General features: G+C 33.1%; 7 protein-coding genes, 3 long non-coding RNA genes, 3 other non-coding genes and 1 pseudogene across 18 annotated transcripts; 8 read left to right on the forward strand and 6 right to left on the reverse strand.

Annotated features, from left to right (window-relative positions):
* Positions 1-3,490: 3,490 nt before the first annotated feature.
* Positions 3,491-194,656, reverse strand: LOC114324315 (protein LLP homolog). Of its 2 annotated transcripts, none has more exons than XM_050661079.1 (2): positions 194,640-194,656; positions 3,491-4,032 (listed from the first exon to the last, which is right to left on the reverse strand). In XM_050661079.1, the coding sequence occupies exon 2, from the start codon at positions 4,021-4,023 to the stop codon at positions 3,610-3,612; it is 414 nt and encodes a 137-aa protein (XP_050517036.1). In that variant the 5' UTR covers positions 4,024-4,032; positions 194,640-194,656; the 3' UTR covers positions 3,491-3,609. The 2 variants fall into 2 exon arrangements, with proteins under 2 accessions (XP_050517036.1, XP_028127920.2); XM_028272119.2 differs by lacking the exon at positions 194,640-194,656 and adding an exon at positions 8,918-9,109.
* Positions 13,613-649,362, reverse strand: LOC114324312 (epidermal growth factor-like protein 7). 3 transcript variants are annotated; one of them, XM_050661077.1, is made up of 9 exons: positions 648,934-649,362; positions 168,712-168,831; positions 151,047-151,165; positions 39,629-39,736; positions 36,250-36,366; positions 34,655-34,876; positions 25,537-25,613; positions 21,147-21,263; positions 13,613-17,533 (listed from the first exon to the last, which is right to left on the reverse strand). In XM_050661077.1, the coding sequence occupies exons 1-9, from the start codon at positions 649,254-649,256 to the stop codon at positions 17,396-17,398; spliced, it is 1,341 nt and encodes a 446-aa protein (XP_050517034.1). In that variant the 5' UTR covers positions 649,257-649,362; the 3' UTR covers positions 13,613-17,395. The 3 variants fall into 3 exon arrangements, with proteins under 3 accessions (XP_050517034.1, XP_050517035.1, XP_028127918.2); XM_050661078.1 differs by lacking the exon at positions 648,934-649,362 and adding an exon at positions 286,966-286,988; XM_028272117.2 differs by lacking the exon at positions 648,934-649,362 and adding an exon at positions 214,041-214,203.
* LOC126891795 (cytochrome b-like) lies at positions 67,870-69,573 on the reverse strand (annotated as a pseudogene).
* On the forward strand, positions 102,883-104,713 carry LOC126891796 (uncharacterized). 2 transcript variants are annotated; one of them, XR_007700571.1, is made up of 2 exons: positions 102,883-102,957; positions 104,604-104,713. It is a non-coding gene; the product is annotated as an uncharacterized LOC126891796 (long non-coding RNA). The 2 variants fall into 2 exon arrangements; XR_007700570.1 differs by lacking the exon at positions 102,883-102,957 and adding an exon at positions 104,045-104,103.
* Positions 151,944-153,409, forward strand: LOC114324313 (uncharacterized). The gene is made up of 2 exons (XR_003651527.2): positions 151,944-152,159; positions 153,049-153,409. It is a non-coding gene; the product is annotated as an uncharacterized LOC114324313 (long non-coding RNA).
* Trnai-gau (transfer RNA isoleucine (anticodon GAU)) lies at positions 156,368-156,447 on the forward strand. The gene is given in 2 exon segments: positions 156,368-156,405; positions 156,412-156,447. It is a non-coding gene; the product is annotated as a tRNA-Ile (tRNA).
* On the forward strand, positions 175,426-177,025 carry LOC126891797 (uncharacterized). The gene is made up of 2 exons (XR_007700572.1): positions 175,426-175,691; positions 175,800-177,025. It is a non-coding gene; the product is annotated as an uncharacterized LOC126891797 (long non-coding RNA).
* Positions 179,312-179,391, forward strand: Trnai-gau (transfer RNA isoleucine (anticodon GAU)). The gene is given in 2 exon segments: positions 179,312-179,349; positions 179,355-179,391. It is a non-coding gene; the product is annotated as a tRNA-Ile (tRNA).
* LOC126891794 (uncharacterized) lies at positions 398,663-405,204 on the reverse strand. The gene is made up of 2 exons (XM_050661075.1): positions 405,088-405,204; positions 398,663-400,994 (listed from the first exon to the last, which is right to left on the reverse strand). Exon 2 carries the CDS (start codon positions 400,934-400,936, stop codon positions 398,678-398,680), a length of 2,259 nt encoding a protein of 752 aa, XP_050517032.1. The 5' UTR covers positions 400,937-400,994; positions 405,088-405,204; the 3' UTR covers positions 398,663-398,677.
* Positions 581,025-581,105, reverse strand: Trnan-guu (transfer RNA asparagine (anticodon GUU)). Its single transcript is given in 2 exon segments — positions 581,025-581,061; positions 581,068-581,105. It is a non-coding gene; the product is annotated as a tRNA-Asn (tRNA).
* A 54,399-nt stretch (positions 649,363-703,761) lies between the features above and the next one.
* Positions 703,762-768,288, reverse strand: LOC114334256 (toll-like receptor 6). 2 transcript variants are annotated; one of them, XM_050660932.1, is made up of 2 exons: positions 768,070-768,288; positions 703,762-705,320 (listed from the first exon to the last, which is right to left on the reverse strand). In XM_050660932.1, the coding sequence occupies exons 1-2, from the start codon at positions 768,079-768,081 to the stop codon at positions 703,851-703,853; spliced, it is 1,482 nt and encodes a 493-aa protein (XP_050516889.1). In that variant the 5' UTR covers positions 768,082-768,288; the 3' UTR covers positions 703,762-703,850. The 2 variants fall into 2 exon arrangements, with proteins under 2 accessions (XP_050516889.1, XP_050516888.1); XM_050660931.1 differs by lacking the exon at positions 703,762-705,320 and adding an exon at positions 718,856-720,474 and having other exon boundaries at positions 768,070-768,281.
* Positions 768,289-804,123: 35,835 nt separating this feature from the next.
* LOC126891688 (uncharacterized) lies at positions 804,124-827,569 on the forward strand. Its single transcript, XM_050660937.1, has 3 exons — positions 804,124-804,361; positions 819,509-819,631; positions 825,324-827,569. Exons 2-3 carry the CDS (start codon positions 819,586-819,588, stop codon positions 826,013-826,015), a joined length of 738 nt encoding a protein of 245 aa, XP_050516894.1. The 5' UTR covers positions 804,124-804,361; positions 819,509-819,585; the 3' UTR covers positions 826,016-827,569.
* Positions 804,477-808,975, forward strand: LOC114334260 (uncharacterized). The gene is made up of 2 exons (XM_028284298.2): positions 804,477-804,600; positions 806,569-808,975. Exon 2 carries the CDS (start codon positions 806,631-806,633, stop codon positions 807,309-807,311), a length of 681 nt encoding a protein of 226 aa, XP_028140099.1. The 5' UTR covers positions 804,477-804,600; positions 806,569-806,630; the 3' UTR covers positions 807,312-808,975.
* Positions 827,570-838,193: 10,624 nt separating the features above from the next.
* On the forward strand, positions 838,194-881,522 carry LOC114334259 (uncharacterized). Its single transcript, XM_028284296.2, has 2 exons — positions 838,194-838,277; positions 879,790-881,522. The coding sequence occupies exon 2, from the start codon at positions 879,860-879,862 to the stop codon at positions 881,390-881,392; it is 1,533 nt and encodes a 510-aa protein (XP_028140097.1). The 5' UTR covers positions 838,194-838,277; positions 879,790-879,859; the 3' UTR covers positions 881,393-881,522.
* The last annotated feature ends 73,518 nt before the right edge of the window (positions 881,523-955,040 follow it).

The raw sequence follows: 955,040 nt of genomic DNA on the forward strand, positions 1-955,040 counted from the left end.
TGGTCTTGTTATGATCAGGATGTTACAAAATGGCGCCCAACGTGGGGCTCCATCCACCAGAATGGTGCCCTGCCCGACTGCTCAGCCCTGGGTTCGTTCCCTGTTCATTCTTCCTTCACACCCATCCCAGAAAAGGTACAGGAAATAAAAAGTCTACCTAATCATTTTTAAATACGCTATTTATTGAAATATAAAAAAAACTTAACAAAAATCATTTTTATTGTATACTGATAACAAGTTAATTTTCTAAGCCCGTGACCGAGACCCCGCTGGTAATCGGTACAAAAGTTATAAAGGTAAAAATTTACTCAGCTTTAAGTCCTTCCGTTACAGTTCCTAAAGGAGGTCCCCAATCCCTGTAGAATTTGTCATCGCCGGTAGTTAAGGGAAGTCTAGGGCTACGTTGTTGAGCTGTCTTGTCTCTGTAGGGCTGTCTTGTTTAATTTATTCTACTGCATCAGGATACGGTTGTAAGCTAATTCGCTCTCCAAGGTAGCGGTAGAAGGTTTTCTTTTCCAGGTGCTTGATTAAAATCTTCTTCCCGAGGTAGGAGCTAGAAAAATTCAAACAGGGATCAGTTTTCTCCCAAAAGAAAAGCCCGATCAGAAATAAAGCTGAGTATTGTGAGAAACACGATCTCAGCAAAATCTCTGACCACGGCGTGGTATTATTAAAAATAAAAAGAAACGGAAAGAATTCTATCAATAAAATATTATAACTATGTACAGGAAATAAAGTAATATACTATAATATACCAGAGAAAAATAAATAAAATTATACAAGTTTTTAAGCTTTATTTCAAGGAGAAAGTAGGTATCTGCTGTGCAAAAGAAATCGGTGAAAAACTTAGGCTAAAACTAGATAATCAAACTTACCCATTGTTTAACGGCCTACACACAAACACGATAATGTATGCCAATATTGTGCGTGATTTACGTGACAATGACAAAAGGGAGCTAGTACAAATTTTTATCGCATTAAATAGCTTCGAAGAGATGTACTAATTGACTTGACGGTAGTAGGGTCGCTTCTAGAAATATATAGTCCGAGGGACAAATACCAAGCGGAGCTTGGTGTAGCGTTCAATCGGCTGATTGAAACGTTACAGTTGTATTCTTTGAAAAATAAGCATAGTGACCAGTTCGTTTATATTTTAAGTACTTGCGACTTGTTTCTTCCATACTAACTGTACTTCCACTTTTACAACACACTACACCACTGTTTCGCTCTAAAACAAATGGCCAACCATTTTGGACATGAAAGAAGAGGGGATCAGTTTAGTTTTATCGTTTCTAACAAGAAGCATAGTCAAGAAGAAGTCTTTACAATAACCAAATTGATTCAGTTAAGAACGGTTGGTTTTAATATAGCCTAAAATTAGCTTTTAAGAAAGCAACGTTAAAGAAAACTGAAAAAATAGTTTTAAATCATATGATTTACTGACATAAGTCTTGAGAACAAATAGTTTTAATAATGGGTTTTATTAGTCATATTAGGAGAATCTTTAAAACTGCAATAAAACTAAAAGGTAACAAACTAGAATATAATAAAACCAAACAGTCCGGAAGTTCTTCATAAAACTGATTAGTTTTAAAGTGAACCGAGAATAAACCATTTTAAAACTACAATAAGACAAATTATCTGTTAAGATTAATTAGTCTTATTTGATACTCTTATTAGATACTTTAAAACTAGTGACAAATGATTAACAGTTTTAAAGTACTGGCAGTATATCTACATGGTAACTTTAAAATTATTATCTGCTTATTTACCACAATAAAACTTTTATAAACCTTAAATAAGACTAAAATGTTTTTATTGTGCTACTTGGGAAGAAGAGATAAAATAAATAACATAGAGATTAAGAAAAGAAGGGCAATGAACTCAAGATATAAGACGAAATAGAAGTGATTAACCTGGTACAGACATGTCAGAAGAGTAGACAAAAATATTGGATAAACAGAATAACAGAGAGGAGCCTGATAGGAAGAACTAAGAGAGAAAGACCCCGAAGATCTTTCAGAGATGAAGTGGATGAAGCAATGGAAAGAAGAAATCTGCAAGAGGACTGCCAAACAGAAAGAACTGGAGAGAACGGCTGAGCAGTGGCGGATCCAGCAAGTTCCAGCATCGTCAAGAGGGGGCCGATTGGCTAAATTTCTATGAAAAATCATTGAATAAGTGAATTTTTTGATAATCTTTTTATATAACTTGGTTTGAGATGGGGGGCGATCGCCCTCCCCTGAATCCGCCACTGCGGCTGAGTGAAGTAATACAGTGAAAATTGTGGAAATCCTTAGTATATCGAAGGTTAAAACGTAAAAGGTTGTAATCAACTATTTTTAATGGGAATAAGCCACAATTTTACCAAAAAAATGATTTTATTAACGTTTCGAAGCCCAAATCGGGTTTCGTTGTCAAAATACTACTAAAATAAACAAAAATGTTGTTGCTAAGTAAAAAAAAATTCTTTTAATAATTTATTTAATCTGACTCAATAAGACTTTAAAATGATATCGCCAATATTTGTGAGTTGCGTTCCTGGGACGACTTTACTAAAAGATAGTTCATTCGATTACATGAAATCAATCCCAACTCAAGAATATCCGTCACAAAAAAATCATAGCATGTGATCTGTCTTTAAAAAGACAACCAAATGCAACGATGACAGTAAAATTCTCGCGTTAGAGATTCCATAGTAAATCACGAGGGAAAACCAGGAAAAAACCTCGTGATACTATCCCGACATCGTAAGTATTTGGTCTTACATTTAATTTACTTTCAAAAAAACTAATACCAAATTCTGACTTTAATATGTTTAAATTATAAATAATATTAATAATACATAGATATACAATAAGTAATACTAAAATATAAAATTTGTACTAACTCGATATGTTATTGGCTTACTAATCTTGGTATTTTCTTTCTATTGACTTCCTCTTTCAGTATGGGTAACCACATCCTACTGCATTCTACCGAGGAATTTGCGACACAATTGGTTTCATTTAGCATAATATTAATTAGAGCTTTAAAATTAAATTAAATTACTTTAAAATGTATAATATACGTCTGAATTGCCAATATAAATGAGTCAGATTAAATAAATTATTAGAAGAATTTTTTTACTTAGCAACAACATTTTTGCTTATTTTAGTAGTATTTTGTATTTTCACAACGAAACCCGATTTGGGCTTCGAAACGTTAATAAAATCATTTTTTTGGTAAAATTGTGGCTTATTCCCATTAAAAATAGTTGATTATAAAAATGCCACAAGGAAATAGCTTCAGAACAACATTAACATGATGTAACCCACAAATTAACTCATTTCAGGAAGTAGATCAATCTATAAATTAATGAAAAAAATTATTAGGTTAATTCCTCATAAAATTATTTAAATGAAGCGTTTTTTCAACTTTAATTTGGATTAATTTGTAGTAATCGGATTTGTATTTAATAATACACAAACTAATAACAAAAAAAGAAAGCTTCTTTTATTATGTTCTGCATTACAGCAACATAAATGTTTATTATTAAAAATAAACAATACAATTCATATAGCCTAAAAAATCATAACATTTACCTATTTAACAATGAATCATTACACATTATTTTTTCTTAGAGTTTTTTGAAACTTTACCCTTAGACTTCTTCCCCTTTTTATCTTTGGATTTTTTAGATTTCTTAATTTTTCGTGGATGAACCCAAACGGGGTAGGCACCATTTGCATCCATCAATGTTTTAGCGTTAAATTTCTTTAAATCTTCTAATGTGCTCTGGTCCATTATATCTTTATCCTGTTCCTTTTCTTTCCGTTTTTTCTTGATTTCGTCTGCTGTGGTAAAGGTTATCACGTCTGATAGATCAGTCCTGGTAGCATCTGTGGTGCTCGTTGAGGCTTCACCAGGTTTATCTTCTATACCCAAAGTCTTTTTTAACCTGTCTAGTTCTTTCTTACCATATCTCTCTCGTTTTACTTGGCGCATTTTACGCTTCCATTTACTTCTTAAACTCTTTGCCATCTTGAGAAACTAAAAAAATAAAGGATTATTATTTAGAAAATTGGGTCAAAAAATGGAAAATTGGAATAAATGAGGCTAAATTCATTCATGTTGACTTTACTACAAGAAAAGATCAGTGTCCATCACTATACATAAATAACAAAGTTGTTCACAAAAACAACTCCTCCAATTACCCCCGCATACATCTAGACTCTACACTTACTTGAAAAGTGCACATAATAAAGAAGAGAAAACAAATCTACATAGAAGTAAAAGAACTCTTCTACTGCCTAATAGGAAGAAAATCCAAACTAAGCTTGGAAAACAAACTATTGATATACAACACCATAATTATCAGGTTGATTGCCAACTAATACTCTGATCCGAGTGTGGCATAGGGTTGGGAAAAACCTACCTTTAAACGGTTTAAACCTAAAACCGGTTTTTTACTTCGGAATAACCGGTTTTACCGGTTGTTTTTTTTTTGTCCCGGTTATAACCGGTTTTTTCTTTTTAAAGTAAAACCCGGTTATTAGGTTTTTACGGTGATTAGGATTAGGTTAGGTATTATTTTGGATCCCAATCATAATTATTATTCTCAAGTAAATATTCCAAACAAAACCATAATGCAAATTTTATTTTATTTTATAAAATACAGAAGCAAACTCAAAGTGCAATCTCACATCAGCCAGAAACAATTATTAAGTTTTACTATATTTCCTTGAAAAGGTATTTGTAATCATAATATTTACATAAGAAGTGATCTGGTTGAATTAGACGCAAACATCATCTATTTTTCACACTTGATTTTGAAAGTGGGTGAATGACTTTTTCTGATTACCAAAAATAATGCTCTGACTATGAATATCGAATTACTGATTACGAATACGAATCTCCAAGAATTTCGCTAGGTTTTCAAAACGATACACTCATACAGGAAGTATTAAATGAGTTAAAATGTACCTATTCTACAAATATACAAATGTGTTAAAAGTAATACATGTTCTTTCGATAGTACTAATTTTGATCATATTGATATCGAGTCGAATGGAGTATCGCAAACTAAAGTGTATTGTAAATGTAACTTTGTAACCTATTAGATTAAAAAAACCGAAAACCGGTTTTTCCAAAAACCGGTTTTTTTGGCCGGTTATAACCGCCAGGTTAAACCGTAAGCAAAAAAACTGGTATAACCGAAAACCGGTGTTTTGTCAAAAACCGCCATCCCTAGTGGCAGCCTCCTTCAATGATGCCAGCTACTACGGAGTATAGATCACATAATCGAAGTAGAACTCACAGAGTAGCTGGAGTTACCAAAGGAGGCTGTTTTGTCCGTCAGCAATCAACCTGTTAAACCAATATGGATATATTTTTTTTACTTATTTAATTGCAAATTTACAATCTACTCCACACTAACATTTAGAGGAATAAGTAAACAGTTTATATTTTGTAGTAGCATGTGCCAAGTACCATTCAGCAATGGCTCTCCGTACAGTTACTCAAGTAGGTCTTCTGGCCAGTTTTGTTTTAATCTTCTATCTTCATAGTCATAGTCACAGTCATAGTTTATTGATCCTTTAAGACATTAAAAAATGTGTTGGATACGTCACTACAGAATTCAGTATAAAAACATTAATGTGTAGAATACAATATTCACAGTGTAACAAAATTGACAAAACATAAAATAACATTTTTACAAGTAAAATATGAAGCTACTGCAGTTTGTCCTCAAGATACTCATTTATCTTTCATTCATCATCAATCTTTAACATTTCTTTTTTAATTTCGTGCAAAGTGGTATTTCTTTCACAGTTTTTGGCAAATGATTGTATAAGGTCAGTCCCATATATGTAAAACAATTTTGAAATTTCGATGTTGTGTTTAAGAACTTGTAAAGATTCAGCACTTCTTGTATTGTAATAGCAATTGTCTGAATTCAAAAATTCAAAAAAAATTCAAAAATTTATTGACTACGTTTACAAAAAAAAATTTTTGAATTGTAGGAAGTCAATTTGATATATATAAAATACATGAGATAATGTGTACATATATACAATATAACATTAGAAATATAAATACATTCACGCACATTTACAAAATAAGACATCGGAAAACATAGTGAGTAATATTCATGTCCATGATACTGCTTTAAAGTGATCGAAATATTCCCTAACAGAGTAAAAAGCAAATCTCAGTAGATATTTTTTCAGAATGACTTTAAATTTATTTTTTTAAGGTTTAAGGTTTTTAAAATCTATAGGTAGGACATTATATATGTTAAAATCAATTGAGTTTTTTTGTGATTTACTCAAACGATATTTGACTGTTCTGATATTATTTGCACCTCTTGTGCTGTAATTATGCAAGTCAGACTGTTTAACTAAAGTATCTGCAGTTTTGTGTGTTTCCACGAGAACATTGTATAGCCATAGTGTTGGCAAGGGCATTATTTTATATTTAACAAATAATGGTTTGCAAGATTCCAAGTAATCAACGTTTGCAATTATTCTAATTGCTTTTTATTGAATTTACTGGATATGTATGGATTTCTTCTTTTACATAAAGTAAACATTTATAGATATATAGGCAGTAGAAAGTTAAAATTTGATGTTTAATAAAAATTGGTTTACACGGTTTTTGGGTAATGAACACTTTGTTACTATCTACTGAGTTCCCCACAAGATTACATTATAGCACATGTGGCTGTAAGCAAGGCTATAATAAACGTTCATTAGTGCCGAGATGGGTAGTGTGTTTTTATTTATTTATTTATTGTTAATAAACGGGGCAAGCCCTTTGACAAAAAATATACAATTAAGTAACATTTATAAACATTACAAACAAATACTAAATAAAATACAAAATCATAAAATAAATATGTATATAGAATTACAATTAAATTTAACGCTTCAGAGAATGTTTAAAGGCACTTAAGGACAAGTTAAAAAAATCTGTCTCATGAGGCAACCGATTAGCATGAACAAGAAGTCTGACCAGACCTCTATTCACAGAATAATTAGTTCGACGAAAAGGAATATGGAATAGTGTATTCTCACGAAGGACACGATAATGTCACATAGTTTCACACAGGTTTTCTTAAACTGTGATGGAAAATGGCCCTCTGCCAGGGATCTGTTAAAAATAAGCCATAATGGTCTACACAAAGAAAATGAACAATTCTTTAAAAACAAGTTTGATATCATATCAGGGCCAAGGCCTTTACTAGTGTCAAGATTATCCAAACAGTCCAAAACTTTAGTTATTCTAATAGTAAAAGATTGTATAAGGCAGCGATTGCTATCAGATAAATCAACCCAGTCATCAGGGTAAGATGTGAAAGTATTATAAACAGTGCTGAAGAACGTGGTGAAAGCATTAACAATTGACTGAGGCTCACCATAGACAGAATCATTCAACTTCACACAACCAGGAATATCAAAATTACTCCGCATAGAATTAACCAACTTCCAAAAGGGTTTTATATTTTCATTAAGTAATTCCTCAGTACTTTCAACAAACTCTGCATAACAATCTCTACTTCTACTTCTACTTCTCTACTTCTTCTACTTCTACAATCTCTACTTTTTAATTCTAGATATAGCATAAAAAGCTTTATTCAATTTCTTGTTCACTGAATTCACTTGCTCTGACCATTTGAGATTACAATCAATGAACACACCCAAAAACTTTGTAGAGTGAGTGCAAGATAATATATTGTTGCTATCATGGATAGTTAAAATATAGTCATTGGTAGATGAGTTGTATGAGTGAAAATAAATGATTTCCGTTTTGTCAATGTTTAATATTAATCTGTTAGTATTACACCAGCGGATAAAGGAGTCAACAACAGTCTTCATTGCCATTTTTAATTCCTTGAGTGTATGTGCAGAGACTATTAATGAGGTATAATCAGCAAATATTGATATTATAAGTGGCCTTTTGTGATCCGGTAGGTCGTTAATAAAAATAAGGAATAATAATGGTCCCATCACGGATCCCTGTGGTACTCCTTTATTTGTCATGTATAGATCTGAGCTTGACTCTTTAATTTTAACAACACTCTTCCTGTCACTTAAAAAATTTATTACCCATTCCTGAAATATCCCTCTAAAACCAATGTTATATAATTTATTGCGAATAAATGTTATGTCTAAGCAGCCAAAAGCTCGTGATAGATCAAAAAATAGTTCTGCTACATGGTTTCTACTATCTAATTCATCATAAATACACTCAAACAAGCTGCATGCGAGTGCAGCTGTGAATGTCGAATTTTTTGGTCTAAATCCGTGTTGGTTTGGAGTTAATAAATTGTATTCTTCTATAAAATTTAACATTCTGTTGTATACAACCTCTAAGTGCATATCGGATATATGGTATCCAAGTCTGGGGACATGCAAATTTAATATTGCTAACCTAATATAATCCACCTTGTTGGTTTTGAATCTAACAAGACATGAAGATCTGAATGTTCCATTTATCACAGATGTCATTAACACATTGTCTGCGTTATGAGACAAATAGACCTTGTATTGCGCAAATGTGTTGTAACGCACTGTGGCAAAGGTTCACTACGGGACATATATGCCTCGAAAGGCACTCAATATAAGTTTATAAATTTCTCTAAACTCAGTCAAGGTGTTAAAAATGGATACAACAAACACCAGGAGAAACTGGAAACACACCCCAAGCCGCTAGTACAACCACTAATTTCCAGAAGGTTAAAGAAATGACACAATGATGATGATGAAGAAAACCTAGGACTCCTTCAATGGCAGGAATCCCTTCAAGCCAATGAGGAGCCCAGCTGCCAAGTCCAAGTCAACATTTCAACTTATAGAATGTATATTTTGATTGTAAAATAAATTAGGATTAAATAAAATGATTATTAAGTGTAGAAGATCTGAATTATATTTACCTTTTATTTCCAAAAATTATTTAATGCTGCTGACGACTAAAAATGTTTCGTCCCTAAAATTTTCTTTTTATTTACAAATATAAAAGCATGATCGTTCTTAACCTCAATTTCAGAAGAGTTTGACATTGACGTTGACTTGTTAATTGAAGTTTTGTGGCCTTTTTTCTTCTGCGCTATGAAGGCACTCTATGAACTCTAAAATTTATAATTTTTTAATTTTTAGATTCAATTAATTACAAAGCAGATCGATAAAAGAAACATAATAAAAACATTTTTGACATTTACTTTCTCTATTATAATTTTATTAGTAAGTTTTTAATCTGCTGCCATCTAACGGACATCTATCTAAATGGACAAAGTTGGGCGGTCGCTTTATAGAATTCTATATAATTTAATAGATATCTATGTATCAAAATTCCATTAGACCACACACATTTTTTATTCGGTCAATAGGTGGTGCAACAAGTATGTTTATGCTGCAAAATTTGGTATTATAGTGCAGTCACTGAAGGTTTTCAACTCCGATTTGTTGAACCTCCATTGATTTTTATGAAAATTGTTGAGTAATTAGAGGATACGTCAAGGAACAAAGGTGACATAATGCCAACTTGCGCTTTTACCCTGGGGGTGCATGTCACCCCTTCTCGGTGGTGAAAATTATTTTATTAAAAATAATACCATAAGTCGATAGAGGGACAAATTATAAGCAAAATTTGTTTTATAAAGTTATTAAAATAAATCGACACTTTTTGAGTTATTAAAGACCAACAATTTTATTTTTTCGTAAAAAAATGCATGTTTTAAATCGGTTTTTCACGTATAAATCAAAAACTATACGCTTTTACATTTTTACAAAAAAGTTATTATTACTGAAATTAAAGATAATAAAAAACTGAATACATTCCTCAAATAAAGACCTAAACTAATCTTAGTTCAAAGTGAGTTATTGGCAATTGAATTTGTATTTTTTTCGATGAGTACTCAAATCTAAGTATTCAAGCTTAAACACCGGAAAAACGATGCAATGTATAAAATATGCCTGCTAAACATTTGTCAAAGTACTTCGGAATACCTATCAAATGAGCTTCAGAACAAGGTACCTAATAGCGTCAAAATTAGGCAAGTTATAATGAAAATAAAAGAACCGTTGCGAATTTTTTAGGAAAAAGTGAAAAATAAAACATACGCCATTTCCACAAAAATTAAAATTTATGATAATCCTTACAAAAACTTCTTTATATTAGCATAATTAATGTTTTAGACAATTTTGACCGGTTTAGAATGCATATTTAAAAAAAAAGATATACTTAATTTAAAAAATCATAATTTTTAAAATTATTGTAATTTTCGTATTCTTTTGATAATAACTCCAAAAATACTCAATATACGTAAAAAATTATATATAACCAAATTTTAGTATTTTCTGTGCCAAATATTTTACCTGTTTTACTATTTCTATAGGGTAAAAAATAACCGAGATAGAGACGTTTAAATCCTAAATTTTGCTGTGGGAACCATGCAACCGGGGTCATTTAACACTAGAAAGTCTGGCTTAGCATACCTATCTAGAAAGCCTGAAGGGATCATTTTGGCCCCACATCCTTTAATCAAATAAAACTCAGTTTAAAGAAATTAAATCTAATCTGGACGATAGAATATGATTTTATTTTTTACTTTCATTATTTAACACATTCGCTGCCTATCAAAAACGTTCGGAACACCATACAGTTTGCAGTTTTTGATATTTGCCACACATTGCCTTGTTACAGCCGTGGCAATGATTGGAAGTAAGATTTGCTTTACAAAATATTTTCAACTGAAATTTTTTTCGTTTTTGGATAATAACAGTAATAGTTGTTGGTTGACCTGGTGTTGCTAGGAGTAGTTCCAGATTTCGGGAGGCAAGGTATGGGGCCCATAATTCTTCACACAGCCGAAGAATAAACTTACGAAGACTGAGTCTATTTGCAGTTATTTCTTTATAAATAATCCATGCATTTATTGCTTCCAAGTCAAGGGTATTATAAAACACGTACATAGGCCATCGCCTTGAAGTTTCTTTTGTTTTATAGTATAAAGACGCGTCATTTGGTCCTCTACACCAACAATTGTATCTTTGTGTTCACTTGTGTTCACCAACAATTGTATCTTTATTACGTAGATGATCAGTATCAGTATAAGGGTAACCATTTACAATAAACATACATAAATATAATTTTACCCATCCGACAGGAATTTAAAAGAAAGGCTCGTCGAATTTCCCAGAAAACCATAATAACTTACAGGGCCAATTTGGCCCCTTCAGACTTCTATGGTAGATTTGTTAGAATAACCATTTAATAAATTTAGTAAACAATATTTTTTGTGTTAAATAAGGCTTTGTAACAAAATATTAAAAGTCATAAAATATGAAATTATTATTGCCTCAAATAAAAAAAAATACAATAACTTCAAATCGCAACAGGGGCCAAATTAGCCCCTCCGACCTTCTAGTGTCAACCTTTTATTTTAAAAATATTAAGGGGTTTAAAAGATTAGCTTTAACGTGCTTAAATAGCACTTGGAATTAACTTTCAAACAGTTTTTAGATGAACCTGATATCGTAAACACGAACGGAGTTATTAAAACAAACCATAACATTTTTTGCAAAAATTTTTAAAAGATAAATTTTGAAAAAATTTTGGTGCATAAATTTTAACGCTATCAACATGTTCGGGGGCTCATTTGATATATATTTTTAAGTACTTTGAGAAATGTTTAATAAGTTTATGTTATAAAATGCATCAATTTCCCGTTATTTCAGCTTGAATACTTAAAGTTTTTTTACCCGCCCAAACAAATATACATTCAATTACCTATAACTTACTTTTATTTAACAATAAAAGGTTTTTCTAGTAAGGGGTTTATTTCATTTTTTATTAACTTTAATTTTGATAATAATAACTTTTTTGTAAAAACTTACAGTTTTTGAGTTATTGATGAAAAATTGGTTAAAAACATGAATTTTTCTTAAGAAAAATTTAAATCTGATCTTTAATAACTCAAAAAGTTTTGATATATTTTAATAACTTTATATAACAAATTTTGCTTGAAATTTGTCCCTCTATGGAATTATGGGGTTAATTTTAATAATATAATTTTCACTCCCGAGAAGGGGTAGCATCCACCCCCAGCGTAAAAGCACAAGTTGGCACCATGTCACCCTTGTTCCTTAAGATATCCTTTAACCACTCACCAATTTTCATGCAAATCGATGGAGGTTCAACGAAATCGGAGGTAATAGCTCATATCCACCTTCAGTGACTCCACTATTAGTCCAGGCTGTATACTCGCCCCCGTTAGGTAAATTATTCCGATACGTTTTTTGCACAACTTACTCAAAAAGAGTCCTTACAAGAAATCCACGGGGTGCCAGGCGGAACCGCGGTCGGAAAATTGTTTAAAAAATGTTTTTGAAACAAATTCAAAAAATCATTTTTTTTTTCAGATAAGTTGGGTCATTGTGTTTGAGCAAAAAAGGTGTCTTGTGATTTTTCTCTAACATTAATTGTCAAGTCATAAGCGATTTAAATTTGAAAAATTCGAAAATGGCAATTTTCAAGGCTTAATAACTTAAAATTATTATTATTTTAAAAGTCAGAAAGTAACCAAATCAAAGTTTTAAGTCCCCCTACATGATTGTGGAGACATTTTTGTCATTATTTTATTACAAAGTTATTATTTTTAATTATTAACAATGAGCGCTAAGCACGTATTGAGGCGGACGTTCAATAGAGTGCGAGAGAGATGCATCATATTGAACGGCCGCGGCCGAGTCTCTGAGACTTTCTCAGAAATAGCAAAACAATGTTAGTGAGCATAGATGTCAAAGACCAAGGCTACAAACTCGGAACGCTTAGAAATCCTTGGCAAACCTGACCAGGCAAATCTTTTTCGGTCTTGACCTTTTCCAGAATTCTTCCCCATTCTGATCTGTATCGCTCCTTTTACCCCAATTTTTAATTTTTGAGGTTTTTATATTATCATTTTCTATTTGTTCTATGATATAGAAAAGATGTAGAAAAGCAATATGAAATGCTGACATGGAAAAGTAAGTCCTGGCGAAATCCCTACAGAACTACAACAGTATTACACATATTTAACACACACAACATTTAATTGGTATTATATCTATCTCAAGAGTGGTATTTAGTCAATGACATATTTTAGCCCTATTATCTAGGCGTAAGCTATATTGCAAGCAATATCATATCACTTCTTGGCAATGTTCACTTTATCTGGAGCAATGCGAAAAAGCTCCACAGATGTTGTGTTGAACCAGGTTCTGAGGTTCTTTAACCAGGATATTCTTCTTTTTCCTGGACCTCGCTTTCCAAATGTTTTTCCTTGCAGGATGGCTTGTAGGAGAGCATATCTGGATTCATTTTGCATAATGTGTCCAAAGTATTCCAACTTTAGAGATTTGATGGTGGTTAATATGTACCTCTGGGTTCTTCCCCATTCTTCTAAGGACCTCCTCATTTGTGACCCGATCAGTTCACAGGATTTTAAGAATCCTCCGATATACCCAGATCTCAAATGTTTCCAATTTTCGCCACATATCTTCGTTCAAGGTCCATGATTCAACACCATAAAAAAGGATAGATAAGACGTAGCATGCTATCAATTATAGATCGATGTAATAAAAAACCTAAGTTGGAAAATTATCTTGTCATATTTTATTTAATAAAAGTTTACAAGAAGTTGGCAGTACTACATTCTATACAGAATACAGTTAAGGGAGTAGGCTCAAAATTTACGAGCCAATGCGTTTTAAATGCATTCTTTTTTTTAGAATCCTGGGAAAACTAATAGGTAGGTATTTTTGAAAAATTTAAACGCAGAATGAGAAACCTTTTGAATAAGGTTTTTGAAATTAAAGATCACACTAAATTTTCTTTTATTCTTAAAATAAACCTTATAGAAGTTTTCAGGGACTTTCGGCCCTCGGTAATAATGTAATCTTCCATTCTGGGTATGAATTTTTCCAAAACACTGATTAATTTTCTCAGGATTAAAAAAAAAGAATAGATTTAAAACACATTGGCGCAAAATTTTACGCCTACGCCCTTAAGTAAATCCTACTTAAATATTATACTTACTCAAAAATATCACTTGACAAGGACCATATAACAAGAAAGTATTACAAATTTACAAAGCAAACACAAAATACATATTATATCGAATGGACCAATCAGCGATTCGTTTGTGGGCAATACATATAACAATGATAACAACTAAGAGAATACAATATAAATTCGAACAAGTTGATAGATCTGAGTACAGTAGAACCCCGATTATCCGTGTGCGAATTATCCGGCTGCGGATTATCCGTGCTATAATTTATAATTTACTATTAATTAAATTGCATTTTTGAGTTTTTATCAAAATAGCGTCACTGTAAATCACTCGACGGAAACCCTATACGCTCTATACGCTGTCATCAGGGACGTAGCCAAGGGGGAGTCCATGGGGTCCGGACCCCTCCCAAAGCTGTCTCGGCTTTGGTATAAAAGCAGCAATTTTATCCCTTTGGTACCAATAAGTTATTATTATTATTTTTGAAAAAGTAAACGAAATTATTATTATTTTTTAGTAGGATTATTTGTTTTTATTCAGTGTACGTTTCAACATATATCCAGTTTGAAAATCAGATTTACCACAAGGAAAAGTATTCTATCAACATTTTAAATTTTTTTACCTGTATTTGCCTCTACATAAAAAGCAAAATTGCTAGAAAATTTGTCTGCCTATTACTCCCACGACCCTTCTCTTAACTGTAAATACAATACCACCTTTGGAACCAAATACCGAAATTCTCCACGTAATGAACATTGTAATAAAGATTTTTTTCCAAAAATTTACAAATTCCTTACAATTTTGGCAACTATCCCTGTCACAACGGCCAGTGTAAAACGTTCGTTCTTAACAATGAATCGAGTAAAAACTTCACCCGGAAACAAGATGGGAAACGACGAAAGACTCATTTTATTGGCTCTTTGGTCCGTTCATTGAAATGTTGAGTTAAAGCCAAGTAAGTTTTTATCAAATAACCAAAAATTACTGGGTCGACAACTGAATAGAAGAGCAGATTCTGACATCTCTAACATCATCATCTTCTTCTTCTTTAGCCCATTTCTATCCAGCTCTGGACATAGGTCTTCCCCAAATCTCTCCATATAATCTGTCCTTGGCGTCGCTTTTCCAGTGAGTTATTGTAGCTTACACAATATCGCCCTTTCATCGCATTTGAGGTCTTCCTCTTCCTCTTCTTTCTAACACGGCCTCCAGTTTTATATTGTAGCATTCCAGCTTTTATCTTCCTGTCTCGAATTAACCTTGTTATATGTGATGACTAATATCATCAGAGACGCTAAAATGATATTAAAAATACAATGGTGAAATTGCTGGTGGTGGCATCTGCTAAAGACGAACGAAAGTTTTAATTTTAATATTAACAATATTAAAAATAAAATTTTATCAGAACTAATCCCTTGATTACACCATTCGTGGCTTCTAAAATTTGCAAGCCAACGAATCGCCGAAGTAAAGAATTGCATCTATCTAAAGGATTATATCAAGTTGCATCTCACTACCCGCCTGTCCAGCACGGCAAACTTCCAACAAAGATTTGTTCCCAATACTTAGAATAGGAGTAGAACTAATAAAAATTATAAATAATCATTTCGTTGTTAATCGAAATAGGAGCAGTCTTATTTTAGTTAGTTCAGAGAGCGCCAAAATTTGAGTTGTGTTTGGACCCCCCTCAAGCACATTTCCTGGCTACGTGCCTAGCTGTCATACTGAAAGATCTATATTTTCTGTTATCTTTTTATGCTAGTTACATAATATGCATATGTGTACATATTATGTATTATACATATAAGAAATACATGTTCGGATTATCCGTGCTTTTCAATTATCCATGCCACGTCTGGTCCAGAGGAGCACGGATAGTCGGGGTTCTACTGTATTTAGAAACTGTTTTCATAAATCATAAGTGGACCTAACTATGAAGATGAAATGCAGAGAAGAGTTATGTCGGACAACCGTGCCACATATACAATGAATTTATTAACGCTTTCGCTGTGCTTGTCACGAATCCATGCCACGCTGAGTCTTCAGATAGTGCGCGTGGCACGGATCCTTGACACATACACATTCTCACTGTCATTTCCAGTAAGAACTGTCGCTTCTGGGCATGTCTTATTTCAAAAGGTAGCAGTGACATGGTTAAGGCCCATTTATCTTAGGACGGGACGTGGACGTCACGTACCGTAGAACAAACAGACAACGCACGGCCTCGGTGTCGCCCCATTCCATTGTGCGATAAACTAGCCAATGCGTTTTATATCAGACAATTCTTGCCCCATGTCCCGCAAGTCCACGGACGTATCGTCCACGTCTCCGTAGTAAGATAAATTGTGATTAAGTTGTTAAGAAGCAAAAATACATATATCTGTAAGAGCAAATATAACGACCTATGAGACCGTAATAAGACCAATCGTGACGTATGCTTCCGAAACATGGGTCACAACAAAGGAATACGAAGAGGTTATTGGTTTGGGGGCTGGGGGCGAAAAATACTGCTTAAAATCTTTGATGAGAAAAACTTAAAGAGACACTACTTAAACCTTTTCCTCAAGTTCTTAAGCCTTTAAGCCAGGATATTCTTCGTCTTCCTACATTTGACTTTCCTCGAATTTTGTCTTACATAATAAGCTGCAATAGTGGGTATTTTTGTTCTCTCATCATATGTCCTAAGTACTCAAGTTTTCGTCTATTGATATTGTTTGCTCTTCATTTCCTATCCTTTTAGTTACTTCCACGTTTGACATTCTTTGAATCCATGAGCTAACGAGCTAACTGAGCTCTATCAAAAACCTAACATATTAGCAGTAGGTAATTAAGGCGCAAAGGCTTAGATGGTTAGGACATGTTCAGAGAATGGTTTTATCTAGAATTCTCAGAATAATACTATCTGGCGCATTGCAAGGCAAAAGGCGAAGAGGGAGACAGAATTGAAGATGGAGCAACGAAGTTGAATCCGATATGAGAAGACTCAACGTTAAGAACGGGGAAGAAAAGCAACTGATTAAAGGGACCAACTAAGCAAGCCATGGGCCTACTAACCGACAATGCTTTGCGATTCAATAAATTTGAAATACTTCCTTACACCTAAAGTAGAAGCCACAGTTAGAATGCAGTGTTGGTCTTACGACGCGCAGCGATGCCGCTTATGTGCGGACTGAGAAATCACTGGTCGACTGGTCCTGATGTGCCGCTCGGGGCAAACCGGCAACGTGGTCGGCCGTTCTTCCGTAAGAAATACATTGCTTTATGCTACCTGCACTGCATTCTAACTGTGGCTTTTAATATAGCTAAAAGATTTACATATACACAGATAGTTTTTAACTTAAAATTATCAGTCACAACTTCTCAAATACAAATCTTGTTATAGAAGGCACATTTCTTTATTCTATCATATTTAAGTACTAATTCGTCCACCTTTTCCGCTTTTTTCTCGATGGAGTTTAATTTGGTCTTGAAGACGTACATGTCGTTCCTGTAGTTCTCCTAAAAAATATAAAGTGGTAGTTATTAATAATTGACTAATTAGTTATTGGATAATGATAGAGTAACAAATCAAGATGTTTTCCTAAAGATGGGGAAGGAATGCGAAGTCATAAAAACAATACAAACGAGAAAACTAGAATATCTAGGCCACATAATGAGAGGCGAAAAGTACTCCCTACTAAGGCTCACAATCCAAGGAAAAATCTTGGGAAAGAGAAATGTGGGACGTAGAAGGATTTCCTGATTGCGAAATTTAAGGGAGTGGTACGGGTGCAGTTCAATACAATTGTTCAGAGCTGCAGCCAACAAAGTTAAAATTGCTGTGATGGTAGCCAACCTCCGATAGAAGACGGTACTGCAAGAAGAAGAAGGATAATGAGTTACAAAGATACAATATCGCACCTCTGATCAAAGAGTGTCATAAGTCAAAAAAGTAAAGTTTCGAGAAAACGACGTTTAAAGTTTGTCAGTTACAATGGTTTTTGAAGCTCTATAAAATAGCGTATTAAGTATATTAAAAATATTTAAAAAAAATTATTTTTGAGTTGTGACACTATACAGATAAAATAACGAAAAATTTACGAAATATTATTTATTAAAAGTGACACTTGCAGTACAGAATATAATATCATTATTATTATCTGGTTAACAGCCTTATACTTTTTGAATGATGTAACTTTAAATAGAAGTAACAACATTAAACTCAAAATAAAATACTGCAAAAAGAAAGATAAATAAGTGATAAATGTGTCACTTTTCTTGAGCACATACGCAGATTGTTTTGATTAAAGTAATCACATAAAGTGTCTTAACTCGACAAACGACGCTTTATACACATCTTAGATGGAGAATGGTTTGCACAAGTCGATATGTGACACTGTTTGAGTTCGGTGCGTCGTTGATTTTGGATAATCGTATAATGACACTAGTGTCATCTAACGATAAATACTTGACCCATAGACGTGACACTTTGTGAGATACGAGTTTATAGTTTTATTAAACTGTTGGTGCAATAAAACCGATTTTAAAATTTTTTGAGTTATGACACTCTTTGAGCCGAGGTGCGATATGATGTAGGCACCTATTTATTGTTAAGATTTAGTATTAAAACAAATAATGAAAAATGTAATAATAAAATGTAATAAAAATAGCAAAAAAATCTTACAACGACGAGTGAAAAGCTTAGAACACGAAATAATATCGTGCACAATTTATGCGAATATTATGCAAAAGATATCGAGAGAAAAATCCTCAGAAGAACCTTTGGACCTTATGATGGCCGGAAAAGTAACTAATACCGAATAAGAACAAATGCCCAGATCAAAGAGAATGTCTAAGATGGGATGGCATGTCTATAGACTCCCTAATAACCGCCCTGGTTAATCTGGGAGGAAGATCTGACAGGAAGAAGATTCTTAGGACATCCACGAATACGACGGAGAGATATCATATGGTCATATTTAAGAATAATGGAGCTATACCCAACTACCATGGACAACCGTTCGAGATGTAAGCGAATTGTGTATCCAGCCAAGACCCATATCGGATTGTAGTAATACGAGGATAAGAAGAAAAGTTATGCGGTACCACATGGGGTTCCCAGCGATTACACTTACATCGAAAGCACTGGTACTCCTATATACCGTTGCGGAGTACTGTGCGCCGGTGTGGCTCAACAGTCCGCACACCAAACGTGTTGACCCCCAATTAAACCAGCCTTTTCGTACTATATCAGGCACAATTAAGGTCACGCAAACGTTCTGGCTACCAGCACTGAGCCACATATCCCCCTCACACGACCGCCGAGCACATGCCCTTGTCAGGAAGTATAGAAAAAATAATGCCAAGCGTGTGCTCCCCACAGTCCAATATAGCGACAGTACTAGTAGATCATTAGTTCTCAAACCAATTCAAGACCGAGAGAGGTGTTAGACAAGGATGCGTGTTGTCACCTGACTTATTTAACATTTATGGTGAACATGTCATGAGGAAGGTTTTAGAAGGATGGGCCGGTGGAGTAACAGTAACTGGTAGGAAAATCTCCAATTTAAGATTTGCTGATGACACTACACCTATAGCAGCAAATAAGCAAGAAATGTTTGATCTCCTGCAAAGAGTTGAATGCGAAAGCAATAAAGTTGGTCTAAAAATCAATAAAGCTAAGACAAATATAATGGTGGTCGACAGATTTGACACTATTCAACTGACTAACATGTTACAAGAATACCAGATAGTAAACACCTTTGTCTATCTCGGGTCTAGTTAGCACAACTAAAGATGATAACTGTGAAGCAGAAGTTCGGAGACGTATTGGTATGGCAAAAATACGATGAGTCACCTAACTAAAATTTGGAAAGACAGATCTATCTCTCAAAATATCAAGATGAGACTGGTGAATGCCCTTGTATTCTCAATATTTCTATACGGAGCAGAGACGCATGCAAGCGCCAAAAAATTGATGCCTTTGAGATGTGGTGCTGGAGAAGAATGCTGCGCATACCTTGGACAGCTCATAGGACAAAAGCTTCCATTCTAAACCAACTCAAGATTAAAAAAAAGGCTGTACACAATATGTCTGCAACGAATACCTACTGCAATTCTTTGGTCACGTGGTTTGCAGAGGTGACGACAGTTTGGAGATTAATTGTTTCTGGAAACGTTCCGGGGAGAAGATCAAGAGGACGATCACCAACTAGATGGTCCGACCAAATAAAGAATTCAGCTGGAAACTCATTTTGCGAAGCTCTTAGAGCACCTGAAGATAGAGACCAATGGAGAAACATTGTTAGGAATACAAGAGAGAGAGAGAGAGAGAGAGAGAGTGTGCTCCGCTCCCACGTTGGTAAATCCGACAGAGGCATAAGTAGGCTACCTTCAAGAAACAAACCTCTTCTCAATAATCCTAATTGAAAGAAACTTCAAAATAACCAAACCGTTGCGTTGACGAGAAAATTGGGAGAAAAATGCGCCGCCTGACACCCGGAACATGCCATGTATTACAAGAAAGCCAGAGGGTTTCGAACAACCAAAACAATATGAGCCACAATGAACAGAATAAAAACAAACTGTGGCAGATGCTCAGACTCCTTTTTTAGGTGGTGAAAAATATCCTCTTTACATTGCGATTGCTGTACTGTAAGACTTAAGACAAATGGTTAAACATCTAGTGGAGGAATGCCCGATTAGTTGCTACAATGGCAATCCGTCCTATTTCTTTGTTGTGACCAAAGAGTCAATTGAACATATTTTTCAACTAAATATTTGTTTGTAAAAATTAATTATTGGTATATACTGTTTGTAATGTAATCATTGTAATCCTCTTTACTTATACATAAAACTCAACTGTGATGTAGCCATCAACTAGAAAAACTCTTCTTGGTAGATCCATTGCCCAGAAAAGAAGAGCAGAACAAGGTTCCTTGAAAATATCGATGAACATATGAGAATATGGCATAATATGGGAATATGTGTTTGGCAGAGGAAAGCGATGGTGGATGAAAATTCTTGAGGAAGCTAGGACTCAAACAAGGTTGTACCTACAGCCAGAATAATGATGATACTCCAAAAATAATATAAATATAAATTTAATGAATAACATGTTATATAACATTACCACATCATTTATTTTATTTTTAAGGGCACTGATATCTTCAGAAATCGAATCCATGTCCTTGTACACATTCTGGAGATCATCTTTGGAAACATCATTCTTGTGGCTTTCGCCCATCATCTGAAAATTAAGGAAAATTAAATAAATAAATTTGATAATACACTCAGGTGCAAAAAAATCGATCCACTGAAAATTTGGTCATTTTTGATGTCTCGAATTTCCTAAACCTGTTGTCCGATTTAATTGATTTTTGAAGTTATACTTCTTTACCGGCGATAGAGGGTAAATTTTTATATGGGAAAACCTAGCGACCGGGCGCATGCGCACTATAACTTTGTTCTGATTGGATGTTCAAATGACATGTCAAAAATTATTCAATATGGTGGCTGTGGCACAGCTGTAGTTAGATTATTTATGGTTGTTGCGTTTTAAAATTTGTGTGAAAAGAAACAACAAACAAAAGTTAGTTAATAGTTATACTGCCTTTTTAAATAGTTTTCATATACCTATATTTTTGGACTTTTGGACTATTTTGGACAAGGAAAACTCATTCTAATTTGGTAAGTACCTAGTTTTTATTATAATCATATTGTAATTATACATTTGGATTAGGTTGAAATACATACATTTATTTTCTCAAGAATGCGGATTTTAGAGAGAAATCCCAAATTAGGTTCGATTTTTATTTTTAAATTATGATTTTTTGGCGTAGATTTATTTATCTAGTAGGTATGTAATGCTTTGATTTACATACTTAATTTGGTTACCAACAAAAGTTCTACCAATCTTCATCTAATATATTGTTTTCTTACTGTTTTGTTATATTTTTATATTTTCTTCCACAAAATTTAAACTACATAATTTTCAAAACAATTGTCAAACAGTAAAACGTTCAGTTACCGTATTTTTCCACATGATAAATAATGTGCGATTGGACGAGTGAGTCTACGCTTCAATTACGAGTCAAAGCGGCACGAAATTCAAGGGTTCAATTCCCGATGCAAGTTTTATTTTTTTATTTTTTTATGCATATTATGATTGTAAGTATATTTGTTATATAATTTTTTTTTCAGCAAATGCGTATTTAAAATTTTTGCCAACAATTATTATCGTCCAGAAATCATTTTTTCTTTGTGGCATTTTTCAATGTGTTTGTGTGCGTTTTATTCTTTTATTTTTTTAAATTTTTGGTATAGTCTTAAAAATCACATAATATGTAGTAGAAGTATAACTTCTTACGTGCGTACAAAGTACACACACATTCTTGTTTTACCATGTTAAAACCTTATTCATTATCAATATCGCTGTAATAATATTGTTGCTAGACAGGTAAACTGTCATTGTATACCGGGTGTACGAATTAAACTCTGTTTTTTTTTCTCAAAGTTCGCATCACCCTGTGGACTATTCTAGAGTTTATAAAATACTGAAATTAAAAACCAACTATAGCCTCAGGTTTTCTTAACATTCTGTTTTTAGATTCATTCGCTTATGTTGGATAATAAAAAAGTTAGGTACTTTAACAACTGGCCATGTTCGTCATCAGTACAGGGTGTTTCGAAATAAGTGCGGCAAACTTTAAGGGGTAATTTTACATGAGAAAATAATGACAGTTTGTTTTATAATCATATGTCCGCAAATGCTTCGTTTCCGAGAAACGGGATGTTCAATTTTTTTTACAAAGTGACGATTTATTTATTGCTTTAAAACCAGTTGAGATATGCAAATCAAATTTGGTGGGTTTTAAGACGTAGTTATTGCACATTGTTTGACATACAATTTTTTTTTTTTATTAACATCCAAGTTTTTTTACAATCTGTTTTACAATGAAAACAATAAGTAAAATTGTTTGTCTTTACAATGGCAGAGAGATGTAAGGTCCAGTGACCAAAGCATCACGACACACACACATTACCTTGTTTACCGGTGAGATGCGCACATACACTGATACGCGAGCACGAAAACTAAAACTAAAACTGGCACAGAACACAATGGCTGGACGCTGTTGAAGGCGTAGCTTCCTCTGCTGTAGGCTCTGTCAGGATCGGTTAGGTAGGTCCAAGGGATCATATCGCTTCAATCTCTTCGCTTGTTGCTTGTTGAGAAGATTGTGTGCCAGGGTGTTTGGATGTACCCGCAACCTATTTTGATATTGTTCAGAAGATTTTTTGCACCCTTCGGAGACTGATAGTACCTGAAGATCTCTATGTATTGCGTCATTATGGATGTACCAAGGGGCATTAGCGATTGTTCTTAGAGTTTTGGATTGAAATCTTTGTATTTTCATAATATTAGATTTGCTAGCTGATCCCCAGAGCTGCGAACCATATGTCCAAATGGGTTTTATTATTGTTTTGTATATAAGCAGCTTGTTATCGATCGATAGGTGAGAGTTTTTTCCCAACATCCAGTAAAGTTTTCTGTATACAATTCCCAGTTGAAGTCTTTTCGTCCATATATGTTTGGTCCAAGTTAGTCGTTTGTCAAGGTGAATACCTAGATATTTTACGTCATCCTTTTGAGGTAAAGGATGTCCATCGAGATTAAGTTCTGAACATGTACCTCTTCTTAGAGTGAATGTAATGTGTGTGGATTTTGAGGGGTTTACTCTAATTCTCCAGAGTTTAAGCCATTCATTTGTTTTGTTCAGATGTAGTTGCAGTCTCTCTGATGCTATTATTGGATTACCATGAGAGGCCAGGAAAGCAGTATCATCTGCAAATGTTGCAAGTGTTAGGTCGTTGCTTGTTGGCAAGTCAGCCGTATATATTAGGTATAGAATCGGTCCGAGCACACTGCCCTGAGGTACACCAGATAGGATGGGGTAGAGTTTTGTATAGGCTTCACTATATTTTACCAGATATCTCCTTTCTGTAAGGTATGATTGAAGCAGTTTGAAGTAAGTGTAAGGTAGGTTTTTCTTTAATTTGTACAGAAGTCCTGTGTGCCACACCTTGTCAAAAGCTTGAGAGGCGTCTAAAAAGGCTGCAGTGCAGTATTGCTTGTTTTCGAGACTAGTTCTTATTGTTGTGTACAGTCTGTGAACTTGTTCTATTGTACTATGTTGATTACGAAATCCGAATTGATGGTCAGGTATGAGACTCTTCTCTTTTAATATTGGTTTTATTTTTCTTAACAGAAGTTTTTCAAACACCTTAGAGATGACTGGGAGCAGACTTATCGGTCGGTATGAGTTGACATCTTTTGGATCTTTTCCAGGTTTTTGAATTAGTATAATCTGTGCCACTTTCCATTGCAACGGGAAGTAGTGCAGACTTAACATAGCATTAAAGATCATAGTTATTATTCTGTAACAATCATCGGTTAGTTCCTGAAGGACCTTACCCGTTATGAGGTCGAATCCTGGTGCCTTATTAGGTTGTATCTCATTATTTATTATCTGTTTTACTTCTTTAATATTAAACTTGGAGATTGGCAGTTCCATTTGATATGGACCCTCAAGAAAAGAATGAAATGGTTCTTCTTGTTCTAATGGTACTACTCTAGTAAAGGGACTAAATACTGTCGAAATATGTTCTGCGAATGTCTCGGATTTCTCTGTGTCTGTTCTTGCCCATTTACCTTTGGCATTTTTTAAAGGAGGTATGGCGTCTTTTGGTCCTTTTACTTTTCTCGTCGCCTTCCATAGCGAATAGTTAGTAATATTCACCATTAGCGCGCAAACGGGTATTATGACCGATCATATTACCCGTATGCACGCCAATCGTGAATATAAAATTCTTAATTGTATGTCAAAAAATGTGCAATAACTACGTCTTAAAACCCACCAAATCTGATTTGCATATCTTAGCTGGTTTTAAAGCAATAAATAAATCGTCAGTTTGTAAAAAAAAGTTGAAAGTATCTCGAAAACGAAGCGTCTGCGGACATATGATTATAAAGCAAACTGTCATTATTCTCTCATGTAAAATTACCCCTTAAAGTTTGTCGCACTTATATAGAAACACCCCATACTGATGACGAGTCACTGATGGCCAGTTGTTAAAGTACCTAACTGTTTTGTTATCCAACATAAGCGAATGAATCTAAAAACAGAATGTTAATAAAACCTAAGGCTATAGGTGGTTTTTAATTTCAGTATTTTATAAATGCTGGAATAGTCCACAGGGTGATGCGAACTTTGAGAAAAAAACACATTTTGATTCGTACACCTGGTATACAATGACAATTTACCTGTCTAGCAACAATATTATTACAGCAATACTGTTAATGAATAAGGCCATAACATGGTAAAAAAATCACTTAAATCGGACAACTGGTTTAGGAAATTCAAGACATCAAAAATGACCAAATTTTCAGTAGATCGATTTTTTTGCGCCCAAGTGTAGTTTATATAAAATATTAGAATTGAATCTAACAAAAATGCTATTACCGTTTCCAGCTTCAATAATCGCTTATCCAACATTTCGAATTCTAGATCTTTTGCTTCTATGCCTCCATCGTTATCATCTAAAAGAAACGCAAGAAAGAATATAATTAATAAAAAATGTATAAACATTTTCAATTTCTTTGCAACACGAAAATACAGCAGCTACATAATACTCTGGTTAAATCGGAGAGTGCAGGAAGAGTCTATACCGGTTTCGGAGGTTTTTCCTCCTCATCAGTAGTCTCACATCCACTTCTCTCCGATTTCCCCAGGTATCACACTTTGGGACTTTCCGAATTGCAAAGAACGAAATGTCACGGATGTACTAGAGCCATCTACCAAAAAACAAATCAATCGAAGTAGCACAGAAAACGACAATAAATATCGTTCCCATTCCACCAGATTGACAACAGGTGGAATACTTTCTTTGGTTACAACCTCCCGAGATTTTCAAAAATTATAAATCATACAGGATGCCGAGGAAATTAAGATGAGGGAATTTTAAATAATTCACGTCCCATCTGCTCAGCGTGGTAAAAGTTCCAACAAGAAAGATTCCTTAGTACTCAACAAAAGAGTAAATGAATTAAAATGTATAAACATTTTCAATTTCTTTGCAACACGAAAATGCAGCAGCTGCATAATACTCTGGTTAAATCGGAGAGTGCAGGAAAAGTCTATACTGGTTTCAGAAGTTTTTTCTTCCTCAGAAGAGGATATGGGACTACTGATGAGGAGAAAAAACCTCCGAAACCGGTATAGCCTCTTCCTGCACTCGCCGATTTAACCAGAGTATTATGCAGCTGCTGCATTTTCGTGTTGCAAAGAAATTGAAAATGTTTATATGTTACAGTTCAAGTTGATTCTCAGTTAGAGTTGACTCCAACTAGTTGGAGTCAACTCCAACTGAAACGAGCAGTAAAAGTTGATTTTAAAAATTTAAATCAACTTTTACTAGTTGGAGTTGACTCTTCCTGGATCGATTCAGTAAATGTTGATTATACGAGAATCTCAAGTGCATTTTTGATGAGTGTGCGTTTCTTTGTTTTGACCGTTTCAACTACTTATTAGTATAGTCTGTAACGTCGCCCCCGTTAGGTAAATTATTCTGATTCGATTTTTTGCACAAACTTACTCAAAGAAATACATCCGTATAACAATCCTTATAACAAATACACAGGGTGTCACGCGGTACCGCGGTTGAAAAATTGTTTAACCAATTTTTGTTAACCAAATTCACAAAAATAATTTTTATCTACTCTATCTCATATTATGTAAAAATGTAAAGGTTTTGCGCTAAACGCTAAACATTGCGCTAACGCAGATAGGATTTTTCTTTTTGTTATTGGTGGGCAGAAATTATTTTCGGGGACGGAAATTGTTATTTGGTCTTCCGCAGGGTCCCATTTTAGGCCTAGAACCTTACTGGAAGTGGAATCGAAATTTAGGTCATATTCCTGAGTAGTATTTTTTGAATGTTCTGGGTTGATTTGTTGTAGGAATATGGATGAATTTGAATGGAATTTATGTAAAGTAAACCCATGGCGGTTTAGAACAGAATTTAATTGCTGAAGTATTTCGAGCAATTCTATTTGACCCACATAAACCATCATCTACGTAGAATTGGTTTTCGAGAAAATGCGAGGCCAATGGGAATTGAACTTTATTTTTATTTGAAATTTCTTGCAAGACTCTCGTCGCAAGAAACGGGGCGCTATTCGTCCCGTATGTGATAGTATTTAATTGAATACATTTTATAGAATCGTGGGTATCATCCCTCCATAGAATATTTTGTAGAAAGCGTTGATCTTTGTTGATCCACGTCTGTCGAAACATTTTTTGAATGTCACAGGAAAATATGAATTTGTATTGCCTGAAACGAACCAGAATGTCGAATAAATCGGGTTGAACCTGATACCCTTTTAATGAAATGTCGTTCAGACTTTTTCCTGTAGAGCTTTTACAACTAGCGTCCATGACGACACGCAAAGTTGTACTTTTATTTTGTTCGTTGATGACACATAAATGTGGAATAAAATATTTTTTGTCCGAATTTTCATTTACGAACGAAAGAGGTACATATTCAGCATGCCCTAAAGAAATATATGTGTCAATGAAATTTTTGTACTCGAAAAATAATTTTTTATCTTTTTGGAATTTATTTTCGAGTGACAGAAAACGCCGTTTGGCTATAGAAAATGAATCACCCAGTAATTGGTGTTCTTGTGCACTTTTTAATGGAATATCTACTTCAAAGCGTATATTTTCAAGGATCTTTGTTGTAGTTTGAAATATTTGTTCCGCCAGCTCGTCAGCTTCCGACAGAATAGGTTTTTAAGAAAGTTCTTCCATGTTCCAGAATTTCGTGAGCAGCTCGTCCGTGCTACACGTAGAAAGTAGAGCAACATATCCAGAAACATTGTTTGCTACTGTAGGTGCCGTCAAGTGAGGAGCAATCACGCCGGCTATTAGGTACCCCAGATGAGAAGCCTGCAAAATTGGAAGCCTAGGGCCAGAGGAATTATGTCAGGAAGAATTAAGTCGTAGTACAAATCAGCCCCAACCAAGATGTCTACCTGACTAGGTTTGTAATAGGAATCGTCGGCGAGAAAAACGTCCCTTTGAATTGGTAATTTTTTTGTAAGAATGCGGAACTGTGGAAGATTGCAAGTAATATTTTCTAAGATGGCACATGAAATTTTGAAAGACTTTTTATTATAGTTAGAATGCATTTTTATGTTGACCATCTTTTTTGAAGAATTACTTTGGCCTATGCCAGAAATGTTTAGAGATATGTCATATGGCTTGTAGCCCAGCCTATCAGCGAGACACTGGGTACAAAAGCTATTTTGACTTCCCGTATCGAGTAACAATCGGGCCGTTAAAGGTTTCCCGTTTTTGTCGAAAATGGTTACTTTGGCCGTAGCTAGAAGTATGTTTAATTTTTTTACGGACAAAGCAGAAAAGGAATTTGTAAACGGTTCTTGCCCTTGAAACGAAGGACCTTGAAAGTTTGAATTTGACGAATGTTCGCGTTCGTAATTGTTTGAATTTGTAGAAGTGGACGGACTTTCATTTTTATGGGTCGTAGAAAAAGTATTATGTTTACCCGAATTATTATTTGGTGCCACAATGTGCCAATTTGTATTATGGCGCCTTTTACAAACGGTACATACATGTTTTGATGAACAATCTTTAGAATTATGCCTACCTAGGCAGTTTACGCAGAGACCTTTTGAATTCACGAATTTTATTTTGTCATCATGCTGAATGTTTTTGAAAAAGTGACATTTGTAAATTTTATGACCTTGCTTTTTGCAGAAAATGCAATAAAAGTCAGAAACTAAATTATTTGACGTATTATTTTTATCTGAGTCCTCTGATGTGTTATTACTGGATGCATGATGTGAAACTTTTACGTTTTTGGCTTGCCTAGGATTTGTATTTTCCAGGCTTTCCAGAACAATGCACCTTTTTTCAAGAAATTTAAGAAACACATCTAATTTTGGTACATCTGAATGATTTCGCTCAGTTTCAAAAAGTCTCCTTGTTGAAAAATCTAATTTGCTTTCTAGCAGGAAAACTAAAATTATATCAATGAGCTCTGCACTTGAAAATTGCAAATTTTTTAGCAATTGCATATTTTTTGTTACGGTAGTTAGAAAATTTCTGAGGGCTTGCGGTGAGCTGTTTCTCAGTGTAGGAATGTCTATAATCTCTGTTAAGTAAGAATTTATGATTGTGACCTTATTCTGATAGCGGTTCTTTAGAATATCTAAAGCAATCGAAAAATTTTCATTTGTGACTTTCAAAGAATCCACCAACTTAAGAGAATCACCCTGTAGGTAACTTTTCAAATAAAGAAACCTTTGGATGTCAGAAAGGGACTGATTTTGTATTATCAGTGTGTCAAAGAGCTCAAAAAAACTTTCGAAGTCCCCTATTTGCCCGGAATATTTGCATATGCTTATTTCCGGGAGCTTTACGGCCACTTGCTTAGCGGCAGCGACGCTCCCTGTATTGGTAATATCCAATGCTCTAATCGAACTTTGTATTTTTGACAGAACCGCAAAATAATTTTCTTCAAATATGGCACGATCACATTTTTGAGAATCGTCCAGGAATTCAATTTCATCCTGTACGTTATTGTAATCAGAGAACAGGTCTTGTAATCGACCTTCTCTTGTTTTGAATGAGAAAACATCTTTTTCCGAGTCATGTTTTGCTTCTAGCCACGTTTGAATTCTATTAACAGAATCTAGAATTGAATGCTTTTTGTTTAATAATTTACTTAAACCTTTTTTGCTCATTGTAATAACTTTAATTTGTTTATTTTTGAATAAAATTATTATTTATTTTTGAATTTTAACAAGCATGCAATATTAAACCAAAAATTCAACCCTGAATAGTTCTTTAAACAGTGTTTAACTTTATTAGAGTATCATTTCGCAAGAGATCTTTGAAAATTAACTTTTTGAATTTACATATATAGAAAAGTTTATTTTGTACGTCACCCCTGGGCTCTTGGTACTTGAATGTGGGCTGCTTTTCCTGGAATCAGCTAGTCCTTGAACACCACTTCTTGAAGTAAACTATTATCACTGTTTTTGTTCACAGAATGTTTATTTGTCCGTAGAATAAATAACGCAATCACTTTGTCTCTTGGAATTATTGTCTATTCGACGAGAATATCCGAAAAACGCGACACTTATAATGTCTTTTAGAAAGAGTTGGCATTAGCCAGAAATGTTTTTTAACAAAATAATAGAATTAGATAGAAACTTGAATTGAGTGTTTTTAGGCCAGAAAAGTTCGGTCGATGGATCAAATGTGGCTCTAAGGGCCAAATTCGGCTCTTAGAAACAAAATCCGGTCTCGGAGGAACAAAATGGAGGGACGCCGGTGTTCAACATTCCTCCATGGAGAGTTTGGAGTAGTTCCAATGTCTCTTTCCAGCGTTTTGCACTTGCAGTAAGTTCAATGTGTCGCTAAGCCTTCGATAGCTAAGAGGAGAACTTTTAATGAACCGTAAGATGCTGTAATTCTGGCCTGTTGAATTGTTAATGTAAATAAAACACTTTCTATTTTGCTATGACTGTAATGAAGTTGAAAAGGGCAAGAAATAGAATTTTACATGTGAACAATTGAGTTAACAACTTATCCGTGAAAGACGCCACTACACATATATTTACATTTTTGTACCGGCTTTTTACTAATTGCGGCGTGAAGAATTCTCTTCGAAAAAGCGTAAATGAAAAGAGGTTTTTGCGTACGTTCTTAATGAGTGTTGATAGTTGACTGACTGTTGCACCCCGCTCTTTCATCCCGTTAACAAATATTTCCGTTGGGTGCTTTGGGTAAAAGAGAGGGCGGAGATTAACATTCTTGGAAGTTTTCTTCAGGCACTGTGTAATGAAATTATTTATGGTTGTTACAGAGGCGGCGCGGAAATTTGTTGTTGGTGAAATAGAATTTATTTTGGGTGGAGAATACAGTTCTCCAACAACAGCGACCACGGAAGCAAAGATGGATGACAGAGGAAATATTGGATTTAATGGATGAAAGAAGAAAATGCAAACAGCACAAAGCAATGTACAAAGCATTAAATAGAACCATTAAACAAAAAATAAAAATTGCAAAAGAAAAATGGATAACAGAACAATGTGAAGAAATCGAAAACTTATATAAAAAACATGATGACTTCCATCTGTATAAGAAACTCAAGGAATTCACAGGCACGAGATACTCACAAGGACAAAATAATCTAATCAACGCAGAAGGCAAACTGATTTCAAGCCCTGAAGAACAAATAAACATGTGGGAAGACTATATAAAGGAACTCTTCTATGGCATCAGAGAACCTCCTACATTAAATACCGAAAACGACGAAGGTCTTCCAATACTAAAGTCCGAACTGGAATATGCTGTACGTCAACTAAAAAACAACAAATCTGTAGGAAAAGATGAAATACCAGCTGAGCTATTGAAGTTAATCAACGAGGAAAACTTAGACCTTCTTCTTGGACTATTTAATAATGTTTACAATATAGGGACTATCCCTAAAATATGGCTTGAATCAGTCTTCATACCACTGCCTAAAAAGAAGAACGCCAAATTATGCCAGGACTTCCGCCTTATAAGTCTATTAAATAACATTCTGAAGCTTTTCTTGCGTATCATACAGAACAGAATATATTATAAAAAATGTGATGAGGTCACCGGTCAAGAACAATTTGGCTTCAGGAAAGGTATGGGGACACGAGAAGCAATATTTTGTCTTCAAACTCTGGCACAAAGATACAAAGATCAGCAAGCAGACCTTTTTATCTGTTTCATAGATTTTGAGAAAGCGTTCGATAGGGTGAAGCACAAGACCTTGATATAAAGATTGAATGACATCGGAGTCGACAGAAGAGATTCTAAAATTATAGAGGCTATTTATTAGAATCAGACAGCAATCATAAAGACCAATGGTAATACGTCAAGGCCAATTGAAATACAACGAGGTGTTAGACAGGGTTGTGTGCTATCACCCATACTTTTAACGTCTATTCTGAGGTAATATTTGCGAACTGTTTATCGCACCCTTCAGAAGGAATCAGGATAAACGGTCAGAGAGTAAATAACATCCGCTATGCAGATGACACAGTATTAATGACTGATCCGGACCATAGTCTGCAGATACTGTTGGATAGGGTTACTGAGAGTTGTGAAAAATGGGGATGAAGATCAATACTGCGAAAACCAAAGTTATAAGAATATCAAAGAACAAAAATTTACCTCTTCCAATAAATATGTGAAACACCAAGGCAAGCCGCACACCAAAGAAACATGAAACGAAAAACATGAAACATGAAACGAAAAACATGTTTCATGAAAAGAAAACACTGCTAAACAAATCTCAAAGTCCGCCTATCAATCAAACGAGTGTGATTCATGGTCATAACACATTTTTATTTTCGGAGAGTTTCATAAATAGCCGGGCGTATATTTGTTTAGCAGTGGTTTATTTCCATGAAACGTAATTTACGTTTCATGTTTCTTTGATGTGCGGCCTGGCCAACAGCTTGAATACGTAAGCCAGTACAAATATCTTGGTTGCTGGTTTAACAATCAACTTGATTAAAAACAAGAAGTCAAGAGCGAGAATAGAGGTAGCCCGACAGGGGTTTATCAAAATGAAAAGCTTATTTTGTAACAGTCGCATTAATATCAGCCTTAGATGTCATTGTCTGCATTGCTATGTGTGGTCAATACTTTTGTATGGAACGGAGGCCTGGACACAACACAACACTGATGAACAAGTTGGACGCCTTTGAACTCTGGATTTATAGAAGAGACTTTAAAATACCTTGGACAACCCACACCACCAACGAATATGTTCTGAGGAGAATAGGTACAGGTAGGGAACTGCTAAATATCATTAAAGTCAGAAAAGTTAGCTACCTGGGACACATAATGAGAAAAAAAGTACCGCCTCACGCAACTGATCATCCAGGGTAAGATTGAAGGAAAACGGGGTCCCGGTAGGCGCCAGATTTCATGGTTTAGAAATATCAGAAACTGGACCGGCCTTGATTCAACATCTTTGTTTAGAGCCGCATTGGACAGAGACAGATTTGCCAGTGTAGTCGCTAACCTCCACTAAAGGAGAAAGTACCACAAGAAGAAGAACTTTCGACTTGTCATGGTGATGACATGTGAGCTATAAATTACAAAAAAAGTTTTGACAGTTTTGTGGTTTGACAGAAGTTTGAATTTTTAAATGTCAAAATGGTGCAATGGTGCATCTCACTCGCACTCACATTGATAGCTGCGTCAATACGCTCCTAGCGCTCATTGTTAATAATTAAAAATAACCGCTTAGTAATAAAATAATAACAAAAATTTCTTCACTATCTTGTAGGGGGGTCGTTAAAATTTTATTTGGTGACTTTCGGACTTTCATAATAATAATTTTTAACTGAGTTATTAAGCCTTGAAAATGGTCATTTTCGTATTTTGCCAATTTTAAATCGCGTATAACTCAAGAACAACAAAATTTTACAGAAAAATCACAAAAGACCTCTTTTGCTCCGAATGACCCAAATGATGTAAAGAAAATTGTCCTAAATAAATTTTGTTTGTGAGTTTGTTTAAAAAAATTGTTTAAACAATTTTTCGACCACAGTACCATCTGACACCCTGTGGATTCGTTATTTGGTCGAAGAGGACCTCTTTTTTAGTAAGTTTGTGCAAACAAAATCGAACTGGAATAATTTACCTAACGGGGGCGACGATACAGGCTAGACTAATTTGAACATATTCAGTAACATTAAATTTCTAGAATCGGCTGTTTGTGTGAATCAGAATCAACTTTTACTAAATGGCATTGGGAAGAGTATACTTTTCCTAGTTGGAGTCTACTTTTACTAGTAAATGTTGAATATAAATCTTCATTTTATATTTATAATCAACTTTTACTGAAACCAGCCGTTAGAGTCGACTCCAACTAGTTGGAGTCAACTCCAACTGGATAATCAACTTGAACTGTAACATATACATTTTAATTCATTTACTCTTTTGTTGAGTACTAAGGAATCTTTCTTGTTAGAACTTTTACCACGCTGAGCAGATGGGTTGTGAATTATTTAAAATTCTCTTATCTTAATTTCCTCGGCATCCTGTATGATTTATAATTTTTGAAAATTTCGGGAGGTTGTAACCAAAGAAAGTATTCCACCTGTTGTTAATCTGGTGGTATGGGAACGATATTTATTGACGTTGTATGTGCTATTTCGATTGATAACTTACTTTATAATTAATACATTTGGTTTTAGTTTAGTCACGTTAGACGTAGAAATGAACACTATGTATGACGAAGGACAGGGCTGTTAGAAGTTGAAAGAAAGAGAGGTAGAGGACCACAAAGGAGAAGTTGGAAACTGTGTGATAGAGGACTTAAGAGAGGAAGGTTAGGTTTAGGTGAAGAAGATACGATGAACAGAAATGAGTGTCAAAGAAGAGTAAGGAACATTGACCCCTGAAAAGGGAAAAGCTTAGAAATATGAAGATCAAAAAGCTAAATGAAATCAGCCACTTAGAATTTAAGAGTCAATAATAAATGTTTCAACATGCATACCTTCTTTCCTACAAGTTTGTCCGTCCTTTTGTAACACAAAGTCTTCTTTGCACTGGCAAGTAAAACTTCCTATAGTGTTGTAGCAGATTTGGTCACAGGGTTTCTGTTCTTTGCATTCATCTATATCTATTTCGCAGCGTCTGCCTTCGAACCCCTTGGGACAAGTGCATAATTCGTGTTTTGTACAGATTCCACCATTTTCACAGCCTTTGGAACAATAAGCTACAAAATTTAAACTATAAATAAATCAAATCAAAATACGAACGAAATCCAAAGATTTCTTATGTTTGAAATCAATTTAGGTAACAGCCGAAATCTGTGATTTCTATAATTTGCAAAGCAATGATAAATGAACTGACATGACGAATCTAAAAATTGCATTCCATAACACATCAATTGATTACAACTACACTACGTCAACTACAGTTCATTCTGCAAGGCAAGATTGAGGGCAAAGGAGGCCCTGGACATAGACGTATATCCTGGCTGGCTAATCTTAGGAACTGGACTGGTCTAACCTTAACTGATCTATTTCGAGCTGCTGTGAATAGAATAAGATGGGTCGATGTGGTCGTCAACGTCTCCAGAAAATAGGCACCTTTAGAAGAAAAAGAACACGCCAATCTATCTAGGTAAAAATTCCAACCAATTTATTTGTAGTACTCAATCGAGTACTACAGTTGTAGTAGTAGTTGTAGTACTCAGAGCCATTCACTTTATGCTCATTTTATCCTTATGGAATCATCAGAGCGAACTACGGTAAGCTCTCCGTAAGACAACGAACTGTAAGTTCGCTCTATTCTTCTTTTTCTTCTTCTTTTTGTCATGACTTAGACATGACTCTGTCTGTTTTTCAATGTGCCTCCATTAAGTTGTTATTTCATCTTTTTCCTGGTCTTCCCACTGATCGCCTTTCCTATTGGGGAACCGTCTCTCGCCGTCCTTACTACTCTATTTGTCGTAATTTGTATTTGTCTCTATTCGGCTTATGTGGTCGTTCCATTCTACTCTTCTGTGTTTCACCCAGTTGTTAATGTTGTCCACCTTGCATCTCCGTCGTACATATCTTGCATAGCGTCTTACCATCGATTTTTCGAAGTGTTTTCATCTCTGTTACTTGTAGCATTCTTTTTGTCCTTTCTGTATCAGGTCGTGTTTCTGCCGCGTATGTTAGTATTGGTCTGATGACTGTTTTGTAAATTCTGCCTTTCACTTCTTTTCGATATTTTTATTTCTTCATATTGTCTCATTCAGGCAAGCTGTAGCTCTGTTTGCTTTATTCGCCTGATCTTCCACTTCTGTTTCGAGCCTTCCGTAGCTAGATAGTGTGATGCCTAGATATTTAAACTCCATCACTTGTTCTATTATCTGACCCTCCAGCTGTAATTTACACCTTATTAGATTTGCGGTTATAACCATGCATTTAATATTTTTTGTGTGATCTGCATTTCATCCTGATGATTCCATAAGGATGAAATACGGATAAGCGAATAGTGGTGATCGATATTGAAATTGAATCTTAACTGTTTTTCACATAAATTATAATAATTTATATTGATTAATTATCAGTATATTTATAATAATACACAACTTACGTTTAGTGATGTCGAATTCACATTGTTGTCCTTCAAAACCCTTGGGACAACTGCATGTGTCTTTAGTCTCCCGTTTTAAACACTTTCCTCCATTTAAGCAATGTTTTCGGCAGTCAGCTAAAAATAGAATTTACAATAATAAATTATGGTTTTGCTTGTTTTAGAATTTACAATTTTAATACATAGTTACATTACGTAAACGGTAAACGAGACAGTCGGCATAAAAGTGAATGGTTTAATTAATAACATTATCTATGCCGACGATACAGTCATAATAGCCGACAACTTGGAAGACTTAGAAAGAGCAATGAACAAAATACTAAGATATAGTGGAGAATACAGACTCTCTCTTCACATAAAAAAACCAAATTTATGAAAATTAGCAAGAGCAACAATACAAATGAAATAATAACGGTAGGCGGTCATCAGATTGAGAGAGTAAAAAAATATACTTACTTGGGAACGGTAATCACAGAAAATAACGACTATTTACTGTATAAATAAGAGCGAGAATTGAAAAAGTACGTGCCAACTTCGTGAAAATGAAAAAATTTTATGCAGCAAAGATTTGACATTGGCCCTCAGACTAAGACTAATTAAATGTTATGTACCCAGTGTTCTTTACTACGGAGCAGAATCATGGACATTAAATCTATTAGAAATATTAGATAATAAAAGGTACAAATAAAAAATATAAACTATTTTTATTTTAACCGAACCGAATTATTACAATAATACATACATTAAGGGATGTTTCTTCTGCAAAATATTTTTACAGACTGAATACTAAACAAAAATATTATAACACAGTTCTCACATTCATATGTAACATGACACCCACACTTTTACGCAAGCAATCTGTGTAACGAATTAACTTTTATGATTCTGAGAAGTCGGCGGCCCTTGAAGACTGCGTATATTCATTTAAGCAACGGTAACAAAAATAATAATTATAGTTGAATATTAGATTCCAACAAAATCAAAATGCAATAAATCGACTTAACGGGTTTAAAATGTGGACATTTAGAAGAGTGGGATTTCATGGGTAGATAGAAGTGTTAAGGAGAAATGGCAGAGAAACGGAAATTGAAAACACAATAAAAGAAAGGAAATTGCAATATCTCGGACATTTGATGAGAGGCGAAAAATATAATATCTTGAGACTCATAATTTAAGGAAAAATAGAGGGTAGGAGAAGCGTAGGAAGGAGACGCATTTACTGGTTGAGGAACCTGAGAGGATGGTTTGGTTGCAGCTCAAGATAACTGTTCAGAGCAGCTCCCTCGAAGGTCAAAATAGCCATGATGATTGCTAGCCTTCGTCGCGGAGATTGCATTTAAAGAAGAAGAAGAAGTTACATTACAGACTAATATTTAATGCAATTATTTATCATGGGAAAATGATCGAAGAGCTCAATAACATACAATAAGGTGGAACGCGTCAATCTTCTCCAGATTCCCACATATAGCAAATCTTTGCGTCTGCTGTCACTGGATCCTCCCACTTTTTCCGTAGCCTTTCTTTTTATCTTGCGCCCTGCATTTTACTATCTAGGGCTCTTTTCGGCAATTCACCGAAGTCTCAAAAGTTCGAATTCTGAGATTGGTGTCTCTTTGAACAGTTGGTAGAGTTCATAGTTGTACCTAAATCTCCAAACTCCGTTTCGTTAATAGGTCCAAATATCTTTCCTACGACTTTTCTTTCAAAGACTTTCAGCTTCCTTTTTTGTTTCCTGGCATGTTTTGACCACCATAAACGCATCTACCAGAAGGTGGAACTTCGAAAAGAATTGAAGGAAATGAGTTTAATATTATTACTCGGGAGATTTTGGGATTGCTAAACAAGAACAAACATCAAGACGGCGATGATGTGCTCATAAACGACCCATAATGGGCCTCTTCTTAAGTTTTATGGATATTCGATACAAAATCAGTGAAAACTGATTACTCGGGGGGTTTTTGGGGACGCTGATCACGAGTACCATGACGACGTTGGTCTCCACCTCACCTGACGCCAAACGCAATTTGATACAAAATAAGTGCAAACTCGTCACTCTTAGGTTTTTGGGATCGATGTATACAAATATTATGTCGACATTGGTCTCTGAGACATCTAGTGCCGATGAGGGGACTCGTCTATAGTAGTCTTATGGAAATTCGATACAAAATCAATTGGTCCTGCTTTTGGAGTGCCTCGGAGAGTATCGTCAACATGATATTCGTGATCAGCGTTCCAAAAAAACCCTGAGTAAAGAGTTAAGAGTTTTCATTGATTTTGTATGAATTTTCATATAACTCCATGAGATATGGCCCGTCCTGAGCACCAGGTGCCTTGGAGACCGTCGCCGTCATGATTTTCGTAATCAGCGCAGCGTCTGTAAAAACAGCCGAGTAATGAGTTTGCACTGATTTTGTGTCAAATTTCCATAAAACTCCATAAGATACCCATTATGGGCACCATGTGTTTCGGAGAATATCTTCTTCTTTAGGTGCCGTGTCTGTATTCAGACGTTGGGCGTCATCATGTTTACAATTTCTTGAAATCTCTCTCTATTGGCTGCTGCGCGAAATAATTCTTCTACTGTGCAGCCACACCATTGTCTAATATTACGCAGCCATGAAAGTTTCTTTCGACCAATCCATCTCTTTCCCTCCACTTTTCCTTGTATTATAAGGCGAAGCAGATGGTATTTAGGTCCTCTAATTATATGGCCGAAGTATTCTGTTTTTCTCCTCTTTATGATGCTTATGAGCAGACGTTCTGAATTCAGCATTTGAAGAACATCTTCATTGGAAGTGTGCGAAACCCACGATATCTTTAGAATTCGTCGATAGCACCACAATTCGAATACTTCTATTTTGTTTAGCATTGTGGTTTTTAACGTCCATGTCTCACAACCATACAATAGGATAGACCACACATAACATTTCGGAGAATATAGCCAACATGATATTAGTGTTCAGCGACCCTGAGAATCTGCGAGTAACAAAGTTGCATCGATTTTGTATCCAATTTCCAGAAAATTCCAGGAGACGGGCGCATCCTCGTTACCAGGTGCCTTATGGAGACCATCGCCGATGTGATATTAGTGTTTAGCGACCTCAAAAACCCTGGTTCTTATTTCGTCATCATCGTTTTTGTTCACAAAGTTTCCTAAGGCTCTTATGAATTGAGTGCAAAAAGTTTCATTGAGATTCTTTCAACTGCAAAAATTTGGTAGGTTTTGGACTTTTTTTTGCTTCACTGCCTCGTCTAACAAACCGTATCTATTTATAAAACGAAATGTATGTATGTGTTGTTTAATCAACTTAGTCTTTGTGGTTTGTACCACAATGAACTTAGGGATAATTTTACATATTAGAAATTCACAGATACTTACGGGTATTAACTGGTATTTCGCACTGTAGACCCGCATATCCTTTAAGACAAGCACACATTTCGGGTTTCACACATCTACCGCCATTTAAGCAGGGTTTGCTACAATGTGCTGAAAGAAAACAACAATTAAAAAACAGTAAATGGTTAAGTATCAGTAAATATTTATTATACAAAAAAAGAACAAGAACAAAATTAATGTTCACACAAAAATTGACATCACTGTTTTCAAATATTTAAATAAAAAAAAAGGAATGGAAGGTTTATGATACCTTGGATGACCACAACACGCATGTTAAGGTCATCTGTGATAATACCAAAGAAAAACTAAATGAAGGGCCATATAAATGCCAAAAATAAGTGAAAATATTGGCAGTATAGGTATAGGCGGATAAGAATACAAAAAAATATTGTTATTTCATTTTATTCACCTTTAATCATGATTAAATTTAATTGTAGCTGCACAAAGTATCAAATAAAGTAATAAACGTACGTAAAAATAATGTAAAAGTGTCACCATTCATGTTGGACACATTAATGATAAGATTGAAAAAGAAACCTAATAAATAAGAACAATAGTTTAGCACAGCGGTTCTCAATCTGTGGTACATGTACCACTGGTGGTACATATCATTATTTGCGGTGGTACACTAAACACAACAAATAATAAAATAGTATTACTCATAGTCCATTGAAATGTTACATTTAGGGTTGCATTTCTTAGAGGAATCAATTTTATTTTTTTAATGTGTAGGGGGGTTCAGTAGAAGCTTAAGTTCAAGTTTTTGGGGTCGCCGTCCTTGTCCCCGGCCGCCATCTTGAAAAAAGGGGTACAAAGGACTTTCGCGCTGTATCTCAAAAACTAGCAACCATACAGAAAATTTAATTACACATAAAATGTAGCAAATTAAATTTTCTACAATTTTATGTGTATCACTTTTTATCGTCAAGTGACCAACAAAAAAGTTATAAACAAAAATAAGAGAAAATTTTGTAAGAAGTTTCTTTTGGAGGTTATAACTTTTTTTTCTGTTCATTTTACTATAAAATAATATCATAGCGATTTTATAGAGGATTTTTCAACGAATAACTTCCACTATAAAGTTGTTTAATTTTCAGAGGCGGCTTTACCTATTGTGCAGGGTGTGCGGTGCACACGGGCGCCGGGATGTTGGGGGCGCCGATCGCCAAAGAGCGAGTCCTTTACTTTGTTTCAACATAAAATATGCTTTAAAACGATTAATGAAAAATTACATTGGCACTTAAGCGCGATTTATAGATTGCCGTCCGCCGGGCTGTCCGTCCAACGAACGGACGGCGATCTTTTGATTCGTTTTAAGACATACCGACAATGGTTCCGAAATCTGTTGTGGAACCTATAAAGGTCGTATTGCTTGGGACTTTTCAAAGGCGTTTGTACAGGTGTCGCGGGATAACTTTGCGAAATAAGCTTTGACGGAATGGATTAAGTATTTTATTTAAGTTAACATGTAAATATAATAAAGCAAAGCGGCTTTTCATTTGATTAAAATTATTTACAAGGAAGATTTTCTTTTATTACTACCACAATTTGCCGAAGATGCGAAGAACAAATTGCGCACAATCAGTTTGGATTTGTGAACGCTGTTGGTACGAGGGAGGCTTTATTTAGCGTGCAGTTGTTATTTAAGAAATGTAGAGACGTCAGCTGATGTTTTTGCATGCGTGATTGACTACAAGAAGGCTTTCGATAGATTCAGGCATGAACAAATGATGGAAGTGCTGAAGAGGACAGGGATTGACGGAAGAGACCTGAAAATAATAGCTAACCTGTATTGGAATCAATCAGCAGTGTTTCGAATAGATGGAGAATATACAGATCAGGTCAAAATCTTAAGGGGAGTGAGACAGGGATGCATAATTTCACCGCTGATGTTCAATCTGTACTCAAAGCACATTTTTGAAGAGGCTCTAAACTCTAAAAGATACTGATGAAGGCATCTCAATAAAAATGGAATCAAGCTGAGTAACCTGCGGTATGCAGATGATACAAGAGTGTTTTCCAATACCATAGAACTGCAAAACTTAATGAACAAAATAACGGAAACAAGTAGAACATAATAATATGGACTAGATATAAAAACCAGCAAATCCAAGCTAATGATCATCAGCAAGCAAAACATAACTGGAGCAAATCTGTATGAAACAAATGAGAATTGAACGTGTCTCACAATACAACTACTTTAGAACTATAATCAATGAGTCATGGGACAATACTCAAGAGATTAGATGTCGCACCGGAAAGGAAAAAAGTGCATTCTTGACTATGAGCTCTGTGTTCAAGAGCCATGACCTCACCCAAAAACAAAAATAATGCTCCTTAAATGTTATGCGTACTCAGTGCGTCTATACGGAGTTGAAACGTGGACATTGAAGGCAGAAACTCTATCGAAACTTCAGGCTTGCGAGCTATGGTTGTACAAAAGGATCCTGAAGATACCATGGACACAGACAAATTCACCAATGAAGAAGTAGTACGGAGGATGAACACAACCGCAGATTTAGTCAATATCGTGAAGGCCCGTAAGCTGCAGTACTTGGGACATATAATGAGAAATCGAGGCAGATACGAGATACTCCAATGCATTTTAAAAGGTAAAATTGAAGGAAAAAGGGCCCCAGGACGAAGAAGAATATCCTGGATTGCTAACCTGAGAGCATGGTATAGAAAGACCTCAACACAACTATTCCGTATAGCAACCAACAAAGTCATCATAGCCAGAATGATCACCAACGTTCGGAACGGACAGGCACCCTAAGAAGAAGACTACTACAATTATTGCGACTTTCAGCGGAGTCACAGCTCCTCAAAAATTATCCTTTTTAGCAATTTGTTGTTGGTGTTTTAAGTCATACTGAAAATGCGTAGTATGTAGTTCATCATTTTAACAACCTCAACCAATTTTCAACCTTACGTCATAGATAAAAAATTCATTTTTAATTAAATATTAAATAAAATCAAATAAAGATAAATATATATCCCAAATCTGATTTAATTAAATCAGATTTGGGATTTTAACAGATTTTGTTCTGACGCTGTGAATATCTATTGGCTCCCGACATCATTTAATATTGCACTATTTGCATCTGGATTTTTGTTTACATTATAAGAGTACCTAATACCCTATGTACAAGTACTAGGTAGGTACCTATTCAACTATTCCATTTTGACTGCGCGTCTACCAAAGGGCGCCAGGGCATCGACTGCACACGGGCGCTACATGGGCTAGAGCCGCCTCTGTTAATTTTATTTATGTATCTAGGTTTTACAGCGCTCCAAACTTGACCAGAGTCTCGAATTCTCCTTGGAATACAATAAAAACAAAACCTTGGGCTTACTTTTCTATCTATATATTTATTTATTATGATTTTAACATTCCTATGCTATTATTAAGCTATTTTTGACCCTTTTCCCGGCCACCTATGAGGTAGAGTCTGGAGGCGCGTTTTTTGTGTGGTATCCCCAATTATGTATTATTATATGTTGAAAAAGATCTATCATAGTTATTATTCTTTCATTTTTTTTCGATGATCCAGACTGCGAGTCAAGATCTGAATCAGTATCCGAGGTGAATTGTTGTGGTATAACGAGAGTTAGAGTTGGCGTCATTGTCGGTAATTCATCTACCAATTCATTTTCTTCAATAATTAATGTTGATATGTCCACGATGTTGCTGCAACTTTCACCACCACAATGGAGGCACACTGCTGAACATTTGAGGTCTGATTTTCGGCAACCACATGCACTTCTAGTTTCCATTGCATCTGCTAAAGATGAATTTCATAAGCTCGGGGGTACTGGAGGCTTGGAAGTTTGGATTGTTATCCAAAATTTTCCATGCTTTTTCCGGCCCCAATTTTCTGGATCACAATGTTTACCAAGCCACGACTGAATCTGGTGGTACACTCGGAGTCTGTGGAAACGGGCTGCATCTTGTGTTGGAGGAAGTGAGAAGAGATTAAATGCATTTTTTGTCACTGTTTTAGTGAATCGTTTGTATCTTAGGGTTTCCAGACAACAATGAGTAAAGATGTCTCGACTTTCCCACTGACAAATAATTTTCCCCAGAGATTTCTTACAAATAAAATAACCACCACTCATGCAGCGCTCTTGCAAAAACACAAAATACTTATCTAATCACAAAAATATAAATTTTACCCACAAGACTCTCAATAGTATTATCTATAAAACTCAAAATACTTTTCACAATTTTTAATACTACTGCACGTGGCCAAATAGGTAGCACAACTGTAAGAATAAGTTAAGTAGAGAATCTCCGAGAGGATCAATCGGATTTAGTTCCTACCGTAGTGAAGAAAAAAAAATTAGCATAGTTGTATTTATTAACATAGTAAGTAGACATTGTTATTTGTAAGCTTTATTTTTTATTATTCTTTATTTTTAAGTGTATACTGGACAATTTTGTGCTTATGAACGAATAATAATTTTATATGTAATTACGTGGCTAAAGGTTCTAAACTAAGGCCAGAATCTAAACAAAAAAAAAGTTAAGTAGAGGGGGACCGACTGCTGTGCCACCTAGGATAAATTATAATAATAAAAGTAATAGCAAGCACATATTCAGTCCGGTACGGAAGAAAAACGACGTAACTGCAAATTTTGCCAATTCCTATTTATTGCGCAATTAACTTCTAATATACTATGTAAAGCTGATACAAAAAGACAGGGCCGGCGATAACGGCCCTGCAAGGGATGCATTGCAGGCGGGCGCCGCTGTTTGGGGGGCGCCAGAATGAGTTTTTTTGCTGGTATTATGTAAACTACTAAAATAAAAAATTCATTGTTTTTAATGTGGTTTAAATTCGTCATAATACTCTAATATGTGTGTACTTCCCATAAAAACATAATATTTAAAATAAACATTTTACTTAAAAATTTAGTTTAGAGTTCTTTAGATTTAGTATTATTTCATGTGATTATAATACAGAATATGTAGTTTGTAAGTTGTACTCTGCAGTTAAAGAATCTAATAGCATTCAATTAATATAAAATTATATTTGTTAAGTACTCAGTACTATTATTAATATACAGTTAAGTTAATATTTTTAGTTAGTTAAATAAAAATGGATTCAAAAAAAAATTATTTGGGGCACAAATCGAAAAAGAAAAAGCCGAAAAAGAAAAAATTACACAAAAAAACAATCTTAGTTCTCTTAGCCAATTTCTTAAAAAAGTTAAAGTGAAGTTGTTTTGTCAGATGATGGGTCCAATAAAACTGTCACCGAACTTTATTTACCGGGGACATTTGCGGATAGCGGGACACCGACTTAAGTCGTTGCCTCCCTGCTTGGAACACACATTTTTAGGACACAAGTCCAAAATCAAGTCATCAATAGGGAGAAAATCTCTTCTAGCTACCCCTAAAATCAGGTGGTTTAACCACATAAAGTAATACAGAGGATGTTCTATTACTCTGGGCATCTAAGGTAACGTTCAGTACAAAGCCTCCTTATTCGTTATGTACTGCGATGGGGAGGGGTGGGGGGTGGTGGTACAGCTTGGGGGTCAGATAGATACGGGGTCAGGTTACGCAGTGTAACCTGTTTGATCTTCGGACATGTGGGCCTCACTGTTCCATTTAACACATATAATGTTCCCGAGGCTCGGGTTGTACGAGTATCTGTGTGTTGGGGGGCGCCTGTGCTAGTTTTGAAGGCGGGCACCTTATACCCTAGCGCCGGCACTGCAAAAAGACCGAACTGCAAAAATGTGCTGAGCCACTATAGGGTAGTTGCGTCGTTACTGAAATACGCGCTATGTTAAACCTTGTTTCAGATGCATAATGAAGCAACTGTAGATAGGGTTGAAAATGGGGTGATTAAATTAAGATAATGAAATTCGAACCAATATCGATGAAAATAAAAGACATCGTTTTCAAAAAACAAACGCCATACCGATGCTCCTGGACGATTACTCTTCATTTAATTCCTATTTTAAATATTTAAAAATCGTTTTTTGCTCTTCTGAAGATTTTGCATTTTGCGTCATTCTTCTTCTGGGACGGCGAATTTGCCCTCAAACAACTTTTTGGGGCTTTTCTATATATGCTTAGGGTTCTGTTCTAAGTTTTATAGTGGGGAGAAAGGTCAAAAATAGATTAATAATAGCATAGGAATGTTAAAATCCTAATAAATTGTATGAATAAAATAATACTAAGATAGAAAAGTAAGCCTAACGTTTTGTTTTTATTGTATCCCTATGAGCATTCGAGAATCTGGTCAAATTTGGAGCGCTGTAAAACCTAGATAAACAAATACAATTAAACACCTTTATAGTGGAAATTGTTCGCTGAAAGACCCTCTACAAAATTGCTATGTTATTTTATTGTAAAATGAACTGAAAAAATGTTAGAACATCCAAAAGGAAACTTGTTAAAAAAATTTTACTTATTTTTGTTTATATCTTTTTTGTTGGTCACTTGACGATAAAAAGTAATAGAAATAAAATTATAGAAAATTTAATTTGCCACATTTTATGTTTACTAGATTTTCCGTAGGTTTAGTAGTTTACGAGATATAGCGCGAAATCTCTTTGTACCCCTTTTCCAAGATGGCGGCCGGGGGCAAGGGTGGCGACCCCAAAAACTTGAACTTAAGCTTCTACTGATCCCCCTAGACATTAAAAAAAATAAAATTGACTCCTCTAACAAATGCAAGGTGTGGCCTAAAAAATGTAACATTTCAATGGACTATTAGTAAGTCTTGATAATACAATCTAAAAATTAATATAGGTGGTACCAAAAATAATAAAAATATCTGTGGGTGGTACATGACTCAAAAGGTTGAGAACCGCTGGTTTAGCATATTCTCCATTATACAACAAATTAACATAGAATCTCAGTCATGTACTTCTTTGCAGGTTTTAAGTAGGGGAATGATCATAAACTCAACCTCGTTCCCTAAACGAGACATCTACAAGGCTACATGGCTCTCAGTAGACGACCAAGTAGCTAACCAGATAGACTACATGTTAATAAACAGCGGCACAAACGTAATGCTTCTTATTACACATAAAAGTAAAACAAACAAACACATCCCATACAGTACGGCTGCCATATTATGGTAAAACACAGTAACTCCAATTGCACAAGTTTTGAGATAAATCACATTTTACAAAAAAATGCAGCCTTTCCGTATTAGTGCAGTTGAAGTCCTAATTTTAAGCAATGGCATTATAGAATCTGTACTGCATGATTGACTACTCGGTTTTATTTAATATAATGAATATTTGTCGAAAGGCAACTTCTACTTTGTTTTTATACTTGGTTTGTGATAATAAATAACATACAAATTATTTTAATAAAACACAGTAAATGAAATTACTGTGTTTTTTCAAATACCATGCGGACAATAGTAAAAAGATTTTAATAATGTAAGTGCAATAACTGTGTTTTTAATGTTAAATAATAATTTTTTTAAATTTCTTTAATAACGACGGAAAAAAAAGTAAGCGGAATCTCAGTTGTCATTTTGTTTAACTGCAAATATTGAGCGTTCAGCACATTTCATTCTATGGCAGGGAAAATGTTAAATAAAATTTTTTCACAAAATTCAAACATTAATTTATTAATCACAAAATATTGTGAATAGTACAGAATGAAAAATAATAAGAAATAATAAACAAAATAAATTTAGTTTTCACTAAATATGGGTGGGATTAAAATTCTCCAACCAATTCCCCACTATTACTTAAATCGGATGGTACATCTGATTCGGGAAGAGTTTTCCAAAAGATTTGCCTATTTGCTGGCATCAATGGTACTAAATTCTTAAGTATTTTATTTTTTTTAGCTGTTGCTATATTACGAACTGGTAACGGCTGTGGGACGTGATCAAGACGATACTTTTTTTGCAAGAAATCCAATTTCGTAAATTTGTCATCAAAATCTAATTTGAATTCCAGGTTTCGACTTCCTTTCGTAAAGCAAACTTCAACGACGTCTTTTAACTGGAAGTCTTTCATTGTCTTGTTGCCAGAAACTTTGGTGAATTTTTTTTTCTTATTTTCCCAGCCGTGAAATTCCGTTAACTGAATCACATTCAAGTTTGCCCTGCTAGACTGTATTAAGACACATAGTTCCTGGAAGTCACAGACATTGCTATGTTTTAGAATTTTTTTCTCTATGTTTCCATGTACTCAATCGGAATTCATGTGAGTGTGGCCTTTTGTCAGGTATCTGATTATTACTTTAGAAGGACCTTCGTTTCGATTGACGATGTTAATTAATGTTGTGTAGAGAACCCAGTTCTTATTTTGTGCTATGCAGTTGTCTGCCCAAAATATAAATTCAGAAACATTACGTTCCTGGGAAATTATTTTCAATATCAAATCAGTTATTGCTTCTGCCTTTCTACTTCCAATTGCCTCTTGCCAGAGAACGCAGTAACTTTTATAATGACTAGCATTACCCAAAGAAACAAACGTTTCATTAAATACCACAAGCCTGCTTATAAAAAAACTGGATTTTATTTGCGACATGATAGGAAGCAATATCATTTTTTGGAGATCCATAGAATAAATACGTTTGGCAGAATTACTCGATAGTGTTTTTGCTTCCTCAGAATTTGCGTTGTACTTACTATTAGCCTTCTCTGCTTTGCATCGATGTATAATTAATTTCTCTAGAGTCCTGTCATCTTTGCTACCAGTACTATGGTTGTCATTAGAGTTATTTTTATATACCGTACATTCTTCACAAGCGTCAGACTTTGGTGGGCGCAATGAAATATTCATAGCCTTCATAACTTCTCGGTAGATATCTTTTTTGCAAATTCCTGGGTATTTTGAATTAAAATCCTGGAAAATTTGTTTTATCGTTAATTTCCTAGACATATATCTTACATTGGGAGCATTATGTCTTCGGTAATGACTTACGCGTGGATGATAGGATTCAATATGTTATACGAATATATCTCGATTGACTTTCGGTTTAGAATGAATTCCTCTACGTTCCTTTACCATAGCGCCGCATGGTGCACTTTTCATAGCACTTTACGACGTAGCGTGATCGAGAACTAACACTATTTTTTCCTGACGCGTGACGAGACATGTTCAACTCTTAGCAACCTCAAGTTAACTGCTGGATTAGCTGAATATGAGATGAGGCAAGGCAATCTCCAAATTAAAATGTCGTGCAACCTCGTGGTGCCGAAAAAGAAGTGGTAGTAGATCGTGTCCGATGATTTTAAAACACAGTAATTGTTTAAAATATGGAAAAACACAGTAAGCCTGAGTCAGTTACTGTGTTTTTTTTCAATGTTTCGTACTTACTGTGTTTTAATCCACTGAAATTGTTCGGATAAGGTCACTTACTGTGTTTACACACTTTCAAATCATAGTTAATATACGAATTTTTATTAATTTCTTAGAATTATCTAATGCGCAAAAACACAGTAAATAAGATTCTGTATGTAATTCATTTTTTAAAAATTTAGCAGTTACTGTGTTTTTCTATCAGGCAGCCGAGTAGCGTATCTAGAGATAACATAAAACAGAACCAGGACTATGAATTAACATACCCACTAACAATACTTATAAAAAATAGTCGCCCTTAAAATACCAAATTATAATCAAGCCCCACTTAATGATAACATAACGCTCTAAATTGATATACTTCATAAACTAATAACAGACGTATGGAATACAGAACAAGTTACAAGAGACCAGAGGAAAGCAATTACATATTCCATCCAAAAGAAGAAAAACAAGCTGAATATCGTAAAAATCAGAGAGGCATATCCTTGCTTAGTATGGAATATAAGGTATTTACTTTTGTCAGAAACAGGAGAGGTTGGTCTTCTATTGACCACTTGTTTAGAGTAAAACAAATAAAGCCTGGAACACGATATACATATCCATGCACCAGATCTTAGTAGACTTTAGAAGCCAATGACAATATAAACAGAAATACGCTTAGTGGAGGGGGCGGTGGTCAGTGAAAAGACCAAGAAAGAACTGGTTAGATGAGGTGAAGACCGATGCTAGGGATATGTTAAGGGTGAATAAGTGGAGGCGAGTGACCAAAGAACGGAATGTTGAATGGGCAAAATTTTTGTTGCATTGTGATTTCAGGGAGAGAGGGATAATTACATACCATAAGTCTTCACATTAAATGTACAAATTTTCAACTAAAACTTTAATACTAGAGCAAGCAGGTTTCTCGAAAAATTAGAGCAGACTAACATAATATTTAAACACTCAGGGGCATCGTTAGGAAGTACCTACAATAGATCACACTTAACATTCAGGATCATACCATACTCAGATGAGATAAAGCGAAGAAAAACAAAATGAAAATTTGATGACAAGATCGTGGTACGCAGAGAACACTGGATGAGAGAAAAATATGCATGTGTCCAAAACTACCTAGATTGAAGGCTTTATGAAAGCATGGATAAATCAGTTCTAGGTTATGGAAGTACAGCAATTACCACTATTACCAGAACTTAAAAAGATAAAGTTCAAGCAAATTTAATCGAACGCTAAGCTTGTACTGAGAAAAGATGTTCATCGAACCAAGGTGTAATATCAGGTGTCAAAAATTATGATAATCTTCAGGTCTCTAACTCTAGGGATGATATGCATAATTATATACTTCAAAATTTTATTTCAAAGCATACAATTATATTTTTAACTACAAAACTATTTGAACAACTATGTACAATACGTGTTTTGCTAGTATTGACCATCTACAATTTTAGATTTGATACTCGGACAACCGGTATACACGTTGGCCTTTAACCTTAGACATCATTTACACATTTTTCACATCTTGTCACATATACCGCCAACTAAGAAAATTCGTTCCATTCATAAATCAACGGTGAATTTATTCAGTTGGTATACATGCTTCCTACATTCACGTACGTAAGGTACATTTATCAGTCAAATTGCCACAAGAGAACGGTTCTAATGAAAATTCACTGCAAATTATTTGATAAATCATGAAGTGAATCCCATATTTCATCATATGGAGTTGCTGTTCAGATTCTTAAAGCTAATGAGCATCTTGTAAGATCTATTATCTGTAAGATCTTGTGGCAAATCTATTAAATCTAATGTAGAAGATAATTACCTACCGTTTTCAAATTTGGTATTATTATTTTGATATTAGTATCACTTACCACTGATTTTACAATTGAATTACAACGTTAGTCGTTATATTATACGACAATCAGATCACTGGTTGCAATATGATGAAGAACGTTACTAAAAACTAACTAAGTACTATCACAGTATAATGCTAACGAATCAGTAGGGTCACTCTCGATTTTGACGGTTACAATTTTGCTATCCACTCCTGAGACACGCGTTTGAATGCACGACGATAACGACCAATCACAGCAAACGTAGGATGCCATTAACCGTCATTCATTTGCGCAAAAGACTTTAATGAATAATAAATAAAATAAAAGAACTTGATACTGGCAGCTATTTAAGTCAAAATAAAGTAGTAAATTCAATAAAATGATACATTTACGAGTAAAATTGATTGCCAGCAAGTTTCGTTCTATCGGTGATAATCTTATGTCTTCTACTCTATCAACGATATCACTTTTGATGTTTATTTGAGTGTTCTTTAGATGATAAGAAATCCGTTGAATGGTTTTTTCTTGTTTATAATACTAAGTGTTATTTAGTCTACTTAAACAAAAATTTATGAAGGAACAATAAAATAGGTATAGGTCTGGATCCCACGTATGAAAAAAAAGTTGATTAATAGCAAGCTGAAAATTTGTTAATAGCTTAAGGGTGTCTAGTAGGACAAACTTTGATATATGGCAACACTGGAACAGGGGCAGTTTTAATTGTGGAACAGGTTAAAAATTTGGAACGGCCAGACCACGAAAACGGCACATGTATTTTGTCCGACAGAACAGACTTAAACTCTTCGAACAGAGATTAAACTCTCGGGCAAAAATCAAACGGCTATTTATCACCAAATGGGCGTTTTAGTGAGTGGAACATGTAGAATATGTCAAATGACAGGAATTATGACAGGTGATAAATAGCAGTTTGATTTTTGCATGAGAGTGTAATCTCTGTTCAGAGAGTTTAAGTCTGTTCTGTCGGACAAAATAAATGTGCCGTTTTCGTGGTGTGACCGTTCCAAATTTTTAACCTGTTCCACAATTAAAACTCCCTGTTCCAGTGTTCCCATATATCAAAGTTTATCCGACTAGACACCCTTAAGCTATTAACAAATTTTCAGCTTGCTATTAATCAACTTTTTTTTCATACGCGGGATCCAGACCTAGTAGGTATAATACATTTTTGACAGATTAGGTTGCACGTGGCAGGAGTAAACATTTACATAAGCACTTTGCAATTCTCATTGTTTTGGAATCGCTTATCGCAACATTAAATAATTCGGTATATGTATTTTTTTTTTCTTGTTAATTAATTCTGCCTCGTCTACAAATTTTTTTTCTTGCAGTGAGATATCTTCAAAAACAGACTTACTTTGTTCTGGTATATGTATTCTGAGCCGAAAAAGTTCAGGCTCAGATATTCAGACAAAGCGCACACTTTAAAACCAACGTAACAAACAAGCCAAGCGTATATGTACTTTTAAATATGAACTATAACTAATTTGCGGAGTAAAAAAGTACAGAAGGGTAGTAGAGTACATACCTGTCCAAATAAGTCAAAACAAAGGATGGTTGCGCAGTATGATAGTCAAACTTCAATCTGTTTGAAGAAGTTTGATTTCAAATCAAATCTAACGATATCGAAATCAAGTCAAGTCAAACTTAAAAAAAAGTTTGGTTTTCAAGTCAAGTTTGTTGAGTAAAATCTAACTAGTTTGACTTGATGACTAAATACAATATTTAGATGTCCTAAATATGACAAGGAATGAGCCATTTTACGATAAAAAGTAACAGGAATAAAGTTGTAGATAATTCAATTCCATCATCATCATCATCATCATCATTTGGCTCTACAACTGTATGTGAGTCTTGGCCGCGTTTACTATTTCCCTCCATTGTTGTCGGTCCTGAGCAGCTATTTCCCATTGCTGTACTCCCATTTTGAGTAGATCACTGGCTACTGCGTCCTTCCATCTCTTTCTTGGGCGACCAACTGACATTTTTCCATTGGGCCTTTCCCAGAATGTGGCGTTCAGAAATCTTTCGTCACTTGATTTTAGCACGTGACCCTCCCATCGTATTCTGTTTGGTTTAATGTAGCGTACTATGTTTTTATCTCCATATATTGTCTGGAGTTTATCATTGTGTCTTTTTCTCCATTCTCCTGTTGTCTCTTCTCTGCAAGGCCCATAGATAGTCCGCAGTATCTTTCTTTCAAGTACCAGTAATTTTGTCGTTTCCCGCTGATTCAGAGTCCATGTTTCGCTTCCATACGTTATTGTGGGACGAATTATTGTCTTATATACTTTAATTTTTGCTGGTCTTGAGAGTATTTTTGATTTAAGTAGGGTCCTTAATGAGTAATATGCCCTGTTTTCTGCAATGATCCTGGCTGCCACGTCCTTTCCATATTTATTTTCAGATGTTAGGATCGCTCCAGGTATTTAAATTCTTTGACGACTTCAAAATTGTATTCATTAATTGTTACGTTGTGTCTAACCCTTGGTCTTGGGTTCTTCGTAACCACCATGTACTTAGTCTTGTCCTCGTTGACTTTAAGAACATCTTCCTTGGCTCCGTTCTCGAATGGGGTGAAAACTTCTTTTTTGCATCTCTGGTGGATTGTGCAATTGTGTCCACGCCATCCGTAAAGGCCAATAGTATTTTTGGTCCTTGGGCAACAAATCCGTTTGTTAGTTGTGGCTGAGCTTTCCCTACTGCATGTTCCAGTGCGAAGTTAAACAGCAGGGGGGTGATCCAAGGAGGATCTCCTTGTCTAAGCCCGGTGTCAATGAGGAATTCCTCCGACGTTGTGCTGCCAATTCTGATCCGCGCGGAAGCGTTCTCCGTGCTCACCTGTGCTAATCGTACTAGCTTTCCAGGTATGGTATGTTAAAGTAAATGGTTAAATTCAATTAGTTACCACTATAAACAGCCCGGATTAACCGATAATAGTATAAAAGGCCCGGTTTCAGATAAAATTTATTTTAGGATTTATTATGGGAGTACCGTCTAGTCAGTGTTAATTGCAAAAGACCAACTCTGTCTACCTCGTGGCTTATCGCTCCGGGTGGGTCTTAACAATGGGCCAGGTCAGATAAAATTTAATAATATTTACGACCGCACTAATTGAACTCAAATCATTTACTGTCGAACAAACCATACTTCCATTTCTACCATAGTCTCCCACAATGCTTCTCTGCTAACAGAATCGTAAGGTTGTGTGAAATCCACGAAGATTTGGTGAACATCGCGGTTGAATTCCCAGTTTTTCCATCCAAGATAATTGAATTTATTACAAATAATACCTAATATAATTTTCTGTAGGGTTACCAATTTACGAGATACAACTCGAAAACCCATTGATCCAAGGTAGCAGGTATTCAAGAACCAGGTCAACTTCGGAGCGCTGTCAAACCCGCAGAAATTAATGAAATTAAACATTGTAGTGAAAATCATCTGTTAAAAGCCTCCATATAATATTACTCTTATGTCATTTTATTGTAACATGACCAGAAAAAAAAGCTTTAAGGCCCAAAATAAAATTTTCTCAAAAATTTTTAGTTATTTTTATTTATAACTTTTGTATTTTCCATTTTAGGATAAAACGAAATAAGAATGGGGTTGTAGACAACTTAATTTGCTTCAAATAATGTCTTTTAAAATTTTTTGTAGTGTTGCTAGTTTACGAGATAGCACATTTGCACCCCATTTTCCAAGACGGTGTCTGGGAAACAAGAGAATGACCCCACAAACTTAAGCTTATACTTACCCCCCTACACATAAAAAATTAAAATTGCGTCCTCTAAAAATGCACACTCAGGACTAAGAAATATAACATTTCTTTTAGGAAAAGTAATAAAAGTGTCATGAAGAAGATGTCCTGCATAAATATCAGTAAATACGGTTACGCTTTTAGGCTTTAAAATTGAATCTTTAAAATATTTAAAAATGCACATTTCTTGCCGTTCTCCCAGCCTCCATCAATTACTTTTACAAAACAATATAATTTATCCTCTTACCAATAAACTACAATTACCTTGGGACAACAATAATGAACATAATAGATTTAAATGTCGTGTTACCACGCCAATTAGGACGATTTAATAAACAAACTGAAGTTTGCATAACTCTACGACACCAAACAACACGCTTTCCTAGATACACACCCACCACATTCTTCATTAACATTTTAAACGGTGCCCAAATGTCTTGGATAATATCGATACCAAACGGATTAATCACCACCATAAAATGTGTAGTACAAAATGTAATGTGAAAAGAAAGTCCATGAATATATTTCGTTACTTGTTAGATTGGAATGACTTGGGATTTTACGATATTACCATATAAAGCATGTTTATGCATATGTTTATATGGCACATACCTTATTAGATCCTTATTATGACAAAAAGAACAGGATATAAAACATTTTATGAATATATAGCATTTTTCCCACCCTGTATATTATGAAAATGTCCTAAAAAGTTTAAACACTTTAATATTTAGAGCGGCCGGCGCAGTGCCGGATTTGGTTCATGGACCGCCGGGGGCTAGGTGATACTATACCGCCACCCTCCAGTAGGTATAGATGCGTCTTGGTTAACAAATCATTAAAACTATTTTAATATTATTAGGTAATTTATTACAAATATACAGGGTGTAACAAAAATACAGGTCATAAATTTAATCACATATTCTGGGAGCAAAAATAATTCAATTGAACCTAACTTACCTTAGTACAAATATGCACTTAAAAAAAGTTACAGCCCTTTGAAGTTACAAAATGAAAATCAATTTTTTCCAATATATCGAAAACTATTAGAGATTTTTTAATGAAAATGGACATGTGGTATTCTTATGGCAGTAGTATCTTAAGGCAGGAACATCTTAAAGAAAAATTATAGTTAAATTTGGACACCTCATAAAAATTTTATGGGGGTTTTGTTCCTTTAAACCCCCCAAACTTTTGTGTACGTTCCAATTTAATTAATATTGTAGTACCATTAGTTAAACACAATGTTTTAAAAAAATTTTTGCCTCTCAGTACTTTTTCGAAAAATCAGTTTATATCGAGATATTTTGAATATTTTTCAAATCCACCACATATTTGTATATGGTTAAGTACGATTATGGAAACTTGGTAATAATATGAACATTTATTTTTGATTTACATTTTTAGGTATATTTTGAACCATATTAAAAAAGGATCCACATCTCGATAAAAGATGCCTTATCAAAAAAATACAAACAAGCAAAAAAGTTTTAAAAACACTGTGTTTAACTAATGGTATCGCAGCAATAGTTTAATTGGAACGTACACAAACATTTGGGGGGTTTAAAGGAACAAAACCCCAATAAAATTTGTATGTAAACATATTAAAAAAGAAGTTGCAACTCGATAAAAACCGCCTTATCGAAAAAATACTAGGAGACAAAAAAGTTTTAAAAATATTTAGTTCAACTAATGGTACCACAAAAATAATTTAATTGGAACGTACACAAAAGTTTGGGGGGGTTTAAGGGAACAAAACCCCCATAAAATTTTTATGGGGTGTCCAAATTTCACTATAATTTTTTATTAATATACTACTGCCATAAGAATACCACATGCCCATTTTAAATAAAAAATCTCTAATAGTTTTCGATATATTGGAAAAAATCGATTTTCATTTTGTAACTTCAAAGGGCTGTAACTTTTTTTATGTGCATATTTGTACTAAGGTAAGTTAGGTTCAATCGAATTATTTTTGGTCCCAAAATATGTGATTAAATTTATGGCCTGTATTTTTGTTACACCCTGTATAAAAAAGCCACAAAGACACAAACTCACAACTTGTAGGTAAAGTAAATTGACATAATTATTTACAAACAAATTTTCCTGGACTTCCTACTTACAAATAGGTCGATGATTTTATTAAAATCTAATTTTGTAAGCAGATCATTATTAATATTTAAAACAGCGAACGAATTTAATGTTTCTTCCGTCATCGTATTTCTCAAATAATTTTTGACCCGTTTTAAAGTGGAAAATGATCTTTCACCAGTTGCGTTAGTAACCATCAACGATAAGAAGATTCTTAGTGCTATTTCTACGTTTGGGGAGGTTGCAATTATATTATTTTTGTGCAAAAGCTCCATCACAAAAGTAGCACTGTGAGTTGTTGGATTTTTATACTCAACTTGGCCTAGTAGTGATATTATAAAATGTTTTAAATAAATACACTTACTTGCTAGAGATGTATCCAAGTCGTTCGAATAAATATTCACTAATACCGACACTTTGTCAAAATCACGTTATCCTCTGAAAGAGGTAGAGAAAATAAAAATGAGAAAGTGATGGCAATATCTTCATAAGCTTTTCCTCTAGATTTCAGATTATTTGCCAAATAATCAATTGTTTTATACAGCACTTAGATTCTAATCTTATTTTGCGGTGTAAGAATCTCTTCTGTATCTGCTTCGTCAAACTGTAATAATTTTCTTTTGCGACTTCTAATTTATTTGCTGTATTCCGTTTGTTGTGATACGAGCTGCCCCTTTTGTTCAAATAAATTACATTTATCACGAAGGAGACTCGTAAAAATGTTGTAATGAGCTATGTTGTATGAGCAAAGACGAACATGTAGGTATGTAAGTCCATATTTGCGCTTTGTAAAGATTTACTCGCTAGGTCAGTTCTTTCCAGTACCTCGAACCAAAAGGCAATATAAATACCAAATTCTAACGTAGCCATATTTTCGTGTAAATTGTTTGCTTGAGGATAGACTAATCGTTAGAGGATAACTCTAAAAGTGCTTGCTTTATATCTGATAGCATAAATTAAGAGCTTTTAATGCATTAAATCGTCCTCACCATCGAGTCAAATTAACTGTTTTTGGAACAAATGTATGGCCACAATTTTTCAATAGATCAGTGAGTCGTTTCCATCTGTAAGTTGAAGCTGAGAAAAAAACATAAATTTCTTCAGCAACTAAAAAAGAGAAGTACTTTCCATAGTACATTCTGTTGCAACCCCATAAATTTGAAATATCCACATATAGAATTAAAACGTGATGGGAGCGACGCGACGTACCGCCTCTCAAAATTTACCGCCGGGGGCTAATAGTCCCATAGCCCCCCTCTTAATCCGGCACTGGGCCGGCGTCTAAAAATCTTCGAAGATAAGCACTTTAAGAATTGCGTCACGGAATCTGCGAAGAAAATCAACATGACTCAATTGTTTATTTACATTGGCAAATGCTGCTAGCATAATTTAAGTGTTTCATTGGGATATACCCCTGCGATATGCATCTGACAGATGTCTCTAGAAAGTGAGTTCTGAGTATCGGAAAAAAGGTCCGAAGGTTAACCCTTTAACAGGCAAGGTTCTAAAAATTATTCTATTTAGCTGGGTATTTTTTTCAAGTTTATTAATATATTAAGAAACCTAGAAATGCTATTAAAATTTAATTATCAATTTTTGTTTGGCTTCCAGGTAAAATCAGGTAAAGGGGTCCTCAGGTGCCCCTTGCCGGTTTAAGTTAAAAATAGCGTTTTATTGATTAAATTGATTTGAACGGTTTTTATTAAAATAAAAAACAAACAGAACTGAATCGGTGTAAACTATTTTCATGGTGACAATAATTATAAAAACAGTCTTTAGCATTAGATAGACATAAATGGATATCACATTTGCTACACATACATTGAGTTTTCGACACTTTGCAAAATTTACATTTTTTTTACCACCATCTTTGCTGAGCCAAAGAGAAGAGTGATCAATACTGTCGATGCGAATGTCATCAATGCGATGTTTTACTTTTTTTCCAATCCGTTTCAACAGAATCCATAAGTTTTTGAATTTCATCTTCGGTCATTATCGACAAATCAAACTTTTTCTTTGTCCAGTTGATATTACCTGCTATATCCAGAAGCAAAATATACAAATAAGTGATCAAATGTTGGAAAACAATAGCACAACAACACACAACAATCACAACAAATTGAGACGAAACTTCACCTAAACCGGCAAGGGTTCCTCAGGAAGCCTTTCTATTTTCGTTTCTAAAGCACACTCCGAAGTTCAATTGTGCCACAACTGCAAAAAATTCGAATTTTGTGTTAAGGCTGTAAAATATTGTCTATATAATGCCCCATCTTATGCAATACAGCCTGATCTAAAATATTGTTTTGGATAAGTATAAAGTAAGTTACTTCGGTATTTCACTGTAGGGTTTTTGGAGGTTTTGAAAATGCAATATGGCCATAACAGGGAGATGTGGCGATAATAAACACTGTCACCATTACAGATGGGAAAAACCTACCGGTTTTAACCGAAAACCGGTTTTTTTACTTCGCAATAACCGGTGTTACCGGTTGTTTTTTTGTCCCGGTTATAACTGGTTTTTTCTTTTTAAAGTAAAAACCGGTTATTAGGTTTTTACGGCAATTAGGATTAGGTTCGGTATTATTTTGGATCCCAATCATAATTATTATTCTCAAGTAATTATTCCAAACAAAACCATAATTCAAATTTTATTTTATAAATACAGAAGCAAACTGAAATTGCAAACTCACATCAGCCAGAAACAATTAAGTTTTATTACAATATTTCGTTGAAAAGGTATTTGTAATCATAATATTTACATAAGAAGTGATCTGGTTATAGTAGAAGCAAACATCATCTATTTTTCACACTTGACTCTTGACATTGAAAGTGGGTGAATGACTTTTTCTGATTACCAAAAATAATGTTCTGACCATGAATATCGAATTACCGATTACGAATACGAATCTCCAAGGATTTCCCTAAGTTTTCAAAACGATACACTCATACAGGAAGTATTAAATGAGTTAAAATGTAGGTACCTATTATACAAAAATATACAAACGTGTTAAAAGAAATACATGATAATTTTTTTTTGATGGTAGTAAAAATAAAAGATAAATTGCATTATCCAATTTATTTTTAAGTAAAATATTTATGTTGACATTATTTTTTTTTAAATCTCATTTGAAAGGGTCTGGGAAATTTTTTATTAGTTGAAATGGTTGGGTTAAATTGTATATTATTGCAATATGTATATATTAATCTTACGCTATATTATATTTAATAATAATCAATAAATATATAATAATAATAAAATAATAAATAAATATAATAATTAATAGAATAAAATGGTTTTATTAAAAATTGTGTTTTATTTATATTGATATTGATGTTCTTTCGATAGTACTAATTTTGATCATATTAATATCGAGTATGGAGTCGAGTGGAGTATCGCAAACTAAAGTGCATTGTAAATGTAACATCGTAACCTATTGGATTAAAAAAACCGAAAACCGGTTTTTAGAAAAACCGGTTTTTTTTGGCCGGTTATAACCGCCAGGTTAAACCGTAAGCAAAAAAAAAACGGTATAACCGAAAACCGGTGTTTTGTCAAAAACCGCCATCCCTAGTCACCATACAACCGATGTAATTATTCAATACGTTTAATACGGCCACAACTGCAAAAATCAATTGATTTTTTCATTATATTGCTGCCGTATCTCCTAGGTATCGTTTTATAAATGACTTTCTTCACAATTTTAATAAATTGTAATAAGATCCAGCGAATAACTGTATAATGTGCTACCTAAATTGTAATTTCGAAGCCAGTCATTCTCAAAATAAATTATTTACAAGGCATAACGCGTTTGCTACAGAACGTTTTGCTCATTTCTCGAGAATACTGTGTTTTGCACTTGTGGCGCTATTGAACTAGGTGTGCGATTTGTTTTATAATAATTCCAATACATATATAGTTAAACTCGAAGCTGTAAACCACTCATAAAAAAATGTTTTACTAAATTCAGAGTACTTGTAGTATCAAAAATTTACTTCGAAAAAAAATTAATGAGAAGTATTTGTTCTGCGTTCACCTCAACCTGTCGCACAAAACTGAAGCAGAAATGTAATTATACGGCGCAATGAATGTAAAATGCATTTTTAACGTCTCTAGAAAAATTGAGAAGAAGATTCAAAACAGTTTGCGGCTACATTAATTTTACCTGTGGCTTAAATCAAAGAATACTAACACACCCACGTGTTAGTATTCTTTGCTTAAATAAATAATAAGCGAAGAGGCCCCTCAGGGACCTCTTGCCAGTTAGAGGGTTAAGACAGCTATCATCGTCATTCGAACATTCGTTCGCTCGCCAGAAATAGAAATGGAATTAGAAGTTTTTGTGCTTTTATTTTTGAGGAATCTATTACGGTTTCCTTAATTTATGTTTTATCTCTTGTTATAAATATGATAAAACATATCCAACTGCCTGCTTACAAGATCCAAACTGAAATAGTATCTGCCATTTTGTCCAGATATTTGCTAGGAAGTAGTTTATCCAGTTATTAACCGTATCCGTGGAATATCCAAAACAATCCGCATATACATACTTCAATCAGAGTCAAATAAGCGGAATAACAAAAAACAAAAATATAAAGAAATACGAAAAAAATATCTTGCCCTTGACAGAGGTCTCTCAACAAACTGGAATACAACTTCCAACAAAAAATGAATTAAGATCAAAAGATATATTTATATTTCTAAAGGAAAAATATTCAAAAAGGGATACCGTTAAATTGTGGGCGGTTAAAGGTAGAAGAGGTAGGCTCTATTTAGCGTGCAGGTGTTGTTTCAGAAATGTAGAGATGTCAACTGTGATGTTTTTTCATGCTTGATTGGCTACAAAAAGGCTTTCGATAGAGTCCGACATAAACAAATGATGGAAGTGCTGAAGAGGACAGGGATTAACGGAAGAGACCTGAAAATAATAGCTAACCTATATTGGAATCAATCAGCAGTGCTCCGAATAGATGGAGAATATACAGATCAGGTCAAAATCTTAAGGGGAGTGAAACAGGGATGCATAATTTCACCGCTGATATTCAATATTTACTCAGAGCACATTTTTGAAGAGGCTCTAAAAGATATTGATGAAGGCATCTATATGTAACCTGCGGTATGCAGATGATACAATAGTGTTTTCCAATACCATAGAAGGGCTGCAAAACTTAATGAATAAAATAATTGAAACAAGTAGAACATATGGACTACATATAAACACCAGCAAAACCAAGCTAATGATCATCAGGAAGCAAAACATAACTAGAGCAAATGTGTATGTGAACCAAATGAGAATTGGACGTGTCTCACAATACAACTATTTGGGAACTATCATCAATGAGTCGTGGGACAATACTCAAGAGATTAAATGTCGCATCGGAAAGGCAAAGAGTGAATTCTTGGCTATGAGCTTTGTGTTCAAGAGCCATGACATCACTCTAAAGACAAAAATAAGGCTCCTTAAATGATACGTGTACTCAGTACTTATATACGGAGTAGAAACGTGGAGATTGAAGGTAGAAACTCTATCGAAACTTCAAGCTTTTGAGCTATGGTTGTACAGAAGGATCCTAAAGATACCATGGACAGACAAAGTCACCAATGAAGAAGTACTACGGAGGATGAACACAACCGCAGATTTAGTCAACATCGTGAAGGGCCGTAAGCTGCAGTACTTGGGACAATAATGAGGAATCAAGGCAGATCCAAGCTACTCCAGTGCATTTTACAAGGTAAAATTGAAGGAAAAAGGGCCACAGGACGAAGAAGAATATCCTGGCTTCCTAACCTGAGAGCATGGTATAGAAAGACCTCAACACAACTATTCCGTATAGCAACCAACAAAGTCATCACAACCAGATTGATCGCCAACGTTCGGAACGAACACACACCCTAAGAAGAAGAAAGGTAGACGGAGCTGTCAAGGTAGTTGAAAATGAACTTTATCTACCGGCACATCTTTCGGTAAGTACTTTTTAGGTAGATTACCTTCTATGTTTGCAAACAAAATATCGGAACTGACAGGATGATCCATAATGGGATTTAATAATGTATCATATCTTAACAGCTGTCTTCTACAGAGGATTCATAAAACAATCATAAACCAAATAGTCTTTGGGCCCACTATTTAAAAAAAAATTATTATCTACCTCCCTCACGCGACTTTTTTTATTCAGTTATTCATGTCCACTCGGACAACTTTCCTTTTTCAGAAAATTTTCGAGGGGGAGGCGTTTCGTAAATGTAGAGGTTTCTAAATTTTGGTGCATGACAACTCGAGTACCCTTCAAAATTTGTCGGACAATTTTACCAGTTAATTTTAAATATTTTTATCAAACAATCCTGCAAAAATCAGCTGAGAGGGTATAAACGTGCTGTCTATGATACGTGCGCCCCCTGCCCCTATGGGGAACGCACTAAGGAGTCATAGATGATGATTGTTTTTTTTTCACGATTGTATGATAAAAATACTTACAATTTACTGGACAAATAATAAAAATGTTCCGACAAATTTTTAAGGGTACCTACTCCAGTTGTTATGAAAGGTTCGTCGGAATAGTTATTAGGGAGTATTATCAGCTTAACATAATGTCTTGTGAAATTTAGAGAAATTAAAATGATGTAAGGAGAGATTTTATATAATTAAAAAAAAACAGTGAAATTTGCATAAGATGTAACGTAACGAAATTACTCTAACTATAACTGCAACTCACTACACATTAGGTACATAGTTATAATAAGGCAAACCCAGTATGCTTTTCTTTTACACCTGATATCTTTTTTAGTACTTTCTATACCTATCTGTGAAGCCACATATTTACATACATCCACGCAATATTGCGTTCTTAAATTAGCGATAATATTAGTAATTTGCCAATTCTTGACCATATTACTTGACTAATGAGGCCATTTAAGTTTATTTATAATTAAAACTCCACTTTTACGATTATTGCTTCTGTAATGCCCTTTTTATATTCTATGAGCGTATAGCCATTAGCAGCTAAAGCTACTTCTAATAATTCTCAGTTTTTTTCTTTTTGTGTATTTTTGCTAAAGGTGGTAAAAGTAATGTAAAAGTAACGGAAATCATTAAAGGGTGTTTTTAAAATACATAGACTTAGACAACAAGGAGAATAACTAAAAACTATAAAAATTTCGTATTTATACACGTATACCCTACTCCACGAATATACGACTGTTTTGGATTATCTCGACAACGAATATTTTACTGTGCAAAATATGAAGAACGAAAGTAAATTGCAAATTACATTTTTGTTTATTGGAATAATTATTAGAGTCATTGACTTTCGCACTTCTTATGTTGCGTACTAAGATATTCGTTGTCGCGATAATCAGGGCCCCCGTAAGGGTTATTGGCGCCTATGTGCAAAAATGATTTTGGCGCCCCTTAAAACATTTTGGATCGTTTTTCTATTTAATTTTTTTGGTGGTAGGTATGTAGGTAGGTAGGTCCAATAACTCACGGTAAAATATTAAAAAATTTCAAAACCGCCAAATTTTAAAGGCGCGCTTGGATTGGCATGAAACTTGGAATACACGGCAAAAGTCAATACTTTTTGAGTTATTTGCGAGTAAATAATAAAAAATAGCTTATAAAAAAGTAAAAGTGTTTAAAAGAAGCATTATTTTTTTTTGTTTAAGTTTCTAACATTATAAGTAAGTAAGTTGCGCTTAAAATAATGATCCCTTTTTTTAATAAAAAAAAATCGTGAAAATCACCCCCTAATTAGCATCGCGAATAAAATTATTCGTTACCGCTTCAGCAAAAGTTACTTTTACCTACTTTCAGTATACCATAAGTTTCATCGGTTCAAATTGCTTAATTTTGAAAAGGCTGTAGCTAAAAGGCTTGAACGAGTCACTAATCACGAGTGTATGCAAATTTTGAACAGCAATATCTAAAATAATTTTTGTCTTACAGGAAAATAAAAAATCCAAAATATTCAGAAAAGATTATCCAATTTTTTCAAGATAAAAAAATTTTAGTTTAGAACCAAACCTTTTTAAAAATGAGCACTTTGAACCGATGAAACTTACAAAATCAAATTACAGATCAACAATACATATATATATATATATATATATATATATATATATATATATATATATATATATAAAAACATGAGATGTAGATCCTTGAAACACACTCAGTGATCAAAGGATCCAAGGTTAATGGTTTGACGACCACTCGTACGAAATCAAACAGATGAAATAGAGAATGTGGAAAAATCCCCTTACGAACAATTCACACATCCACCATTTCGGGTTGGGAAAAATTTTTCGAATAGAATCAAAGATCCAAACACCAGTTCTTAGAAATGTGTTTCGCCCTCTTCAACCTCTCTGGGCTTATCAATAAAGATGAGAGGTTGAATATCTTTAGACACATTCCAATCAAAAAACAACATTCGAGACCTAGACATAGAAGGTGCGTAAATCTACGGCAAGTCCGACAATGACAGTCTCAAGTTTTAATTCCCTAATTACTTAAAGTAAGTAAAATCTATGTTTAAAAACATGAGATGTAGATCTATAAATTTTTAAACATAGATTTTACTTACTTTAAGTAATTAGGGAATTAAAACTTGAGACTGTCATTGTCGGACTTGCCGTAGATTTACGCACCTTCTATGTCTAGGTCTCGAATGTTGTTTTTTGATTGGAATGTGTCTAAAGATATTCAACCTCTCATCTTTATTGATAAGCCCAGAGAGGTTGAAGAGGGCGAAACACATTTCTAAGAACTGGTGTTTGGATCTTTGATTCTATTCGAAAAATTTTTCCCAACCCGAAATGGTGGATGTGTGAATTGTTCGTAAGGGGATTTTTCCACATTCTCTATTTCATCTGTTTGATATATATATATATATATATATATATATATATATATATATATATATATATATATATATATATATATATATATATATATATATATATATATATATATATATATATATATATATATATATATATATATTGTTATATTTCTATTTGATATGAAAATTAAATTTTGATAATTATAAACAGAATTCAATTTAATATAAAATATTTTCAATTTTCTCAACCACGGGCATATAAATTTAGAACAACCTGTATACAACAAATTGTTATATTTAATTTTAAGAAGTGATTAAACGAAACTCGGGACAATGCGCTTAGAATAAACAAAGTGAATGGCGCGTACCATTATCGTTGTTCGCGGAAGGTTCGATCATTAGCCTATGCTAAACAAAACTCAAGTGAAATCGATAATAGGTCATTATCGTTGTTCGCGGAAGGTTCGATCATTAGCCTATGCTAAAAATGACTCAGTTGAAGTAGATAACAGGTCATTAAATTTTGTAAATAGTAGAAAGTAATTTTAGAATGGGAATTAACTATTTCTTTTTTGGAAATCCATTAAGCATATTTAGAAAGATTAAAAATTGGTTTTGAGGAATACTGCGAATGAGAGTTGGTGGTGGAAGTTTGATTTGTGAGTCTGGAAGGGATATTTAGAAAGTAGGGGAATGAATGACAAATAGAGATCAGAATGTTTTGAGCTGTCGAGAAGTGAAGTCGAGTAGTAGACGGTAGTGTACGGAGAGTGAGAAAGCCGGTGTAGTTCCGTGAGTGTGGAGATCTATCGTGGAACGAGAGGTAGGCCAGGTTGAGAGTAAAGAACCTCCTTGAGCCAAGAGTGTCCCGGTAGCTGATTGCAGTTTCGAAAAAGGTAGAACACAGCATCACGACATAAGCAGGAGCGAGAGCTATACGAGCTAATCTTCAAAGGAGAACATTACTGAAAGCCAGGACGAGGTTTTGATCGCAGCCAAGGATAGCAGGAAACGGGTCTTGTGTGAAGACATTCTCAGTTCACCAGAAAAAGGTCAGTCTCATTTGTTTGGACATGAATGTATGGGTTTTTCGTATTAAATACCACATTATAAATTGAAGAACATAATCAATAATATCAGAAAAGCTTCATCAAACTTAAATAGAATTGTTGCTAATAAATCCTAATAGTTAAATGTTAATAAAAACTTTCAATTGGAAACAAAAAGGAAATAAGATTCCCATTTGTAAATGTTATGTTTAAGAATAATAAGATCTAGCACATATTAAGCAGTGATTGCCATTTAAATAAAATAAACAATATTTTGATAATAATTGTAACCCATATGTGTGTATTATTTTACTTTTTTCTTTCCTATCCCGATTAGGAACCATTGAGAAATACTGAGAAGCCACGTAAGTAAGTAATTAATTTTATAATTCGCCCTGAGATTGAAAACATATTGATATGTGATCTGGTTAATTAATTAAATTATTATTAATGCATTGATTAAATTAAATGACAAATTAGAATATTATCTCATATCAATAATCAAGATCACAACAACTGTCGTCCAACGTGGAAAGCATGGAAAAGTATTTCTAGTGGCAAATTTGAAGGATAGAAAGAGTAAAGCCGGTATTTGAAAATTTAAATGCCTGTGGTAAAAAGTGAGATACTTACATTTGATAACATAAAATTTTAGATCTCTTTAGGTACAAATTTTACATAACTGATTTAATATTTTGTTTTTTACGATATTTACATTTGATATATTTATTGACATTAGAGGAAACGGGTCTTGTGTGAAGACATTCTCAGTTCACCAGAAAAAGGTCAGTCTCATTTGTTTGGACATGAATGTATGGGTTTTTCGTATTAAATACCACATTATAAATTGAAGAACATAATCAATAATATCAGAAAAGCTCAAAAAAAGGTCAAACCGGCAATCACAGTCTGTTTCAATTTAAATAGAATTGTTGCTAATAAATCCTAATAGTTAAATGTTAATAAAAACTTTCAATTGGAAACCAAAAGGAAATAAGATTCCCATTTGTAAATGTTATGTCATTGTCCCTATCTAATCAGACTACATATTTTTGGGGGCTAATTTAATAAGCTTAATATTTTTTTTTAAGTTAGGATTAATTAGATTTTTGTGGTTATGAGTTCGTGGGACATTACCTCGTTATCGTTATGATAAATTAATATATTTAGCATGAAAAGGTTATTTACCTATTTCATTAAATTATTTAATATTTTTTTTAGATTAAGTTTATTTTTTTTTATCTCAATAATTTAGTTAATTAATTTTAGTATAAGTTAATAGAAAATTTTATTTCTTTTTTATATTTTCAAAATATATACTTATACAAGTTCATTAACTAATTAAAAATAATTGAATCTCATCATTTTCTTATTAATGGGTTTATTAAATAATATAAAAAATATACAATAGTTAAAATTTGTCCAGTTAAAATATATGGGTCTTCGACTGGTCGTGCTCCGATTCATGTTAATAAAATTACAATGGATAGTAATCTTCAAAATAATATTTTATTGATTGGATAAAATTGAGTTCTTAAATATTTTTTTTTATTAATAAAAGGTAAAATATATAAAATAGCAATTGATATTACTAATGCAATTACTCCTCCTAATTTATTAGGGATTGAGCGTAAAATTGCATATGCAAATAAAAAATATCATTCTGGTTGAATATGAACAGGTGTAACAAGAGGATTTGCAGGGGTGAAATTATCAGGGTCTCCTAATAAATATGGGTCTTTTAAAGTTAATGTTGTTAATAATAATAATAAAATTAAAAATCCAAGGATATCTTTAAAAGTAAAATAAGGATGAAATGGAATTTTATCAATATTTCTTTTTGTTCCCAAAGGATTTCTTGATCCTGTTTGATGTAAAAATAAAAGATGAATAATTATAAATGCAAAAATAATAAAAGGTAAAATAAAATGAAATGTAAAGAATCGAGTTAAAGTTGCATTATCTACTGCAAAGCCTCCTCAAATTCATTGGACTAATATATTTCCTAAATATGGAATAGCTGATATTAAGTTAGTAATTACTGTTGCTCCTCAAAATGATATTTGACCTCATGGTAATACATATCCCAGAAATGCTGTTGCTATTGTAAGAAAAAAAATTGTTACTCCAATTATTCAAGTTTCAATTATATTATAAGATCTATAATATATTCCTCGACCAATATGGATGTATAAACAAATAAAAAAAAATGATGCTCCATTTGCATGTAATGTTCGCAGTAATCAACCATAATTTACATCTCGGCAAATATGAGCAACTCTGTTAAATGCTAATTCTACATTTGGGCAGTAATGTATAGCTAAAAATAGGCCTGTAATAATTTGAATTCCTAAGCACAGTCCTAATAATGATCCAAAATTTCATATTGAAGAAATATTAGAGGGGGTTGGTAAAATAATTAATGAATTATTAATAATTTTTAATAGAGGATTAATTTTTCGTAAAGGTATTTTCATTAAAATTTTTGTCGTAATGGGCCATATAAAAATTTTGTAATTTTTACTACTGCAATTAAAGTGATAAATAAATAAATAATTATTATTATCAGGATTAAATTATCTGGAAAGTTAAAATATTTAATTAAAGATAATTTATTATTAATAATATAAAATTGGTTATTCATTTCTATAATTTTTATAAAAGAATTAAAATAAAAATAATCTAAAATAAATCTTAATATAGAAATAATAATAAAAATTCTAATTATTATTAAAGTTATATTAAAATTAAATTTAAATTTTTCATTTGAAGCAATTCTGGTTATATAAATAAAAAGAATTAATATTCCCCCTACTATAATTAAAAATAAAATATAAGAAAATCAGTAATTATAATTTATTAATCCTGTAATAACTGATGTGAAAATTGTTTGTATTAATAATATTAAACCATAAGTTAAAGGATGATTTAATAATATAAATATAATTGAACATATAATTATTATAATAATTAAAGTTAGAATATCAGATATTAGTTTATATAAAATATTAATTTTGGAGATTAATGAAATAAGTTTTATATATCTGAAGTTTTAAAAGATTTATCTTATTTTTGATTTACAAGACCAATATTTTATTTAAATTATTAAAACTTTAATGATAATATATTTTTTATTATTAGTAATATTTTTATCTGGAATTATTAGTTTTATTTTAAATCGTAAGCATTTATTATTAATATTATTAAGTTTAGAATTTATTGTAATTGCTTTATTTATTCAATTTTTTTTTTATTTAAGAAATATACATTATGAGTATTTTTTTTCTATAATTTTTTTAACAATAAGAGTTTGTGAAGGTTCCTTAGGTTTAGCAATTTTAATTATAATAGTTCGTGTTTATGGTAATGATTATATTATAACTTTTTCTTCTTTATGATAAGATTTTTATTTAGATTAATTTTTTTGATTCCTTTATGTTTTAAAAAAAAATTTTGATTAATTCAATGATTAATATTTTTTTTTACATTTTTATTTTTTTTTAATTATGGCAGAGGTTTAAATTATTTCTCTATTTCAAATATTTTAGGTATTGATTTTTGATCTTATAGTTTAATTTTACTAAGATTTTGAGTTTGTACTTTAATAATTTTAGCTAGGGGAAAATTATATAAATATGGAATTTATTCAAATTTATTTTTATTAGTATTAATTTTTTTAATATTAAGTTTATATTTAGTATTTTCTTCATTAAATATTTTTATTTTTTATTTATTTTTTGAAATTAGATTAGTACCAGTTTTATTATTAATTATTGGTTGAGGTTATCAACCAGAACGTTTAGAGGCTGGAATTTATTTATTATTTTATACTTTATTAATATCATTGCCTATAATAATTATTATTTTTTATTTAAATGAAAAATTTTATTGTATTTCTTTTTTATTAATAGATTTAAGTTTAAATAGAATATTTATATATTTATGTATAAATATAGTTTTTTTTGTTAAAATTCCTATATTTTTTTTACATTTATGATTACCTAAGGCTCATGTTGAAGCCCCAGTCTCTGGTTCTATAATTTTAGCTGGTATTATATTAAAATTAGGGGGTTATGGTTTATTACGTTTTATAGTATTTTTTAAATATTTTTTATCATTAAATATATTTTTTATATCATTATCTTTATTAGGGGGATTTATTGTTTCAATGATTTGTATTCGTCAAAGAGATATAAAATCATTAATTGCTTATTCTTCAGTTTCTCATATAAGGTTAGTATTAAGGGGTATTTTAACTATAAATATATGAGGATTTTATGGTGCTTTATTTATAATATTAGCTCATGGTTTATGTTCTTCGGGTTTATTTTGTTTAGCAAATATTTTTTATGAACGTATTCATAGTCGAAGAATTTATTTAAATAAGGGTTTATTAAATATCATACCTAATTTAAGATTGTGAATATTTTTATTATTATCTTCTAATATAGCTGCTCCCCCATCTTTAAATTTAATGAGAGAAATTATTTTAATTAATTCAATAGTTGGTTTTAATTTTTTAACAATATTATTCTTATCATTAATATCATTTTTCAGAGCTGTCTATTCTTTATTTTTATATAGATATTCTCAACATGGTATATTTTTTTCTGGTGCTTATTCTTTTTATAATGGATTAATTCGTGAGTATATATTATTATTATTACATTGATTACCTTTAAATATTATATTTTTAAAAATAGAAATTTTTATATATCTAAATAGTTTAATTAAAATATTGATTTGTGGTATCAAAGATATAATAATTTATTTTAGATTATTTGTTTTATTTTTTATATTTTTTTCTTATTTTTAAGTATTATTATATTAATATTATCATTTTATTTTTTAATTTTTGATTTAGTTTATGTAATTGAATATTTATTATTAATATTAAATTCAAGAAATTTTATATTTGTTATTTTACTAGATTGAATATCTTTAATATTTATAAGATTTGTTTTATTTATTTCTTCAATAGTAATTTATTATAGTGAAGAGTATATAAGAGGTGATTTATTTAAAAATCGATTTATTTTACTAGTTGCAATATTTGTTTTTTCAATAATAATATTAATTATTAGTCCTAATTTAATTTCAATTTTATTAGGTTGAGATGGGTTAGGTCTAGTTTCTTATTGTTTAGTAATTTATTATCAAAATATTAAAAGATTTAATGCTGGTATATTAACTGCTTTATCAAATCGAATTGGTGATGTAGCATTATTGATAGCTATTGCTTGAATATTAAATTTTGGTAGTTGAAATTTTATTTTTTATTTAGATGTAATAAAAAATGATTTTATTATACAATTAATTACTTGATTAGTTATTTTAGCTGCTATAACTAAAAGTGCTCAAATTCCTTTTTCTTCTTGGTTACCTGCAGCAATAGCTGCTCCTACTCCTGTTTCTTCTTTAGTACATTCTTCTACTTTAGTAACAGCAGGTGTTTATTTATTAATTCGTTTTAATTTTTCATTTAGGGATGAGATAATAATAATATTATTATTTATTTCTTCTATAACAATATTTATGTCTGGTTTAGGAGCTAATTTTGAATTTGATTTAAAAAAAATTATTGCTTTATCTACTTTAAGTCAATTAGGTTTAATAATAAGAATTTTATCTTTAGGAGAATATAAATTAGCTTTTTTTCATCTTTTAATTCATGCTTTATTTAAAGCATTATTATTTATATGTGCTGGTAATATTATTCATAATTTAAATAATTGTCAGGATATTCGTTATATAGGAGGTTTAATTAAACATTTACCATTAACTTGTACTTATTTAAATATTTGTAATCTTTCTTTATGTGGTTTTCCCTTTATGTCTGGATTTTATTCAAAAGATTTAATTGTTGAAATTTTATCTTTTAGTTATTTAAATATTTATATTTATATAATTTTTTATATTTCTATTGGTTTAACAGTTGCTTATAGATTTCGTTTAACTTATTATTCTTTAACAGGTAGATTTAATTATTTAGCTTTAAATATATTATCTGAAACTGGTTATTTAATACTTAAGGGTATAAGAGGATTAATTTTATTTGTAGTTTTTAGTGGAAGATTATTTTCTTGATTAGTATTTTCTACTCCTATTTTTATTTGTCTTCCTTTTTTAATAAAAATTATAACTTTAATTTTTATTATAGTTGGAGTTTGATTAGGCTATGAGTTAGCTAAATTTAAAATTTCTTATAATTTATTAAGGTTAAATAATATTTCTAGAGTATTATTTTTTAGAATAATATGAAATATGCCTTTTTTATCTACCTTAGGAATTAATTATTATCCAATTTATTTTGGTATATTTTATAAAAAATTTTTTGATATAGGATGATTTGAATATTATGGAAATTTAGGTGTAATAAAACAATTAAATAGTAGAATATTTTTACAGTTATTTTCTCTTAACCATTTAAAAATTTATTTATTATTATTAATTTTTTGATTAATTTTTTTACTATTAAATATTTATTACTTAAATAGCTTATAGTTAGAGTATAATATTGAAGATGTTAGGGAAGTTTTAAACTTTTAAGTATTTATAAGAAAAATTCTAATTTTATAATGAAAATATAATGTTTTATTTAAACTATATAAATAGAAGTAAAAACAAAGTTTCATTGCTTAAGAATTAAGTTAGAAGCTTATTCTTGAATAACTTACTTCTTTAATTGGAATATATTTCATTGATATCATTAACAGTGATATACCTCTAAATTTTGGTTTCAATTAAATTAAGTAAGGATTATATAATCAAATTTTTAGGTCGAAACTAACTGCAATATTTTGCTTCTTACTTAAGATAAATTGTTTTACAATACTTTTTAAATGCAAATTAAATGTTATAATTAACTATTATCCTAATCTCTTCAATTTAAAGCTCCTTGATTCCATTCATGATAAACTCCTAATAATAAAATTATAATAAAAAAAATAATAATAATTCTATAGTTTATGATATTTCTAATTTTTAAAATTATAATAAATGGTAAAAGTAATGTAATTTCTACATCAAAAATTAAAAAAATAATAGCAATTAAAAAAAATGTAATGAAAATGGTAAACGAGCAAATGTTTTTGGATCAAATCCACATTCAAATGGTCTATTTTTTTCTCGATCATAAAATGTTTTTTTTGAAATTAAGTTTAATATAATTATTAAAATTATATTAATTAAATAAATTATACATATAATAATTAATAGAATTTTTATTATTTATACTAATTTTTTTAGATTTTTTGATTGGAAGTCAAATATAATTTTTATATTATATAAATATTTACCTCATCAGTAAATTGAAATATATAAGAATAATCATACTACATCTACGAAATGTCAATATCAAGCTGCTGCTTCAAAACCAAAGTGATGTGTCGATGAAAAATGATTTAAATAATGGCGAATTAAACAAATTAATAAGAAGGTTGTTCCAATAATTACATGTAACCCATGAAAACCTGTTGCTATAAAAAATGAAGATCCATAAATTGAATCAGAAATTGCAAAAGGTGATTCAATATATTCATATCCTTGTAAAATAGTAAAATAAATCCCTAATGTTACTGTAAAAATTAATCCTTGGAGTCCTTGAGAAAAATTATTTTCTATTAGGCTATGATGGGCTCAAGTTACAGTTAATCCTGAAGTTAAAAGAATTAAAGTATTTAATAAAGGGATTTCTAATGGGTTAAAGGCTTGAATTCCTTTAGGGGGTCAAAGTATCCCTAATTCAATAGTTGGTGCTAATGATCTATGAAAAAATCCTCAAAAAAATGATATAAAAAATAATACTTCTGAAGTAATAAATAAAATTATTCCTCAACGTAAACCTTTAGTAACTACTAAAGTATGAAGTCCTTGATAAGTCCCTTCTCGTACAATATCTCGTCATCATTGATATATAATTAATCTTGTAATTAATAATCCAATTATTAGTAAATTATTATTATATAAATGAAATCATTTAATTATTCCTAATATTGTTAATATTGCTCTAAAAGCTCCTAATAAAGGTCATGGTCTAATATCTACTAAATGATAAGGATGATTTTTATGATTTGACATTAATTTACTTCTCTAGAATATAGTGTTCTTAAAACAGCAAATACATAAGATTGAATTATAGATACTGCTGTTTCTAAAATTAGTAGTAAAAGTTGGACAACAATTAAAATATTTAATATATAAATTGATATTATTGGTCCAGTATTTCCTAAAAGAGTTATTAATAAGTGTCCTGCGATTATATTAGCAGTTAAACGTACTGCTAATGTCCCAGGTCGAATTATATTTCTAATTGTTTCAATACAAACTATAAATGGTATTAAAATCGGAGGAGTTCCTTGAGGAACTAAGTGAGCTAACATATGAATAGTATTATTTATTCATCCATAAATTATAAATCTTAATCATAATGGTAAAGCTAATCTTAATGTTAAAGTTATATGCCTAGATCTAGTAAAAATATATGGGAATAATCCAAGAAAATTATTAAATAAAATTAATCTAAATAGTGAGATAAAAATTAATGTTCTTCCTTGGGATTTATAATTTCCAATTAAAATTTTAAATTCTTTATGTAATGTTATAATAATCTTTATTCATAAATAATTATAACGAGAGGGGATTAATCAAAATCTAGATGGAATAATTAATAGACCTAGAACTGTTCTTAATCAGTTTATTGGTAAATTAAAATTAGATATAGGGTCGAAAGAAGAAAATAAATTTATTATCATTTTCAATTGAATTTTAAATTTGTTTTTTTAGTTTTAAAATATTTTGGTTTATAATTAAAGTTAAAATAGTTTAAATTATTAAATAAATAAAAAATAAAAATAAAAAAAAATATTAGAGTAACTCAATTTAATGGTATTATTTGTGGGATTAAAAATTATTTTTTTAATAATTTTAGCTTGACAAGCTAATGTTATATTTTTAACTAAATTTTTCATTAGAGATAGGTGCTTAGCTATCATCCTATGGTTTAAAATTCCATCGCTTACTTTCAGCTATCTAATGAAAGTTCAATTATTTTAAGAATTCATTTAGAAAAATATTTAGGTGAAATTCTTTCTAATACAATAGGTATAAATCTATGGTTTGCACCACAAATCTCTGAACATTGTCCAAAAAAAATTCCTGATCGTCTAAGTGAAAAACTAATTTGGTTAAGACGTCCGGGTGTTGCATCAATTTTTACTCCTAATGAAGGAATAGTTCATGAATGAATAACATCTGCTGCAGTAACTAATATTCGAATATTAGTTTCAAATGGGACAGCAATTCGATTATCAACATCTAATAATCGAAAATTAAAATTATTTAATTCATTAGTTGGAATTATATATGAGTCAAATTCTACATTTTTAAAATCTGAATATTCATAGGATCAGTATCATTGATGACCAATAGTTTTAATTGTAATAGCCGGGTTATTAACTTCGTCTAGAATATAAATTAATCGTAATGATGGGATAGCAATAAAAATTAATGTAATTGTAGGTAAAATAGTTCAAATAATTTCAATTAATTGACCTTCAAGAAGATTTCGATGTAAAAATTTATTAAAAAATAAAAAAAATATTAGTTGACCTACTAAAACTGTAATAATTACTAAAATTATTAATGCATGATCATGAAAATAAGATAATTGTTCTATTAATGGTGATGATCTGTCTTGTAATATGAAATTTTTTCAAGTTGAAATTTCTAAAAAAAGTTTAAACTTTATATTTGAGGTTTAAATCCAGTGCACTAATCTGCCATATTAGAAATTTGATGATAATATTGGCAATTCAGAATATCTGTGTTCAGCTGGGGGATTAAATTGTAGTCATTCAATTGAAGAAGTTATTCTTAAAGGTCTTAATCTTTTTCGTTGAAAAGAAAAAGCTTCTCAAACAATAAAAATTAAGAATAATACTCCAATTAAAGAAATTAGTGATCCAATAGAAGATATAATATTTCATAATATAAATACATCAGGATAATCTGAATATCGTCGAGGTATACCCATCAATCCTAAAAAATGTTGGGGGAAGAAGGTTAAATTTACACCAATAAATATAATAAAAAATTGAATTTTTAAATAAAAATTATTTAAAGTTATACCTGTAAATAAAGGAAATCATTGAATAAATCCTGCTATAATAGCAAATACAGCTCCTATAGATAATACATAATGAAAATGTGCAACAACATAATAGGTGTCATGAAGTACAATATCAATTGAGGAATTTGCTAAAACTACTCCTGTTAATCCTCCAACTGTAAATAAGAAAATAAAACCTAAAGCTCAGAGTGTTACTGGACTATATGTAATAGCAGTTCCATGATAAGTAGCTAGTCATCTAAATACTTTAATTCCAGTTGGTACAGCAATAATTATAGTTGCTGAGGTAAAATAAGCTCGGGTATCAACATCCATTCCAACTGTAAATATATGATGAGCTCAAACAATAAAGCCTAATAAACCGATTGCTATTATAGCATAAATTATTCCTAAAGTACCAAAAGCTTCTTTTTTTCTTCTTTCTTGCCTAACAATATGAGAAATTAATCCAAATCCTGGTAAAATTAAAATATATACTTCAGGATGACCAAAAAATCAAAATAAATGTTGATAGAGAATTGGATCTCCCCCACCAGCTGGATCAAAAAATGATGTATTTAAATTTCGATCTGTTAATAATATTGTAATAGCTCCAGCTAAAACTGGTAAAGATAATAGAAGAAGGATTGCTGTAATTACAACAGCTCAAACAAACAGAGGTATTCGATCAAAGGTTATTCCTATTGGTCGTATATTAATTACTGTTGTAATAAAATTAATTGCACCTAAAATTGAAGAAATACCAGCTAAATGTAATCTAAAAATAGCTAAATCTACTGATGAACCCCCATGGGCAATATTTGATGACAGAGGCGGGTAAACTGTTCATCCGGTACCAACACCCCTTTCTACTATCCTTCTTAATAATAATAATAAAAGAGACGGGGGAAGCAATCAAAATCTTATATTATTTATTCGAGGGAATGCTATATCGGGAGCACCAATTATTAAGGGTACAAGTCAATTTCCAAAACCACCAATTATAATAGGTATAACTATAAAAAAAATTATAATAAATGCATGGGCTGTAACAATAACATTATAAATTTGGTCATTTCCAATTAAAGATCCAGGCCTTCCTAATTCTGCTCGTACTAAAATTCTTAAGGAAGTTCCTACTATTCCTGCTCAAATTCCAAAAATAAAATATAAAGTCCCAATATCTTTCTGATTAGTTGAAAATAATCATTTATTCGGTAAAATGGCTGAGATTAAGCGATAAACTGTAAATTTATTTACGAATTTATATTCTTTTACCAAGTCTTATATTCAATTATGATTTTAAATTGCAAATTTAAAGGTAAATTTAATTTTAAGGCTTAGATAATTATCTATATTTAACTTTGAAGGTTAAAAGTTTAATTTAACTTAAATCCTTAAAGTTTTCTGAAAATTTCTGTACATAAAATTAATCTCATTAAAGTAAATGCATTAAAAAAAATTAGTCAATTATTATTAATTTTAATAGATTTTCTATAAATTTCATTTATTATAATAGTTATAGTAGAAAAAGTAATTCGTAAATAAAAAAATAATGTAATTAAAGTTAAAATAATTAAAATTAATCTTACGGCATAAAAATTATTTTCAACTAAATTATTAATTACTAATCATTTAGGAAGGAATCCTAAGAACGGAGGTAATCCACCTAAGGATAAAAAATTAAAAATAAAAAATAATTTTAATATCTTATTAGAATTTAAATTTATAAATAATTGTTTTATATAAAAAATTTTTAAATAATTAAATAATAAGATGATAGAAATTAGAATAATTGAATAGATTATAAAATAAATAAATCAAATTATTTTATAAGTTAGTATACTAGCCAATATTCAGGCAATATGATTAATAGAAGAATAGGCTATTAATTTTCGAAGTCTAATTTGGTTTAATCCTAGAATTCCTCTAATTAATGAGCAAATTACAATAATAATTCTAAAAAATAAAGAATTATAATTATATATAATTATAATTATAGGAGCAATCTTTTGTCATGTCATTAATATTAAATTATTTATTCAATTTAATCCTTCTGCAACTTCTGGAAATCAAGCATGAAAGGGGGCTGCTCCAATTTTTGTTATTAAAGCTGAATTTAGGATTAAATTATACGTTAAATTTCAATTTCTTAAAATAAAATCTGAAGAATTTAAAGTTAAAAGAATTGAAAACAATACAATAGCAGAAGCTAGAGCTTGAGTAATAAAATATTTAAGAGTGGCTTCAGCGGGAAAAATATTATTATGAGATTTCATTAGGGGGATAAATCTCAATAAATTAATTTCTAAACCGATTCACATTCTTAATCAAGAATAAGCGGAAACTGTAATTAAAGTACCACTTCCCCGTGTGGGTCACGGGCCACTAAAGTAGAATATGCCCACAGTTTCCTCCTGCTTGTCGTAAAAGGCGACTAAACGGAGAGGCGGTCGCTCTCTTGTCCGATCGCGGCCGCTAAGTTTTGTGAGGCGATCGCGACGGATCAGGAGAGTGGCCGTTCACCGGGGGTGGTGGGCGAGATTGGCACTCGGAGTTGGTCGCCGGATGCCACTGCCGCACATCAACCTCGTGATGGATCTGCAAATCCCAGCTTGTCCATCTTTACCTTCTCTGTTACCTATCCTAAATCCAATGACCTTACCTACCCACAGGAGACAACCTGCCACGCAAAAAAAAAAACCGAAGGAGTAAACCTGCGATAAAAACCCCGGAAGTCAAGGTGTGAGAGACCGTGCCGACGACTGAATGGCCACACGACACGTGGTCGAGAACGGAATCCCTCAGGGTACCAGGCGACACCCTGTTGTAAACTAGCCTTAGCAGGGTAAGGGCGCACTGCCCTGCCGGACTGTCTTTCGGCCCTACTCGTGGGATATAGATGACGAAAAAAAATAAAAAAGAAAAAATCAGAAAGGTAGAGGAAGAGGGGAGAGAGAGGGAACCCTTGAGTGAGCCCTCTTCGTCCACAGCGGCGGAGAGAGCTCTCCCGGAGGGATCGATGGATGAGGTCAGAGCAGGTGTGACACAGACATCTGTTCACGTTAACAATGAGGAGAGTGGATCGGAAAACGGCTTTGTCGATCTATCGACGACCGAGTCCAATCAATCCGGCTCTGAAAGTAGCTCCAGCGGCCGGTCTACCGAGTGGACAGTGGCCGATAGAAAACGCAAGAGGAAATCCCATGCGCGGAGTAAGGAAGTCCCCGGAGAGGATCGCCCCCGTGCGAATCTACAAAAGGTAGATAAAGATATGGCTAAACTAAAGGCGGCCGTACTAGAGGTGTTGGTTCTAACAAAGGTCCACGTAACAACTAAAGTTGAGATAAAGTCTGGTATCAGAGGTTTAAGGAATCTGATGTATAGATTAGAAAGGGACATGTCCCAGTTTAAAGCGGCAATGTCGAAGGAGTCCCGTGCGTCGGCGTCGGCCATAAAAACGGCCAACGTGTGCAAGACAACTATCGGTACACAGACCGATGTCACAATGGTTCGGACACAACAGAAAAACATGGGTGTGCAGGTGTCCCCCTCAGAGGACCCTGCGGAAACCGAACGTCGGGTCCAGAACATTAAGACCCGAATGGCAGAGAGCAGAACCCCTGAGGAGATCACGGATCTCCTCAGCGAGGATTGGCCAGAGGCCTTGTTTACCAAGGTTTCTGTAATGGAGGGAAGCCCGCTGGACTGTAATGACGACGCGGCTGTGTATATTTCCGCCGACCAGGCCGACGAGAAAGTTCTTGGACGATTTAAAGAGAGGTATCCAGATCTCATGGATACTCCGGTAGCTGAGGACGAAGAGGGTGGAGTTGGTACAATGTTCAACTCTGTGAGCATTGTTGATGATGATGGGCGAAGGGCTTGCACTGAGAGGTGCATCCACAAGTTCATACCCAGCAACACGGATCTACCTGAGGCGGTCAAGTTCTTGGCGGCAAGCCGTAAACTTCTAAATAGGATGGGCCACCTTGACAGGAAGAGCGTAGGGCTCTTCGCTCCGACGTGCTTGGGGACAGACCTTACTCGAAAGCTTCTAGAGTGGGCAGCCGAGGGTAAGGAAGTTAAAGCCGCGGTATATGGACCGAGGAAGAGCTGGGCGAGCATGGTAAAGCCCAGAGAGAGTAAAGGAGTGGTAGTGCTCACCAAGGCGAAGGACAAGTCCTTCGACGAACTACTGGGTGAGTTACGCACAGACCTGTGCGGCAGGAGCGACGTTGTTGTCAAACGTCTTAGGCAGACCAGAGATCAGGGTATTGTATTGGAACTAGGAGGAGGCAGAGAGATGGCGGAAACGGTGAAGGGCATCGTCTCAGCTAGACAGGGCACGGTCACAAGAGCAGTGGCGAAAGGTGGCACAGTCAGGCGGGAGCTCTTTGTAAATGGAGCAGATGGTCTAACCAAAGAAACTGACATTGTCAGCGCGATTGAGACCTTTGCGGGACGGAACGGAACGTGTCAAGTCAGGGGACCCCTTCGTAAGACATATGGCGGAGACCTCAACGCCACAGTTGAGGTCGATGAAGACATTGCAGCGCGCCTTATACGGATAGGATTTATTAGGGTGGGATATATATTCTGCACAATTAAGGAGAAAATCCGTATCGCCCGGTGCTACAAGTGCATGGAGTACGGACACCGCAGGTCTGAGTGTAAAAATGAGGTCTTGAAGGGATGCATCCGGTGTGGAGCAGAGGGACACACCGTGAACGATTGCCCAGAAGAAGGGCACAAATGTATTAATTGCAAAGTCACAGGACATCGGGGCAACTCAATGGAATGTCCGAAATTCCGACATCTGGTTAACACGGCCAGGAAGGAAACGGAAAGGAGAATGCAGTCTTAGGAATGGAGCGGTCGAATGGACGCGAGAGTCAATTTGACAGAGCGTGTGGATGTGAGAATGAATATCCTGTATATATAATGGATACCAGAAAACAGAGACCGGATCTGAAGATACTCCAGACTAATGTGGGCACGGCGAGATTAGCTCATAGTCTCGCAGTGGCTTCCGCCGCGGAGGGAAACTTTGACGTCTTAATCGCGGCGGAACCGAACCCCACATTGGTCGGGAACCGAGGATGGATTGCGGATGCTTCGGGTAGGGTTGGGATATATTTCTGCAACAGACACCTACGTGTGTATGATGTTGTCAAACACGATGGATATCTGGTCGCTAAGATGGAGAGAATGAATCTGGTCTGTTGCTATATTTCACCGAATATAGCAATCGACGCATATGAAAGTAAGCTGGATGAGATTATGAATGAAGTGAGACGATTGAATCGGGAGTGCGTGGTGCTTGGGGACTTCAACGCGAAATCGGCGGAATGGGGTTCTCCTATCACCAACACTAGAGGTCAAATGCTGAGCGAATGGATAGGAACCCTGGACCTTGTTGTACTTAACAGGGGTTCAGAACCCACGTTTGTGAGAGGCAATTCTGTGACGGGTTCGTACATAGACGTTACCTTTGCGTCCCAACGTATATCTAGCTGTGTGAAGGAGTGGGCGGTGCTGCAAACCTATACGGGTACGGATCACCGCTACATTGGGTTTTCGATAACTGGAATGGGCATCGCTACTGGAAACAGAACCTCTCAGGGCCCGGGAGCCCGATGCGGAATACAATCGACTAACTGGAGAGTGTTTGATGAGAGTGTTAGATGGGAAGTGGAATTGGTTCGAAACCTTCCGCCCTCGCCGGAGGGACTAGAACAAATCGTGAAAAGTGCAATGAGGACCAGTAAGGTAGCTCCACAAAGGGTAAGGAAAATGCCTTACTGGTGGAATGCTGAGATTGCGAATGCTAGGTCGGAATGTGTGGCATTGCGTCGAAGGGTACAGCGTGCAAGGAAACGTAGAGCAAACGCTGATGAAGTGCTACAAATGGAAAATGAATATCGTGCACAGAAGAGGGAGCTGAATAGGTTGATACGCTCTAGAAAAAAAGAATGTTGGAGGGGTCTATGTGACGAGCTGGACGAGGACGTATGGGGACAAGGCTACAAAATTGTAATGAAGCGTTTCGGCGCATACCCTCTGTACGAAATGCCGCTGGATAAGAAGCTATCGGTAACACGAGTGCTCTTCCCGTCTGGCGAATGGCATGGAGCGCGGGGGGACGGGTCTGTTGAGCGGGCTGCGCCCTTCTCCCTAGACGAACTTATTGAAGCGTTGGGGGCCCTTAAGTTCCGCAAGGCCCCGGGCCTAGATGGGATACCGCCTGAGGCGGTTAAACGTCTGGGTCTACTGGAGCCGGCGTGGCTTCTGGGCCATATGAACGCTGTACTCGCTGAACATACCTTTCCCAAGGACTGGAAAACATCAAAATTAATACTCCTCCCTAAAGGAGAGGAAAAGTATCGGCCGATTTGCCTCCTCTCGTGTATTTGTAAACTGTTTGAGAGAATGTTGCGTGAGAGGATTAATGAAGCGATTGAGAGGTCTGGAGGCTTATCCCCCAGACAGTATGGATTCCGGAAGAATGTTAGCACGACTGATGCAGTGTTGGGGTTGCACCGAACGTTGAATACGGAGGCCCGCGACCAGAAATGGGCCGCCTTGCTCCTGCTCGACGTTAGAAACGCCTTCAATTCACTTCAATGGAGTACAGTGATGAGAGCGATTGAGGATAGGAACTTCCCTGGCTACTTGAGGAACCTGGTCTCGGACTATCTATCCGACAGGAGAATTGTTGTTGAGAGAGGAGTAATTGTGGATGTCACGGCTGGGGTGCCGCAGGGGTCCGTTCTTGGCCCGACGCTGTGGAACCTGGCATATGACGGGGTATTGCGTCTCGAATACGGTGAGGGGGTTACTCCTTTCGCGTTCGCGGATGATCTTGCGTTATTGGTGGTAGCGCGGGATACTGATGAACTTCTGTACAAAGCACAGCGTGCATGTGATCTCGCGGAAGATTGGATGAGTCAGCGCGGTCTGAAACTCGCTGGGGAGAAGACCGAGGCCGTGATCCTCAAGGGACCACGGAAACGCGAGAACGTGATATTTGAGTGCGGCGGAGCAGAGATCATCCCGAAAAAGTGTGTTAAGTATCTGGGAGTGACTCTCCACACGAATGGGAGCTGGGGCGAGCACCTGCGAGTGGTGACGCGCAAGGCCACGCAGAGAGCGGCCGCGTTGGGGTGGATAATGCCCAACATTGGCGGGCCCAAATCTGAAAGGAGGAGGGCTTTGCACGGTGTGGTACAGTCTGTTCTTCTTTACGCGGCCCCAGTCTGGAGTGAGGCGGTAGAAATATCGTCCTACCGGAGGCTCTTGACGCGCACAGACAGAGCAAGTCTCTTACGAGTGGCAAGCGCCTACAGAACTGTGTCTGCGGCAGCATTGTGGGCCATCACCGGCTGCATACCCTCTCACATCTTGGCTTCCGAGAGGGCCCGTTTATTTTATCGTACTAGGGACAACGGTCCGACCGAGAGTGTAAGACGCGAGGAGAGAGCCATATCCATACGGATGTGGCAAAGTGAATGGGAGGCAATTGTGGATGTGGCGCAGTGGACCAAATCACTTATACCGGACCTGAAGACGTGGCTCGAATGTGGGCACCGGCGCTTGGACTATTTCCTGTCGCAGGTGCTCACCGGTCACGGTTGTTTCCGTTCGTATCTCTTCAGGTTCAAGAAAGCGGCTACAGAAAACTGCCCTTACTGTGGTTTGGTCGACACAGTGTCACATACGTTGTTGGAGTGTGCAAGATGGAGTGTGGATAGAATACAATTGGAGAGAAGGAATGGTGTTCGTTTTGACTCTGTGAGTGATATGATTGCGAGGATGTGTGAGGATGAAGGTACGTGGGCAAGGACCCATGCGTTCGTGAGACAAACGCTCCAATCTAAGGAGACTGAAGGAAGACAACTACGTCCATAAAAAGGATATGCGTGTGTATATATGTGTATATGTGTGTATATGTATATATGTGTGTATATATGTGGCAATTAAGTCGAACTGTGTATGTATATAAATGTAACATTGTAGATATTTAATGAGACGTGAGGTGAATGCAGTGTCGCAGATATGCCCCCACCAGAGCGGATCCCGGCCTGCATTCCCAGATCACAAGTATGTTTGGTTGAGAGGACGGAGGGTTTTTAGTGGGTAGGTTCTTGCCCCGGCGGGGATTGCGGCTCAGCGTACCACACGTGGTGAGCTGTGCAGCCATCTCAGCGGCGGCGAGGGAATCCCACATAACCAGGCATAAGACCGGTATCTTAAGAAGATTTCCCACCCACCTCCAAAAATATGAAAAAAAAAAAAAAAAAAAAAAAAAAAAAAAAAAAAAAAAAATTAAAGTACCACTGATTAAAAAATTAATAAAAAAAATTTTATATAATTTATAAATTAAAAAGAAAAGGATTAAACCTTTATGAGTGGGGTATGAACCCAATAGCTTAATTAGCTTACCTTTTTACACTTTAATATAAGATGTATATTAATTTTTGATATTAGAAGAAATAGTTTAATTCTATTAAGTGTAATTATAAGCCTAAATTATGAAGGTGTAAACACATGATTAACTCTATCAAAATTACCCTTTCAAATCAGGCACTTCACAGTAAAATAATAAAATTTTTAATAAAATGTTTTTTTATTAAACTTAATTTTAAAAAAATATTTAAATATCAATCATTTTTTTTTTTTTTTAAATGTAAAAATTTTGTCATTTTTGTGAAAATTTTGAAAAATTTTTTGAAAAAAAAAATTTTCATTTTTTTGGTTAATTGGAAATATAAATCAAGTAAAAAAAAAATATAGAAAAGTGAAATATATTTTTACTTATTAAATAAATATTTAATGAATTTAAATATTAATTAAAATATATTATTAAATACAATTTTAACGATAAATATTTAATTAAGAACAAAAATATATATATATATATATATATATTAAAGTTAAATATACATATATATATATATATTTACTCCCAGTAGTTTTTCGTAGACATGTACTGATAGCAAACACTGTTTTTTTACAAAAAAAAGTGGGACCTCACTTTGTATGGTCCACATAAATTTTTAGTTCAGAGATTTTCCGCATAGAGGCGCTGACTTTGGCGTATATTTTCTAACCATGTATATTATATGCCCTGTTGAATAACTTACGATACACATAGTGAGGACCATACAACTGGCAACATCTGTTCAACCAATCTTTAAAACAGTGGATCGTAAATCGTCGCATAAATTCAAACAGTACAAAAATGTTTAATACTTTAATCCTTTTTGAGAGCGTAGGCGCAAAATTTCGGTCGAGTTCTTTTTAAACGCATTTATTTTTTTCGAATCCTGAGATAACTAATAGGTATTTTTAAAATATTTAAACGCAAAATAGAAGACTACATTATTCCCGAGGGCAGAAAGTCCCTTATAATGAACAAAAAGTTTCTTTTGTAATATATATTTAAAATTAAAAATCAGACTATTTTTTTTCACCCCTGTGACTTATTAAAATAAATATTATAGAAGTTCTCAAGGACTTTCGACCATGGATAATACATTAATATTTCTTTCTGCGTTTAAATTTTTTAAAAATACTTAAGGTTTTCTCAGTATTCGAAAAAAATGAACGCATTTAAAAATAATTCGAGCGAAATTTTTGCGCATATGCTCTCAGAAAGGCTTAAAATACTATAAATTTTTGTAATCAGTATTTCAATAGTTATTTATGATATAAGTGTTAAAAGTACACGTTTAAGGCACGCATCTGAAAGTTTGCAGAATGAGCGACAGCGAGTTCTGCAATTCACATGAGTGCCTTAAAAATGCACTTTTTAACACGCATATCATGCAATATTTTTTCTACAAACGTAATTACAGGACAATATCTACAAAAACTTTTACTTGAACTTGACTGACATTCCATTTTTATATTTTTTTGACATTACATCAAAATTGCCTATACGATCAATACGAATTGCAGTGCCATAAAAATTTTAAAGCACTAGTGCCTTAAAGCAGCGCCGGATAAAGGGGCGGGCGAGCCGGGCGACCGCCCGGGGCGCCAGAATTTGGGGGCGCCAAATTTTGAGAGACGCTGATATATAAATATAATATTTACCCCCCTCCGTGGCTCAGTGGTAAGAGCGCCTGCCTTTGGATCGAAAAAATCCGAAAGGTTGTGGGTTCGAATCTCACCAGGGTCGGAAATTTTTCATTTATTATAAATTAATAAATGAATATACAGTGGAACCTCGATTATACGTCAGGGCACCGGACCAAGGGTATGACGGATAATCGAAAAGACGGTTAACGGAGCATTAAAAAAAATTCATAGTACATATTTTATAACTCTCAAATTGTAATTGTATGTTTTATTTGACACTATAAGAGGGATTTATGTTAGTACAGTCGAATCAATTTGATTTAAAATATTCCGAAATCTTTGTCTGTTTTATTGTTACTTCACATTTTGCAACGGCTGAATTTCTTAATCGACGTAAATTAATCATCAAATCTAATAATTATTGTACCGTGCGTTTTTATTTTCGGCTTGCGATTCTAAAAATAGAACTCTAAAAGCACGATATTATTTTTTATCATTACCTATTTAAATTGAAATTTAATCCACAGCCCTGAATAAGAACAAAAATTATTTAGGTACATAAAAAATGCGGTGGTGGCATAACTGCATGTGTATGTACATTTCAACGAATTTCGTTTGGCTTAGCGCAATGCTCAAACAAAATAATTTGAATGACTAAATTTTTACTTATGTAGTCAATATAACTTACGTATGGACCCTGACGGTTAACAGAGGTGACGGTTAATAGAGAGACGGATAATCGAGGTTTCACTGTAGTTTCTGTCCTCGTGGGATCGGTTCTCACCGGAGGGACCGCAGACGTTCGGATACAATTAGCGTCTCTTTGCAAAGACAATGACGTCGACATTGCAAAGTAACAAGCCACTTACTGAACACCCACACTACTTACACATGACACTAGGTACCTAACTGTTCAAAATTACCGTACCTACCATGCCAATGGCCATTAGTTGTCGAGGCATTAGCTAAACAAAAAAAAATATAATATTTTTTACATTCACTATTTTTTTGGACTTTATAGATTATCTTTGGGCTAAGATTACTCCTAAGACAATTAATATTAAATAATTGTAACAATAAGAAAACTATTTCTAGCTCACAAAAATTCTCTAATAAAAATAATGCAACCTAAAAACTGTTATGGCTTTTAAAGGTCATTTTTGTCAGGTAATACCTATCACTTTTATGGTATTACAATGTTATACATACATACTTAAAATACACGAAGATCAGATTTACGAAGTATCAACAAATTTATGAATAGTCAGTGATATTATTATACTGCTACTTGTCATTATAGCCTCAATGGTTAGATAGTTTTGTCTTCCTGTTCTGTAAACTTTGCTTTATCAACATTGTCGTGTGTCCGTGGGTGTGTAATTTGAAATAAAAAAAAACAAACCAGGTATATCTATATGAATTAGAATTGACAAGTTCTTTTTCATAATATGAATATATAGAAATTTATTTCGAATACTTTGTACGCGTTAAGATGTTTCACTTTTTGCATAAAAACGGCACGAACGACGTATGAAAAAAAGGAATAATAGATTTTTGTATATATCATAAATTGAACGAGTAATTCCAAAATGATTTGTTATTTGAAATATCTCAGTGGCGTACTATGTTTTTCTTTAAAAAAATTCACACCATTTCAACAGTAGATATAAAATTATTAATTTTATGTCAAAAAATGCGCAATAATTACCTCTTAAAACACATCAAATTTCATTTGCATATCTGAACCGGTTTTAGAACAATAAAGAAATCGTCAGTTTGTAAGAAAAATGTCAACACCCCATATCTCGGAAACGAAGTATTTGCTGACATACGCTTATAGAGCAAACTATCATTATTTTTTCATATAGAATTACCCTTTAAAGTTTGTTGCATTTATTTAGAAACATCCTGTTTTTTCTTGACCACCCTGGATTTCCATAGTTTTTCCTGTATTATTTCACTTGACCGTTATTTTCAGTTCTTTCTGTTTTTCCAGTCCTGCAGGTTTCTTTTCTAATATTGCTTCGTCCATTTTATCTCTAAAAGATTTTCGGGGTCTGTCTCTCTTCCTTCTTCCTATCGGGCTCCAATCTGTTATTCTGTTTATCAACGATTTTGGTCTGCTCTTCTGCCATGTCCGTACCAGGTTAATCTCTTTTGTTCTATGTTGTCTATTATCCCTTGAATTCATTACCATTATTTTCTTAATCTCTATGTTATTTATTCTATCCCTTCTACAGCTTCTACTTAGGTATTCGATCTCTGTTGCTCTTATTTTGCATTTGGTTTTCGTATTTTTTATTCAATTTTCACACCCATTATTCAGAATACTTTTTGTCATGGTGTTATATTATATTCTTCTTTTTGTTTTTATACTGATGTTCTTATCCCACAGTACCGGGTTTAATTTTAGTATGCAGCATATTGTTTGTCCTAGTAACTCGATACCTAAAACCATAGCTTGGTTCTATAGGTATCGAGTCATAGAGATAATAAAAAGCTCATGAGATAATAAAAAAAATAATGAATGATTTTATTTGAATTTGCATAGATGATTGTAAGGCCAAGGATATCACAACGGCTCTAAAAGGAAGAGAAAAAATAAAGATGTACAAGCTCGCGTTTGCAAAGAATATCCGCATGTTCTTTTATGCTAAGTGGATGCCACTCCCTCAATTTAGTTATTGGGGATGCAGCTATATCTTGCGCACAATCAACATGTTTTTTGGTCTTGTAGAAGATTTATACACACTAAATGATATAAATGAGTCAGATTAAATAAATTATTAGACGAATTTTTTACTAAGCAACAACATTTTTGTTTAATTTAGTAGTATTTTGACAACGACACCCGATTTGGGCGTCGAAACGATAATAAAATTATTTTTTTCAATTTAATTGTGGCTTATTTTCCATCTAAATAGTTATTTATACACATTTTTTACTGGTTGTTGATAATGTGCATTTATCTTTTACCTCGCTTCTTCGTCGCTTGAACTTAAAATGTGCTCGCTATGCTATGCCCTATGTTGGATAAGTTGTAAGTAATAACTATCCTACTATTTTTTAAATAAATATATTTTTACATAGTTCTTTATGGTAAAATTTTGATTTTTTCCTATTTTTTTTATATTTGCAGTAAATTTGTATATTCTTATATGAAGGGGCGCCAAATTTTATTTTGCCAGGGGCGCTCAGAACCCTAAAACCGGCCCTGCCTTAAAGTAGCATTTTTAACGCACGTATGGAGTTCTAAAAATTGCATTTTTAACACGGTTGTAGAAAAAAGCCTTTAAATGAGGTGTCACATGATGTACTTACTTTCCTATTTAAAAAAATCAAAGTTGTGCCTGTCACCTGAAGAAGAGGGATCGCGTAAAGTTCGAAACATTTACGCTATAATATACTATGATTATTTTAAAAATCGACCTATCCGAGCGTTTTTCTTATATGCTAAAAATAAATAAGTTAATAAGGGGGGTAAAACTTATTCCAGCGAACTGTATTTGTAACAACCAAGGTAGGGATGGCGGTTGTTGAACAAAAAACCGGTTTTCGGTTATACCGGTTTTTTACTTACGGTTTAACCTGGCGGTTATAACTGGTCAAAAAAAGCGGTTGTTCCAAAAACCATTTTTCGGTTTTTTTAATCAGAAGCAAATACTCGATAGGTTATAATGTTAATATAATGTTATGTGTTACATAATATTGTGTTTTCAATTTTATCAATCAAAGGCAAAATAAAAATTAAATTAATTTTTTTTTAATAACGCGGGCACATAAATTTGATACACCCTGTATATTGATCTGTAAATATTTATTAGAATTTAGTTTGGATGTAAGTGGATTTCTTTTTTTAATGAGCTTTCCGATGAACCATTAAAGACTTTTGTGAATAATTAAAGTGAAAATAACGATGTATTTTGATTTAAAATGGAAAAAGATTGTTTAGGGTAGAGGTAATTATCAATTTCTAGAAAAGTGGTTTTAGGAGAAAGTTTGGAATTTTAGTATCTTTGTTTCAACACGAGTAAATGTTGTATAGTTCTCAGAAGGTAATTAGGATGGTCGGAATGGTTTTGAGGGTGACTGTTTTGTTTGTCGAATGGAAAAGTCGATGTTTCAGATTCTTGGCAACGTGGAAGGGGAAAAGTAGTTTGAATGATTAAGAGAGTTTGAAGGGGAAGTCATTACGTTTTTGGCATCGCTGAGGACCGGTTCGACGTTTTAGTGGATAGATAGTTAGCAGATACCAGTGGCTGTTTGATAGTGGAGAATAGTGTTGAAAAGTGGAACGAGAGACAGATCAAATTGAGACGAAATACCTCTTTGATTCTGTATTATTGTGAGAAGGAGAGCAGAGAATTTTTGGAGTTTTGTTTGAATCGAGTACGTGTCAAAAGAGGCCCGGCTTGTTGGAGAATTGGTGCTGGTATGCTGATAGTTTTGAAGCTGGAGAACGGAGAGGGCTTTGATGAGTAGCCTTTAACATAGTCAACGAGGGAGAGCTGTTTTGGGTCACGAGAAGACATCAGAGTGAGTGAAGCAAAAGGTCAGTCAACTTATGTGAAAGATATTTTTATGTTCGGAAACTAAAATTTTGAGTAAAAGGCATATGAATTAAAATTCCAATATTTCTAAAAGTAAATAGGAAGTATAGCTAATCTTGCGAATACATAAATTTGTTTTGTTTAGTTTGTTTTACCAAAGTCATCGGGAACAAACCGATAAATTGTTTTTTTTTAACTATAATAAATTTAAGTGGTAAAGATTTCATTCAGACATCTGTGTCCACAGGTTTTAGATTTGATAGAGTTTAGAGTATTGATTTTGACAAATAAAAGACAATTCTGTATGTTTATTTTAATATTTTGCTTTATTTCTTTTCCCTATTTTATCCCGATTAGGATCAACTAAGAGATACTGAACCCACGAGAGAAGATAAGTATAACGTGAGATAATTTAAATTTTTTTTATAGTATAAAAAGGCACCCTGAGATTTTTTATTCATTTTTATGTATGATTTGCGAGAATTAAATAATTAATCAGATAAATAATAATTAATATATAATTAATAAAAAGCAGATCATAACAATACATTTATATTGCAATTCAGTTTGCTCAATTTTCCTCCCGAAAAATTCCCCAACCAATTCAACCTATAAAAATTTTCCCATGTGCTTTCAAATTACCCTAAAAATGGGCGAAAGTACCCCAATCTGGCATCTCTGATTCGTCGCTCGTTGTAGACGGCGGCGTCGGTGTATATTGCGTTGTCAATTGGGATATTCCCAAAACTCCCAAAAGTGATGATACTACCGATCTACCGACATGTCCCTAGGATCTATCGAGTTTAAAAAATATCCAAATGACATATTTTACTTAAGAGGAAACAGTAGCGATCAACAGGTAGCGAAAACGCGTTCCAAGATTGCGGCTGTAATTTTGAATATTTTTTCGAGATATGTGGCACACGTATTCGTAATATAATAAAGAATGGCGGTACAGAGCCCAATTTAAAAAATATATTAATATGTGGAAATTACTCTGTAATTAAATACAATATTAAAAAAACGAGCCTGTACCGCCACTAAGAAGAACAAAAAAATACATTTTCTTCAAATAAATTTTTTATCCGATGCCTAGATTTTGTGTCATTTTGGAACTACTAAAATTTTTTATTTCATTAGTAGTTCCAAAATGACACAAAATCTAGGCATCTGATAAAAAAGTTTATTTGAAAAAAGTGTATTTTTTTGTTCTTCTTAATGGCGGTACAGACTCGTTTTTTTAATATTGTATTTATTTACAGAGTAATTTCCACATATTAATATATTTTTCAAATTGGGCTCTGTACCGCCATTCTTTATTATATTACAAATACGTGTGCCAAATATCTCGAAAAAATATTCAAAATTACAGCCTCAATCTTGGAACGCGTTTTGGCTACCTGTTGATCGCTACTGTATCACCTTAAAAATAAATTCGATAAACCAATTCATCATTTATTGCCATCAAAAAATTTCAGTAGGTAGTATTTTTTAACACATTTGTATAATACCTTTCATTTCCTAAGAATTATGTATTATTTAAAAATTACATAATGGAGATTCCTAATCGTATTTCGGTATTCACATTTCATACAAGAGTCTCAAAGTACTCAAGTATAAACAATTTTTAGATGATTTTGGGAATATCGATTTCAAGCAGATCACTTACCTTTTTATGTAAATATTCATGTGTTTCATAAAAGCTGATGTGACACTTTCGTCCAGTTCTTTATTAGTAAATAAAAGTTGAATTATGGTTGTTTGGGTTAATAATTACTTCGCATATTATTTATAATACATATATAGTAGGGGAGCAAAGTATGCTAAATGTGCAGTCACTCGAGCGCTTTGGGGACCTATTGGGTTGTGATTATTAGGTTCTAAAACCAAAAAAGTTAAGTAAAATTTTCCATTTTAGTGGGGACTTTCCATATTTTAATTTAATTTTCCATTTCCAACACCCGTTTTCTCCGATTATAGCGACACCTATCCGTAATTAGAAAAAACGTTTCGAATAAAAGTTGCTTATTTTTACGCAAAGAATCCAAATCTGAAATAAAAAAAAAGGAGTTCCTATTTAAGATTTTAAAGTAACCCCCCCAACCCCCCCCACCTTCGTGGGGTCGTGTCTGGTACCATTCGATAGATTTCAGAAAAAATATTCAGAAATTGTAGTGTATTACCTATAAGAAGTTACCGTTAAGCCGGGTCCAGACTATGTAACAAAACATGTTAAATAACAAAGTTTTGTAACTTGTTACAAAATTTTAAATAAACAAGTTTTAAAACACAGTGTTGTATAACATTTTTCTGGTTATATAGCATGTTTTATGTTATCCAACAGATGTCGGTAAACATCAAAGAAAGTTATAAAACCGCACCGCGACTGATCTACACCTAAAAACATGTTATTGAAACATTTCTCTGGCATAGTACCTACGCGAGCAGCAACCGTTGGAGTCATATCGCCTTGTTCATTCTGGAGTGATTGTGCTAGATTTTTCTTTGCTCTGTTCACGTAGGGTTATTTACGCGATGAAATTGTCGAAAGAACTGACTACTCATTTAATTGAGCTATTTCGTAAGTAACGAGTATTATGGGATTGCTATGGGATGAGCTACATTTATTGATTTAAAAAACAAATAAAAAACACGATGAATAGACTGAAATAGAAGTGAAAATAGATACAGAAACTGTAGTTAAAACTAATGCAATGCACGTACGCCTACAACTCAAGCCAACAAAAGAAAAGCAGTACGCGGAACCTTAACAGCAAATCGGTGCAAATCAACTCTAAATTTGACATAAATACTATTCTCTACAGAGCAGAGTGTTCAGACATAAAACCTGTAACATTCACTTCATTCGCTACACAGATGCAGACTGCTTCATCAGCTACTCAAACAGGCACTCAATCATACAATATATCTGAGCCTTTCTATTCCGTCCACTACACCTACATCCGCTACTTCTCCAGCTACACCAATTCAAACAGACAGTGACACTCAATCATGAACAGGTGAAGACGATAATACTGAGGAATTAAATTCTACAGAAATGTTATACTTCCTCTCTGAAACAATGAGTAAAATGTTTAAAAAATATGAGGCGTTCTTTGCAAAAACCCCATATGTCACTTTTTACAACATCGGAGATATTTAAAAAAAAGTTATTTAATTGAACCCTATTAAGTTTACGGAAATTCTCAAATTAGTGATTTATTATTTTGATGATTACACACAGTTTACAATATAAATAACATTATTTTTTCCTTTTGTTTATTTATGAAGGACATTTATTCATTTGACATATGGGGTTTTTGCAGGAATTTTTCATTAATTTATAGGAAAAACGATATTTATAGTAATAAACCAAAATAAAAAATGAACGAAAAATGGTGTTTACTTATAATATCACGCAACACAACTATTCGAAGGATATTTAACCTATAAAAACCTACTGACAGCCCACGGTTCTGACAGCCAAGCGATAAAGTTTCCCGCAAAAACACGAATAACAACTATGGTTTTGAAGGGAATTGCGCTTGACATATGGGGTTTAGGCGGAATCGTCTATATTTTTGTCGCTTATATTTTGAACTACTGTAATTTTAATGCAAGTTTCTTACGCAAGGAACGTAGGTAATTAGTCCTTCAATCCATAGAAGCCATAAGTCCATTTCCGAAAAAAAAGGACAACTGGGGTTTTTGCAAAGAACGCCTCATATACTTTGCTAATAATATAACTGTTAATCTTTCTCTTACTGGAATTGCATCTCGAAATGTCTTTCCTGCCTATTTTATGGCCGATTTCATTTATAAGAAATTCAAAATCAGAACTTTCTATTCTTAAGAAGTTTTTAAAACTGCCATCACATTTAATGTCTCCTGTCGATGGGTCTATGTTATCTCTTTCCAGATCAGCTAAAAGAGCTGTACCACTACCTATATTTTGCTCGAGCTGCTAATGAAGGACACGTCCAAAATATTAATTTAACACGCCGGTGTCGCCTCCACAATATTACACAAGCTGCTGTTGCTATGAAGAGATCCTCCATACTTATATGACGCAATTTTATATACTACCTAACCCACCAGCTATCCATCTAAAATGCTGCAAACTTTATGCTCATGTTGTTGTTTTGTTTTTTGTTATATAGTCTGGATACTCATGCTATTAACAAGTTACATAACAAAGTTGTACAACAAATTTGTTGTACAACTTTGTTATTAGCATGTTTTGTTACATAGTCTAGACCCGGCTTTAAAAGTTCCCCGTTTCAGGAAAAAATATTGTCTAAGAGCGATAGCCTAGTGACCTAGTGGGTAGACCTCGGATCTCGGATTCGTAAAGCAGAGGTTTCGATTTCAAATCCGGGGTGTGGATCTCCGATTTTTTTATTTATTGTTACTGCATTCATGTCTGTAGACAATGTTGCAATCTATTATGAGCACAATAAAAAAATATAGTAATAAAATAATAAACAAATATTTCAAAAAAAAAACAAGAAAAAAAATACAATCACTGGAAGCGAAACTAAACAATACGGAAGAAATATAACCACTGGATTCGGAACTGGATATGGAACTGGATAATATTAGAAAACTGATATTATAATATGTAAGCACTACGAGCCTAGTAGGCCCATGGCTTGATGTACTATTCTTTTCCACTCCCTTTTGTCAGTCGCTTTTGTTTCCCAGTTCCTTAAGTTAATTCTTCTCATATCTTCTCTAACTGCATTACTCCATCGTGACCTCGGTCTTCCTCTTCGTCTTTTCCCTGCCAATGCACTAGATAGTACCATTCTGTGAATTCTAGATGGAATCATCCTCTGCACATGGCCCAACCATCTAAGTCTTTGCGCCTTAATTACTGCTAGTATGTTAGGATCTTGATAGAGCTCAGTTAGTTCCTTATTTGTTCTTCTTACCCATTGTCCATTTAAGTTTTTCCCACCGAAGATTTTGCGCAGCATTTTCCTCTCCCAAACTAATAACAACTCTTGATGTTTTTTGTTGTGACCCATGTTTCAGAAGCATACGTTACTATCGGCCTTATTACGGTCTTGTAAGTTCTTAGTTTTGCTCTTCGTGATATATGTTTACTTCTTAACAACCCATTAAAAGCAAATATAGCGCGGTTGTCCGACATAATTCTCTTTTGTATTTTTTCTTCACAGTTAGGATCTCTTGTGAAGACAGTTCTTAAGTACTCAAATCTCTCAACTTCTTCGAATTTATACTGTGTTCCCTTCGCTGTTGTCATTGTTATGTATTGCCCCCGAACGAATTGCTTATTTGTCCATTCCATATACTTTGTTTTTGCTTCATTTATATACAATCCTTTGGTTGCTGCCCTCTCCTCGAGTTTCATGAGTGTTTCTATAAGTTCTATTTTGCTCCTAGCCAAGATTACCAAATCGTCTGCGAATGCCAAGCACTGATGTTTTTTGTGGTAGATCAGACCTGTTCTATTAATGTTTGATTCCTGTATAACCTTTTCTAGTAATATGCTAAACATTATAGGCGATAATGGATCACCCTGTCGCAGTCCTTGTTTGACCTCAAAGCTTTCTGTTATAGTATTGTTTATCTTGACTTTATCATACTGATATATCATACTGATATTGTTTAAAAACACTAATAATATTGATATAAAATGTTAATCAATTTTATTTATTGTTATAAGAATCAAAGGTAAATATGATTAGGCGAATGAAGCCTTAGGTTTCGCAGTCAATATCCCAACCACGCACACATGTTGCAATCTATTTCAATACGGTTTATAGTACAAAATATACATTTAATATCAAAATAGTGGGATATATTTTTTTAGTTGAGGACACTTGGTCACATTGCATTGTTTCAGGATAAGGTGAAATATCTTCAATAAATGGAAAAATGCATGTATGTCATATATTATAATACTTTCTATACTCTTAATATGTAGTCTCGTATAAATTTGTAGTGACATGATTTTAAGTATAAGAACAAGAAGCTTGCAACAATTTTCAGAGAAAATAGAAAACTAAAACTATTTTAAAATGATTATTCGAAATAAAACATATGCAAATATTCACTGTATTTGCCATCTAGTGGAATAACTGTAAAATTAAGTCAGTAAAAAAGGTACATTAAGTTTAATTAAATTAAGTAAATCATCTTGTGTACTAAAATTAAGGTTCTAAAATTTTCATTTCAAAATGAAAATCGACAGGGGCAACAGTACCTATACTAAAATACACTCTGTATAGATAATTATGTCAATGTTAATAATACTGGATAGAGAATTGAATATCCTTTCAAATGAGCTAGCACACGCCCCTCTTCCCTATTTAAAAATAAGGGGTGGGGGAAATGGAAGGGAGGGGGTTGACAAATGACAGATATGTATGTACCGTAAAAACTGTGTTCCCCTTAGATCAAAAGTCGGGCTTTTATATTTATATGTTAAGTTCAATATAAATTTCACATAACTGAACTATCACTGTGTCCTCCATTTTGATTATTATTGTTCTCAACTAACGCTATTTTCAAAATTCTTGCTTTCCCATCCATCTTTAACGTAAATTATTAAAAAATATAAAACTATTTCTTTATTAACGCTAGTCTCCGATAAGGCTACCGTGATTTAATGCTGAGGTACTAAAATGTTATAAAATTAACAAACAGTACGAGCAAGAACAAAGAGTCCACATCTTCTTATAACTACAAGTGACTGAAACATCGAAACAATAATAATTCTTACTGTGTTATACAGAAAAAGGCAGTAGAAACGATTAATCTCATATTTATCGACAACACTGTATGGTCCTCACTTGATGAGCTGTAAGGAAATATACACGTAAAGTTGTCCTCACTTTGTGCGCATAACGAAAAAGTATATACAGTCTCACTTTAATAGCTGCGTATAATGGCCTCACTTGGGTGGCAATATACTTGAACAATACGGGGCACATATACGTAATTTTTTTTGTGTATACTCGTCATTTTTTAATTGCTATTTACTTGTCAAGGTCACTATGAAGAGTTGAAACGATTATGTCTACGTTTTCTACCGGTCCTCACTAAGTGCGCGTAATGTCAGGACCTCACTTTGATATCTGTGCATAAATATATATATATATATATATATATATATATATATATATATATATATTATTAATAAGGTATTTAATTAGATACTCCGAATTGATTAATATATAGAAACCTAAGACGCTTATAGAACTTCTCAGAAAGAAAGAGAAAAATATTAATTATATTTATTAAGTTAGTAGGATAAAGTTATTATATTCTATGTTAAAATATTTAATTATATATAATTCTATTATTAACAATAAAATAAATAATTAAAATTAAAAACAAATATAAATAAATAAATAATAATAAATAAATAATTTAAATTTATTTATTATTAATAAAATTAATTCTTATATAATATAGAAAATTAATAAAAAAAAAAAAAAACTAATTTTCTATTATATAAAATAATCTTTTTTTATTTTATATTTTATTTTTTTATTATTATTTTAAAAATTAATTGTTTATTGAATCAGTAAAAATAATTTCATTCTAAATTCTAATTTATGTTATTATTAAGTTTATATATTTTTTATTCATTAAAAGTTTTATTTTTAATGAAATATCAAATTTTTTTTATATTATAGTTTGTATATGGGATATTATTACATTTAAATATAGATGTATATATTTATTTATTTATTAATTTTAATTTAATTGATATATAAATTAATGAAAATTGAAGTATAATTTAAATTAATAATAAAAAAAAATATTTTAATAGTAATATTTAAATAAAAATAATTATTTTAAAATTTTAAATTGTAAAACTTAAAATAAAAAGAAAAATATAAATAGAAATACCAAAGAATAATAAAAATTATTTAAATTTATATTATAAAAAATTAACATATAAATATTTTATAGTAAATTATTTTAAGCTAATTTGTTATAAATATAAATTATATTGAGCAGCTGTGCCAGAAAATCTCAACAAAATCTCAATAGGTGATTATTAGTTATTTTTATAGTAAATAATAAATATTGAGATTTTGTTGAGATTTAAGCTAGATTATGGTAATTTATTAGTGTATATTATAGCAGGGGTAGTATACATTGAGATTTTGCTGAGACTTAAGCTAGACTATAGTAATCTATTAGTGTACATTATAGAGGGAGTAATGTATATTGAGATTTTGCTGAGATTTAAGCTAGATTATGGTAATTTATTAGTGTACATTATAGTGGGACAATGTATATTGAGATTTTGTTGAGATTTAAGCTAGATTATGGTAATTTATTAGTGTATATTATAGCAGGGGTAGTATACATTGAGATTTTGCTGAGACTTAAGCTAGACTATAGTAATCTATTAGTGTACATTATAGAGGGAGTAATGTATATTGAGATTTTGCTGAGATTTAAGCTAGATTATGGTAATTTATTAGTGTACATTATAGTGGGACAATGTATATTGAGATTTTGCTGAGATTTAAGCTAGATTATGGTAATTTATTAGTGTACATTATAGCGGGGATAATGTATATTAAGATTTTGTTGAGATTTAAGCTAGATTATGGTAATCTATTAGTATACATTATAGCGGGATAATGTATATTGAGATTTTGCTGAGACTTAAGCTAGACTATAGTAATTTATTAGTGTACATTATAGAGGGGGTAATGTATATTGAGATTTTGTTGAGATTTAAGCTAGATTATGGTAATTTATTAGTGTACATTATAGTGTAAATATTGTATTGAGATTTTGCTGAGATTTAAGCTAGATTATGGTAATTTATTAGTGTACATTATAGTGGGACAATGTATATTGAGATTTTGTTGAGATTTAAGCTAGATTATGGTAATTTATTAGTGTATATTATAGCAGGGGTAGTATACATTGAGATTTTGCTGAGACTTAAGCTAGACTATAGTAATCTATTAGCGTACATTATAGAGGGAGTAATGTATATTGAGATTTTGCTGAGATTTAAGCTAGATTATGGTAATTTATTAGTGTACATTATAGTGGGACAATGTATATTGAGATTTTGCTGAGATTTAAGCTAGATTATGGTAATTTATTAGTGTACATTATAGCGGGGATAATGTATATTAAGATTTTGTTGAGATTTAAGCTAGATTATGGTAATCTATTAGTGTACATTATAGCGGGATAATGTATATTGAGATTTTGCTGAAATTTAAGCTAGATTATGGTAATTTATTAGTGTACATTATAGAGGGGGTAATGTATATTGAGATTTTGTTGAGATTTAAGCTAGATTATGGTAATTTATTAGTGTACATTATAGTGTAAATATTGTATTGAGATTTTGCTGAGATTTAAGCTAGATTATGGTAATTTATTAGTGTACATTATAGCGGGATAATGTATATTGAGATTTTGCTGAAATTTAAGCTAGATTATGGTAATTTATTAGTGTACATTATAGAGGGGGTAATGTATATTGAGATTTTGTTGAGATTTAAGCTAGATTATGGTAATTTATTAGTGTACATTATAGTGTAAATATTGTATTGAGATTTTGCTGAGATTTAAGCTAGATTATGGTAATCTATTAGTGTACATTATAGCGGGATAATGTATATTGAGATTTTGCTGAGACTTAAGCTAGACTATAGTAATTTATTAGTGTACATTATAGAGGGGGTAATGTATATTGAGATTTTGTTGAGATTTAAGCTAGATTATGGTAATTTATTAGTGTACATTATAGTGGGACAATGTATATTGAGATTTTGCTGAAATTTAAGCTAGATTATGGTAATCTATTAGTTTACATTATAGTAGAAATATTGTATTGAGATTTTGTTGAGATTTAAGCTAGATTATGGTAATTTATTAGTGTATATTATAGCAGGGGTAGTATACATTGAGATTTTGCTGAGACTTAAGCTAGACTATAGTAATCTATTAGCGTACATTATAGAGGGAGTAATGTATATTGAGATTTTGTTGAGATTTAAGCTAGATTATGGTAATTTATTAGTGTACATTATAGCGGGGATAATGTATATTGAGATTTTGCTGAGATTTAAGCTAGATTAAGGTAATCTATTAGTGTACATTATAGCGGGGATAATGTATATTAAGATTTTGTTGAGATTTAAGCTAGATTATGGTAATCTATTAGTGTACATTATAGCGGGATAATGTATATTGAGATTTTGCTGAAATTTAAGCTAGATTATGGTAATTTATTAGTGTACATTATAGAGGGGGTAATGTATATTGAGATTTTGTTGAGATTTAAGCTAGATTATGGTAATTTATTAGTGTACATTATAGTGTAAATATTGTATTGAGATTTTGCTGAGATTTAAGCTAGATTAAGGTAATCTATTAGTGTACATTATAGAGGGAGTAATGTATATTGAGATTTTGTTGAGATTTAAGCTAGATTATGGTAATTTATTAGTGTATATTATAGAGGGAGTAATGTATATTGAGATTTTGTTGAGATTTAAGCTAGATTATGGTAATTTATTAGTGTACATTATAGTGGGACAATGTATATTGAGATTTTGCTGAAATTTAAGCTAGATTATGGTAATCTATTAGTGTACATTATAGTAGAAATATTGTATTGAGATTTTGTTGAGATTTAAGCTAGATTATGGTAATTTATTAGTGTACATTATAGCGGGGATAATGTATATTGAGATTTTGCTGAGATTTAAGCTAGATTAAGGTAATCTATTAGTGTACATTATAGAGGGAGTAATGTATATTGAGATTTTGCTGAGATTTAAGCTAGATTATGGTAATTTATTAGTGTACATTATAGAGGGAGTAATGTATATTGAGATTTTGCTGAGATTTAAGCTAGATTAAGGTAATTTATTAGTGTACATTATAGGGGGAGTAATGTATATTGAGATTTTGTTGAGATTTAAGCTAGATTAAGGTAATTTATTAGTGTACATTATAGAGGGAGTAATGTATATGGAGATTTTGTTGAGATTTAAGCTAGATTATGGTAATTTATTAGTGTACATTATAGGGGGAGTAATGTATATTGAGATTTTGTTGAGATTTAAGCTAGATTAAGGTAATTTATTAGTGTACATTATAGAGGGAGTAATGTATATGGAGATTTTGTTGAGATTTAAGCTAGATTATGGTAATTTATTAGTGTATATTATAGAGGGAGTAATGTATATTGAGATTTTGTTGAGATTTAAGCTAGATTATGGTAATTTATTAGTGTACATTATAGTGTAAATATTGTATTGAGATTTTGCTGAGATTTAAGCTAGATTATGGTAATTTATTAATGTATATTGAGATTTTGCTGAGATTTAAGCTAGATTAAGGTAATCTATTAGTGTACATTATAGTGGGGGTAATGTATATTGAGATTTTGCTGAGATTTAAGCTAGATTATGGTAATCTATTAGTGTACATTATAGTGGGATAATGTATATTAAGATTTTGTTGAGATTTAAGCTAGATTAAGGTAATCTATTAGTGTACATTATAGCGGGAGTAATGTATATTGAGATTTTGTTGAGATTTAAGCTAGATTAAGGTAATCTATTAGTGTACATTATAGTGGGGGTAATGTATATTGAGATTTTGCTGAGATTTAAGCTAGATTATGGTAATTTATTAGTGTACATTATAGTGGGGGTATGTATATTGAGATTTTGCTGAGATTTAAGCTAGATTAAGGTAATCTATTAGTGTACATTATAGCGGGAGTAATGTATATTGAGATTTTGTTGAGATTTAAGCTAGATTATGGTAATTTATTAGTGTACATTATAGCGGGGATAATGTATATTGAGATTTTGCTGAGATTTAAGCTAGATTATGGTAATCTATTAGTGTACATTATAGTGGGATAATGTATATTAAGATTTTGTTGAGATTTAAGCTAGATTATGGTAATTTATTAGTGTACATTATAGTGGGGGTAATGTATATTGAGATTTTGCTGAGATTTAAGCTAGATTATGGTAATTTATTAGTGTACATTATAGTGGGGTAATGTATATTGAGATTTTGTTGAGATTTAAGCTAGATTATGGTAATTTATTAGTGTACATTATAGCGGGAGTAATGTATATTGAGATTTTGTTGAGATTTAAGCTAGATTATGGTAATTTATTAGTGTACATTATAGCGGGGATAATGTATATTGAGATTTTGCTGAGATTTAAGCTAGATTAAGGTAATCTATTAGTGTACATTATAGAGGGAGTAATGTATATTGAGATTTTGTTGAGATTAAGTTAGATTATGGTAATTTATTAGTGTACATTATAGCGGGGATAATGTATATTGAGATTTTGCTAAGATTTAAGTTAGACTATAGTAATCTATTAGTGTACATTATAGTGGGAGTAATGTATATTGAGATTTTGCTAATATTTAAGCTAGATTATGGTAATTTATTAATGTATATTAAAGCGGGGATAATGTATATTGAGATTTTGCTGAGATTTAAGCTAGATTATGGTAATTTATTAGTGTACATTATAGCGGGGATAATGTATATTAAGATTTTGTTGAGATTTAAGCTAGATTATGGTAATCTATTAGTGTACATTATAGCGGGACAATGTATATTGAGATTTTGCTGAGATTTAAGCTAGATTATGGTAATTTATTAGTGTACATTATAGCTGGACAATGTATATTGAGATTTTGCTGAAATTTAAGCTAGATTATGGTAATTTATTAGTGTACATTATAGTGGGGGTAATGTATATTGAGATTTTGCTGAGATTTAAGCTAGATTATGGTAATTTATTAGTGTACATTATAGTGGGGGTAATGTATATTGAGATTTTGTTGAGATTTAAGCTAGATTATGGTAATTTATTAGTGTACATTATAGTGGGGGTAATGTATATTGAGATTTTGCTGAGATTTAAGCTAGATTAAGGTAATTTATTAGTATACATTATAGAGGGAGTAATGTATATTGAGATTTTGCTGAGATTTAAGCTAGATTATGGTAATTTATTAGTGTACATTATAGCAGGGATAATGTATATTGAGATTTTGCTGAGATTTAAGCTAGATTATGGTAATTTATTAGTGTACATTATAGCGGGACAATGTATATTGAGATTTTGCTGAAATTTAAGCTAGATTATGGTAATTTATTAGTGTACATTATAGCGGGACAATGTATATTGAGATTTTGCTGAAATTTAAGCTAGATTATGGTAATTTATTAGTGTACATTATAGTGGAAATATTGTATTGAGATTTTATTGACATTTAAGCTAGATTATGGTAATCTATTAGTGTACATTATAGTGGAGATATTGTATTGAGATTTTGCTGAGATTTAAGCTAGATTATGGTAATTTATTAGTGTACATTATAGCGGGGATAATGTATATTGAGATTTTGCTGAGATTTAAGCTAGATTAAGGTAATCTATTAGTGTACATTATAGTAAGAATAATGTATTGAGATTATGTTTTGATTTAAGTTAGGTAGGGTGGTTATTATTATATAATGTTTGTTTTTTATTTTATATATGAAAGTTTTATTTTAGCTTAAAAATTAAATTTTATTATTTATTATATGTAAATTTTATTTGAGAATAGATTGCAGTAGATAAATTTAATTATTAAAGAAATTTAGAATTAGAAATTTTAAATAATATTGACTTAATTTGTGCCAGCAGTTGCGGTTATACAAATAATATAATTTAATTTTATTTATATTAATTAAATATTTATTTATAATTATATAATAAAATTTATTAGGTGAAATTTTAAATTTTTATAAAATTATATTTTTAAATTGAAGTTAAGAAATTTAAATTTTAAACTAGGATTAGATACCCTATTATTTTAAATGTAAAATTTTTATTTAATTATTATTAGTTATAGTCTTTAAAATTAAAAATTTTGGCGGTATTTTAATCTTTTTAGAGGAACCTGTTTTTTAAATGATAATCCACGATTTTATTAACTTTTATTATTAATTTGTATATCGTCGTAATTAAATATTTTTTTAGAATTAAAATATTTAAAATTTTTATAAAAAAATTAATCAGATCAAGGTGCAGTTTATATAGAAGTAGAAATGGGTTACAATAAATTTATTTTTGAATTTTAAATATTAGTATTTAAATGAAATTGGATTTAAATGTAATATTAATTAATTAGTTAATATGATTTTGGCTCTAAGATATGTACATATTGCCCGTCGCTTTCATTTAATATGAAATAAGTCGTAACAAAGTAGATTTACTGGAAAGTGAATCTAGATTATCAAATTAGAGCTTGATAGAAGTATTTTAGTTACATTAAAAAGTTAATTGTGAAATTCAATTTAATTTGAAATAAAAAATTTATTTTATTTATATTTTTATTTATTTTAAAATAATAAAATATTTTTTAGTAAAAGTAAAAAAAAAATTTTATTTAATGATAGTTAATTAGTATTGTGAGAGAATATTTTATTTTTATAAAAGAAAAATTTATTTTTTGTACCTTGTGTATCAGGGGTTATTAATTAATAATTATATATTTATTATTTTCGAATTTAAAAGAGCTAAAAAATTAAAATTTTTATTGTAAAATAAATATTTTAAATAATTCTTTTGTAATGAAATGTTATTCGTTTTTAAATATATCTAATTTTTTAAGAAATAAATTAAATTTATTTATTAACAATATATTTATAATTAAATATTTTTATATTATTAATATTAAATATTTTTAGGGATGAGCTTAAAAATAAAATTTTATTAAAATTTAATTTTTAAATAAAAATTAGGATTAAAAATTTTCATATTTTAAAGTGTGTTATTATTTATTTTTATATATTATTATTTTTATTTTTTATAAATTTTATATTAAAATATAAATTTAAATTATTTAAATTTAGTAATGATGATAATATTAGTATTAAAAAATTGTATATTTAGTAAAAATATATAGGTTTAATAAAGGAATTCGGCAATATTTTTTTCACCTGTTTATTAAAAACATGTCTTTTTGTATTAAATATAAAGTCTCGCCTGCCCACTGATTAATGTCATTCTACCTGGTATAATGACGGATAAGTTATATTCGCGGTCGGAGGGACCGAGTCACAGACCGCCTAAGTCAAATATCTCACCTTTAGTACCATCCTTGTATTATAAGCTTTCTTTTGACACCTCATTTGTCATTCTACCTGGTATAATGACGGAGGAGTTATATTTGCGGTCGGAGGGACCGACGGAAAGACAGCCTAGGTCAAATATCTCACCGTTAGTACCATCCTTGGATTATATGCTTTCATTTGACACCTCATTTGTCATTCTACCTGGTATAATGATGGAGGAGTTATATTCGCGGTCGTAAAGACCGACGGACAGACCGCCAAGGTCAAATATCTCACCTTTAGTACCATCCTTGGATTATCAGCTTTCATTTGATACCTCATTTGTCATTCTAGCTGGTATATTGACGGAGGAGTTGTGGTTACAGACAGACGGACAGACGGACGTGGATAATACAAAGTTTTCACATTTTTTCAAAATTGGGTGAAAACAATAAAACATGATGCCAGACTGATTTCTTTATGAAAATAATATATACATTCTCAAATTGTCTATTTTTCGTTGTGAATAATATTGTATTCAACAGTGATGCCAAATTTCTGATGCCAAAATGACTGATAATGAAAGTGGGATATACGTTTTCATGTATATAACGGCAGCGACAAAACGGTAAAACACTGAACTAAATGTATATAATATTTTCACTGTACGATCATTTTGGACTCAAACATTTTATGGAATAAACTTATATAACTTAGTAAGAGGTAAACAAGGAAAGCTGATATATTAAAGTAACATCAAGGAATCAAATCTCTAACTACCGAGCTGATTAGACTTCTGGTAGCAAGTACAGGAATAAAGTTATTAAGGTAGTGTAAAGTGGCATCGATATACAGATGCCACTTTGCAAGACGATGCCAAATCGATGGTAAATGCATAATGTATCGATGCCAAATTGATAGTAGGATGTATATATATATATATATATATATATATATATATATATATATATATATATATATATATTGTTAAATTTCTTTTTGATATGAAAATTAAATTTTGATAATTATAAACAAAATTCAATTTAATATAAAATATTTTCAATTTTCTCAACCACGGGCATATAAATTTAAAACAACCTGTATACAACAAATTGTTATATGTAATTTTAAGAAGTGATTAGAATAAGCGTACGAAACTCGGAACAATGTGCTTAGATAAACAAAGTGAATGACGCGTACCATTATCGTTCTTCTCGGAAGGTCGATCATTAGCCTATGCTCAATAAAACTCAGTGAAATAGATGATAGTTCATTATCGTTTTTCGCGGAAGGTTTCGATCATTAGCCTATGCTAAATAAGACTCATTTGAAAGAGAGAATAGGTCATTAAAATTTGTAAATAGTTAGAAAGTATTTTAGAATGGGAATTAAATATTTTCTTTTGAAATCCATTAAGCATATTTAGAAAGATTAAAAATTGGTTTTGAGGAATATTACGAATGAGAGTTGGTGGTGGAAGATTGATTTGTGAATCTGGAAGGGATATTTAGAAAGTAGGGGAATGGATGACAAAGTGAGAGCAGAATGTTTTGAGCTGTCGAGAAGTGAAGTCGAGTAGTAGACGGTAGTGTACGGAGAGTGAGAAAGCCGGTAGTTCCGTGAGTGTGGAGTATCTATCGTGGAACGAGAAGTAGGCCAGGTCGAGAGTAAAAGAACCTCCTTGAGCCAAGAGTGTCCCGGTAGCTGATAGCAGTTTCGAAAAAGGTAGAACACAGCATCACGACCGAAGCAGGAACGAGAGCTATTCGAGCTAGTTTTTCAAAGGAGTACATTACTGGAAGCCAGGACGAGGTTTGATCGCAGCCAAGGATAGCAGGAACGGGTTTTGTGTGAGGACATTTTCAGTTCACCAGGAAAAGGTCAGTCTCATTTGTTTGGACATGAATGTATGGGTTTTTCGTATTAAATTCCACATAAAAATTGAATAACATAATCAATAATATCAGAAAAGCTTCATCAAACTTAAATAGAGTTGTTGCTAATAACTCCTAAGAGTTAAATGTTAATAAAAACTTTCAATTGAAAACCAAAAGGAAATAAGATTCCCATTTGTAAATGTTATGTTTTAAGAATAATAAGAAATAGCAAATATTAAGCAGTGATTGCTTTTTAAATAAAATAAAAAATATTTTGATTATAATTGTAACCCATATGTGTATTTTTTTTTACTCTTTTCTTTTCTATCCCGATTAGGAACCATTAAGAAATATTTAGAATCCACGAAAGTAAGTAATTAATTTATAATTCGCCCTGAGATTGAAAACATATTGATATGTGATCTGGTTAATTAATTAGATTAGTATTAATACATTGATTAAATTAAGTGACATATAAGAATATCATCTCATATCAATAATCAAGATCACATCAACTGTCGTCCAACGTGGAAAGCATTGTAAAGTATTTCTGGTGGCAAATTTGAAGGATAGAAAGAGTAAAGCCGGTATTTGAAAATTTATATGCCTGTGGTAAAAAGTGAGATACTTACATTTGATAACATAAAATTTTAGATCTCTTTAGGTACAAATTTTACATAACTGATTTAATATTTTATTTTTACGATATTTACATTTCATATATTTATTGACAATTTATAATATTTGGGTGAGAAAAAGTCGTCTTGGTAACATACTAGTAAAATTTCATATTTGGCGGGGACAGTACTTCTTGAAAACAAATGTCTGTGACAAGAAGCCAAAGCAAAGACAACAAAAAACAAAAAGAACATTCAGACCAAGAAGAGATTTTAGACACGACAATCATGGCATCAGAACAGCAAGAATTATCAGGAATAGATAAACTATTACAACTGATGCAACTCCAGTCACAAAGAATAGAACAAAAACTGGATGACAATCAACGAAAAGTGGATCGAAAAATGGATGAAACACAACAAGTAATGAAAGAAAATCAGGAGGAAACAAAACAAGCCATAGAAGAAAACAACAGAAATATAGAGAGTATTCAGAAGGAAATGGTTAAAAAAATAGAAGAGATTGCAGAAAAGAGCGAGACACAGGAGTTAGAGATTAAAGAAATCAAAATCAAAATAAAGGAGATAACGAATTGCCAGCAAAAGGAACTAGAAAATTTGGAAAATAAGTTGGAAAATGCTATCCAAGTAGACAGAGAAGAAGTGGAAAAAAGAATCACAGAAATAGAAAAACAAGTCACCGAAAATAGGACGCAACAGAATGTCGGAGAAAGAAGAGAAATGGTTATACATAGCACAGATGACGTGAAGATAAGGTTTGGCGGGGATGTAAGAAGATTACACCCAGTGCCGTTCATAAAGAGCCTGAAAAAGAAAACACAGCACATCGGAAATTTCGAAACAGCAAAAGAAACTATCAGAAACCATCTCAAATATGAAGCAAGCCTATGGTTCGATAGTAAAGAAGAAGAATTCGGCAATTGGCAACAATTTGAACAAAAATTTTTGAATTATTTCTGGGGAAAAGTCCAACAATTGGAAATTAACAAGGAATTGCAAAATGGGAAATACAATGATAGGATGGGTGTATCAGAAAGGACATATGCTTTGCAAATTTACAATAATGCAAAACATTTACAATATAATTACTCATCGGAACAATTAGTCGAACTGATTGCAAGACATTTCGAGGAAACGCTGGAAGACCATATCACATTGCAAAATTACAAAGACATAGATAGTTTATGCCAATTCCTACAAATAAGAGAATCACGTCTAAGAGAAAGAAAATCAAGAAGGTCGCGAGAAGATTACAGGCCCCGAGAAACACAGGAGTACAGAGATAGAAATGAAAATAGGAGGGACTATACAAGACGAGATTTTAATCCCAGAAGGGAAAACGAAAATAGAGACAACGGAAGAGGAAATTATGAACAAAGAAATAGGCAATGGAATGAGGACAGAAATCGAGAATACCAGAATAGAAACACCACACGCTCAAATCAAGAAAACAGAAATAATGGTAGACAAAATGAACAGGGATATCGAGAAAACCGAAACAGATCCGACAGACCAAGAGAAAATAGAAGAGAAGTAAATAATACCCAGACAGATGAATATGACGGAGAGAGACATTATGACGAAAATATAAACAACGATGAGCAACCGGCGTCTTTTCACGACGGCGCTCACTAAAAACCAAAAATCAAACAGGAATCTTTTGTCACCCCAAGGAGTTTATTAAATTGGCAGGAAACAACGAAAAGAAAAATGGAATTAATTTAAAATTTGTGGATGGATTTATCAACGAGAAACCAATTAAAATTATGATAGACACTGGATCTGAAATAACATTGGTCAACAGAAAACTAATAGAAGAAGTTAACTTAACAAATTTAATTTATAAAATACCTAGGGTAAATTTAGTGGGCGCAAACAAACGGACATTGGCAACTATAAATGAAGGCATACGAGTAATGGTACGACTGGGCAAGAATATGTATGCACTACAATGTGTAATAATGCCAAACATGTCACATGACATGATAGTAGGAGTGGACGAATTGGCAGAAAAACATGTAGTGATAGATTTTAAAAATAATACGATGAAACTAACAGAAGAAAAAGAAAAAAAACAGGACAAGGAACATGAGAAACAAAATACGGACGAATCAGGTAAAGAACAAACAGTGGAAATGAATTTGGCAGCGAAGCAAGGACAAAGAAGAAAAAGGAGAAAAGGTCAGAAAAAGATAAAAGAAAATGAAACCTGTGGCTCCTCAAAAGAAGAGTTGAGCCCAGAAGAAGAAAATTTGAGAGTATCAGAAACAAAGGAAACCTGGGATTCCTCAAAAGAAGAGACGGGCTCAGGAGAAGAAGAAATAAAGCTAAAAAATGAAAGTGAAAAGAATATGATTGAAACAGTGGTATTTGAAGAGGAGGTATATGCAAACGAGGATGCAGAATGCACGGTAAACATGTGTGAAGAATCTGAGAAAAAAGACAGAAAATTGATATGTGGAGAAGGGAAAGAAAAAGAATTGCGGTTGATGTTAAGAAACTACGAAAATTTGATCAATGAGGAAAACAGAGTGGCTAAAAAGTACGAACATTCATTTGAGGTGAAAAACTTGGGAAATTTTCGATCAAAGACTTACCCGATTCCATACAAGTATCGACAAGAGGTGAAAGAAGAAATAAATAAAATGTTGGAAGATCAAATCATCGAAAGATGTGATTCACCGTATGTTAACCCGATTGTGATAGTAAAGAAAAGCAGTGGAGAATTGAGATTATGTTTAGATGCCAGGAATATCAACCAGCACACTGTATCACAATATGAATCACCTCTAAACATCGAGGCCATTTTTGGAAGAATCACCGGGTCACACATATTTTCGAAAATTGACTTAAAACACAGTTTTTGGTTGATACCGTTAGCTGAAAAGTGTAGAAACTACACCGCTTTTTCTATTGATGGTATTGTCTACCGGTTTAAGGTAGTGCCGTTTGGATTGCAGAGTGCTTGTGCTGCACTCGTCCGAGCTCTACATACCATTTTGAATCGCCACGAAGATTTCATAGTTCATTATATCGATGATTTATTAATTTTTTCACAAGATACTCAGAGTCATCTGAGACACATAGAAATAATTCTGCAAGAATTGGACACAGCGGGATTGAAATTAAACATTGAAAAATGTCAATTTTTTCAAAAAGAAGTCATTTATTTGGGTTTTCAATTGGAGACCAAAACAGTAAGATTATCCGAAGACAGAGTCAAGCTCATAGATGAATACCCAAGACCAACGAATTTGAAAACATTGAGAGGTTTTCTTGGCACGATTAATTATTTTAAAAAACTGATTCCCGATTTGAGCCAAAAGGAAATCCCTCTGATAAAGTTGCTTAAAAAAGGAATAAAATGGAATTGGAAAGAAGAACAGGAGGAAGCTTTCGAAACATTAAAACGAGAATTCGCAAAAGGAACGAAAATATACCACCCCATTTACAATTTACCTTTTATACTCCGAACTGATGCGTCCATACAAAAATTTGCAGGAGTTCTGTCTCAAATACAAAACGACCAAGAAGTGCCGATATGTTTTATATCGCGAGTGACTAAAACACATGAGAGAAAATATAGTGTTACAGAATTGGAGTTTGCCAGTGTACTATATTGCGTAAACAAATTGAGGTTTTACTTATTGGGAGCAAAATTCACAATCGAAACAGACCATGCAGCTTTAGTACATATCATGAAGAATAGATTAGTAAATAATAGAATACATAGAGGCATTCTATTATTACAGGAGTATGATTTTGAGTTCCGATATATAAAAGGAAAAGACAACATAATAGCCGACGCTCTAACACGGGATGAGGACACGGGAAAAAAGGAAACAATTACTCTACAGGTGGGACTAAATAGATTAATACAAGAAGAAGGGATATATTCGTTAAATGAGATAAGGACAAACCAAGAAGACCTAGAGGAAAGAGAGAAAAGAAGAGCGGAAGTAGAAAATGACATATATTTTAAGAGAATAGACGGAAAGGAACTATATTTAGTGACACAGACATTGGCCGAAAAGATAATAAAGAAATTACATGAGGACAATGGGCATATCGGTAGCAGAAAAGTTTGGCTCGTTTTTAGGGAAAATTACATCAGCCGACAGGATTACCGCATTGCAAAGGAAATTACCCAGAAGTGCGATGTATGTCAAAAATATAAGAGTCGGAATTTCAAAAACGAAAATGTTGCCAAAAATATTGAAGCCCGAAACAAACTAGACATTGTAGCAATAGATATGTTAAGCGATCTAATTATGACCACTAAAAGGAACAAACATATTCTGGTAATGGTGGATGTGTTTTCAAAATACGTAAAATTATATAGTTGCCGCACCACAAAGGGGGAGGAAATATTAAGAAAAATCGACAATTTTATAGCCATAGTAGGAACACCAAAAAAGATTCTACTGGACAATGCAACGTATTTCCGAAATGATCGTTTCAAGGGACAACTTCGAGAACGAGGAATAGAGACAAATTTTGTCAGCATCAGGCATCCACAGAGTAATCCTTCGGAACGATTCATACAGGAAGTGACGAAATTTCTTCGCATTGCAACAGATGGTCAACATCGCCACTGGGACAGGAAAATGGCGGATATAGAAAGGCATCTAAATACAATTCCGAGCACAGTAACAAAAGAGACCCCAGAATACATCATGAAGGGTGTATTGCCGATAAGGCCATGGGAAGACCAAGAGCCAAAAGAATATCAACAGGTGATTGAAACCGTACAGAGAAGATTACGGCGAAGCAACGAAAAATATATCCAAAGACAGGAACAAAATAGAAAAAGAAGACCAGTGACTTTCCAAAAGGGTGAAAAAGTACTCGTGAGGGCATTACGAGTATCAAATCTTCCTGGGGGCATTTGCGCAAAGTTGATGCCTGTTTTCGAAGGCCCGTACATCGTGAATAATGAAAATGGGATAAATAGTTATGAGTTGAGGCATAGGAACTCGGAAAAGATCCGAGGAATTTATAATATTCACGATGTATACAAATATCACGAATAAAAGACAGAATTACATGAAGTAGATAGTAAGTTAGGATATAAGACGTAGATTAAAGTAAGGAAATATACAGGGAGTTGGTTTTGCCTCGAGAAAATTTATTTAAAAATGCAGATAAATTTTATCGAATACAAGGCGGGGATTTGTTATATTTCTTTTTGATATGAAAATTAAATTTTGATAATTATAAACAAAATTCAATTTAATATAAAATATTTTCAATTTTCTCAACCACGGGCATATAAATTTAAAACAACCTGTATACAACAAATTGTTATATGTAATTTTAAGAAGTGATTAGAATAAGCGTACGAAACTCGGAACAATGTGCTTAGATAAACAAAGTGAATGACGCGTACCATTATCGTTCTTCTCGGAAGGTCGATCATTAGGCTATGCTCAATAAAACTCAGTGAAATAGATGATAGTTCATTATCGTTTTTCGCGGAAGGTTTCGATCATTGGCCTATGCTAAATAAGACTCATTTGAAAGAGAGAATAGGTCATTAAAATTTGTAAATAGTTAGAAAGTATTTTAGAATGGGAATTAAATATTTTCTTTTGAAATCCATTAAGCATATTTAGAAAGATTAAAAATTGGTTTTGAGGAATATTACGAATGAGAGTTGGTGGTGGAAGATTGATTTGTGAATCTGGAAGGGATATTTAGAAAGTAGGGGAATGGATGACAAAGTGAGAGCAGAATGTTTTGAGCTGTCGAGAAGTGAAGTCGAGTAGTAGACGGTAGTGTACGGAGAGTGAGAAAGCCGGTAGTTCCGTGAGTGTGGAGTATCTATCGTGGAACGAGAAGTAGGCCAGGTCGAGAGTAAAAGAACCTCCTTGAGCCAAGAGTGTCCCGGTAGCTGATAGCAGTTTCGAAAAAGGTAGAACACAGCATCACGACCGAAGCAGGAACGAGAGCTATTCGAGCTAGTTTTTCAAAGGAGTACATTACTGGAAGCCAGGACGAGGTTTGATCGCAGCCAAGGATAGCAGGAACGGGTTTTGTGTGAGGACATTTTCAGTTCACCAGGAAAAGGTCAGTCTCATTTGTTTGGACATGAATGTATGGGTTTTTCGTATTAAATTCCACATAAAAATTGAATAACATAATCAATAATATCAGAAAAGCTTCATCAAACTTAAATAGAGTTGTTGCTAATAACTCCTAAGAGTTAAATGTTAATAAAAACTTTCAATTGAAAACCAAAAGGAAATAAGATTCCCATTTGTAAATGTTATGTTTTAAGAATAATAAGAAATAGCAAATATTAAGCAGTGATTGCTTTTTAAATAAAATAAAAAATATTTTGATTATAATTGTAACCCATATGTGTATTTTTTTTTTACTCTTTTCTTTTCTATCCCGATTAGGAACCATTAAGAAATATTTAGAATCCACGAAAGTAAGTAATTAATTTATAATTCGCCCTGAGATTGAAAACATATTGATATGTGATCTGGTTAATTAATTAGATTAGTATTAATACATTGATTAAATTAAGTGACATATAAGAATATCATCTCATATCAATAATCAAGATCACATCAATATATATATATATATATATATATATTGTTGTGATCTTGATTATTGATATGAGATAATATTTTTATATGTCATTTAATTTAATCAATGCATTAATAATAATCTAATTAATTTACCAGATCACATATCAATATGTTTTCAATCTCAGGGCTTTTTATAAAATTAATTACTTACATACGTGGCTTCTAAGTATTTCTTAATGGTTCCTAATCGGGATAGGAAAGAAAAGAGTAAAATAATAACACATATGGGTTACAATTGTAATCAAAATATTGTTTATTTTATTTAAATGGCAATCACTGCTTAATATTTGCTATATCTTATTATTCTTAAACATAACATTTATACATGGGAATCTTATTTCCTTTTGATTTCCAAATTGAAAGTTTTTATTAACATTTAACTATTATGATTTATCAGCAACAATTCTATTTAAGTTTGATGAAGCTTTTCTGATATTATTGATTATGTTTTTTCAATTTTAAATGTGGTATTTACTACGAAAAACCCATACATTCATGTCCAAACAAATGAGACTGACCTTTTTCTGGTGCACTGAGAATGTCTTCACACAAGACCCGTTTCCTGCTATCCTTGGCTGCAATCAAAACCTCGTCCTGGCGTCCAGTAATGTTCTCCTCTGAAACTAGCTCGTATAGCTCTCGTTTCCTGCTTCTGTCGTGATGCTGTGTTCTACCTTTTTCGAAACTGCAATCAGCTACCGGGAACTCTTGGCTCAAGGAGGTTCTTTTACTCTCAACCTGGCCTACCTCTCGTTCTACGATAGATACTCCACACTCACGGAACTACACCGGCTTTCTCACTCTCCGTACACTACCGTCTACTACTCGACTTCACTTCTCGACAGCTCAAAACATTCTGATCTCTATTTGTCATTCATTCCCCTACTTTCTAAATATCCCTTCCAGATTCACAAATCAAACTTCCACCACCAACTCTCATTCGCAGTATTCCTCAAAACCAATTTTTAAACTTTCTAAATATGCTTAATGGATTTCAAAGAAAATAGTTAATTCCCATTCTAAAATTACTTTCTACTATATACAAATTTTAATGACCTATTCTCTATTTCCACTTAGTCTTAATTAGCATCGGCTAATGACCGATCCTTCCGCGAACAACGATAATGACCTATTAACGATTTCACTTGAGTCTTATTTAATCACTTCTTAAAATTAAATATAACAATTTGTTGTATACAGGTTGTTCTAAATTTATATGCCCGTGGTTGAGACAATTGAAAATATTTTATATTAAATTGAATTTTGTTTATAATTATCAAATTTTAATTTTCATATCAAATAGAAATATAACAAATCCCCGCCTTGTATTCGATAAAATTTATCTGCATTTTTAAATAAATTTTCTCGAGGCAAAACCAACTCCCTGTATATTTCCTTACTTTAATCTACGTCTTATATCCTAACTTACTATCTACTTCATGTAATTCTGTCTTTTATTCGTGATATTTGTATACATCGTGAATATTATAAATTCCTCGGATCTTTTCCGAGTTCCTGTGCCTCAACTCATAACTATTTATCCCATTTTCATTATTCACGATGTACGGGCCTTCGAAAACAGGCATCAACTTTGCGCAAATGCCGCCAGGAAGATTTGATACTCGTAATGCCCTCACGAGTACTTTTTCACCCTTTTGGAAAGTCACTGGTCTTCTTTTTCTATTTTGTTCCTGTCTTTGGATATATTTTTCGTTGCTTCGCCGTAATCTTCTCTGTACGGTTTCAATCACCTGTTGATATTCTTTTGGCTCTTGGTCTTCCCATGGCCTTATCGGCATTACACCCTTCATGATGTATTCTGGGGTCTCCTGTGTTACTGTGCTCGGAATTGTATTTAGATACCTTTCTATTTCCGCCATTTTCCTGTCCCAGTGGCGATGTTGACCATCTGTTGCAATGCGAAGAAATTTCGTCACTTCCTGTATGAATCGTTCCGAAGGATTACTCTGTGGATGCCTGATGCTGACAAAATTTGTCTCTATTCCTCGTTCTCGAAGTTGTCCCTTGAAACGATCATTTCGGAAATACGTTGCATTGTCCAGTAGAATCTTTTTTGGTGTTCCTACTATGGCTATAAAATTGTCTATTTTTCTTAATATTTCTTCCCCCTTTGTGGTGCGGCAACTATATAATTTTACGTATTTTGAAAACACATCCACCATTACCAGAATATGTTTGTTCCTTTTAGTGGTCATAATTAGATCGCTTAACATATCTATTGCTACAATGTCTAGTTTGTTTCGGGCTTCAATATTTTTGGCAACATTTTCGTTTTTGAAATTCCGACTCTTATATTTTTGACATACATCGCACTTCTGGGTAATTTCCTTTGCAATGCGGTAATCCTGTCGGCTTATGTAATTTTCCCTAAAAACGAGCCAAACTTTTCTGCTACCGATATGCCCATTGTCCTCATGTAATTTCTTTATTATCTTTTCGGCCAATGTCTGTGTCACTAAATATAGTTCCTTTCCGTCTATTCTCTTAAAATATATGTTATTTTCTACTTCCGCTCTTCTTTTTTCTCTTTCCTCTAGGTCTTCCTGGTTTGTCCTTATCTCATTTAACGAATATATCCCTTCTTCTTGTATTAATCTATTTAGTCCCACCTGTAGAGTAATTGTTTCCTTTTTTCCGGTGTCCTCATCCCGTGTTAGAGCGTCGGCTATTATGTTGTCTTTCCCTTTTATATATCGGAACTCAAAATCATACTCCTGTAATAATAGAATGCCTCTATGTATTCTATTATTTACTAATCTATTCTTCATGATATGTACTAAAGCTGCATGGTCTGTTTCGATTGTGAATTTTGCTCCCAATAAGTAAAACCTCAATTTGTTTACGCAATATAGTACACTGGCAAACTCCAATTCTGTAACACTATATTTTCTCTCATGTGTTTTAGTCACTCGAGATATAAAACATATCGGCACTTCTTGGTCGTTTTGTATTTGAGACAGAACTCCTGCAAATTTTTGTATGGACGCATCAGTTCGGAGTATAAAAGGTAAATTGTAAATGGGGTGGTATATTTTCGTTCCTTTTGCGAATTCTCGTTTTAATGTTTCGAAAGCTTCCTCCTGTTCTTCTTTCCAATTCCATTTTATTCCTTTTTTAAGCAATTTTATCAGAGGGATTTCCTTTTGGCTCAAATCGGGAATCAGCTTTTTAAAATAATTTATCGTGCCAAGAAAACCTCTCAATGTTTTCAAATTCGTTGGTCTTGGGTATTCATCTATGAGCTTGACTCTGTCTTCGGCTAATCTTACTGTTTTGGTGTCCAATTGAAAACCCAAATAAATGACTTCTTTTTGAAAAAATTGACATTTTTCAATGTTTAATTTCAAACCCGCTGTGTCCAATTCTTTCAGAATTATTTCTATGTGTTCCAGATGACTCTGAGTATCTTGTGAAAAAATTAATAAATCATCGATATAATGAACTATGAAATCTTCATGGGGATTCAAAATGGTATGTAGAGCTCGGACGAGTGCAGCACAAGCACTCTGCAATCCAAATGGCACTACCTTAAACCGGTAGACAATACCATCAATAGAAAAAGCGGTGTAGTTTCTACACTTTTCAGCTAACGGTATCAACCAAAAACTGTGTTTTAAGTCAATTTTCGAAAATATGTGTGACCCGGTGATTCTTCCAAAAATGGCCTCGATGTTTAGAGGTGATTCATATTGTGATACAGTGTGCTGGTTGATATTCCTGGCATCTAAACATAATCTCAATTCTCCATTGCTTTTCTTTACTATCACAATCGGGTTAACATACGGTGAATCACATCTTTCGATGATTTGATCTTCCAACATTTTATTTATTTCTTCTTTCACCTCTTGTCGATACTTGTATGGAATCGGGTAAGTCTTTGATCGAAAATTTCCCAAGTTTTTCACCTCAAATGAATGTTCGTACTTTTTCGCCACTCTGTTTTCCTCATTGATCAAATTTTCGTAGTTTCTTAACATCAACCGCAATTCTTTTTCTTTCCCTTCTCCACATATCAATTTTCTGTCTTTTTTTTCAGATTCTTCACACATGTTTACCGTGCATTCTGCATCCTCGTTTGCATATACCTCCTCTTCAAATACTACTGTTTCAATCATATTCTTTTCACTTTCATTTTTTAGCTTTATTTCTTCTTCTCCTGAGCTCGTCTCTTCTTTTGAGGAATCCCAGGTTTCCTTTGTTTCTGATACTCTCAAACTTTCTTCTTCTGGGCTCAACTCTTCTTTTGAGGAGCCACAGGTTTCATTTTCTTTTATCCTTTTCCGACCTTTTCTCCTTTTTTTTCTTTGTCCTTGCTTCGCTGCCAAATTCATTTCCACTGTTTGTTCTTTACCTGATTCGTCCGTATTTTGTTTCTCATGTTCCTTGTCCTGTTCTTTTTCTTTTTCTTCTGTTAGTTTCATCGTATTATTTTTAAAATCTATCACTACATGTTTTTCTGCCAATTCGTCAACTCCTACTATCATGTCATGTGACATATTTGGCATTATTACACATTGTAGTGCATACATATTCTTACCCAGTCGTACCATTACTCGTATGCCTTCATTTATAGTTGCCAATGTCCGTTTGTTTGCGCCCACTAAATTTACCCTAGGTATTTTGTAAATTAAATTTGTTAAGTTAACTTCTTCTATTAGTTTTCTGTTGACCAATGTTATTTCAGATCCAGTGTCTATCATAATTTTAATTGGTTTCTCGTTGATAAATCCATCCACAAATTTTAAATTAACTCCATTTTTCTTTTCGTTGTTTCCTGCCAATTTAATAAACTCCTTGGGGTGACAAAAGATTCCTGTTTGATTTTTGGTTTTTAGTGAGCGCCGTCGTGAAAAGACGCCGGTTGCTCATCGTTGTTTATATTTTCGTCATACTGTCTCTCTCCGTCATATTCATCTGTCTGGGTATTATTTACTTCTCTTCTATTTTCTCTTGGTCTGTCGGATCTGTTTCGGTTTTCTCGATATCCCTGTTCATTTTGTCTACCATTATTTCTGTTTTCTTGATTTGAGCGTGTGGTGTTTCTATTCTGGTATTCTCGATTTCTATCCTCATTCCATTGCCTATTTCTTTGTTCATAATTTCCTCTTCCGTTGTCTCTATTTTCGTTTTCCCTTCTGCGATTAAAATCTCGTCTTGTATAGTCCCTCCTATTTTGATTTCTATCTCTGTAATCTTGTGTTTCTCGGGGCCTGTAATCTTCTCGCGACCTTCTTGATTTTCTTTCTCTTAGACGTGATTCTCTTATTTGTAGGAATTGGCATAAACTATCTATGTCTTTGTAATTTTGCAATGTGATATGGTCTTCCAGCGTTTCCTCGAAATGTCTTGCAATCAGTTCGACTAATTGTTCCGATGAGTAATTATATTGTAAATGTTTTGCATTATTGTAAATTTGCAAAGCATATGTCCTTTCTGATACACCCATCCTATCATTGTATTTCCCATTTTGCAATTCCTTGTTAATTTCCAATTGTTGGACCTTTCCCCAGAAATAATTCAAAAATTTTTGTTCAAATTGTTGCCAATTGCCGAATTCTTCTTCTTTACTATCGAACCATAGGCTTGCTTCATATTTGAGATGGTTTCTAATAGTTTCTTTTGCTGTTTCGAAATTTCCGATGTGTTGTATTTTCTTTTTCAGGCTATTTATGAACGGCACTGGGTGTAATCTTCTTACATCCCCGCCAAACCTTATCTTCACGTCATCTGTGCTATGTATAACCATTTCTCTTCTTTCTCCGACATTTTGTTGAGTATTGATTTCCGCAATCTTTCTTTCCACTTCTTCTATGTCTGCTTGAATAGCGTTTTGCAACTTGTTTTCCAAACTTTCCATTTCTTTTTTCTGGCAATTCGTTATCTCCTTTATTTTATTTTGAATTTTCATTTCTTGTTCTTTCATCTCGTTTTTCATTGTTGTCAAACATCCTTTTACTTCCTTTTCATACTTTCCTATGCGTTCCTCCATTTTCTTGTTGTTCTCTTCTATTGCTTGTTTCATTTTTTGTTGTGTTTCATCCATTTTTTGATCCAATTTTTGTTGTGTTTCATCCATTTTTTGTTGTGTTTCATCCATTTTCTGATCCATTTTTTGTTGTGATTCATCCATTTTCTTTGATGTTTCTTCCTGATTTTTATCCATTGTCCTTTTCGCTTCATCCATTGCTAGTTTTGTTTCTCTTTGATTGTCATCCAGTTTTTGTGACTGGAGTTGCATCAGTTGTAATAGTTTATCTATTCCTGATAATTCTTGCTGTTCTGATGCCATGATTGTCGTGTCTAAAATATCTTCTTGGTCTGAATGTTCTTTTTGTTTTTTGTTGTCCTTGCTTTGACTTCTTGTCACAGACATTTGTTTTCAAGAAGTACTGTCCCCGCCAAATATGAAATTTTACTAGTATGTTACCAAGACGACTTTTTCTCACCCAAATATTATAAATTGTCAATAAATATATCAAATGTAATATCGTAAAAATAAAATATTAAATCAGTTATGTAAAATTTGTACCTAAAGAGATCTAAAATTTTATGTTATCAAATGTAAGTATCTCACTTTTTACCACAGGCATATAAATTTTCAAATACCGGCTTTACTCTTTCTATCCTTCAAATTTGCCACTAGAAATACTTTACAATGCCCTCCACGTTGGACGACAGTTGTTGTGATCTTGATTATTGATATGAGATAATATTTTTATATGTCATTTAATTTAATCAATGCATTAATAATAATCTAATTAATTTACCAGATCACATATCAATATGTTTTCAATCTCAGGGCTTTTTATAAAATTAATTACTTACATACGTGGCTTCTAAGTATTTCTTAATGGTTCCTAATCGGGATAGGAAAGAAAAGAGTAAAATAATAACACATATGGGTTACAATTGTAATCAAAATATTGTTTATTTTATTTAAATGGCAATCACTGCTTAATATTTGCTATATCTTATTATTCTTAAACATAACATTTATACATGGGAATCTTATTTCCTTTTGATTTCCAAATTGAAAGTTTTTATTAACATTTAACTATTATGATTTATCAGCAACAATTCTATTTAAGTTTGATGAAGCTTTTCTGATATTATTGATTATGTTTTTTCAATTTTAAATGTGGTATTTACTACGAAAAACCCATACATTCATGTCCAAACAAATGAGACTGACCTTTTTCTGGTGCACTGAGAATGTCTTCACACAAGACCCGTTTCCTGCTATCCTTGGCTGCAATCAAAACCTCGTCCTGGCGTCCAGTAATGTTCTCCTCTGAAACTAGCTCGTATAGCTCTCGTTTCCTGCTTCTGTCGTGATGCTGTGTTCTACCTTTTTCGAAACTGCAATCAGCTACCGGGAACTCTTGGCTCAAGGAGGTTCTTTTACTCTCAACCTGGCCTACCTCTCGTTCTACGATAGATACTCCACACTCACGGAACTACACCGGCTTTCTCACTCTCCGTACACTACCGTCTACTACTCGACTTCACTTCTCGACAGCTCAAAACATTCTGATCTCTATTTGTCATTCATTCCCCTACTTTCTAAATATCCCTTCCAGATTCACAAATCAAACTTCCACCACCAACTCTCATTCGCAGTATTCCTCAAAACCAATTTTTAAACTTTCTAAATATGCTTAATGGATTTCAAAGAAAATAGTTAATTCCCATTCTAAAATTACTTTCTACTATATACAAATTTTAATGACCTATTCTCTATTTCCACTTAGTCTTAATTAGCATCGGCTAATGACCGATCCTTCCGCGAACAACGATAATGACCTATTAACGATTTCACTTGAGTCTTATTTAATCACTTCTTAAAATTAAATATAACAATTTGTTGTATACAGGTTGTTCTAAATTTATATGCCCGTGGTTGAGACAATTGAAAATATTTTATATTAAATTGAATTTTGTTTATAATTATCAAATTTTAATTTTCATATCAAATAGAAATATAACAATATATATATATATATATATATATATATATATATATATATATATATATATATATATATATATATATATATATAACTAAATTATAAAGCGGTAACGATAGATTTAATTTGGAATGCTAATTAGGGGGTGATTTTTACGATATATCTTTCAAAAAAAAAGAACCAACTTTATTTTGAGTGTAAATTACTTACTTTTGATGGCAGAAACTTTTTGAAAAATAAAAAAGTTTTTTTTAAACACTTTTACCTAATGAGTTTTTGCCGAAAAGTGTTTCATTTTTTGGTTATTTCACGTTAAAATATTCGATTTGAAATTTGACGAATAAGAACCCACTTTTCATTAGCTACAAATCTGTTTCTACTGGGTTTACAGACTTCATATATCAACTTACTTTTTGAGTTATTTACCAAGAGCCAAGAACCGTCTAAAAACGGGATTTTTTGTTCCTGAACATTCAAGTTCCTGAAACCTTCCTCTATTATCGGCTGCGCGAAATAATTTTTCTACCGTGGAACTACACCGTTGCCTAATATTAGGCAACCATGAAAGTTTCTTTCGACCAATCCATCTCTTTCGCTCCACTTTTCCTTGTATTGTAAGGCGAAGTAGATCGTATTTAGGTCCTCGAATTATATGGCCGAAGTATTCTGCTTTTCTCCTATTTATACCTAATCCTATTTAATTTCTCAACTCTTATTTTAAAATTCATTTTTATTCTTTTTTGTTCTTTTTTTTGCAATTTTTGACTCTGAGTTTTGGCGCCCCTAAAGGATGGCGCCCGTGTGCGTTGTACACTTTGCACATATGGTAGCGGGGGCCCTGGCGATAATCCAAAACAGTCGTATATTCGTGGAATGACCCATACATTGTAAATACAAGATGAGTAAATTATATTCGCATATATGCTTTTTTGTATGCGTAAAAGTGATATGGACTTGTAACGGTCAAATGTAAAATTCAGAATACATAGAATTTTGACATATTATGCTTATCTCGCGTAGGTCAAGTATGCAAAACAACAAAAAAGAAGATCCAAGCGGCACACAACAGCAGCCTAAGGGAAGCAGTGAACGTCCCAAGATACGTGGCGGAAAAACACCTATTCAGAGAACTCCAACAAATCAGAGTGACCGACATAATGACGGAAAGAGCCAGGACAAAATTCCCAGAACTGGAAAATCACCCAAGCCCTATACTGCAAGAGATAATGCGATACGACGCCTTCCACCGATGGGAGCACAAATGTCCAAAACAACAAATAGTGGATTAAAGAAAATAAACGCCAGAGATAAATAAAGAAATAAATAAAATGACGGTAAATAAGACATAAAATAAGAAATAAAATAAAAGTGGACAATTCGTGGCTTTATCAACGACGACAAGGCAATTAGTGTGGGCCCCATACTTGCTTAATTTGACTAATTAAGATTTTATTTTCAGGGGATCCTACAAAAAAATATATATAAAAAAACCCAAAAAATCGGCCTTGGCAACCAAAAATAGCAAAAAAAATTACTAACACCGGCGCAAGCCTACAAAAAAATTTCTAACAAAACAAAAACACAATAACCCGGGCAAGTAAGTAAGGCCCAACCCTTGAGCACCAGGTCTCTGAACCGAGCCTAACTCGGTTCAGAGGCCTGGGGCGCAAGCAAGCAATTTTAGTACCGCGGACAAGTCACAAGAAGATAAAAGGCATATAGCGCTTCACGCTCTCCTGATTTGCAAATCGATTAGGGCACCACGTTGGAATTCCATTACCCATGATTCCCACGTGAAGAGCATTTGGCTGATAGTTGTGCCCCTATCGCACGTCAGCGTGCTATAGGGGCGAAAGGGATGGCCTGGAGCATTGGAGCGTGGTGGAGTGACTCCTGTCTTAGACTTGGGTTAATACACCTCGCTCCAATGAATTGTTACATCCGAACGTAATTTCTTAGGGGTGAACAAGTCTTACGGGTCGGGTTGAATCAAATTGCTTGCTTGCTTGCTCCGCTGGTGTGCCATCGATCCATGGAGTTTTTTGTTGATTAGATGGTTGTGAGCCTTCTCTAGTTCTGCTCGCAAAATGATTGGTTCTGCCTCTTTGATTGCATATTGTGTTTATCCTGAAACTGATGCATCTGTTAAAGTGTTTTACGTAATTCTGGACAGTTTTTTCAAGTCTCCGCAATTCTTATACAGGGTGTTTCATTGGGAAACGGAAATACTTTAATGGCGAATAGAGGTCACCAAGGCGGTTCTAGGTCTACTAAATTTTTTGCCCTACCGACTTTTATATCCGAGTTACAGGGTGTTTTATCGATTTTGCCCATTTCTTTCCTAAGCCATAACTTTAGAACCACCCTGTATATTTTTTTTAATATTTGGTACACATATCTCTCACTCAAAACCCAAACGACCGACATACTAATCACAAGAAAAATCCAGGTCCGTATTAACAAAAAATTATAAAATAATTGTGACCTTAAAACAACACCCTGTATATTGAAATTTTGAAAATATGTTTGCATATTTGAAAAGAGCACAAAAAACTAAATCTAATAGTTCGCTTCGATTTTTCGGCCAGACAATTTTTTGACTTTAATTTTGAAATTATATTGAATTTTTTTAAGAACTCCACATTAAAAAGCAGGTTTTATTAACTTTTAATTATAAATTATTAAATTTATTGATTAAATACTAATTTTAAAATGAATCAATATTTATTTAACACATTGGAAAGACCCAATTATTACTTACAAGAAAAATCCAGGTCCGGATTAACAAAAAAAACATAAAGTAATTGTGACCTTGAAACAACACCCTGTATATTGACATTTTCAAAAATTGTTTGCACATTTGAAAAGACCACAAAAATTTGAGTATATAGGTTCACTTTGATTTTTTGTGCAAAAAGTTATTAACTTTAATTTTCAAACTAAATATATTCAAATTTTTAAGAACCCTGAAATTAATAAGCACTTTTATTAATAAATCATTCAAGTTAATGAATAAATACTAATTTTAAAAATAATCAGTCATTATTTACAGCATTAGAAGGACTTATTTACTAATCATAAGAAAAATCCAGGTCCGTATTAACAACAAAATACAAAGTAATTCTGACCTTGAAAACAAACCCTGTATATTGAAATTTCTAAAATACGTTTGCACACCTGAAGAGAGCACGAAAAACTAAGTTTAATGTCCCGCTTTAATTTTTTGTGCAGACAATTTAATAACATTACTTTTGAAATTATATCGAAATTTTTATTATGAGTTCCCAGAGTTCTTAAAAATTTCGACATAATATCAAAATTAAATTCATGAAATTGTCTGGCCAAAAAATTGAAGCTAACGATTAAACTTAGTTTTCTGTGCTCTTTTCATACCTATGTGCAAACAAATTTTAAAAATTTCAATATACAGGGTGTTGTTTCAAGGTTACAATTACTTTATATTGTTTTGTTAATCCGGACCTGAATTTTTGTTGTGATTTGTAAGTGGGTCATTCGAATGTCGTCAATAATTATTATTTTTAAAATGGGTATTTATTTAATAACTTTAATAATTTATTGTTAAAAGTGCTTTAAAAATCTGCTTTTTAATTTTAGTGTTCTTAAAAGTATCAATATATTTAATTTCAAAATTAAAGTCATTAAATTTCCTTCACGAAAAATTAAAGCAAACCGATAAACTCAGATGTTTGTGGTCTTTTCAAATGTGCAAACAAATTTTGAAAATTTCAGTATACAGAGTGTTGTTTCAAGATCACAATTACTTTATTTTTTTTTTGTTAATCCGGACCTGGATTTTTCTTGTGATTAATAATTGGGTCGTTCCAATGTAGTAAATAAGTATTGATTAATTTTAAAATAAGTATTTATTCAATAGCTTTAATAATTTACAATTAAAAGTTAATATTATCTTATTTTTAATGTCCGAGTTCTTAAAAAATTCAATATAATTTTAAAATCAAAGTCATAAAATTATCTGGCCGAAAAATTGAAGCGAACGATTAGACTTAGTTTTTTGTGCTCTTTTCAAATATGCACACAGATTTTCAGAATTTTAATATACAGGGTGTTGTTTTAAGGTCACAATTACTTTATAATTTTTTCTTGTGATTAGTATGTCGGTCGTTTGGGTTTTGGATGAGGCACATGTGTAGCAAATATCAAAAAAATAGACAGGGTGGTTCTAAAGTTATGGCTTAGGAAAGAAATGGGCAAAATCGATAAAACACCCTGTAACTCGGTTATAAAAGTCGGTAGGGCAAAAAATGTAGTATACCTAGAACCACGTCGGTGACCTCTATTCACAATTAAAGTATTTCCTTTTCCCAATGAAACACCCTGTATATCGGTTTTTACTTCTCTATGGGCTCGAATGGCTTGAACTTTCGGGCCAAATATTTAACTTTTTTAAGTACATATACAGAATTCATGACTTTCATGGCGGTTGGCATGTTGCTCCAGTTCTGGACAGGCGAAAATATGGAACGGAGAAAGCAAAGATTTTCGACTTTTTTCACATTTTGTTAAATAAAAAATTAAAAACAAGGATTGCGACGGGCTCGTATCATAATTATTATCGATAAATTCCGCATGCACTATTTACATGCACCATTTACTATATAAATTTGTGTTTGTAATTTCATAGCAATGCTAATCTATTAGTTGTTTAACAAATATTTCAGTTATGAACAGTTTAACATAGGAAATCCGGTTTGTTTAAAATTAAGATAACTTTAAAAAACAAATGCATGAAACGCTAATGTAGCAAATTAGTAATTTTTCACGTTCATGCCTAATAAAATAGCAGTCGCCACCTCTACAATGTATCTCCACCAAATTTGGAATCGTAATTACCACTTAACTTTTACTGGAATATAAAATTTTAATTGCTGGTGTAAAATAAAATAACGGAAGAATATCCAAGCCATTTACTTTATATCCAAGTGCTTATAAATATTCTTTGTTATTAAGGCCCGTACTAAAATTCACATAAAACGTATATTTGTCTGTACTCATTACGGGGTATCTAAGAGCAATCAATGTACAGACACTGTTTATTGGAATATTTTATACATGAAAGTTGAAGTATATGGGTGCATGGGTGGTCCTCTGACTGAAAGTGTTTATCTTCTCCTTCTAATATAACGAGTTATCATTGTTGTAAAAATAACTATTTAAATTAATTTTAATCAGAACTGAAAGACAGTTAATATTTCATTCTGTTTCAGAGGCCAACACCAACCGTTTATGTACTGTTATATAATTTTTATGGGGAAAATTTAGAGAATTCATTTTATATCCAAGACCACAAGATCGTAACTTTTCATCACCCTGTATATAGCCAAAATTTGTAAATAATATAATTAGTTGTAAGCAGTGTTTCGTGGTAAAGAGGAAAAGTGTAGTGATAAATATTCTACGAACGGACTTAACAATTCCAAACGTCTTAACTAAATTACGATCGGTTTTAGAAAGTGGATGTATGTATTACCGGTTGGAGTGAACAATAGAACGTTTCTAAATGGTTTCCTCGAAAGCACCGACGGTAAACAGTTTTGTTTAGTTTTAGAATAGAGGGTTTTATCTAGGATAAAAGAATAAAGTTAATTTTAATATCTCCTGGAAATTTGACAAGACAGAAAATTTTTATACAACACTATTTTTTCTTAAGAAATGAAAGTAGGGAGGTAATGTTGAGAGAATGCTTGTGATTGGAGAAGAAGAGCGATGGAGGGAGAATAGAATGGTGAAGTTTGATGAGGGAAAAATATTTACTGTGTAATTAAGATCTGAAGAGACCAGTCGAGTTTGGAAAGTAGTGATTTTGTGTAAAGTGGTTAATTTGGTGGCCGTGTAAGCAGATTTCTGTTGAGACGAAATCGTAATCGAGTCGAGAAGTAAAATCTCCTCGTGTCTGAATAGATTCCAGTTTACTGTCTGGAACGAGTAGCCGGTTTGTATCAATTTTGCACAAGATATCGAGCTGAGAGAAAAAATCTTGGAATTATAAAGATTGATATTGTTTGTATCGAGTCAGAGACTAAACTGAGGAGATATTTCAAGCGAGTGCTGTTTTGTTTGGGAAACAGTTTGGACAAGAAGAACAGTTGCAGCATCCGAGGAGCACGTGTCGGAGAAACGAGGACAACACAATCCATGAGAAGAAGTTAAGAAGATAGATAAGGTTAGTCAGATTATTTGTGAAAAGAGAGAGTTGTTTGATATTACATACCATATCTCTATTCTCTAGACTCTAGCTAGACTCTAGACTAGACTATTCCAAACGGAAAAAGCTGGTATGTTCGAGAAAGAGCCCCCGCCGAAATATGTTGAACAACGGAAAAGTATTTAAATAGAGGATATTGTCAGTGGCGGCTCGTGATTTTTACAATAAGGGAGGCTATACCTAACTGTAACATATCTAGACAAATTTGCACTAGCAAAAAAATGCGCCAAAAAATGTAATTTAAGGCCCCATTTTTGACCATTTTTTATTTACATTTCATAATATCATCCTAATTTATAATTTCATGATATCATATCATTTTAAAAGTCTAATTGTAAAAGTTTAATACCAAAGTTTGTGTCGTTTATTTGTTAACAATTCCATCTATTTGTAAATAGATACCTCGCATATCAAAATAAATACAGATTTGAAGTTTTGCAGTCCATACATAATGAAGCTTCAAATTTTTTAAGATACTCAACTGAATTTTTTAATTCTAAACGCGGCCTACTGCGAATTCAAAAACACCATAAATTATCGATATTTTGCTTTGAGTTAGAGATATCGGAAAAAGTTATTTGAGCAAGTTGTTCCAAATATTATTATAACCCCACATACCAAATTTCATAACAAAATTCGCACTTTTAAAATTTTCATTATTTTTAGTCAGGACCCTAAAATTCGTTGTCCCGAGACGCACGTACCCACGCAACGGAGCCGAGAAGCTATTCTGCCTCCCTTGGTATATCTCCGGGCAGCGTGTGATGGCACCGTAGATGCCACTGTTAGGAGACCGGGTCTCCTTAAACGCCTGCTACGCTGCACGGAGCATTAGCAACGGAGACTGCTGGGCTTCTCGGCTCCGTGCTCCGTTCATGCATCTCGGGATAACCCAGGGTCTTGCCTACAATAATATATGAAAAAACTGAGACGCGATCATGCGTTCTAATGCTAATGCTCCGTACGTATGGATAATTAGTGATAATATGGAATTTACACGTTGTATAATAGTGAGAGTGCTTGTTGTTTTCGCGATTCATGATAAACAAAACAGTGTAGAGTGTGTAAAAACTTTATGGGGAGGCTGAGCCTCCCTTGCCTCCTCTGACGACCGCCACTGGATATTGTAATGTATGTATTTATTCATTTTGAATGTAAACAGTCTATGATATAAATTGATTATGTAATATCGTTAATCACGAAATAGAAAATGCGTTATAGTGCGGCCGATATGTGAAACAATTGCACATTTAATGTTACAAGCATATAATTTGGACCACATATACTACACATACAAAGGTGCAAATTTAGATATGAGGCCATCTCAGATTTTGCCTTTTACAAAAATGGCGGGCATTCAAAATGGCGACTATAAATATGCGTTTAATAGTACCATAACTTTTGAACGAAAGGTCCGATTTCAACCAAATTTGGTATATAGGTTCTTTTTTTGATTTAAAAAATGGATGTAGTGAACCAGAAGAATCGGTTTACCAGAAATTGTGTTCTTACTAGTTGTTTCTGTAAAAATATGTTTTTTTTTCTTCAATTTTTTCTCTCTATATATATTAATTTTTCAAAAAGGTAATACCGCAATTGAAAAAAACGTAAAAATATTTTGTAGAAAATATTTTGAACTTTTTAGTTAGGTTAATTACCATTTAATAAACGCATAACGTATCTTCACATTTACCCTATGTGTGGCCGAATCGTGGAAACATTATAAGAATTATTGTGCATTTAATGGTAGAAGCATATAATTTGGACCACATATACTACACAAATCAAGGTTCAAATTTAGATATAAGGCCATCTCAGATTTTACCTTTTACAAAAATGACGGGCATTCAAAATGGCGACTATACATATGTGACTAATAACACTATAACTTTTGAACAAAAAGTCCGATTTCAACCAAATTTTTATATATAGGTTCTTTTTTTGATGTGTAAGACCAATGTCTTGAACAGAAAGAATCGAGTTACCAAAAGTTGTGTTTTTCCTGATTTTTATGTAAAAACATGTTGCTTTTTTACCGATTCTTTCACCCTGTATATATTATTTTTTTAAAAAGTTAATAAAGGCGTTGAAAAGAGAGTAAAAGGATTTACTAGGAAATATTTTGAACTCTTTAGTTATGTTAATTACCAATTAATAGATGCATAACGTATCTTCACATGTACCTATGAACCTATGTGCGGCAGATTCGTGCAAATAATATAAGAATTATTGTGCATTTAATGGTAAAAGCGTATAATTCGGACTACACACACTACATATACAAAGATTCAAATTTAGATATGAGGCCATCTCAGATTTTGTCTTTTACAAAAATAGCGGGCATTCAAAATGAATATGCCGCACATAGGTACATGTGAGTGAAGATACGTTATGCATTTATTAAATGGTAATTAACATAACTAAAAAGTTCAAAATCTTTCCTAAAAAATATTTTTACACTCTTTTCAATGTAATACTTTTTTTTGAAAAATATATACAAGTTGAAAGAGTTGAAAAAAAAAACAACATATTTTTACATAAAAAACAGTAAAACCACAACTTCTGGTAAACCGACCCTTCTGGTTTAAGACCTCGATCTTATTCATAAAAAAAAGCCTTAGTGCCAAATTTGGCTGAAATCGAACCTTTCGTGCAAAAGTTATCGTGCTATTAGTCACATATGTATAGTCGCCATTTTGAATGCTCGCCATTTTCGTAAAAGGCAAAATCTGAGATGGCCTTATATCTGAATTTGAACTTTTGTATGTGTAGAGTATGTGGTCCAAATTATATGCTTCTACCATTAAATGCACAATAATTCTTATAATATTTGCAAGAATCTGCCACACATAGGTACATGTGAAGATAGGTTATGCATTTATTAAATGGTAATTAACATAACTAAAAAGTTCAAAATATTTCCTAAAACATATTCGTATGCCTTTTTCAATGGTGGTATTACCATTTTGAAAAATTAATATATACAGGGTGAAAAAATTGAAAATAAATTAGGTATTTACATAATATAAAATAGTTTTACATAAAAAACCAGGAAAAACACAAATTCTGGTAAACCGATTCTTCCAGTTCACGACATCGATCTTGTAAATCACAAAAAGAACCTATGTACCAAATTTGGTTAAAATCGGACTTTTCATTCAAAAGATATCGTGCTATTAGTCACATATGTATAGTCGCCCATTTTGAATGACCACCATTTTTGTAAAAGGCAAAATCTGATATGGCCTCATATCTAAATTTGAACCTTTATATGTGCGGTATATGTGGACCAAATTATATGCACATCATTTAATGTGCAATTCTTATAATATTTGCACGAATCTGCCGCACTATTACATAAATTAAGTTTTATTGTAAATAGTAAATCTAAATAAATTAAAATAAAAACTAAACGAATTAAGTGTTAAAATCCATTATAAATTAGAAGAATTAAAATGATAACAGTACAAATCAATGACTCTGTCTATAAAATATCTTGCACTCTACATTATACAGTATCAAGTTTTTATTTGATCGTAAATCTTGTTTCGTATCCTGAAGCAGCAGCATAATTTTCCTGAACTAATTCATCCCGACATTAAAAGTAACAAGTGGTACTCGCCTACAGCGACAAAAAGAATGAATAGTTAGTATATTATGGAAGAATTTCAGGGAGTTTTTTGCTGAACATTTTTTGTGGAACCGGAGGCTGAGTAAATCATCTTGTAGCATCGTGTGTCTGTCTTCGGGCTGTCAGATGTGATTTGTGGACTATTAACGCCAGTGGCGCTCTGTGACGTCATTATCTCGTAACGCGTTGAATTTTAAGTTTGTCTAAATCTTTTAGGGGTAGTGTCTTTTCGGATTTTAGTATACTGCTTACGTTTTGTTTCTTTTTTATTATTTTGGTTCAAGAATTTTATTGTTTTCATGTTTGTAGTCCACCAGTTTCAAATCATCATCTTCTTCTTATACTTGTAGATGTGTCGATCTCTTAATTCTGACGTTGAAGTATTTCTTTAGAGGTAGACTGCCAGTTATCTTTCCATCTTTTTGGTGTTCTTACCAGTGGACGCTTGCCAGCTGGTTTTCCTTCTAGCGCAATTCTTGGTAGTATGTGCTCCTCCATTCTTTTTACATGACTGAACCATTCTTTTCGTCTGTGCCTGCCCTATCTTACTATATCTTGCACGCCACATTGTTTCCTGATTATGTTATTTCGTATTATATCCCTTTTTGTCTTTCCTGCTATCGTCCTTAGGGTCTTCATTTCAGTTGTTTGTAGCATGCTTTTTCAAATCAAAAGATTTTTAACAAGGTTCTTAAATTGCTTTCTTGTAGCATGTCTAGTTTAAGTAATTATGCTTATATGGGATTGACCCACAATTATTGGTGTAATGAAAATTACATTTTTAATTAACAAGTGTTTGACGTTTGTCTTTTCAAAAATTTACATACTTAGCTTAGATCGTATATGTCACAGCAAGTATGTTGTTGCTGACAATACACTTGCAGTGGCCACAACACACACTGGCTGTGGAAAAATTGTTTGAGGGTGACATTGTTACCGTAGGCGTAGGCTAGGGATATCAAATTATGACTTTATATGTTGTTTTGTGTTAATTTGTTTGTGTATTTATAAGCCTGGATCGCCCGTACCAAAAAAGTTGATTAATAGCAAGCTGAAAATTTGTTAATAGCTTAACGGTGTCTAGTCGGACAAACTTTGATATATGGGAACACTGGAACAGGGGAAGTTTTAATTGTGGAACGTAATTTTAATTGTGAAACGTGTCATCCTGACAAGCTTATAATTTCGAAAACTAGCAGGCTGTTTTTAAGTTTATTTAATAGCAAACTTATAAATAACATAAATATATGTTTGTCCGAAAAATATATTGGGCATTTTAATAAGTCCGACACGTAGAACTTGTCAAATGCCAGGGATTATATTGGTGGTAAATAGCAGACTGATTTTTGCAGGAGAGTTAAATGAAAGGCTAACAAATCTATTGGAAGTTCTGTCCGACAAAATACATGGGACATTTTCGTAGTCGGAGGTTCGAAACCTGTAACCTGTTCCACAATTAAACCTTCCCCTGCTACAGTGTTTCCGTACGTCAAAGTTTGTCCGACTATATAACGTTAAGCTATTAACAAATTTTTTGCTTGCTATTAATAAACTTTTTTTTTGGTAAGCGGGATCCAGGCCTATTAATCTGTATCGTAGATGTATTTGTGTAAATTAAGTTTTTTTTAATTTTTTTATATAGATATAGGTATTGTGTGTCGCATACGTATTGGGTATGAAATTGTCGATGTTTGGTCTTCGACTTCCTTTACTCGGCTACTGTTGGTATATTCCTATCTTAGTATGTACTAGCAACAAAACGAGCAGATCAGATAAACGAGCATGAAACATACATCAAGAACAAAGACTTCAGATCTCAGATATGCAAATATGGCTGAGATGAGCACAGAGTACAATGGAAATAGGGAAATATATGCTTGTTGTAAGAAAATGGTTTGAAATTTTGGAAACACGGGATTAAAAATGCGATGCGAATACAAGAAATGCAAGAAAAAAGTGGCAAACGACTTACAATTTTTATTTTCCTCACCCTAGTAATAAATATCTATATTTTTATTTTAACATGACCAAAAATGAATTATACCACTAAGTTTCGTTTTATAATGTCAAATATATTACTTTTTTCGGCTTGATATCTTTTGAAACAGGTACTAAAAATCACATCCACATCTATCCACCCACTGATGAGTTTTATGATTATTCACAGTTTTTGTCTCTTCTTCTCGACGCAATATTTACGAGTAATTTTATAGGTTCGTTAAGCGAACCATCATAAAAACCTTCCTAGGAAACGCAAGACAAGAGACAAGCACTGGCATTATTTATTATTAGATATGGTTTAGTCACTGTAGTTTTTTATTCCCTTAACTCCAACGCAGATGTGAAAAACGTTGCTCCACGGGGAAAGAAAATAATAGAGCGGTTTGAGAACTGACAAGGTGTTATAACTGCAGATGGATGGCATTTTAATTTCTTCTAATGGTAGAACCGCAAAACGAAAACGTCTTGCTAAATATTGAGGAATAAATCAAATGGATTTCAAAGGAATGGGCCGTATCTGATTTGTAGGTATGTAAATTATGTAGGTACTTATAGACCAGTCTATCTGTGAAAAATCATTGATTTCACGTAAAAATATTATACATACAGATATTTTCAAGGTTAGAGAAAAGAGAAAAGTCCCAGATACAAAGTTCATTAGGTACAATAATAATAAATAATTATTTAAATCTTAGAATCAGAATCTTAGAATCAGAAACTTTTCTGATTGAAACTCCTTTATAAAGCAATAACGACGAATAAAGAAAGCGAAAAGGACTCTACAATATGCAGTCACATTTCGCTTTCATTCATCTAGGAAAAAGGTCCAAAAGAAAGTTCCTAGTACTCAAAATTTGAGTAAAGATAAAAGTGAAAAGACAGTTTATATTTCCTTTCAACACCTGGAGAGAGAAAAGCAACAGAATCACTTGGAGAGAGAAAAGTAACGAATACTCATATACTAAAGAAGAAAACCCCGTGGTTTAGAGAGGAAGTTAAGATAAAATGTGAAGAAAAAAAGAAAGCCTTTTTACAATACACATCGAAACAAACACAACAGACATACAACCACTACAAACGAATCAGAAATGAAACGAATACTTTAGTGAGGCAAATAAAAAGGGAGCACTGGCAGAGTTTCTCAAAACAGATGGAACACGACTTCTACGGAACACAAAAAGAAGTATGGAGAATGATCAGAGGGCAAAGAAAGGAGATGAATGAATTAATAAAAGCGAAACACATTCAGAAGGAAACATGGGCAGACTACTTCCGATTTCTATTTGCTAAAGGCGACGATAATGAACCACCAACACCTGAAGTTACAACAAACGAAGAAATAAACATCGAGGAGGGAGAGGTAAAGGAAGCATTAAGGAAATTAAAAAATAGAAAATCTCCAGGAGGGGAAAGAATATCGAACGAACTCCTAAAGTATGGAGGACAATATCTAACTAAACAACTAATAAAACTAATACAAAAAATAATAGAACAAAACAGAATACCACAAGAATAAAGATCAAGCATTTTTCTCTTCAAAAAAAAAGACAAATCGGACCCGGAGAATTACAGAGGAATTAACTTATTAAACACAACATTAAAATTAACAACCAAAGTGATAACAAACAAATTGAATGAAATTATAACATTAGCAGAAGAACAACAAGATTTTAGGTCGGGAAGGTCATGCATTGACGCTATATTTATAATGAGGCAAGTTCAAGCGAAATCGTTGGAATAAAACAAACCGGCATATTTATGTTTCGTGGACCTTAAGAAAGCAATTGACAGGGACACATTAAAGGACGCTATCCATTTGTTATATTCGAGAGAGGTACCTCTGAATAATCCAAACGATCTAAAACATCTACCAGAACAACACAATAAAAGTAAAAGTGTACGATGAATTTAAGTGATCCAATTGAAGCCAGCAATGGGATAAGACAGGGGGATTCCTTGAGTCCTTTATTGTTCAACCTGATCATGGACGAAATAATAAAAAAGTAAGAACTAAGAAAGGATACCAAATGGGAGAAAAACAACTTAAGATAATCTGCTATGCGGACGATGCAATACTAATCTCTCAAAGTGAAGATGATTTACAACGTATGCTGCACCAATTCAACATAATCGCCAGAAAATTTCCTCACAAGAGACAAAATGCATGGTTATAACAGCAGATCCAATAATATGTAAATTAGAGCTGGAAGGTCAGATAATAGAACAAGTGATGGAGTTTAAATACCTTCTTCTTCTTAACGTGCCCTATCAAGTCCCCTTGACGTTGGCGATTAACATGGCGAAACTGTCTCTGTCTCGAGCTATTCTAAATAGTTGTTCTGCTTTCTTTATTCCTGTCCACTCCCGGATATTCTTCAACCAAGAGGCTTGCTTTCTACCAATTCCCCTGCGTCCTTCGATTTTACCCATTATAATAAGTTGAAGAATATTATACCGGTCTCCCCTTACTACGTGTCCAAAATAGGCCATCTTTCTATATTTGATGTTATTAAGCAGCTCGCGGGCAGCATTTGCTCTCTTAAGGACTGCCACATTTGTTAGCATAGCCGTCCATGTTATTTTCAGTGTACGTCTGTGCAGCCACATTTCAAAGGCCTCCAAACGATTAATGGTGGATATTTTTAATATCCATGTTTCGACACTGAAGAAATTCGCTTTGGTATTAATTCCCAAACCGTTTTCTCCGTCTCTTGGTTGTAGAATAAATTACTTCTTTTTCCTAATTGGTTTATTTAAAAAGACTACACTTACTAAAGCTAAGTTTTGCTTTTACGCCAGACACATCGAGAATTAATATTGTACAAAAAAGTCCCAAATATTAATTTGGACTTAATTATGAACTATTATAATTGAAAAAGCTATCGTTGTTTTTTAATATATGTAACATTGACAAATATTTTATTTAGGAATTGTCACTCATTTTTTGAGATAGATTTTTTAAGAAGGCCAAAATCGTGTATTAAATGTGACATAATTTTAGGGGCGTAATAAAGCAAAGATTAGAATTTGGATTATATAATAAAGTTCCAACATTCTCCCCCGCGTTGAAGCATCCCTGCTTCAACTAAATTACACAGTAACAGAAACAGAAAAAACAAAGTGTAAGGAAGAATGTAACAAAACTAGAAATAAGCATGTTGGTCGTTTTAAGGTTGAGTTTGATTTGGTAATAAAGAAAGCTTTGAAATGGATCGGATAAACTCTCCGGAAGCCGTACGGAGCTTAACCACACGGACTTTGCCATCCTTACCAGGATATACTTCAATGATGCGCGCCAACGGCCACATCATTGGAGGTACGTTATCTTCCTTGAGTAAAACTAGTTTATTTACTTGCAGGTTAGAATATTCTTCAGCCCATTTAGGCCGGTTCTGAAGGCGATTTAAGTAATCAACCGACCAACGTTTCCAAAAAACTTGTTGAATTTTAGAAATCTGCTGGAAGGTGGAAAGTCTGTGTTCGTTTAAATGTGAAAGATCCTTTTCAGGATAAGCGGTGAGAGGAGACCCTATCAGAAAGTGTCCCGGTGTAAGGCAGGTTAAATCTGTAGGGTCATTAGAAACTGGACCTAAGGGCCGAGAATTTAGTATTGCCTCGATTTGACAAAGAATAGTGTTAAACTCTTCTGAAGTGAACAAAGCATTACCCACCAATCTCTTGATATGAAATTTTGCGCTTTTGATGGCGGATTCCCAGATTCCACCCCAATGCGGAGATCGAGGTGGAATGAATTTCCACTTGGTCTCATTTTGTGAAAGAAAGTCACAGATAATATTTACATTATTATTAGTTTTGAAAAATTGATACAACTCGTATAGGACATTTTTTGCACCTAAAAAATTGGTGGCGTTGTCACTATAGATCACTGACGGATTTCCTCTTCTCGAGACAAAACATTTTAAAGCGTTCAGAAAGGAGTCAGTAGACAGTCCAAGGACTAGCTCTATGTGAACTGCCTTGGTGACCATGCAAACAAAAACCGCAATGTATGATTTTATGAGTGGAGATTTACGAAGCCTTGAGGATTTTATTTGAAAGAATCCTCCGAAATCAATTCCAACTTTCTGAAATGGTCTAGAAACATTTACACGATCAGAGGGCAAACTTGCCATAATCTGTTGGCAGACTTGATTATTGAATCGAAAACACATATTGCAATTTCGAATGATTTTTTTGATCTCTCTGAGCCCATTAAGGGGCCAAAAACGTAAACGAATATTGCTCAGAACGGTTTGAGCACCAGCATGCCCGAGCCGCCTATGTTCGTACTCTAGTATAAGGGAGGTCGTATGATTATGGGGTGGCAAAAGCAAGGGATGTTTCTGTTGGTAGGGAATGGAGGCGTTACAAAGCCGTCCGCCGATCCTCAGCATTGATAATTCATCGAGAAATGGATTTAAAGATAATAATTGTTTATTTGATAGTTGCTGGTTTGCAGAAAGTTCGGAAATTTCTTTAGAAAAATTGGTTAGCTGAACTTGCCGAACTATAAAATATAGAGCTTGGTCCAATTCTTCAACAGTGAGGGGATCAGATTGTTTGTTTCCTTTTAAACAACTGACAAATCTGAGTACATATGCGATAGTACGACGTAATCGAGAAAAAGAAGAAAATTTTTGAAATAATTGTTCCAAAGGAGGTTTTGAGTTGACGTTTGTGAGTATATTGGAACGAGTTTTTCTGTGCTCTGTAATTAGCTGATCAGCTATTGGGGGTTCATCAGAGAATTCTAAAGAATGATTAAGAAGAAAAGCAGGACCGGACCACCACAACTTGTTGTCCAGAATTTCTTGGGCTGATAAACCGCGTGATAGAATGTCAGCACTGTTTTCAGCTGATTTAACGTATCGCCACTGACAATTTTGCGTCAGTTCTTGAATTTGAGCAACTCTATGCGATACGAACACTGACCATTTACTAGGGTGTGCCCTGCACCAACATAAAGCGACCTGAGAATCGGTCCACAAATTTATTGAGTCATACTCTAATTTATTTTTGAAGACTTGTAGAATTTTGTTTACAAGTTTCGCCAGCAAGAGCATAGCGCAAAGTTCTAACCTTGGAATGGTAATTGATTTAAGTGGGGCGACTCTAGATTTTGAAGATACTAAAGTAGAAGAAATATCATTGTCAGAATAAAGAACTCGAAAATAAATGCAAGCACCATAAGCCTCTATGCTTGCATCAGAAAAGCCATGAATTTCTATTTTGCTAATAGTTTTCGGGCGAAAATATTGTCTAGTTATTTTTTGCTGTGAAAGCAAGGGGATATGTTCAATAAAATTGTGCCAATCTTTAAGAATGCAAGCGTCGTTTATTACGGTGTCCCAATGAAACTTTTTGAACCATAATTTTTGCATCAGTATCTTACCTTTTACTATAACAGGATTTATCAAGCCTAACGGATCATAACATTGAGCTAAGATAGAAAGTATTTTTCTTTTGGTAACTGGACCGTGCACGATTTCTTGAGGCACGGAAATACAAAGAGTATCTTCTGCTGTACTCCACTTTAGCCCAAGAACTTTACTTGGGACTTCATCTATGTTTATGTCATAATCAGCTTTTTGATTTTCCGAAATGTCTTTGGAAATATTTTTAAGAAAATAATCACTATTTGAACAATATTTATGCAACTCAAACCCATGCTTATTTAAGATGGTATTTAATTGAGAGTATAAATTGAAAAGTTCGTTGTGATTATATGAACCACAAAGGCCATCGTCCATATAGAATTGATTCAGAATTGCATCAGACGCAAGAGGAAATTCTAAAAAGTTTAGACAAGCAATTTCTTTAAGAACCCTTGTTGCCAAGAACGGGGCTGAATTGGTTCCAAAAACTACAACATCGAGTTGGATACATTTAAAGTCTTCATCAGGGTTTTCTCGCCATAAAATGTTTTGAAGAAAAGTTTGTTCCGGGTTCACGAGGACCTGTCGGAACATTTTTTTAATATCTACCGTGAATACAAAAGGAAAAAGTCTAAATCTACATAGAATGTCATACAATTCTGGCTGGACCTGATATCCCTTTAAACACACGTCGTTTAAGGAATACCCTGAGGAACTTTTGGCGCTGGCGTCCATGACAACGCGCAAACGCGTTGTTAAACTGGATTCTCTAACTACACCTAAGTGCGGAATAAAATATTTATTTTCAGATTTGGCATTTAGCAGAGTTAGGGGTACATAATGAGCATGTTTAAGTTCAATTAATTCATCAATAACTTTTTTATAGTCTTGATAAAAGTTGCAATTAATTTTAAATTTATTTTCTAAAGAAATGAAACGCTTTCTGGCCATGTAATAAGAATTTCCTAACTTTAGATTTTCTGAAGGTGATTTCAGCGGCAAACTTACTTGAAATCTACCATTTTGTAAAATTTTGGTTGTAGAACGGAATAGGTTTTCAGATGCCTCATCAGCTTCTGAAAGATAGAATTTATTGGGAATTTCCTCGATTTCCCAGAATTTTTTCAAACGGCTGTCTAATTGTAATGTGGAAAGAAGTGAATTAGATTCAGTTAAAACTTCTGAACTACTGTCTGTAACAGATATATTGGATACAGTAAAATGATCAGGAACTGTACCAGCTACCACGAAACCTAAGTGAGACTCTTGTAAGACTGGAAGATTTTTGCCAAGTCTTACGAAGTTAGGTAAAACAATATCGTAATAAAGATCTAAACCAATTAGAATGTCAATTTCAGAAGGCTTAAAAAATTCGTCGTCTGCTAGAAAGAATTGTTCCGGAATATTTAATTTTTTCACTAGTATTTTTGATTGAGGGAGAGCACAAGTAATCTCGGGTAATACAACTACTGAAAAATGAAAACTTCTTCGACGATCATAATTGGAAAATATGGTTATATCTGACATTTTAGTACAAGTCGAGCCACTCCCTCCTATTCCTGATATATGTACTGACTTGTTATACGTATCTAATTGTAACTTGTTCACAAGCTTCTCTACGATAAATGAATTTTGGGATCCTGTGTCCAAAAGAATTTTCGCTATGCAGAAATTAGCGTTTTTACCAAGTAAAGTTACTTTTGCAGTACCCAGAAGAATATGACTATTTTTTACTGACTGAACAGAGTGATTCGCTGAATGATTATTTGCGGTAGGGTTATTTTCCGTAAAATTTCTCGAAGGATCTTGAAAATTTGTTATTCCTGAATTTTCCTGTACTGGTTGGATATCCAGAGAACGGGTTTGAAGATTTGAATTACTATCGAGATGAGAAGATGAATTATTACCATTTTGAACATGAGCAGTATTATCTAAATAAGAACTATTAGATGAGATTAGAGAGCTATGGTTACCTGCGTAGCTATTAGGTTGAGAATTTGAACCATTATTATATAGAGAATGTGAATGACGCTTACTACTAGTCATTGGCGGAGAATGTTGATTTTCGCCGATTTTTATGTGCATTAACGAATTGTGTGACTTGGAGCAAAAAGAACATTTTTTAGAGGATTTACACTCTTTCAAATTGTGTTTACCAAAACAATTTATACATAAATTCTTTGCCCTAATAAATTGCAATTTGGCGGAATGAGATATATCTTTAAACTCAGAGCAAGTGTAAATTTTATGGCCCTCCTTGTTACAGTAGATACAAATTAATTGAAATTGGCGATTTGAAGTTGCCTCATGCATTGTCGAATGAGATGAGAAGTTTTTTCGGGTAGTTTTAGGACTAGAAATTTCAACATTTTCCAGAATTACTGCACGTGTTTCTAAGAATTTTAAGAAATGATTTAAAGTAGGTATTTCATCGTGATTCCTCTCAGATTCATATGCCTTAGCCGATTGAAAATCTAACTTCTTTTTTAGAATGAATATAAGTGTTAAGTCAAATAAATTTTCGGAAGTTAAATTCAAATTTTTTAGTGACAAAATATTCTTTTGAATTGTAGTGATTAATTCTCTTAATGTGTCTGACTTACATTTAGAAATATTATTACAATCAAAAATTGCTTGCAAATAAGAATTTATTATGGCGAATTTGTTTTCGTATCTCTTCTTTAAAATATTTAACGCGATTACAAAATTTTCATTAATTATCGGTAATGAATCTATAAGTTGAAGGCTTTCACCTTTTAAATAACTCTTCAAGTACACAAGTTTTTGGACATCTGTTAATGTCTCATTTTTCACTATGAGCGCATCGAAGAGCTCGATGAACGATTGAAAGTCTCTAATATGACCTGAGAATTGTGAAATTTTTATATCCGGAAGACGAACTGCTATTGGAGCACTACAAGAACCCTCACTGGATGAACTAGATGTTATCTGAGAAGGTGCAGCTTTTAATTTATTAACACAAGCGGTCAAATCGCTTTCAAGTTTGAAATATTGATTTTCTGTAAACTCTCTATCTTTTTCTTCTTTGCCTGTATTTGATGCAAGGAATTCGATTTCATTTTGTGCTTTTTCATAATCATGAAATATTAAATGAAGTCTACTTAATCGCGTCTCGAACTGGGTAACATCTAATTCTACGTCTTTTTTGGCTATAAACCAGTTATACATACGAGTAAGAGAAGACTTAGCAATTTTTCTGTATTTTTTGAACTCATCCATTTTTATTAAAGATATTGGAACACGAAAATGTCTTTGAATCACAGAATTTAATGATTTTAATGTCTTTGAATAACTGATAGCCAAATAGAATAATGAAACAAAGGGTATATAAATGGACTTATCTCACCCAGTATATCCTTTTGCTGTTGTGTCGGCAAATAATCTTGAAGAACTTTCCATAAGTTTTATGCTGGTCAAAAATCCGGCTCGATGTAGGCCAAATGAAGAAGTATCGCTTTGGTATTAATTCCCAAACCGTTTTCTCCGTCTCTTGGTTGTAGAATAAATTACTTCTTTTTCCTAATTGGTTTATTTAAAAAGACTACACTTACTAAAGCTAAGTTTAGCTTTTACGCCAGACACATCGAGATTTAATATTGTACAAAAAAGTCCCAAATATTAATTTGGACTTAATTATGAACTATTATAATTGAAAAAGCTATCGTTGTTTTTTAATATATGTAACATTGACAAATATTTTATTTAGGAATTGTCACTCATTTTTTGAGATAGATTTTTTAAGAAGGCCAAAATCGTGTATTAAATGTGACATAATTTTAGGGGCGTAATAAAGCAAAGATTAGAATTTGGATTATATAATAAAGTTTCAACAGACACCATACAAGAGGACTGACCAAATTTAACATTTAATCATGCGCTTTCGAAGTTGAAGTTGCAAGTTATCATTACAGAAGAATGACAGTTGTTCAGTAATATGGCCACCAAGATATTTAAAACTGGGTACTCTTTGAATTATATGACCATCAACATATAACCGTGAATCTTGATGGGCAAAACGGCTAAATACCATGTATTTTGTTTTTGAACAGTTTATGTTTAGGCCAAACTCTATTCCCACTGTGTCAATAGCATTTAAAAGGTGTTTTATTCCATTCATATCCTCACTTAAAATAACTGTATCGTCTGCATATCTGATTATATTTATCAGAATTCCATTAACTTTCACACCCCATTCCAAATTATGCAGCGCTTCTTTAAATATTATATCTGAATATAAATTGAATAACAGTGGGGACAGTATACAGCCCTGTCTGACACCTCTTTGTATTTTGCATATTTCTGTTGATTTTCCATTTATGCAAGCTGTCGCTGTTTGACGCCAGTATAATTTTTCTATGATTCGTACATCTTGACTATCAACTCCTTTATCCTTTAATATTTTAATTAATTTGTGATGTACTCGATCAAAAGCCTTCTCATAGTCAATAAATACAGCAAAGACGTCTTTCCTTTAATCTTGGCATTTCTACAATAATACATTTAGTGCAAAGAGTGCGTCCCGGGTTCCCAGTCCATTTCTGAAGCCAAATTGTGTTTCATCCTGATCTTCTTCACATTTATCTCTGATTCTACTGTGGATGATACGTAGAAAGATTTTCAAAGTGTGGCTCATAAGGCTTATCATTCTATAATCGCTACAGTTTTTCGGACGTTGTTTTTTGGTAGGGTTATGAATTCGGACTTAAACCAATCTTCAGGGATATCACCAGTCCAATAAACATCATTGAAAAGTTTTACTAGTATTCCAATGTTTTCCTCATTTATGAGCTTTAACATTTCTGTAGGTATGTTGTCAGGACCAACGGCTTTCTTGTTTTTTGCAAATTTTATAGCATGCAATATTTCTGATTTTAGTATTTCTGGTCCTTCACCTTCATCTAAAGTCTCCAGTTCTTCGGGTCTATCATCATTATAAAGTTCATTTATATAATTATACCAGGTAGTTCGAATTTCGTGTTCGTCTCATGTTATCATTTTTCCTGACAAATCCGTTATAGTATGTGGAGTTTGCTTATGATAAAGACTAGCTACTTCTCGAATTTTCTTAAACATATTAAACGTATCATGTTTTTCATTCAACTTTTCTAATTCCTTTCATTTATCCTCCATCCATTTTTCTTTAGCTACCTTTATTTTTTGTTTAGTTAGTTTCTGTTTTTCTTTATATTCTGTCTTGTTATCTTTCAGTTTTCTTCTCTGCTCCATCAATTCCAGGATTTCATCAGTCATCCATTGTTGTTTTTTGTGCCTCTGCATCGTTGTTGTATATTTTTCCATTACTTTCCAGGTAAGATCTTTAAACGTGTTCCATATTTCTGTATTGTTTTCATTTGTTGAATTCTTTAGCTGATTATTCAGGTCATTTTCTATTAGCGTTTTGTTGGATGCTGAGATATGTAATTTTGGTGTTTTGGAGCTTTCTTCGACTTTTTTGAGCTTTACTTGGATGTCAGCTATTAGAGAGTTATGGTCTGAACCGATATCTGTACCAGGATATGACGTTGATCTTTTGACACCATTCTTAAATCTCTTGTTTACTAGAATATAATCTATCTGATTTCTAATTATATGAAGTGAGTTATCTCCTGGTCCCTTCCATGTGTATAATCTTCTTTTGTGTAATTTGAACCATGTATTTGCGATTATCATGTCATGTTCTTGACAGAACTGGTATAATCTATCGCCTCTTTCATTGATCTCCCCTAGTTCATATTCACCTACCAGGTCAGATATTCGTCCTTGACCAATTTTCGCGTTAAAATCTCCAATAATATATGTGATTTCGTTCCTCTTTAGATTGTTAAGTGTCTGTTTTAATTGACTATAGAATGATTCCACATCATTGTCATATTTCTTTTCGGAAGTAGGGGCATATATCTGGATAACATTGACATTAAATGGTTTACTATTTAATTGGAGTATCGCTAGTCTGTCATTCACATAGGTACAAATTTTTCATATATTTCTTGAATTTAGATGTTATAAATATGCCAACTCCATTCCTATGATGTACGTCATCTTCTACACTTCCAGAATAGTATAGTGTGCCTTCATATTGTTCACATGTTCCCGCTCCAGGCCAGCGGAGCTCACTGATGCCCATTATATCAATTTTTAAGCGTTTAACCTCTTGAACTAAGTTATTGAGCTTGCCTGTTGCATAGAGGCTTTTAACATTCCGTATGCCTAATCTGATTGTACTGCTAGACATTTTTAAAGTTGTCGTACTTTTTAAATTGTAGGGGTTTCGTGTGGTGACGACCGGGAAGGCCCTACAGTCTGATGCGAATCCTTCCTTGCCGGATCTTGGTTTCCGAGATCCATGATCAGTAATACTCTGATTATGTTTGGATTGCGCCATGTTAACTTTACTCGGGAGAAATAATTGGAGTGGTTTCCCGTTGCCTTCCCCAATGATTATTCTGGTGCATTAGGTTTACTCCTGTGGGTTGGATAATCGGAAAGAATTTTTGGATATTTGCTAGGAAACTTGGATCGGGACATGACCTCCCCTATTTGGATTTGGGGGATAGTCATGGCTTGCGAGAGCAGGGTCGCGTCCCTGAAATAGATCTGACTTATACCGGGATCGTATAAGTGTATCTATCCGCTACTACCTTTTAAATACCTAGGCATCACATTATCTAGTTACATAAGGTTCGAAACAGAAGTGGATGATCAAGTGAATAGAACAAACAGAGTCGCAGGTTGCCTGAATGACACAATATGGAGAAATAAAAATATCGGAAAAGAAATGAAAGGCAGAATTTACAAAATAGTCATCAGACCAATAATGACATACGCGGCAGAAACACAACCCGACACAGAGACGACAAAAAGATTGCTCGAAACAGCGGAGATGAAAACCCTTCGAAAAATCGATGGTAAGATTCTATGCGACAGAGCTAGAAGTACAGATATATGGCGGAGATGCAAGGTATATAACATTAATAACTGGGTAAGAAACAGAAGAATAGAATGGAAGGACCACATAAGCCGAATGACAACAAATATAGTATTCAGGACAGCGAAAGACGGTTCCCCAATAGCAAGACGATCAGTGGGAATACCACGAAAACGATGGAACGACAACTTACTAGAGGTACATTGAAAAAACAGACAGAGTCATGTCTATACAAAAAGAAGAAGATGTTTCCTTTCGATTCAGAGGTGATGCACTATCTCCAGACAGCTGGTTCTGTCTGGATATTTTGTATCTGAAACATAGGGTTCTTTTCGCTTTCTTTATTCGTCGTCTCTTGTCTTATAAATTGTAAAAGTCAGAGATTAAGGATGTTACCAGAAAGGGGTTCCAATAAGAAAAGTTTCAGATTTAAATAATTATTTATTATTTTAATACTGAATTTTGTATCTGGGACTTTTCTCTTTTCTTTAAGAGATGTCGCTGCTCTACGTCCTAAAAGTGGATTTTAAACTATTTTTGAAATTCTGCTTAAATATACAGTTTGGTTTCGTTTTGATTCAGAGATGCACGCAGCTCCACTGAGGAAGTCGTAAGACATAAACAGCGTCTGAAGATTGTGTATCGCCTCTGAATCGAAATAAAACATAATCTGTCTTTTCACTTTCAATTTTGAAGGTTGTAAATGGTATGTGAGGCATAGCTGATGAAAAATCTGTGTGAAGACGTACCGGGTGTCCCAATAAGAATGGCTCTCGGCCATATCTCAGGAACCGTTTATAGTACAGCTTTGAGAAAACAATACTTTTATAACAAAAGGTATCTCGGGATAAGCCTGGAAATTATTTTCATAATCGTAGGTCCACCGCTAGAGGGCGTAATTGAATATCAAAAATTAAAAAATCAAAATTTTACAAAATTTACCTAATGAAGTTGCACTGGAAATCCAATCATCGTATTCTTCATAAAATTCTGCACACATTTGATTTCACAAGTTTAAGTATACCACAGTATACCTTTGCAAATAAGAGCTGGGGATGAGCGGGAACCTTCTTATGAAAAGATGGTTTTAAGTCCGGTTCTGCTAAATCGAATTTTACATACTTGGTCTTGTTGAAAACAGCTCTTTTTCGTCAATGTAAGTGTCTTATTTTCGAAAAAGCTTATTAAGTAATATGCAAGCTCATCATCATCATCATAGTCATTAACATCTTAGTATATGTGTTGTGGTTCATAATTGGGCTTCAGCAGCTCGGACAGTTTGATTGATAATATTTCTCCACTGGTCGCGGTCATCAGTTACATGTATTGCCTCAGTATACTGTTTGTTGAGAAGCTTTTTAGTAATGTCCGCCCATCGCTGTGGAGATCTTCCGCGTTGGCGTTGAGTCTGAGGCCTTCCTTGGACCACCAACCGCTCCATTTTGTGATCACTTCGATGGATATGACAAAAGAACTTTAAAATTCTAGAGTAAACGGTACTGGAGAGACGCTGATCCGGTTTAATTTCATCCAGAACCGAGATATTTGTACGGCGAGCCGTCCATGGAATTCGAAGCAGGCGTTTCCATGTCCACATTTCAAAGACGTCTATACGTCGTCTATCTGATTCTTTGACTGTCCATGTCTCGCATGCATAGTAAAATATGGAAAACACCAGAGTTGAAACGAGTCTCTTTTTGTTTGTCATAGCAATGTGACGATCACGCCAGACCCCGTTTAGTTCACTCATTGCTGCTCTTGCTAGTTGAATGCGTCTTCTAATTTCGGGTTCACAACTGGCTGTGTTGTTAACTAGAGCTCCAAGATATGCAAGCTAGGGGGCGTTATTTAATTATTTTCAGAAATCTAGTTTTCTTTGGAAAATATTAAATATAAGTCTGCATTTTTAATCCTGTATTACGAAATTAGACCAAATTAGCAACATAATACCGAAAACCGCATGTCGATACCTTTTTTCGATCTCGAGATATCTTAAGAAATGTGTAAATTTTAAACATTACTGTTACTGTCACCGGTAAACGAGGTTAAGGAAAAGTAGTGTGCTATGGAAACAACAAATAAACATATTGCCAGATTTAAAGGTATATAATTAATTAAAACAACAATAAGACAAACAACACTATAAAAGATAACAAAGAAATAAAAGCAACTATTTACTTAGTCTTAGTGACTGCCTAAACGTTCAAATTGTTGCCATCATTTTCGATGAAATTGCTCTTTTAAGATTAGATTGAATAGCAACAGATTTAACTGTTTTATATTTTTATTTATGGGGACGGATTAAAGACTTTGCTTTTGCCGCTAGGCCCACTACTCGAGAAAACATGATCTAGAATCTAGAGAATACGAAACGCCATTCAAAGCATTGCGAAAGCAGAAATTGAGACTGCTGTTCAATCTACTCTTGAAAGAGTAAATGCTTGCATCGAAAATGATGGGCAACAATTTGAACATTTAAGTCGTCACTAAGTAAGTAGTTGCTTTTATTTCTTTATTATATTTTATAGTGCTGTTTGTCTTATTGTTGTTTTAATTAATTATATACGTTTACATCTGGAAAATGTTTCTTTGTTTTTTCCGTAGCACACTACTTTTCCTTAACTTCGTTTACTGATGACATTAACATTTGTTTAAAATTTACACATTTCTTAAGATATCTCGAGATAGAAAATAGGTATCGACATGCAGTTTTCGGTATTATGTTGCTAATTTGGTCTTATTTTGTAATACAGGATTAAAAATGCATACTTGTATTTAATATTCTCCAAAGAAAACTGGTTTCCGAAAATACTTAAATAACGCCTACTAGCTGGCATATTACCTATTAGGCTATCTCGAAAATAGAACTCTTACATTGACGAAAAAGAGCTGTTTTCAACAAGACTAAGTATGCAAAATTCGATTTAGCAGAACCGGACTTACAGCCATTTCTTCATAAGAAGGTTCCCACTCACCCCCACCTCTTATTTGCAAAGATAAACTTAAACTTGTGAAATCAAATATGCGCAGAATTTTATGAAGAATACGATGATTGGATTTCCAGTGCCCTTTCATTAGGTAAATTTTGTAAAATTTTGATTTTTGAATTTTTGATATTCAATTACGGCCTCTAGCGGTGGACCTACAATTATGAAAATAATTTCCAGGCTTTTCCCGAGGCAACTTTAGTTAAAAATATCCTTTTCTCAAAGCTGTACTATAAACGGTTCCTGAGATATGGTCGAGAGCCATTCTTATTGAGACACCCGGTACAGCTGATTTTTCTACTTTTAAATCTTTTATGCGATCTAATTGAACTAAATAATTAGTATTTTATCGAAAATATAAAAACGCTTACCTCTGTTACAGCCATTACTTCTGTTAGTGGCTTGCGTCCAGCCTGGACAACAGGCGTAAATTACTTCATTGGAAGTTTTAGTAGACACCACATCTTTGTAATGAGTTTCGTATACGAGTCTGCAAAAAAAGGAAACCCTAAATACAGTTACATAATAACGAATAATAGTTTTGCATACATTTTGTTTGACTAGAAGAAATGTTATGTATTGACTGAATGATTCTTTCAACTTCCATGAAAAACCCAAAGAGTTAAAAAACACGTTCAGAAAATGTTAGTCTTTAAAAATATCACAACGCAAAACATCACAATAGATCACACAACGACCTATGCAAACTCTGCAAACATGCATATCTAGAGCTTTTCTCTGGCGATCGTAACTTAGATACTATAAATGAAAATACAGACCCAACTCACCCACTATATATATAATATTAGAATCAGAAAAGGAACATGTAATGGAAGATTTAACAAATAATAAAACTGCAGCTTAGGACCCGACAACGTAAATGCGGAAATAGTAAAACCCTTCAATATAAGCACCTGAAGTCCAAACCAGTGGAAAAATACCATCAGGCGCTGTAACGTTACAATGTTCCATCTCCTTTCTATAATTTATCCTATTGTCTTCCTTTGTGTTTTATTTCTCATATATAGATTTTCTCTTTATTTTGTTTCTTTGACATTTGAGTTAATTTTCGTTCCAAGCCTTTTCGTTTTAGTTAACATTTCATTCTGTAGTCTTTCCATTCAAATTATATTATTCTTCTGTATATTATATAATTACATATAATTATTTAATTATAATTATTGAATTATATAATTCTGTAGTCTTTCCATTCGCTATTCAAAAATTAAGTTCAGCACTTCAATTGTTCTAGCTCCTGTCCTATTCTCTTAACGTACTTCAAATAATAATTTTCTGAAACCCGAACTATTTATTGTAATTAGCGAGCATCAAATATTCGTCAGTACTAGTTTTTCTCCAATATGTTAACCACTTAAAAATGAGTGCCTTGATATAATTTGTACTCTTCCGAATAAAACTTGAAAGAAGCAAAACCCATGAAATAATATTATCTACAACAAGAAGTTTTTCCCAACTTATTTGGGGTGAGTATTAGGTCTGGACCCCGCGTATGAAAAAAAGTTGATTAATAGCAAGCTGAAAATTTGTTAATAGCTCAAGGGTGTCTAGTCGGACAAAGTTTGATATTTAGGAACACTGGAACAGGGGCAGTTTTAATTGTGGAACAGGTAAAAAATTTGGAGGTCAGTCCACGAAAACGTCACATGTATTTTGTCCGACAGAACTTCCAATTGATTAGTTACCCTTTCATTAAACTCTCATGCAAAATTCAGGCTACTATTTATCACCAAATTGGAATTATAATGAGTGGAACACGTAGAATATGTCAAATGACAGGAATTATGACAGGTGATAAATAGCAGTCTGATTTTTGCATGAGAGTTTAATGAAAGGGTAACAAATCAATTGGAAGTTCTGTCGGACAAAATACATGTGACGTTTTCGTGGTCTGACCGTTCCAAATTTTTAACCTGTTCCACAATTAAAACTTTCCCTGTTCCAGTGTTCCCATATATCAAAGTCTGTCCGACTAGACACCGTTAAGCTATTAACAAATTTTCAGCTTGTTATTAACCAACTTTTTTTTCATACGCAGGATCCAGACCTATATTTTCTTAATTATAATTTACCTTATGCATTTCGGTAAATATTTTAGTGAGCGATCCTTAGCAATGCTTGAGATTTTTTATTTATTATTATCTTTATTTTTTTACGCTTATTGCTATCGTTAATTTTATAATTTTTACTTTTGTGTATCTTCGTTGGGCAAGGAGATTATGTTCAGTGGTATTAGTTGCGACCGTTTGACTTTAGTAGGACGGTCTATTTATACGCGAACTGGGTCTCCTTGCCAAACGTGGATCTCATGTGCTATTATACCCCTAGTAATACGCACTGTTTTTTTTTTCTTAGTCGCTGGGGAGAACCTATTCCCATGCTGTATGAATCAAGTACCATCTAGCCGCCGTTCTGCACCGGTGCCCATTCAACTGCAATAAGGGCCTGCATCCGAACACCTCCACCTCCAGTCAACAGAGGCTACGTGGAGCCGAAGTCCCTCCAAAACCTGAGGACGGCAATGGAGATCCCTCGACGGACGCAAAAGATAAGTAGTCCTCTTGCAGTCAGGTGTTAGCAAAGTGCTACTGAACAAATTAGTTTCCTTGACAATTTTCTTTTTGTTAATAATCTTCAATTTCCTTTCTTCAGTATTTTAAATAGCAATAATGTGTATCTAATTGATTTATTAGGGTCAATAAATGAATATGTAAAACTTTTGAATTTTATTGATTAACCTCCCTTAGATCCTTGGAAAAGGGATTTATTGTTGCACAGCACAGGACCTACGCCAGGATGAGCTAGCCAATAACCTTTGTAAGGGTTACAGCACATCTAAAATCCTCAAACAAATGTTTTTCCAAAGCTTGTCTTTGAAGGAATATTTGATAGATAGTTGATTTTTTTTGCGAAACCCATACTGGTTTTGTATCGACTAGTAAACTAGCAAACTAACGACTAGTAAACCCATATTGGTTTACTAGTGGTTTGTAAATAATTTAGGGCAATATTTTGTAGGTCACATTTAGGAGGGTAATGTCTCTGTAGTTATTACAAATCATTTGATCTCCTTTTTTATGAACATGGTACTATTACATCTACGTTCCAGTCTTCTAGTAGTTTTACCTGCTTCCAAATCAGTTCTACTAGCCTACTTATACAACTTTGTATGGTCAGGAGGTTTGTTTTCTTTCGATTTTTACATTGATTTGATGACTTTTTCCTCTGCTAGGATGTTATCTTTCTCTTTTTCGTCTTCCATGTCTTCAAGCTGAATTTCTGCTTCTTGCAACCACATCTAGCTTCTTATATTTAGCCTCTCCTCAAAATTTTCTGCTCATCTTTCTAGTATCTGGTCCTGATCACCAATGATCTCTCCTGTCCTATTTCTAACTATTGAATTCCTTTCTCTTCTGGTTAACGTTCTTATAGAATTTTTGCGTTTACATTTCTGTGTTATACATATCTTGCTATTATTATCCTTTTTTCGACGCACTTCTGTAGTTCTTTCAGTTGGTTTTCTATATCCCTTCTCTTTCTTTTTAGTACCGTACTCCTTTCTTTTTGGTACTCGTTTTTCGTCTCGTCTCAACTGCATATAGGTACCTACTCTTTATTCTACTGCATTCAACTTCTATTGCGTTAAATTTATAACAAGAATAAAAAACCGCTAAACGCCTTAAAAATGAGTGGCGCATACAATAATCCAGCTACAAAAGATCTGATATGAATATTACGTGGCGCGAAAATGTATTTTCATTTTGATGTAAAACAAAATTCTAGTTTTATTTTAAAATATTTTTCCATAATATTTGCTAAATTTGAAGTAAACGCGCCACAAAAGAGGAACTTTGATACAGTTTGAATTTTGAAACTCTTTTGTGGCGCGTTTATTTCAAATTTAGCAAATATTATTGAAAAATCTTTTAAAATAAAACTAGAATTTTGTTTTACATCAAAATGAAAATACATTTTCGCGCCACGTAATATTCATATCAGATCTTTTGTAGCTGGAATATTGTATGCGTCACTCATTTTTAAGGCGTTTAGCGGTTTTTTATTCTTGTATCAGGAGTTTTTCAAAGTTATTTATAAATTAAATGTATGAAGTTGAATGAAATGTTCCTCTATTACTCGTTAAGCTTTATAAATTTCACCTTTGTTGCATTATCTCACAAATGATCTAGTGTCCAAAATCCGAAATAGATTGAAAAAAAAATATTGAGATGACCGGTAAATGAAGTCGGATTGCCCGTTGCCAGATCAAATTTAGCGTCGTAATCACTACAACTACATAAACCATTTCGGGAATAATCGTTAATTGGATTATACTCTTGTAGCTTAATAACCTCTAAAAGGCTTAACCGATTTTGATCAGTAAACATGAGTTTGAAACGTATTTACCAGTAGTATCTGATGGATCTAAGGTCAAGTATGATAACTGAAGCTATTAGGAATTATTGAGGTTGGGAAACCGTTTTTCCCGTAGGAAATGGATTTGATCATAATTATGAAGCCTATAACTTAAAAATTCGAATTTTCCTGGATATGACGTATACACCGTTAGATTCGTCTAGAGTCCTTCTACAAACGCTCAGTTATTGGCGCAATTCGTAGGTTGAAATTTTGAGTAATTGTCGAAAAACCAAAATTTTCAAAGTATAGTTTTTCAGTTTTTCGGCTATACTGAGCCGTGTGTATGTCTGATCCTGAAGGCGTAAACACCATTTGAAAGCTTAACTCAACACTATTGATTTGGTGTATTTGCGGTTCTCCTCTTGGTCCGAAGATATATACTACCAAAAAATATGCCGTTTTGTACCTACCAAGTCCTCTAGCTGGCTTATGGGTGGTCAAAAGTCACAAACTACACCGGTTCTGAATCGGCCCTGACCCTCTCTTCAAACAAAGAAAAAAAAATTCAAATCGGTTTAACTTTCAAACACACATACATATCCACAAACATTTTCCGGTTTTTTAATAAAAATTGAGTCATATTTCTGAGCTCGGTAACTTTTGAATGGTATAACCGATTTTTAAAATTAGACATGCGTTGGAAAGGTAATGATCAGCACTATTAGAAGCCGGAAAGGTCGGACATATATTTTCGAAATTTTTGGGACTTATAGGGACGAGAACGAAAAACAGACCCTAAATGGAAAGGGCCGTAAAATCCACACCCTTAGACCAAAATGGATGGTTGACATATGAATGGGTGAGTCTTTTCCTGAACTTTAAGATGGGACTTGGCCCATCTTTCAAATAAGTCAGATTTAGAAAATCGAAAATTTCGTGTACATATAGTGTCGAGTGTAGGGGGACGTTGGTGTGCGCCACTGGCGAGAACTGCCGTTCTCTGGTAATGGACGCTTAATAAACATTGCTTAGCCACATAGTTTATAAAACAATACAATTTGTGATTTTACTCTCTAGTTCTATTACAGTGTCTATGCTTTTCCGGTGTTTTCACAAATAATGTTAAGGCCGGCTCTGTTCAAATGAAATGGTAAATTTAACATTCCAAGGTTGGTTTATTTATTTCACACTTCCACACAAATAAATTAACTGTATTCTCTAACGTAAATATCCTTGAACCTTGAAGTATTTGTTGGTGTAAAATATTGTAGCTAAAAATAAAATAAGACTAGATTTTCTCTAAAGAACAACAAATGTTGGCTTGTTAGCTCAGTTGGTTAGAGCACCACACTGATTATTTCGAAGTGGAGGTCGTGGGTTCGAATCCCACACGAGCCCTTTCACTTTTTTATCAGCTCACTCTTCGTTTTCCCGGCGTTATCTAAATGCCTCCCATCTCCCACTTTTTCAGGTAAATATTTTCATACATGAAATGCCTCCCAGGTAAAATCGAAAAGCCTCCGTTTCGGTAATCATTTAGGCTGATATTTTGTCTATTTATTTAAGCTCTGTATAACGACACAATGTTGTCAAATCGTAATTTAAATAAGTACTAAATAGGTAAACTAAATAGGTATATTTTGTTTGTTTATCTCTTTTGTATATTGTACAAGAATAAAAAACCGCTAAACGCCGTAAAAATGAGTGGCGCATAAAATATTCCAGCTACAAAAGATCTGATATGAATATTACGTGGCGCGAAAATGGATTTTCATTTGATGCAAAACAAAATTCTAGTTTTATTTTAAAAGATTTTTCCATAATATTTGCTAAATTTGAAGTAAACGCGCCACAAAAGAGTAACTTTGATACAGTTTGCATTTTAAAACTCTTTTGTGGCGCGTTTACTTCAAATTTAGCAAATATTATGGAAAAATCTTTTAAAATAAAACTAGAATTTTGTTTTGCATCAAATGAAAATCCATTTTCGCGCCACGTAATATTCATATCAGATCTTTTGTAGCTGGAATATTTTATGCGCCACTCATTTTTACTAGTCCTGTCGCCAGGGGGGTACAACGGCCTCGTTAATTCAGATGGACTTACTCAAGTTTTTTTTATGTATTTTGACCCGTAGAACACGAATTTTTTGGGTAACAGTTGATCCGGATGTCGATAAGATTGTTATAGACCAAGAACTTGAGGAATCAAATAACAGCGATTTTTGGCAAAACAAAACAATATTTTGTATTTTTTGGGCCATTTTAAGTAAAAAATATTTCTACAAGTTTTTTCGTAGGATGCACAGTTTTCGAGATAAACGCGGTTGAACTTTAAAAAAATCGAAAAATTGCAATTTTTGAACCCGAATAACTTTTGATTAAAAAATAAAATAGCAAGTCTGCTTACCGCATTTGAAAGTTTAAGTCAAATTATATCGGTTTTGATTATTTGCATTGGTAAAAATTTATTTTTTTATTGTTTAACAAAGCTATAAACACGTAGGGTTTCCCGTGCTTTTACATGCGTTTTAACGCATGTAACGTAGAAATAGTCTTGATTGCACTAGTACCTATTCTACCTACTCGTTCGATTTTAAATGAGAAATCATAGAAACATCACTCACGCACTAGTTGTTTGTAGCTTTGTTTAGCAATAACACAATAAATTTTTAGCAATGCAAATAATCAAAACCGACATAATTTGACTTGAACTTTCAAAGGCGCTAAGCAGAATTGCTATTTTATTTTTTAATCAAAAGTTATTCGGGTTTAAAAATTGCAGTTTTTCGATTTTTTGAAAGTTCAACCGCGTTTATCTCGAAAACTGTGCATCCTACTAAAAAACTTGTAGAAATATTTTTTGCTTAAAATGACCCAAAAAATACAAAATATTGTTTTGTTTTGCCAAAAATCGCTGTTATTTGATTCCTCAAGTTCTTGGTCTATAACAATCTTATCGACATCCGGATCAACTGTTACCCAAAAAATTCGTGTTCTACGGGTCAAAATACATAAAAAAAATTTGGGTAAGTCCATCTGAATTAACGAGGCCGTTGTACCCCCCCTGGCGACAGGACTATACGGCGTTTAGCGGTTTTTTATTCTTGTATCAGGAGTTTTTCAAAGTTATTTATAAATTAAATGTATGAAGTTGAATGCAATGTTCCCCTATTACTAGTGTTGAATTACGAAGTCGTGTCCCGCTGTCCCGGACAAGGCTTCTGGGACATCCGAATTTTCAACGTTTTGGTAAAATTTTATTTTGAAATTTTGAATACGTTATTCTTTTAAGAATTCACATTAAATTGAATTGGTGGGACGCAAAAAAGTCGACAATGTCTGGAATGTAATATGTACTAATTTTTTTTCTTCTACGACGCTACAGCCCAAATTGAGCCTTGGCCTCCTTTATTTTTTGCCTCCACCCTTGTTGTTTGTATGTGGCTGCTCTTCTCCATACACGGACTCCTAAAAGTGCTTGTGCGTCGCTGTTTACTGTGTCTTCCCAGCCCTTTCTTGGCTTTCCAACCGGTCTTTTTTCCAGCATTCTAGCGTTCAGTGCTCTTTGTAATACTAGTACAACATAAAAAATTTCCTTTTTTAAGAACGATTTCCGGATTGGGAGTCGAAACGTCAAAAACTAAGAAAAATGTAGTTATAATTACAATCAATTGTTGCTTAATCCCAACAAAAATATCATTGTCAACATAAAAATGTTAAATTATCAATAAAATGATGATATTAAAGTTCTATATTTGAAAAACATGGCCCGATTTTCATTGAAAAGTCCCGGATTTTAAGTATTTTTTTCAGCTTTGTCCCGAGTTCGACTGAATTGGAGTTGGTCACACTACCTATTACACGTCAAGCTTTATAAATGGTCACCTTTGTTGCATTATATCCCAAATAATCTAGTATCTATCGAATGTACACTAGATTTTTTTCTATTCGAAATAGATTGAAACAAAAATATTGAGATGGCCGGTAAATGAAATCGGATTGCCCGTTGCCAGATCAAATTTAGCGTCGTAACCACTACAACTACATAAACCATTTCGGGAATAATCGTTAATTGGATTATACTTTTATAGCTTACTTTTATATATATGGTTTTATAATTTAACTTCTAAACGGCTTAACCGATTTTGATCAGTAAACATGAGTTTGAAACGTATTGACCAGTAGTATCTGATGGATCTAAGGTCAAGTATGATAACTGAAGCTATTACAGGAATTATTGATCTTAAGAAACCGTTTTTCCCACAGGAAATAGATTTTATCATACTTATGAAGCCTATAACCTAAAAATTCGAACTTTCCCGGATATAAGGTATACACCGTTAGATTCGTCTTGAGTCCTTCTACAAACGCTAAGTTATTGGCGCAATTCGTAGGTTGAAATGTTGAGTAATTGTCGAAAAACCAAAATTTTCAAAGTTTAGTTTTTCAGTTTTTCGGCGATACTGAGCCGTGCGTATGTCTGATCCTGACAGCTTAGACACCATTTAAAAGCTTAACTCAACTCTATGGATTTGGTGTATTTGCGGTTTTCCTGTCTCTTCTTGAACCGAAGATATATACCCCAAAAAAATATGCTGTTTTGTACCTACCAAGTCCTATAGCTGGCTTATGGGTGGTCAAAAGTCACAAACTACACCGGTTCTAAATCGGCCCTGACCCCCTCTTCAAACACAGAGAAAAAATATCAAATGGGTTTAACTTTTAAACACACATACATACATATCCACAAACATTTTCTCTTTTTTAAATAAAAATTGAGTCACATTTCTAAGCTCTATAACTTTTGAATGGTATAACCGATTTTCAAAATTAGACATGCGTTGGAAAGGTAATGATCAGTTCTATTAGAAGCCGCAAAGGTTGGACTTAATTTTTAAAATTTTTGGGAATTTTGGGGACGAGAACGAAAAACAGACCCTAAATAGGAAGGGCCGTAAAATCTACACCCTTGGACCAAAATCGATGATTGACATATAAATCGGTGAGTCTTTTTCTGAACTTTAAGATGGGAGTTGGCCCAATTTTCAATTCAGTCAGATTTAGAAAATCGAAAATTTCGTGTATAATATAGTGTCGCGTGTAGGGGGGTGTGGGTGTGCGCCACTGGCGAGAACTGCCGTTCTCTGGTAATGTTCAAAATTAGACATAAGTTGGAAAGGTAATGATCAGTATTGTTAGAAGCCGCAAAGGTCGGACTTAAATTTTCGAAGTTTTTGGGAGTTTTGGGGACCAGAACGAAAAACAGACCCTAAATAGGAAGGGCCGTAAAATCGACACCCTTGGAATAAAATGGATGGTTGACATATGAATGGGTGAGTCTTTTTCTTAACTTGAAGATGGGAGTTGGCACAATTTTCAATTCAGTCAGATTTAGAAAATTGAAAATTTCGTGCAAATAATAGTGTCGCGTGTAGGGGGGTGCATTTCTGAGCCACTGGCGGGAACTGCCGGTCTCTGGTAATTTATTCGATATAAAACTAACAGCTTCGATAACCACTAAATCGAAAACTATTAATTTTATGAAAAAAATGTATAATGAACATTTTTTGCTTATAATTAATATTTTTACCAGCATTTGCGGTCAAAATATAATAAAAAATTTCCACCCTCGAGATGAGGTTGGTTGTCACACCCCATGGTAAAAGCGTATTTCTGCATCATATAGATTTTGATCCTTGGACTATCCACTACTTATTGTCAAATTTTCAAACAAATCTATCCATTCTGTAAAAATTGCAAAAGTGAAAAATTACAGTTCCTGGACTAATTATATATTTGGAGCTCTATAACTTCTGAACGGCTTACCTGATGTTGATCACCAAACATAAATTTGAAACGTATTGACAAGTAGTATCTGATGCATCCAAGATCGAGTGTGATAACTGAACGTATTACAGGAATTATTGAGCTTGAAAACCCGTTTTTCCCATAAGAAATAGATTTGATCATACTTATGAAGCCTATAACTTAAAAATTCGAATTTTCCCAGATATGAGGTATACACCGTTAGACGCGTCCTGAGTCCTTCTACAAACGCTCAGTTATTGGCGCAATTCGTAGGTTGAAATTTTGAGTAATTGTCGAAAAACCAAAATTTTCAAAGTTTAATTTTTCAGTTTTTTGGCTATGGTGAGCAGTGTGTATATCTCAGCTTGATCGCTTATGCGCCATTTAAAAGCTTAACTCAACCCTATTGATTTGGTGTATTTGCGGTGTTCCTGTCTTTTGTTAAACCTAAGATATATACGCCCAAAAAATATGCTATTTTGTATCTACCTAGCCCTCTAGCTGGCTTAAGGGTAGTCAGAAGTCAAAAATTAGACCGGTTCTGAATCGGCCCTCACACATTCTTGAAACACAGAAAAAATTATTCAGATCGGTGTAACTTTTCCACACACATACATACATACATACATACATACATACATACATACATACATACATATCCACAAACATTTTCCATTTTTTAAATAAAAATTGAGTCATATTTCTGAGCTCGATAACTTTTGAATGGTATAACCGATTTTCAAAATTTAACATGCGTTGGAAAGGTAATTATCTGTGCTATCAGAAGCCGCAAAGGTCGGGCTTAAATTTTTGAAATTTTTGGTAGTTTTGGGGACGAGAACGAAAAACAGGCATTAAATGGGAAGGGCCGTAAAATCCACACCCTTGGACCAAAATTGATGGTTGACATATGAATGGACGAGTTTTTTCCTAAACTTTAAGATGGGGTTTGGCCCAAGTTTAAATTCAGTCAGGTTTAGAAAATCGAAAATTTCGTGTATATATAGTGTCGCATGTAGGGGTGTTGTGCGCCACTGGTGAGAACTGCCGTTCTCTGTGGATTAGACTTGAAAGTTTATTAGTCCTTGCATCAGTCAGTTTGTCTATTTCCAGCTTGTCAGTTCGTCGATTTCAAGATCAAATTGTGTTTAAGTCATAACATCCGAAGTAATGGAATCAACGATAAGTGTCAGTCAAAAGGGCAAACCTTCACTATCAATTGATGGTTATACATTCGGTTTTCAAAAAATGTTGGCCAAAGATACAGTAAAACGGTGGACATGTACTAAAAAAACCTGCAAAGCATTTGTGAAAACACAGGGATGTGAAAATACGATAATTGAATCAATATTAGATCATAACCACGAGAAGTTGTCTGCCGAAGTTTACAATAGAAAAGCCGTAAGCAACTCAATAAAAAGAGCAGCCATGGAAGATCTCAGCGAAAAACTAATGAAGCTCATCTGTAAAGAAATTAGAAGGCAAATATAGAGACATTTACTATCAATTATATTAATAGGGTTAGACAAAATTTATATTATGCTAGAACCACTAATTCTTTAATTAAACTTCTCAAAAATATATCTGAATTTCATAAACCTCTTGATTCATCTTCTATTATTACAAATAGAAACGAAAATTTTATGATTAAATATGACAAAGATTATTGTTATATTAACATGTTTTTCAAAATTTCGTTTTCTTTTGACTGTTTCCAATTGGTATGTTGACGGAACTTTTGAATACTGTCCTCGTTTCTTCACTCAATTATTTAGTACACATGGCTTGAAAAATGGACATTATATTCCTCTTGTATTTTGTTTACTTCAAGATAAAAAGTCATCTTCATTATCTCGCTTTTAAATATATCATAGAAGAATGTTTTAAAATGAATTATCCTGTATTAAAATGTATTGTCTAAAATAATAACTGCAGACTTTGAAATTTCCATTCATGATAGTATCCGTATGTCATTTCCTGAAGCAGATAAAAAGTCATCTTCATATTATCTCGCTTTTAAATATGTCATAGAAGAATGTTTTAAAATGAATTATCCTGTATTCAAATGTATTGTTTAAAATAATAACTTCAGACTTTGAAATTTCCATTCATGATAGTATCCGTATGGCATTTCCTGAAGCAGATAAAAAGTCATCTTCATATTATCTCGTTTTTAAATATATCATAGAAGAATGTTTTAAAATGAATTATCCTGTATTCAAATGTATTGTCTAAAATAATAACTTCAGACTTTGAAATTTCCATTCATGATAGTATCCTTATGGCATTTCCTGAAGCAGATAAAAAGTCATCTTCATATTATCTCGTTTTTAAATATATCATAGAAGAATGTTTTAAAATGAATTATCCTGTATTCAAATGTATTGTCTAAAATAATAACTGCAGACTTTGAAATTTCCATTCATGATAGTATCCGTATGGCATTTCCTGAAGCAGATAAAAAGTCATCTTCATATTATCTCGCTTTTAAATACATCATAGAAGAATGTTTTAAAATGAATTATCCTGTATTCAAATGTATTGTCTAAAATAATAACTTCAGACTTTGAAATTTCCATTCATGATAGTATCCGCATGGCATTTCCTGAAGCAGATAAAAAGACATCTTCATATTATCTCGCTTTTAAATATATCATAGAAGAATGTTTTAAAATGAATTATCCTGTATTCAAATGTATTGTCTAAAATAATAACTTCAGACTTTGAAATTTCCATTCATGATAGTATCCGTATGGCATTTCCTGAAGCAGATAAAAAGACATCTTCATATTATCTCGCTTTTAAATATATCATAGAAGAATGTTTTAAAATGAATTATCCTGTATCCAAATGTATTGTCTAAAATAATAACTTCAGACTTTGAAATTTCCATTCATGATAGTATCCGTATGGCATTTCCTGAAGCATGGATGTCGTTTTCATTTGGGTCAGGCATGGTACAGAAAGGTTCAAGCACTGGGCTTAGCTCCAAAATACCAGAAAAAAGGTGTTGCCTCAACTGAAATTACGCATTTTCTTATTTATATTTTGGTCTTTCATTATTACATCTTAAAGACGTTAGCGATTTTTGTGCTATAGATTTGGCAGAAATTTAACAGTCGATGAAAGAGTCACCCAGTTTTGTGATTATCTTGTTGATAATTACATATCTGAAAATTCGACATTTCCTCCACATCTTTGGGCTGAGCACTTTTTATTCTTACAAAGAACCACAAACTCATGCGAAAGTTTTCACTCCAAGCATAATTCTTCTTTATACTGCCCTCATCCTTCTTCTTCTTAAGGTGCCTATCCGTTCCGGATGTTGGCGACCAGCATGGCTATCCTAACTTTGCTTGCTGCTATTCTGAATAGTCCGGTTGTCGATGTATTAAACCACTTTCTCAGGTTTTGAAGCCAAGATATTCTTCTTCTCCCTGGTCCTCTCTTTCCAAATACCTTGCCTTGAAGAATGAGTTGCAACAAGCCATATCTCTGTTCATTCCTCATAACATGGCCAAGATATTCTAGTTTGCGCTCTTTGATTATGTTAATAATCTCGCATTCCTTGCCTATTCTACGTAGAACCTCAATATTAGTCACACGATCCACCCACGAAATTCTCAAAATGCGCCTGTAACACCACATCTCAAATGCCTCGAGTTTTCTCAAAGAAGCCTCGGAAAGTGTCCAGGCCTCTACTCCGTATAATAACGTAGAAAATACATAGCATCTGATGATAGAGATTTTGGTAGCAAGAGGTAAATCGTGGCTTCTGAAAAGAGACTTCATCATTATGAACGCTGATCTCGCTTTTCCTATGCGTTGTTTTATTTCACTTGAGTGGTCCCACTGGCTGTTTATGTTGGTACCAAGGTATGCGTAGCTGTCGACCCTGTCAATTAGTTGTTGGTTAACCAAAAGCTGTGTATTTAATATTTCGCGCTTACTGACTACCATATACTTTGTTTTTTTCGTATTGAGATCAAGTCCGTATTCTCTACTTATATCTGATATGCGCGACATTATTCTTTGCAAACCATCTAGACTGTCTGCAAAAACTACAGCGTCGTCGGCATATCTAATGTTGTTCAGACGCACTCCGTTGACTAATACGCCTTCCTGTAGTTCTCCCAGCGCTTGCTCGAAGATACATTCAGAGTATATATTAAACAGCACCGGGGACAGGATGCATCCTTGCCTCACTCCTCTATCTATGGAGACTGCCTCTGTTAATTGGTCTTCCACTTTAATATTGGCAGTTTGGTTGTAATACAAATTATATATGATTCTCAAGTCTCTATCATCTACTCCCGCTTCTTTCAAGATGTTTATGAGTTTATCATGTTTTACTCTATCAAACGCCTTTTTGTAGTCGATAAAACAAATATACACTTCACAGTCAACATCCCTGCATCTTTGCATAAGCACTTGGACAGCGAATAGAGCCTCTCGGGTGCCTAAGGCATCGCGGAATCCAAACTGCGTCCATGATATCTGTTGTTCGCATTTTTTATATATTCTGCCATGTATCACCTTCAGAAACGTTTTGAGTAAGTGGCTCATTAGGCTAATTGTTCTGTAGTCTTCAAATGTTTTGGCATTTACTTTTTTGGGTAAAGTTACGAAGGTCGACTTTAACCAGCTTTGGGGTATTTTTCCAGTTACGTATATTTTGTTGAATACGGTTGTTATCCATTTTATTCCTTGTTCATCCATAAGTTTTAGGAATTCTACATAAAACTGGTCAGGCCCTACAGCTTTACCATCTTTAGTTGTTTTAATAGCTGACGTGACTTCTTCAATGGTAATCGGGGGTCCTGTTTGGCATTCAATGTCTTCAATGGTATTCTGCCTTTCATCTGCAAAAGTTACTTCCACATATTTCTTCCACGTGTCTAGTTTTTCTTCCACACTTAACAGTGGTTTGCCTTGGTTATCTGCCAAACACCCAACTCTTCTAGGTTTGTATAAGCCTGCAGCTTCTTTAACTTTTTTGTGCATATTGAATGAATCGTGTTTATGTTGCAATTGCTGGATTTCCGCACACTGTTCTCTTAGTCGTGTATCCTTAGCTATTCTAATTGCTTTTTTGATATCTTTATCTATTCTTTTGTATAATGACATGTCCTGATCTTTGGACTTTCGCCTCTCTTCCATCATATCTAAAATCTCGTTTGTCATCCACGATTTCTTCTTTATTTTTGGTGGTTTGAGGAATTTCTCACGTATGTCTTGTGAAACTGTATGCAACTTTTCTATCTCCTGGTCCATTACATCCGATTGAATAACGGTATTCAAGTTGTTCTGTATATACCGTTTTACACTCTGTTCTGTGTTTTGGTCTTTTAATAGCCTTATGTCGAATTTTGGATTGACACTACGTCTAACCTTCTTTAGCCTGAGCTTAATTTTGCCAATCAGTGGGTTATGGTCTGACTTGATATCAGCTCCTGGGTATGTCTTGACTGATGTTATGCTGTTACGGAATCTTTTATTAATCATGATGTAATCTATTTGATTTCTCACTATGCGGCCTGGAGTGTCTTGAGGTGATTTCCATGTATATAATCTTCTGTAAGGGAGTTTGAAGTAAGTGTTAGTAATCACAAACTCTTCTTCTGCCACAAATTCACCCAGTCGGTCTCCTCGCTCATTTCTTTCTCCAAGTCCAAATTGCCCTATGAATTCTCCCGATTGTCCCCTACCAATCTTAGCATTTAGATCACCCATAATCAAAGTTAAATCCTTTTTGGGGAGGCATTTTAAGGTGTTGGATAGTTCATTATAAAATGCTTCAATTATCTCGTCCGGTTTGTCAGCTGTAGGGGCATATACCTGGATAATGTTAGTTGTAATTGGGTAGGTATTAAGTTGAAGGAGGAGTATTCTTTCCGATATAGGTACAAAATTTTTAACATGTCTGGCAGTTTCTTGATTTAAGATTATACCTACCCCATTTTCGTGTCTTCCATTAGGGTTACCTGAATAATATATGTGATGATCATTAATTTTACATTGCCCAGAGTTCGTCCATCTCATTTCACTTATTCCCATTATGTCTACTGATAGTCTATCCATCTCCTTGATTGCATTATGAGTCTTACCTGCCTCGTATAATGTTTTAACGTTCCATGTGCAGATCGTGAGGTTTATCTTTACACTATATTGGCAAGGATTTCTTCTGCTGGCGACCGAGAAGGCCTTGCCGTCTTGTGATTGTCCTTCTCTGCCGGATCTTGGTATCCGAGTTCCATGATCAGTAATATCGTTTCTATGATTTGTCGTAGTCATGCTAATTGTACTAGGGGTACTCTCCGAGTCTTTAATGCAGTGGTTCCCCGTTGCCTTCTGCATCTTTATGCCGTTGACCGTTACGTTGTTATTAGGTTCATCCGCCTTCGAGACCGATTTATCAATCTCAGGACAAAAAGGTGCCCTTCCACTTATCAGCTCATCCGCCCGAAGCCGTTGGCCAGTAAGTGGGGGGATTGCTTATACCGGCAATCGCTCGGACGTCAGAGCCTCGTTTGTTATCTGGCAGGATGCACCGAAAGGTCAGTATCAAGACCATTACACGGGCAGGTGAGGTTGACATTTGGATAGGAGAGGCTATACGTTGCGCATCACTATCCCTTACATCCCGCCCTCATCCTAACATTAATAAATAATTTTATTGATATAATTTTACAATTTCCAATAAATACCTACATTAAAATGAATTCTGTTTCGACACCAAAAAAAAATTGTTGCGGAAAGTACAGCAAAAATAAATTTTCTAAATGAAAAAATTTTAGAATTAAGAGAATGTAAAATAAATAGATTAGAATTTGTCAAAGTAGTATCATATAAATTTAGGAAAAATATTTTGTAATTTTATATTTCTATACACATTTTGTAATATTTTCCAAATAAGTTTTTTGTGATGTTATTTTTAATAAATCTATAAAATACTTATTATGTTCTTGTATTTTTTGTCAAATTATTAATAACATAAAATAAAGGTTATTATATATATTACCAATTTTGCCAAAAATTTACAAAGGGATGAAGATGTGGCAACGTCTCACCTTCACATAAAGATTAGAAGCAAGTAATGTATTTAGGGCTTGGGAGGCAATTCGTATGTGACCATTTTAGCGACAGGTAAGAAACCCTTCTTCGGGAGGCATTTCATATGCGCCCCGTTTTCCGATCATCCGATCTATTCCCAAATAAGCAAAGTTTAAGAGATAGTGACATTAACTATTACGTTTTCACTATTTGGCTGATCGCTGATGCACTCCGGATGATAAAATTCATTCCTCTTTTCATTATCGTCGGCCGTTTTGAGTACACTGCTGAACCTTGAATGCTGCATCAATGAAAAAACTAGAATCATTCGAGCTGTGGGTGTAGAGGTGTACAGAAGAATTCTGAAAATATCGTGGACAGAACACGTCACAAACAAAGAGGTTCTGAGAAGGATGAATAAAGAAATGTAAATCCTAAGTACCATCAAAACAAGAAAATTGGAATATCTCGGACATATTACACGTGGAGAGAGATACAGTTTGCTCCAATTGATTATGCAAGGAAAAATTCAAGGAAAAAGGAGCATAGGAAGACGCAGACTATCGTGGCTGCGCAACCTGAGAGAGTGGTACGGATGTACATCAAATGAATTTTCAGAGCAGCCGTCTCTAAAATACGAATAGCTATGATGTTTGCCGACCTCCGCCGCGGAGATGGCACTTAAAGAAGATATTATTGATAAGTTGATAATTTCTGGATAATTTTAGAAAAAATTGGTAAAGGTATTTTAAAAACAGAAACTAGGAGTGCATAATTGTAATCTTACTGCTAGACTTACCTTACTCCTTTACAAATTTGGTTTCCCTGACACCTTATAACATAATTCTTAAAAGTAGGCTTACAGTAAGCCTGCTTGGTCTTCATTGGTTTATCTACATTTCTTGTACAAACATGCCTCCTGCAACAAAAAATTTGTGTAAATAAAATTTAGATAAATATAATATTAAATAGAATAAGAAGGCAATCGCACATACGAATATGACAATGATAAAGTGGCTATTTTCATCACTTTTTTTACACATTGTTTATTTTTATATACTAATCAGAAAGTTGCCAAAGTCTTAAGGGAGTGGGCGTCAAATTTCGGCTCCAATGCTTTTTAAATGTACATATTCATTTTTTTCGAATCCTGAAAAAACTAATAATTATTTTTGAAAAATTTTAACACAGAATGAAAGATTACGTTATTATCGAGGATTGAAAGTCCCTGAAAACTTCTATAATGTTTATTTTAATAAGTTAGATACAGTGGCGCGCCTAGAATTTTGCTCTGGGGAGGGGGGTATGGGTTGGGCACAGAAATTTTTTTGTATTATTTGTGAAAGAGAAGTTCTACTAGTCTTTATGTATTTTTTATATGCCTTGGGAAGGGTTACAAAACCCCTCTGCGTGCGCCACTGGTTACATATCTGAAAAAAGAGAAAAATTAGTGTGGTTTTTAATTTCAATAAGTACCTATCTCATTCTTAAGAAACTTTTTTTTGTTTTAAGGGGTTTCCTGCCCTCGGTAATAATGCACCTAATCTTTCATTCGGCGTTTAAATTTTTCAAAAATGTTTATTAGTTTTGTGAGGATTCGAAAAAATGAATGCATTTAAAATATGCATTTCAGCCTTGAAGCCGAAATTTGCGACTACGCCCTTAAAATAAGAAGAATAAAAATAAAGACGTCATGTCCTAAAAATCATGTCAAATTCCTGGATCTTTCAAAATCACAAAAATTTACTTATTTCCCTGAATTAGGTATTTTTTTATTATAACTCATATACGTCTGAAAAAATTTAATACCTATACCTATCTGTTTCATTTTAGTAAGAACTTTTTCTGAAGAACATGCTTTTTTTCTAAATAGTTAATCTTTTTTGTTCTATTCTGTCTATAATATCCTTTTCTACTTCCATTCTTTCTTTTATTTCTTCGTTTGGGATATGCTGCAGTTTAGATATTCTGCAGCTTCTTCTAAGCGCGTCCATTTCTAAAGCTTGAGGTCTTTTATTTTGTCGGTCTTTTACTTCCCACACTTCCGAGTTGTACAGGACAATTCCTTCCACGATAGTTTGGTAGATTTTTTTCTTTGTCTGATTTTGCAGTCCTGTACTCCACCAAATGCCATTTAGCTGTTTTATAGCTTTTCTTCCTTGACTTATTCGATATTCTATATCTTGATCGCACGTGGAGTTTTTGTCAAAAATTGAACCTAGATATTTAAATTCATCACATCCTTTTATGTATTCCCCTTCTAATTCTAAGTCTTCAGTATCACCTCCGACTACAAGGTATTCAGTTTGAATGAAAAATATGATCGGCTAAAAAAGTGCTTACATGAAGCTGCATTCGAAGCGTTAGGGGAAAAATTCTCAAATAACACTAATCACCCTTGGTTTACAGATTATTTAAAAGAAAAGACGAGGGAAAAAAAGAAGCATATCAAAAATGGCTCAGTACCAATTGCTCAGAAGACCGAAAAACCTACGCAAGAATAAGAATGGAAACAAAAAAAAAGTGATTAAAACCAAAGAAAATATGTGGCTGAAGAAATGTGAAGAAATAGACACTCTTATGGGAGGAACAAAAAGCAGAGAAGCTTGGAGAACAATATCAAATACAAGACAAAACGTACAAGAAAGATGCCAGATATCCCTTATAAGTATAAACGAGTGGGAAACATACTTTAGAAACCTATTGCAAGAGAATAGACAGGAGTATGTAAGGCAAACCATCATCGCCCCAAACAACCTGGAACAACTAGAAGATATAACTATTCAAGATCTAGAACTAACGTTAAGAGAAATGAAAAACAATAAAGCTCCTGGTCCCGGAGGTATTCCAATTGAACTCATTAAGCACAGTACGACACAGGCAAAAGAAATTTTAGTTGAAATATTCAACGGATGCCTTTCAGGCAATAGTGGCGTGCCCGCTGAGTGGAAAAACTCCATAACTACCCCTATATACAAAAAGGGTGGTAGAAAAAATTGTAATAATTACAGAGGCATTAGTGTGACCAGCTCAGTTGGAAGACTGTACGGACGAATAATAAAGAAACGGATAGAAAAGGAGTGGTAAGATTCCGAAGAACAAAGTGGATGTAGGGCAGGTAGATCATGCACAGATAACATTTTCTGCATAAGGCAATTACTAGAAAAACGTTCTGCTAGAAATCTAGAAACTCACATGGTATTTTTAGACTTAAAAAAAGCATACGATACCGTTCCCAGAGAAAAAATGTTTGAGGTATTACAACAAACCACTTTAAATAGAAAATACATCCAAACAATAAAAGATCTCTATGCTAATGCAACAACAGCAATTAAAATTGGAACGAAACTTTCAAATACCTTTGAAACTTCGAAAGGCCTTTTGCAGGGATGCTGTCTGTCGCCCACTTTATTTAAAATTTACCTTACACATGTGTTAAAATATTGGACTAGGAAATGCCAAACAATGGGGATACCAGTAGGAGATTCTTATTTGTATACGTTGCTATTTGCTGACGACCAAGTTGTGATTACTGCTGATAAAGATGACGCCAGTTACATGATTAGAAAATTGAAAGAGGAGTACCAAAAATGGGGTTTGGAAATGAGCATGGAGAAAACTGGGATAGGTTATATTTCTTAAAATACAGTCAAAAATTTATTAGGTTTAGTCAATTTTACCAGTTCCGATAATAAAAACCAGTCACCTTCAGTATTTTTTTCCAGTCGAGAGTAAAAATATACAGGGTGTCCAGAAACTCTACAGACAAACGAAGACAGGAGATTCCTCAAATAATTTTATGACAATTTAACCCAATTCACCTAGTCCGAAAATGCTTCCTAAGGGAGCTAGAGCTCTTTGAAGATGGCGCCATGTAATTAGTTTTTCTTAAATACCTCCAGAACGCTTCTATTTAGGAAACGAAAATTGGTATATTTATTTACTTTCCTGAAATGAATCTATTCCATACATTGCGAATTTCTAGTACCGGTCATAGGCGTACGTTTTGGGTAGGGCAACGGTTATTTTATTGCATAACTTTTTTCTCTTCAACTTTTAAGCATTTTTGATACTGGATTATTAAATTGTGAGGTATTCTAGTACTAAAAGGTACTCTTACTTTAAGTCGATAGGATACACCGTTTTCTAGAAAAATCTATTTGAATGTTTTTAGTTTTGGGAATTTGAAAAAAAAAAGTTAAAAAAAAATTAAAAAAAACCGATGTATTTTACCAACTTAAAGCAAGAGTAACTTTTAGTACTCGAATATCTCATAATTGAATAATCTCGTGTCAAAAATACTTAAAAATTAAAGACAATAAAGGTATGCTATAAAATAACTGTTGACCTACCCAAAACAGACGCCTATGACCGGTACTAGAAATTCGCCATTAATGAAATCGATTAATCTCTGGAATATAAATAAATGTACCAGTTTTCATCTTTCTAAATAGTTTTTTTTAATCTTTTTTTTTTTAAATTCAACGAACGAAAAATTTTCAAATCGATTTTTCTAGAAAACGGTGTGTCCTATCGACTTAAACTAAGAGTAGCTTTTAGTACTAGAATAACTCACAATTAAATAATTCAGAGTCAAAAATGCTTAAAAATTAAACACAAAAAAGTTAGGCGATAAAATAACCGTTGCCCTACCCAAAACGGACGCCTATGACCTGTACTAGAAATGATGGATGGAATCGATTCATTTCTGGAAAGTAAATGTGTATACCAATTTTCGTTTTTCTAAATAGAAGCCTTCTGGAGGTATTTAAGAAAAACTAATTACATGACGCCATCTTCAAAGAGCTCTAGCTCCCTTAGGAAGCATTTTCGGACTAGGTGAATTGGGTTAAATTATCTTAAAATTATCTGAGGAATCTCCTGTCTTCGTTTGTCGGTAGAGTTTCTGGACACCCTGTATAGTCGGTTGGTAAGTTTTTCCTGGTTGCGATTTAGCAGAAAATATTACTAACCGACACTATTTCATAAACTATTATTAAAAAAATACATAGTCTACAAGGGGTAGTTTATAAAGTATCTAAGGTGCATTTAGAGTTCGTTGGAATTATGACAATAAAACCACTAAATCATGTTTTATGAATTTTTTTTCAAAATTTCAAACTTTAAACCGCTCTAGTGTAAAGTTAGCCAAATGTCGCTTGGTCATTTTTGCCTTTCAGCCACCGATGTGCTTTCTTGATGTACGATAAGCGATAAGATCGTTGATCGATAAATACATATTATAGGTAAGTTTTATATAATATACAAGTTTGATAAACATCAGGGGCGTGCAGTCCATGGAAGCAAGGGAAGCATTGCTTCCCTTGGTTTCCGTAGTAATGCCGTACCATCTGAGTAACTGAGATAATTTTAAAAAAATTGAACAAACACATAATAAGCAGGATTTTAAGTTGCGTACGAGAATATTTAATTATGTAGTACAAGCAGCAAGTACCTACCTAATAAGAAAAGACAAACGTATTTTACTCTATTTTTGTCATACAGTAAATAACTACACTCAAAAAAATTTAGTTCGTAATATTGATTAACAGTGATTATTGAATAGTATTTCGTTCTCACAACAATTTAATTTGTTGTTTCAACGAACTTTTAGACATTGACGAATGTACTTGGTTATTGTCACAATGATTGAATAATAATTGTGAGAATAACTACAGTACATTAATCAATAACACTCAATTTATTCAGCCAATAACTTAGTTTCGTATATTTAATAAATACTGTTAATTGTGGCAGCAACTCACGTTCTTGATTTCGTAGATGACAAGCAATTACCTTGGTTTATCGTGACAACGTACAGATTTCATTAAAACAATGTACAAATGTTGTTAATATAGAGAAATATATGATTATTGAATAGATGTACACTGATTGTTGTGCCAACGAATGCATTAATTAATCTACTACTGCCTTTAATTCCCACAATCAATGCGTTAATTGTGACAATAATCGTGGTTGTTAAGACAATAAATGTTTTGCTTGACCATTTGAAATGTAACGGCTTTTCCTTGAAAGTGCCGAATAATAATTGCATTTTGTTTCCAAGTATAGTCCGTAGTAGAAGGAAGATAAGGATAAGATATTACTTATTTTTTATATTTGAATAAAAGTAAGTTTTTTCTGATAAGGTAAATACGGGAGAATATTCTAATTAAAAATAAACTTGTCAGTGTCTTATGTTTGTGTTTACTTTTAATATTGTCTTGTGATGTTATTTATAAGATGAACAGAAAATGAATTTTCGAATCCTGAATGAAAAAAAAATAATTAGTATTTTTGAAAATTTAAACGCAGAATAAAATATTAGAGTATTATCGAGGGTCTGACGTCCCTGAGAACTTCTATAATGATTATTTTAATAAGTCACAGGGGTGAAAAATAGAAAATTTAGTATGATTTTTTTATTTCAAATATACTATTCAAAAGAAACTTTTTGTTTATTCTAAGGGACTTTCAGCCATCAGTAATAATGTAGTCTTTTATTCTGCGGTTAAATTTTTCAAAAATACTTACTTATTAGTTTTCTCAGGATTCCAAAAAAATTAATGCGTTTAAAAATGATTCGATCGAAATTTTGCCCCTGCGCTCTCAAAAATGATTAAAGTGTTATACATTTTTGAAATCACCATTTCAAACACTTTTAAATGAGCTGTCACATGATGTACTTTCCCATTAAAAAAAATCAAAGTTACGCCTGTCACCTGAAGAGGGATCGTGTAAAGTTCGAAACATTGATGTTATAATATACTTTGATAATTTTAAAAATTGACATGTCTGAGCGTTTTGCTTATGTACTAAAAATAAATAAGTTAATAAGGGGGGGGGGGAGTGTAACACTTATTCCAGTGCACTGTATAAGCGATATAATAATCATGAGAAATCACACAGTGTAAAGTCCTAAAGGTTAAGTACAAAAAAGGGGATTTAAAAAATTATTATTAATCAATTAATATGATACATTGGGCTAATGCATTCAGCAATTATTAATATAAAATACGTTCATAACAGGAATGAACGAAACTGATTGTAAGAATGAATAGAATTGCTTGTAAGAATAACCGTATTTATTGTGCCAATGAACGGAATTAATTGTAACAATAAACGGAAATAATTGTAGAAATAAACGAAATACGTTAGGAGAAATAACACTGTTACTGGCACAACGAATGGGCTTCGTCGGTCAATTAACGACGTTGTTGTTTCAATAAAAAGTGTTCGTTGACTCAATGAACTGAGTTCGTAATATCAATAAAATGATATTATGGTATACATAATGAATGTTCGTTCATTCAATAAACGTAATACATTGGCTCAACTAACGAAAATAATGAATTGATGAACATCGTTTTGTTGTTCCAATAAAACCAAGAATTGGACAAATTTTAAGAATTGCGTTTGTTGTCTGAATTAACATTTTTATTGATATTACGTACCTTTTTCGTTGAGTGTAAGCAATGAAATAGGTACCCATACTAGTATAAGCAGCGCAGTGTTACCAATGGCTGAGCATGGAAAGATGCACCTCCATGTCAAAAATTATGCGATTTTATCCAAAATTATGCGCTCTGTCGTAAAACGTAAAAACTATTTTAACCTTTACTGCGCATGCGCAGAAATTCAAAAGTCTTGACGTGTCAAAGCATTTTTTTGACAAATGACATTAAATATTTTTGTAAATAAATATTTACGAACAACCTATCAAATTTTTACATGTAATAAGATCTTAGACCCAAATAAAAATTAAAATCATTAAAAAGGGTAAAAAGTTGAATTTAATTATTTTGTCATTTAAAAAATACCATAATCCATAATAATCGCATCTTATAATTATGAAAATGCAATTATTAGAAATACTACTTATTTTAGGAGTTGTTAAAATACTTTTGCATATTATGGATATAAAATGGGGAATTTATGGACAATGTATTATTAGGGAATAGTGGACAAGTCCTCAACTACCTAAAATGACACCATTAGAAGATTCACCAAGAATTGTGATTGAAAGAACATTTGGTATTTTGAAGAGATTTCCCATTTTAACGTGTGTAATAAGAAGCAAGTTACCATTTTTTCAAAGAATAATATGAGCTTGTTGAGTTCTACATAATATTGCATTAGTTAATAGAGGAAACATTGAAATACTGACAAATAAGTGTGCTGTTGATATTGGTATAGAACATTTTCAACCAGAAGCAAATCTACACTAAAATCATAATAAAGATGCACAGAAATAAACAAACCAAGACACGTTGAATGTTACGAGGAGCACTCCCGAATCATGATTTACAATGTATAAATTTTGTAAATCATTATTTGGGATTTACAATGTATTCACATTGTAAATTATGATTTGGGAGTGCTCCTCGTAACATTCAACGTGTCTTGGTTTGTATTAGTGATGTAACAAATGTCATTTTTTTAACATTCGTGAATACGATTGTGAATATCTGCTAACAACATTCGTGAATGCGGATGCGAATGCAAATGTTGAGTTTTTTAAATTTGTTTCTATTTTTGCAGTGGTTTATTTTATAATGAAAAATTAATTGATATTTAGTGAAAATCAATGTGAATCTTAAAGCTTTATTGCATAATAGCAAATAATAAAATAAAGTGAAGACTGATAATGTACCTAGAAGTAAGTACCTTCTCTGAATAAATAAAGATGAAAAGTGAATAGATTTTGAAAAATATGAGAATATTCGCGAATGCGAATACGAATATTTGTTACATCATTAGTTTGTTTATATCTGGTGCATCTTTATTGTGATTCTAGTATAGTGCAACTAAATTTTGTGTGTTTGTTTTAAAATATTATTCATAAATTCAAGACAAGCTTACTGTTGTAATTTTATTTTTACTGGACTGCAGTTTGTTAATAATTTTATAAATAAATATATTATGTAGTAGCTGATTTTAAGTATTTTATTATTATTAGCAGTTTATAAATACATAATTGATATTGGTGTTTGATTTTACGTATCATTTAAAATATATTACATCTCTTTTGAAAAAGTAATATTTTGATTAAAAACTTTACAGATTCTACTTTATAAAGGATTAAAATTTCAAAAATAAATACTTAAACATTATTTATTTTATTGTGTTACCTGTTTATATTATTAATACCACTTCATATAACTGTTGAATTGAACTCTGTAATTCTGTTGTAATACCTGTTGAAGTAATTTTAAATCCATAATTTTAACAAATCCTAAACTTTTCCACAATGCCTGAAGCATATTTGTGTAAAAATATTTATTTCTATACAAAAATGTCAAATATATTGAGTTTAATAAATAAGTTATAAAGATATTATGTCTGATCATTGTAATTATTAAGCACTTTAAAATAATTTAAAAATTCCTTTTTGCAAACTTTTTAATAACTCCAGTTTCAATAAAATGTTCTTTTTATATTTGTTTGAGTCAAAACATTAATAATATATATATCAGCAGAGAATCAACTTTAATTTACGAGTTATTTTTAATAAACAAAATTAAAACAGAACATGATAAAACTATGATCAAAGATAATCATAATCCCATCCATAATTAAAAATGTGATAAATAATATAAGTGAAGTTAGACATATTCATATTTAGACACATTTGACAAATTTGTCACATACGTTACGTCAAAATATTATCCTGTATTTTCTTTTACGTTTTACAAGAAAAAAGAAGACGAGGATTCTTCTTATAAACTGACGCTTGTCATTGGTTTTTTCGTTTTTTCTTTTGCTTTGCTGGATTGTGCGAAATTATGCGATTTTATGCAGGATGCGAGAATTATGCGCCGGCCCTTAAATTATGCGCAAATCGCATAATTATGCGCCGATTGGCAACACTGAAGCAGCGCTGTATGCTGCATCCTTCCGTACTCGGACCATGATCGTATTTCTACGGTGGTATTCGGAGTTATATCGGCATAATAATCTGATTTTTAAGTTGCTTCTCTCCAGCGACTCAAGCCTATGTAAAAATCATCGGGGTTAGATGGTGAGCGGTGAGTTCAAATTTGGGGCATATCTTTAGCTTATAAGCAGTTTTGTCAATTGCATATGAAGATGTTTTTGGTGAATTTAAATGGGATTTACCAGCATTTGACAATGACGGGCTTCGTTGACTGATTTTTTGAAAGTATGAAGATGGATTTTATTGAAGTATTTATATAAATAAGTACATAGAATTATTTATATTATAAATACTAAATATAAATATTATTTATATAAATATATTATAAAATATGTATTAGTGTTTTGGAAAATGGTGAAAATGTGAAATGTGGGATACAGAAACCATAAATAGCTCGAGAGGATTTTTGGATAGCTTAAAAGATTATTTGAATTTTACTTTATAACTTAGCTTTTTTCAGAAATATTTCCATTCTCAGATAATTTATTTAATGTATTGCAATGCAAGATAAACGAGATTGGTTTCTGTGTAAAAAAATTAGCGTATTTAAAGATATTATTAACAAAAAGAGAGAGATGACTTTGAAAAATGCTCGAATAATATGATGGCAAGAAGTTAAGTTAAGCCTAAAAGGAAACGAATAGGTACGCACTGATAATGTTGGAGATGTCGAATCGTGTTACCGCCAACTATACAATTTACCAGATTTTCGATCAAATATGTCAACGAATGGAAAATAGGTTTTAAGAATTTTGATGACCGAGACTTTCTTTAGCTGTGCAATTTTAATACATTAAAAAAACACATTTTCCTGAAAAACAAACAAAATCTTTGATGCGTCTTTATGGACAATATTTTGACTTGATTTCATTAAGTTCAAAACTAACAGCTTTATATGAGACTGAGGATATTGAGTATTGACACAAAAAATATTGCCAGTGAGTTACTAATATTTTTTCCACCTACCTCTACCGAAACTATACATTTCCTGACCTGATTGTAGGGAGGAAAGGCGTACCTACTTTTCGTCCCTAGGGAGACAAGGTACTTTTACTCCCTAGGGAGTATGCCTAGTAGTATGTATACGTTATATAAAGGATTTTACTTGTTTTCTTTTCCAATTGAATATAATCTGATTAAAGAAATGTCACAATATCCATGTTTGTACAAGGAAGTTATAGACAAGTTTTCGAAAAATGGTAGAAGAACTGAATTAAATTATAAATAGGTGTTTTTACAATTTTTTTTATAAATTGCTTCCCCTGTTTCAAATTTCACCGCACGCCCCTGATAAACATACAAGAAATATACAAGATTGATAAATATACAAGATTGATAAATATACTAGAATGATAAATATTCAAGATAAGATTGAGTTATCATTCAACGATAAGATAAAAATTTTGTAACTAAAAATAGATCCAAACTCAGTATAGTCAAGAATAGTAAAAATTCTAACATTGCCTCGTTAGCTCAGTTGGTTAGAGCACCACACTGATTATATCATAGTGGAGGTCGTGGGTTCGAATCCCACATGGGGCCATTTTTTGTTTTTTTTTTAATTAAGATAGATGATAATTGTTATCATATTTATCTTTAATATTTTATAAATAGTTATATTTAATTGTCATATCTTTAATATTTATTTTATTTCTTTATAACTATTTATATTTACGTAATTGTCATATTTGTCTATCTTATACGCCAGTCAATGGGTAGGTAGACCAGGGTAGAAAAATAAATATGAGCGATTTCAGGGTAAAAATCAATACAGGTATTGGATGGTGCTAAATGGTAGGATGGATATAGTTAATTAAAAATACATTACAGAGGTACTCGTAAATCGACCTCATTTTTTTTTATAAAAAAAGACCAAAGTCAAAAAATATGGTTTTTTGCCTATAGCATTTCTAGTATCATATTTACAGCAAAATTTGTTTTACAAAAGTTGTGTATCATGAAAAAACGATTAACTTGAATTTTTATAAGTTAAAATCCATAAAAAATTAACCGAGATAATTGCAAAAAACCACGTTTTTTGCACTATTTTGTAACTGTTAATAACTTTTACCAAAAAGGCCGTAAGGAACTTATTGTACCTTGATCACGAGGCAATTAAGTGCCTTTATTAGTGTACAAAATTTTAAGAAGGTCTGGTTGTTAGTTTACGAGTTATGTTAAATGTTTATCCCAGACATGGAATGTTTAAACAATCATTGTTGCCCTAGGAGTACTTTCAGAGCTTTTTGGCAAAGTGCAATGGGTTCTTAAAGACTCAAAGTACTAAGAAAGTTAAAAAAAAGGATATATTTGTTTTTTAAATGTTGTTAAACAAGTCGCTAAAAAATGGTGAGTTTTTTCCTTCTAAACAATTAGAATATCTTTTTTATTTTTTCTGATAAATAATTATAATTGACTGTATCAAAAAGCTGGTAAAAAACACACATTAAAAAAGAAAAATTAACTTTCTAGGACCAATGATAGTCAAGTTATACTTTTTTTTTTTGAAAAATCACATCTCTATTGTTTATATACAGTGAGTACGTAAAGGTTGGAATAAATTCATTTTCTCGAGAATGGACGATTTTGGAAAAAAATCCCGAAAGAGGTCAACATTTATTTTTAAATTACGACTTTTTGGCATATATAGGTATCGTACTAGTGACGTCACCCATTTGGGCGTGATGACGTCATCGTTATTTTTTTTAATGAGAATAGGGGTCGTGTGATAGCTCATTTGAAAGGTAATTCAATTCTCTATTCAGTAATATAAACATTAACATAATTGTTTATACAGAGTGTCGAAAAAGAATTTTTTTGAATTAAATTTATTGACATAAAAAGAAGAATATGCGTAATTTATTTAATTCAAAATACATTTTGCTGCTCTCAGAAAACAGAAAAAAAATGTTTATTTGAAAAAAAAATCATTGCTTTTCGTTTAAATTAAATGCTCAAATTATCAAGAGGCAGATGGGTGGCTGCTTTAATATTGAATTTGCAAAAAACAATATTTATTTGTCAAATAAACATTTTTTCCTGTTTTATGATAGCAGTAAAATGTATTTTAAATTAAATAAATTACACAGATTCTTCTTTTTATGACAATAAATTTAATTTAAAAAATTATTTTTGGACACTGTATAAATACTTGTGGTATTGTTTATATTACTGAATAGAGAATATAATTACCTTTCAAATGAGCTATGACACGACCCCTATTCTCATTTAAAAAAATCATCGATGACGTCATCACGCCCAAATGGGTGACGTCACTAGTATGATATATATGCCAAAAAATCGTAATTTAAAAATAAAAATCGATCTGTTTCGGGATTTTTTTCCAAAATTGTCCATTCTCGAGAAAATGAATTTATTCCAACCTTTACGTGCTCACTGTATATTAAGAGTTGAAATTTTTACAGAATGATAATAAATATCTATATTTTATATTTCAATTGATAAGTACGGAATATCTTTTATTTAAAACGAGTAATAACCGTTTAAAGTGAAGTTACACACGTTGACTGAGCTGGGACCGTGTGATGGGTGAAATTTTTAAATTGCCCTTAAAAAAGAAGCTAGACTATACCGTGTGATGGGGAATTATCGGGATGTACCTGAGTACAGGGTGTTTTGATTTATTTTAATTTTTAGAAAAATGTAAAGATTTAGAAAAAAATAAATATTTACAAATCTAAGAATCAGTGACAATTTTTTTCTTGGATCTAAACAAAAACGTTTTCAAATTAAAAAACATTATGTATAGATTATAATTATTCATCTTCATTAATTATACACAGTTTTTGTACAGGTTCATTAATTTCTTCCACATTATCCATAATTTCTTGAAATAAATCAATTATACCGAGCTTTGCATAAATTGCAAAGATGACACTGGCGAAAAAAGATGCTACAACCTTTTGACAGTTGTTATAGATGACGAAAGTGGAAGTTGAAGAAGATTTGTTTCAAAAAATTAGAGATAATGTTGAAGAAATAATAAATTAATGAACCTGTATATAAACCATGTAGAATTAACGAAGATCAATAATTATAATCTATACAAAATTTTTTATTTCAATTTGTGAAGGTTTTTGTTTTCAATTAGTTTTTAAATCTAAAAATGTACTATTAAGTAATTATAAATTTTGTTACAGTAAACATCTCTTTAAAAATGCTGAATAGTCTATTATGAAGATCTAAGAAAAAATTTGTCACCGACTCTTAGATTTGTAAATACATATTTATTTTTTCCAAAATTTTATAGTTTTGTAAAAATTAAAATGAATCAAAATACCCTGTACTTAGGTATAGTCTAGCTTATTTTTTAAGGGCAATTTAAAAATTTCATCAGTTGTAGGATGTTCCATAAAAAAATATATCTTTGATACACCACTCTTTTTTGTAGTATCCTGTATAATTCACATTATTTTTAGATTGTAGTAATAATTGCCCTGTATATGTCTATGAAGAAATTTTTTTAAATCAAGTCGTTTTCCGTACAGGCACCGAGGTGAATAAAATGAACCACCCTGTATATAAATAGATATATACTATAATTATATTTTAATACTTATTTACAAATTTATAATATTTTATGAAAATATTTGTCAAAACATATTAGTGTTAACATTGTAAATGGATGTTGAATAAAAAAGTCCATTTTCCAGAATTTTCCGATTTTTCCGGTAAATGAAAATTAGCTAGTTGTTATTCTTTCGTGGAGTTACTCAAATTAAAAAAAAATGAAGGCTCTACGTTCTCTGGAAGCTGAGATATTATAAAATTTTTCAAGCGCTCCAAATTGAACTTTCTATAGCAAAATCTCGACGCTCGGAACTGGACTCCGACAATCTTCCTTATCACATGGTCCCACCTCAGTCAGCGTGAGTAACTTCATTTTAAAGGGTTATTACTCGTTTTAAATAGAAGATATTCCGTACTTATCAATTGAAATATAAAATATAGATATTTATTATCATTCTGTAAAAATTTCAACTCTTAATATTTATAAACAATCGAGATGTGATTTTTCAAAAAAAAGTATAACTTGGCTATTATTGGTCCTAGAAAGTTGTTTTTTTGTTCTTTTTTAATGTGTGTTTTTTACCAGCTTTTTGATACAACCAATTATAATTGTTTATCAGAAAAAATAACAAAGATATTCTAATTGTTTATAAGGAAAAAACTCACCATTTTTTATCGACCTGTTCAACAACAATTAAGAAACAAATATATTCCTTTTTTTAACTTTCTTAGTACTTTTAGTCTTTATGAACTCATTGCACTTTTCCAAAAAGCTCTGAAAATACTCCTAGGGCAACAATGATTGTTTAAACATTCGATGTCTGGGAAAAACATTTAACATAACTCGTAAACTGACAAACAGATCTTCTTGAAATTTTGTACACTAATAAAGGCACTTAATTGCCTCATGATCAAGTTATAATAAGTTCCTTACGACCTATTTGGTAAAAGTTATTAACACATACAAAATAGTGCAAAAACGTGGTTTTTTGCAGTTATCTCGGTTAAATCTTTATGGATTTTAACTTGTAAAAATTCAAAATAATCGTTTTTTTATGATACATAACTTTCATAAAACAACTTTTGCTGTTAATATGATACTAAAAATGCTATAGGCAAAAAACAATATTTTCTGATTTTGGCCTTTGTTTATAAAAAAATGAGGTCGATTTACGAGTACCTCTGTATGTTTTTTTAATTAACTATGTGCCCCCTACGATTTAGCACCTTCAAATACCAAATACCTGTATTGATTTTTTCCCGTTTTTATTTTTCGGCCCTGGACTAGGGAGCAAGAATAGGATATTACCTCCGAATTCTATCCTACTGCATGGATTTTAATGAAATTTTGGGAATAGCCTCTACTTATTTCCTAATTCAAAGTCTACCCTCTGCTGATGTGCGCTTTTTTCTTGGGGTTGGTTCCCACCCCTTCTCGGGGGTGGAAAATTTCTTGGTTAAGATATCCACGACGGTGGCTATAGAACCTCATTCTAAGCAAAAACTGTTCTATAATTTTTTTTAAACTCCATACTTTTTGAGTTATTCGTGGTTGAAAATTGGCCATTTTCATTGAAACGTAACACCTTTTCGAACGGTTTTTTGAGAATACCTCAAAAACTATGCATCTAACTAAAAAAACTATGTAAAACATTTTTGTAGCTTATAAAAAAAAATAAAGAGATTACTTCCTTCATAAATCTTCTAGTTATAATACAAAAAGAGATATGGTAGGTGAAAGGAGTTTTTTTCTTAGTGCATGCTCAAATCGGTGTATGTGTATTCATCTTGAAATAAAAGAGAAACGCTCGATTTTAGGTGTAAAATGCTACCAATACCTTTTGTAGTTCTTGAAAAGACCTTTAAAATGAGGAATATTATAGGTCGATTACATTCAAATTAAGCGAGATATTTTGCATAAAAATTGATGACTAATGGATTTTAAGAAAAAAATAGAAGTATAGTTAACCCCTCATCGACCAAAATTTTAATGCATCATTTTATTTCTATACCCTATTTCACGAACATACGCCTGTTTTGGATTACTTCGACAACGAATATTTTACTGTGCAAAATAAGAAGAACGAAAGTAAATTGCAAATTACATTGTTGTTTATTGGAATAATTATTAGCGCCATTTACTTTCGTACTTCTTACGTTGCACAGTAAAATATTCGTTGTCGAAGTAATCCGAAACAGGCGTATGTTCGTGGAATGGCCCATATAATACCTTTTATCATAGTGTTATTTCTATGTTCAAATAGTTGGACGGGTTTAAAATGAATGGTTTTTGAAAAAAAAATAAGATCAATTTATATAGCGCATTTTTAAATGTTCTTAAAATCTTCTTCTTTTACATTTAACTTGAAAATGATAAAGATAAAAAATAAAAATCTAGAACAAAATGTTTATCTAACAAAGCTGATCATTTTTGTGGGGTATTTTTTTCGTATCTCTTATCATTTTCGAGTTACATGGTGAAAAGGAAGATTTTTAAGAAAATTTAAAAATGTCCTCTATAATTTGATCTTATTTTTTTCAAAAACCATTCATTCTAAACCCGTACAAGTTTTAGAACATAGAAATAACACTGTAATAAAAAGTATTGTAGAAGAAAAACGATGCATTTAAATTCTGATGGACGAGGGGTTAAATGTACTTCTGATTTTTTCTTAAAAAACATTAGTGATCAATTTTTTGCAGCATATTTCGCTTAGTTTGAATGTAATCGACATTTCATATTGCTCATTTTAAAGGTCTTTTCAAGCACTATAAAAGGTATTAGTAGCATTATACGGCGATTTGAGCATGCACCAAAAAAACAAACTCTTCTCACCTACCATATCTCTTTTTGTATTATAACTAGAAGGTTTATGAAGGGACCAATCTCTTTGTTTTTTTTATAGGCTACAAAAATATTTTATACAGTTTATTTCGTTAGATGCATCGTTTTTAAGGTATTCGCAAAAAACCGTCCGAAAAAAAATTTTTCAATGAAAACGGCCAATTTTCAACCACAAATATCTCAAAAAGGATTGAGTTTAAAAAAAATATAAAACAGTTTTTGCTTAGAATTAGGTTTTCTAGCTACTTTCGTGGTCATTTTAACCAAAAAATTGTCCACCCCCGAGAAGGGGTGGGAACCACCCCCAAGATAAAAGCGCACATCAGCATAAGGTAGACTTTGTTTCCCGAGCTATTCTCTACTTACTGTGAAAACACTCACACTCACAGGTTGTGACTTAACTCACAACCCACAATTTTACCAAAACGATTTTATTACATTAAATCTATCCCTTATTTAACTACATATTTTCAAATGCACAGTGGCTCAAGCGACCAATGCTTGAGGCTGTAACAAGGACAGACACCTTTGGTATTTTTGAACACTTATTTACTGCTAAACTATTCAATTTTAAACACACAGTGGCGACGCGTCATTTTTTTTAAAGTGTTACCAAAACCAGATGTAAAAAAATCTTATTTAAAAAAAAATATTTTGAACCTCCCAAATATAAGTTTTTGTTTTCAATCCTGTGGGATAAAATTGAACAAATCACTATTCCCAAATTATATATATGTAATTATGTATATGTAACAGGTATAACAGTAAATAATAAACAAACTAAACATATTATTCTACCATAAAATTAACAGAAAAAAATGAACAAGTAGGGAAAAAGAACAGATTTTGAAAACTATTGTTTATATTTTAATTCTTCCATTTTCAATAATATCATTTTTTTCTTTAAAAAAGAATGTGTGTACTTTGTATGCACGTAAGAAGTTATATTTCTATTATATGATTTCAACGAAATCAATATACTTTACACAGTTTCTCTACTACTTTCCAAAAAATTTTATTAAAACAATACCAAAAATTAAAAAAATAAAAGAATAAAACACACACAAACACATTGAAAAATGCCACAAATGATTTCTGAACAATAATTGTTGCCAAAAATTTTAATTAAATACGTATTTTCTGAAAAAAATTATATAATAATATACCTACAATCATAAAATCTATAAAAAAAATAATAAAAATAACAACTTGCTTGGGGCTTGAACCCACTTCACGTCTATCGCGCCGTACCAAAGTCGAAGCTATTTCCCACTGCACCACATTCGCATATACGTCATGTGGGAATATACACAAACTAAACGTTTACACCATAAACTTTTTGACATTTTGTTTATTTATATGAATTTAATCAAATTATTAGTTTGATTTTTGTCGAATTAAAATACAACAAAATATAGAGTAAGAAAACGATATATTAGATGAAGATTTGTAGAAAGTTTGTTCGTAATCAGATTATGTAAATTAAAGCATTGCCTACTAATAGGTAACTACATTATGTTTTTTTTACATTTTCCAAATAGATAGGTATGAAGATAATTTTTTATTGGAATACAACTGAAACATTTAGAATTACGTACCTGCGGCTTTTCAAAACTATTTAAAAAGTCACTATAATTATAAATTTTATTTTATTTCTGTCCTCACAACAATAAAAACTAATATATACAATATTTTTGTTTACCGATAACCTCCATATTGAACAATTATTGACAGATCATTTCAACACCCAATCAGAGCCCGTATAACGACTAATATCATACTGTCGGTGTGCGCATGCGCGCAGATTAATAAAATTTCACCCTCAATGAAATCGCGCCTAAAGAAGTATAACTTCAATAATATATAAAAAAAATATACAAGTAGAATGGCTTTTCAAGTAGTTGATCAATTACGCAATACGTAGCAACACTCTTCCATGTTTAAATGCACGCACACTGTAATCTGTAACAGGTACTAAACTAATGTTACCAATCTTCAAAATGGTTACAATACTGATATGCACAGCGTGCCCGCGCGCCGTCTCTAGACCCGTCGCACAGTGTTCAAAATTTAAGGAAACGTGATCGAAAGTCAAAAAAATAAATAAATCTGAGAATGCCGAAATTAAGGGGTTTGTTTGTACTACTCATGATGCAACTTTTCAGCAAAAATTGATTTTTTAAGTTTGTTAGGGCCAGATGTATTAATGATCAAAAGTACAAAATTCAATATAATTTTATACATCAAATTTAAATCCTCAGAATATGCCTTTTACTTTGATTACTACTTCATTTATGTGGATAGCTAATGTAAAAGTAATTATTGGAGATAAAAATACATACTTTAAAGATTAAAATGATATAGTTAGCTTCACGGAAAGGTGATTATAATTTTGATATAATCGGCTGTCTAAAAACCTATACAATTTTTGATAAAATTAATGTTTGACAGCGTATTACGTTTATTGTGCCATCTTGTGCCACGTTAAATCCTTCACTAGATGAAAGATTACAATGTAAGGAATAAAAAAATATATAACACAAACTGCGGCAAACTGCGCAACTGAGTACATGGCGCATTGCATCGAGCGCTGCGCGCATTTAGTCTGAATTAATTGCATTCGTACGTATTGTTTACATGTATGTCAAACACATGATATTTGTTGGGGTTGCGAAAAGAGATTTTAGTTTTAATGAAGTAGTGTTTTTGCTTAATAGAGAATATATTGTATACATTAGTTTTATAAATAGCTATATTAACAATTTATTGAAGTTATATTTCTTTAGGCGCGATGGGAAAAATGTTGGGATTTGGAGTAAATGTAAATGTGCGCGAATTCATCAAAAATTGTTAGCCCTACGCGCAGATACGTTATAGGGTTTTTCAACGCTTCTCATTTGTTTCGAGCTTCCGTCATAATATGTCGCATAATCCGTGTATATTAATACACTAAGCAGCAAAATTAACGCACCACCTGTAAAATGGGATATTTTTGATGTCTCGAATTTCCTAAACCTCTTGTCCGATTTAAGTTATTTAATATGTTATAGCCTTATTCTTTAACAATATCTCCGTAATAATATTGTTGCTAGACGGGTAAGATGTCATTGTATACCGGGTGTACCAATAATACTGTGTTTTTTCTAAAAGTATTGAGTATTTCTTACCGCTCATAACACTGTTAAAAATATATATACAGGGTGTTTCATTAAGAATGTCCAACGTCTGAGTTGTAGATTCTAGACCTCGAAATATTAATATTTAACCAAAATCACTTAAATAAAATATGGCTCCTTACAGAGTTACAGAGTGTGTTATTTAAAAATTTAAAAACTATGCTCAGTATTTTAAAACTATTCTACGTATCCTTCTCATACTTGACAGACAGTGTAGGTACTATACACCCTATGAAATTATGTTAAATATACGTTTCTAGTTAGTCCCAGAGGCGTACGAGATAGGGGACAGTGAGGGGTTGACCCTTTCCAATTCCTACTCCACTGGCGGAATTTCCATTTTAGCGCAATTTTTCGATTCTCCAATACTGGCTATGTAAATAACATACTCCTCACACCTAACGATAAAATTATTCGTTTTCGAGAAATTTGAACTTAAACAAGTAACGACACAGATATTTTGAATAATGTATTGTGTCGCTTAATTTTAAAATATCTCGAGAAAACTTATGATTTTATCATTAATAATGATAATATAATGATAATATACTCTTCAGTCTTAAGGATAAAATCATTGGTAATACAGATACTTGAAGTTTAAAATTAAGCGGCACAATACATTAATTAAATATCCGTGCCGTTACATGTTTAACTTCAAATATCTCGAAAACTGATGACTTTATCGTTGCGAATGAAGTGAATGTTATTTACATAGATAGTATTGTAGAATCGAAAAATTGTGCTAAAATGGCATTTCCGCCAGTAGCGTAGAATTTGGGAAGGCTCAACCATTCACTGTCCCCTGTCGTACGCCTCTGGTAATAGGCAGAAACGATTGTTTAACATAATTTTATAGGGTGTACAGTACCCACACTTTTTGCCAAGTATGAAAAGGATACGTCAAATAGTTTTAAACCAATGAGCAAAAATATTTTTTAAATTTTTAAATAAAACACCCTGTAACTCTGTAACGAGCCACATTTTATTTCAGTGATTTGGGTTAAATCTTAATATTTTGAGGTCTAGAATCTACAAATCAAATTGGACATTCCTAATGAAACACCCTGTATTACGATATTTTTTAAGTAATTCATCCCCTAATGAAGTGATGGAAACTAAAAAAAAACGACCCCTGTTATAATATACTCGTTATACGGTATAATACCTCAAATATTCCAAGTTTTCAGCCGGATCACTTTTACAGTTTAAACAAATTTAGTTTCGATCACGTTTTGACCAATTTTGAACACTGTGCGTCGCTCCTTCAAAATTTTCAGAGCTAGTCCCGAGCGATAGCGAGGTTTCTCCTGCGTACCGTTACCAGTGCCAGTATTGGTAACAGCATAATAATATATGATAACGTGCCATGGATTCACATATCTCGCCAATATTTTCGTGCGTCTAGTTGGCTATGCTTGAGGCTGTGACACCTTTAGTATTTTTGAACACTTATTTACTGCTAAACTATTTAATTTTAAACACACGGTTTTTCAATTTCTCAGCGTAAAAACTAATGAAAAAATAACAGTTTTCTTCTTCTTCTTATTACGCCGCCTTCTTTCGAAGGTTGGCGATCGAAATGGCCATTGTAGTTTTGGAAACAGCCGCCTGCCGCACGAAAAATTTCTGCAGACGAGCGGTCAAACCATCTTCTCAGGTCTCTCAGCGACGAGTTCTGACGTCGTCCTACTGATATTTCATACCTTACCTTCCAATATGATTTGAAGTAGCTCATATCTTTACCCTCTCAACAGAAATGGCGTAATTATTGTATTTTTATCTCGTTGATTATTCTTAGTAATTCCCTTTGTTTGTGCATGAGCCGAAATAGCTCATTGTTAGAAACTTTTTGTACCCGTGGAATTCTCAGCATCCGTCTGTATACAGGGTGAGGCAGATAAAGGGCCTACTAGAAATATCTCGAGAACTAAAGGCAAAAGACTCATGAAAATTGGCATAAAGGGGTTTTGAAGAGTGATCTGTTTAATGAAAATATTTTCATCTATTCTGGTTATACCGGAAGTGGCTTATAACTTCGTTTTTTTAATGGGACACCCTGTATATTTTTACATTTTTAGATTCTACTCGAAGTCTTATTTCTTAAAATATGAGGTTTTGTATTGTTCTACAGGGTAGTTTAAAAGATAATTACGTTTTTTTATTAATTTCGTAGCAAGTTTCACACCCTGTAGAATTGGAGTAGTTTGACATCAAAAACTTTATTTATGTTCAAATGATTTTTGATATAGTCTACTATTGTCATAAATTATTAGTATAGCTAATTGTTGAATTTTAGTATACAGGCTTGGTCGAAACTCGGAATGAGTATTTTCTGAGTTTTCTTAAATAGAACACCCTGTATTTTAGTATTGTAATGAAATGATATTTATGTTACTTTTTTATTTCTCAAGCATTCCCTATACCTAACTGCTTTAATTTGTGCTTAATTGATAATCGCACCAACAATCTTAACTACGTAAGTATTTTGATAGCTCAACCATTATTGGAAATTTTAACGATCAGCCTAGATTAATATGTATTTATTTTCGAAAAATTATTTGTGACTGAATATTTTCAAGGCCAACCTAATAAACTTTCACGTATTTTTTGTTGCAATTAATGTTTGGCTTGAATCACCAATAACTCACAAATTAATGCAGTTAGGTATAGGGAATGCTTATAAAATAAAAAAGTACCATAAAATATCATTTCATTACAAGACTAAAATACAGTGTGTTCCATTTAAGAAAACTCAGAAAATATTCATTTCGTGTTTTGACCAACCCTCTAAACTAAAATTCAATATATAGCTATACTAATAATGTTTAACAATAGTAGACTATATTAAAAATTATCTGAACGTAAATAGAGTTTTTGATGTCAAAGTACTATAATTCTACAGGGTGTGAAAATTGCTACGAAATTAATAAAAACATGTAATTATCTTTTAAACTACCCTGTATAATAATACAAAAATGTAAAAATATACAGGGTGTTCCGTTTAAAAAACGAAGTTATAAGCAACTTCCGGTATAATCGGAAGTAGAAAATAGATGAAAATATTTTCATTAAATAGATCACTCTTCAAGACCTCTTCATTCCAATTTTCATGATTCTGTTACCTTTAGTTCTCGAGATATTTCTAATAGGCCCTTTATCCACCTTAAAACACCTTAAAAATGTGACATGTTTGATGTCATGAATCTCCTAAACCAGTTGCCCGATTTAAGTGATTTTTTTGCTATGTTGTAGCCTTATTATTTAGGAATATCAGTGTAATAATATTGTTGCTAGACAGGTAAATGTCATTTTATACCGGGTGTAACAATCATACTGTGTTTTTTCAGGAACATTTGGTGGAACATTCTAGCCTATATAAAATATTGAAATTAAAACTTCATTCTAGCCTCAAGCTTTCTTAACATTCTCTTTTTTGATTCATTTGTTTATGTTGGATAATAAAAAAGTTGGGTACTTTAACAACTAGCCATGTTCTTCATCAATATAGAGTGTTTCTAAATAAGTCCGACAAACTTTAAGGGGTAATTCTGCATGAAAAAAATGACAGTTTACTTTATAAACATATAAGTCCGCAAATGTTTCGTTTCCGAGATACGGGACGTTGAATTTTTTCTTGCAAACTGACGATTTATTTATTGCTCTAAAACTGATTGAGATATGCAGATGAAATTTGGTAGGTTTTAAGAGGTAGTTGTTGCGCATTTTTTTACATGATGAATATAAAATCCTTAATTGTAGATTGCTAGAATTCTTAATTGTCTTATGTGTATGCCATTGACGTGCATAAGGGATATATCTAAAATGTTTATACCCATATGCACGTCAATGGTAAATATAAGATTCTTAATTGTATGCCAAAAAATGCGCAATAACTACCTCTAAAAACCTACTAAATTTCAATTGCATATCTGAACCGGTTTTAGAGCAATAAAGAAATCGTCTGTTGCAAGAAAAAATTCAACATCCCGTATTTTGGAAACAAAGCATTTGCGGAAAATGTTTATAAAGTAAACGTTCATTATTTTTTCATGCAGAATTACCTTTTAAAGTTTGTCGCACTTATTTAGAAACACCCTGTATTGATGAAGAACATGGCGAGTTGTTAAAGTACCTAACTCTTTTATTACCAATAAATTATTACATAAACAAATGAATCAAAAAAGAAAATGTTAATAAAGCCTAAGGATACAATTAAGTTTTAATTTCAATATTTTATATGGGCTAGAATATTCCACAGGGTGTTCCGAATTTTAGGGAAAAAACACAATATGATTGTTACACCCGGTATAAAATGACATTTACTTGTCCAGCAACAATATTATTACACCGATATTCTTAAATAATAAGGCTACAACATACTAAAAATATTACTCAAATCGGACAACTGGTGTAGGAGATTCGAGACATCAAACATACCTCATTTTTAAGGTGTTCCTTTAATTTTGCGTATGTATTAGTGCAGTCACTGAAGATTTTCACCTCCGATTTCGTTGAGCCTATATTGATTTTTATGAAAATTGGTGAGTAGTTAGAGGATACCTCAAGGAACAAAGGTGACATGATGCCAACTTTCGCTTTTACCTTGGGGGTGGATGCCACCCCTTCTCGGGGGTAAAAATTATTTCATTAAAAATCGATAGAGGGACAAATTCTAAGCAAAATTTGTTATACAGTGCTAGTCAAAAGTCCGTACCCCCCCTCTTATCTTTTGAACGGTTATACGTACAAAAGTGAAATTTGGAGGGAGGAAATAAACGGACATAAGCTCCTTAACTAGTCATGACAGGTGACGTAATAGTGACAGATGACGTTACAGAGCCACTGTGACCGATAATTTTAAATGGGACCTTATGGCAAGTGATACCTCGTTTGAAAGGTATTTAAAATACCTATTCAGCCATACTAATTTTTTTGGGTGTAGATGGATTTTTATTTTGGTGAATAAATTAAATAAATATAATATTGTAGTTTCTCATTTCATTAACAAAAATTCAAATGTCCGCCTATGGTTTCTTTGTCAAAAAATTTGACGTTTTTCAATTTTCTAGTAGTTTTTACGTAAACTTCAACCCTTTTGACAAGTGATCATAGGCAGAATTTTGAATTTTTATTAATTAAATGCGAAACTACAATTTTATATTTATTTCATTTTTTCATCAAAATTAGCTTAAACTCAAACAAAATTAGTATAAATGAATATGTTTTTTCAATACCTTTCAAACGAGGTATCACTTGCCATAAGGTCCCATTTAAAATTATCTGTCACAGTGGCGCTGTAAAGTCATCTGTCACTATTACGTCATCTGTCATGACTAGTTAAGAAGCTTACGTCCGTTTATTTCCTCCCTCCAAATTTCACTATTATAGGTATAACCGTTCAAAAGATACGAGGGGGGGTACGGACTTTTGACTAGCACTGTATAAAGTTATTAATATAAATCAATACTTTTTGAGTTATTAAAGATCAAAGATTTCATTTTTTCGTAAAAAAATGCATATTTTAAAACTGTTTTTACGTATAACTCAAAAACTATAAGCTTTTACAAAAAAGTTATCATTAAGAAAATTAAAGATAATAAAAAATTTAATACATTTCTCATTTAAAGAACTACACTAATGTTAATTCAAAGTGAGTTATGGGTAATTGAATGTATATTTTTTTCTACGAGTACGCAAATCTAAGTATTCAAGCTTAAATAACGGGAAAACGATGCGTTTTATAAAATATATATCTACTAAGCACTTGTCAAAGTACTTCGGAATACCTATCAAATGAGCTCCATAAAAAGTTAATAGCATCAAAATTAAGCAAGTATCATGAAAATAAGAGAACACTTTGGAATTTTTTTGGAAAAAATTACACAAAAAAAACACAAAAATTAAAATTTATAGAAATTCTTACAAGAGTTTCTTTATATGTATTAGCATAAGTAGTGATTTCAACAATTTTGACCGGTTTAGAATGCATATTTTTGAAAAAAAGATATAATTTAAAAAAATCCGAATTTTTCAGATTATCGTAATTTTCATTTTCTGTTAATAATAACTCCAAAAATACTTAAGATACGGAAAAAATGGTATTTAACCAAATTTTAGTTTTTTTCTGTATCAAATATTTTACCTTTTTTACTATTTCTGTAGGGTACAAAATAACCGAGATAGAAACGTTTTAAGCTTAAATTTTGCCTGCGGGAACCATGTAACCGGGGCAATTTAACCTTTTATTTCCAAAAAAGTAAGGGGTTTAAAAGGTTAAGTTCAACGTGGTTTAAAATCCCATAGTTTTAGTTTTCAAATGGTTTTTTAGGCGAATCTGATATCTCAAAATTAACGGAGTTATTTAAAAAAAAAAACAATAACATTTTTTGAAAAAATTTTTTAAAGATAACTTTTGAAAAATTTTTGTAACATAAATTTTAATGCTATCAACTTGTTCGTGGGCTCATCTGATAGATATTTTTAAATACTTTGACAAATGTTTAATAAGTTAATGTTATAAAATGCACCATTTTCCCGTTATTTAAGCTTGAATACTTAGATTTGGGTAGTCGCCGAAAGAAATATACATTCAATTACCTATAACTCACTTTTAGTTAACACTAAAAGGTTTTTCTAGTAAGGAATTTATTTCATTTTTTATTATCTTCAATGTTGGTAATCTTCAACTTTTTTGTAAAAACTTATAGGTTTTGAATTATTTATAAAAAGTCGGTTAAAAACATGCATTTTTTTTAGCAAAAATTAAAATCTTTAATCTTTAATAACTCAAAATGTTATGATTGATTTCAATATCCTTACATAACAATTTTGCTTAGATTTAGTCCTTCTAATTATGGGGTTATTTTTAATAAAATAATTTTCACCCCCGAGAAGGGGTGGCATCCACCCCCCACCTCAGGGTAAAAGCGCAAGTTGCCACCATGTCACCTTTGTTCCTTGAGATATCCTCTAGCCACTCACAAATTTTCATCCAAATCGATGGAGGTTCAACGAAATCGGAGGTAATAGCTCATATCCACCTTCAGTGACTGCACTATATATCTACATCTCAAAGGCATCTGTATTCTGTTTCAGAGTCCATTGTCCAGCTTTCATAGTCATACAGCAAGACAGAAAACACCACATAACATCTGATAATTCGGATTCTGAGCTCCAGACTAAGGTCTGGTCTTGTAAAAAATGTTTTTATGTTCATGAGTATTTCCCTCGATTGTTTGATTCTTGATACGATTTCTTTTTTGGGTTACCCTGGCTATTGATGTTTGCTCCCAAATATTTTATGGCCGTTACCTTCTTTATCCCTTAAATGCCCAATCGGGGTCACTATGGGACCCCAGACATACATTTTTGGCTATAATATCTTTATTTGAAACATTTGGCAACCGCGCAATCAGGTATTTGTGTGGACGTGTCTCCTACGTTTTCTGTTAGTATACCACGAACATTCGTGAGGTGCAGTGGTCTGTAAGAGAGATTTAGATAAGTGGGGTCTCGCTGTGACCCCGATTGGGCATTTAGAGGCACCAGAATATTTTTATTATTTTTAACATTTTTCGTCAGTTTACATTGAAAAATGGACCGTAAGAGAATGAAAATGACAATAAGCGACCAAGAACATGAAAAAATTATCCGAAATATAGAAGAAGGGATATCAGACTCCGATTTCGACTATGAGATTACCGACGAATCAGATAGCGAAGAGCAAGATGTTTTTGAGGAAAATGTTTCGGAAACTGAGGACAATTTAGAAGTCAACAGTGACGAGGAATCAGATGCAGAACCTACCGAAGTGGACGATAGTATTAGTGAGGTTAGTGGTCCAACATATACATCCAAATCTGGAATGCAGTGGAATAGCCTACCTTTCGTGAGATCCAAGAGGCAACAAAAAAATATTATAAATGTACATCCAGGCTTAACAAACTATAGTAAAAATTCCAACACGTTTTTAGACTATTTCAATTTATTTTTGACCGAAGAGATGAAGAATGTCATATGCCTTCATACTAATGAAGAAGCTGTTAGGCGTTATCAAGAGTGGAACGAAAAACATCCGAATAACAAAAAAGAGTGGACGGTACTTACCAACAATGAACTGGATAGCTTTTTAGGAGCACTTATCAAAGCTGGTGCTTTAAGGTGTGGGAAAGAATCGACACGAGAGATATGGTCTACAGACACCTCAATACGCCGGTCATTTTTTACAGCCGCATTAGCTAGGAACCGATTTGAAGAATTATCGAGTTTCTTGAGGTTTGATGACAAAGTGACCAGGGTGGAGCGGAAGGAACAGGATAAGTTAGCGGCGATACGAGTAATTTGGGACATGTTCGTCTCTAACTGTGACAAAGCCTTTGAACCATACGAACATATAACCGTTGACGAACAGTTAGTGAGTTTTAGAGGAAAGTGTCCTTTTAGACAATATATAAAATCAAAATCTTGCCGCTATGGGATAAAAATTTGGGCTGCCGCGGATGTTAAAACATCTTATTTATCAAAACTTCAGGTGTACCTTGGAAAACTACCAGGTGGTACAATAGAGAAAAATCAGGGATTTCGTGTTGTGAAAGATCTGGTGGAACCATATCATGGCAGTTGGAGAGGAATTACAACTGACAACTTTTTTACCAGTGTTCCTCTTGCTCAATATCTTTTATCTAAAAACCTTACTTTACTTGGGACCGTCCGCAAAAATAAACCTGATACACCACCACAACTAAGTTTGACAAAAAGACCTGCAGAGTCGTCAATATTTGCTTTTACTAAAGAATTAGCTATGGTTTATGGTTTCGTACATACCTAAAATACACAGGATGGTACATCTTCTTTCAAGTCAACACGATAGTGATATAATTTGTCAAGACTCTCAAAACAAACCCTTGATGATTTTAGACTATAATAATACCAAGGGTGGTGTTGATAATGCCGACAAACTGATTAGGGAATATTCCTGTAAAAGAAGAACTGCTCGTTGGCCATTCAGGCTCTTTATGAATATTATAGACATATGTGCACTAAATGCCTATATTTTATACATTGAAAAAAATCCTGATTGGAAGAAAAATAATTTTTCACGAAGACGTATTTTCCTGTTACAATTAGGGGCTGAGCTTGCTCGAAACAACATGGAAAAAAGAGCGAAATATATAAAACATAAAGCCTATGTAAAATCTGCTCTAAAAGATTGTGGCATACCAATGGTAAACCCAACTACCGAAGTTGCAACTCAATCCGTCCATTCAGCTAAGAAACGTGCTCGTTGTTACCAGTGTCCGCGAAACTGTGACAGAAAAGTGAATACCGTTTGCTCTTTTTGCAAAAAATTTATATGCCAGGTGCACAGAAAAGAAGAAAAAACTATTGTATGTAAAAATTGCAACTAAAAGTTATATGCTTATATTATTATTTAATTTTAATTTTGTTCGAATTGAAAATAATTTGTTTCTAGAAAAGCCGTTAATTTTGTATGAAAAATAAATAAAAATTATTCAAATATGCTTAAAATTATTTTTAACCGTGTTTTCCTTTTAGTCAGTGCTAAATGACGTTACTAAATTGAAAATTTTAGTGGGGTCCCTAGGAGACCCCACATGGGCATTTATGGTTATTTTCATATCACGGGCATTTAAGGGTTATTATTATTTGTCCCGTGGCAAAATCTTGGCATCTTGGCATCTTGGTGTCTTTGAGAATACCACAATTTTAGTTTTATAAATGTTTAAGTGTAAACCAAACATTTCACAATGACAAACTACCGCATTTATTAAATTTTGTAGTGTTTGTTTATTAAATTCTTTTGTATTGGCCTAATTTTATTTTTACCTACTGCTGGAAAGTTTATAGACGTTTTCTTTGTTTTTATTTTTATTATATACAAACAAGCGTGTCACACAAATCTTAAATATTATTTTTGCCTGCCTACCCAAGTGCCCTATATTTCACCCGTTTTTAACTCCATTATGAAATAAACGTTCCTCTATCTGACGCATAATGGATGCGCTCTTGAAACGCATAATTTGTTACTGCATTCCGAGCAAACTTCCTGGTTAATTTTCCACAAAAATATTCTCGGCGACTTCAAATTAACTCGCCAAGTGGTAATAGCGTTCGTACTAAAGTTTTTTGTGTTTGTACAGGATGGGACTTATTATTCGCATCCACCCAATGATTATTAGTGACGGACATGTACAATTTTACAAGTAGATATATAGATATGTTACATTGTTACAAAAGAGATTTATATAAAATAAGTACTTGAAAATATCTCTAAATCTTCTGGTTAGCACTTTAACATTAGTTCCGAGTCCTTACTAGACACTGCACTACGCGCACTTGAATCTGCCTCTTACATTCCCTCAAAACTACAGACCAATCAACATATTGCCATCAATAAGCAAGTTTGCAGAAAAAGTAATCAAATCAAATCAAATCAAATCAAATCAAATTTATTCAAAAATATGTGTGTACAACATTTTACATTTGGATCCTATACTATTAGTGTCGACTGACTCAGCACCATGCCTAGGCAAGAGTTGCCTGTTTTGCACTGTACTATGTCAATCGAAACTGTATCAATTGTACATAAAAGTAGTATTAAGGTTGGAACTAAGAAGTAACATACCTAACTATCGAAGAGATAATGCAACAGAACAAGACGGACGGTAAACCTCTCTAGCTGCTGAATACTTTGTTAATTATAATACCAATATATATGTACACCCAAATTTTACTCTGATTATGCTGTCGTCCATACATTAAGACATTGCGTCCAAAAATAATTGTAAGTGGGTTTTTAGATAGGTTTTTATGTATTTTTTAAATTTAAATAATTTAGGTTCTTGTTTGATATGTATAGGAATTATGTTATAAAATTTAGGTCCAAAGAACATTAGGGATCTTTGTGTTACTGATTTTTTGAACTGCTGAATACTAATATCCATATTTTTTACTGATCGAGTTAATCGGTTGTTTTGAAATTTAAATTTGTTTGAGTTTATATAAACATTTAAAACACAGTTGTAGATGTAGAGGGATCTAACACTAAATACAGTCAAACATTTTGGGACCTCAAATTTCTATTCCTTAAAGCAGGATATTCCTATAACCGGTATTCTAATAAACGGGTTCCACTGTATCTTGGATTCATCATATAATTTTTTTTTTGGATAAAATTTTATTTTTTTTTTAATTATTTTTAATAGAGTATTTTGAACTGTTTCTAAAATGTTAAACGTTTGCCACCCCATGCTACAATACAATATCTTAAGACTGATTCTGCAAGCGAGTTATAAATAGAGACTGGAAAATATGCACTAAAAAATGTCTAAAATATGCATGCAATATGCATTTTAAAACAAGCTGAATATGCACAATTAACATGCAAATATGCATTTATATATGCACTTATTTTTATATGAATAATTTTATGGTTTACGTTAAATACATAAATAAATAAAAAATAATAAAAATAAATAAATAGGTTTGAATTTAAACCAAATTGTATTATTATTTCTTAATATATTTTTTTAACTTCAGGTTTTGTGACAAATAAAACGGCAAAATATTTTATTTTGACCACAAGATAAATAAGAGTACAATAAAATAAATGTACATATTTTTATTGTTACAATATTGATTCATATTTTCTAAACTAATATTATAAAAAGAGTACAATAAAACAAATTTACATATTTTTATTGTTACAATAAATAATCATATATTGATTCATATTTTCTAAACTAATATTATGTCTTCTATCTGTTAATATTTGTTTATAGGCAGAAAAAGATCTCTCAACGTCACAAGATGTAATTGGGGCATATTTAAACTTTGCTATTAGAGACGGATCCATATTAATATTTTCATCGAAGTTTCCAAAATTGATTATATTATTTATTGAACGCAATAAAGTGAAACCCTCATTTTTGTTTAAAACGTCATCAAGTTTATCTTTAATTTTTACTCCAATTTCCCCATTCAGATTTGTTATTTTCTGTTTAACCGAATCAACAATAGACATACTATTGTGAAGACATAAATTTTGAGCCTCTAATTTTGTAATTGAACTTTCAATGATATCGAAATTCGATTTTATATACAACAATTGATTTTTAATAGACTTTTCTTTAAAAATATTTTGACAGTTATCAATAGCGGTACAAGTCGGATCAAAACTTGAAATAACGCTTTTGATGTCGTCGTAGTGTTCAGATAAAAATATAGCACTTTTAAGCCAAGTTCCCCATCTGGTTAATACTGGTGCTGGTGGTAAAGGAATATCGGGAAGCATCTCCCTATATACCTGTACACGTAGTGGTGCTTTCAGAAATACTTTTTTTACATTATTTATTAAGGTGTTTACATTGGGAAATTCAATTCTAACTTTCTCTGCAACTCTGTTTAGGCCGTGCGCCAAACATGTACAGTGAATTAAATTAGGGAAAAAGATTTTAAGATTGGATGCAGCTTTCATCATATATGAGGCGGCATCACTAAGCATTAATAATATTTTTTCAAATGGTACTTGATCAGGTAAAAAAAAATTTGTTAGGGATTTGTTAACAAATCTAGCTATTGTAGCATAGTTTGTTTTTTCCAAACATTTTACACTAATTAAGTATGAGTTTTTAAAATCGCCAGAGTCGTTAAGAACTCCAACAATTAGATTCGCAATTTGTCGACCCTTTGTATCCGTTGTTTCGTCGACGGAAATCCAAAGATATTCGGCTTTTAACTGATTTTTAATACTCGTCATCACATCTTTGTAACATGCACTGACATATTTTTTCCGAAGAGTTGAAGAACTTGGTATTTGAGCTGGTTTATCTTTAATCTTGCAATAAGTTTTTAAAAAGTTTTGACACGATTTATGTTCTAACTTGTGCAGAGGGATATTGCAGTTCAAAAAAAAATGGCATAAATCCTTTGCAAAGGTTTCTTGCCCAACTGACGTATTCTGAATCTGCAAACTGTTCTGTAGAATCTGCTGGCGAGGTTTATTATCATTTTTTGATAGCTTAGTTTGGTGAAGTGAAGTTTTTATGTGTTGAACTACTTGGAATTTCTTTTGACATGGAATCTGGAATATAATGATAATGATGTTTTAGATGTTTTCGTAAATAGATACCTACATTAAAATGATCAAACTTTTTAAACCTCCCCCAATTTTTTTTTATTTCTCAAAGTGAAATTGAAATCGTCAAACAATAAAGTACAGTCAGTGTACCGTAGTATACAGGGTGGGCCACTCTCAACACCTCGCTCTGTATAAGCCAAACCGTTGCGAACTTTAAAAAACAGTTTTTGAAGAAATGGGACGGTTTGTCATTTTAGAATAGACAGACACATAGATGTGCAAAGAAGTTTGATAAGTTTAAAAATCTATTGAAGTGGAGAACTTACCTTTTTATCACAAATGGTGCAAAACATACTTTCACTGTCGATAACTTTTAGATGATTGTTACTTCCAATCCAACTTCTGAGAAGACTTGATTTTTCCCTTGCTACTTTAGGCATTTTCACAATAATAATAAAATGATTTTTTTACACAGTATAGTCAATAACTTGCAATCACAAAAGTTGAATAATCGGCGATTGATTTAAGACTAACCATTCATAAAATAAAATAATCTATCCTACCCTTAAAATGCTTAAAATTTCGTTTTGGTTGGTTTTCCCAGAATAATTCATAGTTGGCCGACACCAGCAGAAAGTACAGGTAATATTTGTAATGTTATTCAAAATATAATCGGTATTTACTTAGGTAATTTGTAAATTCTGAGAAGTCTATAAATCTTAAATATCCGGATAATGATACCTGCAGCTATAAATAACGCCCATTATGTTTATGGGTACAACAACAAAGGAGCTTAACAGCAAAATATTTACTTTCACATTTTATTTTAATGGATGTTGATGTTACTAATATATACCTTATTTTTAAATGGGGTAGAGTAAATTCCCATCAAAATATGCATTTATATGCTCTTAAATCTCCAAATATGCAAGGCATATGCATTTATGAAAAACATGAGAAATATGCAGCATATATATGCATATGCATTTTGCATATAATCCAGTCTTTAGTTATAAACCATGATTAATTTTTTCCTGGGTAGAATATCTCTCAAGATATAAAATGTATGCATTAGAGCCCTTATTCGTTTACTGACATGAGTGATATGGTCCGACCAACGTAAATGTTGATCTATGAAGACACCTAAATACTTTATAGAGAAAACTTTTTCTATTGTAGAACAGTCACAATTTTGTCGTTGACATTTTGCGTTATGCAATTTTATATGAAAATTTGTAGGTTGGTCAACAATTGTTGGGCTAAAGGCGATATATTTTGTTTTATTAATATTTAATGTCAGTTTGTTAAATTTTAGCCATAAGTTTAGCTGTTTTAGGTTCATTTCAGAGCTGGTTTTAACCTCCTCCCATGTTTTCCCCATAAATAATATTACCGTGTCATCGGCATAACAAACAATGTGGCCGTTGAAACTATTAATTCTTGTGATATTGTTCAGATAAATATTAAATAAAAGTGGTCCTAATACTGTTCCTTGTGTTACTCCGAATTTTGTTATAGATTCAGAACTCAATTTTGGGCCAATTTTTACTCGTTGAGCTCTTTCCGACAAATAATCTGCTATTAGATTTAGTGCAATTCCCCTAACCTCATAATTACTTAGTTTATCTAAGAGAATTTTATGAGAGACCGTGTCAAACGCCTTAGCTAAATCAAGGAAAACCACTAAGCATTTCAATGATTCATCCACAGCTCCTATCACTTTCTCCAGTAGGTCAACTACAGCCCTTTCTGTACTTGATTTTTTTACGAAACCAAATTGCTTATCTGAAATAACCTTATTTATATGAAAAAATTCAAGCAACCTTTCTTTTAGGGCCATTTCAAATATTTTAGCAAAATTATTTATTAAAGAAATGGGCATATAGTTGTTCAGTTTACTCGAATTTTCGGATTTAAAAATGGGGGTGACTGTAGATTCTTTCCATTGTAGTGGTATTTTACCACTTTGAAAACACAAATTTATAATATGAGTTAAAGGCTGTGATATTAGATCATGGATATTTTTTATTGTTTTAGCATACAATTTATCTGGTCCAGAAGCACAGTTATTTTTTAACTTTGTTATTAGTATTGTTAGTTCATTTTTAGTTACTGGTTTTAAGAATAAGCTAGATTCAACCTTATCATTAGTAATAAAATTATCAGGTATACTTGTCACCGGTATTCTATTTGCCATATCAGCACCAATATTAGAAAAGAAATTATTAAAAATATCTGCTTTTTCTTTGTTATTACTTACAGTTATATTGTCATTAACAATTGATATGTGTTCAATGTTTTTAGATTTTTGATTCCGACCAGAGATATCATTTATAAGATTCCACATTTTTCTTGTGTGTCCACCAGCTTCATGAATTTTATTTTGATAAAAGTCATTCTTGGTTTTTTTAGTAGACTATTAAGTTTGTTTCTATAATTTTTATATTCAGCATTAAGTGCTGATGAAAATTGTTTTAATAATTTCTTTTTAAGAAAATCTCGTTGTTTGATTGACGATATCAGCCCCACCGTTATCCAGGGTTTTATTTTTGATATTTTTTTATTCATACTTTTTACCTCCGTAGAGGTTTGTATGTAATTATTTAAGTTATTTATAAATGTATCATATGCAACTTGAGAATCTATTTTGTTTATATAAATACATTCCAATGTTCATTTTTTAAAAGCTGTTTAAGGTTTTTAATTATGACTGGAGATTCAGGTGTAGGGTTTTTTTTAGTTTCAATATTTACCAAAACGGCTGGAGTGAAGTGATCAGTCATGTCAGTGTGAAAAACGAACGGATCAATACTAATTTGCTGTTTTAGATTAGCTTGTGTTTTTATAAATAAATATATGATCAATGATTGATTTTGTATTTATTTTCACTCTCGTTGGCTTGTTTATATAGGAAACAAAACCATTAGAATTTAATATATTCAAATAACTGTTTGTATAAACTTCATCTTTTTTTTAAATCAATATTAATATCACCTGCAAATATTTCAATATTTTGTTTTTGTATTGTTCCAAAATATTCACCCAAATCCCCTAAAAATTGTTTAATATCTGTTGATGGAAGCCTATAAAAAGCCGTTATACCTATTTTGCAAATTGTATTAGATAATTTTTACTAGAAAACGTTACCGTTAAAAATTTACTTTTATTGATGGGTAATATATTTACCGAGGCACCTAAATTATTCCTAATATAAACAACAACACCATCACATTTATTAGCTAATGATTCATTATAATGAATAGTAAAACCTGGTAATATATAGTTACTAAGATCAGTTATTTCTCTAGTTTCTGACAAAATTATAACATCGAACATGTTTTTGGACATTTCAATGTACACTAGAAGTTCCTGAAAATTTTTTTGTATACTTCTTATATTAAAGTGAACGATGCCCAAAGAGTATCTATCGCCGTCAGTCCTATTCTGCATGCTATCCTCAAAATTGTTAAACACCATTGTGTTTATCTCATCATTATCTAAATTATCCAAAACGAGCTAAATTAAAAGAAAAGTCAGAAACAATAGGCACGATATCGGAAGCACAATTTGGTTTCATAACTTAACACTCCAACAAGCTAAAAGTGTTAAACTTGACACCAAAGACTTCACTAAGGGATTCAACTAGAAGAAATACACTGCTACTGCATTCCTAGATGTCAGTAAGGTATTTGACAAAGTATGTCACGAACGGCACATCCTCTTTAAGGGCACATTAGCTTACAAAATCTTCTCCAGCAAGTTGAATACAGCAATGCAATAAGATCCCTTCTTTCGTTCTGCTAACTAGGGTTCAGATAGGACACGTTCTGTCTAAAGTCGGAATGATAGAGGCTGGGGTGCCACAGAGAGGAGTACGGTCACCCTTTCAGTATACCATATATATCACGGACATACCAACCACACTGAAAACTATAAATATGCCGATGACACAGCAACAGCAGTCTGGCTCTAAGCCTTGCAAGATGTCTACAAGATCCTCTAAATTAGTTGGATGCTGGTGTATTCAATGAAAGATCGCAGTAAAGCCAAAAAACTGACAGGTATTCAAGTTCCAAAAAAGATTCGAAAGTCGCCAAGCGAGGATGTTCAACTAACACACAGATCAAATGGATTAACCAAGCAAAATATTTATGAGTAATAATGGACAAAAGAATGACATAAAATATACGCTATATGTCAACAGCGCTACCGCTAAGAGCAAGACATTAAAAAGCACTTGATATCTTATTGAAATAAACAGCAAGTTAAGTCTGAAAAGGGAGCCAAAAAGAGCAAACAGTATCATCATGCCAGCTATAACATATGGATCGGTAGCACGGGACCAAACCTGTAAAACTAAACGGAGGAAGATTAAAATATTCAAGAAAGACCATTCTCACATACGTATTCGAAAGATTTCTATACAGAGAAACCTAAGAGGCAAGGGTCCTATATAAAATATTCAACGAACTAAGAAATCATCCAAATGAAACTGTAAAGAACTTGACGAAATACGACAAAAACAAACGGGGGATGCACAAAAGTTCCAGACACCAACTAGTACGGTATTAACGCTATACACCTAGGAATGCATGCCTCATCCCCTAGGTTAAACACCACTACTTCACACCATTTAATCAATTTCTTTCTGAGTTTTAGGTCATCCAAAAGAGGACAGAAATTTTTTTCCTCCCTGATGACGCAACCGCGATTCCACACCCTACGAGTGGTCGGATAGCAAGGTAGGTAAACATCGTTTTCCAAATTGGCAACCGATCTTCAGGCACACACAAATCCCTAGTGCAGAGAGCCACTGACCAAGGTCAAAAACCAAGGTCAATGGCTAGCTGAATGGGCACACAGTAGACAAAGAGCAATTTCTAGAGGATTCACAAAAAGAAAGGCAAATAAGGGAGAACGGCGCATAACGTTGCTCTTACGAAAGCCGTATCATCGCAGAAAGGCCTCTCGGATGTCCCATTTCCCACGGCATTGAAGATTACAAACAAGTAAAGTCTACCCAACGTTATGTCTGCGGTTGGGAAGAGGTGCAGAGGTAGCTTTGTGGTCAGGGAGGTACCGTCTCCTCTAGGCGTGACCTCTTTGATCTCTGGACTTGAGAACACCCTACTCCTGGAATCTCATGTCGCCTGGATAGGATATCATTTGTTGTGTGGGTATTACGTACTTTTCTATTAGTCCAGGGAAATAAGGTTTTTCTCGTGACACATCCCCCTCTAGGCCGAAACCAAATTTTTTGAGAAGTATGGACATATATATTAATAAGCTATATGTTTCCTGCAACCGATTATGATGATATACATAGTTTTAAACAAATGATGATCAAAAAACGGTAAATTTTCACATTTTTTGTATATGTATTACTAAAAAGTGAAGCATTCTAAACAAAAAATAAAATAAAAATTCCATTTTTATTCAGTTGCAATGGAGTTGTTACCAAGAAAATGGACCAATAAGTTTTCATTTTAAAAATCTTTTAGTAATATTTTAATATTTTTAAATATTATTAATATTGCTACTAGGATTGAAAACTACTATATGAAATTCAATATGGCATTCGCTGAATATGTCTATCCTTATTTGTTGCTTAGAAAATTGCAAAATAAGTCATAAATTTTGAGATTTTATAAATGTTCATAACGTATGTAAAAGTTAAGTTAAACCTTCTTGTTACACGGAATGCTGAGACTTCTTGTGCTTAAATTATATTTTAAATTTCAAAACAATTGGTCAAATAGTTTAAAAGTTATTCAATTTGTCTATCCCAAATTCATTTTTTTGCAATACTATAAGTCAGAAAATTATGAGGTTACAGTAATACTTCGGGCAGTTTATGAAAGAACATTCATTCACTATTAACCTAATTAAAAAAAAAATGACAAAAAGTAATTTTAAACAGTCTAAAATTATTTTGCAAATACATGTCGAGTTTTTGCGTACTTATAAACAATTAGAATAACTTCTTAACCGTTACCTGTAGAAAAATTATTTTTTCATATTTAGAAAGACTGAATTTTAATACACATTTAAAAGAAAAACAATTGTCCTAGGACAATTAGGGACGAAGTTAGCCCCCCTTTTTTTTTAATTCACATGTTCTTGCAAAATAATCTTGCAATATTTAGAATTATTTTTTGTCATTTTTGTTTAATTAAATTAATAGTGTAAACCTTCTTCTTTCATAAACTATCGTCGGTTCGCTAAACTCAGACACAACTGGCTAGAGATTTTAGTCCGTATGTTTTTTCTTTTTTGCCAATTTTGCAAAACTTAGCAAAATTACTAACAATTTAGTAATTATTAACTATTTAGAAAATATTTTTTGCCAATTTTAAAAAAATTGGCAAAATTACTCACTAAAATCATTAGCCAGTTGTGTTTGAGTTTAGCGAACGGACTAATCCAAAGTATTACTGTGACTTCATCATTTTCTGACTTATAGTGTTGCAGAAAAAATTAATTTGGAAAAAACAAATTAAATAACTTTTAAAGTATTTGACCAATAGCTTTGAAATTTAGGGTATCATTTAAGCACCAGAAGTCTCAGCATTCAGTGTAATAAGAAGGTTCTAAGTGAATTTTTACATACGTTACGAATATTAATAAAATCTCAAAATTTATGATTTATTTTGCAATTTTTTAAGCAACCAATAAGGATAGATATATTCAGCGAACGCCATATTGAAGTTTTTTTTATAAGATTTATGAGATTCTTACTCTCAAATTTGTTTTAAATGCTTAACTTTTTGGTAATAGACGAAAAAAGCGAAAATTTACCGTTTTTTATCTTAATTTGTTTATAACTATGTATATCATCAAAGGCTGCAGGAAACATATAGGTTATTATTATAGATGCCCATACTACTCAAAAAATTTGGTTTCGGCCTGAAGGGGGTTGTGTCACCAAGTTGGTCCGTGCGCAGAATTCGTTTATGGGGGGGGGGGGGGGGTTTGACATATGTGTATCATGTTAGGTTATGAAGTTAATAAAAAATAATAAGAAACTTTTCTTATAAATGAAGACATTTTATTGTGTCTTGGTCTTGACTTGATATTTTTATTAACTAAATTTAAACATCAGTTAGCCCACAAACGATGCTTTGCGTTTCCACTCCTTCTTACAGGTCTCCATAATCGATACTATCGATGGTTGCATTCACAATGACACTGATAATAGGAGGTAAAAAAGGCGGGAAAATTAAAAAAAAACGTGCACAAGATCGAGAAAGTTGAGAATGTCGAAACAAAAATTGACAAAAAAATATTTGGGGTTTGGTTTGGTTGGATCGGGGAGAGCAGCATATGTGCCTCCTGATGAGAGACTAATAAGTTTCGAAACCGGTAGAGGTGCTTGCAGCACTCTCTGATTGGACTGGAATATGGTTCGGCTGTATTTTCGTTTTGCAACGAAATTGAAAATGGTTATTCATTTTTAAAAAAATATTTATTATCAAGTCGGTTTGACTTTTGTAGAATAAGGACTATTGCTAGTGGAAAATTATGTGGAAAAATTCTCGATGGGGGGGGGGGTTAGAACCCCCAAAACCCCCCCCCCTGCGCACGGGCCTGTCACCAACAGGATATTTTTTTGCTTATTTCTCTGAACTATAACGATTTAAAAAAAAAAGGTTAAAAGAAAATGGTAAAAAAGTTAAAATAAATACATATAATGCAAATGCAAAATATGGAATCCTCGTGTCTGAGAATGTTTCTTTCAATATTTCTCACTTTTTTTGCTTTCGTTTTTTCTTTAACTTTCGTTTATCCGATCTGTTGTTAATTTTTTCCGCGGAACACCGAAAATATAAGATTAACCTTCATAAAAGTTAAGAGCGCAAGAACATACCGAAGAAGATTTAGTCTCGTCTAGTGAGAATTTCTTCGCGGAAGAAAACCTATTTCCAGCTTTTATATTTGCCATTCGCTGAAACACCCTGTACGTAGTTATTCGTGCAATTATTCGTTGGCAATAATAGAATGGCTGACAGCAAAAATTGGCGCAACGCCAACACTCCAACTAAGTTGTGTTCAACAACGGTCACGCAAAACACAACTAACAAAAAAAGTACGAAATCACAAGCTGCTGCAATACAAAATCCTGAAACTCTCACGTTGATGTTTCACACGAAGTGAATTGAATTTATAATGAGATAAACATCATAGATCAGAACGAGACAAAATGTCATGACAAAGTCGAGATTGTAACCGTATATTAAAGGCAGGTGGTTGTATATACTGCTAAAACGTTGGTTGTAGATACTATATTTTGAATTTTGTTTCTAATAAAGGACGTCTTATGGGTTCAGCATGTACAACTTTTAATAAAGTAATTAAAAATAATACATAAGTATATAAAAATAATAACACCGCCCAACAAAAAAAATTTGTCTTGCTGATTTGGATTAGTTTAACTGTGTTGGGGATGGGGGAGAGGATTCACGCTGGATGCTTTACTCATTACTAGCTAAATGATTGTATGAGAGATTTTAACCTTCCAAAGGAATCTTCTAAGTTCTTTGCCTCCAGACTGAAGGCAAAGAAAAAAAATTTCATACCACGGTAACAGAGAAAAAGATATTTGGCCGTTTTTTTCTCAGCAAGATTAAAAACTATATGGTTTTTTTGTAACAAGATTAAAAGACTGTTATATAGAAAAACCGCAATGCAAACGATGTCAAGCGTATGGTCACACATGGAAGTTCTGTGCTAGAGGACAAAGGTGTGTTAAATGCACAAAAAAACATCTTACTAAAGATTGCGACAAACCTGAAAATGGTAAACCAAAATGTGTTCATTATGGCGAAAACCATCCTGCCAACTATCGAGGATGTATCGTCGCAAAGGAAATGCAGAAAGTAAAAAACAGAGGTCTGAAAAAGACGAATTTGCCACACCAAGTCAAATTTGCCACATTTGAAACCAAGTCAAATGCTGGTGAAAGAAAGCAAACACAGAAAGTTACTAGTAATAAGACATACATTGCGGTAACAAAAGGTCGCAATATAAATTATTATAATGATAAATACCAAAAAACAACAGAAAATGAAAAACAAACAGAACAAACCCTACAAATGATATTACAGGAGTTGAAAAAATTAAATGAAAAGGTCACTTCCCTGGAATATAGAGCTCAAGGTGCTATTCCAAAGGTAAGAAATGGCTAATGGTCTTAGAATTGTCGGATGGAATGCCAAGTGGTTGCTTAATCATCAAAAAGAACTACAAGCAATCCTTGACATCGAAATAATTGATTTATTTCTTGTCTCTGAAACGCATTTCACAAATCAATCCTACATCAAATTTAAAGGATATAAGGTATATCATACAATACATCCTGACAATGCGGCCAAAGGAGGCAGTGCAATCATTATAAAGGATAATATAATATATGGAACTTCCATTTATTTCAAAAGTTTAGGTTTTTTGGTGTACTGTAGTGGCTTGAATATGTTCAGTTTTATATTCCAACTCTTCATGATGACATCTTTTGAAATAAATGTAAGTTCCATATACTGCCCACCTAAACATTCCATTAAAAAAGAGCAGTATAATGAATTCCTGTAAAGCTTAGGGGAAAGGTTCATTATTGGAGGTGGCTTCAATGCAAAGAACACACACTGGCGCTCTAGAACCACTACTACTAAGGGAAAGGAGCTTTTGTTAGGCATTAAAGAACAGAGGTGTGAAGCATTATCAACTGGTAGACCAACTTACTGGCCTACGGATAGCAACAAGACCCCTGATTTAATAGACTTCTTTATTATTAAGAATATTTCAGCTAATTTCATAGACATTGATGACTGTTGGAACTTAAATTCTGATCATTCGCCCATAGTACTAACCATGAGTGACCGAATTATTAACAAACAAAGTAACCCCACATTAACAAATAAATAGACGGATTGGGCAAGTTTTAAGCTGAGCCTTGAAGAGAGAATAAATCTAAGTGTACCAATACAAAACGCAGAGCAACTAGATAAAGAAGCAGAATTGTTGGTGAACAATATCCAGCAAGCATCATGGGAAAACACTCCTACACTGAAACCTAGGCTAAAAGGAAACAATTACCCAAAAGAAATAAGGAACATGATAATTGAAAAAAGAAAACTGAGAAGAATTTGGCAACAGACAAGGTCTCCTCAAGATAAGACTAAACTAAATCGTGCAAGTCAACAACTTAAAAGGACTATCCTACAATTAAAGAATGACTCAATTAATTCTTACTTAAAGGAGCTAACAGATGACGGTAGTACAGATTATTCCTGATGGAAAGCTACTAGAAGACTGAAAAGACCTATTATGCACTCTCCTCCTATTAAACTAGAAAATGGTAACTGGACCAGAAGTAGTGCACAAAAAACAGAGCTATTTGCCATACATCTTGAAAATACATTCAAATCAAATAAACCTCAAGGGGATGAAGAAAGATGGGAGAAACCTGTTCAATTAGAGAAAGAAATGCGGCTAACTACACCAAAAGAAGTGCTTGAAGAAATAAGGGAAAATATTAATCCGAAGAAAGCTCCGGGCTATGATTTAATTACCGGTGAGCTGTTGAAAAATCTTCCCCGAAGAGCTATCGTAAAATTAACAAACTTCTTTAACGGTGCATTCAGATTAAAATATGTACCAATGATATGGAAGATGGCGGAAATCATTATGATTCCTAAACCAGGAAAACCAGCACACGAGGTTTCGTCATACAGACCGATATCTCTGCTTCCTGTAATATCGAAGCTGTTTGAGAAACTGCTCCTCAAGAGAATAAAAACCAATTATCGAAGCAAGAAATTTGATACCGACACATCAATTCGGATTTAGAAATAAGCATTCAACAATTGACCAGGTGCACACAATCACAAATATTATCGAAAGATCACTAGAAGAAAAGAAAGTCTGTTCAACTGTATTCCTTGATGCTGCACAGGCTTTTGATAAAGTCTGGCATGAAGGTTTAACATACGAACTAAAATGTTTTTTACCTATACAGTACTCAAAACTTTTACAATCGTGCATAAAAGAACGGCATTTTAGAATTAAGCAAGAAGACTGTTTTTCAGACTTAAAAGAAATTAGAGCAGGTGTTCCACAAGGCAGTGTGTTGGGTCCGGTCCTATACCTACTATACAAGTGTGATATACCTGTACTGGAAGACAACACAGTTGCCACCTTTGCTGATGATACAGCTATTCAAGCAGTAGGGACGACAAGTGAAGAGGCGACCAACAAGGTCCAAATAGCAGTTAACCAAATCCACAAATGGACACAAAAATGGAGAATCAGGCTGAATGAAGCTAAATCTGTCCATGTTAATTTCACCAACAAAAAAATACAATATATACCTATTCTAATCAACAATATCCAAGTACCATATGCAAATACTGCTAAGTATTAATTTGGGTATAACATTAGATACAAAACTACGCTGGAAGGTACACGTTAAGAAAAAAAGGGAAGAACTAAATATAAGATATAAAAAAATGTATTGGCTAATTTGAAGAAACTCCACATTGTCTATGCATAATAAGTTACTAGTTACAAACAAATATTGAGACCTGTTTGGTCTTGCGAACCCGCAAGATGGTTTCTCTCAAAGAGGAAGTCATTTAAATCTTAAAATGAATTTTTATACCCTTAATGTCTAATACACTACTTATAACTTAGAATGAAACCTAAAGAACCCAATACAATGTAAGCTATTAGATTCTTCCTCCTTCCTGGTCTGGACAGTTTTAGACTTTGCTCCTGTATTTCAAGCTGATGATGGCTCGGTAAGAGCCGAAACGCGTCCTTGTATGACATTTTTATAATATACATTTTTGTGGTACCTCTTTGAGTTTTCTACTTTCGTAATTTAGGTTAAATTAAAATTGCTCATTGGTCAATTATGACCAGATTGTAATTGTAATAATCATCATCGTAGTGATAATTATGGGAAAAAAATATAGAAAAAATTGGTATATTAGAGTATACACTATTTAGCACTAGATCATTATCTTGTTTATCATTATTTGTCTATCGGCCGTTCCAAACGAAATTTAAAATGTGTCTTTCTACATAATAGCAACAAATATGGAAGTCCACCAATTGGGCAATAAGTATACAAACATAAAGGAAGAATGTAAAACAATATTGATGATGCTAAAAATATCAACTATGACCAATATCAAGGTGGCTATACAAAATATCCTTATTTCTTGTCTCTTTGGGATAGAGCAGGGTTAAATACCAACAATAAAATAGGGCAGAATGGCCCTCTAGAGATGCTTTAGTTTAAGGACAAGCTAACGTAATTAACGAAGCATTGGTCAAACGACAGAAAATAATATTACATCCGTTGCATATTAAACTAGGGCTCATGAAACAAATTGTAAAGGCCTTAGACCAGAATGGTCTGCTCTTCTGACATGTCCGTACCAGGTTAATCTCTTCTGTTCGATGTAGTCTATTATGTCTGAGTTCACTCCCATTCTTCTGGCATGGCAAACTGTGGCAAATCCCTTATATGCATAATACTTACCGGATAACCCGATAACCCGGCCGAATTATCGGGGTTCCTCTGTAAATCAAATATAGAGACAGAGAAAATTCTCTATAGGTCAGAAAATCAAATATCTTGATCACTTATATACCATACCCACTGTACTAATTAATAATTGCTAGTTCCTTGTACGTACAATAAAACTGAGCTCTCTCGTTACAACATCGGAATGACAGCTTGAACTTAACGTAGATATTATCCTATCAAAAGAATGCCGCGGCCGTAAATACACCCGGATAAAAATAAGATACCTTAGTTGCCAAGTTGAGTTATTGTTGTGTCTATGATTGTTCCCTGTTTCATTGTTTAGGTAACATTGCAGCTGGTAGTACCTACTCGATATTATGTCTAGTCATTCTGCAAAAACGCAAAAATATGCACTCTACGGCCTGCAAACACTTCGAAAGCAAATAAATTAAAACGTACACAAACAATAAGGGCTCGGCAGAGAATTGAATTTTTGTTTTTATGTACCTACGTTGTTTGGTTAACCGAAAGATTTTTATACCACGTTTATTAATGTAATGACTGACACCACAGTAGCCTGCATATACATTTCACAAGGGTATTATACAGAGTTGAACAGCGAACTTGAACAAATTCTATAATAAATATATTATGTGGGTGTGTTCAAAAACACTCTCGAACATCTTGATTGGTACTGTTCCTTGTGCGTTTTTTGCAATAAAACTTTTCACACAGATCGTGCCATAACACCAATTTTCTTATTTCAAAAACAACACCCTGCATTAGACTCTCTCTCCATTCGTGAACATCCTTTCTTCCTCATATATCCTACTCATGCTGCAAAAAAACAACCCATTCCTCTCCTAGACCCTTCCAAATCTCCACAGGTATTCCATCAGGACCAACTGCCTTACCATTCCTAATCACATCACTCAAAAAAAATTGGTTCGTAATATTGATTAACAGTGATTATTGAATAGTATTTGGTTGTAACAACAATTCAATTTTTTGTTTCAACGAACTTTTAGACATTGATGAATGTATTTGGTTATTGTCACAATAAATGAATAATAATTGTGAAAATAACTAGAGTACATTAATGAATAACATTCAATTTATTCAGCCAATAAGTTAGTTTCGTATATTTAATAAATATTCTTAATTCTGGCAGCAACTTACTTTATTGATTTCATAGATGATAAGCAATTACCTTGGTTTATCGTGACAATGTACAGATTTTATTAAAACAATGTACAAATGTTCTTAATATAGAGTAATATTTGATTATTCCATAGATGTAAACTGATTGTTGTGACAATGAATACAATAATCAATCTACTACTGCGTTTAATAACCACAATCAATGCGTTTATGGTAACAATATACGCAGTTGTTGAAACAATAAATGTTTTGCTTGACCAATTGAAATGTAACGGCTTTTCCTTATCGTGATACCCCGAGCTTCTCTGTTACCTCTGCCGAAGTGCCGAATAATTTCATTTCGTTTCCAAGTGTAGTCCGTACTGGAAGGAAGTTTTCGTGTGTTTATTATCGTATTCATTTTTTTCGAATCCTGAGAAAATTAATTGGTATTTTTGAAAAATTTAAACAGAGAATAAAATATTATAGTATTATCGAGGGTCTGAAGTCCCTGAGAACTTCTATAATGATTGTTTTAATAAGTCACAGGGGTGAAAAAGAGAAAATTTAGTATGATTTTCTATTTCAAATACAGTGGAACCCGATAAGTCGGCCCCCGATAACCCGGAAGTCCGGCTAACTCGGACCGATTTTCATCAGACAAAACAAAAAAATTTTCACTTCGACTGAGTTTTTTACCAAGAAATAAACAATACTCTATACAACTGTATATAATTTAGATGTACTGTGCATATGAATTTCATGTTTTGGCATTTACATTGGAGTATATCTCTAGGTATACCGTATTTTATTAATTTTTACCATATTCTCCGGGTAACCCGGATTTTCGATAACCCAGATCGGCCGCGGTCCCGATTAATCCGACTTATCCAGGTTCCACTGTATTCCATTCAAAAGAAACTTTTTGTTTATTCTAACGGACTTTCAGCCCTCGGTAATAATGTAATCTTTTATTATGCTTCTAAATTTTTAAAAAATACTTATTAGTTTTCTCAGGATTTCAAAAAAAATGAACGCGTTTAAAAGGAATTCGATTGAAATTTTGCACCTGCACTCTCAAAAAGTATTAAAGTGTTATACATTTTTGGAATCACTATTTCAAACACTTTTAAATGAGATGTCACATGATGTACTTTCCCATTTAAAAAAATCAAAGTTGTGCCTGTAACCTGAAGAGGGATCGCGTTCGAAACATTGATGTTATAATGTACTGTGATTATTTTAAAAATCGACCTGTCCGAGAATTTTGCTTATGTGCTAAAAATAAATAAGTTTATAAGGGGGGTAACACTTATTCCAGCGCACTGTATAAGAGAAATCATATGGGAAATCACACAGTGTAAAGTTCATTAGGTTTAGGATGAAAAAGGGGGGTTTGCAAAATTATTATTAGTCAATTAATATCATACATTGAGCTAATGCACTCAGTAATTATTAATATAAAATACGTTTATAGTAGGATTGAACGAAACTGATTGTAGGATTAAATAGAATTGCTTGTCAGAATAACAGTATTTATTGTGGGAATGCGAATGGAAACGAAATTTATTGGATGCATGAATCAGTATACGTTAGGAGAAATAACACTGTTATTGACACAACGAATAGTCTTCGTCGGTCAATTAACGACGTTGTTGTTTCAATGAATAGTATTCGTTGACTCAGTGAACAGTGTTCGTAATATCAATAAACGTAATACATTGAATCAACTAACAAAAATAATGAATTGATGAACATCGCTTTGTTGTTCGAATAAAACGAAGAATTGGACAAATTTTAAGTATTGCTTTTGTTTTCTGAATTAACATTTTTAAGATAATGTACGTTTTTTGTTGAGTAATTTAACGCATCGACAACCTCATCCCTCGCTACATCGTTCGTCTCGATCTTACGCTTCTCCTACCCTCTATTTTTCCTTGAATTATGAGTCTCAAGATGTTGTATCTTTCGCCTCTCATAAAATGTCCGAGATATTGCAATTTCCTTTCTTTTATTGTGTTTTCAATTTCCCTCTCTCTGCATATTCTCCTTAATAGGCAGATATTTCCTTAGCAACAGCTAAAGCGCTCTTTGCTTCATTCTTTGCTACCTTAGATCCTTAAGATCCTAGATTCATCTTATTTAGATCTGGCATATCTCTTTCTAGCCCCTTTCTTCTTTCTAGCTTTCTGTTGCACTTCATCGTTTTACCACCAAGTTTCTTTGTCCCTTGGAGGCCCTTTACCGGATGTTTTTCCCAGCACTTCTTCTTTCACTCGAACTACAACTTTGATACTGGCTTCCCATTACTCGTTTACCATATTTCTTTCCTCAAACTCTTCCAGAACTCTACTCTCAAAGACTCTTACCAAATCCTTATCATTTAACTTTCACCATTTTACTTTCTGGTGTCCAACTTTCTTTCCTTTTCACCTAATCTTTATCTCTGTATCAACTATCAACTGTCGGTATTAACCAGCTACACGGTCACCCTTTATCACTTGACAGTTGGTGACTTCTTTTAGCTGACTTCTTCTACAAAGCCCAAAAAGTAGATATTGTCAAATACTCCTATATTGAGAAGTGCAAGTGGTTTTTCGGAATCTATTCCACCCACTGTACGAGATGGTGTAAAGCAATAGGGATGTTCACTAATTTTTAAATATAGTTAAATTCAATAGATTACAAGGTATATAAAAACGTAACAATCATAAAACTGTTTAAAAATGTACATTTTTTAAGATAAATGAGTTCATAATGTTGATTTTCTTGGAGGCTAGAAAAACGGTACCTTGCAGCGAGGCTACGGTCTGTGACGTCAGCAGTCGTAACGTCTTTGATCGACGACCAGTTTTGTATACTTATTTACTCAGTGTATTTGAATGTGCGCAGTTTTTTACGTATTTAGTTATTAAAAATAAAGCCAAATAAGTTCTGACAAGATTTTTATTACCGTTCCAGCCAATTTAAAACAGAAAAAGAAATGGTTTGTTGCAGCTAGAACTTAAAATAACTAACTTAAAGAACTAACTTAATAAAATAAACATTATAGAAGTTTTCCAGAGACTTTCGGCCCTTGGTAATAATGTAATTGTTCTTTCTGCATTTACATTTTTCAAAAATACTTATTAGTTTTCTCAGGATTCGAAAAAAATGAATGAATTTAAATAGCATTGGACCAAGATTTTGCACCTACCCCATTAAAGAGTAAATGAAAAAGTTTCGGGACCTCAAATTTGTATTCCTTAAACTGGGATATTCCTAAAAACGGGATTCTAATAATACATACAGTAAAAGTAAACCTTGAAATAACTACATGTGGATGTAGGTATGACTTTATATTATATTAAAATCATTAATAATTTAGTGAAAAGATTGGTTGAAATGAAAATGTATAATACCCAAGTTCAAAAATATTTTTTACCTTGGAACAGTTGTCAACTCGAAATACGAAACAACCGAAATAAGATCTAGAGTTAAAAAGAACATAGCAACATAATTTAACAACATGCATGAGAAATATTTTCACCCATTGCGACATAATATCTCTCCCATTAAAAATGCGGCTGCTAAAATGTTATTATTTCCGGTCTTGCTATATGGCGCAGAGGCCTGGACAATAATGGAAACATTAATGAAAAAGCTAGAGACATTCGAGATGTGGGTGTACCCACGTATCCTCAAAATATCATGGGCGATCCATACCAACGTACAGGTATTGCGTCGAATTGGAAAACAAAAAGAAATCTCTTTTACAATTAAGAAACGAAATCTTAAATATTTCGGTCATATCATGAGGCATGATAAATATCGTATACTAAAACTGATAACGCAAGGTAAAATAGAGAGCAAACGCGGACCCGGAAGAAAAGACACTCATGACTTAAAAACTTACGCCAATGATTTGGACAAAAATCGATCGAGTTATTCAGAAACGCCTCAAATGAAATTAAAATTGCCATGATGATAGCCAACGTCCACAACGGACAAGGCACATGAAGAAGAATAAAAATATTTTTAATACACCTAACCAAGGTAAAGTCATAACCAGCCAATGTATGTATACAATATGCATGCGTACAATGCATGCATACAACTTTCTCTATTTTTTTTGTGGAGTATTAAGCATTTATTTTTTTAGCTTAAAGAAGACATGGAAAATTATATGGAATATACACTCAGTAAAGCTGTGGTAGATTTATTTTTTTACAAGATGCCAATAAATCATACACCATTGTTACATCTACACTACAGTCAGTAGTTTATACGAATCGGCTTTCTGAAAACCTTCTTCCATTTTATTTGTTTATTTTTGTACCACCCAAAATATGTTCTTACAAACAGTCTATCCACTTTAAACTAAACAAATTCACTATAAAACTCCACTTTAACCCTGATAAAACAAGAAGAGAACAAAATAAAATGACCTGAAACGTCAAACAGGTAAACAGTAACACTATGAGAATGGCGCGCGCTTGGGGTATGCAACTAGTGACGTCAGGCCAATAGAGAAGCGTTCTTGAAATTTAAAATAATGCTAGATTTCTAATAAAGATTTTTTATAGAAAGACTTTTTCAATTTTGTTGAAATTTTGGACAATTATTCCTAGGGTGTTTCTTAATCGTTTTACATGTTTGAAATGACTTTTTAATTTTTTATGAACATCCCTATTGAACGTGTCTATTGAGCAACTTTTCTAGATTCAGATTCTTTAGTACAAATGATATTAACTTATTGGCCCCAGAAACTTTGCGTTTTTCTGTTCGGTTTTGCCAATTTTGGGTATAAAAGCTACCCGTATGAGTCCTCATGCTTTTCGTATGTCTAAGTCATGGGCAGTATATAGTATCCTACATAATAAATCTTTGTATTTGAGTAAAATGTCATTTTCCTTCTGTAGAAGTACTGGATACATCCCGTAAAGATCTAGAGATTTATATGACTCAACTGAGTTTAATACTCATTTGATTTTGGCCTGATCTACTACTTTTTTGGCACATGCCAATTTTTCGTTAGAAATATAAGGTATGATTTCCAGTTCAGTGTACTGCCATGCGTAACGGTATTGTTTTTGTTTCGCACATAGGAAAGTGTACCTTAAAAAGTCCTTTCAAGGCCTTCACCTACCTTCTTTAGGTGTGATCAGGGCCGTGCCGTCCATAAGGGCGGAGAGCAAAAAAAGGCGCCGGCAGGTGTCGAAAAAAAATTTAACAATACCGAAATTACCAGAAATATTAGTAATCTTTTATTATCTTGTAAAATTCAAAATTTACCAATCGTAGGTATATATAAAAATATACGTCTTATAGATATAAAAATATCAGTTATTATTAAGTGTACGAACCGTTCTTTCTCTCATTAAACTGAACTTTTACTAGTATTACTACATTCACTCGCGGTAAATACGGGTGTCCACTTATATTTTCCCCCATTATTTATATATTATATTTTCCCCCATTTTAACTGCCTATAACTTCTAAACGGCTCAAGATAGAAATATGCGGTTTTCGCTGAAATGTTTTATTTTAGTAAAAGTTTTGTCTGAATGGATTGAACTTTTTATATCGCTTTCAAATACGAAAACAAAAATGGCGGATTTTTGAAAAAAACTTTTTTGATTTTTTTTTAATGGAACACCCAGTATATTTTTCTGTAAATTGAAAGAAAGGTCCTTCACCTATCCAGCGATATAAAGTTTTTCAAAATCGGTTGTCAAATCACTGACTAATTAATTTTTAAAGTGAGAGGTGCAACATGGATATCACATAACATAATATCAATTTGCTTAGTTATGTTATTTAGGTATGTGATATCCACGTTGCACCTCTCATTTTAAAAATTAATTACTCAGTGAGTTGACAACCGATTTTGAAAAACTTCATATCGCTGGATAGTTGAATGACCTTTCTTTCAATTTACAGAAAAATATACTGGGTGTTCCATTAAAAAAAAGTCAACAACTTTTTTTTCAAAAATCCGCCATATTTTTTTCGTATTTGAAAGCGATATGAAAAATTTAATCCATTCAGACAAAACTTTTGCTAAAATAAAACAATCAGCGAAAACAGCATATTTCTATCTTGAGCCGTTTAGAAGTTATAGGCAGTTAAAATGGGGGAAAATGTAAGTGGACACCCGGTATTGCAAAACCTCTGAATTTTAAAGAACAGCTTGGATGAACATGAAATTTGGCATACACATAGCTAACATGTCAAAGAAGAAAATAATATTGTGCCGATTTGTGCTTTTGCCCTAGGGGAGTACCACCCCTTCAAGGGGGGGTGAAAAAATATACGTTCAAAATAAATCCGGAAGTGGATAAACTGACGAATTGTATGTAACGACATAATATGTATAAAGTTAAGTTGTTCTATAAAGTTTTTATATTACTTAAGTCAATATCTACCTTCCGAGATATTTGTGAGTGAATATGTTCATTTTTTAACAAAAAAAAAACACGTTTTTAAACGGTTTTTAACAAAAAAACAAGTTTTTAGACGGTTTTCGAAAATTTTGAAAAAAAGGCGTTTACTTCAAAATTTCAAATTAATATTTTTTATTTAAAACCAATTTTTTTGAAATAAGCACTTTGAAATGGTGAAATTTCCAGGTAATATAAATATACATCAGTGAAGTAAATTGTAAAGCTGTAACGATTAATTTCATTTGGGATGCTAATTAAGCGGATATTTTTACGATGTTTTTTTACCAAAAAAAAGGGACCGATTTTATTTTCAGCGTTACTGGATTACTTTTGCTGCTAGAAACTAAAAAAAAAAAAACAAAAATAAAGCTTTTTCTAAAGACTTCTAAAAGTTATAACGAGTTTTGCCCGAAAAGTGCTTAATTTTTTGGTTATTTTATGTTGAAATGTTCGATTTGGAATTTGACGAATAACAACCCACTTTTCTCGAGCTTCCTCTACTAGATCTATCGGCTTCATGCCTGCACAAGTTTTTAAATTTTTTTATAAGCAATGTATATTTTTGCTAAGAACATTTTTTTCAATAAAATACACATTTTTGTGTTTTTTGCGAAAAACCGTTTACAACCTTGGTTTTTATGTTGAAAATGAACATATTCACTCGCAAATAACTTGGAAGATATTGACTTAGGGAAAAAACTGTATATGGAACAAAAGTTGCTTAGAATTAGTCAGTTTATCCTCTTCCGGACTTAGTTTTAACGTATATTTTTTCATCCCCGACGACACAATATAATTTTTTTCTTTATTATAAATTAGCTAAGCTATGTGTATGCCAAATTTCATGTCAATCCAAGATCCAAGCGGTTCTTTGAAATACGGAGCAAAAACTGTGAGCAAATGGACTATAGTAATAATTATATATATATATATATATATATATACCAGTATATATATATATATATATACCACCAGCAATGGATTGCACCAGTCTTTGAATGACTTTTTGGCTGCATCGCGGCCTCAGATATACGAAAGGAATGTTCTCATCTTCGTCTTTCCTATAAAGTCGTACTGATGACGCAATAATGCAGAAACCGGTCTACGAATGGTAGGAGAGACGGAGGTGTGAATATTAATTTCGTATATTATTTACACATTATTTTCATACTTTTGTTAAAGTAGAAAGCAGCAATTATTGCCTCTTGTTTTCGGCGTTCTAGGTATTTTATTTTAAATACCGGGCGCCATCTAGTGCCTTCAAAGTGGAAGGCCATACAGGTTTCATTACCAAAACAAGTAGGTAGATTGTTTGCATATAATTCAGATTGCACCAGTCTTTGAATGACTTTTTGGCTGCATCGCGGCCTCAGATATACGAAAGGAATGTTCTCATCTTCGTCTTTCCTATAAAGTCGTACTGATGACGCAATAATGCAGAAACCGGTCTACGAATGGTAGGAGAGACGGAGGTGTGAATATTAATTTCGTATATTATTTACACATTATTTTCATACTTTTGTTAAAGTAGAAAGCAGCAATTATTGCCTCTTGTTTTCGGCGTTCTAGGTATTTTATTTTAAATACCGGGCGCCATCTAGTGCCTTCAAAGTGGAAGGCCATACAGGTTTCATTACCAAAACAAGTAGGTAGATTGTTTGCATATAATTCAGATTGCACCAGTCTTTGAATGACTTTTTGGCTGCATCGCGGCCTCAGATATACGAAAGGAATGTTCTCATCTTCGTCTTTCCTATAAAGTCGTACTGATGACGCAATAATGCAGAAACCGGTCTACGAATGGTAGGAGAGACGGAGGTGTGAATATTAATTTCGTATATTATTTACACATTATTTTCATACTTTTGTTAAAGTAGAAAGCAGCAATTATTGCCTCTTGTTTTCGGCGTTCTAGGTATTTTATTTTAAATACCGGGCGCCATCTAGTGCCTTCAAAGTGGAAGGCCATACAGGTTTCATTACCAAAACAAGTAGGTAGATTGTTTGCATATAATTCAGATTGCACCAGTCTTTGAATGACTTTTTGGCTGCATCGCGGCCTCAGATATACGAAAGGAATGTTCTCATCTTCGTCTTTCCTATAAAGTCGTACTGATGACGCAATAATGCAGAAACCGGTCTACGAATGGTAGGAGAGACGGAGGTGTGAATATTAATTTCGTATATTATTTACACATTATTTTCATACTTTTGTTAAAGTAGAAAGCAGCAATTATTGCCTCTTGTTTTCGGCGTTCTAGGTATTTTATTTTAAATACCGGGCGCCATCTAGTGCCTTCAAAGTGGAAGGCCATACAGGTTTCATTACCAAAACAAGTAGGTAGATTGTTTGCATATAATTCAGATTGCACCAGTCTTTGAATGACTTTTTGGCTGCATCGCGGCCTCAGATATACGAAAGGAATGTTCTCATCTTCGTCTTTCCTATAAAGTCGTACTGATGACGCAATAATGCAGAAACCGGTCTACGAATGGTAGGAGAGACGGAGGTGTGAATATTAATTTCGTATATTATTTACACATTATTTTCATACTTTTGTTAAAGTAGAAAGCAGCAATTATTGCCTCTTGTTTTCGGCGTTCTAGGTATTTTATTTTAAATACCGGGCGCCATCTAGTGCCTTCAAAGTGGAAGGCCATACAGGTTTCATTACCAAAACAAGTAGGTAGATTGTTTGCATATAATTCAGATTGCACCAGTCTTTGAATGACTTTTTGGCTGCATCGCGGCCTCAGATATACGAAAGGAATGTTCTCATCTTCGTCTTTCCTATAAAGTCGTACTGATGACGCAATAATGCAGAAACCGGTCTACGAATGGTAGGAGAGACGGAGGTGTGAATATTAATTTCGTATATTATTTACACATTATTTTCATACTTTTGTTAAAGTAGAAAGCAGCAATTATTGCCTCTTGTTTTCGGCGTTCTAGGTATTTTATTTTAAATACCGGGCGCCATCTAGTGCCTTCAAAGTGGAAGGCCATACAGGTTTCATTACCAAAACAAGTAGGTAGATTGTTTGCATATAATTCAGATTGCACCAGTCTTTGAATGACTTTTTGGCTGCATCGCGGCCTCAGATATACGAAAGGAATGTTCTCATCTTCGTCTTTCCTATAAAGTCGTACTGATGACGCAATAATGCAGAAACCGGTCTACGAATGGTAGGAGAGACGGAGGTGTGAATATTAATTTCGTATATTATTTACACATTATTTTCATACTTTTGTTAAAGTAGAAAGCAGCAATTATTGCCTCTTGTTTTCGGCGTTCTAGGTATTTTATTTTAAATACCGGGCGCCATCTAGTGCCTTCAAAGTGGAAGGCCATACAGGTTTCATTACCAAAACAAGTAGGTAGATTGTTTGCATATAATTCAGATTGCACCAGTCTTTGAATGACTTTTTGGCTGCATCGCGGCCTCAGATATACGAAAGGAATGTTCTCATCTTCGTCTTTCCTATAAAGTCGTACTGATGACGCAATAATGCAGAAACCGGTCTACGAATGGTAGGAGAGACGGAGGTGTGAATATTAATTTCGTATATTATTTACATATATATATATATATATATATATATATATATATGTATATATATATATATATATATATATATATATATATATATATATATATATATAAAAGGTGTTTTTTTATCAGGTTTTGCGGTCAAAAATTAAAACGATTCTATTTTCTCGAAATTTAATTAAGAACATCCAAAAAAAAATAGTTAATAGTTTTCCAAATTAATAATATACTGTGTTGGAATGTAGCTTAACGATTCCGCTCTTGTACTCCTGAGGAAGCCAATAACCATTGGCGAAATATAGAGTTTTCGAGAAAATAGAATCGTTTTAATTTTTGACCGCAAAACCTGATAAAAAAACACCTTTTTACTTACTAAACGGTCGATAAGATATAAAAAAAAATAAAAAAAAAATAACTATATATATATATATATATATATATATATATATATATATATATATATATTTATAATGTACCTAATCGTTGTTTTTTTGTAAATATTTATAGTATTCGTAATAACTTATCAGTATATATATTACTTTCGTGCTGCTGAAAATCTAAGAGCAGAAAATAAGTGTGTTGCCCAGAAGGCCATGCTAAGAATCACAAGGAGGCAGAATACCAAATAATATCAGGCAAATAACAAAAATCAAAGACATAGTAGAACATGTTGCAAAAAAGAAATGGAGATGTGCAGGTCATGTGGCAAGAACACCGAGCAACAGCTAGACTATAAAACAAAAAAAAATTATAGAAGATTATTGGAATAGCGAGGACAATCGGATAAACAAGCAGAGATCGACCACCAACGCGCTGAAGTGACGATGTAAAGAGAACTGCCGGGAACTGGATAGCTAGTAGCTCAAGATAGGGAGACATGGAGTAACTTAGAGGAGGCCTATGTTTAGCAGTGGACGATAACAGTTAGATTATGATGATGATGATACTGTCCTAACACATAAAAATAGTTTGTAGGTATACCCTATAACGATTCACTAAGCTACAAAGGAAGGAGGAAAGGGGCGCCAAAAATTACTTGCCCCGGGGCGCTCGAAAGCCTTGGCGCGGCCCTGGGTGTGATGAGTGATGGTATACTTTATGAGAGTCTTTAAGGAGAGTTTTATAGAGTAATATTTATGATATTTCTTCAGTATGTTGGATTTCCTCGCAATACTATCTCCACGACTCTTTTTGCCCTTTTCTGTTTCTAGAGTTTCTTTACGAGTTTTGCCGTGTAGGTATATTTTTGTACCCTGGTCCTGCCTAATCGTACAATCATGCGTTGTTCCATCATCTCTAATATTTCTTCTGTCATCCACTCATTTTTGGTAGCTGTTTTATTTTGGAGAAGAAAAGTGTTGTTTGCACCATCAAATGATTGTTTTATGGTAGTCCATTACTTTTCAATATCATCAACAATAATTGATATACATATATTATATCAAAGAACCTATTTTTGTTTCTTTTGTAGATGCTTTTTTTGTATCGTTATCCATATTTCCATCAGGTTCAAATAATGAAAATACCGTAAAATTAACAGGTCTGAGGTCTTTGAGAGACCCTACATGGAGGTTTCAAGGTTATGCAAAGTACAAGTTCACTGTGAAAAATATGACGGAAAGACTGGGGTAAATGGAACCAGAAATTATTCTGCTAGTTTTTTGATCAATATTGTTTACTTTATAAATGTTATCTATCCTTTTGAATTTTAAGAGGATGGGTACGTATTTTCGGCTGCAATGCTATTCAAATGGGGATTTGTTTTTTTCGAATCCTGAGAAAACTAATAGGTATTTTTGAAAAATTTAAACGCAAAATTAAAAAGATTACGTTATTAGCGAGGGCCAAAAGTCCCTGAGAACTTCTATAATGTTTATTTTAATAAGTTACAGGGGTGAAAAACTAAGAGAAAATTTAGTGTGATTTTTAATTTCAAATATCTCATTCAAAATATACTCTTTATTTATTCTAAGGGACTTTCGGCCCTCGGTAATAATTTAGTCTTTCATTCAGCGTTTAAAATTTTCAAAAATATTTATTGGTTTTTTCAGGATTCGAAAAAACGAACACAATGTCGGTGGTAATATTTTCCAAATCTATCTTTGTCTTAAACGCACTTAGTCGAATAGAATAGAATATTGTCAGCATATTGTCAGTTAGACAGTGACATAGACAGTAAATAATATTAATATATAGTGTATTTGATAAATAATTGATTTAAGACGTGAACTTAATAAAAAGTTATTGTGTATTATTTGTGGAAGATCAAAGCAGAGAATACATCAGGATAATAATATATTCAGTGATCCAAGTATTTTGTTGTTAAAGATGTTCAAAATTTTAAGCGTTCCATAGTAACAATATATATTATTTAAAAATCACTTTCACACTTTTCCTCTTTTCTCGATTGAGTATTAGTTTTTGTTGTACATATTATAATTTATTACAATCACTGAATACATAGTTAGTAAAAAAATTATCACATTTATTAACTGAATGAATAATTTGCAAACAACAGTTATCCAAGAACATTCAAAAGCCATCTCTTTAAGTTAATGATGACATTTTCAAGTATAATGACATTCTAGTAATGTTTACATATCCATACCATTGTGAATTTTACTACACGTAATTTGCCGTGTAAAGACAGAAAATGTAGGGATAGCCGTAAAATATTTGCGAATTATGTACCCATAGCCTTAAGCAAATATGCTAATATAACAAATTTTTATACCATTTAAAGGGTTTATACCTTGGTATTTCTTTGGTAGCTTGTGATCAACATGTTCTAAACACTGACGATGATATTTTTAAATATCGAAAACTTTTTGTGATGTAGCCCTTAAAAGGGATTTTAATACATTTTAACATTTTATACCTTTTACACAGGATTTTTCATTAAATTTTTGTGATTGATTGTGTACAACTGTACAGCTAGCTACAGAAAAAAATCTTTCTTTTCCTTGTGGATTTTGTTTACTTTACTTTATTCAAATAAAAATATTTCTTAGGAAATTCGTTCCAGAAACTGAAGCGTATGTAAATAAAGAAACACTACCATTAAATATTTATAGAACTCAAAGTTGGCACTAATGTAGAAATTTAATACAAGAATTGTGTCCCGGACTTCTAATTCTCGTATTAATAATTAACTTAAGCTTGCTCGCCAAGTTGTGCATTTATTTTGCAGGATGTTTAGTTTTAAACTTGGGTTTACTCAAAGTTTACGAGTTGCTTGAAACATTTGACGTTTGTGTATGCCTGCAAATTTACACAAACAGTTAAAAGTTGGTGCTAGATACTAATTAAAACATTAGAATTAATGACCCAGGAATTATAGAAACTAAGGAATTGTTTGAGTTAAACAATTAATATTTATTATGTCTTTGTGATGTATGTGACTTTAATGCTATGTTTGTACCTAATAGTTTCCTTGTGCACGTAAAAGTTTTTAAATGCTTCAAAATATATGCTTAAGAATTTACAAGGTATCGCTGAGAGTGTCTCCTAAGGGTACATGAGCACTTGACCGAACCGGCAGGCAACAGCACGCACCGCTACAGCCCGGAATTAATGCCGCAAAACACAAAACAAAAAAATTACTATCTACAGAATTTTAATTAGACCAGTAAGTAGTAATAATCTATGGTTGTGAAACTTGGGTAATGACAAAAAAAGATGAAACCCAACTCAAGACACTCGAGAGAAAGATATTAAGGAAGGTATGCGGACCGGTTCTAAAACGTTAAAATGTAAGAAACTTCTACCAGGAGGCGAAAAGGAGCAGTGTCCAATGTGCAAGAAAACAGAACTACTACACCGAGAGAACAATTTCTTTTCTCCTAAAACACCGATTTCTTTGAGCAATATTTCTTAAATGTTAACATATCCTATTAACTTAAACACACCGGTTCACATATAAAGAAACGAGTTTTTTAAACACAACTCAATAATTTCTTACAGATAATTTCTTCAATATTAAGAAATGCATTAATGGTTACATTTAATTTTCTTATCCTAAAGTTTTTATTTCTTAAATTGAAAACTACAAATATTTTGCAGTATAAGAAATATAATGTTAATAATCCATATTTATATTTGTGAACAAGAAAGTTTCTTGCAATCAAATAAATACTTTAAACCACAAGAAATAATTCTTCAGGAATGCCCTCGATAGTAATTGTGGTTATAAAATAAAAACATTGTCAGTAATGCCGAAATGTTACTTGCAAAGAGATTTTCTTCCACAAAAGAATTGCGCAGATTAACTATTTATGATTTAGTCGTCAGTGTTTGTCAAGATGGCGTGATATGTTCATGTTCATATAGATGCATGTTGGATTTATTGGTGTACTTTAAAAATTAACGGATATTTTGAAGGTACGTACATATATAGGTATTAAATAAAAGTAAATTGAGTAATTTCAGATGTAATAATAATATTGCTGCGTATCCGAATGGTTAAAAAAGAAACATAATAGTATACCATATGCTTTTTAGGTATAATGATGGACGACTCTGAAATAAAGGAGCTTATTATTCTAACTGGGAAATATGCCACAATTTAAAGCTGGGACAGAATGATATAATATATAGTTTCAGAACAATATTAAGAAAGGATTTATTAACCAAATGCGGGGCCTTCCAGAAATGGTAGAACTTCATACATGTAAGTACCTTTTTAAAAATGTGTATACTTATGTATCAACTAAAATAGGTTTCTTGAATGTATCGTCTTCTATAAAAATATACAATACAACGCTATATCAAACATGGCGGTTGCAACGCTGAGGATGTTTTCTGTTAATTTATTTGAGATAAAGAAATCAGTTAGTCTAAAAGAAATATATGTTTATGGTTAAGAAATGTTATTGCCGAAAACCGTGAATTAGTTAATATGTATTAAATGACTTAGATGTAAACTAATAATACTTTCCCGTAATAAAATTTCTTAATGATTAGGTATGCTGTCTCTTTTAGATTATAAAAAAATTACATATTATTATGTCTGCTTCAATGTTTTACATTGGTTGTATTTTCCCTCTTGTTTTAACTAAAAAATGTTTATTGTGTGAGTTAATATTATACAGAAAAATAATTAATATTTCATTAAAAAAAGAAAAAAATAAACAAAGATGTGTAGGTTAAATAATGCCATGTTTGAACTAAATATGATTGATTATTATTAGTATTAATAGTTCTTATGTGGGACCGTGTATTTGTATCTTTTTCTTTAGATATCTATAGATATTTTTATAAAAAAATTTTTAGTAAAGTAAGTTTACTCTTTCTACATAACGATTTTGTTTTAGTGAATTGCTGATATACAAAGTGCTATTAACAAAAGAAGGAAAATTTGAGGAAGTTGGATTTGCCTCTCCATCCTTTTATTGTTGTGTAGAAGCCAGTGGTTTTAAGAGTGGAGAAAATATTTGTATATAATAATAACGTTTTATATCTTGTTTTACTAATAAATAATGATTTTACCTTAACACAATGATTTATTTCGCCGTATGTAATATCACTTTATTTTCAAGAAATATTAACTTAACTCTACATATACGTTTATCTCTGCGAAATATATTTCTTAACCTTAAATACATTAATTATTAATAGTAAAATAATAATATTCCTTACTAAGAAATATTATTGCTCAGAAAGAATAGTTTTGTAATGTGTAGAAAATATATTTTTATGACTAATAAAATTAATTAACATCAAGTGTAATTTCTTTCTGATAAATGGGTTTGAAGTTTGCCAGAAAGTGATGGTTCAATCATGTTTAAGATATATTTCTTTGGCTATACTAGAATTTGTTTGAAATATTTTAGAAAATTATATCTTACATACAAAGATATATTTCTTAGGCAATATGCCAAGTCGATCTTTCTTAAATATTAATAAAGTTTCTTTATGTCAAGAATTTTTTTCTCTCGGTGTACAAGAGCAAGGAAGGGCACCTAATAGGAGATAAGCAGGGGAAGCTAAGTAGATGGCAGGAGCATTTTAGAGAGCTACTTAATGAAGAACCTGATGGAAGTGATGAGAAGCAAGTGGAAATGGTAGAGGAAGTCAGAGACCCGGCGGAAACAATCGAGACTATAACCGTGGAAGAAATAAGCGAAATCATACGTAGCATGAAAAACAACAAAAGTGCAGAGAGCAATGGTATTATATTACTGCAGAATTAATCAAGCATGAGGGAGAAGCACTTATAACGCAAATATGTAGCCTGTTGACGAAAGTCTGGGAGCGAGAGAAAATGCCGGAAGTATGGAGAGAGGCCATAGTATGCCCCATTCATATGAAGGGAGATAAAGCAGTGTGTGAAAACTATAGGGGTATCACTCCCCTAGACGTAACATATAAGGTACTCGCCAGAGTCCGAAGAATCAGACTGGAAAAGCACTTGAACTAGCAGGTTGGTCAATACCACGGAGGATTCAAAAAGGGCAGATCCACCATAGATCAAATATTCGTATTGAAAATGATTCAGAGCAGTACATACGAGCAACAGTTAAAGTTAAACCTCCTCTTTATAGATTTCAAGCAAGCTTACGATTCTGTGATAAGAATGCGTTTGTACCAGTCCCTAAGAGTACTTGGAATTCCGGAAAAGATAATCAGACTCGTAAAAATGACCTTAGTGAAGACCGACAATAGAGTAAGGATAGAAGGAAACCTAACAGGAAAATTTGAAGTTAAAAGGGGATTAAAACAGGGAGATCCGCTGTCCACAGTACTCTTCAATTTCTTGTTGGAGGCAATATTGAGAGAGAGTGGAATACGAACGAAAGGTATGATCTTTGACAACAGAAACCAGGTTCTGGCCTTTACTGACGATGTAGTGCTAATTGCAAGAACGGAAAGGGAACTTCTGAGGATTTTCAAAACTCTTTGAAGTAAAGGCCAAGCAGTATGGACTGAGAATAAATGAGCAAAAAACAAAGTATATGGAAATGGGACAGACCTCAGATGAAGATACACAACTGAAAACAACCACAAACAACGAGAATAAAGAGTATTGCTTCAAAAAGGTGAGGAATTTGAGTATCTAGGAGTAACACTAACAAATAAAGGGGAAGAAAGCCAAGGAATTGAAAAACGAATTTCAAGAGGAAGAAAGACAGTCGGAGCCCTACACAAACTACTAAGAGCCAAAAACATCTCCAGAGAGGCAAAATCAAGAAAATGTGCTGAACATCTGGGAGCGGAGTGTCCTAAGGAAGATATTCGAGGGAGTAAAAACCGATGAAGACGTTTGGAGGAGACGAACAAATGCAGAGATCAGAGAGCTGTACCGGAAAGCAGAAATACGCCAGATGGTCAGAACAAAGAGACTTAGTTGGTTAGGTCATCTTGCGAGAATGGCTGACGGAAGGTGGCAAAGGACACGCTGCTGAGAGGGGAAGGAAAGAGGAGAAGAGGACGGCCCGGGAAAAAGTGGCTAGAGGCATATAAGGAAGACCTGGAAACAATCGGGATATCAAATGGGAGAACTGCGGCCATGGACAGGAGAAAATGGAGGAAAACCGTGGAGAAATTCCAAGCCATGGGCCTTTAAGGCCTGTTGAGCTATATTATATTATATACGGACCGGTTCAAGCGGAAGACGGCACATGGAGAATCAAGAGAAACGACGAAAGTATTGAATTAAATGAAGGGTAGGATATTGTAAGATTTGTCAAAAGTCAATCACTGTCATGGCTGGGGCTCTCATGGTCAGAGACAATAATACAGTGATGAGCGCGAGAATAACCGGCAAAATAACGCAAAACATGTACAACATAATACATTGTGCAATAAAGAGAGGTGAAACTAGTAAAGGTGTAAAATTATCAATAAGAACCTATAAATTTACATTAAATTACATAGTATAGCCATATGGTATTAAACGAAGGGATCTTCATGTAGGTTGGGGTGGTTTATAACTGCATACACATTATGTACGAGTACTCATCACTATTTTATTGGTAGGTTAAATACAATAAAGTGTATTCAGCTGATGACGATATCTGACTGACTCAATTGTAATTAATAATAATAGTGTTATTTCGTCTATCCTTTTTTTAGAGATGAGTGTTTTGTTTATATATTTTCACCATAATATAATATGTTTTATGCTTAATCAGCAGGATTCTTTGGGTCACAGTCACCGAATGCGTGCGTTGCACTTACATTTTAATACATCGGTATATTTAATATTAGGTAACCTAAACCAAATAAGAAGAAAAATTAGAGAGGCTAAAGAAACCTACTTCTCTGAAAAATGTAAAAAAATAGAAGAACTGCAGAACAGATATAACAACTTCAACCTACATAAAAAAAGTCAAAGAACTAGCCGGAATAGAAAATAGAAGAACCTCACATATATTGTTCGACAAAAATGGAAGTACTATAATGGAGACAGAACGAAAACTACGACGATAGAAAGAGTACATCGACGAACTATTGCATGATCAGAGAGAAGCTAGTACATCCGTAGATAGCCAAACCGGAGATGTGGGAACAGAGATAACGAAATCAGAGGTTAGTCAGGCAATAGACTTTATGAAAACCAATAAATCTGCTGGTCCAGATGAATTACCTAGCGATCTGATAAACGTGGTCAACGAGAAAAACCTGGACATAATAGTAGAACTGTTCAACGCTATCTATACTACGAGAATCAACCCTAGAGAAATGTTGACATCAGCATTTGTGTGTTTGCCAAAGAAAGTGAATGCCAAAGAATGCAGTGACTACCGAACCATAAGCTTAATGTCACATACCTTGAAAATTCTGCTGAAAATTATCCACGCCATAATACACTCTAAACTGAAGCTGGATATTAGTGACATTCAATATGTGTTCTGAAATGGTGTGGGTACCAGAGAGGCATTATTCTCCTTCAACGTGCTGACACAGAGATGTTTGGATGTTAACCGTCTCCTTTACGTCTGTTTTATAGGCTATAATAAAGCGTTTGATAAAGTAAAACATGATCGACTCATGGAAATTCTGAAAACTAAAAACTTAGATGAAAGAGATTTAAGACTCATAACACACCTCTATTACAATCAGCGAGCAATAGTAAGAATTGAAAAAGAAACATCTGAAGAAATGGAAATAAAGAGAGGAGTTCGGCAAGGCTGCATACTGTCACCTCTATTATTTAACGCTTATTCTGAAGAAGTAATGCGAGAAACTCTGGAAGATGAAACAGGTGGCATAAGAGTAAATAGAGTCTTAGTTAACAAGATCAGATATGCAGATGATACAGTAATAATAGCCGATAGTTTACAAGACCTGCAAAGACTCATGAGTAAAATAGTAAGGTGTAGTAGGGAGTACGGACTCTCCCTCAATATCAAAAAGACGAAGTTTATGAAAATTAGTAAAAACAACCATAATACTAACGAAATCTTGATAGTAGAGGGCCAGCAGATCGAAAGAGTAAAAAAGTACACTTACCTAGGAACACTTATAACAGAAAATAATGACTACACTGCAGAAATCAAAGTTAGAATCGAAAAAGCACGTTCTAATTTTATGAAAATGAAAATGGTCCTATGTAGCAAAGATTTAACATTAGCTCTTAAAGTATGCCTAAAAAAATGTTACGTATACAGTGTACTATACTATAAATAGAGTGGTATCATGGACGTTAAATGTAGAGACAATGAGACGACTTAACGCCTTTGAAATGTGGACCTGTAGAAGAATTATGAGGGTTTCCTGGGTAGATAGAGTTACGAACAACGAAATACTAAGAAGAATAGGTAAAGAGAAGGAAGTTGAATTTACAATTAAAGAAAGAAAACTACAGTATCTCGGACATGTGATGCGGGGCGAGAAGTATGGCATCCTGCGACTCATAATGCAAGGAAAGATAGATGGCAGAAGAAGCATCGGAAGAAGACGAATTTCATGGCTGAAGAACCTGCGAGAATGGTTTGGATGCAGCTCAAAACAACTATTTAAAGATACTGCCTTAAAAATTAAAATAGCTATGATGATTGCCAACCTCCGTAGCGGAGATGGCACCTGAAGAAGAAGCAGTGCCGGCGCTAGGGTATAAGGTGCCCGCCTGCAAAACTAGCACTGGCGCCCCACCCCCCACACACACATATACACAGATACTCGTACAACCCCAAGCCTCAGGGACATTATGTGTGTTCTAATGGAACAGTGAAGTGAGACCCACATGTCCGAATATCAAACCGGTCACACTGCGTAACCTGCAGTGGTAGCTATCTGACCGCCCATAACCTGGAGTGGTATCTATCTGACCCCCCAAGCTATACCACCACTCCTCCCCATCGCAGTACATAACGAATGAGGAGGCTTTGTACTGAACATCCTGTGTATTACTTTATGTGGTTATACCACATGATTTTAAAGGTAGCTAGAAGAGCTTTTCTCCCCACTAATTGCTTGATTTTGGACTTGTGTACTAAAAATGTGTGTTCCGGGGAACTAGGCACCGACTTAAGTCGGTGTCCCGCTATCCGCCAATATCCACGGAAAATAAAGTGCGGTTACAGTTTTATTGGGCCCATCATCTGACAAAACAACTTCACTTTAACTTTTTTAAGAAATTGGCTAAGAAAACTAAGATTGTTTTTTGTCATTTCTTCTTTTTCAGCTTTTCTTTTGGATTTGTACCCCAGATATTTTTTTGAATCCACTGTTATTTTTAACTAAATAAAAATAATAACTTTAAAACCTCAAGATTATGCTCCTGCAGTAATGTGAAACCGTAATTTAATAATGCAGTATTGAGTACATACTTGACAAATATAATTTTATATTAATTGAATACAACACTAGATTATTTAACTGCAGAATTGCTGTATTATGATCACATGAAGTAATACCAAATCTAAAGAGCTCTAAACTAGATTTTTTGTAAAATGTTTTAAATATTATGTTTTAAAATTTTAGATATTATAGGTAAAATTTTAAATATTATTGTTTTTATATGGGATTAATACTTAACTTGGTAGACTTGGTACCTATTAATAGGTCCATAATACTTATATTAAACTTACATATTAAACTTAAATTAGACAGGCGGCAAGAAAACAGTATCACAATCTTGTTTATTTTACTAGAAATCATTCATTTCCTCTCATAACTGCTGATAAAAAACTATTAACTTGCAAGGAATTTGAAGAAAATAAACACAGCATTCTCATTAAGAGCAAAGTTGTTTGGTTGAAATATGATATCTTTGACCAATAAATTATATGTATTACTACCTAATAGTAATAATTCTATGCGGCATTGCATGTTTTTGTATATTTTACATGTGTGATATGCAAAAATAAACAAACACAGATTAGGGTATTATGACGAATTTAAACCACATTTAAAAAATAAATTTTTCTATTTAAGTATTTTGCATAACACAAGCAGATAAAAAAGCTCATTCTGGCGCCCCCCCAAACAGGGGCGCCCGCCTGCAGTGCATCCCTTGCAGGCCCGTTATCGCCGGCCCTGAGAAGAAGAACCTAAACAATCGTACTAAACAATAATTTATTTGCTTTTATTAAAAGGATTTAATACTAAGTTAAATCCCGTTACAGTCTTGCAATAATAATTTGCTTGCATAATGCATGTGAACAACTTTAAATTGCATTTTTCCTCGTTTCCTTAACAAACATCGTTGAGTCTGCATTGTCTGCGTTTACGTCTACCCGTATCGACTTAGGATCTCAAACTCGGAGTAAATAACTTAATAACAATTCATCATCAGTACAGCACAACATACTATTGTAAAATATCGGATTTTGAAATCTTAATTGTATCTCTGGCCTGGTATGACTCCTCTAATAACTTTATCGACAGCGTTCTTTAGACCAGTTCAAAAGAGTTCTCGTGTATTTACTATGTCATTTTTTAGTAACGTTTTGGTAGATGTTTTTTTTGTAATTTTGTGGATATTTGTAAAATCTTCTTCTTCTTCTTTTTGTATAGACATGACTCTGTCTGTTTTTTCATTATACCTCCAGTAAGTTGTCGTTCCATCGTTTTTGTGGTCTTCTTACTGACCGTCTTCCTATCGTGAAACCGTCTTTCGCAAACTTTACTACTCTATTTGTTGCCATTCGGCTTATATGGTCATTCCATTCTCTTTCTTACCCAGTTATTAATTTTCTGCACTTTATATCTCTGTCGCATATCTGAACTTCTAGCTCTACCCCATAGTGTCTTACCATCGATTTTTCGAAGGGTTTTCATCTCCGCTGTTTCAAGCAATCTTTTGTCCTCTCTGTCTCCAATTATGTATATATAAACCAATCAGTCTGTATCCTGTGGACATCTTCTCGATCTCTGATTTATTTGCCGTTATTTAGAAGCCAGGATATTTAAATTCTTCTAGTCGTCCTAGATTTTCGCAAGAAATTCGATGCCCCCAACCATTCCTGTTTCTTCCAGTAACAGATACTCCATTTTCGAGTCTACTCCGGCTAATCATAAGTTCTTCCTGTTCAATAGCCTTTCTCCAACCCCCCAACTTCTTCTCCAGCATTTATTTGCTCTCCTCCACAATACGAGCACCAGGATAAACTAAATGGAAAAGCACCAGGTGAAGGTTTTTGTATTTGTCATTCCTGTAGTAAAGTCTGTATTTCTGTGAGAATATGTTTTTTCTAAATACATAATAAAAATGAAGTTTTAATAAACATTTTAACTATGTAGGTACCTATTTTTATTTCTGTAACCCTTTGGAAAATTATTACCCAGATTTCTAATACAATTGAAATTGAGTTTTAGTAAAGGAGAAAAGAGGAAATGGCATAGAAGCCAAGAATAAAGTTGAAAGTTGCCCAGTTGGACCGAAAAGAGGAATCTCACATGAATGTCACCCCATTTGATATCCGTAAGTACAGTGATATGTCCTGTAAGTACCCAGAAATGAATCAGAGGATTTTTCAAACGGCATCCAATTTTGTTAAATAGTAGAAAGGTCCTCTAGTCTGTGTAAGTATCCTTTGTTTATCTGGTAATAGTAGTTAGTGCTTCTCCAAACTCCCCCCCCCCATTCCTCAAAACAATTCCACGACCTGCCACCGAACAACCACTGAGCCGCCGTTCGCAAAAGAAGGTTTGACTGGATGTTCCTTCTTCTTTAGCCCCATTTCGACCCACAGTATGTATGTAGTTAATTTTATCCCTGACCCCATCTGAGCAGACATTTAAAACGCTTCACGATGGACAAAACGTATTCTAGATTGGAGATCCAGGCAGAACGCCGTTCGTAGTATGGGAAGGACCACCAACAATATGGATAGATGACCTGAAGCGGACATGCCAAAATTGGATGCAAGCGGCTCAAGACAGGAATTTGTGGGGTTAACTACGAAAAGCCTACGTTCAGTAGTGAACAAGTATAGGCGAAATGATGAAGTCACTAAAAAATTTTCAACAATGACACAAGTCCTTTCCTTGAAGTACATTTCCTGATTTTTAGAAATGAGTAGGGACCAATTATATACCTTCTCACTGGCCTAAAAATATATTTCCCAGAACGGAGACTTATTTTATGATTATTTGGTCGCGGAGCGGAACAACGGGTATAAAATATTGGTTGGTCGCTATCAATATCGCTCCGTATTGGTTAAGTCGTAAGTTATTGCTTTCATAACCAATATATAGCAGCTTTCAATATTTTCAAACATTTTTATTGAAATACTCATTTTTGATTTTATGATTCCAAATACAGATGGAATATAGTGATCTAACGAAGTGGAGATAATATAATCTGGAGTAGGTCAAGCAAAAAGTGGTGAATAAAAAGATCTAACTCTAACTCAATCTTAAAAAAACGGGGAGAATTAAGTCAGTTTTATAAATAAATACTGTAGTGTATTTAAAAAACTATCGGTTCGAATTTACATAATATACCACGATCTATTTACAACTTTACAGTTCGAATTTGTCTTAATAATTAAACTAGGTAAACTAACTAACTTTATATAATAAAGTTATTCCAGATTAATCTAGAAGAAGGATCCGATCATCTCTATTCTCAACCTCGGCTGATCGCAGTTTCTGGAACATCTTTTCCCTCGCCACGCGCCGTTTATAAGAGAATGGGAGAATAATTATCTAGTCAGTAGAGTCACAGCATAATAAACTAGACGTTTATTATGCTGTAGTAGAGTTGCAACCGTTAGTTAAGGTCGGTCAAAAGATATTTTTCGCTGCAATATATACCAGGGGTGGCCAAACTGTGGCTCACAAGTCACATGCGGCTCTTTGAGGAATTATTTGTGGCTCTCAATAAATGTACCTGAATTATTTTTAATTTTTGTGTTTCAAAATGACTTAAATTACTGACCACAAATATAAAAGACTAAGTGTAACATTAGGACATAGACAAGAAGATTCCTTATCACCGTTGCTATTCAATTTGGACTTAGAATTATGTAATAAGTAAAATATCATCTGACGAGTCTCCGGCGCCTGAAAACTGGAACTGCTCGACTATGGGAATAAACCCAGACAGAAAATTCTGGTCCTCCAGGTTGGGGGTTGTGACGATGGGCTTGCTCCTCATCTCACGTCAAAAAGACAAATGCAAAAAAGCCCAAGAGTAGTCTCGGAAATACAGATGGATTAAATAGGAAACGACCACGGCATAGAAAAAGGATAATGAATTTTGGAACTCTTAATACACAAGGATGTAGTGGCAAACTGACAGAAATCATTCGCGACCTAAATGAACACCAAATCACAATAACAGCCCTAACAGAGACGAAAAAGAAAGGAACGGGAGTCGAAACAATTGGCAACTACCTACATATCTACAGCGGTGTGCCAAAAGATCAACGTGCACAAAGAGGAGTATCCCTACTAGTACATAAAAAATTAAAAAATAAAATCACAAACTGGGAAGTAGTAAACGAGAACATACTGAGAGTTAATATGAACATCTTACAACAAAAAATAAGGATTATAGGAGTGTATGGTCTATCAAACGATGCTCTAATAGCGGAAAAAGATCACTTCTTCGAGGATTTAAATGAAACAATAATAAAAGTAGGAGACAACAGAGAAATAATAATATTAGGAGATCTAAATGCTAGAACCGGTAAAAAGTCAAATAATAAAGAAGTAGGACCATTTGGAGAAGACATAGTCAATGAAAATGGAGACAGGTTAATAAATATAAATGCGAACAACATGAGCTTACAATCAATAATGGTTACTTTAAGCACAAATAAATACAAAAATACACATGGACACAACCTACTAGAAATTTAAGATCAATAATATATTATGTGATAACCAAACAGAAAACCGTATTAGATATTGAGGATGTCAGGGTATATAGAGGAATATGTAACATATCGGACCACCACCTGCTTAAAACTAAAATCTTTTTCCCAGTACAATCGAACAAACAAGGATCAACACAAATACCGGGAGAAAACACAACAGATATCACAGAGGAAAAGTATAATGTAGAAAGCCTACGACATGATAGTACAAAATATCTTTATCAACAAAGGCTAGATAAATATCTTCAAGAAACAGAGGGTCTTACCGGAAAGGAGGCATACGGAAAAGTACTGCTCAGTATAAGAAAAGCTGTTAAAGAAGCCTTGAGAATTAGACAAATAACCAGACGCAATAAATATTGGTGGAACTCTGAGATTGAAGAACTGGTTAGAGAAAAGAAGCTATATCTAAAATGGCTAAACACAAAACAAGATGAAGATCTCAGAAAATACAAAGAAAAGAAAAAAGACACAAGGGGAAAGATCATGCAAGGAAAAAGAGAAACATGGGATAAAAAGTGCAAAGAAATAGATACTTATATCGGAGGTAGACAATGCAGTGAAGCATGGAAATTCATTGACAATGTAAAAGTCGATAAAAATCCTACAACCCAATACAGCTAATACCAACAAAAAAATTAATAGATCATTATAAGAATCTACTTACCGAAGAAAGAACAGAATACAAAGATCAAGATCAAAATGAAATAAATATAGAAGGCGAACAAGTACTAATTGATGTAGCAGTAGTGACTAAAGCAGTAAAACAGCTTAAAAATGGAAAATCCCCGGTCCCGGCGGAATATCAGCAGAATTGATAAAAAACGGAACGCAGAAATTGTTTAGATCTCTTGCATACATATTCACAAAGTACGTCAATGGAGAAAGCATCCCAGAACAATGGAAAACAGCTTTCATAACATCGATATATAAAAAAGGTAACAAATTAGACTGCAATAACTACCGAGGGCTATCAGTGACGAGTACGGTAAGTAGGATCTATGGAAGAATAATCAGAGATATGATCGAAAACGAATACAAAAACCAAGAGGAAGAGGAGCAGAGCGGGTTTCGAGCTGGTAGATCTTGCACAGAAAACGTGTTCTGCTTGAAACAAATTATAGAGAAGAAACTAGCACGGAATAGATCAACCCACCTTACATTCGTAGATTTAGAAAAAGCATATGATAACATACCTATCTCGAAGCTATGGCAGGTACTCCAGGAAACTTCAATCAATCAGACACTCATAAAGGCTATCCAGAATATATACAACAACATGGAAGCCCAGATATAATTAGGCAACACAATATCGGAACCATTCAGAGTCAATAAAGGCCTACGACAGGCGTGCTGCATATCACCGACAATTTTTAAAATCTACATTGGTAAAGCTCTCCACCAGTGGAAATCGAAATGCAAAGGAATGGGCATACAGGTGGACGATGACACTTGTTTGTATACCCTCCAATTTGCCGATGATCAAGTAATATGTGCAAATGACAAAGAGGATCTCGAGTACATGACACGAAAATTGAATGAAGAATTTGAAAAATGGGGTTTAATAATGAACATGGAAAAGACGGTGTACCTCTGCGTAGGAGAGGAAACTACTGACCTGCAACTGGAAAACAATAAAACAATAAAACGATGTGAAGACTGTAAATACCTGGGAATAAATTTTAACAAAGAAGGAACGGATGATGCAGAGATAAACAGTAGAATAAATAAAGCTAGGAAATTAATTAAATCTCTGAATGGAATTTTATGGAGTACTAAAATAGGAAAACAAAGAAAATTGAGAATATATGACACAATGATAAAAAGCACACTGCTGTACGGATCTGAAACTTGGCGTCTGAAAGAACATCAAATAAGGAAAATAGAAGCCACAGAAATGGATGCACTAAGAAGAGCAGCTAGAAAAACGAAACTTGATACGGTTCTAAACAACACAATTAAGGAAGAAATGTGTCTAAAAGAAACTGTGACCGACTGCATAGATAGAAAACAGCTTATATGGTATGGGCATGTTCAAAGAATGCCAGAACAAAGACTACCAAAGAAAGTAGCAAAATGGATACCATCGGAACACAGGAAACGAAGAAGACCAAAGAAATGGTGGATAGAAGGAGTTCGAAGATCAATGAGTGAACGAGGATTGACAGAGGACGATTGTAATGATAGGACGCGATGGCGATTGGGCATCGGACAACGTCGCAGGACGTTCTAATCCGAATCTATATATAAAATATCATCTGAGCTGACAGGGGGATTTGCGAATCGAGGATCAAAACTATTGTTGACCTTTGCTGATGATCTAGATCTAGGTGAAGTCGCTTATTCTACAAGAGACGTGAAGGAGGTGTTTTCACAACTCGAGGAAGGAACAGGTAGTTTGGGCCTTCGAACAAATGAACAGATTTATATAATATTTATATAATATACGGGTATAAATATTGGTTGGTCGCTATCAATTTCGCTTTGTATTGGTAAGTCGTAAGTTATTGCTTTCATAACCAATATACATATGTACAGATAGTGCAGTAGCTTTCAATATTTTCAAACATTTTTATTGAAATACTCATTTTTGATTTTATGATTCCAAATACGGATGGAATATAGTGATATAACGAAGTGGAGGTAATCTAAACTGGAGTAGGTCAAGCAAAAAATGGTAAATGAAAATATCTAACTGAATTTATAAAGAAAATGTGTGGGCTTTTGGGGTCTCTGAACAAGAATACGCCATCAAAACTGATCTCCGGTGTACCTGGTGCCCACTGCCCACAAATCCTCCAAACTCCAGGAGATAACATGCCTTAACAGTGATCTTGGGCACTAGGTTGTCCGGGGGGCGAATTTACAAAAGCTAAACTAATTCAGTAATGGGGGCGACTGAATTCGAGTAGGTTTTTTATGCAGAATCTTAGTTACATATTCTATACTATTACCGTCCACAAATTAACTGTATTAGTGTAGGATTTGTAAGCGAATTTTTTGATTATTATTGAGTCAATGTCTATACTGTTTCAGTCATGTAGTAAAATTAATCAAGTATTAACTTAACTGGATTTATTATATCATAAAATTTAGATATATTTTGAAAATTAAAAAGAATAATATATATTTGGATAAGATTAAAAATTAAAAACACATGAATAACTACTAATGTACAAGTATATACAGTATGTCCCTGTAAGTTGGAAATCCGAATAATATGAAAAACTTTTTATTATTGATTTTACGAAAAAAAGGTATTCTTCATAAAAACTTCCGCGTGGTCTAAAACCTAAGATGCAATCATCTGATATCAAGTTTTATTGTTTTATCAATAGGATACGAGGAATGTCAAAAAATATGAATTTATCTCAAGAGAAAAGTACACACCTTTATATATTTCACAAGATTGAAAATTGTTATTACAAAAATTTGTTTGGACTTGAAAATAATGTTCTAAATAGTCCAGAGAAATAAGATTTTTCTCGTGACACATCCCCCTCCAGGCCGAAACCAAAATTTTTGAGTAGTATGGACATCTATATTAATAACCTATATGTTTCCTGCAGCCGATTTTGATTATATACATAGTTATAAAGAAATGAAGATCAAAAAACACTAAATTTTCGCTTTTTTCGTCTATTACTAAAAAGTAAAGCATTTTAAACAAATTTGAGAGTTAGAAACTGATAAACCATATAAAAAGCTTTAACATGGCGTTCGCTGTGTATGTCTATCCTTATTTGTTGCTTAGAAAATTGCAAAATAAATCATAAATTTTGAGATTATATAAATGTTCATAACTTATGTAAAAATTAAGCTAGAACTTTATTATTACATGGAATGCTGGGACATCTGATGCTTAAATTATATTATAAATTTCAAAGCAATTGGTCAAATTGTTTAAAAGTTATTTAATTTGTTTTTCCCAAATTAATTTTTTTTGCAACACTATAAGTCAGAAAACAATGAGGTTACAGTAATACTTTGGACAGTTTATGAAAGAAGAAGATTTGTGCTATTAACTTAATTTTAAAAAAATGACAAAAAATAATTTTAAATAGTGTAAAATTATCTTTAAAAACATGTCGATTTTTTTCTTAAAAACAATTAGAATAACTTTTTAACCATTACCCGTAGAAAAATTATTTTTCCACATTTAGAAAGAATTAATTTTTATACATATTTAGAAAAAAAAAACAATTGTCCTAGGACAATTAGGAACAAAGTTAACCCCCTTCTATGTTTAATTCACAGCAGCTTTGTTTATAATAATTAAGAAATAAAATTAGCCGCATTTGAAAGAAAATACTTCAAAGTTTTAATATACCAAGTATACAAAAGATTTCCTTTCAAGGAAATCATCCACAAAGCTTAAAAATGTGACCCTTAAAATCGGCCGGCGTTGAAACTTCTCTGGTTCTCGATTATTTATTTCGACGTTTCCTTTTTTAATTTGTATGTACTTTTTACGTACATTACGAATATGCGCTTTTAAATAAACTAATTGTTATATATGTTACAGTTCAAGTTGATTATCCAGTTGGAGTTGACTCCAACTAGTTGGAGTCAACTCTAACGGCTGGTTTTAGTAAAAGTTGATTATAAATATAAAATGAAGATTTATATTCAACATTTACTAGTAAAAGTAGACTCCAACTAGGAAAAGTATACTCTTCCCAATGCCATTTAGTAAAAGTAGATTCTGATTCACACAAACAGCCGATTCTAGAAATTAAATGTTACTGAATATGTTCAAATTAGTCTAGGCTGTATTGTCGCCCCCGTTAGGTAAATTATCCGATTCGAATTTTTTGCACAAACTTACTCAAAAAGAGGTCCTTATAACAAATCTACTGCAGTACCTTGGTCGATAAATTGTTTAAACAATTCTTTTTGGACAAATTCACAAAAATTATTTTTTCACTTCGAACATTTTTTTTAGATCATTTGGGTTATTCTGAGCAAGAAAAGGTATTTTGTGATTTTTCTCTAAAATTGATTGTTGTCGAGTTATACGCGATTTAAAATTTGAAAAATGCGAAAATATCTATTTTCAAGGCTTCTCGGTTAAAATTCATTATTATGAAAGTAAGAAAGTGACCAAATCAATGTTTATAGCCCCCTCTACAAGATCCAGCAGAAATTTTTGTCATTATTTTATTACTAAGCTTTATCTTTAATTATTAACAATGAGCGGTAAGTGCGTATTAGGCGGCCGTCAATGGTGAGTGCTAAAGAGATGCACCATTCCAGCCGTCCAATGGCGAATCTCACTCGCACTCACATTGACGGCCGCCCTCAATACACGGTTAGCGCTCATTGTTGATAATTAAAAATAATATCTTATTAATGAAATAATGACAAATATTTCTTCAGGATCTTATAGAGGTAGCTTTAATCTTTGATTTTTTTTAGTTTCTGACTTTCATAATATATAATATCGTATGGCATTTTTGCCTTTCGGACAGTTCCGGCGCCAATTACATCTTTAACCCTGTTTCAAGTAACTAGTGTCGATGGACACTAGCCCAGGGGGACCGACGGCTTAACGTGCTCTCCGAGGCACGGTGAGACGGCTAGTGTCATTGTTGGAAATGAAAATGGTTTGTCTTTAGCAGGGCTCGAACCCACGTGCACTGGCGTATGAGGCCAGCGATTATGCCGTTACTCCACGGCCGCTCGCTCGACTTTCACAATAATTATCTTTAACCGAGTTATTTAACCTCGCAAATGGTTATTTTGGCGTTTTTCAAATTTTAAGTAGCTAATAACTCGACAACAGTCAATTTTAGAGAAAAAAAGGCCCAACGGATCTAAAAAAAATTTGTACGAAGTGAAACAATTACACACCGGCAAAATTAGCCGAACACCTTAAAAATGGGACATGTTTGATGTCTCGAATTTCCTAAAGCTGTTGTCCGATTTAAGTGATTCTTTTAGTAAGTTATAGCCTTATTAGTTAAGAATATCGGTGTAATAATATTGTTGCTAGACAGGTACATGTCATTTTATACCGGGTGTTACAATCATACTGTCTTTTTTTCCCAAAGTTCGGAACACCCTGTGGAATATTCTAGTATATATAATATTTTAAAATTAAAACTCGATTGTAGGCTTTCTTAACATTTTCTTTTTTGATTCATTTGCTTATGTTGGAAAATAAAAAAGTTATGTGCTTCAACAACTAGCCATGTTTTTTATCAATAAATCCTCATAGTAGGGAAGGAAAGTATGCTAAATTTGCAGTTTGTACAGATGTCTCCTATTTAAGATTTTAAAGTAACCCCCCAGCCCACCTCCGTCGGGATCGTGTTTGGTGCCATTCGGTAGATTTTTGAAAAATATTGAATAGGTGTATTTTGCAGTTTTACGATCTGATGTTCATTTCGCGAAATATCGCAGGATTCGTATTTAAAATTTTTAATTTACCTCCTCCCCTCTCCGTGGGGTGTCACGAACCCCCACGGAGGTGGGGTGGGGGATTTAATTTAAAATCCCAAATAGGAGCCCCCAATTTTTATTGCAGATTTGGATTCTTCACGTAAAAATAAGCAACTTTTATTCGACACATTTTTTCTAATTATGGATAGATAGCGATAATCGGAGAAAAATGATTGTTTCAAATGGAAAATTAAATTAAAAAATGAAAAGTCCCCCACTTTATGGAAAATTTAACTTAACCTTTTTCTGATTTTAGCACATACTCTTCACAGTCCAATAGGTTCCCATAAAGCTCGAGTAACTGCAAATTTAGTATACTTTCCTCCCCTACTATGAGGATTTATTGATGAAAAACATGGATAGTTGTTAACGCACATAACTTTTTTATTATCACACATAAGTAAATGAATCAAAAAGAAAAATGTTAAGAAAGCCTAAATCTACAATCGAGTGTTAATTTTAATATTTTACATGTGCTAGAATATTCCACAGGGTGTTCCAAACTTTAAGAAAACACAGCATGATTTGTAGACCCGGTATAAAATGATATTTACCTGTCTGGCAACAATATTATTACAACGATATTCTTAATTAATAAGGCTATAAAAAATCGGATCGGATCAGTGGTTTAGGAAACTCGAGACAACAAACATGTCCCATTTTTAAGGTGTTCGGCTAATTTTGCCGGTGTGTGTATTTTTGCGAATTTGTTTAAAATCTGTGTTTATCGCCAAACGTCACTAAAATCATTCATTATTGTACTCATTTGCCCTCATTTTCGACAGTAAAGTAACACTTTGTTGTATTGAAAGAAGAATGTTACTTTACCTGCCGCGATAATTAATCAAATTAACCGAGATTGAATGAAAGTGGTCAATGGCAGCAATCGATTATATTTATTTAGTGAAATTAAAATTTATTTACTTTAATTATTAAAAATATTGTACAAAATTTATCTTATTATTGATAAAATTTATGTCAAAAAGTAAAATTCTGTAGTGTTTCGCAATTATATTCATACAAAATAAATCAAAACTTTACAAATTTAGTAATTAGGTAGGTATACAATATTGATAAAACTATCGTTTAAACATCAAAACCGGTCATCACGCAAAAGTCATCTGTGATTACTGTCATTACTGTCATACGAATTTTTTATTTCGTCTAAAATTAAAAAAATTCCCTCAAAGTTGTAAGTAAGTGTTAATGCTCCTCAATACCTCAAACCACCTCAATACTCTTTATCGAACGCGTCTGTTCCTCTGCTCGTAATATCAGACTCGTTCGATAAAGTGTCACTTTACTGACTTTACTGAAATTGGTTAAACAATTTTTCGACCGCGGTACCGCGTGACACCCTGTGTATTTGTTATAAGGATTGTTATACGGATGTATTTCTTTGAGTAAGTTTGTGCAAAAAATCGAATCAGAATAATTTACCTAACGGGGGCGACGTTACAGACTATACTAATAAGTAGTTGAAACGGTCAAAACAAAGAAACGTACACTCATTAAAAATGTACTTGAGATTCTCGTATAATCAACATTTACTGAATCGATCCAGGAAGAGTCAACTCCAACTAGTAAAAGTTGATTTAAATTTTTAAAATCAACTTTTACTGCTCGTTTCAGTTGGAGTTGACTCCAACTAGTTGGAGTCAACTCTAACTGAGAATCAACTTGAACTGTAACATATACACCTACAAATTTGTTTAAACAATTTTTTTTTCAATTTTGTAAATAATATTTGATGTAACTTTTATTGTAAAACGTACATATTAGTTATACAGGGCGTAACAAAAATACAGGTCATAAATTAAATCACATATTCTGGGACCAAAATAGATCGATTGGACCTAATTTACCTTAATACAAATGTGCATATAAAAAAGTTATAGCCCTTTGAAGTTACAAAATGAAAATTGATTTTTTCCAATACATCGAAAACTATTAGAGATTTTTTATTGAAAATGGACATGTATCATTCTTATGACAGGATCATCTTAAAGAAAAATTATAGTGAAATTTGTGCATCCCATAAAAATTTTATGGGGGTTTTGTTTCCTTAAACCCCCCAAACATTTGTGTACGTTCCAATTAAATTATTATTGTGGTACCATTAGTTAAATTCACTGTTTTCAAAACTTTTTTGCCTCTTAATATTTTTTCGATAAGGCAGTTTTTATCAAGTTGAGGCTTCTTTTTTAATATGTTTACATAAAATTTTTATGGGGGTTTTGTTCCTTTACATCCCCCAAATGTTTGTGTACGTTCCAATTAAACTATTACTGCGTTACCATTAGTTAAACACACGTTTTTGTCTCCTAGTATTTTTTCGATAAGGCACCTTTTTTATCAAGATGTGGCTTCTTTTTAATATGGTTCAAAATATACCTAAAAATGTAAATTATAAATAAGTTTTCATACGATTACCAAGTCTCCATAATCGTACCATATACAAATATGTGGTGGATTTGACTAATATTCAAAATATCTCAATAAGAACTGACTTTTCGAAAAAGTACTGAGAAGCAAAAAACTTTTAAAAATATAGTATTTGACTAATGGTACCACAATAATAATTTAATTGGAACGTACACAAAAGTTTGGGGGGGGGGGGGGTTTAAAGGAACAAAACCCCCATAAAATATAAAATTTTTATGAGGAGTCAAAAATTTACTATAATTTTTTTGTAAGTTGCTCCTGCCATAAAAATACCCCATGTCTATTTTCAATAAAAAATCTCTAGAAATTTTCGATATATTGGACAAAATCGATTTTCATTTTTTAACTTCAAAGGGCTGTAACTTTTTTTATGTGCATATTTATACTAAGGTAAGTTAGGTTCAATCGACCTATTTTTGGTCCCAGAATATGAGATTAAATTTTTGACCTGTATTTTTGTTACACCCTTTAATTATTATATATTAATCCTATTCAATTACTCCTAAATCTAAAATTGGCTTGTATGTAATATTGAATTGAAAGTAAAAAATCTCAAATAAACTAGGTTTTATTTCTTGATAAACATGCTACTAGAAACTAGATGAACGAAAAATGAAATGTAACAAAATTAGAGAGAGGATAAAAAGAACAAAATTATTTTCAGAAATTTTCTACAATATTGTAATAATTGTATCTTACAAAATTGAAAGTTATAATTTTAAGATTCCAAAAAAAAACAAAAATTAAGATATTTCATACATTTTGGTATGATAGCAAAACTATTAAAATAAAATTAAAGGAGATTTATCTAGGGATACTTGTATTTTTATGAAAAAAGTAACATTATCAGTTACCTAGTTATTATAAGTTATTGTAGAGTCAAGTGCATATGATCCACTCCTATGATTGCCAACAAAGTTATCCTAACAATATCGTAAAAGAATTTCCAAAAATCGTTTACACAATTTACATAGTTAATTAAATAACGACTTTATTAACAAAAATCATATCCGTAACGTACGCAAAGAGTACATACAGATTAAAAAAGAAACTCCAAAATAGATAATAGAGAAAGATTGAGGTTTTGGTTATCGAAGTCCATAAACTATTTATATCTCTGTACTAACAAGTACTCGGTGCAACCAGTTTTGCAAGAGCAGATAGTTTATTTTAATAAAATATCTGGTATAAAGAAGATCTGTTGATCGGATCGGTACTAACGGTTCTTAGCTTAATTTACAACCCCAATCAATTACGTTTATCTCTTGTTTTTGGTAATGCTGTAACTGGTGGTTCAGTTTTTCATTCATCTAATAGCATGTTTACCAAATAAATAAAACTTAGTTTATTTGAGATTTTCTGATTTTCATAGACCAATACTATTTTAAGAAACAATTGAATGGGATAATTTGTTTTTCATACTTTAAATTATTACTAAGTTTAATAAAAAACTATGTATTATTATTTTATTCATAAATATTTATGTTTTTTAATTAAAATTACTTCAAATATTATTAAAAAAAATTGAAAATAAATTGTTTAAACAAATTTGATGGTGTATATAACAATTAATTTATTTAAATAATGCATACTCGTATTGTACGCAAAAAGTATATATGTTACAGTTCAAGTTGATTATCCAGTTGGAGTTGACTCCAACTAGTTGGAGTCAACTCTAACGGCTCTTTTCAGTAAAAGTTGATTATAAAAATATAAAATGAAGATTAATATTCAACATTTACTAGTAAAAGTAGACTCCAACTAGGAAAAGTATACTCTTCCCAATGCCATTTAGTAAAAGTTGATTCTGATTCACACAAACAGCCGATTCTAGAAATTAAATGTTACTGAATATGTTCAAATTAGTCTAGGCTGTATCGTCGCCCCCGTTAGGTAAATTACTCCGATTCGAATTTTTTGCACAAACTTACTCAAAAAGAGGTCCTTATAACAAATCTACTGGGTGCCAGGCAGTACCTTGATCGATAAATTGTTTTTTAAACAATTTTTTTAGACAAATTCACAAAAATAATTTTTTCACTTCGAACAATTTTTTTTTTAGATCATTTGGGTTATTTTGAGCAAAAAAAGGTATTTTGTGATTTTTCTCTAAAATTGATTGTTATCGAGTTATACGCGATTTAAAATTTGAAAAATGCGAAAATAGCAATTTTCAAGGCTTAATAACTCGGTTAAAATCCATTATTATGAAAGTCAGAAAGTGACCAAATCAAAGTTTATAGCCCCCTCTACAAGATCCAGCAGAAATTTTTGTCACTATTTTATTACTAAGCTTTATCTTTAATTATTAACAATGAGCGCTAAGTGCGCATTAGGCGGCCGTCAATGGTGAGTGCTAAAGAGATGCACCATTCCAGCCATCCAATGGTGAATCTCACTCGCACTCACATTGACGGCGCCTTAATACACGGTTAGCGCTCATTGTTGATAATTAAAAATAATATCTTATTAATGAAATAATGACAAAAATTTCTTCAGGATCTTATAGAGGTAGCTTTAATCTTTGATTTTTTTAGTTTCTGACTTTCATAATATATAACATCGTATGGCATTTTTGCCTTTCGGACAGTTCCGGCGCCAATTACATCTTTAACCCTGTTTCAAGTAACTAGTGTCGATGTACACTAGCCCAGGGGGACCGACTGCTTAACGTGCTCTCCGAGGCACGGTGAGACGGCTCGTGTCATTATTGAAAATGAAAATGGTTTGTCTTTAGCAGGGCTCGAACCCACGTGCGCTGGCGTATGAGGCCAGCGATTATGCCGTTACTCCACGGCCGCTCGCTCGACTTTCACAGTAATTATCTTTAACCGAGTTATTAAACCTTGAAAATGGTTATTTTGGCGTTTTTCAAATTTTAAGTCGCTAATAACTCGACAACAGTCAATTTTAGAGAAAAAAAGGCCCAACGGATCTAAAAAAAATTTGTACAAAGTGAAAAAACTATGTATTTTTGTGAATTTGTTTAAAATCATTGTTTATCGCCAAACTTCACTAAAATCATTCATTATTGTACTCATTTGCCCTCATTTTCGGCAGTAAAGTAACACTTTGTTGTATTGAAAGAAGAATGTTACTTTACCTGCCGCGATAATTAATCAAATTAACCGAGATTAAATGTAAGTGGTCAATGGCAGCAATCGATTATTTATTTGAGTGAAATTAAAATTTATTTACTTTAATTATTAAAAATATTCTACAAAATTTATCGTATTATTAATAAAATTTATGTCAAAAAGTAAAATTCTGTAGTGTTTCGCAATTATATTCATACAAAATAAATCAAAACTTTACAGATTTAGTAATTAGGTAGGTATACAATATTGATAACTATCGATTAAACATCAAAACCGGCCATCATGCAAAAGTCATCTGTCATTACTGTCATACGAATTTTTTATTTCGTCTAAAATTAAAAAAAAGAATGTGTGTGTACTTTGTACGCACGTAAGAAGATATTCTTCTATTATATAGGTAATTTAAACGAAGTAAATATACTTAACAGGTTATTTGTATTTTATTTAAAAATTAAACTAACTTTCTTATCTACCACGTTCAAAACATTTTTATTAAAATAACGAAAAATAAAAAAAAGTATGAATCGTCCTTCTAAAGCTCTGGAGAGATTAGGAAATGCCGAAAAGTCTTAATCTTGATGAAGGAAAAATCCGAATCTGCACCTCCACGTGGTAGAAGGTGGGCAACATCAACTTTTGATGGCTGACGCAGATAGGGACCGAGTGATTGCCGGAATAAGCAATCCCCGTTTACTGGCCAACAGCTTCGGGTGGAGGAGCGAGTAAACGGTAGGGCACCCCTTTGTCCTGGAGCTGGGAAGCTGGCTTCAAAGGCGGAAGAACCGCGGAAGCGGTCAACGGCATAGAGATGAGGAAGAAAGATTGGGACAAGACACCTCATTAAAGATCCGGATTGGATAAGTCCTAGTAGAATCAAATGGCTATGCTTGCAGCGAAATTTAATTCCGGAGTAAGCTCCTCAATCGGATCTCCGGGAGGAGCAGTTACAAGTATAACAAATAGATTAAAATGCAAAGAAAACATGAGAATAGGCACATGGAACGTGAAAACCATGGCACAGGAAGGTAAAATCCAGAATGCAATCCAAGAAATGGCACACATGAAATTAAATATTCTAGGAATAAGCGAGATGCGTTGGCCAGGCTCAGGAACCGCAAATATCGGAGAACACCGCGTATACTACTCTGGAACAGATAACGGCAAACACGAATTAGGTGTCGGTATTATATTGACAAAAGAAGTTGCAAAATCTGTTGACAACTTCATCCCAGTCTCAGCAAGAGTTATGCTCATACAACTGAAAGCAAGACCAATCGACATCAATATAATTCAAGTGTATGCACCTACAACAGAAGGAACAGAAGAAGAGGTAGAAGAACTATACCGTAGCATTGATGAAGTCGTGAAAAGGTTGAAAAAGCAAGACCTAACAATTGTCATGGGTGACTTCAATGCCAAAGTTGGGGCTAGCAAAACATCATCTGCAGTTGGACCATTTGGACTAGGAAACCGGAACGATCGGGGAGATACATTGGAAATTTTTGCGGAAGCAAATCAATTAGTAATAACGAACACCTGGTTTAAGTTACACCCAAGGAAACTGTACACCTGGAAATCTCCACAGGATTCTGTGGGAAGGATTGTGAGAAATCAGATTGATTACATACTAGTAAATAAGAGGTATAGGAACAGCTGTACATATGTCAAAACATACCCGGGGGCAGACATAAACTCTGATCATGTACCAGTTGTAGGTAATTTCAAAGTCAGAATGAAGAGGGTTGCAAGTAATTCGATCAAGAGGTATGATATTAGAAAACTGAAAGATCCCAATGTTCAACTGAGGGTGAGTGAAAACCTCAATACAAAGATACTAAAATGCAGAAATGCAGGAACTATAGATGGAAGTCTAACCATCATACAAGAAACAGTGAGAGAAATAAAAGAACAACATCTGAAGAAAGATACAGAGAAACGGAAATCATGGATGACCGATGAAATACTCGAGCTTATGGATCAGAGAAAAAAGAACAAAGAAAATCTCAAAGAATATAAAAGAATACATACCATCGTCAGAAGAAAGATAAGAGAAGCAAAAGAGAAACAAAAAACAGAACAATGTCAAGAAATAGAGGAGTATCAGAGTCGATATGACAATTTCAATGTCCATCGAAAGGTGAAGGAAATAGCTGGGAAGTTCCGAAAACGCAGCAGCGGAAAAATAACAGATGATGAAGGCAATCTTGCCATAACCAAAGAAGATAAAAAGAAAGTATGGGAAGAATACTTGAGGAAACTTTTCCACGACCTTAGAGCAGGAAACGAACCCACCATTGAAGATAATTCAGGTCCCGAAATCCTACCAGAAGAAGTAACCACAGCCATCAGACAAATGAAGGATGGAAAGGCACCGGGACTTGATGAAATACCTGCAGAACTGCTAAAGCTATTAGATGGAGCACAAATAAAAATAATAACTGAAATATTTAATGACATATATAAGGCAGGAAAAATACCAGCAGAGTGGCTCAAATCTGAGTTTGTACTGTTGCCCAAAAAACCAGGAGCAAAAGTTTGTGAAGACTATAGGACCATAAGCCTAATGAGCCATCTTCTCAAGCTGTTTTTAAAAGTCATCCATAATAGAATTTACAGAAAATGCGAAGAACAAATTGCGCCCAATCAGTTTGGATTTGTGAACGCCGTTGGTACGAGGGAGGCTTTATTTAGTGTGCAGGTGTTGTTTCAGAAATGTAGAGATGTCTGTTGTGATGTTTTTGCATGCCTGATTGACTACAAAAAGGCTTTTGATAGAGTCCGACATGAACAATTGATGGAAGTGCTGAAGAGGACAGGGATTGACGGAAGAGACCTGAAAATAATAGCTAACCTGTATTGGAATCAATCAGCAGTGCTCCGAATAGATGGAGAATATACAGATCAGATCAAAATCTTAAGGGGAGTGAGACAGGGATGCTTAATTTCACCGCTGATATTCAATCTGTACTCAGAGCACATTTTTGAAGAGGCTCTAAAAGATATTGATGAAGGCATCTCAATAAATGGAGTCAAGCTCAGTAACCTGCGATATGCAGATGATACAATAGTGTTTTCCAATACCATAGAAGGGCTGCAAAACTTAATGAATAAAATAACTGAAACCAGTAGAACATATGGACTAGATATAAACACCAGCAAAACCAAGCTAATGATCATCAGCAAGCAAAACATAACTGGAGTAAATCTGTATGTGAACCAAATGAGAATTGAACGTGTCTCACAATACAACTATTTGGGCACTATAATCAATGAGTCGTGGGACAATACTCAAGAGATTAAATGTCGCATCGGAAAGGCAAAAAGTGCATTCTTGACTATGAGCTCTGTGTTCAAGAGCCATGACATCACTCTAAAAACAAAGATAAGGCTCCTTAAATGTTACGTGTACTCAGTGCTTTTATACGGAGTAGAAACGTGGACCTTGAAGGCGGAAACTCTATCGAAACTTCAAGCTTTTGAGCTATGGCTGTACAGAAGGATCCTGAAAATACCATGGACAGACAAAGTCACCAATGAAGAAGTACTACGGAGGATGAACACAACCGCAGATTTAGTCAACATCGTGAAGGGCCGTAAGCTGCAGTACTTAGGGCATATAATGAGAAATCAAGGCAGATACCAGCTACTCCAGTGCATTTTACAAGGTAAAATTGAAGGAAAAAGGACCCCAGGACGAAGAAGAATATCCTGGCTTGCTAACCTGAGAGCATGGTATAGAAAGACCTCAACTCAACTATTCCGTATAGCAACTAACAAAGTCATCATAGCCAGAATGATCGCCAACGTTCGGAACGGACAGGCACCCTAAGAAGAAGATGAATCGTCCAGGATTAGAACCCGCGACCTTCCGTGTGCTTCCGTTCTCTGTCCCACCGCTCTGCCAACTACGCCATCGAGCCACTTGAATTGACACGTAAGTTTCGGATATAATTACACAACACGGCGACAAACTGTAAAAATGTTATGCCTACATATTTTATTATTTTACTACACGGAAACACAAATCCAAAAACACAAGAATTATAATAAATAATACATTTCCTAAAACCACTAATATATTCTTTTAATGACTTATTTGCACGGTTACAGATACATACATACCTATCTTGAAAGATTAGCAATGAACTACATACTGTCAGAACTACATACTGTCAGTGTGCGCAGGCGCGTGGTTCGTGTACAATTTTACCCTCAATCGATTCGCCGCTAAAGAAGAATATCTTCAAAAATTTCCTCAAAGTTGTAAGTAAGTGTTAATGTTTTTTATGATTAACGATACAATTTTGTACGCACCACCTCAATACTCTTTATCGAACGCGTCTGTTCCTCTGCTCGTAATATCAGACTCGTTCGATAAAGAGTCACTTTACTGACTGACTTTACTGAAATTGGTTAAACAATTTTTCGACCGCGGTAACGCGTGACACCCTGTGTATTTGTTATAAGGATTGTTATACGGATGTACATGTATTTCTTTGAGTAAGTTTGTGCAAAAAATCGAATCAGAATAATTTACCTAACGGGGGCGACGTTAAAGACTATACTAATAAGTAGTTGAAACGGTCAAAACAAAGAAACGGACACTCATCAAAAATGCACTTGAGATTCTCGTATAATCAACATTTACTGAATCGATCCAGGAAGAGTCAACTCCAACTAGTAAAAGTTGATTTAAATTTTTAAAATCAACTTTTACTGCTCGTTTCAGTTGGAGTTGACTTCAACTAGTTGGAGTCAACTCTAACTGAGAATCAACTTGAACTGTAACATATACAAATGTAAAAAAGAAACGTCGAAATCCATAGGCGAGAACAAGAGATACAACTAACAGTTCCTTCCCCCTTCTCATCGATCTCCCAAGTTTCAAGGCCAGCCGATTTTAAAAGTCACATTTTGAAGCTTTGTGGACGATTTGTTTGAAAGTATATATTTTTTATATTTGGTATATTATAACTCTGAAGTAAGTTCTTTCAAATGTGACTGATTTGATTTCGTAATTGTTATAAAGAAAGCTTCTGTGAATTAATAAACGGGGGGGGGGGGGGGGCAACTTCGTCCCTAATTGTCCTAGGACAATTTTTTCTTTTTTAAATGTGTATAAAAATTCAGTCTTTCTAAATATGAAAAAATATTTTTTCTACGGGTAATGGTTAAAAAGTTATTCTAATTGTTTATAAGCAAAAATCGACATGATCTTGCAAAATAATTTTGCGATACTTAGAATTATTTTTTGTAATTTTTTTTTAATTAAGTTATTAGTATAAATCTTCTTCTTTCATAAACTATTCAAAGTGTTACTGTAACTTCATCATTTTCTGACTTATAGTGTTGCAAAAAAAATTAATTTGGGATAACCAAATTAAATAACTTTTAAACTATTTGATCAATGGTTATGAAATTTAGTGTATGATTTAAGCACCAGAAGTCCCAGCATTCCGTGCAATAAGAAGGTTCTAAGTTAATTTTTACAGAAGTTATGGATATTTATAAAAACTTAAAATTTATGATTTATTTTGAAATTTTCCAAGCAATTAATAAGGATAGACATATTTAGCGGACGCGATATTAAAGTTTTTTATATGATTTATGAGTTTCTTACTTCCAAATTTGTTTAAAATGTTTAGTCTTTTGGCAATAGACGAAAAATACGAAAATTTACCGTTTTTTGATCTTCATTTGTTTATAACTACAGTAGAACCCCGCAAATCCGAACTAATTGGGGGACAGCCTGTTCAGATTATCCGAAAGTTAGCCTTAACTAGTAGTTCAAAGCTTTCATTGTGATTTTGAGTAGGCAAACGTTCTCGCAAGAGTGTGGACAATATTTTTGGACTCAAGTTGACTACGAGAGAACCAAAGTAAGTTTGTGTTTAACCTTTATAAACACTTTATAAACCTATATATTAAAGTATAATATTTATTTTTAAGAAATTTTAAATGTCAAAGTCCTAGTAATCCTACATTGTCCAAATTTCTGGCTTTACTCTGTATAATAAACATGTTTTCAAGTTTTTGTCTTGACTTTTTAAATTTTTTTCACTTTCCGTTGGTTCGAATTTGCCGAAAGTTCGGATTCGCGGGGTTCGGATTTACGGGGTTCTACTGTATGTATATCATCAAAATCGGCTGCAGGAAACATATAGGTTATTATTATAGATATCCACACTACTCAAAAAATTTGGTTTCGGCCTGGAGGGGGTTGTGTCACCAACATGATATTTTTTTCCTTATTTCTCTGAACTACAAAATGCAGTTACATTCTTCTAATTGAAAGAAAAATTGAAATTTTTTCTCAAATTACTGATACCCAACATCATTTCTATTTATGATATCTCCGATATTGTTAGTTTTACGAAAAAAAGTTATTCCCTATAAAAAGTTTTGTACGGTCTGGAAACTAATATACAACCATAATTTATCAAATTTTATCAATTTTATACGAGGTTTGTCAATAAATATAAATTTCTTTCAAGAGTAAAGTATGTTTAGCTACAGTATTTTTACTACAAAAACGTTATTACGTAGGTCAAAATTTTTGACGTAAGAGAACTGTCAAAACATTAGAATGTGACTTTTCATTATTGCCATGTTTATAATAAACATGGCAATAATGAAAAGTCACATTCTAATGTTTTGACAGTTCTCTTACGTCAAAAATTTTGACCTACGTAATAACGTTTTTGTAGTAAAAATACTATAGTTGACTATAGTATTTTTACTACAAAAACGTTATTACGTAGGTCAAAATTTTTGACGTAAGAGAACTGTCAAAACATTAGAATGTGACTTTTCATTACTACTATAGTTGACTATAGTATTTTTACTACAAAAACGTTATTACGTAGGTCAAAATTTTTGACGTAAGAGAACTGTCAAAACATTAGAATGTGACTTTTCATTATTGCCATGTTTATAATAATAATAAACATATAATATACAATAATAATTATAATAAACATGGCAATAATGAAAAGTCACATTCTAATGTTTTGACAGTTCTCTTACGTCAAAAATTTTGACCTACGTAATAACGTTTTTGTAGTAAAAATACTATAGTTCACAATATTTCAATTTAAAAGATGTAATTGTATACTCATACATGTTTTTTAATTCTGAAAAACTTTTTATAATAAATTTTTTTCAATATTGTGCAAAGTAAAGGTACTTTACTCTTGAGCGAATTCATTTTCTTGACATACCCCGTATAAAATTGATAAAATGAGAAACATTATGATTGGCGCTTATTTTGTAGAACGTGCAAAACTTTTTATAAAGAATAACTTTTTTTGGTAAAGTTAATAATTTCGGAGTTCTCATACTTAAATAAAAATGATGTTTTGTATCTTCAAAACAAATTTTTTTTCAATTAGAAGAATGTAATTGCACATTAGAACCTAATTTTTAATTCCAAACAACTTTCGATAATAACAATTTTCAATATTGTGGAATATAAAGGTGCTTTACTCTTGAGAGAAAATCATATTTTTTGACATACCTCGTATACTATTAATAAAGTTTGATATCTGATGATTGTATTTTAGCCTTTATATAAACGTATAAATCTTTATTTATACGTCCATGACTGAAACAATATAGGCATTTACTCAATAATAATCAAAAATTTCGCTTACAAATCCTACACCAATACAGTTAATTTGTGGACCGTTATAGTATAGAATATTATGTAACTAATATTCTGCATACAAAACCTAGTCGAATTCAGTCGCACCCATGACTGAATTAGTATACCTTTAATAAATTCGCGTCCGGGGGTTCGATGGAGTAGTCGTGTTCAGCAACCCCAACAAACCCCCAGTAACAAACTATGACCCTAACTATACTTGTTTTGACATGTTTATGTACTTTTGAATGCATTTTATCTATTTAAAAATGCAATCATGCATTTCCACCCATTTTTCTATAGTAGACTTTTTTCCTGAAATCATCATGAACACAATGCAAAAAGTTGTAAGTCTCTAGGGGGTTTATTAAAAAATCGATTTATTCCAGTGTTTTTAGTGCTAAATGCCCCGGTCTAACATATATGTTACAATTCTACCATAAATCACAAACATTTATTCCGCTATTAGCTTGAACGTATCGGTTATTAGATAGCCATACCGCAACGAAACCCTTTTAAATATCGAGCGGGTCCTACCCACCGAATAAATCAAGATGCCTCTAATGAGCCCCAGCGAACAATTTATTAAAGTTAAGTAACAATAATTACAAGCCTATTTCTGACCCTAATATAAACAAATAGGCTCTAACAGCGGCCTTCTCGGATGTGGTCATAAATTAGATGAAAACTCACTGGCTGGCTCACACACTCGCAGGATCTCAGGAATGTGGTACCTGTTCGTCGAGGTGATATTACTATTAAATCGTACTAGTTTTTAAACATTTTTTGTTTTGTGATACAAAACTGGGTATTCTTTCAATAAAAATTTAATTACAACAACAAACTATTTAACAAAGAGTACAGAATTTTTGGTTTATAACTAGTGGCCAAATCAGTAATATACAGGGTATAAAAAATAAATTTACTAGTGCTAGATATGACACAGTTCCCAGAAAATAACTATGGAACGGTTTTCTTCTTTCCATTTTAGAATTTTCTTTAAAACTGGTGCCTGTAATTTTCGTAACTGGCGCAATCTTCATGGACCTAAAAGCGACAATTTATACATCGAATTCAGTCTTCTTTCCTTATTGTAGTGTAGTAATTTTCTCCGCATTCTGCACAATTAGGTACATTGTTCTTTAATGTCTTCATCAGAACTAGTTTCGTAATTTTTTGGCTTTTAAAATCGCTTTTTAAATCTTTTCTTTTTTTCTTACTTTGGTTTTCCTTCTTTTACGGCTAATCTTTTTAATTCCTGTTTTTCAGGTGTATCGGTTATCACTCTAGAGCAGGGGTTCCCAAACTTTTTTGGTACCGCGCCCCTTTTGTTTTGTTTAAATGAAAGCGTCTCGCCCCCCCCCCCGTTTACAATAAATTGTATGCGCTTAATTAGGAACAAAACAAAAACAAATAAGTATTAGCGTGAAAACAAAACATTTATTTATTCTGCCATAAGATACAACAATATCAGTTTCCATAAAATACAAAAATTATTAATAAAAGAAAAATAGATTAAGTTTGTTAGTGAGATGGATGTGCTTGCATTTTATTTACTAGTATGCCTATTCGTGGCTGAGTTTTAGTAAGTGAACAGCGACAGCACAAGTCACTAGTAACATCAAGTTTATTCCGATACTTTTGTTTTAATTGCCACAAGTGTTGGAAATCGCACAAATAGTTACTTGAAAAAGGCAAATATAAATAAAGAGCTTCCCATGATACACTAAGATACACTTTGAAATATTTAAGAGGAATCATGCAAAAAATAATTTGGATTTACATATTTGCAAAAGCATCTTCTTGAAGTGATTCAGGCAGGGAGTCTATGTTGACAGGGAATGGATCAGTTGACATTCGGTAAATAAAATTGTCAAAGTGTTTGGGAAGTACTTCTGGACCTCTTCAATTAGGCTCTCCAAGTGGTTTGATATTTGGATATTCAAACTTGATTCTTCATAAATATCCTTAAAGCGTGTTTCTTCTAAGATTGTCTCTACTTTAGAGAAATTTGAATAATTTCAGGGATTTGCTGATATTTTACGCCTCCATCACAATAAAGTTGAGTAACTAAGCCTCCATCACAATGAGTAGCTACTATATTTAAGAATTCACCCTGCAGTTTTAGGTTAACGCTGTTCAACGAGTCAAAGATGTCTGACAAATAAGCCAATATTACTTGGGTACAATGTTTTTTGAAGGCCATGTTTAGCTCATTTTGTTTTTGATGTTCCCAGGTGATTACTTCATCTCAAAAGTCAAATAATCTTGCCAAAATGTTTCCTTTTGAGAGCCATCGTACTTCTGTATGAAGTAGCAGTGTTTTGAGATCACTTTCTAAATCTTCACAGAGAGTTTTAAACAGTCGAGTATCAACGCACTGTTTTTTATGTACTTCACTACTTGAATACACAACTTTAACACAGCCGTAAGTTCATTTGGAAGGGTTTTTGCTGCCAAGGCTTGTCGATGTATAAAACAATCCCAATCACATCAGCTTTTTTCTCTATTACTAATTGCAAATAGCCTGAGTGAAAACCAAGCATTGAAGGTGCGTACATACCTGTACATGTACCTGTACATAAACTGATCAGTTTTTGCCAAGAGAGTTCATGTTTGTCAAAAAAATCTCACACTGCTTTCATAACATTAATAGCTTTTGTCGTGGACGTGGTCTCCAGTCTCCAGCTCTGTAGAAAACAGTCGCTCGTCTTTCATTCTTTCGTTTTGAATATACCGAACATAAACAATTAACTGATAACATTGTGCTATGTCAGTACTCTCGTCTAGCTGAATATAAAAAATGGCGATTATTTTACTGCATCAACTACCTGTTTTTGTATGTCTTCGGTCCTATCATCAATGCCTCGTTTCAAAGTGTTGTCAAAAAGAGTTATTTGAGATAACTTTTGCTTACTCTGCGTTACCAGACACAGTTTAACATTTATTTATTTATTTATTTATTTATTTATTTATTTATTTATTTATTGTTCATACATATGACCTTGCCTCTAGTGACTAATCCAGGTCGTTTTTTTCCTGATGGGATTACAGATATTTTTTTTTATATTTTTACATTTTTTACTAAACTACTAAATCTATTTTTACAATTAATAATTTGCCATAATCTATTAATTACATTTAACAAATTTAAAGAAACAATATATATTTGTTAAAATATTTTTGGTACTATCAACTCCCTTCTAAGTTATAAAGACAGTCCCTCTATTTTCAGAAGAGAGTTGGTAGTTTTTTTTTTAATTTAATGAATTATTTATTGAATTATTATTTTTATTTATTTATTTTATATTGAATTATTACTATTATAATTGTGAATATCTATTTTTGAATTTATATTTTATTTTATTTATTTTAACTTTATCTTACTCAACTTCATCAGGGTTGGATTATTTGTTGTCTTCTTCTATTATTATAAATTTCTTGTTGTTTTTTAGATATTATTTCTGTTAGATTGTTTAATATTCCAAAATATTCTTCATTTTGTAATATATCTCTTATTTCAATTCTTTCTAATCTTCTTCTCATTTCTCTATGTTCTTCATTTTCTATAGTATTTTCACAATGTAACACTATATGTTCTGGTGTACCTAGTTCTCCACATTTACAATATGCATCATCTTTTAAGTTAAATCTTTCCAAATATGTTGCGTACGGTCCATGTCGTGTTAAAAAGTGTACTAAACCTTGTTTTGGATTAAAATAATTTGGAATGTTTTCTAATATTGGTATAAAATTGTATAAACGTCTAGATTTTGTTGAATTTTCCCATTCATTTTGTCTTTTTCTATTTAATATTTCTTTTAATTCTCTTTTATTTCTTATATCTAATCCTATTATTTGTATTATTTTTTCATATTTTTCTTTTTTAGCCAATAAATACATGCTCTTTTTTGTGTTTCTAAATGCAGTGGCATTACTCCAGTTAAAACTGTGAGTTCCTGTGTTGCAGTTGTTCCAAATGCTCCCGTCATTCTTACAAGAAATCCTCTCTGAGCTCTATTTAATTTTTCTGCATTTTTTTTATTTATTAATCTATGTGCCCATACACTTGAACCGTACCCTACAATTGATGCAAGTATTGTACTTAGGTATATTCTCATCTGTCGGAAAGAAATTCTATATTCCTTCTGTGCTAGACTAGCAATGCTATGCATGATCTTTGTTGCCTTTTCACAGACACAACTCATGTGTTTTGTAAATAATTTTTGTTCGTCTATTATAATACCTAAATATCTTGTTTCCTTTTTTCTTTTTATTGTTTTCCCTCTAATTTTTATAATTGGATCTCTTTCTAAATTTCCTTTTATTAAACTATATGTTGTTTTTGAATCTGATATTGTTAATTTTACTTTATTCATCCAATCATTTACTCTTATTAATACTTCATTTGATTTATTTTCTAATTCTCTTCTTGAGTTTGCATCTATGATCAACAACAAATCATCTGCATATGCTATGCTTCCAAGCACTTCAGGATCTATAGTCAATTGTTCCAACAGTTCCTCTAGCATTACATCCCAGAATATAGGTCCACATACTGATCCTTGTGGACATCCTTTTGTGATATGTTTTGTCTTTTTTCCTGTTGGACAGCTTAGGCTTGCATATCGGTCTTGACAGTAGTTTCTGAGACTTCCGTACAGATTCTTTGGACATCTCATTCTTCGAAGTCTTTCAAAGAATGACGGCCACCAAAGATTGTCAAAAGCCCCAGACACGTCTATAAAGATCATTAAAACATACTTTTTTATGCTTTCATTTACTATTTCAAATACTTTATTTATTGCATCTTCTGTTCATCTACCTTTCCTAAAACACAGTTTAACAAGCGGTTAATTTTGAATTTTAGAAAAATAACTAAATTTAATTTAATGTTCAACTTGTCTCGCGCCCCCCCTGATATGACATCACGCCCCCCAAGGGGGGCGCACCACCAGTTTGCGAACTCCTGCTCTAGAGTTACCCTTTTTGTTTCGAGACTTGGATTTTGTTGGCGGCGCTTTTGGGTAAGGTCGACGGACTTCTGGTGGCAATAGAGTATCTCTTTTGCACCTGTGGATGTAGGTGGTATATACTGGAGATTCAATGATAACTGTATTACCTTCCATTTGTTGTTGAACATGGGGCGGATTCGATGGACCAGGTAAAACGGCAGAAAGATCTAGAAGAGAAGGGATTAACAATGAATGCATTAAAGAAATAATGAGAATCAAACGAACAATCACAGATGAGTTATCAACGAAACAACTTATCTGTTTTGGACATATACAAAGAATGGCTGAACAGGAATACCAAAGAAAATACTAAAATAACCTAGGCCCAGAACGTGTTGGAGAGAAGGATTAGATAAAGAGCTGAGAGAAAGTAAATAGAAGGGTATTACCTATGCAACTATTGGGCGAAGCGGCGATTAAAAGTCGTAAAATGGCGAGGAACCTTATAAACAGTAGTCTAATAATGTTCCAACTAACAATCAAACTAGTCAGAAATCGTCAGCAAACAGTTGGTCTGGTCAGTGAGAGAGCATAATACAGTCATCAGTGCTATCCCTTCTACTCGCGCTGGTCGACTATTCGCTGATAGTTTCTGACTGGTTTGACCGCTAGTTGGAACAAACTCAATTAATATTCCCCACAGTTTTAAGCAGACTTTTTTGTTTTCTGTTTTGTGTATTGGTATTTTTTCTGTTCCCATATGAGATTTATCAGTTTTTAAATTTCTCCTATTACCTTTTTTGCTATTTTGGTTTGTTTTTTAATTTTTCTGCTTATTTCTCGTAGTGAGGAAGTTAATTTAGCTATTTTTATGTCTTCTTCCATCGCTATATCTTCTTCTTTTAGAATTCCCTCCTAGAAAATATTTTTTCCATTTGATGAACGTCTTCTTAACATCAAAAATCAGTTCCCTTTTTTATATTCTCTTCTCTTCAAAAATATGTTATTTTCTGCTGTTAACCTATCTTCTTCAGAAAATATTTTACTGTCATATTCTCTGACATTGGTTTCTATTTTCAATATTTTGTCACCCACAAACTTACAGTTTCTTGAAATGAAAGATTAAACAGAGTATTTAGTTGGTAGAAGAGTTGGGCGCCAACAATTTTAAGACGAAAAGTAGTAAAACAAAACACAAAGTTAACAAATTAATAAAATTAATGTCCGACTGGTATATTATTTGACAAAATAATGACACGATTTCGAAGTCAGTTAAGTGTAATATAATGCCGTAGGGCGGTATTTTGAAAAATAACGCCCTAGGGTGTTAAATTATAGGTATTTTAACATAAGTAAGGGTATTATAACATAAGGATAATAACGATTTCGGTCAACGTGTATACCTCGGGCCATAGGCCCTCGGTATTTACACCATTGACCTCAAGCGTTACTATCCTTATGTTATAATACCCTTGGGACCTTAATAACTATAATAGAAATTTTAATGACATAATTATTTGAATAAATAATTACACTTTTATAAAAAAGAACTTTTTTATAATAAAACCATTTTATTATTTATAGGAGAGAATATAAAATAATTTGACGATATAAAATGTTTAAAATTCCAAAAATTACACTTTAATAAAAAAGTACTTTTTATAATATCACTGTTTTGTTGAGGAGGAACATGATTTACGAGGAGGTCAAAGGAAGGTATGGAACATGTTGAGGAACAGGAAGAAGCCGGTTACCGAAGAATTACAAATTAACGCAATAAAACCAGAAGAATGGGTAACTCATTTCGAGAATCTATACAAACACGATAACGACGATAATAATGAAGTACAAAGAAATGACCTACAAAACATTCACCAAAAAGAAACAGAGAATGACCACATCACCCAAGAAGAAGTAAACGAAGCAATCAAAAGATAAAAAAATAGAAAATCACCAGGTCCGGATAATATACCAAATGAGTTAATTAAATATGCAGGTACAAAAATAATAGAAGAGATAACAACATTATTCCAAAAAATTGTAAACAACATGACAGTACTAGAGGAATGGAGAGAGAGTATAACAATACCCATCTACAAGAAAGGCGTAAAGACAGATCCTACGAACTACCGAGGAATTACACTACTCAATTCTACATCAAAACTATTGACAAAAATTCTATCCCAAAAAATATATAAGAAAGCCGGTGTATCGGAAGAACAACAGGGTTTTCGCCCAAACAGATCTACAATAGACGCTATTTTCATAATGCGACAATTAGTTGAGAAATCAATAGAATTCGACAAGCCCATGTTCACATGCTTTGTAGATCTGAAACAAGCATTCGACAGAGTACGATTAAAGGACGTGCTCAGTATCCTTGAAAAGAAAAACATAGGTCAGAGGTATAGAAACATAATCAAAGAGCTCAATAGATCCAACAAAACACGAATTAAAACCACACACGGGCTCACGGAAGAAATCAAAATCAATGCAGGCATTTGACAAGGGGACAACCTCAGTCCATGCCTATTTAATTTAATAATGGATGAAGTGATAGGTAGTGTTAACATAATGAATCAGGGATACAAAATGGGTAACCGAACCATGAGAATACTTTGCTACGCAGATGATGCAATCTTAATAGCCGAAAACGAAGATGACTTACAACGCCACTACAAAAATTCAAAATAACCGCCGAAAAGTATAACCTGACACTATCCAAAGAGAAAACCCAATCGATGGTAATATCCAGGAACCCAATTAGATGTAAGTTAGTAGTGGACGACCATATAATCGAACAGGTAATGGATTGCAGATACTTAGGTGTGGAAATATCTAGCGACAGGCATCTGTGGCAAGAATCAAAACAGCAGGCAATGAAAGTAGCGAGAATATCTGGTTTCCTGAGGGATATAATCTGGCGGAATAAATATATGAGCACCGAAAGCAAAGTCCGCATTTATAAGACATGTTTTAGACCCGTACTGACATACGCAGCTGAGACAAGGGCCGAGACAACAAAGACCAAACAGACAATGAGAACAACAGAGATGAAAACCCTAAGATCCATAAGAGGTATCACACTCAGAGATAGAGTACGAAACGAAGACACATTGAGAGAGCTAGGCGTTCAGGACGTAGTGAGATGGACAAGAGCGCGACGACGCATGTGGAGGGACCACGTAGATTGGATGGACCCTGAACGTATGGCGCATTGGGCGAAAACACAGAAGCCCAACACCAAGCGACCCATAGGAAGACCCAAAAAAAAGATGGTACGAGAGTTGGAGCTCCGGATCGCAGCAAAGACTGTAACAGAAGAAACAGGACATAGTCCTATTACAAGAAGAAGAAGAAGAAGAACAAGAAGACGGTTTTGTTATATATAGGACACAACATGTTTCGAAAGAATAACATAGGAATTTTTAGTAGGTGTATTAACTGTTAAAATTATAATTCCAAAAATTACACTAGTATAAAAAAGTACTTTTTATAATACCACGGTTGTTCTGAAGCTATTTTCTTGTGGCATTTTTATATAATACCACGGTTGTTTAAAATGGTATATGTATATAATATTTAGTCGATCGGACAGCTCAGTGGGACTAGCGGCTGACCACCACTTCACTTCGACGTGAGGTATGTGAGTTCGAGCCCAGCCCGGTCAACAAAAAGGCTAACGCGTCAGTTTAAAATTCTAAATATGAATCTGGCGCTTAGATTGGAATATGCGGGCGTCTGATCGGCCTATGAGGGAGCAGTACGGCAAGGGATAAGGGCTTGCGGCTCGGTGGTACTCCCCCATAGATCCCTACCGGAAGGGCGTTAACGCCTAAAATACCGGTTTATACAATACAATATATTAATATTTATATATGATAATTAACTTATAAAATACCAATTTTAAGTATATCAACTTTTAATTATTTATTAAAAAAATTAAATAAAGATACGAAACAGCCGTGTTCGAACTAGGGAACTCTCGATCTGCAGTCTAATGCCACTGACCCACCATCAATTTGTAGATATCGATTTATTAACGTACTTTAAAATATCATTGCATTAGCCACATTTTTAAAATAGTTTGAAATAAAAAAAATCGATTATCCATTCAGGGTGATTGATTAGTGGGAGAAAGCTTCGTAGATCCGTTATAGTCTTATAGTAATAGATAGCAATAAAAATTAATAACAACAATTGTAGCCAACTTTGATTACAGATTGATAATCAGTAATCGTAAATTGTCAGTTTTAGACAATTCAGTCATGGCTTGCCTAAAATTTGGAAAGATTTGAACCCGTAATTAATAATTTGCTCTGAAAAATGGAAATATCTCAAAAACTAATAAATTTAGACATAGGGAATCTAATGGATCTACGGAGCTTTACCCTACTAATCAATCACCCTGTATAATAGCAGTTAAATATTGCATTGTTAGCTAGTTCAAAGCTATTCTGAAAATTTCAGGTACCTACGTAGCCTAGAACTATTTTTAAAATGGATTACAAAATTTGCGGAGTCCGTGACACCGACCAAGCCAAGTATTTAAAAACTTTTTAAAATAACAAACATGTGACGTTTATAACGTTACAACCTAACACGAAAAAAATTGAAGCACCTGATGTTATTAAGAAAATTAAACACGTTCGGTCATTACCGCTACATTACAGCGCGAAATTATTTTCAACGTAAGCCGTTAATTTGTCGTGGACGATTCTTCAGTCACGCAAAAACTCACATCTTCCTACTGGGCATCGCCGATACGCATAAAAAGTAAATTGGCTACATTAAAATGATGAGCAAACTTTAAAAACGGTCTCGGATTTAATTTAAGGTCTTTGTCCGACCGGTCGCTGTCTTGGAGTGCACTTTAATGCATCTTCGTGGGGTATCAATCACCTGGCTGGAGATGCTTTACTGATAAGGAAAGGATTTGCGCCAATATTATGACTTGTAAATACATCTACCTGACCATGCATAATGTATTGTAGTACCGATAAAATTGGCTTTTAATGTTGACACCTAGTGGGACTAATGTGTAGGTACTGTTTAAATGGCTGTAATGGGACTACACTTTCGTGGGGGATTGAGTATGTTCAGATTTTATCATTATGTCAACTACGGGTACTAGAAGCTATTAAGTCTCCATAGAATAAATTGAAATTGCTTATCGGCGTACTAAACCAAAGCAACATAATTTATAAACTCTAAGCTAATTACAATACACATTTATTCTGATTATTATTAACCCTGTTAATAGAGGTAAAGTCATTTCGCATCTCATAAAAGAAAAATTCTAATAAAATTGATTATAAAGCTGTTTCAAAACAGCTACCATAATATCGATTGCGATAGGTTTAAAAATGTGTTTAGAAATGTATGTAACACATAATATATTATTGTGTATCATTTTGTCAATCAAAGATAGAATAAAAACTTTATTTTTTGTAATATAACGCGGGCACATAAATTTGATACACCCTGTATATTGATTTGTAACTATTTATTATAAGTTAGTTTTAAGCAGTGGATTTATCCTTAATGAGTTTTTCCCTGAAGAATTAAAGACATTAGTAAATAAAGTGATGTGAATAGACAATTTGTTTCGGGATTATAATTTTAAAACGGTTGCTTTGTTACGGGCGAGGCCAAAAAGGCACAGGTACTTATTATATTTAGAAAAGTAATGTAGAGAAAGTTGGAATTTTAATTCTCTTTGTTTAAGCCCCAAGTAAATTTGTAAAATTCCCGAAAAGTAATTATGATGAGTAGAAGTATTTGTTTGGAAGGATGCATGGGTTTTTCGAATGAAAAAAGTGGAATGGGGAGGGGAGAAGGTTGAATGTTCAGATAATTTGGAAAAGGAGATTATTATGTGACCGGCATCGGAGAAGAGCACTCGAAGTTTTCGTGAACAGTTCAGAAGCAAGTACCAGTGGTTGTTAGATAGTGAAGAGTGTAGCTGAAAAGTTGAACGAGAGACAGATCAAATTGAGAATACCTCTTTGATTCTGTAAAGTCCAAGGGAGAGAATGTTATTGTAAGAAAGGAAGGAGAGAATTTAGGAGTTTTTTTAGCGAGTACTAGTCAAAAGAGGCCTGGCTCGTGTTTTGGAGAATTAGCTGCTGGTATGCTGCTGGATTGATGCTGAGAACGGAGAGGGCTTTGATAGGTAGCCTAACATAATCAACAAGGAAAAGCTGTTTGGGTCAAGAGGAGACATAATTGTGTGTGAATCAAAAGGTCAGTCAATAATTTATGTGATAGATTTTCTTTATGTTCAGAAGTTAATTTTTTTTTTGAGTAAAGGCATATGAACTAAGATTCCAATATTTCAAAAATTTAATAGGAAGTATAAGTAGTTTTGCGAATACCTAAATAATTTGTTTGTTTAGCTTGTTTTATCAATGTTATCAAGAACAAACCGATAAATATTTGTTGAAATAAAATTAATTTATGTAGTAAAAGTTTCATTGGGACAGCTATGCCCACAGGATTTCATTGATAAATTTTCAGAGTATTGCTTTTGATAATAAAAGATATTTGTATGTGCCTATTTATGGTATTTCTATTTATTTCCTTTTCCTATTTTATCCCGATAAGGATCAACTAAGAGATACTGAAACCACGAGAAAGGATAAGTATAACCTAAGATAATTTAGTTATTTTTTTGTATGATAAAAAGGCACCCTGAGATTTTTCTTAATTTTATGTATGATTTGCGACAATTGAATAATTAATGAAATAAATACTAATTAATATAAAAGTAAGAGAAAGCAGATCATAACAATATTTTTCTACAAACGTGTTAAAAATGCAATTTTTAGCACTCCTTTAAAATATCACTTTAAAGCACTCGGTCCTTCTCAACAAATCTTGAATTTAGCGTCGCTATTACGGGGGTATGGTCTGAAGCTATTTCATAATTTGGTACAATATTTAGATAGCCTTCTCCAAAACCTTTGCTTACAAAGAAGTCAAGACAGTCCGGAAGTTTACTAGAGTCAATGGGCCAGTAAGTAGGTGTGTAACTAGATAAGTGTTTGAGATGTAGTTCCTGCATCACCTGAAAGATGATTCTACCTCTACCTGGTGGAGAAAGTCGTGAGCCCCAAACTCACATGTTGAATTAAAATAATTAGTAAATGATTCTGTATTCGGTGGATAGTTTGATGGAAGATATGCTGCAGATATTGCTACTTGTCCAAGCCAATCTTCTATGATAATACTTGCTGCCTGCAGGTGTGGCTCTTTTATGTTACCAAGGTGATAGTGTTTAATCCCTTTTCGAATAATAACGGCTGCACCTGCTCTAGCATATCTTTCAGCATCAGGGTGTGGTGCATTATAAATTATATATTAAGGTTGTGGTTGCTTGGTAAATGTGTCTCTGATATTATATTAGCATTACGTCAATATTGTTTTCTAGCAGGAAATATTGCAATTCATTTTTATGATTTGCTAGTCCATTTGCGTTCTAGAGTCCTACCTTAAGTAACTCACCCATTTGTTTTCAGAGAAAGTGCATGTTTGAGTTCTTCTCTTAGTTCTCTGATTTCTTGAGTAAATTTATTTATAGTTTTTTGCAGTTTTTCCAAAGTTTGTTGAAAAAAAATTGTTGTTGCAGGTACATGTTTGTTGATTTAGATATGAATACATATCATTTGTAGCTATATTTTTTGATGTAGCTTGTGCATTAATCCAGTTTTTGGTTGGTGCAGGCTTGACGTAGGTCTAAGGCCAATATATTGCGCTATGTAGATAGATAAATTGATTCGGTTTTTTGGAATTCATTTTTATTATTGTTGTTCGTGTTTTTTTGAAAATCTCTTATTTAATAATTCAACATAGACTTGACAGCCTTTATAATTCGCAGGATGAGCGCCCCCACATAGAATACATTTTGCTGGTTTTCCGTCTTCTTTCTTCTTTGCACATTTATGGTAGTCGTGTTGTCCAGCACACTTGAACATCTGTATTATAGTGTACATTAATTTTGTGTATGACCATAATTTTGGCATCTTTTACATTGGACTATGGTTTGTTTCTTTCTTGGGGCTTCAAATCGGATTACTGCATTTAACAGAGCTCCTTTTTTTATATATATCATTGTTGTTTTGCTTTTTTTTCTAAATCTATGAAGAAGAGATCACGTGGTTTATTTGTTGCCCGATTTTTTACATTCATTAGGTGTTTAACGTTATGTCCTTGTTTTTTTAAGACATCTATTATATCATCTTGCGGAGTACTATGATGAAGATTCCTTAACACAACTCTGTGTGTATTTTTAATGGTTTTTTGTTAATAGTAATAAAGTAAATAGTAACAAAAAAATTTTGTTAATAGTAGTAAATAATTTTAAAATAATATATAACTCTATCAACGTTGATATAAAGAACGTATTTTAAATCTAATAGACACATAGTAGTGAAAATCGTTAAGATCAACAAAACATATGTTTATATCAGCAATGAAAAGATTTCTTTTTGATCTTGAATCCAGTAGCCCAATATTTACATATTCCCAACGCCTTTAGAGACAAGATAAGCCAAACATTCAGTTAGTTTAGTTAATCCGACAGGCGCGGGTAAATATTTTTTTAAGTTTGTCTTTCTCGTGCTATGTAAGCACCGTGCTCTGCGGCATGCAGACATATTTATAATCTCCCTTTAGAGTTTACAAACTTCGAATAATATGTAGAATTCTGAAAGAGCTTAAGCCGGGATCCGATGGGGTGTGGCGTGGCACGCTTTACCAGTTTACGTTGACAAAGACTTTGCGGTGTTTACCTTTGAGTCCATATTCATCCCACGTTGTAGTAATCCTATTAATCAGATGTTGAAGTTCCTCGTTAATTGCTTGCAATCAACACCGTGTCATTCGCATATCTCAAATTATTAATATTAACGCTATTCATTTTGATACCACATTGAACATTATCTACTGCTTTATTGAAGACAAACTCAGAATAGATGTTAAATATTAGTAGGGACAAAATGCAGGCCTGCCTTACTCCTCTTCGTATTTGAAGTTCTGCAGAAGTGTCCCGGCCAATCCTAATGTTTGAACGTTGATGCCAGTAAAGATTTTTAATAATGCTGTCTTTATTACCAATACCCAGCTGCTGAAGAATGGCAATCATTTCAGTATGTTCCACTCGATCAAAGGCCTTTTCAAAGTCAATGAAACACATATACACTGGATGTGCGATATCTCTGCACTTCTGTAGCATAACACTTAAATACTATACCCCGACTGGATACTTAAATAGAGGGTTCAGTAATAGCATAAGGATCGTAAATTACTAATTTTGAGGGAAATAACGCTATATCGTCGGCCTCATATGAAAAACACGTAAGTCCCAAAATAAGCAAAAATGAGATTTTTGCGCCATCTATTTAATATTTATGGTACGTATGCATACCAAGACAAAAAAGTTCAAAAAAGTCAATAGATGTCACTAGAACCAAAAGAATTCTACCCAACTCCACGGAGTTGGGTGAATCATATGAAACTTGCCAAAGTCCATCATTGTCATTGAGGCTAGATGTACTTTTGCTGCACTGCTGTGTTATATCTTCAAGAAGAGTATTATAAGCTAACTTCTTCTTCTTCTTGCAGTACCGTCTCCTATCGGAGGTTGGCTACCATCACAGCAATCTTAACTTTGTTTGCTGCAGCTCTGAATAACTGTATTGAACTGCACCCATACCACTCCCTTAAATTTCGCAACCAGGAAATCTTCCTACGTCCCACATTTCTCTTTCCGAGATTTTTCCTTGGATGATGAGTCTTAGCAGAGAGTACTTTTCTCCTCTCATTATGTGGCCTAGATATTCCAGTTTTTTCGTTTGTATGGTTTTTATGACTTCACTCTTCCTTCCCCATCTTCAGCAGAAGATCTTGATTTGTTACTCTTTCTGTCCATGGTATTTTCCACATTCTCCTGTAACACCACATCTCGAATGCCTCAATGTTCTTGATGTTTATCTTTTTCAGCGTCCAAGCTTCCATGCCGTACAGCAGAACGGAGAAAACATAGCACCTTAACATTCTCGTTCTTAAGTTTATATTTATGTCCCGGCTGCATAGGAACTTTTTCATTTTGACAAACGATTGTCTCGCTATCTCTATTCGCCTCTTGATTTCTCTTGTCTGGTCATTAGTATCAGTGAAGCAAACCCCTAAATATTTGTAGGACGTAACTCTTTCCACTGGCTGATTATTTATGGTTAGATTCACATTGATGTATAGTTTCTTCGTTACAATCATGAATTTAGTCTTTTTGATGTTCAGTTTTAGACGATATTTATTGGTATGAGTGTTTATGTTTTCCATCAAATGCTGTAAATTTGCTAGGTTATCTGTTACTATTAGCGTGTCATCAGCGTATTGTATATTGTTAATTAACTCTCCGTTAATGTTCATACCAATATTTTGCTCTAGGAGTGCTTCCTGACATATTGTTTCGCTATATATATTGAATAGTAGTGGAGAAAGCACATAACCCTGACGCACACCTCGACGAATCTCAATTTCTTCGGTTAACTCATTATCAACCTTGATTTTTGCTGTTTGTCCCCAATACAACCTGGATATAATATTAATGTCGCGACTGTCGATGTTTTTGCTTCTTAGGATTTCATACAGCTTTTGGTATCTGACTTTATCGAAGGCCTTCTCAAAATCTATGAAACCTACGTAGAGGTCTTGGTTTACATCCAAACATCTTTGCATTAACACACTCAGACCAAACAAAGCTTCCCGTGTTCCCAGTCCACTTCTGAATCCAAACTGTGTGGCGCTTATGTCCTCTTCTAGTTTATTAAATATTCTTTTGGGAATTATTTTTAAAAATACTTTTAGTGTGTGGCTCATCAATGCTATAGTTCTGTGGTCTGAACACCCTTTGGCGTTATTCGTCTTCGGAATTGTGACAAAAGTAGAGGAGAGCCATTTCTTTGGTATGATGCCTGTTCTATAAATTGTGTTAAAGAGGTTCACCATTATTGCAAGTGTGTCGTCGTCTATAAGTTTTAACAATTCTACAGGAATTTCATCTGGTCCTGCAGCTTTACCCCCTTTAGTGTTCCTTATAGCATATTCTATCTATAAGCTAACATATCTTCATGGAAATAGTCTAATTTTATTGAAGGTAAGTTCAATTTGATCATATTATAATAGTTTTTGTGTTAACTACATTTAACTAGAATTGTTATCCTTAATACCCCGCATTTGTTTTTCTTGTGGGACTTAAGCATTTTTCACAGTTAATTTTGGCGACTTTTTATGAGGTTACGCTTCTTCATGATTTTCGTTATTAAATGTGCCTAACTCCAAAATTTGTCCTTATTTCAAAAATGAAAGTTACCTAACTCCATTTGTAAAGTAATAATATTTTAAAAATAGATCTACCTTTATGAGAAGGCTGACGGACACTATTCTAAATAACTGTGTCAAATAAGATCAAGTTTTACGTCAAAATCATTCTTCAAATCAGTTGTTTTCATCTCCTGTAAAATTTGTTAATTTGGACTTAGGCACTTTTCATGTGAGGCCGACGATATCACGTTGCGTTGATACCCGTTTTTAGTTTTTATGTTTTTCTATTTGTCTAGGCGTGCCACTCCACGTTCCGTTGAATCCCAGTTTAAGCACCGTGCGGCATTCGGACGTATTTATAATCTCCCTTTTACAAGTTTACAAACTCCGAGTATGTAATGTAGGATTCTGAACAACGAACAACGCACAACGCCAAGAGCTAGACGGTTATTTGTTACTTTCAGAAGAATGGTAACTATATGGGTTAGTTGTAGGTGATAGTAATATATTCGTTATTTTGCAGTGCATTGTTTATTTCGGAGTTTGTCTTAAATATTCTAGGAGAGTTTATTCTTTTTCATTCCTCGTTAAATTAGCCGCACTTGTTTATCCATAAATTACGAATGCAGAGTTCTTAATGTATCGATTTTAATAATTAACATTTAACTGTTGGTTATTATTATTTTAATCATTACATATTTAGGGGAATGCTTATAGATTTTCACTTCGGAAAAATCAAACAAGATAGAACTTTTTGTAATTCCATTAAGAAATGTTTAATAAACAACATATCAAAAAGTTCTACTCGAAAAGTGGGTGCTTCATTTTTTATTAAACAAATGAACTACGAAGATTGATGTTTTTTTAAATAACTCCGAAAATATAAATTTTAGAAAAAAACTGACTTTGAAAAATTCAGAAAATTCTACAAAAAAAACCTTATATAAAGAGTTTTCTAACATTAAATCTGTATCTTCTATAATTTTTTTATTTATAACGCTAAAGTCACCCTTCTCACAAACATTGGCGCACTGTAAACTAACGTACGGCGAAGTGCACGGTTGAGTTATTTTAATGTAATTCTTTAACTAATGGATCAAATGACATTTTACAAATTGAACATGAAAGAAGAATAATCAAGCTATCTTATGGTTATAATAGAAATAAATAAAATATATGGGCATAAGTACGGTGTGGGCGAAAAGTGAGCCTTACATGAATTTTGTTTAAAAATTATTTAAAAATGTGTAACTAATAAAATTTTTCTTATAACACTCTCAATTTTGCACAACTTACCTTTCAAGCATATTACTAAATGATGATTCATTAAAAAAAAATTCAATAATTCAAATGATATATGACGTCTCAAAAAATGTAATTTTTGAAATCTTAGTAGTTTTATAGAACTACCACCACTTTAAGACGGTATCACTCAAGTTTGAACAAGACTATTACAGTTTTATAAGTGCTTTTTTAAAGCTTAGGTTGTAATCTTTTAAATGTACTAAATTATTTTACTTTAGAGATGAAATAAACTATTTCTTTTTAAGAAAATTAAGAAAGATAACAAAAATGTAATACAAAAACCGAAAATTACAAGCTAAAAAAATGTTTATACACAGTAATCAAAACTTTTTTCTGTAAAACTTACCTAAAATACATTTAATAATAAGTTTCAACAATAATAAATGTTCAGCAAAAAAATTTTTTTTAGCTCTTATACAGTATGTCTGCGTAACTTGGAACCTTTTGATAACTTTTTTATTATCAGTTTTACGAAAAAAAGTTATTCTTTATAAAATACTCTGCATCGTATATAATCTAAGATGCAATCATCAAATATCAAATTTAGTTATTGTTTACGAGGTACGTTAAAAAATATGAATTTCACTCAAGAGTAAAGTACCTTTAAATTTCACAATATCGAAAATTATTGTTATTAAAAAAAGTTGTTTGGAATTAAAAAAATTGTTTTAGTATTCAATTACATCCTTCTAATTAAAATATTGTGAACAATAAAGGCACTTAATAAGTAAAAAAATGTCTTTTTTTAATTTTTGGCGGGAAATTTAAATTTTAGGACGATTTTAAAATTTTAAATGAGTATAAAAAATAACTAAGACATTCGTTTTCACGAAAAAAAAAATTATAACGTGTATTTTTGCATAATGTATCACCCTGAATTTTTTAGATTTTTAAAATTGATGAAAGGTACTTTTAAAAATAAAAATATTTTTTTTCGCTTTTTGATACAATTTTATACATGGTGTTTAAAAAAAGATAATACCGTCACTAGGATAGATAAAAAACTGAAAAACAATTGGGGTTTGCTTAATAAAAATTTTTTGTAATGCCCTCCATTTTCAAAATACAGGCCGTTGAAGAGAACAAAATTTTACACATTTTTTACGATTTTGCCGAAACTACTGGCAACATTTTAATAAAATTTGACAGGTTTTAAGCACTCATAAGAAAAATTCATATTTCTTACATACCTCGCAAAAAATTTAAAACGTTTGATATCTGATGGTTGTGTCTTAGATTTTAAACCAGGGAGACCATTTTATGAAGAATAACTTTTTTTCGTAAAAGTGATAATAAAATAGTTATCATAATTGTAATAAAACGATGATGATTATCCGTAATTTGCGAAAAAATTCAAATTTTTTTTTTTCGATTATAATGATGTAATTGTATATTTAGACATAGTTTCTAATTTCAAACAACTTTTCATAATAGCATTTTTTGTTATTCTGGAATATAAAGGTACTTTATTCTTTAACGAAATTTATATTTTTGACATAACTCGTATAAAATTGATAAAATTTGATATCTGATAGTTGAGTTTTAGATTTTTGACTATCCAGAGCATTTTATTAAGAATAACTTTTTTTCGTAAAATTGATAATAAAAAAGTTTTCCATGTTGTTCCTAGCTACGCAGACACACTATATAAGAGCTTCTGTATAAGAATTTTCAAATTGCAATGCCATATTCGGATTCAGCATAATCAAAAACAAAATAGAAACATATTTGATCAAAGTAAAATGATGAATTTAACGATATTTTTAAAATTATTTATACAAAACAATTGTTATTGTTTAAACAATTAGTAAACAATTAGCGGCCAAATCTGCGAGTAGAACTTTTTACTTTAATATGTATATAAACTAACAAAAAACGTTTTAGAAAAATATACGCTTGTTTGAATTTTTCCGAAATAATGCATATTTTCGTTCTAATTGCACTCCCCTAATTGTAACGTGTCAGAAATTAGACAGAACATGTCCATTGGAACGAAAAACATTATTAGGAAATGAACAGGTGTAAATCATTGAGGATCGAGATCAAATTATTAACACTGTCTAGAGTTTTTATAGCTAACTATACCAAGAACAGCAATTTATTCCGCGTGGATCCTTACCAAAGATGATTAATCAGGAATCTGAAATTTTAGCTAACTTAACACCCAATGAAGTTCGAAGGTCGATCCAAATAGTGGCAAATGCCTAGTGGCTGGAAAAATACTATGGCAGGGTCATGGGCGACCCCATGTTGTGGTTGGTGTCTTAGTTACCCCAAGTTCTACTCCACCAGAAATTCAATCTTTAATACGAGTATTTATTTACCGATCCCGTCCACTGAGTTAGTAAAGAAATCTATATTATATGTATTCGGCAAAAAAAATATACAACCATCTCCCATTACAACTTAAATCTGCAACATCTTTCCAAAAGTTCCGTAAAATGACAAAAGCCTATCTATCTAAAAGACCATATTATTCAATAGAAAAATTTCTTAATGAATAACAACTAAGAAAATTGGGTTACGCAGCTTAAACTTATTAGTTCCTAGTGTCGATTTTATGTGTTGTATGTTCAATTTGCAATTTATATAAATTTTGCAATATATTGTTTTTGTTTTTGCTTTACTTTAATACTCTTATACAGGGTGTAACAAAAATGCAGGTCATAAATTAAAGCACATATTCTGGGACCAAAAATAGTTCGATTGAACCTAACTTACCTTAGTACGAATGTGCACATAAAAAAAGTTACAGCCCTTTGATATTACAAAATAAAAATCGATTTTTTTCAATATGTACATCAAAAACTATTAGAGATTTTTTATTGAAAATAGACATGTTGTATTATGAGGGTAGGGACATCTTAAAAAAATAACATTATGGGGGTTTTGTTCCCTTAAACCCCCCAAACGTTTGTGTACGTTCCAATTAAATTATTACTGCGGTACCATTAGTTAAACACAATGTTTTTAAAACTTTTTTGCCTCTTATTATTTTTTCGATAAGCCAGTTTTTATCGAGATGCTGCTTCTTTTTTAATATGTGTACATAAAAATTTTATGGGGGTTTTGTTCTCTTAAACGCCCCAAAGTTTGTGTACTTTATTATGGTGGTGCCATTAGTTAAGCACAATGTTTCTAAAACTTTTTTGCCTCTTATCCGAAGTACCTCTCTACACACTCGTTCTACTTCGCGAGGAACACATTCAAGCGGTGCGATACCGACAAAGATCCCTTTGACTCGGACGCGCCAGACCGACAGAGAACGAAAGTAGAACGAAGTGAGGCAAAGTTGCACAAGGTGGCCGTCTACACTCTCGTACTTGTTGAACCTAGATCGACTTCGGCGAGAGTGTGCAGCTCACATTAGTATTTTTTATCGAGATATTAATATGTTTCAAAATATACCTAAAAATTGTAAATTAACAATAAATTTCCATATTTTTACCAGGTCTCTATAATCTTACTTTACCATGTAAAAATTTGTGTTGGATTTTAAAAATGTTCAAAATATCTCGATAAAAACTGATTTATCGAAAAATTACAAAGAGACAATAGTTATTTTCCTAACAAGTGCAGAAAGTCATTATTTTCCGCACGCGACTGCAGTTTTCCGAACGACGCGAAGCGGGAGTTCGGCAAGCAGTCGAGTGCGGAAAAGAGACTTTCTGCAAGAGTTAGGAACAATATTTTTTCTAAGAGTCTTTAAAAAATTACCAAATCTTAATCAATTCATTTAATTAATATGAAAATACATACACAAATTAATTCTTTGACAAGGTTGTCAAAACCAAACTTTCAATAAGTATAATTAGTTAGCATGAAGACGATCTTGGTTTCCATGACGATGATTCAAAACGACTGTTATTGTCTACCGATTTGACTTTCGAATATTATGTCAAAATAATTTTATTTCATCGAATTGTCGCGTTAATTTCATTAAAACAGGAACACAATAAGATATATTTGAAATAAATTAGTAAATAATATCTAAATATTAGTTTATTGCATGTATTATAATTACTTTAAGGCCATATTAACATATCTAAATTAACACGCGTGCGGAAAAGTAAAAACCGCGTGCGGAAAAGTAACACGCGTGCGGAAAAGTAACACGCGTGCGAAAGTAAAACTTTCTAAACTAAAATGCGTGCGCGAAAGTAGACATTTTTGCACGCTCGTAGAAAAAAAGTTTTAAAAACATTATGTTTAACTGACGGCACCACAATAATAATTTAATTGCAACGTATACAAATATTTGGGGGCGTTTAAGGGAACAAAACCCCCATAAAATTTTTATGGGGTGCACAAATTTCACTTTTATTTTGTTTTAAAGATTTTCCAGCCATAAGAATGCCACATATATATTTTCAATAAAAAAATCTCTAATAGTTTTTAATGTATTGGAAAATATTCGATTTTTATTTTGTAATTTCACGGGGCTATAACTTTTTTATGTGCATATTTTTACTAAGGTAAGTTAGGTTCAATAGAACTATGTATTTTTGGTCCCAGAATATGTGGTTTAATTTATGACCTATATTTTTGTTACACCCTGTATAATGTTAATGTTATGTTAATGTTATTTAAAATTTTCTAATTTTAGTAAATTGTATTTATTATTTGTTATTTGTTACTGATATTTTTTGACTGTATGTAAGCTTTGTCCATAAAATTGTAAAATTTTCAGTGACAATAAAGCATATTTCTAATCTATTCTATTCTATCTATAAGTTGTAGTGCTAGGTTTAAAAACAGTTATGATTAAAATATCGACTATTAGTTATTATTTAGCACAGCCAACAAATTATTTTAGCTTTACATCAAAATGTTTCATTTACACTGTACTTTTATTCTATAAAATAAAAGCCAAAGACTAGATTATAGATTAATCGATGTTGTAAAGATTATAAGTACACTTCATACTTCATAATAATAATATGTACATTATCCATGCAGTTTAATATCTACTATTTCCCGCTAATTAACATGATCATGTCTTCCAGCCACGCCAAAGGAAGAACACTGAAAATATTCCAATTATTATTATAATCGAATTGCATGGACAAATAATGCTTATCTGTATCTGCATAATGTGATAACAAGCATACAGGAACACGTTCATCAATATGTATCAAGGCCATCTGCAGATAGTCCATGTTCAATTCCTTTACCGTTACATATATCGCTAATACATCGCATAAACATGAATGATATTGACATTGATTATTTGCTTGCTCCCCAGACACCCACTACTCAAATCTCAGCGAAGATATTATTTTATGTTTGAGGGACGGTCTACACTGAGCGGTTTGTCGTTGTCACCGTATGTTATTCTGAACAAAATTAACGAATTAATAAAGCTTTGTATTAAATATACTGTTAAATAAATTTTATGGGGAGAATTTAGAGAATTAATTTTATGCCAAAGGCCACGAGATCATAAATTTTCATCACCCTGTATACAGCCAAAATTTGTAAATAATATGATTTAGCCGTAAGCAGTGTTTTCGTGGAAAGAGAAAAATGTTAGTCAGAAAGATTCTATCTACGTACGGATTTATGCAATTCAAACAATGAACTAAACTACGGTCGGTTTTAGAAAGTTAATGTGCTGCTTTGGAATAGACAATAGAGTGTTTCTAAATGATTTCTTAGAAAGAAATCGACGGTAAACAATTTTATTTAGTTTTAGAATATAGGATTTTTCTAGGATATAGGAAAACATTTAATTTTTTTGACAAGACAGAAAATTTGTATACACCACTATTTGTTCTTAAGAAATGAAAGTAGGGATGTCATGTGTAGAGAGAATGCTTGTGATTGGTGAAGATATGGATGGAGGTAGAACAGAGTGGTTGAGCCTCAGATTCATGAAGGAAAAAGATTTACTGTGTAATTAAGATCGGAAGGGAGCAGTCCAGTTCAAAAAATAGTAATTTTGTATGAAATGGTGAATTTGGTGGCCGTGTAAGTAGATTCCTGTTAAGACAAAATCGTGATCAAGTCGAGAAGTACAATCTCCTCGTGTCCGAAGAGATTCCAGTTTTCTGTCTGGAACGAGTAGCCGGTTTGTATCAATTTTGCACAAGATATCGAGCTGAGAGAAAAAATCTTAGAATTATAAAGATTGATATTGTTTGTATCAAGTCGGAGACTAAATAGAGGAGAGAGTGCTGTTTTTTGTTGGTGAAACAATTTGGGAAGAGAAAGATCGTAGCAGCATCCGAGGAGCACGTGTGGGAGAACCGAGGAAAACACAATCCAGAATAAGAAGTAAAGAAGATACAAAAGGTTAGTCAGATTATTTGTGAAAAGCAGAGAGTTGTTGTATTTTACATACCATTGGTTTTTTGTAAATTTAACAGTTTTACAGCATAATTTATTCATTCATAAATAAATTCATAGAAGAGATAAATATTCTACTTAAAAGAAGAAAATTAAATTCTGTTTTTTTATATAATAATAAGAACAGTCTACCGAATCATTTAAATGAAATTTTGTTAAAAGGAAAAGGAGATAGTAGAATTAAAGATTAATTTATTAGATAAGAAATTTTTACAACAGAATAAAGTTTTATTATAGCCCTGAGAATATTTTTTATTAGAAAGTTTTTATTGAATTTTGGTTTTGTTTCCATGAGTAGTAAATAAAGTAATTAATTAATTGAATTAATAAGAAGCTGATCAATCTCATCAGAGAGAAAATACAGAGCATAACAATACATTGTCTAAGCTATAACTTTCTTTTCTGTTCTGAAAAGTTTCATCATTTTGTCAAGGAAGAACATTTTGCATTAATAAACACAGACTACAATATTGTGAGGTACCGAATTTAATCTGGCCTTAGAATATGCCACGCGAAAAATTTAACCAAAAATCAACGCAGACGTAGCTGTTCGGGAATGAAAAATCGTACTCGCCTTTGCCGGCTACGTAGATGCAGTAGCACAATCAACATTAGAAGTTAGGGATATTTTCACGAGATTTGAAGAAGCTGCATTAAATACAGGTCTAAAAATAAATGAGAACAAACAAAATACATGGTCGTTTCAAAACAAGAATGAAGGCAAATAAGGTAAAATATTACTATAATGGATCATAACTTCGAAGTGGTTAAAGGATTTAAATATATACCTAGGAGAAACAATCACCAATAACAACAAAATAGAACGAGAAGTTGAAACGCGAATAATGACGGCAAACAGATATTTCTTTGCAATGCAACATCTAATGAAGTCAAAACTTCTCTCAGTAGGTGCCAAAATCCAGATACATAAGACCATAATATAACCAGCAGTCGCTTATAAAAGCAAAACATGGACGCGAACAAAAGGAGAAATGTAAATAAATTGAAGGTGTGTGAACGTAAAATTATTAATTATTCGAGTGATATGGCCCTTGCAGATTTCAGAGATATGATGACAAACGAATGGCGCAAACACAATAACATGGAAGGCAATTGTAAAAGCGGCAAAGACTCACGAAGAGTTGTAATGCCATTGATGATGAAGGTGCCAAATTGATTTTATCATAAGTAGTAATAAGAGGTTTATAAATTCAATCAAATCAGTGACGACTTATCCAGGTGCAGATCACTCAAATCATACAAGAGAACAAAAAATATAACAGGACAGAAACAAAAAGAATAGGTACGCAACAGCTTAAAAATAGTAACGTACGAGAGAAATCAACAAAGAACTTCCAAGTAAAACAGAAGTAGAAGATCCAGCTGCCTTAATAAAACAATGTGAAGAAATAAAAATATCGGGAAAGACAAAACAGTTATCAAACCAATAATGACATACGCGGCAGAAACACGACCTGACGACCTGATACAGATAGGTCAAAAATAATCCTTAGAAAAATCGATGGTAAGGTATTATGAATCAATAAGATGATTAGTGGGAAGACCACGAAAACGATGTATCAACGACTTCCTGGAGTCACATTGGAAACAGAGAGTTATATATCTTATACAAAAACAAGAATTAGATGAACAACTATCATGTATCTATATGTAGTCCTCAATGCTATAACTCTTGTGTTAGTATGCGTATAGTATACAAGAATAGAAAACCGCTAAACGCCGTAAAAATGAGTGGCGCATACAATATTCCAGCTACAAAAAATCTGATATGAATATTACGTGGCGCGAAAATGTATTTTCATTTTGATGCAAAACAAAATTTTAGCTTTATTTTAAAAGAGTTTTCCATAATATTTGCTCAATTTGAAGTAAAACGCGCCACAAAAGAGTAACTTTGATACAGTTTGAATTTTGAAACTCTTTTGTGGCGCGTTTACTTCAAATTTAGCAAATATTATGGAAAAATCTTTTAAAATAAAACTAGAATTTTGTTTTGTATCAAAATGAAAATACATTTTCGCGCCACGTAATATTCATATCAGATTTTTTGTAGCTGGAATATTGTATGCGCCACTCATTTTTACGGCGTTTAGCGGTTTTCGAAATCAGCACTATTGATTTGGTGTATCTGCGGTTCTCCTGTCTCTTTTTGAACCCAAGATATAAAACCCCAAAAAATATGCCATTTTGTACCTATCAAGTCCTATAGCTGGCTTATGGGTGGTCAAAAGTCACAAACTACACCGATTCTAAGATGGCCCTGACCCCCTCTTCAAACACAGAAAGAAAAATTCAGATCGGTTTAACTTTTCCAGTCATATCCAAACATAAATACATTCATTATCCACAAACATTTTCCCTTTTTTAAATAGAAATTGAGTCATACTTCTGAGCTCGGTAACTTTTGAATGGTATAACCAATTTTCAAAATTACATGCGTTGGAAAGGTAATGATCAGTATCAGTACCAGTACTATTAGAAGCCGCAAAGGTCGGACTTAAATTTTCGAAATTTTCGAAGTTTTTGGGAGTTTTGGGGACGAGAACGAAAAACAGACCCTAAATAGGAAGGGTCGTAAAATCCACACCGTTGGACCAAAATGGATGGTTGACATAGGAATGGGTGAGTCTTTTCCTGAACTTTAAGATGGGAGTTGGCCCAATTTTCAATTCAGTCAGATTTAGAAAATCGAAAATTTCGTGTATATATAGTGTCGCGTGTAGGGGGTGTGGGTGTGCGCCACTGGCGAGAACTGCCGTTCTCTGGTAATTTTTTATAGATTTTCTTTACTTGGTTATAATAACAAACATAAACAAAATATATAGAGCACAATGGACAAAAATGAGGGAGGCCTATGTCCAGCAGTGGACGCAAAGGGCTGGATGATGGTGAAACAAAATATATATAAATAAATATTAAATAAAATAAAAAAATAAAATATCTCAAATAAATACGTTTACTTTACCTTTAAAGAATAAAATAGAGATATGTGTAAACCATACAAGCGAACATACCTGAAACAAAAACTGTATATTACAACGGTGAATAGCTACTTTGTCACATAATACCATAATTATTATATCAATACACAAAAGTCCATTATAATAATCTTTGTTTGATTTGCATTCCGAAAACCTGAAAAAAGTTATAGATATTAAAAAAAAATATCTACCAGAATTTTATAACATTTTAATTAAAAAAAGACAAAGTAACATTATCAGAAATCAATTTAATTCCATACCAATCTAAAACAAACTCAAGCAACGAGTAATGTCACCAAATCAAATCAACACTACATATTTATCGCTACCACTAAACACATTAATATAATGAATATTTCTCCGAACCAATCTCGAAAAAGTTGGTAAAATTTGATATCAATGTAAAACATAAAACATCTAAAACATTCGGAAATTTTTTTTCAAAATTTAAACCCAATGTTACTTAAGATCAGCAGTCGGATGTTGTTTGTTTAAAGACTACAATTCAACATATTATATTGAACAAGAAAACTATGGAAAACTATGTAAAATTATGAACTATGGCAAACTAGGAAAAACTATGGAAGACTATGAAAAACTATGGAAAAATATGTAAAACTATGGCAAACTAGCAGAATCTATGAAAATAATGGAAAACTATGAAAGGCTATAAAGAAATATGGAAAACTGTGGAAAACTAAGGAAAAGTGTGGAAAATTGTGGGAAACTATGGAAATCTATGGAGATCTATTGAAAAACAAAAAATATGACTAACCTATGACTCTAAATTTCAATTTATATATTTTTCCACTATACAAGGTGTTTGGTAAAGAATGAGATATAGCTTAACCTCAGCTTTCTGAGCTTAAAATAGGTCGATTTAAGCTAACTTACTTTAGTACCAAAGTTGATAATAACCAAAATACAGGGTGTCAAAGTTAAACTTTTATTTTATTTATTCTTGAAAATTTCCCTACCGATATGGGATAATAACACCAAATTTGGTAAGCGGCGGTTTTTTGGGCTAGAGATTAAATTCGCCACCAAAAATGATGTATTACACACAGGTCGCCACATACGCCTTTCAGCGCTCATTTAATAGGTTCAATTTTTTTATTACCCACTCTACATACTTTTTGAATCAAAACCTTTATTCATTCCCTTAATATTTTTGCTTAAGAAAGGTATACTGCATTCATCTCGCTGAACTCAACCGTTTTCGAGATAAACGCATTTTAAATCTGCGAGGCAACATAATTCTTTGCATAATATCATTGTAGTTACACCCGAAAAATAACTTACAACCATAAAATTTACAAAAGTGTATCGCAAATTTCTTCAAATGGAATTTGCGATGCAATGACATAAATATGAGAACTGGCACAATTTTATTATGGTTTCAAGTTTATTTTTCGGGTATAACTACAATGATATTATGCAAAAAATTATGTTGTATCGCAGATTTAAAATGCGTTTATCTCGAAAACAGTTGAGTATAGCAAGATGAATGTAGTATACCTTTTTTAAGTAAAAATATTAAGAGAATAAAAATTTTTATTGAAAAAGTACGTGGAGTGGGGATAAAAAAATTGAACGTATTAAATATGCGCTGAAAGACGTATGTAGCGCTCTCTAAGATATACATCATTTTTGGTGGCGAATTTAGATTTCTCATCCCAAAAAACCCCCGCTTACCAAATTTCGTGGTGTTATCCTATGTCTGTCAGGAAATATTCAAGAAATAAAAGTTTAACTTTGGCCTCCTGTATTTCGGTTTTTATCAACTTTGGTACTAAGTTAAGTTAGCTTAAATCGACCTATTTTAAGCTCAGGAATTTAAGGTTAAGCTATGGCCCTGTATATTGTATCTACGTATAGAATCACTGTCCGAAACGATAAACTAAAACGAATAAAAACGTCAATGTAGCTTGTTATGAAAGTTCCAAACAAGTCGGAAATAAAAAAAAGCTAGTAATCGACGAAACTCTCTTAGGAGTTGCAAAGTTGGAACTCAGGAACAAAACATATTTTTCTAAACTTCGTCTCTACAGAATCGGAACATCCAAGTAACAATGTTGAGAGCCTTTTCCAACAAATACACTAATAGAACTTTCAGACTGGAAGCTTGACAAAAAGTTCTCTCCATGCACTCCGGGGAAATTAAGTCATGTTGTGCATATCTTGTGTTTCGCTTCATTTATCTTGTTAAATATCTGTTTATCCGAATTCTGAAGGGCAAAAGTCAGACATATACCATGTATATGAATAGTGGGTGACATACGGTGTGAAGCTGAAAGCTACAAATTTATTCTTATATACCTCACAACGTGCACTGAAGGTATATAGATTTTACAATCATTTCTACAATTTGCATTTAGTAATTCTTTTTCTTCTTCTTCTACGGCACTACAGCCCAAATTGAGCCTTGGCCTCCTTTATTTTTAGCCTCCACCCTTGCCTGTCTGTGGCTGCTCTTCTCCATACACGGACTCCTAAAAGTGCTTGTGCGTCGCTGTTTACTGTGTCTCCCCAGCGCTTTCGTGGCTTCCCAAACGATCTCTTTCCTTGCATTCTAGCATTCAGTGCTCGTTTTGGTAGACCATGCTCTCCCACTCTTATCACATGTCCGGCCCACTGCAATCTTTGTATTCTAATGAAGTCTGACAGGGGCGTTTCCTTATAAAGTTGATATAGGTCTTTGTTGTATCGACTTCTGAAGATTCCGTTTTCCATCACAGGTTCTAGTATTCTCCTAAGTACTTTCCTTTCGAATGTGTCGAGTTTGTTTTTGTATTTTTCTTTCAGGACCCAGGCTTCACTGACATAGCATGTTATTGGTCGAATTAAGGTTTTATAGATTCTCATCTTTGTATTTCGGTGGACACTTTTAGACCGAAATATATGGGAGAGGGCAAAATAAGCTCTGTTTGCCTGCGTTATTCTCTTCCGTAGTTCTCCATCTTCTGATCCGTCGGCATATATTTCTACTCCCAGGTATGTAAACTTTTCAACCGTTTAAATGTCATCTTCATGTATAATGTTTTCTGGGACCATGCCTCCTCTCGTCTGAGTCATTATCTTTGGTTTTTCTGTGTTAATTTCCAGACCTAGCATGTTTGTTTGTGTTTTTAACTCTGCATATGTTTCCTGTGCTCCTGTTGATGTTCTACTCACACTATTAATATCATCAGCATAAGCGGCCAGTTGAACCGTTCGGTTGGTCAGTAGATTTTCTCGTCCAGTTTGCATTTGCCTAACCGCATACTCCAGTGCCAGGCTAAACAATGTTGGGGCCAGCCCATCTCCCTGCTTTAGTCCCTGTGAAATGTTGAAAAAGTCTGTCCGGTGGTTTTGTATTCGTACACATGCCTGAGTTTCATCCATTGTGGCTTTAATGAGTCTTATTAGCTTGTGTGGTATTGCCAATTCAGCCAATATATAGTATAGTTTGTTCCTTTTGACTGAGTCGTATGCCTGTTTGAAGTCTACAAACACGTTGTGAACATCAACATCGTGTTCCCATGCTTTGCGCAAGATCTGTTTGACTGTAAATATTTGATCCAGTGTCGATCTTCCCCGTCGGAAGACCGTCTGATACTCTCCAATAATATTTTCTGCTAGTGGTTGGAGCCGCTGGCCCACAATATACGTGAGGACCTTATATGCTGTACATAGTAGAGAGATTCCACGGTGGTTTTTGCATTGGAGTTTGTCTCCTTTTTAATAGATCGGGCATACTATACTTTTCTTCCAGTCGTCGGGTATTTTCTCTTCTTGCCATACGTCTTTGATGAGCGCGTGGATGTGACTTGCTAGGTGGTCGCCACCTACCTTATACAGTTCTGCTGGTATTTCTGGGGCTTAATGGCTTCGAGAACTTCGTCTATGGTTGGAACTTCTACTCCATTCTCTTCCACGTAGATCATACCCATTTCATCTTCCATGTCTACTTGAGTTCCAAGTAGTGTCTGAAAATAATGCTTCCAGGTTTCTGTGACTTTCTGTTGGTCACTGATTATTTGCCCACTTTCATCTTTACATAGACTTGTTTGAGGTTTATACCCACTTTTTATCTTTTTTAGGTATTCGTAAGCCCCTCTAATTTCGTTGTTTTTGAAATTTTCTTCCATTTTTTCTATTTGTCCATTTTCGTAGGCTCTCTTTTTATTTCTACATGTCTTGTCTGCTTTCCGTCTTGCGACTTCAAATAATGTTCGTCTTTCCCGTGTTCTTCTTGTTATGTACATTTTGTGTGCTTCATTTCTTTCCTCTATTGCTTGTCTGCACTCGTCATCAAACCATGCTGCTCTTCTCTCCTTTTTCTTGTTTCCCAGGGTGGACGCTGCTGCTGTCAGTCAGTACTGCTGTTTAGTAATTATCATAAGTATACATATTATATGTCAGTGAAGGAATAATATTAATAACGGACGATCTATTAACAACATAAGATATGCAGATGACATCGTGATTATGGCAAGCTCAGCTGAACAATTCCAATTACAGTGGAACCCCGATAAGTCAGCCCCGATAACACGGAAGTCCGGCTAACCCGGACCGATTTTCATCAGACAAAACAAACATTTTTTCACTTTGACTGAGTTTTTTACCAAGAAATAAACATTACTGTATACTGTACGTAATTTAGATGTACTGTGCATATGTATTTCATGTTTTTGCAATTGAAGGGCTTAATGTGAAACAATGGCAAGCCACACATTAGTTCAAAAAGAGTTAGTGTTATTCTTGGTTAAAATAATAGTATAGCAAGCTACTAACAAATTATCTCAGCCCTTCGTTAATAGATGGCCCGATAAATCTATGGTCACACTATTGCATAGCCTAGTTTGTCTTTAGTATCTCCTCGACATAATGGGTGCGTTTGGACGACCACAGCGGCTGGACAGCTGAGCCAGCAGTAGCTCTCAGACGTCACCGCTGGAAGCCAGCCGCTGAGAGATTTACTAAGCTTTCCCTATCACGGCTGGATGCAACCACTCAGCCGATTTCTGCTGGCAGCCAGCCGCTATGGTCGTCCGAACGCACCCATTGACAAGCCACATCAAAATGGCGAACATGGGCGGAAGCGATTCGAATAATTATTGAGTTCTGAAGATTGAAGTAAGAAAAATAGTAAAGTTGACTTCACATTCGATGACAGTGACCGTAAGCCTGACTATGTACCATCTAAAAATGACTCAAGTAATGTAAATACAGCGATATTTTTTTCCTATAAATGTGGCTTGTCACATTATTACCATTCAAAATTAATGTAGTGGCTTGTGACATGGCTTGTTATATTATTGCATTTTATTTTAGGATAATGAACAAGGTCCGTCAATAAAAAGGACAAAACCAAACACACCCGTCAAAAATTCCAACAAGTTGATGGAGACAAAGAAATAAACACTGCTTAACACGAATAGGGTTGAAACCACCCCGAACTCAGTCAACAATAGAAAATGCTGAATCTAGATATTATCTAAAATTTGGGTTTTTATTATTAAACGGAATAACGTAACAAGCCATATTTTTTTAAATAAAGGCTGTTTTTTCTCGTGTTTCAAGTAATTTTATTAATATTGTTGTCAACTATACTCCCATAGGACATGGTGCATTGAAAGATCTAAACTAAAACAATAAAAGTTGTTACTTGATTTTTTAATAATATTTTTAACATTCAAAATCAAATATCTCACTTTTACCTTTTTGAGATTTGTCATCTGGCTGTATGGCAAATTGCCAAAGCCATAAAAGAAAGAGATTTGTCATTGTTTCACATTAAGCCCTTCAATTATAATGTGGCATTGTTTATTATTTATATGTATTTTACTAATTTTTACGATATTCTCCGGCTAACCCGGATTTTCGATAACCCGAATAGGCCGCGGTCCCGATTAATCCGACGTATTGAGGTTCCACTGTACTACTAAACAAGACAAACAGTTTCTATGAAGAATATGGACTAAAAATTAACATAAAAATGACCAAATACCAGAACAGATCAAACAACAGAAATAAGAATCAGGATAGAAATAGCAAGAAATGCGTTTGTAAAAATGAAAACAATTATCTGCAACAAAGACCTTAGATTAGAACTGAGAGTAAGAGTGTATAAACATTTTCAATTTCTTTGCAACACGAAAATGCAGCAGATGCATAATACCCTTGTCAAATCGGAGAGTGCAGGAAGAGTCTACACCGGTTTCGGAGGTCTTTTCACCCTCATCAGTAGTCCCATAAAAAAGGCCTCCGAAACCGGTATAGACTCTTACTGCACTCTCCGATTTGACCAGAGTATTATGCAGCTGCTGCATTTTCGTGTTGCAAAGAAATTGAAAATGTTAATACATTTTTAATTCATTTACTCTTTTGTAGGAGTATTAAGGAATCTTTCTTGTTGGAACTTTTGCCACGCTGAGCAGATGAGTTGTGAATTATTTAAAATTCTCTCATCTTAATTTCCTCGGCATCCTGTTAGATTTATAAATTTTGAAAATCTCAGGAGGTGTAACCAAAGAAAGTATTCCACCTGCTGTCAATCTGGTGGTATGGGAACGATATTTATTACGAACGAGCACAGGAGGGTTGCAAAAGGACTAAACGAGTATATAGATATACAAACATGTAATGAAAATAATGAAATTTTCATAATTTTCTGAGTCTTGCCAACTTAATAAATTAAACATAATTATTTGAAAATGATCGAAAAAAAGGTTGGCATGACGTCTCCTAATGTTTAACTGCACTTTTAAAATTCTATGGAAGATTTTCACTGTGGTTCCGTGATATAGTCATAAAATAAATTTTATTATAAAATATATAATTTAAGTAGACATTATTCAAAATGGCAGGATGTTTAGTTACACCTTTTTTACTGTACATAGTTAAAACATGTGTAAGAAAATTCGTGGAAAGTTACACGATTTTCTGAGTCATGCCATTTTGCACATATCTCAAGAATGTTAATATAAAGCTATTTACAAGGAGGCAGGAGGGTTGTGTAGTTATTTCGTATATAAAAATAAAATTTTAAGTATGTAAAATTATTGCAGGTTGATATACAAACATATATTCATATCACAACAATTTTCTAAGTCATGGCATGTCAAGTATGCTTAAAAAACACTAATCTAAAATCCTTTACAACGTGGCAGGATAATCGCAAAGATATTTAATACATAAAAATTAATTTTTATGTCTGTAAAATAATCGTACGGTTGTTCTGAAGCTATTTTCTTGTGGCATTTTTGCAATTAACTAGTTTTGATGGGAAATAAGCCACAATTTTACTAAAAAAATTATTTTATTAACGTTTCGATGCTCAAATCGGGTGTCGTTGTCAAAATACAAAAAATATTTGGCTTATTTCTCATTAAAACTAGCTAATTGCAATCGTACAGTATTAAATATTATTTTCCTGAGCAATGTCTCGGATTTTTACACGCCTTTCAAATCTAATACCAAACTGTAAGGATTTTTATTTTAAGCGATTAGATCATATTTGCATCTAAGTAAACGTAATAAAAGTAATAGGAAGAAAATCAATAATTTTACAATTAATTGGTTATACATAGTAGGGATTGTACCTATTATACAGGGTGTCCAGAAACTCTTCTAACAAACGAAGCCCGGAGATTCATCAGATTTAAGAAAATTTAATTCAATTCACCTAGTCCGAAAATGCTTCCTAAGGAAGCTAGAGCTTTTTAAAGGTGGCGTATTGTAATCAGTTTTTTTAAAATAGCTCCAGAACACTTCTATTTAGAAAAACGAAAACTGGTAAACCTATTTATCTTCCAGAGATAAATCGATTCCATCAATTGTCAATTTTTAGTACCGGTCATAGGCGTCCATTTAGGGTAGGGAAACGGATATTTTATCGCATAACTTTTCTACGTTTAACTTTTAAACATTTTTGACACTAGAATAATAAACTATGGGGTATTCTTCTACTGAAAGGTACTCCTGATTTAAGTCGGTAGGATACGCCATGTTCTAGAAAAATCGATTTGAAAAATTTTTCGGTTTTTGAATTTGAAAAAAAAAATAAAAGAAAAAGAATTTAGAAAAACGAAAACTGGTACGTTTATTTCTCTTCCAGAGATGAATCGATTTTATCAATTGTGAATTTCTAGTATCGGTCATAGGCATCCGTCTTGGGTAGATCAACGAAATCTCATAACTTGGTTTAATTTTTAATCATTTTTGACAGTAGAGTATTAAATTATGAGGTATTCTAGTACAAAAAGTTACTCTTGCTTTAAGTCGATAAATACACCGTTTTTTTTATTTTTTTTTCAAGTTTTTCTTAAATTCAAAATACAAAAAATTAGAAAATTGATTTTTCTAGAAAACGGTGCATTCTACCGACTTGCAAGAGTACCTTTTACGGAATGGGACGTTTCGATGCCGCCGGTTCATCGCCGGCCGTTTCGATGCCGCCGGTTCATCGTCAGTCCATTTCATCGCCGTCATATCTCGCATTTCCTAGAATTCCTAATTAGTACTAAAAATAACTAATAATTGTAACTGTCGAAAATTCGGAAATATATCAGATAGCGATTAATTGACTGGCGATGAATCGGCCGGGATCGGCATCGAACTGGCGGCATCGAAACGGCGGCGATGAAACGTCCTAGACCCTACCTTTTAGTACTAGAATACCTCACAATTTAATAATATAGTGTCAAAAATGATTAAAAGTTAAAGACAAAAAAGTTATGCGATAAAATAACCGTTGCTCTACAGGGACTCCTATGACCCGTACTAGAGATTCGCAATTGATGGAATCGATTTATCTCTAGAAGATAAAAAGGCGAACCAGTTTTTGTCTAATATCGAAATGAAAGCGTTCTGGAGATATAAAAAAAAACTAATTACAAGGCGCCATCTTCAAAGAGCTCTAGCTCCCTTAGGAAACGTTTTTGGATTAGGTGAATTGTGTTAAATTGTCTTAAAATTATCTTAGGAATCTTAAAATTATATACAGGGTGTTCCATTTAAAAAAACATAAGTTTGTATCGCCCTGTCAATACGGGTAGCCCTGTATATTAGAAAATATTTTTAAATTATGGTCCTACCTTTGCCCCACGTTTTACCTAAATAACTTTTTTTCGTATCTCTTACGACAAACGAGTAATTGGACTTTGCCACACTAATGCCCCACCCTGTACACGAAATAACTATAAAACCATCCTGCCTCTTTCTAAATATACTTATATTAAGATTCTTGAAACATAATATGCAAAATGTCATGACTCAGAACATCGTGGAATTTTTCACGAGTTTTCTGACAAGTCTAGGACTCCTGCCGTCTTACAAGAACCGTTTAACCTTCCTGCCGAGTACCGAAAATGTATTGATTGCATTTGAGTATTATAACTTTTTAAAGACAGGACTCAGAAAATCACGGAATCAGGGTGAAAATCTTCCGCAGATTTTTTCAACGGACAAGTATACTTAAACATTAGAAGACGTCATGCCAATATTTTTTTGATCATTTTGAAATAAATATGTTTAATTTATTTAGTTGGCAGTTCCCAGAAAATTATGAAACTTTCATTATTTTCCTTACATGTGTGTATACATATATACTCCGTTAGCCCGTTTGCAACCCTCCTGCCCAAAAAATTTTCTTCATAAAATAGATAGTATCCTGTCATTCTACGGATATGGCAGGACTCAGAAATTCATCGCAAAACCATATTTTTATTTTTTGGGAAAATCTAGTTTTTACAGGAAAATGTCACAGGAAATTTGTGGATGTTTCCACAGATTGTAAGTACTTCGTTTACCCTTCGTTCTGTATAATATCTCCCAGTCTTAAGTGGCAACTTAATAAATAAAGATAAAAAAACCACAAACGCTTTACATAGAGCAAAGAAGAGAAACCATTGCACCATTACGAAACAAAAGGAGGAAATTTTATGAAGGTAAGTTGAATTATATAAAAAAAATTACTCTAAATTTAACTAATTAGAAGTTTATATCAAGGCATTAAAAATCAAAGAAGAGAATATAAACCGCAGCCTACTTATTACAAAGATAAAGAAGGAAGAATGATATTTGATAACCAAGAAATATTAAGACGATGGAAACACCATTTTGAAGAATTGTTAAATAGGGAGTATACAAACAATGATAATGAACAAAGCACAGATAATGAATGTAACTTAAGGAGACATAGTTCACGATAATGAAGGATACACAGACAGTGAATACGCAAAGTTACTGTACAGAAGACTGTACTGTACTATACTGTAAGAATGCTGTATGAAGTTGAAATCATTATTAACAATCTAAAAACAACAAATGCCCTGGAAGTTATTCTAGAGCGGAAATGTGGAGGAGCGCAGCTGACGGACAAAATACACAAACTACAAACTACTAAAAAACTTATGGGAAAAGGAAGAACTACCAATGGAATGGAAGCAAGCCGAACTATGTCCTCTTTATAAAAAATTATAGGGGTATACCACTATTAAATTAATATAGTATCATGAGATATTAGCAATCCACATCAAAAACAAGTTAGCAGGAATTTTTAACAATAGCATAGAAGCATACCAGTGTGGCTTTAGAAATGGAAGAAGTACTATATACTAGACATCTTTACTTTAAGGGAAATACAAGATAAAGAATTCACAGATTTTAAGAAAGCTTTTGATAGAATAAAAAGAACAAAAATATAAAAGTAATCAGAATCATAAAAGCTAACACTTTTGAAAACAGAAAATAAAGTGAAAGTAACAAACTAACAGAAAAATTTAAAGTGAGAGAAGGGGTACGACAAAGGAGATCCGTTGTCATTATTGTTATAATGGAGTATTGGAAATGGTAACAAAAGAGATTAATATTAACAGATCAGGTCAGGCCATACCTATATTATAAAAATATCAATGTTTGGCATTCGCAGATAATGTAGTAAATATAAAGAATGCAAAACTGTAACACGTGTTTTGTTTATGATTTCAATATAATGTATATTATCAATATTTACCGGGTCGTAAACTATTCATGGTAACGAACCAATATAAAAGTCATTTTGGTGCCAAAGACCCCATTTTATTGGTCTTTATGTAAGTTATTGCTATACTTAAAAGCATGATGATATTTAAAATTATAATTTTATGTGCACTGACCTTTCATTTGTGTAATTTTTGTCTGTGACTGAATATACAAAATATTTCGACGGTATTGGACATTCAAAAATTGTTTGCAATCAATTAGTTGGTTTGTTAGTCAATAACTAATTAAGTTGTTCTTTGAGTTTCTGACTGTGCTGGGCACTTTTTAAATGTAACTTTTCTTCTAGTTCGATTTTTATATTTTTTCAAAAGATTTTGCAAACTATCTGTTTGATTTTGTATAAGCACTATTTTAGGCAATTGAAAAGTTTCTTACTAAAATCATCTACTTACTGGAACTTTATGTTCTAATTTCCGAGATCTATATAAAGATGACCAACGCCAGCAACTTGCTCACCAAACTCTTTATGAAATAGAAGAAGAACCTTAACAAAGCAAAAGGTTCAACAGTGACGGTTCTAGAAATTTGCTCTTGGGGGGAGGGAACTTGCCTTGGGAGGGGGAACTTCCAGTGAAACACCAATCAAAAGACATAAAAAGAGGTACACTCGAACTACATCAAAGACATAAATAATGACTTATATGCATCAACTTTTCAATTTTCCTAACTATTTAGGGTTTTATTGGGTTTTACTGGGTTGAGTTTGACTGTATATGGTTCAAGTTTCATGTCAGCTGATATATTTTTATGGTTCAACAATTTTTTCCTTTAATTTTGGACCTTGTTGGCGGCGGAAATTTCCCCTATTTCACCCTTTCCCCCGCCCCTCGTAGATCGGCCATTGATCAAGATATGATAACGACAGAAATCCTCAAAGCCAAAGAATAAACCAGAATAAAATTACTTCACTTGCTTTTCTACAAAATATTGGATTCCAAACAATGACCTGACGAATGGACAACATCTACAATAACGACAATAGCTGCAGGTTGCTTCATTAATATTTGAAAATATTTTAAGTGTTAATTCCTGGACGCGAAATATTAAGTTTTATCTCAAATCACGTAGTATGAAAATGCTTCCTAAGTATGTTCTTTGAAGATGGAGCCCTTTCAATAGGTACTTTTAAATACCTCCGGAACACTTCTATTTAAGAAAACGAAAATTGATACGCCTATTAATCGACCAGAGATAAATCGATTTATAAATTGCGAATTTCTAGTACCGGTCATAGGCGTCTTTTTTGGTTAGGGCAACGGATATTAAATTTATCTCATAACATGTTTGTCTTTAACTTTTAACTGGATTAATACTTGTTTTTTTTTACACTGGATTAATAAATTGTGAGGTATTTTAGTACCTCGTGTTATAGTTATTTGAGATTGTTCTAGTTGACCTACCCAAAAAGGACGCTTTTGACTGGTACTAGAAATTTGCAATTTATGAAATCGATTCATCTCTGGAAGGTAAATAAACGTACCCGTTTTCGTTTTCCTAAATAATTGTTTTCAACTTTTTTTCAAATTCAAAGAACGAAAAATTTTCAAATCGATTTTTCTAGAAAACGGTTTATTCGGCTGACTTAAAACAAGAGTACCTTTTAGTATTTAGTACTAAAATACCTCACAATTTAATAATCCAGTATCAAAAATGCTTACAACTTTAAGTCAAAAAAATTATGAGATAAAATAACAATTGCTCTACCAAAAACGGACGCCTATGACCGGTATTTTCGCAGTCTATGGAATCGATTTACCTCTGAAAAATAAATAGGCGTACCAGTTTCCGTTCTTCTAAATAGAAGCGTTCTGGAGGTATTTAAAAAAACTAATTACAAGACTCCATGTTCAAAGAGCTCTAGCTCCCTTAGTAAGAATTTTCGGATTAGGTGATTTGGGCTAAACCTTAATATTTTGAACCCAGGAATCTACAGTTAACATATTTACAATTACTAATGAAACACCCTGTATAAAAAAAGCAGCTTCCATAAATGCGATAATTATAGAAGCATCTCCATAGGGCATGTCAATCAATGGTCGAAAAATAAACAACATACATTGTGCAGATAACACCACTTGCAAATAGCCAAAAGAGTTAGTAATTATTGATCTCATGCGACTGGTTGAAGACAAAACTAAACTATTTGGTCCGCAGTTAAACATATCAAAGACAAGATCATGATCATGGATAGACCACATAACAGTCATCCACACATAACCACGATTGCCCGGTTTGAAGTTGTGAACTCATAATTATATCTGAGATAGGTACTGTTCTTTTGACAAATAATTATATTAGAAATGAGCTAAAGGTCAGTAAATGGCTCTCTAGTAAAGTCCATCTCCAAAAATTAAAATACTTTGGAAAAAAAAGATCCAGGTAGCTGACAGCTTTTTTAGATATTGTAGACCTATAGGAAGAAAACCTACCTGTTTCCTGCCTAGAGTTCGCGTCTGTTTTTTAATTATTAACAATTTAGTGCAAAAATTACGATTTTCTCGATTTTTTGCACTTCATTCAAAAGCTAAACAGATGACATAAAACTACAAAATTTAATTTTTTAGGACATTGAAAAACCTCCAAAATGCCGATTTTTGAAAGTTAAAAAGTTAATTTGTTGCTACGCAAACTGCAAAATAAGTGAAAATGGTTATTTGTTAATAGCTTTTACTAAAACTACTTTAGAACTTTAGTGTTTCACTCAAAGTTGTGTATTGGGGTACTTAACAAACCCTTAAAATTTGAGACCAATCCATTAATTAGTTTAAAAGTTATTCTATTTGTTTATCCCAGAGACCTTTATTTTGCTATAACATAAGACAGAAAATAATGAAGATACAATCAAAATGTACTAAAAAAAGATAAAAAATTATCTAATATAGTCAAAAATAGTAATGCCAAATTTTTGAAATTTTGTAGTTTATAAACATTTAGAACAACTTTAAAAATATTGTCCGTAGAAAAAATCATTTTACATATTCGAAAAGTTGGTATCTTACACGAATTTTTAAAAATGTTGTTCAGTTGGTGACTAGTCGTGGTAAGTAAAGGGGGAGCTGGGAGCCGACAAATGCACGAGTTCAAAAACTAAAAAAGGCAACTTAAAATTACTATCATTTTCTATATCTCGGGATCTACTGAATATATTTTGATCTTCCTTTTTTTAATTTGTATGTAATTTTTCTGTACATTACAAATATATAATTTGTCTATTTACAATTTTACATTTATTAATTAATAAACAATCTAATTTGTTTAAACAATTTTTGAATAAATAATTTTTTCCCAAAAATCAATGTTTTTAATCAGACTATCATTATTAATCCAAGAAAAAGTTAAGTTATACTTTAATAAATAAATTATCTATAATAAATAATTATCTAATAAAAATAATTTATTTCTTAAAGTGAACTTTAACGTTTTGTATGATCATTAATGATACTATGATTAAAAAAATTGATTTTTGTAAAAAAATATTTTTTCAAGAATTGTTTAAACAAATTAGACTAATTATTAATTAATAAATTTATAAACAAATTGCATATTTGTAATGTACGTAAAAATTACATACGAATTAAAAAAAGAATTTTTTTACTTAGCAACAACATTTTTGTTTATTTTAATAGTATTTTGTATTTTGACAACGAAACCCGATTTGGACTTTGAAACGTTAATAAATTCATTTTTTAGTAAAATTGTGGCTTATTTCCCACAGAAAATACTTAATTATAAAAATACCACAAGGAAATAGCTTCAGAACATCATTAAAAAAAGAAAGATGAAAATCCATTGAGTTCATCCGGAGATACAGAAAATTGTATTAGTTTGAAATTGCTTTTTCGGTATTTTAACTCGGTGGATTCGTAGGTTCCCCCTAGTAACCGTTTGAACTACAATTTTGAAAAATCGTAGAGGGTGCTGTGAAGTTACAATGTTTATGCAAATTTTTTAACAAAAAATACAAATCCCATTATTTTAAATGGCATCAATGAAATTCCTTAATTATTATAAACAAATTAGCTGTGAATTAAAAAAAAAAACAAATGGCTAACTTTGTCCCTAATGAACCCAGGCTAATATGAAAATTCGTGTTAAAATACTAGCTTTCCAAGTATATAAAAATATTGTTCCTACGGACAATATTTGTCAAGTTGTTCTAAATGTTTGTAAACTACAAAATTTTAAAAATTTGGCATTAGGATTTTTGATTATATTGATTAATTTTTTTATCTTTTTTTAATACATTTTGATACTATCAGTCTTCTACTTTCAGTCTTATGTTATAGCACAATAAATGTTTCTGGGATAAACAAATAGAATAACGTTTAAACTAATTAATGCATCGGTCTCAAATTTTGAAGGTTTGTTAAGTACCAAATTATCAACTTTGGGTGAAGCCCTTAAATTCTAAGTTAAATTTAGTAATAGTATATTAAGTATGGAGAACGGTAAGGGTTTTATACCGATTGAAGACAATTGTTTGGAGGAGGAGCGGGGCGACGACTCCAATTATTGTCTGAGATCGGTTACCCTTAACGTTCGACGTGCTTATAACGTTTTTTGCACGATTGATACCATTATAAATTATAAAATTAAACATTTTCGTCATATTGACTAGTTTCATTCATTTTATCAAGATAGATACTTTGGTTGTTAGGTAGTAACTAGGGTGCATAACAACAATGGAGAATTGAGTTTTTATTTAGTTGTTAATAACTTTTAGTACAATTTTTATTATTATAAATTAAAATATGAGCGAAAGTGAATTTGAAGAAACGGTCTTGGGAAGAAGGGTGTTCCGCAATTATTCCCGAAAAATCCAAAATCCGTTATCAAAATACCTACCAAAGTTTTAAAAAATGGTGCGAAGGCAAGAATTTAAGAATCGAAGAAAAGACTCTATTGGCATATTTTGTTCAAAGACATATGCAGTTGAAAGCTCCTGGAAGCCTTTGGGCAGAATATTCAATGATTAAATCCACCGTTTTTCTTTATGATGGCATTGATATTTCCAAGTTTTCAACTTTGATCGCGTATTTGAAGAGAAAAAATGTTGGATACTACTAATGTATGCGATTCTGCAGGAGTTTCTGTTAGAAGTGAAACCACAGCCCAAACAAGTGGGATTTCATTAAATAATTTAACAAATTGCACCATAAGTTTCAATATTAATAAATAATTCGTTAGTTTTCTTCATTCTTTCAAAAATAAATTAAAATTAAGAGATTTTTTAACTCGACGGTAAGTGAATTACTTACCGTCGAGTTGGAGTACTTACCGTCGAGTTGGATTACTTACCGTCGAGTTGCTAGTAAATGTCACCTACTGACGTAAAATCTGTCACGGTAAACAGTCAAAAATGATCAATCGTGCAAAAAAGTTATTAACAAATATCGATTTTCATTTATTTTGCAATTTGTGAAGCAACAAATTAACTTTTTAACTTTCAAAAATCGGTATTTTGAAGGTTTTTCAATGTTCTAAAAAATTAAATTCTGTAGTTTTATGTCAATTGTTTAGCTTTTGAATAGGGTGCAAAAAATCGAGAAAACCGCGATTTTTGCAATAAATTGTTAATAATTAAAAAACGGACGCGAACTCTAGGCAGGAAACAGGTAGGTTTTCTTCCTATAGGTCTACAATAACTAAAAAAGTAGTAAGATACCTGGATCTTTGAGTGTCCTGAGAAATGTCTGGGGATCAGGACTGAAGAGAGAGATGTCTAGTTGCTTTATATTAATTTAGACATTTTTATGTTTTAATCAATTTGATGCTTTTTAGTACTCTTTAACACAATTTGTATAAAATTTTGTTTGTTAAACTTTCCAATTTGTGACCCATATGCTCAGACTTCCTTGTATAATATCATAACCTTTTCCCTAGAAGAAAAGAATAAACTAAAATGTATATCACAACCTAGTTTAATTAGCTATTATTAGAAATCTAACATTTTTAACAGCTGCCACAATGGACCAGTTATTCAACGCACCGAGAACAGGATTGCCAGATTTTTGAGAGGCACCTGTCGCATATTTCGAAATACACATTAGAACATTACGTACATGCAATATAAGTACTAATTGGACTCCTGCTGGCCGGGTACCGTTTAAGACCTTAGTGTTTATAGTGATACAAGGAAATACCTAGAGAATACGAATAAGGCAGTTTCAGTAAACTAAAATTCAACAAATAGGTCAACAAATTTAAACTTTGGTAGGAGTGATAAAAATCATTGTATATAGTGTATTTTTTTGTTAAAAATGTAAAAATCATTCAACAAAAATCTCTGTATTGAGATAAAAAAATAGACGACACGTTTTCCTCTTCTTCTTCTTGTGTAGACATGACTGTTTGTTTTTTCAATATGCTTCCAGGAAGAAGTCGTTCCATCGCTTTCTAGTCCAGAAAGCCACTGCGCATCAGCCAGGAAGAATATTCTAATTCGGATTTTTTGCACAATCTTACTCAAAAAGGATCCCTTTTAACAAATTTGCATGTTGTCATGACCAAAAGTTGGTAAAAAATTTTTTAAACGTTTTTTTTTTGTTTTTTTCCTTAAATTATTTTCTCTGCATGGAACAAAATTTTTTTAGGTTTTTTGGATCATTCCAAACAGAAAAGGTCTTTAGTGACTTTTCTCTGAAGTTGATGGTTTTTGACATATAAGCGATTAAAAATTAAAAAATTGCGAAATCGGCCATTTTAACCCTCAAAAACTATGTGAAAAACTGAAAATTTGAATGTTGCCAAGGTAGGTAGATATTCTTTAAACATCGATTGATGAAATCCCGAAGAGTTTTTTGCAATATAATATTCAAAACTCCTTTGTTTTTTAATTTCTAATCAAGCATGCGCGACACTATTTTCCACCGTTGCATGTGTATGCAGTATGGTGCAAATGAAAGGAATAAATTCGTTATTTCGTAAACCGACGACTTTAAGGAAAAATCCCGAAACAGGTCGATTTTTATTTTTAAGTTATGATATTGTGACATATATGGTATACTAGTGATGTCATCCATCTGGGCGTGATGACGTAATCGATTATTTTTTTAAATGAGAATAGGGTTCGTGTGCTAGCTTATTTGAAAGGTTCTTCAATTCTCTATTCAGTAATATAAACATTTACATAATTATTTATACAGGGTGTCCAATAATTTAATTTTTTTGTAAATTTGCCAAATGATTTAATTTAATAAAAATTTTTTGGACACCCTGTATAGATAATTATATACATGTTTATATTACTGAATAGAGAATTGAAAAACCTTTCCGAAAAAGCACACGACCCGTATTCCCATTAAAAAAAATTATCGATTACGCCATCACGCCCAGATGGATGACGTCACTAGTATACCATATATGCCACAATATCATAACTTAAAAATAAAAATCGACCTGTTTCGGGATTTTTCCTTAAAGTCGCCGGTTTACGAAATAACGAATTTATTCCTTTCATTTGCACCATACTGCATACACATGCAACGCTAGAAAATAGTGTCGCGCATGCTTGATTAGAAATTAAAAAACAAAGGAGTTTTAAATACTGTATTGCAAAAAACTCTTCGGGATTTCATCAATCGATGTTTAAATAATATCTACCTACCTTGGCAACATTCAAATTTTCAGTTTTTCACATAGTTTTTGAGGGTTAAAAATGGCCGATTTCGCAATTTTTCAATTTTTAATCGCTTATATGTCAAAAACTATCAACTTTAGAGAAAAGTCAGTAAATACCTTTTCTGTTTGGAATGATCCAAAAAACTTATAAAAATTTTGTTCCATGCAAAAAAAAACAATTTTAGGAAAAAAAACAAAAAAAAAACGTTTAAAAAATTTTTGAGCAACTTTTGGTCTTGGCAACACGCAAATTTGTTAAAAAGGGTCCTTATTGAGTAAGATTGTGCAAGAAATCAGAATTAGAATATTTTTCCTAGCGGATGCGCAGTGGTTTTCTGGACTATTCGTGGTCTTCCCACTGATCATCTTTCTATTGCGGAACTGTCGCGTATTACTCTATTTGTTGTCATTCGACTTATGTGGTCGTTCCATCTAGCCAATATAGCACTGAACTATTTCGTGCGGCTGTAAATAAGACAATGATTGTTAATATGCTGGGCAACATGAGAGCCAACGATCGGCGAAGAAGAAGAAGGTCGTTCCGTTCTACTCTTCTGTTTTTTACCCAGTTGTTAATGGTTTCAACTTTGTATCTCCATCGTATATCTGTACATCTAGTTCTGCCGGATATTCTTATTTATCCACATTGTTTCATTCAGGTAACCTGTGGCTCTGTTTCCTCTATTCACTTGATCCTCGACTTCTCTCCAGAGCTTTCCGTAGCTAGATAGAGTGATATCTAGATGTTTAAACTCCATAAGTTTTTCTATTATCTGACCCTCCAGCTCCAGTTTACATCTTAGTAAAAATTTGCTATTATAACCATGTATTTTGTCATTTTTGGGGAAATTAACACGTTGAATATTCTGGAGCTTATATTAAATTTTAGGTGCAATTTTAAAGTCCATTAATTCGACCCTGTCAAATGCCTTCTTAAGATCAACGAAAAATAAATATGCCGCTTTGTGGCATTTCAATGATTTCCCTTGAACTTGCCTCATTATAAATATAGCATCGGTGCAATATCTTATCGAACTAAAACCCTGTTGTTTTCCTTCGCTAATGTTTCAATTTCATTCAGTTTATTTGTTGTCACTTTGGTTGTGAATTTTAATGTCATGTTAAATAAATTAATTTCTCTGTAATTCTTAGGATCCGATTTGTCTCCCTTCTTGAAGATAGGTGTTAGTATGCTTGCGATCTCCATTCTTGTGGTATTCTGTTTTGTTCTATTATTTTTTGGATTAATTTTAATCGTTGTTTGGTCAGATCTTGTTCTTCCTATTTTAGGAGTTTATTCGATATTCGATATTGGACAGGATTATTTTTTATAGTATAATATTTATATCCGCTAAGATAGTTGCGACAGCTAATTAAGCTCGAGAATTTAAAATTCCTGTCAGAATCTGCTTTCTGTATTATTGAAGACATTGATGGTGTTAACTGGAACAGTTTGCAGAAAAGTCTACAAGAGATAGAAGTTCCTGATCATCTGTCCTCTGATGAAAAGTGTAGATGGGAATAGTGAAACCAGAAAAAGAATTGAAAACCATAAGATCCACGCTCTTATACTCAGTAGGAGAGTTCTTTACGGTGTATTCTACTTTAAGTCTCTTCAACTTCAATAGGGAACATAAATGTGCAAAAGCATTTCGCAAATGGAATGACCGTACGTCTGTCGTAGGAATAATGTCTCAAACCTTAGATACACAGACGATACAAGTTAAATAACTGCATCTAAAGAAGAAATATCAAGCCTGCTACAGCTAGTGGAAACCGAAAGAAATAGATGTGGCTTCAAGATCAAGAAATATTATTTAAACTCACAACAGTCACAACAAACAACAGGAGCCTTGGACCAATTTGAAATGATTAACGAATTCAATTAGCTAGAGTCGTACACTAGTAATGCAGCCTCTTGTGAATCCTGAATACGTAGGAGAATACGTAGCAAAAATCCTACTAGTCGATTATCAAAAGTATTAAATAGTAAAAGATCGTTTTTTGTCAAAGGATACCAAAATGAGAAAATTAAAATGAGATTGGTTCGTGTTTTGTATTCACTTACGACCCAAAATATTGACAATAAAATCGGACGATTGGAAAAGAATTGTCGCCTTTGAGATATGGTGCTGAATGAGAATGATTCAGCTCTCACGGATAAGGCGTACATGTAGAACAAATCACTCGATCTTCCAAGATATTAACAATCAGACTAAACTCTTCTCTATTTTACTAGCAGGCATCTTAAAAATTTTCGGACATATGCCAAGACTGAAAATCTTGAAAATTACTCCATAAGAGCAACCCAGCAAGAAGCTAGTATTTTTTCGTTATTCACTTAGTAATGATTTTTTCATTATTGAAAAAATTGTGAAATGTACAAATTAGGAAGCCAAAAATATCTATGAATCTAATAAAGCCATTAATTGGTATATAATTGTTCACAGGGCGATACCGTAAATCAAAGAGAATAAATTGTTGTTAGAGAATAAAAATTGTTGCATCAAAAGAGGATCGGTACCCTTTTCAGGCCTATATTTTGCAAGCATGGTCAATGGGCAGTAACACATTTAAGAAAATTTTAAAATTTATTCCTTTCGAGAAGGCCAGAAAAAAACTGGGGGGAAAAAACTTTAACGTTGGCAAATAGATACAAGTATCTTGATGAATGACTATGCATACATATCATACTTCAGGTATGATAAAATTGTAAACAAACGGATTCTGTCAGCAGGGTTCGAAGACACGTGTATTTCCCTAAGTTATTAAGTAAATATTTCAGAGTGTACCTACTTGTTAATAACACAGCCAACTACAAAAAGTGAAAATTACAGTTATATATACACAGGCAATATTAACTAGGCAAAAACACTTCAAAATAATAGAAGATAATAACATCTAATTACTTCTGTAACCTTCGTATTAAAACAAAAGTAGAAAGTCTAGTAAACGTTTGCCAGATTTGTATGTGAAGATTAAAAAAAATAAAATTATGTCTATTATAATTGGATTTAGAGATGAACAATTATTATTGTAATAAAATAAAGACTTCGTTAGATTGGCTTACTTTTAGTCTATTGCGTACCATTACATTCTCTATTACTCCAGGGAAATAAGGTTTTTGTCGGGACACTTGAGCAGCCAGGTTGCAAATGGGTTTTTTGGATACTATATACCTAATACATCATACATACAAAAATGCCCGTCAGAGTTCGAACGAGAATTTTAGTTATTAACAAATAAGGGTCAAAAATGGCAGTTTTTCGTTTAAATCGCTACAAGCAAAAATAGGATAAACAAATATCTTATTTATAGTATTCTTCTTTTAGTAGATGAGCCAATATTTAAAATGACAGTTTTTCAATTCTGGTCCGATCATTTGTTGTTTCGAAAATTGCAAAATAATTCTAAAATCTCGAAAATAAAAAATTTGCTATAACTTTCGCTAAACTGACCTTACGACTTTTATATTTCATAAAAAGTTGACTCAAAGAGTCCGTAATACTGTACAAAAAAATATAAGACGATTCGTCAATTAGTTTAAATTTTATTCAATTTGTTTATCCCAAAGAGCTTTTTTTTGTAATGTTATTGTTCAGAAAATAATAATTATATAGAAATTCTGTGAAAACCACATGAAACAACAATAGTCTTGTTTTCAAATAATTGAAGAAAATCATTAAAAAGTAATTTTTTTCACTACGAAAACATTTTACTAAAGTAGAGTCATTTTTGGCTTGAAAACAATTTGAATAGCTTTGTTAATATTGACTGTAGAGTAAATTTACCTTGGAATTTCAAAAGCTGGTATTTTTACACAAATTTTCAAAAGAAAAACTTTTCGCCTATGTTAATTACGGTCAAAGTTAGCCACTTTTATTATTTAATTCACAGTTACTTCAATATACATAAAATTCTCCTGTAACAGCGTTAGTTACCATACTACTCCGAAACGACTTGGCCGATTTTTATGAAATTTTACAAGTGTATCCTATGGGACTGAGAATACGTTTTAATCAATTTTTTATATCCATAAGTTATAAGGGGGGTTGCCCCCCTGACATTTTTTTTATTTTTTGGACAAAATTGTATATAATTGATGGATTCGACCGTTACTTGATGGAAGTTCATTTTATCTAACAATAAAAAACTGAAAACGTTTGTTTTCTATACTTCCACAAAATTTATTATATCTAAGTGACTACAGCTGTTTCGGCGGAGTGCCTTTCTCAAGTAATATAGTTTACAATGTGTTTGCCTTTTTAATCTTCAACTGAAGAGGTTGAGGAGTGGGGAGCTGTTTGTCTCGAGTTGGTCATTCAGAATTATATCTGTATTTTTCAGTTTATTAATTTCCATAGATTCTAAAAAAGATAGCTTAAGGCCTTTATTTTGAATATGTAGAATTTTAAACTCTTCATTGAAAGAATGATTATGATCTAGAAGGTGAAGTGCGTATGTAGAAGTGTCTGTTTTTCTATTGTTGAATGCCCTTTTGTGTTCTGCTATCCGTTTGTCAAAAGTTCTGCCAGTTTGACCGATGTACGTTTTCGGACAGTCACCACAAGTTAGTTTGTACACACCACTCTGTAGTTGCTTTCTCTTTCGGCTTTTATTGTTCTTAATATATTTGCTTAAGTTGTTGTTAGTTCTCAAAGCTGGTGTTATTCCTTTCTTTTTTATGTATCTGGCTATTGTTGTTGTTATCTTGCCAGTATATGTGAGAGAGCAGAAGGTACTGGGTTCTTTCTGTGGTGGTGGATACACTAATTTCAGGGCTTTCTTATGGAGTTTTTGGTTTAAAATTTTGTTAACTGTTTGTTCGTTATAGCCGTTGTTTACTGCTATTTGTTTAATGATGTTTAGTTCTATTTCGAAGTTATTTTTTGTCATGGGAATTTCTGTCAGTCTATGTATCATGCTATGGTAGGCTGCTAATTTGTGTTGTGTAGTGTTCCTCCTACAGAAACTTTTGTTTTAGTTAAGAATCTTTTAGACCATAATAGTACAAATCCGATCATTGCATCTGAAATTTTACACCTTCTTGAAATTTGCATAAATCAAGACTATTTTGAATTCAATAATCAAATATACACAAACAACAGTGCAGGACTTATTATGGGTAATCCTCTAAGCCCATTGCTATCAGATATATTTATGAACCAACTTGAAACAACAATTTCTAAACATCCCGTATTTAAACAGTTCTTATATTGGTGGAGATACGTGGATATATACTAGTATGCTTTACAGGAACTAACAGACAACTTGACCAATTTCTATCATATATTAATTCACTTCATAATAATATTGAGTTTACAGTAGAAACAGAACAGAATAACTCTATAAACTTTCTAGATGTAACGATTTCCAGACTACACAACAAACATGAGTTCTCCATATATCATAAACCTACCCATACTGACACAACTATACACAATTCATCATCCCATCCTACACAACACAAATTAGCAGCCTACCATAGCATGATACATAGACTGACAGAAATTCCCATGACAAAAAATAACTTCGAAATAGAACTAAACATCATTAAACAAATAGCAGTAAACAACGGCTATAACGAACAAACAGTTAACAAAATTTTAAACCAAAAACTCCATAAGAAAGCCCTGAAATTAGTGTATCCACCACCACAGAAAGAACCCAGTACCTTCTGCTCTCTCACATATACTGGCAAGATAACAACAACAATAGCCAGATACATAAAAAAGAAAGGAATAACACCAGCTTTCAGAACTAACAACAACTTAAGCAAATATATTAAGAACAATAAAAGCCGAAAGAGAAAGCAACTACAGAGTGGTGTGTACAAACTAACTTGTGGTGACTGTCCGAAAACGTACATCGGTCAAACTGGCAGAACTTTTGACAAACGGATAGCAGAACACAAAAGGGCATTCAACAATAGAAAAACAGACACTTCTACATACGCACTTCACCTTCTAGATCATAATCATTCTTTCAATGAAGAGTTTAAAATTCTACATATTCAAAATAAAGGCCTTAAGCTATCTTTTTTAGAATCTATGGAAATTAATAAACTGAAAAATACAGATATAATTCTGAATGACCAACTCGAGACAAACAGCTCCCCACTCCTCAACCTCTTCAGTTGAAGATTAAAAAGGCAAACACATTGTAAACTATATTACTTGAGAAAGGCACTCCGCCGAAACAGCTGTAGTCACTTAGATATAATAAATTTTGTGGAAGTATAGAAAACAAACGTTTTCAGTTTTTTATTGTTAGATAAAATTGTATATCTTAATTTTATATGATGTAGGATTAAAAAATACATACAACCCTTAATTTACACTTTTCCATCACCAACCCCTATTTGTTAATACCCATCTATATATTTACATCTATAAAATTCTCCTGTCACAGTGTTAGTTGTCATACTCATCCGAGACCGCTTGACCGATTTTTATGAAATTATATATGTATATTCGGTAGGTCTTAGAATCGGTCGTAATCTATTTTTCATATCTGTGAGTGAGTGATAAGGGGAACTCCCCCTAACATTTTTTGAAATATTAGGTGGGGATTTACGTACATAACGTACTCTACAAGACTACGAGTAGTTTGAAGAATCAGTTTCATTTTTTGAGTGCACGGATTTTAATAATTCATTTCCACCGACCACAAATCGATTTCGTTAGAACGTTATTTTTAAAGCTTTATTAACAACTCTGTTGAAGTTTAAAGTTTACTCAAACTTTTACACATAAACTATATACCTTCAACTTCGAAACGGCGCTAGTTGGGTTGCTTAATTGTTATAAACAAAGTAGCTGTCAATTAAATAAAAAAAGTGGCTAACTTTGACTGTAATTAACCTAGGCAAAAAGTGTTTTCTTTGAAAATTCGTATAAAAATACCAGATCTTCAAATCCTAAAGTAGTTTTAATCTACAGTCAATATTTACAAAGTTATTCAAATTGTTTATGAACTAAAAATGACCCTACTTTAATAAAGTGTTTTCGGAATGATAAAAATGACATTTTAATGATTTTTTTAAACACTTTGAAATCATGACTTTTCTTCTCTTATGTGGTTTTCACAGAATTGCTATTACATTACTATTTTCTGAACAATATTATTGCGAAAAAAAAGCTCATTGGGATAAACAAATTGAATAAAATTTAAACTAATTGACGAATCGTCTTAAAATTTTTTGTGCCTTATACGGACTATTTGTCTCAACTTTTCGTGCAATATGAAAGTCTTGAGGTCATGATCACAAAAGTTATAGCAATTTTTTTATTCTCGAAATTTTAGTCTTATTTTGCAATTTCTGAAGCAAGAAATAATCGAACCGAAATTCAAAAACTGCCATTTTAAACCTCGGCTCATCTAATATGAGAAAAACAGTATAAGATATTTAATTACCCTATTTTTACCCGTAGCGATTTAAACGAAGAAACTGCCATTTTTGACACTTACTTGTTAATAACTAAATTTCTCGTCCGAACTGTGACGGGCATTTTTGTATGTATAATGTATTAGGTATATAGTACCCAAAAAACCCATTTGCAACCTGGCTGCTCAAGTGTCCCGAACATGGTATATTTTTGCCTTATTTCCCTGGAGTATATGGCCTCATAAGAATGACGTTGCACAGTTAGAACAGATGGAGAATTGACTCCTCTGTTTGACATCAACATGGGAGTGAGACTGGGTGACACACTATCAACCACGTTTTTCAATCTAGTTCTTGAGGCAGTTATCATAAAAACCAACGTAATCGGCCATATAAGTATCAAAACAGTACAAATACTACATGTGCAATAGGGTGGGTCGAAAAAAAGTATTTTTTTTTTTTTAGAAACGTTCTAGTACGGAAAAGTTGTTTTTGGTAACAATAAAACATACTAAGCAAGAAAATATTTTTTTTATTTATTTTTCCGTTCGCGCATTGCACGTAAAACTACGGGAAAAAACAAAAAAACTCGATTTTTTCCATATATTTTTGAACCATTTAACATGATATAAAAAACTCGTTCTAGCTTCCTTTTACTCACAATTGGTCCAAAACATCTTAAAAAATTTAGTTTGCACCAAAATATATAGAATTCCGGTCGCTCATCCTACTTAAAGTTTACAATAAATAGAGAAAATTCAGGTTTTTGCGATAATTTGTTTGGCTAGCTGAACATGGTATAATTATCGTATTCCAGTACCTTTGCCTCAAATATGTTCAAAATAACCTAAACAAAAATGTTGATGTTAATATATATAGTTTTAGTAATTTATAATCTAAAAAAAATCAAGTCTTTTTATAGCACGTTAAAACTCGACGGCTGTACGACACAGGTTAAACTGTCTGCTTGTTTCACCAGAACACAACGCACAGTAGTTGAGTTCGCTTCTGCAAGTGGATTTAACTGGTTAGAACTAGATCTGTTGCCTCACGTAACCCTCCCCTCTCTCACTAGTCGGCCATATTCCTTTCTCCCACCAGAACTCGGCCGCCAGTCTACCGCTGTCTGTCATAGTGCCACTAGTGTCACGATTTGTCTCAGTGTCTGATAGTTGTGTCTTGACTTTAATGTGTTATAATTTGTGTTGTACTATTACTTCGTTATGATATTGATAGTTTTTTGATCGTTATAAGCTTATTACGTGATTTAACATCAAGCAATGGAGAGTGAGTCAGAAACTATTCTCACTAGAGCTGTAATTGCCAAGTCTAGACAGGAGTTTTGTTGTCCTATAGTTGGTGAGCCTCGAAGCTTCCTACAGAATAAACTGCCAACTGGTGAGTGTGTTCTTCGGTGCTGTTTAGAAGAGAGGTACAAATTTGTACTAGAGACCAACAACAAGAGGAATGTAAGTTTTTCTAAAGTAGCTTGCACAGTCGCGAAACTAATAATTGATTTGTATGAGAAAGCATCCATTCCCCCTTTGTCTTATAGCAGAATCATAACGCTTATTAATGCGTACTACAGTTCTTACACTACCCTAAGAAAGTCATACAACCGAGATAAGGATAAGGCTTTTTTTAAAACAAGCTTGGAGGAATTTAAACTTAAGGCTAAAAATCTGTTTGACGTTGCTGCTTGTAAATGCCCGATGAAGTGTATCTGTACTTGCAAAAAATCACCAGAAGCATGTCAGTGTGCGATTTCAATTGAATGTTTATGTGAAAAAAATAACAAAATCCCTGTTCTTGAAATGAGATTTTTTTATCTTCAAAGACACTTCAATCTAGGGAAAATTGGAGCTGTTGATAAAATAGTAACAAAAAAACTTACTGCAAAGGCCGAGCGGAAAGCTCGCGATCTTCAGAGACTTGCCAGTAGTAAAAAAGTCGATAAACAAGGAGAGTGTTCAAAACCCCGTTCTGAATGTAGTTCTGATGAAGAACTAGAGACAATGGAAGATGAAGACTACGAAGATGAATCCGCTAAAAAGCCTCCCTGGCAGATGAGGATAAAACTTAATGCGACCTCTCTAAACAGTTACAGGTTCGGTGTTTCAGATCGGGCTACAGCTCTTATAGCTTCCAGCGTTCTGCAAGATGTTGGCATGATAAAAGAGTCAGAATCTGCCTTTGTTGTAGATAAAAGTAATGTCAGAAGGGAGAAGAGCCGTGCCAGTAGTGAGTTAAAAAATGAGTTCACTCCTCCCACAGAAAGCTGGGGTCTGTACTTCGACGGAAGAAAAGATGACACGTTGTTTATTGAGAAGTTAAATGCCAAGCAATTCAGAAGAACCTTAAAAGAAGAACATTATTCTCTCATAATGGAGCCTGGTTCAGATTTTATTGGGCACGTATCACCATCATCCAGTTCTTCCGCTGATATAACTCACAGTATAAGTTCTCAGTTGACAGAACTCTCAATGCCACTAGAAAACTTAGAAGTTGTTGGGTGCGATGGTACAGTAACCAACACTGGCTGGAAGAATGGTGTCATCCATCAGCTAGAAAAACATGTAGGGCGCCCTCTTCAATGGAGTGTTTGTTTACTTCATTTCAACGAACTTCCGTTTCGTCATATTTTCCAGCACATTGATGGCCAAACTACAGGGCCTAAGAGTTTTAATGGCCCAATCGGACAGCAGCTGATTTCATGTGAACGACTCCCTGTGGTTGATTATGAACCAATAGACTGTTTTATTCCAGAAATAGACAAAAGCACATTAAGCAAAGATCAACAATATTTGTTGGAAATATCAAGTGCAATAACTCTAGGGTATTGTCCGGAAGACTTAGCCGTTCGGGACCCTGGCCCTTTATCCCATTCCAGATGGTTAACTGCTGCAAATAGAGTACTTAGACTGTACATAGGATCATCAGATCCCTCTGAAAACCTTAAAGAGATCGTTCATTTCATACTAAAGTCCTACATGCCTGTGTGGTTCTCAGTAAAGAAAAGTAAGTACTTTACAGATGGGCCTAAACATGTATATCAAGCCATACAAACATCGCGATATTTGTCCGAAGAGTTGCGTGAAGTAGTAGACCCAGTCATAGAAAGAAACGCATTCTTTGCACACACTGAAAACTTACTTTTAGCAATGCTTGTTGACGGGCGAGACCACATTCGGGAACTTGCCTACAGAAGAATTTTAAAATCCAGGCAGACCATCCCTAAGAAGAAGACCATACGAAACTTCGTCCCTCCGAAGATTAACTTTCTGGCAGATGACTACACAGAAATAATACATTGGAGTGAATGTGTGCTGTACCCTCCTCCAATTCTGAGAAATCTTAAAGAAGAAGACATTAGGTCAGTTATTAGTTTAGATTCAAAACCAATGAGAGAAGTAGTAAAGTTTCCTTGTCACACACAGGCAGTTGAAACGTGTGTGAAACTAGTAACTGAGGCTTCGTCTAAAGTTTGCGGAAAAGAAGCCAGAGACGGATACATCAGGGCCACTCTAAAGTCTCGCTCAGTTATTCCACAGTTTTCAAAAAAATCTGATTTTAAAATGTTATAATCAAGTAAAAAAACACTGAGAATGAGATACAAACTACTTTGTAAATAATTGTATAGTAATGTAGATATGACACACCTTACATTTGGAAGGTTGGTTGGGTAGGGTGTGGGTGGGGCTCAAAGTGCAACCACCTCCACGTGGTGAGTCCTGGGTAGTTTTGTATTACAAAACTAGCGAAGTGTTGCACATAAGAATGTTGAAAAAAAATTAAAACAATATATTTAATTAGTTGTATAATTTATTTTCCATTGTTTTGAACCATAAAGAGGCAAACAAACTGGAAAACATTGATTATAAGATGTTCAAATACAACAAAAAAATGATCGCAAAAACCCATATTTTCGCTATTTATCACAAACTTTAAGTACGATGCGCGAACAGAAAACTATATATTTTAGTGCAAACTAAATTTTTTAAGACTTTTTGGACCAATTGTGAGTAAAAGAAAGCTAGAACGAGTTTTTTATATCATGTTAAACGGTTCAAAAAAAATATGGAAAAAATCGAGTTTTTTTGTTTTTTCCCGTAATTTTACGTGCAATGCGCGAACGGAAAAATAAATAAGAAAAATATTTTCTTGCTTAATATGTTTTATTGTTACCAAAGGCAACTTTTCCGCACTAGAACGTTTCTAAAAAAAAAAAAGTTTTTTGTCGACCCACCCTAATGTGCAAATGATGTAGCTATTATTAGCAGAAGCAATCAACGACTAATGGAAGCATTCAAGGAAATTGATTCTGAAGCACGAAAAAGAGGGCTTAAAATAAACGAAACAAGGATTAAGTACATTAACGTCTAAAGAACACCTGGCAATGAAAATAATATCGCAATAGACAACTATACCATTGAACTGTGGATGTCTTCACATATCTGGGCACAGAAATCAATCAGAAGAATTCCGTAAGTAGCGAAATTAATGGGCGTATCTATTTCTAGTGAGAATCGTATATGCTATTCTAATAAAAGATTAATAACATCGAAATTGTCAGACAATAGCACCAAAATGACTATCTACCGAACATTTATTAGACCCGTAGTAACCTATGGTTGTCAAATCCGGGTAATGACAAGAAAAGGTGAAGCCCAACTCAGGACATTCGAGAGAAAGATACTGAGAAAAGTGTATGGCCCGGTGAAAAAGGAAGAAGGCACATGGAGAGTCAGGAGAAACGACGAGGTTAATGACTTGAATAAAGGTTACGATATTGTAAGATTTGTGAAAAATTAAAGAGAGTCATGGCTTGGACATGTCCAGAGAAAAGCAGATGCAAAAACAACAAAGAAAATATTACAATGGAATTCGATACCAAGAAGAAAAGAGGGAGACTCACAACGAGATGGCTGGATAACGTGGAAGACGACCTGAGAACCATGAATATAAGACAATGGAGGAAAAAGGCACAAGAGAAATCTGAATGGAAGGATATAGCCAAACTGGCAAAGGCCCATAAAGGGTTATGATCCCAAAAGAAGAAGAAGAAATAACATAATTTCTCGCACGTTTCTATTTTACTAAAACATACGACGTACAGTTGTAAATACTGTAGACCCTGTTAGACCCTATCGCCCCAACCACTACAAAATACGTAACAGATCTTCTATAAGGTATTCCTGTAGTGTATGAAGGAATTAGTGTATTTCCCTTTCAAAGGAAAATAAATAAGAAAATTTACATTCCATGCAAATACCCACACTCGTTGAAAAGTGGTTCTATTTCACCAGTTTCTCTCCTTATCGAGGGATTTTAAATTATCTGTGCATTAAGAATTGTGTTCGTATTATATTTACGGTGAATTTATCAGTGAAATAAATCTAGTCAGAGCCCCAGAGGGAAAATTTCAAAATTTTAAGTAATGACCTAATAAAAACCAATGCTGTTATTTGAAAGTGTTAAGTGTTCATTAAATTAAATTAGAGCTATTTTTAACATTCAAGTAGTCAGGAGCGGACTCTAGAGCAGTATACTGAGATTTTTTTAACTCAGAATTCCATCATAGTTTAGTCGCAACATAGGGGGTCTCGTGGGCACTTTTTGCCGCGATTTGATGGTAGTACAGTGGAACCTCGATAAGTCGGATTAATCGGGATCGCGGCCGATCCGGGTTATCGAAAATCCGGGTTAGCCGGAGAATATGGCAAAAATTAATAAAATACGGCATACTTAGAGATAAACTCCATTATAAATGCCAAAACATGAAATCCATATGTACAGTACATCTAAATAGTTGTATAGAATAGAGTATTGTTTATTTCTTGGTAAAAAACTCAGTCGAAGTGAAAAAATTTTTGTTTTGTCTGATGAAAATCGGTGCGGGTTAGCCGGACTTCCGGGTTATCGGGGCCGATTTATCGGGGTTTCACTGTATTATAGGTTTTTGGGTCGCTGAATCCAATGAAAGTGGTCTAGAAGCCCAAATGTGGTGCGTTTAATTGTTATTAACAAATTATGGTAAAATAAGGAGTTTTTCAGAAATTATTAGAAGCCCTGTGAATAAATTGATAGTGTTAAGGTCTTCTCTGTTGTATTTTTGGTCGCTGAATCGAATGCTACTAGTCGCGATTACTCAAAATGTATTCTTATTTTGCTAATAACAAAATAATAGTTTATTCGCCGAATAGCTCGAAATGCGTTATTTACAGCAATTTTGTACTCTTTTTCATAGTATTTTTATACGCTAAATCGATTATCACTAGTCGTGATAGCTTAAACCACGTTTCGACTTTGTTATTAATAAATTATTGCAAAAATAACGGTTTATAGTACGTTTACTCACGGTTTTTGCTCTAAATTTTAAAAAACCAATTGGAATGACATGAAATTTGGAATGCACGTAGCTAACATGTCAAACAAAACAAGTGATATTGTGTCGATGTGTGCTTTTACCCTGGGGGTGAGTTTTACCCCGTTTCGAGGGTGAGGTTTACCCCGTTTCGGGGGTGAAAAAAGAAACCTTTAAAATAAGCCCAGAATTGGATAAACTGATTAACCCTCTAATGCATCAATTTTTGTTCGAGCTGAAAAATTCAGGAGAGTTAGATTTTGCACTTACGAACACAAATGTTCTGAGGCAAAATTTGATATTACTTCCAGGTATACCTCTGAGAGGAAAAAACAGACATCCGCCTTGAGGCGGACTTGTGCAGTAACCATGCATTAAGGTAACAGCATTTCATTGTTTTTAATTATCAAACTAAGCAAGTGAAAACATACGGAAATTATTGTTTATTATGAAAATCGTAAAAAAATTTTTTAGTGGTTCAACTACATAAAGATAAATTGTATTTTATACAATACTATTGGATTTCGGATGTACATTTTAGAAATTTGCTCTGTTTTTTACCAGTACGATCACGAAATACACACCAGTGGCTTATTTGATCGTAACGGATGTCCTCCATCGGAAGATATGCTTTCTTTGGTACTCTTGCAGTGGTTTGAGGTGAACAACTAGAAGGTTGGCCAACGGGTCGTTTGACTGGAGCCATGCCACACAAGCAGAGCGATTCAGCTACTTGTGTTCTGAACATTGGCAACTCAATTTTTTCTTTTTGTGCATGAATCCTATGATACAGTAGGTAAGCGTTGATCACCGCCACATCTACGAGGTGGTAAAAAATACGATTACTCCGTTTTCTTGTCTTCATATGCATGCGATACCGACCTAGTCTATCCATAAAATCAACACCTCCCTATGCCGATTATATTCTTTGATGATCTGTGGGCAATCGATTTCATCATGAACTCTTTTTTTCTGTCTTAACGTCTAACTTTTTGGGACTTTACGCTATCATTTTTGGATGCAAATGGTTTCACGCCAACATAAGTCGATCAGAATCATAGTCACTCTCAACATCTGTTGCTTCAGCTTCTGCAGCAAGTATATCGTCCTACATCTCGCAGATTTCTGCATCAGTCATTTCAGACACTCTGAAACCCCGTTGTACCATATCTAAAAAGGAAAATGTACTGCACCACATCTCACAACGCTTTAGCAATACTCCATCAAATAAATTTTTACTACGCCAGAATGCACAAATCCGCCTACAGGCGGAGTATGGAAAATCGAACATAACAAAAACATCGAAATTGATTCAACTCAAATCAGATGAAAAATGTGTAATAGAGATATTTAGCTACTCACCTATAATTTTTTCTACTTCACTTAGCGTTCCACAAACAAGTACTTATTTTACTAAAAATGTGTATTGGCGCCAAATAATTTTTTCCTCCAATACTACTAATTGTTCCCATATAACTAACCGCCTCGGTTGCTCTGTGTCCGATATGAAACTACGGACATCGCTATCATATAAAACAAGCCATCCACGAAACAGTTTTAAGTAGGTATGCAACCAGAATTTCGCCCGTTGATACCAATATGACTTTGATCAAAGTCCACCTCAAGGCGGTTGTATGCATTAGAGGGTTAATTCTAAGCAACTTTTGTTCAATACAGTTTTTTCACTAAGTTAATACTTTTCGAGTTATTTGCGAGTGAATATCTTCATTTTTCAACAAAAAAACCAAATATGTAACTCGAAAAGTATTGACTTAAAGCTGTGTAAAACAAAAGTTGCTTAGAATTATTCAGTTTATCCACTTCCAGACTTATTTTAAAGGTATCTTTTTTAAACCACCAAAAAGGGGTGAAACTCACCCCCAGAGTAAAAGCAGACGTCGGCACAATATCACTTGTTTTGTTTGACATGTTAGCTAGATGTATGCCTTTCATGTCAATCTAAGTGGTTTTTTAAAGTTTAGAGCAACAACCGTAAGTGAACGTACTATAAACCGTTATTTTTGGATAAACCGGAGTAAGCGATATTTAGGTCCTCTCTTATATGACCGAAGTTATAAACCTTTCTCATTTTTATGACGTTGATCACATATTGCAATAAATAAGGGAATTCGCATTAACAACAGATTGCAATAAATAAGGGAAGATAAAAAAATGAATCAATATTTGCTTCGGGAAACCAAACCTCCTGAGTCAAACTCTGTCAAGAGCCCTCATTGCTTTCCTTTAATTGAACTTATCTGTAGTGAGATAAATCACGTAAGAATAAAAGTTTGGTCGTCGTCACGAACTGTTAATTAGATTCTAGTTTAATGAAATGTAACTGAGTTACCTTACTAATTAAATGGTTACATTCCGTTTGACTATTAAGGACAAAATATAAAGAAGTTGTTAAATTACTAGTGTAACCTTTAGACGTTTCACAGACAGAATTTATTGCTACTTTGTTTTTATCTTCGCAATTAGTGTACTCTTGGTTAGTATTTTCAATTTTCACCAATGAACATTAGATTTGATTGAGGGAATTGAGAATTGAGCAATAATGCGAGCTGAAATGTTATATGGAGCAACGCTTCATTGATGGTATGACGCGAAGGCCACACAGTGAGCCGTGCTCATCATTATGCATTGTAACCTCTTTTGTTCTTATTACTTTAGTTAGACTAAAGATGGTGTGTAAATTCGTCTTAATGATCTGTTAAGTATTGGTTATTACATTTAACGCAAGAGTAGGATATAGCGTATACAACAAAACTTAGTGATTTAACGTATACATAATAAATCTGTACCAATTAGGGATGGGAAAAACCTACCGCTTTTAAACTATAACCGGTTTTTTACTACGCAATAACCAGTTTTACCGGTGGTTTTTTTGTCCCGGTTATAACCGGTTTTTTCTTTTTAAAGTAAAAACCGGTTATTAGGTTTTTACGGTGATTAGGATTAGGTTAGGTATTATTTTGGATCCCAATCATAATTATTATTCTCAAGTAATTATTCCAAACAAAACCATAATTCAAATTTTATACAGATTATATTTTTATAAATACAGAAGCAAACTGAAAGGGCAAACTCACATCAGCCAGAAACAATTAAGTTTTATTATAATATTTCGATGAAAAGGTATTTGTAATCATAATATTTACATAAGAAGTGATCTGGTTGAAGTAGACGCAAACATGACTTTTTCTGATTACCAAAAATAATGTTCTGACTATGAATATCGAATTACCGATTACGAGTACGAATCTCCAAGGATTTCCCTACGTTTTCAAAACGATACACCCATACAGGAAGTATAAAATGAGTTAAATTGTACCTATTATACAAATATACAAACGTGTTAAAAGAAATACATTATAATTTTTTTTGATAGTAGTAAAAAAAAATAAATTGCATTATCAAATTTATTTTTAAGTAAAATATTTTCCTCGTAATACGAGAGATGACGCTGAATTGCGTCTCAGAGGTGGGTTCATTACATTGCGATGGTTTGCCTTAAATTGGCAGAATTGTTTGTATTTACTTCAGAGTTGAGACTTCTGAGCTTCACCGATGAGGCATAAGGATGCTGAAATAGCTATATGGAGATGGTGGTCCAACTCTGAATCAAATATAAACAAAACCTGCCTTGATCTTTTTTATCTTTTTCATTTTTACTCAGTTTGAGTATTTAGAAACTGTCTTTCGTTCCTTTTCCTTGACGAAGGGAAGGTAAATGCGTGGCCTAAGCGTCCTCTATTTGCTTTCTCCTACTTTCGTCGTCTCTTGTGATTATATACTGTAAAATCCGGAGATGTGGGATGCAGCCAGAAAGCAGTTTATTAACGAAAAGTATTGGATTTAAAATATTGTTTATTATATTTTTATTTCAATTATTCTAATTGTTTAAAAGGTAGTAAACTTTGCATCTGGGGCTTTTCGTTGTTTTCCTCGTAATACGAGAGATGTCGCTGAATTGCGTCTCAGAGGTGGGTTCATTGCATTGCGATGGTTTGCTTAAATTGGCAGAATTGTTTGTATTTCCTTTAGAGTTGAGACTTCTGAGCTTCACCGATGAGGCATAAGGATGCTGAAATAGCTATATGGAGATGGTGGTCCAACTCTGAATCAAATATAAACAAAACCTGCCTTGATCTTTTTTATCTTTTCCATTTTTACTCAGTTTGAGTATTTAGAAACTGTCTTTCGGTCCATTTCCTTGACGAAGGGAAGGTAAATGCGTGGCCTAAGCGTCCTCTATTTGCTTTCTCCTACTTTCGTCGTCTCTTGTGATTATATATTGTAAAATCCGGAGATGTGGGATGCAGCCAGAAAGCAGTTTATTAACGAAAAGTCTTGGATTTAAAATATTGTTTATTATATTTTTATTTCAATTATTCTAATTGTTTAAAAGGTAGTAAACTTTGCATCTGGGGCTTTTCGTTGTTTTCCTCGTAATACGAGAGATGTCGCTGAATTGCGTCTCAGAGGTGGGTTCATTGCATTGCGATGGTTTGCCTTAAATTGGCAGAATTGTTTGTATTTCCTTCAGAGTTGAGACTTCTGAGCTTCACCGATGAGGCATAAGGATGCTGAAATAGCTATATGGAGATGGTGGTCCAACTCTGAATCAAATATAGACAAAACCTGCCTTGATCTTTTTTATCTTAAAATATTTATGTTGATATTTTTTTAAATCACATTTGAAAGAGTCTGGGAAATTTTTTGTAAGTTGAAATGGTTGGGTTAAATTGTATATTATTGCAATATGTGTATATTAATCTTACGCTGTATTATATTTAATAATAATCAATAAATATATACTAATAATAAAATAATAAATAAATATAATAATTAATAGCATAAAATGGTTTTATTAAAAATTGTGTTTTATTTATATTGATATTGATGTTCTTTCGCTATTTAGTACCTACTAATTTTGATTATATTGATATCGAGTATCGAGTCGAGTGGAGTATAGCAAACTAAAGTGCATTGTAAATGTAACATTGTAACCTATTGGATTAAGAAAACCGAAAACCGGTTTTTGGAAAAACAGGTTTTTTTTGGCCGGTTATAACCGATAGGTTAAACCGTAAGCAAAAAAACGGTATAACCGAAAGCCGGTGTTTTGTCAAAAACCGCCATCCCTAGCTACCAATATGTACGTAACCTTTTTCCATTGAATGTTGATGTAGTAGTTAGTACATTCTTTCACGGTTTTTTCTATAAATTTTAAAGAAAAGCTTGGATTGACATGAAATTTGGCATAGGCATAGCTAATATGTCAAAGAAAAAAAGTGATATGATGCCGATGTGTGCTTTTGCCCTGGAAGTGAATTTCACCCCATCTCGGGGTGAATAAATATATGTCCAAGATAAGTCCCGAAATGGATAAACTGACTAATTCTAAGCAACTTATGTTCTATAAAGTTTTTTCACCAAATCAATACTTTTCGAGTTATTTGCAAGTGAATATGTTCATTTTTTAACAAAATAACCACGTTTTTAGACGGTTTTTCGCAAATAACTCAAAACGTAAGCATTTTGTTGAAAAAATATTTTTAGCAAAATTATAGCATATAAAAAAAGTGAAAAACGGTGTATATATTAGCTCTCTATACCTAGCAAAAGCAGAGTTATAGGTAATGAAAAATAGGTTCATATTCGAAAAATTCCAAATAGAATAATTCAATGTGAATTATCCAAATAAAGCATTCTTGGGGAAAATACATTACAACTTTTTTAAAGTGTTTAAAAAAAGCTTTATTTCTGTATTTATAAAAAAATTTCTAGCATCAAATGTAAGCAAGTTACGCTCAAAATAAAGTTGATCCCTTTTGTTTTGGCAAAAAAAAAAATCAGGAAGATCACCCCCCAATTAGCAACTTAAATGAAATTAATCGTTACCGCTTCACAAGTTACTTTACTTATGTTGTGTTTATATGATCTGTAAGTTTCATCGATTCAAAGTGCTTATTTTTGAAAAAATTTGGTTTTAAAGTAAAATTTTTAAAAATTTAAATTTTGAAAAAAATGCTTTTTTCAAAATAACTTAAAAATTGTTAGATATACCAAAAATCTTAAACAATAAAAAAGTCGGCTTTACTTTTCTAAATATTTTGTATTTTTTGTTTTTCTGTAAGACAAAAATTGGTTAAGATTCGGTGTTTATAAATTTGCATACACTCGTGATAAGTGACTCGTTCAAGCGCTTTTAACTACAGCTCTTTCAAAAATAAGGACTTTGAACCGATAAAACTTACAGATCATATGATCAATACATACGCGAGTAAAAAACTTGTGAAGTGGTAACAATTAAGTTCATTTTAAATGCTAATTAGGGGTGATTTTCCCGATTCCTTACCAAAAAAAAGGGACCAACTTTATTTTGAGCTTAACTTGTTTACTTTTGATGCTAAAAAATGTTTTTAAAAAACAAAAATAAGCATTTCTTAAACATTTTATCACTGCATTCTTGCATTTAGCAATTTTCTGGGGATCCTATTCTCATGCATGCGGACCACGTGCCCTGCCCACCGTAATCTCTGCAGTTTAGTGTATTGTGCTAGAGTTGGTTCGCTATATTGCTCGTATATTTTTCTATTATACCTAATTCGCCAGTTGTTATTTTCACTTATTGGGCCCAGTATCCTTCGTAATATTTTTCTTTCAAACACATCTAATGCATTGGCAGATTTCTGTGTCACCACCCATGTTTCACAGCCATAACTTACTATGGGCCTGATTATTGTTTTATAGACCCGGAGTTTTGTTTTCCTGTGTACGTCTCGCGATTTGAATATGTGGCCCATCGCGAAATAGGCTTTATTTGCCAGCACAAGCCTTCTATTTATTTCCGGTTCTTCTTCATTGCTTGCGACCAGATCCATTCCTAGGTACGTGAATCTTTTTGAGTTTATTGCGAAAAACCGTCTGAAAATGTGGCTATTTTGTAGAAAAATGAACATATTCACTCGCAAATAAGTCGAAAATAATTAACTTGGTAAAAAAACTTTATAGAGCAAAAGTTGCTTAGAATTAGTAATTTTATCCATTTCCGGACTTATTTCGAACATATATTTTTCACTCCCAAAAGGGGGTGAAAGTCACCCCTAGGGCAAAAGCACACATCAGCACAATATCACTTTTTTCTTTGACTTGTTAGTCATGTGTATGCCAAATTTCATGTCAATCCAAGCGGTTCTTTAAAATTTAGAAATTTTGCAATATTTTACCTTTAAAAAACTTACTATAGCTAAAAAGGTGACCAATGATATACTGCGAACGGCAGCTAGATGGTTAGTAGAGAGCGAGTGTGGTTTTCAATTTATAATCTCTGGTACTGGAAGGCAGCTCATAATCCAAGGAAAATTTTTGGGAAGGAGAAATGTGGGACGAAGAAGGATTTCCTGGAGGCGAAATTTAAGGGAGTGGTGCGGGTGCAGTTCAATACAATTGTTCAGAGCTGCAGCCAACAAAATTAAATTTGCTGTGATGGTAGCCAAGAAGAAGGGACTCGAAGGAATTGAGAGGGGTGCTAAATTAATAACACTACATACACTGTAAAATATGGGATAATTGCTTCAGACTTTTTAAATACTTGTTGAGTGGACGATTCTTCTTCTTAAAGTGCCCTCTCCGCAATGGAGGTTGGCTACTACAATAATTGCAAGCTCTTCTTTGTCTGCAGCTGTTCTTATTAGCTGTTCATAATTTAGCACTGTCCAATGTCGGATGTTTCCGAGCCATGATAGACTTTTACTTCCTATTCCTCTCTTTACCTCGATCTTTTCTTTCACTATAAGTTGAGCATGTTGGTACTTATTATTGTATTGAATAGCATGTTGAAAGCATATTGGTTGCACTGTGTGGAAAAGTTGTCTTCCTTATCTATTCTATGCAGCACTTCTTTGTTTGAGGTATGCGATGTCCATGAAATTTTGAGGATTCTCCGGTAGATCCACATTTCAAAGGCCTCCAATTTATTTACGGTTAATTTTTTAAGGGTCCATGTCTCAACTGCATAGAAAAGAGTTAACCACACGTAATATTTTGATAAACGTAGTGGAATTTCGAGTTTTATTCGAGAATCACAGAGCAGTTTTTTGATTTTTTCGAAAGATTATCTGGCCTGTTCTATTCTCGATCATATTTCTAGATCAGGATTTAGGCTGCTATCGATCCAACATCCCAGGTACTTAAATCTATTGACTTGTTCTAAAATGTACCCATTTATTGTACAAGATTGAGGTACCTTTTGGTTTTTTTGGATTGACATCACTTTGGTTTTTAATGTTTATTTTCATACCAAATTGCTCACAGGTAGAGTTGGTCTTGTCGATGAGTCGTTGTAGACCCAGTGGACGATTAATACACATTTGAAATGAAATTAGTTATTGGAAAAATTGGTTTACTCCAGTCGCGACGCGTGACTTTTTCTAAAGTGTTACCAAACCAGATGTAAAAAAATCTTATTTAAAAAAAATTATTTTGAACCTCCCAAATAAAAGTTTTTGTTTTCAATCCTGTGGGATAAAATTAAACAAATAACTATTCCCAAATTATATGTATGTAATTATGTATACAATTATGTATGTAATTATGTATGTAATTATGTAACAATAAATAATAAACAAACTAAACATATTATTCTACCATAAAATTAACATAAAAAATGAACAAGTAGGAAAAAGAATAGATTTTGAAAACTATTGTTTATATTTTAATTCTTCCATTTTTAATAATATCATTTTTTTTTCTTCAAAAGTATATATAAAAAAATATACAAGGGAATAACTTTTCAAGTAGTTGATCTCTTCCATGCAAAAACTTCTAGCAAAACTCTTCCATGTTTAAATGCACGCACACTGTAATCTGTAATAGGTACTAAACTAATGTTACCAATCCTCAAAATGGTTACAATACTGATATACACAGCGTGCCCGCGCGCCGTCTCTAAAAGAGCCGTCGCTCCTTAAAAATTTTCAGAAACGAGCTAGTCCCGAGCGATAGCGAGGTTTCTCCTGCGTTACCACTGCCAGTATTGGTAACAGCATATAATAACGTACAATGGATTCACATATCTCGCCAATATTTTCGTGCGTCTAGTTGGCTATTTACTGAATTAGGTACTATTAACAAATATCTCTGTTGGTAAAAAATATAAATAGAATTATTTTATAACAGTCATAAAATATTTATTACAAGATTTTTAACTGTTACCAATGGTAACAGTGGTTACATGGACGCTTCGCCAGTGGTTTACTCATTATGCCTAAACTAAACAGAAAAGCACTCAAACACTCGATTTTATAATATCTAAATCATACTTTAACACTGAAATGAGGCAATGATGTAAAAACTTAATATTCTACACGAAGAAAAAGAAAACGCTACACTTTAAGGAAAAAATGTGACTAATCGACTCGCACGAAATTCTGCTTGTTCTTTTGATTTAGAATCTAAATATTCTCTCTTGATTCGATTCTTCAAAACCTTCCCATATATTCTACCTATAGATCCAATTACTGCTATTCTTCGGTAATTTTCACAATTATTTTTATCTCCCCTTTTATGTATGGCACTGAAATATGGTATTTTCCATTCCATAGGAATTTCTCTTGTGTTTATGCATTCTTGAAATAGTTGCCGAAGATGTTCCTATAATGTGTTCATACCGTACTTAACAATTCTCCGGGTATATCCCCTGGACCAGGTGCTTTGTCCCTCTTCAAATGTTTAGTTACATTTTTAATTTCTCCTGTTGTTAATCTTATTGACGAGCCTACTATGCATTAAAATTTTATCGTGGTTTTGGTTTCCATGCTTTTTTCCATTTTCCATGCAATTTCAAGCTTCTTGTGGTTACTCCCATATAAGTATTTATTTGTTGGGAGTTTGTTTCCAAAGACTCGTTCTTCTTCTTAGAAATGTTTGTTCGTATATCTGCTTGTTTTTCTTTATATTTTATGTTGTCTTGTAACAATTTGGAACTTAAATAGTGTTGGTATAGTTGTCTTTTACATCTTATTTCTTCCTTGACTTCGGTGTTCGTGTTCCAGTATGGTTTGTTTGCCTTAGTTCTTATGTGGTATTCCATTGTTTTCAATGCTGACTCAACAATTTTTTATATGTTCATATAATTGATAGATATTTTCATTGATGGGAATTGGTAGCTTCTTATTCAATCTATACAGCAAATGCTGCTAATCGGTAACCGATATCGTTAGTGGTATCGTGTAAACCAGGGGTGGGCAAAAGCCGGCCCGCGGGCCGGATGCGGCCCTTTTGCTTACTTTATCCGGCCCATTGAGAAATCAGGCAAGCATTTTTTTAAGAGCGTAATGCATTAATTTTTCTCGAATCCTGAATAAACTAATAAGTATTTTTGAAAAATTTAAACGCAGAATGAAATATTACATTATTACCGAGGGCCGAAAGTCCCTGAAAACTTCTATAATGTTTATCACAGAGGCGAAAAAAAAAGAGAAAATTTAGTGTGATTTTTAATTTCAAATTATGTCTTTCTCCTTTTAATGATGGTCAAAAGTTCTCTGTTTTTTTTTTCATCCTGTGTAACACCATTTCTTTTGTAATATGATCGGTCCATGGTATTTTCATAATTCCCGTAAAAAGCCACATCTCAAAAGCTTGCAGCTTTTTCATTAAGTCGGCATTAACAATCTAATAAAGAAGAAGAGAGTGGACATAACATTTTTACTATTATCCCGGTTTTTTATAGCGTTTTCTGTCTTCCGGTTGCCAGTTTCCAGCTTCGTCCATCATTGCATTCGTCAGGGTAAAGTTTCCTTTGCGACATTGCCTTCTGAATGCCGCCTAGTCAGGATTGTTTCGGCGTTCCTCTCTTCCTTCTTTCACTTGGCATCATTTTAAAATTTGTTTTGGCAGCCTGTCGTCGTACATGACCATACCAGATCAGTTGTCTCCTTTGAATTTCGTCTATGATGGTTTACTTGACATAACCTTTTACCATACGATATTAGATTTGCAGATTGGTTACTCAGAAATTTCCTCATCTTCAAAATGGCTGCTCTTGATTGCTCTATTCTTGATCGAATTTCTGAAGTTTATTTTTTATCTGGATCCTTGTTATGGCTTAATATAATGGACCATATTAAAAATTTCGTAATTTTACTGGGAACAAGTTATTTGCATGTACACACCAAAAAGACAATTTATTATTATTAACAGTTAAATGTCTTTCTCCAAATCCTTTAAAATGATACTTATAGTATTTTTGTCAAAAAAATTTCTTGGGCAGAGAAAAACCTCCACCAAAAACATTAGCGTAAATACTGGGTATAGTCCTCCGGCCCGGGAGATATTTTGAAAATTTCATTTTGGCCCGCGCTTAAAAGTATTTGCCCACCCCTGGTGTAAACTATGGGTGTCACTTATTGATTATAAATAGTCTTTCTTGCCCAGTATGGCATTGAAATCGCCCAATACGATTTTGATGTCGTATCTGGGTGCTGCCGCGTATTGTTGTTCAGAAGTTCATAGAATATAGAATATAACTTTGTCAGTTAGTATGTATTTTTCAGTTAGCATGCACTGACTTAAGAGTTAGACTGGTCCAATTCCTTTACAGTTTTGTCTTTATTAATGAGTTATCTTTATTCTGGCTGTTAAGCATTTTTTTAAAACTTAAAAGTTTTGATAGTAGTTCCTGGATATTTTCTAAAGGTCGCTCAAAAACCAGATGTTTGCCATTGACTTGCTTGGTTTTTCGTAATTATCGTCACTGCGCATTTTTAGTTTGATTCTGTGTTACGTTACAAACGTCACATCTTTGATATTTCATTTTTAAATAATTATTTTATTCTATTTTCTTTAATATTTCATTAATAATTATCTTCTATTCGTTTTAACTTGCTTTTTCGTTAAAAACTTGTTTGGCGCCTTCTTTTATTATCCTCTATTTCCTATCTCTATTTTCATCTAAAATCTAAATCATCATACGAAACGTATTTCATATATTCTTACTCTGTAGATATCTGTCTTTCAATACGGAACATGGTTGCCCATCTACTCATACTTTGCGCTGTCATGTCAATGAGAGTGACAATTAGCAATGGAGGGGCAAAATTAATATATTTAAATAGATGAGCCCATAAGGCCCCATTTATTTCATCAGACCATATTCTCTTGGGGTAAGAATACATATTATATATATTTATATATACCAAGAGATTCATTTCATATATATTGATCTGAAAAAAGCATACGACAGCGTACCTTTGGTAAAGTTATGGGAGGCAATGAAGAATACAAATATAAACATAGAAATCATAAAAATAATTAAAATTTTTTATAACAACACGACCACGAGAATTAAACAAGGAAACAAACTCACCGAAGGATTTCTGACAAATAAAGGGCTCAAACAAGGATGCTGCCTCTCTCCAACACTTTTTAAAATATATTTAGAACAGGCTCTTAAAAACTGGAAACGGAAATGCAAGAACATGGGACTCCCACTAAATGACCATACACTATATACTCTTTGTTTCGCAGACGACCAAATACTAATAGCACAAGACTACGATGATATATGTTACATGACAAGAAAGCTAATAGAGGAATACAGGAAATGGGGACTAGAGATCAACATAAGAATAACCAAATATATGAATATCGGTGAAATGCAGCAGGACTTAATACTAGAAGGAGGAGAAACAATCAGTAAATGTAACGAATATAAATACCTGGGTATGAAAATCACGAATGACGGAACACTGGACGGAGCCATTAAAGAACGAAATACTCAGGGCAGGAAAGCAATTACGGTCCTAAACTCAGTACTCTGGGACAAGCAGATAAAAAACCAAAACAAGAAAAAGATCTATAACGCCGTAGTGAAAAGCATCATAACATACAGCTGCGAAGTATGGCCTATGAAGGAAAAAGCAAAACGAATGTTAGAGGTCACCGAAATGGATTTCTAGAGAAGAGCTGCAGGAAGATCAAGAAGAGAACATGTCACCAATGAACGAATACGAGAAATAATGAAGGTCACACATACAATAAATGACGAAATCAATGAAATACAACTGCGATGATTTGGTCACGTACAAAGAATGCACGAAGACAGAATCCCAAAACAAATACAAAACTGGAAACCGCAAGGTAGAAGAAGAAGAGGTAGACCGAGGAAAAGTTGGCAAGCAGGAATAAACAAAGCCATGGATGAAAGAGGTCTGCAAGTAGATCAATGTGACAGAGAGGAATGGCGAACGGGTATCGGAAGACGGAGAACGTTGTAAACCGATAATATATAAGAATACATATTATCATATTTTAATTACATTTCTACATCTAACAGCTTTTTATAATCATCTTTACGTACAGTCGGAAAAATGAAAGATTACCCATAAACGAACATATAAAACACGCTATATTTTCCTGTCAACGTGTCACAAAGAAAATTGTCCAGTGCAAGTACATGTAACAACAATTATTACATGTACTTGCGCTGGCCAATTTTTTGTGTGACACGGTGACAGGAAAATACAGCGTGTTTTATAAGTTCGTTCATGGGTATTCTTTCATTTTTCCGACTGTATCTAACCTAACCTTCCATGCCTGCGAGCACATGGTCAATTTTAAATACCTATTTCTTTCTAATTGTTATATATGTGCACGTGTACATCAAATTTTAACGAGTAGTATCAATCTTAATTCCATTTAATTTACCCTTGCCATCTACTAGTTACTGAATACTATTTGGCAAAGGTACCATTTTGGGTTTTTAACTTCTTGATTGTCATTAATACGCATTATTTTTCTAGTTTTTTGGGATAAAAGATCACCGTTCTCCCTCCGGGAGTTTCAACAACCCTCAATCGCCGGCGATAGAACAACGAGGAACATGAAATCTAGACTGCAACCAAATCATCCAGACTGCAACGACCAACACCTGTAGGCCTGGTGGCCCTGAACACCTACAACACCAGAGCCAGTTGCAGAACCAACAGCAGTACAATTCAACATCAAGAAGTTACCAGCGAACCAGACACCAAAAGCCATAAGTGTAATCCAGAATTGTTAGTTTTTGGCAAGAATTTTAATATATTTGTTAATGCAGTTAGTAAGTCACGTTTTTATTATATCTTTATTGAACAATAAACACGATTAGTCAAAAATACTCTTTCGTTTGCTTCCATTCTAAATTTTCAGAGTTTATACAGGGTGTTTCATTGGGAAAGTAACATGCGTTAACTGTAGAAAGAGGACACTTAGGTGGTCTCAAAAATACTATGCTTAATGGGTCTTACTCCATTAATAACAAAGATACTGGGTGTTTTATCTATTTTGCAATTTTCTTAATTGTTTCATAACTTTTTAACCACACTATATATTTATTTTATATTTGGCACGCAAATATCATTTAAGGTGTACAATAAACTAATTTATTTACAATTGTAAAAAATCCAGGTCCGGATTAAAAAATATTGGAAAAATATTCCGACCCAAAAAAAAAACCCTGTACATTAAATTTTTTTAATATAGATTTTTCAGTTGAAAAGAGGATGAAAAACTAAATTTAGTAGTATACTTTGAATTTTCGGCAAAATCATTTTTCTGGTCAAATTTTGAATTTGAATTCTGAAATTATGTGAATTGCGAGAGCTCTAAGTAGAAAAAAAATTGAAATACAGCTTACAACTTGTCAACCGCACTGCATATTGATTTTATATTTAACACGCAAATATTCTTTTAGGTGTCCAATCAATTAATTAATTTACAATTATAAAAAATCCAGGTCCGGATTAAAAAATATTGCATAAATGTTCCGACCCAAAAAAATACCCTGTATATTAAATTTTTTTTAATTGGATTTTGCATTTGAAAAGAATATGAAAAACTAAATTTAGGGGTATACTTTGAATTTTCAGCAAAATTATTTTTCTGGTAAAATTTTGAATTTGAATTATGAAATTATGTGCATTACGAAGCTCAAAGTAAAATAAATTAAAATATGACTTAATTTTAATTAATACCATTATTTAATCTAAATTGGTAAAATATTAACATTTGCACACATAACAATAATTTTTTATGGTGGTAATTTTGAATAAGTGCTTTAGTTTTGAATAGTTATTTTACTGTAAATTTTCGCTGTTTGTTATAATTTTTAGATACTTTGTTGATTAAATTGATATATTCTTTATTGACCCTTTATTATTTATTCATTATTTAAAGATGAATATTCGCCATAAACTATTTGTCGCAAATAATTAAAAAACACTGAAATGTTAACATTTTACCAATTTAGATCAAATAATGGTATTCATTAAAATTAAGTCGCATTTTAATTTTTTCTGTTTAGAGCTCTCGCAATTGACATAATTTCAGAATTCAAGTTCAAAATTTTACCAGAAAAATAATTTTGCCGAAAATTCAAAGTATACCACTAAATTTAGTTTTTCATCTTCTTTTCAAATGCAAAATCCATTTAAAACAAATTTAATATACAGGGTATTTTTTTGGGTCGGAACATTTATACAATATTTTTTAATACGGACCTAGATTTTTTATAATTGTAAGTAAATTAATTGTTTGGGCACCTAGAAGAATATTCGCGTGTTAAATATAAAATCAATATACAGTGCGGTTGACAAGTTGTAAGCTGTATTTCAATTTTTTTCTACTAGAGCTCTCGCAATTCACATAATTTCAGAATTCAAACTCAAAATTTGACCAGAAAAATCATTTTGCCGAAAACTCAAAGTATACCACTAAATTTGGGTTTTCATCCTCTTTTCAACTGAAAAATCGATTTTAAAAAAATTTAATGTACAGGGTGTTGTTTTTGGGTCGGAATATTTTTCAAATATTTTTGAATCCGGACCTGGATTTTTAACAATTGTTAATAAATTAATTTATTGTACACCTTAAATGATATTTGCGTGCCAAATATAAAATAAATATGCAGTGTGGTTAAAAAGTTATGAACCAAATAAGAAAATGGCAAAATAGATAAAACGCCCAGTATCTTTGTTATTAATGAAGTAAGACCCATTAAGTATGGTATTTTTGAGACCGCCTAAGTGTCTCTTTCTACAGTTAACGTATGTTACTTTTCCAATGAAACACCCTGTATCTAAGATTAGGACAAGACGAACACACACCCTGAGTGACTGACCTAGGCCGGGGTGAACGATGGCTATCTTGGTTGATTGGAGTAATATTTTCGAATATTATTTCAATTAGTTGGGGGTAGTCTATTGTCGTTTTCGTTTCAACTGAGTATTTTTAATGTGTTCACTACATATTACCAAAGTTGTTTTTAAAACAAGCAAAATGTGTGTTATTTTTTCTCCTATTTCCTTTCATCAACCCTCTTGTCTAAACAAACATCGAACACAGCATAGTTATCTTTTTTTCAATTTCAACAAACATTTAAAACTCATCTGAAACTCATTTTCGACCAGCTCGAACATATCCCGTATTTTTTCAACACGTCGAAACACTCATATTTCAACAGCATTGTAACTGTCGCGTATAAGCACAATTACATAAGGCCTACAACTCGGATCTTTTGTGGCGATGAAAAAAACGCAGGTTGGGAACAAGCGTATTGAGTTTCGTAATTTTTATAATACAGTTGTTGTGACTGTACGACTGTAGAAAATGTAAGCTTATTTTATATCCCTGTCTTTGTTTATGGGATAATTATTACCGCATTAGTAAGTTTTACGGTTAGTTTAAGAATATTGACATCTCAATCGAATAAAATTTTGAAAAGGTTCTGAAACTTTTGATATGTGGCATATCTAATTTAAGTATGTATTATGTTTATATGGAAATATGGAATTGAGCTACAATTATTGGTATAATCAGGGCCTATTTTACCACTATACCCGTAAGGCACCTGCCTCGGGCCCGTATTTGAATGGGGCCCAGAAATATCACTAAACAAAACATGTTTATTACAATAAAAAAACCAATTGTCAAAATTCTTTCATAATGAAAAATGATAACCAATAGTTATATAGAGTATAAGAGTTATAATTAAGTGGATAGGCGCAAACTTTCGGCTTAACTGCTCTTTAAATGCATTCATTTTTTCGCATCCTCAAAAAACTAATAATTATTTAAAAAAAATTTGACGCACAATAAAAGATTACATTATTACGGAGGGCCGAATGTCACTTAGAATACATAAAAAGTTTCTTTTGAATAAGATATGTATTTAAAATTAAAAATCACACTCAATTTTATCTTTTTTTCGCCCCTGTAACTTATTAAAATAAACATTATCGAAGATTTCAGGGATTTTCGGTCCTCGGTAGTAACGTAATCTTTCATTCTACGTTTAAATTTTTTAAAAATACGTATTAGTTTTCTCAGGCTTCGAAAAAATTGAATGCACAGTAGAACTCCAATTATCCGGACTCCAATTATCCGGATCGCCAATTATCCGGATCAGATTGAGAAAAAGAAAAAATCAAGTTTGTAAAAAAATAATTCATTTTACTGTGATTAATAAGTATCGTGTGTCAATATTACGTAATGTAAACTTTGTCATTTACATATTGTTGTGTATATGTATACTGTATTGTTTTTCATAATAAATACCGTATTATGTTCTCCATTGTGTTTTGCTGTAATTACATTTCTTTCCCGGAAAAGACCTTTTTCGAGAAAAATCCAATTATCCGGATTTTTGATTATCCGGATCGGGTCCCGTCCCAATTAATCCGGATAATTTGAGTACTACTGCATTTAAATAGCATTGAAACCGAAAGTTTGCGCCTATCCCCTTAAACAATGTTTAATTGTTTAAATATAAATTTTATTTATTGTTAATAAAAATTTTATTTTCTTGTGCAATTATAATTCTATTAAATAATTATTATTAATACACTTAAAAAAGTTATTATTTTAATTAAATTATATTTAGGGGCCCGAAAATTGTGTAGTGCCTCGGGTCTGATTTGAAGTAAAATAGGCTCTGGGTATAATTAAAAATACATTTTTAATTAACCCATTTCCACTTCGTCAATCGTTCTCAAAAAAGATTATTCTAAAAAATTCTGGAAAGATTCAATCCCAGTTTTCATATCGTCGGTTCGTCCTCTCAACCATTCTATCTGATTGAGGATGAAGGGGTGTCGTTCTAGTCTTCTTGACACCAATCAATTTACAAATTTTGGAAAAGGGGTTGACTCAAAGTTTCGCCTCTGGTTGAAGAGGCTCTCCAAGGGAACACCAAATCGGTTGAAGATTTCTTAAACAAGTACCTCTGCAACTACAGCAGCTTCTTGATTTGGTATCCGGCCTCGGTCTCTTTCACACAATAACCCATGGCTACCAGCATATATTTAGTTGCATCATCAGTTTCTAGATAGCAGGGACGCTAACTGCGGAAATCCTAACCGAGCTAGTAGCAGCATCAGAACGAATGGGGTTACTTATAACTTGAAATAAAACCAAATTCATGGCGACTAACACAAACACAAGAGCTGTACTCCGGTCAACTTACACATCCGAGGGTACAAAAATTTCCATCAAGCTGAAAATTGGCAGGATTGTTCAAAATACCATCATAAATTAAATCTAAAAAGTCCTCATAAATCCGACCCGAGCTAAAAAATTTACGCGGGGTCAAAGGTCACCAAATATAGTTTTTAGAGATTTTCAGCGAAGTTTCAGTTTCGTCATAAAATTAGTTCTAACAAATAATCTAGATTAGATAATTATCTATAAAAAATGTTTTATTACTTTTTTCCCTAAGAGCCACCGTTTTCGAGATACAACGATTCAAAAAGTTGTAATCGTCATAATATGCACACACGTTTCCGCAGCACCTTTGAGGTAATACACTTTTGAGTATTTTTAAAGAAACATGCATATCGAAACTTATCTAAGCACGTAGTTTTTTAAGCGCTCCATACATAGAGAGAAGAAAGCTAATTCCGTTGGAAATAACTTCTTGTGGAGTTGAATTAGTTTTTTTAAACTTCAGCACATTTAAGCAAAATTAGGTTTAATACGTATATTCACTCCGGACTAGTAATTAAGACTAATTAATACCTTGAGGGTGTCGTCTACCTAAAGGATTTCGCCACCCAGGAAGATAACGGTGTACTTTGCATAATAATAAACAAACTAAATTTGCATAAAGTTTATTGTATATTGAAATATTTATTAGTACTTGGCAATAAACATTGTGCCTAGAAAGTTGGCTTTCATTATTATGTTCAAACCCTTCTGTGAAAATAATAGGTAGGATGATTAGATTAGCCGACGTACATATAGAACTTGTTTATTCCGAGAAAATACATCTTTACAAATTGAATAAGACGCATAAGTAAGAAGAATATTTATTATAAGTTTATACGTTGTCATATCAATTTACTAGAATTTACGGAATAAGCCGTAAAATTGAAATAATAATTCTTATTACTTTCGCGTTATATTCACTTTGTAACGATTTTTTTGTTGGCACTGTAATATAATACAGCTTATACATTGCACCCTCGGTAGACCGCAAGCTGTATAGTAGAAACATTATTTTATAATATATTATATTATTATGTGTAATATAAGTTAGGTTGACCGATAGAATATTATGTTTACTTGTATTACAGCTTCAGTGATGTATATACGTGGTGTATACTAATACATAAATATGACGATTAGAACTCTTTCAACTGAATCGTTGTATCTCAAAAACGGTGGCTCTTACGAAAAAAAGTATTAAGATATTTTTATAGATATTTATCTAGTCTACATTTTTTGTAGGAACTAATTTTATGATAAAACTTACCGTTTCGCTGAAAATCGCTAAAAACCATATTTGGTGAGATTTGAGCACGCGTAAATTTTTTAGCTGGGGTCGGATTTATGAGGACTTTTTAGATTTCATTTATGATGGTATTTTGAACAATCCTGCCAATTTTCAGCTTGATGGAAATTATTGTAACCTCACTCCTATTTTTGAGTATAACGAGACCGGTCTACTGGAAATGTTGACGCAGATCTAATCATCAATGACCAAAACTTCGAAGCGGTCAAAGAGTTCATATATCTAGGGACATCGGTTAACCCCAATAATAACAGATCAGGGGAAATAAAAATACTAATAATAATTGCAAACAGGTGTCATCATAGTCTATCAAAGTACTTAGCTAGCAAACGTCTGTCTCAAAAAACTCGTATAAGGCTGTAAAGAACATTGATAGTCCCCGTTCGCACATATGGATCAGAGGCATGGACACTAACTAAAACAGATGAATCCGCTCTATCGATTTTTGAAAGAAAGGTGCTACGCAAGATATTCGGAACGGTCTGTGAGAACGGAATATGGAGGCGTAGATATAACTTTGGACTACAGAATATCTACAAGCATACGTTTGGTGGAAAATATATTACTACTATAATTAAGCGAAACCGCCTGCACTGGGCAAGACATGTAGCCCGGGCCCCTGAATCGAACATGATATAAAAGATTCTAACAGCGCAACCCGTGAGAATGAAAAGACGGGTTAGACCAAAGCTGAGGTGGATGGACGGGGTAACACAAGATGCCGAGAAGATCGGAGTCGGCAACTGGAAAATGCAAGCAAGGGGCAGAACAGAATGGCGTAGAAAACTTGACAAGGTCGAGGCCCTCTAAGGGCTGTAGCACCAAGATGATGATGATGATCATCCGATTCTGAAAATGAACCTGCAGTGTTGATTGCTATTCTTTCCATAGGATTAGCAAAATTGCTAAAGATATCCGTAGCATCACCTCGTAAAGCAGCAGTCAAGGAAAGTGCCTTTTTTTGTTCGATCCAATAATGGAGTGGCGTGATAGCTTAAAATTGTCTAAGGCATATGGACCAAGAAGACTTTCCACCAAATACCTACTCTCTTGATTACCTACCTGACGCGGGATGGATTAAGGATTAACTTAGGTAGGCGGGAAGTAACTCGAGTGTTTTTTTGACGGCGGGAAGGAATTCGAGTACACCATTGTAATGTGGTGTACTTTATTTTATGATTTACCAAACGTGATTGAATTTAAAAAAAATCAATTTTTTTATTTATGCCCTCACTATAATTCTACCCTAATATGTTTTTGTTTTTAATTATGCATAAATATTAAATTTTGTAAAGTAGAAATATTTTAAAAAAATTTATTTTTTTTTAAACAAAATCCAAAAAATATACAAAAAAATACACTTATTACGCTCCTTAAAATCATTTTTTTTAATTACCTATCTTACATGCATAATCGAATTATGAAATAAAAATGGATAATTCTTTTACAGTAAACTCAAAATTAATGTGTGCATTACCTAAGTGGTTAATCCTTCTTGACTTAGGTGGTCGAATGGTCGCGATATCAACCCACGTGCCCGGCCCAGTCTTAAACCATTTAGTTTCGGATATGCCAGATCGAATCTTTGAAAATGGACCTTAATGAGTTCGTGCCTGCTTTTTAAATAGTTTAATTTATGTATTGATATGATAGAGGCGATAATTTAGTGTCTAATGAAAATAAACGATAAATAAAGTGATAGGTTCAGCTACATGCTTTTAGATTGACACATTAAGTGGATCTATGATGGGAAAGGTTATGGGAATCAGTGCGTTTCATTTGTACGGGCAGAAAAATTTTAAATAATCTCGAGTCATTACAAAAAAATATACAGATGTTAACAGATGCTTAGATTTTAAGCAAGTAAAAATAAATATTTTTTGTAATATTACAAAGATTATTCATTAATTTCATGGAAGAAGTAGAACGTAGCTATAGAAGATGCTCAAGAAACCCAGGAGACAGGAATAAATCACACCTTCCCGGTAGAAGTCAGAAGAATAATAATTAAATACCTAAAAGCAAAAAAAGTACCAGGATCAGACATGGTCACGAACAAGGCACTAAAAAATGGTAGTAATACTAGAGCTCTATTAAAGTTTGGCACGCTAATGTATATGTTACGGACAATGACGTAAATCCGGCCAATAACGTTATTGGCCGGCCAATATCGACAATGGCCGGTTGAATTGGTCATTGTCGACAATGGCCGGATATTAACGTCATTGTCCGTAGAAACTGGACATTGATGATAATTTTAAATTCTTGATAACATTTCTATCATTGCCCGGCCAATGTCGACAATGCCCGTTGTTAATCGATCAATGTTGAAATTTTGACTAAAAGATAGGTTATGTGTAAGTTTACTATTGTTTACTTCATGTGTGTATATTGTGTGTTGTTTTCGTGCTAAAATTACTCGTAAATTTATTTAATAAGTGTTATCATGGATATCAACGATGTGCGCACTCGGTTTAATAATTACGTATATAAACTTAATAGTCAAGTCAAAACGTGATGACAATAAATTATTTTTAAACTGTGACGAATACAATAGCCGAATAAGTGAAATTAAAGAAGCGAAAAATATTTTGAGAACACCGGGTGCTAAAAAAACAACAAAGCACTATAGAATGAAATTCAATGATCAAGCCAGCTTCCGCCAGCCACCTGCCTATTAAAAGTTTAAACATTAATTTAAGCGAAAAACCATTGTTTATTTGTGAAATAAACATTTTTTTTCTGATTCATGACAGCAGTAAAATGTATTTTGAATTAAATAAATTACATACATTCTTCTTTTTTTTGTTAAGTAAATAATTTAATTAAAAAAAATTTTTTTTGACACCTTTTAAAATTAATTATGTAAGTGTTTATGTTACTTAATAGAGAATAAAATAACCTTTCAAATGAGGTAGCACACGACCCCTATTGTCATTTAAAAAAACCATCGATTACGTCATCATACCCACATAGATGACGTAACTAGTATGCCAGATATGCCAAAATATCATAATTTAAAAATATAAATCGACCTGTTTCGGGATTTTTCCTTAAAGTCGCCGGTTTACGAAATATCAAATTTATTCCTTTCATTTGCACCATACTGTATAAAAATATTATTATTTCCTTGTTTGTATTTATGAATATGTTACCCATATTATGATAAATAAAGACGTTTTATTTGTTTTTAATAACCACCTATATTTCTGCAACTACTTTCAGAAACATCTTAGTATCTCATTTTAAATACATATCGACGGCTGAAAGGCAAAAATGACCAAGCGACATTTGGCTAACTTTACACTAGAGCGGATTAAAGTTTGAAAATTTGGAAAAAAATTCATAAATCATGATTAAGTGGTTTTAATGTCATAATTCCAACGAACTTTAAATGCAGTTTAGATACTTTATAAACTACCCTTTGTAGACTATCTATTTTTTTAATTAAAAATGAATACTTTATGAAATAGTGTCGGTTAGTAATATTTTCTGCTAAATCGCAACCAGGAAAAAGTTACCAACCGACTATATTTTTTTACCTTCAACTGGAAAAAAAATACTGAAAGCGACTAATTTTTATTATCGGAACTGGTAAAATTGACTAATTCCGATAAATTTTTGAATGTATTTTCAGAAATATGACCTATCCGAAAATCATTCATGTTTTGTAACAGGTAAAATGGTTGAACTAGAAAACTAAAAAATATAATATACAGTAATTATCATATTAATAACAAATCTTACTTTGAATCGTGTCGTCTTTATCTATACGACATGCATGATCAGTGAAATATATAAATTTTTTATTTGAAATATTTACTGATATCTTGGCATACTGCTACACTTGCAAATGTTAAGATATTTCTATTAAGTACCAGTGACCTATTTATATAACAGTAAAGCGTTTGTAAAAATGAAAACAGTTATCTGCTACAAAGACTTTAGCTTATGTAGATACTGCAATAGGGACTTGAAAGCTGGACATTAAAACAAGAACACATAAATAAGCTACAGTCATTTGAAATGTGGTGTTACAGAAGGATGCTTGGAATAGCATGGACACATAAGAAAACGAACGCGGAAGTATTGCGAGAATTGGTTAAAGAATCTGAAATAATAAACACATTAAAAATAAGAAAGTTACAATTTCTGGGGCACGCAATGAGGAGACAGCGATATGAAATGCTAAGACTGATAATACAGGGAAATATAAGAGGTGGAGGGAGTATAGGAAGAAGGCAGTGGCATCGTTGAAGAATTTAAGGGACTGGTTTAAAAGCAGTTCTATAGAACTATTCAGAGCAGTGGTAGATAGAGTAAAGATAGTGATAATGATATCCAACATCCGATTAGGAGACGGCACTTACAGAAGAAGAAGAAGTTAGTAACACCAAACACTAATATGGTATAAGAAACACTAAAATATTATAAATATGGGGACTTACCGAAGGTAAATCTTTGGTAGATGCCCCTGCTCTTGCTAGAGCTAGGTTTAGGATGTTATGTATTCGTTTTCTACTCTCCATTATATTTAGCTATTCCACAATTTCGAAGCACACTGACCGGTATTCTGTTACTAACTACAAATCAAACTATGATTTGGAGCCCTTCTAAACGGCGGAACAGGTTACGTGCAAAAATGATAAAATTCCTTTTAAAATTTCCTTTTTAAAGAAATATAATATTATATCTAAGCAACAAAAACATAAAAAAACGGCAGGTAAATTATTACCAAGCGACAACTTCGACCTATTTTCGGTAGAAAGAAGGAACTATTGATCTTTTTTAAAAAAGTTACATCTCGATATAACCAACTAAACAAAAATGGTATTCAATTAATGTGCGAAAAAAAGTAATAAATGACAAAAACAAAATTTTCGGGTAGGGTAAAATTTCTTAAGCATTTTAAGAACTCTAGATATTGTTTGTAAAAAATCACTACGCGCCCAAACATTTAAAATACAATCTAATAAAAACTTACTAACTGTAAATGATTAAAGTGGAAGAGGTACCAAATGAAAGTTGTTCTTAAATTTACAAAATTCTAGTCGCTTGGTCGCCGAAAATTGTTAAAAATGTCAATTATTTTAAGTAACCAAGCGACAAAAGCTTCATCTTAGCCGCATGAGGATACAACCAATCGACGCAGATAAATTTTCTGATTTCAGTGATATATATATGTCAATATCGCCAAATTGGCGTTTGGTAACTTTTGCCATTCAACCGTCGATATTGACTTACACCGATTAGCTTCTGAGGCATCGATTTATCAACATTGGCCATTTCCTTCTGGCCACTGTCGTTATTGACCGGTTATTGATGAAAAATCTAATTTTCCTTTAAGTTTTTACAACATTGGCCAATATTTAAGGTTATTGTCGTTAATGGCCGGGCATTGTCGTTAATAACCAAGGAAAATGGATATTCACGACATTGCCCGGCCCGGCCATTAACGTCAATGTCCAATTTACATCATTGACCGTAACATATACACAAACTGAACAAAGGCTGAGTTTCAGAATCGAGAGGGATGTGGTGGTAGCTTTTGAATCACTCTTCTGTATCTGTAGAGTAGGGAGTGTGAGTCAAGTCCCACAGCACTTAGGCCACAATTGACCGATTGTACATCCTCACAGGGGGTTGTCGTCCTTAGTTCATTATCCATCCTGCCATTTCCAGGAAGGTGGACAAATCACCTGGTGACATCTCCCCTATATCGGCAGGTGTAGGCCAAGGCTCGCCGAACGCATACTCTCGTATTGACGATAACTCCGGACCAGGGTTGTTAACTCTACGGATTTTTCCGTAGATCTACGGATTTTCGAAATTATTTCGGATTTTCAGATATCAACCACATTTCTACGGATTTTTCAGCTGCAGCCATCAAGAAGCTAAAATGAGGATTTTTTTACTCTTAAGGTGTCATTCTTCTTCTTTTTTGGTCTATCAAGTACCATTCTTCTTCTTTTTTGGTCTGTCAAGTGCCATTCTTCTTCTTTTTTGGTCTATCAAGTGTCATTATTCTTCTTTTTAGTCTGTCAAGTGTCATTCTTCTTCTTTTTTGGTCTGTCAAGCATCATTCTTCTTCTTTTTTGTCTGTCAAGTGTCATTCTTCTTCTTTTTTTGGTCTGCCAAGTGTCATTTTCTGTCAGATTTCTGCACTACGGATTTCTACGGATTTTTGAAGCGCCCTCTACGGAAATATTCAGTTGCGTTGTTAACAACCCTGCTCCGGACATTCACATAGGACATGCTCGACAGTTTCGTCATCTCGTTCACACCTCCTGCATAGAGATGTGTCTACTAGCCCCAGTTGGATCACTCTTACCGTTAGGAAGAATCAATAATCAGGAAACAAGAATAAAATTTAAAAAAATTAGTCGATGATAGCTACTAGTGCTAAACCAGAAATATTGGATAAATAGAATGAAAAAACCAATTAAATACAATTTGCCAAAAAGACCATACAAAAATAAGATAAAAAACTTACAACTTATCTTGTTTTTACCATGAACTCGATAGACAATATTTGATTACCTCGTATAACTTTATTGACTACATACATCACCAAACTACACTATTGACTTGACTGCCAAAGATAAATAAAGACATACATTTTGAACTCAAAATACCTCAAATATCGCCTGTACTGATGCGATTTTCTGCACCACCAATTCAGGAATTAATTCAATTCACCACAAGGAGATCTTGCCAGTAAAATTTCTCTCTCCAATCTAATTCACACAATCTTGAATCTCCAGATGCATCGGCTTTCTTTTAATGAAAAGAATTACTTTGATTTGGTTTATCCAATCGACGCTTTTATGATTTTAAGAAGCAGTTCGAAAAAACAACGATATTAGTTTGAGTAAATAAATAATAAGGTATTAATAGAGTGGAACCCCGAAAATCCGAACTAATTGGGGGGACAGCCTGTTCGTGTTCGGATTCCGAAAAGTTCGGATTATCCGAAAGTTAGCCTAACTAGTAATTCAAAGCTTTCATTCACCCCTGTAATGTATCAAACACGTTATAAATAACGTGCACGTTATCCTGCACAAGGCCTATTTTACCACTAGGCCCGTGAGGTACCTGCCTCAGGCCCGTATTTGAATGGGCCCGGAAAGATCACTAAACACAACACGTTTATTACAATAACAAGACAAATTTTCAAAATTCTTTCATTTTACGAACAGGCAATGATAAATGATAACCGTAAGAGTTATAAGTGGATAAGAACAAATTTTCGGCTTCAATGTTCTTTAAATGCATTAATTTTTTTCGAATCCTCAAAAAACTAATAAATATTTTAAAAAAATTTAGACGCAGAATGAAAGATTACATTGTTACCGAGGGCTGAATGTCCCTTAGAATAAATAAAAAGTTTCTTTTGAATAAGATACATATTTAAAATTAAAAATCACACTCAATTTTTTTCTTTTTTTCACCCCTGTAACTTATTAAAATAAACATTATCCAAGATTTCAGGGACTTTCGGCCCTCTGTAGTAACGTAATCTTTCATTCTGCGTTTAAATGTTTCAAAAATACTTATTAGTTTTCTCAGGCTTCGAAAAAAAAACGAATGCATTTAAGTAGCATTGAAGCCGAAAGTTGGCGCCTATCCCCTTAAACAATGTTTAATTGTTTAAATGTAAATTTTATTTATTGTTAATAAAAATTTTATTTTCTTGTACAACTATATTTCTATTAAATAATTAATACATTTAAAAAAGTTATTATTATTATTAAATTATATTTAGGGGCCCGAAAATTGTGTAGTGCCTCGGGTCTGATTTGAAGTAAGATAGGCTCTGATCCTGCATTTACGTTAACTTCTACAAATTGATGTAATGTATGACAAATAACGTTTCTCAAAAACGTTATCTGGTAACATAACAGGTTCATTTTAACGGGACCTATTTAACCTCTTGTTATGAAATAACGTGTAGTATAAAGAAGAAATAAATATAAAAAATGGACAATTTAGTCCAGAATTTTGTCAGATTGTAAACGTCGAGTTATTAAAATAATTAGATGATGCTATTAGAAGGTTTGTTAAAGTTATTTTTTAGAAATAGTGTATTATTTTTTGAGGTTATGTTATTTGTAAACAAAAACATTTTATTCATATAAATGAAGAAAACACACAACATACAGACTATAGAGACCAGATTGGGTAAATCCATTTGAATGTTCGTTTTGTAGTTTATTTCAATCCTTGTTTAGCCATTTTATAACATAACAACACGACAAGCAAAAATTGCATAAATAAAATGCACAATAGAAAGAACACCTCACGAACAGACGACCGGTAATTTCAAATAACATCTTGGTTTTGGTGCCAGCCAGATGTGCGAGTGCTGCATAAGGAAGGTTGTGTAGTTGTTGTAGACAATATGTCGATTTGTCGAATTTATACAACTGGCACAGTGCTACAGGATTGGAAAGTGTAAACTGGAAATATCTAAAATAATTTCTAAAAAAGATAGAGGGCCGTTCGACTTCGTTTTTGAGAAAGAAGCTGAAGAAGTTGTAGGCAATGTTCTAACAATACTATTTTTGTTTATCAAAACTTCCAGGTCCATTTACACTCTAAATGTTTTGAGACTTTTCACAAAAAATAAAATTGTGTATTTCAATTTTTATATCTCATTTCCGCTAAAGGTTCGAAAACGAACCATTTTGTTGTGGTGACACCTGCCATTATCAAAGTGTAAAACAATTTTTTTTACGAATGTTTAAGTTTATTTTACTCTAGTTAATTAAATATATTACATATTATTATTGCAGTATTTCTTTGCTTGGAGGTTAATGGGTTAACATAACGTGAAAACGTTATTTATAACGGATTTGATACATCACAGTGCTAATTGTCGTTGATTTTGAGTTGCAAAACTTTCTCGCAAGCAAGAGAGTAGACAATAATTTTGGACTCAAGTTGACTACGAGAGAACCAAAGTAAGTTTATGTTTAACCTTTTTATAAGCACTACATATTAAAGTACGTATATATTTTTAAGAAATTTTAAATGTCAAAGTCCTATTAATCCTACATTGTTCAATTATCTGGTTTTACTCCGTATAGTAAATATGTTTTTAAGTTTTTGTCTTGAATTTTTTAATTTTTTTCCCTTTCCGTTGGTTCGGATTAGCGGGGTCCGGATTTGCAGGGTTCTACTGTAAGTGTTTTTGCGCCGAATTTCAATATATGTTTAGAATGTTTATAACAAACAAACATTTGCATTTACAAAAGATTTACAAGTTTTCAATCTAATAGCACATAAAACAACACCAAAAATATTACTCTACATCCTACCAGATTGAAAACAATGGGAACCTTCTCTGGCTACACCTCCGAGGCTTCTAAAATTTTCAAGACATAACGGATGCTAAGACTAAAGAAGATGAGGGAATTTTACAATTTATAATTCACGTATCATCTGCTCAGCGCGGTAAAGTTCCAACGAGAATGTAAATCAAAAATGATTGTGGTTTTGTGTTGCAACGAAATTGAAAATGGTTATTCATTTTTGATTTACATGTTTACTCTGATTGGAGTACGAAGGGAACCATTCTCGTTGGAACTTTACCGTGCTGAGCACATGGTACGTGAATTATAAATTGTAAAATTCCCTCATCTTCTTTAGTCTCAGCATCCGTTATGGCTTGCAAATTTTAGAAGCCTCGGAGGTATAACCAGAGAAGGTTTCCATTGTTTTCAATCTAGTGGGATGTAGATTAATATTTTTGGTGTTGTTTTATGTGCCATTAGATTGAAAACTTAGTCTTTTGCTAGCAGTTACCGCTAGGTCATCCCTGCCATTTCGTTCGTTGCAATCCGTAACTGCACGCCTGGCTTTGTCCTGGTTGGGTCAGAGAGAACAGCATATGTGCCTCCTGATGAGAGACTAATAAGTTTCGAAACCGGTAGAGGTGCTTGCTGCACTCTCTGATTGAACTAGAATATGATGCGGCTGAGGTTTCGTGTTGCAACGAAATTGAAAATGGTTATTCATTTTTGATTTGCATTTACATTTCAGTGCATCAAGAATAACGGTTGTTACAAGGAAATATTTCAACAATAGTACATTTCTAACGATTTGCGTAACAACTCTAAATCATAATGTTCCCAATCAATCACCCCTTCTAATTTTTATAAATAAACTCATTCTGTCCGCATACTTCATTTATATCATTAATTTGGATTTGGCGTACAATACTATCCATTCCTGCGCCATATATCATCCGCATTATATAAAACCCTGCAATAAATAATGGATTTTAGTCCGGCATCGTGCTCGACGGTATATATTGTTCCATAATCCAATATCCCGACCGTTTTGTAGGGCACTACATTTCAAGGTTTGCAGAAACTTCGTATTTTAATAACATCCGTTGCTGCGCTTTGGCTTTCCATAGATATTTCACTGCGGGTTTTCAATATTATAGAAAATATCATCAACATTTAAAATAAAAAGAATAATAAACAAACTTCTTAAGTCCTAGGTTTTCACCCAACATGGTGGAAATTAAAACCGGAAGTCTATATTTGAACTATTCGTGTAACTTTCCGGCGAATTTTGAGTCATTTTTCCCAATTTACCGGTCATAACTTTTTAACCGGAAATGACATCAAAACCGATACGAAATTTGAAGCATTCGAATTTTTCAATACGCGTTGATTGATATAATCACATGTACTGTTTCTGCTACTATAATGTGGAACTTCCAGTTACAACTTTTTAACCAGAAATAATATAAAAAATCCACAAGGAAAAAGTTTTCCTGTAGTTGGCTGTATACCATGTAATACAAAAAACAGTAAATCCTTTATAAAAGGTATATTTAAAATCCCTAAAAAGGGCTACATCACAATCACAGAACTAGTTTTCGACTGGTTTACCAGTCATCATCAGTGCTTACGTGAAGTTTACATGCTAACCACCAAGGTATAAAAGGTGTAAAATTATATCTTGGTGGTTAGCATGTAAACTTCACGTAAGCACTGATGATGACTGGTAAATCAGTCGAAAACTAGTTCTGTGATTGTGATGTAGCCCTTTTTAGGGATTTTAAATATACCTTTTATAAAGAATTTACTGTTTTTTTAGAAATAATATAAAAACCGGAAGAACCTATATTTATTCTCGTGTTGCTAAAGCTTGATTTATCGAGTAATATATCGCTTTAAAACAGTACTTCGGGTTGAAACTCTAAAACCGGAAGTCGGACGTCAAATTTCTAACCTCAAATACCATATTTGTGTTATAAGCTCTCATTCAACATCTTATGTGTCATTATATCTGTTTTATTAATGGAACCGTTATATTCGCGGACAGACAGACGGACGGACAAACAGGAATCTAACCGGAAGGATATATTTTTTCTCATCTTGCTAGGGCGCATCTAATAATAAATCGCTTGGAATATTTTGGTGACTATTTTGACGATGATTTTAAAGACATTGTTACTTAAAAATGGCGTTTGTTCTTAACAATCCGTCCCAATATAATAAGCGTTCGGTCATTCAATTTTGTTAACATTTTTTTTCGACCAAGAAGGAACGTTGGTCATTTAGTTTACTGAACCTAGAGGTTTATCAACCCAAACGTGTATAATGAAGGTTTGAACAAGCTCCATCAAGCAAAATGACGAAAACGTCCAGGGACTATCATCCGTGTCATTCTTCTGAACAACAATGCTCGGCCTCAGGTTGCCAAAGTAGTGAAACAAAATGTATGACGAAATAAATGGAAGATATTAGAGCATCCACCTTTTAGTGCGGATTTATCGTCTTGTGATTTTAACATTTTTGGGCCACTGAAAAGAGCGCTAAAAGGTAATCGTCAGTCGAACGAAGAAGTACAAAATACAGTAAAAGAATTCTTCAAGCAACAGACACAAGAATTCTTTAAAGAGGACATATATCAATTGGTGAAATAATGGGATATATGTGCCCTAATTGTAGCGGTAATTATTTGTAGATATATTTGCCAAGAAAGTTTTTCTGGGCCAAAGATTTATTTCAATTGAACAAGCCTCGTATATACAGTTAAGCTGCAATTCCAAAAACATTTAAAGAATAAAATACTGTTTCCTGTTTAAAAGTTTTGCAAAATCGTGTATGTTAATTTTAAATTTAATTTGTGTGAGTACCTACACAGGTGTTTTCTTATTGCAAAGGAATTGTTGGAATTGAATTGAAAAACCGCATATGAATTGCTTCATTTTCTTATTTTTAGCAACGACACAATGGTACTGTAAAACAAAAATACCAACTTCGATTGTTTTGTAACGACTATTATGATCAACAATGCTACCAGACTTTTATTAGAAAAAGTTTTTGCAAGAATTGCATACGCATACAAAGAGGATTTGTACACAAAAGCAATACAGATTTTAATTAAATACGTGCAAATAGCCATGAAGAACTATTTAATTCATTCTAACTGTATAGAAGAAAGAAAAGAGTATCAACTTTACTAATAAAAAAAAAACAACTAAATAATCAAACTCAATTAGAAATAAATGAAATATTATATCCAAAAAGAGAGAAGAAAGAACCAATTGAGAAAAAACTAATATGAAGAAACTTTAAAGGATTAATTAAAATTAAAAGGTTGTCCATTTTATCCTTATTTCATTAACTTCCATATCTTCTAATCAACTATTCTAAATGGGAAATAAGCCACAATTTAACTAAAGAATTATACGAAACTACAGCCGTATCATTATTCCAGTTCAATCAGAGAGGAAACTTTAAAGGGTTAATTAAAATTAAAAGGTTTTTCCATTTTATCCTTATTTCATTAACTTCCATATCTTCTAATCAACTATTCTAAATGGGAAATAAGCCACAATTTAACTAAAGAATTATACGAAACTACAGCCGTATCATTATTCCAGTTCAATCAGAGAGTGCAGCAAGCACATCTACCGATTTCGAAACTTATTAGTCTCTCATCAGGAGGCACATATGCTGCCCTCTCTGACCCAACTAGGACAAACCCCGGCGTGCAGTCACGGATTGCAACGAACGAAATGGCAGGAAGGCCCTAGCAGCAACTGTTATCAAAAAACTAAGTTTTCAATCTAATAACATATAAAACAGTCTGGTTGGATGTAGAATAACTTTTTTGGATGTTGTTTTATGTGCTATTAGATTGAAAACTTAGTTTTTTGATAGCAGTTGCCGCTAGGGCATTCCTGCCATTTCGTTCGTTGAAATCCGTCGGGGTTTGTCCTAGTTGGGCCAGAGAGGGCAGGATATGTCCCTCCTGATGAGAGACTAATAAGTTTCGAAACCGGTAGAGGTGCTTGCTGCACTCTCTGATTGAACTGGAATAATGATGCGGCTGTAGTTTCGTATTGCAACGAAATTGAAAATGGTTATTCATTTTTGATTTACATGTTTACTCCGATTAGAGTACGAAGGGAACCATTCTCGTTGGAACTTTACCGCGCTGAGCAGATGGGACGTGAGTTATAAATTGTAAAATTCCCTCATCTTCCTTAGTCTCAGCATCCGGTATGGCTTGCAAATTAGAAGCCTCGGAGGTGTTACCAGAGAAGGTTCCCATTGTTTTCAGTCTGGTAGGATGTAGAATCATATTTTTGGATGTTGTTTTATGTGCTATTAGATTGAAAACTTAGTTTTTTTTAAATATTATTAAATTATTAGACGAATTTTTTACTAAGCAACAACATTTTTGTTTAATTTATTAATATTTTGTATTTTGACAACGCCATCCGATGTGGACGTCGAAACGTTAATAAAATCATTCTTTTTAGTTAAATTGGGGCTTATTTCCCATTTAGAATAGTTGATTACAAAGAAGCCATAAGGAACTAGCTTCAGAACAACATTTATCTTCTTTGTCGCTGATTTATCATTATCTTACTTTTTTCCACGTTTAGTTCCATTTTTAGGGCTATTTGTTCTAACCATATAACATCCATTAGTTTCTGCTTTTTATTCTCGGAGTCTGCTATTTAGTTTCTGCTTTTTATTCTCGGAGTCTGCTATTTGTTTATGTCTTTCGTATACATTAAGCACTCTATTGTTACCGGCTGTAATCTATGGTATCCTACTATTAATTGTCTGTAGTTGTTTGGTTTTTACTCTAATATTTCTTATCAATTCGTTCGTTACTATTCATCATCATAATGAGTGGCGTTGCAGCTCTTTATGAGCCAAAGTCTTCTTCAGAACAATCCTCCTTTCGCCCCTGTCTCTGGCAATTCTTCTCCATGCTCTAATTCTAATAGATTTTAAATCATTCCCTAGGTTGTCTCGGTACCTAAGTCTCGGTCTTCTTCTTGTTCGTTGTCTTATCCCTCTTCGGTCAAAAACATTTCTGACTATGGCATCTTCCTCTCGCCTGATTACATGCCCTATCCATCTGAGGCGTGCTACCTTAACGAATTTTACAACGTCAGGTTCTCCAAAACTTCTCTTCTCAGGTACAAATCAAAATTGTAACGCCTGTGCCAAAAACCTTGTTCTTTTATCCCTCCATTTATTCTTTGTAGGATTTTTCGCTCGAAACGTTTGAGCAGTTCTTCGTCATTATATGTAAGTGACCAAGTTCTGAACCATATGTTAGCACTGGTCTTATTAGTGTTTTATAGACAGTCAATTTAATTTTTCTAGGCAGTTTTGAGGCCGTGTGTCTTCTTATGCCATAGTAACACTTATTGGCGAGCACTATTCTTCTTTTATTAATTTCTTTACTGACATTGTTATCTTTAGTTAGCAACGAGCCTAGGTATATGAAGGTGACGACACCTTCCAGTTCTAGGTCGTCAATGATTATTCTTCAAATATTAGTTCGTTATTATTATGAATAGCAAAGGGCTGAGACTATCTCCTTGTTTAATACCTTTCGGTATTTTCCTTGTAATTTGTAGCCTTCCTTTTACCTATTTCTAAATATTTTGTATAATTTTTAATAATGTATTAAGAACTATTTTCCCTAAAAATTTTCCTACAATTTGTCGTTCTATCGTGTCAAATTCTGCCCTTAGGTTAACGAATGCTAATACTAGTTTTTTTTTCATATCTATGCTTCTTTCCATGAGTATTCTAATGATATATTATAAGCTATAATTTGTCTCTCTTCCTGGTTTAAATGTTCTTCTCCCAATTCCATTTCTACTTCTTGTCTTAATCTCTCTATTATTTTTGTATACAGGGTGTCCAGAAACTCTACCGACAAATCTTCCTGGTTTAAATGTTCTTCTCCCACTTCCATTTCTACTTCTTGTCTTAATCTCTCTATTATTTTTGTATACTCTACCGATAAACGAAGACAGGAGATTCACCATTTAATTTTAAGACATTTTAACTCAATTCATCTAGTCCGAAAATGCTTCCTAAGGGAGTTAGAGCTCTTTGAAGATGGCGCCTTGTAACTAGTTTTTCTTAAATACCTCCAGAACGCTTCTATTTAGAAAAACAAAAATTGGCACGCATATTTATCTTCCAGAGATAAATCGATTTCATTCATTGTGAATTATTAGTACCGGTCATAGGCGTCCGTTTTGGGTAGGGCAACGGTTATTTTATCGCATAACTTTTTTGTCTTTAACTTTCTAGCATTTTTGATACTGCATTATTATATTGTGAGATATTCTAGTACTAAAAGGTACTCTTGATTTAGGTCGGTTGGACACACCGTTTTTTAAAAAATCGATTTGAAAATTTTTCGTTTTTTGAATTTGAAAAATAATTGAAAATTTTTTTCAAAAAAACGGTGTATTTTACCAATTTATAGCAAGAGTAACTTTTAGTACTAGAATCCCTCTTAATTTAATAATCTAAAGTCAAGAATTCTTAAGAATTTAAGACAGAAAAGTTATGCGATAAAATTACCCTTGACCTACTCAAAACGGACGCATATGACCAGTACTAGAAATTCGCAATTAATGAAATCGATTCATCTCTGGAATATAAATAAACGTACCAGTTTTCGTTTTTCTAAATGGTTTTTTTTAATTTTTTTTGGAAATTCAATAAACAAAAAATTTTCAAATCGATTTTTCTAGAAAACGGCGTATTCTACCGACTAAAAGCAAGGGTACCTTTTAGTACTAGAATACCTCACCATTTAATAATCCAGTGTCAAAAATGCATAAAAGTTGAGGACAAAAAAGTTAAAGACATCAAAGTTATGCGATAAAATAACCGTTGCCCTACCCAAAACGGACGCCTATGACCGATACTAGAAATTCACAATAAATGTAATACATTTATCTCTGGAAGATAAATATGCGTACCAATTTTCATTTTTCTCAATAAAAGCGTTCTGGAGTTATTTAAGAAAAACTAATTACAAGACGCCATCTTCAAAGAGCTCTGGCTCCCTTAGGAAGCATTTTCGGACTAGAAGAATTGGGTTAAAATATCTTAAATTTATCTGCGGAATCTCCTGTCTTCGTTTGTCGGTAAAGTTTCTGGACACCCTGTATATTTTAAAGCAGCGGTTCTCAAACTTTTTGAGTCATGTACCACCTACAGTTCCTTTTACTATTTTTGGTACCACCTATATTTTTAGATTGTATTACCAAGACGTACTAAGTACTACTATTTTAATTTTTTTTGTGTTTTGTGTACCACCGCAAATAATGATATGTACCACCAGTGGTACATGTACCACAGATTGAGAACCGCTGTTTTAAAGCATACCGATGACAGACATATTAGATCTGGATCCCGCGTATGAAAAAAAAGTTGATTAATAGCAAGCTGAAAATTTGTTAATAGCTTAAGGGTGTCTAGTCGGATAAACTTTGATATATGGGAACACTGGAACAGGGGCAGTTTTAATTGTGGAACAGGTTAAAAATTTGGAACGGTCAGACCACGAAAACGGCACATGTATTTTGTCCGTCAGAACAGACTTAAACACTCCGAACAGAGATTAAACTCTCATGCAAAAATCAGACTGCTATTTATTACCAAATGGGCGTTTTAATGAGTGGAACATGTAGAATATGTCAAATGACAGGAATTCTGACAGGTGATAAATAGCAGTCTGATTTTTGCATGAGAGTTTAATCTCTGTTCGGAGAGTTTAAGTCTGTTCTGTCGGACAAAATACATGTGCCGTTTTCGTGGTCTGACCGTTCCAAATTTTTAACCTGTTCCACAATTAAAACTGTCCCTGTTCCAGTGTTCCCATATATCAAAGTTTATCCGAATAGACAACCTTAAGCTATTAACAAATTTTCAGCTTGCTATTAATCAACTTTTTTTCATACGCGGGATCCAGACCTATATATAGCTCTATAGTATATCGAAGTTTACATGTTCTCCTTTTTTGTATATTGGCACGATATTGTTGTTCTGCCAGCCTTTAGGGATTGTTTGTTTTTCCCGCGCTTCTTTATATATTTTCCATAACCAGTTTGTTCCTTCTTGTCCCATGTATTTTACCAGTGCCAGTTCAATTTCATCATCTCCACCTGCCTTACCTATTTTTATGTTTGATAATCCTTCCATTACTTCTTCTCTACTTATTTGTTCTTGCTCTGCTTTCTTCACCTTCATTTATTACATTGTCCTCCTTTATTGCTTCGGTATCATTTTTTTTTCATATTCTTTCCATATCCTAGCTATTTGTTCTGGGTTTATTTCGATTTGCTTTGATCAAAAAATTACAAAAACTGTAAAGTTCGTTTTCAAAAAATGTTACTTTAGTAAAAAATTTATTTTTTCTCGAGGAAACGGTAAGAAAACAAATGATGGACAAGTTTTACGAAAATTATATAATACCAGTGACAAAAAATGTAGCATTTGCCAGGGTTCTTCAAGTGGCAAATTTTTTCCGGGAAAATTTTTCGACAGAAACCATTGTAGACCAATCCCTCTTACAAAATAATATGTGCTCCTATCGCAGCAATATCGTAAGTTGATGTCAAAAAAAGTTTTTCTGTTTAACCATTAACAAAAATACAGGTCATAAATTAAATCACATGTTGTGGGACCAAAAATAGTTCGATTGAACCCAACTAACCTTAGTACAAATGTGCACATAAAAAGAGTTATAGCCTCTTGAAGTTACAAAATGAAAATAGATTTTTTCCAATATATTGAAAACTATTAGAGATTTTTTATTGAAATTGGACGTGTGCCATTCTTATGGCAGAGACATTAGTGATGTTGAAAAAGTAACTATTCGTTACAAAGTACTCGTTACTTACGAATACCGAAAGTAACGATTACTATACAGAGAGACAAATCGTTACTTTGATTACTCTGATTACTTCCTACCAATCGTATCAGAGCGAGTAACGACTATTGTATCTACTTTGATTACTCTGATTACTTCGTTACAAAATACAAAAGAAACAAAAGTAATCATAGTAATCAAATCATTTTTATCCCTTAAACAGATCGGTGAAGGTCGTTGTTATATCGGAATACCTATACAAAATACCTACCTAGTGAGAAATACGATTCTCGATATGATTACCGGTACTCAAATACAAAAGCAACAAAAGTAATCATAGTCATCAAAGTAACGAATACTGTAAATGATTACTTTATACAAAATAACTGCCTACTGAGAAATACGATTCACGATATGATTACCAGTACTCCAATACAAAAGTAACAAAAGTAATCATAGTAATCAAAGTAACGAATACTGTAAATGATTACTTTATACAAAAGTAACAATTTGTAACGAATACTCTAAAATAACTATAATCAACATTACTAAGAGACATCTAAAAAAAATAATAACAATGAAATTTCTACACCCCGTACAAATTTTATGGGGGTTTTTTGCCCTTAAACCCCCCCCCAAGTTTTGTGTACGTTCCAATTAAATTATTACTGCAGTACCATTAGTTAAACACAATATTTTTAAAACTTTTTTGTCTCCCAGTATTTTTTTGATAAGCCAGTTTTTATCGAGATGCGGCTTTTTTTAATATGTTTACATAAAAATTTTATGAGGGTTTTGTTCCGCTAAACGCGTGTTTGTGTACGTTCCAATTAAATTATTATTGTGGTACCATTAGTAACACAATGTTTTTAAAACTTTTTTGCCTCCTAGTATTTTTTTGATACACGATTTTTTATCGAGATATTAATATGTTTCAAAATATACCTAAAAAATTTAAATTCACAATAAATTTCCATATTATTACCAGGTCTCTGTAATCTTACTTGCCATGTAAAAATTTTGTGTTGGATTTTACAAATGTTTAAAATGTCTCGATAAAAACTGGCTTATTGAAAAATTACAAAGAGGCAAAAAAAGTTTTAAAAGCATTTTTTTAACTAATGGTACCAGAATAATAATTTATTTGGAACATACACAAATATTTGGGGGGGGATTAAGGGAACAAAACCCCCATAAAATTGTTATGGGGGGGGGGCGCACAAATTTCACTTTTATTTTTTTTAAGATGTTCCTGTCATAAGAATGCCACATGTCCATTTTCAATAAAAAATCTCTAATAGTTTTCAAGACATTGGAAGAAATCCATTTTCATTTTGTATCTTCAAGAGGATTTGTACTAAGGTAAGTTAGGTTCTATCGAACTATTTATGGTCCCAGAATAAGTGATTTAATTTATGACCTGTATTTTTGTTACACCCTGTATAAATATCTATATTCTCACAGAAAACATAATTTTTTTGTAGAAAATTTTTAGAAACGTGTAATTGTCTACTATTTATAGTGTTACTATACAAAATTTAAAATTTATAGTGTGTTTTGTTGAAAGTTATGTTGAATTTTTTCTGCATATTATTGAATTTTTTATAAAGGTTTTCTGAATTCTTATAATGGAAATACTTTGCCATTGAGGAAATGTATTTTACATAGATTTTCTTGTCTGAGTTATATTAAATTCTTTTATTATGATGATTATTGCTTATATTGTTTTATTAAATCCACCGTTTTGTTGAAAATTTATAATACCTATGTTTCTTGTTTGTCTTTTGCAAAATCTTTGATATGACAAGCAGTGTCCATAATATTACCACAGTTATCCTATAAAATGTATAAGCTATACGCTTTTTAGCATAATGCAAAACAGATTCATTCAAGTTTCATCTAAAATGCAAGAACATACTACACCTGTGCCATAGTTCGGACAAAGAACTCATCCTTATCTTGTTTTCAAGAGCCCGTCAAGCCTTCACGCTACAAGTTATTTATGAACGGTTTCAAATTTCGAATCTATAGATGCCTCTTGCCCCCCCACTGACAACATATTTTTATTGCGAACGCTATTACATGAGCCTCTCATAAATTAGTGAAGACGACAATAACAGCAAACTACCGAAGCACGCGAAGATAAAGAGCCATCAAGAGGATGTTGTGGCTACAGACACAACATCGGTAGCTTAATAATTGAGCGGGAACTATATTATATCTAAAACGTTCACTATACTACTCGCGAAGTCGATCGAAGTTCAGCGAGTACGAGAGTGTAGACAGGTACTTCATGGAACTTCGCTTCGCTTCGGCCTAGTTCGATTCTGAGGAGGTTTTTGCGACCGAGTCAAAGGAAACGAGTTGGTATCGCCCCGCGTGAATGTGTTTCTCGCGAAGTTGAAAGAGTGTGTAGTGACTGGTACTTCGGACTTCGGTCAACTTTCCCGAAGTAACTTCGCGAAAGTGTGGTGCTTGCTTGAAGATTCATTCACACTCTCGCGAAGTTACTTCGGGAAAGTTGACTGAAGTCCGAGTACCCGTCACTACAAACTCGTTCAACATCGCGAGGAACACATTCACACGGGGCGATACTGACTTTGCTTCCTTTGACTCGGTCGTAAAAGCAAAACCGCCACAGAATGGAAGTAGGCCGAAGCGAAGCGAAGTCGCATGAAGTATCTGTCTAAACTCTCGTACTCGCTGAACTTCGATCGACTTCGCGAGTAGTATTATAGTGGACGTTTAATATGTACTTTTAATAACTGGTGTTATAATTTAATAAATAATCAATAGAAAATAAGGGAGTAAACCCTAACAGAAAATCCTGGTCCTCCTGGTAGGGGGTTAGGGCGTAGGGCCTGCTCCTCTACACCTGTAAAAATCTAACTGCAAAAAATTCTAAAGTCCAGCCTCGGAATACGGACGGAAAAAAACGAAGACGACGTAGCAAACGAACAAGGACTCTGAATATAAACACATGGAATATCCAAGGGTGGAGAACTAAGTCAGACGAAGTCATGGCAGAAGTAAAGAAAATAAAATCAGATATCACAGTTCTCACCGAAACAAAGAAAAAAGGCCAAGGAAGTGAAGCTATAGGAGGTTTTATCCATATTTATAGTGGAGTAGAAAAAGACAAGAGACCACAAGCAGGGGTATCAATATTGATAAAAAAGACTTAAAAGGAAACCTGAAAAGCTGGGAACAGATCAATGAGAGAATTATTAGAGTATCTATTACGTGGAAAGGGCACGACCTCGAAATCATTGGAATATATGCTCCGTCAGAAAATGCATCAAAAACAGCTAAACAAATATTCTACGAGACCTTATCAGAACTTATAGAAAATATAAATAGCAGCAAAGAAATTGTGCTGTTGGGAGATTTTAATGCTTGGACAGGAAAAAAAATGACAAAGTTGTGGGAAAATACGGTGATGCTAAAACAAATGAAAATGGGGAACATTTAATCGAATTCTGCGAACAGCACTCTCTGAAAATTCTAAACGGATTCTACCAACATAAAAACATACATAAGTATACCTGGGTCCAACCAACGAGAAATACCAAGTCAATTATAGATTATGTTATCACCAAACAAGAAACACACATACAAGTTGAAGACGTAAGAGTATTAAGAGGACCGGAGTGTGGAACTGACCACTATATGGTAAGATCAAAATGTTTTCTACAGTATAGACCGCGACTACTACATCAAAATGACAACCAACCAGCTCAATCAAAATCACTCGAGACGGATCTACGTAAATACAATGTTGATGCACTGCAAAACAACTCAACATCATTTTTATATAAGCTGCGGCTTAGCCAAAAATTGTCGAACCTGACTTACTCCTCAGCCCAGAATACCTATAACGAGATATTAAATAAAATCAATGAAGCAGCTTATGAAGCGCTCGGCACAGTGGAAAGGAACAAAAAGAATACTCCATTGTGGTGGACAGATGACATTGCTAATGCAGTAGATAACAAGAAACAAGCGTATCAAAAATGGCTGCAAACAAATGACCCAGATGATAGACGAACGTATGCAAGATCAAACAGAGAAGTAAAAAATCTAGTAACGAAAGCAAAAAATAATTCCTGGGAAAGTAAATGCGAAGAGCTCAACAAATACATAGGGTCAACAAGATCAAGAGAAGCATGGAAAACGATAAAAAATCTGAGAACAAACAGAAAAGAGACTAGTAGAATAGATTTAATAGAAGAAAGATCTTGGATCGAACATTACTCGCAACTTTTGACTGAAACAAGACTGCAATTCACGAACATCAGTACAACAACATATGAAGTAGAATACGATGAAGACGATGAAATAACAGTACAGGAAGTCGAGAATGCAATACGAACTCTAAAAAATCGAAAGTCATGCGGACCACAAGGAATACCGAACGAATTACTAAAACACAGCCCACAAGTATTACGAGAATTACTTGCGTATGTTTTCACCTTATTCTATAAAGGTCATGATTTACCGTATGAGTGGACAAAAGCACATATTAACAATATATACAAAAAAGGAGATAGAAAAAATTGTTCAAACTACAGGGGGCTTAGTGTCATAAACTCACTCTCAAGTATCTATGGAAAAATAATAAAAAATAAAATTGAAAAAGAGATGACAGATGTAGAAGAACAAAATGGCTTTCGTGCAGGCAGATCCTGTATGGACAGCATATTTTCTATAAAGCAAGTTATTGAGAAAAAATTAGCCCACAACCTTTCCACCCATATAGTTTTTATTGATCTGACAAAGGCATACGATAGTGTACCACTTTCAATGCTCTGGATAGCAATGGAAAAACAAGGAATAAGCAAAAAAAATATACAAGCAGTACAACAGCTTTACAAAAATATGACGGTAAACATTAAAACTGGAAACAAATTAACGAGAGAAATTCCTATTAGTAAGGGCCTAAAGCAAGGCTGCTGCATAGCACCTACACTCTTTAAAATATATTTAAATGAGGCACTCTCACTGTGGAGAAGAAAGTGCTGCAATATGGGCATCCCAATCGATGACGATAGATTGTACACAATACACTTCGCTGACGACCAAGCCATTCTAGCTGAAGACGAGAGTGATATAGACTATATGCTCAGAAAACTGGAAGAGGAGTACACTAAGTGGGGCCTTACAATGAATATACAAAAAACCGAGTACTTAGTTGTAGGAGAAACACCAGAACGTCTACAAATTGAAATGGGAACTATAAATCCAACAGAAGTCTTCAAATACTTAGGAGTCCAAATATCTTCAAAAGCCGGGAGTAACGACGAAATACATTCCAGGATTGGCCAAGCAAGATCAGCCACCAGACAGCTACACGGACTATTGTGGAGTAATAAAATAACAAAAGAAAATAAAAGAAGAATGTATAAAACAATAATAGAATTATTGGGTTGTACGGCGCTGAACTCTGGGAAATCAACCAAAGAAACAAGTCAAAAATCAAGGCGATGGAAATGAACTATTGGAGACGATGTTGCCGACTCACTAGACTTGATAGGGTGAGAAACGAAGATATCAGGAGACAAATGGAAATCGATCTAGATATAATATACACAATTAATTATTTATATGGGAAATAAGCCACAATTAAAATGAAAAAAATAATTTTATTAACGTTTCGACGCCCAAATCGGGTGCCGTTGTCAAAATACAAAATATTACTAAAATAAACTAAAGTGTTGTTGCTAAGCAAAAAAAATTCTTCTAATAATTTATTTAATCTCACTCATTTATATTGGCAATTCAGACATATATTATACATTTTAAAGTAGAAGACTTTAAAATGATATTGCCAATATTTATGAGTTGCGTTCCTGGGACGACTTACTGAAAGATAGTTCATTCGATTACATGAAATTAACCCCAACTCAAGAATATCCGTCATAAAAAATTATAGCATGTGATATGTCTTTAAAAAGACAACCAAATGCAACGACAGTAAAATTCTCGCGTTAGAGACTTCATAGTAAATCACAAGGGAAAACCAGGAAAAACCTGTGATACTATCCTGACATCGTAAGTATTTGGTCTTACATTAATTTACTCTCAAAAAATAATACCAAATTCTGACATGTAACATGTTTAAATTATAAATATTATTAATAATACTAGATATATAAGTAATACTAAAATATAAAATATGTACTAGTTCGATATTATTGACTTACTAATCTTGGTATTTTCTTTCTATTGACTTCCTCTTTCAGTATGGGTAACCACATCCTACTGCATTCTACCGAGGAATTTGCGACACAATTGGTTTCATTTAGCATAATTAGAGCCGCTTCTTTGATTTTTCTCTTTTTACTATCTGATTCTTTCAGGACTATACTTGAATCTCTCCACTGAACTCTATGTTCATTATCCCATGCGTGTTGACATATTTGAGATCTCTCAAATTCTCTATTTTTAATATAAGATTGATGTTCACTTATTCTAACGTCTAATGGTCTTGATGTCTCACCTAAATAAAATTGTTCGCATTCACAAGGTATTTTATAAATGCAATTTTTTGTTCTTTCTTGATCATTGTTAGGTTTAGTTTTAGATAGAATAGATCTCAATGTGTTTGTTGTTTTGAATGTTGTTGAAATGTTGAATTTATTTCCTATTGTTTTAAGTTTCTCGGAGAGTCCTTTTATATATGGTATTGATATTTTCCTCGTATTATTTCTGGTGAATGTTGTAGGATCCCGTTCTAAGTTGTTCTGTTCCATTCGATCCAATCTTGACAATTCCTTATTTATAAACGATAAAGGATAATCATTTTTTAATAAAACAGATGTTAACAATTGTTTTTCTGCTAAAAAGGAATTTTCGTTAGAACAAGTAATTTTGGCTCTATCATATAAGGATTTAATGATTCCCTTTTTAACGTTGATGTTGTGATTTGACTTGTAATTGAGATATCTGTTGGTGTGTGTTGGTTTTCTATACACTTGAGTCTCATATCCAATATCCTTCTTTGAGATCAAAACATCGAGGAAAGGTAGGCTGTTATTGTATTCCTTTTCCATTGTAAATTTTATTGTCTCTTCTTGATCGTTTATAATATTCAGGAATGTATCCAACAATTCTGATCCATGAGGCCATATTGAAAACACATCATCTACATATCTCCACCATACTGTGGGTTTTAAATTTTGTTTAGAAATAATATTAGTTTCGAAATCCTCCATAAATATATTAGCCAATAATGGAGATAAAGAAGAGCCCATTGCTAGACCAAAATTTTGTTTATAGAATTCATTGTTTAGTTGAAAATAGGTATTATGGGTACATAATGTCAATAACTCCATTATAGCTGATACATTTAGTCTTGTCCTAGTTGCCAATGTATTATCATTCTCTAATTTCGTTTTGATTATGTTTAAAGTTTTATCTAATGGTACATTTGTAAATAAACTGTTTATGTCAAAACTTACTAAAATATTATTTGGATTAAATTCAATAGTTGATAATTTGTTTAAAAAATGTTTTGTATTTTTTATAAAAGTGTCATCATTATTAGCAAATGGTTTTAGAATGTTTAATAAGAATTTTGATAGTTCACTACAAGGAGAATTGATGGTACTACAAATGGGTCTAAGTGGTATGTTCGCTTTATGAATTTTCGGCACTCCATAAAAATGTGGTGTCTTACTGTAGTGAGGTGTCATTAATTTTCTTTGATAGTATGTTAGATCATTTTTAAATTTGAATAAAGCTCTATATATTTTGTTTTCCAGTGTCTTCGTTGGATCCTTCGTTAATTTGCTATAAGGTCCATTTGTAATTAGATCTGTAATTTTGTCCTCATATTGTATTTTATTCATTATTACAGTTGCATTGCCTTTATCCGCTGGTAGGATTGTTATGGAGTCATCATTTCTTAAAGTTTTTAAAGCCTTCATTTCCTCTTTGCTGATGTTCTGTTCAATTTGATTAGACTTTTCCAATTCAAGTTTACATAGTACCCTATATTGTTCTTTTTCATGAGTTGGTAGACACTGGGATATTTTCTCCACTGAGCTGATTATGTCTAATTTTGGAATAGATGGATGAGTAACAGCATAGTTTAAACCTTTTGACAATACCAAATTTTCCGTTGCATTTAAATGTCTATTTGATAGATTGACAACTGTCGTTAATATGTCATTATTTCTATTTAGGTTATCAAAAGTATGTAAACTATTTTGTTCTAAAAGATTATTAAATTTATTTAAATGTATATTTCTTTGTTTCTGATATGAATTTTCATAAATTATATGTAAACTAAAAATAATTCGATCAAAATCAGAATTTGATATCATTCTGAAAAGTAAATCTTCAATACTTACGATGTCTTGTTCGATAAAAAATAAATTTGACCTGTGAAATTGCAACCTTTCCCGGATCATCGACAAACTGGCTCTATGTAGAATATTTTGGAGTCTTCTGCTTGAGTATGCTGGCCGTAACCTCAAGCCCTTTGGTATTATGTTGTTATTTCTACATCTTCTTAAAAATTTTATTGAATTTTGACAATGTGCCAGTTTCTCGTAGAAGGTTTCCAATTTCCTAAAATTTTGACACACGATAGGCCCATACCGGTTTCTTAATGTTGTTCTGAAGCTATTTTCTTGTGGCATTTTTATGATTAATTATTTATATGGGAAATAAGCCACAATTAAAATGAAAAAAATGAAAAAAATGAAAAAAATAATTTTATTAACGTTTCGACGCCCAAATCGGGTGCCGTTGTCAAAATACAAAATATTACTAAAATAAACTAAAGTGTTGTTGCTAAGCAAAAAAAATTCTTCTAATAATTTATTTAATCTCACTCATTTATATTGGCAATTCAGACATATATTATACATTTTAAAGTAGAAGACTTTAAAATGATATTGCCAATATTTATGAGTTGCGTTCCTGGGACGACTTACTGAAAGATAGTTCATTCGATTACATGAAATTAACCCCAACTCAAGAATATCCGTCATAAAAAATTATAGCATGTGATATGTCTTTAAAAAGACAACCAAATGCAACGACAGTAAAATTCTCGTGTTAGAGACTTCATAGTAAATCACAAGGGAAAACCAGGAAAAACCTGTGATACTATCCTGACATCGTAAGTATTTGGTCTTACATTAATTTACTCTCAAAAAATAATACCAAATTCTGACATGTAACATGTTTAAATTATAAATATTATTAATAATACTAGATATATAAGTAATACTAAAATATAAAATATGTACTAGTTCGATATTATTGACTTACTAATCTTGGTATTTTCTTTCTATTGACTTCCTCTTTCAGTATGGGTAACCACATCCTACTGCATTCTACCGAGGAATTTGCGACACAATTGGTTTCATTTAGCATAATTAGAGCCGCTTCTTTGATTTTTCTCTTTTTACTATCTGATTCTTTCAGGACTATACTTGAATCTCTCCACTGAACTCTATGTTCATTATCCCATGCGTGTTGACATATTTGAGATCTCTCAAATTCTCTATTTTTAATATAAGATTGATGTTCACTTATTCTAACGTCTAATGGTCTTGATGTCTCACCTAAATAAAATTGTTCGCATTCACAAGGTATTTTATAAATGCAATTTTTTGTTCTTTCTTGATCATTGTTAGGTTTAGTTTTAGATAGAATAGATCTCAATGTGTTTGTTGTTTTGAATGTTGTTGAAATGTTGAATTTATTTCCTATTGTTTTAAGTTTCTCGGAGAGTCCTTTTATATATGGTATTGATATTTTCCTCGTATTATTTCTGGTGAATGTTGTAGGATCCCGTTCTAAGTTGTTCTGTTCCATTCGATCCAATCTTGACAATTCCTTATTTATAAACGATAAAGGATAATCATTTTTTAATAAAACAGATGTTAACAATTGTTTTTCTGCTAAAAAGGAATTTTCGTTAGAACAAGTAATTTTGGCTCTATCATATAAGGATTTAATGATTCCCTTTTTAACGTTGATGTTGTGATTTGACTTGTAATTGAGATATCTGTTGGTGTGTGTTGGTTTTCTATACACTTGAGTCTCATATCCAATATCCTTCTTTGAGATCAATTACGAAACGTTAATAAAATTATTTTTTTCATTTTAATTGTGGCTTATTTCCCATATAAATAATTAATCATAAAAATGCCACAAGAAAATAGCTTCAGAACAACATTAAGAAACCGGTATGGGCCTATCGTGTGTCAAAATTTTAGGAAATTGGAAACCTTCTACGAGAAACTGGCACATTGTCAAAATTCAATAAAATTTTTAAGAAGATGTAGAAATAACAACATAATACCAAAGGGCTTGAGGTTACGGCCAGCATACTCAAGCAGAAGACTCCAAAATATTCTACATAGAGCCAGTTTGTCGATGATCCGGGAAAGGTTGCAATTTCACAGGTCAAATTTATTTTTTATCGAACAAGACATCGTAAGTATTGAAGATTTACTTTTCAGAATGATATCAAATTCTGATTTTGATCGAATTATTTTTAGTTTACATATAATTTATGAAAATTCATATCAGAAACAAAGAAATATACATTTAAATAAATTTAATAATCTTTTAGAACAAAATAGTTTACATACTTTTGATAACCTAAATAGAAATAATGACATATTAACGACAGTTGTCAATCTATCAAATAGACATTTAAATGCAACGGAAAATTTGGTATTGTCAAAAGGTTTAAACTATGCTGTTACTCATCCATCTATTCCAAAATTAGACATAATCAGCTCAGTGGAGAAAATATCCCAGTGTCTACCAACTCATGAAAAAGAACAATATAGGGTACTATGTAAACTTGAATTGGAAAAGTCTAATCAAATTGAACAGAACATCAGCAAAGAGGAAATGAAGGCTTTAAAAACTTTAAGAAATGATGACTCCATAACAATCCTACCAGCGGATAAAGGCAATGCAACTGTAATAATGAATAAAATACAATATGAGGACAAAATTACAGATCTAATTACAAATGGACCTTATAGCAAATTAACGAAGGATCCAACGAAGACACTGGAAAACAAAATATATAGAGCTTTATTCAAATTTAAAAATGATCTAACATACTATCAAAGAAAATTAATGACACCTCACTACAGTAAGACACCACATTTTTATGGAGTGCCGAAAATTCATAAAGCGAACATACCACTTAGACCCATTTGTAGTACCATCAATTCTCCTTGTAGTGAACTATCAAAATTCTTATTAAACATTCTAAAACCATTTGCTAATAATGATGACACTTTTATAAAAAATACAAAACATTTTTTAAACAAATTATCAACTATTGAATTTAATCCAAATAATATTTTAGTAAGTTTTGACATAAACAGTTTATTTACAAATGTACCATTAGATAAAACTTTAAACATAATCAAAACGAAATTAGAGAATGATAATACATTGGCAACTAGGACAAGACTAAATGTATCAGCTATAATGGAGTTATTGACATTATGTACCCATAATACCTATTTTCAACTAAACAATGAATTCTATAAACAAAATTTTGGTCTAGCAATGGGCTCTTCTTTATCTCCATTATTGGCTAATATATTTATGGAGGATTTCGAAACTAATATTATTTCTAAACAAAATTTAAAACCCACAGTATGGTGGAGATATGTAGATGATGTGTTTTCAATATGGCCTCATGGATCAGAATTGTTGGATACATTCCTGAATATTATAAACGATCAAGAAGAGACAATAAAATTTACAATGGAAAAGGAATACAATAACAGCCTACCTTTCCTCGATGTTTTGATCTCAAAGAAGGATATTGGATATGAGACTCAAGTGTATAGAAAACCAACACACACCAACAGATATCTCAATTACAAGTCAAATCACAACATCAACGTTAAAAAGGGAATCATTAAATCCTTATATGATAGAGCCAAAATTACTTGTTCTAACGAAAATTCCTTTTTAGCAGAAAAACAATTGTTAACATCTGTTTTATTAAAAAATGATTATCCTTTATCGTTTATAAATAAGGAATTGTCAAGATTGGATCGAATGGAACAGAACAACTTAGAACGGGATCCTACAACATTCACCAGAAATAATACGAGGAAAATATCAATACCATATATAAAAGGACTCTCCGAGAAACTTAAAACAATAGGAAATAAATTCAACATTTCAACAACATTCAAAACAACAAACACATTGAGATCTATTCTATCTAAAACTAAACCTAACAATGATCAAGAAAGAACAAAAAATTGCATTTATAAAATACCTTGTGAATGCGAACAATTTTATTTAGGTGAGACATCAAGACCATTAGACGTTAGAATAAGTGAACATCAATCTTATATTAAAAATAGAGAATTTGAGAGATCTCAAATATGTCAACACGCATGGGATAATGAACATAGAGTTCAGTGGAGAGATTCAAGTATAGTCCTGAAAGAATCAGATAGTAAAAAGAGAAAAATCAAAGAAGCGGCTCTAATTATGCTAAATGAAACCAATTGTGTCGCAAATTCCTCGGTAGAATGCAGTAGGATGTGGTTACCCATACTGAAAGAGGAAGTCAATAGAAAGAAAATACCAAGATTAGTAAGTCAATAATATCGAACTAGTACATATTTTATATTTTAGTATTACTTATATATCTAGTATTATTAATAATATTTATAATTTAAACATGTTACATGTCAGAATTTGGTATTATTTTTTGAGAGTAAATTAATGTAAGACCAAATACTTACGATGTCAGGATAGTATCACAGGTTTTTCCTGGTTTTCCCTTGTGATTTACTATGAAGTCTCTAACGCGAGAATTTTACTGTCGTTGCATTTGGTTGTCTTTTTAAAGACATATCACATGCTATAATTTTTTATGACGGATATTCTTGAGTTGGGGTTAATTTCATGTAATCGAATGAACTATCTTTCAGTAAGTCGTCCCAGGAACGCAACTCATAAATATTGGCAATATCATTTTAAAGTCTTCTACTTTAAAATGTATAATATATGTCTGAATTGCCAATATAAATGAGTGAGATTAAATAAATTATTAGAAGAATTTTTTTTGCTTAGCAACAACACTTTAGTTTATTTTAGTAATATTTTGTATTTTGACAACGGCACCCGATTTGGGCGTCGAAACGTTAATAAAATTATTTTTTTCATTTTAATTGTGGCTTATTTCCCATATAAATAATTAATCATAAAAATGCCACAAGAAAATAGCTTCAGAACAACATTAAGAAACCGGTATGGGCCTATCGTGTGTCAAAATTTTAGGAAATTGGAAACCTTCTACGAGAAACTGGCACATTGTCAAAATTCAATAAAATTTTTAAGAAGATGTAGAAATAACAACATAATACCAAAGGGCTTGAGGTTACGGCCAGCATACTCAAGCAGAAGACTCCAAAATATTCTACATAGAGCCAGTTTGTCGATGATCCGGGAAAGGTTGCAATTTCACAGGTCAAATTTATTTTTTATCGAACAAGACATCGTAAGTATTGAAGATTTACTTTTCAGAATGATATCAAATTCTGATTTTGATCGAATTATTTTTAGTTTACATATAATTTATGAAAATTCATATCAGAAACAAAGAAATATACATTTAAATAAATTTAATAATCTTTTAGAACAAAATAGTTTACATACTTTTGATAACCTAAATAGAAATAATGACATATTAACGACAGTTGTCAATCTATCAAATAGACATTTAAATGCAACGGAAAATTTGGTATTGTCAAAAGGTTTAAACTATGCTGTTACTCATCCATCTATTCCAAAATTAGACATAATCAGCTCAGTGGAGAAAATATCCCAGTGTCTACCAACTCATGAAAAAGAACAATATAGGGTACTATGTAAACTTGAATTGGAAAAGTCTAATCAAATTGAACAGAACATCAGCAAAGAGGAAATGAAGGCTTTAAAAACTTTAAGAAATGATGACTCCATAACAATCCTACCAGCGGATAAAGGCAATGCAACTGTAATAATGAATAAAATACAATATGAGGACAAAATTACAGATCTAATTACAAATGGACCTTATAGCAAATTAACGAAGGATCCAACGAAGACACTGGAAAACAAAATATATAGAGCTTTATTCAAATTTAAAAATGATCTAACATACTATCAAAGAAAATTAATGACACCTCACTACAGTAAGACACCACATTTTTATGGAGTGCCGAAAATTCATAAAGCGAACATACCACTTAGACCCATTTGTAGTACCATCAATTCTCCTTGTAGTGAACTATCAAAATTCTTATTAAACATTCTAAAACCATTTGCTAATAATGATGACACTTTTATAAAAAATACAAAACATTTTTTAAACAAATTATCAACTATTGAATTTAATCCAAATAATATTTTAGTAAGTTTTGACATAAACAGTTTATTTACAAATGTACCATTAGATAAAACTTTAAACATAATCAAAACGAAATTAGAGAATGATAATACATTGGCAACTAGGACAAGACTAAATGTATCAGCTATAATGGAGTTATTGACATTATGTACCCATAATACCTATTTTCAACTAAACAATGAATTCTATAAACAAAATTTTGGTCTAGCAATGGGCTCTTCTTTATCTCCATTATTGGCTAATATATTTATGGAGGATTTCGAAACTAATATTATTTCTAAACAAAATTTAAAACCCACAGTATGGTGGAGATATGTAGATGATGTGTTTTCAATATGGCCTCATGGATCAGAATTGTTGGATACATTCCTGAATATTATAAACGATCAAGAAGAGACAATAAAATTTACAATGGAAAAGGAATACAATAACAGCCTACCTTTCCTCGATGTTTTGATCTCAAAGAAGGATATTGGATATGAGACTCAAGTGTATAGAAAACCAACACACACCAACAGATATCTCAATTACAAGTCAAATCACAACATCAACGTTAAAAAGGGAATCATTAAATCCTTATATGATAGAGCCAAAATTACTTGTTCTAACGAAAATTCCTTTTTAGCAGAAAAACAATTGTTAACATCTGTTTTATTAAAAAATGATTATCCTTTATCGTTTATAAATAAGGAATTGTCAAGATTGGATCGAATGGAACAGAACAACTTAGAACGGGATCCTACAACATTCACCAGAAATAATACGAGGAAAATATCAATACCATATATAAAAGGACTCTCCGAGAAACTTAAAACAATAGGAAATAAATTCAACATTTCAACAACATTCAAAACAACAAACACATTGAGATCTATTCTATCTAAAACTAAACCTAACAATGATCAAGAAAGAACAAAAAATTGCATTTATAAAATACCTTGTGAATGCGAACAATTTTATTTAGGTGAGACATCAAGACCATTAGACGTTAGAATAAGTGAACATCAATCTTATATTAAAAATAGAGAATTTGAGAGATCTCAAATATGTCAACACGCATGGGATAATGAACATAGAGTTCAGTGGAGAGATTCAAGTATAGTCCTGAAAGAATCAGATAGTAAAAAGAGAAAAATCAAAGAAGCGGCTCTAATTATGCTAAATGAAACCAATTGTGTCGCAAATTCCTCGGTAGAATGCAGTAGGATGTGGTTACCCATACTGAAAGAGGAAGTCAATAGAAAGAAAATACCAAGATTAGTAAGTCAATAATATCGAACTAGTACATATTTTATATTTTAGTATTACTTATATATCTAGTATTATTAATAATATTTATAATTTAAACATGTTACATGTCAGAATTTGGTATTATTTTTTGAGAGTAAATTAATGTAAGACCAAATACTTACGATGTCAGGATAGTATCACAGGTTTTTCCTGGTTTTTCCCTTGTGATTTACTATGAAGTCTCTAACGCGAGAATTTTACTGTCGTTGCATTTGGTTGTCTTTTTAAAGACATATCACATGCTATAATTTTTTATGACGGATATTCTTGAGTTGGGGTTAATTTCATGTAATCGAATGAACTATCTTTCAGTAAGTCGTCCCAGGAACGCAACTCATAAATATTGGCAATATCATTTTAAAGTCTTCTACTTTAAAATGTATAATATATGTCTGAATTGCCAATATAAATGAGTGAGATTAAATAAATTATTAGAAGAATTTTTTTTTGCTTAGCAACAACACTTTAGTTTATTTTAGTAATATTTTGTATTTTGACAACGGCACCCGATTTGGGCGTCGAAACGTTAATAAAATTATTTTTTTCATTTTAATTGTGGCTTATTTCCCATATAAATAATTAATCATAAAAATGCCACAAGAAAATAGCTTCAGAACAACATAATATACACAATCGAAGCCAAAAGACTTAACTGGTATGGACACCTTCAGAGAATGCCTGAAAATAGATGGCCGAAAAAAATAGAAAAATGGACTCCACCCACAAGAAGAAAACGAGGTAGACCAAGACGATCCTGGAGAGAAGATGTCGAAGATGCAATGACCGCCAGAGACTTAAAAACTGAAGATTGCTTCGACAGAAATCGCTGGAAATTAGGATGCGAGAAGCGGCGACAGCTGTAGAAGACTCGCTTATTATATATATATATATATATATATATATATATATATATATATATATATATATATATATATATATATATATATATATATATATATAATCAATAGAAATTGCTGTTCTAATAATTTTAAATTGGCTGGTACAGGTTGAGCATTATATCTGTGCGGGTCAAATTTGAGAGAGTTCTTCATTTCTCTCCATCCACTGTGATTATTATATGTTTTCTTTCATGTTACTTTTCTCTTCTGATTCTACTTCTTTTGCTTCAGTCTATTTTTATCCACTCCTGGACAAAGGTCTCCCTCTGAGTTCTTCACTCTTCTATGTTTTGTACTATTTGGTGCCAGTTTCTCCCCACTTTGGCTTTGTGTCGTCTAGCCAACTTTTTTGTGGTCTTCCTCTACTAGGGCACTCTGGCACTCTTCCTTGTGCCCGCGTGGTCTTCAATGTACAGTGTTGCTCGTCCACCTTTCGTTGTTTGGCTGTGCCACGTGTCCTACCTAGTTCCATTTCATTTGCTCAGTTCTTTCAATTACATCTTCCACCTTTGTCCTGCTTCGCACATTCTCATTTCGTACATGTTCTCCTCTTAATGTATTGGCCTCTTCTTCTTGCAGTACCGTCTCCTATCGGAGTTTGGCTACCATCACAGCAATCTTAACTTTGTTGGCTGCAGCTCTGAACAACTGTATTGAACTGCACCCATACCACTCCCTTAAATTTCGCAACCAGGAAATCCTCCTACTTCCCACATTTCTCTTTCCCGAGATTTTTCCTTGGATTATGAGTCTTAACAGAGTACTTTTCTCCTCTCATTATGTGGCCTAGATATTCCAGTTTTTTTCGTTTGTATGGTTTTTATGAGTTCGCATTCCTTCCCCATCTTCAGCAAAACATCTTGATTTGTTACTGTCTCTGTCCATGGTATTTTCCATATTCTCCTGTAGCACCACATCTCGAATGCCTCAATGTTTTTGATGTTTATCTTTTTCAGTGTCCAAGCTTCCATGCCGTACAGCAGAACGGAGAAAACATAGCACCTTAACATTCTCGTTCTTAAGTTTTTATTTATGTCCCGGCTGCATAGGACCTTTTTCATTTTGACAAACGATTGTCTCGCTATCTCTATTCGCCTCTTAATTTCTCTTGTCTGGTCATTAGTATCAGTGAACCAAACCCCTAAATATTTGTAGGACGTAACTCTTTCAACTGGCTGATTATTTATGGTTAAGTTCACACTGGTGTATAGCTTTTTTGTTACAATCATGAATTTAGTCTTTTTGATGTTCAGTTTTAGACCATACTTATTGGTATGAGTGTTTATGTTTTCCATCAAATACTGTAAATTTGCTAGGTTATATGTTACTATTAGCGTGTCATCAGCGTATCGTATATTGTTAATTAACTCTCCGTTAATGTCCATACCAATGTTTTGCTCTAGGAGTGCTTCCTGACATATTGTTTCGCTATATATATTAAATAGTAGTAAAGAAAGCACACAACCCTGACGCACACCTCGACGAATCTCAATTTCTTCGGTTAACTCATTATCAACCTTGATTTTTGCTGTTTGTCCCCAGTACAACCTGGACAAGATGTTAATGTCGCGACTGTCGATGTTTTTGCTTCTTAGGATTTCATACAGCATTTCGTGTGTAACTTTATCGAAGGCATTTTCAAAATCTATGAAACCTACTTAGAGGTCTTGGTTTAATATAATAATAATAGAGTTTATTTGTAGCAATTAGTACATAATAATAAACCCAAGTTCTCACTGAAGTTGTTAGTCACATGGACTACAACTTGTGCGTGAGGGTTAAATTTGTACATTATATTTATACAGTTAAATAACATCCAAACATCTTTGCATTAACACACTCAGACCAAACAAAGCTTCCCGTGTTCCCAGTTCACTTCTAAATCCAAACTGTGTGGCGCTTATGTCCTCTTCTAATTTATTAAATATTATTTTGTGAATTATTTTTAAAAAACTTTTAGGGCCGGTTGTTCGAACGCTAATCAACAATGATCATTATCAAATATTTAATTACTGTCACCAACTGTCAATGTCAACTTTGATTGGGTTGCTGAAAACATATTTAATTATAATTATGAGATTAGTTAATCAATTAGCATAACAATTATTAACATAATTGATTAACTAATTTAATAATTGTAATCCATAATTATGTTTTCAGCAACACAAACAAAGTTAACATTGACAGTTGGTGACAGTAATTAAATATTTGATAATGATTATTTTTGATTAGCGTTCGAACAACCGGCCCTTAGTGTGTGGCTCATCAATGCTATAGTTATGTGGTCTGAACACTCTCTGGCGTTATTCGTTTTCGGGATTGTGATAAAAGTAGAGGAGAGCCATTTCTTTGGTATGATGCCTGTTCTATAAATTGTGGTAATGAGGTTCACCATTATTTCAAGTGTGTCATCGTCTATAAGTTTCAACAGTTCTACAGGAGTTTCATCTGGCCCTGCAGCTTTACCCCCTTTAGAGTTCCTTATAGCATATTATATCTCGCTTTTTAGGATTTCAGGCCCTGTTGTGTCGTCTGTAGTTTCTGCCACTGCCATCTTGCCAGTTTTTCATTTAAATCTGTAATTATTTTACCTTTTTTGTCTTTTACGATGGATGCTTGTTTCACTTTATTACCTGTTATTTCCTTGATTTTTTATGCATGTTAAAGCTATCGTACTTACTTTCATATTCTTATATGTCCTTGCAATTTTCCAGAACCCATTTCTCTTTGGCTTCTCTAATTTTTTCTCTTAATATCACGGTTCACTTCTTTGTATTTTGTCTTGTTGGTTTTATTTCTTCGCCTTTCCTCCATGAGGTACAAAATTTAGTTTGTCATCCATTCCTTTTTCTTAATTTGACTTGGAGCTAGGGAACCTTCACCAGCTGTCATAAGGGCCTTCTCTATCTCCATCCATTTGTGCTCTACATTGCCTGTGTTCCTATTTTTTGCAGCGAGGTTTCTAAGATTGTTGTTTACCTGTTCTCTTGTCCTTTCCAGTATAGTTACGTCTTTCAGTTGCTTAACGTCTATTATTTGTTTAGCTGCATTTTTGTGTAGTTTTTTGAATCTATTTACTTCAGCCACCACCGGATTGTGATCCGATTCTATGTCAGTGACTGGATAGGTTTTTGTAGACGTGATGGAGTTTTTAAACCGGCTTCTGATTAGTATATAGTCGATTTGATTCCTAACGATGTTGTCTGCATTATCCCTTGGTGATGTCCACGTGTACAATCTACGGTTTGGTAATCTGAACATTGTGTTCATTACTACAAATTTCTTTTTCTTGGCAAAATTGTACCAGACGTTCACCTCGGTCGTTTCTTTGTCCAAGTCCAAATTCACCAGTTCATCCATCAGTTTTCACCTTACCAACTTTAGCGTTGAAATCGCCCATGATTACGGTGACCTCTTCTTTTTTGGTCGATTCCAGAATGTATTTTAGTTGCTTGTAGAATTTTTCTATTTCCTCATCCTCTTTCTCAGCTGTCGGGTGCATAGACTTGAATAATGTTAATTTTTCCTTTGTTTGTTGACTAAAGTGTCGACTTTGGTTGGATTGCTATGATTCGTTCTGAATATGGGGTAAAACTTAGTACCGATTTGTTGACTTCCCTTTCGACTATTATTCTGACGCCATAACGGTGGTTTGTATCATCAGTTCCCGAATAGTAGAACATGATGTATTCGCTGATAACTCTGTAAGTGTCACGTGTGACTGTCTCCATTGAATAGATCATAACTGGTAGAATAGAACTGCTGGATACCCTTTCCTTTAGATTTATTGGTATCTTTTTGTTTTTCAACACAACACTGAGTCTTTTTACTGCTGCGAAACTGATTCGGATTCTTCTAGTTATCTCTGCCGTTTGATTCTGTTTGCCTAGTCTGATCGTGTGACCTAGATACCCTTAGACACATTTAATGTCATCTACGTCGATTGTGTTGTTTTGATTTGTCATTACTTTTGTGTTTTGATTTTCGCAGATTCTTGTTTAAGCTCCTTTAGCATATAGATAAGTTCCTCTATATTGTTGCTTATAAATAGTTACAATGCCATCGGTAAATCCTAGATGACTTTAAAATCTGCCATTAATTTTAATTCCAAGTTTTTCTAAATATAGCTTCTTGAAAACATCTTCTAATGTAATAATAAATAATTATAGAGAGATAGTGTCTCCATATTTAACTCCTCTCCCATTTTCTTATTTTTCTTGTTTTTAGACCTTCTGCTACATGTATTTGCATAGTTGCATTGTTGTATTTGTATTGAAGGAGTATTCTATATCTGGAACCAATCCTTGCTTTATTCATTCCTTCTAATACGACCTAGAGTTCTATGGAATCGAATGCCTTATTATAATCCACAAATGCCAAATGAAGAGGTTGATATTATTCATTACACTTTTCGATAAGTGTCCGTATTATCGGTAGGTGCTCCATGGTACTATAACCTTTGTGGAATCCCGCTTGTTCAACAGACTGGTAAATATCGAATTTATTCGATTGTTTGTTGGTAACCTAATTATTTTGTTCAAAATGTGCAGTTTGTACGGATGTAGTAATAGACTTATTCGTCTGTAATTTTTGAGTTTGTGTTTGTCTTCTTTCTTGTATAATAAAAGTACCTGCGTATTTTGTCAGGTTATAATAACACCCCCCAAGGGAGCACTTGTTCATTCAGATTTTAACTAACTTTAAAGTAGTCTGATCTCCAGCTGCAATCATCTCTTTTGTTATTCCATCGTCTCCAGAAGTTTTTCCACTTTTCATCTGTTTTAAGGCATTTATTAACTTTCTTGTTAGTAATTTCTGGTAGTGTCTCAGATCCTACATTTAGTATTTTTCGTTCCGTATCACGTTTTCACGTTTTGCTACGCTGGCCAAGTATAACTCTATATAGTAATTTTCAGCAATATTATTTATTGTCTGGTTTTTGCAGTTTATAGTGATTTCATCTTTATCTTTTATCTGGTGTATTTGTTGTGGGCCTTTGCTATTTAGAGTTTTTAACATTTTCACACTCTTGTTCTTCTCTATAATATTTTGTCGGTATTGTTGTCCCTGCTATATTGTCATTCTTTTTCTTATTGCCTAATGAATTTCTATCCATGCAACTTCTGTCCCTAATCATCTGTTGTGTTTCTGTCTTTAATTTATTATTTTTCCGTTTCGGATTCGTATGGTTTTTTTTAATAGCAGTGATAATACTCGTTCTTATCGTTTCTGCCAAATCATTTGTCTTTTTCTTTTAATTGTTCCAATAATTTTAAGTTAGATTCAGGATGCTTCTGGTAACTGGTACAATTTTGCATAAGTTCTTTAGTAGTTTGCAAAACTAATAAAGAACTTTTGCAAACTTTTTTGCAAAATTAGTTTGTTTTTTATTCTAATTTTTTAATAATATTTTTGCTCTTATTAATCTATGGTCACTTCCTAGACTGAATCTATTCAGTACAGATACCCACATCTGTTACTTACTTCTTAATATATTTTCGAATGTTTCTGGGAATTATTTTTTTATAATAGTATCGTTAAATAATTTCAAGGTTCGATATTTAGAAAAAAATCAAATGTATAATATGAATGTATTGATCACCTGCATTATATCTAATTTATTTATATGAATCACTCTTTACCACTTCCAATTCACATTGGCGGTTTGTTAGACACCGCCGAAGAAGAACTCAGACCATGACCAGAATCTTCTTCGTCTTCTTCGACGTGGTCTCCTGCGACAACACTTTCGCACGACAATTGACAATCGCGCATAATTGCATTATTCAATACAAGCACTATGCAACACAAATGATGGTACCGCGGTACTGTAAGTAGGTACTTCGGGTGCCACGATTTGCTGTGATAACGTCAATGCACGAGTTCGTGGTTTTATACAATTTTCTCAGAACAGGTTTCTTCGTAGTTTGTTAAAATGTTAGTTTAGAGTTTAATTTAAGTAATTATAATTACATTTGAAAAACATTGAAAAGATGATCGTTTCCTGAAAATCATTGAAATAGTACCAGTAGTACCCGGTTTAAATAAATTACATAATTTAAAATTTTAGACTTGTGAAGTAGAACTAAAGAGATAAATATACATATAATAACTATTTAAGCCAGTTCTTCAGTGTACACCAAAAAGTCAAAAAATACTATGATCTAGTTACGACAAAAAATATGCACCAAATTACTTTGAAAAATACATTGCCGAGCTTCGTGCAAAGATATGTTTAGCAAATTGAACATATTTTCACATGTAAAGCCACTTCTAGACATGTATAAAAAAATAGCAATTTTTGAACATGTCGCTTATATTTTAGAAAATTTCTCTTTTTACTATGGCGGTAGAGCCCAACTCAGGCCCTGTCCTTCCCCAGCATCTATCTACAAGGATCTCTTTCCTTGAAGGCTCTCCTATATATATAGGGGAGTGCAATTAGAACGAAAACATGCATTGTTTCGGAAAAATTCAAACAAGCTTATATTTTTCTAAAACTTTTTTTGTCCGTTTATATACATGTTAAAGTAAAAAGTTCTACTCGCAGATTTGGCCGCTAATTGTTTATTAATTGTTTAAACAATAACAATTGTTTTGTATAAATAATTTTAAAAATATCGTTGAATTCATCATTTTACTTTGATCAAATCTGTTTCTATTTTGTTTTTGATTATGCTGAATCCGAATATGGCATTACAATTTAAAAATTCTTATACAGAAGCTCTTATACAGTATGTCTGCGTAGCTAGGAACCACATGCAAAAATTTTTTATTATAAATTTTCCGAAAAAAAGTTATTCTTCATAAAATGCTCTGGATAGTCAGAAATTTAAAGCTCAGCCGTCTTATATCAAATTTTATCAATTTTATACGAGTTATGTCAAAAATATAAATTTCGTTAAAAAGTAAAATACCTTCATATTCCAGAATATCAAAAAACGCTATTATGAAAAGTTGTTTGAAATTATAAACTATGTTTTAATATACAATTACATCATTCTAATCGAAAAAAAATTTCATTTTTCAAATTACGGATACCCATCATCATTTTATTACAATTATGATAACTAGTTTATTATCAATTTTACGAAGAAAAGTTATTCTTCATAAAATGCTCTACCTGGTCCAAAATCTAAGATACAACTAACAGATATCGAACTTTTGCAATTTTATACGAGGTATGTAAAAAATATGAATTTTACTTAAGAGTTGAGTGCCTTTATTATTCACAATATTTTAATTAGAAGGATGTAATGTAACACTGGAACAAATTTTTTAATTCCAAACAACTTTTTTTAATAACAATTTTCGATATTGTGAAATATAAAGGTACTTTACTCTTGAGTGAAATTCATATTTTTTTACATACCTCGTATAAAATTAATAAAATTTGACATTTGATGGTTGCATCTTAGATTATATACGATGCAAAGTATTTTATAAAGAATAACTTTTTTTTCGTAAAACTGATAATAAAAAAGTTATCAATAGGTTTCAAGTTACGCAGACATACTGTATAAGAGCTAAAAAATTTTTTGTTAAACATTTATTATTGTTGAAGCTTATCATTAAATATATTTTAGGTAAGTTTTATAGAATTAAGTTTTGATCACTTTGTATAAACAATTTTTTTATTGGTAATTTTCGGTTTTTGTATTACATTTTTGTTATCTTTCTTAATTTTCTCAAAAACAAATAGTTTATTTCATTTCTAAAGTAAAATAATTAAGTGCATTTTAAAGATTACATCCTAAGCTTTAAAAAAGCATCTATAAAACTGTAATAAATATGTTCAAACTTGAGTAATACCGTCTTAAAGTGGTGGTAATTCTGTAAAACTAAGAAGTTTTCAAAAATTACATTTTTTGAGACGTCGTATCATTTGAATTAAATTTTGGAGATTTTGTTGAGAGAAACATCGTTTAGTAAGATGTCTGAAAGGTAAGCTGTGCAAAATTGAGAGTTTTATAAAAAAAATTGTATTAGTTACACATTTTTAAATAATTTTTAACCCAAATTCATGTAAGTCACACTTTCCGCCCACACCATACTTATGCCCATACATTTTATTTCTTTTTATTAAAACCATAAGATAGCTAAATTATTCTTTTTTCATGATCAATTTATAAAATTTCATTTGATCCATTAGTTAAAGAATAACATTAAAATAACTCAACCGTGCACTTCGCCGTACGCTAGTTTACAGTGCGCCACTGTTTGTGAGAAAGCTTACTTTAAAATTATAAATATAAAATTATAGAACCTACAGATTTAATTTTAGAAAAATCTTTATAGAAGGTTTTTTTTGTAAAATTTTCTGAATTTTTCAACGGTCAAATCAGTTTTTTTCGACAATTTATATTTTCTGAGTTATTTAAAAAACATCTAATTTCGCAGTTCATTTGTTTAATAAAAAATGAAGCACCCACTTCTCGAGTAGAACTTTTTGATATGTTGTTTATTAAACATTTCTTGGTACTAGTACACTTTAGAAGACCAAAAATAATCATTTTTTTCAAGAATTTTTTTCTCAGAACCTTTATTAAAAATGAACATATAACTTTTTACGTATTAATATATAACTCTTATAGAGTACAAAAAAATATATCTTTTTCATTTATGCACGTACACTAATATTGTAGAGGGCGCAAAAGTCAAGGCGGGGAAAAATGATGGCGGACAGTTAATCTCAGGATTGGGATATCTGAAACAAAAAAATCGTATTGTATTTGAAAAAGGATGGTTTCTTACGTGACAATTTACCACAATTTCACCAAAAAATAGAAAATTTATATTTGTTAACCATGAAAAACTGAAGAAAAACGGGCGTTTTTTTCACACATTTTTTTCAAATTTCCGTAAAATCTTTTTTTTGCAGAATTTTTTACTAACGGTGGTAAATTGTCACGTGAGAAACCTTCCGTTTTCAAATGCCGTACGATTTTTTTGTTTCAGAGATCCCAATCCTGAGATTAACTGTCCGCCATCGGAACTACTTTTTTTCGAGGCCTCGACTTTGGTGCCCTCTACCATATTAGTGTACGTGCATAAATGAAAAAAGATATATTTTTTGTATTCTCCAAGAGTTATATATTAAAATGTAAGAAGTTGTATGTTAATTGTTAATAAAGGTCCTGAGAAAAAAAAATCTTGAAGAAATGCTTATTTTTGGTCTTCTAAAGTGTACTCGTACCTTTGAAATTACAAAAAGTTCTATTTTGTTTGATTTTTTCCGAAGTGAAAATCTATATGCACTCCTCTAATAGTTACCCACCCTGAATATCTCTTTAGCATCGGTTCTCTTCGTCTATCCACCTTTTTCTTGGTGTTTGCTGACCGCCGTTCCAACATAGTTCCACTAAGTGTTCTACTAGGTGCTCTGTCATTATCCATTCCTATAAGTTGATCTGTCTAGCGCAATATTTGTATTTCTTGCATAATTTGCTATAGAGAGTTCTTTGTAATATTGGTATAACTCGTGGTTGAACCTTATTTTCCACATATGATTGTCGAAAATGGGTCTCAAATGTCTCAATATTCTTCTATCCATCTTTCTTTCCAAATAATTACTTACTTACTTAATCCAGAACTCGTCTACCTTTCGGTGTGAGTTAATAGGGAGTTAGGTTCTCCGTCATTTTCTTCCACATTTCCTTCCATTTCCTTCTATCCATGGCCAATGCTTTTGTTTCCTCCCATTTTATTCCTCTTTTGTCGGCCTCTTCCCTCACTTCTGTCCACGTCTTTCTTGGCCTTCCTCTCTTCTTTCTTCCCATATCTCTCGCTTCATATATCTGTCTTACTATTTTTTTTTCTCCTCTTCTCAGTACATGTCCGAGCCATCTAAGTTGTCCTTGTTCGATTGTTGTTGTAACTGGGTGTATTTTCAGATTTTCTCTAAAGGTGTGATTTCTAATTTTATCTTTCCTTGTTTTTCCCTCTATTGTTCTCAAAAATCTCATTCCTGTGCTTATTAGTCTATTCTTTTGCCTTTTTGTTAATGCCCAAGATTCACAGGCATAGGTTAGAGTGGGTTTCACAATCTTTTTTACTATTTCGGTCTTTATATTCTTAGGCATTTCTTTCTTTTTCAAAAAGTTACTCTTAATACTATTGTACAGCTTACCAGTCTTTCCAATTCTTTCATTTATCTCATCTTCTAATTTTCCATGCCGGCTGATGATTGCCCACAAATACTTATATCTGTCTACCTGTTCAAATTGCTTGCCATCTACTTCTATTTTGTGTTTTCCGTTTTGTCTTCCAATTATCATTGTTTTTGATTTTTCTTTGTTTATTTTCATGTTTCTGATTTTTAGCTCTTCATACAATATGTTTATATTTCCTTGTAATTGTTTTTTTGACTCCCCAATGATCACCAGGTCGTCTGCCAAATAATTAATAAGGTTAATTATGTTTCTACGCCATGTTTAAAACACATGCGACAAAGAGAAATATGTTTTGTTAGCCAAAACAATATTCTTATTCGTATTTTCTCCTCCTCGCTGCCGATCAACGTTACATATGCCGGTTTCACATGCGGTCGCTTCTTGTAGGAGATTTAATTGTTTTAATCGGATTAACGCTTATACTATCGTTTTATACTATTATACAAAGAGAAAAAGCGTTTGTAAAGTGATACTTGAATCCAGAGAAAGATTCGCTTACTGAGGGTTGCCTTCGAAAGCTAACACAAGAGAGATTTGACCCCTTGGCTTTCAAGCGGAGAAAACAGTGAAGAGATCTGTCACTACGGCGGGTGACAATCAAGAGAGGGAGAGAGTTCTGTCGCAATGTCTAAGCATAATATATGTACTTAGATAGGGATGAGACTAGGTAGGAATGAAACTAGGTACTAAAAATTATCATTCAGGGTTTAACTAAGGGTTGCAATTATGGATTTAAAACAGTAGAAGATTATTTTTTTGGATGTGAAAAATTCAACACCAAGAACGTTTAAATTTATCGTATCCAAATACGAGCCAAATAATACCAAACTTGAGCAAGTTGATAAAATCGTTCACCTTGGACAGCAACTAAATTGTAACGCAGAAAGTCACGGCGAAATTAGATCTAGGACAGAGCAGGCTAGAGCCACTTTTAGAAGGATGTCCAAGATGTTATGTAACAGAGACCTAAAATTGGCATTGAGGATCCGCCTACTTCGCAGCTACGTGTTCTCGGTCTTACTTTATGGTGTCGAGTCCTGGACTGTGAATAAAATCGATCTAAATCACCTTGAGGCTTTCGAAATGTGGTGATATAGAAGAATTTTAAAAGTTTCCTGGGTGGAGAAGATTCGAAACTCCACAATACTAGAACGTCTCAGCAAGACTACTGAGATCATAAAAAGCATCAAGCAGAGAAAGCTGGAGTACTTCGGACATGTAATGAGAGGTCCCAAATATAGGTTGCTACAAAATATTATGCAAGGAAAAATAGCAGGCAAACGCGGTCCAGGACAAAGAAGAACCTCGTGGTTGAAGAACTTGCGAGATTGGTATGGTTTTGATACAAGCATGCTATTTAGGGTGGCAGTGAATAAAATTAAGATAGCTATGATGGTAACCAACTTTCTGAAAGGACATGGTACATAAAGAAGAAGAAATACGAGCGTTATTTTAGTCTCTTTATATATATTTTATTTCGATTTACTTATATAAAACTATGCAAAAAATGTACTATAATATGCTCTGTGCATATTTGCCTAAGTCTGGTTACATATTATTATATTTTATGTAGCTATTGACTTTTCCTGTATCATTAATTGATCATGTTTGACGAATATTTATTAAATAAATTAACAATTAATAATTATTAAAAAAACAGTTTATTCATTTTTATATACCATATCAGGTGTATATCTCGTTGGGATATTAATTATGCAGGAGTTACATACTAACGGTAGTAAATTATAAACTACTTGAAAATAGGAAATACAAATAAAGTAATATATAAATGGTAAAGACAGCATTTCACCAATAACACGGCCTAGATATTTCATAAATTCCATTTTATTGCCATTCAAAACAGAGCCGGTACAAGAATGTTATATTTCTTGGCAGTCGATGAAATTTATGTGAAGAATAACTTCTTAATTATGCAGTTTTCAGTTTTCTTCGAAAATATTTGTAACATTACTTGCCTTAAGATATTGTCCTTAAAATTGTATGAATTAAGAGACATAACTTTTATCACAGTCATAAGCGGTTCGTTTAAGAGGGTACACATAAACTCATCATCAATAGGGGTGGGTTAACCTGAAGTAAAAAAAAAACGGTATAATTGAAAACCGGTGTTTTATTAACAACAGACATCTCTAATCATCAATTAGCATAAATACACTCGTAGGCAGTACAAACTCATTACCGCAATAAAACCAGAATTTCAAAATAGACCTGGAGACGTTTGCAAACTGATTACTGATTGCCTAGATACCTGTACCACGTGGCAGGTAAAGATCTTAAAATACTTGTAAACCGCTAAGATTTGATAAAGTGACAGAATAATCCAAATTCAGATATGTTAAATAGGGCTCAGGTAAATTCCTCACCAACCAGTAAAAACATAATCCGACAGGTATTTTCCTCACCAAATTTAAAGGTTCATATTAATCGGGTAGGTATTTTCCTCACCAACTCACTCAGGTAAGAAAATAAAAATATAGATTTAATTTAAGAATGTCTTTTATGAAAGCATCCGAAATCCGAATACAAAACATTAATTTCCTTACATTATAATAATAGTTTATAATATAGATAATATACAAGGCGTATAAATTATTATTTAATATTTACTATAATAAGACAGACACTTTACAAAATCCATTCTAGTCATTTGATTAGACTGATATCTTATTAATAAATTTTCTACATTTTGCAATTTCAGTTTAACTTCTTTATCTTTGATAGGTTTTGCAATATGCAAACTTTAAATTTTAACATAAGTATCTACATGAAATTCTTTAATTTTTTCAAAGAAAATATATATGGATGGATGTGTATTACAAAACGATAAATTAAAATGCGAATGAAAAAATTTGCAAGCATTCGTAATACGATTAACAGAAGAATTTGCCTCTGTCGACAAATATGGGGAGAATATGACATTTTCGTCTATATAAGTTTTAACTAAATAATCAACATATCTATCTTAAATTTCATTTTCTGGTTTGCATGACATTAAATCAAACACAAAACAATCTTATACGTCTTCTGGATTTATATGTAAGGCCAAAAGTATTTTTGAGTCACTTGCGTCCTTCAGAATCATTTTTATATTCTGATATTAAATCAAGAGACCAAGACATTTCTATACCAAGCTTGGTGTAGGTGAAATTTACAACCATGTATTTCAGTGTTCGGACACATTTCAATGATTGCATTATGTATAGCCTTTTCAAAATCTTCAAAAATTTTACTAGCATTAAACTCAATTTTGAGAGCTTTAAAAATTTCTGATTTTAACAAATAAAAAATGTTGTTGTCTCTTTTTTTGTTTGGCAGTAAACAGTATAATAAAAAAATATAATGCCCATTAATTAGCCCATGAATAATGAATAATTGCAAATAATATGTGGTACAATAAGAAAATGTGCCACCCATATAATAAAATTCAATGTGGCTAAAAGTCTTATATTTGTTTCACAACTAAATACAATTATCCTACTTTTGACACAGTTTATAAAGAGAAAAATTTCCCTATTGGTTGTTTTTTGAGCACACCTCTTCACGAATTCTTAAACCTCATCAATATTGGAAGGAAGTCGACCAGGCATCATTTTTCGTCAATAATTATATATTTTTTCTTATGTAACTGACAATAATCGTAGTAATTGTTTCAGACAAATTAGCTGCAACCGCTTGGCGTATAATTTTTGCTGGTTTTTCAATTCTCTTCGGCTTTACGTTTACAATAGTTAAAAACAATTTTTCGATCTAACTTCTGACAACCTGGTTCATGATTATGTTTTCGGCTACTTCTAGATATTGTAAAAGTTGCACTAATAGTAAAAAATTTCGCACTACAAGTTGTTATATCCTCCAGAACACTTCTTCACTTTTTAAAACTTTCACTTTATAAAAAATAAAATTTTCAAATACCAATACCGCGTAAGGTTTACCGCGATCACTTTCTATTAAACAGACCATTTTTGTCAAAATTCCAATTGTGACTAAAAATAAAATACTAAAATTATTTCAATTATTTGATTAATTATTATAGGTACCTACTCTAATTTAATAGTAGATAAATAATTCAATTGAATGCCATTTAGTAAAATCTACCTGAAATAACTGAAATAACCATTTTGGTCTTGGTGAGGAAAATACCTGTGGGATTATGACATACCCTTCTAAACGCAGGCAAAAGATTACTTTGGTGAGGAAATTACACCCTCCGGTTAAATTCAAGGGTTAGCTGGTATGTGAGAATTCCACTAAATTCTATTGGTGCTTACCTTTAACTCTGCAGAAAGAAAAATTTCTTCCATTTGCCCTGGAAATAACTAATACACTACAAAATAGTTTCATAACTGACACCAAGAGACAACTAGAAAGAAAAGAAATTACGGACGAACGAAAAGATGCAATAAGGAAAAAACAGAACCAGAAAAAGAGGAAATATATATAATCTTCAACCTAGCCGTAAAAAACAGGAAGTAAACCACCCGGTTAAACAAAAACTGCTTAATAAACACTGAAAGCAGACGTGGCAAAATTATGTTTAACAATTAGATCCAACCAAACCAGGACTCTGGAACTGCAAAGCGATAAAAAACAACTTAGGCAGAGATCAAGATAGAGTCTATTTAACTAAAGAAAAAGCAGTAGCCATGAAGCGAACCACTGAAAGAAAATGTCTGCTAAATTACAACCAATTCGAGGAAGAAGATTTCATAAAGGAAGTGAAGAATGAGAAACGTAAAACTGAATACCTAGTAACTAAAAAAAATAATACAAGAACTCTAGGAAATAATTCATAACTGATCATCAAGAAAAGCACCAGTCATGGATGCCCGAATGTTCCTTCCTTTCTAAATAACAAAATAAAGATGTAAATACGAATCCTCCGAAGTAAAAAAACCAACGGCCTACGGGTCCTGTAAGTTGATACCGGTGATAAAATGTTGTCGGCGTTTAGATGGGTAGGACGAAGGAGATCTTTAGTAAATATTCAAAAACCAAGGAGAAGCTGATCAATACTCGGCCAAGGCATGGTGTGGAATATAAGAAGTCGATCAGAAGCCGATCTCAGCAGGACATGACGATTATACTTAGAGACCAGAGTAGAAGTTCCTGCCAGATCAATATTCCGAATCGAACTTCGCCGTTCTTCGCTGAGTTTTGTACTTTGCGCCGATGTTTCATTTTCAGCGCGCATCGCTGGTAGTGATATATTGTTGGTGGGAGTGTGGACACACATAAACACTAGCTGTTGGCACCGCAATCTCAATTTGGAGGGGATATTTTCTCCATCTGAAAAGTGTCTAAAAGTATCGAGATCCTATGGCTTGCTTAGAGGATATGCCATATTCCGTATGTCAGGCGATGCATGCAATCTACTCGCCAACGGTCGGTTATCTTTAAATTCAAAGCCTGGGGGTTGTTTCTTAAACGAAGCCTACTTATGTCTCTGTTGGTGCTACCAACGTGGGCGCTAAGCACAGGATCGGCGTCAATTTTTCTATACCCCCTGACAAAGGCATGTTCTCGACGGGTATGTGAGGGTATTATATGGATTTTTGATGGTAGCCAGCACATTGGCGTGGCCTTGATTGCGCCTGATACAATACGCAAAGCCTTGTTTAGTTGGGAGTAAACACGTTTGGTGTGCAGGTGATACACGAGTCCCAATGGTGTAGATCTATCATTAATTTATCATTAATTTATCTATACAATATTACCCCTTGTTGGTACCCCCAATGAAATAGTAGACATTTTTAGTTGTTTTGTTCTACCCTTGCTCCTTTTTGTACTACTTTTTTTATTTCTTAAATATTTGATATAATATTATTTATTAAATAATAAAAAGTAAAAAAGTAATAATAAGCATAATAAAATGTAATAAATAAATATTTGTTTCTGTTCAAATATTATTTAACAAAGAATACAACGCAAACCTAGTTTATTGCACCACTGAAATCAGTTTTTGGTTTGGTGAACTATTTACTCCAAAGGATACTATTGGTGGAATAGTTCGATCAGTTCTTCTGAAATCCTATTACGAAATAAGAAAAAAACAGTTAAGAAGAAACAGAAATTCGTTGAAATCGACATATCAGCTACCTACAGGAAGTTTCTAAATAGATTGCATGGTATTTTAGCAGCTGAATGTTTGAAGTGTCAGATATATTGAATGTAAGTAGTGAACTTATATTTTTAGTGTTACGTATAACAGGTTAGCTGGTCCGGCCTTAGGGTGAAAATTCCCATTTAGAATGTCAATGATAGCAATAATTCACAAGTAGCTTACATGTGCCACGATTCTAAGCACTTACTTTAAGATTTCACAAAAGTTCCGTTTAGCTTTTTTTATTGTTTTCCTAACTATTTATTACCGAAAAGGCAGCAAGACCATAATACAAGAGCTAAGAGTATACAACGAAGCTGAATGTGCAGGTAACCACCGATTAGTACTAGGGAAATTCTATACTCGGGAAGGCGACAAACAGACAATATCCAAAGAGATGAGGAGACGCAAAAAATCGCAAACACGAGGTATTCTACAACAATTTAGTATTCGAACACTAAGTATATCAGAATAGGCTACAGACTATAATACAGAGATGAACGAAAAATGAACCACAATAGAAATGTATCAACACTCATCACCACGGTTTACTCACTCCTGGCGGAGTGTTTGCCCCCTTTTGGGCTCTCATTCATTTGTTGCGGTGAATCAGTCCGCTGTTTTCCTCCATTTTTTCCGGTCCTTACACCGCTCCTTCCAATTGTAGATTCTTAGCTTCTTTATGTCTCCTAAGACTTGATCTCTTTATCTTGTTTTGGGTCTTACCATTGGTCTCGTTGTTGCTGGTCTACAGCTGGTTATTCTCTTCAGCCTAAAATATGGGCTGAATATAGCTCTTTTTGTGTGTCCCAGGCTGGGACTCCCAGCCACCTGAGCCTTTACGCCTTCGCGAACTTGATTATGTCTTCACTCTGGATGGATTCTTTAATTTCTTGATGGTTAACCTTTAAATTCGCCTACACCTATCTTCACCGGTCCCATTGTTCGTTGAATTATCTTTCTCTCTAACATTTTTAACTTCAATTCATCTTTTTGTGTTAAGCACATCGTCTCTGCACCATAGGTGATAACTGGCCTGGTTGCGGTCTTGTAAATTTTTAATTTGGTTTTCTCACTAATTTGTTTTTTTTTAAGAATTTTGGTAGTTCCAGTAGGTTTCATTACCCAGTAAAATGCGTTCATTTATTTCATCCACCCTATCATTTCTGCCATTCATCATCACTTCCAGGTATTTGAAACGGTGTACTCTTTCAAGGGTATAGGTACCAAGCTTAATTTCTTTCTCAATGTTTTTACTCTCTCTTGAAAACTTAAAAGGTATTTCGTTTTGCTCTGGTTTATTACTAGCCTTCCCTTCTTTGCTTCTTTATCAACACTACGAAAAAATAAGTAAAGCGATAAAAGAAGTGCTTGGTATTGAACAACACAAGAATCAATATTTGCAGAAATACAGTGATGAATTAGAAGAGATGAGTAAAAGAAAAAAAGATAAGATTCATAAATTGCTAAACGATAGAACCACAGAAACACGAGAAGAATATGTTACTCTTAGACTACAAGTCAAACAAAGAATAAGGTTCGAGAAGAACGAATACTGTGAGAGAATGTGCCGAGACATATACAACACGAAAAGATGTAACACATCAACGGAAGTACTTATCGTAAAAAATAAAAAGACATCAAAAGTAATAATCAAACTAAAAATATTATACAGATACTTAATTACATCAAAGGAGTGGACAAATCATTACATAAAATTATTACAGGGGTATATCTCTCAACACCTGTGATAGGAATGACGGATGAACACGAAGTCGAAATTACAGAGGAGGCTATGGATAAAGTACTAAAGAAAGCCAAACATAACAAAGCACCAGAACCAGGGAACATAAAAATGGAACATAAAGTATGGAGATCATAATCATATGATAGGGATCATATCCTTTATAGGAGTATTGTTCAATAAAATTGAAGCAGGGAAGGAGATTACAGATGAATGGAATCTATCATATATGTCCTACATTTTCAAAAAAGATGACAAAAGGTCAACACAAGTAACTATAGAGGGTTTAGGGATCAGCGTAAAGCCTTTAATAGAAATAATCTTTTCCACAGTTATAAAAGAAAAAATAGACCAGGGGCCTGATTTTAATTAATTTCGAGGTCGACATTTAAAAGCGACTCCTCTATGACAGTCGCAATCCCTAGCGATTCTCATTCATTTCGATATTGGTTATAACTGGTGATATTTACTTTATCATTTTGACACTGCTCAGAATTTGGGTTGGCCCTCCCGTTTATTAGGTTTATTGGCTACGCAACGTTTGTTGATAGTCTGGGCAAATCATCGCAAAATGGCATTTTTTCGAAAAGTTATTTACCAGCTATTTTATTGCTGGAATCGAATCTTAAGATTGCATATATATTAGTAATATAGGGTATGACAAGTTCACAGAAAGTGTGTTATTTTATTTATAAACTAGCACTAAATTAGCACTCCGCAATCTTCTATTTTTTTTTTAATTATTGCTCTGTAACTCCGACGATTTTTCCTTTCAACCAAAAACACCCAATAAAAATTCACCGTAATTTAATTCTGCATGGAGATATTTTTTTTCCGATTTCCTTCAACAAAAATTTTTCCTCGGAAAATCTGAATTTTCCCAAAAAAATCTGTAATTTTCAATTAAAATTTTAGGGAAGTAATTCTTTATCAATAAATAATTAAATTGGTGACAAAACATTTTTTATAGTAGAATATACAGGGTGTAACAAAAATACAGGTCATAAATTAAACCACATATTTTGGGACCACAAATAGTTCGAATGAACCTAACTTACCTTAGTACAAATATGTACACAAAAGAAGTTACAGCCCTTTGAAGTTACAAAATGAAAATCGATTTTTTTGAATATATCGAAAACCATTAGAGATTTTTTGTTGAAAATGGACATGTGGCATTCTTATGGAAAGAACATGTTAAAGAAAAATTATAGTGAAATTTGTGCACCCCATAAAAAATTTATGGGGGTTTTGTTCCCTTAAACCTCCCCAAACTTTTGTGTCCGTTCCAAATAAATTATTATTGTGGTGCCATTAGTTAAACTCAATATTTTTAAAACTTTTTTGCCTCTTGGTATTTTTTCGATAAGGCAGTTTTTATCGAGTTGCGGCTTCTTTTTTAATATGTTTACATAAAAATTTTATGCGGGTTTTGTTCCTTTAAACCCCCAAATGTTTGTGTACGTTCCAATTAAACTATTACTGCGGTACCATTAGTTAAACACAGTGTTTTTAAAACTTGTTTGCCTCTTTGTATTTTTTTGATAAAGCATCTTTTATCGAGATGTGGCTTCTTTTTTAATATGGTTCAAAATATACTTAAAAATGTAACTCATAAATAAATTTTCATATTATTACCAATGGTAGGGGAGCAAAGTATGCTAAATGTGCAGTCACTCGAGCGTTATGGGGACCTATTGGGTTGTGAAGAGTAGGTCCTAAAACCAAAAAAAGTTAAGTAAAATTTTCCATTTTAGTGGGCGCTTGCCATTTTTTAATTTAATTTTCCATTTCCAAATCGTTTTTTCCGATTATAACGCCATCTATCCATAATTCGAAAAAATGTTTCGAATAAAAGTTACTTATTTTTACGTAAGGAATCCAAATCTGCAATAAAAAATGGGGGCTTCTATTTAAGATTTTAAAGTAACCCCCTCCCCATCCCACCTCCTTGGGGAGTCGTGTTTGGTGCCATTCGATAGATTTTTTAAAAGTATCGAATAAGTGTATTTTACAGTTTTTCGATCTGATGTTCATTTCGCGAAATATGGCGGGATTCGTATTTAAAATATTAAATTTACCCCCCACCCCTCTCCGTGAGAAGTCGTGTTTGGTATCATTCGATAGATTTTTAAAATATATTGAGCACATATTTTTTAGTTTTTCGATCTGTCATTTATTTCGCGACATATTCGCTTATTTCTTGTGAAACTTTGGGACTCACCCATTTCCTCACCCTCTGCTCAAATCGTCAGATTTTTGAAATATACACTCTTTTGCATGTACTTAACTTACCTTATCTTAATCTGACAATTTCCAGTATTTTTAAGGGTAGATTTTTTTTTTCGGGCCCCCCTTAACGAACTCCCCTGTGTTAAGAGCCAATATATGGTAGAGGTTCATCTGCAGGGTACCAGGTTTCTCCCATATGCTAATCTGACGCGCTCGAGTAACTGCAAAAATCCCCGCTTGGGCTCCCCTACCACAAGTCTCCATAATCGTACTTTACCATATACAAATATGTGGTGGATTTGACAAATATTCAAATATCTCGATAAAAACTGACTTTTGGAAAAAGTAATAAGAGACAAAAAAGTTTTTAAAAACTTGTATTTAACTAATGGCGCTACAACAATAATTAAATTGGAACGTACACAAAAGTTTGGGGGGGTTTAAAGGAACCAAACCCCCATAAAATTTTTATGGGGTGTCCAAATTTGACTATCATTTTTTCTTAAAATACTACTGCCATAAGAATACCACATGTCCATTTTCAATAAAAAATCTCTAATGGTTTTCGATATATTGGAAAAAATCGATTTTCATTTTGTAACTTCAAAGGGCTGTAACTTTTTTTCCGTGCACATTTGTACTAAGGTAAGTTAGGTTCAATCGAACTATTTTTGGTCCCAGAATATGAGATTAAATTTATGACCTGTATTTTTGTTACACCCTGTATATCAGGAAGCCGGCAACAATCTAACCAATAGTTTAGCTATAATTAAAATGTTAATTAAAAAATTTCGGTCGCAATAATAACCAGAAAGATTATGATACACCAGAATAACTATGATTTTCGTATTAAACGAAACCTATTCAACGAAATTTAATGACGTCCTTTAGTTAGTTCAACTGAAATCCACAAGGATCGCAAAGTTGCATTTCAACGTCGCCATATTGATTTCGACTTGTTCTGAGTCGAAATTTGAATTAGAATCAGGGCCCAGAACGTGGACCATTATGGCGAAGAACAAGCTGGATTCCGAAAAGCCAAATCAGGTCTTGATAATATTATATTCATCATGACATGAGTGATAGAAAACAGCAAAGAGAAAAGTATTAGAACACATGTGACCTTTGTTGACTCAATAAAAATAATCTAAGAACAATAAATAGTTATAGAGATAATTGTTTTTTCTAGTTTAGACTTTATTTATTAAATTTTCTATTATGTTCAAGGTTATTTTATTTTATATAATCTATATTACTTATGGTTCTATCAAATATATTAATATTCAGTAATTACATAAAAATATAATTTTTGGTGGAATGACCGTAAGCGCGAGCATCGTCGACAATTCCTCCTGTCCTGAAGTTCTAAAGTTACCACAAGATAAGAACTTCATGACCCGCATATCACATCCCAAACTTCCCCATTGCTACATAACTTCTTGGACGTTTCCCTAAAACTGCTTCGTACGAACGAACCTCAACGAGCATTTGCATAAACACAATTTTAGAGTACAGGCAGGAAACCTTTTACATACTAAATGATACACAATCTTCCAAAATGCACTCTCATCATGAATGCAGTTATATTTTATTCTTTATTCAGGCGGTAAGAGGAATAAAAAGTTTTTTATACTGTGTGTGGTATTAAAAATTTAACACCAGACAAGACATAAAAAATCTTAACAAAATTTTGGAAAATCATGTGTTGTCTGGAAGGGGAATGCTGCAAAAAGTTTGACCATCATTGATTAGTATGTGGCGGCACGCTTCACATACTATGTATTTTACTATTTTTTAATTGCTAATTTTAAATATTTAAAATGAATAACCATTTTCAATTTCGTTGCAAAACGAAAAAAAACAGCCGAACCATATTCTAGTCCAGTCAGAGAGTGCAGCAAGCACCTCTACCGGTTTCGAAACTTATTAGTTTCTCATCAGGAGGGGGCACATATTCTGCTCTCTCTGATCCAACCAAAACGAACCCCAGCGTGCAGTCCCGGATGGCAACGAACGAAATGGCATAGACGCCCTAGTGGCAACTGCTAGCAAAAGACTAAGTCTTCACTCTAATGGCATATAAAACAACATAATGATATTCTACATCCCTAATCAGCCCTAAACATCCATCCTTGGATATAGGCCTCCTCTTCCTTTTTCCATGCCTCTCTATCTTGGGCAATTTGCATCCATTTTGACCCAGTGTGTTTCTTCAGGTCATCTGACCATCGCATCTGTGGCCTTCCCCTTTTTCGTTTGTGGTTCCATGGTCTCCAATGTATAATCATCTTAGCCCATCTTTCATCCTTCTGCCGTAGGGTGTGTCCGGCGAACTTCCATTTAAGCTTTGCTACTTGGGTAGAGACGTCTATATCCTACCAGAATGAAAACAATGGGAACCTTCTCTGGTTACACCTCCGAGGCTTCTACAATTTGCAAGCCATACGGATGCTGAGACTAAGGAAGATGAGGGAATTCTACAATTTACAATTCACGTCCCATCTGCTCAGCGCGGTAAAGTTCCAACGAGAATGGTTCCCTTCGTACTCCAATCATAGTAAATGTAAATCAAAAATGAATAACCATTTTCAATTTCGTTGCAAAACGAAAAAACAGCCGAACCATATGTGCCTCTTGATGAGAGACTAATAAAACATTAAAAGGGTAAACCCTGTAGTTGGCTGTATACCTTTGTTAAGACAACGTAGAATGAAGTAAACACTTCTGTTGTATATAGGTATATTATAAATTTATTAAAAAATTTTTAAAATTCATCCACAAGGGAGTGGTTGTACAAAACGTTTTCGGTCAAACTGACCATCCTCAGTGTAAACCTGGAAATAAGTGAACCACTTAGATTGAAATGCAAAAGGGTGAAATTTTGACAGTTAAAAAAGAAAATGTGGTTACTTACGTCCAGTGTACAAGTAATTGAAACTAGCCACTTGAATAGGTGTAAAACCTCAAAATAACATTATTGCTACATTATGAGCTGTATAGTAATCGACAATAAGTCGATGTCTTAAGATTAAAAATGTATCACATGTGGATGTATGTCATCCTTGCTCGGAATTAGCACAAGGTTGTGATCAGGTGAGAGGTTAACAACCAACTGATTAGACAGATTGGTGCCTGAAAATTCATGACAAGATGTCAAAGAAGATAGGTGGATTTCTCAAATGTCAACCGAAAAATTTTTGACAATGTGCATTAATATTTAACTTAATTATTCAATTGTGAATATGCAACTATTAAATTTGTTTGATATGAATTCTAAATTGTAAATAAAGGTTAATAAGCTATAATGATATATTCATTAGTGCACCGTAAACAAAAGCAAAATTCTACTCATATGCTGTGACGTCATAGACTGTTTGTCTACTGTATAGGACTGATAATAATTATATTAATTTGAGCAAAGTTATAATGAATGAATATTATTGAAAATTATATAGAAAATTTTTAAAATTTTTTTATCAAAATATGATATTTTAATGGAGTAGCAGCTGTAGAATTGGAAGTAATGCCAATAGTGAATGGTCGGTTGCATATGTTTCAGGGAACCAACGAATATAATGAGAAAATACCAATCTATAGATCTGTAATGTGAATTATTGGAGGTATTAAAGGAAATGATATTAAAAAAGGGAAGTGGAATTGAAAAAATGTATGTACATATCTTAATCAAGAAATCTTCTCTAAAAATATTTTGTTATGACTGAATGTAAAGAGTTTGTCCCATATAGAACTATTGAAAATCTAAATTTAGAAAAATTATTAAAAAGGTGATAAGGTAAGTTGCCTATGTTCAGTGGACAAATAAATGAAATATAATTACTGTTTTGAAATTAAATTGTGTGAATTGTTAAATGGATAAAGACTGATATTAAATTAGGAAAACTGCGCTGAAAGAAATGTACATGTTTTGATCAAAGAAGAAAATTAATTTTGATTGTAAGCTCTAAATGTAAAAAGAATATGTCACATATTAAACTATTGAAATTCTAGATTGAATATTGTATTGACCAAAGTTGATATTAAGTAAATTTATTAAATGTTGATAGCTGAGATTTATTTTTTAATTTTAATCTAAATGAAAAATAGAGTGAATCAATTAAAATGTTGGAAATTCAACAAAATTTTTGGTTATTGTCTATATTAGAATGTCATATCCGAAAAGATCAAGGGTTCCATGGTGTGATTTTGATATAATGAGAAAATGATTTTGTTAAGTGAAATTAATTAAAGAATGAGATGGAAGAGATAGAGTCTTGACAGGAGCACAGAGTGAAAGAAACTGGAAGTACTAAAAGAATATTTGATTAGGTATAATGTTTGGGTTTTTTGTTTATTTTGGGTTTGTCGTGGTATGTATAGGAAAGAAGGCCAATGTGAAGGTGAATAAAAATATAGAATTATGGAAATAATTGTCTATGAATGGGGGTGAAATCACGGTTAAGAGAAAGTTGACGGTTAACACAGTTTGGACTTGTCCTTGCGTCCCTGACAATCTCTAAATCCTCATATAGGTCTAAACGAAGGGTATTCTTATCTTGGATGTTATGAATCAAAGTCACACCATCTGGGATGTTAAGGTGGTGTTTGTTGACTTTGAGATGGTGAGAGAAAGCTGATGTATTGTCACGTTTAGTGTGCTCTGCTGCTCTAGTAGACAGTGATCTATAGGTTCTTCCTACATAAGAGGCATCACAATCGGAACAAGATAATCTGTAAACACCACTACGATTCATAAAGTTGATTGGATCTTTAGTGTTAGATAATGTTTTGTTGAGAGTGTTATTGACTTTAAATGATATGTGGACATTGTCCGAAGAACAGAGAATGTGTTTGATCTTCTCAGATATGACAGTATTATGAAAAGGTAGGGACCTATAGATTGGTGTGATGACTGGGTTTGAATTGTAAGCTAGTTGCTGAAGACGATTGGATTCTCTTTTCCGGATGAGCTTGTCGATTATATTAGGGTTGTAATCATTGTTGACTGCTATTTGTTTGATTATATTAAGTTCCTTGTTAAATTCAGCTGTAGATAGAGGTAGTGTATGTAGTCTATGGATGAAACTCCTAAAAGCAGAATATTTATGAGACAGTGGGTGGTTGGATGAAGAATGGATAACATGATCAGTTTGAGTAGGCTTGCGGTAAATACCAAAGTTGAACTGGTTGTTGAGTCTGGTAATGGAAAGGTCTAAAAAATTAATGGCATTAGATGATTCTAGTTCCATAGTAAATTTGATATTGGGATGGATTTGATTGATTTTGAATAAAAGGTGATTAGCTGAGTCTTGCTGACCATCCACAAAAACGAGACAATCATCTACGTAACGGAACCAATGTAGAACTTCAGGATTTTTCATGATATAATTGGATTCTAAATGATCCATAAAAACATCAGCTAGAAAGGGGGATAAGCAACTACCCATTGCTAAACCATCTGGTTGTTTATAGAAATTATTGTTAAAAATAAAGAAATCTTGTGATAGACAAATTTGTAGAATATCTATTATCGAAGAAATGATATGGGGTTGAATAACCTTATTGATTAGGAGAGTTTTTACCAGACTAATTGTTTCATTTTTGGGTACTGAAGTAAATAGGTTGCTAACATCAAAAGAAAGCATAGTAATGTTTGGATTCAGATTGATGAGTTGAAGTTTTTCAACCAATTGGTAAGTGTTAGAAACTGAAAATTGAGGAGTGAAGTTAATTAAGTTTTTTATTGTTTTTAATAGAAATTTAGATAAGATAGAAACTGGAGTATTAATGAAGCTAACAACGGGGCGTATAGGCATGTCAACTTTGTGTATTTTTGGCAAACCATACAACCTTGGAACTAAAGGGTTGCTAGGAATTTTGCTGTATGGAGCATCAAATTCAGTGAAAAAATCAGAAAATTGTTTGATGTTGTCTTTAAGTTTAGTGATAAATCTTTTTGTAGGATCTACTGTTATAGAAGTAAAATGGTTGCTCTCTAAGAAAGATGTGACTTTGTTGTTATATAAGTCACGTTCAAGGATGACAAGACAGTTACCTTTGTCTGCTTTACTGAAAATTAATTGATGGTTTGTAATTTTTTGTTTAATTGATTTTAATGACTTAAGAAAAGAGTTGGCTTTTTTGGAAGAAAGACTATGTGAGAAAGAAGAGTTATTGGAAGAATCAATTTTAGTTTTGAATTTGTTGAGAAAGCGGTAACAAGAGTTTCTGATAGATGTTCTGTCTGAAAGGGTTACGGAGAGATTTTCGATAACTATGTCTGTCTCGATAGAAAGGTTCTCTATATCTTTGATTGAAAAATCTTTGGGGACTGAGTGTTTAAGACCGTAGTTGAGCAATTGTATTTCGTCTTTGGAAAAATTAATGTTGGTGAGGTTCTTTATACGGGGATGGAATTTGAAATCTGAAAACTTTCTGACATCTCTGACATCTGAAGCTTGATCGAGCAAAGTTTTGGCTTGAATAAGTTTAATTAATTTGTTATTAACTCTATTAAATTTAATTGAATTAGAAATCTCCACCTTATCCTGAACATCTGACATAAAGTTATTAATATTGATAAAACCTATTATTTCGAGCAAAGAATCATACATTACCTTAAGTTGACAGTTGAGGTAGTTTAATTTTCCATAGTGGTTACATATCTCCTTCTTCATTAATTTAACTTGTAGTGAGCTCCTGATGTTTGGAGGTACATTTTTTGATGTTTTTACTCTGCAAAAATTTGGAATGACTTTGTGATTAAGGCATTGAGATATGAACCATATATCCAATTTAGTGTTGTTCCTCTTTGTAGCTAGCCGCAAGTACTTAAGAGCCAAGTTGACCATATCGTCATTAAATAAAACATTAAAAGGGTAAACCCTGTAGTTGGCTGTATACCTTTGTTAAGACAACGTAGAATGAAGTAAACACTTCTGTTGTATATAGGTATATTATAAATTTATTAAAAAATTTTTAAAATTCATCCACAAGGGAGTGGTTGTACAAAACGTTTTCGGTCAAACTGACCATCCTCAGTGTAAACCTGGAAATAAGTGAACCACTTAGATTGAAATGCAAAAGGGTGAAATTTTGACAGTTAAAAAAGAAAATGTGGTTACTTACGTCCAGTGTACAAGTAATTGAAACTAGCCACTTGAATAGGTGTAAAACCTCAAAATAACATTATTGCTACATTATGAGCTGTATAGTAATCGACAATAAGTCGATGTCTTAAGATTAAAAATGTATCACATGTGGATGTATGTCATCCTTGCTCGGAATTAGCACAAGGTTGTGATCAGGTGAGAGGTTAACAACCAACTGATTAGACAGATTGGTGCCTGAAAATTCATGACAAGATGTCAAAGAAGATAGGTGGATTTCTCAAATGTCAACCGAAAAATTTTTGACAATGTGCATTAATATTTAACTTAATTATTCAATTGTGAATATGCAACTATTAAATTTGTTTGATATGAATTCTAAATTGTAAATAAAGGTTAATAAGCTATAATGATATATTCATTAGTGCACCGTAAACAAAAGCAAAATTCTACTCATATGCTGTGACGTCATAGACTGTTTGTCTACTGTATAGGACTGATAATAATTATATTAATTTGAGCAAAGTTATAATGAATGAATATTATTGAAAATTATATAGAAAATTTTTAAAATTTTTTTATCAAAATATGATATTTTAATGGAGTAGCAGCTGTAGAATTGGAAGTAATGCCAATAGTGAATGGTCGGTTGCATATGTTTCAGGGAACCAACGAATATAATGAGAAAATACCAATCTATAGATCTGTAATGTGAATTATTGGAGGTATTAAAGGAAATGATATTAAAAAAGGGAAGTGGAATTGAAAAAATGTATGTACATATCTTAATCAAGAAATCTTCTCTAAAAATATTTTGTTATGACTGAATGTAAAGAGTTTGTCCCATATAGAACTATTGAAAATCTAAATTTAGAAAAATTATTAAAAAGGTGATAAGGTAAGTTGCCTATGTTCAGTGGACAAATAAATGAAATATAATTACTGTTTTGAAATTAAATTGTGTGAATTGTTAAATGGATAAAGACTGATATTAAATTAGGAAAACTGCGCTGAAAGAAATGTACATGTTTTGATCAAAGAAGAAAATTAATTTTGATTGTAAGCTCTAAATGTAAAAAGAATATGTCACATATTAAACTATTGAAATTCTAGATTGAATATTGTATTGACCAAAGTTGATATTAAGTAAATTTATTAAATGTTGATAGCTGAGATTTATTTTTTAATTTTAATCTAAATGAAAAATAGAGTGAATCAATTAAAATGTTGGAAATTCAACAAAATTTTTGGTTATTGTCTATATTAGAATGTCATATCCGAAAAGATCAAGGGTTCCATGGTGTGATTTTGATATAATGAGAAAATGATTTTGTTAAGTGAAAATAATTAAAGAATGAGATGGAAGAGATAGAGTCTTGACAGGAGCACAGAGTGAAAGAAACTGGAAGTACTAAAAGAATATTTGATTAGGTATAATGTTTGGGTTTTTTGTTTATTTTGGGTTTGTCGTGGTATGTATAGGAAAGAAGGCCAATGTGAAGGTGAATAAAAATATAGAATTATGGAAATAATTGTCTATGAATGGGGGTGAAATCACGGTTAAGAGAAAGTTGACGGTTAACACAGTTTGGACTTGTCCTTGCGTCCCTGACAATCTCTAAATCCTCATATAGGTCTAAACGAAGGGTATTCTTATCTTGGATGTTATGAATCAAAGTCACACCATCTGGGATGTTAAGGTGGTGTTTGTTGACTTTGAGATGGTGAGAGAAAGCTGATGTATTGTCACGTTTAGTGTGCTCTGCTGCTCTAGTAGACAGTGATCTATAGGTTCTTCCTACATAAGAGGCATCACAATCGGAACAAGATAATCTGTAAACACCACTACGATTCATAAAGTTGATTGGATCTTTAGTGTTAGATAATGTTTTGTTGAGAGTGTTATTGACTTTAAATGATATGTGGACATTGTCCGAAGAACAGAGAATGTGTTTGATCTTCTCAGATATGACAGTATTATGAAAAGGTAGGGACCTATAGATTGGTGTGATGACTGGGTTTGAATTGTAAGCTAGTTGCTGAAGACGATTGGATTCTCTTTTCCGGATGAGCTTGTCGATTATATTAGGGTTGTAATCATTGTTGACTGCTATTTGTTTGATTATATTAAGTTCCTTGTTAAATTCAGCTGTAGATAGAGGTAGTGTATGTAGTCTATGGATGAAACTCCTAAAAGCAGAATATTTATGAGACAGTGGGTGGTTGGATGAAGAATGGATAACATGATCAGTTTGAGTAGGCTTGCGGTAAATACCAAAGTTGAACTGGTTGTTGAGTCTGGTAATGGAAAGGTCTAAAAAATTAATGGCATTAGATGATTCTAGTTCCATAGTAAATTTGATATTGGGATGGATTTGATTGATTTTGAATAAAAGGTGATTAGCTGAGTCTTGCTGACCATCCACAAAAACGAGACAATCATCTACGTAACGGAACCAATGTAGAACTTCAGGATTTTTCATGATATAATTGGATTCTAAATGATCCATAAAAACATCAGCTAGAAAGGGGGATAAGCAACTACCCATTGCTAAACCATCTGGTTGTTTATAGAAATTATTGTTAAAAATAAAGAAATCTTGTGATAGACAAATTTGTAGAATATCTATTATCGAAGAAATGATATGGGGTTGAATAACCTTATTGATTAGGAGAGTTTTTACCAGACTAATTGTTTCATTTTTGGGTACTGAAGTAAATAGGTTGCTAACATCAAAAGAAAGCATAGTAATGTTTGGATTCAGATTGATGAGTTGAAGTTTTTCAACCAATTGGTAAGTGTTAGAAACTGAAAATTGAGGAGTGAAGTTAATTAAGTTTTTTATTGTTTTTAATAGAAATTTAGATAAGATAGAAACTGGAGTATTAATGAAGCTAACAACGGGGCGTATAGGCATGTCAACTTTGTGTATTTTTGGCAAACCATACAACCTTGGAACTAAAGGGTTGCTAGGAATTTTGCTGTATGGAGCATCAAATTCAGTGAAAAAATCAGAAAATTGTTTGATGTTGTCTTTAAGTTTAGTGATAAATCTTTTTGTAGGATCTACTGTTATAGAAGTAAAATGGTTGCTCTCTAAGAAAGATGTGACTTTGTTGTTATATAAGTCACGTTCAAGGATGACAAGACAGTTACCTTTGTCTGCTTTACTGAAAATTAATTGATGGTTTGTAATTTTTTGTTTAATTGATTTTAATGACTTAAGAAAAGAGTTGGCTTTTTTGGAAGAAAGACTATGTGAGAAAGAAGAGTTATTGGAAGAATCAATTTTAGTTTTGAATTTGTTGAGAAAGCGGTAACAAGAGTTTCTGATAGATGTTCTGTCTGAAAGGGTTACGGAGAGATTTTCGATAACTATGTCTGTCTCGATAGAAAGGTTCTCTATATCTTTGATTGAAAAATCTTTGGGGACTGAGTGTTTAAGACCGTAGTTGAGCAATTGTATTTCGTCTTTGGAAAAATTAATGTTGGTGAGGTTCTTTATACGGGGATGGAATTTGAAATCTGAAAACTTTCTGACATCTCTGACATCTGAAGCTTGATCGAGCAAAGTTTTGGCTTGAATAAGTTTAATTAATTTGTTATTAACTCTATTAAATTTAATTGAATTAGAAATCTCCACCTTATCCTGAACATCTGACATAAAGTTATTAATATTGATAAAACCTATTATTTCGAGCAAAGAATCATACATTACCTTAAGTTGACAGTTGAGGTAGTTTAATTTTCCATAGTGGTTACATATCTCCTTCTTCATTAATTTAACTTGTAGTGAGCTCCTGATGTTTGGAGGTACATTTTTTGATGTTTTTACTCTGCAAAAATTTGGAATGACTTTGTGATTAAGGCATTGAGATATGAACCATATATCCAATTTAGTGTTGTTCCTCTTTGTAGCTAGCCGCAAGTACTTAAGAGCCAAGTTGACCATATCGTCATTAAATAAAACATTAAAAGGGTAAACCCTGTAGTTGGCTGTATACCTTTGTTAAGACAACGTAGAATGAAGTAAACACTTCTGTTGTATATAGGTATATTATAAATTTATTAAAAAATTTTTAAAATTCATCCACAAGGGAGTGGTTGTACAAAACGTTTTCGGTCAAACTGACCATCCTCAGTGTAAACCTGGAAATAAGTGAACCACTTAGATTGAAATGCAAAAGGGTGAAATTTTGACAGTTAAAAAAGAAAATGTGGTTACTTACGTCCAGTGTACAAGTAATTGAAACTAGCCACTTGAATAGGTGTAAAACCTCAAAATAACATTATTGCTACATTATGAGCTGTATAGTAATCGACAATAAGTCGATGTCTTAAGATTAAAAATGTATCACATGTGGATGTATGTCATCCTTGCTCGGAATTAGCACAAGGTTGTGATCAGGTGAGAGGTTAACAACCAACTGATTAGACAGATTGGTGCCTGAAAATTCATGACAAGATGTCAAAGAAGATAGGTGGATTTCTCAAATGTCAACCGAAAAATTTTTGACAATGTGCATTAATATTTAACTTAATTATTCAATTGTGAATATGCAACTATTAAATTTGTTTGATATGAATTCTAAATTGTAAATAAAGGTTAATAAGCTATAATGATATATTCATTAGTGCACCGTAAACAAAAGCAAAATTCTACTCATATGCTGTGACGTCATAGACTGTTTGTCTACTGTATAGGACTGATAATAATTATATTAATTTGAGCAAAGTTATAATGAATGAATATTATTGAAAATTATATAGAAAATTTTTAAAATTTTTTTATCAAAATATGATATTTTAATGGAGTAGCAGCTGTAGAATTGGAAGTAATGCCAATAGTGAATGGTCGGTTGCATATGTTTCAGGGAACCAACGAATATAATGAGAAAATACCAATCTATAGATCTGTAATGTGAATTATTGGAGGTATTAAAGGAAATGATATTAAAAAAGGGAAGTGGAATTGAAAAAATGTATGTACATATCTTAATCAAGAAATCTTCTCTAAAAATATTTTGTTATGACTGAATGTAAAGAGTTTGTCCCATATAGAACTATTGAAAATCTAAATTTAGAAAAATTATTAAAAAGGTGATAAGGTAAGTTGCCTATGTTCAGTGGACAAATAAATGAAATATAATTACTGTTTTGAAATTAAATTGTGTGAATTGTTAAATGGATAAAGACTGATATTAAATTAGGAAAACTGCGCTGAAAGAAATGTACATGTTTTGATCAAAGAAGAAAATTAATTTTGATTGTAAGCTCTAAATGTAAAAAGAATATGTCACATATTAAACTATTGAAATTCTAGATTGAATATTGTATTGACCAAAGTTGATATTAAGTAAATTTATTAAATGTTGATAGCTGAGATTTATTTTTTAATTTTAATCTAAATGAAAAATAGAGTGAATCAATTAAAATGTTGGAAATTCAACAAAATTTTTGGTTATTGTCTATATTAGAATGTCATATCCGAAAAGATCAAGGGTTCCATGGTGTGATTTTGATATAATGAGAAAATGATTTTGTTAAGTGAAAATAATTAAAGAATGAGATGGAAGAGATAGAGTCTTGACAGGAGCACAGAGTGAAAGAAACTGGAAGTACTAAAAGAATATTTGATTAGGTATAATGTTTGGGTTTTTTGTTTATTTTGGGTTTGTCGTGGTATGTATAGGAAAGAAGGCCAATGTGAAGGTGAATAAAAATATAGAATTATGGAAATAATTGTCTATGAATGGGGGTGAAATCACGGTTAAGAGAAAGTTGACGGTTAACACAGTTTGGACTTGTCCTTGCGTCCCTGACAATCTCTAAATCCTCATATAGGTCTAAACGAAGGGTATTCTTATCTTGGATGTTATGAATCAAAGTCACACCATCTGGGATGTTAAGGTGGTGTTTGTTGACTTTGAGATGGTGAGAGAAAGCTGATGTATTGTCACGTTTAGTGTGCTCTGCTGCTCTAGTAGACAGTGATCTATAGGTTCTTCCTACATAAGAGGCATCACAATCGGAACAAGATAATCTGTAAACACCACTACGATTCATAAAGTTGATTGGATCTTTAGTGTTAGATAATGTTTTGTTGAGAGTGTTATTGACTTTAAATGATATGTGGACATTGTCCGAAGAACAGAGAATGTGTTTGATCTTCTCAGATATGACAGTATTATGAAAAGGTAGGGACCTATAGATTGGTGTGATGACTGGGTTTGAATTGTAAGCTAGTTGCTGAAGACGATTGGATTCTCTTTTCCGGATGAGCTTGTCGATTATATTAGGGTTGTAATCATTGTTGACTGCTATTTGTTTGATTATATTAAGTTCCTTGTTAAATTCAGCTGTAGATAGAGGTAGTGTATGTAGTCTATGGATGAAACTCCTAAAAGCAGAATATTTATGAGACAGTGGGTGGTTGGATGAAGAATGGATAACATGATCAGTTTGAGTAGGCTTGCGGTAAATACCAAAGTTGAACTGGTTGTTGAGTCTGGTAATGGAAAGGTCTAAAAAATTAATGGCATTAGATGATTCTAGTTCCATAGTAAATTTGATATTGGGATGGATTTGATTGATTTTGAATAAAAGGTGATTAGCTGAGTCTTGCTGACCATCCACAAAAACGAGACAATCATCTACGTAACGGAACCAATGTAGAACTTCAGGATTTTTCATGATATAATTGGATTCTAAATGATCCATAAAAACATCAGCTAGAAAGGGGGATAAGCAACTACCCATTGCTAAACCATCTGGTTGTTTATAGAAATTATTGTTAAAAATAAAGAAATCTTGTGATAGACAAATTTGTAGAATATCTATTATCGAAGAAATGATATGGGGTTGAATAACCTTATTGATTAGGAGAGTTTTTACCAGACTAATTGTTTCATTTTTGGGTACTGAAGTAAATAGGTTGCTAACATCAAAAGAAAGCATAGTAATGTTTGGATTCAGATTGATGAGTTGAAGTTTTTCAACCAATTGGTAAGTGTTAGAAACTGAAAATTGAGGAGTGAAGTTAATTAAGTTTTTTATTGTTTTTAATAGAAATTTAGATAAGATAGAAACTGGAGTATTAATGAAGCTAACAACGGGGCGTATAGGCATGTCAACTTTGTGTATTTTTGGCAAACCATACAACCTTGGAACTAAAGGGTTGCTAGGAATTTTGCTGTATGGAGCATCAAATTCAGTGAAAAAATCAGAAAATTGTTTGATGTTGTCTTTAAGTTTAGTGATAAATCTTTTTGTAGGATCTACTGTTATAGAAGTAAAATGGTTGCTCTCTAAGAAAGATGTGACTTTGTTGTTATATAAGTCACGTTCAAGGATGACAAGACAGTTACCTTTGTCTGCTTTACTGAAAATTAATTGATGGTTTGTAATTTTTTGTTTAATTGATTTTAATGACTTAAGAAAAGAGTTGGCTTTTTTGGAAGAAAGACTATGTGAGAAAGAAGAGTTATTGGAAGAATCAATTTTAGTTTTGAATTTGTTGAGAAAGCGGTAACAAGAGTTTCTGATAGATGTTCTGTCTGAAAGGGTTACGGAGAGATTTTCGATAACTATGTCTGTCTCGATAGAAAGGTTCTCTATATCTTTGATTGAAAAATCTTTGGGGACTGAGTGTTTAAGACCGTAGTTGAGCAATTGTATTTCGTCTTTGGAAAAATTAATGTTGGTGAGGTTCTTTATACGGGGATGGAATTTGAAATCTGAAAACTTTCTGACATCTCTGACATCTGAAGCTTGATCGAGCAAAGTTTTGGCTTGAATAAGTTTAATTAATTTGTTATTAACTCTATTAAATTTAATTGAATTAGAAATCTCCACCTTATCCTGAACATCTGACATAAAGTTATTAATATTGATAAAACCTATTATTTCGAGCAAAGAATCATACATTACCTTAAGTTGACAGTTGAGGTAGTTTAATTTTCCATAGTGGTTACATATCTCCTTCTTCATTAATTTAACTTGTAGTGAGCTCCTGATGTTTGGAGGTACATTTTTTGATGTTTTTACTCTGCAAAAATTTGGAATGACTTTGTGATTAAGGCATTGAGATATGAACCATATATCCAATTTAGTGTTGTTCCTCTTTGTAGCTAGCCGCAAGTACTTAAGAGCCAAGTTGACCATATCGTCATTAAATAAAACATTAAAAGGGTAAACCCTGTAGTTGGCTGTATACCTTTGTTAAGACAACGTAGAATGAAGTAAACACTTCTGTTGTATATAGGTATATTATAAATTTATTAAAAAATTTTTAAAATTCATCCACAAGGGAGTGGTTGTACAAAACGTTTTCGGTCAAACTGACCATCCTCAGTGTAAACCTGGAAATAAGTGAACCACTTAGATTGAAATGCAAAAGGGTGAAATTTTGACAGTTAAAAAAGAAAATGTGGTTACTTACGTCCAGTGTACAAGTAATTGAAACTAGCCACTTGAATAGGTGTAAAACCTCAAAATAACATTATTGCTACATTATGAGCTGTATAGTAATCGACAATAAGTCGATGTCTTAAGATTAAAAATGTATCACATGTGGATGTATGTCATCCTTGCTCGGAATTAGCACAAGGTTGTGATCAGGTGAGAGGTTAACAACCAACTGATTAGACAGATTGGTGCCTGAAAATTCATGACAAGATGTCAAAGAAGATAGGTGGATTTCTCAAATGTCAACCGAAAAATTTTTGACAATGTGCATTAATATTTAACTTAATTATTCAATTGTGAATATGCAACTATTAAATTTGTTTGATATGAATTCTAAATTGTAAATAAAGGTTAATAAGCTATAATGATATATTCATTAGTGCACCGTAAACAAAAGCAAAATTCTACTCATATGCTGTGACGTCATAGACTGTTTGTCTACTGTATAGGACTGATAATAATTATATTAATTTGAGCAAAGTTATAATGAATGAATATTATTGAAAATTATATAGAAAATTTTTAAAATTTTTTTATCAAAATATGATATTTTAATGGAGTAGCAGCTGTAGAATTGGAAGTAATGCCAATAGTGAATGGTCGGTTGCATATGTTTCAGGGAACCAACGAATATAATGAGAAAATACCAATCTATAGATCTGTAATGTGAATTATTGGAGGTATTAAAGGAAATGATATTAAAAAAGGGAAGTGGAATTGAAAAAATGTATGTACATATCTTAATCAAGAAATCTTCTCTAAAAATATTTTGTTATGACTGAATGTAAAGAGTTTGTCCCATATAGAACTATTGAAAATCTAAATTTAGAAAAATTATTAAAAAGGTGATAAGGTAAGTTGCCTATGTTCAGTGGACAAATAAATGAAATATAATTACTGTTTTGAAATTAAATTGTGTGAATTGTTAAATGGATAAAGACTGATATTAAATTAGGAAAACTGCGCTGAAAGAAATGTACATGTTTTGATCAAAGAAGAAAATTAATTTTGATTGTAAGCTCTAAATGTAAAAAGAATATGTCACATATTAAACTATTGAAATTCTAGATTGAATATTGTATTGACCAAAGTTGATATTAAGTAAATTTATTAAATGTTGATAGCTGAGATTTATTTTTTAATTTTAATCTAAATGAAAAATAGAGTGAATCAATTAAAATGTTGGAAATTCAACAAAATTTTTGGTTATTGTCTATATTAGAATGTCATATCCGAAAAGATCAAGGGTTCCATGGTGTGATTTTGATATAATGAGAAAATGATTTTGTTAAGTGAAAATAATTAAAGAATGAGATGGAAGAGATAGAGTCTTGACAGGAGCACAGAGTGAAAGAAACTGGAAGTACTAAAAGAATATTTGATTAGGTATAATGTTTGGGTTTTTTGTTTATTTTGGGTTTGTCGTGGTATGTATAGGAAAGAAGGCCAATGTGAAGGTGAATAAAAATATAGAATTATGGAAATAATTGTCTATGAATGGGGGTGAAATCACGGTTAAGAGAAAGTTGACGGTTAACACAGTTTGGACTTGTCCTTGCGTCCCTGACAATCTCTAAATCCTCATATAGGTCTAAACGAAGGGTATTCTTATCTTGGATGTTATGAATCAAAGTCACACCATCTGGGATGTTAAGGTGGTGTTTGTTGACTTTGAGATGGTGAGAGAAAGCTGATGTATTGTCACGTTTAGTGTGCTCTGCTGCTCTAGTAGACAGTGATCTATAGGTTCTTCCTACATAAGAGGCATCACAATCGGAACAAGATAATCTGTAAACACCACTACGATTCATAAAGTTGATTGGATCTTTAGTGTTAGATAATGTTTTGTTGAGAGTGTTATTGACTTTAAATGATATGTGGACATTGTCCGAAGAACAGAGAATGTGTTTGATCTTCTCAGATATGACAGTATTATGAAAAGGTAGGGACCTATAGATTGGTGTGATGACTGGGTTTGAATTGTAAGCTAGTTGCTGAAGACGATTGGATTCTCTTTTCCGGATGAGCTTGTCGATTATATTAGGGTTGTAATCATTGTTGACTGCTATTTGTTTGATTATATTAAGTTCCTTGTTAAATTCAGCTGTAGATAGAGGTAGTGTATGTAGTCTATGGATGAAACTCCTAAAAGCAGAATATTTATGAGACAGTGGGTGGTTGGATGAAGAATGGATAACATGATCAGTTTGAGTAGGCTTGCGGTAAATACCAAAGTTGAACTGGTTGTTGAGTCTGGTAATGGAAAGGTCTAAAAAATTAATGGCATTAGATGATTCTAGTTCCATAGTAAATTTGATATTGGGATGGATTTGATTGATTTTGAATAAAAGGTGATTAGCTGAGTCTTGCTGACCATCCACAAAAACGAGACAATCATCTACGTAACGGAACCAATGTAGAACTTCAGGATTTTTCATGATATAATTGGATTCTAAATGATCCATAAAAACATCAGCTAGAAAGGGGGATAAGCAACTACCCATTGCTAAACCATCTGGTTGTTTATAGAAATTATTGTTAAAAATAAAGAAATCTTGTGATAGACAAATTTGTAGAATATCTATTATCGAAGAAATGATATGGGGTTGAATAACCTTATTGATTAGGAGAGTTTTTACCAGACTAATTGTTTCATTTTTGGGTACTGAAGTAAATAGGTTGCTAACATCAAAAGAAAGCATAGTAATGTTTGGATTCAGATTGATGAGTTGAAGTTTTTCAACCAATTGGTAAGTGTTAGAAACTGAAAATTGAGGAGTGAAGTTAATTAAGTTTTTTATTGTTTTTAATAGAAATTTAGATAAGATAGAAACTGGAGTATTAATGAAGCTAACAACGGGGCGTATAGGCATGTCAACTTTGTGTATTTTTGGCAAACCATACAACCTTGGAACTAAAGGGTTGCTAGGAATTTTGCTGTATGGAGCATCAAATTCAGTGAAAAAATCAGAAAATTGTTTGATGTTGTCTTTAAGTTTAGTGATAAATCTTTTTGTAGGATCTACTGTTATAGAAGTAAAATGGTTGCTCTCTAAGAAAGATGTGACTTTGTTGTTATATAAGTCACGTTCAAGGATGACAAGACAGTTACCTTTGTCTGCTTTACTGAAAATTAATTGATGGTTTGTAATTTTTTGTTTAATTGATTTTAATGACTTAAGAAAAGAGTTGGCTTTTTTGGAAGAAAGACTATGTGAGAAAGAAGAGTTATTGGAAGAATCAATTTTAGTTTTGAATTTGTTGAGAAAGCGGTAACAAGAGTTTCTGATAGATGTTCTGTCTGAAAGGGTTACGGAGAGATTTTCGATAACTATGTCTGTCTCGATAGAAAGGTTCTCTATATCTTTGATTGAAAAATCTTTGGGGACTGAGTATTTAAGACCGTAGTTGAGCAATTGTATTTCGTCTTTGGAAAAATTAATGTTGGTGAGGTTCTTTATACGGGGATGGAATTTGAAATCTGAAAACTTTCTGACATCTCTGACATCTGAAGCTTGATCGAGCAAAGTTTTGGCTTGAATAAGTTTAATTAATTTGTTATTAACTCTATTAAATTTAATTGAATTAGAAATCTCCACCTTATCCTGAACATCTGACATAAAGTTATTAATATTGATAAAACCTATTATTTCGAGCAAAGAATCATACATTACCTTAAGTTGACAGTTGAGGTAGTTTAATTTTCCATAGTGGTTACATATCTCCTTCTTCATTAATTTAACTTGTAGTGAGCTCCTGATGTTTGGAGGTACATTTTTTGATGTTTTTACTGTGCAAAAATTTGGAATGACTTTGTGATTAAGGCATTGAGATATGAACCATATATCCAATTTAGTGTTGTTCCTCTTTGTAGCTAGCCGCAAGTACTTAAGAGCCAAGTTGACCATATCGTCATTAAATAAAACATTAAAAGGGTAAACCTTGTAGTTGGCTGTATACCTTTGTTAAGACAACGTAGAATGAAGTAAACACTTCTGTTGTATATAGGTATATTATAAATTTATTAAAAAATTTTTAAAATTCATCCACAAGGGAGTGGTTGTACAAAACGTTTTCGGTCAAACTGACCATCCTCAGTGTAAACCTGGAAATAAGTGAACCACTTAGATTGAAATGCAAAAGGGTGAAATTTTGACAGTTAAAAAAGAAAATGTGGTTACTTACGTCCAGTGTACAAGTAATTGAAACTAGCCACTTGAATAGGTGTAAAACCTCAAAATAACATTATTGCTACATTATGAGCTGTATAGTAATCGACAATAAGTCGATGTCTTAAGATTAAAAATGTATCACATGTGGATGTATGTCATCCTTGCTCGGAATTAGCACAAGGTTGTGATCAGGTGAGAGGTTAACAACCAACTGATTAGACAGATTGGTGCCTGAAAATTCATGACAAGATGTCAAAGAAGATAGGTGGATTTCTCAAATGTCAACCGAAAAATTTTTGACAATGTGCATTAATATTTAACTTAATTATTCAATTGTGAATATGCAACTATTAAATTTGTTTGATATGAATTCTAAATTGTAAATAAAGGTTAATAAGCTATAATGATATATTCATTAGTGCACCGTAAACAAAAGCAAAATTCTACTCATATGCTGTGACGTCATAGACTGTTTGTCTACTGTATAGGACTGATAATAATTATATTAATTTGAGCAAAGTTATAATGAATGAATATTATTGAAAATTATATAGAAAATTTTTAAAATTTTTTTATCAAAATATGATATTTTAATGGAGTAGCAGCTGTAGAATTGGAAGTAATGCCAATAGTGAATGGTCGGTTGCATATGTTTCAGGGAACCAACGAATATAATGAGAAAATACCAATCTATAGATCTGTAATGTGAATTATTGGAGGTATTAAAGGAAATGATATTAAAAAAGGGAAGTGGAATTGAAAAAATGTATGTACATATCTTAATCAAGAAATCTTCTCTAAAAATATTTTGTTATGACTGAATGTAAAGAGTTTGTCCCATATAGAACTATTGAAAATCTAAATTTAGAAAAATTATTAAAAAGGTGATAAGGTAAGTTGCCTATGTTCAGTGGACAAATAAATGAAATATAATTACTGTTTTGAAATTAAATTGTGTGAATTGTTAAATGGATAAAGACTGATATTAAATTAGGAAAACTGCGCTGAAAGAAATGTACATGTTTTGATCAAAGAAGAAAATTAATTTTGATTGTAAGCTCTAAATGTAAAAAGAATATGTCACATATTAAACTATTGAAATTCTAGATTGAATATTGTATTGACCAAAGTTGATATTAAGTAAATTTATTAAATGTTGATAGCTGAGATTTATTTTTTAATTTTAATCTAAATGAAAAATAGAGTGAATCAATTAAAATGTTGGAAATTCAACAAAATTTTTGGTTATTGTCTATATTAGAATGTCATATCCGAAAAGATCAAGGGTTCCATGGTGTGATTTTGATATAATGAGAAAATGATTTTGTTAAGTGAAAATAATTAAAGAATGAGATGGAAGAGATAGAGTCTTGACAGGAGCACAGAGTGAAAGAAACTGGAAGTACTAAAAGAATATTTGATTAGGTATAATGTTTGGGTTTTTTGTTTATTTTGGGTTTGTCGTGGTATGTATAGGAAAGAAGGCCAATGTGAAGGTGAATAAAAATATAGAATTATGGAAATAATTGTCTATGAATGGGGGTGAAATCACGGTTAAGAGAAAGTTGACGGTTAACACAGTTTGGACTTGTCCTTGCGTCCCTGACAATCTCTAAATCCTCATATAGGTCTAAACGAAGGGTATTCTTATCTTGGATGTTATGAATCAAAGTCACACCATCTGGGATGTTAAGGTGGTGTTTGTTGACTTTGAGATGGTGAGAGAAAGCTGATGTATTGTCACGTTTAGTGTGCTCTGCTGCTCTAGTAGACAGTGATCTATAGGTTCTTCCTACATAAGAGGCATCACAATCGGAACAAGATAATCTGTAAACACCACTACGATTCATAAAGTTGATTGGATCTTTAGTGTTAGATAATGTTTTGTTGAGAGTGTTATTGACTTTAAATGATATGTGGACATTGTCCGAAGAACAGAGAATGTGTTTGATCTTCTCAGATATGACAGTATTATGAAAAGGTAGGGACCTATAGATTGGTGTGATGACTGGGTTTGAATTGTAAGCTAGTTGCTGAAGACGATTGGATTCTCTTTTCCGGATGAGCTTGTCGATTATATTAGGGTTGTAATCATTGTTGACTGCTATTTGTTTGATTATATTAAGTTCCTTGTTAAATTCAGCTGTAGATAGAGGTAGTGTATGTAGTCTATGGATGAAACTCCTAAAAGCAGAATATTTATGAGACAGTGGGTGGTTGGATGAAGAATGGATAACATGATCAGTTTGAGTAGGCTTGCGGTAAATACCAAAGTTGAACTGGTTGTTGAGTCTGGTAATGGAAAGGTCTAAAAAATTAATGGCATTAGATGATTCTAGTTCCATAGTAAATTTGATATTGGGATGGATTTGATTGATTTTGAATAAAAGGTGATTAGCTGAGTCTTGCTGACCATCCACAAAAACGAGACAATCATCTACGTAACGGAACCAATGTAGAACTTCAGGATTTTTCATGATATAATTGGATTCTAAATGATCCATAAAAACATCAGCTAGAAAGGGGGATAAGCAACTACCCATTGCTAAACCATCTGGTTGTTTATAGAAATTATTGTTAAAAATAAAGAAATCTTGTGATAGACAAATTTGTAGAATATCTATTATCGAAGAAATGATATGGGGTTGAATAACCTTATTGATTAGGAGAGTTTTTACCAGACTAATTGTTTCATTTTTGGGTACTGAAGTAAATAGGTTGCTAACATCAAAAGAAAGCATAGTAATGTTTGGATTCAGATTGATGAGTTGAAGTTTTTCAACCAATTGGTAAGTGTTAGAAACTGAAAATTGAGGAGTGAAGTTAATTAAGTTTTTTATTGTTTTTAATAGAAATTTAGATAAGATAGAAACTGGAGTATTAATGAAGCTAACAACGGGGCGTATAGGCATGTCAACTTTGTGTATTTTTGGCAAACCATACAACCTTGGAACTAAAGGGTTGCTAGGAATTTTGCTGTATGGAGCATCAAATTCAGTGAAAAAATCAGAAAATTGTTTGATGTTGTCTTTAAGTTTAGTGATAAATCTTTTTGTAGGATCTACTGTTATAGAAGTAAAATGGTTGCTCTCTAAGAAAGATGTGACTTTGTTGTTATATAAGTCACGTTCAAGGATGACAAGACAGTTACCTTTGTCTGCTTTACTGAAAATTAATTGATGGTTTGTAATTTTTTGTTTAATTGATTTTAATGACTTAAGAAAAGAGTTGGCTTTTTTGGAAGAAAGACTATGTGAGAAAGAAGAGTTATTGGAAGAATCAATTTTAGTTTTGAATTTGTTGAGAAAGCGGTAACAAGAGTTTCTGATAGATGTTCTGTCTGAAAGGGTTACGGAGAGATTTTCGATAACTATGTCTGTCTCGATAGAAAGGTTCTCTATATCTTTGATTGAAAAATCTTTGGGGACTGAGTGTTTAAGACCGTAGTTGAGCAATTGTATTTCGTCTTTGGAAAAATTAATGTTGGTGAGGTTCTTTATACGGGGATGGAATTTGAAATCTGAAAACTTTCTGACATCTCTGACATCTGAAGCTTGATCGAGCAAAGTTTTGGCTTGAATAAGTTTAATTAATTTGTTATTAACTCTATTAAATTTAATTGAATTAGAAATCTCCACCTTATCCTGAACATCTGACATAAAGTTATTAATATTGATAAAACCTATTATTTCGAGCAAAGAATCATACATTACCTTAAGTTGACAGTTGAGGTAGTTTAATTTTCCATAGTGGTTACATATCTCCTTCTTCATTAATTTAACTTGTAGTGAGCTCCTGATGTTTGGAGGTACATTTTTTGATGTTTTTACTCTGCAAAAATTTGGAATGACTTTGTGATTAAGGCATTGAGATATGAACCATATATCCAATTTAGTGTTGTTCCTCTTTGTAGCTAGCCGCAAGTACTTAAGAGCCAAGTTGACCATATCGTCATTAAATAAAACATTAAAAGGGTAAACCCTGTAGTTGGCTGTATACCTTTGTTAAGACAACGTAGAATGAAGTAAACACTTCTGTTGTATATAGGTATATTATAAATTTATTAAAAAATTTTTAAAATTCATCCACAAGGGAGTGGTTGTACAAAACGTTTTCGGTCAAACTGACCATCCTCAGTGTAAACCTGGAAATAAGTGAACCACTTAGATTGAAATGCAAAAGGGTGAAATTTTGACAGTTAAAAAAGAAAATGTGGTTACTTACGTCCAGTGTACAAGTAATTGAAACTAGCCACTTGAATAGGTGTAAAACCTCAAAATAACATTATTGCTACATTATGAGCTGTATAGTAATCGACAATAAGTCGATGTCTTAAGATTAAAAATGTATCACATGTGGATGTATGTCATCCTTGCTCGGAATTAGCACAAGGTTGTGATCAGGTGAGAGGTTAACAACCAACTGATTAGACAGATTGGTGCCTGAAAATTCATGACAAGATGTCAAAGAAGATAGGTGGATTTCTCAAATGTCAACCGAAAAATTTTTGACAATGTGCATTAATATTTAACTTAATTATTCAATTGTGAATATGCAACTATTAAATTTGTTTGATATGAATTCTAAATTGTAAATAAAGGTTAATAAGCTATAATGATATATTCATTAGTGCACCGTAAACAAAAGCAAAATTCTACTCATATGCTGTGACGTCATAGACTGTTTGTCTACTGTATAGGACTGATAATAATTATATTAATTTGAGCAAAGTTATAATGAATGAATATTATTGAAAATTATATAGAAAATTTTTAAAATTTTTTTATCAAAATATGATATTTTAATGGAGTAGCAGCTGTAGAATTGGAAGTAATGCCAATAGTGAATGGTCGGTTGCATATGTTTCAGGGAACCAACGAATATAATGAGAGACTAATAAGTTTCGAAACCGGTAGAGGTGCTTGCTGACCTCTCTGATTGGACTAGAATATGGTTCGGCTGTTTTTTCGTTTTGCAACGAAATTGAAAATGGTTATTCATTTTTGATTTACATTTACTCTGATTGGAGTACGAAGGGAACCATTCTCGTTGGAACTTTACCGCGCTGAGCAGATGGGACGTGAATTGTAAATTGTAGAATTCCCTCATCTTCCTTAGTCTCAGCATCCGTATGGCTTGCAAATTGTAGAAGCCTCGGAGGTGTAACCAGAGAAGGTTCCCATTGTTTTCATTCTGGTGGGATGTAGAATAGCATTATGTTGTTTTATATGCCATTAGAGTGAAAACTTAGTTCTTTTTAAATATTAACTTTCCTTTCTAAACGGAATAATACGGGTCATTTAAAATTCACATGTGTTTCGTTCCTAATATACAAACCATATGCATAGAAGGGCCTGTTAAGTTTTAAGAAACGAAATATATCCCTATTCATGTAAAATGCCTTTGCAGTTTTTAAAACACCAGATCTAATAAATTGTCCCCTGTCTGGCCATATGGTAGAACCACATAATGACAGATTAGTGTTTGTGGTCTAGTTCAGTAGAGTCACAGCGGGCACACCGTGCGGTCACACCCTCGCTAAAATAAAAACCCTCTTTTGAGATATTTTCACGTTCTTTTTACTGATTGAAATAAATATATTATTGACAGACAGTTTCTTGTTTTTATATTTATTTTAATTTCATTTAATTGTTTCCGTGGACAATAAGGTTATCACACACGCAACTCAACCACCACGGAATAAGTATGACTTGTTCACTTTTCTCTTGTTTTATTAGCTCATAAACATCATAAAGAAGAGAAAAACAGAATACTTCAGCCATATACTTAGAGGGCCTAAATACCATCTACTTTGCCTTATAATACAAGGAAAAGTGGAGGGAAAGAGATGGATTGGTCGAAAGAAACTTTCATGGTTGCGTAATATTAGGCAATGGTGTGGTTCCACGGTAAAAGAATTATTTCGCGCAGCATCCAATAGAGAGAGGTTTCAGGAACTTGTAAACGTGATAACGGCCAACGTCTGAATACGGACACGGCACCTGAAGAAGAAGAAGAGTTAACTTTTCACATGCTTGTACACTTTTACATTCTTCGCTGTATTATTTTGATAATTTTCACCCTTAATTTTAATTGTTTTATCCCTTCCTAGTTTATCCCTACCCAAAGACAGACATGCTTAGACATTACAAGAGAAGATTCTCTCTCTTGATTGTCGACCGTCGCAGTACTGCGTTCTCTGCTTGAAACCAAAAACGTGGTAAATAGTACCGCTTCCCTCTCAGCTGCCTCGTGTCAAACTAAAAGGAAGCGAATCTCTTGACTAAATAACTAAGAGAACACACTGTTCTCTACTCTCTTAATAATTACTCCTAATTACCGCATGGTGAAAAGTACCGGAAACCTCTCTCTGGGTTCAACTACTGCCGAATAAACGCTTTTCCTCTTTGTGAACCATCATTCAATCATTCTGCAGTTCCTAGAATCCAGTATTTCTTGTTTTCTCTGTGCAAAACTCTTATCTAATTGTTATCTATCTATTACCTGTCTGTTATCTATCTGTTTTTTATCTGTCACCCATACTTATCTATCTATCTATCTATATATTGCCTTTCATTTGTACACAGTTGAATGTAGGCCTCCCCCTTATTTTTCCACTCTTCTCGGTTCAGTGCTAATCCTGTCCACCTGGTCTCCATTTTTTTTTGTATTTTCTTAGGTTATTCAACCATCTCATTTGTGGTCTGCCCTTTCCTCTTTTATGGTCCCAGGGTCTCCAGTGGTTTATCGCTTCATTCTACTTCCGCCTCTTTGTCTGCTGTTGTGTCCTGCAAGTTTTCATTTGAGAATAGCTGCATGTTTGTTTACGTCTTTCACTTTGGTTTTATTTCTGATTCATGTATTTATATTTTTATCACTTAGGATACCCAGCATCTGCCTTTCCATTTCCCTTCTTTTCCATATTTACCTTAGTGAAAGTCCATGGTAGCTGGTAGGAACGCCACATGGACAATCCTATTCAGGGAAAATGGATCAATCCCTGCCTACCGCAGATTCCAGGAGTTTCCTGACCGGGGAGCTAGTAACTGTTAAGGGTCCCTTGCCTAGGGTTACAGGTGAAGTCCACAACGGTAGCGGCGGGACAAAGATAATCTTCAGAAATGGCAAAGACCGAACATAAATCCATTACAACAACGCATTCTCTGTGCGTTGAACAGAGGATAACTAGCCATCGGAACAGGTGGGCTTAACGTGTTCCGAAGCCCGTTGATTTGGTGCGTTGAACGGAATCGATAAATTACTATCCTACCCAATGACTAAGTGTGCTGAACGTTATCGTTATCCTACCATCTGACGCGTTGAGTTAGATACCTTCTACCTTATGCATTTATTTCCCGTTGATAAATAAATGGAACTCCTAATTAATTCCCTCGGGCGTAGGTTTACTATTCGTGTATCGAATATCGTCCAACTAATCTCCTGAGGTTTATGAAAGACCTATATGTAGAATTGTAGAATATCACATCTCTAACTTCCCCATTACGACATAATCTTAATTTATTTTTTTTTGACAAAATTTTATGTGCATAGATGGGGCTAATCAATACCGGAACAGGAAAGATAATGGTATATTCGTACTACATTTTGATTTAAAATAAACATCAAGCACTAAAGGCTTTTGATTAAAATGCAATTTTTGATTTTACTTTAAAACTCTACTCTCTAAAAAACTACGCCTGTATTTTCGTTGCATACATTAAGCCTCGTGATTTGTGTTTGCATAAATTTAACCTGCCGTAGTCCACAGAACGCCCTTTTAACCATAGTATCTAACACGAGATAGTCCATGTCGTGAAACAGCTCTCGTATGAAAAAATTTCTCATTCGGTTTCTTTGCGGATTCCTGATCAAAAATGAGTGAGGAAGAATAGTGTTCTGCACAAGATATTTGGTGTTAGAGCTAAGGCTAAGCCTAAGGCCAGACAAGCGATAATTTACGGCTCCGTAAGAGCCTTAAAATGAAGCGCAAAAATGGGTCCCACGGTGAGTATAGTGGATGGCAAGACTGAGCTGTAAAATATCGCGCAGCAACATCGAACGGGCCCATCTTCGGCGTATTGTCACAAACGGATGGACTTGGGTCCAAATTTGTAGTTCATCTAGCCACAGCAACGACCAAAACACTGTATTTACATCTCGCGACACGCCTTAATTTGCATCCCCGTCTGACCATGCTTTTTACTACAGCTACTGCTGCTTCATTTTACAGCGCTAACCCTAGGGCCACACAGGTGATTTACCGCGCCGTAAGAGCAGTAAGCGCTGTAAAATTAAGCGGCAGTAAGCGCTGTAAAAAGCATGGCCAGACGGGGATGTAAATTACGGCGTGTGAAAATACATTACGCGAGATGAAAATAAAGGGCTTTGGTCGTCGTTGTTGCTAGATTAGATACAAATTTCGTTCAGTACACTGCGTACTAGATATCTTGGTGTTTATTTTTTGTTTCGTGCATTACGCGACGGCTAATAAAATGAATTCGCCCTTCGTTTGCGACACGATGCCAAAGATGGGCCCGTTCGATGTTGCTGCGCGATATTTTAGAGCTCAGTCTGGCCATCTACTACGGCTCTTAGGCTAAGGCCACACTGGCGATAGTTTACGGCACCGTAAGAGCAGTAAACCTGACGAGTCGTTGGTTGACTTACTCCTATTTCATCTACAATTGGTGGAGGAGTTAGTGAACCAATGGGTTTACTGCTCTTACGGCGCCGTAAATTATCGCCCGTGTTTCATTTCACTTAGTCTTACTGCTCTTACGGCGCCGTAAATTATCGCCTGTAATAATTAATGCGTCCACAACTAGAGTGCCGTTCAAATTTTGTCGGACAATCTTACCAGTGTTATCAAACAATCCTGCAAAAATTCATATTGAGGCACACTATGGGGTTATAAATGATGATGTTTTTGCAGGATTGTTTGATAAAAATACAATTTACTGGTAATATTGTCCGACAATTTTTTCCAGTAAGTAGTTAAAAAGGGTATTCCAAAGGGTACTCCAGTTGTAAGACGCAGCAAAGTTTAAAAACCTCTATATTTCGTTAGATAACACAATCATCAAAGCATTCGAAGATAAAAGTTACTGCGAATCAGCTTTTTTGGATGTGAGCAAAGCCTTTGACAAGATGTGGCATGAGGGACTTCTTTACAAATTAAAAACGCAGCTACCAACAACAATATATTTGATTCTAAAATCCTACTTAGAAGAACGGTACCTCAGAGTCAAATATGAAAATGAAGTAACTAAATTACGCATTATCAACTCAGGAGTCCCACAAGGGAGTGTCTTAGGCCCAGTCTTATACCTACTCTTCACGGCTGATCTGCCGTATACTGATGACACAGTCACCTCTACGTTATACCTGATTGGTTTAAAATGAGCCAAAAAACTTGCAAATTATTTTCCAGGGCAAAAAAGGTGATCTTTTGAATTTGTTTAAAAAAATTGTTACAATTTCTGTCCAAAAATTTTGTAAGGCATCTTTCTGACTTGTATAAAGGGGATACTTTTGAATAGGAATCGGCAAAGAAACCGAATAAAAAATTTTTTCACACGGGAGCGGCCTCGAAACCTCGACTAGTAGTATCTAACGCGGGAATGCAAAGTAGAATCCCAGCCAGTTCCGAGCCTGAGCCTGAGTGTGTCATCAGATTCAATTAACACTATCTATATGGAGTGTGCATTCAGTCAGCTATGAAAACCGTGAAATCATAAAACCAAACAAAGCCCATTTAACCTCTCGCATAATGCCATTGACGTAACATCAACATGAAGTCGATTTAACCTAGATATTCACTGAAAGTCTTTTTCGCCAATATGAAATATGATGCACAAGGAAAAAAATGAATAGAGAGTAAAAATACTATATTATTTAATAATACAATTTAAGTATAATGAGATTCTTTTATGTTTTAGTTCTGTATCATGAATATCATGTTCATTCAGAGAAGTTTAAATTTATTACGATGTTTTAATTATACTTTAAAATAGACCAGAAGTGTTAGAAATATCATTAATCTGCCAATCGCATATAGTCCATTAAAATGTTACATTTAGGGTTGCATTTCTTAGAGAAGTCAATTTTATTTTTTTAATGTGCAGGGCAGCGTTTCCCAAATGGTGGGTCGCGACCCGGTACCGGTCCACGAAAGAAAAATGCCGGGTCGCGTTGTCTCGCCGTCTCATATCTTGCATTTTAAGGCCGCGCTCTGACTGACGCCACCGCTATCTTTGTGATATTTTTGACTTCTTGAACAATGTAAATAATATGACATTACAAGGTAGCAATGTAAAGTGTATTTAGAGTACAAGAGAAGGTGGGAGCTGCAACAACAAAACTTAATTTGAGGACAAGTCGCACGCAAGCAGGAAATTACAAAGCTTTTAAAAAGCTAACAGAACTACAAAAAGAGTATAACGTGAATTCATTGTAGGATGAGATTTCAGTAGCTTTCAAGAAATACCTGTTCTGGAGGCAAATCTGAAAGAATATTCCCCCATCCACAGCAACAAAGTATGGATCAGGAATCCATTTACAATGGACAAAGAATCCGAGACAGTCCTTCCTGATTTAGATGATTACCACTTACCACTGATAGATTATTGACTGCCTTGTAGCAGGAAAAGCTATAAAATTTCTAATTTCTTTTGTTACGACCTATAGGTGTGACGCGGGGTTTTCAATACTGGCTTTCCTCAAAAATAAATATATATAGAAATCGTTTGGAAGGACCTGAGGATAATATTAATATTTTTTCCTTCAAACGTGAATTTTTTAGTTAACCAGTAACCACTGCATACTTCTCATTAACAAATTATTTGATTTATATTTTGTTTTATTACATTTTTGTTTGAGCTAATGATTCTTTATTAAAATATACAAAACTATAATTAATATTTAAATATATGATTTCTTGTACACACATACCAGGGTATACAAAAAAAAATTGTGGGTCACGAAGGATAAGCACAAAAATAACCGGGCCACAGAAAAATAAGTTTGGGAAACGCTGGTGTAGGGGGTTCAGTAGAAGCTTAAGTTCAAGTTTTTGCGGTTGCGATCTTTGTCCCCCGGGCGCCATTTTGGAAAAAGGGGTGCAAAGTGCTTTCGCACTGTATCTCCTAAACTAGTAAACCTACAGAAAATTTAATTGCACATAAAATGTAGCAAATTAAATTTTCTACAATTTTATATGTATTACTGTTTATCGTCAAGTAACTAACAAAAAAGTTATAAACGAAAATAAGAGAAAATTTAGGAATTTAGAAAATCTAGGTTTTACAGCGCTCCAAACTTGACCAGATTCTCGAATTCTCATAGGAATACAATAAAAACAAAACCTTAGGCTTACTTTTCTATCTATATATTTATTTATTATGATTTTAAAAGTCCTATGCTATTATAAAGCTATGTTTGACCCTTTTCCCCGCCACCCAAGTGGTAGAGTCTGGAGGCGCGTTTTTGTGTGGTATCCCCAATAGGCCTAATCCATGGACAATTTCTAGACAAATAATATTATTCATTATTATATGTTGAAAAAGATCTATCATAATTATTATTTTTGTCTATGATTCAGGCTGCGAGTCAAGATCTGAATCGGTATCCGAGGTGAATTTTTGTGGTAGAATGATAATTAGAGTTTGCGTCATTGTCGGTAATTCATCTTCGAATTCATTTTCTTCAATAAACAGTTGATATGTCCACGATATTGCTAAAACTTTCACAACCACAATGGAGGCACACTGCTGAACATTTAAGGTCTGCTTTTCGGCAACCACATGCACTTCCAGTTTCCATTGCATCAGCAAAAGATGAATTTAATAAGCTCGGGGGTACTGGATGCTTGGAATTTTGTATTGGTATCCAAAATTTTCCATGCTTTTTCTAGCCCCAATCTTCTGGATCACAATGTTTATCGAGCCATGACTGAATCTGGTGATACACTCGGAGTCTGTGGGCTGCATCTTGTGTTGGAGGAAGTGAGAAGAGATTAAATGCATTTTTTGTCGCTGTTTTAGCGAATCGTTTGTATCTCAGGGTTTCCAGAGAATCGTCTTTATTTCCGCCATATAAATAGACGAAAAATAAAAAAAGTGAGTAAAGATGGCTCGACTTTCCCACTGACAAATAATTTTCACCAGAGGTTTCTTACGACTAAAATAACTACCACTCATGATGTGCGCTTACAAATAACACAAAATGATTATCTAATCATAAAAATATAATTTTTATCCACAAGACTCTCAATCGTATTTTCTATAAAATTCAAAATACTTTTCACAATTTTTAATACGACTGCACGTGGCCAAATAGGTAGCACAACTGTAAGAATAAGTTAAGTAGAGGGAAACCAACTGCTGTGCCACCTAGGATAAATTATAATAAAAAGCTAATAGCAGGCAGATATTCAGTCCGGTACGGAAAAAGAATGACGTAACTGCAAATTTTGTCAATTCCTGTTTATTGCCTAGTTAAATTCTAAAATACTATGTACAAATGATACAAAAACGACCGAACTGTAAAAATGTGCTGAGCCACTATAGGGTAGCTGCGTCGTTACTGAAATACGCGCTGTAAACCTTGTTTCAGATGCATAATGACGCAACTGTAGGTAGGGTTGAAAATGGGGCGATCAAATTAAGAAAATGAAATTCGAACCAATATCGATGAAAACAAAATCCACCGTTGTCAAAAAACAAACACCATACCGATGCTCCTGGTCGATTACTCTTTATTTAATCCCTATTTTAAATACATATTTAAAAACCGTTTTTTCCTCTTCTGAAGAAATTTTCATTTTGCGGTTGCGTCATTTCTCTTCTGGACCTCAAACAACTTCTTGGGCCTTTTTAATATATGCTTAGGGTTTTAAGTTTTATAGTAGGGAGTAAGGTCAAAAATAGATTAATAATAGCATAGGAATGTTCAAATCATAATAAATTGTATGTATAAAAAATATATAGATAGAAAAGTAAACCTAACGTTTTGTTTTTATTGTATCCCTATGAGCATTAGAGAATCTGGTCAAGTTTGGAGCGCTGTAAAACAGATAAATAAATAGAATTAAACAACTTTATAGTGGAAATTGTTCGCTCAAAAACCCTCTACAAAATTGCTATAATATTATTTTATTGTAAAATGTACTGAACAAAAGTTATAACAAACTGGAACATGAAGTAAAAACCACTTCTATGTAAAAGGTATATTTACTAAAAATTTTTAGAATCCCAATGGATTCAATAAAATGAGTTCATCAGAACGTTTTCAAACCTATCGGTCCATCATCAGTGATCTAAAATCAAATAAGTAATCCCACTATTAAAATTAAAAAGATGGTTGAAATTGTGAAAGTTAAAAAATGTGGTTATGATTACTTACTTGAATACTTGCAAAATAGCCCCAGAACCAAACAATGGTTGTGATTATAAATAAATCTACATTATGTTGAAATAAATTTAAAATGGCTAAATGCCGATGTTAAAGGATTAAACCTCTGGGAACATGGTGAAACTCTACCCGAGGACCCAATCAACCATCTTCGGTCAACGATGACTACTAAGTGTCAAAGCTATGTAAGGAAATGCTTGATGTGACATTGACAGTTAAGGAAGAAGGTAGTCGATTTTCTAGGAATTTTAAAAAACAAAGTCATGATCCAGAAGAAGATATGTTAAAGCTTTTAATATCTGAAATTGTCTGTTAATTAAATCTATTGTTGTTTAAAATTAAAAGATAATGTGTTTTACAAAATAAAATTATTTTAACTGTAGGTAACTACAAATTGACTGTATCAAATTCCCCATCAGGAATCTTGGGGTCCAGTCCAGTTGATACACAACATTCAACAAAAAAATACACTCCGTTTAGACTTATACGAGGATTTGGAAATTGTCAAAGACCTAAAGAAAAGTCCCAATTGTGTTAACCGACAAACATCCCTTAACCGCAATTTTGTCCCCATTCACCGTCAATTATTTTCATAATTCCTATTACTTTGTTATACCTTCCCTTTTCCTATCCTATCTGCTATCTTCTTCATCCTATTTACCCACTGTCAACTATCTTCTTCGTTCCCTTACTGGCTCCAAACTCCTTACACATACTAATCATTACTAACCACATAAACTCCTCTTAATCAAAACCTAATTAATTTACCATACCCTCTTTTCACTCTTCTTTCATTTCTTTTCTTCATTCAGTTCAACCCTCATACCCAACTCTCCAATCTTTCTCTTTCACTCATTTCACCTATGCTTTGATCCTACATCACACTCCTTTGCTTTTTGTCTTTGACCTTTTCCAAATATATTTTTTATCTTCACATCTAACATTTCATCACTTTATTTCTTTAATCACAGTTAAACTCAGTCATTCTTTAATCAAATTATAACAATATTCATTCTCTTAATTTTGTTTTATTAATTCTATTTCATTCATTACACCTATTGTTTTCTATACTAATTAAATTTTAGTTTGTATCAACTGGGCAACCTGTTTTTCCTACAATTATTTATTATCAATTACATATTCACCAGTTTGTCACAAGAATTTTCTCAATTTCATTAAAATTTTTCCATAATAATTGCATTCCTGAATCACATTTTCTACTATCAGATTGACTTTATCCTAACTCCAATCTATATAAAAAAAAATTTTTAATTTTCACCTACATCCAAACAATAATTTCCCTACTACCTATACAACCATCAATACACATGCTGTGGACATATAAATTTCTTGATATAATAATATCCCTTTTCAAAATTTAAAACTTCTTCTATAACACCACTTATTTAATTTTATTTCTGTTATTACTACTAATCAGCTCACTTTATCATATTGTAATTTTTTGATCAGGTTAATTTTATTTGATACAGTCAATTTGTAGTTACCTACAGTTAAAATAATTTTATTTTGTAAAACACATTATCTTTTAATTTTAAACAACAATAGATTTAATTAACAGACAATTTCAGATATTAAAAGCTTTAACATATCTTCTTCTGGATCATGACTTTGTTTTTTAAAATTCCTAGAAAATCGACTACCTTCTTCCTTAACTGTCAATGTCACATCAAGCATTTCCTTACATAGCTTTGACACTTAGTAGTCATCGTTGACCGAAGATGGTTGATTGGGTCCTCGGGTAGAGTTTCACCATGTTCCCAGAGGTTTAATCCTTTAACATCGGCATTTAGCCATTTTAAATTTATTTCAACATAATGTAGATTTATTTATAATCACAACCATTGTTTGGTTCTGGGGCTATTTTGCAAGTATTCAAGTAAGTAATCATAACCACATTTTTTAACTTTCACAATTTCAACCATCTTTTTAATTTTAATAGTGGGATTACTTATTTGATTTTAGATCACTGATGATGGACCGATAGGTTTGAAAACGTTCTGATGAACTCATTTTATTGAATCCATTGGGATTCTAAAAATTTTTAGTAAATATACCTTTTACATAGAAGTGGTTTTTACTTCATGTTCCAGTTTGTTTAACTATAAGGTATACAGCCAATCCAGGGAACTACCCCTTAAAAGTTATAACCTCCAAAAGGAAACTTCTTAAAACATGTTTACTTATTTTCGTTTATATCTTTGTTGGTCACTTGACAATAAAAAGTAATAGAAACAAAATTGTTGAAAATTTAATTTGCTACATTTGATGTTTTATTAGATTTTCCGTAGGGTTGGTAGTTTACGAGATATAGCGCAAAATCCCTTTGCACCCCTTTTCCAAGATGGCGGCAGGGGGACAAGGGTGCTGACCCCAAAAATTTTGAACTTAAGCTTCTACTGATCCCTGCTACACATAAAAAAATTTCCTCTAACAAATGCAAGGTAAGGCCTAAAAAATGTAACATTTCAATGGACTGATAGGCCGCCGTCAGTTCTTTCCAGTGTTATTTACACTGGGCCGCTTGTAGCCAGTTTCCCGCTATTCTGTTTATGTCTAGACCCATCTAGTACAACCGGTACTTTTATAGTTTCTGGGCCTCCATTCCATGATTCGTCTTGACCATCTTCCTCTTGTGCTCTAGCTAAGTGCCCTGCCCAGTTCCGCTTAAGCATCATGATTCTTTCGATGACGTCTTGAGCTTTTGATGTTAGCCTGCTTTGTAGGTTTGTTGCGTGGTCTTCAAGGCCCACGTTCAACATTGCACGTTCTATGGCTCATTGTGTAATTAAGTTTATTTATGGATTTTTTCGTCAGTGTGAAAGTCTCTGCTCCATAAGTATGTACAGGCAAAACACATTGGTTATAAACATTTCACTTGACACATGACACATGACACATGAGAATTGAACTTTTTAGAATATGGCTTAGTTTGCCCAATGCTGCCCATGGCAGGTCTATTTACCTCTGTATTTCGGGTGTTTAATTGTTTCTATTTATTTTGATCTCATCTCCAAGATATTTGTAAGTGTCTGTTTGTTGTATGGGTATTATTGTCAACAGTAGTTATATTTCCGCTCATCAGAAGATTTGTCATAAGTATAGTTTTCTCAAAGTTTATTTTTAGTCGTGCTTTATCAGACAGAGTTTTAAGAGAGTGTATCGTAGAAACAGTATCTTGTAAGGTGTCTGCGATTTTATATGCAAAACTCAGATGATTTAATCTTTCTCCATGTATAGTGATAACGATATCTTGCCATTGAGTGTTCTTAAAACGATGGAGGAGCTATGTAACCAATGTGAAAACAAAACCAGCTGCAGACTGTGGTTCGGACCATAAAATGCTACAAGCAGAATTTCGCATGAAGTTGCACAGTAAAACAATTGCAAATAAAAGAAAAAGATTGGGTCCAAAACACCCGGAAAAGTTTAGAGAAGAACTAGCAAAAGCTGACCTACCAGGGACTACCGGAAACCCTGACAAAACGTGGGAATACATAAAGAAGTTAATATTAATATTTATTGACGGAAAACTCCATTTTACAATTAAAATTAAAAGTCAAAATTCAACATTGAACACAAGTTAACTTACATTACTTACAATTAAACTAACGACATCAAAAAATTACAATCAAATTAAAATAATTCACGTGAAATAGTCCTTTTAAAAGCATTTAGTGTGACTCCCATAAAGTCTATATTTGGAAACTCATTTACACTAGAAACAATTCTATTTAAAGGCATATTTTCTGCATGACGTGTATTGCACCATCTAGCGGATAGCAAGGGACATCTTCTCAAATTCCTAGCTGGAACATAAAAATCTATTCGACCCAGAATGCTAGGTGCAACAATAATACCATTTAACACCTTAAATACGAAATTAAGGTCAAAGTATCGCCTGCGATCCTCTAGACGGTGCAAATGAAACATCTGCATGACCTGACTGGAATTCAATTGCATTCCTCTAGTACCTAATCTATACCGCAGATATCTAACGAATTTATTTTGAATCGATTCAATTCGATATTTGTGATTCTCATAACTTGGACTCCAAATCACTGAACAATACTCTAGTAATGAACGAACATAGCTCAAAAACAATCTCACAATTACAAACAAATTATTAAAATCATATGACATTCTGATGAATAACCCTAATGTCCGATTAGCACGCGCAATAATGGCATCATAATGGTCCACGAAACTTAGCTTACTATCCAGTAACACACCTAAATCCTAAATTACCTGAACCCTAGATAAATCCACATCTCCTATCTTGTATTTAAAGTCACTGGTGGTCTTATTACGTAAAAAAATAATATATGAGCATTTCGAAGCATTCAATCTAAGATTATTTTCCTGGCACCAATGTACTAAAGAATCCAAGTCTCTCTGCAAACCCTCACAATCAGATTCTGACCTAATGCATTTAAATATCTTCAAGTCGTCTGCAAATATCAGATATTCAGATTTAAAGTTCCTACCAATATCATTTACCAACAACAGAAAAAGCTTAGGACCCAAATGGGAACCCTGCGGAACCCCTGATACGGCTTCAAATCCATTAGAAATACATCCTGCTGATCTTACTTGCAATGTTCTTCTTTGCAAATACGAAGTAAACCAAGCTAATAAAGAACCAATGATACCAAAGTTTCTCAACTTTGTAATTAGGACATTATGATCTAGTAGGTCAAAGGCCTTACTGAAGTCGGTGTATATAGAGTGCACCTCGTAACCCTCATCCATTGCTGTACCTATACTATCGATATACAAAAAGAGGTTAGTGAGAGTAGAACGTCCGCCTACAAATCCATGTTGGTTGTCCGTAATAATTTTCCTAAAACAATTATCCAAACTTGGCAAAACCATTTTTTCAAATACTTTAGATAAGGCTGACTGAATACAAACTGGCCGATAATTTTTGATATCACTATGATCTCCTGCCTTGAAAATAGGACAATGGTTCACACAAGGACACTGCACTTTCTCTTAGGAACAAATTCGGTATCAAATCAGGGCCAGCCCCTTTATTGACATTTAATGACAACAACACATTCAGTAAATTGTCAAAAGTGACTTCGAGGTTACTAATTTCCACCTCCAGCTGTTGTGAGAAAATTTCATTACTCTCCAGGTTATCCAGAGATTTACCATTAAAAGTGCTGTATACAGTACCAAAATGTTTCGCAAACAACTCTGTTATTTTTTGTTTGTCATTCTCACTTTCCTCACCTAGAAACATAGAGCCAGGGAGAGCACCATGTCCGTTGGTTTTATTTTTGATGAACTTCCAAAATTCACCAGCGTTCTCATTTATTCTCACTTCCATCTTTGAAACGTAAGCATTGTAAGACTGCTCAGTGAATGATGAGCATTCATCTCTCAAATTTTTAAATTCAATATAGTGGTGATACTTATTTGTAGTTTTATATTTTTTATGCGCAATCTTTTTGGCAATGACTTTACTCTTAAGTTCAGATGAGAACCAAACAGGAAAATTCGATCTTTTTACAGATATCTTTGGTACAAAAAGTTCAATTGCGTTCCAAATAATGGAATAAAAAGCATCTAAAATGTCATTTACATTCTCTAAACAGTACAACTCAATCCAATTGATCTGAAGCAAATAATTATTCAAGGCACCATAGTCCGCCTTGTGAAAGTTTTTTTTTTATGGCATAGACTTGGGTGTCATTTAGCCAGTCACAACTTTTTTTGTTTTCTGTTCATACATAAGGAAGGCAATGAGGTCCTTAGAGTTCCATAGCAAACTCTTCTACAGCTCTCTACTCAGTTCAAAAGCTGGCCGCTATGGACTGTCCAAGTTGCTCACCACATTTTCCATTATGTATCTTCTTCTTCTTCTTTTTTCATATGTACATAATATACCAAATTATCAGGATTAATAAGTTTAGAGGTTAATTTTAGTTTCACAGATAAATTTTATTAAACAGTCATATATGTTCTTGCTGTTCAGAGACAATAGATAGGATACATTGAAAGGTGGAAAAACATTACATTTTATTAAATCTTGGATTAAATTATATGTGCATGGAATATATTTTGCGCACTCAAAGAAAGTATGATTTAAGTCACCAACCTTCTGACATTCTGTACAAAGATTTGAATCAAAAACTTTAATTCTTGCTAGATGTAGAGGGAAACATGCATGTCCAAACTTCATTCTAATTAATGTTGTTATATATCTTCGAGGTACTACATAATTTTTAAACCAATATATTTTTGGAACAGAAGGTTGAATCAGTGAATACTGAGATTTGGATTGTTTACAAAGATCTCGCCAAGATTGACTCCACTGATTTTTAACTCGATGCTTAATAGTGTTAACTAAGTCAGATATGCAAAACTTACGATTATGTGAAGTACCATATTCAATAGTTTTTTAGCCAAACTATCAACATATTCATTATGCGTTAGTCCTATATGAGCCTTAACCCATAAAAAGTTCACTCTTCTTTTATTTTTATGAATTTCAAAAAGGATTTTCTTAATTAGTAGGATATAAATATTTGAATTGTTATTGGGAAAATCTATAGTTTGAATAGCAAGAAGAACAGAGAGTGAATCGGAAATAATTGTTGCAGATATCTCTTCTGATTCTTTAAAATATTGCAGGGCCTCATAAATTGCTATGGCTTCAGCACTGAAGATAGAAAAATCATGGCCTAACTTAAATATTTTTTCTGTTTTAGTACCAGGTATGAAAAAGGCACATCCAGTGCCAACTAACGTCTTAGATGCATCTGTATATATATTTATAGAATCTGGCCAATTATCTAAGAATGTTCTTAAGATGTTAGAGCTAATATTACTGTTTTCATGGTAACTTGGTTTTACTAATTTAACTGTATGTAAAAAAGAATGAAAATCTTCAAGTCCAAAACTATCAATCATGTTAAAATCACAGTCAAAATTTAACAGATCTCGAAAAGCCTCGCAAAGTGGAGGAGAGTTCTTTAGCTTCCAGTATTTATTAGTTAAATCCGCTACATTCAGCTTGTTAATATTTTGGTAAAGACCGATATTTAGGTAACGAATTTTCATTAAAAATTTCTGGCTGAGATATTTCCTTCTATAATTAAGTGGAATTTCTAAAGCTTCTACATGTAAAGCTTTATTTGGAGTTGATTTCATAGCTCCAAAACATATACGGAGTCCTAAGTTCTGTACAACGTCTACTTTGTTCAAAATATGTTTAGAAGCTGAGCCATATAGAATACTACCATAATCAATTATAGATCTAATATATGATCGATAGAAAAGCAAGGAAGTTTCAACATCAGCTCCCCACCAAATCCTTGAAACTGATTTAAGAAAATTTAGACCCTTATTACATCGATTTATCATAAAGTCAATATGTAATTTCCAAGTCAATTTACGATCCAAAATCATTCCCAAATACCTAATGGAAGAAGCAAATGCGTAGTCGTAGCCCATAAGTTTTAAATTTTCTATTTTTGGGATATTATGTCGAGTGAAAATACAGACAGTAGATTTATTTTGAGCTATTTCGAATCCGTTTTGATTGAACCATAAATTAACACAACATTGAATTCGTCCTAAGGTTTGAACCGAGTTATCATAAGTTTTGGCCTGTGAATACAGGAGAAAATCATCAGCATATTGTATTATTTGAAATTTAAAAATGTCAGTAGGGACTTTATGCAAATCCGCAGTATACATATTAAACAAAAGGGGACTCAATACTGATCCCTGTGGTAGTCCTAAATTATTATATCTAGGGCCTATCAGTTTATTATTATTAGTTCTTAGATATATCTTTCTGCAGGAATAAAAATTATAAAGGGCTTCAGCCAACTGAGGCGGTATATGAAAATGTTTTATCAATTTTTCCCTTAAAATGTCAAGACTGACATTGTCATATGCACTTTCAATGTCTAAGCATATAGTAGGTAAATAGGTGTTGTTGGAAAATGTGTTTTGAATGTCTGTTACTAGTGTAGAAAGTGCGTCTAAAGTACCATATCCTTTTTTATAACCAAACTGAAAATCTGGAAGAAGTTTATTTTTTTCTACCCACCATTCCAACCTATGTTTTATCATTCGTTCTAGAGTTTTCAACATACAGGACATAAGAGAAATCGGTCTATATGACTGAGCCAAATTTGAGTTTTTACCTGGTTTTAATATTGGTAAAACAATTACATCGTGAAATTGATCAATAACTGATTTATTGCTGATTACACAATTAAAAATATCTAACATTAGAAGTTTGGCAATTTTAGGGAGATGTTGAATCATTGGATATTTAATATTATCAAATCCTGGACTCGTATTATTTCGATTTTTTAGAACATATTCTAGTTCTGTAATATTAAAAGGTTCTAGTAAAAATTGGCTTTGTTTATCTGGAATATAATTATGAGTATTAGGTGGTTTAACAGATGGCGGAGCAATTTTATCAAAGATTTCATCCTCTAAGGTGTTATCCAAATTGTATGCATTTGGAATTGATTTTCTATTTAGTTTTCTGGCTTGCTTCCACAACGTTGTAGTTGGAGTATTTTTGTTTAGAGAAGACACAAAATAGCTATCAATTTTAGATTCTTCTTAGTTTTAGCCATGCTAGCTTGACACTTTATATAATTATTAAAATTAGCATTTTTTTTATATTCTGTCAGTGCTTCTTGCCTTTTTTTAAAAATTGTATCACATTCTGTATTCCACCAAGGTGGGGAACAACGAATTTTACTTTTAAAAGTTTTATATTGCGGGATTGAAATGTGCGCAGCATGATTCATACCATCTATTAGAAAGCTATATTTATCAGATGTTCTGTCCATTTCGTAAACACTATTAAAAAAATTTTCAACTGATGTTGTGTATAGAGTCCAATTGGCTTTTCTAATGTTCCACTTACTTCTGGGTATAAACTCTTCAGTTGTAGTACTATCTAATATTTCCATATTGATAATAAAATGATTAGAGCCTAGTGTGTCAGAATGTATGTACCAGTGGATTTTATTAGCTATGTCAGGAGTAACAAAAGTTACATCAATTGCTGAACTATTTTGATCTGGTCGAGTAAGAACAGTAGGCTCGCCATTATTTATTACGATAAGGTTGAGATCATCTGCAGTATTAATAAGCTGTGTTCCAACTGTGTCATTGTAACTAGATCCCCAAATAGTATGGTGAGCATTAAAATCTCCTCCTATAATTGCTGGATTATTAACTTGCGAGAAGATGTTTGTCCAATCATTTACTGAACTTTTACTTTTAGGTGGTCTATATATAGATAAAATATTCAGATCCTTTGTTTTATATTTAATTGTTACACCACAAACTTCTATTTCCGTATTAAAATTAGAGTTTAAATTTAATTCACTAAAAGTAATTGAATTGTGGATGAGAATAGCTACACCACCGAAGCCATCATTTCTGTCTTTTCTAACCAAATTATAATTTTTAAAATGATAACTAATATCTTTTTTGAACCATGTTTCACTAATTAGGAGGATGTCTATACTTTTATTATTTAAATAATGCATTAAACTACCTTTGTTTGATATAGCAGATCTGGAATTCCACTGACTTATTTTTAAATTATGTTATATTGACATTATGAATTAATTATGAACTTTCTACTTCTTTAATAATTATTTTGTTGTCTAAGGTTTTTATGTCTTCTACTGTATGAATATTTTTTAAAAAGTTTATTATAAATGTTGCTACAGATTTAGCTAGTTCAGTTTTATTTTCGATATTATTATTCGGTGTATAAGAATTAGTTGGCAAAGGTTAAGACGGTCCAAAAGTGAAGGGGAACATCGGTTTATGAGATGTTGATTCTAAAATAGGTGAATTTGCTTTTCTTTTCTTTCCTGACTGTTCATTTGAATTATTTATATTAGAGTTTGATTGAGTCAAAAATTGAGATCTATTAATTTCTACAGTTGGCCGAGTCGGACCAAGATTTTTATCTTTATTATTAATTGGTAGGGATGGAAATTCTTTTTCATTATTATTTAAACAAGAGAAAGAGTTGGGACTGATGAGTGCTGAAAAGGAGTTTTCACATATTAATCTAGCTTCCACAAAAGTAGTTTTTTGTTCTATCATAATATTCTTAATTTTCTTTTGTTTTTCATAAAATGGACATTTTTTTATATTGTCACATGTTCGTTATTTTTGCAATGTATACAAAACATACTTTTTTCGCAATGATGGTCTTTATTTTTAATTTCACCGCACTGTATACATAGTTCCTGTGTACTTCGGCATTGCCCTGAAACATGCCCAAATTTTAAACACTTATAACATTGAACAACTCGGCCAAAAAACTGTTCAACAGAAAAATATACTCTATTAAAGGCAACATAATTCGGTAAAATATTGCCTTCAAAAGTTATAATTATAGTTTTTTTGTCCACATATTCAATTTTATCTTCTTTCTGTACCCTACGCTTAGTCCTATATATACTCAAAACATTAGAAGGAGTTTCGATGTTATCCATGAGATATTTCACATCATATCTAGTGTCAACGTCTTTCACCACACCTTTTATTTCTAGTAAATGACTAGGAATATATGCTTTCAAATTTTGTTCTTTAAGTGAGCTGTTATTGACGAGGTTATTTGCCTCTAACCGAGAAGTAAGCAAAACTTTTACACGGTTCCTACCTATACTTTTAATTTCTCGAACATTCGTTAATTTTAATTTTTTTAAAATAAGGTGCCCAATCGTCATTGCATGTAATTTTCCCAAATTAAGATCATCACCAATCCTTTCAATGTAAACCCAAATATTATCAAGATTATACTTATCTGAAAGCAAATTGAATTGTTTAATGTTCTGTCTCGTATTTTGTCCATCATCTTGCATATTCAATTCCATTTTACTAATAATATCACCATTATCCGCAGTCACTCGCGTCAAAAGAGACGTCCCTGACTCACTTTTATCCCCCATTTAGGGGGAAATAAGTTTTAAACCACTATATACTGAAATGTTTTTGTTTATAAACACTAAATTAATTATTAACCACTACTTTATCTTCCAAAAAACACCAAAACTTTTATCTTTTACAGGAGCAGATCAAAATATCAACATCAACTTTGACAGTTATTTTGACAATGTTTGTGAAAGTTATAATAAATATTAGTTTCCAAACTGATATATTGATTATCAAATAATATTAATGCTTCAAGTGAGGGATGATACCTGTCACACGTCATTAAAGCTTCCGCTTTTTTTAGATTTAAATAAGTATCAGAGAAACACAGATCAAAAATTGAGTCATACTGGTTTTTAAAATAATTATATTGACCTAATCCTAAAAAATTGAACTCGTCACAAAACAAAATTTCAGTATCATTACTTATATTTTTAGCAGTCGTCTCACCGTCCCATATCAGATTTGGTAGATTATAATCCCCAAATAATACTAGTTTAGAATCTTTATACTTATTCATAATTAGTTTTACAGTATCAATGTGATTGGAATAAACATCCAATCTAGATCTGGGCGGAATGTAGACACAGCCAAAAACATATTTAATGCAATTAATAGTAATTCCAGCAAAAACCTGTTCTACATTTGAACTGGCAATTTCCACTAGACAAGAACTGATATCACTTCTAACTGCAATTAACACTCCACCTCCTCTTGATTTCTCGCTGGAAATATGATCACGGTCCCGACGGTATACAGTATATAAATCACAGAAAACTTCATTACTTTTAATTTCAGGACCAAGCCAACTCTCTGTTAGGAAAATAACGTCATATGTTGCTGAACAGGATGTCAAATATATGTCCTTTAGCTTCGTACGCAGACCACGCACATTTTGGTAGTAAAGTGATAGACTATTCATACTTATGTTCGCATTTGGGAGTTTTTTGGATTCTGGTGGTTTTGTTCTTTTACCTTTGAAATAAACGGGTTACCATTCTTGTATCGTATTGCCAAGTTTGATTCACCATTTCTTCTACGCCTATCAAGTTCTTCATATAATTTCTTGAGATGATTTCGTTGCAGTTGAGTAATATCTGATTTAATCAATATGCTCGATGGCTTCAACTTATGTTTGTTTTTAAGACATGCAATCACTGTGGTATTATTTTGAAAAATTACCTTAAGTGGTCTTGGCCTGTCTCTACTGCTATTACCACGTCCTACCCTCAAAACCTTAAACTCAGTTGCTCCAACCTCCAGTTTCGTTAGTACTTCTCGAATATTTGCCTTGTCGTGATCTATTCTCTCATTAGTAACCTTAGATTGGCTCTCATCAACATTATAGATTAGTATATTTTTAGATCGACTACTTCTATCTTCTAATTCCAGGAACATATCTTGCTCATCTTTGATAATAGATACACTTTGATTTCTTATCTCTTCACTTCCATTTCCACACATGGTTTTAATTTTTTTTTTTTTTTTGTTGAAAAGTTGATCACTGAAGCCATCAACAACACAAACCTCAAAGAAAAAATAGATAGAAGAAAACATTGGATGACTGAAGAAACTCTCAGCCTTGTAGAAGAAAGACGAAAACTTAGAAACGGCACGTCAAATTCAATACAAAAAGAAATAAAGATAAGCACCATAAACACAACTATAAAACACTTGTGCAGAATGGACAAAAATAATTACATAAAAAACATATGTGAACAACTAGAGGAACATGCTGACCGCCAAGAATCTAGAGAACTTTTCTCAAAAGCCAAATATATAGCGAGAGAATTCAACCAGACACAGATCATCAAAGATAATAGTGGAAATACCATAACAAACCCAGACGGTATCGCAGATGTGTGGAAACAATATTGTGAAATACTATTTATTCTCTAACAACGACCCAGACCATAATACAGAGAAAAGAAGTTATGAAACAGAACCTCAAATATTGAAATCAGAAATTGAGTCGGCAATAAAAAAGCTAAAATGTAGAAAAGCACAAGGAGAAGATGGAATAACAGCTGAAATACTCAAAGAAATGGGAGAATTAGGGGCGGAAGTAATGCTTAGAATTTGCAATTTTATCTAGAATACCGGAAAGTGGCCAAATGACTGGGGTAAACAACTCAAGTTTATTCCCAAAAAAGGTTCTCCGACAGATTGCAGCAATTACCGTACAGTAATTAGCGTTGATATCTCACGCGAGCAAAGTACTTCTAAAAATAATCAATAAAAAATTAAAATCAATTCTCTTACCGCAAATTCCCCAAGAACAATGCGGATTAGTCCCAGGTAGAGGAACAAGAGAACACATTCTTAATATTCGTCAAATTATCGAAAAATCTCGAGAGTTTAACATAGAAACATATTTGTGCTTTGTTGACTACTCTAAGGCCTTCGATAACGTAAAATGGGATAAAATGTGGCATATACTAAGAGAAATGGATACGCCAGAACATCTAATCTATTACAAGCACTTTATGTAAATAACACCGCTAATGTAAGAGTTAATAATGTGGTTTCGAAAAACTTCAAATTAAAATCTGGAGTGCGGCAGGGATGTATAATATCCCCCATTCTATTCAACGTATATAGTGAACACATTATACCAGTGGTGTCATGGTGCGGGAACGCGTGGGAACGTCGTTCCGGCACTGGTTAAGAAAAGAAAAAGAAATAATAGAGAATTTAGGTTTTGTAAACAAAAATTAGCAGTGCGTTCTGGCGCTGCGTTGCGGCACTGCTAATTTTGCCATGACACCACTGCATCATGCGTCAAGTTGTTGAGGAATGGCAAGGTGGAGCAACTATAGGAGGAAGAAAAATAAAAAACCTACGTTATGCTGATGACACTGTTATATTGGCGTCTTTACCAGAAGAACTGGAAGAAATTATGAATAGGCTAGGAAGGGTGAGTACGGAATATGATTTGAAAATAAATATACAGAAAACTAAAGTAATGATCATCGATAGAATCAGAAACAACCAACCGGAGATAAGAAACTTGGCAGGTTACGAAGTGGTCAGACAATTTAATTCCTTAGGCTCCGTTATTACTAATAGTGGAGGATGCAAAGACCAAAGCTGAGGTGGATGGACGGGGTAACACACGATGCCGAGAAGATCGGAGTAGGCAACTGGAACATGCAAGCAAGGGACAGAACAGAATGGCGTAGAAAGCTTGAGAAGGTCGAGGCCCTCTAAGGGCTGTAGCACCAAGATGATGATGAGGAGGATGCGAAGACGAGATCAGTTGGCGCATCATAAAGGCCAGATCGGCAACAGCCAAACTCACAAAAATATGGAAGTATACTGACATTACAAAAAACACAAAATTACGCCTTGTTCGAGCGTTAATATTTCCTATAGCCACCTACGCTTCAGAGACTAAGACAATCAAAAAAACAGATTCTAAACGTATAATGGCATTTGAAATGTGGGTCTACCGGAGAATGTTGCGCATACCATGGACCGCACATCGCATAAATAATTCAATATTAGCCGAACTTAACATAAAAACTAGACTCAGCACAACTATCAACCAAAATATACTGAGATATTTTGGACATATAACTAGACGAAGATAAGGCATGGACCGAATGATAGTTGAAGGCAACGTAGAGGGCAGAAGATCCAGAGGAAGATCTCCATTACAATGTTCGGACCAAATAAAGGACATGACTGGTTACGCATTCTCCGAAGCAAAACAACACGCACAGGAGAGAGAGAATTGGACAGAAATAGTCAAACGACTTACATGACGCCAATGCATCCTTACGAAGGAGAAAAGATAGAGGAGAAGAATCTTTATGGCATGTAAATGGTCATTTGTGGTATATCCTGCCCTGAAGTTTGCCTGTTCTTTGGTGTTCAAATTGTGGTGTTGGTTTCTTAGTTAAGTTATACGCAAGCAAAGTAGAAAAAAATTGTTTCTTTAGAAATGTTTAAATATTTTTTTTATTAATGTTCCCAACTTATTTGTGGAAGGAAAGTCAATTACTATTACTGAACTTATTTCCTAACCTTTTCTGTAAAAATCCGAATGCCACCTCTCACATCCGAAAATGTAGATGGTTTTTTCACAGATTCTCCCTGGTCTATATCGCATACTGTTTTACAAGCCCTTCCTATTTTTAAATTAAGAATGCATCATTTTTCAACTTTACATTAAGTATATACCACGATGTACTATCCAATTTACGAATATATTATTTATTATTTCCTTCCCATATATTTGCCTTGGAACGTCTCTGTTTTGAGTATGAGAAATGAACGGCAATCCCTTTCAAATCCAATTTGCAATATATCACACCAGGATGATGTTGGTTATAGATGACAGAAGTGTGAATATGGCAAAATCACACCTACTACGTGGCATTATACCATGATCAGCAAAAATTGTCTAATGTTCCCTCCCAACGACATTAATAATATTCTATACATGGAAAATCAAAGATGTCTGTTAATGATAGCAGTACGTTTATTTATTATTCATTTATATTAATAACAGTTTTAAAATTTGAAGAATTGTAAGGTCGTTGAACTGAATAGGCATTTTCCGAAATTTGGAATTATTGATAAAGAAGTATTTGAAATTTTTAAAATTTCTGAAAAAAAACGATTTTACGCATCTTTTTGGTAGTCTAGAGAGTCTACCTATTTAAACATGTTTGGTTTTTGGTCAGATTTTTTCTCTTGCCTAATGAACTAGTACCGGATTACGAATCTCTAGGCCCCTAGGCAGCCCAAGCTATGAGGCTCCTTAAAAAACCTCTGCTTTCTCCATCCAAAATCTCGGATAACCCCTCCATCTCCGAGCGGTATTCCTAAAGATATATTAATGGACATTTTGTAGACTTAAACTTATATTGAGACGCTCAGACCAATAATAGTGGTCTAAGCAACAGCCCACAATTTTACCAAAACGCTTTTATTACATTAAAGTTATGCCTTATTTAAGTATTTTCCGATGCAAAGTGGCTCAAGCAATGGTTGCTTGAGCCACTCTGCACTAGTTCTTATTCAATTTCAAGTTCAATATCATCAGGAGAGTTTTCGTGTAGTTTTGAAGCACACTACTTTATTATAGTATCACTCAGTTTTGTAAAACACACAAAACACCAAATACAGAGTTCACTGATCCGTATGCTGTCAGCCGACGACTCAGCTCAGTAATTAGCTTATCCAAAATTGGTAGATACCTTCAACTTTTTCTTCACCCTGTAGAAAAACTTTATTGGAATTAGCATCATCAAAATGTAGTTTTCTTGCTAGCTTTCCGTTATTTCTGCTTGTAATAAGCAATATTATCCCTTTGGGATTTTAATAACTCCAAAAGTGAATTCAGAAACTGAGCTGCAGTTTGAAGTTCAATCTCTTCTCTCTGTAATGATTCACTAATAGCTTAATGCGTTTTAAAATTGTTTCTCAAAACTCATTGATTATGAATGTACCTTTTTTGACATTTCTTTCAACAAATCCTGATGAACTACTTGTACGATAACTTGTACATGTGAGAGTATGAATAATATACTCTCAGAGGGTATGATTGTGGACTGTAGTTAGGATTGCTAGTTTACTGGTTTAAGTGCGAGTATAAAGGTTTTATACAGACAATATTGATATGTAAATAAAGAGTCTTACCAAGCTGTAAGACCTTGTCCCGAACACTGAATCCGATCACACACGAGTTGACTGTTCCCGTTCCACGTGCCTCGCGTTTTGAATTTTGCGAAATCGTGTATGGCGTCACTCCCGAATTAACTGTTCGTGCACGACTTTTGATTGTTCGTCTCAGCCCAAAAAAAAGGCTGTACCGTCAAGCGATGAGCGGTATCCGCGTTAACCCTTCGAAAGGTCGTAGAGAGAAAAGGTTGCACCTTCACGTGTGGCGAGAGGTACGAGAGAGAAGCTCACCCTTTGATGAGTGTAGGTGAAGAGAATTTTTCTCAATCGCAAATTGTCCAAATATTGTCTATTGGAAGGGATGTAATTAGGTGGGGATGAACTAGGTGGTGCTGGACAGGACAGGGTTAGCCTGGTACTTATTTAAAGTTAAGGGTTGTAATAAGAAATTTAACACAGTAAAAAATATAATCATATTTTGGCATACGAAAATTTAACACTATTTCAGCTTTCGGTTAAGTGTCTTCAGCAAAGCAAGAGTATGAGAGCAAATTTAAAGGCGTTGTAACCTTTAGACAAAGGTCTTGTTCCTCTTGCTCTTACTACTTTTCTAATAAACCGTGCAGACTGACAGGCAGTACTCTTCCTTGTACCAAACGGTATTCATTAGCGGCTTATTCTCACAACTTAGGCTTTCTATAATATGAACAAAAGTATGCATTGTAATGTAGTTTTATACGCCACCATCAATTTTATTGTGTTGCGTGATATTTGAATTTATTATAAATTTATTTATAATTTATTTGAATTATAAATTTATTTATAGTTTTTATTTAGTTATAATTATTATTTGTTCATTTTGTGCCCTGAACGGCCCCCTTTGGGGCCTCGCGATGAGACAAAAAGCTTTACTAAACATTGACAAAGTACAAAGCACCGATACAGCGATTTGAAAATAACCTTTTTCTACAAACGTATTAAAAGTGCAATTTTTAGCACTCCATAGGAGCCTTAAAAATGTCACTTTAAAGCACTGGATGCTTTGAAAATTTTAAGAGGCAACAGTAGCGATCAACAGGTAGCAACAAACGCGGTCCAAAATTGCGGCTGTAATTTTGAATATTTTGTCGAGATATTTGGCACACACATTCGTAATATAGTAAAGAATGGCGGTACAGAGCCCAATTTAAAAAATATATTAGTATGTAAAAATTACTCTGTAATTAAGTACAATATTAAAAAAACGAGCCTGTACCGCCATTAAGAAGAACAAAAAAATACACTTTCTTCAAATAAACCTTTTTATCCCATGCCTAGATTTTGTGTCAATTTGGACCTACTAAAACTTTTTTATTTCTAACAAGAAATCGAACATAATATTATAACTAATATCAAATTAGGCAACATAGAGAAATTGTCACTGTCATTTTGACAAACCTGCATCAGATTTTCTATTATCTGTTCTGTTATCTTTATCGATATCTGTCCAGGATAGCTCGATTGGCCGTACCTCTATATTTTGAAATTGATCTTTTTCTACGATATTTTCTTGCATTTTAACGAAAAATCCCCAACCGCGTTTTAAAAAACTAACAGACGTCTGACAGATGCTTCAAAACTTCCGTAAAAAATTAAGTCAACTATGGTTGCTAAGGTCCGTAATATAATAGTATACGATGCAATTTAAAACTACCTCCTTTCAATGTATTAAAGGTTTTTAAAGGTTTTTTAAAATTTAATATAAACTGTATTATACGTTTGTATTAATACGTTTGTAGAAAAAACATTGTATGATGCACCTGTTAAAAGTACATTTTTAAGGCACTCATGTGATTTGCAGAATTCGCTTCGCTCATTCTGCAAACCGTCGCATGCGTGCCTTAAAATTGTACTTTTAACACTTATGTCATAAATAACTATTTTTTTTGCAAATGGCATAATCAAATGGGGAATCTTACCCTATAGTTGCCTTTATCTGATTTAGCACTAATAAGAATAAAAATAATAAAATATTGTACAAATGGTAAAGCCAATTTTCGATATGAGATACGTGTTAAAACGAACAAAGTAAGAATGAGCTATAAAATTTTGACGAAAAAAGACAGTATTTTTTTTGTAGCCAAATATAAAAGACATTGTCTTGCCGTATTTTTGGAACTATGGCCTGTTTTAACCGGTATCTAGCAGACGATCGTCTACATCCAAAATTTTATTATCCATTTAAATTTTATGGGTGATAGAGACGCCGTTTGTACTAAAATTCAGACTACGTACGCACCGAACAATTTTATGATTATTACGAGTGTACTCTACAGGGATTATCTGGAAATTTTTGCTAAACGGAAACCCCAGAAGGATTAATATAGTATTTTTCTTAGAGTCAAAGTTTTTAACCTAATAGAAATATTCAAAATACAGTAGAACCCCGATTATCCGTGTGCGGATTATCCGGGCTGCGGATTATCCGTGCTATGATTTTCTATTACTTCAATTGCATTTTTGAGGTTTTATCAAAATAGCGTCACTGTAAATCACTCGACCGAAACTCTATACGCGGAGAGGGGGACTCATAATGAAAGATTTATTTTTCTGTTGTCTTTTTATCTTCTTCTTCTTCACGTGCCATCTCCGCGACGGAGGTTGGCAATCATCATGGCTATTCTAATCTTAGATGCTGCTGCTCTAAACAGTTCGGTTGATGTGCATTGTGCATCTGTACCATTCCTTCAAGTTACGCAACCACGAAATTCGTCTCCTTCCTACACTTCTCTTGCCCTGGATTTTCCCCTGTGTAATCAACTGAAGTATGTTGTATCTCTTATTACGCATAACATGCCCCAGGTACTGCAGCTTTCGTGTCTTGATGGTTTCCAATATTTCCAGTCTTTTGTTGACTCTTCTCATGACTTCGTTGTTTGTTGTATGCTCGGTCCATGATATCTTCAGGATTCTTCTATACACCCACAGTTCAAATGCTTCCAACTTTTTAGTAGTCGATGCGTTAAGAGTCCATGCTTCTATCCCGTAAAACAGAGTCGAGAAAATGTAACACCTTGCCAGCCTAACTCTCAAGTCTAATTTCAGTTCTCTTGCACAAAGTACCTTTCTCATTTTATTGAAGTTTGTTCTTGCTTTCTCTATTCGAACTTTGATTTTTTGGAGTAATCGTTTGTGTGATTAATTATTGTGCCAAGATAGTTATAGTTTTCTACTTGTTCTAAAGTTTTACCTTTAATTGTCAGGCTTTCATCATTATTTTGGGTTTTTGATATGCTCATAAATTTAGTTTTCTTGATGTTTATTGATAATCCATATTCTTCTCCATACTCAACTATCTTGTTCATTAGCTTTTGGAGGTCTTTAAGGTTGTCTGCTATTATGATAGTATCGTCCGCATATCTAATGTTGTTAATTGGCGTTCCATTTACCTTTAGGCTACGGCTCCACGGGCGGGAAATTGACGCTAGCAGTAGCGGGAAAATTACGGCAGTAGCACAGCTGTAAAATCTTGGCTCCACGAGAACGACAATTTACAACATGCATAGCGCCGCATCTGGCCGCATCTTGGTTTGTAGTGGTTTCATGCAGAGTCGGCGATAAAGGGCCTGCGATGGATGCACTGCAGGCGGGCGCTCTTATTTGACGAGCGACAAGACACAATACTGCAGTTGAACAGTGGATTGTGGATTCAGAAATCGGCTAGTTGAACCCCAGAATTTTATAATCCGTCTTTACAATAGCCGAGTTGATTTCCGAAGATGGGTAAATTGATTCCCGTTGCCATCTGGGGCTTGGTCGGTGTACTTAATGTTTTCTAGGAATGAGAAAACAATAAATTATTTTATAACATATAGTTTTGTTACAAAAATGTATACCTATATATTTATAATAAAAAATATATCCTACATTGACATGCTAAATCTATGCTAAGGTATTTAAATGTCAGTCTAGGGGTATTATGTACGTTTTTGTCTATTTGGCAATAAGAAGAAAACCAAAGGTATTATCCCTTGCAAGATAATTCGGATGGAATTCCCCAGATTTTTTTGTGCTTGATATCGGCCCAGTCTCTTAATCTGGGGAATTCCATTCGAATTATCTTGCAATGGAGAATATATATAGACCATATATATAGACCATGGACGGAGAACATTTACTTAAAAGAACTTTGGGCAATATTCAAAAGTTCCATCTATATTCATAAATGGTGTCCAAACCTGTTAAAAATTGTAAAATGCTGTTACAGGAAAACATAATAGTTTGGTTTTCTATGTCATTTACCATTAGAAAATCCTCGTTTTTGTTGGTTTTCACCTAGAAATGTTTTAATGTTTATGAGTTTCTTCCATACTTTTTGGTAATTTAGGCAGAAGAGATCGTCGGGCGTTATACATATTTTCGGACCAATTCCACATCTTTGGTAGTCAAGGTACTAATATCGCCATTTCGTAATTCCTCATGCAAAATTTTCATATCACCCATTTTCATAGGTCCACTGACATCTTCTACGGTCTTTCGCTTCAAGGAGTTACTTAACATTTGACGATTGAGCACATCTTCGTTTAATTCACAATGATTGTGGTCATCCATAATTTCCGTCACTACGTTGTCCCCTTGGGTTTTTAAAAATGCTTTACATTTTTCTTTTGTCTGCGCACAAAAAAATCAACGCTTGTCATCATGCCGTCATTTTTTAAAGATTTGTGAAAACGCTATTTGAAGCCATTCCTGAGAAGACTAATAAATATTTTTGAAAAAAATAAACGCAGAATTAAATATTACAGTATTATCGAGGGTCAAAAGCCCCTGAGACCTTCTATAATGTTTATTTTAATAAGTCACAGGGGTAAAAAATATGAAACTTCCTGTTTATTCTAAGGCCTTTTAGCCCCCCGTATTAATGTAATATTTCATTATGTGTTTAAATTTTTCAAAAATACTTATTGGTTTTCTCAGGATTTTAAAAAAATGAATGCGTTTAAAAATATTTCGATCAAAATTTTGCGCCTACGGTCTCAAATAGGGTTAAAGTATTATCCATTTTTGTAATCAGTATTTCAAAAGCTTTTAAATGAGGTGTCACATGATGTACTTTCCCATTTAAAAAAATCAAAGTTATGTCTGTCACCTGAAGAGGCATCGCGTAAAGTTCGAAACATTGATGCTATATTATACTATGATTATTTTAAAAATCGACCTGTCCCAGTGTTTTGCTTATGTGCTAAAAATAAATAAGTTAATAAGGGGGTAACACTTATTCGAGCGCACTGTATGTATTACATTTTATATTTGATTATCATAAATGCATAAGCAATAAAATAATTACAAATTAAAAGCTATTAAAAGGTAATTGGAAGGATTACGATTCTCGGGATTCAATTCGACCATCTAAATATTTTAACCCTTCTTAATTTAGATATTTACCTCCGCCCCTGTAAATTACTGTAAAAATGGGTCTGGTCCATCTGCGACATGACCTTGACGACGCGTCTTTTACCGATCTTGAGCGATAGTTTACAGCATCGTGGAGCCGCCCAGTATTATCGTTGTTGGTTTCATTTATCACTCTTCATTTTGCTGCTACTGCTAGCGTCAATTTCCCGCCCGTGGAGCCGTAGCCTTAGTCCTGCTGTTTCTCCCTCAAGAGCTCTTTTCATAATTTCTTCAGAGTATGTTTGAATAGTAGTGGTGACAATACACACCCCTGTCGCACTCCTCTTTTAATTTCGAACTCTTCTGATGTGTGTCCGTTAATGCGTATGTGTGTTTGCTGTTTATAATATAGATTTGTTATAATTCGAAGGTCATTGTATTGTATTTGTTTTGCTTTGAGGACGTCCATTAGTTGTTTGTGGCGGACTTTATCGAAAGCCTTGTTGTAATCTATGAAACAGACGTACATATCCTGATTCACGTCTTTTTATGGTAGGGCTATATGTAATATGTATTACAATAAGCAATAAATGTTCGGATTATTCGTACTTTTCAATTATCCGTGCCAACGTCCGGTCCCGAGGAGCACGGATAATCTGGGTTCTACTGTATTGAAAAATATTAAAAATATTCCTAAAAGATATTTAATTGAAAACTTATTCGATCATTTTCCTGCTAACACCTCCATGACTTCTAAAATTGCAAGCCAGATGGATGCTGAAGCGAAGAAGACAAGAGGGAATTCTAAAACTTGCAGTTCACGACCCCGTGTGTTCAGCTGGTAAATTCCATTGGAAAATTGGTAAATACCAATTGGAATTTACAAGCTGAATTTACCAATTTCCAATTAGTATTTACCAATTTTCCAATGGAATTTACCAGCTGAACAGACGGGGGAGTGAATTGCAAGTTTTAGAATTCCCTCTTGTCTTTTTCGCTTCAGCATTCATCTGACTTGCAATTTTGAGAAGCCATGGAAGTGTTACCAGAAAAATGGTCCAATAGGTTTTCAATGAAATAGCTTTTAGAAATATTTTTCAATATTTTTAATATTTCTATTAGGTTGAAAACTTTGACTTTCAGTTGCCAGATGTCGCTAGACACCTACTCCATAAACGTCAGTTGCCAGTTGCAATGTGGGATAAGCTCGCGGAGTTTCTTCACTTGGGACAGAGAGCAGCAAACCGTCGATCTAGAGTGCTGGTTTGCGCTCTCTGTACTAAGTGAAAGATAAGACAGTTTTGCCTTCGCATTGCAACTAAATAAAAATGGTATACACTTTATTTTATTTTATTTTTCTTAATTTGGATATATTTCAATGAGCGAATACTTACAGTAAATATAGAGATGGGCACAAAGTTGGCAATTACAAACCTAATTATATGCTATGGACCTGATGAAGATGCAACACAAACGAAAAATGAGTTATGGGACAAGCTGCAAGAAGTAATAAATGATTCATCATCATCATCATCATCTTGGTGCTACAGCCCTTAGAGGGCCTCCATCTTCTCAAGCTTTCTACGCCATTCTGTTTGTCCCTTGCTTGCATTTTCCAGTTGCCAACTCCGATCTTCTCGGCATCCTGTGTTACCCCGTCCATCCACCTCAGCTTTGGTCTACCCCGTCTTCTCATTCCCACGGGTTGCGCTGTTAGAATTTTTTATCATGTTCGATTCAGGGACCCGGGCTACATGTCCTGCCCACTGCAGGCGGTTTCGCTTAATTATAGTGGCAGTTTAAAGTTATATCTACGCCTCCATATTCCGTTCTCACAGACCGCTCCGAATATCTCGCGTAGCACATTTCTTTCAAAAATCGATAGAGCGGATTCGTTTGTTTTAGTTAGCGTCCATGACTCTGATCCATATGTGAGAACGAGGACTATCAATGTTCTATACAGCCTTATACAAGTTATTTTGAATTTTAGATGGGGAAACATTGTCAAAATCTCAACTTTACGTTAAAAAAACGATGGACGGAAGGGCCGCCCGAGAACTTTATCGTACCGATCAATTATCGTTATCGTACTAGATACTGGCATTCTATAAAAATAACAAAGTTACTCGTTATTTTGATATTTTAGAAACACCTTGTATACTTGAAAATATTTTATGGTTCTAAGCATCATTATTTCCCGCATTTGAGAAAATGTTCGGGGACACACTATAGATTATTGCATAAATCAATAGAATATTAGTCATACTTTCATTTCAAATTAGTCCATTTTTCTGAGAAACTAATAGTTTACAATATTTGCATTTTACTGCATGGATTGTAATGAAATTTTGGGAGTAGCCCAAAGCCCAATCTCCTAATTCAAAGTCTATCCTATATACTATGGCGCTTTTATCATGGGGGCGGTTCTCACCACTTCTCGGGGATAGAACATTTTTATTTTCGAATTGCATGGAGCAAAAGGAAGAATTTTAAGAAAATTTAAAAATGCGCTCTATAATTTTATCTTATTTTTTTCACCCGTCCAACTTTTTGAAAGTAGAAATAACACTATATTAAGAGGTATTGCAAAAGAAAAACAATGCATTTAAATTCTAGTGAATGAGGGGTTAAATGTATGTACTTCTCATTTTTCCTTAAAGTACATTAGTCATATATTTTTTGCACCATATCTCGCTTAGTTTGAATGTAACCGACATTTAACGGTGCTCGTTTTAAAGGCCTTTTCAAACACTACAAAAGCATGAGCACTTTGAGCATGCACCAAAAAACAGACTCTTTTTACCTACCATATCTCTTTTTGTATTATAAATAGAAAATTTACGAAGAAACGAATCTCTTTGCTATTTATAATTAAAAAAAATTTTATATAGTGTTTTTAGTTTGATGCATAGTTTTTAAGGTATTCACAAAAAACCGTCCGAAAACGTGTCATTTTTAAATGAAAATGGCCAATTTTCAACTACGCATAATTCAAAAAGTATTGAGTTCTCAAAAAAAAGTATAGATCAGTTTTTGCTTAAAAATAGGTTCTCTAGCCACTTCCATGCTTATTTTGACCAATCAATTTTCCACCCCCTTGAAGGGGTGGGAATTGCCCCAAGATAAAAGCGCCATAGTATATAGGGTAGATTTTGTTTCTTGAGCTATTCCCTACTTACTGTGAAAATATCAAGTACATCGATGTAATAGGATGGAATTCGGAGCCAAATACCCTCATTGACTGCCCTATAATAATGCTCTGCCATGATCGCGTGAGAGGGGACACACACAAGATTCTAGCAAAACTTCAATTTTCTGTAACTTTTCAAGTTTTTGAGATACAGCAACGAGTTTTATGTCATTGAAAAGATAATTTTACATTCTTTCAAAATATGTAAAAATATACAGGGCGTATGTAAAAAATTAAGATTTTTTTTTCATTTTCGGTTAAACCGGAAGCCATATTATGGGTAAAATTTATTGTGCTAATAGATAACAAAGTACTATATATGTCTGCCAAATTTCAAATTTTAGTTTCTATTACAGAGGTAGTTACGGGCACTCTAATATTTTTTTATAAAAAATTCATAACTCCCCTCCTATGAGGAGTTAAGAAATCTGACCAATGTTATTCAATTTACCGATAGGATATCAAAATTATATTAAAAAATAAACAAATTCCTTGGAGTCATTTTTGAGAAAATTTAGTTCAAATTTATGTCAAATTTTGACCCCTTAAATATAGGCAACTCATAACTTTTTCTGAAAAACGATAATATTCTTGTTATAGCCCCATCTTTAGGCTATATAAATGTTTTTTCAAATTAAATTTATCTTAAACAAGTTTTTAGATTCGTAGAGAAATGTATCGGATGGGCGGTCGGCCATGCTGGCCGCCATTTTGGATTTGGAAATGTCAAATTCCGTATTTCTATTTACCTATCGATGAGCTAACTTTAAGTTAAATTTCATTCGTTTCGGTCAAAATTTGCAAAAATGAGCCCCAAATAACCCCCCTATTTCGGCCCACCTTTGAGAGGTTTTTTTCAAAAGCTTAGTTTCTCGACAAAATTCTCTTAAACTTACTCATACTGAATTTCATCGAAATCGGTCCAGTAGTTTTTGCTGGGCGGTGGCGACATACGTACGTACATACGTACGTACGTACATACGTACATACTTCAGACATGTTTTTTTTATTTGCTTTTTAGCCTCAGGGGGACTCAAAACGTCGAAAAAAAGTGAAATCTGAAAAAATTTTTTTTGCACGATCCTATAACTTTATCTATTATACTCATACTGCGTATGTAGTACGATAAAGTAATAAGAAAAAAATGAAATCACGTTTTTTTTAAATTAAAAGTGGCGCCATTTTTTTTTTCTATAAAACATTTTATTTTTCTACCCTCTATTTTAACATAAACTTAATTCAAAAGCTAAATTTCAAATTTTGTCACTCAACTTTTGCGAATAAACTTTGCAATTCAGGAATGCACTTTTACTTTAAACAATTCATATCTTATACTACAATAAGACAGCAAGATTGAAACAGGTTTCATTGTCTTCAGAAAGGTAATAAATACAGGGTGTAACAAAAATAGAGGTCATAAATTAAATCACATATTCTGGGACCAAAAATAGTTCGAATAAACCTAACTTACCTTAGTACAAATATGCACATAAAAAAAGTTATAGCCCTTTGAAGTTACAAAATGAGAAACGATTTTTTCGAATATATCGAAAACTAATAGAGATTTTTTATTGAAAATGGATATGTGGCATTCTTATGACAGGGGAATCTTAAAGAAAAATTATAGTGAAATTTGTGCTCCCCATAAAAATTTTATGGGGGTTTTGTTCCATTAAACCCCCCCCCCACCCAAAACTTTTCTGTACGTTCCAATTAAATTATTATTGCGGTACCATTAGTTAAATTAAATATTTTTAAAACTTTTTTGGCTCTAAGTATTTTTTCGATAAGGCAGTTTTTATCGAGTTGCGGCTTCTTTTTTAATATGTTTACATAACAATTTTATGGGGGTTTTGTTCTTTAAACCCCCCAAATGTTTGTGTACGCTCCAATTAAACTATTACTGCGATACCATTAGTTAAACACAATGTTTTTAAAACTTTTTTGCCTCTTTGTATTTTTTCGAGAAGGCACCTTTTATCGAGATATAGCTTCTTTTTTAATGTGGTTCAAAATATACCTAAAAATGTAAATCATACATGTAGGGGAGTGCATTTAGATTTTCACTTCGGAAAAAATCAAACAAGATAAAACTTTTTGTAGTTTCATTAAGAAATGTTTAATAAACAACATATCAAAAAGTTCTACTCGAGAAGTGGGTGCTTCATTTTTTATTAAACAAATGAACAGCAAAGTTAGATGTTTTTTTAAATAACTCCGAAAATATAATTTTTAGAAAAAAACTGACCATTGAAAAATTCAGAAAATTTTACAAAAAAAACCTTATATAAAGATTTTTCTAAAGTTAAATCTCTAGCTTCTGTAATTTTTTATTTATAACGCTAGTCACCCTTCTCACACACATTGGCGCACTGTAAACTAGCGTTGGAACAAGTGCACGGTTGAGTTTTTTTAATGTAATTCTTTAACTAATGGATCAAAAGAAATTTTACAAATTGGACATGAAAGAAGATGAAATAAGCTATCTTATGGTTGTAATAAATATAAATAAAATATATGGACATAAGTACGGTGTGGGCGGAAAGTGAGCCTTACATGAATTTTGTTTAAAAATGATTTAAAAATGTGTAACTAATACAATTTTACTTATAAAACTCTCAAATTTGCACAACTTACCTCTCAATCATCTGACTAAACGATGTTTCATTCAAAAAAAATTTCAAAAATTTAATTCAAATAATACGATGTCTCAAAAAATGTAATTTTTGAAAACTTCGTAGTTTTACAGAATTCCCACCATTTTAAGACGGTATTAGTCAAGTTTGAATGAATATAATAAAATTTTTTTGTTATTTTTTTAAAGCTTGGGATGTAATCTTTAAAAAACACTGAACTATTTTAATTTAAAAATGAAATAAACAATTTCTTTTTGAGAAAACTAAGAAAGATAACAAAAATGTAATACAAAAACCGAAAATTACCAGCTGAAAAAATGTATATACAGAGTGATCAAAACTTTTTTCTGTAAAAATAAAATAAGCTTCAACAATAATAAATGTTCAACAAAAAAAAAATTTTTTTAGCTCTTATACAGTATGTCTGCGTAACTTGGAACCTATTGATAACTTTTTTAATATCAGTTTTACAAAAAAAAGTTATTCTTTATAAAATACTCTGCATCATATATAGCATAAGATGCAACCATCAAATATCCAATTTTGTTAATTTTGTACGAGGTATGTCAAAAAATATGAATTTCACTCAGGAGTAAAGTACCTTTATATTTCACAATATCGAAAATGTTTATAAAGAAAAGTTGTTTGGAATTAAAAACTATGTTTCAATATGTAATTATATCCTTCTAATCGAAAATTTGTTTTTTTTTAATATTCTTTCTAATACATTTTAATTTTTAATATTATTGTGAAAATTATTTGTTTATCTTTTTTTTAAGAATGAAATTCCATATTTGTTTGATTGGATTCTACTTGTTTTTTATTTAAATATCCGCCATTTTGGATCCGCCATTTTGAAATTTAAATTTTTAATCTTTAATTCAGATTCAACAACCTGTTAAAAAAAAAAGAAAATAAATGTTTTAGAAAAATGTTCTTTTTTATGTTCTTTTTAAAAAAATCCGCATCTTGGATCCGCCATTTTATAGTTTATAATGTTAACATTTAAGTTAGGCTTATCAAAGCTCTCAAAAATAAAAATATGTAGAAATAAATACATTGTGTAAAGAAATTATGATTTTACAACTATTTTTTAAGTTATCCGCCATTTTGGATATGCCATTTTATAATTTAAATTATCCAGATTTGATTCAGGTTCAGCAACCTCTCAAAAATATCCACATATATGTAAACAAACACGTTTTATAAAAAAATCGGATTTTACAACTACTTTTTAAGGATTTTTAGAAAAAAATGCGCCATTTTAAATCCGCCATTTTGAATTTGCAAATTGTAATGTCAGATTCGGGTTCAGCATAATCAAAACTAAAATAAAAACATTTTTTATCAAAATAAAATGTTGAATTCACCCATATTCTTAACATTATTTATACAAAACAATTGTTATTGTTTAAACAATTAATAAACAATTAGCGGCGAAATTTGTGAGTAGAACTTTTTACTTTAACATATTTATAAACTAATAAAAAAAGTTTTAGAAAAATATAACCTTGTTTGATTTTTTCCGAAACATTGTATCTTTTCGTTCTAATTGCACTCCCCTAATGTACAAATTTTCATATTATTACAAAGTCTCCATAATCGTACTTACAGTAGGAAAAATGAAAGAATACCCATGAACGAACATATAAAACACGCTGTATTTTCCTGTCACCGCGTCATACAAAAAATTGGCCAGCGCAAGTACATGTAATAATAATTATTACATGTACTTGCGCTGGACAATTTTCTTTGTGAAACGGTGACAGGAAAATACAGCGTGTTTTATATGTTCGTTCATGGGTATTCTTTCATTTTTCCGACTGTATATACATATTAACCATATACATTATTAACCATATACAAATATGTGGTGGATTTGACAAATATTCAAAATATCTCGATAAAAACTGACTTTTCGAAAAATTACTAAGAGCCAAAAAAGTTTTAAAATATTGTGTTTAAGTAATGGTACTACAATAATAATTTAATTGGAACGTGCACAAAAGTTTGGGGGGGTTTACAAGAACTAAACCCCCATAAAATTTTTATAGGGTGTCCAAATTTTACTATAATTTTTTCTTAAGATACTACTGTTATAGAAATGCCATATGTCCATTTTCAATAAAAAATCTTTAATACTTTTCGAGATATTGGAAAAAATCGATTTTAAATTTGTAACTTCAAAGGATTCTAACTTTTTTTTGTATGCACATTTGTACTAAGGTAAGTTAGGTTCAATCAAACTTTTTTTGGTCCCAGAATATGTGATTAAATTTATGACCTGTATTTTCGTTACATCCATATACTATAAAAATTTCAGAAAAAAAATATTAAACTGGAACAGAGTTGTAGCTTGTAGCGAGTTAAACGCAGAAAAATGTGATTTAATTTTTGTTATTTTTAGGGCAAAATTGCGATTTTGACAATGTTCTTCCATGTAGAATTCAAATTAAACCTAATTTTCGTATTCAGCACCATCAAAAACATACAGTATGACAAAAATTAGCCACTCACCACACCGTGGTCATTACACCACACAGTAAATTGAGAAATAAGCTATTTTTTGGGGTGTGCCGCTCGTCTATAAAGTCACATAACTTTTTTCCTGTTGTATATTTTGACTTAAAATTTTCCCGAAAACTTCTTCATAAATTATACTTTATTGATGTGTTGGTTAAAATTATAAACTAAAAAGTTTTTCACTTAACTTTTTTAAGTAAACACGAAACTAACGAAATCTGACGACAGAATGTTTAAAAATTAACAACTCATCTTTTAATTTGTTTAAACATTTTGTACAAAGCTCATTGTCATCTAATTACTTCATAGATGACACATTAAAATTTTCAAAAGGAAATATTTACAGCGACCAAAGATACAGCGAGGTAAATTTGAAAAGTCATCAAAATTGATTTTTCGCATTTTTGCATAAAATTTGATTTATGAACATGTTCCACCAACTCTGGATAAAAATAAACTTCATATTTAGATTCATCGATCTCGAAAACATAAAGAATCACCAAAATTGGTCGTTCACCTTAAAGTTGATTTTCGTGGTCGGTACAGTAGAACTCCGATAAGTCGGCCCCCGATAACCCGGAAGTCTGGCTAACCCGGACCGATTTTTATCAGATAAACATTTCAACAATAAAAATGTATGTAATATAATATTCGAGAGATAATGGGTATTTGTGTAATTTGAACTACATATACGATAGTAAAAATGACTCATTGTCGAGATATCGGAACCAACAGGCACCTGTAGTATACTTAATTTATTTCAAACTGTGTTAGCATTGTTTAAAAAAGACTAAAAGACTATTAAAAAATTATTTTTTAAACAATGGTCTTAGTCTTCACTGTTATTAAATAACATAACATCGTTGCGATTGAGACTGTATTGTGTGTAGTACAGTCGTATTGTTCGCTTCCGTTCTGCAATATGCGTCTACGTAATGGCAACAAAACGTAAAAATGTTGTAGTGACAATGGAAAAGAAACTAAAAGCATTAGGTAGAATTAGGTAAATACGTAATTTAGATGTGTACTGTACATATATTTCATGTTATTTCAATTATAACGCAGTTAATCTGTAAGTATACCGTATTTTATTAATTTTTACCATTTTCTCCGGCTAACCCGGATTTTCGATAACCCGGATCGGCCGCGGTCCTGATTAATCCCAGTTAACGAGGTTGCACTGTATAACGTAATTTTAGGGGTTGTTGCCGCTCGCCTATAAAGCCTACTATATTATCCAGCATCCAGCTAGTGATGGCATGACACCATTACATCCTTACGAAGGAGAAAAGATAGAGGAGGAGGATATTGTGTAGCTCTCCACAGATTTCATGAAGCTTTTTTGTTGTAACTAATAGAATTCGCCTAAATAATTTACCCATTTAAGATCCTACAAATTTCACCATACAAGCTATACACCAATGTGAATTTAACCATAATGGTAGGGGAGCCCAAGCGTGGATTTTTGCAGTTACTCGAGCGCGTCAGATTAGCATATGGGAGAAACCTCGTACCCTGCAGATGAACCTCTACCATATATTGGCTCTTAACCTCGTTATTGGCCCTCGTTAAGGGGGGCCCGAAAAAAAAAATCTATCCTTAAAAATACTCGAAATTGTCAGATTAAGATAAGGCAAGTTAAGTACATGCAAAAGAGTGTATATTTAAAAAATCTGACGATTTGAGCAGGGGGTAAGGAAATGGGTGAGTCCCAAAGTTTCACAAGAAATAAGCGAATATGTCGCGAAATAAATGACAGATCGAAAAACTAAAAAATATGTGCTCAATATATTTTAAAAATCTATCGAATGATACCAAACACGACTTCCCACGGAGAGGGGTGAGGGGTAAATTTAATATTTTAAATACGAATCCCGCGATATTTCGCGAAATGAACATCAGATCGAAAAATTGTAAAATACACTTATTCGATACTTTTAAAAAATCTATCGAATGGCACCAAACACGACTCCCCAAGGAGGTGGGGTGGGGTGGTTACTTTAAAATCTTAAATAGAAGCCCCCATTTTTTATTGCAGATTTGGATTCCTTACGTAAAAATAAGTAACTTTTATTCGAAACATTTTTTCGAATTATGGATAGATGGCGTTATAATCGGAAAAAACGATTATTGGAAATGGAAAATTAAATTGAAAAATGGCAAGCGCCCACTAAAATGGAAAATTTTACTTAACTTTTTTTGGTTTTAGGACCTACTCTTCACAACCCAATAGGTCCCCATAACGCTCGAGTGACTACACATTTAGCATACTTTGCTCCCCTACCATAAATAATCAGCCAGTTGAAAGAGTTACGTCCTACAAATATTTAGGGGTTTGGTTCACTGATACTAATGACCAGACAAGAGAAATTAAGAGGCGAATTGAGATAGCGAGACAATCATTTGTCAAAATGAAAAAGTTTCTATGCAGCCGGGACATAAATATAAACTTAAGAACGAGAATGTTAAGGTGCTATGCTTTGTCCGTTCTGCTGTACGGCATGGAAACTTGGACACTGAAAAAGATAAACATAAAAAACATTGAGGCATTCGAGATGTGGTGCTACAGGAGAATGTGGAAAATACCATGGACAGAGAGAGTAACAAATCAAGATGTTTTGCTGAACATGGGGAAGGAATGCTAAGTCATAAAAACCATACAAACGAAAAAACTGGAATATCTAGGCCACATAATGAGAGGAGAAAAGTACTCTCTGCTAAGACTCATAATCCAAGGAAAAATCTCGGGAAAGAGAACTGTGGGACGTAGGAGGATTTCCTGGTTGCGAAATTTAAGGGAGTGGTATGGGTGCAGTTTAATACAGTTGTTCAGAGCTGCAGCCAACAAAGTTAAGAGTGCTGTGATGGTAGCCAACCAAGAAGAAGAAGAAATTTCAGCATTCTTTTTTGAATCTTATTCCCATTTGTGTCAGACATCACCAAGTCAAGTACCTACTAAAATTGACTAAAGTGCCTTGATTATCTGTTTCTGTTCGTATAAAAACCATAAAGTACAAAATACTGCAATTTACATTCACCCTCGTATCGTATCATACATGCCTTGTACAAAAAATAAAGCTGTGCTTCCACAGATATTCATCTTTATATTTAGTATGTCTGCATTTTGAAAATAACATTAGTGAGAGAGCTCTTTGAAGTATTTCGCAGATGTCTAATGCCCGAGATGTGGAAATTATGTTGTTGAAATCTGATTTTCTAATAGATGAAGAGATAAGGTGAGGATAATGAGATTCGCGGCAAAATGTGTTTGTCAAGATGCACAGCACAGCATTAGAAAATTACGGAAATATTTGTGGCTCAAAATAAATTAAGAAAAAAAATAAGAAGAATATTTTAAGTTTAGTAGTAGGATGGACATGGATAAATACTTTTAAATTAATAATGATAATAAAAGTAATAAATGTCTTTATTACGCCAGTCAATGGGAGCAATAATAGGATATTACCTCCGAATTCTATCCTACTGCATGGAATTTAATGAAATTTTTTGCCTCGCCTCTACTTATCTCCTAATTCAAAGTCTACCCTATGCCGATGTGTGCTTTTATCTTGGAGGTGGTTCCCACCCCTTCTCAGGGGTGGACAATTTTTGGTTTCGTTAAAATTATCACGGAATTCGCTAGAGAACCTAATTCTAAGCAAAAACTGTTTTATATATATTTTTTTTTTGAAAACTCAATACTTTTTGAGTTATTCATGGTTGAAAATTGGTCATTTTCATTGAAACATAATACCTTTTCGAAAGGTTTTTTGCGAAAACCTTAAAACCTATGTATATAACTAAAAAAACTATATTCAACATTTTTGTAAGTTATAAAAAGACAAACAGACAATTGCCTCCATAACTATTCTAGTTATAATACAAAAAGAAATATGGTAGGTGAAAATAGTTTGTTTTCTGGTACATTCTCAAATTGGTGTATTCAACTTGAAATAACAGAGAAACGGTCGATTTTAGGTGTATAATGCTACCAATACCTTTTGTAGTGCTTGAAATGACCTTTAAAATGAGCTATATTAAATGTCTTTTACGTTAAATCTAAGCGAGATATGCTGCAAACAAAATTGATAACTAATGTGTTTTAAGAAAAAATGAGAAGTAATTTTAACCCCCATCCACCAAAATGTAAATGCTACGTTTTTCTTCTACAATACCTTTTACGATAGTGTTATTTCTATGTTGAGTAAGTTGGACGGCTTTAAAATGAATGGTTTTTGAAAAAAAAAGATCAAATTATAGAGAAAAATTTTAAATTTTCTTAAAAATTTTCTTTTTTTTCCATGTAACTTGAAAATGATAAGAGATACAGTAATGGAAAATAAAAGGAAAATTCTTATCTGAAAAAACCCTATATTTTTGTCTGGTATCTTTTTTTTGTATCACTTATCATTTTCGAATTACATGGAGAAATAGGAAGATTTTCAAGAAAATTTAAAAATGCGCTCTATAATTTGATCTTATTTTTTTCAAAAACCGTTCATTTTAAACCAGTCCAACTTTTTGAACATATAAATAATAACACTATAATAAAAAGTATTGTAGAAAGAAAACGATGTATTTAAATTCTGATGGATGAGGGGTTAAATATACTTCTCATTTCTTCTCAAAATACATTAGTCATCAACTTTTTTGCAGAATATCTCGCTTAAAGGGGTGATACACACGCGAGTAAGTACACGAACTTATGGCTCGACGACCTTTTTCGCGCGTGTATTACAGCAAGTACGCGTATTTTAAGTCCGCCGAGTAAGTACGCTGTCGATCCAAAAAGTTTGAAATCTTACTCGTAACCCGTACGTGTATCACTGCCACGAACCGCGAGCCTCGAGCCATAATATTATTGCGTATAAAGTTACACTTATATTTTCACTAATTAAGCAAATTGCCTAGAAATATTTCAATCGGTTATTGTTGAAAGGAGACAAGTTACATTTTATAAGTTTTGAGAAAACCGTAAAACACTATTTTAAGCTATACCGTTGCTATACTAAATTATTTTTGATTATTTGTTTTTGAGTAAACCTAATTATTTATAGGCTGTTTTATCCTCCTGATGAAAATATTACCATCTTATCTATGATATTTGGTTTGTTTATGCCTACCTTGTATTAAATTAAAATAGATAAAAACAAGTGCTATACTTCACATCATGATTTTGACAGCTTACCACACTTATAAAAAATCAAATTATTCTTCTATTTAACAAAACCTGATCAAAAAAATAATCAAACTCTACTAAAAAAAACATAAGAAATCAGCAAAATTAGGTACACAGAAAATAAAAAATTTAACCACGAGGACAGTTTCTAAATTTTTTGCTACCGACGGCGACCGCGATCTTTAAAACCGCGTACTTTAAGTCTGCCGTGTATCACCGACGGCGAGCCGAGTAAGTCCGCGATCTTTAAACCCGCGTACTTAAAGTTTGCGTGTGTATCGCACGCTTTAGTTTGAACGTAATCGACATTTAGTATTGCTCATTTTAAAGGTCATTTCAAGCACTATAAAAGTTGAAAGTATCATTATACACCTAAAATCGACTGTTTCTCTGTTATTTCAAGTTGAATACACCGATTTGAGCATGCAGCAGAAAAAAACAAACTAGTCTTACCTACCATATCCCTCTTTATATTTTAACTAGAAGATTTATGAAGGAACGAATCTCTTTGTTTTTTTATAACCTACAGAAATATTTTATATAGTTTTCTTGTTAGATGCATAGTTTTTAAGGTATTCACAAAAATCCGTCCGAAAAGGTGTCATTTTTAAATGAAAATGGCCAATTTTCAACCACGAATAACTCAAAAAGTATCGAGTTGTCAAAAATATAATTACAGAACAGTTTTTGCTTAAAATTAGGTTCTCTAGTCTCTTCCGTGGCTATTTCAACCAAAACATTTTTCACTCCCGAGAAGGGGTGGGAACCACCCCCAAGATAAAAGTGCACATCCGCATAGGGTAGACTTTGTTTCATGAGCTATTCCCTACTTATTGTGAAAATATCAAGTAAATCGATGTACTAGGATGGAGTTCGGAGCCAAATACCCTCACTGACTGCCCTATATTGACATTTTTATAAAATACTAGCTGACCCGGCAGCGAATTTACAAAACCTATACTATTTCAGTCATGGGGGCGACTGAATTCGAGTAGATTTTGTATGTAGAATATTAGTTACATATCCAATGCTTTTTCGATCCAGAAATTAACTGTATCGGTGTAGGATTTATTGAGCAAATGTCTATACTGTTTCAGTCATGTAAATAAAACTAATCAAATATTTACTAAGTGGATTTATTATTATATCGTAAAAGTTAGATATGTTTTGAAAATTAAAATGAATATTATATATTTGGATAATATTAAAAATTAAAAACAAATGAATAATTACTAATATACGAATATATACAGTATGTCCCTGTAAGTTGGAACCATATTGAAACTTTTTATTATTGATTTTACCAAAAAAAAGAAACATATTCTTCATAATAAGTTCTGCATGGTCTAAAAACGAAGATGCAATCATCTGATATTACTTTTGCATTATTACATCCGATATTACTACTAGTAAGTTTTATTAATAGTATATGAGAAATGTCAAAAAATATGAATTTCTGTTAAGAGTAAAGTATCTTTAGAGAAAAAATTTCATTTTTTGTTCAATTAAAAGAATGTAGTTGCATATTAGAAAATTATTTTTAAGTCCAAACAAATTTTCGTAATAACAATTCTCAATCTTGTGAAATATATAAAGGTACTTTACTCTTGAGACAAATTCATATTTTTTGACATCCCTCGTATACTATTGAAAAAGCTTGATATCAGATGATTGCATCTTCGGTTTTAGACCATGCAGAACTTTTTATGAAGAATATATTTTTTTCGTAAAATCAATAATAAAAAAATTTTCCGTATGGTTCCAACTTACAGGGATATACTGTAATATATTCGTACATTAGTAATTATTTATTTGTTTTTAATTTTTAATATTATCCAAATATATAATATTAATTTGAATTTTCAAAACATATCTAAATTTTATGATATAATAAATTCACTTAGTAAATATTTGATTAGTTTTACTTACATGACTGAAACAGTATAGAAATTTGCTCAATAATAATAAAAAATTTCGCTTACAAATCCTACACCGATACAGTTAATTTCTGGACCGAAATAGCATAGGATATGTAACTAATATTCTGCATACAAAACCTACTCGAATTCAGTCGCCCCCATGACTGAAATAGTATAGGTTTTGTAAATTCGCGACCCGGCAGACTTCGTACTGCCTTAATAGATAAAAACAAATTTTGTATATATACAATGTACACAAATATACACATTCTGATTTTTATCTTAATTCAAAATAATTTTCAGAATGAATTCAAACACAATAAAAAATAAATACATGACATCCCTATCTTGATAATATATAGTCGAAATATTTTGTCCACCATGTATTTCCTGTTTGTGATCAAAACGCCTCATCAGCAATTTTCCAACCACTATATCTTGGTATCTTCCCATCTTGAACTCTATATCACTTACTTCTTTAGTTACTCGCCTGGGGTACAACTAGTTGCATATATCACCGAGAAAAAATCCTCCACAATGCGCCAAAGCTGCCTTTGGCGCTACTTTAACAGGAACGTAACTTATATCGAATTCTTCTTCTTTCTTCGGCAGTGTAGGTAGTTGGAATGGAGACGATGCGTGTAATTGTTTTCAATAAGAGCAAAAGTATTGTCCGGGGGCATTAACAATTTCTGCATAATGAACACGTATAAATGGTACCTCATTTTTTTCTTTAATGCTCAAGGTATTCTTACGTTTATTAGCGATTTAGTTAGTTTAATCAGAACACATATGGTTCAAACAAATAGGGAAAAAAATATCCTGTTAATGACACAACCCCCTCCAGGCCGAAACTAAATTTTTTGAGTAGTACGGACATCTATAATAATAACCTATGACCTATATGTTTCCTGCAGCCGATTTTGATGATATACATAGTTATAAACAAATGAAGATCAAATAAGGGTAAATTTTCGCTTTTTTCGTCTATTACCAAAAAGTTAAGCATGTTAAACAAATTTGAGAGCAAGAAACTCATAAATCGTATAAAAAACTTCAATATGGCGTTCGCTGAATATGTCTATCCTTATTGGTTGCTTAGAAAATTGCAAAATAAATAATAAATTTTGAGTTTTTATAAATATTCATAACTTATGTAAAAATTAACTTAGAACCTTCTTATTACACAGAATGCTGAGACTTCTGGTGCTTAAATCATACCCTAAATTTCAAAGCAATTGGTAAAATAGTTTAAAAGTTATCTAATTTGTTTATCCCAAATTAATTTTTTTGGCAACACTATAATTCAGAAAATGATGAAGTTACAGTAATACTTTGGATAGTTTATAAAATAAGAAGATTTACTCTATTAATTTAATTTAAAAAAATGACAAAAAATAATTCTAAATATTGCAAAATTATTTTGCAAGAACATGTGAATTAAAAAGGGGGGGGGGCTATCTTCGTCCCTAATTGTCCTGGGACAATTGTTTTTTTCTTTCTAAATGTGTATAAAAATTAAGTCTTTCTAAATATGAAAAAATAATTTTTCTACGGGTAACGGTTAAAAAGTTATTCTAATACACTGTTTAAAATTACTTTTTGTCATTTTTTTTATTAAATTAATATCATAAATGTTCTTCTTTCATAAACTGTCCGAAGTGTTATAGTGGAGTCACTGAAGGTGGATATGAGCTATTATCTCCAATTTCGTTGAACCTCCATCGACTTGCATAAAAATTGGTGAGTGGTTAGAGTATATCTCAAGGGACAAAGGTGACATGGTGCCAACTTGCGCTTTTACCCTGGGGGTGGAGATGCCACCCCTTCTCGGGGGTGAAAATTATTTTATTGAAAAGAACCCCATAATTCGATAGAGAGACAAATTATAAGCAAAATTTGTTATAGGTATACAGTTATTAAAATAAATCAAAACTTTTTGAGTTATTAAAGATCAAAAATTTTAATTTTTCTTGAGAAAAATGCATGTATTTAACCGATTTTTCATCAATAACTCAAAAACTATAAGTTCTTACAAAAAAATTGTTATTATCAAAATTGAAGCAAATAAAACAAGAAATAAACCTCTGACTAGAAAAACCTTTTAGTGTTAACTAAAAGTGAGTTATCGGTAATTGAATGTATATTCATTTCGGCGAGTAAAAAAATTTAAGTATTCAAGCTGAAATAATGGGAAAATGATCCATTTTATAACATAAATTTATTAAACATTTGTCAAAGTACTTAAAAATATCTATCAAATGAGCACCCGAACATGTTGATAGCATTAAAATTTATGCTCCAAAATTTTTTCAAAATTATCTTTTAAAAATTTTTCCAAAAAATGTTATTGTTTTTTTTAATAACTCAGTTCATTTTTACGACATCAGGTTCATCTAAAACCGTATAAAAGCTAATTACAAGGGCTATTTAACCACTTTAAATTTAATCTTTTAAACGCCTTACTTTTTTAAAACTAAAAGGTTAAATAACCCCGGTTGCATGGTTCCCACAGCAAAATTTAAGATTTAAACTTTTCTATCTAAGTTATTTTTTACCCTATAGAAATAATAGAACAGGTAAAATATTTGATGCAGAAAAAACTAAAATTTGGTTATTAATAATTTTTTACGTATATTAAGTATTTTTGGAGTTACTATCAAAAGAATATGAAAATTACAATGATTTTAAAAATTATGATTTTTTAAATTATATCTTATTTCAAAAATAGGCATTCTAAACCGGTCAAAATTATTTGAATCATTACTTTTGCTAATACAGTGCTAGTCAAAAGTCCGTACCCCCCCTCGTATCTTTCGAACGGTTATACCTATAATAGGGAAATTTGGAGGGAGGAAATAAACGGACGTGAGCTTCTTAACTAGTCATGACAGGTGACGTAATAGTGACAGATGACGTTACAGAGCCACTGTGACCGATAATTTTAAATGGGACCTTATGGCAAGTGATACCTCGTTTGAAAGGTATTCAAAATACCTATTCAGTCATACCAATTTTTTTGGATTTTAGTTGATTTTGATTTTGGTGAATATATTAAATTAATATAATATTTTAGTTTCGCATTTAATTAATAAAAATTCAAATGTCAGCCTATGGTTTTTTGTCAAAAAGGTTGACGTTTTCCAATTCTCTAGTGGTTTTTACGTTAACGTCAAGCTTTTTGACAAGTAATTATATGCGGAATTTTGAATTTTTGTTAATTAAATGCGAAACTAGAATTTTATATTTATTTTATTTATTCATCAAAATTAGCTTAAACTCAATCAAAATTAGTATGACTGAATAGATATTTTGAATACCTTTCAAACGAGGTATCACTTGCCATAAGGTCCCATTTAAAATTATCGGTCACAGTGGCTCTGTAACGTCATCTGTCACTATTACGTCACCTGTCATGACTGCTTAAGAAGCTTACGTCCGTTTATTTCCTCCCTCCAAATTTCACTATTATAGGTATAATCGTTCAAAAGATACGAGGGGGGGTACGGACTTTTGACTAGCACTGTATAAAGTTCTTGTAAGGATTACTATAAATTTTAATTTTTGTGGAAATGGCTTGAAATTGAAGCTAACAAAAAATGAAATAAACCCCTTACTACAAAAAACTTTTAATGTTAACTGAAAGTGAGTTATAGGTATTTGAATTGAATGTATATTTTTTTCGGCGAGTAAAAAACTCTGAGTATTCAAGCTGAAATAACGGGAAATTGATGCATTTTATAACATAAACTTATTAAACATTTGTAAAAGTACTTAAAAATATCTATTAAATTACCCCCCGGACATGTTGATAGCGTTAAAATTTATGCTCCAAAATGTTTTTAAAATTTATCTTTTAAAAATTTTTCCAAAAAATGTTGTTTTTTTTTTAATAACGCCATTCGTGTTTACGATATCAGGTTCATCTAAAAACTGTTTGAAAGTTAATTCCAAGTGCTATTTAAGCACGTTGAACCTAATCTTTTAAACACCTTACTTTTTTAAAAATAAAAGATTAAATGACCCCGGTTGCATGGTTCCCACAGCAAAATTTAAGATTTAAACGTTTCTATCTATATTTTTTACCCTACAGAAATAGCAAAACAGGTAGAATATTTGGAACAGAAAAAACTAAAATTTGGTTATATATAATTTTTTACGTATATTGAGTATTTTTGGAGTTACTATCAAAAGAATATGAGAATTACAATAATTTGAAAAATTATGATTTTTTTAAATCATATCTTTTTTTCAAAAATATGCATTTTAAACCGGTCAAAATTATCGAATACATTACTTATGCTAATATAAAGAAGTTCTTGTAAGGATTACTATAAATTTTAATATTTGTGTAAATGGCGTATGTTTTATTTTGCACTTTTTCCTAAAAAATTCGAAAGGGTTATTTTATTTTCATCATAACTTGCTTAATTATGACGCTATTAACTTGTTTTGAAGCTTATTTGATAGGTACTCCGAAGTACATACTTTGACAAATGTTTAACAGGTATATTTTATACATTGCATCGTTTTCCCGTTATTTAAGCTTAAATACTTAGATTTGAGTACTCGTCGAAAAAAATACACATTCAATTGTCAATAACTCACTTTGAACTAACATTAGTTTAGTTCTTTATGTGACGAATGTATTCAGATTTTTATTATCTTCAATTTCAGTAATAATAACTTTTTTGTAAAATCTTATAATTTTTGAGTTATACGTGAAAAACCGATTTAAAGCATGCATTTTTTTACGAAAAAATAAAATTTTTGGTCTTAAATAACTCAAAAAGTGTTGGTTTATATTAATAACTTTATATAAGAAATTTTGTTTACAATTTGTCCCTCTATCGATTTATGGTATTATTTTCAATAAAATAATTTTCACCCCAGAGAAGGGGTGGCATCCACCCCCAGAGTTAAAGGCGCAAGTTGGAATCATGTCACATTTGTTCCTTGAGGTATCCTCTAATTACTCACCAATCTTCATGAAAATCGATGGAGGTTCAACGAAATCGGAGGTGAAAACCTTCAGTGACTGCACTATTATTGTAACCTCATAATTTTCTGACTTATAGTGTTGCAAAAAAAATGAATTGGGGATAAACAAATTAAATAACTTTTAAACTATTTGACCAATTGCTTTGAAATTTAAAATATAATTTAAGCACAAGAATCTCAGCATTTCGTATAATAAGAAGGTTCTAACTTAATTTTTACATAAGTTCTGAGCATTTATAAAATCTCAAAACTTATGACTTATTTCGCAATTTTCTAAGCAACAAATAAGGATAAACATATTCAGCGCCATATTGAAGCTTTTTATACGATTTATGAGTTTCTTATTCTCAAATTTGTTTAGAATGCTTTACTTTTTCGTAATAGACGAAAAAGCGAAAGTTTACCGTTTGTTTCGAAAGTTCATTTGTTTATAACTATGTATATCACCAAAATCGGCTGCAGGAAATATAGGTTATTAATATAGATGACCATAATACTCAAAAAATTTGATTTCAGCCTGGAGGGGGATGCGTCACGAGAAAAATCTTATTTCTCTAGACTAAACGGGATATTTTTTACTTTATTTCTCTAGACTAAAGACCATTTTTTACAAAACATTAATTCCTGCTTTTTTATTTAAATCATACATCATTTATCTTTTATTCAATAGGGTAAAAATTAATCATTTCCTGCCACACTAATTACCATCGTTAACGTTTCTGCCTCGAAAAAGCACGACTGATGAATACAGGCAAAAATATTTTCCAGCGATCCAAAAAAAGTACAAGAGGCATTCATCAACTTACGCTTAGTGCCAGAATTCGCCCATAAAATGGAGTCTGAGTTTAATGTACTTGCTCCGAAAATGCAGTACGCTGTCGACGTTTTATTAGAGTGCAATTTTAAAACTATTTTAGGGAAAAAATGAAACAATACGTTTTCAGGTTTTCTGAAAAAAAAAACAAAAAAGAGTAATATAAAGTCGTAATTTTACTGCTAGAGATACATATTTAGTTTCGAAAAAAGTTACGACGTAGTAATTTTTCAAGCAAATTGCAGGAGTTTATTACTTGTTTAATAACAACTGTTTTTAGACATTTCAGTGAAATTTCTAACGATATTAAGTGTAATTCAAAGAAAGATCGGAAAAGTCATATATGATAAAAATACAGTATGATGCTAAAGTATGGAATAAATGCAGTATTTTACAAACAGACAACTTTTAATTAAGAAAATGTTAAACACGTCAATTTTAATAAAAAACCGCTAAACGCCGTAAAAATGAGTGGCGCATAAAATATTCCAGTTATAAAAGATCTGATATGAATATTACGTGGCGCGAAAATGGATTTTCATTTGATGGAAAACAAAATTCTAGTTTTATTTTAAAAGATTTTTCCATAATATTTGCTAAATTTGAAGTAAACGCGCCACAAAAGAGTAACTTTGATACAGTTTGAATTTTGAAACTCTTTTGTGGCGCGTTTACTTCAAATTTAGCAAATATTATGGAAAAATATTTTAAAGTAAAACTATATTTTTGTTTTGCATCAAATGAAAATCCATTTTCGCGCCACGTAATATTCATATCAGATCTTTTGTAGCTGGAATATTTTATGCGCCACTCATTTTTACGGCGTTTAGAGGTTTTTTATTCTTGTATCAGGAGTTTTTCAAAGTTATTTATAAATTAAATGTATGAAGTTGAATGCCATTTTCCTCTATTACACGTCAAGCTTTAAAAATGGTCACCTTTGTTGCATTATCTCCCAAATGATCTAGTGTCCATCGAATGTACACTAGATTTTTTTCTATTCGAAATAGATTGAAAAAAAATATTGAGATGGCCGGTAAATGAAGTCGGATTGCCCGTTGCCAGATCAAATTTAGCGTCGTAACCACTACAACTACATAAACCATTTCGGGAATAATCGTTAATTGGATTATACTTTTGTAGCTTAATAACTTCTAAACGGCTTAACCAATTTTGATCAGTAAACATGAGTTTGAAACGTATTGACCAGTAGTATCTGATGGATCTAAAGTTAAGTATGATAACTGAAGCTATTACAGGAATTATTGAGCTTGAGAAACCGTTTTCCCACAGGAAATAGATTTTATCATACTTATGAAGCCTATAACCTAAAAATTCGAATTTTCCCGGATGTGAGGTATACACCGTTAGATTCGTCTTGAGACCTTCTACAAACGCTAAGTTATTGGCGCAATTCGTAGGTTGAAATTTTGAGTAATTGTCGAAAAACCAAAATTTTCAAAGTTTAGTTTTTCAGTTTTTCGGGTCTACTGAGCCGTGTGTACGTCTGATCCTGACGGCTTAGACACCATTTGAAATCTTAAGTCAACACTATTGATTTGATGCATTTGCAGTTCTCCTGCCTCTTTTTGATCCGAAGATATATACCCCCAAAAAATATGCCGTTTTGTACCTACCAAGTCCTATAGCTGGCTTATGGGTGGTCAAAAGTTACAAACTACACCGGTTCTGAATCGGCCCTGACACCCTCTTCAAACACAGAAAAAAATTCAAATCGGTGTAACTTTCAAACACACATACATATCCACAAACATTTTCCTTTTTTTAAATAAAAATTGAGTCATAATTCTAAGCTCTATAACTTTTGAATGGTATAACCGATTTTCAAAATTAGACATGCGTTGGAAAGGTAATGATCAGTACTATTAAAAGGCGTAAAGGTTAGACTTCAATTTTTGAAGTTATTGGGAGTTTTGGGGACGAGAGCGAAAAACAGACCCTAAATAGGAAGAGCCGTAAAATCTACACCCTTGGACCAAAATCGATGGTTGATATATGAATGAGTGTGTCTTTTTCTGAACTTTAAGGTGGGAGTTGGCCCAATTTTCAATTCAGTTAGATTTTGAAAATCGAAAATTTCGTGTATATATTTATAGTGTCGCGTGTAGGGGGGTGTGGGTGTGCGCCACTGGCGAGAACTGCCGTTCTCTGGTAATTTTTGAATGGCAATCAATTGGTTTATCTGTGTTGAACATTACGTCATCAGTTTTGGCGTACGGACGTAATCAATAATTTTATTAAATACAAACTGAAACCAGGGGATACCTCATTTGAGAAGTCTACTAATCGTGTTTGCAAAGATGCAATTATTTTAATACTTATTTATACAAGATTAACCAAAACTGATGGTATATTATTAGAGTAAATTTATAATAAATACTTAGTAATAAATACAATGAAATTACAATAAATATTAAATGTATGTAGATAAGGACACACCCTTAAACTTGATAAAAATAATAAACTTAAAGATAAAACCCATAACTAAATTAAAATTCATGGTGACGTTTCAATTATTACTTTAATCATCGTCAGAATAATAAGCTTCTTGAGCGCATGCTTTTAAATAATTTTAAAGGAACAAACATAATTAATGAAAACGTAAAAAATGACATTAACAATCATTGGGTTAAGTTAATAATTTCAAACACGCCATGTCTTGTTGCGTGTTTAAGGGTGGCTTCAAAAGAAATATGGATAATGCCTCATTGATGCTGAGTTCTGTTGGAGAACTTGCATGACCAATGATTGAGAAGTCCTTACGACTAATAGGGTGGTTAGAATCAGTCATATGTTGGAATACTGCTGAATTTGGAACTGTTCTTGATCGTCTTCCTAAGTGAGGAGTGATACCTAAGTGTTCGCAACATCTGACATTAAAGTGACGTTGAGTCTTCCCGACGTACGTAGCTGCACAGCTACTACATTTGAATTGGTATATAATGTTGATGCGAGATCACTAGGAATCATGTCTTTCACATGGAAACGAGATCCTATCCTTTCCAAAGTCGTGAAAGCAAATCTTAATTCTATAGAGGGAAATGCTTTTTTAATTATTCTACGGATGTTGCGTCGGATTTGTAAGCTGTGGTAACCAGTATATGGAAGTTTGATATAGATATTTTCTTTGATTTCTTCTACTTTGTTGTTTGGTTGGAATTTGTTATTGAAAAAACGTCTGACGTATCTTTCTAAGAAGTTCAACGAAAAACCATTTTTACTTAAGATCATCTTTATGTTTTCTAATTCTTCATGTAGGAATTGCCAGGTTGAACAGATAGTGAAAGCGCGGTGAACAAGTATATTGATTAAACTTGTTTTGTATTGGTTGGGAATGAAGCTATCTGCGTTTATATACAGGCCGGTGAAGGTTGGTTTTCTGTATATTGAAGTGGAAAAACCTGAAGGTGATCTGAATATGTTAATTCCTAAAAAAAAAATATTATCATTATCCGGCCTGATAAAAGCAACGGAATAGTCATTTTAGATCGCTTAAATTATGTAGAAAAATTAAACAACATTCTATCGGATAACACAAAATTTATTAACATACCATTTAATAACCTATTTAAATTAATGTTATCATTTGAAGACAATTTCCGGAAAAAACTTAAAATTTGTTCTTCCAAGATATTCAAAGAAACTGCTCCCACTGGTTCACAACTTGGACGTTTATACGGAGTCCCAAAAGTGCACAAAACTGGTGGCCCTCTAAGACCGATTCTCAGCTCCATCAATACTCCAAACTATCTGTTAGCTAAATATCTTGTCCCACACCTTCAAATATTAACTGAAAACGAATTCACAGTAAAAGATACATTTTCATTTGCGAAGGAAATTACCAACCAAAACAGACACAAAGATGGAATTATGGTCAGTTTCGACGTTGAAAGTCTGTTTACAAACGTTCCCTTAGATGAAACTATCAACATAATAATAAATTCACTTTTTCCAAGTTCCAATTCAAGCTTTTTAGGAATGAAGCAGTCAAAATTTAAAGATCTACTGACATTAGCTGCCAAAGAATATCTATTCAGTTTTGACGGAAAAGTGTATAGACAAATAGATGGCGTTGCAATGGGCTCTCCTTTAGGACCAGTTTTCGCGAACACTTTTCTATGTCACCATGAGAAAACATGGTTAGCTGACTGTCCAATTGATTTTAAGCCACTTCTTTATAGACGATACGTGGATGATATTTTTCTCATCTTTAAACATACCGATCACATTCAACATTTTTTAGATTATCTCAACCAGAAACACCACAATATGAAATTTACTAGTGAAATTGAAATCAATGGAAATCTGCCCTTCTTAGGAATTAACATATTCAGATCACCTTCAGGTTTTTCCACTTCAATATACAGAAAACCAACCTTCACCGGCCTGTATATAAACGCAGATAGCTTTATTCCCAACAAATACAAAACAAGTTTAATCAATATACTTGTTCACCGCGCTTTCACTATCTGTTCAACCTGGCAATTCCTACATGAAGAATTAGAAAACATAAAGATGATCTTAAGTAAAAATGGTTTTTCGTTGAACTTCTTAGAAAGATACATCAGACGTTTTTTCAATAACAAATTCCAACCAAACAACAAAGTAGAAGAAATCGAAGAAAAGATCTATATCAAACTTCCATATACTGGTTACCACAGCTTACAAATCCGACGCAACATCCGTAGAATAATTAAAAAAGCATTTCCCTCTATAGAATTAAGATTTGCTTTCACGACTTTGGAAAGGATAGGATCTCGTTTCCATGTGAAAGACATGATTCCTAGTGATCTCGCATCTAACATTATATACCAATTCAAATGTAGTAGCTGTGCAGCTACGTACGTCGGGAAGACTCGACGTCACTTTAATGTCAGATGTTGCGAACACTTAAGTATCACTCCTCACTTAGGAAGACGATCAAGAACAGTTCCAAATTCAGCAGTATTCCAACATATGACTGATTCTAACCACCCTATTAGTCGTAAGGACTTCTCAATCATTGGTCATGCAAGTTCTCCAACAGAACTCAGCATCAAGGAGGCATTATCCATATTTCTTTTGAAGCCACCCTTAAACACGCAACAAGTCATGGCGTGTTTGAAATTATTAACTTAACCCAATGATTGTCAATGTCATTTTTTACGTTTTCATTAATTATGTTTGTTCCTTTAAAATTATTTAAAAGCATCCGCTCAAGAAGCTTATTATTCTGACGATGATTAAAGTAATAATTGAAACGTCACCATGAATTTTAATTTAGTTATGGGTTTTATCTTTAAGTTTATTATTTTTATAAATATTAAAGTTGAAAAACTTCAGCAATGATGGCATAAGGTAATTTAGTCAAGTGAATGATTATTTATTGTTATTGTAACTAAGTATATCAATTAGGTTAACCCTGTGGAAATAAACATTTGAGTAATACATCGGTAAAGACGATAGAGACGTTTCAAATGAAGTATCCCCTGATTTCGGTTTGTATTTAAAAATAATCGTTGATTACGTCATTAGACCAATATTGATGACATAATTTCCAAGATATATAGAGGCTAAGAACCAGGATAGGTAAAACTTGATCATTAGTTTATGTACCGTTAGAGTAAGAGTATATAACATAAACAGTACAACCTAAAAGAAAACGCACGAACATGAGCACTATGCCGTTAATTTTCAATGACACATTCGTCAACAGTCATACATCAAACTTTCGACTAATGAGGGGATTTTAGGAAACAATATATTTCTAATTTTTTTCAGATTTTTCCGTAAGATTTGTCACCTTTAAAAATCCGAAAACTGTTTTTATTGGGTTTTTGGGGGTTTGAACGTTTCTCCCATTATTGAATATTATAAAGGACTAGCCCGGTTGCACCAACAGTAGGGTGGTGCGAAGAAAGTCAAGTTGATAATTCCGTATCGCTATAGTGCGGAAAAGTTGCGATTGGTAATTACAAGAAAAACAAAAAAAGAATTATTCAAATCGGACTTTATCTTCCGATCCCGCAACAGGCCTAAAGATTATGAAAAAAATGAAATTTTACCTTTTTCCAAAAATTTTTATTTATTCTTTGTGTACGTTTTATTTATCGCTATAGTAAAATTTATTTACAGTTTGCATGGTAGAGTAGTAGAAAAAAATTGATTTACGCATTTAACGAATATTTTCCGATCCCGCAAGGTCAATCAAAATCTATAAAAATTTGAAATTTTTGATGATTTTGATAAATTAAAAACATTTAATTATCTCATTTTTCTGTTACATTGTGAAGCTCTTCGCTTGTTTAGATATTGTATGACAATATTTAAACAACCCAGGACTCAAAACGAGGGGGTGGTTGCAGTTCTAGCTCCACACGCACCCTCTATCCATCCAACCAACCAATGAGTGTGTGTTTTTTACATTATTTACATAAGTACATTTCTTTTTTATCTGTTTGTGTCCAGTTCTTAAACATCAACTTTGTATTGTGATTTATTGGTAAAATCTGGCAGCATGGATCTTGATTTAAATGTTTTCCTGATGAATCCATCTGTTGATTGAGGCCCACATACATTAGCATTAGACGATGCTTCCGTGGGCAACTTTAGACAGCGCTCGTCAGCTTGCATGTGGCAGGGATAGTTTTGTACATTCCAGTCTGGCATGTCTCCCGATGTAATGCAAGAAGTTATACATATCTTCATTTGAAACTCTTTGAAGAACTGGTGGAGAAGACAGTTTTGTAACATTCCAGTCTATTATTTCAGTGTAGTCCTGTGCTTGAAAATTTAAAGTAGGGGGGATGAAATTTCTAATACTTTTGCCACTGGCTTTAATCTGTCCTACTTTTAACACTCTTCTTGGGCCTAGCTCTCTATAATGTGTTTCCTTTCTCCCTATTACTTGAAATTTTAAAGCACAGGACTAAACTAAAATAATAGACTGGAATGATGCAAAACTATCTTCTCCACCACTTCCTCGAAGAGTTTCAAATGAAGATATAACTCCCTGTATTACATCGGGCTACATGTAAGACTGGAATGTATGTACAAAATTATCCCTGCCACAAGCCAGCTGATGAGCGGTGTCTAAAGTTGGCCACGGAAGCATCGTCTAATGCTAATGTATGTGGGTCTCAATCAAGAGATGGATGCATCAGGACAACACTTAAATCAAGGTCCATGCTGCCAGATTTTATCAAGAAATCACAATGCAAAGTTGGTGTTTGAGAGCTGGACACAAACAGATGAAAAAAAAATGTACATTGTCTCATTGGTTGGTTGGAGACAAGGGTGCGTGTGGAGCTAGAAGTGCAACCACCCCCTCGTTTTGAGATCTGAGTTGTTTAAGTATTGTCATACAATATCTAAACAAGCGAAGAGCTTCACAATGTAACAAAAAAATGAGATAACTAAATGTTTTTTAATTTTTCAAAATCATTAAAAATTTCAATTTTTTATAGATTTTGATTAACCTTGCAGGATCGGAAAATATCCGTTAAATGCGTAAAACAACTTTTTTTTAGTACTCAAACATGCAAAGTGTAAATAAATTTTACTATAGCGATAAATAAAACGTACTCGAAGGGTAAATAAGATTTTTTGAAAAAAAGGTAAAATTTCATTTTTTTCATAATCTTTAAGTCCGTTGCGGGATCGGAAGATAAAGTCCGATTTGAATAATTCTTTTTTTAATTGATGGATTCGACCGTTACTTGATGGAAGTTCATTTTATCTAACAATAAAACACTGAAAACGTTTGTTTTCTATACTTCCACGAAATTTATTATAACTAAGTGACTACAGCTGTTTCGGCGGAGTGCCTTTCTCAAGTGATATAGTTTACAATGTGTTTGCCTTTTTAAGTCTTCAACTGAAGAGGTTGAGGAGTGGGGAGCTGTTTGTCTCGAGTTGGTCATTCAGAATTATATCTGTATTTTTCAGTTTATTAATTTCCATAGATTCTAAAAAAGATAGCTTAAGGCCTTAATTCTTTATTATTTATTAATTATTTTTTTGTTTTTCTTGTAATTACCAATCGCAACTTTTCCGCACTATAGCGATACGGAATTATCAACTTGACTTTTTTCGCATCACCCTAACCAACAGATCTTAACCTTAAGTCGAGAATATCATAAGAATTAATATAATATAATTATAATATATTACAATAAGAATACCATAATATAATAATAGATATAATTGATAATAAGGTAAGAATCTAAAATTATGGTGAAACGTAAGTAATACTCAAGGAGGCCCTATCAATAAGTAGAGCTTAGCTAAGCTGGAGCTTAAGATCTGTTGGTGCAACCAGGCATAAGTTACTTCAATTTATATATAACCTATAAAAATCCAAAATTCTTGATTTGATCTATTTTGAAATCTATAAAATAGGAAAATCCTCAAAAACCACCTTAAAACAGTTTTTTAGAGTTTTGAAGTTGACGAACCTTACGGAAAAATCTGAAAAAAACTAGAAATATAGTATTTTGATACAGTATATAAAATAAAAAAAATTAGACGTGCAACCATCTCCGCAAAAAAAAGTTATACGCTTTTTAAAAAAAAAAAAACAAATTTTTTGAGAATATGTATAGTCAACCTAAGGGTGTACATATATACATGTTTTGTATAAGCCTCAACTATGCGTGTGAAGTTTTTAAAATTTTAAAATTGATTGGATCCCACCTGTAAAAACAAAAACGAAAAATGACGTTTTTGATTGGGTGAGCAGGGGAGAGCAGGGGGAGGGCGGTGCAGTTCTTACGTGATGTAAGATATTGCCAATGATAAAATTGACCAAGAAGATATGTTAAGTAATGTTTTGTTACAATTCAAAAAGATAATGATGAAAAACAATTTCATCATCATTTACTAGCATCTCAAATATTTCATTCTTAGTGGTACCGTCAGTACTCTGAGCAGGATAAACTGGGTGAGGAAGGGTGTGTATCTGATTAGTTTATAAAATTAGACCCTGATAATACTTGCGTAACACATATACCTATTCTTACCTCTGCATCTTTTTTAGAGAAAAGACTTACCTGAAACAATAAAAAGTTATGTTAGATTATAAATATGATAATAAGAGGCTACATAATCGCGCCATCAATATCTTTTTTTCGAAAGTTCTGCGAACTTTCAACAGTGCGACAACAGTGCGTTGGTAGTACGACAGTGACAGTGACAATATATTTATACTATCAAAAACTAAGGCACAATATTGTGATAACAATAATTATTATACTCAAAGGCGCGCTACATGTTGCCAAGTCTGTCTGGGTCGGTTTCTTGTTATAGATTCAGGGGTGGTATTAAATTTTTTTTTTAGTGTTTGGATTTCACGAATTTTAAAGTGAAATAAAATGGTTCACATCGTTATTTCAAATATGCAAATATTTCTACATGCTCATTATGGTAGGGGAGCCCAAGCGGGGATTTTTGCAGTCACTCGAGCGCGTCAGATTAGCATATGGTGAGAAACTGGTACCCTGCAGATGTACCTCTACTATATATTGGCTCTTAACACAGGGGAGTTCGTTAAGGGGGGCCCGAAAAAAAAATCTACCCCTAAAAAAACTCGAAATTGTCAGATTAAGATAAGGTAGGTTAAGTACATGCAAAAGAGTGTATATTTCAAAAATCTGACGATTTGAGCCGGGCGTAAGGAAATGGGTGAGCCCCAAAGTTTCACAAGAAAAAACCGAATATTTCGCGAAATGAAGGACAGATCGAAAAACTAAAAAATATAGGCTCAATATTTTGTAAAAATCTATCGAATGATACCAAACACGACTTCTCACGGAGAGGGGTGGGGGGTAAATTTAATATTTTAAATACGAATCCCGTGATATTTCGCGAAATGAACGTCAGATCGAAAAACTGTAAAATACACTTATTCAATATTTTTGAAAAATCTATCGAAAGGCACCAAACACGACCCCCCATGGATGTGGGGTGGGGGGTTACTTTAAAATCTTAAATAGGAACCCTCACTTTTTATTGCAGATTTGGATTCCTTACGTAAAAATAAGTGACTTTTATTCGAAACATTTTTTCGAATTATGGATAGATGTCGCTATAATCGGAAAAAACGATTGTTGGAAATGGAAAATTAAATTAAAAAATGGCAAGCGCCCACTAAAATGGAAAACTTTACTTAACTTTTTTTGGTTTTAGGACCTACTGTTTACAACCCAATAGGTCGCCAAAGCGCTCGAGTGACTGCACATTTAGCATACTTTGCTCCCCTACCATTAACCTTCCATCTCTCTCTGGGACGACCTATTGAACTTCTACCATCTTTAAAAAACACTCTGTTTTCCTCTGATCTTACCACATGACCTGCCCATCTTATCTTGGTTTTGATATGTGTGCATGATGTTTTCAGTACCACACACATCACAGTCACTTATTCAGCTTTGCGGTGCCTTTTCCACTCTCCTGTTAATTTCTTTAGAGCCAAATACCATTCTGAGAGCCTTTCCTTTCAAACATCAGCCACTTATTTAGTTCCCGCTGATGTAGAGCCCATGTTTCACTTTCATATGTAACAATTGGGCGAATAATTAGCATGTACGAAGTTGTGCTCATTAATAGTTGTTATGTTCTGCCTAACTCTTGGTCTTGGATTTTTGGTTACTCTAGCATGCATTTCGTCTTCCCTTCATTTATTGGAAGGCCCAGACTACCTGGTTCTTCATTGAGTTGTGAAAAGACCTCTCTCACGTCAATTGTAGAATGAGCGAATGCACCTATATCATCAGCAAAGACCAACAATAGTTCATCAATTCGCAAATCCCCTGTCAGCTCAGATGATATTTTACTTATTAGGTACATATTCTAAGGCCAAATTAAATAGCAATGGTGATAAGAGGTCTCCTTGTCTAAGTGCTGATGTTATACTTAGTATTTTATATTATTTATTGTCAGTATTTGAAAACATTTTGAAACATAAAAATTAAAAGAAATTCTGGTACATTTATTGAGAGCCACAAATTATCCTTCAAAGAGCCGCATGTGGCTCGCGAGCCACATTTTGGCCACCTCTGTATAGATAATCGATTATTAGTTATTCCAATGCAACAGAAAACCTAGACAAGGGATAAAAAAGCTGATTTGAAGAAAGTAGCATCAGTTAGGCCACTCTGGCTCTTATGGCCTCAATTTTAACATTTGTTTTCAATACAGATTTCAGGACTCTAGAAATAGTAGCTCGTGGCTTTTGATGTCAAGTAATTAGGACCGCAGGAATTCTACAGTTTTCCAACTGAGTTTTCTACGGTCTGTTTGTCGATTCTCCACCATACTGCGTAAAGGCGTGAACTAATAGCTATTTGTATAACAAGGGAGGAAAGTGCTACTTTTCCTTCCGAGAATGAAGTTTACTGATCGACGCGTAGCGGAGGGCAGTAATCATTCAAGGGAGGAAAAGGCACTTTACTCCCATGTTATACATATGGTTTTTCCACCTTCCTCAAATAACCATTTTTTTTTCTTAAAGTCATTTTTTCCTTTTTACTTAATTTATTTATGTAACTAACCAACAAAATTTATTAGAGCTAAAACTAACAAGTGGGTACAATATAACTATCAACTGTCAAATATAAGTCAAATTATTAATGTAAACATTGTTAAATCAGAATAACAATTTACTGTTTTTTACCATTCTGCAAAATACAGAGTGTTTTTAAACAAACGTTAAAATGTATAGATAGTTCCGTAATTGAATATAGGTATTATACAGGGCGTCAATAAGTTATATTTCATGAATGAGATACCTTGACGTCACTTTTACTTTTCCTCCCTAGGGAGAAAAAACATTTTCCTCCCTAGGGAGGAAAAGTACAACTTTTCTCCCTACAATCAGGTCCGGAAAAGTATACTTTCGGTAGAGGTAGGTGGAAAAATAATTTATGGCATAGTTACATGGAATTATGGTCGGCGTAAATCATGGTACAAAGACGCCAGGTACGATAGCCGGAATATCCGACATTCGGATGAGTTCGCGCATGACGTCACAATGAGAGTGATTTTAAATATTCCCCATTTAAAAAATTAGCGCTCGGAATACAATTAGTTTTAAATTGGTCATAAAGAGTCATTTTAATCGATTAATATAATTTCTGCTTAACTATTTCGGATTTACTGAAATGTAAGTGTTTTATTATTTTGATTTAAAAAATTAATTAACAATACAATGAACAAAAATAAATTTCTAAAATAAATTTGTGAGCTATATTTAAAAAAATTTTGTATTCGTCGATTTTTAAATAAATTTTACGAGCTTGTTTTTGATTGGCTTGTCTTATTTGGCGCCAGTGTTAAGGAGGGGATCGAGCGATGGGGGTACATATAAAAATTTGTAGGGGGGCTAGACGTGAAGATGTTACACATTACATTTTGTATACTTTGGTTGACAATATATAGTTTAAAGCACCCGAAAAGCCATGGGGGGCCACGGCCCCCATACCCATATGTATAAGCGCCTATGAATCGAGCCTTCCTTTAGTTGCACGTAAACAGATGAAAATAATTGATTATTAATGGTCTGAAACAAAATTACAAAACAAATAAAACACAAGACTTTAAGTTACAATTTTCTTTAATTTTCTCTTATTTCTCATATTTTCTTTAAGTGTTAAATTTAATTTCTTAATCCTAAAATACATGCGCGACCGAAAGAACGGGTGTTTGGTTTTTTAATCACATTCAATCTTTTCAGACAAATCAATAAGTCTTTGCAAATAATTTTTCCCTGACTTTAACTGAAGTCCAGACCCATTGAAATTATTAGATATAGTATCCAGTTGATGCATTTTTACCACCAATTCTTCTGGAGGTTTCTTTAGGCCCCCTTCGGAGACTTATCTATCTATCTATAAGACTATCTATAATAATAGATATAATTGATAATAAGGTAAGAATCTAAAATTATGGTGAAACGTAAGTAATACTCAAGGAGGCCCTATCTATAAGTAGAGCTTAGCTAAGCTGGAGCTTAAGATCTGTTGGTGCAACCAGGCATAAGTTACTTCAATTTATATATAACCTATAAAAATCCAAAATCCTTGATTTGATCTATTTTGAAATCTATAAAATAGGAAAATCCTCAAAAACCACCTTAAAACAGTTTTTTAGAGTTTTGAAGTTGACGAACCTTACGGAAAAATCTGAAAAAAACTAGAAATATAGTATTTTGATACAGTATATAAAATTAAAAAAATTAGACGTGCAACCATCTCCGCAAAAAAAAGTTATATTCTTTTTTTCAAAAAAAAAACAAATTTTTTGAGAATATGTATAGTCAACCTAAGGGTGTACATTTTGTATAAGCCTCAACTATGCTTGTGAAGTTTTTAAAATTTTAAAATTGATTGGATCCCACCTGTAAAAACAAAAACGAAAAATGACGTTTTTGATGGGGGGAGGAGGGGAGAGCAGGGGGAGGGTGGTGCAGTTCTTACGTGATGTAAGATATTGCCAATGATAAAATTGACCAAGAAGATATGTTAAGTAATGTTTTGTTACAATTCAAAAAGATAATGATGAAAAACAATCTTATCATCATTTACTAGCATCTCAAATATTTCATTCTTAGTGGTACCGTCAGTACTCTGAGCAGGATAAACTGGGTGAGGAAGGGTGTGTATCTGATTAGTTTATAAAATTAGACCCTGATAATACTTGCGTAACACATATACCTATTCTTACCTCTGTATCTTTTTTAGAGAGAAGACTTACCTGAAATAATAAAAAGTTATGTTAGATTATAAATATGATAATAAGAGGCTACATCATCGCGCCATCAATATCTTTTTTTCGAAAGTTCTGCGAACTTTCAACAGTGCGACAACAGTGCTGTGGTAATACGACAGTGACAGTGACAATATATTTATACTATCAAAAACTAAGGCACAATATTGTGATAACAATAATTATTATACTCAAAGGCGCGCTAAATGTTGCCAAGTCTGTCTGGGTCGGTTTCTTGTTATAGATTCAGGGGTGGCCAAGCTCCTTGATAATCCGAGCCATTTTTCAAAATTTGGAATTTTTCGAGAGCCGCAATAAAAAGGTATTAAATTTTTTTCTTAGTGTTTGGATTTCACGAATTTTAAAGTGAAATAAAATGGTTCACATCGTTATTTCAAATATGCAAATATTTCTACAAGCTCATTAACCTTCCATCTTTCTCTGGGACGACCTATTGAACTTCTACCATCTTTAAAAAACACTCTGTTTTCCTCTGATCTTACCACATGACCTGCCCATCTTATCTTGGTTTTGATATGTGTGCATGATGTTTTCAGTACCACACACATCACAGTCACTTATTCAGCTTTGCGGTGCCTTTTCCACTCTCCTGTTAATTTCTTTAGAGCCAAATACCATTCTGAGAGCCTTTCCTTTCAAACATCAGCCACTTATTTAGTTCCCGCTGATGTAGAGCCCATGTTTCACTTTCATATGTAACAATTGGGCGAATAATTAGCATGTACGAAGTTGTGCTCATTAATAGTTGTTATGTTCTGCCTAACTCTTGGTTTTGGATATTTGGCCCAGACTACCTGGTTCTTCATTGAGTTGTTAAAAGACCTCTCTCACGTCAATTGTAGAATGAGCGAATGCACCTATATCATCAGCAAAGGCCAACAAAAGTTCATCAATTCGCAAATCCCCTGTCAGCTCAGATGATATTTTACTTATTAGGTACATATTCTAAGGCCAAATTAAATAGCAATGGCGATAAGAGGTCTCCTTGTCTAAGTCCTGATGTTACACTTAGTATTTTATATTATTTATTGTCAGTATTTGAAGACATTTTGAAACATAAAAATTAAAAGAAATTCTGGTACATTTATTGAGAGCCACAAATTATCCTTCAAAGAGCCGCATGTGGCTCGCGAGCCACATTTTGGCCACCTCTGATAGATAATCGATTATTAGTTATTCCAATGCAACAGAAAATCTAGACAAGGGATAAAAAAGCTGATTTAAAGAAAGTAGCATCAGTTAGGCCACTCTGGCTCTTATGGCCTCAATTTTAACATTTGTTTTCAATACAGATTTCAGTACTCTACAAATAGTAAGTAGCTCGTGGCTTTTGATGTCAAGTAATGGAATTCTACAGTTTTCCAACTGAGTTTTCTACGGTCTGTTTGTCGATTCTCCACCATACGGCGTAAAGGCGTGAACTAAAATAATTTATGGCATAGTTACATGGAATTATGGTCGGCGTAAATAACAAACAACCCTTCTTCTTTGAGGCATCCAGAACTTAATATCAGCCACTTATTTAGTTTCCGCTGATGTAGAGCCCATGTTTCACTTTCATATGTAACAATTGGGCGAATAATTGGCATGTACGAAGTTGTGCTCATTAATAGTTGTTATGTTCTGCCTAACTCTTGGTCTTGGATTTTTGGTTACTATAGCATGCATTTCGTCTTCCTTTCATTTATTGGAAGGCCCAGACTACCTGGTTCTTCCTTGAGTTGTGAAAATACCTCTTTCACGTCAATTGTAGAATGAGCGAATGCACCTATATCATCAGCAAAGGCCAATAATAGTTCATCAATTCGCAAATCCCCTGTCAGCTCAGATGATATTTTACTTATTAGGTACATATTCTAAGGCCAAATTAAATAGCAATGGTGATAAGAGGTCTCCTTGTCTAAGTCCTGATATTATACTTAGTATTTTATATTATTTATTGTCAGTATTTGAAGACATTTTGAAACATAAAAATTAAAAGAAATTCTGGTACATTTATTGAGAGCCACAAATTATTCTTCAAAGAGCCGCATGTGGCTCGCGAGCCACATTTTGGCCACCTCTGTATAGATAATCGATTATTAGTTGTTATTTCAATGCAACAGAAAATCTAGACAAGGGATAAAAAAGCTGATTTAAAGAAAGTAGTATCAGTTAGGCCACTCTGGCTCTTATGGCCTCAATTTTAACATTTGTTTTCAATACAGATTTCAGTACTCTACAAATAGTAGCTCGTGGCTTTTGATGTCAAGTAATGGAATTCTACAGTTTTCCAACTGAGTTTTCTACGGTCTGTTTGTCGATTCTCCACCATACGGCGTAAAGGCGTGAACTAAAATAATTTATGGCATAGTTACATGGAATTATGGTCGGCGTAAATAACAAACAACCCTTCTTCTTTGAGGCATCCAGAACTTAATGGTTATTGAGATATTAAACTTTGTAAGTAATTAGCATCGTAATATCATAATAATTAGACATTTTAATAAACAGTTTAAAAGTTAAATGGCTAATTAATAATTCTTGAATGAACGTTTTTCATTACGAACACGCCTCTTGTTTTATAATTTTTTTTTTCGGAATTTGGTCTCGAAGTTTAAATGGGAAAAGTTCTGAACGTTTTTCCCACTTTAGGGAACTTTCCGTTAATTCAGTAACTATAATGAGTTTGGTTAATATAAAAATTGTTAGCTAAGTTGGGGACATTATTCCATGATTATGTTCTCCGGCCTCTGAAAACGCGAAGCTATGTGATATTTTTAGACATAGTCCAGGAACCGGAGCTTTTCACCTCGCAATTTTTACAGAATGGATAGATTTGCTTGAAAATTTGAGAATAAGTAGCGGACAGTCCAAGGATCAAAATCTATATGATGCTGTAAGGCGCTTTTACCATGGGGGTGGTTACCACCCCATCTAGGGGTGGAAATTTTTTATTATATTTTGATCACAAAAATTGATAAAGACGTTCATTCTAAGCAAAAAATGTTCTATACATTTTTTTGATAAAATTAATAGTTTTCGATTTATTCGCTATCGAAAATGTTACTTTTATACAAGGTGTCCCAAAAGTAGCGGAACGGTCGAATATTTCGCGAACTAAACATCGGATCGAAAAACCGAAAAATACGTTTTCAATCATTTTAAAAAATCTATCCAATGACACCAAACACCAACCCCACTACACCCCCTGGAGGTGGGTGGGGGGTAACTTTAAAATTTCAAATGGAAACCCCTAGTTTTTCTTACAGATTTGGATTTGCTACGTAAAAGTAAGAAACTTTTATTCAGGACATTTTTTCGAACTGTGGATAGATGGCGCTATAATTGAGAAAATCGATTTATCCTGATACCATAGGTAAATTATAGAAACGGTCTAATATCTCGAGAAATACACTTCCAAATGAGAAACCAAAAAAAAAGGTTTTTAATAATTTTCGAAATCCTATCGAATAGCACCAAACATGACCCTCCAACTTACCCCTTGGAGGTGGGGTGGGGGGTAACTTTAAAATCTTAAATAGCAACTTTTTATTACAGATTCGGATTTATCATGAAAAACTAAGCAACATTTATTCGAACCATTTTTTAGAATTGTTGATAGATGGCGCTTTAATTGGAAAAATACGATTTATTAGCGCCATCTTTTGGCAATTTTAAAAAATGTTGCGAATAATTGTTGCTAAATTTTTCATGACGAATTCGAATCTGCAATAAACAGTGGGGGTTGCTATTTAAGATTTTAAAGTTACCCCCACCCCACATCCAGGAGGTGGGTTGAAGGGTCATGTTTGGTGTTTATCGATAGGTTTTCGAAAAATATTAAAAACCTGTTTCTTGGTTTCTCATTTGGAAGTGTATTTCTCCTGATATTAGACCGTTTCTATAATTTACCTATGCTATCAGGATAAATCGTTTTTTCCAATTATAGCGCCATATATCCACAGTTCGAAAAAATGTCTTGAATAAAAGTTGCTTACTTTTACGTAACGAATCCAAATCTGCCAGAAAACTGGAGGTTTCTATTTGAGATTTTAAAGTTACCCCCCATCCCACCTCCAGGGGGTGTAGTGGGGGTTGGTGTTTGGTGTCATTGGATAGATTTTTGAAAATTATTGAATACCTATTTTTCAGTTTTTCGATCCGATGTTTATTTCGCGAAATATTCGACCGTTCCACTACTTTTGGGACACCCTATATAAAAAAATCAATGTTTTTCGATATACCTACTCATTTGCGATTCACTCAATTTTTGCCGTAAAAAAATTGTTTCAAACCAAATTCTTGAAAATTAAATAACCTACCATTTCATATTTAAACATTTTTTTGTATCTCTGATGCTAATCTTTCTATTCTGAAGAAAATGGCATTTTTTACCGAACTACAAAAATTCCTTACTCGCTTTAACTCCAGTTTTTTTAATATATTGATTTTTTAACCGTAACTTTTTTATTTTTTATTCTAGAAAGTTTGGTAAAAAAGAGTTTTGTAGGTTTTTACAAGATCTATAAGCTTATTAATATTAATTTTTTTTTAAATCCTCAGTCTCAAAAAGAGGTAACTTGAACGGGTTGGTAAAGGTTCTTTTTGCATGTTATTATAAGTTTTAATTGTCAATACCTCACTCAATTTTTGCCATAGAAAAATTTTTTCTAAATCAGGTTCTTAGAAATTAAATAGGCTATAATTTTATATTTAAACATTTTTTCGTATCTCTGATGCTTATCTTTCTAATCTGAAGAAAAGGCCATTTTTTCCAAACTACAAAAATTCGAATACAATTACGTGGCTAAAGGTTCTAGTTCCTAAACCAATGCCAGAATCAGAAAAAAAAAACAAAAATTCGTTATTCGCTTTTAACTGTATTTTTTAACTAATTACTCTAAGCTGGTCAAACTTCTAGAACGTATTAATAATACATAAATAAAGAAGACCAAATAAGGTCAATGACTAATTTTAATTCGGATGGTGATTAGGGGATTGCTTCTGATCAATTTTTCGCTGAAAAAAAATGGGACTGCCATTCTTTTCATTATAAGTTACTTAATTTTTGAGCTAGATACTTTTTTTTATTTCTGAAGATAGATGTTTTTAACTACATTAAATTAGTTTGAACAAGTTATACTCGAAAAATGCATAGTTTCCCGTGTTTTGACTTTAAAACTACAATATTTAGCATTTGACGAACAAGAGCTAACATATAATACAGTATAGCTCGATTATTATTGGTCTTAAAGAAAAAAAGAATGTGTGTGTACTTTGTACGCACGTAGGTAAGAAGTTATACTTCTATTATACGATTTAAACGAAATTAATATACTTTTTATTTGTATTTTTTTTTAAATATTAAACTTATTTATACTTACTACTTCTCAAACATTTTTATTGGGGTTCATTCGCCTTGAACACTTCGCCACGGAGACAATGCGTCATTATTTGCGAAGATCGACTAACTAAACGAATTAAACTTTTGACATTTTGAATTAAATTATTTTGATTTTGAATTGAAATGATTTAGAATTGAAAAAATACAACAAAACATAGAGTAAGAAAACAATATATTAGGTGAATATTGATAGAATTTTTGATGGTAATCAAATGATGTAAATAAAAGTATTACATACTAATCATACTATGTATTTTGGTAGGTTCAAATAGGTAGGTACCTACCTATGGAATTTTTTATTAGGATACTGATACATTTAACAATTATTACGTACCTGTTGCTTTTAAAAACTATTTAAAAGTCACTACAGTTATAAAACTTTTTTGTTTCTGTCCTCACAACAATAAAACTAATATATTATACATTTGTTTACCTCCATATTGAACAATTATTTATTATTGACAGATCATTTCAACATCTAATCATAGCCCGTATAACGACTAATACAATACCATACTCTCGGTGTGTGCATGCGCGCAGATCAACAATAAATTCACCCTCAATCTCAATCGTGCCTAAAGAAGTATAACTTCAATAAAAAAAAAGGTTTTGTTTATTTTTTCAAAAGATACATTTTAGTTTAGTAAAGTTGTTTTTATGAAACGTAAACTTTTTTAGTTATTATAGCAGAAAACTTATTAATAAAAACATTGATTTTTTCGATATAAAACTAACACTTTCGATAGCGAATAAATCGAAAACTATTAACTTTATCAAAACAATGTATATAGGGTGAGGCAGGTAACTGGCCTATTAAAAATATCTCGAGAACTAAAGGCAACAGAATCATCAAAATTGGAATAAAGGGGTTTTGAGGTATGAACTATTTAATGAAAATATTTCCATCTCTTTTCAACTTCCGGTTATACCGGAAGTTGCTTATAACTTCGTTCTTTTAAATGGGACGCCCTGTATATTTTTACATTTTTGGATTCTCCTCAATATCTTATTTCTTAAAATATGAGGTTTTGTAATATTATACAGGGTATTTTAAAAGATATTTACGTTTTTTTATTAATTTCTTAACAATATTCACACCCTGTAGGATTGTAGTAGTTTGACATTAAAAACTCTGCTTACGTTCAGGTGATTTTTAATATAGTCTACTATTGTTAATAATCATTAGTATAGCTAATTTTGAAATTTTAGTATACAGGGTTGGTCGAAACTCGGAATTAATATTTTCTTAGTTTTCTTAAATAGAACACCCTGTATTTTAGTATTGTAGTGAAATGATATTTTATGGTACTTTTTTATTGTATAAGTATTCCTTATACCTAATTGCTTTAATTTGTGAGTTATTGGTGATTCAAGCTAAACATTAATTGCAAAAAAAAATACGTAAAATTTTATTAGGTTGGCCGTGAAAAAATTCAGTCACAAATAATTTTTCAGAAATAAATACATATTAATCCAGACTGATCCTTAAAATTACCAATAATGGTTTAGCAATCAAAATACCTACGTAGTTAAGATTGTTGGTGCGATTAACAATTAAGCACAAATTAAAACAGTTAGGTATAGGGAATGCTTAAGAAATAAAAAAAGTACCATAAAATATCATTTCATTACCATACTAAAATACAGGGTGTTCCATTTAAGAAAACTCAGAAAATACTCATTCCGAGTTTCGACCAACCCTGTATACTCAAATTAAAAATTTAGCTATACTAATGATTCTTAACAATAGTATACTATATTAAAAATCATTTGAACGTAAGTAGAGTTTTAGATGTCAAACTTCTACAATTCTACAGGGTGTGAAGTTTGTTACGAAATTAATAAAAAAACGTAATTATCTTTTAAAATACCCTGTATAACATTACAAAACCTCATATTTTAAGAAAGAAGACATCGAAGAGAATTCAAAAATCTAAAAATATACAGGGTGTTCCATTTAAAAAAACGAAGTTATAAGCAACTTCCGGTATAACCGGAAGTAGCAAATAGATGAAAATATTTTCATTAAATAGATGACTCTTCAAAACCCCTTAATTCAAATTTTCATTATTCTGTTGCCTTTAGTTCTCGAGATATTTCTAATAGGCACTTTATTTGCCTCACCCTGTATAAAGTTTTTTGTTTAGAATGAATGTTTTTACCAACTTTTGCGGTCAAAATATAATAAAAAATTTACACCCACGAGATGGGGTGGTAACACCACCCCCAGAGTAAAAGCGCCTTTCGGCATCATATAGATTTTGATCCTTGGACTATCCACTACTTATTTTCAAATTTTCAAGCAAATCGATCGATTCTGTAAAAATTGCGAGGTTTTGTATTATTTTAACACGTTCAGTGCTACTCATATATTAGTAACATTGCTGCCGGCCTGATACGTATTTTTGAAATTTTTATCTCTCCATTATTGTTAATATGTGTGTTATTATAAGAGTTAAAAACAAGACAATATAAGTAAAAACATTACCACAAGTGCTATCACTCCTACGATACACACACTACAAGTGCTAGCATATAACTAAACATTGTATTCGATATGGTATATGACGCACTGGTGCGTCATCCGCCACTCTAAAAGAAATAGTTTGACGCACCGGTGCGTCATCAGTACTGAACGTGTTAAGCATCATTACTTGGACTAACAGTTTATGTGGAAATAAATATTGAGTTGTTGCCTTAATAGGTACTATTTAAAATAATTGTAATTATATTAGTAGAAGGATATAATTAACACAGTGATGAAGTATTAAGTTCTTCTTCTTCTTCTTTTTCTTCTTCTTCTTCTTCTTCTTCTTCTTCTTCTTCTTCTTCTTCTTCTTCTTCTTCTTCTTCTTCTTCTTCTTCTTCTTCTTCTTCTTCTTCTTCTTCTTCTTCTTCTTCTTCTTCTTCTTCTTCTTCTTCTTCTTCTTCTTCTTCTTCTTCTTCTTCTTCTTCTTCTTCTTCTTCTTCTTCTTCTTCTTCTTCTTCTTCTTCTTCTTCTTCTTCTTCTTCTTCTTCTTCTTCTTCTTCTTCTTCTTCTTCTTCTTCTTCTTCTTCTTCTTCTTCTTCTTCTTCTTCTTCTTCTTCTTCTTCTTCTTCTTCTTCTTCTTCTTCTTCTTCTTCTTCTTATTCTTCTTCTTCTTCTTCTTCTTCTTCTTCTTCTTCTTCTTCTTCTTCTTCTTCTTCTTCTTCTTCTTCTTCTTCTTCTTCTTCTTCTTCTTCTTCTTCTTCTTCTTCTTCTTCTTCTTCTTCTTCTTCTTCTTCTTCTTCTTCTTCTTCTTCTTCTTCTTCTTCTTCTTCTTCTTCTTCTTCTTCTTCTTCTTCTTCTTCTTCTTCTTCTTCTTCTTCTTCTTCTTCTTCTTCTTCTTCTTCTTCTTCTTCTTCTTCTTCTTCTTCTTCTTCTTCTTCTTCTTCTTCTTCTTCTTCTTCTTCTTCTTCTTCTTCTTCTTCTTCTTCTTCTTCTTCTTCTTCTTCTTCTTCTTCTTCTTCTTCTTCTTCTTCTTCTTCTTCTTCTTCTTCTTCTTCTTCTTCTTCTTCTCCTTCTACTTCTTCTTCTTCTTCTTCTTCTTCTTCTAATGGCGCTACAACCCTTTGTGAGTCTTGGCTTGCTAAACTAAGTTCTTCCATTCTGCCCTGTCGGATACTTTCCTGATGTTCATGTTTTTAAGATCCCCTCTACGTCGTCCATCCATCTTTTACGGGGCCTTCATCTTGTTTTATTTCCTGGTAGCTTCTATCTCTGGATTATCTTTACAGCTCGATTATCTGCTCTTCTTCTTCTTTCCTAGTGACCACGTCAGTTTATTCTTTGTGACTTTACAAATCTAACAACAATTGCGCTCTGCATTAGTTCATCCAGCTCGTGGTTCATTTTAATTCTCCACGCACCATTGCAATGGGTTTGTCCAACTGTTGGGATATTGATCTTAAACATTTCATTCATTTATTCATTAAACATTACAATCCTTAGGGATTATAGCTAACGCCATGGCGCATGGGCGTTCCAAATCATATTCTTCGGTGAGGTGGATCACTCATCTGTCCTTTATAGCTTGCTGTTTGTCGTGACTATTTTCCATTGCTTCCTGTGCTTGCACTGAATTTTCCAGTCTTTCACATCTATTGCTATTATGTCTTCTTCTACATCATCCAGCCGTCTCCTTCTATATATGTCCTGTCAATTCTAAGCGAAGATATTTTATATATCTGACAATATTTTCTCTCTTTAATTCTTCTTCAATTTCGACATGTGTTTTCATTCTTATTTCTTCCTCTCTTGTTACATTGTGGCACAATATTGTTCTCATTACATATTTTTCTTTCAAATTTCAGAAGGCTATACAGTAAGGTCTCTTTTTAGGCGGATTATTTTAATTCGATTTTGAAGTTGTGCGGTTTGTATTTCATCAAAAAATTTCTATTATTAACAAATAATATAGTTAACACTAACTATTCTCATCCAAATGTCAGTAATCTTGGGGTTTGCAATTCGGGTATTCCCCTTGTCACATGATGTAGCTGCTGTATGTAGCATGTAGCTATTATCATTCTGAGTCTCGCATTGAAAGGTATAACCTGTAATTATTTTGAACTTAAATGCGTTAGTCTGCGTTTTTAATTTCTTCTTTAAGATTTTATTTGGCCCAATGGAGACAAAAAACATCAAAGACATAATTTTTTTTGGACAAGCGTCCAACATTTTGTGTGATTTTAGAAAACTACGGAAAGTACCCCTACTTTTTCAATGCGAGTAAAGTCTTTTTTATGCGATTTTTTTATATGCGCTTTTCTGTAGAACGTATCCACCGCATAAAACGAGACCTTGCTGTATTCCACTTTCATGTATTCCAACAACAGGTCCTATTAAGGTCTTATATAGGTTCATCTTTGTTCTTTTACTTAGAGTCTTGCTTCTCAGCAGATTTCTATTCATTTCATACGTTTTTTGCCCTTCAGAAGTCTTTCCCCTTTTCTATATTTTCCGGTTTTCCCTATTGTTACTTCCAAGTAGCTAAAGGTGTATACAGTTTCAAATTTATCGTTCTGTGTTATTAGATAATTCTGAATGTATCGTCCTCTCTATCGTTATGTATTGTGTTTTGTGCTGGTTTACCTCCAGCCCTATTCTCCTCGCTTCGTTATCTGATTTTTCAACTGCTTTTATAAGTGTCATATTTTGTCGTATTAGCTGGTTTATTTCTTTATGTAATTCTCGTCTTCCGTATTTTATTAATTCCACTGCTATTTGGACGGCTTTTTGCAGAAAGGAACCAATCCACAAAAATGAAATTTTCTATTATACCATTTGTATTGTAGTACGGGTCATATACTTTACTCCAAAAAAGATCCCACCCAGCAGGTACTTCCTATCGCCATCTATTAATGAGCGAACCAAACCAACATATCAGTTTACTCGGAAAGTTGCCTGCAGGCGGGATCAAAGCGGTTTGGTTCCTTTCTGCAACAGAAAAACTCAAGGAAGAGCTCGACAATCCTATAAAAAATTGGCAGATGGTTAGAAACCAGATGAAGAATGATATTAAACTGGCGAAAGATAATGATACAATAGAGCAGCATTTCCCAACCGGTGGGCCGCGACCCACTAGTGGGTCGCGGACAGATTTCAGGAGGGTCGCGGCGTAGCTCTTACAGAGGCACGTACAGAGCACAGAGTAGCGTATCATCATGGGTGAGGGATGGATCGCGAATATAAAAAACATGAGAACGTTGGTCGCCAGACATGAAAGGTTGGGAACCACTACAATAGAGTAATAGAGTGTCTAACATTTGATTTAGAAAAAACTCTACCATTACCACGGTTGGCAACGGGGATTCTGTCGTATAAGAGAGAGACAAATTTGGTTGTATAATTTAGGCATTCACTCTGGTTCCACCAACAAAGGTCATTTTTACGTCTGGACGGAAAACGTAGCAGGACGCGGAACCCAAGAAATTGGTTCATGCTTAATAAAGTATATTAAAGAAAATGTATCTGACAATATAACCGAATTAATCTTATTGTCAGATTCTTGTGGCGGTCAAAACCGCAACATTAAACTGACCTTAATTCTTAAAGCTGTGTTGCAGTCACATTCTTCTTTAAAAAGAATTCGCATGCGTTTCCTGGTATCAGGCCACAGTTTCCTACCAAATAATTCTGATTTTTCAGACGTGAAATGTGCAATAAAACATCAACAACGACTTTACCTGCCAGATGATTATATAAAAATTATGGAAACGTGTCGGACAAAAAACAAATTTAAAGTCACGCAAATGCTATCTACTGAATTTTTTGGAACTGCCGAGTTGGAAAAACAAATAATAAATAGAAAAGTCGATGTGGAAAATAAGAAAATTAGCTGGATGCAGACCCGTGAGATATTTATTGATAAAAAAAAACCATTTTCCATTTTTTTGAGAATAAACTTTGAGACTGACAATAATAATTATGCTGAAATTGCTGAAAAAACAAGTGGGCCGACCAGCAATATTTAAAGATCTACTAATACCCATGTGGCTCAATGGAAAACAAATATCAAGCCCAAATCTAGTAGATATAAAATCCGTGATGAATTTGATTCCGACTGATTGCAAACATTTTTATTCCAGCATTTAGATGCTGGTAAATATTACCAGCACAGGTATTATAGACGATGTAGATGGATGGCTTCGGTGGTCCGCCAGATTTTGAAATGGAATCGTCAGAAATTTAATTATTGTTAATAATGTTTTGTTCTCTGTAGGCAACAAAGTATCTTAAAACAGAATCTGATAAATTTTATTTTGCATAAAAGAATCAACCCACATAATATTATGAATTTTCATATTAGTAAATATTTTTTTTTGTTAATAATTATATTGAATTTACATTTTTAACACCTATGTACATAATATGTTCTAAGTTTAAACTATTTTTGATCTGAACTGAAGTTTGTATTACTATCAAAACTTTAACATCAATTTACTCAAAAATACGCTTTTCGGGTTGGTTCCTTTCTACAAAAAGCTGTCCATTTCGTCTTCTCCTGCTGCTTTTCCGTTTCGGAGGTTTTCAATTTTTTTTTGTACGACTTCTTCTGTGGGAATTTCTACTTCGTTGTTATTTTGTACTATTGGTCTTACTTCTTTATCGCAGTGTGTTTTCTTCGTAGTGAATAGCATTTTTTCATAGTATTCTTCACATAATATTATGCTGTTCTGTTTATCTTCAAATACGGTTTCTCCTTTTTGGTTTTTTAGTCCATTTGTATTTTTTGTTGCTCTGACTTTTTTGTAAAATTGTTTTATTTTATAATTTTTTCTGTCTTTTTCAATATCGTTCAGCTTTTTATTTAACCAGTCATTTTTTTTTCTTTTTATTTGTTGCGCTGGCTTTGTTTCTCACTATTTTGTATTCTTCCCATTTTGTTCTGACGGGTTGTGGATCCATGTGATTCTGGCTGAGTTTTTTAGTGTTGTATCTGTTTCGCCGTCTTGATCGTATCAGTCTCTATTTCTTTTTGTTGTTTTTTTTTCTTTACTATTATTCTTTTGTTGTTTCATTTATTTTTTTTAATTCTTGCCATCTTTCATTTATATTTGTGGGTTGACTAGTAAGATTGGATATATTTTCATTCATATTTTGTTCAAATTTTTCTCTTATTTCAGTTTCTTCTAGTACTTCTAGGTTCCATTTAAATAAGTTAATAGCATTAATATTAGTAACATGAAATAAATAAAAGGTATATATGAGTACATCATAGCCGTCGGTTCAATAGTTGGTCCACGTAACGTATCTTTCGCTTCCAGAATAGCCAACAATAGAATATGTATAAATCTTTCCTCTAAAAATATGGTTGATTCATTGCTGCATTCCCACAAATACGTCAATATAAAAGAAACTCAAGTAGAAATAAGAAGACTTATCACTCCAGCTCAAAGACTGATAATATCAAACGCTGGTCCTTCTGTTCCAACCACGTTAATTGAACAAGAACTACGTAAAATGGGTATAAACACCGTCTCTAAAATGACTTTTCTTAGGGTAGGAATGCCTGAAAGCGAATATAGCCATGTCTTGAGTTTTAGAAGGCAAACATTTATCACACCTGTAGAAAATATGTCCATTCCCGATTCTTTCATGATCTCTCATGATAATACCACTTACAGACTATACCTTTCTCTAGAAGGCTTCAACTGTTCAAAATGCAAGACTATTGGTCACCAGGAAACAGAATGTCCTGACAACGCCAATACAATCACTTCTAATGCTACCACTTCTAATACAACCAATCTTGACTCAACCAATTCTAATCCACCCACTTCTAATACAACAAATCCTGACCCAACCAAGTCTAATCCAACCTCTTCTAAAGCTCTTCCAGAAACCTCCCAAAACACACAATATATAACAAATCTACCTTATAACCAAACAGAACAAAAACTTTCTGACAAAGCCTTAATATCCACCTCTAACGATCACCCAGCATCTTCCCAAAACATATTAGATCAGATACCAGACGTACAGGTCTCTAATAACCAATTAGAATCTACCATAGAAACTGACGACATGTCAAGACCTACAAACAATACAAATGAAACAAACACTTTAAAAATCCCAACATCATCAACTTCCAACAAGATCAGCAATCTTACTCCTAAATACTCCCTATTAGAAATAACACAACCTAAAATTATTTCAAACGTCACAAAACATCTAAAAAGGCTCATCTCATCGTCTCCAGAAATCAACGAAAATACCACACAGTCCAATTCTCATATCTTCACATCTCCAGTAACAAGGAAATCAAAGAAAAAAACAAAAACGTCTAAAAGAAATTCTCGAGATGAACTTTTACTTTCCCTAGAGACAATTAAAGACAAAATCGCAAACAGATCACCACCATTTGTCCTTAACTTCGACGAAATATGTGACTTTCTCGAAAACACATTAAACGCAAAACATCCCGAAATAACCTCAAAAAACTATTCGAACGAAACAGCCGAATTAATTCAGATCCTTAATTTTGTTCACGCCTGTTATACCCACAATTCAAAATTAAAAAATAATATAGCTCGATTAAGAAAGAAACTAAGCCCCAATAATTTCTCTTCCACAGAAGAGACCGATGAAACACATTCTCAGTCAGAACTCGAAAATGTCTAACCCCTATATATTACAGTGGAATATCAATGGGTTCTATACCCATTTAGAACAATTAAAACTTCTAAAAAATGAAACATGCCCTAAGATCTTATGTCTTCAAGAAACTCATTTTAAGCAATCCAATATTAATCTTCAAAACAACCAATGTTTTCCAAAAAACAGAATACCACAACAGGCAATTGGCGGAGTAGCCATCTTTGTAAGAACAGACCCAGAAGCTAAGCCAAAGAAGATCCCATAGAATCACAGACGATGACCTCAAGACAATCCTCACCAAAAAAGTTTCATCAGTGTTAACGTATTTAAAAGACATCAAATTGTATAACTATATTTAATGTAATACTTTGTAATGTTATATCCACTAATAACCCTGCGCGGTTGATGTGGTTTTGTGTTTAAATAAAAAAAAAAAAGGTATATTTTCTTTGTATGTATTTAAATCTTTTTGTGAACGCTACACCTTGATGATTAAAATGTAGGACAAGCATCTAGCCAGTATTTGCTTGATATATAAATAGACCTAAGACAAATAAAGGGATCCGGCATTATGTTATCTCGTTCTAGTTTCTTATTTTTTAAGTACATCAGTGTTTATATAGAAAATAATAACTGCATTGAATCTTCCTGTAGGTACATATACATGTGAAAAAGCATAACACAGAATTTACAGTAGAACTGTAAAGAAATTCACCACAAATAGTGCTAAAGAATATTATACAAGTTTATAAAAATTAAATGTATATTAAACAGCAAAACAGAGGGTAATATTCCCTTGTAACTTTGTTGTACGAGAAAGCTAGATGGGAAAACTATACCCAGGAGTTTGCATCCTTCAGATAAAAGACCTTTATCTACTCTATGTCATATTATGAATAAGTTTTTAGTTTGTGAAAACTGTCATGATAGATAGCAGTGCGTGAAGTGTTTAAAGTGTGCGTGAAGTAGCAATGTATTTTAAATGGGACTTACTTTTTCGCACTGTTTTTGATACACCTTCATATAATCAAATGTTCTTAACTTTCGCGTTGTCATGGTGATGACATAATGAGCAATAAGTTACGACAAAATTTTGGACAGTTTTGTGGTTTGAAAGAACTTAGAATTTTTAAATGTCAAAGTTCTAAAAGTTGTAGAATATAATTAAATTCCAGTGACGGAGAGTTACAGTTTTTTTATTTGTTCATCATAGATAAAATATTGGATGAAACTGTGCGTGAAGTACTTTTTGCGAACTTACGCGATGTATACGAAACATCGCCATCGAAACATCGATGTAGCGAAACATCGCCTGCGTTCGCAAAAAGCATACTTCACGAACTGTTTCATAAAAAACTATTTTTGCTCAGAATAACCCAAATTATCTAAAAAAAAAATCGTTGTTTAAACAATTTTTCGACCACGGCACTGCCCGGCACCCTGTGGATATGTTATAATGACCTCTTTTTGAGTAAGTTTGTGCAAAAAAATCTAATCGAAATAGTTTTGCTAGCGGGGGCGACGATACAGTTGGACTATAGCGCTAATTGTTAATAATTAAAAATAGCAGCTTTGTAATAAAATAATGACAAAAATCTCTTCACGACCTTGAAGAAGGGGTTTGAAACTTGATTTGGTCACTTTTTTTTTAATTTCATAATAATAATATTTTTAATCAATTTATTAAGACTGGAAAATGGCTATTTTCGCATTTTTCAAATTTTTAATCGCATGTAACTCAACAACAGTCAATTTTAGAGAAAAATGAAAAGATACCTTTTTTGCTCAGAATGACCCAAATTATCTAAAAAAAGTTGTTCGAAATGAAAAAAATATTTTTGTGAATTTGTTTAAAAAAAATTATTTAAACAATTTTTCGACCACGGCACCGCTCGGCACCCTGTGGATATGTTATAAGGACCTCTTTTTGAGTAAGTTTGTGCAAAAAAATCTAATCGAAATAATTTCGCTAGCGGGGGCGACGATACAGTCGGGTCTAAATCTTTAGTCTGTGAAGAGAAGATTGTTTATGATCGCTTGTCGCTTTTTTATGTATTAGTTTTTTCCGCTTTATAAATCCCACGGTTTTAATTATCCCTTTTTAGATTTGTTTACGTAGAAACCCAAACGGACGTTATATTTTAAAAACTATCTTAAAATAACACACCATCTTATTACAACGTTGTTCTATGAGCATATACAATCAACAAGTTTTCTAGCAGACGTCTCTTTTCTATTTCAAAGCTACTGCGAGAAACGACAACGGATGCCACAGTCCTTCTGTCAATATCGCTATGTTTCCTGTAGTTTCAAATGCGCTACGAAAACAAATAAATAAGAAGCATACCGAATACTGCATTTATTTGAAATCAAAATAATAGACAATACTGTTTGTAAGGGTGGGATATGCGATCTCTGAAAAGAACGACGCTATAGAAAATAAGATATTCATGTAATAAAATAATATCAGCCTTTCAGCCGTGTGTTATAAATGTGTGTTAATATATGAAAGAGAAAACCTCCAACAAAGAGCAACATAAATAAATGGTTCATTCATACATATATTAATAAATACTATATACAAAGAATAAATTATAATATCTGTAGCACTTGATCAATGGACATTTACAAAACGAATATAGTGTAGGAAACAGAGGTTGGTCCCATGGTTGAACCTCGCAAAATGGACACCAGTCCGGTTTTATTTTTTTTTCTAATATATTAAAGGGAGCTTATTATGAAGCTAACTTTTTCTTAAAAAATTTCGCCCCGGAACCCCCCTTTTCATCAGTGTAAAGGGGGTAATTTGTGGTTTTTGCGAAACGTAGCCCTTTCTGTACGTTTTGCAAAAAATTTACTTAATAGTAAAATGAAGAGCACTATATTTCCTATTATTTATTTCCCTACAGCATATGTCTATCACCCACCCTTTAGCGGGGGTGGCACCCCAAAGTTAACAAGTTTTTACAAAAGATGTTTTAAAAAAAATATTTTTCCCTAACTGTAATGGAAATCAAGAAGAAACCCTGCGTGGCCCATTTTTTAATTACAGGGTGTTAGATTTTAAAAAACCCCTTTTTATACCATCTGAACCTCTTATGCTAGAGTAAAAAAACTTTCAGCAGTTATCCATGCACTGGTGTTATTTACAAATTTGTATAATGCACCACACCAAAAAAAGGGAAAATTAATAAAGAAAATGATTTTCTTGGAAGCCTTCACACACCTTTCCCTTTATTAAAATGCTTCATATATTATTTTGTGCACGTTCTTATTACTCATGCATGGACACCAAAAGCGATTTCTTGATGTAACCCCTGTAGCCAAGTAGAAACTTCCCCTATCCTTGAAAATAAACTGCAGAAACTATCCCTATCCCTTGGCGAGCATGTTTTTACGATTTTCTCATTACCTATGCATTTTTTTGAAACAAAACTTATACAGAATAAAAGACCACTACTTTCTCTACAAATAAGGTCCTATGCATTTATTTCGTATAAACAACCGTTATGGCACAGTGGCGCCGTAAACCTCAGAAATGCTTTGGCGGGCTTCAGTTTTTGTTCTTTTTTTTCGTCACCTATTCATTTTATTGATAACGTACTTATGGAAAATAAAAGAACACACTGTCTGCTACACATTATGACGTATGTATATTTTACTTTCTTTGCACCCTAAAGCCACAGTGGTGGCCCAAAATCAATTTTTGATTATTTTCTTTATTGATTCTCCTTTTTTGGGGTGGTTCCGGGAAAAATATGGGGGAGCATTATACAAATTTGTAAATAATACTTGTACATGGGTAATCGCTAAAAGTTTTGTTACTCTAGCATAAGCGGTTCAGATGGTATAAAAAGGGGTTTTTTAAATGAAGCCTATACCAAAAAATCAGCCATTTATTGGTGATTAATTGCCGCAGAGTTTCTTCTCGATTTCCACTACAGTTAGGGAAAAATATTTTTGTTTAAAAAACATCTTTTTTAAAAACTTGTCAACTTTGGAGCGCCACCCCCGCCAAACGGTGGGTGATAGGCATATGGCGTCGGGAAATAAATAGTAGGAAATATAGCCCTCTTCACTATAAAGCAAATTTTTTGCAAAACGTACAGGAAGGGCTACGTTTCGTAAAAACCTCAAATTACCCCCTTTAAAGGGATGGAAAGGGGGTTTTGGGGGAAAAATTTTTTAAGAAAAAGTTAGTCTCATAATATACCAGAAAAAATAAAACCGGACTTGTGTCCATTTTGCGAGGTTCAACCTCTGTTTCCTACACTAATATAAATAATGGATTATTTATACATAATACTAGAAAATAAATTGGTTGCAAAAACCAATAATCATCATCATCATAAATCAGCCCTGGCTTGTGCAATGTTGAACATAGGTCTCCTCCAGATATTTCCATCTTCTGTTCTGAGCCTCTCCTATCCAATTAGTCACAATTCTTTTGAAGTCATCGATCCATCGCATTGAGGGGTCCTCCGCGGCTTCGCTTTTCTACCAGTGGTCTGCACTCAATTAATCTTTTGTCATCTATCTTCTCTCATTCCTTCAACCTGTCAAACTTATCTCCATTTTTGTCTTGTAATACGTTCGATAATAATATCTTTTACTCTAGTTCCTCTACGAACTTCATCGTTTCTTACTCTATTTCTTAAACTTATTCCAAGCATTGATCTCTCCATTTTTCGTTGTGTCCCTTTTTCCCCTGGTATTTTTGTGAGTTAAGGTTTCCGATGTCAGAACTCGTAATAGGCACTGGCTAAAAGCTTTCCTTTTTTAAATGGATTCGGATATTTGTTTTAAACGGGGTCCGGACAAATAATCCCCAGACAAATAATCCCGGACAAAATATCCCCACAAATTATCCCTGGACAAAAAATCCCCGGACAATAAATCCCCGGACAAATAATCCCCGGACAAAAAATCCCCAAGAAATGTTTGCTGCCAAATAGTTCTCTAAAAGTTTTCCCGTGAATGGTGGAAGATATGGGGAATAGGCTAAGGCTGTGGGAATCATGCTGTAATTGGCTTAAATCTTTTGTTCACTCTGCTTTGAATAACTCTGTTCAAAATATTGTCTATTCGTGATGATAACTGCTGGTACTGAAAACGATAATCCTGATTATACTAATGCAAAAAATGCATTCCACGCATCGCCAGGAAAGTTATACAAAGCTTTTCGATTATTTTGATTTTTCTGGTGGTTTTGGGAATAAATTTACGGGCATTACTATTTGATATCCGGTTTTTAAAAAACGTAATTGAGGATCTGTGTGCATCCATAAAAAACTTAAAAAAATTATTCATAAATCAAACTAGACATAGCTGCTCAGGGAGAGGAGAGATGGGATAAGGTCTCTAGGGCGGCCTAGAGAAAGGTGGAAAGATGTAGTCAGAGAAGGTCTGGAGTAAATGGGAGTGAATCAATGGGAAATAGTGGCACAGAACCGACAAACATGGAAGACAATAGTAAACGCGGCCAAGACTCTAGAAGAGATATAACGCCATTGATGATGATGATGACTAAATATTTTTGACGTTACATTGACAAAAAGGAACAGAATTTTTTGCATTACAATCAAGATTATCGTTTTCTGGACCAGCAGTTATTATCACGAATAGACAATAAGTATAACATGATTCCCACAGCCTTAGCTTATTCCCCATATCTTTCACGATTATTGAAAAAACTCACAATTGGAATTCGAAATTTGGTAATCTAAATTACAATTCACTTTTGACATTAATAAACGTCAAATACGGTTGCATCTAAAATAGCTCCAGAAAAAATTAATTTTTTAGTAGTTTAACTTAAATTAATTTTATAGTGGTTTTAATTATCATTGATAAGAAGTTTCAGTCCTATGGGTTAAACAGCCTAGGCTTCTTTTCACGGTGTTTAACTTTTGTGTGAACAGTTTAAAATTTGGCCATGGTTAAACGTACCTAAATATTGACATTCAGCTCGCAGTTTTTGTGACAATTAAAACATTTAAATTTCATCGTGGGTAAAAACATTTACATATTGTAGAATAGTGATACAAAAGTGAAAATATTCTCCCCAGATGGGGGAGAATATAAAAAAGACGCCAGTGTGCGAACTAAATACTGCTGAAGTTATTAGTGATAGTAATCAAGACATGGATACAGGAACTATCACCACAAATTCTTCTGCTACAAGGGAGGTAAAACTTTTTAATATTAATTGTAATAGTTACGACTTTCAAAATTGTTGTGTTTATGTTGAGAAGACCAATGATCAGAATATTTCCCGTTTGCATCCAATGGTTGTTGCAGATATTTTACATCAAAAATTAAAGATTAATAATATTAAGCAAATTAAAAGTATAGGAAGAAACCGTGTTAAAGTAATCCTCAAATCTATTTTGGATGCAAACAATTTAGTCAATAATAGTCACTTAAAGGACGATAATTTAAAAGCGTACATTCCAAATCACCTCTTGGAAATCAAAGGACTGATACGCGATGTTGATACCAAATATAATATTGACTATTTGAAAAAATATATGAGCTCTAGTTCACCAATTATTGATATTAAAAGAATGCACAGGAAAGTAGAAAAGGATGGAAATACAGAATACGTCCCTAGACGTAATGTTATAATTACTTTTGAAGGCAATTGTTTGCCAAACTATGTTGTGATAAATTATGTATTTTTCCAAGTGGAAAAATTGTTGGGTAAAGTGACGCAATGTTATAAATGCCTCAAATATGGACATATTTCTAGACAGTGTAAAGGTACACAGGAATACTGTATACAATGTGGACAAATTAAAAATGACATACATACATGTGATGAAACAAAAAAGTATTGCATACACTGTAAAACTGATAAGCATATATCGATCTCTAAAAACTGTCCTTTTTTCGAACATCAAAAAAAAATTAAAAATATCATGATTGAACATAAAATCTCATATTTGGAGGCAAAAAATTTGAGTGACTCATCATTTTCTGGTCTTATTTCTAATAACAGATTTGAAATATTGTCAAATTCAGACAAAGAATTTCCAAAATTAACTAACTCCTCTGAAGTTAGTACATCTCCTTATCTCAAGCCATTGAGGCCTCACCTACAGAAACCCAAAAGTTTTAGCCAACCAAGCTGTAGTACATCAAGCACTGAGTATAGTGCAAATAAAAAAAGAAAAGTATCATCTCCAACTTCCGAAGATCCTACACCATATCTCATCCCTTTCAGATTTGGACCGTCTCAACCTTTACCTCCCTTAAATAAGGAAAGTTTTCCTAATACAGACAATGATAAAAATAAGTTAGTAGATTCCTTAGTACTTCTTTTTTCAAGTTTTATTCAAAATATTAATTGTTTAGAAGAGGCAAAATCACTTGACATGAATTTGTTAGCCAAAGGTATTAATAATGTTCTAGATAATATTTTAAAAAATAACTCATCTAATGACGAACAAATCTAAACTCAAAATAATACAATGGAATGCTCGATCAGCTGTTGCTAACAAAAACAGCCTTATTAACTTTTTAATAACCGAAGATATTGACATAGCTTTAATAAGTGAAACTTGGTTTAAACGGGATGTTGTATATATTTATAGAGGTTATAATGTTATACGCGAAGATCGCGATGACGGCTATTCTGGAGTTGCTATTTTAATTAAAACTGGTATTCCTTTTGAGCGCATAACAATTAAAAAAAATTATATTCAAGACTTGCTTGCTTGTGGTATTAAAATCAACTATAAACAAAGTTATTTAAGTTTACTCTCTGTATATAGGTGCCCAAAAACTAAAACCAAAACCGAAGATTGGGATAAGTTATTTTCTCAACTAAAACACCCTTGTATCATTGGAGGAGATATGAATGCACATAATTCTTTGTGGGGCTCATATAAAAATGATAATATAGGCCATCAAATTGTGGAGACAATTCAGAATTTAGATTATGTAGTAATGAATAATGGACAACCAACTTGCCAAACGAGTCCAGGAAACTCAGATTCCATGATTGATGTCACGTTTTGCTCACCATCCCTTTTTGATAAAACTTCGTGGTCTGTAGATCTTGATACCTTGGGATCAAATCATTTCGTTATAAAGGTTGTGATCGATGTCTTGGGAACTAATGCTAATACCATTTATCCCAGTACTAAGTGGAACATTAAAAAAGCAAATTGGTCATTATACTCTCAGCTTGTTGATACCTTATTAAACGAAAAACCTCACACATCCTTAAATACCCAAGAAAAATATAATTTCCTTATTGACTGTATTAATGAAGCTTCTAAACAATCTATTTCTGAATATAAACCATTTAAATGCAAACGGACTCCCCCTCCGTGGTGGGATTCGGAATGTGATCAATCCGTTGCAGAAAGAAAGAAGGCATTAATAAACTATAAAAACAATTCTTCTCCTGAAAATTTTTGTAAATGCAAAGAAGTAAATGCTCGTGTCAAAAAATTCCTGAAATTAAAGGCCAAACAAAGTTGGGTTGCATGGTGTTCAAAATTAAATAAACAAACTCCATCTAGTCTTATTTGGAATCAAGCAAGAAAAATGAATAGGAAAAAAGTTAATTTTTCATTACCTCTAAGTAATTCATGGGTAGACGATTTTTTCGATAAAATAGCTCCACCTTACGTAAATAACCAGTTAGATGTTATTAATTCTAAAACGCTTCCATCTGATCAGAATCATTTTCTCCTTACACCTTTTTCGAGAACTGAATTAGAATTTGCCCTTGATAATCGCGTTAGTACCTCACCAGGATACGATGCAATCAAATATCCTATGATACAACATTTACCAGATAACGCAAAACAATTACTTTTAAATATATTTGACCAGATAATTATTGAAGGCAACAGCATAATAGATTTTAAGCGTATTATAGTCGTTCCTATTCCCAAACCGGGGAAAGACCCTAAATTAGCTGAAGCTTACCGACCGATATCATTATTATCATGTATATTGAAGACTCTCGAACGGATGGTTAAGATTAGGTTGGATTGGTGGCTAAGGGATCAAAATCCTTTACCCGCTAACCAACATGGTTTTAAAAAAGGTTATGGAACTTTAGATTCCTTAACAACTCTTGTTGTAGACATTCAGAACAGTTTTTCCAGGAACAGTTATATGCCCGCTTTATTTTTAGACATCGAAGGTGCTTATGACTCTGTCTCTCTTTCAATTCTCCAAGAAAAAATGATTACATTTTTTAATATTCCATCACAGTTTGCTTCTAACATTGTAAACCTGTATAAAAATAGAATAATTTATTTAAAAAATAATCATACTCTTATAGGCCCTAGACTTAATAATAAAGGATTACCTCAGGGCTCCGTTTTGAGCCCTATTTTATTTAACATTTACACAGCAGATCTACACAACATCACTATTAACAATATTGCATTTAATGTTGTACAATATGCTGACGATTTCTGTTTGTACACAGAACACAAGAAATATCAGCAATCCATTGAAAACTTGAATAGTGTCTATGGTCTCCATAAAAAATGGTTTATTGAAAATGGCTTTGAATTATCATGCAGTAAATCACAAGTTTGTTTATTTACCAGACATAACTTTCCTAATATTAGCACAATCACCTTAGGTGGGCATAAATTTTCTTTTAAAAATAAAATTAAATATCTTGGAATGATACTCGACCAAAAATTGACCTGGAAGTTACATATTGACGACATGTTGAACAGGTGTAATAAGGGAATAAACTTTCTTAAATCAATTAATAGAACTTGGTGGGGATCGGATGTTGAAGTAAGTTTATTATTTTATAAAGCTTACATACGATCTATTTTCGATTACGGCAGTGTTTTGTATGGATCAGCAAGTAATGCACTACTAAACAAAATCAACGTTTTACAGAATTCAGCCTTACGAATATGTCTAGGAGCTATGAGATCCACTCCAGTACAAGCTTTATATTTGGAAGCCTTGGAACCTCCTTTAAATCTAAGACGAAGTTTTTTGTCCAAAAAATATTTAATGAAAGTATACTTAATTAACCCTCTTCTATACCAAAAAATAGTGACTTTAAGTTGCCATGATCTAACCAATAAATATTGGCAAAAAAAGAAATCTCCCTTACTGTGTGAAGCTTATAATCAAAATATAGTACTCTTAAAAAATATAGATAAAACGAACGACTTATTCAAAAACTACGCGTACTCTTCTTTCTTTTCTCCTACAGATATTATTGTACCAAATTATAGTGAAAACATATATTTAAAAAAAATATTCTTTTATCCATAACGAATAGTTACAATGAGTCAATAGCTCTATATACAGATGCGTCTAAATCTGCAGATGGAACTGGATGCGCCTTTTTTATACCATCGGGACATATAGAAAAGAAATTCAAACTGAAACCGGAGACTTCGATTTATACAGCAGAGGCTATTGCAATATATGAAGCTTTACTATATGTAGCTGAATTTGATTTCGCTCATATTATAATTTTGTCTGACTCCTTAGCAGTATTGAAATCTCTTGGTAAATATGGACCCCCAAACATCCAAGACTGCCCATACATTTATAAAATTAAACATATTAAACAAAATCTTTTAACCAAAGGAATCAATGTACATTTTATCTGGATTAAAGCACACGCAGGATTTGAACATAACGAGTATGTCGACTTATTAGCCAAAGAAAGCGTTTCATCCGATACCAGTATTCTACATAAAATAACACTGACTGATAGTATAATCTCTTTCAAGTCAACACTGCATCGGGAGTGGAGCTACCAGTGGAAGGAATACTCTTTTGTGAATCAAAATAGATACTCGTTAATTCAGCCCGATATTCCCAAATTTCCTTGGTACAAGTCTTGTAGAGCTTCTAGAAAGTACATAACTTCTATTATTAGAGTACGATTCGGGCACGCATGTTATCCAAAGCATTTATTTAAAATACAGGTTTTGGATAATGATAAATGTGAGCATTGTGAAGAGGAAAGTGATTTAGATCATATATTTTTTGGTTGTTCTAAAAATACAATTTACTCATCTAAATTAATAAATGATTTATTAAAATGTAAAGTAGCAACTCCTTGGAATATACTATATTTATTATCACTTGGTTCTGTAGATGTATACAACTCTTTAATTAACTTTTTAAAAGACAGCAAATTATCATTATAATTCCCTTAAACATTTTTAATTAATACCTTTGGTAGTTAGTAGTTTTAGCTATTAAGCTTAGTGTTACTTAATACCTTTTAGTTGTTATCTTTGTTTTAAACCTGTTTTGTATAACTTGATAACTTGTATTCCTTATGTGTCTGGCAGTATGACGGTAAGTCTAAGCCAAAATAAAAAAAAAAAAAAAAAAAAAAAAATTACAATTCATGCTTAATTTTAATTGCTAATCATTAATTATTTTCGTGCCGAAAACTGGTTTCATGGCGATTGCTAATAACTCTCATGCACTGAGGCTTAAAAACATTTGCGTCGATTGCATTCACCGGAAAAGTTTTAGAGAACTTTTCGGTAGCAAATATTTCTGGGGATTTTTTGTCCAAAAGAATTTGTGGGGATTTTTGTCCGGGATTTTTTGTGGGGATTTTTTGTCCGGGATTATTTGTCCGGGGATTTTTTGTCATAGCTTCGTTTTAAACACGTCTCCAACTTTTTCGAATGCAGCCCAACCTAAACTAACCCTTCTGAGTAGCTCGCATGTTTGGTTATCCCGCGTTAGCCTTTTCATGACCCAAATGCACATAGTTTTCCAAGTTCTATGGGCGATTTCTCGATTTCAATTAGCCCATTGGGGACAAGAGTGGTCATTAATTTTATTCTTTTATAATTTAGTTTTCAACTGACTCTCTGTATTAGGTTACTGTAAACTGTAGTTCTTGTAGCATAACATTAGCTTCTCCAAAGTCGTTTGCTATGAGAACAATGTCATCGGTATATCGGAGATGAATTAAGATCTTTCCATCGATGCTAATACCCTTTGAGTTCCACTCTGTCGTTGAAATGTGTACTCCATGCCTGTTTTAAAGAGTTCTGGGGACAAAGTGTGTCCCTGTGCATTCTTCTGTTAAGTTTTATCTTCTCATTCATGCAATGAAGGTTTATAGTTGTTGTCGCTTTATCGTATATACACTCACCGGCACAAAATTCCGCTACCCAAAATTTTTGATTAAGTTTGACAATATAATATAGCTTTCTTATTTGTACTCCGATTTTCAAGATTCTTACATCAGTTTGTAGGTACATGTATTGATTGTCTTTTGTTATTATTCCGATGACAAAAATGTTTTGCTTAGATAGCATTATACGGGGGTGAATGAAAGCGTTGTATTTTCTCCTAAGTTTAAAAAATTCTATGGAAAAATTAGAGGGCTGATTTTGTTTCATACTCCTTTTGTAATATCCTTGAGGTATTACTAGGGTTCTGTTTTTTGAATTATCCGAATATCTCTTTTCTTGTAAGAGCTGTAAGTAAAAACACTCCTTTGAAGGTTTTTTTAATTAAAAATATCAAACGCACTAAAATTAATAAAACAAAACAAAATTAACAACAAAGCAAAACAATTCAATAGCAGGTTTGTCCAAATCTTGCAGCAACTACTGCCCGCAATCTGTTTGGCATCGAATAAAGATGTGTTATCCTTGCCTGGATAATAGCCCGATATACCTCTACCAGGGCCATAACTATACCAAATTTTCTGAAGGTCTTGGATGACGGTGAATAGCTTTATTTAGTTCATCCCATAAATGCTCAATAGGATTGAGATCTGGGCTGCATGCGGGCCATTCTAATCTTATCAACCCAACCTCTATTTTATGAGTAAAAATGGTACAGCTCTTACAATAAAAGAGATATTCGGATAATTCAAAAAACAAAATTTTAGTGGCGACTCCGGGATAATATGACAGGACTAGGACTATGAAACAAAATCAGCTCTTCCATTTTTCCACAGAAATTTTTAAAATTAGGAGAAAATACAATGCTTCCGTTCACCCCTGTATAATGCCATGCAAGCAAATTTTTTGGGTTACCGGAATAATACCAAATGATATCAATATATGTACCTACAAACTGGTGCAAGAATCTTTAAAATCGGAGCACCGATAATAAAGTTATAAATTGTCAAACTCAATAAAAAATTTTGGGTGGCGGAATTTTGTGCCGGTGAGTGTATTTCGAATAATATTCGCGTACTTGTGGTCTATTTTACATTCTGATAGTGCTTTTAAGATAACAACTATTTCCACTGTGTCAAAAGCTTTTTGAAAGTCAACAAAATACGAACCAGTGGTCTATAGTCTATTGTATTCTACAGTTCGACAGATATTGTTCCGTGGCCTGATTGAAATCCTGATTGTTCTTCTGACTAATAGAAATAGAGTTTTAGGTACTTCCAATCTGTTTGTCAGTATTATTTGGGTAAAAGCTTTATTTAAAATCGGTATTAAAAGAAGTTAAAATTTTTATTTTCCGATTTTCTGAATTGATAAAATTAATTTTACATAAATCGATCCCGAGAAATTTCAATTTATTTTAAGTACCCAGCTCTAAGAAGAATTCTTTCCTCTTCAGTAAACACTTATGTATTTAATGAGAATCGTTCGTACATAAGGAACCAATTTATATAAAAGAATTCAGTGACACAAAAGCAAAGTCTCAACTTATCCCGTTCGTTCCCTTGTTCCCTTTCAATATTGACTGAGGAAATGCAGTGTCCTGAACTCTTTGAACTTTTCTACGAGCTCTACAAAAGAATAAACGAATTCTTGAACAATTTCATTTAAATGAAACCGCATTAAGTCCGACTTTATTGCTACGGTAATAGCTCTAGACGAATTTATGATAATGGGACTTAGTTTTTTTCTTTAAAGTGTGTTGTTGGCTACACCACTATATTTTTATTACAATGTATTTCACTGTAATGAATAAAAATTGAAGTAGAAACGAATTTGGAGCGAAATGAACCGACTGACGACGCTGGAAATGTTGTTTACTTAGCTTCAACATAAAACATATTACATAAATAACAAAAGCACGTTTGATACACAAATACATTTTGAGCCAAATTTAGACGAACAAAGTTAAATTCGTCTTATAATAAAGTTAAAGAGAATCATTTAAATGGAAATATTAACGTTATTAAACATTAAACGTTAACTTTGTGTGTTTTAGTAAAAGGTTTATGTTGTTTTGACGATAGTTCATAATAAACGTGAAGTCGAATGAATAAAATTCAGTCCATTGTGTAGTGTATAATATAGGGTGAGGCAGATAGAGGGCCTATTAGAAATATCTCGAGAACTAAAGGCAATAGAATAATGAAAATTGGACTGAAAGGTTATTGAAGAGTGATCTGTTTAATGAAAATATTTTCATCTATTTGCTACTTCCGGCTATACTGGAAATTGCTTATAACTTCGATTTTTTAAATGGGACACCCTATATATTTTTACATTTTTGCGATGTCTCCTCCTCGATGTCTCCTTCCTTAAAATATCAGGTTTTGTAATTTTATACAAGAGGTTTAAGAGATAATTACGTTTTTTTATTAATTTCGTAGCAAGTTTCACACTCTGTAGAATTGTAGTAGTTTAAGATCAAAAGCTCTCTTTATGTTCAAATGATTTTTAATATAGTCTACTATTGTTTTGAAGGATGATCTATTAAATGAAAATATTTTCATATATTTGCTACTTCCGGTTATACCGGAAGTTGCTTATAACTTCGTTTTTTTAATAGGACACCCTATATATTTTTACATTTTTGGATTCTTTTTGATGTCTTATTTCTTAAAATTTGAGGTTTTGCAATGTTATATAGGGTATTTTAAAAGATAATTACGTTTTTTTATTAATTTCGTAGCAACATTCACACCCTGTAGAATTGTAGTAGTTTGACATCCAAAACTCTACTTACGTTTAAATGATTCTTAATAAAGTCTACTATTGTTAAGAATCATTAGTATAGCTAAATGTTGAATTTTAGTATACAGGGTTAGTCGAAACTCAGTCGAAAACTACAGAGTTTTCTTAAAAGGAATACCCTGTATTTTAATATAGTAATGGAATGATATTTTATAGTATTTTTTAATTTCTTAAGCGTTCCCTATACCTAACTGCTTTAATTTGTGATTAATTGTTAATCGCACCAAGAATCTTAACTCCGTAGGTCTTTTGATAGCCCAACCATTATTGATAATTTTAAGGACCAGTCTAGATTAATATGTATTTATTTCCGAAAAATTATTTGTGATTGAATATTTTCACGGCCAACCTAATAAAATGTCAGGTATTTTTTGTTACAATTAATGTTTGTTTTGTAGCACCAATAACACAAATTAAAGCAGTTAGGTATAGGGAATGCTCAAGAAATAAAAGAGAAGTATAAAATATCATTTCATTACAATACTAAAATACAGGTTGCTTCATTTAAGAAAACTCAGAAAATACTCATTTCGAGTTTCGACCAACCCTGTATACTAAAATTAAACATTTACCTATACTAACAATTCTTAAGAATAGTAGACTATATTAAAAATCATTTAAACATAAACACAGTTGTTGATGTCGAACTGCTACAATTCTACAGGGGGTGAAACTTGTTACGAATTTAATAAAAAAAAACGTAATTATCTTTAAAATTACCCTATCCTATATAACATCACAAAACCTCATATTTTAAGAAAGAAGACATCGAGAAGGATCTAAAAATTGAAAAAATATACAGGGTGTCCTATTTAAAAAAACGAAGTTATAAGCAACTTCCGGTATAACTCAGTGGCGACGCGTGACTTTTTCTAAAGTGTTACCAAAACCAGATGCAAAAAATCTTATTTAAAAAAATGAAGATATGGCTAAATGTATATACATATAGCTTCAAAAATATCATTTTGTATATCACTTGAAACTCTCGAAAAAACAGTTGATGTTTCTAGATGTTGGCAAAATTTTTGATCTTTTTTGGCAATTAATGTTAACAATTCCCTGTAATTGCCTCGAATGTCAGAGCCGTCGCCCTCAAAATGACCACGACACGCTAATTCTTGTTCGGCCAAAAAACATACGGTACATATCTATTATAAGTGAGCTAAGGATATACGAGTACCTATCTATTTTTTTAACAAACTCATTATGTTTAGCAATATTTGCTTTAAATGCTTGGTTAAGAGAACTTTTGATTCTTGTTTTGCCAAACTGAATCAAATTGGGTATACACCTTACATGTAGGTAACGGAGAAATTTCATGTCTCTTTTTTAAAACTCTAAAACTATTTAAATCGTGAACCTGGTCCAACCATTTTTCTGTAAAAACCAGAAGACATGGCCAACAATACAGTCTATTTTTCTTGCAACCACATAACCAAGGATTTTCACTGTACCAACTAAATTTAAAATATCGAGCTAATTTTTTAAATTCCTTTTTTAAATTGTTTAAAATATGTCTTTCATTTTCAATAATCTCATTTTATTTTACAATCAGAATTACTTTTCAAGTAGTTGATCAATTACGCAGCGACACTCAACCATGGTGAACTGCACGCACACTTTTTATTATAGGTACTGTTAGCAAATTTAAATCTGGTAACAGCCCTACTGATATACACAGCGCGCTTACGCCCATCGCTCCTTCAAAATTTTCACTAGCCGGTCCCGAGCCGATCGAGCGACAGCGAGATAACCATTCATTGTCACCACAAATGAGACTGGTAACAGAATATAATAAAGTGCAACTGAGTCACATAAACTCGCCAATATTTTCGTGTGTCTGGCTATTTACTGAATTAGGTAGTATTAACACATAATATAATAATATATTTCTATTGGTAAAAATAAAATAAAATAATAAATGGAATTATCCATCGTCATAAAATACATACTTATTTGCAAGATTTTTAACTGTTACCAATGGTAACAGTGGTTACATGGACGCTTCGCCAGTGGTATAACTGGAAGTAGCAAATAGATAAAAATATTTTCATTAAATAGATCACTCTTCAAAATAGGTCCGGATCCCGCGTACCAAAAAAAAGTTGATTAATAGCAAGCTGAAAATTTGTTAATAGCTTAAGGGTGTCTAGTCGGACAAACTTTGATATATGAGAACACTGGAACAGGGGAAGTTTTAATTGTGGAACAGGTTAAAAATTTGGAACGTCATACTACAAAAACGTCAGATGTATTTTGTCGGACAGAACTTCCAATTGATTTGTTACCCTTTCATTAAACTCTCATGCAAAAATCAGACTGCTATTACTAACCAACATAATTCCTGTCATTTCACATGTTGTTCTTCTTTTGGTTTTGGTTTTCTTATTTATTGTCAAATTTTCACACCCATAAGTGACGATAGCTAAAGCTGTCTTTCCTTTTCATATTTAAGTACTAAGGATGCAGAATTCTGTTGGAATTTTATCTAGATAAGCAGGTAGGTCATGAATGTATATTATTGTAGATTCTCCCATTGTCCTCTCTTTATCGGCCTGTTTATTTATACATTTGTAAAAAGCTTAAGTAATAGATAGTCATCAAAGATTCTGCATTCCGACCTATAGATAATTTTTCCTGTAGGTCTCTAGATAGATATCTAGAATTGCACAAGTTTGACTTGAATGTTTGAAATTGACTTGAGTTTGACTTAATTTCAAGCCAAACTCAAGTCAATCCTTCTGATAAATAATTCAAGTCAAGTTAAACTGGTCAATGGTTACAGGTTTGAAAATTCAAACTGTTTGTCAAACTATTGAAATTGAAATTGACGTGGAGTGAGACAGGGATGCGTATTGTCGCCAGTTCTTGTTGACCTTCCGATGACCAACCTTTTTTTGTTACACGGATGACCAAGGGAGGGGGGGGGGAAATGACCCCAGGTCAAAAATGTCAAAAATGACAATTAACAAAAAAATAAAGTTTTTTTTTATTTTTTATATATTTTTTTGGCATGGACTTTATGTCATTCAGCCAGTCACAACATGAGTATTGGTGTCATGTCTAGTGTGTATGTTGAGTACGTGTCTTGTTACTTTGCAAAGTCGACGTCATTAGCGTAAAACTACTTGTAATTACACATAATAGACGCTATTTTACTAAACATCAACTTCAGAATATATTTTTTATTCGTAAAATATAGGGAATTTTTTTTATTTCAAAATATGAGAATATCTAGAATGATATTAAAGTCAAATAAAAAAATAATGAGTTAAAAATTAAAAATACTTTTGAATTTATTAAAGAAAAACATACGCTGGGGTCACAATTTCCCCCGCTTGGTCATCCGAAGGTTAATGCCTACTCAGAAGAGATCCTAAAAAGAGCTCTTGAGGACGAAACAGTTGGAATAAAGGTGAACGGAGTTACCATTAACAACATTAGATATGCGGATGACACTGTCATCTTAGCCGAAAATATTGAAGATCTTCAGAGACTGGTGAACAGAATAGCGATGTATAGCCAAGAATACAATCTAACAATGAACATCAAGAAGACAAAATCTACGAGAATATCGAAAACGCAAAGAAATAACGAGAACCTCCTCATAAACTGAACCAATATTGAACGAATAGACCAATGGAACATTGATCTTGGAGCAATGATCAACTCCACAAATAATTAGTGACTCAACTCCACAAAGTGCTCTGGACAAGAAATCTGAAGTTAGAGCTAAAAGTAAGGTTGGCTAGGTGCTACGTTTTCTCGACTTTGTTTTACAGAATGGAAAATTGGACGTTGAATGCTGCATCAATGAAAAAACTGGAATCATTTGAGTTGTGGTTGTATAGAAGAATTCTGAAAATGTCATGGACAGAACACGTAACAAAGAGGTTCTGAGAAAGATGAATAAATTTTCATTTTTTTTCTAAACCTATACCTTTTTTTTCTAAAGTTAACGGTTTCCAAGAAAAAAATTACATTTTTCTTCATATAAGTGCATTTTTATGAACTTGCTGTGAGTGTGGAAATTTAACCTAATAACCCCTTTTGTTTATTTACTATTTGAGGTGTGATTTTTGGGGTTGTTGACATCGTAGGTACGTACCTGCAAAATAATGTATAAGGGTTTGGGTGATATTTACATTATTTTACCTACGAGATGCAACTGACCTATAAACCTACTTTTTTAATCTTTAGATTTTTGAGTTGCACGTTGTTGTCAGACTTCAATTTGCATATCAAAATGTATTTTCGATTTTTGGTCAAAGGGCTGAATTTATAAAAAAATGTTATAAGACTTTTTTGCTCTACATTGTGCCTTCTACCTATACCTTTAAGGAAAGCACTATTTTCGGGGACACCCCGTATATGTAGTGTTTTTCAAGTGACTAAAAACTGCGGATAGAAAAATTAAACATCAACTTGTAGATCTGGGTTATCGCTCGTAACATAAATATGTATTCTTTTCTCTTTAATGAATTTTCTCTGTCAACAACTTAAATCGCCGTAAGTATAAGATAAAACAAAAATAATTGGCGTATCTGAAGATCAACATATCTCGCAATTGATATTCCCGTCAGCAGTAACTTTTCCCGGTCGTAAAAAGTTGTTATAGTTAAATAGACATGCAGTTCTACTGGTTTGGTGCATAAATTGATTTAGGTCTGGTAATTTCCAATTATGCTAACTGCCTCTTTAATGTCGACAACAAAGGTTTTTACGATCGTTCCAGAAACGATTATCCTCCGGATTTTGATCATTTTGTTGCCCTATAAATTTCAAGTGCCTGTAAAAATTATAAATGATTTGCTGATGCGCCATAGCTTGTTGATGAGCATAATTAGCCCATATGATCATGATTGGTGGGTGAGATAAACGAAGGGACATAAAATTCAATGTAGTTCCTTTTATTGGCTGTCACATATTTTAATTTTTTATTTTCAGATAATAAAATGGTTAAAAAATATGGTCGTAAACCGGCATTGGTCAAATGTTGTTGCTACTTTGTATTTCTCGATTATACTCGTATGTTGAGTAATTATGGCATTATACGAAATATAGGTACATGCCACAAAATAAAAATTATTAATGTTTTTATATTGATATATTAATCAAATTATTTTTTTTAGAAGTAAAATAAAAGTAAACTTCTTCGCAATCAGTTTGCTATGCATCTTCAGTTCTGCGATAAGGGAACTGAAGCCTTTAAATACAAAATTAATAGAATTAGAGTACATACTGTGAAAATTATTATAAATTAGGCCAATATTATATTATAGTCCTGTCGCCAGGGGGGTAAAACGGCCTCCTTTATTCAGATGGACTTACCCAAGTTTTTTTATATATTTTGACCCGTAGAACACGAATTTTTTGGGTAATAGTTGATCCGGATGTCGATAAGATTGTTATAAACAAAGAACTTGAAGAATTACATAACAGCGATTTCTCGCAAAACAAAACATTTTTTTGTATTTTTTTGGGGTCATTATAAGCAAAAAATGTTCTTACAAGTTTTTTCGTAGGATGCACAGTTTTCGCGATAAACGCGGTAGAACTTTCAAAAAATTGAAAAATTGCAATTTTTGAACCCGAATAACTTTTCAATAAAAAATAAAATAGCAATTCTGCTTACCGCATTTTCTGAAAGTTCGAGTCAAATTATATCGGTTTTGATTATTATTGCTAAAAATTTATTTTTTTTTATTGTTGAACGAAGCTATATACACATAGTGCTTGAGTGATGTTATTAATGATCTCCCATTTAAAATCGAACAAATTTGTAGAGTAAGTCCCAAGTGCAAATGAAGCCATTTTTCTACGTAGAATGCAGTAAAACGCATGTATTGGGCACGGGAAACACTATGTGTTTATAGCTTTGTTTAACAATAAAAAAAATAATTTTTAACAATGCAAATAATCAAAATCGATAAAATTTGACTTGAACTTTCAAATGCGGTAAGCAACATTGCTATTTTATTTTTTAATCAAAAGTTATTCGCGTTCAAAAATTGCAATTTTTCGATTTTTTTGAAGTTCAACCGCGTTTATTTCGAAAACTGTGCATCCTACGAAAAAACTTGTAAGAACATTTTTTGCTTAGAATGATCCAAAAAATACAAAAAATGTTTTGATTTGCGAGAAATCGCTGTTAAGTAATTCCTCAAGTTCTTTGTTTATAACAATCTAATCGACATCCGGATCAACTGTTACCCAAAAAATTCGCGTTCTACGGGTCAAAATACATAAAAAACTTGGGTAAGTCCATCTGAATAAAGGAGGTCGTTGTACCCCCCTGGCGACAGGTCTAATATGCAGGCGAGGAAATAAACATCTCTAACTTTTTTAAAATAAGACGGATCGTTATGAAACCTTTTGCATTCGATTCAGGAGAGTTTCAGGAAAATTATTGATCATTTGGCATGAGGGACAAATAAAAATTGCATTGTTGTAGACCGAAAATCCATTTTTAAAAGTGCATCTCAAAGTGTTCAAAACAGAAATTCACAACTCGGGAAATAATCATGGAAATAAGCTCAATTTTAATACTCGGGGGTTTTTGACGTCGCTAAACAGGAACGTCGGATCGGCGAAGTTGTAAGAGGTACAGTTGTCTCCTGGAGTTTTATAAAAAATTCGTTATGAAAATAGTTCAAAGGACCCCGTAACACTCCTTATGGAGAAGTGGTCCCGGTCAAATTTAACGAAACTTCGATCAATGATAGTTCTCAGTGAGTAGATTAAAAAAGTCCATGACACCTTCATGACAGCCTTCTGAAGTTCTTGAATTCAGGTACTCGGTTTATGTTAGTGCATTAATTCACGGTCAAGTGATCGAAAATATTTATTATTGAAAGAAGAGAGATTCATTTTCTTCATGCATATTTGCATCTTGCATAGGAATTCGTGGTCAAAAATAGATGCATCCTATTTTAGTCTTCAAAAAACCTCCGAAAAGTCCTCAGAAAATTGAAGAAGTGTCACATAATATTAATATATCTAAGTCATACGTCTTTAGTTTGTATCATTGTAAAATACCAATATCGTATGACGTAGATATATTAATATTATGTGACACATGACAGAAGCTCGAAACAAATGACTGTGAATGAAAAGCCCTATTCCTTACATTTATCCAATACCAGCATAGCTGCAGTTCCGCCTTATCTTTAGAAAACTAATGAACAGTGGCGGATCTAGGGGGACTAGGGAAATTCCCCCTTAACATGGTCCAGAATAAAAGTAAAAATTGTTGAAACATAAAAAATATATGACATAAAACTTATTACAGGCAGACAAATTCAACCCAATTAATTCGACAGTTAGGAAAATTAGGGGAACTTAATGCATATGTTATTACCTATATCTTTTATGTAGTTTGGGTTTATCTTTTTTATATGCCTTTTGGTTGGTGCATTGCATATACTACACTAGTAGCTCTTGAAGATGTCACGTAGTCTTTGCCTATTGTAAGTGAGTATAATATAAGTATTAGTATTATACCTAATTATTTAAATAACAAAGCATATTTCATTTTTGTTTGTTTAAAAAAATACAGAAAGTAAAGTCTATTATGATTATAAATATGAATCTTATAGTTTTGAAAGTAGTCCCACAGCATTATTTTCCACAATATTTTTTATTAAAAAGTTCATTATCATTTGCTCTAGAATCCTTAGTTAACCTCGGCCTGCTCTAGAATCAGCTTCCATTCGTTCCTATCCTTTACCTTGATTTACCAATTTCGTACTCTTAACACCATTAACTCGTCTTCCACCTGGTCCTTAAATCATGCTCTGGGTCTGCCTATTTTCCTTACTCCATCCGGTCTTTAGTTACAAATATGTTTGGATGGGTCCATCTCGTTCATTCTCTTTAAGTGGCCTAACCACCGCAGCCTGCTTATTTTTATGGACCTACCAATACTACATCGATGCATACGTGACAAGTTTTATGCGGCTCTAGTAGCACTTTTTATGGTTGTTCCTCAGTTTTCTAATTGTGCTTCATTAGCAGTGGCGGATTTAGACATTTTCCCTTGGGGGGAGGGGAAAACCTCCTCCCAAGATAAACCCAAACTACATAAATGACATAGGTAATAACATGTGCAATAAGTGCCCTTAATTTTCCTAACTGTGGGGTTATCTGAGCTGATTTTGTCTGTTTGTAGTAAGTTTCATGTCAGTTAATATATTTTTTGTTTCAACAATTTTTTCTCTTATTCTGGACAGTGTTACGGGGGCAAATTCCCTATCCCCCCTAGATCCGCCACTGTTCAGTAATTTTCTAAAGATAAGGTGGAACTGCAGCTGTGCTGGTACTCTTGGATAAGTGTGAAGCAGTCATGAAAACATGATAATTCTTATGTCACTCTAGCAGCACATTTTATATTGCACTTCTTCAGTTTTCTAAGGATTTTCGGAGGTTTTCTGAAGACTAAAATACGATGCATCTATTTTTGACCACGAATTCATATGCAAGATGCAAATATGCATGAAGTGAGTCTCCCTTCTTTCAATAATAGACATTTTCATTCGCTTGACCGTGAATAAACCGAGTACCTGAATTCAAGAACTTCAGAAGGCTTGTAGCTCAAGAATAATAGTTTTTCAGACCTAGGTGCCATGGACTTTTTTAATCTACTCATTGAAATCTATCATTGACCAAAGTTTCGTTAAATTTGACCGGGACCACTTTTCCATAAGGAGTGTTGCGGGGTCCTTTGTTACCTCGGTGTTTTTGAGGTTGCTGAACACGAATATTGCATCGAAGATGGTGAAGGAGTTACCTGGTGCCCGTATCTACATCAGCTCCTGGAGTTTTATAAAATTTCGTTATCAAAATAGTTGAAATTTTTTACCTTTGAGTTTTACCTAGACTATACATGCAGTTCTACTAGTTTACTGCATAATTGAAACAAAACCGAAATTTTAATAATAGGGCAGTCAATGAGAGCAAGAACAGGTTATTACCTCCGAATTCTATCCTACTGCATAGATTTTAATGAAATTTTAGGAATAGCCTGAAAATATCTCCTTATTCAAAGTCTACCTAATGCCGATGTGTGCTTTTGTCTTGGGGGCTGTTTCCACCCCTTCTCGGGGGTGGAAAATTTTTTGGTTAAACAACTACGGAAGTTGCTAGAGAACCTAGTTCTAAGCAAAAACTATTCTATATTTTTTTTTTCGAAAACTCAATACTTTTTTAGTTATTCGTGGTTGAAAATTGGCCATTTTCATTGAAATATAACACCTTTTCAAACGGTTTTTTGTGAATACCTTAAAAACAATGCATATCTAACTACAAAAATTATATAAAACAGTTTTGTAGCTCATAAAAAAAACAAAGAGATTCGTTCCTTCTTCAATCTTCTAGTTATAACACAAAAAGAGATATGGTAGGTAAAAAGAGTTTGTTTTTTTGGTGCATGCTCAAATCAGTGTATTCAACTTGAAATAACAGAGAAACGGTCGATTTTAGGTGTATAATGCTACCAATCTACCTTTTATTGTGCTTGAAAAGTCCTTTCAAATAAGCAATATTAAATGTCGATTACATTCAAACTAAGCGAGATATGCTGCAAAAAATTGATGACTAACGAATTTTAAGAAAAAAATTGAGAAATATATTTAATCCCTCATCCACAAGAATTTAAATGCATCGTTTTCCTTCTACAACAGTGTTATTTTTATGTTCAAAAAGTTGGGCGGGTTTAAAATGAATGGTTTTTGAAAAAAAAATAAGATCAAATTATAAAGCGCATATTTAAATTTTCTTAAAAATCTTCCTTTTTCTCCATGTAACTTGAAAATGATAAGAGATACTGTTATAAAAAATAAAATAAAAATGTTTATCTAGAAGAAACCTACATTTTTGTATGGCATCTTCTTTTATCTACTCTATGTCATATTATGTATAAGTTTTTAGTTTGTGAAAACTGTCATTATAGATAGCAGTGCGTGAAGGATTTAAAGTGTGCGTGAAGTAACAATGTATTTTAAATGGGATTTATTTTTCGCACTGTTTTAACCTTCGCGTTGTCATGGTGACAATCCTTAACTTTCGCGTTGTCATGGTGATGACAATATGAGCAACGAATTACAACAAAAGTTTTGACAGTTTTGTAGTTTGAAAGTAGTTAGAATTTTTAAATGTCAAAGTTCTACAAATTGTAGAATAGAAATGAATTCCAGTGACGAAGAGTTACAGCTTTTTATATTTGTTTATCGTAGATAAAATATTGTATGAAACTGTGCGTGAAGTACTTTTTGCGAACTTACGCGATTTATAGCACTAGCTCCGTTGTCGCTCGTGTTTTAAAAATCGCGTGCGTTCGCAAAAAGCATACTTCACGAACTGTTTCTTAAATAACTATTTGGCATCTCTTATCATTTTCGAGTTACATGGAGAAATAGGAAGATTTTTAAGAAAATTTAAAAATGCGCTCAATAATTTGATCTTATTTTTTTTTTCAAAAACCATTCACTTTAAACCCGCCCAACTTATTGAACGTAAAAAGAACACTACAGTAAAATGTGTTGTAGAAGGAAAACGATGCATTTAAATTCTAGTGGATGAAGGGTTAAAAATATACTTCTCTCATTTTTTTCTTAAAATACGTTAGTCATCAAATTTTTTACAGTTTATCTCGCATAGTTTGAATGTAATCGACATTTAATATTGCTTATTTTAAAGGTCTTTTCAAGCAGAACAAAAGTTATTGATAGCATTATACACCTAAAATCGACCGTTTCTCTGTTATTTCAAGCTAAGTACATTGATTTGATCATGCACCAAGAAAACAAGTTTGTTTCACTTTCCATTTCTCTTTTAGTATTATAAATAGAAGATTCATAAAGGAAAGAATCTCTTTGTTATTTTATAAGCTACAAAAATGTTTTATATGGTTTTTTTAGTTAGATTCATAGTTTTTAAGATATTCGCAAAAATCCGTTTGAAAAGGTGTTATGTTTCAATGAAAATGGCCAATTTTTAACCAGGAATAACTCAAAAAGTATTGAGTTTTCGAAAAAAAAATTGTAGAGTAGTTTTTGCTTAGTATTAGGTTCTCTAGCAACTTCCGTAGTTATTTAAGCAAAAAATTTTCCACCCCCGAGAAGGGGTGGGAACGGCCCCCAAGACAAAAGCACACATCGGCATAGGGTAGACTTTGTTTCTTGGGCTATTCCCTACTTACTGTGAAAATATTACGTAAATCGATATAGTAGGATGGAATTCGGAGCCACTTACCCTCATTGACTGCCCTATAATATTTTTATATTGATTTATTAATTTTATGTAGGTATTTATACTTTTATGTCTTTTGTAATATTTGCAACATAATCAAATACCGATCTCTCTAAAAAAGCCAAACGACTTGTTACTTTTCCAAGTCTCTTCTTAAGGTGGCTTTGTGGTGGTAAGTTTTAAGTGTTCTTTCGAAGGTTGACGATCCCCAAGATTATTTGAATTGTTTTTAATGAATCGTCCGCAATTATCTGGTTCTCGTATCTCGTTTTCCGTCTTCATCGTGGTCTTCCTGATACTGGAATCCATTTGGTGATTTTCTTTAACTTTTTTTTATTAACTATTTGTAATTAACTGCTTTTGGATTTCTTCTTTCTACAGCGTGTCTACTTGAGTTGGAAACATATGGGAAACTTTTTTATTATTAATTTTACGAAAAAAAGTTATTCTTTATAAAAAGTTCTGCATGCCCCAAAACCTAAGATTCAATCATCGGATATCAAATTTTCTCAATATTATACGAGGTATGTCAAAAAATATGAATTTCGGTCAAGGGTAAAGTACCTTTATTTCTCTCAATATCGAAAATTCTTATGATAAAAAGTTGTTTGGAATTAAAAACTAAGATCAAATATGCAATTATATGCTTCTTATTACAAAAAATTTTTTTCTCAAATTTATGGATACCCAATATTGTTTTTAATTATTACAAATATGATAACTCGTTTATTATTCATTTTACGAAAAAAAGTTATTCTTCATAAAAAGCTTTGCATGGTCTAAAATCTAAGACACAACCATGATATATCAACTTTTATTAATTTTATACGAGGTGTGTCAAAAAATATGAAATTCGCTCAAGATTATAGTACCTTGATATTTCACAATATTTCAATTAGAAGGATGTTATTGCATATTGAAACATATTTTTTAATTCTAAACAACTTTTTTAATAACCGTTTTCAGTATTGTGAAAAATAAAGGTACTTTACTCTTGAGTGAAATTCATATTTTTTGACATACCTCGTATAAAATTAATAAAATGTAATATCTGATGCTTGCATCTTCGGTGTTAGGATATACAGAGTTTTTTATAAAGAATACTTTTTTTTCGTAAAAGTAATAATAAAAGAGTTATCGTATGTGTAATAAATAAAAACGAAGTCAGTATCAATAAATTTGAGAAAAATTTGGAAAATATTTTTTTCCAATTAGAAGCATGTAATTGCATATTTGATCTTAGTTTATATTTCCAAACAACTTTTCATAATAAGAATTTTCGATATTGAGAGATATAAAGGTACTTTACTCTTGAACGAAGTTCATATTTTTTGACATACCTCGTATAATATTGACAAAATTTGATATCTGATGATTGAATCTTAGGTTTTAGAGCATGCAGAACTTTTTATAAAGAATAACTTTTTTTCGTAAAATGCACAACAAAAAAGTTTCCCATATGTTTCCAACTTAAGTAGACACGCTGTATATCTCCCATCCATCTGACAGTGTCTTCTCCTTTGAAAAGCTCTCTTATTTCGTAGTACATCAGTTTTCTAAATGCATCATTACCTTAGTTTAGTGGACCTACTATTAGAGTTTCACGATATTCGATAAAAATATCGATATTGTATTGATATCGTATCGAAAATTAATACGATACCGATACAATACATATCTTAGCAATATTAATGTCGATACGATACTCATGATCTGAAATCAATACAATACCCTTGTATTGTCGATACGCTTGCCTCGATATTATTGAAAATATCGATATCGAGAAAAAAAATTAAACGCTACAGTTGTTTGATTATATTTTGTGGAATTGGTATTTAGATCATAATTATTTATTACATAAAAGTATAAGTGATTTGCAACCCAAGTATCAGCTGTTATAATATTTTACACTTGAGTGCATGAACTTGAAATTCTTGTGAGTAAGTAAATGTCTGTTATGATTAAACTGTTTATGTGGAATTTGTGGCAATATTATGGAAGTAAGTGATGATGACTCAAAAATAATTTTTAACAAATAATGAATTCCGATTTATTCCGAATCTCCGGGGATTTCCTTATATTTTCAAAAGTAGTTTTTAAACAATACAGAATCAGTATGTATTTGTCGACTTTTAAAGAAGCAGCCATATTCAATCTTTATAAGAATATAAGTTATAAGCAATATTGGTAATATTTTTAGAATAATGTCCATTTGCCAAACATGCAAAAGTGGGCATAAAGGGCCTACACAGCTCCGATGAATAATCCTTTTTATGTCGATATTTTATCGAGTATTTTATCGATATCGTATCGAAATCAATATCAATACGATATTTTTATAAGAAAGTATTGCCGATATCGATACTCGATACGATACTTCATTGGCATAACTAATACAATACTCAAAAGTATCGAAATTGTATCGTATCGTGAAGCTCTACCTACTATATATTCTCCGAATGTTTTTTCTCTCTAGGATCCTCAAATATTTATAGATCTGTGTCAGTCACATAACTTCAGAACCATATATGATTACTGGTCTAATTGCTGCTGTGTAAATTTTCAGTTTAGTATTCTTAGCCCAATAAATGACCGTTTTGGAGTGTAATTTCCAGGGGCAACTCCGAATTGCATGAAAATTTGGATTTAGGTTCTACTTACCCTCCACTTCAAAGTTGAAGTTGTGCCGTTGGTTGCTTTTACTTGGGGGGTGACATTTACCCCTTCTCGGGGGGTGAAAAACGCGTGATTAAAATAAAACCGGAAATGGATAAATTGACTTATTTTAAGCACCTTTTGTTCTATAAAGTTTTTTACGGAAGTCAATAATTTTCGAGTTATTCGCGATTTAAAATGTTGATTTTTCGACAAAAAAAACTACGTTTTCAGACAGTTTTTCCCAAATAACTCAAAAAGTAAATATTTTGTCGAAAAAAATATTTTTAGCAAAAGTGTAGCCTATAAAAAAACGAAAAAAATGGTGTACCAGTAAAGTCTACAAATTGAGTAGAAACACAGTTGTAGCTCATGAAAAATACGTTCTTATTCGTCGAATTCCAAATCGAATAATTCAACGCCAAATCACCGAAGAAAGAAGCGTTTTTCGGGAAAACCTTATTAACATTTTTAAAGTATCGAAAAAAAGCTTAATATTTGTTTTTTACAAAAGTTTACAGCATCAAAAATAAACGAGTTACACTGAAAAAAAAGTTGGCCCCTCTTTTTGGTAAAAAAATCGTGAAAACCTCCCTCTATTTAGCACCCTAAATGAAATTAATCGTTTGGCTTTACCATCTATTTTAACTGTATGTGTACTGTTTATATAATCTGTAAGTTTGATTGGTTTGAAGTGTTTATTTTTGAAAACATTTGGTTTCATAGTAAAAAAAATTTTCTAAAAATTTTTGAAAAATTAAATTTTTTCAAAATAACTTAAAAAGTATTAGTTATAAGAAAAATTTTAAATAGTAAAAAATGTAGGTTTTGCTATTGTAAATATGCTAGTTTCATTTTGTTTCTCCATAAGAGAAAAATTGGTTAAGATATGGCTGTTCAAAATTTGCATACACTCGTGATTAGTGACCCATTCAAGCTTTCTCAATTATAAGCCTTTTAAAAATAAACAGTTTAAACCAGTGAGACTGACAGATCATATAAAAAATAGATAGGTAAGTAAATTGTTTGTAAAGCGGTATCGATTAATTTCATTTGGGGAGCTAAACACGGCGAGATTTTCATGATTTTTTACAAAAAAAAAAAAGAGGGCTAACTTTATTTTAAGCGTAACTCTCTTATTTTTAATGCTAAAACTTTGATTAACAATTAAAAAAAGCTTTTTATAAACACTTTAAAAAAGTTTAAATGGGTTTTTCCCGAAAAGTGCTTTAATTTTCGGTGATTTCGCCTTGAAATATTCGATTTGAAATTAGACGAACAAGAACGTAGTTTTCATGAGCTACAGCTTTGTTTTTATTTGATTGATAGACTTTACTGATACACTATTTTTTTGGGTTTTTTATAAGCTAAACTTTTGCTAAGAACATTTTTTTTCGATAAAATATTTACCTTTTGAGTTATTTGCGAAAAACCGTCTGAAAACGTAGTTTTTTTGTTGAAAAATCAACATTTTCAATGGCAAATAACTCGAAAAGTATTGACTTACGTAAAAAACTCTATGGAATAAAAGTTGCTTAAAATCAGTCAATTTATCCATTTCCGGTCTTATCTTGAACGTATGTTTTTTCACCCCCGAGAAGGGGTGACTGTCACTCCTTAAGTAAAAGCAACCAACGGCACAATTTCAACTTTGAAGTGGAGGGTAGGTAGAACCTTAATCCAAATTTTCATGCAATTCGGAGTTGTCCCTGAAAATTACACGGTATCACCGAATTTCCCGTTCATTTACTGGGCTATCTGAGTAAGCTTTAAATTGAAAAACCATTGTTTTAATTTAATGTTAATAAACTATTATCTACAAGAAACACAAAAATAGCAATAATAATTAGACAATACGAACTTAACAAAATACAAATATGTTAATAATGTCTGAATTTTGTAACACATAGAATTTTGGTGGATGCCGTGCCCAGATAGTTAAGTATTTACTTCTGTTATCTACACGCATCTCGATATTAATAAACAAACACATTATTCAACCTTTTATCTTTAACATAATGATTTATTGCTGCATAATTTATTACCGTACATTACAATTAGTGTATAAATTAATTTCAGTCGACTTGTTACAAGTACAAAGCAACGTCCAGCCTCTTTCCATTTTTACAGACAGATAATGCCAGTATGTAGAAAGTATCGTTTTTTCTTTGTCACTTTCGCGCTATTAAACCTAGAGATTCTGATTCAATTGATATTTATGGGGACAGAAATATCTCAATCATTAACATTGCTCCATTTATTAGGAACAATGTTCAATGTATGATTCACTAATTTGCATGTCTATGAAACGCTTAATGGTGGTGTTGTGTAGACAAGTTTACGTCTGATTAATGGAAGTTAAATTGGAAAAAATCGTAAAAAGTCTGAAATGATAGGTTGATATAAACTCATTATCAAATAGAACCATTAAACCTCGATGGTATTTCTGAATGTCTGAATTAGCTTGGTGAAAACAAAGACAATGAAATGTTTGTGTCTGGAAATAAAACTGTCATTACCATATATTTAAAGTTTAAGTCAACTTTGCGTGACCTGCCTTAGTACATTTTTCATTATTACACTCGAATGAGCGGTTGGGTCGATCTTCTACTAGGATATGTTCGATTTATTAATATATGATTGTATATTTTGTAGGTATAATAGAATATTACAACGGTATATACTTATTATTTTCAGAGTACGAATCACAATCTCAAAACGGCCCACTGATCATTTCTCACATTCCACAATCTTCACCGCAACAATCTTTGTTGGACAACTCAACTTTCACAAATTTTACCTTCTCAAGCTTCACAATGTGAAGCCATAGAGCCAGTAATTAAAAAGAAAATTGTTTATTTGAGAAATAAACATTGTTTTCGCTTAAATTAAATTTTCAAACTGCCAAGAGGCAGATGGGTGGCAGCTTAAACATTGAATTTAAGCAAAAAGCAATGTTTATTTTGAAATAAACATTCTTTTCTGTTTTCTGAGAGCAGTAAAATGTATTTCGAATCAAATAAATTATATACATTATTCTTTTTGTGTCAATGAATTTAATTTAAAAAAACTTTGTTCGGACACCCTGTATAAATAATTATGTTATGAATTGAATAACCCTTCAAATGAGCTAGCACTAGACCCATATTCTCATTAAAAAAAATCATCGATATGTCATCACGCCCAGATTCATGACGTCACTAATATGATATACTTATATGCCAAAAAATCGTAATAAAAAAATTAAAATCGACCAGTTTCGAAATTTTTGAAGTTATACTTCTTTACGATCGAGAGTGAAATTTTATAATGCCGGGCGCATGCGCACACAGACAGTATGTAGTTCGTTGCTAATCTTCCAAGATATGTATGTATCAGCGCTGTCAGCGCAAATAAGTCAATTAAAGGATATATTAGTGTTTTTAGTAAATGTATTATTTATTATAATTTTTGTGTCTTTGGATTTGTCTTCCTCGGGAATAAGATATTTTATAATAATGGTAAGTATATTTAAAGTATTTTTGTATACATACTTCACTTTTGGTCTATTAAATTTGTCAGTATCAGTGGCGGATCCAAGGGGGGGCGATGGGGGAAGTGATTTAATTTTTTTTAAACAGATAATTAAGGTGATACAGTAGAGATCAACAGGTAGCAACGAACGCGGTCCAAGATTTCGGAAGTTCTGCGAACTTTCAAAAGTGAGGCAACAGTGCGTCGGTAATTCGACACTGACAGTTTATACTATCAAAAACAATAATTTTTATACACATAGGTGCGAAATGTTGCCAGGTCAGTGAGGTTCGATTTCTTGTTATAAAAAAATCGATTTTTAGTAGTTCCAAGATTAGACAAAATCTAGGTATGGGATAAAAAAGTTTATTTGAAGAAAGTGAAGTGAAGTGAAGAAACATTTTTCAATATTTTATTTAGTTATAGAGTAATTTCCACATACTAACATATTTCTGAAATTTGGCTCTGTACCGCCATTTTCTATTATATTACGAATATGTGTGCCAAATATCTCGACAAAATATTCAAAATTAGAGCCGCAATCTTGAAACGCGTTTGTTGCTACCTGTTGATCGCTACTGCTTCCTCTTAAACATTTTTTATAATAAATTTTATAATATTGACTAAGATATATTATGTATTAAATACATATATCTATATAAATATATACATATATGTAAATATAAATTTTATATTATATGAATTATAAATAAATTTTATTAGTACAGGACAAAACGTTCCCCTCAGTCTCAAGCCGTAGTAGAAGATGGATAGCAATGTTCACCTCGAACATAGGCCCAAACAAAGACTGGACAAGGATCACCTCAGAGAAATCGACCAAAATGCCTCAGACCCTGTGGTACCGAGGTAAAAAAGGAGGAAGGCCAGGAAGATACCTACGGGAGCCACCCATCCCTCTCCAGCCCCTCCCAAAACAAAGGTGAAGTTGCCCGCATCAGAGTCTGTCAATAGTTTCACCTCCAAAAGTGGACAGGAACCGACAGGCGCCGATGTGAACCGCCTTCACCCAAGCACTTCCACGGAAGGCACGCTGCAGAAGCACAAGAAAGAACGCAGCAGCGGAAACGCCACTGCCCCCTCCCAAAGCTTCGCGGAAGCCGCCGTGACACACCTTAGGGTCGCTATCATAGATTAGGTAAACCCGTAAGGCAAGGTCACTCGGTCACAGCCGACCGCGAAGACCTTATCAAACGCAGCCTGATGGAGGAATTAGACAGAGCAATCTTGTCCAACTCCAACAGTCAAGCAAAAGCACCCACGTTTAAATCGTGAACCTATTCTGGTGAGATCATCAGAGTAGTATGTGGTGACGACTGAGTGGCTGGAAAAGGTTATAGATGACTTCAAAGCGTGGGAGGAAGCATCACTAGCTGTTGTAAGTCAGGATAAGCTCCTGAAGCTTACCAAAGCCTCTCTATGGATCTCGGGGGATGTTACTACCACTTCCGATGTCTCAGAAAGAGTGCTGCAGAGGCTAACGGCGTAAAGTCCAGACATGTCAGTTACGAGATAGTGCACCTTCCACCACGAGGTAAAGACTGATCCGAACGGACACCTGTTCGTCTTTGGAATCGGAGACTAGGACATGGCTGTCGTTAAGAAATACCAATGAGGCTGAGCTACGCGTCCACCTCATTGACTCTAAAAGCAAGCACCAAAAAAATGAAGGGCACCTCCTCGAAACCAGGGAGCTCAGCTACTCAGCAGCCGGAGACGGTCACTGAGCCTGGACGACGACCATCAGATGGTGGTCGACAAACCCTGCAGAGGAAGCGAAAATTGACTAAGGCTGCCGCCTCCTCAATTGAGGAGGAAATGAACGCCTAAAAGAATTAGTACGACACCTTTGCCATGGCCAAGGACATCGGGAAAAAGGTAATTATTATTCAATGCAATCTCCAACACAAAAAGGTGTCAACGCGACAATCTGCCGTCACCTGGATGTAACGGAGAATGCAATAGCATTAATCCGAGAACCTTGGAGAACAAAGACCAAAATAACTGGTTTTAGCAGTCTAAATGGTCAAATCTTCAGCTAACAAAACAACCGACAACCGAGAACAGCAATATATGTTCCCAGAAAAATCAAAGCCTTCCCCTCGTGAAGTTTTGCACCTCAGACATAACTGCGCTTAAAGTAAAATTCCCATGGACAAAAGGCAAAAATAGTCGATGCTAGGTAATACTAGCATCGGTCTATCTACCCTCAGATGCAGCCACCGTACCACCAACAAAGGAGATGGAAGATCTGGTAGACCATTGTCTCAGCCAAAAGGTAGAACTTATGACCAGGAAAAACTTATGCTGGAGAGTTGGTTTTTTAACTGGCCATTGTAACTAAGCAAACACCTCCAGATACTGGGGCTAGTAGACACACCTCTGTGCAGGAAGTGTAAACGAGACGACGAAACTGTCGAGCATATTCTATATGAATGGCTTGAGTTTTCGTCAATACGAGAGTATGCGTTCGGCGAGCCTTGACCTACACGTGCCGACATAGGGGAGTTGTCCCCTGGTTATTTTTCCACGTTCCTGGAAATGGTAGAATGGACAATGAGCTAAGGAGGACAGTCCCCTGGGAGGATGCACAATGGGTCAATTGTGGCCTAAGTGCTGTGGGACTTGACTCGCCCTTCGTACTCTAATGATACAGAGATAGTACGGGACTTTTCCGGTGGGCCGGTAGGCTAAAAAGGCCGGCTTAGTAGAAAATTATCTAAAGATTTAGCCGATCGGCCCCCCTCTTAACACTGCTGGATCCGCCGCTGGTCAGTATGTATGAGAAATCTTGTAACCTGTCAAAGCAAAGGGAATTAGCTCAGTGGTCGAGCGTGTGACCGGAGATCGAGAGGTCCCGGGTTCAAATCCCGGACGATTCATTTTCTTTTTTTTTAAGTGGTAGGTAGGAAAGTTAGTTTAATATTTAAATAAAATACAAGTAACCTGTTAAGTATATTTATTTCTTTGAAGTTATATAATAGAAGTATAACTTCTTACGTGCGTACAAAGTACACACACGTTCTTTTTTCTTTAAGTCACCGACATAATATCTTATTTAGTCGGTAATTACCTTTGGTAGATGCGACATACTTCTTAAAATAAAAAAGTATGTTTTTTTTCAGGTATGTATGCAACCTGCAAATTTCAATACCTCCTACTTAAAAATCACAATACGTAAATTTTTATTTTATTATTTTTTGCAGCTATCTTAAATTTGCAGGAGTGAAATACAAATTCTCTGCTGCAGTAAATATAATACAAACTTCAATGATTGCAGCTGAACTTTGAAGTAATAGAGAAGTACATCGTACAGGGTGGCTCCATCACGAAAATTGGTAATCATCACGGCGACCCTAACTTTTAAATCAACTGTTTTAATTGTTGTAAGCTGCAACCATAACGTTTCTCTAGGATTTTTAGATAGTCGTCTTCTTCGCACACTCATTTTGCACTCTATTTTTCTTTATTATAAGCCAAAAAATGCTGTTAGATACTTTCTTATCGTATTATATATAATATATTGTGTCGATCGTATAGCCTAGCGGAGCGAGTGGTTGGCCGCCCATCACTTCGCTGTGATGACCCGTGTTGAGCTGCCCCCCCCCCACTTGCAAAACTCAAAAAACAAATAGCCCTGATTTATGAGCTATTTATGAGCTCTCATATTCCGCAAACTAAAAATTTTGAGCTCGTTCCACTGAGCAGGAATTTGATACTTTAGTGGGGGGGCTGAGTAGCCCCCCCCCCCACTACTTAAAAATAAGAATATTGAATCGGTTTTTGCGGCAGAATTACGAGCTATTTATGAGCTCTTGAAATTATATAGTTTAGATTTTTGAGCTCATCCCCTTCACCCCCAAACAACCCTTTAATTGATTTAACTTAAGAGAAAAATGCTGAGGAAACTTAAAATATATCGTATTGCGGATATAATTCCTATAGCTTATACACTCTATAAGAATAAACTATTAAATCACGTGCATTTCGATTATTGCGCTACAACCCCTTCGCAAGAAAACCACCCTATCTTCCCGGCTTAAGAGAAAGTTGTACTTAAAATGCATTAAACTAATTATTTGGCGACTACATATCATTGAATAATTTATAAGCTTCCAAATTACGCGCATTTAGATCAGTAAATTGCAATTTATTTTGTATAGTGCAGTCACTGAAGGTAAAAAATTAACGATTACCTTCAATTTCGGTGAACCTTCATCGATTTTCACGAAAATTGGTCAGTGGTTAGAGGATACGTCAAAAAACAAAGGTGACATGGTACCACCTTGCGCCTTTACCCTGAGGGTGGATACCGCCCCTTCTCGGGGGTGAAAATTGTTTTATTAAAAATAACTGCACAAATCAATAAAAGAACAAATTAAAAGCAAACTTTATTATATAAAGTTACTAAAATAAGTCAATACTTTTTAAGTTATTAAAGATCAAAGATTTTAATTATTCGTGAAAAAAATGCATGTTATGAAGCGGTTTTTCGTAAATCACTGAAAAACTGTAAGTTTTTACAAAAAAGTTAATAGTAGTTTAATTCGTATAGCTTATATTCTAAGAATATACGCTTAAATCACGCGCCTTTCGATTATAGAGCTACAACCCTTTCGTAAGAAAACCATCCCATATTCCCGGCTTAAGAGAGAGTTGTAGTTAAAATAATTTAAATTAATTATTTGGCGACTACATATCGTTTAATAATTTATGAGCTTGCAAAATATACGCATCTCAATTATTGAATTGCCATTTTCTTTCTATAGTGCAGTCACTGAAAGTAAAAATCAACTATGGCCTTCGATTTCGGTAAATCTCCATTCATTTTCACGAATTAACAATAACAACTTGGGGTTTTAACCTGGGGTATATGTCACCCCTTCTCGGGGGTGAAAATTACTTTATTAAAAATAACCCCACAAATCGAGAGAGGGACAAATTGTAAGCAAAATTTGTTATATAATGTGATTAAAATAAATCAATACTTTTTGAGTTATGGTCCAAGAGCTGTGAGACATTTTTGAGTAGGTATTTTAGGCAACCTGAAAAATATTCAGGTGACTATTCCATGATAGCCTAATACAAAAATGCCGGTCTGGCTGAAGGGTAGCGGTTATTTTCCCCAAAAATCCCCCCCAAAGTTAAACAAAAGGGTAAAAATTGTTATTACAAAAAATATCGTTGACGTGACTTTAAAGTAAATTTATATATTCAAATATAAAGAAAATAACAGGTCAGGCGATTTGAGGGCGATTTTAACTCTGCAAGATACTTGCATGGGCGCCCCAGGATTATTTTCAGGGGATGCATCTGAACTTTAGATTTCTTCTGAATCTGTACATACTATTAACAAGTATAAAATATACTACTATACATGCATAGCTATGTACATTCCTTCCGGACAGGGAGGTGCAATTCTTATTTTGACAGGTTATTTTTTAATATTAAAAATAAATATTCTAAAAAAGACAGGTTTTTTTTGGTGAAATTTTCCAACTGCCAGGTGATCAAACAAATTACGCGTGCATATAAATGAAAAGCGCTATAGGTAAGCAGCAGTGTGAGAAATATCGTATACCGATAGCTGTTTGCGTCCTCTGTTGTAGCTGAGCGAGTCCGTTCGCGAGAAAAATCACGTGACCTGGCGATATCCATGTTGTTGTTTCTCGAAACGTTAGAGTAATTATTATATATTATAGTTTTTTAAGTAACTTTTTCTTAATTAAAGAAAAATAATACGTACTATACAATAGATTTTGCAAACATGATAGAAAAAGACAAATTTATTATTATAAATATATAGGTAGGAAAGTATAAAACTATAAACTAAATTAATTATGTGGCCGAATCTTGTACTTCTTCTTCAAACTCCTCATCTGAGCTTAAATATTAATTCTCTTCTTCGTCAGACTCCCCTCGAAACTCAGATTCCTCTTCTACATGATCTGTAAATAGTTGTATCATTAATTAGTTGAGTTGCTACGTATTCTCCGTCCTTTTATACGAAGTCGAAACCTGGACAATCACGGGCGCATCTGGAGAAAGACTTGCCGTTGTTGAGATGTGGAGTTATCGATTAATGTTAAATATATCATGGACACACGTAACAAACACGGAAACATTAAGAAAGATGAAAAAGGCAAAAGAAATACTCAACACTATGAAGGCAAGAAACATGAGCTACTTTGGTCATATACTAAGAAATAAAAAACGTGATGTGATTGGTTATATAAGCAAAAGTATTAAGCATTGGTTATATAAGTAAGAATACGTAGCAACTCAATCCATTAACCACTAATTAATTTTTCATTAATTCTAAATATATATTACAACTATTTACAGATCAGGTAGAAGAATCTGAGTATCGAGGGGAGTCTGAAGAAAAAGAAGAGAATGTATATTTATTTTAGCTCATTTTTCTTTCCTTCATAGTGTTGAGTATTTCTTATTTTGCCTTTTTCATCTTTGTTAATGTTTTCCTGTTTGTTAAGGGTTGTGTGCAGAATTTTTTTTAAATTATTCGATAACACCACATCTCAAAAATGGCAAGTCTTTCTTCAGATGCGCCCGTGATTGTCCAGGCTTCGACTCCGTATAAAAGGACAGAGAATACGTGTCAACTTAATTAATTAATCACTGATTAATTTTTAATTAATTCTAAATACATATTACAACTATTTACAGATCATGTAGAAGAGTAATCTGAGTCTCGAGGAGAGTCTGACGAAGAAGAAGAGAATGAACATTTAAGCTCAGATGAGAAGTTTGAAGAAGAAGTACAAGATTCGAAAACAGAATTAATTTAGTTTAGAGTTTTATACTTTTCTACCTATATATTTATAATAATAAATTTGCCTTTTTCTATCATATTTGCAAAATCTATTGTATAGTACGTATTATTTTCCTTTAATTAAGAAACATTACTTAAACAACTGTAATATATATATATATATATATATATATATATATATATATATATATATATATATATATATATTTATGCACAGATATCAAAGTGAGGTCCTGACATTACGCGCACTTAGTGAGGACCGGTAGAAAACGTAGACATAATCGTTTCAACTCTTCATAGTGACCTTGACAAGTAAATAGCAATTAAAAAATGACGAGTATACACAAAAAAAATTACGTATATGTGCCCCGTATTGTTCAAGTATATTGCCACCCAAGTGAGGCCATTATACGCAGCTATTAAAGTGAGACTGTATATACTTTTTCGTTATGCGCACAAAGTGAGGACAACTTTACGTGTATATTTCCTTACAGCTCATCAAGTGAGGACCATACAGTGTTGTCGATAAATATGAGATTAATCGTTTCTACTGCCTTTTTCTGTATAACACAGTAAGAATTATTATTGTTTCGATGTTTCAGTCACTTGTAGTTATAAGAAGATGTGGACTCTTTGTTCTTGCTCGTACTGTTTGTTAATTTTATAACATTTTAGTACCTCAGCATTAAATCACGGTAGCCTTATCGGAGACTAGCGTTAATAAAGAAATAGTTTTATATTTTTTAATAATTTACGTTAAAGATGGATAGGAAAGCAAGAATTTTGAAAATAGCGTTAGTTGAGAACAATAATAATCAAAATGGAGGACACAGTGATAGTTCAGTTATGTGAAATTTATATTGAACTTAACATATAAATATAAAAGCCCGACTTTTGATCTAAGGGGAACACAGTTTTTACGGTACATACATATCTGTCATTTGTCAACCCCCTCCCTTCCATTTCCCCCACCCCTTATTTTTAAATAGGGAAGAGGGGCGTGTGCTAGCTCATTTGAAAGGATATTCAATTCTCTATCCAGTATTATTAACATTGACATAATTATCTATACAGAGTGTATTTTAGTATAGGTACTGTTGCCCCTGTCGATTTTCATTTTGAAATGAAAATTTTAGAACCTTAATTTTAGTATACAAGATGATTTACTTAATTTAATTAAACTTAATGTACCTTTTTTACTGACTTAATTTTACAGTTATTCCACTAGATGGCAAATACAGTGAATATTTGCATATGTTTTATTTCGAATAATCATTTTAAAATAGTTTTAGTTTTCTATTTTCTCTGAAAATGGTTGCAAGCTTCTTGTTCTTATACTTAAAATCATGTCACTACAAATTTATACGAGACTACATATTAAGAGTATAGAAAGTATTATAATATATGACATACATGCTTTTTTCCATTTATTGAAGATATTTCACCTTATCCTGAAACAATGCAATGTGATCAAGTGTCCTCAACTAAAAAAATATATCCCACTATTTTGATATTAAATGTATATTTTGTACTATAAACCGTATTGAAATAGATTGCAACATGTGTGCGTGGTTGGGATATTGACTGCGAAACCTAAGGCTTCATTCGCCTAATCATATTTACCTTTGATTCTTATAACAATAAATAAAATTGATTAACATTTTATATCAATATTATTAGTGTTTTTAAACAATATCAGTATGATATATCAGTATGATATATCAGTATGATAAAGTCAAGATAAACAATACTATAACAGAAAGCTTTGAGGTCAAACAAGGACTGCGACAGGGTGATCCATTATCGCCTATAATGTTTAGTATATTACTAGAAAAGGTTATACAGGAATCAAACATTAATAGAACAGGTCTGATCTACCACAAAAAACATCAGTGCTTGGCATTCGCAGACGATTTGGTAATCTTGGCTAGGAGCAAAATAGAACTTATAGAAACACTCATGAAACTCGAGGAGAGGGCAGCAACCAAAGGATTGTATATAAATGAAGCAAAAACAAAGTATATGGAATGGACAAATAAGCAATTCGTTCGGGGGCAATACATAACAATGACAACAGCGAAGGGAACACAGTATAAATTCGAAGAAGTTGAGAGATTTGAGTACTTAAGAACTGTCTTCACAAGAGATCCTAACTGTGAAGAAAAAATACAAAAGAGAATTATGTCGGACAACCGCGCTATATTTGCTTTTAATGGGTTGTTAAGAAGTAAACATATCACGAAGAGCAAAACTAAGAACTTACAAGACCGTAATAAGGCCGATAGTAACGTATGCTTCTGAAACATGGGTCACAACAAAAAACATCAAGAGTTGTTATTAGTTTGGGAGAGGAAAATGCTGCGCAAAATCTTCGGTGGGAAAAACTTAAATGGACAATGGGTAAGAAGAACAAATAAGGAACTAACTGAGCTCTATCAAGATCCTAACATACTAGCAGTAATTAAGGCGCAAAGACTTAGATGGTTGGGCCATGTGCAGAGGATGATTCCATCTAGAATTCCCAGAATGGTACTATCTAGTGCATTGGCAGGGAAAAGACGAAGAGGAAGACCGAGGTCACGATGGAGTAATGGAGTTAGAGAAGATATGAGAAGAATTAACTTAAGGAACTGGGAAACAAAAGCGACTGACAAAAGGGAGTGGAAAAGAATAGTACATCAAGCCATGGGCCTACTAGGCTCGTAGTGCTTACATATTATAATATCAGTTTTCTAATATTATCCAGTTCCATATCCAGTTCCGAATCCAGTGGTTATATTTCTTCCGTATTGTTTAGTTTCGCTTCCAGTGATTGTATTTTTTTTCTTGTTTTTTTTTTGAAATATTTATTTATTATTTTATTACTATATTTTTTTATTGTGCTCATAATACATTGCAACATTGTCTACAGACATGAATGCAGTAAAAATAAATAAAAAAATCGGAGATCCACACCCCGGATTTGAAATCGAAACCTCTGCTTTACGAATCCGAGATCCGAGGTCTACCCACTAGGTCACTAGGCTATCGCTCTTAGACAATATTTTTTCCTGAAACGGGGAACTTTTAAAGCCGGGTCTAGACTATGTAACAAAACATGCTAATAACAAAGTTGTACAACAAATTTGTTGTACAACTTTGTTATGTAACTTGTTAATAGCATGAGTATCCAGACTATATAACAAAAAACAAAACAATAACATGAGCATAAAGTTTGCAGCATTTTAGATGGATAGCTGGTGGGTTAGGTAGTATATAAAATTGCGTCATATAAGTATGGAGGATCTCTTCATAGCAACAGCAGCTTGTGTAATATTGTGGAGGCGACACCGGCGTGTTAAATTAATATTTTGGATGTGTCCTTCATTAGCAGCTCGAGCAAAATATAGGTAGTGGTACAGCTCTTTTAGCTGATCTGGAAAGAGATAACATAGACCCATCGACAGGAGACATTAAATGTGATGGCAGTTTTAAAAACTTCTTAAGAATAGAAAGTTCTGATTTTAAATTTCTTATAAATGAAATCGGCCATAAAATAGGCAGGAAAGACATTTCGAGATACAATTCCAGTAAGAGAAAGATTAACAGTTATATTATTAGCAAAGTATATGAGGCGTTCTTTGCAAAAACCCCAGTTGTCCTTTTTTTTCGGAAATGGACTTATGGCTTCTATGGATTGAAGGACTAATTACCTACGTTCCTTGCGTAAGAAACTTGCATTAAAATTACAGTAGTTCAAAATATAAGCGACAAAAATATAGGCGATTCCGCCTAAACCCCATATGTCAAGCGCAATTCCCTTCAAAACCATAGTTGTTATTGGTGTTTTTGCGGGAAACTTTATCGCTTGGCTGTCAGAACCGTGGGCTGTCAATAGGTTTTTATAGGTTAAATATCCTTCGAATAGTTGTGTTGCGTGATATTATAAGTAAACACCATTTTTCGTTCATTTTTTATTTTGGTTTATTACTATAAATATCGTTTTTCCTATAAATTAATGAAAAATTCCTGCAGAAACCCCATGTCAAATGAATAAATGTCCTTCATAAATAAACAAAAGGAAAAAATAATGTTATTTATATTGTAAACTGTGTGTAATCATCAAAATAATAAATCACTAATTTGAGAATTTCCGTAAACTTAATAGGGTTCAATTAAATAACTTTTTTTTAAATATCTCCGATGTTGTAAAAAGTGACATATGGGGTTTTTGCAAAGAACGCCTCATATTTTTTAAACTTTTTACTCATTGTTTCAGAGAGGAAGTATAACATTTCTGTAGAATTTAATTCCTCAGTATTATCGTCTTCACCTGTTCATGGTTGAGTGTCACTGTCTGTTTGAATTGGTATAGCTGGAGAAGTAGCGGATGTAGGTGTAGTGGACGGAATAGAAAGGCTCAGATATATTGTATGATTGAGTGCCTGTTTGAGTAGCTGATGAAGCAGTCTGCATCTGTGTAGCGAATGAAGTGAATGTTACAGGTTTTATGTCTGAACACTCTGCTCTGTAGAGAATAGTATTTATGTCAAATTTAGAGTTGATTTTCACCGATTTGCTGTTAAGTAGTGATGAGCAAAACAAGATTAAGACCAAGACCAGGCTAGTCTTGGTCTTGGTCTTGTTCTTGCAAGCTTGGTCTTGGTCTTGGTCTTGCAGCTAAAAGGCAGTCTTGGTCTTGGTCTTGGTCTTGCACTAGCCGGTCTTGTTCTTGGTCTTGGTCTTGCTGCAAGAGTCTTGCTGGTCTTGCTTTTTTGGTAGTAATAATTTGAACTAAACAATTTCGAATAAAATGTACATTGAAATAAATAAAGATGTGAAGAATGAAACTATATTTTTTGCTTTAAAATTTTAACAGAATGTAGAATGTAGTTTTAAACGGATACCAATTTTAACATTATACATTCACCTAATGACCTAATTATTTCATTAAAAAGTATGTTTCAAATATAAAGGTTTATTTTCAAATTTCAATTTTAAGTTGAATTGAGACACAACCTGCTTTTTATACATTCAATAGCATATGATATAAAAGAAAAAGTTATTAGTTACATTTTATTTTATTTGGCAAAAAAATTTATTTACAAGGCAAAAGCAAAACTGTGTTTTTTTATGTGGACAAAAAATTAAAAAAAAACCCTTCAATTTTAACCAGATGTAAAATTCCTTTTGAAATGATGTATCGAACGTGAACACTGATTTCTCATTAAAAAAAATTATAAAAAAAATTATTTTCAGTTCATATTATGAACGTTTAACCCATAAAGTAACCCCTCTGTGGCGCAGTGGTAAGAGCGCCTACATTTGGATGGAAAGTCCGAATGGTGGTGAGTTCGAATCTCACCAGGGTCAGGAATTTTTTCATTTATTATAAATTAGTGGATGAAGATAGTTTCTATCCTTGTGTGATCGGTACTCACCGGAGGGACCGCAGACGTTCGGATACAATTAGCGTCTCTTTGCAAAAACAATGACGACTTTGCTAAGTAACAAGACATTTACTCAACATATACACTACACATGACGCTAATACTCATGTTGTGACTGGCTGAATGACATAAAGTCCATGCCATTAAAAAAAACCTATAAAGTTTGTACACATACTTAGTAAACATTCTGCATATACAGGGTGGCTGTATAGTGTGACAAAGCTCGATGTTTCGGAAACTGTTCATAATAGAGAATAACTGAAAATAGAAAAATTAAACAAAATCATTTTCCGAAGAATCCAGTATCACTCAAAAAAATTTCATTATTTTTAGCTTTTAAGTTCCAATTAGAAACAAATATGGCGGAAAATCTATTACACTGGAAACTGTTGAACTGTCATAGGAATAATTTTATTTCTGTTTCTACATATACCTACGGTTTTTTAAATGTCATTTTTGGGTAGTACCATTGATTATAGTATTGGAGTATAGTATACCCTCCAATACTGTAATCAATGGTTTGTCGAAATTGCAGGCTGCTCTGCTCTTTCACCCTTTTTGAAGTGGACGGTACATCCTGAGCAACATCTGTTTCGGTTTCAGAACTTTCACTTTGAACATAACTTTCGCTATCACTAATATATGGCGATAATTCCGGATCACTCATCTTTTTTCACTTTTGAGTTTACTCGTATTTGCGACTACTTCTTAAAAGCTCAAAACTAAAGACTGTTGTAGGTAAATGGGTCTAAAGGGTCGTTTAAACACAGCGATAAATCAAACAACTTATCAAGGTCAATCGAGTTGTTGCAACTTATCATTGTGTGTAAACGGTGCATCGCACAACTTATCAAAGTTGGAGTTGGGTTGAAGGTGGTATCGCATTGAATCGCAGCGTCTAAACAGCGTTTCAACTTGTCATCACAACTAGTTGCTGTGACTTATCGTTGTGTTTAAACGACGCTTAAGAAATGCAAGAGATTAAAGTATATTGTTATAACGGTAATGTTTATCAGTAGGAAAAATCTGCATTTACAACCCTTTAAACAATGTTGCAATTACCGGCCTTCGGTTGTGTCATGTCTTGTGTTTTGCATTCTGTCGATACCTGCCGCCGCCTACCTTCAGACCACGTCTTGAGTCTGGATTATTGTTTATGGCCCCTGTATTTTACTAAAATGTTAAAGAAAAAGAGCTTAGGTGTCACAATGGTCGGAGACCTTCAATTCACGGATTTTACGAAAAGGGATTAACAGTTTATAGTTTTAACAGATAATGATCTGCTCCTTTCACTCGAACACTGTAGTATTTATCCTACCAGGGTCAAATTTAAGAACATAAGAAATTAATTTTTTTTAAGAGAACACAAAAATCATATATTTTTTTACTCTATTTAATATAATTAACTTTTTTTATAAACTAACTAAAACATACTTTTTTTTTAATAAATACGTACATATTTACCATACCTATTTATAGACCTAATACTATAACATAATAACTAAGCCTAATGGGGAGTTATAAACGCTTAATTCTGTAATTTGTTATCTTGCAGTTCTTTAATTTTATTTAAACTACATTGCTCTCGTAGCACGAGATATTCGCACTTTTTATTATTACATATTTTTGGATTGAATACCCATTATGACATTTAAAACGTTAAAAATATTCGGATGTGGGTATAGTCCTGTCGCCAGGGGGGGTACAACGGCCTCGTTAATTCAGATGGACTTACCCAAGTTTTTTTTATGTATTTTGACCCGTAGAACACGAATTTTTTGGGTAACAGTTGATCCGGATGTCGATAAGATTGTTATAGACCAAGAACTTGAGGAATCAAATAACAGCGATTTTTGGCAAAACAAAACAATATTTTGTATTTTTTGGGTCATTTTAAGCAAAAAATATTTCTACAAGTTTTTTAGTAGGATGCACAGTTTTCGAGATAAACGCGGTTGAACTTTCAAAAAATCGAAAAACTGCAATTTTTAAACCCGAATAACTTTTGATTAAAAAATAAAATAGCAATTCTGCTTAGCGCCTTTGAAAGTTCAAGTCAAATTATGTCGGTTTTGATTATTTGCATTGCTAAAAATTTATTGTGTTATTGTTAAACAAAGCTACAAACAACTAGTGCGTGAGTGATGTTTCTATGATTTCTCATTTAAAATCGAACGAGTAGGTAGAATAGGTACTAGTGCAATCAAGACTATTTCTACGTTACATGCGTTAAAACGCATGTAAAAGCACGGGAAACCCTACGTGTTTATAGCTTTGTTAAACAATAAAAAAATAAATTTTTACCAATGGAAATAATCAAAACCGATATAATTTGACTTAAACTTTTAAATGCGGTAAGCAGACTTCCTATTTTATTTTTTAATCAAAAGTTATTCGGGTTCAAAAATTGCAATTTTTCGATTTTTTTAAAGTTCAACCGCGTTTATCTCGAAAACTGTGCATCCTACGAAAAAACTTGTAGAAATATTTTTTACTTAAAATGGCCCAAAAAATACAAAATAGTGTTTTGTTTTGCCAAAAATCGCTGTTATTTGATTCCTCAAGTTCTTGGTCTATAACAATCTTATCGACATCCGGATCAACTGTTACCCAAAAAATTCGTGTTCTACGGGTCAAAATACATAAAAAAAACTTGAGTAAGTCCATCTGAATTAACGAGGCCGTTGTACCCCCCCTGGCGACAGGACTAGTAGTAAAAACTAGAATTTAAAACACACTGAAATGATTCGCATGCATTTCAAGTGAGGCACATACTATTTGTACTACTGGCCCTTTCTGGGGAAAACCTACATTCTTCCAAATAGTTTTCAACTATGAGATCAGTAAAATTCTTTACGCGTTTGTCATCCGGGATTTTCACAAATAATTCAACTTCCAACTTTCGTTGATTGTAAAAAATTAATCCAAAAAATAATTTTAAAAATTTCCCAGTATCGAAATTTTTGTCATATATTCAGAAACTGAACCTAAGCTTTGGATTTTGCGATATCAAGCTTGACACATTACAGTCGACAACCAACCAGTTATTTTTTATTCAGGGCACAATGCTTTCACAGCATTGTGAATCCCTTTTCAAAATCTATTATGATATTTTTTGTATTAATTTTAAATTTAACGACCTACACTTTTCCTCCATTATGCGAAAAGAATTGAAATAAGTGTCAGTATTTTTATTAGACAAAAAAGCGAAAACTACTGGTAGGTACATAAAAGCCGTTTTTAATTGCATTTTTTTTAAATGGATTACGCTATATATAATTACATTTTTTTGTCTTACAAGTAATTTAAATTGTCCTTGAACTGTCGCCGTTTGAAAACTTGCCTTCTGGACACTTTGAAGGTTGAGAAAATGCAAACCGTTTGACTTAATCAAAACAACTTAAAAATATAACCAAAATATTATGTATTTTAAAAATTCGATATTGTTTAAGGTTTATTACAATGTCAGTATATATTATTGAACTAAAAAAATAAAGTTAAGTAAATAATAAAAAACCAATTTTTCTCAAAGAAGTGCAAGAGTCTTGCAGGTTGGTCTTGGTCTTGCGCAGTCTTGCAAGGTTCGGTCTTGGTCTTGGTCTTGTTCTTGCAAGCTTGGTCTTGGTCTTGGTCTTGCAACCAAAAGGCGGTCTTGGTCTTGGTCTTGGTCTTGGTCTTGCTGCAAGACCAAGACCAAGACCGCAAGACCAAGACCAGTCTCGCTCATCACTACTGTTAAGGTTCCGCGTACTGCTTTTCTTTTGTTGGCTTGAGTTATAGGCGTACGTGCATTGCATTAGTTTTAACTACAGTTTCTGTATCTATTTTCACTTCTATTTCAGTCTATTCATCGTGTTTTTTATTTGTTTTTTAAATCAATAAATGTAGCTCATCCCATAGCAATCCCATAATACTCGTTACTTACGAAATAGCTCAATTAAATGAGTAGTCAGTTCTTTCGACAATTTCATCGCGTAAATAACCCTACGTGAACAGAGCAAAGAAAAATCTAGCACAATCACTCCAGAATGAACAAGGCGATATGACTCCAACGGTTGCTGCTCGCGTAGGTACTATGCCAGAGAAATGTTTCAATAACATGTTTTTAGGTGTAGATCAGTCGCGGTGCGGTTTTATAACTTTCTTTGATGTTTACCGACATCTGTTGGATAACATAAAACATGCTATATAACCAGAAAAATGTTATACAACACTGTGTTTTAAAACTTGTTTATTTAAAATTTTGTAACAAGTTACAAAACTTTGTTATTTAACATGTTTTGTTACATAGTCTGGACCCGGCTTAACGGTAACTTCTTATAGGTAATACACTACAATTTCTGAATATTTTTTCTGAAATCTATCGAATGGTACCAAACACGACCCCACGGAGGTGGGGGGGGGGGTTACTTTAAAATCTTAAATAGGAACTCCTTTTTTTTATTTCAGATTTGGATTCTTTGCGTAAAAATAAGCAAATTTTATTCGAAACGTTTTTTCTAATTACGGATAGGTGGCGCTATAATCGGAGAAAACGGGTGTTGGAAATGGAAAATTAAATTAAAATATGGAAAGTCCCCACTAAAATGGAAAATTTTACTTAACTTTTTTGGTTTTAGAACCTAATAATCACAACCCAATAGGTCCCCAAAGCGCTCGAGTGACTGCACATTTAGCATACTTTGCTCCCCTACTATATATGTATTATAAATAATATGCGAAGTAATTATTAACCCAAACAACCATAATTCAACTTTTATTTACTAATAAAGAACTGGACGAAAGTGTCACATCAGCTTTTATGAAACACATGAATATTTACATAAAAAGGTAAGTGATCTGCTTGAAATCGATATTCCCAAAATCATCTAAAAATTGTTTATACTTGAGTACTTTGAGACTCTGGTATGAAATGTGAATACCGAAATACGATTAGGAATCTCCATTATTTAATTTTTAAATAATACATAATTCTTAGGAAATGAAAGGTATTATACAAAAGTATGTGTTTAAAAATTACTACCTACTGAAATTTTTTGATGGCAATAAATGATGAATTGGTTTATCGAATTTATTTTTAAGGTGATACAGTAGCGATCAACAGGTAGCCAAAACGCGTTCCAAGATTGAGGCTGTAATTTTGAATATTTTTTCGAGATATTTGGCACACGTATTTGTAATATAATAAAGAATGGCGGTACAGAGCCCAATTTGAAAAATATATTAATATGTGGAAATTACTCTGTAAATAAATACAATATTAAAAAAACGAGTCTGTACCGCCATTAAGAAGAACAAAAAAATACACTTTCTTCAAATAAACTTTTTTATCAGATGCCTAGATTTTGTGTCATTTTGGAACTACTAATGAAATAAAAAATTTTAGTAGTTCCAAAATGACACAAAATCTAGGCATCGGATAAAAAGTTTATTTGAAGAAAATGTATTTTTTGTTCTTCTTAGTGGCGGTACAGGCTCGTTTTTTTAATATTGTATTTAATTACAGAGTAATTTCCACATATTAATATATTTTTTAAATTGGGCTCTGTACCGCCATTCTTTATTATATTACGAATACGTGTGCCACATATCTCGAAAAAATATTCAAAATTACAGCCGCAATCTTGGAACGCGTTTTCGCTACCTGTTGATCGCTACTGTTTCCTCTTAAGTAAAATATGTCATTTGGATATTTTTTTAAACTCGATAGATCCTAGGGACATGTCGGTAGATCGGTAGGATCATCACTTTTGGGAGTTTTGAGAATATCCCAATTGACAACGCAATATACACCGACGCCGTCTACAACGAGCGACGAATCAGAGATGCCAGATTGGGGTACTTTCGCCCATTTTTAGGGTAATTTGAAAGCACATGGGAAAATTTTTATAGGTTGAATTGGTTGGGGAATTTTTTCGGGAGGAAAATTGAGCAAACTGAATTGCAATATAAATGTATTGTTATGATCTGCTTTTTATTAATTATATATTAATTATTATTTATCTGATTAATTATTTAATTGTCGCAAATCATACATAAAAATGAATAAAAAATCTCAGGGTGCCTTTTTATACTATAAAAAAAATCTAAATTATCTCACGTTATACTTATCTTCTCTCGTGGGTTCAGTATCTCTTAGTTGATCCTAATCGGGATAAAATAGGGAAAAGAAATAAAGCAAAATATTAAAATAAACATACAGAATTGTCTTTTATTTGTCAAAATCAATACTCTAAACTCTATCAAATCTAAAACCTGTGGACACAGATGTCTGAATGAAATCTTTACCACTTAAATTTATTATAGTTAAAAAAAAAACAATTTATCGGTTTGTTCCCGATGACTTTGGTAAAACAAACTAAACAAAACAAATTTATGTATTCGCAAGATTAGCTATACTTCCTATTTACTTTTAGAAATATTGGAATTTTAATTCATATGCCTTTTACTCAAAATTTTAGTTTCCGAACATAAAAATATCTTTCACATAAGTTGACTGACCTTTTGCTTCACTCACTCTGATGTCTTCTCGTGACCCAAAACAGCTCTCCCTCGTTGACTATGTTAAAGGCTACTCATCAAAGCCCTCTCCGTTCTCCAGCTTCAAAACTATCAGCATACCAGCACCAATTCTCCAACAAGCCGGGCCTCTTTTGACACGTACTCGATTCAAACAAAACTCCAAAAATTATCTACTCTCCTTCTCACAATAATACAGAATCAAAGAGGTATTTCGTCTCAATTTGATCTGTCTCTCGTTCCACTTTTAAACACTATTCTCCACTATCAAACAGCCACTGGTATCTGCTAACTATCTATCCACTAAAACGTCGAACCGGTCCTCAGCGATGCCAAAAACATAATGACTTCCCCTTCAAACTCTCTTAATCATTCAAACTACTTTTCCCCTTCCACGTTGCCAAGAATCTGAAACATCGACTTTTCCATTCGACAAACAAAACAGTCACCCTCAAAACCATTCCGACCATCCTAATTACCTTCTGAGAACTATACAACATTTACTCGTGTTGAAACAAAGATACTAAAATTCCAAACTTTCTCCTAAAACCACTTTTCTAGAAATTGATAATTACCTCTACCCTAAACAATCTTTTTCCATTTTAAATCAAAATACATCGTTATTTTCAATTTAATTATTCACAAAAGTCTTTAATGGTTCATCGGAAAGCTCATTAAAAAAAGAAATCCACTTACATCCAAACTAAATTCTAATAAATATTTACAGATCAATATACAGGGTGTATCAAATTTATGTGCCCGCGTTATTAAAAAAAAATTAATTTAATTTTTATTTTGCCTTTGATTGATAAAATTGAAAACACAATATTATGTAACACATAACATTATATTAACATTATAACCTATCGAGTATTTGCTTCTGATTAAAAAAACCGAAAAATGGTTTTTGGAACAACCGCTTTTTTTGACCAGTTATAACCGCCAGGTTAAACCGTAAGTAAAAAACCGGTATAACCGAAAACCGGTTTTTTGTTCAACAACCGCCATCCCTACCTTGGTTGTTACAAATACAGTTCGCTGGAATAAGTTTTACCCCCCTTATTAACTTATTTATTTTTAGCACATAAGAAAAACGCTCGGATAGGTCGATTTTTAAAATAATCATAGTATATTATAGCGTAAATGTTTCGAACTTTACGCGATCCCTCTTCTTCAGGTGACAGGCACAACTTTGATTTTTTTAAATAGGAAAGTAAGTACATCATGTGACACCTCATTTAAAGGCTTTTTTCTACAACCGTGTTAAAAATGCAATTTTTAGAACTCCATACGTGCGTTAAAAATGCTACTTTAAGGCAGGGCCGGTTTTAGGGTTCTGAGCGCCCCTGGCAAAATAAAATTTGGCGCCCCTTCATATAAGAATATACAAATTTACTGCAAATATAAAAAAAAATAGGAAAAAATCAAAATTTTACCATAAAGAACTATGTAAAAATATATTTATTTAAAAAATAGTAGGATAGTTATTACTTACAACTTATCCAACATAGGGCATAGCATAGCGAGCACATTTTAAGTTCAAGCGACGAAGAAGCGAGGTAAAAGATAAATGCACATTATCAACAACCAGTAAAAAATGTGTATAAATAACTATTTAGATGGAAAATAAGCCACAATTAAATTGAAAAAAATAATTTTATTATCGTTTCGACGCCCAAATCGGGTGTCGTTGTCAAAATACTACTAAATTAAACAAAAATGTTGTTGCTTAGTAAAAAATTCGTCTAATAATTTATTTAATCTGACTCATTTATATCATTTAGTGTGTATAAATCTTCTACAAGACCAAAAAACATGTTGATTGTGCGCAAGATATAGCTGCATCCCCAATAACTAAATTGAGGGAGTGGCATCCACTTAGCATAAAATAACATGAGGATATTCTTTGCAAACGCGAGCTTGTACATCTTTATTTTTTCTCTTCCTTTTAGAGCCGTTGTGATATCCTTGGCCTTACAATCATCTATGCAAATTCAAATAAAATCATTCATTATTTTTTTTTATTATCTCATGAGCTTTTTATTATCTCTATGACTCGATACCTATAGAACCAAGCTATGGTTTTAGGTATCGAGTTACTAGGACAAACAATATGCTGCATACTAAAATTAAACCCGGTACTGTGGGATAAGAACATCAGTATAAAAACAAAAAGAAGAATATAATATAACACCATGACAAAAAGTATTCTGAATAATGGGTGTGAAAATTGAATAAAAAATACGAAAACCAAATGCAAAATAAGAGCAACAGAGATCGAATACCTAAGTAGAAGCTGTAGAAGGGATAGAATAAATAACATAGAGATTAAGAAAATAATGGTAATGAATTCAAGGGATAATAGAAAACATAGAACAAAAGAGATTAACCTGGTACGGACATGGCAGAAGAGCAGACCAAAATCGTTGATAAACAGAATAACAGATTGGAGCCCGATAGGAAGAAGGAAGAGAGACAGACCCCAAAAATCTTTTAGAGATAAAATGGACGAAGCAATATTAGAAAAGAAACCTGCAGGACTGGAAAAACAGAAAGAACTGAACATAACGGTCAAGTGAAATAATACAGGAAAAACTATGGAAATCCAGGGTGGTCAAGAAAAAACAGGATGTTTCTAAATAAATGCAACAAACTTTAAAGGGTAATTCTATATGAAAAAATAATGACAGTTTGCTCTATAAGCGTATGTCAGCAAATACTTCGTTTCCGAGATATGGGGTGTTGACATTTTTCTTACAAACTGACGATTTCTTTATTGTTCTAAAACCGGTTCAGATATGCAAATGAAATTTGATGTGTTTTAAGAGGTAATTATTGCGCATTTTTTGACATAAAATTAATAATTTTATATCTACTGTTGAAATGGTGTGAATTTTTTTAAAGAAAAACATAGTACGCCACTGAGATATTTCAAATAACAAATCATTTTGGAATTACTCGTTCAATTTATGATATATACAAAAATCTATTATTCCTTTTTTTCATACGTCGTTCGTGCCGTTTTTATGCAAAAAGTGAAACATCTTAACGCGTACAAAGTATTCGAAATAAATTTCTATATATTCATATTATGAAAAAGAACTTGTCAATTCTAATTCATATAGATATACCTGGTTTGTTTTTTTTTATTTCAAATTACACACCCACGGACACACGACAATGTTGATAAAGCAAAGTTTACAGAACAGGAAGACAAAACTATCTAACCATTGAGGCTATAATGACAAGTAGCAGTATAATAATATCACTGACTATTCATAAATTTGTTGATACTTCGTAAATCTGATCTTCGTGTATTTTAAGTATGTATGTATAACATTGTAATACCATAAAAGTGATAGGTATTACCTGACAAAAATGACCTTTAAAAGCCATAACAGTTTTTAGGTTGCATTATTTTTATTAGAGAATTTTTGTGAGCTAGAAATAGTTTTCTTATTGTTACAATTATTTAATATTAATTGTCTTAGGAGTAATCTTAGCCCAAAGATAATCTATAAAGTCCAAAAAAATAGTGAATGTAAAAAATATTATATTTTTTTTTGTTTAGCTAATGCCTCGACAACTAATGGCCATTGGCATGGTAGGTACGGTAATTTTGAACAGTTAGGTACCTAGTGTCATGTGTAAGTAGTGTGGGTGTTGAGTAAGTGGCTTGTTACTTTGCAATGTCGACGTCATTGTCTTTGCAAAGAGACGCTAATTGTATCCGAACGTCTGCGGTCCCTCCGGTGAGAACCGATCCCACGAGGACAGAAACTATATTCATCTATTAATTTATAATAAATGAAAAATTTCCGACCCTGGTGAGATTCGAACCCACAACCTTTCGGATTTTTTCGATCCAAAGGCAGGCGCTCTTACCACTGAGCCACGGAGGGGGGTAAATATTATATTTATATATCAGCGTCTCTCAAAATTTGGCGCCCCCAAATTCTGGCGCCCCGGGCGGTCGCCCGGCTCGCCCGCCCCTTTATCCGGCGCTGCTTTAAGGCACTAGTGCTTTAAAATTTTTATGGCACTGCAATTCGTATTGATCGTATAGGCAATTTTGATGTAATGTCAAAAAAATATAAAAATGGAATGTCAGTCAAGTTCAAGTAAAAGTTTTTGTAGATATTGTCCTGTAATTACGTTTGTAGAAAAAATATTGCATGATATGCATGTTAAAAAGTGCATTTTTAAGGCACTCATGTGAATTGCAGAACTCGCTGTCGCTCATTCTGCAAACTTTCACATGCGTGCCTTAAACGTGTACTTTTAACACTTATATCATAAATAACTATTGAAATACTGATTACAAAAATTTATAGTATTTTAAGCCTTTCTGAGAGCATATGCGCAAAAATTTCGCTCGAATTATTTTTAAATGCGTTCATTTTTTTCGAATACTGAGAAAACCTTAAGTATTTTTAAAAAATTTAAACGCAGAAAGAAATATTACTGTATTATCCATGGTCGAAAGTCCTTGAGAACTTCTATAATATTTATTTTAATAAGTCACAGGGGTGAAAAAAAATAGTCTGATTTTTAATTTTAAATATATATTACAAAAGAAACTTTTTGTTCATTATAAGGGACTTTCTGCCCTCGGGAATAATGTAGTCTTCTATTTTGCGTTTAAATATTTTAAAAATACCTATTAGTTATCTCAGGATTCGAAAAAAATAAATGCGTTTAAAAAGAACTCGACCGAAATTTTGCGCCTACGCTCTCAAAAAGGATTAAAGTATTAAACATTTTTGTACTGTTTGAATTTATGCGACGATTGACGATCCACTGTTTTAAAGATTGGTTGAACAGATGTTGCCAGTTGTATGGTCCTCACTATGTGTATCGTAAGTTATTCAACAGGGCATAGAATATACATGGTTAGAAAATATACGCCAAAGTCAGCGCCTCTATGCGGAAAATCTCTGAACTAAAAATTGATGTGGACCATACAAAGTGAGGTCCCACTTTTTTTTGTAAAAAAACAGTGTTTGCTATCAGTACATGTCTACGAAAAAGTCTTACATTGATTGACTAAGTGAGGTCCGTATACTGGACCTCACTTTGTACAGGACCTCACTTCAACCGCAGTTTCTTTTGATATGTGGCTCACTTCATACGCTGGGAGTAAATATATATATATATATATATATATATATATATATATATATATATATATATATATATATATATATATATATATATAATAATTACTCTAACATTTCGAGGCACAAAAACATGGATATCGCAAGGTCACGTGATTTTCTCGAGCGAACGGACTCGCTCAGCTACAACAGAGGACGCAAACAGCTATCGGTATACGCTCTTTCTCACACTGCTGCTTACCTATAGCGGTTTCATTTATATGCACGCGTAATTTGTTTGATCACATGGCAATTGGATAATGTCACCAAAAAAAAACGTGTCTTTTTTAGAATATTCATTTTTAAAATTAAAAAATACCCTGTCAAAATAACAATTGCACCTCCCTGTCCGGAAGGAATGTACATAATTATGCATGTATAGTTGTATATTTTATACTCATTAATAGTATGTACAGATTCAGATGAAATCTTCTGAAGTTCAGATGCACCCCCTGAAAATAATCCTGGGGAGCCCATTCAAGTATCTTGCAGAGTTACAATCACCCTCAAATCGCCTGGTCTGTTTATTTTCTTTATATTTGAATATTTAAATTTACTTTCAAGTCATACCAATGATATTTTTTGTAATAACAATGTTTACTCTTTTTTTAACTTTGAGGGGGATTTGTGGGGAAAATAACCGCTACCCTCCAGCCAGACCGGCATTTTTGTATTAGGCTATCATAGAAGAGTCACCTGAAAAATTTTCAGGTTGCCTAAAATACCTACTCAAAAATGTCTCACAGCTCTTATACTATTATTAAAGATCAAATATTTTAATTTTTGTGAAAGAAAATGCGAAATGCTTTAAAGCGATTTTTCATAAATAACTCAAAAACTGTAAGTTTTTACAAAAAAGTGTTTATCGCTAAAATTGAAGCTAATAAGAAATATAATAAATTGCTTACTTGAAAAACCCTTTAATGTTAATTTAAAGTAAGATATTGGTAATTAAATGTATATTGTTTCTGCGACTATTCAAATCTAAGGACTCAAGCTTAAATAACGGGAAAGAGATGCATTTTATAACACTTAGGTACTAAATACTTGTCAAAGTACTTAGAAATACCTATCAAAAATGAGCTCCAGAAAAAGTTGATAGCATCAAAATCCGCTCACCAATTTTCGTGAAAATGAATGGAGATTTACCGAAATCGAAGGTCATAGTTGATTTTTACCTTCCGTGACTGCACTATAAAAAGAAAATGGCAATTCAATAATTGAGATGCGTATATTTTGCGAGCTCATAAATTATTAAACGATATCTAGTCGCCAAATAATTTATTTAAATTGTTTTAAGTACAACTCTCTCTTAAGCCGGGAATATGGGATGGTTTTCTTGCGAAGGGGTTGTAGCTCAATAATCGAAAGGCGCGTGATTTAAGAGTTTATTCTTAGAATATAAGATATACGAATAAAAGTACTATCAACTTTTTTGTAAAAACTTACAGTTTTTCAGTGATTTACGAAAAACCGCTTCAAGACATGCATTTTTTCACGAATAATTAAAATTTTTGATCTTTAATAACTTAAAAAGCATTGACTTATTTTAATAACTTTATATAATAAAGTTTGCTAATAATTTGTTCTTTTATAGATTTGTGCAGTTATTTTTTATAAAATAATTTCCACCCCCGAGAAGGGGCGGTATCCACCCTCAGGGTAAAGGCGCAAGGTGGTACCATGTCACCTTTGTTTCTTGAGGTATCCTCTAACCACTGACCAATTTTCGTGAAAATCGATGAAGCTTCACCGAAATTGAAGGTAATCGTTAATTTTTACTTTCAGTGACTGCACTTTACAAAATAAATTGCAATTTACTGATTTAAATGCGCGTAATTTGGAACCTTATAAATTATTAAATGATATGTAGTCGCCAAATAATTAATTTAATGCATTTTAAGTACAACTTTCTCTTAAGCCGGGAAGATAGGGTGGTTTTTTGCGAAGGGGTTGTAGCTCAATAATCAAAATGCACTTGATTTAATAGTTTATTCTTAGAGTATATACGCTATAGGAATTATATCCGCAATACGATATATTTTAAGTTTTCTCAGCATTTTTCTCTTAGGTTAAATCAATTAAAGGGTTGTTTGGGGGTGAAGAGGATGAGCTCAAAAATCGAAACTAAGTATATAATTTCAAGAGCTCATAAATAGCTCGTAATTCTGCCGCAAAAACCGATTCAATATTCCTATTTTTAAGTAGTGGGGGGGGGCTGACTCAGCCCCCCCCCCCCACTAAAGTATTAAATTCCTGGTCAGTGGAACGAGCTCAAAATTTTTAGTTTACGGAATATGAAAGCTCATAAATAGCTCATAAATCAGCGCTATTTGTTTTTTAATTTTTGCAAGTGGGGGGGGGGGGACAGCTCAACACGGGTGCTGTGATGAATGCGAGTTCAATCCCCAGCCAGGCCAGCGGAAAGCAAAAAGGCTAACGCGTCAGTTTAAAATTCATAAGAATCTGAAGCTTAGACTGGAATATGCGGGCGTCTGATCGGCCTATGAGGGAGCAGTACGGCAAGAGTTAAGGCCTTGAGGCTCAGTGATACTCCCCCATAGATTCCTACCGGAAGGGCGTTGACGCCTAAATATTGGTATTTAGGCGTAATTTAAATTTATTGACACAAAAAGAAGAATGTATGTAATTTATTTAATTCAAAATACATTCTACTGCTGACAGAAAACAGAAAAAAACGTTTTTGTGATAAATAAACATTGCTTTTCGCTTAATTTCAATGTTCAAGCTACCACCCATCTGCCTCTTGACAGTTTGAACATTTAATTTAAGCGAAAAACAATGTTTATTTGTGAATAAACATTTTCTTCTGTTTTCTGACAGCAGTAGAATGTATTTGGAATTAAATAAATTACATACCTTCGTCTTTTTGTGTCCATTAATTTAATTCAAAATATTTTTTTAGACACCCTGTGTAAATAAATTACGTCAATGTTTATATTACTGAATAGAGCAGGGCTTCCCAAACTGTGCGTCGCGACACCCTGGGGCCTTCTACGACAAGGTCAAACTGTTTGAATTTTGGAGCTCAGTTTGTCATGAATATCGTGCCATGAGCCCTGCTGAATTAAAGGTTTTATTACCATTTGCGACTTCGTACTTATGCCAAACGGGCTTTTCTGCAGTTGCAGTAATTAAAAACAAGTACAGGTTAAACATAAATTTAGAAAAAGAAATGAGAGTGACAGTTTCCAAACTGGAGCTCCGGTTTCATAAGCTGTGCTCAAAAAAGCAAGTATATCCCTCACATTAACCAGCCAGTTACATAAATAAATATCCCTTTTTATTTTTGTGCCTATGTTTTGATTTCTTTCCTAATTTCTAATAAAAATTATAAATGTTCAAATAGTGTTTTTGTCATAACTATAACTTGTTAATACTAGGCTAGTACTAGAATTGGCAAGTATTATTGGGGATTGGGTTGAGGGGCGTCGCAAAAAATAGCAAAGTCCCAAGGGCGTCACAGTACGAATAAGTTTGGGAAGTACTGGAATAGAGAATTAAGTAACCTTTCAAATGAGCTAGCACACGACCCCTATTCTCATTTAAAAAAATAATCGATTACGTCATCAAGCCCAGATGGATGACGTCATTAGTATGATGTACCTATATGTCAAAAAATCATAATTCAAAAATAAAAATCGACCTGTCTCAGGATTTTTCTTTGAAGTCGCTGGCTTACGAAATAATGAATTTATTCCAAACATTGGCACCATACTGTATAAGAGTACAAATGACTTAAAAGCATTATCTAAAATATTGTATAAAATTGAAGAAACATCGGTTGGACTTTTCTGTACCCTTACCGTATTCCAGTTTGTTTTAAAAATGGAAAGAAAGACAGGTGTGAATGGTTTGGAGCAGACTGGAAAGACAGACAGGTTTAAATTTTGTGACAGTGAGGAAAGTGATTGAAAATAATACAGGTTGGACTAATGGACATGTACGCAACTAGATTCGTGATCAAGAAGAAAGAAGAGAAAGAAACACAGCTGGACCAACGGCAAAGGTAAGACGGAAAGGTCTTGTAAGTTGAAGTTATAGGGAATACGTTTTGTTAAGAGGCGAACAACTTAGTCAGACTGTGGAGGGGAGGAAATGCCCCGCTGTTAGTTACTCAGTACACCGAGAGAACAATTTCTTTTCTCGTAAAACACCGATTTCTTTGAGCAATATTTCTTAAAAGTTAACATATCCTATTAACTTAAACATACCGGTTCACATATAAAGAAACGAGTTTTTTAAACACAACCCAATAATTTCTTACAGATAATTTCTTCAATACTAAGAAATGCATTAATGGGTACATTTAATTTTCTTATCCTAAAGTTTTTATTTCTTAAATTGAAAACTACAAATATTTTGCAGTATAAGAAATATAATGTTAAGTTAATCCATAATTATATTTGTGAACAAGAAATTTTCTAGCAATCAAATAAATATTTTAAACCACAAGAAATAATTCTTCAGAAACACCCTCTGTAGTAACTGTGGTTATAAAATAAAAACTTTGTCATTAATGAAGAAATGTTACTTGCAAAGAGATTTTCTTCCACAAAAGAATTGCGCAGATTAACTATTTATGATTTAGTCGTCAGTGTTTGTCAAGATGGCGTGATATGTTCATGTTCATATAGATGGATGTTGGATTTATTGTTGTTCTTTAAAAATTAACGGATATTTTGAAGGTACGTACATATAGGTATTAAATAAAACTAAATTGAGTAATTTAAGATGTAATAATAATATTGTTGCGTATCTGAATGGTTAAAAAAGAAACATAATAGTATCTTTATATGCTTTTTAGGTATAATGATGGACGACTCTGAAATAAAGGAGCTTATTATTCTAACTGGGAAATATGCCACAATTTAAAGCTGAAACAGAATGATATAATATATATGTTATATGTGAAAATAGTCACCTTGAACCACTCAAGGGTTACCGACTCTTTGGTTTCGCAATATCAGTTCCTATTTCATCATCCTTCCAGCAAGCGTTCCCATAGAGATAGCTGACCATGCATGGACGTCAACCTCTGACCAAAGCTGGCCTTTCGTGGGAAATGCCGACACCACAGTTTGTAGGAAGATTATAAATTTAGTACTTTAACATTATTGTATCACTCGTCATTTTAGTTTCTCGCTAGTAACATATTTGCATTATATAATTTTATTTACTTTAATTTATCATAGAACAAAGTATAAGTGTAATTTGTGAAATAAATCTTTTTTAAAAAGTCAATTATCAAGTTAGTGATTTAACATTTGGCGCAGTCAGTAGGATCCGGTCAACGTTGTTAGAACAAGGAAACTCACTAGCAACGACGGATCCTTATCCCTCAACGGAAAAAGAACCTAGAGCCGTCCTCATTCAACTGGATACTACGGAAGGAACACCTGGTGAAGCCCCTGGTAGCAGATCCCGTTAGAAAACAAGACGTCCTCGATGTTTCTGTTAATGTAAGTTATTGAATCATCTCGTTTAATATTTTAATATTTGCAAGCATACCGTACATACATCATACTATTTTCAATTTATAATCTTGACTATACAGTAAGTCAAGCCAAGTTGATTATCTAATAACGAAATATTTTTTTTATTACATACTTTTTATTATTTTATCATTTTTATTTACGCATTTCATTGATTTCATATTATATTTTCGCCGATATTTTACTTTATTTAACCATATTTTACCTGATTTTACCATATTTTATATGATTTTTACCATATTTTACATTATTTTTACCATATTTACTTGATTTTACCATATTTTACTATATTTTACCTTATTTTATTTTACCACATTTTACTTTTCGTATTTTGTATATTCTGTTTTTATACTTCCACTGACATATTATTATCAAAATGCCTGAAACACGTTCACAAACCCAAGCTGAAATTGAACCCTACAAACTTTCAGAAATATTTTCCAGAGAGACCCAATCTCTCTCCCCACATTTTTAGACGCATGTGATTGCGCAATTAGAATGGCTTCGGGAGACCAACGTATCTTATTAACGATTCACATTAAAAATAAACTAAGAGGTAAAGCAGCTCAATTAATAAACTCTAGAAAACCAAGTTCTTATACAGACATAAAAAATTTACTAAACCTTCATTTCGGAGATAGTAGAGATCTCACTTCTTTAATCCATGATCTACAAAGACTTCGACAGTTATCAAATGAATCACCCTTAACCTTTTTCAACAGACTACAAGTTCTAAATGCAAAAATGCACGCTTCAATCCAAAAATCAGACCTAACACAAGACAAAAAAAAGCCCAATGCACTTTAATTGACTCTATGGCTTTGAATACTCTTTTAACTGGACTAGAACCCCGATTAGGACAAATCATTAGGGCTAGTAACCCTCCTGATCTTATTGCAGCCAGTAACCGTATCAGACGTGAACTTCAGTTGTCGTATTTCGAAACACAAAAATCAAATAAAGATAACCAAAATAATCCAAAACCTTCCCAACCGATGAGAAGAACCTCATCTAATTTTTCTAAATGCACAATTTGTGGACGAATTGGCCATCTAAGTAGCGAATGCCGCTCCTCACGTTTTCCTTCTTACCAAAATCAATATAATGGTAGACCACAAAAATACCAAAATAATCAAAATCAATACTCTTCCAACCAGTATAACAATAGACCACAAAACTATCAAGGTAATCCAAACCAATACTCTTCCAATCAACAAAATTTAAACCCACAGAGATCGACTTTCCCTTCTCAAAATCAACCGCAAAATCGCCCCTCTGTTATTCAGAGAAATCCAAATTTTCAAAATTTTCAGCAAAGAGCCCATGTCTTTAATGAATACCCTGATGATCTCGTAGAATCTTATGGAGATTATTATACAGAAAATGATCTCCAAACTGACTATTTTTACGATTATACCAATGATACACCTGATTATACAAATGATACCCCTTATTACACCAGTGATACACCTGATACAGAAAATTATCAGGATTTTCTTTCGCTACCCAATCAGAACCATCCTCCAGTACATACGAATCTTTCAACCGATATCATGAACGTACAACAACAAATCCAAGCCCTCAATTTGGACAATTTCGATCCAAATGTGAATTTCCCCGAACAGAAATTCCTGTAAGCCCCTTTCACACAATGAGCTCTAAAAACTTATATTATATCAATGACGCTACGAATACTTTTACTTCTAATTGACACCGGTGCAGGAATTACAGTTTTCAAAGAGAATACTGCACGAAATTATCATAACCGATCCCCAGAAAATGTTACCATTCAAGGCATAACCGACGAAAAACTCTTAATTACAGAATCTGTCCTTATTCCCTTTACCGATGATAACCCCCACAAAGTTTTCATTTTTAACTTAGACATTGACTTTGACGGAATAATAGGCCTAGATTTCCTATACCACTACAAATGTGTAATAGACCTTAAAACCAAACAACTTCATACAAACTTCAAAACGTTTACCCTGCATAAAGTTGGACAAGACACACATAAGCCCACAGAAAATACTCCGGCGACATTTCCTACAAAAATAGTACCGTCAAATAATTTTCAAACATATCCGAAATCAAACACAAACATTAAAGTTCAACAAAGTAACAACTCACTTCACGTAAACACTCATGATCAACTAAAACACATCCCAAGACCAGAGAAAAAACGAATAAAAGAAAAAATAAACCAAATTTCGATTGATAGCCGAACAGAGCAAATATTCAAATTAAAATGCAACCTATCTAATACAGACGCAATACTGTGATCCCAAGAAATCGAAAAAGTTCGAATTCCTCACGCATTAGTCCATGTAGACGAAAATGGAGACTTTTTATCTTCTGTCATTAATGCTAATGCAATGCCAAAAGTAATCGAATTTTCGAATATTTCTATCGAACCTATAGAAAACTTGGAGACAATCTTCACCTACGACGAAAATCACTGCGAACATCCAATTATAGACAGAGAACAAATAATTAAAGAACAACTGAGAATTGACCATTTAAACTCATAAGAAAAGGAACAAATTCTAAACATTTGTACGGAATTTTCAGATATATTTTACGTAGAAGGTGACAAGCTGACATTCACGAACGAAATTAAACATGCAATCGAAACGAACAACGCGAAACCGATATACACGAAATCTTACAGATATCCGCAGGTTCACAAAGAAGAAGTCAAGACACAAACCAAAAAAATGCTAGAACAAGGAATAATTCGGCATTCAGTAAGTGCCTGGTCGAGTCCAGTGTGGGTGGTACCCAAAAAACTTGACGCATCTGGCAAACAGAAATGGAGAGTCGTTATTGACTATCGTAAACTCAATGAAGTTACAACAGAAGACCGTTATCCGCTTCCACAAATTTCAGAATTGTTGGACCAACTTGGAAAATGTCAGTACTTTACAACATTAGATTTGGCGTCCGGATTCCACCAAATTGAAATTGATCCAAAAGATATCCAAAAAACAGCCTTTTCAGTTGACAACGGACATTACGAATTTGTTCGTATGCCTTTCGGATTAAGGAATGCTCCTTCCACATTTCAACGAGTAATGGATAACATCCTCTTAGGAATTCAGAACGAAAGATGTTTAGTATATATGGACGATATAATCATCTATTCAGCCACCATTCACGAGCACATATCACGACTGACAGAAGTATTTAAAAGATTAAGGAAGGCAAATCTGAAGATACAACCAGATAAATGTGAATTCTTAAGAAAAGAAGTCGCATACTTAGGACACATCGTAACAGAACATGGAGTAAAAACAAATCCTGACAAAGTATCATGCATAAAAAGTTTCCCAGAATCCAAGACAACTAAAGAAATTAAATCATTTTTAGGCTTAGTAGGCTACTACCGTAGATTTATACCGAATTTTGCCAAAATTTCGAAACCACTGACTAAATTACTTCAAAAAGATGTCCCTTTTGTTTTTAATACCGAATGTAAAGAAGCATTCAACGACCTAAAAAATATTCTAATGACAGACCCAATTCTCATATATCCAAATTTTGAAGAACCCTTTTTACTCACTACTGACGCTAGTGCTTTCGCAATTGGAGCCGTTTTGTCACAAGGCCCATTAGGAAAAGATCTGCCAATCGCTTATGCCTCACGAACATTATGCAGTGCAGAAACCAAATATTCCACAATAGAGAGAGAATTATTAGCTATAGTATGGGCAGTAAAACATTTCAGACCATACCTTTTCGGTCGAAAATTTACTCTTATCACTGATCATCGACCTCTTACATGGCTATTTTCAATTAAAGACCCAGGAAGCCGCCTAGCACGTTGGCGCCTAAAGCTTGAAGAATATAATTACAAGATAGAGCACCGTTCAGGAAAAATCAACAGAAATGCAGATGCACTCTCGCGAATAAAAATAAACCATTTTAAGGACTGTGCAGACTTTCAATCAAAACTTGCCCTGCACGCATCTAACAAAGATGAAACAGAGACCCAAGAAGACGAAGAAGAAAAAGAGGACACAGAAGAAGGAATAGAAAAGATGTCCGAAGAATTCGAAAAGTTTCTTGAATTATATAGAACAAAATCCATTATCGATTACTCCAAAATAGAAACGTCAAATGCAGAATTGTTAGACAAATCTCACAAGAATATCGTTACCTTTTTCTGGCAGAACAAACTTGAGGACCTGCACGAAAAAATAATGAGTGACATATTCGAGGAAAATATATAGAATACAGTAACCGAAGGATCAATATCGTATCTAGTAAAACCGTAAAAGATCGAAAATATTTCATTATCCCATTACCTTTCTATCCACAAAAAGTAATGTCATACTTATTTCTCATACTTTATGCGAACCAAGAACAATTTGACGAATCAAAGACCTATTGCATAGAAAATAATCTCGAACTTCCCATCTTAGAAATATTTTCCTATATATTTGAGGACAAAGAACTTAAATTAAAAATCTGCCAAAATGTAATTAAACAGGCAAGTGAAGACGAAACCCCACAAATCCTAGAACATTATCATTGTGGCAAGAATAACTTGCACAGAGGAATAAATGAAACTGTTAGACGTATAAAAGAAAAATATAATTGGAAGAACTTAGCAAAAGATGTCGAAAAATATATAAAAGCCTGTGAAATTTGCCAAAAGGTAAAATTTACAGAAAAAATCTAAGTGGACCGTTAGTTATAACGGAAACTCCGAAAACGCCATTTGAAAGGATCAACATAGACATATTTGAATATCCCACTAGAAACTATGCATTAACCATTAGAGATGAACTAACTAAATTTACTCAAGCATACCCTTTAACCGATAAAAAAGCAGTTACCGTAGCAAGTACACTCCTTCTATTTTTCCAACATTACGGAACACCTTTAAGAATACATTGTGACTGTGGTCGAGAATTCGAAAATGCCATAATTAAAGATCTATGCAACCTCTATGATATAAAATTAACATTTTCTAGTGTAAGTCATCCACAATCCAATGGATCTGTAGAAATATTCCATGCCACACTATCAGAAATGATCCGAGCAAATAAATCCGAAAATCCCAATGATCACCCATTCGTGATCCTCCCTTATGCAGTGATATGTTACAATAATACAAAAAACAAAACACACGGTTTCACGCCGTACGAACTAGTCTTTGGACACACTGCAGGACGACCACCAGAAACACTATATAATCAAAAAAGCCTAATTAGCAAATACGTTAGAGATCTTAATAACCGTATGGAATACTTTTATAAAGTAGCCAGAGAGAAGACAGAAAGAGCCAAAGAAAAAGCTAAAATAAGATTTGATGAAAATATTTCATCACAACGCCCTGACTTTAAAATTGGTGACAAAGTATACGTAAAAGAATCCCAAATAAAATCAAAATCTGAAAATTTATTTAATGGACCTTTTCAAATTCAAGAATTATTTACAAATTCTGCCATTATCCTAAATCCCCAAACGAATCAAACTTCTAAAGTAAATTTTGACAGACTAAAACCATACTTTCAATAAATTTCTTCTTTACAGATTCTATGGACCACTTTCAGTCGCCTACTCCCAATTTCACCTCTCTCCCATAAATAATACAGTCGGAATCTTCTATCACGAAGAAGGTACCATTCGAATATCTAATGATAAATGGACATTACTTGTTTACAAGGAATTGCTCCCTATAAAAACTGCTATATCCAACAACGACAAAATTTTAGAAAACTTGCTAGATAAATTTACAAATGCCGATACACCAAGAAAACTTGCATTTCAATCTGAGGTACAAACACATATTAGTTTGATAAGACAAATTTCAAATTCCGTAAATTTAAAATATAGAGAAGTAATTGCCGACACACGAGCCTATAATCCACGCCAAAAACGAGGATTAATCAATGGTATTGGAACCTTATGGAAATCTATTAGTGGAAATTTAGACGCATCAGACGGTGAATATTTCAATCAATGTATAAATAGGATCACTAGAGATGAAAATCAAATAGAAGCACTCTTAAAAAATCAAATCTCTGTTACAACTTCTGTCATAAAATCTTTTAACACCACTATCCAAAAATTACAAATAGACGAACAAACTTTTAACAAAGACCTACACGATATCGAAACTACTCTTATACACATTGCTGACGACATCTCATTTTACCGTGCACAATTACAAACCTTAAATTTGTGTGAATCGTTAATGGAAAGCTACATATTTTTAGAAAATTATCTCAATGACATTTTGAATGCCATCACTTTTTCTCGATTGCAAATTTTACACAGTTCAATTATTTCTCCCAATGATTTACTAGATTCATTGAAGATTATCTCACAATCTTTACAAAATAATGTATTACCATTGCCCATCTATACCTCAAATATAGCCCAGTATATTGATATAATAAAGCTTCAAGCATATCAACTGGATTCAAAAATTGTATTCGTCCTAGAAATCCCACTAGTCGACCCCGAAATCTATACCTTATACCACTTATATTCGATACCAATATTAGATAATCAAACTGGTCTTTTTCATACACTTTCTACAATACATAAGTATATAGCGCGAGATGATGATTCAATTTCGTATGTATTACCCCGAAACACAGAAGAATTCAAATCAATTAGTCCAAACCAAAAAATGTGCACAGATATTCTTCCCTATCCAATAGACAGCGATACTATCTGTGAAGCCCAGTTATTGAAACCAGTTAGCGTCCTACCAAAAACTTGTCAGATGTCAACGTTTTTAGCACAAGATTACAATGTGCAGGAAATTGACCGAAACTTATGGTTAATAACAGTATCCGATCCATTACCAATTACGATTAAGTGTACAAGAAAAGACATCAGTACACAGACAATCAGAGTAAACACCATTCTAAGATTACTACCCGAATGTACAGCATTTATTGGAAGTACCAGAGTTCACGCCAGAGATCAAATCGATAAATATCCAAATATAACCTACAGAAGTCATCCAGTTAGTGTCCCATACAGATGTTGTGACCATTTCGAAGGAAGAAACCACATACCAAATTTGAAACCATTAAAACTCAATAAGATCAATACAGACGATTTAAACATTGCACAACACAATCTGGACCAATATTCAGAAGAACTCGACCGAATCATGAACCAACCATTCATCGAAGAACATTTGCCTTGGTTCACTATATTGTCTTTATCATTAATTATCATTCTAGTTTTTGCATACATCTTCTGCAAATGTAGACGCAAAAGATTTCCAAGACTTGCCATGAATTATCCGCAGGACTCACCTTCACCTTCACCACATCGCAGCAGTTCCATTAAAGAAAAACTTAAAGGATTAACCTTTAAAAGAAGACCAGATGTAAGCCCAGAAAATGAAGAAATATCAGAAACCCCAATTGAACTTTAAAAGTCGAAGCAAGGCATCGACTTTTCACTAACGAGGGGAGCTGTTATATGTGAAAATAGTCACCTTGAACCACTCAAGGGTTACCGACTCTTTGGTTTCGCAATATCAGTTCCTATTTCATCATCCTTCCAGCAAGCGTTCCCATAGAGATAGCTGACCATGCATGGACGTCAACCTCTGACCAAAGCTGGCCTTTCGTGGGAAATGCCGACACCACAGTTTGTAGGAAGATTATAAATTTAGTACTTTAACATTATTGTATCACTCGTCATTTTAGTTTCTCGCTAGTAACATATTTGCATTATATAATTTTATTTACTTCAATTTATCATAGAACAAAGTATAAGTGTAATTTGTGAAATAAATCTTTTTTAAAAAGTCAATTATCAAGTTAGTGATTTAACATATAGCTTCAGAACAATATTAAGAAAGGAGTTATTAACCAACTGCGAGGCCTTCCAGAAATGGTAGAACTTCATACATGTAAGTACCTTTTTAAAAATGTGTATACTTATGTATCAACTATAATAGGTTTCTTGAATGTATCGCCTTCTATAAAAATATACAATACAACGCTATATTAAACATGGCGATTGCAACGCTGAGGATGTTTTCTGTTAATTTATTTGAGATAAAAAAATCAGTTAGTCTAAAAGAAATATATGTTTATGGTTAAGAAATGTTATTGTCGAAAACCGTGAATTAGTTAATATGTATTAAATGACTTAGATGTAAACTAATAATACTTTCCCGTAATAAAATTTCTTAATGATTATGTATGCTGTCTCTTTTAGATTATAAGAAAATTATATATTATTATGTCTGCTTCAATGTTTTACATTGGTTGTATTTTCCCTCTTGTTTCAGCTAAACAATGTTTATTGTGTGACTTTAATATTATACAGATAAATAATTAATATTTCATTAACAAAAAGAAAAAAATAAACAAAGATGTGTAGGTTAAATAATACCATGTTTGAACTAAATATGATTGATTATTATTAGTATAATAGTTCTTATGTGGGGCCGTGTATTTGTTTTTTTTTTTTTGTATTTCCTAAATTTGTCAAAATAAATATCTATAGATATATTTATAAAAAAATTTTTATTAAAGTAAGTTTACTCTTTCTACATAACGATTTTGTTTTAGTGAATTGCTGATATACAAAGTGCTGTTAACAAAAGAAGGAAAATTTGAGGAAGTTGGATTTGCCTCTCCATCCTTTTATTGTTGTGTAGGAGCCAGTGGTTTTAAGAGTGGAGAAAATATTTGTATGTAATAATAACGTTTTATATCTTGTTTTATTAATAAATAATGATTTTACCTTAACACAATGATTTATTTCGCCGTATGCAATATCACTTTATTTTCAAGAAATATTAACTTAACTCTATATATATATATATACGTTTATCTCTGCGAAATATATTTCTTAACATTAAATACACTAATTATTAATAGTAAAATAATAATATTCCTTACTAAGAAATATTATTGCTCAGAAAGAATAATGTTGAAATGTGTAGAAAATATATTTTTATGACTAATAAAATTAATTAACATCAAGTGTAATTTCTTTCTGATAAATGGGTTTGAAGTTTGCCAGAAAGTGATAGTTCAATCATGTTTAAGATATATTTCTTTGGCTATAGTAGAATTTATTTGAAATATTTTAAAAAATTATATCTTACATACAAAGATATATTTCTTAGGCAATATGCCAAGTCGATCTTCCTTAAATATTAATAAAGTTTCTTTATGTCAAGAATTTTTTTCTCTCGGTGTACTAGAAGAAATGAGGGTCTTCCACGCACTATCTCGAGTAGGGTTCCTCTTCATCAATATGAACTGTTCACCTTAACAATAGGATGACAAACAGAGGATTAAGAGTGTATTTTAGTAACAAATTATTGAAGCACAATAAACACCCGAAATAGCTTAGGTGGCAGAATACTGTATACTGGGGTGTACCCAGCAGGGATACCCTTGAATCCCCACTTGGCAGGTATACCTACTTGGTTGACACTTAGCTACACGTTGCTATGCTTATGATAAAAGGCACAATTATGCCCACCTCCACAATTTGGCAATCCACCCTTAGTAACGTAGCTCCACCCAACCTACGTCGCAAACATGTATTGTTTAAAGAATACAACAAAATTATTGATAGTCGTCAACATTTAGTATACAACGACATTCCCCATTCCCGATATTCTTGGAGACAGTCTCCGATTCAAGCTAACTCCCCTGAAAACCGCTCAAGCGCTACATCATTCCAATTTTGACTTAAATGCCCGACGGAGAGAAAAATCGGAAAGTAAGACTGATCCGTAGTACCATAGTCTACTGGACGTCACAGAAACACCTGACGGTTTTGAACGTCTTCATGAGATTTGGGCAGCCCTTAAATTGAATTAGAACAAACTGCGGAAGGTGCGCCGACACCCTTTACAGATGAGGTAAAAAACTTCCCTCGTCTTCTTGTAATTGCAGCGCTGCAAGACAGGCGATCAGGTGCAATGTACATCACTGCCCACGCAGAGCAACACAGGCGACCTATCAGACTTTGTAATGACAAATGCAAGAGTCAATAGAATAAATAAAAAGCTGGACATCTGCGTGTCATGTATTGAATAATGTATAAATGTAAATTTAATTACAAATTCTATGATATAAGCATTAGGATGAAAAAAATAAATTCGCCAACTATCTAAAAATTTCTATTTCCTCGAAACGTTCCACCTTGTAAACGACGAAATAGGATCTGGAGGATAATAGACATTCAGCCAAGTTTCAGCTCTCAGAATTCTCAGATCTACGAGGCGATTGGGCTATCGTATCAAATTTGCTGTAGTCACTAAATACATAATGTGGGTGTACAAGTCATTCTCCTTTTGAGAGATATGCAATTATTGTTGAAAGTCTGTTTATGCTTGTTTATCTAACTCGGAAATCTTGGTGAAGATAGCAATATGGCTCGGTGTTAAACAATTATTTTGCGTTAAAATCGTTAACATCTGAGTTCACAGTTTAAACAATACCTCAGGAAACGATAGCGAAACAATTGATGTATTAAAGCATTTTTAAATGGGTATTGTTCAGAAGTACCTGTAGATAGTGGAGTATTTGTCTGTTGTTACGTGTACAAAAAAAGTGGTTATACAGAGGGCAACTAAAGAATATTGACACATTGAGTAATCGTTTCAATCAAATACAAGATGATAAAATGAAAATCTCCCACAGTTGCTATCCTCTGGTAGTTGATTATTTTTTAAACTCTGAGACATTACTATTTTGCATTTCATTTAAAGAAAATGTCAACAAAATATTTTATCTACTCTATCCCATATTATGTATAAGTTTTTAGTTTGTGAAAACTGTCATTATAGCATTGATTAATAACTACACAGGTTTATAATCAATGATTATAGATAGCTGTGCGTGAAGGGTTTAAAGTGTGCGTGAAGTAAAAATGTATTTTAAACAAGGGCGGATCCAGGGAGGGGGCCAAGGGGGCCATGGCCCCCTCCGAGAATTAAAAAAAAAATATAAATTTAAATATTTGCAGTTAAAATGTTTTTAGTTTTAAACACATATATATTTGAAATAGAGTGAAAACTTATTCTTTTTGCAGATGGGACGTGATTGTAAATTGTAGAATTCCCTCATCTTCCTTAGTCTCAGCATCCGTATGGCTTGCATATTGTAGAAGCCTCGGAGGTGTAACCAGAGAAGGTTCCCATTGTTTTCATTCTGGTGGGATGTAGAATAGCATTATGTTGTTTTATATGCCATTAGAGTGAAAACTTATTCTTTTTGTAGCAGTTGCCGCTACGGCATCTATGCCATTTCGTTCGTTGCAATCCGGGACTGCACGCTGGGGTTTGTTTTGGTTGGATCAGGGAGAGCAGCATATGTGCCTCCTGATGAGAGACTAATAAGTTTCGAAACCGGTAGAGGTGCTTGCTGCACTCTCTGATCGGACTAGAATATGGTTCGGCTGCATTTTCGTTGTGCAACGAATTTGAAAATGGTTATTCATTTTTGATTTACATTTACTCTGATTGGAGTACGAAGGGAACCATTCTCGTTGGAACTTTACCGCGCTGAGCAGATGGGACGTGAATTGTAAATTGTAGAATTCCCTCATCTTCCTTAGTCTCAGCATCCGTATGGCTTGCATATTGTAGAAGCCTCGGAGGTGTAACCAGAGAAGGTTCCCATTGTTTTCATTCTGGTGGGATGTAGAATAGCATTATGTTGTTTTATATGCCATTAGAGTGAAAACTTATTCTTTTTACATATATATTTATAAAACACAGGATAAATATGTCTTCTGGACTAGAATTGACCAAAAGTAGTAACGGAAGCTTCAATAATGACATAGGATGTTTTGTAAATCAAAATGTTGATAATTTTACAGAGTGCCGATTTTAAGACGACCTTGGCAGCCATTAAAATAGTATCAATTTCCACATTTTGTACACATACAGAATAAAAAAGAAAAGAAGCGTTACTTGGGTCACCAGCACTGAGAACAAAGAAGTTGGTTGGTACTTTCGCACAATCAAAAGGGATTGTTTTGCAAGTACATATTGCGCTTTATTTTTCTAATGAAAAATATGGTCACAATAAAGGGATGACAGCCCAAAGCCTTGTCACTAAACCTTTATCATCTTTTGGCAAACTCACGGGCAAAGACGGAGCCATACAAACCCATGAAAAAACATCATACCACAAGGAGTTCGTTCAGGTTGGGCTGGATTTTCTACAAAGTTATCGCAACCTGCAAAAGTCATTATCCAGATGTCTATCTCAGAGGTCTAAAGAGATAAAAAAAAATTGAGAAAGACTACGATTAATAGTAGAGCCTATAGGGTTCTTAGGTCGACAAAATATTCCTCTGTCATCGTGATAATGGCCTTCTGCTTCTGGACGAAGATGTTGGACCTAGCAACGAGGGGAATTGTTAAGGTTTAAAATCGCATCAGATCAGACTCTTAAACAACACCTATCCACAGCATCTTCCTGAGCAACATACAATTAGTAGCACCATTCAAAATAAATTGATAACATGTGAAGAAATAATTGAACAAATAATGAATCAGGTACAAAGTGCAAATTATTACTCTGTCATATTTGCCAAAACGACTGACGTATCCCACATGGAACAGCTTTCTCTAAATTTGAGATACATTACATACAAAATAACAACATTCGTGAAGACTTTCTCAAGTTCATTGACGCTTATGAGAACATAAAAATAATTAGTGAAAATCAAGAAAGAGGGGGAAAAGAAGGCCTGACAGGAGAAGCATTGGAAAAAATAGTATTAAACTTATTGAAAGAATTGCATTGGATCCGAAGAAATGTGTAGGAATCGGTACTGACTTTAATAATACTTTGTTAATGTTACGTTTTGAATGTCTTTATGGCCCTCAAAAGTGTGTGAAAAGTGTCTTATAAAACTCGCCATTGCAACAATAATTTTTAAAAATTACCACCAGACCCCCTGGTACTTCTCCCCCAAAAAAGGTCATGGCCCCTCCCGAAAATCGGTCCTGGATCCGCCCTTGATTTTAAATGGGATTGACTTTTTCGCACTGTTTTTGAGACACTTTCATATAATCAAATATCCTTAACTTTCGCGTTGTCAGTGTAATTACGTAATGAGCAATAAATTACAACAAAAATTTTGACAGTTTTGTGGTTTGAAAGAAATTAGAATTTTTAAATGTCAAAGTTCTAAAAATTGTAGAATAGAAATGAATTCCAGTGACGAAGAGTTACAGTTTTTTTTATTTGTTTATTGTAGATAAAATATTGTATGAAACTGTGCGTGAAGTACTTTTTGCGAACTTACGCGATGTATAGCAATCGCTCCATTGTCGCTCGTGCTCTAAACATCGCGTGCGTTCGCAAAAAGCATACTTCACGAACTGTTTCATAAATAACTATTTTATGTATACAGGATATCCAGAAACTCTCCTGACAAACGAAGACTGGGGATTCCTCAGATAATTTTAAGACAATTTAAGTCAATTCACCTTTTCCGAAAATGCTTCTTAAGACAGCTAGAGCTCTTTGAAGATTGCGCCTTTAATTAAATTGTTTTAATACCTCCAGAACGCCTCTATTCAGAAAAATGAAAACTGGTAACTACGCCTATTTATCTTCCAAAGATAAATAGATTCCATCAATTGCGTATTTCTAGTACCGGTCTTAGGCTGATGTCAGATTATGCGTTTTGACCGGATGCGTTTCCGCCGCATCCGGTGAAAACGCATAGTGTGACAGATCGGTCCGGTTGCGCTGGAAACGGATGCGTTTTGAGTCATCGGTACGGGCTTACAAACTGCACCAGACTAAACGCATAGTGTGACAGGTCGGTCCGGTTGCGTTGGAAACGGATGCGTTTTCACCGCATCCGCTCAAAACGCATAATGTGGCATCGGCCATAGGCGTCCGTTTTGGGTAGAGCAACGGTTATTTTATCGCATACCTTTTTTGTCTTTATATTTTAAGAATTTTCGACACTGGATTATTAAATTGTGAGGTATTCTATGAGTAGTAATAAAAGGTAGTCTTACGTAAAGTCGGCAGGATATACCGCTTTCTACAAAAATCGATTTGAAAATTTTTTCGTTTTTTGAATTTGAAAAAATTTCGAAAAAAACTATTTAGATAAAGGAAAACTGGGACATTTATTTATCTTCCAGAGATAAATTGATTTTTTCATCAATTGCGAATTTCCAGTACCCGTTATATTCGTCCTTTTTGGATAGGGCACAAACGTTTATTTCATCGCATAACTTTTTTTGTTTTTAGTTTTTAAGCATTTTTGACACTAGATTAGATATTAAAAAATTATGATGTGTTCAGTATTCTAGTACTAAAAGTTACTCTTACTTTCAGTCAGTAACATACACAGCTTTTTTGAATGCTTTTTTCAAATTCAAAAAACGATTTTCTGAAACAATATTCTTAAATTGATTTTTCTAGAAAACGGTGCATCCCACTATACAGGGTGAGGCAGTTAAAGGGCCTATTAGAAATATCTCGAGAACTAAAGGTAAGAAAATCATGAAAATTGTTATACAGGGGTTTTGAGGTGTGAACTATTTAATGAAAATATTTTGGTCTCTTTGCTACTTCCGGTTATACCGGAAGTTGATTGTAATTTCGTTTTTTTAAATGGGACACCCTGTATATTTTTATATTTTTGGATTCTCCTCGATTTCTTCTTTCTTTAAATATAAGGTTTTGTAATGTTATACAGGGTAGGTTAAAAGATAATTACGTTTTCTTATTAATTTCGTAGCAATATTCACACCCTGTAGAATTGTAGTAGTTTGACATCTAAAACTCTACTTAAGTTTAAATGATTTTTAATATACTCTACTATTGTTAAGAATCATTAGTATAGCTAAATTTTTCGTTTTAGTATACAGGGTTGGTCGAAACACGGAATGAGTATTTTCTGAGTTTTCTTAAATGGAACACCCTGTATTTTAGTATTGTAATGAAATGTTGTTTTATGGTACATTTTAATTACTTAAGCACTCCCTATACCTAACTGCTTTAATTTGTGAGTTATTGGTGATTCAAGCAAAACATTAATTGCAACACAAAATATGTGAAATTGTATTAGGTTGGCCGTGAAAATATTCAATCACAAATAATTTTTTGGAAATAAATACATATTAATCTAGACTGATACCTAAAATTGCCAATAATGGTTGAACTGTCAAAATACCATCGAAGTTAAGATTGTTGGTGCGATTAACAATTAAGCACAAATTAAAGCAGTTAGGTATAGGGAATGCTTAAGAAATAAAAAAGTACCATGAAATATCATTTCATTACAATACTAAAATATAGGGTGTTCCATTTAAGAAAACTCAGAAAATACTCATTCCGAGTTTAGACCCACCCTGTATACTAAAATTAAAAATTTAGCTATACTATACTTTATTTTTTAACCAGGAGGAGTAAACTAAAAAGACAAATTCACACCCAAGAAAGTCACTAGAATAATAACCAAATACATCTTCTTTTTAGGTTAATCTAATCGGCCCTCAACGGTAATCCATAAATATTATATTAAATTAATACGTCGCTAAAGAGTTCCAAAAACAACTACTTTTTATATAAAAGCAGACTAACAATCTAAAAATTAAAGGAATAACACAGAAAACACAAAAATCGCCGACATAACTTAATTAACCTATGAAATGTCACTAGTGTCAAAATTTGATAAATGTCATTAGTGTCAAAATTTTATAACAGTGGCGTAAACATGCCTGCGGTTGGACCAATAACAAACAAGCAATACAGCGCTGTAAATTTGAATCACTCCTCTTGGTTAAAAAACAAGCCATAATAATTGCTAACAATAGTAGACTATATTGAAAATCATTTGAATATAAATAGAGTTTATTATGTCAAACTACTACAATCCTACAGGGTGTGAATATTGCTACGAAATTAATAAGAAAACGTAAATATCTTTTAACCTACCCTGTATAATGTTACAAAACATTATATTTTAAGAAAGAAGAAATCCAGGAGAATTAAAAAATGTCAAAATATACAGGGTGTCCCATTTAAAAAAACGAAGTTATAAGCAACTTCCGGTATAACCGGAAGTACCAAGTAGATGAAAATATTTTCATTAAATAGATAAGTCTTCAAAACCCCATTATTCCAATTTTCATAATTCAGTTACCTTTAGTTCTCGAGATATTTCGAATAGGCCCTTTATCTGCCTCACCCTATATACTAACTTAATAGTCCAGAGAAATAAGGTTTTTCTCGTGACACATCCCCCTCCAGGCCGAAACCAAATTTTTTGAGTAGTATGGACATCTATATTATTAACCTATATGTTTCCTGCAGCCGATTTTGATGATATACATAGTTATAAACAAATGAAGATCGAAAAACTGTAAATTATCGCTTTTTTCGTCTATTACCAAAAAGTTAAGCACTTTAAACAAATTTGAGAGTAAGAAACTCATAAATCGTATAAAAAACTTCAATATGGCATTCGCTGAATATGTCCAACCTTATTGGTTGCTTGGAAAATTGCAAAATAAATCATAAATATTGAGTTTTTATAAATATTCGTAACTTAGGTAAAAATTAACTTAGAATCTTCTTATTACACGGAATGCCGAGACTTCTTGTACTTAAATTATATTTTAAATTTCAAAGCAATTGGTCAAATAGTTTAAAAGTTATTTAATTTATTTTTCCCACATTCATTTTTTTTTGCAACACTATAAGTCAGAAAATTATGAGGTTACAATAATACTTCTGACAGTTTATAAAAGAAGAACATTTATACTATTACCTTAATTAAAAATAAATGACAAAAAATTATTTTAAACAGTGTAAAATTATTTTGCAAAAACATGTCCATTTTTTGCTTACTTATAAACAATTAGAATAACTTTTTAACCGTTACCCGTAGAAAAATTATTTTTTCATATTTAGAAAGACTGAATTTTTATACACATTTAGAAAGAAAAACAACTGTTCTAGGACATTTAGGGACAAAGTTAGCCCCCCCATTTTTTTAATTCACATGTTTTTGCAAAATTATTTTGCAATATCTATAATTATTTTTTGTCATTTTTTTAAATTAAATTAATACTGTAAATTTTCTTCTTTCATAAACTATCCAAAATTTTACTGTAACTTCATCATTTTCTGACTTACAGTGTTGCAAAAAAAATTAATTTTGGATAAACAAATTAAATCACTTTTAAACTATTTGACCAATTGCTTTGGAATTTAGGGTATAATTTAAGCACCATAAGTCTCAGCATTCCATGTAATAAGAAGGTTCTAAGTTAATTTTTACGAAAGTTATGAATATTTATAAAAACTCAAAATTTATTATTTATTTGGCAATTTTCTAAGTAACCAATAAGGATAGACATATTCAGCGAACGCCATATTGAAGTTTTTTATACGGTTTATGAGTTTATTACTCTCAAATTTGTTTAAAATACTTAACTTTTTGGTTATAGACGAAAAAAGCGAAAATTTACCGTTTTTTGATCTTCATTTGTTTATAACTATGTATATCATCAAAATCGGCTGCAGGAAACATATAGGTTATTATTATAGATGACCATATTACTCGAAAAATTTGGTTTCAGCCTGGAGGGGGATGTGTCACCAACATGATATTTTTTTTCCTTATTTCTCTGAACTATAACCCGCGAGTAGCGAGTAGTCGCGTCGTTAGAATCCCACATTTTATTCATTTTCGCGATAACTTGATAAAAAATTTTGCAATTTTGAAAAAATTTCGTAAGTGCCTCGAGGAAGGGTGTAGTAATGAGTAGGTATTTTTTTTTCTTCTTTTTGTTCTTCTGTTTTTTTTTTTTCTTCTTCTTCTGCTTTGGGGAGAGCCAATTAGCTTTAATTAATGTTAGAAATAATATTTCTAACATAGCAAGTAAATAAAAATACTATAAAATAAAAATTTGTTGTAAATTTGTATTTAAATTCGTATTGTGAGATGAAATCTGACACTCGACTGTTCACGTTACAGAAGTGAGCGCGACTACTCCCGGGTTAAAGCAAGAGTACCTGTTAGTACCTACTAGAATCTCTCACAATTTAATAATCCAGTGTCAAAAATGCTTAAAAGTTAAAGACAAAAAAGTTAGGCGATAAACTAACCGTTGCCCTACCCAAAACGGACGCCTACGACCGGCACTAGAAATTCGGAAGTGATGAAATCGATTTATCTTTGAAAGATAAATAGGCGTACCAGTTTTCGTTTTTCTAAATATTAGCGTTCTGGAGGTATTTAAAAAAACTAATTAGCCCAATAAATGACCATTTTGGAGTGTAATTTCCAGGGGCAACTCCGAATTGCATGAAATATTTGGATTTAGGTTCTACTTACCCTCCACATCAAAGTTGAATTTGTGCCGTTGGTTGCTTTTACTTGGGGGGTGACATTTACCCCTTCTCGGGGGGTGAAAAACGCGTGTTTAAAATAAGGCCAGAAATGGATAAATTGACTTATTTTAAGCACCTTTTGTTCTATAAAGTTTTTTACGTAAGTCAATACTTTTCGAGTTATTCGCGATTTAAAATGTTGATTTTTCGACAAAAAAACTACGTTTTCAGACCGTTTTTTCCAAATAACTCAAAAAGTAAATATTTTATCGAAAAAAATATTTTTAGCAAAACTGTAGCCTATAAAAAAACGAAAAAAATGGTGTACAAGTAAAGTCTACAAATTGAGTAGAAGCAAAGTTGTAGCTCATGAAAAATACGTTCTTATTGATCTAATTCCAAATCGAATAATTCAACGCGAAATCACCGAAGAAAGAAGCGTTTTTCGGGAAAACCTTATTAATATTTTTAAAGTATCGAAAAAAAGCTTATTATATGTTTTTTACAAAAGTTTACAGCATCAAAAATAAACGAGTTACACTGAAAAAAAAAGCTGGCCCCTTTTTTTTGGTAAAAAAAATCGTGAAAACCTCCCTCTATTTAACCCTAAATGAAATTAATCGTTTAACTTTACCATCTATTTTAACTGTATGTGTATTGTTTATATGATCTGTAAGTTTGATTGGTTTGAAGTGCTTATTTTTGAAAACATTTGGTTTTATAGTAAAAAAAAAAAATTTCTAAAAATTTTTGAAAAATTTCATTTTTTCAAAATAACTTAAAAAGTATTAATGATAAGAAAAATCTTAAAGAGTAAAAAAATGTAGGTTTTACTATTATAAATATGCTAGTTTCATTTTGTTTCTCCGTAAGACAAAAATTGGTTAAGATATGGCTGTTCAAAATTTCCATACACTAGTGATTAGTGACCCATTCAAACTTTCTCAATTATAACCCTTTCAAAAATAAACACTTTAAACCGGTGAGACTGACAGATCATATAAAAAATAGATAGGCAAGAAAACTGCTTGTAAAGAGGTATCGATTAATTTCATTTGGGGAGCTAAAGACGGTGAGATTTTCATGATTTTTTACAAAAAAAAAAGAGAGCCAACCTTATTTTAAGCGTAATTCACTTATTTTTAATGCTAAATCTTTTGTTAACAATTAAAACAAAGCTTTTTATAAACACTCTAAAAAAGTTTAAATGGATTTTTCCCGAAAAGTGCTTAATTTTTCGGTGATTTCACCTTGAAATATTCGATTTGGAATTAGACGAATAAGCACGTATTTTTCATGAGCTACAACTTTGTTTTTATTTGATTGATAGACTTTACTGAAACACCATTTTTTTGGATTTTTTATAAGCTACACTTTTGCTAAGGATACTTTTTTCGATAAAATATTTACTTTTTAAGTTATTTGCGAAAAACCGTCTGAAAACGTAGTTTTTTTGTCGAAAAATCAATATTTTCAATGGCAAATAACTCGAAAAGTATTGACTTACATAAAAAACTCTATAGAACAAAAATTGCTTAAAATCGGTCAATTTATCCATTTCCGGTTTTATCTTGAACGTATGTTTTTTCACCCCCGAGAAGGGGTGATTATCACCCCCCAAGTAAAAGCAACCAACAACGGCACAATTTCAACTTTGAAGTGGAGGGTAAGTAAAACCTAAATCCAAATTTTCATGCAATTCGGAGTTGATCCTGAAAATTACACGGTATCGCCGAATTTCCCGGTCATTTACTGGGCTAAATTGCAAGGCTACATCTTCAAAGAGCTCTAGCTGCCTTAGGAAACATTTTCGGAGTAGATGAATAATTGAGTTAAATTGTCTTAAAATTATCTGAGAAATCTCCGGTCTTCGTTTGTAAGGAGAGTTTCTGGAGATATTGGTATATTGTATGGTATATTATTTTATAGTCAACTAAAGCACAAAAAGGAAGCCTTTTATATAACCACATTTCTTCCAAAAACAAAATTATTGGCTCATGTAGGATTCGAACCTACGACCTCCACGATGTTAGGAAACAGTGTGGTGCTCTTACCAACTGAGCTAACGAGCCATTGAGTTCTCGTGAATAAAAGATGAATAACTATTAATCTTTGTCTATTTTTAGCTACAAAATATTGACGAAGCCGATGCGCACCGGTACACTTGTTCAAGGATTCGTTTAAAAATAATAGAAGACATATTATTTTTTGTAGAATCGAAGTGGCAAAATATTATTAGGTGATAATTCCACAGTTCATAAATCTTTTTCATATATTAAAATTATTTTTAATAATAATATTCGATCAGCTTTTTACCTGGCGTGTTAGTCTAGTCGTTAAAACAAACTGAATATAATAAGTAAACCGGCGATTTTGAATGCCAGTTAGATACGCGCGTGAAGTCAAAAGTCAAACTAAATTTGATCTTCTATCAAAGTATGAACTCGACAGTAAAAGTTCGATATCTTTTGATCAGAGTGTCTTATCGAGTAAAATCGAAATGCGTTTTAAAGGGGAAGAGTGTAGCTTTCGTATGGAATTTTTGGTTTTGAAAATTTATCAGATACTTCCATTGACCGGTCACTATAGGGCTTTTCATTCACAGTCATTTGTTTCGAGCTTCTGTCATGTGTCACATAATATTAATATATCTACGTCATACGTTATTGGTATTGCCAATGATACAAACCAAAGACGTATGACGTAGATATATTAATATTATGTGACACATGACAGAAGCTCGAAACAAATGACAATCGATGAAAAGCCCTATTAGTCCAGGTTAATAAGCTAGAAATAGACCATGTTTGGGACACTCAAAGATCCAGGTAGCTGACTACTTTTTTAGTTATTGTAGACCTAAAGGAAGAAAATCTACCTGTTTCCTGCCTAGAGTTCGAGTCCGTTTTTTAATTAACAATTTAGTGCAGAAATCGCGATTTTTTTGATTTTTTGCACCCCATTCAAAAGCTAAATGATTGACATAAAATTAAAAAATTTAATATTGTAGAACATTAAAAAACCTTCAAAATGCCGATTTTTGAAAGTTAAAAAGTTAATTTGTTGCTACGCAAACTGCAAAATAAGTGAAAATCGTTATTTGTTAATAACTTTTACTAAAACTATCTTAGAACTTTAGTGTTTTACCCAAAGTTGGGTATTGGGGTACTTAACAAACCCTCAAAATTTGAGACCGATCCATTAATTAGTTTAACAGTTATTATATTTGTTTATCCTAGAGACCTTTATTTTGCAATAACAAGACAGAAAATAATGAAGATAGGGCAGTTCTGCGTATGCCAAATGAAAGTAGAAGACTGATGATATCAAAATGTACTAAAAAAAGATGAAAAAATTATCTAATATAGTCAAAAATCCTAATGCCAAATTTGTGAAATTTTGTAGTTTATAAACATTTAGGATAGCTTTAAAAATATTGTCCGTAGAAAAAATCATTTTACATATTAGAAAAGCTGGTATTTTACACGAATTTTTAAAAATATAGTTCAATTGGCGACTAGTCGTGGTAAGTGAAGAGGGAGCTGGGAGCCGACAAATGCACAATATCAAAAACGAAAAAAGGCAACTTAAAACTACTATCATTTTCTATGTCTCGGGATCTACTGAATATATTTTAATCGTTCTTTTTTTAATTTATATGTAATTTTTGTGCACATTACAAATATGCAATTTGTCTAGACATTTATTAATAAAATTAATAAACGGTCTAATTTGTTTAAATAATTTTTAAAAAAATATTTTTTTCCCAAAAATCCATGATTTTAATAATACTATCGTTATTATTCATAAAAAAGTTAAGGTATATTTTAATAAATAAATTATCTTCAATAAATTATTATCTAATAAAAATCATTTATTTATTAAAGTGTACTTTAACTTTTTCTATGATCATTAATGACACTATCATTAAAATAATAGATTTTAAAACAAATATTTTTTTAAGAATTGTTTAAACAAATTAGACCGTTTATTAATTAATAAATTTATAAACAAACTGCATATTTGTAATGTACGTAAAAATTACATATGAATTAAAAAAGAAAGATCAAAATCCATTGAGTTGATCCGGAGACACAGAAAATTATATTCGTTTGAAATTGCTTTTTCGGTATTTTAACTCGGTGGATTTGTAGGTTCCCCCTAGTAATCGTTTGAACTACATATTTGAATCGTAGAGGGTACTGTGAAGGTACAATTTTTGTGCAAATTTAAAAAAAAAACAAAAATTACATTCTTTAAAATGGCATTAATGAGGTTCCTTAATTATTATAAACAAATTAGCTGTGAATTAAAAAAAACATATGGCTAACTTTGTCCCAAATAAACCCAGGCTAATTTTTTTTAGCTAGGAGCTAATAGCTAGGAGAAAATGAGTTTTTAAGGGATATATTTAAACAAAATATCAACTAACAGTTTTCACAATTTTAATTGGAAATTATAAATTTTACAATAACAATAATATTTCTATCACTATGAAAAAATCATGGTATAAAATATCTCAAATTTTTCGCATTTTTATTGCGTATCTGTAAATATTTAATTCTAGACCATTTTACTTGATTACTTTAGTCTTTTACTATTAATATCTACTTCAAAATTAACATGTGTATCCTTAAATAGGTTAAAATTTAGAATTTGGTTCTGATTTAATTCAGTTACGGATTTAGGCTTGCCTGATGCTTTGGCATATCGTATCATGGTTATCCATTGGTCTGGAGTATATACGACTTAATGTTTTTTCCTTTTTTCTATAAGGGCATGCATTGAATCACCCTCGTTTTGTGAATGTGCTATTTCGAAAAATACATGTGTAATGTTAATATTACACTGTTTCACTATATAGAAGTACGCAGCAAAAACTGTTCTATATTTATTTTGTCCACCGCAACTATCAAAATGGAAAAAGTTTTTAAATCCTTTTTTTATTTTCATTTCGATAAATTCACTTATGAGATACCTACAACATATGTTTAAATACTTAATAAATTAAACATACATGCAACAAAGTTGTAACTCATTTAACAGCCTTGTTAATCGTCAAGTATAAAGAAAGTATATATTTAACATAGGGAGTATCCAACGTTACTGCCTTTTTCACGCTAAAATGGCACACGTAAGTTAAAATACAACTTTTTTCAATGGAGTATTAGCCAAACTATTGAGAATTAAACTATGTCGTTTATATAGTAATGAAACACAGACTTACAATCATTTAATAATACTTTGACGACCGGTTTCGATCTCTACACTATTCAGATCATCTTCAGGTCGGCGTTACAAGTAGTTAAATGCTACAATTAAAGAAAGCCAGAGTTAGAACATTGTCTGGTTGTACAAATGCTAATAGAAAGCCAAAATTTGAAAAAATTTTATTGAAAAAAGGGGGGTATGCAACTGCTGACATTTCAGAACAACAAACTGATACATACATATGCACACAATGTATGAAATGTCAGCAGTTGCATACCCTCCCTTTTATCAATAAAATTTTTTCAAATTTTGGCTTTCTATTAACATTTGTACAACCAGACAATGTTCTAACACTGGCTTTCTTTAATTGTAGCATTTAACTACTTGTAACGCCGACATGAAGATCGTCGTCAAAGTATTATTAAATGATTGTGAGTGAGTCTGTGTTTCATTACTATATTTAATATGGACTCACATATGCAACCCATTCAATATTATGTCGTTTATATTGACGTGTGCGCAATTGTTTCTGAATTCGTCTGTGTTGAAATCTGAAAATAGATGTAACTTGAGTTATAACCTTGTTCGATGGGGGTGTCGAATTATGGGGGGTCATGACACCCGTGACACATAAGAATAAGCAATCTTACAAATAATAAATATTATCACATGTATGAAAATATTGTTGGCAGTAAGGCAGGAATCATAATTTCCTGAATAAATAAATATGATTTTTTTGTAATTAAGAAAAAGTAAAATAAAATTTTGAAAATTTGTTGAATTTTAGTAAATCAATTATTATACAAGAGAGTACAAATACAAGTACAGTAGAAATGCTTTAATCTAACAATATTTCAATTTTAATACAATGCAATAATCTAAATATTATTTTTTGAGCAGTAGATTTTTGAGCAAATTCGTCGATTATTTCATGATTTTTAAGCTCATACAAAGCTTCTTTTTCTATAGCCATTTGTAAAAATGTTTCCAAGTGATCTTGTGTTAAAGTACTTCTTAACCGACTTTTTATGTATTTCAATGTTGAAAAGCTTCTTTGACAAGATACTTGTGTCACTGAAAGAGTTAATAAATTCTTATATACTATATTTAAATTTGGATAAGTACAATGATATAATGTAAGTTGTGCTTATGCAAAACAGCGTAACAGCAAGCTATATAATCTTTACACTTGTTAGTACCACACAGAGGTGAAGCTTTCACGGTATCAACAACACTGTCATTTGTTCCTTCATGTTCATTATCACTTACATTAATAATAGCATTCTTCATATTTTCTGTAGACTGAACATATTCGTCATTAACGGGATCTTCTATAATTTCAGTATTTTGCAAAATCCTATTTTTTAATACAATCCATTTATCAGCAAAATCAACGAGTTCTTCTCTAATTGCAGTTGCAGATATGGTAGGATAAAATGTCTTAACTTTTCAGTGAATGATTTAAATGCTGTTAGAGGTATACTCATTTTTTATTGTATCAAAATTTCTAGGATGTAGAGTGCCAAATGCAGATGACGATTTGTCTTGGTCAAATCGTTTTTCGATACTTTTAAAAATTTGAATAAGCTTATCATTAGGTTTCTCATAATTGTTGAAAATTCTTGTACAAAAATTGTTCCATTTTTATATTCTGCAGAGTACATATTTACTAGTTGCTCGAAGGAAATTTGAAAACCATAAATATATTTGTATGCATAAAAATAAATATCTGTAACAATCATTTATGTATACAGGGTGATTCATTAAGAATGTCCAATCTCAGAGTTGTAGATTCTAGACCTCAAAATATTAAGATTTAACCCAAATCACTTAAATAAAATATGGCTGGTTACTGAGTTACAGGGTGTTTTATTTAAAAATTTATTAATTATTTTTATCCAGTAAGTTAAAACTACTTCACATATCCTTATCATATTTGGCATAAAGTGTAGGTACTATACACCCTACGAAATTGTGATAAACAAACGTTTCTACATACTACCGGAGGCGTACGACAGGGGATAATGAATGGATGACCCTTCCCAAATTCTACGCCACTGGCGGAATTGCTATTTTTGTGCAATATTTAGATTCTTTAACACTTTCTGTGTAAATAATGTACTCTTCATTAGTAACGATAAAGTCCTTATTTTTCGAGATATTTGAAGTTGAAAATGAAACGGCACAGCAATATTGTGCTATGCATTGTGCCCATTCACTTTTAACTTTCAATATCTCGAAAACTAATGACTTTATCATGAATCGATAAATGAATCGATAAATTGCGCTAAAATAGTAATTCCGCCAGTGGCGTAAAATGTGGAAAGGGTCAACCATACAATGTTCCCTGTCGTACGCCTCTGGTAGTAGGCAGAAACGTTTGTTTTTCATAATTTCGTATGGTGTCCAGTACCTATATTTTCTGCCAAGTATGATAAGGATACGCGAAATAGTTTTAAAGTAATGGGTGAAAATAGTTATTAAATGTTTAAATAAAACACCCTGTAACTCAGTAACGAGCCACATTTTATTTAAGTGATTTGAGTTAGATCTTAATATTTTGAGGTCTAGAATCTATAACTCGGAGATTGGCCATTCTTAATGAATCACCCTGTATAGTCTTATTCATTTACTTAAACTGTATTTTACTGTTAAAAAATATAATTTTTTTTAAATGTTTTGTTAATATCATTCGATTAGAAATTAAAAAAAAGTTTTGTTACATTTAAATTTTTTACGAAAAAAATTTATTTGACGGGCCTCAAGAGGCCGCGGCCTCTCGGTAATTGCACCATTTCATTTATATGGCCAGCACGCCACTGCCTGAAGAAAAAGAAACCTCTGACGACTGGACTAAATAATTAAAAGGTTACAATGTTATAAACTACTATTTATTCCACCATGCATATTCCTACGCGGAATCATGCATATTAAACGCAGGACCGTCTCCGACTGCGACACACGCAAAAATGCCGTGTTAAATTGACATGTTTGTGGGCACTTAATTAGAGTGCTGCCATCTGAAATGTTTCCAAACACGAAAAGACCGAGTTGTACATCTTCGACTAATCAAATATGCTAATATATGCATCCATCGAACATGCAGCGGAATAAGAACGAAGTTTCAAATTTATTTGCTTGCACCTGGTGGCCATTAGGAATCTAAAGCTTGATTAAGAATTTTACAGTATAACAGCTTAGTTTTAAAATTTACAATCACATGTCTATTTATTAACATTAATAATATTAACAGCTTCAACTGATGTTTCTAAAGGCTGACTAAGACACACTACACATTCCATTACCAAATTTTCAACTAGGTACTAATGGTGAAATAAACGCTATTTGGATGATTATTTCATTCATAGGAGATTATGACCAATAGAAAGCAACAGAAATCTGAATTAAATTGATAATTTTTGATAATTTCCCGTCGTCAAGTATATTACGTCAGATGCCCTTCGTTGCTATGCAAAAATACATTCAGTGACATTAATGACAATTAATGTTTTAAAAATTATAAAAGTGATGACTTTCAACCGTAAAATATTTATAACAACTGTTATGTGTGTTTCATGGTACTAATTTGTACTTACATAAATAAATTACAATAAAATTTTTTAATTTTTAACAATTTTATTCATGAAATAATCGCAACAAATTGCCCTTGATCTCTAAAATTAATATAGAATTTTAGAGCTCTTGTGCAATTAGTACTGATAATTTTTAGAAATTTATGCAAAAGTACCTTTTGGAATTAGTAAAATTTAGGGAAATATTATGGTAAGTAATAAAAAAGAAGGAAAATTATTATAATAAGCAATTTATAGTAAAAGTTTTAATAGGCTCCTTTGTAATTGTATTTTTTTCCAAAATGTTAATGTATGTATTGGTTAATTTTGGAAGATAATTAAATTATAGAAATATACAGTCAGCGCCAACATACTAGACACATAGTAGAAAAGTAAGGATCTGTTTTTAGGTGGATGTGAGAGGTGGCATTCAGATTTTTGCGGATAAAGTTAGGTGATAACTTCGTTAATAATAATTGAATTATGCTCCTTCTCAAATATGCCCGGAACATTAATAAAAAAATAAAATATTTAAAAACTTCAAAAAATTTCGTTTTTTTTTCTAATTTTTTTGCTTATAACTTAAGAACTATTCATTTTAGAACAAAGCCGTATAGGAATAAAACAAAGATAATTAAATTTTCTATCAGACGCGATTGGTTAAAAATGTCTTAATTTATCACCCTTGCTTCAAAATAGCAATAAATATAAAATAAGGAGGCAAAACAAGCCTGTCCTTATTCAATGATTTTCCATCACTTAGGTTACACTTAAAACCTTCCTAATTCGCTTAGAAAATTTTTGTAATGTGCTAAAATCGTACACCAAATTTCATTAAAATTGACTTACTAGATTTTGCATAATAATTTTGCAATCTAAACTTTTTTTAAAAAATTAAAAATTTTTAAAATCTTGCACAACAAAAACTAGAACATACAAAGATTTGTCAATTTTTTCACATATAAAGAAGTACTCCACCTATCTAATGCACTTTACAGAATTGAAATCGGATTATTTAAGCAGCCTCAACAATGCTTAAAGTTATAAACAATTTTTTGGCTTATAAACAAATTAGTGCTGTGGCCAGGAGGGGGTGCTACGGGCTCCTTTATTTAGATGGACTCACCCAAGTTTTTTTAAGTATTTTGACCTGTAGAACACGAATTTTTTGGGTAACAGTTGATCCGTATGTCGATAAGATTGTTATAAACAAAGAACTTCAGGAATTACATAACATCGATGTTTCGCAAAATAAAACATTTTTTTGTATTTCTTGACTAATTCTAAGCAAAAAATGTTCTTACAAGTTTTTTCGCAGGATGCATAGTTTTCGAGATAAACGCGGTGGAACTTTCAAAAAATCGAGAAATTGCAATTTTTGAACGCGAATAACGTTTGATTAAAAAATAAAATAGCAATTCTGCTGACAGCATTTGAAAGTTTAAGTCAAATTATACCGGCTTTAATTATTTGCATTGCTAAAAATTAATTTTTTTTATTATTAAACAAAGCTATTTTTCTATAAGCCAAAAAAAGTGTATTAGATAGGTAGAGCACCTATTTATATGTAAAAAAATTAGCCAACTTCTAAATGGTTTACTTTTTGTTCAGAAAGATTTTAAAAATTTGAACTTTTTAACATTTAGATTGCAAATTTATTATGCAAAATTTATTAGGTCGATTTTAATGAAATTTGGTACACGATTTAAGTATGTTACAAATAATTTCCTAAGCGAATTACTAAGGTCCTAAGTGCCACCAAAGTGGTTAAAATATATTGAATAACAACAAACTTATTTTGCCCCCTTATTTTGTATTTATTGCTATATTGCAGAAAAGTTATTACCTTAAGACATTTTTTACTAGTCGTATATCATACAAAATTCAATTATCTTTATTTTATTTCTCTACGACTTTGTTCCAAAGCGAATCGTATTAAATTTATAAGCAAATTTTTAAATATTTTAATTTTTTTATTAATGTTCCGGGCATATTTGAGAAGGAGCATAAGTCAATTATTATTACTGAAGGTGTGCAAAAATCCGAATGCCACCTCTCACATTCAAAAATAGACGTTTTTTCGCAGATCCTTACTGGTCTAATAGGAAAATTGAGCTATTACAGTCCTGGACCCTTTGCTTTTTGCAATGTTTATTTTTATGTCTACTGAGGTTTAGTACGTCAGAAAATGTATAGAAACTGAATATTAACATAGAAAGTTGACAAATAATAGATCAGCTGTATTCAATTCAGCTGATCTAATTTTGACATTTATAGTTGTCATTTTGTTAAAGTTGTAAAAGTTTTAAAATATTCTTGGTGTTTGAATAAAGTTATTTTAAAACAGAGTAATAATAATATTAACTAATGTATTTTTTGTATCCAAAAACAATTATTTTGAAAAGTTTATTGACAGAACAGTATAAAAAGGGACAGTAAAACCTCTTCCATGTCGGCACTTTGATCTCAAGAAGTAATATCGGCAGTACGCCGGTAATTCACCAGTGGTGGATGCGGGTTTTCCCTGTTAAAACCCGTACGTTTCTATGCGACTAGCAATTCGAGAGTGGGGCAAAAGCGACTGGGAACATTGCGCGTTCGCCATGCGCGACTAAAGATTTTATTTCCAATTTTTCGGAGAGTGGTTCTACTGTCTCTCTTTATACTGTGATTGACAGTAACATAACAGGAATGAAAGTCACATCTGAGAACGGACCGGATTAGCCTATAAGCATAGCAATTAGGTACCCACCCATGTGTCTAGTACGGTGACTCTTACTGTATGTATATACACCCACAAACGCGAAAGCGCATGGTACTTATTGTCTGAGTCTAATCTATATGTACTGCAGGGCATTTTTTAACTTTCATTCTTCTCTTTAACTCTTCATTTGGCATTCTGTCTCTTCTGGTCCACCTGGTCCAACACCACAGCATCTTTTCCAATATTCCATTTCGGCCGCCAGAATGCTTCTTTGGTTTTTTGTCACGATACTTCGTGCTGCTGCATCAGGAGCGTCATTTGAAATTTTGATAGGGGGGGCAAGCATTACATATACAATACATTTATATGCAAACATAATACAAAATTGATCTATTTTTTGTAAATTTCAGTCATTTTCAGGGTCAGGGGGGCAAATGCCCCCTGACCCTATCAACTGACGAAATGACGCCCCTGTGCTGCATATGTCACGATACTTCGTAGTATTGTTTGGTATATTTATTATTTTTTTTTTAGATTTTTATTAAAGATTACACCATGGAGTTGTCTTATGCAAGATCTTGTTTGTCCCAATATATTTATTATCTCTTCTTCTGTTGTTCCGTTTTTCGACATTATAAAACCAAATATTTGACGTATTCTTCCGATATTGCTAAGTATTTCGTTTTCTTCATATTTATTTCCAAGCTCACCATTTTGTATTCCTCTTTTAATTTTCTACCATGTAACTGATATCCTCCTTATCTTGAGCCATCGACACATTTAACTTCCAAGTTGTTAGTGCGGGTTCTAAAAATATTTTAACCCGGGAGTAGTCGCGCTCACTTCTGTAACGTCGATAGTCGCGTGTGAGATTCTATCTCAAAATAAGAATTTAAAACAAATTTTTATTTTGTACTATTTTTATCTACTTTTTATATTGAAAATATATATTTCTAACAATTTTATTAAAAAAAACCTGTGTTAACGGCCACCTGCCAACATCGGCCACCTGTCCTAACGGCCAGGTTAAAAATTTCCCAAACCAATTATATGTAGACTACAAAAACTGGCAATACCGTCCACCTTTCTATATCGGCCAATACTTTCATTTTTAGTGGCCGTTATTGACAAATTTTACTGTACATATTACAAAAAAGGATGAAATGTGAGATTCTATCTAACGGCGCGACTACTCGCGGGTTAAAGCTAATTGGCTCTCCCAAAGCCATAAATTCCACAAAAAGAAGAAAAAGAAAAAAAATTCCTACGCATTACTACACCCTTCCTCGGGCACTTACGAAATTTTTTCAAAATTGCAAAATTTTTCATCAAGTTATCGCGAAAAAGGATAAAAATTGAGTTTCTATCTCACCGCGCGACTACTCGCGGGTTAAATAAAGTTAGAGGCGTTGGACATGGACATCCCTGTAGTAGTCCTTTTGTTGTTTTGAAGTTGTCAACTATCTTGTTTCCGATTTTTATGTTTACTTCATTTCCACTGTATATATATATTATTAATTGCTTGTGTTAGATTAGATGGTATCCCTATTTTTGTTGAATTTAATAGATTGATTGTTTAAAAAAAAAACAACAACAATTTGCCATATTCTTGTGTTCCCATGTTACTTTGTCATGGTGGATTGTATGCAAGTTGCTCTTAAGATAAATTAAGCCTACTAAAGGATCTTTCTATCTTTCAGATGTATGAGATTTATTTCCATGCAATATATTTAAAACAAACAGAACAAACAGCCGATATACACACTCTAAACAATACTTTGAATTGCAAAGTTAGTTCTTCGGCTGCTCGTTGGTTATTTATACTTACCTTGTCTTGACACTCTTGACAGACTAAACAATTTACCTTAAATTATCTATATTTTACGTGCACAAATACGCTCACAACAGATGTATTTCTTGAACATGTCGCTGGTTAAGAAAAATAATTTATCATGATAATTAATGGTTAAAGCTGGAAAACAAACAAACAAAATTTATCATCGAATCATTTATTTGGAAAGTTGGAAAGAGCCGGGGACAGTTTTTATTTATCCATTTACCAGCATTTGTTAATATTTAATTCGCCTTGAGAGCAAACAGTCACAGAGAAAATATTTTGCTAAAAATTTGATTTATGGTTTTCAGGATACAGAGACGGATCTGCTCAAGACAACATTTTTATGGAGTCAAATTGTTTAAGCTATCGTTAAAGATGCGAATCTACAATGAGAATACCTGATGCGATTTATATCTTGTGACATAAAAAAAATCAAAAAAGATTTATTTTCATTGTGGAAATAGACCTGAGATACATACGTTCTCAGAGATATTATTATAGATATATATTAGAGATTATTTCATTCATAGGAGATTCTGACCAATAGAAAGCTACAGAAATAAAAATTACAGCGATCAGTTTTGATAATATCCCGTCGCATAGGCGAACATACACACGGGCAGGGGGGCCGTGCCCCTACCCTAGCTTTTCTGGAAAGAACAAAAATTAAATTTATATTACATAAACGTATTTTTGTCAAAAAATTGTATGCTATTAACGAAAACATTGAAAGAGATTAGAAACCTGGGAACATAATATATACTGTAATCGACACCCAAAATTACAAATTAAATGAATCATTTATAATACTGCAAAGAAAATCATATCAGCAAGAAATCCGATCTCTGACGGATAATCACTAATGAGTAGTGTGACCAACTAGTCCGAAAAATCCGGGACATGGCCCGAAATACAAAGTCGTGTCCCGGCGTCCCGGACATGTCTTCCGGGCCATCCGAATTTTCAACGTTTTGGTAAAATTCTATTTTGAAATTTTGAGTAGGTACATTCTTCTAAGAATTCACATCTAATTGAATTGGTGGGATGAAAAAAGTCGACAATTTCTAGAGTGTAATTAATACCACATCCAAAACGCATGCATTTTATATCGTGGTATTATAGTTCTACGAAAACTAAAACGGTCGACTTTTTTTCTTTTTTGTATTTTAATTTAATTTTAATTTTTATCGAACGTCGGAAAGCTAGACGTAGAAATTGCAAATAGGACAAAGAAAGCTACGAGAATATATTATGCGATAAATAATACGATACTGGCAAAAAGGGAAATCAGACAGGAAACAAAAATACATGTAGATAATACATTCAGAGTACAAGCGAGACGTGGGTTACAAATAAAAAACATGAAAGTGCCATAAATGCAGTAGAAATGAGGCAGCTGACAAAATAGCTGGAAACGCGTAGCTGGACAGGGAAAGGAAAGAAAATATCAGAAACGTGTTAAGACAGGATATTGATAATTACACTAACCAATAGAGAAAAAATTTAAAAAAAAAAACTGAATTGATTTGGACATATAACTAAAATGAACGAGAACGGACTAGTAAAGAAGGTGTCAGATGCGAAAAGACAGGGGAAAAGAAGAAGGGGCAAACCTAGAAAGGGGTGGATGGAACAAATCCAGGAAATCGAGACCAAGAGAGGGAAAACAGTGCAACCGATGAAGGAAATGACAGGAGACCGGAAGGCGTGGAAAAAATGGGTAAAAGATAGATAGGTGATAGCAAAGTCCGACGCTCTTATTGGGCATAAGGACAACGAGAAGAAGAAGTAATTATCGTCTCCTGAAAAAAAAAAAAAAACAATGGCCCGATTTTCATTGAAAAGCCCCGGATTTCAGGTATTTTTTTCAGCCTTCTCCAGGATTCGACTGAATTGGAGTTGATCACACTACTAATGAGCCATTTGTCTTTGAGAACTGGCACTATAAAGATAAAGTATAAAATCTGTGAAGTGATTATATTTGTTTTCTATATTAATTTTTGTGTACACCGAATAGAACCATCTTCATAAGCAGAAATAAATTAATATCTAAAAATAAATTTTAACATTTATTGAACATAGTTAATCAAATTTTAGTTTGCAAAAGTATTTTTTTAGTAAGTAGATTATTTTTAAAGTGTACATTATGATAAACAGAACAATTTTATTTAAATGAAAAACAGGTGATCTTTCAAGACGTATGAGTGTTATATACAGGGTGTCCCAAAAGTAGCGGAAAGGTCGAATAATTCGCGAAATGAACATCGGATCGAAAAACTGAAAAATATGTGTTAAATAGTTCTAATATCACAAATCTATGCGATGACACTAAACAAGTCCACCACTTCAACCCCTGGGTGTGGAGCGGGGGGTAACTTTAAAATCTTAAGTGGAACCCCTAGTTTTTGTTGCAGATTTGGATTTTCCTTGTAAAAATAAGCAAATTTTATTCGAGCCATTTTGCAAATTGTGGATAGATAGCGCTATAATAGGAAAATGCGATATATCGTGATACCATAGCAAAATTATAGAAACAGTCTAATATCTCGAGAAATATACTTCCAAATTAAAAACTAAAAAAAACGTGTTTAATATTTTTCAAAAATCTATAGAATGACACCAAACAGGATTTTTCATTCCACACTCTGGAGGTGGGGTGAGAGTTAACTTTAAAATCTTACATAAGAACCCCCATTTTTTATTGCAGATTGAGTTTCCTCCTCAAAAAATAAAAAACATTTTATTCGCAACCTTTTTTGAGAATTGTTGACGGATAGCGCTATAATCGGAAAATGCGATATATTTGCTTCATCTATCAACGATTCTAAAAATGTTTGGAATATATGTGACTTATTTTTCGGAAGGATTCTAAATGTGCAAAAATAAAGGGGGCTTCTTTTTAAGATTTTAAAGTAAAAACTTGATTCGACACATTCTCATGGTTAGTCTACTCGTCAAAGTTGAAGGCAGGGCTTCGCAAGGATTGTATTCTTTTCAAACGGGTTTTAAAGAGAGGCGCAACTTTTGTGATACCCATGACATTTCCATTTAAAAACTTGGTCTAGTATTTAAATGTATGAATAATTTCTCACAACAGGGTTCAAACTAGGTTTTTTAGGTGGTTTAAACTGCGGTAGACTCCCTCTATAACGAGAACTGAAATGGTGGACAAATTATCCCGTTATAAGCGGATCTCGTTATATCAAACAACAATAATATTGAAATGGTTTGATGCCTCTTACGTGGTTTATTAGGTGTCGATGGTCAACCTGAACAGTGAACAATGAGACTTCGCCGTCATAAATTGTAAATCTCCTATATTATTCAATATCGGACGATAAACAGGCAGAAGTTATTACAGGTGGCTGAGTTTATTACAGCACTGGCCTCGATAATAAGACAAGTAGGTATGCTTGGGCATTTCTATGTACAGGCAGTTGGGGCATTTATTTATTTATGACCACTACAACGCTAAAAACAGGTAAATGCACGTATTCTTCGATTTCAATTTTTCTCGTTGTAACCAAATATGCTTCGTTATAAAGCGTTATAGTACAATAGGACTTTCATGGGACACCTAATGTACCTCGTTATAAGCAAAACCTCGTTATATCCGTGTTCGTTATAGAGAGAGTCTACTGTATATATTTTCATCCGAAATATACAAAATGTAATGTGCAACATCTTCACGTTTGGCCCCACCCTAAAAATTTTTATATGGGCGTCCTTGTCCCGTCGTCAAGCATTACGTCAGATGCCCTTCGTTACTACGCATCATGAACATTCAGTGACATTAATGACAGTTAATGTTTTACAACTTGTCACAGAGAACACCAAGAAACAGGTTTGGCAAATATTCAGGTGAAGATATCAATAAAATATTAGTTAAAATTATTTAAAAAGACAGTTTTGTTCATGAAATAATCTCAGCGAATTACACTCGATCTCTAAAATTATTATCGACTTTGACATAATTTCACTCCCCTTCAGGTCGCGAAATTAAAGCTGTCAAAGTGTCACTCGGGAAACAAATCGATAATTTTAGAGCTCTCGTGCAATTACTACTGATAATTCCGTGAAAGGATATCTCATGAGACTTTAATGGCAGAATAAAAAATATTTTCAAAATAAAAAAAAATGAGTGAACCGATTGATCAAAGGGTCATGTAAAACAAAATAATATAATGTTAACTGGCTGGACAAGAACCATAGTACGGCAGTTTGTAGAGTTGTATGTCTGAATTTGTGGGAATGTAAATTAGAATGTAAATTTTGTTTTATTCAGCAAATATTGAAAATCAGCGACGCGCGACGGACATTCGAAATTGATGTGCCTGTCCATGACGAATGTTGGCGATCATCATGGAAATCTTTATCTTGTCTGCAGCAACACTGAAACGCTGCACAGACGTTGTGTTGAACCAGGTTCTGAGGTTTTTTAACCAGAATGTTCTTCATCTTCCTAAAACTGGTTTTCCAAATATTTTTCCTTGTAGGATGGCTTGCAGGAGGGTATATCTAGATTGATTTCGTATAATATGTCCGAAGTAAACTCTCGAGATTTGACATAGGTCAGTAACTCTCGGTTTTTGTTCATTCCTCTAATAGCCCGGGAGTAATGTCAAATTTGACAATATTCCCGGGAGCATTTTAGCATGGCTGTTTTCTTTTTATTTAGTTAAGTGTTCCAAAGCTTATTAACAAATGATGTGTCAGCTGGCCCAAAACCTGGGATTTTAGTCAAGAAAAGATAAAATATTTATATCCGTGACTTACGTGTATAATGGCATAGAATACCTAGTTATTGGGTTTCACCCAGGCGACTCGGGTTCAATTCCTGGCGTTGGAAATTTTTTTGGTTTTTAAAATTGACATTTTGATTTGAAAAATAATTATTTTTTGATAATACCACGTTTTTGTAATTTATACGACACAATATAAAAAAGTCTGTATGTCTTTTATAGAATCGTAAACTATGCATTTGATCATAAATTATGATTGACCTTATAATAAACAAATTTGTTGTACATGAACCCCTGAAGGTTCCTGAGTTGGTACGACCATTCTGAGTGAAAAGGGGGGTCGTATCAACTCAGGAAGCTTCAGAGGTTCATGTACAACAAATTTGCTTATTAAGGTCAAATTATAATATAAAATGCATAGTTTACGATTCTATAAAGGACATACAGACTTTTTTATATTGTGTTGTATAAATTATAAAAAAAATATTTTTCAAATCAAAATGTCAATTTTAAAAACAAAAAAAAAAACAACACCAGGAAGCGAACCCGAGTCGCCTGGGTGAAAGCCAGTGGCTAGGTATTCTAGGCCATTATACACGTAAGTCACGGAGATAAATATTTGACATATAAGTTGTAGCGTTTTTCCATCAAGTTTCATATTTTACCTTTTCTTGGCTAAAATCCCCGGTTTTGGGCCAGCTGACACATCATTTGTTAATAAGCTTTGAAACACCTAACTAAATAAAAAGAAAACAGCCATGCTAAAATGCTCCGGTCAAATTTGACGATATCTCCCGGACTATAAGGACCTCCTCATTTGTTACTCGGTCAGTCCACGCGATTTTAAATATTTTCCGGTATAGCCAATCTCAAATTTGAGTGGTTTTTACTGGTTATTGTTATGGTTGTGATTATTACCTTTTACTAGTAAGTTTTAGTTTTAGTACCAAAAAACAGTAACATTGCGAACTTTAATTAGCTTTCGCGACAATTACATTTAAATATAATTGAAGTACCTATTCAATTTTCTTTGTGTATTGAAAATTCTTTCCTAATTGTGTGGAAGAAAAAGTTACAGTACGTTTTACAAAAAGTTATCAGTACTTCTATAATTATTATATTTAGTAACATAGACCAGTACGTTGACTTAATTTAAATAATGCCAGGTGTTAAATACAATAATTAAATATAAGAAATACTTAAAAATAAAAAATCAAAATTTAACAGATAATTAACTAATACATAATAGAAAGGCTCTCACACGAGCCTCGTGGAAGAAGCGCGATCCCTCCGAAGGGTTGAACTGGGGTCAAAGTTTTATCGCTAAGGGTAGCTGAAAATGGATGAAATCCTACAACCTCTAAAACAAATGAAAGAAATAGAGAGATATCAGACTTAAAGACAAAATGAAATATTAAAAAATGGTCTAATTAGTCTACAACAAGAGAGAAAATTACAAAAACAGAGAAGACATGAAATCACAACAGAAAATAATTATTGAAAACTTGGAAAATTAAGTAAGGAAAATAAATATTATACTTTATGAAATAAAAGAAAACAAGAAGGAAAATGGCAATTTTCAACAGAACAAAGCAACGGAAATAACTAATGCAATAAACCTGAAAATAAATGGAATAAATGAAGAAATCAGCAAAACTCGAGGAACATAATATCCAAAAAAACGAACGTCAAACGTGTGTTGAACGATTTTATCTACAATTCGTAGTTTTTTTACAATATTGAAAATAATGAAAAATGTTGCTTTTTTGCTTAAATATTAATAAAAAACCATGACGCAATAAAAATATAGTACGTCGTTAAGATGTACCAAGATATGGTATATCTCTTCTATTGACTTCCCCCACATATTCTAGTTGAAAGACAGTGCTTCGTTTCCCGTGGTATATTAAAAAAAAAGTGTATACAGTTGAGTCCACGAGTCTTTACCCGTGCGTCATAATTTAAAGCATACGAAATAAGTCGATGATAAATTTACTAAGCGCAACAGCAAGTGACAGTAAGTGGGTATTGTACCCCGATCACGGGTTATAGTATAAAATTTGACGTTATCAAATAAATAGAATGTCAAATTTAAGTTTCGCTTTAAAATTTTGGTCCATAATTACAGCTACATTTGAAGTAGCTTAATAAATTATTTTATTACCATTAATGAATAAACAATTTATAAAAAAAATCAATAACATAAATATTTTCTTTTTGTTATTTTATTCACTTTGGCGAAACATTAAACACAAGCATTCCTTAACTGTGTCAATGAGGTTAGCTTTGTATGTTGTCAAAATTAATCGTAAAATAACATAAACTTACCATAATATTCTAAACTACAATGTAAAATTAGTTGTGAAAACAACTGTTTGTATACTATAAAAAAACTTCAAAATGCAAAAATTCGACAAAATAACAACAAAAAATTCAACAAACTGACAGCCACAAAAGTAAACAAACCAAAACGTCAGAAATTGTACTTAAAATATGTGAAAACATCCCCAATCGTCTTTTTTTTTGTACCTATTTCTTTTCAATGTACTGAGTCTAGATCGTTCATAAAAATAGCATGTGTTTTTACTTACTAACAGGCGGTAGCTGGTTTGTCTTTATTTTCATGCGTGGAAGAGAATGATGCTAGATAAAAAATTATATGATTTATCGCGCCAGGTATTAATGACGCACGGGTAAAGACTCATGGACTCAAGTGTACATTCCGTCCCTGTCATTTGTTATTAAACAAACATTAAAGCGTCGTCCACAAAAGATACCTCTAAGTACTTATACGCTGATAAATCGATTGTCATCTCGACAACTTCATTGGCGGAGATTGATTGCGAGCCAATGGATTTTTTTTCAATTACGCCAGCAAGTGCACAGCGGGTCGGACGTTTTTAAAAACTAATTTGTCAGAGAGAAGCTGTTTCTGATTGCGATTTTGTTCTCATACTGTTACTTCGCCATTTTAGGCCAATAAATGACCATTTTGGAGTGCACTTTTCCTCGTCACGACGGATTTGCTTAAAAATTTGCATTTAACAAGTTGGCTGCAGTGAGACGCAAATGTTGTGTCTCATGTTGTTTTCGATAACAGCCACGTGACACACCGTAGTTGTCTCGTTAGTATAGCTGCGTGAGCGGACCTAGGACAAAGAATTCCGGGACAAAAAATTCCTGGATAAAAAATTCCGGGAAAAAATTCCCACAAAACAATATTGGACAAATATTACCTGGACAGTAATGTCCCCCCAAAATATTCCTGAACAACTAATTCCTAGTCAAAAAATACCCACTAAATTTTTGAGACAATAATTCCCCACAAATAATTTTCGGTAAAAAATTCCCACAAATAATTTTCGGTCAATTATAGGGATATTATTTTGTCCGGGAAAATTTTGTGGGGATATGTATTTGTCCAAGAAGGTTTTGTGGGAATTATGTGTCCATACCCGGCGTGAGCTTCATGACCATAAAGACCGATTTTTTTATATGATGGTAGTCAACGTGTTTTTATTATTAGGCCATTTTTTTAAATTGCAAAAAAATGCCTTTTTCAATGGATGCTATACAATGTGCAACTTCTCTTACTACTTACATACATTCAAAACGAACAATTTCTCACGCAGTGAGAAAAGTCGGCTTTTGTCGTGAGAAATATGTTTTCTCACGGGTTCTCCATACATTTGATCTCCGTTTCCATGGTAACATGCATAATACAAACACAATTATTAACCTTCGGAGTACGAAGATTATTTGACTTAATTAGATTACGATGATGGGTGAAGCGTGACCTATTCTCATTTTATTTATAAGGATGTTTTAAATAGTCAGTATTATTAAACAGTATCTTTAATTAAAAAAAAAAACAAACAAACACAACAATTATAATCCTAAATTATTGTATTTAAATTTTTTAAGATGGTTCCCCATGGGCATATATCCGGTTCCGGTTCCGGCGGCCATATTTTAATACCTTACAGAAAACGGGCATAGGTAAATTCGCTCCGGCCATATATTTGAATACGTATACCCGTAAACAGAGGCGGCTGCGATTTACGTGTACCTACAAACATATTGAGAATATTCTTCGAAATCCGAAGACCGGGTCAGGACTGACCCGGCATCATAGATGTTATGTAGAGGAAAAACTGTAATTTGCATGTTCACGAATTATATACGAAAAAATAGATTGAAACAAATAAGGAGAACTTACGATCAATCGGATTTATAAAAAAAATATTTCATAAAATATTAAGAAATAAGTGAATTTCGGGTCACGCTTGACCCAGTCTTCGTACTCCGAAGGTTAATGTTGTCAAACAAAATGTGTTGAAGCAAAACTTACCAGGAATTACCTTTCAAAACTGTTCAAAAATAACTGTTAATTAGAATTTTAAATAAATTTACCATTTTTGTTAAGATTTTTTTTCTATAAAATACTTTTTAGTGCAGCCGATATGTGAAACAATTGTGCATTTAACGTTAGAAGCATATAATTGGACCACATATACTACACATATAAAGGTTTAAATTTAGATATGAGGCCATCTCAGATTTTGCCTTTTACAAAAATGGCGGGGATTCAAAATGGCGACTACACATATGCGACTAATAGCACGATAACTTTTGAACGAAACGTCAGATTTCAGCAAATTTGGTATATAGGTTCTTTTTTGATATATAAGATCAAGGTCTTGAACCGGAAGAATCGGTTTACCAAAAGTTGTGTTTTTCCTGGTTTTTATGTAAAAATCTGTTGCTTTTTTTTCAATTCTTTCACCCTGTATTTATTATTTTTCAAAAAGCTAATACCGCCATTGAAAAGAGCGTAAAAATATTTTATCTACGCTATGTCATATTATGTATAAGTTTTTAGTTTGTGAAAACTGTCGATCATTATAGATAGCAGTGCGTTAAGGGTTTAAATTGTGCGTGAAGTAACAATGTATTTTAAATGGTATTTACTTTTTCGCACTGTTTTTGACATACTTTCATATAATCAAATATTCTTAACTTTCGCGTTGTCATGGTGATAACATAATGAGCAATAAATTACAACAAAAATTTTGACAGTTTTGTGGTTTGAAAGAGATTAGAATTTTTAAATGTCAAAGTTCTAAAAATTGTAGAATAGAAATGAATTCCAGTGACGAAGAGTTACAGTTTTTTTATTTGTTTATCGTAGATAAAATATTGTATGAAACTCGCTCCGTTGTCGCTCGTGCTCTAAATATCGCGTGCGTTCGCAAAAAGCATACTTCACGAACTGTTTCATAAATAACTATTTTAGGAAATATTTTGAACTTTTGAGTTATGGTAATTACCATTTAATAAATGCATAACGTATCTTCACATGTACCTATGTGCGGCAGATTCGTGCAAATATTATAAGAATTATTGTGCATTTAATGGTAGAAGCATATAATTTGGATCACATATACTACACATATAAAGGTTCAAAGTTAGATTTGAGGCCATCTCAGTTTTTGTTCCATTTACAAAAATAGCGGGCATTCAAAATTGCGACTATACATATATGACTAATAGCACGATAACTTTTGAACGAAAAGTCCGATTTCAGCCAAATTTGGCATCAAGGTTCTTTTTTTGATGAATAAGATCGAGGTCGTGAACCGGAAGAATCGGTTTACCAGAAGTTGTGTTTTTATTGTTTCTTTACGTAAAAATATGTTGTTTCTTTTTCAATTCTTTCACCCGCTATACACTCATTTTTCAAAAAGTTAATACCGCCATTGAAAAGAGTGTAAAAATATTTTTTAGGAAATATGTATGTACCTATACCTATGGGCGGCAGATTCAATTTGAATGCCCGCCATTTTTGTAAAAGGCAAAATCTAAGATGGCCTCATATCTAAATTTGAATCCTTGTATGTGTAGTATGTGTAGTCCAAATTATATGCTTCTACCATTAAATGCACAATAATAATTCTTAAATTATTATTTGCACGAATCTGCAGCATATGGGTACTTACATGTGAAGATACGTTATGCATTTATTAAATGGTAATTAATATAACTAAAGAGTTCAAAATATTTCCTAAAAAATATGTTTACGCTCTTTTCAACGCCAATATTACCTTTTTGAAAAATTAATATACACAGGGCGAAATATTTGAAAAAAAAACAACATATTTTTACATAAATAATCAAGAAAAACACAACTTCTGGTAAAACGATTCTTCTGGTTCAGGACCTCGATCTTATACATCAAAAAAAGAACCCATATACCAAATTTGGTTGAAGTCGGATTTTTCGTTTAAAAGTTATTGTGCTATTAGTCACATATTTATCATCGCCAATTTGAATGCCCTCCATTTTTATAAAAGGTAAAATCTGAGATGGCCTCATATCTAATTTTGAACCTTTATATGTGTAGTATATGTGGTCCAAATTATATGCTTCTATCATTAAATGCATAATTCTTATAATAGTTGCACGAATCTGCCGCACTATTTTGAGTTATTTGCAAAAAACCGTCCAAATACGTATTTTAGTTTGTTGAAAAATGAACATTTTTATTTGCAAATAACTCAAATTAGTCCAGAAAGCCACTGCGCATCCGCTAGGGAAAATATTCTAATTCGGATTTTTTGCACAATTTTACTCAAAAAGGACTCCTTTTAACAAATTTGCATGTTGCCAGGACCAAATGGTGGTCAAACATTTTTTAAACGTTTTTTTTTTGTTTTTTTCCTAAAATTATTTTTTTTGCATGGAAAAAGTTTTTTTAGGTTTTTTGGATCATTCCAAACAGAAAAGGCCTTTAGTGACTTTTCTCTAAAAATGATAGTTTTTGACATATAAGCGATTAAAAATTGAAAAATTGCTAAATCGGCCATTTTTAACCCGCAAGAACTATGTGAAAAACTGAAAATTTTAGTGTTGCCAAGGTAGGTAGATATTCTTTAAACATCGATTGATGAAATCCCGAAGAGTTTTTTTCAATACAATATTCAAAACTAGTTTGTTTTTTAATTGGTAATCAAGCGTGCGCGACACTATTCTCCACCGACAGTATAGTGCACATGAAAGGAATAAATTCGTTATTTCGTAAACCGACGACTTTAAGGAAAAATCCCGAAACAGGTCGATTTTTATTTTTAAGTTATGATATTGTGGCGTATATCGTATACTAGTGACATCATCCATCTGGGCGTGATGACGTAATCGATGATTTTTTTAAATCAGAATAGGGGTCGTATGGTAGCTCATTTGAAAGATTCTTCAATTTTCTATTCAGTACTGTAAACATTTACATAATTATTTATACAGAGTGTCCTTCGACTTATTTTTTTGTCAAATACCTAATTTAAATTAATAAAAATTTTTTGGACACCCTGTATAAATAATTATGTAACTGTTTATATTACTGAATAGAGAATTGAAGAACCTTTCAAATGAGCTAGCACACGACCCCTATTCTCATTTAAAAAAATCATAAATTACGTCATCACGTCCAGATGGATGACGTGACTAGTATACCATATATGCCACAATATCATAACTTAAAAATAAAAGTCGACCTGTTTCGGGATTTTTCCTTAAAGTCGCCGGTTTACGAAATAACGAATTTATTCCTTTCATTTGCACCATACTGTCGGTGGAAAATAGTGTCGCGCACGCTTGATTGGCAATTAAAAAACAAAGGAGTTTTGAATATTGTATTGCAAAAAATTCTTCGTGATTTCTTCAATCGATGTTTAAAGAATATCTACCTACCTTGGCAACATTCAAATTTTCTGTTTTTCATATAGTTTTTGAGTGTTAAGGATGGCCGATTTCGCAATTTTTCAACTTTTAATCGCTTATATGTCAAAAACTATCATTTTTAGAGAAAAGTCACTAAAGACCTTTTCTGTTTGGAATGATCCAAAAAACCTAAAAAAACTTTTTTCCATGCAAAAAAAATAATTTTAGGAGAAAAACAAAAAAAAACTTTTAAAAAATGTTTGACCACCTTTTGGTCCTGGCAACATGCAAATTTGTTAAAAGTAGTCCTTTTTGAGTAAGATTGTGCAAAAAATCCGAATTAGAATATTTTCCCTAGCGGATGCGCAGTGGCTTTCTGGACTAAATAGTATTGACTTATTGAAAAAACTCTATATAATACTCTAAAAACAAACTGAAACTGAAAGAACTTTAAGAACAAAAGTTGTTTAGAGTTGTTAGTCAGTGTATGCACTTGCTGGCTTATTTTGAACGTATACCCCCTCCCCCCGTAGAAGGGGTGGCAAGTAAAAGTAACCCTGGGCTCAAGTCGAAAAGTAGAGAGTTAGTACAACCTCAATCCAAATTTTCAAGCAAAGCGGGCGTCGTGACGAGAAAAATTACACTCTAAATTTAAATCGTTTATTTACTGGCCTGTTACTTCGCCATTTGTTGTCTGCCGGCAGCAAAAAGATCACTCGGATTAAGGTTTTAAAATTTTCAATTAATCTCCTCTGTTTTTGTTTTGTTTTTTGAACAAAAAGCCATTTGGAGTTTAAGGGACCACCATAAGAGAGTATAGGCACTGTGTTATACACAGAGTGTATAAAAAGCTTATACATATATTAAAATGTATGTCGCGATATAAAATATATGTGCTGAATTCTGTATTCATGTTACTATTTTTTTTTTCAAAATATTTATTTCGGTTATTGTTATCTGTCCACTCCACTGATTTAAATTTGTCAACCAGGACATGCGTCGTCTCCCCGGTCATTCTTCTTTCACTTTTCCTTGTTTAACCAATCGCATCAACTCATATTTTTCATTTCTTAGTATGTGACCACAGTAGCTCGATTTTTTTGAAGTTATACTTTTTTAGAGCCGTGCTGAGCTGCCCCCCCCCCCCCCACTTGCAAAAATTAAAAAACAAATAGCCCCGATTTATGAGCTATTTATGAGCTCTCATATACCGCAAATTAAAAATTTTGAGCTCGTTTCAATGAGCAGGAATTTAATATTTTAATGGGGAGGGGGGGGGGCTGAATCGATTTTTGCGGCAGAATTACGAGCTATTTATGAGCTCTTGACATGATATAGTTTCGAATTTTGAGCTCATCCCCTTCACCCCCAAACGACCTTTTAATTGATTTAACTTAAGAGAAAAATGCTGAGAAAACTTAAAATATATCGTATTGCGGATATAATTCCTATAGTATATTCTAAGAGTAAACTATTAAATAACGTGCATTTCGATTATTGAGCTACAACCCCTTCGCAAGAAAACTACCCCATCTTCCCGGCTTAAGAGAAAGTTGTACTTAAAGTACATGAAATTATTTATTTGGCGACTACGTATCATTTAATAATTTATGAGCTCCCAAATTACGCGCATTTAGATCAGTAAATTGCAATTTATTTTGTATGTGCAGTCACTGAAGGTAAAAGTCAACGATTACCTTCAATTTCGGTGAACCTTCATCGATTTTCACGAAAATTGGTCAGTGATTAGAGGATACCTCAAAAAACAAAGTTGACATGGTGCCACCTTGCGCCTTTACCCTGAGGGTGGATACCACCCCTTCTCGGGGGTGAAAATTATTTTATAAAAAATAACTGCACAAATCAATAATAGGACAACATTTGTTATATAAAGTTATTAAAATAAGTCAATACTTTTTAAGTTATTAAAGATCAAAGATTTTAATTATTCGTGAAAAAAATGCATGTTTTGAAGCGGTTTTCGTAAATCACTGAAAAACTAAGTTTTTACAAAAGAAGTTAATAGTAGTTTAATTCGTATAGCTTATATTCTAAGAATAAACTCTTAAATCACGTGCATTTCGACTATTGACGAATTGACTAATTGAATATTGAATATTCACAAATAATTAAAATTTTTGATCTTTAATAACTTAAAAGTATTGACTTATTTTAATAACTTTATATAACAAATGTTGCTTATAATTTGTCCTTTTATTGATTTGTGCAGTTATTTTTATAAAATAATTTTCACCCCCGAGAAGAGGCGGTATCCACCCTCAGGGTAAAGGCGCAAGATGGCACCATCTCACCTTTGTTTCTTGAGGCATCCGCTAACCACTGACCAATTTTTGTGAAAATCGATGAAGGTTCACCGAAATTGAAGGTAATCGTTGATTTTTACCTTCAGTGACTGCACTATATAAAATAAATTGCAATTTACTGATCTAAATGAGCGTAATTTGGGAGCTCATAAATTACTAAATGATATGTAGTCGCCAAATAATTAATTTAATGCATTTTAAGTACAACTCTCTCTTAAGCCGGGAAGATGGGGTAGTTTTCTTGCGAAGGGGTTGCAGCTCAATAATCGAAATGCAGTAGCTCAATAATCGAAATGCACGTGATTTAATAGTTTATTCTGAGAATATATATAAGCTATAGGAATTATACCCGCAATACGATATATTTTAAGTTTTCTCAGCATTTTTCTCTTAAGTTAAATCAATTAAAGGGTTGTTTGGGGGTGAAGGGGATGAGCTCAAAAATCGAAACTATATCATTTCAAGAGCTCATAAATAGCTCGTAATTCTCGCACTAAAATATTAAATTCCTTCTCAGTGGAACGAGCTCAAAATTTTTAATTTTCGGAATATGAGAGCTCATAAATAGCTCATAAATCTCAGGGCTATTTGTTTTTTAATGTTTGCAAGTGGGGGGGAGGGCAGCTCAACACGGGTCTTCTTTAGGCGCGATTGAGAGTAAAATTTCATAATACTGCGCGCATGCGCACACAGAGAGTATGGCGGTTAGTTCAAATTATGTATAAATATATCAGTGCAAGAAAAGGTGTGAAAAGAATATATTAGTGTTTTTAGTAAATATATTTATTATAATTTTTGTGTCTTTGGATTTTGTCTTCCTCAGGAGTAAGATGAGTATTATTAAAACATTTTATTGTATATTTATTATACATCACCTTGTCTGTTTGTTACCGTGAATTGTCATTAGGTACGTTCGAACCGATATAGACACAGTCCTCGTAGCGTATTTGGTACAGCATTCGGCCAGAGATCGAGAGGTCTTGAGTTCGAATCCAGTGCAATTCTATACTTTTTTTTTAATTTTTTTGAAAGCGGTAAGCACAAAATTAGCTTGGTGTTTAAAAAGAAATTAAAACAATCTGTTTAAAGTATATTTATTTTTAAGAAATCATATAATAGAAGTTTAACTTCTTACTTACCTACAAAATATACACACATTCCTTTTTTTTCATAGTGTTCATTTCTTTCTATTTTGTCATCTTTCTTAATTTTTCTGTAATTGTTACATGTTGGGTCCATGATTCTTCGATAACACCACATCTCATATCTGGCTAATCTTTTTTCAGTTGCGTCCATCATTTTCCAGGCTTCAACTCCATATAAGAGGACAGAAAATACGAAGCATCTCAATACTCTAGTACTAATTGCTTTTCCCTGTTTTCCATTGCATGTAACACCTTTTTTTATTTTACTTATTAAAAGCGCTTCTGGCCATCTCAGTGCATTGTTTTATTTCAAGTCTGCGCAACAATTCTGATCATCTATTTCTGTGTTTCGTAATATGTTTGCAAGCCTTATATATTGTATTTTGTCGAAGGCTTTCTCAAATTCAACTAAACGTCTATATACCTTTTTTTGTGATTACAACGCCACCTATTACGATTCAAAAAAAAGTTCAGATAAAACTTGTTTATTTTTTCGCGTAGAATCCTAATCTGCAATGAAAATGTGATTTTTCATTTATAATTTCAAAGTTATCCCCCGGCTCACCCCCAGTGGATGGAATTGTCGGTCCGTGTCTGGTGTCAGTCGTTAGATTTTTAAAAAAATATTAAACATTTTTTTTTGTATTTCATTTGGAATTGTATTTCTTGATATATTAGACCGTTTCTACACTTTACCTATGGTATGACGATAAATATTTTTTTACGACTATCAACAATTAGCAAAAAAGTTCCTTAAAAAAGTTACTCATTTTTATGAGGAATCGAAATCTGCAATAAAAAATGGGGAAAAATGGGTTCCTTCCCGTTCTAGGGGGTGTGGATGGAAGGTCATGTTTGGTGTCGTTGGATAGATTTTTGAAAAATGTTCTTCAGCTTTTCGATCCGATGTTCATTTCGCGAAATATTTACGCTTCTTGCTTCTTTTCACATACCCTGTATAATTGCCTGTAACGGCATGTGATACGATTATAATAGTGTCATCCGATGTATTTGACGATGCTTAGTTGAAGTCAAGATAATTAATCTGATTAATTAGATAATATTATTGATTAAATATAATTGACGCCTGAAGATGTAATATCCGGTATTAATTAGGCTATCTATGGATGTTAGTTACAGATCAGATTATAATACATACATGAATGTTGTATTGTAATTTTGTTTTTTCCTTTTTTATGTTTCCACCTCTTTTACAGTAATGTTTCGTTTTTGTTGGATATTATAATAGGCTTGGATCCCGCGTACCAAAAAAAAGTTGATTGATAGCAAGCTGAAAATTTGTTAATACCTTGACGGTGTCTAGTCGGACAAACTTTGATGTATGGGAACACTGGAACAGGGGAAGTTTTAATTGTGGAACGTGATTTTAATTGTGGAACGTGCCATCCTGACAAGTTTATGATTGTGAAAACTAGCAGGTTGTTTTTAAGTTTATTCAATAGCAAACTTTATAGAATATATGAAAAAATATTTGTCCGACAAATATGTTGGTCATTTTAGTAAGTCCGACACGTAGAACATGTCAAATGACAGGAATTATGTTGGTGGTAAATAGCAGTCTAATTTTTGCATGAGAGTTTAATGAAAGGGTAACAAATCAATTGGAAGTTCTGTCCGACAAAATACATGGAACGTTTTCGTAGTCTGACGTTCGAAACCTGTAACCTGTTCCACATTTAAAACTTCCCCTGTTCCAGTGTTCCCATACATCAAAGTTTGTCCGACTAGACATCGTTAAGCTATTAACGAGTTTTTAGCTTGTTATTAATCAATTTTTTTAGTACGCGGGATCCAGCCCTATAATATACAATTCTAGTTCCAGAATTTTACAATTCATCATCACAATAGTTAGATTATGGTAATACAAAGTCCCCTTTATTTTATTTATTTCTTATAATTATTTTGGTGTCTTTGCAATGTTGGTCTAATCCTTTCTTTTGTCATGTTTTATCTTCTAGTCTGCTTTTTCATTACCATATTCTGTTTTAACTGGTCCCACCATATTTTGCTGGATAATCTTCTGTTTCTGGAATTTGCTGAAATGTAACTAATACTTTTTTCTAATTTCTAATAATCTACCCATTTTAGACATTTTTATTTTGTTTATGTTGCAATAGCTTCTATTCTAATTTATCGTTTTTTATCTCTATTGGGTCCCATGCTTGTTTCAATGTGGTAATTAGATTTGGTCCTAAAATTTACCTCAGTATTTTCCTTTTCCAATATTCCTCTATTCTGTCTATATCTCTATCCTCTCTATTCATTTAAATAATTTGAACTTGTTTGACATATTGTGCTATAGGCGTATAAAATATGTGCTACCTACTTGCCACTAGGTGAAAGGACGGAGCCTTTACGGAAAGCCAGGTGAAAGCCGACGGAGGATTTTCTGACTGAGAAATTTTCGACAGTTGTATAACTGCAGCTTAGTAGACTAGACAATTTCCTCCAACCAATCTGAATAAAGAAGAGACTACCTGCCGTATTAGTAGAGAATATATTGTAAAGTTCTTCGGCTATAGAAGAAATGTTTTGGAAAGACTTACAGTTTAGAACATCTTCTTCTTCTTCTTTTTCTTCTTCTTCTTCTTCAGACTGTTTGCATCCACTCCTGGACAAAGGTCTCCCCATGAGCTCTCCAATCTTCTCTGTTTTGTGCTATTTGGTGCCAGTTTCTCCCCACTTTTGCTTTGATGTCGTCTACCCATCGTTTTTGTGGTATTCCTCTACTACGACTGTGTTCGCGTGGTGTCTAATGTACAATGTTTCTCGTCCACCAGTTGTTGTTTTGCCGTGCCACGTGTCCCACCCAGTTCCTTTTCATTTGCGTAATTCTTCCAATTACATCTATTTTTTCACGTCAGTTGGGAACATGGTCCACGAAAAAAAAGTCGAGGAAAATCGCCAATCAGATATACAGATGTTATTACGAAACTCAGAGGCAAGACTCTACCACAAACAATGGGCAATCAAATCAATAAATAACAACTGTGGGAATTACTACTCGCCATATTATCTCAATTTCTCTGCCTAGATGGAACTTTCGTAAGTCAAGCAGGGAGTACTTAATCAAATTCAATTAGAGAACTATATCAGACAATCCGGTCTGTTGTGCTAAAAATGCATTCCATGAATTCCGAAGAATGTTAAGACCTGTATGATCAATACGAGTAAACCCAAAGATTCAGTCGTAGGTGAACAAACTACTAAAATCTCTGAAATCTGCAAGAATCAACAGGTGGAGAGAAAAACCTTATCCTCATCATGCTTAGCAATCATACTGCCTGGAACTTACTCTGAAAACTGGAAATGGGTCTTAATATTTCGTTCGAGAACTAACTCATCATCACCAAATCTAAAAGATATACCATTACTCCGCTCTCCAAACTAGTTATAGAAAAAGTGCATAAAAGAAAAGGAACGATATCAGCTCACAAATATTTTTTTGAGACCGAGAAACTTTTCAGTGCACTTCTTCTTTAAAGTTCCATCTCCTATCTCCTATCAGAGGTTGGATATCATAATGGCTATGGTCACTTTGTTGGCTGCTGCTCTGAACAGTTGTAATGAACTACAGTTAAACCATTCTCTAAGGTTCCTCAGGGATCCTTCCTTGCATAATAATTCTCAGCAATTCATATTTTTCTCCTCTGGTCATGTGACCCAAATATTTCAATTTTCTCGTTTTTATACTGTTTATAATTTCTGACTCCTTATAAACGTCGTAGAACTTCAACATTGGTAATCCTTTGGACCCACTGAAATTTCAATATTCTTCTGTAACACCACATTTCGAACGCTTCTATTTTTCTTATGCGTTGTCTCTTCAATGTCCAGCTTCCATTCCGTATAGTAATATAGAAAATATGTAGCATCTTAGAACCCTCAATCTGAGAGGCAACTGAAGGTCTTTGTTTTTAAACAGTGTCTTCATTTTTATAAATGCTTGCCTTGCAGTTTCAATTCGGACTTTAATTTCTTTGCTTTGGTCATTTTTGCCATCAACCCAGGTTCCCAGATATTTGTATGTCTTTACTTTTTCTATTTGGGTTTACTCTACCATTAACCTTTCAGTTCCATGTTGTGTTTTTGAGACAATCATAAATTTAGTTTTCTTCTTGTTTATTTTTAGTCCATATCGAATGCAATAATCGTTAATTCTATGTAACAATTCTTGTAGCGATTCCAGGGTGTCTGCCATCATAACGGTGTCATCAGTGAATCTTATGTTATTTACTATTCTTCCGTTTATAGATTCCATCACTTAGTTCCGCTATCGCTTCCTGAAATATGGCTTCACTGTACACGTTAAAAAGTAGAGGCGACAGAACACAACCCTGTCTTACTCCTCTCTTTATATCAATATTCTCGGACTCTTATTCTTCTATCTTTATATTGGCCTTTTGATTCCAATACAGATTGATGATAATTCGTAAATCTCATCTGTCTATATCTCTGCTTTTCAATAATTCTATTGGTTTTCGTGTCAGACCCTGCCGAACGCTTTTTCGAAGTCGATGAAACAGGAATAAATATCCAGGTTCTTATCTAAGCATCTTTCAATGCACTAGACTTACTTACGTGTCGCAAAGCTGCACGAGTTATCAAAATCTTTCGCGAATTAACAAAACTTACTGGTCCAAAAGCTCAAAATGGCTCCGGATTTCTTCAATCGGATAATGACAATGCAAAGGCTCGAAATCTGCAAATCAGGCAAAGGGGCTTCACTACCAGAGAGCTAAAGACTAATCGTCTTTTATCTATCAGCTATATTTTTGGGAGGATATTCTAAAATATTATCTGTAAAATGCATCTTATCTGTTTTTCCTATTCTATAATCGTAAGAAATGTGAAATTCTTATGACGATCAAAATTCAACTGGGACACATAAAGAGAAATCAAAAACGCTACAGTACAGTCTTCTCCAATTGATTCTCCACGGAAAGGTAAATGGCAACAGAAAACCAAGGTGAAGACCTATTTACTAGCTGCAGGTCTAGAGAAATGGTGTAACACGATTACCACTGAGCTGTTTTCCACTGCGGTAAATTAGATTGATGTTCGTCAACATCGGAAAAGGATAGGCACCATAAAAAGAAATAACAAACTGGAGGAAACCTAATACAGCGATCTACTGATACTGCACTGAAATAGCCCAGCTGTTGTTATCTCGTTAACCAGTAAGATAAAATATCGAATGCTTCTTAATGGTCTATAAGCAGTGACAAGGTAAACCAGAAGAATTTTCTGTTTTTTGAAATATTTATTATACAAAATCTGTCCTTGTTTAAATAAATTGAGATACTGGTACTTAGTACATCATATTATTATAAATTTCATTAACCCAGTTATGATATTGCACATCGACCCGCATTTCAATATCTTTCAATGTCTCTTCTAATCGACTCGACACATGAAAGAGCCATACATCCTAATCTTTATACGTAGTTAGTTAATTCATTCTCAGATTTTATAATTCATTAAAACCAATGCGACAGGTATATGGGTAGTAATTGTAAAATAAAATATATATAAACGTGTCAAATATAAAAACCTGACTAGGCTATAAAAGCTATCATCATTTTTTAAAAAACAAATGTTGTGAAATGTAAATACACTCTAAAGATTTCCTTGATAGCTATGTTCATTCCACCAAGAATTAAAGTATATTATACATATATTATGTCCCAAAAGTTTTACGGTTTTACTATTACAGAAGTCAAGAAAAAAATCAAAAACTAAATTCACGAAAGGCCCCAGATTATGATTTAATCCCGACACAAGGACCAAAACAACCTCCTGGCAGGACCATTACTATGATAACAGTTATATATGTAAACACAGCTTAACAGTAAAAATTTGTTTAAGGCACTAAATACCTACGCTTGTTCCGCGCTTAGCTATTCATTTGGTATTATTAAGTGGGCAAAAACAGATATAGAAAATCTTCAGCGAAAAGTACGAACACACCTCACAAAGGCACAAAAACACCATCCTAAAAGTGCAGTAGAAAGAACGACATTACCACGGAATTAAGGAGGAAGAGGACTTATGGATATAGGTGAGCAATTAGATAAACAAATTGCTAATTTAAGAACTTATTTTCAGATGCAAGCTGAGACATCTACTCTACATCGCGCTATTTGCGCAGTAGATGACACAACACCGATCAAACTGAGGGAACCCGAAATGCGCAAAGACCACCTCACTAAAGACGAAAAAATGCGCACCTGGATGGGTAAACCTCTCCACGGGCGACATCCCAATGAGGTCAACCAAGACTATGTCGACAATACAGCGTTGAACTATTGGTTGACATCAGGAAAGATGTTCGCTGAAACGGAGGGTTTATTACTGGCCATTCAGGATCAGGTTATACCAACCAGAAATTACCTGAAATATATCATCAAAGACCCCCAGGTTCAAAACGACAGATGCCGATATGGATGTCAAGCCCAAGAAACCATCCAACATCTTACAGGGGGCTGCCAGGCATTTGCTGCAAGTCAATACAAGGAACGGCATGACGCAGTGGAAAAAATCCTTCATCAAGAGATAGCTATCAAGCTGGGACTTCTCCAAACGGATCATCTCCCGTATTATCAATACGTCCCTGAGAGTATGCTTGAGGAAGGCAACTAGAAGCTATACTGGGAACGCACTGTGCTCACAGACCAAACAGTGGCATATAATAGACCAGATCTCGTACTAGTTAATAAATTAACAAAACAAGCAACACTAATTGATGTGGCTATATCTAACAACAATAATCTACGTAGTAAATTTACTGAAAAGATCGCCAGGTACAGAGATCTGGAAATTCAAATACGAAGGCAATGGAGAATGCAAAGTACCCAGACGATACCGATTATTATGTCTACTACTGGAGTCATTCCGAAGACCCTCCTCGAAAGCATAAAAAACTGGGTCTGAATGAACATCTTTATAAGACCATGCAGAAAGCTGTACTACTCGCGACGGCCAGAAGTGTACGAAAATTTTTGGAAGATACACCTGCATTCCAAGTCACCTAGGGCTCGAGAACATGGAAAGAGTCCCACCAGAGCTCAATTCTTTAGATGCGGTAGGTATCTGGGATGAGTCAATTTTCCCCTTAGAGGGAGTGTGAGTCGCATGGCTAAATCTGGATGAACACTCATGCTAAGCTTATCATGTTCCAAAAATATGGAAAGAGCACAATGAAGTAACATCTTATCGACCCATCAGCCTACTCCCAACTGTAAGCGAAGTTTTTGAAAGATTGCTGCTATAAATGATATACGCTGATTATTAATTTCTAACATTACTACTAAAACATCAGTTTACCCAACCAGTTAATCCAACCTCTCTCCTATCAACTCCGGAGTCCCGCAGGATAGTGTTTTAGGGTCGTTGCTGTTCTCACTCTACACAGCCGATATACCAGAGACATATAATATTGCAATCGCTTCCTTTGCTGATGAACTAGCAATACTAGCTGTAAATAAAGATCCCACACAAGACTTACAAGACCTGCAATATCATCTGAACATACTCAGTGACTAGTACACAAAATGCCAAACAAAATTTAACAAAAAACATCAACTCAAACAACATTTACCAAACTCCACAACACATGCCCACCTGTAAGAATTGGCAATGTAAGAATACCAACAGTAGCAGACGCTAGATACCTTGGCCTCCATCTTGACCAACGTCTCAATGGAAAAAAACATACCTATTCAGACCCAAAGAAGACTTATTTTGGCAAATGTAGTGGCTCATTGGACGCAAATCAAAACTCAACATCCAAAACAAAATTCTTCTATAAAAAGTCATACTCAAAACAATCTGGAACTATGAGCTACACCTATGGAGCTATACAAAGCCAACGTAGCTGAATATTATCCAAAGATTTAGTCTAAAGTTCTAAAGACGGTTTTACATTATGCTATTTTCATGCTAGGCAAGAGCCATGCAACACAGATTATTCAACTGCGCAGGTTCCCTGCATTTGATGTTCCCAATATAACAAAATGTATCTTCTTCTTCTTTAGGTACCGTCTTCTCTAAGGAGGTTGGTACTCATCACAGCTATTTTCACTTTTGAGATTGCAGCTCTAAACAAGTGCAATTATACCACCCTCTCCAATTGTTGAGCCAGGTGATGCGTCTTCTTCCAATACTTCGTTTTCCCTGTATTGTTCTCTGCTTTATCATTTTTAGCAACACATATTTATCCCCTCTCATAACGTGGCCGAGATGTTGTAACTTTCTTATCTTAATCGTATTCACGATTTCCTTTTCCTTTTTCATATGTCTGAGGATCTCAACATTTGATATTCGCTCTACCCAACTTATTTTTAATATTTTTCGGTAGGTCCACATCTCGAATGCTTTAAGTCAATCGCTTATTTCTTTCTTTAAGGTCCAGGCCTCCACCCCCTACAGCAGCACCGAGAACACATATGAACGTAATATTCTTATTTTGAGTTGAAAAGTAATAGTATGGGAGCCCAAGCGGGGATTTTTTCAGTTACTCGAGCGTGTCAGATTATTTCATAGGGAGAAACCTTATACCCTGAAAATGTACTTCTACCATATATTGGCTCTTAATGCAGGGGAGTTCGTTAAGGGGGGCCAAAAAAAATCTATCCTTAGAAAAACTCGAAATCGTCAGATCAAGATAAGGTAAGTACATGCAAAACAGTGTATATTTCAAAAATCTGACGATTTGAGCGGAGCGTAAGGAAATGGGTGTATCGCAAAGTTTCACAAGAAAAAAGCGAATATTCCGCGAAATAAATGACAGATAGATAAACTAAAAAATGCGTGCTCAATATTTTTCAAAAATCTATCGAATGATACTAAACACGACTTACTATGGAGAGGGGTGGGGGGTAAATTTTAAATTTTAAATATACGAATCCCGCGATATTTCGGGAAATGGACATCAGATCGAAAAACTGAAAATACGGAGGTGGGGTGGGGAGTTACTTTAAAATCTTAAATGAGAGCCTTCATTTTTTTATTGCAGATTTGGATTCCTTACGTAAAAATAAGTAACTTTTATTCGAGACATTTTTTCGAATTATGGATATGGCGCTATAAGAATAAGAAAGTCCCCACAACAATGAAAAACTTTACTTAACTTTTTTCGTTTTAGAACATACTCTTCACAACCAAATAGGTACCCATAACGCTCGAGTGACTGCACATTTAGCATACTTTGCTCCCCTACTAATATGTTTTAGCTATCTGTGGGCCAAATCGATTAGGCCAAGGTTTCTACTGCATAATACTTTTCTCATCTTTTTAAATGTTGCTCTAGCTTGTCCAATTCTCATTTTTATTTGTACTCTGTACTCGTTATTTTCATTGATATTAATTGTACCAAGATATCTGTATTTTTAACTCTTTCCATTGGTACCCCTCTTATGTTTAAAATGTCTTGTTGTGTTTTGGAAATTGTCATAAATTTTGTTTTATTAGCGTTAAGCATTAGTCCGCTTTCCTCACTAGCATTTACTGTATTATCTAAGAGTGCCTGTAGGTCTTGTATATTCTCTGCAATTAGTATAGTATCATCGGCATATCTGATATTGTTGATGGGACTATAGATTGAACAATAAGGGGGAGAGTATGAAGCCTTGCCTTACGCCTCTTTTATCTCTACTTCCTCCGAAAGTTCTTTACCTACTCTGACTTTTGCTCTTTGGTTAAAGTAGAGATAATTCTATTTTGTCAATGTGTTTATCTTTAAGCAACTACATAAAACGGTTGTGTCGGACCTTATCGAACACCTTATTGTAATCAATAAAACAAACAGAGTGCCTGGTTCACATCCATACATCTTTGCAGGACGTTAAATGCAAATAATGCCTCTCTTGTACCCATGACATTCCCAAACCCAAATTGGGTTTCAGTGATGTCTTGTTCCACTTTTCTGAAAATTCTTAAATGGATAATTTTTGAGAATATTTTCAGCGTGTGACTCATTAGACTAATTATACGGTGGTCATTACATTCTCTTGCATTAGGTTTTTTTTTGGTAATGTAATACATGTTGATCTGAGCCAATCTCTCGGAATAATACCAGTATTATATATAGTATTATATCTTCTTCTTAAAGTGCCTATCCGTTCCGGATGTTGGCGATCATCATGGCTATCTTGAGTTTGTTTACCGCAGCGCGGAACAGTTTAGTTGTATTCGTGTTATACCACTTTCGTAAATTTTGAAGCCAGGAAATGTTTCTTCTTCTCGGTCCTCCTTTACCAATTACCTTCCCTTGGAGAATCAGTTGGAGAAGGCCGTAACGTTCTTGATTTCTCATTAAATGTCCTAGATATTCTAATTTTTTTGTTTTGATAGTTATGAGAATTTAACACTCTTTCCTTATTCTACGCAAGACTTCCACATTAGTAATTCGGTCAACCCAGGATATACGTAAGATGCACTTATAACACCATAGTTCGAAAGCTTGGAGCCAATTCATAGGTACAGCAGTTAGTGTCCACGCTTCCATTTCGTATTATATAAGTCTACTAATACATTGATATGATCTTCTGATATTAATTTAATTACATATTTCAGTTGGAATTGTGTCAGGTTCCGCAGTTTTGTTAGATTTTGCCAGATTTATTGCATATTGTTTTCACCCATTTTGAAAAAATGTGAAATCTTTGTATTATCCACGTCCGTCTGTCCGTCTGTCCGTAACCACAACTTCTCCGGCAATATAGCAGCTAGAATGACAAATGAGGTGTCAAATGAAAGCTGATAATCCAAGGATGGTACTAAAGGTGAGATATTTGACCTTGGCGGTCTGTCCGTCGGTCTGTACGACCGCGAATATAACTCCTCAATCATTATACCAGGTAGAATGACAAATGAGGTGTCAAATGAAAGCTTATAATCCAAGGATGGTACTAAAGGTGAGATATTTGACCTAGGCGGTCTGTGCGTCGGTCCGTACGACCGCGAATATAACTTCTCCGTCATTATACCAGGTAGAATGACAAATGAGGTGTCAAATGAAAGCTGATAATTCTAGGATTGTACTAAAGGTGAGATATTTGACCTAGGCGGTCTGTGCGTCGGTCCCTCCGACCGCGAATATAACTCCTCCGTCATTATACCAGGTAGAATGACAAATGAGGTGTCAAATGAAAGCTGATAATCCAAGGATGGTACTAAAGGTGAGATATTTAACTTAGGCGGTCTGTACGTCGGTCCCTCCGACCGCGAATATAACTCTTCCATCGTTATACCAGCTTGAATGATAAATGAGGTGTCAAATGAAAGCTTATAATCCAAGGATGATACTAAAGGTGAGATATTTGACCTAGGCTGTCTTTCCGTCAGTCCGTATGACCGCGAATATAACTTCTCCGTCATTATACCAGGTAGAATGACAAATGAGGTGTCAAATAAAAGCTGATAATCCAAGGATGGTACTAAGGTGAGATATTTGACCTGGGCAATCTTTCCGTCGGTCCGTAGGACCGCCAATGTAACTCCTCTGCCATTATACCGGGTAGAATCACAAATGAGGTGACAAATGTCAAAGTTTAGTAAGAATGACTTATTATTAGTAAATTCGTATATCGATCCACGCAAAGTTACACGTAAAATTCAAATATCGTCTTCCAGTTCTACTTTCGATTACTTTGGGTGAAAACCTAGGACTTACGAAGTCTAATTACTTGTATTATTTCAGCATTAGTTATATTTGGACCTATATCATGTTCCTCGCAATCGCTTATGCTATCTTGTTGATAAAATTCATAGTTTAGAATAAAACTTATAGTGTAAATTTAAATGTTATTATTTATTGGAAGTAGTAATTTGTGATTTATACTTGAATATATTATTTAACGTTGGACTGAAATTTCCAAATAAAATATCTAAAGTTAATGTTTTGGAATATTTCTTTGTTGGCAACAATGAAAGTGATATCAAAAATTGCACAGAAATAGCTCTGATGTAAAAAGGTCAGTCTAGGCAAGAGATATGCCATGCAAGACGGACTTGCATAGCATGATACTTGCATAGCTTAGATGTAAATTAATATTGATAGTTGGTGAACCATTTTACTAGGATTTAAAGGTTACTTTCATCAGACCAGAATTCATCAAGTCACGGAGTCACAAAATGAACGTGTCATTCACCAAGAAAATGAGTTAGTAATAATACTCACTAAGTACTATATGAATCACCACAATTTTCAAATTCAATTCCTTTCTTAATTAAAATATATTTTGTCTTGTTGTTTTGGTGGAATGTTTGAGTTCCAGATGCAGAACGAATGCTTCCAACTCATGGGTGCAGTTTAGTAGGTATCTTACATACAATTTTACCGTATTTGGTATCATAAACACCACATGAATATGTATGAGTTTTGCCTAATCATCAATTATTGAGGTTTTTCTAAAGGCTTAAAAAAACAATTGCCTCTAAAGTCACGTCATCGCAAAATGTGCAGTCATATTATTAATTGTCATATCTCATCATTTTCCCTTTAGTTATCTATCTGCCTCACCGGTTTCGACAGGGATGTATCTGTGCGAAATAGTGCAATATCAGTGTAGATCTGTAGGTTATAGGGTATTATGAAAATTAATTATTTTTAAAAATTCTGAGAATCATTTAAAAATTACTGCTAAAACAGGTTAATGTTTTTGTACCTTTCAATTGTACACAGCGTTAACGATTTTCATTGAAATGTGGTTATAATTTTATAAATATCCTGTATAGTATAACACAAAGAAAAGTTTTAAATAAGCTTATTATTGGTATTACGAAATTTACAAACAGCCAATTTTTGATGTTCCACCTTATACATGACATTAAATGCTGTCTTGTTTACTTGATTTTAAGAGTTGTATTTATATTACAACCAACTATGTGACACTCGCACATTAGGCTATTGATTATATTCAAAATAAGATAGCTAAAAGGAACTACAACGTTAACGGAGTTTTATTATTTCATATGGTCAATGGACATCTATATATGAAAAAACCGCGGAGTGCTACCATTTAAAGGGGTGCGTTTTTGAGAAATGGGTGAAATAGTCCCTGGGCACAGGTTACATTAGGGTGAGTTCTATGCACTTTTGGTACAAACATATCTACATAAAAATTGTTCCTCGTTAAATTTCCTATCTAAATATCACTTTTTAAAGTCAATGACACTTTTTTTTACAAAAATATATTCAAAAGAAAAAGCACAAAGAAACCCAAAAGAAAGAAATTTTGTTTTTTGTCACATAACTTTTGTCCACGAGGATATAGGTATAGGCATTGCTTTACAGAAAAAAACCTACATATTTCTTCTTTAAAATGTTGTTTAGTAGAGCTAATTGGGATTTATAGTTTTCGAAATATGATTTTTCAATGTTTGTCACTCACAGCAATTTTGGGCAATTTTCCTTGTTATTTCGAAAATATTGTTCTGTAACTTTTTTCCACGTAATTTTAGGTATATGCAATGGTACACGTAATAGGAAAATAAATCAATTACCTTTAAAATGGTCTACTGTATAGCGTTGTACGACTTTTTTTTAAAGAGATTATGGGTTTTCAAGGTTTTATACTTTTAACGATTTTTTATAATATAATATAAAAATAAAATAATATTATTATATAATACATTATATAATATTATATTATATATTATATAATACGTAATATAAAAAAATATTATTTTTTACATTTTTTACGATTACTTTTGAAATTTCTCATTGTAACTTTTTTTCTTCTACATTTAGGTATTATATTATATTATATTATATAATAAAAAAAGCTTATTTTGTTTACTTTAAAATGGTGTGTTACAAAAAATTCTAGTAATATTTTTGAATAAGATATTATTTTTCAAAATGTAATAAGTACTTGCAACGATTTTTGATTTTAGGATTATTTTTTAAATTTCTCATTATAATTTTGTTTTTCCTGTACATGAATATACTATATATTGCTCAATAAAGAGGGCTTACTTTCTGTTCTTTAAAATGGTGTATCATCTATATTTAAATAATGGAAACCGAGTGATTCTTTGATATTTTTTTACCTGTATTATTTAAAATTATTTCTTTTACAAAAATTACATAAACATTAGTCTTAGAAAACATCACTTTAGTTAAAATAATTTAAACGTTGACATATAAAAAATTTTCAAAATCAAAGTCCATCTCTTCGTTAGCATTAGCTTCAATATCTTCCTCTGACACCTCAGTTATCTTAGAGTTCCCACAATGAGTACCCATGCACATGCACCCTTTGCAGAATATTGAACAACTAATTCCTATCTTCCTACAACCGCAGTTTTTTGTACATCCTTTGGTACATTTACATGCTATTTTTTCAAGCAAAACTTGTGGTGCAGGAGCTTTAACAGTAAATATTGGAATTATTTCATATTTTGAATTTTGCCCGGCCGAGTCAAGTGGATCCAAAATATTACCTATAAAAAATAAGATTGAATCATAACACGCAATCACATAAAAAAGTTATAATGAGAAATTAAAAAAAATAATCCTAAAATCAAAAATCGTTGCAAGTACTTATTAAATTTTGAAAAAGCATATCTTATTCAAAAATAATCCTAGAATTTTTTATAATACACCATTTTATAATACCCTATTTTATAATACACCATTTTATAATACACCATACAGAATAAACTTTCTTTTTATTATATAATATATACCTAAATGTAGAAAAAAAATTTATAATGGGAAATTTAAAAAATAATCGCAAAAAATATAAAAACTCGTTAAAAGTATAAAATCTTGAAAAAGATAACCTCTTTAAAAGAAGTCGTACAGCATTATACAGTAGAACATTTTAACGGAAATTGATTTCTATTCCTCTATGTACCATTGCATATGCCTAAAGTTACGTAGAAAAAAGTTACAGAACAATATTTGCGAAGTAACAAGGAAAATTGCCCAAAATTGCTGTGAGTGGCGAAATTTGAAAAATCATATTTTGAAAACTGTTAATCTTAATGACCTACACCAAACACCATTTTAAAGAGAAAATATGTAAGTTTTTTTTCTGTAAAGCAATGTCTATACCTATATCCCCGTGGACAAAAGTTATGGGACAAAAAACAAAATTTCTTTCTTTTGGGTTTCTTTGTGCTTTTTCTTTTGAATATATTTTTGTAAAAAAAAGTATATTTGACTTTAAAAAGTTATATTTAGATAGGAAATTTAACCAGGAACACTTTTTATGTAGACGTGTTTGAACCAAAAGTGCATAGAACTCACCCTAATGTAACCTGTGCCCAGGGACTAATTCACCCATTTCTCAAAAACGCACCCCTTTAAATGGTAGCACTCCGCGGTTTTTTCATATATAGAGATTCATTGAGCATATGAAATAATAAAACCCCGTTAACGTTGTAGTTCCTTTCTATAGTACATAATCAATAGTCTACATTAAAGCATCAGTATCATGTGTTTTAGGGCATCAGTAATGTATCTTTTGATCTTCAGCACAAAACTGACTTAGCCAGTTGTCTCCAATAGACACCGCAGGCTGCGTACAGCGTGTATTGGAGACGACAGCCTTAGAATGGACGGCTGCAAACAGCGTCTGCCATCATATTAGAGGTTGATGAGCTCAAAACAGTGAAAGAAATGGGAAATCATACCGTTAACCATTTCTCTGGATATTACTTTGGCGGGGTCCGGACAAATAATCCCCGGACAAATAATCCCGGACAAAAAATCCCCACAAATTATCCCCACAATCCAAACAAATAATCCCCGTAGGAAAAATCCCCACAAAAATCCCGGATAAAAAATCCCCACAAATTTTTTTAGACAAAATATCCCCACAAAACTTCCCGGACAAAAAATCCTTAAGAAATATTTGCTGCCGCATAGTTCTCTAAAAGTTTTCCAGTGAATGCAATCTACGCAAATGTTTTTCAGGCCCAGTGCATGAGAGTTGTAATAGCAATCGGCATGAAACCAATTTTCGGCACGAAAATAATGATTAACACATAAAATTAATCATGAATTATTGTAATTTCGGTTACCAAATTTCGAATTCCAATTGTGAGTTTTTTCAAAAATGGTGGATATGGGGAGTAAGCTAAGGCTGTGAGAATCATGTTATAATTATTCGCTTAAATCTTTTGCTTACTCTGCTTTGAATAACTCTGTTCAAAGCATTGTCTATTCGTGATGATATGCTGGCTCTGAAAACGATAATCGTGATTGTAATGCAAAAAATCTGTTCCACGCATCGCAAGAAAAGTTGTACAAAGCTTTTCGATTATTTTGACTTTTTGGTGTTTTTGGGAACAAATTTATGGGCATTACTATTCGATATCCAGTTTTAGTTAGCAAGTTAGTTAGTTTAAGTTAGTAAACAAGACGTCGGCCCTATGCAACTAATTGTCAATGATGAATCAATAACAAAAGTTAACCATTTTAAATACCTAGGATGTTGGATAAACGAGACACTAAATCCGGATGAAGAAATTAAAACTCGTATAGAAATTGCAAGAGGAGCATTTATGAAACTTAGATCTATTCTGAGCAACTCTCAGCTGAACTTACAACTAAGAATCAAGTTCCTAAAATGTTATGTGTATCCTGTATTACTATATGGATGTGAAACCTGGATCATGAAGGTTAACATGATGAACAAATTAGAAGCCTTTGAGATGTGGTCGTATCGTAGAATGCTCAGAATATCTTGGGTTCAACGCATTTCAAACAGAGAAGTCTTAAACAGAGTAGGTCAAGGCGAAGGTGACTTAATGAAGATGATAAAAAAAAAACTTGAATATCTGGGGCATATAATGAGAGGTAGCAGATACAGGATGCTGCAGTTAATACTCAATGGAAAGATCGACGGAAAAAGAGGAATTGGTCGAAAGAAATATTCATGGCTTCGAAACCTTCGTCAATGGACTGGCTTATCAGCAGATCAATTGTTACATGCCGCACAAGATCGAGAACGATATCGGCAAATTGTTATGGAAGCTACCTACGCCTAAAAATTTGGGCACGGTACTTAAAGAAGAAGAAGATCCAGTTTTTAAAAAGCGTACTTGAGGATCTGTGTGCATCCATAAAAAATTTATCCATAAATCAAACCAGACATAGCTGCTCGGGGAGAGGCCAGATGGGAGAAGGTCTGTAGGACAGCCTAGAAAAAGGTGGAAATATGCAGTCAGAGAAGACTGGGAGACAATGAGTGTGAGACAATTGGAAATAGTGGCACAGGACCGATAAACATAAAAGAAAATAGTAAACGCCATTGATGATGATGATGACTAAATATTTTTGACGTTAAATTTACAAAAAATAACAGGATCTTTTGCATTACAATCAAGATTATTTTCAGGACCAGCAGTTATCATCACGAATAGATAATGTTTTGAACAAGTTTTGAGTTATTCAAAGCAGAGTGAGCAAAAGATTTAAGCCAGTAATTACATGATTCCCACAGCCTTAGCTTATTCTTATATATCTTCCACGATTTTTGAAAAAACTCACAATTGGAATTTGAAGTTTGGTATTCGAAATTACAATGAATGCTTAATTTTAATTGCTAATCATTATTTTCGTGCCGAAAACTGGTTTCATGTCGATTGCTATAACTCTCATGCACTGAGGCTGAAAAACATTTGCGTCGCGGTCGGTTGCATTCACGGGAAAACTTTTAGAGAACTGTTCGGCAGCAAATATTTCTTGGGGATTTTTTGTGGGGATACTTTGTCCAAAAAAATTTGTGGTGATTTTTTGTCCGGGATTTTTTGTGGGGATTTTTTTGTCCGGAGATTATTTGTGGGGATTTTTTGTGGGTATTTTTTGTCTGGGGATTTTTTGTCCAGGGATAATTTGTGGGGATTTTTGTCCGGGATTATTTGTCCGGGGATTATTTGTCCTAGCTTCACTTTGGCGAAGGAAACAAAAATTACAGCACCTGGTACAACCTTTGGTGGGCAAGTGATGCTAAGAATTTCCCGGTTTAAAATAGCAAAATACAAAGTTTTTAGATAGGCGCATGAAACTTTAGAAGCCTTTATGCTTCTGATTAGTTTTAAAACCTGGTTCAGCAGGTCAAACGCTTAAAGTTGTCAGTTATTGGTGTAAAGGAATTACGATGGTCTGGTTCAGAAACATGCATTTCGGGCCAATGTTTTTTAAATGCATTAATTTTTTTTATGTAATATTGAAAATTTTAAATGCAGAATGAAAGGTTACATTATTGCCGAGGGCCGGAAAACCCTGAAAACTTCTATAATGTTTATTTTAATAAGTTACAAGGGTTCTCATAATCCTTAGTGCCCCTATACGCTTCCATTAGTGGCCAAGTTCTTCATATACCTTATACTCATGTGTCTCATTTCCCCTATATATTGGACCTGGTTTTCCTCGGCCTTCCCTGTTTCGTTTTGTTTCTTATTTTAGCTATATCTACCTTCTTTGTTAGCCTTTTTGCTCCATTCATTGTATATGACCAAACCAGCTCAATTGTTTGTTTTCTTCCTCATTATCGGTTCTTGTTCCAACTCTCTCCTTATATCTTCATTTCTGAATCGTTCAAACTTAGTAACTCCAGCTAGTTTTCTCATGTATTTCATCTCGGTCGCGTTTATCATTGATTCATGTTTGTTTTGCACAATCCATATTTCCGTCCCATATGTCATTGTCGGATTTACTATGCCGTTGTATACTCTGAGTTTAGTTTTGTTGTCTATTTCTGGCTTTCCGAAGTTTGTAGTACTTGAAGAGTAATACACGTTAGTAACCTTCTTCAGTTTATTACTTATTGCCACATCATGTGTTATTATATTTCCCAAATGTTCAAAAGCAGATACGTGTTCTCGTACTTGTTACCCTCACTATTATATTAGTATTCCTTTCTTTTTTCTCATGTTCATTTATTATCAGTTTAGTTTTATTGAGATTCATTTCCATTTCTATTCTGCATTTTCCCTACTCTGTCTGTGATTAAAACTATATTATCAGCGTATAGAAGAGTTTTTGCCTTTATTGCATTTAAGCATTGATTATAGACACGGATGTGTCTATAATCCGTGTCTATAATCAATGATTTAAGTTTTTATATCCTACTATACAGTGCGTCCATAAAGTAACGCATAAATTTATTATTTCGTAAACCGGCGACTTTAAGTAAAAATTCCGAAACAGGTCGATTTTTATTTTTAAAGTTGATTTTTTTTCATATATATCATACTAGTGACGCCATCCATCTGGGCGTGATGACGTAATCGATGATTTTTTTTAAATGAGAATAGGGGTCATGTGATGGCTCGTTTTAAAGGGTATTCAATTCTCTATTCACTTATATAAGCATGAACATAATTATTTATAGAGGGTCTTCAACAGAAAAAAAAAATTAATTAAATTAATTGATACAAAAAGAGGAATGTATGTAATATATTTAATTCAAAATACGTTTTACCGTTGTCAGAAAACAGGAAAAAAATGTTTATTTGACAAATAAATATTGTTTTTCGCTTAAATTCAATGTTAAAGCTGCCACCCACCTTCAAATATTTTTTTTTTCTGTTTTCTGACAGCAGTAAAATGTATTTAGAATTAAATAAATTACATACATTCATCTTTTTGTATCAATTAATTTATTTAAAAAAATTTTTTGGACACCGTCTATAAATAATTATGTTAAAGTTTGAAGTTTGAAGCTGAAAATAATTGGGGATTTAGATCCATATACAATTTAGTCAGAATTGGATTTTACCATAAAGTGCATTCCACCAAATTACTATTATAGATATTATAGATGAAAGCATACAAAAGCCTTCAGGCACATACATATTTTACAGCTGGATTTGTTTTTAAAGTTGGAGTAAAGTTGGAAGTCACAATCAACAACTTCGTAAGTACCTACAAGAGTATTGAGGAAATACTCCTGGATACTAATGGGCAAACTAGAAGATTGAAGAGGACAAAGCCTTTTGAACTAGTTTGAGTGATAGTGAAAAGCAGAGCATAATGCTTGTGTGTATGTGTATGTTAGAATAGTGCGGTTAGAAAAGCAGAGCATAGTGCTTGTGTGCCTGTTAGATTAGATAAGAGACGCTATGGGTAAGCTCTTCATTTTAAGGAACAGTAGTAATTTAGTTTAAATTAAAGTTGCTCATTGGCCAGAATTATGACCAGATTGTAATTCTAATGAACAATTCAATACAATGAATCGTCATCGTAGTGATGATTATGGAAAAAAATATATGACAAGATTTTGTGCAATAAAAATGTTTATATTTATCAAGGATGTATTATTTGGTATGGCTACATATACAGTCGGAAAAATGAAAGAATACCCATGAATGAACATATAAAACACGCTGTATTTTCCTATCACCGTGTCACAAAGAAAATTGTCCAGTGCAAGTAACAATAATTATTACATGTACTTGTGCTGACCAGTTTTTTGTGTGACACGGTGACAGGAAAATACAGCGTGTTTTATATGTTCGTTCATGGGTATTCTTTCATTTTTCCTACTGTACTTCTGGTATATCGTCGGTGATGTGATAATACCTCCTATCTGCTTTTTCATGAATTTTGTAGGAGATGAAAAACTTGTTTGGGCCACCTCGTGTTTTCATATATTTTTTGATTTGTTTTGTAGTAAATTCAACTATCTATTTACTACAAAACAAGTCAAAACTTACGTATGAAAACAGGAGGTGACCGTAAAAAATGTTTTTCGTCTCCTGCAAAACTCATGAAAAAACATATAGGAGGTATTGTCACATCCACAATGTCTAAAAAATATACTTTGAATGTCCTAAGAACATTCATGGAATGTTTCAACAAGACATTCAGTCTAAACCATATACTGTGAATGTTCAAAGAACATTCGTAGACATTCATGGAATGTTCCAACAAGACATTCAAGGAATGTTTAAAATGCTGACACAGCACTTTCCTGGGACTTTCCAGGGACGTTCGTGTGCTTTTGGGGACATTCCAGGAATGTTTTCAAAGTCCTGTGTGTACCTTCTAGGAACATTCCTGGAATGTTTTGTGTTATTAGGGCTTGTGCCATTTTTCCTTGTTCATTTTCTAAGTTAGAAAACTTCTTTTTTCTGTATATTCTAGCTACCTGCTTTAGTTTCTTATGTAGATTGTGGTCATCATGTTGTTTTGTAACTGTTCCATTTCCTCACACTGTTTCTTTAGCCACTTATTTTTTGCCGTTCTTATCTCTCTTCTTATGCGTTGTTGTTGTTCTCGATATTTGTCTCGGATCCCTTGGTTTTTATGTTTTCTTCTTTCTTCGAACATTGCCAGGATTTCTTCAGTCATCCACCTTTTCTTTTGTATTTTTTGTTTATAACCTAATTCTTTTTTAACTGTATCCGTCATTGTTTCCTCTATGGCTCTCCATGTGTTATCCAAATTAACTTCTCTTTCCAGTTCTACTTTTGTATTCTTTGTTAGTTATTTGTTTAATTTCATACTTAATTCTCTTCTGGTATTCTCATCTTTAAGTTTAGCATAGTCTATTGTTGGTTCTGGTTTGCGTCTTCTCATATTAGTGATTTTTATTTGACAATGACAAATTGATGACAATTGTTATATGATTTGAACACATTCCAAAATTTTGAAAAATATAATACATTTGCCACAGTAGGTATGTGTGTACAAGTTAGGCCCCACGTTACTATTTAACTGACAGTGCGCACACTATTGACTGAAGAAAACATCTTTAATATTAATACTTTCTCCTCTGCTGAGGGTATCTTGTCAACTTTATTGTTTTTTAAATAATAAATGATAAAATAAATAAAAAATTGACAGTTCAAATTGTTTTTATTGTCACCAAACGCAACTGTTAAAAACATTATTGCACTGTGTGTGGCCTAACTTTGGCGTATTACTCTGAAAAATGTATTATATTTTTACAAAATTTTGAAAATTATTAATCGTAGAACAAGTTTAACAGTTGTTTTCAATACAGATTTCAATCTTCTACAAATAGTTTCCATGACTTTTGATGTAAAATAATTAGGGAAGCAGGAATTCAACAGTTTAGAATTTTACATTGAGTTTCCTATGGCCCGTTTTCCAATTCACCACCCTGTATAATGTTTATTTTAATAAGTTACAGAGGTGAAAAAAAAAACAGAAAGTTGAGTGTGATTTTTAATTTCAAATATTTCATTGGAAAGCACCTCTTTGTTTATTTTAAGGAACTTTGCTCTCGGTAATAATGTACTCTTTCATTCTGCGTTTAAATTTTTCAAAAAATATTAGTTGTCTCAGGATTAAAAAAAATGAATGCACATAACCCAGTAAAAATGGACGTTATCCTCGCATGATAAAGGTGATAATGGGTTCTGAACACCACACTCGACAAATTCTTGGTAACAAAAATAAACTTTTAGAAAACAAATCCACCGAAACTTATTCCTTTATTGATGACAAGACACCTATGCAGCAACTTCGATTAAAAGAACTTCGAACTGAGCTTGAAACCCGTAAAAATAATGGAGAAAATGACCTTACGATTAAATATGTGAATGGCAGTCCAAAGATAGTGACATTTCGTTCATAATTCTCTTGCACCAAAATTTACAGATTGGCTTCTTATGTATACAAATCATAACTATCTTTTATCCAAATTTAATGAATTTATAAGTACTGTTCAACTTTTAAATCCTCATATTATTCTCTTAACAGAAACGTGGCTTAATTCTTCTATCCCCGATGCTATTGTAAACATTGATAATTTTACTATATTTCGCAGAGACAGAGGTACTCGTCGGGGGGGAGGAGTATGCATCTATTTAGCAAATGTAATTACTAATATTTTTTCAATAACTAATAAAACAATAAACTTGTCAGGTATAGAAATTATCCATTTACTTGTTACTAACAATTCTTTTACATTTTATATAGTTTGCATATACCGACCTCCGGATACAGTACTTACTGAAGACAATATGCTTATTGACAAACTTGAGGAAATATCATTCCTTGAAAATCTCATTGTCGTTGGAGATTTCAATTTTCCTGAGATTAGCTGGCCCATTATTTCCAAAACTGACACTATTAACTCCCAAAATTTGTTTAAAAACTTTGTCATGAACTCAAACTTAATCCAACTAATAACTGAACCTACAAGGTTTAGAGTTAACAATAATCCTTCAATTTTAGACTTATTTTTTACAAATGATGATCAGTTAGTTTCTACACTTGATGTGTCCTCTCCTGTGGGTATTTCTGACCACTCACTTATTACTGCTCACATTCAATTTAATTTAACATCACTTTGCAAAAATAATCTCGTAACGTATGCCACTACTGATTTCTTTACTGTTAATTTAGTTTTGTCCCAGATAGACTGGCAATCTATTTTTCTTAATCACCCAGATCCATCGTCAATTTGGGACTCTTTTCTTCATACTGCTATTACAACAATTTCTGATAATACAACTGAACGACAAATATACAAAAATCGATTAAAACCTTGGATTAACCTCTCAGCTATCCGCTTAATTCGACATAAGCGAAAGCTTTGGCGAACGTATAAACTTACTGGTTCCATCCATGATTTTCTCGCTCACCGTAATTTTTCTAACCGAGTCAAACAATCGTTGCTAAAGCTAAGAACAGAATATGAAGAATCTATCATTTCTAGTGGTCACAGTAAAAAAATTTATCGGTACATTCGCACATCTTTATCTTCTAAAGTCTCCATACCATTACTTTAAAAGATGACGGGTCCATATGTTCTTCGAATAATGAATCTTCGGAATGTTTATTCTTTTTTTTTTCTCAGGCTTTTACAGACGAACCTAATGATACCATTCCTCAAATAATGAGTCCACGTCTCCTTACAACTCTTGATAATATCTCTTTCACACCAGATGTTATTAAACAACATTTGTCGAAACTACGCAATAATTCATCACCTGGATTAGACGGACTAACTTTCTTTTTCCTTAAACAGTGTGCAGAGTCTGTAGCCATTCCTTTATCCTTTATAATGAATACTTCTTTTAATCAGGGTTCTCTTCCATCGTCATGGAAATTGGCTTCGGTTACTCCTATATTCAAGAAAGTAAATAAACTTGACTGCAATAATTATCGTCCAATCAGCCTAGTTCCTATTGTCGGCAAGGTCATGGAATCCATTATTTCTGAAGCTATGTCTGAATTCCTCCTTCAAGAAAATGTCATCCCTCACCAGCAGCATGGTTTTATCAAGGGTCGTTCAACGATCACAAACTTACTTCATTGTATAAGTGACTGGTCATCATCTTTAAACAATCGACATCCTGTTGATGTAGTCTATTTAGATTTCTCCAAAGCTTTCGATCGTGTTCCCAAACGTCGATTACTAGCTAAATTGGATCACTATGGTATCCGCGGAAAGTTAAACTTTTGGATTCAAAATTTTCTATCCGACAGGTACTTCCGAGTTCGTGTTGGGGAAGCTTATTCACTGGACAAACCAGTCAAGAGCGGAGTTCCACAAGGATCAGTACTTGGACCACTACTATTTTGTATATACACTAGTGATCTTCCTCTTTTTGTATCCAGTAAGGTTTCCATTTACGCAGATGATACTAAATTATATGTGAATCCAATTATTGACCAACATGTTCTTCAAACCGACCTTGACGCAATATTCAAATGGTCCTCAGAGTGGTTACTTCCACTGAATATTGAAAAATGCGTCATACTACATATTGGCAAAAATAACCCATTACTACCGTACTTTATTAATGGGCAACCCATAGAGTCAGTAACCTCCCACAAAGATCTTGGAGTGATAGTTAACAGTAACTTAAATTGGTCTGACCATATAGTGTCCGGGTGTAAACGTGCAAATTCCAAACTGTTTCTAATCCGCAAATGTTTTACACGAATATCTCTAACCTCAATGAGTAAACTTTACTCTATATACGTCAGACCTATCCTTGAGTTTGCCGGGCCAGTGTGGAGTCCAGATCTTAACCGTGATAAAGTCTTACTTGAAAATATTCAACGTAAAGCCACAAGGCTGGCATTTGGCCGTGTAAGACCTAATTATGAAGATAGACTATCCTTTGCTCATCTAACAACATTTGAACATCGACATCTTCGAGGTGACCTAATCATATCCTTCCGTATTTTAAAATATAATTTTGGAAACCTTAACACAATATTTACGCTAAATCTAGACGAACGATTAAGAGGTCATCGTTATAAATTAAAGAGGGAACAGACGACAACAAGATCCAGAATGAACTTTTTACCAAACAGAATATTTAATATCTGGAATAACTTAGATGAAGACACCATATCGGCAACTAATGTTAACATTTTTAAAAATATACTTGATAATTCTTTATTTTCTTTGCAAGACTGAATTATTTTAGGACGTCACTATTTATTGTTTCAGAATTTTGTTTAAAATTGTAATCTTTATAATTTTTATTAGTTTTATAACGATATTTTTCTTTGTTTTGGACATTATGGGAGCTTTACAGGACTGAATTGTTTTAGGGCGGCATTGTTTTATTGTTTCAGTATTTTTATTTGATGTTTGTTAATTTTTAACTTTATTCTTAATTTATATTAGTTGTAAAATGATATTTCTCTTTGTTTTTGGGCATAATAGGAGCTCGCTCCTCTGCCCTTATTTGATTTATAATAATAATAATAATAATAATAATAATAAAAAGCATTGGCTCGAAATTTTGCGCTCACGTTAACAACTTGGTAATATGTAGTGATTCCATATAAATCCGAACCTGCCTTTTTTGCCTAGGACCAATTTTAAAAAGCATCATCAATCAAAATTCACATTAAGCTTTTTGCTCGTCTCTTTTCCTTCTCCGATTCTTATATTCATTAGATGCCTGGTAGTTTATTTTTCTCAAGAATATTCAACTTTTAAGAAAGGCCAAACAAAGCAACGAAATTATCGTATACCCATACCTACCTGACCTGCAAATTAAGTAGTCGAATTAAACTATTTGGTTTTGTAAATTAGTGTTTTGGTCGGAAGGGAGATATTTGAATCATGTCTTGGTCATTATAGTAATTATTGTAATTTGCTGTCAAACAGTAAGCAAAGGGTGTATTTTATAGCGACACAGATATCCAAGACTTTGTAGTTTTCGTTGTTAATCTTTATGTTGATCGAATTTGTATTATAATAGTGTCTGGATTGTGAATTAGTTAAGGCTGTTGGTAATTACATTTATCAACCCTCTTTAGAGTTAAAAAAGATAAAGAATCTGATAGGTTATGGTTATACTATCAGATTCTTAGCTGCTCTTGAGATAATATCACAACCGATAACCAAAAAACATAACAATGAGTTGTTATGCCTTAATTGCTCGATAATATAATAGCAATGACTTGGTCTTTATCTGGGTAAATGGATATGCCGGAATCAAAAATAATGAGGTAGTTAATGAAATGGCAAAAAATTCGGTAAATTTAAATTAACTAGAAAATTTAATAATCTCCAGCGATTACATGCCAAAATTGAATAAGAATAAGAAGGAAAAATAAAGATATTTTCTGATTGATAAGAATTTTTAGAAGTTCACTCCTTACGGTGCCTGTCCGTTTCGAATCTTGGCGATCAACATGGCTATCCTAACTTCGCTTGCTGCTATTCAGAATAGTTGGGTTGTCGATTTTTAAACCACTTTCTCAGATTTTGAAGCCAAGATATTCATCTTCACCCTGGTTGTTGGAATTTACTTAATACTCAACTACATATTATTTTTGTTAAGTGTTAAAATAAACACGTGGAGTCTTTCTTCATGGGTGAGCCACTTCTTAGAACCATTAGGCTGATACCCTCCTACGTAAGATTGCATAAAAGTATCATGTTACAAGGGATGTGAATGCGAGGAATGTATTTCAGTTCGGTTTGATATTTTTAGTCTGTAAGAATATTTTGTGGGAGAAACACGTATCTTAATTTCTTTGTTTGTATATTATTCTAATAGATAATACGGTTCGGTTAAAATAAATAGTTTTTTCTACGACCGTTTAATAATATGTTCATTATTCGCTATTTTTTCATAGATAATAGCACTCATGACTGTACCCGTGAGCAATAGTTCATTACTCACGGGCTGAAGTTAATCACGGGTCATTACACACGGGCTGAAGTTAGATTCAAGTGGCGCATGCCACTTTTAATATTAATCGTATATAAACTGCAAATAAAATTACTTAAAATTTATTTATTTGATACAATAATTATTGTAATTTATATCAATAATTAATTTCTAAATATCTTTAAATGAATTTTAACTGTAACAATGTCAGTATATTTTTTACGTTTATAGCTTGTTTACTAAAAATTGTGACGTTTATCATTTATATTAGTGACAGTGACATTAGCGCAGTTTGTTTGTGTTTCAATTGGAATTTATAACTAATATTGTGTTTACTTTTCAAGTTATATTGTGTTACAATATATGTATTATAACATATTATATATACATAGTTATATTATTATATTAAATATAGTTAAAAGTAAATACACATTATAACTAGGTATATGAAATATGTCCACCGACAATAGCCATTTCCTATTTATTAGATTCACTGACAGTAGGTACAAATTTATGCTTATAATTTTTCAGAAACGAATAGAACTTGGATTGACTACTTCTTGTTGAATTTTTACAATAAATAAGAATTTGGTAATAGTAGACAAACAATTATTCAGCCTGGAAGTACACAGTATTTAGGTGTTTTTGTAAATTATTATAATTTAAATCTCGAGTAGTTGATAATTATATTTTTTACTAATTAAAATAAAAAAGGTCGTAGAAAAAGTATAGTATTCTACTTGCATGTAATGGCTATTACTCACTCTGATGAAACTTCATCATCGTGAGTAATAGCCATCATTACATGCTCGTTGAATAATATACTATTTACTTTTATTTGTACCTTTTATTACCTTATATTTCTAATACTGGTCCTCTCTTTCCAAATGCCTTGCCCTGAAGAATAAGATACAACAAGACATTGTAACTTGACACCTTCAGACTACACTAGATGCTCTAGTGCTTGCAAAAATCGTGCATACAGTGGAAACTGCAGTAAATCCAGAGAAAACCCAAGCAGTTATGTTTAAGAAGAGACGGTATATCAGCCGAACAACTAGAGATGTTCGACACTCCCATTGGATTGTCAAATGAAGCAAAGTACCTCGGGATCAGCATGAACAAGGGGCTCACGTTCACATCACATGTTACAAGAATATTAAAGAAGCCAAAAATGGTACAGCCAATATCACATCCCTAACTGGGAGAAGAAGCCAGATAACATCAGAATACACAAGAAGCAGCAAACGTCCCTCGATAACTTACCGGAAAGATTCCTTTTCAGAGACCCCCCATAGATCAGAGTATTACACCAGATGAACGACAAAGCAAGAACAAAATGCGCCGAAGTAATGGATCATCCCGACCACATCTTGCGAGAGATCATACGGTGTTATATTTTTCACTGATGGAAATACAGAAAACCCAAACAGCAACTGCTTAGCAATGACTAAGAAGAGGTACCATATAAGTATGCAACGCTCAACTAACTCCCACCCTCCGCTGATACTTATCCGAAATTCACTAAAAAATAATAAAACATAATATATACTAAAGATAAAGCAAGAAACTAACATAAAAATGACACATGCCGACCAAATACTAACAAAACATTAAAAAAGTGGTCAGAAGGTCCTATTTCTTCATCCAAGGGTTGAGACTCTGGAGTCTGCTCAGCCGAAAGGCTGTGGTAGACTTTATTATTTTATTTAGCGTATGGCAATTTGATACACAACATTATCACACATATGTTATAGTCTAACATCTAATGTATTAATATATTCAATCGACGCTGGTGTTGCAGAGGCGAAGTCCAGAGGATCTCCATCATACTTTCTCCGAGGGCATTCGGCAATCATATGCTGGATGGTCTGTTTCTCGGCGCCGCAGTCGCACTCAGCAGAGGTTCTCATTTTCCATTTATAAAGGGAATCTGCGCAGACACCATGACCCGTTCTTATCCTGTTAAGAGTTGACCATGATTTTCGGGAGAGGTCAAAACCTGGTGGAGTTTCTGTGATGCATGGTGTGTTTCTCATTATTAGGTTCGGTCTGTCGCTCTGCATGTTCTTCCACTGGGAGTTCATTTGGAAATTGTTGGAACTCAAGTATATTGCATCTCTAGTCGGAGGTTTTCTGGAGCGCAATCGATGTGAGTTAGCGTCGGCGACATATGTGTGTATAGGTAACTGCGGGTTGTTAAGCAGCTTTTGGAATTCTCTAAGCAGAGCATGCTGACGACGAAGGTTAGGTGGAGGTATGTGGCTCAGTAGTGGAAGCCACTCCACAGGTGTAGACTTGATCGTTCCAGATATGAGACGCATGGCGACATTGAGCTGAGTATCTATAATTTTTGTGTGAACGCTGTTCAGCCAAACAGGGGAGCAGTATTCAGCTGCGGAGTATACGAGTCCAAGGGCTGAACACCGAAGTGTACTTGCTGTTGAGCCCCATGTAGTCCCGCAAAGCTTCTGTATGATGTTGTTACGGGTTCTTTGCTGCGGTGTTCTCAAGATGTTTCTTAAAGGAGAGTGTTCTGTCCAGGGTGACGCCGAGGTACTTGGGATTATAGTTGTGCGTGAGCAGTTGGTTATCAATGTACACTTTAAGTTTTGTGTGGGCCATATTGTTGTTCAGGTGAAAACAGCTAACCTCGGTTTTTTTGGGGTTAGGTTTAAGTCTCCATTGTTTAAAGTACTTAACCAGGCGTTCCAGATCTTCCGTTAGGATTGCCTCGGAGTTTTGTATTAAGGAGTTTTGAGTTGCAAGTGCCCAGTCGTCTGCATATCCAAATTTTTTAGATCTGGTAGGGCGCATATCAGCTATATACATGTGGTAGACTTATGGAAGCTCAATGCTTGGACGCACAAAACACCTGAAGAAAAGAAAAAGAAGACCACAGGACTAAAGCACCTCATGCTCTCATGGACTCCATGTGAAGAAGACGTCAAGTGGGAATCTCGTTTCCCAAGACTCACGTGACAAGCTTTATGATAGTAGCCTCTCATTGCTCATCAGCGTGCTTAGAGGGAGGTTATGGAGGATTGCCTGGGAGTATTGTGGCTTGGACGACTCCTCCATGATTTACATGGCCAAATCTCCTCACCTCTATGAATCGTATGCCTAAATATCCCTAAAGGCTTGCAAATGCAAGACTTATTCAGGTCGGGTTTACTGTTGTGAGTGTGTGTGTGTATGTCTATGTGTCAACCAAAATATTTAAAATATTTATTATTAGTATTAGAATCTTATCTCAAAGGATTTTTTTTTCACTGGCCGGATTTCCCCTGTGTTAATTGTGTGATACACTTAAAGCATTTAAAAAATCTGTCAATAAGAATAATTCAATTATATATATAATGTTCTTGAACTCCTAAGTGGAGCATAGAGCTTCAGTGAAAACGCGTCATCGGGTTCTATTTTGCGCTAGGGCCTTCACCTCATTCCAAGACTTTCCTTGACTTCTTATCTCGTCCATGATGGATCTTCTCCAAGTTTGTGCTGGGCGACCTCTTTTTCTTTTTCCTTGGGGATTCCACTCTAGGGCAGTTTTTGCAATACTGGAACTATCTTTTCGGAGTGTGTGACCTATCCACCCCCACTTTCTGGATTTTATTTCATTTTCTACCCTATTTTGTTGGGTCAGGTGTAGCAGATCTTCGTTTCTGATGGTGTTTGGCCAGAAAATACGCACAATTCTTCGTAGACATTTGTTAACAAAGACCTGCAATTTGTCTGTAAGGGATTTTGTCACATTCCAGGTTTCACATCCATAGAGTAGAACAGATAAAACATTTGACTGGAATATTCGGATCTTTGTCCTTGTAGTATATTCCCCAGACCTCCAAACAGGGTTAAGCATGCTGAATGCTTGTTGAGCTTTTCGTATCCTCATACGAATATCGTTTTCTCTACCTCCGCTTTCTGTTATGACACTTCCAAGGTACGTGAAGTTTTCCACATTTTCAATCTGCATGTTGTCAATATTAAATAGCGTGTTGTTCCTTGCGTTTATTCTCATCGATTTGGTTTTACTAAGAATAATTCAATTAGGAACCTGATTTAATTTTTTTCTTTCAACATCCCACATCTCATAAATTCAATCCCAGTCGTGTTGATAAGCTTCATAAAAAATAGTTTTCTTAAAGGAACCCCTTCGAAGGATTCGAAAGGGATACTCGAAAGACAGATAGGAAAAATCTGGGGTAAAAATCGACGAATCCCTTTCACATTTTCCACACTCTCTCGTCTCGATGCATGAGTGTTGGGTTGGGCTTGACTTTAATAAAAAATGAGTTCAGTGTTCAGTTGTCGGTTGTGATTCAGTCCAGATACAGGTTTTATTTGGCCAATATTTGTTACGATGCCATAAATATCGCGCTGTCTCTTTAGATACCGCTTTCACGGTTTTCTCGGGTTCGAATTTTATGATTTTGCGATTTTGTCATTTGTTAAAGTTCAGAATACATTTATTTTGTATATGGGCAACAAAATACTCTAAGTATATTCACATTCTGTATATTCATGTTTTTGCATGTTTTTTTGTTACATTTGCAAAAGGAGCAACATTTAACTCCTGAAGTAAGAAGTAATGCATATACAAGGTGTTTGGTAAAGAATGGGCCATAGCTTAACCTTAGATTTCTGAGCTTAAAATAGGTCGATTTAAGCTAACTTACTTTAGTACCAAAGTTGATAATAACCGAAATAAGATGGAATATTAGCCGATAGGCAACTAATTATACAGTCCCCGTATTTATTTGAATGGCAAGTACGGCAGATAAACAATCTGCCGATCCGTGATCTGCAAACGGCAACAAGACACGTACCTATAAACCATGGCGCATCTGTAAAAATATTAGTAACATTAATTTGGACGTTGAGAGGTGAGAGGTGACTCATATTTGTTTGCAGAAATTGCTTGAAAATAACTCATATAATAAGATTTGAGTTATCCTCCCACTCAAAAAGGTCCGGAACATTGTTTCAATAATCAAAATGTCAAAAAATAAAGGAAAAATTCGATTTTTTTTCTTCATTTTTTGGTTATAACTTTAAAAGTATTAATTTTCGAGAAAAGTTGCACTGGCATAAGGGTTGTGTAATTAAATTTCCTACAACATAGGATTAGTTAAAAATTTTATAAATTGTCACCCTTCTTGCAAAATAGCAATAATTGCGAAAAAACCATAAAAAAACAAGTATTCGCATTTTACGTTTTTCAACCGTTTATGCTACACTTAGGACCTTCATAATTTTACCCAGAAAAACTATATCATATAGTAAAACAATACTGTGAATTTCATTAAGATCGGTTCAATAGATTTTGCAAGATAAATCTTGCAATCCAGCTTTCGCAAAAAAATTCATTTTTTCAAAATGTTGCAGATCTGAAAATAAAGCAGACAGTAAGTTGAATTTATTTTTACGTATAGAAGAATACTGTACCTTTCTTCTATATGTAAAAAAAATCAACTTACTATCTGCTTTATTGTCAGTACTGCAACATTTTGAAAAAATTAATTTTTTTTGCAAAATCTGGATTGCAAAATTTATTTAGCAAAATGTATTGAATCGATCTTAATGAAATTTACAGTATTGTTTTATTATATCATAAAGGTTTTCTGGTTAAAATATGAAGGTCGTAAGTGTAGCATAAATGGTTGAAGATCGTAAAATGCAAATACTTATTTCTTATGTTTTTTTTTGGCAATTATTGCTGTTTTGTAACAACGATGACACTTTTTAAAATTTTTAGCCAATCCTATATTATAGGAAAATTATTTACGCAACTTTTATGTCAGTGTAACTTTTCTCAGAAGTGAATACTTTGAATGTTAAAATCAAAAAACGAAGAAAAAAATCGAAGTTTTTCTTCATTTTTTGACACTTTGATTATTTAAACAATGTTCCGGACCTTTTTGAGTGGAAGGATAACTCAATTATTATTTCCAAAGAATTTTCAAAATATCTACTAGACAAGTTCATTAAAAATTATCCATCATTCTGTAATCAAATAAAATAAGAAAATGGATTAACAATTTTATATGCTGATCTAAATATTTTCGGAAGGTGGGATAAGTTACAAAATATGTTTAATTTTATATACTGCAATTTATTAGGTATAACAAACTGTTCCTGAAATTAATAAATTATTGTGCTCAAATGTGGGCAAATTCTGCCTCAAATGAACGGGATTTCTCTTGTCTCAAAAGAGTCAAAACGTATTGTCGAAACACCATGAAACAAGAGAGAATGTCAAACTTGTCTCAAATGTCAATAGAAAAAAACTTTTAAAACCTTTCCAAAACAATAATAAATTTTACAATGACGTTATAACCCATTTTGCTACTTCGAAACAACATAGACTAGAGTTAATTTATAAACAGGTTTAGGTTCTAAATTTATAGGAAAAAACAAAAAAAAAACAAAAAAAAACAAAAATAAAAAAAATAAAAAAAACTAAAACCAAAAATCTTCTATGAAATTGAAGCCTCTTAATTAGATGGCATACCTACCTGAGGAGACAAAACCTTGCCGACCCGTCCCTAAAGCCACGAGCCGCCACTGCTATATCTGTCCTTTAAAGCCCACTATGATGACAATAATTTTGGATCAGTGGATAGTTTATTTCTGTTTTGATTATTTTTTCTGTGTTAATTTAGTACTACTGAACAGATTAACTGTTTTGTTTTGTTACTATATTATGTTTTGGTTTTTCTTTTTAGATACAGTATTAACTATTACTACTGTACCATTTATCTAAATCGATATCTTAATTTAGATTTATTTTAGATTTATTAAAAACATCTCTTCGCTTAGACCTTCCTCGCAGATGATAACATGATAAAAAAGCATTAAGTAAAAATAATGGTGCTAAGATTTACGGCGTGGGAAACGAGCTTAAATCGTTTTAAACATTTTTGCTCTTTGCGTGAAGCTTAAACAAAGTTTAATTAATGCCGTGGTCATTGGTCATTAGGTCACATCGGGCTTAAAAGTATAAATAACAGTTAAGTTACGGATTCGGCCTCTGATTAAAGCGATTGAATTTTAAATAGTTTCCAAATCAATCTAAGATACTGAACGGATTTTCGAATAATATTAAAGAATTTGTTATTTCATACTTTATGAAGCCAAATAAAAAAAATTCGATAGGATTTTATATAAGTGTGTATACATACAGAACAACTTAAAAGTGAACATTAACGAAAGAAAAATAGACTGGGAAATAACAAATAGAGCAAAGAATTTAAACAAGTTATACTATGTGTTAGCCCCAATACTGGGAAAAAGAGAACTCACTCGAGAGACAAGGATAAAAATATATTACACAACAGTGACACCGACTGTGCTCTACGCAAGTGAAAAGTGGAAAATTCTGGAAAAACATAGGAGCAGTACAAATTCAATGGAGATGAGACACATACATAATAGGAAAGACAAAATAGGATAGATTAAGCCTATTAGGAAAATGGCCAACCAAGAACCAAAAATGAATAGTAAAGCGATAAATTAACTGGTATGGCCATACCATGGATGATGTTGGCCATAGGGGTTGTACTTTATCCCCGTATTCGCATTAACCACCATCAACTTCTCCGATTCACTATTCCTAACACCCTTTTTGTCATGTCCAACACCATCCCCAGCCCTATTCACCCCCCGACTCCCGTGCCTATGCGCCCCCACGTGCCTATATGGCGCGGCACTGACAAATAGGGTGGCTTGTCTTTTTTAGAATAACTCGTTAAATTTTAATTTTTATGATAAAATAGTTCCATTTTATCTTTGCCCATGCTGCACGATTTATTTTCAAACAAATTAAATCAAAACATAAAGTGAAACGTACGCCGATGTGTAATATAATATAGTATACAGTAGGTATACAAAATGTACATATCGCACACCTAGTTCAATTGTGCCACAACTGCAAAAAATTCGAATTTTGGGTTAAGGCTGTAAAAAATTGCCTATATAATGGCCCATCTAATGCAATACAGCCTGGACTAAAATATTGTTTTGGATAGGTATAAAGTAAGTTACTTCGGTATTTCACTGTAGGGTTTTTGGAGGTTTTGAAAATGCAATATGGCCATAACTGGGAGATGTGGCGATAATATATACTGCCACAATACAACCGATGTAATTCAGTACGTTCAATACGGCCACAACTGCAAAAATCAAGAGAGATGTGGCGATAATATGCACTGCCACAATACAACCGGTATAATTCAATACGGCCACAACTGCAAAAATCAATTGATTTTTTCATTATATTGCCGCCGTATCTCCTAGGTATCGTTTTATAAATGATTTTCTTCACAATGCAATATCGCCATAACTATCAAAATAATAATAACGTTTTATTTTTAATAAATTGTAATAAGATCCAGCCAATAAGTGTATAATTTACTACCTAAATTGTAATTTTGAAGCCAGTCACTCTCAAAATAAATTATTTACAGGGCATAACGCGTTTACTACAGAACGTTTTGCTCATTTCTCGAGAATATTGTGTTTTGCACTTGTGCCACTATTGAACTAGGTGTGCGATATGTTACAGTTCAAGTTGATTATCCAGTTGGAGTTGACTCCAACTAGTTGGAGTCAACTCTAACGACTGGTTGCAGTAAAAGTTGATTATAAATATAAAATGAAGATTTATATTCAACATTTACTAGTAAAAGTAGACTCCAACTAGGAAAAGTATACTCTTCCCAATGCCATTTAGTAAAAATTGATTCTGATTCACACAAACAGCCGATTCTAGAAATTAAATGTTACTGAATATGTTCAAATTAGTCTACGCTGTATCGTCGCCCCCGTTAGGTAAATTACTCCGATTCGAATTTTTTGCACAAACTTACTCAAAAAGAGGTCCTTATAACAAATCTACTGGGTGCCAGGCAGTACCTTGATCGATAAATTGTTTAAACAATTTTTTTTAGACAAATTCACAAAAATAATTTTTTCACTTCGAACAATTTTTTTAGATCATTCTGAGCAAAAAAAAGGTATTTTGAGATTTTTCTTTAAAATTGATTGTTGTCGAATTATACGCGATTTAAAATTTGAAAAATGCGAAAATAGCCATTTTCAAGGCTTAATAACTCGGTTAAAATCCATTATTATGAAAGTCAGAAAGTGACCAAATCAAAGTTTATAGCCCCCTCTACAAGATCCAGCAGAAATTTTTGTCACTATTTTATTACTAAGCTTTATCTTTAATTATTAATAATGAGCGCTAAGTGCGTATTAGGCGGCCTTCAATGGTGAGTGCTAAAGAGATGCACCATTCCAGCCGTCCAATGGTGAATCTCACTCGCACTCACATTGACGGCCGCCTCAATACACGGTTAACGCTCATTGTTGATAATTAAAAATTCTTATTAATGAAATAACGATAAAAAATTCTTCAGGATCTTATAGAGGTAGCTTTAATCTTTGATTTTTTTAGTTTCTGACTTTCATAATATGTAATATCGTATGGCATTTTTGCCTTTCGGACAGTTCCGGCGCCAGTTACATCTTTAACCCTGTTTCAAGTAACTAGTGTCGATGTACACTAGCCCAGGGGGACCGACGGCTTAACGTGCTTTCCGAGGCACGGTGAAACGGCTCGTGTCATGGCTCGTGTCATTATTGGAAATGAAAATGGTTTGTCTTTAGCAGGGCTCGAACCCACGTGCACTGGCGTATGAGGCCAGCGATTATGCCGTTACTCCACGGCCGCTCGCTCAACTTTCACAATAATTATCTTTAACCGAGTTATTAAACCTTGAAAATGGTTATTTTGGCGTTTTTCAAATTTTAAGTCGCTAATAACTCGACAACAGTCAATTTTAGAGAAAAAAGGCCCAACGGATCTAAAAAAATTTGTACGAAGTGAAAAAATTACATATTTTTGCGAATTTGTTTAAAATCATTGTTTATCGCCAAACGTCACTAAAATCATTCATTATTGTACTCATTTGCCCTCATTTTCGGCAGTAAAGTAACACTTTGTTGTATTGAAAGAAGAATGTTACTTTACCTGAAGAATTAAAAAAAATTCCTCAAAGTTGTAAGTAAGTGTTAATGTTTTTTTATGATTGAAGATACAATTTTGTACGCACCACCTCAATACTCTTTACCGAACGCGTCTGTTCCTCTGCTCGTAATATCAGACTCGTTCGATAAAGAGTCACTTTTCTGACTGACTTTACTGAAATTGGTCAAACAATTTTTCGACCGCGGTACCGCGTGACACCCTGTGTATTTGTTATAAGGATTGTTATACGGATGTATTTCTTTGAGTAAGTTTGTGCAAAAAATCGAATCAGAATAATTTACCTAACGGGGGCGACGTTACAGACTATACTAATAAGCAGTTGAAACGGTCAAAACAAAAAAACGCACACTCGTTAAAAATGCACTTGAGATTCTCGTATAATCAACATTTACTGAATCGATCCAGGAAGAGTCAACTCCAACTAGTAAAAGTTGATTTAAATTTTTAAAATCAACTTTTACTGCTCGTTTCAGTTGGAGTTGACTCCAACTAGTTGGAGTCAACTCTAACTGAGAATCAACTTGAACTGTTAACATATACACATCGACGTTCGTTTCACTATATGTTTTGACTTAATTTGTTTGAAAATGAATCATGACGCATGGGAAAAGTTAAAGTGGAAGAACTTTATCAGGTTCATCCAAAAACTGCGTGAAAGATATGTAATTTCAAGGGCTTTAAAATCGTATTAATCTTTTAAATCACTTATTTTTTAAAATATAAAAAGTTAAAAGACCTGGTTACATAGTTCTCTCAGTAAAGTTTAGGTTATATCTCGGTTATATTAAATATTAAATAAATTTTATCCTACAAAAATAACAACAAGAGGAAAATTTTTGTAAAAAAAAAAATAAAATTTGGTTTTGTATCATTTGTTATGTATGTATATCCAGTATTTTTGGAGTTATTTTATCAAAATAAAATGAACTTTTCGAAAATTTGAAAAATTCTGATTTTTTAAATCATATTTTTTTTTCTTCAAAAATGTGCATTCTAAACCGGTTAAAACTTTTGAGGTTATTTCTTATGCTAAAATAAAGAAACTCTTATAGAGAGTACAATAAACTTTAATATTTTTTGTAGAAATGGTGTGTTTTATTTTTCACTTTTTTAACAAATTCTAATAGTGCAGTCACTGAAGGTGGATAACAGCTATTACCTCCGATTTCGTTGAACCTGCATCGATTTGCATGAAAATTGGTGAGTGGTTAGAGGATATATCAAGGAACAAATGTGACATGGTGCCAACTTGTGCTTTTACCCTGGGGGTGGATGCCACCCCTTCTTGGGGATGAAAATTATTTTATTGAAATTAACCCCATAATTCGATAGAGGGACAAATTCTAAGAAAAATTTGTTATATAAAGTTATTAAAGTAAATCAAAACTTTTTGAGTTATTGAAGATCAAAGATTTTAATTTTTCTTGTGAAAAATGCATGTTTTTAACCGATGCTTCATCAATAACTCAAAAACGATAAGTTCTTACAAAAAAGTTATTATTACCAAAATTGAAGCTAATAAAAAGCTTAATAAACCCTTTACTAGAAAAGCCTTTTAATGTTAACTAAAAGTGAGTTACAGGTAATTGAATATATATATTTTTTGGCGAGTAAAAACATCTACGTATTCAAGCTGAAATAACGGGAAAATTAGGCATTTTATAACATAAACTTATTAAACAATTGTCAAAGTACTTAATATCTATCAAACGAGCCCCCGAACATGTTGATAGCATTAAAATTTATGCATCAAAATTTTTTCAAAATTTTATTTTTTAAAAATGTTGCCAAAAAATGTTATTGTTTTTTTTTAATAACTCCATCTATTTTTAAGATATCATGTTTATCTAAAAACCGTTTGAAAGTTAATTCCAGGGGTTATTTAGCCACGTTGAATTTAATGTTTTAGACCCCTTATTTTTTTTAAATAAAAGGTTAAATTGCCCCGTTTGCATGGTTTTCACAGCAAAATTTAAGATTTAAACGTTTCTATCTCGGTTATTTTTTACCCTATGGAAATAGTAAAACAGGTAAAATATTTGACACAAAAAAAACTAAAATTTGGGTATATATAATTTTTTACGTATATTGAGTATTTTTGGAGTTATTATAAAAAGAATATGAAAATTACAATAATTTTAAAAATTATGATTTTTTAAATTATATCTTTTTTCAAAAATATATACATTCTAAACTGGTCAAAATTATTGAAATAATTACTTATGCTAATATAAAGAAGTTCTTGTAAGGATTACTATAAATTTTAATTTTTGTGGAAATGGCGTATGTTTTGTTTTTCACTTTTTCCTAAAAAATTCCAAATGGTTCTTTTATTTTCATCATAACTTGCTTAATTTTGACGCCATTAACTTGCTCTGAAGCTCATTTAATAGATATTCTGAAGTACGTTGACAAATGATGAGCAGGTATATTTTATACATTGCATCGTTTTCCCGTTATTTAAGCTTGAATACTTAGATTTGGGTACTTGTCGAAAAAACTACACATTCAATTGCCAATAACTCACTTTGAACTAACATTAGTTTAGTTCTTTAAGTGAGGGATGTATTGAGTTTTTTATTATCATAAATTTCAGTCATAATAACTATGTTGAAAAAGCTTATAAGTTTTGAGTTATACGTGAGAAACCGATTTAAAATATGCATTTTGTTTACTAAAAAATAAAATCTTTGGTCGTTAATAACTCAAAAAGTGTTGATTTATATTAATAACTTGATATAACAAATTTTGCTTATAATTTGTCCCTCCATCGACTTATGGTATTATTTTTAATAAAATAATTTTCACCCCCGAGAAGGGGTGCCATCCACCCCCAGGGTAAAAGCGCAAGTTGGCATCATGTCATCTTTGTTCCTTGAGGTATCCTCTAATTACTCACCAATTTTCATGAAAATCGATGGAGGTTCAACGAAATCGGAGGTGAAAACCTTCAGTGACTCCACTATAAAGGGTTGTCTTATTTTCATCATTACTCGCTTATTTGATGCTATCAACTTCTACTGGATTGTATGAAATGCATCGTTTTCCCGTTAGTGAAATATGAATAATTAGATTTAAGTACTCCCCGAAAAAAATATACATTCAATTACAATTTAAGTTAAAATATCTCTTTAATTTTAGCTTTAAACATTTGGAAACTTTTTAAAATTGTTTCATAATTAGAGGGTGGAAAAAAGAATAATCAATTTGTAATATATTATTGAAAAGCTGATTCCTATCAGTGTTTAATTGAGAAAACTTACCCTGGATATGTTTACTATAAGGGTTGTACAATATTTTTCAAAAATTTAAAGCCAGTTGAAGAATCAAATTAGAATCAGGTTCAATTTACAAAATAATATTTCTGTAATTTAAGTTTTAAACATTTTAATAAAGGTGTTCCATAATTAGAGGGTTGAAAACAGAATAATTAGTTTGTAAAATATGATTGACAAAATGCTTCTTATCCCTCTTTTAAATTGAGAACACTTACCCTGGATGATGTTTGCCATAAGGGTTGTATTTTATCCCCGTATTCGCATCAACCACCATCAATTTCTCAGATTCACTATTCCTAACACCCTTCTTGTCATGTCCAACACCATCCCCAGTCCTATTTACCCCCCGACTCCCGTGCCTATGCGCCCCCACGTGCCTATGCACCGAGCTGTGGTTGCGCGGCATCACCAGATGGGGTTGCTTGTCACTTCCGTCCCCATTGGGGTGGTTTTTGTCCCAAGTGGGGTAGTTGCCGTTTCCGGCCGTCACGTGAGCAACGAGAAGCGCCGAGCTTAGCAGAGCCAGAGTCGCGTGCATCTTGGACCGCGTGCACGTGAGCACTTTCGCCTTCTGTCTTCGCGGTGTCTAAGGAGGCTGTGCGCGGTCACGTGACCGCGGCGGCGGCCGTGTTTTGTTTTGTTTCTCTAGCGGTGAATGGGAAATGCACGGCCGGCTACGATGGGAACGGGAATGCCGCGTGGTAGTGGATTTGTTTTGGATGCAATTTGCATATTTGTATACAGGGGCTATAATTACTGCAACGTCTTGAGAGTGTTTGATAATAAACAATAACAAATAAGTACGGTCACGGTGCAATCGAAATGAATAATTATACTCAAGAATTATTATAATAATTATTATTTATTTTACTTACGTTATCTACAGAGAACGACAGTTCTCACCAGTGGCGCACAACACCCCTACAAGCGACACTATATATACACGAAATTTTCGATTTTCTGAACCTGACTGAATTGAAAATTGGGCCAAATCCCATCTTAAAGTTTAGGAAAAGACTCGTCCATCCATATGTTACCTCTCCATTTTGGTCCAAGGGTGTGGATTTTACGGCCCTTCCCATTTAAAGCCTGTTTTTCGTTCTCGTCCCCAAAACTCCCAAAAATTTAAAAAATTTAAGCCCGACCTTTGCGGCTTCTGATAGCACAGATCATTACCTTTCAATGCATGTTTAATTTTGAAAATCGGTTATACCATTCAAAAGTTATCGAGCTCAGAAATATGACTCAATTTTTATTTAAAAAATGGAAAATGTTTGTGGATATGTATGTATGTATGTATGTATGTATGTATGTATGTGTGTGGAAAAGTTACACCGATCTGAATTTTTTTTTCTGTGTTTCAAGAAGGTGTGAGGGCCGATTCAGAACCGGTCTAATTTTTGACTTCTGACTACCCGTAAGCCAGCTAGAGGACTAGGTAGATACAAAATAGCATATTTTTTGGGCGTATATATCTTAGGTTCAAGGAAAGACAGGAAAACCGCAAATACACCAAATCAATAGGGTTGAGTTAAGCTTTCAAGTGGCGCCTAAGCGATCAAGCTGAGACATACACACTGCTCGCCATAGCCAAAAAACTGAAAAATTAAACTTTGAAAATTTTGGTTTTTCGACAATTACTCAAAATTTCAACCTACGAATTGCACCAATAACTGAGCGTTTGTAGAAGGACTCAGGACGCGTCTAACGGTGTATACCTCATATCTGGGAAAATTCGAATTTTTAAGTTATAGGCTTCATAAATATAATCAAATCTATTTCTTACGGGAAAAACGGTTTTTCAAGCTCAATAATTCCTGTAATACGTTCAGTTATCATACTCGATCTTGGATGCTGGTCAGATACTACTTGTCAATACGTTTCAAATTCATGTTTAGTGATCAACATCAGGTAAACCGTTCAGAAGTTATAGAGCTCCAAAAGTATAATTAGTCCAGGAACTGAAATTTTTCACTTCGCAATTTTTACAGAATGGATAGATTTGCTTGAAAATTTGACAATAAGTAGTGGATAGTCCAAGGATCAAAATCTATATGATGCCGAAAGACGCTTTTACCATGGGGTTGTTGCCACCTCATCTCGAGGGTGGAAATTTTTTATTATATTTTGACCGCAAATGCTGGTAAAAATATTAATTATAAGCAAAAAATGTTCATTATACATTTTTTTGATAAAATTAATAGTTTTCGATTTATTGGTTATCGAAGCTGTTAGTTTTATATCGAAAAAATAACCAGAGAACGGCAGTTCTCGCCAGTGGCGCAGAAATACGCCCCCTACACGCGACACTATTATATACACGAAATTTTCAATTTTCTAAATCTGACTGAATTGAAAATTGTGCCAACTCCCATCTTCAAGTTCAGAAAAAGACTCACCCATTCATATGTCAACCATCCATTTTGGTCCAAGGGTGTCGATTTTACGGCTCTTCCTATTTAGGTCTGTTTTTCGTTCTGGCCCCCAAAACTCCCAAAAACTTCAAAAATTTAAGTCCGACCTTTGCGGCTTCTAACAGTACTGATCATTACATTTCCAACGCATGTCTAATTTTGAAAATCGGTTATACCATTCAAAAGTTATAGAGCTTAGAAATGTGACTTAATTTTTATTTAAAAAAGGGAAAATGTTTGTGGATATATATGTATGTGTGTTTGAAAGTTAAACTGATTTGATATTTTTCCTCTGTGTTTGAAGAGGGGGTCAGGGCCGATTTAGAACCGGTGTAGTTTGTGACTTTTGACCACCCATAAGCCAGCTATAGGACTTGGTAGGTACAAAACGGCATATGTTTTGGGGGTATATATATTCGGATCAAGACGAGCCAGGAGAACCGCAAATACATCAAATTAATAGTGTTGACTTAAGCTTTCAAATGGTGTTTAAGCCGTCAGAATCAGACATACACACGGCTCAGTATAGCCGAAAAACTGAAAAACTAAATTTTGGTTTTTCGACAATTACTCCTACAACTACTCCTTTCAACCTACAAATTGCGCCAATAACTTAGCGTTTATAGAAGTACACCAGACGAATTTAACGGTGTATACCTCATATCCCGGAAAATTTGAATTTTTTAGGTTATAGGCTTCATAAGTATGATAAAAATCTATTTCCTGTGGGAAAAACGGTTTCTCAAGCTCAATAATTCCTGTAGTAGCTTCAATTTTCATACTTGACCTTAGATGCATCAGATACTACTGGTCAATACGTTTCAAACTCATGTTTACTGATCAAAATCGGTTAAGCCGTTTAGAAGTTTTTAAGCTACAAAAGTATAATCCAATTTACGATTATTCCCGAAATGGTTTATGTAGTTGTAGTGGTTACGACGCTAAATTTGATCTGGCAACGGGCAATCCGACTTCATTTACCGGCCATCTCAATTTTTTTTCAATCTATTTCGAATAAAAAAAAATCTAGTGTACATTCGATGGACACTAGATCATTTGGGAGATAATGCAACAAAGGTGACCATCTATAAAGCTTGACGTGTAATAGAGGAACATTGCATTCAACTTCATACATTTAATTTATAAATAACTTTGAAAAACTCCTGATACAAGAATAAAAAACCGCTAAACGCCGTAAAAATGAGTGGCGCATAAAATATTCCAGCTACAAAAGATCTGATATGAATATTACGTGGCGCGAAAATGGATTTTCATTTGATGCAAAACAAAATTCTAGTTTTATTTTAAAAGATTTTTCCATAATATTTGCTAAATTTGAATAAACGCGCCACAAAAGAGTTTCAAAATTCAAACTGTATCAAAGTTACTCTTTTGTGGCGCGTTTACTTCAAATTTAGCAAATATTATGGAAAAATCTTTTAAAATAAAACTAGAATTTTGTTTTGCATCAAATGAAAATCCATTTTCGCGCCACGTAATATTCATATCAGATCTTTTGTAGCTGGAATATTTTATGCGCCACTCATTTTTACGGCGTTTAGCGGCTTTTTATTCTTGTATTATAATACAATAGAATAAGACATGAATGTAAGAAAAAAATAAGGAAAATTTGACGTGACTGGTTGGATGATAAGATAAAAGAAATAGAAAAAGAAAGTAAGAACACAAACACAAAAGAATTCTATAAGAAAATTAGTGAGCACAACAAAACCTTTAAAGGGAAAATAAAAGTCATAAAAGATAAAAATGGAAAAGTATCAGAAAACGATGAAAAGTATAAAGAAATTTGGACTAACTATTTTAAAGAATTATTAACAGAACAAGAAGATCAAGACCTAAATGAAAACCTAGAAGAAGAGACAATGATGTTAGGAAACCAGCTAGAAATACCAAAAAAAGAGGAAGTGTAGGAAATTATTAATAGCAGCCGTAATGGTAAAGCCTTAGGATCGGACTGTATCAATATGGAGCTTATAAAATATGGTGGTGAAGAATTAAAAGATAAATTATACAATTTAATAAAAGAGATATGGAACGAACAAAAAATGCCGGAAGAATGGTACAAAGGACAAATTATCACGATTCATAAAAAAGGAGATCAACAGATGTATAATAACTACAGAGGACTGACGCTATTAAACACAGCATATAAAATCATGTCCGCCCTAATACAACGAAGACTGACCGAAGCTACCACGAATATCATAGGACACTATCAATGCAGATTTGTTAAGGGAAAGTCTACAGCAGATGCCATACATACGGTTAAACAAATTATGGAAAAAGCTCATGGATATAAAATAGAAATTGAACTGCTATTTATAGATTTTCAGCAAGCATTTGATACAATAAAAAGTCCAAAATTAATGGTAGCTCTGAAAAAAATGGGAATACAAAATAAATTAAGAAGATTAATACAAATGACAATGAGTAGAACTGTAGTTAGTATAAAAACTCAAGTAGGCGACACAGAAGAATTTGTCGTCAATAAAGGCATGAGACAAGGAGATTCATTATCAGCAACTCTGTTTAATCTTGCCCTAGAACACATCGTCAGGAAGATCAACAAAGGCACCCTCCGAAGGAGAGAAGGACAAATAATAGCATACACTGATGATATTGTGCTAATAACACAAAATAGAAAAACAATGGAACGAATGTTAAACGAAATGGTAACAGAATGAAAAGTAATGGGATTAAAAATAAACCAAGAAAAAACCAAAATAATGAGATTTGACAAAAACTTTGAAAAGAGAAAGGTTAGAGTAGGAAAATACACTTTTAAAGAAGTCGAAAAATTTAAATATTTAGGAATATTAATATCAATCAATGGAGAAAGAGAAATCGAAATCAAAGAAAGGATTATTACAGCAAATAAGAGCTTCCATGCAAATAAAAAATTACTTTAAAATAAGTTATTGAGTAAGAAATCAAAAATGAAAGTATACAAAACAATAATTTGACCGACGATGATGTATGCAACCGAAACTCTTAGCATGACAAAAAAACAAGAGGAAAACCTTAGAATACAAGAAAGAAAAATACTAAGAGCAATACTAGGGCCAATAAAAATAAGTGGCAATGAATTTAGACAAAGAACGAACCTTGAGCTACTGGAAGAAATTAAGGAGGATATAGTGTGTAAAATAAAACAGCAAAGAGCAAAATGGCTAGGACACATATGGAGATCCGGATCAACTACGACGATATTCTCAATATTGGAATGGACACCAGCTGGCAAGAGAAGACGTGGAAGACCAAGATCTACATGGTTACAAGAAGTAGTAAGCGATCTCAACAAGGCGGGCATACGACATTGGAAAGAAAAAACCAGAGACGGGAAAGAGTGGAGAAAAATAACCGAGAAAATTAAATAACGAACATGAGGACTGATCTACCTCAAACCATAGATCTAGAGAGCGTAAGCGGCGTAACCCCTAAAGGGGTGTTTAGCCACTATGTATATTATAATAATATTATTTAAGGACAGAGGAAAGAAGGGGACCAGAAATAGGAAGTGACCACTATTTAGTAGTAATGAAAATAAAACACAATAAGTCAGATAATAACAACATTCTCACTCTCTTGTCGATTCACCATTACTGAGGATCGTGATTTCTTTCAATATTCCTAACAATTTTTTTTCATTGGTCTCTATCTACAGCTGCTCTAACAGATTCGGAGAATGAGTTTCCAGCTGAATTATTAATTTGGCCGGACCATGTAGTTGGTGATCATCCTCTCGATCTTCTCCTCAGAACGTTTCCCGAAATAATTAATCTCTCAAAACTATCGTCACCTCTCCGAACCACGTAACCGAAGAATTGCAGAATTCGTTGCAGACATATTGTGGACAACCTTTTTTAACCTCGAGTTGGTTTAGAATGGAAACGTGTGTCCTATGAGCTGTCCAAGCATTCTTCTCCAGCGCCACATCTTAAAGGCATCAATTTTTTTAGCGCTCGCTTGTGCGAAGAGTGTAAGTCTCTGCTTTGCATAGAAATATTGAGAATACAAGGGCATTCACCAGTCTCATCTTGATATTTTGAGAGATAGATTTCCAAACTTAAGTTAGGCGACTCATCGCGTTTTTTGCCATACCAATACGTCTCCGAATTTCTGTTTCACAATAATTACCATCGTTAGTTATACTAGACCGGAGATAGACAAACATGTTTACTATCTGGTATTCCTGTAATATGTTAGTCAGCTGAATAGTGTCGAATATGTCGACCACCAATATTTTTGTCTTAGCTTTATTTATTTTCAGAACAACTTTATTGTTTTCGTACTCAACTCTTCGCAGGAGATCAAACATTTCTTGCTCATTTACTGCTATAAGTGTAGTATCATCAGCAAATCTTAAATTGGAGATTTTCCTACCAGCTACTGTCACTCCACCGGCCCATCCTTCTGAAACCATCCTCATGACATGTTCACCATAAGTGTTGAATAAGTCAGGTGACAACACGCATCCTTGCCTAACACCTCATAATAATAACAACATAAACAAATTGCAAAAAAGGAAACAACAATATGAAACTATTAGGTCATATAAATTGAGAAATAAAGAAAATGCCGAAAAGTACCAGACGACCATAAAGCAAAAGCTAGAAAATACTAAAGAAAAGATAGGGGGTCGAAACGTTGAACAACTATGGAACTACTTCAAAGAGTTTATAATAAATAGAGCAACAGAAATATGTGAAACAAGCAAGAAGAGCAATAAAAGAAAGCAAAGTCAATGATGGAATGAAGATATAAGACAACAAATGAAAATAAAGAAAATTGTTTTTAATATATACTTGGCAAATAAAACAAGAGAAAACTATGAAGGACATAAGAAATACAGAAGATTAGCAAAAGAATTTGTTACAAACGCAAATAAGGACAAATGGACAGAATTTGGAGAAAAGATGAAAAAACACAGTAAAGAGAATCAGAAAGTGTTCCATGGAGTTTTAAAAAGAACGAGAAAAGAAAAAATTCAAGACATAAAAAATATAAACAATAAATCTGGCGAGATTCTCACAGAAAAAATGAAATAATGAACAGATGGAGAAAATATTTCCAAAAGATGCTACAAACTCACGGATATTAAGAAGAAAACAACGTGTTAAACGTTGTTCTGAAGTTATTTTATATCGTGTCATTTTTGGACACAACTATTCTTAATGTTAAATAAGCCACAATTCAACTAAAAAAATGATTTTATAAACGTTTCGACGTCCACATCCGATGTCGTTATCAAAATACAAAATATTAATAAATTAAACAAAGATGTTGTTGCCTAATAAAAAATTCTTCTAATAATTTAATTTAATCTGACTCATGTATACCGGCAATTCAAACATATATTATATATTTTAAAGTAAAAGACTTCAAGCAACGCAAATATCATTTTAAAGTCTTCTACTTTACTTTAATACATATGTCGGAATTGCCGATATAAATGAGTCAGATTAAATTAAATTATTAGAAGATATTTTTTTCTAAGCAACAATATTTTTGTTTAATTTATTAATATTTTGTATTTTGACAACGACATCCGATGTGGACGTCGAAACGTTAAAAAATCATTTTTTTAGTTAAATTGTGGCTTATTTTCCATTTAGAATAGTTGAGAACCTATTAAACCACAGAATTGATTATTGTAGATCCCATAATCATAAATGAGCTGTACGAAGTTATTGCAGAAGTGAAAAACGTGAAAGCACCGTGAAACGTGAAACGTGAAAATGTGAAAACAAATGGGACAAAATGCAACAGTGTTTAATGCCATATGGAGAAACAAAACATTTAATGCCATATGCAGAAAAGAGCAGATACCAATTGACTGGTACTTGAGAAAGGAGGAGAGTACAGTTGAGGAGACCCAAATCGGATTCAGAAAAAGCAGAATCGACCATGCATGAGCATATATTTACCATCAAATAAATAATGGAAAAATATAAGCAACAGAAAAAGAAGATGTACCTTGCGTATATAAACCTTGAAAAGACTTTAAACGCGTTATTAAGGCAAAAATTACGGGAAAAATAAAATATATATTATTATATCATATTTACCATTGAACCTCCACTACTCTAGGGGAGTAGAATATTGGGCATAGCGTTCTACAGCCCTTTTCCACACTCTTTGAGGACCATGAGGTGAATACCTTGTAAAATAAAACTCGTCTGTAAACAGAAGGTTTTTCTAATCTACAATGTCCCATTCTGCATGAAAAACGTTGCCTTCGACAAGCTTTGTCATCGATGAGCTAGGGTCTAGGGCGTTTCATCGCCGCCAGTTCATCGCCGGCCGATTCATCGCCAGCCGATTCATCGCCGGCCGATTCATCGCCAGCCGATTCATCGCCAGTTAATTAGTCGCTAACTGATTTATTTCCGAATTTCCGACCAATTTTCTACAGTTACATTTATTACTTATTTTTAATATTAATTAGGAATTCTAGGAAATGACCTAACCTAACGTAACCTGACACTACATCAATTTGTACGTATACATTTCTACAAAGGTCATTTAACACTACAAATTTAATACGATTTAATATCAAAGCTAGTGGAAGTAGAAATAGAATAGAAATTAATATAATAATATTTTTTTTCTTTTTAATTGTCATAAGTTTTGAACTGAAATTAACGTCGTGTCGTGTCATCTCCCATAATACAAAATCAACTGACTAACTGGCCATGAAACGGACGGCGATGAAACGGACGGCGATGAAACGGACGGTGATGAAATGGACTGGCGATGAACTGGCGGCGATGAACCGGCGGCGATGAAACGTCCCATTCCGATAAGGTACGTTCTACATCTTCAGGTACCTACATCTTCTTCTTCTTCGACTTCATAAACAATTCTGCTTGTTTATTGGCGGATTGATGCCTCTATGGCAGTTGTCACTTCATCTTTTGCGCGGTCGGCCGATACTTATTCTACCGATTGGTGATTTCTCTCTTACTATTTTGACACTATTCTGCTTATATGGTTATTCCATTATTTTTCTCAATTAAGTGTACTTTCGTTTATACACTGTACATTTTTTTCTAATACCTTTATACATTTTCTTCTAATATCTTCACTCCTCTTTCGATCTCTCAGCGTATTTCCTGTAATTCTTCTCAGTACTCTCATTTCTGCCATTTCTGTTAGTCTTTGTGTTGTGGCACACACATCATATGATATATTTTATTGGCTTAATCTTCTGCTTACGAAATCAGCTGAAAATATGTTCCTTGAAGTAGCTTTGTCTGCTCTTCAAGTAATAATAATACTGATCTTCCACGGTGTTTGCTGCTCTTGGTCATTCCTTTCAAGGTGTTGGTTACTAAGACCCAGTTTCTCGAAATCGTAAAACATCGTATGTGATCGTAAAGGTCTTTATGAACAACCATTCGATTTATCGAGGACACCTGATGAAACTATTTCTTTTCAGCCACAAAAAATCACAAATTTAAAAAACGAATAAAGGCAACTTATGTTTTGATAAATATATCTAAGTATTATACAGTACAATTCAACAAACGTAAAAGGAGAAAACTTTAAAACTTCACATGTCTGGTTAAATTTGCGAGTCGAGGCAGTGTATCTGGAAAAGCCAATGAGACCAAAAACAGACATTTTCAAAATAACTTTTTAGATTTATTTCTTTTTTGTATATAGGTAATTGCAGTTATTACCGTTTTCGTGAAAAATGAAGGAGACTTATTTGGTTCCGTTTATTATGTGAGATAGTGTTAACCTTGTCGCATTTGTCGAGACTTTACAAACGTCAATACAAACAACTTTTTCACTTAGTTCAGGAAGCTCTTCATACTGCAGCTATTGTGCGTTGTGTACATAGCGACGTTTTATGGATGTAATAAATTAAAGTAAAAAATATATCTGCGTTTCCAGTGAAGTACCCGGTATCATAAAAAACAGAAGGAAATAAAGAAGAGTTCAAAGTGTGAGCATGAAAACAAAAAACGATATTTGATAAACTGTGTATACAAAATAGACAAAATGGTAGGGGAGCAAAGTATGCTAAAGGTGCAGTCACTCGAGCGCTTTGCGGACCTATTGACTTGTGATTATTAGATCCTAAAACCAAAAAAAGTTAAGTAAAATTTTCCATTTTAGTGGGGACTTCCCATTTTTTAATTTAATTTTTTCTTTCCAACAATAGTTTTTTCCGATTATATCGCTATCTATCCATCATTCGAAAAAAATTTTCGAATAAAAGTTGCTTATTTTTATGCAAAGAATTTAAATCTGCAATAAAAAATGGGGACACCCATTTAAGATTTTAAAGTAACCCCCACCCCACCTCCGTGGGGGTCGTGTTTGGTATCATTCGATAGAGTTTTCCAAAAATATTTAATAAGTGTATTTTGTAGCTTTTCGATCTGATGTTTATTTTGTGAAATATCGTGGGATTTGTATGTAAAATTTTAAATTTACCCCCCACCCCTCTCCGTGGGTGGTCATGTTTGTTATCTTTCAATAGATTTTTGAAAACATTGGACACGTAGTTTTTAGTTTTTCGATCTGACGTTCATTTCGCGGTTTATTCGCTTTTTTCTTGTGAACGCCCCGCTCAAATCGTCAGATTTTTGAAATATACATATTATACTCTTTTGCATGTAGTTAACTTACCTTACCTTAATCTGACAATTTCGAGTATTTTTAAGGATATATTTTTTTTCGGGCCCCCTGAACGAACTCCCCTGTGTTAAGAGCCAATATATGGTAGAGGTACATCTGCAGGGTACCACGTTTCTCCCTATATGATAATCTGACGCGCTCGAGTAACTGCAAAAATCTCCGCTTGTGCTCCCCTATCAAAATGTGTAAACAAACAATGGACATGGAAATGAACTGTTGTGGATATAAAATATATACTAAGTATACTTAACCATAGACTACAACCCCTGGCAGGGGTACTAAATTAAACAAAAATGTTGTTGCTAAGTAAAAAATTCTTTTAATAATTTATTTAATCTGACTCATTTACATTGGAAATTCAGACATATATTATACATTTTAAAGTAGAATACTTTAAAATGATATTGCCAATATTTATGAGTTGCGTTCCTGGGACGACTTTACTGAAAGATAGTTCATTCGATTACATGAAATCAACCCCAACTCAAGAATATCCGTCACAAAAAAATCATAGAATGTGATCTATCTTTAAAAAGACAACCAAATGCAACGATGACAATAAAATTCTCGCGTTAGAGATTCCGTAGTAAGTCACGAGGGAAAACCAGGAAAAACCTCGTGATATTATCCCGACATCGTAAGTATTTGGTCTTACATTTAATTTACTCTCAAAAACTAATACCAAATTCTGACTTTAATATGTTTAAAATATAAATAATATTATTACTGCATAGATATACAATAAGTAATATTAAAATATAAATTTATGTACTAACTCGATATTTTATTGACTTACTAATCGTGGTATTTTCTTTCTATTGACTTCCTCTTTCAGTATGGGTAACCACATCCTACTGCATTCTACCGAGGAATTTCCGACACAATTGGTTTCATTTAGCATAATTGAAGCCGCTTCTTTGATTTTTCTCTTTTGACTATCTGTTTCTTTCAGGACTATACTTGAATCTCTCCACTGAACTCTATGTTCATTATCCCATGCGTGTTGACATATTTGAGATTTATCAAATTCTCTATTTTTAATATAAGACTGATGTTCACTTATTCTAACGTTTAATGGTCTTGATGTTTCACCTAAATAAAATGGTTCACATTCACAAGGTATTTTATAAATGCAATTCTTTGTTTTTTCTTGTTCATTGTTAGGTTTAGTTTTAGATAGAATAGATCTCAATGTGTTTGTTGTTTTAAATGTTGTTGAATTGTTGAATTTATTTCCTATTGTTTTAAGTTTCTCGGATAGTCCTTTTATGGTATTGATATTTTGTTAATGGTTAAACGATTTGGTATATAATATTTTCGTCGACTTTAAAGTAGCATAATGGGTATAATAAACAGTGTATATTTATACAAAATATTAAGTGAATTTGAAATACCGTACAAACTAGTTAGGTTCATCCCATTGGCGATGACAGTCACAGAAGTGGCTCAAGTACAAATACAACGTGAGATGCCAGATCGATTTCAAAGAACACGAGTATTAAAACAGGGTGACAAGCTGGCACCAACAACAAACACTGTTAAATTTAGTAATGGAATACGTAGTTTAAAAAAACGTCACAAAGTAGAAAAACGCACTTATCAATAAATGAGTCCAATTGGCAGAACATGACATACCCATAATGAGCAGAACCAAAGTAAAGGCGATAATGCGTATACGTAACTTATGCCTGAAGCACCAACAGATTTTAATCACAATTGTCAAGTCACTTGGTAGTCAACGTTGGCCTAATATGGTTGGTTAAGGTTCTCGATTAGAGTTTCACCATGTTCCCAGAGGTTATATTTATTAACATCGGCGTTTAGCCTTTTCAATATTACAACAACATAATGTAGATTTAATTATAATTACAACCATTGTTTGGTTCTGGGGCTATTTAGCAAGTATTTGAATTAACTGATGATGGACTGATAGGTCCGAAAACGTTCTGAATGGACATATTTTGTTCAATCCATTGGGATTTTTTTAATTTCAGTAAATATACCTATTACATAGAAGTGGTTTTACTTCATGTTTGCTTAAAACATGCCTTAAGCGCAGCTTACGAAACATACACGTTACACCAATGAGTCGTGATTCTTGAGTCTTGAGTCACCATTGAGTAGATTAATTTTCAACTTGTCACAATGGATCTCCACGTGAATTGGATCGATAAGAATCGAAAATTATGGTGCAAAGTAAGTAAAACTGCCCTATCTATAAGCGGAGCTGGGCTAAACTGGAGCTTAAGATTTATTGGTGCAACCAGGCATCACTCATACTCTAAAGAAATAAGTCTGTCAATAAACACAATAAAGACTAAAATCTTGATACAAAGCCAATCAGAGAGTAATACGACCCTACCTGACAGTTGACAACTTGGAAAAAGTAGAAAGCTTTACCTATCTATTTAGGAGACAACATCATAGAGGACAACATTGATGATGTGAGATCATTAAAGAATATTAGGTACAAAAAATAATAGAAAATGCTATAAGATCTAAAAATAGACTTTCATTCAACGTAACAATGAGTTTTGATAAAACGAAGACCCAACACTACCTAACGATTAAGTTAAGTATTTATACGAGTTCAGGCATCACTCATACTCTAAAGAAATAGGTCTGTCAATAAACACAATAAAGACTAAAATCTTGATACAAAGCCAATCAGAGAGTAATACGACCCTACCTGACAGTTGACAACTTGGAAAAAGTAGAACGCTTTACCTATCTATTTAGGAGACAACATCATAGAGGACAACATTGATGATGTGAGATCATTAAAGAATATTAGGTACAAAAAATAATAGAAAATGCTATAAGATCTAAAAATAGACTTTCATTCAACGTAACAATGAGTTTTGATAAAACGAAGACCCAACACTACCTAACGATTAAGTTAAGTATTTATACGAGTTTAAGCCACAATTGCTTGTAATATCATCTGGGAACCATCCCATGTAGGATGTAGGTATTCAGGACAATGAAAGAGCAGACCCGAGACGCCACAACCGCATCAGCACTATCATCAACCAGTGATCCTGAAAGTATTAAAATAGACAGAGATCTATAACGTCATTTCAAACGTTTAACACTCATTGCATTGGAATAGGCTGCCTTCGAAATTGAAAGAAATTGAACCAAATATTGGTACTTTTAATCCGCCGAAAATGTGCAGAAAACCAAACGGAAAATAACCTGTTTTCGTTTCACGGAGAATTCTTTTGTATTAGTTTTACTCCTAACTGAGTATCGGGACCATGTTTTCCTTGGAATTTTGCCACGTTGAATAGACGGGAAGTAAGGTGCATATTATAGACCTCCCTAGTCTTTTTTAGTTCAACATTCGTTTGGCGTAACCACAAACTTGGTCTCATTAGACTTCGAATTGAATTATTTATATAAATATTTATATTTATAATATAAATAAAAATATTCTCGCAACTGTCATATTTAACTAAAATGTCATGCAATGATTAGCGACATTCTTAAAATCCTTCTTCTTCTTCTTCTTCTTTAGTTTATTGGCCTTCACCTACTTGGGTATTTGGCCAGCTCATCGTCGCGGAATAAGGAAAAAATCCCTTATTCACTTACAATTTGGAGTTATTAGTACATTGTACAACTTTCTGCTTCTTCTTCTTCTTCTTCTTCTTTAGTTAACTGGCAATTTTGGTTAGTGTGAGACAAACATGATAAGATAAAAAAAATTTCACGCAGGGGGCAACTGTCAATCAATACACAATCTTCTTTTTCTTCTTTGATTTAGTAGAAGTTTTGAGTTGGCATGTGACAAATACAACAACTAAACCTTTTTTTCTCGGGGCAACTGCCGACTACTACACAATCTTATTCTTCTACTTCTTTTTTAGTTTATTGGCAATTTTGAGTTGGCATGGGACAAATACAACAAAGACACAAACTTTCTGCTTTCAGGGGCAACTGCCGACCATTGCACAATCTTATTCTTCTACTTTTTTGAGTTTACTGGCAATTTTGAGTTGGTATGGGAAAATACAACAAAGACACAAACTTTCTGCTTTCAGGGGCAACTGCCGACCATTACACAATCTTATATTCTTCTACTTTTTTGAGTTTACTGGCAATTTTGAGTTGGCATGGGAAAATAAATACACAAACTTTCTGCTTTCAGGTGCAACTGCCGACCATTACACAATCTTATATTCTTCTACTTTTTTGAGTTTACTGGCAATTTTGAGTTGGCATGGGAAAATAAATACACAAACTTTCTGCTTTCAGGTGCAACTGCCGACCATTACACAATCTTATTCTTCTACTTTTTGAGTTTACTGGCAATTTTGAGTTGGCATGGGACAAATACAACAAAGACACAAACTTTTTGCTCTCAGGGACAACTGCCGATCATTACACAATCTTATTCTTCTACTTGTTTTAGTTTACTGGCAATTTTGAGTTGGCATGAGACAAATACAACAAGGACACAAACTTTTTTCTAGAAGGGGTAACTGCCGACCATTACACAATCTTATTATTCTATGTCTTTTTTAGTTTACAGGAAATTTTGAGTTGGCATGGGATAAATACAACAAAGGCACAAACTTCTCTTATACAGGGGCAACACCTGACCATTCCACAATTCCATGTTGTTGCCACAGATAGGTATAGTGAAAGACCCAGGTGATTACAGAATGTTTATAAAGAAACAAAGTATTATATTATTAGTTTACTTAAATATGAATTATATTTTCGCGTGTACTTTTGACATATTTTTCAAACTATTTATTATTATAAATATTCATTTATTTTACCTGTTTATTTCCAATATTTTACCTTCGTCATAACTTAATTTTGTGTATATTCAAAAAATGTATTAAAAATTAATACGAACCAACTGCGGTTTATAAAGAAGGGTTGTAAGGGATATGGGTGTTGGGCACCCATTTTTAGCTAATTCAGTATATAAATCAAAATTGTGCACAGTCTTAACAGGGTCTTAATTGACCACATTCACAATAATAAGGATGTTCTACTATCCCCATTTTGAATAGGTGATTTGGAACTAAACAGTGACCTGTAAGCATTCTGATAATAGTTGTTATATGTCTTCTATCTATGTAAGGGACATTGAAATAACAAGAACTATTTTTGAAAACTGGTTGTAGCTGTTGATACCAAATACCTTTATATTTAAAAGATTCCTTCCACTCTTTTTTTAATTCATTCCAGTACATTTTTTTTAAAGGAAAATAGTCATCTTTCTCCACCTTTATGTTTACTGGATAATTGAGACAACGACCTACATTAGCAAGTGAATCAGCTTTAATATTCCCTAATACCCCTATAATTTCTTAAAATCCTATATGAAGTCAAAATCAATGACCTACAGAAAGAAGGGTTTGATTTGATCGTTACACGTTTACAAAAATACAAAAAGAAAATCCAGCCCTGTAATATTCCTATTTCGAATCTACCAATATATTTTATAGCAAATGTTCACTTCCAGAGTGGAAAACCCATACAGTTCGTCGTAAGAGTATCAAAATGGAAGTCGATTTTACTTGCAATTTTTTACAGACAGTCAATTCCGATGCAGCTGTGCATTGCTATTTGAAAATCTGATTGGAACATTTCTTGATCAGGTCACGTATATCGTCTACCGTGGGATATTATACAAGATGTTTCATCTGGGGAGTAATAACACGTAAGAAATACGGTCTAAAATGTCTGTTCCGTTTTTAGTATATATACATTTTACCAAATAGTGGTGAAATAAAATTTAAGAATAATAATTACGCTCAAATAGAGCATAAAACTGTTTTTGTTAAGATTCATTGATCAGTTGATTTTATAAGAAGTAAAGTATATACTTAATCAAACATTGATTAGGGGAGTTAGACAAGGATGTATTCTGTCACCCCCGCTATTTAATCTTGACTCCGAGTTTCTATTTAAATACAGGATTTCAAGGATGGATAATGGCGAATGGGAGTAAATATCAATATCATCAGATACGCGGATGATACGTCGTTGATTGCGGATTCCGACATTGGTTTACAACGACTCATCGACAATACCAACTCGACCTGTGAGCAATTTGGTATGAAAATAAACATTAAAAAAACCAAAGTGATGTAAATTAAAAAAAAATCAAAATGTACAGCTGGTTCCTAAAAAAACTGATACGACTTTTAGTAAGATTTTATTATTTTGAGCAGTGTATGATTGGTCTGACATTATAGTATATTTATTATGACAGACAAATAATAAAATAAACAAACAAACAGCCATTTTTTGAGGTTGAAGTTATCTGTCAAGATTTGGCAGTGACAGTAACAGCATGTAAATAATAAGTATTTATCATATCACACCTCATCAAAAGCTTTTTACAAGAACATAGTCAGCGATTTTGATATGGCTTAGAGCCAGACTACATCAGGAGCGCCTATAAATTGTGCTGGTAATTGCCTTGCAGCGAGACCAAAAACAAAAAGAAGAAGAAGAAGAAAGTACACTGCTCAATTTTCTACAAAATACGCTTTAAGAGTCGTATCAGTTTTTTTTGGAACCAGCTGTACCTCAACATTGCACAATAAACGGGCACATTTTAGAACAGGTCAATAGATTTAACTTCACCACTCAGTATATCCCTTCAAAGAATCTTGTGGGAAATGAACCAGTCATACTAACGACTTCTTTTTAAAGAAACTTGACTCAATTTATTTTAAAAACAACATAGAATTGATTGAACTGCAAAGTGAAGCAAGTTTTTCATTCAATGCAATTGCATGGAAATTGTCGTCAAGTGTTATAAATAATGAAACAGTCCAAGATTGTCTTGAATATAGATTACATAAACTAAATTTTGATGAAAAGAGGGATACAGTTGCTTTCAGAGTTCTTCAACAAAGTGCCGTAATGTTTTGTGTTACGTATTATATTTTTATTATACTAATTTATTATTTATTTAGCGTACGGCTTACACTACAGAGTATAGGCGCCCATACACACGGGCAGGGGGGGCCGTGGCCCCCCCCTAGCTTTTCGGGAAAGAACAAAAATTAAAATTATTTTACAAAACGTATTTTTATCAAAAAATTATTGGATAATTTTGAGAGATAAATTGGAGACAACATATTTATTAATAAAAAATTCACATATTGGGTAATTAATAGTTTCAACAGAAAATAAATCTGTGTGTCTGTGACAGCGGTCTATATTGAATGTGCATAATACACATTTCGCACAGTCACGGTATGCTATTAACGAAAACATTGAAAGATATCAGAAACGTGGGAACATAATATATCTATACTGTAATCGACACCCAAAATTACAAATTAAATGAATCATTTATAATACTGCAAAGCAAATCATATCAGCAAGAAATCCGATCTCTGGCCGATAATCACTAATAGTCCAAGTAATGAAGCTTAAAATAGGACAAAACCTGGCAATTTTTACAGAATGGATCGATTTGCTTGAAAATTTTTGAGAGTAAGTAGTGGATAGTCCAAGGATCAAAATCTATATCATGCCGAAAGGCGCTTTTACCATGGGGATGGTTGCCAGCGCATCTCGGGAGTGAAAATTTTTTATTATATTTTAATTGCAAAAGTTGGTAAAAACGTTCATACTAAACAAAAAACGTTCTATACATTTTTTTGCCAAAATTGATAATTTTCGATTTATTCGCTATCAAAAGTGTTAGTTTTATATCGAAAAAATCAATGTTTTTAATAAGTTTTCTGGTAATAACTCCAAAAGTTTTCGTTTATCAAAACAATTTTACTTAACAAAAATGTACGTTTTGAAAAAATAAACAAAACCATTTTTTTTAAATTTTCTTTAAGACCAATAGTAATCGAGCTATACTTTATAATATGTTGGCTCTTCTTCGTCAAATGCTAATAAATATTGTAGATTCGAAGTCAAACGACGGGAAAACAATGCATTTTTTGAGGACAATTTGTTGAAACTAATTTAAAGTACTTGAAAATATCTATCTCCAGAAATTAAAAAGGAGTCTCCAGCTCAAAAATTAAGTGACTTATACTGAAAAGAATGTCAGTCCCCATTTTTTTCAGCGGAAAAGTGATCGCAAGCAGGTGGTTGATCTTTTAAAAGCCTACAAAATCATTTTTACAAAACTTTCTAAGATAAAAAATAAAAAAGTTACGGTTAAAAAATAATATATCTTTTTGAAAAAAAAAAGGAGAAATCCAAGTGAAAGCATAATAATGTAAGTTAGCGGTATTTTTAGTCATTGGGCTTATTACTTCTTATTTATTTATGCATTAATGATAGATTCTAGAAGTTTGACTGGCTTAGAATGATTAGTTTTAAAAAAACTGGAGTTAAAACGAATAAGGAATTTTTGTATTTTGGTAAATCCATTTTCTTCAGAATAGAAAGATTAGCATCAGAGATACGAAAAAATGTTTCAATATAAAATTGCAGGTTATTTAATTCTCAAGAATTTGGTTTGAGAAAAATTTTTCTACGGCAAAAATTTAGTGAATCGTAAATGAGTATATCGAAAAACATTGATTTTTTTTATACAAAACTAACACTTTCGATAGCGAATAAATCGAAAACTATTAATTTTATCAAAAAAATGTATGGAACATTTTTTGCTTAGAATGAACGATTTTATCAACTTTTGCGGTCAAAATATAATAAAAAATTTCCACCCCCGAGATAGGGTAAAAGCGCCTTTTGAAATCATATAGATTTTGATTCTTGGACTATCCACTACTTATTCTCAAATTTTTAAGCAAATCGATCCATTCTGTAAAAATTGCGAGGTGAAAAGCTTCGGTTCCTGGCCTATAATGAGCCATTTTTTTTAAATTGATTGAACATAGTCAAATTTTAGTTTGCAAAAGTATTTTTTTAGTAAGTAGATTATTTTAAAGTGTACATTATGATGAACAGAACAATTTTATTTAAATGAAAACAGGTGACTTTTCATGACGAATGAGTGTTATATACACGGTGTCCCAAAAGTAGCGGAAAGGTCGAATAATTCGCGAAATGAACATCGGATCGAAAAACTGAAAAATATGTGTTAAATATTTCTCAAAAATCTATGCGATGACACTAAACATATCCACCACTTCAAACCCTGGGTGTGAAGCTTTAAAATATTAAATGGAACCCCTAATTTTTGTTGCAGATTTGGATTTTACTTTTAAAAATAAGCAAATTTTATTCGAGCCACTTTGTGAATTGTGGATAGAGAGCGCTATAATCGGAAAAAACGATATATCGTGATGCCATAGCAAAATTATAGAAACGGTCTAATATCTCGAGAAATATACTTCCAAATCAAAAACTAAACAACACGTGTTTAATATTTTTCAAAAATCTATAGAATGACATAAAACAGGATTTTTCATTCCACACGCTGGAGGTGGGGGTGAGAATTAATTTTAAAATATTAAATAGGAACCCCCGTTTTTTATTACAGATTGAGTTTCCTCCTCAAAAAATAAGTAACATTTATTCGAAACTTTTTTTTAGAATTGTTGAGGATGCCGCTATAATCGGAAAATGCGATTTATTTGCGCCATCTATCAACGATTCTAAAAATGTTTGGAATATATGTGACTTATTTTTCATAAGGATTCTAAATCTGCATAAATAAAGGGGGCTCCTTTTTAAGATTTTAAAGTAAAAACTTGGTTCGACAAATACTCATGGTTAGTCTACTAGCCAAAGTTGAAGGCAGGGCTTTGCAAGCATTGTATTCTTTTAAAACGGGTTTTAAAGAGAGGCGCAACTTTTGTGGTACCCATTACATTTCCATTTTAAAACCTGGTCTAGTATTTAAATGTATAAATAATTTCTCACAACAGGGTTCAAACTAGGTTTTTTTAGGTAGTTTAAACTACAGTAGACTCCCTCTATAACGAGAACTGAAATGGTGGACTAATTATCTCGTTATAAGCGGATCTCGTTATATCAAACAACAATAATATTGAACTATTTTAAATGGGAAATAATAATTCAAAATAATTTAAAAACAATAATATTGAAATGTTTTGATGCCTCTTACGTAGTTTATTAGGTGTCGATGGTCAACCTGAACAGTAAACAATGAGACTTCGCCGTCATAAATTGTAAATTTCCTATAATATTCAATATCGGTCGATAAACAGGCAGAAGTTTATTACAGGTGGCCGAGTTTATCACAGCACTGGCCTCGATAATAAAACAGATGTTGGGCATTTCTATATACAGGCAGATGGGGCATTTATTTATTTATGACCATTACAACGCTAAAAACAGGTAAAGACACGTATTCTTCGATTTCAGTTTTCTTCGTTGTAACCAAATATACCTCGTTATAAAGCGTTATAGTTCAATAGGAATTTCATGGGACACCTAATGTACCTCGTTATAAGCGAAACCTCGTTATATCCGTGTTCGTTATAGAGAGAGTCTACTGTATATATTGTCATCCGAAATATACAAAATGTAATGTGCAACATCTTCACGTTTGGCCCCCCCCTAAAAATTTTGATATGGGCGCCCTTGAGTATAAGTAATTAAATTTAGATTTATTTTCTTCTTCAGCTTGCTTGCATACACTGCTGGACAAAGGCCTTCCCATAAGCTCTCCACTCTTCTCTATTTTGTGCTATTTGGTGCCAGTTTCTCTCCACTTTAGCTTTGATGTCGTCTAGTCATCGTTTTTGTGGTCTTCCTCTACTACGAATGTATTCCAATTCAAGAGATGTCCAGTTTTCTTATATATTCTAGTGACTCTTCGGTTGCCATTACAAAATCTGTAGGGTCGCTTGTGGATGCGTTGCGTGGGCAGTCCTGTATAACATGCCTGACCGTCTGTCTTGCAGCGCCGCAGTCACCAGAAGTCGAGGGAAATTTACCCCATCTGTAGGGGGAGTCGACATCTTTCAGAGTTTTTTCTGATTAGATTAAGTGTCGTAAATATGTGTGTGGTTACTGCCTTCTAGGTCCCAATTAATTAAAACTCTATTGTTTGGTTCAAATACATTATATTTACAATCACCTCCATCAGCCTAACCATAACAATGTGTTTACATTTAACAGTAACGACCTACTACAACAATAATAATAATAATGATGATATCATCGGGCGTTTACTTATATATTAGAATGAACTTTGCAACCTCACGCGTCGGCCTTGGTCAAGGGCGGACAATTTATGATATGCTTACGGTGACCATATCTTTTTAAAGAAAAAAAAGTACAAAAAACAAAAATGTAAAAAACGCAAAATGTAGGTATCTTGTTATTGGACAAATATAACTTTTTGGCATTAAAATAAATAAACTATGTAGCTAAACATAAAAAATTATATTAATTAAACTAAACATAACACATTACATTAACTTTGAAAAAGTTACAAGCCTGTAATTAAGAGTTTTTAGATGAGGGACCTGGAATAGCCTCATCTTCTTCAGGTTTTTTGCATCATTCATATTTTTCTGAACTTAAAATTAATTTAAGAAGGTCCGACTTCGACTGAAGTAAATGAAACATTTCATACAAGTCTCATCAAAATTTGCGTACACCAGCATCGCTGCCTTGAGAGTGGATATGGACATTTGTGACTTTTCCGACGTCCAATAATAATTATTTATTACAGAAAATAAACGCTCGATAGCCGCACTAGTACCCGGAAGACAAAAAATAAATTCGCATAATATTTTTAAGTTTTTCAGTTTGAATTGATCTACACACTTAAAAACTTTAAGCCATCGATCCTGACTATTTTTCCTTCTCTGTTCCACTCAGCAATTTTTTTACTTGTAGCCACGTCTTCCAAAATTCCCAGTTCGTCAAAGAGTTGATCTTCGTTTAACATGGTTGCCTTGATATACAATTTAAAAGCTTCGAGAGAATAACAAATATCGTTCCATGTTATTTCACTTCTTATGCGAGCTCCACACTCTCGCCGAAGTCGATCGAGCTTCAACAAGTACGAGAGTGTAGACGGTCACCTTGTGTAACTCTGCCTCACTTCGTTCTACTTCCATTCTCTGTCGGTCTGGTCAAAGGGATCTTTGTCGGTATCGCAATTCCTCGCGAAGTAGAACGAGTGTGTAGTGACGGTACTTCGGACTTCGGTCAACTTTGGCGAAGTAACTTCGCCGAGAGTGTGGAGCCCGCTTTAGATCTATGCTTTTGAATAGTTTAAATTCATGAAAATTTGTACTCCAGTTTTCTACACATTTTGTGTAAAAATGTTTCACTTGTGCAGTGAAGTTTTGTGTACGACCACCGCACCATAAGCCTGATGTCTCACACACTTAAAATGTTTTTAAAGATCATTCATAAACGCATTTGCCAAACACTTGATATGGATATTGAAGGAACCCACTTTGGATTTACACTACTAATCCAGAGATGCTTGGATGTAAACCAGGATATGTAAGTCTGTTTCATAGATTACAACAAGCCTTTCGATAAAGTCCGCCACAAAGAGCTAATGGACGTCCTCAAAGCAAAACAATTAAAATACAATGACCTTTGAATTATAACAAATCTATATTATAACCAGCAGGCACACATACGCATTAACGAACACACATCAGAAGAGTTCGAAATTAAAAGAGGAATGCGACAGGGGTGTGTATTGTCACTACTACTATTAAATGCATACTCTGAAGAAATTATGAAAAAAGTTCTTGAGGGAGAAACAGCAGGAATAAAGGTACCTAAATGGAACGCCAATTAACAACATTAGATATGCGGACGACACTATCATAATGGCGGACAACATCCAAGACCTCCAAAATCTAATGAACAAGATAGTTGAGTATGGAGAACAATATGGATTATCAGTAAACATCAAGAAAACTAAATTTATGAGGATATCAAAAACCCAAAATAATGATAAAAGCCTGACAATTAAAGGTAAAACTTTAGAACAAGTTGAAGACTACAACTATCTTGGCACAACAATTAATCACACAAACGATTACTCCAAAGAAATCAAAGTTCGAATAGAGAAGGCAAGAACCAACTTTAATAAAATAAGAAAGGTAGTTTGTGCAAGAGAACTAAAATAATTAGACTTCAGAGTTAGCCTGGCAATGTGTTATATTTTCTCGACTCTGCTTTACGGGATAGAAGCATGGTCAATTAACGCGTCGACTACTAAAAAGTTGGAAGCATTTGAACTGTGGGTAAAGGTACCTGAAAATAGCATGGACCGAGCCTGTAACAAACAACGAAGTCATGAGAAGAGTCAACAAAAGAATGGAAATATTGGAAACCATATATGTATACAAAAAGAAAAATATACAAAGAAATTTGTTTAAAAGTAGTAAAAGATAAAAATATTCATTTTTTAGAAAAAATAAGTACATTCGGGTGTCCTTAGAAAGGTTTTAAAGTACATTAGGACAATATTTAAAAATAAGTACTGTCCTACTTAAATAAGTACATATGGTCACCGTAGATATGCTTTACTTTCAATCAAACGTCTTTTGTACAGGGTGATGTTATAATACCACACCTCCCCGTTTTGTTAAAATTACATATTTTTAAAATGAGATTGATTGTCCATCATCGCCTTTTAGGAGATAAACCTTATATTACTTATATAGTTAAAAAAATCCTATTCTACACAAAAGTTCATATTTTCCCTATACTAAACTGGTATTTTATAACCTATCACTAGTTCACGTACTTTCACGTCGTGTCTTTTCGCCTTTTTTTCCGTTCACTAATTCACTTCATCAAAACAGTGTCCACAGTGAATGAAATTGATCCTAACTTTTAAATAGTCTTTTAGTGCCTATAAGCCGTAACTAATCTAATTGTAATAAAATCTCGAATTTAATACTTCCTAAGCTAAGCTAAATATTACCTAAATTTCTATTAAATGGTATATAAAAAAAAACAATTTAACGTTACTTTACTATTTCATCGTATTATTTCAGTCTTGTTTTGATTTATTTATATACGCCTTACTAACTTTAAAATATTGTACCTATAATAAAAATGTAATCTCTCTAAGAACTTCACTTTTTGTGTCCCTTTGCTTACTATCTACTAACACTATTTTAAGATATTGTCTATCCTTAATTCAAACACTTCCATTTTCCGCGAAAATTTAACCTGAATTCATTATATACAAAAAAATAAGTTATTTATAATTTACGTTACTTTAGAGAAAACAAAAATTTACAACTTTAATTCTTAGACATAATTCAATGATTAGCTACTTATTTGATTAGTATATTATTCTTAATTCTGCTTGTTTATTTTGACATTTCTTACAAATCTTATGTCTCTTCTTTCATTTTTCCCACATATTTTAATAAAATTCTCTTTTTTCTTTCTTTTCTTCTTGTCTGGTACTACAACTCATATAATTCATTTTTCTTCATATAATAGCACTTCTACAGTGAACATAATTCATCTTCATATACATATTTCATATAACAATCATCTATCATTTATCTCATATATCATTTCATATAACATCATAATCATCACTTCATATACTAGCTCCGATACCTTCGTTTTACCTTAATAAAAGAGGTTTCACTCGGATGTCTTAGTTCTCCGCCAATATTAACCCGAATTTTCGCCCTGATCTGTACGCACCATTAAGGTGGTATAGTTAACTCAAAACACGAAATAGGTATTTTATGCGGTTCAAATTCTTCTAAAAATATCACAACCTCATTCCCTTGCTTTGAGACCGTTGTTTATTCACGAATAATCATGAATAAAATAGGTACCCTGCAAAACACAGAGTGGGTCTCTAATAAGCTTGCAAGCTTCTATAAATCACTTCCTAATTTGACAGTACCTTCCAGTACCTTCCTAATTTGACAAGAGCAGTGGGTTTCTTATTGTCTGTAGTTGCCTCATAATATTTAGCTTATAATATTGTTAGTTATTATTCTTATCTATATAGTTCTTCTCCAAATTCCTTATCTCGACTCATCAGGTCGGTTCGTTAAAAATATATCTCTTGCTTATAGCAATGTTTGTCTTAAAGCTCTTATATCAACGTATGTCATCACTAATCATTATTCATTAAAAAAATATCATTTATCACTCAAAAAATATTAATTCAGGTTCATATCATACCAAATTTAACGCAAAATCGATTAAAATGTATCTATATAATCAATAAATATCAATAAAAAACAACTGGCTAATAAAAATTCAATAATAGTATACATATTCGTCAATAAAAAAAATAGCATATGCAAAAGTTAGATAAAAATATTCAAAATAAGTTTATATCTCAAACTTCGATAGAAATTTTTGGAAAAAATTCGATATTCCATAAAATATTCAAAAATAACCGTACTAGAAATAGAAATCGGATAGAGATTTTTCAAATAAATTCGATAAAATTCAAAATTCAATAATAGCATATATAATAAACTTGGATAAAAATATTCAATTCAAAAATCATTTCATGTTTCAAAATTCATAGATATTCTTAAAAAAAATCGATACTTCATAAATTATTCAAAAATCAGCAAAGATAAATATTCAATGTTCAATAATAATATGTATATAAAAACCGAGGGAAGCATTTTCAATAAAGATAGACTAAATTTCTTACTTACATTTTATCACTTTGTCTTTTCACTGGGTTGGGGTCCTATATTCTTCCTGGGTCCTGGTCAGTTTTCGCCGTCTTCGTTTCCAAGCTGGTGCCGCCATCTTTGTTCCTTACAGAAGATTCTCCAATTAGTTTACAGGAACGCCATGTCGTAAATATGTGTGTGGTTACTGTAGTCCTGTCGCCAGGGGGGGTACAACGGCCTCGTTAATTCAGATGGACTTACCCAAGTTTTTTTTATGTATTTTGACCCGTAGAACACGAATTTTTTGGGTAACAGTTGATCCGGATGTCGATAAGATTGTTATAGACCAAGAACTTGAGGAATCAAATAACAGCGATTTTTGGCAAAACAAAACAATATTTTGTATTTTTTGGGTCATTTTAAGCAAAAAATATTTCTACAAGTTTTTTAGTAGGATGCACAGTTTTCGAGATAAACGCGGTTGAACTTTGAAAAAATCGAAAAACTGCAATTTTTAAACCCGAATAACTTTTGATTAAAAAATAAAATAGCAATTCTGCTTAGCGCCTTTGAAAGTTCAAGTCAAATTATGTCGGTTTTGATTATTTGCATTGCTAAAAATTTATTGTGTTATTGTTAAACAAAGCTACAAACAACTAGTGCGTGAGTGATGTTTCTATGATTTCTCATTTAAAATCGAACGAGTAGGTAGAATAGGTACTAGTGCAATCAAGACTATTTCTACGTTACATGCGTTAAAACGCATGTAAAAGCACGGGAAACCCTACGTGTTTATAGCTTTGTTAAACAATAAAAAAATAAATTTTTACCAATGCAAATACTCAAAACCGATATAATTTGACTTAAACTTTCAAATGCGGTAAGCAGACTTGCTATTTTATTTTTTAATCAAAAGTTATTCGGGTTCAAAAATTGCAATTTTTCGATTTTTTTAAAGTTCAACCGCGTTTATCTCGAAAACTGTGCATCCTACGAAAAAACTTGTAGAAATATTTTTTACTTAAAATGGCCCAAAAAATACAAAATATTGTTTTGTTTTGCCAAAAATCGCTGTTATTTGATTCCTCAAGTTCTTGGTCTATAACAATCTTATCGACATTCGGATCAACTGTTACCCAAAAAATTCGTGTTCTACGGGTCAAAATACATAAAAAAAACTTGAGTAAGTCCATCTGAATTAACGAGGCCGTTGTACCCCCCCTGGCGACAGGACTACTGCCTTCTAGGTCCCAATTAAATAAATCTCCAATTGTTTGGTTCAAATACATTATATTTACAATCACCTCCATCAGCCTAACCATAACAATGTGTTTACATTTAACAGTAACGACCTACTACAACAATAATAATAATAATTATTATATCATCGGGCGTTTACTTATATATTAGAATGAACTTTGCAACCTCACGCGTCGGCCTTGGTCAAGGGCGGACAATTTATGATATGCTTTACTTTCAATCAAACATCTTTTGTACAGGGTGATGTTATAATACCTAAGGCTGTCCAAATCTTAAGGGGACGATCACAGTCGTCAGGTTTGTGTATGATATCCAGTAGACTATTATAATTCGGATCTATCTTACTATCCCATGCTTCTCTACATTGGGCATGCAAGTTAAAATTGGATTGCTACAGCACTTGAGCGGATTTCAGGGGAGGTAAACTGGATCGGAGACGGTTTTTAAGAGTAGCAGGTGTGTCGTTGTGGATTAGAAGTTGACAATCCCTAATTTTGTTTTATTATTTAACCAATGCATGTTAGCGGCCTAGGTGGGGTGTTGCTATGTTACCAAGGGTGGGTAGCCTCATTGGCATAATTGTGCCTGTTATCATACGCATAGCATGGTTTAGTTGAGTGTCGATCAGGTGGGTATGCCTGCTATTTAACCACACCGGTGCGCGATGCACAGTATTCTTCTACCTGATATATTAAGCCAAGAGCAGTGGATTTTAAGGTTGGCGCTGTGCATCCCCATGTAGTGCCGCAGAGTTCCTGTATTATATTGTTACGTGTTTTTAGTTTTCCTGCAGTTTTCGTCAGGTGTTCTCTGAATGTGAGCGTTCGGTCTAGAGTCTAGCTAGAGTCACCCCAATGTATTTCGGGAATTTTTTGGGTTTCAGCAGTTTGTTGTTAAAATATTCTCCTAATTCTCTCTCTTCTACCTTGTTGATGAAAAGTTGTTGCTTCAGTTTTTGTAGTACTTGGTTGTACCCCCCGGTAGTTTTAACAATTGTTTCTATCTCCTTTCTATCTAGGCAACGCCGTATCAACGATCCTCTCTATTGTTTTCTTGTTCACTGTTTCAGAGAAATGTGTTGTACTGTAGCTGCCATCTTATAATTTTCTTTCTTTTTCTCCAATTATGTTTTTGTTTATATACTAGTAAGAATGATCCAAAGATCCACAACCACATTTTTTCTGATTCTAAAGTAACTCAGCCTTTGTTCTTTTTGTTGTACACATTTTGTACTAAAATATGAATAAAAAAGTTGAGTACGATTCTGTAAACGAGTGACAGATTTTAGTGCAGGTACCAATAACGTGGGTGTCAGTGGTACATATTAATGTTCCGCATGCGATCCTCTTCAACTTCTGGCTTAAGATTTATAGGAGTCAGTGTCATGTTGTTTCGCACAGTGATCATATCATTTGTGTTTCGTTTAATTAGGATTTCAGATATCTGTCTTCGATATGCCACGAACTATACAACGTGGGATGTAACTACTTGCTAAATGTCAATATTGCGAATATTGAAAGATTAGCTACAATAAAAAGGAATTGCCTAATTTAATAAATAATGCATAAAATATCTGCGATAAGAATTCGTTTTTGGTGCCCCTATAGTGTGCGGTCTACACTGAGGATGCGGTCTACCTATGCATAAAGCTCTATTATAGCTCTATTATTGCGGCCTACCGATCGCAATCTGAAAATTCCTGAAGAATTTGTGCAAAATAATGAAACGCAAGAAAACTCTACTAAAAATAAATATTTAATCACAATTAATACACATTTGGAGGAAAGTAAATGTAAAATGAAGGAAACAACACAACTATAATAGGTACCTACTTACAAAAAAAAAAATGATATCTAACCTAATTATTTCAAAACGTTACAGCATAATTATTAAAGAGGAAATTTATGCACCTTAACTTAAGCTCTCAAATTATGCTAGCTTGAAAATATCATGCAGGCATCCTAACCAAGAATTTTGAAAAAAAAATACCCTATCTATATACAGCCTAAAGCGGCGTGTTGCCTCTTATTATTGTGTGCAAACCTTCTGAGAAAATATTACAGTGTTGTTTAGTCACACAGGTAGACCGTATGCTATAGCAGAAACGCAACGGTAGACCACATGCAATAGCGGCACCGCGTTTTCACATATGTTTCGGTGAAAAGTGTATGGTAAAACTGTTGTCTTTTGTTCTAGATCGCTGATCTAATTGTAGAGAATTCCTTTCAAAACGTTTGGTTTTAGTAATACTATCTTACACTAATCAATATTTGTTACTGGCCATAACAATCAGTATGTCCAGCAATTTGCTTGTTTATATGTATTGTTATATTTCTATTTGATATGAAAATTAAAATTTGATAATTATAGACAAAATTCAATTTAATATAAAATATTTTCAATTTTCTCAACCACGGGCATATAAATTTAGAACAACCTGTATACAACAAATTGTTATATTTAATTTTAAGAAGTGATTAAATAAGACTCAAGTGAAATCGATAATAGGTAATTATGTTTGTTCGCGGAAGGATCGATCATTAGCCGATGCTAAATAAGACTAAGTGGAAATAGAGAATAGGTCATTAAAATTTGTATATAGTAGAAAGTAATTTTAGAATGGGAATTAACTATTTTCTTTGAAATCCATTAAGCATATTTAGAAAGTTTAAAAATTGGTTTTGAGGAATACTGCGAATGAGAGTTGGTGGTGGAATTTTGATTTGTGAATCTGGAAGGGATATTTAGAAAGTAGGGGAATGAATGACAAATAGAGAGCAGAATGTTTTGAGCTGTCGAGAAGTGAAGTCGAGTAGTAGACGGTAGTGTACGGAGAGTGAGAAAGCCGGTGTAGTTCCGTGAGTGTGGAATATCTATCGTGGAACGAGAAGTAGGCCAGGTCGAGAGTAAAAGAACCTCCTTGAGCCAAGAGTGTCCCGGTAGCTGATAGCAGTTTCGAGAAAGGTAGAACACAGCATCACGACAGACGCAGGAACGAGAGCTATTCGAGCTAGTTTTTCAAAGGAGAACATTACTGGAAGCCAGGACGAGGTTTGATCGCAGCCAAGGATAGCAGGAAGAGGGTCTTGTGTGAGGACATTTTCAGTTCACCAGGGAAAGGTCAGTCTCATTTGTTTGGACATGAATGTATGGGTTTTTTCGTATTAAATTCCACATAAATAATTGAATAACATAATCAATAATATCAGAAAAGCTTCATCAAACTTAAATAGAGTTGTTCCTAATAACTCCTAATAGTTAAATGTTAATAAAAACTTTCAATTGAAAACCAAAAGGAAATAAGATTCCCATTTGTAAATGTTATGTTTAAGAATAATAAGAAATAGCAAATATTAAGCATTGATTGCCTTTTTAATAAAATAAAAAATATTTTAATTATAATTGTAACCCATATTTGTATTTTTTTTACTCTTTTCTTTTCTATCCCGATTAGGAACCATTAAGAAATATTTAGAAGCCACGCAAGTAAGTAATTAATTTATAATTCGCCCTGAGATTGAAAACATATTGATATGTGATCTGGTTAATTAATTAGATTAGTATTAATATATATATATATATATATCGGTTTTAAAACGTTCTCCTACGTCTTCCGATGCCTAGTCGCCATTCACTTCGGTCCATCCAAAGGTCTTCATCCAATTCTCTTTCTCTCATTTCTCGATTTATGCCTTCTCTCCAACTCAGGCGGGGTCTTCCTCTTTTTCGTCTACCATGAGGGGTCCACGTTAGGATTTGTTTCGGGAGTCGTTCTTCGGACATTCTTTGTACGTGTCCATACCATCTAAGCTGTTTGGTACTAATGTCATCTACTATTGTGTGTTTCACATTCATTATTTCCCTAATTCTGTTGTTGGTTACCCTTTCTAATCTTGATTTTCCTGCTGAGCGCCTCCAGAAATCCATTTCTGTTGCTTCAAGTTTTCTCTTGTATCTTTCTTTTATTTGCCATACTTCACTGCTGTAAGTGATTATACTCTTAACAATTGTATTGTATATTCTATGTTTGTTGTTGTTTGATATTGACTGGTCCCAGAGGATGCTATTGAGAAGGGTAATTGCTTTTCTTCCCTGGTTGTTTCTTTCTTCTATCGTCCGGTCTACGCTTCCTTCTTGTGTGATGGTCACACCAAGGTATTTATATGCGTCGCAATGTTTAATAATTTCGCCATTCCCCAGTGTAAGGTCCTGCTGTGTCCCACCGATACACATATATTCGGTCTTCTTTATGTTTATTTCCAAACCACCTTTTGTGTACTCCTCTATTAATTTCCTTGTCATATATTCTATATCATCGTAGTCTTGCGCTAGTACAAGTTGGTCGTCTGCAAATGACAAAGTGTATATTGTATTGTTGCTGATCGGTAATCCCATGTTTTTGCATTTGCGTTTCCAAAGTTTTAGAGTTTGTTCGAGGTAGATCTTAAATAATGTCGGTGAAAGGCAGCACCCTTGTTTTAGGCCTTTGCTAATTTGGAATCCTCTCGATAGCCTGCTTCCAACTTTCACCCTTGATGCAGTTTTGGTATACAATTGTTTCGTCGCTGTTATTAAATTTGCGTTTATATTGGTTTTCTCTAATGCTTCCCATAGTTTGTTTTGTGGGATGCTATCATACGCTTTTCTTAAGTCCACATATAACAGATGCACCTCCTGGTTAACGGCCAGTTTCTTCTCAATAATCTGTGTAATACAAAACAGATGGTCAACCGTTGATCTCCCTGCCCTGAATCCTGCCTGTTCTTCAGCTTCTATATCTTTATATTCGTTTTCGATTTTATTTTTAATCAGTTTTCCGTATATTCGGCTGATCGAGTTCGTTACAGCGATGCCTCTGTAGTTGTCACATTGATCCCGTCTGCCTTTTTTATGTATGGTGGATATCCATGATGTCTTCCATTCTTCTGGGATTTCCGCTCCGTTGATGCATCTTTGAAAGAGTTTAGCCAGGTTCTCATATAATTTTGTTGTGCCATATTTTATTAGTTCAGCTGGTATGTTCCCTGGTCCTGGTGCTTTGTTATTTTTTAAAAACTTACATACTTCTTCTACTTCTTTTGTTGTTACCCGTAATGGTGAGGCTAAGATATTTACATTGCTGGTATCACTGTTATTTAAAAATTCCGCTCTGTCCTCATTTAGGAGTTTTTCAAAATATTCGTCCCATTGATCCGGTGTGATTGCTGATATTATATCTCTTTTCTTTTCCTGTCGTAGCGATTTTAATACTTTCCAACTTTCTGTACTTCTCCGTCCTCCTAAATGTGTGTTAAGATTAGTATTAATACATTGATTAAATTAAGTGACATATAAGAATATTATCTCATATCAATAATCAAGATCGCAACAACTGTCGTCCAACGTGGAGGGCATTGATAAGTATTTCTAGTGGCAAATTTGAAGGATAGAAAGAGTAAAGCCGGTATTTGAAAATTTATATGCCTGTGGTAAAAAGTGAGATACTTACATTTGATAACATAAAATTTTAGATCTCTTTAGGTACAAATTTTACATAACTGATTTAATATTTTATTTTTACGATATTTACATTTGATATATTTATTGACAATTGATATAATAATATTTGGGTAAAAAAAAAGTCGTCTTGGTAACATACTAGTAAAATTTCATATTTGGCGGGGATAATACTTCTTGAAAACAAATGTCTGTGACAAGAAGCCAAAGCAAGGACAACAAAAAACAAAAAGAACATTCAGACCAAGAAGATATTTTAGACACGACAATCATGGCATCAGAACAGCAAGAATTATCAGGAATAGATAAACTATTACAACTGATGCAACTCCAGTCACAAAAGCTGGATGACAATCAAAGAGAAACAAAACAAGCAATGGATGAAGCAAAAAGGACAATGGATAAAAATCAGGAGGAAACACAACAAAAAATGGATGAAACACAACAAAAACTGGATGACAATCAAAGAGAAACAAAACAAGCAATAGATGAAACAAAAAGAATAATGCAAGAAAATCAGAAGGAAACAAAACAAGCAATAGAAGAGAACAACAAGAAAATGGAGGAACGCATAGGAAAGTATGAAAAGGAAGTAAAAGGATGTTTGACAACAATGAAAAACGAGATGAAAGAACAAGAAATGAAAATCCAAAATAAAATAAAGGAGATAACGAATTGCCAGAAAAAAGAAATGGAAAGTTTGGAAAACAAGTTGCAAAACGCTATTCAAGCAGACATAGAAGAAGTGGAAAGAAAGATTGCGGAAATCAATACTCAACAAAATGTCGGAGAAAGAAGAGAAATGGTTATACATAGCACAGATGACGTGAAGATAAGGTTTGGCGGGGACGTAAGAAGATTACACCCAGTGCCGTTCATAAATAGCCTGAACAAGAAAATACAGCACATCGGAAATTTCGAAACAGCAAAAGAAACTATCAGAAACCATCTCAAATATGAAGCAAGCCTATGGTTCGATAGTAAAGAAGAAGAATTCGGCAATTGGCAACAATTTGAACAAAAATTTTTGAATTATTTCTGGGGAAAAGTCCAACAATTGGAAATTAACAAGGAATTGCAAAATGGGAAATACAATGATAGGATGGGTGTATCAGAAAGGACATATGCTTTGCAAATTTACAATAATGCAAAACATTTACAATATAATTACTCATCGGAACAATTAGTCGAACTGATTGCAAGACATTTCGAGGAAACGCTGGAAGACCATATCACATTGCAAAATTACAAAGACATAGATAGTTTATGCCAATTCCTACAAATAAGAGAATCACGTCTAAGAGAAAGAAAATCAAGAAGGTCGCGAGAAGATTACAGGCCCCGAGAAACACAAGATTACAGAGATAGAAATCAAAATAGGAGGGACTATACAAGACGAGATTTTAATCCCAGAAGGGAAAACGAAAATAGAGACAACGGAAGAGGAAATTATGAACAAAGAAATAGGCAATGGAATGAGGACAGAAATCGAGAATACCAGAATAGAAACACCACACGCTCAAATCAAGAAAACAGAAATAATGGTAGACAAAATGAACAGGGATATCGAGAAAACCGAAACAGATCCGACAGACCAAGAGAAAATAGAAGAGAAGTAAATAATACCCAGACAGATGAATATGACGGAGAGAGACATTATGACGAAAATATAAACAACGATGAGCAACCGGCGTCTTTTCACGACGGCGCTCACTAAAAACCAAAAATCAAACAGGAATCTTTTGTCACCCCAAGGAGTTTATTAAATTGGCAGGAAACAACGAAAAGAAAAATGGAATTAATTTAAAATTTGTGGATGGATTTATCAACGAGAAACCAATTAAAATTATGATAGACACTGGATCTGAAATAACATTGGTCAACAGAAAACTAATAGAAGAAGTTAACTTAACAAATTTAATTTATAAAATACCTAGGGTAAATTTAGTGGGCGCAAACAAACGGACATTGGCAACTATAAATGAAGGCATACGAGTAATGGTACGACTGGGCAAGAATATGTATGCACTACAATGTGTAATAATGCCAAACATGTCACATGACATGATAGTAGGAGTGGACGAATTGGCAGAAAAACATGTAGTGATAGATTTTAAAAATAATAAGATGAAACTAACAGAAGAAAAAGAAAAAGAACAGGACAAGGAACATGAGAAACAAAATACGGACGAATCAGGTAAAGAACAAACAGTGGAAATGAATTTGGCAGCGAAGCAAGGACAAAGAAGAAAAAGGAGAAAAGGTCAGAAAAAGATAAAAGAAAATGAAACCTGTGGCTCCTCAAAAGAAGAGTTGAGCCCAGAAGAAGAAAATTTGAGAGTATCAGAAACAAAGGAAACCTGGGATTCCTCAAAAGAAGAGACGGGCTCAGGAGAAGAAGAAATAAAGCAAAAAAATGAAAGTGAAAAGAATATGATTGAAACAGTGGTATTTGAAGAGGAGGTATATGCAAACGAGGATGCAGAATGCACGGTAAACATGTGTGAAGAATCTGAGAAAAAAGACAGAAAATTGATATGTGGAGAAGGGAAAGAAAAAGAATTGCGGTTGATGTTAAGAAACTACGAAAATTTGATCAATGAGGAAAACAGAGTGGCTAAAAAGTACGAACATTCATTTGAGGTGAAAAACTTGGGAAATTTTCGATCAAAGACTTACCCGATTCCATACAAGTATCGACAAGAGGTGAAAGAAGAAATAAATAAAATGTTGGAAGATCAAATCATCGAAAGATGTGATTCACCGTATGTTAACCCGATTGTGATAGTAAAGAAAAGCAGTGGAGAATTGAGATTATGTTTAGATGCCAGGAATATCAACCAGCACACTGTATCACAATATGAATCACCTCTAAACATCGAGGCCATTTTTGGAAGAATCACCGGGTCACACATATTTTCGAAAATTGACTTAAAACACAGTTTTTGGTTGATACCGTTGGCTGAAAAGTGTAGAAACTACACCGCTTTTTCTATTGATGGTATTGTCTACCGGTTTAAGGTAGTGCCGTTTGGATTGCAGAGTGCTTGTGCTGCACTCGTCCGAGCTCTACATACCATTTTGAATCGCCACGAAGATTTCATAGTTCATTATATCGATGATTTATTAATTTTTTCACAAGATACTCAGAGTCATCTGAAACACATAGAAATAATTCTGCAAGAATTGGACACAGCGGGATTGAAATTAAACATTGAAAAATGTCAATTTTTTCAAAAAGAAGTCATTTATTTGGGTTTTCAATTGGACACCAAAACAGTAAGATTATCCGAAGACAGAGTCAAGCTCATAGATGAATACCCAAGACCAACGAATTTGAAAACATTGAGAGGTTTTCTTGGCACGATTAATTATTTTAAAAAACTGATTCCCGATTTGAGCCAAAAGGAAATCCCTCTGATAAAGTTGCTTAAAAAAGGAATAAAATGGAATTGGAAAGAAGAACAGGAGGAAGCTTTCGAAACATTAAAACGAGAATTCGCAAAAGGAACGAAAATATACCACCCCATTTACAATTTACCTTTTATACTCCGAACTGATGCGTCCATACAAAAATTTGCAGGAGTTCTGTCTCAAATACAAAACGACCAAGAAGTGCCGATATGTTTTATATCTCGAGTGACTAAAACACATGAGAGAAAATATAGTGTTACAGAATTGGAGTTTGCCAGTGTACTATATTGCGTAAACAAATTGAGGTTTTACTTATTGGGAGCAAAATTCACAATCGAAACAGACCATGCAGCTTTAGTACATATCATGAAGAATAGATTAGTAAATAATAGAATACATAGAGGCATTCTATTACTACAGGAGTATGATTTTGAGTTCCGATATATAAAAGGGAAAGACAACATAATAGCCGACGCTCTAACACGGGATGAGGACACCGGAAAAAAGGAAACAATTACTCTACAGGTGGGACTAAATAGATTAATACAAGAAGAAGGGATATATTCGTTAAATGAGATAAGGACAAACCAGGAAGACCTAGAGGAAAGAGAAAAAAGAAGAGCGGAAGTAGAAAATAACATATATTTTAAGAGAATAGACGGAAAGGAACTATATTTAGTGACACAGACATTGGCCGAAAAGATAATAAAGAAATTACATGAGGACAATGGGCATATCGGTAGCAGAAAAGTTTGGCTCGTTTTTAGGGAAAATTACATCAGCCGACAGGATTACCGCATTGCAAAGGAAATTACCCAGAAGTGCGATGTATGTCAAAAGTATAAGAGTCGGAATTTCAAAAACGAAAATGTTGCCAAAAATATTGAAGCCCGAAACAAACTAGACATTGTAGCAATAGATATGTTAAGCGATCTAATTATGACCACTAAAAGGAACAAACATATTCTGGTAATGGTGGATGTGTTTTCAAAATACGTAAAATTATATAGTTGCCGCACCACAAAGGGGGAAGAAATATTAAGAAAAATCGACAATTTTATAGCCATAGTAGGAACACCAAAAAAGATTCTACTGGACAATGCAACGTATTTCCGAAATGATCGTTTCAAGGGACAACTTCGAGAACGAGGACTAGAGACAAATTTTGTCAGCATCAGGCATCCACAGAGTAATCCTTCGGAACGATTCATACAGGAAGTGACGAAATTTCTTCGCATTGCAACAGATGGTCAACATCGCCACTGGGACAGGAAAATGGTGGAAATAGAAAGGTATCTAAATACAATTCCGAGCACAGTAACAAAAGAGACCCCAGAATACATCATGAAGGGTGTACTGCCGATAAGGCCATGGGAAGACCAAGATCCAAAAGAATATCAACAGGTGATTGAAACCGTACAGAGAAGATTACGGCGAAGCAACGAAAAATATATCCAAAGACAGGAACAAAATAGAAAAAGAAGACCAGTGACTTTCAAAAAGGGTGAAAAAGTACTCGTGAGGGCATTACGAGTATCAAATCTTCCTGGGGGCATTTGCGCAAAGTTGATGCCTGTTTTCGAAGGCCCGTATATCGTGAATAATGAAAATGGGATAAATAGTTATGAGTTGAGGCACAGGAACTCGGAAAAGATCCGAGGAATTTATAATATTCACGATGTATACAAATATCACGAATAAAAGACAGAATTACATGAAGTAGATAGTAAGTTAGGATATAAGACGTAGATTAAAGTAAGGAAATATACAGGGAGTTGGTTTTGCCTCGAGAAAATTTATTTAAAAATGCAGATAAATTTTATCGAATACAAGGCGGGGATTTGTTATATTTCTATTTGATATGAAAATTAAAATTTGATAATTATAGACAAAATTCAATTTAATATAAAATATTTTCAATTTTCTCAACCACGGGCATATAAATTTAGAACAACCTGTATACAACAAATTGTTATATTTAATTTTAAGAAGTTATTAAATAAGACTCAAGTGAAATCGATAATAGGTAATTATGTTTGTTCGCGGAAGGATCGATCATTAGCCGATGCTAAATAAGACTAAGTGGAAATAGAGAATAGGTCATTAAAATTTGTATATAGTAGAAAGTAATTTTAGAATGGGAATTAACTATTTTCTTTGAAATCCATTAAGCATATTTAGAAAGTTTAAAAATTGGTTTTGAGGAATACTGCGAATGAGAGTTGGTGGTGGAATTTTGATTTGTGAATCTGGAAGGGATATTTAGAAAGTAGGGGAATGAATGACAAATAGAGAGCAGAATGTTTTGAGCTGTCGAGAAGTGAAGTCGAGTAGTAGACGGTAGTGTACGGAGAGTGAGAAAGCCGGTGTAGTTCCGTGAGTGTGGAATATCTATCGTGGAACGAGAAGTAGGCCAGGTCGAGGGTAAAAGAACCTCCTTGAGCCAAGAGTGTCCCGGTAGCTGATAGCAGTTTCGAGAAAGGTAGAACACAGCATCACGACAGACGCAGGAACGAGAGCTATTCGAGCTAGTTTTTCAAAGGAGAACATTACTGGAAGCCAGGACGAGGTTTGATCGCAGCCAAGGATAGCAGGAAGAGGGTCTTGTGTGAGGACATTTTCAGTTCACCAGGGAAAGGTCAGTCTCATTTGTTTGGACATGAATGTATGGGTTTTTTCGTATTAAATTCCACATAAATAATTGAATAACATAATCAATAATATCAGAAAAGCTTCATCAAACTTAAATAGAGTTGTTCCTAATAACTCCTAATAGTTAAATGTTAATAAAAACTTTCAATTGAAAACCAAAAGGAAATAAGATTCCCATTTGTAAATGTTATGTTTAAGAATAATAAGAAATAGCAAATATTAAGCATTGATTGCCTTTTTAATAAAATAAAAAATATTTTAATTATAATTGTAACCCATATTTGTATTTTTTTTACTCTTTTCTTTTCTATCCCGATTAGGAACCATTAAGAAATATTTAGAAGCCACGCAAGTAAGTAATTAATTTATAATTCGCCCTGAGATTGAAAACATATTGATATGTGATCTGGTTAATTAATTAGATTAGTATTAATACATTGATTAAATTAAGTGACATATAAGAATATTATCTCATATCAATAATCAAGATCGCAACAGTATATATATATTTAAATTTACTTGTCTATCCTCCTCCTCTATCTTTTCTCCTTCGTAAAGCCGGACTCAAACGACTCGTGTACTTGGCGAATAATCGTCACTTGCGTTTACTTGCCATGTCGTCTGAGTGGGTTACTCGTACAATTATTTGTCACCCGTTGCCACTCGTTCGTCTAAAAATGACCCGAGTCAAAGGGATCACGATTATTCGCACACTTGCCAAGTACATACTTGTCTATACTTGCAGAGGCGGTGAAACGAAATATATAAATAATTGGCATTTACTGCGACTATTCATTTAGACCAGTGCATTTATCACTAAAAACACCGGAATAAATCCATTTGTAAATACACCACCTAGAGACTTGCTAGTTTTGCATTGTGTTCAGGATGATGTCAGGAAAAAAGTCTACAATAGAAAAATGGGTGGAAATGCCTAATTAATAATTGCTTTTTAAAGTTCTTAACATGCATTAAAAAGTGCATAAACATGTCAAAATAAGCATATTAAGGGCCAAGTTTTGTTACTCGCGAGGTTTTTTAGGTCACTGAACATGACTACGCTATCAGAACCTACCCCCGGAGCACTTCGTGCCCAGGGTCACTGCTAGAGCATGTCATATCTGGATGTTCGAGGGCTAACGGCCCTAAATTGATGCAATCATTTACTAGGATGTTTGTGGAGTTGCTGAATACGAATATGCCATCAGAACCGACCCCGCGTAGCCCCTGGTGCCCAGTGTCACTGCTGTAGCACGTCATCTTCTGGAGTATCGAGGGATTTTCGTACTAAATTAATGCAAACGGATTATACGTGGGTTGGGGTGCTGCTGAACACGAATACTTCATCAGAACCGACCCCCGGAGCACCTTGTGCTCGTGGTCACTTCCAAGGCAAGTCATCTTCTGAGGTTTTTAAGGTTTTCGGCACTGAATGCATGCAAATAGATTAGGTAGGCGGTTTTAGGGGTCGCTGAATACGAATACGCCATCAGAACCGACCCCCGACCACCAGGTACACAATGCTAAGGCATGTTATTTTCAGGAGTTTGGAGGGTTTTTGGGTATCAGGTGCAACGGGGGGTCGATTTTAATGACGTATTTTTCCCAAAAACTCCCGAGTAATCTGTTTGCACACATTTAGTGCCGAAAACCCTCTAAACTCTAGATGACGTGCCTTAGCAGTGAACCTGGACACCAGGTGCCCCGATGGTCAGTTCTGATGGGGTATTCGTCCTCAGCGACCCAAAAACCCCGAGTAAAAAAAGCTGGCCCTAATAGACTTATTTTGACAGGTTTATGCACTTTTTGATGCATATCATGCACTTTAAAATGCAACTATGCATTTCCAGCCATTTTTCTATTGTTGACTTTTTACTGGTGTCATCCTGAAAACAATGAAAAAAGTTGTAACTCTCTAGGTACTGCATTTAAATATCGATTTATTTTTTCCTAAATGTCTTGGTCTATTTATTAGTAATCACACGACTGATTCATTTGTCAAGGTCATTAAGCCAAATGTTTACGCTCGCAGACTTGTAAAATTGTACACGTCGTGTGAGTGCCATGTTTGTCATTGCAATCGCAAACTCGTATACTTTCCAAGTAGGCGAATAATTCTGTACTTGCGAAGTACACGAGTCGTTTGAGGCCGGCTTAAGGATGTAGTGGTGTCATGTAAGTCGTTTGACTATTTTTGTTCAATTCTCTCTCTCTCTCTCCTGCGCGTGTTGTTTTGCTTCGGAGAATGAGTAACCAGTCATGCCCTTTATTTGGTCCGACCATCATAATGGAGATCTTCATCTGGATCTTCTGCCCTCTACGTTGTCTTCAACTATCATTTGGACGGCGTTATGCAGAAAGCTACCAACCCTCAATAGTGGCAAACTGAGATAATCAAGTTTAAAGTTTTTATTGATTTAAAAAATCTGTAGGATATGTTGCTACTACTTTGTAACTTTTTTTTGACTGTGGATAAATATTTTGGTATTTTCTACATGTTTAAATATCTTAATTGTAAATTAAAAAGAGAAATGGCAAATTTTTGTGGATTGGTAGGTTTCTGCATTTTGCAAAGTGGCAAATTAATATCAACAATATTAAATATAAACAACAGTAAAGTTAGAAAAATTATTTTTATTTACAGCAAGTTAAGGATATGAATATTTAACGTATTAATCTAATAAATTGTAATATTAATCTACTTCATCCACTTCAAAATCTAGATCTTCAACATTGACATTGTAACCCTCAACATCTTCAGTTACATTGGCACCCTGCAAATTTTGATAAAAAGTCAATGCATCGGCAGGAATAAGGTGCATCATTTCCTTTAAATTTTGTAATTTCGTCTCAGCGATAGGCTTCCCGTTAGGCCACAGTGGTATTAAATCGCTAAAGATTTCTTCGTTAGCAGTTCTACCTCGAGAAGATTTTTTGATAGAATTTTTTTGATACGGTTGTGAAAAATCGTGTTGTATCATTAGCCTAAATGGGTCAGACTTTTCTATTTTGATTGACCTAATCTTCAACCACTTAATTTTTTCTTTATCTTTGGTCACTTTGCGATTAGCAATTTTTTTTCTCAAAGTTTATTACGCCTAAAAAATCTTCGACGTGCATTTGGGTTACTACCAATGGTCTCTGCTTTCTACAAGAACGCATTAACTCGATATAGTTATTTGGGGTATATAATCTTTGCTGTCGTTTAAGAGCCGACTCAATATCACTGAAATCAGTGTCATTGGGCAAAAAACTATGACCAGAACAGAGATATTTTACGGTAATTCTTTCTAGGTTTGTGCGTTTCCCATGCAAAATTGATTTAGGCATAAGTATTAACTTAATATTTCGATTTTGCCCACCGCAAGAATCACACCAAAGCGTAAAATGTTTGACTTCTGGAGTTAATTTAGTTATAACATGTTTTATAAGGCAAGAGCCTATTTCTTGGGCGCCCCTTCCAGGTGAACCTTCTACCCAAACGTAGCAGTATCCTCTATTTTCTTTAGCACTGTGTATTCCTGCATTATACACCCACAACTGACGCTTATAAAATACGATGCCTGTAGGTATTCTGGGAAGCGGTAGGGTTTTTTCCAAGTCAAAACTTAAACACTCTTGATCTGTTTGTTCAATCACTATCTTGAAATCATCTCTTCTCATTTTCTGTGCCTCCTCTGCAACTTGCAAATGCTTCGTATGTCACTGCTTGAACTCTTTTTTTTCTTCATCCTTTTCTTTATCTATTTTCATTTTAAAAGTATCGCAAACATTGCAGGTGTCTTTTTTTAATGGCTTTATTTTCAAATTAAATTTCGTGTAGAATATATGTTCTTGTATGACATTAAGCTTACGGGATTGGTTTCTTCCTGCTTGTACATGTCATACATTTGTTGTAAAGTGATACCAGGTGGTAAATATTTCGCCTCTGTTTGTTCCCGACGGTAGTGTGAAATGTATTTAGGTATTTTATTAATATGACTAACAACTGCTTGAATTCGTTCATCTGCTAATTTGTTTTTGCCTCCCTGCTTTAAACCTCTTTGATCACTAATAGGAGCCCGACCACGAAATTTCTTTAAAGCAGTGTTTACTCGAAATGCAGTTACCTTTAGAGTATTTATAAACATTTCTCTACACACTTTTATGTACTTTATTTTATAAATTCAAGATAATTTCCTTTTTTCAATATTTCTACCATAAGACCTTTTTTTTCAATCTCGCATACACTAGCAGCAATAAAATTAGTTTGAGCATCATATGAATTTAGCGACCAAAACCTCTCAAATTCATATTTTCGACTTTCAACAGAAACATTTTCTGCACATTTAGATGTACAGTTACAATGGAAATCCCCAATATTTGCAGAAAGCTACCAACCCACTTGGATGCAAGTGGCGCTTTATTAAAATTCTACCAAGTGGGTTGGAAGGTTTCTGTAAATTAAAAGTATATACTACCAAGTGGGTTGGTAGGTTCCTGCAAATTAGAATATCAGATAAATTTAATATGTGGCTTAGCATTTTTATAGTTTTATAGGTTATATATTAACCTAGAGGTGGTAGGTTTTTACAGAATGCAGAATTCGTATTCTGTTGTCCAAATATGCATCCAACCCAATATCTGATATATTGAGGGTTGATATCTTTCTGCATAACGCCGTCCATTTGTTCCATGCCTTCTCTTCTTCTAAGTTATATGTCCAAAATATCTCAGTATATTTTGGTTGACAGTTGTGGTGAGTCTAGTTTTTATGTTAAGTTCGGCTAATATTGAACTATTTGTGCGGTCCATGGTATGCGCAACATTCTCCGGTAGACCCATATTTCAAATGCCATTATACGTTTTGAATCTGCTTTTTTGATGGTTCAAGTCTCTGTAGCGTAGGTGGTGATAGGAAATATTAACGCTCGAACAAGGCGTAATTTTTTGTTTTTTGTAATGTCAGTATTCTTCCATATTTTTGTGAGTTTGGCTGTTGCCGATCTGGCCATTATGATGCGTCTACGAATCTCGTCTTCGCATCCTCCACTGTTAGTAATAACGGAGCCTACGTAATTAAATTGTCTGACCACTTCGTAACCTGCCAAGTCTCTTATCTCCAGTTGGTTGTTTCTGATTCTATCGATGATCATTACTTTGGTTTTCTGTATATTTATTTTCAAACCATATTCCGTACTCACCATTCCTAGCCTATTCAAAATTTTAAAGTCAAAAGGCAGATATCGAGCACTGAATTTAATTAAATCTTGCCCAAGTATACTTTCGCTCACAAGAGCATCCTCAGGGGCATCTGAAATAAGTAAAGAAAACGCCATTGTAGAAGAGGAAAAAAGTTACAGACTTCGACAAAAAATCGAAGGTGATATGATAAAAAATACAAAAACGTTTCTAGACTTACTTCGTCAATAAAAAGAAGGTATCCTCGAATGTCATTTAATTATTATAGATCATTTTGGTGGCAAACTTAAATTAACAACTAACTACACACTGAACAAGAGACAAACATATAAATTAAATTGCCAGTAGGTTCTACATTTTAAATATGGAGGCAGAACGAAGAATGAAGCAATGAAGTATTACTTTTTCTTGACGTAAATGATCAAGTGATGGCTGACAGATGACAACTTCGTGAGACTATGATTGTGTAATATGTACAGTCACTACACATTGGGCTGTACATTCAAAAAACTGTAAACGATCAAAGGCCTCAAGCAAGACAAAACAGTATCAGTAGCAAACGGTGAAATGAGAGGTTATTAAAATGTTTTGTTAAAATATTTATTTGTAGTTAAAAGTGAAAGCCAGTTACCACATTCAAACTTGTCAGAGGTGGGCTAAGATGTTGGTTGGCGACAATGTTTCTAGACATAGAGATTGGATGTGGCACTGGTTGAAAGCTGAAGATTAGTGGGTTGCATACTCTGTAGTACTAATTAAGTGTCAGCTGTTGAAAAATTTTTGAAATTGACTTATTGAAATGGACTGAGTAAAATTCGAGATTTAGAAAACTTAATGAAATATGAAATATTATACCACTGTTGAGTCAAACTTGAAGTCAATGATCGGAATACACGATTGAAGTGTCAAGCATAATCCAAGATCAAACGAAAACAGCTAGGGCCATCTAAATATATGATGTTAATGAAATATTAAAATTCCAAAAAAGGGTATATATAAGTTTTAATTAAGTCCAGCTGGCAGTTTTCACAGCTGGACTTAATTAAAACTTATATACCCTTTTTTGGAATTTTAATATTTCATTAACATCATATATTTAGATGGCCCTAGCTGTTTTCGTTTGATCTTGGATTATGCTTGACACTTCAATCGTGTATTCCGATCATTGACTTCAAGTTTGACTCAACAGTGGTATAATATTTCATATTTCATTAAGTTTTCTAAATCTCGAATTTTACTCAGTCCATTTCAATAAGTCAATTTCAAAAATTTTTCAACAGCTGACACTTAATTAGTACTACAGAGTATGCAACCCACTAATCTTCAGCTTTCAACCAGTGCCACATCCAATCTCTATGTCTAGAAACATTGTCGCCAACCAACATCTTAGCCCACCTCTGACAAGTTTGAATGTGGTAACTGGCTTTCACTTTTAACTACAAATAAATATTTTAACAAAACATTTTAATAACCTCTCATTTCACCGTTTGCTACTGATACTGTTTTGTCTTGCTTGAGGCCTTTGATCGTTTACAGTTTTTTGAATGTACAGCCCAATGTGTAGTGACTGTACATATTACACAATCATAGTCTCACCAAGTTGTCATCTGTCAGCCATCACTTGATCATTTACGTCAAGAAAAAGTAATACTTCATTGCTTCATTCTTCGTTCTGCCTCCATATTTAAAATGTAGAACCTACTGGCAATTTAATTTATATGTTTGTCCCTGGTTCAGTGTGTAGTTAGTTGTTAATTTAAGTTTGCCATCAAAATGATCTAAAATAATTAAATGACATTCGAGGATACCTTCTTTTTATTGACGAAGTAAGTCTAGAAACGTTTTTGTATTTTTTATCATATCACCTTCGATTTTTTGTCGAAGTCTGTAACTTTTTCCTCTTCTACAATGGCGTTTTCTTTACTTATTTCAGATGCCCCTGAGGATGCTCTTGTGAGCGAAAGTATACTTGGGCAAGATTTAATTAAATTCAGTGCTCGATATCTGCCTTTTGACTTTAAAATTCATTTATTCGAGCATTCAACCATTTCCTAATATTCAGAATTTCTTCCAGTTCTTCTGGTGAAGACGCCAAAATAATAGTGTCATCAGCATAACGTAGGTTTTTGATTTGTCTTCCTCCTATAGTTGCTCCACCTTGCCATTCCTCAAAAACTTGACGGATAATGTGTTCACTATATATACGTTGAACAGAATTGGGGATAAATACATCCCTGTCGCACTCCAGATTTTAATTTGAAGTTTTTCGAAACCACATTATTAACTCTTACATTAGCGGTGTTATTTACATAAAGTTCTTATAATAAATAGATTAGATGTTCTGGCGTACCTATTTCTCAAGTATATGCCACATTTTATCCCATTTTACGTTATTGACGAAGGCCTTGGAGTAGTCAACAAAGCACACATATGTTTCTATGTTGAACTCTCGAGATTTTTCGATAATTTGACGAATATTAAAAATGTGTTCTCTTGTTCCTCTACCTGGGACAAATCCGCATTGTTATTGGGAAATTCGCGGTAAGAGAATGGATTTTATTAATCTTTCATTGATGATTGTTAGAAGTACTTTGCTCGCGTGAGGTATCAACGCCACTGTACGGTAATTACTACAACTTATCTAATATGTTTTTTAAATGTCTTTTTGTCATTTTGACTAAGCTCCTGGATGCCATCAAATCTAATGTATCATCGGTTATCCAAGGTATTCTTTTTTTCGATTCAGTTTATAATTTTCGTAAACATCTGAAAATTGATAGTTTTTTTATATTAATATATTGTATACTTTAATTCCAAGAAATTTAGTCATGACATACATAAAATTGTGGCTTGTTTCATGGTTATTCTATTACTCATTATAATTTGTTGCACTTTTTTATGATTCATTTTCATTTATTAAGATTTATTTTCCTTTTAGAGACTGCAATAATCCAAAACCACATTAAAGTGACTGAACAATGCATTCGATTAGAAGAAAAACGGAGACGTAAAATTTATTTATAATAATTCCAAGTAAAGCACCTCAATTGAAGTATAAAGAAGAATCAGATTGGCGTGGGCAGTATTTGGAAAGTTAGGATGGGTACAGTGGCGTAACAAACTCCCTCGGGGCCCTACCGCAGGATTGGAAATGGGCCCCCTTTAAAAAGTTACTAAATACAACTTCTGTACAAACAGGTCAAACTTTTGAACCGGTCAAACTTAGAGATCATAAAAACAATACATATACAAAGTAAATGGTAAAGCGCTAACGATAAATTTTATTTGAGGTGCTAAACAAGGGGAGATTTTCACGATTTTTTTTACCAAAAAAACGGACCAACTTTATTTTGAGCGTAACTCGCTTAGTTTTGATCCTAAAGCTTTTTTTAAACATTTAAAAAAAAATTAATGACTTTTCCCCGAAAAGTGCTTCATTTTTTGGTTATTTTGATAAATAAGAACAATTTTTCATAAGCTTTAACTTTGCTTTTACTGTATCGATTGACTTCATGAATAGAACATTTTTTTATAATCTACAGTTTTGCTAGAAATATTTTTTTAATAATATTTAATTCGAGATAAATTTTTGAGTTTCTTTTTTTGTTGAAAAATAAACAATTTTACTCGCAATAACTCGAAAAATATTGAACACAAGTTGTAGTCCACAGTAGGACATCCTAGGTCCTACATCGTTTTTTTTTTTTTGGAAGAGGAAAAGTCTTAAAAAAATGTTCTTAACTGCTCCGTTTGAGTTTGTCAGACTAACGAAACTCGGCTGTAAATTTGTCGAACAAGAGATCGACAATCTTTATTAATTAAATATAAGTATTTTAAACTGAAAATTAAGAGTTTTGTAATAAAAAAACTACCGCGCTAAACTTTATTTTGCGTTAAGAATAGAACATTGCGAAGATAGCCCCATGCATTTCTTATGAACGTTAGAAGCGCGCCGATGTCACGCCGTACTCAATAGAATGAATCGTATATCGGCAGTCGAGTAACCACCCGTGCTCGTGAGGTTTGTCAACACTGATCTCCATAAGTGTAATGTTCTATTCTTAACGTGAAATAAAGTATAGAATGATATCTTGCGGGTGTCGGACTCTACTACGATTTTGTTATCACAAAACTCTTAATTTTCTATTTAAAGTACTTATATTTAAATAATAAAGATTGTCCATCTCTTGTCCGACATATTTACAGCCGCGTTTCGTTAGTCCGACAACGTAAATATGTTAATGATGCGGGACGCGGAAACGCGTCCAACTTGCACTCTGAAATTTTTCAGAAAGTGGTAGACTCGCTCAAACCAAGCAGTTAAGATAATTAAGACTTTTGTAATCATCTTCCAAAAAGGACGATATACTGTGGACTATTGTTTATAATTAGTCAATTTAATCATTTCCGGACTTATTTTAAACGTATGTTTTTAGTGGAGGGTAAGTAGAATCAAAATCCAAATGTTCAAGCAAATCCGTCGTGACGCTGATAATTACACTCCAAAACGGTCATTTACTGGGCTATCGGTGTATAGCGCGCCGATGTCACGCCGTACTCAATAGAATGAATCGTATATCGGCAGTCGAGTAACCACCCGTGCTCGTGAGGTTTGTCAACACTGATCTCCATAAGTGTAATGTTCTATTCTTAACGTGAAATAAAGTATAGAATGATATCTTGCGGGTGTCGGACTCTACTACGATTTTGTTATCACAAAACTCTTAATTTTCTATTTAAAGTACTTATATTTAAATAATAAAGATTGTCGATCTCTTGTCCGACATATTTACAGCCGCGTTTCGTTAGTCCGACAACGTAAATATGTTAATGACGCGGGACGCGGAAACGCGTCCAACTTGCACTCTGAAATTTTTCAGAAAGTGGTAGACTCGCTCAAACCAAGCAGTTAAGATAATTAAGACTTTTGTAATCATCTTCCAAAAAGGACGATATACTGTGGACTATTGTTTATAATTAGTCAATTTAACCATTTCCGGACTTATTTTAAACGTATGTTTTTAGTGGAGGGTAAGTAGAATCAAAATCCAAATGTTCAAGCAAATCCGTCGTGACGCTGATAATTACACTCCAAAACGTTCATTTACTGGGCTATCGGTGTATACATGTACTGTTTATGACAACTTACATTTTTCATCTGTATTGGTATAGAATAAAATAGAACAAAAATTAATAAATTATTACATTATTGCATAGTATTATTGATGAGAGGAACAACTTTCTTCGTGCACTACTATCAGCGAATACAATTTTATTAATAAATATCTATCTGATCGACAACTTTGTTTTCAATACTACACTGCTTAAAAAACATTGCGTATGTATGCGTAAAATAATATAAAAATGACAAATGTTTACATATCTTAGAGGGCAAGATGGGGGCCCCCCGCAAACTTCAAGACTTAAACATGTAATCCATCTCCTGTATAATAGAATGATAGAGAAATTCCTGTAGAATAGATGGACAACTTACAGAACCTATAGACATGCGCAATGAAATAAGGCAGGGGACCCATTGAGTCCAATTTTCTTCAATTTAATCATGAATGAAATCGCCAACAGCATCAACAAAAGAAGAGGATACAGAGTGGGAAACAAAGAAATAAAAATACTCTGCTATGCAGACGACGCAATATTGATAGACCATGCTGCGGGGGGCTCTGTTACGCCTCTGTAAACTACTACCGATAATAATTGTATCGAAATACTAAAATTTAGCATTTAATGTAAAGAGAAAACCAATTTCTAGATTTAGAAATATTGTTCTAAAATTCGGCAAATTGCAATTCTCAAATCTTTCAATAGTCACGTACAAAACATTATAGTTTATTGTCGTCACCATAAAAGTTTCGGAAGACCGGAAAGGATTAAGTTTATAGATGTGAGATGATTCACTGGCCGAACATGCCTATTGAGAAATTTACGTTCTTAAATTTAAACACACAACGTAAAATAATATAACAATAACAGATGTTTACCTAATATCAGACGACAAGATGGGGCCCATGATCGATTGGGGCCCCCCGCAAGCTTCATGCTGCGGGGGCCTCTGTTACGCCCCTGGATGGGTACTAAAAAGCACAAAGCTAGAACAGTACCTAAAAACTCGTGAATTTAATCAGTGCATCCTTTCTGTTCTGACGTATCGCTCCGAAACATGGACATTAGGGTGGTGCGAAAAAAGTCAAGTTGATAATTCCGTATCGCTATAGTGCGGAAAAGTTGCGATTGGTAATTACAAGAAAAACAACAAAAGAATTATTCAAATCGCACTTTATCTTCCGATCCCGCAACGGACCTAAAGATTATGAAAAAAAAATGAAATTTTACCGTTTTTTCAAAAATGTTTATTTATCCTTCGAGTACTTTTTATTTATCGCTATAGTAAAATTGATTTACACTTTGCATGGTTGAGTACTAAAAAAATTGTTTTACGCATTTAACGGATATTTTCCAATACTGCAAGGTCAATCAAAATCTATAAAAAATTGAAATTTTTGATGATTTTGAAAAATTAAAAAACATTTAGTTATCTCATTTTTTTGTTACATTGTGAAGCTCGTCGCTTGTTTAGATATTGCATGACAATATTTAAACAACCCAGATCTCAAAACGAGGGGGTGGTTGCACTTCTCGCTCCACACGCACCATTGTCTCCAACCAACCATTGTACATTTCTTTTTCATCTGTTTGTGTCCAGCTTTGCATTGTGATTTCTTGATAAAATCTGGCAGCATGGACCTTGATTTAAGTGTTGTCCTGATGCATCCATCTCTTGATTGAGACCCACATACATTAGCATTAGACGATGCTTCCGTGGCCAACTTTAGACACCGCTCATCAGCTGGCTTGTGGCAGGGATAATTTTGTACATACATTCCAGTCTTACATGTCGTCCGATGTAATACAGGGAGTTATATCTTCATTTGAAACTCTTCGAGGAAGTGGTAGAGAAGATAGTTTTGCATCGTTCCGGTCTATTATTTTAGTTTAGTCCTGTGCTTCAAAATTTCAAGTAGTAGGGAGAAAGGAAACACATTATAGAGAGCTAGGGCCAAGAAGAGTGTTAAAAGCCGGACAGACTAAAGCCAAGGGCAAAAGTATTAGAAATTTCATCCCCCCTACTTTAAATTTTCAAGCACAGGACTACACTGAAATAATAGACTGGAATGTTACAAAACTGTATTCTCCACCAGTTCTTCGAAGAGTTTTAAATGAAGATTCTTCTTGCATTACATCGGGAGACATGCCAGACTGGAATCTACAAAACTATCCCTGCCATATGCAAGCTGACGAGCGCTGTCTAAAGTTGCCCACGGAAGCATCGTCTAATGCTAATGTATGTGGGCCCCAATCAACAGACGGATTCATCAGGAAAACATTGAAATCAAGGTCCATGCTGCCAGATTTTACCAAGAAATCACAATACAAAGTTGATGTTTAAGAACTGGACACAAACAGATAAAAAAAGAAATGTACTTATGTAAATAATGTAAAAAACACACACTCATTGGTTGGTTGGATAGAGGGTGCGTGTGGAGCTAGAACTGCAATCACCCCCTCGTTTTAAATCCTGGGTTATTTAAATATTGTCATACAATATCTAAACAGCGAAGAGCTTCACAATATAATAGAAAAATGAGATAACTAAATGTTTTTAATTTATCAAAATCATCAAAAATTTCAAATTTTTATAGATCGAGACCTTGCGGGATCGGAAAATATTCGTTAAATGCGTAAATCAATTTTTTCTACTACTCTACCATGCAAACTGTAAATAAATTTTACTATAGCGATAAATAAAACGTACACGAAGAATAAATAAAAATTTTTGGAAAAAAGGTAAAATTTCATTTTTTTCATAATCTGTAGGCCTGTTGCGGGATCGGAAGGTGAAGTCCGATTTGAATAATTCTTTTTTATTTTTCTTGTAATTACCAATCGCAACTTTTTCGCACTATAGCGACACGGAATTATCAACTTGACTTTTTTCGCACCACCCTAATGGACATTAACGGATCTAGGACAATTGCCCGAAAACAGTTTCCCGAAAGACAAATCCACGAAAGCAATTCCCCGAATGGACAATTCCCCGAAACACGAATGGACCGAATGGACAATTGCCCGAATAGACAATTGACAGAAAAACAATTGCCCGAAAAGAGAATTGACCGAAAAATATATTTAAATAGTTATTGCTTTATATGTATTTCCTATATACGAATTATCTGTTGTTAATTTTTTCAACAAGATAAAATCTGCTTCTTCTGGCAAGATGACAACACTGATTTACCGACAGAACTTTTAAAACTGTACCTCACCTTTTTTATCAACTATTACAATCCACGGATTAGGGAAGAATACTGCGATTACTTATGTTCGGCTACTTTCAAAATAAAAAAAAAAGAATGTGTGTGTACTTTGTACGCACGTAAGAAGTTATTCTTCTTCTTTAAGTACCGTGCCCAAATTTTTAGGCGTGGGTAGCTTCCATAACAATTTGCCGATATCGTTCTCGATCTTGTGCGGCATGTAACAATTGATCTGCTGATAAGCCAGTCCATTGACGAAGGTTTCGGAGCCATGAATATTTCTTTCGACCAATTCCTCTTTTTCCTTCGATCTTTCCATTGAGTATTAACTGCAGTATCCTGTATCTGCTACCTCTCATTATATGCCCCAGATATTCAAGTTTTCTCTTTTTTATCATCTTCATTAAGTCACCTTCGCCTTGACCTACTCTGTTTAAGACTTCTCTGTTAGAAATGCGTTGAACCCAAGATATTCTGAGCATCCTACGATATGACCACATCCCAAAGGTTTCTAATTTGTTTATCATGTTAACCTTCATGATCCAGGTTTCACATCCATATAGTAATACAGGATACACACAACATTTTAGGAACTTGATTCTTAGTTGTAAGTTCAGCTGAGAGTTGCTCAGAATAGATCTAAGTTTCATAAATGCTCCTCTTGCAATTTCTATACGAGTTTTAATTTCTTCATCCGGATTTAGTGTCTCGTTTATCCAACATCCTAGGTATTTAAAATGGTTAACTTTTGTTATTGATTCATCACTGACAATTAGTTGCATAGGGTCGACGTCTTGTTTACTAACCACAAGTAACTTTGTCTTTGTTGCATTTATGTTAAGTCCGTTATTGGAGCATTCTCTAGTGACTCGATCTATAAGGAATTGAAGATCTTCGATGTTTTCAGCCATCATCGCGGTGTCGTCTGCATATCTGATGTTGTTAATAGTTTCACCCCCGATTCGAACTCCACATTGTCCTTCCAAGGCTTTATTAAAAATTATTCTTTGAATTATTCATTATTTACTTTGTATTATTTTAATATTTGTTTTTTATAATATAGCTGCATCGCCAATTTTTGTCATATTTACTATATCTTTATATATATTGTATCACTAGATACTTATAATATTTTGTGTATAATATATTAAATTGGGTGGTATCCCGTTAATAAATAAATAAATAAATAAATAAAAACCGTGAAACAGTTTTACTGTTAAATTGCTAAAGTTGTTGTTGCTCAAGTCCAACTCTTCCAAAAAATTTAGGTTATTGAATGTTCCAGGCCTAGATCTATTGACATGGAGAAAATTATTACCGAAACGAAGTGTCCTAAGTTGGTTGTCTGGACCTAAATTAGTAGTGAAAGTATGCTTGTTGTTAGATTCTAAATTTAGTAAAAGTAATGGCTCTAAGTTGTTGAGCTCACCTCCATAAGCAGTTTTTATAAAATGGTTTCTAAGTAGTTTCAAAACTATTGTTTACGCTTTTCAGTCCATTGTCGCTTAAATCAAATGTTCTTAAGTTGAGTAAATCATTAAAGTTTTTTAATTTCTTGCAATTTGTTATTTTTTAACATTAAAGATACCAGAAGATAAAGATCTTGAAAAACTTTAGGTTCTAATTGATTGACAGTGTCCTCCATATCAAAGTACTTAACTTTTCTTACGCCTAAAAATGATTCTGGATAGACTATTTCAACTGGATTATGAGCCAATTAGCTGCTCCATATAGATCATTCCTATCAACGCTTTGAGACAAATTTTCACGATATTTCATAAGTTGACATCACTCCGATGGGAGGTGATCGCCCCCTTAGGAACCTTCCAGTTTGGCCAAAGGCCGATATAGCATGAGTCACATGCTGTTTCTGATATCCATTGTTTTGTAACATAGCAGAGATATTACAAAAGAATGGTTAATCTTGACAAGAGGCCATTATTATGTAGATATGTATATACATATGTATGTATCCAGTACTCGTTTCTTTTAGTTTTTTGGACAAGAAAACTCCTTCTCATAATTACTTTGATCTGCATTGCCTTGTTTTAACTTTTTTGTATTTCGAAGCTTTCCAATAAACAATGACAAATTATAATAATTTTATTTTTATCATATTTAATAAGTACAATAAATATAAAAACAAAATACCAAAAATGTATTGAATTATTACATATTAAACACGTTCTTCATTACGTCTGATTCCTAGATTATTTAAAATTCTCATGTTTCTATAAGATCTTTCGCCCATTCTAAAGACTATGAAGAACTGTACATAAAATAGCACTCCTATAAGCAATATCACAATGGTAATTAAAATAAACATCCATATGAGCAATGTATTGTTGAGGTACTGGTACTCCAACTTTTCAGCAAACTCCTCAACCAGTTTTGAGGCAGAGGCTTTGTCTAGCTTAGGGCAAGACATTGTTTCTGGTAGCTCTGAAATGTAATAGCTGACTCCATCACTATCAAATAAAGCTTCTAACTGAGATATGGTTTTGCAGGAAAGTCTATTGTTTATCAAATTAATATATTTGAGGGAAGGTACCCTCATGATCAAGCTAATATAGTCCAAGTCATCTATATTGTTATTGGACACATCTAGGCTCATGAGGCTCGGTAAAGAAAATCTTCCTGTAACTTTTAGAGTGTGTATATTGTTCCGAGATATGTTGAGTACTCGCAAATGAGGCAAGCCAGAGAAAGTACCAGTATTGATTGTAGTTAATGAGTTATCATTTAAATTTAAAACTCTCAACCTGAACAAACCGTGAAACAATTTTACTGTTAAATTGCCAAAGTTGTTGTTGCTCAAGTCCAACTCTTCCAAAAAATTTAGGTTATTGAATGTTCCAGGCCTAAAGCTGTTGACATGGAGGAAGTTATTACCCAAACGAAGTGTCCTAAGTTGGTTGTCTGGACCTAAATTAGTAGTGAAAGTGTACATGTTGTTAGATTCTAAATTTAGTAAAAGTAATGTCTTTAAGTTGTTGAACTCATCTCCATAAACAGTCTTTATAAAATTGTTCCTAAGTTTAAGAACCTTTAGATTAACTAAAGGATCAAAACTATTATTTACGTGTTTCAGCCCATTGTCGCTTAAATCTAACGTTCTTAAATTACGCAAGCCATCAAAAGTGCCAGGTTTGATGTCGTGCAATTTGTTATTTTTTAAGATTAAAGACTCCAAAAGATAAAGATCTTGGAAAACTTTAGGTTCTAGGTTATGGACAGTGTCCTCCATATCAAGGTACTTAACTTTTCTTACGCCCAAAAATGCTTCTGGATAGACTACTTCGATTGGATTGTGAGCCAGTAGAAGCTGCTCCATATAGATCATTCCTATGAACGCTTTAGGCCAGATTTTCACGATACTGCTATTTCTGATATCCAGTGTTTTGATCTCATTTCCAGGTATGTCAAACGTGCCTTGCTCCAAAGATTTTAGAGAACAGTTGATGCATTGTAAGGTTTCGTCCAGATAATCGAATCTATAGTTGGTTAGTTTGAAGTAATATGCCGTGGCGTTAACACATCTGGCAGTAAGTGAGCCCCTTGGTCCATAGAAGCATGACATTTGAGCTGGCGGCCATGTAGCTAGTGAAGATGTGGATTGAACGAGGATGATAAATGTCCATATGACCTAAAACAGTATAAAAAATACATATAAATCCACTTTTAAAATAGCTGGTATTTAAATATTTATAACAGAAAGACCAAACAATTAATCAAAAATATCGAAATGAAATTATTAAGATCAATAGCGGGCATATCATTAAGAGACAGACAAAGCAACAGAAGTATAAGAGAGCGATGCAAAATTCAAAATATTAACAGGTGGATAAAAACAAGAAAGAAAAATTGGAACAAACATGTAAACCGAATGGAACTAGATAGATTAGCGAACATTTGTAAAAACAACAAGTTATATAGCAGAAGCCCCGTTGGAAGGCCGCCGAAAAGATAAAAAGACAATGTACAGTCAACAACAGGCCAGAAAAACCAAATGCAAAAGAATGCCAAGACCACCTGATAATAAGTTTAATGAGTCATACACTCAAAATATTTTTAAAAATTATACACCGGAGAATACATAACAAACTTGAGCAGGACATAAGCGACACGCAATTTGAATTTAGAAATGCAATGGGAACAAGGGAACAAGGGAACAAGGGTTAGCTGTAAAAGTACTTGTGCAAAGGTGCATGGATGTTAATCAGCCAGTATATATGTGTTTCTTAGATTACAACAAAGCCTTCGATAAGGTCAGACATTACCGCCTTATCGAATTACTTGAAAAGAAAAACTTAGATATGAGGGACATCAGGATCATTAGTGCTATCTATTATAATCAGATCGCTGTGGTAAAAGAGAACAACGCCTTTTCAAATGAAATACAGATTGAGAGGGGCGTCAAACAGGGCTCTGTCCTGTCTCCTACTTTGTTCAATTTGTATTCAGAGGAAATAATCCAGGAAGCACTAGAAGACCTAACCACGGGAATAAAAGTAAATGGCCGACCAATCAATAATATACGGTTTGCCGACGATACTATTTTATTAGCCGAATGTCTTGAGGATTTACAACAAATGGTTGACAAAGTGGTAGAAGTCAATCAAGAAAACGGATGTCCCTAAACACAAAAAAGACACAATTTATGGTAATCAAAAAAGCTCAACAGCGCCAAGAAAGCATAACAATACATGGAGAACAAATTAAAAAAGTTGAAAAATATAAATATTTGGGTACAATAATTAATGAAACTAATGAGTACACAGAAGAGATTAAAGCAAGAATAGGACAGGCAAGAAATGCTTTCAACAAACTGAAAAAAGTACTCTGTAGCAGGGACATTACAATTTCTTTAAAGATAAGACTTCTGAGATGCTACGTGTTCTCCGTATTATTCTATGGGTTCGAGGCTTGGACATTAAAGAAGGATGTTTCAGACAGATTAGAAGCTTTCGAGTTATGGGCCTACAGAAGAATATTTAGAATAAGTTGGGTGGATAGAGTCACGAATATCGAGGTGTTGAGAAGAATGGGAAAATATAAAGGGGTTTTAAATACAATTAAAGTCAGAAAACTGCAATATCTGGGACATGTTATGAGGGGCGAGCGTTATAACTTGTTACAATTAATAATACAAGGAAGAATACAGGGTAGAAGGAGTCGCGGAAGAAGACGCATCTCCTGGTTAAACAATTTGAGAGCTTGGTTTAATTGCACTTCTGCTGATCTCTTTAGAGCAGCGGTATCGAAAGTACGAATTGCCGTGATGGTTGCCAACCTTCTTAGAGGAGATGGGACATAAAGAAGAATAATCAATCATGACAATGCTCAATACTAAAATAAGTTCCATAGTAGGTCTTCCGATTGGGTCTCAGGGAGGACAGTTTTGACCTCACCAAAAAATAATCAATTGAAGTGCAGAAAGAATATCAAAATCTGCACATGGCATATCAAAACTTTATACAAAGTGGGAAAAATCAACAATCCAATACATGAGACCAAGATAATGCCTATTGAAATCATAATCTCCCAAAAATTGCCCCAGAAAACAACCCGCCCGGTCCAAGACCCCCGGAAGACCACCTACAAGATGCAGGGATAGTTGGCAATCTACCTCCCAGGAAATTAACCAGAGGCAGCTTCAGAATTAAACACATCGAAAGATCTCCAAGAAGTAAAAGAAGAAGAAGAAGAAATCATGGGAATTTCAGAAATGAGATGGCTAGATTCTTGGCCTTAATACGAAAATAAGGGTCTAAGCCATGTTAAATGAGTAAGTAACTGCATAGTGCATTTAGAAACGAATCGAACGAAGAACAAACGATCAAACACATTAAAGAAATAGTTCAAAATGTAAAGGATAAACCCTTAAAGGCAGATAAATTAGCAAAAAAAATGGATCACAGAAGATATCCTGAAAGTTAAAACTAATTAACAAAAGAATAAAAGATAAAATTAACCCAACTAGATATAAAACGATAAATATTGCAATAAGAGAGAAAATCGGAGAAGCGAAAGAAAAAGAAGAAATGGAGAAGTGCGAAGAAATTGAGACTCTACAGTTCAAGTAGGTACGATAGGCACAATGTGCTTAGAAAAGTTAAAAAAGCTTACAGGTAGACGAAGACAGAGACAGAAATGAAATTTAATTGATTCTGATGGAAGCATCAACTTGCACAAACAGTAAAATAAGAACGTGGATAGATAGAAAATAACCAGAGAAATTATTTAAAGACCAAATACATAGATAACACCTTTGAGGTGGAATCCACCAACCAAGAATATTACACAGCAAGTTTATTCTGCAATAACACAACTAAAGGATAGCAAGTCAGCAGGACCCACTCATATACAAAAATAAAACAAGGTACTCAAGTATCAAACTAATGGACAACAAATTAAAAATCCGGACCAGTTTCGGGATTTGTCTCCAATATCGTCCATTCTCGTAAAAATTATTTTATTCCTAATAATTTTGCCCCTTATTGTTTCTATGCAAGAATGAACTAATAATATAAACGCCGTAAAAATGGGTGGCGCATACAATATTCCAGCTATACAAAAGATCTGAAATGGATATTACGTGGCGCGAAACGTGTTTTCATTTTGATGGAAAATAAAATTCTAGTTTTATTTTAAAAGATGTTTCTATAATATTCGCTAAATTTGAAGTAAAACGCGCCACAGAAGAGTAACTTTGATACAGTGTGAATTTTGAAGCTCTTTTGTGACGCGCTTTACTTCAAATTTAGCAAATATTATGGAAAAATCTTTTAAAATAAAACTAGAATTTTATTTTCCATCAAAATAAAAATACATTTTCGCGCCACGTAATATTCATATCAGATCCTTTGTAACTGGAGTATTGTATGCGCCACTTATTTTTACGTCGTTTAGCGGATTTTTATTCTTGTATCAGGAGTTTTTCAAAGCTATTTTTAATTTAAATATATGAAGTTTAATGTAATGTTTCTCGATTACACTTTAAGCTTTATAAATGGTCGCCTTTGTCGCATTATCTCCCAAATGATATAATGTCCATCGAATGTACACAAGATTTTTTTTCTATTCGAAATAAATTGAAAAAAATATTGGGATGGCCAGTAAATGAACTCAGATTACCGATCAAATTTAGCGTCATAACCGCTACAACTACATAAACCATTTCGGCGATAATGGTTAATTGGATTATACTTTGTAGCTTAATAACTTCTAAATGGCTTAATCGATTTTGATCACTAAACATGAGTTTGAAACGTATTGACAAGTAGTACCTGATGCATCCAAGGTCAAGTATGATAACAGAAGGTATTACAGGAATTATTGAGCTTGAAAAACCGTTTTTTCCCATAGCAAATAGATTTAATCATATTTATGAAGCATATAACTTCGAATTTTCCCGGATGTGAGGTATACACCGTTAGACGCATCTAGAGTCTTTCTACATACGCTTAGTTATTGGCAGAATTCGTAGGTTGAAATATTGAGTAATTGTCAAAAAACCAAAATTTTCAAAGTTTAGTTTTTCAGTATTTCGGCTATACTGACCCTCGTGTATGTCTGATCCTGACCTCTTAGGCACCATTTGAAAGCTTAACTTAACACTATTGATTTGGTGTATTTGTGGTTTTCCTGTCTCTCCTTAAATCGAAGATATATACCCCCAAAAAATATGCCGCTCTGTACCTACTAAGTCCTATAGCTGGCGTATGGGTGGTCAAAAGTCACAAACTGCACCGGTTCTGAATCGGCCCTGACTCCCTCTTGAAACACAGAAAAAAATTCAGATCGGTGTAACTTTTCCACACACATACATACATACATACATACATACATACACACATACATATAAACATTTTCCCCTATTTAAATAGAAATTGAATAAAATTTCTTAGCTCGGTAACTGTTGAATGGTATAATAACCGATTTTCAAAATTAAACATGCGCTGATTAAACATCAGTGCTATAAGAAGCCGCAAAGGTCGGACTTAAATTTTCGAAATTTTTGGGACTTATAAGGACGAGAACGAAAAACAGACCCTAAATGGGAAGGGCCGTAAAATCCACACCCTTAGACCAAAATGGATGGTTAACATATGGATGGGCAAGTCTTTTCCTATACTTTAAGATTTGATTTGGCCCCATTTTCAATTCAGTCAGATTTAGAAAATCGAAAATTTCGTGTACATAATATAGTGTCGCATGTACGGGGTTTGTGCGCCACTGGCCAGAACTGCCGTTCTCTGGGATTATGACTTTAATAAAAAAAGACGTTTGCATTCAAATGAAATAGAAATTATTATTGTCCCTTATTATGGAACAGAATACCTACATGCGCCACCTTACGGTACATTTGTAAGTTACATAAGTTTCGCGCATGTTCCGCTTACAGAGTTCTTTTTAGAAATGAAACGTTTACTTTCAAAAGAAACTTGTATAGTCCAGTCATCAGGGACGTAAATGCTACTGAACTTCTAAAATCTTTAAGGGGTTACGTAGGTCTTGCGGGTAAAAAAAGTGACTTTTTAAAAAAATTATATCTCGAAAACTAAAAATTACTTTTATTTATAATTGAATTTCTAAAAGAAATGGGTAAAAGATGGATAGGTAATACCAAAGTCCGACGCTCTTATAGGGCATAAGGACAACGAGAAGAAGAAGAAGAAGATAATTGGAACATGTAAAAGTATGGTACTTAAGGTACTCTCTAAAAAATTTTCAGCCAAAAATGTTCATTTTTGTAGAGTTGACTGCAATTTTTCGACAACAGCCCTTTTTTGCGGTGGGCAGCAGCAAGAATTTTTAAAAAATGAAATTTGAAGATTTTACATTTACATAAGTTTACATAAGTTTAAACACATTTTCGACCCCAATTTTTCTCATTTTTTTCAAAAATGACCATTTTTAGAGTAGTTTTTTGTTATAAAACAAAAATAACTTCACCCAATAAAAATTCCTTCGTTTATTCACTAGCCAGAGGTATAAATTACAAGAATCTTTTTGATTTTTTTATTTCAGATGAGACTAGACTTAGTTATGCTGCTCACCGCAAAAAAGGGCTGTTGTCGAAAAACTGCAGTCAACTCTACAAAAATGAATATTTTCGGCTGAAAATTTTTTTGAGGGTACCTTAAGTACTATGCTTTTACATGTCCCAATTACAAATAAAAATAATTTTTAGTTTTCGAGATATAATTTTTTTAAAAAGTCACTTTTTTACCCGCATGACCTATGTAACCCCTTAATGTCAATATTGGAATATTGGGACCCGAAAAAAGTTCAAGAAAGTTTGACACTCCTACCCCCGGACTTACTTCTAAAAACCCTTTCGCGTACGTTAGAAAAATGGAAAATATCGATTTCAAACGTAAAAATGTTTCAAACAAGAAATGTAGCTGAGATAATTTTGACTAAGAATGTTTTTGTATGTAGCAGTTTTTGTGTAGAATGGACCATTATCCCAGAAACAACTCGACAACACAAAAATTTATATCAACTCGACGGTAAAAAATCGATATTTTTTAATCTCAGTGACCTACCGAAAAACATTGAAATTAATTTTAAAAATGAAGACTGCATCTTTCGTATACCCTATTCCACGAATATACTAGACGAAGCAACGAAGCACTAAAAAGCCCAAAACCTAGGAATTTTGTGCAGTAAGGTGAATCGTCATGCAACTTTTACATTCAATTCGAGAGAGTGTCAGGGAATTTTGTGAACTAAATTGATCTCCGGCAAAAAATGTTGTGCATGAGAAAATGCATTTTCAAAGTGCATCTCGAATAGATGAAAAATGAAAAATTTAGAACTCAGGAAATATTGACGGAAATGAGTTTAATTTTTATATTTGGGGGTTTTGGAGGTCAGTGAACACAAATTTCATGACGGCGATGGTCTCCGAGATACCTGGTGCCCGGGTGGAGCTCGTCGCCTGGGACGATCGAATAATTCGCAAAATGAAGATTGGATCGAAAAGCTGAAAACTACGCATTTAATACTTTTCAAAAATCTATCGAATGACACTAAAGGCGACCCCCACTCCATCCCCTGGAGGTGGGGTAGGGGTAACTTTAAAATCTTAAACGAAAACGCCCATTTGTTATTACAGAATTGGATTGCTTACGTAAAATAAGCAACTTCTATTCGAGAAATTTTTTCGAATTGTGGATAGATGGCGCTATAATCGGAAAAACGTTTTATCGTGATACCATAGGTCGCTAAATTATAGAAACGGTCGCTCTCGAGAAATACACCTCCAAATAAAAAACCAAAAAATACGTATTTAATATTTTTCAAGAACCTACCGAATAACATCAAATACGACTCTCCACTTCACACCCTGGAGGTGGGGTGGGGGTTAACTTTAAAATCTTAAATGGGAATCCCCATGTTTTATTGCAGATTTGGATTCCTCATGAAAAAATAAGTAATATTTATTCGAAACATATTTTAGAATATTGTTAATAGATGGCGCTAATAAATAGTGTTTTTCCGATTATAGCGCCATCTATCCATAATTCGAAAAAATGTCTTGAATAAAAGTTACTTATTTTTACGTAAGGAATCCAAATCTGCCATAAAAAATTTGGGCTCCTATATAGGGTGTTTCATTGGGAAACGGAAATACTTTAACTGTGAATAGAGGTCACCGAGGCGGTTCTAGGTATACGACATTTTTTGCCCTACCGACTTTTATAACCGACTTACAGGGTGTTTTATCGATTTTTCCCATTTCTTTCCTAAGCCATAACTTTAGAACCACCCTGTATATTTTTTTGATATTTGGTACACATATGTCTCATTCAAAACCCAAACGACCGACATACTAACCATAAGAAAAATCCAGGTCCGGATTAACAAAAAATTATAAAGTAATTGTGACTTTAAAACAACACCCTGTATATTCAAATTTTGAAAATCTGTTTGCATATTTGAAAAGAGCACAAAAAAGAAAGTTTAATGGTTCGCTTCAATTTTGCGGCCAGACAATTTTATGACTTTAATTTTGAAATTATATTGAATTTTTTAAGAACTCTGACATTAAAAAGCAGATATTATTAACTTTTAGTTATAAATTATTAAACTTAATGAACAAATACTCATTTTAAAAATAATCAATACTTATTTACCACATTGAAACGACCAAATTACTAATGACAAGACAAATCCAGGTCCGGATTAACAAAAAATATAAAGTAATTGTGACCTTGAAACAACACCCTGTATGTTGAAGTTTTGAAAATTTGTTTGCGTATTTTAAAAGGGCATCAAAAACTGCGTTAAAAGGTGCATGTCAAATTTTTGGGCAGATAATTTAATTACGGCAATTTTGAAATCATATTGATTAATTCTGTCAAGGTCACAAGAAGCTGCCAGAAAAATAAAGAACAATCCCAATGTAATTAGAAAATGCATTGACATTTTGAGCAACTGTTATAGTTCAAATATTTTTAATTTATGTTAAATTGTTGAATTGTTTAAACGATTTTTTTTATTAGATATAGCTGTTTTTTAATTCTTTACTAAATCATTAAAATATCCCAATTCTGGCAATTCTAATTTTTAATGATGTGCATACAGCTGCAAATCCAGATAATTTTAAAATAAGTATTGATTCATTAACATTAAATTATTAAAAGTTAATAATACATAGTACATACCTGGTTTTTAATCTCAAAGTTCTTTAAAATTTCAATATAATTTCAAAATTGATGTAATTAAATCAACGGCGAAAAAATTAAAATGAACCTTTAATCACAATTTTTTATGCTCTTTTAAAATGTGCAGACAAATTTTCAAAACTTCAATATACAGGGTGTTGGTTCAAGGTCACAATTACTTTATATTTTTTGTTAATCCGGACCTGGATTTTTCTTGTCGTTAGTAATTGGGTCGTTCCAATGTGGTAAATAAGTATTGATTATTTTTAAAATGAGTATTTATTCATTAACTTTAATAATTTATAACTAAAAGTTAATAATACCTGCTTTTTAATGCCACAGTTCTTAAAAAAATCAATATAATTTCAAAATTAAAGTCATAAAATTGTCTGGCCGAAAAATTTAAGCAAACCATTAAACTTACTTTTTTGCGCTCTTTTCAAATATGCAAACAGATTTTCAAAATTTGAATATACAGGGTGTTGTTTTAAGGTCACAATTACTTTATAATTTTTTGTTAATCCGGACCTGGATTTTTCTTATGGTTAGTGTGTAGGTCGTTTTGGTTTTGAAGGAGCCATATGTGTACTAAATATCAAAAAAATATACAGGGTGGTTTCTAAAGTTATTGCTTAGGAAAGAAATGGGCAAAATCGATAAAACACCCTGTAACTTGGTAATAACAGTCGACAGGGCAAAAAATGTAGTATATCTAGAACCAGCTCGGTGACCTCTATTCACTGTTAAAGTATTTCCGTTTCCCAATGAAACACCCTGTATAAGATTTTAGAGTTACACCCCACCCCACCTCTAAGGGGTGGAGTGGAGGGTCGTGTTTTATGTTATTCGATAGGTTCTTAAAAAATATAAAAGACGTATTTTCTGTTTTTTTATTTGGAAGTGTATTTCTCGAGATATTAGACCGTTTCTATAATTTACCTATGGTATCACGAAAAAAATGGTTTTTTCCGATTATAGCGCCATCTATCTAGAATTCTAAAAAATGTCTCGAATAAGAGTTGCTTACTTTTACGTAAGCAATCCAAATCTGTAATAACAAATGGGGTTACTATTTAAAATTTTAAAGTTACCCTCACCAGTAAGCGTTGTACCGAATTCTGTCAATGTGGATGAATTATTTAATGAGCGCTTGTCACTTCTCCCAGATATAAAAAAGCTGAAACATAAATGGACTTTACTACATAAAGAAGAAACCCCAAACACTTATGACAAATGGCCAGAAATATTTGAAGCATTTTCTAAAAGCAACGTTTCCTTTACGAATATTTTTAAAATAGTTGAATTCATCTTTTGTTTGCTTGGTACTTCGGCTCCTACTGAACGTATCTTTTCGATGATGAGTTTTATGTGGACGGCTGAAAGAGGAAGATTATCTCTGCCTGTTGTAAAGGAGCTTCTCAATATTAAAGCAAATTCTGTAATGTCATGTTCCGAATTCCATGACAAAATAAAAAATGACAAGCCACTTTTGAGAAAAATTATGTCTTCTGAAAAGTATGAAACAAGAACAGATGAAGAACATCCTATCCCTGGGCCCAGTACAGACTAAGAATTCCGCATATATGTACAATGTAGAGGTAGCAATACAGTCAAATTCACATTTTACATTTTCTACAACCCCTTGGACTACCCCCGTCCGGATTTGGCCTTAATAAATTATGGTTACCCTACCTCACCCCACCTCTAGGGGATGGAGTGGGGTGGTCGTGTTTAGTGTCTTTCGATAGATTTTTGAAAAATATTCAACACGTATTTTTCAATTTTTCGATCCAATCTTCATTTCGCGAATCATTCGATTGTCCCGCGAATTATTCGGTAGTCTCAGGCGACGAGTTCCACCCTGGGCACCAGGTACCTCGGAGACCATCGCCGTCATGAAATTCGTGTTCAGTGACCTCCAAAACCTCCCAAGTATAAAAATTGAACTCACTTCCGTCAATATTTCCTGAGTTCTAAATTTTTTATTTTCCATGTCTTCGAGATGAACTTTAAAGATGCTTTTTCTCATGCACAAACATTTTTGCCGGAGATCAATTTAGTTCACAAAATTGCCTGACACTCTCACGAATCGAATGCAAAATGTTGCATGACGATTCATCTTACGGCACAAAATTCCTAGGTTTAATGCTTCGTTGGACTGAGCCAACATGCAGAAGAAATAAAGACGTTCCTCAAAGAAAACAAAATAGACATCATGTTAATAGCAGAGACGCATTTTACTAAAAAGTCTTATATGAAAATCGCAAAATATAATATCTACCAAACAAGTCACCCAGATGGAGCAGCCCATGGTGGAACTGCAATTATAATTCGCAGCAATATAAACCACAACGAAGAAACAAACTATGCGAAAGATCACCTACAAGCAACAACAGTTGCTCTAAATACTGGAAGCGGTATTCTAAAAGTTTCTGCAGTCTATTGTCCTCCAAAACATAACAATAAAAAACAAGAATACTCTAATTTTTTCGAAACGCTTGGAAAGAGATTCATAGCAGGAGGAGACTATAATGCCAAACACAAAGCCTGGAGCCCAGACTAATAACTACGAAAGGTAGAGAAATTACTTCAAACTATAAATCACAGTAACTTAAAGCACTTCTCCACAGGAGAACCCACATACTGGCCCAGTGTTCCACAGAAAACACCAGATGCCATAGATTTTTTCCTAACAAAATGCATTAATACTAAACAACTCAAAATACAGTCAAGCTTTGATCTATCATCTAATCATTCACCAATACTTTTAGCTATACTTGAGGGAATAGTAGGGCGACCAAAAAACCTATAGTATGAAATCATAAAACAAATTGGGACACCTTTCAGGAACGGGTGGATGCATGTATAGATCTTAAAATTCCTCTTAAAACAACTGAGGACATAGAAGTAGCATTAAAAAAACTAACAACTTCCATTCAAACTGCGGGTTGGGTTGCAACCCTGATACAAAATGACAGTGATAAAATCGACGAGAACCCAATCATAATAAAAGACCAAATTGCTGAAAAGAGAAGACTACGCAAGAAATGGCAGCAAACAAGGACAGCAGCAAATAAGAAAAACCTCAATAAAGCAAGTAAGGACCTAAAAAAACTTCTGTTAACGATGAAAATGACTCGGTTCAGGCATACCTCGAAAACCTAACGCCAACAAAAGCAACAAACTACTCACTCTGGAGAGCAGCAAGAAAATTGAACAGGCCACAACAACATATTCCCCCTATAAAAGATCAACATGGGAAATGGGCCAGAAACGACAAAGAAAAGGCTAATGCATTTGCACTTCACCTATCAAACGTATTTAAACCAAATGAAGTAGAGAGTACATAAGAAGACATGGACGACATACAAAACTACCTGGAGTCACCTCTCCAAATGGAACAGCCCATAAGCAACTTTAAATACAAGGAAATAATAGATGTAATTGTACACCAAATTAAACCAAAAAAAGCACCGGGCTATTACCTAATAACCGGCATTATAGTGCAAAAACTCACTAGAAAAGGAATCACAGCATTACTACAAATTTTTACCGCAATCTAAGGCTGAGCTATTTTCTAAATCAATGGAAAGTAGCAGAAATAATAATGCTTCCCAAACCAGGTAAAAATCCTAATGAAATATGCTCGTACAGACCCATCAGTCTCTTGCCAATCTTATCAAAAATATTTGAGAAACTTCTACTCAAGCGAATGCAGCAAATATTAACGGAAAAAAAGCTCATACCAGATCATCAGTTGGGCTTTAGAGCAAAACATAACACAATAGAACAAGTCCACAGAGTCGTTAAACAAATTAGCAATGACTTAGAAAATAAAAGGTATTGGTCAGCTGCATTCATAGATATTAGTCAAGCTTTTGATAAGGTGTGGGATCCTAGACTATTGTATAAAATAAAAAAGGTTTACCTCACAACTTCTATCCACTATTAAAATCATACATAATTAACAGATTTTTCTTAGTAAAACAGCAGTCTGAATATACTAACACCTACCACATAGAATCTGGAGTACGACAGGGTAGTACCTTGGGCCCAATATTATATTTATTGTACACGGCAGACATTCCCACTACAGAACAAACAACAGTGTCAACATTTGCTGATGATACAGCAATACTAGCCTTCCATCACAATCCTTCAGGAGCTACAAGAAACCTACAAAGAAACTTGATCAAAATAGGAGTATGGCTAAAAAAGTGGAAAATAAAAGCGAATAAATCCAAATCAATACACGTTACTTTCACGATGAAAAGAGATCAGTGTCCACTAGTGAAACTAAATAACAGCCAATTAGCACAAGCTGATAGTGTGAAATACTTAGGCATGCACCTAGACAAACGCCTCACATGGCGGACACATATTATATTCAACAAGCGAAAACAACTAGAACTGCAGCAACTATACTGGATTATCGGCAGGAGATCTAAACTGACCATTCAAAACAAAATACTTGTATATAAATCAATTCTAAAACCAATCTGGACATATGGAATCCAGCTATGGGGCACAGCGTCACATTCAAACTTAGAAATACTTCAAAGGTTCCAAAATAAGGTTTTAAGAATAATAGTCAGTGTCCCCTGGTACGTGCCAAATACAGCAATAGAAAGAGACTTAGAAATCCCCACCATCAAAAGTGAAATAAAACGACATAGCGAAAAATATCGGGATAGAGTGAATACGCATGTGAACCCCCTCGCGAGTGATCTATTTAACACCATAGGTGAAGTGCGCCGCTTAAAAAACTTAAACCAACGGACCTGATAAGCAGGTTTAACTAAGTGTACTCAGAATAACAAACAAATAACGGTTTTAAATAAATAGGTTAATTATGCAAAGGAAATAATTCACTGGAAATATTTCCTACATGTCCAATGTAAATATCCGATCATTTACATATTGTCATTTAATATTATATATGATATCGTGACAGATTGTAAATACACTGGGAGTTAAAAAAAAATGCTTCGTTGCCTCGTCTATACGACTGTTTTAGATTATCTCGACAACGAATATTTTAACTGTGCAAACTATGAAGAACGAAAGTAAATTGCAAATTACATTATTGTTTATTGGAACAATTATTAGAGCCATTTACTTTCGCACTTCTTATGTTGCACACTAAATATTCGTTGTCGCGATAAACCAAAACAGTCGTATATTCGTGGAATGGCCTATATCCAATTTTTGAATTTTGCTGCAAATATAGTCACTTTCTATAAAGCTGTTAAATAAATAAACGTTTCGCGATTTTGCCATTTTTTACGATGCTCATGACATCAATCAAATTTATTACTTCCATTGACCTGTTACTAAGGAATTTCCATTGTTAGAGCCTAATCTTCAAATCTCATAACATAAAATTTCAATTTTGAGTTTTGGCAACAAATATGAGCCATTTGGAGTCTGCCTAAAAATCGATGAATTTAAACTTTCACTATTAAACTGTATTTGTTTACTATTAAAATAACAATACGAAACGTGTACTAAAAATAATCTTATTTGTCTCATTTACACAAACATCTCATTTATCACATATTTGTTTTCAACAACAGATATCTATAAACATTGTCAATCGTTAAGTCCAATTTATTCTTGCAAATAATTATTATCTTCACCATTTTCGATAATTTCCGAAGACACTAAACCTGCTGAAGATATCGCCCTGGTTGGTCCTTTACTGTTGATCTCCTGGTACGTACGGTACTGCATATAAAACAAGAACCCAATACAAACGAACACTACACACATGAGTACAATGATGGTAACTTCTGCACCAGTAACTCTAGGTGGTACTGGTTGCGTAGAACCGACTGCTTCATTGACCACCTTCAGAGAACTCTTGATAGGTGTATCCACACACTTGAAGGCGCCTATGGCAGCATCGTAGAGTACGTATTTGAAGTTGTCTTCTTCGAAATATCTTTCCATCTCATCTTCTAACGCACAAGGCAACTTATTGTCCTCTAATTTTAGGTAAGAGAGCCTGGGAAGCCTATCAATAAGCCCTACGTAGTCAAAATCAGTAAGTTTGTTGTAAGAAAGGTCTAGAGCGTGTAAGCTATGCAGAGAGAATACACCAGTAATTGTAATTTCGTTAATTTCATTGTGGGAACAGTTCAGCAATTCTAGTTGGGGCAAGCCTGTAAAAGTTCCTGTCTGCATGGATGTAATTCTGTTGTTGAACAAGTTTAGATGACGCAAATTATACAGATCTGCCCACGTTTTTGTATTAATGTTCACAACTTGATTGTTACTCAAATCTAGATTTTCTAAATTGTGTAATCCCTTGAGGAACTTAGCTTGAATTTTATCGATCAAATTGTTCTGCAAATAAAGATTCTTTAAAAGGTTAGTTGGTTGTAGTTCAATCACAGGGCTTCTAAGGTTATTGTGTGCTAAATTCAACTCTAATAGTCCAGTTAGGTTAAGGAACTCGTCACCACCCAACGTTTGTATGTGGTTGCCTTCTAAGTTCAGAATACTCAAAGCTGTCATATTGGTAAAAACACCTTTAACATCCGATATTTGATTATTTTTAAGATTCAGGATCTTAATATTAGTAAGTCCATTAAATGCTTTCCCAGCGATAGTTTTTATGTTATTAGCTTCCATGTTCAACTCTTCAAGATTAACTAGTTCCAGGAACCCATCATCTGACAGTATATCTAGCTGATTGTGAGATAGATCAATGGTTTTTATTTTCTTTACTCCAGTAAATGTTCCTGGATAAATTGATCTAACACTGTTGTAGCTGATAATGAGACGTTCTAAGAAGATCAAGCCAACAAAACCTTTAGGATTGATCTTTTCTATTTTGCTGTTATTCAACCAAAGGTTCTTTATCTGGTTGCCGGAAATATCGAAAGTTCCAGAATCTATTACGGTTAAGGTACAGTGTTCGCATTTGACAGTTTCATCCAGCTGATCAAACCTATATGGAGTACTTCTAAAATAGGCTGGATAGGCGTTGACACACGTCGATGTGAGAGAGCCTCTTTCTCCATAAGAACATTTGGATAAGTCACCTGGTCCGACAGAGGTCTGTACTGTTCGTTCCACTAGCATCAGTATTAGTAGCATCCATATTTCTTTCCTCATCTGTAACAAAGGAAATCTTTTAGTAGAATTCTTCTAGAAAAGGGCTCTTTTGTCTTTCACTCACAAATGCTCACAAAATTAGTCATTAAATAATTATTTATATTGTCACCTGGGATATAAGTACCGAACCGCTAATTTCAGGGAAGCACTCTGACCCTTCTATTTTGAATAGCTTAGTACGGTACGGTAGATGACTATACAAGGGAAATTTCAATATGTGCTGACTTCAGGCACCAGCTTTTTTCTCGTATCCCAAGTCACGTAAAAACACAATATAAAGATTGTCGTAGAAGACACAAGTACTCGTAGTATCTCATCTCGTAGGTGTATTAGAAGTACTGACTTGTATCTCGACTTAAAAAGTTGAAAGTTATCTCGATCCACTATTACCAAACACTTGTCAATCTTCAATTGTACGTTTGAATTTTATCGTCAGTGGCTCCTCCCAAAACTAGTGGAATTTGTCTTATTCAATGTCTTATGTTCAAGATAAAGGCAGTTTTTGTTTTTGTCTTATGTTCATTTGTTTTCAGGTCGTCTTCCATGTCATCCAACTATCTCCTTCTGATGGGCTTTCCTTTTTCTCGGCTTCCTATCGGCTTCCATTGTCATAACTTCTTTACTGTTTTTCCATCTTCTTGTCTCTGTACAATGTACATGTGCCAACCATGAAAATCTTTAACTTTTCACAAATCTTACATACCCTTCATTCAATTCATATACTTTTCTCAGTATCTCTCGAATGTCATGATTTGGGCTTCATCGTTTTTCGTCATTTCATGGTGAGTTTTAATTGGATCTTTGCTCTTTTCCGGATCTCTTTCATTATTTATTCATCAGCTGGATACTGTTACACACCTGTCCGTGAAGTTCTTTGCGACATTCCCACCCTAGCTTAGAGCGCTGCTCTAAGGTGCTCTAACCTTGGGCTCATGGGAGATCTCAAAGCTCGTTTAACGATATGTGCATATAGCTATCAGCTAAGTTCAAAAGCAACTCCGCCATTGCTGGTCCCAAGCCCAGATGAGAAAGGAGGAGGGAGACCGGCTACTGTAAGGGTTCTGGTAATAGTATCCATGTCAAGTGGATGTTGTCGATAAATGGTAAGTAATGCTTAAGTCTACACTTGTAGATGCCACTAGCAAATCTTATCCAGGAACGGGTGGCTAAAGGCCAATGTCTAGCGCCTTAAATCTGGTCCATCTTGATTAAAGTATGATGACGCTAACTGAAGTGTCCCTGGCTCTCCAGGTTGAGAGAAAATACTTCTTGTTGATTTCTATTTTACAAGGCACCGCAGGCATCAGGTAAAATTTCTTCCTGGATTACAGAGTAATCTGCTAGTGGAATACAAATGCTATATTTCCAACAACATTATAAATTTTTGCATTCGACCCTTCTGCAATTTTATACCCATCTGTGTACCAGATCTAGGAGCAACAATCACCAATGACAACAAAATAGATCGAGAAGTTGAAACGCGAATGAAGTCAAAAATTTCTCTCACGAGATGCAAAATCCAGATATATAAGACCATGACCAGCAGTCGCGTATGGAAGCGAAACAAGGACGCTAACAAAAAGAGAAGTAAATAAATTTCTGGTGTGGAAACGTAAAATTTTTCCAGTGATATGGATGGCCCTTGCAGAGATAAAGATAGAGTGACAAACGAATGGAGGCGCAGGTACAATAACGAGTTGGAGTCTCTCTTTGAAGGAAAATCTAGTCAGATATATAAAAACTAATAGACTAAGATGGGCAGAGCATGTGGGCACTTTGATGGAGCATGAATAATGGGTTTTGAGAAAGCCAGATGGGAGAATGTCTCTAGGACGAGGACGGCCTAGAAAAAGGTAGAAAGATACAGTCAAAGAAGTTCTGAAGAACTTCTGTGTTTGATGCATGAGATGGGAGTTACACAAGGCTGCATTCTTAGTCCGCTGCTATTTGCACTATTTCTTAATGACTTACATGATTTTCTAGGAGGCGTTGATTTAAACGGATTTATCATTAGAATATTGCTGCATGCTGATGATATGGTAGTGTTAGCAAGCAGCCCGAGAGTTTTACAAATTATGATCAACAAATTGGGGGAGTATTGCAGACTATGGAATTTGAAGATCAACATGGACAAGTCAAAAATTATGGTGTTTAGACAAGGAGGTGGAGAAATTAAAGAAGAGTGGAAAATAAATGGAGAAGTGGAGGAAGTTGTTAATAATTATGGCTATTTGGGAGTGAAACTAACACCGCGGCTATCTTTTACTTCCCATTTTATTGAAAAACGACGAGCGGCTAGAGCAGCTATAAACATGGTTTGGCAAAAGGTTTTAGCTAAGGTTAATCTTCCACTATCATCTAAGGTGCGTATTTATGAAGGGGTAGTCCGATCAATTCTGACTTATGGTGCTCAAGTTTGGGGATTGGCGGAATTTAAGGAAGTTGAGGAGGTAAGAAGGCTTTTTATAAAAAAAAAATGTTGAATATTCCGAGTTACTGTCCAAACTATATGTTGGATTTAGAAACCAAAATTGAGCATGTGTATCTATTTACGATGAAGTTGCAAAACATATGTCAAGAGAGTGTTAGAGTATGAGGAAGGACGTCTGCCTAAATTTTTGCTTCGGGGAATGGTAAGAGCTAACTGTGGTTGGAGAAGAGATTGGGAAAACCTGGGAGAGAGATGGGGAGTGGAATTTAACACAGACTGGGAAAATAGGAATTTTTAGGAGGATAAGTTGGGACAGCTGATAAGAGCCATTGTGGTTCAGAAAAAGTAGATTAGATAGGAAAGAATTGTTGGAACTTATGAGAGGTTTGGGCTTGAGGGAACTGGTTGGATATGCAAGGGATGCATGGAAGTATAGATACAATCTAGTGTTGGAATATAACTATTAGACTCATGATATTCTATTCTTCTTCTTCTTGTCTTGTGCCTCTTCACCAGTTCTTAACCGATTTTGAGCTTGTATTCACGATATTCTAATATGTAAAATTTAATCTATACTTCTCAATTAATGAGTAACCTTTTATGCTTTACTAAATCTTAATTAATATTTAATTTAATTGTGTTTATATGTTTATTTTAGTACATAATGCTTTATAAAATTTCATTATACAGGGTGTCCCGAAAAGATTGGTCATAAATTATACCACAGATTCTAGGGTTAAAAATAGAACCTCATTTTGAACCTCATTTACCTATATACAATAGTGCACACAAAAAAAGTTACAACCCATTGAAGTTACAAAATGAAAATCGATTTTTTTTCATATATCGAAAACTCTTAGAGATTTTTTATTGAAAATGGACATGTATCATTCTTATGCTAGGAACATCTTAAAACAAAAATATAGTGAAGCTTGTCTACCCCATAAAAATTTTATGGGGGTTTTGTTCCCTTAAACCTCCCCAAACTTTTATGTACGTTCTAATTAATTCATTATTGTGATAACATTAGTTAAACACAACGTTTTTAAAACTTTTTTGCCTCTTATTACTTTTTCGATAAGCCAGTGTTTATCGAGATATTTTGAATATTTGTCGATTCCACCACAATTTGTATATGGTAAGTACGATTACAGAGACCTGTTAATAATCTGAAAATTTATTTATAATTTACATTTTTAGGTATATTTTGAAAAAGAAGCCACATCTCGATAAAAGGAGACTTGTCAAAAAAAGACTAAGAGACAAAAAAGTTTTAAAAATACTATGTTAAACTAATGGTACCACAATAATAGTTTAATTGGAACGTACACATATATTTGGGGGGTTTAAAGGAACAAAACCCCCATAAAATTTTTATGTTAATATATTAAAAAAGAAGCCGCATCTCGATAAAAACTGGCTTATCGAAAAAATAATAAGAGGCAGAAAAGTTTTAAAAACGTTGTGTTTAACGAATGGTACCACAATAATGAATTAATTAGAACGTACACAAAAGTTTTGGGGAGTTTAAGGGAACAAAACCCCCATAAAATTTATATAGGGTAGACAAACTTCACTATAAATTTTTTTAAGATATCCCTGCAATAAGAATGATACATGTCCATTTTCAATAAAAAATCTCTAATAGTTTTCGATATATTAAAAAAAATCGATTTTCATTTTGTAACTTTAAAAGGCTGTAACTTTTTTTATGAGCACATTTGTACTAAGGTAAGTTAGGTTCAATCGAACTCTTTTTGACCCCAGAATATGTGGTATAATTTATGACCAATCTTTTCGGGACACCCTGAATATTCTGGTGCCTGGTGTAAGCTTATCCCAGAAAGGGAATTTCACTGGAAACTATGATAGTTATCATTTTTTTCATATTTTTTATTAATAATTGTTAATTATATTGTTAGTTATAGAAAAAAAATGTTGATTTATATTTTGGCCAACCCCCTAGACGACCAATGGTCATGGGGGAAAATGTTTTATTAGGCGAGCTATTATGTTACTTTAAACATTACTGAAGTTAAAAGCAATAAACATTTCTGAATCTGAATCTGAATCTGAATCTGAATCTGAAATCTGAAGAAGTTCTGAAGAAAATGGGAGTGAGACAATGAGATAAAGTTTTACAGGACCAACAAACAAACATGGAAGGCAATAGTAAACGCGGCAAACAGTTGTATAGCTATTAATGATGACGTGTACAAATATAATCGTCTAGCCCAGCGATACTCAACCTGAGGCCCGCGGGCCGCATGCGGCCCTCTTGCGTTTTTTATGCGGCACGAAGGCTAACTAAAAGGCCCTGTAAATGATCAAATTGTTTTGAACTCAAGTAAGATAGTTAGTGGTGGCTTTTAGCATTTATAACAGAAAATATTGGCGAACTTAATCGTCGTTTACACATTAAAAGGTAAACATAAAATTATTTTCGTACTTGACAAAAATAAAGTATTTGCTTTCGTGGACAAGCTAAAGATGTACATCGAGGAAATTAATATATAAAATCTGCATAACTTTCCGACATTGGCTCAACAAGATGGAATTGATGTATTTCCAGAAAACTATGCTACTTATGCGGTTGTGCGGTTGTTATGCGGTACCGCACAACCGCAACCGCATAACACAAAAACTTGATTTATATCAACCGGTTGAACAGGCGGGATTTCGAAAAGGGTTTGGTACTAACGATCACTTACAAACCGTCAGAACACTGGTAGAAAAAACCACAGAATATAATGTACCCTTACATATGGCATTTATTGACTTTCACAAGGCTTTCGATAGTATTGAAACCTGGTCCTTTTTGTCAACCCTCAGGGATGCTCGAATAGACTCACGGTACACTACACTCATTAAAAACATTTATGAACAGGCCACATTCCACATCAAAATCAATGAAGACCAAAAAACCGAAAAAATACGCCTTGGTAAAGGTATTAGACAAGGTGATACTATTTCACCAAAACTTTTTACCTTAGCATTGGAAAATGTAGTCAAACAGCTCGACTGGGAGGAAAAAGGTCTAAACATTGATGGTGTACATTTGAGTCATTTGAGGTTTGCGGACGACATAGTATTATTCAGTACAGATATCAAGGAACTGGAGCAAATGATGAAGGAACTAAACCAGCAGTCAAATAAAATAGGTCTCAAAATGAATATTCAGAAAACAAAAATAATGAGTAATGTACAAACTAATCTTGTTATTGACAACGTCAGTCTTGAAAATGTAGACCACTATATATATCTTGGACATACCATTAAAATCGGCAAAGAAAACCAAATAGCCGAAATAAAAAGACACATACAATTGTCTTAGGTAGCTTTCGGCAAGTTAAGCTTTATCTTGAAGAATAGAGATATACCAATGTGTCTAAAACGTAGAGTTTATGACAAATGTATCTTGCCTGTAACTACATATGGACTGGAGACCATGGCCTTTACAAAGAAAACCTTAGAGCAGCTCAGTACAACTCAAAGAGCGATGGAGAGGGTCATGCTAGGGATTAGTTTGAGAGACAAAATTCGAAATATCGACATTCGTGAAAGAACAAAGATTACTGATGTCGCAGAACGTATAGCAAGGCTCAAGTGGCAATGGGTCGGACATGTTGCCCGAGATAATCCCGAAAAATGGACACAGAGACTAACAAACTGGAGACCAAGAGAGAACAGGCGATTAGTAGGCAGACCGCAGAAGAGGTGGGCAGATGATATCAAACAAGTCGCGGGCAAACAGTGGATGAGAATTGCCAAGAGTAGAAATCGATGGAAGCAAATGGAAGAGGCCTATGTCCAGCAGTGGACGAACACAGGCTGAAGAAGAAGAAGAAGAAGAAGAAGAAGAAGAAGATGCTACTTATTTCTAATTTTCTAGTTTTCTTGAGCAATGAATTTCAGGAAAGATTTAATGATTTGTGAAACATTAGGAAATGTCTTCTATTAATTGAAAATCCCTGGTACTTAGAAGTAGCGGCTACTATGCAACTTGCGGCCGTTGAGATTTAATATCGCAAAGTTGTCACATGAACTAATTAATTTTAAAAATGATACAAATCTGGAGGCAATTTTTAGAGAAAATTAGACGCAAATCAATATGAAGAATTCTGAAAATTAGTATCAAATAACTATAAAACTCGCAAAAGTTGCGCTTTTACTTGTTCCTCATGTTGTTCGCTTCATCGTACCTGTGCGAATAGTATGCAAAAAAATGTTTACCTATCTATCCTGACACTGATTCGCACCTGGAGGATGTTTTTTTTATTGGCTTTAAAAAAAAACAAAGTAAGTAGTACATACTATAAACATAATATATCTTATCTAAACTATCTAATTATTAATCTAATTTAAGGTTATCTAAGTCTGACCGACCTTATTGTTAAGAATAGATATAATAAATATTTTATTTTCAAAGTGAATTTTTGCTAAATTAATCTTAATAAAAATTTTGGGATAAGGACAAGGGTCACACTTTTCTCATTCAAGGGTTTTTCTTTTCTCTTAATAATTATTGATTACCTATATACCCACCCCACACGGTAAGGCAGGCATGTAGGCAATCAAAAGGAAAGACATTTAAGGTTACAAGCCTAATCTAGTCATTCTATAACTTAATTTTACAGTCATATAGGAAAAACAAAATAAAATCAAAAATACGTTTATCACTCAGTGCCAAAAGATACATAACATTATAGGGACCGTAAACGTTTAAACTTCTTAAATTTTTGTAAGAATGTCCGACTGATGTGTGTACTTCTTACAATTAAAAAATATATGATCCAAGTCCGCCGTTTCATTGCAAATATCACAAAGATTGTTATCAATTATTTTTATTTTGTATAAATGTGCCGGATAGCAAGCATGTCCAAATTTCATCCGAGCTATGGTTGTTATGGAACTTCTCGGATAATCATAATTTTTAAACCAGTAATTTTTTCGAATATCGGGTTCTAGTAATGTATATCTTGTGCCTTTTGTCAAAATAAAATGTTTGTATTGTTTAGACCATTTTTTATATAAATTATCCTTAGCAATATTTATTCTCTCATCTAATGTTAATAAGGGTGTGTAACATCTTCTCCCAACTGTATGCTTTCTTTAGCCGCTTTATCAACTTGTTCATTGAATGTGATACCTGAGTGTGCTTTCACCCACACAAAAATAAATTTTCTAGTTTTTTGCATTTGAGAGAGCAAAGTTTTTATTTTGGCTATGTAAGGATGACTATATGCGGAGTTGATTTGTAAATGTGATTGTAAACTATTTAAAACCGAAAGTGAATCAGAAAAAATTATGGAGTATGAAATGTTATTTTCCATTATATATTCTATAGCTTTCAAAATAGCAAACGCTTCTGCTGTAAAAATGCATGTTTTTCTACTCAATTTAAATCTGCGTTGTACTCGCAGTGGGACAATAAACGCCGCACCTGTGCCATAAGGATCTTTTGATGCATCTGTGTAAATAGCAGTATACATTTGATATTTGTTTAATAGCTGATTGATTATTTCATTATTAAGATATCTTAATTCAGAATATCTAGGTATAATTACCTGAATGTTCAACAATAAAACATTTAAGTTGGCTTTAACTGTTGTAGGGGAGAAGTCTATTGAGTTATTTCGTAAGCGGGCGACTTTAATAGTGCAGTCACTGAAGGTTTTCACCTCCGATTTCGTTGAACCTCCATCGATTTTCATGAAAATTGGTGAGTAGTTAGAGAATACCTCAAGGAACAAAGGTGACATGATGCCAACTTGCGCTTTTACCCTGAGGGTGGATGCCACCCCTTCTCGGGGGTGGAAATTATTTTATTAAAGGTCGATAGAGGGACAAATTATAAACAAAATTTGTTATATAAAGTTATTAAAATAAATCATCACTTTTTGAGTTATTAAAGACCAAAGATTTTATTTTTTCGTAAAAAAAATGCATGTTTTAAATCGCTTTTTTCACGTATAAATAAAAAACTATTCTTACTAAAATTGAAGAAAATAAAAAATTTAATACATTCCTCACATAAAGAAATAAACTTATGTTAGTTCAAAGTGAGTTATTGGGAATTGAATGTGTATTTTTTTTTTTCGACCAGTACTCAAATCTAAGTATTCAAGCTTAAATAACGGGAAAACGATGCAATGTATAAAATATTCCTGCTAAACATTTGCCAAAGTACTTCGGAATACCTATCAAATGAGCTTCAGAACAAGGTAATAGCGTCAATATTAAGCAAGTTATAATAAAAATAAAGAACCGTTTCGAATTTTTTAGTAAAAAGTGAAAAATAAAACATACGCCATTTCCACAAAAATTAAAATTTATAGTAGTCCTTACAAAAACTTCTTTATATTAGCATAAGTAATGTTTTCGATAATTTTGACCGGTTTAGAATGCATATTTTTGAAAACAAGATATGATTTAAAAAAATCATACTTTTTAAAATTATTGTAATTCTCATATTCTTTTGATAATAACTCCAAGAATACTCAATATACGTAAAAAATTATATACAACCCAATTTTAGTTTTCTCTGTGCCAAATATTTTACCTGTTTTACTATTTCTATAGGGTAAAAATAACCGAGATAGGAACGTTTAAATCTTAAATTTTGCTGTGGGAACCATGCAACCGGGGTCATTTAACCTTTTATTTTTAAAAAAGTAAGGGGTTTAAAAGATTAGGTTCAACGTGCTTAAATATCACTTGGAATTAACTTTCAAACAGTCTTTAGATGAATCTGATATCGTAAACAAGAACAGAGTTATTAAAAAAAACAATAACATTTTTTGGAAAAATTTTTAAAAGATAAATTTTGAAACAAATTTGGAGCATAAATTTTAACGCTATCAACATGTTCGGCGGCTCATTTAATAGATATTTTTAGGTACTTTGACAAATCTTTAATAAGTTTATGTTATAAAATGCATCAGTTACCCGTTATTTCAGCTCGAATACTTAAAGTTTTTTACTCGCCGAAAAAAATATACATTCAATTACCTATAACTCACTTTTAGTTAACATTAAAAAGTTTTTGTAGTAAGGGGTTTATTTCATTTTTTATTAGCTTCAATTTTGATAATAATAACTTTTTTGTAAAAACTTACACTTTTTGAGTGATTGATGAAAAATTGGTTAAAAACATGCATTTTTCTCAAGAAAAATTAAAATCTTTGATCATTAATAACTCAAAAAGTTTTGATTTATTTTAATAGCTTTATATAACAAATTTTGCTTGAAATTTGTCCCTCTATCGAATTATGGGGTTATTTTTAATAAAATATTTTATCCTCCGAGAAGGGGTGGCATCCACCCCCAGGGTAAAAGCGCAAGTTGGCACCGTCACCTTTGTTCCTTGAGATATCCTCTAACCGCTCACCAATTTTCATGCAAATCGATGGAGGTTCAACGAAATCGGAGATAATAGCTCATATCCACCTTCAGTGACTCCACTATAAGGAAAAATCCTGAATCAGGTTGATTGTTATTTTTAAATTATGATTTTTTTACACATCCGTGATGACGTAATCGATCTTTTTTTAATGAGAATAGGGGTCGTGTGCTAGCTCATTTAATTCACAGCTAGCTCTTTGAATTAAATTAATTCACAAAAAAGAAAGAAAAAGGTATATAATTTATTTAATTTAAAATACATTTTACTGCTGTCAGAAAACAGAAGAAAATGTTTATTTGACAAATAAACACTGCTTTTCCCTTAAATCCAATGTTCAAACTGCCAAGAGGCAGGTAGGAGGACGCTTCAACAATAAATTTAAGCGAAAAGCAATGTTTATTTCGACGTTGCCAAGCCAAAACGGCATAAACGCCAAAATGACTACTTTTTAGTTAGCTGCACTAAAAAATAGGATTTTAATTTCCGCACCAGACAGTAAAGGCGGAATAACCGCAGAAAAATTGAAATAGGTGTAATATAGATTTAAAATTTTTATAAACGCCAGTCTAGTCACGCACGTGAACACCGACGTGAACACCGATTGACATAATCGCCAGTGCCCGTAAGATTATCATTGTGTACATTTCGGTCCAGTAATAATAGTAAAGGTAGGTATTTTTACAATTTTTATGGATAACTAACATGGTATTATCTACCTTTGCAATATTTTCAATTTGTATTGATTTTTGAAGCGTAAACACACTGAATTTCTTTAAAAACTATGAGGCGTTTATGCCAAAACCACATATTTACATCTTGGTTGGCACAAGTGCCATTCCTCAATGGTATTCTTATGCAGGTTTCTTATTTAAAAATTGCGCAAATAAAAAGTTTATTTTAAAATATTCTATTGTAACTTACTACTAGTGTGATGAACAATTCATTTTGTATTACAGCATAGAGTTCAAATCAATTTTATATAGCTAAAAATGGCGATCGATTTTTGGCGTTTATGCCAGTTTTTTGTTGCACATGAATAGCAGAAGTAAAAAAATAATGGCCTTACTAAATGAAAATAAAACATATACCGAATCAGTACAAAATGATACACTGACTGACAATAATCCCCCTATATTTCCCTTGAAATATAGTTTGATGACATTTATAATGCCAACATTGCAGAAGCTTTTAGCAATGACATTATCATCTTTGAGGAACCACCAGACGTTGCAGTAGAAGAAGAAATATTTAGTCACGATCTCACATCATGTTTCAACTTAGCAGCAGATAATGGTTTGGATGCCGGTATAAGTAGTGATCAAAATAAGGAAAATACAAGCAATCAAATCAATACGGATGTTGAACCAAATGTTGACAGTGATTATGAATTAGAATCCACTACTTATTATTAGATATCCACTTTTAAGTATTTCATATTTACTTTTAAGTATTTCATCCTAGCACCAAAACATGTTTAAAGAATTTAAGGTTTTGTTTTTAACTTAGAATGTATTTTTGATTAATAAAAAATAAACCCTATCAAAAATCTTCATAATTTCATCAGTTTTCTTGTTGGCATAAACGACAATTTTTGATTTTCGTTTCTTTTTTCATTAATGGCATATATCCCTTTTAAGCGCCATATTGACTAACCTTACAACGATGCGATCGACAAAAACGCCAGAGGTAAGTTTGGCATATTCACCAATGTTATATCTTGATTGGACCTTAGCGCCATTTTATAGTTTTTAATTTATTTCAGACAGTATTTTCAGCCACATTAATGTTCACAATATATTAAAATTTGAAAAAAAAAATCACCAATTTTTTTGAATCACTGTGCAGATAAGCAAAATTGGCAAAAATAAAAATAATCAGTTTTTTGTGTTTCCTGAAAAATCAAGTTAATGTCGTTTATGCCGTTTTGGCTTGACAGCGTCGATTTATGAAATAAATATTTTTTTCTGTTTTCTTACAACAATAAGCTATATTTTGAGTTAAATAAATGACATACATTTTTCTTTGTGTGTTAATTAATTTAATTCAAAACAAAAAATTGTTTAGGCATCCTGTGAATAACCTTTCAAATGAGCTAGCACACGACCCCTATTCTAATTAAAAAAGTCATCGATTGCTTCATTACGCCCAGATGGATGACGTCACTAGTATGATACATATACCAAAAAATCGTAATTTAAAACTAAAAATCGATGTTTCAGAATTTTCCTTTAAGTCGCCGGCTTACGCAATAACGAATCTATTCCTTTCATTTGCACCATACTGTATGTTACTTTACATAAATTGCGGCCCGCAAGCTGTGGCAATAGCTGCTATGTGGCCCAGGAAAAAAAAAGGTTAAGTATCGCTGGTCTAGCCTATTCTAGGAATATTCTATGTATATTATGATTATTAGATGCTCTATCTAATAAATGATAGATACAATGTATCAGCTGTTACATTTTAAACAAAATAATGAAAAATACAATATCGTTGGATTTCTCAAAAAGTTCCTTTATCCCACGAACCAACTATTTATCTGTCAGATTTTCTGTACCAGTTACTAAGTGTAACTAGTGACCTTTACCACGCTATTTGTTAAAGATTATCTGTTTCCAGGACCGTATCATAAAAATAACACCGTTCTTAGGTTAAAAATAAACTGCATTTACACGTACCAACTGTTATTAATGTGTTTCTGATAAAAAAATGATAAAAGGGTATTATCGTTTATGGGTCATTCCATTTCAAATCACTCAATTTTGGAGCAAAAAAAATTTTGGACCTCCGATTTGTCTGAAAATTGGTATATAGCTTCTGCGGGACGTAAAAATAAGATATTTAAGGTCAAAAAATCTTCTTCTTTTTTTCTCAAAATGTTATTTTATGCGATTTTACAGTGATTTGGTGTTTATTTATACAAATTTGCATTTTCTATCGTAAAGTATCAATGGAAAACATAATATTTTAATGGAAGGGACTTAAAAATGTCATTATATGGCATTATAACAAGTCAAAATTCAAAACAAGCTTTTGATCAAATTTTATAGTGTAGAAAACGTTAAAATACCGTTTTTTACATTTTTCTCCATTCCCAAAATACATCATAATCGATTTGGCTGAAAATTTGCCCACAGATAGACAAAACATAGGACTTTAAGTGGTGAGAAGGATTTGAATTATATTACAATACCAAAAAAGTTACATGCAATATTATAGCCAAAAATATAGGCGTCTACTGTAAGTACAATTAACTCGAAAATATCGACCTCACGACAAAAATTGTTAAAAAGAAATTGTAATAATTGTAAATACGATTTATTTGGAACAATTTCAGTTCCTACCATTTTTGTCGAAAAGTTAAAAATGGCGGAGATATTGAGCAAAACAGGTTCTCCTTTAAAATCAAGATGGCGGCTAACGTAACGGAGGAATTCATTCGTGATTTTAAATTTAGGCTACTATTGACTCCCCTAAAGATCAGAAAAATAAAATTTTGGGCAGCTCGGCATTCAAGGTCAAATGCTATCCCGACTGGACTAATATATACTTTTGAATCTGATATTACTGCATGTAACTTTTTAGGTATTGTAATAAAATTAAAATCCTTCTAACCACTTAAAGTCCTATCATTTGGCTATCTCTGGGCAAATTTTCAGCCAAATCGATGATGATGTATTTTGGGAATGGAGGAAAATGTAAAAAACGGTATTTTAACGTTTTTTACACTATAAAATTTGATCAAAAACTTGTATTGATTCAAAATAACTTGTTATAATGCCATATAATGACATTTTTGAGTCCTTTCTATGAAAATATTATGTTTTCATTGATACTTTACTACAGAAAATGCAAATTTGTTTAAATAAACACCAAATCACTGTCAAATCGCATAAAATAACAATTTGAGAAAAAAAGAAGAAGATTTTTTGACCTTAAATATCTTATTTTTACGTCCCGCAGAAGCTATATACCAATTTTCAGACAAATCGGAGATCCAAAATTTTTTGCCTGAGTGATTTGACATGGAATGTACCTTATATTTGTGTCTTAGTATACGCAATTTATTAAACATTTAATAAAATTTGGTCCACTGTGTTAAAACACGTCCTGGCCACTCCAAATTGACCCATATACCAGGGGTGGCCAAGGTCCTTGATAGCCCGAGCCATTTTTTAAATTTTGAAATTTTTCGTGAGCCGCAATTAAATGCGTATTAAAAAGTATGTAAAATAGGTTTTTTCTACGGCCGTGCCAAAAGAGCCACTTTCACGCACGCATTTCGTTTCCGAAAGTTGCACTTTCCGGCACGGCGTGCGTGAAAGTAAATTTTCCCGTACGGCGTACGGGAAAGTAAAATACCTTGTAATATGGCATTATAATATATTATAATTCATGCAATAATCTAATATTTAGATATTATTTACTAATTATTTCAAATTTATCTTATTGTGTTCATGTTTTAATGAAATTAGCGCGATTATTTCATTCATATGAGATTCTGACCAATAGAAAGCTACAGAAATCTAAATTAAACTGATAATTTTTGATAATTTCCCGTCGTCAAGTATATTACGTCAGATGCCCTTCGTTGCTACGAAAAAATACATTCAGTGACATTAACGAAAATTAATGTTTTAAAAATTATAAAAGTGATGATTCTCGACCGTCAAACATTTATAACAACTGTGTGTTTAATTGTACTAATTTGTACTTACATAAATAAATTACAATAAAATTTAGGTTTTGAACAGTTTTATTCATGAAATCATCGAAACAAATTGCACTCGATCTCTAAAATTAATATATAATTTTTGCCCTCGTGACACTTTTACATAATTTCACTCGCCTTCGGCTTGTGAAATTAAAACTGTCAAAGTGTCACTCGGGAAAAATTCAATAATTTTAGAGCTCTTGTGCAATTACTACTGATTATTTCATTCATAGGAGATTCTGACCAATAGAAAGCTACATAAATCTAAATTAAACTGATAATTTTTGATAATTTCCCGTCGTCAAGTATATTACGTCAGATACCCTTCGTTGCTACGAAAAAATACATTCAGTGATATTAATGACAATTAATGTTTTAAAAATTATAAAAGTGATTACTTTCAACCCTCAAATTAATATTTATAACAACTGTGTGTTTAATTGTACTAATTTGTACTTACATAAATAAATTACAATAAAATTTTGGTTTTGAACAGTTTTATTCATGAAATAATCGCAACAAATTGCACTCGATCTCTAAAATTAATATAGAATTTTAGAGCTCTTGTGCAATTACTACTGATAATTCAATGAAATAAAATTATTTTGACATAATATTTAAAAGCCAGATCATTAGACAATTACAATGGTTTTGAATCGTCGTCATGAAAACCAATATCGTCGTCGTGGTAACCCATTACATTGAAAGTTTGGTTTTGACAACCTTGTCAAAAAATTAATTTGTGTATTTTCACTTCTAAATAAAAATTGATATAACTCTGTTTTTGTGGCTTTTTTCCAAACGTACGGCCCTAAAAAAATATTGTTCCTAACTCATGCGGAAAGTGTCGTCCCCGCACTCGACTGCTTGCCCAAACTCCGCTATTGAGTCGTTCGGGTCAACGGCAGTCTCGTGCGTGAAAGTATCACTTTCCACACCAGTTAGGAAAATAACTATTTTTATTTAATAAACACCAATAAGATGCTTAAGATCATCACAATCTGATCAAACAATATGATCAATGAGCAACTTTGTTCTAGCCTAAATTACTACTAAAAATTTAAGAGTAGGGACAATCTCACTAGTATCTCTTAGATTTTGTTAATCTATTGTACAAATATTAACCTGTACCTTCACTTGCACTATACATATGACTATACTCTGGTTTTCACTTCACTAACTCAAAGGATTTCTTCCTCTTGAGTCTTCTAGCCAGATCCGTGTTGTCAAGGAGCTGGATGTCATCAACATTAGCGTATTGAGGAAGTCGTTGTTCGTGACTCCTGGCAAATTTTTCAGTGGTCTTGTTAACAGTATTGATCTCTAGAAGTTACTGATCCTATAGCATCAAGGAGCGTTGTGTGTGTGTGTGTGTAGAGGAAAGGGATGGCCTTAGACGCAGTCTATTAGCCACAGAATTTATTTTTATTCATACGCATATTTATATTAGATGTATATAAGATTAAATATCGATATTAGCTTCTTTAACGAAATTTATTATAGCATCGAAGACGAGTTTATTATTACTAGATAACAGGGAACCGATGTTGAGAGGGAGAGGTGTGTTGTGTTCTATTAAGGAATTATATAGTTTAAAAATAGCTGTGCTATTCTTTTGACACTCCAGGAACATGTGGTTAATGTCACCTATGGACATGTTGTCACAGTCACATAACGGGGAGTTAAGTATCCCTAATTTATGAAGGTGCGCCGGAAAACGGCCGTGATTCAATTTTAAGCGAGTTATAACTGAAGTATGTCTTTTGATATAATCAAAAGTCGTATGCGGTATTTTATTTGGAAGTTGTGGATAAAGCTGAAAATAAAGATTTTTCGATGTCTTGCTAAAATTATTGTAAGATTCTGTCCATCTGTCTTTAATAGATTTTTTTAATTTAGTACTTAAGTCGGTATGTGAAAATATTTTTACGAATTTATCTGATTTACAAGCTTCTTTCGCTTCATAATCAACCCTTTCGTTACCGATAATACCGCTGTGACCTTTTACCCATATGAGAATTATTTTTTTATTTTGCTGATTTAATTGGTACAATAAGTTTTTTATTTCACAAATTAATTCTTGATTATATATATTTATTGGAGGTCCTTCAATAGCTTGCAAAACGGACTTAGAATCTGACATAATACAAACAGTTTGAACTGGATTTAGCGTGCACCATAATAGGCTTTTTTTAATCGCCAAGGACTCGGCGCTGTAAATAGAAAATATATCCGCTAGTTTAAATTTTTCGACATGATTGATGTGTGAAACAAAAAATGCTGCACCTATTCCAACCTCACTTTTGGACCCATCTGTAAATATTTTAGTTACATCCTTTCCAAAAGCATTCAATGTGGTGGTGAGTATTAGGTTATTTAAATTAGGGATTTCTGAATATTCAGGGTATATAATTGTTGGCCGAAATATGATACTTTGATAACTATATTGAAATATTGGATATTTGGGACTATTTAATATAAAAATTTCATAATGGTTGGTATTAACAAAGCCATCTGCCAAGGGAGGGGAATTTTTTATCCTCCAATAAGGTGTTGTAAGATTACAAGTGTTAATAAAAGCTATTTTTCGGATCATACTCGTATTAAATGTTCTGTATTTAATTATTTGTTTTTCAGCTAAGTACTGTCTACGTATATTTAATGGGGGTTCTTGTATTTCTGCAAGGACTGCTTGGTTAGGCGATGACATCATTAGACCCATACAAATTTTTAAAGCCTTATATTGTATACGATCAATGGTGATTAGATTCGTTTTGGATGACGCCCCGTATAATGTACAACCATAGTCCAATATGGAACGAATATATGCTTTGTAGAATGTATACGATACAGTAACATCTGCTCCCCATTTTTTTTTTGGAAACCACTTTTAGTAGATTTATGCCGTGTTCGGATCTTTTTTTAATATATTTTATGTGGTTAGTCCAAAGCAGTTTTTTATCTAGTACTATACCTAGGTACTTATATTCGTCGACGAATGGAATCGTGAACTCGTCTAGACAAGCAGCTCTAGCAGTTCTAACTCGGTGACGAGTAAAACATACCAAGGCAGTCTTATCCTGAGAAACACTGAATCCCATGTCATTAAACCAACCTGTTATCAAATGCATACATTCATTTAAGTCATCTAAACATTTCTCATATGAACCATGGCTGAAGTAAAAACATAAATCATCCGCGTATTGTATCATGTTAAATTTATCACCTACTAACGTATGCAGATCTGCAGTGTATATATTAAATAAAATAGGGCTCAATACAGACCCCTGAGGTAAACCGTTACATACTGTGTGTGGACCATGTAATACGTTATTATGATCACGTAAAAATATTTTTCTATTATGAAAGATACTTAAGATATTGGTACATACAGTTTTATTAATTCCAATTTTTTCCATCTTTTTTGATAAAATATTTAGGTCAACTACATCATAGGCCCCTGTTAGATCTATGAATAAACATAATGTATATAGGTTTCTGGAAAAACTTATTTGTATATCTGAAACTAAGTGACTCACCGCATCTATTGTTCCCCGTCCTCTGCGAAAACCATATTGAATGCTTGGTAAAAGGGATCTATATTCCACAAAATGTTCTAATCTAAACTTAATTAATCTTTCGAATGTTTTGGTCACGCATGATATTAACGAGATTGGGCGGTATGATGATGGAATTTCTGGATCTTTATAAGGTTTAAGTAACAGACAAATTATAATATTTTTAAAGCAGTCATAATATTTTTGTTTCCTCCACCAGTCATTAAATAATTGCAAAAGAAAATTTTTAGCAGAATATGGTAGGTTATAAATTATTTTATAAGTAAAGCCATCTAACCCGGGAGCTGTGTTCCGACTATTTTTGATCGCTAAATCCAATTCGTCCATTGTGAAAGAAGTAGACAATTCATCTTCATGATTAAATGGGAATTTGTTAACTGATTTAACCACAAAATTAGAAGCAGAAGGAGGACCTATTTTGTTTAGTATTTCCTCTATTAATTTTTTTGAAAGAGGTTTTTTGGGACAATGAAAATTTTTATTATTTACAGCTTTAACGAACTTCCAAATTTCAGTTAGTGGTGTATTTTTATTAAGTTTATTTAGGAAGTTAATCCAGCTACAACGTTGTTTGTTTTTAAATAAACGTTTAGCTTGGGCAGCTACGTTTTTATAAACTAAATAATTATTATGATTGGACAGAATTCTATAATTTTTTAAGGCCGTTTTCCGTTTTTCTACCATCTTACTACATTCCTGATCCCACCAAATTGGTCTTGGGGAAATGGGAGTAAAAGATTTTTTAACAGGCATAGACCGAGTCGCTGCATTGGAAATCATTTCGAAAAATGTTGATGCATTACTTGTGTTATTTTCAGTAAGTAACTGAGTAACATCTTTTTCCAAGAGTGTTTGGAATAATTCCCAGTCTGCGCATGTGTCATTCCACTTAGTGGATGGGTTTATTGAAAAATTTGAAGGCTTAATTTGGATGTCGATAGCTATTGGGTAGTGGTCCGATCCCATAGTGTCATCTAAAACCGTCCAAGTTAATTTATCAACTAAAAAATGAGAGGTTAATGTTATGTCAACAGCTGAATGATTTCCACTAGAGTTAATTCTAGTGGGAGTACCATCGTTTAATACAACAAAGTCTAGATGATCTATTGCATCTACTAAAATTTTACCATGTCGATCATCAGGTATAGGTCCCCACCTATCATGGTGCGCATTAAAGTCTCCGCAAAAAAGAGTATGGGACTTGAACTGCTGAAATAATTGTAGCCAGTCGGTAAAATTGACAATCACGTCAGGTGGTCGGTAAATAGACACTATTGATAAGTTTATAGAAGGTAAAGTAATTGCGCACACTTCTAAATCTATGTTTAACGGCTGGATGATATTAACCTCTTTAAAACCGAGCCCTTGCGCTACAAAAATACCAACGCCACCATAACCATCAACTCTACATTTTTTAACTAAATTGAACCCTTTCAAAAAAAAGTTTTCGTCAGGCTTAAGCCATAGTTCTGATATAACAATGATGTCAATAGTTGTACTGTTAACAAAATTAATTAAACTTGCTTTATTTGATTTTAAAGATCTGCAGTTCCACTGCAAAATATATAGTTTGTCTTTTTTAATATTATGGTCAGGAATCGGGAAGGTTAATAATATTCGGATTCAGATCCACTAATATTAATGTCCATTCCATCTGTGTGATTGTCGGTATCAAACATATTATTAACAAATTCTCTTATATCTGATTCTGCAAAAGAAACTGGGCTAGACGGAAAACTTTTTTGAAGTTGTTTAACGAATGTAGATAGTATAAGTACTGACTTTTCTTTATAGTTCATATATTCGTCCCTATAAGGATTAGGAAGAACAGTATTAGCATTTGATTTTAATTGGGGGGTTTTTTTTATTGGTGACATTTCTGTAGTGGGAGATAGTGGGGAAGGTTTTCGTTTTTTGGAAGTAGGAATATTTGTTTTGATAAAGGGTTTCCTTAATACGGCTGAAGAACTCTGAGAAGATGTTTGCCTTACTTCAGGCAATGGTGGAAAGTTGTTAATATTATTTAACACCGAGAACCTGTTATTCGTAACAATTTTGGCATAGGAAGGATTTACATACATATTTTCAGCTTCTTTAAAGGAAATGTTTTCCTGAGCCATAATATGTTTAATTTGTTTTTGTTTTGTGAAAATAGGGCATTTACGGGAGATTGAAGTGTGTTCATTGTTTTTACAGTAAATACAAACATTTTCTGATTGACACTCATCTTCCAGATGATCCAAACCTGTGCATTTTTTGCATCTGCTTTCTTTAGATTTGCACTGTCTGGCCGAATGGCCATAACGCAAACATTTAAAGCATTGGACAACCGGTTGTACATAAGGTTCTACTTGAAAGTTACAAAGATTAATTTGTATGTTTTGTGGGATTTCATTGCCCAGAAATTGTACTATAATCATTTGTCTGTTAACTAAACTGGAATTTCCGTCTGAGTCTATAATTTTTCTTTTCATTCTTTGAACGCTTACAATTTGTTTATTGGAAATGATGGCTTTTAGTAGATACTCCTCGGAGAAAGTCGTATCAACCGTTCTGACGATGCCTTTTTTATGGGTGTAAAATTTAGGGATATATGCTACTAAGTTATTTTGATTTATAACATAATGATTTACTAGCGAATTAGCGGATTCCATAGTTTTAAATATGACTTTTACGCGGTTTATTCCTACCGATTTTATATCCTCCACTTGTTTACTTAATTTCTCCTCCGGGAGTATATAGTGACCAATTTTAATTGGGAAAAGCCTTCCAATATGTTTTTCTTTACTTTCCACGAAAACAAAATAAGGACCTTTATCGCCTGGTCTATAACGATTTTCTAAATCAATAATATTATTATAACTAGAATCAATATTTTCTTTTTCAGTATTGTTCGGACAATTATTTAAATTTAAATCGGGCGGTTTCCCGCCCGTATTTTTCCCCATGGTTTATAAAATATTAGAAATGTTTTTAAATAATATTTGTAAATAAAATATATAAATCGTAAAATCAAAACCAAACTCTTAAATATAAATAGGAAACAATAGTTGAAATACTAGGTATTTCAATTAAAATATAATGAGCAGGTAATATACTTATCTCAGCAAAAAGTAAAAATACCAGCACACGAATTTATGTCCGCACTATTAGACTGATGAATTCGAACTGCAAGGAGCGTTGACAATGCTCCTTAGCACTTTGTTTTGGAATCACTGGATGATGCTTAAATTACTCTCACTAACACAATCCCACATCTAGATGCCACATATGTCCATATAGGTTTTAGAATATGTTTATACAAAAGTATTTTGATGTAGATTGGCAGAGTAGATTGTCTTCCCAATAGCCAATACATATTTTAAACTTCATGTTAAGCTGTTCTCTTTTCTTTTTTACATGAGCTCTCCAGCGTAGCCTAGCGTCGAATGTAATACCCAAATATTTTGCGGTACCGGCATATGGTATTTGAGTATTATTAACATTACCAGGACTGTGTTATTTTTTTTGGTTTGTAAAATTAATATGTATTGACTTCATTTCGTTTAATTTAATTCGCCAGCATCAACTCCACTTGTTATGTCTGTTAGCAGAAGCTTGTAGTTTTCTTGCTGCTTCTTTATGGTCTAAGTCTAAGACGCTAGTATCATCAACAAATAGTGATATCAGTAGTCTATATTAGGTAGAGGAGTGGTCCTATCACACTACGTTGTGGTACAAGTGTATCGATTTCTTGTAGTTCCTTCTTCTTCTTAAAGTTCCATTTCCCATCGGAGGTTGGATATCATAATGGCTATGGTCACTTTGTTAGCTGCTGCTCTGAACAGTTGTAATGAACTACAATTAAACCATTCTTTAAGGTTCCTCAGCCAGGAGATGCGTCTTCTTCCTATGCTTCTTCTTCTTTGGATCCTTCCTTGTAGTTCCGAGTAGACTTATTCTTGCTTAACCACAAATACTCTATCTGATAATATAAGATTCCAATAATTCGGTGTGTTGTCTTAGCAAAATCCTGCTTGATTTGTTTGTGGCACGAAGAACTTCGTGCCACACTTTATTATTTATTTTATTTTACTTTAGTTTTTAAATTTTTATGTTCAGCCAATATTTTATTTTATTTATGTAAAAATACTTTTAAACTATATATAATTGTATTAACTTAATTAATTACTTAATACAGTACGCCAATGGTTTATATTTAATATCCCTCTTCGCCCAGCTTTTGCTTTTTTGTCACATTTATCACCCTAAGTAAACGATATAAGCATGAAGTATGATATATAAAGAACATGAAATGGAAGGATTCTCTTGTGAATATCAGTTGTAAGCATTCCTTTGGAGTTTTTGAAAATTTGTTATCATTGTTTATTCCATTCAGGAGAGTGTCTATAGCGTTTCGTTGTGTTTTATCAACAATAAATGTGTCAATATGACATCTCAGCATCGGCATCAAGATAAATACGGCAGTAAGATAGTAAGAAGTAGGTATGTTTTGGAGTTAGTAAAAAAATCAGGAAGCTGGGAATGTAGGTATGTATTAAAAAACAATAACCTGAATGGCCTGTATTATACTTAATGAATCTAGTGAAGTTGCAGTAGTTATTATGACAGGTTCATCTAGACCTCATGTTAAGTATGAAGCAGTTGTATCTGAAATCAACTGGACAACTAAAAACTAAAATCTATAAGACACCACCCATATCTTTAAACCGAAGATTTACGTCAACAAACTTCAAGGAATGCCTACGAATGACTCCGTCAATGCTTCGGAATGTGGAACAACGTTTCAAACAAACCTCTATCATTGTTTGGACACCGGAAATCATCAGTTTCACGATTTGGTAAACTAAGAAAGAAGGAACCAGCTGAAAACACGACTAAACTCTGGCAAATGTATTATATGTTGGCAAAATATTGCAAGGAAAAAAAGGAAATAAAGAAAAATAAAGAAAAGAGTAACACAAGCTAGAAGATCAATCTAATAGACTAACAAGCCTAAATGGAGTACTTTGGAGCTCCGAAATTGGAATACAGCGAAAATACAATATATATGAGACACTTATCAAAAGCAGCCGAGCAGAAACTTGGAGAATAACCGAGAACAACAAAAAAAAATTTATTCCGGTCTCTACTTTATCTTCTTTTTGGCACCCATACCGAATCGCCTCGTTAACAAAATCCGGTCTCATGAAATTGTTGGTAAGTTCTCTGCACAATTGGACGACTAACATTCAATTGTCATGCTACTTTCCTTTTGCTTGCTTTCATTTTTCAACAATGTAGCAATCTGAACAGACTTTCGATATTTTTTCATCGTTATTAAGAAATAGACTTAACTGTAAGGAGGCCAGTGTAACACTGAAACAGTCTCAAATTTACTGTCTAAATATAACTAAGTACGCCCCTAGTATTATTTTTTTGCTCCATCCTGAATACCAAAGTTATTCGAGTTTTCGATCTAGTTTACATTTGTAATACTGTCGCTACGCCCTGTATATTAAATAGTTGTTTACAATACTGAGAAAAACGGTACTGTCTTTGTGCAGAGTATGGCGTTATTCACTTCTCACGGGTTTGGATGTCTGTTTCGTTGTTCGTACAATTCTCTGAAATTTGGTGTACGAAAGTACCCCAAATTGTTTATATCCTACAAAATTGTAAACGGAATATTTTTCAAGAAACCCTGCAGTGTTGTAGCTTGCAAGATAAAAGGTTTTTATGGCATTTGCAGACTAGAGTATAAAGGTTTATGATATTTACAGACAAGAAACCTATTGTATGTGTATTGGAACAAGAAGACTCAAGCTAGATAAGCCGATGTTTTTAGTAGAACCATTAAATATTGAGTTCGCAAAAACTAACTGTAATAGTGTGAGTCATAGAATTTCGTGAAAACTTGGGGATCTTGTTATTGAGAAGATAACGAGTACGTATTGGTAGAAAGCAAAAATCATGACATTTATGGGATGTCCTGAGTAAGTTTTCTTGTCACCTGATTGGTAGAGAAATGTTGGTATGGTCGCTATTGGTCAAAGTAGGAGGTAACTTCTTTTTTTTTTTTTTTTGGAGAAGGAACCAAGTTTAGAAGGATTAAGTTAGCGGTCCCAAGAGGCAGTTCCACCAGGGCCACCATCGAGTTAAGTTTAGTTTTGGTTCCTTTAGGGCCATGATCATGTGCAGTTGAGTTCTATTGAGTGTTTCGGAATGTAGTTTTCCAGTTTCCCAGCCGGCTAGGTTGATTCCAGCCCGGCGAATGTGATGGTGTATCGTGAACCCCGGCGATTTTCTCGCTGTTTCTAAGCGAATCGTCGTTATAATTTCATACCAATTTTAGTATCAACTAATTTCTTTTAAGCAGTCAGAACCAGAAGTAGGAGAGAAGAGTTTCAATTTTCGCATTACTATGTTTAACAGTGCAGTTAAAACATGGAGTATGCTCACATATTTTATTTTGGTCAAAGTTAATGAACTTTTGATAATCTTGTTCGAGTAAAAGTCAATTTTGTTCCAGTTATTGAACTTTAAATCATTTTGTTCGAGTTTAACTAAATAATTTTGTTCGAGTTGAATGCTGAATTTTTCTATAATTTTTTTATAAACAATGGATAACCTTATGTACTGTTTGCTGTAGCTATTAACAGTGAAGTGTTTTCTCGCGTAGTGAAATACCGTTTTGGACTTACCAACCAACCAACAGAAGAAAACAGGACATTCATTGTAAAGGTATAATTTTTATGCTTGTAAAACTTTTTCGTTCCATCTTTGTTTATTTGATAATCTAGATCTTTAATTGTAACACAGAGATCAGAGATTCATTTTGTTTTGCTTTTTAATAAATAATGTTTGATTTTCAACATATAAATTTATTATTTCTTTCCTTCTCTCTTGAATCGTAAGAACAATAAAACATTGACTGAGCATATAATTTTGATTATAAAGTACAGGAGGTAAGTTACATTATAATACGTTGTATATTATGTATATTTTTTAATTGACTATGTTTTCTGTTTTATTTTGATTTATCTTTCTTTGTTTTATTTCTATTTTTTTGTATAAAGTTTGGTTTCCCTTAGGTAACCAATGGCGCCCAATATTTTATATTTTGTATTTTTTTATCTTTGTATTTCACATCCTTATTTCGATTTTTCTATGTTTTTAATTTTTCTAAGCTAATAAGAGTATATCATAACATCTATTAAAGAATCCACTCCCTTTTAAAACTCTTAGACAGTAGCAGCCGAGGTACTAAAAAATTTTGTAGCACGAATTTTATCAAATCTAAGTATATCTTTATGTTCATAAAATTAGTCGCGCTTCAACACTAAATAAACTGTTCGCGAGCTGCTCAAAGATAGTTCGTTGATGTTCATTTAATTTGTAATTTGGATATTGATTATATTGTGTTTCTCACGTTTCTTTGGTACACGTCATTTACACAATCTCGATGCGACGGCAAGAACAGACAATATCGTTGCGAACGCTGTCCAAATTGAACTGCGGGTATCCTTTGTGTTCGTCCCAAAAACCGACAGGTTATGGTTCGTGACGCACCACTTACAATAGGGCTTTTCATCGATTGTCATTTGTTTCGAGCTTCTGTCATGTGTCACATAATATTAATATATCTACGCCATACGTCTTTGGTTTGTATCATTGTATATACCAATAACGTATGACGTAGATATATTAATATTATGTGACACATGACAGAAGCTCGAAACAAATGACTGTGAATGAAAAGCCCTATATAGCGTTCGCAATCGATTCGCGAACACTTCGACTCGCATACGTGTACCGACCTTAAGATATCTCGGGAACTCTAGAAAACTACAATATTTGACACAGTTCTCAAAATAATCAATTCTGCGAAGCTTCGTTGTTTCGTATATAATGAGTTCTGAGAATTTTATGGTTTAATACATTTTACAAATTTGTATATTCTCTGACAGTCTCGGTTTAGCTTCTCAGTACACTGATAATTCACGGGATAATAAATTAATTTAATTAACATATAACAACTTAAAAGAAAGTGAAGACATAAATAACAAAAATATAAAATTTTCCAAATTTTGTGGGTGATCTATTTTCTCTGATGCTCAGTGTATATAGGGTGAGGCAGATAACTGGCCTATTAGAAATATCTCGAGAAATAAAGGTAACAGAATCATGAAAATTGGAATAAAGGGGTTTTGAAGGATAATCTATTAAATGAAAATATTTTCATCTCTTTGCAACTTCCGGTTATACCGGAAGTTGCTTAAAACTTCGTTTTTTTAAATGGAATACCCTGTATATTTTTACATTTTTGGATTCTCTTCGATGTCTTCTTTCTTAAAATATAAAGTTTTGTAATATTATACAGGGTATTTTAAAAGATAATTACGTTTTTTATTAATTTCGTACCAAAATTCACACCCTGTAGAATTGTAGTAGTTTGACATCTAAAACTCTACTTACGTTCAAATGATTTTTAATATACTCTACTATTGTTAAGAATCATTAATATAGCTAAATTTTTAATTTTAGTATACACGGTTGGTCGAAACTCGGAATGAGTATTTTCTGAGTTTTCTTAAATAGAACACCCTGTATTTCTGTATTGTAGTGAAATGATATTTTATAGTACTTTTTTATTTCTTAAGCATTCCCTATATCTAACTGCTTTAATTTGTGAGTTATTGGTGATTCAAGCTAAACATTAATTGCAACAAAAAATACGTAAAATTTTATTAGGTTGGCCGTGAAAATACTCAATCCCAAATAATTTTTCAGAAATAAATACATATTAATCCAGATTGGTCCTTAGAATTACCAATAATGGTTTAGCTATCGAAATACCTACTTAGTTAAGATTGTTGGTGCGATTTACAATTAAGCACAAATTAAAGCAGTTAGGTATAGGGAATGCTTAAGAAATAAAAAAGTACCATAAAATATCATTTCATTACAATACTAAAATACAGGGTGTTCCAATTAAGAAAACTCAGAAAATACTCATTCCGAGTTTCGACCAACCCTGTATACTAAAATAAAAAATTTAGCTATACTAATGATTCTTAACAATAGTAGAGTATATTAAAAATTATTTGAACGTAAGTAGAGTTTTAGATGTCAAACTACTACAATTCTACAGGGTGTTAATTTTGCTACGAAAATAATAGAAATACGTAATTATCTTTTAAAATACCCTGTATAATATTACAAAACCTCATATTTTAAGAAAGAAGACATCGAAGAGAATCCAAAAATGTAAAAATATACGGGGTGTCCCATTTAAAAAAACGAAGTTATAAGCAACTTCCGGTATAACCGGAAGTTGCAAAGAGATGAAAATATTTTCATTTAATAGATCATCCTTCAAAACCCCTTTATACCAACTTTCATGATTGTGTTGCCTTTAGTTCTCGAGATATTTCTAATAGGCCCTTTATTTGCCTCACCCTGTATATTTCATAATTTTAACATAGGCATACTAATTTTGAGAATCCTAAGCAAATTAGCATTCTATATAGGCCTGGATCCCGTTTACCAAAAATAAGTTGATTAATAGCAAGCTGAAATCCGTTAACAGCTTAACGGTGTCTTGTCGGACAAACTTTGATATATGGGAATACTGGAACAGGGGAAGTTTTAATTGTGGAACAGGTTACAGGTTTCGAACGTCAGACTACAAAAACGTCCCATGTATTTTGTCGGACAGAACTTCCAATTGATCTGTTACCCTTTCATTAAACTCTCATGCAAAAATCAGACTGCCATTTATCCCCAACATAATTACTGTCATTTGAAATATTCTACGTGTCGGACTTATTAAAACACCCAATATATTTGTCGGATACATTTTTTCCCATATATTATATAAAGTTTGCTAGTTAATAAACTTAAAAACAACTTGCTAGTTTTCACCATCATAAACTTGTCAGGATGACACATTCCACAATTAAAACTTCCCCTGTTCCAGTGTTCCCATACATCAAAGTTGGTCCTACTAGACACCGTTAAGCTATTGACAAATTTTCAGCTTACTATTAATTAACTTTTTTTTGGTACGCGGGATCTGGGCTTAATTGCTTCAGGTTTCAATGATTAAAATTTATTCGGAAAATTTTTATCATGAATTGCTTCCGTAGAACACTATCTTACTTTTGCGGAGGTGAAATGAATCATTTTTATTACAGAACAAAGAGACTAGCGTCGATAAAAAGTCTCATTATCTATTATACTTTATGAATAATTAATAAATTTGTTTTTCTATTGGTATTGCAACTTTAAGCACGTAGTATTAGTTTCATCATAATTTGTACAGATTTTCGAAATTCCGAAAGTATTATTAGAATAATATTGTTGGCTCTTTGTTTATCTAATATTTGAATAGACATATTGTTTGGTAATTAATTAACAACGACCTGTAGTTTCTGTAGGTATCAATTGGGTATCGAACACCTGAAGATTTAGAATTTGTTAAAAAAGAACTGAAAATAAAAAAAAGAAATTAAAAAAAATAATTAAAAATCGATTTTAACCCCACATTTACACTATGTGGGTTTATTTATGGATCTAAATTTAAAGACAATGAATATAATTTCTCATGAGAACAAGACTGATAAACATTAAAGAATTAGTGAAGACTATGCTACTATATATACAGTGCTCTTCAGATAAAACAATCCACCTTAAATAACTTTTGAACCACTGATTTTTAGAAAAAACGTAAAAACACGTCAAATAATACTTGAAGGGGGAGACATTATGCCATATTTAAGCTTGCCGGGAAAGGCACCCTCTCACCCTCCGTATCATCACTTATTTTTTTTTTTAATTACTACCCCCTTTTTTATTATACAGGGTGTTTGGTAAAGAATGAGCCATAGCTTAACCTTAGATTCCTGAGGTTAAAATAAGTCGATTTCAGCTAACTTACCTTAGTACAAAAGTTGATAATAACCGACATACAGGGTGTCAAAGTTAAACTTTTATTTTATTTATTTTTGAATATTTCCTGACAGGCATGGGACAACAACACGAAATTTGGTAAGTGGTGCTGGTATTGTAGACCCTACTAAATTATGTTCAACACACGTTTCTGACTACTACCAGAGGCGTACGACGGGGGATCGTGAATGGTTGACCCTTCCCAAATTCTACGCCACTGGCGCAATTTCTATTTTAGTGCAATTTTTTGATTCTACAATACTTTCTGTAAAAATAACATACTCCTCATTAGTAACAATATAACCATTAGTTTTCGAGATATTTGAAGCTAGAAACGTAGGAGGATAATACATTAATCAAAATAAGTGTGCCTTTTCATTTTTAACTTCAAATATCTCGAAAACTAATGGCTTTATCGTTACGAATGAAGAGTATATTATTTGAATATAAAGTATTGGAGAATCTAAAAATTATGCTAAAATAGCAGTTTTATCAGTGGCGTAGAATTTGGGAAGAGTCAACCATCCACTTTCACCTGTCGTACGCCTCTGAAAGCAGCCAGAAACGATTATTTAACATAATTTAGTAGGGTGTACAGTACCTACACTTTCTGCTAAGTATCATAAGGATATGTCAAATAGTTTTCTAGTACCGGGCACACATAGTTCTTAAAGTTTAAAAAAAAGAATAAATTATTTAAAAAAAAAGAATACTTTAAAATAATTTGACATATCCGTGTCAAACTTGGCAGAAAGTGTAGGCACTGTACACCCCACTAAATTATGTTAAATAATCATTTCTGGCTACTTCCAGAGTCGTACGACAGGGGAAAGTGTATGGTTGACCCTTCCCAAATTCTACGCCACTGATGAAACTGCTATTTTAGTATAATTTTTAGATTCTCCAATACTTTCTATGCAAATAATAATAAACTCTTCACTCGTAACGATAAAGCTATTAGTTTTCGAGGTATTTGAAGTTAAAAATGAAAAGGCACACTTATTTTGATTAATGTATTATCCTCCTACGTTTTTAGCTTCAAATATCTCGAAAACAAATGGCTATATCGTTACCAATTAACAGTATGTTATTTTTATAGAAAGTATTGTAGAATCAAAAAATTGCACTAAAATAGAAATTGCGCCAGTGGCGTAAAATTTGGGAAGTGTCAACCATTCACGATCCCCCGTCGTACGCCTCTGGTAGTAGCCAGAAACGTGTGTTGAACATAATTTAGTAGGGTGTACAATACCAGCACCACTTACCAAATTTCGTGTTGTTGTCCCATGCCTGTCAGGAAATATTCAAAAATAAATAAAATAAAAGTTTAACTTTGACACCCTGTATTTCGGTTATTATCAACTTTTGTACTAAGGTAAGTTAGCTTAAATCGACCTGTTTTAACCTCAGGAATCTAAGGTTAAGCTATGGCCCATTCTTTACCAAGCACCCTGTATATTTGGGTTGTCCTCTTTGTACTGATTTCAAAAATGTGTAACACTTGATGCTTAAAGTGATTAGTTTATGAGAAAAATAAATACAAAAACAACAAAACTGAATTGAAAAAAAATTTTTTTAACAATTTTATTACATACAAACATAGAGTGAACATTTTGTTTGAAAAAAGCTTTCAAAAGTCATTTTGAATAATTATTGTTAAAATTTTTGGTAGTGAAATGTTCATTCTAAATGTTTGTATGTAATAAAATTGATAAAAAAAAATTTTTTTTTCAATCCAGTTTTGTTGCTTTTGTATTTATTTTTCTCATCACTTTAAGCATCAAGTGTTATACATTTTTTAAATCAGTACAAAGAGGAGAGTCCAAATATATAATAAAAAAGAGGTAGTAATTAAAAAAATAAAGGGATGATACGGGGGTGAGAGGGTACTGTGGTGCACACTCAATAAGAAAGGATACCCTGGCGAATATGTAAAGATTGTGAGAGATATGTAGGTATGAGGGAGTAATGACCAGTGGTAGGACAGGTGTGGGAGAGACTGATAAATTTCAGGTGAAAGTAGGATTGCACCAAGGCTCGGTGCTTAGTCCTTAAATATTCTCATTAATTTTGGACCAGATAAGATCGAAACTACAGGGTAGCATTCCATGGTGCCTAATGTATGCTGATGATGTAGTCATCATCATAATTCTCTTTGTCTTATCCCTATGCGGGGCCGGCTTCCCTAATTGCATTTCTCCACACAATTCTATCTTGGGCCATATCAATGTTAATCCCCTTTACCAACATGTCCTGCTTTATCGTCTCCCCCCAGGTCTTCGTTGGTCTTCCTCTCCTACTCCTTCCAGGAATCTGCACTTCAGCTATTCTTCGTATTGGGTGGTTAACGTCTCGACGTTGAACATGACCAGAACATCTTAACCTATGACACACCTAGACTTCCCCTAATATACTCATTTCTAATTTTATCCTTCTTTGTCACTCCACTCATCCATCTAAGCATTCTCATTTCCGCCACATGCATTCGCTGTTCCTCTTTCTTTTTCATTGCCCAACATTCAGTTCCGTACATCATAGCTGGTCTTATGGCTGTTTTATAGAATTTTCCCTTCAGCTTCATTGGAATTTTTCTGTCACACAACACACCACTCGCTTCTTTCCACTTCATCCATCCAGCCCTAATTCTACTGCATGCATCTCCATCTATTTCTCCATTACTCTGTAATACCGATCCTAGGTACTTAAAACTATTGCTTTTTACAATCATTTCACCATCCAAAGATACCATTTTTATTTGTAGTAGCTCCATCTTTAAATGAACATTCCAAATACTCTGTTTTTGTCCTACTAAGTTTTAAACCTTTTTCCTCCAGAGCTTGTCTCCACTGTTCCAGTTTTTGTTCTAAGTCTCTTTCACTATTTCCTACTAACACGACATCATCAGCATACATTAAGCACCATGGAATGTTACCCTGTATTTTCGCTGTTATCTGGTCCAAAACTAATGAGAATAAATACGGACTAAGGACAGAACCTTGATGCAATCCTACTTTCACATGAAATTTATCAGTCTCTCCCACACCTGTCCTAACACTAGTCGTTACTCCCTCATACATATCCCTCACAATCTTTACATATTCACCAGGGACTCCTTTCTTATTGAGTGTCCACCACAGAATCTCTCGAGGAACTCTATCATATGCTTTCTCAAGATCAATGAATACCATATGAGCGTTTGTTTCTTTACTCCTGTATTTTTCAATCAACTGCCTTATAATGAAAATTGCATCTGTTGTTGATCTACCCTGCATAAAGCCAAATTGATTCTCGGATATTTTGGTCTCTTCACGTATCCGTCTATCAATTACTCTTTCCCATATTTTCATGGTGTGGCTAAGCAATTTTATAGCCCTGTAGTTTGTACATTGTTGTATATCCCCCTTGTTTTTGTAAACAGGTACCAGTATACTGCTTCTCCATTCGTCTGGCATTTGTCCAACTTCCATAATTCTATTAAATAGACCTGCTAGCTACCTTGTTCCTGTCTCTCCCAATGCTCTCATACTTCCCCAGGAATATCATCTGGTCCTACCGCTTTTCCTTTCTTTATTTTTTGAAGCGCTTGAGCCACTTCCTCGTTGGTTATTTTGGTGACCATTGCTGCTACTGTCTTCGTTGACTCTACAGGCTGTCTGTCAAATTCTTCATTTAATAAGCTGTCAAAGTACTTTCTCCATCTCTTTTTGACATCCCTTTCGTGAACTAGTATTTTATTATTTTCATCTCGGATACATCTAATCTGATTAAAATCTTTTGGTTTCTTTGCTCTCTGTTTGGCTATTTTATATATCTTCGTTTCGCCTTCCCTGGTATCAAGTTGATCGTATAGGTTTGAATACGCTTCTGCTTTAGCTTTTGCTACTGCTACTTTCGCTTCCTTTTTGGCGACCATATAGTTTTGAAGATCTATGTCCGATCTGGTTACTTGCCACTTTTTATATAATTTTCTCTTCTCTTTTATTTTTCCTTGTACTTCATTTGACCAGCATGCTGATGATGTAGTGTTAATAGGAAATAGTGAAAGAGACTTAGAACAACAACTGGAACAGTGCAGACAAGCCCTGGACGAAAAAGGTTTAAAACTTAGTAGGACAAAATCAGAGTATTTGGAATGTTCATTTAAAGATGGAATTACTACAAATAAAATGGCATCTTTGGATGGTGAAATGATTGTGAAAAGTAACAGTTTTAAGTACCTAGGATCGGTATTACAGAGTAATGGAGAAATAGATGGAGATGCATGCAGTAGAATTAGGGCTGGATGGATGAAGTGGAAAGAAGGTAGTGGTGTGTTGTGTGACAGAAGAATTCCAATGAAGCTGAAGGGAAAATTCTATAAAACAGCCATAAAACCGGCTATGATGTACGGAACTGAATGTTGGGCAGTGAAGAAGATAGAAGAGCACTGTATAGTATTGTCACGGTCCCAGGCCGGCCCTGTCCACAACAGAAGCTTTCGCGACGAACTGTCTGCGGGCGAGAGAAACGTGTTTGCCTAATTATCTGATGTTGTTGTCTGACGGATTATGGACGTCACGGGTACACAAGTTCCTACTTTTGTCTCCTTCTTGATGGTCACCGGGTAGTCATTGACATTAATCAATCTCACGGGAATTTCTTTAGCCGAAGTAACCAATTCCTTTCCAATTATGATTCCTCGGCCAACCTCCTCGTCGTGGTTCCATGGCTCCATCATAACAGGTGTTCCTTCTTCTACGATTCCCTGTAGCCGCGCTACGATGATCGTTTCACTCCTCGCAGGCACAACTGTATCTTCTTTAATGGCTGCTAGCACAGTGCTGTCATCATGTGGATGAAGAAATACCTCCTCGTTGCCCACTTTGATTACCCTGTTCTTAAAATCCAATTGAAATCCATGCAAATTCATTACGTCCATTCCTAATATAACATCTTCTTCGATGTCTGCAACTATGACAGTATGGAGGAACTTTTCTGCTCCAATCCCTAATTGTATCTGGATTTCTCCGTGGGTGTTGGCATTTTCACCTGTGGCAGTCCGCAGTCGCAACCTCGTTGGTAAGAGTTTATTACGGCTGTTTATAACTGACGGTCGTATAATGGTCCTGGTCGCTCCGGTATCCACCAACAATGCATACTTTTTACCATTTATTTCTCCATCTACACACTATCTTCACGACATTTCAAAGAAGCTATTAGTATGAGAGGGTCTTTGGAAAAGTTGCGGGTCAAAGCTGCCTCCCTAAGGCCGACCCGTTCTAGTTTTCCTGCTGGTGAGTCTCTTGATTGTTATTGTACCTAGGGTACTTACATGAACTCCGTACGTATCCCATTTCACCACAATTCCAGCACCTTATGGTCTTTGTTTTCTTGTATGAAATGCCCTTTATCATATTGACAATCTGGTCCACTTTATCTTCATCCTCTTCATCTTTCACAGTCCTAACTTTACTGTACCCGCCAGAGGCCTGGGTAGCTGATTCGTATTCGAGGGCGGCAGACAAGACATCGACCAGCGTCTTGTGACGAGCTAATCGCAGTGTTCTTTGCATTTCATGATCACGAAGGCCATCAATGAATGTTTGAACAGCCAACTTTTCCATCATGTCTTCGGGAGCTGTTGGATATGCATATCGTACTAACCTCGCAATATCGACCTCGTATTCTTGAAGAACTTCATCTTTCTTTTATCTTCGATTTTTAAACTGCGACTGATAGACATGCTCTAAATGTTTGTGTTCGTATCGCATATTCAGTCTCTTTTTAAGCTACTCGAAGTCATCTGTCTCCTCTACGGCTATTGTCTGGAGGACATCCAAAGCGTCGCCTCGTAGAGCAATAGTGAGGTTTACAGCTTTTTATTTTTCGGACCATCCGTTCGCTCTGGCCGCCGATTCGAACTGTTTCATGTAGTTGTTCCATGATGATTTTCCGTCGAAATTTGGCACCTTAACACGAGCATGACCTACACTCCCTTCAACCATCGACCGTGGCTCCAATTTGTATTTGGTTTCATCATCTTTAATGTCTGTTAAGATGGGTTCCATCCCTTTGTCTACTTTTTCCGTTTCCTCCATTTTCTTTTCTATTTCCTTGATCTTTTCTTCAAAAGTAGATTTTATGGACGATATCTTATCGTCAAAATCCGAAGTGACTTTCGAGATCTTGTTAGTCATTTTGCTGTCAAGGGATGAATTATCACCCGAAACTTTCTTCTCTAACGATGCAATGTCTGTCGAAACTTTCAAAACATCCGAGGAAACTTGGGAAATTTCACTAGAAACCTTTTTCTCTAACGATGTAAACTGTCGAAACTTTGTTCTCTTTAGAAATTGACGAAAAGAAAGCAGTTTGCCTGTCCTCAAACACGTAGGTTTCTGGATCATAACCCTTTTCTTGTAGTGCGTTCTTCAGACGAACGACTAGATCAACCTTTTTCCCAACTGAATCGAGCTCGCGATTTTCCAGTTCCGTTCTGAGCTCCGTAAGGCGCAAGTCACAAACTTTCGGCCTATACTGTGAAGACATGGTCACACACTTTGTTTGATCGGGTTTCTGAAATGTATGTATTTTTAAAGTAGATAAGTCGTATTTGTAAATAAATTAAATGTTAGAAAGTGTAAAATAAATTCGATATTGTTGTTAAATAAGTGTTAATTGTAAGTGTTATAAATAAACAATTTCAAGTAAGTCTTTTATTTATTTAATAATAATTAAATAATAATAAATAAATTAAATAATAATAATAAATTTATTTAATAATAATTAAAAGACTTACTTGAAATTGTTTATTTATAACACTTACAATTAACACTTATTTAACAACAATATCTAATTTATTTTACACTTTCTAACATTTAATTTATTTACAAATACGACTTATCTACTTTAAAAATACATACATTTCAGAAACCCGATCAAACAATAAAATTTACGCGTCGATAAAAGTATTGACAACCCCCTAATTCTAAAAATGTCTGTTTATATAGTTACATACAATTTCTACTGATTTCCAGAAACATCGAAAAAGGTAAACATTATTTACAAAGCAATTGTTTTGTTAAAATCGAATATACCAGAAAAGGATCGAACATCATAAATCAAATTAGGTAAACAAATAATCGAATAAATCAAATTAGGTAGCTACTATGCTGCTATAAATTATATGTTATAGAAGCTATTTTAAAATACCAATATACGAGCAAAAATCTTTTCAGTCCTGATTCCCCGGGACAGTTTAGTGGTTATCGTGATGTGTATTATTCGTCTCCAACGATCTCTGTCTCTGGTCATTTCTTTTAACTCATGCATAGGTCTTTTGCATATTCTTGTAATTTGGTCGATCTATCTTGTTGTTGATCTTCCTCGTGATGTTTGTTTGCTTGGATAATACGTCTTTCCATGTGTCCTGTGTCTGCTATGATATCTGTATCTGTGTCCTTAACGAAGTCATGATCTAGACGACTTTAACAATAATATTTACAAGACCTATACCGTTTATTTCAATCAACGCCTATACTGAAATACAATCAGACTTATTACGAAAGCTTCAACCATATGTTACCGAATTCAAAGCTGTCGCACACATCATAGATAGTCATAAAATGTATACCCTTATATCCTTTTTTGAGGATTGTTTGATAAAAATACTGACAATGTACTGGTAATATTGCTCGACAATTTTTTAAGGGTATGTAGGTACTCCAGTTGTCGAACGCTCCAAAGTTGACGATTTCATGCACTTTCCTCCTCCCCCCCCCCCTTTAGAAAATTTTCCGTATTAGGAAAGATGTTCAATTCGACCTGAATAACTGAATAAACGAAGTCTTATGAGGGATGTAGACATGATTTTGTCAAGTGGGGGTCCAAGACCTCTAATTCTTCTTCATCCTTCTTGTATGTAGGCTTTAAAGCCTGTTTCTTCTTCAATATTAGCCTCCTAAATTGTTTAAGTTATCGCACCATCTTTATCATGGTCTGCCAATACTTCTTCGTCCATTAGGTGACTTATCTCGTGCTATTTGTAATATCCTATGCTCTGCTATTCAACTAATATGTTCGTTGCACTCCTATTTCCGTTTTGTCACCCATCCATTTATGTCTTCTATATTGCATGATCTTCTTATGTTTTCGCTGCTCTCCCTATCCAACAGACTTTTCCCTGATATTCGTCGGAGTATTTTCATCTCTGTTGTTTCTAGTAGTCGTCTCGTTTTAGATGTATCAGGTCTTGTCTCTGCCGTGTATGTCAATATAGGTAATTGCTGCTTTATAGATTCTTGCTTTTGTGTCTTGTCTTAGGTGTTTGTTCTTCCAGATTGTGTCATTAAGAGATCCCGCCACTTTACTTGCTTTTAAGCTTTGTTGTCGTACTTCCTCTTCAACATCTCCGTAACTAGTTATATCTATTCCCAGATATCTAAACCTTGCTTCCTGCTTTATTATTTTCCCATCAATGTCGATTTTACATCGTAGTGGGTATTTAGATGTTGTCACACATTTGGTTTTTTCTGCTGATATTATCATATTGTATTTCTTGGCTGTTGTATTGAAGATGTGTGTTAATCTTTGGAGATCGTCTTCTGTCTCGGTAATTAATGCGGCGTCGTCTGCATAACATAATATTTGGATTTCTTTGTTCCCCATTCTGTAACCATAACCTTTAAGTACTGCTTCTATTATTTCGTCCATTATTATAATAAAGAGCAGTGGGCTTAATGAGTCACCTTGTCTGACTCCGCTTTGTACTGGTATAAACTGCGTTAGTCCATTTATTTTTGCCTGTATTCGATTATGAAAGTAGATGTTTTCGATGGTTTGTATAATATTGATTGGTATGTTTCTTCTATACAGTAAATGTAAGACGTCTTCGACTTGGATGCGATCGAAAGCCTTTGTCAGGTCTTTAAAACATAGATATGCTGGTTTATTGTACTCAATGGCCTTTTTTGTGATTTGTCTCAGTACAAAAACGGCGTCTACGCAGGATCTTCCGGATCTGAATCCTTGTTGTTCATCTGATAAAGTTGTTAGTTAAGCTAGACGCATTCGTTAGACCTCTAATCCAATATGTTTAATATTTCTTATCGTTATATAATTTCGTTGTCTTTTCCCTATTTTGTTTGGTTTGTGATGCTTTCTTTATGATCTTGATCTATAGAATTTCTCTATTGAAAGTTAAATTAATTGTATGCTCGGTTTGCACAAAATATTGATATGATAAAAACGTTGAGATAACTGTAGTTATTTATATAATAGGAATTCTGGTATTTTATAATATTTAACGGAAAATATTTTATCCTTATTTAACAGCTATGCCGACCGATTGTCACCCACACAATATATTCGAGTACTATAATCATTGGTTTTGCAAAATCATTGTAAAGTTACTATTCCTGATTTTATTTCTTTATTCTTTTTTTAATTGTATAGTTAATGAAACCTACCGATACCTAATAGACCTGGATCCCGCGTACCAAAAAAAAGTTGATTAATAGCAAGCTGAAAATTTGTTAATGGCTTAAAGGTGTCTAGTCGGACAAATTTTGATGTATGAGAACACTGGAACAGGGGAAGTTTTAATTGTGGAACAGTTTAAAAATTTGGAACGTCACATTACGAAAATGTCCCATGTATTTTGTCGGACAGAACATCCAATTGATTTGTTACCCTTTCATTAAACTCTCCAGTGGCGGCTTTTCTTTATGTGCTGCTGAGCTGCAGAACTACCAAACAACCATAGCAAATCTTAATTATTAAAGAATAATTAATATAGTTTTATTTCAAATCTGCCATATTATCATATTAAACATCAACTGTTAATAATAATTCACCAACAACGATGATTAATATTATTTTTTTTACGTATTTACTCCTCTAGTGAAACCGTATAATTTTTTTACGTATTTGGTGCTCCAGTGAAGCAATCTTTTTACGTATTTGCTGCTCCAGTGAAGCCGCGTCGATAACAACCGAAACACTGGCAGCGGTAAAATGCATTTATTAGGCAAACGGCGATCTTAGCCGATGTGCTTCGGCAATCGGCTGATTAACGGCCTCGGAAATGTGTTTGCGAGCTGCAATTCACGACAGTTATTCGTGACCGTTGCATCTGTGCCGTGTTTAGAAATTCTTAGGTTACAATTTTGTTTAATTTGTTTTGTTCGAGCGTGTTTAAAACAATGGAGTTTCAATTTAAATTAGGTGTAAATAAATTTCAAAAACTTCACTATCAACAACAGTTGATTATAAAAGAACGTGGCCGTCCTATGCCTGATCTTAATATTGAAGTGTCCGGTAAAAGCCGTGGAAAAACATATACGCGTAAATTTAATAAAGACATGTATCTACGAAATCAGTGGATTTGTGGATGTTCCGAAAAAAATGCTTTTTTCTGTTTTCCGTGTGCATTATTCGGCGCAGATAAAGAGGAAAAATTGTGGCGCGAGACAGGAGTGCGGGATCTAGTGCATTTAAGTGAAAAAATAAAGAAGCATGAAAACACGCAAACTCATATGAACAATGAAATGCGATTTGCATTATTTGGGAAACTTAATATACAGGCCCAACTTGACTCTGCTTATTGGATAAATATACAAAAACACAATGAAGAGGTGACGAAAAACAGGTATGTTTTGTCAAAAATAATTGACTGTATAAAATTCTGTGGGGCTTTTGAGCTCGCCTTACGAGGACACGATGAATCTGAAACATCAGATAACCCTGGAATTTTTCGTGGTTTAGTGAATTTTTCTGCTGAACTTGATAAAACACTTAGTGAACACCTTACAAATGCGACAATTTTCAAAGGTACCTCAAAAACAATACAAAATGATATTTTGGATTGCATGCTAGAAGTATACGCTGAGGAGATTTTAAACGAAATCAATGAAGCCCCATTTTTAGCAGTGATAGCTGATGAGACAACGGATGTTTCTATGAAATTTCAAATGGTCATTGTTTTTCGTTATGTAAAAAACGGTGCTCCAGTTGAAAGGTTTTGGACTTTTTTGCTTCCAGAAAAACATGATGCTGAAACCTTAGCTAACACAATTTTGAATGTTTTAGACCCAATATTAAAGAATAACAAAAATAAGCTCATTGCACAAAGTTATGACGGAGCAGCTGTTATGAGTGGGATACATGGCGGAGTGCAAACAATAATTAAGAGAAAATATGAAACTGCTCATTTTGTGCACTGTTACGCCCATCAATTGAATCTAATAATGTCAAGAGCATGTTCTATTAATTCCCAAGTACGCGTATTTTTTGGAGATTTACATGATATACCTGGATTTTTTAGTCATTCACCTCAAAGAATAGCTGTCTTAAATCAAATAGTTGGAAAAAATATTCCTCGTTCAATCCCTACACGCTGGAATTTCAATATTCGTACAGTAAATGTCGTTTACGAATATAGAGACTTTATTATTGAGTGTATGGAGCAACTAGAAGAAGAGTCAAATGCTATTACTTCCAAGGAAGCAAGAGGACTTAGACGTATTCTGGAAGATCAAAATTTTACTTTCTGGCTGACTGTTTTTCATTATATTATGCCACATGTTGACGTTTTGTACAATAATCTTCAAAAAAAGAACATGGACCCAACCGAAGCACAGAAAGCTATACATGTTTTTGAGCAAAGTATTAACAATGTCCGAAATAAAATAGACCCTATCATACATCAAGCTTCAAATTTAAATGCGGCGCCTAGTGTCCAAAAAAGGAAACGCCCAAATAACAGCCAACAGGATCACCGTATTGCCTGTCTAGAAGTTTGTGATGTTATTATAAACAATGCAAAAGAACGGTTTGCATATACAAATCATCTAGTTGCCGCAACACTTTTATCTTCAGAACATTTCGAAAAATATAATAATAAGTTTCCTGAAAATGAATTGGATTTAACTTGTACAGCTTATAACTTCTTTGATAAAAACCGTTTGCGAACAGAACTGTCAGTTTTGTATTCCAATATCGAGTGTAGAACATTAAAAGGTGCAGTGCCTTTACTAAAATTTATAATTTCTAATAATTTAGAGGACACATTAACAGAAACCAAAAAGTTGATACAAATTCTGGTGACTACGCCAATGACCACAGCAGAAGCTGAACGTAGTTTTTCAACTTTAAAACGGATCAAAACATTTTTAAGAAATTCAATGCGCGAAGACAGATTAACAGCCCTTTCCACACTCTCGATAGAAAAAAAGTTCATCGCTTCAATACCGAACTTTAACGATAAAGTAATCGAAAAGTTTGCGACAAAAAAGGACCGGCGTATTAATTTCCAATTTAGAAAAATGCAATAAATGTAAGTTAATCAGATTTTTATAGCATGTCGTTATTAGTTACTATTAATTAGTATTAAAGCTAATTTTATTGTTTTTGTTTTCGTATGTTATTCTATTTCTATTATTTTATATTGGCCGTGGTTCATGCAGCACACCCTATAGCAGATGTCACGAGCCGCCACTGAAACTCTCATGCAAAAATCAGACTGCTATTACTAACCAACATGATTCCTGTCATTTGACATGTTCTTTGTGTTCCACTCATTAAAATGCCCAGTTGGTGATAAACACGAGTCTGATTTTTGCATGCGAGTTTAATGGAATGATAACAATTCAATTGGAAGTTCTGTCCTTCAAAATACATGGAACGTTTTCGTAGTCTGACGTTACAAATTTTTAACCTATTCCACAATTAAAACTTCCCCTGTTCCAGTGTTCCTATATATCAAAGTTTGCCCGACTAGACACCGTTAAGCTATTAACAAATTTTCAGCTTGCTATTAATCAACTTTTTTGGTACGCGTGATCCAGGTCTATAGCTGCAACTCATTCTAATGAGAGCTATCCCATTCATTAGATTTAACTTGAAAGGCAAATTGGGAAAAGTATGCGCAGACATGCTAGATTCTGAGCTCCTACGTATTGAACCAAAAGTAGAAAACTACGAAAAATTTGTAGAGCTAATATAAGATGTGTCTAGCAAAGTTATCCCCAAGAGATGTAGTCAACAATATGTTTCCGGAATGTCCAGCGAGTCCAAGCTCGCTTCACAGTTGAAACTCACAACGGTTTGACGCAGCCATATTGTCTATTTTAAAGTAGAAAAAATTTAGATGTGAATTTATTAATTTTAAGGGGTTTTTATACCCGAGAAAAAATAACGAAAATCTCTTCATAAACGGATCCAATATCGAACGAGTCGACCAATATGCATACCTTGGAACAATGATCAACTCCACAGGAGATTACTTACAGGAAATCAAAATCAGAATAGAATAGGCTAGAGCAAATTTTAACAAAATGAGAAAAGTGCTCTGCACAAGAGATTTGAAGTTGGAGCTAAGAGTTAGGTTGGCTAGGTGCTACGTTTTCTCGACTTTGTTTTATGGAATGGAAGCTTGGACCTTGAATGCTGCATCAATGAAAAAACTAGAATCATTCGAGCTGTGGGTGTACAGAAGAATTATGAAAATATCGTGGACAGAACACGTCACAAACAAAGAGGATCTGAGAAAGATGAATAAAGAAATGGAAATCTTAAATACCATCAAAACAAGCAAATTGGAATATCTCGGACATATTACACGTGGAGAGAGATACAGCTTGCTCCAATTGATTATGCAGGGAAAGATTCAAGGAAATAGAAGCATAGGGAGACGCAGAATATCGTGGCTGCGCAACCTGAGAGAGTGGTACGGATGTACATCAAATGAACTTTGCAGAGCAGCCGTCTCTAAAATACGTATAGCTATGATGATTGCCGACCTCCGCCGCGGAGATGGCACTTAAAGAAGAAGATACCTGAGACATGTGGCTTTGCCCAGAATCTATGTTTTTTAATGTGTTGTTTGGCAATTGCTCTTCTATGAAGGGTTTATACTAGGACGAAGCTCTAATGATGGCACGTAATGTGTTGAAAGTACTTAGCTGATTAATAAAAAATTTTTTACACATTATCAATTTTTTTGAGAACATACACCTGTTTGCCGGTTTGACATATAACTTTTAAACTATTTAAACACATTAAATTGTTAATTATTAATATTATTAAAACAATGTAGGCATATTTGTAATGTACGTAAAAAGTACATTCATTCCTTAAGCATTACAATCATCATCATCATCAATGGCGCTACAACTCTTCGTGAGTCTTTGCCGCGTTTACTAATTGCCTTCCATGTTTGTCGATCCTGTGCCACTAAGCATTACAATCCCTATGGATTATTGCTAACGCCATGGCGTTTAAAATCCTTTTCATGGGTGACGTGGATCACTCCTCTGTCCTTTATAGCTTGCTGTCTGTCTTTGCTGTTCTCGTGACTCTTTTCCATTTCTTCCTGTCCTTGCACTGAACTTTCCAGTCTTTCACATTCATTGTTCTTATGTCTTTTTCTACATCATACATTCATCTACTTCTAGGCCTTCCACTACACGTGGGCCATAGTGGTGTCCAGTTAGCTATCCTTCTGATTGTGAAATAGAATTTATCAATAGAACAATAGAATATATTATAGAATCTATCAACTAGAACCCTAGATCAAGAAACTTACAGTATTTTGATGTTTATTAATATTTTTAAAAACTTGAAATTATAGTTCTCCCTTAACATGGCCCAACTCATTTTCATTTCAGCCTAATTTTTAGCAGTCACAAACAATCCTGTTTAAGTTTAAACTTATCCCTACTTTTTGCCTAATCGTTCTAGAATAATTTTGTTTTGAGTTTAAATTTGTGTTTAAATTGTCTGCTTTTAAAATATGGAAAAAAATTTTGTGTACGAATAGTAGCTTATAAGATATTTCTATTAAAATTGTTTTTAGTTTAAAAATAACAGTAATATTTTGCAAAACAGTGCGTCAAATGTATGAGCAAATGTTGTGACACTACATATCAATTTTTTAAAGTAGAATAAAGAAATTGCTGAATTTCTTTTAGCGCTTATAGTTTATGAAAACAATGAGTTTTAACATTTTTGTAAACATGTGGACGATGACCATGGACATCGTGTAACATTTAATATGCATATGTAGATATAATGTGACATTATTCTTGAGAAAGCATATGATAGAGTTCCTCGAGAGATTCTGTGGTGGGCACTCAATAAGAAAGGAGTCCCTGGCGAGTATGTAAAGATTGTGAGAGATATGTATGAGGGAGTAACGACTACTGTTAGGACAGGTGTGGGAGAGACTGATACATTTCAAGTGAAAGTAGGATTGCACCAAGGCTCGGTGCTTAGTCCTTATAGGTCTGGATCCCGCGTATGAAAAAAAAGTTGATTAATAGCAAGCTGAAAATTTGTTAATAGCTTAAGGGTGTCTAGTCGAATAAACTTTGATATGTGTGAACACTGGAACAGGGGTAGTTTTAATTGTGGAACAGGTTAAAAATTTGGAACGGTCACAGCACGAAAACGACACATTTATTTTGTCCGACAGAACAGACTTAAACTCTTCGAACAGAGATTAAACTCTCATGCAAAAATCAGACTGCTATTTATCACCAAATGGGCGTTTTAATGAGTGGAACATGTAGAATATGTCAAATGACAGGAATTATGACAGGTAATAAATAGCAGTCTGATTTTTTCATGAGAGTTTAATCTCTGTTCGGAGAGTTTAAGTCTTTTCTGTCGGACAAAATAAATGTGCCGTTTTCGTGCTGTGACCGTTCCAAATTTTTAACCTGTTCCACAATTAAAACTACCCCTGTTTCAGTGTTCCCATATATCAAAGTTTATTCGACTAAACACCCTTAAGCTATTAACAAATTTTCAGCTTGCTATTAATCAACTTTTTTTTCATACGCGGGATCCAGACCTATTATTTATTCTCATTACTTTTGGACCAGATAACAGCGAAATTACAGGGTAGCATTCCATGGTGCCTAATGTATGCTGATGATGTAGTGTTAATATCAAATAGTGAAAGAGACTTAGAACAAAAACTGGAAAAGTGAAGACAAGCTCTGGAGGAAAAAGGTTTAAAACTTAGTAGGACAAAAACAGAGTATTTGGAATGTTCATTTAAAGATGGAGTTACTACAAATAAAATGGTATCTTTGTATGGTGAAATGATTGTGAAAAGCAATAGTTTTAAGTACCTAGGATTGGTATTACAGAGTAATGGAGAAATAGATGGAGATGCATGCAGTAGAATTAGGTCTGGATGGATGAAGTGGAAAGAAGCGAGTGGTGTGTTGTGTGACAGAAAAATTCCAATGAAGCTGAAGGGAAAATTCTATAAAACAGCCATAAGACCGGATATGATGTACGGAACAGAATGTTGGGCAGTGAAAAAGAAAGAGAAACAACGAATGCATGTGCCGGAAATGAGAATGCTTAGATGGATGAGTGGAGTGACAAAGAAGGATAAAATTAGAAATGAGTATATTAGGGGAAGTCTAGGTGTGGCACCAATTGATGCCAAAATGAGAGAGCATAGGTTAAGTTGGCTTGTTCATGTTCAATGTCGAGACGTTAATCACCCAATACGAAGAATAGCTGAAGTACAGATTCCTGGAAGGAGTACGAGAGGAAGACCAAAGAAGACCTGGGGGGAGACGATAAGGCAGGACATGTTGGTAAAGGGGATTAACATTGATATGGCCCAAGATAGAATTGCGTAGAAAAATGCAATTAGAGAAGCCGACCCCGCATAGGGATAAGGCAAATAGAATGATGATGATGATGTAGATATAATGTGACACACAAATGAAAATTAGGCGTCTATAGACGTTCTGTCCGCCAACGTGTTAACCTTTTTTAATACATATTGATAGGTTATATCTTAAACTTTCATTTAATTTGATTAGAATTACTGTATCTTCATTATTTTTTGACTAATGTTATTGCAAGAGAAGGTCTCTGGGATAACTAAAATACTTTAACTTTTAAACTAATTAATGGATTATTCTGAAATTTTGAGGGTTTATTAAGGGGATCGGAACAAAATGCAAAATTTTGACCCATGTCAAAATTTTCAATATGTTTTAAATTTTGACATGGGTCAAAATTTTCAATGTGTTTTAAATTTATTTATTTTTTCGAATCCTGAGAAAACTAGTAAATATTTTTGAAAAATTTAAACGCAGAATGAAAGATTACAATATTACCGAGGGCCGAAAGTCCCTGAAAACTTCTATAATGTTTATTTTAATAAGTTACAGGGGTGAAAATAAAGGAGAAAATTTAGTGTGATTTATAATTGCAAACATGTCATTCAAAAGAAACTTTTTATTTATTCTAAGGGACTTTCGGCCCTCGGTAATAAAGTAGTCTTTCATTCTGGGTTTAAATTATTGAAGTTATACTTCTTTACGCGCATATGAGGGTGAATTTTAATAGGATTAAAACCTTTGATCCTGGCGCAGTCAAGAGAAACAACAAACAAAATGTTAGTTAATGGTTATACCTACTGCCTTTTTAAATAGTTTTCATATTATATTTTTGGACTTATTAACATAGAAGAGATGATTGTTGCTTGCCAATGTGAAAGCCCATCAAACTGTGACTAGTATGAGTGCCGCAAAATTACTGATAAAAAACCTAGGTATTAGCTCGAAGGCGTAGAGAACTGTGGATAACAACAATCAACCGGGACGATCTACGATCTCGCTTATTCAAAGCTAAAGAATCTTACACTGGTAAGTGTTTTAAAAATAGTGGATCAAATTTTGTTAATTGTGAAACGTCAAAATATTTATATTTCATTTATTAACATTAATATTAATAATACAACTTGCGCAATTTGAAAAATGTGGTTTAAAAGGTTTTTTATTATAATTTTGTGTCTTTGGATTTGTCTTCCTTGGGCGTAAAATAATAAAACAATTATTTTTATACTTCACTTGTCACCGTGATGTGTAAATATGTATATCTGACACGTTAATAGCATGTACTTTGATGGTCTTGTTGGTAGAGCATTGGACCAGAGATTGAGAATTCGCGAGGTTGCGGGTTCAATTCCCGGACGATTCATACTTTTTTCTTTTTTTTTATATTTGGCATTGTTAAGTTTTGGTTAAATTTTGGTAATTATCGTTAATTTTTTGTATTGTAACTGTTAAGTAGGTATATTTATTTCGTTGAAATTATATTATAATAGAAGTATAACTTCTTACGTGCGTACAAAGTACACACACATTCTTTTTTTTTTTTAATACTTATTAGTTTTCTCAGGATTCGAAAAAAATTAATACATTTAAAACACATTGAAAATTTTGACATGCGTCAAAATTTTTTGCATTTTGCTCCGATCTCCTTAAATACTCAAATACCTAATTTAGGTAGGATGAAATACCAAAAATTCTAAGTTCGTTTTGGTAATAGTTATTAATAAATAACGATTTTGCTTTATTTTGCAGTTTGGGAAGTAACAAATTGACTTTGTTGTAACTTTGTAACAAAAAGAGTTGTCCGATACTTACCTGAATTGTTCAAAGTTCCGAACAGGGTCTATTTTTGCTTATTTCCCTGAAGTACCTTTACATGACAAGTTTATAAAACTAATTAATTAGGTACTTACCGTGGCTCTCATCCTGCCCAATTATTCCGCTTTAAAAACAAAATTTTCACTCTTCTGGTGGAGCAAAAACAATAAATACTGGAGCTGGCTTATCAGAAGCGGAAGAACGCACAATGTTTTGATAAGACGGACACTGATGGTTTGAAATTTTCGAAGAGTTTATAAATACGGTTAACAATCAACTAAATATTATCTCTTTCTTCTATGTATTAATATTATTTGCAGTTGATATTCATCTGAACCCTTGACTTTATTTACATAGTAGAACAGTAACGGACTTTTTTCAAAGATTTTTGACTTTTTTTAGGATTTTTGTCATTCTGTTTATTTAAAATATGCTAACCCGTAAAACTAACCGAACGCTATTATATGTTCAATAACAAACCATAAAATAAAAAACAAATTCCAAAATATTGATTTAACAAAATTAAGACTGACAAACAGCATAATACTACCAATTATTACATATATGCATCTCTTGAATGGGGACACAAAAGTCATAGCAACACAAATAAAATTCAAACAGCACACAACAATACTGTCTTAGTAGTCGAGGAAATGAAGCATTTTGACTCGCAATTTTTTCGTCCAGCGTGGATTTACTTGAAATTTTCACAGAAGGTAGGGAATACAAGGATCATTTGCTATATCATACCGCTTTACGCTAAAACCATCTCATCTCGGGGGTGGGAATTTTTATTACATTTTAACCATGTAAATCGATGTAAAAGCTAATTTCAAGAAAAAAATGTTTTTTACATTTTTTTCGTAAAACTAATATTATTCGAGTTATTCGCGCTTGAACGTAACAGTTTTTCGACGAAAAAATCAACTTCTTTAGAGGTTTTTTTTTGAGAATACCTCGAAAAATATGCATTTAATCAAAAAAACTGTAGACATCAAAATTGTATCTTTTAGTAACACAAATCAAATTCTTTTTTTATATCTTTAAGACCAATACAAACCAAGATACGGCATGTTAAAGGTTAGCTTTTTTGTCAAATGCATAATATTAAATATTATGAATGTTCAAAGCCAAATAATGGGAAAACGTTGCATTTTTTGAGGAAAATTTAAATAATCTTTTTTTAAGTATACAATTAGATATTTCAAAAAATAATAATAAAAAGTTTCTCGCATGAAAATTTAGCGACCTATGATCAAAAAAAGGTCGGTACCTGCTTTTCTCTACGAAAAAATCAGTGAAAACAACCCCCTAACCACCCTCCTAATTAAAAATTGGTCTTGACTTTCTGTAATTCCTTGTACATTTGTATTACCAATATATCCAAGAAGTTTGACCTATTTAAAAGGCCTAATTTTAGAATAATTGGAGTTTAAAGAAAAATTAATTTTTTGCAATTTCGTATTTTTTACCTTTTACTTCAAAATATCTCCGAAAATACTGGAGTTATTAAAAAAAAATAATATACTGCTAAATTGTAGCTTTTTAAATAACTAAAATTTTCTTGTACATATGTTTTAATTATAGTGAATATTTAGCGATATATACCTCTATTTACGAGCAAACACCCCTTGATTCGAGTCCTTTAAACCCACCCCAATTAAAAACTAAAGGATCTTACGGAATTTAAGTTACAGTCTTATAGCTCTTCAAAAATCCTACAAAGTCATTTTTGAAAAAACTTTTTATCACCAATAACGAAGGAGCTATGTTTAAAAAACGATTTTTTTAAATTGGAACAGTCCGCTTATGGCTCATTTTCAATGTATGTACATATAATACCACAGAACCGGTTCGTATAATGGAAGATGACTAAAAAACTATTTGTATTTGTATTTGTGCATATTTGTAAATTCGTATTTTTGTGTAAATAAATGTTTTTGTAATTCTTTATTTCTACTTTTTTCTATATAGATCTTTTAAATTATCTACTTATAAAAATTTTAATGTTAATAAAGGTGGTTTTTTAGGGTTGAAATATTATGATATTATATCCTAAAGCATAAAACAATCATTATGTAACCAATCAAAATCAAATTTTACCCATATTAAAGTTTACAATGTTTTTATATAAATTTTCACAATAAGAGGTAGTTTACACCCCTAAAAATAAGTAACGCCCTTGAGCATGATATAGAATATAAAGTACAGGGTGAGATTATCCTAATCCTAAATTTTTATATAAATCGATGCAAGCCGAAATTATTCTTTTAGGATAAGTAAATTTTTTATATATAGCTCCAACATGGGTGGTTTTAAGGGTTGAAATATTATGGCAGTATATCTTAAAGCATAAAACAATCATTATGTAACTAATTAGAACCAAATGTTGACAATATTAAAGTTTAAAATATTATTTTATAATTTTTTAAAATTAGGGGTAGTTTTCACCCTTAAAAACCAAAAGCGTACAACGGCTCAATATAGAAAATGAACTAGAGGGTAAAATGAGCCTAATCCCAAATTTTTGTACAAATCGATGCTGGACGAAAAAATTGTGAGGTTTTGCCATTTTTTCAGTTTCATTTCCTCTACTATAGAGAGGCTGCAAACGTGCCCGGATACGTCGTTGAACGGCTCCCATTCAGAGACCTAAAACACATAAGGGTAGTGGATATAATCGAGGGAAAATCCAGGACAAAATTCGCCGAGCTAGAAGGCCACCCAAACCTGATCCTGCGAGAGATATTAAGGTATGATATGTTCCATAGATAGAAGCACCGAAGATCCAAACAGCAAATATTAGCAAACATAATATTAAAGTCCAGACGACAACATAATAATAAAGAAGACAACTAGCTCACCTTTGGCACCGCAGTGTATTTACTAATGTTGATTGTATATGTTTCAGACAGCCCTCAAAAATAGTATATTAAGTATGGAGAACGGTAAGGGTTTTATACCGATCGAAGACAATTGTTTGGAGGAGGAGCGGACGACGTCTCCAATTATTGTCTGAGATCGGTTACCCTTAACGTTCGACATGCTTATAACGTTTTTTGCACGATTGATACCATTATAAATTATAAAATTAAACATTTTCGTCATATTGACTAGTTTCATTCATTTTATCAAGATAGATACTTTGGTTGTTAGGTAGTAACTAGGGTGCATAACAACAATGGAGAATTGAGTTTTTATTTAGTTGTCAATAATTCTAAGTACAATAATTTTGATTATTATAAATTAAAATATGAGCGAAAGTGAATTTGAAGAAACTGAACGGGCTTGGGAAGAAGGGTGTTCCGCAATTATTCCCGAAAAATCCAAAATCCGTTATCAAAGTACCTACCAAAGTTTTAAAAAATGGTGCGAAGGCAAGAATTTAAGAATCGAAGAAAAGACTCTATTGGCATATTTCGTTCAAAGACATATGCAGTTGAAAGCTCCTGGAAGCCTCTGGGCAGAATATTCAATGATTAAATCCACCGTTTTTCTTTATGATGGCATTGATATTTCCAAGTTTTCAACTTTGATCGCGTATTTGAAAAGAAAAAATGTTGGCTATAGGCCTAAGAAAGCGAGCATTTTTACACGGGAGCAATTTGAAAAATTTCTGATGGAAGCACCGGATGAAGAATTTCTAGTTCACAAGGTAATATGAGCTAGTTTAGGTAAAAGAAATACTCTAATGAAGATTTTTTCATAATTTGTAGGTCGCAATGATATTGTGAATATCTGGTGCCTGTAGAAGAGAAGAATTATATAATATTACTATGAATGACATCCAACAAACCGATGGTTTAATGATTGTAAAAGTACCCAATACAAAAACGAACATCCAGCGTACTTTTACAGTCGTTAATAAACCAGACGATAAAATTCCATATTTAGAAATTCTGCAAAAGTATATAAAACTTCGTCCATTACAAGTAAAATCAAATCATTTGTTCTTAAGATACGCCAAAGGAAAATGTTGTGCTCAAGTAATAGGGAAAGGGACAATCGGGGGCTGGCCTTCTCAAATTGCCAAATTCTTAAATTTGCCTAATCCCGAGAACTACACTGGCCATTCGTTCAGGAGGACATCAGCAACGCTTTTGGCTAATAAAGGTGTTGATGTCCTCGGATTAAAGCGTCATGGAGGTTGGCGTTCATCGACAGTGACAGAAAGCTATGTAGAAGATTCTCTTCAAAATAAAATAGATTTTGCCGAAAAAATATTGTGCAATACTAGTAATACTACTAATGTATGCGATTCTGCAGGAGTTTCTGTTAGAAGTGAAACCACAGCCCAAACAAGTGGGATTTCATTAAATAATTTAACAAATTGTACCATAAGTTTCAATATTAATAAATAATTCGTTAGTTTTCTTTATTCTTTCAAAAAATAAATTAAAATTAAGAGATTTTTTAACTCGACGGTAAGTGAATTACTTACCGTCGAGTTGGATTACTTACCGTCGAGTTGCTAGTAAATGTCACCTACTGACGTAAAATCTGTCACGGTAAACTGTCAAAAATGATCAATCGTGCAAAAAATCTATAAAAAACACAAAAAACGGCTTCGATCATAAAAAAATGAATAAAACACAAACAAAAGGCGCTGTATAAAAAATAGTAACAAAACCCAAAAATCCCACATCCTCGAGCTTTAAGGTTCCGAACTGGACGTAGCCCCAAGAGGTATTATCGATGATAACTCATCATGACAGATCGATGATAAGTCACCAGAGATAGCAGGAATAGAGCGACTCACGCTGGTCTGCATTATCCGGGGTAGGAGTTCGTTTGCTGCTAGAGACTCCCTATAGCGAGTCCCTAGGAACAGTGCTTATCATTTGGGAGTCTTGGGTACAAGGACTCCAACAAAATCCTACCCCGGATAATGCAGGGCAGCGTGAGTCACTCTATTCCTGCTATCTCTGGTGACTTATCATCGATTTGTCATGAGGGGTTATCATCGATAACCCCTCTTGGGGCTACGTCCAGTTCGGTTGCGCCTTTTGTTAGTGATTTATTCATTTTCTTTTATGGCGAAGCCGTTTTTTGTGTTTTTTTTTAGATTTTTTTTGAGGGCTGACTGAAACATATAAAATCAACATTAGTAAATACACTACGATGCCAAAGGTGAGCTCGTTGTCTTCTTTATTATTATGTCGTCGTCTGGACCTTATTATTATGTTCGCGGCTCTGGCCGTTGCTGTTTTTTGTACAGTCGCGTTAACATTTGGCGTGAATGATAGACCTTGGTCCATTGTGACTCCAAGGTATTTAGTTTCGTTTTGTCATTCGATGGATGTGTCTTGCAACTGTTAGCTGTTGTTCTTGGTTATCTCTTCTCTTTTGAAGTTAACCACTTAAGATTTATTGCTATTATCTATTGGATATCCATTCTTCTATCGTATCCAGTACCGTCTGTAGATTACTTACAATATATACAGAGTCGGTATTTTCTTATCGATGGTGTGGGCTTTTAATAAGAGCAACAAAGAGACATGCATTTATTATACATTTAAAACGGGTTAGAAGATATTGGGCGGCCGAAGTAGGAAGATCCACCAAATAATTTCGCGTTGTAGGTATGGCTTTGTCAGACAGCGTTGCCGAATTTGGAAATTATCAAAAGAAAATATTAAAGTAGAAAAAATAATATAGTTAACTTTTTGTAAACAGATATAATAAACAAATTATTTAAAAATAACAAAATATTGTTTTCATCCATTTTAAAAAAATGTGAAAACGTTGAATTATAATTCAACGTTTATTTTTTTACTTATATTTTTCTTTTAAATAATTTGTTTAGTAGATGTACTTATTTGTTCACAAAAAATAATATAGGTACAGTAATGAGTGCGCTATTAAGAACCGGCAAAATAACGCAAAAGATGGAAAGCATAATACGTTGTGAAATAAAAAGAGATGAAACTAATAGAGATGTAAAATTATCGATAGGAACCTATAAATTTACATAACATTACATAGTTTCGCACCTTTAGACATATCTGAGGAGTATAACAAATCTAACCGTGACAGGAGAATTTTATAAAATTCTAAATGTTTTCTGTCACAGACGTCTAAATGAGGGAAACTATGTAGGTACCTGATGTAATGTAAACTTATAGGTTCCTATCGATAATTTTACACATCTACTAGTTTCATCTCTTTTTATTTCACAACGTATTAAGTTTTCCATCTTTTGCGTTATTTTGCCGGTTATTAGCGCGCTCATCACTGTATTATTTTTTTTTCTACTTTGATGGATAATTACGCATGTCTGTCTCTCTCAGAGACTTTGTAAACACAACTTTTCCGTCATTAGATAAGACAGGACAAATGAGCTGTCGAATGAAAGTTCATTACCCAACGATCTTATTAAGGTGAGAAATTTGACCTTGCACTTCCAGTTTTAGAATTGAAACTTGAAGTACTATTTTAAAGTCGCCCAATAAATATTATAAACGACTTATTATTGGACGCGCTTTATCAAGACGAAAACCATTATATTTTTCCGGCTTTGTGCAAGTCTGTCCGTCCGTCTGTCTATTGAATATAACTCCTACGTTATTAAAACACTCAACTCCGGTAGCAAGATAATATAGCAGGAGACCTGAAAGCTACGGGCGTGGAGAACTGGACAGAGATTGTTTAAGACAGAGAAGAGTGAAGGCATGCTGTCGAGTGGGCTAAAACCCACGAAGGGTTGTAACGCCACGTAGTACGTAGTAAGTATGAGGTGTCGAATTAAGGATGGTATTAAAGCTGAGAAATTGGACTTCACACTTCCGGTTGCAGAGTTGAAACTGGAAGTAGTGTTTTAAAGCCGCCGAAATAGTACAAGCGACATATTATTCGATGCGCTTTAGCAATACGAAGACAAGGTATCAAATTAGATCTTATAACCCAAAGATGGTATCAGTTGCAACCGGAAGTACTGTTTTAAAATCACCGAAATAGTACAATACATTTGTTTTCGTCTTGCTAAAGCGTGTTAAATAATACATTGCTTGTATTAATTCGGCGTCATTAAAACCGTACTCCCGGTTGTAACTCTATAAACGGAAGTCCGAGGTCAAATGTCTTACTTCTAATGCCATCTTTGGGTTATAAGCTCTCATTCGACACATCATTTGTCATTCTATTTTTTTGTCGGACTTGACTAATACCGGAAGCATCTTGCTACGGCGCGTCGAATAATATGTCGCTTGTACTATTTCGGCGACTTTAAAATAGTACTTGTGCGATCAAGTTTCTCACTTTAATAACATCCTTGGGTTAAGAGCTTTCACTCTTACACCTCATTTGTCCTTCTGTCTGATCTTATGACGGAAAAGTTGTGTTTACAAAGTCTGTGGGACAGAAAAACTTGCATAATTAAAGTAGAAAACATATTATATTAATTTTTGTTAACAAATAGTGTAGGTACTAACCAAATTATTTAAAAGAAAAAATTAATAAAAAAATAAACGTTGAAATATAATTCAACGTTTTCACATTTTTTAAAATTGGCGAAAACAATATTTTTTTACTTAAGTTTTTTTCTTTTAAATAATTTGTTTATTATATCTGTTTACAAAAAGTTATATATATTATTTTTTCTATTTTAATATTTTCTTTTGATAATTTCCAACTTTGGCAACACTGTCTGACAAAGCTATTACCTACGACCCGAAATTTTTTGGTGACCCTTCCCAGTTCCGCTAGTTCGACCGTCCCACATCTTCTAACCCGTTTTAAATGTATAATAAATACATGTCTCTTTGTTGCTCTTATTAAATGCGCATACCATCGATAACAAAATACCGACTCTGTATTTAGGTTCCTGTATTTTGCCGCGATTGCATAAAGGCATCTGTATAAAGTCTGAGTAGTGCTCCATGTATTCTTGGAACGTCTATAGAGTCATTGGAGACAGTAGTAGCAATGGTCACCAAAATAACAAACAAGGAAGTGGCTCAAGCGTTTCAAAAAATAAAGAAAGGAAAAGCGGTAGGACCAGATGATATTCCTGGGGAAGTATGGAGAGCATTGGGAGAGACAGAAAGAAGGTGGATAGCAGGTTTATTTAATAGAATATGGAAGTTGGACAAATGCCAGACGAATGGAGAAGCAGCATACTAGTACCTGTCTACAAAAACAATAGAGATATACAACAATGTATAAACTACAGGGCTATAAAACTACTTAGCCACACCATGAAAATATGGGAAAAAGTAATTGATAGACGGATACGTGAAGAGACCGAAATATCCGAGAATCACTTTGGCTTTATGCAGGGCAGATCAACAACAGAGGCAATTTTCATTATAAGGCAGTTGATGGAAAAATACGGGAGTAAAGAAACAAACGCTCATATGGTATTCATTGATCTTGAGAAAGCATATGATAGAGTTCCTCGAGAGATTCTGTGGTGGGCACTCAATAAGAAAGGAGTCCCTGGTGAATATGTAAAGATTGTGGGGATATGTATGAGGGAGTAACGACTAGTGTTAGGACAGGTGTGGGAGATACTGATAAATTTCATGTGAAGGTAGGATTGCACCAAGGCTTGGTGCTTAGTCCGTATTTATTCTCATTAGTTTTGGACCAGATAACAGCGAAACTACAGGGTAACATTCCAGAGCAGCAGAGTATTTGCAATGTTCATTTAAAGATGGAGTTACTACAAATAAAATGGTATCTTTGGATGGTAAACTGATTGTAAAAAGCAATAGTTTTAAGTACCTGGTATCGGTATTACAGAGTAATGGAGAAATAGATGGAGATACATGCAGTAGAATTAGGGCTGGATGGATGAAGTGGAAGGAAGGGAGTGGTGTGCTGTGTGACAGGAAAATTTCAATGAAATTGAAGGGAAAATTCTATAAAACAGCCATAAGACCGGCTATGATGTACGGAACTGAATGTTGGGCAGTGAAAAAGAAAGAGGAACAACGAATGCATGTGCCGGAAATGAGAATGCTTAGATGGATGAGTGGAGTGACAAAGAAGGATAAAATTAGAAATGAGTATATTAGGGGAAGTCTAGGTGTGGCACCAATTGATGCCAAAATGAGAGAGCATAGGTTGAGATGGTTAGGTCATGTTCAACGTCGAGACGCTAATCACCCAATAAGAAGAATTGCTGAAGTGCAGATTCCTGGAAGGAGTAGGAGAGGAAGACCAAAGAAGACTTGGGGGGAGACGATTATGCAGGACATGTTGGTAAATAAAGGGGATTAATATTGATATGACCCAAGATAGAATTGTATGGGAAATTCAATTAGGGAAGCCGACGCGCATAGGGATAAGACAAAGAGAATGATGAAGTATTCTTGGAACGTCTGCTCTATATATGTTATACAGATGGTATATAATAATAATAATATGCGCTCTTTGATTGTGTTAATAATCTCACATTCCTTGTCTAGTCTACGTAAGACCTCAACATTAGTCACACGATCCACCCACGAAATTCTTAAAATGCGTCTGTAACACCACATCTCGAATGCCTCGAGTTTTCTTAAAGAAGCTTGGGAAAATCTCCAGGCCTCTACTCCGCACAATAACGTAGAATCTACATAGCACCTGATAACAGAGATTTTGGTTCGTGATAAAATCGTGACTTCTGAAAACAGGCTTCATAATAATTATGAACGGTATTACGAACGGTGATCTCGCTTTTTCGATGCGTTGTTTTATATTATAGAGTGGTTCTAGTCCATTGAAATGTTACATTTAGTGTGCATTTCTTAGAGGAGTCAATTTTATTTTTTTAATGTGTAGGGGGGTTCAGTAGAAGCTTAAGTTCAAGTTTTTGGGGTTGAGGCCCTTGTCCCCCGGCCGCCATCTTGGAAAAAGAGGTGCAAAGGACTTTCGAGCTGTATCTCGTAAACTAGCTACCCTACAGAAAATTTAATTTCACATAAAATGAAGCAAATTAAATTTTCTACAATTTTATATCTATTACTTTTTATCGTAAAGTGACCAAAAAAAAGTTATAAACAAAAATAAGAGAAAATTTTGTAAGAAATTTCCTTTTGGAGGATATAACTTTTTTTACTTTCATTTCACAATAAAATAACATCATAGCGATTTTGTAGAGCATTTTTCAATAAACAATTTTTACTATAAAGTTGTTTAATTTTATTTATTATCTAGGTTTTACAGCGCTCCAAACTTGACCAGATTCTCGAATTCTTATAAAAAAAATAATGCCTTTCTATCTATATAGTAAACGAGCGGCATTAACCGTTATGCCAATCACGAAAATCAAATTTAAGGTGAATGATCAATTTTGGTCTATTTTTATGTTTTCGAGGTCGCTGAATCCGAATATGAAGTTTATTTTTATCTAGAGTTGGTGGAACATGTTAAAAAAATAAATTTTATACAAAAATTCTAAAAATCAATTTTGATGATTTTTCAAATTTACCTCGCTGTATCTATGGTCGCTGTAAATATTTCCTTTTAAAAATTTTACTGTGTGATCTTTGAAGTATGTAGATAACAATGAAATTTGTCCAAAATGTTTAAACACATTAAAAAAGGAGTTGTTAATTTATTAAAATTTTGTCATGTGGTGAATGGCTAATTTTTATCATACTTTATGATTTTGATATCAAAAATCGTTTTTTTGCTCTGCTTAAGAATTTTGCATTTTGCGGTTGCGTCATTATTCTTCTGAAGTGGCGAATTTGTCCTCAAACAACTTCTTGGGCCTTTTCTATATATGCTTAGAGTTATAAGTTTTATAGTGGGAAGAAAGGTCAAAAACAGATTAATAATAGCATAGGAATGTTAAAATCATAATAAATTGTATGAATAAAAAATATATATAGATAGAAAAGTAAGCCTAACTTTTGTTTTTATTGTATCCCTATGAGCATTCGAGAATCTGGTCAAGTTTGGAGCGCTGTAAAACCTATATAAATGTATAGAATTAAACAACTTTATAGTGGAAATTGTTCGCTGAAAAACCCTCTACCAAATTGCTATAATGTTATTTTATTTTAAAATGAACTGAAAAAAAGTTATAACATCCAAAAGGAAACTTGTTAAAAAAAATTTACATATTTTTGGTTATATCTTTTTTGTTGGTCACTTGACGATAATAAGTAATAGAAACAAAATTGTGGAAAATTTAATTTGCTACATTTTATGTTTAATTAGATTTTCTGTAGGGTTGGCAGTTTACTAGATATGGCGCGAAACCCCTTTGCACCATATTTCCAAGATGGCGACCGGGGGACAAGGATGGCGACCCCAAAAACTTGAACTTAAACTTCTACTGATCCCCCTACACATTAAAGAAATAAAATTGACTCCTCTAAGAAATGCAAGGTAGGGCCTAAAAAATGTAACATTTTAATGGACTATTCTGTACGTGTTTATGTTGATAACTGTCCACCCTGTCAATTGGTTGGTGCGCCACTCACTTTTACCGCGTTTAGCGGTTTTTTATCCTTGCGTGGATATAAAAAACCAAAAATGGTACATTGATATAAGTATTAATAAAAGTTTCAATTTATTGACCTTATTATCAGTATCACCATGGGCGAGACCGCGACTGAACACAAAGTGACACTACATGATACTGACCAGTCAGTGTTATGATTTTAGTATAATTTTAATTATTATCTATAAAGTTTTGATTTCGGCAAAGAAGATTTTGCAAAAATCTCATGAACTTTTAGATTGCTGCATCAACATCATTTATCACATGCGTTTTTATTTTTAGTTTCTGCATAAATATGTCAATAATAAGTATAATTTCAAAAATATTATTATTTCCTTGGAAAATATTAGTTTTTGAGTTTTAGTTTCCACGGAAAATTTAGGATGATTTAGGAGATGCTCTAGCATCTCCTACTCAATCCCTATCCTCATCTCCACGAAGTGCAGCTTGGGCTGCAAGGGTGAACCCTGGAAAACGTGAGCAACCTTGCTGGAGATTGGGTAACCAACCCCAGTGGAAGGCATCGTCAGGGCCGACGAGCAGGCGCGGATACAGGGGGGTCAACGGGTCCATGGACCCCCCTATTGTATTTAGTCTATAAGTATTTTTTTATTATTTAGTATTTTTTCTGTTTAAGTTTAACTCTAAACTTTAAGTCATCAGTACAACCCTAAATTACACTACAACCACTTCCAAAGAATTGAAAGAAGCCATAAAACCTAATAAAACACCCTTCTCTGAAAAATAATCTGCAGGCGCATTTGTTTGGGTACCGGTGGAACCATAAACAACGGAAATATTTTTCTCAATTCAAATAATAACAAAAATGATATTTAAACATGCAAATACCTGACAATGGGTATAAACCTTATCTCATGAAAAGTCACGTTTCAAATTTGCGATACAATAAAGATATAAAAATTTGTATTTTACTAGATAATCCATGCGTACCTACCTATTGATGGTAGAAAGGTTAATCTTTCGGCGTTATCGAAATGCCTCCCACTTTTTCAGGTAAATATTTTCATACATGAAATGCCTCCCAGGTACAATCGAAATGCCTTCGTTTCGTTAATGATTTAGGCTGATATTTTATCTATTTAATATCTGTATAATGACACAATGTTGCCAAATCATAATTTAAATAGGTAGTATCTATTTATTTTGATTTTTCTAATTCTGAATGCAGTGTACATAAAATTTGTTTCACATAAATATTTCACAGTACGACATACATATTTCTTTTTAGAAAAGAAAGTTGTTACCCGACAATCTAATATCCAGCTTTTCTGGGTAATTCCAATTCCGATTCTAATCTCTTTCATATTTATAATTCCATAAATAGGTACTTTTACCTTAATCTTTTTGTTTGTTTATATTCTCTGGGTATTTTCTGGGTAATTCCAATTCCGATTCTAATCTCTTCTTAACGATTCCATGAATTTTTTTTGTTTAATGTTTATTTTGCCATCTGTTACATCATATAATAACAATAAGCATACATGTTGATTGGTACAATGTCGTGAGAGAGAGTTTGTCCAATGATCCACCCTCTGTATGCACTTTTACATTTTTTCCACCTACCTCTACCGAAAGTATACTTTTCCGGACCTGATTGTAGGGAGCAAAGTTATACTTTTCCTCCCTAGGGAGGAAAATATTTTTCCTCCCTAGGGAGGAAAAGTAAAAGTGACGTCATTTATGAAATATAACTTATTGACGCCCTGTACAATATCTATTTTCTATTACGTAAGTATCTATACATTTTAACGTTTATTTATAAAACACCCAGTATTTTGCAAAATGGTAAAAAACAGTAAATTGTTATTTTGATTTAACAATGTTTACATTAATAATTTTACTTATATTTGACAGTTGACAGTTATATTGTACCTACTTGCTAGTTTTAGTTTTAATAAATTTTGTTGGTTAGTTACATAAATAAATTAAGTAGAAATGAAAAATGACTTGTTATTAATTTGAGGAAGGTGGAAAAACCATATGTATAACATGGGAGTAAAGTGCCTTTTCCTCCCTTGAATGATTACTGCCCTCCGCTACGCGTCGGGCAGTAAACTTCATTCTCGGGAGGAAAAGTAGCACTTTCCTCCCTTGTTATACAAATAGCTATTACATTTATGTTAAAAACAATAAAAATTTGTAACTTTACATTATTACATCGATATTAAAAAATAAAATAAAACTATCACAATTTAAAATTAATTTCATATGTAAAATTATTGCTGTTAGAATGGTAGATCCAAGGGTGTTCTTATTTTCAGCCTTCGGGTTTCTACACTGTTGTCAAGCAGATTAATTGCCAGTGTGTTTGGATGTTGCTCTAGGCGTCTTAGGTAGTTTGTGCTAAGCTGTTTAGTCACTGCAGTAACCGTTGCCTGGCATCTCTAGATCAATATAAATGTCTCGGTTTGTTACGAACCAAGGAACATGTAATATACTGCGCAGGGCTTTTGACTGGAATCTCTCGATGATAGCAATGTTCGATTTAGATGCTGTTCCCCATAACTGGATTCCATAGGTTCATACTGGTTTGAGAACGGTATTGTAAGCTAGTAATTTGTTCCGCAATGATAATTGTGATTTTCTGCCAAGGAACCAGTACAGCTTTTTCCATTTAGTATCCAGCTGCTTTCTTTTTTTCCATATGTGGGTACGCCAGGTTAGATGTTTGTCCAGGTGTATCCCCAAATATTTTACGCTGTCTGTTTTAGGTATTCGTTCATTGTTGAATGTGATGCTTGGCGTTTCACCATGGCATTTTGTGAATGTTATGTGTGCAGATTTACTTTCATTTATTGTAATTCGCCATTTCCTTGCCCACGTTGCTATATTGTTGAGACTGGTTTGTAGTGTTGTCGCTGCTACTTCAGGATTTCTGTTTACTGCTAATATAGCTGTGTCATCAGCAAAGGTAGAGGTGACTGTGTCATCAGTACATGGCAGATCAGCCGTGAAGAGTAGGTATAAGACTGGGCCTAAGACACTTCCTTGTGGGACTCCTGATTTGATGATGAGTAGTTTAGTTACTTCATTTTCAAATCTGACTCTGAAGTATCGCTCTTCTAAGTAGGATTTTAGAATCAAATATATTGTTGTTGGTAGCTGCGTTTTTAATTTGTAAAGGAGTCCCTCATGCCACACCTTGTCAAAGGCTTTGCTGACATCCAACAAAGCTGATTCACAGTAACTTTTATCTTCGAATGCTTTGATGATTGTGTTAACAACACGATGCACTTGTTCTACTGTCGAGTGTTTCTGACGAAACCCAAATTGATAGTCTGGGATTAAGCTTTTTGCTGCGACAGTTTCCATCAGTCTCTTCATCAGTAACTTTTCCATTATTTTTTACAAGACTGGTAGTAAACTGATTGGTCGATAGGACCTAGGTTCATTTGGCTGTTTTCCCTGTTTATGAATTAATATGATTTCTGCTACCTTCCATTGTGCAGGGAAGTACTTCAGTCTTAGAACTGCGTTGAAGAGTTGCGTCAACATAACGACCGCTTTTCTAGGAAGTTCTTTTAATATTTGGCCGGTAACCAGGTCATAGCCAGGTGCCTTCTTGGGGTCTAAGTGATTTTTTATAACGTCGTAAGTTTCTTGTATTGTGAAGTTTTTAATAGTCTCCATTTGTTGCTCGTTTTCCTCAAGGAATGCATATATTTCGTCGTCATTAATTCCGTTTGCAGGTGGTAACAGTTGAAATACTTCCTCCAAATATCTACCGAAAACTTCTACCTTTTCTCCATCTGTTTTGGCCCAGGTACCATCAGATTTTCTAATTGGTGGGATTTGATCTCGTGGCTGTTTTAGGTGTTTTGTGGCTTTCCAGAGACTATAGTTAGTATCGGCTGAGGGTGATAAGTTTTGTAGATATTCTGTGAATGATTTATTTTTAAGTCTTCTAAGTGTTTCTTTTAGCTGCCTTGCAGCTCGATTGTATCTTTGTCTATCATCTGGGTGCCTTGTTCTTTGCCAGGCGTTTCTTAGTCTTCTCTTTTCGTTAATCATCTCTCTGACATTTAAGGGGCAGTTTACTTGTTTTTGCTTTGGTGTTGTGGTAGGGGTTGATTCCCATGCAGCCCCTTGGACCAGTGTTGTGAAGTACTCCACCGAATCTTCGAGTTCTTTTGCGTTCTTTAAGGATATAGCTAGGTTTAGCTTTTCTTCAATTTTATCCCGGAATAGATCCCAATTAGTTTTGTTATTGCATAAGGTTATTGGTTTTTCTTTTAATACTACCGAAGCGTTAATTGTAGCAATTACTGGTGTATGATCAGAGGCAATATCAAAATTTGACTGTATGTCTAGGTATCCTTGTGCAAAACCTTTTGTAATGAAGAAATCTAGGCAGTCAGGTATTTTTCGATAATCTGTTGGCCAGTAGGTTGGTCGATATGTAGATAGATGGTCTAGTTTTAATTCCTGTTTTACTTGATGGAGTATTCTGCCTCTACCGGGTGCTGTAAGCCGAGATCCTCAGTTGGTATGTTTAGCATTGTAGTCACCCCCTGCTAGGAATCTATTGCCAAGACTCTTGAAGAGGTTGGTGAATGCTTCTTTGTTAGGTGGATAATTAGGAGGGCAGTAGGCAGCTGAAACCGCTATTGTCCCTATCCAATCCTCTATGACTAAGCTGACTGCTTGGAGGTATGTTTCTTCTACTTTGTTAGCCAAATGGTGTTTAATGCCATCCTTTATTAGGACCATGGCTCCTGCTCTTGCTAGTCTAACAGAATCGGGGTGCGCTGCATTATAACTGGTATATCCATGTATCTTGAAACTAGTGTTACAAGTTAGGTGGGATTCTGAAATTAGCATTATATCTATTTTATGAGACTCTAAAAATACCTGCAATTCATTTTTATGGTTCAATACACCATTAGCATTCCAGAGAGCAATTTTGAATAACTGTGCCATCTATACTGTAGTTTCCCTGTCTTGTTTTACCTCCAATCTTAGGTTTTTAACCTCGAGTATAGATTCCATGAATAGGTAATTTTACCTTAATCTTTTTGTTTGTTTATATTCTATTTTGTAATTTGTGCTAATGGGCTAAATGTTGTATAAATGCATGAAAGTTTATTAGTTCCTGCATCAGTCAGTTTGTATATTTCAAGCTTGTGAGTTCGTCGATTTCAAGATTAAATTGTGTTTAAGTCATAACATCCGAAATAATGGAATCAACAATAAGTGTCAGTCAAAAGGGTAAACCTTTACTATCGATTGATGATTTTACATTCGGTTCACAAAAAATGTTGGCCAAAGATACAGTAAAACGGTGGACATGTAGGTACTAAAATAACCTGCAAAGCATTTGTGAAAACACAGGGATGTGAAAATACGATAATTGAATCAATATTGGATCATAACCACGAGAAGTTGTCTGCCGAAGTTTACAATAGAAAAGCCGTAAGCAATTCAATTAAAACAGCAGCCGTGGAAGATCTCAGCGAAAAACCAATGAAGCTCATCTGTAAATAACTTAAGAAGACAAATATAGAGACATTTACTATCAATGATATCAATAGGGTGAGACAAAATTTATATTATGCTAGAACCACAAATTCTTCAATTAAACTTCCCAAAAATATATCTGAATTTCATAAAGCTCTCGATTTATCTTCTATTATTACAAATAGAAATGAAAATTTTATAATTAAAAATGACAAAGATAATCATATTGTTATATTAACATGTTTTTCAAATCTTCGTTTTCTTTCGACTGTTTCCAATTGGTATGTTGACGAAACTTTTGAATACTGTCCTCGTTTTTTCAGTCAATTCTTTAGTATACATGGCTTGAAAAATGGACATTATATTCCTCTTGTCTTTTGTTTACTTCAAGATAAAAAGTCATCTTCATATTATCTCGCTTTTAAATATATCATCCCCTAAAGTAATAACTTCAGGCTTTGAAATTTCCATTCATAATGGTATTCGTATGGCATTTCCTGAAGCAGATCTTCATGGATGTCGTTTTTTATTTGGGTAAGGCATGGTATAGAAAGGTTCAAGCACTGGGATTAGCTCCAGAATACCAGAAAAAAGGTGTTGATTCAACCGAAATTACGTATTTTCTTATTTATATTTTTGGTCTTTCATTCTTATATCGTAAAGATGTTAGCGATTGTTTTGCTATAGATTTGGCAGAAATTAAACCAGTCGATGAAAGAGTCACCCATTTTTGTGATTATCCTGTTGATAATTACATATCTGAAAATTCGACATTTCCTCCACATCTTTGGGCTGAGCACTCTCAATCCTTACAAAGAACCACAAACATATGCGAAAGTTTTCATTCCAAGTATAATTCTTCTTTCTACTGCCCTCATCCTATATAACATTAATAATTTTATTGGTGTAATTTTACAATTTCAAATAAATACCTACATTAAAATGAATTCTTTTTCGACACCAAAAAAAATTGTTGCGGAAAGTACAGCAAAAATAAATTTCCTAAATGAAAAAATTTTAGAATTAAGAGAATTTAAAATAAATAGATTAGAATTTGTCAAAGTAGTATCATATAAATTTAGGAAAAATATTTTGTAATTTTATATTTCTATACACATTTTCTAATATTCCAAATAAGTTTTTTTGTGATGATATTTTTAATAAATCTATAAAATACTTATTATGTATTTGTATTTTTTGTCAAATTATTAATAACAAAAAATAATGGATAGTATATACAGGGTGTCCCGAAAGGATTGGTCATAAATTATACCACAGATTTTGGGATCAAAAATAGGTTGATTGAACCTCACTTACCTATATACAATAGGGCACACAAAAAAAGTTACAGCCCTTTGAAGTTACAAAATGAAAATCGATTTTTTTTGGAATATCAAAAACTCTTAGAGATTTTTTATTGAAAATGAACATGTGGCATTCTTATGGCAGTATCATCTTGAAAAAAAATTAAAGTGAAATTTGTGCACCCCATAAAAATTTTATGGGGGTTTTGTTCCTTTAAACCGCCAAAACTTTTGTGTACGTTTCAATTAAATTATTATTGTGACACCAATAGTTAAACACAATATTTTTAAAACTTTTTTGCCTCTTAGTACTTTTTCGATAAGCCAGTGTTTATCGACATATTTTGAATATTTTTCGAATGCACCACATATTTGTATATAGGGACCGTGCAAGTTCGGCAAAGCGACACCTATTTCTACGCTCTGCAACTTTATTCGCACTTTTAATTATATTGGCCAATTATATTAGTCCTGGTTACTGGATAATTGTTAAGGCCATAGTCTAAAAAAATAATAAGAAGAAAAAATAAGATTCAGGTTATGTTATTGAAACTTAAACAATTGTATGTAGTAAATAAAATTTGTTATTAAAATGCCGTACTGCAAGTAAAATACAATTAATTAAATTTACCTTTATATAATAATTGCATATCGTATCAATATTGTGGAAACATATAATTTTTCTTCTTCAATGACAGTAGATATGAAATGTACGTCAATTTGACAATTTCAATTGACAATATGAATTATTTAAGAAAGTTGCAATATTTCTCCGCTATTCGCGCACGATCGTTTCTCATTCCCTTCCAAGTACTTGCACACCGCGACTAGAGACCTGTTAATAATCTGAAAATTTCTTTATAATTTACATTTTTAAGTGTATTTTGAAAAAAAAGCCACATCTCGATAAAAGGTGACTTGTCAAAAAAAGACTAAGAGGCAAAAAGTTTTAAAAACACTGTGTTTAACTAATTGCACCACAATAATAGTTTAATTGGAACGTACACAAACATTTTGGGGGTTTAAAGGAACAAAACCCCCGTAACTTTGTATGTAAATATATTAAAAAAGAAGCCGCATCTCGATAAAAACTGGCTTATCGAAAAAATATTTGGAGGCAAAAAAGTTTTAAAAACGTTGTGTTTAACTAATGGTACCACAATAATGAATTAATTGGAACGTACACAAAAGTTTCGGGGGGTTTAAGGGAACAAAACCCCCATAAAATTTTTATGGGGTAAAAAAACTTCATTATAATTTTGTTTTAAGATGTTCCTTCAATAAGAATGATACATGTTCATTTTCAATAAAAAATCTCTAATAGTTTTCGATATATTGAAATAAATCCATTTTCATTTTGCAACTTCAAAGTGCTGAACTTTTTTTATGAGCACATAATATGTACTAAGGTAAGTTAGGTTCACTCGAACTATTTTTGACCCCAGAATGTGTGGTATTATTTATGACCAATATTTTCGGGACACCCTGTATAATGGTTATAAAACTATAATCAACTATTTATAATGGGAAATAAGCCACAATTTTACCAAAAACAGATTTTATTAACGTTTCGAAGCCCAAATCGGGTTTCGTTGTCAAAATACAAAATACTACTAAAATAATCAAAAATTTTGTTGCTAAGTAAAAAAATTCTTCTAATAGTTTATTTAATGTGACTCATTTATATTGGCAATTCAGACCTATATTATACATTTTAAGGTAGAAGACTTTAAAATGATATCGTCAATATATTCTTGAGTTGGGATTGATTTCATGTAATCGAATGAACTATCTTTTAGTAAAGTCGTCCCAGGAACGCAACTCATAAATATATTGACGATATCATTTTAAAGTCTTCTACTTTAAAATGTATATTATAGGTCTGAATTGCCAATATATGAGTGAGATTAAATAAATTATTAGAAGAATTTTTTTACTTAGCAACAACATTTTTGTTTATTTTAGTAGTATTTTGTATTTTGACAACGAAACCCGATTTGGGCTTCGAAACGTTAATAAAATCTTTTTTTGGTAAAATTGTGGCTTATTTCCCATTATAAATAGTTGATTATAAAAATGCCACAAGGAAATAGCTTCAGAACAACGTTATAAAACTAATTATATATGTATAAGTTAGTTAAAATTTATAAATACCGCCTAGTGTCAATAATGTTTAATACATATAGGTTGAAAATAAAATAAATTAAATAACAAAATACCAATTTTGCCAAAAATTTACAAAGGGACGAAGATGCGGCAACGTCTCACCTTCAGATAAAGATTAGAAGCAGGTAATTTATTTAAAGCTTGGGAGGCAATTCGTATGTGACCATTTTAGCGACAGGTAAGAAATCCTATTTCGGGAGGCATTTCATATGCGGCCTAATCTTTATGGTAAAGAACGACCAGTGAGATTAATAGTCGTGAATTGTCTATCAATCCTTTTGATACCCTAGGTATCTGGGATTATATAATGTATTTTATCCTTAGAGTAAGTGTAAGTCGTATGGCTAAATCTGGAAAATATAATATTTGAGCAGTGTTGCCACAGGTCTTTGACAAAATTACGGGAGACTGCTCCTATTTTTTCGGTAGAAATCGTCAAATTTCGGTAAATTTCATTTTTGCTTCTTTTGCTATTACATTGTAAAAAAACAGTATTCAAAAATAAACTACATTTATCATCATATTATAATGATCAATAATCAATATCCATCATAAAAATCATTCAAAGTTCAAAATCGGTATACCTTAAAAAAATGTATTTTCTCGGCTTTCTAGGTATTATAGAGCAATTTTCTTCATTTTTTTTTAATCCAAAGTAATTCGAGTAGAGCCGTCTAACTAACGCAATACTAAATATCAAGGATGCTTTAGTTCTGTTATGAGGAATTAATTTATTTATAATAAAATAAAATTGCATATTTTTCCTGCTGTAGACTTTTTAAAAAAACTTACCACACGTGTACCTATTAACGTTCAAAATACAAATATTCTTATTTGAAAGCTGTATAATTGTTTAAACAAGTTAAAAATTTTTGTTATAATAAATAATAGTTATAAATTCACATTTATAAATTACTGCAAAAATAAGGGTTTTTTGCAATTATCTCCAATTGTTTATGTATTTCAAATTAGAAACTATTAAGATCTAGAATATTTATTTAAAACATTTTTCTCTAAAATCTACAAGGAATGTTTTATAGGCAAAAATATGATTTTTTACACTTTATAATCGTTTAAAAACAAAAATCGTTACATAGACCGGACTCTCAAAGGAGTTTCGTTTGAAAAAATTGCAGACCGGATTCTGACTGCTGAAATGTGTTGTTGTAACCCTGGACTTTTTTTTTTTTTTTTTTTTTTTATTATCAGCATCAACCACTTTGGGTTATTAGCTGTACTGTCATTGATACATGGTTACTTAAATCTAATAGCATTTTGATTAGGTATTACATAAGTTCACATTTAGGTAACAATATCATAATTTACAAATTAAGAATGGGGTTTATAAAATGTTAACAGTGGTTATAGTTTGTTTAAAACATTAATGTCTTTCAAATAATTAAACAAATGCGTAAGCTTACAGTGTGATCCTAAGGCTGCTTTTATATTGGGAGGTATGGAGTGTTTTTGTCTTTCATTAAGATATTTAGGACACTCTATTAATATATGTGTTACATTGATGTCGCAATTACACAGGTCACAAATAGGGCGATTTGACTTGGAGATTAGGTAGCTGTGAGTAAGTCTGCTATGCCCTATGCGTAAACGATTTAGCTTCACAAACAGCTGGCGATTTAGGTCTATCTCACACCAAGGTTCAATTGAGGGCTTTATTGTGTGTAGAGATGATTGTGAAAGATTCCATTCGTTTTCCCATTTGTTTAACACTTTTTCTTTAAGGAATGGTTTGTAATCGGAAACAGGCACTAAGTTCACTAACACTGAAGACGCACTGTGTATTGCTTCTCTGGCATGGAAATCTGCTTTTTCGTTTCCTTGAAGTCCAATGTGTGATGGAACCCATATAAAGCTTACTTGCTGCATCGTGTTCTTCAGTAAATGTAATTGTTCTTTTATTAAAATACTTATAGGATTACTTGTATATAACTGTTCTATCGTATGTAATGCACTGAGAGAGTCGGTAATTATGACAGATTTTTGAATTTTTTGAGTACGAATGTGAATGAGGGCTTGCAGAATTGAATATAGTTCTCCAGAGTAAATACTGCAAGTGGAAGATAATTTAAATTGTAATATAGTGTTTGAATCTACAACTGCCGATCCCACACCATCAGCAGTCTTAGATGAATCTGTATAAATATAACAATGATCTGGGAAAGAAGCAAGTATGTTGAGAAAAGATTGATTAATTGTTGCATAAGGGGTATCAAGCTTATTGTATTTAGAAAGAGTTAGATCACATATTGCGGGAGGAAAGGTCCAGGGCGGAGGAGTAACTGTATTTGTCTGATTAAAAAATTTTGGGAATTGAATATTATTGAGAGAGAGAGATATTTTCTGATTCTCTCGTAAAAGGGGGGCTTAGTTCTTTTTTTATTTACATAAGTTTCTTTGAAACGTTCTGCAATAGTGTGGTGGAAAGTGGGATGCGATTCTATTGCATATATGGATGATGCGTAGACTAATGACAAGTACATTCTTCGGAAATTTAAAGGTGGTTCTCCGGTTAAACATTGTAAACTATTAATGGGGCTAGTACAGAATGCTCCTGTGGCTATTCTTAATGCTGTATTTTGTATGACTTCTAGTTGAGCAAGAAGTGTCTTCTTTGCAGATGAGTATACAATTGATCCATAATCGAGTTTAGATCGTACTAGAGATTTGTAAATAAGAATCAAACTTTTACAATCTGAACCCCAATTACGATTGCACAGTGTACGCATTAAATTGAGACCAGATTGACAGGATTGTTTAATGTGCATAATGTGGTACTTCCAAGATAGTTTTTTATCAAAGATCATTCCTAGAAATTTCAAGTGTTCCACATAAGTTAAGTTGTTTCCATATAACTGAAGATCTGGAGTTGTAGACTGCCGTTTTTTTGAAAATAAAATACATTTAGTTTTGGTTGTAGAGAATTGCAATCCTACAGCTTTCGACCAGTTTTCAAGGTGATTTAATGCACATTGTAAATTTTTCTGTATAGAAAGAATATTTTTTCCTCTTGAATATATGACTAAATCGTCAGCGTATAATCTCGCTTTAACAAGTTGTGGAAAGTTTTCTAAGATTTTGTTTATTGCTACTAAGAATAGTGTTGAACTAATAACAGATCCTTGAGGTGTTCCATTTGTTTGGTCTTTAGTGCTGGATAGTGTACCATTTATCTTAACCTTAAATTGTCTCTTACTAAGAAAATTTTGAATGAAATATAGCATGTTACCTTTGACGCCCCACTGACTTAGTGTGTTAAGAATGTCGTATCTCCAAGCCATGTCAAACGCTTTTGTTATATCGAAAAAAACCGCAAGACATTCCTGTCCAATTGCAAACGATTCATTTATCTCGGATTCTAGGTCAATTAAATTATCTATAGTGGATCTGTTCCTGCGAAAGCCGCTTTGTTCATTGATTATTAATTTATTATTTTCCAAAAACCACCTTAGTCTATTATTCACCATTTTTTCCAAGATTTTACACATTGTGTTGGTAAGCGAAATTGGCCTATAGGATTCGGGATCAGTTCGTGGTTTATTTGGTTTTAGTAATGGAACTATTATCGCCTGCGTCCATTTTGTGGGAAACTCATTATTAGTCCAAATTCTGTTGTATAGGTTAAGAAGATATTGTTTTCCATTATCTGGTAGATTTTGTAAGAAACTAACAGGAATATCGTCTGGTCCTGGCGCCGATTTTTTGCTGGTACTTAAAGAGTGATTAAGCTCTTCCATGGTAAATGCTATATTAAGAGGATTATCTTCAATGCAATTAAAATCTATTAATTTATTTTCCGAAATCATCTTGGTATTGATAAATTCTTTAGAAAAGTTGTTATTGCTGGAGTTCATTTCAAATTGTTTTGCTAATAAATCTGCTATTTCGTTATTAGATGTTACTATCTGTTTGTTATTGCATAGAAATGGAATCTTTTTATAGGTATTACTTCCAGATATTTTTCTAACTTTTTCCCATACGGTGCTTATAGGCATAGTGGAATTAATAGAGGACATAAATTCTTGCCAAGATTTTTTCTGTTCTTTTTTAGTTATATATCTAGCTTGAGCCCGTAACTTCTTATATTCTATAGTATTTTCAAGTGTTTTGTGACGTGTCAATTTATTAAAGGATTTTTTATATTTCTTTATTATATCAGTACACTCTGCGTTCCACCATGGTAATAGACTTTGATTTCACCCTGGACACCCTGGACACCATGGATTTCACCCTGGACACCATGAATGGACACCCTGGACTTTGATTTCACAGATGTTGCCAGTCTGTACTGTGGTTCCCCCTCCCCCACCCCACCCGCTACGCCGGGCCGGCGTATCGCAGGTGGTAGTGTGCTTGCCTCGCATGCCGGTGGTACGGAGTTCAAATCCTACCGCCGGCAAGAACAACTAGACATTTTTAAATGTCTATAGGCCCCAGGTCGACTCAGCCTGAATAAAATGAGTACCTTGGGTAAAACCAGGGGTAATAATAGGCGATTGAAGCGTAGCACTGGCCCTGTTACCTTCCTTGTATATCGTAGGCCCTAGATATAGCAGACTACCCTGCTATACTCCCAAAGCCGCGTGCGGTATAAAACGGTAGACTATTATTATTATTATTAAAAACAAAACAATGTCGGATATAGAAGCAATTGAGAACGAGAAAAATTTTTAATATTCTTTAGTTATGTCGAAATACTAAAGTTAATAAGATTTTAATATAAATACTATTTTTAGTTTGAAATTATATTCTATATCAAAATAGGCCACAATTCTTCAGTATTCACTATTCAGATTCAGGTAGATACATTTTACTCCAAAAATCATAATATAAAAGGACAAAGGACTGGTCATAAAATTGATATCGGTAAATCCGTATCTGCTGGTTCGCACATTGTGTCACAAGCTAGTAAAAGCAATTCAATAATTCTTGAAAATTGACTAAACTCTGTTGCCAAATCTATCCGCTAAAAAAATTTTCTAATAACTTTGATTTTTTGGTAGAAAAAAAGTCGGCAGATTAATTTGAAAATTAAAAATTTTGATTTTTCGGTAGAAAAAAAGGTAGCCACTTGAGGACACTTTGACCTTTGACCCCTGACGACATGCGTTGACACACAAATAAACGTCAAAGCAAGACAGTTCGTTGTCTCAAACTCAACTTCTTCTTCCTCTTTTTGTTTTTGGTCTCGCTGCAATTTATGAGACGTGATTTTATGAATTATGCTTGGTAGATCGGTAGATTTGACAGGTATTAAGTAGATCTACCGAAAAATCGTAGCTGTAGCATCAATGTATTTGAGGTAAGTCTGCCCCCCTATTGTGAATTTCAAGATCCGCGCCTGCCGACGAGTAAGGCGAAATGGTCCTCCGAAAAGGGGGTTGGTGAGCAAGGTTAGCAGCCCACCTACTGTAAAAAGAATCAACGCTCATAGAACCGAACAGATGCCTCGGAATTGGACGGATACACAGATGACGAATCACGCAAAGAAAAGATAGATTAGCGAACATCTGTAAAAACAACAAGCCGTATAGCAGTAGACCCGTTGGAAGGCCGCCGAAAAAGTGGAAAGACAATGTACAGTGAACAACAACTGAAATTGAATAAGAGGCAGTCAAACAGGAGTAATCCTAGTAGCACGAAGAAGAAGAAGAAAAAGAAGAAGAAGAAGAAGAAGAAGAAGAAGAAGAAGAAGGAAAATTTAGAAAGCTTTTAAGAATTTCTTTTTGCTTTACATGTACCGTGTCCTTTCAGAACATTGGTTACCATCATAGTTATCTTAATTCTATAAACTGCTGACGTAAATAGTATGCTTGTATCAATTTCATATCAATCTCTCAAGTTTTTCAACCACGAAGTCTTTCTTATAGTCCTGGACTGCATTTGTTAGCATTTTGTAGCAACCTATATTTGGGACCTCTCATAAGATGTCCGAAATACTCCAGCTTTGTCTTCTTGCTGTTTTTTATAATCTGAGACGTTCTAATATTGTGAAGTTTCGAATCTTCTCCACCCAAGAAACTTTTAAAATTCTTCTATAGCACCACATTTCGAAAGTCTCAAGGCGATTTAGTTCAATTTTATTCATAGTACAAAACTCGACACCATATAGACAAGGCGAAAAAGGCGGGTTCGTTGGAAGAAATATTCTCATGAGATTTTTTTGCATAATCACATTCGTGAGACACCCCAGAATAAGGTTCAAGATGTCGCCCACTCAAAAAGTGGTCCAATTTTTTTAACAATTTTTTTTAATCAAATTGCAAAAATCAATATTTCCGGCCCGGATAATTTTTTTTAATTTTTCGGACCATTCTGGACAGGTCGCTTGTAATTTTTCTCTAAAGTTGATCGTGTTCGAGTTATAAGCAATTTAAAATTTGAAAAATGCGAAAATGGCCGTTTTTAAGACTTAATAACTCGGTTAAAGATTATTATTATTAGCTTCAGAACAACATTATTATTATGAAAGTCAGAAAGTGACTAAATCAAATTTAAAGCCCCCCTTCATGATCCTGAAGAAATTTGTGTCATTAATTTATTACTAAGCTGTTATTTTTATTTATTAATAATGAGCGGTAAGATCGTATTGACGCGGCTGTAAAAATGTGAGTGCGAGTGAGATTCGCCATTGGACTGCCTGAATGGCATCTCTTTCGCACTCATCATAGATGGCCGCCTAATACGTGCATGGCGCTCATTAGTTTTACTTAAAAATAACAGCTTAGTAATCAAATAATGACAAAAATCTTCAGGATCTTGTAGAGGGTTCAAACTTTGATTTAGTCACTTTCTGACTTTCATAGTAATAACTTTTAACCGAGTTATTAAGCCTTGAAAATTGACATCTTTCGTTTGTTTTTCAATTTTCAAATGCTTTTACCTTGAAAGCTATCAACTTTAGAGAAAAATTATAAGAGACCTTTTTTATCCAGAATAGTCCAAAAAATCTAAAAAAATTGTCTGGGCCAAAAATATTGATTTTTGCAATTTGATTTAATTTTTTTTTAATTTGGACCACTTTTCGCCTGGGCGACTTCTTGAACCTTATTCTGGAATGTCTCACGAATGTGATTATGCAAAAACATCTCATGGGAGTATTGTCTCCAATGAATCCGCCGTTTTCGCCTTGTCTAATAAAGTAAGACACTGAACAGGTAACAGCGAAGTAGGCAGATCGGCAATACCAATTATAGGTCTCTGTTACATAATACCTTGGACATCCTAAAAGGATGTTCAAGGCCCTCATTCTAAAAGCTACTCTGGGCTGTTCAATTCTGGATCTAATTTCACCGTAACTCTCTCCGTTACAACTTAACTGATACCGAAGGTATCAATTTGATTAACTTGATGAAGTTTGGTATTTACCAGGGTGGGGCATTAGTGTGACAAAGTCCAATTACTCGTTTCTCGTAAGAGATACGAAAAAACGTGATTTAGGTAAAAGTTGGGGCACTTACAGGACCATAATCTAAAAATATTTTTCAATATACAGGGACGTGCGTATTGACAGGGTGACACAAACTTATGATTTTTAAACGGAACATGCTGTATATTTTTACATTTTTGGATTTTCCTCAATGTTTCCTTTCTTAAAATTTTTGTAGTTTTGTACGAGGTATTTTAAAAAATAATTTCGTTTTTTGTTAATTTCGTAGCAATATTTACAAGTGAATAGAATTGTAGTGATTTAACATTAATTTTTTTTATTTTATGTTCAAACGATTTTTAATATAGTCTACTATTGTTAAACATTAACAGTATAGCGAAATGTTAAATTTTAGTATACATGGTGGGTCGAAACTCGGAATGAGTATTTTCTGAGTTTTCTTAAATAGAACACCCTGTATTTTAGTATTGTATTGAGATGATATTTTATGGTACTTTTTTATTTCTTAAGCATTCCCTATGCCTACGTGCTTTAATTTGTAAGTTACTCGTGATTCTTTAAGCCAAACATTAATTGCAAGAAAATTTACTTGAAATTTTATTAGGGAGCCGTGAAAATATTGAATCAAAAATATTTTTTCAAAAAAAAATACCTACATCATAATCTAGCCTGGTCCATAGTTTATTAATATTGGATGAGATATCTAAATAAATTCGTAGTTAATTGTTGGTGCGCTAAAAATATTAACAAAAACATACAATATTCTACCTAGTCGGCTATGACACTAAATTTCCTTAAAAAACTGACATTATACTATTTTATAGTTCCAATTGCTTTGTTACCATTACTAATATGAATTTTTCTTTTGAGGAACTGATTAATAAGGTTTTTGTGCTAGTGGAGTATAACAAAGATGTGCTACTAGCAATAAGAATTTTTCATCAGAAATTCCCTGATAGACGACAACTAAGAAGAGAAACGTTTGAAAATATACTAGAAAGGTTTAAACGGTCTGGACACTTAGATTATGATAAATCTGATCGAACAAAAACTATTGTAAATGAAGAAAACAGGAATTAAATGTAATCCTTAGTACAACCGTGCTTACAGTCTAAGTCTAAGTGTTAAGTATGTTGAAACCGTTGTATGTTGAAACCGTTTTAGTGTACTTTCAAAAGATTCTCCTCTTGGTTGTCGTCTATCAGGGAATTATTGATGATAAATTTTTATTGCAAGTAGCTCACTTTTGTTATACTCTCCTTGCACAAAGCCATTTTAATCAGTTCCTCCTTAGAAAAATTGACATTAGTCATGGTAACAAATCAACTGGGACTATATAAATAGTATAATGTCAAATGTTTGGTCAAATTGTGTATCATAGCAAACTAGGGAGAATTTTGTATATTTGATTAGTATTTTAAGCACCAACAACCTTAACTACGAATGTATTTGGACATCCCATCCAATATTAATAAACTAAGGATTAGGCTAGATTATTATGTATTTTTTTTTCGAAAAATTATTTTTGATTGGATATTTTCACTGCCACCTCGAAGAGAATCACGAATAACTTACAAATTAAAGCATTTAGGTATAGGGAATGCTTAAGAAATAAAAAAGTACCATAAAATATCATTTTATTACAATACTAAAATACAGGGTGTTCCATTTAAGAAAACTCAGAAAATACTCATTCCGAGTTTCTACCCACCCTACCCTGTACACTAAAATTAAACATTTCGCTATACTGTTAATGTTTGACAATAGTAGACTATATTAAAAATCGTTTGAATATAAATAGAAAATTTGATGTTAAATCACTACAATTCTACAGGGTGTAAATTTTGCTACGAAATTAACAAAAAAACGTAATTATCTTTTAAAATACCTCGTATAATATTACAAAACCCTATATTTTAAGAAAGTAAACATTGAGGAAAATCCTAAAATGTAAACATAAACAGTGTGTTCCATTTAAAAAAACATAAATTTGTGTCACCCTGTCAATAAGGACGCCCCTGTATATTTGACAATATTTTTAAATTATGGTAGTACGTGTGCTCCAACTTTTACCTTAATAACTTTTTTTCGTATCTCTTACGACAAACGAGCAATTGGACTTTGTCACACTAATGCCCCACCGTGTATAGGTATGGACAGAGGAATTTGAAATTTTAAGAGGGGTGCGACAGGGGTGTATTTTATCTCCTGTGCTGTTCAAGCTCTATGTGGAAAATGTTTTTGCAGAAGCACTTGAAGGCACTGACTGTGGTATAAAGGTCAACGGGTACCCGATAAATTACATTCGTTACGCCAACGAAACCGCGATAATCACAGATAAGGAACATGACATGCAGTTGATGCTAAATAAAATAAATACCGCAGGAAAAACATATGGCTTGAAGATAAATGCTAAAAAAACTAAAAGCATGGCAATAAGAAAGGGCGCACTTTTAAGAGTACAACTTTTAAGTGAAAACTTTAAAATACTTTAAATACTTTAAAAACTAAAAACTACAGAATGGTTAAGTACACTGTTATACGGCATGGAGACATGGACGTTCAAAATATCTTCCATTAATAAGTTGAAGGCCTTCGAAATGTGGACCTTGCGAAGAATGTTTCGCATACCATGGACAGTAGGGTGCATCGAAAAAAATAAAAGTTGGAAATGTTATATCCAATAGCGTGAAAAAGTTGTGTTATTTTTTAGCATATTATTATTTTTAATTTTTTTTTCTAAGCGAATTTTGGGTCCCCCCAACGGCCTTGAATTTTATTAAATATCTGATTTTTATGGAAATTGCAATTTGTATTATTTGGAATAAAATATGTGCTAACTCGATCTAAGATCAATTATTAAAGAAAACTTAAAATGTTGTCAATTACAAATTTAAACGATATTTAAAGTTATATTTGTTTTTTCAATCTCCCCAACCCCTTTGAAATGTCCCGCTTCGTGAGTCCGTGCGTGTAATTTTCACTTATGTTTGGTGCGATGCCTTACTTTGTTATTATTGTTGTTTGTAATTTAAAGATTTTTCAAATAGATAAACCAGGACCATGGGGAATAAAATCAAGATGTGCTGTGGACCGCCCCATTTTGGGCAACCACCAAATATACCTGAAAATGTTTTACCGAAATACAAAAAAGCGATGAAGTTTTGTGGTTGCAAGAGGAAAAAAACTCAGCAAGAAAGAGCCAGAGTTTTCTGGTATTGCCGAACAGGTGGCAATTAAATTGGAGGAAATATGAAAAAAGGCTTTAATTCCAATAATTTAACATACAAGAATTATACAGCTTTTAAAAGCCTATCATGACAAAAATATGAAACTTATGAAACCATTTAAGAATAGGCAAAACAGTGAATTTTACACAAATAAAATTCAATGCTTTTGTAAAAAACAAAAACTTTTGAACAAAAGTAAAACTACACGTTTCGATCTTGCAGCATGCAAATGTGACACTCTGATTAATTGTCTTTGTAGCAAATCTCAAAAAGTGCCTCTGGATGAGCGCGAATTCCTATTAAATCAAAGAGGTATCAGAAAAATGGTGATAAGCTGGATTGATAGGAAAAAAAAACAAATAGAATCAGAGAGAACAACGGTTAAAGAAGAAAGTTACCGACGCAAAGACAAAACTTTAGCTCAAGTAAAAAACAGTACCAAGTTTTAAGGTCAATCGATCGTGGAAGAACACATAACACTTGTGCATGAGTCAGGGTACAAATATTTCGGATATGGGTATCCGCTGTCTGGTATATCAGAAAGTATCAAATCCAGCTATTGCATGTGACGAAACAGTCGTAAATACTGGCGTTAAGGGTGATGTAATACGGCTGTTAGAAGAACATTTTAAAAAACCGCTTCAGTGGTTTGTATGTCTGTGACATTCAAATGATCTACCCCTTGGACATCAAAAGAAATTTGCCAGTGACCAAATCAAAAAACGTAAGGGTCTTCAAACTTTCTCCTATAAAAATTTTGATTCAAACGACTACTTTGAGTTAATTAACTAACAATCACCTTACAAAACCACCTATAGTCTCTAGATTTTCGAATGACAATCTGCGAGATTTTATTAAGAATCCTAACTTAGACACTTTTAACATTGAGATTCAGAAATATCACTGCCACAAACAATGTATAGAACGATGTGTCAAGCTTGTGACACAAGCTTCTCTAGCGGTTTGTGGAGCGGATTCGAGGGATGGATTTATAAAAACTAGAATTGATTCCAGAAAAACTATGCCTCACTTAATGCTAAATCGGAAGACATCTTCGAATAGAATGCTTTTACCATATTTTTTTGTAATATTTATATACCTAATTTTGTACTTTGCTTTATATTTATTTTAGTATTAAAAAACTTGGGTGACGTCAGGGAGACGGATAAGTTAGGCCTTAGGCTATTTTGTTATAAAAAGAATGTTTTAGTATACTTTTCTTAGTGAAACCAGAAAATATTTTCCAATTTAAACCGAATTTATTTATTCAAGTTCTATAAGGTATTACATTTCCCTTACACAAGAAATTCGCATATTAATGTATTTTTCTAATTTTTAGTTGCCGTGGGGGGCAGAAAATATTTTTTTATTTCAACGCAATTTTACTAAAATACTAAATAGTGTGTTAGGAAACTTTTGTGAGCTATTACATTTTCGTTTCGAAATAAAAAATTTTTTAAATGATTTTTTTTAAAAAATTTTTTCGTGTGTTAACATGTTTTCAAAATTTTTAATTGTCTTGGGGGGCAGAAGATATTTTCCAATTTCGAAAAAATTTTACCAAAATACTTAACAGTTGATTGATCAACTTTTGTGAGGTATTACTTTTCCATCGCAAAAAAAAATTTTTCGCCTTTTTCGATGCACCCTAATGAGCAGATAGGGTGAGAAACGAGCAAGCCTTAAGAAGAGCACATACTGAGAGAGAATTGCTCAACTTGATCAAGGCACGAAAAATTGGATACCCGGGCCATATCCTGAGAGGGGAAAATACGCAATCCCTCAACTAATAATTAAAAGGAAAGACTGATATGCCATGATCGCTGCATTGTAGTATAGATTCTATAGATCGTTTATTTTTACTGTATCATGTGTTGCCTATGTGTTAGAATTTATATAATTTTAATAAAAATTTTTGCCTACATAGACGCTTTTATCTTCAAGGTTTATTGCCTGTATATCCGAGCTCTGTTTATAAAAACACTATGAATGCACATGCACTTCTATTTGTATTTGTTATCTTTCTATTGCATTCCTATACCTAATATATTGTGCGTAAGTGTATTATTACAATTATAGTCCAATCATTTAGTAGTTTTACCTGGAAAGTTTTCCGGGAGTTTTGAAAATTGGCAATTTTATGGATTTAGGTATGCTCTATTCGAATTTCAACTTTGCTACCTCGTATCTCCGCCGCTCGCGCTGCCATATTGGAAAAATGGCACCTAATAACAGTTTTTTATTATAAATATAATAATAATATATAATTTATGTATAAAATTAAACTAGAAAAAATTTCCTACAATTTATGTATTTATAATTTTTTTCATAACATCAATCGTTTTTGGCGCAAGAGCACCGCAAAATATATTTCAATAGACATCCACACAGGCTTTCTGACATCCTTTTTTACACTTACAAGAGATAAGTTTCAATAACGATTCTGGACTGGGGGTTTGGAGCATCGTAACAGAAATTAGTCAATTTTTGTTTCTTTTCCATCCCCATTGTTCTGCATTTTTTTTTTCATTCTCGTACCACTGCTGAACCTGGTGGATAGGTTCGTAATGAACGTTGTCGTGCTGCTGCTTCTGTTGGTGGTAGCGAAGTAATATTAAATTTACTATATGCTGATTTTGTCAAGCATACATATCTATATTCATTTAAAGACACGTTTTTCTCACTTTTCACATCACTGTACCCGTATAATTGAAGGAGGAAACCTCGTTCAAATCGATTTTTTCCGAATTCATACATGAATTTAAGTTTTCCTTAGTTAAAGAGTGCACATGTTGTATCACAGCCACTGAAAGCATGCAAAAATAAAATATGATCTGCTGCTGTTTTATCCATGATAATTTCAGTGGAATATATTTGTTAGGAAATTTTTCCTTTTCTTGGTTTGAAAGTACTAGACCACTATTACGGTATCGAATGCTAATGAAACATTATTTATTGCATTATTGATGATTAGTGTATCCGCATCTTTCGTGGCTTGAGAGACCATGAAATTTTCGGCTTCAGATTTTGTCATCAACATTCTAATTAGGCGTTTCTTGTCCGCATCATTCCTCAGGAATTTATCTTGTGACACAGTTGGAATCATTGTCTCTTCAAAAAGTATATACAGATTGCTTCGCTGTACAGATTGAATAACAATGGAGACAGCACCCAACCTTGTCTAAGACCTCTTTTGATTTATATAGTGTCTGTTTGAACATTTTCGATTCTAACTTTTGCTTTTTGATTCCAGTACAGATTGACAATGACCCGTAGATATATCTCAACTGTCCACATTATTTTCTTTTAAAAGTTCTACGAGTCTATTAAAAGAGTACGACATCAGAAATAAGAGATCATCTGACTGGAAAGGATTAATACCAGTGGCAATAGTAAAATATTTTAGAAAAATATACAAAAATCACGTGGTAATAGAATTATGGAAGTTGGACAAATGCCAGACGAATGGAGAAGCAGTATATTAGTACCTGTCTACAAAAACAAGGAAGACATATAACAATGTACAAACTATGGGGCTATAAAACTACTCAGCCACACCATGAAAATATGGGAGAGAGTAATTGATAGACGGATACGTGAAGATACCGAAATATCCGATAATCATTTTGGCTTTATGCAGGGCAGATCAACAACAGATGCAATTTTCATATGGTATATGAATTGATCTTGAGAAAGCATATGATAGAGTTCCTCGAGAGGTTCTGTGGTGGGCACTCAATAAGAAAGGAATCCCTGGCGAATATGTAAAGATTGTGAGAGATATGTATGAGGGAATAACGACTAGTGTTAGGACAGGTGTGGGCGAGACTGATAAATTTCAGGTGAAAGTAGGATTGCACCAAGGCTCGGTGCTTAGTCCTTATTTATTATCATTAGTTTTGGACCAGATAACAGCGAAACTACAGGGTAGCATTCCATGGTGCCTAATGTATGCTGATGATGTAGTGTTAATCGAAAATAGTGTAAGAGACTTAGAACAAAAACTGGAACAGTGGAGACAAGCTCTGGAGGAAAAAGGATTAAAACTTAGTAGGACAAAAACAGAGTATTTGGAATGTTCATTTAAAGATAGAGTTACTACAAATAAAATGGTATCTTTAGATGGTAAAATGATTGTGAAAATCAATAGTTTTAAGTACCTTGGATCGGTATTACAGGATAATGAAGAAATAGATGGAGATGAATGCAGTAGAATTAGGGCTGGATGAATGAAGTGGAAAGAAGAGAGTGATGTGTTGTGTGACAGAAAAATTCCAATGAAGCTGAAGGGAAAATTCTATAAAACAGCCATAAGACCGGCTATGATGTACGAAACTGAATGTTGGGCAGTGAAAAAAAAAGAGGAACAACGAATTCATATGGCGGAAATGAGAATGCTTAGATGGATGAGTGGAGGGACAAAGAAGGATAACATTAGAAATGAGTATATTAGGGGAAGTCTAGGTGTGGCACCAATTGATGCCAAAATGAGAGAGCATAGGTTAAGATGGTTTGGTCATGTTCAACGTCGAGACATAAATCACCCAATACGAAGAATAGCTGAAGTGCAGATTCCTGGAAAGAGTAGGAGAGGAAGACCAAAGAAGACCTGCATGGGGAGAGACGATAAGGCAGGACATGTTGGTAAAGGGGATTAATATTGATATGATCCAAGATAGAATTGTGTGAAGAAATGCAATTAGGGAAGCCGACCCCGCATAGGTATAAAGCAAAGAGAATGATGAATGATACAAAAATCACGTGGTGGTGTTAGATGAATAATACCTGGTACCTACTCGAATACTATCGATTTTAAGGAGGAAATGATAAATACATAAATTGTAGTAAATTCTTTCTAGTTTATTTTTGTTTATTAATGTTTTTTTCGTAAAATTCACCGGAAAGGAGATACTCCCAAAAAACTGTTATTAGGCGCCATTTTTCAATATGGCGGCGCAAGCGGCGGAGGTACGAGGTAGCAAAGTTGAAATTCAAAAAGGGCATACCGAAATACATGAAATAAAGAATTTTCAAAACTTCCTGTAAACTTTCCAGGTAACTCCCTTTTTTTCCACCAAATGACTGAACTATAATTATTGCAACATCGTCCTTGACTTTTACGTTGACCGTGGATCAAAATTATATCATTGCAGTGTAAATTGTGTATTTATTTGTTATTTGCTTAACTTAAACGCGTAAGTCTACAAATTATAGCAATTAAAACTAGCAAAATACAGTTTAATATGACATATGATATTATCATATGACTACATTACGCGTTATTATAAACATAAACCAACATTACCGTCGTTGCATAATTATTGTGTCAAAACTGCAAAAACGTTTTGTGTTCAATTATTGTAGTAGGTAAGAATTTTTTTTTATTAATAAGGTTCTGAACTGTTTCCTTGTGGTATGTCAAGGTCTGCTTGCCATTATGTTAAATTCAGTTCAACTACTGTTACTGACTGAATTTAGTAGGTAGTAGGTAGGTTCTAAAAAAATGTTGCATAATCTACAAATTAGATGTAGATGCGCCGAATCAGTACTAAAAATGAGATCATGTTCCATATAAATATGTCTTGGGACCTAATCATTAACTAAAAGTAAGATTATGTTACTTGTGTTTATATTCTGTGTTCAAATAATATGTGAAGTGATACCTAATGAAATACCGCGTGTTTAATTAAGAATGTCCAATGCCTGAGTTGTAGATTCTAGACCCCAAAATATTAAGATTTACCCCAAATCATTTAAATGAACTGTGGCTCCTTACTGAGTTACATGGTGTTTTATTTATAAATTTAAAAAAAATTGCTCAGTATTTTAGTACTATGTATGCGACATATCCTTTTGATACTTGTCAGAAAGTGTAGGTACTATACACCCTATGAAATTATGTTATGTAAACGTTTCTGGCTATTACCAGAGAATGGTACGACAGAGAAAAGTGAATGGTTGACCATTCTGAAATTTTACGCCACTGGCGGAATTTCCATTTTAGTGCCATTTTTCGATTTTACAATACTCCTTCTGTAAATAACACATTCTTCACTTGTAACTATAAAGTTATTAGTTTTTGAGATATTTGAAATTATTGATATCAAGAGAATCGAAAATTTGAGCTAGAATGGCATATCTAGTGGTGTAGAATTTGGGAAGGGTCAACTACTCCAGGCGCGGATACGGGGGGGGGGGGGGTCAACGGGTCCATGGACCCTCCTATTGTATTTAGTCTATAAGTATTTTTTTATTATTTATTATTTTTTTCTGTTAAATCTAAACTTTAAGCCATCAGTACAACACTAAATTACAGGACAACCGCTTCCAAAGAATTGAAAGAAGCCATAAAATCTAATAAAATACTATTCTCTGAAAAATAATCTGCAGGCGCATTTGTTTGGGTACCGGTGGAACCATAAACAACGGAAATATTTTTCTCAATTCAAAGAATAACAAAAATGATATTTTAAAATGCAAATACATTACACTGGGTATAAACCTTATCTCATGAAAAGTCACGTTTCAAATTTGCGATACAATAAAGATATAAAAAGTTGTATTTTACTAGATAATACATGCGGACCTACCCAGTGATGGTAGAAAGGTTAATCTTTATGGTAAAGAACGGCCAGTGAGATTAATAGTCGTGAATTGTCTATCAATCCTTTTGATACCGCAGGTATCTGGGATTATAATATAGTGTATTTTATCCTTAGAGTAAGTGTGAGTCTTGTGGCTAAATTTGAAAAATATAATATTTGTATTTGAGGTAAGTCTCCCCTCCACCCCTCTATTATGAATTTCTAGATCCGCGCCTGAACCACTCTCTGTCCTCTGTCGACGCCTGTGGTAATAGCCAGAAACGTTTATTTAGCATAATTTCATAGGTGTTTCAGAGTACCCACACTTTCTGCCAAGTATGAAAAGGATACGTCGAATAGTTTTAAAATTCTGAGTAAAAATAGTTGTTAAATATCCGCGTACCAGAAAAAAGTTGATTAATAGCAAGCTGAACATTTGTTAATAGCTTAACGGTGTCTAGTCGAACAAACTTTGATGTATGGGAACACTGGAACAGAGGTTTTAATTGTGGAACAAGTTAAAAATTTGGAACGTCAGACTACGAAAACGTTCCATGTATTTTGTCGGACAGAACTTCCAATTAATTTGTTACTATGTATTTCATTAAACTCTCATTCAAAAATTAGACTGGTGTTTACAAGAACTGGGCATTTTAATGAGTGGAACACGAAGAACATGTCAAATGACAGAAATCATGTTGGTTAGTAATAGCAGTCTGATTTTTGCATGAAAGCTTAATAAGGGTAACAAATCAATTGGATGTTCTGTCCGACAAAATACATGGGACGTTTTCGTAATCTGACATTCCAAATTTTTAAACTGTTCCACAATTAAAACTTCCCCTGTTCCAGTGTTCCCGTAGAACAAAGTTTGTCCGACTAGACACCGTTAAGCTATTAACAAATTTTCAGCTTGCTATTAATCAATTTTTTTTTGGTACGCGGGATCCAGGCCTATTGTGCAATTTTAAAAATGTGTTTATTTTTTAGATACCCATCTGACACACAGATATAAATATGAAATATGAACATGACATGAGACACTAGGAGAAATGAGTTACAATCCAGAAGGGGTGTACGTAATTGTTTTAGTGCTAGTACTGTCTCTAGCATTGTATCTTTTAAAAGTGTGCTTTAACGGCTGTGATACTGGAACACAAGGTTCTAGTACACGAAAGAAGCAACGGTATCGAACAAATTATACACCAAACAACGTTCGATACTATAGGAGTAACAACGATGGTTATTATAATAACCGTTATGATGTTGAAAGTGGTTTTTTCAATCACAATCACCCTTATAGAGGAACAACTACTAACGTTTATAACACCAGAAGCTTTGAAATAAATGACAACAATGAACCGGTGTATTCTGAAGACAATGTTCATGTTGACTCGGGTATAGCTGCAGGCTTATCTGCTGCTATTGCAGAGTCAATGTCATTTTTTTCTACAGGAAATGATACGGGTACGACAGACAATACCGGTGGTGATTACGATTCAGGCGGTGGTGATTACGATTCAGGCGGTGGTGATTACGATTCAGGCGGTGGTAATTACGATTCAGGCGGTGGTGATTACGATTCAGGCGGTGGTGTGGTCGATTCAGGCGGTGGTGATGATAAATCAGACGATTTTGTGGTCGAGTCGGGCGGTGATGCAGTCGATACAGGCGACGATACGTGTGAAGTTGGCGGTGACGCGGTCGATGATAATGGGGGGGACTTTGACTAAAATAAAAAGTGTAACTTACAACAGTGTAAACACATTACTTACAAATAATTTATACAGAATGAATTACAATTTTACGCAATATAAACAATACTATATATGTCAGATGTAAACGTACCTTAAGATTGATATTTAATTGAAATTTATCAGTTATTTTATACCTCTGAAGGGTGAAGGTAAAAAACAGGGAATGTCACACTTTATAAGAAATTCAGATAGTTACACTATCTAACAGATATTTTATGTAATTACTATTTACAGTAAACTGGTAGATAATAACTTGGACCGTCCGATAAATATGCCGATTTAAAATAGTACTGCGAAGGATAAAAACTGGAAATGTCCACGCGTGAAAGATAAGAACAAAGAGAGTTCACTTGAACAAAAACAAAAATTAACTACGTTTTTAATTCGAGTTTAATCGTTTAGTTTCCTTGTTTATGTTTGTTAGAAATTTCTTCTTTTTCTTAGGGTGCCTGTCCGTTCCGAACGTTGGCGATCATTCTGGCTATGATGACTTTGTTGGTTGCTATACAGAATAGTTGTGCAAGCCAGGATATTCTTTTTCGTCCTGGGGCCTTTTTTCTTAAATTTTACCTTGTAAAATGCATTGGAGTAGCTCGTATCTGCCTTGATCTGCGGTTGTGTTCATCCTCCGTATCCGTAGTACTTCTTCATTGGGGACTTTGACTGTCAATGGTATCTTCAGGATCCTTCTGTACAACCATAGTTCAGAAGCCTGAAGTGTTAGAAACGGCACGGTCAATAAAGTTAGAGTTAAGCGTAATGGAGTTTCCCACGAAATTAATGTGTGCATTAAAGCAATTATGTCAATAGATGGTGTAGCGAAGGGCAAAATTGAACATCTACAAAAACATTTAAAAGCTACAGGAACTTCTGGAGAAGACAAACGTGGTAAGCATAGTTCCCAGCATAGAAAGTTGCATCCAGAATCGGGTGAAGCAATATATAACCACATAAAGTCTTTTACAACTAGATCATCCCATTACAGTTTATAAGAATCTAAGAAAAAGTATTTACCAGAGAGTTTTAACATTACAAAAATGTTCAGCTTGTTCAAAGATTAACATCCGACCATTAAAGTTTCTTACGTTATATATCGGCAAATTTTTAACACGAAATTTAATTTGCCCTTTAGTTATTCAAGATCAGACACATGTTCAGCACGTGATCAATTCTAGGCGAAATTAGAATTATTAAATTATGACAAGGATGCTATAGAAATTCTTAAATTAACAATTCAAAATGAGTTACGCAAACGTAAGGCACAGACATTCTATGATTTTAAAAAGGCTGCAAAATGTCTAAAATATCAGCCGACTATGTAGCCATTGTATTAGACTAGGGAAAAAATATTGCATTGCCTTTTGTTATACTTTTTATTGCAATTTTTGTTGCCATCATTTTGTTTTCAGCCTTTCTATCAGCTGGTGCAACTAATGTATGTAACGTAAAATAATAATGTAATGTAAAATACAACGTGATGTTTGGACAGTCCTTGTTTTGTCAGTTTTTATTTGTAGTTCGGCACTTTTTTAATTTTTTTATCTCTGTACTTTAAACATTCCTTGTTTTTTTCCTTAACCCTTCATTTGTAAAATATGTAACTTAATTTTAAATGAAAAGTAAACAAGCACTGTTCCATTGTTTTTTTTTTCATTAAATAGGATTAATAATTAATATTATCTGTTTGAGATGTTATTATCAAATATCTTAACGATCGGATCAAAAATCAAAAATAATAATTAACACTGTACAAGTTATTATTCAAAAATATTATAAAAGTCATTACAGAGGAGGATCTCTCTCTTCTATGGCGCTACACCCCAAGTCATGCCCTGGCCTCCCCCGGCATCCGCCTCCAAATATCTCTGTTTCTGGTTGCTCTCCTCCAGTTCTCCACCCTCAATATCTCTGTAGTATCGGTTCTCATTCCGTCTATCCACCTCTTCTTTGGTCTTCCTTCTGGCCGACTTTCTACCATAGTTCCTCTAAGCGTTCTACTAGGTGTTCTGTCATTATAAATTCTTATAAGGTGACCTGCCCAGCGCAATCTTTGTATTTTTCCATAATTTTCTATAGAGGGTTCTCTGTAATATTGGTATAACTCGTGGTTCAACCTTATTCTCCATACAAAATTGTCGCAAATGGGCCCCGCAGTATCAATATCTTTCTTTCAAAAGTATTAATAAGGTTTATTGTTTTTTCAGTCATGATCCACGTTTCTACACCATATGTTGCTATTGACGGTTTTATATATTTTAAACTTTACTTTCCTATGGATGTCTTTGGATCGAAACACCTGCAACAGGGAGAAGTATGCTTTGTTATAGCAAGTATTATCCGTTTCCGTATTTCTTCCTCTTCGCTGTCATTCTCAGTTATCTGTACAAAAGTATGTGAGCTGTTGTACTATTTCTATATTAGCGTCGTCTATTGTTAAATTCTGCAAGTTTCGTTAGTTCCTTGCTTGTATTAGGGCTTCAGTTTTACCTACGTTGACGGCCAGCCCTATTTCTTTCGCATTTTCTTCAGCTACACATATAGTTCTGTGACATCTCTTGTGCTTTTTCCCATCAAGTTTACATCATCTACGTATATTTCAATCTGCTTAGACTTATTAAACAGTAAATTTTTTGGGGTTACGGACCTTTTTTTTTTAAAGCATATTCCATACATATATTAAACAGAGTCGGTGCCAGCCTATCTCCCTGTTTTAGCCCTTTAGTTCTCTGAAAGAGATCTGTCAATTCATTTTGAACTCGTATTTGCGCTTCTGTATGAGTCTGGTGGCTTGAACTAATTTTACCAATTTTCTTGGTATACGAAATTCTTGCATAATTACATATGTATTTTATCTCTATATATGTACAGGGTGCGCCAAAAATCTGGTTTTCTTTGATTGCGGCTTAATTATGGGATATACAAAAAAATGTTTTTAACAAAATTAATGTACATCGAAACCGTCTATAATTTAAAATTATTTTTGATTATACAGGGTGAGTCAGAACGACGGTACGAACCAAAGTTGAGTTTTTTTAAATGGAACACCCTATATATTAAATCATTTTTGAATATAATCTTTAAAAATATTAAGAATTTGTTTAACGTATTATAGGCCTAAAATTAACAATTTTCGAAATATTTACACTTTTCTTGAGAAAAATGGTAATATTCAAAGGGCTGTGAATTAGGCTTTCAAGGCAATAAAAATTTAAATGATATGCCAAAGTTTTTTTAGTATAATGTTATTTTAAAATAAATTAACATATTTGACATATAGCCATAGAGTATACAGTGTGATCACTATTTGCAAATACAAAATTTTCTCATTTTTTTTTAAATAGGACACCCTGTATATGAGTATTGCTTTTTGTAGTAAATATTACAACCTTTCTTTTGGTATAAGGTTGTATGCACCTAGCATGTTTTGTTTTGTAGATATTTAAAAAAAACTATAGATTTTACGTTTTTGCGGATTTTTTATTAAAAAATTTTTTTGCAAAAAAAATAATTATAATCTAGTTTTAGAAACATACATTAAAATATCAAATATGAAAATAAAAACGTAATTAAAGATTAAAATAAATCGCATACTAGTACAATTCAATTGAATTTAATAACTTAAAATTATTTTACACAAAATATTTTACCATACTAATGAATGCATAAATTAGTTACTAAATTAAATAAACAACCAAATATGATATCTACCCTAGAAATTTTTCTACCACAGAAACTTTCCTGTACCAAATTAATTGTTAGTTAGTATAGTTAGTATATTGTATTTACGAGTAAGATCAGTTAAACTTTTAATTTACCTACCTCTTAAATTTACTTACATCTTGAGAACATAATTATAAAGTATGCTTTGAAACAAATGAATGTTAAATGTATCAGCCAAATTATTTATTAATATAAATAGTATTAACTGGTGTCACAAAAGCTGGTAATACTTTTGTAGTTGAAATTTTTGTAACAATTTTTTATATTTTAAATTTCAATTTTTCAACCGAACAATTGGTGGATATGACATTTGTTTTGGGCGAAACCATTAGAAATTATTACCAGCTTTTGTCACACAACTACATATATGTAGAAACTATTTACTTCATAATATACTTCTATAACATTTGTTTCAAAGCATACTTTATAATGTACGTTCTCAAGATGAAGGTAAATTAAAAAGTTAAAAACTGATATACAATTTAACTAACAAAATTGGGTACAATAAAGTTACTTGGGTAGAAAAATTTCTAGGGTAGATATTAAATTTGGTTGTTTATTTAATTTAGTAACTAATTTATGCATTCATTAGTATGGTAAAATATTTTTTGTAAAATAATTTTAAGTTATTAAATTCAATTGAATTGTACTAGTATACGATTTATTTTAATCTTTAATTACGTTTTTATTTTCATATTTTATATTTTAATGTATGTTTCTAAAACCAGATTATAATTATTTTTTTTGCAAAAAAAATTTTTAATAAAAAATCCGCAAAAACGTAAATTCTATAGCTTTTTTTTTAAATATCTACAAAACGACACATGCTAGGTGCATACAACCTTATACCAAAAGAAAGGTTGTAATATTTACTACAAAAGGCAATACTCATATACAGGGTGTCCCATTTAAAAAAAATGAGAACATTTTGTATTTGCAAATAGTGATCACACTGTATACTCTATGGCTATATGTCAAATATGTTAATTTATTTAAAAATAACAGTATACTAAAAAAACTTTGGCATATCATTTAAATTTTTATTACCTTGAAAGCCCAATTCACAGCCCTTTGAATATTACCATTTTTCTCAATAAAAGTGTATATATTTCGAAAATTGTTAACTTTAGGCATATAATACCTTATATAAATTCTTAATATTTTTAAAATATATATTTAAAAATGATTTAATATATAGGATGTTCCATTTAAAAAAACAAAACTTTGGTTCGTACCGTCGTTCTGACTCACCCTGTATAATCGAAAATAATTTTAAATTATAGACGGCTTCGATATACATTAATTTTGTTAAAAACATTTTTTTGTATATCCCACAATTTAGCCGTAATCAAAGAAAACCAGAGGTTTGGCGCACCCTGTATGTTATCATAGGCTTGTCGAAAATCTACAAAGATTTGATAGATATCTCTATTGTGCTCCCAGGCTTTAGCTAATATTTGTTTCACGTTGAACAGCTGGTCAACAGTAGACCTTCCTGGTCTGAATCCGGCCTGGTATTCTCCTATGATTTGTCCTTTGAAATCTTCTTCTTCGGTTAATGATCCACTTAAACACTTTATAACTCACACAGAGTAAGGATATGCCTCTATAATTTTTAAAGCTCAGTTTGTCTCCCTTCTTTAGTGCTAGTAATAGCTGCAGCATTTTTTCTTTTAATGTGCCTTAACTGAGGTGGTTCTGGAACACAAGGTTCTAGTACCTACACGAAGGAAGCCACGGTATCGACCAAATTGGAAAAAAAACAACGTTCGATACTATAGGAGTAATAACAATAATTATTATAATAACCGTCATGATGTTGAAGTTGATTTTCTAAATCACAATTACCCTTATAGAGGAACAACTACTAACGTTTATAATACCAGAAGCTCTGAAATAAATGAACCAATTTTGACCGACAACAATGAACCGGTGTATTCTGAAGATAATGTTCATGTTGACTCGGGTATAACTGCAGACTTATCTGCTGCTATTGCAGCGCCAATGTCATTTTTTTTCTGTAGGAGATGATACAGGTACGACAGACAATACCGGTAGAGGATTCGATTCAGGCGGTGGTGATTTCGATTCAGGCGGTGGTGATTTCGAATCAGGCGGTGGTGATTTCGGTTCAGGCGGTGGTGGGGTCGATTCAGGCGGTGGTGATGACAATTCAGACGATTTTGTGGTCGAGTCAGATGGTGATGCAGTCGATACAGGCGGCGATACGTGTGAAGTTGGTGTTGACGCGGGCGACGACAATGGGGGACTTTGGCTAAGTATAAGTGGTTTATAGTAATGTTTTGCCTTATTCGCCGTCTTTCTTGTTTCGAGACGACCATAATGTATTTTGTTTTGTCTTCATTTATTTTAGACCGATGTTTAGTGCAGCTTCTTCAAAGCTAGAGAAAATATCCTTAATTTTAACTGATATCGAAGGTATCAATTTGATTAACTTGATGAAGTTTGGTATTATTTACATATTGGTATATACAGAGTAATTTGAAATTTTAAGAGGGGTACGACAGGGGTGTATTTTATCTCCTGTGCTGTTCAAGCTCTATGTGGAAAATTGAAAATGTTTTTGCAGAGGCACTTGAAGGCACTGACTGTGGTATAAAGGTCAACGGGTACTCGATAAATAACATTCGTTAAGCTAACGACACCGCAATAATCACAGATAAGGAATATGATATGCAGTTGATGCTAAATAAAATAAATACCGCAGGAAAAACATATGGCTTGAAGATAAATGCTAGAAAAACTAAATGCATGGCAATAAGAAAGGGCGCACTTTTAAGAGTACAACTTTTAAGTGAAAACTTTAAAATACTTGGGAATGATGGTGAATGGCCAATGGGATCCTCAACAAGAAATAAAGCACCGTACCGAATAAGTCAGACACGGTTTTATTTAATTTAAACCTCTGCTTTGTAACCGCAATCTTTCCTCCAATCTCCGTAACAGAATGGTTAACTACACTGTTATACGGCATGCAGACATGAACGTTGAAAATATTTTCCATTAATAAGTTGAAATGTGGACCTTGCGAAGAATGTTTCGCAAACCATGGACAGATAGAGTCAGAAACGAGGAAGCCTTAAGAAGAGCACATACTGAGGGAGAATTGCTCAACTTGAACAAGGCACGAAAAATTGGATACTTGATACCTGCACCATATCCTGAGAGGGGAAAAATATGCAATCTCTCAACTAATCATCCAAGGGAAGACTAATAAGTCCTTTTACCCTATGACGGCCGATATGCAATTAAGAGATGATCAGTGGGTCACAAACAGTGGGGCGTTAATATTTAATTCCCATCGCTTGAAAAGTAAAAATATTCAGTTTCCTTTATTTTATGTTCAGTAAGAATATTGGATTTTACTCTATCAAAGACAAATATAATGAACATAATATGTATATACAGGGCGTGTTAAAAGAAGTGGGACGGAATATTTCGAATACTCGAAATTATTTGTCGAGATCAAATGTTCATTAAGGTCTCTATTTTGCGTAGAATGAAACTTATACTAATGGTGTTGAATGTAGTAAAATTAGAAAATACTTGACAAGTTGCTGGTATGTCCAAATTTGATTAAAATACATCCAGGACTTTACTTTCTACAGACACTGTATTAAATATAACCTTGAAACAAACTGGCACTAAATCACTTACGAGTTTTCAACAAAACAAAAGGTTTAAACAAGTGTAGAAATTGCAAAAACGGTTCGCATGTCTTAAATAAGATTTTTGCTGATTATGTATTTTGCTTTAAATAACACTAATACAATTCACAACCATCATTTAATTTTTAACGATAAACAAAAGTGTAATATGATGACAAGTTTCAATTTGATCGACTTGTCGATAACGGTGTCATTAATAGATATTTTTAAATACCATGAATCATTTTCCAATGATTGGGTGGATTTAAGAAATACATATTTACTAAACAAATTTTTTACGTATATAAAATAGATTATAATAATTATGACACATGGTACTCCTTATACTTTTCAAATAATATGGTTTTGTAAAGACATAACTTTGATTATTGGCTAAACCTACATTATAAGGTACGTCACAAGAAATTAAAAAAAAAACATGTAAATTCACTGTTTAAGTAAGATACAGTGCCCTGTATCTTATTTTATACAAAAATGCCAAAAATCAATTTTGATGATTTTTCAAATTTACCTCAGTGTATCTTTGGTCGCTGTAAATATTCACTTTTGAAAATTTTACTGTGTCATTTTTGAAGTATATAAATAACAATGAAATTTGCCCAAAATGTTTAAACACATTAAAAAAGGAGTTGTTAGTTTTTAAACATTTTGTCATCATATTTCGTTAGTTTCATGTTTACTTAAAAAAGTTGAGTGACAAACTTTTTAGTTTATAATTTTAGCCAACACAACAATAAAATCTAATTCATGAAGAAGTATTTTTGAAAATTTTAAGTCAAAATATACAATAGGAAAAAAGTTATGTTACTTCATAGACAAGCGGCACACCCCAAAAAACGCTTATATCTCGAGATCCTGACCACGGTGTGGTGAATGGCTAATTTTGATCATACTTTATGATTTTGATATCAAAAATCGTTTTTTTTTTGCTCTTCTTAAGAATTTTGCATTTTGCGGTTGCGTCATTCTTCTTCTGAACCGGCTAATTTGTCCTCAAACAACTTCTTGGGCGTTTTCTATATAATATGCTTAGGGTTATAAGTTTTATAGTTGGGAGAAAGGTCAAAAACAGATAGGAAATAGCATAGGAATATTAAAATCATAATAAATTGCATGAATAAAAAATATATATAGATAGAAAAGTAAGCCTAACTTTTGTTTTTATTGTATCCCTATGAGCATTCGAGAATGTGGTCAAGTTGGAGCGCCGTAAAACCTATACAAATAAATAGAATTAAACAACTTTATAGTGAAAATTGTTCACTAAAAAACTCTCTACAAAATTGCTATAATGTTATTTTATTTTAAAATGAACTGAAAAAAAGTTATAACCTCCAAAAAGAAACTTGTTAAAAATTTTTTACATATTTTTGTTTATATCTTTTTTGTTTGTCACTTGACGATAAAAAGTAAAAGAAACAAAATTGTAGAAAAGGCTATAGCGGGATAAGATGGTCAAAAATGCCCCCGCACCGATCAGCCCCGCTACTTATGTTTTCGATAAAGGATGTGAAATTATGCCCTCATGCAAATTTTTAGCTTTCCAGGGGTCCTAAAACTTCTTAAATAGAGAAAAGAAGAATTTTTAGGTTTTATTTTTTTGTGAGCGCAATTTTACATTAAAAAATCTGAAAAAATTGGAGGGGTTGTATCTTTTGAATACAAAACAACCTGATTTTTTTTCAGATTTTTGTAGTAAAAAATGAGCCCAGGAAAAATTTTTGAAATTTTCAGAAAATTTTTAGGTTATGATAATATGATTTGGCCAACTTTTAAATGGTATTTTTTTGTGTACTTTTTGTCGTTCTTTTGAATGGCAGAGGCAGAATTTTTAATATCTGAGCGGAAAGAACGAAAAAGTCGAAAAAACCGTTTTTGGCTGTCGCGAGATGCATCTCGGGACAGCCAATTTTAGGATTTAGGATCCTGACTACAGCAATTGAAAAAAAAACTAAAAGTCTGAATTTTGTCTGAATTTGGTATGTGGGGTTATAATAATATTTGGAACAACTTTTCCAAATAACTTTTTCCGATATCTCTAACGCGAAGCAAATCGAATCGCGTATCGAAAATTCACCCTGTGAATTCATTAATTTTATCATAAAAAGTTCAACTTGATTGCATTGAAGTATTGAACCAATTAATGCGTATTAATATAATAGTATTATAATAGTGAGTTTTATGTATAGAAACCCTCAAATATCTCGGAAATGGCTTTCACGATTTTTATAGGTTTTGGTGGGTAGGGAATATATATTTATATTTTTATAAAACGCAAGTCATAAATATTGGCAATATCATTTTAAAGTCTTCTACTTTAAAATGTATAATATATGCCTGAATTGCCGATATAAATGAGTCAGATTAAATAAATTATTAGAAGAATTTTTGGTTAATTCATTAATATTTTTTGTATTTGATGACACCCGATTTGGGCGTCGAAACGTAAATAAAATTATTTTTTTAGTAAAATTGTGGCTTATTTCCCATCAAAACTAGTTAATTGGTGGGTAGGGGTTTTCTAATGCAGCCGATATTACAGTGATAATTACATTGTTGTCAGATTTTCCGTTTTTCTGGAAATCTAATAAACTTTCTTATTTCAAATGGAACACCCTGTACATTTTTTGCGTTTAAAAGTTCTTAAGATATACTGATACTGATTATTTTTCTACTAGTGTCTACTATTGTAGACATCATTTTACGTTCTTTGGATCATTGGGAACAAAAAAGGTCTTTTGTAATTTATCTCTAAAGCTAATCGTTTTCGAGTTAAAAATAATTTAAAACTGAAAAAAAAATCGAATAATGACGATTTTCAAGGTTCAAATACACAAATAAAAAATATTATTTTTTAAACTGCGGAGTACCCAAATTCAAGCTAAACCCTTCTTCCAGGGGCTCGCTGTAAAAAATTTTTTGGCACTTTTTATTCCAAAAAAATAGTTTTTTAATAAATGTTAATGAAGCGCATATGAGAAGACGGGCGATCGGGATGCATTAACAACTAAAAAACAATATTTTAGAATGAAACCAGCTCAAATTACTTACTGTTAACTGCTAAAATAAGGCTTTAGCTTGAATTTCTGTACTTCGCAGTTTCAAAAATAATATTTTTGATTGTGTTTTTAACCTTGAAAATCGTCATTATTCGATTTCTTTTCAGTTTTAAATTATTTATAACTCGAAAACGATTAATTTTAGAGAAACATTACAAGAGAACTTTTTTATTCCCGATGGTCCAAAGAACGCAAAATAATGTCTACCCAGGCCGAAAAAATTGATTTTTATAATTTGTTTAAAAAGTTAAATGTAGCAATAACTCCAAAATGATGTTCTTAAGGTATAGGGAATAGAATATGGAAAATAATCACTATTTCTTAAGGACTTCAAAACGCAAAAAATATACAGGGTTGTTCCATTTGAAATAAGAAAGTTAATATCGGCCACATTAGAAAACCCCTACCCACCACAATCTATAAAAATCGTGCAAGCTGTTTCCGATATAATTGAGGGTTTCCATACATAAAACTCACTCTGTATATTATATTATATTATTACACATTAATTGGTTCAATACTTCAATGCAATCAATTTGAACTTTTTATGTACTATGAACTATAAATTATTGAATTAGTCAGTATTTTGATTGTATATTTTGAATCTATAAAAAATACTACTATATTAGTTGCAATAAATTATCAAATTGATAAGATACAGTGTGTCGCATTTAAGATGAAGACACCCCTATGTTTCGGCTATCAAAATATATACAGATTTGAAATTTTGCACAGTCATACAGGGTGATGTTTCACAATTTTGAAAATAGTCAACTGAACTTTAAATTTTAAACGCGGCCTACAGGCCGAAAATAGGGTAAATCCACAAACACGGTGAACTTTCCATATGTGATTCGATTATACCACATACCAAATTTTATGACAAAATTCACACTTTTATTTTTTTTTCAGTTGTAGTCAGGATCCTAAATCCTAAAATTGGCTGTCCAGAGATGAATCTCGAGACAGCCAAAAACGGTTTTTTCGATTTTTTCGTTCTTTCCGCTCAGATATTAAAAATTCTGCGTCTGCCATTCAAAATAACGGCAAAAAGTACATTAAAAAATACTATTTAAAAGTTGGCCAAATCATATTATCATAACCTAAAATTTTTTTGAAAATTTCAAAAAAATTTTCTGTGCTCATTTGTTATTATAAAAATCTGAAAAAAATCAGGTTGTTTTGTATTCAAAAGGTACAACCTCTTGAATTTTTTCAGATTTTTTAAAGTAAAATTTCGCTCACAAAAAAATAAAACCTAAAAATTCTTCTTTTCTCGATTTAAGAGGTTTTAGGACCTCTGGAAAGCTAAAAATTTGCATGAGGGCATAATTTTATATCCTTTATCGAAAACATAAGTAGCGGGGCTGATCGGTGTGGGGGCATTTTTGACCATCTTATCCCGCTATAGCCTTTAATTTGATATATTTTATGATAATTTAGATTTTTCGTAGGGTTGGTAGTTGACGAGATATGGCGCGAAGTAACGAAGTAATCAGAGTAATCAAAGTAATCAAAGTAACGATTTGCCTCTCTGTATAGTAATCGTTACTTTCGGTATTCGTAAGTAACGAGTACTTTGTAACGAATAGTTACTTTTTCATCCCTACACATCACATCACTACACGAAACAGTCCTGGCCCTTAGACTAATTATTTTTCAATTATTTCGTTTAAGTAATTTTAAAAATATGTTTCTTTTTTAGGTGCCCATCTGAGAGACATAGATATAAATTTCAAACATGCACAAGGAATTTTCAATTGACATGAGAATCTAGGAGAAATGAGTTCCTATCCAGAAGGGCTACAAATAATTCTTTATGCGCTATTACCCTAATAGCACACGACGTCCAATGGACGTCCAAAATAGGTCCATTTTTGGTCCTAACGTCCATGGACTATAAATGGACGTCCTTTGGACGTCCCACGTTGGACGTCCTTCGGAAGGAATAAATATGGACGTCCTTTGGACGTCCGACTTTGGACGTCCTTCGGACGGAATAAAAATGGACGTCCTTTGGACGTCCGACTTTGGACGTCCTTCGGAAGGAATAAATATGGACGTCCTTTGGACGTCCGACGTTGGACGTCCTTCGGACGGAATAAAAATGGACGTCCTTTGGACGTCCGACGTTGGACGTCCTTCGGATGGAATAAATATGAACGTCCTTTGGACGTCCATATACTGGACGAAATACGGACGTTTTATGAACGCTTCCCTAATAGCACACGACGTCCAAAATAGGTCCATTTTTGGTCCTAACGTCCATGGACTATAAATGGACGTTCTTTGGACGTCCGGCGTTGGACGTCCTTCGGTGGACTAAATATGTACGTCCTTCGGACGTCCGACGTTGGACGTCCTTCGGTGGACTAAATATGTACGTCCTTCGGACGTCCGATGTTGGACGTCCTTCGGGTGGAATAAATATGAACGTCCTTTGGACGTCCGTACTGGACGAAATACGGACGTTTGCTGATCGTCTATATTGGACATATTATACGAATTACGGGATAAAATAGCAAAATAATTCAATAAAATATTTTATGTTAATAAAATAGTTTACATCGAAAAGATAATTATATTTAATTCAAAATTGCACAGTTTAATATTCTAAACATGTTTTTGTTTTTTTTTTTGTAAAGTGTGAAAATCTTATTTGTAAATTATTTGTTACAATGTTTTATTATTCTAGTTACCAAGATCACATAAGTTTGCTAATTAATTCTAGTAAGCAAAAATATAATTTTTATCAATGTATCCGTACTACAAATGAATCTTAAGAGCATCTTTTTGAAGTTGAATATACGTGCTCAAAATAGGTCCAGTCTTAGTCCTAATGTCTATGGACTATAAATGGATGTCCTTTGGACGTCCGACGTTAGACGTACTTCGGGTGGAATAAATATGAATACGGTGGACTAAATATGTACGTCCTTCGGACGTCCGATGGTGGACGTCCGATGGTGGAATAAATACGAACGTCCTTTGGACGTCCGTACTGGACGAAATACGGACTTTTTGTGGACGTCTGAAAATCACCCCCACTACTTGGTTCCTCTGTTGACAAAACTATAACGATAGGCGATAGATTTTCGATTCACCCACCGATATCAGTATCAGTTCGAAGTTGGAGAGTTGATCTCTCAGTCGTTGTCGTCGTTAGGGCTCCGCGTAGAGTTTTATTCATTAACCACTGATTTTCATAATGTAAGAAATTATATTATATACGAATTAAAGTGTAATATACTTATACATATACTATATATTACGTAAAACTATGAAGACGCTGTTTCACAACATAACACAGAGTCCGACCGCCTCATCGGGCCATTTAGAGCATCAATGCATAAGTCCATCCAATGGATTATTATGTGCCCCTTTGACATAGGCGCACAACATTTTAATCTACCACCCTGAGGATTCCTGCTCCTGGAGATTTTCTGAAGTGCCGAAACAGTCTATGTTCCTGATTCCTCGATCAGATGAGAAGTTTTCGGAGCCATCAACCCCAGACAGCTACTGGAGCTCCACGTTGCAGCCAGTCACTTCTTGGTAAGTGAACGCCAAAGAGGAAGCATTCAGACTCTGCTGCTACCACCGTCTGGACATAGCCTATCGATTCCTGATGGCCTAGAGGACAAACTCGCCGAGAATGGTGGACAAAACCACCAGCCAGGACAACTGGTATCCAAACATTGGTATTATTTACGTTTTTTATTACATTTACATATTTTTTCATGCTCTTTGATATATTTCTTATGCTTTCTGGTATATTTTTCATACATTTTTCAATCTTATGGGTGTTTGGTAAAGAATGGGCCATAGCTTAACCTTGGATTACTGAGCTTAAAATAGGTCGATTTAAGCTAACTTACTTTAGTACGAAAGATGATAATAACCGAAATACAGGGTGTCAAATTTAAACTTTTATTTTATTCTTGATTATTTCCTGGGCAATACATCATTTTTGGTGTTGAATTTAGATTTCTTGTCCCAAAAAACCCCCGCTTACCAAATTTCGTGATATTATCCCATGCTTGTTAGGAAATATTCAAGAATAAATAAAATAAAAGTTTAAATTTGACACCTTGTATTTCGGTTATTATCAACTTTAGTACTAATGTAAGTTAACTTAAATCGACCTATTTTACCCTCCGAAATCTAAGGTTAATCTATTTACCAAACACTCTGTATAAGTACATAATTGCATTCTAGCCAATCTTTTTGATTTTCTATAAAGTATAGACTTCCTTGAATTTTTACTGCAATGTAACTTCTTGGATTTGAATTTAAAATTTATTGTTAAAGGAAATTTCCGCTAGCTCGGTGGCCCCTTTGTTCGTCTTACTACTTACCTCTACCCAACGGTTCTTTTGTCAAACAGATTGGGTTGGTATGTACCTGATAAGCAAAAGGTATTTATCTCAGTATTTTATAATCTATTTATAATATTGAAATATCTAAGCGAAGGCGGATGAAAAAAAATTAGACAAAAGTTGAATGATTATTATAATATTATAATATAATATTACACTATATAATAAGTATACATAGATAGAATATTTTCTTTTTAAGAAATTGTCCATTATCTCCAAATGAGCAAGGTGTCGATTTGAAATATATGTATAATATACAGCCCATTACGCACCACCTTAAAAATTGAGCATTTTTGATGTCTCGAATTTCCTAAACCAGTTGTCCCATCTAGGTGATTTTTTTTATAATATCCTCCTTAAGGTGATACAGTAGCGATCAACAGGTAGCAAAAACGCGTTCCAAGATTGCGGCTGTAATTTTGAATATTTTTTCGAGATATTTGGCACACGTATTCGTAATATAATAAAGAATGGCGGTACAGAGCCCAATTTGAAAAATATATTAATATGTGGAAATTACTCTGTAATTAAATACAATATTAAAAAAACAAGCCTGTACCGCCATTAAGAAGAACAAAAAATACACTTTCTTCAAATAAACTTTTTTATGCGATGCCTAGATTTTGTGTCATTTTGGAACTACTAAAATTTTTTATTTCATTAGTAGTTCCAAAATGACACAACATCTAGGCATTGGATAAAAAAGTTTATTTGAAGAAAGTGTATTTTTTTGTTCTTCTTAATGGCGGTACAGGCTCGTTTTTTTAATATTGTATTTAATTACAGAGTAATTTTCACATATTATTATATTTTTCAAATTGGGCTCTGTACCGCCATTCTTTATTATATTACGAATGCGTGTGCCAAATATCTCAAAAAAATATTCAAAATTACAGCCGCAATCTTGGAACGCGTTTTCGCTACCTGTTGCTCGCTACTGTTTCCTCTTAAGCTTGTCATGCACGGGGAGCTATATACTGTAATATATATTATATCACATCGCTCTCTATAGTAATGAGTGAGCCTGCACACACGGAACCATTAGTTCCGTGTGCCACATCAATGAGGGTTGTTTGTCTCGTTAATTTATTGACTAATACGAGATCTGGTCTATTATGCGCCACTGTTTGGTCTGTGAGCACAGTGGGGTCCCAGTATAGCTTGTAGTTGCCATCCTCAAGCATACTCTCAGGGACGTATTGATAATATGGGAGATGGTCGGTTTGGAGATATGGGTTTATTATTATTATTATTATTAATTATTATTGTAGTACCATTTAAACACAACGTTTTAAAAACTTTTTTGCCTGTTATTGCTTTTTCGAAAAGTTAATTTTTATCGAAATATTTTGAATATTTGTCAAATCCACCACATATTTGTATATGGTTAAGTACCATTATGGAGACTTGGTAATATTATGCAAACTTATTTATGCTTTACATTTTTAGGTATATTTTGAACCATATTAAAAAAGAAGCCAGATCTCGATAAAACGTGCCTTATCGAAAAAAATACAAAGAGGCAAAAAAGTTTTAAAAACATTCTGTTTAACTAATGGTACCTCAGTAATAGTTTAATTGGAACGTACACATTCAAAATTACTGAATAGAGAATTGAAAACCCTTTCAACTGAGGTGCCACACAACCCCTATTCCCATTTAAAAAAATCATTGATTACGTCATCACGCTCAGATGGATGACATCACTAGTATGAAATATATGTCAAAAAGTTGTAATTTAAACACAAAAATCGACCTGTTTCCGGATTTTTCTCTATAGTCGTCCATTTTAGAGAAAATTAATTTATTCCATAATTTAGGACCTCTCTGTATATATTATATCACATCGCTCTCTATAGTAATGAGTGAGCCTGCACATATGGAACCATTTGTTTCCTGTCTGCAGGCTCACTCATTACTATAGAGAGCGATATGATATAATATACATATATTACAGCATAGCTCCCTGTGCATGACAAGCTTAAGGAGGTAACCTATAGCCTAGGCTATAATATTATAAAAAAATCACTTAGATGGGACAACAGGTTTAGGAAATACGAGACATCAAAAATACCCCATATTTAAGGTGGTGCGTTAATTTTTTGGAGAAGTGTATTGTAATTTAATGTAAATAATGTAATATCCAATAATTGTAATTTAATATAAGATGTAATATAAGTTTCTTAAAAAATATATTTTTTATTTCCCACAATACATTCTTCACAGGTCTAAATATCAACTATAGACGTCCACCGAACGTCCTCCCAGGACGTTAGATGGATGTTCGGCAGCAAGACATTGGACCAAACTGGGACGCCCTATGAAGGCCCAATTGACGTCCACCGAACGTCCCCTTGGACGTTAGGTGGACCTCCATTGGACGTTTGGCAAAGTGGAATTTGGACCAAAATTGGACGTCCTGTTAAGGTCCAATTCACGTCCCCTAGGACGTCCGATTAAGGTCCGATTTACGTCCGATTAAGGTCCAATTTACGTCCAATTAAGGTCCCATTTACGTCCGATTAAGGTCCAATTTACGTCCGATTAAAGTCCAATTTACGTCCGATTAAGGTCCAACTTACGTCCGATTAAGGTCCAATTTACGTCCGATTAAGGTCCAACTTACGTCCGATTAAGGTCCAATTTACGTCCGATTAAGGTCCAAGTTACGTCCGATTAAGGTCCAATTTACGTCCGATTAAGGTCCAATTTACGTCCGATTAAGGTCTAATTTACGTCCGATTAAAGTCCAATTTACGTCCGATTAAGGTCCAATTTACGTCCGATTAAGGTCCAATTTACGTCCGATTAAGGTCCAATTTACGTCCGATTGAGGTCCAATTTACGTCCGATTAAGGTCCAATTTACGTCCGGTTAAGGTACAATTTACGTCCGATTAAGGTCCAATTTACGTCCCCTAGGACGTCCGATTAAGGTCCAATTTACGTCCGATTAAGGTCCAATATACGTCCCCTCGGACCTTAGATGGACGTCCAATGGACGTTCGGTAGCGCGACATTTGGACCAAAATAGGACGTATAAAGGACGTTCCTCGGACGAAAACGGACGTCCAATGGACGTCCCTAAAGTACGTGAAGGACGTCCAATGGACGTCCATTGGACGTCCTTGTGCTATTAGGGTAATAGCTGCAGCATTTTTTCTTTTAAGAGCGGTCTACTACCTCTGTAGTTCTGACCTCTGTGGTTCTGGAACACAAGGTTCTACTCGTAGTACACGAAAGAAGCAGCGGTATCGATCAAATTATACACCAAACAACGTTCGATACTATAGGAGTAACAACGATCATTATTATAATGATCGTTGCGATGTTGAAAGTGGTTTTCTCAATCACAATCACCCTTATAGAGGAACAACTACTGACGTTTTTAACACCAGAAGCTTTGACCTAAATGAACCAATCTTGACCGACAACAACGAACCGGTGTATTCTGAAAGCAATACTCATGTTGACTCGGGTATAGCTGCAGGCTTATCTGCTGCTATTGCAGAGTCAATGTCATTTTTTTCTGCAGGAGATGATACAGGTACGACAGACAATACCGGTGGTGATTATGATTCAGGCGGTGGTGATTACGATTCAGGCGGTGGTGATTACGATTCAGGCGGTGGTGATTACGATTCAGGCGGTGGCAATTACGATTCAGGCGGTGGTGATTACGATTCAGGCGGTGGTGTGGTCGATTCAGGTGGTGGTGATGATAAGTCAGACGATTTTGTGGTCGAGTCGGCCAGTGATGCAGTCGATACAGGTGGCGATACGTGTGAAGTTGGCGGTGACGCGGGCGACGACAATGGGGGGGACTTTGACTAAAATAAAAAGTGTAACTTTACAACAGTGTAAACACATGACTTACAGTTGAATCCATGATTCGTTACCCATGCGTCATCATTTAAAGCATACGAAATAAATCGAAAAGTTATTTCATGTAAAAGCAAGTGACAGAAAGCGGCTACTGCTCCGATCACGGATTATATTATAAAATTTGACATTTTTAAATAAATAGAATGTAAAATGTTAGCTTTGCTTTAAAATTTTGGTGCAGAATTACAGCTACATTTGCAGTAGCTTAATAAATTCTTTTAATATCATTAGTGATAGATATTAAGGATTTGTTATAATATAAATACTTGACAATAAAATATTTTCTTTTTGTTATTTATTAACTTTCGCGAAAACTTAAACAACAGCATTCCTTAACTGTGAATGAGGTTAACTTTCCATGTAAATTAATGGCAAAATAAAATACACTTACCATAAAATTTCAAACTACAATATAAAATTAGTTGTGAAAACAAATGTTCGTATAAGTATAATTAACTTCTAAATAAAAAAACACGACAAAAAACAGCAAAAATCCAACAAACTGACAGTGACAAGTAAGTAAACAAACAAGAAACGTCACAAATTGTACTTAAAATCTGAAAACGTCCCGAAGTTTTTTTTTGTACCTATCTCTTTTCGATGTACTGATTCTAGAGCGTTCATAAAAATAACATGTGTCTTTACTTAATAACAGGCGGTAGCTGGTTTGTGCTTAGTTGCATGCGTGAAAGACAGGTATTAATGACGCACAGGTAGAGCCCTGGACTCAACTGTACAAATAATTGATGCAGAATGAAGTACAATTTCACGCCTTATAAACAATACTCTATATTTCAGATGTAAACGTACCTTAAAATCGATATTTATTTGAAATTAACAGTAATTTTATATATTTTTCAAATATGTAACTTAATTTTAAACAGAAGGTAAACAAGAACTACTCAAGTTTTTCCATTAAATGGATCAATATTATCTGTTTGAGATTCTATTACCATTGAGATTCTATTACCAAATGTCTTGGCGATCGGATCAAACATCAAAAATAATACCTTAAACTGTACAAGCTAATAATAAAAGATATTACCAGTGGGTTAACTCCTTTTTTGACAAGAGCTTGTCTTGACTTTTCTAATTTTTGTTAGTCGCTGTCACTATTTTCTACTAATACTACATCATCAGCTTACTTTAAGCAGTAGGGAATCCAGATTTGACCATACGGCTCACACTCCTTCTGAGGGGAAAATTGACTCATCCCAGATACCTAGTGTATCAAAAGGATTGAGCTTGCTCTGTTATAAAACATATTACCAATGGGTTAAATCCTTTTTTCTCAAGAGCTTGTCTTGACTGTTCCAGTTTTTGTTCGTCGCTTTCACTATTTCCTACTAATACTACAAGCTTACTTTAAGCATCAGGGAATCCAGATTTAGACATACGTCTCACACTCCCTCTGAGGGGAAAATTTACTCATCCCAGATACCTAGGGTATCAAAAGGATTGAACTCTGATACTTGGGCAAGATTTAATAAACTAGGTGCTCGATATCTGCCTTTTATTTCTATAAATTTAATCAGTATTTCTTAAGGGCCGCAAAAGGCAAAAATATACAGGGTGATCTACCTGAAATAAGAAAGTTTATTAGATTTCTAGAAAAATTAAAGACGCGACAACAATCGAAATACCACCATAATATCGGCCGGATCACAAGACCCTTACACATCTAAACAATATAAAAATCGTATAAGCCGTTTCCGAGATAATTGAGGCATTCCATACATAAAACTCACTCTGTATAACGTCTTATGAAGAAAATCTTATTCAATAATATAGTAACAAACATGGTAATTACCATTTTATCGTTCTTAAAATATTCCATTAATATTGGCTTAGTTCCAATTTTAACAAAGGGATAGTAGGTGTCATTTCATTATTATCAGGGCTTTTCATTCCGGATGGAATGTTTGCCGCTCTTACTTAGAGCTATCTGATTCGCTTATTGCGGTGAATTACTCCGCATTCCACTTGTCTGTTGTCAAAGTTTGTTGTATCACTTGGCTTTCGTTACAATTTTCTTCCACTCATTTCTATATGTGCATAGTTCCCTCCAGTTTCTCACTTCCAGAATTTTGACATCTCTCATGACCTGGTCCTGCCATCTCTCTCTGGGTCTACCCCTTGAACTTTTTGTGTTTGGTTTCCATCTGGTGATCTTCTGAATCAGTAGGTCGTTTTTCCTTCTCTCTATGTGTCCCAGCCATCTCAGCCTTTGTGCTTTAATAAATCTAACTATATCTTCTCCCTTCATTACGTCTCTTAGTTTATGGTTTATTCTTCTTCTCATTTCTCCGTTGTCCATTCTTATTGGGCCCATAATCTGTCTGAGGATTTTACTTTCGATTCTCAATTTTTCTTCATCTTTTTCCGTGAGGCAGATTGTCTCAGCTGCGTACTTAATTACTGGTCTGATTGCAACTCTGTATATTTTCAGTTTTGTATTTCTGGATAAGTTCTTGTCCTTCATTAGCCTATGATATCTCCACTATGTTCTGTTGCCTGATAGTATTCGCTCCTTTACTTCTTCACTTCTCTTATTTTGGCCATTCACTATTACTCCCAAAAATTTAAATTGTTTAACTCTTTCAAAAGTGTAGTTTTCTATTTTGATTTCTCTTCTCCTGTTATCTTCTGTTCTAGAGCAGAGTGGATATTTTTTCCTTCGTTAATTTCTAGACCTATTTTCCGTGCTTCCTTTGCCAGGATTGTTACTGCTTCTTTTAGTCTTGTCTCTTCAGATAAGAACTATATCATCTGCATATGCAACTATTTGTGTTGAGGAATGGGCTATAGTCCCTTTAATGTTGCTGGCCTTGACTGTTCTATCTAATGCTATGTTGAACACTATCGTTGACAGGAAATCGCCTTGTCGCACTCCTGTTTCTATTGCAATTGATTTTGTGCTACCTTCTTCTGTCGTTACTTTAGCTCGAGATCCATCCATAGTTATTTTTGTTTAATCTGATTAACTTTGCTGGTATATCTTGATTTTTAATTTCAATAAATAATTTATTTCTTCCAGTACAGTCAAAGGCCTGTGGTAGGGGAGCAAAGCATGCTAAATGTGCAGTCACCCGAGCGCTTTGGGGACCTATTAGGTTGTGAAGAGTAGGTACTAAAACCAAAAAAGAATGTGTGTGTACTTTGTACGCACGTAAGAAGTTATACTTCTACTACATATTATATGATCTTTAAGACAATACCAAAAATTTAAAAAAATAAAAGAATAAAACGCACACAAACACATTGAAAAATGCCACAAAGAAAAAATGATTTCTGAACGATAATAATTGTTGGTAAAAATTTTAAATACGCATTTTCTGAAAAAAAATTATATAGCAAATATACTTACAATCATAAAATGCATAAAAAAATAAAAAAATAAAAACTTGCATCGGGAATCGAACCCGTGAATGTCGGGGCGCTTTGATTCGTAATCGAAGCCTAGACTCACTCGTCCAATTCCACATTATTTGTCATGTGGAAAAATAGGGTAACTGAACGTTTTACTGTTTGACAGTTGTTTTGAATATAATTAAATTATGTAGTTTAAATTTTGTGGAAGAAAATATTAAAATATAACAAAACAGTAAGAAAACAATATATTAGATGAAGATTGGTAGAACTTTTGTTGGTAATCAAATTAAGTATGTAAATCAAAGCATTACATACCTACTAGATAAATAAATCTACGCCAAAAAATCATAATTTAAAAATAAAAATCGGACCTAATTTGGGATTTCTCTCTAAAATCCCCATTCTTGAGAAAATAAATGTACAGTAGAGCGTCGATTATCCGAACGTCGATCAACCGAACGACCGCTTATTCGAACTATCGACTCCCGCGTCCCGCACTCGAATACCGAGCAAGCGTTAGTAATTGACGCTTAAAATATCTTCAATTTTCTTCAATATTGTATCCAAAAATAATTATGTTGTTGCAAAGACTGCACTTTTTTGTTTAGTTGCTAGTTGTCATTATCAAGATATAAATAAATATGTAGGTATATAAATATGGCTTTTATTCACTTGTGGATAAATATGTATGACTATAAATATGTATCAATATATTGTAGTTCGATTATCCGAACAAATCGGTTTTCCGAACACATATATGTCCCCCAATTAGTTCGGATAATCGACGCTCTACTGTATTTCAACCTAATCCAAATGTATAATTACAATATGATTATAATAAAAACTACTTACCAAATTAGAATGAGTTTTCCTTGTCCAAAATAGTCCAAAAGTCCAAAAATATAGGTATATGAAAACTATTTAAAAGGGCAGTATAACTATTAACTAACTTTTGTTTGTTGTTTCTTTTCACACAAATTTTAAAACGCAACAACCATAAATAATCTAACTACAGCTGTGCCACAGCCACCATATTGAATAATTTTTGACATGTCATTTGAACATCCAATCAGAACAAAGTTATAATGCGCATGCGCCGGGATCATAGGTTTTAACATATAAAAATTCACCCTCATATCGCCGGTAAAGAAGTATAACTTCAAAAAAGTTAAGTAAAGTTTTCCATTTTAGTGGGGACTTGTCATTTGACTAGCGCCATTTATGCATAATTCGAAAAAATCTCTCGAATAAAAGTTACTTATTTTTACGTAAGGAATCCAAATCTGCAATAAAAATGGGAGCTCCCATTTAAGATTTTAAAGTAAATCCCCACCTCACCTTCGTGGGGGGTCGTGTTTGTTGCCATTCGATAGATTTTTCAAAACTATTGAATAAGTGTATTTTCAGTTTTTCGATCTGATGTTCATTTCGCGAAATATCGCGGGATTCGTATTTAAAATATTAAATTTACCCCCCACCCCTCTCCGTGGGAAGTCGTTTTTGGTATCATTCGATAGATTTTTGAAAAATATTGAGTACGTATTTTTTAGTTTTTCGATCTGTCATTCATTTCGTAAAATATTCGCTTTTTTCTTGTGAAACTTTGGGACTCGTCCATTTCCTTACGCCCCACTTAAATCGTCAGATTTTTTAAATATACACTGTTTTGCATGTACATACTTCTTACCTTATTAGTCCAGAGAAATAAGATTTTTGTCGTGACACATCCCCCTCCAGGCCGAGACCAAATTTTTTGAGTAGTGTGGACATCTATATTAATAACCTATGTATATGTTTCCTGCAGCCAAGTTTGATGATATACATAGTTATAAACAAATGAAGATCAAAAAACGTTAAATTTTCGCTTTTTTCGTATGTTACTAAAAAGTGAAGCATTCTAAACAAAGAGTAAGAAACTCATAAATCATATAAAAAACTTCAATATGACGTTCGCTAAATATGTTTATCCTTATTTGTTGCCTAGAAAATTGTAAAATAAGTCATAAATTTTGAGATTATATAAACGTTCATAACTTATGTAAAAATTAAGTTAGAACCTTCTTATTACACGGAATGCTGAGACTTCTTATGCTTAAGTTATATTTTAAATTTCAAAGCAATTGGTCAAACAGTTTAAAAGTTATTTAATTTGTTTATCCCAAATTATTTTTTTTGCAACACTATAAGTCAGAAAATTATGAGGTTACAGTAATATTTCGGACAGTTTATGAAAGAAGAACATTTATAATATTAACTTAATTTAAAAAATCACAAAAAGTAATTTTAAACAGTGTAAAATTATTTTGCAAAAATATGTCGATTTTTTGCTTACTTATAGAATAACTTCTTTAACCGTTACCCGTAGAAAATAGTTATTTTCCTAGCAAGTGCAGAAAGTCATACTTTTCCGCACGCGACTGCAGTTTGCCGAACGACGCGAAGCGGGAGTTCGGCAAGCAGTCGAGTGCGGAAAAGAGACTTTCTGCAAGCGTTAGGAACAATATTTTTTCTACGAGTCTTTAAAAAATGACCAAATCTTAATCAATTAATTTAATTAATATGAAAATACATACACAAATTAATTCTTTGACAAGGTTGTCAAAACCAAACTTTCAGCAAAATTGGTTAGCATGACGACGATCTTGGTTTCCATGACGACGATTCAAAACCACTGTTATTGTCTACTGATTTGACTTTCGAATATTATGTCAAAATTATTTTATTTCATCGAATTCTCGCGTTAATTTCATTAAAACAGGAACACAATAAGATATATTCGAAATAAATTAGTAAATAATATCTAAATATTAACTAAAAGGGAAGTTCCCTAGGTTGGCTGTATACCATATAGTTAAAAAACTCTAACAAGAAGTAAAACCACTTCTATGTAAATTGGTATATTTATTAAACTTTATTAAACTTTATTAAACTTTATTAAACTTCATAGTTAAAGTTGGCCTAAGATGGTTGATTGAGGTTTTGGTAGGGTTTCACCATGTTCCCATAGGCTATATCCTTTAACATCGGCGTTTAGCCTGTTTAATATTATTTTTAAATAATGTAAATTGAATTTTAAATTCAACCATTGTTTGGTTCTGGGGCTATTTAGCAAGTTTGCACATTCACTGATGATGGACCGATAGGTCTGAAAAGTGTCTGAATTGGACATATTTTATTCAATCCATTGGGATTTTTTAAGTTTTAATAAATATACCAATTTACATAGAAGTGGTTTTACTTCTTGTTAGAGTTTTTTATCTAAATATTAGTTTATTGCATGTATTATAATTACTTTAAGGCCATATTAACATATCTAAATTAACACGAGTGCGGAAAAGTAACACGCGTGCGGAAAAGTAAAACTTTCTAAACTAAAACGCGTGCGCGAAAGTAGACATTTTTGCACGCTCGTAGAAAAATTATTTTTTCATATTTAGAAAGCCTGCATTTTTATACACATTTAGACAGAAAAACAATTGTCCTAGGACAATTAGGGACGGAGTTAGCCCCCCCCCCTTTTTTTTAATTCACATATTTTTGCAAAATAATTTTGCAATATTTAGAATTATTTTGTGTGATTTTTTTTAAATTAAATTAATAGTGTAAATCTTCTTCTTTCATAAACTACCCAAAGTATTACGGTAACTGCATCATTTTCTGACTTATAGTGTTGGAAAAAAATTAATTTGCGATAATTAAATTAAATAACTTTTAAACTATTTGACCAATTGCTTTGAAATTTAGGGTATGAGATAAGCACCAGAAGCCTCAGCATTTCGTTTAACAAGAATGTTCTAAATTAATTTTTACATAAGTTATGAATATTTATAAAAACTCAAAATTTATGATTTATTTTGCAATTTTCTATGCAACCAATAGAGATAGACATATTCAGCGAACGCCATTTGAAGTTTTTTATACGATTTATGAGTTTCTTACTCTAAAATTTGTTTAAAATGCTTAACTTTTTAGTAATAGACGAAAAAAGCGAAAATTTACCGTTTTTTGATCTTCATAATTTGTTTATAACTATGTATATCATCAAAATCGGCTGCAGGAAACATATATTAGGTTATTATTATAGATGGCCATACTACTCAAAAAATTTGGTTTGGTCCTGGAGGGGGTTTTGTCACCAACAGGATATTTTTTTCCTTATTTCTCTGAACTATATAGACTAAGAGCCGCTATAGGTGAAATTTCTTAATCATTTTAGGCACGATAAGACCCTATAACTTAAATAGTAGAACCTAAAAGAAAACGTTTAAAAACTGTGCCGTCACTTTTTAGTGGCACATGCGTCGATAGTGGCGCATCAAACTTTCCACTTATGTACGGGATAAATAAATTAAAAGTTACCCTCTTTCACTACCAGAATTCAATATTTTTCATTTTTTTAAGTTCTATGTAATGAACACATAAGATTCAGCGTAATTTTAACCCACCACTTCCTTCCCCCTGCCCACACCATCAAAACCTTCATTTTTCGTTTTTATTTTTTTCGGTGGGATGCACACAATTTTAAAATTTCAAAAAATTCACACGCATAGTTGAGGATTTTATAAAACATTTATTTTTATTTATTTTTATAGATCCGTAGGTTAAGTGTACTTAACCTCAAAAACATTTTTTTTTTTGAAAAAAGCGTATAACTTTTTTTTGGGGTTAGCTACAGTTCTAATTTTTTCTTAACCTTGTGTATTTTATCATACACTATATGTCTAATTTTTTAGAGTTTTCCGTAAGGCTTGCCATCTTCAAAAATCCAACAAAACTGTTATTTAAGGGGCTTTTGGAGAGTCTGAACGTGTTTCTCCCATTTTTAATTGTTCTAAAGGACTCACTTACTTTAATTTACATATAACCTATGAAAAAGAAATTAATTTGATCTATTATGAAGTCTATAAAATAGGAAAAATCCCCAAAAGCCCCCAAAAGACAGTTTTTTGGATTTTTTAAGGTGGCGAGCCTTACGGAAAAATCTGAAAAAATTAATAAATACAGTGTTTGATAAAATACACAAGATTTAGAAAAAATTAGACCTACCTCAAAAAAAAAAATTAATAAGCTTTTTTCCAAAAAAATTTTTTTTTTAAATTTTTGATGATATGTACTCTTAACCTAGGGGTATATAAAAAATAGACATGTTTTATAAAATCCTCAACTATGCGTGTGAATTTTTTGAAATTTTAAAAATGATTGCATCCCACCGAAAAAAATAAAAACGAAAAATGAAGGTTTTGATGGTGGGGACAGGGATAAGGGAGTGGTGGATTAAAATTACGCTGAATCTTATGTGTTAATCACATAGAACTTGAAAAAATGAAAAAATTTTAATTTTGGTAGTGAGGGAGAGCAACTTTTAATTTATTTATCCCGTCCATAAGTGGAAAGTTTGATGCGCCACTGTCGACGCATGTGCCACTGAAAAGTGACGGCACAGTGTTCAAACGTTATCTTTTAGGTTCTACTGTTTAAGTTATAGGCTCTTACCATGCCTAAAATGATTAAGAAATTTCACCTATAGCGGCTCTATAGTCTATTATCTTAATCTGACGATTTCGAGCTTTTCTAAGGATAGATTTTTCGGCCCCTCCTTAACGAACTCCCCTGTATTAAGAGCCAATATATGATAGAGGTACATTTTCAGGGTACAAGGTTTCTCCCCATGTAATAATCTGACGCGCTCGAGTAACTGCAAAAATCCCCACTTTGGCTCCCCTACCATTGTCTACGAAGAGGATGTGGTCTATGCTGTGTTCGTGGCAGTTTTTCATTGTTTGTGTAATTATGTGGATCGCATCTGTAGTGGATCTTTTTTCTCTGAATCTTTGCTGGTAGTCCCCAATTTTTTTCTCTGTGAATTGAGTGAGTTTTTGTCTGATGAGGGCTGTTAGAATTTTATATGTTGTACTCAGTAGAGATTTTCCTCTATAGTTACACTTTATTACTTATCCTTTCTTAAATATTGGTACAATTCTGCCTTCTTTCCAATCCTCGGGCATTTCTTCCGCTTCCGATATTCTAACTATTGGAATATAGGTCGTTCTTAATAAATTTTCTGTTTCATTTTTTGAATGATGTCTAAATATTCATCATATTTATGTTGGTATCCCTATTTCATTATCTCTCATGTCATAGTTCTGTGAAGTGTGTTTCCCATAATCTATTATCAATTTTAACTACTGGTTTGCCTTTCCTTTGTTGAGCATTTAGGTATCTAAATAGTTTTGCGCTGTCGTTAGTATTCTTTTCTAGGTCCTTTAACAGCTCTTCCACCCACAGTTTTTTTTGTTCTTTTTACATTTAACATTTACCATTTAACATTTAACATAACATTTAACTGCTACTTTCTTTTTTCCTTTGTATTCATTTCGATGATGTTCTTTAGTCGATATCCATTTATCTCTTGCTTGGTTTTTCTGTTTGATTTTGATTTCACTTTCTGTATCGAACCATCATATCCAGCATCATCAGAAGAAGGTATAGGGAAGATTACATAAAAACTAATCAGGGCCCTGATTCTAATTCATATTTTGACTCAAAACAAGTCGCAATCAATATGGCGACGTTGAAATGCGACTGTGCGAGCCTTGTGGATTTTAGTTGAACTAACGAAATGATGTCATAAAATAGCGACTTATCGAAATTAATTGCGACTCCAAAAAAGTGGTTGATATTATAATTTCCAGTCGAAAGTCGAAATTATTGTGACGCGGACATGAATGAATGGCCGAAAGCGAGGTTAGGTTTAGTTTAGATGTGTTTTGTTTGTTTCTTGCAAGGAAAACTAAAGCAAAAGGTGTTAATAAGACTGGATTTTATGGAAATTTGCTGGTTTTGGAGGAATCAGATAAAATAGTATTAAATTAGAAATATGTATAATAATTGAGAATTTCCACAATGTGAATTATCAACTCAATGAAAGATGTAAGGTAATAATCTGGGAAAATTAGTATAAAACAAGGAAAATTATGTACCAGCTATTTTATTGCTGGACATGCTTGAATCAAATCTTAAGATTTCATATATTAGTAATATAGCTATGCATAGTCCGCAGAAAGTGTGCTATTTGGTTTATAAAGAAATTCGCTCCGAAATCTTTTTTTCAATTATTATTGCTCTGTAACTCAGAAGATTTTAACGTTAAACAAAAAACACCCACATAAAAATTCACTGTAATTTAATTCTGCACATAGATATTTTTTTCCGATTTCCTTCGGTGGAAATTTTCCTCGGAAAATTAGGGTTTTCCAAACAAAATCTTTAATTTTCAACTAAAATTTTAGTGAAGTAATATTTATCAATATTAAATAACTTGGTGACATAAATCTTTTTTGTTATGGATACCTTGAAGATATGAAAATTTGTATGTACAAAGAGGACCGGAATAAAAAGGTAATGGTTCAAATATTGAAATCCTGTTGTTTATAACTCTGTCGCAAATGCCGGTCAAATTTGACCGGTTATACCTGGAACCACTCCTCGCAATTCAATTTTTTTTCTTCGAAAAGGGCACAGAAGCCGCGCCCTTTTCAACAGCGTTAATTTAATTTAATTTAATCTAATATTTTCTGAGGGGTTCTATTTGTTTATAAGCCAAAAAATTGTTTCTTTATAATATTCCTGGGACCGCTCAAATAGTCCAATTTCAATTCTGTAAAGTACGTTGAATAGGTATAGTGCTTTTTTATACGAAAATCAAAGTTATTCTGGTGTATCATATCATAATCTTTTTGGTTAATATTTCGACCGAAATTTTTTAATTAACATTTTAATTATTGCTAAACTATTGTTTAGATTGTCGCCGGCCTCCTGATATAATAATCTACTATAAAAAATCTTTCATGTCATCAATTTATTTAATTATTGAAAAATAACTTTTTTGGGAAAACTCGGATATTCCGAGTAAAATTTTTGTTGAAGGAAATCGGAAAAAAAATAACTTTGTGCAGAACTAAATAACGGTGAATTTTTATTTGATTGTTTTTGGTTTAAAGGAAAAATCTTAGGAGTTATAGAGTACTAATTAAACAAAAAAAAAGAAGATTTAGGAGTGCTAATTTGTTTATAAATAAAATAACGCACTTTCTGCGGACTTGTCATACCCCATATTACTAATATATGCAATCTTAAGATTCGATTTTAGCAATAAAGTAGCCGGTAAATAACTTTTCCCAAAAATGGAATTTTTTCGATAATTTTCCCAGACTATCAACAAATGTTGCGGTGGTTGCGTAGCCAATAAATCCAATAAACCGGAGCGCCAACCCAAATTCTGAGCAGTGTCAAAATGATAACGTTAATATCCCCAGTTGTAACTAATATCGAAATTAATAAGAATCATTATAAATTGCGACCATCATGGAGGAGTCGAAATTAAATTGTGACATCGAAATGAATTAGAATCAGGCCCCAGTATTTCTTAAGAAAAATAAACAGGGGTATCTATATTAGATTTTCAGAAAACTCAAAGACCTGACAACAATCTAAATACCACCATAATATTGGTCGCATCACAAGACCCTTTCACACCAAAATCTATAAAAATCGTGTAAGCTGTTTGCGAGATCATTGAGACGTTCCATCTATAAAACTCACTCTGTATAACTTCTTAAGAAGATAATCTTATTCAATAATATAGTAACAAACATGGTAATTACCTTTTTATCGTTCCTAAAATATCCCATTAATATTAGCTTAGTTCCAATTTTACCAAATGAATATTAGGTGTCATTTATTAGTGGCTATTAATGTAGAATGTACCGTGACACTACGTCTAGACGCAGTTTAAAATCAACAATTAACTTGGTTTTCCGTATCACATATTATTAAAAAGGTAAGTTTATATTAAAATTATTATTAGATCTTGCATATCTGTAACAATAATATCAATATAGAGCAAACTAAATTAAAGATTTGATTAACACTCAGATTATAACAGTGGAAGTGAAAGTCAAATCTATATATTATATTTTGTTACAAACATCTTATCAGTATCTCATTATGTGGCAAATATATTTCGGTCTGATACCATTACATACATAACATACCAATACTTCTTCTTCTTCTTCTTCCTCTTTATAAGCAATTCTACCGCCAGATTGGCGGATTGATACCCCTATGGAAGGTTGTCACTCCATCTTTTACGCGATCAGCCGATTCTTCTTCTTCTTATACTTGTAGATCTGTCGATCTGTTAATTCCGACTTTAAAGTATTTCTTGAGACGTAGACTGCCAGCTATCTCTCCATTTCTTGGTGGTCTTCCCGGTGGACGCTTACCTATAGATTTTCCTTCTAGCGCAATTCTTGGTAGTCTGTGCTCCTCCATTCTTTTTACATGACTGAACCATTCTCTTCGTCTTTGTCTATCCCATCTTACTACATCTTGGACGCCACATTGTTCCCTGATGATGTTGTTTCGTATTCTATCTCTTGTTGTCTTTCATGCTATTGCTCTTCATTTCGGCTGTTCGTAGCATGCTTTTGGTTTTATTGGTATCTTCTCTTGATTGGATACCATAGGTCAGAAAAGGTCTGATGCAAGTTTTATAAATTCTAACTTTGCTATTGCCATTCTCATGTATGGGTTATTCCATACCACATCTCTCATCATCCGGACATGTCTGCGGCCTTGTGTATTTGTCCCCTTAGGTCTCTGGCTGGGACATGATAACTTGATATTACCAGAGAACGGCAGTTCTCGCCAGTGGCGCACACCCACACCCCCCAACACGCGACACTATATATACTTGAACTATATATACACTATATATACGAAATTGAAAATTGTACCAACTCCCATCTTAAAGTTCAGGAAAAGACTAACCCATTTATATATCAACCATTCATTTTGGTCCAAGGGTGGAGATTTTACGGAACTTCCTATTTAGAACCTGTTTTTCGTTCTCGTCCCCAAAACTCCCAAAACTTCGAAAATTTAAGTCCGACCTTTCCGGCTTCTAATAGTTCTGATCATTATCTTTCCAACGCAGGTCTAAATTTGAAAATCGGTTATACCATTCAAAAGTTACCGAGCTCAGAAATATGACTCAAATTCTATTTAAAAAAGGGAAAATGTTTGTGGATATGTATTGTTACAAGTTCTTTACAATACTTTATTTAACTTCCAATACAATATTACAATACGTTAACAACTTGAACAAACTGACAACTTTAAATACTCAAAATCTCAAAAAATACAACTGAACTATCAAATGTCAAACACAATGTTTATATAGTTTTCTGACGTTCTAGACGTCACCAGACATTTCTGGGTTATTCCATGACATCCAGAACATTCTCGTACGTGACTACTTCTTCTTTCACGTCGAGGGACTCTTTCTATGTAGGAACAATCTACGGAACTGTCATAACACTGCTCCCTCCTTTATAGTTATTCGCCTCGAATAACTGGTCTATCAGGGTCTGGTTGAAGCCAACAGGGTGGATCAGTTCCATGATATGGGGCTAATCTCTCAATGTGAACTACCTTGGGTTTACTTCTCGCTGAAAACTGGATGCGGTAGACTAGATCATTTATTTTCTTTAAGACGGTGTACGGGCCTTCCCAGTTTCGTTGAAGTTTCGGACAAAGTCCTTTCTTGCGTGTGGGATTGTATAGCCATACTGGGTCACCCCTTTCGAAAATTGTCCCAGTAGCTTGCACATCGAACCTGGACTTGGCTTTATCACTTTGAAGCTTCAAACTTTTACGAGCAAATTCGTGGACTTTTTCCAGTTTTTCTCTTAAGCTTTCTAGGTACGTCAGGGATGAAGGTTCTTCTTCACAGGTAGGCAATTTTCCGAAAATAAGATCTTGAGGAAGCTTTATTTCTCTTCCGGTGATCATCATTGATGGAGAATAACCGGTTGCTTCATGTTCAGAACTTCTGTAGGCTAACAAGAATAGAGGTATTAGGGTATCCCAATCTTTTTGATTATCAGCAACAAACATTGAGAGGTATTGACAAATAGTTCTATTATGTCTTTCGATCATTCCGTCTGATTGTGGGTGGAGAGGCGTAGTTCGAGTTTTCTTAATACCCAAGATTTTCATTAGTTCTTGCCATAATTCGGATTCAAAATTTCGTCCCTGATCAGAATGCAACTCTAAAGGAACTCCATGTCTTGATACGACGTGTGTTATGAATGCTTCCGCTACAGTCGTCGCTTCTTGATTAGGAAGAGGTGCAATTTCAGGCCATTTTGAAAAATAATCCATTGCAACCATTAAGTACTTGTTACCTCTCTCTGTCGTTGGAAGTGGACCGAGAATATCAACTGCAAGTCGTTCAAAAGGCTCTCCGGAAAGATATTGTGCCATTTTACCACGACTTCTTGTTCTAGGGCCTTTTCTACCGTTACACAAGTCGCATTTCTTACACCATTCTTCTACATGTCGGCGACAATTGATCCAATAAAATCTGTCTCGAACCCTGGCCAGTGTTCTTTTTACCCCAAAATGTCCTCCAGACAGGCTGCTATGAAGTTCTTGCAACACACTTTTAATGTGTGATTTTGGCAGTACCACTTGTTGAACTATACGTACTCCATCGGAACTTTCCCACTTCCGATATAACAAACCATTCGAAAGATGCAAGGATTCCCATTGAGCCCAGTACGCCTTTATAGTTCGACTGTATTTAGATATTTCCTGCCCAAGAGGTCTTACTCCATTTTTAAGCCAATCTCGTATAACTCTTAAGTCGTTATCTTTCTTTTGACTCTTCTTAATGTTTTCCAGAGAAATCTGGTCATTATCTTCTTGTTGTTCAACTGTGGTCATCCGCAGACTAACTTCTTCGGTTACATTCTCTTTTTGTGCTAGCTGACGTTGGCTTTGAACTTGTAATTCATTTAATGCATTTTGGTATTCTTGAAATTGTTTATTTAACACATTCTTCTCTTTCATCAGTTTTTGACATTCGTTTTCCAGATTGGACTGTGTAGTTTTTGCATTATTTTGAATTACCTTACACTCTTCTTGCAATATTGTCACCTGTTCTCTTAATCTTTCTATTTTATTTTTACTAATCGCTAGTTGTTCCTTCAAATGGCTAACTTCAAATTCCAGTGTATTTTCTTCCTTTCTATGGTCAGTTGTAGGAAATCTGTTTCTTAGTGACCATCTACCATCATTTCTAGTGAGACTTTGCGACAGGCTTCTGGATGTCGAACTAGGCGACCTTCTGATCTCATTCTTGTATTCTTCTTTTCGTGCTTGGGATCGGCTTCTGCAATTGGATTTTAGATGTCCCATTCTTCCGCAGTTAAAACATCTTCTGTTTTCATTTCGAGGTTTTTGTTGGATATTTTGTAGTAAGCTTAATATCTGGGATAAAACTAGTTGTTCATTATTTGTGGTTGTGACTTGCTTATTTTCTGTAAATCTTATTTCTTTTAATTGTGGAAGAGATCTAGAAATATTTTTCGCCGCTTCGTACTCCCGAGCTGAGATTAGTGTTTTATCTAGCGTTTTGTGGTATTGTAATCGCAGAGCCTGTTGCATTTCGATATCATGCAGTCCATCTATGAAAGCCTGTATACCGATTTGTTCCAGAAAATCTCTTGGTGCCTGAGGATATGCCAAATGTAATAATCTTTTAATATCAGCTTCAAATTCTTGTAGGCTCTCGTTATGTTTTTGATACCGAACTTTAAGCTGACTTTGAAAAACCTGCTTCAGATGTTGTTGGCCATATCTTGTTTCTAAAGCTTGAACAAGTGAGTCATAACTAGGTGAATCCTGAGGAAGAAATTGAAGGACGGTTGCTGCCTGGCCTCGAAGCGACACCACCAAGGAAGCTGCCATTTCTCTCTCAGTCCAGCCATTTGCTCTTGCTGCAGCTTCAAATTGGAAACGATACGTTTCCCATGCTGTTTGGCCATCGAAGGTGGGTGGTTTCAAAATTTTGCTATTTCTGATTGGGCCTGATTCAAGAAGATTTAGGGGATGTGAAGATGAAGGGGCTGTTTCAGATTCGACATTCGTTACTGAAACAATACGAGATAAAGAAGCTTGGGTATCAATTTTTCGTTCTAACATAACTATTTGTCTTTCTAAACTAGATTTTAAATTATCTTGTTGTTGCTTTAAATCATTTTGTTGCTGTTCTAGTTTATTATCTAAATAGTTTTGTTTTTCTTCTAATGTGTCAATTCTATTATTAATTTGACTTACCTCTAATGTAAAATTTTCTTGAATTTGTGACAAACTATTTATTATTTCTACCTCTACTTGTCTACGCCTCTCCTCCTCTTCTTGCCTACGTTTCTCTTCATTTTCTTTCTCTGCTTGCCTACGTTTCTCTTCATTTTCTTTCTCTTCATGCCTACGTTTCTCTTCATTTTCTTTCTCTGCTTGCCTACGTTTCTCTTCATTTTCTTTCTCTTCATGCCTACGTTTCTCTTCATTTTCTTTCTCTGCTTGCCTACGTTTCTCTTTCAACTCTTCCATATTTAAAAACCATTCTGGTGGTCCGGATGTATCCATTTCTTTCTCGAATTTAGTAGATCTTGTATTGACCATATACAAATTACTTAATGTCTTCTTATCCCACCGCTGTCACCAATGTTACAAGTTCTTTACAATACTTTATTTAAATTCCAATACAATATTACAATACGTTAACAACTTGAACAAACTGACAACTTTAAATACTCAAAATCTCAAAAAATACAACTGAACTATCAAATGTCAAACACAATGTTTATATAGTTTTCTGACGTTCTAGACGTCACCAGACATTTCTGGGTTATTCCATGACATCCAGAACATTCTCGTACGTGACTACTTCTTCTTTCACGTCGAGGGACTCTTTCTATGTAGGAACACCAAAATATCTTGGAGTGACTCTTGACAGAACCTTAAGTTTTAAGGAACACCTACAAAGAACGGCAGAAAAACTGAAGACGCGAAATAATATAATCCAAAAGCTATGTGGCACCACATGGGGGTCCTCAGCCTCCGTACTCAGATCATCCGCTCTCGGACTCGTATACTCGGCGGCTGAATATGCTTCGCCGGTATGGCTCAATAGCAAACACACGAAGATCATTGACACCCAATTAAACCAGACAATGCGAATGATCTCAGGTACAATTCGACCAACACCGAACTATTGGCTTCCCATTCTGAGTCACATTCCACCGCCTAAACTAAGAAGAAGTCATTCTCTTCTCAGAGAATATCGAAAAATCGAGGCTAACCATCAACTACCCATCCACCATGATAAGCTTGATATCGAAATGAAAAGACTGCGCTCCAGATATCCCCCATTGTTAAGGGCCACCTCCCTATATCAGGAACATTTCGACCTCACCAACGCTTGGAGAAGACAATGGGAGAGCGACTCACCACAGGAATCACACCAAATGGCCTGTATCGATCAGAAACCGCCAGGCTTTGAACTGCCCCGCAATACATGGACGGCGCTGAACAGAATAAGGACAGGGACCGGTAGATGTGCTGACAGCTTGCATAGATGGGGAAAGGCCCTTACTCCTGAGTGTGATTGTGGTGAGCAACGGCAGACCATCCGCCACATTATTGAGGAATGCCCCCGAAGGCGATACCCTGGAGTTTTCGATGAGTTCCTGAATGCGACCGAAAATGTTTTACAGTATATTAATACATTAGATGTTCGTTTGTGATACTTCATGTAGTGTTTTATATACTTTTTTTTAAAATTATGTGTTCTTGTTGTATCTATGCCATACGATAAATAAATATGTAGGAACAATCTACGGAACTGTCATAACAGTATGTATGTGGCTGGAAAAGTTAAACCGATCTGAGTTTTTTTTCTGTTTGAAGAAGGGGTCAGGGCCGATTCAGAACCGGTGTAGTTTGTGACTTTTGACCACCCATAAGCCAACTATAGGACTTGGTAGGTACAAAACGGCATATTTTTTGGGGGTATACAGAGTCGGTATTTTGTTATCGATGGTATGCGCATTTAATAAGAGCAACAAAGAGACATGTATTTATTATACATTTAAAACGGGTTAGAAGATGTGGGACGGTAGAACGTGGCGGAACTGGGAAGGGTCACCAAAAAATTTCGGGTCGTAGGTAATGGCTTTGTCAGACAGTGTTGCCAAAGTTGGAAATTATCAAAAGAAAATATTAAAATAGAAAAAATAATATATTTAACTTTTTGTAAACAGATATAATAAACAAATTATTTAAAAGAAAAAAACTTAAGTAAAAAAATATTGTTTTCGCCAATTTTAAAAAATGTGAAAACGTTGAATTATATTTCAACGTTTATTTTTTTATTAATTTTTTCTTTTAAATAATTTGGTTAGTACCTACACTATTTGTTAACAAAAATTAATATATGTTTTCTACTTTAATTATGCAAGTTTTTCTGTCCCAGAGACTTTGCAAACACAACTTTTCCGTCATAAGATCAGACAGAAGGACAAATGAGGTGTAAGAGTGAAAGCTCTTAACCCAAGGATGTTATTAAAGTGAGAAACTTGATCGCACAAGTACTATTTTAAAGTCGCCGAAATAGTACAAGTGACATATTATTCGACGCGCCGTAGCAAGATGCTTCCGGTATTAGTCAAGTCCGACAAAAAAATAGAATGACAGACAAATGATGTGTCGAATGAGAGCTTATAACCCAAAAATGGCATTAGAAGTAAGACATTTGACCTCGGACTTCCGTTTATAGAGTTACAACCGGGAGTACGGTTTTAATGACGCCGAATTAATACAAGTAATGTATTATTTAACACGCTTTAGCAAGACGAAAACAAATGTATGGTACTATTTCGGTGATTTTAAAACAGTACTTCCGGTTGCAACTGATACCATCTTTGGGTTATAAGATCTAATTATAAGATCTAATTTGATACCTTGTCTTCGTATTGCTAAAGCGCATCGAATAATATGTCGCTTGTACTATTTCGGCGGCTTTAAAACACTACTTCCAGTTTCAACTCTGCAACCGGAAGTGTGAAGTCCAATTTCTCAGCTTTAATACCATCCTCAATTCGACACCTCATACTTACTACGTACTACGTGGCGTTACAACCCTTCGTGGGTTTTAGCCCACTCGACAGCATGCCTTCACTCTTCTCTGTCTTAGACAATCTCTGTCCATTTCTCCACGCCCGTAGCTTTCAGGTGTCCTGCTATATTATCTTGCTACCGGAGTTGAGTGTTTTAATAACGTAGGAGTTATATTCGATAGACAGACGAACGGACAGACTTGCACAAAGCCGGAAAAATATAATGGTTTTCGTCTTGCTAAAGCGCGTCCAATAATAAGTCGTTTATAATATTTATTGGGAGACTTTAAAATAGTAGGTACTTCAAGTTTCAACTCTAAAACTGGAAGTGCAAGGTCAAATTTCTCACCTTAATAAGATCGTTGGGTAATGAACTTTCATTCGACAGCTCATTTGTCCTGTCTTATCTAATGACGGAAAAGTTGTATTTACAAAGTCTCTGAAAGAGACAGACATGCGTAATTATCCATCAAAGTAGAAAAAAAAATTATACAGTGCTGAGCGCGCTAATAACCGGCAAAATAACGCAAAAGATGGAACACTTAATACGTTGTGAAATGAAACTAGTAGATGTGTAAAATTATCGATAGGAACCTATAAGTTTACATTACATCAGGTACCTACATAGTTTCCCTCCTTTAGACGTCTGTGACAGAAAACATTTAGAATTTTATAAAATTCTCCTGTCACGGTTATATTTGTTATACTCCTCAGATATGTCTAAAGGTGCGAAACTATGTAATGTTATGTAAATTTATAGGTTCCTATCGATAATTTTACATCTCTATTAGTTTCATCTCTTTTTATTAGCATCTTTAACGCATCTTTTGCGTTATTTTGCCGGTTCTTAATAGCGCACTCATTACTGTACCTATATTATTTTTTGTGAACAAATAAGTACATCTACTAAACAAATTATTTAAAAGAAAAATATAAGTAAAAAAATAAACGTTGAATTATAATTCAACGTTTTCACATTTTTTTAAAATGGATGAAAACAATATTTTGTTATTTTTAAATAATTTGTTTATTATATCTGTTTACAAAAAGTTAACTATGTATATATAAGGTTTGTATATTATTTTTTCTACTTTAATATTTTCTTTTGATAATTTCCAAATTCGGCAACGCTGTCTGACAAAGCCATACCTACAACGCGAAATTTTTTGGTGGCTCTTCCTACTTCGGCCGCCCAATATCTTCTAACCCGTTTTAAATGTATAATAAATGCATGTCTCTTTGTTGCTCTTATTAAAAGCCCATACCATCGATATTAAAATACCGACTCTGTATATTATCTTCGGTTCAAGAAGAGACATGAGAACCGCAAATACACTAAATCAATAGTGTTGAGTTAAGCTTTCAAATGGTGTCTAAGCCGTCAGGATCAGACATATACACGGCTCAGTATCGCAGAAAAACTGAAAAACTAAACTTTGAAAATTTTGGTTTTTCGACAATTACTCAAAATTTCAACCTGCAAATTGCGCCAATAACTGAGCGTTTGTAGAAGGACTCTAGACGAATCTGACAGTGTATACCTCATATCCGGAAAAATTAGAATTTTTAAGTTATAGGCTTCATAAATATGATCAAATCTATTTCCTATGTGAAAAGCGGTTTTAAAGCTCCATAATTCCTGTAAAAGCTTCAGTTATCATACTTACCTTAGATGCATCAGATACTACTTGTCACAATACGTTTCAAACTCATGTTTAGTGATCGAAATCGGTTAAGCCGTTTAGAAGTTATTAAGCTACAAAAGTATAATAAAATTAACGATTATTTCCGAAATGGTTTATGTAGTTGTAGTGGTTACGACGCTAAATTTGATCTGGCAACGGGTAATCCGAGATCCGAGTTCATTAACCGGCCATCCCAATATTTTTTTTTTCAATCTATTTCGAATAGAAAAAAATCTAGTGTACATTCAATGGACACTAGATCATTTTTGAGATAATGCGACAAAGGCGACAATTTATACAGCTTAACGTGTAATCGAGAAAATTTGCATTTGCATTCAACTTCATACATTTAATTTATAAAAAAACTTTGAAAAACTCCTGATACAAGAATAAAAAACGCTAAACACCGTAAAATGTGTGGCGCATACAATATTCCAGCTACAAAAGATCTAATATGAATATTACGTGGCGCGAAAATGTATTTTCATTTTGATGCAAAATAAAATTTTAGTTTTATTTTAAAAGATTTTTTCATAATATTTGCTAAATTTCAAGTAAACGCGCCACAAAAGAATTTCAAAATTCAAACTGTATTATCAAAGTTACTCTTTTGTGGCGCGTTTACTTCAAGTTTAGCATATATTATAGAAAAATCTTTTAAAATAAAACTAAAATTTTATTTTGCATAAAAATGAAAATACATTTTCGCGCCACGTAATATTCATATCAGATCTTTTTTAGCTGAAATATTGTATGCGCCACTCATTTTTACGGCGTTTAGCGTTTTTTTTTTATTCTTGTATCTACATACACCTAGATATTTGAAAGGGATTAGCTGTTCTACATGGGTTTCCCCTCTACTACGAGCTTGCATCTAATTGGGTCTTTCGCAATGGTAATGCATTTTGTTTTCTGCGTGGATATGTTCATGTGAGTCGTCGACATGCTTGGTAGAATCGATAAAGTTGTCTTTGTAGGTCATCCTCATCCTCTGAAATCAGGGCTGCATCATCCGCATAACATACTATACTGATTCTACTGTGACCGAGTCTGTATCCTAGTTGTAGCGATTCCACATCTTCTATTATTTCATTCATTATCATATTGAATAGAAATGGGCTGAGGCTGTCTTTCTGCTTGATTTCCCTTGGTGTTGGTATGTTGGCCGTAGTGGTGTCAATTGTTTAAATTTCTGTCGTGCTGTTATCGTTTATTTGTTTTATAACTTCCACAATGATTGCTGGTATCCTCTTTCGCTTCATTTTCTGTAATATATCGCTAAATCTGACCCTATTAAATGCTTTTGTGGCGTCTATGAAGCAAATTTATGCGGATTCGTTATATTCTATCGAATTCTCTTTCACTTGTTTCATGACTGTCTTTTCTAAATACTTGCTGTTCTTCTCTGTTTTTTATCACTTCTTCTACCGATTGATGATTTATCTCTTGCTATTTTTACCACCAAGGGCCTCCCAAATTCTGCTTATGTGCTTATTCTATTATTTTTTTCTATTTAGTGCCCATTCATTAATACACTGCACATTACATTTTCTTCTAATGTCTTCACTCTTGTTCTATTTCCTGTAATTCTTCTCAGTACTCTCATTTTGCCGTTTCTATTAGTAGTCTTTCTGGTGTGGCTGTATCGGGTCCTGTTTCTGATGCATATTATATTATTATTGGTCTTACATTGGCTTTACAAATTGTTGACTTCATCTAACTGTTATTATGATGTCGGTATCGTCAAATAGTGTTATTAAGGCATCCTGCCAGCTATTTGTTTTTGTACTTGATAGGCTATTGACTATATTCAAAATAAGATAGCTAAAAGGAACTACAACGTTAACGGGGTTTTATTATTTCGTGTGGTCAATGGACATCTATGTATGCAAAAACCGCGGAGTGCTACCATTTAAAGGGGTGCGTTTTTGAGAAATGGGTGAATTAGTCCATGGGCACAGGTTACATTAGGGTGAGTTCTATGCACTTTTTTTACAAACATAACTACATAAAAATTGTTCCTAGTTAAATTTTCTATCTCAGTATCACTTTTTAAAGTCAATGATACCTTTTTTTACAAAAACATATTCAAAAGAAAAAGCACAAAGAAACCCAAAAGAAAGAAATTTGGTTTTTTGTCCCATAACTTTTGTCCACGAGGATATAGGTACAGTCATTGCTTTACAGAAAAACAAGCTACAAATTTCTTCTTTAAAGTGTTGTTTAGTACAGGTAATTAGGATTTATAGTTTTCGAAATATGATTTTTCAAAGTTCGCCACTCACAGCAATTTTGGGCAATTTTCCTTGTTATTTAGCAAATATTGTTCTGTAACTTTTTTCTACATAACTTTAGGTATATGCAATGGTACACGTAATAGAAATAGAAATCAATTACTTTTAAAATTGTCTACTGTATAACGTTGTGCGACTTTTTTTAGAGGGATTATGGTTTTTCAAGGTTTTATACTTTTAACGATTTTTTATAATATAATATAAAAATAAAATAATATTATTATATAATATATTATATATTATATGTAATTATATTATATATAGTATATATAATATAATATTATATTATATATTATATTATAGTACCTAATATAAAAAAATTTATTTTATACATTTTTTACGATTATTTTTGAAATTTCTCATAACTTATTTTTTTCTTGTACATGAATATACTATATATTCCTCAATAAAGAGGGCTTACTTTCTGTTCTTTAAAATGGTTTATCATCTATATTTAAATAATGAAAACCAAGTGATTCTTTAATATTTTTTACCTGTATTATTTAAAATTATTTCTTTTACAAAAATTACATAAACATTAGTCTTAGAAAACATCACTTTAGTTAAGATTATTTAAACGTTGACATTTAAAAAGTTTTCAAAATAAAAGTCCATATCTTCGTTAGCATTAGCTTCAATAGCTTCCTCTGACACCTCAGTTATCTTAGAATTCCCACAATTAGTACCCATGCGATGCACATCTACCCTTTGCAGAATATTGAACAACTAATTCCTATCTTTCCATAACCGCAGTTTTTTGTACATCCTTTGGTACATTTACATGCTATTTTTTCAAGCAAAACTTGTGGTGCAGGAGCTTTGACAGTAAATATTGGAATTAATCCATATTTTGAAGTTTGCCCGGCCGAGTCAAGGGGATACAAAGTATTACCTATAAAAAATAAGATTCAATCATAACACACAATCACATAAAAAAGTTATAATGAGAAATTTAAAAAATAGTCCTAAAATCAAAATCGTTGCAAGTACTTATTACATTTTGAAAAAGCATATCTTATTCAAAAAGAATCCTAGAATTTTTTATAATACACCATTTTAAAGTAAACAGAATAATCTTTCTTTATTATTATATAATATATACCTAAACGCAGAAAAAAAGTTATAATGGGAAATTTAAAAAATAATCGTAAAAAATATAAAAACTCGTTAAAAGTATAAAATCTTGAAAAATATATCATTTTATCTTTCTATTCCTCTTACATGTACCATTGCATATGCCTAAAGTTGCGTAGAAAAAAGTTACAGAACAATATTTGCGAAATAACAAGAAAAATTAAAAAAAGAAAAGAAAATAATCGTTTTCGTTTTGATTCAATTCGAGTCTCTTGCCATCCTCTGACACCGTGTTTCGGGGTCTACCCTTTTTCAAAGAGGCTTTGCAAGGAGACTGAATTGAACCATAACGAAACGAAGAAGAACTGCAGATATTAAAATATTTGCAGCGGAGTGTGGTTAGACTGTCCTCTAACGGGGAATGACGAAAATTCCTTCGACAAGGAAAATTGCCCAAAATTGCTGTGAGTGGCGAACTTTGAAAAATCATATTTCGAAAACTGTACATCCTAATGACCTCTACCCAACATCATTTTAAAGAGAAAATGTGTAGGTTTTTTCTGTGGAGCAATGTCTATACCTATATCCCCGTGGACAAAAGTTATGGGACAAAAAACAAAATTTATTTCTTTTGGGTTTCTTTGTGCTTTTTCTTTTGAATATATTTTTGTAAAAAAAGTATCTTTGACTTTAAAAAGCTTACATTTAGATAGGAAATTTAACCAGGAACAATTTTTATGTAGACGTGTTTGTACCAAAAGTGCATAGAACTCACCCTAAGGTAACCTGTGCCCAGGGACTAATTCACCCATTTATTAAAAACGCACCCCTTTAAATGGTAGCACTCCGCGGTTTTTTCCTATAAAGAGATTCATTGACCATATGAAATAATAAAATCCCGTTAACGTTGTAATTCCTTTCTATAGTACATAATCAATTGCCTATGATTTCTCACTTTTTTGTCCAGGTGTCCGTAACTATGGACAGTGTAATTCTAAGGTATTTTATTTCCATTACTTGTTTGAACTTGTATTGAAGATCTGATTGGTTCTTTACTTATTACTAGAGTTTTAGTTTTCTACGATGAGATTGTCATATTGAATTCTTTTGCTTTTATGTTAAACTGCGGACTAATCTTTGCAGGCTATCTTCATCTTGGCCTATCAATATTGCCTCGTCTGCGTAACAGAGTATTTTTACTTCTTTGTTTCTCTTTCTGTATCCTCTTCCTTTGATAGCGCTCTTGATGATTTCGTCCATGATTAAATTGAAGAGCATAGGACTATGTCCTATGGTCTTCAATTAGTAAATCTTATTCCGTTGCCTATGTCTATAAGTTCTGTAAGTTGCCCTTCTATTCTGACTTCCATTTTGTTGTTTTGGTAAATGTTTTCAATACTTTTTATGATATCTAGGGAAACTTCTCTGTTAAACAGAAGATAGATTGCATATTTAAGTTTTACTCTGCCAAATGCTTTCTTCAAGACAATCAGAGGTAGAAATGCTTAAACGTAGAAATGTGTAAGACGTATTTTACTTTACTTTAATTAGTCCTAAGCCTTTCTACCTTTAGGTGTAAGGCTGGTGGAGTTGAGTTTGGCATTGCAGTCTCCATGCTTTCCGATCTTGCGTTAGGTTTCCTGCACTTTCCAATGTCAATCCCTTCTTCTCGACTTCTTTCCTGATTTCATCTACCCACATAACTCTTGGTCTTCCTCTTTTGTTTTTCCCCTGCACTATCGTTTCGAACACTCGTTTTGTTAGCCTCTCGTTCGACATTCTACACACGTGCCCGAACCATTTAAGTTGTCCCTCCACTATTTTTTCATTGATTGGTTCTAGTTTTAGGTTTTGTCTAATTGTTTCGTTTCGTATTTTGTCTGTCCTCGTTCTGTTTGCTATTTTCCTCAGAAACCTCATTTCCATAGTATTGACTCTGGATTTTTGTCTCCCCGTCAATCTCCATGTCTCGCTGCTATACATGATTGTTGGTATAACTACTGATTTAACGACTGTCGTTTTTACTTTCTCCGGTATCTCTTTTTTCCCCAAAAATGTTGTTTTCATAGCGTTAAATAAGCTTCCTGTTCGTCCCATTCTCTCGTTTATTTCCATGTCTTGTTTACCATTTGCTTCGATTATTACTCCTAGGTATTTAAAATATTCCACATGCTCTAGTTGTTTCCCGTCTAATTCTATTGCGTGTGTCTTCTTCGTATTTGAAATTATCATTGTTTTTGTTTTCTCTGTATTAATTTTCATATTTATGTTTGATAGTTCTTCTTCTAGGATTTCAAGATTGTTCTGTAAGTCTTCTCTGTTTTCTGCTATCAAACCATGTCGTCTGCAAATAGTAGCTCCGATAGTTGAGTCTGTTTCATTTGCCAGCATCCTAATGTTAGTTTTCTCATTCTTCTCTTGGCTTTCTTTATCGCTTCATCCAGCACCACTGAGAATAGCAGTGGACTCAGCACGCATCGCTGTTTGACGCTGTGACTTGTAGTAAATTATCTGGATTTCTCGTTATTGGTTTCTTACTGTATTTGTATTATTTTTGTACATATCCTTTATTACTTCTATTATGTGTCTGTCGACTCCCCTTTATTTTAGTGTCTTCCATACGTCCTTTCTTCGGATTCTGTCAAACGCCTTTTCCAGGTCAATGAAGCACATTTGTATCTCTCTATTTTTCTTGATTACCTTCTCTTACTTGTCTTAATGTGAGTATTAGGTCTGGCGTGCTTCTGTCCTTCCTGAATCCACACTGTGTGTCTTCCATAGTTTTTTCTATTTGGGTTTTTATTCTTGTCTCTATTATTCTTGCGAATACCTTCCCAGGGATACTTGCTATGGTGATACCTCGGTAATTTTTACAGTTCCTCTTGTCTCCCTTTTTGTGTATTGGTAATATAATGTCTTTCTTCCAGCCCTTTGGTAATTCTGCTCTATTTATGATATCATTCATTAGTTCTTTCATGCTATCTATTCCCTCTGTTCCCATGAATTTTATCATTTCCGGGGTGATATGATCCTTGCCTGGTGCTTTGCCCAATTTTACTCTTTCTATTGCTTTCTCTAATTCCTCTCTTGTTATGGAGTCCACTTGTTGTTCTTCATTCCTCTCTTGCATCTCCCCTATGTTGTCCGTGTCTTCATGAGTTAGCTCTTTGTAATGTTCTCTCCATCTTTCCATTATTTTTTTTTCTTCTGTTAGTACGTTTCCATTCTTGTCTTTTATATTCGGCATCGTGTGCACTTTTTTTGTCTGAGTCGTTTTAATGCGCCGTAGAAGAGTTTTTGATTTTCCCTATAATTTTTTGTCATTTTTTGTCCAAATCTCTCCCATGACCTTTGCTTTCCTGCTTTCACCGCTAGTTTACCCTCTTTGCTTTTTTCTTTATATGCCTCGTAATCTTCCGGGTGTTTTGTGCTTAGGTATCTCTTCCATTTGTCTTTTTTGTTCTTTATTTTCTCTCGTATTTCTTCCGTCCACCATTCCGTTCTCCTCATGTTCATCATTATCATCCAGCCTCAAAAGTCCACTGCTGAACATAGGCCTCCTCCCCTCGTTTCCAACCCCATCTATCCTGCGCCGCTCTCATCCAGTTTTTATTTACCTTTCTTAAGTCGACAGTCCATCTTGTAGGCGGTCGACCGACGCTTCTCTTGTCTTCTCTTGGCCTCCATTTCAATAACCTCTTCGTCCATCGCCCATCTGTCATTCTGGCTATGTGTCCTGCCCATCGTTACTTCAACCTGGCTATCCTCTCGATGACGTCAGTCACCTATGTTCTTCTCCTAATTTCTTCGTTTCTGATTTTGTCTCGCAGAGTTATTCCTAACATTGACCGCTCCATTCTTCTCTGCGTGACTCTCAGTTTGGTAGCCGAGGCTTTGGTTAAGGTGAGTGTTTCTGATCCGTACGTCAAGACTGGGAGGACGCACTGATCAAATACCTTTCTCTTTAGGCATGTGGGCAACTCACTTTTAAAAGTTTCTCTCAGTTTTCCAAATGCTGCCCACCCAAGACCTATTCTTCTCTTCAGTTCATGAGTCTGGTTATCCCTGCCAATCGTAATTTCATGTCCCAGGTATATATATATATATATATATATATATATATATATATATATATATATATATATATATCTACGAGTTCTATTTTCTTCCCAACAATACTGATGTTCTGGTTGGGTACCAAATTTGTCATTATTTTTGTTTTCGAGATGTTTATATTTAAACCTACATTTTCTGTAGCCACAACGAGTTCTTGTACCATCTCTCTTGCCATACCTAGATCCTCAGCTACTATGACTATATCATCGGCGAAGCGTAAGTTGTTTAGGTGTTCTCCATCTATTTTTATTCCCTTTGTCATCCAATCCAAACTCTTAAAAGCATGTTCTAAGACCGTATTAAAAAGTTTAAGTGACATTGGGTCTCCTTGTCTAACCCCCCGTTCTATTTTTATGCTATTACTGTTAGTATGTAATTTGACAGTGGTTGTTGCCTATAAGTATATTTTGTGTAATAATTTTGTATACCTATAATCTAACCTGCATTCTTTAAGCGCCTGTAATATTTTGCTAAGCTCAACTGTGTCAAAGGCTTTATGAATATCGATAAAAATTAGAACTAGAGGTTTATTGTATTTCACTCTTTTCTGTATTAGGATTTTTATACTTTGTAGATGGTCATTTGTTCCGTAACTTTTTCGGAATCCTGCCTGTTATCTTGGTTGATAAGTCTCTAACTTTATTTCCATTCTCTTAACTATTATTCGCGTAAATAACTTATATAAATGGCTGAGGAGGCTAATCGGTCTGTAATTCTCTAAATTGGCTTTGTCTCCTGCTTTGTGTAATAGAATCATAGTAGCGTTGTTCCAGTCTGTTAGAATATTGGCGTTGTGAAGGCAGGTATTGAAAAGTAGCTTAACTTTTTCAAGTAGTATATTTCCTCCAATTTTTAGTGCTTTTGATACTATTCCATCTTCGCCTGGGGTTCGATTATTTTTCATTTTCTTCAGAGCCTCTTTGATTTCTGATTTTGTTATATCGGTCAGTTTTTACTGTAATTGGGGGTTGCGTATTGTCATTTTTTTTTCTTGATTTGTATAACTCTGTGTAGAACTCTTCGACTATTGTTTCTTTTCCAGTTCTGTTTCTTAGTTTGTTGATTTCTATTTTTCCTTTTTGTACGCTTTTCTTCAAAACTTGCATGTTCTTATTTTGCTCTATTGCTTGTTTTGTTTTTTCTACATTGTTGTTTCTTATATCTTTTCTTATTGCCTTTGTGATCGTCTTATTTATTTGATTTAGCGCTTCTTTGCTGGAACTGATATCTCCTTTCATCTGTTGTCGTAGTTCTATAAGGGTTTTAGTAGGTTGACTTAGTTTTTCATCTTTTTGGGTTGTTGGACAATATTTAGTTTGAGCCTGTTGTATTGTGGTGATTATTTGTTTATTCAATATATTAATGTCTGTTGTTGTTGTATCTTTCAATGTATCATTAATATATTTTTCGAACTGCTGAATATTAGTTGGTTTTGCCCATTTCTTTGGGTGTTTCTTATTTATCATTTTGAGTCTTTCCTTTTCCATCGATATCGTTATTTTAGCTCTTACTAACCTGTGATCACTGCTTGTACTGAACTGGTTTAACACATTTACGTCTTTAAATAATTATTTTTTGTTTGTTAAGAAATAGTTGATTTCGTCCCTTGTTTTTCCATCAGGACTTTACCAGGTCCATCTTCTGTGTTTTTTCTTTTTAAAGAAGCTGTTCATTTGATAGACATTGTTTTCCAAAAGAAAAGTTAATAGTTGTTTGCCTCTATCATTTCTGCCTTCGCTTCCAAAATTTCCCAATATTATTTCAGAAGGGTCTTCCTTGGTACCTATTTTGGCGTTGAAATCACCGCCTATTATTAAGAAGTGGCCAGGATTTTCCTTGATTGCACAGGATATTTGGTCGTAGAATATTTGGACTTCTTCGTCTGAATGGCCTGTAGTAGGTGTAGATGCGTATACTTGAATGAACTTTAGGATATATCTGGTGCTCATTTTGATGTTTAAGTAGACCACCCTTGTTGATACTTGGTTTATTGACACAATTCTGTTCACAATTTTTTTGTGAATAAAGAAGCCGACACCTCCGACTGTCGATTCCTCTTCTCCTTTGTAGTACCACAGATAGCCTGATGGGAGTGAGATAAGATTCTCCCCTTTTTTTTTCTAACTTCGCTGATACCGACAATATACCAATTCACTTTTGAAAGTTCTTCCTCTATTTCTTCGAACCTTTCTTCGGTAGAAGGGCGACCGAGCATTATATGTGGCGATGTTGAGGTTTATATTTTTGACGCACTTTGAATGGGGTTGGTTTACACTGGTCGGGTTTGTGGCATTTAAACATCTCCTCATGTTAATATTTGCTTTTTGACGTTCCCGCAAGACGTATTTTACTTAGTGATTTCTCAGTAATTTGCTTTATGACGAATATTGCATCTCTATAGGATCTTCCAGTGTAAAAACCCTGTCGTACTACTACATATCGATTTATAACGTTCTCTGCCGTTTTTCGACTTCCAATCGCCACTTCGTCAGGTTGTTCCATAGGTACTCTTCTATGTTTCTTTCTCTCAGTTCTGTATCTATTCCTTCGCTTCAACTTTTTCTAGGTCGACCTCCACTCAACGAAAAAGGTACCTACGTAATATTAATAAAAATAAATAAGAAAATCTACGGTTTCGTTTTGATTAAAATCTGTCTTCCTCCATCCCCCGATAGTACTATTTCTAGGTCTACCTGTTGTCAAGGAGGCTCTGAGGAAGACAGAGTTTTACCATTACGACCGTAGTTTCTCGATATAAATTAAAACAATTTATATCGCAGTATGGTTAGAACGCAATCTAACGGGGAATAGAGTCGTGTCGAAATCGAGTCGAAATTCATTTCATTAATAAAAATGTTAATTCAGACAACAAAAGTAATACATACCTAAAATTTGTCCAATTCTTGGTTTTATTGGAACAGCAAAGCGATGTTCATCAATTCATTATGTTCGTTAGTTGATCCAATGTATTATGTTTATTAAATGGATGAACACTGTTCACTGAGCCAACGAACACTATTCGTTAATTTACCGACGAAGACTATTCGTTGTGTCAATAACAGTGTTATTTTTCTTAACGTAATTCGTTTATTTCTAAAATTATTTCCTTTTATTCTTACAATTAATTCCGTTCATTCCCACAATAAATACGGTTATTCTTACAAGCAATTCTATTCATCCCTACTATGAACGTATTTTACATTGATAATTACTGAATGCATTAGCTTAATGTATGATATTGATTCTTCCCCCTTTTTTGTCCTAAACCTAATGGACTTTACACTGTGTGATATCTCACATGATTTCACTTATACAGTGCGCTGAAAAAAGTGTTGTCCCCTTATTAACTTATTTATTTTTAGGACATAAGCAAAACGCTCAGACATGTCGATTTTTAATATAATCAAAGTATATTATAACATCAATGTTTCGAACTTTACGCGATCCCTTTTCAGGTGATAGCTACAACTTTGGTTTTTTGGGAAAGTACATCATGTGACAGCTCATAGTGATTCCAAAAATGTATAACACTTTAATCCTTTTAGAGAGCGCAGGTGCAAAATTTCGATCGAATTCTTTTTAAACACATTCATTTTTTTGGAGTCCTGAGAAAACTAATAAGTATTTTTGAAACATTTAAACGCAAAATAAAAGATTACATTATTAGCGAGGGCTGAAAGTCCCTTAGAATAAACAAAAAGTTTATTTTAAATGTTATATTTTAAATTAAAAATTATACCAAATTTTCTCTTTTTCACCCCTGTGACTTATTAAAATAATCATTATAGAAGTTCTCAGGGACTTCAGACCCTCGATAATACTGTAATATTTTATTCTGCGTTTAAATTTTTCAAAAATACTAATTAGTTTTCTCAGGATACGAAAAAAATGAATACGATAATAGACACACGAAAACTCCCTTTCAGTACGGACTACACTTGGAAACGAAATGAAATTATTCGGCACTTCGTAAGAGGTAAAAGCATTGTTTAACAAAGAACGATAAGTAATAGCATGATTGTGATTTCCTGGCGTGTTTGAATCTTGATATGATTTCTTCTCCTGGGTTACACTGGTTATTGATATTTGCTCCCAAATATTTGTTAAAGAAGTTACTTGTTGTATTACTTGTCCCTGGGCATAAAAATGAATGTTTATTGGTACCTTAGATTTTTAGTTTTGCAAACATTTAGATTTAAACCGAATATTTCACCTTCTCCTTCTTGCAGTACCGTCTCCCATCGGAGGTTGGCTACCATCACAGCAATCTTAACTTTGTTGTCTGCAGCTCTGAACAACTGTATTGAACTGCACCCATACCACTTCCTTAAATTTCGCAACCAGGAAATCCTCTTACGTCCCACATTTCTCTTTCCCTAGATTTTTCCTTGGATTATAAGTCTTAGCAGAGAGTACTTTTCTCCTCTCATTGTGTGGCTCTCATATTCCAGTTTTTTCGTTTGTATGGTTTTTATGACTTCGCATTCTTTCCCCATCTTCAGCAAAACATCTTGATTTGTTACTCTTTCTGTCCATGGCATTTTCCACATTCTCCTGTAGCACCACATTTTGAATGCTTCAATGTTATTGATGTTTATCTTTTTCAATGTCCAAGCTTCCATGCGGTACATCAGAACGGAGAAAACATATAATTTTAACATTCTCGTTGTTATTTATATTTATGTCCAGGCTGCATAGGAACTTCTTCATTTTGACAAACGATTGTCTCGCTATCTCTATTCGCCTCTTGATTTCTCTTTTCTGGTCATTAGTATTAGTGAACCAAAACCCTAAATATTTGTAGGACGTAACTCTTTCAACTGGCTAATTAGTTATGGTTAAATTAACATTGGTGTATAGTTTCTTTGAACTCACAATGAACCATGAACGCATTGATTGTGGTTATTAAACGCAGTAGTAGATTGATTAATGCATTCGTTGTCACAACAATCAGTTTACATCTATGGAATAATCAAATATTACTCTATATTAACAACATTTGTACATTGTTTTAATGAAATATGTACGCTGTCACGATAAAACAAGGTAATTACTTATCATCTACGAATTCAAGAAAGTACTTTGCTGCCAGAATTACCATTATTTATTAAATATACGAAACTAACTTATTGTCTGAATAAATTGAGTGTTATTGATTAATGTACTCTAGTTATTTTCACAATTATTATTCAATCATTGTGACAATAACCAAATATATTGATCAATGTCTAAAAGTTCGTTGAAACAAAAAACTTAATTGTTGTTATAACGAAATACTCTTCAATAATCACTGTTAATCAATATTACGAATTAATTTTTTTTTGAAAACAATCGTTGTCTCTCCTTCTGTATTGTTATTTTAGTATTTCCTTTGGTATTTTTAATCGTTTCTAATCCATTCTTTGTATATGTCCGAACCAGATAAGTTGTTTTGTTGTTAGGTCATCCGTGATTGTTCGTTTGATTCCCGTTATTTCTCTAATGCGTTCGATGGTAATCCTTTCTCTTCTAGATCTTCCTGCGGCTCTTCTCCAAAAATCCATTTCCGTTGCTCTCAGCGTTGCCAGTGTTCTTTCTTTCAGTGGCCATACCTCGCAGCTATATAAAGTGATACTTTTTACTATAGACTCATATATCCTCTTTTTATTTTCTTTGCTGATGGATTGGTCCCATAAAATGCTGTTTAACATTGTGATGGCTTTTCTCCCTAACGTATTTCTATCTCTTATGGCTTTGTCTAATGTTCCATCGAGCGAAATAGTGATACCTAGATACTTGTAGTCACAGCAGTGCTTTATCGCGGTGTTATCGTCTAATGTGAGATCTTTTTCTTCTCCTCCAATGCACAAGTATTCGGTTTTCTTTTTATTTACTTCTAGACCCCATATATGATACTCTTCAATTAATTTTCTTGCCATATACTTCAAATCGTCATAATCTTGAGCCATTATTACTTGATCGTCTTCAAAGTTGAACGTATATACCATAGTGTTGGTGAGTGGTATCCCTTTTTCTTCTTCTTCCTTCTTGTATGTAGGCTTTAAAGCCTATTTCTTCTTCAATATTAGCCTCCTAAATTGTTTAAGTTATCGCACCATCTTTTTCTTGGTCTCCCAATACTTCTTCGTCCATTTGGTGACTTATCTCGTGCTATCCGTTCTATGCTATCTTCTGCCATTCTACTAATATGTTCGTTCCGCTCCTGTTTCCTTTTGTCACCCGTCCAATTATGTTTTCTACATTGCACGATCTTCTTATGTTTTTGCTTCTCTCCCTATCCAACAGATGTTTCCCTGATATTCGTCGGAGTATTTTCATCTCTGTTGTTTCTAGTAGTCGTCTCGTTTTAGATGTGTCAGGTTTTGTCTCTGCCGTTTATGTCAATATAGGTCTAATTGCTGCTTTATAGATTCTTGCTTTTGTGTCTAGTGTTAGGTGTTTGTTCTTCCAGATTGTGTCATTAAGAGATCCCGCCGCTTTACTTGCTTTTAAGCTTTGTTGTCGTACTTCCTCTTCAACATCTCCGTAACTGGTTATATATATTCCTAGATATCTAAACCTTGCTTCCTGCTTTATTATTTTCCCATCAATTTCGATTTTACATCGTAGTGGGTATTGAGATGTTGTCATACATTTGGTTTTTTCTGCTGATATTATCATATTGTATTTCTTGACTGTTGTATTGAAGATGTGTGATAATCTTTGGAGATCGTCTTCTGTCTCGGCGATTAATGCGGCGTCGTCTGCATAACATAATATTTGGATTTCTTTGTTCCCCATTCTGTAACCAAGACCTTTACGTACTGCTTCTATTATTTCGTCCATTATTATATTAAAGAGCAGTGGGCTTAACGAGTAACCTTGTCTGACTCCGCTTTGTACTGGTATAAACTGTGTTAGTTTTCCATTTATCTTTGCCTGTATTCAATTATGAAAGTAGATGTTTTCGATGGTTTGTATAATATTGTTTGGTATGTTTCTTCTATACAGTAAATGTAGGACGTCTTCGATTTGGATGCGATCGAAAGCCTTTGTCAGGTCTATAAAACATATAGAGTGGTATCCCCATTGTTCCAAAACCCTGTTGTTCAGATGCTAAATTTATCCTCTAATTCATTAGTTATTGTAAAATTTTAGTTGTAAGTTTTAGGGTAGTATTTAACAAGTTGATACCTCTGAAGTTTTCTGGCAGTTTTTTATCATATTTTTTGAATAGTAGAATTCGTTCGCTACTTCTTCATTTTTCCGGTTATTTTATTGTGTTTTGTGATTTTGTTAATTACTTAATTTTGTTATTCGTTCTTTTTTTTTAATGTTTATTAGGCAATCTGTTATAACATATAACAATAGGCACATTTTATCTGAGAAATAATGACATGAAGAGATTGTGACCAGCGCCACACATCTCTATAGAGATAATATTAAATTACTGTATTACATATTATATTAACTTAGCTACTGTAACAATATTAATGTCTGTGCGGTAAATCTAATGGTGTCTGTCTCTTTAACCGTTTTGTTTCCTGACTGTTGTCTAACAAATTAATTGCAAGCACATTCGCGTGGCTTTGAAGACGTACGATGTATTTTGCACTTAACTCCACTATCACTTCACTGACGGTTTTGGTTTCCAGATCATTGTAAATATCCCAGTTAGTAACAAACCACGGAGCATCGATTATTGAACGTAACACCTTGGACTGGAATCTCTCAATTATGGATACATTCGACTTGGATGCTGTTCCCCACAGCTGCAGACCATATGCCCAGACTGATTTGAATATTGTGTTGTAGACTAGCAGTTTATTTCTTGTCGTGAGCTTAGACTTACGCCCTAGAAGCCAATAATGCTTACTAAATTTTATGCCCAGTTTTTTCCCTTTGTTCCATATATGGGTTCTCCAGGTTAATCCCCTGTCCAAGTGCATGCCCAGATATTTTACAGAGGTAACTGAGGGAATTACCTTATTATTTATTGTTACTGTAGGTGATTCACCGTGACATTTTGTAAAAACAATATGGTTTGATTTTTGTTCATTCAATTTAATTCTCCAATTTTGTGCCCATGTATTTATTTGATTTAATACTCTCTGAAGTTTTGCAGCAGCTTCGACGGGATTTTTGTGTGCTGCTAGGATTGCAGTATCGTCTGCAAAGGTGGTGGTCGTTATATCACGATTTGTGGGTAAGTCGGCTGTGTAAATCAGATACAGTTGTGGTCCCAGAACATTTCCTTGCGGTACCCCTGATCTGATGGGATATAGTTTTGTATAGGCTGCCTCAAACTTCACTCGAAAGTATCTTTCTGATAAATACGACTTAAGGAGTGTATATAGTTCCTCTGGTAAGTTCTTTTTCAGTTTATACAACAGTCCTTGATGCCAAACTTTATCAAAAGCCTGGCTAACATCGTGGAATGCTGCTGAACAGTAACTTGTTTCTTCAAATGTTTTATTTATAACGTTGACCACTCTGTGAACTTGTTCAACGGTGCCATGCTCTTTCCTAAAGCCAAATTGGTGGTCGGGTATCATATTTCTGTCTGTTAGTATTTGTAGAAGTCTTTTTTCTATTATTTTTTCCATGATCTTAGACATTACTGGCATTAAACTAATTGGTCAATATGAAGTGGGCTCATTTGGAGGTTTTCCTGATTTTTGTATAAGGATAATTTCCGCAATTTTTCATTGCATTGGGAAGTGTTTTAGCCTTAGTACCGCATTACACAATTGAGTTAGCATTTTAATTGCTTTGGTAGGTAGATTTTTAATTACCTCACCTGTGATTAAGTCATAGCCAGGTGCTTTCTTTTTTATTAGATTATTGTTGATTATGTTTTGAACTTCTTTGGGTGAAGCGTGTAGTGTGTTTTCTCCTGTCGGGGTTTGGTTCTGTAGGAAATTGTAGATTTCTTGATCATTATTTGTTGCAGCAGCTGGTATAGGTTTGAAAACTTCTTCTAGGTATTCGCCGAAAGTTTCTGCCTTTTCATTGTTTGTTCTGGCCCATGTTCCGTTGGATTTTCTAATTGGTGTGATATGACGATGGTGCTGTTTTAATTTTTTTGTAGCCTTCCATAGCGCATAATCGCTGGCATCTGACGGCGTTAAATTTTCTAGGTATTCTTGAACGCTGTTATTTTTTAGTTGTTTTAGTAGTTCCTTCAATTGTCGTGCCTGCTGTTCGTTCTGTCATTGCTGCTCAGCAATATTGCTGTAACTCCTTTGGTATTCAATCTTTACCTGCAGCTTTTTATACATAACATACCAACACCATAAGTTTATTTTTACTGTGCATAATTTTAACCCGAGACTAACCGGAGATTCTTAACATGCATCTGTAGTACCACATCTCGAAAGTCTTGAGTTTTCTTAAAGAAGCTTCGGAATGTGTCTAGGCCTCTACTCTGTATAATAACGTAGAAAATACATAGCATCTGATGATAGAGATTTTGATAGCAAGTGCTAAATCGTTACTTCTGAAGAGCGACTTCATCGTTATGACAGTAATATATAGGTATATACAGTTTCTCAAAACTTGGAATGAATATTCCAGGTCTGGGCAGATTATCGGAGAATAGGCCATTTTTGGGAAAAGTTATTTACCAGCAATTTTATTGCTGGAATCGAATCTTATGTTTGTATACATTAATAATATAGGTATGCAAAGTCCGCAGATACTGCGTCGCCTCAAAGCAACAGTAGGATATGTCCAGTGCCGGATTTACCACTAGGCCGACTAGGCCGCGGCCTAGGGCCGCAAGCAAAAGGGGGCCGCAGCGTCTTGTAAAAATTTTTTTTTTTGGTAAAAAAATCGAATTTTTATTTTCCAAAATTAATTAATAATTACCGCTACTGTATATCGAGAACGTTACTTTTGTGTATAAACAATACAATCTAATTAAAATAGCCAACGTTCATATCAAAAAGAAATATTAACGCTTGCCAGGGTATAGGAGGCTACATATTGGAGGTAGATTGAGGAAAGTTCTAGGAATATGATGAATTGATGTACAAGCAAATACAACAATTATTGATGAAAATTTTTCAAATTTGAGAATGCTATTCTACTAAATATGCGATAAGATATTGTACAACGTTTTGACAAGAGTAGCAAAACATTGCAAAAAACTACTACAGACTTGAATGTGACTTGCAACATATAAAGGAATACGTAATGAGTCTGAGAGACAACTTTGATTCCTATGAAAAAAGAGGGAAAGTGTTGTATAAAATTGAAACACTTATGCTTAAAATTAAAAGACTCCCGAAAAGAAAAGCTCTCCCTGACAAAGACAAAGCTGAATCCACTGAACCCCACTTTAATGGCAAAGAAGACAAATATTAATACTTTCAATGTAATTGACAGGCTTTATTCAGAATTGAATGAAAGGTCCGAAGTTTATTTCAGTCTTAATGAACAATTTGGATTTTTGATCAACTTATCGTCAATTTCCAATGAAGAAATCAGAAAAACAGCTTCTATTTTGGCTAAAAAGTATCGAATCGACATAGATGATGACTTTGAAGAAGAATGTGTACAGTTCAAAGGCTTTGTTGAAGGTATATTTGATGAAGAAAAAGAACCTCATGATAACAAGATTACCAAGCCTCAGAGGAATAGACTCTTGGATTATCTGAAACTAATTCGTGAAAAACAGTATTCGTGAAAAAACATTATTTCCAAATATGAACACAACTTTGCGCATTCTACTATCCATGATGGTATCTAATGCATCTGGAGAAAGATAATTCAGCGTGTTGAAAAGAATCAAAAACTACTTGAGGAACTCGACTTCTGACGAAGATTATAGATTGTCTAGTTTGGCTAGTTTTGTTTCAAATGCTGAGCTTTCTCAAGCCTTAGATTTTAACGATTTGATTAAAAAAATTTCTACGAGCGTGCAAAAAAGTCTACTTTTCCGCACATGTTTTAGTTTGGAAAGAATCACTAATCCAACTTTATCCAAATTAAGGACATGGCATTGACCTTTTTTAGTATAAGAGAATAATGTGAGAATTGAACGATCCAGAAGTGTATTTGTTGTATTCTTAATATTGTTTAGCACTGTAGCCTATTACCACAGTATATAGAGGTTCCACAGTAAAACCACTCCTCTGTCGGCTCTTTGATCTCAAGAAGTAATACCGGCAGTACGTAATTGGCAATTCACCAGTGGTGGATCCGGGTTTACCCTGTTAAAATCCGTACGTTTCTATGCGACTAGCAATGCAAGAGTGGGGCAAAAGCGACTAAGAACATTGCGCGGTTGCCATGCGCGACTACAGATTTTACTTCCAATTTTTCGGAGAGTGGTTCTACTGTCCCTATTATTAAGACAGTTCATATTATATTGCTTCTTCTTTTACTCATGTTTTTTCAACTCGGCTTTTTTTAGTCTTTTTTGTCACCTGTACTTTTCCCCCGAATGAAACAAATATTTATTTTTAACAACTAACTGCAATGCTAATTTATGATATAATTTTAGCAATATTAATAATTTTACAAATAACTGCTGTTAGCTAATTTTTTTAATTATATATTTTCTATAAATATAGAAATTGTTATTAGAGCTGTTTTGGGGAATTAGCCAAATCTGCAAACCAAGATTACTTATTAGTGAATACAACATTTCAACCTATTTACGTACCATATTCAAATAGATTATTGGGATTGGCATACTGGAAAACATTATTGGCATTTCTATTCATTTATGTTATGCTTTGTATGTTGTACCAATTTTAAAAAGTAAACTTCAAATAAAAGTTATGTATTAATATAAAATGTGCTTTATGCTTTAATTACCTAATCGTGAAATTATCGGGGGCCGCTCGGGGTAATTTGGCCTAGGGCCGCAAGTACCCTAAATCCTGCACTGGATATGTCAAATATTGTAGTTTCGATAAAAACGCAATTGAAATTTTTATTAATTTTTCATTACCTAATAACTTTTTTATATTTGAATGGATTTACATGGAATTTTGTTTGAGTATATAACTTTACAGGCCTTACATAAATATTTATATTAATTCATAAAAAAGTGAAAAATAATTGGAAAAAAAGTTTCTTGTCCTACTGTTGCTCTAACAGTTAATCTGTTTTTTTAACGATATCCGTAAATATGTGTTATAAAATGAGGAAGTTTGAGTTGGAAGAAATTTATTATCTCTAGAATGGGAGCATTTGGAGAGAAATGCTGAGGTAGGTCGATTTTTATTTTTAAATTATGACTTTTTACCATATATATCATACTAATGACGTTATCCATCTGGTCGTGATGACGTAATCGATGATTTTTTTAAATGAGAGTAGGGGTGGTGCGATAGCTCATTTGAAAGGTTATTTAATTCTCTATTCATTAGTATAAACGTTAACATAATTATTTATACAGGGTGCCCAAAAAAATTTTTTGTTTATTAAATTAATTGAGACAAAAAGAAGAGTGTATGTAATTCATTTACTTTAAAATACATTTAAGTGCTGTCAGAAAACAAAAATAAATGTTTATTTCATAAAGAAACATTGTTTTTCGCTTAAATTCAATCTTAAATCTGCCACCCACCTGTCGCTTAGCAGCTTGAACATTGAATTTAAGCGAAAAGTAATGTTTATTTTTGAGATAAACATTATCACCTCTTTTTCTGACAGCAGTAAAATGTATTTTTAATTAAATAAATTACTTACATTCTTCTTTTTGTGTCAAATAATTTAATAAAAAAATATTTTTTAACACACTGTATAAATAAATATATTAATATTTACATTATTGAATAGCGAATTAAATAACCTTTTAAATGAGCTATAACACAACTCCTACTCTCATTTAAAAAAATCATCGATTACGTCGTCACAACCAGATGGATGACGTCAGTAGTATGATGTATATAGCAAAAAGTCATAATTTATAATTAAAAATCGAACTGTCTCAGGATTTCTCTCCAAATTCACCCTTTCTCGAGATAATTAATTTATTCCAACTCAAACGTCCTCACTGTATAAACTTATATTTGTACTGAAGTTTTGTTTAAAATTTTACACATTTTATGATAAAAAACAAAACAATTTTGTTCAAACATTTTGTTCAAACATTTTGTTCAAACATTTTATTAGATAAATTATAACCTCAATATACATAGGCCAGGAACCGAAGCTTTTCACCTCGTAATTTTTACAGAATGGATCGATTTGCTTGAAAATTTGAGAATAAATAGTGGATAGTCCAACGATCAAAATCTATATGATGCCGAAAGGCGCTTTTACCATGGGGGTGGTTGCCACCCCATCTCGGGGGTGGAAATTTTTTATTATATTTTGACCGCAAAAGTTGATAAAATCATTCATTCTAAGCAAAAAATGTTCTATACATTTTTTTGATAAAATTAATAGTTATCGATTTATTCGCTATCGAAAGTGTTAATTTTGTATACAAAAAAAAATCAATGTTTTTCGATATACTTACTCAATTATGATTCACTCAATTTTTGCCGTAGAAAAATTTTTTTCAAACCAAGTTCTTGGGAATTAAATAACCTACAATTTTACATAAAAAAAAACATTTTTCCTATCTCTGATGCTAATCTTTCTATTCTGAAGAAAATGCCATTTTTTACCAAACTACAAAAATTCGTTATTCGCTTTTAACTCCAGTTTTTTAAAAACTAATCATTCTAAGCCAGTCAAACTTTTAGAGTCTATTAATAATACCTAAATAAATAAGAATGAATAAGGCCAATGACTAAAAACACCGCTAACTTACATTATTATGTTTCCAATTGGATTTTTCTTTTTTTTTAATATATTGATTTTTTTACCGTAACTTTTTATTTTTTATCTTAGAAAGTTTGGTAAAAATAGTTTGATAGGTTTTTACAAGATCTATAAGACTATTAAAATTAAATCTTTTTAAAATCCTCAGTCGCAAAAAGAGGTGACTTTGAAAGTGTTGGTAAAGGTGGTTTTTGCATGTTATTAAAAGATTTAATTGTTAATAGCTCACTCAATTTTTACCGTAGAAATAATTTTTGCAAACCATGTTCTTGGAAATTAAATAAACTACAATTTCATATTTAAACATTTTTTCGTATCTCTGATGCTAATCTTGCTATTCTGAAGAAAATGCCATTTTTTTCTAAACTACAAAAATTCGTCATTCACTTTTAACTCCAGTTTTTTAAAAATTAATCATTCTAAGCCAATCAAACTTCTAGAACGTATTAATAATACATAAATAAAAAAGGTCAAATAAGGTCAATGACCAATTTTAATTAGGGTGGTGATTATGGGGTTGCTTGCGATCACTTATTTGATGAAAAAAATATGGACTGACATTCTTTTCATTATAAGTCACTTAATTTTTAAGCTAGAGACTTTCTTTGTTTCTGGAGATAGATATTTTTAAGTACTTTAAATTAGTTTCAACAAGTTGTTCTCTAAAAAGGCATAGTTTTCCCGACTTTTGACTTTGAATCTAAAATATTTAGTTGACGAAGAAGAGCCATCATATCATAAAGTATAGCTCGATTACTATTGGTCTTAAAGAAAATTTTAAAAAACGGTTTTGTTTATTTTTTCAAAAGGTACATTTTTGTTAAGTAAAGTTGTTGTGATAAAACGAAAACTTTTGGAGTTATTAGCAGAAAACTTAAAAACATTGATTTTTTCGATATAAAACTAATACTTTCAATAGCGAATAAATCGAAAACTATCAATTTTATCAAAAAAATGTATAGAACGTTTTTTACTTAGAATGAACGTTTTTACCAAGTTTTGCGATTAAAATATAAGAACGAATTTCCACCCTCGAGATGGGGTGGCAACCACCCCCATGGTAAAAGCGCCTTTCGGCATGATATAGATTTTGTTCCTTGGACTATCCACTACTTATTCTCAAATTTTGAAGCAAATCGATACATTCTGTAAGAATTGCGAGGTTTTGTCCTATTTTAAGCTTCATTACTTGGACTAACATGTTTTCCGACAATTTTAAAACTCGACAACGAAAATGACAAACAAAAGATAATGGAAAATTAATCAGAATTAGTTGTGGTTACATTGGATGCAGCCTTTAAGGTACGATTCCGAACAAGACCGCAAACCGCAAACTGCAAACCGCAGACCGCAGACCGCAGCGACAGACCTACTGGTTCATATGGTTTCTTATGAGGTTGATGTCGAGTAGAGCGGCACTGTCGCCACCGCACGCAGAACGTCGCCACCGCAGACCGCAGGACTGCACCAGAACCAGTTTCCAAATTGACTTAAATTAAAAAGAATTGAATTTCTTTTGAAAATGAGTATTTTAAATGAATAAGAAGGGCAATTAATTAATTGTTTAGCAAAATATTAAGTTATTTACGAGGCAAGCTTCCTTCAAATTGTTTACTTTTAAATAGGGACCTAGTTGATTTCCTTTTTTTTATAATGCAAAAGTAAAAGATAGTCGTCATCTTCGTCTTCCATCAAAAGATATAACATTAATTCATCGTTGTTCATTGCGTCTGACATCCTACTTATACGACTTTTAATATTATACTATTATAAATTCCCATCGTGCAATGCTGTTGTCGATATTATGTAGATGAAGTGCAGTTCTGCTCGGAATTGGTCTGTCGACACTGTCGCTGCAGTCTGCGGTTTGCGGTCTGCAGTCTGCAGCCTCTTTCGGAATCGTACCTTAAATATTGACTTATACTGGATATTTTAGATTTTTTATAACTTAAATTGTCTGAGGCTGAATTATTCATTTTTATTCTCACAATACAACTTTTAATATGAATGTAATAGTAGAACTGTGGTAAGATTTCTGAAGATAATAAATATTATGGGTGCAAGCCGTTTAATATAAACAAAGACAAATATTCGCAATTCGGCAATTACTACATTAACAGTAGGATGTGCCTAAGATAACTTAGTGTTGCATTAATATTTTTTGACCAAATTAGTAAACGACAAAATACAACAGTAGGATGTGTATGTTGTCTTAGTGTTACATTATAGCATATGAGTTAAAAAAAAATAAGCTACACAAGGATATGTAATATTGTGAAAAAAGTATTCCACTTTTTATTTATCTTAGTGTTACACTCAACAGAAGGGTTTATTTCCAATCATTTGAAATGGTTATCCCAAGTCATTTTTTTTACATATCCTACTGTTGCTTTGAGGCGACGTGTGTGCTACTTTTTTTATAAACAAAATGGCGCCCGAAAATCGTGTTTTTTTTTTAATTTTTGCTCTATAACTCCGAATATTTTAACTTTACACTAAAAACACTCCAATAAAAATTCACCGTAATTAAATTCTGCATAGAGACGTGTTTTTCCCGATTTACTTCGACGAAAATTTTCCCCGGCAAATGCGGGTTTTTCCAACAAAATCTTTAATATTCAACTAAAATGTTAGATAAGTAATTTTTTATCAATATTTAAATAACTTTGTCATCAATAATTAATCTATTATAACAAAATAAAAGCAAAGTATCGCATTTAATAATGCGATAGTTAGATGGCTCTACTCGAGTTACTTGGGAACAAAAAAAGAGTGAACAAAATTGCTCCATGGGAAGCCGAGAAAATGCATTTTTTTAACGTATACCGGTTTTGAACTTTGAGATTACATTTTCTCCAACCTAATTTTTGATTGGAATTTTGCTATTTTTGGCAATTTTCATCGTAATATCGATAGTTTTTATTATAATAAAATATGTTATGAGTATTTTAAAGATATGAAAATTGGTGTGGAGGAAGAGGACCGAAATAGGAAGGTGATGGTTCGAAAATTATAATACTGTTGTTTATATCTTTGCCGTAAATGCCGATCAAATTTGACCGGTTGTACCTCAGGAACCACTCATCACAATTAAACGTTTTTTCTTTTAAAATAAGAGTCCTGCCGCTTTCTCTTTAAATACCAATTTCATAATTTAATTTAATTTAATATTTCCCGAGATATTCTATTTGTTTATAAGCCAAAAAATTGTTTATAATTTTAAAATATTCCTGAGGCCGCGGCCGCTTAAATAGTCTAATTTCAGTTCTTTAAAGTACATTAGATAGGTCTAGTTACTTTTTATACACAAATCATAGTTATTATGTAACATAATTATTGTGGTTATTATAGCGACCGTAAATTTTTAATTAACAATTCAATTGTTGCTAAGCTGTTCATTCAATTTCCATCGGATTCTGGAATTACAGTCTATACGAAAAGAGCTTTTATATTACAAAGTTATTTAATTATTGATAAACAATTACTTATCTAAAATTTTGGTTGAATATTAAAGATTTTGTTGGAAGAACCCGCATTTTCCGGGGAAAATTTTCGTCGAAGTAAATCGGGAAAAACCTATCTCTATGCAGAAATTAATTACGGTGAATTTTTTTATAGGTGTTTTTGGTGTAAAGTTAAAATCTTTGGAGTTATAGAGCAAAAATTGAAAAAACACGATTTTCGGGCGCCATTTTGTTTATAAAAAAGTAGCACACTATCTGCGGATTTTGCATACCTATATTATTAATATATACAATTATAAGATTCGATTCCAGCAATAAAATTGCTGGTAAATAACTTTTCCTTTGTATTTTGCTAATTAGCCCAGAGTATCTGATTTATTTATATATAGTATTTTGCTGACCACACAGTTATACTTTACACTAGTAATTCTTGGAGTGAACTTAAAACTTTGGCAGAAACAGAAACTGTAAAGGTTATAGATTGGCTAAGTAGGAAACTATTATATTTATTAAGCGCAACAGGCCTTGTAGGCCTAGGGCTAAAATGTTTACATTTCTGATTACATAAATAATATAATAAATAACTTAGTATAACTTACATAACTTATAAAACTTATAAATTTTATTTAAATACACTTCAGTCTTTTTATACACTCCTTCACCACCTCTCTCCATCTCCTTCTGTCCAATGCTAGTTCTTTCCATCTCTCAATGTTACTTTTCTTCAAGTCCTCATATACACTGTCCTTCCATCTTTTGCTTGGCCTGCCTTTCCTCCTCTTTTGTATTGGTCTTCGTGAGAGTACCATTTTTGGCATTCGTTTACTTCCCATTCTCTCTATGTGCCCCAAGTATCGTATTCTCTGTGCTTTGATCGTCGTCGTAATCATTGGCTCTTGATATAGTTCTTCCAATTCTTTATTGGTTCTTCTTCTCCACTGACCTTCTATTTTCACACCTCCATATATTGCTCTTTGCATTTTTCTCTCCCATCTTTCTAATAGGTCTGTTTCTGACTTTGTGAGCACCCATGTTTCATTTGCGTATGTTACTGTAGGTCTGATAACAGTCTTATAAATTCTTATTTTTGTTTTTCTTGATACGTATTTGGATTTCAATAGTGTGCGTAATGCTCCATATTTTTTATTTCCTTTGGCTATTCTTGCCTTTATCTCCCCTTTTTCATGACCATTTTCATCTATTTTGGCTCCCAGGTAAATAATTTCTTTGGCTCTTTTGAACGAGTATGTTTTTTCTCCATCTATTTGTACTATGATGTTATTCTCTTTTTCTTTTTGGATCTCTCCCATTATCACATACTTTGTCTTTTCTTCATTTATTTTAAGTCCGAATTTTTTGGCTTCCGTTATTATGTTTTTCATTAACTTTTGTAGTTCTTTTTTGCTTGTTGCTAATAGCGTCAGATCATCTGCAAATGGCCGCTGCATTGGTGGCCGTTTTTAAATATCGTTTCTTGCATGTTTATTCTGCTTTTCCTGATTATTCCTTCCAATGTTAGATTGAATGCCATTGTTGATAGTGGGTCTCCTTGTCGTAATCCTTCCTTGGTTTTAAACTTTTTGGATGTATACCCTTTCCAAGTTATTTCGTTTGTTGTGTTTTCCATCGTCATCTTTATCATCCTAACAAATTTACTTGGTATCCCCAATTCTTTCATCAGTTCGTACATCTGTCTATTTGTCACTGTAAAGGTTCTAGATTGGCTAAGTAGGAAACTACTGAGAGTTAATACAGATAAAACTTACTTTATACCATTTTCAATATATAAAAATAATTTACCCGAATTCATGGAATTAAATCTAAAGTATAATAAGGCGTACATTAAAATAAATAGGAAAGAATACATAAAATATTTACGCGTTTATATAGCTTGTCACTTGAAATGGGATATACATATTGATATGGTATGTAAAACTCTAAGAATGATACGATACAGATTTAGATATCTCAGCAACATTCTTGATTTATCTTACTTAAAGATGGTATACTATTCATTAATAGAATCACGTCTTAGATATGCCATTATAGCATGGGGTGGAATATATTCCTCACATTTGATTAAACTCGAAATACTTCAAAGGAGATTTTTAAAAATAATGTTAAAAAAACTTGCTTATATTCATCAGAACTTCTTTATCAGCAAGCTGGTGTTTTTGAAATTAGACAGTTATATTTATTAAACACAATTTTGCATACATACAAAAATAAAAAAAATATTGAAATCGATAGATCATAATTACGACACTAGAAGAAAACTTCGTGACTATGTAAAAATTATTAGTAATTTTAAATCAATTGGTTTGTAAACATAATTTCACATACCTACTATATTCCTAAAATATTTAATTATTTACCCGAAATTTATAAAATATATTTGAGAAAAATAAACTCATTCAACATGATTAAATCCATTTTTTTTAAATTATTAAGAACACTGGAACTGAATTTTTGAATGCGATCAGTATCACGAGGTTTTTTTCCTCGTTTTCCCTCGTGATTTACCATGGAATCTCTAACGCGAGAATTTTACTGTCATCGTTGAGTTTGGTTGTCTTTTTAAAGACAGATCACATGCTATGATTTTTTGTGACGGATATTCTTGAGTTGGGATTGATTTCATGTAATCGAATGAACTGTTTTTTAGTAAAGTCGTCCCAGGAACGCAACTCATAAATATTGGCGATATTATTTTAAAGTCTTCTTCTTTAAAATGTATAATATACGTCTGAATTGCCAATATAAATGAGTGAGATTAAATAAATTATTAGAAGAATTTCTTTACTTAGCAACAATATTTTTGTTTAATTTAGTAGTATTTTGTATTTTGACAACGACACCCGATTTGGACGTCGAAACGTTAATAAAATTATTTTTTCAATTTAATTGTGGCTTATTTTCCATCTAAATAGTTAATTTTAACGTTGTGTTTAATAAATTAATTTCTCTGTAATTCTCCAGATGCGATTTGTGTCCCTTTTTTAATGCAGCTAATAGGATGCTTGCTCTCCATTCTTGTGGTATCCTGTTTTCGTCAGAAAGTTTTTGTGGGGGATATCTCAGCATATCAGATCACATACAGTTCGATAACCCGTGAAGAATATTAAATGATTCTCTTTTCAATCAATCACATGATCAAATTTTGATAACTCAATATTTGTGACACCCTATTATATTTATAGTGCAGTCACTGAAGGTTTTCACCTCCTATTTCGTTGAACCTCCATCGATGTTCATGAAAATTGGTGAGTAGTTAGAGGATACCTCAAGAAACAAAAGTGACATGATGCCAACTTGCGCTTTTACCCTGGGGGTGGATGCCACCCCTTCTCGGAGGTGAAAATTATTTTATTAAAAATAATACCATAAATCGATAGAAAGACAAATTCCAAAGAAAATTTGTTATATAAAGTTATTAACATAAATCAATACTTTTTAAGTTATTAAAGATCAAAGATTTTATTTTTTCGTAATAAAATGCATGTTTTAAAGCTGTTTTTCACGTATAACTCAAAAACTATAAGCTTTTACAAAAAAGTTTTTATTATCAAAATTAAATATAATAAAAAATTGAATACACTCCTCACTCAAAGAACTAAACTAATGTTAATTCAAAGTGAGTTAGGGGTAATTGAATATATATTTTTTTCGACGAGTACTCGAATCTAAGTATTCAAGCCTATATAACGGGACAACGATGCATTTTATAAAATATCTGATAAACACTTGTCAAAGTACTTTGGAATATCTATCAAATGAGCTCCAGAAGTATTTAATAGGGCTTTTCATTCACAGTCATTTGTTTCGAGCTTCTGTCATGTGTCACATAATATTAATATATCTACGACATACGTTATTGGTATATACAATAATACAAACCAAAGACGTATGACGTTGATATATTAATATTATGTGACACATGACAGAAGCTCGAAACAAATGACAATCGATGAAAAGCCCTATAGCATCAAGATTAAGCAAGTTATGATGAAAGTAAGAGAACAGGAGAAAGAGAACGAATTATTTAGGAAAAAGTGAAAAATTATACATAAGCCATTTCTACAAAAATTAAATGTATATAGTAATCCTTTACAATAATTTCTTTATATTAGCATAAGTAATTTTGATGGGTTTAGAACGCATATTTTTGAAAAAAAAGGTATAATTTAAAAAAATCAGAATTTTTAATATTATCCTAATTTTCATTTTCTTTTGATAATAACTTTAAAAATACTCAATATACGTAAAAAATTATACATACGCAAATTTTAGGTTTTTCTGCATCAAATATTTTACCTGTTTTACTATTTCTGTAGTTTAAGAAATGACCGAGATATAAACGTTTAAAGCTTAAATTTTGCTGTGAGAATCATGTAGCCGGAGCCATTTAACCTTTTATTTTTAAAAAAGTAAGGGGGTCTAAAAGACTAAATTTAACGTGGTTTAATAGCACGTGGCATTATCTTTCAAATGGTTTCTAAGGAAACCTGATACTGTAAAAATTAACGGAGTTATTAAAAAAAATAATGTTTTTTGAAAAAATTTAAAAAAAATAAATTTTGAAAAATTTTTGGAGCATAAATTTTAGTGCTATCAACTTGTTCGGGGGCCGTTTGATAGATATTTCAAAAGTATTTTGACAAATGTTTTATAAGTTTATGTTATAAAATGCATCATTTTTCAGTTATTTAAGCTTGAATATTTAGATTTGGGTACTCGCCGGAAAAAATTACCTGTAACTCACTTCTAGTTAACATTAAAAGGTTTTTTTAGTCAGGAGTTATTTTTTGTTTTTTATTAGCTTCAATTTTGGTAATAATAACTTTTTTGCAAAAACTTATAGTTTTTGAATTATTTATGAAAAATCGGTTAAAAACATGCATTTTTCTCAAAAAAAAATTAAAATATTTAATCTTTAATAACTCAAAAAGTTTTGATTTATTTTAATAACTTTATATAACAAATTTTGCTTATAATTTGTCCTTCTATCGAATTATGGGGTTATTATAAAAGAAAATATTTTCACCCCCCAGAAGGGGTAGCATCCACCCCCAAGGTAAAAGCGCAAGTTGGAACCATGTCACCTTTGTTCCTTGAGATATTCTCTTAGTCCAGAAAGCCACTGCGCATCCGCTAGGAAAAATATTCTAATTCGGATTTTTTGCACAATCTTACTCAAAAAGGACTCCTTTTAACAAATTTGCATGTTGCCAGGACCAAAAGGTGGTCAAAAATTTTTTAAACGTTTTTTTTTTTTGTTTTTTTCCTAAAATTATTTTTTTTGCATGGAAAGAAGTTTTTTTAGGTTTCTTGGATCATTCCAAACAGAAAAGGTCTTTAGTGACTTTTCTCTAGAAATGATAGTTTTTGACATATAAGCGATTAAAAAATTAAAAAATTGCGAAATTGGCCATTTTTAACCCTCAAAAATTATGTGAAAAACTGAAAATTTCAATGTTGCCAAGGTAGGTGAATATTCTTTAAACATCGATTGATGAAATCCTGAAGAGTTTTTTGCAATACAATATTCAAAACTCCTTTGTTTTTTAATTACTAATCAAGCGTGCGCGACACTATTTTCCACCGACAGTATGGTGCAAATGAAAGGAATAAATTCGTTGTTTCATAAACCGGCGACTTTAAGGAAAAATCCCGAAACAGGTCGATTTTTATTTTTAAGTTATGATATTGTGGCATATATGGTATACTAGTGACGTCATCCATCTGGGCGTGATGACGTAATCGATGATTTTTTTAAATGAGAATAGGGGTCGTGTGCTAGCTCATTTGAAAGGTTCTTGAATTCTCTATTCAGTAATATAAACATTTACATAATTATTTATAGAGGGTGTCCAAAACATTTTTATTAAATTAAATTATTTGACAAAAAAAGAAGTAAGCAGGACACCCTGTAAAAATAATTATGTAAATGTTTACATTACTGAATAAAGAATTGAAGAACCTTTCAAATGAGCTACCACACGACCCCTATTCTCATTTAAAAAAATCATCGATTACGTCATCACGCCCAGACGGATGACGTCACTAGCATACCATATATGCCACAATATCATAACTTAAAAATAAAAATCGACCTGTTTCGGGATTTTTCCTTAAAGTCGCTCGTTTACGAAATAACGAATTTATTCCTTTCATTTGCACCATACTGTCGGTGGAAAATAGTGTCGCGCACGCTTGATTAGCAATTAAAAAACAAAGAAGTTTTGAATAATGTATTGCAAAAAACTCTTCGGGATTTCATCAATCGATGTTTAAAGAATATCTACTTACCTTGGCAACATTAAAATTTTAAGTTTTTCACATAGTTTTTGAGGGTTAAAAATGGCCGATTTCGCAATTTTTCAATTTTTAATCGCTTATATGTCAAAAACTATCATTTTTAGAGAAAAGTCACTAAAGACCTTTTCTGTTTGGAATGATCCAAAAAACCTAAAAAAACTTTTTTTCATGCAAAAAAAATAATTTTAGGAAAAAAACAAAAAAAAAACGTTTAAAAAATTTTTGACCACCTTTTGGTCCTGGCAACATGCAAATTTGTTAAAAGTAGTCCTTTTTGAGTAAGACTGTGCAAAAAATCCGAATTAGAATATTTTTCCTAGCGGATGCGCAGCGGCTTTCTGGACTATCTAACCAATCACCAATTTTCGTACAAATCGATGGAGGTTCAACGAAATCGGAGGTAATAGCTCATATCCACCTTCAGTAATTGCACTATTATTGAACTAGTTGTCTTGATTTGATATTCACATAAGTTGGCTTCTAGTCACATAATTTTTATAGTCGAACCCGCTTATTAGAATCCCTGTTATAGGAATATCCCGGTTTATGGAATATAAATTCGAGTTCCCGAAACGTTTCCATTTACTCCTTAATAAATTTATCCTTTTATTGGAATAGGTTCTAATTAGATAATACCGCTTATTAGCATATTTTGCAGGTCAACGAATATTTTTTTTACAATTTACTAAAAATTTAAATTATGTTTCGTATTATGGTCAGTCGTCAAGGGCCTGTAGTGCTGGATTAGATATTATTAGGGTAATAAATATTTATTACTTTGTTACGAGTACCTACCAATTCGATCTTTAGCCGAAAAATGCATGGGTCATAAAGTAATTTCTATTTGTCTACACAAAGGCACTGTTGCCTGCTATAAAATTGTTAGAAACAGTTTATTTAGAATTCACCCAGAGAGTATTAACCTACTTGCTTGCAAGATGTGAATTATGGCTTTGTTAAATTCATTCATTTCTTGCCGCCAATAAAAGTTCCATTCAACCAATGGATTAAGGATGACCACAGGGATTGACAATAAAAAAACTATAATTTACCGATAATTTCTCAAGAAGAAATAAGTAATTTTGTTATATTTATACATTTTAATAAGAAAATATTTACATCTACATATTGCGTACATTTTATATTAATTACCTACTGCTACTGTATTCATTCAAATACATAATATAATGTAATTTGGTATTTAACACATACATAGATAAGTAGTAGTTACACTACTGTATTACTGACGTAAAAAGACCTAAAAACATTTACATATACTGATTATGTAGGTACATAATATATATGATATACATATTGGCATAGTATGTAAAACTACATAATATTGGCATAGTATATAAAACTACACATTGGCATAGTATGTAAATAATATTATTACGTATATTCGGTACACTTATTTCGACTAGCCACCAATGATCGGTTATTAGAATATCCCGGTTATAAGAATATTTTTGCCTGGTACAAAGGCAATTCCAATAAGCGGGTTCGACTGTAATTGCTCTATTTTTTACAAATCATTACTTTTTGCTTTGCAATCATACACCAACTGTATATTTTAAAGGTTTTATAATTGTTTCATTATTTCAGATCAAAAACTTTTCTTGATTGGACCAAGGATTACCAGATATCATTAATATAAAACTTCTATAAAAGAAAAATGCTTGACGTGCCGCTATGGATATTAGGTGTCATTCTCTTAGGCATAATGGGAATAATAATATTTTCCGTCGTAATGTGTCTAGACAAATGTGGTTGTGATGAGGGGCTACAAGGAGATCAAAAAGGCCCACAAAATAATGTAAAAGGCACTCCTAACGATATATTTAACACTAGTCTTCAACAAGGTTCTCAGGGATATGATAATCAAGCTTTCAGTCAAGAGAATATTGCCAGTACATCAGCTGCTGAAAGTGTTCACTATCCACAACTAAATGTATCGACGAGCTCTGCAGAACCTACTGTTATAGTGGACAACAATATCGAACATAAGGCTACTGTACATTCAGCTGGACACATTGCAGAAACCTCCTTTTCAGAATTTGTTGGTGAAAATAGTCCAAAAATCCATTGCGATGCTGTTGGACCAATCGGTTTTGATTTTAGTGGATCCTCAACAGGTAAATTTAGTCCAGACGATGACGTCTTTCACAAAAACATTGACAGCGGCTCTGTGCGTTCTCATAAGGAAATTGCAGGACCGTCATCTTGGGAAGAATATAACAAAAATACATCCAGAACCCACAGCGACTCTGGACCTAGTGCTTTTGATTCTGGTGGACATACAGAAGTTAGACTTGATACAGGTAGTGGTATGGTAAACTTAAATGCTGAACACCTTGACTCAGATAACAAAATCAAAGTTGGTTGGAATCTAGACCAACCTTCTGGATCATCTGGTATACATATCCATCACATACAATTAAATGAAGCAATGCATTCTGAACACGACAGTGCTGGATATGAAGAAGGTGTTAATGCCAGTAGCGAAATTGCAGAAACATCATTTTCAGACGTTGACCTTCGTGATTTAAACACATATCCTGAACCACCCATTATTCCACGTGTTCATCTCCTAAAACAACCTAAGTCAGCAAATTCTGAACATAACAATGTTGATGACAATATCAAGGAGAACGAAGAAAGTTTCCAGTTTAGTGGTCACGTTACTGAAACGTCATTTTCAGAGGATGCTGTCCAGAAAAGGTCTTCAGAAGTTAATGCTGCAAATATTCTGACCAGCAGGTGCGAGTCAGGTGAAGTTATTAGATTTAGTTTAAATGATATTTCATTAAATTTAAGAGCATTCGAACATAATAGAGATGCAGACTCTAGACAACTTGCTATAGAAAAAGCAGCAGATTTAAGTACAAATGACCATGTTGCAGGCGATAGTAGAACTGTTTCAGCCAATATTAATAATCCTGTGGAAAATACTAGTACTGAACTACTTCCTACAAATGACAAACAACTTCCTGAAAATAAGGGAGTAGATTTTGGTGGTGATGGACATGAGGCAGGCCAAACTAAAACTGTTTCAGCTGATATAAGTAAAGCTGTGCACAATTCTGACGCTGGTCTAGTTCATACAGATGATAAACAAATTGCTGTAAATAAAATACCAGATTCTGGTGGAGATGGACACAAAACAGGCGAAATTAACAGTATTTCGGATGATGTTACTAGACTATAGCATAGAGATGGTAAATAACTTACTGCAAATACCGGAGCAGATTTTGGTAATAATGAAAATGATGCAGGGGAAAGCAAAATTGGTTCTGCTGACGTTAATAGTACTTAATTCTAAGGATAAAACTTTTTATAATGCAATAAATAATAAAAGTTGTTGCTTGTCGTTTTTATTTAAAAATCCATTGAAAAAATCCTTATATGTGTAAAATTAACTTGTCTAAGCCTAAATATAAGTCTAAACCTAATGCCTCTTCTTCTTCTTTATGTGCCATCTCCTCTAAGAAGGTTGACAACCAACATGGCAATTCGCAATTTCGATACCGCTGCTCTAAATCATCAGCTCTAAGCAGAGCCGGATTTAAGGCAGTGGGGGCCCCTGGGCAGAATTGGTGTGGGGCCCCTGGGCAGAATTGGTGTGGGGCCCTACATCCTGCCATTAAAAAAATTGTTGTTATAACAACTATGGTACCTACATAGTCAACTACAGGGTTTTTCCTTTTAGAAATTAAAAAAAATACTATTCTGACTGGGAAATAAGCCACAATTTCACTTGAAAAATTATTTTTTTCTTTTCTTATTGGCTTTGGATTGCTTGATCCATTCAGCCACGATAAAAATATTTTATTGACATTTCGACTTCCACTTCGGACGTCGTTATCAAAATACAAAATATTAATGTACTTATTTATATAAAATTAATATTTTGTATTTTGATAATGACGTCCGAAGTGGAAGCCGAAATGTTAGTAAATTCATTTTTCAAGTTAAATTGTGGCTTATTTCCCAGTTAGAATAGTAAATTACATAAATGCCACAAGCAAATAGCTTCAGAACAATATTAAAAAAATGTTGATCTACTTTTATCAATATATTTTTAAATAATAAAAAATATAAGAGCTTTATCTTGTTACAGTAAAATATTAAAAATAAACATAGTTAAGATGCATGGTTAAAGTCACGGTACTTTTCAAAATTTTTTAATTGAAAATTCCTTGATTATGTCGGACATGTCTAAATATCTTAAAACATCTTGTTCAATGCTCATTATTATAGAGATTCGCTCATTATAGACCGAAGTCGATTTTTAATTAACTTAAGTTTTGAGAATGATCTCTCTCCACTGCAGTTAGTTAGCATCAGAACTAAATATAAACGAAGTGTCACCTCAACGTTTGGAAACGCATCATTCACATTCTTTTCTTTTATCAGTCGGTACATTTGAAGCTCTTAACTTACCCATTATTGATGAGCCAACCTCCTCTTTAAATGAATTGAAAAATTCTACAAATTATACCAGTTCGGCACCGGTGTTCAACTAAACCATTGTTGTACGAGTCGGTAAGCTTCAGCATTGATTAAAAAAACCCATAGATAGCTCACCTCTTGGTAACCGAAAGACGTATCAACAACTAGATGGCGCTACTCGAAAACCGTATCGAGATTTCTCATTCTCTCTCTGACTTGCGAGGAGGTAGGAGTAGTGTCAGGGCCGAACTTACCCTATAGGTGTATTATCTGTGACAGGCAGGTGTTGTGACAAATTAGAGCGGAATTTTATAAAAAAAAGGACTCATATTTTAGACAAAATGGCCTCTGTAACTCATAAGTGTGTTTACGCGGGATGTTTTGAAAGAAACGATGGAACAAATAATAATATATCTTTCTTTAAATTTCCACTGAAAGACGTAGAGCGTACAAAAATTTGGCAAAAAAACTGCGGGAACATTGATATTTTATTGATGGATATCACTGACCTTATACAGAGGGTAATTTGCCAGCATCATTTTGCAGTGGAACATATTTACCAAAGTGGCCAAAGAAAGTTATTAAGCAAAAATGCTGTTCCTCTAAAATTTACACAGTTAACAACTGATTTAGGTGAGTACTCAATTTTATAAATATTTTTATGTTTGCCTAATGCGCTTTGTCAATGAGAATACTACTATTAAAATATATTTTATATAAAATCAGTGGATATTGAATGATTTAAATATTTTTATACAATTAAATCAAAAGAGATTTTTTTTTAAATATGAATGCGTTGTTACTATCACTCCAGAAATAATGATGATGCTTGTTTTGCTTTAATTAAAATTACACATACATTTCAATGATTACACCTATTTTAGGTGATATCCCACCAGTATGCTCTACATACGTTTATTGCGGTACGAAACGTAAAAGATCTACAAGTGACGATTGTATGGTTAGGTCAACTCCATCACCTAAGAGATCAAGTAGTAGTCTCAGTGATATTTCCAGTTTTGAAATTAATTTGCCCACAAAACTTGAAACTGAATTGACGGAGAAGGTAAAAAAATTGGAGTATCAAGTAAATGCTTTAAAGAAGAAGTGCCGTCAGAAGAACAGTCAGCGTTGTAGAAGAACAACAAAAAACAAAAAATCGGCAACCAAATTCATGTTACAGGTACTGTTAGAAAATAAAAGCAAATACGTGCACACATTTGTTAATATGCAGTTTTCACACAAAACTCGTTCACAATGGAGTCACAATGAAAAGGATTTAGCTCTGGCCATTTATTATAAGTCTCCTAGTTGTTACAAATTTTTAATTAGATCTCTTAACTTTATATTACCTTCAGTAAAAACAATTCAAACTTGGTTGCGTGTCATAAAATTAAGAACTGGTTTAAACATTTCCTTAATTGACAAGTTGAAGAAAAAAGCAGAGACAATGGATGAGTTGGAAAAAATTTGTGTGTTAATGTTTGATGAAATTTCTTTGAAAAAAAAATTGGAGTACAATAAATTAGATGACATTATAGAAGGGTTTCAAGATTTAGGTGCTTTAGGAAGAACAAACAAACTTGCCAACACAGGTCTGGTTTTCATGATGCGCGGCTTGCTACATAACTGGAAGATTCCGATTTGCTATTTTGTTACAGGTGGTCCAATACATAGCGACAACTTAAAAAACATTGTAGTTGAAGTTGTTTCAAAATTACAAAATATTGGGTATATACCAAAAGTGTTAGTGTGTGATCAAGCATCTAATAATAGAGCTTTATTTAAGCTGTTAGGCGCATGTAAGGATCAGCCTGCAATAGAAATAGGAAATCAGAGGATTTTCACTGTTTTTGATACACCCCACTTATTAAAAAGTCTAAGAAATAATTTTCTTAACAAAAAGTTGACGTTTTTTGCAGATTCTAACCAGATATCGTGGCAAGATATTGAATACACATACAACATCGATAGAACCAATGTGAGAGCACGATGCATGGTGAAAATAACAGACGTTCACATAAACCCTAATAATTTCCAAAAAATGCGTGTAAAATTAGCAGCCCAAATTTTTTTCAACTCAGTTGCCTCAGCAATATCAACAGCAAAATCTATAGGCCAGTTACACACCAAAACGGCTCCTCATACTGCCGAATTTTTAAAAATTATAAATAATATTTTTGATGGTCTTAACAGCAAATATTGTAGTGATAGTAACCCAAACAGAAAGCCAATGTCAACTTTAAGCAAGTCAACTGAAAACTTAAAAGCAGGTTTAGATTATTTTAAAAAAATTAAAGTTTTTGAAAATCAGAAAGAGAGAAATAATATTCACTGTCTACACGGCTTTCAGTGGACAATTTTGTCAGTTTTATGTTTGTGGGAGGAACTTCAAAAATATAATGTGTCATATCTTTTAACATCTTTTCTGAACCAAGATCCTCTAGAAAATTTTTTCTCTATTGTGCGCAATCGGGGTGGTTACAATCCAACACCTAGTGTTAGTCAGTTAAGAATTGCCATTAAGCATAACACAAATATTAAACTAAAAATTGCTTTAGACAATGGAAATTGTGAAATAGCACAAACTGATAATTTAGATTTAACCCACGAAGTAACCAGCGTCGAAATATCTGACGAGTCCATTGAAACCCAAACAGTTCATGTAGAACAATCTTTAGACATGCAAAAGGAAAATAATGACAACCAAATTTTAAGCACGGCACATTCCAGCAAATGTAGCATAACAAATTTAGAAACGTGTGCTGTTACATATGTCGCTGGTTATATTTACTATAAGATTATAAAGAACTTGAATTGTGGTAAATGCCAGGAAGACTTGCTAAAAGACAACAAAATTCTATTACAGAAACACAAATTAATGTTACTTTTCAGAGATTATGGCGCAAATGAAGAAATAAAGTTTCTTCAGAGACCATCAGATTTGTTTGTTACTATTACTACAATATTGTTAGAAAAGTTTCACGAGGCTTTTAATTTATTTAAAGTAGATAATGCAGTTTTCGAAAAAATTGAAACCTATGTGACTAACCATATTTTATTAACTACTAATTGGCTTAAAAGCTGCGAAGACCATAAAAGGAAAATTATAAAATTTTTGGTAAAAATCAAACTTTTTAAAAAACTTGTCAGTGGTATAACGTTAATGAAAGCAAACAGAAAACTAAAAGGGAAAAGATTCACAGAAAATTACTTATTTTCGATAAAAGTAAAGGTAAACAAACATCAAAATGCAAAAATTCGACAAATAAACAGCAAAAAATTCAACAGACTGACAGCCACAAAAGTAAACAAACCAGAAACGTCACAAATTGTATTTAAAATATGAAAACGTCTTTTTTTCTACCTAGATCTTTTCAATGTACTGAGTTTAGTGCGTTCATAAAAATAACATGTGTTTTTACTTAATAACAGGCGGTAGCTGGTTTGTCTTTAGTTTCATGCGTGGAAGAGAATGATGCTAGATAAAAAGTATATGTTTTATCTCGCCGGGTATGAATGACGCACGGGTAAATAACCGTGGACTCAACTGTATGTTAAACTACACTATTAGCTTTAGTCTCTATATACAGTAGATATTAGCAAGTATTTTATAATATCAGGAAAACAATATCAGTATGTCTTAAAACCTTGGAATCATATAGAAAACTTTTTTATTAAGTTTAGGGAAAAATGTATTATTGATAAAAACTTGCATGTCTCAAAACTAAAAATAAAAGAATCAGATGTCAGATATTATGAGTCGTATACCAAGTTTGTTAAAAAATATTAATTCTTCTCAAGAGTCATATACCTTCATTTTTAAAGCACTTTCATATAAATATTAACGTGGTTTTTAATTGTTCTCGACTTTTAATAATAATAAAATGTTTCAATATTGTCAACAATGAAAGTACTTCTTCAGAAAAAGAAATAATAAATATATATCTTTTTTTCCCAATATTTTAATTTAACAATCTTATCACAGTATATAGAGGTTCCCTCTTTATACTGTGATCTTAGTTTGAAAAGAATTAACATTCAAATATACTTATTTACTTTGTTTTTAAATATGATCTCATTAGTGATGTTTTAAACTTTCTAATCCTGTCTGTTTAATCTAGCTTTTACCTATTGTTCCTAGGCAAATGGCCTTCAACTATTTATATGTTGGAAATTCCCTGTCACTTTATCAAGATATGTATGTACTTACATTATTCATTTTGAACGTTGGGAATTTGTGGTATTTTTTCAAAGAAAGATAATAATCTATTGTATTTGGTACTCACCACTACTTTTTTTAAAACATCGATGTCTTAATTCTAGAAAGTCCTTAGATAATTTTTAAATGTAAAAAGTATGCGATCGAACAGTAAATCATATTGATTTTAGTTCACCTCTGTACAATTTCTTATTTTGCACAGACTTCTATATTGCCTTTTCTAGATAAATTGTCAATTTTTTGTAGTACAATGTTACTATCAGAACAACATTTATATCCTCTTCTTCTTGTCGAAGTTCCTTCTCATATCGAAGGTTGGCCATCACTACAGCTATCCGTACCTTATTGGCGCCTGCTTTGAAAATATCTATTGAGCTGCAACTATACCACTCTCTTAAGTCTCTCAGTCAGGAAATTCTTCTTCTACCTATGGATCTTTTACCCTTAATTTTACCTTGCATTATGAGCCTAATATCTCATATTTCGCTCCTCTGGTAATTTGGCCTAAATCCAGCTTTCTTGTATTGATGTTCTTTATCACCTCGCAATCCTTTTGTAACATTGTAACCTTCTTAATACTTTTGCATTTGTAACTCGTTAGATCTAGGTATTTTCAAAATCCCTCTATAGCACTACATCTCAAATGCTTCCAACTTATTTATATTGTCTACTTTTAGTGTCTAGCTTTCCATTCCATGTAACAAAGTCGAGAACACGTAGCATCCTAAGGCTCTTATCCTCAGCTACAGAGGAAGATCTCGATTAACAAACATTTTTTTCATTTTTATAAATGCTTGTCTTGCAATTTCAATGCGTGTCCTGATTTCACTAATAGATACATTTTGGTCATCGTTTTTATTTACCCAAGTTCCTAGATATTTGCAGTTATTTTGTAAAAATTTATAGCTATATATTAGGTTTTATTTTCGGTAAATTAATAATGTAGATATTTGAATACTTCAACTATTGCGATTAATTTAGCTGTAGTTATAGTAGTATTATTGTCTAGTTTTATAACATTTTTATTTATTTATTTAATTGGAATTGGTAAATGCCATACAGCCAGTCACAACATGATACAATTTTCTAAATATAATCTTAACTATTATAAAACTATAGCTAAAACTACAGTAGAAAACTATAATAGAAACCAATAATACCATTGAATCACGGTTTTTACTCCAAATTTTAAATAACCGCTTGGGTTGACACGAAATTTTGGAATACATATAGGAAAGAAGAAAAGTAATTCTAAGCAAGTTAATACTTTTCGAGGTATTTGCGAGTAAATAAATATGTTCATTTTTCAACAAAAAAAAACACTTTTTAGGTGGGTTTTTGCAAATAACTGAAAAAGTAAATATGTATTTTACCGAAAAAAAGGTTTCCAGTAAAAATATAGCTTCTAAAAAGAGAAAAAAATGGTGTATGTATGAACTCTCTAGACCCAGTAGAAGCAAAGTTGTAACTAATGAAAAATAGTTTCATATCTGTCAAATTTCAAAGCAAATATTTCAACGTGAAATAACCAAAAAAGTTTACACTTTTTGGGGAAAACTCAGTACGACTTTTTTAAAGTGTTCAAAAAAATATTCATTTTTGTTTTTTAATAAGTTTCTAGCATAAAACGTAAGTTACGCTCAAAATAAAGTTGGTCAAAAAAACTCGGGAAAATCAGCCCCCAATTAGCATTTTAAATCAAATTAATCGTTACCGCTTCCCAAGTTACTTTACTTATGTATTATTTATACTGATCTGTAAGTTTCATTTGTTCAAAGGGCTTATTTTTTAACAATTTTTTTTTATTTTGAAAAAAATGTTTTTTTCAAAATAACTTAAAATTTATTAGTGACACCAAAAATCACAAAGAGTAAAAAAAATGTAGGTTTTGCTTTTCTGAATATTTTGGATTTTTTGTTTTTCTGTAAGGCAAAAATTGGTTAAGATGTGGCTGTTCAAAATTTGCATACACTCGTGATTTTTGATTAGTTCAAGCCCTTTCAACTAGAGCTCCTTCAAAAATTTCCACTTTGAACCGATGAAACAATACATACACGAGTAAAGCAAGTTGTGATCTTGTGAAGTTGTAACGATTAATTTCATTTAGGATGCTAATTAGGGGGTGATTTTCACGATTTTTTAACAAAAAAATAAGAACCAAATATATTTTGATCATAACTTGCTTACTTTTGACGCTAGAAACTTTAACAAAAATAATATGAATAAACCTTTTTTAAACACTTTAAAAAAAGTTGTAATGAGTTTTCGTCGAAAAGTGCTTCATTTTTTTTATTATTTCACGTTGAAATATTCAACATGGAATTTGACGAAAAAGAACTTATTTTTCAATAACTCGAAATAAGTATTGACGTAGTGAAAAAAACTCTATAGAACAAAAGTTGCTTAGAATTAGTGATTTTAGGCACTTCTGAACTTATCTTGAACATATATTTTTTCACTCCCGAGAAGGGGTGATACTGAACCATAGGGCCAAAGCACACATCGGTACATCATTTGTTTTTCTTTGACATCTTAGCTAGGCGTAAGCCAAATTTCATGTCAATCCAAGCGATTCTTTAAAATTAGGAGGTTTTTTGCAATATTTTACCGTGAGTGAATGGACTAAATCTGGAAATAAATTATGTATCTTAGCTTGAAATATTTTAGTTTGCATCAATTCTGGAAATTAATTTGTTTGAAAAGTTACAAAAAAGTAATTTACATGACATGTAATTTATCACTGCTAATTTTATTATGTATTTTATATTTTGTTATTCCTTTGTAGTGTATTGATAAATAAATAATTTTTAAAAATCCTCTACTGTTTTCATTAATCAATTTTTAGCGTTTTTTCTGAAGTAAAATCGGAATTCCATAATATAGATTATAAGCACGTTAAAATTATTTGTGAAAATGCTGAATGCCACCCTTATATTGTCGTCTATTGCACTGGACAATGGCTGGAGCAGGTAACTCAAATTTATTTTTCAATCTTGGCAAAGATTTCAATTAATGTCGCCACCATACAGTCAGGTAGTACTTAGGCTTGAGGGGTAAAGAGGTGTAAGTAGGCGGAGTTTAACACTGAATTCGTTTTTACCTTTGAGTGAGGTATCTATGTGTGTGTTTATAATCAATGGCTTCAGTGAGTGAGCTTCAATTTCATTGGGAGTTAAATTTTCAGACGAAAAGTTATCTATAATAGCGATAAAATTTTGAGTCCTAAATTTCTCTGATTTTGTCATTTCAGTCTCTAGAGATGTTCCATAATCCAGTGGAGAAAGTCGAATATTCCTTAAAAGAACATAAATTCGTTAAGTGATCTAAGTCCGCCACTCCTGAATTAAGGTCAATATTTGGATATTGGAAAATACGCGTATTGTGCTGTTTGGCCATCAGACTTCATTTTCTTTGTCCAGAAGATTTCATTCCAAAATATTGCAAATATTCCTGTTTCCTGTAAACACATTCGATTATACAAACCATTCGCATTGTTACGAGTTTTAAATTGTTCCTCATCGTCTTCTGAAATTTTGGATTATGCTCCTTTAATCTGATTATAACGTATAACTCGTGCTTTTGCGGCATCACTTCTAGATGACCATCTAGTAGTATTAACTCCTTTAGGAACAATAATATTTCTACCACGGTCGGCGTTGCTCTCGCTTAAAGAAGCATATATTCGATTAAAAAGTTGTATCTATATGTAGAGAAAGTGAACAATACATATAGTTCATATAGTGCTTCTAACTAAGAAATCAAAGAATGCTATGGCAGCAGGACAACACTGTTGCAGCTTTTGCAACTAAAGGGTACCCCCCGTTAAGATAGGCAAAATGCCCTCACTCCCAGAATTTAATTTTATTAATTTTTTTACGTTCTATGCAACTAAAAAATGAGATAACGCGGATTTTTAGCTCGCCACCCCCCTTACCCCTCCCCCCACAGCCAAAAACGTAGATTTTTAGATTTAATTTTTTTTAGTTGGGTTTCAATTGATTTAAAAATTTCAAAAAATTCTCAAGTGTAGCTGAGACTTTTACCAAATATTTCCCATAGGTCGAGTGTACATAACCTCAAATTTTTTTTAACTTTTTTAAAACCTATAACTTTTTTTTGGAGGGGGCTGCAGGTCCAATTTTTTTGCATTTTGTGTATTTTATCAAAAGCTATCTCCTTGATTTTTTTCAGATTTTTCCGTCAGGTGCGCCATCTTGAAAAATCAAGAAAACTGTTTTTTTAGGGGGTTTTTGGGGATTTTCTCCATTTTATAGACTGCAACATAGATTAACTCAAGGTTTTGTTAATAGATTATGTATAATTTAAAATAACTGAGTATATCAGGATATTCAAAAATTGGGCGAAACACTTTTAAACCCCCCAAAAACCAGGTTTTTTTAAAGGTTTGTAAGGATTTTTGCGGGTCTAATTATATTTTTTGAGATCGATAGAGCCTGAATATTTTTTTTCATTTTTTTACGTTATATGTGATTAAAAAATAAGACTAATCGCATTTTTAGCCCACAACCCCCTCCCCCTGACCCCACAAAAACGTCAATTTTTCTATTTTTTTTTTGTTTAGTTAAGTTGCAATTAATTTAAAAATTTTATGAGGCTTCTACAAAATATATCTATTTTTTATAGACCCGTAGGTCGAGTGTACAATACATAATATAACCTCAAAATTCATTTTTTATTTTTTTAAAACGCATTTTTTACTTCCAATCGATATTTTTTTTAAAACGTCCAATGAATTTACATCTCTCTCGCGGACGGCCGGTTCAATACCTGCTTAGCGCTCATTTTTAATTATTAAAAATAATAGTAATAAAATAATGACAAAAATTTCTTCAGGTTCCTGCAGGGGCGGGGGACTTTAAACTTTGAGTTGGTCACTTTATGATTTTCATAATAATAATTTTTAATCGAGTTAATAAGCCTTGAAAATGGCCATTTTCGCGTTTTTTAAATTTTAAATTGCATGTAACTCGACAACAGTCAATTTTATAGAAAAATCACAAGAGACCTTTTTTGCTCAGGTTGATCCAGAGAATCTAAAACAAATCTAAAATATGTCGAGTACATATGGGTCCATAAAAAATGGACATGTTTTGTAAAAGCCTCAGCTACACTTGTGAATTTTTTAAAATTTTTAAATCAATTGAAACCCAACTAAAAAAAATAAATCTAAAAATCTACGTTTTTGGCTGTAAAAATTAATAAAACTGAATTCTGGGAGTGAGGGCATTTTGCCTATCTTAACGGGGGGTACCCTTTAGAGAGTGGGCGGCACACGGAATCCACAACGCCAAGATATTATGTTATCTAATTTCAGCCTGAACACCATAATATTTTCCACTCATAACTGACGCGTTGTCGTAGGACTGTCCCATGCATGCAGTTTTTCAGATTCAATTGATTGCCAAAAATTATTCTATGTGAATAATGTGCAGCTTTTTTTAAGTTTCGGGCTTTGTGGGTGCCCCCGGAATGTGGGGGCCCCGTGCAGCTGCCCAGCCTGCCACCCCTTAAATCCGGCCCCGGCTCTAAGATATCAGCAAAATTGCAGTTAAACAAGCTCTCAAATGGTTTAACCAGGAGATGCGTCTCCTTCCATGACTCCTTCTACCGTGTATTGTCAACAAATTATACACTCAACGAAAAAGGTACGTAATATTAATAAAAAAAAGTTTTCAGACAACAAAAGCAATACTTAAAATTTGTCCAATTCTTGGTTTTATTAGAACAACAAAGCGATGTTCATCAATTCATTATGTTCGTTAGTTGATCCAATGTATTACGTTTATGGAATGAATGAACATCCATTTATTAATATTACGAACACTGTTCACTGAGCCAACGAACACTATTCATTGAAACAACAACGTCGTTAATTGACCTACGAAGACTATTCGCTGTGTCAATAACAGTGTTATTTCTCCTAACGTATTTCGTTTATTTCTACAATTATTTCCGTTTATTCTTACAATTAATTCCGTTCATTCCCACAAAAAATACGGTTATTCTTACAAGCAATTCTATTCATCCCTACTATGAACGTAATTTATATTGATAATTACTGAATGCAATAGCTCAATGTATGATATTAATTGATTAATAATAATTTTGCAAATTCCCCTTTTTTGTCCTAAACCTAATGGACTTTACACTGTGTGATTTCTCATATGATTTCACTTACACAGTGCGCTGGAAAAAGTGTTGTCTATTGTAGTGTTGTATTAACTAATTTATTTTAAGCACATAAGCAAAACGCTCGGACAGGTCGATTTTTAAAATAATCAAAGTATTATAACATCAATGTTTAGAACTTTACGCGATCCCTTTTCAGGAGACAGCCACAACTTTGGTTTTTTTAAATGGGAAAGTAGATTATGTGACAGCCCATTTAAAAGCGTTTGAAATAGTGATTCCAAAAATGTATAACACTTTAATCCTTTTGGAGAGCGTACGTGCAAAATTTCGATCGAATTCTTTTTAAACGCATTCATTTTTTTGGAATCCTGAGAAAACTAATAAGTATTTTTGAAAAATTTAAATGCAGAATAAAAGATTGCATTATTACCGAGGGCTGAAAGTCCCTTAGAATAAATAAAAAGTTGTTTTTGAATGGTATATTTGAAATTAAAAATCATACTAAATTTTCTCTTTTTCACCCCTGTGACTTATTAAAATAATCATTATAGAGGTTCTCAGGGACTTCAGACCCTCGGTAATACTGTAATATTTTATTCTGGGTTTAAATTTTTTAAAAATACTAATTAGTTTTCTCAGGATTCGAAAAAAATGAATATACCCTATTCCACGAATATACGACTGTGTTGGATTATTTCGACAACGAATATTTTATTGTGCAAAATATGGAGAACGAAAATAAATTGCAAATTACATTGCTGTTTATTGGAATAATTAATAGAGCCATTTACTTTCGTAGGTACTTCTTATGTTGCACACTGAAATATTCGTTGTCGCGATAATCCAAAACAGCCGTATGTTGGTGGAATGAACCATACGATAATATACACACGAAAACTTCCTTCCAGTACGGACTACACTTGGAAACGAAAAGAAATTATTCGGCACTTCGGCAGAGGTAACAGCATTGTTTAACAAAGAACGATAAGAAAAAGCCGTTACATTTCAAATGGTCAATCAAAACATTTACTGTTTCAACAACTTCGTTTATTGTTACCATGACGTATTGATTGTGGTTATTAAACGCAGTAGTAGATTGATTAGTGCATTCGTTGTCACAACAATCAGTTTACATCTATGGAATAATCAAATATTATTCTTTATTAACAACATTTGTACATTGTTTTAATGAAATCTGTACGTTGTCACGATAAACCAAGGTAATTACTTATTATCTACGAAATCAAGAAAGTGCTTTGCTGCCAGAATTACCATTATTTATTGAATATACGAAACTAAATTATTGTCTGAATAAATTGAGTGTTATTGATTAATGTACGAGTACTCTAGTTATTTTCACAATTACTATTCAATCATTGTGGCAATAACCAAATAAATTGATCAATGCCTAAAAGTTCGTTGAAACAAAAAATTAAATTGTTGTTACAACGAAATACTATTCAACAATCACTGTTAATCAATATTACGAACTAAATTTTTTGAGTGTAACGCTCGCCCCTATGACATGTCCCAGATATTCCAGTTTTCTAACTTTAATTGTATTCAAGACCTCTTCATCTTTTTCCATTCTTCTTAACACCTCGGTATTCGTGACTATCCACCCCACTTATTTTTAATATCCTTCTGTAGGCCCATAACTCGAAGGCTTCTAATCTGCCCAAAACATCTTTCTTAAATGTCCAAGCCTCAAACCCATAAAATAATACGGAGAACACGTAGCATCTCAGAACTCTTATATTTAAAGCAATTGTAATGTCCGTGCTACAGAATACATTAGAAGGTCAAACATACAGAAGTGACAATTCATCAATTAGAGAATAATATACTGGCAACTAAAGGCTGCGGTTAAGTGAGTATGTGTTAAATGTTTAGAAGATGAATTTTGGAATAGATGGATTTCAGGTAAAATTTCTCCCTTCTCCGCATACCTAAGGCCTTGGTCAGGACCTGGTGACACTCTAAATGTTGTTAGCTTACTGTCCCCGTTTACGATCCACTCCCAGATGGACGGCTTCATGTAGGAATTTTCCCACCAGAGTCTTTATTTGGTCTACCCGTCGTGTTGCAGATCTTCCTCTTGGGGCCTGATTCTAACTCATTTCGAGGTCGCAATATAATTTCGACTCCGCCATGATGGTCGCAATTTATAGCGATTCTTATTCATTTCGATATTAGTTAAAATTGGGGATATTAACGTTATCATTTTGACACTGCTCAAAATTTGGGTTGGCGCTCCGGTTTATTGAATTTATTGGCTACGCAACCACCGCAACATTTGATGATAGTCTGGGAATATTATCGAAAAAATGCTGTTTTTGGGAAAAGTTATTTACCAGCTTTTTATTGCTAAAATCGAATCTTAAGATTGCATATATTAGTATTATGGGGTGTGACAAGTCCGCAAAAAGTGTGTTATTCTATTTATAAACAAATTAGCACTCCTAAATCTTCTTTTTTTTAATTAGTGCTCTGTAACTCCTAAGATTTTTCCTTTAAACCCAAAACACTCAAATAAAAATTTACCGGAATTTAGTTCTGCACAAAGTTATTTTTTTTCGATTTCCTCCAACAAAAATTTTACTCGGAAAATCCGAGTTTTCCCAAAAAAATCTGCAATTCTCAATTAAATTTTTAGGGAAGTAATTATTTATCAATAATTAAATAAATTGATAACATGAAAGATCTATTATAGTAGATTATATATCAGGAGGCCGGCGACAATTTAACCAATAGTTTAGCAATAATTAAAATGTTAATTAAAAAAGTTCGGTCGAAATAATAACCAGAAAGCATATGATACACCAGAATAACTATGATTTTCGTATTAAAAAGCACTATACCTATTCAATGTACTTTACAGAATTGAAATTGGACTATTTGAGCGGTGTCAGGAATATTATAAAGAAACAATTTTTTAGCTTATAAACAAATAGAATCCCTCAGAAAATATAAGATTAAATTAAATTAAGTTAATGCTATTGAAAAGGGTACGGCTTCTGTGCCCTTTTCGAAGAAAAAAAAAATGAATTGCGAGGAGTGGTGCCAGGTATAACCGGTCAAATTTGACCGGCATTTGCGACAGAGTTATAAACAACAGGATTTCAATCTTTGAACCATTACCTTTTTATTCCGGTCCTCTTTGTATATACAAATTTTCATATCTTCACGACACTCATAACAAAAAAGATTTATGTCACCAAGTTATTTAATTATATAATACAACATATAATATACATATAACATATATATAATAGAACCGAACAACGTAGAACGGGATCCTACAACATCCACAAGAAATAATACGAGGAAAATATCAATACCATATATAAAAGGACTATCCGAGAAACTTAAAACAATAGGAAATAAATTCAGCATTTCAACAACATTCAAAACAACAAACACATTGATAAAACTAAAACTAAACCTAACAATGAACAAGAAAGAACAAAGAATTGTATTTATAAAATACCTTGTGAATGCGAACAATTTTACTTGGGTGAAACATCAAGACCATTAAACGTTAGAATAAGTGAACATCAGTCTTATATTAAAAATAGAGAATTTGATAGATCTCAAATATGTCAACATGAATGGGATAATAAACATTGAGTTCAGTGGAGAGATTTAAGTATAGTCCTGGAAGAAACAGATAGTAAAAAAGAGAAAAATCAAAGAAGCGGCTCTAATTATGCTAAATGAAACCAATTGTGTCGCAAATTCCTCAGTAGAATGCAGTAGGATGTGGTTACCCATACTAAAAGAGGAAGTTAATAGAAAGAAAATACCATGATTAGTAAGTCAGTACCATATCGAGTTAGTACATATTTTATATTTTAGTATTATGTATATAATATATATGTATTATTGATATTATTTATAATTTAAAATAGCATATATAGATTAAAGTCTGAATTTGGTATTAGATTTGAGAGTAAACTAAATGTAAGCACAAATACTTACGATGTCGGGGTAGTATCACGAGGTTTTTCCCTGGTTTTCCCTCGTGATTTACTATGGAGTCTCTAACGCGAGAATTTTACTGCCATCGTTGCATTTGTTGTCTTTTTAAAGACAGATCACATGCTATGATATTTTGTGGCGGATATTCTTGAGCTGGGGTTGATTTCATGTAATCGTATGAACTATCTTTCAGTAAAGTCGTCCCAGGAACGCAACTCGTCAATATTGGCAATAACATTTTAAAGTCTTCCATTTTAAAATGTAAAATATATGTCTGAATTGCCAATATAAATTAGTCATATTAAATAAATTATTAGAAGAATTTTTTACTAAGCAACAACATTTTTGTTTATTAGTATTATTTTGTATTTTGACAACGACACCCGACTTGGGCGTCGAAACGTTAATAAAATCAATTTTTTGTTAAAATTGTGGCTTATTTCCCATATTACTATTAAAGTAATTGACAATAAAATTTTATTTTCAATATTGTTAATATTAAAAGTAAAATTTTCGTTCGTCAGAAATTTTATTTCGCTCTTCTTCTAGTAGCACTACCACCCAGGGGTGGGTCTTGGCTGACTCCACACCTCGCTTTCATCTCAAACAGTCGTTTATAATAGTTGGGTCAGAGGGTAGCCCCATTGTTCGTAAATCTGACCCTATGTTATATCTCCATCGAATTCGCGGGCGTCTTAAGATCCTTCTTCCTATCAGGGCTTCCTCCCCGATCAGCTTGGCAAGGCGGTTATTAGGGAGACTATGAACTTGGCCGGCCCATCTTAGACGTTGGGATTTTATTCCCGCGAACTACTTCGCTCTTCTTCTTCTTCTTCAATTGCAAATCCACTAATGGATGTTAGCGATCACATTTTCCATTAACTCTCTGTTTCTTGCAATGTGTATCAGAGATTGTATGTCGTTAATCCCTGTCCATTGCCTTATGTTTCGGAGCCAGGACATTTTCTTGCGTCCTATTCCTCTCTTGCCTTCAATTTTACCCTGGATTATTAGTTGAAGGAACTGGTATTTTCGTTTCGGAGGATGTGACCCACATACGCCGTTTTTCTTTTCTTGATGTTTTCGAAAAGCTGGCGTTCTTGGTTGATTATTTTAAGGACATCTACATTTGTGACATTCACCGTCCATGGTATCTTTAGGATATGGCGATAAAGCCACATTTTAAGGCATCTTATCTGTTTATATCCCTCGTTTTGAGTGACCAGCCCTCTATGCCATATAGCAGCACCGACCACACGTAGCATTTAGTAAACCTTAGCCTCAGTGTAAGGTCGAACTCTGAGCAGGTTAGTACCTTCCTGAATTTTACAAAAGCTTGTCGAGCTTGCTCAATGCGACATTTTACTTCCCTGTCCGATGCCCAGTCTTCAAAAAGCCACGTTCCCAGGTATTTGCTTACTCTTTCAATGGACCTAGTATTCAGTGTTATGGTGGAGTTTTCAAATGCATCCAAGTTTCTGGAGATGATCATGAATTTGGTCTATTTGGTATTAATCTCTAATCCCATTCGCTTACTGTGTTCTCCGATTATAGTGAAAAGTTGTTGAAGATCTGCTATGTTGTCACAAATTAAGACAGCATCATCAGCATATCGTATGTTGTTGATCAATACTCCATTCACTTTGATTCCTATCTCTGCATCTTCCGAAGTCTCTTGAAATATGGCTTCCGAATAAATGTTAAATAAAAGAGGGGAAAACACACATCCCTGCCGAACACCCCTTCTTATATGTATCTTATATGTATGGGTTTGGATATCGAATTGTCTATTTTTAATTGTGCTGCCTGAAACCAGTACAAGTTTTCAATGCCTCTTATGTCTTTTTGGTCTACCTCAAGCTTCTTGAGGATCTGCATTAACTTGTGATGTTGGACACGATCAAACGCTTTCTCGTAATCTAAAAAGCACAGGAATACTACTTCGTTAGCCTATACATTTGTGTGACCTCGGCATCTGTTTTTGTTCGGTATTGGTTAATGTTCGGTAGAGATAAGGTACGAAGATCCTTCTAAGGTGTTTTCCCTTCTCTTCTCCATAATACGGTCACGTATCTTATATTCAAGACATATTCAACTATTTTCAATGGGAAATAAGCCACATTTTTACCAAAAAAAATCATTTTATTAACGTTTCGAAGCCCGAATCTGGTTTCGTTGTCAAAATACAAAATACTACTAAAATAAACAAAAATGTTGTTGCTAAGTAAAAAAATTCTTCTAATAATTTATTTAATCTGACTCATTTATATTGGCAATTCAGACGTATAAGACAAATGATATCGCCAATATTTATGAGTTGCGTTCCTGGGACGACTTTACTAAAAGATAGTTCATTCGATTACATGAAATCAATCCCAACTCAAGAATATCCGTCACAAAAAAATCATAGCATGTGATCTTTCTTTAAAAAGACAACCAAATGCAACGATGACAGTAAAATTCTAGCGTTAGAGATTCCATAGTAAATCACGAGGGAAAACCAGGAAAAAACCTCGTGATACTATACCGACATCGTAAGTAATATATCCACATTCAGAGGAGAGATTCAAGTATAGTCCTGAAAGAATCAGATAGTAAAAAGAGAAAAATCAAAGAAGCGGCTCTAATTATGCTAAATGAAACCAATTGTGTCGCAAATTCCTCGGTAGAATGCAGTAGGATGTGGTTACCCATACTTAAAGAGGAAGTCAATAGAAAGAAAATACCACGATTAGTAAATCAATAACATATCGAGTTAGTACAAATTTTATATTTTAGTATTACTTATTGTATATCTATGTATTATTAATATTATTTATAATTTAAACATCTTAAAGTCAGAATTTGGTATTAGTTTTTTGCAAGTAAATTAAATGTTAGACCAAATACTTACGATGTCGGGATAGTATCACGAGGTTTTTTCCTGGTTTTCCCTCGTCATTTACTATGGAATCTCTAACGCGAGAATTTTACTGTCATCGTTGCATTTGGTTGTCTTTTTAAAGACAGATGACATGTTTTGATTTTTTTGTGACTGATATTCTTGAGTTGGGATTGATTTCATGTAATCGAATGAACTATATTTTAGTAAAGTCGTCCCAGGAACGCAACTCATAAATATTGGCGATATCATTTTAAAGTCTTCTACTTTAAAATGTATAATATACGTCTGAATGGGCAATATAAATGAGTCAGATTAAATAAATTATTGGAAGAATTTTTTTACTTAGCAACAACATTTTTGTTTATTTTAGTAGTATTTTGTATTTTGACAACGAAACCCGATTTGGGCTTCGAAACGTTAATAAAATCATTTTTTTGGTAAAAATGTGGCTTATTTCCCATTGAAAATAGTTGATTATAAAAATGCCACAAGGAAATAGCTTCAGAACAACTTCAAGACATATTATTTGAATGGTTTTCCCAGATATTTTCAACAAACTTATTGTTCAATAATTAATATTTTCCGAAAATTCCAGTCCATTATAACACGGACAATACAAAAAAATTAGAGATAATCATAAGCTGATATAAATAATATCTTCGGTAATAATGCACATGTATTGCTTTCATAAAATGTTTCAAATTAGTAAATCCTCATTAACTCCCAAATTAACCATTAAGAACAAATTAAAACAAAATAATGCTGGTTTTCTAAATGAAATATATATTATCATTACATTTTTAAGAATTCAGTATTTATTTTTGGTATTAAACTTAAAGATATTGATCGTAAACTACAATATATTGTTACGAGTGATCATTAAAAGTTAAAAAAAAGTAATATAGTTAGGTAAGAAACAAATTTTTAATTATTTTAAATTATATCAAATTTTCATTTATGCAATAGTTTATATTTTTCATATTTTTTCAATTACCAGAGAACGGCAGTTCTCGCCAGTGGCGCACACCAACACCCCCCTACACGCGACACTATACAGGGTGTCCCAGACTAATTTAGCCACGCTATATCTCTTAAACGAATAGAGATTTTCGAATGGGACAAAAAGTGATATATTCTACTTGTAATAGACTTTAATATGGCGTACAAAAGAATCATCCCCTAAATATTCATCCCTTAGTTACAACCCCTAACTTAAATTTTTTTAATAGCACCCTAAATATTTTTTTATAGTTTTGGATGTGGTCTTTTATTGTCTATTCAACACATTTTTTGAAAATAAAATCGGTTCGTAAATAACCAAGAAACTATCAGTATATTTTTGTTAATGTGTGTCCCAGACTAGTTTTTTCAGGCTATATTTCTTAAACGAATAGAGATTTTCGAATGGGACAAAAACTGATCTATTCCATTTGTAATACACTTTCATATGGCGTAGAAAAAGTTCATCCCCTAAATATTCATCCCTAACTTACAGGGTGCTATTTAAAAAAAAATAAAGTTAGGGGTTGTAACTAAGGGATGAATATTTAGGGGATAATTTTTTTCTACGCCATATTAAAGTGTATTACAAATGCAATAGATCAGTTTTTGTCCCATTCGAAAATCTTTATTCGTTTAAGAAATATAGCCTGGATAAATTAGTCTTGGACACATAATTAAAAAAACTAAACTGGATATTTTCTTGGTTATTTACGAACCGATTTTATTTTCAAAAAATGTGTTGAATAGATGATAGAAGACCACATCCAAAACTATAAAAAAATATACAGGGTGCTATTAAAAAAATTAAAGTTAGAGGTTGTAACTAAGGGATGAATATTTAGGGGATGATTTTTTTCTACGCCATATTAAAGTGTATTACAAGTAGAATAGACCACTTTTTATCCAATTCGAAAATCTCTATTCGTTTAAGAGATATAGCGTGGCTAAATTAGTCTAGGACGAGTATATACACGAAATTTTCGATTTTCTAAATTTGACTGATTTGAAAGATGGGCCAAGTCCCATCTTAAAGTACAGGAAAAGACTCACCCATTCATATGTCAACCATCCATTTTGGTACAAGGGTGTGGATTTTACGGCCCTTTCTATTTAGGGTCTGTTTTTCGTTCTCGTCCCCAAAACTCCCAAAAACTTTAAAAATGTAAGTCCGACCTTTACGGCTTCCAATATTACTGATCATTACCTTTCCAACGCATGTCTAATTTTGAAAATCGGTTATACCATTCAAAAGTTACCGAGCTCAGAAATATGACTCAATTTTTATTTAAAAAAGGGAAACTGTTTGTGGATATGTGTGTTTAAAAGTTAAACCGATTTGAATCTTTTTTCTGTGTTTGAAGAGGGGGTCAGGGCCGATTGAGAACCGGTATATTTTGTGACATTTGACCACCCATAAGATAGCTAGAGGACTTGGTAGGTACAAAGCGGCATATTTTTTGGGGATATATATCTTCGGATCAAGAAGAGACAGGAGAACCGCAAATACACCATATCAATAGTGCTGAGTTAAGCTTTCAAATAGTGTCTAATCCGTCAGGATCAGACATACACACGGCTCAGTATAGCCGAAAAGCTGAAAAAGTATACTTTGAAAATTTTGGTTTTTCGACAATTACTCAAAATTTCAACCTACGAATTGCGCCAATAACTGAGCGTTTGTAGAAGGACTCTAGACGAATCTAACGGTGTATACGTCATATCCGGGAAAATTCGAATTTTTAAGTTATAGGCTTCATAAATATGATCAAATCTATTTCCTACAGGAAAAACGGTTCCTCAAGCTCAATAATTCCTGTAATAGCTTCAGTTATCATACTTGACCTTAGATCCATCAGATACTACTGGTAAATACGTTTCAAACTCATGTTTACTGATCAAAATCGGTTACGCCTTTTAGAAGTTATTAAGCTACAAAAGTATAATCCAATTAACGATTATTCCCGAAATGGTTTATGTAGTTGTAGTGATTACGACGCTAAATTTTTCAATCTATTTCGAATAGAAAAAAATCTAATGTACATTCAATGGACACTAGATCATTTGGGAGATAATGCAACAAAGGTGACCATTTATAAAGCTTAACGAGTAATAGAGGAACATTGCATTCAACTTCATACATTTAATTTATAAATAACTTTGAAAAACTCCTAATACAAGAATAAAAAACCGCTAAACGCCTTAAAAATGAGTGGCGCATACAACATTCCAGCTACAAAAGATCTGATATGAATATTACGTGGCGCGAAAATGTATTTTCATTTTGATGTAAAACAAAATTCTAGTTTTGGAGTCTTGTTCTAGCATTCATACGAGTAAGACCTGTGCCAAGTATAATTAAAATCTAGTTTACCTTATCAGTAGTAATTAGTGTATTTAATTTCGATTTAATAGTGTATTTTAAAAAGTGATTTCTGGACAAAATTTGTACGTATTGCTTTCTTTATATTATTAAACCATTATAAATTGTATTTAATTTATAAAAAGTGCATACCAGCGGCTGGTTTCACCAGTTTGCTGGTTCTTGCTGACCATCCAGCATAATGGCTTTGAATGCAATTCTGATACCAGAACCATTTAAAGAAAAAATATAACACGAAGCTATTGTCTGTATCTGCATGACAAGTACAAACATACACAGTAATCCTACAGTTTCTACCTCAACCATGGCCCTTCAAAGTGCTACAAATACTCAAGCTACTACATCAATTTCGTACGTAAACGCTGCAAAATCTTCGCCGAAACCACCATCCCTACCCAAAAAAGAGCAAGCCATAGTCCTTCACGCAGAAGAAAACCTTAAACTTCTAGATTACGTTAAAGCTATTGGTGATGTCATCGGACCAAAAAATATTTCCTTTGCTTCCAGAATCTCCAACAATAGAATCTGCATATATCTAGCCAACCCAAATCTCGTTGATCAACTTCTGAAGTCCCACCCAACTATCCAAATCGGATCCCTAATTTTAAGTATTAGGAAACTTGTCTCCCCGACAAAAAGAATATTAATCTCGAATATCTCTCCTTATATTCCCCACCAACTTGCAGAAAATGCAATCAAGAGTCTTGGTCTTCAAATAGCCTCCCCAGTGTCTTTCCTTAGAGCAGGAATTCCAGGTGATGAATATTCCCACATCCTCAGTTTCCGCCGCCAAGTGTATGTCTTTTCACCCTCTGATAATTTCGAGCTTCACACCTCCTTATTAATTTCATTTGAAGGCAATGATAATAGAATTTTTCTTTCAACGGACAAGATGGAATGTTTCGTATGCAAACAGGCTGGACACGTTGCGTCAAATTGCCCCAATACTTCATCTGACAATGTGTTATCACAAAATTCTACTCTTTCTCATGACCCAACTCCCACTACCGAATCAACGCCACAGCAACAGCATACACAACTTGTGACAGACAATGTGTTATCTCAAAACTCTACTATCTCTTATGACCTAACCACCACCACCGAATCTACGCCACAGCAACAGAACACACAACTTTTCTCCCATACTGAATCACATCAAGCTGAAGACGGTGATCCAAACAACATAAATATTCAAAAACCTTCTTCAATTTCTTCTACTCATCAAACCCTACTGCCAACTTCTGAAGCGAGCAAAATAATTCCCACCGAAGAGAACATTCCCACTAAAAATCCATGTGAAAAAACCTCTGAAGTAATGGATCAACAAGCTTCACTCGGAATCATAGGAGAATCATCCAGTACATCTGTGAAAAGAAGTATTGACGAAACGTTATCCCCTCCCATCGAAAATCTGAATACTAATAATCCAACGTTTGCTCTCCCTCAAACACCACGTCAAACCAACATCCAAAAGCCCAAAAAACCTAAACGCACAGCACCTACTCCTGACGCACTTAAATTTTTCATGAATAAAAATTCCACAACACTCCCATTAAACTATGATCAGCTAATAATGCTAATTGAAAATACCCAAGGTAACAATTCACCTATAGAAATTATCCAGGAATACACAACCGATCTCCCCGGTTTAATAAACCTATTAACCATATCTTACCCATACCTATCAGACAAAACTACAAAACATCGCTTCACCCGACTTAAAAATAAATTGAATCACTATCTAGGTAAAGATATCACTGACAGTGAATTATCTTCCTCCGATGCCTAATTTTCAACTCTATATTACAGTGGAATATTGATGGACTGTTCCATCGTTTACCCATGCTTCAAATCATCCAATCAGAATACTGTCCAGAAATAATTTGCCTACAAGAAACTAACCTTAGTCCAAACACAAGTTATAATTCTAAGCAGTTCAATTGTTTTAGAAATGACAGAAAATCATTTTAGACTTCCCAAATATTTCAGTATTTTTTCTGCTGAACTTTATGCAATACTCAAAGCCCTTGAACATGTCAACAAAAACAAAATATCAAAATGCTTGATCCTAAGTGATTCACTCGGTGCTTTACAAACTTTAAATCATGTGTATCCTAAAAACCCCCTAGAGAAAATGGTAAAATCTGAACTAGAAGAGGCTCAAGAAAATTCCAGACGCATTACCTTCATATGGATCCCATCTCATATTGGTATCGATGGAAACGAAGCAGCAGATCAGTGCGCCCGTAAAGTGTCGGAAAGTGTCGAAACAGAGGTAACGGAGTGTCGAAATCTCGCGAGTGACATAAAATCGTACTTTAGAAATCTAATCACGTGTAAATGGAACCAAGAATGGAAATATTCACAGACATCTTTAAGAACAATCAAGGATAATGTTTACCCGCGGCTATCGAGAATACGAGCCCGAAAACTTCAAACTGTTATCACACGTCTGCGTATAGGTCACACAAGATACACGCACTCTCACCTGTTTACAAGAGACGATCCCCCTAAATGTGAAATTTGTGACGAAATAAATAATGTAAAACATTTTTTAATTGACTGTCCACTTTTTGCAAATGAACGAATTAGATTCAATATTCCTAACAACATCAACAAACTTTTAGGCACAGATGGTTACTATGACAATATCGCAAACTATTTAAAATGTATAGGGCTATATTATAGAATCTAAATTACTGGAAGTTATACCTACACTGTATTCTTAATTTAAGATACATACTGTAATTATAGATAATAATATCGATAATTATTTAAAACTCATAGAATTATATTATAGATTGTAAGTTATTGGAACTGTACTCCTACACTGTATTCCCGCTAATCACCTCTTGGTGGATGCGGTAAATTTCCAATAAAAAAAAAAAAAAAAAAAAAATTCTAGTTTTATTCTAAAAGATTTTTCCATAATATTTGCTAAATTTGAATAGTCCATTCTTTCACGGTTTTTGCTCTAAATTTTAAAGAACCGCTTGGATTGACATGAAATTTGGCATACATATAGCTTACATGTCAAAGAAAAAAGTGATATTGTGCCGATGTGTGCTTTTGCCCTGGGGGTGACTTTCACCCCCTATTGGGGGTGAAAAAATATATATCCAAAATAAGTCCGGAAATGGGTAAACTGACTAATTTTAAGTAACTTTTGTTCTATAGAACTTTTTCGCCAAGTCAACACTTTTCGAGTTATTTGCGAGTGAATATGTTCATTTTTCAACAAAATAACCACATTTTTAGACGGTTTTTCGCAAATATCTCAAAAAGTAAGTATTTTGTCGAAAAAACGTTCTTAGCTAAAATATAGCTTATAAAAAAGTAAAAAAAAATGGTGTACGCGTTAGGTCTCTGGATCTCGTAGAACCAGAGTTATAGCCAATGAAAAATAGATTCATATTCACCAAATTTCAAATAGAATATTTCGACGTGAAATATCCAAAAAATTAAGCAGTTTTTGGGGAAAACCCATTATAACTTTTTTAAAGTGTTTAAAAAAGCTTTATTTTTGTTTTTACAAAAAGTTTCTAGCATTAAATTTGAGCAAGTTACGCTCAAAATAAAGTTGGTCCCTTTTGTTTTTGCAAAAAAAAATCGGGAAGCCACCCCCTAATTAGCAACTTATATGAAATTAATCGTTACCGCTCCACAAATTATTTTACTTATATTGTATTTATATGATCTGTAAGTTTCATCGATTCAAAGTGCTTATTTTTGAAAAAATTTGGTTTCAAAGTAAAATTTTTAAAAATTTAAATTTTGAAAAATATGCTTTTTTTCAAAATAACTTAAAAATTGTTAGAGATACCAAAAATCTCGAAAAACAGAAAAAAGTCAGATTTGCTTTTCTGAATATCATGTATTTTTTGTTTTTCTGTTAGACAAAAATTGATTAAGATTTGGTGTTTCTAAATTTGCATACATTCGTGATCAGTGACTCGTTCAACCCCTTTTAACTACAGCCCTTTTAAAAATAATGACTTTGAACCGATGAAACTTACAGATCATATAAACAATACATACACGAGTCAAAAAACTTGTAAAGTCGCAAGAATTAAATTCATTTGAGATACTAATTAGGGGGTGATTTTCCCGATTTTTTTAACAAAAAAAGAGACTAACTTTATTTTGAGCGTAACTTGTTTACTTTTGATGCTAGAAATTTTTTTTATAAAACAAAAATGAAGCTTTTTTTAAACACTTTAAATAAGTTGTAATGAGTTTTCCCCGAAATGTGCTTCATTTTTGGTTATTTAACGTTAAAGTATTCCATTTGGAATATTCCTATATTTCCTTAGCTATAATTCTGCTTCTACTAGGTGTAGAGACCTGATATATACACCATTTTTTTTTAAATTTTTTACAGGCTATATTTTTGCTAAGAATGTTTTTTCGACAAAATATTTACTATTTGAGTTATTTGCGAAAAACCGTCTAAAAGCGTGATTATTTTGTTGAAAAAATGAACAGATTGACTGCCAAATAACTCGAAAAGTATTGACTTGTGAAAAAACTCTATAGAACAAAAGTAACTTAAAATTAGCCAGTTTATCGATTTCCTGACTTTCTCTGGACAAATATTTTTTCACCTCCAAGAGGGGGTGAAAACCACCCCCAGGGCAAAAGCACATATCGGCACAATATCACTTTTTTTCTTTGACTTGTTAGCTATGTGTATGCCAAATTTCATGTCAATCCAAGCGGTTCTTTAAAATTTAGAGATTTTGCAATATTTTACCGTTAAAGAACGCACTAGAAGTAAACGCGCCACAAAAGAGTTTTAAAATTCAAACTGTATCAAAGTTACTCTTTTGTGGCGCGTTTACTTCAAATTTAGCAAATATTATGGAAAAATCTTTTAAAATAAAACTAGAATTTCGTTTTTCATCACAATGAAAATACATTTTCGCGCCACGTAATATTCATATCAGATTTTTTGCAGCTGGAATATTGTATGCGCCACTCATTTTTAAGGTGTTGAGCGGCTTTTTATTCTTGTATGTATATACCAAGGATTTCCACAGTTTTCACTGAATTCCTTCACTCAACCGTTCTCTCCAGTTCTTTCTGTTTGGCAGTCCTCTTGCAGATTTCTTCTTTCCATTGCTTCGTCCATTTCATATCTAAAAGATCTTCGGGGTGTGCCTCTCTTCCTTCTTCCTGTCGGAGTCCACTCTGTTATTCTGTTTATCCAAAATTTGTTGTTTGCCCTTCTGTCATGACCGTACCAGGTTAGGGGAGAGTCGGCTATTGGTGCGCACCTAAGGCCAATTCAGGATATTTCACAAACTTAAAACATTTCAGTTTCCAAATTTTTTGAAGATATACTTCAAAGGCTTAGGTACAGAGGCGTGCGGTCCATGGAAGCGGGGGAAGCACCGCTTCCCTATACTTCCATATAAGAAAATACATATAGTATTAATTAGTATTTAATTATCAACAATGTTTCCCTAATCTAAGTAATCTATTATAACTAATAGGCATTGAAACATTACTAAAATTTGATCGCATACGAACGGTCTCAAATAAGCACACAATTCAACGATTCAGTCCGGACGGAAGCGCATCTCAAAATCGCTGCTTGTCATGCATTTGTCCCGTTCAAAAATTGGTCAGGGTTTAATAACCTCACTCGCTAGTCATGTTCCTTTCACGCGAATTTTGATACGCCTGGAAGCGCTCGTCCGACCGCTTCCGATTCGAAAACGAGATGCGGAGTCTGTTACTGCTGCTATAAGGGGTAGGTATTTAGGTACAAATGGCTCGATTTCAATTTTTTGCTTAATATTTTATTTGACATTTTGAGATTTTTCCTTTTACTGATATTTTATAGTACCTACGACATTTTACAGACGAAGTCAAGTGACATTGCATTTTGTATAAGACAATTTAATGACTTATGATGATTAAAAAAATGAGCTGTTTAAAAATATTTGGGATAAAGCTGAAAATATGGGCTTCGAACCTAAAAGAAAAATAATGATGATTGATATTGTCGGCGAAAGAGAGACCTATCGACGATTATACATCGAAATTTTTGATAATATTCTACAACAAATGAATTATCACTTTGAAAATTTTAAAGAAATAAAATATGTAGAATTATGTAATTTTAATATGTCTAATTATAATTCATTAAAATCTCCCACAGAAGTATGTACCTATTTAATTCAGTACGATTAACTTATGATTTTTTTTTTGATAATCTAGCTTTGCATTCTCAGTTAAATGTCATTTATAAAACACCTGAAATTAGTGATAAAGAAATACTTAGGAATTGGTTGAATTTTTTGAATACTACTGGTTTAAGTCAGTCTCTGTGTGAAGTGGGCAAGTTGTGTGAATTAAGTAGTAGGTACTAACTATCCCAGCTAGAAGTGCATCAGTTGAACGAAGTTTTTCAGTATTAAAACGCATCAAAAGTTTTACAATAAATTTTACAAGTGAAGACAGACTTTCCAAGTTAGCCCTATTATCCATTGAAAAGGAGTGCATTTATTAAACAATTATCAGAAAATCCAAAATTTTACGACGATGTTATCGACAAAAAATTTGCATTGGTTGATAAGAGAATAGGACTCAAGTATAAGTAAATGTTATATTGTTGAAAGTTGTGTATTATGGAAGGTGATTCGAAATCGGAATATAAAAACAATTTTGAATAGAACTCTTCTTTTTAAGTTTAAAGAAACCAAGCCTGGGGCAGGGACTCGACCCTGAGCAAGCAGTACAGATCGATAATAAGTCACTAGATATATGATATACTAAGTCACTAGAGTCATTAACCTGCATTGATCGGGGTAGGATTTCGTTTGTGAGTCCTTGTATCCACGACTCCCACATAATAAGCACTTTGCTGATAGAGAGTACTTTGCGCATCAGAGTGCTATCGGAGGGGAAGTGGATAGTATGAAGCATTGGGGCGGGATGGAGTGACGCCCGCTTATAAGAGTAAATCCTCCTTGCCTCAATGAATTTGTATCACCCGAATCTCATTCTCAAGGCGTGTGCATGTCTCTCAGACTGGGTTAAACACTATACCTAATTTTTTGTAGTTCTTGTTTTTAGTCGATATAAGTTAACAAGTAATACATTAGGTATACACCTATTAAGTAGGTATATGTTTTGATCTCGACCCTCGTAAGAAAATATTTGTTAGACCCTTATTGAATCGCTTCCTCCTCCGAAAATGTCACAGCACGCCACTGCTTAGGTATATTGGTAGGCACCGCATTTAATGAATGGTTGAACAGTAGAAAAGTGAGAGGCGAAATTTCCAATTAGTGTAATGCGCACAATTACCCGACCTATTCGGCTAATGGTGCGCATATGTCGGATAACTGTGCCCAATAATAGAACTTAAGAATAACCTTGGAAAATGTAGCTTATTGAACATAAATATTAAAGGAACAAACAAATATGCTGAAAAAGATAAGAAACCAAGTTACAGATATTTTAAAAAAATCTAAGTATTGCAGAAGTCACAAATATATCCTTCTGGACTACCCTGTGGTATACACATGACATGAGACTATGTACAATATATCGAACATTTGCACCATACCTCGTCTTTTGTGCTACCATCACCACAATACACAGAAGTCATTTTGATCTGACACGAGATCGTCCAACTCATCATCATGGCACAGTTCACTTTCTGAAATAACTTCGGAGCTGTTGTGTTCAAAAATTTTCCTTTTTGTACCTTTTTTCAATTTCGTGGTTTTCTCTTTGCCCCTTTGTCTACTTTGACGGTTGTTTAACACTTGTTTACGTTTTATAACGCAGTCACAAAACGTAAAAAATGCCTTTATATACCTTGGCGGCTAATGGTGCGCAATGCGCACCATTAGACTACGTTATACTTCACCACATAAGAGAAAATTTGATAAAAACAAAAAAAGAATCAAGCAAAACTAACTATATCAGTGTTTAAAATGGCAAATAAATAAAGGATATAAGTACTATTTAAACTATATTTCTGTCAAGAAAGAAAGTTATCGCTTATTTTCTCAGACACACAAACAATATTATACCACATGAAATCATGTAAACGATAACTGCCAGCCGGTAAAGTATCTCCCGAAGTTCGTTTGTGTCGGATAGATATGGCAGTTGCTACTAGATGGCATGACAATATAGTTTTTGCAATTTTATTAAATAGGAGATTAGAAATATTGATGCGCACAATTACCCGACGCGCACTATTAGCCGACTCTCCCCTAATCTCTTCTGTTTTATGTAGTCTATTATATTTGCGTTCATTCCAATTCTTTTCTTCATCTCTATGTTATTTCGACGGTTGAACGGTAAAAGGTTGTAACCCACAAATTAACTTTTTTCGGGAAGTAGAAAGAACGTTCCATTTACCTAATTTTATGAGGAATTAACCTAATATTTTTTTTTTCATTAGTTTGTAGATCAATAATTCATCTATAAATTAATGGAAAAAAAATATTAGGTTAATTCCTCATAAAATTACTTAAATGGAGCGTTTTATCTACTTCCTGAAAAAAGTTGATTTGTGGGTTACAACCTTTCACCTTTCAACCTTCGATTTAACCTATCTCTTCTTGTTACTCTGCAGCTTCTCCTTAGGGATTCCATCTTTCTTGCTCTTATTTTGTTTTTGGTTTTCTTATTTATTGTCCAATTTTCACACCCATAATAGTGAGGATACTCCTTGTCATGGATTATGTTTTTATGCTATTTCAGGTTTAATTTTTGTATGCAGTCTCTTGTTTATGCTAGTCTATTTTTTATATCTTCTTTAGTTGTTCCTTTATTTGATATTATGATCCCTAAATACTTATACTTGTTTCTTCCTTTGATGTATTTACCTTCGTACATTTCCAACTGTTTTATTTCTGTATTCTCCGTTGTTATGCATTCAGTTTTCATTAGGTTTATTTCCAGGGTTCCCGTAAGGGTTACTGGCGTCTGTGCGCAAAAAAGGATTTTGGCGCCCCTTAAGGCATTTTGGATCATTTTTTATTTATTTTTTGAAGGTAGGTAGGTGTTTGAAATAAACCAAAAAGCTAAAATTTAGAAGTCATATTTATAGTCCATTCACTTAAGGTAACATATTGCAAAACCTCCGAATTTTAGAGAACCGCTTGGATTGACATAAGATTTGGCATACACATAGCTAACATGTCAAAGAAGAAAGTGATATTGTGCCGATGTGTGCTTTTGGCCTGAATGTGAGTTTCGCCCCTTCTCGGGACTCGGGAGTGAAAAAACCTACATTCAAAAAGATCCGGAATTGGAAAAGTTGGCTAATTTTAATCAACTTTAGTTCTTTAAAGTTTTTCCACTAAGTCAATACTTTTCAATACTTTTTAAGTTATTTGCGAGTAAATATGTTATTTTTCAACAAAATAACACGTTTCTTCATCCGTCTAAACACGTTTTTAGACAGATTTTCGCAAAATACCTCAAAAGTATTTTATCCAAAAAAATATAGCTTATAAAAAAGTGAAAAAAATGGTGTAAGTACCTATAGGTATATGAAGTCTGCAGACCCAGTAGAAGTAGGGTTATGGCTAATGAAAAGAAGGTTCTTATTCGTCAAATTCCAAATCAAAAAAATTTCACCGTGAAATAACCAAAAAATCAAGTACTTTATCAGGGAAAACTTATTATAAATTTTTTTAAAGTGTTTAAAAGAAGCCATAGGTATTTTTGTTTTTTTTTGTTAAGTTTTTTTTTCATCAAAAGTAAGTAACTTACGCTCAAAATAATGTTGGTCCCTTTTTTGATAAAAAAAAGCTTGAAAATCACCCCCTAATTAGCATCTCAAATGAAATTAATCGTTACCGCTTCCCCCCAAGTTACTTTATTTATGTATTGTTTATATGATCTGAAGTTTCATCGGTTCAAAGTGCTTATTATTTTTGAAAAGGATGTAGTTAAAAGGGGTTGAACGGGTCTCTAATCACTAGTGTATGCAAATTTTGAACAGCCATATCTTAACCAATTTTTTTCTTATAGGAAAACAAAAAATCCAAAATATTCACAAAAGCAAAACTTAAATTTTTTACTGCTTGAGATTTTTGGTATCACTAATATTTTTTAAGTTATTTGAAAAAAATGAATTTTTTGAAGATTAAAAATTTACTTTAAAATCAAATTTTTTCAAAAATGAGCACTTTAACCGATGAAACTTACAAAATTATATAAACAATACATAGTGCATATATAAAGTAAATGGTAAAGCGGTAACAATCAATTTCATTTGGAATGCTAATTAGGGGGTGATTTTTACGATTTTTTTTTTACCAAAAGAAAACGGTTGCTTGTTGCTAGAAACTTTTTTTTAAAAATCAAAAATAAAGCTTTTTTAAATGTTTTAAAAAAGTTGTAATGAGTTATTCCCGAGAAGTGCTTAATTATTCGGTTATTTTACGTTGAAATATTCGACTTGAAATTTGACGAATAAGAAATAATTAGTTTTTAAGATACTTGCGAAAAACCGTCTAAAACGGGGTTTCATGTTTAAAAATGAACATATTCACTCGCCAATAACTCAAAAAGTATTGACTTAGTGAAAATTTCTATAGAACAAAAGTTGCTTAGAATTAGACAGTTTATCCAATTCCGGACTTATTTTAAACGTATGTTTTTTCACCCCTGAGAATATCCCCAGGTATTCTCAGGCGTAGTCCCCTGAGAATGCTCCTTTATTTACCCCCAGGGCAAAAGCACACATCGGCACAATATCACTTCTTTTCTTTTAGCTATGTGTATGGTATGACAACATGTCAATATAAGTGATTCTTTATAATTCACAGCAAAAACCGTAAGTAAATTGACTATTATTTGTAGACTAAAATATCAAAATGAAACAAACACAATAAAATCGTAACAAAATAAATTAAAATGCTTGACTTCTGAAATGTTCTCGCAAATAAGAATCGGCAGTAACTGGATGATATACTAATAACATTTCGTTTGTGTTTATACTTAATCCTATTTAATTTCTCAACTTTTATTTTAAAATTAATTTTTTTTTGCAATCTCTATCCCTGAGTTTTGGCGCCCCTAAAGGATGGCGCCCATGTGCATTGCACACTTTGCACATATGGTTGCGGGGGCCCTGTTTATTTCCATTCTATTCTTTACATTTTCCTGTTCCCGTTTTCTCATAATAAAACTGAGGTCATCTCCGTCTTGTGTGATCACTATTTGGTCGTCAGCAAAACTTAGGGTATATAGATACTCATTCCTTACTGGTATGCTCATTCCTTCGCACTTTCTTTTCCATGGTTTAAGTATTTTTTTTCCAGGAATTTAAATATGGTACGGGCGGCGTAATGAATCTGGTCACATTTTAATACTTTTACCCTCCGGTAAGTGCAGGTAACAAATAAATATGTAAGAAAGTGGTCACAACAAGCGCAGGTACTACGACCCTAATTAGGTAGGCAGAGCCAAATTTTATATGAACATTAAGGCAGAGACAGATAACCGCGCCGCGAACTCCGCGCCCTGTGTGCGCCGTGCGTTCGTGGCGCGGTTATTGTTCGTTAAAATTTTTCATTTTGACGAACCTTCCGCGATCCAGAGGAAACTTACGAACAATTAGTAATTGTAGATAATCATGTCTCTGTCCTGTACTTCTACTACATCTTATTTTGGTATTGTTCTGAAACTATTTTCTTGTGTCATCTTATGCAATTTACTATTTTATGTGGAATAAGCCACAGTTTGGGAACATTTCGGGAACTACCTTTTTCGCTTCCCGGCAACACAAATATAATGGTAGGGGAGCCCAAGCGGGGATTTTTGCAGTTACTCGAACGCGTCAGATTATCATATGGGGAGAAACGTGGTACCCTTCAGATGTACCTCCACCATATATTGGCTCTTAACACAGGGGACCTCGTTCAGGGGGGCCCGAAAAAAAATCTATCCTTAAAAATACTCGAAATTGTCAGATTAAGATAAGGTAAGTTAAGTACATGCAAAAGAGTCTATATTTCAAAAATATGACGATTTGAGCGGGGCACGGAAATGGGTGAGTCAAAAAGTTTCACAAAAAAAAGCGAATATTTCGCGAAATGAACGTCAGATTGAAAAACTAAAAACTACGTGTTCAATATTTTTCAAAAATCTATCGAAAAATACCAAACTTGACCCCCCACGGAGAGGGGTGCGAGGTAAATTTAAAATTTTAAATACAAATCCCGCGATCTTTCGCAAAATAAACATCATATCGAAAAACTGCAAAATACACTTTATCAATATTTTTGAAAAATCTATCGAATGGTTCCAAACACGACTCCCCACGGAGGTGAGGTGGGGGGTTACTTTAAAATCTTAAATGGTAGACCCCGTTTCTTATTGCAGATTTGGATTGTTTGTATAAAAATAAACAACTTTTATTCGAAACATTTTTTTGAATTATGGATAGATGGCGCTATAATCGGAAAAAAGATTGTTGGAAATGGAAAATTAAATTAAAAAATGGAAAATCCCCACTAAAATGGAAAATTTTACTTAACTTTTTTGGTTTTAGGACCTAATAATCACAACCCAATAGGTCCCCAAAGCGCTCGAGTGACTGCACATTTAGCATACTTTGCTCCCCTACCATAATATATCTGCTTGTTCCTACAACCAGAAACAAAATTAGAGAACTATAGGTACTTCCAAGTCATGCGTTACCTTTTTCGTTTTCCGGTGACACAATTGTAATGTATCTGCTTGTTTCAACTGCGTAGCTTCACTAGAAACGAAATTAGAGAACTATAGGTTCTTGCAAGCCCCGTGTTAACTTATTCGCTTTTCGGTGACCCAATTATAATATATCTGCTTGTTCCAACTCAGTTGCTTCACCAGAAGCGAAGTTAGGAAACTATAGGCTCTTCCAAGATGTGCATTACCTTTTTCGCTTTCCGACGACACAATTATAACATATCTACTTGCTCCAACTCCGTTGCTTCACCAGAAGCGAAGTTAGGAAACTATATGCTCTTCCAAGTTACCTTTTTCGTTTTCCGGTGACCCAATTATAATATATCTGCTTGTTCCAACTCCGTTGCTTCACCAGAAGCGAAGTTAGAAAACTATTGGGTCTTCCAAGTTGTGCGTTACCTTTTTGGCTTACCGGTGACCCAATTATAATATATCTGCTTGTTCCAACTCCGTTGCTTCACCAGAAGCGAAGTTAGAAAACTATTGGGTCTTCCAAGTTGTGCCTTACCTTTTTCGCTTTCCGGTGACACAATTATAATATATCCGCTTGTTTCAACTGCGTTGCTTCACCAGACACGAAGTTAGAAAACTATAGGTTCTCCAAGTCGTGCGTTACCTATTTCGCTTTCCGGTGACACATAATATATATCTGCTTATGAATGTTTTTTTGATATTGATAACTATTTCCGAAGTGAAAGTCGAAAGGTCAAGTAAACTTGATTTCAAACTCGAATTGTGGCTTATGGCCAAATAAAATAGTAAATCTTATTTTTAATACATGTTATTTTTAGTACAACAATGAACTAACATTTTTTAAAAAGGTCCGCATGTACATTTTTTTATTTCAGCTTCTATTTCCGTTCAGATCGGATTTAAGTTGTTTCTTTAAATTAAATGGTTCTTTATTGAGGATCCCACAATAATGATTTTCCACGGTAAACATCAATAAGTTAGATATTTCCTTCCGACAGTTCCGACCATTCCATTACTAACAAATATTCAACTCATGCGCACCAAAACCAACAAACCACTCGCAAACCCGTCCAAATACGTATTGCGAACCATCAAAGCGTTTGTTGAAAAACCAACAGAATTTAGATCGTGGTGCGCCGTGTGCGTGCCGTTTGTGCGTCACTTGAAAACACGTACTAATCTGATGAATACGCTGCGCGCAAGCGGCTCGCACACCGAGCAGAGCGCATATGTATATCGGCCTTTATAAATTTTCTATACATCGAACAATTAAAACTGAAATGATTAATGAAATAGTGTGGAGATGTGTCAATCGAAAATGTTCAAAAGTGTTTATTTACACAATGGGCCCGATTGAAAACACATTGATACACACGATTGATATACAGTTTGCGGACTATCTAACTGATCATTATATTTCCGAAGAATCTAAATTTCCCCCAAACATTTGGGGGACATATTTTAATATTATACTTGTACCTATTACGATATAAATAAATTTCTATATATTAAAAAAAAATGTTTCCAATTTCCTTACAATTTTTATTACCTGACTGATGTGACCCGTAAGCCCTCTTTTTTGGCCAGTGTGACCAGTTTCGTACATCAAAATCCTCATTACCTGACTGATGTGACCAGATTCGTATCGCCCGGTACGGGACGTGGAGCAGCCTTGTAGCAGTTCCTTTGTCGTCTTAAATGGACTGCATATTCTATTGCCCGTTTTGATATTTACTATATTACTAACATCGAATCATGGGCCTTCTTAAGATCTACAAAGCCAGATGGACGGATCTATTCTTTATACATATTTCTACTTTTTCTTTATGGCCTACCATACAGTCTGTCCATAGACGATAATGTTGCTTTCTCGGTAGTTTTCACAGTAGTTTTTTCCAATTATTTTCTTATTTTTTGATGACTATTTACTTTTTCAAACCTACGCTCTAAATAACAACCATATAACGTTTGAATGTCTGTGTGTGTGTGATTGTTTTTGGTTTCGATTTTTGCCACAGATTTTTTTATGTCAAAATTATTAAGATTATTTAATTCATAATTCATAGGAGATTCTGACCAATAGAAAGCTACAGAAATGAAAATTAAAGTGATAATTTTTGATAATATCCCGTCGTCAAGTATATTACGTGAGATGCCCTTCGTTGCTACGAAAAAATACATTCAGTGACGTTAATGACAATTAATGTTTTAAAAATTATAAAAGTGATGACTTTCAACCGTCAAATATTTATAACAACTGTGTGTTTAATTGTACTAATTTGTACTTACATAAATAAATTACAATAATAATTTGGTTTTGAACAGTTTTATTCATGAAATAATCGCAGCAAATTGCACTCGATCTCTAAAATTATTATCGAATTTTTGCCCTCGTGACACTTTGACATAATTTCACTCCTCTTCGGGTCGTGAAATTAAAGCTGTCAAAGTGTCACTCGGGAAAAATTCGATAATTTTAGAGCTCTTGTGCAATTACTACTGATAATTATGTACGATAATAAAATAAATTCATATTATAAACATTTATAAATATACATTATTACTTTTGAGAAATGTTCATATCAGTGGTACAGACAACATTATGGATATGTTTGAATGTCTGCATCCTATGGTATCTTAACGTAAGTATTATGTTTCTATGGGATTAAACCGCAATTATGTTTGTGTAATGAAAATTATGTACATTTAAAAATAACTAATATTTTACGTTTCGATTTCCACTCAATCATTTGGGTCTTTACAAAAATATTTTTTATTTTGGTGGTTAGCATGTTAGATTCACGTGAGTATAACCTATAAATTTAAAATCGTAGTCAAAATTTTAAATATTTTGCATTATTTTATCAAGTTATACCAGTGGCGGCCCGTGAGGTAGTGCCATAGAGCCATGGCACTACCTTGCTAACTATGCAGAAACATATTTTTTATCTTCAAAACTTTTTAATTCCTGTTAATTTTTTTGTGTGTATTTCTTTTGATCTTCATAAATTATATAAAATATGGCAACTATGGGCGTAATACAATCCCTGCCGACAGCGGAGAGTATTCGACAGGAGAATCTCCTTCGTGCCGAAGTCAGTACTGGCACGACTAAAGAGAGAAAGATTTTATGAGCATTATATGTAAGTGACAGAGAAAGAGCTATATTGGACTATTAGTGTACCTTAAAATTAGAATCTCTGTGTCAGGCACGAGGGTATGATGCCAGGTCTATGTATTTTGAGTTTCTTTACGTGCTGGTTTGTCGCTTTTATTATGTATATTTTCTGTTAAAAAGTTTTTGTATTTATAACTAAACTTTTAGTGTATCATGATCGTGGGTATTTTGATAATATTTTGATTATTTCAAGTTTAATTTATTAATTGACAATAAAGATTATTATCTTAAAAAAAATTTTTGGTGGTTTTTCGCTAGAAAAAAAACTAGAAATGTTATAAGGTGTTGTGGAGCTTTCGAGTTAGCTTTAAGAGGTCACGACGAAAAAGAAAATTCAGAAAATAGAGGCATATTTAAGGAGCTGGTCAATTTTAGCACCGAATTAGACAACGACTTATTAAGGTTCATATTATTCAAAGTACCAGATCTTTCAAAGGTCTACCTTCTCCGGACATTTAGTTGCTTGTAATTTATTTATGTCGGAGAAGTTTTCTGCTTATAAGCATCAGTTCTCCGAATCATTTCTTAATAAAACATGGATATAATTTTAATTTTTAAGCAAAACTTGGTTTAAAACTGAATTAGAAGTAGGTACTGTATTAGCGAGACGAATTAAGTACTACCTCTGGGGCTGTTTCGCTATCGGTTTTATTGTAGAGGGAAGGTTTAAAAAGCACATTTGAAGAAACTATTAAACTTTTAAGTATTTTAGTTACCATTTCTATATCAACATCTGAAGCAGAACGCTGTTTTTCGATGTTAAAACATAGTGCTTTAGGTATGCTATCTGCAGAAAAGCATTTTGTAAATTGTATTGATAATTTTAATTATAAAGTCATTGAAAACTTTGCAACCAAAAACTAGAAGAATGAACTTCATATATCGTAAACTTTAAAAGTGACATTACAAAAATTTGTGCATGTGTGTGAATAATGAAATAGTATTATTTTTATAAATCGGTAAATAGAGACTAAATCGTAATATCAATTTTCAAGCACTATCAGCAGTAAATGCTGGTGGTAGGTTAAGAGGTTTTTATTATTAATTAATTTGAGGAACTGTTTTGATCAATGTTGGACAATTGCTTGGCACCTCAGATCAATAAACTTAAGATACATAAGATAAAAGTATCCGCGCATATTTTTTTTAGTTTTTGTTGTCAGTATACCTTTTTTTGACAATATCGTGAATCCGTCACTAAAAATTTTGGCGGCTGCCCGAGTTCTGGCACTACCTTCTTAAAGTGGTACGAGCCGCCACTGGGTTATACCCATTTTAGGAAAACACTGATGATGATCGGTCAACCGATTGAAAACTAGTTCTGTTGTCATGTAGCCCTGTATAGGGATTTTAACAAATATACCTTTTATAAAGGATTTTATGGTTTTTGTAATAAATGGTATACAGCCAACTACAGGATAAAATTTTTTTTCCTCGTGGATTCTAGCATTTATAAAACACTGTAATTAAAACCCATCTATAGCTTCCGGTTTTCTTAACATTCTGTTTTTTTATTATTTCGCTTATGTTGGATAATACAAAAGTTAGGTAATTTAACAACTAACCATGTTCTTCATAAATACAGGGTGTTTCTAAATAAGTGCGACAAACTTTAAGGAGTAATTCTCCATGAAAAAATAATGACTGTTTGTTTTATAAACATATGTCCGCAAATGCTTCGTTTCCGTGATACGGGATGTTGAATTTTTTGTTACAAACTGACGATTTATTTATTGCTCTAAAACCGGTTGGCATATGCAAATGAAATTTGGTAGGTTTTAAGGGGTAGTTATTGCGCATTTTTTGACATACAATTAAGAATTTTATATTCATCATTGGCGTGCATACGGTACCCGGTACGGTACTTATCCCTATGAATAAGAGATATATTTCACTGCTCAGTATATGTTAATTTTTTTTTCTAAACTAATTTGCTCTCTTATTGCCCAATTTTATAATGTTTTTGTGCTTTTTCGTCTTTTAAGCCTGTTTAAATAAGGATTAAAATTAAAATTCATCACTATGTACACGCAAATATCTAAAAGTCGCGTTTGGGGCCATCCACAGCTGTTCCATTTATTTTAGCTAAGGTCCTAGCGGTAATACGAACACAAAATGTTGTTTAAATGCTAATGAAACGAAAGTTCGTATGCTAAAACTGTATAAATTTAATTAAAATAAGGGATGCTGACAATGAAAACCAGATCTACTCGGTTAATGCGGTTGCTAGGCTTCCGTTTTATGGGAGAAAATCCTACGACTAAATTGGTATTTTTAGGTCCTTGAAAGTATTATGGGAACGGATAGCTATAAAAACTGAATATCCAAGATATCCTAGACAGAGTAGAAATATCATTTTTTTTGTGATATAGATAGTATCAAAAGTAGTATAAAAGTACCTAATTTACGTAAAAGTTTTCACGTAACAGGCGAGCGGCACCACCACTAAAAATGAGTATAAAGAAACCACATAACCCTCTCCAATAAAAAACTACTAATCCAAACCAATTGTAATCGATTCTTGATATCATATCGACGCTTGAAAGGTTAAATGTATAATACGCTACTTTTTGTAAAATAGACTTTATATAACCATTAGATTCAGTGAATTTTTCTACGTATGTATAAAGTGGAATTAGGCTGTTAACTACTTTTTTGGCGTATTAAACATTTTATTTTTGGGATGGTTTTGAAAGCAGCTATGTCTTATGCGCCAAATTTTAATACAAAAATATGTTATCAGTCGTATAATACACCCACCACGTTTGATTCTAGCAAATAACTCAATTTTACTTTCAGGTATTAGAGCCTTAAAGCTGTGTTAGTCATTTCATATGGCAGAATATTTTTGCATAGTGGTGCTTAAAACAGTTTGTTTTGTTTACATCAGTTACGGTGGCGTATTATACATTTTATCTGTTTAAAATAATATCAAGCGTGCTACATTATCCACTTCGAAGACGGTCTTTCCAAAGATAGAAACTATTTCCAAAGAAAATTTCAAACATAATAACATCAACACAGAAATAAAGACATGGTTTATTATTATTTTGCGAAAAACACTCATAAAAATCTAAATTAGTTGTCTCTGATAAGTAAATAACATGTTTTTTTTAATTCTGACTTCACCTACAGAAACTCGATTTTATGGTAGGTATAATATGTACATGTACAGTGTGAGCCAAAATGTTCGCGGCAAATGAGAAATATTTTATTATAAATCTCTTAGAAATATTTCTTCCTGATAAAAGTTGGTGCTTAAAAGAATTTCAGTTTTGGCAATAAAATATTTAATTTTTATACACATAGTATTCTCACAATAAACTCAAAATTTAAAATATTGAAATATTTACAACACAAAAATTAGAGAGTATCATAATAGTATATTATGCAACGAGCATTTAATGATGGTGATTATGAAGAGCGTATGAGGGATACGAAACGAGCCGCCTAGCGGCGAGTTTTGTATAGAATACGAGCTTCATAATGATAATTAAATGCAAGATTTATACACGATGTTTTCTATGATCATTCACAACAAAAAATATGTTCAAATTTATTAGTTTTGTAACGCAAACAAATTAAGTAATTTGTCAGTTTGTTTACGTATTGAGAACTGTCAAAGTCATCAAATTATGTATTTGACTCGCCATTGGTCACTGCGCGAGTGCCACCTTCATCGCGAATGCCATATCGCGATCCTATTTGTTACAAATCTGTATCGTAGTGAAAATCTGTATCATAATGAAGTTCATTATAATATGCCGGATTTATACTCAGCTATTGCCACTGCTGCTGCCGTTGACGGAAATATTGCCCGAAATACGATATCAACGCGAGTGAGGTGTTCACATCAGTTCCTCGCCAATGTCTCCACAACTCATTACCGAACGACTCACAAGAAAGGAATGTGACAACAACATCGTCTTGCTCCCTTACTCACTTGCCGCTTTGCCGGCGGCAAGGCCGCCTTTGACTTCTCTCCTTTGACTTCCACCACTAGAACCGACTCTTTGGGTATGTAGGTGTAGTGGCAGTAGCATAACGAGTAAAAGCGCGAGTGAGCTATTTACACATTGACGCTGCCCACTTCACTCGAGTCTAGATCCTGACCCGAGGATTAGCGGCGTGTAATTTGTGTTGCCTATATAAACTTGAATCGCGAAACGGACCTGTTTATTATTCAAAAAATATTACCAAATACATTAGATGTCCATAGTATTTGATATTACAGTCCATAGTATTTGATATTACAACTGTACAAATCAATGTACTGGAAATCATGATTGGAAAACTCTATTGTATCGTATTGTATAGAAATGCTATGATAAGTTTCATAATGTTTAATAAAGTCCTTTTTAAAAGTTGCATGATAATTACACAGAGAACATTTATGTTGAAATGTTTTAGTTTCTGCAGAAACTAATACATTTGTGTGCATTTTTTTGACATGAAAGTTTAAACTTGACTTATGTCTAAATTGTTTATCACAATGTGTGCACTTATAGCCGTTGCCTTTAAGCACTTTTAAAGGGGCAATTGCATCCAATTTGTCAGGATGTGAACTTCTTACATGTCTTTTTAAATCATGTTTACGTTTATACACGTTTCCGCATTCCACGCATTTATTAATTCTTTCCACACCGAACATTTTCGTTGTCAAGAAAATGGAATATCTATACTCAAAAGCAAACACAAACACAGAACTGTGAACAGTAGAAATGATTGAATCGGAAAATTGATCTAACAGCTTCACTGTTTAATTGGTAATTATACAAAGAGTCTACATTCTACCACATCCAATACTATTTTAATATTAAATATCATGCAACCGCAGTAAATATCGGTTTTTATTATCACTAAATGGTCTTTTCAGCGTTTTAAATAACTCAAAAGGCCCATTTTGTGATTCAAGTTTATATAGGCAACCCAAATTACACGCCGCTAATCCTCGGGTCAAGATTTAGACAGAATACCCACTTCCTTCCCTGTCCAATTCCCTGTCGAACAGGGCTGAGTATAAATCCGGTAATACAGATAGTGAAATAGTAATTGATATACCAGGTGTCCACTTATATTTTCCCCCATTTTGACTGCCTATAACTTTTAAACGGCTCAAGATAGAAAAATGCGGTTTTCGCTGAAATTTTTTATTTTAGTAAAAGTTTTGTTTGAATGTACCCTTGCAATATCATAATAAATATTCAAATCTACCTAGAGGTAATAATGTAAAGTGTAAATGATGTCCTTCCAGAGACTAACGAAGAAGATTGAGTTCAACTTTAATATTGCTGATGTGTTTTTTATTGTTTTTGTCATGAACCTCACTTGTTTTTTTTTCGTAGAAATAAAGTATTTTCTAGTAACTTGAACTATTTCTTTTTGTTTATTAATGTAAAATGTCTAGAATATCTAATAATTATGCAATAAATATAATAAAATAATATTAGAATTTAAACCGAGAATGACTTATATTCTTGTAATTTTCCCAAAAGACACTTCTAATAGCTTGCACTCATAAGATAAATATATTATAAAACATTTTACCTTCTCATAAAATTACTCATACATATTTGGTAAATTAGCCGTTTTCAGTTACCTGGTTATATGTATAACGCATTATGCTTATAATACATTTCTCCTGATTGCATTCAAGAATCACTTTGTATAATGCGCCATTAATTTTAAAACTAGATAATATTTCTTTTAGAAATTTATACCATGAAAGCATTCTACTATAAAATATTTATATTCCTAAGGTTTGTCAGGATAGTAAGCTTACAACAAAAATTATAATTTTTTTTATAAAATTTCAAACTGTAAATAGTCCAGAAAGCCACTGCGCATCCGCTAGGAAAAATATTCTTATTCGGATTTTTTGCACAGTCTTACTCAAAAAGGACTCCTTTTAACAAATTTGCATGTTGCCAGGACCAAAAGGTGGTCAAAAATTTTTTAAACGTTTTTTTTTTTGTTTTTTTACTAAAATTATTATTTTTGCACGGAAAAAAAGTTTTTTTAGGTTTTTTGGATCATTCCAAACAGAAAAGGTCTTTTGTAACTTTTCTCTAAAAATGATAGTTTTTGACATATAAGCGATTAAAAATTGAAAAATTGCGAAATCGGCCATTTTTAACCCTCAAAAACTATGTGAAAAACTGAAAATTTGAATGTTCCCAAGGTAGGTAGATATTCTTTAAACATCGATTGATGAAGTCCCGAAGAGTTTTTTGCAATACAATATTCAAAACTCCTTTGTTTTTTAATTGTTCATCAAGCGTGCGCAACACTATTTTCCACCGACAGTATGGTGCAAATGAAAGGAATAAATTCGTTATTTCGTAAACTGGCGACTTTAAGGAAAAATCCCGAAACAGGTCGATTTTTATTTTTAAGTTATGATATTGTGGCATATATGGTATACTACTGACGTCATCCGTCTGGGCGTGATGACGTAATTGATGATTTTTTTAAATGAGAATATTGGTCGTGTGGTAGCTCACTTGAAAGGTTCTTCAATTCTCTATTCAGTAATGTAAACATTTACATAATTATTTATACAGGGTGTCCTTCTACTTCTTTTTTTGTCAAATAATTTAATTTAATTAAAAATTTTTGGGCACCCTGTATAAATAATTATGTAAATGTTTATATTACTGAATAGAGAATTTAAGAACCTTTCAAATGAACTAGCACATGGCCCCTATTCTCATTTAAAAAAGTCATCGATTACGTCATCACGTCCAGATGGATGACGTCACTAGTATACCATATATGCCACAATATCATAACTTAAAAATAGAAATCGACCTGTTTCGGGATTTTTTCTTAAAGTCGCCGGTTTACGAAATAACGAATTTATTCCTTTCATTTGCACCATACTGTCGGTGGAAAATAGTGTCGCGCACACTTGATTAGCAATTAAAAAACAAAGGAGTTTTGAATATTGTATTGCAAAAAACTCTTCGGGATTTCATCAATCGATGTTTAAAGAATATCTACCTACCTTGGCAACATTCAAATTTTCAGTTTTTCACATAGTTTTTGAGGGTTAAAAATGGCCGATTTCGCAATTTTTCAATTTTTAATCGCTTATGTGTCAAAAACTATCATTTTTAGAGTAAAGTCACTAAAGACCTTTTCTGTTTGGAATGATCCAAAAAACCTAAAAAAACTTTTTTCCATGTAAAAAAAATAATTTTAGGATAAAAACAAAAAAAACGTTTAAAAAATTTTTGACTGGTCCTGGCAACATGAAAATTTGTTAAAAGGGGTCCTTTTTGAGTAAGATTGTGCAAAAAGTCCGAATTAGAATATTTTTCCTAGCGGATGCGCAGTGGCTTTCTGGACTAAAACGGTTCTGTAAAATTCGTAATTGGCGTATTAGCAGTTTTACCTTTCAAGCGTTGATATGAAATAAAAAACCTAAAGAATTTTTTTGTACGAAAAATCTTAAAAATAGCTTTTCTAGATAAAGGACTCCGCAGCAATTCTTATGGAAAAGTGGCCCCGGTCAAATTTAATAAAAGTTCAGTCATTGATAGAGGTCAGTGCGTAGATGAAAAGCTCAGTGCGTAGATTAAACAAGTCCATGGGATCTAGGTCTGAAAAACTATTATTCTGAAGCTACAGCCTTCTGAAGTTATTGGGTTCAGGTTTAAAGTGCACTAATTCACGGCCAAGTGAACGAAATTATTTATCATTGAAAGAAGAGAGACTCATTTTGTTTATGCATATTTGCATGTTGCATATGAATTCGTGGTCTAAAAAAATGCATCGTATCTTAGTCTTCTGAAAGCCTTCGGGACAGTCCTCAGAAAACTGAAGGAGTGCGATAGAAAATGTGATACTAGAGCGACATAAGAATATCATCTTTTTATGAATGCTTCACACTTAAAAAAAAGAAAAAGTAATCAGAAACCAAATAGATTACATAATGGTGACAAAAAGATACCGTAATGCCGTAAAATCTACTAAAACTTACCCTGGAACCGATATCGGTTCGGATCATAATCCAGTAGTGAGAAAATGAGAAAAACCATCATCCCAGCGTTAGACTTACGCCAGCTTAAAACTGAACACCGACGACAAACAGTACGAGAAGAAATCAACATCAGCCTCAGTGTAGCAGAAAACCAAATCCGCAGAACAGACAACATAGATGAAAAACTGAAGTATATAAACACTATAATAAAAACTACGGGAAAGAAACACCTAACCAAATCTACAAAGAGACATAAGGTGTGGATGACACCAGACATACTAGAACTAATGGATGAAAGGCGCAAACGCTGACGTGGTTTGGTGATAATTATGACGTCTTTTCAACGTTTTGTAAACGTTATTTGTAAACCGGAGTCGAGGGCGTCCATGTGGTCTTCTTCTAGTTGGGACTTCTTCCCATAACAGCCTTTCTGTTTTTTGGTCAGAATGTCTTCTGAGGTGTCCTGCCCATTGGAGTTTTCTGAATGTTATTTCTTTTATGATGTTGGCGTCTCGGTACAGTTCTTCGAGCACTTTATTAGTTCTTATCCTATATTGTCCTGCTGCTTCAGGATTTTTTCAATCAAATATAATTCTACACTACAAATCTTATGCGTGTAACCTGTCATGCGGTTGTCTTCTTCTTTTTTTTTCAGCCTTCTGCATCCAAAGTTGAACATAGGCCTCCCCTAATTTCTTCCAGTTTTGTCAATCTTGGGCTTTCTGTAATCAATTCCCAGCAATCCTTTTGACTTCGTCTGTCCATCGTGTAGGTGGTCTACCTCTATTTCTTCTGTCTTTTCTTAATCTCCACACTGTATTTTTTTGGGTCCACCTCCCGTCCTTCATTCTGGCTACATGGCCCGCCCAATTCCACTTTAGCCATGCTACTCGCTCTATGACATCTGTGACGCCTGTCCTTCTTTTGATTTCTTCGTTTCTGACCCTATCTCTGAGAGTCAGTCCAAGTAGTGACCGTTCCATTCTTCTTTGGGCCACTCTAAGTTTCCTTGCTGTGGCCTGGGTTAACGATTATGTTTCGGCGCCGTAAGTCATGACTGGAACCACATATTGGTTGAACGTCTTCCTTTTCAAATAATTTGGCAAGTTGCTCTTGAAGATGTCTGATAGAGCTCCATATGCGGCCCATGCTAAGGTGATCCTTCTCTGTAATTCAGCAGTTTGATTGTTTCAGGCAATTTGGATTTCATGCCCTAAGTATTTATATTTATGGGCCAATGCTATTTCGTTGACGTCGACTTTTGGATTTTCGCTTGGTACCAGGTTTGTCATGTATTGTGTCTTTCCAAAATTTATGTTTAAACCAACTTTTTTACAGGCGGCATCTAACTCAGTAAGCATAGTTCTAATCTCTTTTAACTTGTCTGTTATAAGAACTATGTCGTCTGCGAATCGTAGGTGGGAGAGCCTTTCACCGTTGACATTTATTCCTTTGGCGTCCCACTCCAATTGTTTGAAAGCATGTTCAAGGACTGCCGTAAAGAGTTTGGGAGATAACGTATCTCCCTGTCTAATTCCTCTTTTGATTTTTATAGATTTGGTATCTTTGTGTAGTCGAACGGTCATGGTTGCATTATTGTAATTAATACCAACTTATAAATATGCACAAACCTAACAATGTGTTTTCGTGTTTATCTAATCCCCATTTATTCTTTCAATTTCTTGAATATCGAATGCAAATTTCAATATAACTCGATTATAAATTTACAGAGAAACTAAAAACCCCTGAGGGCAATGTTTTAACCTTGAGACCCCAACGGCAGTTCGTGAAGTATTACGCATCTCATTCCAGTGACATCCCGAAACTCATTTCGACATAAAGGAGATACCAAACGGCGCTTCTTTCCGTTCCTTCCCTTTCCCATTTCAGATCCCGCTCGCTTCGTATGAATCGTAAGCATTTTTAGTAAGCATGAATAGCCTTAGTATTTTGGGAACGATCGCAGCAAGCCAGCGGTTCCTTCCACTCAAATTTCTCATTCCACCACTGACACTTTCCACGACGGTGGTTGGTCGATCGATAGCGATGGGGCGGCCTGCAACTAATCGTCCTTCAGCTTCAGCCACTTTACCTCTTTTTATAAAGGTAACGCATATCTATACGCGGAAATATGTACCTATAAGAATAAATAAAAAGAAATCAAAACGGGAACTGGTGTATGTTTTCAAAAGACTGATAGTGTGTAAATAAATTTATTAAAATCAGCTAAGTACTTTCAGCATTTTTAATGCCATCATCAGAGCTATCCTATAAAAAGACTAAGTTGAAGAATCTTATTCATACAAAATTATAAAGTGAAACTTACGTCTTATAGGTGTAAATACCTCAAATGAAGAGAAAACTTCGAACAAACACATTCTATTGTTTAAAATCAACCCAGGGATCTAACCACTGGTCAGGGTAAAAACCCTTGAATGTCTAAAATATCACATTTAATGTGTTTTTAAAAAATGGCTACCATTTTTACAATCAACAGCTGTTACTGACAATATTCAAAGACGACAGGCTGCTGACGGAAACAAGAGTTCCTAGCGGCATCTGTGTTATTAAAATTACTTAAAAATTTGAAAATGACTAAGTTGTCATATGTAGGTTACTAATTGGTATGAAGTTAAAGTTAATATGAAAAACTAAAGTTAAATTTAAATGACAATTGATAAGTTTAAAGTAAAGTTAAATGTGAAAATAATCAAATTATCAAAGTATTATTAATCATTAAAAAACAAAACAAACAGTCAGTTCTGACCAAATATAGAAGTGAGATAGATGAAAACCAAGGAGAAGCACCGCTCAGAGTTCCAAAACTGTTTCTTTAAAACAATATTATTATTAAAAAAGCCAAATCGAAAATATTTACTTATTTGTAATCAATGAAAGAAAATTCAAATATATTATAAAGTAATGTTCAAAAAACTAGAGCAATTGTTGGGTATGCTGAATATAAAAGTATTAAAGAAACTTCTTAAAGATTGGATCAAATTTACAATTTAATTGAACCTGGGTGTTAACGCAATTTTGAGGGTTTCTTTTTAATTCCCTGCTAATTTCTAAGTCTTCTAATAAATTCATTTTTGTATAGTTGTTAATGGGTATACTATGTAGAATCCTACTATCTCTTTGGCGACTGAAGTTATGTTTAGAAGCATGTAAGTAATTGCCAAAACTAGATTTGTCAATCTTAGACAAATGTTCTTTGATGCGTGTTTCCAAAGGTCGCATAGTTCTCCCCATATAGGTAACAGGGCAGTCTCCACAGGACAATTTGTATCTATATACCACTTTTTGATGTTCTTCCAATTTTATCTTTGGTGTGAGAAAAAATAGATTTGATATTTTCTTTACATTTGAATGATAGTTTAAGGTTGGGGATGTTATTTAAGATTTTTGCTATATTATCTGAAGGATAACCTATGTATGATATTGATCTATACATAACTGCTGTAGTGGAATTGTTAAGGACAGAATTGTAAGCTAGGGATCTATTCCTTTTACTCCTTAATTTGTTGAGGATGTTATCAACTAAAGTAGGGGAGTAACCATTACTATATGCAAGCTGTTTGATAATATCTAATTCTGAATTGAAATTAGTATCTGATAATGGTAGACTAAGTAAACGATGGATGTAGCAATAAAAAGAAGCCATCTTCTGTTGAAAAGGATGGTTGGAAGATCTAGGGATGGTATGGTCAGTCTGAGTAGGTTTTCTAAAGACTGAAAAAATTAATTTACTGTCCATTCTAGTTAAAATAAGGTCTAGAAATTTTATAGACTTGTTGGACTCAGTTTCTATAGTGAAATTTATAGCTGGATGTAACTTGTTGAGCAAATAAAGAATATTTTCAGCATCTGTAGAATTGCCATCTATAATAGCCAATACATCATCAACATACCTGAACCAATATAAGATTTTTTGGAAAGAGTTTTGGTTCGAAGAATTATTATCAAATATGTTGTTAACCTCGAGGTTGTTAAGAAACAAATCTGCTAGCAAAGGTGATAAAGGATTCCCCATAGCCAAGCCTTGTGCTTGTCTATAAATAATATCGTTAAAGGTGAAGAAATCTTGCGATAAACCAAATTTAAGTAAATCCAACAAGTGAGAAATTGAAACTCTATTAATATTACTTTTAATAAGTAAATTCTCCACTATAGGAATGGTTTCATCTCTAGGTACATTAGTAAACAAATTACTTACATCAAAAGGAACTAAAAAGAAGTCTCTAGGTAAGTTTAAAACTGACAGCTTATTTACTAAAGCGGTAGAATTTTTGACAGAATAAGAAGGTTGTAAAGTTATTGTAGATTGTAAAATGGAATTCATGAATTTAGACAATGTAACAACTAGTGTGCTGTAAAAGCTAACCACTGGTCTCATAGGAACATTCGGTTTGTGAATTTTTGGTAAACCGTATAGTCTAGGTATTTGAGGATTTGACAAAATGAAGGTTTTTTCTTTCATTTTATGTAATTATAGGAAATCTTTATGTTTAGATAAGGTATTTTTTAGGTTAGTGATTAATTTATTTAGAGGATTTCTATCTAAAATGTCAAAGTTGTTATTTCTTAAAAACTCTTCAGTTTTCTGAACATAATCACTATGATGCATGATGATGAGGCAGTTGCCTTTGTCAGCTTTAGTTATGATGAGGTTATTACTTTTCAGTTTGAAGGATAATTGCCTAATCGAATGGAGTTGTTTAAAACATTTGGTTTTAATGTTATTAACATTGTTATTAAATTTGATCAGATCTTTTTGTAAAGAAAGAAAACAATTGGTTTTTCAAGTTAGTTTTAGAAATGTTGTCTAAAGGTAAGCTTTCTATAACGGTATCAATATCAACTGAAAATTCCTCAACCATTTTATTGTTAAAAGGTACTAAAGTAGAGAATTTTAAACCGTTGGACAAAAAATCAAGTTCTTTATTTGTGAAAGAGCAAGTTGACAAGTTAACTGTACGTTTGTGAAATCTAAACTTAAAGGAACCCATCAATCTATTAGTGTTTTGACTATTACTGTTGAGATTATTTTTCTTTTTTATCAAATTGTGAAGCTTGTTATTTACTCTATTAAATTTAGACTGTTTTATGTACTCTAAATTATCTAAATGATTAGCTATTCTATTTTTTAAATAAAAAGAAGTCCATTTTGGTCAGTATTTTATAAAAATCCAGACTCAACGCGAAAAGATAGTCATAGATTAAGTGATGGGATTCGTGACATCAAAAGTGTAGCAGTCCCACGAAAGGGCGCTATTTTGTAACATTAACACGTCAAATGCCAGTGAAACGTCGATGGAAAATTAAATTTGACAAGATGTTTATATGTCATAAGAAGATGTGACGTGTTATGCACTTTAAGAAAATTGTCCACGGTAGCTCAGAATCGGATGAGATGTGGGATAGATTTTTAAGGGATGTTATCAATATACTCTTATTAGCTTAGAAATAAAAAAATAGAAAAATTAAAGTAAGAATGGCAAATAAAAAGAAAGAAAATATTGGGCGCCACTCGTTACCTTATGGGAACCAAAAATATACAAAAAATAGAAATATTAAAAGAAAGATAGCTAAATCAAAATAAAACTAAAACATAGTCAAATAAAAAATATCATATCAGACTTACCTTATCTACTCTATACTCAGCCAATTCTTTATTGTTCTTACGATACAAGAGAGAAGGAAAAGAGAAATAATAAATTTGTATTTGCAAATCAATTATTTATTAAAACAAAAAAATGAATTTATGAATCTGTGATCTCATGGTGTTACAAATAGAGATTGAGATTACCAAATAAAAAAATGAAAGAAAAGTTTTACATAACAAAAAATAATACCTTGTACAATCATTGTCCTGATTCTTCTTGGTGGTTGTTAAGTCCAAGGCGCGATTTCACTTCACTAAAGTCACTTTATAAATGATTGATACAGCAACAGTACATAATTGATGAAACCATAGTTCATAGAAAAATTTTTATAGAAAAATTCAGCATTGTATGCATTCAGCATTCTCGAATTATCACTTACTAGCACTTACTCGAACAAAATTATTAAAAATGATTTGTTTTCTAGTTCATTAACAGGATTCAAAATTATACAAAAATAAAAGCAGCTTCATGCTTTAAAAGAAAACTTCTACTTCTGCTTGCATGTCAAGAAAGATGGTACCAATAGGGGTACGAAAATATCGCGTTCGCTTAAAAAGAGCGGAACGCGGTGGCCTGTGGCTTGCTTAGGCCATACTGGATCAAACACTAACCAAACACAACACCTTATGCAATAAAATTGCACAAACTTAAACTGGAACTTCAACACAAACTGGTAGCTCAGGTGTCGCTGCGAGCAGCGGACACTCCGAGGCCTCCACTTCTTGACTTGTCGACAGCTCTAACCAAAATCAATGTCCTGACGGCACTCTCTCCGACTCTAACCTCGACCAGATTCCTCAACAAAAACGCCCTTTCAAAAAAATCAGAAATTTACACTCCCATATTGGCAACCATCAGATACTTAATCGAATAAGAATAATCCAAATATTTCTTCTGTCAATAAAATAGCGAGAGAATGATAATAAGAACATCCCACTGAATCTATTAATCTTCCTCCTGACCAATCACCAAAAAAACTAAACAAGCAGATCTCAATACTTCGTACCGCCTACTTTTCTCACAAAAAAAAACGCTGACTTGGATGTATTCACAGCCAAGGTCCGTTCTCATATGCGTCATCAAAAAGAACACTTTTGTTGTTGATCAGCCTCCAAGCTACTTATCTTTTAGATAAACAAACAGCGACATTCCAACTCAAGTGGACAGAATTCTCTCTCAAAAAAACATTCAACTCTTCTGATATTTAGCCGAAGACAAACAAATACAAACAAATACTACTTATTAAAGAATTATGACCAAAATTCCTTTGCCCGTTGTTAGATAAATTAAAAAATAGAGATACGAACACGCATGAGAATCGAGAAAAACTACGTAATACCGAAGCTTTATGAGAAACACTCTAGGAAATAAGAATTTATCGATTCAATATTGTGAGAAACAAATTACGTTATACCTACACACTCCAAAGCGATAGATTTGCGAGAACTCAACAATCTCTGAAAACAAAAATGAATTCAACGAATCTAACATACAGGGCGTAGCGAAAGTCAGTGATTAGAAAATACTAATGACCTTTGCACCCGTTACCAAAGTAGACCTCTAGTTTAGTTGTCTCAATGACTACATAAACGACACCATCTTCTCCCGGAACTCTGTAATTTTTCATATATTTGAGAACATGTTCCATTTACTCCCGTGACATACCTACATTATGTACCTTTATACAGGGTGTAACAAAAATACAGGTCATAAATAAAATCCCATATTCTGGGACCAAAAATAGTTCGATTGAACCTAACTTAACTTAGTACAAATATGCACACACAAAAGTTACAGCCCTTTGAAGTTACAAAATGAAAATCGATTTTTTCCGATATATCGAAAACTATTAGAGATTTTTTAAAGAAAATGGACATGTGACATTCTTATGGCAGGAACATCTTAAAAAGAAATTATAGTGAAATTTGTGCACAACATAAAAATTTTATGGGGGCTTTGTTCCCTTAACGCCCCCAAACTTTTATGAACGTTCTAATTAAATTATTATTGTGGCACCATTAGTTAAAAGCAATGTTTCTAAAACTGTTTTTCCTCTTAGAATTTTTTCGATAAACCAGTTTTAATCGAGATGCAGCTTCTTTTTTAATACGTTTACATAAAAATTTTATGGGGGTTTCGTGCCTTTAAACCCCCCAAATGATTGTGTAAGTTCCATTAAAACTAATATTGCGGTATAATTAGTTAAACACAGTGTTTTTAAAACATTTTTGCCTCTTAGTATTTTTCCGATAAGGCACCTTTTATCGATATGTGACTTCTTTTTTAATATGGGTCAAAATATACCTCAAACTGTAATTTATAAATAAATTTTCATATTATTACCAGGTCTCATATTATTACCATAAATTTTCATATTATCGTACTTAACCGTATACAAATATGTGGTGGATTTGACAAATATTCAAAATGTCTCGATAAAAACTAGCTTTTCAAGAAAGTACTAAGAGGCAAAAAAGTTGTGCCACAATGATAATTTAATTGGAACGTTCACAAAAGTTGGGGGGTTTTAAGGAAACAAAACATATTTTTTTAAAGATGTTCCTGTCCTAAGAATTCCACATGTCCGTTTTTAATAAGAAACCTCAAATAGTTTTCGATATATTGGAAAAAATCTATTTTTATTTTGTAACTTCAAAGGGCTGTAACTTTTTTTATGTGCACATCTGTACTAAGGTAAGTTAGGTTCAATTGAAGTATTTTTGGTCCCAAAATTGAGGTATTTTGGTTCCATAATATGTGATTTAATTTATGACCTCTATTTTTGTTACACCCTGTATAGTATACATTTCAAACCTATAACCTTATAACCGATAGGTACATCGTCCGATCCAACATGCTGTACCTTTAGGATTGGCTCTTCGTTGAGGTCTAAGAATACCTGACATTCATATAATGTTTCATAGATACTTTCTCCTATAAGTAATATGCCTGGTTTATCTGAAACTGTATTTCTATTGCAATTTCCTATTTCTTTCCTTTATTCTTTTGTTTGTGTGTGGCGCTCAACAATCCTATCCTATCTACTGTTCATTAGGCAATGTCAATGTGCCAACAGCTACAACATACCTATTTACCCAAGTTCGAATAAATGCATTCGAGCCTTTAAAACTATTTAAAAATATTTTTAATTTAATAATAAAAAAAAAGTATCTTAACTTTTGACAATAATTCGCCAAATGTGTAAATATATAGATGGCAATAATGTTTAGTATTAATGTGTGCCTATAAGACATAAGTTTAAAAAAAGGTTTCCCAAACACCAGGTACCCTTCTAAAATCAGAGCAAATTAAGACGGGGTCGAAGCAACATCACTGTTGGAGAAGCCCTCAAAAAATCCAACAAGGATTTACTCATTTACACAGTGCTCTCCAATCTGTTAAAGATTGCCCTGCTATTGGTACAAGAACAATTATTAATGTGCCTTTTTTTTAAACCAAAGAGTTAGAAGTTTTTGCATCATTTTCTTGGTAGCCTTAGACCTCAGGGTTGCTACTCTACATCCCCACATCTCTACATTCAGTATCTGCGTGATAGTGAGTTGGATGGATAATAGTGTACACACACACATACCTACATTCGAAAGAATTATAGTAACTATTTAGTAAGTAATATTGTAGTTCTACGATTTTGTTTATATTTCTTTAGTTTTTGTTTATGTTCTAGTTTGTTTGATGTCATTTATTTCTCTCTATTTAATGCATTCTTAGTACTTTTGGTTATATTTTTAAACAGTTAGTGTCTAGTGTTTTAGACATTCCTAAATTACAGGTAAAAGTTTTCATATTTGTACCCAGCATCCTATGTTTTACACTCTCGTTTAGGAAATCTTTCAAGTTTGTCCTATTGTATAAATATTATTTATCTACACTTAAGAAAACTTAAATGTGTGACACCTTATCGGGAAGTTTATCTGGCAGATCCAAGAACAGTCGGTGGAGGGACCAAAAAAATGGGATACCACAGGGAAGTGTCCTCGCGCCGATTCTATACAACATATACACCAACGACCAACCCATACACCAAAAAACAAGGCAATTTATTTACGCTGATGATACAGCGGTGGCAGCTCAGGGAAGAACCTTCAATGAAGTCGAAGTGAAACTGACAGATGCCCTGGGAGACTTAGCTCTATACTATGATAAAAACCATCTGAAACCCAATCCCACAAAAACCCAGGTATGTGCTTTCCACCTGAGAAACAAGCATGCCCGAAGGTCGCTGGAGGTGGAATGGCGTGGTCAGATGCTGGAACACAACAAGACGCCAAAATACCTTGGCGTCCGTCTGGATAGAACTCTGTCTTACCGATACCACTGTCAAGATATCAAGAAGAAATAAAGTGCCAGAAATAATATCATCTGCAAGCTAACTAATACAAAATGGGGAGCACAACCACACACTCTCCGCACTTCTGCCTTGGCATTATGTTTTTCGGCCCCGGAGTTTGAGCACCAGTATGGGCAAACTCCGCTCACGCAAAGAACGTCGACGTGGCTCTAAATGAAACGGTCCGTATAATATCGGGTTGCCTGAAACCGACACCTATCGAAGAGGTATACCCCATTGCTGGAATTGCTCCACCACCTATCAGGAGGAAGGTCACGTCAGAGGTAGAACGGAAAAAGCAGGAGACGGACCGAAGACACCCCTTATATGACCACCAAACTCAGCCAAGCAGACTAAGATCTCGGAAAAGCTTCCTGAAAACATCAAGATCCATCCCCGAAGCTCCAGAGACGCGCCGAATACACCTATGGCAAGCGTCAGCTACCGCGACACATTTTCCTCCCTCGGAGGAAATGGCTGCTGGACACAATTTACCGTATCCGACTTGGAAAGCGCTAAACAGACTAAGAACCGGCGTTTCACGTTGTGCTAGTAACCTGAAAAAATGGGGATACCAGGAGGACGATACCTGCGACTGTGGCGCGGTTCAGACCAGCCGGCATCTACTATCATGCACAGAGATGAGAGAGACCTGCACAGAACAAGACTTAATTATAGCAAATGACAGGGCCATCTATGTGGCCAACCATTGGAAATACAGAATTTAAAGTTGTTGGTGTTCCGGACACGGAAAGTAGGTAAGTATCTGGCAGATGTGTCAGATAAACTTCGCGATAACTAGTTATCCGGAGGTGAAAAGACCGGGCCTAAATGTGTTAACACAACGATGCAGAGACATGAATGTAGATGTGTATGCATGTTTTATTGATTATCGAAACGCATTTGACTGCGTTAACCATCAACCCATACAACACTGGTCATCTTTAAGATATCTTATTTACAACCAAATATGGCCTTAATGTCTTGAGACTTTTAAAAGATATCTTTAAAACGTCAAATTTAAGATATATTTTAAACATCATCTTTAAAACATTTTTTCTTAAAAATAGGTTATAATTACGAATTTAAAAGTTAGGTTAGGTTAGCAAAACAATTAAGACAAGAGCTGGTAGCTAATAGGCAAACTCCAAACAAAAGCTTTTTCTTTTTCACATCAGTGACTTCAGTGGTATTTCCCATATCTTGTGATGAAGATATGGTTTTACTTTAGGGATATTTAGAAGACTTCACAGATTTTAATAATGCAGTAGGTTTATATTTAGATTGTTATATTATTAAAGTAAAAAATTAACTTTGTTATCAAGAGTAAATGCATGTCTCCTAATTCAACAGCTTACCTTAACAACATGCTCTTAAAAATATATTTTTTAGGTATCGGAGCTTGTTAAAGTAGGAGGAATAAAAGCCATGATTTTGTATCAAGAATTGAAAATTAATTATTAGCAATGAGCAAGCTTTAAAGTACAGTTGGCTGGGAAAAAAGGGCAAACAAAAGTTTTGTGATATCAGAATTGCAAATCTGATAATTGGTAAAGCTTATTCTAAATTTTATAAATTTTATAATGTTCGTCCTTTTTTAGAGACATTAAAAGCAACAAATTTAGTTAAACAACAAAAGAAGCACAATCAGCTATCAGCTATTCAGTTATGGTTAAGAAGAGCATTTGACAGAAACAGCTATAAAATCAATAAAAAAATTAACGTAAAAATTAGTTTTTAATATTTTAAGTAGGTATGTATGTACCTACATGTAAAATTTGAATAGCAATATACGTATTTTAGAACCTAATTATTTTTATTAAAGTTCATTTAAAATATTTTATAAAAAATTTAAAAGAAAGTTATTCTAAACACCTTAATAATAGACAAAAAAAGACATCTTTAAGATGTCAGGATTTGTACCTAACATCCGTACATCTTTAAGACGTCGTAAAGATATCTTTAAGTAAGTATCTAGACTTCGAAAAAGCGTTTGATTCAATAAATCGTAATATGATGTGGAGGATATTAAAACTCTATGGAATACCAGACAAATATATAAGAGTAATAAGGCTTTTCTACGACGAATGTTTTGCCAGAGTTGAACATGAAGGGGAACTATCCCAACAAATAAGCATCAAAAAAGGAGTAAGACAGGGCTGTGTCTTGTCACCGACATTGTTTATAATAGTCATAGATTGGATAATGAAACAAACTGAAGATAAAAAAACAGGTATACAATGGTCACCATTTACAAAACTAGAGGATCTAGAGTTCGCTGACGACATATGTCTCATAACATCAAACAGACAACACATGCAAAACAAAATCACCAGATTGAACAACATAGCAAAAACAACCGGCTTAAAAATAAATCCGAAAAAAACGAAAATACTATCAAATGGGGAAACGAACGGAAACAATATCTATTTGGAAGGGAAACAAATAGAAGAAGTAAAAGATTTCTGTTATTTGGGCAGTCTGCTAAACACAACAGGAGGCACAGAAAAGGACATAACACAAAGAATAAGCTTCGCACAAAACGCTTTCAACTCTTTTCGCAAGATATGGGCCTCGACAAACATCAGCAGAAGAACAAAGTTACGATTATTTGAAACTAATGTAAAGTCTGTCCTGTTATATGGAGCAGAAACATGGAAACACCATAAAAAATTCTTTCAAAAAATACAATCCTTCATTAACAGGTGCCTACGTATTATACTGAGAATATTTTGGCCAAACAAAATTGCTAATGACGAATTGTGGAGAATAACAAATGAAGAAAGGATAGAACATACAATAAAAAAACGGAAATGGAAGTGGATAGGACACACCTTACGAAAACCAGCAACAAATATTGCTAGACAAGCTCTACATTACAATGCTCAAGGCAAAAGATGAATGGGTAGACCATCTTATACGTGGAAAAGAACAATAGAGAAAGAACTCAAAGAAAATAATTTAACATGGAACGATGCAAAAAAGATAGCAAAAAACAGAAGAGAATGGAGAAAACTAGTAAACAAAATTGGACGGAACTCAACAGATGATGCGTGGGACTAGCAACCTCACCATCATTCCTCATGCTACTTGAAACACCGCAAGGTGCTCTTTGCTCCACTTGGAGATGTATGATATATGATGAAGTTATCTTTTAGATTTCTTTAAGATGTCTTTGTGTTATCTGGGAACAGATGGTCGAAATTCTAAGAACAACTAGAATTGACGAACTAAGACCTGCGAATTATCTCAGAACTATACTGGCACCAAACAACAACTTAGTATCCGTATCCGGTATCTTCCCAGCTAGCAAGATAACGTTACATTAACGTTAAATTTAGGTTTTTTTGTATTGTTACGTAACATCTATCAAAAAATGACGTAACTGATACGAAATTTTAATACGTATATTATACGTATGAATTTATTCGTTTCTGAAACGTGGCTCTTTGGTAGGTTTTAATGCGTATGAATTTATTCGTCTCTAACAAGTGGCTTTTTGGTAGGTATAGACACGTAAGATCTCGTTTGAGATTGCAGCGCCATAGCGTCTTTATTTAGAACCTTTCATTAATACCTAACCTTACATTTCCGTGATTAAAATCGTGTTTGTTTTTATGTAAATGTAGTGGAGTATGGAGTTATGTCAAAAAAATCGAATTATTATATTGTTGTGTGCCTCAATGTGATTCTTGGATAAAGCGTACCTAATAATAGTAATTTATCGTTTCATTCTTTCCCTAAATAGGATAAACAAAATAGAATTCTATTGAATGACAGTTTAGTTGAAAAACGAAATGTATGGAAGTATCTTCTAAAAATGGGGAAGCAGCCTAGCGTCCTTATATGACAGTGTGCAGTTTACGAATGGAGATTACTTCAAGGTTGTGTTTATGTATTGTAATATAAAGTATGTAGCTATTAATAATTTTGTCTCTTTCTCTCACATAAAAGTCAAATATATAATAAATGTTTATTTCAAATATTTAATAACCATCATGTATGTGGTTTTATTTACACAATAATTTTAAGTCCTATTTATAAATATTATTTATACCGAAAATTCTCCTAAAAAGTGACGTTCTTGTGACGTTAAAAAGGTTACGTAGAAATAACCTAAAATTGTTACGTAACATCGCTGTGACTTTTATACGTATATTTTAGGTAAAATTTGATGTAACTTTTGTCGTAACTTCTCCCAAAATGTTGACGTTTGTTTGACGTCATATATACGAACACTGTTAGCTGGGTTAACATCCGTACATCTTTAAGACGTCGTAAAGATATCTTTAAGTAAGTTATCTTTTAGATTTCTTTAAGATGTCTTTGTGTTATCTGGGAACAGATGGTCGAAATTCTAAGAACAACTAGAATTGACGACCAAGACCTGCGAATTATCTCAGAACTATACTGGCACCAAACAACCACTTAGTTGTTGACACCTATAGCTATTAGTTAACAGATCATCATTTTGATTTGCATTATCCTTATCAACGTGGAACTTTCAAAACGCGTAAGCACGTTATCCTTAAGAGACGCGGTGTAACAAGATGAAGGACCTAAATACACCCACCACCTGCTGGCGCTTTCATCCTCCAAAACATCCCGGAATATGGGCCAAGGCCATCTAGCCCTACATCTTGTTTCTCCTCCTTATCTACCTTGCGGTTCGCAGGAATTGTTCCAGAAAGCCTAATTACGATTTAATAGCTTCACAGAATAAAAACAAGGCTATTTAAATAAAAGAACGAATTTTCGAAAAAGTCTCGAGTGCAGTATAAAAATAAAATAAAGAAATTTTTCATTGTTTACTATTAGGAAATATTTATTTTAATAATAATTTTGTATTTGCCGATGATGTTATGCTAATAGCAAAAGACAGAGAAATTGTAGGAAATACTATTGGAACTGAATACCAAATCAAAAGAAATATGATTAAAATAAATCTAGCAAAAACTAAATAATTTATCAACGAATCTCTAGATATAACTGGGAATATAACTCTGGAAAACAATAATGAAGAAAAAGTTGAGTCGTATATATATACTTGGGACAAAAAGTAGAACTGTAAAAGCTTAACCTAAAGGCTGATTTAAATAAAAGATGTTACTTAGCATGGGCAGCATTTAAATCAAACTTACCAAATACTTTAAAGGCAAAAACGTTCGATCAGTACTATAGACCAGGGCGCATCTGTAAAAATATTAGTACATTTGGATGTTGAGAGGTGACTCATATTTTTTTGCAGAAATTGATTGAAAATAACTTATATAATGATATTTGAGTTATCCTCCCACTCAAAAAGGTCCGGAACATTGTTTAAATAATCAAAATGTCAAAAAATTAAGGAAAAATTCGATTTTTTTCTTGGTGTTTTGATTACAACTTTAAAAGTATACATTTTCGAGAAAAGTTGCACCGACATAAAAGTTGCGTAATTAAATTTCCTACAATATAGAATTAACTGAAAATTTTAAAAATTGTCACCCTTGTTGCAAAATAGCAACAATTGCGAAAAACCATAAAAAAAACAAGAATTCGCATTTCACGTTCTTCAACCATTTATGCTACACTTAGGACCTTCATATTTCACCCTTAGGATCTTCATATATAAAACAATACTGTAAATTTAGTTAAGATCGGTTTAATAGATTTTGCAAAATAAATTTTGCAATCCAGCTTTCGCAAAAAAAAATTCAGTTTTTCAAAATGTTGCAGCACTGAAAATAAAGCAGACAGCAAGTTGAATTTTTTTTGCTTATAAAAGAATACTGTACCTTTTATTTGCAATTTGCAAAATTAAAATCGGTTAACTACCACGGCGTCAGGAATTTTTTAAAATAAACATTAATTGTTGGTGCTACGCGCAGGACAGCGGATACGTTCGCTCTAATTGGGCATTCCAATAATCTTTGATAATGATTGATAAATTTTAATTTTTAGTACATTTCGAAATAAATAAATAAATTTGTTTATTGCAAAATAAAATCACATACTCTGTCCTTTGAAATAACACTTTTTTTAGCAAAAACTTTCTTTGTTCATATACCTATTTTACGTTAGAAAATAAAAGTGTATTATTTTTAACAATTTGAAATTGTTTAAACAATTTTTCACAAACAATAATCAAATTAGTTTGATTTTTGTCGAATTAAAATATAAACATACAACAAAATATAGAGTAAGAAAATAATATATTAGATAAGGATTGGAAGAAATTTTGGTAGAAATCAACTTGTAAGAATCGAACACCGCTATCCTGCGCGTAGCACCAAAAATTAATGTTTATTTAAAAGAATTCCTGACGCCGTGGTAGTTAACCGATTTGCAAATTGCAGATGAAAGGTGAAGTATTCTTCTGTTTGTAAAAAAAATCAACTTGCTGTCTGCTTTATTTTCAGTCCTGCAATATTTTGAAAAAATTAATTTATTTTTTTTTGCGAAAGCTGGATTGCAAAATTTATTTTGCAAAATCTATTGAACCGATCTTAACGAAATTTACCGTGTTGTTATATCATATAGTAGTTTTTCTGGGTGAAATATGAAGGTCCTAAGTGTAGCAGAAATGGTTGAAAAACGTAAAATGCTAATACTTGTTTTTTATGTTTTTTTCGCAATTATTGCTATCTTGCAACAAGGGTAACGATTTTAAAAATTTTTAGCCAATCTTATATTGTAGTAAATTTAATTACTTTTATTTAAAAGTAATAACTTTTATGTAAGTGCAACTTTTCTCGCAAGTGAATACTTACTTTTAAAGTTATAATCAAAAACGAAGAAAAAAATCGAATTTTTCCTTCAATTTATGACATTTTGATTATTTAAACAATGTTCCGGACCTTTTTGAGTGGGAGAATAACTCACTTATTATTATATGGGTTAATTACAAGCAATTTCTGCAAAAAAATTAGAGTCACCTCTCAACGTCCATCTCAAAACAGATCCGCCCTGGACTATACGTGTTACCAGTTCTGACATACGGAACTGAAAATGCTTTTAACAACAGCGTAGTCCACAAATTTCAAGTCACTCAAAGAGCTATGGAACGAAGAATGCTCAACATTAAGCTCAGTGATCGCAAATGCAATGAAAAGATAAGAAAACGATCAAAAGTAACAGATGTGATCCAGAATATTGCCATTTCCACCTAATACCTCTTTTTATCGCTTACTTTCTGCATGATCCAATACGTTATGATTAGGAATAGTATACAGTCTGGCTTTGTATCCGTTGTAGAATAAAAAGTTTAATATATTTCATGCATGCTCCATATATTTTCAGAATCTTCCACATTTGTCCTCTGTTTATACTATAGGCCTTTTCAAAGTCAATAAAGATTATATTTATATTTCTTTGCCATTCGCTAGCTCCAAGATAATTCTTAGAGTACAAATTAATGTGGTCGATACTGGAGTGCTTAGCGCAAAAGTCTGCTTGGTTGCTTCTTAGTTTCCAGTCTAGCTCTGGCTTCAGTCGATTCAATATGATTTTGTACATTGTTTTGGATATATCACTTCTTCTTCTTCTTTAAGTTCCATCTTCTATTGAAGATTAGAAATCATCATATTGCAATGCGGACCCTGTTGACTGCCACTCTAAATAGCTCTGCACTACTGCATTCGAACCATTCCCGTAAGTTCTTAAGCCAGGATGTTCTTCGTCTTCCCACATTTCGCTTTCCTCTGATTTTGCCTTGTATAATAAGTTGTAATAATGAGTATTTTTCCTGTACAGTAAGAGAAAAACCCTTACTGTATAATATATGTATCGAAAAAAATGTATATAATTTTAAGTAATTTAGGTTGTTACAAAAGATATTGTTTCTACATACACAAACAAAACGAAGGTTGATTGACGAAGTTTGTTTGTGTAACCTCGCAGAGACTCACGTATAGCTTACTTCCAAAGTCCGAGTTGGAAGAAGAGATAAATAGCCCACAGAGGGATTAAATTGAGCATTATAGTATTGTCATTATTCATAGTAAGATTAAGATCGTTACTATGCTAGTGAGCCGTCCTGCGAGAAGTAGGCGAAACAACATCTTAGAAACCTTATGTTGACGGATGTTGTAAATCATAAATAAAGTTATAAGTTAGAGTCAGTGTTCCAACTCGACATACCAACCCTGCAACGTATCATGGCAATCTACCAACTTAACATTGCCCTCTCATCATATGAGCACTATGATATAGCACTAAGCAGTATTATTGCTTGCTAATTCTGGCATTTAGTTAGATCGCCATGTTAATGATTACACCCTCTTTCCATTCGTCTGATAGCTCCTCGTCGGTCCATATCTTGTTAAGAGTTTGTGTAACATTTCTACTGATTCGTTTAGTTGTTTCAGTGTGTTTTGTATTTCTTCTTTCGTAATTTCATTTGTGCTGATGTTTCACTCCTGTATTACACTTTTTCGTCTATATCTACCATTGCATCGTGTTTGAAGCATATTTCTTTCCATCTTAGTATAATTTCTTGTTGTTTTTATTATATTTACTTGTGGATCAAAAGTGACATTTCGTAAGAATCCACTGACAATAGTGTAAGATCACAAATTATTATAACACGTCTACTACTTAGACACTGTAGACATACTCATCTCATGCCTATCTCTTCTCAAATAGCGAACCTTCAAAATGCGAAACTTGCAATGCAGTCGAGGAAATGAAGCATTTTGGCTCGCAATTTTTTCGTCCAGCTTGGATTTACTTGAAATTTTCACAGAAGATAGGGAATAGTCCAAGGATCATTTTCTATATCATACCGCTGTACGCTAAAATCTTGGGGGTGGTTGCCACCCCATCTCAGGGGTATGAATTTTTTTATTAAATTTTAACCATGTAAATCGATGTAAAAAGTAATTCTAAGAAAAAAATATTTTTTACATTTTCTTCGTAAAACTAATATTTTTCGAGTTATTCGCGCTTGAAAGTAACAGTTTTTCGACGAAGAAATCGACTCCTTTAGAGTTTTAGAGGGTTTTTTGAGAATACCTCGAAAAATATGCATATAATCAAAAAAACTGTAGATATCTAAATTGTATCTTTTAGTAACAAAAATCAAATTCTTTTTCTATAATATCTTTAAGACCAATACAAACCGTGATACGGTACGCTAAAGGTTAGCTTTTTTCGTCAAATGTATAATTTGAAATATTCAAAGCCAAATACCGGGAAAACTTTGCATTTTTTGAGGAAAATTTAAATAATCTTTTTTTATGTATACAATTAGATCTTAAAAAATAATAATAAAAAGTTTCTAGCATGAAAATTTAGCGACTTATGATCAAAAAAAGGTCGGTACCTGCTTTTCTCTACGAAAAAATCAGTGAAAACAACTCCCTAACTACCCTCCTAATTAAAAATTAATCTTAACCTTTCTGTAATTCCTTGTATATTTGTATTACCAACACATCCAAGAAGTTTGACCTATTTAAAAGGCCTAATTTTAGAAAAATTGGAGTTTAAAGGAAAATTGATTTTTTGCAATTTCCTATTTTCACCTTTTACTTCAAAATATCTCCGAAAATACTGGAGCTACGAAAAAAATGATCGACTACTAAATTGTATCTTTTTTAATAACTAAAAGTTGTACATAGATTTTCATTAAAGTGAACAGTTAGCGAGATATATCTGTTTATAACCTCTATTTACGAGCAAACACCGCCTTATTCGAGCCCTTCAAACCCACATTAATTAAAAACTAAGGGATCTTACGAAATTTAATTTACACAGTATTATAGCTCTTCAACAATCCTACAAAATCATTTTTCAAAAAACTTTTTATCGCCAAAAATGAAGAAGCTATGTTTATAAAACAATCTTTTTTTTCGAAAAATTCGAATAGTCCGCTTATGGAGCATTTTCAATGTATGTATAATACCACAGAACCGGTTCGTATACTGGAAGATGACTAAAAAACTATTTTTATTTGTATTTTTATGCACATTTGTAAATTCGTATTTTTCTGTAAATAAATGTTTTTGTAATTCTTTAATTCCATCTTTTTTTTCTATATAGATCAATTAAATTATCTACTTATAAAAATTGTAATGTTATTAAGGGTGGTTTTTAAGGGTTTAAATATTATGATATTATATCCTAAAGCATAAAACAATCATTATTTAACCAATCAACACCAAATTTTACCCATATTAAAGTTTACAATGTTTTTATATAATTTTTGACAATAAGGGGTAGTTTACACCCCTAAAAATAATCAACGCCCTTGAGAATTATATAGAATATAAAGTACAGGATGAGATAATCCTAATCCTAAATTTTTATGTAAATCGATTATTCAAGCCGAAATTATTCTTTTAAGATAAGTAAATTTTTTATATATAGCTCCAACAAGGGTGGCTTTCCAAATGTTGACAATATTAAAGTTTAAAATGTTTTTTTATAATTTTTTACAATTAGGGGTAGTTTTCACCCTTAAAAAACCAAAAGCGTACAACGGCTCAATAGAGAAATTGAACTAGAGGGTGAAATGAGCCTAATCCAAAATTTTTGTACAAATCGATGTTTGACGAAAAAATTGCGAGGTTTTGCCATTTTTTCAGCTTTATTTCCTCGACTAATGCGGTAGACAGACAGCACACATCACTTTCTGATACTGTCCTAATTATGAAATTCTTACAATTACATATTCTAATCACCTGAAAGGATTATTTGATAAAAATTGTTTTCCTGACAATGTATTAGGTTATTTAAAATGTAGGTACAAACATGTTAAGTATTTACATAAAATTTCATTGTTACAAAAATGTCACAGGAATGTCGCTAATAACCTTCGGGTGCAACTGTGGTCTTTAAATAAAAAAGAATGTGTGTGTACTTTGTACGCACGTAAGAAGTTATACTTCTATTATATAATTTTAACGAAGTAATTGTATTCTATTTAAATATTAAACTAACTTTCTTATCTACCACTTTCAAAAAATTTTTATTAAAACAACTAAAAAAAATGAGTCGTAGAGGACTCGAACCCGGGACGTTTCGAACTCTGACCGAACGCTCAACAACTAGACCACCGAGGTCATGTGATTGACACGTACGTTTCGGATTATAATTATGAGTGCAGCTGATCTCACTACTACCAACTTTGTTAAATTTCGAAACAGTAATTTCACTTTTTTTTAAGAATGGTACGGTAAACAATCCTCATTTTTTAATATGTTATTCCTTACAAAAATACCTTTAATTTAAGCACAAATAATTAAAAATCGTAAATTTGGGTCAAAAGTTATTAACTTTTTAAGAATTCCCATAAGAGCCCATGTTAAAACTTAACTTTGACCCTTAATAGTAATTAAACGGCACGGTAAAACATTTTTTAAAAAATCAAGTCTTAGTTTTTTGAAGTAAACTATAACATACTAAAATTTCATGCAAATCCTTAATTCTTTGCCGAAGGTGTAGAACGTCATTAAACTTGTGATATTTTGAAAATTGATCAAATTATTTTAATTTTGAATTGAAATGATTTAAGTACACTTTACATCAACAATAAATTGAACAAGAAATTGACAAAGTTATTCAAGGCCAAATTTGACGAGTACAAAATGTATGGTTTGTAAAAGATAATGAAGGAATTTGATGAAATAGAACAATTGGATATGTTTTATTTTGTCAAATTTCTTTATTTTCTTTTTATTCACGGCAAAATTGGATGTAGAATTGTGTTTTGTATAAGCCAAATTTGACCTTGAATAACTTGTTGTCAATTTCTTGTTCAATTATTGTTGATGTAAAGTGGACTTTAGAATTGAAAAAAAATACAACAAAACATATAGTAAGAAAACAATATATTAGGTGAATGTTGATGGTAATCAAATTATATAAATAAAAATATTACATTATTACATACTATGTATTTTGGCAGATCAAACAGGTAGGTTTATATCCATGATACATTAACAATTATTACGTACCTGTTGCTCTTAAAAACTATTTAAAAGTCACTACAATATTATAAACTGTTTTGTTTCTGTCCTCACAACAATAAAACTAATATATTATACATTTGTTTACCTTTACCTTTTCCTCCAAACCACAGCTGTCCTACAGCTGCCATATTGGATAATTTTTGACATGTCATTTGAACATCCAATCAGAACAAAGTTATAATGCGCGTATGCGCCTGGGTGATGCGTATGCGCCTGGTTTTAACATATAAAAATTCACCCTCATCGCGCGTAAAGAAGTATAACTTCAAAAAAAAATTAAAATTAATATTAATTATTATTAGGTAGGTACTTAAGTACTACATATTGGAAAATATGACACAAAAATATTGTTGCTTTATCGATTTGCTCAAAAATATCATCACTGATGTCTTGTAGTTTTAGTATTCAGTAAAATAAAGGTAGATGTAAAAGTTTTGTGTTTCAACATACACATAGCATACATAATAAGTTGTAAGCACAGCCTCGACATATTTCTTAAGGGGGTAGACACCAAATTTCGGCTCCAATGCTTTTTAATGCTTTAACGTTTTTTTCGAATCCTGAGAAAACTAATAAGTGACTATTTTTGAAAAATTTAAACGCAGAATAAAAGATTACGTTATTACCGAGGGCCGAAAGTCCCTGAAAACCTCTATGTTTATTTTAAACAGTTACAGACAGTGCCGCTTTATCCATTAGGCAATACATAGGCAGTTGCCTAGGGCGCCACATTATGAGGGGGCGGCAAAAATACTGTACAAAAAATATTTGTATATAAAAATTATGGATCTGGGTTTTGTCATTAAAAAGTATAAAGCTCTTTCAAATTACTTTACCGCAAGGATGCCAAAAAATTGTGCACAAATAAAACATATAAAGAAATAAGAAAGGTAAAAAGAAAAATTCAATTTGACGAGGGGGCCGATGACGAACTAAACTTTTCGGCTAGTGATGAGATAAAAATCCACACATTCTATATATTACATATAATCGACACTCTGATAAGAGACCTAAATAGACGTCTGGAATCTTATCGACTTATTTATCAACGTTTTCGTGTTATTAACAGATTTGCCAAAATTAAGCTATGAAGAAATTATTAAAGAAGCTGAAAACCTGATACAAAATAAAGACGACCAAGATAAGTACATCTTTCATACATGAATACATTCACTTAAAGGGTCATTTGGATACCACAATACAATCACCAATTTACATATCTTAATATTTAAAAAAGAGTTAGTGCAGTCACTGAAGGTGGATATGAGCTATTACCTCCGATTTCGTTGAACCTCCATCGATTTGCATGAAAATAGGTGAGAGGTTAGAGGATATCTCAAGAAACAAAGGTGACATGGTGTCAACTTGCGCTTTTACCCTGGGGGTGGATGCCACCCCTTCTCGAGGGTGAAAATTATTTTATTAAAAATATCCACAGAATTCGATAGAGGGACAAATTCTAAGCAAAATTTGTTACATAAAGTTATTAAAATAAATCAAAGCTTTTTGAGTTATTAAGATCAAAGATTTTAAATTTTCGTGAGAAAAATGCATGTTCTTAACCGATTTTTCATAAATAACTCAAAAACTATAAGATTTAAAAAAAAGTTATTATTACCAAAATTGAAGCTAATATAAAATGAAATAAACTCCTTACTGGAAAAACCTTTTGATGTTAAATAAAATTGAGTTATAGATAACTGAATGTATATTTTTTTCGACGAGTACCCAAATCTAAGTATTCAACCGTAAATAACGGGAAAGTGGTGCATTTTATAACATAACCTTATTAAGCATTTGTCAAAGTACTTAGAAATATCTATCAAATGAGTCCCCGAACAAGTTGATAGCGTTAAAATTTATACACCAAATATTTTTCAAAATTTATCTTTTAAAAATTTTTCCAAAAAAGTGATTGTTTTTTTTTAATAACTCCGTTAATTTTTACGAAATCAGGTTTGCCTAAAAACCATTTGAAAGTTAATTTTATTGGTTATTAAACCACGTTGAATTTAATCTTTTAAACCCCTTACTTTTTTAAAATAAAAGGTTACATGGCCCCGGTTACATGGTTCTCGCAGCAAAATTTAAGCTTTTAATGTTTCTATCTCGGTTATTTTTTACCCTACAGAAATAGTAAAAAGGTAAAATATTTGATACAGAAAAAACTAAAAATGGGTTATACATATATCACTGTTTACGTATATTGAGTATTTTTGGAGTTATTATCAAAAGAAAATGAAAATTACGATAACTTTAAAAATTCCGATTTTTTTAAATTACATCTTTTTTTCAAAAATATGCATTCTAAAGCTGTCAAAATTGTTGAAATCATTACTTATGATAATATAAATAAATTATTCTAAGGATTACTATAAATTTTAATTTTTGTGGAAATGGCGTATGTTTTATTTTTCACTTTTTCCTAAAAAGTTTTAAAGAGTTCTCTTATTTTCATCATAACTTGCTTGATTGTGATGCTGTTAACTTATACTGGAGCTCATTTGATACGTCCTCCGAAGTACTTTGACAAGTGCTTAGCAGGTATATTTTATAAAATACATCGTTATTTAAGCTTGAATACTTAGATTTGAGTACTAGTCGAAAAAAATATACATTTAATTACCCATAACTCACTTTGAATTAACATTAGTTTAGTTCTTTAAGTGAGGAATGTATTCAGCTTTTTATTATCTTCAATTTTGGTAATAATAACTTTTTTGTGAAAGCTTATAGTTTTTGAGTTACATGTGAAAAATAGCTTTAAAACATGCATTCTTTTACGAAAAAATAAAATCTTTGATCTTTAATAACTCAAAAATTATTGATTTATATTAATAACAAAGGGCCTAGCCGGGTAAGATGATGAAAAGTACCCCCAACTCGATTCGAATTCCATATAGGTCACCGTTTAGCATATACAGTGGAACCCCGTTAACTCGGATTAATCGGGACCGCGGCCGATCCGGGTTATCGAAAATCCGGGTTAGCCGGAGAAAATGGTAGAAATTAATAAACTATGGTATGCTTACAGATAAACTCCGTTATAATTGTCACACAGACACTGGTAAACCACATTCGCATTCCACACAAAACCACACATACAAAGCGTCGTCAAGAGTCTCATTCTTAGCTTTATTAGCTTTGCACAGATTGTCCAAACTGTCTTTTGTTATCATTTTGAAAAAAACTTCTTCATTTTTAGTTCTATTTTTCTTCCAATCCGATACTGTAGATGTACCGACACCATATAATGCTGCAAGATTCGCCTTTATGAATTCTACTTAATGCTTCTAGTTTCTTTTCCATTGTTACTACAACATTTTTACGTTGTGTTGCCCTTATAGACAAAAAACACGCAAACACAAAATCTGAATAGATTTACGAACGATTACAGAACAGAAGCGAACAATACGACTTTACTACACACAATACAGTCTCTGATGTTATGTTATTTAATAACAGTGATGACTAAGACCATTGTTAAAAAAAGAATTTTAATAGTCTTTTCTAAACAATGCTAAGACAGTTTCAAATAAATAAAGGATACTACAGGTACCTGTTGTTTTCGATAACAGGACAATGAATGTGGTGTACCATGAGTCATTTTTACTATGGTATATGTAGTTCAAATTACACAAATACCCATTATCTCTCAAATGAAGGGGTCGGGGCAATAAGGGACCTAAGCCTCATTTGAAAAGTTTTGAGTAAATCACGTTTAAAGTTTTTGACAAAATCCTGAAATCACATTTTTATATTTTATAATGTTTACCTTAATTCCTTACATGCATAATAAATTCTTAAATATATTTTTTCAAAGACAGATACAAAATGATACTGCATCTTTTAAGAAAAAATTTATTAAACAAATAAATGTGGCTTATGACCTTTTTGAAAATAACAAAATGAACCATTCTAAAATCAAGAATATACCTACATTATTTTTTATTAAAAAAAATCGGTTTTATCATCCCTGTCTACTTCCTCTGTTTCATCAATGGTTATAGTCTTGTTCAATGTTACTTGTACTGATTCCAATAATACTGAGGTAAAACTGCTGGTTTGCGAGAGGAATATATTGTAAAAGTTTCTTTATATCCTGAATTTTTTTGATGTTCAGTATTATTGGTCCTCCATATGTATATTTTTTAAGCTTTTTGTTGTCACCAAACTTTACAACCCTCTTACCAACATTTACTTCATCAAACGCTCCATTTAGGGTGTGTTTAATGAATATGGAATTTGGGTGTTCGTTATCGAACCAAGAAGGGACCAAGCCACCTACTAAATAAAATACTTTTTTGGTCTTAAAACGTGTTATTGACAAACGAATTTAAATAGAATATTAGTGTTAATGGCTCTTTATCAATAAAAAAATTTAAAACAGGTTATTTGGGGCTACGTTTTACTAAAAAAGTAAATATAATGTTATTATAAATTATTAAGACACAAGCCACATATCCTACAGCAAGAAGGTCTCAAGCTACTAAAATGTTTACTTACCTTTTTCGGAGAAGATTCATAACTTTCACTGGAACTCGTATGCGGAGAATATTCTCGATCTTTTACAGAATCGTCAGAGTCAAAATCCGAACCAGAACTACTGTATTTTTCCTTATAAAATAATTGTTTTTCTTTCAACATTCTCCGATCATGTGTCGCCATGTTGATTTTACTGTGGCTTATGACGTTCTTGCTTAAAAATTATCCATGATTTTGCAAGTCGGCAACAAGGTCATTATAGCCTGGTGGCCACATTTATTGCCCAATAGCCGTAAAACTTCGCTGGTGGCTTGAGACCATTGTTACAGGGCCCGTTTTACTAAAATCGTCAAATTTCAAAAAATGTGGCTTAGGTCCCTTATTGCCCCGAGCCCTTCAAATATTATATTACATACATTTTTATTGTTAAAATGTTTGTCTGATAAAAATCGGTCCGGATTAGCCGGAGTTCCGGGTTATCGGGGGCCGACTTATCGGGGTTCCACTGTATAGTGAACCTAACTTTCTGAAATGTTTAGCCCCCTAGGTGGTCATGTGACCCACCTAGAGCCCAATTAGAATTTTTATGTTTTTATTTTTTATCTCAGCCGCATCGAGAACTAGCAAAAAACTTTAAATAAAAAAGTTGTAAGTTTTAAAAAGTTCTGGCCGAATTTTTTTTTTTAGTTTTTGGCGGGAAATTTAAATTTTAGAACGATTTTAAAATTTTAAATGAGTATAAAAAAATAACTAAGACATTCGTTTTCACCCTGAATCTTTCACGCTGAATTTTTTCAAATTTTAAAATTGGTGAAACGCACCTTTAAAAATAAAAATCCGCATTTTTTCGGTTTTTTTTTAGTTTTTTTATACAATTTTATACATGTTTTTCAAAAAAAGTAACACCGTCACTAGAATAGGTAAAAAACTGAAAAATAATTGGGGTTTGCTTAATAAAAATTGTTTGTAACGCCATCCATTTTCAAGATACAGGGCGTTGAAGAAAACAAAATTTTACACATTTTTTACGATTTTGCTGAAACTACTGGCAACATTGTAATAAAACTTGGCGGGTTTTAAGAAGTAGTTATTGTGCATGTTTTGACATACAATTAAGGATTTTTTCATAAGACGCGCCATTTTTATTCAAAAAATAAAACATCTTAACCCTTACAAATTGTTCGAACTTCTAGTAAATAGTTTCTACATCTACATACATTAAACTCGTACATCCATTAATAAAAACTAATTCGAATACTTTGGAAGCGTTAATATATTTTATTTTTTGCAGCAAAACGGCGCGTCGTATGAAAAAAATGAGAAAATAGTTTTTTTATCGCAAATTGAACGAAGAATTCAAAAATGATTGTTAATTTGAAATATGTCAGTGGCGTACTATCTTTTTTCTTTGAAAAGTTCAGACCATTACCCCTATGCGCGCCAATGATGAATATCAAATCCTTAATTTGTATGTCAAAACATG

This window comes from Diabrotica virgifera, chromosome 9 (genome assembly GCF_917563875.1).
Source record: "Diabrotica virgifera virgifera chromosome 9, PGI_DIABVI_V3a".
NCBI classification, from domain to species: domain Eukaryota; kingdom Metazoa; phylum Arthropoda; class Insecta; order Coleoptera; family Chrysomelidae; genus Diabrotica; species Diabrotica virgifera.

Bases quoted from the DNA above. Each gene is read 5' to 3' on its own strand.
- LOC114324315 (XM_050661079.1), bottom strand. From the start codon at position 4,023: ATGGCAAAGAGTTTAAGAAGTAAATGGAAGCGTAAAATGCGCCAAGTA.
- LOC126891794 (XM_050661075.1), bottom strand. From the start codon at position 400,936: ATGAAGAAGGAGATATGTAACCACTATGGAAAATTAAACTACCTCAAC.
- LOC114324312 (XM_050661077.1), bottom strand. From the start codon at position 649,256: ATGCACGCGACTCTGGCTCTGCTAAGCTCGGCGCTTCTCGTTGCTCAC. The intron at 151,166-168,711 runs GTAAGTCTAGCA...CTTTTTTTGCAG, and splicing joins CAAATTTGTAAAGGAGTAAG to ACTCGTATACGAAACTCATT. The intron at 39,737-151,046 runs GTAAGCGTTTTT...GTTTTCTTTCAG, and splicing joins AAGTAATGGCTGTAACAGAG to CACATTGTAGCAAACCCTGC.
- LOC114334260 (XM_028284298.2), top strand. From the start codon at position 806,631: ATGAGTTACAATCCAGAAGGGGTGTACGTAATTGTTTTAGTGCTAGTA.
- LOC126891688 (XM_050660937.1), top strand. From the start codon at position 819,586: ATGAGTTCCTATCCAGAAGGGCTACAAATAATTCTTTATGCGCTAT. The intron at 819,632-825,323 runs TACCCTAATAGC...GTGCTATTAGGG, and splicing joins AATAATTCTTTATGCGCTAT to TAATAGCTGCAGCATTTTTT.
- LOC114334259 (XM_028284296.2), top strand. From the start codon at position 879,860: ATGCTTGACGTGCCGCTATGGATATTAGGTGTCATTCTCTTAGGCATA.